This window comes from Lissotriton vulgaris, chromosome 1_1 (genome assembly GCF_964263255.1).
Source record: "Lissotriton vulgaris chromosome 1_1, aLisVul1.2, whole genome shotgun sequence".
NCBI classification, from domain to species: domain Eukaryota; kingdom Metazoa; phylum Chordata; class Amphibia; order Caudata; family Salamandridae; genus Lissotriton; species Lissotriton vulgaris.
Genome location: NC_141685.1, coordinates 710,526,744 through 711,680,176, shown reverse-complemented (window position 1 = coordinate 711,680,176; position 1,153,433 = coordinate 710,526,744). Strand labels below are relative to the sequence as shown.

The following is a 1,153,433-nucleotide window of genomic DNA, read 5'->3' as shown; positions in this document are numbered from 1 at the left end:
CCTTTTGCAAAGGCTGACCAGCAGTGGCGGCAGCTAGCAGGGAAAAGTGGTGAGGCAGCACCGGGGCAAAAACAAAAAATCAACTTACCTTCTGCCTTGCCCTTCAGCTCCCGAATCCCAAAGCAGACAGGCTCCCATATTCCCCGGCGCCAATCCAGATGCTGCTCTCATGCTGGTATTACCCAGCATGAGAGAAGCACCTGGATTGAGCGTAGCAGCTGGATTCACGTTCCAGCAGGGACTGGGAGCATGTGCTCCTGAGCCCTGCAGATATTTTCAAGCAACAGCTTGGAGATATCCAAGTGCGCATGTTGGTTTGGTGCGCATGTTGGCTGGCCAAATTGACATGCACACTGGCAATGCCCTGTGCTGCCCTCTCCTCCTGCTGTTGATGGTTCCACCCCAACTCTCAGCTGCGGCTCCTACAAGTAAAATAAAATGATAATAGAGCAGTTTTATTAATTGCCTTATTATCATTTTATTTTATGTTTTGATCTGCTGGTTCCAACAATAGGGGGACGCTCCTCCGCCATCACGGAGGAGCCGCCCCTGCTGACCAGTCACCTTTCTGTTGCTTATTGCTATATTTGGGTGTTAAACTGGGACTAGTGAGGTGCAACCAATGCCTAAACAGTGTTAACAAATGTAAAAAATGACCAAAAAATAATGAAGTAACACTTTCACAAAATGTTCCACGTTTTGCTGCATAATTTTCCTTTTCTTGACAAATAATTTAGTCTCCCCTGCCGCATAATTAGGTCCTCTTCTCTGCATAATTCCAGTGGCCCTGAGTATGTTCTACAAACAATTTTAGTAAAATCAAAAGGTCTTTGCTAACTCCAGGCTTAAAAATATGAAATTCGAACGTAGAAAACCATGAAGTCGGTTTTTTAGGGCGAGCCTGCGTAAAGCGCGCGAAGCGCGTTCTCGCTGCGAGAACTATAGTCGTCGGCTCAGCCGACAACGAGTAGAGACAAGAGATGGCCACGTGCAGCATTGAGAAGCATGGCAGAGTCAGATTACGATGCGCGCCGTGGGATTTGGTCGCACGTGTGAGCTTGTACCGTAGACAGCTTACGACGTAGCCTGGTAAGTTTCGGTTTCGCTACTGAGTCCAGATCCATGTGTGCGGCGTACGGAGACAGACTGCCTATTTCCCATGCACTGCCCTCAACTTACGCTTTATTTTCTCCAGTTGCCTAACTTAGCAGAAAAGGGATCGATTATGTTTGAAATATGAATCCCAAGCCAATACATATTTATTAAGAAATAAGCAAAAGGAATGCTTTGTTTTCTGATTATTTCATGCACTCGCCTAAACCTCAGAATTGGGCTTGAAGTAAACGTGTATCGAAACAAGAGCGCACGCAGTGGTGTTTCAGTAAATTTGCTCGGAGGGTTAAAGCAGGTTGTGACGTAGTTCCAAATGCATGTTGAAAACAGTTGTTTCAATATATACAGCAGACTTTACAACTCGCTCATTGTCACCGTGTGCCAGACGATGTCGGCTCTCATCACACACCGTCACCGTTAATTTTATTTAAGGCGATTTTATATAGCGCGAACATTACCTGCAGATGTCAGAGCGCTTTACAAAAAAACCAGTTGCCTTACATAACGACTTTCAATTACATGATTTACATAAGAGATGCAAGCAGAGAAAAACAAAGAGTAAACGTGTAAAAGAGCCGATTATGCACACAGAGCAACACGCCGAGGGGCACTCAATTGCATTAGTCTCCAGTAGACGTACAGTCAAGCACGCCGAATGAACAAACATGCAGGCATCAATGCATACAGACAAGCAGCCACATATAAAACAGTGAAGCAGGTACAGGGTGCATTAGCCGTGTATGTTCACCACAGTAGTACTAGCAGAGCTGCCATGATATGCTGTTTCAGTCCAGGATTTTTCTTTGCATTCTGGGACTTGTAGTCCTGTTTTATAATGGAATAAATAAGATTAAATCTCCCAGGATTCAATGAAAAACCTGGAATGGAACAACACATTCCTCATAGACCTGGATAATTATGTTGGATTGCACCAATAATGCTCCTCAGAGAAGAACTGTGTATTACACTTAGGGATACATTGGGTGAGAAGTACACTGTGCATCTGAAGAGAAATGAGCGATGTCCATTTCAGGAGAACAAGATTCTATGCATTATTAGGGAACAGGATGCGAAGCATCATGGCTCTTAGGGTCATGGTATATGGTGTACATGGCGATGGACAAAAAGGCGCGCACACCGATGTTTAGTGGGTGAACACAGGTTGATGTGAGGTACAAGTGTGTTTTTAGCAGCAGCAAGGCCAGATCAACTTTTCATATTTAATGTTTTGGAAAACAAATTAGGAGATTTTCAGCTTTCTTTCCAAAAGCTTCTGAGAGATTTGTTTTGCGGGTCACAATCTATTGTGGGTAGATGTAGTTTTGTCTTTTTCATGGGTACGCATAGACGGTTTACATTGGACAGGCATACACGGACAGCTCATATATAAGTGCACACATGCATAAATTGCAGAACAAGTGCCTATGTCCAGTCTGACACCTCTACTCAGTCCTGTTTATTTTGTACAGCAGCATTTGTCCTACTAGAATTTTCGACTTGCTTTTGTTTTACTGGTTTTCCTGTGCCTTGGCTTCTGAGCACATTAGCATATTAAGCAATATTTTTATTTTCATGTAGCTTATTACCCTTTAGTGTAGTCTGTAAGGTTCTCCTGCGGTAAATAATTTTTTTAATCAGCATGCTTATAACAAGCAAGACTAGCACTCTATGTTAATGCCAACTTTGCTTATCATAAGCAACAGCTAACCATTTACAAACAATGTTTATATACCAATTGGAAATTTAAAAAAATAATTAATGCAAAGCATTGTCATTTACAATGCCAGTAACTCAAACTTTTAATGCTGCGAGACCTATTGCATTGTAAATGCTTGTCATTCAATTGCTGCTAGGGTGACCAACTGGCATTGGTGCAAATTCAGGACGGTGAGTGTAAAAATTCAGGACAAAGGGTCAAAATTCAGGACACAAATTCAGGACAGGAGGTCAAAATTCAGGACAAAACTTTAGGACAATAGGTACGTTTTACAGACACATCAGAGGTCGCGCAATAGTATATAAGTAAGCCCAGCCATTTCCAAACATATTCAACCATTTGCAAATCTATCCATCATGTATCCTTCCATCTATCATTTCACTCATCCATCCCTTCATCCATCCTTTCACTCATCCTCCATTATCCATCCATCCACCCTTTCACCCTATCCATCTGTACACTTATCCATCCACTCTTCATCCCATCCATCCATTCACTCATCCATTCAGCCATTTACCCTTTCACCAATCCAGCCATCCTTTCACTTACTAATCCTTCCACCCATCCACTCTTTTAGTCATCCATCCATCCTCCCTTTCTCTCTCCATCAACCCTTTCACTTAGCCTTCCTTCCATCCATCCATCCACCCACCCACCCACCCATCCATCCATCTACTCATCCACTCATGAATCCATCCATTGCCCCTATCACTCATCCATCATTTCACTCCTTCACACATCTATTCATCCTTTTGTCCATCTACCCTCCCTTTCACTCGCTCATCCATCCTTACACCCACCCTTTCATTCATATGTCCATTCATTCACCCTTGCACTTATCAATCCATCCATCATTTCACTCATCCACCTACCCCCCATCATCCACCCACCCACTCATCCATCATTTCACCCACCCACCATCCAATCCACTGATCCATCCTTTCACCCACCCACCATCCACCCACCCACTCATCCATCCATCCTTTCACCCACCCACTCATCATCCATCCATCCTTTTGCCCACCCACTCATCATCCATCCATCCATCCTTTCACCCACCCACTTATCCATCCATCCATCCTTTCACCCACTCTCCATCCATCCTTTCACCCACCCATCATCCATCCATCTGTCCTTCCCCTCATCATCCATCCATCCATCCATCCCCTCATCATCCATCCTTCCCCTCATCATCCATCCATCCTTTTCCCTCATCATCCATCCTTTTCCCTCATCATCCATCCATCCCCTCATCATCCATCCATCCTTTTCCCTCATCACCCATCCATACATCCATCTGTCCTTCCCCTCATCATCCATCCATCCTTCCCCTCAGCATCCATCCATCCTTTTCCCTCATCATCCATCCATCCTTTTCCCTCATCATCCATCCATCCTTCCCCTCATCATCCATCAATCCTTCCCCTCATCATCCATCCACTCCCTCCTCATCCATCCATCCATCCTTCCCCTCATCATCCATCCTTTCCCATCATCCATCCTTCCCCTCATCCATCCTTCCTTTCATCCATCCTTCCCCTCACCCATCCATCCATACCATCCATTTATCCTGCCCCTCATCCATCCATCCTTCCCCTCCATCCATCCATCCTTCTCCTCATCCATCATCCTTCCCCTCACCCATCCATCCATCCCATCCATTTATCCTGCCCCTCATCCATCCATCCTTCCCCTCCATCCATCATCCTTCCACTCATCCATCCTTCCTTTCATCCATCCTTCCCCTCACCCATCCCATCCATTTATCCTGCCCCTCATCCATCCATCCGTCCCCTTCCATCCATCCATTCATCCTTCCCCTCATCCATTTATCATGCCCCTCATCCATCCATCCTTCCCCTCCATCCATCATCCTTCCCCTCATCCATCTTTCCCCCCATCAATCATCCAGCTACCCTTCCACCCATACATCCAGCTATTTACATTTTCTCTCCATCCTTCCCCTCACTCATCAATCCATCTATCCTCTCTCATTATCCATTTATTCAATCTTTCATTCATCCATTCACCCTTTCACTAATTCATCCAGCCATTCACACATCCCCTCACTTACTTACTCGCCCACCTTTCCATATTAATTTTGAGCTGAGCCCTTTTGAGAAGAGGCCCATCAAGAACTTCACCCTCGCTGCAGGGGCCGTTCCAGGACTGGGACAGAAGCCACCCAGGGCGGAGACAGGATCCACTACAGGGGGGGACAAGAGCCATCACAGGGGGGGGGGGGGGGGACAGGAGCCACCACATGGGGGGACAGGAGCAGGAGTCATCACAGGAGAGGGAACGTGATCCACCAGGGTGGGCACAGGGGTGGGCATGCAGTATTCTAGTTTCATCTTGGGCTTCTCGCCACCTCCTGCACCAGACAACGAGAAGACAGGCTCTCTGTACAAAATGCCACCCCCCACTGTGATATACAGTACTTACAAGAGATACTCTAAGAGAACTGATTGTCCTCCATACTTTGTTAATCAGTGTGGGTGCGATTGTGCCATTTCTTTATTGTATTACATTATGCATGTTTGAAGAACCGAGGTTTGCTTACAAATTAGTGACAGTAATTAAGCTCGGTGAAGAGAAGCAGGTGCTGCCTCGTTGTAATCAGGGGTGTAATCTGGCCGAGTTTAGGATGTTTGGGGCCCTGGGTAGAAATGGAATTTGTGAGCCCCCCTCTAAATAGCAGATACAAGACGCATTCAGGGCTGTTTGCATGTGAATGGATGCCCCCTGCTCCTGAACCTGCAGCCCCTCCCTCTGTCACCTTCAAGCACCTCTTAACAGCTCATCAAGGGCTGGAGGTTTGAGGGTTGCCATCCCGCTGTGCCTCTACAGTGCTGCTGGGGGTCTGAGCTTTCATACAGCATCGGAGTCAAGAAGGGAGGTGGGGGCAAGCTGTGCCCGGTTAAAATTACGGACAAATGGCGTCCGTTAAAGAATCCTTCACGGACAACGGACAGACAGCCAAAATAACGGACTGTCCGTGAAATTTACGGACGGTTGGTCACCCTAATTGCTGCGATATCTGCATTTAAGTTGCCTGTCTCCTGGTAAGTCTCGCGCCTTACACTCTTCACGTCCTGCTCTGCTTTTAGGTGTGGTATAAATTCATAAGCTTCGAATTTAGATAGTGTTTTGCTGTTCAAAGATTGTTTCTACTGCGTGGTAACGAAGGATATTGTTATCTGTTTTGCTTAATGTGAAAGAGAGCGGTGATGCCTCCACGGGTTGAGCATGAACCTAGTCCGTCTGGAACACAGCCGCCTTGGACTGTGGAAGAACGGAGCTTTGCCTGGAACGAGCAAGGGAGCATTATCGTAGTCCACGAGTGCGCTATTATTTTTGCTGCTGTAAATTTCATGTTTGAGCATTTCATCAGTCGCCACACTGACATGCGTCAGATTGTCTCTGACAGGGCTGTTTGCAAAGCCAGCGATAACGTATGACGCATTAACAAAATGGCGACCTACTCCCAGCTCTGTTGTAACGCTTCAGAGAGGAAGGAAAGACCGACCGCATGTTCTTACACGGGGCAGTGGCTAAAGCATATCTGCTCTGAATTAAGTGACTCCACTTAACAGACACACAGAGGGATTACTTCAAGTAAACATTCTAGAAGTACTTGCTTTTTTTAAATCTACGTCGAATCCATCTTGTAAAATGACAGTTAATTGTATGGGAATGCCTAAATCCATGCCATTTGTAAGTTGCTTTAAAATAGTTCATGTCTGTAACACATTATTTTCTGACTTCACCTTTCTGCTCGTGAAAGGACAAGCGTTTCCAGAATTATTAACATGTTGATGTGTGAATGTTTTATGAGAAATGAAATAAACCTGCACCATTAAAAGGTTCACCCAAATCCCGTGCCATGTTAGTGGTCTGCTAGCAAAAAGAGTATTATTTATTACTGCTATGTTCTGGACTGTTTCCTAGTTCCATTAAATAGGATTTGTTGTCCTCTACTGGTAGCGAATACAAACTGTTTCTTTATTATCAAAGCTGTGCATAACAAGTGACACGCTTGTAAAATCACAGCATAGCCAGACCCCCCTTAGACATAAGGGTACACTCTCACCTTTCTGATTTAATATCCATTGTAAATGTAAATGTAAATGTAGAGGAATTTATATAGCGCAAATCACCAACTGGTCTCTAAGCGCTTGCTTAGGGAACCCGTCCTGGTATTCCCCTGTGAGATAACCCCGGCAGGGTATCCGCAATGTAAAGCCAGGCATCCCGCCGCGAGGGGCCGTTGTGGAGATTAAGCAAGCTATTGCCCAGAGTCGCAGAGTGTGAACCCGTGAATAGAGTAGGCACCGGAGCGAGAATTGTCGAGTCCGTGGACATTTTAGGACTCAAGACCCCGCTGAGCCGGGAATTGAACCCTGGTCCCGGGCTGACCTCTGCTTCCAGGTCTGCCTCCTCTAACCAGTGAGCCACACTTCTCCACCATTGGTGATGATTACAAACTGCTATTCCCAAGCTCAACAAATCTTTAATGCAAAATCTTCTCAGACTCTTTTCATTTTGCTGGTATCTCGGTTCATTTTATTTCCTTGTCATCGGTGAGTGGCTAAAGGTCCAGGTTTGAGTCATGTATACTGCGCACTAGCGCATTACAGTAAGAAACCCATCCAACTACTACATGCCTATTAGAAGAACTGCTGTCTGGCTGCTTTACACCCGCCCCTCCTTGCTCAAAGGGCAGTTTTTTAACCATGAGAATGAAAAGTGCAAGTCTGGCACTTTCTTGCCTGCAAGTATTCACTTCACTTTACATTTTCATCCGCTCAATTCCGCAGAAACCGCTCCCTCGCACATAGTTGGCTTTACCACCTCTGCTCAGCACTTGCACTTTTCCTCCATTCTCATCCTTCTCGATTCATATACAGCCTTTGCCACTGTTAATCATTATACTCTGCTAGCCTCTCCCTAGATGCACAGCAATAGCAATCCAGACTCTGCTTTCAAATGGATTCCCTTCAACCTTTCTGACTGGACCCCCTCTAATCCATCTTGTGCCTCTACACTATTTATGGGTGTCCCTCAAGGTTCGGTACTGAGGCATCAACTATATGATCCCTATTTTAGGTCACCTTTTTGGCAAAGATGTGGCTCAGCAGATCCTATCAATTTCCAAGATTTGGTTAATGTTTCTTTCTGCACCATGAGCAAATGTATCACCATGCTGTGACAAGAATGGATGAAGTATTACGGCTTGAAACAGGTGGTCTTCAATGTCACATTTTATGGAAAACTGAATTGTATTCCTTTGGTAGAATCAGTTCCACTTGCAGTGTAAGACACAACATTATTTAGGAAATTCGGTGAGTTTCATGCACACAGTACTGCAGAAAGCCAACTTCCTTCCTTTAAACCTAAGCTTCCGTTGATATCAAACCTTCTGCCATCTTCTCTTACTTTGGTTCGTTATCAACGTTCAAGAAGAGAAATTTTTGAGGAAAATGAAAACTCTGGCCTCACTGGAAGACAAGCAGTCCCAATGATCTTCTGCGGGCCTACAGGATCAGACCAGTTATTAATCAGGATTTCCAGAATGTATGGCAGATGTTTTGTCTATTAGTGACTTTAGAACTATTTCCCAATCCCAAGAAAGACTTTTACTCCTGCTACTTGTCCTTCAAGCAATAAGCGGAGTGCATCGAGTTTTGGAGGTATACTATTTATGTCCTATTCTCTCTTTCTAGATGCTTCCAAATTGCCCATGGACATTCTGAACCCTTTGAAGCTAGAATTCGCAGTGATGTTTACAAAATCTGCTGGTTGTGCCATTAAGATTCATTTTATCAGTGAGCTGTGGATACTGGCATGTTAGAGAGTTTCCTCCAGTAAGAGGTTGGCAGCCTTCAAGACTATAGCACAGAACAGTTGAGGCCTTACAGTTCCAGAGGCAGTTTGGCGCCTGGGTGTAGTGAACAGTGTGGTTTAATGTACCAGGCTGATGTGCTCTACAGCTTCACCGGATGCGTCAGTTGAATACAGAGCATGGTCCCAAGCCCGTGCATATGCTATGTACTATTTACGCATCATTTTATTTGTGTTTTGCTTGCTCATTTCCTTCAAAAAATGTGTTGAGGCCTGCAATCTCCATGATTACAAGTCAGCTTTCACTCTTTAAGGTACACTGTTTCCTTTGTCTCATCTTATGGAAATATCTCTTTGGATCACTTGATAATTGAAATCCAGAAGCTCCAAACCTGCTTAAACTGTTGCTTGTGCATATTTCACAGTAGACCACAAAATCTTCCTAATGAGCCTGAGAAAACAAATGATGATCTGTGGTTCTATGCAGTGGAGTATATGTGGTTCTGTGGTTAGCAGTGGAGTATATCTGTTAATCTTTTCCCACGTCCTCCTTGAACATCCTCACTCCCAGGGATCATCTCTATCAGTGTATTTCATTTACATCTAAATATAACCTTTGCATCAGGTTGTCATAAAACTGCATCGCCATAAGTTACACTCTAAACATCGATTAGGCCTAAACGTTATAGTTATGTCTCAGTAATGAAATGTTCCTATATTTCATGTCTGCTGAGCAACGCGAACTTTCTGGTGCCACATGTCAAGCTTTTGTACTTCTTGATATGCCTATGCCCAGCCATTATCCTACTCAGTTCAGCATCACAAAGCAATGTATAGAATAGTGTCTGTGTACCACCCCAGATGGGGACTGGGCATGCCTTCCCTGCTCACCCTCCAGTGTCTCTGAATACATGATGAGCATCCATTGCCAATTGCTAAATAGTCAGCTGCCCCAAGATATCACACTCCCACGCACAAAGATTTAAGAAGCACAGAATGCTGAGGCTCAGACAGCCTGATGAATTTCTCCTGTCTCATCTTTTATTTAATCGACTAGTAGGAGAGTAGACAAGCATTTACAATGCAAAAGGGTGTCGCAATTGATTTTTTTTAGCTATTGCCATTATAAATGACAATGCCTTTTTATAAAAAATTAAAAAGCATTGTCATTTACAATACAATTAGTTCAAAGTTTTGCAAAAGCAATACCTATTGTATTGCAGAGTGCGGTGTCCATGAAGTGGGCGCCGCGCTCATTATTAAAGTTTTAAAAAAAGAAAGAAAGAGCGTGGTGTCCCTGAAGCGTGCGCTGCGCTCATTATTAATGTAAAATTTTTTTTAACCAAGAACGGTGTCCCTGAAGCAGGCATCTCGCTCAGTATTAAAATACAAAAATAAAAAAGATAAACAGGGCGCAGTGTCCCTGAAGCGGGCGCCACGCTCAACATCAAAGTTTCAAAAATAAAATGTAAACTGCGCACAGTGTCCGTAAAGTAGGCGCTGTGCGCAGCATGAAAATACAAACTAAAGCAGCCACCATTGTCCCTATCAGTGTCAATAAGCAAAATAGTGCTCACCCACTTATAATGCAGACCTTGTAACAAACCAAGTAAAAGGTCTAGCAGGCAAGACTGTACCAAGGAGGGACTAACAAGCCTATTTACAAATCAAAAACCAGCATTTAATAATGACAGTGACAGAAGCCAATGACAAATATTGGCGGAGAGTGGACGGGGCTTCCACTGCATACTCTGTTACAGCATGCCTCGCAGAGCGAGCAGGGCATGCGTGCTGCTGCTAGGCTCAACCTAAAAACGAAGGGCTATCCAGAGCGTGGCAATCTCTCACTTAATGAAAGTCTCAGTTCTGCTTATCAAGAGCCACTAATCTGATATAGCTACATTATGAATATCTTGGTGAGAAGCCCACTACTTATCCTTAACCCCAGCCTTTGTTTCTTGTGAGTTTAAAGGTTCATGAACTGAAGTCCTGGGAGAGGTAGGGGAAGAAGGGGAACACTGTGCAGATAGGCCAATGAGATTATATTGAGTCTGCACTACTGAAAAATATGGCGATATTCAACATTCGTACTCCTTTAATTGAAACTTTATTTGATTAAGACACAATTAAAATAGCGCTTGTCCCTAACTGACTTGGTAGGATCCTCCTATGAAAAAATAGGCCTGTGAGAGCTACTTGTTTCTAAAGCATTTCATAGTTGAACTCGTTATCCTAGAGAAGGCAAGAATTCCTAACACAATCCCAAAGTGTTTGGAGTTACCTAGTTAAGTTCTTGATGTCAATATATAGTGATGAGGATCGTGAAACTGCTTATGCAAAATCTATTTCGAAATTCTCCTATTTCTCTTTGATCTCTAGCTCTGATAGAGTACATTGAAAGACTGTTTTGGTGCTTGAACATGTAAATCATAGATAAATAAACATTTCCGCACCCACTGTGTTAATATGGTGCAGTACAGCTTCGTATAGATGCGTTAGATGTGTTGGAGGAGAATTTATATGTGACCCCAGGAGCTGACTTGCCTATTTTATTTGTTGGTAGCTGTCTTAAAATAAATTAGCTCATATTGTCTGGTTCCAGAAGTAGTTTTATCTTTAAGCTATTTGTGCTTGTATCAAGAGTGTTGGACTTGGCCCTTTTTGCAGGGTCATCCCTGAAGTTTTTGCCTTCCCCCTCTATTTTTTCAGACCTGTTGGCTGTTTTATGACTCTGTGCACTTTACCACTGCTGACAGTGCTAAAGTGCATATGCTCCCTATTGTACAATTGATGTATGGATGAGTGATTCCATGATTGGCTGGTTTGGTTTACCTGCCAGACCCTAGTACAGTGCACCAGGAGTGCCCAGGGCTGGTAATCCGAATGCTGATGGTGGGCTTGCAACACTGTGTGTGTCACCCACAGAAGCAGCCTTGTAAAGTGTGTCTCCGGTCTGCCATTGCAGAGCCTGTGTGCAGTCTGGTACTGCCATGCTGACTGGGCAAGTGCACCCACTTGCCAGTCCCTAAACCTTCCCTTTTCTTCATATCAGGCACCCCTATGGTAGGCCCAAGGGCAGGGTGCATTGTAAGTATAAGGTAGGACATGCCCTGGTGTGTGGCATGTCCTAATAGTGAATTACAGCCATTTTCGTTTTTCACTATTGTAAGGCTACCTGTTCTCCATAGGCCAGATTGGGCAGTTAGATTATTACATTTTTTAATCTTAACTGACACATAGAACATGGTAGAAATTCGAGTTTAGTATACCTGAACTCAGAATGAAAACGTACATATTTTAGTAAAGTTGATTTTAACATTCTGTGTTTGAAAATACCACTTTTAGAAAGTAGGTATTTTCTTGCCTAACTATCCAAGCCTGCCTCTGCTAGGTTGTGTATTCATTGTGTGGAGTTTGAGTGACAGGAGCTGGGGGATTCCAGGAGACAGGATGAGTCAGCCCAGTGGTGAATAGAGAGATCTGTATCTAGATGGGAGGGAGGAGTTGCACCTGGGACCTGAATAGGGCTGTGCCTTCCCTCCACAATGCTGGCTCCACCTCCTGTGGGGCGTCTGATGTTTCTGCCCTGCACTGTGAAAGGAAAGAAGGAGTTATATAAACAGAGTGCTCCAGAACTGGTTTGGACTAGGCAACGGCCCCTCTGCCCTCAGAGGACAAAGGATTTTGGGGTATAAGTATTAGGACCCTGATCCCAAGAATTGACATCACTTGTGGACAACAAGAAGAAACCTTTGCTGAGGAGAGGAACCTGAAGAAACTGAGGAGAGACTATCCCTAAGCTGAAGTGCTGCCTGGGGGATTGGCCTGCAGTGGTTGCCTGACTGACAAAGAAAGGAGAAAGAACTTTGTGTGCTTTATTTCAACTTGTGAAGGATCTCCAAGGGCTTCAGAGAAGATCTTGCCTCCTGCTGAAGTCTCAGGGACAACAGACCTCAACCCCCAGCTCCCAGAGTTCTTTGGAAGTGCCTGCTGCTGTTTTGGGCCTTCTGAGGGACTGCGTGTCGCAAGGAGCTGGAAGCGCGACTCAAGAGGGAGAAGTGTTTCACTGATAAGCGTGACTCAAATCCACCCGAGTGACTTACCGCACTCACCTATAGTCACTATATAGGAAGTCAGCCGGACAGTGGAGAAGAATAAACAAAAGTCTTTATTAGGCCAAACAACACTCATATGAGAGGGCCCTGTCCGACCTCACTCCTAGGAGTGCGAACGAGAGGACTGACTCTCTGCATCACAGCAATACATTATAATGCAATACAAGTCGTTAAGTTACGCCCCTTCTGGAAAATTACTGAAGGCAGACTAGTGAACAATGCCATCATACAGCAGGCATCTGCACCTGCAAGAGAAACATCGCTATCTCTACTCAAGGCCATGGAGCTAGGCTTCAGCGTCTCTGAGGCATGAGAACATTACTGATAAAGAAACTTGTTAGTTTCGGCCACAGTAAGCCGAGAAACGAAAACTGCAGTCTTAGTGAAATTCACAATCCCTGCGGGAGGGGTTAGGTGAGCGAGTGAGGCTCGCGGACACAGAGAGTTACACAAAATGGCGGCACACAGGCTAAGCTAAGGAGCTAATGTAATCACACGTACATTTGTATAATAAAAAAGTAAATCGGAATAATTCAGCAGGGGTGCATATACGTCTTCATTAGTTAGCCATATGATGCTAATCTTACATATGAATAATCAAACGATTAGGGGATCGAAATGTGAATTCTATCAGGCCCTCCTTTTAGCATCATTGGCTAACTTTGGCCACTTTTATTTGCTAAAGGTAGTGTCGACATCCATTCTAGGGGCAGGGCATTTCTTCATCCTTTATTCTATTTCTTTAGTCGAGAACATCCTCTGCAATAAACATCAACCAACTTGCATCAGCAGGAATTTCAGTAATCATGGAAGTTGTGTATTGACCTGGTAACTTCTTTTTCGGGCGTAAATTTGTAGCACACATAGAACAACATGGAGGAAGGCAATATACACAAAGGCAGCAAGTCAGTATTACGCTCACCACACCAACCAAACCCATCAATATTTTCCAACCCCAAGAGGAGAAGGCACCCCAGAGCCACCCCTGTAAGGACCATGTCCCGTTATCTTGATGTAGTTCAGTCGCTAGTCTATGTAATTTTTGTACTGCCAAGTTAACAGTCGGGGCTGAGTCAGAAATATAGACGCAACAAGACGTCCCGATGACGCGGCAGGCCCCGCCCCTATCTGCCAGGATGACGTCTAACACCATCCTATTTTGAATCGTGAATAATCTCATAGCCTGAATCTCAACAGATATGTTAGTCGTAATGTCGGCTTCAGTGAGGACTACCTTTTCCATTACCCTGGACAGTCGTCTAATGGCCCTACTGTTAAAAATCGGACCCCAGAACGGAAGCAAGCCCTTAGCAAAGTCAGTCCATTGCTGGTACGAGGTGTCTGTCTGGTCAACATCATCTACCTGAAGCTCCCTCCTTTTACGCTGTTCTTGGGGACTGGGGAACCGACGATGAGTCTTGTGGTAATCAGAAGGAGCTACATATACAGGAGGAATCATATAGGCTAGGTAACACACCCCACCCCAACCCTCGGGCAGCCATAAGTATCCACTATCTCCACACACGAAGTAGATGCTGGGTGGGGCAATCAAGGAGGGGCTGAGAGGCAAACGGATCGATGCAGTCACATTACAGGAACTATTACCAACCTTAATAGGGCCCCTTCCCTCTATACAGAAATACGGTGGAGGGCCCACCACAGCCAGGGGTATCAAAGACTGGGCACTGTTATTTCCCTTTGGGGGGTGTCTGTAAGATAGGGATGAATTCAATTTCAGGAAACTTTCCCTAACTTTGTCAGTATCATTTGGTATCAAACACCGGCCCAACTTTTTCTCACACGTCTCTATAAATTTCTGGTCAAAACGTCCGTCAGTATATACTCGTCCAAGGGAAGAGGGAGGCAAAGGCCGTACCCGCATTGTCATAGTCGACCCCTTATACTGCAGTCGAGGAGATAGGAAATCTGGCTGTTGAAAATATTTAACGAGACCTATGAGAGTATACCACCCCACACAACTATTCACAGGCGTCAAAGGAAGTGCTAGGAATCTGTCTTTTTTATAGGCAGCAGAAGGTAAAAGCCCACAGACCCAACAGTCTGTCAAATTGGTGGTGGCATGTGCGTGGTGCAAAGTCTTAATAAAAACATTTTCTTTGTAACCTTTTCTCAACATTCTTTCACCATAATCCACAGTAATCATGTTATGTTCAGGAACGGCAGTGGGTGTGGGTGCAAACACATGAACGGGGTAGGCTTTATCCAGAAAAAACAATATTCCAAGAGTCACTATAAAGGCTATTAGGACAATTATTATTACCACAATTTTCCCTTTTCGGGGAAGGGCCAACCAGGGGGAATCAGGCACAGGTCTCGGAGGAGCCGCAAAGGGCTGCTCCTCATCAGGGGTAGGGCGGCCAAAGGGATACATTCTCAAAAGTGTTCAAAAATATCTCAAAAATGGGAGGAAAAGAAAAAAAAATACACTTCTACTAAAAAAATAGTCCCAGACAATCCTCAACCGGCCATAGGGGTTCTTCAACCCTTAAAAAGGGATCTTCTCCCTGTGTCCTTCAAAGCCTCACAGGCAGGCTTTTACCGTCCATACCTTATTCCAACGTCGCTTAAACACACAGTAATTTGAAAACAGAGTAGCACTTAATCTGGGCCCCGCACCACTCTATAGTCTCATAAAACGCAATCTTCGGCTAAACACCAGGGCTCTTACAAGTCCATCCCTACCACTAAATCTTCGTATTCAGAAAGTTCACTAAGCCCTTCTTCCAGTGTTTAGTCCATCACATTTGTCACTCTTACTTATTTTCTTCGGGGCCGCAGATTATATCGAGTGCTCCCTGGCACTTCGGGGTCAGTGAACAAAACAGATGTATCTGTGGCAGATGCTGGACTCTTTGATGTCTCTTCACTCGTAGCAACGGGAGTAGTAGAGCTCACTGAATTCTCTATTCCGTTTTGCTCTTCTCCAATTAGTGAAGCATCCGAGAAAGGAACATATCTTGGGATCGCCTCACACTCTTGGTCAGCAATGCCTTCCTTTACCCACTGGTCATAGGGCAACGGCAGTGGGACCCTCTTCACGTGTGAGGCGTGAGTCCACGCCTTCCTTCCTTCCACCCGAAGCGCCGTACGCGTCGTGAGGAGCACCTGACGCGGCTCCGACCACCTGGGCTCCAGACAGGACTTCCGCTGATATCTTCGGACGACGACCCAGTCACCTGGGTTGATGGAGTGTCCAGGCCCCTCCGGCAACGGCTTCAGAGTGTCTGCTACCTGCTGATGAATAGAACGAAGATCTTTAGTCAAAGCATACAGATAGTCTGTCAACAAAGGGTATGGTACTTCTGAAAAACATTTAGGCCGGGGTACTCCCCAGACATTGGCTGGGCGGTCAAATATCACTTCGTGTGGGGAGACACCCATTCTCGAATTCACCGTTACTCTCGTAGAGAGCAAGGCTAAAGGAAGGGCGTCTGGCCAACGGAGACCTGTGCTCTCATGTATTTTGGCCATTTTTAATTTTAGCGTTCCGTTGAAACGCTCCACAAGTCCTGCTGCCTGAGGGTGTAGGGCCGAGTGAAATTTCTGGGAAATTTGTAAGCCTTTACATATTTGCTTGACCAATTCTGCGTTAAAGGACGTACCGTTATCACTCCAGATCACCCTAGGTAATCCATAGCGAGAAAAATACTCCTTTATCAACACTTTTGCAGTAGAAATGGCTGTGCAATCTTTAGTTGGGTAAGCCTCAACCCACCTGCTAAAAGCACATACCACCACAAGAACGTACTTCAAGTTATTGACCCTTTCCATTTCAATGTAATCCATCTGAATCACTTCGAAAGGGAAAGAAGGAGGTGCAAAATTTCCAGTTGGGACAGGGGTACCCTTTTCAGGATTATGCCTCAGACACACCATGCACTGTCGAACCAAGTGAGTCGCCACTTTGGAGATATTCTTATTGCTCCACACTGGATCTAACAATTTGCAGATGCCTTTAGCACTAACATGTGCAGGCCCATGCACCATCGTCACTACTGGAAGAACATATGCATTTGGAAGTAACCATCGTCTCTTATCAGTCAAATCTGTCCAACATTCATCCGCATCCAATTGCCCCTGTCCATTCTTCCATGCCCTCAATTCATCTTCAGTCACCTTGCTTTGTATGTTCTTCACACTTTGCACAGTATCTGCAAACATGTTAACATCTGGGACCCATCTAGCTGGTCCTGCCACAAACATCCGTGGTAATTTTGTCCGGGCAGTCTCTTTTGCTGTTTCGTCTGCAAAGGCATTGCCTCGTCCCACATCATCCACTATTGTTTTGTGTGCGCTACACTTGATCACAGCCAATCGCTTGGGTAACGTCAGTGCTGCTAACAGTCGTAATATCAGTGGACCATGCTGTATGCGCTGTCCATGGGAAGTCAGAAATCCCCGTTCTGCCCAAAGTCGCCCATAATTATGAGCCACGCCAAAGGCGTATTGGCTATCAGTATAAATGTTCACGTCTAGACCCTCACTCAATTCACATGCTCTCAGTAAGGCTATAATCTCAGCAGCTTGGGCCGAATTGTAGGGTACCCTAGATGTCTCCACTACCGTCTGTAATGTCGTTATTGCATATGCTGCTGTTGATGTACCATCTGGAAGTTTAAAACAGGACCCATCCACATATAACTCCCCGTCTGGTTCGTCCAGGGGCCTGTCTGTCAGATCCACCCTTCCCTTGGTCTCCTCCTCTGTCCTGTACAGACAGTCATGTATGTCATTGTCCTCTGTATCTATGGGGCTAGGTAACAATGTGGCAGGGTTCAGTGTAGCACACTTTTTGATCGTTACATGAGGTGCAAAGAGGGTCATCTCATAACCGGTAAGACGAGCACTAGTTAAATGCTGCGTCTGTGTTCTGTTTATTAAAATGTCCACAGCATGCGGTACCATAACTGTGAGGTCTGATCCCAATACGAGCCCTGCCGATTGTCTTATAGAGACCGCAGCAGCCGCTGTGGCTCTCAGACAACTCGGCAGCGCTCTTGCCACATTGTCAAGCATTGCGGAAAAGTACGCGCAGGGTCTCTGCTTCCCCCCCGTAACACTGAGTTAAAACAGACAACGCGCAACCTTCCGCCTCATGTACATAGAGAACAAAAGGCTTCTGGTAATCGGGTGTTCCAAGAACAGGCGCAGAACATAAAGCCGTTTTTAGTGACTCAAACGCTTCTTGACATGCGGGGGTCCAGGGTAGGGGTTCGCGCACTTCTTTGTTAGATACAACAGGGGTTTTGTTAGTAACGCATAGTTAGGTATCCACTGGCGACAGTACGATGTTATGCCCAAAAATGCGCGCACCTCTCGCTGCGTGTTAGGTACCTTCATGTTATTGATTGCTTTTATACGCTATGGCGTCAATCTCCTCCCCACTTTCGAAAGGAGGTGACCGAGGTAGGTTACCTCCGTTCGACAGTACTGAAACTTTGGAAGGGACACTTTATGCCCCCTCTTAGCTAAATGGTGCAGTAATTTAACAGTAGCATCCCGACAACCCTTCTCGTCATCCGACGCTATCAGGATATCATCCACATACTGTAACATGACGTTGCCAGGTGGAAGTTCCAGTTCATCCAATTGTGCCTTTAGAGCCTGACTATATATGCTCGGACTTTCAGTGTACCCCTGGGGAATTCTCTTAAAGCGGAAGCTTCGGCCGGCCAATGAGAATCCGAAGAGATAACGGCTTTCCTCATGTACTGGAATACTGAAGAAAGCATTTTTCAAATCCAGGACAGAGAAATATTTAGCAGAAGGGGGAATCATTGTTAATATCGTAGTGATGTCCGAGACCACCGGGTATTGTGGCTCCACTACTCTATTGACGTGGCGTAGATCAATCACAAACCTATAGACATCAGGAGTATTATCAGTAGCCTCAGGTGACCGTCTCTTAAGGACAGGCAAAATAGGGCTGTTACATATGTTAGAATCCGTCTCTTCCACTACACCGGACCGAATTAAATCTTGTATTATTTGTAACAGGGCCTTCTCTCCCTCCCTAGGAATCCTGTACTGTGGAACCCTGGGTAATTTTGCTCCCACCTTCACCCTTATCATCACCGGGGCAATATCCATTTTACCTACATCAGTGTCATTGACAGCCCACAAGCTGTCGGGTATGCCTTGAAGTTCAGGTGGTAATGGGTCATCCTTAGAAAAACACTGAAATGGGCGAGCGACATTCGGGCCCAAAGTAAGGTACACGACAACTGGGGAACAATAGATGGTGGCGTGCAACCTTTTCAATAGATCTAAGCCCAACAAATTTTCTCCACAATTCGATGTCAATAAAAACAGTGAATCAACAGTGAAAGGGCCAATCGTCAACGTGAGACTTTTAGAAATAGGGCTAATCACCGGGGTACCTGCAAAACCCACGGAGATGTTATTCTTGCCAGACAGAGCAGCCCCTGGGACCCGAGAATGAGCCACTGAACTTTTCATTGCACCCGTATCCACTAGAAATTTTTCCTTGGATCCCAATAAGTCTGCCTCGACATAGGGTCCCCTTTGATCAACTTCCACAGGCACTGGTCCCTCGCTCTGTCCTACGCTGTCCTAGTTGTGGGAGAACCCTGTCAGATCGTCCACTGAGTAATCATCATTATAGTACTGACCACCGCCTCTCTGCAACTGTTGCCTGTCTGCGCTGTTGTCGAAGTAATTACCTCCCGGTCTCCCCCCTCCATCTGACCGTGCGGTCTGTCTCCCAAAATCACCACCCCCTCTGCCTCGTCCTCGTCCTTGTCCAGCATTCGACTGAAGCAGTGGGCAATCCCTCCACCAATGCCCCTCCTGCTTGCACTTCGCACACTGATTCGGTCCCAACCTTTCCCTACTCTCACCTCTCCCAAAGCCGCCACCACGACCCGGCGCTGCACCTCTTCCTCGGCCCCTTGACACCTGCTGCAACAAAACCCTAGTCTTCAAATCCTTAGCCTTCTTTTCCTGCTTGTCCTTACACTCATTTTCCCTGTGCTCATAATACTGTGCCATACTGAGGATACCAGAAGGAGAGGACGTCATCCACGTGCTCTCCGACGCTTGCAATCTTGCGGAAATTTCAGGCAATAAGTTCATGACAAACCTGTTTACAAAAAGTCGCAACCCTCCATCTTGTGACACATCTTGCCCACTAAAATCTATGAACGTTTCCTCAAACCTCGTAAAGAAGTCCGAGACTGCCTCATCCTTTTTCTACTTACAAGCCGTCAACTTGTCCCAATCTACCTTCTTCGGGGGAATGAGAGAATGCATGTATTTTATTATGCGCCCCGGTAAAGCTAAAATCTCGGCTTTCGGCTTTTCCCCTGGCTTACGTTCCTTATCCCAATCCTGCAACTTCTGCCACGTTCCTCCTAACTCTTCCGCATGGTCAGTACCTTTCACTTGCCGCCACACATCAACTGGGACCAAAAGCCCAAAAAACAATTCAACATCTGCCAAAGTCATTACAGTGGAAGACGCCGCTTCTGTTAGCTCTTTATAGTAGGCAGTCGGGTTCTTTCTAGAATCTGGTAGCTGAGCCTTCAATGATAATACCTCACTTCTCTTCCATGGCGTATACACCCATTGCTCCTGGAAATGCGCATCTATCCTATTCCTGGTGACAGCTCTCGTGACTGGGTCTACCACCTCGGGGATCTCGGGATGAAAAATAGGGTGCACCTCTCGCATTGGATGCAGACCTGGAAAATGGGGTATGCCTGCAGAGGGCAATTCATTTCTATATTGTAATAGAGCACGTAAACTACTCATCACCTCTTTCACCCCGGTATTCGTTCTATAGGCTCCAGCCTGTATGTCTCGTAAAACCGCTGGAGCCACACCTCCATACCCCTGTTCCCATAGCGGTATCAGTACATTTGACATGTGCCACAAAGCGTGCTGTTGCATCAAAGGCTCAAAATCTTTCATAGTGGACCAAATGTCCTCAAACGAATAAATATTGTTCCGAGCCCACTGACATGCCTGATTAGCCACCATACTCTTCTCATCTAAACCCACTGTAGAACGCGTAAGCAACTTCCGTACCTGCGAGAGTAATCCACTACCTGCGCCTCGACTCGGCGTTAGCATCTGACTGGGGGTGGTACTAGCTGAAACAGTAGGGAGTGCCAAGGAAAATTGGGAGGGTGCAGGTGAAGTGGGCTGGAGTAAAGAAACGAGGGGTGTCGAGGGCAGGGATTGTTGGGGAGCACTGGCTGATGGACCCGGAACCCCTCTTTCGGGGGCCGGAACTGGCAGGGAGGGGTACAAGGACTGCGGGTCGTAAGGGGGAGGGGGTCGGGCATTCAAAATGTCTTCCATCTCATCTGGGTCATCCTCTCGCACTACATAGCTTTTATTTTCTTTCAACCTACAGAGTCTATCTGAGCGCTCCATGCGTAGCGCATTCTCATTTCCAACCTGTTCTCTCGCTTTCTGCGCCATAGTCTGCGTGGACTTTTTATAAGCCTCTTTCTCATCTCTCAACTTCCTTTTTCTGGCTTCCTTCTGCCACACTCTCAAAGAGTCAAACATGCTTTGACGGCTGCGCCTAGCAAACAATTTGTCTTGCAAATAATCCAATTTAGCTTCATCAAAAGAACCCGTTAAGGGCCATTGTAAATCCGCATTATCAGCGGTGTACCGGTGCCACAAAGTACCAAACAAAATCGGGACCAATCCATGCTTGACGTACATATCAAAGCTTGGAGTGCCCTCAGGGGGTGCGGGTTGACTCTCGGACAATCTGGTATCCGAGGGTCGACAACAACATCCAAAACATCGTAATTTACTGAAACACGGCATCCTTACTTTGATGTGAAAGAAACACTTCTCCCCAAACTTCGTTACCTTGAGTTGTTAGCTCGAGCTCATTCATACACACATATAAATATACATTAGAAAACCACACACGCACATATACAATACCTCCGAACACGTGTAACCAAATGGGACAAGGCCCGTCGACCAAGTCCTGGGGAACCTGGACTCTGTCGCAGACCGAACAGTACACTAACTGCTCTGAGGCGGGGGAATAAATCCGCTCCCCGTGCGGCACTACAGATCACTGCGCGCTTTACCATGGGAGACCCAGGACTCACCTCCACTGAACCACCACTCTAGGAGTTTAGGGCAAGCACCGGAGTCCACCCGCAATGAGCCACGCCTTCACCACAGTACCACCCGGTCGGATCACTACAAACAATACATCTAGATATTCCCCCAACCTCGTCAAGTCTGTCAGAGTGCTCACTCGCACTCTGAGTTCCCCGGAGCACACTAGCCCCAGGAGCACACCGGCTCCTCAAACCACTGGAGACACCCTAGCCTCCCGGAACACTCCAGTTCCTGAAACAATCCCAGGTGAACCACTCGCCTTCCGTAGGCGGCACCGACCTCTACCGTTCTCCACCTCCGGCTGTCAGGACCAACACGGTCAGCTTCAAGTTCCGCCTTCTGGACCCCGGCGTAAGATCCGAACCGGGACCTCTCCCGATCAGCAGGGTGGGGCAGCGCTGCGAGAACCAAGCTCGGCTTCAGATGGGTACCCGGACCCACCGTGCCGACCAGCGGGTCCCCGGTCTTCTGCTACCCACCTTCGGGTGAGAAAGATCCTTATCGCGGGGTCCCTATTCGGGCGCCATCTGATAAGCGTGGCTCAAATCCACCCGAGTGACTTACCGCACTCACCTATAGTCACTATATAGGAAGTCAGCCGGACAGTGGAGAAGAATAAACAAAAGTCTTTATTAGGCCAAACAACACTCATATGAGAGGGCCCTGTCCGACCTCACTCCTAGGAGTGCGAACGAGAGGACTGACTCTCTGCATCACAGCAATACATTATAATGCAATACAAGTCGTTAAGTTACGCCCCTTCTGGAAAATTACGGAAGGCAGACTAGTGAACAATGCCATCATACAGCAGGCATCTGCACCTGCAAGAGAAACATCGCTATCTCTACTCAAGGCCATGGAGCTAGCCTTCAGCGTCTCTGAGGCATGAGAACATTACTGATATAGAAACTTGTTAGTTTCGGCCACAGTAAGCCGAGAAACGAAAACTGCAGTCTTAGTGAAATTCACAATCCCTGCGGGAGGGGTTAGATGAGCGAGTGAGGCTCGCGGACACAGAGAGTTACACAAAATGGCGGCACACAGGCTAAGCTAAGGAGCTAATGTAATCACACGTACATTTGTATAATAAAAAAGTAAATCGGAATAATTCAGCAGGGGTGCATATACGTCTTCATTAGTTAGCCATATGATACTAATCTTACATATGAATAATCAAACGATTAGGGGATCGAAATGTGAATTCTATCATCACCATCGCACCCGATGCCGTCTCATCGTGGATGTCGCCGCTGTAGCTGACGCATTGCAACGCATCTCAACATCCCTCAATCCCGAAAAAGCATGTCGCCATCGCAGCTGCTGCCGTCGCATCTTGGATGTCACTGCTGTAGCTGACGCATTGCCTTGAATCAAGAAAAGCGTCTCGCAATAAGGAAGAAGCGTGTCGCAGCCGCTGCCGTCGCATCGTGGATGTTGCCGATGTAGCTGTCACATTGCACCGCAACAAGAAAAGCACCTCACATCCACGGAGATGCGTGCCACCGTCGGAGCAGCTGTCGTCGCATCAGTGAACAAGGGTGTCGCCGCTGCAGTTGTCGCATCGAGCGGAAGTGTCTGGCATCGTCGGAGAAGAGTGTCGCCACCAATGCCGCTGCCGTCGCATCACTGAACAAGGGTGTCGCCGCTGCAGCTGACGCGCACATCCGAGACTTCTCGCAACATCGGAGAAGCGTGCCGCATCAGGAAGAACTTGACGTCTTTATTTCTTTGCACCGGATCTTTGCCGCATTTCCATCTTGCAACACTTTCGTTGCCCTGCGTGTCGCATCTTAAGGTACATTGACACAAAGTGTCGCATTTTAAGAACTAAAGAGAACTAAGCTAAACCTACCATTTTAAGTACAGTATTGTGGATTTTTGTTGTTTGTGGTCTTGTGTTAAATCTATATACAGAATACTTATTTTTAATATACAACTTGTGTGGTGTCCATCTGTAGTGTTGTCACTTGATTACTGTTTGTGTTCACTAAAGCCTCTGAGATAAGGCTGTCTGCTCGTGCCAAGCTACCAAGGGGGTGAGCAGGGGTTATTTTTAGGAGTGTACCCCCTTACCCTGACTAGAGGCAAGGGTCCCTATTTGTCACAAGTACCTACCTGTGCCAACTAGAGACCCCAAATCTAACAAAGAGTTTTAAAAAAAGAACTTTGATTGTTTTTAAAATAGTAAAGAATTGTATATAAGACAAGATCTAGATCAAACAGCCGTGATAGATCCACAGGGACCTTTATGTTAGATGTTCCAGAGTTTGTTCCAAAAATACAATATTATTTACTCTGTATTCTGCTGAGTGGATATTGTTAATTTGTTATGTTATTGTCTGTCTAAATCCAAATCTTCTAATTCTGTGGAATAAGATGATTTGGATCCATCCCTTGTAACTTACCTTTATGATCCAGGACTAAAGACTATTTTTATATTGTAATCTAGCTGTCATACCTGGTAATCCTTAGTAACCGACCCCTTACATTAGCCCTGAAGTTTTGTGTAGCTGCATAATCTCTGCTAATACGCTATATGATGTTTGGGTGTGGTGCTGGTATTTCATTCCGCTCATTTTCAGACTTGGTAACCTCGGGAAAAAAAATCACCATGTGAGAGAGGAAGAGGGAGTGGGGTGGGTCTTTTAGCCTCAGTTCCTGAAGAGTCATAGAAGGTGCATGCCAAGGAGATGAGACTTGGTGTCAGCTTCTGGCTGAAAATCTGAAGAGGGTGCATTGAGGGTCTGGGACCTGGGGAGCAACGTAGGGAGTGTTGTTGCCAGACCAGCTTTTGAAGCCTCTTTCTAGGATGGATGCAAAGCCTGCGTGGGATTTACAGAGTTAGAGCCTTCTCAAATTATTGGGAAAACTACTCTGTGTAGGGGTTTCCAGCTCACCTTTTTTTGGTCGATTGATGTTGAGTCTTCACCAGGTGACTGGGTAAAGAAAGCTGATATTGTGTGACACACTGTAACACAGCATAAGTTGGCAGGCCTGCATTTTATTTCTATTGCTAATTTTTCCGTTCAGTAGGAACCTTCTGCTCAGATATTTTGAGCATTGCACTCCTGTACTTTCAGGAACAGAATGCTGCATTCACTACTTTCTCGTCTAAGTAAAAGGGGGAATGCACAATGGATGCTAACAAATAATGTATTTGACGATTCAACTACGTAACAGTAATTTCTATTGAAATATAGGATTACATCTAGAAGGGACAGTATCTCCACTGTCTATTGCTTGGTCCCCAAGGGTTTATCCTGATGTTCGTATAGATGTACAATTCAGCTTAGAAAAATGAATCAATAATGGTTGTATAACAGCACAAACATCTAAGCCTAAGGAATATGTATGCATATAAGCACCAGAGTAATTGCAGGAGTTATTTTACAACAGTGTTTTTCACCTATGTTTCAATGGGCTCGAAGATGGTTTGTATATTTCCTGGGCAGTCCACTCACATGAACACTGACATTGTTTCTTATGAATTTGTACTTTATGAATGATACCTTAGGCTCCGCTAAGCTTCAGCCTCACAGATTCTTTGTGCTATTTGCTAAAGGTAATTGATTAAAATAAAAAAAATACTTTTGGGCCTGCATATTGGAGCGCAGCATTGTGTGTAAACATTTCTTATAAGTACGCTGAACCACCAGCCTCCCCGTTTTCGCCTGCCTTGTTGTTGGTGACTACTGCCTCCAATGACTTGTCTTTTATACAGCACTTTGTGCAGTGTTAACAGATGTTAATATTTCCCAATTTGTGTGAAGAAAGGGATGCTGGCTCTGAGCAGGTATGGCCCACTCTCCCACCCCATGAATGTGTCACATGCCTAGGGTTAGTGGATCAAGAGGTGTGGTATTTTGGAGATAGAGCATCTCTTGTTTTTAGGTTTGGAAGGGGCAAGGGAATTTATTTCAGAGGTTTTTTTAAATCTCTTTTATTATTAGGAGCTATGGTTGGGCAGGGGGTCCCATCAATGAGAATACAGATTTTTTTGTGGTAGTACATGTTATCGTAGACCTGTAGAAACAAGGAATCGGCTGGATTGTCGTGACAATCTTGGGGACAAGAACATTTTATCCCATAAGTTGTAACACCCCTTTACTTAGAAGGTGCACTTGAGCAAAGCATTTCATTGTTGAAAAGTACTTGGCGATTGACTATAGATGAGTATTCATGTAGTAGGAGACGGTGTCTTTAAGGTAAGCATATATATAGTGAATCATAAATGTGAGGACTCCTTGTCTGTTATTGTGTGTGGATGTGCCGAGTCACCACAAGCTTCTTTTATAGTCCGCCATGAATCCCCTTCTAGGAGGCTTATTATTTATAGATTACTGAAGAAACCTAGTCTGGAGAAAAAGTAACCAGTCATTGATAGAAAAGAGCCTGAAATAGAATACCATCTGCAGTGCTGTGCTTGCAGGATGCCTTTTAGTCTGTGTAACTCTTAGGGTATCACAGTATTTAATTTAACTTTGGAGGTAAGGCAAAAATAAAATATCTTGAGGTAGATTCACGGAGAGAGAATTTATGATGATAGAATCTTGTTTCAGTAAATAATTTAGACTATTACTAGATCGCTGTTCTGAACTAAGGCCCTGTTTGTTGCTGGATTTGAATGTGCAGCATTTTCCTATCCGCTTTAGTGGACGTCAGGTTATATCATAGAAAAACCATGTTTACCTACGTTCCTTGTCTTTGTCTGTGAGGAGTGAAATAAAACATCTTGCCTAAGAATCCTGGGGCGTCACTCTCTCTTCTCCAGAAAGGAAGTTATATATATATATATATATCAGGAGCCCATTGCCGTACCAGAGCATTGTTGATACAGTACATCCTGAAAAAGAAAGATATTATTATATAGACAGAATCTTATAAGTTCCAATAACATCTTATTATGAGTGGCAAATTTCAATTCTCTTTGATTCAGGAAAAATTCAACAGCTCTAAGACCTTGTTCGTGGTCTATGCAGGTGTAAAGACTTGTTATGTCTAAGGTAATTAGTACATATGAGGTTTGCCAGACAAGAGGTTCCACTTTCTTTATGAAGTCCGTAGTATCCCTGATGTAAGATTTCAGAGATAATACGAAGTTAAACAAAAAGTGGTCCAAGAATTTTGTGAGATTCTCTGTGATAGATCTAGTATAGAACGAGCATTGTCTTATGGAATGCCACTTTGCTCAGAGAGATGTTCTGTGATCAATTGTACCTACTAAATAGGTGGGGTATGATTTTTCATACGATGCAGTTATGGGTAGCCGATCCACGGCATAATTGTTTAATCCAATAACCGTTCTTATGACAAATGTTGCCTTTATGTGCATTAAGTCGAAAAAACAGTGAATGGTTAGAAATGTCATACATGTTGAAGCTAAAGAAATGCAAGATGTTTCTATGGTCATTTGTGAAATCTTAACACATTTCAAGATGGCGCGCATTCTGTGTGTAACCACCTAAGTCCGTTGTTTGTGTCAATAAGGGTTACAAACATAGATAATGGCGCCGCGCAGTGCATTCCGATGTTAACACTGACGAAGGGATTTCATTCCCGAAACGCGTTTGTTCGAAAAATACAACTTTTCTGCTGAAACTGCTGCTGCTGTTTTCGTGAGTGCTGACTTTCCTTCTAACCCGGCTGGGTATTTTCGAGGATATATATATATATATATATATATATATATATATATATATATATTTCACAGTGAACTGAATTGGTTTAATTGGCTGTTTATGCGTATCTTTTCATGGACTGATGGGAACAGAAATGTGAAAGACAGGAGTATTTGTGATTTCTTTTCTACTTATGCTTATAGTTCTGAACCCTTTCACGTAGTGATTACAAATCACCAACGATGCTATTGAGTACGCTCCTTTTGAGGTAATTTGTACCTACAGATGAGACATAAACAGATTCACAGACTGGGATTCCTAATGCTACAATAACAAATTCCTCCCAGTGAGCCACAAATATAGCCTTATAATTCTTCTGTTATCATGGCAGTGACAGAGCTGATAGTTATTTGTTCCCCTCGTGTGTGCTTTCTGGAGATGAATGTGCAAGTGCGTAGGTGTCTAATAGATGTTCTCACTGAGACCCGATGGAGCTACTTTCCAAAGATGAACACAGCTAAAAGATCACTTGTGTGTGTCCCTTGCCTCCCCAGTCATCAGTAGGCACCAGGGTTATGTACATTCTTTTATGTTCAGGCTTTCGTAAGTTGAGAGAGTTGGAGTCTAATACAGTCTAGACTTTTGTAGTGTATTTTTACAAGGTAACCAGTTCTGGAAGACAGCAGAAAATATAGAATTTTTTAATTCTGTGGATGGGACAGGGACCACCATTTCTATTGTAGTTTTTTGCAAGTGCTAAACAAAACAGGTATTTTTGGGAAGCAAGGGTAAGTTCCAAGAGACCAGTGGTTATATTTTCATACTCCTGTGATGAAGCAGGAGCTGGCATTAGCTACATTTTCAAGTTCAAGTTCATAAATTTGTATAGCGCACTACTCACCCAGAGGGTCTCAAGGCGCTTGAGGGAGGGTGGGTGCATTACTTATCGAATAGCCAGGTTTTCAGCTGCTTTCTGAAGGAGAGGTGGTTCTGTGTGAGGCGGAGGTGGGTGGGGAGAGATTTCCATGTTTTGGCCGCTAGGTAGGAAAAAGATCTTCCTCCCATGGTGGATCTTTTGATGCGCGGAGTTACGGCGAGGGCTTGATTGGATGAGCGAAGTTGGCGGGTGTGTGTGTAGAAGGACAGTCGTTTGTTGAGGCATTCGGGTCCTTGGTCGTAGAGGGCCTTGTGTGCGTGGGCGAGGAGACGGAACGGTATTCTCTTGTTGACGGGAAGCCAATGGAGATCTTTCAGGTGACCGGAGATATGAGCTTGATGGGGTATGTCGAGTATGAGTCTGGCTGAGGCGTTTTGAATGCGTTGGAGTTTTTTCTGTAGTTTGGCTGTGGTTCCGGCGTAGAGGGTGTTTCCATAATCTAGTCGGCTAGTGACTAGTGCGTGGGTGACTGTCTTTCTTTTTTCGGTGGGGATCCAGCGGAAGATTTTTTTGAGCATGCGTAAGATGTTGAAGCAAGATGATGAGACAGCGTTGACTTGTCTGGTCATCGAGAGGGAGGAGTCCAGGATGAAGCCCAGGTTACGTGCGTGGTCCGTAGGTGTGGGTGCTGTGCCCAGAGCTGGTGGCCACCATGAGTCGTCCCATGCAGAGGAGGATGATCCTAAGATGAGGACTTCCGTTTTGTCCGAGTTTAGTTTTAAGCGACTGTTCTTCATCCATTCGGCTACTTCTTTCATTCCTTCGTGTAGGTTGGTTTTGGCGGTGTTAGTGTCTTCGCTGAGGGAGAGGATTAGTTGGGTGTCGTCAGCATAGGAGATGATGTTGAGGTTGTGTTGGCGTGCGATGGATGCGAGGGGACTCATGTACACGTTGAAGAGGGTGGGACTGAGTGATGATCCTTGTGGTATGCCGCAGATGACTTCGGTGGCCTCTGATTTGAAGGGGAGGAGGCGGACTCTCTGGGTTCTTCCGGCGAGGAACGAGATGATCCAGTCCAATGCTTTTCCTTGTATTCCAATGTTGTTGAGGCGTTGTATGAGGGTGTTATGACAGACTGTGTCGAATGGGGCGGAGAGGTCAAGTAGGATGAGGGCAACTGTTTCTCCGTTGTCCAGTAGCGTTCGGATGTCGTCTGTAGCAGCGATGAGGGCGGTTTCTGTGCTGTGTTTGGCTCGAAAGCCGGACTGTGAGGGGTCAAGTGAATTGTTGGATTCAAGGAAGGCGGCGAGCTGACTATTGACAGCTTTCTCGATGACTTTGACCGGGAAGGGATGGAGCGAGATGGGGCGGTAGTTCTTAAGTTCAGTGGGGTCTGCTGTGGGTTTCTTCAGTAGTGCGCTGAGTTCGGCATGTTTCCAGCTTTCTGGGAAGATAGCAGAGTTGAAGGAGCAGTTGATGACATTGCGGAGATGGGGTGCGATGATGGAGTCTGCTTTGTTGAAGATGTGGTGGGGGCAGGGGTCGGTTGGTGAACCTGAGTGGATGGAGTTCATCAGGCGGATGGTGTCTTCAGACTTGATTGGGTTCCAGGCGGAAAGGTTGTGAGAGTGCTGTTTTGGTTCGGAGGTGGGTGGAGTGTGTTCTTCTTTGGACGGGTTCTCAAAGCTGTTATGAATGTCGGCGATTTTGTTGTGGAAGAAAGACGATAGTGAGTCGCAGAGGTCTTGGGAGGGAGTGATGTCGTTGGTGCCGGCGGTGGGGTTGGTGAATTCTTTGACGATGTTGAATAATTCCTTGCTGTTGTGGGTGTTGTTGTCGAGTCGATCCTTGAATGCTGATTTCTTGGTGGATCGGATCAGTTGGTGGTGTTTGCGGGTGGCTTCCTTGAAGGTGGTCAGGTTGTTAGTGGTTGGGTTTTTCCTCCAGGTTTTCTCGAGGGTGCGACATAACTTCTTGGATTTCTTAAGGTCATCGTTGAACCAGGGGGCCTTTTTGTTACCTTGTTTGATCTGGTGGTTTTTATGGGGTGCTAATTCGTCAGCGCTGTGGGTGATCCATTGTGTGAGTTTGGTGGCAGCTTGGGTTGGGTCTGATGATGTGGCGGGGGGTTTTGATTAAGCGATGTGAAGAGTTGGTCGGTGGTGATCTTGTTCCAGTTTCTTCGGGGAATAGGTTGTGGTGGGATGTGGGTCGTGGTCTTTTTGTAGTTGAAGTGAACACAGCTGTGGTCCGTCCAATGGAGAGCTGTGGTGTGATCGAAGGAGATGTGTTTGCTGGAGGTGAAGATAGGGTCGAGTGTGTGTCCGGCCGAGTGGGTGGGGGTGTCAACAAGTTGTTTGAGTCCGAGATTGGGCAGGTTGTCCAGAAGGGTGGTGGTGTTGCTGTTGTTATTATTTTCCAGGTGGAAGTTGAGGTCTCCCCGTAGGATGTAGTTCTCGGAGGTGAGGGCGTGTGGGCTGATGAAGTCAGTGATATCTTCGATGAATTGCGTGCGGGTTCCTGGTGGTCTGTAGATGAGTGTGGCCTGGGGTCGGTGTGGATCTGGAAGTGAAGGTGTTCGGCGGTAGAGAGGTGGTCGTCGGAACTGGTCGTGATGCGGATGGTGTTCTTATGGACGATGGCGATGCCCCCTCCTGTTTGGTTGGAGCGGTTTTCGGATGATCTTGTAAGCGTCCGCGATGGCTATGGCGATGTCGGGTGCAGATGATACGTTCATCCAGGTTTCTGTAAGGAAGGCGACGTCCGGTGATGTAGTGTCGAGTAGGTCCCAGAGTTCAGTGGCGTGTTTGTGGACCGAGCGGGTGTTCAGTAGGATGCACTTCATGTGGTTAGAGTCGGAGCTGTGTTTGGAGTTAGTGGATTTGGTGTGGGTCTTGATGCAGGCGAACTTGCAGGAGCTGCAGGCGAATGGTCCGTGGATGTGTCCTGGGGCAACTACGCAGCATTGTGGGGAGCGTCTGGGGTTAAGGGCAAGGAGGGTATCAGCGTCATACGTTATGCGGGCGGGGTGGCTAATGTGGGGACCGGGGGGTATGGCGCTGGGCGCGGTCCAGGCGCGGACGGGCGTAGACAGGCTTACCTTTGGCGCACATTCGGCGCGCATGGGGCGCGTCTGCTGCGCGTGAACGCTGCGCGCAAAAGCATCTGTCATAAATGGATAGTGGGGGGGAGGGGCGAGAGAGGGTCAGCTGGGAGGCGGGAGCGGGGCGGAGGGGCGGGCTGGAAGGCACAACAACAACAAGATGGCAGCAATAATGAATGGAGACCGGACGAGGTTGGGGTGGGCAGGGGCGCAGGCACAATCAGGCACAGTTACAACAAAGTTACAGCACAGTTACAACACAATGCGACCAGTAAAAGCGCTACGCGGCACACAAGCGCTACAATATGCAAATACAGTAGCGTCTATGAAGCGCTACGATACCAGCTCCAGTAAGCGCTACAATATGTAAGGACAGTAGCGTAAATGAAGCGCTACGATACCAGCACCAATCCGTGTAACAGATGAAGCGCTACGATCTCAGCAGGAGCCAGGGAGCGAGGGGAGCGACCGCTACTGACGGAGTCAGGACGGTCACAGCGCTGTGGTCAACGGGATCGAACTAACCTTTCCTGTGGGAGGGAGGGTCAGCTGGGAGGCGGGAGCGGGGCGGAGGGGCGGGCTGGAAGGCACAACAACAACAAGATGGCAGCAATAATGAATGGAGACCGGACGAGGTTGGGGCGGACAGGGGCGCAGGCACATTTACAACAAAGTTACAGCACAGTTACAACACAATGCGACCAGTAAAAGCGCTACGCGGCACACAAGCGCTACAATATGCAAATACAGTAGCGTCTATGAAGCGCTACGATACCAGCACCAGTAAGTGCTACAATATGAAAGGACAGTAGCGTAAATGAAGCGCTACAATACCAGCACCAATCCGTGTAACAGATGAAGCGCTACGATCTCAGCAGGAGCCAGGGAGCGAGGAGAGCGAGGGGAGCGACCGCTACTGACGGAGTCAGGACGGTCTTTTAGTACATATATTTCTATTAAATACTAGGTATCCCTTGTGTGTAAACGTGTGCTTATGTGTGTGCTTATATGTGTGATGATGGGTAACGCAGGAGGCCCCATGTCCTTTTAATATGTTTGGAGTCGGGTGTAGTGAATTGCACACACATCTGCTGTGTGGGAAAAGGTGTTGCTTTTTGTCGGACTTGATTAAACAGCCACAATCGTTTTTGGTGTCAGATCGATAGTATTTTGTTGCCAAACTTTTGATCTCTGAGAAGGTATATTCTGGAGAGTGTAGCTATACAGGCAGTTTATTGGAGCAATTTAGGTTACTGCATTTGTTATCAACTTTAATTAGCAACTTTGCAAATGGTGTCTAGTGAAAAGCATTTGTGTTTGCAAGTTTTAATCTATTTCCTAATCAAGGACATTTTAGGACCAACAGTGATTCTTCTCAATATCAAATGTGAACACACTGATCCTGTACCTTCTCTTAAAAATGGAGAATGAACTGCTTTTCCTAGAGACTTTGTTAACCCAACTTAGGAGCACAATGTAGACCATTGGTACTCTCAAACATTTTCTCAGGTGCTAAAAGGTTCGGTCTGTGGTGTGATCGAAGGCTGCATTAATGCTAGCATGGTAGCGGTTGGGAGCAAGGTTAAGGGTGGGTGTAGGGGAAGCAAAGCATGTACATCTAGTGGCTGAACTGCACTATTTGAAACCAGTAAATCTGGGATCAATTCTGGCTTCCCCACTTGACCAAATTGTGTGATCCTAGGCCGTTGTTTTATTCCACTTTCCCTTCTTTTTCATCATCATCACATATGAGTACCTCAAAATACATGACTTCAGGATCTGCTCTGTACAAAACCTTCTCCAGCATTTGATTCACTAAACTCTAATGTTGATGAATAATACCAACACAAGCCACCCAAATGGGTCACATAACATCTGACTTGCCTCTTAGTTAACAATTAGCAGTGTTGCCAGGATGAGGGGAAGCATTAATGTTTTTAAATTCGTGGTAAAAATCAATCACTTTAAAAAAGAATACTTGTCAAATCACTGAAAGCATCTGATGTACTAAGGTGAAATCGGGATGCATGTTAATTAAAAACAGTTTTTGAATTCTGAAGAGACTTTATCATATTTTTACCCATTTGCTGCAAGATGTCCTTAAAACAAAGGTATTCCTAAAGTTAAGGGGTGCATGGCACTCTCATTTCTTCTTTCTTTAACTTCAATTAATCTATAAATAAATTATTTCAGTTTATTTAAAATCTTTCTAATATTAGTGCTGAGTAAACAGCAGCCCAGTGCTATTGTTGGCCAGTGGACCGCATGTAAAGGTCAGGAGGAACGCAGGCGACGCCCGGGTCATACTTCTGTCTAGGGCGGTCAAATGCGTTCACTCTTCCTGGCCTTCCTTCGCTAGCTTTATTCGCATACCCTGTTCCACTCCCTCTTCCTCCCTGTTCATGTGGTATTTCTCTCATCCCTCTGCCTCACTGATTTAGACTACCTAAGTACCAGCAGGAATTCACTCATTCTCCTGCATCACACCCAAAACAGGGAACAACCTCTTTCAACACATCAGAGTCTCCTCCTCACTCCCTGAGTTTTGAAAGAATCTTAAGATTTGGTTCTACTACACACTTGCTAAAATTTCCTGGATACCCACACGGACATCTAGGCGAGTCATACAAATCAAAATTACGTAACCTTAGTAGGAGGCCTATAGACCTCCTATTACTACACTTACCTCCCCACTACTAGACTCTGGCCTGCGATGGTTCTTTGCAAGGGGGTCCGAATAATAGTGGTTTGGGATTCCATGGCACCTGGGCAGCCAGCGCACCCAGGGATTTGTAAACAAGCTTTGCATCACGGTACTCTGGACCTCCACCTAAAGGGAATGATGTCAGGTTTCACTTTTTTAAATAAAAAATGTCACTATATGTCTGTCGGTGCAACCAATCTAATATTCTGAATCATGTCCAATGAAATGCTGTTGGATACTTTAAGCTGCTTTTTTTGTACAGACGTTTCGAATTTGCTTGAATAAACAATGTTTTTACATAAACTGCTTGAATTTGAAGTCCAAGTTGTTACTTACCTATCATAATTAGTTGGTATAATTTATAAAGCTGTGAAGTTCACTAAATAGAAATTGCAGTGCTTCTAAATGCTACTATAAGCTTGGAGGAAATTAAAAAAACCCTACTGTCTGAAGCCGGCAGGAGTCATTTTTATTATTTTTGAAGGCATGTCTGTCGGTAATATTAGAGTGTTTCATATGTTGAGCAGAAAAGGGAAAATCTATCTGAATATTATATACAGAATTTGCATTATGCAGCCATATTTATCAATCACTGGGTTCTTGCTATGTAAAATGGGCACCTACTCAGCTTACATCCTAGATGGTGTGGTGGAGGGATCATATGTTGTATTATTTTGCTTAAAAATCAATTAATCTCAATTATACCCCTTTGGACTTTAATGAATGCATTATTTTGAAGCTTGAAATTTTCCTCTACCAGCTATGTCAAAATGAGCGTTTCCTGTGTGCAACATTGAAAATGGCTTTATCCCAAGAATATAAATGCTTAAATCATGTAATTTCTCTTGCAGTTTATTGATGGTCGACTAACAAAACTGAATGCAGGAAGGGGTTTTACAGATGCATTTGAAGAGGAGATTACTTTTGGTGGCTTCAGTGGAGGTAAAGTATTCATTCCATATACTATGCTCTTTAACATGAAACACAGTTCCTTTTACCTTTTCATGCAAGCTTTCATCACTTGAGCATAGACAGAAACAATAAGATCACCTTATTCTGAGTTAGTTGAATGAATATAACATTTATAGAATGAATAAAACATTTATAGAGCGATAACTTAGCCCAAGGGCGTCAAGGCTCTGTAGCAGAACGATGTACAGAGAGGAGAGGTCATGCTCAAAGTGGTATATGTGAAGAGCCAGGTCTTTCCGGCCTTGCGGAAGAGGGAGTGTGACACCTGCCCAGAGAGTTCCTCAGTGAGGGAGTTCCACAGTTTAGCCTCAGCAGTAGAGAAAGCTCTACCTCCCCATTTTGCCTTTTTAAACCTCGGCACTGTTAAAAGGTTTTTGTTTGCGGACCTAAGATCCCTAATGGGAACATAACGCTGGAATATTGTTTTAATACCATCAGGGCCCAAGCCATAGTAGGCATTATGGGTCAGGCAGAGGGTTTTAAAAAGAATTCTACAGTCCGAAGCAAGGCAATACAGTGTAAGGAGAGAGGCCGAGACTGGGTGGTATTTTGGCAAGTCCATTACCAGCCTGGCAGCAGCATTCTGCACAAGCTGCAAGCGTTGCACCAGTCCTTTGTTAATGCCCAGATAAAGGGCATTACAGTAATCCAATCTGGACATTACTAGGGTGATGACAGCCTGTTTATGTGAGGCAAACATAAGGAACTGGGAGATTTTCCTTAGTATCCCAAAACAAGTGGACACTGCCCTGCTAATCTGCAGGCTCAAAGAAAGAGAGTTGTCCACTATGACCCCTAGGTTCTTCCCGTGGAACACAGGGCAAGGGCAGTTGCCCAATGTGTCCGGCCACCAATCACTGGACCAGATGTCCAATTGGTTACCAAATATCAAGACTTCGGTCTTCTCACCATTCAGTTTCATAAAAATTTCCACCATCCAGGATGAGACTGCCTGCATACAATTTTCAAAATTAGTGGCGGAGTCCCTAATGCTGTGAGTAATGGACACCATTATTTGTGTGCCGTCAGCATACGACAACACCTCCAGTCAAAAAAACTCACCATCTTTGCCAGCGGGTCAACATAGATATTAAAAAGTGTCGGGCTCAAGGAGGAGAACGGAGGGACTCCACACAATAGGGAATTAGAAGCTGAGTAGAATTGGCCCATTTTCACTGTTTGTGTCCAATCACCGAGTAAGAAAGCGAGGAGTCCCAGGGCCGAGCCCCCGATCCCTATCTCCCTGAGACGTTCAACAAGCCTCAGCGGAGATAGGGTATCAAAAGCTGCGGTAAGGTCAAGCAAGACTAGCAAAGTAGTGTGACCTGGGTACGAATATTATTACATACCGCAGTCAGTGCTGTTTCCGTACTATGGTGGCTTCTAAAGCCATGTTGTGAACCATCGAGATTCTGATGGTCCCTTAAGTAGGCACTAAGGTGAGAGTTTAAATAGGTTTCCAAAATCTTAGCTGGGACTGGTAGTAGAGAAATCGGCTGATAGTTTTTCAATTCCGTGGGGTCCAGTGAAGGCTATTTTAAGAGTGGCTTAACCACTGCAGACTTCCAGGAGATGGAGTATTGCCCTTCTGAGATGGCTACATTCAGAACAGCGGTAAGGTGGGGGATACTAGCCTCTCTGCCAAATTTTAACACCTTCAGTGGGCAAGAATCCTGGACGGAACCAGAGGTAACTCCTTCTAGTAACTGGTCCAGAACCTCTGGTGAAATGCTAGGAAAAGTAAGTAGCCTGGGTGTCTCCTTCCCAGTGGCACTTTCATTAAGATGGAGTGCAGGCAGAGTAGATAGCCCCCCTTTAGAATTGGTTGCCTCCAGCAGGGAGTATATATCTGTGATTTTGGTACGGAAGAAGACTGATAATCTGTCACAGAGCTCCTGTTAAGTCTCTGATGGATCTGTAACGGGAGGGGAAGTGAGGGAGTTGATGATATTAAAAAACTCTCTGGAGGATTTAATTGACTCTGTGATCTTTGAGTAGTACATTCCCTTTTGCTCCATGATAGCAGCTTTATATTCTTTCAAACTGTTTATGTAGCTCTCTACCTGTTGGTGCTAGATCTACACGCCATAGCCTCTCCTGTTTACGGCACACCTGTCTCAGCTTTCTATGTCTGTCAGAGAACCAGGGAGAAGAGGGCCTTTTTCTTGCTGCGTAGTGTCTTTTCATGGGCGCTAAAGTGTCCATGACCGCTAACCACTTTTTAGATAATTCATCTGCAGCCAAATTAGCATCCAAGCGCCCAGAGAGCTGGAAGTTTGTGAGGAGGTTAGTGAGTGCCTCCTTACTAATGAGACTGAGATTTCTCCTATCCTCCACTGTCCTGTTTTCAGATAGAACATTGCATGATGCTAAGACCCTTAATTTAACCCCTTCGATGCTCATGACGGAACGGTTCCGTCATGAGCATCGGTTGAGCTGTGCTCATGACGGAACCGTTCCGTCATGACCACGCCCGTTTCTATTAGGGGTCAGCACCCGGCGGTAAATCGTACCGCACCGATGTGGTTAAAAGGAATGGCAAAGCGATCTGACCAGGCGAGAGGTAAAGGCTCTCCCACCTTAATTAGCTGATCATTAGAGAAGATACATGGGGGGACGCATAACCAACTACGTAAAACCGCAGCAGCTCATGGTTTCCAAAAGTTAATGTGTTGTTACATAGAGTTTTATCCAGATGGAAATTAAAATCACAGAGAAGCATGAAATTAGCTCTTTCCAGGTAAGGCTCTAGGAGATTACTAAAGTCCTGGCTGAAGGATGTCCTAGAACCAGGTTGCCGATAGCAAAGGCCACCAGAGAAACTTTCCGTAGGATGGGTGTTTATTGAAAAATATAAAGCCTGATACTGATCAGAGAGTGAGGTGAGGTGATTGGCTCTGTACGAGAAGTAAAAGTCTCCCTGTGTTGAGAGGTTGTATGTGGAAACATGTTGAAGGGCTGTAAGTATGTTTACTCTTACAGTTTGATTCAGAGAACCCAAAAACCTGCATTTCAACCCAAGATGACTGTTCTCTCTGATGAAAAGCACACTGTTTGAATTTTTCCTCGGGTACACCTTCCTTTGCAAAGCACACCTTTGTCACCTTATTCATTATTTTATTTATGTATTGGTTTGTAGAGCGATAAAGTTGTCAACAAGCCATTTCACAGAAATGTACAATGAAGAAATGTCAGCTACAAGGAAAAAGTTGGAGGCACTGGATGCTCTGTCATTTTAATGAAGACGGTTTAGGGTTAGCACAAAGTCAATTATGAGCAAGACCAAAGATTTGCCTCGAAAGATGAGTTTTGATGGCTTTAATATCTTAGAAAGTCTGCTTCGATGTAAAAGTATTTAATTCCAGATGATGGATCCTTGTACTTAGAGGGGTGCCCCCTAAAAGTTTTAGATTTAGGTCAACCTTAAGCGTCGAGGGGGTTTGGTTGGAGAGACAGAAAGGAGCACTTCCTTCAAGAACCCCCTGGACAAACAGGTAATTCACATTGTTTTTATTGCTGAGCAAATGTAATGAAAGTAGAGTAGAAGGTATCATTTCTTTGCTCCAAAATAAAGGGCCAAGCGAACAGTTTAATTAAAAAAAGACTTGAGTAAGAAAATGTCAGAAGAAATCGCGGGCAAAGTCTCGGAGTTAAGAAAAGAGTTTGCTGGTGGCAGAGTTGAAAGACTGATTGGTTGGTTCCTTCGGAATTTTTTTTACAAGCACTTACTACAATATTTGAAAAATGTTATTTACCAGCAAATAATGACTTTTTCTTGCGGAGAAATGCCATTTTATTAACACTGTGCCTTATAACTCCTTAGTAGAATAATTTGTTTGAAACATATCATCTAGCATTCTGCAGAAAACTAGCCTACAGGTTTTTGCTTCATGTAATTAAATGTGTGCCTATTTTATTCTGCATATCCCTGTTATGATCAATATATGGTCTCTCTCTTAGTTTTACTCTTTGTCGACACAATAAGTTCGAAGAAGAACCTCTTTCATTAAGAAACATTGTCTTTCTAGAATGTTTATTAAGACTCAAGATGTCCGATAGTAAAAAAAAAAATCAGAAGTACAGGTTTAGAAGTTTCTTGCATTCTGATTGGTCTCTTAAAATGAATATTGCTTTGAAACCAGTATCAGTGATGGGACATGCATTTGCATGATGAATGATCAAGCAAAACACTTTCCTTAGAAAGAAAGAATTCGTATTTCTACCCTGTTTAAATCACATTTAAAGAAGACTATTTCATACTGCGGACACAAGTCTACCTCTCTCCATCAATTAAGGACATCAACACTGCCTGAGCAAAGGTTTCACATGATTAGTTCCTGCTTAATTCTTGCATACAGCTATTAACAGCTGAAATATGATGAGTTAACTTTTGCAGAGTGTCTGCCTCTGCTTTGCTCCATCTGTTCGACTTTTTAGTGATGTTTAAACCTTCTTTTTGGTTGGAATTTAAAAGATATTCTGCAGAGGGTAGAATGTATGAGGAAATGGGCAAATCCATAGCTGTGCAGAAAACGTAATTCTATACAACTGCTTACTCATTGTGCAGTGCACACTCTGCCTTTGGTAGGTACTCCAAGCGCTGTTGCTTTTGGTACCCTGTATAAGGTTTCGAGGATTCCGTTGAAGACTTAGTCTGTGACTCGTAGTAAGAATTGTTGGGATATCTGATAATTTCATATGAGAACCGCCACAGATGTAATGCACAGAGGAGAGCAGTCTGGATTTAAAATGGCAAGTATGGAGCTGTGCACTTTGAGGTACATTTAACATCATTTTATTGCAGTTATCACTTGAGCGTTGTAAAGTATTGTACGGGGTTTTAACCACAGTCCAATTTCACCTGTTTGTTGTTATTGTTGCCCAGGTATATAGTATTTGTATTTCATTGTTTATCTAAAAATTTGAATTTCTTAGATTTGATAAACGAGCGCTCTGTAAATATCCTCATAAATATTTGTTGATGGGTGCGAGCAAGACTCGTGCTGCATTGTCTGCTTTATCAGCATAAATGCTTGCATAGGTGTCCCCAATACATACTATTAAATAATGTATCTTGCACAGCATATTTTATCAGTTTGCACATTATACATACCCTGAGAGGACTAGGTGATCACTGAGCCTTAGTTGTCATTGTTTATTTTCATACTTCTAATAATTGCGTGGACTGAAATACTCAGAATGTAAGTAGTAGTCAATCTTTATTGATACTATAAAACAATTAACATTTGCACAATTGCTCGTTAATGTGTATATTCTGTCGCATTGCACTTTGATATGTCTCATTATTATTATTATGCTTTATTATTTTGTGTAGCATGGGTTTCCACTGTTCCTTTTGCTTTTGTTAATGTAGGATAGAAGAGCCATTTTTTTATTCTGTCTCTCTAAAAATAAGGTGCTCCCCCGTTAAAGATATTGGATTCGATTTGCAAGGCTGTTTTCCCATTTAAGCCACACAGCTTACATTGCAATTGCAAAGTAAACCTTTTGTTTCACAACATTTGAAATTGCACTGGCGGACTACATGTACAATTACCCCAGCATGCTGGGATTTTACATTTTATTAGTTTACAGTTGATTATCATTCAAACCTTATGAACATTGGCTGATATTCACAACCAAATAGTATTCAAGCTAGGTATTTAACAAAAAATATTTTGTAATTAATACTTTATTAATAGGCGGTTAAAGATACAGGACATCAATTAAAATAATCCCAAAATACATGGAGCAAATCAGTTAACATTGCAGTACATTACAACTGTTACATTACAACTGTATAGGTCAATAAGAATCAGCAATCATATTCTCATTAAAAGGCACTGGACACTCAGCTTGTCAGTTTCCTGTGGACTCCACTTTCTGCTTGTTTCAGCCTGATCCACTGACACAGCTCCCACCCGGCTTTTCTCACCCTAGTTTTCCAGCTCACAGTGTTTCCCACCAACAGGCTACACACCCACCCTAGACCCTACCTAATGCAGCCTTCAGCGAGACCACTTCAATAGGCACCTGGGCACTTAGCTTGACACTTGCCCGTGGCCACCAGTTCCTGCTTGTTTAGCCTGATCCAGTGATGCCACCGCTGCCTGTTTTTTTCCGCCCAGCTTTTCTTGCATGCGTTTTCTTGCTCACCATTCTTCCCGCCACCAGAAGCCCTGTCGACCCCAGGACCTACTTAATGCAGCAGGACTGCGACCGCATCAGTAGGCACCTGGCTTTCCACTATGGCCCCCAGCTCCTGCTTGTTCCAGCATGATCCATCACACCGTCGCTGCCCAGGTTTTTCCGTTCACTGTTCTTCCCACCAACAGAAACCCCACCCACCCCAGGACCTGCCTAATGCAGGCCTTGGTGCGACCGTGCACAGACGTATGTAGTGGGCATGCCAAAGCCAATTCCGTTTGCTCCTGTCCATGCCTGGACTGTGCCCAGCGCCATGACCCCTGTCCCTCCCACAGATATACCATCACAGATTGCTACATGCTTGATCCTGGACACCACTACAAATGCTGCCACCCCGCTAACCCACTCTCGACAATAGAACCTTTCACCTGCCCCCTCTGCAACAGCACACACACACCAGCCACCCCCCGAACACACCACAGAAACCACCTAAACAAAAAACACCTACTTGCATGCATCCTTTTCAACACACGCTCACTATGCAAACGCACTACCTAGATTTGTGGCCTCATCTCCACTCTCACACCGATGTCCTCTTCTTCAGTGAGACCTGGCCCAACCCCACTTCTGCATCTGATATTGCTACCACAATTCCCAAAGGATGCAAGATCATCAACCGCGACTGTATCAACAAGCCTGCCGGACGGATTGCCATCATACACAAGGAATCCATCCAATGTACCACCACAATTGACATCACCCTAGCCTTGGAACACCTCAACGTCCGACTCCAAACAGACAGCAAAACCACCTTCAGAGGCACTCTCACCTACCATCCTCAAGGACCAAGTCCACCCTTCTGCAACTTCATTACTGACTTCATAGCCCCCTTGCCATACATTCCAACAAGTACATTTTCCCCGCCGACCTCAACTTTCATCTGAATGACCACAATGACATCAACACTACCAACCTCCTCAACAGCGTGAAAAATCCATCAACCAACAACTCTTCTAACATCTGGAATGGAACCTCTTACTTGACTCCACCCAATAAGGATTCAGTAACAACCACACCACCAAGACAGCCCTCATCACGGTTACTGAAATTTCCAGGCCATACTCAGCCGAGGAGAGACTGCGGCTCTGATCCTCCTAGACCTCTCAGGAGCTTTTAACAAGGTCTCCCACCACACACTCTTTACAATGCTGTACAACATAGGCATCCAAGGAGTCGCTCTGAGATGGATCACCTCTTTTCTCACCGGGAGAATGCAAAATGTCTGCCTTCCAGCAGTCACCTCTGATCCCAAGGAAATCATCTGTGGAGTACCCCAAGGATTGTCGCTCAGCCTCACCCTCTTCAACTCTTATATGACACCTCCGGCCAGCATCCTCATCATCCACAGACTCAACATCATATCCTACACCGATGACACACAACTCATCCTCTTCCTCTCCAAAGACACGCTGACACCAAGACAAACTTCCACAATTGCATTACAGATGTTGTCAACTGGATGAAAGAAAACTGCCTGAAGATCAACTCGGACAAGAAAGAGGTACTGATTTTTGGAAACAAAAGCTCCCCATGGGACTCTTCCTGGTGGCCCTCAGAACTCAGACCCACTCCTACCCCTCTGTCCATGCTAGAAACCTAGACATTATTCTGAACAACAAGCTAACCATGACCACTCAGGTCAACTCAAGTCATCTCCTCCACTTTCTTCATCCTCTGCATACTTTGTAAGATATTTAAATTGCTACCCCAAAGCTCAAGACTCGCCATCACCCAGGCCCTCATCTCCAGCCGACTGGTCTTCAGCAGCCTTCTCTACACAGGGATCGCAGCTCACCTCCTCCGAAGACTACAGAGTGCTTCAGCCAGACTCATCCTGAATATCCCTATATGAACCCATAGCACCCCTACCTCAGGAAACTCCATTGGCTCCCTGTACAGAAAAAAGGCCAGTTCCAGCTCCCATGCATACCCCTGCAGGCACTACACAATTGTGGACTCTCTTACTTGAACCACTGGCTGAACATTCATTTGCCCACTAGACACCTCCACTATGCTTCCCTTTCTCTAACCCTCTTCCACGCATCCGATGTAGCAGATGTGGAGGTCAGTATTTCTACCTAGCAGGGAAGACATGGAATAAGCTACCCTTTCATCTTCGGACTGCCCCATCTCTTTCAGAGTTCCAAAAGTCCCCGTAGACCTGGCTATTTGTCTAATCAACTGGCCCTGCCAGTGCCTGGATGCCCTCATGGGTGATAAGCGCTCTACAGATCTACTCATTGATTGATTAATATATGCACCAAATGGTGAGTGCTAGATAAGATTAAAACATAAACATTAGAGTAAAATACATATTTGTGATTCGATTTCATCTGAGGTTTGCAGTAAATATCCTCACTGGACTTAGCCACCATCGTGAAAGTAATGAACAAGGCCATATTTTACCTGATTTACTATAACATGTTTACTTGAAGTGTATGATCTAGATATTCATGTGAAAATGAAAGATCAAAACGTGAAAACCATATTGTTTAGAAAAGAAACTTCAACTGACCTCTATTAGTACCCATATGGGAGCATAGCATTCAATGGGTTCTCAGTAGTAAGAAGGAAATACTAAAGCAGTGAACAATGTAAAATGCAAAACTGTGCTGTGAAAATTATAATTCTATAAAGAAATTTTCACAAACATAGATGTAACTCTGCTTCTTGAGAAGCAAAAAAAAAAGAAAATGTGATGAACTGTGTGTAACCAAAACTAAAAACTCAAGATGAAAAAAGTCCAACTTGAAATATAACCTATATAGGGATCATTACCACTGCAGCCAAGAAGCTTAACATATCAAAAATTATTTTCCAAAATATTGCAACATTTTACAGTGTGACAATGGCTTGAAAAGTCACTTTGAAGGGAAGACTCAAATGACATATTGTAATGTAAAAATGCTTTGGAGTAGATTGATGCATTGAAAAGAAGACCATGTAAATCCTCCACCCTGGTGTAATGACAAAAGCTCAGGTTTGTGCTTCCTAAATGCCAGTATTTACATCAGGGTGCTAGTGAATAATGGCTGAAAATCAACACAAGAGGCTAGAGAGTGAACCAGTTGTTCACAATTACTGGGTGCCAGACTTGATGTTCTATGCTCTTCTATATATCCTCCTTTTATTGCATAGATTGGGAGCACTGTTGGAAACATACATAACAACGATATGAATCCCCACATAATGTTATGGGCAAAAGCATGTAATGCTGCCACTGCTAGTCAGTCTTCTATCTATACTCGCATACTAACCATCCTTGAGAAACTTTAGAGTGGGACAAATGAGTACATGTGTAAAGTTGTATCATTAATCACTTTGATTTAACCTAATATTGATGATGAAAAAGAGACAAATTCGTCAATTTACAAAATGGCTGTTTTAATACTTACAGGAAATTCAAAATCTTACCGGGAGTGGATGTACACAGTAAAGGTATGCTTTTATTTATGGTTTATGGTGAGGGTTGGACAGGTCTGTTCTGGCGTAGGAATGCTATGCATCATCAATTGAGTAAAAATAGTTGCTTATAACAGAAAAGTTTCTTTATTGGATGGGTTACACAATGAAACAGAGAAAATATTTTCTAAGTGGCTGCTTAAGTCAGTGGACACATTTCTTAAACTGTGCAGCCTATTCACAAATGTAAACGTATACTTAAGAACATTTACACTCTTTCACTTTTGAGTAACTACACTACTTAAGGCTGTTCACCATTTATGAGCGTAAAGTTACTCTAAAGTGTAGACTTACATGTCCCACCCCCTGAAGCAGGAGTAGAGTCAGTAGTAATGTCATATACAACTGTAAAGTTACTAATAGTAGTGCCTTTTTGACATATTTCACTTTCCTCATAGGTAAAGTGAAGGAAATGTTTTTAAGTTTATTAACGTGTAAATAACAGTAACAACATATGTTATTGTTAATTAACTTTATAGATGTATTTTAAAAGTAAAACACATTAAAAAATACAGCATTAACCTTATTTTGAAGTAAATATTTAATTAATTTAAGTACAATAAATTAAAATGTATTTTTCTAAAGGATCAATAAAAAGTACCTAAAGTTAAATTTATCTATTTTATATATTGAGAATGATGTGTAGAAATAATTGTAATTATTAATTAGAAATATACCTTAACATGCAAAATGAATGAAAATATTTTATACCTATGTTTTAAATTTATACTATATTTTTTAAACATTAAAATAAATATAAGTATATTCTTTCAACTTTTAAATACATTAATTTATTGTAATTCTTTTTGCATGGGTTTCTATTTTAGGTGTTATAGTATCAGTGGTCAGCCATGGGTTGTGCTGGACTTATTCTAGCTCTGAGTTGGAGTGTATTTACTTTGGTTTTGGGTGCTTTTTGGCTGTAATAACTATAGAAGTGCAGTTTGTGTCACGAACAGGCTTACTCTTTTCTGTGTGTTTGCATGTCCCTTCCTAAACTCTCATTAGCTCTTCTAGGAGTAAGCATTTCCCAGCCACTCCTCCCTGACCTTCCCACATTTACTACTGAAATATATACCTATGTGTGCGGAGATTGCTACAGTCAGTCAAAATACACTTTATTCGATTTTTGTTAAAATCATAAAAGGCAAAACATACATATATTTGAAAAGACATTTTAAAAATACCCACAGTTCATTTTGTTTATACATAGTGTCCATAAAAAAGTCACTGAATTAGTCACCATTATACATACAAAAAGTAACAGTTAATGTATTCATTTTTAATTTAAAACAGAACAGTTCTAGGGATTCTTTTATTTCTACCTCTGTACGCGGCTGTTAAAAAACTCGCTACACAAAAAGTGACATGTGCGTCCGGTAACCTTTGGAGGTAAAGCAAGGCAGGTCTCACTTGTATAAAGCCCAGTGTTTTCAGGAGGGGAATTAAATATTTTCTCCTCTCAGAATCGTAAAATGCACAAAAAAACAGGAAATGAAGAGTATCCTGATTAGAGAACTGATCGCACTCACAGGGTGGTGCATGTTCTGGTTTACCCCACGTAGGGAAGGAACCTAATGAATAGTGGATTAAATTCAATCTGAATCTGGTTAACAAAAATCTATGCAAGGGTTTAGAGACATATTGCAGGTAGGGTTCCATCGAGGGGGAAGAGGACAAAACCAGATGTGCTCTTACTAACGGTTTATTAACCTCATATTCCTCTCTCTCTAAGCGTGTCCTCCCCTGGAATTCCTTCTTAATCCACGCAATGTCCGCTTTCTTGATTATGGATGGTGTTGTATATAACTCAGGTCTTCCGAGGGCAGTGAATGATGACTTTATATATCTCAGCCAAGCTATTTTCATTGCCCCCTCCCTTGCAGTCACGTCTTTAAGGATTGTGTGATTTAAAGACAACTCAGTGTTTAACCAGATATTGGCCCAAAAAAGTAAAGGGGCCATTTTCAATCCATCTATGATATAAGGTAGGCCAACTTCCTCATGTATGGAGTAGGTAGGTGTGGAGTTTGGGACCGACAGAATTCGTCTAATAAGTTTGTTCTCTACTATCTGCATACTGTCCAGATTAGTATAACCCCACAGTGCTGCACCATATGAGGCTATTGAAATGCATTTACTTTTGTAAACTTTTAACACGGCTTCCATTGGTTTAGCCCCTAGTCTTTTAGTAAAATCCAGCAGGGCAGCTGTAGACCTGGCTAAAGAAATACATTTGGCCTTGATTTGCGGGACCCAGGAGCCCTTCTCGTCGAACAAGACCCCTAGATAAGGAAAAACCGGGACCCTGGAGAGAGCCTCGCTATTACAAAAAAAGGTTTTTGTATGTAACTTATTTTTTTGTGGACCCACAATCATTGTGTGCGATTTAGTTACATTGATTTTTAGATCCAATCTGGCCATAAAAGAGCCAAAGAGTTCCAAAAGGGTCTGTAACCCAATGCCCGTGCGGGCGATGAGAACAGCATCGTCTGCGTATAAAAGAGCCGGTATCTGCTTCCCATCTACCCGCGGGACATCAGCATTGCCCGCTAACAAAGACTTCCCTAGATCATTAATGTAAATGGTGAATAAAAGTGGGGCCAAGATACAGCCTTGGCGGACACCTTTATTTGACCTAAAACTATCAGAGCATCGCCCATCCCTGGTCACCCGGACCTTCGCAGTAAGGCTTTGGTGCAAGCTTGCTATAAGGGCTACCAAGGGTTCCTCAATACCAAGCTCGCGCAATATAGCCCAAAGCTTGGCCCTATTAACCAAGTCGAAGGCCGAGGAGAGGTCCATAAAAGCCAAATATAGTGAACCTTCCCCGGCCACCGTGTACTTCGATATTAGGAGGTGTAAATTTGAGCATTGCTCTAAGGTTCCCCGTTTTTCCCTAAAGCCATATTGAATCTCTGCGAGATCCCCACAGGTCTCCAGGCTTGTTCTCAACTTTGTCAATAAGACTCTGCCCAGAATCTTAAAGGCAGAGTCTATCAAGGAGATTGGGCGGTAACATCCTGGATTCTCCCTGTCTCCCTTTTTAAAAATTGGTACTATGACAGATGTGTTCCATGTTACTGGAAAACATCCACCATTTGTTGCCCTGAAGACATTTGTAAGGACTTTAGACCAGGTAGTTGGGGCATATATAAAAAAGTCTACCGGGACACCGTCCGGGCCCGGAGCCTTATTTTTCGTGGAGTCCATTATGGCCTTATATACCTCCTCCTCATTAAATTCTACTGCCACTAGGCCCCTGGTCGGTCCTGTCTCATTATCATTTACAGGGTCATTGCCGCCATATATATTTTTAAAATGATCAACCCATTTCTCGTCACTGATGATGCAGTCGGAGATTGTGTTGATCTCCCCAGAGAAGAATTGGTTGTTTATGATGTCCCAGAATCTTTTACTATTCCGTAGTATATCCACGTCAAGCAAATCATTCCAAGCATTCTTTTTAATTGCATTTTTTCTATTTTTAACAACCAGTTTATACTCTCGCCTTAATTTAGAGATTAAAGTTTTATCCCTAGGCTTTATTTTAAGGGCATTTTTCAGTTCCTTATGGGCTTTAGAGCAATTCCTATCAAACCATTTAAATGGCTTGGGTGGCAAATTAGAGTTGGGGACAGTAAGTTCTTCAGCCGTATGTGAGCAAATTAGATTAAAAGCTGAGACAATCTCATCATTGGAGGCATTTTGGTCTAAACAGATTCGCATAGGTTCCTCTATCTTTGGGCGCAGGGAAGCCATAAAGGTTTCCTGGACCACCTTACCCCACTTGAGCCGTCTGCCCTGGTCACTGGGCACCGTCGATGTGCAAGCCCTGGGAAGGCCCAGGTGCTTGCTCCATAAGTCACTCCAGTGAACCTGTGCTGAGACCGGGTTGTGATCACTATGTGGGGAGGCGATTACCTCGTAAATCCCCATCCTAGAGGTTAAGCCCTGAGAAACGAAAATGAAATCTATCACAGACCCACTTTCAGACCCTTTGTAGGTGGGCAAGGATTCGTCACTACCAGTACTGAGGGGTTCAGACATGTTAAGGCTGGCAAGGAGAAATTCCAACGCCTCCCCCGCTTTGGTGTGAGCAAAGTGCAGATTGCCATTTTCTGTTTGACCATCCAGGTTGCCTAGATTACATTTTAAAACACATTTTTGAATGTTAAAATCACCTAAAATTAGGAAATCGAAATTAGTGCAAGATTTGTGACTATAATCAAAAAGAACTTTTTCTAGTTGATCCACATGGGCTGTGTCTGTTTGTCTAGCCCACGAATTATAAAAATTTAAGACCACTAAGACCCGCCCTGGTGAGATAGTCCATTCTACCATTAAAATATTTGGGGAGCCTGACTCTAGTTGTTTAAACGTCCCTGCCAATTTTAACGAGAAGAGGAGAACTAGACCACCCTTAGCTCTTCCTGCACTGCTAGGAGTTGCTGGAATAATAAAACTTATAAACCCGTCCAGACAGAAAGATGGTGCGGTGTCCCATGTTTCTTGTAGGGCAATTACATGGTTGCTGGTTATGAAATCTATCCATGTGGGATCCAATCTTTTGGCTCTAGTCCCTGCCACATTCCAGCTAAGAAACCGACATGGAGTCAGTTCCACCCCACCCACTGGAGCTACGGGCGTTGTCTGAGTGTGTGTTAGTTGTTCACTAATTACAGGCATAGAGTCCTCCGCCCTACGTAAATGGGTTTGCGGGGCCGGGTTTCTTTGCACCACTGATGTTTCTGCTTGGGCACCCTCTTCTACGGTTTCCTTACAGGCCCTATCTATTTGTCAATCCACCCCCTCTAGATCATTTAAACAGTTAAACCGATTGTAGGTTGGGAGTAATGGTGCCGTTCTACCGAAGAGTGGCCAGGGATGAGGAGCCTGATGGCGCCCTCTTCTGCCAACTCTCTCCCATCTATCATGTCGTTGGGGTGGATATTGTGGGCCTGGGGTATTTGGGAAAAAGAAAGACACGCGAAGGGTATGGATGGTAGATTCCCTTGATATGTTTTCCCCTTGGCAAATGTGAGCCACCGTGCCCTTGTCCCTGAAACTCACTAATATACAGTCCCCAGTAATGGATTTCCGACTTCTCCCCACCCACGGGACCCTTCTTACCATTATAATCTCATTATTAAGATGTATCGGGAGAGGTCTGTTTATGTTTAGCCATTTAATGACCCTAGTTTTTAGTGTGCAAAAATCCTCTATTTCACCTTCATCTAGTTGGGGGACCCCTGCCATAACTACTGTGAGATCGTTAGTCTCGGGTGGTAGGTTAGGACGACGGGGTCTTGCAGGGGGCATTTTTTGATTATCCGGGATGATGTTATCTGTCCTATGTGCCTGAGGTACTAATGCTAGGGGTAGGTTGGGAGTGGTAGCCTGGGGAGGATTGGTGACTACAGGCTTTGGGTTTGGTGGTTTTTGTGGGACTGCCCCATTTGTGGCCTGAGGTGGGATTGGCGTTGGGTTAGCTACCCTGGGTTTTAACCCTTGCGCAACTGCGGCGCTAGGGATGGCTGTAAGATCACTTTCCTGTCGAACACTGCGATTTTTGAGGCTTCCCAATGTGGCCTCCAGTATGGTTAATCTGATCTCGATCTTTTTTACGCTTTCACTGATCGGGAGTAACAGAGACCTTAAGAGGAATTCCAGGTTTCCCAGTGGCACAACAGAAAGGGTGACATTCTCACTGCTGGTTCCTACATCTGTGCTCAGGGCGGGAGCTAAAACTTCCTGCACGTTAGATTTAGAGTGTGACTCTACCGGCGGTATTGCTGTGGGAACCTGGGGTTGCGGGGCTTTCCCAAATTCTAGGTGTAGAGACTTGGGTTTACTGCCACCATGTGCTCCCTTTGCCCTTCTCCTACGTTTTTTTGGAGGGGGTCCTGGGATTGCTTGTGTGGTGACTACTTTCGATTTGGGGTGCTTGTCTTTACGGGTTATGGGTGGTTGTGGCGTTAGGACTGTAGCCCCCCTAGCAGGGCTAGTTCTAATACTACTAGGTGGAGCAGTACTCGTGATATCAATTTGAGAGGTGTTCATCCCTTCCCTTAACAAAACTGGAACATCCTCAATACGAGTTGACTCCTCCCTTAAAGTGATAGATAACTCTCCCAAGGGGGTGTTTTTCAGATTGTCCACTGATCGTCTCCGATCCGCCCTTAGCCTAGACAAATTTCCCTCTTTATCCGCCTCCCCCACAGCCCGTGCAAAATAATTTTCAAGAGTCCCATTTTTCACACCACCCGGCTTCTGAGGGGTACTCTCCTTTGTTGATGAAGGCATAGTTATACTCCAGGGGGGTCAGACAGATTATACCACCCAAAACGAGTGTAACAAAATTATCAAGTCTGTAGGTACCTGCACGATATGGAAAGCCAAAAGAGTGGGCCCAGCCCAGCCTGCTCCGGCCTGTGACGGCCTTGGACGGTCCCGCCCTTGTCCCGGGCTTCTCCCGGTCGCTCCCGCTCGCTCCCGCGAAGCGGGGAACGCTGGGTTCCTTAATACCCTACAGTCCACGTGATAGGCGGGGGGGCGTGGCCAGCGGGGAGAGCAGCCCAGGTGATAGTAATTGGGCGCGCAGGGGCTCCTGGACACTGGAGTCCCCTGCCAATGCTCGCAGCCCCGCTGGTTGCTCACCTGCCCCGCGCTCCTCCTCAACAGTCAGTTGCTGCCTCCTGGCAGATGACGAAGACGCGCTGCGGGACCCGCGAAGCGGGTCCGGCGAGTCGTTGGATTTGGCGCAGATTCCACAGGGGGTCAGCTACACAAGGGTCCGCTTGGCTCCTCCGGCGTCCTGGCGCTGCACGATATTTCCCAACAAACGAGTCCCACAGGCAGGAAGGTGAGGCTTGGTTTTACCTCCGTTGGCGGGGGGGCGTGGCCAGCGGGGAGAGCAGCCCAGGTGATAGTAATTGGGCGCGCAGGGGCTCCTGGACACTGGAGTCCCCTGCCAATGCTCGCAGCCCCGCTGGTTGCTCACCTGCCCCGCGCTCCTCCTCAACAGTCAGTTGCTGCCTCCTGGCAGATGACGAAGACGCGCTGCGGGACCCGCGAAGCGGGTCCGGCGAGTCGTTGGATTTGGCGCAGATTCCACAGGGGGTCAGCTACACAAGGGTCCGCTTGGCTCCTCCGGCGTCCTGGCGCTGCACGATATTTCCCAACAAACGAGTCCCACAGGCAGGAAGGTGAGGCTTGGTTTTACCTCCGTTGGCGGGGGGGCGTGGCCAGCGGGGAGAGCAGCCCAGGTGATAGTAATTGGGCGCGCAGGGGCTCCTGGACACTGGAGTCCCCTGCCAATGCTCGCAGCCCCGCTGGTTGCTCACCTGCCCCGCGCTCCTCCTCAACAGTCAGTTGCTGCCTCCTGGCAGATGACGAAGACGCGCTGCGGGACCCGCGAAGCGGGTCCGGCGAGTCGTTGGATTTGGCGCAGATTCCACAGGGGGTCAGCTACACAAGGGTCCGCTTGGCTCCTCCGGCGTCCTGGCGCTGCACGATATTTCCCAACAAACGAGTCCCGTAGCGTACTCCTCCTTTGTGGCTCTACATCAAATTGAAAGAACTTTTGTTTATTGTGATATCACATTGTCACATGTTTTTGAGCCATTCACTGTAAATTATTTGCACTTTGTTCACAGTGCGCCGTCCATGCTGTTCACTTCTTCACTTGCGTCGCCACTCTCACCACAGACACTTTTTTAAGCACCAAGTATTATATGGTTGTCACCAATTCAATTTATGCAGTGCTGCTCCCAACTGTATAATTTCCAACCATGACCTTGTGTTACAATATAAAGATGATTAACTATCTTTTTTCATACCAATGAGTACTCTCCTTCTTTCCTTGTGAGTAATGCTGAATGCATGCATAATTAATTGCCTACACATCTTTACCTATCAGGACATTGTTTCTTAATGCTCCTTACTTACCCAGTCCTGAATTGGTATATGGGTCATGCTCCTGTAAATTTTACACGATTTGCATTTAGGAAATGCTATATACAAGTACTATAGGAACTGTAAATAACCCTAGTTACGATTCCTAAATCGCTGTCTTATTTTGCGATTTCTACCAGGTAAAAATCGCAGATTGTGACCAGTTTTGGCTCTTTGTACATCTGACAACGCCATTTAGCATTTCTTAATGGGCTGAAATAGCGATTTGGCCCCTTAACAAATGCTAAATGGCTGTTCATCTGGGCCATGGTATCTTGCAGTAGGAAGGTCTGCAGGTGTGTTGCTTACATTTTTGTGCTGAACCAGTTTTGAGCTTACTTTTCTTTCAGAAGTCTCTCTCTCTTTTACTAAGAGTGTGAAGTATCTGTTGCTGCTGGTATTTCTGCAGATTGCGGACATTTTCACTTTGGGAATGTCCGCGGAGTGGCAGAATGTGGGCCAAGCATGGAAAGTTGCTGATGTAGCCAGGGGCTGTGCTGTCCTCGCAGCACATTCCATCCCCCTGAGTTAGGTGTGGCAGCAGATTCGATAGGAATGTTATCAGTTTGGTTTTGCAGTAGCTCTTTGAAAACCGAGGATTTGAAATCGCCTGGATTTAATGCCGCACGCAGCTAGCCCTTGCAGTAACGCACAATTACTCTTCTGTGACTTCCAACCCTTATCACCGTCAGTAAATACAGCAAACAACACTGAACTTAACTCGCTTCAGTTTAATGCATCAATCTTGATGTCAGCAGTATCCGAGCAGAGGAAATGGAAAAGCAGATATGTTTAGGATGGGATGTACTGTTTATTTTATTTTTGGCGAGCTTCTGTACTTTGTTTAAGATACCAACAGTTTGTGATGATGTACGGTTAGCAGAATACATCACTGTGTTAGAATGTGCTGATAATATGTGTTAATAACATAATGTGTATTTTATTGTGTACAGTTCTGGATTCAGTGTAGCTGGAACAATGAGAGCTATTCTAGTTTATGATGCAAACAGGCACATCTTTATATACAGGACCCAATTATTACATTATTTCATCCCACTCATAACTAATAATACAAACATTCACGTAAGCTAAATCTGCAGTATTGATTTATCATCCGATAAAGATCATCTAAAATATATGTATAAGCTACTGACAACACAAGAATCAATAGTACCTAATTCATAACCCGCTCAGCAGCAGTATCATATATTTTTGGCAGTATATGAGCATAAAGCAGATCCTGCTTTACTGCCTAACGCAGACATCGGGATATAGCTTCACACTCTTTTGGACTTACACGCTCATTTATGGTATATCTGCACATACTCCAACTGAAACCTTAAATCCTTGGGCCAGCTCCCCCTGCGACAGTCCTACTATCCAGTTTGCCCGCAGTCCGCTGCCATCTGCTGCCTTGGGTTTAGTGCCTCTGTTTTCGGCTCCTTTTTTGCCCCTTCTCTGTTAGCTCCTGCCCTCTATTTTGTCTCTTTCTGCCCTTTTTTGACCTTTGTTTTGTCTCTTTCTGCTTGTTTCTGACCCGTATTTTCTCTTTCCGCTTGTTTCTGACTTGTATTCTACCTCTTTCTTGACCTGTGTTTTGCCTCTTTCTGCTCCTTTCTGACCTTTACTCTCCCTCTTTATGCTTGTTTCTGACCTTCATTTAGCATCTTTCTGCCTGTTTCCCCCTACTACTACAGTTTCCCTCCTCCCTCTTTTGCCTTGTTTCTGACCATTATTTTGCCTCTTTCGGCTAATTTCTGACCTGTATTTTGCCTCTTTCTGTTTGTTTTTGACTTTTATTTAGATTTCGCATCCACAGCACCCAGATACCCCTAGGGGTGACAGTGCTGCTCTATACAAATGCTGATTGGTTGATACAATGTTGATAATGCCCCTTGTCTTCTTGCTTTAATGTGATCAAAGCTATGGCTGTATCTCATTGTGTACTAAGAGGTGGTGGAAACTGTAACTGCTCTCTTCAGACAATAGCATTAAAATGTCAGCTTAAGTATGTTCCCTTCTGAATGCTTTAGCAACTATTTAAATGTTTTTCTAGTCGCACTATAACTGTTTCACTGAGAGAATCTGATCCACTTAATCCATACAGAGCTGAGTAAACCACCTGCATTGGAGTAGTCATGCTTTCTCAACGTCCTCCTCAGGAGTTTTGCAGCCTACCGTGTTGTGCATGCTTTAGATCAGGGTTCGCCAAAGTCTTTCCTGGAAGGCTGGATCCATGCCATATTTTAACCATATCCCCATTTAGATAACTATAGCTATCTTAAAAATCAAATCTGGCTTGGATCCGACCTTCCAGGACCAACTTTGGAGAACCCAGCTTTAGATCATATAGTCACATCATATGTGGTCTGAGGACAAGACCCCATCTAAGTTTTAGTGTGAATTCTAATTTTATTTCCTGGAATAAACCATAATTGTTAGCCTCAGTGCTCAACGGGCAGTATCAGTCTTCTGTAACTGAAGTACAGCACAAGAGAAACAAGCAGATGACAAAACCACTTGTCTCAGCCACAGAATATGACAATACAGCACAGTGGTGTACTTCGCTAAGGTCTTTGTTACTTAACCTTACAATCAGAAATCTACTCACAATATGGCTGACTAGATTTAAGCAGAAACTCGAAAAGGAATGTCCTTTGGGAGTAATTGAACTCTAACTTCACAATAACCCACCACACATAAAATCCTCTTTTAGCCCAACACTCAGAAAGGCATACAACATGAAAGATCACTGTTGAGCAACAATCCATGTATTGGTACAGAACCTACAACTCATACATTGATATAATCAATTTATTAAAATATAATACAAGAATTATTACAAAATTAAAAAGTATTTTCCATACACAATATAAACGGGAGTCTGTCTTTCACAAAACACAACAATATAAATGATAAAATCACACAGAAAAAAGGTTAAAAACACAACACGCGAGTTAAAAAAGACATTACACTTCGTCATTAAGTACCATGACTCATATCAAAACTATAAATTTTTTTTATCGCACGAAAGGCAGAAACTGAAGTATTGAGACACCGCTGGTTCCCTGCATGAGGCGAATGAAAGGGCCTCAACACAAGAAGGACCCATTAAACAAACGTGCACAAAAATAAATTTTACTACGGCCAGTCCGCCTCTGTGCAGGAAGGGAAACCAGTCATGTGGCACCTAATTAGTTGGCCCAAGGTAGCGACCAGTTCAGCGCAACTTGCAACTGATTTATTATTCCCCCTTTACATAAGGGTGTAAAAGTGGTCTCAAACCAGGTCTAATCAGCACTTGGTTCCTTCAGATAGGATATTGGACCTACGTAACAGTGGCCAAATGACTCTCTAGTTCTAAAGAACAACGTACAGTAGATATTTTAACCAGCGAGAGTACAGTGTTTTGTAGTCTTGAAAAAGAAGGTTCAACCATATCCCCTTCAAAACACGTCGACGCCCATCTGCCATTAACTCATCACTTTTAATCTACCCTAAATGTTAATGAATTACAATACATTCGGGTGATTCTGTACAGTTTTGATATGAGTCATGGTACCTAATGACAAAGTGTAATGTCTTTTTTAACTCTTGTGTTGTGTTTTTAACCTATTTTCTGTGTGATTTGTTTCATTTATATTGTTGTGTTTTGTGAAAAAGACTCACCTTTATATTGTGTATGGAAAATACTTTTTTAATTTTGTATTAATTCTTGTATTATATTTTTAATAAATTGATTATATCAATGTACGAGTTGTTGGTTCTGTACCAATACATGGATTGTTGGTCTCAACAGTGATCTTTCAGGTTGTATGCCTTTCTGAGTGTTGGGCTAAAAGAGGATTTTATGTGTGGTGGGATATTGTGAAGTAAGAGTTAAATTACTCCCAAAGGACGTTCCGTTTTGAGTTTCTGCTTGCATCCTAGTCCTTTATGTTCCAAAGGGTCCCTCCCTTTTTTTAAGATGACTAGATTTAAGAAATTTGAAGGAAGGAGTCTTAATATGCAATGTTCTCCCTTATAAAACACACTACCACTACAGCTTGAAAATAAAAACACCTTTCTCAATACGAGAGGAATGTCCCTAAATCGTACCACTGGGATGTGGTTAGACTGTGCCACATGTTAATTGTTAAAATTGGAAACTTGTTGGTTATTCCTGCTAGTAAAGGCATCCAAGTCTGGGTACTGGCACCAACACTTCGGGCTACATCAGGATTCCACTGGGGTGGCTCTCCTCATCAGACTCTACCTTTTCATTGGCTAGTTGGTTCATCCACAAGGATTGTTAACCATACTCTGCCCCCATACATGTATGACTATACCAAAGCACTCTGACGTGGCCGCATTGTGGTGTACAATGGTTTACTACCTCATGATGCTGAGAAATAAAATGAACACACACTTTTTAGTAGTGTAGGTCTTAGCACCCCAGTAGACAGTGCTTGATACGTTTTGTAATCATGGATAAGGCCATTCATACAACATGTGGCAACAATTTTTAGGTTTCGCTGGTGATGCAGCGGGATAGCGCTGTCGCCAGCGAGATCTATTGTTGTCGTCTTGCCTGCCTAGTGGTACAGACCAGGGCACGCGCCGATTGGTGTCTGTGGACGCGCTTCTAAAGAGATGCACTTCCATATACACACACAGCCCCTGCTTTCGCTTGGCTAGCATGCACTAACGATGCGCACACAGCCCCCCCTTGAACACACACACAGACACGCACGCGCACATACACACACACACGCATACACACACACACACAGACACGCGCGCACACACGCCACACACAAATGCCACACACACACCCGCCCCCCCCTACAACTAAGCCCCACTCACCGCATCGGCGGCCTCAGTCACCACTCCTGACTTCTGCAGCAACCGCGCGACAGCCGTGACGCTCCTGAACTTTCGGTTTTTGGATGTGCACGCTAACGGCTTGTTAATAACCTCCAGGGGGGAGAATGGTTCGGGAAGTCCCACCCTTTTCCTGGTCTGTAGATTGACAGGTACCACAGCCTATGGAAGTTTGAGAGCGTTTTAGCGTCCAACGTTACGTGTACGGGAAGCCGAAGCTCTGAATGGCATGCATTGTGCCCTGGCTAGACACATTAACCGGCTGAAGGTGAGATCATACTGCCCCCTTTGTGTGCTATCATCGCAGGCAGGAGTAGGGATGGAGGGCTGCTGCAATCCAGGCATGGCGTGTACATCTCCAGCATGGTCCTATTTGCATTCCCATGTGTTTGCGGACTTCAGGCAAACATAACATGCAAATGAAAAAAAATGGAATTCCACCTCGGGGATCTTGAGCAGGAGTATTTTTTCATAAATCCGCACGTGGCTCTGAGGGTCGGTATATCTGCTGCAGAATAGCATGTCAAAAGAGTGGGTCACGGGTTCCGAAGTATATAGAATCGTTCATTGTTTTCAGGCAAGGTTTGTCGTGACGTGCTCCACTTGCCGGTTACAGTTTCTAATACGTCAGGGTCACCTTGGTGTCTCTTCCTCCAACATCGATAACATATGGCTACCATTGTGTTCTTTAAAGATAGTCCGGGCAGTTTGAGATACTGGGAAGTAGCTGGCTGTCTCCCTTGTGGAAGACGTACTTTCTATCTATTGAAAAGGGAGTACTACATCTGGTGTAATCTTTTATTCCCATCGCTGTCATTTTAGGTTTTCGAACTAAATTGATACAATAGTTAGTTACGTGGATTCACGTTGTGTGTCGCCGGAAGTGTTGTTTCTGCAGCAAACATAGCATCTATGACCTTCTCTGAGCACAGCAGAGCCTTGAGAATAGATGAAGAGTTCAAGTTTTAGCCATTCTTATCAGGTGTGATATTTAGCATGCTGTGAGCGAGAGCTTCCTTTCCCCTATAGGGCTGAAAGTGAAGTTGTGTCTCCTTTCTGCATCTCCAGAATTAGTAATGGATCCTAATGGGATCGGAGTCCTATGTTCTCATTCTGAACTTTGATGAGCCAAGTTGTGTTCTGAAAACCCTAATGAAATTGTTTCCCGCAGTTGAAAATGGAATCTGTCGAGTGTTAAAACTGGAAGCTGAGTCTGGCCGCTGTTTTGGATTTGGCCCACAGAATAAAAGTGGAGTCACTTCCCTGTATAATTAAGTGAAGCTGAATCAGTCTGGATCTCCCTTCCCCAGCTCCCCGCCATACGAGGGCTGAAGCCAGAGAAGTGAGTTGAGGAAAGGGAACCTTTTTGAACAGCAGCACACAAGCCACCTCCAAAGCACCCTGCCCGTAGTGAAAGATGGCTAAAATAATTAATGTTACAAGGGGACTAGGTCACTAGTAATTCTTCTTAAGATTAGAGATTGGCACAGAAGCATGAGACTGATTCACTCAAAGGCGCTTGACCGTTTATAGATGCCAACGCAGGTACATCTAACTAATACGATCTACCAAATAACACTATCTAGACTCTTCCCTCATCTATCGCTCCTGCAGACACGCCCACTGTATCGCTGCTGGGCTTGCTGGCTTTCAGTGGGTGTGCAGTGAAACGAGCAGGGGACTCTAGTGCTAATACACACACACACAACCATACACACACAGACACACACAACCATACACACACACAATCACACCCAACCACACACCCAGAACCACACACAACTACACACACAACTACACACACAACTACACACACAACTACACACACAACTACACACACAACCACACACACAACCACACACACACACACAACCACGCACACATACAACCACATACAACCACACACACCACACACATCTATCTATCGCCCTCACTCTATCGCCCTCACTCTATCGCCCTCACTCTATCTATCTGTATATCTATCGCCCTCATTCTATCTATCTGTTTATTTGTCGCCCTCACTCTATCTCTCTATCGCCCTCACTCTATCTATCTATCGCCCTCCCTCTATTTATCTATCGCCCTCACTCTATCTATCTCACCACCACAGCATCACTCAGGGGCACCACAACATCACTATGCACTACCACAGCATCAATCTGTGCAACAATTCAACAACAACTGGTTCAGATATGTTCTCTCAATGTTTCAAGCTTTATTACAAATGTCACCAAAAGATGTTAATATTTCGTCACAATAAAATACACTGAACATAATCCACACAAAAGCTACTTACAAAAGTTTAAGATATTGCCATTATAAATGACAATAACTTTTATTTAAGTATTAATTATTTTAAAAAATGACAAACCATTGTTACTTGTAATATCAATACATCTAAGTCACGTAAATACAAAACATGTTGCATTACAAATGCTATAGGTGTCACATTTGCAAAAATTAAAAGTATTGGCATTGTAAATGACAAAGCTATTCATTTCGCTATTTTCAAAACCAACACAAAAATAAAAAATTCGTAATTTACAATACCAATAGCTCAAACGTACCTAATGCGAGACCTATTGCATTGCAAAGGCTTGTTATTGTATTCTTATTAACAGTTTACTTATCATCAAATATCTTTTCAGCTGAATTTCACAGGCCTTAAGTACATCCACTACATTCTTTGCATAATCGTGCCCCAAGGACAATAGTAGCTGTTATCGAATTATTTACTACAAGGTAGTTCTCTATAGATCATTTTTTCAAGGCAGACAGCCCACAATGCAGGCCCGTTCTTCATCAGCATAAACTGATGTAGAAGTTTTCTTTCTTTGCCCTTCCACTTAATTTGAAATGTATTCCAACCCACCTCCTGACCACTTACAGAGACAGGCACAAGAATCTGTCTTTGCCTACCATAACTCAGAATCCGGTCCTATTTATTCACATTATTATTGCATGTTTTGTCATTTATGATTCGTTGTAGTGTGTAATTCATACAAAGTGTTCAAAATCCGCTTCCAGCCTCTTAACCATTCTCCTTTGAGTACAAACCCTGCAGTTTTATGCAATCCAGCAGTGTCACCAAATTTGCATAAGCCCATTGTGCTCTAGGGTCCTATCACCACAGCACTGTGCACTGTCAACATCCATAGAACTACGTCTGCACCTTCAGAAGACTAAAATGAAAATTGTTACAAATGTTTTTAAGTGGCCGCTTGTTTTGTTGTGTTCTTTTCTTGTATGCTAATAAATATGTGTTTGTATCAAACAGAAAGGTGGTGCACTCATCAACACAGCTATGACCAAAGCGACTCCTGCTGTTAAGACGGCGTACAAATTTGTAAGTTCATTTGGACAGCATTTTATGCGGTATTTGTCAGGTATTGGCTTGTAGTAGGGTTGTGGTTGTTTTAGGAGTGCCTGAGAAATATCAGTGGGAAATTATGATGCCATTTTAAGTCAGGGGTCACTAGTACCTGAGTAAAAAAAATATATGCATGTATAACCTCCTGGCAAACCTAAAGAGATCCCCATCTTGCTTTCCAAGCTGCAGGGTTTCAGTTTCTCCTGCCCCTCTATCCCACATCTGTTGTAAATGTGTTCCTTCAGTTAGTTTCAACTGGTAGATCTTTCAGTTGACCCCCTCTCCAGACCTGTCCCCTGTCTTTTTACCCCCTCCTGTCTTATACACCCCCTTCTGTCCCCTCCCCTGCACCCTTCTTCCTCGGTATTTCAAGCCTTCCTGTCATTCCCTCCACAGTGCTTGCTGTATCTGTCACTCACTTTGAATTTCAGCCAGTAGAGCTCTATGTTACTTTGTAGATTGGGTTATGCTATAAAAATCAGATTGCATACATACAAGCATTTCACTAGGTTGTGCGAGACCCTCCCGTAATTCCCATTCCATTTGCACAGCATCCATTAAGCCTTGATCATCCCTAAACATGCCATGCAGGGCCATGCTGTATGCTAGGTTGATATGTGGACTCTATACAAAAGTAGGGCAATTATGTAAAATTCTTGAAATGTAAAGTAATTATCTCGGTTGACGTGTGCTTTAATACCTAATGTACAGATCTGGGTGTTATCTGGTGAAGATTAAATAGTATAAAAAGTATAGTTCAATACCTGTATACCCTTGTCTCCGTCCTTGTGTATTTTTGCATATGTCCCTGTCTTCCTGAATGCTGCATTGCCTTGTCACTATATAAATTATAATCATTTTAAGAGCCGAGTGTCTGTGACTCTTTGGCAGAAGGGCACTTTAATATTGCCCCAGTACTTGTATATTACTAGTCCAGTGTCTGTGTAACCATGTCCTGGTGTCTCTTTATTTCTTCATCAGTGTTTTGCTGATATGGGCTGTGAGCCCACTATTGTGGGTGTCTCCCTACCTCAGTCTGTGTGTGCTCCTGTTTTAGTTTTCGAATTGCTCCATGCCTCATTTGATTGACGTTTGCCTACATGTCTATCGTCATGTCCCAGTGCACCCTTGGATCAATGTGTCTGTCTGTGCCCACTTGTCCCACGGTTCATGTACTCCTGCCCCACTGGCAGTCTGTCCTTGTCCAGAGTATCTGCACCGTCCAATATTTTGCCTGTTCCAGTGACCTTTCTATTGGGTAGAACCTTTACTGTTTTTTGGGAAAATAACCACATAAAGGAAATCGCACACAAATCTTTGAAAATGTAGACCAATCCCATAGCATTTGCTTGATATGCTAACAAACAAGGTTTGCTTTCCATCAAGAAACAACTCGTGTCTCGATAAATGTCCATTTCATCTCCCTTTCCCATTGACGGGACATGTTGCCTTTTTAATTATTCTGCTAGTTAGATTCTTAATCATTAAGTAATTAAAATAACATATTGCTTTGCGTGTTTATAAAGCATAGAACAGTCGTATGCATCAATACATTTAATTAAATGTAAGTAAGTATGGTTTGATGATTAAGTATCCAGTGTTTTACTGATGTGTGTTGTCTGCTTTGATTGTTTTGGTTGTAATCGTGGTATGCTGTGTAACTGTAACATTAATATATATCATGAATTTACTAGTAAAATGGTCAGAAGAAATGATTGTAAGTGGATGAAACCCACTCTTGCCGTAAAAAAGACAGGGCTCTTTGTTGAGTTTTCATTTAAAATGTATTAAATCCTAGTGAAAACATATTTTAGAAGTAGTTGACTGTGTTTTTGAGGAAAGTGCCTTATCTTTTACATGTACAAAAATGGCACTCCTATAGATATCAGTCACTGACTTTCAATATAGCATAAAGGGACTTTCCCAAAATGCATTTTTTGGACTAAGCATCAAAAAACCCAAACGGAGCATCCGCCTGTAGTTTCTTTTCTGTCAAACTAAGCAATTCCTCTATGATCTCTTTCTGAAACTCAACAAAGGCCTTTTTTTAAAGTCCTCCCCATTTGGCAAATGTTGTGTTCCTTGAAAAGTGTCCGGGTGAGAGGATTTGATATTTGCGGAATGAGGGTACAATACACCTGACAAGAAATATTTTTCCTTTGCAAATCTTCTTCTCGGCCTTTGGCTTTACTATTCACTGGGTCGCCTTATGAATAGCGGGTCTTTTATGAATAAATCAAACTGTTGATGGCAATGGCATTTATCAATTGTTTGGAAAGTCATTTTTAATTAATATCGTTCATAAGTAGAAAGTAAGAAAGTATTTATAATGGGGCATGCAAAAAAAAGATTCTTGCAGATAATAAAGTAAGACTCAAAAAAGTTTTTGTCAATTTTAACTATGAATAATAAATACATTCCATTTGCGGATATTTGAGCAATTGTGCTTAGACATGACTTGCGACAATGTACATAAAGAGCTCCTTACCATACCAGCTTCATCATTACTCCATCACCCTGTCTAGCATCATTCAAATTGCCGAACCTCGAGACCACCATTGCCTCTGGTATGTGGTTTTAATGTATCCCAGTGTTGAAATTTTCAGTAAACTCCCACAAGAATGACCCTGTTGCATTGTGATAAACTCTGTGTGCCCTGTGACAGTAAGTAACCTGTGGTAATCCATAGGGAAAAGAAATTGCTAATAACTGACCCCATTCGACGAAAATTAAGATCTGAAAGAAACACGTTAGTGTTAGATTCCCCACCTTAAAATATCCCCAGGCGTCAGACTGGATCCGGAAAGTTTTTGGCAGCAGTACCCCTGAGCGTCGGTAGGCGTCGTCCTGTGGCTCCGTCGTTGGCATCGTGATCGCCGGAAGGACGTCGCTGGAGTACTTAGACGCCGCCCTGGCGCGCTGACGTCTGTTCTTTTTTCCGTGCCAGGAAGCGCTGATCCGAAAAGAGCGTACCCTTAGTCATTTTTTGACTAACTTTTTGGACATTTTTTATCTATCTTTTAGAGTCGACTCGACTCCTGGTGCGAGTAGGGATGCTCGGTTTCAAGCCCTGAGACGCCAGTCACCGGCTGATGTCGGTTACCGAGCCCCACCGCCGGCGTCTCTACTGTTTTGAGGGCAGACCACGATGACCAGTCGTGCCCGGACTGCCGGGCCTTGACGTCGAAGGCTAGGCGGGAGCATTCCCGTAAGTTCCTCGAGCTCCGGCAGTCGGTTCTACGCTGCTCGAGGCCCCGGTCGAGGAGGAAGTCGTGGAACCGATCGCGGAGCCACAGTCCTCATCGATCATCTGGATCCAAGTCCTCGCACTCAGGTAAGTCGAGGCATGGCAAAAAAAAGTCGAAGAAGCACTGTCACTCTTCGACTTCCCCTCGCCGGTCTCATGACTCGGCCAAGGGTTCGGGTGGCGCCGCCCACTTGGCTCCGGCGGGGCCCGCGCAGTTGCATCCAGCCCCACACCCTCCAGTCCCTGGGCTCAATGTGAGTCCGGAGCAGATCAGAGACTTCCTCGTGGCCTTGAGGACTCTTTCAGCCGCCGAGACCTTCAGGCCCACGGATCCGACTGGGGGTCCTAGCCCTGTGTTGCCGGCGGCTTCAGCCCCGGCGCCGCCGGCGACTTCGGTCCCAGCGCCCCAGGGCCCAGACCTGGATCCCGGTCGAAGCCACTTAACCTTACGACTCCTCCGCTGGCGCTGACCCCCTCGGTGCCACCTCCGGTGCCGTCCTCGTATGACGACATCCCCGGCCCGTGCTCGGCGTAGGAGCGGCGCCACTCGGCGTGATCTCCGACTGGTGAGCTTTTCACCTATTCCCCGGCTCCGTCATTTTTGCCCGTTTATCAGGACACAGATGAAGGGGAGGACTGGGAGAGGTCTGAGGACCCTCTGGCACAGCAGTGCCAGTTTAGTCAGGACTGGGCAGATGAGCTAGGGGAGGCCAGTGGTCTAGACACTTCACCTGACACTGGTTTTCTCTCTCCTCCTTCCGTGGCTATGGAGGAGGGAGCAACTTATGCTGTGGTGCTGCGCAAGGTGGCCAAGGCCCTGGGCCTTGAGCTCCCTGCAGCGGCCGTGAGGACTAACCTCCTCACTGAGGGTCTTCAGCCGCCAGTAAGCTCTTCGGTGCCTCTGCTGCAGTTTAATGAGGCCCTCACCGACGTTCGGATGGGCACTTGGTCCAAGCCCACCACAGTTCCTCCTGTGGATCGGAACATGGCCCGGCGCCCCGCCCAGCTCCGGGAGACCCCTGCTTTCCATCCACCCACCCCACCCCTGAGCCTGATTATCCAGGCCTCCACGTCCCAAACTGCATTCCCTACTGCACCCCCGGACCGGGACTCCAAAAGGCTGGAACTGTTTGGCAAGAAACGGTTTTCCTCTTTCAGTCTAGGGTTGCAGTCCATTAATACCGCATGTCTTTAGGGCCGTTACACCCACTCTCTGTGGGATACGGTGGCGGACGTGCTGCCCCAGTGTCCGGAGGAGGCCAAGACATGGCTCGCCCAGGCTCTTGCTGAGGGGCTGGATGCAGCACGGTACTCCATTAGATGTGGACTTGATACCACGGACTCGCTAGGTAGAGTGATTGCAACGACGGTGGCGATTTGTCGTCACGCCTGGCTTAGGTCCACCAACTTTTCAGGGGATGTCCAGAGTACCCTCATGGACATGCCTTTTGATGGCCGTCGCCTCTTTGGTGACAAGGAAGATAGCGCGCTGGAGCGCTTTTAGGACTCCAGGGTTACGGCCACATCCTTGGGCCTGTCGGCCCAGCTCCAGCAAACTTCTGCTTTTCGCTCCTTTCGTGGCCACGGAAGGGGCACCCCCGCACGTTCGTCCAGCCAGAGGCCGCAGAACCAACCTCAACGCGGTTGCGGACGTGCATTCTGCCGTGACGTAGCAAGGGTTAGAGAGCCGGTCAGTCCACATCTGCTCCTGCAGCATCTGCCTCAAAGCCTTCCTAGTCCAAGCTTTCAGGCCCATTCCACTCCACTGGAAGGCAGAGTTCGCCATCACCTGCTCCACTGGCATACCATCACTTAGGACAGGTGGGTGCTGCAGATCGTCCGAAGGTGCTACTCCCTTCCCTTCGAGACAACCCCTCCTGCAGTACCACCGCATGTTGGGGGATCACTTGCAGAAGTGTGGCTCACCGGTTAGAGGCGGCAGACCCAGAAGCAGAGGTTGGCCCGGGACCAGGGTTCAATTCCCGACGCGGCAGGGTACGGAACCAATGTCAGCGGGCTCGATAAATCTCACCTCGGTGCCTCTCTAATCATGGGTCCCACGCTGCAACTCTGGGCAATAGCTTGCTTAATGTCCACAACAGCCCCCTCGCTGCTGGGGATGCCTGGCTTCACCTTGAAGGTGCCCAATAGGGACCATCTCACAGGGAAAGCCAGGACGGGTTCCCCAGCGGTACACAGCACCAAGAAACCCTGGGGTGAACGTGCGCTCTACAAATTCATACTAACATAACATAACATAACTTCTGCAGGAGGAAGTTACGGCCCTCTTGGCCAAGGGGATCATCAAGCACGTTCCTGGGCCAGAAGGAAGACGTGGTTGTTACTCCCACAACTTTCTTGTTCCCAAGAAGGGCAAAGGCGGCCTGCGCCCTATCTTGGACCTTAGGAACATCAAGGTCTTCCTCCGGAAGGAGAAGTCCAAGATGCTGACTTCGCTCATGTTTTTGTTGCCCTAGACCCTGGAGACTGGATGATAGCGTTGGACTTGCAGGACGCTTATTTCCATATTCCTATCCTGCCGGCCCACCGGCGTTACCTACGGTTCACGGTAGGCCATGAGCACTTTCAGTTTACCGTGCTCACCTTCGGCCTCACCAGTGCCCCTCGGGTGTTCACGAAAGTGATGGCGGTGGTCGCAGCTCATCTTTGCAGATCAGAGGTTCCAGTCTTCCCCCATCTCGACGACTGGTTGTTGAAGGCGGGCTTGCCCCAGGCAGTAGTCTCCCACCTCCAGACTACGGCCGTCCTCCTGCATTTGCTGGGGTGCTCCATCAACGTGCCAAAGTCACATCTGAGTCCCTCTCAGAAGCTCCTCTTCATCTGAGCGGTTCTACACTTGGCCCAGTTTCGGGTTTATCCTCCCGAGCAGCGGGTTCAGGATATTCAGGCTCTGATTCCGATCTTTCAGCCTTTATCCCGGGTTTCGGTCAGGTTGACCCTAAGGCTTCTGGGATTGATGGCCTTCTGCATCCTGCTGGTACATCACGCCAGGTGGCGGATGTGGGCTCTGCAGTGGGACTCGAAGTTCCAGTGGGCACAGCATCACGGCAACCTATCCGACCACGATCTGATCTTGGAGGGCACTGCGAGACAGTTGCAGTGGTGGCTCACGGACCGCGATTGGGTCAGTGGCAGATCCCTCTCCCTTCCTCAACCGGAGCACACAGTGGTGACGAATGCGTCCCTCCTGAGATGGGGGGCCACATGGGAGAGGCGGAGATCAGAGGTATCTGGTCTCCGGCGGAGTCCCGGCTCCATATTAACCTTCTGGAGCTGCAGGCGCTCTGACTTGCACTGAAGGATGCACTCCCATGATGCACTGGGCCAGGGTCAGACTAATTTGCATGTAGCCAGGTTCTGAGCTGGGATGGTGCAGTGAGCTAAAAAACGGTGATGGATCAAGCCCTGATCTTTGGACTGGGTAAGAGTGGTCTGCTTAATTCAGACACTCTGTTTATCACCACCCCCTTTACTGAATCGTTTTTGTCCACCATAAGCGTGGAAGGGTATACTCAGATGTGAGTCCCTTGCTCATTGCACCATCAGGATTCAAGCAAGCCGGGCCGAAGACGGCTGAAATGCCAGAAACCGGTCCCCGGAGCTTGTTTCCTTCCCAGTATAAGAATTGGCTTGGTAGTTTGGTCTGCCCTGTTCCCATGATGCACTGGGCCAGGGTCAGACTAATTTGCATGTAGCCAGGTTCTGAGCTGGGATGGTGCCCAGTCCAAAGATCAGGGCTTGATCCATAACCGTTTTTTAGCTCACTGCACCATCCCAGCTCAGAACCTGGCTACATGCAAATTAGTCTGACCCTGGCCCAGTGCATCATGGGAACAGGGCAGACCAAACTACCAAGCCAATTCTTATACGAGATATATGAGATAAATAACGGTGATGGATCAAGCCCTGATCTTTTGACTGGGTAAGAGTGGTCTGCTTAATTCAGACACTCTGTTCATCACCACCCCCTTTTCTGTACCACCCCCTTTTCTGAATCATTTTTGGCCACTATAGGTGTGGCAGGGTATACTCAGACATGAGTCCCTTTCTCACTGCACCATCAGGATTCAAGCAAGCCGGGCCGAAGACGGCTGAAATGCCAGAAACCGGTCCCCGGTAGCTTGTCTCCTTTCTGGTGAAGAATTGGCTTGGTAGTTTAGTCTGCCCTGTTCCCAAGATGCACTGGGCCAGGGACAGACTGATTTGCATATAGCCAGGTTCTGAGCTGGGATGGTGCAGTGAGATAAATAACGGTGATGGATCAAGCCCTGATCTTTGGACTGGGTAAGAGTGGTCTGCTTAATTCAGACACTCTGTTCATCACCACCCCCTTTTCTGAATCATTCTGACAGCCAGGCGTCCCTCCATGAAAAGGGTATACGCCTGCAGGTGGAACAAATTTGTGGCATGGTGCACAGCAAACACTGTGAATCCCCTCTCTGCCCCTCTTTCAGAGGTTCTCCACTTTTTTCTTTCCCTGGCCTGGCAGGACTCTGCTCTGGGCGCTATCGAGGGATATCTTTTGGCCATTTCAGCCTTCTTGAGGCTTCCTGATCAGCCTTCTCTTTTCAAGTCCCCTGTGGTTATTAGATTCTTGAAAGGAATTACTCACATGTTTCCTCCTTTTCCGTATGTAATGCTCAGTGGGACTTGAATCTGGTGTTAACTAATCTGATGTGTGCTCCCTTTGAGCCGCTCCATAACTGTCCTATACGTCTTCAGACTCTCAAAACTGCTTTCCTGGTTGCCATCACCTCTGCCAGGAGAGTGAGTGAGCTCCAAGCTCTTTCTTCTAAGCCTCCTTTCCTCTCTGTCCATCCGGACAAAGTTGTTCTGTGGACCCGTCCTTCTTTTCTACCCAAGGTGGTTACTGCCTTTCACAGCAGCCAGACCATTACCTTGGCCACCTTCTTTCCGCATCCCTCGAAAGAGGAAGAGAGGCTCCACTGGCTGGACCCAAAACGTGCGCTCTCTTTTTACCTGAACTGCACACAACAGTTCCGGGTGGACGACCAACTCTTTGTCGGTTACGTGGGCGATAAGAAGGGACGGGCGGTGCACAAGCGGGCCATCTCTCGGTGGGTCGTTTTGTGCATCAAGTTCTGTTATTCCTTGGCTAAAAAGGAGCCTCCTGTGGGGCTTCGCGCCCATTCCACTCAAGCCATGGCGGCTACTACTGCCTTGGGACGGGGGAGTCCCTTTGCAGGACATTTGTCAGGCAGCTACGTGGGCCTTGCTGCACACATTTGCCAAACATTACTGCCTGGACAGCCAAGTACGGAGAGACGGCTTCTTTGGCCTTTCAGTTCTCCAGGACTTTCTAGTGTGATTTTGGTTTGCAGACCCACCACTGGGGTTGGTATTGCTGGGGATCTATTCTAAGGTGAGGAATCTAATACTAACATGTTTCTTTCAGATGCACAAGTTACTTACCTTTGGTAATGATATATCTGTAAGAAACATGAGTAAGTGTTTGATTCTTCGCCGCCCCACCCATCCTGCCCGTTCTGGGAACTGATATCTAGGGTTAGGGAATTTCCCTGTCAGGACCCTAGTTTCATGGCACCAGTGTCGGTTTCTTGCATGGCTCTGTGTTCCTGGCGCGGAAAGCTATATACAAGCTGACGTCCGGGCACGAGGGTGGTGTCTAAGTACTCCAGCGACGTCATTCCGACGATCACGGCGACCGACGCGGAGCCACAGGACGACGCCTACCGACGCGCATGAGATATTCTAATGTGAGGAATCTAACACTAACTAATGTTTTTTACAGATATATCGTTACCGAAGGTAAGTAACTTGTGGATTAAGCATGGAGATTTTTGTACAGTTTTTTTGAGGGTAAGAAAATTTATAGGAGGATCCCAAAGTACTGTTTCCCATTCAAATTGTCTTTGTTAGAGATTTTGAAAATGCTGAATTGCAAACAAGGCATCCAAAAAAAGAGCACTACTGTCTGTGTTTGAAATATAACTTTGTGTACAACCCTATAGTTTTTAAAATAGTCACAATAGAAGTCGTTAGGCAGTGTTTACAGTTGGGTTAATGTGCCAGATGGATTGTTGGGTGTAGCTGAAGAATGCAACCTTCCCCTCTGGGGGGCAAGTAACTGGCCTAAGGCCATAATCATGGGCCACTGCCTATTGGTCATAACTGTAATTCATACCCAGTAGATACTGTGGGCAGGTGCCAAAGTATGTCATCAAAAAACTATAGGAATTAAAGAAAACACTTTAAGCAGAGGTTGTGGTTGTCTCCCAAGATCGTGAACTAATGTGTTACATAACAGATACCAAAAAGAGATAAATAATGACATTAGCGATGTGATGCAGGAGATCAGGTGTAATGTCTTATGGAATATCGGGTGTGATGTCCTAAGCAATAAATTGGTGGGGTTATAGTTTTGTAGCTCACCAAAACCTTTGGCCTCACAGCCTTGGACAGCAGCCTTCCTCCTTAGTATACCAAAGGCTGTTATTATTTCATGGCCAATGATCACAGTGCCTAGATATTGCTGCTCATGTAAGAGGTAGCCCTAATTCCTTTAACAAAAGACATAGTAGCAGCTTCATAGGGAAATACATATACCCTAAAGAGTTCCTAAAAATATTTCATAAAAGAAAATCTAGCTCTTATCTATGAAAACTCCCATATGAGTGATTGGGTGCCTCAATGCTTTGAAGAGGGGAACTACCTGGTTTTGTCTTCCAATCTAGTAAAGCTCTTTTAGCTTATTTATACTCAAATGGTAAAATGTACTAACCTCCCACTTCCTACAACAAATGTTGTTGATAAAGCACTTATATTCATCTATTCTTTAAGTTTTAAACATAGATTTTATTTTTGAGAAAATGCAACCAAGTACAAGTAATAAAACAGGCTATCATCTAACAACAAGAAGCATTAAATGAAATATAACTCATGCAATAAGAAAGCCAGACATAATGAATCGAAAAAAGTTGCATATAGAAATACTTGTTATAGGCCATATGATAGAGAGGAAAGGGAAAAGGATGGGGGGAAGGTAGGGGAAAAGGAGAGATAAGGGCAAAGAAAACCTTAATACTGAGATTAAATGAATGCATATGATGATAAAAAGGCGTAATAACTTTTTAACAATAACGAATAATAGAGGAAGAGAATTTCTGTAAAAACAAAAACATGGTATAACTTCAATTTAAATCGGAAGACAGAGAGAGTATATAAATACAAATATAAAACACCAGTTTATCACTATTAATAAGTCATGGTGGTTTGGGAACCTCTTCCTATGAAGGATGATGACGGTTAGATTTTTGTGCAGAGGCGTCCAAGAAAATAGTCACAGGATACCATGTGTTCTCTTTTTATGAGCAGAGACATAGGAGATACACAGGCACGATCTAATCAGTGGTTATAACATACACTGTACCACCAAGATTGAAAGGCCAGTTGTGTGTAGTGCTTCCAATTTTTTGTTATTTGTTGAAAAGCAATGGCAATCAATAGATCCACAATGTCTGTGTTATGAGAAAGGGTTTGCCAATGATCAGATAATGTACCTAGAAATACAGCTTCAGGGGTGAAAGGGAAGCAAGTGTTGCAAATAGAATTAATTTGAGACCGGACTTTTAACCAACTTACATCTATTCTAAAGTCTGGTTGTCTTGCACATTCATCTAACCTAGAGTCCTGACAATAATGCTGAATGTTTCTAATAGCCAACTTCAAATCTTCTCTAATACGCGTGATCTTTACAAATGGCTACTTACATCAAATATCTCATTGCACAGGCTTTAAATGATTCAAATACAATCTTTATAGGTACAGTAACAAGATTTATAGAGAGGATTATTTTTTTTATTTGAGTATTGTGGTGACAATTTTCTCTCACTCTTTTTACAGCGAGCCTTCAGTAAAGTTACTTTAGAAAGGGGCCTAGCACAATAATTTCTTCGAAATATGTTAAAAATATATGTTTTCCTGTACCACTTACTGAAATAGAGTTGAGACTTTGAGTGAGGTCATGAAAGGGGGGCCTTTGCATAGTGCTCTAAGGAAAGTCAAATATTTCTCTCCTACCTTTCCCAGGCAAAGATTCATGCCAAGCAGGGAATACGAGAAGTGAAGAGCAAGTTGAAACAAAAGGTATGAAGCTATCCTTTCTGCTTTCCTATCTACCTGCCTTAATGTAGTTGAAAACTATGCTGTGTTGGTCAAATGCAATTTGTATTTTAATGACTTTTTGGGTATGCTTAGCACTTTCTTCAGTGATACATATTTAATAACGAGCCCTGGGGGAAGTAACCATCATTCTGTGTTGCCGCTGAATAGTCTTTCCTATTGATTGCATACTTCATAGTTGAATAACGGAGAGCTTCAATAGTCGTCTTACAGGATGCATGTTTTCATTAAGGTGATTCCTTCAAATGCTGTTGAAGTCTTTATCTCAAGCTGTGATCTTGAGGCTGGCATGGCTGTACGTCGCATTAAATCTGACGTAGGAGGTGTAATTGTTTGATTTCACTCCGTAGTTCTGACAAGTCTTAATAAAAACCTTTCACATTTTTTAAACTCATTGAAGTGCGACCAAAGCCAGAAGCTCAAGAGATCTGTGGTGATTCCCTCATTATTAACTTAAACAGAATGAGTTTTTATTGTTATAATTGCACCTTTAACTTCTAAAGCTTACCAGGTAAAAATAACAACAGTCACTATCACTAATATCTGGCTAATCATAAAGATAAAGGTCAGATCTCAAGGGAAAATGAAGAACTATGGTGCAATATGACGCAGCTTTGTGATCTATGTTGGTGCCATGAAGTGAGCCAAGGATGAGCTCACTCAATTATATGTGTGATGATATATCTAATGTGCCCAAAAATCCTCACATTGTTACCACTTTTAATCATTACTAAGGCATAACAAGGTTAGGAGTGTATCACATTCATGGACCACACCGTGTAGGTTTATCACTAAATATTTTAGTTATTGTGTTAATGGACCTTGTAGGGTTGGTATGTATTTCTTCCTTATTATTAGTGTAATGTTCTATTCTGTTAGAATTTGGGTTAGTGGTTGACTGGGGGTGATCCCTGGTCAAGCAGCAACCACAATCCTAGACAGGGTAAACTCAAAGCAAACCCTAAATTAACCTATGCTCAACCCCGTAGTAGCTTGGAACAGAGCATTCAGGCTTAACTTAGAGGCAAATTGTAAAGTATTTGTGCAATACTTCAAAAAGTAAAACTGTGTTCACACTACGCAAAAAAAATCCCACAGGAGGATAGAAAAATAGAGCAAAATTTAATAAATACAAGAAGACCAAAATAACATAAATCTAATCAGTAGAACCTAAGGTATGAATTTTTAAATCATAAACTGTAAAATAGCACCTGAAAGCATAAAGCCTCAACTTGGGATATCTGGCTGCGCTGGACCAGGTCAAAGTCAAATGATCAAACTGACCATGATGAAGCGTGGGTGGATACAGTTCCAGATTAGTTCTGCTAAAGTTTTACCTTCTGAGGTTTTGCGCCAAGAGTCCTGTTCACTTTGGTGAGGATCACATGGAGCAGGGAGAGTGTCGCTGGTGGTGGCTGGCGTGACATGAACAGCAGGATGGGCTTTGTGGACGGTTGGGCTGGAGCTTTGCGTTGGTTGTCCTCCACAGGGATCGATGCTTGATGTGTGAAGTTATGTTCTGGAGGCAGCTAGCGCTGATTTTCGCGTGAGTGGTGCAGTACCAGTGCGAACTGATCAGTTCAAGGTTGCGAAGAGCCCAAAAGCTTGATTTTGATAGCCACTCCAAGGGTCAAGGACCTGAGAGGCACTATTTGGGGTTCAGGTACTCCCTGAACATAAGTCCAAGAGCGGTTGGGGAACCTTTTATGTCCCTAAGGCTCAGATCAGGATTCCAGCAGTCTAGCCCTTTGATCACACGGGAGTCCAGGGCTTATGATGGAGTTGCAGGTCCAGTTTTTCCCCAGGCAAGAGGGCAGCAGGTCCCCACAGCAGAGCAGCAGTTCCTTTGGAGCAGCAGTTCAGCAGAGTGGCAGGTCTAGTAGCAGCACAGCAGCCCTTCTTCCTGGCATAGTATACAGAGGTGCTGAAGTGTACTGAAGAGTTGGTGTCTGAGGTCCTTCTTTTATACACAGTTTTGCCTTTGAAGTGGTCATAAGCATCTAGAGGCATGCCTTTGAAGTGCACAGTTGCCTTGTCTTCCTGCTCCTGGCTCCAGAATAATTGCAGTGGGTATGCAGTCCTTTGTGTGGTGGCAGGACACAGCCTATTCAAGTGTAAGTGGGGCTGTGCCCTGCCCACATCCATTCATGAGACCAGAGACGGGCTGCAAGCCCCAAATGGATAAGGCAAGAAAATGCCAACTTTCTAAAAGTGATATTTTTAGAATTGTAATTAAAATCCGACTTCACCATAAGTTAGTTTTAAATTAGGATTCCAGAGAGATGAAACATGAACTGGTTATCTCTTTCAATTTGGAAATGACACTTATAAGGTGTACTAAAGTTACTCCAATGTTATCCTATGTGAGAGATAGTCCTTGCAAAAGTGAACAACGAATTTAAGAGCTTTTCACTACCAGGACATGTAAAACTGAAAAGTTTGTGTCCAACTTTTTAAATACACTGCACCCTGCCCTCTGGACTGTCCAGGGAATGCCCTATGTGTAACTTGTATGTATTAAAAAGGTTTGGGCCTGGCAAAAGGTATACGTTGTCAGGTCAAGATGACAGTTTAAAACTGCACACACAAGCTTTGCAATGGCGGGTCTGAGCCATGTTCAAAGGGCTACTGAAGTGGGTGGCCCAATCAGTGCTAAAGGCACACTAATAGCATTTAATTTAGAGGCCCTGGGGACACGTAGTGCCACTTTACTGGAGTATCACAAGTAAATTAAATATGCCAATTGGGTATAAGCCAGTGTTATCATGCTTTGAGCAGAGAGCACAAATACTTTTGCAGTGGCTAGCAGTGGTAAAGTTCACAGCGTTCTCTGGGCAACAAAAAAATGAAGTTCGCAAAACCAAGAGGTCTAAAGGCAAAATGTTAGGAGGAAACCTCTCAGAGGATGCCAGTTTTATATTCTGGGAATAATTTTCTTGGATTTGTACCTGGAGTGGAGGGCCTGCACCCAGGGCTGCAATACAATCCTACCTTTATTGATGAGCTTGGAGGATTTCTTAGAACATTTTGGATGAGGTAATTAAGGAGCAATTAACATAATATTTCACTTTTAGCAAAAACCTGTACTGCCATGTTTTTGTGTATTTGCATCTTAATCATTTTGGGCCTCCTTAGACATCACAGTGAAAGAGCTAATGTTGACCCTGTGTTGATAAATAGTCAGAATATTGGTTGTGTTCATTGTTAATGAGAAAACCATCAGGCATTCTCACATAATGTATGGGAAGGGTACCTCAGTGTTCAGTAATCAGTATGGTGCTGCTTGACGACAATGCTGTTTGTCATGTGCAAAACCACGTCCTGTATCATTTTATGCAGTAGAGACTATACAGGCTCTTTCTGCACATGCCAGAGGAACACAAAATTTGAATGAAGTGATTGGAAAAATTAGGAAGCATCACAATTACTGCATAATGTGTTATCGATCCTCTTTATCCAGCAGGTGTGAAAAGGTGAGGATTGGCAAATGCCTTTGATTGTTTTAACAGATCGCTGGCTGCACTCACAAGGTGACTTGCTTTCATTGCTTGAGATATTAGGCAGTAGCTGTGAGAAATGTCATCAATGTTGCAGGGTCCTTACACGTCTCTTACACGAGTCAAGTGCTCTTCTCCACTCTACTTTGATCTGGGTGTACAAACATCCTGGGCCTGAGGTCAATTTCTTGACTATGCCTGCCATGTCACCCTTTGCTCCTCTCTAGGTGACTTCAGTATTTGAGGCTGATGGCTCATTACTCTTTGTATCACTCAATTTACTGTCTTGCCCTAAAGCTTACAGATATTCTCTCTGTAGTTCCCCCAAAAAACATTTGGTGTCCCATACTCTTAACCTAATATTCTTGACTTACAATATGGTAGGCCCATTTTGTTTTTGGAAATACCATTAAATGATTTAGTCACTATTTTCATAGTCACCCTCTTAACACCAGTCTAGTTAACTTGCCCCCAGTGCTTAACCACATCATTGCTGCTTTATATTCCCGTGCTGTGCTGCAATTTTCAAAATCCCTCGTTATGTGACAAGGTCAACTCATCAAACGCACAGCGCAGGTAACACCCATGACGAGTTGACCTTGTCACAAGCATCGAAGGTGTTAATTTGAAAAAAGAATGAGTGCTGGTGCCCAAAGTTCTTCTCAGAATCCTCTGGCCAGCCCTATTAAATGTCGGTGCACCAAATACCAATGCTGTCTGGCCTTTAATCCACCTCATGCTGCTTTAATGTACTCCCACACACTCCATATCACTTTTCATGTTTTTCCGTCTTTCTCTTACTTCCCTTTGTGTGTTTTCCCCTGTCTTGCTCTTGGTTAAATGTCTGATGAGGAAAAATAAGTGCCTGTACCAGAAATGGGTGCAGAATGGCCAAACAGGCAACCACCAGCTCAAGTGAAGCGCTGGCTTGTTGTCTCATGATGGTTCACATGTACATAAAACTTAAGAAGGAAAATCTAAAGGCCCTGGTGTATCAAATTTTATCCATTCTGTGGGGACGTGTGTTTGTTCATTACAGCTTAAGACTCTTGAGCTGAACATGCTTGCATATTTGCTCATGGATCCAATGTCATTCATTTTATATCAACTGATTCCTAAAATATCACTTAACATCGGGGAAAATGGGAGACCCAAAAAGTTGTTATCCCCCTTTCTTTATGTACAATAAGCATTTGCAAAGCCAGTAGCTGTGGCATTGGCCTCCAACTTTTTGTTAATTCTTGTTTTGTTTTGATTTTTGCAAAACATTATTGTTCAAGAAGCTGCCAGGCCCTCCTCAATCTAAACAAAAACATTTGCTTAAGGCGAAAATGTTGATTTGGCCTCAAGAAAGCACATATTGCCATAGTACTCCAAGGCACAGAATGGAACTACTTTGTGTATTTCTGAAAGGGGATCAAGCCATAACTCCTAGTAAAGTCAGTCAGTCGCTGAAGTGGGTTTACATATTGCCCCTTAATGCATGCTGGAATGGGCTGAAGAAACATATGAATGACAGAACCACAGACTAATGGACGAAATCTGGCTGAAAACCCTATAGGTAACTATGTTATACACATATTTTAGTGAAATAAAAAAGGTCATGGCTAACACAGACTTGAAAACACTTATCAGTCGGGCATTGGATGCCAGCCTTTTGCCTTTAGGAAAAAAGATGAGAAAAAATGATTGAGAGAAATAAAGAAAAAAGAAGGCAAGCAAGGAAGAAAGAAAGTAGGAGAGAAAGAAAGAGAAATTGCAGAGGCCGCCGCACCCGCCCGAAGGGTGGGGGAGGCTCGAAGGCCGGCGCCATAACCCTCGTGGTGCCACCAGCGGGGAAAACTGGTTCTGGGCGCTTCGATGCGCACAGGAACCAGCGGAAACGGGGTGCGCACCAGCCACCCGACCGGAAGTGACCTGTTGACCTGGCGCCCCCAAAGGGCGTCCAATGGTCAACCTGGCTTTGTTTGAACCCCCCAATCAGGGGGACTCACCTGAGACCTGCATGGAGGGCTCAGGAGGATTTAAGCGACGCCGCCCTCCCAGCAGAAGCACATCGCATTCGAGGAGCTGGGAGAACGGCGCGACAGCAACAACGACTGAAGCCTACCCACCCACACCTAAGGAACAGCAAAAGTCGCAGTGCTGGATAAGGGAAGGGGCGTTAGCGGAAATCCTACACTGGTTGGCTAAGAAAACACACCGGCGGGTGGTGTGTAAGAGGATGGCCACTCACTTTTGAATGCCGCACGGCAGGGTGACGTGGCGGCATAAAGGAGGGGAGTAACAGGAGGAGACGGCACTCGCGGCCCAGACCCGGCCAGACGGCAGGGCGCAATTTGGTAGCGAGCTGGGGACCTAACTGCCGACTGGAAAGCTCCCCTCCACAACACGCAGAAGGCGTGGGCAACCAACCACTGGAGCACCAATAGACTGGCAACAAACTGGTTGTGTACAAGCCCCATTTTAGAACGAAAGAGGGCACAAAGAGACTGACACCTGCTACTAGAAGAGGGTGTCATAATGTGTAATATGCCAATTATGATTGATGAGTAATGTTCGTAAAATGGAAGATTGCTTGATACCAGTTTGTGTTATTAATATGTCTTTGGTGATTAATAAACTGCGGCCAACAACGACCACTACTGATACCAGGCTTTGTTGGCTGACATTATTTCCCACCTTTGGCAGCAGCAGTATGCGGGGGCCGGTAAGTATGGAGACTAGGGGTCTCCGCAGAATAGGCACATGCGAGGGTTATAAAGAAAGCGGTAGGCAAGGAAGAAAGAGTAAAGATGGAGAAAAAGAGAGATGGCAAGATGGAAAGAAAGAAGGAAATAAAGAAAGGGAAAGAAGAAAAGAAAGAAGAAAATGAAAAGGCAGGAAAGAGTAAAAGGGAAGAAAGAACAAGCATTTACAATGCAACGGTCTCGCCTTTGCAAATGTTAGAGCTATTGGCATTGTAAATGACAAAATTGTTATTTATGTGTTGGTTTTGAAAACAGATAAATAAATGGCATTGTCATTTACAATGCCAATAGCTCATAGTGCAGGCCACCGTGGCCCACATACACCCCAGGACTGTGCCGGCCGGGGAACATCGGCACCACAGGACGGCGGCAACCTTACCCCATGGCCAGCGTTGACAATGCGCTGAATGCTGGCACAGTGTGACCCCAAAACCTTCAGAAACGTCACGGCTCTAAGAAGGGATGCAGATCACGAGCAACAGGGTGCATGGACTGGTGTGGTTTACATAGTGCCAAGACGCCGCCTTTCAGATACTTCAGGGCACTTTGAGAGTGTGGAGTAGGGTGTCCTATAAGCCTCATAAAATTCTCCCAAGCATTGTAAAAGAAAATGAAGGCCTGGCCGACTTTTTTTTAATGGTACCTGACGTCACATATTCCCAAAGTCGGTCTCGGCCACCAGAACTGTCACTAGGCAAGGCTCAGAGGGGAGACAGAGGGGTGACACTTGGGGGTGGCACTGGGAGGAGACAGAGGGGTGAGACCGGGGATGGCACTGGGGGAGAGAGGGGGGGAGACCGGGGGTGTCACTGGGGGGAGACAGAGGGGTGAGACCGGGGTGTCGCTGGGGGGAGACAGAGGGGTGCGACCGGGGTTGGCACTAGGGAGAGAGAGGGGGGTGAGACCTGCGGGTGGCACTGGGGGAGACAGAGGGGTGAGATCGGGGGTGGCACTGGGGGAGACAGAGGGGTGAGGCTGAGGGTGGCAGTGAGGAGAGACAGAGGGGTGAGACCCTGGAATGACAGTGACGGGTGACAGGGGCTTAGGCAGAAGGCAGGGCGCGCTAGGAGCCAGGCCCGAAGGAGACCTCCCACCCTACCCCGAAGGTGCCTGAATCACCTACTGTTGACGGTGCCTGCACCACGCCCCCTCCACCCCGACGGTGCCTGCACCACCATCATCTGTCTTGCCTGCACCCCTTCCCCCCTCTGGCGGTGCTTGTACCCTCTCACCCAGACTGTGGAGGAACACCCCTCCCCCGGACTGTGCCTGCACCCCCCTCTCCATGACGGTGCCTACACCCCCACCTTTCCCTTGACGGTGCCAGCAGCCCCTCCCGGTAATGTTTATCTGGATTGTCTACTCTACAGAAACATTTCTTCCCGATAAACTGCAGGACATTCTGAGTTTTCTGATACAGGTTTAGTCCTCACACAGCAGAGCTATCGCTCAGGTTACAGAGTTCGAACAGGCTCGGGCGTCGGAAACAGTTATTAAATAGGTGACACAGGCCGCACCTCAACAGAGAGACCCATCACATTACACAGTGTGTGTAAGCGAGGCCTCGGACTAGCAGAGCTATCCCTCAGGTTACACAGGTCGAACACCCCCGGGCTCCAGTCCGCAGCAGAACTCTAGTTGAGTCCACAGACCTCCGATTACAGAGGCCTTAAAAGGCCAGAGCTCGCCCGGGGAGCATTCTTTCAGGGGCCACTGGGGCCGTGATGGGGATGCATACATGTTTACACAGCGTCTCGACCGCAGCTCTAAATCTTATAGATTTATAAGAAACAGGAGTTACTATTATGCAATTCAGCGACTAAAAACGAGGAAAGGCCAAGTCACCTGTGCGGCCTGGCACTAACCCACTGAGCACTGTTAGTGGGGTCAAGACTAGTGGTCTGATGGCCGTGCACTGGTCTGGGGTCCAATCAAGAACCAGTTTAGCTGTGTTACCTGCATTGGAAGCTGTGATGAGCAAACTACACACAGATCTCCGAAGCATGCACTTTAACCCGCTGAGCTAATTTACAGGGATTGGGCTCTGTACATGCAGACTGAAGGCAGATCTATGGAGCGGGTGTAGCATCACCAAGAGGGGCTTATTATACTAGCGTCTTTGCAGAGGGCACACTACCTCAATGAGCTACGCTATGGACATAGAAATCAGCTACAGGTCTGCACAAGGCGCAGACCCTACCAAGCGTTCAGACCAGCTTAAGCAGAAAAGATATATATTTTATTTTAAATAGCCCACTAGTACCTCAACACTCCGTCAGCATGCCGCCATCACCGTTCTATCCATAGAAGTGCGTCATTTTATTAAAAAAACAGCTAAATACAATTAAGGGCACCTGTGTTCATGGCGACGGAAGGAACAGCGGTGGAGGTGGTATTAGCACCAAGGTGGAGAATACTAAAATGAAAGGAGGAGGGGGCACCTGAAGGATTCCGATGCATTGCATGAGTAGGCACCACTGGATTCAGGGGGCGCGCCCCCCCCCGTTCATTGGGACCTGCACCGATGGTGGGGTGACCTGACACCCAGAGCTGGCCTGGCGCTTTTTGAAAAACAAACAAGGGCACGGCCGAAAGCTGTCGCAACCAGAAAAGGGAACGTGTGGGTGGTGTCGCTTTGCAGAAGTAGCGTCCGAGGAGGGTGTCGGCGTGAAATGACAGGGACGAGGGTCCTGGACACCCCCTATGTAGAGAGCACAGCACAGCAAGCGTGGAAGTGTCGGCCTCCGAAGTCTGCAGACATGCATAGAGGTCAATGTGCACGCAGTGATGTGCGCCTCCCGTGTTTTGTAGATGTGCATACAAAGAACCCCATGCGTCCTATAGGTCACACTGTGCACGCACAGTGCATCGGTGAGACCGACTGCTCCAATATTCTGCGGGAGAAAGTACTGAACCAATATTCTGCGGGAGAAAGTACTGAACCATCGTTCCATTTAAACTGATGTTTCTTTTGTTATAACTCGGTAGCACTCGTGTTCGACCTCGGGAGGATGAAAGACTAGCTGGGCCCTCAGGGGTTAGAAATGGTGACCAAGCGGCCAGGGACATTTCCATAGTGGAATGCATTAACTCACTGAGCCATCGGACCCTCTCTTCTGCCATTTGGTGCTCAGAAAGGGAATCTGTGCGCGCGGCGGCTGTGGAAATGGATTACGGTCTGATCAGGTCTGATCACAGCCTCCGTGCGCAGGGGCTCTAGAGCGATGCTCGCTCTCTCTCTCTCACGCAGATATTTACTTGAGATGTGGAAATCACTGGACAGACGGAGCTGCTTCGAAAGCCTGCTGGACACCCAAGTGTCAGATCAACAAACCACGCTCGGAAAAGCGGTTGTTTTTCGTCGCCAACTGCGGCGTCACCTTTCTAATGGCGATTGCGCGGAGGGAGGCGGGCGATTACACGAAATAGGAAACTCAGAGAACTGCTAACCAGCACCCCGTGGGTGGATCAACGCACAGGCAACTGCGGACGTCAGGAGTTAAGAGGAAGCAGCGAGAGCCCGGAGGGGAGTCCAGGAGCCCACTGAAGGGATTTCACAACCTAAGATATGGGAAAGTGCTGAGTTGCTGCAGGCAGAAGTGCTGGAAAGCAGTGACCTATATGGGGGAAGGCTTAAAGTAGGGGAGATCATATACATGAATCTTGAGCTGAAGGCAGAGGTGAGGGAAAGGCATCCGCGCGAGAAGCCAGCTGTATACAAGCATTTACAAGTAGGGCCAGGGCCGGAGACACGGACAGCGGGAGGGGGGGCGGGAACAGGCACACGGACAGCGGGAGGGGAGGGGAGCACTCACCAGGACTTCTTCCAGCTGCGGTCGGCCTGGAGGAATGACCCAAAAAAAACTAAAAAAAATAAACCACCGCCCACCACCGCAATGACGTTCGCAAAGGTGCAGAGAGCGAAAAAATTGCCGGAACGCCCACGAATCTGCTCGGGGAATAAGTGACGCATCTCTGTTCCAATGACTAGCCTCCATTTATGGGGCTAGCCAATGGAACAGAGAGGCGGGTCAAAGCCCCAGACTGATTCTCAAAAGTTTTCGCCTGCGCGAATGCTGCTGCGCAGCGGATCGCCAGGCGAAACCTAAAAAAGGATGAAAGAAAGAGGAAAGCAAGAAGGAAAGAAAGAAGCAAAGACGGAAAGGAAGGAAAGAATGACAGACATTGTTGCAAAGATCGAGCACCCTCATAAGCTTATATTCGGAGTTCATGTGAGCTGCTGGTATGGTGTGAAAAAGTAGCAGTCAGATAAAGGCTACTTCAAAAGGAATTTACAACAGCACTGGGAGGAGACAGGAACCGATAAAGCTGGAATGTGCCCTGTGCTAACATCTGGTAAAAAGCGTCCTGCTCTACAAACAGAGGCAACACTAAAGTAACAAGTAAGTAAAAACAAAAACACTGGTACTGAAGGGCTCTAACTTATGTACGCATGTTCTCCCTGTGAAAGTGCTGTATGCAGGCTGAAGTAGGCTGATCCATTACCCCCTGCTGTAGTGGGTGGTAGCAAAATGGTAATGACACAAGATCAGACCAATGGATGGGAAAATGTATCTGAAAGCCTCTTTATTTAAGTATAGTATATATATTAGTTAAGTAAAATCAAAAGGTCTCTTGGCTAACGCTGGACCTATAAAATGCCTACTCATCAAGGTTGAAAGTTGATGAAGCACCCCTTCTTGGAGAAATGCTCTGAAGAATACAAACACCCAGGAGAAAGTTGCTTTGTTTTTCTTCAAGATCAGACCTGTTTCTAATTCTGTCAGGGAGCTGTTCTCTTCTGAATGAGCTAAAAATTGCAAAGGGGGGCATTTTATAAATCATACCTTTGCAGTTGTTGAATTGCAAACTTGCTTGATGTCTGACAAGAAAATTCACTAAACTAGAAATATATTTTTTTTAATTCGGGATAGTTTTCATTGGTTTTAGTACAAGATATGACAAACATTTAGCAGTGTGTGGAAGTGTCTCCCTTTTGTTCATGTTCAATCTCACCTGTCCAGTATATAACTCTAATCGTGCCATATCTTCCTTCACCCCCAACCCACCAAGCCCTCCGGTCTCACACTCCAGGACAGCCCACAGGGTACATTCTCCAATTCACAATGCTCAAAAAGTTTGTGAAAATGCGAAAGTGTTGAGTAATTATGCTTGCCGTCAGAAATCGTGGGAGCCCTTTATGAAGAAGTAGCAGACAAGGTGATAGATACAAAAACATTCAGTACATTGCTAGAAAGGAGTTGAACAACCTGGTCGGAGTTGGGACCAGGTGGGATTGGAATGATTTGTAAAAGTTGCCTGTGAAGCCATCTGGTTCCAGTGCTTTGTTGGGTTTAAGTGCTTTGATTGCCCTAGAAAGGTTGTCTTCAGTTAGTGGTGTTTCCAAGCTAGCTCTCTGGGCTTGTTAGATAGGCGGAAGTCCAGAATTTTGCATAGGATGCATTTGGGCTTGCTCAAGGCTAGGCTCCGCTATATACAGTTGCATATAGTAGGAGTGTAAGGCGCACATTTTCTCTTTCTCCTTGGTAGCCCTGGTACTGTCTTCTAGGTTTAGTTCCTTAAGAATATCCTCTCCTGTTTTACTCTGAAGAGGCTAGCTAAGTGGGGTCTTACATTGTTTCCATGTGCGTATTGTGCTTGTTTAATTCATTGTTAGGAGAGTTCCACTTTGTTAGTGTCCGTGGTGCATATTTTCCCCCACAGAGAAGTGAGAGTTCGTAGGTTTTTAAGGGAAGGTTGATGTCAGTATTCTTCTTCCTACTCTTTTACCTCCTGCTCTAATCGGTCCCTATGTTGGCGCCTCAGTTATTTCAGGTGTGTCACCTTGCTTATAAAGGTCCTCCATATGACGACCTTAAAGGCATCCCAGCGGGTAGATGCTGAGGTGTCTGATTTGTCATTGTCTTGGAATTATGTAGTAATCTGGGCTGCCCGCTTCTCTTTGAGCACTGAGCCACCTGTGAGGGAGGAGTGGAAAGTCCATCTGCTTCTAGGGCATCCCAAGGTTGGCCATTCTAGCATTAAGGACATTGGAGCTTCATCGGAATAGTGCGTATAGCCGCGCCCGTCACCAAAGATAGTAGGGGTGAGATAGTGAAGAAATAATAATTTAATCTATTTGTGAGTATGTTCTGTGAACATGTGATAAAAACGTATAGTCTCTGTCCTGCTCATGGACATATCTCCATATGCCATCGAGACCCAATTCCCCATATCTGCCTTTGAGTGTTGTGGCCTTCTAGGGTGCCTCTAACAAATAAATATCTCCCTTCACAATCTTTGTTTTTTTAATGATCTAGTTCCACAAATGATATGTCTCAATGTATGAATAGTGCTATAGAGTGCTGTCTAAAAATGTTTTGTGTCAGAATTTTGATTCATCAGAGCGTTGCAGGTGAGCTTCTTGGAGTGCAATTATAATGTGATGAAAACTTATCAAATAGTGACATTTCCTTGAGTGCTTGTAGAGGTTGTTCAGCCCCTTCACATTTAGTGAAAAAATCTTAACCATGAGTGGTCGATTATTCATTTATATGGGCAGATGAAGTTCCATGCTTAGGGATTGTCACTAATATAGCGAAAAGCTTGTCTGTGTGTCGTGTAGTATTGCTGAAGTGAAAGGTATATTGTTGGCCCTCTACCCTCTTCCCAACAACACAGTACAACCGTATACACTTTGTAGTTGTCTCTCCCGGTACATCTGTGGGCTCAATCCAGGTTTCAGTGTTACGTGCATATGCTCATAGCAAGAGTACTGCACCTGCTTGTGGGGTCCGAACATGGTGCGGGAAAACATCCAACTTCTACAGATCGAGCCAGAAGACTAGTCTTTGAGTCCGTTACAAAGGGTACATCGGCATTAGAATTTGTTCCTGCTTTAGGACGATGACTTAAAGACACGTGTTACATCTTTCTTCCAGGTCGCCATGTGGTTGTGCTTCCAGATGTCTAGGTTGTCTATCTCACATTGAAGCCCTGTGTCCTCTGAGGCGTTGTGTCTGCCCTGGCACTATCTGTCTCTTCTCTTTCCCAAGTGGATGTCTACCATCTGTGTGTTGTTGTGTCAACTCCATCTTCAGGACGATGCCCCTCCATCCCGCCATCTTAAGCCTTGATCTCTTTCCTTGGAGCATTAAGGTGAAGCATGTCGCCCCTATCCACCTATGCTGCAAGAGTAAGATCCCAGGCTTCCACTGGGGCCACACGTGGGTCCGGTAACTCCCTCCTATTTCTCTGTCTGGGCCCAGTGAGTTCCACATTTAGTGTTAAGATTCCTGGTGGGGCGTGTTGCTGCCTCACCTCCCCATCATGGCTAGTAGCATCTCTTTACTCGCAGGTGCAAGCAACTCAGCCTTATTTAAATCTCCACCACTGGCAGTATAGCAGGTGGCCTCCTCGAGTCAGTCTGTTTCCCCAGATCAGGGCTTTCAGGTTGTTTATGTCAGGGCTGTTCAGCCCATGGGCCACATTAGCAGGCCCCTCACGTGTTGGCCTCCGAATCACCCGTTTTGCCATCAGACTTAAATGAAGCATCATGGCTCACTGGCTCTGGAGCTGGCTCACGGGGATTCCTCTTTGGAGTCAGGCTCATTGTCACTTGTATATTTGCCCTGGTCACCTAGCGCACCAAGATCTCACTCAGCAGACACCCTCAAGTTTCCGGGCTCATTTTTTGCTGACCTCAGCATGGATTTTCTTTGACATTCTGCGATACAGCTCTCCTTAAAGGAGTCAGCTACAGAGGCCTAGAGCTGCGCAGCCATCTTGAGTCATATTGCGGCTCCATCCTAAAGTATTAATATTTTTTCCACTAGGTCGGTTACCTTTTGAAACGCACCTTGTTGTCGCAGGCCTTCCAATTGTCACTGATTTAGAGATGGCTTGTCTGCTCTTTTTCTTAGGAAATACATTTCTCCAGACTATTCCTGTTCTACTTCTGGTTTTCAGAGGTATATTTCTATTGGCGTTCATTCAATTAAGACTACAATTAATACTTCAAACCATTTTTGTTATGCTCAGTGTAGTTAGAGTTATGCAGCCCGACTATGCATCTTACTGCCCTGAATTTGAAAAAGATGCTTAAGTTCTTAGTTTCCTAGAAAATACAATTTTCTATTCGAATCACACAGGGGCAGTGGCCAAAACTACTCTAATTCATTATACCAAAGTCCTCCTGCCAAAATCCCAGTTAAAAAATAAAATGGCCCCATAATCAGACAAGATCCACTTATTAAAAGCACATGGCCAGAATGATTCGAGCTATAATGGCGTATGCCTGAGGAACCAATCCAACCATTGAAGGTGTGTGGCTCACCTCAAATCAATTTGCTCCAGGCCCTCCTCATCCTCCTTCAAGAAGATTATGGACTGGTTAAACCATCCTCGCACTGTGATTAGATTGGGGCCATTGTTGGGTCTTTTCAGTCCATCCAGCTCTGAGAAGAGACAGCCAGCCAGTCTGCATCCTACTGGAGAAATGCCCGAGTGGCAGAACAGAACATTTTACCCTACAATGGACGTGCCTAATGAATGCACATTTTTTATTTTCAAGTAACAAAGTAGTCATGGTAGATCAAATAGAGCTAAACAATATGAGGTGTACTGTAGGAAGTGAATTTCTTGTTACCCATCTTGAACTATCTGAACAGGGAAGGGGGCTGAGGACACATTCCATTGTCGTTCCACATTTCAACTAACTAAAATGTGGAAGTCAAATAGTAACTTGCTCTCTATTTGCTGTTCACAGAATCAGCACGTTGAATTTTAGCCAAGGCTCACTTCTAATAATTATGAGATTAAAGAAAACATTTCTGGCAATTGTAAAAGTTGTACTCCGAAAGGTAACAAGAAATTGTAGACAGGCCACCATCTTGATCAGATCAGTGCGATGTAGCGTGGCCAATGTAAATTTTCCAGAACCCTGTAACAGATTTGAGTTTAGCAGCCTTCTTGGATCCTTTTATAAAATTCACTTGGAAAAGCAGTAAGGTTCATTAAGACAATCGTAGCAGGCTAATATGTGCAACTTAGCAAACTTAGACTGGCAAGTACTTTTTTTCAGCTGTCTTCTTCAAAATGGGGACACCATCTTATTCTTATTTTGCATTTGCTCTCTCCTTGGCAGCCCACGCTTTTTTACATTATCCTTTATACACTTGCATTACAGTTTTTGTGCTTCTTGTACAGGATTCCCCTCTATCTCCATTGCAGCTTGTCAGAAAAGTCACTGTTAGTCTGTCTTGAGATGAATTTTGACTCTGCCAAACAGTATGTTGCTGGGGATTTTTCCTGGGGATTTTGGTGGTGTTTGCATGTCCTGCCCCTCAGATATATCCTCTGTCAGTTATATACTGTTCTTAAAGGCTCCGCCAGCTATTGGATGGGGTTCACTATCTTTGGGAAGAAGAATGAAGGAAACAGCTTAGGTCAGTTGGATGTATAGAACCCATTACACCAGTAGAACTCTATCAGATGTAAAAGCCTGTTAGCAAAATTGAATCCAAGTGCTGTAAGATTTTATTACGTTGCTGTATCAGGATGCAAAGTGAAGTATGTTTGATTGTTGTGATGGTGGTAAGGGATTCGGATTCTAGAGGAAATTACATGAATATAATGGCTACCCTTTTGTCAAAAGACACCTTAAGTAAGAAAATAGTCCAAGACACAAAGCCAAATGTTTTTAAAGTCAGCGGTCGATATAAAGGTCGGTAGTGAATTTGCGCGTGGTCTGGAGGTATGATTTTAACATTGTTGAAATATCAACAAGATTTGTCCCGGTCAAAGATTTTTGCCATCTGACCTAGTCTTTAAAGTCCATATCAACCACAGGAGTATACTTCTAAAGCCGCTGGGGCCTCAGGTTAGGCATTTAGAGACTCACAAGGTGCCAGACAGAGTCCAAGAGCAGAAGTCCAGGTCCAGTTGCCACTAGGCAGCTGGGTACTTCTAGGTAAAGGCCTCTTGTAGCTTGTCTCCCAGTAGCCAAACAGGTGAGCCAGCTATCCCTTGGAGTTCACTCCTTTGTTCTAGGTATATGAGGGATTCCTTCCAGGTCACACATTAGCCCTGGTCTTCTTCTGATCTTCTGTAGGTTCAGAAAGTGTTCTAAAGTTTGTGACTTAAGGTGCCACTTTTATGCCTGGCACCAGCTATTGTGTTTGTGCGACTCTTGGGCAAATCTAAACAAAAAGGGTAAAAGTTCCTGGGGCCAACATAACACATTTTTTCAGACGTTCCTGATTGCCCTTCTGTAAACCGATTCAAAAATGCCATGTTAGGGCATTTTTAAGGTGACAAAAGGCATTGAAAACACTAAACTAAGGCTTTGAGTGTTGGGGGAATATGTTATTGTGTCCCTTGTGTTCCCACACATATAATGCTAAAATACAGTCTGCCGCCAGCACTATACCCACAACAACCCCAAAGACAGAAGTCTGGTCAGACAAAAGCAGGGTCCTTCAGCAAACAGATATGTGATACACAAGAATTATCTGTGCATCCTGTTCTCTCACCTTCAAGTGTGCCCCAGGTGTTACATTTAGTTCAAGTAACCTTTCAAGAAGGATTTGACTCTTCAGGCTGAGCTCAGTCTGAGACAAGCTGGAGAGCTAAATCAAATTAGCCTCCAAAAACTTTAGCCAGAGAAAAGGTGACTTTCTAAAAGTTACTATTTCTCAATATGTAATAAAAAAGTAACCATTGAATTTGATTTTTAATAACTATTAAAATAGTGGTATAATTTCAGTTTGTTGACCGATCAAACATTATAGTTCATGAACAAATACAATGTATAAACTCATCATGAAACTATCATAATCATAAGGCATTCTATCATATACAAGACATAAAAACCACCAGGGTGTATAAAACAATGATTGTAAAATACAGTTGAAGACAACATTTTTTGCAAGTCTAATATACAATAGAGCTTCCATAGTAATGCTCTCAGATTTTATCACTAAGAGGTGCATTATTAGTTAGCCATTGCTTTCTGTCTAATCAACTATGCTGCGTACAAGAATTTGGAAACCACAGTCACTGCCACTCTACACAATCTTGGTGCATTTACACTGTCTGCCAAACTCAGAAACTATCCACTATCAGCCTACATCGTGGTTTAAAATTAGTCGCACAGAAGAATAATAAATGTTTTTCTGCCTCATAAGCATAGCAGCATGCAAGACACAGCTTGGATTTGTCCGGCAATGACTACCATGTTGAGGTGAAAGTGGGACTGGCAGAATGCCATATCTTGCACACACAGGACTAATGGAATCTGAAAATCCCTTTGCCCTAAATGTGGTTTTATAAAATAGAAAATACATAGTGCCACCCCGTGGAGTTGGATAGCCCAATGCGGACAGAAAATTGGGCCTATCACCTGTGTTTTGTCAACAACTGACATAGATGTTAAAATAGAAGAGGGATCATGCCAATAGTTACTTAACCCCAGTTCCTTTAACATGGACAAGCCACATAATCTTCTGGCTGCTATGAAGACTCAAAATATCGCTAAGGACTGCTTTGTATGGTTGTAATTCCTCTGTAGACCATATACGAAGCCAGTGTAGGACAGGTTTTAAGCTAGCCACCTCTGAAATGGACTTAAGAGCGAAATCTAGCTGAAGTGGAAGTAGAGGAGTACCCCATCCCATACTCACAAGTGCCCTTAGTAAGTTGTACTCTCTCAACCCCTAAAGGGGCAAGCAGTGGAGCTGTGGCTTCGTAGATATGCTCCATACAAGGTGGCATTCCTATCTTGAGAATTATATATTTTTTATCACTGGAAAAATCTGATGATCTGGTAATGGGGCCCTCTTAGCCAATCTAAAACTAGCAGTAGCCAAATGCTTAATCAAAATGCAGCTCTGACAATCAAATCCCTAGCTAGTCCAATTAATTTACCGGCTCCAGCGATTCCCTGCCAGACTAATAATTCCTCTTGTGTTTCTCTCCTTGTGACAGACCATCACTTTAGTTTTTCAAGTGTTAATTTCCAGCTAGTGTAGATCACAGAGCGAGTGGAACCTACTGACGAAGGTATGCAAACTAGGGAATGTTTTTTTGAAAGAAGAAGAGTATCATCTGCAAAAAACAGTACCAGAACTCTGGCCAGCCAAAATTGGCAAATCATTTGCACAGTTTGTCAGAAACTCTGCACAGTTGTTAATAAATAGGAGGAAAAGAGTTTGTGCCAAAGCGCAGTCCTGGTGAACTCCTTTTTCAATGATGATTTTCTTAGTCAGTTTTCACCATTAGAGCCCCACCGAATCTGCGCATAATTCCCCTCATGAAGGTATAATAACCTTGAGCCAACTATTTGGGATTCCCAGGCCAGATGGTATCTCCCATAATTTTCCTTTTGGGACCCGGACAAAAGCTCCTCCAAGGTCAACGAAGACACAAAACATGCCCTTCCCCTTTGATATCGCCCATCTTCCACTTAGCTATCAAAAAACTGAAGACCTGGTCTATAGTTCCAGTCTTGAGTCTATATCCAGCCTGCAGGTGTGTTAGATCCTTGCTCTCTTTAATCTACTTCAATGATTTACCCAGAACCTGTTTGCGGAAACTCTTTTGTAGGTTATCCAACAAACTAAAAGGATAATAGTTTCTAAGGAGATTAGGACATCCATTATTAAAAAGCAAGACAATCTTGGCTTCGTTCCAGGTTGTGGGTGTCGCAGCACCAGCAACTATTGCATTAGCAACTGCATTAATGTAGGGCACCTATATATGCCGGTCAGAATGAAAAAAGTTGGAATCTTGTCCAACCCATGGGCCTTACCCTACTTTTGCAAAGAGATCGTGGCTAATATCTCTTCAAGGGTAATAGAAACCATGGGAGAAGGCAGGGGGGTATGAGCAACTCCTAACCCCTTAACCCCTTCCCTGCTAGGCATTTTCCCCTCCTGTGCTAAGCCTTTTTTTGGCGATTTGGGGTAGTGCGCGCTTAGGCTCCTGTAACTTTTTGACCACATAAGGTATCCACGCCAAATTTGCGTCCTTTTCTTCCAACATCATGTGGATTCTAAACGTGCCCAGGGTTTGTGGATTCCCTTGGAGGGGTCCCAGAAATTAAGCAAAATACAGTAAAAAAAATTGTTTTTTTCAGAAAAATGGGAAAAACGGGTTGCAAATGAAAGCCTCTGGGTTTTGCCCTGCAAATGGTATTAAAAAAAGGGTTTGTGGGGCTGAAATCAGCATTTTCCCAGCTTTTAGGGAATGACAGTCTTATGTCAGAGAACCAACATTTTTTACACAGTTTTGGCATTTTTCTGGGACATAGCATATTTTTGCTTTTTTTAGTGCCTTCAATCTCCTTCCAGTTAATGGTAGAAATGAGTTTGAAAGCAATAATGGATCTTGGAAAGCTCTACATTTGCAGAAAGTAGACACAATTCTGAATTCAGAAAAGGGTCATTTGTCTAAATCCATGAAGGTTTCTTTATAGAAACTGACAGTTAAATATTGGAAAAATTGAAAATGAGTTGAATAAAACAGCCTTTTGTCTCAACGTTTTCACCTGTAACTTCTTGTAATTTTGACAGCTCTGTGAAAGCAATATACCATTACATCCGTTAGACCTTCCTGGTTGTGCGGATATACAGGACTTGTAGTTTCGGCAAGAACCCGACGAACCCCGAGCCAAAAACTGAGCAGCAATTTGCAATGGTATTTTGTTATGTACCGGGTATAGAGCAATTATTCTGGGAAAATGTATACATGGAAAAATTGGTATAAAAGACGCCTATGTATTTTTGGATTGGGTACAAATTATAGAGTAGAAACAGTATATATTTCCACATTTTCAAAATTGGGAATACTCATACTAGCATGAGAATTATTGGTCATTTTTCAAAAAGATTTTTTTTTTTACACAATGTCTTTTTTTTACACAATGTCTTTCATTTTAAAGGGAGAAATGCGTGAAAACTCAATAGGTAATAACAGTTGATTTACAAATCTGAATTACCCTAAGTCTCCCGATAAAAACGGTACCTCACTTGTGTGGGTCGGCCTTGTGCCTGCGACAGGAAACGGTGCAAAATGCAACGTGGTCATACCTCAATTTCGCAGTTAAAAATTTACCCTTTTTTGGCAAAGTGCCTAGCTGTCGTTTTTGAACCCTAGCTCTGCCTGCACCTAGGGAAACCTAGCAAACCTATACATTTTTTTTAAAGTAGACACCCTGGGGAATCCATGATGGGGTGACTTGACTGCCACCCACCAGGTTCTGTTACCCAGAATTCCTTGCAAACCTAAAAAAGTGCACAAAAAACAAATTTTCCCCACATTTCTGTGGTGGAAAGTTCTGGAATCTGCGTGGATCAACAAATTTCCACCCACCCCACGGTCCCCAAAGTCTTCTGAGAAAAATGGTACCTCACTTGCGTGGGTCTGCCTAGTGCCTGCGTCCGGAAACGGCGCAAAACGCAACGTGGTCGCACCTCAATTTCGTAGTGAAAAATGGGCCTTTTTTGGCAAATTGCCTACCTGTCATTTTTTAACCCTAGCTCTGCCGGCACCTAGTGAAACCTAGCAAACCTATACATTTTTTAAAACTAGACACCCAGGGGAATCCATGATGGGGTGACTTGACTGCCTTCCACCAGGTTCTGTTACCCAGAATTCCTTGCAAACCTAAAAAAGTGTACAAAAAAACACATTTTCCCCACATTTCTGTGGTGGAAAGTTCTGGAATCTGCGTGGATCCACAAATTTCCTATCATCCTGCGTTCCCCAAAGTCTTCCGAGAAAAATGGTACCCCACTTGTGTGGGTCGGCCTAGTTCCTGCGACAGGAAACGGCGCAAAACGCAACGTGGTCACACCTCAATTTCGCAGAGAAAAATGACCATGTTTTGGCAAAGTGACTAGCTGTAGTTTTTGAACCCTAGCTCCACCGGCACCTAGGGAAACCTAGCAAACCTATACATTTTTAAAAAGTAGACACCGAGGGGAATTCAGGATGGGGGTGACTCGACTGCCTCCCACCAGGTTCTGTTACCCAGAATCCCTTGCAAATCTAAAACATTGGAAAATAAAACACATTTTCCTCACATTTTGGAAAGTGCTGGAATCTGCGTGGATCAACAAATGTCCACCCACCCCACTGTTCCCCAAAGTCTAATGAGAAAAATGGTACCTCACTTGCGTGGGTCTGCCTAGAGCCTGCGTAAGGAAACGGCGCGAAACGCAACGTGGTCGCACCTCAATTTCGCAGTGAAAAATGGGCCTTTTTTGGCAAAGTGCCTACCTGTCGTTTTTGAACCCTAGCTCTGCCGGCACCTAAGGAAACCTAGCAGAGCTATACATTTTTGAAAACTAGACACCCAGTGGAATTCAGGATGGGGTGACTCGACTGCCTCTCACCAGGCTCTGTTACCCAGAATCCCTTACAAAACTAAAAAAGTGACCAAAGAAACGCATTTTCCTCACCTTTCTGTGGTGGAAAGTTCTGGAATCTGCGTGGATCAACAAATTTCCACCCACCCAGCGTTCCCCTAGGTCTCCCGATAAAAATGGTACCTCACTTGCGTGGGTGCTTAAGGACCCGCAACAGGCAAGGGCCCAAAACCTAATGAGGCAACATCAAAATTACCTATCACAGAGCAACCTGGTTTTGCAAGGGGGTTCCTATGAGTTTTTAGCCCGGGGCTCGGCGGTCATGTAGGGAAACCTACCTAACCCATACATTTGTGGAAACTAGACAACTGGTGGAGTCCAGCGAGGTATGGCTTGTGTGGCTCCCTCATTATTCTCCTACCCAAAATCCACTGCAAACCTCAAATTTCACAAACAAAATGTGCTTTTTTCTCAAATTTATGTGTGGTAAAGTTGTCTTTACCAGCGTTCCCCTTGTTCTCCCGAGTAAAATGATACCTCACTTGTGTGAGTGGGCCAAAGGCCTGTGACTAGGATGACCCCAAAACAGTAGAATCCTCGGTGCTTTTTTGTAAATACCGAACGCTACAATTTTTAAAAAATACATTTTTAGGCTGTTCTGCTTTGGCCCACCCACACAAGTGACGTATCAATTGTGCCGGCATGGAGATCCCACGCACAAATGTATGGAAAAGTGTTTTTTTAACCTAATTTTAGGGTTTGGAGGGAATTCTGGGTAGGAAACGTTGGGGGAACCACGCATGCCATACCTCGCTAGACTCTCCCGGGTGTCTAGTTTTCAGAATTGTTTGGGTTTGGTAGTTTCCCAAGATGGCCGCCGAGCACGGGGCAAAATACTCAGGTGCCCCCCCCCCCCAAAAAATAAGGTCGTTTTCCTATAGGTAATTTTTAAGTCTCCACCGTACGATTTGGGCCTTTTCCAGTTGCAGCCACTATGCCTACCCAAGCAAGTGAGGTACCAATTTTATCGGGAGGCCTGGTGGAACCCTGGTTGGGAGGAAATTTGAGGATCCACGCAGATCCACAACTTTACCACACAGAAATGTGAGAAGAAAGCAATTTTTTTGTGAAATTTGAGGTTTGCAGTGGATTCTGGGTAAGAGAATGATGAGGGACCTCGTTGGACTCCCCCGGGTCTCTAGTTTCCAGAAATGCATGGGTTAGGTAGGTTTCCCTACATGGCCGCCGAGCCCCCCGCCAAAAACGCATGGGGAACCCCCTTGCAAAACCAGGTTTGTTTGTGGTAAATAATTTTAATGTCACCTCATTAGGTTTTGGGCCCTTGCCTGTTGCGGATCCTTAAGCCACCCACGCAAGTGAGGTAACATTTTTATCGGGAGTCCTGGGGGAACGCAGGATGGGAGGAAAATTGTGTGAGCCCAGTGATGTCTCACTTTCCCTCACAAAAATGTGTGAAAAAACTATTTTTTTCAGCTAAAATTGATGGTTTGCAACGGATTCTGGGTAAGAGAACGTTGGGGGATCCACGCAAGCCATTGCTCCTTAGAAGCCCCCGGGTGTCTAGTTTTCAGAAGTGTATGGGTTTGATAGGTTTCCCTAGAGCCGCCGAGCACAGAACCAAAAAACCAGGTGACCTCCCTTGCAAAACCAAATTGTTTTGACTTAATTATGTTTTCAGTTCTACAGCGTGAGATTTTTGGGACAATTTTGCATGGAAATTGTGATAGACATTTTCAAGTTTACAGGACATTGTGGATAAAAAAATAACTTAGATTTCACGAGAGACATCACCATATACTCCCATGGTTTACCAATAATATCTTCATTTAGTAAGTTATTTATAGCTGTAATGTACACCTTAACAGAGTTACTCAAAAGTCTAACATTGCGGCACAGCTATCTATTCCTCAAACACACACACATACTGGTTGGATTTGGCGCGAGTGCAAGTGATGGTTCTGTACATATAATTTTATTAAGATATTTCACAGAAATGAAATTCTCTGTCAATAAATAAATGCATAAAAACCGAACCAGTGACTGGCAACTCGGGAGCTGTAAAGCCACGACAAGGCACCAACCGTTTTACCGGCCATTCACGCACCTTTCACACCTGATACACACCAGACCATTAACACCATCCGGGAGCAAAAGCAACAAATTACAACATACACAAAAAGGGACAAGGTACACCCTGCTTCAGAAAGAGAAAAAAGTCCACTTTAAATGCACAGCCATCTAATCCGCAAGCACACACACATACTGGTTGGATTTGGCACGAGGGTGGGTGATGATTCAGTATATACAATTGTATTAGCAAGTTATTTCACGAAAATGAAATACACTGTTAATACTTCAAAAGACAAGAAACTGAACCATTGACTCACAGCTAGTGAGCTGTAAAGCCACGTCAAGGCACCAACCTCTTTACAGGTCATTCATACACCTTTCATACGTGTGACACATACAAAATATTCACACCGCCAGCCACGGGCCCATCACATTACAACATTCCCATCAGCAGACAGCACCTTTCAAGGGCCCAGCACTTTCACACGCCCACTTTCCAGACACAGCAACTACACAAAGTGATGGACTACGTGGAGTGGCACTCAGCTAGCAGTGTGTGTAGTGACCAACAGAAAGTAAATACTCACACACTGCCAGCCGAGCGCCAGTCTACTCACACCACCATCCAAGCACCAGTCCACACACACCGCCAGCCAAGCACCAATCCACACACACCGCCAGCCAAACACCAATCCTTGCACTCTGCCAGCCAAGCACCAGTCCACGCACATCGCCAGTCAAGTGCCAGACCACGCACACCACCAGCCAAGCACCAGTCCACGCACACCACCAGCCAAGCGCCAGTCCACGCACACCACCAACCTCTGATCTACTCTGTCAACACCACCCATGTGCCTATTATAGTCTAAAATGCACACAGGTTCGCGCACTTCTGCACCCTAACCCCAAACAGGCACAGGCATAGGTGCAGGGCTTTCATCATGGATGGTAGTCAGCATGTACACATCTCTCCTGTCTGAAAACTTCACAGCTAGAAGCTCCTCACATCGCAATGCACTAGACTGTTCCTGCACAAGCCTTTTGCAAACAAGTTATTTTGGTAAACCTTTACGGTTACAGCGCTTTGTGCCACAAGCAACAGTGCCCTCTTTGGCCAATTCCTTGAACAACCGCACACCAGTGTAGAAGTTATCTACATATAAATGGTTGCCTTTGTTAAATAATCCTCTACCTAGTTCCCACACAATCTTCTCAGTCACTCCAAAAGTGGAAGGACAACCAGGAGGATAATGCTGGACTCCTTACCGGTGTACACCCTGAAATTACAGACGTATCCAGTCCCACTGTCACACAGCATAGACAGTTTAATTCCATAGCGTGCCCTCTTACTAGGAATGTATTGCCTAAAAACCAAGCGGCCCTTGAACAATACCCAAGACTCATCCACTGCTATTTCTTTACCAGGAGCAAAGATCTCAGAAAAACGATCAACAAAGTGATCAAGGACAGGCCGAATCTTAAAAAGACGGTTACAATCAGGGTGATCTCGTGGCAACGCTAAACCATTATCAACAAAATGCATCATCCGAAGCTGAAGCAAATAGCGATCATGACTCATGACTGCTGGAAATATAGCTGTTGCCATCAAGGGACTAGTGGACCAATATGAAGACATTGATGGCTTCCTTAGCAAGCCCATCGAAAAAGTTAATCCCAAAAACTTCTTCATCTCTTCAACATTTGTGAGAGTCCACCGGGTAGCTCTAGAATGGGACTTAAGGATGGCATTGTTGTCCCTCAAAACCACCAGTGTGTGCCATGACGAGTCCAGCTTGTCATCAGCAGGGAAGGGGTTAAGTTACCATACCTGGATAGACTGTGGAGGGAGTACGGCTTTTTGAAGTAAACTTACCACTCGCTCGGTGGATAAACATCTCCAAAGTTTTAGCCAAGTCTTTTCCTCTCAGACTCACTATCAGTCAGAATGTCTTAAGGTCTCTATTAGTAGAAGCTTTCAAGGGGTTTTCCCATTTCTTAATTTCCCAATTTGCCTTTGCAGTTATAATGACAGCCCTGTATAAAGTTCTAGAGTCCCTAATTGCAGACCTCTCTCCATGTTTTATAGTGGACAATAGTGCTTCCCTATCTGCCTTACAGATAGGTGTATAACACTCGCGAGCTCTTACATTCTTAAGAGCTTGGTCATGGTTCTTCATAAAAGGGTCTTTAAGCGCTGAAAATAAGTTGTTGTGCTCATTAAGAATCACATTATGGTTATCTTTATTTTCAAGCATCGTATCCATGCTGGTTGCCACATTAGCATAGATGATTCAAATTGCTTCAGGAAGTGAATAAATAGAGTTCCCCTTAACATTTTCTATGATTGTTAGTAACTGCCAACACATTATTGCAGGGCAAGATGGCTGCCGATGGGCCAAAGATATAAGGTTTTGTGCAGTTAAAATCAAGGGTTTATATTCGCTCTCATCCCTACATAACACTACCATATCCAACATAGTTCTCCATATCCTAATGTCAAGGAGAATAAAATCTATACAACTAGTGTAAGCCACTCTGGAAATTGAGGGCAGGAGTGGTGTCAGAGGGAATGCGTCCATTTCACGCTCAGACGCCACAAGGCTTGACATATGGCTTTTCAACAGAATAGTTCACTCTGGAATACCCCAGAAAGCATCCTCATCGGAACGCATATCCTGGGAGATGCCATTAGGCTCATGGGTTAAGTTCAAATCACCTTCAAAAATAACACAATGGGAACTAATAGATGGGGCCAAAATTGTGCCCAATGAGTGGATAGTGGGTATTCCTTCTTGCTGCTAAGTCTCCGGTTGCAGATGTTAATTAACAGATGCGGAAGGTAGTTCGTATCGGACCTTGAGCATCTGGTGATTAGAGAGACTACTCCATGGCAGAGCAAGTCAATGTGATATTCAGCCAAATAATCAACCCACCTGGTGGTCACCCTGCTTGTGAACTTACTGGAGGGATGAAGAAGCTCTTAAATCCACTTCTATAAAAATTATTTTGGGCTAATGTCACATGGAAAATATAGATTATTTGCCCATCAATAAGTAGGCCCCGCTCTCTAATGACCACGCAGTCCTCCTCAAAGTTTTTGATCTAAGGGCCCACCCATCCAACCCCGTGGACCATCACGGTAATATGCGTAGCGGAAACAGGAAAGTCTGCATAAATATAGGACCAATGGAGCACCTTATTTTTCAGCTGGGCAGGAGATTCACTGGCACTCAGAGCTAAATGCTTCACATTTGACACCACTACAAAATACAGACATGCCTCTGGGGGGAGGTTATTTGTGGAGATATACGTTCCCTGTTAAACCATGTTTTCAAAGGCCCCCTAATCCCCCACCTGCCAATTCACTCGCTCAGGCTTACGTTAAAATGTGTGCATTATGGCTTGGACTCTATGAATTCCCTGAGCCGATCTGTATGGTCGTTGAACTAGAGCTGTATGCCTCGGGCTTACTGAGCTGGTTAGAATTAGAAAATGCTGGAACATCTTGTGTGGCTTTGGCAGTCTGGGTGTAGACAGACATGGAGGGCAGTGCAACTAATGCCAGTTTACATATTTCAGCTTCAGTGTTCCCCAAACTGTCATAAATGGGTTGTAGCTTAGCCTCCAAAATAGCTGTTAATTTACTGCATAGAAACCCTTAAATGGCTGCACAGTCAATCAAGTTACATGCAGTATAGTCTAGCTGAGCGACAGACGTTGCTACTCCTGCCAAAGTTGAAAAAAAAATGTTTTAGGGCCTTATCACTATAGGGATTGTATAGGGACACTTGTAATACTGATTTTCTACATGTACCACTTTTAAATACCATGCACCCTACCTTATGATTTGCATTGGGGTGACTTATTAGTATTTAAATTGGAGGTTTTTACCTATCAAAAGGCTATTTTAACAGGTTGCAGTGCAGGTTTTTTACTACAGCAGTTAGTTTACGATGGTAGGCCTGAAGCCATGTTTTCTTTTGTCACACTATAGGGTGGCACAGTAAGTGCTTCACTTCACAGTTGACAATGAACGTTTCATTCCATGTGTGTATTTCTGCATCTTGTAGTATGACTTTATAGAAAAGTTAAATACTCAAATAATGTCTCCATGTTTTTATGGGTCAGAGCATATACAATGGGTACTGTACAGCAGTGCCCCAGTGTGAAGTCTAGAAGCACAACAATAAAATAGGGCACATAAAAGGCAAAATAAATGGGTTGAACCATGCTGAAAAGGTGGAGTTCCTAAAATCCTATGTAGGGTTTCCAAGCAGACAGTGATCATTTGACATATTAGTTCATCCAGCTAAGTTTCATGATAAGTCGGAAAATCCCCAGATGTTTCCTGACTAGAAATTGAATAAAAAACAAGATCCACCCCACTCAGCTGTGGCAACAAGCGCTATCACTCCCTCCTACAACTCATTGTGAATGCCCTTCTTTAGAACCTATATCTTTTCAGACGTTATCATGATGCCCAGATCTCATGGTAAGTGGAGGCAGCTGCCCCTTACCACATACAGAAGCTAAGTTTCAAAGTATCATGTGCCTTTGATTGGAGATAATGCTGTAGACATGTGGCCGTCTGAAAAAACAAGCATTTGCAATGCAATTGGTCTCGCCTTTGGGACCTGATATGTATTTAGCTATGCAGCACATTAGCCTGGGTGCTGAAAGATCTACTGTTCTTTAACATGGAGGGAAAGTAAGCACCAAACTCTGTGACATGCCAGGTATGGGAACACGTGGCGAGAAATATTGCCTTTCAGCTGGAAATGGTATAGTCCAAAGCTCTGTTTTTAATATTAAATCAGGGCCTTTGCTGGTCATATCAATGAAAATACAAGATTTGAAAACAATAATATTGTCTACAGGTGCTCGTGGAAGACCATTTCTATGGACTGGAATCTAGAGAATGCTAAAGTGATTCTCTGCTGGTTGTTTTCTATCAAGAAAGTTAAATAGAGGCAGTTGGCAGAAAAATTAAAAAAGGAAGTCCCTCAGCAGAAAGCAATTCTGGTATTTTACTGACCTCTACTGGTCCTTTTCTATTAAGACAGTTAAATAGAGGCAGTTAAACAGAAAAAGAAGTCCCTAAGCGGAAGCAGACAAGTCCTAGGGCTGATCTCCAGAGTCCACAAAGTACATACACATATAAGTATATACTGATAAATAAGTATGTCCTAAAGTATATACAAGAGGTCCTGAATGCTCGGCCTAAGACAAGTACTAGGGCTGATCTCAAGAACCCACAATGTACATACACATATAAGTATATACTAATATATAAGAATATACTAAGTATATACAAGAGGTTGGTATCAAATGCTCGACATAAAAAACTGAGGACATTATTGAGAGATCATCAGGGCAGCTCACCTGACTTGAGGAAAGCGGATAACTAATGTCAAGAGCAGAAGCCATGATACAGGCATGTGCCAGAGGAGCCACCAGTAGGCACAGGAGTGATATGAACACAATGGGTTTTGTCGCTAGGGCTGTGGGGGCCAGAGGCAAAGAAACCTTACTTCTAGATAAGTCAATAAGGTTTCCATCCATGCTCATTCCTCCCTTTTGCTGCTTTTTCACCTTGGGAGCTGGGTTCAAATGAAGAAAGGAGCAGAACACAAAGAATATGGGGTAGTGCACTTAGCAAGATAGATATTAAATGAACAGATGAAGCAACATTTTTTACTTGGGATAATTACAAGAATAAAACAAGCACTGGCGTTGCCAATAGGTCTCGCAGTAGGAAATTTTGAGCTATTGGTTTTCTAAATGACATTTTATTTTTTTGTTTTGTGATTTACAATGCCCATACTTTTAACTTTTTGCATTAGGAAAGTTTTAGTGATTGGTATTTTAAATGACACTTTTTTTTGGTTTTGAAAATAGGAAAATGAATAGCTTTGTCAGTTACAATGTCAATAGTTTTAACTTTCGCAAATGGGACACCTATAGCATTTGTAATGCAATGTGTGTTGTATTTACGTGACTTAGATGTATTGAGATTACAAATAACAATGGCTTTTAATTTTGTAAATAATTAATACTTTAAAAAAAGTTATTGTAATTTATAATGGCAATAGCTTAAACGTTTGTAAATAAATTTTGTGAAGATTATGTTCAGTGTATTTTATTGTGACGAAAATCCAAGAACATTGCATTTGCACCTACAAACACATATGTGTTGTAGCACTGAGTAGTGTGAGGGGGTGAGGGGGTGTGAGGGTGAGTGGGTGTGTGAGTGTGTGAGGGTGAGTGAGGGGGTGTGAGGGTGAGAGTGTGTGAGGGTGAGGGTGAGGGTGTGAGGCTGAGTGAGGGTGAGAGGGTTGTGAGGGGGGTGAGGATGAGGGGGTGAGTGAGGGTGTGAGGGTGAGGGGGTAAAGTTTGGAAAACAGGTTCTGGGTTGGAGGGGAGATTGTACCAATCAATTGCAGTGCTGTGTAATCTACACCCTCTGTCATAATTTTCTTTGTCACTTACAGTATCCCCTTTCCTTTGTTGTTAAATAGCTAACAGTATGAGTGCATCAGCATTGTTGCAATGCCTTGTGCACTCCTCTTTTCTCGCACTTTGTGCTTTAACCTTGCAAAATATTTGTATCCAATGCATAAAATGACATATGTGCTGAGAGCATATGCGCAGTGATTGAACTGGATGGCTGTCAAAACAAGCAAGTTCCTGTCCTTGTAGTGGACTACAGCACCCGTCCTCAGCTTTTGGTGGGCGTGTGAAATGAAGAGAACTAGTAAGCTCCTGAGCCCCTGCTGAAGGTCTCTCCAGTCACCCATGGAGGACGCGAGTTGTACAAATTTGTGGTGTATTAGTTATTGAACGGACACCTGCTGGCACGTCTTTTATAATCCAGCGGCAGTGGTGAGTGGGTCAGGTCCACAGAGAACTGGAGATCCCCATATTGGGAAGAAGTTACAACTCGAGTGAAACGCTGCACTTGGAGGGACTGCTTTAACATCTGAAGGAGAACGGTACCGTGACCCCATGGTAATTCCCATCGGGGGAAGGATTTTTAATATTCTTAACATGAGGGCTAAATATAAAATAGTTGGGGAAATTGCAGCACATGGCTGGCATTGAAGCCGTATGAACTCAAGAGTTCGACATTTGCCGACCTCCCATTGGCTAGGAACACTCCAATGGCAGTGGTGATTACTCAGTTTATAGCCAACCAGACTCTGTGTTTCATTAATAGCATTTCCAGCACTTGAGAAACCGATTACGCAGAAACGTGTCTTGGAGGATATAGCTGTTTATTTACAAATCTTTTACAAGACCCCGTGAGTGCTCCAGTCTTTTTTTGAATGTTGCTGTTGAGTAAGCATGGGTCAGGTCCACAGAGAACAATGTATGCATAGTGTGAAATGCAGTTGGTCTCAGTGTATGTAGTAAGGTTGCGTCATAACTACAGAGTGTTCGTTGTATCGTTGGGGAAATTGCAGCACATGGCTGGCATTGAAGCCGTGTGAACTCAAGAGTTCGACATTTGCGGACCTCCCATTTGCTAGGAACACTCCAATGGCAGTGGTGATTACTCAGTTTATAGCCAACCAGACTCTGTGTTTCATTAATAGCATTTCCAGCACTTGAGAAACCGATTACGCAGAAACGTGTCTTGGAGGATATAGCTGTTTATTTACAAATCTTTTACAAGACCCCGTGAGTGCTCCAGTCTTTTTTTGAATGTTGCTGTTGAGTAAGCGTGGGTCAGGTCCACAGAGAACAATGTATGCATAGTGTGAAATGCAGTTGGTCTCACTGTATGTAGTAAGGTTGCGTCATAACTACAGAATGTTCGTTGTTTACATCAGCGGTCTGCAGCAAACAGGAAACAAGAGCGCCGGGAAACTGAAAGTAGCCGGGAAACTGAAAGTACGGCCGGCCAGCGGCCAGCCATGAATAATTAGGGGAGGAGAAGCCGCACAGCACACGCTGGGAAAAGCCCTTTGATGTGCTGTGCGGCCGTGAAAAAATGCAATTAGGAGGGAGGGAGGGAGGCTGATGCGCGTGCTTGTTTGGTCATGTGATTCACGTGAACTTAAAGAAAACCGCACAAACGAAACCCTTGGTTTCACGAGCATTTTGAGCACATGAATTCTCGCTCCGCTCAATGCGCTTGCGCGCATTGATAGGTCGCGAGACCTAAAAACCGGAGGGCTTTCTGAGTAGGTTACCCACGACTTTTGAGAGCTTTCTTGTTGAATCTTCAAATTCAAATATGGTTCGTATAAGTGATTTGATTGTGTTTTATATTTTACAGCAGACGATTTCCGTGAAGGTGTTCAGCTATATTTGCTCACAGAAAGTGTTGTTAGGCGACTGTACTCATCTAGACAAGAACATGCTAAAGTAGAATGAGTTAAAAATACGTACTAATGAATAGACGACCATGCTTTGTCTGAAAGTATGGTGTGGTTGTCAGCAACCTGTCTGATTAAGTCAGAATTCATATTACTATTTTTTGATACAGGTACATTTCCTTTCCCATTTAGTTTGGGGAAAGAATTTGATGACTGTTCAATGAATTTTTCTATTGGGTTCCAGTGAAACCCGTGTGGATTTTGTTTACTACTGGCTTTAAAACTGCGGAGAAGGAATTCATTTCAAAAGCAAACTCACAAATGTTGGAAAAGTTAGCAGTGTTAGTCCAAAAGTGATTTCTAACAATGCATAATCCTGTTGCTTTTTTTCTGAGAGTGCAATAGCTCTGTACACTTATTGACAGCCATTGTTTCCCAAGGCCTCATTTTTCTGCACATCTTGTTCCCCAGGAGAGTGATGAAGATGGTGTCAGTCCTAGTTCAACCCCAGTACTGTCAACCCAGCCTCATTCATCAAACCGCACAAGAAGAGCGAACTCTGAAAAGCGAAGACTCGAACAGGTAAAATATACACAGCCTGTTTGTAGTTTTTTTGTTGAAAAGGAAACTGCATGCATTGTGCTTAAAATACGTTACACAGCTGCTACTGCACACATACGGGCATGATTTAGATGATGATTTCATGAAAGTCATTGTAGTGCTGAAATTCTGTTTTTCCTACTAGATGTACAGTTTCTGTGACAAGACAAAGCAAATGTTTTTTGTTGTGGATTGGTTGTTGAAAAATGAAAGCATCTGAACGTGATTGATGCAAAGTTCTCTCTCCAGTTTCACCTGTAATATATTGCCATAATTGACAGCATGTTTTCAGTTACTACAGATTCATTCTTGATAAAATGTATGAGTGAGTCAAAAGGTGCATTTTTAGGCCTGGCTTATAGATATCTTTAGAAGCTTCGTGTAATCAAAATTCATATATAAAAATATATACATATTAACATGCATAAATTTGCTTTGGGTCAGCACTCTGCACCCATTGGTATGTTGAACTGTCATTCACATTTTGCTTCCACCCACCAGGGCATACCGCATGGGACAAGGTGTAAGCTAACTTGAGACATTGTCTCTCTTTCTCTGTGAATGATGGTCTTTTTCAGCAGTTTTTTAAAGAATGATTCTTTTTAATTGGTTACATGTCATCACTAAAATTCTAACACTATTCTCGGCTAATATCCAATAGGACAAATGTCAATATTAAACATGTACATGGAGTTCTGTGTCCAGGGTGTGACAGCATGGGCTCTCAGAGCCTAATATTATCCTCCTCAATTTACATTTTCATAGCTCGAGTTCACGTTCTCCAGTGTGTGGATGTCTTTTAATATGTTTTAACATATAATATTTAAGGCCAGTGAAATCCCCTTTGTGTCATCCCAAAAATGTTTAGCGATGGGATAACTCCTATCATGATTTTTTATGGCTCATACATGTTGTAAAATATGTGTTGCAAGTAATCCTTTCAGAAATCATTCGGGTTCTCCCCTTAAATGTTTCATATTCTTTTTTGTTTATCCCATTGCAACATGCTTTGCACATTTTCAGAACCCATTGTTTTTATTTGTCAACCAGTCTCCTTTTTCACTTGATACAAACATGCTACTTGTGAGCATGTTACTCGGTGATCAAGCTCTATAGTATGTAATCTTGGGATGTGAGCTTATCCTGGCTTTCAAATGTTCATCATGTTGGAGGGTATGCCAGTTTCTTTTCTGCAGAATTGATATTATATCTTTGTGGTCAGTGTTGTAGTCCATAAAAAGTCTGATCTGGGACTCATTAAGATCCGAATCCTTTTTCTCTTTTATCATATGTTTACCCGAAGGTTCTCTCTGAATCATTTTATATAGCAGTTGATTTCTTTCATGTTTGTGCACCCATTGACATGCTTCATAGAGAATCTTTTCTGGGTAACCTATGTTGGAAAATCTTGCAATCATCGTAGTAGCCTCTTTTTCAAAGTCTTCATCAGAGAAACACATTCTTTGCACTTTTAAAAATTGGCTCTAAGGGATGCTCCATTTATTGCCTTGGGTTCCCACTGTTTGCATGCAGTAGTGAATTACTTAAGGTTTCTTTGCGATGGATTCATGAATTTAGTTGATCATTTTAAGCATACTATACTACGTCAAGGAAGTCAAACTTGGTTTTGCTCCATACTGCAGTAAGTTGAATATTCAATTCATTGTTGTTTAATTCACAATGTATTCCATTAGCAGTGATTCTGCTTCATCACAGATGACAAAAAGATCATCCATCAACAGTACCCAAAGTTATATTCTCTCCTGGAAACTATTATGATGATCTACACAGTCTACCTCCCTTTCCCACCAACCCATAAACAGGTGGACCTATGGAGGAACAAAGGAGGTCCCCATTGCTGTGCCTTGTTTTTGTAGGTAAATCTTACTGTCAAAGAGGAACACAATATGTGTAAATCAGAACTGCAACATGGTCATTATCATCTGAGTGTGTTGTAGAAATTTGATGTGTCTGACTCTTAAGAAATATGAACATGCACTCATCCTAAGAGCATGTTTAATAGATGTATACAAAGAGGTCACATCCATAGTCACCATAATGTATGTGGCCTTTCATGGAATGTTATTCACTTTGCATAGAAAATCATTAGTGTCTCTTATTTACATTGGTAAATTGGTGATGAGCTCCCATTAAAGCGGTTTAAAAAGCCAACTGATGATGCGTTTCAACTACCAAGGGCATTGATTAAGTTATTGACAGAATCGTCACAGCATTATAATGACTAATTATCATTTAAGACTATGTGCACCAGGTACTAACCTATGTACATATGCTTGTTTGCCTCAAAACATGGGCTATTGTAAAGTTTGCACCACAGTCTAAAGACTTCAGGTAGTATAATTGTTAGCACCTTCAGACCCTGGTTATTTTAAGTGAACAGTTGCTCTTTGGACAAGTTTTACATAGAGTGTACACTGTGTTTCACAGATCTTTTTTAAAACTCTGTAGTGTATTTCTCATGAGAGTTTCACTGTCTGCAAACAGTGTGATACAAAGTAAACACTACATAAACACTGTTAACTGTACCCTCTCTTCTACTCGTATCCACTTCATTTCTTAATGTAAGTTCAGTGACTTTTGATACAGATAAAGGGGTTTGATACAGGTATAGAGTGTCTGCAGTAGAGCATTTGTTATGTAACAGGGCTTGAGTATCTTGAGCAACTTGGATTTTTCTGAACAGTTGTAAACAGATTTAACACATGTGCAGAATAGGTTACCCTTACATCTGTGGCTCATAGTCAACATGAACTTGTGTAGGGGCAATGTTGCGAATAGCTCAAGCTTGCTTTACCTTTGGCAGTTGTATGTATGATAGCTGTAAAGACACTTCCTAGTATTCTGAGCTTTTTTGCTGTTACTTTTATATCTCTAATTGCATACATGTTTAAAGAGCTATGTCTACAAAAGAAGCTTGGATGATGTCATCAGTGACGTCATTTGAGATGTCATTAGTGATGTCATAAATTATGCCATAGAATATGAGTGATGTAATATGTGAGGTGCTCACCAGTGCATGGCAGGGGCACAAGTTATAGTTAGCTCTGCTAAATATAACTAGTGAATTTCTGTGTTTTTTAGTTCAAAATATGTGTTGTCATTGACAAATTCACATAACTATAGTGTTACTTTAACCTTTGTTTTTTTTCCGTGATTGTCTACTTTTTTAAATTGTAAAGTAATATTTAATTACCATATGTAAATGCAACCCCCCACATGCAGCCAACCCCCACACTGGGGGTTGGCCACAAGGCCTGGCCTGTAAAGGCAGCCTAACCCACACTTAACAGCGTCTTTGGCCGAGAATGGCAGGGGCTTGGCCACAGGGCCCGCGGCCTACCACCCACATGCAGCCAACCCCACACTGCACATGGCCTTCAGACATGCGTAGTTGGGGGTTGGCCATAGGGCCTGATCCTGGGGACCCCATCACTGAGGGCTTTTATTTTAATTAAAGCTGTTTAGACCATGAGGTCCCCATCCCCCAGGGCGTACGTATAAGTTAAAAGCAGATGGGGACCATGCAGCCCCTCTCTCCAAGACTCTTTAGGCCCTGGGGTCACCATCTCCCAGGGCCATACATACATGTTAAAAGGGGAGGAGGCCACCTGGCCCCTCTTCCCGAACCTTGTAATGCCTTAGGGACCCCATCCACCAAGGCCCTTTGTTGTTTAGTTAAAGGGGAGACAGCCATGGGTCCCTCCCCAAGCCTTTTTAGGTCCTGGGTGTCCCATCCCCAAGCCTTTTTAGGTCCTGGGTGTCCCATCCCCAGGGCCATTTCTAAAAACAAGGGGGAGCGGGAATGCATGTCCCACTCCTCGAGCCGTTATCAGCCCAAGGAACCCATCCGCAGAGTACCCTTCTTTAAATGTAATTATCTAGGGGGATCACGCGGCCCTCCTCCCCAGGACAATTTTGGTCCTGGGGACCCATCAACCGGATCCCAGCGTGATTGTTAGAGGGAGGGATGACTCCAGCCGGCTCCCTGCATACAGCGGCAGCAGGCATTGCTCCCAACTGGACGGAGTAGCTCCTAATATTGCCCCCCTGGGCAGACGCAATATTTTTATCTGTTTCCCTGCCTTCCTCAGTGCAGGCAGGGAAACATATCAAAGTCCTCTCTCAGCAGGCAGGACCCTTTTTTTAAGCTTCTGCCTGCTGGGAACTGGTTTTGTGTGTGCTCCTGCTTGGTGGGAAATTCAAAAATGCTCCAGCCAAGCAAGAACAAAAACTAGACTTCCCTGTCTGCACTGGTGTGGGCAGAGAAACTGCTATGTCCCGGGGAATGTGATCCCTGGGACATAGTTACTGAGCTGGCCCCCTTTTGTTGAATTACGGCCCACGGTTTGGCTCCGTGGGACCTTTTGATGCTTTGGAAGGGAGGCCCCCCCCCCATAGAAAGGCATTTCAGCCCTGGGGGTTGAAAGTATATTGTATTCTAGAATGAGATTATTTTTATAAATGTACAATACATTGTCTGCTGTTGATAACATGAGAGGAAATGTGAGGCGCATTGCCCTTATAATGGAAAGATTTTTTCTTGTATGTGTCAAATTTCTAAGCCATACCGCAGAGTGGTTACATTACAAGATAAATTTAGCACATTGATATAGGAATTCCTTGCATTTTCTTTTACCATGAATAACTTTACTCCCGTTTGACTAATCTCCACAAAACTTTGCAGACGTATTTGTCAACACCCACTGGGCACGCCCTTTGGTTTGAGCAGGAGTGGTAAGCCACAGGGCATGATCTTCATAAAGACCGCATACCCAGGGGTGGCCAACCCCCACCATGCATGGCTGAAGGCCAATTCCTGCAGTTGTCCCATTGCTGTGCCAGAGTAACTGCTGATCTAATACTGAACATTATGAGGACTCAATTAAATTATTTACTCCTACATTAGTTAAAAGTATGTCTTCAGTTATTGCAAGTAAATATAATCTAAAAAAGGTTGTTGAAAATTGACATGCCTGACATTTAAAAACCTATATTCGAAGGACCAAAAGACAAGCCCCTGAAGAACCTCCTTTCACATTTAGATGCCACACCCAACAGCTGGTTTAAAATACTGGCCCGACCACTCGCTTGGGCCTTGGTTGGGACCTGAAAGCTGGCTGATGTTTGGGAGGAAGAGTGTTATGGGTATTGGAGATCCATTTCCAGATGATCTGAATGGCGTTGGCAGGTCTTTCTCAGGTGTAGACTTGAACTCTGATTAGGAGAGACCGAATATAAGTATATTGGTCCTCTTAACCCCTGCAGGATAAATGGCTTTATACCAGCGCTCTAGTACTTGCTATTTATGGAATTCATCAAAAATGTTGTATGTTGCAAGATGTGGTGTCTTGGGGGCTAGAAGCAGGTTAGTGGCAAACATCATCGGTGCCCTCTGAGACTGCTTCATGTGACCGAACATTTGGGCAGTGGTCTCTGAGATCCAGGTTTTAGTCACAGGGTGTCGTTGAAGGCCCTTTCCGGAGCCTGGTGCTCAATGCTAAAGCCAATACACAGCATGTTCATGACATTTTAGTGTTGACACTGTGCATGAGCAGAGCACATAGCCTGTACACAGCACCCACTCTGCACGGCAAGCAGGATCTCGTGATGGAGAGACGATAAGACGATATTCATTGTTCTGAGATTCTGCATGGAAGAAATGCATTCTTTGTTTGTCCAGAGTCAAAAGTCGATCATAAAAATATCTAAACAAAAGCTCTGAAATGGAAGTTAGCGTTTATAACTCTGAAGACAAAAATGGAGTGTGACAAAAAAATAAAACAATTCTGCTTCGGTAGATGGGACATTCTGATCACGATATCTCATCTGTGATGACATGTGTGAGGTTTGGAGCATAGAACTATGTGATGTTGTGGTTATGTCGTTGAACATGACTAGGGTATTGCAAAGTTTTTAGGCTTTAGGTCGCAACCACAGAATCTCTAATATTGTAGTTATGTTTGTTAGAAAGATGTGTATGGCACACATTGTATCTTTACTTTAAGCTTACAGCAGTGTTGGAGGTAGGTTGCTTACACACCATGGTCATTAGGATACCATCTAAGTCTGATTGATGTCTAAGTTGGATTATCAGTAGCATAGATGTGGGTCATCTTCTGCTTTCTTATGTATGATTTAGTTATTTGTGCATTATAGTGGTTAACAATGTTTGATGTGTGTAGCTAGAGGTCTTTACCAATTTGGGTATGTGTTATGCAGAAAGAGTGATATGCACATTGCCTAGTGTCATATCCTGTTCAGGGGGCCACAGGGCAGCAGGGGTTACTGGTCCATATTGATGGAGATTAGGCCTTTACCACCACTGCAATTTCTGCCATACTGTAGCTCTGCCAACTGGTACAAACCTTTCCGCACTTGACTTTTTAGCTAGCAGGGTGAGTAGTCAGAGTCTTCTCAGGGAGGTTAGTGTGGGGGCTGGTCGTGCTCAATAATTAATGCTACCCCCTAGGATCAATGTCCAGCCCATATATCTTTTTGTAGAAAATAATACTATTTATTACACAGAAAACATAGAATTCCACTACACAGTCAATAATGCTTGAATACCTGTTTCATGGATGCAAGTCTATGTACTCTGGGGGCTTCTGCTGCCTAGTCCTCCACCTGACCCTCATTGTTCCCCTTTTCACTGGCGTCCCCCCTTAGGTTTAGCATTTGAGGTAGATTGGTGGATACAGTTCGTACTCCCCACCCTGTTTGACTAGTCTTCGCACTGTCTCATCCTTGGCCCTTTAGTCGCTCTCACCAGGTTTGTAGTAGGAGCATGGACTGTATTCTGCCCTCCTGTGGCAGCAGAATCTCACTGGCAACAGAAGCTTCCAAGCAACACAGGGCAGTCTTCTGAGGAGCCACAGAACAGCTGGGCGCCAGCACTTCACTCGGAGGTTCGCTGCAGGAGTGATCACTTCTGGCGGGGACCCCGTTCTGCAGCTCTATTTATCAGTCCGGTGGATACTTGATTAACGACATGGCTCACTCCAACTCTCAAGTAAGTCATTGGTGCTTCTTCTGCAGTGCGACGGCGACGCCCCCGCAGATGACGATTTCTTGAAGGCAGCAGATGCCAGGTGCTCTCTTTGGCACTCACTGCCTCGTGGTGAAAACCTCAATTCTTCATTGCGCTCACCAGCGGTACCTCACAGGTTACTTAATCTTCCTGACTGGCTCTAATGCAACGCAATGACGCACTTGGCAGTTCCACATTGAGGCAGGCCACTTGTAGGGCACCCAGGCCACCATCAGGCGGTTATCCTGGCTTCCATTGGGCCTCCCTCCGAGGCACACCCCTCCAGGTGCCTGGTGGCTGCAGTGGGAATAAATGAGAAATGTTGCACTGCTTGATCAGACCGAACAGCAAGTCCTTCGGCAAACTTGCTTGGTAAATCTCTTAGACAGACCCTACACCGGGGTCAATTACAGAAGTCCATTCCATCATCTGCTCCTCCTGCAGGGATTGTGCCTAGTCCCTCGCTCACTGGCAGGACTGTCCAGGAATACCTCCTTGCAGAATGGACTCCAGGTGATGATCCCTGGCATCTGGGGAGTTGGCTGTCAGAGTAACATGAACCCTTGCCTGCATAGTAGTCCGAGTACTCTGCAGAGCACCCCCTACTTAGTAGAAGCTACCACATTAACGAACAATTATGGCTTTTAAGCTTCCTTCTTTATACTGATTCCACAGGCGGAGGATGTGTATTTTAGGCCAACTTCCTTGGATCGAATTCCCCTTTCTTGTGATCTGGCCAGGTCAGCTTCCAGTCATGGCCTGTGTCTATAAGGATGCTGTGTCCAGTAGGACAGACTACATGGAGTGCCCACCATAGAAGTACAAATAGGTAGGCCTGGGCGGTAAATTCCGTTCCTCTCGCGGAATTTCGCACTCCGCGGAGAACGCGAAATTGCGCAAAATTCTGCGTTCCGCGACTGCGCAAAATTTTGTGCTTGTTCGCGTTCTCAAAATGCGTGTTCGCAAGATATTTCCCCCCGAACACGCAAACAGCGATTGCAAACAGTAAAAAGCATCACGAACAAGCAATTCCGCGTCTTCGTGGAATTTTGCGTGTTCGTGGAGATGTTTTACTGTTTCGCTATTCCGCAAATTCCGCCCACCCCTACAAATAGGTGAGGACAGACTGCACCCAGTTATTTATGACCCGTCCTCACAGAGAACATGAAGAGAGGCAAGAATCTGTGCTGCATCAACGCTCTTCTTTCATCAACAACATACAACTACAGGCATCCTCTTCTACCCAGTGCCAACTACCTAATGTCAGCTGCAAGCAAAGTCATTTACAGCCCAATGTTTCAGGAAAGCCACTGGCACCTCTAGCATCTAGTGTGCCCCACTCTGATTTAGAAGAGGCCAGCAATACCCATATACTGCCTGGAGAAACGGACCTTCTTCTCCATCTTGCACTTTGGTCCAGGCTGTGGGCATCCAAAATGGAATCTGCTCACCCGCGTCACTCGTTCACGGCACTCTATTCTGCCAAACAAATGTTGCATACACTGAATGTCACATTTAGAATTCAGAGCCGATCATGAGAAGCGGAACTTTATATGTATGGTCCAATAAATGCACATTTATGTCTCATGTACAAGATGTACAAGCCTGTCACTATAATTCCACAACCATGGTTTGCTGAAACCCCAGCAAACTGCACATTAAACCTACTACCAGGACGGCAGTCTACTCTCGCTATGAGTGTGCTTGGTGCACCACTCCCTAGTCTCGGAACCTATCATTGCCAGGGCCTTACTAAGAACCAAAACCGGCCCCAGCAAAGTGCTCGGCCGCCGGGAGGTTGTGGGTGCCTCCGAGCTCTTTGCCAGGGCAGGGTTTCGGCCAATTTTGGTACAGGGCCGAGTTTGCCGCTAAGCTGTGACAAAAAAGGCCCCAAAACCGGCCCCCACCCATGGGGCGCGCCGGGGGATTGCCCGGTGCCCGCTACGGCAAGTCCGGCCCTGATCATTGCAAAAACTGGGTGTAGGTCCATGCTTGTACAGGGATTAATGTTTGGCATGTCCACACACAAAACACAGGATCATATGTAAGCAGTTCGTTCGTACGTACTGGACAGGGGACACACCTGTACTTTGTGAAAGGGATAATACCAAGGCATTAAAGTGATCTTGCAGTAGTGGAGATCCGGGTGTATTGTTGAGCATCCAGCCACAGTATCCCTTCGCTGAAGTAACTGTGAGATGGCACACTTATGTTTTGCTGTTTAGTGATATATTGTTTTGTGAATATTGAGAAGCTGTTGTGACCTCGGAGAGAGATCCAACTTTATGATATGCCAGAACTAAGTTAGATGTATTTATATTTTTGCCTAAATTGGAAACTACTGTTCATTGCTTTTAGCCGAAGTAGAAGCTGTATCTGAGCTCTGTTGGACACTGGACAGTGTTCGATCTAAGGCTTTCAGTTTGTTTTTCCCGTGTTTATGGTACTGTTAAGGACTAATGAGATTTTTATGTTTTTAAAATCTGATTATCTGAATAACGAGTTATACTTCCCTTTAAGAAACTTTATAGCATTTAGTTGAGTCTATTGTACACTTCATTAAATAGTCGTTGCCTGACCAGCCAATCCTGTCGCTAGGTCACCACTGCTTCGAGACTACAAATTGCCTTTATGTTTACTATCTAGCTATTCACTTTTCTCAAATATATTATTGAACAGCGTACTCCATGGCAAGTGAAAGTTTAGCGCACTGTAGAATTAACATAGTTTATATGATCCTCTTACATTGCGTTTCTTCTCGAAAGCAAACTTAAATAATTGTTGTTAATTGGCGTTTTCCTCTTTGGCGAGAAGATCTTTATTTTCCTATAACTGTATGAAATGTGTAGTTCCTATAAAGCCTATTGCTTGAAAACCCTGATGTGTGAGCCTGAAGTGGGTATGGATTTGCCAGAAATGAAATGCGCTCGGGAGAGGGGAGATGTGTCTATCAGACACGCTCTGTCAGTAATGGGTCTGTCTCTGCGAGGTGCTCACTGCAGCGTGTCCTCTCCTACAGGCCGCTCGGATGTCACCCGCTCTCGGGGGGGCAGTGAACAGCTCGCTGTGATCACTCAGCGAGAACTTTGCTTTTACAGATTTCCATAAATGATTTGGCTACCCGCGCCCACGAACATCAGAATCTGCCCCGGCTCAGACAGCAGTGATTATCTTTGCGTTCCCGCGTGGAGGTCTCGGGCCCGAGGTTTCAGACACGCAACAGTGGTGAGCACTCTTGGTGGTCTCGCTGACTCCCAGGGCCTGCGTCTTACAAGCAAGTCAACTGGGGCGCCGCGCGCTAAACCCCGGGCTTAATGCGCGCCTTTTGCCTTTCTCCACTTCAGTCAAGAAGCAGGGATGTAAAAGGGAAAATGGACACTCGTGTTTTTCTGCATTTCATTGTTTTAGTTCTTACTGTTATTATATACGGAAGGTGTGGTTCTTGCTCTGTGTTGATTGATTTAAACATGCCCACAATTGGTGCCTTGGCCCTTGGGACATCAGATGAGGTAGTCATTCGTTTAACGAAAGGTCAGCCATGGTTTGCATCTTGTGGACATTGAGGGGAGTGGCAGCTAGGAGCTAGTACTGGGTGGATAACCAAAGGCCACCATCGCAGTCCATTCCACTCTTTGTGACTGTCTCCCACACTAGACTGTCACATAGACCGCCTTCTCTAACGTGTGCCTCTTTTTCTGTATTACTTTTATTGCCTAAGTCACCTTCTCTCTAGATTGCACTCTTTTGTTGGTCCTCTTCCACCAACACTACACTCTTGCCTATGTCATGTTCTGTGAACTCCTGTGTATGCCACCTTGTCTCAACCCCTACACACTTGTGTTCATCATCTTATCTCTCCACAGCACTCTTATGCATATCATATTCTTGATGTATTCCATTAATGACTTATCACAGTCTCGCTGCACTCACATATATGTCACCTAATCTCTACCCTGCACTCGTGCATGTCATCTTCTCTCGTCTCGTATGTACGACACTTTGTCACTACCGTACACTTTTGTATTTATCATCTTCTGTCATCACAACACTCTTCTGTATATCATTTTTCTTTCTGTAATTAATTGGTTATATCAGTCTCTCTACACTTGTGTATGTCCCTTCTCGCTTCAGTGCACTCTTGCAAATGTAATCTTCTCTGAACCTATATGTATGCCACCTTCTTTCTATCCTACACTCTTGTGGTTATTATCTTCTGTCCACACAACACTCTTGAGCATTTCATCTTCTTGCTATACTTGCTTAATTACTTATTTCAGTCCTTCATTTGGGTGTGTCGACTAATCTCTATGCTGTACTCACGCATGTTATCTTCTCTGAATTCATATGTATGGTACTTGTCTCGTACAATTAGTTTTTATTATCTTCAGTCCAATTTATTACTTATATGATCCTCTGTCTATACTTGTGTATGTGCACCTTGTCTATTATATTAGACTCTAGCATATGTCACTTCCTGGCATAACTCTACTGATGCATGCCACACTTTCTGTATAATTAAGTCATTGAGTATCTTACCTTCTGCATCGAATCCGGACTGTAAGCGGGAGCAGTGCATCAATTCTAAGATGATTTTGGTCCACAGGTGATACGTCGGAAAACTTGGTGCACAAGTACGATGCGTGGAAATCTGGACACGCTGGAGATCAATGCAGCGACAAAATGGGCGCTGAGTCTATTTCTTCAACCATGGTCCCATGATACGTCGATTCTTTCAGCTGCACAGCAGGGCCTGCATCGGAGTTGGTGCAGTGATCTCAGACTTCTGAGGTCAGTGCGCTGGACATGGCAGATTTTTCAGCACTGACCAGCTCGGCTGCAATTCTTTGAATGCGCAGCAGCGGTGCATGGGAATTCTTCCCAAACGGCGGTGCTTTGTCAGAAAAACAGGCACTGGAAGGGTGATGCATCGATTTTCAGGTTTCTTTTGTTCTTTGCAGCAGGAAGAACCTCCAAGGGCCCGGACTTTGAGTTGGCACCACAAGGCAGGTCATAACTCCGAGCAATAGAGTTCAAGGATGCTGCTGGTAAAGTCTTTGTTTCACTGAGATTCAAAACAGGAGGCAAGCCCTTTTTAGATCTTCTTTAAGCAGGATACTACATCAGGACAAAAGTTTCAGTCCTTCCCTCTGCCCACAGCCTAAAGCAGAAACTGCATGCCAACCCAACAAAGCCACACCCAGCAAAGGGGCAGTACTCCTCCTAGCAGCTCTTCTTCGTGGCAGGGTCCTCTTTGTTCCAGAAGTGATCTAAAGATCTGGGGTGTTAGGTCCAATACTTGTACCCCATTTTCTATTTGTAGTCTTTGTTTCAAGAGTCTCTGAGCACAGTAAAAATCAGTTTTGTCCTCCCTGGTCCAGCTTCACTACAGGAGGTGGAGAGAGCATTATGCAGAGCAGACACAGCCTATGCAGGTGCTAGTGAAAACTCCTCCACTCTAAATGCAGAAAAGGTCTATTCAGCCTGGCTAGTGTTACCCAGAAAAAAGGACACACCCTTAACCCCCCCTTGTGACTGTCTAGAGTGAATGCACATCCCCAGCTCCTGTCACTCCAAAACCAGATGGTGAATACACAATCAGGCAGGGGTACACAGGATGGTTAAACACGAAAATGCCCACTTTCTAAAAGTAAAAGGACAAATGATGGATGGAATGCTGAACAGTGCAAACATTCACCTCGTGTCACAAAGATCTGGGTTTAATCCATTGTTATTTTGCTCACCACGCCACCCCAGTTTGGACCCAGTCATATGCAAATCATTCTTGTCCCTGTTCCTAATGAAAACAGAACAGCCCGAACTGCCAAGCCAGGTCTTCCCTGGACCGGAAACACGCATCCTGGGAAAGGTTTCAGGGCATTACCCCTCATCAGCCAGGCCAGTGGCCATTGAGCACAGGATCCACGTCTGGGCATACCCTTCCCCCTTTAGGACGACAAAAGCAGAAGGAACAATTGATGAACAGAATTCTGAACAATGCAAACATTCACCCTGGGACTAGTTTCAGGACATCACCCCTCATCATCCAGGCTAGCAGATTTTTGTGACTGGGGGATAATGTTTGTATTGTTCATCATTCCGCCCATTATTTGTTCCTTTTGCATTTGTTGCTTTCTAAAAGTGGCATTTTCCAACACACAATTTAAAAACCACTTTTGTAAAAAAGTATGTTATTAAATTCTGAGTTCAGAGAGCCTAAACTCCAAGTCTCTCTAGCTATTCCCAATTGAAAGTTACACTGTAAAATGATACAAGGTAGTTCCAATGATAGCCTATGGAAGAGCTAGTCCTTGCAATAGTGAAAAGTGAAATGCACAGTATTTCACTATCAGAACATGTAACACACACCAGTACATGTACCTTTCACGTACACTGCGCCCTGCCCAGTGGGGTACCATGGGCCTACCTTAGGGGCAACTAACATAATAAAAGGGAAAGGTCAGGACTGGCAGGTGTTTGTAGTTACTAGGTCGACATGGCATTTAAAACTGTGCGCAGACACACACTGCATTTGCAGGTCTGAGTCCCATTTAAACAAGCATTTACAATGCAATGGTTTCGCCTTTGGAAAAGTTAGAGCTATTGGCATTGTAAATGACAACATTTGTATTTATGTGTTGGTTTTGAAAACAGATAAATAAATGGCATTGTCATTTACATTGCCATTAGCTTAATCTCTCGCAAATGTGAGACCTATTGTACCCTACGGACGAGCTCAGCAGACAGCAATTACTACCACACACACACACACACACCCAAAGCCACGCACACACACCCAGAGCCACACACACACACACACACACACACCCAGAGCCACACACACACAGAGCCACAAACACACACACACACCCAGAGCCCCCCCCACACACACACCCACCCAGAGCCATATATATATATACATATATATGTAAAGTAATTATCCAAATGTGGGCAATACAAGCATATACGCTCAACAAGAGCTTTATCAAAGGGCTGGTTGGTGGTTGACCGTTTTGCATGAAGCACAAGTAATGTGCTTTATGGCTCACAGGCACTCATAAATGTCCTCTGAAGGGTAGACAGGCGCAAAGTTTCTTGGGAAGTAATGGAAGAGGAAAGGAAGAGAGGAAATGGCAGGATGAAGATTGAAGCGAGGGAAGGAAGAAAGGGTCTGGGAAGAATAAAAAGAGGAGACGTGAATAGAGAAAGAATGAGGGTGAACACCGTTGTATAAACTTGGAACACAGCTAAGTATGGTGGCCAGATTTTGAGAAGCAAAAACTGGGACGCAAATACCAATACCATATTCCATATTCAGAACAACAACAGCTGCACTGTGTCCAAGGTAAAATCGCATGTATTGTCATTAATCTGCCATAAATATTTACTTGTATGCATGTTCAATAAGCACATGAGAAGGTATGGCGTCGACAGAGTGTGAGGTGAGGTGGGGGAGGGGTGGGCTGTAGTATAGTGGGCAAAGGAGAGAGCGGGTGAGGGAGAGGCACTGGGCGGCAGGCGGGAGGGAGGAGGAGGCGAGAGTGCGGGGTATAGTGGGCAATTCAAGACAATAACACAGCAATGTGAAGAGTGGGGTGGCATAGCAAGCACTGAAGCAGGGCTGCGGCTGAAGCAAAATAAAAATGGCTTGTCACTACATGCAACATGAATATCGACGGCAGGAAGGGGCTTCAAAAGATGGGAGGGGAGCGCGGGTATCCTTGGATTGCTTTCCCAGGAGGGTGAGGGCAGACGAGGTGCAGGGGGGGGAGATAGGCGGGCAGCTCTAGGGGGTTAAGCGCTGTCGGGTCATCGCGGAGCTGCACATGGTGCTTCAATGCTGGCTTCGGCCTTATGCTAGGTGGCGGGGGGGGCCTCGCAAGTGAGCGTGACAAAATTTTCCTAAAGAGTGACCGAAGGAGGGGGGCACCAATTTGGTCGGAGGGGTGGGATCTTGGGGAGGCAGGGAGCTGAGGCAGGTAGCGGGAGAAGGAGGTTATGGGATGGCTGGTATTGCAAATAGAATAGGAAGTCCTCTTACGGTGCACCAAGACAATGAAAGTTTTTGCTCCACAGAGGCTAACACCATTGTCTTCTAAATACGCTATGTGTGGCTCCATATTCAAAATGACCTTCGTTATACAGGGCCAGCAATTTAATTTTGGTCTAGGACAAAAATACATACACTATGCATTGGTAGGCGGTCGACGGTCTGGTGGATGGGGACGAGTTGTGGTCTTGGGGGTGTACGGGGTATCATTGGGGCGTAAAATAAATACTGCGGGGAAAGAGAGGCTCGGGCGTTGGCTGGTAATGCACGAGATTTGGGGCTGTTGAAGGCTGTCGGGTGAGAGCATTTGGAGTCCGAAGCACGGGAAAGGCGGGCGGTGGTCGTGTGTAAGCACCACTGGGCACAGAGGTGCCGACTGAGTCCTTGGTTAGGGGCGTGTGTATGCTCTTGGTGCGGAGGGGGAGCCCGTTGCGTGTGGGTGGTCACGGGGACCACGTTGGGCGTGCGGCAGCTAGGCAGGACGCGGGCCACACTCCAGCACACTATGCTGTGGTCGGGTCTTCTTTCATCTCGGCAATCCCCGTCCCCTCATATGCGGGTATGCAGTTTGTGCGATGGGTGGAGGGTGTATGGCTCAGAGTGCCTTACTGGCAGGACGTGGGGGTGGACACGGTGGGGGGGAGTAGGGGACAGGGGGTGGAAGGGTTTACAGGACACAATGTTGGAGACCCCACGGGGAGTTTGGGTGCCACCTGACTGGCTTTCAAGTCGACACTTAAAAAGCAGGGGCGGACCGCGTGGGTGACGCCAGGGGTTGTATTTTGCTCTGTATGTATGGTTGCGGTTCCTATGGTGAAGGGCCCGGTCACCTCTCCCCTAGCCGACCAGAGGCAAGCATCTACTCGGATTGTTAATAGTAATAGCCCGCACGGACGTCGCGAGGGGTTGCGGACCGCGCGGGTAGCGCCATTGGTTTGGTGGTAAAGTGGCTCTGGGGAGGAGACAGTGCGAGGAGAGCAAGGGGGAGAGAGAGAAAATGGCGCCAAGGGGAGTGGGAAGTTACGGGGGGGATGGGGCACCAACACGAGCAGCAAGGAATTCACAGCGTGGGGGTTTAGGACAGGGGAAAGGGGGCCGTCCGAGTAAAAGAAGGGGTAAGAATAGGAGGCAGGGAGGGTCGCCTAGGGGGCGGACTGGCGAATTGGGTCAGTGCAGGGTGGGCGGGGCTGCTTCACCAGGTATGCCAGGGAGTTGAGAAATCCTCCTCCTCTCCCCCCTCCCCTCCCCTCCGCCCTGTAAGTGAAAGATGGAGGCAAGGGTCAACTCAACAGGGCCGAGGCTCTGGGCATCTACGGAGTCAACAATGTATACAGGGAGAATGACGGGACTGGGGGAAGGGGGGGGCGATGTCTAAAGGGGGGGGTGGGGGCCAGGCAGAGCGAGGAGAGAATGCCTATTCAGGTCTCAAAAATGGGACGTCGGGCGGGATGGGTCAGGGCTGCCAGGGTACTTAACAGATCTTAGCAAAAGGGGGGGTTAAGCGTAGAGCGGCCTACGCGGTTCGGAGGCTACTGTGCACAAGAGCAGTGGTTGAGGGAAGGGACGGGTCGGGAGTTGGAGGGGCGTCCGGCACGGGCCTTTCATCCTTCTAGGGCCAATTGGAATGGGGGTTTACTGCCGCGGGTGTTGGAGGGGACAACGCGGGGGTTGGGCGCTGTCGGGAAAGGGATTGCAGTAGAGGTTGTGGGGATGGCCGAGGGCGGGGCGGCGGTGCCTCACAGACAAGGGCCCTCGGGGAGGCACTGGTGGGATTGTGGCTGGGCGATCTTAATTATTTATTTATGTTAGTTAGGCGTTTTCTATAGCGAGGACCTTACCCGAAGGCGTCAGAGCGCTTCGCAGTGGGAACAGTAATGATGCATGAGGAAAAAATGACAAGTGAACAAATTACAAAAGGAGGCATTGAGTTACATGAGGCAAGGGTGACAGTTGTGAGCGAGCAGAATACAGGAGGTAGCAAACGGTGCAATATAGGAAGAAGAGTGACAGGGTTACAAGAGAAAAGAATATACAATTAGGAGGTATGGTACTGCAACAGATGGCAGACACTGAAGAACAAGAACAAACGTTACGTAGTCAATGTGGCACTTGTGCAGGTATTACAAACTAACAAAACGTGCGATGTAACGAAGAGTGTGTTTGCAAGAGAAAAGTGGCTCGTGCCTGTTACAAAGGAGTACTAAATACCGCTTTGAAAGGGGGTTCAGAAATACATAGAGGGCTTGAGGATAACTGGCGGGGAGTGGGAAAGGTACGAGCCGGAAGAGATGGGCTTCAGTTGGGCGGCAGATGGGGTGCCATAAGGGCCTTTAGGCATGTCCGAGGAGAGGGTCAGGGGAGGATGCCACTGCCCCCACCCCAGATTGATTTAGTGTGACAATTTTGCAATGGCAGTGTAATTAGGAGGGACATTAAAGAATGAAGAGGGACACGCGAGAGAAATAAAGCATATACCTATATAAAGTTTTCTACAAGGCGGATGGTTAAAGGCACGGACAGCGGGAGGGGGGGCGGGTTAACGGGCACACGGACAGCGGGAGGGGGGCGGGCAGGCACACGGACAGCGGGAGGGTGGTCAGGAAACAGCCAGCGGGACAGGGAACAAGACGAACAATGAACACAAACATCGGTGAAAAAAAAAAAAAGTACACGCTCACAGTGGCCACGTCTTCATGACGTTGCAGAGAGGGAAAGAATCGGCGCAACGCCCTCCAATCGCCTCGGGAAATGACGGCCAGTTCGCTCTTCCAATGGCTAGCCTCCATTTATGGAGCTAGCCAATGGAAGAAAGAGGCGGTACGAAGGCCACACTGTTCTAACATTAGATTTCGCCTGCGCTGAAAAGCTGCGCAGTGCGCAGCTTTCGACGAGGCGAAACCTAAAAAAAGGCTATTTTTGTTGGTGGCATAACCAGTGATGCAGGCCCACTAGTGGCATTTGAGTTACATTCGCTAGCACCCTCAGTGCACTTTGATCAGTAAATCAAATATGTCAATCATGGATAACCAATCATAATTACAATTTACACAGGGAGCACTTGCACTTTGACACTAATCAGCAGTGGCAGAGTGCCCAAAGCATATAAGCCAGCAAAAACAAAATCAATTTCTCAGTCAAAAAAGCAAGAGGTAGTGACAAAAAAGTCAGGGGAAACCACACCAAGGATGCCAAGTCTAACACGGGGCCAAACCTGTGATGTGAATTAAGCTTTTTCTGGCATTTTTGTCCATCAGTGTTCATGGTCGTTATATTGCGGAGGTTCTGTGACTGGAGAGCAGAGGCATGTTAGTGAGGCCAGTTGTAAAGAAATTTTTGTTTGTGAGTAGATCCAATTCTTACATAAATTCTATATTCTCTTTGCTGTAAATAACCCAAAAATTATTTTTTACATGAAAAAAATATTGAGCTGAGTGTAATGAACTGTTAAAGTTAATGTTTCACATATTCTAGCTAAATATGATAGATTTCGTTTTGATTTCATTGCATATCTTACATGCAAACATAAGCAACGCATATATCATGACTTAAATAAGGGAATCTAAATGAAAATAATAAAACATTATTTTCAGGCTGCATTGGCCATTGGTTGCTGTTCAGTGGCCTTAATAGAGTTTTGTGTGTAGCTCATAATTCGCTTCAAACCCAGCACCAGAAAGTGTGGTGCACAGTGTCTGAGCCAAGAAGGGGTTTGATGCTCGGGTTCATTCCTGGTCTGTCTCGAGAGCTGACAGCATATCTGCTTCTTAACCCCATAAACAGTGGGTTTTTGTCTGTGCCAGGCTGCTAATTAGTACGTTTTTTCCCCTTGTATGATGATGAGGCCTAAATAAATGTCAAGGATACCCGCCATGAAACTCCCAATTAGGCTTTGCACTTGCTTAAAAAAAAAAAGAAAGAAAAACCTCATCCTTTTTGTGGTTTTGTGTAAATGACAGTTGCAGCCACGTTCTGTGCCTAACAGGGCTCTGGAGGCGATGCAGCCCTCTGGCTTTATTGAATCCGACCTGGAAGGGCGGTGTGAAGATGCGCTGTTGTTCGATTCAGCGTTTCTGTAGTAACTGTTTACCGAATCTATCAGACTATCTTGTTGATCGATGCAAGAATTGATGCCCTTGGCACACAATAAGAAAGCCCATCATCGACCAGAGGAGAACACACCTAATGCAAATACTTTTTTTTTTTTAAAACGAAAAAATGTAATATGAAACAGTTAAGTCGGAGAAATAAACATTCATTAGGCCCCAAATTATGATTTAGGAGTGTTTTCCGTTTCTCCTTCTCGTGTGTGTCTTAAAAATGAAATGGACAGATTCGCTTCGTAAAGTATCGCTGCCCGCGCCTTTTCTAACGGGGAAGGTTGGAGGCCCAGCGCTGGTGGCACGATTAGCACTTATTTTCATTCAGGCCTTTTTCTTTTCTAGTTTTTGTTGTTGTTGTTGTGGAGGGAGGTAAGCTCAGCTGTATTGCAAGTCAGCTCAGCAATAACAGATGGATAGCCCCAAGCAAAGGAAAACCACAATAACAAATTCGAGCGAAATTAGTATATAAAAAAATGTGTATTTTTAAGCGTTTGCATGTTTCTTGCGGGTACCTTGTTAACTCTTCCATGTCATCAGCACTCCGTTGCTTCTCTCCTTTTCTATCATGGATGTATTATATTGTTGTTGTATTTATATAGGGCTACGTGCACCTGAGGGCGTGCTGAAGTGCCTTTTTAGACCAATAACACGCTTCATTGTAGCTTGTGCTGGTTTGGAAGAAGAATGTGTGTATTGTGGCTAGTGTGGGAAGTGGATTAGTGTTGTACATGATGACCAAGTGGTGCTCTTATTTGGTCATATTTTGCTGTGTTTGATCATAGAGCACAGCGAAGGGTTAAGGAGGGACTGAGGGCTTGGGCTTTATAATATTTTGTCTGGTTGGAAAGGTGTGGGTGAAGCAAACAGGTAGAGCTGGGGGCAAGATGTCCACTGACCGGCCGTAGCGAGTAGTCGCAGCAGATCCTACCCCCCCCCCCCCCCCCCCCCCCCTGATGCGGGAAAAGTAATGGCGGTGATGAAATGGCATATTACTCCAGAAGCGTTTGATGATCCGGGCCATCAACATTAACAGCAAGTTACTGTGGTACAGGAGCCGGGAGTCTACAGCATCCGTGATCCTAGCAGCACTGGAAATCAGCCTTAATTATGACACAGACTCTGCATTCACTAGTGATGGCAACTTCTCTGATGACTCAGACTCTGCAGAGACTTCTTCAGTGCAAAAGGCTCCAAGGACTGCTGTCCTTAAAAACAGGTCAAAATCTAAATCTAAATCTATAGGGAGCTCTTCCAGAACTGATATAGCGACCGCTCAAAAGCTGGTGTGGGATTACTCAGCTACCACCCATCTCTATCAGGATGATGGGACAGTGTTGGAGCATGATGGACATACCAGCCCAAACATAGTTCAGACTCTCTCAATGGATCTAGCATATACCACGCTAAAGCAGATGCAGGGGGAGGCCAGACAGGAGAGCCGAAGGGCAAAACAAGCAACTTCAGGGCTCATTAAGGAAGGTCAATAAATTATATGATGACATGGCAAACAGGGTTACTCATGTAGAGGAGAGGACTGGCAGGCTTGAGGAAGAGGTCAGTAAATGGCAGGCTTTCAAAGAGGCGCAATAGAAGCCGGCGGAGGATTTGCAGTGGAAGCTTGAAGATTTCGAAAATCGGCAGAGAAGGAATCACATTAGACTTTTGAGACTGGCAGAAGGCATAGAAGGGGGATGCAATGGGCTTTTTTTTAAAATTAAACCTACCGAAGGGGGCATTTTCTGACTTGGCCTCGTGGAATTGGGAAGCTGCGATACAGAGGGCGCATCGGTTCCCACTGACTCAAAGCAGAGGGCACGCAGCATGCCAAGGGGACAGGCCTAGGGCTATTTTAGTGTATGTTGGCAACTTTCTTCTCAGGCAGGCAATCATCAATACGGGCAGCACATTCTTTGCCCGTCCGTATTTCTGCCATGTCACTGTCAAAAGGAGGTGGAGACTCAGAAAGCTGATAGCTCCTCTGCAGGGTCTGGGTTGCCAGGCCTACTTACTGTATCCTGCCCGGCTCAAAATCATTTTTTTGCATCTAATTCATTGGTAGCGAGGTGTCGGATTGAGAAGCTACCTCGGATTGTATCTGACCATAACCCTATAGTGCTGCCTGTTGATATTGCAAGGGGGGGTAGACCTGAGCAGGTATGGACCTTCGAGAGAGGTTTGCTAAAGGATTTGGGATACGTATAACACATGAAGGAATGTATAGTGGGTTTCTGGGACAATAACAGAGGAAGTACTAGCTCAGGGGTAGCCTGGGATGAATTTAAAGCTGGGATAAGAGGGGAGACACTCAGCTATAGTATGCATAGACAGAAGCAAGAGATGCTGGAAGCAAAAAGGCTATGCCAGGCAGTATCTGACACAGAGGAGGAGCTGAATGCTGCAACTCGACTGGGCGCATCAGTGGATGACATTATGCTTAAATTGGCACTGGTCAAATCTGAAGGTCAGGAGGCTATAGCTACTAAAGCAGCTGCAACTTTCTTGGCAAGAAAGGAGCTAAGCTATGAGCTTAGCGAAAGGATAGGGCACACATTAGCAGTATGCCTGAGACAGAAAAAAGCAATCGGGGAGATTAAAGAGATAGCGGATTTAAATGGGAACATAGTTAAAGAACCAGAAGGGATCCAAGAGATATTTAGGCATTTTTATTATATAGTGCAGAACAAGTGAGAGACCCTGTGGAAATCCAAAGGTGTCTTAGCAAAATTTTCACACAACCAATTACTGATGAGGACAGGGAGGCGTTGGAAACTCCACTGACCGCCGAAGAGATTTATGTAGCTTTAGGTAGCCTTCCATCGGCTAAAGCAGCAGGACCTGACCAGATTCCCCTAGAATTGTATAAAGTATTTTTCAGAGGAAATTGGACCCGATTTAATTGAAGTCATTTATCATGCCCAGTCGGGTAGCTCTGTTCCAAGCTCGTGGGCAGGGGCAGACATAGTAATTTTCTTGAAAAAAGGGAAACCTCCTAGAGATCCAGGGCCATATAGGCCACTAACATTAATGAACTGTGATGCAAATTTTTTTCTCCAAAACTATGGCAACAAGACTCAGTAATATCATTGGCAAGATGGTTAATGCTAGCCAGCATGGCTTTATACCAGGGAGAGGAACAACACAGCATGTTCGTAGGGTAGTCACTCTCTTTGATGCTACTGAAGTCTCAGGAGATCCGATGCCGGTCATGCTATTGGACGCAGAAAAGGCATTTGACCGGGTCTCCTGGGACTGTCTTTGGGCAGCTATGAGATGGGTAGGCATCAGGGTTTTTTTGTTAAAGCAGTCCAGGCTTTGTATAAAGATCCTACAGACCGACTCAGAGTTAATGGTGGATATACGGCACCTTTAATAATCAAACGTGGTACACGCCAGGGATGCCCATGCTCACCATTGCTCTTCTTGATATATATCGACTCCCTAATCCGGAAGCTGGAGGCAAATGGTAGTATCACTCCTATAAAATTTCATGGCCTAGTCGCCAAGACACCTTCGAGCATTTGTTCGCGCTTTATCAAATTTCATAAATAAATAAATAAATAAAACCTTGGCGTATACAGACGACATCGCACTGGTAACTCCATCTCCAGGAAACATCCTAGCTGCGATAGAGCTGGAAGCTCAAACCTTTGGCAATGTATCAGGGTATGCTTTAAATAGGTCTAAGACTCAGATAGTCAAGAATGCGGGGGATGTGTGTGATGATGTATGGGTTACCGACTCAGCTGTTTACTTAGGGATCAATATATCTGCAGATCTCGGAAAGACCATGGACAGAAATATTAAGCCAATAATATCTAAAGCGAAAAAGGATTTTGATAGAATGCATAATCTGAATTTGTCTTTGGTTGGGCGCTGTAATGTGGTGAAAATGGTATTCTTACTTAAGATTTTATATCTTTTTAGGGCAATCCCACTTGAGTTTGAGAAAAAATGGTTTTTAGCACTAGAGCCATATAGTCAATAGGTTTATTTGGGCACATGGTAAAATTAGGAGGTCAATATGTCTTGGGCAAGGGGTGGATGGGCTGTCCCCAATTTCAGAATGTATTATTGGGCAGCAGCCTTTCAGTACATGAGCGGATTAATTGGGGGAGATGCGGCTGATCCGCAGGTCAAGACTGGGTCAATTGATATGTATTCAGTCGTGATCAGAGGGGAAACAAAGAATTATCTTTTGAAGTTTACTAAGCCTAGTTACTTTAAAAGAACCAGGTTTAAAACCCTAATCGCTGTGTATAAGATATGGACTGCATTTCGCAAAAAAACTGGGCTTGGTAGACTAAATGGCTATACTCAGCTATTCAGGAACCCCACCCTCAATGTGGAAATCTTTTCAGAAGCTACAATGGCGGAATGGGAAATGAGTGGAATTAGGAAATTGGGGGATCTAATGGGACCACATGGAATCAGACAGTTTGCGGACATACAGAATAGATATGGTATTAACAAAATATTTTTTTTTAAGTATCTTCAAATTCATGGCTTTCTAGGTAGGAAGAAGGGGGGTTCTCGTGGATTCGACAAAAACGGAATTATGGATGTTATTAGAGGGGAAGAGTGTACTATTCAGAGGATATATACTAAGCTCTCTCTATTTAAAAATGACGATCTTGAAAAATACGCTAAGAAATGGGTGGATAAACTCGGCATAGATCATGATGACTTTGAAGCTTCATTAGAATTAGGCCAAACTGTACTATGCTCTGCAAGGCTTCAAGCTCCGTAGTACAAAACAATCTTCTCCTTGTATTATACCCCTGCAAGGATTGTGCAACGGGGGGCAGGCGGGAATTAGATGCCCTCGATGCGACAGCGTGGAAGCTGAAAAAAACACATGTTTGCGTCATGTCCCCAGCTGCAACATCTGGAAAAAGCAATAGAACTATTTTTGGACAGAACATTCGAAATAAAAGTTTGTCTTACTCCTGCAATAATCTTGTTGGGAATAAATAACGGGGAAGGGTATACGATTAAGAAGGCTAAAGTATTTAATACTAATGTTAATTATTGGAAACGATATTCAGGTGCATTATTGCTACACTGGCCTCAATTCTTTGTGTTTTTGATTTGTCTCTCTTACTATTGCCTTTTCCCCTTTATGTATTGCAAAGAATGTATATATCTCAGATGACTCATGTTTGTTTTTCTGTTTAGTTGCTGTGCTTACAAATGACAAAAGTCTAATAAAGAATTAAACAAGCATTTGCAATGCAATAGGTCTCGCATTAACGCGAGTTTGAGCTATTGGCATTATAAATGACAATACCTTTTATTTATGTTTTAAAAAACGAAAACAAAAAAAAGGCATTGTCATTTACAATCTCAATAGCTCAAATTAGCGTAAATGCGAGACGTATTGCATTGCAAATGCTTGTTTCATATCTCTTAAAACCCTGGTTGGCGCTCTATAAATGTTACAACTGTCGTCCAACACCAGCTCTCTGCTCTGCCTGCCGCAGTGGTGCAGAGTCGTCCAATCACTGTGCTGGTTCGCTGTATAGTGTCACTCTGACTGATCCAGCAGACTGATTAGTCACCATGCCTACCTAAGTGGTGCAAGGTCCATTCTCGGGGCCTGCCCGAGTGTGGCTGTTCCGATAGCAGAGGGCAGAGTCGCAGTGCCTGCTCAAGAGGCCCAACGCCCAATCACCGTGCGTGCACCAGTGCAGAGTGCCCAATCGCTGAGCCTGCTCCAGAGGCACAGGGCACAGTCACCATGCTACCTTAAGAGGCTCAACGCAACGCCCAGTCACGCTGCCTGCACAGGCACAGTCGCCCAGTCGCAGTGCCTGCTCGAGTGAACCACTGGCCTAGTTACTCTGGCTGCATCCGTGCGGAGCGCTTTGTCAATATCCCTTCTCCATTGGCACAGAGGTGAGCTCAGTCACCAGGAGTGTTGACGAGACCCAAGGTGCAGCCACTGTACTCGCACCCGTGCACCTGACAAGTGACGTAACGAAACTGGAGCACCCCCCTCCCTCCGAAAAGTGCACGGAGGCCGCCGTCCTCCCCTGAGGGAGGGGGGGGCTGGAGTTCGCCCCCCCTCGTACCGCTGGCTTATGTTTCACCACTGCTGCCCAGTAACTAAGCCTGCCTACGCGGCCCAAGTCACTAGCACCCTTCCTACCCCTGTTGCAATGCCTGCTCTGGTGGCCCGGGGCCCAGGCTCTGTGCCTCATCCAGCAGTCATTACAGTCTGCAGATCACTATTTTTTCCGAGTTCGTCCTACAGAGCCCTGCAGACACCGTTCATAACCTCAATAAATTCATACAAAACCTTCTTTGAACATTTTTCGTCGTCGTTACCAGCCGTGCACATGAAATGGGTGTCAGCGCCGGAAGCCTTTACGCCGAGAACATTTCTCACTCAATGAAACCCCCAAACTGCCAAACTTGCACCTCTCCCAGAGACCGGCGGACACTTTCCCAGACGTTCTAAGCACAAAAAAACTTGTTTTGCCAGCTGAAATCTCACAGGCGCCTCCGAAAACAAACATCGTGATAACGTGCAAACTACTAATTGAGGGGTACGAGCAAGCAACAGTTGTCTTCTGTTGGGTCACTTGCATATGTGTTTTTAGTCACTTACATGTATGTACCTCTTGTTCAGCAAGACTTGGGTTTGAACCTGCCTACATGCACTGCATACGGAAAAAATCATTTGTGTTCCATTTTTAATCATAACATGTTCATGTGCATGTTAGTAGTATGTCAACAGAACTTAGACATGCATATGCTTACAAACATGTGTGCATATGTATGCACACGAAGATCTAATGTGAACAGATAATGTGCACACATTACAAGATATACAAAGTACACAAAAGTATTATGTGCACACCAAAAACATACACACATGACGTGAAGTTGTATGATATACACACATGTCCACATTAAACGCACATACATAATGTATATTTAGACACATAACGTACATAATACACAAAAATTAAATGCCCACATAATGTACACGCACACTTAATAAATATTCGAAAACAGATAACGGACACTCAAGGGGCACGCGCATACATTGTACGCACACATAGAATGTGCACGCTTTACACATGGACCCACATGAGGTGCACACAGCGTTCCCCCACACGCGCACACAAACACACTCATACACGACGCACCCAGCAGCAGCACTAGGGTGCCTCAATTGCAGTGAGCCTGTGTTTGGGGAGCTGGCTTGGAAGATCTCTGCACGCGCGGCGGTGCTGCGTGGCAATAAAAGCTGCAAGGAGCTGTTTACAAATTGTCCGAAAGTCGTAAATCAAACTCCTTCTGTGAACGGCGATGTCAACGAGTAAATCAATTCACATGCTCGAATATATATTTTAAACTAGACGTCGACAATGCGGCACTCGAGACCCTATAGCGCTTACATTTGGAACTTTAAAATAATGTAACAAAAACTATGACGTGAGCTCCGCGCGCCCCAGCTGGCAGCAGCGCTTTGCACGAGGTTGTAGCATCTTTCTAGACAAGCCAGCAACAAAACAAAAAAAAAGCGTGGTGAAAACGAGGCCTTACACGCAAATAGGATTTCCGGCCGGGAGAAAGGAGAGGCCTGACACGCACGAAATGTCCTGAAGGGGCGGAGAAACAACGTAACGGGCTGCGGAGTCTGGACACGGAGGGACAGGACGAGAGGAGCCGGTGAGGGGGGGCGTCGGGGCACATTGACGGTGCCCGCCCCCCGACCCCCCCAGTGATGGAAGCCCTGCGTGTGCCCGGTGAGCGGGGTTGGCAGTGTGTGTGCGCGCGCGCGCGTGTGTGTGTATGTAAGCCGGGGGGGGCGCTTGTATGTGCCTGCGTGTGTTGTACCTGTGTGTGTGCCTGCCTGCGTGTATGTGTGTGTGTGTGGGGGGGCAGCAGCGTGTTTACGTGTGCCTGTGTGGTGTGTGAGCAGGTGTGTGGGGGCTGGCTGTGTGCGCTTGGGAATATGAGGCACGAGAGGGGCATGGCGCCGTGCGCGCCCACGAGGTAAAATCTCCGGCAGGAGAAGCGCGTGTCAGTCTGCTGTCCTCATTCCCCCAAAAGTGATAACATAAGTTGTCTCGCCCTAGACAGCAAAAGCTTCGCTTTTGCTTTCGTCTAGGCTCGACCTAAAAACGAAAGGTGTGGGGTGTTGGTGTGGCCTCGGTTGGGAGTGTTTTGGTATCATGCCAGGTGAGCAGCAGCATCATCTTCTCATTTCACTGCAGTTGTGTGACTACACATTTACATGGAGTTGAATGAATTACAGTGTGAGAGTTTCACATGAGATTGTGCCTGTCTTCTCGTAGGAGATGTATTTTCAGATTTTTGGTATATACTGTCCTGATACATTTAATATTTACACCATTCTTGTTTCTGGGGATTATAAGCACTTCTTATGAGATCCTACGGACCCAGGGGTGTAGCTTAGTCAGTACAATTTATGGGGGTAGGAGGCGGAGGGTGATCCTCAGGTTTCCCAATAAGCATGCTGGCATGTAATGTTAACATACATTATACAAGAAACAGGGGGCATGAGAGGGCCTTAAGGGGCAGTGGGAAGGGGGAGAAATGTAGACTGGTAGGAGTACTGAGTAAAAGAAACACAATTTTTTTGTATAATAACCAACATTTTGAGTGCTTTCAAAACCGAGATGAGAGGGAGTGTGTGTTTTTATCAGTGTATTCGCAAAATTCCCAGGTGAAATCCGACTGACGCCTCACCATACCTTACTGAAAGCACCTGTACCCAACTATTCATCAGAAAATACTATTATTTTGGGGGGGTGTAACAGCCCCCCGAATCTATGCCTCTCTATGTGCTACTGCATTTTCACCGACCCTATAATAGAAGCACCCACCTCTCTTACCCACCTGTTGCAATAATGTTGCCAATATATATAAAATGACAGCTGTTTCACCTGTCGAACTTCCTTTGTGCATATATAGCTCAAATGTGCTGTGAAACTTAGGTAGCAGTTTGTTAACAGAAGTGGTAGGTGGGATACAGTTAGCCTACAATCTCAAGTACCCAGTCCGTCAGACTTTCTATGGGAACATCTCATTGCGAAGGCGAGCATCTTTCCCTCACATTGTTTACATCTTGCATACTGATCAAGGAGATGGCAAAGAGATTCAAGAATAATGGCAGAGCTCCTCTTTTTGTTTGCCCCATGAATACATTCTGCAGTTTTAATCTTGCAATGCGGTTACCCCAGGTGATTTGACTTGGTTGAGTGGGTCAAGGAGCGACCACATATTCAAGGGCTAAAAGAATATTTTGGTGAATTGGTGGCGTGCATGAAGCTTGCCTTGTGGCTAATGAGCTACCATTGAAGCCTATCTCCAGGGAAATTGTAATGCTGTTTTGTAGCCACAGGCAAGCAGGAACACGCCGCCTAATTAATAATTGTAACAGTCTTTTTCATTTGTCATGGGAGATTGGTTTACCTGGAGCTACCTTCTGGTTTATCCTCTAATTCCTCATCTTCTAGTGCTAGGAGGTGTTGCACCTCGGGTACTTTTACATTTGCTCTCCATAGAAGCACAGGAAGGTCACTGTACTGCCCACAACTCTTTATTGCTCAACATTTATCCCAGAATAGACTGAATATTTCTGACAAATTCCACATCCTAAAATTTGAATGACTTATCTCTCGCGAGAGTGCGCACAAGGGTGTTTACATCTGAGTATCAAATAATGTTTTCCAGATTTTGTATCTGGTACAGCGAAAAGAACAGGTATCATCACATTCATTAGCAGTGAAACAAGCTGTTGAACTGAACACTAGTGCTTTGTAGTTGTGCTAAAATCAACTTTACCACCCATGGGTTTAAGTCAAAATTTACTTTTTATGTAGTATGATATCCTATGTTAAGCCTCTGTGGTGCAGATTTGCAATTTCCCAAACCTAACTGAGCTGACAAGAAATGCACATCTTTAGTTGCATGTCTTCTTTCGGGAGAGATGAGATTCCAGGTTCTCTTGATGGTTTCCATTGTGATTTTTCTGACTGCCCTTTCTATTTTACCTTTCCCTCCATGCCTCTCCCGCGTACTAGGAGTGTGTGAAAGCAGCAAACGGGGCTCTACAAAACCTAATAAATAATCGCTTACATTCACACTTATGTGCTACGGAGCTGCTGTGAATTTGTGTCCTTTCATATTAATATCACGTTCATTGTGTGATTCAAATCATAGGCGTTTCAAACACTCCTCTTGAGTTGAAGGGAACAAATTCGATTATTTTTAAGAGCTGTTGTGATTTCAGCAACTCTTACAAAAACAATTAAAAATTAAAAAAATATGCTAAGAAGAGCAACTATTATATTTTCTATTTGTTGTTTTTTAAGTAGAAGTCAGACATATTAATTTTAATTAAAAAAATACCTTTATTTTGTTCCTTTAATCAAATGGAAGGCAACAATCCGCTACATTCATTCGGCATCTTAACATATCATATGGAAGGGCTTACAGTTAGTTCACAGTAAAATATCTCTGTCTTAACTTCCACTTTGTGTCCTATTATGCTGTAATGGTAACAATCGCATGGCTCATAAGCAGTAGTCAGTTGGGATGGGACATGTCGTAGAGCTTATGCAGTTGATGTGTGGTCCATCATGTACAAATCACCTTACAGACCATTATATAAATGACCATTATATACATACTTACAATGCTAGATTTAATGAGAAGGCACATTTGGTGTGTGGCCACAATTTCCAATTATATTGTGACAATAGGTAGGAGGCTTACCAACTGTGTGGATAGAGAGGTAGTAAAATAATATGCTCAAGAAAGCAGCATGGTAATACTTCATGCTGTGTAACCTGATTAAGTATGTTTAAATGTGTACACAAATAACTAAATACGATAGGCATGATCATCAGAGTAATGCCACAGAGAAGCACACCCATTATTGTATTACAGAATGTCTCTCTGGCAGTAGTCGTGCACGGAATGCCCTCCGGTAAGTTGTGTAGTGTATTCGAGATCGTGTGATCCATGGGAACTGTTTCTCGATGCTGTTAATCACTCGTATAGCAGACAGTCATTGGTTTGAGTGTATGGTTCTCACAGTCCTCAAAGGCTTGACAAAGATCCATTTCATGAATTACAGTTTGGAGAGGATTCTACAATTAGTGGGCTTGAACTGATAAAGAGAGACACCACCTCCTGGCTCTGCTAAACCTCTGACAACCATGAGTTAATAGTTGAGTTTCCAAAGACATTTACAAATTGAAAGATAATAGTGGCCATCTTGTTTCATGAATACATGACAAATTCACAGAGGCCGGTGCACGTAATTTTTAGGGTTAAGAGCCTGAGCCAAGGCCCAGAAAGGCAAGTTGTGATATAATTTGGTAGCCTCGTTAGATGTCCTCAGGCTTCTTTCTTTTTTTCACTGTGGTATACTTAGTAGGTATATCAACCAGTGGTATGGGAACGGTCTTGAGCCATAATACAAGCAAGGAAAATGAGCCACATGATTGAGTAGTAAAACACAGCCAGGATGCAGTGATTCCCTCAAACCTCTGGGACCTCATGCCTCTGCACCTTCTGTAGTAATTATACCTATCATCGTTTTAAAAACATGGCCAAATGCACGGTGTTGCCCTAAAGAAATAATGATGTTAGTTGACTGGCCTCCAGGGGAATATTTATAGTGATCCCTAGCCGCAATATCGGTTCAACAAATAGGTCCTGGAGTAGTATTGGTGTAGACCTAGGGTATTTAGGTGGGTCAGAATACCTTTGGGAGATCGCACTGTTTATCAGTACTACGGAATAATCATTGGTGTGTGATGGATGATATTTGCAGAAGGTACATCAGTAACATACGTACACCAAAAATACTATGCAGTAATAAACACCTGCAAATTTTATTAAATTCAGAAAAATTCTTACCTCACCAGTCTTTGAAATGAAGTCCCCCTGTAATTACTGAATACATATTCAAGAAAGGGCAGAGGAAGAAACAGTTACAACAAACCTCTAGAGGTCAGATGTGCTAGAGTCGCTCTTGTTGAGCACTTTGAGTCAAAGGTTGACTTGAAAGTGAAAGGCTGCGTATCGAGGGGAGCCATTGATGTACTGAGGTGGTAGCAGCAGATGGAAGACTTTCCTAAGCTCCAGGATGTGATTGTCCGTGAAGGCTTTTATAGAATATTGTGTCGGATTTCTTGTGCGTGTTCCCATCTGATCCTGGGGATGTAAAGTTCTTGAACATCTAATCAAGATGACATCTGTGCCATGCCACTCGAGAACAAGGCTAGATGTAACTTTATATGCGTGTGAAGGGGCGTCTCTTCTTTTTAAATGAAAATGTAAAAAGAAAGCATTAATGTACTTCTGCAGTTAAGTCACGTGGCACTGTTAACAAAAACTTAGTGACATCAGACCATGTCTACCAATACATTCGCAATGGCAACCTCTAGATCGATTGCTGTCAGCTCACTAAAATGACAGAATTTGACAGCAGTGGGTTGTTTTAGTTGTTTTTCACTTTAAATGTCAAAACGACATGCCACCACATTGGTACAGCTGCTGATATGCTTTGTCGTATAGGAGGGCGGAAGCACACTGCTGCACATCCCAGCACAGTTGGCCCCAATGCATTATGGTAAATACAGTACAATATTAGTGCTTGCATCAAAAGTCACTGTCGTTTTTCACCAATGTTGGTGCAGATATTGCTATATATCTCTAGACATTTGTGCATGATTCTGGATTTTGTCCTTCGTAAGTAGAGAGCATCAAACTTTCATCTGGGATTGCTGGAAATGCTGCCAAATTCTTCACAAGTCAGTACCACTGACGGCACACAGGTGCACCTCGGAGGAGCTTATTAGCTGAAGAGAGCCTTTTACACAGAAGGGGCGGGAGCACACTGCCTCACATCCCAGCACAGTTAGCGCCAATGCATTATGGTAAATGCCTGGTGAGATACCAGTTCTTGTACATGCCATTTGTTCTGGCATCTGCCTCAGCAGTATTAGGTATTTGAGCATATGCTGGATTTTCTTGCATTTCAGAACAATGTACTCTTGTGTGCCAAGAAAACAGTAGGGTTCACAGTGAGGTTTTACAGTGTGAGGACTGCGTACATAAGGTTACATGGTCTGCCGCTTGTTAGGCGCAGATATGTATTTCTGTACAGTGAAGCAGTGAAACTCACACATGTCCTCTCCTGTAGTTGCATTAAGCCTATGCCTTGATAGCAGAGTACCCATCATAATGGTAGGGATTGGGATCAGTTAGTTTACTTTTTGTCTCAGAACATTTTAAACCAAATATATGCCTCGTTTTTCCACATTGACAGAATAAATGAAGAAACTTGTAGAGAAAGAAACGGAAGGAGTTGTTTGCTGTTCTGCATGGAGACAGACATCCTCTGGGCAAGCCAATGCCCATATATTTATGTGGTCTTGCTTTATGTGTGAGCCTGAATAAATGTTGCTGCTAGTGATTATATATTGGAGCACTCCGTATGCGTAAGCAGTATGTTTGTAAGAAGAAACGCCTTCTTGGTCTTTGAATAGGACCCTGAGCCCAGCTGAATGAACTGTTCCATGACAGAAAAGGAAATGTTTGCTTGTATGTGCTCTGTTGATTCTTTGAAATCCATTATGACTTGCCATTCACTCTTCTTGTTGACCACAACCCCAATGGGATCAGGTTATAGATTTATATGTAGACGACACCCAAGTGCTTTTATCTTTTGACAAGATCACAGACTTATTTAAACATCGTTTTGCTGAGTGCATGCAAGCTGTAACTGGTAGGACGACTGAAAATTTCCTCCAGATGAATGCTGCCAAGACCAAGATCTTGTTATTCGGCATTGCTCAAACAATTTGGTCCCCAAACTGGTGGCCTGCTATGTTAGGTCCGCACTTACCCCGACACCTTTGGCGAAAAATTTGGGGGTCCGACTGGACAACTCTCTATCTATGAGAGACCAAGTCATGGCCACCTCAGGATCCTACTGCCACACTCTGAGTCTCCTGTGTAGAGTGTTCCAGTGGCTGCCCTTATCAGTTCGAAGAACTCTGAATCAAGCCCTGGTCATTGGCCGACTCAATTATTGCAATGCTCTCTTGGCATCGGCCAATCAATCCCTCTTGAGTAGGCTGCAGATAGTCCAGAATGTTGCAGCGTGGCTTGCTCTAATGATGCCTCCTCAAACCTCTTCCCGACATTTGCTGAGGCAGCTTCACTGGCTTCCAATCCACCAGAGAATTAAGTTTAAACTTTGCTGCCTTGCCCACAAGGCTCTTTATGGTGTGAGCCCTAGCTATTTGGCGGAAAAACTCCAGTTTTACCACCAGAGCACACTGCTTAGATCTGAGCTTACAAGGCTGCTTGTGGTCCCCCGTTATAGGAAACAACGAACAGGAGGCAGAACATTTGCCTATCTGGCTCCAATATATTGGAATTCTCTGCCCGTGGCTTGAGTAAATGCCCCAATCTTTTTCAGTTCAGAAAACTCCTGAAGACTGAATTATTCTGATACTGATCTCTCTGACCTGTCTTTTGCCTCTTCTGCAGCGAGGAGAATCCCTTACAAATACAAGAACAATTGCTCACCGTACAAGGGGATGTTTGTACTAAAACCCACAAACTTTTACTCACTCTGTCAACATGGTACGAAGACAAAAAAAAGCCCTATACATTCAGCATGCCCCTCTGCCTCTTTTCCCTCGCTCCCTCCTTAGCCATGTCCAGACAAGGTCTTCTCTCACTGAGATCCAAACTAAGAATGTAGTTCCTACATGCTTTCTTTTATAGTTTGGAGTTCTTATACACTTTCTTACCTATTGTAGAGCAGTCAAAGTAATGTCCACCTGGAGTCGTATTACACTAAGTGCCCTGAGGTGCAATGGGTTTGTGCAGCTGCTTTTCCGTACCCTGGAGGTGACTTTGATATTTCAGATGTTGTTGAAAACGTTTGAACAGTCCCTACTGTAAAACAGCTACGTATGTGCCAGAGAGGTTTCAAGGGAACATTCCCTCATTTGCATGGAGGTATGACTCCATGAAGATGAAGAAACATTTCGCTTTTGATCCAGTTCCTTATTACAGACGTGGGGACAAAAGCGAAGGAGCTGTAAGGAGGCAGACTGTCTGTGCGCCTTATACAAGTTGTGCACATTTAGTGCATCACCCATGATGGCACAGTGAAAGCTGGATTGATGTCTTCAACTAGCTGGCCATGTTATGCTAATATCCCGCCCCCAAGGCAGATGCTAGTTTACAGCTGCACAGGTGACAGTACATTTACTGTTGTAGTGCACCTGTCTGTTCCAAGTTCTCCCAGGTATGGGTGCACCATGGCTCAGAGTGGGAGGAGGAGCTCTATATGTAATACAACAACAGGCAACCAAATTACTTGAATCACGTACTGATGTCAGTCACATTCCAGGAAATGGGATGTCAGTGACATAATTTCTGTCCTCATTATTACTCCCTTTTTTATTCAACTGTGATGTACTGTGAATTAGAACATTGGAATGTTGAAAGGTCCCTTGAAGACAGTGGAGGTGTGCAGGGCAAATAATGGCTGGTACAAGCCTTCTGCCCCGACATTCCAATGTTTGTATTCCTGTTTTTCTCTCTTTAATTCAGAATGTTCTACCATTAGTGGGTTTAATGTTCTAATTGCCATGTACCCCCACCCAGTTGTTAAAGGCCCTCCCCCTCGTTATAGACCCTTGCCTGCGGCTCATGCCCATAACTCTGGTTAGGGCCTTTGACAATCATTATAGCCCTCGGCAACTGGCTATAGGGCTATATTGTTGATCCTTGCTCTACCAGGTTTTGCTTTACACCAAAATAAAGTGAATAGATGAATAATTATCCATTCTTTGTCTTATCCACCAGTTGTGTCATCAATAATGATGCATGGTAGCTGAGGCAGATGTGATGCAGTGTGTCAAATCATGTTCAGCCGATGATCAAAGGATAGAAGCCATGAAGGAAGATTGAGTTTGAAACCACATGCCTAATTATATTTCAGCTGTTTGACCTTGGGTTGTAATTACTGATTAAAGTGCTTGTTTAGTTTGCAGTGGAGTTTAGAGTGGCTAATGCCACTGTAAGGAATGAGTGCTCTCTCTAATGGTGCTAAAGCAGTTTGTGGCATTAATCCTTTGAATGCTGGCGGAATTCCCCCGCAATGCAGCAACATTTTACGCATGCACAGTTCGGACGGCTCCTGGCCGTCCGACACACACGCCCACCGTGACGTCGGAGGTCCGGGAGTTGTCCGACACATCCAAAGGGTTAAGGCCATATTGGCACAACAGTCACTCAGTGCAGGCAGCACATGGATTGTTTGTGACCAGAAATTAATTGGAATGTGAATATGATATTGGTAAGCAATGCTGATGCATTGTGTTGTGCCTTTAATACGTACTTGCCACTTGATCCTATCATTATTTTTGTTTTTGTATTATTTGTGTATCACACACTAGATACATCAAGCTACCTGGTGCATGGTAGAAAAATGTCCAGAACTCTAAAAAAACAAAAACACATCAAAATAAAATACAAAACAGCAATTTCAGGGGACCGGGACTCCCTGCAACATCCCACTCTGTCTCGGTCCCTGTCTGCATTTGCTTTAATTCACAGAGCAGTGGCGGAGACAGCTGAGAAATATTTTATTTTTTTATTTTCACAAAGGCCGACAGAAATAGGAGAAAGGCAGCCAATACAGTCACACTTTGCCATTTATTGTATTGACAGCCCTTATTCTATTTCTAGTAGCCTAATGTAAATAAGAGGACGACAGCAGTACTACCTTCGAAGTGGAGTGTATGGTGCTGTCTGGCCAAGCTGAATGTAGAGCAAGAACGACAATTATAGGGAGAGTAAGTTAAGTCGCAATTAACTCTCCCCTACACCCCCTTCCCAGCCCCCCCCCACAACCGCCCCCCCTCCCACACACACACACACACACACGCACACTGTCACATACAATAATAAAACCAGGTGATTCCCACAAAAAATAACGTGATAAATTCTTCCAGTGCCTATTAATCCCATGGCACAGCGCAGTATTGTTTCCAATTCACATGAGTTTAATAGTTAATAAAAGAAAGAGACAAGGACTCTGAAATATTTTCAACATCAATAAAGCGTAAAGCATAGTTGAAAGCCTTCAAGTGCACAGAAAACAAATCGCTTTCACAGAAATGCAGTAGCAAAGGAGAAGTGTTCTACATTGTTTACAGTAGACTATGTAAATGGCTCTTTTGATTTGTTGCCCCCGATTAGTAATTGATAAGGTATTCTTTTGTTTAATTTCCTATGTCTCATTCTGTTATGAAATTTCTCATCCACGTTTTTGCATGCTAGGCAGGGGTTCATTGGGAACCCGGCTATTGGCAATAGGTGTACACTTCACACCTGGAGACACTGAAGGATTTCTAGCACAAAGTGGCTTCAGAATCGACCATCCTTCCTTGTGGCCTGCACCATCCACTGGGTCACTTAAGTAGGTAAAATATACTCTCAAGACTTGCATCCAGTAGGCTGTTAGTAGTGCGTACCTATGTACCACAGTTTTATGTCCACGTTATTGAACATACTTTATATTGCCTCCTTTCACCTTCATTGAACTTATTTTGAAGTCCTTTTAGGCCTGTTAGCTGTCACCTCTGTTTCCCAATACTGACTAAAGAAGTTATCTTGAAGACTGCCATGTCATTTTCTGCAGGGTCTGTTGAACAATATTAGTTCCATGGTGGGAAGCAAGAAAAGAAAGATTGGAGTATGGTTGCAGGAAATGTGCCAGAGCTAATAGATTCTTTGTTGGAATCCTTGTCTGTGTGCTCTGGGTTGGACTGGGATTCAAATTCGGCATTGGCACGCTAAGAAAAAGTGGCCCACATTTGCATATTGCCTTTCCGCAAAACACTGCTTCAGCAAAATTTTATAAAACAGGAGGGGGGGTTAACAAAAAATTCATGGATTAGTTTACACTGGTGATACACACCTGAAAACAAGTGAGGCCACTTTTACTCAGGCCCCCTGCCCCGCTCAATATGCATATATTAACCCTTTCCGTGCTGCGAACGTCCAACGGTCGTCGCGTGCACTACCTTGCTGGTGCTGCGCACGACCGTTGGACGTCCGAATCCCGTTAGCGCGATCGAACGTCCGCACGGGGGCGGAATGTTCGACGCGCTAAACGGGTTAATAGGCCAGCCCAGTGAGAGAAAGGGAGTGACACTTCTGCCCTGTGATAAAAAGGGAGGTAATCGACGCCCATCTACCTCCAGAAAGGCCACTCATGCACCCACTGGGCCGCTGGCGGCATTTGAACAACACAGAAAACCGCCCAAATGGGCCCCCAGACTGCTCGAAAAAAGCAGCCCACAGCTGGAATTTGGATACTGGCCTCTCGGGCATTGCCCGAGTGCCCGCATTACCAATACAACCTTGCGTGTGCTCAAAACGTAGAAAATTTGTCTGCTGGACTCTAAGTATTTTACTACAGTAAGTGCAAATGATAAGACGGTTAATGCTGCATACTTAAAGTAGTAGGAAGGTGAAAATCACAAAGATTGTTGACATTGATTCGGCAGGATTTGATGATAGGGTGCTAATTGTATTCCCAAATCAGTGGCAGTGACTAAGTGTTCATGGCAAAAACTGGAGAATGTACTTTAATATTGCAGAACTTTTTCTATAACTATTCAGAACTATTTCTGTAACTTGCAACTCACTGTTTCCTTATGTAAAGCGCTCTGATACCTTCGGGTCTAGCCAGCGCTATATAAAACTCTTCAAATAAAAATAAAGAACAATTATAATTTCATCATTCATATGTAGAATAGGTGTCAAAACAACAATTTTATGTGTCTCATATACCCCTCTGCTTTGATTAACTGTCTATATCTTAGAAAAATACTGATTTTCATTTTCATTTTTCGTAAAATTGTATTTTGTTTATAGATATTTGTATTGAAGTGGCCTATAAATGAGCAGCAGCATGGCTAGGCTAGGAGTGTGATGTTCATGTTTGTGCTATGTATTGTACTACTGTGTTTTCGAGTTCAGCATGTTGAGTAAGTGTTAACTGAGCGTGGCAGATTTTTAAACATCAGTGCTCTGTAAAGAATTCGATATGGCTACCATATGTTTAGCATAAATTTATAATGGCAAAACAAGTTCGCTAAAGTTGAACCGTTACAATAAAATGGCGCATTTCTGAACAAGAGAAGCGTTTGTTAAATGACAAACGAATCACAGCAAGCCTTCTCTCTACCAGTCGGTCTGGCGATGGCAATTTATAAAAAAAAATGTAGAAGCGTATGCCACAAAAAAAAAAACAAGACAATATCAGTGTTCTTAAACATTCTGGTTATATATTTCATATAAAAAAGTATAAATAAAAAAATAAGTTGTATATAATTTTAATGCAACAATAAAGGTATGTCAAAGAAGGCAGGAGTACCTTAAACTTGTGTAGAGACCTTTTTTACTTTTAATGCGCGACATTGGAAAATATGATTGTTTTTGCCACTAAAAAGTTCCTATTCGATTTGAATTGAAACTGAAGTCGTAGTTTAAACACACATGGTTGACAAAAAAAAAATGGAAAGAATGTAAAAGGAATATTTCTACAGAAAATTATACTTATTTAATATTTGTAGTGCATTTCATGCCTCCAGCATTTTCTCCTGCTGTGGCCTCCAGGCGAGCTCATCACCAGGTCTAGGCCCTGGTTACAACTGACCCCATGGAAACACGGCTTCCAGTGCTTCCTCCATCCTCGCTGCTGCAGGCTCATATGCCACCTTGGGAGGCTGCTCTCCCTAGCAAAAACTGTTTTCTCTGCCTCATCGACATTAATCTGTCCTTAAGTTTTCCTGAGATCCTCTAGTATCTGAGCAATCCTGACGTTTTCTCAAAGCACAGAACTAAGTATGCTGTCACTTCCTTTTTCTGCGCTCCATTGAGCGCACAGGGCTTCTAGAAAGTTGAATAGTATCTTCCCACCTCCTCAACTCTGCACCTGCCCAACAGCTGCTCTGGCATCCACTGGGCATTGGAATGCTTGTCCTGGCTTTGTATCACAAGCAGCTGCGATGTTTTAAGTCACACCTCATCCAGAAGCCCAGGCACAACACAGCTCTAAACTGCTCCTTTCAGGCTGACTTCATTAATGCTTTGGCAGCCATTTTACTCACTCGTGTTAATGGCCTTTGGCATCTCAGAAGGAAAATATTCTGAACAAGCTACCTGAACGCTCACCTTTGGTTGGCAGAAGTTTCACTTTATACATAGCCAAGGTCTTTGTTCAACAGGTCAATACTGGTTGAACTCCCCCCATTCTCTGACTCGTAGCAGCCAACCCTGTGGCTGGGGAGCGCGTTCTTTCCATTCTACTGTTGTTAATTTAAAATATTGGTTACTGCCTACTACTAACATTCAAAAGCATCATCTCTCTTGTTAACCCTCCCCACCTACCAAGCTGGGGTAATCTCGACTGTGACTAATTGCAGTTGGTAGTGACAATGCGTCACAGTTAATTAGTGTCTCGCCTCTCTGCATAACATGTGTTGCTTATCTCCGCATATCCCCAGCCATGTTTTTCTTTGATGACCATACGCCAAATCCACACAATAGAAGTGGGCCAAAGTAAGTAACCTCAAATATGTCAACTGTACCCCCTGACAATAGTCACTCAAACACCTACCTCAGTTTAATGGTTAACAATTGCAAGTCCACCACTACACAACTGTGACCTTACCCTCACCCACAACCTGGATCTTCTGTGCAGTATGGAAACTTGGCACAATTTCTCACAGTTTATTATGGATTTATTGGTCTTTCAGGGCTACTCAGTATATTGTGAGATCGACATATTAAACAAGGAGGAGTATTAGCCATCATTCACAAAGCCTCTATGACCTGTATACAAATTTCAATTGAAAGTCTTAGTAACATTATCCCACTTACCTTCCAACATCACTTATCTGCATATCGTTTACCACCCTCCAAAGCTCGAAAATACCTTCATATCTCAGGTCACTTCACAATGATACAAAAGAATTTCTGAGACTATGATTTTATCAGGGATTTTAACATTGCCTGAGAAAATGCAGAATGCAAATACTTGTTATCTTGTGTTGTCTTCATCAACCTTCTTCCCTGCCCATCCTATATCAAATGAAGAATATTAGATCTTCTTATTTCTGGTTGAACAGTTGTTTTACATTTTTACCCCTGAGCGATATTGAATGGTTCGACCATTTCCTCAGCCCCTTCCAAATTCCCAATGCCTCCTCTTCATGCCTGTCCAAAACAGGCGTATCCAAAATCTGGAACAACCTTTAAAAACATGACATACTTTGCATTCAATGCGTTCATCACTCCAGTACTTAATAGGTTTACCCAACCAGCATATCTGTGGTATCTTAGGTCTCTCTGCTGTAATCAAAGCCCAGAATGAAGGGCGTGAATTAAAATGTATGAACTGGACTCAGTGGTTCAGTGAAGCTAGTGCACAGGAACAGTTGGTGGTTGGGACCCGTTCTCCTGAAGAATAAGCATATAATTGAAGCTCTTCCTCCATTGCGTTGTTATTAAGGGAAGAGACCACGTTGTTGCATTATATCAGTTGCCTTCTAAAAGACTACAACAACGTCATCTGTGCAGATGTTGACATGCTAACTCTGGTTAAAAATGTCTTGCATTGTTCTAATACCTGCAAGCCTAAAAAACTTGAGAAAAACTTATAGACAATATATTATATTGCAACAATTAAACTTGTCCGCCATCCTCGTTATATCTCCTTTTTAATACATTCTCTGTAACAGTACTCCCCTAAACATGCCCATTATCTAGCAACCACAACAAACTCTTGTGATAAGACAACCATCTCTGTAACTCAAGCAGAACAACTGGCCCTATAACCAGCAACAGCTGGGTCTGCTTTGTTCTTATCTGAGGTAATGAGCTCACCTTGGCCATCAAACACCTGAAACTTACTAACTTTTATTTGGACCTATTTCCTCCAAACATTATTACAGCCAGTGTTGATCTGTGTGTATCAACATGATGGACCTTGAATAATATTCCTCTCTCTCAGTGCATCTTCCCTACTCTTATGACAACTAGCCTATTTAAAAAAAAGTTATTAGGACATAGGTTCCCAAACATCTCACTTTCTATGTTAGCAATGAACAGCTAATTTTTGCCATAAGTATGAGATACCCCTGTGTTCCTGGCACGAATGTTGTCACTTATGAGGCCAGGGGTTGCAAAGGAAGTGCCAGCGGTTGCAAAGGGAAAGCCACAGGTCGAAGCTACAACCCCTATATGATGTCAGTGGAGGATTGGGTGTAAAAGAGGACTGTTTGAAAGTATCTTTGTGATAAGAAGTTCTCTAGTGCACAATGTCCTTAAGTGGTCAGCCAAGTACTGGCCTCACGTCCCCTTGTCTCACCACCCATTATTAGAGTACCAGATGATGGAACATGGAGGGCTCAAGCAGTGGTTGTTCCGATCAAGAAAAAAAGCCAAATGTATTTAGTTTGCATGTTTCTTTAAATGACTAGTTCTTTGCAATCCCATAGAATAAGTATTGAGATAAACTTGGACAACATTTACATGAAAAAAGTGTAGGCATTTGAACATCCATGTTTTATTGTCCGTTGGAGTCCAATGGTACTTGTGTTGTCTTGTTTCCTTTTTAATTTTTAAGAGCCAAATTCAAAAAAGTTAATTGTTGGCCACAGGGGATCCCCAAGACCCATGCGGCACCTGTGGCTCTTCAGCTAGCACCCTTTATGGGTGCAGGCGGGAGTCAACTTGTGTCCTTTGCTCTCGCCCAGGTGGAGCTACTTATTTCTAGGCCCAGGTGGAGCTACTTATTTCTAGGCTCCCACCCGGACTGGAACAAAGTTGTGTTTCCTGCCTTGGGAGTTTGCCGGCAGAAAATAATATTTATATTTCCTGCCTGCACCCTCCTGGGCACGGAACAAAGCATTGTACTCGGGATGGGGTCCCCGGACCACTGCGCTACTCACCAGTCTTCATGTGGTCCCCAGGTCTGGTGAATGGCATGGGGGACCATGTCGTGAGTGATATGTAAGATAATTAGCAGTGCATTACAGGGTCGTAAGTTATAGTTAGCTTAGGTAACTATAACTGCTAAATTTCCCTGATTTTGTATGAGTGACATCTGAGCCTAACTAAAACGTCCCTGTAACATTTAGTTTTTCAGTGAACATATATATTCACAGCAGAATAAGGCGTGCAACGCCGAAACGCGTACTGTGTTAAACTTTGGTGCAAGAAATAAATCTTTGATGAACGATACTCTCCTGAGTCGGCCCGTTCTTTACCCGTCGCTGGGAATGGAATTTGGAGCATATATATATATATATATATATATATATATATATATATATATATATATATATATATATATATATATATATATATATATATATATATATATATATATATATATATATATATGTATATATATATATGTATATATATATATATATATATATATATATATATATATATATATATATACCCCGATATAAAGGTTGCTCACCTAGAGAGACACACAAGCGGTTAGGATTTTTTTGAATAGGGATTTCTGGAAATTCTATGTTGAATAACTTTGGCGTTGACGGTCGGAATTGGCTGAAATTCTCAGGAAAATGGCACGTTTTGTTTCTGAGCGTCCCCTGAAAGTTTGGGGGGGGGTTCATCAAGCGCGGGCTGAGAAAAAAGGGGGGTCCCAAAACGTGTTTTTAACATTGAGTTTTCCATAGGGCGGTTGGACTCACTTTTAGCTCGAACGGCTGAATGGATTTCCACAAAACTTGGCAAAATTGTAGGGACTGGTAGCCCGATGTGCCTTTGCTATGTCTCAAGATATATGCTCCAGTGGTTTTTACGAAAATTAACTTTGAAAAATATATATTGGGCTACATTGGGCTATATATATGTTAGAGCCCAAATGTAGCCCAATTTAGCCCAATGTAGGCCAAAGATGGCCACCAGAGACAAAAAAAAACAAATGTAGCCCAAATATCAGCCAGATGTAGCCCAACTATAGCCCAGTGACAGAATGTCCCAGAGTGTTCTAAAGACCAACTAGAGCGCTAACAGTCTTACTTATGACAAAAGTATGGCACACCTGAAGTCATCTTGATTGGAATAAAGTGTTAACACTTAAAACATTTAATTTGCAAAGGAACAAAACGAGGGGTTTCATTTTGCCATAGAAATGTTATATATATATATATATATATATATATATATATATATATATATATATATATATATATATATATATATATATATATACTGCATTTAAAAAGCATTAAGTCTAAAGTACATGTTGCAGCGTGAACAAGGGCATACCTTGCCAGAAACGCGTAGCTGCTTTCTGTGTACCGAAATAAAAACGATATGCTGAAGTGACGTGGTCCGTCTCCCTTCTGTTTGCTGATGTGCTGGTGTACTGAGCAGGCGCTGGAAACATCGAGAGATCCAGGGGAGTCACGTGGTTCATATATATATATATATATATATATATATATATATTCACTGAAAAAACCATAGGTTATAGACCATATATAGTTAGGAATTAACATTTACAAAACCTTGAAAATTCACTGAAAAAACCATAGGTTATAGACCATATATAGTTAGGAATTAGCATTTACAAAACCTTATTTTACTCACACAAAACCATTGAAATTCGCATATATAGTTAGTTGCACTAACTATATATCGCGCACCCGCAATCCACTGCTGATTATGTCACATATTACATCATTCATGACATGGTCAGTGACATCACTGATAACATCACTGATGACATCTCAAATGACATCACTGATGACATCACTGATGACATCTCAAATGACATCACTGATGACATCTCAAATGACATCACTGATGACATCACTGATGACATCTCAAATGACATCACTGATGACATCACTGATGACATCTCATTTGCCATTACTGATCACATCACTGATGACATCATTCATGTGATAATACGATGAACCTCTCAGACTCTAATATAACCTTAGATACACTCAGTGTTAACAGACACTCACAGACTGTCACTCATCCATGGAGTTACTCACACACCTAGTCAGTCATGCAAAGAATCAATCACACCTCCATTTCCTCAACTATACAGTTATACACAACTTACTTATTCAAACATATACTAACACATATTTACTCTCTTATACAATCCCTGATACAAGTTCACAATGATCCATACAGCCACTCACACATTCACTGGCTCTTATGCACAGTTATTTATATATGTCAACTCTCACATGTACTGTGTTTTACATATGTACTTACTTTGACAAGTAGCACTGAGATATCCATTCACTCACCAATACACTCATGCACACAGTCAACCGCCCATACAGCTGTTTCCACATGCACTTTTGAACCCATACATCTAGTGAATCAACTGCTCACACATCTATGCACAGAGTCATACACCTCCCAGCCACCCACGTGGGCCCGGCGTGGCTCTATAATATCCCCCTCATCAATCCTAGGGGGTCAGAAGGGGTCTACCTTGCCCCCTTTCCTTCATTTCCCCCTTTGTTTTGGCCTCCTCTTGTCTCTCGATCCTACCGAGAGACAAGATGGCGGCCGCACCGGACTGTTTAGAATGTTGACAGACACCGGAGAGCCAATCAGCTTCGCTTCGCAAAGTTCCGATACGCGAAAAGTTCGCGAACCGGAGCGCTGCCCGGAGCGCTGTTACAGATATATATCTTGATTTAAACGTTAATTTCTCAAAATCCACTGAAGCACATATATTGAGACCTAGCAAAGGCACATCGGGCTAACAGTCCCTACAATTTTGCCAAGTTTCGTGGAAATCCATTCAGCCGTTCGGGCTAAAAGTGAGTCCAACCGCCCTATGGAAATTAACATGGGAAAAACGCGTTTTGGGACCCCCCTTTTTTCTCGGCCCCCCCTTGACGAACCCCCCCCAAATTTTCAGGAGCTGCTCAGAAACAAAATGTGCCATTTTCCTGAAAGTTTCAGCCGATTCCGTCCACAAACGCCAAAGTTATTAGACATAGAATTTTCAAAAGTCCCATAGGAAAAAAATCCTAACTATATATACCTACTGGCTATCGCCAGTAGGTAATATATATACATATACATATATATATATATATATATCCAAAACTTGCAGTTCCCAAATTCGGAAGAGCAAGGAGAGACCAAATTGGTTGCAACAGATTTTTATTCTTAAATTGCAGCCTGCCAGCCAAGACTCTTTAGACAGGTAAAAATCACAGACAGGTACAGCCAGACGCATTTCGAGTAAGTCTCTTCATCAATTGCTTGTTTGGAGTCCGAGGGGAAAACGTGTTTTAAAAGCACCTCTTGGTTTTAAACATCTTCCCGCCCCATAGGGCGTGGCCTCACGGCATCCTGGGAGACGTAGTTTGTGCTTTATTTCACCCCAGTGGGTACGCTGTCCCCCAGTCACAATGTCCATAAAATCTAGGTACCCCGTCTTCAGGTCTTTGACCTGCTTTATTGCTGCATTTCCTGCTGTGAGAAAACACCTTACTGCTAAGGTGCTTGCTCACTCTCCTCCGCTCGTAGACAGCATCATCTGACGCCGCCGCGGACCCGCTGACCCAGCAGTCGGCTCTTTCCAACTACCTGGGCAGGCCGTTAACAAATCCAAAACTTGCAGTTCCCAAATTCGGAAGAGCCAGTGGAGACCAAATTGGTTGCAACAGATTTTTATTCTTAAATTGAAGCCTGCCAGCCAAGACTCTTTAGACAGGTAAAAATCACACCATGGTACAGCCAGACGCATTTCAAGTAAGGCTCTTCATCAATGGCTTGTTCGGAGTGCGAGGGGAAAATGTGTTTTAAAAGCACCTCTTGGTTTTACACATCTTCCCGCCCCCATAGGGCGTGGCCTCACGGCATCCTGAGAGACGTAGTTTGTGCTTTATTTCACCCCAGTGGGTACGTTGTCATCCAGTCACAACGTCCATGAAATCTAGGTACCCCGTCTTCAGGTCTCTGCCCCGCTTTATTGCTTCAATTCCTGCTGTGAGCAAACACCGTACTGCTAAGGTGCGTGCTCACTCTCCTCCGCTCGTTGGCACCATCATCTGACGCCTCCGCGGACCCGCTGACCCAGCATTCGGCTCTTTCCAACGACCTGGGCAGGCCGTTAACAAATCCAAAACTTGCAGTTCCCAAACTCGGAAGAGCCAGGGGCGACCAAATTGGTTGCAACAGATTTTTATTCTTAAATTGCAGCCTGCCAGCCAAGACTCTTTAGACAGGTAAAAATCACTCCATGGTACAGCCAGACGCGTTTCGAGTAATCTGTTGCAACCAATTTGGTCTCCCCTGGCTCTTCCGAATTTGGGAACTGCAAGTTTTTATATATATATATATATATATATATATATATATATTCTTCAACCAATTGAAATCATATTTTTATTTCAAACCTTATAACTTAACTTGATAAACATATACAAATATTTTTAGTTAAAAAAAAGGCTGTTTTATGAACCACCCTATAGTATGTATAACTATGTGTTATTATATATATATATATATATATATATATATATATATATACATATATATATATATATATATACACACACACATATTTATTATTTATGCACATACACTGTAAGTAAAATAAAGCACTTATGAATATGGAGTCTGTGCCCGACCTTTTTGTTGATTGCAAATTTGGGCTGTGTTCAAGATATATATATATATATATATATATATATATATATATATACATTTTACAGCTCGGCATTGATAGCACTGGGCTAATCCTATGCTTAAAGACTTTGCTGTGGAAATGGTAAAATACTTTGTCCCTTTCTATCTCGGTGCGGATGGCACTGTGCTAACCATACGCTTAAAGACTTGGATAGAAAAGAAGACATTTGAGGTGAGCAAATTTAGAGTGTCGCTGGTGTTGAGAGTGCCCTATATTGGAGCTGCTTTCCACCTAAACTTGAGAACTACCTAGAGTTCTCTGCTTCTATTTTGTGTGTGTGTGTATATATATATGTATATATATATATATATATATATATATATATATATATCTTGAACACAGCCCAATATATATATATATATATAACTTTAAGCGTAGGGTTAGCATATATATATATATATAATTACCTACTGGCGGTCGCCAGTAGGTATATATAGTTAGGATTTTTTCTCTATGGGATTTTTGAAAATTCTATGTCTAATAACTTTGGCGTTTGTGGACGGAATTGGCTGAAATTTTCAGGAAAATGGCACATTTTGTTTCTGAGCAGCCCCTGACAATTTGGGGGGGTTTCATCAAGGGGGGGGCCGAGAAAAAAGGGGGGTCCCAAAACGCGTTTTTCCCATGTTAATTTCCATAGGGCGGTTGGCCTCACTTTTAGCTCGAACGGCTGAATGGATTTGCACGAAACTTGGCAAAATTGTAGGGACTGTTAGCCCGATGTGCCTTTGCTAGGTCTCAATATATGTGCTCCAGTGGATTTTGAGTAATTTAGGTTCAAAAAAAGATATATATCTGGGCGGAGCCTAACCACACATCTGATCTGATTGGCTGTCAGCACTTCATCCAAGAAGTGTTGGCAGCCATCTTGGGACCAATATACATGATAGCACCTCATTAAAAAGCATTGTAGTTAATAGAGGGTTTTAGGACTTTAGTTACATTATAAATCATTTGTTGATGGTACCATACTCGTTTTAGGAATTGTGGTGGGTTCTAAGGTGATTTTACCATGTGAAAAAACCTTCTGCTGTGATATCATGAATATTGTTTGAAAGAAAACTAATATCTCATGATTTTCCCACAGTGGTTTGGAAGGGGATCTATAAGCTAAACTGAAAGCATATTTTCTGTAAATTCACATTATCTTTCTCAGTCATGTGAAAATGAAGTCTGACATTCTCAGTAAAACATGTACATCCAACAAGGACAGAGACTGTCAGTTGATTCCTTTGTGTTCTACTGCAGCCTCCTAGAGTGTTCTAAAGAACAACTAGAGCGCTAACAGTCCTACTTATTACAAAGGTATGGCACACCTGAAGCCATCTTGATTGGAATAAAGTGGTAACTCTTAAAACATTTAATTTAAAAAGAAACAACATGAGGGGGTATATTTTGCCATAGAAAGTATGATTAGTGCTGCAGAATGAAAAATTAGGGCACATTTTGAGTGACTTCTCAAATCCTTTTCTATTTCATTAAAACATTCTGACATGCAGTCTCCCAAAATGGCCACCAGAGACAAAAGAGCCCAAATGTAGCCCAAATATCACCCAGATGTAGCCCAAGTATAGCCCAATGACAGAATGTCCCAGAGTGTTCTAAAGAACAACTAGAGTGCTAACAGTCCTACTTATTACAAAGGTATGGCACACCTGAAGCCATCTTGATTGGAATAAAGTGGTAACTCTTAAAACATTTAATTTAAAAAGAAACAACATGAGGGGGTATATTTTGCCATAGAAAGTATGATTAGTGCTGCAGAATGAAAAATTAGGGCACATTTTGAGTGACTTCTCAAATCCTTTTCTATTTCATTAAAACATTCTGACATGCAGTCTCCCAAAATGGCCACCAGAGACAAAAGAGCCCAAATGTAGCCCAAATATCACCCAGATGTAGCCCAAGTATAGCCCAATGACAGAATGTTCCAGAGTGTTCTAAAGAACAACTGGAGCACTAACAGTCCTACTTATTACAAAGGTATAGCACACCTGGAGCCATCGTGATGGGAATAAAGTGGTAACTCTTAAAACATTTAATTTAAAAAGGAACAAAATGAGGGGGTATATTATGCAATAGAAGGTATTATTAGTGCTGCAGAAAGAAAAATTAGGGCACATTTTGAGTGACTTTTCAAATCCTCTTCTATTTCATTAACAAATTCTGACATGCAGTCTCCCAAAATGGCCACCAGAGACAAAAGAGCCCAAATGTAGCCCAAATATCACCCAGATGTAGCCCAAGTATAGCCCAATGACAGAATGTCCCAGAGTGTTCTAAAGAACAACTAGAGCGCTAACAGTCCTACTTATTACAAAGGTATGGCACACCTGAAGCCATCTTGATTGGAATAAAGTGGTAACTCTTAAAACATTTAATTTAAAAAGGAACAAAATGAGGGGGTATATTTTGCCATATGAATTATGATTAGTGCTGCAGAAAGAAAAATTAGGGCACATTTTGAGTGACTTCTCAAACCCTCTTCAATTTCATTAAAAAATTCTGACATACAGTCTCCCAAGATGGCCACCAGAGACAAAAGAGCCTAAATGTAGCCCAAATATCACCCAGATGTACCCCAAGTATAGCCCAATGACAGAATGTCCCAGAGTGTTCTAAAGAACAACGAGAGCGCTAACAGTCTTACTTATGACAAAAGTATGGCACACCAGAAGCCATCTTGATTGGAATGAAGTGGTAAGTCTGAAAACACTCAATTTAAAAAGGAACAACATGAGGGGGTTAATTTTGCCATAGAAAGTATGATTAGTGCTTCAGAAAGAAAAATTAGGGATCATTTTGAGTGACTTCTCAAATCCTCTTCTATTTCATTAAAAAAATTCTGACATGCAGACTGAAACATGCACTTTGAATACCAGCAGCAGACATCCCTGGTGAGCAGTAGCTTTACTACAGTGATCTAATGTGCAACTAGAGTGCTAACATTCAGAATTTATGGCAAATGTGAGACACATCTGAATGCCTTCTTGATGGAACCAAAGTAAACAAGCATTGAAAATGCAATAGATCTCGCCCTCGTTTAAGTTAAAGCCATTCTGTTTGTAATGAGGTGGCTTTTTAGCTTTGCTTTTATTAGTGTTTTTTCAACTTTCATGTAAATAACATGCATCTGTATGCATATAAGTATATGTATGCATGCATTTATGTTTGTATTTATATAGATATACAGATGATATATGTTTATATATGTATGTATATATATATATTCACTGAAAAAACCATAGGCTATAGACTATATATAGTTAGGAATTAGCATTTACAAAACCTTGAAAATTCACTGAAAAAACCATAGGTTATAGACCATATATAGTTAGGAATTAGCATTTACAAAACCTTGAAAATTCACTGAAAAAACCATAGGTTATAGACCATATATAGTTAGGAATTCGCATTTACAAAACCTTATTTTACTCACACAAAACCATTGAAATTCGCATATATAGTTAGTTGCACTAACTATATATCGCGCACCCGCAATCCACTGCTGATGATGTCACATATTACATCATTCATGACATGGTCAGTGACATCACTGATGACATCTCAAATGACATCACTGATGACATCACTGATGACAACATCCAGTGACTGTATGTTTCTGTAAAGTTAAAATATGTCTTACATATTGAAGAATGAGTGGATGTATAAGTGTCTGGATGAAGGATTTAGTAGGTGCATGACTGACTGTATGAGTGAGTGATTAAATGTGTCTCACTGAGTGCATAAGTTAGTGACTAAACTGTCTTAATTTGTGCATCATTATGTCTGTTGTTCTGTAAACTGTTGCATGTGTTGATAAGTAGCTATATGAGTAACTATATGGGTTATTGATTGGTTGCCCAAGTATTTGTATGGGAGACTGAGTGTGTGTGTGGGTGGCTGGGAGGTGTATGACTCTGTGCATAGATGTGTGAGCAGTTAATTCACTAGATGTATGGTTTCAAAAGTGCATGTGGAAACAGCTGTATGGGCGGTTGACTGTGTGCATGAGTGTATTGGTGAGTGAATGGATATCTCAGTGCTAAATGTCAAAGTAAGTACATATGTAAAACACAGTACATGTGAGAGTTGACATATATAAATAACTGTGCATAAGAGCCAGTGAATGTGTGAGTGGCTGTATGGATCATTGTGAACTTGTATCAGGGATTGTATAAGAGAGTAAATATGTGTTAGTATATGTTTGAATAAGTAAAGTTTGTATAACTGTATAGTTGAGGAAATGGAGGTGTGATTGATTCTTTGCATGACTGACTAGGTGTGTGAGTAACTCCATGGATGAGTGACAGTCTGTGAGTGTCTGTTTACACTGATTGTATCTAAGGTTATATTAGAGTCTGAAGAGGTTCATCGTATTATCACATGAATGATATCATCAGTGATGTGATCAGTAATGTCAAATGAGATGTCATCAGTGATGTCATCAGTGATGTCATTTGAGATGTCATCAGTGATGTCATTTGAGATGTCATCAGTGATGTCACTGACCATGTCATGAATGATGTAATATGTGACATCATCAGCAGTGGATTGCGGGTGCGCGATATATAGTTAGTGCAACTAACTATATATGGAATTTCAATGGTTTTGTGTGAGTAAAATAAGGTTTTGTAAATGCGAATTCCTAACTATATATGGTCTATAACCTATGGTTTTTTCAGTGAATATATATATATATATATCTTGAACACAGCCCAAATTTGCAATCAACAAAAAGGTCGGGCACAGACTCCATATTCATAAGTGCTTTATTTTACTTACAGTGTATGTGCATAAATATGTGTGTGTGTGTGTATATATATATATATATATATATATATATATATATATATATATATATATATATATAAAACACATAGTTATACATACTATAGGGTGGTTCATAAAACAGCCTTTTTTTTACTAAAGATATTTGTATATGTTTATCAAGTTAAGTTTTAAGGTTTGAAATAAAAATATGATTTCAATTGGTTGAAGAATGCAAGCCATCAGGACGATGAAGTGGTTCATTGCCATATTTTATATTTGACAGCAAAAATGAGACATTTTATGATCACCAAGGAATGCTGGCACTGCTTGTTCACATGTCTTCAAGTCTTTTCAAACCTAGCAGCATTTGCAGTAGACCACTTACACTTTTGTATCTGACAAATATTTGAGAACACAAACTGAACATAGACATTCAGATGGAAAATGCCATCTTCATATCAATTTCCAGTCTTACTCCAGTCAAGTGTCCTATGGTATTGGCCACAGTGGATAACCATAGGGTGTGGATGGTCACACAGAGGAGGAGTAACATATTCAATTTCAAACCTCTTTCACCTGTCCATGTTGGTTCAACTCCTTTCAAACCTAAACCTAGCCACACTAAATTCACTGTAACTAGTTCCTTCTCCATGCACTGGGGACACCAGAACAGACCTTACCTTCACCATCTGGCCATCGGGCAGAGCAGAGCCGTGAGGGAAACGGCGGAAATAATCCCGGGAGGCACCGGACGGACGGGACCACAATCCCCAGCAGCCCCTGGGGCACCAGCGCGCCCGTGACGTGCTAGAAGCACCCGGAGGCGCTGGTAAAAGGCTGACCCCCACGAGACCAGGGGGGACACCAGAACAGACCTTACCTTCACCATCTGGCCATCGGGCAGAGCAGAGCCGTGAGGGAAACGGCGGAAATAATCCCGGGAGGCAGCGGACGGATGGGACCACAATCCCCAGCAGCCCCTGGGGCACCAGCGCGCCCGTGACGTGCTAGAAGCGCCGGGAGGCGCTGGTAAAAGGCTGACCCCCACGAGACCAGGGGGGACACCAGAACAGACCTTACCTTCACCATCTGGCCATCGGGCAGAGCAGAGCCGTGAGGGAAACGGCGGAAATAATCCCGGGAGGCACCGGATGGACGGGACCACAATCCCCAGCAGCCCCTGGGGCACCAGCGCGCCCGTGACGTGCTAGAAGCGCCCGGAGGCGCTGGTAAAAGGCTGACACCCACGAGACCAGGGGGGACACCAGAACAGACCTTACCTTCACCATCTGGCCATCGGGCAGAGCAGAGCCGTGAGGGAAACGGCGGAAATAATCCCGGGAGGCACCGGACGGACGGGACCACAATCCCCAGCAGCCCCTGGGGCACCAGCGCGCCCGTGACGTACTAGAAGCGCCCGGAGGCGCTGGTAAAAGGCTGACCCCCACGAGACTAGGGGGGACACCAGAACAGACCTTACCTTCACCATCTGGCCATCGGGCAGAGCAGAGCCGTGAGGGAAACGGCGGAAATAATCCCGGGAGGCACCGGACGGACGGGACCACAATCCCCAGCAGCCCCTGGGGCACCAGCGCGCCCGTGACGTGCTAGAAGCGCCCGGAGGCGCTGGTAAAAGGCTGACACCCCCCTCGCCCCCGCGAGACGCGCGCGGGAGCGCCCGGGGCTAAGCCCGGGCAAAGGGCGGGCCCTCTGTGGCCCTCAGAGGCACGAGGAGGACGGGACGGGGCCATTCCCCCCTTCATTTCCTTCGCAAGGTACTCTTTTTGACTTATCGGCCCACTTTACTGTGTGTCACCCCCAACCTCGGAACTGTTGATTCTGTAAATATTGTTGTTCACTGTGGTTGGGACTATCTGCCCGCTTTTTTTAACAATCTTGGTCCCTGTATTGTGTAGTTACCCATTCTCCTAAACAAGGGTAAGCAATTTTCAGCATGTCTCCAAGGGGCACTCGCAGTAAAACAGCTGCCACTGGGGTTGCCCCAGTGACCGGGCCCATTGACCATTTCATAACTAAGGCCAATGACGCCATCAACCAGGGCATTTGCCTTTTAGAACGCAGGGTATCACAAGATCTGGCTCACGCCAAACGCTCTTCACTTGGCCTTATTGCCACTGCCACTACACCTGCACAGGCTATGCCAAACAACAGCAGACCCCTACTCAATGTATGTGCTGACTTACACACCATTCCTAGTAAGGTTAACCTCTCAGCTTCCATTCCCCTGTTAGATTCAGATATTGATATCAGTACGGATCTAGAAAAAACCCCAGATCTACCCATCAACCCCTCTTCTAAAGCAATATCTGCTGACAACACCAGGCAATTGAGAGGCAGACGCGAGGGTGCTGTTCAAAAACTAAAATTACCTGCACCGAAGTCCCGGACTACAAAGATCAGGAAATATGGCCGGTTACAGAGAAAGTCTGGGATAAACATCAACTCTGTCCCTAACCAAAATGAGAGCAGGGTTACGGTAATCTCTCAAGGGGATGAAAGTGAATTGGTTCAGCAGGGCAGAACAATGGATACCAATGTTAACACCGACAATGCACACGACCCTATGTTGGAAAGGTTGGCGAAATTATTAAGTATTTATTTATCCCCCATTGAAAACAGGCTTACCAGGATAGAAAAACAATTAGCTGAACTGAGTATCCCTATCAAGAATTTTCTGAAGGAAGGCCCTGCACAGAGTATAAACAAAAGCAATACCACTAAAACAGCAGGCACCAAATCTAACATTCCTCAGGCTCCTCCAACAAATACTAACATTGTACACAAAGTTTTACCTGCCACATTGGTTAATTCAAATGGTCCAACCACCAGTCAGAAAAAAACATCAACATCACACACTAATAACGTAGCCTCAGACAAAAGGAAGGACCCTGGCCCTAACACCAATAGTAACACCAAACCTCCAAATGGGACTACCATAGGTCAGTCTGTAAATTCCACAAGTAGCCCCACCACGGCCCAACCAATATTAAAAACAGCCAGGCAAGTCCCTGCCCGCATTAACCTTCCACCGGAATGCGGCGCATATGTATTAGTGTTAGTAAACGTTACCAAGTTAAGGAAGGATCAGGACGAAAATCCCACATCTCTCAAAAATAAAACCTTGCACTGGTTAATTGCCAACTGCAATTACCCTATTGATGGTGCAAGGGAGATTATTAACACCCAGCGAGTGGGTTGGATAGGCCCACTCAGGAAAAAATTTGAGGGCGACTGTGTTACCATTAGCTTTAGAAATCCACAATGGGCAGAGAAAACCCTTGCCAGCGCCCCTCTACCATCGCCCTGGGAATTTAACACCACACTCCTTCCCCTAGGATACTTTTACAGACACTTGATACCCCCTGAACAAGCCACGGCTAATCTCCCCACAAACCCCTTTCAAGATCTGAACTTTGGAGCAAGGATTAAATCACCCCTTTTTATCCAGAATCAGAATCCCAACGCCATCCACTCTAACAGCCGTAATTGGCAGCCTCAACCCCCAATGCCAATTCCAACTCCCAATCCTCCGCACTACTTTCAAGCTCCAACCATGCATCAGAACAATTACAGAGATAGGCCTTTCCCAGTCTCTAATCCATTTCAGTTTACACCAATGACTGAAATCAGGCCAATGTATAACATCCCCACTTACAATCGGTTCGATTATCTATCCACTTTAGATGAACAGGACTGACTGAGTATATCTGCCAATAACGAAATGTGCAACGATGTGAAAGCTTGTAACTTAGAGGGTCTCACAACTCCAGCTGTATTGTACCAGGGCCAGATTGGTTCTACAGAAACTATATTGTCTGACAGTGTTCTGCCCACTTCCAATGAACTACTTCAATACGATAGTGGGAATACCGGGAACAGACTTGTCAAACATGGAACCAAATACGGCTTATCAATACTAAACTGGAACGTTGCAGGTTTAGAATCCAAGCTCTCGGACCCTGCATGGACTGAACTAATTAATGATGCGGACATACTTATGTTTCAAGAAACTTGGGCTGTTGATAATCTGTACATTGAAGGCTACCACTGCTTTAGCCTGACGTCAGTAAAACCTAGTTTCGGTCGAGCAGTGGGTGGTCTTTTTATGGGGATTAGAATCCTGGCTGGTGGTGTAATCAGAGATCTGAAGCTGGATAACCTTGCCAATCCCAATATTCAAATTCTTGAATACAAACTAAAATCAAAGACCACGATTTATTTAATTAATTTTTACAACAATGATTTTTATGGTGTACCGAACAAAAACTTTGTTGCATTATCCAAGGTCCTAAATATGATTGATTGTTCCTTATCAGTACACACAAAGACTGGCATTCTGATAGGGGGTGATTTTAACGTGAAACTTGTAGAGAACTATGGATCTATTAACTCTGTTTATTGTGATGACTGCAGGGGATTGGAACTGACTAGAATACTATCTGATTTTGATCTTGCTGATGTAATGAGTGTAGGGTATGATATGAATTTTCCTTATGCCCCTACGTTCAAAGGCAGGGATAACGGTTCAATTATCGATTACATATTTACATCACCACTGCTAACAGACTGTATAACCAAAACTTCTGTGGTGCAAACGTCTTTTAGTGATCACAATCCATTGTTAGCTACTTTTAATTTTGTACCCAGTCCAATTTTTATGAATTTAAATGGGGCTAGGGACATCACACCTTCAATTGATGGCCTTCGCTTAAAATGGAGGGGAATTGATTGTGGGGCCATTATAGACACTGTTCAGGAGACATATCCCGATCTGTTGAAATCTCTTTCGTCCCCAAGCACAAATAACGAAAAATTGATTGCAGACTTTGAAGCCTTATGCTCAAATATTAAAACCCTCCTGTCAGTCCCACTTCCTAATGAATGTAAAGAGCCCCGGTGGTTTGATTCATCTTGCTCCCTGGCCAACAGAGAATTAAGAAAGGCCCTCTCTGCTAAACCTAGGTGCAGAGATGTAGTTCGAGCCGCCAGGAAAAACTACAAAGATAAAATATCGGAAAGGAAAGCAAACTTGCTCTCCGAACACTGGGAAAAGCTAGTTATTAGCGCCAACCTGGGCGGCAGCGGCCCATTTTGGTTGGCTGTCAGGAGAACGAGGGAAATGGGCAAAGAGCTTTCACAAATCAGCTGCAATATAACAAGTGCAGCCTGGGAGACCCATTTTTCTAAAATTTATGCTGCCCCCTCTGATGAGCAATCTCTCCCTAATATAGGTCAATCAGAGGGTTTACAGATTTTGGACTAAGAAGTTAGGAAAGCCATAAAAGAGAGCCAAGGCAACAAGGCACCCGGACCAGACGGTCTTCCTATCGATATTATCAAATATAATATCGAGCTATGGTCACCAATACTCCTTAACATCTTTAACAGTCTCCCAAAAGTAGCCATGCCTGTCACCTGGGCTACTAGTATCATCGTTCCTATTTTCCAAAAGGGAGACAGATCAAACCCAGCAAATTATCGTCCCATTTCCCTTCTGGATAATACTTTAAAAATACTAGGACGTATAATTTTTAATAGGGTATTGGAATGGGCGACCGATACTGACTTTTTAGATCCCTGTCAGATGGGGTTCAGGAGCGGGGTAGGAACAGTGGAGCAATGTTTAAATCTTAAATTGATAATTGACAAATATTGCATTGCCCGCTCATCCCCTGCCTACCTAGCTTTTATGGATCTCTCATCCGCATTTGATCTTGTGAACAGATCTAAGCTTTGGTCAATCCTCCTGTCCAATGGCCTTGATGCCACTCTCGTTAGATTTTAGCCTATCTCCATACTGACTTGAAAGCACGGGTACGTATCGGGATGGGCGGAGAGGTATCAGGAGCTATTGAGATAGGGAGGGGGGTGAGACAGGGGTGCGTTTTAGCACCCCTGTTGTTTATCATTTACATCAATGGCCTGTCCAATTGTCTAAAGAAAGCCACTCCTGATGTCCCAACAATTTTAGGTAATCCTCTACCTGTGCTTTTATATGCAGACAATGCTGTCCTTATGGCACGCACACCTAACGCTCTACGTCTGCTTGTACATAGTTTTGTAAATTTTATGGAGGGACTGGACCTGAAAGTTAATTTTAAAAGTCTTTTATTATGTCCTGTGGGCCGGGCAAAAGGAAACTCAGCACAATTCAAATTGGAACAGATAAACTAGAATCTGTCCATAAGTTTCCTTATTTGGGGTTGGTTTTCGCTGCGAACAGCTCGTGAAGTGGGCATTTGGCCCACGCCACGAGTAAGTTCTCGAAAGCCAACAACTCTGTTCTGAGTCTCCCCCGCCCAAAGAAAATTGGTGCCTCAAAGGCTATTGTTAAGATTTTTAAATTACAGTGTTCTCCTGTCGCTACATATGGACCTGAAGTTTGGGGATCGGATAGTAGCAACTGTATCCAAAGAGAGGAAAACCGTTTTTGTAGAAAAGTGCTGGGTGCACCGATCTCCTCTTCTGATTTTATTTGCCACAATGAACTTAACTCCCCTACATAAGTGATTTTATCAAAGCAAGACCTCCTCTCTTCTGGATCAGAATCTGGAGGAATGATGCTGCCGTCCTTACACAAAATATCATTAAGGACTGCCTAAATTGTGAATATGGCATGCAGATTCCCTGGTTTAAAGAAGTTCTTAAATCACTTAATGAAATTGGTAGAGGCATTCTGTTCACTGACCCAATGGCAATTGAACCAAAGGATAAATTCGAGGTACAAAAAGCACTTTATGCACTTTATCACAATGGGCGCATAGGAAGAGAATCTCAGAAATCAAGGGTCAAGAAATACATAGAAAATGGTCTCTGTATGCAAATTCTGCCGCCCTACCTTTCCCTCCCTATGTCAAACTGGGAGCGATCTTTATTTTTTCGTTTAAGGGCTGGAACTGTGAAATTTTTGCTGTCTTTTCCCTTGGGGTACCGACATAGTACAGATCTTACCCCATGCCCTTGCGATGGTACAAGCACTCAAGATGACAAGCACTTTCTATTTTTCTGTAAATTTTATGTGAGATATATCAAATGGCTTTTAACCCCATATTTTAGAAAACACAGACCTCTCACACTCCAAGATTCTTATATGTTGCTGCTTACCCTGGATACCGATGAACTGACCTTTCGCACTAGCACTTTTCTGAGATTAGCCATACGTGCACGCAAGACAATGGAAAGCCCCTGAAATCAGAAACTAGTTACAATGACTCTACTGCAAAAATTTTTATAAGAAAATGGAATTTACTGCTCAATCACTGTATGAATTACTTTGTTATCATGGAATGCTATTTTTATAATTGTCTGTATTATATGTATATGTGTGTTTTTGCTGTGTTCGGTACTTTTATGAATTTTATGAAATTCGAATAAAGGTCTTTTGAACTTGAACTTGAACACTGCATTCTGCAAATGCGATTACTAGTTAAAAAGCTATAGAAATTCACTGAAAAAAACAGTGATGTCATTTAAGATGCCATCACTGATGTCATGAGTGATGTCACCGACCATGCCATGAGTGATGTAATATGTGAGGTTATAGCTCAGCTAACTATAACTGCTGAATTTGACTGGTTTTGTATGAGTGAAACCTGATCTTAACTATAACGTCCCTGTAACCTTTGGTTTTCCCAGTGAATTTCTAAGGTTTTTATAATTTTATTTGTTAACTACAATGTCCCTGTAACCTTTATTTTTTCAGTACATATAGCAGTCGCCAGTAGGTACTTATAGTTAGGACCTAGTTTCCATAGGAAAATCGTTTTTTTGACTTGCCTATATCTTTAGTGCCGTTTGACGAATCTTCACAAAATGTTTCCAAACAAGTGTCAAAGTAAGTTCTGTTGTGCATGGGAACTTTTGGGGTAATCCGTTAAGTGGGGGCTGAGAAAAAGTGTGTTAAAAAAAGTGAATTTTCCCATTTTAATTTTCATAGGAAAACATTGTCAAACCTACAGCCCGAACCGCTGGATGGGATTAGACCAAATTTGGCAGAAAGGGAGATGTTAATACACAGGTTGTGCTTTTTTTTAATTAGGTGTGAAACTGTTTAGTAGTTTTTGAGAAATGCAAGTTGAAAATTATAGTGATATCTCTGGCCGCAGATATTTCGCAACAATTTTGCGGTAAATCAGTAATGCACACGCCAACAGAAATGATCTACTTAGCTGGACACAACCTGAGCAGAAAGTTGTGCCTGTCATTTTATCGATTGGAAATGGTTCCCAGGGCTTAAAATGTGTGTGAAAGGTTATATAAGGGGTCAGGGTGGAGGTACTCAGACCCCATGATTGTGAAATGGGGCGTTAATGACACAAGTTATGTATGCAAATTATATATTTTTAATCTTGCACGACACAATGACAGCACCACTTTGCCAGCGTGCTCCCTGTCTACTATCATGGGGACATTGCGAATATCGCAGTGACGTGAATATTGGTGAAAATATTAAATATATATATTTGTACACACTCGCCAGTCACTGTCACAGACTCATGTACACACTCACAAACTCACTCAGACACTTACACACTAATTCACATACCACTCACAAACTTATACATCTAATCACATACCCACTCAGATACTCATGCACTGACTCACATACCCACTCAGAAACTCATTCACCCACTTACAGACTCACAAGGAGAGTCACACATCAACTTAAAGACCTACCCATGTATGTACTCAACCCACTGAGGCACTCACACACCCAAAGACAGACCCACTGAGACACGCATACACACAATCACAGGTCGTCTCACATACCCACTCACACACCCATACAGTCACTCACACACTCAGTCAGTCACTCACACACTCTGTTAAACCATCTCAGAGACTTATGCACCCACTCACTCATACACTCACACACCCACTCCCAGACTCACTCAGATATACATGCACCCACCCACTCACCCTCCCAGTCACAGACCTACTCAGAGACTCATGCATGCACCCATTCACTCACCCACTCGAAGACTCATGCTCTTACTCACAGACCCATTGAGATACTCATACACCCACTCATAGATCCACTCAGATATTCATTCACCCACTCATAGATCCCTCAGACACACTCAGTCACTTACACACCCACTCAGACACACTCAGTAACTTAAACACCCACTCACAGATCCACTCAGAGACTTATGTGTCCAGTCACTCATACACTTTGAGACTTATGCACCCCCTCACAGAACCACTCAGATACGCACGCTCCCAGTCATAGACCCAATGAGAGACTCATGCACTCACTCACAGACCCACTCGGATACTCATGCACCCTCACACTCACCCACTCATGTATCCACTCACAGATCCAGACAGTCATACACTTACTTTCAAAGGCACTCATGCAACTACTCACAGATTGACTGAGAGACTCATGCAATGGATCACAGACTCATGCACACACTCATAGATGCACTGACACAGTCACGCAGTTCAGTACAGAACCACTGATAGACTAATGCACCATCTCAGAGATCCACTCAAATACGTATACAGTGAATGAGTGACTACTGATACAGTAATGCATGAAGTCACAAATTCTACCAAAAGAGTTATGTACTATGTTATAGAGATATTAAGGGAGTTATACATGCTATTATTGACTCATTTAGATAGTAATGTGTTTAGTGCAGTGGTTATAATTAGGGCTCCCGGTTTAGAGGCTCGACTTGAGTTTGACGCTTTGACACTCCCACTCGCACTGCTTTGTGGGACTTATAGTCCGTGTCTCTTCCCTGTATGGGTACGTGTTCTGCCATTTCACAGCCCTGGATGGGCCCCAGGATGCAGATGTCCATAGATCCCTTGGCTGCTGCTTCACAGTAGGCTTGGCGACTTCCGGCCCATGACTGTGAAATGGCAGAACATGCACCCATACAGGGAAGAGACACGGACTATAACAGTTTGGCGGCCATCTTTGAATATGTTTTTTTACACAGTGGAAAGTAAACATGCATCTGTAATTTCTCAACGGTTTATGAGAGACATTTTATAAAGAGATGTGAGCTTAAAGAAAGACTTTCATTTAAGGCATTTGCTGGCCTGAATATTAAAACAAAAAATTGTTTTTGAAAATCGTGCCCTTTACATATATATCTCACGTTGGATTGTACAATTCTGCCCGAGTGGGCTATAGAGCACACCAATTTGTCAATGTGGTAATTTATGACACATTGATAAATTGGTGTGGTGGTTTTTACCGCATAGTTAAATTTTTTGATGCTGTTTGTAACCTACTTATTAAAAATATCAATTGAATCCCTAAGGGTAATTGGATTGAATGTTGAGCGGGGTCTGAACGGAGTTGTATCCTTCTGGTGTTCAGATTCGGTATTTCCTTGCAATTCGTTTTGTGGCAAGGTATCGCTTTCAATAGCAAGATCCTGCAATATCTGTAAGGCTGACATGTCCATTGGTGTTAAATCTAATGATGGGGAACATGTTGGTGTGCTGTCCAAAGCGTGATTTTTGCTATTGTTCTGTGCCATCAGAAGAAAATGTTTTTTGAGTTTCAATTTGCGGATGCTTTTAAATAAGTCCATCCTTGTAATAGCGTAGTTGAAGGAACTCTTGGGGCAATACGATAATCCAAGAGCTAAAATCTATTTCTCTGCCTCATTCAGGGTCACATCAGGCAAGTTTATGATGGTTTGACTGCTGGATATTTGTTTCTTGTTTACCGTCTCCAGTTGCGCCTTGGTTGTCTCTTTACCTGTGGTATTTTGCTGCTATGCATCGCTGCTTGGCTTGCCTTCTTTCCCTCCGTTTGGTGGTTGAGTTCCTGCTTGTCTATTCTTGTTTCTTGGGCGCAGGGTGTCCCTGCGCGTGAGGCATAAAAAATCTACCACATCTGGCAAAAAAATGTTAGCTGGTAGTTGTAACATCGCCTGTCCTCGGGCCTCCAGGTCCGTTTCACTTTCCCGACTGGAGCTGATGTCCGAATTAGATACTGCCTCTGCTAGTCTTCCAGGTTCTGTTTGTCCAGTAGGGGCCCCTGTGTTACACCGCCATACTTTGATATTTTCAATTTGTCATACTTTTTGGCAAATGTGAATACGCGACCGCTTTCATAATCCATGCGGTCCCGGTGGAATTTATATGCCTTCCTTTCCCTTATTTTCTCTTCATCTTTTTTAAAACGTTTCATCATTTCTTCTTTTAATTTTTTCAGGTCATCATTTTGCCCCAATGTATTTAATTCACCATTGAGATAGTCTATTTCTGTTTGAATCTTGGCACGATCCGCATCAGCATATTTGACCAGAATAACAATAAGTCTCATGGATGATTCTAGATTTGTTTCTGCCCATTCTTTCATCATTAGTTTGTCCGGTTTTTCGTAGCTGGGGGCTAATAGAATGCGTAGTCCCCGTGGGACCCTTCCCTCGTCAAGATATCGCTGAAGGGACTTCCCCTCCCACCATTTGCTTTGTTCGCTCCTCATCAGCCTCATATATATGCAAAACCACTGGTGTGTTTCTCCTGTGAGCCACCAGTATTTTTGCATATATATGCAATATGCAGTCGCCAGTAGGTAGTTCTAGTTAGGACCTATTTTCCATAGGAAATCCGCAACATTCTATTTGGAATAACTTTGGCGCCTGTTGACGAATCTTCGCGAAAGTTTAAAAACTTGTGGGGTGCTCCGGTCCGCTCCTATCCTGAAAGTCTCGGGGTGATTCGTGAAGCGGGGGCCGAGAAAAAAGGGGGTCCCAAAACATGTTGTCCCCCTGCAATTTTCCATAGGAACAGTTCATCGCGGCTACAGCCCAAACTGCTGAACGGAATTACATCAAATTTGGCAAAGAGGTAGTACTTGGTTCCGACTCGTGCCTTTTGCTTAAATGGGGTTAATCCGTTCAGTAGTTCCTGAGACAATTACAATTAAAAGTACATATATATCTATGGCCTCAGTGGATCTGCGTATCCTATGTGCACCCTAAGCGCACCGTCCCGATCACGCGCTGAATTTCTAATTAACTGTCAAGTGGTTGTCAACATTCGAAACGAGGAAGTGTTGGCAGCCATTTTGAGCCTCGTTAGAAGCGAGGATCCAGAAATTAGTGGAACAAGTGTTCAAAACGTATAAAGGGGTAGGTAAGAAATATTTTGACTCTCTAGACTTGCTTACCGGGTCCCACAAGGACCTCTAGGGCCCAAAAAAAAAAATGTTTGTTGAAAAAAACTGAGAAATGTGCACTGGGTGCATGGATCTGCCGTAAAAAAAATAAAAACGAAGCGCAGGCTCCTGTGCTTGTTTAAAAATTAGCTACCTGAGAGGGCCAAATCCCAGGGTCTAAAAAGTTACTTATGATTGGGGTGAAGTATGAGCCCTGTAGCCCGGGGACCGCCATTCCTCGGTGCTATAAAATAAATGGGTGAGGAAGCTCAAAGGTCCGTCTAAGCCCCGGGGATTATAACCCTCCGGGTCTTTTTATGTTTTCGGAGGGGGGGGTTGTGGTCTCCATTCTGGAGCAGTCGAAAGCCTTGGGGAACACCACCCCCTAGGAGCGGCTCCTGATGTGTCTTGGGGTGCCTAACCCCGGGACACTGCTGTTTGCTATGGCAGGGCGGGATTCGATGTTCCCGCTCTCTCATAGCAAACTTGAGGACAAATTATCAAGAGCCATTTTGCCGCAATTTAAAAAAAAAGCCAAAAATGCGGTGAAAATTATATCGCAGTATTTGTCAGGCGGCGCTACAATGCATTAATGCATGTTAGCAGCCGGTTTGCTAACGGCTCGCCTCGTATCTCCAATGAGTTGCGATGTAGGCGTTCCCAGTTGCAAGGTAGGTGTTCCTATGACAATATAACATGGAAGGGGGAGGTATGACAATAGCGTTGTATTTACAAGGCGGCCCTGGATTTGAGGACCGATAGCAAAACTCTTGTTAATTGCAGTTTATTTCCGATCCTAACATCTTTTCTGAAGTAGATTTAAGCATGTGTAATATGCGAGGTGGATTGATATGTTAAGTCCACAGTCTTCTTTTAACAAGCTTTTCACTTGCGAACATTAATTATCGCTGTATTTTTCACGACATTGGGGGCATATTTACAAGGACAGCTATAAAATTATAATCGCTTTAGCGTTAGGAAAGTGCAATTAAAGCGGCCATAATGGGCTTAATAATAGCTTTTGAGAATTCGTGAGAATTCTAATAGAAGCCCAGGTGTACACCAGAAAATATGCCCATTACAGACTCCTAATTGTACCGTAAAAAAATATCATCTACTACTCATTTTTATTCTTCCTCTGAATCCCATCCCATGGGCGTATATTCAACGTTGGGGACTGTGAGTGGAGGTCCAATGTCCCTACGATACCAGTCGGCTCCCTGCGTCCTTTGGAAGCCACCATTGCTTTTCCACACGGGGACCTACTAATATGCAGCTTCCTGTATAGAAAAGCATTTTGCTTTGCATTTTAAAAGGATGTGTAGGTTTTCATGTTCTTTCCTTCAAAATTCAAACCAAGTTTGCTATGGCAGGGTGGGAGCCTCAGCTCTCACCCTGCCATAGCAAACAGCAGTGTTGAAAAAATCTTCTGGTAAGACAACAAAGGATTTTGAATTCCATTATCGCCGTTTTAGCTGTAGTTTGCTGCCGTTAAAGCAGCGATAATTTTAACGCCGTCCTTGTAAATATGCCCCTAAGTTTTGGAATGTCGACAATCCCGTCTCCCATTTAAATAGGCACCAAGTATTTAGTGAAGTGCACACTGTGAATCGTGAAGCAACAGTGTCTGATTGTGATCGATAAATAATTGCCCATTGTTGAGTACAGAGTAGACAAATTGTACATAGTTTTTGTAAAAACAGTGGCTATTTCTCAAGGCTTCTCTTGAGGTTAATTCGAAGAGTTGTGTACTCCTTTTACTCTTAATGGACAGTTCTGTCGTCTCAGTTTGCCTTCCCCTCTGTCATGTAGAGGATCCTGGGTAAATATAACGGCTTTTGTACAGCCAGTACCTTTCAACGCTACCCCCAAACTGCTTACTGCCTGTTACCATAGTAACAGTTCATGGAACACTTAACTGAGCACACAGGTCACAAGTTCACCATACAATGTTGCTAATCCAAACAGCAAGTGTGCTGGACTTTTTGAAATTTTCCATAGGAACCGTTAATCGCTGATACAGACTATGGTAAAGAGTTAGCCTCAGTATTATACTTCTAGTTATGAACATCATTTCTACTTTAACATTTTTAAATCTTCTCTAAGCATATGATTATCACACTAAATAATGGTGAAATGTTGTCAGAAAAAGAAAACCTATACACTCAGTTTTTTTAAATGAACTTTTATTAAAACAAATAAATAGAAACATAACTTTAACATAACAGTATAATGAACAAAATGTGAGATGGACTCCAATGGTAGGAGCGTAGGTAACCTGCAAAACAAAAATGAAAATAAGACTTTAAAATTCGATCGATGTGATTTCATGTGGTGAGAGATTACATCTTTACGAAAGGCAAGATCGTTTTTTCTCACATGCACACTCAGGGTAGTGCACCCTACCCCTCCCACAGAAATACCCTCAACAAGAGTCTGTAGGGCAGCGCTGCTTGTAGGCTTAGGCCTATCTTATGGTGTAGATGGTATTTAAAATGAGACAGAGATGTGACTGAATGAGGTCAAAAATCACAAATTAACATAACACTTGGCAATATTGCTTATTCGCACGTATGCAGTGTGCCTGATACATCCCACCCCTCTCATAGGCCAGTGCTGAAGAGGTGTCTGTAGGGAAGTGCCTGCTGGGTCAGATCTACAGTATGGTCCAACAGGTCTTTAAAATGATTCAGAGATGTGACAGAATTAGGTGAGAGATCACGTCATTATGCTGGACAATATCGTTTATTTGCTGCACGTTTAATTGGAGGCATTGTGTATCTAGGCCGCTCTGCTTACCTTTTGGAAACACTGTTTTCAGCAGAGCTCACAACTTGAAGTCTGCTTTGGTTCTGTACTGCAGACTATATTAAATTCAGGCTTGATTTATTTAGGAGCAGAGTGGACAGCAGCGTCCATAACTTGAAAGGAGAAAGAGAAACAATGTGAGAGAGAGGGAGAGAGAGAAAGAGAGAAAAAATGACATTGAAAGTGTGAGAGAGAGACAGTAATAGATGGAGCAGGAGAGGTAGAGTTGATACTGGAGAAAATCTTCGTAGCTAACCTTTTGCCTCCGGTGTGTATCCAACCACGTGCCAGTTCATAGTGCACCCTCAAGTTTAGTGATCTGAAAGATAGTATAGAGTTAGTAATAACAGAGTACATACAACTGCACACATATATTTCTGCGTTATGCCTTTGGACACTCAGAATACTGTAATACATCAACTTCCACTGCAAGGAGGTGTCTGTGCACTCTTTTTCTCCCAGAGTACTATACCCATGCACTCCCACTGTATAGCAGTGAGTTCTCATTACTGCGTACCCAGACTGTTGCACCCCATTGACTCCCAGTGTCCGGAGGTGAGTGTCCTTTCTTGTGCACCCAGACTGTTGCAACCTATCCACTCCCACTGCCCGGAGATAATTGTATATTTGTACGCAGTAAACTTGCTGCACACTATCTAGTCTCTCCTCCCTCAGGTGACTTCTCGTTGCTTCGGAAACAAGCTTCTTTGCTCACCTTGTGCCGTTGGCGTGATTCAAAGAGGGTCCACCACGTGTCGAAGCAGCCTTCTTATCCGTTGTTACGATGACCACGCATCCTCGCAAAATCCTCAAAGGTTGAGCCTTGGAGATGTTGGGGGGGAAAGCCAATTTGTGAAACACAACCTGTTAGATAAAAAGGAAGATCAGATTGTGCGTCATTTCTTTATCAAGGAAGAGAGAAAGTGAGAGAGTGACTGAAAAGAATATTCGCAGCTCACCTTTCTGTCACCGGTGTGTTTTCCACCACGTGCCGGAAAATAGTGCACCTTGAAGCTCCACATCTGAAAGATAGTAAAAGAAAGATGTTATGATTGGTAATTGTTATTATCTTAATGTGGAGTAGAATATCATTGGCCTTTCACACACCTTCCCTCCCGCATTAAAAAAATACAACTATTTGTACAGTTCCAACTTGTTTAATGGGCTTCGATTTATGAAGAATTCGTAGAGTAGTAATGTTTTCTATCTTGTTATAGAAAACAAGTGGTGCGCAGTGATCCACGTGGTTTCAATCATCACGAGCGACGGACTTTTGACCGACTATAAAAACTTTCCTGCTATAGGAGAAAAAAATACAAATGCAATAGGATACGGTATATAGGACTGCGTAAGCCTAAATCACTGCGTCGCCATTTTGTATCCAGTCTGCTACACCCCATCTACTCCCTCCGCTGCGCACCCAGGCATCACTGCTCACCTTTTCGCAGGCAGGGTACATTCTACATCATGCAGTCCCGCTCTGCCACCAAGAAGTCTTACATTTGGTGCTGAGTTTTGATAACACTATGGCAAAGAACATACTTGTGCACCTATCTTTATCGCAGGTTCCTCACCCACTTAGTCCTTGCGGTACCACTAACTCAGTGACCAAAGGGCCCACCACGTGGTGGTGAGCCCCCTGTTTGGTAGTTCGGGCATACATGCAGCGTCCAAACCACCAGGACGGGCCATCACAGCGCTTGCGATGGGAGCAACTCTAAAATGGCGTAGAGCACGTGTGCCCCGTCTTTTTTTTTATTGGTAGGGTCACGTGTTGTTGTGATGCATGTGCTGGATGGGTGTGGTTTGGGTGTATGCCAGCCATGAGTGAGTGTGTATGTGCCGTTCTGACAACTAGACCTGGAACTAAGAAATCACTACAATGGAAATCTGTGCCATGTAGAGTTGTTGTGTTTTCCTGGAAGCGTAAGTGGAGTGGGCTGGACTGACGTATGGAAGTGCTGCGCGAGGCTGCGAATGATGACTCCGGAGTTATGGGCGTGGTTCCGTTGTGAGCTATATGAGAAAGCAACTGATTCGGGTGTCTGCGTTGTAGTGCTGCCATCACCCGGGTCTTACACGTAAATATGTCATTATGTCTGTAAAGTCCCACAACATGGCCAATATGGAAGGTATGGGGAATCACTAATTCTACATTCATCCATAGTTGCACAAATAAAAGATAGTGGACATGACGCATTTCTGCGAATATGAATGTTTGTTGTACATTCAGTGGAGTGTTGTAGCTGTAGTAATACAGGGCTATGAAAGCTTTAAGTTACAGTTTTTGGCACATGAAGGACAGCTAATATATATATATATATATATATATATATAATATACTCCTAACACAAGTTGCCCTGTAGGGAAGCCACACTCGGGAGGGTTAAAACACAAATGCTGCCCGTGGCGTTGTGACAGCCTGCTCCACGCCAACCCTGTCAGCTTGCTTGTAATATATGTATGTGGTCATTCTGGTATACTGTCAAACTTGATGCTGGAAATCGGTGTTCGAGGCTCAGAGTCGGGTCCACATCCTTGTTATTCTAGAGAAATTACGTAATCTACTCGTGCCTGAAAATGTACTGTAAATACGGTGCTCATGTAAATTGCTGATATAGTTTTGGGTCGAGTTTGTGCTATATAAATATGCTAAAAAAATAAAAGTCGAGCAATAGCACATACTTTTAAATTTACTATACACTTTGTTTGCAGTATTGTAATGTTCCAGTTGCACGTTCGTATTTGTAGAATAAGCGAAAGAAAGTTATATAATCGAAGTTTTTGTTACTGGCAGAGGTAAGATGGTTGCATACGATATTTACAGCACAATATAATGTGGTAGGGCACAGGAGCAGCATTTTACAAACATAATAAATATACAGACACAGATAGATAGTTGAAGTAGGTACGGGCACGTGTGCTCGACTCCATTTTATTACGTTGTTGTTGGTAACAAGTAGAATAGTAATCATGATATCATACACAGATATTCAATCGTAAACGGTTTACGACTTCTGCTGTACAAAGGCAGTAGCACTATATGTGAAATAATACACAGAAGATTCTATTGTAAAGGGTTCATGAGTTGTGGTGCACTGAGGTTGGGGCGGTTTGTGTGGAGCCTGCGATGATGCGTGGTTCAGGCAGACCGCACTGGTAAGAATGTCTTTTGAGTACTAATTTTTGCCTTAATAAGGCCACGTGGCGATTATTTATGGTGTACTGAGTTAGTGGTACGTCTGGTGTTTAGCGTGTGCTCATCCTGCGATGATGCGTGGTCTGAATGGGCTGCACTCAAAACATTGACTATTGCATACTGGACTGCATGAACTTTGTGGGGAAAAAAACAAACTGCCATCAATGGTTTTCAATTTCTCTGCAAACTAGGTCTATTGATTGCTCCCCATAAGAAATTAAACGATTGCACTTCACGCAGTGCCTTATAACTTTCTCAAAATGGGGACCTATGTCTGATGGCGATGTTGAAGGTGATGCCCCAGAGGTACTTGGTATTGCCGGTGGTGGAGGTACATTTTGGCGCAGTCTTCTACATTCTTTGTGAGCATAGTTCACAGGATGCAGGGATTTAAGGTGCTTGTGCATACTAGCAGTGCCACAGGAGTATTTTTTTTTCTGCCTTAAATAAATAGAGGCTGAACTCAATGCTGTCTGTAGTATAGATGCAAAGCTGAATTCAAGTTGTGAACCCTACTGTCCGCAATGTACATGGAAGCCAGGAGTTAGCACTGTTATAGAAGAATGTTTTTTTCACTTATTTTAACAAAATCTGAATACATACAGTATAATTGTCTCTGCATTAGGTAAATCAAGGCTGAATTCCCTACTGTCTGTTGTGTAGATGCAAAGCTGAATTCAAGTTGTAATTCCTGCTGTCCGCAGTGTAGATCTTAGGCTGGACTGCATCATGTGTAATCACAATTGAAATAACAGATGGAACATGTTTCAGGGACATTATAGTTCAAATTGTGACATGTGCTGTCCAAGTGTGCCTTTGACCTTGCAGCGTGAATTTTATTATTCAACTAAATCTATCACTGATATAAAAGAGGTTTTTGAAGGAAGCATACTAAAGGGATATTGAATAGGTGTGAAAGGTGTTATACTTAATTTGGTATTGTACTCTGCAAATAACGAGTCAACAGTCTATTTAATTGGGAGCTCTGATGACCGCAGTGTAGGCTGGAAGCAGTGGTTAGCAAGAGCCCACAGCCACGTGGGGTTGAGTAGAGCTGCAAAGTATTGGTAATTTAGCGTGTGTGCAGCCAGTGATGATAAGTGGTGCACTGAGTTAGTGGCACCTGAAACAACAAGGTTCTGTGGAGCCTGCATGATGCGTGGTCTGGGCAGACCGTACTGATAGTAATGTTTTTGTCTTGTGAACTCTACCTTAGTAAGGCCATGTGGCTATGATTTTTGCTGCTCTGAGTTAGTAGTACCTTTGGCGCTTAGCGGGTACGTACCCTTCGATGATGCATAGTCGGGAGGGGTGGAGGCACAGTAATTGGAGAAATGACGTTAGCCGATTGAATTCTACATGAATTCCATTTAAAAGTGATAGTATGCCACATTGCTGACATAAAACTGTGAAATCACTATTACAAGTATACAGTTATCTATACAGTCACTCATACAATCAATGATACTTATGTATACTTATTTATATACAACAACTATCACATACACTGCCTTTTATTATTTTCTACTTTGCTGGACATGTACCATTGAGAAATATATTTGCTCATCACCACACCCATAAATATATTCACTCACCCATACAACTATTATAACACCCAGTCTTAACGTCATATATCTACTGAATTAACTATTCACATATCTTTGGGCAGTCACAGATCCCCCACCGAACCACACACACATTCACTCTCCCATACAAATAATCAGTTAACTTATCAATAACTAATATAGACTTTCACATAGCTAGTAATTAACCGGTGCAGCAGTTTACAGAACAACTGACAAAGTAATATAGATATTTACACACTTTAGTCACTATCCAATATATTTAGTGAGACACTATAAATGAAACAAGTAAACAGTCAATCACACTCCTACTAAATCCTCCCTCAAGATAGGTATATATCCACTGATTCTTAAATGCAGATTGCTATATATATATAATACATACTTAAATAACAAACCAAACCACATTCATTGGATGATGTCATCAGTGATGTCATCAGTGATGTCATTTGAGATGTCATCAGTGATGTCACTGACCATGTCATGAATGATGTAATACATGGCATCATCACCAGTGGATTGCGGGCGCGAGAGTTACAGTTAGTACAACTAACTATAACGGAGGAATTTCAATGGTTTTGTATGAGTGAAATCCAGCTAACTATAACACCCCTGAAACCTATGGTTTTTTCAGTAAATGTATATATATAATATCTTTTTTTTTGTTGTGGAAAATATAAAGGTTGAACGGATGTTCTAGAAAAAAATGTCAGTTACAACATACTGTACGTACAAGCAAAACCACTGACAGACACCAATTATATGTAATATTCGTGCCCCCACCATGCCACCGTATATGTTTTTTCTAAGTTTCTTTGTTGTTGTTGCAGGGCAGAGGACTGAGTACCTGAGAACTAAAATGGCTGCCATCACATCTTTCTTGATGTGGTGGCAACCAATTAAATCTTATCTCAAGATCTGTTGGCTTCGTGGATGCTCCATGGTGTGAATTATATATACATTTTGAAAAGTATTTCTTGAAAACTACTGAACAAATGTACATCAAATTAAAAAAAAAACATGCTTTTTCGACCACAATGCAACTTTCGCTCAACTTTGGTGTAATTCCATTCCGCCATTTTGGCTGTAGCAGTGTCTAATTTTCCTACAGACTTTTGCATGGAGAAAATGCATTTTTGGGATTCCTCGCCTTTTTTCTCAGCCCCTGTCTGACAGATCACCCAAAAACTTTCTAAGGTTTCCAGGTAGGAGCTGAGGTGAATGAGACTTTTTAAAATGTTTTGGGAAGGTTCAGCAAAAAGGTGCCATCGTTAGTAGCAAACAAAGAATCAATTTCTTTTTGAAACATGGTCATAACTATAACTACACAGTGGCTACTGCGTTATATATATATATATATATATATATATATATATATATATATATATATATATATATATATATATATATATATATATATATATATATATATATATATATATATATATATATATATATATATATATATATATATATATTGATTACCAATCCAATTCCCTCTGATGAAAGGAAGGCACTGACTCCGTGACTTTAACTCATGAAAAGTTTTAATCCGACATGCTGCACAGACGCGTTTTGGCGGAAGCCTCCGTCTTGCTCACTATATATATATATATCATGTGACCAAGGCCACAGGGACAGCCGAAACGCGTCATGACTAGCTGTTGGGGTTAATAAACACTGCAGAAAACTACAAGAAGTGGTCCTTGCCTTGTTTTTTCGCCTAGGAACGGTGAAAGTACTGCGAGGTATTGCAGAGATATATATATATATATGTATATATATATTCAATGAAAAAACCATAGGTTATAGTCCATATATAGTTAGGAATTTGCATTTACAAAACCTTGAAAATTCAATGAAAAAACCATTGGTTTTAGGCCATATATAGTTAGGGATTTGCATTTACAAAACCTTATTTTACTCGCATAAAACCATTGAAATTCCATATATAGTTAGATGCGCTAACTATATATCGCGCACCCGCAATCCACTGCTGATGATGTCACATATTACATCATTCATGACATGGTCAGTGACATCACTGATGACATCACTGATGACAACATCCAGTGACTATGTTTCTGTAAAGTTTAAATATGTTTTACATATTGAAGAATGAGTGGATGTATAAGTGTCTGGATGAAGAATTTAGTAGGTGCATGACTGACTGTATGAAAGAGTGATTAAATGTGTCTCACTGAGTGCATGGGTTAGTGACTAAACTGTCTTAATTTGTGCATCAGTATGTCTGTTGTTGTGTAAGCTGCTGCATGTGTTGATCAGTAGCTATAAGAGTGGCTATATGGGTTATTGATTGGTTGCCCAAGTATTTGAATGGGAGGCTGAGTGTGTGTGTGGGTGGCTGGGAGGTGTGTGACTCTCTGCATAGATGTGTAAGCAGTTGATTCACTAGGTGTATGAGTTCAAGAGTGCATGTGGAAACAGCTATATGGGCGGTTGACTGTGCATGGGTGTGTTGGTGAGTGAATGGATATCTCAGTGCTACATGTGCAAGTAAATACGTATGTAAAACACAATACATGTGAGAGTTGACATATATAAATAACTGTGGATAAGAGCCAGTGAATGTGTGAGTGGCTGTATGGATCACTGTGAGCTTGTATCAGGGATTGTATAAGAGAGTAAATATGTGTTAGAATATGTTTGAATAAGTAAGGTGTGTATAACTGTATAGTTGAGGAAATGGAGGTGTGATTGATTCTTTGCATGACTGACTAGGTGTGTGAGTAACTCCATGGATGAGTGACAGTCTGTGAGTGTCTGTTTATACTGAGTGTATGTAAGGTTATATTAGAGTCTGAAGAGGTTCATTGTATTATCACATGAGTGATGTCATCAGTGATGTCATCAGTGATGTCACTGACCATGTCATGAATGATGTAATATGTGACATCATCAGCAGTGGATTGCGGGTGCGCGATATATAGTTAGCGCATCTAACTATATATGGAATTTCAATGGTTTTATGCGAGTAAAATAAGGTTTTGTAAATGCAAATCCCTAACTATATATGGCCTAAAACCAATGGTTTTTTCATTGAATTTTCAAGGTTTTGTAAATGCAAATTCCTAACTATATATGGACTATAACCTATGGTTTTTTCATTGAATTTCAATGGTTTTTTAAAAGCTAATATCAAAAGCTGTCAAATGTCAAGTACGTGATCAGTAAAAACATTTCGTATTTATGCACGCTGATGTGCTTTGAACGCCCCCCCCCACTCCCCTCTTTTCTCTTAGTAGTACTCTCTCTTTGCAGATAGTGAACGGTAGTTAACGCAGACCTTTGCCCCCGTTGTAATCCGTCGTACTTGCTTGTCTCTCCATTTGATTGATTATTATCCAAGCATTTACTGTTTTACAATTGGTTCTCTTTGGATCATTCTCTATTTACAAACAAGCACAAAGTCACAATACTCTGTTTAATCTTTGCAGATAGTGAAAAATCGTGTAAAAAAATAAAAGTAATCGAGCAAAATCAGTAGACCACTAATTCGATCTCTTTTTGACCTCAGTAAAATACAAACATTAGGAACAACCCTTCATGAGAAATACGAAAATAGTGAAATGAACTGAGCTCCACACCATGAGGGCTGCAAGACAGCTCGACTCCGCCACCCACACCGCCCAAAATAACGACAAACCCTATGCAAATATTATAAATATACACAACACACCAGCAAAGAAACAGAGTAAAACATTTTATTAAATAACTATTTACATAACTATTTTATACTTTTTATTGCCCGATCCGGCTAGCTCAATCGATCGAGCATGAAACTCATGCACTGAGAGCAAGCGTTGAGAGTTTGTAGAACGATGGCTTCAGATTTTCCACATACGGTGTAGTGGCGCGAACTGGCAGGGGGCGTTTGGATTCTACCCCTTCCCCAAATAAGATTTTCATACGTGAATGTTCGTTCATGCTTTTAGTCCCTAAGTTGCTTCCATGTCACTGCCTTACACAAATGGCATAAGTCCTGGTTGTTGAGTGCCATACTTCAGAGTTCGAAGCAGCTCTTGTAACACTGTTTAAACCTTATTTGCACCTGCTGCAGCTTCACTATTCAAAGTAAGTGGGGTCCATTTGTGGACCTGACTGCATTGGAAAACAATGTGATACGGTGCCTCCCTAAACCGCTTGACGGAGGCCCCCGAGAGGCGGTGAGATGGCGCGGACTGAGAGGGGGCGCTTGGCTCCTGCCCCCTCCCCAAGTCGTGTTGCCCTGGTGACGCCTGAGATCGCCCCCGGCATAGGCGGCCGGCTCCCGGGGTCCGGCGGAATTTTTTCCCTTTTGAAGAATCTTCCATTCTGGACCTCGTCCCACAATCCGTTTGACCTGAAGACACGCTGTCGTGGGGCGCCCCTTTACCGTTTTAGTTGCCATTCCGCCCGCTTTTGGTACTCTGTGCCTCTTCCGCCATTCAGCTGTTTACCGCCCGCTCTTGCGACTACAACGTCTCGCTCACCATGTAGTTGAGTTGCTCCCGCTCTTAAGATTTAACCGAACTTTTTGGACTGCTGAAAGCGGTTGTATTCCGACCGCTGGTTGGTGGAGACATTTTGACTATATTCTGGACCTGCATTGTCGCGTAATGCGTCATAAGACGCGACGCGTTAGCGCACCCGGAAGTGCTCCGGTGCGCAAGGCGCAGCTTCCCGGAAACGATCCAGAGCGCGCCGCGCAGCGCGTAACGTAAGCATAACAGGTCATGTGACTTGTTAATAAAACTTTTCATTGGTTCATTTTACTTTTCTTTTCCTAATGATGTAAGACTAGGTCATGTGACCTAAAAATAACACTTTTCATTGGATTAAAACATTTTTTTTCCCAAACGATGAAAGCCCCACCTTGTTTCTGGATGTTTCAGACTGAAGCTGGCGTCACCATGAGAGCACCACCATCTCGTAGCTCCGTCATGGCCATTTCGCAAGCAATCATGGCAGCCGCTCCCCACCGGAAGCCTGCGGAAGTCGACGGCCCCCAAGACTTTTGTACAATCTTCAAGGCTGAGGGGACGCTTTCGAGAATGGAACCCAAGCCATGGCAGACAAGCGTCCGAGTTCCAAGGTGTCCCAGGGCCATTGTACCGGACCAGGCCCAAATCCGAAGAGCCGGCCACCATTTTAAGAGTCCTGTGGAAGCCGCCTATCGCTGCACAGCAAGAGTGGGAGCAACTCAACTACATGGTGAGCGAGACGCTGTAGCCGTAAGAGCGGGCGGTAAACAGCTGAATGGCGGAAAATGCACAGTGTAGCAAAAGCGGGCGGAATGGCGACTGAAACGATAAAGGGGCGCCCCACTACAGTAGACGAGCCTCCGCCATGTGCTTCAAAACTGCATATGTATCTCGTGATATCAAGATTGGGCAACCAGTACACAACAAGCAGTTACGAGTCCCATTTACACCGGCGCCATTTTGGGCGCGGCCGGGCAGGTCCAGGATCTAGTCAAACATAACAAATGAGGCTGACGTCTCTGAAGCAGTTGACGAACAGCAGGACATAGCAAATAAACATGAAGTCTCTAAAGCTGTTAACTCACTGCAGGACAAAACAAGTAAACCTGAAACCTCTGGAATAATTGTCGCTCAGAAGAACAACACACAAAACTCTGTAGTGTCTGTGGAAAGTAAAACAGAAGGGCACTGGAGTTTCAGACACACTTAACACTAATGACTTAACAAAGATATCGTCTGTCTATGAAGCAGCTGTCACAAGGAAATCCCTAACGCATCAGCATTCTCGGAAGAGGTTGACACAAAAACATCTTAAGGAACAAAGAAAGACCTGTTCACTCTTGACACCCCAGGTGCTGTCTATGTTGCACTATAGTGCTGCATCGAGAAAACGGACAACCCTATTGATGTGGATTTTTCATTATTGATTATTGTAAAGAAATGGCGACTCCCCCCTTTAGCAGATTAGCTAAATGTTTGTGTAATTTAGGCATAAAAGTTATAATATTGTTCTTGTTGTTGTTATCGTTATAGTTCTGGTTAATTTCAAAAAATGGTTAAATATATTTACAGTTTTTGTTGCGTTCGTTATAGTTAAATGTTAATAAAGTTTTAAAATCTAACTTTGTTGGAGTGCTATATATGTTTAAAAAATCGGATGAATGGGGCCTTGAATCGGGTTATTGTCATGTGTGGGCTTTGCAAGTGTACTGCTACAAGATCGGACATTTCAAACTCAAATGCACATTCTTTTTCTTACCTTTCCGAAGCATGGAGCGCAATAGCAGGCAGAGAAAGGGTGATGCACGTGTTGAACACTGCCTGGCCTGGCAAGTTGCTGGCAGTGCCCCCCGCCCGCTCCTGAAAGAGGGCACACACACACAGCCGCCCCGAGTACTTCACAAATCTTTAAAAGACCATGCGCTTGTTCATGAGGCTTAAATGGTTTATCACCCCTTCTATAACCCCTGCATCGACCCTCTGACGTTTCCTGGAAGAATTAGCACGTAACACAATACCAAGCCCTGTCAGCTAAAACCCCCGAGAAATCATGGGGCATATTATCAAGGGGGTTTATTTCCACTTTTTTGGCTTTAAAAGCCAAAAAAAAAGAGATAAAATTATCTCCCTATTACCAAGCTGTCGCTAACACCAGTTAGTGACAGCTAAAAGGAGATAGCGACCATCTTGAGCCCCGCTTTGCATATCAGTGATATTTATCACTAATGACATGCAAAGTGGGCGTGCCAAGATTTTAGCGACTGGAAACAGTCCCTAACCATCGCTATCTCCTATTACCAACTTTTGGAGATATTCGCGCTAAGAGCGAATATCTCCAAAACCTAACACCTGCCCTGAGCAGTTTTAGCCATGTTATCCAATGGGAAGTGGATAACATGGCTAAGAGCATTTGCTGGATAATGCATGAATATCGCTGACTTTTCAACGATATTCATGCATTGCGGCCGTTTTTTATCGCATTTGCGATAAACCTTGCTAATAGCAAGTTTATGTGCGATATAATTCGCCGATGTGCAACGATAATTTTTGTCTCTAAACAAGTTAGAGACAAAATTACCGCTAGTTGTTGGTAATATGCCCCCGGGTTTTTCCTTGCAGGAATCAGGAAGCGAAAGACTAGCACTGAAATCAGTAGTCTCACGCCTGAATCGGGAGGGTTGGCATGTCTGGATACTCTACAGCTGGGGTCATAAACTACATTCGCAGGGCTAGGTGATAGCCTAGGTCCGGCCTGGACAATCGGACACAGAGGAAGAGGAGTGTCAGAGGGTGCGGTAGTGAATAGGGTGAAAGGGAGGTGTCGGGCAGGCACAGGGTGTGATTCTCAGAGAAGAGCAGCGCAGATGGGGGGAAGTATATGGCCCATGCATGAGAGAGAGAGCGGGGGTGACCATTGCGTGGGGGAGATGCGTGCGAGGGTGGGGAGCCATGCTGAGAATCGGCGGCGTGCAGAGAGTGGCCCTGGTCAAGGCATCTAAAATGGCTGCCGTGCACGACAAAATTGTGGCATTGGACAAAACGCAAGATGGCGCAGACAATGTTTATCAATAAGGATTCATTTATAACAAAATATTTACTCGCAGTGACAAAATGGTGGTCACCACTTCCTGATTTCCATCGAATCGAACGTTAACAAACGTCACGCAGCAAAAAAAAAAAAAAAAAAAAAAACACGCACAGAGCAGTTTTTAGCCATGTTATCCAATGGAAGGTGGATAACACGGCTAAGAGCATTTGCTGGATAATGCATGAATATCGCTGACTTTTCAACGATATTCATGCATTGTGGCCGATGTGCGGCGATAATTTTTGTCTCTAAACAATTAAAACGAAGCACAAAATGGCGAATTCTCGTTTCGCTACCAGTTTGCGGCCCAGTTCGCGCCCCGGGAAACGCTTCTACCGTGAAAAATATATATTTTTTTATTTTCCCCACGGGACCCTTTAATAACCCCAACAACAATCCTAGGGGGTCAAGAGGGGGATACCTTGCCCCCTTTCATTAAATTCCCCCTTCGTTTTTCACCTCTTCTTCTCTCTCGATCCTACCGAGAGATAAGATGGCGGCCGCTCCGGACTGTCACGCAGCAAAAAAAAAAAAAGCTCACGCACAGCCGCTGGAAGAGATGTATCAACATATATGAGCCTCCTCAGCCACCCTCAGGAAATATAGGGGATTAGGATACGTCTCCCGCACCCCCTTATACCTAGTAATTTAATTAACGAAGCACAAAATGGCGAATTCCCGTTTCGCTACCAGTTTGCAGCCCAGTTCGCGGCCCGGGAAGCGCTTCTACCGTGAAAAATCATTTTTTTTTGTAATTTTCCCCACGGGACCCTTTAATAACCCCAACAACATTCCTAGGGGGTCAAGAGGGGGATACCTTGCCCCCTTTCATTAAATTCCCCTTTCGTTTTTCACCTCTTCTTCTCTCTCGATCCTACCGAGAGACAAGATGGCGGCCGCTCCGGACTGTCACGCAGCAAAAAAAAAAAAAGCTCACGCACAGCCGCTGGAAGAGATGTATCAACATATATGAGCCTCCTCAGCCACCCTCAGGAAATATAGGGGATTAGGATACGTCTCCCGCACCCCCTTATACCTAGTAATTTAATTAACGAAGCACAAAATGGCGAATTCCCGTTTCGCTACCAGTTTGCAGCCCAGTTCGCGGCCCGGGAAGCGCTTCTACCGTGAAAAATCATTTTTTTTTGTAATTTTCCCCACGGGACCCTTTAATAACCCCAACAACATTCCTAGGGGGTCAAGAGGGGGATACCTTGCCCCCTTTCATTAAATTCCCCTTTCGTTTTTCACCTCTTCTTCTCTCTGGATCCTACCGAGAGACAAGATGGCGGCCGCTCCAGACTGTTTAGAATGTTGACAGACACCGGAGAGCCAATCAGCTTTCTGCGCGCAAAGTTCCGATAAGCGAAAAGTAAGCGGACCGGATCGCTGCCCGGAGCGCTGTTACAGATATATATCTTGATTTAAACGTTAATTTCTCAAAATCCACTGAAGCACATATATTGAGACCTAGCAAAGGCACATCGGGCTAACAGTCCCTACAATTTTGCCAAGTTTCGTGCAAATCCATTCAGCCGTTCGAGCTAAAAGTGAGGCCAAAGGCCCTATGGAAAAATGAATGGGAAAAACGCGTTTTGGGACCCCCCTTTTTTCTCGGCCCCCCCTTGACGAAACCCCACCAAATTTTCAGGGGCTGCTCAGAAACAAAATGTGCCATTTTCCTGAAAATTTCAGCCGATTCCGTCCACAAACGCCAAAGTTATTAGACATAGAATTTTCAGAAATCCCATAGGGAATTAATCCTAACTATATATACCTACTGGCGATAGCCAGTAGGTAATGTATGTATATATATATATATAAATATATATATATATGTATGTATATATATATATAAATATATAATATATATATATATATGTTAATGCAGTTTTTTCGGTTTCCTTGTAAGCATCTTTAATTTTGAAAGATAATAGAAATGAGGCTTAGTGACTTGAACTTAGCTAAGTTCATACACTGAAAGGCTGATTTGAGAAATCATGGTCTACTGCTCTGCATCAGCAAATAAATTACTTCATCACACATTAGGCCTGATGTACAAATATCTAGTTGCAAAATACTGGTTGCAAATGGCCATCAATATTTTTGCCACCGGTAAAGATTTTTAAGAACCAATTACATAAGTTAATAAAAGTCTGAATCCTAGTGGTTTGCAGTCCAACCTAATGCATGAATATTTTTTTGTTTGAGTTGGCAGTGATCCCATAAACAGTTGCCTACTCTTCAACAAACTCTTTTTTTTTACCAACACAAAGAAGGTGGGGTCCCAACGTGGCAACCTTTCCATTACCAAATTTATTTTCACCTCTTTTAAGGCATCAGTAAAATATCAATGTTTTATGCAAATGGACTTCAGCTGCAAAACACTAATGCATTAGATATCGATTTGGTAATTTGAACGGATGCCTAAAACACAACGCTTCTATATACCAAATCAGTATCCATTTACAATCCCATTTTAGAAGTCAGACAAACCTTACTGTTTGCACCTGTTAAAATGCTTAGTACATCTGGCCCTTCATTCCTATTGTAATGCTGGTCAGTGAGTTAAATTATAGGGTTATGAGCGTAAAGATAATCCTTCTATAGAATGGAGGATTTAGAATGCTATGGTTTGACTGCCTGATACACTTACTTGCACAGGCACAAGAGTGCTTGTGTGAGGTGCACTTTCCATGTTTCTTCTACTGCTCTCATTCACATGCTACCTGTCCAACCCAACAAGGTTCTAGAATTGTGATTGCTGTGGGAGCTGAACTGTCCCACACATGTCTCTGTCTCCGTGTCTTTAATAGTGGTGACAGTTGGCCAATTAAAAGAGTCATACTGAGAGCTCTTTATGTTTCTCAATCCTGGGACATCAGTGTGGACAGTTGTCTTTTTCTCAGTATTGGGCTGCTGTGGCCCGTCAATATGGGCTGAGGGGCCCGCCCTACACCTTTTGCCCATCAAGAAGATATCTGTTAGGCTGAACAAAGGTCAGCCTGACAGACACTCTTCATTTTGAGGTCAGGCAGCCAGGAGCTAGACATGCGCCAAACGCACTGGCTCCTGGCTGCCTGGGCTGAGGATTTCAAGCCATTTTGTGGGCGTGACCTCCTCAGCTCAGTAAAGGTCCTCGAGGCCCTTCCCCTCTTGAAGTGGGGGAGCATCACTGATTGCCTCAGACCTGGGTGCTTCAGATTTAAGCCCTGAACGACCCAGGGCTGAGTTTCAATCAGTGACACCTCGTCACAGAGTGGGGTGGGTTCAGCAGCACTTACTGACCCCAAGTAGGAACTGCTGCCAGCCAATGAGAGAAGGCAGCAGTCCCAACCCTCCTGGGACCATCGAGACAGAGCTGCAGGTGTGTGATTTTTTAATTATTATTAATGTTCGTGCTTGTGTGTGTATATAAATATTTGGTAGTAAGTGTTGTGAATGCATGGGTGTGAGTGTGTATATGTGTGTGTGTGCTCCGTACACCTCTTCCCTCCTAAAATGAACAGCCGCCACTGGTCATGGGATTTTGGCTCCTGGTGGAAGTCGCAATAGAGCTGCATAGTATGAATACCTGATGTCTCAGCAGTGGGATAGCACAGCATGTTGGAAGCCAGGTCGCCTGTGCATTAAGAGGGCTGTGTAAAAATCCTAGTACATGATGAAAATGGAGAAGGAGGGTACTCTGTATCCTTAGTGGATGTCTCAGTTGTGGAATAGTGATGCATGGTGTAGTATTCTCATGTCATGGTATTTCTTCTATCTTGCCCTTTCCCTAGCTGCTCAGCCTGTGTGTGTGTTCAGAGTGGAATGTTGGTGTGTGGGCTATGTGTAGAATGCCTGGGTGACTGGATAAGGAGTGACAGTTGATGAGAGGGGTTGAGCAGCTAGCAGGCTGCTCCTCGTGGGGCTGTGACTTACCACCTACAGGACTTATATACCTGTTATGATTACTTGATGAAGATTTTTACTACCTGTCTGTGAATAATCCTACTTGGTTTACCTCATAGCAGCGTGGTGTGATTACTACATTCATTTTGGCGACAAAGGTGGAATCCTCGTGTGGGCCAAGACTGGAGTATTGTTCGGTGTGCTTTCAGCACGCAGCACATTTGGTATTGTTTTTTATTCTCACTGGATTTGTCAATTACTGTGTGCGCTGTTCCAACTGATTATTTTCTTTTAGAGCCATCCAGTGCTATAGACTTGAGTGTATTATAAAATGTGCTGCATGTTTGTTGCACAGAGTGTGTGGTGCATCTGCCATTCTTGGTAGCACCTTATATTAATGGTTAGCTGTGTTATAGTGTTTGGAACAGTTTATTTTGAAAATGTTTACATTGTAAAATTGATTCACGCAAATCTATGTTAACTATGCCCATATTTATATATTAGGTGGGTTTAATAAGCTTTACATGAGAGATGACTCTAGGGTTTTGGTTTCCCTTTCACACAATAATGAGTTTTTGTCCCATATCTACATTTTATGACATATTGCCCTTACATGAGGGTGGGCTCTAAGGAGTTTTCCTTTTTGACATGTTGCAAGGGGATTTTTTCCTTGAGTGCGTAAGACAACTTGTGCCGCATGTTATTTGTTTGTTGCAGGGGTGGGTTCCCTGTGTGCATAAGACACATTGTGCTGCACATTATTTGTTGTCGCTGGGGTGGGTTCCCTGAGTGCAAAAGACACCTTGTGCTGCACGGTATTTGTTGTTGCAGGGGTGAGTTCCCTGTATGTATAAGACATCTTGTGCCGCACGTTATTTCCCGTGCAAGGTTTAGACCTTGTATGCCTCCTTACATGGAGAGCACATACTTTTTAGGTTTCGCTGGTGAGCGGAGCCGATTAGGCTCCGCCTCCAGAGAAATCTAATGAGTATAGTAAGCACTATGGAAGACGCCCCCCCGTCCGATTGGCTAGCTCCATAAACGGAGCCTAGCCATTGGACGAGGGGCCTGTCCGTCAATGCCGGACCAGACACGGGGGCGTTCCCGACATTCTTTGGCTTTTGCCGACGTCACGGGACGCCGGGAACGCCCCCGTGTCTGGTCCGGCCGGCCGTGCTTGCTGCTGTCCTCCCTCCTCCCGCCGTCCCCACGTTTCCCTCCTCCCTCCCGACGTCCGTGTCCTTTCCCGCCCCCCTCGTCCTCTCCCGCCCCCCTCGTCCTCTCCCGCCCGCCCCCCTCGTCCTCTCCCGCCCCCCCCGTGTCCTCGCAAATATTGGTGTCCCGCCCGGGGGTTTCTTCAGCCGGCCGGCCAATCCCAGCGCGGCCGGCCGGAAGTGCCCGCCCCCCCCGCCGCCCAGCGCGAGAAGAGGAGCCACGGCGAGCGCTGGAAGTCTGCGCTGCTCCCGGCCGGCAGCTCGGGGACGCTCTCAGGCCTTCGCACCGGACACACACCTCTTCTTCGCAGCGCTACGGTGCCTCCGGGTGCCCGGGGGCAGCGGAGCTCCGGCGGGGGGTACTCACCAGCCGTCCACCTTACCAGAGGGCCGAGAGGAGAGCGGCAGCACCGGAGGCGGCCTCGTAGGAGCGGAGTGAGGCCAGCCCGAGTGTCACTTCCCCCAGTGAGGCTGCCGGGACAGCTGCATTGATACAGCCCGACTAAAAATAACCCCGAATGTCAGCGAGGGAGGGCAACTCCTGCGCCCGGCTCCCTGCCCCGCTCCCCAACCCCCACGCGAGCTGTGGGAGCGCCGCCGACCGAGCTGCAGACTGCAGTGCTGCCGGCGGTGGCTGATCACGGTGAGTTATCTCGGTGGGTCAGTGCGTCTGCTGCAGGTGTGCGTGTGTGTGAGTCTGGGACAAGAGGACACAGAGGAAATAGCCGACCCGAGGGTCACAGGTTGAGATCCTTGCGGGTCAAGTCTGCGTTCCATCCTCTCGAGGGAACTACATCCAGCGTTAATCTATCTCACTACAGCGCTTAGAAGGGCTTCTAAGAGACATGCAATCATTGATGCTTGTGTGACTGTGAGATTAATACAGCCTAGTGAATTGATCACAATCTTTAAGTCTCTGGGGCAGATACAAATATGCTGATACCCATTCAACACACTGAAAACGTGTTGTTCTGTAGCAATGGCGCAAGCCATTCTTCCTACTGCCCTTTTATGATGTTACGCCTTTTTGTAAATCGCTGTTTTTGCCAAGTTTCTACTGCCCTTTTATGATGTTACGCCTTTTTGTAAATCGCTGTTTTTGCCAAGTTTGTTTAATGTGTGTATTAAACGAATTGCCCTTTGGTCCCTTAAACATAGTTGGACTTCGCTTTCCATAATATTGATTGTTGCTCTCGTAGAGGTTCTCTGTTCTCAAAGACTGTTGCTACATTACCGGAATGGAAGCAGTAAAATGATGGTTAAAGATTAACTAGTCATTCGAGGGTAGGCTGGCATGATGGACTGGGTGCACTATTGAGACTTAATCTGAATACAACATCTTGCAGTACATATTTTGTTACATTCTAATTTCCAGTGACTTCCCGCACACCATGCCTCCACCCCTGAGTTGGTTTAAGGATTCATCTGCTGGTTAGTATGACAGACCCTGCCTATTCACGTTCTCAGGGTCACCTTGCCGCTTCAGAGGCCCGAATCAAAAGTTAAGCCCCCCTTTAAATCGTGGCCTTGTGGGACAGTCCGTTCTGCGCATGCTTCTTGCTATCTTGTTGTTGTTCTACTCTTTAGGGGACATGCGCTTTTTCAAAACTGCACATATTATGTAACACATTTTTGCCGATTTAAGCTTCCTCTTTCCATGCCTATATTTTATTAATCCAGTATGTACAAGCTCAGAGAGCAACCTCAGAATGGAAGTGAGATTTCACATTTCCTTTTATACAGCTTGGGGCTGCCAGACACTGGCTCGGATTTCACCACTCTCACCCTGATATTTGAAACTGGACGAACAATGCTCTTTCTGGTTTCGAGCAGTGCTTAGCACAAGATGGTGCGTCGAATTCACCCTCCCCCATGCAGAGAGCGTTCGTTGGAGCTTCGATGCATGGAGATATCAGCAGTTTCTCTGCGTTCCCTTTGTCCGATAAAAGGTTGTTTGCCAACTTCATACGCGGCCTTTTTTTGTTTCAATTCCTCACCGACTACTAGATGGCTTGATAAATCGGCATGACAATGCCCTCTTTCGCTTGCATGTGCCTCAGCTGTTTCAGGGTCGCATGTGAGCGCGAGCCGCGTCTCTTGGTGTTCTGGAAGTTTTGTGCGCTTTGTTAGTGATACTTGGTTTCCACGTCCATTACTGACATTCCATTCCGTCTATTTGAGCATTCCATACTAATAGTGCTGAAACTTAAGACCCTGTTTACACTAGTTCAAGGCCGTGCACGTCGGCATGGCTCGCTGTATTCATCGGGAAGTAGACATTCCAAAAATCCGACAACTGCACATGGTTTATTTTTCTTGGTATGTGAAGTTTTTGTAGCCAGTAAGCGTGCAGTACATTCAGTTGTCTTTTTTTTCTTGGTGGTCTTGCAATCTGTATTGTCCCAGAAGTACCATTTCTTAGTCTATTACAAAATGTGCCTGTCGGGTGTGTGAAAGCAACTGTTCATTTGATGCTATACTTTGTAAAATACTCCTCCTGTTGCACCCAAACGAATTTTGTATTGTTTAATATACTTATATTTTTAAAATGCTTAGGGGGAGTTTCCTAGATCAAGGATGACTTTGAGCAAGCAGATCGGAGTCCAAACAGTGATAATGTTTAGGTTTCGTCTGCACAGCGCTTGGGATGGGCTTGTGAAATCTATTATTTTTAATATAAATCTTAAAAGGAGCTTACTTCCTGCCCCCTCGCTTTCCTGGCATTTTATTGGTTCCTGTGTTGCTGCTTACGTTTCCTCCATTTCTATTGGCTGTAGCATATTGTACTGCATGTACCAATGCTTTTTACTTGTTTACTTCTCTTATCAATTTCCTGTAGCCGAAATACGGTTACCTTCCTCTTTAGTGGAACTATTTTTTCATAGTGTTTTGCCTCTTACTGCTTTTTCGTCTTGCAGCAGATTTATATAGCACAATCTATCACCTGGGCAGATAATGTTTGCCATGTCAAATTATTTTACACTTTGCCCTACCTATTTTCAATACCACATGCCTGCCATGGAGTCAACATTTACCATGTTTCTATCCTTAGCTTTATTGCTTCTTTAAAAAATGGTCTCCTTCAGACAGCTTCTTTGATTTGTTAGCCTTTCTTAGACTCTATATACAGGGCGTTAGTATAACCGTAGGTCACCGGGGAGTAGTCTTGCATGCCTCCTTAGGTTTACATATGAAAGTAATTTTCTATCTCGTTTAAAAAAAAAAAAAATCTATCTATCCGTAGTTCCACTCTTAATTGTGGGGCTCTTTGCATGTGTGTGGGGCTCTTTGCGTGTGTGTGTGGCTCTTTGCGTGTGTGTGGGGCTCTTTGCGTGTGTTTGGGGCTCTTTGCGCGTGTGTGGGGCTCTTTGCGTGTGTGTGTGGGGGGGCTCTTGCGTGTGTGTGGGGGCTCTTGCGTATGTGTGTGAGGGGCTCTTGCGTGTGTGTGTGGGGGGCTCTTGCGTGTGTGTGTGGGGGGCTCTTGCGTGTGTGTGTGTGGGGGGCTCTTGTGTGGTGTGTGTGGGGGGCTCTTGTGTGGTGTGTGTGGGGGGCTCTTGTGTGGTGTGTGTGGGGGGCTCTTGTGTGGTGTGTGGGGGGGGCTCTTGTGTGTGTGTGTGGGGGGCTCTTGTGTGGTGTGTGTGGGGGGCTCTTGTGTGTGTGTGTGTGTGGGGGGCTCTTGTGTGGGTGTGTGTATTGGCATTGTAAATGAGAATGCCATTTATTTATCTGTTTTCAAAACCAACACATAAATAAAAAGTTTGCCATTTAGAATGCCAATGGCTCAAACTTTTCCGAAGGCGAAACCGTTGCATTGTAAATGCTTGTTTACGTTTGTCCCTTGTTAATGGTGGGGGCATGACTTAGGGTTTTAGCCCCTTTGTTCACATGACTTCATATTGTTGTCCCTTGGTTATGTTGGGGGTAGGATATTGGGTTTTTGTCCGGTTATTCCGTATGACATTTTGATCTTTATTTATTTTCCGTATTTGAGGAGGGGGATGGGTGCTGTATTCTGTATCCATCTTTCTTTCTTGTCTAAGGTTCCTTTCCCTCTCGTGGTGCGGTGTTCCCATCATCCCTTGGTCTGGGCTTTTGACTCTGTTTTAAATAGTTCATTTCCTTTTCATGATGCGGGTGGTGTTCCCTTCATTTTTTGTTTGTGGACTATTTACCTATGATGTACTTCTATGTTTATAGTTTATTGTATGTTTATAGTTTTATGCATTCGTTCATTCTTTTGTTCATTAGGGAAGAGGAATGTAGTATTCTCATGTCATGGTATTTCTTCTATGTTACCCTTTCCCTAGCTGCTCAGCCTGTGTGTGTGTTCTGAGTGGAATGTTGGTGTGTGGGCTATGTGTAGAATGCCTGGGTGACTTGATGAGGAGTGACAGTTGGTAAGAAAGGGGCTGAGCAGCTAGTAGGCTGCTCCTGGTGGGGCTGTGACTTACCACTGACAGGACTTATATACATATTATGATTATTTTATGAAGATTTTTACTACCTGTTAACCTATCTGTGAATAAACCTACTTGGTTTACATCATACCAGCATGGCGCGATTACTACACATGGTTCCAGTCAGAATAGAGCTGCATTGTGAGAACCATGCCACTGAGTCAGGTTTCAGATATCAGTGCATGGTGCAAGCTATTATGGAGGTGTAGGGAGAGTTATGATAATATCTCAATTCTGAGATATCAGGGCAGGGTCAAGTCAAATGAAAGAGGCATTGTAAGAGGTCAGTTAATAACAGTACTAAAATACCAATGCCTACAGAGATGCCTTATTAGAAATCGATTGTTGTTTTCTTGTTTGAAGATAAAAGCACAGTGATGATCAGGCTAGATGTCCTTTGAAAGAGGTGTATGAATATGGCAGTTGTGGGATCGCTGTATATTACAGTCAGCACTGAGGTGCATTTTCAGAGTAGTTCTTAAGGTGATTGTGCTCTGAGAAAGCAGTGCAGAATGATGCATATTAAGACATATCATGGCCAACTTCGGATACAATGGATGGTGGTGACCTTAAAAAGAAGGCGTTTGGAGAAAGATACTCCCTAGTCTCTTCTTTGTGTCAGTCTTTTACTGGATCTCACCCATGACAGAGCTGGTTGAGGGATGGAGCCCACAGACTCCTCTCTGCCAAGTCACAAGATGAAGCAGCCTCTCTTCTTCCAATATTGAGATTCGTGCACATTTGCCAATCGACCTTCAATGTGACAGGCTGCAGCACTTGCTTTACTTGGACAGGATTCTTCTCTGCTCATGGTGAGAAAAGTATGAGAGGGAACGAATTGGGTCTGAGAAGAGTCAAATAAAAATGCTTCCCTGGCAAGCAGAAAAAAGGCGCTTCTCAGCATTCTCTTATATTCTCAGTTATTTTGGCCTATTCCGGTCTCTACATCCTTGCTGTCTCTCTCTTTTTCTTTCTCACTCTCTCTTTTTCACTTTTTTGACCCTCATGTTGTTCTTTCTCATCACTTTCCTCTAGCTCATCTCTCTCAAAAACAATACTCTTCCCCATCTTGTCATACCTTTTCCTGAAAACATCCTGTTAACTCCCCTGCCTTGATTTTAAACCCTTCTCTCTCAAACAACCTTTCTCCTGCACCCTCGTCTTACCTGCCTCTTCTCTCCATCACGTCGTCAAACATACCCGTCTCATTAAACTGTCACCTCGTACATCTTTCCTCCTCACACCATTCTTTCCCTCCTCATTTACCCCTCTTTAACATACCCTCTTGCTACTGCTTCTATTCATCACCCACTGATCTCTATCTGTCTTTTTATCGTTCTTTTTTTGTATCAGAAAAGCTTCTCTCTCTCTCCCGCTAAACTCCAGAAGAAACTCCAACGAATCCAAAACGCCTCAGCCAGGATCATATTAGACATCCCGCGCAACGAACACATCTCCAGTCACCTGAAAGACCTCCACTGGCTACCCGTCAATAAGAGAATCACTTTCCTACTGCTAACTCACGCACACAAATCACTCTACGACATCGGACCAGAATGCCTCAACTCACGACTGTCCTTCTACACCCCCTCCCGCCAACTACGTTCTTCCAACCAAGCCCTCGCCACTGTACCTCGCATCAACAGGACCACCATGGGAGGCAGATCCTTCTCATACCTGGCTGCTAAAACATGGAACTCACTCCCCGCTTACCTTCGCCTCACCCAGAACCACCTGGCATTCAGAAAACAACTTAAAACGTGGATATTTGACAAGTAATCCTCCTCCCCTTTCTTAGCGCCTTGAGACCCTCTGGGTATGTAGTGCGCTATATAAATTCTCTGACTTGACTTGACTTGACTTGACTCACACAGACTCACCCATCAGAGTGGTGGCTCTGTTTCCTACGTTGTCGGCCTATCACCACTGGTTGTGTTGAACAGGTTGTTGCAATGTTGAAAATAAATGTATGTTCTACAATGTAGAATTATCGATTAGAGGTTCTGGTAATGTCTCCAAAGTAACCCTTGTCCAGAGATCTAGACAGGAATCAGTGCATAAATGCTATAAAGGTTACATGTGATTTTTGTTTGATTTTTTTTTACTGTTTTTCAACTCTGAGACGCATAGTTAAATTGTGCTGGACTCCGTAATGATTTCTTTGGAGGGGGGGGGGAGGGGGGGGGGGGGGGGGGGCGAGTTGTATTAAAGAAAGTTTGGTGTATAGCTGTAATCGATTAAATAATTTGGAGCAGCCATCACTGTACCAGAGCAAACTTACACAGGTCAGACACACCCAGCTGGCCTTTGCTCAGAGAGCGCCCTGGGCGAAACCAAATTTAGCCACCCTTCCCTTTCGTGCTATTTAATGGTCTGTGCATTGAAAAAATGGGAGGCTTGGCGGAAGGTGAGCGCAGCAAATCAAAGCAGAATCATGAGAAGAAAAGCAGTCTAAATGATGCAACACGGGTACCAGCATTAATAGCAACCTCCAGAAATGTTGTTTAAATGCGCTTCTCTTTGCAGCCACATGCAAGAGACTGCTGCAGGAACCCCCTGTGGCTGTGACCCACTGAAGGTCTGCGCCCTGGGTGTGGGCCCAGCTCGCACGTGCTATAAAGGCCGTCCCTACTTACGCACAGCGTGCCGACCATCTTTCAAAAGGTTGTCAGTGCGGTAACGCGCCTAGCCTTATTGCCCCTGTTAAAATTGTTGATCGCTGGCACGGACAAAAACTGTCACAATTAAATAGTTGAATAAACAAAGAGTGATGCTAATACCTATGATTTCATGGTGTGCAGTCTTGTGAGCAGGCACGGTCACTGGAAGTGCAGGTGGGTTTTTGTTTAATTAGGCCTCTCTGTTTTTCCCCCCACAATTAATTGAAGCATTGCAACCATATTTCAGGATAGCGAGAAGCCAGCTTAATGTGAGCTGCAAATCCTCATCGAAGCTTATTTTTTTAAATCCTTATGGGATAATTTAAGTGAATGAAATATTGCAGATGATGAATGCGTGTATAGTTATGAACGTAATTACTTAAAATCTGGTATTTGCTGCTCGTCCGTGGTTGATTTAATAGTGTTGTCCTGAGCGGTATTTGCTGTTGAAGAGGGCCCTTGTTAATGAATTACATTTATGAAATACAGTACAAAATGTGGAGCCGCAGTGTATACTAGTGAGATATTTTCAAAACACGAATATTAAATGTGATGTATATTCACCCCCACCCAATTTTTGAGATTGCCCTTCCTGTGAATATTCGAAAGATAGACGCCTTGAAATATTTAGGTTACAAGAGTGCCCTCTAGCGGTGGAAAGCAGAATAACGTTGCGATGGAATAATGCACATAAATGTAAGCAGCTCGGAGGAATATTTATTATTGATTTTTACGATATTTTCGTTGAACATTTAGTAGGTAAAGCTGCCTTTTTGTCTGCAGTTTTCTGTGTTGCACAAATAAAATTAATAATTAGATCTATGGTAGAATCATATAACCATACGTAGTCTAACTTGAATGTGACCACGAGACCCTTGGGTTGGGCAATCCTTAAAAAGACTTATGGCTGATACTGGCTACTCTTACTAACACCCAGTACATAAGCAACTTATCTGAATGTATGAGCTTCCGCCCTTTGGGAATATTGGCCTAATAACAGAGCACTCTAATAACTAATACACCCACACCTCACCCCCTATTCTGTTAGTCGTGTAATTCTTAGGGTGGTCTTCCCTCAAACCTTTTTGACTTCTCAGCTCCTCTTTTTGCTTATTCTTCTTTTTGGCTTCACCATTCTGAGCAATTTACCACTGATGACCAGTGCTAAAGTGCATGTGCTCTTACCCTAAACATGGTAACATTGGCTATACTCAATTTGCATATTTCATTTACCTATAAGTCCCTTATAAAGTGGTATACCATACAGTGGCAGCCGGCATGGCTTGCGGGTGGCGGGGCGGGCATGGGTCGCATGGGGGATCGCGCCGCGTATAGTGCGAATATAGAAAATAAATAAAAAAATCAACTTACCTTGCCGCCGGGTCCAGAGTCTCTGCTCCTGCTCTCCTCGTGGAACTCGAGGAACAGGAAGCGGGCCCCACTGACCAATTACAACACTGCAATGCAGCGTTGTGATTGGTAAGAACCCAGGCTCCCCTGACCGATCACAACTTTGCAGTGCAGCGTTGTGATTGATCTGAATGTCCTGGGTGGATGCTCAGCCAGAGAATGGGGGCCTGGGCATGTTCTCCATGCAGGCTGTAATGCAACATTTGCAGAGAACATGGAAAGTGGGCATAACTGTCTTGAGCGATTAGGAATGGGCAAACCACTCCTTCCCTGCCCTGCTCCGAGAGCAGAGCAGCTCAGCCACCTGCCCGCAATGCAGCAGGAAGCCAACATTGATAATAACTTAGTTATTACCATTTTATGTTTCTACTTCACACTACTTAACAGTAGTAAGGTGATGCTCCTCCACTATACCAGAGGAGCCACCACTGATACCATATACCCAAAGCCTTTACATTAAAACATACTAGGTGGGCTTACAGCACAGATTGTGCCACCCACACAAGTAGCCTTGCTAACCTGTCTCAGACCTGCCTGCCACTGCATGGCCTCTGTGTGTGGTTTACTGCCACTTCGACTTGGCAATTAAAACTTCTTGCCAAGCCTTAAACTCCCCTTTTATTAAACATAAGTCACCTGAAGGCAGGCCTTAAGTAGCCCATAGGGCAGGGTGCTGTGTAGGTAAAAGCTAGGACACATACTTGTAAGTTTTGTATGTCCTGATAGTGACAAACAGCTACTGTGAGGCCTACTCTCATAGGTTAACATTGGAAATTCCTTAATAAACTTTTAGGCTGTAATTCCTGATTAGAATAATTGGGTCATGTTTTATAGCTTTGGAATTGTAATGATAAATCCTCTTTACTGGTAAAGTTGGATTTACCATTACAATTTTATAAATGCTACTTTTAGAAAGTGGACATTTCTCTGCTCTTACTGCTCTTTGTGCCTGCAGCCTGTCTCCTATACACGTCTGGGGTGGGTGACACCTTCACGTCACTTTTTATATCTCCCCTAGACTGCCACAAACACAGGAAGGTTAGGCGTGTCTGAGCACTATCTGCATTCTGATGGCATTTCCTGGGTAGGAAGGGAGGGAGGGGATGACACTCACCTCTGAATAGGTAGTGGCCTGACCCCTAATTCTGGGTGGTGAAATCCGCTCCGCTCAAAGAGTTTGCAGAGTTTTCCACTCTCCGCGTTATGCGGAGCGCGCAGAGTTTGGAACAACTCTGCTCTGCAGCTCATAGCAGAGTTTTTACCTCGCTTACGCTCATCAACATCAAGTTGGCAAGTGTGAGGAAGGAAAATCCATCTCCCGGAGCGAGATTTTTCCTCATTCGTGCTCGTGAACGTCAAGTTGGCGAGCGCGAGCGAGGAAAATCAACCGCCAGGTGAGATTTCTCAACGCGGGCAGTCAGATTTCTTCAGTGCGAGTGGCCGTGTATGCTCATGACCGCTCGCGTTGAGAAACCATCTGGTCGTGTTGCGAAAGCTGCTGCTCGGGTAGGAAATCTACTCAAGTGGCAGAAAAGAAGTGGTGCCCGCTTGCGCTGTGCATGGTGCTGTCTTCGATAATTTCACAGCGTGGACAAACACCCAGCACTGAAAATGATCGTGAACTGCATTTTTTCTAACACACTTCGACACTTGCGGAGCTCCGTGTGGCGCAGTTAAGTTTTGTTTTATCTTCGCGGAGCGGAACTCCGTAAACGATACCCAGGCTTACTGACCCCACAGAAAGGGAAGATTACCCCCACAGATAGTCTGGAGCCAGGGCTGACAAAGAAAGGATACTTATTCACTTCAAAGACCCTCATTTGAAGTCTCCCCCACTTCAAAGCCACAGTTGGGTACAATGTAGGAAAGCTCCCTTTTGGATGGTCACCCCCCCCCCCCACACTTTTTGCTGTAGATGCTGTGGTAATTGATCGGAAAGTGCACTGGAGCCTGCTCCCAGGCCCCAGTGCCAGTGCTGGCTCCCTCAACTGTTATGTTTAATTGGTACATCCAATTGGCAGAGGTCCTTAACACCCCTAGTAAATGGTACCAGGGGTACCCAGGGTGCTAAAAGTGCATTATATTAATGGTGCAGACCTAACAGTGCAAGCATAAATGTCTCTAGAGTAACCTTTTATGAAAATAATTACTGTTAGTGACCAGCAGTACTTAGTTTAACACAGACTGGCTACCGGGCGACCCAACTTTATTATGGTGGCAGCAAATTCCATTGTGTTTGGTATCCAACTACGTGCTTTTTCACCCCTGCCACGATTCTCGAGTCAAGGGTGAGCTGGCATGTACCCAGGTGGCAGTCTTAGATGTTGCCTTCTTCCTGCTTGGAAGAGTCAACATTCCCAGGGGCCAGGGACAAAAGCCTGGGCAGGAAGGAGCTCACACTTCCACTCTCTAAGGATGGCTAGTGAAGTTGCACATCAAGGCAGTGAGCTTCAAAGGCTCCATGAACTCTGAAATGCAAGTGACTTGTGCCCCAGCCGAGGACAAAGTATCCCCCGGCTCCAGGCCCACCAGCATGTTGACAGGTGGAAACATTAGCCAGTCGGGAGGCGTACACCCCCATATAGCTAGCCACACCTCTAGGTCTGTACAGCCAAAAATAGGTCATACCATCTTTAAAAGTCCTAAAAATAGTGGGTTCTGGGTAGATAGCTGACGTACATCCCCCGGATGTGGTCACCTCCGGGGCGGATGAGCCGAAGGGTCACTAGCCCATTTGCTACTGATCCTCTCACTCTTAAACATCCCTTAATTCCAGGATTTAAGGACATCCCTGACACCAGAACTCCAGCTCTGCTCTGACTTTGAAGAAGGACAAAGAAGAGACCTGTGTCTGCAACTCCAGGACTCCACAAAGACAAGGCACTAAGTTCTGCACCTGTGGCAGCCACCCTGCAGCCGCCGGGTTTCGACTCATCCCTGACCAGAGACCGGTTCCAAAAAGATGGTGAACCCCTCTGCAACTGAAAACCATCACCAGAACTCCCTAGGGCTAGAGGTACTAGTCCTTTGCAGTCAGCAGACGCAAAAAATGCATTTCAAAGACCGAAGAAGGTCTGTCCACCGGACTTTGTTGAGGACCAGCCCGAAAGTAACCAACCATTTGCCTTCTTGGAAACATTGACCTGAATCTCAGCACGTCTCAGCCCTCTACAGGTTTCCCCTGGGACTTCTAGAAGAAGATTTGCTAAAGTGCTGCATTTGCTGTGGCCAAGGTTTGTTGGAAGCCTGTCCGACTACTCACTACTTTACTCTATGCTTCAGCAACAAGGAATCGCCCTGCAACGTCAATTATCCACCCCTGTGGCTCAATTGTCAAGAGTTTGCATCCAATTCCTGTCTGCGTTGGCACACCTGTTAACTTCAGCATCTGCAGCTCCTGTTCAGCACCATGGATAGCCAGGTACCCCTCTGCAGTCGAGAATCCAGAGCTAGGTAGAGATGTTCAGCCTGGTGATTATTGCTCCAGGGGCCTCTTCAAGCTTATCCTCCAAGGAACTCCTCGAACTCAACCTGCAAGTGACTGTTGTCACAATTAGTGCACCTGCGGCTCCAGCAATCAGCACCAAGGGCAGCCAAGCCACCTCTGCACCGTACTCCCTGGGCAAGGCAAAATTGTTCTGACTGTTGATACTTGGTGTGGGGACCTGCAAGACCTTCACTGCAAGTGGGTTACGTTGAACTCACTCAGCAGGTGACCAAGTGTCACATAGTTTTTTTCCCCAATGGTAAAGTTTGACAGGTCTGCAAAGTACTGATTTAATTTTCATCATAAAATTGATAACTCTGGTTATGCATATTGTATTTACTTAATTTTGGTTTCTAAATTTATATAGAAATAAGATATATTTGTCAACTCCTTAGTCATGTCAATTACCTCTCGTCCATGTTGGTAGTCTGAAATGCTCAACACATGTTCCTCTAAGTAAGCCTGACTGCTTTTTGCCACTCTACCAGGAATAAGGTAGGGATTACTAAAGTAGATTTGAGAGCTATCTTTGAGTATTGTTTTAATGTTACATGGTAAAGCCCCCCTGCCATACCACATAATATATCCTCCTTGCTACATATAAGTAGTGGGTCTCTGACCCCACCAAACCAGACACTTCTGGACCTAGAACTGTACTCAGAAGAACGCGATGTGGCATCAAGGACTGACACTCTGCTGGTCTACTGATCTGTAAGGCTTGTTTTTCTGCTGTTCTGCCCTGCTGCTCTCTAACTCTGCTGACAAGAGCTGGACTGTCTCTTGCAACTGAAGTGATCTCCAAGGGTTTGTTGGCTTGTCTTCTGTTGCCTGAGACTCAGGGCTATCAAAGTCTCTACCCCTGCTCCAGCAACTGGTTCACTGGAAGTGGACCCAGATACTTCTCCCTCCAGTCTGCGTGTAGCAGAACTGGCACATCAACCCTGTTGTAGGAGTAGTAGCTGCTCATCATACGCTGCTTCAGAATCAACGCATTACCGCCACTACATGGAGAGGATCAACGCATCGCCCTCCAGTGTAGATTAACCAGGCACATCACCTTCAAAACTTCTGCACTTGAAATCAGCGTTTCGCTCAACGGACCATTTGCATCACCACCACTCTGTGAAGAAAATCGACGTATCACCTCGACTGCCGGCTTTACATTGATGCATCGCTCATCTGCAGCCTACATCTCACTGTTGCGACCAGGATCAAGGTCCTCTGTTCAGCAGGCATACGTGGCTTCTGTCCTCGGCTTGTGCTCCTTCATAGCCGGCTTGAACTGTTGACTTTTCCCTGGTCTAATAGGAGCAGATAACCCCCAAAGGCCCTTATTGGTTCTAAGGCCTATAGCTTTTTATTCTTTAAGAATGCATAACTCAACTTAGACTTATTGGATTTTTTTGTGTTGGTATTCATGTATTTATAAAATTATTGGCTATTTTTCTAAACCAGTGTGGCGTCTTTTTGTGGTGTTTTCATTGTGTTACTGTGTGTGCATGTGTGTTGCACAAATACTTCACACATTACCGCTTTAGATAAGCCTGACTGCTCTGTGCCAAGCTTCCACAGGGTGAACACAAGTTATCTCACAGTGTGTATCTAGCTTATCCTGACTAGAGTGATGGCCCCTAGTTAGACTCGGTGCTTACCTCTGCCAACTAGAGACCACATTTCTAATCTTCCCCACCCATACACCTCCCATTCCCATGTACACCCCTCTGTGGCCATAGCACCAATGTAGTGATGGTTAGGTAAGAGTTTATATAAGCAAGGATTTTTTTCTTTTCTTAATAACAATAGCACCATTTAACCCCTTCTCTGCGGCGGGAATTCCGCCGCAGCGCTAAGGGGGCGGGGGGGCCGAGCAGCGCTCGCATGCTCGTGAAGGAGCCGCTCCGTCACGAGCCGCGGTTGAGCTGTGCTCATGACGGAGCGGTTCCGTCATGGCCCCGCCCGCTCAATTGAACGTCCAGCGCAGGCGCGAAATTCGCGCCGTGCAGGCGCGCCGAGCGGGCCGTGACGGAACCGCTCCGTCATGAGCACAGCTCAACCGAGGCTCATGACGGAGCGGCTCCATCATGAGCATAGAAGGGGTTAAAGAATCATCACAAAACATTCTTATGGCAAGCATTGGCAAAGCCAATATATCTCCCTCATGAGACCTATTGGCTTTGCCAATAATTTTCAGCCATGTTGTACAGCATTATGAATAAAAAAAAAAAAAACCCTATGGTGCAGCCGCTATCTCATTTTAGAGGTGAATGGCCACACATATGCTTGAGGATGATAGGGGTAAAGCAAAGTCAGCAAATAGAAAGCAAGTAAACATAAACGTTAAAACACAGTTTTTGATGAGAAGATTAATTCAGACATATCTCCCATCACTTGGGAGCAGAGTCGAGGGTATGTCCTGCCACCAACTCTGCTGCACATGGCTGAACGCTGTGTGTGGCAGGTATTGACCACCATTGGAGAGTTAGCTGCAGTGGCTGGCAAGAGGCTGAAGGCTGTGAATAGCAGGGGTTGGCACCCTGTGGTGAGTTTAGGCACAAGGCCTGCTTGGAGTTCTGGACATGCGGTAACCCTCTGCTGTACACAGTCAAAGATTTTGTTCTGCGGGTGTTCGCCACTGGCAGAGTAATGGGCACAGGGCATGGCAGGAGGACTGACAGTACTGCCAACCCTACTGTGCATAACTGAAAGCTGTGGGCAACTGGGATTGGCTGCTGATAGTATGTTGGATTTAGGGTCAGGCCATAGGTCAGGCTCTGCAGCCAACTGCCTCTGCACCGGGCTGGAGGCTATGAGCTGTGGGTGTTGAGCACATAAGCCAGCCACAGGCCAGGGCCCACAGCCAACTCTATGTTGCACTTACCAAATTCCATGAGCATTGCGGATTTCCCACCAGTGGGTGTGGAACACAGGGACTGGCCAAAGGCCAGGGCCTTTAGCCAATCCTTATTGATCAAAACCAGCGAATTTGTTCTGCGGGTTTTGTTTACCAACAGAGAGTTGGGTGCAGGAGCTGGATACAAAACAGGGCCTTTGGGCAACCCCATTGGGTACACCTGAAGGTCTGGAAGTTTAGGCCCTGTGGACAATCCCTGATGCACAGCAGCCATGCACAGCAGCAGGGTTGGCTGCTCACAGAGTTTTGTGTACATGGCCTGGTCAGAGGACAGAACCTGTGACCAAACGTGCTGCGTACAGCTGATGGCCATGCTCTGTCAAAGTGGGCCACAGGGGATTGCAAGCAACTAGGCCCTTCGTCCAACCCCATGCTGTCCATGGCCAAAGGTCAAGCGCAGTGGACGGTGTCCATGCAGAGACAGTTGGGCACTGGGCCTGGTCAGAGGACGGTGAATTCAACCAATCCCATGGTGCAATGCTGTATAGCATGTGCTGCGGGTGTTGGCTGCCTATGATGAGTTGGCTGCAGAGGCAGACCAAAGAGCAAGCCCAGCAGCCAATGATACTGCCCATGGATCTTCATACAGATCAAGAAGAGTAATCATTTTTCCTAATGCAACATTAAATGTCAGGTGTACTTCATTTGGGTGCGTGGAACGAATATATTAGAAAAATTATCTTTAGTGACTGAACATTTTGCTTATTCAGCTTAATCGTCTGCTATGGGCCTTCCATTATTCTTTCAAACCAGTTAAGAAGTCCAATGGAACTTGTGAACAACCCATGATCCTGCGGTTGAAGGTTTTGTAATGACATACATAGCTTTCAGACCTAGCACCTTATGCATGTTTTACTCCGATATGACAATCTGCCCATTATTCTTTCTGTTAAAGTTTAGCATCTCTTCATCAAATGAGTGAATGATATAGTTATTCTTTTAACCCTACTTTTCTGGGATTGGAGGCTTGGATACTGCAAAACTAGAACAAAGGCCTGTTGACCATTTATTAGCTTGTATGGTGCTAGCGCCAGTTCCCGTTCCTTTAATATTAGCCTCCTGCAAGGGGCATTTACTAAGTGCAGTTAAATAAACTTTCTGTTTGGAGCTAAGAAGCTTGAGTTCTCAGTCAAAGATTGTTATATTGGATTGAATGAACGAATTCCAATTACTTTATATTGGGAGTGTTTGGTTGACAGGCAACTTATCTAACAATACAAAATATAACTAAAGTCACATTATGTAGGTAATAACACTAGTATGCATTGATTATTTTCCTCTGATTGTATGCCATACAATTTAGACTCCTAGGCAGATTCTTAAAGTGGCTGCTTTGAAAGTCAGAAATGTAATTAATGAAGGATATTTCTGCTGTAGGAGGAAATATGACTTTCCTGAAAGTCTCAAAAATACCAAAAGATGTCTTAAACTAGTCTTCTCATATGAGGAGGTTATTTTTAAAGGTCGCAGTCACAGATTGCCAAGATCGTAGTTTGAAATTCAAAAGACATAGGAAGGCTTTTAATTGTAGCTCAGAACATTTTCTTTAAAATTGTTGAATTATAATGGCTGTCCTCTTCTGCTCACATTGCACAAATGCGCTGTTTCCTCATGTTTGAAAGGAATTTTGACCTCCATGGCCATGCGCCTTGTGTTTCACTCAAGAGGCTATTTGATTCAGGGTATATAAATACATTTTTCTATAAATTACTTATTTTAGCTTAAAAAAAAATCCTTTTGTTACAGATGTAAATCTGTGAAATCTTTTATTTCCATGTATATTTGTACCCCCACTTTTAATTATATTCTCCCAGTCGAGTATTAAGATGCACACACGCCTTAATATTCATATTTTTTTGTGATCAACATAGATAATATTTTTACATTTTGATTTATCCCTGTTCTTTCCATATGTCAAAAATATTAAAAGTTTGGAGCACTTTTGCACACAGTATTTCTTTCACTGAAGCGAGGTGCACAAATTAGGTCAGAAGAGAGAGCCTGTGCGAAAATCCCCAAAACTAGAGTTTTGTTGATGTTTACCACATTACAAATGGCCATCACGATGATGGCTCCATGGGACCACAGGTGTCCCTCCTGCTGACCTTATATTTTAACCGCATTGCTGCTGCGGCGATTTTTGCGCTGTGCGGCTTTTTTGAAAAAGCCGCGTTACATGACGAGCTCAGCTAGTCATCAGCACACGCCACCCGTGGCTGATGACGAGCTGAGCTCATCATCAGCAGCGAAGGGGTTAAGACTATGACAAATCTATCACACTGCCAGGTTTCCACAAAGCCGTTTTTTTTCAGTTTCCCAAATCCTGATTATTTGGATTAGAATTTATGACTAATGACTTTGCTTTTGTTCTGGCCTTGCTGGTTACTCAAGCCTCATGTAAAAAAAATCTAACTCTTACAAGTAAAAATAAATATATAAACACATACACATAGAGGGACTTTGAGTCAGCCCTCTTCATTCAATTCAGTTCTAGTTAATTGATTTAGACCTCTGGAGAGATCAACAATTATAAAACAATAAAATATTGCTAGTTTGTTTCCAAATAATGATATCAATAATTTCTAAAAAAGTGTTAAAATGTACTAAAAAGTTTTAAAACAGTATAACATACATATTGTTTAGGAGGAAACATAATTAAATTGATCAAATCCTCAACTCTCATTATATTAAATGTAAAGGAGTTAAATAACAGGTATGTGGTACAGCAAGTGCAGGACATACAAACAGTACTTGTTTTAAATCTTGAATCCTTCCATTACATAAATGACAGAAATTTGTTTCATTTTTCGAAATGGACAGATGGCTTTTCAATGCATTTTGGGGAAGAAAACTCAACCTATGTGCTAATATGAATCTCCTAAATCCAAGATCTAGTAAAAGAGATAAATACTTTTGTAGGCGTTTATATGCTATAATATCTAGACAGGTTTTATATAGTTTGGATTTCTTGCAGTGCATACTGTTTTCAGAATAACTGAGTCTTGGAACCGTATTTTTAAAAAGTGTCTTATTTGTCCAGAAGACCATGACTTCAAGTATTGAATCTTACAACCTAATTTTTCTAGTGCACATTTGAGATTTCCAGTCCAAATATAGCTTTTCTATTCTGCAACAAATATTTCCTGCTTTAATAAATCTCTAAGAGTGCCTTCTCCTGCAGTAATAGACAGTAAACCCAACGTACTATATTTACAATAGCAAATGAGCTCATTAGTACAAGTTTTAATAACAACGCCTGAACTGGAATTGCTTGGCTCACCGTTGTTAATTTTCGCAAACCTTACCTTCATGTTAATTTAAGAATGACCATTTATTAAATGGGATGTGCTCCACTGTGTATGTGAGTATTGGAGCAATTTTGACTTGTTTTCTAATGAATAGTTGAAATGTCTCCTTTCAGAGGCTGAATAAGATTTGTTTAAAACACCAGACTGTGCACACAGCTTATTCCGTGGATGTGAGAGATGCAATTTACTATGCAGATTCTAAGAACAAACTTTGCCTAGATATGTACAGGCATTCACCTCTTTTAGGGAGTTTCCACCTAGCGTCCAGGAAAAGCAGCGGCTCTGTTTTTTCCCTTTGAATGCTAATATTTTAGTTTTGGGTACGATAATATTTAAGGAATTATTTGTGCAGCTCAAAAGATGTGATACTTCGTGGAAAATTTCTGATATTTACAAATTGTACAGGTAAGTCATCTAAATAGGGAAAAGAAGAGGAGCCAGCAGGCAACCCAAATTCAAGCCATTATTAGTTTGAATTATAGGGGTTAGGCCTTTATTCTCGCCCAGTACAATTCTCCATCATGTAGATGAGTGAAGAGTATTCTCAATCTTTAAAGATTTATAGAACTATCCAGAACAAGTTAATTCCTCCATAAAATGTGCCTGTCCATTTAATCAAATGCCATTGAGAAGTCTATAAAATCTGTTTACAAATTTTGCGGTTTTCCAATGACATACCTATCAATCATATTTTGGACAATTGTGATATTATCATTAACTGAATGATTGGGTCTTAAACTGGCCTGTTCATGTGGGATGATTCTTTTTTCATTATCCCAGTATTGAAGCTGCTATAATATACTTACTGCAAGGATCTTTTCTGTGGCATCTAGGAAAGTGATCTGGTGAATATAACTTGGAAGTGCTTGGGAACCTTTCTTATGCAGTTGCATTATAATGCTGCCTTGCCAAAATGGGAAACGGGACCTGTCTGATAGCAGTATAAAGTGATGATAAAAATGTTCGCCATGTCTCAGGATCCTTTTTTATGACTGTTCCAGGAATTTCATCTGGACCATTGCTGAAGAAGCTTTTAGTCATTTTATGTAATCTTCTATCTTACTACTTGTGAGAGAAGTTATTTCCCTGAAGAATTCACCGTATTGTATGTGTGTTTTAAAATCCCTTTATCAGTTTCTAAAGCCATACTTTTCCTGTAGAGATTTGAAATATATTTATTCCAGGCTGATCCTGGAATAGAGACAATAGACAGAGCATTTATAGTGCCACAGTGTGGCACAATTAAACTCCGGGAATGCCTTGAGTTTTTATTTTATGCTGCTCGCTGTAAATTGAACCACTTCTGGTCAACTATTTTCTATTGTAAGGTTAAACAAATTCTTTTTTTCCAGAGAATGTGAATTTCTTTATTTCCATAGACAGAATATTCAACAAATTGAACACAAGTAATTTTATCTATTTTTACAAGATATTCATATCCAGTTAATTTCCTGATACCTTATCTTCTTTTTAGTAATTTATTAGGAATCTTTATCTCATTAGTTGCTTGGGCCATTAGTTTTTCAAGTGAACAGTTGTGCACCTCATTATCCTTGGGAAATTTCCAATGGGACAATGGGGATTTATTTAAAAATTAATATGTAATAACTCTATAAGAGATCTCTCTCACCTATCCGCATTAAGATTGACTGGAAAAGAGGATATCGGAATATTTCGGGCATCTTTGAGCTCTTTATAACAATATTGTTTCAAGTCTGCTTTGGAAATTTTAGCGTTGAAATCTCCCACCAAAAGCACAATAAAGTTATTTATGCCATCTATTACTATTTCAGCAAGTTCAAATATTTGGTTCAAAGTAGAGGTATTTTGCTAACCGGGGGTCGGGGGGGGGGGGGAATATATAAACATTAACAATCAATATTGGTGGTTATACTTCTTGCGGGGTGTATAATACGAATACCTTGCATATTTTTTAACGGCTGGGTAAGAATCTCAAAGGACGAATAATCTATGTAAAGCAAAATGGCAAAGCCTTCTTTAGCATGGTCTTCTGATTTTGGTTACACAGTTACTTCTATTATGAAATACATATCTGAAATAAGTTGATAGCGTGCCAAGTCTCCTGTAGAGAAATAGTCTATGGTCTCAAGTCAGCAACCAAGATGATTTTCTGTTCTGCGAAGCCTCCCAGATTCCAGCTTATTATTGTAAGGTTATAACTAAAAAGGTAAGTTAAAGAACTATTTTGATTTTTTTTTCATTAATTGAGTTGGCAAGATAGGTCCAAAATTCCTCCTTGAATACAAGCACTCGAGCTTGGTATTCCCAATTTTTGTTTTGTCTATCATTTGAGCAAACATGTTTGATAAAATAATCAAAATGACTCCAATTACTTTTACAGCAGGGTAAATTTGACGTTTCTATATAAAAAATGTGACTATGGGATTTTTTTAAATTTAATGGAGAAATACTGCGTACGTTGTCGGCATTCTGTAAAGGATCACTTTTCTTCATGATTAATGATGGTATGAGATTCTACCCATACTGTGTATGAATCATGTTTTATTCGGAAGGAGACAGTTTTAGTTCTGCTGATGAAAAGGATTTCATTTGAGGATGAGTATGTAAAAGGTGGAGGATGATTCTTTGTCTATTTAATGGACTATTATCGTTTGGAATAATACCTATAATTTTAATAATCAGTGAGAAATAAAATACATTTCCAGTTTCTACTTTATCTCCTTAGTTATTGCAACTGCGGGATCTTCAGGTTTAAGCACTCTTCCCTCTGGTACTAAACAAGTGGCTTTAAATTCTGGAGCTTGAGAATTTAGCAAGCTACCTTCATCAATGTAGGTAAAAGGAGATAAATCCAGAAGTAGCTCCTGGTCCTGGTCTATAGGTGGTTCTGTATTAATGGAAGTAGACATTTTATTCCTTGCTTTGCGGTCTTCCTTTAAGTTGAATCTTATAATTTTTTTACCTTTTCTAGAGATTCTGCTCTTGGTCTTTCCTTTTTTTCAGATTTCTTTTGATCTTTCATAATGTGGGGTTTCCATAATATATGAGTCTATCACTATTACCCCTTCTGGATCATAACAATCTTCCGTGTACTTTATAGTAGGTTGTTTTCTGAAGTCCAGAAAGTAAGGAGTGGAAGTTGAATTCGAGCAATATTGAAAATCTTGAGCCCCTCAGTGAACAATTTACGCAAAGAGAAAACTGCACCAAAATTCTTTGATTTCTGCTGATCTTTGTAACTCTGCCACACAGTAACATGTTCTATTTACAGCATCCCTTATATGAGGTGTTCCTGCTATAATAAAAATATTCTTTGTGAACCGCTGCTTCTAATTACAGATTCCTCACCTAGGCATATTCCTCAGCATCAGAATACATCTGTGAAATCTTGAGCAGTACCTGTGCATACTGGTAGGTGGCGTCAAGTAGGTCCATGTCAGCATCATCCTTGTCTAAAATAACATGTGCGGTAGCTTTATAAGCGGCACCCTGACACACTGCTATCAGTTTCTTTCTTTTCCCGACAATAGCGCAGATCTGGAGAGCTACTTCGGCCCTTTTTTTACCCCTTTTTTCAACCCTTGTGTTCATTCCTTTTGAGCTTTGCTTCCATTGTGAGAGGGATATGTCCTGTAACATACCCAAGGGATTTAAACCCTGTGAGGAGAGTCACAGACTCTCGTCTGTGACATTCCTCACAGGGTTGTGGTCAAACCATGCCCACAAGGCCTGCGCCGACTGCCGCAAGCAAGCAATGACATTCCTGGTGTTGTGACAGAAGGTTCCACGCCTATCTCAGCCCCAAACCCAAGGGAGAACTTTGGCCTGTTCTTGGAGCCAATCCCACGGATGATTGTCATCCTACTTCGTCGTCAAAGTAGGGTAAGTCATAAAAGCACACAATGTTGAAGCGTATTTCGGCTTGCCCTAGCAAGTGCCGCATTTCTAAGACCCCATCCTGCATTCCACTTGTGGAGTCGATGTCTGTGTCCGCTCCTCTTTCCCTGTGTTACCTGGACCTAGGGTGACCCCTGCCCAACTCAAGGAGTTCTATTAAGGAATGTACTCCATTTTTGGGCTGAAGGCTCTCTTTGGTGCGTCTTCAGGCCCTGTTCCCTCAGCACAGACTCTGATGCCACTTGAAAAGGATCCTCTCCTGACTCAGAGACGGTGCCACCCAGACTGCATCAACACGCATCCTTGAACAGACCCACCTTCTCAGAGGGGCTTGATGATCAAGAGTTCTATGGCAGAAGTGCTTCAACCAAGGGTAAATTGTGCAGAGCTCCTGCTCTTTAAAAAAGGCCCTCACAACGTTCTCCTGGGCTAAACCCTGCATGGCAGCTCCTGTGTTCAGGATGATTGCCTGTACCCCACTACTAGAGACCCGGCTTTCTGAACCCAGCATCTCTCTCCCAAGAGCTTTGTACTGCAGGGCTCAGCAACCAAGCTTAAACTTAGTGCATTCCTTAGCACTCAACTGGATACGGAATTTAAGAGGCTGGGTATTTTTGGGAAGAGGGTCTTTTCTTCCACCAGCCTGGCATTATGGTCTGTGTGCACTACATGCCTCTTGGGCCACTATACTTATGGCTTGTTGGGCTCAGCTGCACACCTGCTACCCATGCTTCCTGAAGAGGTCTGGGCCATCTTAAACTAGGCACTGATTTATGGTCGTGACGCAGCAAAGTTCACCATTAAGTGCAGACTGGACACCACCAACTCACTAGGCAGGGACATGGCCTCAACAGTGACATTCCACAAAACATGCCTGACTGAGATCGACAGGGTTTTCAGGGATGTCCACTCTTCCCTGTTTGACAGGCTCTTTGACTGCTCCTGCTTATTTGGGGACAAGACAAACACAGAGCTCAAACGCTTTAAGATGGATTCAGTCAGTGCCAGGTCCCTAAGCCTCTCCAGACAACAGCATCAAGCCTCCTTTTACCCCTTCTGATGCCATGGCCAGGCTCCCAGGTTTTTCCACAACTCCACCCTACCCCCAGGGCCAGCAAGCTTCTCAGTCCTTTCGTGGGAGAGAACATGGAGCCCACAGAAGATATTGAACTCACACCCAGTGTACTTTCTAGTTCCCCCTCCCCTCCAGCTACCTCTAAATCTCTTTGATGGGTCTTCAGCACAGCACCCCATCCTAATGGCAAACAATAACCTCCGACAAGTCAGTGCCCCAGATCGGGTAAGGGGCTAGTGCCCTTCTGTTTCTGGCAACCCTTCCTACCTTGTCACCGTTCCCAGAACAGGTGACAGAAGGCCATCTATTCTTGCTCCTTCAAGAAGTGTAGCGTCTGCTGGCCAAAGCAGCCATCAAGATGGTGCCAGCATCAGAGATCTTGTGTGGTTGTTATTCCCGCTGCTTTTTGCTGCCTCTGTCCTAGCCTAGATCTTGGTCCTTTCAACACCTTCCTACGGAAATAGACATTCAAGATGCTCACCTTGGCTCAGATTCTGTCTGCCCTGGACCCTGAAGACTGGATGGTAGCATTGGACCTCCAGGGGTCATACTTCCACATTCCTGGACCTACAGGCCCACAGGCGTTACCTTCAGTTCATGGTAGGTCATGAGTATTTCTAGTTCACTGTGCACCCTTATGGCGTCACCAGTGACCCTCAAGTGTTCACAAAAGTAACAGTGGTGAGGTCAGGGTGTATAGTTTTGCACTGCCACAAAAACTGGCTGTTGAAGGAGGGCTTGCTGCAGGTAGTCGTCACCCACCTTCAGAATATGGCAAACCTTCTGCAATCCTGGGGCTCACTGTCAATATGCTTAAGTCACACCTGACTCGTTTGCAGAAGTCCCCTTTCATCTGAGCCATTCTGGACACAGTGCAGTTCCACACCTACACTCTGGAGTAGAGACTCCAAGGCATTTGTGTTATGAACCCAAGGTTTCAAACTCAGCCCTGGATTTTGATAAGACTGATGACTGACTCTGAGGCTGCTGGGTCTGATGGTCTCCTGCATCCTGCTGGTGAAGCATGCTCTATAGCAAGTGATACTAAAAGTACGGCCCAGGGGGCTGCCGGCAGTCCTCCTGGCCTTTACATGCTTCCCCTTAGTCAACAGCAGCTCTGGGCTGCTGTTTAGCCGACTCAGCACTAACATCAAAAAGATGTTAAATAATAAGACGAGCATTTATTTAAAGACTAATTGAGGTTAAAGAAAGTTCATAACTAGGGTATCCTGCACCACTTAACTTTAGGAACACCTACATTTATAAGGGCATCTTGCAGAAGAAGTGTAATCATATGATAAAGTATCTTTAGAATTCAAAATGGGAATATTAACACACAAGATTATCAGTGCAATGAGAAGTATTTTCTTTCAAATGTCGATTTAGAAACGTCACCCCCTCCCCCCCCACTGCCCCCCACTGCCAACAATGTCAATTATTAACTAAGAGGCAAGTCAGTTGTAATGTGCACTGTTTGGGTGGCCTGGATTAATATTCCACATAAAAACATAGTTTATTAAAATTAAACTCAGGAGAAGGTCTTTGCAGCACACATCCTGAAGTCATGTATTTCAAGATCCTCTTATATGTGATAATGAAGAAAAAAGTTTAAAAGTGTAGTAAAACAATTGGCTAGGATCACAGAATTTAGTTAAGTGGGAAAGCTGGGAATTATCTCAAGTTTTCTAGTTTCACACTGTGCAATTGACCCACTAGATGTATATGTGTTGCTTCCCCTACACTCACCTGACCTCCACCCCTATAAACTCCTAAACACCACCCTGCTAGCATCAGTGCAGCCTTTGGTCACATCACAGACCACACATTTTGGCCCCAGTGAAAATGTTTGCAATGTACCAATGCTCTGTAGCTTATGCAGGCACTGCAGTGGGATCTGAAGTCCGAGTGGGCACAGCACCAAGGGAATCTCTCCAGCCTGCCCCCGATTTCAGAGACTGCAAAATACCTGCAATGGTGGTCGATAAACCATGACTGGATCAGCGGCAAACCCTTCTCCCTTCCCCACCTAGAGCTGACAGATACCACAAAAAGCAAGGTTTTATAGCCCGCAACTCACCCTCATTTGGTCACCAAAGAAACTGATGTCAGTGCTCCAGGGTGGAGCTTATATAGGCAGTGCGCTGATCACTTACGATGTCGATGCAGATCCATTCAACGGCAACTACCAGTGAGTAGAGGCAGTGCTTAAGAATTTCCAGATCCAGTCTTATGCCCGAGGAATATGTGGTTTGATAGTCTCCTCTAGAAAATCATTACTGAACATAAGTAACTTGATCACTACGTTTTGGACCTATGCACACACTTTATGAAGTAAATTAAGTAAAATAAATAAAAGTGGGGACATTGTGAATACAGTTGTTTTGTCAAGAGATCTTTAGCACTGATAGTTTAGACTCCAGTCACTGAACAGACAAGTCACACTGCCACCTCTAACTACAAAATCTGTTATGTTTACATAATGCTGTAACGTTTCTGGTGAAGGGCATAACAAGAGTTTTGTAGCTCTTAACTCACCCTCATTTGGGGACGACATCTGCACTGGGGCCTTCTTGTCTCCCACCAGCTTTTCCTCCTCACTTGCCCTGCTGCTGGGTGAGACAGACTCCAGTTGCAATGCAGTACCAAAGTTCAGATGTAGAAAGAGCAGTGAATCAGAACAATCTTCCAATCTCATGTTTCATATGCTGTAAATTGTAGATGTTACTTTTACTCCGGTTCTCGTTTTATAGTCTTTCGGAAGATAGATGTCAGGGTTAGCTTTGGGATTCCACCTAGTGACCTACAAGGGACCATGTTGTTTCAGTGTTGAACATTCAGTTCCTTGATTTCTCCCAGCGGAATGCTGTAAATAGTTTAATAGTTCCATAAAAACATTGCTTCTTTTTTAGCAAGCATTGGTAAAGCCAGTAGGTCTTGCATTTGGGACCTATTAACTTTGTCAATCTCATTTTGCGACCAATGTTGGTGGTCACATCATTCCACCATAACAACCATATGTGACAATGTATGCGTGCATATGTGTCAGAAAGCACACGTGCACCGGCGCAATGACGTGGATGCCACTTTCTTTAAGTTTTTATTAAGTGATCCAAGATGGCGAACACCATTTAAATCAGTAAATATCAAAATAAAGAATCATTTTAGTGTGAAAGTGAATATTTTAAAAAGAAAAAGAACCTCAGGAGTGGAACACTGTAACAGAGGAGCAAGTGGGAGCAGGTTATGGCGAGGAAGGTTAAAGTATTGCAGGAGGGAAAGAGCAACACAGGGTCACGAGGAGGAGCACACATGGAGAGAGGAACACAGTGCAGGAGAGAAAGGAACCTTGAGCACTAAATTAGAGAGCAGAACATGTAACCTGGATCAGGCACACAAGAGCACGAGGAGCACACAAAATGTACAGTAACATAAGGACATATGAGAAAGACAGAAGGTCAAGAACAAAATGGAACTGGAATGGGGTGTGGGGAAAAAGCACCCAAGAGAGAAACACAGAGTGCATTTGGGGCAAGCCTAAGGAGGAGAGAAGGAGAGAGCTGGAAAACATATGCACTCTCATGCAGTGCTTAACCAAGAAAGAAAAAAAGTTCCAGAAAATTGACCAGTAGAAGATAGAAGCCAGACAATCAGAGAAATGGTAAAGAGGCTCTCCTCCTGAGGGGAACAATCTGATGATGAACCAGGAAAATCATTGAATAAGGAGCAAGAAAATTAGTTACTATAAGAAATGCGGGTATTAGTTGGGGAGGGGGGGTTAGGTACCCACTTCAGGTAAGAACCACAAACCTTGTTGGGGTGAATCACTAAAAAGATTAAATTAACCTGATCTCAACTGCTTTGTAGCTGTGGCACAGAGCAGACAAGCGTAACTTAGAGGCAGTGTGTAAAGTATTTATGCAGTGCCAAAATAGTAATTAAATCTAAACACAACCTAAGAAAAATCCCAAACCAGTTTAGCAAAATGGAGTACATTTTAATAGAGAAAAGAACACTTGAATGCCAAACATCCAATTAGGGGAAACAGATATATGAATTTTTAAAGTTTTGAGAAAAAATAGTGACAAGAAGCACAACGTGCCAATGATAGTCAATCGTCGCAGTAGAACATGACCAAGGCGCGATTTGATGCTGACCGAGAAGGAGCGCAGTTCAGATACCCTAACCAGGTTCGTCCTGGTCAAATAATTTACGTTCTGACTTTATTCTTTTAAGTCCCAATCCAACCGAGGTGTACACTTCTAAAGCCTGAAGGACCTCTGGGGAGGCAGATAAAGACTCAGAGTGGCATGCAGAGACTAATAGGAGTGTCAAGTTCAGGTACTGTTGCCACTGGTCTGCTGGGCAGTTGCAGCAAAGGCCCCTTGTAGCTTGTTGTGTCCCCGTAGCTTTAGCAGTAGGTGAGACCTAGGACCACTGGAGTCCACTTATTTTCCCAGGGTACAAGAGAGGCCATGTCCAGTCCTTTCAGGGCTATTCTTAGGTTGCAGACAGAATGTTCAGTCCTATTCAGATCTCCCCCAAGTCCAGGAGTGTTCTGAAGTAGGTGCTTGTAGATGCCACATTTATTCCTGGCATGAGCTAGTGGGTGGGAATGACACCTGGGCATAAACAAATTAATGATGTAAAATGTTGCAGGAACAATCCCACCCCGTTTGGGCATTTTAAATATGGTGGAAGTCTTCAGCCACCCTTAACTTGTTCTCTGAGAGTTGAATGTGTAGGGGATGGTACTATGGTAAACATGGTGTCCTCCCACATCTAACACCAAAATCTAGTTGTATGCTGCCACCGTACGCCCAATAAATCCAAAAGCAGAGTCTGGTAGAATAAAGCAGGGTGTTCCAGCAACCAGACATTGGATATACAAATACTTAATATAGTATACTGTTGTCACCTTTTGATGTACACCCCAAGTGTTATTTATTAAACACCAACAGACCTGTCAAGCAGGACTTGAAACTCCAGCAAGTTTTGGGCTTGTTATGTAAAAAATGAGGCCCACTGGGATTGGAGCCTGTCTGGCCTGTGGCAAAGGAAGAGTCCTGTCCTAGTGTTCACTAACCTTTGCTGATGACAGGGAGGCTTCTTTGAAGTTAATGTAGTCCCTGGGCACAGTCCACCTGCTATACCCTCAAGGGAACAAAAACGCCTCCCTACACCCAGAACCTTTACTCTGCTCTGAGAGCAGTTTTCGCACTGCTAACTGCTAGCTGACAGAAGTGGGAGAACAAATCTATATGGGCCTCCAGAGGCTTTGGGCAAGGAAAAGGTTACTTTCCCCAAAAAACTTTTCCAAAATATTTATTACAAATCCAACTTCACAAATGAATTGGGCTTGTAATAAATATTTTGAAAAGACCCAAAATAAAATTTGTAGTTCTTTCCTTGTCAGAGATAATATTATTAAATATAATTTGCATTCCAATGTTTTCCTATGAATCGGCTAACCCTACTACAGTGAAAATAGCTCTTGGGACTTTTTCGCTGCAAGGACAAGATTAACGTTTAGATGTCCTTCTTTTAAATATCATGCACCCTGCTTTATGGGCACCAGCACCTACCCAAGGTCGAATTTGCAATTTAAAACTGCACAGCTAGGCAACACTTGTAGGCCTGATACCATGTTTCACACTGTCACAATAAGTGAGGCAGTCTAATAGCAACATTTCCCTTACAGGCCCTGGGATCATCTTGTACTATATGCTAGGGACTTATAGATAAGGAAAATGTACGGATTATGAATATTCAAATGCAACCATGTTTAAAGAGTGAGCACACGTGCTTTACTACTAGTTAGCAAGAGTAAAGTGCCTAGAGTTCTAAAACCAGCAAAATATTGGGTCTATCAAAAAGCAATAAATCTGAGTGACCACACAGAAAAGGCTAATTTCCTACAGTGATAATAAAGCAAACTAATATTAAACAATGGGTGGACTGTAAGCCCACAACAGTTCTTGGTGAGCCTACAATAAGCCTTTTGCAAGCAGGCAGCTTGCACAGTCTGGTAGGCTTGACCTAAAAAATACTTTTCACTTGGATCACTGTTGATCTAGGGTGCTAGAAGTACAGAGATTCAAGTACATGATGGAAAGATAAAATAATGCCATACCTAAGTAGAATAGAAATGTGGCTGGTTTTATTGCCTTGATGTTTTGTACCTGTTGTTTTACAAAATCTGGACCAGTGACTTTCCATTCTTTCTAGGAAGGACACAAATGCATGTCCCAGTTGTGGAGAGTCCTCGATTGACTACTCCATGAACACTTAAGAATTCATGAGTGGCAGGCAATAAAGGAAAGGAAAACAGAACAGTTTTATTACCCCTCCCTCTTTTGCAAACAGTGGGTGCACGAGCCCTGGGGAGTTTACCTATAGGACTTTACCTATAGGACTTTGAATGTGCTTGCAGGTAGGTGCCTAACTTCCTTCTGTTAAGTTTTTGAGGTGGCTGCTTTTTACCATCATTAAGGTTCATTTTGTGCTCCTCATGTACCTTCCTTAAAAGTGTTTTAGTGTAGTTTGTGCTAAAATGCTGTCCAGTTGCATACCCAAAGATAATTTTTTTCTTTCAATTTTTTTCTTCTTCAAGTGCCGCCATTACTTGTTGGTGAGCACACCTCACTTCAACTAAAAAAAATATTTGTGTGTTTTGCCTCAATTAAATATTTTCTTTGACTTGGGGCTGTTGATATGTGGTCTAAATCAAACCCACGATTATTGAGAGAGTACTTGGGAACCACAGCAGGTTCTCATTCATTTTTATTTGTTTCCCATTTTTAGTATGTTACTTTATATAGAAGCACAGGTGCACCTAGATATTCTTTTATAAAGAGAACCATCCCGTGAGGAAGTGAATTGTACAGAAAGCTTAAGTGGTTGTTGTGAGGATTGTCATGCATTATATGGTGTGGGACCTCACAATGTAATACACTCATGAAGCTTTTTTTGGGTCTAGTCCGGCTCATTCATAAAACATTTTGCACAACCCTGGGTAACCAGCGTAAAACATTTTTACTCACCAAACAATAGATTAAGAAAGTCCCACAACATGAAAGAAATCCAACACCATTTATTAAAATAGATATTTTTTTAATGAATTTTAACACACCAAAGCAAACATAATTCACGGGAGAGTTCCAGGGATATAGATTTTTAAGGAAATCATAAATATCAGCTTTTTAGTCCATTTGCAATAAGCATTGGTAATCATAAAATATGGAACCTTTCCAAAACCTTTAAAGAGTTGCATTTGACTAATCTGGCCCAGACTGGGTGACCAATTTCAACAGGGAGATGGTCAGGGATGTCAATAAGGATTACTTGGACAATTACCTGGTCACCAAAGCAGTCTCAAGCCCAGTTCCACACTTTACACTTTGCAAAGGGGCAATTCCTCTCGAGTGTTGTTACCATTTTTCCATCAAATGTGGCTTTTCCTTAGGAGCTCGCCTCTTGGGCCAACATCCTGGGTGGTTTCCTGTGAGGGGGAGGTAACACCGCAATCTGCAGTAGGCTTCTATTGTTGCTGTACATGTTTGCACTCCTCCGCAGTAGGGCAGAAAGCTATGTGATGGCCAGCATCTTGGTAGAAAAACGGGTCAGTAGAGTGACAAATTTGTTGTCCCTTAAATATACCTTCAATTCAACTTGGGCTTCAAGTAAGGATTAATAACACAATTAATTTGATGCTTTGAAGTATCCATTTGACTAGTCCCATTCAAAAGCGTTGAAGGGTGGGATGTCTGCCTGTAACTCCGTACTAGCCAATGGGGCTACTGGCCTTTCCACAGTTAAAAAAACAGTTTGAGACTTTTACTCTTAGGGCATATTAAAGTACATGACCCACCTAATAATATGCAGCTCCCTCCTTTAGGGCTCGATAGGCCTTCCTTGGGGAAGACTTGTCAATATTGTTAAGGGAAGTGTGGGCGTTTACATTAGTTCAAATGGCAAGTTGAACTATCAGTTCTGTGGTCACTGGTTTCAGTGCCAATGGATACTATTGTATGTATGCTGACAGAACGTCTCTTGAATAAAAGCTGAATAAAAGCTGTACCAGTGCCAAGGACAGACCTATGGGTAATGTAGAGTACCTTGAAGATCAATAATCGTGCTGTGGGTAGCTACTGAAGGTGCTTCAAGGGCTAACGTGATGTGAACATGTTGGTGTAGAAAAGGTTGGACTGCTGCATTCTGTAGACTTTGAAGTTTTCACAGAACCTAGAGTGGTGTTGCTAGGTAAAATAAAACATGGGTTGAAATGCTACAGAGTGATTGCCAGTGGTTAGAGTATTAGTGAACATTCCTCCCATCACCTTTCGAATGCTTGATCTAATGCAATAAGTGGCCATGGGTACTTTCAAATGTGGGTCGTTTGCTCGCTGTTCCTGAGGATCCAACTTATAGCTCACTGACTAGGTAACTAAGACACTGAACTATGTTAAAACATTTGCACTCTGAAAGTTTGAATATGACAGGAAGCAGGAGTACAAACGAAGAGAGCATGGGTGATTTCACAGATATGCTTCATATTCCGCATGTTGCAAAAAGGTAAACCTATTCGTACCACAGTGGTTATAGAAAATTGGGTCTAGATGTACCTCGTTGAATAGCTTCAAGTATGAAACATGTATAGAAAAGTATCATATATATTGGATGAAGTCATCAGTGATATAATTTGAGATGTCATCAGGGATGTCATCAATGATGTAATTTAGCGTCATGAGAATTGAATTATGTGAGGTCATAAGCAGTACATGGTGGAGACACAAGTTTTTGTTAGTTCTCTGAATTATAACTGGCCATATTTCAACACCTAAACATAACATTCTGTTAGCCTTTTGTTTTCTCAATATGTATTTATTGCTCACCATTTGACGAATCTCCAGGAAACTTCAAAGGCCTATTCCCTTTTCTTCATTCGCTCATGCTGAAAAGTTTCCTGGTGATTAGTTAATGGGGGGCAAAGGAAAAAAGGGAGTTCCCTAAACATGTTTTTCCACCAATGCATATTCCATAGACTTTTAAAACCGACGTAGCGGCAGAATGGCGGAGCGGACTTTCGTGACATTTGGCAGGAACATAGATTAAGTTGTGGAAAGGGTGCTTTTTCTTATCTGATCAGGACTGGTTCATCAGATTTTAAGTAAGGGAATAAAACTTAGTGATGGAAATGAAAATAAAATGTAAAAAGCGCCCTAATACCCAAAGTTGTCTAGGCACTGATATATTGGGAAGCAGTATAATGCAGTACCTTTGCAGCATACCGCGGTACATGGTGATGATGAAACACAATATGACTGGTTAATTGAAGTCCGTACAAAATGAGAAGGCAGCCATATTGTTTGACTACACTTTGCCTTGTTCTGTGTTTTAATGTAAAATATAGGTTATTACTCTTGTTGTGATGTAGAGGAAGAAATGAGGTAGTATACCAAACTCTATAGCAGTCGGGAAAAGTAGTTCTATTGATTTATATATTTTTTTTAACGTTTATGGAGTACCGCTGTACACTAGCAAAAGTATCTAGAAAGTACTGAGGTATTTACTGAAATACAGAAAGAATACTCTTATATGAGAAAATAAAATTATGCATAATTTAGGGAGGCTGTGTTCTTTTAAGTAAACCTATTTTTATATGTTTGTCAAGTCAGTTACTTAGGTTTAAAATAAAAATATGGTTTCCATATGTAGACAAATGTACACCATCAGGATGATATAGCACTGCATTGTTATAGATTATTTTCAAACGAAATACAGAAGACCTGTTATGATAGCAAAGGACTGCTGACACTGTATTGTTCACGTCTTACAGTCTTTTCAAAATTAGCAGCATTTCAATCGCCCACTTCCACTTTTGCCTGTGACAACTTTTAGAGAACACAAAATATGTGTTTGGAAACTTGGACATTAAGATGGAAAATGTCTCCATCTCAATTTACAATCTAACTCGAGCTAAGTTTCCTATAACATTGTCACTAATGTGGATAACCACAAAGTGCAGATGGTCACATGTTGCAACAGAGGAAAGTAGATGGAGTAACTGATAGCATTTCTAACCTCTTTTACCAATCCATGTTAGTTCAACTCCTTTCAAACCTAAAACATTTTTAACACCTACTTCAAATCAAATCAAAACAGCTTTATTCGGTATGAGGTAAACTACCATAAAAGCATACTAATAGTCTTTTCTGTCTTAAAATGTCACATTGTTACATTAATCCCATAAAACATTTTAAAAGAAATACACAGCAGTAAAAAGGGATTAAAACAAAGACGACGATATTCCATAATCAGTATATTCGTCATAAAGCACAAACTATAAGCATGATTAGGTTGACTAATACACATCACAGAAAGTGCAGTGAGCAAAGCAGCCTACATCATAAAGTGCAAAAGAGAGAGCCTATATCATAGCGATACATAATGTGCAAAATGGCTGAAAAACTTGATGTGCATAAATCGCATTTCATACTAGCGTAAACATTTCTATAGATAAATATAAGAAATAAGCTGTTGGTGTGTAATTGGGCTAAAAACAACACATTATGATTCGCCTAGACAAAACATAAATGGTAATTCCAAAATCATTCCTCCAAATTTTCAAACATTAATGCATTCAGATGTGAAAGATCTCTTTTTCTTCTAATAGCCCTTTGTATAAAAATGATAACTGAGTTCATAATTCTTAAGTTATCCAAACTACATATAAAGGTAAAAGCATATATGCCAAAAAACGAGCATATATGCTGTAAAACTGTCATCCCTAAACTCGTTTTTTGGCATATATGAAGTTTATTGTCCAGGGACATTCCATCATGCATAGCTCAGCGCATTGTTACTTTTGTGAGCTCCTGTTGCATCAATAAATTGTTGAATGCTGCCATTATGGATTTCCTTATCCCAATATAACCATCTGAAGTGTGTCCAATTTCAGTTTTTCATAGGACCAATTTTATTTGCAGCTTCATATTTTATACGACACTGGTGTCTTTTAAGAAGGGTAACTACCACCTTCAGCTGTATACTGGTAGTTGAGACACTAAACTCTTATAATGCTTATTTGTAGGTAATGTACAAAAATGCTGCTTTAATACCAATGTTTGAATGAATTCTGGGAGTTTTTCAGAATTGTTGAAATACAGTCTATTTCAAAATACAATATTGCATTTGGTCTTCAAGATAGACCCGTGCTGCAGAAACTCGAGCAAGCTGTCTTCTGGCCATCTGTAACGTGTATCCAGACTGTCAGTTAAATCGCGGTACTAACCGTGCCCATTTAAAAATTAAAGAATTCTATACAAAAGAACAAATAGGAGATGGTATTGGTTGGAATAACTGACTTGGCTGTCTTATGATAATTCAAATGTATTCTGTGCCATAGTAATAAAAATGAACTTGAACTGTTATGTTACTGTTCTAAGATGGATTTTAACTGATGGGTAAGGATTGTCTTTTTTCCATTGGCACTCGTTTAGGGACATTCTAGTATTTTCTTTATTGTTTGGGCCTTGTGGACTATGTATAGATTTAAGCAAATTCTTGTTGTTAATTTGTCTCTTTCCCTGCACTTTTTGTTACATCTGGGATACAGTCTGACTCATCTGATTTAATATGCATTTCAAAAGATGCCATAAACTATTAAAACACCTTGTTTACAGACAGATGAAATACATTTATTCCAACCAAAAAAATAAAAAATAATAAAAAAAAAAAATAAATAAAGTTAAAAGCATGTTTTTAATGGAAGAGCATGTTCGATGAAAAGATTTGTTTGAAAACTGTCTTCCGAATGTCCTTATAAAAACTTCAAAAGAGCATAAAGTGCATCGTTGACTGGAGGGATTTTCCATCACATGGACATCGGGGTAGAGTGTTAGACCACTTTTCAGTTCTAGGGAATGCTATTAAATAGTGTACAGTACCAAACCTTAATCTGGTAAATAGAATCTGTGTTGCGTGTTTCTTACCAGGGTTAAATATGGTTGTATTCCCAACTCAAGTGGGCTTTCACAGTATACAACAACACTTCGCTTACTGCCTGCAACATCCATTCTTACACGTTCCCTGGCAGTAATATATTTAAGCTTCAGATCACTTTTACTATGTTCCAGAATGTGTGCTGGGTTCTACCTATCAAAATCTATCTTGCAGTTTATTAGCAAGTTGCATATGTGTTCTAACCACTGTATTCTCTTGCTATGATCAAGGGCCAAGCAATCCATAATTAAATCTTTGGTGAATTTAGTTTCATCTATGTGGATAGAATCACTTAGATTTGGAACAGACAGTTCTTTATGCAGTAGCAATGAGCCTTTCTTCTGTCCCCTTTTTTGAAAATGGGTACGATGGCACTTTGTACCCAGGATGCAAGCATTACCCCTCCCAAGCTGTCATTAACAGCCTTTAATAAAATTGGTGTCCAAAATTCGATGTCGTGTTTAAAAGCATCAATGGGTTCCCCAGCCGGTCCAGCGCCCATTCCATTGGCGTGTTTATTCAAGACTATTTCAAATTCTTCTAGCGTTATTGGGGGTGGGTTTACCGGCACAACGAGGATGATATTGCCATTATTGCAAATAGGGGCTTTAATAGCATCGGGATTAAAAATGCTTTCAAAATGTGTTGTCCAGTCTTTTGGAGGAATGACAACATCAATTCTCACCACAGTGTTCTCTTCGAAAAAAGGGATGATCGATTATTTTCCAAAATAAGGCTGCTTGTCGTGTCTCAGCAGCCTGAGCTAATTTTTCCCATGCCTCCTCTCGAATTACTATTTTTCTTTGCTTTAAAATATTTTTATATTCTTTCCTCAGGATGCTTATTCTAGCGCTATCCCTGGTTATATGTTTCACAGCACATTTTAATTCCCTGTTTAACCTAGAGCAGTCTTGGTTGAACCATCTGGGATTAGTTTATCCGGGGCCTTTTCCTATTTTGGGTTGAAAGATCGCCTGCGATTTCGCTGTAATTTTGCAAAGGCATTTATTACATCTTCTTCTATGGAGGAACTATCCAAACTAATTTTTACCTCAGTGAGGTTTTTTTTTGAGATTCTCCATAAATATCGTAGGGTTCACGCCTGACCATTTGATTGAAACTCCATTGTTACCCTGCTTACTGAATGTGCTATCTGGCCCAAACAAATGTAACTGTGCCCAACAAACAAAACTCTAGCTATCTTGCACATACACTAACTTACAAGAATAAGGAGCACAGAGACAGACATACATATATATAAAGAGTTAGACGATTGGCCATTTGGAAAGTACATCATACCAACAATTTAATTTTGAAAGGAGGACAATTATTGGCTTCAATACAATTTGGGCCTCTAATGTAGCACAATATACCTAAACACAGAGAGGTAAGAAAATAAACTAGTGTGCAGCAAAGATGTTTAACAGGTATTAGAAAAGCATTTGAAACATACATTTCCGGTCACATGACAATGAATACTAATTAAAAACTAAATAAGAAAAAACTGAAGAAGTCAAGCACAATGTGATTCGTTGATAACACAAAGTGGTCTGTAACGACAGCCCAATACTACTAAATCCCACCAACAACCATAGATACTCCACAGACTACAGCTCTACATCTGCAAAAGACTTAAGTATATACACTGGTAATTTCTGAGTAAGACGTACCAGTGGTTGTTTAATACGTCAAAGGAAACCTATTCTTAATAATCATCGTAAATTAAGTTTTGAGACAAGAGTAAAGAAAATGTTTTAATATTTTGCATTTCTTCAGCTATTAAACCATAGGGCAAAGAAAATAACTTGTAGATGCCTTTCGGTGCTATGAAGAAGCCTTCAATGTTTATAAAAATAACATTGCATTGCCTGACTTTCTGACATATTTACAAATTATCAACAAATAGAAGCAGAAACAAATATTAATACAGAAATTCTACACAGTATTCCATCTACTAATTATACTTCTACTTTCAGGACTGCTGAGCTACTTGGACAACCAATTATTCATACCCAAGCTGTGTTTGCCATGGACGATGTTCAAAATGCAATGGACCAAGTGAAAAAGAACATAAATAATTTAGATAACTTGGGTCCTGATGGGTTACTCCATCACAACGGGACTGGATATCCTGTCTGCAGAAATATAAATCCCATAATATCGTATGGGATTTAGATTTTGGTGGACGAGATATCCGTCAGCATTGTGACAGATTAACCCATCCGCCGATATCTAAATCCCTTAGTATCTCAATTAAACAGCAAACAACTGGAAATTTACAAATACATACAAGAACCAGTATAGCATGGACTTCAACTTGAAAAGGAAATATATGAAAGTGCTACTTATGAACCTACATTACAAAATAAAGTGAACAAGCACTCACAGGGAATAGCTTTCTTTGATATTATATATTGCTAAGCTAGTAGGAACAGAAAATTACACAACATGAATTAGAGCTAGTAAATTAATGCACATAAGCAGTAATCATATGCTACTTATGTGCATTAAGGTACCAGCTTTAGAAAGCTTTTCCCTGTGACTCCATTATTTGCCAAATGGTGCAAAATTCATAAGCACACCAAAGAACAGCTTTTCAATGGAACTGATTCCTAACCTTAACTATCACCACTGTGTTTTACTATATAAATAAGTGCTTCCATTGCTGCCATTGAACCTACTCTTCTCCTGGGGTACCAGCCTGATTGCCGTTTGAAATAAGTCCCAAGTGGCAAAGCAGCTAATAAACAATACATTTGCAAAATATTACTTTAGAGATGAGAGAGATGGTAAATATGAAAGCAATGTGAACAGATGAGACTGTTTTTTGGAAGGTTGACTCTAAACCATTTCCTGCAGTTCTACATAGACACACCATTAGAGATGGGCCCCAGCAGGAATGGCTGTGCCCACAATTCAGCAGAGGCTTTGGTATTTTTTTTTTTTATGTATATATTTTCGCCATGGACTTTGCATACAAATGTGCAGGTGTGAATCAAGGAGAAGTGTTGGAATTTTCTTTACACCCAGTGGTAACAAATTACATTGTTTGCATTTTTACAGCTTGCAAGATTAAATCATCCGCAGAAGCATCTCTCAAGTCGTGATTGTCTTGTGGATGATGATGACGAACTGGACAGTGTAAGCAAGTATGTAAGCTTCATAAGAATCTTTATTTTCATCAAAATTATATCACAAATGCATTTGGGATTAGGGTCAAAGTGATTACAAATAAATGTAACATACTATGTGTGTAGTTCTAAGTACAAACAGAAGGAACAATATGTCACTCAAAGTTATTCTCTCCACCCAAAACATCAAGAAAAACAAATAGGCTGGTGCCCATTTAATTTTTCCGCTTAGGAGAAGCGACTTATTACTCTGTGCTGACTTGATCGATCCAAAGCCGTTTGGGTTACTATATGCACTGATCGCTATCGGTGTATACTGTGCCCAATGTCATCTTAAGTTAATGGAGAGAAAACAGAAATGTTACTTTTTTGGAAGCAGAATCTAAAGAAAGCTGATTCTGTTGGCATTTGAATGGTTTTATTTTGTAACTTTAGCATATTATTATTTGGGCTTAATATTTGAATGTAACTCATAGAGAAAAGAATATATCTGTCAATATGCAATCTTTGTCTTCAAATTCGGGGTGGGGTAGTTTTGACCATATTCATTCATAACTCAGTGATACTATCCTAAAACAATGTCATTTGTATTTTCTCATCCTGTTTGAGGGAGCCTATTGGGTTCAATTGGAGAGCTGCTGCTTAAAACACATAGTGAATGATCCATTGGGTATGTGATCTAAGCTATCTACAGGGAATTGAAAAGCACTTCTTGGCTACAAACTGCTGGTAGCCTTGAAGTGTTTATCTCAATTAGATTTGACCCCTCTGGAGTAGATCTCTCCTTTCTGTTGCCATCCCTTTACAAATAGGGATTATTGTTGTGTGTGCTGTTGTTGATAGAATGCCTTCTATAAAAAATCTTCACAGGGAATATGGGTTAATCACTAAGTGTTCCCCTCTGTTCAACAGCACAGCTCTTATTAGTTCTCAAGTGCTGCATATCTAAAGATAGGTCATTTATATTCATTATTGGGAAGTCCTGAGGCCTTTCTCTATTTAGATAAATTGCTATCTAGGAAATTAAGAAGGAATTAATTAAAGCTTCTGCTATATGCATATACAATGTGATCCAATGCAACAATTGATCGACTGTTTACTGTTTATTAATCATGATAGTATTTGAAAATAAACATGTAGGAAACGAATACAAGGTGGATCTATGCTAGCAACAAAATGTGAACAGAAAGAGAAAGTTATTCAAAAATATATAGCATTAGTTTATTTGTTGATTTTTAATATAGAAAAGTCGTTTTTAGAAAAATATTTATACAATAGATATAAGAATCCATAAAAGTTGATACATTGTAATATAGACAAAGTGCATTTGCTAACTGGTGCTTCATTCAGTTGGTACAGTTTGATACATGAAAAAGGATATACCTGGTTGCAACCATCACTCATACCTATTCATCTTGTGCTACATGAATGTTGGCTGATGTTTGTGTTATGTCCGGATAGGATCAAGCACAAGGTATGTATCAAGGGCTATACATAAACACATACATTAAAGTAAATCAGTACAAAATAAGTATCAGACTATTATACAAACAACATGGTTGCAATCTACGCACGTTTCGGCGGGACGCCTTCATCGGGTAGCCATATGTGTCTTAAAAGATATGCAATGAAATCACAATTTGGGGAGCTTCTATTTTCCAAGTCTTATGCCCCTTTAAATTTGAGTTTGATACCCATACTTGGAAAATGGCTAGATACCAAAACTGATCATATACAAAGGTTCTCCAGAGTAATCAACAAATTAATTTCCAATAGTGGCGTAATGAGGTATAGTAGGGAGCCTTGATGTTAATGAAGTTGGTGGAAGATCTCTATGGCAGGCGGCTCATGAAAAAAAATCTGGATGTTTATACAAGGTCAGTGCTCAAAAAATGTGTCTCCTTACCTGATCATCTTCCCTGATAAGTTGGTGCTTCGCACTAGGGCCTCTTTCGTACTGAAAGTTTTGACACCATTCCACGTCTGGCCATCTGTCACTCTGCCCACTTTCTATGCTATTCCACATTCCTCTAAAGAAGAGGAGCGACTCCACTGACTGGACCCAAAAAGAGCGTTGTTGTTCTACATTGACCGCACAAGAGAGTTTCGGGTGGACGACCAATTCTTTGTGGGGTTTGTGGGAGCGAACAAGGGTTGTGCGGTGCAGAAAATGACAATCTCTTGATGGATTGTCCTTTGCATCAAAGTCTGCTACGCTCTGGCCAAAAATCAGCCTCTTGAATGCTTAAGGGTTCTTTCTACCAGAGCTAAGGCTGCTACCACAGCGTTGCAACATAGCGTCCCGTTCCTCACCATTTGTCAGGCAGCAATGTGGGCATCTCTGTACAAGTTTACAAAGCACTACTGCCTGGACATTAAGTCTGCAGGGATGGCCTTTTTGGCTGTTCTGTTCTGCAGGACTTTCTGGTTAAACATGTCCGTAGTCCCTCCTGCAGGGTTGATATTGCAAGCGTATCTGTTCAAAGGGAGGGAATCTGCGGCTAGTTGTCTCTGTCAGATGGACAAGTTGCTTACCTTTGGTAATGCCTTATCTGGCAGAGACATAATCTAGCTGCAGATTCCTTGCTGACCCACCCATCCTCCCTGCACTGCAGACAGAATTTTAGGTTCAGGGCTGTTCCCTTTCAGGGACCTAGTTGTTCAGAAACACACCAATGTCAGTGTACTTCATTGTCCCTCGCTCCTAACGTTGAAAGTCATGAAAAGTAAATCGTCAGTGCATCAAGATGGCACCTATATAGGTGACACAGACATCACAACGGCGAAGACAAGGCAACAACGTCATGCGAGCCGACTGACACCACCTACTGGCACACAAGAGTATTGCTTGAAGAAAAATCTTCCCGATCCAGACCCCATGGTGTCCAGTAAATTAAGGCGTGAGATCTTAATTTTACCATTTAATGATGTCTGTTGGAAATGACCCTTTTTGCAGGGTCACCCCAAACTTTTTGCCTCCCTCCTTCTACTTTTTTGCTGAATTTGTTTTTTTTGTTGTTGCTCCCTCTCTAAAAGCTGGTAGCATTGACTTATACCTAGTTGGCATATTTAATTTACTCATAAGTCCCTAGTACTATACATGCCCACAGCCTGTTGATTAAATGCTACTGGTGGAACTGCAGCACTGATTTTGGCACCCAATTGATTAGCCCTTTAAACATTTCCCTGCTATTGCAGAGCCAGTGTGTGTAGTTTAAACCGCCATTTCGACTTGGAAAAATAAACCTTTTCTCAGACCCAAACCTTCTTTTTAATACATAGATGTCACCACTAGGGTAGGCCCTGGACAGCCCAGAGGGCAGAGTGCAATGTATTTAAAATACTGGGAATGTACTTTTAAGTTTCACATGTCCTAGTCATGAAAAACTCTTACATTTGGGTTTCACTACTGCAGGGCCCATATCACCCATAGGATAACGTTTGTATTACATTTTATAATTAACATTTCCTAATGGGAAAGTATAACTGGTTCATATTTGGTGTCTGTGAATTCCCAATTTAAAATCCAAACTCATACTGAAGTCGGATTTTAAATTACAATTCTGAAAAGGTCTCCTTTTGAAAGTTGGCATTTTCTTGCCTTATCCATTTGGTGCCTGCAGTCTGTCTGTGTACTTCATTGTCCCTCGATCCTAACGACAACCGACAACCTTCATTGCCCAAGTCAGTCCTTGGAAGCCCAATTGTATATAAAAGACACCACCACTTCAGTACACTTCCGGACCTGTGGATACTCTGCAAAGAAGGCCTGCTGAAGGACTGCCACAGCACAGTGGACTGCTTATCTGCTGTGCTGACTTGCTGCCTTCTGCCCTCTTGCCTGGGTGAGAAGGACTGGACCTGCATCTTTTGACCCCATAACCCAGAGTGGCTCCAAGGGCTGGTTGGCTGGCCTCCGGATCTCAAGCCTCAGGGATAGAACAGTCTTCCAAGCATCTTGCACATGCAGCTGGACTCTACCATGTGTGAGCCTTCCCTGCCAAGGAGTGCCACCCCCTGTCCTGGACCCTTGCAAGTGGGCTTTAGGTGTTTGCCAGCTGAACCGATGCATTGTCTCTTTTGAGTAATGCATCCCGAGGAAAATCCAGGCATCTCCTCTGCTTAGCGGCGCACCCCTGAGCAGAACCGATGCATTGATGCTGCTACATGGATCGGACCTGTTGCAACAACCTTCATTGCCCAAGTCAGTCCTTGGAACCTATGCTTCACCCTTGTAACTCGGTGCATCCACAGCCCAGGTCCTCGCATCTCTCGTGAACGGTGGCCCCGACAATGATGCCGGACTCTGCATCGTAGCCTCGCAGCTCTTCGGAACCGACGCATCGCCAGCTGTGCTTGACATTCCTGATGCTGGATTTCGCATTGCAAGGCTCGTCAACCGGATCCTCAAAGGTGACTCAATCGGACCAACCACCGCAGCCTCACCGTATCTGAGACCTGGCGCATCTCTTCAACTGCATCTTTGAAGCGGATCCACGCGACTCTGTGCAACTAGGATTTAAAATACTCTCTTCAGTGTGCCTAACTGGGTCCCTGTAGCTGGCCCGCACTCCATTGTGGCCGGCATGAACTTATGACTTTGTCCCAGACAAGCACAACCAGATATCCCCAATTGCAAATTTGTGTTTTTTTTCACTATTTTCACTACAAACTTTAAGATTTATTATCTGTGCTCAACTAATTGGATTTTTGTCATTTTGGTCATGTTCTATTTATTACACCACTCTATTTTTCGAACTCTGCAGTGGGCGGCTTTTGTGGTGTGTTTTCACAATGAGGCAGATTGAATGAGCATGGGAGCCCTGCACTTAATAGAAGTCATACCCAGGATACTTATTCTTTTAGAAGGGATATCTAAAGTTTAACTCATTGACAAGGAAAGAATGATTCTGGTATGCCTGCTGAACCCTTCCCTTCCCCCAGTTGCACTTTTTAAAAATTATTATTAGATCGAGCTGTTCCTAAACTCTCAGGGCTTTTATTCACATCAGACTACTCTCAGCAACCGCTGCTACAGTTTTTGAATGTAGTTCCGCCACAGTCACAAGTGATTTAACCATTGTCTTAAGCTCCTATTGCTGCACACTATGCTGGACTGTAAGGGGATGGAAAGTTATGGCATAGGATTAGATCCATTAACTAATCTTTCTCGCCTGAAAGAACTTTTGTTGTTGGGAGTTTGGGCCAGGTAGCTTTTGGATTTGTTGACTCTCTTTTAAATAATTTTGCAAGTTTTGGGGCCTTGCCTGCAAGTTTAGTAGCACAAGATTTCTCCTGGTTTAAAATAGTTTCCTCCAATTCTTTTTAGATCGTTGATTTCCTTCGAGGTGCTGGTGCTCCTTTGGCAGACGTGTTCAGCACCTTGGAGAAAATCGACTGCCTTCCTCTTCTTCATTGTATCCAAATTTCAAAAGAGTACGTTCAGCAACCCCTGTGCCTCCATTGAACAATTGAATTTTATATTTTGGGGTGTTCTCTGACATATATATTACTGGTAAGCAACTTGCAATACTCACTGATTTGAAGTGATTGGTTCCAACCATAAGAGGCCTTAATGTCTTCAGCAAGAGGCACTGGCTATACTTCCAGAGATATTTCAAGTGACGAGCTTGAAAGAAGGACAATAACAAACATCTAGTAAATGTTTCCGCCTATGTTTAGAGGACCATAGGCTGAAAGAGTAAATTATTACTAGTGGTTTCATTTGTCACTATAATCCAAATTAAAATACTCAGTGGTGGTGAAGCAACATCTCAGATAGGTTTAAAGTTGCCTTTTTGTCGAGAAAAGGATAAACTAAATTTTCAGTCATCTCGAATCTGGAAGTAACAAAAGTCAATGCTTACATTCATTTGAACGGATTCCTTCTAAGACAAAAGAAAACACCACAAGAGTTTAATGACAAAAAAATTGTAAATTCACCTAGGAAAATGTCAAGAATTTTGCTCTCAGTTTGAGTCTATCTGCCAACTTTACTGCAATACCTAGACCTGAAAACTCACCTTAATATTATAGTAACCTGCAAGATCTGCAACAAAGTCATAAAAGCTCTGGTCACATTCAGGACTACTTAATTAACATACATCCATATTTTAATTAAGGATTACTCGGATATCATGTATGCTAAAACTAGTCTTCTCTCTACCACTCACGCTAAAGTCCCTAAGTATAATGTGCCCATGATTCAGCAGACACTTGTGAAGGCTGCGACCTATGGACATTGGAGCCATTATGAAGAACCTAAGCATGATAAATTAGTTAAACACCAACTCTTATGTGCTTGCATTGTTTAACTTGCACCATTTAGCATGGAATTTCTGCGAGTTAATGCATGGTCTGCAGTCAACACAGCACAGCATGGAAACAATTCATGTTTTAACTTGTGGATGCTGTATTTCCCATTCATACCTTCTAACAAAACACTTTAAGTCTTAAGACATGGCATTAAATCTTACTTTCCAGATATTCAGGCGTGGTGTGGGTGCAACATGTAAATTAAAGTTACAAAATTGTAAGGGCAGGGTAGCTTAACACGTAGAGATTGGGTGCTAGAGAATATTTGCTGAAGAATTGCGAATACGAAAGCATGCATTGTTTTTAGACAGTGATTTCGCACTTGCAGAGTTAAATTGGATTTTCATTTTGGTAACTCACCCTGTAATCCCTCATGTCAGATTTCAAGCTTTTGCAGCCTGTCATTTACTTCTACTTTTTTTCCATTCAAAGTAGATACAAATGATACTCTAATGAAAGCAAACATGTGTATTTGCCTATGAGTATATCCAATCGAGACTCAAGATTAAAATAGTCTATAACTAGACCTTTTTGTAACAGCATTAGAAGCATCAGTGCAACAATATTAAATGTCCATATCATATACCTTTAAAATAACTTCATAGGTACTTAACAATTTGACAACAATTTGCCTTTTCGTGCATAAACCTTGAACTGTATCACCGTCCAACTTTATAACCATGTGCTGTACAGGCAACTGATGGTATCATACTAGCATGCGACCTGGTTGCTGTTTGGCTCCATAAAAAAGAATGACAGGGTTGAACAAAATGTGGGTGAGTCTTTCAGACAAGAAGCAAAATTTAAAAAAAACCTCTCACACTGTTTTATTGCATCTTAGACACACATCAGGCTCCCCGTTGGTGTTTTGGCAACACATCTTCCCAATGAGAACACTTACTTAAAATGGATATCCTGTTGAATTTGGAGTCTGCTGAATGAAAGGGTGGCATTTTGCAGATTCTTTTGAATGGGCTATTCGCATACAGTGCAATCAAATCTTAAGTCACAGGGACATTGTGAGAACTTGCGTGTCTCACAATATCTGGGAAAAGCTGGAATGGTGACATCTTTTTGCTACTCTAGTAAACATAATTTATTTTTGTGTATTTATTTACCATGATGTATTGCTTGATTGTGTTTCTCATTTGAATGTATTTTCTGTTCAGATTGTCATCTGAAGATAGCGAAGAAGCTTCTGGTTACTTCTATGACAGTGATGAGTCTGGCGAACCAGGATCAATCGCCAATTATACCGGCGAAATGGACCTTCTTGGCGAGATCTTGGACACACTGAGCGTCCACAGCTCCGATCAAGGAAGACTTTCAGGAGCAAAAAGCTTAGATTTCTTTAGATCTTTGGAGGACATTGACTACAAAGCTAAGGTTTGTTTTATTTTCCTTGTGGTAAATGCTTTCATTATACTCATCTTTTCAGTGTACAATGTGTAGACTCCGGTTTTGGTCAGATCAGCTCATCTGTATTTATCACAGCAGTAGGGAGTCTAAGCTCCTTTGACTTCTCTGAGAAATATTTCTGAACACTATTACTACATAGTGGTTTACAAGCAAACCCTTCCCTGCTTCCCTGCAAAGACTCAGTATGGGAGCACCTTTTTCTCAGTCTGCCTGACAGTTGATCTGGCATTGCAATAAATTAGCCCCTCAATCAGTGCCAAAAGTAAGAACATAGATTGTGTGGGTCGCCAACCATGAAAAAGCATTTGCAAAGCCAATTGGTCTGTTGTCTGCAGCTAGTCTATTTGCTTTACTATGACTGCTTAATTTTGGCCCTTGCCAATATTCAAAAACATTGGTGAAAAGTAAAACTATGTTTTTGGTTTCAAAAAGCACACATTGCCATAGCATTCCCTGGAACTGTAGGGAACTAATTTGCCTGTGGATATAATGCTCCTTGTGAATGGACAGAATGCTCTTACAATTACATTAGCCAATGACTGTGTGCTGCAGTGGGTTTAAGAAATATGTGAATGGCACATCATATCCATTGATGAAGACGGCTGGCTGAACGTCCCTAAAACAAAATATATTATAAATATAATTTTAGTAAAATCAAAAGGTCTTACATTTTAGTCAAATCAAAACGTCTTGGCCAACACCAAACCTAAAAATCAAGTTGAAAGGTGATGTTTAATATACAAATTAAACTGCTGTTGTGTCTGTTAAGTTTTTTAAGTGAAAAAAGTCTTTGTTCCTTGTGATTTGCTTTTGAAAATTAAGTACATAGGTGAGCCATTAAACAGAAGAGTAGCTTGATCATTATACTGTGTATGATGAATGCCTTTTTTACAGCTCTAAAAGGCCTTTTCTTTATTTTAGGAAAAATCAAGTGCACCAAGTGAGAACAACTTGTCTCTACTGTGCGGAGGAACCAGTGACCAGCTAGAGTGGCATCTTGGACAAGACGACAGTGCTCTCCATGGGAAGCAGCTTCCCCCTTCACCCAGAAAAAGGGTCTCTCATCATGATTTGTCAGATCCTTTTCCAACAACTGGAGAAGAAATCAGTGAAAACAATCTATGTGTTAATTATGAGAAATTACCCACAATTTGCATCAAGTCAGCTTCTCCTGCAGGATCAGTTGGACAACCCTCATCAATGGAAGATTGCCAGTCTGACTCTGAGTTATCCGAACAGAATGGAATATTTAACCAAACGCTAAACAGTGCCTTGGTAGAACAGATTCCATTAAGTCCAGGACGATGGACTTCCACACAGGTCCCTTGGGAGAAAGAACAGGATGCAGTGCACAAATCCTCAGTAGGTGCAGGGCTTCTCGATGAGGTGGTTGCACTGTGTCAGTTCCCTTCTGATTTTCATCAGAGTTTTAACAATCATGGCGATCATGCCTTCACCAGAAATAGTGGGCCGGACACGTAAGGAAGTCCAGCAGGAAAGAGAGACCGTCTGTGTAATGGTTATGCATGGATACTCAGAGCATCTCTGTATGCACAACTCGAAATCCAACAGATTGCCAACAACGAACTATCTTGGCAAATCATATAGTATACGCAACTCTTCCCCAGAACTGTTAAACTTGTTGTAAAAGCTCTTAAGAAGGATCTAGTTCTTTCTCTCCCATAGCCAATTTAACTGAAAGCAGGAATGCTCACCATCCTGGTCAATAGCTGTAAAGGTACTCCTAGACTCAAGTAATATTTTACAATGAATGATAATTTGTTTGAAGTGTGTGATATGACTGAATTGCCTTAAATTTCAACTGGTACGGTTTCAACTTTCCTATCATTGAATAGATTCAGCAGGATTACTTGCTTCTCTCAGTTGTGTAATGACTTTTGGAAAAGAGTAATGGCCATGAATTGCAGATCATACTGCATTTTGCTGGAAGGCAAAAACAGCACTTTGTTTCTACAAGAAATATTTTTTTTCAAGAGCATCCTTCTACTTCATGCTCAAAAAACAGGTGACGTGTTGTACTATGTCTTCCAAAAACACAAAGGTAAAACCTACCTTTTAACTCAGCCAAACAGAATACCGTACTGCCACTTTTGTTTACAACTATGACACTTTAAAGTCCTTTTGACCGGTGTCCCAATATTTACTGTTATCTTATGAGGTTACAGTTGTCAATTTAATGTTGTTACTTGTATTATGTTTGGAAGAAATCTTCCATTACTTAATGTGTTTCTTTGAGACTCATAGGTCAAACAAAGGAACAGTGTCTCTAAAGCATCATTCAGCCCTGGAGGACATTGATGGATAGCCTTTTATTTGATGGATCAAAGCCTTGTTTTGTGAAATTTCAAGGCTGAGATATTTTCCAATAATTGCTTTTATTTTTGTATTATGTGTTTATTTAAACAGTGTTTAAAGAAAACAATGTGCTAATCAGTTTCATTTGTAAGCTTCAACTAGTTTCATAGATAGTTTTCCGTTAAATGTTATTTAAGACATTTAACTCAAGCAGTCTAACCACATCTCCTTGGTTTATACCGTAGTAAAATGGAACCTCATAACCAGTTATAGATGTCTATTCAGTGCTCTTTCACCATTCAAGCTTTTGGTGAATAAGTAAAACTATAGACAGCAACAATTCATTCAATAAACAAATCATTAGTGTGAGAACAATATTTGTGCGTAATCCGATATTGCAACTAAAAGGGACACCCTTTATAGTACAAGTAAAAGAAGGGAAGATTAGAAGATTAATTAAGACGGTCCTACTAGAAATGGAAATGTCATGTACAAAGCAGACAATCGCAGCATATGCAATTTTGCCAGGAGGTCTGTCTTCTTGAGATCTGTGCCTTTGGAAAAATGGGGGAAGTGGAAAAAAGAACCTGAAAACTATTTAGGTGAGAGGAATTACTGTTGAATGTCTTACTCCCCATAATAATGTCTGGCAAGATTTCTTTACAACAGGTGATAATTATATAGTCTTTCTCAGGGACCATTTTTGGAAGTCTCTCTCAAGTCAATTGCACTGACAGAAATGCATTTGCCTTTGTTTCTGGCCATGTCCAGGAGTTTCAGTTCAGAGATCCCCACATGGTCTGTGGCTTTGTTGATTCTGCAACATTGGTAATAATATAATTATAACTGTGTGCTGATAGTTCTCTCATTTTCCTCTGGCTGGCGGGGCGGCATTTCACTCTTTTTAATATGTCCAGCACATGGTGGTAGGCTGCTCTTTTGAATGTTTAAAGGAATGGTTGGTTTCAATGTTTTTTGTACTAGAGACACTTAAACCATACTGGCCTCTGGTGCCAATCTCAAAGTTGAAGGTTATTGGAATACAATGGTTCAGCTCATTGTTGGTTCATCAAGAGGGATTTCAGTTAGGAGATGGAGTTGTATTTCAATTTTTAGGGACTATATTTTTAGCACTATCAGAACAGCTGGGAAAGCATAAAGTGTCTTCTTTATTGAATGCATGGATTGTGCCAGAATGGTCTTTACCTTGTGACTCGTTTGTTCCTTTCTTCATGATATATTTGTCTCTGATGATTTGTGTAAGTCCTCTTGCAGTCTGTGTGAGTCAGACTTCAGAGACTCATCTAAGGCTCCCTACTCTGCACATGATGGCCTGGTTTAATCCTAGCAAACATTCAGGAAGTTGTCTCTAAATGTTTCTTCACTTGAGGTTGCATTGCTTATTGTGCTCATTGAGCTGAATGGTACTGATTTTGATAAGAAGAGCCCCCATTGGTTCTCGTTGGCCCTTTAACTTGGAAGGATAAACAGGGAGTAGTATTCTGGCACTCTATATCCTACAGGCATGTCTCAGTTTTTACCTCCCTACTCTTACCCTTAATGGGTTGAATAATTTCCTCACTGTACTGCAGGGCTGGTGCTAGCATGTCTCGGGTCTCCGTTAGCAATTCTTCTAGAGGATTTTCTCCAATAATTCAGTTGTTCCCTTTCTAACATGTTAACTATTTGGTTCTCATTTTCACTCCCAAGCATAATGATTTTTCTTGGCCTCTTTAGCACCCCTCCTCCCATTTACTTTGAAGTTATAAATGCTTTACTGACTCAGTGCTTTGGACGTTGGCACTCATAAAACCTGTGGCAGGCTTAACTCCCACTGTTACAGGGACGTCTTGTAAGATTCTAAGTGCCACAAGATTGTCCAGCTATTAGGTGGATGATAATGTTACTCCTTGCCTGATTGGCTCATTGAAGTCCAGGGGTTCTTCTGGGTCCCTGGTTTCCACTTCCATAGTTACTTTCAAACGCCTGGGGCCTATTGTGAGCCTCTTGACAAATAATAACTTTGTTAATTTCCATTTGAGTCATGGGGGAAGGTTCTGCAGTATAAGGTATTTGGAGATACATATTAGTTTCAGGATAGCTAATTTACTGTATCACTTTTGTCTTTTTTAGTGTAATTCTTTCACAACCAAATAAATCTAATGTTTCCAAAACCTACTTGCTAGACTTGCAACTACATCAAGAACAACTACACAAAACTGAGTTGGGCACCAACATAAGATCATGTTTCATCATAAGTCTTTAGTGTAGTGTACATGTTTAAGCGCAGGTAAAACACCGGAAGGGGTTAAGATACCTAACCAGGCCAGCAGCTAACAGCAAAGTAATGTAAACAGCATTACAAGACATTGAGTGGGGACAGTTACCAAAACTCCTGGTATCAGACGTTTTGTGCAATGGCTATATGATCTGATGGTGTAGTATTTGGCCAGGTCAGTGCAGACATCACAACACATATTAAAGTGCCTTTCTTTGTATCGGTGCGTGGCCAATTGCTCAGAAATGTACACATTCTGTGTATGTGCAATAGGGTATAGACCTCTGTCCTCTGTGTCCTCATCAGTGATGGATGTTTTGATCATCACAGTACCCACATTGAGGCTTATGGTTTGGTGGCTTATTAAACCGCCGAGGCACCAAATGTGTGGGCTATAATTTGAGAGATCTACAGCCACAATCACACACACCGTAAAGAGCTGACCCACTTGGGGCCCCTAGACTGCAATGCTACCTCTTGGACCTATCACAGTCCTATGAAATATTGAGGGCCGCTGAAATTTTGACGAGAACCCATTTCAAAGCAATTCGGCCATTAATACCACAGATTGCCATTGAAATATCTATAGCTCCTAACAACAAATGGGTCTGTATGTTCTTAATGATTTTACTCCAGATGTAATTTACACACATGCTTTGTAAGATGTAACCTGTGTAAGAGCTTTACAAGCTTTGTTACAAGTAAATCTGACTATTGGAATCTCAAATCCCACGGAAAACAAAACTCCTTGCTTAGAAGAAAATGGAAAAATCTAGCACAGTTTAGAAATAGATCCCAAAATGTAGCCTAAAATAGCCTAGAAAAGGTCTTGTTGACTCTGCTACCTCTGTTTGATGAAATAAATAAACTACTTCTTACTGATGCATTGCAGTTTTTGATCAATTCAAATTACAAAAAGAGCGTGCTTAAGAACATTTTCTTGGGGCGGCCCTTTTTTGGTTTATATCATGCTCTCTTAAGACAAATTGAAAAATGGCTAATAGTCAAATTACCGTAAAAAGTTGTCCCAGTATGATGTTGCTTATGTAGTTATTGAGCACGTGCAGTGCATCTTGTGGGGGCCAGGGTTGCAATCATATTTGTCTTCCCCATCTCAGTATTTCATTTTTATTATCACTTAAAAGTATAAGTGAAAAGAACACCACCTACAGTTATCCATATGGTGCTAGTTATAGTCCTCAAGTTTTCTCCAATAATAAATATTTACTGCTCTTATGTATGTATACAAGGCTTGTTGATTTTCCACCCAAAATAATACATGTTCAACTGTGTAGACGGATGCTAGAATCTAAGGGTGAATAATTAAACTGGCTGATCATACAGTTCTTTTTACACATTTATTTTTGGAAACTCTTACCTCAAACAAGATCCTTAGCAGGCTTAGGATGTTTTTGAAGTTACCAGGAGTATAACCTGTGGGTGGAATTGTTCATATTATTTCATTGTTGTGCCTCGATTCGCTCATTAGAAGCCATTGTTAGAAGCCCAGTTTAGTGTATTTGTCATAAAAAAATTGCTTTTGAAAGATATTTACTCTATTAGTTGACATTGGTCTGCATCTGTGCAGCAACATTAAGTTTCCAGATTTAAGGCGTGACTTAACTCATATGACCCGTATAAACCCATCATACCAAACATTTCCACGTATTAATTTACGGCCTTCATACGTAAATTTGATCGATTATGTATGCTTTACTCCAATCTGCATAATATATTATTAAAGTATACCACATCTGAGTTTGTGTGTTTAAAGGTACTGGTATGACTGTTTTTGTTTTTATAGACAAACTTTATTGTTTTCTTATTTTGGTATGTGACTGCCAACAATAAGCTCAGGATGCAATATGGCATACATTAGAGAATCACAGTAACAGGAACCACAGAAAAGGAAGAAAAATAAGGGAAACCAAATAAATAAAAGAACAGACTGCCGCAGTAATAGCAAAGTAGATGACATCAAAAGCATATGCTCATGTCCCTGGATATTGTCCCCGCAATCATCTGTTCCATCAACTCTGTACCAGTTTGTAAAATATGCTATACATGGGGCTGAACCTCTTGATCCAACAATGTGGGTGGTCTAGTCGGTAGTGTCAAGACAATACCCCTATAGTCTGCCCATTGTTGCCATACACATGTATGTTTATGGGGGCACCCTGAGCCTTAAATACCGCTTCCTCTAGTCCCATGCAGAAATCTACACCTCGCTTCCAGACCCCCAACAGGGGGAGAACTGTGCCGTTCATACATGGACTATTTCGCGCTTAGCCAAAGTCAAGCCTAAGAAAAGTAGGTGGCGTTTATATCTGTTGCCTCCGTGATGCAAGCCATAGTGTGCAGTGTATTGTCCACCCTAGTACCTCCCCCAGACATATATGAACACCCCTCCAGAACCTGTCCAAAGCTGGACATGTCCACACCATGTGGTTAAAAAAGGCACCCTACACCCCACAACGCAGACATACCAGGGAAGCTTTGAGACGCGCCCTATAAAGCCGCATCATCGTGTAGTGTGCTCTGTGTAAATATTTAAGCTGTATAAGGCGTTGGCGCGGGCAAAAGGCATCTGGCCTAGGGGTCTCTAATTCCTCCTACCAGTCATCATTGTCAATATAGCCTATGTCTGCTTACCAGGCTTCTCAAAGAGATTCAAGTGTTGATGCGCTGTGTGTAATCAATGTTTAATAAATCTTAGAAATTGTGTGCTCCTCCAGATCCCCCATGAGAAGCTGCCCCTCGATGGATTGAATTCCGGTAGGGCTGTAAGATCTTTTAGGTATGGGACAGGTGCGTGGCATAACTGTAGGTATCAATAGAACTGGGTATGCAGCATAGAGCACTCCTCCTGCAAGTCCGAAAAAGATTTTAGAGTGAGACCTCAGAGAACATCTCCCAGTGTGGAGATCCCAATCTGGTCCCATCTATGAAAACCTTGTAGGTTTTGTAATTGTGGGAGCATACAATTAGACAAGACTGTCTTTTAATGCCGCCTTTCATTACATCTCTTTTTAGTAGTTTGTAGTTATAACTGGGGGAGAATGTGGACGTTTCAGTAGTTAGTGTGATTTACAAATACATAACATATCACCCGCATGGGTATTCTGGTACTCAGGTGTGTGTGCCTAGCCCTGCCTTTGATAGGTTTGTTATTTGATAAGCCAGGTATTCAACTTCTTGCTGAGTTATTTTCTATTTCTATTCAAACATAATTTATTAATAACAAATAGAAAAATATTATTAATATTGTTTTAATAGTGATCAGTACATCAATTCTGCAATGTCACATGGTGAAATTGCTAACATTCCTGTCAACCAATTCAGTGGTACTCTATGGATTGCCGCGAGTTGGCTGAACTGAGCTTCAATGGGTGGTTTACAGTTATCACATTAACTAAAAGAGCTAAGTCATTCAGTGACACTCTATTTCATATTCCAGAAGCAGATTGCTCTAAAATCTACCACTAATGCGCCACGCTGCTAAAAATGTTCTGTATTGTACAGAAACAAAGAAATTCCTCCCTATTTAAAAATAGGTCTTGGCAAAATTATGATACCAAAAATTGGATTTTCCTGATCTTGTATTGTATATCCAATCCCCGGATTTTCTGAGCAAATACAGCATTTTTATCCAACCATCAGAATGATGTGATTTTGGCATAAGAATTTCAAAGATACCTCATACCAAAGAGAACAACAGATCATATTTAGGTTTTCCTTAGGTCCCCAGCTATGGCCTTTCCTCACTGTTGCAGTGCCACAAGTATCCCTAACTTTTTGGTATTTTCCGATCGCTTCAGTGGTTGAGAAGGGGCAACAAACCATCCAGATTTCACAAAGTGTGTAAACGTTTAACTCCTGCCACGTTACATCAACTAATACTGTCCCCACGCTCTAAAGTGTTGTGATTGTGGACACACTGGTTGCAATAGCTCATCAAGTTATTAGCACTGCCAGACTTCATTGCTGTGCACTGTCTCCCCTATGCTGTTAGGATACTAAAGTATGAAATTAGTAACATACTTAGCCCATTCTGCCAGTGCAGTCTACCAGTCACAAAAATAGCATGTGATGCAGAACATTACCTGCACCTTACTTGATGGCGAGGTATGTAAATTAATACCACTGAATTGAACTTTGCTGCAAGTGTTGCTATGTAAATGTCCCAGAAATAAACAACATATCTTTTGTCTTAACCACTATAGTTGTAGTTTTGCAATATGTATTAAGTTCCAAAAACTACCCACACATTCCTAACCATAGTGCAACGAGGCATCTTGCAGTTCCAACTTGTCATTTGAATTTGTGGAAAGGTAATCTTATCTGTCCTATTCCTTCTTTCAGATAGGAGTAGTACCGCGCACCTTGAAGCAAATCACATTAAAACCTCTGTTGAAAAAACGATTTTGGGCCCTGATGACTGAATGATTATAGGCTGATCGCCAGGTTCCTCATCTGTAGTAAAGTGATGAGAAATCGGTTTATTAAGTATCTTTCACCAGTTAGTAGAAGTAGCAGACTGCCAGGTGGTTTATCTGTTTTAGAAGATAGTGTAACTCTGAACTTTCACCTTTGTGGCTTCTTCACCAAATATGTGGTACCGTAAGGCTCTTCTTTAGCCGCATATTTAGTTAATAAAACCCCTTTTATAGATTATTAGGAAATATACATTTCAGTTCTGAACCTATGCTCATGGCAACAAATAGGATACCACTGGCTCAAACTTAACAGTATCCAAATGGAAATTCTAAACGCCAGTGGTAAACCCAACCTTTAGGCACTTTGCCTTCTAGCCCACAGACTTTGGTCCCTGTCTTCCACCTGGTAAAGTGCTTTGGCTTCAATTCTGACACTGCTCTCTTAATGGTCAACCAATTCTCCTCTGTTTAAGCCTCCTGATTGTTCCACATAAGACATCTCTGTCCCTGCTTCTGACAGAGAGAGTAGATGCATCTGTATTGTAGACCTCATAGGCTCAAGTTTGGACTTTTGTAACATCCTCTATTTGGGCATAAAAGTCTCTCTGCTGTCCAGATTACAAACTATTGAAAACTAAGCAACCAGTTCAGATGATCCAGTCGGTTGATGGGAACTCCCTGGGCAAAATTAAATCCATATATGACCCCGTCACCAACTCGAGTAAGGTGATCCCATGAGTGTTGATACTTTGAAACTGATTCTTTAAAGAAATAGCCAATATCGCCACTTCTGATTTGTAATTTTTGCATTAAGTAATTCCGAATAATTTACTATCATATCTAGAGGATGCTGCCATACATTTCTCCTGATGATGACCTAATAAATAAAGTCCATTGTCGAAACATCAGCATATTCAATTTATTGAGTAAACATTTAAGGAATAAAATTAGAAACCTAATCTGATATTGTAGTGGGTGCTCCCTAACATCTATTCTTCACAGCCAATACTGTGTCTTTTTTTATTCTTCTGCTGTGCACATTCATGTTTTCTATTACTGGTTGTCTGCACTGCACTGCCTCATGAAGAACTCTCAGTTGTAAAGCACATTCTTTTGTACATGTTCTTTTTGGGTTTGCACATTTTGATCTCTCCATTATTTGACAACGGTTTTTACTTAGATATATCAAATAGGAACCTCTGTTGTTGGTTAGTACTAAGTTAACCATGTTCCCACGAAAACTAGATTGCCCATTATTTCCTTATTTAGAGAGATATTGAAGCACTGCTTGCTTATCCAAATCTATTTGTAATAAAATGGTTATTACTATCACAATATCTCATGTTATAATGTGCATCTAACAAAATTGATCCTCCTTTTAAGCCTCGGACAATGCAGTTTTATGCATTTCATCAACCCAGGTAAGATTAAGTTGTGGGATGTCATGACATAATTTGCCTTCAAGTTATATAAACGTATACACTGTTGTCGTTCATTTCATGGGGATTGCAACTAAGTTTAATAAATATAGAGTACACTGTGGGAATATGCACACTTCGCAGTTCTTCAGCAGTATGGTAAAGCTGACTACCCGACTTTTGGAATACATTACCTATGGCCTGCTCAAAAATTGCCCATGCTCCTCCCATTGCTTGCAGCATTACCCATGGTACAGTCACTTGCAGGTACTAGAATAATTAATTTATGATGCATGCATCTCTAGGTCTATTGCATTTGAACTGCTCTCCATGCAAGTTCTCATAATGCACTTTTAATTTAGTAAAATACTACAAGAAGATTCTTGTAGTTAATCATTGTATCATACAAAGTCAGATGAACTTAGATATCTGGCAAGCTAAGGTCAGAGAGAAATTTCATATAAAGGCCTTAATGAGTAGCTTGGTTTTCGTGACTTGCCTCATTGTTTACATAAGGAATGTTCCTTGAAGTTGGATATCTTTAGGCATGGAGCCAGGTGTGCAGAATGTGCAACTTCCACTTGAACCCAAGCCTTATCCTTGTTAGGTTGACCTTGCCATACCGCCAGAGTAAAGACACTTTGAGAGCAAACAATGATGCATTTTGCTTCATGAAGCACAGTTGATGCAGCATTTTGCTAATGGTGCTATGATTATGTATATTGTGACAAATCACATTCACTATGAGAAAACTGAATGTCATCCCATCTTTGCTTAAAACTCAGTTTGATGCCATTGACTTGAACTGTTAGGGCACTTGTGTATATGTACTGAATTACTAAAGAAGAGACGTTACTGTAAACTGAGGCCTTGTTCCAGGACCATTGTTTCATCAGTAATAATTCATTTCCTCATGCCAAATTCCCCAATGGAATTATTAAAAAACTCAACTATAAAAATTGTTATTCATCTTTGACAGAAGAGTCATGCTATGGTATGGCAACGATTCAGATGCTCAACCAGATCTGTGTGGTTCATCCTAAACAGAGCTCTACATCTGAATGACTTTCTGACATGGGCAGTAAGAAAAATGATCCACTACCTCTTTATACTGCAGATTTATATCGCTTCCTGCTTGGTGCCTTTCTCAATTGACAAAACCATCAAATTAGTGTCTGGAACATAATACATTTTTGTCTGGTGTTCATTCTCGGGTGAATTGTTGAGCAGGGGTGAACAATGTCAGATTTTGACAATAAACCCTGACTCTAAATAGTTTGCATTTTGTTACACTGTATCTCAATATAGCCTGTGTGGATAGCCTGAAAACGCGGCATGCATCTAGCACTCAAACACCTATGATATATAGCCTTCCTCTAGACTTTGAGACAGGTTTGTATCTCCCATCCATTGCATACGAATCCTTCTAGCCTGAATCTCTACATATTAACTGCTTCAGCTAGCATAGCATAAGAAATCAAGCTGTCTACTGCAAATCTGTAAAGTGATGGGTCCATCATTCTCAGACAATTTATGCTTACTTCTAGACTTTTAGCCTGAAAAAAGTAATATAGATGACACTTTTGACAGAGACACCCATTGTTCCACCAATTTAGGGAGAACGTGTGGCGTGCCTGGACCATCACATGTGAGTTCAACCAGTGTTTTTGCCTGATGTTATAATTGCTGCGTTCACACAAGTTGCATTCAATCCCAGATTTGTTACCCACAAGGTCAACACATTGCGGTAGTTAGGAAACTATGCAGTAAAATGAGTGTCAAAGGCTGGTTGTTGCCCATTGAACTGTTGAAAACTCAGAAATTAGTGCTACAGCTATCTGATGTCATGAGCAAGCATTATTTTCCAAATTGTGTTTTGTGCCGAGTCCTATTTCAATCTCAGAATGAGGATGTTAACTGTATCAGTGTAAAGCCATATATTTAGTCAAAACTTCAACTGTGATATATTGTACAGTTCCTTGATTCCTGCACATAGGACTGAAGTGAAATAAAATAAACCATCTTCCCTGATAGCCTCAAAGTTTATCTTTATAATTCTATTCAGTTTGTATTTTAGATGCTGGAATATATAGTAATTTTCTCATAAAAATGCAATTTGTTTGGTCAAGTTTCAAAACCCGGATTAGAGCCTACCAATGTAGCTTAATAATGTCACAGTGAGCATTTTTGTCTGAGCACCTGGGTGCTTTCTGGTTTAGATTTCTCAGGGCAGGAGTTAATCAAGAGAAAATGACTTAGAAGACTTAAGAGAATGAACAATAACACTGTCTTTATTATGTATGACTTTGGTGAAGTGACCGTTCATACATAAATTTATGTCCTAGCTTATTAGATTTCTTGTAATTTGGAAATGGCTCTTGATAGATATTTAACTAGAACCCTTCCTAAAGATGCTAGGCTCCTCTTGGAAGACCTGAATCCCAGTAGCCATATATCAAGTGTTAGTCCATGGAAGAGATGGTAAGCTTTTCTAAATATGTGTTATTTATTAGCAACTCAAGTCAGCATGCAATTTCTATTTTACATTTGAGTTTGTGTTTCCATGGCATTGATATGCGACTGAATTCATAGCCCTTCTTCTGGCTCCAAGAATATGTTCCTATATGTCACTGTGTTGCAACGTTTAGCTCTTCTGGTAATAGGATTTCCAACTAAGTAAATAAAAAAATAGAAAAAGGTTGATTACCAAAGTGTCATATTTCAATGGAAAATCAATGTATTTGCATCCTGCTGGATAAACTACTTTGTATATGCATCAAAACAATCCACCATGTTTCATTTGCAAGTGGTTGTGCAGATTGGGCTAAGAAGATTCCAGTCAGAATTATATATTTGAACTTTTTCAGTTTCTTTGTAATCTGCCTAAGCCTTCAAGTATGTTACAACATACTGCCTTTTCCCTATGATGTCCCCAAATTTATGATTTGAAATGTTGACTCCTGTGCTAGCTTTGCTGTACAAATCTTGTAAATGCAACTTTTTTTAGTTAAATGTATGTATAAATGCATTGTTAATTTTAAAATGTGTGAAACAACTGTTGTTTTTAACATGTTAGTAATTCTATTTTTTTTGTTAACCTGTTTTGCCTCCCTTATCCCTGGTACCTGTTTACCCTTTGCAAGCCATGCATATTAAAATTATTGCTAAAACCTTCACATTTTGCAGCTCTGATTGCAGTACCACATCATACTTGGGGGTAGATGCTCTGCAATCATCATTAAACTTTTTATATCGCACTCTTAATCTATTTATACTTCTTCAAAATGGAAATGTTCATTTTGTGTGTGTTGACATGTTAGATCCTATTTATTAATACATCCTCTGTCCTTCACAGTGCTAAGATTTAGACCTCCTTTCTGGTGAAAACATCAATGGAGGCTGACATCCAACTATTTTCTAAAATGGTTTAGAAAATCTTTTGTTTTCGCTCTAAGAAAAATGGAAAGTAGCTTTAAATCATCATGTCTTTATAATGCAATGTGTTCATCCCAGAATACACATTTTATTCTTTTTCCATTGATACCACGAACCAAAGTGTTATTGAATTGAACTTTAGAAAGCTTTTTTCTTATGAATTAATATTATTAAGATTGAAATGTAGAAAGCTTTTTTCTTATGAACTGATAAAATATTTCACTGCAATAAAATATTTAGCACATCATAAATATTCAAAGGGCAGAGAATATAGAATTGTGGCATCACCTCTATGAAGAAATGAGGTACAAAAATAATCTGTAGTGTTCCCAGAGCGCATCGTCCAGCTTTTGAGTAAGAATGAGCCTAACTAGTGGCACGAATCGAACCCCAGTGAAAAATAACTTAAAAAGTAAAATAATAGTGGAAATGTGCACGTATGATTCATACAAAGCTTATGAATCATATGTGCAAAATAACATTTTGCCTGAAGAATTGCACATCCCTCCTTAGGAAGCTGCTTCCATTTTGTTCTGGTCTTTTCAAACATCTCTAGACTCTAGGAATAGTAATCAGAACAGATGTTTTTATACTTGCATGTCACACAACTAACATATTTCATGCTGTTTCTCCAGTGAAAATACTTTTGAATGTTCCCCAGCTATATTGTCTCTATATATTGAAACTAATCAGCTTCAAAGCATACTAAAAAAGTACAACTGCATGACTCTTTCCTGCAACCATTGTAAGTGTTAAACCTTCCCTGATATTTCTGTTTAAACACTGAAGAAGAGCTAACATGATCCTAAAGTTACCGCTCGTTCTGATTGGTCAGAAATGTAAAATGATCTGGTTGATGCATATTGCTGCCAACGCTGTACAATTTCTGAGAAACCACATGAAATCATAGGTAGTCCATGACAGGTTACCCCCAGCAATAGTCTGATCGTAAGGTAATGGAATAAATTAAAAGGATTTTTGTAAAAATGTGTTTAACTCACGTTAAGGTAGCCCCTGCCAAGAGTTTCACGGCTTCAGTCAAAGCAAACACATATATGACTGTTACAGATCTGACTCACTTGCAGACTGGTTCTATAAAGCTACAAAGTTATTTTTTTGTACTTGCCTTTGTATGGTTTTGATACTAAGAATATAGTGATACTTATTTTTTAGATGCGCTGTTCATTCAACACGTTTTTTTAAACTGGGGAAATAAGTGTTTAGAAATGAATATATGTGGATGTCGGGGTGGACTGCAGCCCATTTAGAGCTTTGTTCAATAAAGTTTGCATGGGTCCATAAACTGAAGCAATGCTCGTTGCATCGTTTTTGCTGTTTGTATTATAGGAGACGTGGCAAATAGAGTATTATTGAACACCCTATAAAGATGTTGGTACTAGGGTAAAATATAGATCTCACTAAAATATTTCTATGCTTTGCTGTGTTTACATATAAAATGGAACACAAATACTCTCTCCACCGTTAACATTGGACAGATTGATCTGTTTGGACAGAACCAGTTTTCCCCATTCCTCATTACGAAAAAAGCATAAAAACTGCCTCATCTTTGCTCTGTTGTTTTCATTTTACTCAGGTTACTTGTGAATCAAATGTTTCCAGTCTCAAAACTACAATAAACAACAAAAATGATTTCTAAGATACAGAAGTTTAAGTAAGTATTTATGTATTAGTTCCACATCGCCTTCCTCTGTTTTTGCCCTGGTGCAAATACAATCTAGTATTTGCAATTCCCTGACATAGCAGTCGCAAAATCTGTACAAACAGGAATTTGCTTTATTTTTTTCGAACCACTTGAAACCTGGCATCCCTCCCCGGACCACTGGCATGTACAAGAACACATCACACAACTGCCGCCATGTTTAAATTATATCTGGGTTTGTGGACTCCTCTCCTGGCCTTGGTCGGTGGTTTCTGCAAGAATACAATAAAGCGACATTTGAATACAGGTACCATACAATTAGCTATTTTCCCACCAAAATCATGTTTGCCAGTAAATGAACAGTTAACGGTTTTGCATTTTTCCTGAGTACTGGTAAGCCCCATGATTTTTTTTTCTATTTCGCACATTTGAAGGCCAAAAAGCAGTCTGTGCGCATGCTGGATTAAATGCTTACCAACTGTTCCTCCTCTGTGACTCGGAATCTTGAATTTTCACACAGCAGAAGCTTCCTTTCACACACCACATTTTGTTTGTGGAAGCGAGGCTGGCATCCCTGGGCACAGTCGTTCACATGCGAAGGCTGGGTATGGGCCCTGCCAAAACATTTACATTCTGGGGATACTGTGTTGATTGTTTTCACGCCGTGTTGTACATTTTGGTTGAACTTCCAAGATTTTGGGAATGAGAGGGTGGCAGAAAACGCACTGTCGAGGGATCGGTTTTGGGTAGCAAAATGCAAGCATAACAAAAGTCAGAATGATTTATTTGCTCGGTGCTCTAATTCTTAGTAGGCCTAGGAGTATTGCCACAAATGCACTGTTGCAGCAAAATGGTGAAATGTTGCTGTCCATATGTTACTAAAGTAAAGTGTGATCACAAGATAATTGTATTGTGAAGTGCTGTCTGAGAACTAATGCCTTGCTTGTCCTCTCAGCAAGAAAAAATATGTATATTTTGCAGTATGTATTTCTTTTACGAAATAAAACTTAGGTCGTCATTAATGCAAGCCCTGTTATGTGGGAAAAAAGGAATTTATTGAGTTAATCACTAAAATTCAGAAATTTGTTCCCCTTCAATATGACGTTTGCAAGAGAAAAAAACACCTGCGAGTTTAAGTGAATCCGTCTAAAGGCAGTCCTCAAACGTTCAATTGCAATATGCACATGATGAAATCATCACAACTCTTGGAACTCAGGTCATGTACACTGACACTTTTTACCCAGAGAACACACCATGCTGATATAGACTGTTTCAGCAACATGTCTCTGGACCCTTTCCGAATTTAACAGTGTCATTACATGCACCATTATGTCATTTTTAAATAAAGTTTGAACAAAATGTGTTTTTCTTTATGTACATGATCCCTCGTTCATCATGTTCTTTAATAATTACAACTATTTCTCTTCACTTGTCCACACCGTCGGAGTTCAGGGTCAGGAAAGCAGGAGCAAAAGCTCCATTCTCAAAAGATTAAAAAGCAAATACTTCCCTATGTATGCCAAATCCTCCCGGGCGTAATTCTGTGCTTCGCGGAGTAAGCATATGCCACATTTTGGTTTCAGGCATTTCTTCCTCATAGTTTGAATAACTCCAAGCCTTGTTCAGGAAGTGAGTGATAAACATGAAATGCAAGGTAATGTCATTGAGGTCGAAATTGTTTTTCAGCATTAATTTGTTTTCTCACACAAGGCACTTTGATTTGTATTGTAATTTAATTTATATAGCGCTTACTACCCATTACTATATGTTGTACCACTTAGTGGTGGGTAGCACACTACTCTATTTCCTAAAGTCAATAGTTAATCCAATGGTTAATTATTTGTGTTAATTTGATAGTAATGGGGGACGTGACCAAGATGGCGACTATCCGGATGTATTCTATCTTGGTTCCTGGCCGGGCCCGTAGTTTAACACCTTCTGTTTCCACAGAGTGCAATCTAACTCAACAAATGCCATAGCCTCTACTTTAAGAGGGGACACCACCAGTGGGGAGAAACCCCTTTCCCAGGCTGCTGCAGGGCAGGGGAGCCCTTCCAGCCGAGAAGGAGTGGGACCCAGCATGAAGAAGCTGTAGACGAAGTGCTATGCTTTTGTGGTGCAGTAATGGGCTGCGATCTCCGACAGTGCCAGCAGCTGCATAAAACAAGATAAATGAGTGTGGAAGGTGCAAAAGAATCCCAGCACGGAGCCCGAGACGGAAGGAACTGGCATGAAATGTAGCCACATGGAGAAACCAAAATGGTGCTTGGGACTTGGCTGCAGTGTCTGTTGCTGAGTGATCAGCTACATGAGGTGAACCAGGTCCGGTTTCAGGAACTTTGATCTAGGAGGGCCAGTAGAAAGCATGGGCGGGCCTAAAACTTACTGTGGACACATAAAAATTATCCATCGTGAAATAGCCTGTTTTTGCAAGGGGGCACCTGCATTTTTGGTCCCTCACTCGGCAGCCATCTAGGGAAACCTACCAAACTCAGACATTTCTAAAAACTAGACACCTGGGGGAGTCCAGGGAAGTGTGGTTTGCATGGATCCCACAACGTTTTCTAACCCAGAATCCCCTGCAGACTTCAAATTTAGCCAAAAAGTCAAATTTTCTCACATTTCTGTGTGAGAAAGTTGTGGGATCAGCAGGCCATCACAAATTTCCTGTCACCCAGCTTTTCCCCACTTCGCCCGACAAAAATGCTACTTCACTTGTGTGGGTGGACCAAATGCCTGCGACAGGAAAAAAACAAAAATGTGTTACCCTTTTGGACCGACTTTAGTTCCCCCTCAGATTTTCATTTTATAACTTTTTTGGGCCAACTCCGCTTTGTTGAAGCATCAGCTAGTATGAAGGCAGCTTGTTGCCTACTTAAACCTCATGTTTGAGTGGTGCCTAGTTCCCAGGGGTATTGGTTGAAGTTGGTGGAGTGGGTAATAAGATTTGTTGGGAGGACCCAGAGTAAAGGACCCCATGATCACCACACTATAGTGCCTACCCCTCTATGACCCCATTGATAATGGAGAAGCCCTCTATTAGGCAGATTTCTAGGTGAGGGGCCCAAGGAAGAGCCTCCTTGCTTGCTTGGATAGACTGTGCTAGATTCTAGGTCCTTCAGTGCCCCATGTGCCAGGAGGCAAACACAAACCTGGGACTCTTGGCCCCAACATTGAAAGACCTTCTAGATAGCCTTTGCATCTTTAAAACAGAACTGAGGGAAGAAGTGCATCAGGACTTTGATAAAAGTCTGACTGAAATGTGCTCTGACCTATGTTGCAAGAAACAGGAACTGCGCATGTAGACCGACTCAAGGTGTCAATGCAATCTAGACGTGGAAGCCATACTTGGCACTGGGATACTAGCTGGAGACACTGGCACTTTCCAACTGCTGGAAAGCTTGTATAGTATACCCCACTTCCTACAACTTGATGCCCTCTTGTCGGGGGAGGGGGATGGAACAAAATTCAAGGCATTGGCTCCAGACACAGCGAGTGGCAGCAATGATCATTCGGAGAACCTGAGCCAAGTCGGAGCAGGGTAGTGCACCCTTTTGACCTTCTCAGGAACAGAGGTTTTGCCTGGTGGGAGTATTCCCCCAATTGATGGCTGAACCAGAGGTGGATGAGTGGTTCCCTTGCACCTTGCAATGCGACACTTGAGGTATTGTTTTACTCCAAACCGCAAACATGCAGGAGGTTTGGACTTGCACGTCTGCTTTCCTTAAAGATGTCATGTTGCAGTTATGTTTGTTTAGAACAGGGTATGTGTATACAGCACTCTTATACACCTGCAAACCTATTTTACCCACCTACTCACATATGCATGTTGTCCCCATAACGTAATGTCATGATGACCATCATCACCCTGAATGTCAATGACCTTAAGGCTGCTAATAAAAGGGGGCAGTCTGGCAGACTCTTAAGGACCAACAACTTGATATCATATGCTTGCATGAGACCCACTTAGTGAAAAAAGGTCAGACAAGCTTCAGATACAGAGATTATTCCAAAGCGTTCTTTGCTTCTGCCCTCACCAATCAGCTTGGTGTAGCCATACTGCTCAAGTGCAATCTTCCCTTCGTAGTTTTGGAGACCAGGAATGAAAAGGAGGGCTAACATCTACTTTTATTTGGGACACTCGAGGGACACATGATTACTTAATCCACAGTATATGCTCCAAACACATCCCAGTATGCCTACCTCTTTCAGCTACTCTTGATCCTGACTCAGGGAGGCCTAGGAGCACATTACACTGAACAGGTATTTTAATGAGGCATTGGACCCTCGAAAGGATAGGGAGGTTGGCCAGCTTTGGCACATTAGTGCTTTCTTCAAATAGCTAAAAGGTTCAGTATCATAAATGGGTGTCTGGGACACGTGGCGAGTGTTGGACCTCTGAGTCTAATTAAACATAATATCCGCATGTCAACAGGACACATTACCACATCGATTACATATTGGTCAGCAACTCTTTTCTTTTGGGGGTCCAGGAGGCATGAATATGAACAATAGCAGTCTCAGACCATTCTCCAGTTCTAGTGTGGTTAATGGTGAAGCCCAGCGACTACCCACGCAATCAGCATCTACACCCAACTTTGCTTAGGACCCAGTTACCTTTGAAAAATTTGGGCAACATATCGATGAACACTTTAATTTGAGTGAGGTAAGTGGGGTGACTATGGGGGGAGTCTGGGATGCCTTTAAGGCCCTGATTTGGGGACATCTCATAGCAGAAGCAGCTAATAGTGCCTCTACAGACTAGAGGTTCAGAAACTAGAAGATGAAATACAGGAGTTAGAATGACAAAGGACAGGAACCCCAACATTCCAGAACACGGAAATTAGTGGCTGCAAGAGTTCAACTTTGCCAGCACTATACTAACCAGACCGAACTTGAACTTTTGCATCTAAAAAATAAATCTTATGTCACAGGGGACAAGGTTGCATACAGCTGGCCCTGCTGATATGTGCAAGCCAGAAAGAGTATGGGAAAATAATTCTTACCCCCACCAGTAGAAAATTAACCATGGACACGGCAGAGCTAGAAGAGTTTGGCTATTTTTACTCTGACTTACACTCTGGGGAGGCATGTATAGAAGCCCAACAATCAGCATACCTTAGCAGCATTACATTTCTCCCTGACGACTGGGGCTTAGAGGTATGACTTTAAGGGCCCAACAAGAGGAGGTCAAGGAGGCCATAAAAGCACTGAAAAGTAACAAAGCCCTGGGACCAGATAGGTTCACAGCCCAATTGTATAAAGGATAGCTGAGTAAACTGAGACCTAAAGTAACAGGCCTGTTTATTCACTGTGTCGAGGTGGGAAGCAAGACCCCCGCAATGGGGGAAGCAGTCATTTTGGTCCTCCTCATACTAGGCAAAGACTCACGGTAATGTGTCTCTGACCGCCCCATTTTGCTATTGAATGTCAAAGAAAAACTCCACAAAGCAATTTTGGCTACTCGTCTTAACAAGGTCCTGCCCTCTTTGGAATTCAACACAAGAAAAGCCCTGTTCTGTCAACTGTATGAACTGCTATAAGCGTCCGCCATGCATTTTTCAGTCACGCAATTTTGTGTGACAGGATAGTGGATGAATATTTTCCATCTGTTATGAGGTGACTCCAATCACTTTATTTTCCTAAAAACCTAGTGTGTGTGCTGTCTCTTCTTGTAAAGCCTACCCTCTAATGTGAAGAAAAACTGAGAGGGAGGAATAGTGTAACAATGATATAGAAGTGTGAAAAAAGGTGAGAAAAAGTTGACAGCGCCTCACAGGAGTAACACCATGGGATTTTACAGACTGGTTCTCACATGCATCCTCAGGTTCTCATCATCAGCAACTGCCAACTTATACATCAAATAAGTGATGAAGAAAAAGAACAAGAACGTGTTCAGTGTGGTATAGGTGAACCCTATCAGGAGTACCGCGATCTGGCGTAGAAAACCCGATAAACCTAGTCAAAAAACGAGCTAGACAAACACTAGCTATACTACTTTATTCTTTGCTGTGTGTCTGCTCAATTAAAACCAACATGTTTCATTGCCTATGTATCTCACGGTAATTTCATCAGGGTAAGGGTCAGTTGTCCACACTGCACCAATGTTCTCTGTTAGTTATACCTACAGGAAACAGAGACAGCATAACACATCTCATCAATACAGACATCAGACAGAGCATTAAATAAAAAACATTACTGTGTGTGGGGAATGTTAACAACACATGAGGCATATTTACCGGGTGGTTGCCCTTCATCAGCATAACTGCATCCCCTTTTAAAATGACGCAAATGCACTAGTCCACATGCGCAGTGCCCATCACACTCGCTGCAATCAGTCAGTCTGTGTGAGGAAGGGAAAGGTTATTTAAGCATTCAGTACGTCCCATGCAGTGTGCTACACATTAAGAGCCCCTTCTGCTGTTGAGTTTGATGTCATTCAAAATAGGGATCGACCACTACCCTGGCTTAGGTCACTTATGCGAAACTCAAACACTTGTTACTCGCTAGTGCATATACCCTATCTCACGGGGGTGAAATTTCCGCCACTCTTTTGTGCCGCCAACAATACTCAACCTCTATTGTTAAAGAAAGCCCTTATTTAACCCTACTAGCGCTGCCCAATCAACGTGAGGGTTCTGAAGTTTTTCTTATCATGTGTAGCTGCCAAGTATGTTGCGGATATTATCAATCACCCCTAACTTTGCCATGTGGTACATCAGGTTTCCGCTAGTCTACTTGGGTCGAAACCTTACTATATACAGAGGTCCCTATCTGAAAAGGGCTCCCGCCAGTCACGCTGCTCGACGTGAGTTGGCCCGCCCTGCTTCCGGTCCTCACATCCGGTAAAGTTTTACCAGCCCGGTATGGCGGCCATCTTAAAATGTCCACACACCATAAATGCTATCCATATATAATATATATTTTTTTGCGTGTGTCCTTTCTCTAACTATAAGAATTACCGCCTTGCTACTAAAACATCACTGGTATGTAACGAGCGATTTTTTTTGCCGGGGATAAAACAATCCTGCAAATCTTCACCCTATGTTTATCTTCCCTTGCTAGGCCATTTAATTTCATTTAGTTCATCACAGGACACCCCCATAGAGCAAAGGCATACTCCGTATAAATGTAATGTGCAGTTGATCTATGCAGAGTGCACAGGTTAATTCCTATGCGACATATGGGGACAAATCAACACCATCCACCCTTATAGTTATACTGAATACTGCGACCATCTGTTCAGTCTCAGGACAGTGCCTTGGGGATTATCAAATACAAAACCTGGTTTCTCTAGAATGGTGCCACTTTATTCCATTCTATAAGGTCATTGAGCCCATGTTGGTCCACCCCCTCTTGATATATCCATCGTGCTTCTTCCGTACTCAGTCTGCTCTCCATATTGTACTGGTCCCCTGTTACCTTTTCTAGTACCACCCACCGTATGTCCCTGTGGTGATGATACAAAGTGTTGAACCAGTTTGGTCGTGAGCTTGCCCGCTTTGAGCGTGCTCACATGTTCCTGAATTCTAACTTTGACTTTCCGTGTTGTGAGACCAATATAATGAAGATCGCACAGACACGTAAGTCTGTAAATGACATTTACTGCGTTACAATTGCTAAACCTATTCAGGTGCCAGATTTTCCCATGTGTCAAGGCAACAGTCTTGGTGGATGTGGTCAGTCCACAAACCATGCATCCCCCACACAGATAGTGACCAGGGGTCACTCCAGTTTCTCTAGGCTCCTGCACAGTCCATGTGTGAACTAACCGGTCACGCAAATTGGTAGACCATTTAAAGGCAAATCTTGGTTGGGGCATTTTCATTGATGAAGTGCTGAGCAGATGCCAATGTTTTCTGATGGTCTGTCTGATTTTAGTCGATAATGGTCCAAACGTGGTGACCACTGGAATACAGTTGCTGCTGATTTTGTTAGTCCTTTCTAGGAGGGCAGCCCTGGGAGTGTTTAAGGCCCTTTTCCTAGCTTGTCTGATGACTTTTTTGGAATAAGCTCGGTCCTCCAGTCTTTTAGACAATTCCTCAGTTTGTTCTATGTAGCTCTAAGTGGATGAGCAATTCCTGTGGTAACGCAATAATTGACCCACCGGTAGATTATCAGGCAGGGCCCTTGGGTGATAACATCTGTAGTGTAAAAGTGATTTTTTGTCGGTAGGTTTTTGATGTACATGAGTCAATAATTTGTTGGTATTCGCCTGTATATCTGGGTCTAAGTAAGTGGCTGTGTTTCTGTCCACCGTCCATGTAACTCTTCGGTCCAATCAGGCCAGAGCAGGTTTGTACAGGGGAGCTAGACTTATAGTAACATTCTGGCTCTGAATCCGATGATTGGAAATGCTGTACTTAAGACGCAGAAAAAGCCTTAGACTGGTTGGATTGGTATTTTTGCCACCTCGCCCTCCAGAATATGATTATTGCCCTCACCTTCGTAAATATGATTGGTTTCTAATTATGCAGGCCCCATGACCTGAGTTGCCCTCCATGGCTGGACATCCCAGGACTGTAGGCTCTACAGGGATAGTGGACAGGGGTGCCCTTCGTCCCCACTCCTGGTCATCCTTTTTATAGAGCTTCTGGCATGTTAGGTTAGGCAATCTGATGAAGTGACAGGCATTACATTTGGGGACCAAGAGTATAAACTCACCATCCACGCTGACGATGAGTTGTTGAACCTGGGGGTCCCTGCAATTGTCTCCCTCTGCAGTAACTACCCTCCTGCGTGGCTTTGAATTCATCTCTGAATACAATATGAACTATGATAAATATGAATCATTGAATTGCTGGCTGACAAGGTTTCCTCCCTACAGAGAGACTTTCCTTTATGCTGGGCCAAGAAATCTATTAACTATCTGGTAGTGCGGATATTCAGGAGCTAGGAGTAGCTTTTTTACTCTAGCTATCTGACACTACTGTCCATGATCCATCATCAAGATTTGGATTTGTGGAACCATTTAATTATATCATGGGTGGTCAGAATTAAAATTATCAAAATGAAAATACTCCCATGTTTACTATATAGATTTTGGGCTTTCCTGATCTGGGTCAACAGGGGATTCCTTAAGTAAATACTAAAACACCTCAGTCAATTCAATTGGAGGGGGAGGCACTCAAAAGTCTCACTGAGACTCTTAGTGCAGAGTAGAGAAGCAGGTGGGGACTGACTTTTCCCAAAGGTTTGGTATATTATGTGTCCTCTCAACTAAGGGTAGCAGTGGAGTGGTCCATGGCAGAATCACAGAAGAATTGGAGTAATGTAGACCAGCACCATTGTCCGCAGGTTATTATGGGATCTCATTTGGTTGGATATAAGACTTTGCCCGCCAAATGGGTATCCCAGCATACCAGTTGCTACTGCATTCAGGGTTTGAGATACCTATGTAGAAGCCAAGAGCATTGGTGACCTATGCCTCCCCTTACACCCTCATTCACTATAACAAGGAATTTACAGCCGCGGTTAAAGGTATGGCATTTCATTTACGAAGAGAGACGGAACGATAGATGCTTGCCAGTTTGTTTGATACCTTCACACCTAAGGCATTCAAGTAATGAAAAACTGACGTGGCCTCTTCAATAAAGATTACTTACAACATGAGGAGCTTCTTCAGCAGGTCACTAACTCCCTGATTTAAATGGGTGCAGCTAGAGGAAAAAGACACTACAGTCCCTGTTTTTCAAGCTGGTGAGCAATAGAAGCACCATATCTAACCTGTATTATGCTTTGCACACAAGTAGGTCTGGGCAGAACTCGCACAGTTTAACATCATGGATTTCTGCAGAGTTACAAAAAACTCAGCAAGATTCCGCAGGATTCTGCAGAATTCCACAAACAGGTGGAAAGAGGCAAGTCGTACCGCTCACGCTATGATTTAGAGCCGAGAGCTCGTTCTGCACTGAAAAATCAGTGCGAACGGCACCACACAGCGTGCCAGATGGCGCAGTTTCTTGAGTTGACTTTGCTACTACTCAAGTAGATTTTCTGCTCAAGCAGCAGCTTTCTGACTGAGAACAGTCGCAACCGCCCGTGTAGGAGAAATCTTGCTGGGTGGCCCTCCTAGCAGCCAAATCTTGCGTGTGCTTGCCAAATTACAGTTTCAAGCTCTGTGTACGAAAAAACTTCAACACATGGCAGTTGGTGGAATTTGGCCCGAACTCCATGTTACAAGAGTAATGCAGTGTCCAAAATTCCGCCAATTCCACCAGGGGAGTGGAATACATCACCCACCCCTACTCACAAGGGATACCCCCTTGACTCTGCTCCATAACAAAGAGTGGAAGAGGGTTCTGGCCAGAAACAGTTAGAATGACTAATTAGAGACATAAATTTGTCTTCCACGTCTGTTGCAACTCCCAAACACAAATCCCAACTCCTGGAGGGGCTTTAGGACTAGATGAGAGAACATACATATATGTTGGGAATGTCCGGTTTATTCCCCTTTTGGGAGGGGGTGGCAACCCAACTAAAGGAGAGCTTGAGATACCCAATACCCTTTGTACTGAAGGCTATGTTGCTTGGCCTGAGACCTACTACACTAGAAATGATGTCTAGAAATGACTGGCATGTGGGGAAGTGTGACTCACTGGTTAGAGGAGGCAGACCTGGAAGCAGAGGTCAGCCCGGGACCAGGGTTCAATTCCCGGCTCGGCGGGGTCTTGAGTCCTAAAATGTCCATCGACTCGACAATTCTCGCTCGGGTGTCTACTCGATTCACGGGTTCACACTCTGCGACTCTGGGCAATAGCTTGCTTAATCTCCACAATGGCCCCTCGCGGCGGGATGCCTGGCTTTCACCTTGCGGATACCCTGCCGGGGTTATCTCACAGGGTAATACCAGGACGGGTTCCCTAAGCAAGAGCTTAGAAACCGCTTGGTGATTTGCGCGATATAAATTTCTGTACATTTACATCTCCACAACGGCCCTAGCAGCACGTAACGAGGTAACAGGGCGCTTTACAAGTATACATACATTACATTACATATGCGCTACAGTGCTTGGAGGCCCCTACATTTATGATAGCCTTCCACTGGAAGGAGAATGACACTCTGCCACTCTCTCAGTGGTACCACAAGCTGTGGGCAATTTTAGCCATGGAACACTTCACCATTGATATGAATGGTACCCCACTGTGCTTTACGGCTAAATGGAAGTCCATGTATAGGGTTATGTGCAAGACATCTTAAGCGTTACAAAAAGGTTGTTATTGCAGGAGAGTTAGATTTTCAAAGAGTGGTTATGCTTAGTTTACTGATGTACAGTAGAGAATATGGCAGCAGGCATGTTTAAAGTAGAGTATATTCAGAGGTGCTAAGGCAGGCAGAGAAGGGGGTGTAGAGAAAGTATCATGCAAATAGAAAGGTGGGAGAGAGAATAATCCCTAGCTGTAAATCGAGTTAATTGTCCATGCAGGTTTTTTTGTAATATTGAAGTAGAATGACATTTAGGAGAGTAGAAAAAAGCGGTTGAAAATAGATTACCTGCGGGCAGGTGTTATACGTAGTTTAGGTTGCTGAGGGTGTTGATACAGTCTGTCGATTTTCTTTTTTTAAAGATTTTAATAATTGAATTGATGCAGCCTGTCCATCTTTTTTAATTTAGATATTGAACATTATTTAATAATTTTACTTTGTAGTTGATTGTTAAATCACTGTACTATGGCCACTGGGTTATGTGGCTTGTGTAGTGGGTCATTTAGGTTTGTCTCATGAGATGTTTGAGGAGCAGATAATCCCTCTGGTTTGCGTTGTTCATTGCGTTATGCTTTTTTTTCTTTAGACTGATGCATGGGTTGTATGTTTCTATGAAGGTGTGGTTCTCCCTGATATTAGTTGTCATTTGTAAAGGGATTCTGCTGATTTAGCACTTCTTTGATCTTAGAGGGTCATGGAGAGTATCTTTCTGTAGGCAGAAAACAAGAATGAGCGCGTTCATTGTTGGATCATACCTGGGAACAATCATGCTTAACCATCCTTCTGAACTATAGGTGATTTTCAGCGTAGCGAAATGTGTTTCATGTTTACAATTTCACAACGAAAAGTCTGTGAAATAATTCAGTTACAGAGCACTATGAACCATAACACAAGGTTTATGACCATAGATAAAGTCAACCTCAACCTGCAACTGCATGCGCATGCAGAGGCTATAAAGAGAGGAATAGCTTAAACTTCAGTGAACCGAGGAAGCCTGCTGGTGCATGGATACTGGAGCCTTCAGTATTACTGTGAACAACTAGATTTCCTCCTAGAGAATATAGAGTTAGCGGCTGACCTCTCAGCACAGCTAACTTATGAATGGGACTACTAAAATTGGTTCTTCAAGGTATCAAACTAATCATGGCATTAAACCCAACTTGATGCCTTATCAAATGTAATGTCACTTTTAGAGACACTCTGTTGCCCAGTCTATATGGTGGCCTTTCACAGTTGCTATCCACCAGAGACATGTCTGCTTTCCTGTGGAGTCATGTGAACGACTGCCAGGGTCAGGAACATGTTAGACCTGACATCATTGGCTTGAGTCTCTCCTCCATTTTTTCTGTTTGCCTCCACTGTTTTACAATGTTTTTGCTGGTATATGCTTTGGGCGCTGTGCCACTGCTGATCAGTGCCACAGCGCAAGTGCTCCCTATGTTAAATTGATGTATCTATTGTATCCATGTTTGGCCTATTTGGTTTACTGTCAGTCCCTAGTCTAGTGCACCGGGAGTGCCGGGGCGTGTAAATACAAATGCCGCTCGTGGGCTTGCAGCACGTGTTGTGCCACCCACAGGAGCGGCCTCGTAAAAGAATGTCTACGGGTCGGTCATTGCGAGACCCACGTGCAGCCTAGTGCTGTCACGCAAGCTGCGCAAGTATACCTACTTGTCAGCCCCTCAAACCTTCCCTTGACTTCATGTTAGTCACCCCTATGGTAGGCCCACGGGCAGGGTGCATTGTAAGTTTAAGGTAGGACACGCCTGACCAAGTTGGCATGTCCTAATAGTGAATTACAGCCATCTTCGTTCTTCACTATTGCGAGGTAGCCTGCTCTCCATTAGTTAGGATGGGCCGCCGGGATTATTAATGCTATGATCCTAGCTGGCTCGGGGAGCATGGTGCAATGTCGAGTTTGGTATCCCTGAACTCGGGGTTTAATTACGCATCCATTGGTGTGGATGGTTTTTGGACTCTGGGTTTGAAAATAGCACTTTTAGAAAGTGTCTATTTTCTTGTCTAACCATATCTGGTTTCTTCTGGTCTTGCGTGTGTGTGACAGGAGCTGGGTGGCTCCACAGGTCTGGATGAGTCAGTGTGGGATGAGTGGGACATTTGCGTTGAGAGTAGGGGGAGAGTAGTTGCTGATAGCCTGCCCTGCCTGATACAATGCTGGCTCCACCTCCTGCCAAGCGGCTGATGGCTCTGTGCCTGCCTTGGACGATCCTAGCCCCACCTCCTGCCAGGAGGCCGATAGCTCTGCTCCTGCCAGTGTCAATGCTGGCTCCACCTCCTGCTGGGCGTCTGAGGACCCAGCCCTGCTCAGTGAATAGGCCAGGTGCTTCTGCCTGGCTCCACCCACAACAGACCCAGGATGTTGGGAAATTCCCCTGCGTGGACAAAGGGATCAAAGCCGAAAAGGGGTATAAGAGAAGGACCCCTGAACCAAGAATTTAGATCACTTCTGACAAGGAACCCTGTAACCAAGGACAAGAGGCCTGCTGATCTGAGGACTTGCCTACCCCTTCTGCCAGTGTGCTGTTTGCTGGGGGGAATCCTGCAGTGCTTCTTTATTTTTGCCAAGGAAACCAGGAGAGAGGAACTGTGTGTGTACTCTCACGCTTGCTAAGAAAATCTCCAAGGACTGGAAGAGTGCCAGTCTCCTGCTGAAGTCACAGGGCTAAAGGACTTCATCTGCTTAAAGTGCTATTTGCTGGAACCTGTGAATCCAGCACCTCTGAAAGAGCCGGCAACCTCGACGCCGACGGACGTCGCCGAATCCAGCTCGACATAGTGGGTAACGGCCCCAGTGTCCCGCTTCCTCGACGACTGGCCGCCGGGCCCGATCGACGCCAGCAGCAACGCCAGCGAGTAGGGAGTTCGGCTCCAGCTCCAAGGGACCTCGTGTCTGCACCGCTGCTGATCGCATCGCCCTCGTGCCCTCTCGACGCCGTGAGCGCTGCTCACACTTTGCAACCGCATCATCGACAACGACGCCTGCTGAGGCCTGATCGACACCGAAGACGCGACGCCGGAGTGCTCGACGCCGCTGATCATCGTGTGCTTCATTTTCCTAAAGGTACTGTGTCGTTGGGAGTCCGTGTGACTCCGGGCTCGACGTAGCGCTCCTCGCGGTCGACGCCGAACCTTTGGATTAACTTTGCCTCGACGTCGTGTAGCCCCCGTGTGGGTTACCCTGTTGCTAAGAACTGTATTGCCAAGAAGAAGATTTGCCTTGATACTAAAGACTTTTGTGCTAAAGAAGAAACTACCTTTGAACTATCCTTTTTCCCTTCCCAGAGTATTTATTAAGATTGTGTACATTTTTGTCGTTATTTGGTCTTGTGCTAAGCCTTATATAAAATACTTATTTTTATAATACTTCTGTGTCGTGTCCATTTGTAGTGTATTCACTTTATTACTGTATGTGGTCATAAATGCTAAACACACAGCCTCTGAGATACGCCTGTTCTGCTCTGCCAAGCTACCAAGGGGGTGAGCAGGGGTTATCAAAGGGTGTGATCCCCTTGCCCTGACTGGAAAAGGTGTGTCCCTATTTGTCAGAAGTGCATACCTCTGCCAACTAGAGACAGCCGGTTCTAACAGAACACTAGAAGCCTTCTGCAGGTATTACCTTCCCCTTGCAGGGAGTCACAAAGGGTGTTCGCCCAGAAGGCAAGCTTTAAAAAGGCAAAGCCACCTTTGATGGGCAAAACGTGATCACATTCATGTAGGGCTGCTCCTTTGTTCAAGTAGACATGCTAGTGGAGGCAACATAGAGGAGAAACCTGTCGCCAAATTGGTTTTTCCCGGGGGTGTTGCCAACAGGTAGCCAGACCTCTAGGATGGGCTACTAAGCTCCTAATAACTAAAGAAGGGCTCAGACATCCTGTGCGTGGGCAGAATAGTGCACTCTGAGTTTGCTAGATGCCGTGGTCGTCACAGGGCGAGAGGGATCCTGGTAGCCAGTTGGCTAGTAACTGCATCTTTCCCAGGACACTTTCTAGGCATAAATATGGTAACCTGTCACCCTAAACCTCAGAACATGACAGAACTGGGGAAAGAACAAAAGAAGTACTGCTCTGCTGACCCTTGGACCTGACAAAGAGAAGACACCAACTGCTGGATTTCACCTGCTGCACCTTGAGCTAGCAAAGTGCCTGTGGTCCTGGCTCATGGAAAAGTCATTCCCAAGCCTCAGGCCAAAGAATTGACTTCAAGAGTCAGTCAGCTGCCCCCCCCCCCCTGGAATCAGCACCAGGAATATCAAAGCTGAACACAGCACTGGCCCAGGGCTAGAACCCCTGCCCAAATCGTGACGAAGGCAAGCAGGAGGGTTTACAGTGGCACTGATCTTTTAAAACTCCAGGCTAGGTCATCCTGCTCCACTCTTAACCCAATAGATGAAATTAAACACTGCCCAAATTGCCCACTGTCCTTTAGCTACGCACCTTTCGGGACAGACACGGCTCAACGTCAGCACGTATAAACACATACAGATAAAAGCGGCTCTGGTGAATGCAAGATCCCTAGTTAAGCACAATACAGAGGTGGCCAACCTTATCTACTCTTACAATCTCGACCTGCTGTTTATCACAGAGACTTGGGCTGTACGAAACCTCAGAGATAGAGCAGATCGAGTCGGGAAAAGAGGGGGAGGTTTGGCCATTGTCAGCAAAGAGGGATTACATGTTCGGGGTCTGGAGACTCGATGCTCCCCGGAGTGCGACTCCCTTCCTTTTAAAATTGGCATCACACATCATTACACATTTGATGGCCTTTAACTGTACAGACCGCCTAATGCTGGAAACTCGCTATCTCAATCCTTAGGCCCCGCTCTCAAATCTAGCCTCACAGGGGCTGACTATACCATCCTGGGAGATTTTAATATTCATCTAGAAAAAGTTACAGACAATAACATAGCACTTATCTCAGAGACTATGGCTAGCTGTGGTCTATCCCAGCTGGTACATCAGGGAACACACTCAGCTGGCCACATTCTAGATGGGATCTTTTCCTCCAACCCTAATATCGCAATAAATGACGTTGTCCCGGTACCCTGGTCAGACCATAAAGTTGTTCACTTCACCTTAACCATTGACCAGACCAACACCGCCAGGGCCCCCCAGCGCAAAGAATTCTATAATAATAATAATAATAATAATAATAAGGGTAGCTTATAAAGCGCTTGGTTACGCAGAAGCGTGTCCCCGCGCTACAACTGAAGAACACTGTGCGAGGTTTACAGACCAGTGATCAGTTATCTGGAGAACAGGTATGTTTTTAGATTCTTGCGGAAGCTGGATTCAGTTGAATCAAGGCGGAGATGGAGAGGGAGGGAATTCCAGCTTTTCGCTGCCAGATAGCGGAAGGAGCGTCCGCCCATACGGGCCCTTTTGGCTCTAGGAACCTGGAGTAGGCCCCCATATGAGGAGCGAAGATCGCGTGCTGGTGTATACCTTGTCACTAAGTTCTGGAGTGGGATAGGTGATTTTTTAGCCAGGATGCGGTGACAGGTACAGAGGGCTTTGAATTCCACTCTGCTTTTTACTGGCAGCCAGTGGAGGGTTTTGAGAGCGGCTTTGGTGTCTAATCGTTTAGGGATTTTTAGGATGAGACGGGCTGCCTCGTTCTGTATTACCTGAAGGCGATTCATAGCTTTGCAGGTGGTACCCAGGTAAAGTAGGTTGCCATAGTCTAGGCGTGATGTCACCAGGGCATGTACCAGTGTTCTCCGTGCTGACATGGGAAGGAGGTCAAGGACCTTCCTTATGGTTTTTAAGACGCTAAAACAGACACCTTCAACTCGGTCTATTTGGGGTCCAAAAGATAGGTCAGCGTCGAGCCATACGCCAAGGTTTTTAACTCCCTGGCTGGGTATGGGAGCCTCACCCAGGCATGGAGGCCACCACGCCGATGACCAAGCAGATGGGTTCCTCCCCACTACGAGCACCTCGGTCTTGTTGCCGTTTAATTTAAGGCAGTTGGTGGACATCCAGGTTGCAAGTTCTTGCATGCAATCCCTGAAACTGTCCATCGCAAGACCGGGTGCACGCGATAGGGAGATAGCCAGCTGCGTGTCATCGGCGTATGACACGATGCTCAATCCGTGACTCACGTCAATTAAAGCCACTGGAGAGACATAGAGATTAAACAAGGTTGGGCTCAGGGACGAACCCTGAGGAACGCCCTGTCCCAAACCTATGTCTCTCGAGTAGTGGTCGACTTGGCGAACCTGGAAGCTTCTCCCTGTCAGGAAGGATTGTAGCCATTGGAGTGCAGCTTTGGATATTCCTCCGTTATTCAGACACTGTAGCAAGTTGTCGTGCGCTACAGTGTCGAATGCTGCACTCAGGTCCAATAGGATGAGGGCCATGGTATGTCCCTCATCCACCCCCTGACGTAGGGTCTCTACTGCTGTTAGGAGTGCGGACTCTGTAGAGTGGCGGGGGCGGAATCCGAATTGGGTGTCGTGCAATAGGGCAGCCTTTTCCACGAAGTCCATTAGCTGTATATTGACCGTTTTTTCAGCCACCTTGGCCAGGTAGGGAAGGAGTGAAATTGGGCGGAGGTTGTCAAGTTTCTCAAAACTGATGGTAGGTTTCTTCCTGAGGGGTAGAACAACCGCCTTTTTCCAATCCCTAGGTACTGTCTTGGTGCTAAAAGATACATCGAGCAGATGTCTGATGTATGGTTCTAGTACCCTTAGACTATCTGTCAGGCGTTTGGGTGTGGTTGGGTCTCGAGGAGAGCCCGACTTCACCGACCTACATATTTTTAAAAGATCTTCCGTGGGTGGGGTAACGAAGTTGGTAAGTCTTGGTTTATCTCCCCACTCCCTTGGGCTTTCAACAAACTCTGCCCCGGTTTTGGGCTGCGTAGGGAATGCTGAGTATATTTTTGTTATTTTTTCTGAAAAAAAGTCTGCTATTTTGTCACACAATTCTGGCGAGCAGTCATCAGGGACAATAGCTGAAATTCCGCTTGAAAGAGTTTTATAGAGTGAGAACAGCTCTTTCGTCGAGTTACCAGCCTCACTGATCCTAGACGTAAAATATGCTGTTTTCGTCTTTCTGATTAGTCCACGGTAGGTTCGTCTCTCGGTTAGGTACTTAGTTCTGGTTTCTTCAGAGAAACTCTTGGGCCATTCTCTTTCGGTTCTTTTCAGTGCGGTTTTCTGGACTCTTAGTTCAGCGTTGAACCATGGGGCGGTTTTGTTTACGCGGCCCCCAGATTTGGTTTTTAGCAAAGGGGCTGTGCAGTCTAGTGCCTCATTAATGCGTATGCAGAGGTTAGCATTGGCCGTGTCCGCATCCTCCCCCCCTGGGCTTCCTCCTTTCGTCAATTCTTCACAGAATTTGGACTGAGAGAAAGTTGCCCATTTCCGTTTGAGGTGGTGCATGACTGATGGCTGTGGGGGTCTGCTTCCGGGGATTTGTATGGAAAAAGGGACCAGATAGTGGTCCGACCAAGGAATGGGAATAGGGGTCATAGCTTCCACTTCCCCCCAGTTGACAAATATGGGGTCCAGCAGATGACCCAGTTGATGGGTAGGGCCTCTAACAATTTGGTTCAGTTGGAAGGCTCTCAGTGCCTGACCAAAATTCTTACTGACGTTGTCTGAGGGGTTATCAAGATGTAGATTGAGATCCCCGAGAACCAGAAACTTGTCATTGCACAGTGCGGTTTCCATGATTCCTTCAACCAGACTCTCCTCGAACCTGGCTATGGGGCCTGGGGGTCTGTAAATTAGCATGCCCTTTAGCGTGTAGTTATTATTCACTTTGACAGTGAAGCTCCCTGCTTCACTGTCCAGGATGGGAGAGCTCCTTCCAAGAATGGGATAAAATCGATATTGCCAAACTTCACGCATACCTAGACGCAACAATTTCAGGGCTAGCCTATGACAGCAAGTAAACAATTGGATTAAAGCTGCTGTGCTGTCTGTCTCACCTCTTAAAACCAAGCTCGCTAAAAGGAGAAAGACTTCCGAGCCTTGGTTCTCGGAGAGGCTTAGACTGCAAAAGCAGACTTATAGGCGGGCTGAAAGGAGATGGAGGACTAACTATGAGGACAGGGCGAAATATACCTATTGCAAGACACTAGCTACCTACAAGGAATAAATAACCGAAAAAAAATCTGCCTTTTTTACTAAAAAAATCAAAGAGGCCAAATAACTCCAGTAAAGAGCTGTTTCCCACGGTCAAAAAACTTACCAAAACTGCGGCTAAGCAGATAGAAGGCAGCATAAGGCTTTGTAATAAATTGGGCCAATTTTTTACAGGTAAAGTAAAACTCATATATGACTCGATCCCTACCCCCAATTATGACACACAGAATCTGGGAGAACCTCAGCTTGTTACAGGAAAACACACAGAGCCAGTGAAGGCAGAGTTTCAGTTCTCTACCCCTTCAGTGGATCAGGTGCTCCAACTCATATTAACCACCAAGTCAGGGGGCTCCCTGGATTTGTGTCCTCCTAAAGTCCTGCACCTGTTTCCAGATCAGCTCAGTAAGCAACTCCAGCTGCTCATTACTAGGATCATTGAGTCGTCCTGTTTTCCGAAAGTCTGGAAAAACGCTTCGGTTCTCCCACTCCTCAAAAAACCGAACCTTGACCCTTCGATCCCAGCCAACTACAGACCGATCTCGAGAATCCCCTTCCTGGTGAAAATTTTAGAAAAACACCTGAATACCCACCTGTCGAAATTTATCAAGGACTCCCAGGTTCTCAACACATCACAATTTGGGTTCTGAGAAGAACACAACGGAAACTGCCCTGATTATGGTGGCGGAGGAGATTAGGAGGATCCTGGATGTTGGCAGGAAGGCTGCCTTAATTTTATTAGATCTGTCGGCAGCCTTCGACACCGTCAATCACGAGATACTCCTGTCCCGTCTTAAAGAAATAGGGCTGCACGCATCCGCCACTACACTCTTGGCCTCTTTTTTTGGAGAAGGATCCTTCATGGTGCAGCTTGGGGATTTTTCTTCAAAATCATTCAAATCCCCTTGGGGGGTCCCCCAGGGCTCTTCTCTAAGCCCCACCCTTTTTAATTTTTATGTTGCCCCGTTGGCAAACATCATTAGGGATCACGGTTTGCTGGCTATTTCCTACGCAGATGACACACAAATAGTGGTGGACATATCCAGCAACACCTCAGAGACGGCCGGTAAATTCCGGCTTTGCGTGAATCAGGTCCGTCTCTGGATTCAAGCTAACTGCTTGAAATGAAACAGAGACAAGTCTGAGGTCATGCTGCTGGGAGCCGACCAGGCCCGGACTGGCTGTTGCGGGCACCGGGCAATGCCCCGGTGCGCCGCAAGTGTGGGGGCCGGTTTTGCTACAGGGCCGTTTTGCGTTTTTGCAGCATAGCTGCAGAATCGGCCCTGTAACAAAAATCGGCTGAAAACCGGCCCTGGCAAAGAGCACGGTTGCACCCCCATGGGGCCGGCCGAGCACTTTGCCAGGGCCGGTTTTGCTTCTCAGTCCGGCCCTGGAGCCGACACTAACATCTGGTCACCTAATTGGTGGCCTGACGGCTTAGGCAGCTGCCCATCACCTGTGGACAGCGTAAGGAACCTTGGAGTCCTGTTCGATTCTAAACTCACGTTCAAGGCCCAAATCAACAAGCTCGCCTCCTCAGTATGGTTTACCTTGAAGCTAATCCGAAAACTATTGCCTTACATCCCTCCGGATGCCTGTAAAACTCTGGTAACCATGCTGGCCCTTTCCAAAATGGATTATGGGAACGCCTTATATGCTGGACTCCAAAAACAGCTCTTAAAACTTCAGCGGCTGCAGAACGCTGTGGCCAGGCTGATACTGAACATCCCCAGGTTTGAGCCGGTGGCATCTAAACTCAGAAGTCTACATTGGCTACCAGTTCAGAAAAGAATCCAATTTAAGCTAGCATGCCTGGTATATAAATCCATGCATGGTTCAGACCCTCATTTTTTTAAAACAAACTTGGCACCGTATGTTCCATATAGGTAGCTAAGATTCAGCAGTGCTAAACTCCTCCATACCCCCCGATTTAAACAACTAAGATGGGGGGGGGAGAGGTTTTCTACTGCACTCAGCAATAACCTGGAATAAGCTTCCTGCAGAAATAAAAAACAGCTCATCTCTGCTAGCTTTTAGAAAGTGCATGAAGACCTGCCACTTTTCTGGGTAGCTTGGCCCAGATCTCCGCACGACGTCCTTAGCTCAAACGGTCTCAGTCATTTCAGCGCCAAGACGCCTTTTGGCATTCGTGCGCTCTACAAATCCGATAATCAAATCGAATCAAAAGTAGCCCAATCCGGCAAGTCAGTAACCACATTCTTTGATTCAATGGTGACCACCAAAAGTTAACCCAAAAGACCGATCCTCAATGGCCAAGCATTGCAATGTTGAGTCTGCTAGGCCAGAGAGTTTCATCTGAGTCCAGATTGTTTGCCAAAGAGGGACACTAGCCTTCACCAAAGGATACCGCTAGACCCGCTGTAGCCCAGCCACACCTGACCTTCTACTGGCTCATAGAGGATTTCAAGGGACACTGAGTCCTGTGGCAAAAGTGACCCCACCTTAACCGTGGACCGAGGAATAGCCGCAAGCACACCCCTTTCGACCGCACATCACCTAGAGCATCTTTCCGCATCCTAATCCCCAGCATCAGGACCACTTCATTGAACTCTATAGCGGTCTTGATGTAAAGTGCGGAACTGGACTTTAGACTACTTTGGCGACCAAGAAACTGTCCAAATACTCCTTACTTCCCCCCTGACCTTCTTGCCAGAATTAGTTGCCCAACTCCAGCCGGAGTAGCCGACTACTCTTTCAAACTTTTCAAAATGTTTAAACTTTACGGTTACCAGTGCTTGTTTGCGCTTTGGACTAAAAAGATTAGATTTACGTTTTACTTAATCTATATCTCTGGTAGATTTTATTCACCTCAGAGTAAAATAAGTAAGAAGAATACCATCTATTTTTATAAATAGATGATTGTGTTGCATTTTCTTTTTTATTCCATTGTTTGTGCTTCTAAATGCTTTACACTAGTTATTTTGTTTAAGCCTTGCTACCTGAAGCCACAGCTACCCAGGGATGATATAAAGGTCTTACAAATTAGCCTTATTGGACCAGGACAGTTTTGCCAATGTACTAAATAGTAAGGTCGCACAACCATACCATATATTACACCACAATTCACGTGCCGTTGAATTTCAAAAGCAAATAAACTTAATTTAAACTGGTTATTTACACTTCTGCACATTTCTATGCTAACATTTGAAGCTTTAAACCTTTATTACATTAAACCATTGCAAACACTTGAAAGTTAAAACTATGTATTAAAAAATGTACAATATATACATTAACTATAAATGCCAGCCCCTGCCCTAAGAAATATAAAAATGTTAGTGAATGACCAGCATTCATAGAATAAAACAGATTGTTATTGATCAATTTCATGACATGATCCACATATTTCACAAAACAGCTAATTTGCTTCTCATCCTCACCCACTAACTCTTACCAGACCTTCATTAAAGGATATTAGAGCACTGAAAGTTTGGGATATCTGTTGAAGAGACAATGGAGTGTCTTGGGGCCCGTAATGGCTGGCTTAGTTCTTCTGTTCCAACATTCCAATGCTTGTCTTTATGCGTCTCACTTTTTAGTATATAACTGCTCTCATTAGTTGGAAGGTTCTAATAGCTCTCAGCAGAAGTCTGTAATGCTATATCAGTTTGCTCCAGGCCTTTAAATTACAAATGTGATAATAACAGAGGGCAGAATATTTCCATTTCATATTGGTATAAGGCGACTTCTAAAATTGTGGATGTTGCAGAAGTACTATAACAAAGCTCAACCCAGATCAAAGTTTTAAGTTTTACGGTACATTAACTGTTAACCTGATTCTGAAGGCAAACACAAAATGTTATATATATCAGCAATTTTTTTATGGATTAAGGAGCAAAGACCTCCTCTGGGGGATATGGAGATATATATGCCTTTTTCAACAATATACCGCTAGGCATGTGTTCTAACACAGTAGTAGTCATGAACACAGTATTTATACTTGGAGTATTACTTCATACAATTCTAGGAAGTGTTTTGTCTAATTCATCAAAAGCAAATATAAATTTACACTACACTTTGTGGCATCTTTTGGCAATTAAACATCGTTTTTTAATGTAAGAAAGTGGATTATTATTTGGACTGGGTGGGTGCCCATTGTAAGGAAGGATAACAGTAACTTGTCTGAATAAATATACTTTACCCAGACAGGTTACTACTATCGTATCCAGGGTTGAACTCCAGTTAATTTGGTGACTTTGTAGAAAGAACTGTCAGCAAAACAAAATCTTGAAAATCCTTCATCTGAGTCATCATTTGAAAGGATGATTGGGTCCAAAAGGAAGCGATTAGAATGGCTCTTTCCTTATTCTAGTAATACAATTCAGCAGCGGAGGGAATAGTGCAAATGCATACAGGATTCTGCAAGGCGGCCAGGAAAAGCAAAGAGAATCTAATCCCCAAGCCTTCTCCTCCATTGGTCTATTACTGGAATATCTATTTCTCACAAATCATTGGAAAAGGAAAGGATGCAACTAATCCTGAGAGAAGGAAAAACTCAGGTTGAGCTCATCCAACTAATAATCCTGAGAGAAGGAAAAACTCGATTTGCTATCCCATTCCTTGCACACTGGATGTGAATTGAAGAAAGATATCAGATATGTCCCTGCTTGTTGAGCAATTATTGCAAAATTGTTGCACAGGGCCTTCAAATGAGTTCCTTCTCATCTGTTTAGGTATGACTTGGCAGTTAGATTGTCTATCTGGACTAACACAGCCTACGGTTCTAGAAAAAGAACAACCCCCATGAGCGCCAGGGGAATTGTTTCCAGTTCCCTTTGACTTTGTTGTTTAATCTGCCACTTACTGCTGCGCTTCGTGACGATTCTTGCCGAACTCCAACAGCCCGAGGATTGCCATCGTCTGGGGCTCTACCCACCTGCCTCCCGCCGCCTGACTCCTTCCTCCACCTTGGGGTCCGGCCGCCGAGTGGAGCGTGGGTGAGGCCCAAAAGACCACAAGCCCCAGCATCCTCAGCGGCATACTCCACGACATTTGCGCGCCAGGAGGCGCTCAAATACAGCATCACCCCGGTCGAGGGGGGGAACTTTGTTGTTTAATCTGCCACTTACTGCTGCGCTTCGTGCCGATTCTTGCTGAACTCCAACAGCCCGAGGATTGCCATCGTCTGGGGCTCTGCCCACCCGCCTCCCGCCGCTTGACTCCTTCCTCCACCGTGGGGTTCGGCCGCCGAGTGCAGCGTGGGTGAGGCCCAAAAGACCACAAGCCCCAGCATCCTCAGCGGCATACTCCGCGACATTTGCGCGCCAGGAGGCGCTCAAATACAGCATCACCCCCCGTCTCGCGGGACGCCGGGCGAAGCCCGGGCCCGTTTAAGCCCGTTCAAGACCGGGTAAGACTGGACTGGGCCACCATATTGACAATTGTCGTTCTATCACCCATTTCTGTGACATATTAACCATCGTTGCTTTGTTGTGTCCCGGAGCTACCTATTATTTACTCTATTCTGTGCTGCATCACAGTAAGCATGTCGCCCAGAAATACTAGAAGTAGTAAGCCATCACATGCTGCTCAGACTATCGGTCCTATTGACCAATTCATCTCCAGGGCCAATGACGCTATCAATCAAGGTGTCCTTTTGTTGGAAAGGAGGGTCTCTCAAGATCTAGCTATAGCCAAACATTCTTCATTAGGACTATTGGCTGCAGCTAGAACTCCACAGCGCCATTTAGAATCTGGCGCACCAATGGACTCCCACACCGTCCCAGGTACTGTGGATTTGTCAGTATCTATCGATCTATCAGCCACTCAGTTATCCCAGTCTCCCTTATCCCAATCTCCCCTATCGCTGGAGAGAACCCCGACTCTGTTCACAGTTCCGACTGGGGAGGACCCCCAATACCACTAACAACAGGGGTCTGAGGGAGGGAGCAATACCGAAGAAAAGAAAAGAGAAAAAAGGGAAAAAGAATATGCCCCAAAAAACCAACTCTCGAGTCCAACCACAATCTCCGACTCAACCCAGTTTACAAACTTCATCTTCTAAACAAAATATCAGCCAATCGGCTTTACCCCAGCAAGAGGCAAATTCCATAGCACCAGATATAATTAATCTCTCTTCCGCCATGCCTAACCTTAGTCCTAGTAGTAACGTGGGAAGAGGGCGCGACCCTTGTAGCTTAGATATCCACTCACTGGATAGACTAGAGGCATTAATTAAGTTGTATGTGCAACCTATCGAGCTTTCCCTGGCCAAAGTTGAAAAGATGTTAGAAACGTTAACTCTAGAACTTAAATCCAAAAAGAGTTCAGTTACTACTCTCCCTGCGGCCCAAAAATCCAACCCTAAACCTACCAAAGTAGGGGCAATGGCGACAAAACAAGTACCCAAACATGCGACTACAACCGCAGTTGTTCACCAAAAACCATCAACCGCAGCCGTGCAACAAATAACACTATCCACAGCTGCGAAGAAGGGCCCTGCTATTCCATCAGTCCCAGCCTCAGCCCCCACTTATACTCAGGCTCCCACTCAAGCAAAAACTCCAGGGTTCCAAAATGCCACCTATAACACAAGACGGAAAGGTGGTCGTTCCTTCCACCTTCCCCCAGAAGCTACCCCGTTCGTTGTTATCATGACCGGGGTCCCGGAGTTAAATCCAAACTCAGAGGAAGCAGGTTGGTCCCTAAAAAATAAAGTGTTACACTGGCTATCTGCCAATAGGCCCCTCCCTCCTTACTCAAATAATAGAGTCCCAATGGTCCGTAGGGTCCCCTGGGTAGGTAAAGAGCCAAAACCAATTCTCGGGGATTGTGTCATCATTAACTTCGAAGATCCCCATACAGTTGAGCATATTTGCTCCTGGGGTTCCCACCTTACACCCGATGGAATAGACACTAAAACATTGTCATACTTCTGTCCTCCTCTAAACCACTATGCCTCAGGCCCAGAATGGAACTGGACCCAGGTAGGAAACTGGAACAGAATTGGTTAGATTGGGCGGGACAAGGCGGCAGAGATCTCGCGCCAACCTTTGGCCGGAGGGGCATCCCTTTGTCCAATAGATATGACTGCCTGGAGATGGTGGATTGACCACTATCTGTTAACATCCAGGATACCATGAATCCCCCTTCCCCAGGGTTAAAATTATCTAATTCACCTAAACCTCCATTATCACCAAATTTATCTCCCAGTTCCTTGCCGCCACCTCATATTGAAGGCACCCCTGCACTAGTAGTAGCGCCCCCTTATCCATCCTTAGAAGCACAACTTGCCACTGTCATTGAAGACAATCACGCTACACCTTATACTCCACCCCGATTAGGAAGCCCAGCAACTAACATCTTAACTCCTTCTACTCTGACACTATCTGTATTGTATTGGAACGTAGCAGGTCTTCGTTCAAAGATCAATCTTAAATCTTGGTTGGACCTTGTATACACCCATCAGATAATTTGCCTACAGGAGACCTGGGCAATAGACCCAATACATTTACAGGGTTATAAAACATTCCATACCCCAGCCAGCACTACCACCCATGGCAGATCCAAAGGAGGCCTAGCCGTGTACATCTCAAACAATTTGGAAGTAAAGAAAATCATTGTCCTCCATACCACTTTGAATTTTCAAATTATAAAGGTGATTTTTTAACAAATGTACGTCATACTGTTTTATTAATTTTTACAATAACCTATCCCCTGTAGACTGTGTGAAAACTGTATCTGATATTTCCCATCTCATAAACGAGCAACGATCTAGGCAACCATCACTTGCCTGTAACGTAATATGGGGGGGGGGTTTAATGCTCCTTTGTGCACTAATTATAAGAAAGGCATTTGTGGGCTTCTAGATGAAGAGGATTGTACATTGACCCATTTTTCGCATTCCCAGCTAAATGATTCCCTCAATGACAGTCTCTTCTCATTAGAACTGATGTACGCAAATGATCTCGTAGACCCCCCCCCCCGTGGAATTCAGACCCACATTCCACGGCAGGGGTTTGTCAAGTACTATAGACTTTATTTTATGTTCTCATAATTTAAAGGGCAAACTCCATAAGTTCATTACAGGTTCAGACATTTCAAGCGACCATTTCCCAAACAGTATTACCCTCTCGATTACCATGGACGACTTTCATCCTAATAGGATGAGTTTACTGACCCAGCAATCTTTGGCCATGGATAGAACTAATGGCTTTTCAGTGAAATGGTCAAAGATTGATCCCACAATAATTACTAGTAAGGTTATATCCAAGGCTCTTCCCTGGATAAATATCTGTTTGGCAGATGAGTCCCCACCTGAGTTGATTTTATCTAGTTTCCAGGAGATTCTAAAAGTTATGAAGGCCGAACTATTCCGTCACCACAAACCCGGTAAACAGATTTTTGCAAGATGGTTTAATTCGGACTGCCGTAAAGCACTATCTGCCTTAAAAAAGGCACTACATAATCCAGTTAGAGACAAAACGGAAATAGCCAAACTTAGAATAGAGTATAAAAAGGCTCAAAATAATTGTAAAAAGGATCTAAAGAAAAATCTATGGGCCCAACTACACGCGAGTTACCGAAGTAAAGACGGCTCTCAGTTTTGGCGAGTAGTCAAATCACCCTTCTTGGCTGATGTAAACTCACCCCAGCACTTAGATGTGGCTGTGACGGCAGATGAGTGGGTGATCCACTTTTCAAAGATCTTTGGTGGTACCCACGAGGGCACCACAACACAGGCCACGCTGACAGCCGACCTTCCTAAGACGCAGGTATACCCCATTGACCTCCACTTCAGCCTAAGTGAGGTCATACATGCTTTATCGTCCTCAAAAACCGGAAAGGCCCTGACGGAGTCCCTCTTGACATCTTCGTCACCAACATAGATCTGTGGTCTCCCATCGTCACCCAGGTGATGGTGGCGGTTTCTAAAGTTGGTCTATTAGACTCCTGGTCATCTTCTATACTCCTCCCGATTTTTAAAAAGGACGAACGAAACAACCCAGCCTGTTACAGGCCCATCTCCCTCCTGGACTCCTTGGGGAAGGTCGCGGGACGTCTGATCCTGGAACGTCTCCAGGATTGGGCGTCGGAGAACAACGTCGTGACCGACCTCCACTATGGTTTCCAGGAGGGACTTGGTACTGTTGAACAGGCTTTAAATTTAACCCTCCTAATAGGCAAGTATGTGGGGGCAAAAGGGGGTAACCTGTACCTGGTATTTGTCGACCTCAGTGCAGCATTCGACTGCGTGATCCATTCCAGGCTGTGGTCCATTTTAGAAGAATTGGGTGTTGATCCTTCACTCATCAAGTTTTTATGTGAGCTCTATTCCGATGCCACGGCTTGCGTAAGATACGGGATAGGTGGCGAACTCTCGCCCTCCTTTTCAGTAACAAGAGGAGTTAGGCAGGGTTGCGTCCTTGCTCCCTTCCTGTTTAACCTATACACCAACGGGCCGGAAACAGCCATGTTAGCAAGGAACCAGGACCTACCAACTATCAATCACCGCCCCATTCCTGCACTACTCTACGCAGACGACTTCGTCATATTAGCAAGAACGTTAGTCCAGCTACAAAAACAACTGGATAAATACTGCCAGTTCATGCTCTCTCTGGGGTTAAAAGTGAACAAAAGCAAAACCTTTGTTATGTATACAGGGCCCAAGGTAAAGAATCCCAAATCTCTCCATATTGAGCAAGCTACATTAGAACGAGCTAGGGAATATCCATACTTGGGTATTTTAATTGACGACCAATTATCTTGGAAACGAGCCATGGCAAGGAGGAAGCTACTCTATCAGAGAGCAACTTCGGCGCTTGTTTCTTTTTCCAAGAAATTGGGCAAACCTGCCCCATCTGAGTTGCTCAAAATTTATCATGCCAAGTGCCACCGCATAGCAACCTATGGCGCAGGTGTCTGGGGCTATGTACCTACAGACGAGTTACAAAAAGTCCAAAATGGCTTTTTAAAATACCTACTGGCACTTCCCCAAAGTGCTCCAATTTACGGTTGCCATATCGAGCTTGAATGAATGAATGAATGAACCGGTTCTTGTATATGCGCGTACTTAGCCCCATGGGCGTCAAGCTTGGCATCGACTATTTATCAGATAACATCAAATGTCCGCCAATTCTCCTATGGCATCATATTTGGATCAAGCCACAATGTCATTTAACACGCTCTTTGATTTCTGATTGTTTAACTATGGTGTGCTGGAAAAAAATCCCATGGTTATTGTACGTTTCTAACTTTTTAAAGGACCTGAACCGCACATCATACTTCAGTGAGCCTTCCTCATTGGTAGACATCAGCAGAAGTGCTTTGAAAAACCTCTGTCTAAATCACCTAAGGGAATTGCGTCTCTCTTGTGAAGCAACCAAGCAAACCAATGTGCAAGTACTGATGGTCCAAGTTTCCCTGGTATCCAGCCTTACCTTACCTTTTACCTCTCCAATTATGAAAAATATTTACTAACTAGGTTTCGTTTTATTTTATTTTTTCGTCTTGTTACTTTCCCCACTGTGTCAAACTGGTCCCATGACTTGATTAAATGTCCGTGTGACGGAGTCTCTCCCCAATCGACTATTCATCTTATTTTGTTTTGTCGTTACTATGAGCAAGCGCGTAAGCGTTGGATTACTCCACTTTTACGCCAAATGGGGTTGAGGACCTGCCGACCAGCATTCCTGGCACTCCAGCTGTTAGACTCACAATTTGTAGCAAAAAATGTAGCTCTTTTTCTAAAATCATGTTTGACGACGCGTAGTAATATGGGGCTACCGTCTCTCTGATCTTATGCTTAACGGAATCACCTTGTAAATAGATTTTAATGTAAAGTCTTTTAAATTCCACCTTGTAATGTAATAATGTGTTTTTATGTAACTGTATTTAAATTGTATGATGTACTTTTTATGATTATCCAAGCGTTAATCGAATAAAAGTTTTGAACTGACTTTTATCATGAAAGCCCTCTTTGACTGTGGAGTCCTTTATACCATGTAGGTACAGCAGCTTGTACTGATGGCATCATGTTTTAATTTTTATTTTATTTATCATTTTTTCAACAAAGACATACAATGAAGCCAATTACCAGTTATGTAAAATAAAGTTTTCATATGTAGTACAGCAGGTCACCCAGCAAAATGAAAAAGATACAAATGGTAAACTAAAGTCATACATGACTAAATAAAAAGATACTGTAAATAATAAATATGACCTAGCTCTAAATGGATAATATGAACAAAAGGAGAAGATTTAGTGGCTATTAGGCAATGCAAAGAGGTGGCCAATTATATAAATAACAGAAAAAGGGATGTGCAATTAATCCATTGCTTCATCATCCATGGAGCCAACTATAGATGACAACTAGTTTTGCAATGGTTTCCAAATATCTTTATTCCTAGATGTGACTGGCTGTAGTGAAGCATACAATTCTGAATTTGTGTCACATTAAGACAAGTCTTTCATTCAGCCAGGCTGCTACCGTGGGATGGGTATAAATTCCCCAATGTAGGGATATTTGTTGCTTGATTATAAGCAGAGCAATAACTGTAAAACAATGTACTCCCAATAGTAATGGCTTGCCATACCCCAATAAAGCCACAAGAGGGTCAGTAGAGAGTGGTTGCTCGATCATAGGAGACCGGTAAGATATCCTTAAAAAATTATGCTATCATCACACAAATCCATTTCAGGAGGGAGAAGTCTGCATGATCCAGCTGACATTTTGGGCACTTGTGGGAATACATTTCGCCAACGTGGGGGTAGGGAAGGGTCTGTGAAGGTATTTATACTGCAATAACTTATGCCGGTGATTACCAGAAAACGAGTTTAGTCTGCATACATCAATAATACCAGATTTGGTTGAAATAGAGGCCACCAGATCGCGTTCTCCACTCCAGCAGGTTTTAGCTGTAGTGAACTGTGATATAATTTTAAAACCAAGTGACCACTGTCCAGGGTTGAAATCATTAGTGTAAGAGGCGGAAAGTCTTTAGGTGCAGTCGGGTAAGTAAGCAGCGCAGAACATGGTATGCTATGCAAGTGAAGAAACCTTAATCGGTCCATAGTGGACAATTGTCCTTCCTTTGCCCTTGTAGAACTGGGCGTGAGCATACAATCTGCAAACAAGTCACCTGCAAGTTGTGGACACTATGAGTGTGCTGTATAATTTGCTCATGATTGAGTGGAAGCCAAGGGTTGTTTATAAGTGGAGTGTGTGGGGAAGAGAGAGCATTTCTGCCAAGGTAGTGCAAAAGTTTAAACCACTCCCAGCTAGTTGTAGCCAGGGTCTGTATTGTGTTAGGATCACAGGGGAGCCCTTGGGGCAGTATGATGGCAAGTGGAAGATGTAGCAGTTTAAAGAACGGCAGTCGGGCATCTGAGAGATAGCAGTAGTAAGTATATTGCACTGGGGCTATGTAAAAGTTAAGTTGAAGGTCAGGGACCCGTAATCTTCTGCGATCATAGGGGAGCGTAAGGACCTTCCAGCTAATGCGAGGCCAAGAGCCAGCCCATACAAGCCAAATGAGCAACCCTCGCTAAGAGGTGAGAAAATGTTTGTAAGGACAATGGGAATATTTCAAAAAGATAATGAAAGCAGGGATGTATGACGTTAGAACGCATACATTGACAACGTGTACCTTTACAACGCGTTCGTAACAACGAAAGTTGTTACCACGCATTGCGCTGGGGGGCGCAAAATTGATTAATTTAATTTACTATTCCAACACCAGTCCCCGTGGATAGTAGGGAAGGTGTTGGGATAGTAAATTAAATCATTTACTATCCTTGAGCGCCCCCCAGTGCAATGCGTGGTAACAACTTTTGTTGTAACGCCCGCATTGTAAAGGTATACCGTGGTAATGCTTGCGTTCTAAACGCTGCATACCTGAAAGCAGGGCAACACAACGATTTTATTGATTGCTAAGCGCCTAGCCATGCCCAGTGGGAGCTTAATCCACTTTTTCACTTGTGTTTCAAGTTTTGCTAAAGCAGGCCCATAGTTGCGACAGATAACATCTGAGTGCACCCTGTGGATTTACCGAATACTTGATGGAATCTCTGCACCACATCAGGGAGAATTTCAAGTAGCAAAGCACAGTGGCATCCATGAGTGGGAATAACTCAGACTTGCTCCAGTTGTAAACCGGAGAAAACCCTACATTGCTGCACCTCACATACAAGTGGAGGTAAATTGATTGTGGGGTCACGGATGAAAAACATAATATTATCGGCATAAAGAGAAGCTAATAATGCCCCATGTGGAAATCTAAGGCCCCTATCGGGATTTTTTTCCGGAAGATGATCAACTAAAGGGCCCATGGCAATTATAAATAAAAGAGGAAAGAATAGGCAACCCTTTTGGGTACCACATGTTAAAGGGAAGGGTGCTGTGAGTGTACTGTTGAAGCATAGCCAGGCCAATAGGTCTTGGTAAAGCAGACTAATTAAATTACAAAAGCCGTTGGGAAGACCATTCAAGTGAATTGAATGCGTTTTTGGCATCTAGTAGCGCAACTACAGAGAATGCAGTGGGAGATATTTTGTTGATCACTGCTAATAATGTGTGGAGATTGATTGAAGTGGAGCAGTGCGGTATAAAGACAGACACATGTGGGAAATTATGTGATCCATCAATAGAGAAAGGCGGGTAGCTAATACCTTGGCCAGTATTTTAGTATCAAAATGTATATGGGATATTGAATGGTACGAGGCGCAATGGAACAGAGGCTTATTCGGCTTAAGTAAGACCGTAATGACAGCCTCTCATAATGTAGGAGGTGAGAGCCACGTTCAAGGGATTCAGCGTACATTTCTAATAAATGCGGGACCAGTAATGGCTTGTAAGCTTTGTAAATGTCAGCAGTAAACACATCAGCCCGAAGCTGTGGATCCATTCAAGTCGTCTATGGCCTGTGAGACTTCCTCACATGTAATGGGGAAGGCAAGGAATTGCTGTTGGCCGGCCTAGAGCCACATCATGGCAATTTCAGACAAATAGTTGGATAGAGCCTCTTCACCGGTGCCAGAGCAAGACATGTAAAGTGCCTTATAGTATTTGATTGAAGGGATGCATCATTGGTAACATCAGTGCCATTTGGTCGCCACAAATGAGTGATGTATGTCACCTGATATGGGGGATGAAGCAAGCGAGCCTGAATTTGACCAGGGCGCTCACTCTCACCATACTAACACGCCCTTGTGTATTTTCCCAGGAAGGCTTATTTGAGTTGGGCGAGGTTTTGAAACTCATGCATTAATTGGGATCTATCGTAGATTTGCTTGGGAAACTCACCCCGTTGGTGGAATCGAGTGCCCGGACCTTGTCCTCAATCTTACTCAAATTAGCACAGATAGCACGAAGCACCCCTGTGTCTTTCAAGATACAGACTCCCCTCGCAACGGCCTTAATGACCTCCCATTTAAAAAAAAGTGCCCCCTCCAGACGATTGGTTGTCCCTGGTGACATTGTTTGACTGATAAATCTTTCTATGTAAAACTGCCATGCGAAAGCCTTTGTTAAAGTGAAATGTGTTGGTTTCACTTGTGACATACAAACAAAAAGGGCCCACTAGTCTTGTTTTAGCGGTTTATTGTACACACCTTTTAATGTGTACATTCTGTTTTTGTTGCCTCTCGCTCTTGTGTTTAATTTATTTGGGTGTAGCCTGCTATATATTGTTGTTTTCAAACAACTATTGGCAAGCAGTGACCTACTCTTTTATTTTATATCCATGTCTGCTTAATTCCAAAGCTATGCAGTTGCTAGTTCAGTATATTGAAATGGGCCTGATTTTTATCAGACCATCCAACATAGAACACAATCTCTCAACCCTGATGACTGAACTCACACGACTGAGAGGAGATTTTAACTCCCTCAATTCCAGGTCCCTCATCAATCGTTCCAGTTCCCCTGGTTCTGGCTTAGAATGCATCTTTAATCCTAAACTGTGGAGTACTACACCCCTCTGCTGCCATAACCATAGGCCCCTCCGCGCTTTGAGCTATCTCTCTTTTTCCGACCTCTGTGACCCTTTGCAACTCTTACCTTCCAAATTCCCTGATTAATGATCCTCCCCCTTCACTCCAGCATTCCCGTTATTCTGGGGAGTAGCAGAATCCCCTCCTCTCCCACCCCCCAGACTCCCACCCCAACTTACCACCATCCACTCTTGCTTTACCCCTAAAGACAACCCTAAACCCCTCGCTTGCATGCTTGTGAACTGTTGTTCGGCTGGACGACATGCAATTGAAATATCTGAAACTATCCTTAGCAAAGCTATTGACATCGCCTTCCTCACGGAAACCTGGTTCAATGACACTCAACGTCCAGCCTTGACTTACTCTCTCCCCCCTGTTACTCTATCATTAGAAAAGACAGAACTGAGAGAAAAGGTGTCATTTAGCTATAATCTTTAAAAAAGAACTTCAACTTTCCCTTGTCAAGAACTCTGACCGTTCAACCTTTGAATACCTTGAAGCCAAACTTAAGTTTCAAGGTTCATACCCGATTCAACTACATAATATCTATCACCCTCCTGATGATCTTCTTCCCTTCGCTGAGGAACTATCTGACATTCTTACTCAATCCTCACTTTCTAACTCAAAAAATCTCTTCCTAGGAGATTTTAACCTCCACTGGAATGAGACCGAGGATCCCATAGTCAATCTCCTCACTAATCTTCTAGAGATCAATGACCTCACACAACTTTGCCATTCTACAACCCACACCAAAGGGGCCACTCTTGACACAATCATTGCCAACAATGGCTTGGCCTCCCTCCCATCGACTGGTCTGACCATCACCTCCTTCTTTTCTCAGTCGCCACCACGGCTCCCCCCTCCAACAAAAACATAAAATCCATGAAATGGACCAGAAATCTTAATCGCATCCCCCTGGTGAACTGGAGTCTAAACTCCAAGCAAAACTTCTTCTCACCCCTCTCTCCCAAAATGCTAACAAACTCACCGAGCATTTTAACAAAACTGTCATCGATGTTTTAGACCAAATTGCCCGGTCTAAACTAAAAACTCAAAGCAATATTCCATCCAAATCATGGTTCAATTCTAATCTCAATAACGAAAGACGTGCACTTACACTAACTGAAAGATCATGGAAACAACACCCATCTCCCGCCCATCTTGCCCTCCTCAGATCCGCTAGAACTACTTACAAGAAATACATTTTCACTGAAAAGGCTTTCTTCTTCCGCACACAACTCGATGGTGCCAAAAATAGACCCAGGGAGCTGTTCAACATAGTTCGAAACCAAACTTCCTCTGCTCCACCAAAGCTGACGGCCATAACTGATAGATGCGAAGAAATTGCAAACTTCTTCTCTGAAAAAATCGCCAAAATAGATCATTCCTTCCTTGTATCTCAGATCCCACACAACCCCCTACTTACTGCTGAATCTCCTTCTAAATCACCCCCTGTTAACTCTAGCCCCTAATTCCTCCTACCACCTACTTGACACTACCCCTCCAGATAACAGCCTTCAAACTCACAGCTTAAAAACATTGCCTCCTGGACAAATCGCTCCCATTCTTAAAAATCTCAATGCCGACCCTAACGACCATAACAATCTCTGCCCTATCTCCAACGTACCACTGCTTTCCAAAGCCCTTTAAAAATGTGCCCTGTTCCAACTGGACCAACACATTGACACTTTTAACCTACTGGACTCCTTACAATCCAGCTTCCGAAAAGGCTGCAGTACAGAAACTGCCATGCTAAGTATTGTTGATGACATCTACCACTCCCTTGAAAATGGTGAGACCTGCCTACTTATTCTCCTCGACCTCTCTGCCGCGTTTGATACTGTTAACCACCCTGCCTTACTTAACATGCTCAAAGTTCACTTTGGCCTCAAAGGTCCTGTCCTCAAATGGTTCTCCTCCTGCCTCCAACACAGAACACAACAAATCAAAATATACAACTGCCTCTCAAACCCTACACCTGTCTCCCTAGGTGTCCCACAGGGATCTATTCTCTCTCCCTCTCTCTTCATCCTCTTTATGGAACCCCTTACCTTCATTCTAAAACAAGCTGGAATCAACTATCACCTCTATGCTGATGACACCCAACTTCATTATAAGATTAAATCCCACTCTGATGTACTGCACCTTAACAACACCCTGACTAAAATTCAATCCTGGTTCCACTCCAATAATCTCAAACTCAACCCTACAAAAACTTAAATCATTCTCTTGTCCAACAACCCTCTTCCTATCCAAACGTGGACCTCGGACCTTAATGCCCTCAACTGTCTGCTCTCCTTATCCAAATCAGTAAAATCTCTTGGTATCACCATTAACAATAGCCTAACTCTTCAGGTTCACATTAAAAACTCGGCTAAAGGCACACTATTCACTCTCCATCATCTCAAGAAAATTAAACCCTTCATTCCAACTGACGACTTTTTTTAATTGGTTGTCCAATCTCTAGTCCTCTGGAGAATTGACTATTGTTTTTTTTTTTTTGTCCTCATCTTGCGATTACTGTTATGCTTGTGGAGTATCAGGTATCTGCCTCTTTACTCTTTTCCGACACTGCCCCTTGTTCTCTCTTGATTGGGGAGTTTTGACCTCTTGTCGTTTTTCAGGAGTTTCCTTTACTCGTTACATATCAATGCAGCTGGCTTGGATCGAGGGGAGCTAGCCAGCTTGGCTACTCGGCAAGTACCGTACTTGTCCACCAGAAGATAAATCGCTTTAATCATAGGACTTAAGTTTGTTTTTATTTAGGGTTTAAGAAGGATTCAAAATTATCCCAAAACTTAAATCTTTTGCTTACATTTCCTAGCTTATCGAGTTTGTTAATTCTTATTGCCGAGTTCAGCCATTCTGCATGGGTTGGGCAAGAGGCTCCTATCCATTTAATACAAATTTATCTCCTTGCGAGAGCTATTAATACAAAGAGGAGATTCTCCTGCTCTTTAGTAAGCCCCCCTTCATTACCTGAGTCCAAAATCCCAAAAAGAGTAAGAGTTGTACTTACAGTGAGTTGTTTGGACAGGATAGTGCTCAGGGTCTTACCGACTTGATCCCAAAATTCCTTCAATTGAGGGCAACTTTTAAACATATGGATGTCGTCTGACTTTTCTTCCCCACATTTAGAGCATTTCTTTATTCCAGCGTTTTTGAATTTGGACAGTTTTTTTGGTGTCCAATATGCCCGATGGATTGTATACAGATGATTCCTCTTCAAAGCCGCGGATTTCAAGGTTGACCAGCATTTAGCTACAGATTTTTCCCATATTAGATCTAAATCCGTTATTACAATGTCTTTCCATATTTGGGTTTCCATGTTAACGCTGACGTCGTTGGCCGTTATCAGAGCCCAATACCACTTTGCCACTTCTTTTGGTAATCGCGTTGTTGTAATCATGTCATCTTCCAATTTTTCGTTACCATATATACTGGGTAAAGTTCTGGACCAACTTGACATTTGATAGTATTTAAATTTAGATAATGTATTGTTTGACAGTTCTTGAAGTTCAAACCATGTTTTTAAATTTGGACCATCTAGTATTTGTCCCCAGTATTTGATGTCGGCTCTTTTCAATGCAAGTGCAAGAGTGTCTTTTAAGCATTCTGGGGTTCCGGGGGATTCCCAGATAGGAGCCCACTTACTATAGTATGATATATGTAGAATGCCTCTAATTTGTGTCCACATCTTTGCTGCATCTCTCAATATCTTAAGCTTTATTTTTTTGAAGTATTTGGGGTGTCCATACTTAAACAGCGCGTGATCCTCTGATTTTGTGATTACTTGTAAATAGGTTGAGTAGTGTTCATGGTTTTTCAGTAGTGTTTTGATATTTTTAAATTGAAAGGCTCTGCAATATTCCACCAGGTCTGGGCTGGCCAACCCGCCATCCTTCTTGCTCCTCCTGATCTTTTTCCATGCAATCCTCGTGCCCTTTGCTGCCCAAATGAAGCTTGTTATATCTCTTTGTGCTCGAGCTAGTTCCGCTTTTCCGAACTCCATTGGTATCGTATTAACCCCTTCCACACTCATGACGAGCTGGGCTCGTCATGGTGTAGCCTCCTCAAACACTGATGACGAGCCCAGCTCGTCATAAAACAATAAAGAATAGCAATTCCCAGCACAGAGGGGGAAAACGCATAGCAGCCATGGAGTTAAATAAGAAGGTAAACTTTGGCAAGATGGTCATCTTGATTATATTCAATCTCCCAATCGGGCTCAATGGTAGAGAGGTCCATGTCTCAAGTAGTTTTCTTACGTCCCCGGCAACTTTATTCAAATTCCTGTTTGCAATCTTCTCTATGTCATGATTTATTAAGATTCCTAAATATCTGATTTCATTTTTTATGAAATTGTTTTGAAAAGCCGTATTCCATGTCATAATCTCTGTCTTTGTTTGATTCACCAAATATCCTGAGATTTTCCCGAATGTAGTTAAAGTTTTCTCGATACTTGCTTTAGCTTTTAGATAATCATAAAATCAGTAAGTCATCCGCATAGAGAGCGATTTTCTTCTCCCATTTGCCATACTTGAAAGGTGTGATTTTGTTGTTGTTTCTTAGCTTATTTGCCAGCGGTTCAATATATAGATTGAATAGTAAAGGGGAGAGTGGACAACCCTGTCTCGTTCCTCTGGTTATTTTTATGTTTTCTGTTAAACTGCCATTAATTAGGACCTTTGATCTTGGATCTTTATAAATCTGGTTTACCATACAGGTAAAGTAGGGTCCGAAGTTGTTCTTGATCATTACTTTCTCAAGAAAGGTCCAGTTGATCCGGTCGAAAGCCTTTGCGGCATCAACAGCAAGTATAGTAAGAGGAGTTTTCTCACTTATAGCAATGTCTATTGCAGTTAAAAGCTCTTGTGTTACTTCATGTAAGTATCTTCCTTTAATGAAACCTTTTTGATCTTGATGCAGTAAATTTGATAGTACTTTCCCTAGTCGGGCTGCCATTATTTTAGTGAATATTTTGTAATCAGCGTTCAATAGTGATATTGGACGGTATGATTCACATTTGAGAGGGTTCTTACCGGGTTTCAGAATGATTGAGATTATGGCATCATTCCATGAATCTGGTATAGTTTTCTGTTGTATTAAGATTAAATTGATTAGTTTTGTTATATGAGGAAGTATGGAGTCTTTCAATTTCATATATAGTTCGTTTGGTATGGCATCCGGCCCTGCTGCTTTTCCCTTTTTCAAACCTTTAATGGCATCTGCCACTTCTTCTTTGAGGACTTCTTTATCCAGAGCTTCTCTTTCGTTTTCTGTCAGTTTTAGGAGCGCTGTATCTTCCAGGTAGGAGTTAATCCTTTGATCTGAGGGATTTAAATCTTCCGTATACAGATCTTTAAAAAATTTCCAGAATTCATGCTTGATGATGATTTCATCGGAGGTAGGATTATTTTGATCATCCGGAATGATGCTTTTCACCTTATTTTTAGCTAGGTCTGTTTTGAGCTTCCATGCCAGCCATTTTCCGCAGCCTTCACCAAACTCATGTTTCACCAGTTTGCTGGAATCCCATTTTTTCTGTAACCTCTCTTCCTAGATTTGATTAATTTTATCTTTTTGCATTTGTTTTTTGTTGAGAAGATCTTGTTTCTTTACCTCTTCGTGTTCTGTGGATATAGCGATATCTAAGGCCTTGATCTCTGTTTCCAAGTCTGAGATCTCTCGCTTTACTTGTTTGTTTTTGTGAGCCCCTAAGCTCAAAAGTTTACCCCTTATGACAGCTTTATAAGTATCCCACGTTATTTGTTTAGAAGATGGAGGCTTCCCCGGGGAGGGTAACTTTAAAGCACAAATTAGAAAGTACGAAACTACACGAAAAAGGGTGGGGAGCAAAATAGGGAAAAAAAACTAAAAAATTCCTCATCTGCGAATATTCAGAAAATTAAAACAACCGAGAGTGAAGTATAGTAAAAAAAAATCACAACAACCGAACAAAACAAATGGGGAGTGAAAGTAGAAGTGTAAAAATTCTATCCTGGAATGTGAATGGGTTAAGGACAAAAAGCAGGAGGAATAAAATCTTAGAATTCATCAGAACTGGGAAAAGTGAGATAATAATATTACAAGAAACTCACTTGTTAAAGGAAGAATGGGACCAAATAATTAAGAACTTATGGTGGGTAGATACTTTAATTTGCACAACACAACAATGCAATATTAAGGGAATAGCGATAATCTTTAAAAAGTCCCTAAAAGCAACTATAACCAGTTCAGAAGTGGATAGCAAAGGAAGATGGGCAATAGCCAACGCTAGAATAGGAAATTCTCCCATTACTATTGCAGGGTACTACGGTCCTAACTTAGATGATGCTGATCCGCTGCGAAAATTGTACTCGCAGCTACTACTAGCCACTTCTCCCATAATATTGGGGGGTGATTTTAACCTAGTAATGGATTTAAAACTAGATAGATCACCTCCGGGTAGACATACCAACCTAAAAAAAATGAGACAATGGATTGGGTCTTATAAAAGGGACCTTAACCTGGTGGATATTTGGAAAAATAAAGGAGAAAAATCACACCCATTCACTTTGCACAACAAAAAATTGGGTCACAAATCCAGGATTGACTTCTTTCTGATCAGTAACGAAATATCAAGGAAAGTAAAAAAAGTATCTCACCTACCAGCTCACCTGTCAGACCACTCAGCAGTTCAACTAGAACTACAAATTACAGAAAATATAACTGAAAGGAGATTCACAGTTGAAAGAGCTTTGCTGGAAGATGAACAAGTTATAAAGGATCTGGAAACTGAAACAAACATCTTCTTTGAATTAAATGCGTTGGGTACCACAGAGAATTGACTATTGTACCGCTATCCTCTCCGGAACCCCTAAAGTTCACCTAGCCCCACTCAAATCTGTGCTCAACCTAGCGGCCAGTCTAATCTCCAACTGCAAACGTTTTGAACACATCTCCCCAGCCCTCTAAAGCCCTTAAATGGCTGCCCATCGAAGGCAGATCCTCCGACAAGATTGCACGCATTACGCACAAAGCCCTTCATCAAAATGCCCCGCTGTATCTCACTAATAAACTCAACAAAGGGGGCTTCTCCCGACCGGTGAGAAGCACCAGCGCTCTCCTCCTTGTCCCACCTCTGTTAAAAAAGAAAACCATACAATCTCGCTCTTTCTCCGTAAACGTCCCTAACATCTGTAATGCCCTCCCTAAAGACCTGCGTTGTAACCATTCCTACATCAGCTTTTAAAAAGACCTCCAACTGCACCTGCTCAGCAAATATTGGGGTCCATAATTGTTTTAATTTCTCACTTGTTCTACTCTCTCCCTTCCCCTCCTTTTCCCCTCCCGCCTCTGCCTTTCCTTAACCTGCCCCTCCATCCTCCCTCCCCTTAGTTACTACCTCCCCTTCCTTTGTCTATTTTTCACACCCCTATTCACGCCTAATTACCGACTACCCCCTACCATCGAGCCTACCTCCTTCTCACGTTGATTACCTGTATCTATTTCATTCATGTAGATAGCTCTTTCCTGTCTCTCTGACATATGTAAATTGTATCATGCTATTTGTTCTTTGTAATCTAACCTGTTTGAATTCCACGTTATGAACAATTGTGTTATTCCTGTACTTTTTTTATACTTGTGTAAAGCACTCTGATACCCCCGGGTCTAGCCTGCGATATATAAAAACTTTTAAATAAATCTCTAGGTCCTATTTACTCTGCTTAAACATGATGCAGTAGTTGGTTAACATGTATTAAGTGGATTGTTATGCTGTATGATTTGGATGTACAACTGAGCTGCATAATTGGGCTCCTAACACAAGGATGCGGTGTGGCTTGCAGATGGACTTTGCTCTCCATTGTGGCTTGTAGATAAGTCCTAGTGGTATGATGGGTGGTAACTTGATGTTTGATCCAGTACATCAATAAGGTAAAGACTGTGCATAAACAATACACGTTCCTAAATTGGAATGCAGTTGTGTGGCATTAAATCCAAAAACTTCATAAAGCGATGGAAGACCAGAAAGGGAAGGGTGCACATTTGGCCTTTTTCCGAGGGGACACACCTCACCAAAGAGGAAGGGGTAATTCATTGAAATGGAAAGGTGTATGCACCGGTTTTTTTCATACTCCAGTGGAATGTGATCTGGATAAAGTGGGAGTAGCACTGCGGTGGATGGGGTGGTTATGGGCTTGGATGTGCAATACTAAATTGAACTCCACTGTTCTTGCTTTGTATGTACGTTTGTATATATGCCCTCATTGTGTTGCTGTTGACTTTTTAGGATTATGTGATGCAACTACAGATGGAACCATGCTACATAAGCCACAGCAAGTCTTGTTGTCTCTTTGCTGGCTGCACAGTTTATGAAGGCAAAAGTACTGAATATAAAATGTACTTCCCTTCGAAATAAATTATGCATCTACATTGACAAATTTAAATCCAGGTTGGCTAAGTGTGATAAATGAGCAAAGAATAATACCTCTATAAAACTGTTTCCTAATCCTGGTTGAGTGGTTTCAAGCTGCACAGCTATGTTAGACAGCTTTTTGCATTATGGTCCAAGAAGCAATGTGACACTACTTTGTGGTTGATGGGAGCTCCGTGGGCAAATGGGGCACAGAATGGAGGCCGTTTAAGTTGATTTTTAGTTTAAAGGTGTCTGCATAGAAATACGCAAGGGGAGAGAAAGAGTCTGCTGAAAGAAATATCAATACTGGAAGATAATATTAGACAAGTGGAGATGACAAGCACTCATGATCTGTAATTTATTGAACAAAGTCATACTGAAGAGGCTGCTACGGGTACTGACCTTTCCGGCACACCTGGATCAAAATGGTTTTGTCGTGGTCCTCAGTAAATCCCCTAACTTGAGACGTACCTTCCTTGTCATGTCTGGCACTCCAGATGAGGGTCTGAAGTCAGTAATGTCGCATGTATTTTGTACTTTTAAACATAAGCTGGATCACAGATATCCAGGCGTTTATTTACAAGCCCCTTGCTCCACCGGTGCGCCACTTTTTCATATATTAAACGTGGCGCACCGGCGGCGCAAGGGGCTTGTAAATAAGCCCTCTAATATGTTCTCATGGCTTGAATATAGAATGAGTATCAAAAACAATAGTACTTTCCAGTCTGTTATTCTTCTTCATCAACATATTAGTGGTTCTACTCCACTCTTCATTGAGGGAGCTAGACTCCTGTTGCATGAAAAATCTGTACATAGGGGCAGATTTATGTTAACTGGCGCATCCCCAGGGATGCGCCAGTTAACATGCGCCACAGTGCGCCACAGCTCCGCCAGCCATGGTGCGCCGCATTTATAATGCGGCGCACCATGGTGCAAAAACGGCACAGATGCGTGACGCATCTGTGCCGGAAATGTGTCGCGTTGCTGGAGTTGCGTCGCAAGCGCGAACCAGCTCCAGCAAGGCTCGGGGGTGCCCCATTTTAACAATGCTGCGTCAAGACCTACGCCTGCTTCAAGCAGGCGCAGGCTTTTGACGCAGCATTGGCCAGAAAGTGACTGAGTGAAATCTCATAGATTTCACTCAGCCACTTTTGCGAGCCGCGCCGGAACGAGGGCGTTCCGGCGCAGGGCTTTACAACGTGACGCATCTGCCTAGATGCATCACGTTGTAAATCGTTCGTAGGGATGCGCCACGTTTACGCCGCCTTGCGTGACGCAACAGCGGCGTAAACGTGGCGCAAGGGCCTCATAAATCTGCCCCATAGTGTTTGATATAAACATTGCAATAAATGGACAGCTAGGGGTGGCCCCCATAGTGTGTCTGTTAGGTGAATTCCCAAATAGAGGCCAAAAGAAAGATGAAAGCAGACTTGCTGATTTGGTCCCGATATTGGCTAAAAGTAGAATAACTATTAGCTGGAAAACATACCTGTCTCCTTAGGAAGACATTTCGATCTGTTTTCGTACTTTAGAGCTCTGCTGAGAATGACTGTCTGTGTTCTGTGGTCACCAGGGCTGATTTAACCCCAAGGTAGAGGTAGGGAAAATGTCCTTGAAAAACGTGACTAAGAAATCCAGTTAACTACTTCCCTGATTTCCTTACGAAGAATGTGAGGATGTGGGATGAGGAGCTTTCTTCCACTCAGTAGGTTGTGATACTCTTTTTGAACTCTCATTGAACTGATTGGTCAATGTAACATATTGCATTGGATACATGGTTTAACACTTTTCAGGGCGTTCCTCACCCAGCTAGTTGGTGTGTGTGTGAGTCAAATCCACCTAATGCTCATCAGGATGAAAGTAGTGAGCTGAGTGTGTTGCCATTTGCCTTGTTTCCCTTCACAGGTGCTTGTCTAAACTTTTATAATTCTCACAGGACAACTGTATTTATGGAGTCTTTGGTTTACAGTTCTAGCCTAGACAGGACTCTGCCTCTGTTTACTAACTGCTGGAACTGTTATGAAAAAAATGCTACCCTCTTTATATGAAATGTCTCATGGTATATGTCTGAAAAGTTTAATAACTGCTATTTAAAAACAAAACTATATTGGGGTTTAACAGGCTGATTAACTACTCCCCCTGCAGCTTGGATACGAGTAGTGCATTGATGGCATATGTTGCTAAGATTCAGAAAGACTACTTGTAGGAAGATAGGATCCTTCTGCATGGTTACCCCCACTTTTTGCCTGTGCTTAGCGGTGTTTTACTAGTCTGACTGGTATCCTGCTAATCAGGACCCCAGTTTATCTGCTTTCTCCCTTAAATTGGTATGTTCAGTACTTGGGTACATCCCGGATTGTGTACTAAGTTACCCAGGGCATAGGTACTCTAGAGGTCCCCCATAGGCTGAAGCCTGCATTATGCCACCCATGGGAGGCCATTCAAAATGGAATTGCAGCATGTGTAAGTTGGTGCTAGCACCACTTGCTGAAGATTTAGGTTTCCTATATCTAGGGACACTGCACTTAAAACCTATAAGTCACCCCTATAGCAAGCCTTTACAATCCTTAAGGCAGGGTGCTTGGTTATAAGTGAGAGGGTGCCTCTGCATGAGCAGGACACCCCTACAGCCTACTGAGCCCATTCTTGTCAGTGAAGTAGCCAAAGAAACTGGCTGAAATGAATATTAATATGTTTGGTATCAAACATGTTGGAATCATACTCTCACACCGTAAACGGTGTGGGAGGTTTGATTCCAAGCACTGGAAGAGCCCTCCGTTAGGCTCTCAGTGTTCCCGGTACCTTCTTAACGCGTACAGCACGAAATAATTGCTGCCGACCAGAGACACGATTCTGCCCTCCTGCTGCTGAGCAAAGCTCGAGCAGGGTAAGGCAAAACAATAGGAATCCTGTCACAGGGAGGTGTGGCCACCTCCCAGACAGGATTAAGTGTATTGGGGCAGGGTGGGTGCGCTTGCCAGTGCCACTCAGTCTGCATGTGGGGCATATTTGGTGTCCCCAAGCACAGTCCAGTTCAAACCAGCTCTGAGAGCTGTTGGCTCCCGCTCTGGCGCAAAACTGGACAAAGGACATGGGAGAACCTCCCCCCTGTTCAGACCCTCTCCTGGCAGGGTCCCCTGAATCCCCCCAGCCCTTTCCTGAGGGTACTTAATGGCTGAACTGTGGGTGGGTCCCTAGATTAATTGTGGGACAAGATTCAGATCAGACACCACTTCTACTTCTACCGTCTGGGCACTCTGGACTTCGCTGGACCTCGTTTGGGCTCGACTTCGTCTCCCTTCCAGTCTGCTTCATCATCTGTGCTTCTGCACCATACCAGAACCTTCCAAGGCCTGTGGGTCTCAAAGACACCTGAAGGAATATCCCTTGGAGTGAAGGAGTCACTCGGCCGAACCCCTGTACACCGTGCTAACTTGCAGTTGCAAAGGCTTGTTGGCTTTCTTCCAAGAAGATCTTCGGGCTCCAAGTAGCTCCAACCTTGAGCACCTCCAGTGACAAGAATCTTTAGCCACACAGAATCATGTGTATCGTGGTCTGCATCTTTTGGTGAGCTGCTTGAGGTCCTCTCACGACTCCAGTGCCTCCGGCCTGTGGGTCCATTTGAGGGTCACCTTTGTTTCCTTTGGGCTTCCCTGATTGGTCGGGGCCTCCCCTGACTCCTCTGTTTGTGGCGAGTCCCCTGGACCTTGCTGGTTCCAATGCTTCTCCTTCTTCAATTCCTGCATTGGTTGTATTTGCAAAGGCTGTTGGTGCTCCCGCCGGACACCGACCCCTCAGCACTTGCCATCCTTCGTGGGAAAGCTCATGCATGGCTCCTGGACATCCTCAGCATCACCTGGTCCACCTGGTCAAGGTCATCATCACCCATCCTGCAACACCCAACATCGGAAGGCATTTGTCTTCCAAGTCTCCTGGTTACTCCTGAGTGACATAGACTCTGTCCTCTCTGCTTGCAGGTACCTCTCATCTAGAATCCACCTTTGGATTCAACCGGACACTTTCTCCTTCTCTAGCAGCAGCACTTTTCTGAAGTCCTCCATTGGGTTCGACTGCGGTTTCCGCACCACATCACACGTATGCACCACGCTTCTCTGGTGTAGGTAACATGGGTACTAGGGTATCCACGGGTGGGGTGGCTATCCAACCTTCTGTCTTCCATGGGGTTTCTTCAGGGTCCACTGGGAAGGGTCCTCAATCTTTGAAAATCCAACCGCGACTTACATGTAGAGTTGTACGGAGCATGCAGTCGTGTTCCCACACTGCACACGCTCTCCGTGGGGTCCCTTTCTGCTCACCGGGGGTAGTTCCTTGGGTCTCAGCACTTCTACATCCTCGCGACACTGTCTTGACCCAAGTCGTGGTTCTTAATCCACTTTCATAGTATATGGTTTGGTCCCCCCTCTGGTCCATTGTGAGTATTCGTGCTATTTACTGTATTTCTATCCAAAGTATAGTGTGCATTGTGTTAATCTTCGTGTAGGAGATACCTTAATGTGCTAGAGAGTATTCTATAGTTAATACATATTTTTATAAATACCTTGTGTGGTTCTTTTTCACTTAATCTATACTATAAGATTGCATTCTGCTAAAACAAGCTGCTTTACACTCCTGGACTAAGCCTGAAGGCTGCTCTCCACAGCTACTACTTAAAGAGCTTCTAAGGTTGTCTAAGGCCTCTTAAATTACCATAAGGGTTGTCTGGACTGGTGCAAGGTGTCCACTTGCATTAGTGGACATCATATAACAGGCCAGCTTCTCACACTACTCATATTTAAAAACTGACTGAGAAAGTCGGCAGGCTTAGGCCTTCCTAATGGCATCCATATATCTTAAAAGGTCTACTCCTTTGCTCAATGGAGTCTCAGTCAGATTCCTCAGTGCTACCCTTCGCTCCCACAGACAAGCCTTTTGGTGATCCCACCACTGTTTTATGGTGCTGATTTAGAGTTTGGCAGGGGAGGTAAGTCTGTTTATATGGTGGAGTTCTTTACTTCCACCAGACCGAGGGTGCACCACTCTCCAAACTTAGAGTTGCCTTCCAGCCCTGCGGACAACTCTAACAATTGTGAGGAACTGCCGTCACTCTGGTTTCTGTCAATGTCTTAAATGTTTGATGGACTGAACCGTCAAACTGATGGTACAATACAAGAAACTTTTATCATGATTTTTTTTTAAAGCAAAATGCCAAGCCAAAGCGATATTTTGTTTTTGAAAATTTTTTTTTTTAAAAATGACCCCCACACCGTGGGGATTTTCTCCCTTAGTGTGGGGGTCATTTAAACACTTTTGCTATTACTTAAAGCCACGTTTTTCATGATGGTTAGGGAGAGTAAAATCTTGCCATTACACCACTCATTCTAAATCGGTCCAAATGACCAAACCTCCAATGGCCCAACGGAGCAAGGGCTGTCGGAGGAGTATGTCAGCGATGGAACTGAAGTAGTTTCCGTAACTGACATACTGAAGGTCTGCTCGTCTGTAAATCAGGAATGAGGACCCTCAGTTCAGCCAAGAGGGTACTCTGTCGACATTGTGATGGGAGTAGCCAATCCGCCAAACTCTAAATCTGTATGACAAAAATATAAGTAGTCGTAATCGCACTCGGGTACGCTACTGTCTGAGTTAGTTCGTAATTGTGGGTGGTGGTATCGAAGTATAGCCCACTGTGCTCTGGGCTGACTTATGATCCCAAAACGTGGCACTTCCCTCAGGAGTGACGTCCCTTCGAAGCACTCATGAGTTAATGTTCATCTCATTCATTCAATAAAATTTCTTCAACAAATGTTATAAATGCTTTAGTTCCATTTATTTCTTGTTTTCTTTGATGCATGTTATTCTTTCATAAGACGTTTCAAAGGTTTCATTACGATTATGCCCAATGCATTTCGGGCATGTGCCCTTCATCAGGGGACTTATTAGTCCCGCGACATGCGTAGTCTCCGTACGCAATGTTATGCTATTAGGAGAAGGGTCATTCGTTTTGTGCCGTAAAAGCGAACGTGGGTCCGGTTTCAATCGTGGTCACCACGATTGAAACCGCAGGACTAATAAGTCTTATATATTGCTACGAATGTGGCTTGGCGTTGATCCTTTGGCAATGTCCCCCTTTCAAGACTCTCGTTATACATATTAAGTAAGTGGGGCATGATCGATCCTGCTACCTTTTTATATAGTTTAACCGGCAGGCCATTAGCCCCCATTGCCTTCCCTGTGTGAAGTGCCGATAGTGCCACCCCCAATTCCTCAGTTGTAAATGCTGCTTCTAATTCCAACATTTCTTCCTGTGCTAGTGTAGGCATATTGATGTCACGGAGAAACTGTATGTTCTCCTCTACCGTGGATGTGGCTCATGGCGTACATACCTTTTCATAATGTGTGGCTAGCCCTTCTGCTATGAGTTGTGGGTCTGTCGTGGTGATGTCGTCCTCTAGCGTCAGTTGGGCAATCCATCTGCTTGCCCTCTCTTTCCTTTCCAGCCATGCCAGCAGTCTTCCTGTCTTATCTCCTAGTTCATACAGCCTATGCTGGGTGGCAGTGTGTTTAGCTTTCGTGTCTTGCCATGCATACGTTCTATATTCCTGACATACCAATGTTAGGGCTTGTGCTGTGGTGTCATTAGTGTCTGCAGTGTGGGCTATCTCCGCCCTCTGTACTCCCTCTTCCAGAGTGTCTAGCTGTTGTCTTTGTTCCCCTTTGTGGCTGGTGAATATGGACATAGCTTTGCCCCGAATCACCGATTTGTATGCCTCCCATAAAGTGCTTGGTGACTCTACCGAGTGCCCGTTCTCTGCGAAATATTTTCCAATGGCTTTCACGAAAGCTCTACCAATCTTAGGGACCTTTAGATAACCTGGGTAGAGTGGGAAGTTTTGTTTTCTACCAGGAACCTGTGATGTATATGTGAATTGTATCTGGGAGTGGTCTGAGATGCCCCTTGGTAAGTGTGATATATCAATTTTCCTTTCCTGGGTTATTGCTAGGGTCAAGACGTAATCGATCCGTGAGAGACTGTTGTGCACCCCGGAGTGAAAAGTGTATTGTTGCTCGGTGGGGTTTCTCACCCGCCATATGTCCATCAGTCCAGCGCCTCAATGAACTCCCTCAGAGCCTGATTGGGTCTAGCAGGTTCTCTGGGCGGCCTGCGGTCTATGGCGGTGTTTATTAGTGCATTAAAGTCCCCACCCACAATCAGTTCCCCTTCTGGAAGACCAAGCAGGAATTTCCCAAGATCATGGAAAGCTGTATGGTGGAGCGGGGGGATGTAAACTGAAACCACATTATAAATGTTCCCCTCCCACTGACAAGACAATGCAGCAAACGTCCCTGGTCGTCCGTCCATGTCCTTTTCAGTATAAGGGGCGAGCTTTTATGAACCAATATGCCCACTCCCCGGGAACCGGAGTTGAATTCTGAATGAGCCACCATTTTGAACCCCCAGCGATCTAACGCCTTACAGGCTGTACCTACCAGATGTGACTCCTAAATTAGCGCCACTGTCGGGCCCTTGCGTTTTAAGTACTGGAGAACTAGTCCCCTCTTTATCTTACTCCCTAACCCATTAACATTCCAGGATATGACCGATAAGGGGGGGCCTGGCGCCCGTGGTGTCAGAGAGCCGGCGTTTGGGTCTTCACGTCGTGGTGTTGTATGTGTCATGTGTATTTATTACATTTTTACTAAGAACAGAATAGTAATATAGGCCATGTGTACAAGCATATTGTGCGATGTCTGTAAACCCTTCATGGAGAAGAACCATAACAATTAAATTAAAACCAAACCTGTCTATTCTCATGTTTCCCCCAACCTTAACACCCCACCTCTCCACCCTGCCCGGCGGTTCTAGACCTGCCCGACACCCCAACTAAGCAGAGTGCTTGAAATCCCTAACTAGTCTCATTTCACACGGGGTGAGTCTTTCTGCGACCAGATCAAGACCCTCCCATCAAAAAAGTCTATTGGTACAGTATTGCATATAGTCCGCTAGATCCTACCTGCGGGGGCCCATGCCCCCCGTTCAGTGTTCTTTCACAATCAAAGTTCTTAGACCCAGTCTAGCAGTGGGCAGTGTTCTACTTCTAGGTCCGGATCCTGATGACGGTCTCTCGTTAGTAATACAGATTCAATGTCTCAGTCCGTCAACTTCAGTCTTCGTGCTCTTCGCGTTGTAGAAGTTCTGAGTCCCAATTTTTCATCAGTGTGTCGTCTTTCTTGGCCTCCATCGTCCCTCCTCAGCTGGCATTTTGAGAGCTCTCCCTGAGTCTTGGATCCCTTGGCCGGACACCATCCCTCCAGCCAGTCCTGCGCCGCTGCTGGTTCCTCAAAGAACCATGTCTTCCCTTCAGATTCGACTCGCAGCTTTGCCGGAAAAAGCATTGAGTATTTTAGTTCTCTGGTATGCAGTTCCTTTTTTACTTCGGCAAAACTGCGCCGTTGTTGTGTAACCACTGCTGTATGGTCGGGGTAAAGAGTAATTTCGGAGTTGTCGATTTTTCTCAGTGGGGCGATGCGTGCTGCCTGTAAGATGGTAACCATTAACAGAAATTGGGTAACCCAATAGTCATGGACCTGGGTATATCTAGGTATAGAAAAACATTGGTCCTAGACCTTTTACTTCATTAAACTGAATCAATCAGTACATATTTTTCAATTCAACCAAATTATAGAGCATATTCCATGATTCCGCTCCAGCAAATCAATGTATTAATCAAAAGAAGAAAGAAAGCAAGCAACAAGCCAGAATTACAAAAATAGAAACAATTTTAATTCATTGGATCTAGGTTGTAGAGCGTAATTACTCTTTAGTCATTCAAAAAAGTGAAGGTTGCCCCAGAAGGCAGGCAAAATGAAAGGTGATTAAGAAATGTGTTAGGTGAAAAGGAAGTAGAGAAAGATCTTTAGATTTTGTGACATAAAATCTTTTAAAATGTTTATATATACACAAAGGATCGATTCGACTAATCACCGTCCTAGTAGACCTGGCCATAACACATATTAATCATGCATATATTTACAGAAATATTCACACAAAACTGTTCCAATAGTGAATGCACAAAAATATAATGAAAAAATAGGGTCCAGGTTGAAAACAACAAGAGCGTCGACGTTTCGACTCGTCTTAGGGCCTGGGATAGTTAGACCTTGGCCGTGCGAGTCTTCATCAGGACTATAGACACAGGGACAACCAGGGGCTGCTGAATGACCCTAGGGAAAGGAGATTAGAATGAGGCTGTTGCATTATTTAATATAGGGAAAAATTCTCTGCATTAATTCTCGCATGAAAACGGTGAGCAATAGTGCTTACCCTTCCGGTGAACTGTGTGTGGAAAGGTCACTTCATAGAAGGAGATCACTTCATATCAACAATTGCACCACACCTGAAAGAATTAGTTAGGGTGTGATCAAGGTAGCCCAAACTACAGCTATGCTTATGGTAGTACCAACAATCCGTATAGAAGTAGTTTACCTGAAGGGAGCATGTTCAATAAATGTATATCGCTCCTCTATGCTGTGGAGGGAGCAGATTCAATAAATGTATATCGCTCCTCTGTGTTACGGATCCCAAAGAAATCAAGGAGCTGAAATAATAATAGGTATTGGAGTTACCAAAAGCTACCAACCAAATCTAAAAAATTGTTTTTCACAATGCCGAATGTGCATTCACGATCAAGGCTTACCTTATCGCTTTAATATATCAGCGTATCTTTAACCCAATATCACGAGGGTCTAGAGGTTCATATGACTGTAAATACGTCAACGTATCTTTTTAAAAACAGTCTCAGGGGGACTCGAATGTTTTCTGTTCTATGTTTTCAACTATTCAGGAGAACTTATGTACACTCCGTGCTTCAGGATAAAGCCTGGATTGGTAGTTCTGCTGCATTAAGTATTAAGTGTGGCAAGAGGACAAACATTAAAATTCTGATGAGTGTTGTATGATTTTGGATGAAATTGGAATAAACATTAATGAAATTGGATTACATTTGTGGCATTTATGTGATGCTTGACACATTAAGCTGTGCGCCCAACACTGGAGTGCTACTGTGCTCCACATTTTGAAGGATTTCATCCCTCATTGTCATACATTGGTCTATGTTTTTACTGGCCCATTAGCTGCCTTCCTTGCCCTCCCTTCATCTTCTGTTGACGTACACCAAAATCACCTTCATCAGCATGAGGCAGCTAAACTATGGGGGATTTAGGTGAGCTGGGGGAGACCTGGAGATCTTTGTGTTCAACGGTCAGTTACTGCACATATTGGGGACTGACCAGTGAACACAAAAGGGTTCCCCTGCTGCCTCACTTTTAGATTTCGCCTGCTCAGCACTTGCGCTGTGTTTGTGCAATCTTTTGGTTTTAACATATCTTTCCAGGGCCTTACATACCCGCTTTTACATTTTATTGGTCCATATGCTTGCCAGTTCACTTTCCTGTGTTTCTATTGGTTGTGGCCTGTTCTCCCTTCTGTCTCTCTCTTATCAGTTTCCTGTGGCCTAACTACTCATTTCCATCCTCGTTGGTGGTTAGAACCTTTTTTCATTTGATTAACGCTGCATACCATTTACTGTTTACATTTTGTTATCTTTCCCTCTAAACACCTAATATAACTATAGTTTATTACTAAACAGGCAGTCACAATTGCAGTTACCTTGCAGTTAAAAGGGGCTTGATTTAAATGGTGCAGCAAGTGCATTGGCACCGGGGCCAAACGCTCAAGGGGCACCACTATACACAGATTATTGCTAAATGTTACTTCTTAGCAGGCAGTCACAAGGGCGGTTATCTAGTGTTGCAGGGATTCTGCTCCTACACAGAACTGTGCACAGAGACCCAGGAACTCAGTGAATTGTGGTGGACCAAAAAACTCACCTCAGTACCTAGAAACCCTAACCAGCTAGCATCAGTGTCACATTAGCTCTTCGTCCTATATCAAAGGAACCAATGATTAGACCACCCAGAACATGAGAATTAGGTTATACTCAGGGTTGGTGGGAAGCAAGAAAACTCTTTCATTATACTCTCATACCAGTCCACAACAGGAGTAAAAAAGAGACACAGGAAAGGTTAAAATATTTATTTTAACAACGTGCTCTAAGATGCAGTATTTTTGCTAGCATAAGTAGACATATGATTATAAATAATATGATCAGCCTTGTTACAACTCCATAAAACACAAAAGGAGAAATATTATTACAAAGATGGTGGAAAAAGGTATTATAGCACCTAATACATCACCCTCCCTAGCTAGGACTATGTTTTATAAAATATAGAAGGTCTCTTAGGCTTGCGTGGGAGACCCCATACCTCTAGGATCAGCAGGAGTAAATCACATCAGGATCTGCAATGCTCTTTCTCTCTGGAAACGGAATTCTTCCAAGTGTCTGAAATCATGCTTGCAGTGTGATATTAAAGGTGGCAGAACCTCCGTTGGTTTGCAGCTGCATGTATGTTATGTCTAAATACGTGAACCGATCAGTTCGAACAACAGCTACCTTGTTATGATAACCTTGGAGGCTTGAGCACTCACTGTGCATACTAAGGACGCGATGTAAGTCTAGGGATGCAGAAAACAAGCCAATCTCATGTGAAGCAATTCACGCAGCATAACTTACAACAACAGTTATATGCAGTGTCATGTGCAAAAGCAGCAAAAGGTAAAATGGTGTTTAAACTTCTAATAAGCCTATGCTAACATAGCAATGTGCGCAAACAGGGCTTGGCCCTCACTACACCCTCCCTTGATCGGAGAACGCACAAGACGTAGGGGGCAAGTATTTAGAACGCAGAGTTCAAGTTAGAATGAGACAGAACCAAGTTTAAAAATTTGCCAAACTAGATGATTGGGAGTAAAATCCGAATAAGTAATTATGAAATCTATGAAACCAAACAGGGTGGAGGCATAACACACGTGATAAGTTAAAAAAAATGAAGGAGTAAAAAAATCCTGAGTCCAGTACGCGTCTATGAAGCAAATGGGGAAGAGAAAAAAATAGTCACTTCAATAGCGTATAGGTACAATACGTGCAACAGCTTCTAATAGGAAGTCATTGTTTTCGTCAGCAAACATTTTCGCCATCCAATTCAGTAATGGAAAAGAACACACATGTCCCTCAACAGCCGGAGCCTCTATCACCATCAGATGACAACTTGAATGTTCTTCGAGATAACTGCATGCCAAAAAATCATGGGCTGCAGTCCATATATTCCAATTGCCTAGGACTCCATGTGCGGCTGCGCAGGCCAATATTCCGACACCAGAACAATCTAGTTCATGAGCAACTAAGGGACTCATTAGAAAATCAAAATCCGGGTTAGGAGACACCTTGTTGCAGAGACACAAATCCAGAGCCCATTCAAAATTACAATCCAGGCAGTGAAAAACAGGCTGCACGCATGTAAAGTACGAATACCAGAAAGATAAACCATACACCACACTCAAAGTAGCCAGAGGAAGCGATCCATAGCATTCAAGCATCCGGTTACGAAGTTAGAGTAGCCGGGGCAGGTTGTCGTGGGGCACAGGATGTGCAACCATTCTGAAGTAAGCAAATTAACAGCAGCACACCGGCAGCCAAGGCAAGAATTAACGGGAAAACGCCAAAGAGGCTGGAAAACATAGAATGAAAAAATGCCGGTATCACACCAAATATAGTCTGGAATGAAGTCACAAGACCAGAACTTAACACTTTAAAAAAGTATGCCAAGCCCGAAGTTGACAAGGCATTGAATATAGTGTGAATCAAAGCACCGAAATGCAGGGGCAGATCAGTATTTAGTAAGGCTTGTACCTCAGTACGAGTGTTAGCTACGTGAAGGATGAATGTTTCACGCGCAGATGTTAGAGCAACTTCTTTTTGAGACAAAAGAGCCCTTATTCGACTCCTCTTGTTGAACTCTGCTTTCAATTTCGGTATAGAAGGCCAGATGGAAACATTGAGCTTCCCATGTGGAGGAGAATACAGGACATTTTTACAACAGACTACACTTTGGGAGACAGTCACTATGTACGGTATCCCTGCCAGCATACCACAGCAATCCTCATTATTTAATAATAAATAACTATTGTTTGCTAACAACGGTATCCCTGCCAGCATACCACAGCAATCCTCATTATTTAATAATAAATACCTATTGTTTGCTAACAACGTGAAAGTCGATGTAATAGCTGGGACGGTTATACCTTTTAAAATACAGGCCAAATTTGGGGCGTCTGTGTTACAGGAGCCGTGCAATTGTATATGTCTACAGACCAATGAGTGGTCGGGAGTGGAAGTGCAATCCTTACCATTTAAATAAACTTCTTTACCCTCCCTAAAGCACCTATAGGTAAAAGACAGAGACCAAACTTCATGGAGCTATGCGCTACCTAATGGTTCATGTTTGCCTATGGCATAGTGCTTCATACACGATTCAAAGTTAAACAGTGGAAAAGGGAGTGTGATTAACACATGTATAAGCCAAACTGCCGAATTGGTCTCAGCCACAGAAAACGCTAAAGGTTCTAATTTTTCAATATGCAGTAAAGAAAATGTAGCATCTTTCATTGACATGAATTGTTGTTTAACAGTCAAATTAAATGGCAAAAACAATGAGGAAGTGTTCATGTAATCCCAAGGCACTTACCAAGCCTTTAAAATTTGCAAAGTCCATGCAAATTGCATAACAGAACGCAATTGATTCTGACCATGGTACAAAATTGAGACTTCATCTTACACAATATCAATGACAGAAGAAACAATGTTATCCAAAGTGTAAATTCGGGAAGAAAGTGTGTTAATGCTATTATCTACAATGGCCAGAACCTTTTCCAAATAAGCTTGATCAATAGCTCGTAACCTAGAAGCAGCTTAAATTTGAGACAGTTTCCAAACTTCATTATAAACAGCAGAAACCCATCTTTTGGATCTGCCTGTGGCAGGACCTTTTACAAAGTCATTCAAATCAACATCGTCAGTCAATTTAGACAAATGAAGTTTAGCTGACGCTAAGGTGGAGTGTTTCAGCCATTTCTGACACAATTTGCCTACAGAATAGGTAATGACAGAATGGTCACCCTCCAAACGGGGATCCACCCTAACCTGTGTATAGCCAGGGGCCAACCCCAGAAAACGATGCTGGCATGAATCTGCACTTTTTTGCCATAATAACAAGCCTTGGGGATCCAAACTGGAAAGTTAAAAGACACATTTTGTAACAGAGTCTGTAAGTCACTAAGGGACATACTGGTAAAATAATTAACCCAATTGGAGAATTCTCCTAAATCAGGAATAGCAGGAGCTAATTTGTTAGATGTTGCCAATCCAAAGCAGGTGGTTTGTGAAATAGTTGAATTCAGAAACAACATATGGTTCGGGATGAGACATGCATATGCTAATGCTCAGTGCCTTGCACTTGCCCATTTTTAGAACCCCAAACAGATTTTAAGATCAATAGTATCTTTCCACAGCTCATAGCCCCATAGCCAATTGGTCGATAAAGGACTTCGAATATAATAAATGTGTGTGTGTTAGTCTAACTGTGGAAGAGGACTTCTCAGTCATCTTAAAATAAAATGCATTAGGATTAGATTCATTAAAATCAGTAAAATAAGAAAACGTTTTCAAAAGAGTTTTGGAGCTGCCTTTAACTGGAGTGGGACAGTGTTCCCATTGTGTGTAATTTACCACATTCCTAAAAGTGTTTGCTTTGTGCAGAAAGTGATTGCCATAGTGTTGGTAACAAAATAAATCATAATTTACAGAGTCTAAATACAAATCTTCAGCCTCAAAGGCGGCATAATTTATCAAATCGGAAACAAAGCCTCTATATCTTGGACATCCCAATCATCACATCGTATATTTTGTTTAACCACATCCCCCATTGAAACACGAAGTATATTAGGGACATTAATAACCTCTGTGGGTCAGTGGATTTGAAATTTAACAGTATCCCACACAATTCGATCTAAGACAGGCCAAGCAGTGATATTCACGAATGTCTGGTCCCTCTTCATAATGTGTGATGAGGAGTGGGGTGCCAAAGTTCCATTAATTAGTCTAATTGTAGTTCTTTCTTTAACATAGTGTCCATTCATAAGTCGGAAAAAATACACCACAAATCCAATCGACATGAACAAAAAAATTGAAAAAAGCACCAGCCAAATGTAAGTCCAAGGGGGAATCATTTTTTCTTTTTAAACCAAACAGAAAAAACTGAAACCTTTGAGGGGGACTTCGATGTGGCAGAGTCAGTGTCAAATTAAAAATGTGATTGATTAGCCACACAGATCTCTAAATTAGGCACAGATAAGGCAATGGAATAAGTTTACTCAGTTTCACCAAGAGGATCACCAGCTGGTGTATTCAATAAAGGATTTTCAACTGTAGTCATCTCAATGGCAATATCAGGCCTGATAGTAGGTGCCGAAGCTAAAACAGAGTTTCTCAGCATCGCTGAGCAAGAGACCGCAGGTGTCATACTAAGAAGAATCGGCTACTCTGTGTAGTTTGACATTGTCAATAGAGATATACCTGTTTTCCTTTCGACCAGGAAGCGGAGGTAAAATGACTATTCTTGTACCCTGCACTCCAAGCCTAGGAACTGGAGCACGATATGAGGGACCGAATTCCTTCTTGTTCTCGATCTTCTCACGGACCAGTTCACCAACTCTGAGTAGCCAGCCAACTACCGGAATCTGCAACGCAGCATCAGATGTGGAGGGCAAGTGTTCCTTTGCTAGACTGTCGTGGGTCTTTTGTAGATTCTGGAAAAGCGTACAATGTTCACCTATGTCAAAGGGAGCGGCAGACGCCGCCTGGTCTAGACCCTCAAGGTCTGGAACAAACATTTTGATACCAAAGAGCATTTCATATGGGGTCCGCCCACCCAGAGACCTTCTAGGGAAATTATTTAGTGCACGCTGAATGCTATTGATGTGTGCTAGGCAGTTCTGGCCTGCACCCAATACCCTAGCTGTCAAGAATTGCTTTGAGTCACGGTTCATCTGCTCCACAACACTATTACCCTCAGGTCGGTTTGGAGACGAAAATTTGACTTGGACCCCCAATGAACGCATGGCATCCTTGTACGCCTTAGAGGCAAACGCCGGACCCTGGTCCGAGAGGAAGGTACGACATGCAAAAATTCCCACAAAGACACGCAAATCCCTTACGACAGTTCAAGAATCAGCACTCCTTTGGGACCACACCCACACAAAGAGCATGCAAGAATCAACTGCAACTAAGATGTACCTATGCACAGTTTCAGAGGCGAAAGGACCGCAGTGATCTAAATAAACACAACCAAGTGGTTTATTAGATATATACAACTGTGTCTGGGGCGGGCGTGCAGCCGTTGAAGGTTTAATCTGCTGGCAAATGTCACAATGAAGGACATAATCACGCATTTGTTTGTACAATCCGCACCACCAGTAACGCTGTTGTAAAAGTGATACAGTCCCAGAGAGCCGGCATGAGCGGATGCCATACTCTCATGAGCAGCTGTAATCCGTGTGGACCTGCGGTCCGCATTGGGAATCAATCTGTCACCAGCGTCATTAATTCTCACATAAGGAACTTTATTAGGACTTAAATGATAAGAGTATCTGGAAGGGAAAGCTCTAGGGTGCTTACTTCCCTTCGCTGTAGCGGCAATAGCTGCCAAGATGTCATCATCAATCTTACTTTTGGAACGTGTAACTTCTGCAACTGAATATGTTGCTACTGCTGCCTTCGCTGCTTCACCAGCGAGACTGTTGCCAACAGCATGAACTCCAACACGCTGGTGACCAAGAGTATGAATTATATATATGAGTGGTAGCCGTTCTTTAAGCTCAGCCACTCGAACCCAGATAATTTTGTTTTATTTGGAATCACGACAATCATTTTGAGTCCAAAAGAGCAAATTGTCATTGTAAGACTGAACACAGTAGTAAGAGTCACTTATGATAGGAGTCGTCACACTAGGACCTGCGTACTCCAATGCAAGCATTAGAGAATGGAGCTCTGCCAATTGGGCAGTAAAGTCCCCTAATGTCTGTGTATGCACGACAACCGACTGGAACTCTCCATTCACCATAGTACCGACCACTATTGCACAGGCCAAAGAATAGGCGTGCTTGGAGCACTTTGCCGGTTGAGCCGAACGGTCATTCTAAAGGATACAATGGAAATCCTCCAGCGGGCGCATTGTGAGAGGAGCTGGATGAACAAATTCATACTGCAAAAACTCCTGAGTCTGCAAAGAGGAATAGAAAATGAACGTGACATCTGGAGATGTCAAGGACGTGGCCCATTGTATCCACCTCGGGTGCAAAGACTTCGAATTAGGTACACTGGCTTTGGTCACTGCCTCTAGGGCAGGATACGGGGTAACAACCAAAATGCGTTTTTCCTGCAACAGTGCGCGTTCCTTCAGAATCGCCATTTGCACTGCTGTCAAAATTTTCTCCACAGCGGAAAACCGCAACTCAGCCGAAGTGTACAAGTGTGACTTGTAAGCGATAGGCACTGTGTCACCTTCATTAAAAGTCAGGTATGTGAAACCCACCACCCCAGGTATGATTCTTATCACCAGGTTGGTGTGGTTATCACGAGTTAATAAGAATTTAGATTCTAGAAGATCAGCCAGCAAAGATTGCAAAATGGCTGAATGAGCCGGCAGTCAGCAAGATTTGGAGAAAGTAGGTTGTACCAAAGCGTAAAGAGGCTTGATACGCTGGACATATTTGGGTATGTATGTACGTCCGAAATTAAAAAAGCCCTGTAACGTCTGTAGTTTCTTCAGCATTGTAGGAGCACACAACTGGGTGCAGTTCTCCAAGAAGTGAGGAGCCAAACCTCGACCTTCATTGTTGAGCTCATAGCCCAGGAACAACACTGTGTACTCTGCAATGTGAGATTTGGCAAAGTTGAATTTGTAGTCAAAATCGGCAAAACGGCAAATTATGCGGTCAACGCGACACAGATGCGGCCATAATTCGTCATCTGAGAGAAAAATTTCATCCACATACGAACATGAATCTGGGTCGAGTCCCTCCAAAAAAGAGACTGAGGGCGGCAAAGATGCCTGTACTGTTCTTCTAGCCCATAGCCAAACGTCTGAATTGGCGTTGTTTGCCACCACTGGCAAAAGCTGTCTATTGACTAAGAGGGGACAGATTATGGGCGAAAAAGCCATTGGATATGTCAAGTGTGTTCTTAAACCCTTTACGCATGAGCCTATCCACAAGAGCAGAACTGTGAGTGTTCTGTACCGTGCACGTACGACAATGGGAGTTTAAGTGCCGGTAATCCAATACCAAACGGTACGAGCCATCATGCTTAGTCACAGTAAAAGGAGAGTTATTAATTGGTGATAAACATGTTTCAATTACACCTTGATGGTCCAATTGTTCAAGGATATCCGCCACGGGAGCTTTCGCTTCACGCTGCAGGGAGTATTGAGGTTGAGGCTGTGGCATAGACCATAAAGGTATCTCATGCCGGGAGGAAAATTTGTCCCATCCTCAGTGAGTACGGTCGGTACAATGCTGGTGCAAGGACCTTAGCCTACTCTTCTGCAAAATTCAGCACATACTCCTTCGGCACTGTTTGCCCGAAATCGGGGAGGATTACCTCCTCCCCTTGTGGAGCAGAGAGAACGAAGGGTGTGGGCCAATCAGCCTCCGCTAACAAAATGCCATAGATAGTAGTCAGATTTTCACAAAATACCCCTTTTATCTTACGTTGTATATCACCTTCAATTAAAAGGACTATTTCATAAAGTCTTTCAAGGGGAGCAACTCTGGTGTCAGCTGGCTCAACAACAACAAATGTTTCAGTTGCTTTCACCTTCAGAAGAGGCCGCAACGCTTCCCGCACAATGGTAATTTCCGCCAAGCTGTCCAGCAGCGTCAGCACCCATGTCTGATTCCGAAGCTGCATTCTCACTATCTGTGGCATATCTTGCTGTTAAAGCTGCAACCTTCTTTTTCTGAAACTGGGGTCTTTGACGGGGAGAGTTGTCCTGCTTGCCTTTACTGTCGGTCTTGCGGGGTTGCTCTTGTTTTGCACCCTGTCCTCTGCCGCTTTCTCCTCCACTGGTGGGTTAGACTGATGAATATTGCAAAGAGCGAGGAGAACGTTGATCAGGAACCTGAAAACGATCAGGTGACTTAATAGTAGCGCAGTCGCACAATTCATAAGTGGGCTCAGTAGACGCAGGGATTGGTGAAGCAGAACGGGGCCCCTGTTTCTGTTGCTGCTTCCCCTGTTTTTTTTATTCTTATCCCAATTTTGCTTTGGAACAAAGGGGCGATCTTCTTTGTCAGACTTCGCCGCCTGAGTTTGCTTTTGCGCTGCCTTGGCAAAAGGCTTTACACCTAAACTATTATGGCCAATGGTCTTGTAATCTGCCGTAATAATTTTTGGTAACTGACTGGGCTTTTCTGCATCAGGGATGTCGCGCAAACCATTAGACACCTGGAAGCTTACCGCATCTCCCTTAAAATTAGCAAGGACGAGATCGGAAACTACCTCAAACAATCCCAACAAGTTTCATTCCCAATTCAACAGCTGCCCCCAGCCCGTGCTCATCTTGAACACGCTTAATGACCGAAGGCAGGACAGCCATGGACGGAGTGCCAAAGCACTTATCATAGACTGCCGCAAAAATCATACCCCTTGTGGCACAATCAGTCACTTCCGGCACTAAGTCTTTCGGCAAACTTATGGTAAGAATCCTGTGCTTCTCCACAGGAGTCGTATTCGGAAATACTGCCTCCAGTTGATCAAATTTCTCGGCAAGCCAGAAAGGCATCTCATCCTTATCCTGGGAACGCTTGCCCATAACATCATTAACCATAACGGGACTAAGCTTCAACCCGTTCGGCCCAACTGGATGCGTCGCAACACCAGGGGCTCCATCCTGCATGTTGCGGGAAATATGATGAACCAAAGCCCTAATAACCGCTACTGCAGAGGTATAAGGGGGCCTCAATTAAAGTACGGGACATTGCCTCGCACGAGGGTGCGGGGTAAACCCAGGCAAAACAGGCCAAAAAGCACCTGGAATGGACAAAGGACCTAATCTAAGTGCCATTAGAGAGTGAGGAAGGGCGCCATCAAACCAAACGCAGTGCTGCCAAGCAGAGATCGGAATCTCCTGTGTCCTATAAGGAGTATACTCCATAGGCACAGCAGTGGGAATGTATGTATGAAACACATTGGTATCTGCATTGACCGCAGGAAATGTAACCCATGAGTAGAAAAGCTCAAATGGGTAAGCTGCGTCTTCACTCACAACAAAAACGACTGCCATGCCTTCCAAGGAGACTTTATAAGCCTATAAATGATTCCGTACCGCCATCCTACCAGGCTGCAGGATGTCAATGGCCGCCATTCTGAGACAGAAAGAAAAAAGAACAATGCAAAGAAATATAGCACAACTGGGTAGTAATTCAATAGAAACAATTTTAAAATGATTAAGCTTGAATAGACCTATTTAACTATAGGTAGGTTTATCCGTCACCACTGTCAAACGTAAACAATAGTGAGGGGGTCGTTGACTGATATAAGCACTACTCGAGAGTCTCAAAATAAGACCACAACGTTGGGCGCCATGTTGCATGGAATCTGCTCCTAAACAGAACTGTGCACAGAGACCCAGGACCTCAGTGAATTGTGGTGGACCAAAAAACTCACCTCAGTACCTAGAAACCCTAACCAGCTGGAATCAGTGTCACATTAGGTCTTCGTCCTATAGCAAAGGAACCAATGATTAGACAACCCAGAACATGCAAATTAGGTTATACTCAGGAATGGTAGGAAGCAGGAACACTCTTTTGTTATACTCTCATACCAGTCCACAACAGGAGAAAAAAAGAGACACGGGAAAGGTTAAAATATTTATTTTAACAACGTGCTCTAATATGCAGTATTTTTGCTAACATATGCAGACATAAGATTAGAAATAATATGATCAGCATTGTTACAACTCCATAAAACACAAAAGGAGAAATCATATTACAATGATGGTGAAAAAGGTATTATAGTGCCTAATACATCATCCTCCCTAGCTAGGACTATGTTTTATAAAATATAGAAGGACTCTTAGGCTTGTGTGGGGGACTCCATACCTCTAAGATCAGCAGGGGTAAATCACATCAGGATCTGCAAAGCTCTTTCTCTCTGGAAATGGAATTCTTCCAAGTGTCTGAAATCATGCTTACAGTGTGATATTAAAGGCGGCAGATTCTCCGTTGGTTTGCAGCTGCATGTATGTCATGTCTAAAAACGTGAACCGCACAGTTCGAACAACAGCTACCTTGTTATGATAACCTTGGAGGCTTGAGCACTTACTGTGCAGACTAGGGACGCGATGTTAGTCTGGGGATGCAGAAAACAAGCCAATCGCATATGAAGCAATTCACTCAGCCTAACTTACAACAACAGTTATATGCAGTGTCGTGTGCAAAAGCAGCAAAAGGTAAAATGGTGTTTAAACGTCTAATAAGCCTTTGCGAACATAGCAATGTGCGCAAACGGGGCTTGGCCCTCACTACACTAGCAGGCACGAGGGTCCTGAGTACAATGGTGCAGCAGCTGCAGTGACAGCAGGACCAAAATCACTAGGTGCACCACTAAACACCTAATATTGCTATATTTTACTACTAAACAGGCAGTCACGAGTGCAGTTACTTTGCAGGCAATAGGGGCATGATTGAAGTGCTGCAGCAGGTGCAGTAGCACCGGGCCCAAACGTTGTCAGAACTCCTCTAAACACCAAGCGGTGTATTCACAAGAACGTGTGCTAAACATTACCAAAAAATGCCAACGCAACTTTACACATTGCAGCCTATTGCTGAAAAATACCCTGTGTCAACTTGGAATTCACAACAAGGCGGTACCATGCAATAGTCTGCTGAAACCGCGGCCAATGTCTGCGATACAACCACCTCGACAGATATAAAAACACAAACCTCAACGCGGAAACACATGCGATGGGCTAAAGCCCGATGAGGAAATCAGCGATAAGCAGCGCCAGACCTGCAATACACACATGGCAGGCCGGAAAATCCCTATAAAAGTAGAAAAAACACAAACTGACCAAAGCCCAAGCACCAAGGAGGCAGCCAGAGCTGGCGCAGAGGATGAGCGCAACCCCACAAGCACCCCGGAAGACCAGCTGGGACCTCGGGGACAGCGAAGGGCAAGGACCAGAAGAAGAGGAAGATGAAGTTCAGTCCGCAGGAAAACAGGATCCTGATAACGGAGGTGATGGAACACCATCAACAACTGTTTATCACCTCCAACGTGTCATTGGGCGCCAAAAATGCGATACGGCGGGTCATCGTGGACAAGGTGAATGCAGTCAGAGAGCACAAAAGGTCAATGGATGAGGCCAAGAGGCGATGGATTGACATCAAGCGTAAGACCAAGGAGAAACTCGCAGCCAACCAGAAGTCAGCAATGCAGACTGAAGGTGGGAGACCAGCGCGACTGCTCGTGCTAGATGACATGGAAGAGCTGGTGTCGACAGTCATCAGTGTGGAGACTGTAGCCAGAGTTGGGGGACTGGACACAACACAACCGCAACAGGGCGAGTGACCACCAGGTACTGGGGAGACGGGTGGAGATGGCCACAATGGCACACATGCACAATCAAGCAGAGCACAGTGCATACCCACAATGACTCTGGGTCATGGCACTGATCTACAGACTGTCACAATGTACTATGCCATGCTGTGTGAATGTCAACATGTAACATGCGGCTATATACTTGTGGACATATTGTAATGCACAATCTCCACTTCACATTGCAGAGGCACCATCAACACCTCCTATACAGCAGTCCCAGCCACGCTTTACTGATGACGAGGAGGAAACCCCCAGCATCGACACCCAAGCCCTCTAACATATTGACATCATCTGCAACTCACTTCCAGGATCAGGGCAGCCCAGCTGCATCGAGGAGACCCCACCCACTACCAAAACCACCCAGCTGGGGGCACCCATAGTCACAGCAGTCTCACAAGACCCCCAGGAACAACACATGGCCTTCCAACGTTGTGTGCTGGAGGGCCAGAGAAAGACGGCTGAGCAGGTGCAGGAAGGGTTGGACCTCCTGGCTACCAAACTGGACGCCATCCATGGGTGTATAGGTCCCATCAGGGACCAGCTCCAGTCCCTACCGTACACCCACTGCCCGCTCCATGGTCTCCACTGAGCCCTGACTGGCACGCTGGAGTCATGACGTGGTGAGAAGAACACCAGTCCGATCAGACTGACTCCAGCGATCCCAGTCGTGAGCTGGCACACATGCGGAGGATCGTGGAGGACATGGTGCGGATGGAGGCGGAAAGGATGGCAGTCACCACTGCACATCAGCAAAATGTAGCTGCGATCTACCATGCCCTGCAGATCCTCATCATGGCATTGCTGCGACAAGGCGTGGCGCTGATGAATGCTGCTGCCCCTACACCATCCACATCTGCGCACACTGGTGTGTCAGTGCCTCACAGTGCAGCAGGCATATCAACTCCGGCACCTGATGTGTCACTGCCACACAGTGCCGCAGCCCACATGTTTGAATGGTGCAGCAGGTGCAGTGGCACCAGGGCCCAGGGCTCTAGGGATCCCAATAAATACAGAGTTTTGCTAAATGTAACTACTAAGCAGACAGTCACAAGTTCAGCTATCTAGCATGCATTTGGGTCATAATTACAATGGTGCAGCAGGTGCAGTGGCACCGGTACCAAAAGCTCTAGGCACACTACTAAACACCTAATATTGCTATATTTTACTACTAAACAGGCAGTCACAAATGCAGTTAACTTGCAGGCACTAGGGTCATGATTTGAATGGTGTAGCAGGTACAGTGGGATCTCGCCCAAAAGCTTTCAGAACTCTTCTAAACCCCTAATATTGTTATATTTTACTACTAAACAGGCAGTCACAATTGCAGTTACCTTGCAGTTAAAATGGGGCATGATTTGAATGGTGCAGCAGGTGCAGTGGCGCTGTGGTCAGAAGCTATAGGGACTCCACTAACCACAAATAATTGCTACATTTCATGACTAAACAGGCAGACACAACTGCAGTTATCTAGCAGGTATTAGGGACATGATTACAATGGTGCAGCAGGTGCAGCGGCACAGGGGTCAAACGTTGTCATACGTCCTCTAAACACCAAATATTGATATTTTTTAAAGCATTTTTAATTAGATAGTTTTTTACAACGTGAAATCGATCCTTGCGGGTATCAAAGCGCTTTACAGATTTACAGTGAATAACACAGTGATAGCAATGAAATCAATATCAATGTACAGATATCTACCGGGAAGGGAGGGAATGCCATACAAGGTTCATGAAGTAGAGGTGAAACATCAATTAAAGACAAAAATAACATTAAGTAAAAACTATAGGACTAGGCAATGTCAATAAGCGCGAGGGTAGCGTACGGGCTTCCAGTAGTCTAGAGTGTGGTTGATGGAAGAAGGGTATCCTGGAATGTAGGGAGGAATTTGTTAATAAGGAGTGCTTTGACTTCCATCGAGGTGTTTCAAACTCTCGGGCCGCCCCAGAGAAGGATTGGTTGTAAATTTTCTTCTTGCGGAATCTCTGTGGTTTCAAAAGAAGGGTGTTGGAGCTATTGGAGGATTTGGTGCCGCCAGAAAGTTGGAGATTTTCAGCAAGATACCTGGGTGTATTGAAGTGAAAGGCTTTATGTGTCATGCAGGCAATCGTTTTACTGAATTCTTGCTTCGTATGGGAGCTAGTTTAGGGATTTCAGATCAGGGGTGATGTGGTTGTTTCTTTTGGAGCCGGTGATGAGTCTCGCAGCATCATTGAACGAGGCCCTTAGTGGTGCCAGTATGGATCTGGGCAAACCAGAGAGGGTATCACTTCCATCATCCAGCCTAGGAATCACTATGGCTTGCACTGACTGCTTGAAATCCTTTGATGGGAGGAAGGGTTTGAGTTTTGCTAGTGTTCATTTGGTGATTTGCTCCTTTGGTGGAGGCACTGATGTGCTTCTGCATGTTGAGTTTCTTGTTGAGAATTATTCCTAATGATCTTGCTGAGTCAATGACCTGAGGAATGCAGTTAAGGTCTGTAAGGTTTTTCAACAGTCTTCATTGACGGGTGACTGGTTGGGTGGGGGATTAGGAGGAATTTAGGGTTTTGAGTGTTTAGTATGAGGAGATTGGCTGCAAGCCAATTCTGAATTATCAGTAGAATTGTGTTGAGGAATGCCTAATGTCACCGGAGTGGTCTGCGATAGTGAGTGATTCACCTTAACTCTTTGAGTCCTGTTATGGAGAACGAAGCTGAGCCAGTAAAGGATTGTTCCTGATAGCTCCATACGGTGTTCCAAGAGGTCTAATAGGATGTCATGCTTGAGTGTGTTGAATGCCGATGATAGGTCCAGGAGCATTAGGGGACATGATTGATTCTGATCCAGCATTCTTATATGTTAGTACTAAATAGGCAGCCACAAATGCAGTTATCCAGCAGGCACTAGGGTCATGAATATAATGGTGCAGCAGGTGCAGTGACACAGGACTAAAAGTTCTAGGCACCCCACTAAACACTGATTAGTGCTATATTTTTCAACTAAACAAGCAGTCACAAGTGCAGTTATGCACTAGGTCATGCTTTGTATGGTGCAGCCGTTGCAGGAGCACTGGGCCCAAAAGTTGTGGAACTTTTTTTCTTACATTAAGGATGCACAGTGTTTATTGTTTACCAATAGTTATCTTCCCCTAGCTGCACACAATTAAAAGTTTAACCCTGCTTTAGTGGGTGGAACTTTTAAATAATTTTCACATTCTTCATGAAATTGTTCGGCAAATAAAACAGCATTTTTTTTCTGTGTCCTGTTGGTTGCTAATAAAATTGTTTTTTCTCTGTTTCATGTGTTTGTTGATGGCGCATTATGTAGTGTAACCCTGAACAAAGCGATTGTAGTGCTTGACATGAGCACGGTCCGTGGTACTCTGACGGGATGTTTTAACCTCCTTTATCCATTGGGACATTTTCTTTATAACAATACAACGCCAGACAACTGACGCAGAGCCTTGGATTGTAGACATGGTCATGTGCCTGTTCTAAAAGTATTCCTCGAGTTTTGTGTTTGCAGCCTGTTACTTCTATTGGCCTTTAAAGGAGGCTGTACAGTTTCATGACCATTGAATTTGAAAGTCCAGCTGCTGTGCATTGTTCTTGCATTGCGTCAAAGCTTTACTTTTTGAGCAAGTGTGTTTGGTGACTGTATGTAATTTGTTCTGCTGTTCTTTTTTTGGAAGGTGTCTAATATGTTAGAATACTTTTAAATAAAAAGGCCTGTTTTTTTCTTCGATGACGTGAGTTCTACCCTTTTTTATAACCAAGCATTTAGCTCAGTAAGCAGGTAGGTGGTAACACTGGCTTTTTTTCAGACTGGACTTTACTGTGCAGTTTGTATTGTTCTAGCACCAAAAACGTTATATGATCTGCTGGATTTTCCATTGGCCATATGAATAAGCAACTTGGTAATTGAGCGATCATCTGTAAACTGAACAGGAGTTATATCCTAATAGTAATAATTTTGATATTCATCTTTCCGTTGATGTAAAATGCGAATGTATGACGTTAGAACGCATACATTTACAACGCATGCACTTACAATGCAGTTTTTACATTGCAACATCCACTACAATTATTATTATTATTATATTCTTATATAGCGCCAGATTCGACCCCCGAAGAGGTATCTCCGCGCTTGCCTTGGGAACCCGTCCTGGCTTTTCCCTGTAAGATAGCCCCTACAGGGCATCCCCAAGGTGAAAGCCAGGCAACCCGCCGCGGGGGGCCGTTGTGGAGATTAAGCAAGCTTAATGCCCAGAGTTGCAGAGTGTGAACCCATGATTAGGTCAGGCACCGAAGCGAGAATTATCGAGTCCATGGACATTTGAGCTCAAGACCCTGCCGCGTCGGGAATTGAACCCTGGTCCCGGGTCTGACCTCTGCTTCAGGGTCTGCCTGCTCTAACCAGTGAGCCACACTTCTCCACTTGCATTCCATTACATCCCATGACACTACATCGCATTTTAAAAAACTACCTTTACCACACATTCCATTACATTGTGTACTACCTTTACAACGCACACCATTACATTGCATTTAAGGTAAGTATTGGATAGTATAGGGATAAAAATTACTATTCTATCTCCAGGGAGTGCAACAGTAGGGTAAGTGTTGGATAGTGTAGGGGTAAAAATGACTAGTCTAACTCCAGGGAGTGCAACAGTAGGGTAAGTGTTGGATAGTGTAGGGGTTAAAAATTACTATTCTAACTCCACTGGCATGCGTTGTAATGGTATGTATTGTAATGTCTGTGTTGTAGTGACATGCGATGTAGTGTCATGTGTTGTAATGGTATGCGTTGTAATGTCATGCATTGTAAAGGATGTTGCAATGTAATACCTGCGTTTTAAGTGTAGAGTGATGTAATGGTTGTGTTGTAAAGGTTGTTTCCCGGAAAATGCATTCATATTTATTTGCATACTTTTAACATGTGGTATTTTAGCTTGATAATTGCTAACAAGGGTTTGAGTTCTCCAAAGTAATTTAAACAGCCTCATGTACTTTAGTTGGTATGTAAAATAAAGAACATCATCTGCACAGTCTTAAAACAGGCATTGTATTTTAACTTAATAATTGTTAAAAAGGGTTTGAGATGTCCCAAGTAATTCAAACAGCCTCCTGTATTTTTGTTGTATATAATACAAATATATAATATAAATAACACCAACTGCACATTCTTAAAACAGGCACAGTGCAGTTATCTAGCAGGCAATAGGGTCAGGATTTCAGTTAAAAGAGGCTTGATTTAAATGGTGCAGCAGGTGCAGTGACACCAGTACTTATTATAACAAATTCCATTGAAAAAATACAGTATTTGTTACAACATACAAACTTAAAAGTATATAGCACATTCATTGAAAATGTCACAGTTTCCTATTTAAATAAAGAAACATTGTAAACCATATGTAACACCATGCTAATGGCAATGGAAGTGCAAATATTTACTATATGCTCATTATTGTTTCAGAGCCTATGTTCATGTTTAAGATTTTTTGCTATAATAAAAAATGTGCAGTGCAAAATAAAATTATAAATGTGTAAGAGAAATCTGTTACAAAAAAAACTTGCCCATCTCTATAAAACAATAATCTAACTATCAGTGTGTTTCTTTCACTGATATTGCACAAATGTTCATTTGAAAAATGTAAAGTTAATGTAGATTTTCCTAGTTCTTATGACGAAAAGTCTTAATTTTATTAAAGTCACGGAGGCGAGTATTATGCCTTCTCTTCTTGCTTTATTCTCAATAGCAGCAAGATAAGTAACAACTACAAATACCCAGAAGGCACAGCAGAAGAACTACTGGCCAATGGGATTAGAGTAAACAAACAATGGACCAATCATAACCAGGATAGTATATATGGCCAGCTCTGACCACCGTAGTCCTCTTTTCTTGTGCGAGAAGTCAATGAGAATGCATAAACAATGGAAATATAGACAATAAAATGCAAAAAGTCATAATCCAAGCCAGAAAATCCTGAAGGAAACCCAGGACCTCAGGATAGTACTGGAGGAACATCCCATTGCAACGAGGTGAAGAGCCAGAAGAAGGAAGTCCATCCACAGGAGCAGACGCAGAGTTAATTGGAGGCTGGTGGTAAAGCCGGAGTTCCTAAGGGTGGGAAAACAGACATAATTAGTAAAGCAGGGGTGGGAAAATACTTGCCTCCGTGTCTTTAATAAAATTTTGACTTTCTGTCATAAGAACTAGGAAAATCTACATTTTATGTCAAGAACGGAGGCTCCTATTATGCTTGCTCAAAGCATATCAACAACTAAAGAAGAAGCAGTAACAACAGGTTTGCAATAAAACGTTTTGAAAACAGTATCATTAGACCAATCTGCTGATTTCAGGATATCCTCCAAACGAGAGCCTGCCCAAAAAAATTAGAGGCCATAGCACCCCTAGCCGAGTGAGCACCAAAAGCAGTAACATCAATGCCCGCGAGGGACATGATCCACCTTACCCAACGGGCTAAAGTGGCAGAGGACACAGGATGATGGGGTTTGCGAAAAGAAATGAGCAATTGCGAATGAGAGGAAGACCTGAGATCAGCAGTTTTCTGTTCGTAACATTTTAAACATTGTCCAACACAGAGCTGAGGCTGAGAAGGAAAATAGGGATAAAACACAGATTGCAAATTAGTTTTGGTACGCCTGTGAACATGAAACAAAACACCAGAAGGTGAAAATTGTCTGGAAGACAAATCATAATAACATGGTAAGTTTGGCTGAAAGCATCTTGAGAGAAAGAGCATCATTGTCAGGCCATGAGATAAACAATTTGAACACCAAATTAACATCCCATAAAAAGGAATACTTAGTCAACAGAGGTTTTGAGAATCGAACTCCACGAAGAAGACGACACGCCAAAGGGTGAGAACCTACTGGCTTATTGTCGATGGGACAATGGTTCAAAGAAATAGCAGATCTGTACAGATTGACAGTGCGATAAGATTTACCCGCACTGGCCTCTGAAGCCAGGAAATTAACCACGAAGCTTAAAGGAGCTGAAAAGGGATCGACAGACCGCTCCACACACCAGCTTGCCAATAAAGTCCAAGCTGACTTGTAGGCTCTGGATGTACCAGGGGCCCAAGCTCTGCTGATAAAGAGTGAAGCCTCCTGTGAAATGATGACGTCAGACGAGGAAGCCCAGAAATCTTCCAAGCTAACAGAACCAGAGATCGGTCTAGAATCATGGCATGGGGAAGACCCTGAGGGTCCAGCAGGAGGTCTTCGCTGAAGGGAAGAAGCACCGGAAAGTCCACCGCCAGCTCCAGGAGTGAAGGGAACCAGATATGAGCCTGCCAGAAAGGTGCCAGGAGAACCAAGGATGTCGACTGGCGACGTACCTGGGCCAGAACCCTGTTGATCATCAGGAACGGAGGAAACGCATAGTTGAGATGCAGGGACCAGTCCTGTAGAAAGGCATCCGTTGCCAGAGCAAGTGGATCTGGTCTCCAGCTGAAGAAAGCGGGAAGTTGGGAATTGAGACGGGAAGCAAAAAGATCGATAGAAACGGGACCCCACTTCTGGGAGAGAGAGAGAAAGACGGAGTGAAGCAGCTTCCAGTCGATTGAATCTCGAAGGTAGCGAGAGTGCCAATCTGCTATGGCATTAAGACTGCCTGGAAGATATTCTGCTTGAAGAGACAGCTTGTGCTGAAGACAGAATTCCCAGAGACTCTTTGCTAGCTCTGCAAGAGGTTTCGACTTTGTGCCACTTTGATGGTTTATGTAGCGGACCGCAGAAACATTGTCCATCCGAAGGAGAATGGAACAACTTGCTTTGTTCTTTGCCAGACTGCGGATTGCAAAGGAGCCTGCCAGCATCTCTAAACAGTTGATGTGCAATGATGACTCCGCTGGAGACCATGTACCTCCAGTCGAGATTGAACCACATGGGGCGCCCCAACCCGACAGACTGGCATCTGATTCTAATACAAGATCTGGGGCCGTCGCGAAGATCGTTCTCCCGTTCCACGCATCTAAATGGTCTATCCACCATTGTAGTTCGAGACAGGACTCTAGGTCTAATTGGATGAGATCGGAGTCCGCCAAGCCTTGGCGAAGATGTCGTATCTTTAAGCGTTGCAGGGCTCAATAATGAAGAGGCCCGGGAAATATGGCTTTAATGGAGGCTGACAGAAGGCCCACGACTCTTGCAAGAGAACGTAGAGACACTTCGGCAAGACAAAGAATTTGACATAACTCTGACCGAATGGCTGAAACCTTGGTTTTTGGAAGGTAAAGAGATGCAGTGGAAGAGTCCACACGGAAGCCTAGAAACTCTACACTCTGAGAAGGGACTAACATAGATTTCTCGGAATTGATGAGGAAACACAGATCGAGGAGGAGAGACTGAGCGACATTGAGATGGGAAAGAGGTGTATGCTTGTCTGAGTGCATGATCAAGATATCGTCCAGATAAATGATGAGACGAATACCTAGGGAGCGCAGGTAGGATACCACAGGCTTCATCACCTTGGTGAAGCACCAAGGAGCGGAAGAAAGTCCGAAAGGAAGCGAACAAAATCGGTAGGTGACACCTGACCACTGAAATTGCAGATATTTTGTGTGAGATTCGTGAATAGGAATTGAGAGATAGGCATCTTGAAGGTCGAGTCAGACCATCCAATCGGATTGGCGCAAGGTATCTCTGAGGTGGAGAATAGTTTCCATCTTGAAGTGGCGATAAACCATGAACTGATTGAACCACTTGAGATTGATGACTGGGCGAACTTTCTTGTTCTTTTTGCAAACGAAAAAGAGGGAGCTTAGGAAACCTGAGGGGTCGAAGGGAGCGACAAGGATGGCTTGTTTTGAACAAGATTTTGAATCTCCTGAGAGTCGAGCAGAGCGACGTCTGCGGAAAAAACCAAAGGAGGAGGAAAAATAGACTGGGAAGGTTGAGCGTAAAACTCTATGAGATAGCCTTGGACAGAATGGAGGACCCAGGGGTCTGCTGTGAGCGTGCACCTCCTGTGAAGAAAGAGAGCAAGACGGCCTCCGATTGGAGGGGGAGGGCTCACCTTGGCTGTTGACGTTGTTGTTGGAATGGAAGCCTTTCTGTCCTCGGCCCCGGAAGCCACGTTCTCGTTGGGGGGAAAACTGTGGCTTGAATTCCTGATAGCCAGAATTGGCTGCACCTCTGGAACCTTGGTTCGGATAACTGCGGCCAGAAGAGCGGTTCCTGTCTCTGCCGGCCCTGCCAAAAACCCGGGGGGCAAACACTTTTTTGATGGAAAATTGGGCCTTGTCCAAGGAAGCAAAAGTGAGCACATAACGGCTGAGATCTTTGACAAGGGAATCACCAAACAAAAGTCCGTCAGCCTTGACACCAGGATCCTGGGAAGCCAAGTCAGCCAACTTCGGGTCCAATTTGATTAACAGGCCCTTACGGCGCTCATGAATGATCGCTGCATTTGCATTACCTAAAAGGCAAAAGGACCTCTGGAGCCGCAAGGAAATTTCTTCAGGATTAAGGTCCGAACCTTCCAAATGGGCTGTCTCTGCCATATCCAATACCCGGGCCAAAGGACCCACGACGTCCAACAGCTTGTCCTGGCAAGTGGACCAAGCTTTATCCACACCCTTGTGTGGATCTTTACCAAATTTTGAAAAGAAAGTAAGGAGAGGCTGATCTATAGAGGGAGTAACGGTAACATGACGGGGAAGGGATGGTTTGGGATATTCAGATTTGAGTTTTGCCTGAACAGACTTATCCAAGGGAAGACGGAGCTTAGATGAGATGTACTCTCCCACATGAGGAGTGGGGAACCACTCTGTAGAATTAGGATGTCTGATAGTAGAGGGGCCAAACATAGGATTGCCCTCTGTATCTAACACAGGCTGAGACGCAAAAGCATCCAATCTAGCTTTCTTGGGGGAAGGAGGATCAACCAATTGAAAGAAATCTGTCAAGTCATCAGCGTCACCCATATCATCGTCATCATCCGTGTCAGGAATAGTGTTAATGACCAGCTTCTTAGGAACCTCCACATTTTTTGTCTTAGTTTTACTTTTTGACATAGAAATCTTTATCCCCCTCCTTGGTAGGAGGCCTGGGAGGAACCACGTCCTCAGTCAAATGCGAGGAGGACTCGCGACCCAACAGTGACACATTTTTGGAAAGAGAAGTGGAAGGAACCAGTTTACGTTTTCTGCTTTCCCCCGCAAAATGGGCCAAAGCTTTGGTCATGAGGCTCAAAAGGGAATTCTCCATGTGTTTGGAAACACGATTCATTGAAGCCTCGACAACAGTCTCCACAGAATTATTTATAAGCTGACCGAGGTCAGTCTTGAAAGCTTCGCTTTCCTCATTGTCCAACTCCTGAGAGCTTGGAATCTCCATGACAGAAAAAACAGTGAGGTAAGGGTTAACAGCACCAGGGAAACAAAGGGGCGTAAACAGGCTGGAATGGCAGGGAGACACTCCCCTGATGGCGGGCACCGGGTTTGTCAGAAAACGGGAGACAGACGAGCCGCAGGAAGCCACAGAGCAGACTCGGCATGCAGCCGGTGAGGAGCAGGGAGCGGGAAGCGTGCGTAGCGGTAAGAACCAAACGCTGCAGCGCGCGAGGGGGGGGGGGGGGGGTGGGGGGGCCGTGTCCGAAAACGGGACCGGAACAATTGGAAAATTAGCGCAAACACACTCAAGGCTTAATAAAATAATATGGCAACAAATAAGCAATAACTAAGACAATAAAAGTGCAAATACAATAAAATACGATAGAGAAAATAGTAAATGCCATTTATCTGACTCCGTAGCAGCAAGAATAGAGGACTACGGTGGTCAGAGCTGCCCATATATACTATCCTGGTTATGATTGGTCCATTGTTTGTTTACTCTAATCCTATTGGCCAGTAGTTCTTCTGCTGTGCCTTCTGGGTATTTGTAGTTGTTACTTATCTTGCTGCTATTGAGAATAATGCAAGAAAAGAAGGCATAATAGGAGCCTCCGTTCTTGACATAAAATTTTCATTGGATCTTAACAATGGACAATAACCAAACAACACATTTTCATCTAGTTTTCGGAAACTTGTTTTTTTGGATTTGCAAAAACAGCACTTACGCTGTACTTGTATGGTTTTTCATCCACCATTTTCCTATTCTCCCCACAGCTGCACCACTTTCAAGCCTACTTATCAGAACATGTTTTTTTTGTCTTTGTCCTCACCTATCACCTATTTACCTAATCTCCCCACTTTATAATGCCTCTAGTAACAGCACTATATATTGCCTTTTGTACATAAACAAGTCATAAAACGTTACCAGACTTTCTGTAACTTATGTTGTACAACCACCCAGCAAGCTACAATTTACAACAACAAAAAGCTTATTACTAATCTAATGCATTTACTAATGCTTGTTTTATTCACTAGCATCAGCAAGACTGCCAAATTTCACTGCGTCCAGGGTGCTATCTTAACAAAGGGCGGATCTGCCTGTAAGCCTGCTATACCAGTCGGTATGCCCATTGGCGCAGTCACAGATGTCATTAGTGCATGAAGGCGCAGGGGTGTGAGGAACCACCACACCACAGTTACCCATGTCCTTTGCTATCCAAACTTGGTTGGGGGATGACAGATAAAATATTCGTGCTGGCATAACAGCCAACAGCCCTTGCAAGGAGACAGTGCATGTCATAAAACTAGCAGAACAGTACACAGTGTTGCCCAATATTTGAACCACCCTAGTTAAAGTGCACTCATTTATTTAAAGCTACAAAAATGTTAAAGTACCACTCGGACTGAAATGTCATTTAAGCTACTTGAATTCAGTGCACCATAGAGCGTGCATGCATCCGGTGCGCCGGTGATATTTTGCCCCCTCCTGGCATTTCAGCGGGGCCGTGACATCATCATGGCACGAGCATGCTTTGAACGGCGTAGGAACATTGTTGACATTTCCGCCTAATTAGTAGCCCCCCACTTCGTGATTTGTCTCGCCTGTTTTTGGTTGCTGGCCAAGCAGTTTTTCTATCCCTTTGCTCATCAGAGCCTCGTTTTAAATGTCAGCAGTCGAGTGCTTGTGTAATTGGCTTTTTGCTTGCTTCGCAACCCCCCACCCCCTAACAGACTCCGTTCTACCATTTCTACCATTTATAAGCATTTTATTTAGGTCTCGCAAGTCTTTGATCACAAGCAAACGAGTGAAAAGTACTCATTTCACTCGGACTGATTGCCAAAGATTGAATTCGGGTAAATACATTTCCTACATATCTTCGCACAATTTAGTGGCAGTTAGAGGCAGGTGAAAGAGTCAAAATGGGTGGAAATCTACGAAAATGACTCTAAGTTGAAATCTATAAGGAAAATTCAGGAAATTTACGGAAAACTGTTAAACATATTTTTTTTTATTCGAAGCCAACATTCCCTAACTAGAGTACATCAACCTGAGTGCAGTGTTTATATTTTGAACGTGTTCAGAAAGTAAACTAAACGACATTTTATGTGTTTGTTTCCCTTGTTCACTCCTTTCTTCAGCTCCCTTTGAGCATAGTCATGGCTATTGGAATTATGTGATGCTCTGACATTTTCCGCACAATAATGGACTTGCCACACGTTCCATCATCTGCTGAAGTTTTAACAAAAAATAGTTTCTAGCTCAAACACATCAAATGTTAGGGAAAACATTGCAACGTGTTGCTGCACAATGGAAGGCCATATGTAAAATTAAAATGATCATAGTTCCAGTGGCATAACGAAACTTGAGGGGAACCCCCCTTCCTCCCCCCCACTGAAAAGTACATGAAGGGGCTCCACTCCAGTCTCACTCGGGAGTTCTTAAGCCAGGTACAGTGCTGCGGGGGCCACCTGGAGCTCTGGCCCGCCGCACTTCGGGGGCCTTTGTTACGCCTGCACATCGTGCAGTTGCTTATTGATGTACTTGGTGGTTAAAATGGTAAAAATTAGGTCAAATCTTTGCCCAGACAGTGTAATCATGAGTGAAAATTACAAAATAATAAAGTAATACTATCACAAAATGTGCCGCATTATGCCTCATGATTTACCTTTTCTTACCACATAATGGAGCCAACCCTGCCACATAATTTGGTCTTTCCCCTGCCACACAATACCAGTGGACCTGAGTATAGCACGTTGCGTCCACCTCTCCCATCTTTTATCAGCCTCTCTGTGTTTTATTTCCAGAAGTGAAACACTCATTCCCTCATGGTATTTCCTATTCCAGTATGGAATTTTGCCTGGGAAAGTTGTGGGAATACCCTATAGTATTGGTAAGAGGTATGCATTATTCACAAAAACACTGTACCCTGATTTTAGACTTTCCCTAGTGATAATGTAAACATGTGCAAGCATTATCTAAAATGTGATTACAGTATTAGAATGGCCTGTCTATCTGAAATGTACTATTTTATCTGGGCAGCATTTAAAGCACTAAATGTCACCTAGGCCACTTGAGAGAAATGGATCAGAAAGAGGAAAAAACATGTCAATAAGGTTCTGAGTATGTGTGGCTGTGGGTCTGGCATTCTTTGGTTGATATAAGAAAGTGCCTCCAATATCCATTAGAGGCATCCCTCGGCGCTCCACTCTGAGAAAGTTCAAATCAGTTCAAATAAAGATCCATGTAACGTTTTGAATTCTTATATTGTATTCAACAAATCAAAATTTTCATTTCATAAACATCCTTTCATTTCAAATGTCAAATTCATTGAGCGATGTTTCAATAACACATATCACAGTCCAATGCATTTCGGGCTGTCTGCCCTTCATCCGAGACAATAGCTAGAAGCAAGACGAAATAGAATCTATGAGTCTCATGCATTGTATGTTAACACTACGTAAAACACATGAAGTAACACGATCATGCTAACGGCGTAAAACAAATCTAGTGCTCTCCCATAAAGTGCGTGCATGCAGGAAAAACAACATAAAATAAGAATCTCACGTGTTATTCTTGTTGCTCTCTGTGTTAAACAAAATCCTGTAAAATAGAATAGGGAAGCTAATGCCTTGCGCTAATACAGGGAAATGTAACTGAGTAAAATAACGGAATGTGAAAACGATCAGCCAGAGAATTATTGCTTACTTGTTATACGCGAAACGCGTTCATGCAGTGTTTTTAAACGGGTTTCTCCTTCGGATCTGGCGCGAAAAATTCTAAAGAGATGGCAACCAATCACAGTGTACTTAATATGCTATGAACTAAACTGGGTAATGAGGCTTTGTTTGATATGCTAAAAGTTCCGATCACGTGGTCGGATTCCCACCAATCTGCGGTGGGTGATGAGAATTGTTTACATAGCGAGCGTATTGATGGAATCAGACATAAAGATGCTGTCCTACCTGAAAAAACGTATCTAAACATAAAAGTTAAACATAACACAAAAAATGCGTGTTAAAACACATATAGCATGTAAATACTGAATCTGAACAGATCAACCCATGCGAACTGTCCAATACGAAAACGTCAAAAGGTAATATCAAGATATGACACTAGAGATAACACAGAAATTCTATGCGATCATTGAGGCCATGGGGCTTGCTAGAATTAAGTAAATAAATCCAATGATTTTCTCTTTGCAGGAGAAAACGATTATTATCTCTGCCTTCGATTTTCTCCACTGTTTCAAGTACCACATATTGAAGTTGAGAAATATTGTGATTGGCTTCTAGAAAATGCGTGGCTATGGTAGATCTCAAATTCTTTGTACGAATGTTTGACTTAAGTTCATTCAGTCTCGTCTTGATTTTTCGTTCTGTCTTTCCGACATATGTCTTGCCACATGGACATTTGAGCATATATATAATTTTATTCTTTGGTTGATCTCATGTAGGAGGTGGACTTAGTTGAACATTTGTTTGAAATGTTCGATTTTTAATATTTGGTACAGAAATTTGCTCTGGTTGTGAGGCACTTACTCTTACTTTTGTTTCTCTATCTATAAAGATTTGTTAGGTATGATAACAGTCAGTATACCACGGGGCAGATTTATCATTATGCCGTGCAACGCAACGCAGAAAGGCAACTTGCTGTGCTTCATTGCATGACAGGGAGTGGGCAGGAATGCGCTATATGTACCAATATATGGCACATTCCTGCTCTCTGTTTGAGTTTACCCACAATGTGCTTCCTTGCATCAATGTAGACACCCTTCCTTGCACTGTAGTGCAAAAGTGTCGGTGTTGTAAGCATGTTTATGCCTCCTCCGAGGCATTTTCCTCTTTTTACATTACAGCACACTTAAAAAGAGGAAACACAGAGTAAAAATAAAGATATTTCTCCTTGTTGCACCTCTGGTGGGATGGCGTATGTTAGACCTGGCATCTTTGGCGTGGTTTCCCCTGTCTTTTTGCCTCTACCTCCTGCATTTTTGATGCTGTGCTGGATTTCGTTTTTGCTGGTTTAGATGCTTTGGGCACTTTGCCACTGCTGATCAGTGTCAAAGTGCAAGTGTTCACTGAGTAAATTGTTATTGTAATTGGTTATCCATGATTGGCATATTTGTATCACCAAGAAGTCCCTAGTAAAGTGCACTGAGTGTGCCAGGGCTGGTGATACAAATGCAACTACTGGGCCTGCAGCACTGATTGTGCCACCCACATGAGTAGCCCTAAAATGGTGTCTCAGGCCTGCCACCGCAGTGCCTGTATGCAGTCTGTGAACTGCCATGTCAACCTGGCCAGTGTCCCCACTGACCAGGCCTAACCCTTCCCTTTCTGTACACATTGGTCACCCCTATGGAAGGCCCAATGTACACTCTTGGGCAGGGTGCAGTGTATGTGAAAGGTAGAGCATGTACTAGTGCAGGTGACATGCTCTGTCTGGTAGTGAATTACAGCCATTTTTGTTTTTCACTATTGTAAGGCTATCTTGTCCATAGGCTATCATGGGAATGCTGGCTACAGTGGTTACCTGCATATCTTCCCATAGGAGCAAGATAGGGCATACACGTCTGGTATCCGTGAACTCAGAATTTATTAACACATCTTTTAGGAAAGATGGTTTTTAAATCCTGTGTTTGGGAACAGCGCTTTTAGAAAGTTGCTGTTCTCTTGTCTCACCTTTCTGTTTGCCTTGGCCTGTTTGTGAATTGACTGTCTGGTTTGTTAGTGGCAGGGGCTGGGTGGCTCCCAGAGGCTGAGTGGGACATCCCAGGGCTGAATAGCTCCATCTGCAGCTAGAGTGGTGGGAGGGGGTAGCACCTGGGCCTGAAAAGGGCTGTGCCTGGCTTCCACAATGCTGGCTCCACTTCCTGCTGGGCGGCTGGCGATCCTGCCCCGCTCTATTAAAGGAAAGGAGAGTTCAGGAAAACAAAGTGCTCAAGGAACACCCAGAACTGGTTCAGACCAGGCTCAGAGCCCTCCTGCACAAAGGGAACAAAGACTTTTAGGGGTAAAAGTATAGGGCCCAGACGTGGGTCCCTTGCTCACTAATACACTGGAGTCAAACTATCCTGGCTGAAGATGTCTGATAGCCAGAAACCGGTCCTAGGATGCTTGATTCCGGTCCAGGAAAGACATGGCTTTGCAGTTCGGGCTGGACTGTTCCCATGAGGCACAGGTTCAAGACTGATTTGCATATGACCATGTCTGAACTGGGGTGGCTTGGTGAGCAAAATAACGACGGATTAAGCCCAGATCTGTGACTGGGGGTGAATGTTTTGCCATTGTGCAACATTCCGTCCATCATCTTGTAAGTATAGGGCCCCAGACTACAGAAAATTAGATCATCCTGGAATCAAGACGGAACCTCTGCCAAGGATAAAGCTGGAAGACTGAAGAGGAAGGACTGTCCTGCTGTGTGTTTGTGGGCTGCCCTGCAGTTGCTTTGCTGCCAAAGAGAGGGGAAGGACTTTGCTTTGTGCTGTGTCCTTTTGCTTGAAGAGATCTCCAAGGGCATGAGTTGAGGTGGCTCCCTGTTAAGAAGTCCCAGGAAGAAAAAGATTTCACCCCTAGCTTCCCTGAACTCTACTGAGAGAATTCTGTCCTTCCTAGAGTGCTTGGGCCCGTTGTGGTGCCTCTGGAAGTTGTACCTGTGTTTGGGTAGCTGGAAAAGAAGATACTAAAGACTTTCTGCAAAGTTTCACGCATCGCTCGCTTGCGGAGCACATCCCCGTCAGAGCGAGGATATTCCCGCCGCCGCGAAGATCGAGATCGTCGCAGCGCCTGTTGCCGCTGCAAGAACCGACGCATCCTTCACTTGTGGAATGTATCGCTCCGGTGTGGGAAAAGTACCATTGCTGCGAGTTTCGTCGCAGAGCCTGTCGTCCCTGGGTGTGGTCGTCGCACCGCCTGCTTGCGGACCGCATCACGTTGCTGCGAGAGTCGTCGCAGAGCCATCGCATTGAGGGAGAAGATCGACGCTGCACATCCTCGCCGCACCTGAGATCGTCGCCGTCCCGAAGATTGTCGCATCGTACTTTTGCGAGATGCTTCCTACGAAACCTGCGCACCGGAATCCACACAAGGTATCGCATTCCTCCCCATACAGACCGAAGTCATCGCAACGCGCCAGCTGCGTCCAACGGCGTTGTCACATCGCCTCCCCAGGGTCTCAGGAGTGACGCCTTGCTTGTTTTTCAACACTGCAGCTTTCACGTGGAACTTTTGTCGCATCTAAAGGTACTGTTGGCTAAAACGTGAGGCAACTGTGGATTATTTTAACACAACCTTAAGAACTCTTTTGAAACCATATTCTTGAACTGTGTATGTTGGATTTTTGGTAGTTTTGGTCTTGTCTAGTTTAGATTAAATACTTCTATTTTTCTAAACTGTTGTGGAGTCCATTTGTGGTGTTTTCACTGTGTTACTGTGAGTGTTGGGACAAATACTTTACACATTGCCTTTGATAAGCCTGACTGCTCGTGCCAAGTTACCAAGGGGGTGAGCAGGGGTTATCTAAAGAGTGTATCCTCCTTACCCTGACTAGAAGCAAGGGTCCCTATTTGGACACTGGTACCTACCTCTGCCAACTAGAGACCCCCAGTTCTAACAGTGTACAATTCTGATGCATTCCCAAAACTACCAGAGTTGTTAAATCTGGGAAATTAGTCAGAATGCATGGGTGTAACCCTTTCACGATGAAGTGGAATGCAAGGCACACCGAATTACAGAGCCACGCAGGGTCACACAGGGTGATCTTGTGTCAATTGGAAAATCTGGTTCTAGGGGTTTTCTCGCCATACGTTGCCTTGCGTGGCTCAAGAGCAACACAAAAGGTTGATCAAGGTTTGTTGGTCTGATTTGGCCCCTTCTTAGAACCACATCTTTCTCCTCTACTGAGCCTGTGGTTGGCGTACTGGCAAAGCTTGATTTTGTTTTCAAGAATTCAGAACAATCAATAGTTAATATTGTGTCAGAAAATAAATAATCACAGCAGACTCTCTTGTTCTGGTTAAAGCATGCTTGGGGCTCATATGCTTTGATTTCATCCATAATGTGCAATCCTTACATTTAATCTGTTTTGATAGTCCTGTTTTTAAGTTCCGCAGCACTGTTTATCCCCCATGAGTTCCTCTCTGTGGATTCAAGAAATAGGAGGATGGAATGTCCCAATTTTAAGACACAAAATCTATTTTAGGATTTCCAAAGCCATGCAAGCCCTGATTTTTGTGGCTTTGTTAAAAAAACAGAAAAACAAACAAGCAAAGCAGTCTTTCTCTGTGTTACCTTGCATCACCTTGTTTCAGGTAGATTATTCATTGGTGAGGCATGGGCATTCCCGTTCATCACCTGAGTACTTTGATGCAAACCCATATTCAGAAAGCCTTGTAAACATGGGTTTGTGCTAAAATGGTGCGCCTGCCTGAGATTAGCGTAACGAGGAGAAATATCTTTATTTCCACTTGTTACTTCCTCGTTGGTTGTGAGCTACATTCAGCAACACGCACAAAGAGGAATACCCGTCCAAGGATTTTTTTTTTGTGGAGGAAGGCACACCTTTCTGCAGAAAAACATTCCTGACCTTAATGACCTTAATGCAGGCACCCGTGGGCCATGGTGGGAGGGTGCCTGCATTGGCGCTAAGTAACCTAAATTGTGCCAGCACAAGGTGATCTGGACATATCTTTAAAATATGGAGCAACCTCTGCTCTTGTCCTTTCACTCAACAACAACTTCCCTTTCTGTGCTGCGTTGTGTGAAATCATAGTAAATCTGGGCCCAAATCTTTTTCAAGTGGATGTACGCAGAGATTATAATACTCTTGCTTTTGCCCTTTACCCTGCAATCCTAACAATATTTTATCTTTGGCTGACACACCCTCTGTTGCTTTTTCTCCATTAGGACAGGTCTTTAAATCATGGACTTCTCTATAAAGCATGTCATGCTTTTGTCAGGTGACGGGTTGAACTTCATCCAAAATGGTAATCTGGTAGACGCTTTTTTGGTCTGCTGAAGGTATTATTCTGCTTCGGGGTCAGATTTACAAGGCCCTAATATAGAAAAAGTTTGAAATCTATTCTTGTGGATCATCCTTGGTTTGGAGTAGATTCCGTATGTTGTGAGGATTTAAAAGTATCTTGGCCAACCTACAGTCACGAAGATTTTTCATGTAGGCTCTTATTCTGAGGGGCCTGAAATGTGATTCACTAACCACATTTGGATTGCAAACTACGGGGGGAATACCATGGGAAATTTGCAGCTTTCATCTTGCCCCCTGGGCCTTTTCACCTGTACATATCAGGTAAAATGTCTGATTGATAAAACAGAACTAAATGGAGAACAACACGCAGAAGCCAGTGTGGAAACTCTGATTCACGCATGTTATTCCCTTATCTAGCTATATTAACATGCCCTCATAATGAGGGCCTGTGTGGAAAATTTGCTGGGAAAGTGGTGTGGAAATGTCCTTTTTATTGTCTTCACAATGTTACTATATTTTCCTGTAGCTAACCAGCCCATGAAATGTATGGTGTCCCACCACATCCTCACAGTAGACATTTAGCCAAACCAATCTTTTTTTCTTTGAGAATAACAGTAGGTTTTATTAATTTGAAAATAATGTTTATTTGCATGTGTTTAAGTTAGGGTCAGTGCGACGCTGCGTTACATTACTGGGCCAATGTCTGTTTGTACTGATAGCTGAAAACAAATGTGGCTTTTAAGAATGCATGCGTACTACCGCCATGGTTAGGTCTCGGACTAGCGTTGCACTGCGCAGCAGTGCTCGCGCAGCCGAGAATTAATTTTTCTTAGTAGGGGGCTTGAACCCGACCCTCTTCTCCTATGGCTGGCTCCCTAAACAGAGGCCAGCCATTGGAGGAGAGGGGAGTCACTCGGTTCAAGCCCCGTCTTTTCCAGATTCGGGGGCGTGTTTTTTCAATTCTTTCTTGTTTTCGTTCTTTCCTCTTCCCATTGGCTGGAATTTTACCTTCCAGCCAATGGGAAGAGGAGAGAACGAAAACCATGCCCCCGAATCTGAAAAAGGCGCTGGTTTTTCCGAGGCATTTCTGCCTCGCCTCGGAGAAATAAGGTGGTGTTTAAGCCTTCCTTGGCTTCTTTTTTTGTTTATTTAATTATTCAACCGCGCATTCACATCAGTGTTTCTAACGCCGTATTGGGAAGTCGGAGAGCTGAATGGTGTGCAGAGGTGTCTTAAATGAAGGCCGGCCCGTGATCAAAGTGAAGCCCCGAGGGCCGGTATTGTATCGTCACCGGCCCTCGATCTCCAGAAGTGCTGCAGGCATTCTTTAAATTCACCGCCGACTGCCCGAGGCCAGGTTCGCTGTAAAGAGGAGCCGCGTTGCAGCAGAGCCTAGCAACCAGCGTGCTGCGCCGGAGGACAGGAGAGATCTACGGCGCCTGAGACCATTGCGGAGGGGAGCACTGCCGATGGGCTGTGTCCTGCTGATTTGGGAGCTGGGTTGGCTGGCTCACATGCATGCCATTACAGGCGTCTGGTACCGGGGCCAGCTTACAGGGGGCATTTCGCAAATCCTACTTCCTCACCTCGTGTACAGAGCTGAGGCGCTAAGGGAAGCTGTGTATCGTCTTTTTATTTTGAATTAAATGCCACACACACACAGAGCTAGTCTAGGGATTTACGTAGCCCGGGCCTGCTGCTGACTGACTCTCTCTTTGTCCCTCAGTAATGGTCCCCTTGCAGTGTCGGGCTGGCCCAATGGGCAACCATGTCTCTACACATGGCTTGGCAGTGGGGGCTCTGCTTCATGTGGCTGCTCCTGTTTTGGTTTCTAGGCTGCTCCCGGGGCTGGGAAATGCTGGCCCCTGCTCCGGATTACTCCTGCTCCGGGTGCTGTGCCCCAGGGCTTCCCTTGTGCTAGGTTCTCTAATCTGCCTTTTGCCTGCTGTGCATGCTCTCAGTTGCCCAGTCTGCTCCACTCGCTGCCTGCTCCCCTCTGCTGCCTATCCCAGCCTGCTCTGTTCTCAGCTGAGCTCTGGAACACGTGCCTGAGCTGCTGATAGTCTGGTGTCTGCGTGTGCAGGCACAGGATCTCAGCGTCGGAGGGGGGGGGCGCTAGACTGGAGTGCGGGTAGCAGCTGGTATCCGGCACTCTGCCACCATACACTGCCCCTGCCTACCTCCTCCACTCCTGGCTCAGCTCCCTCTTGCCTCCGGGTTCCCATGCAGCGCCCTCAGCCTCTCATGCGGTCCACAGACAGCACTAAGCCTGTAATACTGTCTTCAGCCGGCGTTAAGTGAAGCCCGAACCTGAGACCATTGCATAGGGGAGTGCTGCCGGCGGGCCGTGTCCTGCTGATTTGGGAGCTGGGTTGGCCGGCTCACATGCACGCCATTACAGGTGTCTGGTACCGGAGCCAGCTTACAGGGGGCATTTCACAAATCCTACTTCCTCACCTCGTGTACAGAGCTGAGACGCTAAGAGGAGCTGTGTAGCGTCTTTTTTTTGCATTAAATGCCACACACACACAGAGCTAGTCTAGGGATTTACGGAGCCCGGGCCTGCTGCTGACTGACTCTCTCTTTGTCGCTCAGCAATGGTCCCTGCAGGCGCTGATTGTGCGCGCTGAATCCGCACTCGGCCGGGGCACCTCTGACCGTCTGTGGTGGCACATTTTCTGCTCCTCTTGAGTGAGGGTTAAACGCATGATCCGTGCTGCCCCCCACCTGCTGCTCCTTCGCCCCACCTGCTGCTCCTCCGCCCCCACCCGCTGATCCTCCCCCCCACCCGCTGATCCTCCCCCCACCCGCTGCTCCTCCCCCGCTGTTCCCCCCGCTGTGGTGGCACATTTACTGCTCATCTTGAGTGAGGGTTAAACGCATGATCCGTGCTGCCCCCCCGACCCGCTGCTCCTCCGCCCCGGCTGCTCCTCCCCCTGCTCTCCCCGCTGCTCCTCTGTGCCCTTACACGTGCCTCTTCCGCTTCACTCTCCTTTATCTTTCATTTGATTGCTGTGTTTGTACCGCCTAGTTCCTTCCATGCCCCCCCATTACCCTCTTTGTCTCCTCCTTCCCCCTCCTCGTGACCCGTTCTCGTTGCATTTCTGCCACTTCTCCTCTTCACCCTTTCTCAGGGCAGCAACTTTTAACTGCCTTGGGGCATGGGGAGAGGAACTCACTGACCGAGATCTTGATTGGGGAGGCGTGGGGTGATGGCAGAAATGAGACATGACTTATTTCTTTATTGGTTGTGAAGCGCCACTATAGCAACATGTAAGCTTCAGACCTCTAACCCGAAGCCAAAGGTGAAAGGGAATTCCTTTGGCGATGATAACCAGTGTATAGACCACAGCTTCTTTGGAGACGAAGCTCTTCAGCCTATTGTAGTGGTTCCTGAGGTCAGTCTCCAGGTGAAGAGGCCGATCAGGGATGCTTCAGATCTCTAGCAGGAGGCCAAAGAATGAAAGGGCACCAGTGTAAAGACCACCGGGCAAAGAGGCAGCAGGAGAGTTCCACAGCAGGTGTTTTGAAGATGCATAGGTCTCAGGTCAAGCCATTTGGGTCTAGGTGAGTGGACCAACACACCATCAAGGGAGGGCTACCTTAGGTGGCACAATCACATCAATTTCCAAAGGTAGGATGTAACATCACCCTACAGTGCCTCGTTGTTTGTGCTTGCTCTCCTGCCCCCTCGTTGTTGGTGATTGCTCTCCTGCCCCCTCATTGTTTGTGCTTGCTCTCCTGCCCCTTCATCGTTTGTGCTTGCTCTCCTGCCCCCTCGTCGTTTGTGCTTGCTCTCCTGCCCCCTCGTCGTTTGTGCTTGCTCTCCTGCCCCCTCGTCGTTTGTGCTTGCTCTCCTGCCCCCTCGTTGTTTGTGCTTGCTCTACTGACCCCTCGTTGTTTGTGCTTGCTCTCCTGACCCCTCGTTGATTGTGCTTGCTTTCCTGACCCCTCGTTGATTGTGCTTGCTCCCCTGTCCCCTTGTTCTGCTTGCTCCCCTGCCCCCTCATTCTGCTTGCTCCCCTGCCCCCTAGTTGTGCTTGCTCCCCTGCCCCCTAGTTGTGCTTGCTCCCCTGCCCCCTAGTTGTGCTTGCTCCCCTGCCCCCTAGTTTTGCTTGCTCCCCTGCCCCGTTGTTGGTTGTGCTTGCTCCCCTGCACTCTAGTTGTTTGTGCTCGCTCCCCCACACTCTCGTTGTTTGTGCTTGCTCCCCTGCCCCCTCATTGTTTGTGCTTGCTCTCCTGCCCCCTCGTTGGTTGTGCTTGGTCTCCTGCCCCCCTCGTTGGTTGTGCTTGCTCTTCTGCCCCCTCGTCGGTTGTGCTTGCTCTCCTGCCCCCTCATTGAGTTTGCTTTCCTGCCTCCTGTTCTCTCGTTGTGAGTGTTTTTTCTGGCCTCTGTTCCCTATGTGTGGCTCTGTGTGTGGCGCTCTGTGTGTGTGGTGCCCTGTGTGTGTGGCGCCCTGTGTGTGTGGTGCTCTGTGTGTGTGGCACTCTGTGTGTGGCTCTGTGTGTGTGGCTCTGTGTGTGTGGCTCTGTGTGTGAGGCTCTGTGTGTGTGTGGCTCTGTGTGTGTGTGTGTGTGGCTCTGTCTGTGGCTCTGTCTGTGTGTGTGGCTCTTTCTGTGTGTGTGGCTCTTTCTCTGTGTGTGTGTGTGGCTCTGTCTGTGTGTGTGGCTCTGTCTGTGTGTGTGTGGCTCTGTCTGTGTGTGTGTGGCTCTGTCTGTGTGTGTGGCTCTGTCTGTGTGTGTGTGTGGCTCTGTCTGTGTGTTTGTGTTTGGCTCTGTCTGTGTGCGTGGCTCTGTCTGTGTGTGTGTGTGTGTGTGGCTCTGTGTGTGTGTGTGTGGCTCTGTCTATGTGTGTGTGGCTCTGTCTGTGTGTGTGGCTCTGTGTGTGTGGCTCTGTGGGTAGCTTGTTTTGTAGGTGGCTCTGTGTGTGGGTGGCTCTGTGTGTGTGGGTGGCTCTGTGTGTGTGTGTGTGGGTGGCTCTGTGTGTGTGGGTGGCTGTGTGTGGCTCTGTCTATGTGTGTGTGGCTCTGTCTATGTGTGTGTGGCTCTGTCTGTGTGTGTGTGGCTCTGTCTCTGTGTGTGTGTGTGTGTGTGTGGCTCTGTGGATAGCTTGTTTTGTAGGTGGCTCAGTGTGTGGGTGGCTCTCTGTGTGTGTGGGTTGCTCTGCGTGTGTGGGTTGCTCTGTGTGTGTGTGGGTGGCTCTGTGTGTGTGGGGGTGGCTCTGTGTGTGTGGGTGGCTCTCTGTGTGTGTGTGTGTGGGTGGCTCTGTATGTGTGTGTGGGTGGCTCTGTGTGTGGGTGGCTGTGTGTGGTGTGTGTGGGTGGCTCTGTGTGTGTGTGGGGGTGGCTCTCTGTGTGTGTGTGTGGGTGGCTCTGTGTGTGTGTGGGTGGCTCTGTGTGTGTGGGGGTGGCTCTGTGTGTGTGTGTGGGTGGCTCTGTGTGTGTGTGTGGGTGGCTCTGTGTGTGTGTGTGGGTGGCTCTGTGTGTATGTGTGTGGGTGGCTGTGTGTGGTGTGTGTGGGTGGCTCTCTGTGTGTGTGTGTGGGTGGCTCTGTGTGTGTGTGTGTTTGTGGCTCTGTGTGTGTGTGTGTGTGTGGCTCTGTGTCCGCGAATACTCTCTACTACTCTCTAATGCTCACCTATTGCCATGGTAAATGACAATATCATTTATTTATGTTTAAAAAAAAATGTCATGAGCAATGTCAATAGCTCTACCTTTAATAATGCCCAGACCATTGCATTGTAAATGCTTGTTTTCCTCTGCTATGTTTTTCCTTTTCATAAAATAGTTTAAATGGTATTATTTCATGGTGCTGTTTTCTTATACCAGATCAATCATTGGCCTTAAGAGTAAACTATGTTGAGATGTTCTCCTATGTTGTAAGGCTGTTTCTACAACAATTGTATTCCTATATATTTTACATGGTTTATTAAGTAGTTTTCTTCAATAGTTCAACGTCATGTTATTTCCTTGTTTGTAGCGTAAAGGGGTCATTATGTATAAGTAATTTAGGCAGTCCCTAAAGAAGCCTTCTTTATGTACGTATTTTCCACAGTGTTGATTGGTTTATGTCCTTTATTTTGCTAGTGCCACTTCTTTCTATGTCGAGAGTGTTGTTTTCTACTCATTTGAAACTATAGAATATACCTTTCCTGGGATGTGTTCCTGACTTTTTCTTTGCTTTGATACTGAGCAGTTCCCAAGTTGTGCTATTATCTAACATTATAATAACACTTTTAGATTGCATCGGCAGTTTCCACAATAGACTGTTGATTTATTTATTTCTCATGACATATGAACTGAGTAGATTCATGCTAGTTATTTACTGAACAATATTTTGATGATGGCTAATTTCCTTATGTTACGCTCTCTCACAGTTTGCTTTATCTTTATGGATTACTGATGCTGATTTGAATGTAACTATGTTTTGGTGTTCTGTAATGATTCTTAATTCTGACTAAATCTTCATGATTTGACCTTGAATATTGTCCTGCATTGTTTTTCTTTATTTGCACTAGGGCCTCTGCCCTTTGGAACTCACACAGTCCTAATCCTGCTCATTGGCCTTTCAATTTTATTGGTGCAAAGTGCTGACAGGAACAATGTGTTTCCAGTGCATGAATCATCATTAGAGTGACCACCTCTCTTAAGGTCACAACAGACACTGTTGTTAGTTCTGGACTTTTCCGTAGTACCTGATGGATTGCAGAAGTAATAGTCTTGTTTTGGTTCATTTGAACTAATTAGGCTAAATAATCCTGAAAACAAAGATTTGTGGGTGAAAAGTTCTGGACTGCATACAGTACCCCGTAATAAGCTGGAGTGAGGTGGTATTCCTAAAGGTCATTACAAAAGTTTGTGAATATTCTTATGTTTGTGATTGTTAAATCATTCGGCATTTCCCGTCCCTAATCCCAAAATTTATTATGGCATAAAATTCGCCATTATTGTTTCTATGGTTGGTACTGTGTCCTAGAAATGAATTAGATTTGCAAAAAGTGATTGACAACCAAACGTCTGGGCATACAATTGTTATTTCCTTTCCTAAGAAATTAAGAGAAGCGTTGTTCACCTCCTGCCTCTGCCCTTACTGATGATTGCTATGGCAGTTTGGGGCAATAATATAGCTATTGCACTTTGAATCAATAGATTTCTAGCCCTGTGATAGTTTACATGTTTTTTAATGTTCTTTTCATTGTTTCCATTTTTCAAACAAAATTCAAGCATAGCGAGGACCAGCTATGCTAAGGCAGGGCAAAAGTGTTTATCACTCATGCTGCTATCTGTTCTGGATCACACCTGCAAAACAGTCTAACTGCACAGGTGCTATTTGAGTTGTGTCTGTTCCCTGTACTATAGATGCCGCCCAAGATCTGTGCACTCAGTAACCCTGTTAAAGTCATCAAAAAATGCGATACAGTCCCTGTTTATATTTCAAATGCATTTCTTTAGCTTGCATTGCCTAAGAGTATTTGCTTTTTACACGTTGTATTTCCGTAAGGTTTTTCAATATAAAATATGAACCTTTTATAGAGCAACACATACGGTAAACTGAGCCACCTCTAGGGGGCAGATTATCAAAAAAAGGTACACAACGCAGTGCAGATCCCAAAGAGGCTGCACTGTGTTGTGTGACATGGAGAGAGCAGGATAGCACCATATCTACAGAGAGATGGCTCTCTCCTCCCCTCTCCCTAGTGTCCGCAATCATTTCAGCTGCCGAGCGCCACACACACACCTTAGTGGTATAGCACTAAGGTGAATCCGTGAGTCTAGCATAGGTTTTTCACAGGGATGGTTATTTAGTGACTAGGATTGTATTTATTATTTAAGTGGGGTTCGCCCCCCCCCCTCAACTAATAACCCCATTTGTTGCATACATCAATTCACCTTCTCAATAGGCATTCGCAATGCCTAGTGATAATCAAAGCACTGCTCCGAGGATTTTCAACATTTCATTCGATAAAAAATGGCCATTGTTTCCTTAATTTTCTTTTCTTACTTTGTCCTCCCTATCCTCTTTCTTCTTTAGCTAGACAGTGGCCTCCAAATCTATTAAGTAAGAGAAATAGAAATGGGTGGGAGATAGGAGAGGGACAAAAAGGTCATGAGAATGGTATAACAGCAAAGGGAAAAAGGAAAGGTAGGAAGAGCAAAAGAGGTCAATAGAGGTTGGATTTTAGAATGAGATAGAGAGGGCTAGAGACAGGGAAAATGACATTTAGAAAATGAGAGATGAAAAGAGCACAGTGAGATGTGAAGAGGGGCAAAAGGACAAAAGTTATAGAAAGCTGGGTCAAGTGAAGAGAGAATCAAGGAAGAGTGAAAGCTAGAGAGCGGTTTTGAAAGTGAAAAAGGAGGAGGTATAGAGAAATAAATTGAAGAAGAGAGATAGAAGTGCAGTAGAGAAAGAGATGAAATTGATATCGAGATATAGAAAAAGTGAAAGTGTTGTGAGGTAGGAAGATAAGATGCATGAAGAGAGATGAGGTGGAGAGGGTACATTGAAAAAGAGATGACGCTGCAGAGAGCAGGGTGAATTTTAATTTATTTAGAGTTGGGAATGCCAAACTGCCACATTAAAAAAGAATCAATGTTCATGCATGACATTATGAGTTACTAGGGGATCCCCTTGAAGGTTGGATACTGGGCAATTGTCAGTTTTGCCCATGCCTTCAAACAGCTTTGAAGGAGGATACTTTACCCCTCAGCTTCTCTATTTTGCGGTCCAGCCTTGGTGCACATTTCATATTGCCTGCAACTTTAAATTCAATTCTTACTTCAGTTTCTATTAAATTCTCTACTGTTCTGGGCTTTTATAGGGGACATTTGATTCTCTTGTTGTGTGTTGTTTTGTTGCAAGGTTCAATTAATTTGTTCTTTATTTATTCTTCAAAAGGTCTTCCAAATGGATACCTTATTTCCCTGCAATCGCTCTGTCTGCCCAACTTGCCTTGTTCAGTCTAGTAACTGTCTTGCTGTTTCTATGAGATGGACCTTATTCCTGTACTGCCCCATTCAGCTCCTAGTACTTCCCTTCTACATGCCTGTGGACTTAAGAGACATTTCCCACTCATCGGCATACCTGGCATACCACCTATCCATCCTGGGGACTCTCACTGTTGGTGCCACACTCACCACTGTGTATCGTGCTCAAAGCTCCTGCCTCCGATGTACTGTTTCTAGCGCCGAGACGCCTACGGGCATTTGTTTGCGCTCTATAAATTGTAAAAATAAATAAATAAATAAATAATTATCAGGTCATCCACCCACGGGCTCCAACATGTCTGTGGGCGAAACCTATTGTTTTGTTGCATGACATTTTTGGCCATGCAGGTCATCAAGGTTGCTCTAACATTTCTACCAAATTGCTAATGGTTGGAACCAATTTCCCTTTTAACATAAGATCTGGACCACAAAGCCTTATTCTACCTGACTAGTAAGCTGAAAAAATCCTAGGTTTTGCTGTGCTGCTCAGAAAGTGTATAGACATTGTTGGGCCTTAAGCCTTCCCGTTATCTTTTCTAAAGCCAACATGTTGGTACAAGTGAGAAGGTAGTTTCTGAAGCTCTTACAATTTTAGTAGACACTTCCAAAGCTTCCAGTTCGACACAAATCAAAATCTGCATCTACATATTTTGGTCTTCTGCTGCTTTATAATAGGAGAAATGTAATGTTCACAGGTTGTTAGACATGATTCAATTTTCACTTTTCCAACATTGAATGATCCAGCTATTTGCTTAAAACTGTTATTTCTAAATGCTCTTGGCTCTTAGTTCTCGGTAAGTGTGTGGTCTAACCTCATGTAATTTTTTAAGAGGGGTTGCAAATATTTGAGTTATGTCAGCATGCATTCTTTCCTGAAATGTAAACTTATGTATTTGTCACTAGAATGATAATACCCTATTGTGGTTTCACCCCAGCCTTTGATGTGGGAGATGTGAAGTCTACTTAACTGCTCTTTTGTGGGAGTTTTAGCAAGGGGTTCCATCATATCTGCTTAAAGCCTTAAAGTATGCCATATATGTTTTTGTTCCTATTTGGTCTTTTTCACTCATCAGAACTTTAAAAATATATATATTTAGAAATAGAGGCATTTCTTTGCAGATTTTAAGGTGTGTCTTATTAATGTGTCTGCCTATCGGACAGAGCAGATGAGGGACCCTTTGTAGCTCCATCTCCACAGAGTCAGTCAGGAACACTTAGTAGTATTCTCAGACTTACTTGCCATCATGGTGATTAATCTTCTGTCCACTTTGACAGCCACACCTTCTGTTTGAAGCTTGGTTCACTATAGAATAAACCTCAGTGATGAGAGCGGGGACGGTTTGTCAGGATGGAGATAGGCAAATCTATTACCACCTCAATTCCAACTCCCCCAGGTAATCCCTCTCAAGCCAATTCTGGAATTGGACTTAAATCCAAATTCTATTTACTTTTAAATGACATGGAGGAACTGTTCTCTCTGGCTATATTAGGCATGCCTTTGCTTGCCTAAGAAAAAGTGTCCCTTCTGCGTAGTCTTTCTTTCAGCCTCAATGAACCTTTAGTGGACACTACTGATGATAAAAATGAGCTTCCAGCCACCATTTCGCAATAAGCATGAAGTGTACTCCCTTGTTATGCTAGGACATACAGAATACCCTTTGGGTGCTCTATAGTACCTCATATTTATAAATTTGAAGACGCCAGGCTGCTCTAAATAAGATGCGGTGATGACAGATCCTTTCCATAAAACTCGAGGATTCATATTTCTGAATTCCTCTTCATAGGGTTTCCAAGAGACGTATTGCCACTAGTAACCACCTTTCAATTGCTGTCCTCATCCACAAGTTATTATTAGATGTGAATGTACAAAGGTTCATTTGAACCCAACTGGGACTGCGACTCCCAGGCAGTACTGATTTGTGAGAGTGGTGACCCGGCTATATGAAATCATCTTGTGACTGTGTATTTATGAGGCTCATTGGCAAAATGTAATGGCTCTGGGAAAAATGTTGCCATCCCTAAAATCATACTGCTTTGTTTGGGTCTATCTGTCCCCCTTTATAAGCTGATATTTTCTCATACTTCTTGCAAGATCGTTGAATGATCCTATTAACATAGTAAACTCATGCAGCTAGTGTTGGGGTTCGAGGAGAAATGCTTGCACCAAGCTTAACCACTGGCAATCACTCGGGGTACAGTTCAAATCCATCATTCTTTTGCCAACCGTACCACCACAGCTTGGACTCCGTCAGATATGGAAATCAGCCTTGACCCTGCTCCAACAGGAACGGTCCAGCCCAAAGTGGCAGGCCAGGTCCTCCCTGAACCGGTACACAAGCAAACAAAGACTGGGCAAAACCAGTCTTGGGCTGCTTCTGTTCCTGTTCAGGTCGAACCTGGCTTGACAGTGTGACTAGACTGTTTCTGTTGGAGCACGGTCAAGAATGATTAGAGGAAATCACAAGTATTTTGAAGAGCTTTTGTAATAAATCTCACCTATCTGTTTTAATCTAGGACAGCTAGTAAGAGCCTATGGTGGTGCAGACTTGTGGTGCTTTCTATTGGGTCACCTAGTAACGTTAACAGGCTTCCATATGCAAATAACATTTGTGCACGTGTATGCTGCATGCATTAGTGCATGAAGGCTAGCTGGCTACGGTATGTAACACTTACAACGCAACTTTTACGTCGTAATGCTGTTACAACGCAGCTATTACAACGCAGGATCCATTACATCGGATGCCATTACAACGCATGGCATTACATAGCAGATGCTATTACAACGCATACCATTACATCGTAAGTATTGGTAAGTATATAATTTTTTTTATTTTATTTAATATTATATAATTGATTTAATTATTATTAATTATAAATAAAAATATTTATTTATGTTTTTAAATAATATAAATTAAATATATTAATTTAAGTAATTTTTTAAATAAGTATGAGTATAGGAGCAATGTTTTGGGGTACTGAGGTATATGTTTTGGGGTGTTTGGGTATTTTTAGGTTTTAGGGCAGGGTTTGGGGTGTTTTTAGGTTTTAGGGCAGGGTTTGGGTTTTGGGGTACAGGGGTGTTTTTAGGTTTTAGGGCAGGGTTTGGGTTTTGGGGTACAGGGGTGTTTTTAGGTTTTAGGGCAGGGTTTGGGTTTTGGGGTACAGGGGTGTTAGGTTTTAGGGCAGGGTTTGGGTTTTGGGGTACAGGGGTGTTTTTAGGTTTTAGGGCAGGGTTTGGGTTTTGGGGTACAGGGGTGTTTTTAGGTTTTAGGGCAGGGTTTGGGTTTTGGGGTACAGGGGTGTTTTTAGGTTTTAGGGCAGGGTTTGGGTTTTGGGGTACAGGGGTGTTTTTAGGTTTTAGGGCTGGGGTTGGGTTTTGGGGTACAGGGGTGTTTTTAGGTTTTAGGGCAGGGTTTGGGTTTTGGGGTACAGGGGTGTTTTTAGGTTTTAGGGCAGGGTTTGGGTTTTGGGGTACAGGGGTGTTTTTAGGTTTTAGGGCAGGGTTTGGGTTTTGGGGTACAGGGGTGTTTTTAGGTTTTAGGGCAGGGTTTGGGTTTTGGGGTGCAGGGGTGTTTTTAGGTTTTAGGGCAGGGTTTGAGTTTTGGGGTACAGGGGTGTTTTTAGGTTTTAGGGTAGGGTTTGAGTTTTGGGGTACAGGGGTGTTTTTAGGTTTTAGGGCAGGGTTTGGGGGTACAGGGGTGTTTTTAGGTTTTAGGGCAGGGTTTGGGTTTTGGGGTACAGGGGTATTGTAGGGTTCAGGGGTAGGTTTGTGTTTAGGGATAATTAAATTATATTTACCATTTTTAAATTAATTAAAATATATTTAATAAATTAAAATAATTTTATTACATTCATTACATTTTTAAATTAAATTAATTAAATTAATTAAATTATTTCAATTAATTTAATTTAATTTCATTTATAAAAATATGTACATTAAATTATTTTCGTTATTTTAATTAAATTAAATTATTTCCATTTTTTATTACAATTACATTTATTAAATAGATATTATTTTATTAAATAAAATTAATGGCTATTTTAAAATGTATTTTAATTAAATTGATTAAATTAAATTAATTAAATTAACTTAATTACATTTTTAAAAAAAAGGTATACCTACCTATACTTACGATGTAATGCCATGCGTTGTAATAGCATCTGCTATGTAATGCCATGCGTTGTAATGGCATCCGATGTAATGGATCCTGCGTTGTAAAAATTCCGTTGTAACGGAATGCGATGTAAAAATCCGCGTTGTACTGACACCAATCCGCTGGCTACAAGCTTAAACCTGACCTAAAAGATGCAGTGCTACTTATGGGGAATGTGCCAGTCATGATTTACAGAATACAATTAGAGGAGATTTTCCAAAAAGATCCTTTTTACAGGATAAATAGCAAAGCATAGGTGTCTGAAATGTATTCCGGAAAGATTAAATTAAGATGTTCCAAAAACTGCTGTGTTATTTCATTTTATGTTGCACATCACAGAGTGCCTCACTGCAAAAAAAATCCTTTCAAGTGCTTCCTGAAGGTGATTAAAAGACCTATAAACAAAATATAGCCAGATGATTTATAAATCCATGGTTTATCCTTGTATTATGTGTATTTGTGTTGTCTTGCACATTTTAAACTTGATTGAGCAGACCTTCTCCTCATTCTCAAGAATGCAGAGGCATGTGCTGCAGGCCACAGCCTTGAACAAAAACTACTGGGTTCGGGCTCCCAACAGCACAGCTTGCCACAAGCTAATAGTAAACAACAGAAAATGCACGTGCTGCCAATCAATTACCTGCCTTCTTTTGGCTAAACATCAGAGCTGAAACAAATGTTTATTTTGACCAAAAAGTGTCATTTATTTATTTTATTTCGATTAGACTCATTTAGTCATTTTTACCTCAAAGGAATTACATTTTTACCAAGTTCATTTTTTAAGACCTTATATACAACATAAACAACAAATAGCATATATTCAAATATATATTTTTACAAAAATAGAAAAATTGGAAAAAGTTAGACAGAAACAGATCACACACCTTCAATCATACAACTTTCACACCACACTATATCATATATATTGGTCAAAATAAACATTTGTTTCAGTTCTGATGTTTAGCCAAAAGAAGGCAGGTAATTGATTGGCAGCACGTGCATTTTCTATTGCAGGCCACAGCCTAGCAAGATACATTGGCCCAAGGCACTTCTCACTAAACGGAGTACACAAATCAGAGAATTCAGAAAAGATGAGTTTATATTCTTTTGTTTAAGTGATAGTGGTTGGTCTTGGTGCAGATGTTCACAAAGGGTTTGTTCAATGGCTTGAAAGTTATAGGTTATATCATTTATTTCATGATCAAATGAGCTTTTCTTGTAGGAGTTAACTGGATGCAGTGACGGCTCGCAGAGGGAGAGCTGTGGGCGGTGGGGTGGGGAGGGGCAGGGTGGGGGCTAGTGGACTTGGACATACGACAGAACAGAGTAAAGGAAGTAAATAAATAAATAAAACAATTTACCTTGCGTGTTCTGCATCGCCGAGCTGGCGATGCAGCGTGAGCAAGGTAAATAGTTTTATTTATTTATTTACTTCCTTCACTCCGTTTCGCCATCTATCTGAGCACTACCGCCCGCAGCACTCCCTCTGCGAGCCGCCACTGACTGGATGTCTCTTGCAAGAAAAGGATCAGTGACTGCTCTCAAAGAGACCATTGGACACTCTTACCCTACTTGCTTTGTTATGCAAGCATCTGGTGTCCAGCAGAGAAACCCTACCATCATTTTCATTCTCGCCTATTCCTTAAAGTGTAACTCAGTGTTCCTAATCCAACCGTTATTTCTCATTTATAGTGAAAGAGTTGTCACAATTTGTGCACCATGGATCCCTAAAACTCTTCTCAAAAACACAGAGAGCACCTAACCCGCCTTCAACTCCCCTCAATTTCACTCCGTTTTTCTGCTTGCCTTAGTGATCCTTCAATAAACATGTGTACGCCTTGCTTCTGGACTCGCTTTGTTGAGAGATCATTTGAAATCTTACCTTTGTGAGATTGCTAGGCACTCATGAGACCGTCCTGTGAGGGTCCCATGACTGTATTAATTATTTGTATCAATATTGCGTGCTTGCATTTTCAGTGTGCAGTGCCTGAATAATAGTACTATAAGAAATTCAAATAATTACAGAGCATGGTCAAGGAAAAGGGGGCTTAAAGCAACATAAATCTAGAAAATGTGTCTTTCAAGGGTTATACAAAACACACCAGGATAAAGGAAAGACAATATATAAAAAGCAGATCATTTTATTTTACTATACAGGACAAATTATGAAACAGGTCTTCGTCTGATTTAAATAAAAAAGGCATATTTTATTTTAAAAAGAATTCGAGTTCCAAACCCTACTAGTCGCATCAGTAGGCCAACTTAAAGCAGATGTCTTCATTTTATCGCAGACATTGAACACAACGGTGTAGCAGACACATTAATAAAAACATGTATGGATTTACATTGCACTGGAAAGACAAAAAAATGTTTCAAAATTCCTTAAACTACACAATGGCACAGGTTGTAAAGCTCTTTTTGACCAAACTAAATCGCCTAAATGCAAAACATTCATTCAATAACAAATGGTACAACACAGCCAATTAAGGCACAACGTATTCGCTACAAGCAACACACTTTAACGTGGGAGTTAATTGCTACATGATTTGTTTTCACTTTCACTGTTCTGTCCTACAACCCTGACATGTATTATAGAGTAGGAAAATGGCAGGGACTTCCGTTTGTACGCCATGGCAACCTTGGTAGCCCTTTTTTTTGGGGGAGGAGGCGGGGGGGGGGGGGGGGGGTTAACATTCTCTCCGTTAGTGTAATATTTAAAGGTGCCACTTGGAGCTTAGTGGTTGTGCTGAGATATTCCCACCTGCCAGACTGAGATCTCTGTCCTGGGAAGGGAGTCATCACAGTGGCAGCTCCTTTCACAGCACAGAACTGCCCAACTACCACAATGAGTAAAGAAACATTTTTGATATGTATGGACTTTCTCCCAGCAGTTCATAGGGTTCATGTTGGCCCAGATGTATAAATCTAAATTGTGCTGCTTTGCATCAAAGGAAGAGAGAAACAATGCGCCACATCTACTAAGAAATGACAGATTGCTCTTTCCTCCCACACTGGCATACTTTTGGCTACCATGCTTCAATGCACACACCCTTGCATCACAGTGTAAGAGTGTGTACCTTCTCTAGAGCACAGGTTTTGTACTGGAAGGTGACGCTTCCACTACAAAAACAATCCTTTAAAACCTTTCCTACTTTGTGTGCTGTAAAATGCAGCACACATGCAAACTTGAAAAAAGGTGGAGAAATTAAAACTTTTCTTCTTGTTATGCCTGCTTCGAGGAGGTGTTAGATGTAGTTTCAAATCCCTGTCTATAAAAGTTGGTAGATAGGGATGTGCATACAAACCTGTGTGCAGTTGCAATGTCTGTGTTCCACCCATGGAACTCTCCATTGACTCAAAAAATGTACACAAAGCAATTTTACTCTACTTTGGGGTACATTACAATGCAAATCTAGGTTTGCATTAGGTAGTAAATCCTTTCTAAAACTTTGCACCGGGTTTGATCAGTGTTTGTGATGGATACCTGACACAAAGCACCATGAAACCTGAACCTATTTATTTTCTCTGCCTGTGTTTGCTACACTAACATGGCAGACATGAGCAGCTAAAATGAATGACAGCCACCTCAATAGGGCAGCCGATCATTAGTGTAACCTGGCAGTCTAAATGCAGGCAGGCTGCCAGAGAAGAGGTTTACATTGGATGAACCACCAGATGCTCAGCTGGTAAAAACATGGTACTTGCTCCCCCTGACTGTCAACAGAGGGGGGGGAAGCATAAAATTGGCAACTGAGTCAGGCACCATTTTTTTGGTAGATGTCCAATGTCTACCAAACCCTAAATCTGCCCCTAACTGTGGAAAAAGCAGTCAAATGACTTGGATTTTGTAAGACTTTTTTCACCCTAAAAGATTGAGCCATTACAGCCATATAAGTTATTGGGGCAAAATTGTGAATACTGCACTTCTTTGCATATAGAGGATCATAGGTGGTTTAGAACTAGTCTTGATAAACTGCAAAGTCTGCGGTCAAAACAATAAATTTGAAATTTGGTCATATATCACCTATCTTGAAATAACTGTACTGATGATTAGTGAACACTTCTTCAACTTTTTGTCTTGGTATTTATTCACAATGTCTCACTGTAGAATTTGTGTAAGATATAGATGCTTACCAATCCAGAATGCCATCCGCAAATGCATTTAGGTCAAACTTATTGTAAATCCCCTTGAAGGAAGAGTGTAGCTATAGACAGTTTGATAGCATGGAACGCTCTCCCACTTGTGCTTAGATCGAGTGACATTTGTTTCTGATTGATGATTTCTCATTCTGAACAAGTCTTTTTCATCGTCATCTTGAAGACCACAAAAAGGATTTCCTAGAGACTGGACCTGCAGACTAATAGACGATTGAGAGAAAGTTGACCAGGTGTACTGCTCTCCAGGACTGCCTGCCTTAACTGTGAGTCTACTTTTCAACTGAAGAACTCTTCAGAGTTTACAAGCAGCATAGAATGCATTACAAAAGAATTGAAATAAATAATAAATAAATACGACCGTCTGTAAAAGAAACTGAAACATTGTCTTTTTAGTGCCTTATTTGTTCTCATGCGCTGTTCCTTGTTCAGATGTTTTCGTATGTTAAGGTTTTAGTGTTGTACAAAAAGAAGAGAAGCAAAAGTACCATAAAGGATGAAGAATGAATCGATGAGATAGCCTCCTCAACGTTACATTTAGAAGGTGAACATTACTCACATATTCAAGAGATTGAATGATGGTGCCTGTGATTTTCAATCATGTTTTAGAGTCAATGACAATGTTATTTGGTGGTAGAAGAGGGAAGTACGATTGAAGTCTTTTCATAATTAATGTTAAGTACAATATTAAGTTATAGGAGACAGACAACGAGAACATAGAAAAATAAAAAAGTGTTCAGCTGAGCACTGAAAAAGAGGTCAGAGCATGAGGGCTTAACAAAGGGACTCATTGAATGATTGAAATAAAATATCAGTTTTATGTCAGAATATTGTAGGCAAAATATATATTTATTAAAGTACTTGGACTTAAATAACGGCTACCAAAATATCTTGATAAGTGTATGAAGATAAGAATATACTTAACTTCATATACAGTGACGATTTGTATATCAGCAAGTTACCCATATGTAGAGTTAAGTATCGAAAACCTATACGAGTCTTCATGATGTTTTGGTACTTGACATTTAGGCTAGAGTGTATTTTATAACAACATTTTCCCCACAATGTTCTGTATGTGTAAGATAACAATAGATTTCTCTGAGGCGCTGAAAACCATTGATCACAGATGGAGTTTAACATTTGATGGTGATTTACTTTATTGCTCTTCTAGACACACCTGAAGTTTTGATATTATTTGGCAGAGCCGAGGTGATCATGGTACATTATCTACTTGGCACAGAGTGGTTTGACCAAAAGAAAGTCATGTGAAGTCGGTCCAATGGCACTAATTTTGGAGGAGGCACGTACAGACTTGTCTAAACCGCACTCTTGTCTCTAGATGAGCCTCTCAACCGGAGGCGGTTGCACCATATTCCACATCTCCACTCTGGATCCCTCCTTCTCCTGTCGGCTGGGGCTGTAGGTCCCCTGGTTGGCTCTCATACTGGCAGCAGTGACGAAAGCACAGAGTCCAACACAGAAGATGAAAAACAAGGCCACAATTACCACAGCAAGGGCGGTGAAGACTCTCGACATCATGGCGTCTGTCATCTGGAAGGATGGAAACAGGTTGGACAAAATTTACATAACCATAAAAGTTAATCAATAGAGCTGTCATGGTATGAAAACACTGGTGAACTTTTTAAGTATGAGAAACATGAAACAATAAAAAAAAATGTGGAAGCAGTTTAGTTTTGAAGTGTTGTTTGTTTTCCGCTGTGAATTAGTTACCTTTTATCAAATGAATAGTCTGTTTTGCTTCCTCAGAGTGAACTCTGGTTATCTCTGGATTGGACAATATGAAACTCGTCTCTGATCTTACCCACCTGTCTTGCACTTTACATTCTTATTTTAAGATCCCTTGTTTATTTACGCCTCATGATCTCAGTAAGAAGATGTCCAAAAAAGAGTGAGTAAAAGAAACATATGATGATTGCTTTCATTTGTAGTTGGCGAAACCACAGGGGCTCATGTCTGCCTTATTATGATGTTTACATGAACATTTTATTCTTTCGGTTGCTTGTGGAAACAGACAGCAAATACATAGATTCAAAATTACCTGCAAGCAAACTATCTATCGTACATACATTTTCAGAACAAATCGTACAAACTGTACTAAATGCATAATTGCAGCTAAAGTCCCAGCTAAAGTCACCCCCACCTATTGCAGGACTGGGTTCTTTTACCATTCTGATTCCACTGTTATCTGATATGTGGACTGATAGTTAAGGTGACATTTAGATTGTTTACATAGTATTGTTATTGCGCCTTAATACTGTAGTCCTGATAGTATGGTGTTAAGCTTCCCCACATCACCGGGGGGGGGGGGGGGTCCTCTGATATGGCGGAGGAACGTTAACCCCCCCCCCCCAGCTCATTAAAACATAAGGAAAGAAAAAATAATTATTTTCCCTTTCCCTTCGAGTCTTTGGGAGCAGGTGGCCATTGGGGATGACAGACTGCAGGAGGAGTGGTGGGCATTGTTGTCAGTGCGCATGACAGTTTGATCAGCTGCCTCCAGCAAGCCAAACCATCATACACACTGAGGCGATCTTCAACCTGAACTTAGTTGCCGGGTTGGAGACAGCAGGCACAGGCTCCCAGTCTCACTAGGAGTACAAATTCAGAGCTCTCAGGCCAATCCTGACCTTGCTCTCTTAACATGAGAGCAGCGTCAGGATTGCCCGCAGTGGAGTCTGGGAGCCTGTCCTTGCAAGGAGAGGAGTAGAAGAGCACAACGTGGCCAGCTGCAGGTACGTTTAAAAAAAAGATTTTATATTGTCATCCTGCAACCTCTCCCCCAGCCCCCTCCCACAACACCAGCCTCTACTGCACATCACTGCCAAAATCTCAGCACACACAAAAGAATGCTGTGACCTCCAAGTTTTCTCTCTATACCTTACAGCCTTATTCACACTACCAAGTCAATTCCAAGACATTGGAAAATCATCTTTTCATTCATCCAGTATGGTAGTTTTGGTGACATAGTGGGCCGGATTTACAAAGAAAGGTGTTCATTCTGAAACGTGTGGCATGCCTCCATTTGAAACATTATGATTTGCGAAAGTACCTCCAGTAGATTAATCTATATTATGGTATGCATCTGTTTTCCTAAATACTACGGACCATTGAAACAAGGAAATATCTAAATATAATTGAAATCACATTTATCTCATAATTGAAAATATGCATTTGATATAAGCAGTTGTACATTATTATGGTAGTGAAGTTCAGGGGGAGTCCTGTGGGCTATTATATTAGTCACTAGGGGCCATATTGATCCAAAATTCACACAACGCAGCATGCCACCTTGCTGCGCTGTGAGAAAGAGAAAGGGCAGGAATGCTCTGTATTTACCATCACACAGCACATTCATGTTCTTTCCTTGAGCTGGCGCATTTTTGGGCTGTCTAGCGCCAACAGGTGCACCCTTTCGTCAAGTTGCAAGGGTGTTTGAATTGCAGGCAGGATTGTTTTTGTGCAGGAAGAGGCACATTCCGGCACTATAGCAATCCTCAGAAGTACTTTCCTCTTTCTAAGTGTGCTGCAGAATGCAGTACATTCAAAAAGAGGAAAAAGAGAGGACACATAAAGATATTTCTTCTTGTTGCACCTCTGGTGGAGAGGTATACAATTCTGACATCTACCATTGATGGTACATCTTGGAATATGTCAGAATTCATGGGCGGATGTGCAGGAACACCCACGCTCCACCTGTGGCGCACCTCACTGCTTCACAGTGTAATGCAAGCCAGCGATTTGCGCTGCCTTACATTCCTCTAGATTTATCAAGCCACTCAGGGCCACGCAAGGTGGCCTAGAGTGGTTTGATAAATCTCATTTAGGTTTTGCATCACCCTAGCGTGGTGCAAGAGTGACGCAAAACCTTAATAAATATGCCCCAAGATTTATAAAGGATGTGATCACTGTGATTTGGAGCTGTGGGAGGATTTTCTTGTACTGAGCCTTCTACCTCTTAGGCCCACTTCAATAGAATTCCCCCCCGCCTTTCATTCCTACCGGTAACTCGCAGGAGAGTTCAAAATCGTGCTAAGAAGACACTTGCTGCATCAACAAACACGGGATGGATAACCACCCACTCCGATATATATCTATAATTTAAATGTATTTTACATGTACTATGGCTCCTACCTGGCCTTTATTTTTCTGTAGCTAGTGATGGGATAAGTTAATTTATTGTATTTACCTTTGCCTATTTGACTCTGACATCTCTGCAATTCATCAAGACCTAGACCAAGATTCACAAAGGTTTAATGTTGGGTTAACGTTACTTTTTTAATGCACACACCAAGCTAAACCTGTTTATGGATTAACAAACCAACACAAATGGTATTTGTGTTGTTTTGTATGGAAAAGTAATGCAAAGCAGACTGAAACACTGGTTTGTATTACTTTGCGTCACAGGGGTGTTACTTGGGTGGTACATTGGCATTCCCATGCAACCACCCATGTTTTTTTTTATGCAAAACCCTATCTATTAACATTAGTAGATGGGGTAAAGTCGTCAAAATGAATGCTAATGGAAAGCAGGCGTTTAAAGGAGGTTTGTTTTCAGTTCTCCTTATTTATCCGACTTTGTATGTGTGTTGCACAGTGCAGCAAGCATGCAAAGTAGGAAAAACGCCAATGCAGGCACCCTTGCATCATGGTGCAAGGGTGTCTGCTTTGTGAGCAAGATTGTTTTTGTGCAAGAAGGTATACCTTACTGCACAAAACAATCCTAATAGACACTTTCCTCTTTCTATGTGTGCCACAGAATGTAGCAACATAGAAAGAGAAAGCAACGAGGAGAAAAAGATATTTATCCTTGTTACCCTTCACATGTGGAATCATAGCATTTTGACGCATTCCCCAGTCTACCACTAATGGTAAATCGGGGAATGTGCAAATCCATGGGTGAACGTATGGGAACACCCATTCTCCACCCATGTAATGACTTCCAGGGACAGAGTAACGCAAGGCAGCAAATTGCTCTGCCTTGGGTAAGTCTAGATTTATCAAGCTACGCATGACTTGGTTAAGCGCACTTAGGATTGGCATCAAAGGGAGCAAGGGTGATGCAAAACCTTGATAAATATGTACCCTAGGAAGCGCAAATTGTAATTTTGTGAATTTAAAACCACCCGCCACACAAACACACGAACACGCACACTCCCACCCATTTCAGCACTTGCTAGATGCAATATGGTTCTGTCTGATATGTACACAGCAAATCTAGTAAGAGGTGGCCCAGTGACACACAGTAACCTTTCTCTCACTACAACGTTCAAAAACTCACAATAATAGAAATGTGGTTTTTAGAAGCAAGGCTCTTACTTTGGACATAGGTACCTACTTCTGCCAACTGGAGAATCCCAAGTGGTCCGTTACTATTTTGATTACATCCCATTCATCAATTACCAAGTACTCCATTTAGGTCATTATCAGTAAGGAACTTTGCCTGAAAAAAACATTGGCAAAGGGAGTGGTACTAGGGAGTTTAAGGTGAATGTCTTCTTTTTTGTGAGGGCTGTAAGCTGTTTGATATGCATGAATGCACAACTATGCCACCCACACAGAAAAGGTGGATAACTCAAGTAAGATAATTCATATGTGGCAGTCTGAGGCCTTTGACAGTAGGCTATCTTTAAGACACAGAGACCAAGAGACACCGGGCCAGATGCACAACCAGTTTTTGCATGTGCAAATGGGTATGCGACCCATTTGCGCATGCAAAAACCTGCATGGCCAATGCACTAATACTATTTCACCAGTCGCAACAAATTGCGACTCGCAAAATAGTGTCTTGAGACTCGCTATTAGGAAGGGGTGTTAGCTTCCTAATAGCGTCTCACAAGCCATGTATGAATGTTTTACAACTGCGATTGTGGTCGCAAATCACTCGCAATTTGCCGCCCTCTACAAGAGAGTGGTAATGGAGTCGCAAATGGGAAGGGGTCCCCAGGGGACCCCTTCCTCTTTTGACTGGCTCTAAAAATATTTTTTAAGGGCAGGCAGTGGTCCAGGGACCACTGCCTGCCCTTAAAGGAAAACAGGCTGCGTTAAAAAAAACTGCTTTATTGAAAAGCAGTCCCAGACATGGAGGTCTGCTGAGCCCAGTAGGCCACCATCCCTGGGAGGGCTAGCCATTCCCAATGGAGTCGCACGTTGTGAGTGGCTCATTAATATTCATGAGCCTCACATTTTGCGACCCCATTGGGAATAGCTTGCACATTGGCTATTGCGACTCGAAAAATGGAGACTCGCAAATGTTCGCAATTTGCGAGCAGCAAAAGCCAAGGGTCGTACATCTGGCCCACTGACCCTAGACGCAGAGCCATGCTTCCTGGGATAATCTAACTGGACTATTGCCCCAGGCCTCAAATGGTAAATTAATAGTTGAGTTATACAAGTCTCACACGCCTGAAAAGGTAGATGATTTGAAGGTTAGAGATGGAGAGCTTTGACAACACCAGTAGCAAATTACCAAGATTTCAGTTCCAAGTTTGACCCCTTCCACATCTGTGGCAAACTGGTGTAACACGTTTAAAATAAAGGAGAGAGATGGGACCTTGGTCACTTATCCTGTGATATTAATAAAAACGTATTCTGTCAGGCCACACGAAGTTGCTAACCAACCAAAACCAAACATTGCACGAGTAGAACCATCTCTTCTTGATGATCAAAGAAACGCTAAATTGGCGAGCACCAGCAAACATCATAGGACATGGAGGAAGCTGGTCGTACTGAATGAGCTATTGGGATCCTCACTGGTCGTCTGGAGCTGTTCTCCCAAACCAGCACCGCAAATATAATGTCTTTGCTTTTGCTTCAGATGTCAGAAATAGGCAATTTACTACTTTCTATCTGTGACAACAGTTCAGGTTGCAGGCCATCTATGTAAAAACACATTTTGATGGTTTCAGTAACAGAGAAACATGTATGAAAGGACATGACTGCATTTTACACTTAAAAAAAGTAAAGGAAAACACTCAAACTTCATAGTAACTAAAATAGAAAACAAAATATTGTAACTTGCAAAAAAATGAATTGGTTTTAATTACTTTGAGAATTTGCCAAAAGAATTTAGAGGAAGTACAAAAGGTTTAAGTGCTTCCTATGTCTAGAACACAATATGCATCACGGTCTGACAAGTCTTGATTAGGTGGCACATGCACACTGGACTCTGAAGACACACTAACATTGATGTGAAAGGTGTCCACATCAAAAGTGCTTCTTGAGAGGTTTTAAGCTTTACTGTGACTTGGTCTTATGCCAGTCTCCAAGATGTGGTGTATTACCTTATTACACAGTGGTGGAAAGTGGCCCGCAGGGTCACCCAAAGCTTTTTGTCTTCCTCCTCCATTTTTTCTGACCACGTTTTTGTTGGCTCTGGGATTCTGACCACTTGACCAATGCTAAACAGTGTTAAAGTGCATGTGCTCTCTCCTGTAAACATGGTAACTTTGGTTCATACCCAATTTACTTATAAGTTCTGAGTAAAGTGCGCTATATGTAGCAGGGCTTATACATTAAATACTACTAGTGGTCATGCATCACTAATTGTGCTACCCAGTTTAAGTAGCCCCTTAACCATGTCTCAGGCCTTCCACTGCAGAGTCTGTGTGCAGTTTTAAATTTCCATGTTGACCTGGCAAATTAAACCACTTGCCAGGCCTAAACCTTCCTTTTTAATACATATAAGTCACCCCTAGAATAAGCCTTGGACAGCCCAAGGGCAGGGTGCGGTGTATTTAAAAAGTAGGACATGTACTTTTAAGTTTTACACATCCTGGCAGTGAAAAACTCTTAAATTTGTCTTTCACTACTGCAAGGCCTATCTCAACCATAGGATATCATTGGGGTTACTATATTATATTTTATAAGTGTCATTTCCAATTGGGAAGAGATAAGACCTCCAGGGTTCACAACTGGAATCTGGAATTACAAATTACATTCTCATTTTATGGTGAAATCGGATTTTAAATTGCAACCTTGAAAATTCCACTTTTAGAAAGATGGCATTCTCTTACTTTAGCCATTTTATGCCTGCTGCCTGTCTCTGATCACTTGTCCTGGGTGGGTGACACTGAGCTTTGTGTATTCCATATAGACAGCCACACACAATGGGAGCTTAAGTGTGACTTGGTGGGATATCCTGGGATGGTGGGAGGAAAGGGCTTCATACTCCCCTGTACTGAGTCTGGAGGCCGGGCAGGAAGGGAGGACCTCTGTACCCTTCATAAGTACTGGACCTTTGACATCACCACTACAGTACACTACAGGACCTGTAACTACTTTGCCATAAAGAAGACTGCTGTGCTGAAGGACTGCCACTGTGCTCCTCTGGAAGAACTGCTGCCTTGCTCGGTTGTCCTGCTGCTCTCTCTTATCTGGACCTACATTACTTCAACCCAGAGTGACTCCAAGGGCTTCTAGACTGGCCTCCTGATCTGAAGTCTCAGGAACATAAAAGACTTTCAACCACCCAGCTCCTGGACCGTTGATAGTGGGCATAAAGTGCTTGCTCCAGAGGAACAGATGCATCCTCTGCTGTGAGAGCAGAATCAACACATCACCGCGGTTGAAGAAATAGGACTGGTGAATAACCTCGGAAACAGAGCATCGTCTTTGGACTCATTGCTTCAGAACAAACGTTTTGCCACCACTGTGATGAGAAGTTCAGCACGTCACCTCTACGGCATGAAGAAACCTGGTGCATCGCCTTGAGAACTGATGTATCGCCGTTGTTGCGTGGAGAAAATCAGCACATTATCTTGACTGCAGAATCGACACTGACGCAAGCTTGGCTACACCCAGCATCTTCATTGTTGCAACCAGAATTAAAGTGCTTTTGTTTAGCGGGACTCACTAGGTCCCTGAATCCAGCCCACGCTTCATCATGGTCTGCCTGAACGTTTGACTTTGTCCCAGTTTGGTGCAACCGGATATCCCGAGTAAGCTCTTACTGCTTCTAAGCTCTATTTTACAGTTTATTCGTTTAAAATTCATAACTCAAGTTCTACCAATTGGATTTTTGTTGTTGTGGTCTTGTTTTATTTATTAATTTAAAAGCTATTTTTCTAACCTGGTGTGGAATCTTTGTGTGTTGTTTTCACTGTTTTGTTGGCTGTGTTGCGCAAATACTTTACACAATGCCTTTTAAGCTAAGCCCGACTGCTCTGTTCCAAGCTTTCAGAGGGTGAGCACAGATGAATTTAGGGCGTGTTTGTGACTTACCCTTACTAGCATTGTGGTTCCTGTGTGACCAAGCCCCCACCCCCCCAGTCAACCAGGAACCCAATTTCTATCACACAGCTTGCTAACATGTGACCATGCTAATCTGTACTATAGAACTTGTTATTACAATTAAACAAGGACATGTGTTGTGTCTGGTTATGGGTCTCTTTCCACATGCTGAAACCTCTCAGCTGCCATTGCTTAGGGTCACATGCATTGCACTGCATCTATGCACTTTAGCCTCCCCTGTTAAAGCTTCTCATTGGCTAATGCCTCACGTCTGCCTCTGTGAATACCCACAGCTGCATTTGTTAAATGGTGCTTTCATGCAGACTTACTTGGCAGACCCAACTGCATGAGAACGAAGACAAGAGCGTAGGAACTCAGCAATGGTAGTAATTTACTTCCTGTGGAATCAGTAAATAGCCTTGCTTTGCTGGATTAGGGCCTAGATGAAATCCTGTCCATTAATATAGTGCCTTTTGACTCGCACAGCCACTCATGGTCTGTAGGTGTCAAACTGTTGTCTCACAAGTCCTTGCAGGACTTGAGCGCGCTGACATATTGAGAGGTTGGAGAAGGTCTCCTCTGCTTTTCTTTTTCCCACTTCCTGAAGCAGGCTCAAATGGGACAGAATGCAATCACTCAAAAAGACTGACCACAGTGTTACTAAATGGCTGTCCTGTGGGCTGGTCAGAAAGGTGAATGACAGCTAACAAAATATGTGTTGAACGAAGATAACCCATTGACTAATTCTATCTGCTCTTCTTTGGGCTGATAAAATATATAAACAACCCTCCCAACAAAAAAACGATGGAGGTGCTTGGCCCAAAGCCCCTGTATATATTTTTTTATAATTACGAATTACTTACAAGAGCTCTTGGAGGCAACCAAAACTATATCTTGTCAAGACCCAAAGGCGAATGCACTGTGTCCTCTAAATCATAGGTGAAACAAATATGGACATTATTACTTTGATGATATGCTTTATCTATGCTAATACAATGTAGTATAAATGTGCAGACATCTAAGCAGAAATAATTGTCAAAATACATTCAAAAATTGCATCAGACTCCTAGAGATGACTGCTTTAAAAGGTCATCTAGCAGGATGCTTCACTGAGGTAGAGAAAATCTATTTATAACACCAGAGCACAAGTATATCTCGAGGCAAGGCCTGTACAGCCCCACATTCTTCCTAAGTTGAAAACGGAGGTACAGTTAAATTGGATGAGCACTCTTCGAAATGACAATACTGCTGTACTGGCGCTACATAAAATGTTATCATTGTCTGTGTATGTTAAAATTCAGATGGCATGTCTTGTGGTTTCCACGACTGTTAAAGTAAAAAATTAAAAAGCACGCATAGTCACATTTGTCTGCTAGCGAGTTGCCCCTCATTTCAAAATGCCATTTATCACACTCAGCGGAGTGAGCACGTCGAACCACAGAATTAATTCTAAAGCAGGGGCCAATCTAGGCCCAACTCACCTCAGGAAATGGCTTTCTTTTTGCAAACGATAAACTATCTGCTTGTAGTCACAGTATTGTTAGAAGTTAGTGAGGCCCTTACCTGCTGAAGTCCAAAGTGTGGATTGAGCCTGTCTGTTTCCGAGGAGATTCTGAACAGGAGAACCTGCTGCCCAGTCCCCACCCCCAGGCCTGCAGACCATTGGCTATTCAGCTACCAGGCAAGTCTGAGCCCTCCTCTCAGACCTGCCCAAGCCCATTAAGGTCTTGCTGGGTGCATCCCAAATCATTCTCCTCCATCTTGTGAGTTGCAGCCTACCTGTGCCCCAGATTGCAGTGAGCAGAGTCCAGGAAGTGGTAAGGAGACAAACTAGTGATGTCTCTTCCCAAGACAAAAAGTTGTTTAAAAGACGATTTTCACTTTCTGTGTTTACTGTCTATGCCTGTGGTTGTTACAGTTAAATATTTTAATTTTAGCCTGCCTGTAATTGAATATTTTATCACCTGTGTTGTGTTTTAAATGTGTGGTTTCCCTGCCCATGATTGCCTCCATTTAATGTAATGAATTGTGGGATTTGCAGTCCAACCTCTGTAGTTTGTCCCTCTCATTCCTTGGTGACAATTCTGTTTTCCCTCCGAATTTCACCTTTGCTCTTCGCTAAGACCTGTATGTTAAAACAGTGCACTCCCAGCCACCATTTTGTGTTCACAAGCCAGTGAAACCAGCCCCCCTGCCCCCATCCCCCCCTGCAACAGGGATTTTTCTACATCAGAGGGTGCTTCTGTGAGTTGTTCAAACTGTGTTTTACTGTGCACTTCGTTTTTTGGCCAGCAGGAGGAGTAAAGTTTTATTCAAACAGTATTGTTAGATTTCAAGTTAGTGAGGCCCTTACCTGCTGAAGTCCAAAGTGTGGATTGAACCTGTCTGTCTCCTAGGAGATTCTGAACAGGAGAAGCAGCTGCCCAGCCCCCACCTCCAGGCCAGCAGACCATTGGCTATTCAGCTACCAAGCTAGTCTGAGCCCTCCTCTCTCACCTGCCCAGGCCCCTTAAGGCCTTGCTGGGTGCACCACAAATCATTCTCCTCCATCTTGTGAGTTGCAGCCTACCTGTGCCCCAGATTGCAGTGAGCAGAGTCCAGGAAGTGGTAAGGAGACAGACTAGTGCTGTCTCTTCCCAAGACAAAAAGTTGTTTAAAAACGATTTTCACTTTCTGTGTTTACTGTCTATGCCTGTGGTTGTTACAGTTAAACATTGTAGTTTTAGCCTGCCTGTAATTGCATATTTTATCACCCGTGTTGTGTTTTAAATTTGCGGTTTTCCCTGCCCATGATTGCCTCCATTTAGCGTGTTGAATTGTGGGATTTGCAGTCCAACCTCTGTAGTTTGTCCCTCTCATTCCTTGGTGACAATTGTTTTCCCTCCAAATTTCATCTTTGCTCTATGCTAAGACTTGTATTTTAAAACAGTGCACTCCCAGCCACCATTTTGTGTTCACAAGCCAGTGAAACCAGCCCCCTGCCTCCCCCCCCAGCAATAGGGATTTTTCTACATCAGAGGGTGCTTCTATGAGCTGTTTAAACTGTTTTTTACTAGGGCCTGTGCACTTCGTTTTATGGCCAGCAGGGGGAGTAAAGTTTTATTCAAACAGTATTGTTAGATTTCAAGTTAGTGAGGCCCTTACCTGCTCAAGTCCAAAGTGTGGATTGAGCCTGTCTGTCTCCTAGGAGATTCTGAACAGGAGAAGTAGCTTCCAACTCCCTGGTCAGCAAACCTTGTCTGAGGTCACTGGGACCTTATATAGTCTGCTAGTAGTTGGTACATGTCTACACTCATTGGTGGTTGTATCTGGTGTTTCTATTGGATTAGGGTTAATGTCCTCATTGGTTGGGTATTTGAGGGTTCTGATTGGTTTCTGGGTCTGTGATTCAATCATTGTAGGTTTGGGACTAGGGCTAGAGTTAGGATTTCTATTGGAGGTAGGGACTAGGGCTTCCTATATTATTCGTTGTTGGGAGTAGGGTGGGACTAGGGCTAGGGTTAGACCTTTAATTGGAAGTTGCGATTAGGGCTTCTGGTGTGATTGGTTGCTGGACTAGGTGTGGGACTTAGAGTAGGGTTAGGCTTTCTATTGGAAGTAGGGACTAGGGCTACCTGTGTCATTGGTTGCATGGACTTGTTTTGGGACTACTGGTAGGGCTAGGGCCTTTGTTGGACATAGAGATCAGGGTTCTTGAACTAGGGTAAAGATTGGCTGTAACGTCCTGGTCTCCTATTGGTTCTAGATTTTAGGGCTAGTGTTGTGATTGGACAGTGTTGGGCTAGGGTTCCCATTGGCTGAAGGGGGTCACCTGATTACTAGGGCATTAAAAAAGGCCAGGCTTAGGGCGTCTCAGCCCGGGAGTCGAGGCTAAGGGCAGAGAGAACAAGGGCAGTCACCTGTTTGAGCCTGTTAAGGGCAGAGAGGACAAGGTCAGTTACCTGTTTGAGCCTGTTAAGGGCAGAGAGGACAAGGGCAGTTTCCTGTTTGAGCCTGTTCGAGACTGGTCGGGACTAGGACCAGAAATGCTGCCCTTTTTCTCATTTAGCAATACCCAGCCCACACCATCCACATCCACAAACAGAGCAACACACTCACACCAAATGTACACCACACACAACACTATTCACAGATTAATGTACCAGCCTGCACTACAAACCCAACCAAACCACATCTACACACCCTACTATCCCAACTACCACACATATCCACCATCACCAACAAACAGTACACAACCCAATACTGTACCACTAACCAATACCCTCATACCTAACACAACGCCAATCAACACCATATATAAATACATCCCATTCAGACACACTCTCCCTGCTGTACTTACACCTAACAGACCACCTTTTTTCACTAACAAACGTATAATAATCCTTCCATCAGTTGTCCAACAAACACCCTCCTCTCCCTTCTACCATAATAATACTAACGCACAACACACACACTGCACACCACCTCACTTTGTAACTCTTGCAACAAACCAGTCTAAGATAAACACTCACCTCTACTTCATTCCCTCCTACAGACAACATACACTCTACTCATAAACACATCACCACCCCCTCTACGTCACATCCTCCTCTCACAAACAATATTACACAACCAAATCCATTACATGAAACATATACATCAGCACCCTTTTTCACTACTCCTCAAAAGCAAAACATAGCACACAAACCAGCACAACAAGATCTTCAAAGTGCAACACCTCATAATACTTGCCATCACAAAATATAAACCTATACCCACCTTTCAAACCACACAAAGGAACAAACTCCAATGCCAAGCTTTCACTCTTCCACCATACCTAACACAGATACAGCAATACAGCACCTCTCTTCTAACCACCTCTCATCCATTGCACAATTTAGAACATTACTACATGACCCAAATGCTGCACCACCTCCCATGACTCATACACTTTCCGCCTTAAACACACAAAAAATATAAGCAACATGCCACACTTCACAACTTTGCTCCCCCATGTCTACTTCACAACAATGTTACACCACAAAAGCAACACAGCACTCCAACTCACTCTCAAACACCATCTCCAACACATACACATACAGACCCATCAAAATGCCTTCTTAGCATGCTGAATGAGGAACACAATATAAAACAGCTACACGATTGCTATCCTAATACAGCTAATACCAGCACTAAAAACACACCTGCCACAAACCCAAACAATACTGATCTCTCTTCTACCAAACAAAGTCCCACTAACACCAAAGGCCACTCACTAAACTGTCTACTAATAGATGCTCGATGCGTCTCTGCTGCCACTCCAGTAAGAAGAATCATCAACGATTCCTTAACTACTGGAATATTTCCAGAAGAACTCAAAAAGTCATACATACGCCCTTTACTGAAGAAAACAAACTTGGACCCGCTGAACCCTGACAACTACAGACCCATTACAAATGGACGGTTCCTGGGCAAACTGATAACAAGAGCAGTGTTTGCCCAGATGTCACAATTCATTGAAGAGAATGACATACTTTCAGACTTCCAAACAGGATTCCGTCCAGGAAGAGGCACTGAATCTGCCCTCCTTGCCATCTGGGATGACCTAAAGAATACACTTGACTGCAACAGGGTTGCTGCGCTACTCCTCTTGGATCTCTCAGCTGCCTTTGACACGGTTGACCATGATATTCTGAAACAAAGACTCTATGAAGCCGGCATAGAGGGAACTGCTTTAGACAGGATAGCGTCCTACCTTCGAAACAGAACTAATGTCATCCATACCCCCACCTTTTTCGTCCAAACCAATACTCCACAAAAGCAGGGGTCCCTCAAGGTTTTATCATCTCGCCCATGCTTTTCAACATCTACATGAAGTCATTACCAGTACTGATCAATAAATTTCACCTCACATGCTATAACTATGCAGATGACACACAAATACTCCTTCAAATGGAATGACCCAAAAACATTGGAAAATCACCAATTTTCAGCTGTCTCAGAGCCGTGGATCAGTGGATTACCTGGAGCCATCTCAAATTGAATGCTTCAAAAACTGAAATACTCACGTGTGGCGATTGGAAACATTACAACCCGCTTGCCGCATGTCCTGATGAACTGGGATCACTGCCTAAAGTATCAAAGGAAGTAAGAAACCTCAGAATGACCATGGACTCCAAGCTGTCGATGAATGCCCAAGTGGATAAACTAGCAAGATCAAGCTTTGCTACTATAAAAACGCTACGACGAATTTTCCCTCATTTGGGATTTCCACACAAGGTCCAAGCTACCATCTCCCTTGTTCTGTCCAAACTCGATTACACCAATAGCCTCTACCACAGATCACCTTTAATGACCATGAAATGACTACAACGGATTCAGAACTCGGCTGCCAGACTACTCTTGCATATCAAACTGCGAGACCACATCTCCCCTGCCTTGAAAGCCCTGCATTGGTTACCGGTTGCCAGAAGATCCACTTTCAAGCTGCTTTGTATCATCCACAAAGCAATACATGGAATGGGACCGCTCTTCATCAGGAATAAAATCACCAAACATATTCAACAAAGGAACCTCCAATTTAAAGGAGCATCTTGCCTCAAAATCCCACCATACAAGAAAAAAACCATGGGTGGCACATCCTTCTCTGTTCAAACAGCCAAACTATGGAACTCTTTACCCCCAACATAAGGTCCACCGACAACAACCTTATCTTCAGAAACCTACTCAAGATTTGGCTCTTCCCCACATAAGCACCATACACAAACAGAAATTTACAGCATATCCCTCTGTATACAAACATTTATTTTCTTCACTATAGATATTTACCTATCTTTGTGTATTACTTTGTATAAAAATGTAAAATAATTATGTTGTTGAGAGATATAAATAATAATAAATAAATAAAAATCATCTTTGGTCTACATGTACATACTTCCATTGAGCATCTATGTACGTTCGATGTACCTGGATCTGTGTGTCTGTTACTGTTCTCCTGAAAAAGCATATCCAATGCACTACCCTATTTCTCATCCTGTGCCTCTATCAATATCTTTAATCTACATTTACTTTGCTCCTTTATGTCTCTATATACTTTCAATGTAATTATGGATCTATATATTTATCACTTTCTTCTAATTTAGCATTTCCAATGCACTACCCTATTTCTCAGCCTATACTTCGCTCAATATATCTTCTAGCCCAACCTTCTGACTCATCTCAAACTTCTTCTACTACTCCTTCCAATGCACTACCCTATCTCTCATCCTATACATCTATCAATATATCCTCTACATCCACTCCCTCATTTATCCCAAACCCCATACCACTGCTATGATTGCCAAAATAATCCTTTCTAGACTCACTCCTACTCTACCCCTCCTTGCATCATCTGACACCTCTTTTACTATACCGATTCCCTAAAACAAACCTTTCTAAAATCTTTCCTCGGAGTCCTACCCTCCAAAACTCCTTTTTACTCATCCAAAAGCCTCCTCCTATTGCTAAGACCTAAAAATTGTTTTTTTTACAAATCTTTCACTTTTATCCCTCCACTATCCTTTTCAATCGAAATTAACAGACTAACATGTTCACTTCTCAAATTCCATATTAAACGATACTAATATACTACCCAAATAACTGAATAACATATCCACTACTCAAATTACTTCATGTTTTTTTTTTACTATACTAACTTTCAACAGTAATCCTTTATGGGTTCTGGAGTGGCGTGCTACTCGCCAGAAAAGCGATTCAACACCCATCAGTGGTAACAAGTGCTATATGAATGCAAATATTTCTTCCCCTTTCATCCCTCCGCTATCCTTCTCCCTCCAAGTAACTGACTAATATCCACCACTGAAATTACTTCATATTGCACCATATTAATTCACCACTAATCCTTTGTAGGTTTCCTGAATAGCGTGCGTCAACAAGCGCTATATAAATACAAACCTTTGTCCTCCTCTATCCTTCTGCTATCATTCCAAATCCAAATCACTGACTAACCTATCCACCACTTAAAATGTACTTGCATGTTTCACTATACTAATTCAACTCTAATCCTCTATGGGTCCTGGAGTAGCGTGCTACTCTCCGAAAAAGCGCTTCGACGCCTCATCAGGGGCAGTAAGCGCTATATAAATGCAACTACAATACAATACAATGGCCATGCAAGAACTCTGCTAAACTGAGACAAGAATTCATTGAAGGCTAGGAGTGCCCAATTCCAATGGATGATGGTCGAATCCAAACCACATTTTCAGTTTTTGTACATGGTACAATTTGCAGAGATCGAATCGAAATGAGGATGAATACATAATTACATACACTGAAGTTGTGGAATGGATGTGGCTCTAGTCCACTAATCCTGGACGCCAGGGTTCTCCAAAGTCAGATTTGGCAGATTTTTAAAATAACTGCATTAATCTAAATGCGGATAATGTTAAAATCTGTCATGGATCCGGCCCTCCAGAACCGATTTTGTAGAACCCTGTTTTAAGGTAAACAGACACCGTAATGTATCCAACGCTCTTTAGAAAATGATGGAATTGTTGCAGAGATCCCAAGTGAAGCATTAGCATAAACCTATCTGCATATCCACTTATCTAACTTTCTAAACTCCTAGGATGACAAATCTGTTTAAAAAAAGAAATTTGAATTTTGCACATTGAGAAGAAAACCTGTTTAATACAATCACTGATATTAGGTAGTAAAAATTAGAATATACATATTTTTTACAAATAAATACAAGTTTAAAGCTAGAACTGTACATACACTTGATTGGCAGTGTTCAATATAATGCTATTGCTGTCAGCAACAAACCACAGCTATCAACTTGGTTTTTGATGCTGTCTATAAAGGAATCTGCATTTAGCAGGCCATGGGCTTCCGGTGAACCATTTTGTTGCCCTCCTACACTACGAAGATCTGGAGGACAATCACACTGGGCCCAATTCACAGGAACAACAAGACAAAATCCTAAACTTACTACCATTTTGGTATTTTTAGAAGGCACTTACTCATTTCGGTATTCACAGAAGGCACTTACTCATTTCGGTATTCACAGAAGTTAGGAGTCCTAACTTTAGGACTCCTAAATGCCTTTTGTGAATACCGAAAGTCTTAAAGTTAGGATTTTCTCAGTTTAGGAGTCCTAAAGTTAGGAGTCCTAACTTTACTACTCCTAAACTGAGAAAAATCCTAACTTTAACCCCTTCCACGCTGATGACGAGCTGGGCTCGTCATGGCGTAGCCTCCTCGCACGCTGATGAAGTTAGGACTCCTAACTTCTGTGAATACTGAAATGAGTAAGTGCCTTCTGTGAATACCAAAACGAGTAAGTGCCTTCTGTGAATACCAAAATGAGTTAGTGCCTTCTGTGAATACCAAAATAGTAGTAACTTTAGGATTTTGTCTTAAGTTAGTTCTGTGAATCAGGCCCACTCTTTTTACTTTTTCAGAAACTATTACTAAGCTAAGCCAGTAACAAATGCCTTCTAGCCATACAAAGCAAATCAACATAGAGAGCAGATGGCCACGTAAGCTCCCTGGTCCGCCGACCTCTGACTCCTGCCAGAAGATCCTGTTATTTGTCCTTTTTTTGCGCCCTGCCTCCGTGTGTATGAACCGGACTGGAGTTTAACTGTGCAATCCCGAGATTTCTACCAGTTTAGTAGACAAAGATACGTCGTGTGGCAGTTTGCGGCCTAGACCAGCCTGGAAGCCGGGGTCTTGAGTACTGGCCCAGCCGGGTTCCAGTTGAACAACATCGGCTGTAGTTGTGTGACAGGGTCCGGTCTACCGAGGTGAAAACATTTCTTGGACTGAAGTTGACGATGGTTGGCTGAATTAGTGAAAATCGAAGGAGGGGTGATGACGCACAATTGGAGCGGTGGACGGGGGTCCCTGGCCCGGTGGCCCAGTTAGGCATCCACCTATTCTCCCCGGGGAGACCGGCTCTCTGGGGACGCAAATATGACCGAAACTGAGCGAGATGTTGTGGAACGGACTGAGAGTGACCCGTCCCTATGAACTGTGTTGGCAGCCATAGGGTCACTTCATGTTTGCGTTGAAGCCCATATCCATAAAATGATAGTGTTTTTGTCTGGAACTGGGCGGATGGGACCGGACCCTGGTCCACTACAAGAAACGAAAGAACTCGAGATAATCAAGATGGCCACTTCGATGGAGGATGCAGACCCCGTACTATGGGAGGCGTTGGAGCCTCTGACCAGTGTTTTGGGTGCTGAGAGCAAGCTTGATGCCGCAATGGGATTGTCAGGCCTACGATCGTTGCCGACTATGGAAGGACTACTTGATGCTCCCTTTCCGGAGACTTTTGATAGGAACTGTTGTTGGTTTGAAACTGCATTACTCCCCTATACATCGGCACCGCTAAGATGGTGGATGAAACAACCTTGGGAATCCATGACGGTGTGGGGAGTCTTTGGACTTAGCGGAGTTCTCAACACTTTCATCTCTCTGCTTCGTCTCGGTTTGAACTTTGCTACAGCTTTTTTGTGCATTGACTGTCCTGTGGAAGCTACAGTTTGCCCGGAAGGGGCTCGCATGTTTGGTCGGAAGGGTCAAGGATGAGACTGTGTGATTGAGTTTGCCATCGGGTTTTACTGGACACGGGGGTTGCATCCATGATGCGCTCGGGAGGTTGGGCGGTGTTTGGAGTTTCCCCTGTTGCACTATGTATTTGCAGCTTAATAGATTTTGAGACCTTGTTCTGGGGATTCTTGGCTTGACGGGGGTAGCGGAGACTGGGGGCATGTATGAAGATGCCCTCCTCCATTTTCTACTTTTAGTATTTAGATAGTTGGGGTGACAGGCACACTGCTAGTTGGGGTTAGGCGATAGCCATATGCAGGGGTGCAGGGTGGGGGGATGGGTTTATTGTTTTGTCCTAATTTTTGTTTTTATGGTTTCTGTTTCTTCACGCTCTCTTTCACTTTCCTTTTATAAGTATAGTTGGTGGAACATCCTGACTTAGTTGGTATTCCAGTATCTGGTGCTCATGCTTCTTCTATTATCCTGATTTTATGGGTGGGCAGACTCTGAGTGCTTGCGCTTAATGTGAATCGTATATTGTACTGTGGCACATCCTGTTTATCATACATTGGCGTAGGCTTCTCAGCCATTTCTTCACTGCTTAGTATCTATCCTGTATCTACATCTGTTCGCCTTATTATTATGTCTGAATGCATGGCACCGGATATGTCTATTACTTTCTTTGTTTTGGAACTAATAAAAAGATTTATAAAAAAAAAAAGAAAGCGCTTTGGTGGCTAGCTGATAGTAGAAGGCGCTATGCAAATGCTTATATAAAGTTGATCTTCCAGCAACGTATGTAGTACCCCTGGCCATCACATGACAATGTGGGATTTTCAAGGTATGCAGTGTAATATTGCTGAAGTTTGCCTTCTTGTGTGTAGGTGATGAACTTATTAGATCACATAAAATTACTTTGATTTGTTTTTTTTATTTCTCCTTTTAAGCTGTGTTACAGACTTGTAGCCTACCCATCAATTCTCAGCCAGAGTAATATCACTATTGAGAAACATTTTTCAAGCTTAATTATGTCATCATTTTGCACGTAAATGAGGGACTGCTGTAAAAGCAAATGTGTGTGCAAGTATGTCTAATTTAGCTGAAAATCACAGTGTCACATGCAGGTTTTCAGAAATTGACTTTGAAAGCAATTAATATAACCAAAATTACAGCAAAAGCTTTCATGTTTCAGAGTGCCAAGTGCAAGAGAAAATTAATAGAAATGTTATCAACTACCTGAATAGATCGTTTTTGTGGACATAATGACCCCGGAAGGAATTAGACCTGAAGGCAGTTCCCAAGTGATGTTCATAGCAAGTGACACCTGAAATACTGTAAGCCTGCACAAGGGGGAGAGGCCGCCCTTGCACAACAACTAGTTTGAAAATGGTGAGCTAGTGAAGACATTTCAAAGAGAATGGGTGATTACAGTAGCTAAAGATAAATTGCATCAAAATAGCATCCTCACATTTTAAAAAAAAAAGGCTATTCAGCACTCTGGACTGTGGCAGCTACTTCGCTACGGCGAAGCATCGTTGTCCCTCTGAACATTTAAAAAAGGAAAAATAAAATGATAACCACGCAATGTGATTATCATTTTATTTTTCCGTTCTTGCTCAGTTCTAGGTGCAGGCAGGGCTGGGCTGGGCCAGGCTCGGCTGGGCTGTGCAGAGCAGGGGAAGGAGTGGTGATCACTTTCTAAGTGCGCATAATGGTTTGGTTGGCCAAACAGTCATGCGCACTTTGCATGTTCTCCACCGGGCTGTAATGCACAGCCTGGGAGGAGAACATACACAGGCTCATAGCCCCATCTAATTGCCGAACCACAGTGCTCAGACCAATCAGGACGCTGCTGTCATAGTGACAGCAGCTTTGTGATTGGCTTAGGGGAGCCTGTGTGCTTCCTGCTTTGGACCTGGAATCAGAAGAGACGAGGCGTGACAGTGACGTGGCGACCGTACCCATGTAAGGGATTTTTATTCCTTCCCCTAACCGCTCCATCTCCCTCCCCACCTCGCCACCTCCCTCCCCACCTTACCACCTCATTCTGTTGCAGCCGCCACTCAGTCTGGTGTTTTGTGCTTTGAAAAAAATGACCTCTAGATACATGCCTGTCTTTACATGCTTTATCTCTCAATGGACATGCCACCATAGACCACAGTTAGGGGTACAAAGTGGTGCAGATGTTATCTCAACTTCAATTTTTGGTCCCCTAGCACTGCCATTTCATCTGGTCTCAGGTTTCATTAAGACAATGCTCAATGAGTTGGGGCACCTGGTTTAGAAAACCAAAAACCAGGACTTTCCATAAGCATAGAAATAGGACTCCAATTTTGCAATGAATGAATAGAACTGAACAATTAATTAACAGCACCCACCAACATAAAAAACGCAGACATCGAGGAACCACGGGGAGTAAAGTCTGTGTTACCTAAATTTCTTTCTGCTAGGGGCTGATACCTAAGTCTGCACTGGAACACATGAAAACTTACAGTGCCATAAGTATAGGGCGCAAATTAAGAAAAAGCTTTGGCGCCATGGTGATACAAGGCGCTCTACAAATGCCTATACCATAAAGTTGATGTTGCAGCAACACATGTAGTGTCCTTAACGATCACAAGACAATGCAGGATTATCGTTGTATTCAGTGCAAGATTGCCGATGTTTGCCGGATTGTGAGTAGTTGATCAATTTATCAGAGCCCATAAAATGAATTCTATTGGTTTTTATTGGATTTCTCCTTTGGAGCCGTGGTCCGGCTGGTAGCCCACCCATCAATTTGCAGTCAGAGTAATTTCAACCATGAGAAACATTTGTCATGCTTAATTTTGTCATAATTTTGTATGTAAGCAAGGGACTGCAAGTTATTTAGCTGTAAAAGCAAATCTGAGCTTAAGTGTATGGAATTTTGCCTAAAATGACAATGTAAATGCCACATCCCGAAGTCTTCAGAAATTGATTTTTAAAGCCTATTAATATAACTACAATTTTAGCAGAGGTTTTCATGTTGCAGATTGCTAAGCGCAAGAGAACATGATGGAAACGTTATCAACACGCTGAGTAGATTGTCTTTGTGGACATAATGACCCCGGAAGGAATTGGACCTGAAGGCAGTTTCCATGTGATGTTCATAGCAAGTGACAACTGAGCTTTTGTGTGCACGTGGGCCAGAGGCCACCCTTGCACAACAGACTGTCTGAAAATAGCGCGCTCCAGAAGACATTTCAAGGAGTGTGGGTGATCACAGGGGCCAGAAACACACAGCATCATCCCATTCCAAAACAATCAGGCCATTCAGTGGTCTGGTGGTCTGAGATTGAAAATAATGACCTCTTTATACCATACCCATGCCTGCCTTTACAAATCTCGAATATCTCTCAAAGTGCATGTGACCACAGACATCAATGCGGCGTGCATGGTGTTGTAAATGTTAGCTATGGTTTGCATGCTGGTTCCCTGAGCGCTGGCATTTCGTCTGGTCTCTCGGGTCAGACAACATTGCTCAATGGGTAAGGTGATCAGAGTTAGAAAATCAAAAACCGAGATATTCCACAAACAGAAAAATAGGACTGCGCCGCCCAAATGAAATTGAAGGCATAATTAACAATGCTCCACAATATTGAAAACAGTTCTTTCTTTTATGGGCGGCTAACTGCACTGAACACATGCAAATCTGCCTCCCAATATGTTCAGTCAAGCCTGTCTTACAACCAGGCCAAGTACTACATTTATTGACATTTGCCAAAACTGATGGGGAAAACCCTGGGACTGTCCCAGCAGATTGCAATGCCTGGTCACCCTATCAAAGAGATACTGTTAATAAGGTAGGTGAGAACGAGGAGTCAATGCTGTGATGTCATCAACAGTTGGTCAAAGGGTACACGATTGCTCAGTTAGCCATGCTGGCAAAAAAGGTTTCCGTGTTTTTTGCTGTATTCAATCTGCATATTGGTTAAATAATTGGTAGTCCAGAGCAAAAGCTCTGGCAATGTGTTCTGTTAGAACCTCAAGTCCCTGGACATCAGTACACATGTTCTAGAAAAGATGTTGACCAAGGTAGGATGTTTAAAATAAGGTCAAGTGAAAAGAAAAGCAGGATTGCTAGAGGTCTAGACTCCCTTCACATAAATGCCAGTAGGGGATGGCCAGTGGTAGACATTAGTTGCAGCCAGCCGCCCATTGCCACAGTCCTCAAAATGCTGGCATGCTTGTTATGCTGGACTGGGCATGTGGATTTGCATGTCGGCATTCCTCATACAACTTACCCACTCCTCCCTCCACCAGAGCTCTGATTCTTTTCTGGATTCTAGAAGTGAGGGCAGATTCACCATACTGTAGACCATCCTGCGATGGTATTATTTGCAGCAGCTCTACAGAAAAGTAGTTTCAATCCTGTGTGGTATATGTTAGACACAGATGTATCTGTCAATGGTGCAGCAAGTGAGTGCAGTGGCAGCAGGGCCAAGAGGTGAGATGTACTCACTGCAAGCCTGGTATGATCTTTTTAATGCCAACGTAGATCATCCGGTTCTATTGTCTTTGGTGCATAGCACCCATGGCACCTTTGCTACTGCTATCATGAGTGCAGGGAACAAGGGGGTCAAACACGGATTCAATGGTAAGAACCCCTTGGACACATTTTTCCATCTGTCTTGTTAAAGACAGAATTCTTTGTGTAATCGTCTCCATGGGCTATTCAACGGTTAAGGTAGACCATTCAGCTCCACCGTAATGTTGCTGTACATTCTGTCATTGAAAAACTTGGGGCATATTTACCAGGAAAGGGCGGAGTGTGGCACTGCGGCAAATTTGGCTGCGCAATGCTCCGCCATTTCCAAAACGCAGAGATGCACCATATTTACAACAATACGGCAAACCCCCTGTGTTTTCCCTAACTCTGGTGCTAAAAATAGCTGTCTTGTGCCAACACAGACATCCTTTCAACATAGTGCAAGGGTGGCTGTATTCCAGGGAATGATTGTTTATGTGCAGGAAGGTCTCCCTTCCTGCACATAGACAATCAATAATGGCAGTTTGTTACTTCTATGTGTGCTGCATCTCGCTTAGAAGTAGCAAATTATCATTATTTAATGATTGTTTATGTGCAGGAAGGGACACCTTCCTGCACATATACAATCATTAATGGTGTTTTGTTCTTTCTATGTGTGCTGCAGAATGCACCACTTTCATCCAAGTCCTGAAGATTAACAGAGAGAAGGGCAGCTTGTCAGTGAGGCGCATTGTTGTCCACCTCATCCATAAGGGCCTATAAAGCACCCAGGGTAAGTGAATTGGAGGGACCATTCTCCTACGCTTCATTTGGATAATCACCAAGTTTTCGCTTAGTGGAACACTTGCCTCCTTCTTCTGACTTTATTATCTGTGAGATCAAAATGAAAAAGAAAATTCTGCTTCACCCTGTAAACAAGTCTGAGAAGTAGAGAACATATATTGATCCAGCTCTTACTATACACATAGGTTAGTGTGAAAGTTTATACCCATGCTTTTCCGTGGTGGAAATAATGTTTGCTCAATTTTGTGTCACAGCATGAGATACATGGTGCAAATAGATTTGCTCTTATTTTTTTGCAGCACTGCAACTTTTCTATGATAATGCCCCCAGGTGGACCACTGCAGGACTGAAGTAGTACCAGCTGTGTCTTGGAGAGCAGACCACAAACAAGAATTGTATGTGTTCATTGAAACTACAAGGCCCTTTGTAATGATAACTCTGTATATTCTTTTGCTTCGTTTTGTGTTATATACATAAGGCATTATATTAAGTAGGGGTGTGTGAACAGGGGCGGCTGGTGATAATGGGCGTATAGGGTAATGCTCTCCCTACCACCCTGAGGGAGAAGTAAGATGTCGATGAGCATAAAAGCCCAGCAGCTCCAGCTTCAAACAAATAATGACTTGCTGATCGGCAATAATTGTGGACATGTTCTGCTGCGCATGTGCCAAGGGCGAGGTAATGCTTGACCTGCAGGCAGAAGCTGCGCAAGTGACGTCATTTTAGACGGAGACAATGCCAATGACAAGGAGGCCTCCGGGCGCACATTACAGTGGCCCGGGAAGGAGTTAACAAAACTCCATTCATTTCAATGGGAGGGAGTAGGACAGGCTGCGGCCGAAGGAGACAGGTATTGGATTTGTCATCCCGAGAGGGGGCGGGTGTAGGAGGGGTGCCTCTCCTGAATAATTTGCTGTACAGTATCACGTGTTAAACTGCATGTGGTTTCGCTTTTGGAAACATTAGGAAACAAGCATTTACAATGCAATGGTCTCTGCATCATTTAAGGTAGAGCTATTGGCATTGCTCATGAAATTTCATATTTATTTTTTAAATCAGCCATAAATGGCATTGTCATTTACATTTGCAATAGCTTAATCGTTAAATAAATGGCATTGTCATTTGCAATGCCAATAGTTACACCCTACACAGAGCCACCCTCACACAGAGCCACCCACACATAGAGCCACCTACAAAACAAAATGGCATTGTTATTTACATTGCCACTAGCACAATCAGGGGGGGCAGAGGCAAGAAAAATGGCACAATTAGGGGAGCAGAGGCAAGAAAAACTAGTGCAATCAGGGGGCAAAAGGCAAGAAAACGAGTGCAATCAGGGGGCAGAAGGCAAGAAAACGAGCACCATCAGGGGGGCAGAGGCAAAACAAATGGCACAATTAGGGGAGAAGAGGTAAGAAAAATGGCACAATCAGGGAAGCAGAGGCAAGAAAAACTAGTGCAATCAGTGGGCAGAAGGCAAGAAAAACGAGTGCAGAAGGCAAGAAAAAGAGCATAATCAGGGGGGCAGAGGTAAGAAAAATGGCACAATTAGGGGAGCAGAGGCAAGAAAAATGGCACAATCAGGGGAGCAGAGGCAAGAAAAACTAGTGCAATCAGGGGGAAGAAGGCAAGAAAAACGAGTAATCAGGTGGCAGAAGGCAAGAAAAACGAGTGCAATCAGGGGGCAGAAGGCAAGAAAAACGGCACAAACAGGGTGGCAGAGGCAAGAAAAACTGCACAATCAGGGTGGTAGAGGCAAGAAAAACGGCACAAACAGGGTGGCAGAGGCAAGAAAAATGGCAATAATAAAGTATTTATCCTGCCTGACACAAACGCCGTTCACTTTAGCAAAGATCGCCTGGGGCTTTTCGAGGTGCTGCTCGCGGCGGGGACAAGGACAGCGAGAGCGGCCGACGTCATCAGCGGGAGGGGAGGGGGAACAAAGACACGGACAGCGGGAGGGGGCGGGAAAAAGACCCTGCTGACCTTAGTTCAAATCGAGCAGTGGCTTCTCTAAAGTGGCATCTCTAAACCGGTCCACAGAAAACCTTGTGGAACTACCTGCCAGGAGCGGCAGGGGGAAGACTGCTGTTGGCTCTTTGGTCATTCCATTGCTAGAGTGATGGGGGCGCACTGGATGGGTATGCAGGGCAAGTGTGCTGGGATACAGCCCACTGCCAGCGAAGAACTGCTGGAGACGCATGTCACAGTTGCGGTGTCAAGTGATTAACGTAACAAAGCACACAATACTGCGTTTAGAGCTTGTCACGCTTTATAACTAATCTAGGCTGTGATATGAAAAGCTCGGAGGTTGGCGCTTTGTTTACTTCCGGCAGATTAGCAGCTCCTGTGTTGAGCAGCCCAGTCTGGTGACAACGCCAATAGTCCTGGTCTGTTGTAGGTCTAATGTTACTTCTTGTATTATGCATCTGAATGAAATAGCAGAAACAGCAAAATACCAGTCGGACGGCACAATATGTGAAGCACAGATTTTTTAGTGTATATGTTTTTGATGCAACGCCCAAAATGATATCAGCCACGCCCCTTTAAAAGGCGACACAGTTTTTTCATCTAACTGAAAGCCTTGCTTCATACCCCTGGCTGACCTTAGTTCAAATCGAGCAGCGGCTTCTCTAAAGTGGCATCTCTAAACCGATCCACAGAAAACCTCGTGGAACTACCTGCCAGGGGCGGCGGGGGGAAGACTGCTGTTGGCTCTTCGCTTATTCCATTGCTAGAGTGATGGGGGCGCACTGGATGGGCAGGCAGGGCAAGTGTGCTGGGATACGGCCCACTGCCAGCGAAGACCTGCTGGAGACGCATGTCACAGTTGCAGTGTCACGTGATTAAGCTAACGAAGCACACAATGCTGCTTTTAGAGCTTGTCACGCTTTATAACTAATCTAGGCTGTGATATGAAAAGCTCAGAGGTTGGCACTTTGTTTACTTCTGGCGGATTAGCGGCTCCTGTGTTGAGCAGCCCAGTCTGGTGCATGAGTGGTATACAGGAATGAGAAACAGATTGCTAAATGCAGACACCCGCGCACACGGAACCGGCCCTGCATTACCCCCAGTGCGTGCACGCGCCGTGTTGTTTGTGTGGGAAGGGGCCTGCTGCTGTTTTAAGCGGGAGGAAGGGATGTGGGTCCGGAGGAGGAAAGAGCGCAGGGCGAGGAGGAGGCTGAGAGAGGAAAGGCGGAAGGAAGGAAACCGAGGCAGGATGACCTACTAATGGTCGGAAAATACAGCATCAGGACAACGGAGGGTCTGTCGCGTCAGGCGGTCTGGCAGAAATGGCGGCGCAAAACTCCGACAATTTTCGGATTCGGGGGCGTATTTTTGGCTTCTGAGTGACGGATGACGTCACAGGTGGAAAGAACACTAAAAACACGCCCTCGAATCCGAAAGAGACGGGGCTTGTTTGGAGGGACGCCTCTCTCCTCCAATGGCTGGCCTCCGTTTAGGAAGCCAGCCAATGGAAAAGAGGTGGAGGAGAGAGGCGGGTTCAAGCCCCGTACTAAAGAACATTAATTCTCCTCCTGAGCAGCAGCGTTTCATCGTAATAAACTGGCGGGGAGGCAGATAAAAGCCAATAACATAGAAGGGCGGCGGGTGGGTTGCAACACCCAGCCAGGACAGTGTGTGGGACACGAAAAGGTAGGTCAGTGGATGGAAGGCAATACACCTGTAGAGCAGTGGGTAGAACTCTGTAAACCTGTAGGGCAGATGACGGAACGCTATAAACCTGTAGGGCAGAAGGTGGAGCAAAATAAACCCGTAGGGCAGTGGGTGGAACGCAACAAACTTGTAGGGTAGTGGGTAGAGCGTAATAAAGCGGAAAAGCAGTGAGTGGAAAGCAGTAAACCTGTAGGGCAGAGGGTGAAATGCAATAACCCGATAAGGCAGTGGGTGAAATGCAATACTCCTGGTCCACTGGGAGCGGTTAGCACTCTAGTGGATCCTCACAGCGCTATATAGCCCTCGCGCCTTCCTGAGCGCGCAGCGATCGCGCGCAGCCCCGCCGAAGACCCGCCAAAGAGCTGCCCATCTGCGCCCGTCCGCGACAGGACGGGGCATAGGGGCCAGGGACACTGCCCTCTCCACTTAGCCACGTTTAGGTATGTGTCCACGTCGTATTACCTATACCACCCACGCCCTACTAGACTTAAAACCACAGACAGCATGTGGTTCTAAAATACCATGGCACACCGTAGAAGGAGCATTCTCATGTTTCGAATGTCATCACCGACTACTCGGTAATAACGCCCCGTCCAACGCAGGAGCCCCTGTTACCGGGCTGAAGGCTTTCCTCCTAAATGTACGATCCCTGCCTAAACACCAGCATGAGGTATGGGACCTGGTAAACTCTATCCAACCAGACATATGTTTCCTTACTGAAACTTGGATGAAGCCCCACACCATCACAGCTGTAACAATGGGGATCCCAATCGGATACAAACTGAAACATCTAGACAGAGAAGGGAAGACAGGCGGTGGCCTAGCAATCATACACAAGGATGATTTAAAGGTCACCATATTTTCACAATATCAAAGTCTGCAATTAGAAATCATGTTTTTTAAAATTGCCCTTACTAGCCACACTTTCTGGAAAGGAGCCCTTGTGTACCGCCCACCAGGACCAAACCCTGATTTTTCTCTCCTTCTCCAAGAACTATTAGCTCCCCAACTTAAATCCAATGAGGACTTCATTCTTCTAGGGGATTTCAACATTCATGTAGATTTACCAACTTTACCTGAATCTTACACCCTAATCACTGACCTGCTCAACGTAGGTCTAGAGATAAAAACACTGGACCCACGCATAATGGTGGCCACACGTTAGACCTTGTTCTCTCCAATTGTCCCAAGGTCATCTGTCTTCCAGCTAGAGAGATCTTATGGACAGACCACTTTCTTCGAGAAATCATACTCTCAACTCCCAAAAGACCGGTAAATAAAGGACCCTCCCTTCCCTCTTGGCGCCGTCAATGGCACAAAATTTCCCTAAGCAATCTACAGGAAACGTGGGTACAACCCACCATATCAGCAGAAGATACAGTAGATGTAGCTTTGGCTAAGCTTACTGGCTCAATCAAACAAGCCATTGACACTTTGGCCCCCTTAAAACTATACAAAGAATATCCTGCCTCCAAACAAGAAAGCTGGTACACTAAGGAGTTAAGGGAGGAAAAACAAAAATGTAGGCAAGTCGAAAAAAAATGGAGGAAACATAAGACCAAGGAAACAAGAGCGGCCTTTCATCATGCTCAATCTCAGTACTATAAAAATATTAGACAGGCTAGGAAAAATCGTCTTCTGCAACAACTAGAAGAAGCTACCAACTGTCCCAAGGAGCTTTTCAAAATCCTCCAAAATTTTGTTAATCCTGCCGCATGTGAAAGCTCAGAGGAGTTCTCACAGACCTTATGTGACGAGATATCGTCCTTTTTTGAGAGTAAAATTGATACTATATACGAAAAAATAGTGGCTGCCAATAACAGCACGAATGGCGCTAGCAGGATTATACCTCTAAACCTGCCCAGAGACAAAGACAGTGGAAGTTCCATATCACACTTCCCCCTCATTGAAAGTGCAGATCTCCCCCTCCTCATTACCCACATCAAATCAGGGTCTCCAAACGACCATCTCCCTGCTAAGATGGTTCCTCCCCTGCTCCCTCTCCTGGGCCCCTTCATACAGAATGTCATTAATACATCTCTTACGAAAGGACAAGTCCCAGCAGACTGGAAGAGGGCGGTAGTAAACCCAATACGTAAGAAAGCTGCTTCCCCATGGACCGACCTTTCCAACCTGCGTCCCATTTCACTCTTACCATACATCAGTAAGATAGCTGAGAAGCATGTGAACACCTATCTGTCACAACATCTAGAAGCGACGGAGGGCCTGGACTATTCTCAATCTGGGTTCAGGCCAAACCACAGCACCGAATCTGCCCTCCAAACAGTGACCAATAACATCAAAATGGCACTGGATGGGGGCAATTCCATGATTCTGGTGCTGTTGGATCTCTCCGCCGCTTTCGATACGGTGTCTCACAAAGTGCTTCTTGAGCGACTAAAAGATGTAGGTTTGGAGGGCACGGCATTGGCATGGATGGAAAGCTTTCTGTCAGGACGCTCTCAAGAGGTTAGGCTGGGCTCCCACAAATCCATCCACAGGGAGCTCAATAAGGGAGTACCACAGGGCTCCTGCTTAAGCCCTACACTTTTCAACGTGTATGTGGCTCCCCTAGCCAACCTAGCAAGATCATTTGGGTTTACACCAGTGTCGTACGCTGACGACACCCAACTCCTCTTTCCCTTTAAAGATCTGACACCTGCGATAAAAAAATCCTTCGCAGAGGGAATGAGAGCAATAGCTGCTTGGATGTCAGCAAACTGTCTCCAATGCAATATTGGAAAAACGGAGGTCATGCTGTTTGGACAAGCAATAACACATTGGACACCGGACTGGTGGCCCCTGGAATTAGGTCCCGTTCCTAGCCCCAAAAACACAGTGAGAAACCTAGGAGTATTAATAGACCAAACACTTACTTACAAGGACCACGTAAACCAGGTGGCAAGCACCTGTTTCCGTGCCATCGGTATGCTAAGGAGAGTGTTTCCCTACCTGCCAGACTGTCATAGAAAAACACTAGTGCAGGCATTAATCATCAGCAGAGTGGATTACTGCAACGGCCTTCTTTTGGGAGCAAATGAAGGACAGCTCAAAAAACTGCAAGTAATCCAAAACACGGCAGCAAGGATAGTCCTCAACGCCCCCCCCAGGACTCCCTCCCTTCCCCTGCTGACCAAACTCCATTGGTTACCAGTGAGGAAACGAGTGCATTTTAAGACCCTATGCACAATTCACAAAAGTGTGATAGGCAAAGGCCCCAAATATCTGGCCAACATCTTCCTGCCTTATGCCCCTGGGCGAACCCTGCGCTCTGGGAACCAACAGCTTTTGCAGGTGCCCAGAATAAAAAAGGCCAGACAAGGAGGGCGAGCCCTGGCCCACCTTGGACCAAAGCTTTGGAACTCTCTGCCTCTTGAGATGAGAACACTGACCAACCATCTGACCTTTCGTAAGGTCTTGAAAACACATCTATTTCCCATTAACTGATCTCTCTCTCTAAATGCACCATTCACCTCTTCGCTTAACATCTGAGGATATTCTCACTGGCAAAGCGCGGAGATACCCCTCCGGGGGTTTATTCATGCGCTATAGAAGAATATAAAATAAATAAATAAATAAAAAAATAGGGCAGTGGGTGGAACGCAACAAACAGGGCAGTGTGATTGACGAATTAACAAACTCAAGTTATATTTTAGGATTTGTAATTTCTTTCCAGTGGTTCGCTTGTAGGAATCAGCTAAATCCGCAGACACCAAAGAGGTCATTTAAGAGGGAAATGCCCGCATTAAGAACGTAAACTCGCACAAACACCAGCACCTTGAACCGGGGTGTACTATCATCTTCTTTAAAAATGAGTGCGTCTGGCTGAGATTTCTCGCTCTTTACGTGTGTGTGGTGTTGGAATACATGCCCGTGCTTCGACGCACCCAGTGTAAGCAGGTACAGGGAATAAAAAAACAACATTAATGGCGTGGAGTATAGAGTATGGAGGTCCTGACTGACTCTAGCTCGCGCCGGGTGTCTTGGCCCTCAGCTGGTACTCACGGAGGTGATGTCTCATTTTAATGCAAGGCAGCGATCACACAGCAATAGTCTGAGATCAACAGCGACACACACAAGCAGGGATCTCGGGTGAGCCCACCGGCCAGAGACATGAAAACCAACGTAAATGTTGTGTCTGTGGAATATGCAGCAACAATAGCAGTTGTAACTATTTTAAGTAACACCAGTAACTGCCAGGTGAACTTGCCGGGTCTATAGAGAGCCGGCTCCAATAATTCCTTATTTACATTTGAAGCACGCGGTGATATATATATATATATATATATATATATATATATATATATATATGTGTGTATATCCTCTTACAGGCATCTACCAAATGTCTTCATTCGGGGGGTCTCACATCCAGCTTTTGCATCTCACATGAACCCTTCTTCTGTGCTTTTAGTTCATGTGACCACGACAAAAAAACAGAACTTCTTTATTTTGCCTGCACAAGTAACTGCTTGCGTAATTTTTACATAAAAATATAAGTTGTGAAGTCGATCTGAATTTCCATGAAATATGTACACATTATTCATCAACGTCGAGTATGGTTTTTAAGTTAACTATATGATTCATTAGAAGTATCTCGTGTTTTTTTATTATCAATGCCCTGACTACATAAAATACTGCGATGCAAAAACATAGCTCTCCCACTTTTTTTATCATGATGCACCAAAAATGCCACGAATGTGGAAAAAAGGTTAATTAAAGGGTGCAATAATGGATTAGTGACAGGGTTATTGGCACTGCACGCGGATAAGCAAGTGCCCCGAGTGCGATGCCTCTGGCGGAACCGCCGATCAGGGGATATTGGAAATGCATTTCGGGCATCCGATAACATCCTTTAAAAGGTGCCCACAAGTCAACAGCGCAACAAAAGCCAGCCCGTTTCAATCCAATCACAAATAAAGACACATGGGGAAATATATTTTGTTCAGTGTCAAACTGAGAATGAGTTGGATTTTCTACTAAAAGCGCTTTCAGGGACGGTATAGTTACCTTCTATTGTCATTTCCCATCAACTTTACATACCTAAACGCTCAAAATGAGCTCCTTGTAAAAATATACTCGCATTTCCACTGCCCCGGCCGTGGGTTCCACCTCTCCCCGCGGCTGAAGAGACGGTTCACGGAGCCACTACACAAGTAGCGCCTTGACCCACACGGGTCACAGGCTGTGCTAAAGGGTCTCTTGTGCCTGGAGAGGCGCAAAGCTGCTGGACTGGTCTGGGTGGGCATTGTATTGTAACTGTTTTACCGCTCCAACTACCTGGGACAGGCTGCTGCCCCTCAGCCCAAGTCTTGGTGTTAATCCAGGGGTGATTGTTGGCGCTAGGGTACTTCTTGGGCACTGAAGGGGCCCAGACCCTTCATCGGCTCCTCTTTCTTTCAGCAAAAGTTCGGGGTGAGTAGTGTACAGGAATGAGAAACAGATTGCGAAATGCAGACACCCGCGCACACGGAACCGGTCCTGCGTTAACCCAGTGTGTGCACGCGCCGTGTTGTTTGTGGGGTAAGGGGCCTGCTGCTGTTTTAAGCTGGAGGAAGGGATGTGGGTCCGGCGGAGGAAAGAGCGCAGGGAGAGGAGGAGGCTGAGAGAGGAAAGGCGAAAGGAAGGAAACCGAGGCAGGATGACATACTAATGGTCGGAAAATACAGCATCGGGACAACGGAGGGTCTGTCGCGTCAGGCGGACGGGCAGAAATGGCGGCGCAAAGCTCTGAAAATTTTCGGATTCGGGGTGTGTTTTTGGCTTCTGAGTGATGGATGATGTCACAGGGGGAAAGAACACCAAAAACACGCCCCCGAACCCGAAAGAGACGGGGCTTGTTTGGAGTGATGCCTCTCTCCTCAAATGGCTGGCCTCCATTTAGGAAGCAAGCCAATGGAAAAGAGGTGGTGGATAGAGGCGGGTTCAAGCCCCGTACTGAAGAACATTAATTCTCCTCCCGGAGACTGCGCAAGCGCAGCCTTTCGGTCCTCGACCTAAAAAGCAGCCTGACTGAGCCCAAACCTATCGCTTCGGAGGGGGCCTAATTTCGTTTCCTACAACGGAGGCCTGAAAGAAGGAAACAACACAACTGTGAACAGTATAACAAATGTAACTTGGCACACATTGATCACTAGAAGGCCCATTGAACGGTTTAATCTGCCTGCGATAAACAGATGACATACCAGCCTTCAAGTTCCAGCCCGTAGCACGCATCAGGTCAGAAACCTCATCATTAGCTTTCTAAATGTTGATTATAGCCGCCCGTGACATCAACACTAACAGCCAGCCACTTTTACCCTGAGAAGCAAGTCGGCGGGAAAAACATCACGGTGTGTAAATAATTTACTTTTGTCTTACATGCTTGTTCACAGTTTTGGTGTACTTTATTTGCACAGTACCGTGCTGCTCTTGACATGTTGCTTTTTATTCCAATAACGGACTTCTACCTTAACCTTGTTGTTAATGTAAATATCCCCGCGGTTTCAGGCATCAAAATAATAACCAAGATTGCACATGCCCAAGTTGGTTTAAAAGTTACTTCCTTATCTGTAGAACTATAAATACTATGGCTCACTGAAGTAAATAACAACTACGGCTCCCAGAATGCAACAGTTTTTAAATTAAGCTGATGAGCAACCCAGCAATCACGGTAGCACCACAAAGTACACGCAGTGTATCTATTTGGTGCGCATGACACTGACAAGTCCTCTTAGGTTCCCTTTCCTGCTCTGAAAAGAATGAAATGCTTCATCTATTCGTGCTGTGCAAGAGCTTAGATGAGAGAAAGCAGACTTGCAACAATTGTTCTGGATGAAGACAATGGGTCCGATACCGTGAATGTCTGAAAGAGGACTAGAACATCAAACACACACTACAAGGTGCATTTCCATAAGGGAAGAGCCTGCGTTTTTCAACACCGAAAAAGACTGATATTTACTCACTAAAAGAAAATAGACTGTCATGAGATTTTGTTCATTATGATTTGGGCTTCCAAAACCGAGATGATGAATGCGCACACACAGCTGAGAATATAAGATAGAGAAAGGAGCGCAGAAACGTAGACTGAATGTGAGAAGCTAGGGGTGCGTCTCTCGTTCACTGTACGAGGTTATCTTCAATTTTTGTCATTAGATGTCTTGCTTGCCTGTATATAGTGTAAGCCTCCCTAAACCATAACTATCTCCTTTTGTGGTGTTTGCCTGGTTGCATGCTATTGTAAAAACATACCACGTGATGTGACATTTCATTAGTATGTGTGCATTCATTTTTGCATTGACACGTCTTATTTGCATTGTGCCACTAAGTGATGTTTTTGTCGTCTTTATCCGATACTAGTACGTGGCCTCCGCCAGCCATTATAGAGCCAATGTTCGATGGGCAAGTCATATTTGTTGTTTATTACACAGTACTCTGTCGACCTAATTCATCTTTATGGATTAACAGTCCTGTGTGCATAAATGGGTAAATTGATAATTTACAATCGACAGGTTAAACCTGCATTACCTTACACTGATTGTTACTAAGTGATGAAGAGGGGCTGTAATGGCTGTGTTAAAGTTAGTTAGCACACTCACAGCACTGGGGCAAGCAGGAGGAATCTAGAAATCAATTATCTGCGCTTTTCACAGGCGCAGAAAGTCGCCTGACAGAAACTTTTACATAATAGAAAATGAGGCCTTGTTTGCTAACACTGTCAGGGCAAATGTGAGGTGATCAGCTTTGTCTCAAAGTCTGTTATGAAGCTATTTTGTTATACTGAATAAACAGCTGCGTGATTTTCATATGAAATCTCTTTATTGATGTCACTAGCAGCCCGCCCCGGCGTTGCCCGGGGCAGAAAGGGCTGGGGGCAGCATCGCAGCAGGAGAGGCGCTGCATAGCGGCCGTTTTGTTGGTCCTGTCCACTTCTGCCCACGCTTTGTTTTCCCCGACATCCCGCCTTTGTGGAAAAGGCTTTCTGAGCACTCAGTGTTCATGGCCCCCGCCCGTAGTAGGTCCTGGCCGCTTCTGCCCATGCTTTGTTTCCCCCAACGTCCCGACTTTGAGGAAAATGCTTTTTGAGCACTCAGTGTTCATGGCCCCCGCCTGTCCCTTGGTGCGCACCCGCGGCTGCTTCACTTACCTCATTCGCCGCTCCTCCCCGCGCTGCTGACTTTACCGCTCCACTGCTCCTCCGCTTCTCGCCGCTCCTCACCGATTGTCCGCTCGCCGCTCATCCCCGCCTTTCCGCAGCTCCTCCCCGCGCTCATGTCGGACGCTCTTCATCTTGCTCCTGAACGCCACTCCTCCCCGCGCTCCCGATGTCATCACGCACGTCGCGGCCGGCGCTACTTCCAAGGGACTACTTTTTTTTTATTCTTAAATTTTTTAAAGAACGTATATTTTTTATTTTTATATAGCCTATGTCCTTCTGCTTGCCGTGACGTTTTCAAAGATGTCTTGGGTGTTTGGATTGGTGGTGTACTTTTCGAGTTTACCTGGCTCAAAGGACACAGTTCTCTCTTTATAATAGTAGTATAGATAACTACCCTTTCAAAATTACTTTATTAACCTGATTGCTTTCTCAAATGTGCCTGAAAATGCCCCATTTGCCAACTCGTATTTCAAACTTTTTGTGGGAGAGAACCCCTCTTAAGACTCTCAGGCACGCTTGCTACGCTCGCTTGCTACTGGTCACTCATCCTCAACGCCTCACCACTTTCAAATGTCACCAGCAGCCACTGTGTGTGAATTTGCCTTATTTTTTCTTTCAGGTAATTATGAACATTTTTGAGAAAATTACAAGCAGTTATGCAAAATGCAAATTTAGTTTAGAGTGAAATTCGTCCCTGCATCAATTTTTGAAGAGCGGACGAATATCATGCTACGAAAGTAGCATGAAAAACACAATTGCTGTGAACAACAGATGCTTGAGTTGTTCATGGTTTACCTGTGCTCTTGCGGTATAATTTTGCTATGAATGGCAGAGTTAAGCAATATGCCTCAAATGGGTAATTCAGGAATTTCGTGTAAAAGGCTTAATGTGAAACTCCTAAAATCATGCAGGCATAATAAAATGTTTGCCTGGGCTTATTATAAAGTTTCACATAGTAGCAGCGTGGTTCAAGTTCCACGCAAATCACGGTTATACTGACCTCTTTAGAGGTGGGGGAGTGCCAGGTTTACAATGATAGAGCCACAACTGGCTCCTACTGCATAACCTCTGACCTGGCGTCCCAACTGCCCCTGGTCCACCAAGTCTTAGAAATGATGGCTGAACCAGCCAATATGGAGAAAGCACCATCAATAGACTTACCAGCCAAGGATCGACATGTTAGGTATGATTGTCCCCAGAAGCAAAATCAACAATTATGTGCTGTGCTAAAAATTCCTCTGCATCAGGCTCATTGGTTCTTTTGTTCAAGAGAAAACTTGCTTCATTAAAACTAAAAACCATTCCCTAGCTGATGATATAAACAAGGCACAAATGTCTGCCTCTTCTGTGGAATTGCCACAGCGACAGCTCTGGTCAAGACACTGAAATCCATGTTTGCTTGGAAGGGATCTCTAAAGTTAGCAGGCTTTCTTCTGCCAGGGCAATAGTAGCCATATCCTCTCTGACCTGGCAGGCTACCTATCCGGGTCTCAATGTAATGATGTTTTTAAAGAATTTAAATATGGCCTTTTTATCTTATTGCCTTGATTGGGCTTTGTCCCGAAATTTTGCATGTGTGTTCTTTTACTGTATGAGGGACCAAGAGCCAGAGTGAGGGTGAATGGTTGTGTCTCACGAGCAATAGAATTGCAGAGGGGCACGAGAAAAGGATGTCGCTTGTCCCTCATGATCTTTGCATTGACACTGGAGCCGTTGGCGACTTGGGTCTGCGGGGATCAGCTTATAGGAGGACTAGCAATGGATGACAACTGGGAGGAAAATATGTCGCTGTACGCTGATGATATTCTGTTGTATGTAAGCACGCCCCATACGTCCATTCAGAGAATTCTACATATTTTTACTATTTTTGGGAGCTATGCAGGGTACCAAATCAATTGGGATACATCCCTGATTTTCCCGTTCACCCAGGGCCTCCTGGCCTTACCAATAGGTGCCCAGCCCCAGTAACCACAGAGGGGCTCAAATACCTAGGAATTGAAATAACTAGAGATGAAAACCTTTTCCTGACACACAATATTGTCCCCCAGATTGATTGTTTGGGCGGATGTGGACCACTGGTGCACACTCCCTCTCTCACTGAGCGGTTCTCTTTAAAATGATGACCCTCCAGAGAATCCTATATGTTTTCCAAATTACGCCATTCGAATTCCCAGATTCTAATATGAAATTAATTAATGGTATCTTGCCAACCCTATTATGGGATGGGGGGGGGGGGGCGGCGGCACGAGCCTCGCTGGCAAAACTGCAGCGGGGAGTCTACAATGGTGGTCTGGCAGTCCCAGACCTCAGGGCCTATTACTGGGCTGCCCCTATTAGCTGTTGTTAATGATTGGGTGTTTGGGGATAGACAGGAACCGGCATACAGAGTTGATCGCCTGGCCATGGGAAGTAGGACCTACCCGGCACTCCTCTATGGCAGGGAAGGCCAAAATCGGCTTCCACCTCACACACTGGCAGTAGTAAGAGCTTGGAAGACAGCCAATAGATTCTTGGGATGGGAAGCTTACATCAGAAACCCCATTATAGGTCAGCAACAGGCTAAGCGAAGTCAAGGAATTTAAAGCATACACGAAATGGAAGATGATATTAAAGGATAAGCTGGGGGATGTATGGAGGTCAGGCACTCTGGTTACTTTCGAGGAACTAATGTCTGAATTTGACCTTACACCGACAGAAATGTTTCGGTACCAACAGCTACAACATGCCCTAAAAAGCCATCTCCTTGAGGGGGAGCAGATTCCTGAATACTCTCCCCTAGAGGACAGGCTGCTATTGGATCCCATGTCCTTTAAGTTAGTTCTAGTTAGGACCTATTTTCCATAGGAAATCTGCAACATTCTATTTGGAATATCTTTTTGCGCCGGTTGACAAATCTTCGCAAAATTTTCAAAACTTAGTCAGCTCCAGTCCGCTCCTATCCTGAAAGTTTCACGGTGATTTGTCAAGCGGGGTCCCAAAACACGTTTCCCCATGCAATGATCCATAGGACCTTTAGCCGCAGCTACAGCCCGAACTTCTGAACGGAATTACACCAAATTTGGGAAAGAGGTAGTCCTTAGTTCAGACTCGTGCCTTTTGCTTAAATGGTGTATATCCGTTCAGTAGTTCCTGAGAAAATGACAGTTAAAATCATTTATATATCTATGGCCTCTGAGGGTCCCCGTACCCTAAGCGCAGCATAAGTGCACCCTGCTGTGCACAAGCTGTATTCTAATTGTCTGTCAACACTCCAAATCAGGAAGTGTTGCCAGCCATCTTGTGCCTCGGTAGAACTGAGGCACAAGAAACCTATGAAACAAATGCACAAAACGTGAAAAGGGGGCAGGGTAGAAACACCCTGACCCCCTAGGCCTGTTCAGGGGGTCCCACAAGGACCCCCTGTGTATAGAAATAAATTGTTTAGATTTACTTTTATTAGAGTGTTTTCACTTGTTTTTAATATTGTGTACATTGCTTCCTGTCTGTTTATGTGTCATGATATGATGTAATTTTATTTGTTTGGTCCGTAAGAACTAGTTGTTCTATGTCTATTCGCCCAAAGGGAATCTCACTTTGACTTACTGTCCCACAAGGACCCCCAAGGCCCAAAATTGTTAACTTTAAAAAAAAAAAATCGTCATCCTGCAGATCAAAAAAAAAAAAACGAAGCACGGGCTCCCGCGGTTCAATGCTAATTAGCCCCCGGGGGCCAAATCCCAGGGGCATTGTCAAAAACGAGTGTGGGGGGGGGCAATCCCCCCACACTGCCCCGGGGACGGCCACACCCGGGGCAAAGTTTGAATAATTGTGGGGGGGGAGCACACAGCCCCCCTCAGCCCCGGGGACCGCCACCCCCCCTGGGCTAAGTACTTTATTGTTGGGGTGCCTCTAAGGCCCCCTGAGACCACCACCCCTGGGGCTTGACTTACATTTTGAGTGCGGGGGCACACTGCCCCCCCACAGCCCCTGGGACCGCCACCCCCGGGGCTTTATTTTTGAATTATTTGTACCCTGTGTGGGGGAGCTCAAGCCCCCCCACACACCCCAGGGACCGCCACCTGCTCGGGGCACTAAATATTTAAATTGGGGGTCTGTGACGGACCCCCCCCATCCCAGCGACCACCACCACCGGGAGCTTTGCAGAAGGTGGGAGGGGGGCTGCGTGGCCCCCCTTCTGGAGCCATCAGGGAACGCCACCCCCCAGGGCCGGCTCCTGCAGTGTCCCGGGGTGCCCACCCCCGGGATACACTGTGGTTTGCTTTGGCTCCCCCCTGCCATAGCAAACTGCTTTGCTATTTGGAAGAGGGAGCAGGAAACCTGCTGTCTCTTCCGAATAGCAAAGTAGATTGCTTTTTCACAGGGGGAGCAGCATGTTAGCTGCTCCCTGTGTGGAAAATCAATGCCGGCTCCTGCAGAATACGTGGGACCGTGGGGGGATTGGGGACCCCCCTAGGGTCCCCAACGAACAGGGCCAGCCCCGGGGGATGGGGTCCCCGGGGCTACAAGTGGCCCGGGAGGGGGACACACGCACCCCTCCCCAAAATGTATTAAAAATAATTTTAATCCCCCCCTGGATGATTTTTTTTTTTTTTATAAGGGCCATGACCCGGGGCGATGAGGTCCTCTGGAGGGGGGCCATCATGCCCCCTTCTGGAATTTTTAATTAAAAAAAAATAATTAGGGGGCAGGTTCTGGGGAATGGGGTCCCCAGGGCCAAAATAGTAGAAAAGACGGGGGCCACACAGCCCCCCTTCTTAAACCTAAAAAAGAATAAAAAGACCAGCATCGTGCCGAAGGCCACGCCCCCTACCAGCATCACTCTGCAAACGTGCCCCCCTGGCGCGTTTGCAGAGGGGGAAAGCATTTACTTTGAATACTGAGGGTCCCTGGGGGACAACTAGCCCATCAGGAATCTCCAGTATGCGCCAGGGGGCTGCTTTGCAGAGAGGTGTTCTGAGTCCACACCCCTTTTTACACCTCTCTGCAACGCAGACAGGTATTCAGAGGCCACGCCCCTTTTTACACCTCTATGTTTTACACAGCTCTGTGGTGCTTACTGGCGGTATCTAGTGGGCTAGTTTGACCCTAGGGACCCTTAGGATTGAAGGGTACTTAATCTCTCAACTTAGAACGGCCACAGGGCTTGTTTACACAGTTATGAAGGGAGGGGACGGGGCCTAACGTGAAGTGTTCAAACACGCCCTGTGGCGCATTTTAAGTTGGGGGAAAAATTCTACATCAAACCTGAGGGATCGAGGGTGCCAAGTAGCCCACCAGGCGTTTCCAGGAAGCGCCACTGCGCTGCGTTGCAGAGAGGGGGTGCAGGCCGAGCCCCTTTTTACATCTCTGCTACGCAGCTCTGTTGCGCTTACTGGATGTACTACGAATACCAATTTACTCACCTGTTATCAGGAGAAACCTCAGTGCTGCATCTTTGAGCCCAGTACTGATTCTGAAAAGTAATTCTAACCATACTTACCAGTAACTTGAATTTCCTTCCATAGGCTAACGTTGACTGATTTCACTTGGAAATTCTTCTAAGTGTGGAGTTTTGGAACTTAAAATATTCACCTAAAATCATCCAAACAACGAATTCTGATTTACTCACCTGTTATCAGGAGAGAACCCAGTGCTGCATCTTTTAGCCCAGCGCTGAACCTGAAAAGTAATTCTAACTGTATTTACCAGTAATTTGTCTCATTTTCACCAGAAAAGTTTCTAAGTATCTATTTTCACAAACTAAAAATATTCCTAAAAAATCACCTGTATGACTTAAACGCATTCTTTCAACTGTTTACAGGAGATGCAGCAGTGCTGGATCCAGGATCCACCACAAAGTAAGAAAAGATAACAATAACGACTACTTACCTTCCAAAGTGAATTTCCTTCCATGGGGTAACATTGACTGGTTTTACTTGGAAATTATTCCTATAAAATCAGTACAACTACTAATTCCGATTTACTTACCTGTTATCAGAAAAGATCTCAGTGCTGCATCTTTGAGCCCAGTACTAATCATGAAAAGTAATTCTAACCATACTTACCAGTAACTTGAATGTCCTTCTATAGGCTAAAATTGACTGGTTTCACTTAGAAAATCTTCTACCTGTGGAGTTTTGGAACTTTAAAATATTCACCTAAAATCATCCGTACAACAAATTCCAATTTACTCACCTGTTATCAGGAGAGAACCCAGTGCTGCATCCTTTAGTCCAGCACTGACCCTGAAAAGTAATTCTAAGCATACTTACCAGTAACTTGTATTTCCTTCCATAGGAATCCATTGTCTCGTTTTCACCAGAAAAGTTTCTAAGTGTCTATTTTTATAAACTAAAAATATGACTTAAACGCATTGTTTCGCCTGTTTGCAGGAGATGCACCAGTGCTGGATCCAGGAAAAAGTGATGATAGCACTTCCTACCTGGTAACTGAATTTCCTCCCATAGGATAACATAGGTGATTCTGTGTGGAAAAGTTTCTGTGTCAACTTTTAAAATAGAATAATATTCCTTAAAAATCACTACTGTAACCAAAACGCTTTTACTTAACTGTTTACAGGAGATGTCACAGGACTGAATCAAGGATCCAGTTCTGTGGTTAGAAAAGTAATCCATCAAGTAACTAATTGCATTTAACTAGAAATCCCCATTGAGCTCAATGTTGCATTGTGTTTGAAATTGTGTTGCCCATTGCAACAACTGTAACTATTGTACTTAAAAGTCTATTTCCTATTTGCAAAGCATTTAAAGTAAAGTAATTTATTCTGAGAAAGTATATTTTGTAATGTAATTATAATGTAAATTAAAAAATAAAATATCTAAAAATAAACAGTTTACAAAAAATGTAGTAAATCAGTATCAAAAATATAAAAAATAAGAATTAATACATTTAAAAATTGTCATTTACAAAACCTTTGAAATTCACTGAAAAACCATAGGTTTCAGACATGTTATAGTTAGGAATTATCACTTAAAAAAACCTTTGAAATTCACTGAAAAAAACATAGGTTTCAGACATGTTATAGTTAGGGATTTGCATTTAAAAAACCTTAGAAATTTACTAAAAAAACATAGGTTTTAGGGGTTGAAATTCCTCCGTTATAGTTAGTTGTACTAACTATAACTCGCGTGCCCACAATCGACTGCTGAAGATGTCACATATTACATCATTCATGACATGGTCAGTGACATCTCTGATGACATCTCAAATGACATCACTGATGACATCACTGATGACATCATCCACGTGACAAAAAAATACACCTCATCATGCTCTATTATAACCTTTCATCACTCACTATAAAATATAAACTACCATTTTTGAAACCATTAACACACCAACACAAATTTTTAAAAACCCACTCAGTGATTTGAAGATCTACACACACATCTAAACACTTACTTATACATTCACTCATCCATGCTGACAAAGATCAATAGAATAATATTAAATATACTTATACATATATATCAACATTACAGAACAGCACATATCCTACTCACTAATGCAGTCATCCTACTCATTCATGCAAATAATTAATCATACTTACATTTACTTAGCTACACACTTATACATACATAACTTTATTTATTGATATGGAAAGTAACTCATACTTAGTGTGTTATAAAATCATTATTATAAGTATACAGTTTTCCATACATTTAGTCAGACAACCACTGATTCTTATATATACTTATTTATATACACCAACTGTCACATACAGAGCCTTTTATATTTCAACATTGTTAGACATGTATCATTGAGAAATATACTTACTCATCAACACAACCATAAAGAGATTCACTCCCCAAACAACTGTTTCCACATGCAGTCTTAACATCATATACCTACTAAATCAACTATTTACACATCTTTGGACAGTCACACACCTCCCACTCAACCACATATGCATTCCCTCTCCCATACAAATACGCACTTAACTAATTAAAAACTAATAAAGAGTTTCACATAGGTAGTAGCCAACGTATGCAGTTGTTTTTTTCACAACAAGACACAAAGTGATACAGATATTCACACAGTCTAATCACTATCCCATATATTTAGTGAGACACTTTCAATTAGGCACTTAGACAGTCAATCACAGTACTACTAAATGCTCCATCCAGACACTTATACATCCACTCAGTCTTCAATACAGATGACTATTTATATATAATACTTTTTTAAATATAGAAGCAAACCACATTCGCTGGCTGATGTCATCAGTGATGCCATCAGTGATGTCATTTGAGATGTCTTCAGTGATGTCATCAGTGATGTCACTGACCATGTCATGAATGATGTAATATGTGACATCATCAGCAGTTGATTGCAGGCACGGGAGTTATAAATAGTACGACTAACTATAATGGAGGAATTTCAATGGTTTTGTACGAGTGAAATGTCCAGCTAACTATAACACCCCTAAAACCTATGTTTTTTTCAGTATATATATATATTCACTGAAAAAACCATAGGTTATAGACCATATATAGTTAGGAATTCGCATTTACAAAACCTTATTTTACTCACACAAAACCATTGAAATTCCATATATAGTTAGTTGCACTAACTATATATCGCGTACCCGCAATCCACTGCTGATGATGTCACATATTACATCATTCATGACATGGTCAGTGACATCACTGATGACATCACTGATGACATCTCAAATGACATCACTGATGACATCTCAAATGACATCACTGATGACATCACTGATGACATCTCATTTGACATTACTGATCACATCACTGATGATATCATTCATGTGATAATACGATGAACCTCTTCAGACTCTAATATAACCTTAGATACAATCAGTGTAAACAGACACTCACAGACTGTCACTCATCCATGGAGTTACTCACACACCTAGTCAGTCATGCAAAGAATCAATCACACCTCCATTTCCTCAACTATACAGTTATACAAACTTTACTTATTCAAACATATACTAACACATATTTACTCTCTTATACAATCCCTGATACAAGTTCACAATGATCCATACAGCCACTCACACATTCACTGGCTCTTATGCACAGTTATTTATATATGTCAACTCTCACATGTACTGTGTTTTACAGATGTACTTACTTTGACATGTAGCACTGAGATATCCATTCACTCACCAATACACTCATGCACACAGTCAACCGCCCATACAGCTGTTTCCACATGCACTTTTGAAACCATACATCTAGTGAATCAACTGCTCACACATCTATGCACAGAGTCATACACCTCCCAGCCACCCACACACACACTCAGTCTCCCATACAAATACTTGGGCAACCAATCAATAACCCATATAGTTACTCATATAGCTACTTATCAACACGTGCAACAGTTTACAGAACAACAGACATAATGATGCACAAATTAAGACAGTTTAGTCACTAACCCATGCACTCAATGAGACACATTTAATCACTCACTCATACAGTCAGTCATGCACCTACTAAATCCTTCATCCAGACACTTATACTTCCACTCATTCTTCAATATGTAAGACATATTTTAACTTTACAGAAACATACAGTCACTGGATGTTGTCATCAGTGATGTCATCAGTGATGTCATTTGAGATGTCATCAGTGATGTCATCAGTGATGTCACTGACCATGTCATGAATGATGTAATATGTGACATCATCAGCAGTGGATTGCGGGTGCGCGATATATAGTTAGTGCAACTAACTATATATGGAATTTCAATGGTTTTGTGTGAGTAAAATAAGGTTTTGTAAATGCGAATTCCTAACTATATATGGTCTATAACCTATGGTTTTTTCAGTGAATTTTCAAGGTTTTGTAAATGCTAATTCCTAACTATATATGGTCTATAACCTATGGTTTTTTCAGTGAATTTTCAAGGTTTTGTAAATGCTAATTCCTAACTATATATGGTCTATAGCCTATGGTTTTTTCAGTGAATATATATATACATACATATATAAACATATATCATCTGTATATCTATATAAATACAAACATAAATGCATGCATACATATACTTATATGCATACAGATGCATGTTATTTACATGAAAGTTGAAAAAACACTAATAAAAGCAAACCTAAAAAGCCACCTCATTACAAACAGAATGGCTTTAACTTAAACGAGGGCGAGATCTATTGCATTTTCAATGCTTGTTTACTTTGGTTCCATCAAGAAGGCATTCAGATGTGTCACACATTTGCCATAAATTCTGAATGTTAGCACTCTAGTTGCACATTAGATCACTGTAGTAAAGCTACTGCTCACCAGGGACGTCTGCTGCTGGTATTCAAAGTGCATGTTTCAGTCTGCATGTCAGAATTTTTTTAATGAAATAGAAGAGGATTTGAGAAGTCACTCAAAATGATCCCTAATTTTTCTTTCTGAAGCACTAATCATACTTTCTATGGCAAAATTAACCCCCTCATGTTGTTCCTTTTTAAATTGAGTGTTTTCAGACTTACCACTTCATTCCAATCAAGATGGCTTCTGGTGTGCCATACTTTTGTCATAAGTAAGACTGTTAGCGCTCTAGTTGTTCTTTAGAACACTCTGGGACATTCTGTCATTGGGCTATACTTGGGCTACATCTGGGTGATATTTGGGCTACATTTGGGCTCTTTTGTCTCTGGTGGCCATTTTGGGAGACTGCATGTCAGAATGTTTTAATGAAATAGAAAAGGATTTGAGAAGTCACTCAAAATGTGCCCTAATTTTTCATTCTGCAGCACTAATCATACTTTCTATGGCAAAATATACCCCCTCATGTTGTTTCTTTTTAAATTAAATGTTTTAAGAGTTACCACTTTATTCCAATCAAGATGGCTTCAGGTGTGCCATACCTTTGTAATAAGTAGGACTGTTAGCGCTCTAGTTGTTCTTTAGAACACTCTGGGACATTCTGTCATTGGGCTATACTTGGGCTACATCTGGGTGATATTTGGGCTACATTTGGGCTCTTTTGTCTCTGGTGGCCATTTTGGGAGACTGCATGCCAGAATGTTTTAATGAAATAGAAAAGGATTTGAGAAGTCACTCAAAATGTGCCCTAATTTTTCATTCTGGAGCACTAATCATACTTTCTATGGCAAAATATACCCCCTCATGTTGTTTCTTTTTAAATTAAATGTTTTAAGAGTTACCACTTTATTCCAATCAAGATGGCTTCAGGTGTGCCATACCTTTGTAATAAGTAGGACTGTTAGCGCTCTAGTTGTTCTTTAGAACACTCTAGGAGGCTGCAGTAGAACACAAAGGAATCAACTGACAGTCTCTGTCCTTGTTGGATGTACATGTTTTACTGAGAATGTCAGACTTCATTTTCACATGACTGAGAAAGATAATGTGATACAGAAAATATGCTTTCAGTTTAGCTTATAGATCTCCTTCCAAACCACTGTGGGAAAATCATGAGATATTAGTTTTCTTTCAAACAATATTCATGATATCACAGCAGAAGGTTTTTTCACATGGTAAAATCACCTTAGAACCCACCACAATTCCTAAAACGAGTATGGTACCATCAACAAATGATTTATAATGTAACTAAAGTCCTAAAACCCTATAATTAACTACAATGCTTTTTAATGAGGTGCTATCATGTATATTGGTCCCAAGATGGCTGCCAACACTTCTTGGATGAAGTGCTGACAGCCAATCAGATCAGATGTGTGGTTAGGCTCCGCCCAGATATATATCTTTTTTTTAACCTAAATTACTCAAAATCCACTGGAGCACATATATTGAGACCTAGCAAAGGCACATCGGGCTAACAGTCCCTACAATTTTGCCAAGTTTCGTGCAAATCCATTCAGCCGTTCGAGCTAAAAGTGAGGCCAACCGCCCTATGGAAATTAACATGGGAAAAAAGCGTTTTGGGACCCCCCTTTTCTCTCGGCCCCCCCTTGATGAAACCCCCCCAAATTGTCAGGGGCTGCTCAGAAACAAAATGTTCCATTTTCCTGAAAATTTCAGCCAATTCCGTCCACAAACGCCAAAGTTATTAGACATAGAATTTTCAAAAATCCCATAGAGAAAAAATCCTAACTATATATACCTACTGGCGACCGCCAGTAGGTAATATATATATATCCATTGAAAAAAGCAAAGGTTACATTGACGTTATAGTTAGGCCCAAATTTCAGTCGTACGAAACCTGTGAAATCGGCAGCTATAGTTACCTGAGCTAACTATAGCTTATGCCCCCGCAATGCACTGTAAGAGTTTATGATCATTAAACACATATACCAAGGTACTACAAAAGCTAAATTAGTATGCTAGGTGTATACTAATGAGTGACACTACTTATATATTATGTGAGTGGCTGTGTGACTATATGTATCCTTGTGTGTATGGGTGCGTGAGTGGCTGTACGGGTGTATAAGTGGGTGTGTGAGTGAGTAAGATGCTGTGTGAGTGGCTAGTTTGGTGAGTGAGTGGGTGTGTCAGTGGCTCTATGGGCAAGTGAGTGCAGTGCGAGTAGCTCATTGGGTGGGTAAATGGGTTTGTAGTGGCTGTATGGGTTAGTTACTTTTGAGTGGGTGTTAGCTTAAGTGAATTGGTGTGTGAGTGTCTGTTTGGAGAGTGTCTGTTTGAATGCCTGTTTGGGTGAGTAAACTGATGTGTGAGTGCTTGTATGGATGTGTGAGTACTTGTATAAATGGGAGAATGGGTATGTAAGTGATTGTATGGTGTGTGAGGGCTTGCATGGGTAAGTGAATGGCTGTGTTGAGAGGTTGATTTGGTGAGTGAGTTAGTGTGAGTGACTTTGTAGGTAAATAAGTGTGTGTGTGTGAGAAGCTGTATGGGTGAGTGTGGTTATGTGACTGGCTGTATGAGTGAGTGACTGGATGTATGAGTGACTGTAAGGGTGAGTGAATGCTTGTGTGAGTGGCTGTGTGAGTGAGTGGGTGTGTGAGTGGCTCTATGGAGGAGTGAATGGGTGTGAGTACTGGTATGGGTGTGAGAATAGGCATGTGAGTGGTTTTGCAGTTTTGTGAGTGGACATACAAGGGATTAAATGGGGTGTGAGTGGATGAGTGAGTGGTTCTGTGGAAGAGGTCCTTAGTGATGTCATCAGTGATGTCACCAACCATATCATGAGTAATTATTTGAAGTTATAAGCAGTGCAGTGTGTGAGCATCAGGTATACTTATCTCACGTAAATATATCTGCTGAATTTCACTGCTTTTGTATGAGTGAAAGCTAAGCCTAACTACAATGTCCGTGTAACCTTGGTTTTTTTCAATGAATTTCTAATGTTTTTAAAATTCTATTTCCTAACTAAAACCTCCCTGTAACCTTTGGTTTTTGAGTGAATGTCTATGTTTTTTAACTGGAAGTCACATTTGCAGAGTGGTGAAGAAAGGGGATAAGCCTCCAACCAGCTGTCAGGAATCCTGCTCTGTCAGACTTACTGGAAGTAACAGGAGGACTTCTGGGCCCCCTAAAGCCCTCAGCATCCAAGAGGACTTCATCACCCAACCTCCATTGTGCCAAGAGGTAAGTTTGCAGAGTGGTGGAGAAAGGGGGCATGGCCTCCTAAGTCCTCTCAGCAATCACACTCTATGGCACTCTATGGCACTTACTGGAGGTAAAAGGAGGGCTTGTTGACTCCCAAGGACCCTCAGCAGCCAATGAGACTTCATCCCCCTACCAGCAGTGCGCCAGGAGGCACGTTTGCAGAGTGGTGTAGAAAGGGGGCGTGCCCTCCGAAGTCCTCTCAACAATAGCAATCTGTGGCACTTACTGAAGGACACAGGAGGGCTTGTTGGCCCCCAAGGATCCTCTGCAGACAAAGGAACTTCATCCCCTAACTAGTTGTACTCCAGGAGCACGCTTGCAGAATGGTGTTGTAAGGGGGCATGGCCTTGGGCGACTTGCCTGTCTTCTCTTTATTCTTTTTTTTTAATTAGGGGAGGGGTGCGGCTGACCCCCCTTCCCTTGGGTATTTTGGGCCCAGTGAACCCCATCCCTGGGGCTAGGTCTTTTTTTCAATGGTAAAAGGGGTCCCCCGCCCCAGGTCAATTTTAGCCGCGGGGACCCATCTTACAGGCCCGACCATTTCTTCATAAAAATTTTTTAAAGTTGAAGGGAGGGGGGAAGCTGAGTGGCGCATCCTCTCTGGCACGGGCTTTTAAATTTTTTTTCATAATGGGAGGAGGACCCCCTAGCCTGTAGTATGGGTGCTTTGATCCCACCCAGGGCACCCACTTGGTACATTTAGGAATCATGAGTGAAGCCTCATGCCCATGCTGTCCCTGCCAACTCCCCGCCTCATGCGGGAGCCAGCATTGCTATGACACAGAGGGAGCTGCTAACATGCAGCTCCCTCTCTGTCAAAGCAATTGTGCTCAGTGCTCAGCAAGCAAGAGCAAAGTGCTCTTGCTTCCTCAAAGCAGAGCACAGTTTGCTATGTCTTGGCGGGAGCGGTAAAACTCCCGCCAATCCATTGTGAGCAACTATGTCACAGGCTGGGCACCCCAGGAGGTGGCAGTCCCCAGGGCCATGTATGACTCCAGGAGGGAGCCACGCTGCCCCCTCCTTGCCTCAATTTTGCCCCAGGGATGTGATTGTTCCCGGTGCTGCACGGGGGTGCATGCAGCCGCCGCATTATTTCAATTTAAAGCCCTGGAGAAGTGGTGTCCCCTGGGGTTGAGGGGGTTCACATGGCCCCCTGCTTTCTTTACAAATAAAGCCCCGGGTAGGAGGTAGTCGAATTTACATGAAATGAAGCCCTGGAGATGTGGTGGTCCATGGGACATTAGTTAGCCCCAGGAGGGGGGGTGCCCATGTGCCCCCCCCCCTCCTGTAATATGTAAATGCCCCCAGGCATGGCCCACCCGGGGACCAATTAATATCAAAGCACAGGAGACCATGCTTATTTGGGCCATGGGGGTCCTGTGGGACCACCCTGCCCCCTTTTATTTATTTTTAACATTTGGTCCTGTGACTCGGTTCATCCGAGGCACAAGATGGTTGGCAGCCAATGAGATCTCAGCACATCCGGAGGGGTCGCTGATCCTCTGCTTCCCCAGATATAAAACAGAAAATTTGAATGGATTTACACCAATTTACAAATATTTTGCTTTCTGGACCAACAGCTACCTTTCTGCCAAATTTAGCAATTCGAGCTGTAGCCCTGTCTAAAGTTCAAGGCCCCTGCTTGACCGATCACCCAAGATAGCAGCTGAAGTGAGTGTTGAACTAATAAAAAACAAATTGCAAGGATTCATCAAACTGCACCAAGGTTATTGCCAAGACAAAAAATGCTCTTCCTATGGAAACTACATCCTAACTATAACTACCTACTGGTGACAGCTAATAGGTAATATATATGATATTTAATATATCTATATCTTTATATATATTAATTGTATTAATGACCAGACCTCTGAAACTCCCACCTGATGTAAGTCCATTTCAGTTCTCTCAAGGAAGGCGAAGGTAGCTAGGGACTACAATCAAGGCAATTCAAGTGGAGCTGTTTGGGACAATGGAGGTTCGATAAATATTTTTAATTCACAGTGATGTACATAATTTATAAGCCCTCACTATTGCATATTTCGCCATGGCTTCGGAACACTGAATAAATGACTTGCTGTTTATATAGGTCCACCAAAGAAGACCATGGCCACCTACTTTGCATCTGCCCTGAACTCCTAAGGAATAGGTGAGACCTTTTGAGAGTTCCTTTCAACCAACAAGGCATTTGTTCATACAGACAGTAGTCTCTGCCAATTTGAACGATCCGGAACTGTCGATTTACCATATTTTTAGTAAAGGCTACCCAAAAACAAACAAGACTGTGAAGTTTTAACTATATATCAAACAGAACACAGACCTCTGTTCTGTTGCCAGTAACAGCTGCCACACAGTGTTCAAAGCCATAAGTCTATTTCTTTTTTTTATGCTTGGTGTTTTACACTTTCATATTTTTACTATGGTGATTTAGTATTGTATGCAGTGATATACTGAATAAATGATGGACCCTTCCTAGAGTCAGCACCTGACTAGCTTTCCCCCGCAAGGTACCTTAACCCTTAAGTTTAATCTAGGGGTTTGTGTGCACACTGAATGGCACCCATCATCACCGTGCCTATTCCCTAGGGAATTTTAATTCAAATCAAACAACCGCAAAGGTGCACCACAAAACATGAAACAGTAAGTGCAAATGAAGTTTAAGCACAATAAGGAGATATTCCTCAGAGATGTTGAAGTTCTTCTTTAAATCTTTATTTTCAAAAAGCAGTGAAACACATACAGCCGACGCGTTTCGTCCCAAACTGGGACTTCTTCAGGGCTTATAGTTAGTGGGACGTCGCATATGGGGAAAACGTGTGAAAGGAAGCGGGGTCCAAGGGTCACCTTCCCGGCTACTGTAATCCTGTTACGTATTGATTCAATCCAGAGTTGATTTTGCAAGCATGGACCTTAATATAAGCATGCTATGTGTGTACTCGGAGTTCCTAGGTGGTGTAGAGAATCATTCCACCTTAATGATATGATTGTCTCAGTCCATATGCTGAGTCAAAGATAGAACTGGTGATGGACTGAAGGTCCTATTAGTCCAATGGAGGAGGGTGTGGGCACTGTATCCCAGTAGGCCGTTCAAGGTAAAAACGGCCGGCGCCCATCCACAGCCCTCGTCCTGACGAAACACCCACAGCGACGTCGCTCCTCCATTGGACTAATTGTATGCAGTGATTTTTATAATTTTATAATTTTTTTATGATGATCTGGCACTGTATGCAATGATTTTAATTAATGAGGCTTAATCAAATCACTTACATACATTGAGGAGAGGGTCACTATGATCTCTAGGTAGAGCAGAACAATTGTTTTCTGGAGGTTTTGCTGAATTTCAACTGTTCTGGTTTTAGGTTTACATAAATACTCTAATATGACATCGGTATAGTCGCCATGCTGTTTTGCTGTGAAACCGGTTAAGTGAACAACTTTTTGCATACGTATTCTTTTGAATGCTTGGATTTGAATGAGGATTCAAAAAGGGGGTGGTGATGAACAGTGTCTGAATTAAGCAGACCACTCTTACCCAGTCAAGAGATCAGGGCTTGATCCATCACCGTTATTTAGCTCACTGCATCACCCCAGTTCAGAACCTGGCTATATGCAAATTAGTCTGACCCAGTGCCTCATGGGAACAGGGCAGACCAAACTACCAAACCAATTCTTCAACGGAAAGGAGACAAGCTTCCGGGGACCGGTTTCTGGCATTTCAGCCGTCGTCGGCCCGGCTTGCTTGAATCCTGGTGGTGCAGTGAGCAAGGGACTCATGTCTGAGTATACCCTGCCACACTTGTGGTGGCCAAAAAAGATTCAAAACGGGGGTGGTGATGAACAGAGTGTGTGAATTAAGCAGACCACTCTTACCCAGTCAAGAGATCAGGGCTTGATCCATCACCGTTATTTAGCTCACTGCATCATTTGAATGAGGACATTTGTTCCATACAAACATGATGGCTGAATGTTTTTACTGCCAGTGTCTCTGCCATTTTAATACTAAAATATTTTTCTGCAAGGCAATACTTTTTTTGGTAAGAGAGATGCTAATACACACACCACATTTCGTGCTTCTGCACACAACAGGCAGAGTGCACGGCATTAATTATGTTTGCCTCCAAGAAAGGAAGTGCCAAATAGTATTCTGATAGTAATTCCAAATAACAATTGAGCCACGCACCTTTTTTCAGCCCAAATAGAGGGGAAGCAAGACTCAGTCAGTTGATTTTTCCCACACTTTGAAATAAACAAAGGACAGTACTATATGATCTAAAAAGAGATGCTAGTTTGTACTGGGCACTGGATATTAGAATGTATATGTGTTGGGAAGGAAGCTGTGCTCTGAAATGGCCAAACACTATTGGATTTCATTATGATTGGGGAAGACAACAAAGACCACAAGTGTTAGACTAGATCTCAAAGGTTGCAGTAATTTACAAAGATGATCACTTTTAAGGTTGAGAAGTTCCTCATGAGAAAACCAAGTATCTAATGGCAAATGCACGGTGATAGAATGCATGGTTCAGTTCATTAGTGAAAAATAACGAAGCATGGCCACGGAAGAATTACTATTCAACGTTTACTGTCTTATGTAGAGAATATAGAAAAGATTCCTTTTGAAGCGGATGGTGTAATTTTGGGGAGATACATATGTATATACCATTAGGCAGTGTGGGCTCCAGCTCACTCTTTTGTCAAACGAGGGTTATCTCAAGATAACTCTTGCTAAGCATCATTTACTGGAGGCTAGTCCTAGACGGAGATGATGATTTGTGAATAAAATATTGTACGCTTTACCTCAGTTGTGACAAACATATGCCAGTAAAAAGGTGTCCTGTGAGGCTGAATTGTAGAAATGATCATGGAATAAACATGTTGTGCTCGTAATTAGGGGGTACATGATTGCACAGATAGATTGCGACTTTAATTGAGTGGAAATGTGTTTTGTAGGAATCCCAGTTATACAACATAAATATGCTTAAGTTCTTTTACAACGTATATCCAATGTAGGAATACCCATAGTCATAGTTTTGGTTAATGTGGAAAAAATGTATTCATTTTGATGTAGATAAGAAATGTTCCTATTTAAAGCAATATAGTGGGCAAAAGGATGGTGGAATTAATAGACCCCTACCTGAATGTTCACAGCCGATGGTGATGAATAGTTTTACTATAATAAACTCTGTGTGTGACATATAGTTCACATCACATTTCTACAGAACACACTCTTCATTTGAGTTGTTAAATGGAAGGCCAAATATCTTGTTGATGCTGGGGTAAATGAGGAACTAGGCAAATCAAGTGTTCATTTAAAGTCATTGTGTTCAGTTGGTAAAAGGTTCACTATCAAATATCTCAGACTAAAGGAGCATTTTGTGGCTAAAATGAAAGTCCGAAGTTGACTTATTGACATGAGAGATGTTGTGAACTGAAAGATGCCATGACACATCAGCACAAAAGCCTGAAGGTCAGAAATAACACAAATGGACATTTACAAGTGCCTGTTGAAGGTTAGCATGCTGAGTGGTGTACCATGTGGCTTAGAACATTCACACAGAGAAGGGTTTAGTCAACTGGCTACTGGGACTAGGAATGTTGGAGTATAGTGTAAATTTTGTTTGGGAATTCTTTCCATTTTGTTTTGTGCTACGTTTCTTGTTTGTTTACGCAGCCATGTGGATTTTATGCTTCAGCAGAGGTTGTTTGTGCACCATTCATCTCGTGTATGATGGTCATGATATGACAGCTTTGTGATGTGCAAACTAAAAGATCTACATGTGTTCAGCCAGTGTGTGTTCCATTCTGATTTTGGAGTGATTACGTTTAAATTAGGATTGTTGCTCCAGAAACCTTTGGGAACAAGTACCACGGTGGGTCATTTCTCCAATAGAGCATTATCTACTTATATATATATATTACAATGCATATTATTTAAAATCACCAAGAGCACTATGTTAGTATCAAGATCAGAAATGTTTAATTACCTCAGAATTGAATCATGAATAGTGGCATTATTCTTTGATATTTACAATTCAAATAGATTAGTCTGAGTGCTCTTCTTAAAAGCAGTGTTGTAACTGCCTGACTGGAGCAACCCTCCGAGATGCTCTTTCAATTATTTTCTTTTATATACACACCCAGCACTGTCGTACTTTCTTCTTCTCTAAAACAATTAAGGCATTTGCCCGAGATTGTTGATATAATAGAACAAAGAACATTTTGTGCAAATCTTTTTTCTAATAATCATTAAAAGCGATTAGATCTAAAACATACAAAGAAGCTATGACAGGTTTATCGAAATGTGCAATTTTCTAGTTACATGAGCATTTATAAGCTGTATATAAACACTGAACTAATTCATTTATGTTAGCGTCAGTACACTTTGGTATAAAATCTCTCTCTCTCTCTCTCTCTCTCTCTCTCTCTCTATATATATATATATATATATATATATATATATACACACACACACACCCCGACGGCTGAATACAGTGCAGAGCACGCCCTCTTTAATGATGCCACCCTAAATCGAAAGTGAGCGATGCATAGCAAAATTTAACTAAGTTCTTCAATCGGCATAATAACACATTAGAGTACCATATGACTGCGTCCATTGTCAGCTGAGCTTCATAACATTATCAATAAGGATTAGTTCCAAATACATTAGTGATATTTCACCGATGGTGATCTTCAGATTTAGTGAGACAACGCTAAGCACGTTGATCGTAAATAAGAGTGTGTGATATAACTGCTAGGTTTGTGACACTACTGCAGCCCTAAGACCATTCTTATGCAAATAAACTTCCCAAATTAATCTAGCACTAAGCACATCACCCATAGCAGTTATATGTTTATGTTCCACATGCAGTAAATCTTCCACTGCGTGTGTACCATTACATAAATAAATAAAAGCCTATCTCAATGATTAAATTCACAGTAAGGTAACTGATGCGTAGACATGTTCAGTGTATTTCTTTTCTCCTGTAAGGCATATGTTTATTGCCAAAGGGTTACTGGCTCGACTCCAGATAGTGAAAGTGTTCACTTAAGGGGTAGTTTAGAGCGAGAACAGAACATCTACCAAAAACTGGTGAATATCCCCTCTGCCCCACTCGTTTTCCATGCCTCATTTAAAAAAAATGAATACCTCCTATAGACTGATTTACACAAGTTTGATTTGTTGTCTAGGTATAATGTGTGTGTGTGTGAGTAAAGTGCTCTGAAACCCTAGACTGGTAAGAGTAGAGCTAGAAAACAAATGAAATGCATGTGAGAAAGGAGCAATGCAGGCATAAGGGGCACTTCTGGAGTATGATAGTGAGGGAATACATGGAGAAGTGTTCATCACTTCGGTGAGAATGTTTAAACCCCCTTCTTCTGTTACCACCACAACACTGGTGCATTTCATCAGGAGGGGAGAGGAGAAGCGAGAGGGGAGGTGAGGAAAGTAGAGGAGAGGCTTAGATTTAGAGGTAAATGTTAAGGGAAAGAAGTATTGAAACAAGTGTGTAAAAAGTATTGCTAGGGTAAAAATATAAACACATATACGACAGAACGACCAGCGGCGGAGTATGCCTGCCCATTTTTACAAGGCCACATAAAGTCACACTGCATGACAATCATGGCCTTGTAAATGTGGGCCCTTTTCACACATTACTCTGCGTAAAAGGGGCATTCCATGGGTGTCAACATGGGTGTTACCACGCAACATCAGTTGCAGCTGACACATTCCCAGATTTACAACATTTTGTAAATTTGAGAATGTTTCAGAGTCCTATGCCCCATCAGGTGAGGCTTAGAAGTTGGGCAACGAGGAGAAATACATTTATTTCTCCTATTTGTTTCCTCTTTCTATGCATGCTGCATTCGTAGAAAGCATATAAAGAGGAAAATAACATCAATGATTGTTTTTATGCAGGCACAAAATCAATCATCCCTGCAACGCAGGCACCCTTGCAACATGACGCAAGGGTGCCGGCACTAGTGCATGGCAGCCAATTGTGTGCCAGCGCAGGGGAAAGCACACGTATGAGTTGTATTGTTGTTCATACGATGCATTCCTGGCTTTTGAACTGACGCAACTCTGCGTAGGAAAATGGCTTGCCGTGCTGTGTCAGCTTTTTGTAAATGAGACCAATAGTTTTTATAGATATGGACAATTCAATGTCTTTAGCACATTAAAAACCAATACACTATTCATTCAAATTCTGAATAGAAAATAAGGCATTCGCTTTAAATTTTTTATTTTCCTCTGCCGATCAAGTGTTATGTTCTTATAACTATCAGTGTGCTGTATAAGAGTTTCAAAGCTTTCAAATGCACTTTAATTAATTTGTAAAAATCTTGAACTAACAACCTGAGCATGCTGTGTGTAAATTGTTTATAAGCAGTGAAGTGCAGTAATTGCATTGCTGGCAACAGCATTTGCCTTTGGATTACCACTATCTTCTGTTATTTCAATTATTTTGCTTCTAATCTTCCACCTATTCTACCTCTTGGGTTCCCTACTATTTATCTTGGGTAAATATAGTAATAACTTAATTTTTGGACAGTGCTTGATATAGTAATTTAGCCACTTTGTGGTGCCATAAATAACTACTTTTCGATCAGTGGTACTTTTTTTATTGATCTTTAATTGGTTAATGGGTGAGAGGGTGGCCAGTTTGTTTCTTCTTTTACATTCTGTCTTGAAAGGTACAGATACCGCGGGAGCAAGTGCTAAACTCTTGCTCTCATGTTTCCAGTGCAGTTGTATGCTACCATGTTATTGTTAGTAGACAGGGTTTTGCATCAAAAACCAAGGGTAGTTGCATGAAAATGCTTGTGTACCACCCAACGAGCACAATCGGACACAGATAAGGCAAAGCGGTTTTTGGACTTAGATTAACACCTTAGCTGCGTCGAACGTTCAGCACCCATTGCTGAACGTTCGAATAACGAGCGCTGGCCCGTCGGCCAACGGTCGTGCGCAGCACTGGGGAGGTAGCGCTCGCGACGACCGTTGGCCGACGGCAGAGCTTAAGGGGTTAAGGCAGCCTTCCAGCATTGGAAAGTAATTTAAAAAAATGCATTATGGTCAGCGCAAAATGTTTGTAAGTCTGGGCCAGTCTGTCGTTTCTATATTAGACTACTTTTAACATCTGCTTCTCTACATAGAATGAAGCTTTTGAATGGCGATAAATGTTATGATAGGCAGACTTTTTGATTGCCATTGCTCACAGTTATTTAACATTCAGTTGGAAATACTCGCTAAACTACTTTCAAGGCTTTCCCCACAAATTTCTCCCATTGCTTCCCTTCTTCCTCTATGCACATCTAAGAGTGCTTCAGCTGGTGATTCCTAGGTGAGCAGATGAGATGTTCTCGTGATCATTCTCTCTTGCGACAATCAAGTGATGCTGTGGACAAGTGACAACAGCAAGAGTGCATAATGGTGCTTGCTGGGCAGTACAAATCCATGGCAATGGGTCCATAAAGCCATTTCAGAACAACCCTTTTCCCCCGCTACTTCGTCAAACCCAGCATGTCATATCAGACGCTCTTCCGGCGGCACCTTTGGGACGCTGTACGCCATTTCCACTTGAGATGCAGTTTGCTCCATGCCCCTGGGGTTGAACTGTCCTTCTGCCCTCTGCAGCTCGAGGAACTTTACGATTAGCATCACTGTTACAATTCCTATGACTATCGCCCCTCCAGTGACACATGGAGCAATAACATATGCCAAGCCAACTGCAGTCCTTGTTGCCGCAGTCTGTGGAGATAACATGCACACAAAAACATATTTATACAGAAGTTTGGAATAAACTACATAACCAAAATAAAAGTGAACATGATAACTCTATGCAATACTACTTGCGGTGGAAGCAAATAGGTACATAGCTAAGGTTACATGGAGCAAAAATCTAATGCAATATAACTATTGAAATGGATCAGTCAGTTCAATATTCATGGCTACCAAGTAAGTATGTCATGTACTATGCTCTAAATCAGGCATATTAAGCACCCTGGTAATGCAAATGGATTGTGAATACAGCAGTAGCATTCAGAACTTGTACAATACACAGTCTCTGTTTTGATTATAAGGAGTCGTATTTAATGTGATGTTCTTGAATTTGATTACCTCAGATAGAGGACCTTGTATGAAACAGTCCATGGGATGTAAGCACTGCACGACCAGCATCTGGGCATGATCTCACAATGCTTGATCAAACTTTGTGGTGTTGTGAGGAGAATGAGTTGTGTGTAGCCATACTCTTATATACTGCCTCTTGGAAGACAATAGACAGTAGAATGGGGAAGCCTGAATACTATAAAGGACTACAAATGCAAACATGATGTATTATCCTAGAGACCTAATCTAGAGATGCACTGTGGATCAATATAATTAAGTGGGAAAATATTATAGCAAGAAAAATGCAAACTACTTTGGCAATAGTAATCATAGACCGGTCAATGAAATATTCCTTTGGCAGCTACAGAACCATGCAGAGTGATATAAGACGATATATAGACAAGAGCCTCACTTTACAAAGTAGCATTTCAAATGGTGGCAGCTGAAGAAACTGCTTTGGTAGGATTAGACAACTGAGATGCGAATGAGAGGTGCATATATATAAGACAAGGACGACAATACATAATCAATCACGTTGTGTGAAAGATTTCCTGGGTGAAATTATGTTCTACGTCTTATTTTTATCCTTTCCTCACCAGCTTTGGAAGGCAAAAAAGTGTAGTACAAAGGGCATTACAGAGATGAGAGTTAATTTCAATTTAAAAATTCTATTTCTACAACACATCCAATTAACTTTCATATTAATATTAAAGGTTCTTTTTAATATTGTAAATGATATGTATATGAAATCAATAGATCTAAAACCAAAATTGAATTACTATTGGAACGAGATTTGGAACATATGGTCCTATTTCCAAATAGGACAAGATATGGTCTACAATCCACTTCACATCTCATTCTGTCAGTACAATTTAACTGTAGCCCAGATTTACAAGGATTTTGCGCAGCGTGGAACTCAAGGTTGCTGTGTTGCGTGAGATGCAAGAAAGTGCCATATCTACAAAGATATGGTGCTATTCTGCCTTCTTCGTAGCGCTGGTGCATAATCCTACTGCCTAGTAACCACACAACACCTTTGCGCCGTACTACAAAGGTGTCCGTGTTATATCTAGGATAGGTTTCATATTGAAAGGGGTGCACTTCCAGTACAAAATACTATGCTTAGACTCACTTTTAAACGTTTATCTCTTTGGATTTGTGCTTGTATACTGCAGCAGTAAAAGCATTCTCCTTTATTATATGCTTGCTTCAAAATGGTGTTATGTTTGGTGAAAAAAAAGCTTGTCTACTATTGTTATTAATCAGGGTTTTGCATCAATAACAATGGGTGACTGCGTGGGAATGATTACGTACCACCCATTGAACGCCCCCCTTGGTGCAGAGTAACACAAATCCTTTTTTGCATTACTTTGAGGCAACCTTACAGTGCTGGAAAGTAAATTTAAAAAAAACATTTTGTAAATCTGGACTCATATTGTTTTTCTAATAGACTACTTTAAAACATGTAGCTTTGCATAGAATGAAGCTTTTGAATGATGATGAATGTTATGATAGGCAGATTTGTAGAACTTTTAATTGCCATTGTTTACAGGTATTAACATCTAATTGTAAAAGCTACTTTCAAGGCCTGGTGGAACTTGATTTGCACCAGCCTCAGGCTGGATAGTTCACTCCTTTTGTTACTTCTGTCTACAGGACTAGCAATTAAAAGACAGATGCTAGGGTGGCCATTGACTTCGTATTTATAGTTATTGAATTCAGTGGATGAAGTACAAAAGACCCATGAAGTTTTTGAACATCCTTAAATAATTATACTATCATTAGGAGTGTTTATCCTCTTATATGGTTCTCAGGTATGTTAGTATTTCCTTATCAATATCTATTTTATATTCATTTTCTACAGTATAGAATCTAATTTTTATACAGCAAATATTTTTTTTTCGCTTTCCACATTAATATTAATTTGTTAATTTCTCTTTTTCTATTTATTTATATTCAAAAATAATAGAAATACTGTTTATCCTGTAACATTTTCTCATTAAATGAAAGAATATTTCCAATGATCATTACTACTCATATATACATTTATTTTATATGTGTCACTGCTATAAAATTCACTGACATTTTAAAATATTTTAACTATTTGCTAATTATTGTTATAACCGGAGGTATTTGTCAGTTACCTACCTTAATAAAAAAAGAGATGCTCATAAGAATATGGCTGATAACAGATCAAAAGGGGAACCGAGGGAGTTCACTAGGTGCAGAGATAGCAACACATTATGGTTGGATAGTGGACTGCGCTGGAAGGATAAGTGAGAAGAATAAAGAAATGGAGAAGAGTGGTGATGAAATTCTAGATAGAAAGGTGATTATGGGGTGATTATGAAGTGTTTTAAGAGTGATAGTAGAGGCGCTTCTTGAAAATCTAAATGAAAGATATGTAGAAGAACTTTTAAACTGCTGGGGATGAGGTTTTAAGGTATTGGGGTATAAACCAAGAAGGCATCTCTGGTGAGTTATCTATATTACATTTATGGAGCTTACATTCAGTGAGGAGTGATTTCCTGGTGCGGTGGATTGTGCAGAAATGAAGTGCTTTTTTAGGATATATTTTGGAGGCTGCATCATTACAGCCTTTTAAATAATGTAGCTTGCTTTGAAGGTGAAGCAGGCTTGTAAATGGTGCCTGAATAGATCTGTCTGTGTGTGAGTTGCATGTGGATAGTTGCAGTGTTTTTTTATTATTCTTGCAGAAAATGGGGGAAGGTTTTTATTAGGCCTGGGCAAAGCACTACGCTCGCGTAGTTTGCGAAGTTTACTCTACAGCTATAGTTTTCTACCGCTCGCGATGAGAAACTACCAGTTCGCTTTGAGAAAGCTGCTGCTCGAGTAAAAATCTACTCGAGTGGCAGAAAACTACAGCTCGCACTGTGCAAGATGACGTTTTCAATGATTGCACAGTGCCGGATGCTTGTCCACACTGTGCAATCATTGAAAACGGTATCTTGCACAGTGCGAACATGCTACTACGCTGTTCGCGTAGTGCTACTCGTAGCTCGCGTAGTGCAAAGTGCACTTTGGGTAGCTTCGCGAAGCGCTACTTCGCAAACTACGCCCAGCCCTAGTTTTTATATTTGCCCAGGTGAAACTCAAGATGCTTATAAACAGGGTATGTCCTCCATTCATATGGAAAAAAGTTAAAGTATGAGCAATTGTTATGCAGTGGGTTCTAGCAGGCTGGCCAATATCCTGTGTAAGATGGATCATTCATATTCATGCAATTTGGGTCCTCTTGCTAATTGGGGGGTTTGCTAGATGGTGGCTCTGGAAGATAAGTGATTGGGAAGAGGATGCCCCTGCAGCAGCTCTGGTTTTACTGGATGAGAAGAGCAGAATAGGGTGTGAAAAAATTCTTTAAGCCAAATCTATTTTAATCTCCAACCAATCCTTCATCCTTATTTACGAAGGTAAATTTACATGTGAGTAATTTTACATGTGCAAATTAACTCTTGCACTTTGTTATAAATTGGCTGCTTTTTGCTAGTCACCAATGCGGACTGTAATTTACTACAAAGTGTAAACAAGTGTGTAAGAATGGAAAGTTACTCAAACAAAAAGGTGCCCAAAACAGTAGTAATGCAGACCTGGTGGTGTAGGTCCAGTGCCACTCGGGGTTATCCATAGGTACTGCAAAACCCTTGCGTAGAAAATAATGGAGGCAGAAACCTAAAGTAGAACCCCATAGATAATAATGTTAAAATACATAAACATATTTTGCCTTTTAATATATACATTTATTTTAATGTTTAAACTATTAGATATAAATAAAAAAAGAAATATTTGTGGGAAGAAAGGTCATCCTGAATAAAAAATAAATAACTGCTGAGTGAATTTCCTCAACAGGTTCCATTATAATCAGCTATTAGGCCCTATTTCCTGATGGCCACTTCCAGTGCTTCCCTTGAGGTGTAGAGGGTGCTGTACAATTTTACTGACTGTAAATATTTTAATCGAGACCTTTACATCACCTTTATATGACTAGCTGAGTGAATTTTAAATTTGTGCCATGTTCACAATTTCATAAGTATTCACAACTAGTTGTGAAGTGTGTGAATTTTATACAATTTAGCTGGCAGATACATTACCAGTAAAAACATATTTTGATGGAAAATCTCATTGAAAAGAAGCAGTTCAAGGTATTTCACCTGCATAACCTACTTTTGTGCTTTTTCTCCCCCTCAATTATAAAAAAAGCTTCATCTGTAACTTATGTTAAGATGCATCAACTTAGGAATGTCTGGAAAGGGAGGGTAATGTTAACCACAGAACTAACACAAACAGAGAACTTACGCACAGCTGTGTTCTTGCTCTGCCATTATGGTGCTGTCTTTGGCATAATTTCCACTGAGCCCACAAGAAGGTCCACACATTATTTTATGTATTTCACTCCTAGATGTTGACGAAGAACTGATAGAAATACTCTGTGGAACATGATGTTTAAGAAGGTTGCTGACTGTTATGTATAAATATCATGTTTGAATTTTCTGTACCCTTTTGTTGATCAAACCAGTGGTAAGAGCCACCTTCCCCAGCTTACCCTGATGTGCCCATCGCTATGTTTATTGTATTGTATTGTATTGTAATTGCATTTATATAGCGCTTACTACCCCTGACAAGGCGTCAAAGCGCTTTTTCGGTGGGTAGCACGCTACTCCAGGACCCATAGAGGATTAGTGTTGAATTAGTATAGTGAAACATACAAGTACATTTTAAGGGGTGGATAGGTTAGTCAGTTATTTGGAATAATAGCTGGAGGATAGAGGAGGACAAAGGTTTGTATTTATTTATCGCTTGTTGACGCACGCTATTCAGGAACCCTATAAAGGATTAGTGGTGAAATAATATGGTGAAATATGAGGTAATTTCAGTGGTGGATATTAGTCTGTTACTTGGAGTGAGCAGGATAGCGGAGGGAGAAAAGGGGGAAGAAAGATTTGCAATCATATAGCACTTGTTACCAGTGATGGGTGTTGAAGCGCTTTTCTGGCGAGTAGCACGCCACTCCGGAACCCATAAAGGATTAGTGTTGAAAATTATTACAGCATAAAAAATAAGTAATTTGAGTAGTAGATATGTTATTCAGTTATTTGGGTAGTATATTAGTATAGTTGAATATGGGATTTGAGAAGTGAACATGTTAGTCTGTTAATTTTAATTGAAAAGGTTAGTGGAGGGATAAATAATAATAATAATAATGAGTTTTGTAGAGCGCGAACAGCTACCTCACAAGGAGGTGTCCCGGCGCTGAGTGAAGGATTTTTTTTAAAAGTCTTAGCAGTAGGAAGAGGCTTTTGGATGAGTAAAAATGAGTTTTTGAGGGGAGGAGTCAGAGGGGAGAGATTAGAAATGTTTGTTTTAGGGGATTGGTGTAGTAAAAAGAGGTGTCAGATGATGCAAGGAGGGGTAGAGCAGGAGAGAGTCTAGAAAGGGTTGTTTTGTTGAACATAATAGTGGTATGGGGTTTGGGATAAATGAGAGAGTGGATGTAGAGGATATATTGATAGATGTATAGTATGAGAGATAGGGTAGTGCATTGGAAGGAGTAGTAGAAAGAAGTTTGAGATGAGTCAGAAGGTTGGGCTAGAAGATATATTGAGCGAAGTATAGGCTGAGAAATAGGCTTTGTTCATTGGAAATGCTAAATTAGAAGAAAGTGATAAATATATAGATCCATAGTACATTGAAAGTATATAGATACATAAAGGAAGTAAGTATATTTAGATTAAATATATTGATAGAGGCACATGATGAGAAATAGGGTAGTGCATTGGATATTCTTTTTCAGGAGAAAAGTAATGGACACACAGATCCAAGTACATGGAAGATGCATCAATGCACAATGGAAGCATGTACATGTAGACCAAAGATGTTTTTTATTTATTGATTAATATTATTTTTTTTTCTCTCTTATCTCCTAACAACATAATTATTTTACATGTTTTATAAAGTAATACACAAAGATAGGTACATATCTATAGTGAAAACAAATGCTTACATACAGAGGGATATGCTGTACATTTCTGTTTCCGTATGGTGCTTATGTGGGGAAGAGCCAAATCTTGAGTAGTTTTCTGAAGATAAGGTGGTTGTCGGTGGATCTTATGTTGGGGGTAAAGAGTTCCATAGTTTGGCTGCTTGAACAGAGAAGGATGTGCCACCCATGGTTTTTTTCTTGTATGGTGGGATTTGTCAATGTTATGTATTTTGTGATGGTAAGTATTATGAGGTGTTGTGCTCTGAAGATCTGGTTGTGCTGGTGTGTGTGATATGTTTTGCTTTTGAGGTGTAATGAAAAGGGGTGCAGATGTATATGTTTCATGCACTGGATTTGGTTGTGTAGTATTGTTTGTGAGAGGAGTTTGTGACGTAGAGGGGGTGGTGATGTGTTTATGAGTAGGGTGTATGTTGTGTGTAGGAGGAAATGAAGTAGAGGTGAGAGTGTTTATCCTAGACTGGTTTGTTGCAAGAGTTACAAAGTGTGGTGGTGTGCAGTGTGTGTTGTGTGTTAGTGTTATTATGGTAGAAGGAAGAGGAGGGTGTTTGTTGGACAACTGATAGAAGGATCATTATGTTTGTTAGTGATAAAAGGTGGTCTGTTAGGTGTAATTACAGCAGGGAGAGTGTGTCTGAATGGGATGTAGTTAAGTATGGTGTTGATTGTCGTTGTGTTAGTGATGAGTGTATTGATTAGTGGTATAGGATAGAGTTGTGTACTGTGAGAGATTGGGTAGTGCATTGGAAGGAGTAGTAGAAAGAAGTTTGAGATGAGTCAGAAGGTTGGGCTAGAAGATATATTGAGCGAAGTATAGGCTGAGAAATAGGCTAGTTCATTGGAAATGCTAAATAAGAAGAAAGTGATAAATATATAGATCCATAAGGACATTGAAAGTATATAGATACATAAAGGAAGTAAGTATATTTAGATTTTTATGCTAATCTTAGACTCAGGGGTTAAAAAAACAGCACTAGAAGCAGAAAGTAAACCGAATTGCACCCCTTGTCTGTCACTTGGCCCTCAACAACAAATAGAAACCTGGGCCCAGATTAATTTAGCCTTTGCATCATGCAAGGCAACGCAAAGGCTCATTTGGGATTTACAAACCAAGCAAGGCCTGATTTGCACAGCCTTCTGTGGCTTTGTAATGAAACAACGCAACGCAGCAGCTTGCACAGGGAAGAGAGACACTCCTTAAAGAAGTCCAGAGGATGAACAAAAGGCATAAGTAGGCCTGAAAAAACTAAGAAACTCAGAAGTTTAACAAGGTGGTGGGGTGCCGAAAGACATGTTACACATGCATAAAAGAGTGGAACAAGTTGAAGAAAAGGTAGGCGGACCTAGTGTACAGTACACTACAAGATTAATCAGAGAGGCTGTGATAAGGGAGAAACAAGCAAACTGCAGCAAAAGAGGCATGCAGCTCCAGAAAAGGGGTAAGAAACAAGATGAACAGGACCACAGACCCTGTAAAGCTCGAAATTGATGGCGTTGGAAGCCAGACGAGACAGGAACGTTCAAGTACAGGGTAAAAAGATACAAGGTACAACTATTAATAGCAAATGAGCACTCTGAGGCAGTCAAATGGGGAGAAGGGAAAACTTACAATACATGAGGTACATTTGCTTAGTAAAAGCAAAGCCTATTCAAAATTGTAAATTAACCTTTAAAATGTAGGAGTGTACACACACACCAAAACTGTCACTATCAAAATAAGATTTTAAAAAATACACTTACTGATGTGTTTGGTGTCTGTGTATATATGTTACTTTGTTTCAGTGCTGAAAAAAATACAAAATGAGCAATAAATCTCCAAAGAACCATAATACCGATTCTCATTTATCCAAAACAATTACAGCTGTATGTGACTGTCATAATTAAACTCTGTAAAAATACTGTTGCCTGATGAGACTGTTTCAAGGGAATGTCCCAATTGTACTAATATATGAATGTACGTTTGAAGTATTTCCATAGGGTGAACTGCATATGGTCAAAGTCTGGAATAAAGTCCACGACCATTAGTAACGGTAGCTGTTTTTTTTTGGTGACTGGTTTGTGCAACTCTCCTATTCTCATTCCATCAATGTTGCTGTTGCATTAGTATTTAACTTTAGTTTCACCTTATTTCGTACATTAAATAATTGAGAAGTGAGTGTATTCAAAAGTTGATTTAGTGATTCATAAGAATATTTGTGTTCATGTTTATTCATGCCAATTGTGAAGGTAAACCTTATTTATCTTGCATAATGGCCACTCTCAATGAAGCATCCATGGGAAATCTAACAAACCAGTGTTCATGACAGGTATGATGGGGTTATGCATACGTGGCTGGGAAGCAGGTACATGAATGGTCTTGAGGTGGCAGAGTCAGGGTTGGGTGATGTGTTGGTGTTAAGAGAAGAGGCTAAATTATCCACCAATAAATGACAGGAGTATTGCTGCATGATAGCAGCTCTGCTTCTCTTATCTGCAGCTTGCCATCTCAACCTACAAATAATCCTATCTAACATTTCTCGCCCAATTTTGTTTCTATTGATTTTTCAAATATCTAATAATAAATCAGTTGCCCAACTTGACCTCTTCTTTAGACTCACTCTACAATTTCCTTGTATTACGGAAACCTCGATCACCCCATTCATACTGGCTCAACTGACACGCTCATAACTTTTTCCTCATTCGTCATGGCCAAGTTACAAGCATGCGGTGGTGAACAGGTGGGGCTTTTGGACTTCTTTATCATTCTTCATGCTTACCACTTGCAGTCACTGGCACATTTAATTACATGGTAAATTAGGGGTCATTTATTGGTAACCATGCATATGCTATAGTTAACCCTTATTTGATCATAATAATAAAAAACAAGGATCATTTCTCCATTTTTTTCCCGTCCTGTTATTTGAGTAGCGAACGTTCCATTTTCTTCACATTCTTCTTTAATTCAGTCTTTATGTTTCTCTCTTTCAAATTCCATTCTTTTTTCTTTAACCATCTCGCATCCACTTGCTGCTCTGTTTATTTCTATGCTCTTCTTTCTTCACCTAACTAATTTGAACTGTTGTCTTAACTCTACCCATCAACTTTCCTCCTTGCTACCTGTTGTCTGTAGCTCTTGCTCTCACATCACTTACTTCAGTCATGGTCTGTACTCTATCCTGTCTCGAATTATTTTCCACTGAGTAGTCTGACGTATTATTTCTTTAATTATTCCTCTAACCTATCACTCTACCACTTTTACTCGCTAAAACTCTTCATTTCTCATTAGATTCATCATTATATTTTCTTAAACAACTGTTCCTTTCCACACCCCTGACCCTGCTTCTGGCACTCTTCTAATCCTATCTGACTTTGTTGACTTCTTTTATTTAAAAATTGGCACATTTCTCACCATTCCTCCATCGCTTCCCCTTTGAATGTAATTCTCAATCTGTACATTCAGCTTTCTCATCCATCTCTGAATCTGATATTCTGCTCTGCATTCACCTGGCGTACCCTTCTGCTGCATCTTTTATCATCTTCCCTTTTCCTTGGCCAATTTTCTGTCTAGGCCTGCATAGCATTCTGGGCTGTCCTTTTCTTTAATCTTTTCTTTTCTTCTTGAAATTATATCCAACTCTTTTAATCATTCTACTATTTCATCTATTCTCATTTGATCTAGTTTCACTTCTACCTATATTTCTCCTCTCTTGCCTCGCAAGGCTACTACAACACTCTGTCTGCAATCAACATTCTTTTTATCCTAACTCAAACTGTCAGCCTCCAGTTTAGTGTGGATTATGTATCTCGCACACCACTCGAACCTAGAAGTGAATCTCCAACATCTGCTTGTTATTCAAAACTGTCTGCACTTTTGAATCTTTCTGCTGCTTTCAACACTTTTGATTGCCATATTGTTTGCTACAAAACGTGTCCCAGGAGCTGACATTTCATGGTTAATTTATTATCTCTCTCATCATACCTGTTCTGTTTCTGGGGCTGGCCAGTCTTCTACCTCTCATTGTCTCCAGTATGGTATCCGAAAGGGTTCTATTCTAGTCCTCGGTCTACTGGTTTCTGTATTTGCAGCATACTTCTTGCATCTATCATTTTATAAGCATATGCTGCACTTCTAACAGGGACATTCACAGATTGTTGTCCAAATCGTTATTTAAATTGACCCAATGCTCTTTGACAATTCCCGTTGGGGAAGTACCCTGAAAATTTGAAAGCACAGATTAGAATTCTACCCCCATCCCCAGTACCCAATTGCTTGATTGATATATATTATTGTCTCATTGCTGTGGTCTCCTTTACTTCTCTGTTGTCGTATATTTTCCTATATGACTGTTTGTGAATCACACTTGACATTCGTCATGTACTTTTTGTAAACTTATTCTCAAAACATGTAAAGTGCTCTGATACCCTTGGGTCTAGCCAGTGCTATATAAAACTAAAAATCTAAATTCTGTAGACATAGGTTTCGCTATGATAATGTAGCGCTCTGTGTACAGAACCTTTGCGCAGTCGCACGAAGTGCAGATATTTGATAAGGGAGTTAAGGATTTATTTGTACCACCCATTCCTAAAACACACCGTGAGATTTTTCATTACACATTTCTGGGGCATATGGTTCAAGCCCTTTTCCCGTTTGCAAACGGGTCGATTCTCAGAATCTGCCTGTTTGCGTACGGGAAAAGGCCTATCTGGATGTATCATTCCAAAACGGCATTGCAGAATGGGGAATCGCAAAATTTGCAATTCCCTATTTTGCGATTGCATTTAAGGAAGTGCAAATTGCGATTCCTTAAATGGGATGCAGGACGCACCCAAGTTATGCGATTTTGGAATAAGAAATCGCAAATTACTACCAACTTCAAGTTGGTGGTAATTTGCGATTTCTTTGGAAAATGCACTTTTTTGCATTTTCAAAGTGCCCTGTTGCGCACATACATGGCCTTAGGGCATGTATGTGTGCCACCTGTGCACACATACATATTTCAGGGGTGGAACAGGGTGTCCTTTTGACACCCTTGTACCCTTGAAATTGCATTTGCAATTTGCGAGTACCTAATGGGCACTCGCAAATTGCGAATGTCTTCCCATTCATTCCTACGGGCCTCTAAGCCCATATGAATGAATGGGAAAGTATTCCTTAATGGCGAATCGCAATTTGCGATCCGCAATTAAGGAATATTAAGGAATCGCAATTAATATTGTGATTCCTACATACATTCTGTTTTGTGAGTCCTTATTAGCGATTCACAAATAATCGCTATCAAGGACTCTCAAAACGAGTTTGTCATACATATGCCCCTCTGGTATTCTGCTGCAGGGTATATTCATGCTGATTAATATTTATTTAAGCCTTACATGTGTAAGTTTTACTGGGAAAGAGTTTAGAACCAGTTCAGCAGCACATCCTTAATCGATTTGAAAAGACTAGCGGTGAAGTTGAATTATTACTTAATGACTTTATATCTTCTTTGACACATGAAAAATATATTATCTGAACTCAGCTGAAGTGCATACCAAATGGCCTACACATTGCTGTTTGCATTCACACCTCAATGATTCCTTTGCCGGCACTGGCCAAAAGGAACAGAGGAAGCCACCTGCGGCAAGTGGGCCATTTCTTTTTAATAGATCCAGGATGATCCTTTCACATTTTTAGAAGACGCAGAGGAAGAGTCATCATTGAAGCCTTGGACTAATTGTTGGCTCGGTGATGCAGAGTTCATTTGAAATCCAATGGATTGAGAGGTCCAAAGGTGACAGCTGATGCAGGGGAGTGTTATTTTGAATTTTGAGGTCTTGGAACTCCAAGATAAATCTGATGTCATAAAAATATATTAATGGGCAGATGATGCACCCCTTTTCTACAAATCTTTGGGGAGGAAGCCTGGTCATTTCTGCAAGATTGTCAGAGGCTTCGTCGCCAGTGCCTGGCCTGCTTGCCCTCTAAAATACCCTGCAGAACATACTCCAAGGATAGAATTGGTCAAGATCTTAAGAAGAGAGAATATTTCCAAGTCTGAATTGAAACTGAACTGCCAGTTTGTCAAAATGGTGGAAAGTATTGTCTCTAGCTCTCTTGTATATCAGTTGATAATACTTTGCTCCAGGGCATGTTGCATCAGTTTACTTCTGGCACACAAAGGCAGATTTGCTAACAATTTGCGCTGGATTTGTGTCAAAAACGTTTAAGTAAACTGTTAATCTGGGATTTACTTTCTTGTACAAAACTTCTTTTACACTGAAAAATAGTCCAAAAATAATGCAAAGTAGCACTAGCGCTGCTTTCTATCAAGGAGGCTTCCCCATGCAACTACCTGTGCTTTTTGATAAAATATCAACTAATATTTGAAGCTAAAAGATTATGCCCCTGAGGCTGGCGTAAACTTGATTAACTTCACGGTTTATGGTACAGGTGGTGCTGGTGTTTGTTCTGTGAGAAAATTACAAAAAACAATTTGATGGACAGAATGTAGATCAATGTCTTACATTCACCCCAGTACAATGATCTGGGCCTAAATCCATCGTTTTTTGCACTCCACACCACCCTAGGTTAGATATTGGCTTTATGCAAATCAGCTCTGACCCTGTGCCCCATGGGAACAGTCCAGTCCGAACTACACAGCCATATCTTTCCCAGACCGGAATCAAGCATCCGAGGACCGGACCGGTTTCGAGGTAACACCTCTCATCAGCCCGGCTAGCTTGACTCCAGTGGTGTGGAGGCTCTGGGACCCACGTCTGAGCTACCCCAGTACACTCAGGGAGAAAATTACAAAAAACTATTTGATGGACAGAATGTAGATCAATGTCTTACATTCACCCCAGTACAATGATCTGGGCCTAAATCCATCGTTTTTTGCACTCCACACCACCCTGGGTTAGATAATGGCTTTATGCAAATCAGCTCTGACCCTGTGCCCCATGGGAACAGTCCAGTCCGAACTACACAGCCATATCTTTCCCAGACCGGAATCAAGCATCCGAGGACCGGACCGGTTTCGAGGTAACACCTCTCATCAGCCCGGCTAGCTTGACTCCAGTGGTGTGGAGGCTCTGGGACCCACGTCTGAGCTACCCCAGTACACTCAGGGAGAAAATTACAAAAAACAGCTACCCTTGTACTGGGGTGAATGTAAGACATTGATCTACATTCTGTCCATCAAGTTGTTTTTTGTAATTTTCTCCCTGAGTGTACTGGGGTAGCTCAGACGTGGGTCCCAGAGCCTCCACACCACTGGAGTCAAGCTAGCCGGGCTGATGAGAGGTGTTACCTCGAAACCGGTCCGGTCCTCGGATGCTTGATTCCGGTCTGGGAAAGATATGGCTGTTGTAGTTCGGACTGGACTGTTCCCATGGGGCACAGGGTCAGAGCTGATTTGCATAAAGCCATTATCTGACCCAGGGTGGTGTGGAGTGCAAAAAACGATGGATTTAGGCCCAGATCCTTGTACTGGGGTGAATGTAAGACATTGATCTACATTCTGTCCATCAAGTTGTTTTTTGTAATTTTCTCCCTGAGTGTACTGGGGTAGCTCAGACGTGGGTCCCAGAGCCTCCACACCACTGGAGTCAAGCTAGCCGGGCTGATGAGAGGTGTTACCTCGAAACCGGTCCGGTCCTCGGATGCTTGATTCCGGTCTGGGAAAGATATGGCTGTTGTAGTTCGGACTGGACTGTTCCCATGGGGCACAGGGTCAGAGCTGATTTGCATAAAGCCATTATCTGACCCAGGGTGGTGTGGAGTGCAAAAAACGATGGATTTAGGCCCAGATCCTTGTACTGGGGTGAATGTAAGACATTGATCTACATTCTGTCCATCAAGTTGTTTTTTGTAATTTTCTCCCTGGGTGTTTGTTCTGTAGCACCTCAATGGTTGAGTGGTGTCCATCTGTTCTAGTGGCTGTCCTGGCTGCAGCTCTTTCCCCTGTGGTTTTCTGAGGTCTGTCTGCCTTCAGTCATTCAGTAGGGTGCATGCTTTTACATACCTGTTAGTTTGTGTCTTCGGAGGTTCTGTGGTTCTCTGTGGGGTCAAGCCATTCTGGTTCCAGGTTCTTCCATTCGGCCTGGAGTGCGCCCCATGGGTTTGTGCCAAGGCGTTGGCTCCCCTGTTGGCAGTTCTTTGTCTTTGGGGTATGTTGTCCTTCCCAGGTCTGGACGACTGTTGATCACTATGGCTTCTCTCCCCCATATTGTTCACGTGTGCAGACAGGAATGATTCTTCTGTCTTCTAATTGCTTGTGAGTGACTGCACTACAGTTGCAGCTGGTTACCTCTCAGGATCGCGTTTCTTTTCGGGCACGGTGCTGGTCAATTCTGGGCATTGTGTGCTGTTGCCAGGACTCAAGGATGCTGTTGATCCGTTCACATTTGTTGAATCTAGAATCTGCTCCTGTTCATGCGGTCTCACTTTGGATGGGGTTGCCTTTTCCCCTGGATGTTTGCTACAGTTGGTCTGTTTTGGGGTTGGTGACCCTGCTGTGTCCTTAACTGTTGGTCAGTTGTTTGCTTCCCTCTGTTTCTTTTCACCCAGAGGTTTTTGCCTATGGTACAGGGGAAGGGGCTTAGATTGTTCAGGTGGCTCCAGCATAGTCCCACTCTCTATGGCTTCCTCTGTTGCTGTGGCATCGTTATTTTTTGGGTGGTGGCTTCTGTTGCCTCCGTCTCCCCTGATGCCTCCATGTCTCCAGGTGCAGTCCCTGGCGTCCCTTGAGCTGGCAGCCTGGCTGTTGCAGAGGGGGTTTGGTGTTTGGCCTTTTTCTCCACTTCTGTACTGGCGTCTAGGCAAATATTTACCAAGTCTTATTATGCTTTCTGTTTCTCTGCCTCAGGTTCTGGAGTTCTGCCACTCTTGCGGTGCTGTGGGCTGTGATTTCAGCATTTCAGTTCCCCTAGAGGGTGGGGGTGGGATGTTTCTTGGTGATGATTGGGGTCTGGTCTCCTAAATCTTGGAGGAATTTCTGATCTACCTACGGCCCACCAGCTGGTGTGTCCCTCTTGGTGTTTACAACTGGTTTTGCAGGTGCTCCAGTATCCCCATTCGAGTCTCTGACATCTGTGGGTTTACACAGTATGAATTTAAATTAATATTTTTTGGTGCCTGTAACATTTACAGGCACCAACTTCGGCTGGGGGAGCTCACTATGTTGTCTTATCTGTCTCCCGGCTTTCGTGTGTATGATGCCGGGATTTTTCTGCACTTGGACCCTGACTGTGAGCCTGAGGTGAAATCTCAGTTTCATCGTCAGCAGGAATTGTTTCTTCCAGTGTTTCCCTGATCCTCAGAATCCTGGGCAGGTGATGCTTTGTTCACTGGATGTGCGAAAGGCTGTTGTTTTGTTTTTCTACCTGAAATGGGTGAAGGTGTTTCGGGTCTCCTTTGGTTTATGTATGTGGGTTTTGTCCTACCCGGAAGGGGGATGACCCCACCCCTCAGACCATGAGTAGGTGGTTTGGTCTGAGATTGTGCTACCCTATGAGCAGTTTGGTATGTCGTCTCCTCTAGGGATCTAGGGAAGTCTCCTTGGGGCTTGTACTCTTCTGTTGTGGGATTTCAGGTTGTTTCTTTGCAGGTGCTCTGTCGGGCTGCCCCTTGGGTGGTGCCCTCTACCTTTGTGCCCCATTATTGGGGCTTCAGGGTTTGGGAGTTCCAGACTTGTTGGGTTCCAAGGTTCTGGCTTCTGTGTTGTGATCAGTTTTTTGCTTGTGGCTTGAGCTTATCTTTGTGTTTTCTGTGCCATTTTCCTGGTCCATTGTGTGGCTTTGGTACATCTCACTGTGCGATTCATCAAGGCGAGAGGGACGAGAAGGTAATGCTGCGATTACATACTGTTAATGACATTACTCTGAATCCTTCTCTCGCTTGATGATTCAGGCCCTCCCTCCTGTCCTATCGACCAGCCCAACTGTGTAGTGTTTGGGCTTGGTATGGAACAGGAAGTGAGGAGGGGGGAGGGGGTTTTATAGTTTGGGAAGGGATTGTAAATGGAGGTGCAGGAGCCTAACTATTTGATACTTTACGGCAAGAGGAGGACTAAGGATAATGCCATTACCAGTAAGAAATCGCTGCATTGCTCTCCATCAGCCATAGCTCCAATGAACACTTAAATCAATACAAACAATCATGCAGGGGCAAACTTGCACAAGTCGGTGGCATAATGCAAAATGACAAGTCCTCCCTGCAGAATGTGATGAGGTGCAGTGAGTCTCTCATCTCTCAAGAATATTGGCTTTGGACTGAACGGGGGCTCCCTGACAGTGTGGCAGCCCCTTTAAGGGGTGGTGCACCCTCTGCGCCATAGTGGCTACTGTGGCTTGTGTTATACTTCTGGCCCAAGCACGCACCCATACGCACATCATTTTTTTCTACAAACAGCTGAACAAATCAATTTGACCTTCTGATATTCTTTAAGGTTGAAACCTGTTTGACTCAAGAATGTTGGCAATGTAACACAGTTCTCTTTCCAGGAAAGCCTCAATGCTAACCAGCAGAATGTTCACAATAAAGAGCTCTCCCACTTTTATTAGAACTAATGTTTACTCCCATTAAATTAAATTGGTGTATGTCTGGACTAGAAGCTAAAACCAGCCTGGGAAATGTTTTAATGCCAGCCACATATTACACTTAGCAAGCCCAACCTAATCAAGCGTTTTTTTTCCTTTAGGGTTGGCTTGCTGGGTGGAGACTTGTTCTTTAAAAGGTTTTGAAATGCTATTATTTAATATTGTGTTTGGAAATAAATTGGTTAAAATGTTATAGGTTTTTCAGGCCGTTATGAAGGGGAACTCATTCTATCATCCATCACTTCTGAGTCTTTCACATTTCCCAGGAGCAAATCCGGTATGCACCTCGAAGAACCTCTGTGATGTTACCTAAATGCTGCTTTTGGAGTTAGATGAGGATCCCTTGACCAGTCCGGCCCTAAAAGCAGCCTACTGTTCACTAGCCCCCGCCTACAAAAAAATCAATATTTTCCACTCAGGATATATTATCCAATAAATAAATAACTTTCCAATAAACTTTTCCAATAAATAACTTTTATTCCAAAGTTCTGTGGCGCTATTTACCCTGCTATACTATATGAAACATGCTGCTCCGTATATCTGTTTATAAACCAGATGGTGATTCAGACACCAATGGGTGCTATCCGCACGGCAGCAGCATTCTCATTTTATGCTCTGTATATTTGAAATTTGATACCACATCCAGTGCTCTTCATTACACATTTGCTAAATGTAAGTAAACCTTTAAACATGTAATGTGACCGAAAGTGCATAGAATTATGTGGTCCATTAATCTAATTGGGGTTGGTCTTTTTAGCTCACCCGGTTTGTATGGCAAACTGGAAATATATTCTCACACATAATACAGCAAATGTCTATCTTTTAAGGCCCTGATTAGGAGAAAGTATGAACATATGAGTCGTTAATTGTATTAAGGAAAATAGCTATGGTGATAGTACCAGGACTGGAAGTTTAAACGGGTAATGCATATTTAACAACTTAAAAAAAAGAATCTGCTTTTATATGTGTAAACACTGTACATTTTATTTAAAATGTTGCATTGCCTACTAATGTGATGTGTGCCACTAGCTTTCTTTATACCCCAGTTAAACCTTATTTCGTGAAATACAAATGGTTGTAGTTAAGAAAAGAACCAGAACTTACCTTTTAGGTCGATATCCTTCGTGCAAACTGCCAACACAATCACTGCTAGAACACAGATTCCGAGGAAAGGTATTCGATCCATTGATTACAAAACAGATCTGCAAAAATGTCTGGTCAGTGGGATTAAAGGTAGGGAACAACTTGGTCCTTTTCGCAGTTGACCCTGCAGTTCCTGCAAAGACTTGCACTATTGCAGGCTTTCATCCAGTAATGTGCTTGCCCTTGAAAGGTCGAGCCAGTTCACTGGCTCACTTGTATTTCAAGTAAATGACTTCCCACTCGCACACCTGTACCTTACTTTTTCCATTTCCTTCCCTTATCTCCTCCCGGGCATCTCCCATGTCAGGTTACACACATTCCTGATGACCACAGAACTGGAATTATCGTGATTTTATCAATCCATAACTTAGTGCTTTAAGAAACATCCCTAAGGTTTAAGTTAGTTTTTGCCCTGCTTCTGAAGTTTCAACAATATTGTCTGTCTAAACCCCCCCCAACCGTGTGAAAATGTCCTAACAATGTTATTCAGTTTTTCAAAGTAACAGTGCTTCATCGAGAGTGTGTTTTTCTTTTTGTATGCTTGTTTTTTTAGCATCATAATAGTTTTCCATCTTGCTTTTGGTGTGGTAGTACACCCTTGTCGAGAGTTCAACATACATGTGTGTGAAGGGAAACTGAAAAGCCATTGTCTAAGACAATTAACTTCAAATGTGGGCTTGACCAGTTCCAAATTTACCAGCTATTCTACAAAGCCTGCGTTTTGTTTTTCAAGTTTAATCAGAAAACATTTTGTTTTACAGAACGTTTTGTTTTTAACCCCTTCAGTGCTGCAGACGGCCCCTAGCCGTCCCACGTGACGGTGGGCATGTGCGGAGGACGGCCGGGGCCCGTCCGAACCCCGCCCACAGATTAAATCGCCCACACCGCTGCAGAATTCGCGCCGCGGTCAACAGGTTAATCTTAATTGTAATAAACACAAACATTCATAAGGCTGTTGCAATGCTTATTCTGTTACCACTTTCTTATTCTCGCACATATTAATCTGTACCTGGTTCCAGGGGCAGGCATCATGATTAAGTTATGTTTTTAAGGTTCTAGTATGCTGTTTACATATAACCTGTTGGTGGCTTTTCGGGGTGATTGGATTGGAGGGCCAAAATGGCGATTCTGTAAGGCTGGTGCCTTTTAGAACAGGAACTGGGCTTACCATAGCCCAAGCAGCTGTAATCAAAATCAATATTTACGTAGACTGCATTGTATAAGCCATCAAATGCCAAAATGTGGCCATATTAATTTCCAGCCAATGTTACTTTAAGTGGGAAGGATTTGTTTCTCCAATGTTGATGGCATGCCATAAACATAAAAAAAGTGTTTGATCACAAGTTAGTCTAAGCTGGCAAAGAATGTATTGGAAAGGTGATGTGGCAAAAATAACGAATAATTACTGTCTATTTAAGGCAGACCTAATTGACAGGCCTCTTCACTACTGCTTTATGGTATCACTTAAAACAGGGCAAAAATTCTAAAAAAAAGAAAAGGATTTTAGGTTAAACAAATGTTTATTGGGACAATAGTTGTTCCAATCAGGGAGGGGAGGGAGCTAGAAGAAGCTGTGATCCATTCAGCTTCCTGTCAACACTTCTTATTCAATGGGGAATGGATCACTTGTACCTGTAACCAGGGTCCTCAGTGTTCTATCCGTCAGTACCAAGTATTGATACTTAGAGAACCCTCATTCACGTAGGGAGATCGTATGGCGGTTTATCTTGATTCTCCGCCCTTGTTAAATATGTGATAGCATCATCATTGGGTCTCTTTTTATGCTTCCTCCACCAGGAGGGAACCCCTGGTTTGTACAGTAGTGATCAGAGATCGTTTGGTGGGTGAAGGGTGCTCAAGTGAAGTGTGGTTTAAAAAAAAAAGAAGAAAAAATATCCTCATACTACCTAAGAAGTAACACTTTTACTCTATCTGATGTATGGGAAGATTGATTAAAAACTAAGTTTGGGCAGAGGGGACTGGTTATGAGTCCACTGCGCTAAAGATGTCCAGATCTACGGTCGACATGTTTCAGCCCCTTCGTTGCCCCTGATGGGTCGTAGGGCTTTCTTCAGGACCTATAAAATGGTGTGTGTGGTGTGAATCGGGTGTTTCCCCAATTTAAGGTGGCGTCAGAATAAATACCTTGAGGTAAGGTCAATAGTACCTTTAGAAGTCCTGATTCGGACTGCAACGGGTCAGCTGACCGCACAGTGCCTGCTTTTCCGCTGATGTCAGGGTCCCGAAACCCTAACATCAGCGCCAGGATTAGTTGTGCAAACCTGCAGAAAAGCAGGCACCGTGCGGTCAGCTGCCCTGTTGAAGCCTGAATCGGGACTTCTTAAGGTACTATTGACCTTACCTCAGGGTATTTACTCTGAAGCCACCTTGAATTGGGGAAACACCCGAATCACACCACACACACACTTTTAGAGGTCCTAAAGAAAGCCCTAGGACTCATCAGGGGCAACGAAGGGGCTGAAACATGTCGACCATAGATCTGGACATCTTTAGCGCAGTGGACTCATAACCAGTCCCCTCTGCCCAAACTTCATTTTTATTCAATCTTCCCATACATCAGATAAAATAAAAGTGTTACTTCTTAGGTAGTATGAGGATATTTTCTTTTCTTTTTTTTAAACCACACTTCACTTGAGCACCCTTCACCCACCAAACGATCTTTGATCACTACTGTACAAACCAGGGGTTCCTCCTGGCGGAGGAAGCATAAAAAGAGACCCAATGACGATGCTATCACGTATTTAACAAGGGCGGAGAATCAAGATAAACCGCCATACGATCTCCCTACGTGAATGAGTTTTCTCTAAGTACCAATACTTGGTACTGATGGATAGAACACAGAGGACCCTGGTTACGGGTACAAGTTATCCATTCCCCATTGATTAGGAAGTATTGGGACAATAGTCCATAAAACAATGGAGCAACTATACAATATAAAAACATCTAGTACCCCAAATTCCCCAATGCAGTATATCCTACTCAAACCCATTCTTAAAATGTAGTTTGACAGCCAATATAAAATGTGCAATTCCAACTGCCACATCGAAATAACGCATTTCAGACAAGAATTTCAACGCTTCCGGCCTTTTAAATGTTTGGTATTTTATACGCAAATGCTGTCGACTTTGAAACCTTCCAATCAATACAATGACCCTCTTCCATCTAACCTTTTCCCGGAAGTTAGATCCTCCTTATTAACTCTTTGGACTACGATCCACAATGCATCCTTCGACAAGGTGCTATTCCGGATTTACTAAAATCGGGTCAAGTGACCCCGATTCTGAAGAAACCTTCTGTTGATCCCAAGGTCCTTCATAACTTTTGCCCAATCTCTAACATCCCCACCTTGACAAAGCTCCTGGAGAAATATGTGCTCGCCAACTCTGTAACCACATCGACCATTTCCAACTCCTGGACCAATGCCAATCTGGATTCCGCCCGGGCCATAGTACAGAGTCTGTGCTAACGCACATTGTCGATGATGTGCTAAGAATGTTGGACCATAATGAGTCATACCTATTGATCCTTCTTGACCTTTTGTCAGCATTTGATATGGTCAAACATGATAACCTAATTGACCTCTTGGAACACAGGATGGGGCAGTCTGGGCCTGTACTAAACTGGTTATCTGTGTTCCTTCAGAACAGATCCTTAATCATCAAGGTGAACCAATCCCTGTACCATCCTGCACCAGTCACTCTGGGGTTTCCCAGCGTTCAGCGCTTTTCCCCACACTCTTTAACCTGTTCATGGAGCCTCAGACATAAATTCTGAAATCATCCAGTATTCCTTATCACATGCATGCAGACAATATCCAACTATACCTGAAGATCGCCTCACCCGCGCATATTTAGCCCCTCAACTCAGTCCTGCTGGAAACACAAAGCTGGCTGACACATCACCACCTGAAGCTTAATGCTCTAAAAACGGAATTTCTCCTAATCTCACACCTCAAACAATCTCTGGTCATGGATCAATGGTTGAATCAGCTTACTGCTCTTAATGGTAGACCTCACCTCGTTGATTCAGCATCCTCTCTGGGTATTATATGGGACAAAAGTCTGAACATGCAGATGCACATTAGTTCTCTCATCAAAGAAGCGAACTTCCAACTCAGCATCCTAAGAAGACTCAAACCCTATCTCCCTGCCCATGACCTAAAGGTTGCAGTGCAAGCATTAGTGATCACAAAGCTGGATTATGGTAGTGTAACACTGTGCGACTTGCCTAGAGTAAAGACGGCTCCTCTTAGGGTTGCCCTCAATTCGGCTGCTAGGCTCATAACTGGCACTAAAAAATACAATGATACTTCTCTGGACTTGCTGGCTCTGAATTGGCTTCCATATGAAGCTCGCATATAGCTAAAAATTGCCTGCATGGCACACAAAGCCATCCACTTCAAGCCCCCGCTTTACCACGCTCAGAAGCTTGAGCTCTCATGTGGTTTGAGAGCCTCCAGAAGCGCCAGCACCCTTTTGCTCAAACCACAAAATTAAAGAAAAATAGACTTACAACCGAGTCTTCTTAGATATGGCTCAGAGGATCTGGAACTCCCTCCCCCCCGAAGTCAGGGGGAACCCTTCCACTGCCCTCTTCAAAAAAGAAGTCAAAGGGCTCTTGATAAAGAAATTTCTGCCTCAGTCAGACTTCTCCATTGGACAATGAGCCCATTAGTTGTTGATTGGTGGCCCAGTTGCCTGGCTCACAAGAATGTCGGACATTATAAGTCTATGAATTTGAATCAGTTGCCTGGCTAACGAGAATGTCGGACATTATAAGAATGTGAGTTAATTATTCTTCTTACTTTGTTGATTCTGTTTTGTTTGCTTGTACCCTTCTTGATGCATAAACTGTAAAGCGCTCTGTTACCCTCGGTGGTCATGTTCGTGCTATATAAAACTTTCAAAATAAATAACTACAAGGGTCTTAAAAACATAATACATGCAGAAATGTTAAAAACACAGTCTACAAGTACATGGGACAAAGAGCAATTTACATGCATGGAACATGTACAGAATCCATTACAGTCCCGACCAACACTGCTCCATTTCTAGGATGAGAAAACTGGGTTACACCCTACTCTCACTTTTAAAATTTCGCTCTGTAATCTGGTGTCTTGCATCTGGGCCCAATAGGGGAAAAGCATGTCCGGGCCAAGAGTATTGATTGAGAAACTAAAGGAAGGTTTTTTCCTCAAATAGGCTATGACCAGAGAGCCATCAGCCTTTTTCAAAGAATCTCACAAAGCTATAAAAGAAAGAAAGAGAGACCAGTTTTTAATTATACCCCAAAGGGAATGCATTTCTTCAAAATCTTCTATCCTCTTCCTCACATCCTTTGCCCACCTTCGTTGGCTACCACACATTTTTTCCCAACACAATTTATACACCTTTGGTGTTTCTTTAGGCATAATTAACTTATTAAAGAATCTAAATAGACTAGAAGTAGCCTGCGATTTCCAGGAAACCTGTTGAATTCCCTTCTTATACTCTGAACCATGGCTCCTGGTGGAAGAGAAAGGAGTCTCAGAAGACGGCACCCTCCATGGGGTCCAAATCGCAGGAGGGGTCGAGAGCAATTCCCTCTGCTCTGTACAACTCCAAAGCGGGTATTTTTCCCTCATGAGCTTTCATTAGGAGTGTGAGGTCCAAACGCCATGATTCCAATTAAATTTAACCAGGCACCCAGCTTTCAGCATGGAGCTCTGCTTAACAGACCCCATACGAATATCCCATTTTAGAGTCCTAATGAACAAAAACCCTAAATATTTATAAACATTCACAACTTCCACCTCCCAGACATTCAAATACCATTTTAATTTATTCACTTTTCCCCCACATATCACCACCTTAGTTTTCTCCAGATTAATTTTAAGTGAGTTCTGTATACTATATGCTGATAAGGAATCTAATTTTCTCTAATGTGCTGTTTCCCAAACTTAGGTGAGAATGAATAATTCTATGGCTGATGGAAGGCCCGCCAAAAAATAAACTAAATAGCAGGGGAGCTAATATACATCGTTGATGAAGACCGTTCTGAATTGGAATTTTTTGTGATAGTCTGCCAGAAAAAAAAGAATTGGGGGGACTAATCAAGTTAGGCAGTATGTCAGTGACATCATAGTGAGTGACATCAAGGTGCGTGGCAACACACGAAGAATCACCGAAGGTGGCATCACAGTCCATGACCTCACTGGAAGTGACCTCACAAGAAGTGGCTTCAGATCTTAAGACCTCACATATGTTTAGCAGGTTCATCATGAGTACATTTGAGTGCATTACAATATTTAACAAATTAGATTTTGTACAGAGGACTGCCATAAAAGTGATGCAGCCCAAAACAAAATCTGGGCCTCAATTTATACATTTACTTTTTAAACCGTGCCACAAAGGAATAGGCACCAAGGAAAAACATGGTAGTAAATCTGTTCTGCTTAATTGGTTGCAAAGTCGGCATCTTACAGTATCTTATGGGGTTAAGGCACCTGCTGCAGAAAACGTTGTGTGCCAAATAAATCTCAGGAAATAATAATAATGGTAAGATAACTCTGGAGGTTAACATGTTTGCTGGAGACATCTGTGTTTTGTCTAGTACTAGTTTTAAATCAAAGTAGCATAGAGTGGTAATATGTCTCCTGCAAAGCACATTATGTGCAGATGGCAGATTTTTATTTAATTTTATATACATGGGTGAAGTGGGATATCACACATCTTGCACATTGTAAAATGTGTACGCGTGACGCAAAGCACGCTGACAACTTACATTGGGAGGAGTAGCACTGTAAATGAAATAAAACAAATAGTGTATTTTAAACATCTGACATTCCTACAGTGAGTACGTGTGAAGTGTGTTCCTTTATATCCCTTCCATTACATTTAGGTGTGAGACTCCCGATAACTCTCAGCACGGATACTCCAGCAAAAGGAGGCCGGATGGCCCCTTAACTTCGGCAATTGTTATAGGCACAGCTTGAATTTGATAAACCCCCTCCCTGCCTGCACATTGCTGTTCCAAATGAAAGAAGATAACGAGCAGGCACTGCTGAATGTCTCCCGGTGTCTGAAAACTACACAGGGACATGTTTAGCATATTTCTCTGGGGGCCAATAACTTGGCAGAGTAGACAGCTTCCACCATGTGAAAAGAGTGAGTAGATGCTATCTAACTGCATGTACCCCCGACTTGTGCCCTGACCTAAAAGTCTCAATAAAGTAGTCAGTACAGGCCACGAAGTACTACTGGAGATACCTTCATCATTGTTTTACATTTACAAATCCTTCCTCTAGTATACAAGTCTACTAGTATTTTCATTTTTGCACCATTTTTGGACCCTGTTTCTGTGCATTTGATTGTGGCAGTATCATTAAAAATCTCTTCATCAATGTGAAGTAATTCTGTTAATTTTTGCCTCAATGTTGTCCGTATAATTTTGTAATTTTGTTTTTAATGGACTATTCTAGCACCCCAATTAACTTGAACATTAATAAAGGGCCTACTGTATCAAAGAGTATTACCCATTCTTTCAGGATAGGAAATGAGTTGAAAGATAAGTGCTCCCAGTTCATGTTGCTGGCCTCTACTCAAATGTATTTGTGTTGCCTTTGCTAGATTGTTGGCCACATCAGTGTTCTGTAAATTGACCAGGGTCAGAAAGGACACTTCAGTCTCCTGACTCCCCCCATTAGATGAACCCTTGAACTTAAATGCATGCTGTGTCCACTACTGCTGCTTAGCCACTAGCCTTGAATATATTTATTGTTGCTGGAGAGGCGGTGCTTCTTGAGATTTCACTCAATCCCTCCCCTGACTTTTATAACTTTTATAAGAAATCAAACTAACTGAACTTTAAACCTTATATCGTAGTTCACTTTTGTTTTTAAATGTTCATTTGGACACAAGGTCTGATTGTTACACTGGAAAAATCTTGAGCCCTTTCTTCCCAGGATGAGGGGCTTCAGCATTTTCTCTCCTTCAATATATTAGTCAATAAGTGAAAGGGTAATCCAAATACTATGCAACAATTTCTCTCGTCAAAGCATTATGTACATTTGTAGCGTATAATACAAACTTGAAAACATCTTGACTGTGACAGTTCAGCATCAAAACAGTACAGCAGATTGTACTTAAAGTGATAACCCGACCCTCCCAAATGTGCCCTTCTAGTGCCAAAAGAGGTCCATCGGTATGCAGTCCCCCGCCCATTATCGCCATGCTAATTTTTTCCTTAATCTGTGAATGCACCTAGAAATTTCATGAAAGATGTTCTCCTTCACGTGTTCGCCCTACCAAGCCTTCTAGGAGATTCCCCCTGAAGATGTCCAGTCCAACGGGTGTTCGAAGGCCATCAGCATGGATCCTCATGCTTCTAGGTCCTCTGGAACTTTCACGTCCTTACCTGAGAGTCTAATGTGGGCATCCTCCGCCACTACCCATTCCACCGTACCACAAACCCACCTCTCTACTGCTGGTCTTCTGATTTCCAGCCACCCCATTGCAACCCATCTATTTGCCAAATGAAGAAATGTGTAGTACATTTTGCATTGCTTGGGCTGCCCCACCAGCCTTAGCAAGCATGTTTAGGGGCGGGATCAATGTCAAGCTTGTCCAATTCTACCGACCACTGCCCCCAGTATGTTTGGATCGTCCTGCATTACCATCACAGATGTATGAAAGATGCTCTTTTTTTTACCACATTGGGGTATGCTGTAGAGCGGCCTAGGTAAATTCTAGCATATTTGATGGTTGTGAGATATGTGCACTGCACGTAATTGAAATGTATTAGCTAAAATCTAGCATTTCCTGAAACCTGCCATGTTAGAGAGCAGAACGTCTCCTCTTGCTGTCAGAGGTCCCTCTCTATAATCACCCCCAAGCCTCCCTGCCCCACAATGGCTTTCGGGGTCTGTCAAACTTAAGGGCTTTATACATCCAGGTCACCAGGGGGCACATACTACTATAATACTAAGTGCCCCGGAGCAAAAGAGGTGTTTGCAAATGCTTTGCACACCCCCGGGCACTTTGGTATTTACAGAAAGGGCCGAAGATGCAAGTACAGTCACTTCTGTAATGCAGAGATATAGTGCCAGCCCTATCATCAGAGGGTGTTCCCTCATTTGCATGGGGGCGTTATCCCATGCAAATGAGGGATTCTCTTTGCCTCTGTACCAGATTCCTATTATAGACGGAGGTGCAAAGGTAAAGAAGCTGTCAGCAGGTGCGCTGACAGTGCGCTACCTAAATGGCAGCCCTCAGGTGTGGTAAAGGGGGTTCTATGGACCCCACAGACATCCCCTTGCACAAGAGGTCTGGGGGAATTTCAGGGGAAGGTGTGAGAGCATGCAGTGCTCCACAAGAGGCAATGTGCCAGTGTCCGGGCACAGCAGGAAAATGAGATCATACTGTAAACAGTAGAAATGGGGCTCAGGAGTCAGGATTTTTTCATGGGGCTGGAGGACTTAGTGATGGGGCAGCTTTCAAGCACCACCAGTGATCCTCTGCAGCAGTTGAAATGGTTTCATGATGTGAAAGGTTGTTAAAGCAGCCTCTATTATTTAAAAAGAGTTTGTGAAATTTTCACTTTGAATCTGTATGATTGGCCATTTTAGATTCCAGGCTTTCAGTAATTGTGAGAGTCCCCAGAAGGCTTTCAGATTTATTGGTATGAGTTCAGTGTTAGTTTCAGTTTTTAAGACTTGCTTCTAGATTTGCAAAGAGAGTTCCTGAAATATTCCCAAGTGACACTAGTATGCCATTTCTTTCAATTTTTTGAGATTATGATTGTTTTGCAGTAGACTGAAAGTTGGATTTTAGTTGGAGAAAAGTGTTTTTTCTTTCTCACACTATGTGGTTTTGTTTGACACAAACACAAGTCTGTGCATATTCCTCTTTACTTGTTTCTTCACCTCTTGTGTTTTACACTGGATATTTCTTTCTTCTTTTCACTGGTAAGAAGGTTACTGATGATGAGAAACATGGGAAAACTGGTGAGTACCTACCAGCAGCTCCTCCGGCGATGCCTACCTGAGGTACTTTCTCCCCTTCACACATTTTTTTGTATACACCTTTCAAGAAGGGGTATGTATACACGGGTGGACTGATAAACATGTGTCTGAAAGATTGCTTATGGGAAATTTAGGACTGGATACGACTGGCAATTGACTAAAGCCAGCGGTTGGGTGGAGAGAGCAGTACCCCACCCCCGGTTCTGAATACATTTTATGCACCAGGCATGGGGCCGGAATGTCTTGCAGGGTAAAGAGTATGCCTATGCAGTGTATCGCTGGTAGCTTACCAACACTGGCATATTCTATAGGATTGACTTAAATGTACTAACACATGATAACAACTATTTGTGCCGTATCTCTATGGCAACCTGCCTCTTTCGCCGACTCCTATGTCTGTGCCAAATTTTCTTCCCCAATCTCGTGATAATTCCCAGGGAAAAAGGAAGTGAATTACAAAATAACGACAATGGCTCCAGCCTTCATTCCAAGCTGTTCATTGCATCATAGCACTCTGGCACCCAGTGAGATCTTCAACTTGGCAACCATATCGGTTAAAATACAATGATGGGCATCCTATTGGATAGGGCAGGCAACCTTGAGCCATGAGGAGACTGTTGGTGAGAGCCAATGCAGTTTTAACATACATTTATCACAATCAAATCTTTGCGACCAGCCTCTCAACTCATCACAATAACTATTTTCTTTTCTTAACGCCCACGCATGCCTTTTTTTTTACTCCAACTGGTTTTATACACTAGTCTATTATAGAATGAAGTCCAATATTTTTTTTTAAATGTACTTCCATATATAGTGTAAATAATAGCTTTATTATTCTTTCATGCAGTGCAATACAGCAAGCCACCTTGTTCCATGAAAGGGAAAGGGCAGGAATGCGCTGCATTTCCCATTATATGATGCATTCCTGTACTTTCCTAGTGATGGCACACTTTTGGCTGCCTAGCGCCAATGCAGGTACCCTTGCGTCATGTTGCAGGAAGAGACACCTTCCTGCACAAGAACAATCCTGAGAGGCATTTTACTCTTTCTATGTGTGCTTCAGAATGCAGCACATGTAGAAAGAGGACAAAACGAGGCAAAATAAAGATATTTCGCATTGCACGTTTCACCTCGGGAGGCATTCCCAGTACTAATGGTAAATCTGGGAATGTACCAAAACCCATGGGTGGGTGCATGGGAACACCCACACTCCAACCATTGAATGCCTCCCTGCCGCAGAGTAGCACAAGGCAGCGACTTGTACTCCGTTGTATTACTCTAGATTGTCATGCCATGCAGGGCCAAGCAAGGTGGCCTTGCATGGCTTGATAAACCTCACTTAGGTTTTGCGTCGCCCTTGAGGCCCCTTGTGTGGTGCAAGGACAATGCAAAGCTTTAATAAATATGGGCTTGTGTTCTTTGTCCCCCTTCTAACTTTTGGATGATTGAGGGTTAGTGTCTTCTGGTAGTAATGGATGATGGTGCTGGTCTCTCCACAATCGTGCTAGAAGGGCCCTTTAAAGTTTTTTTCTGACATGTTTACTTTAGTTAAGAGAAAAGATAAAAATAATGCGGATCAAAAGAAAAGAAAATTGCTCTCCATAAATAATGGGTCCGTGTCTCTACCAGTATTAAAGGCCTCTTTTCATGATCCCCTTCTTGTAATGCACTATCCTCTGAGGGCAGACTGTCTATGACAAATGACAATGTGCCCTCAGACTTCAAAGTAATATTTTCTCTTAGGGTCCCTCAGTGCACATCCTCCCATTTAGTTAAGAAACTATTGGCTCATCCAGCAGGATCTGCTTCTCTGAAGCAATTTCTTCCAGCCTTTGCATATATCAAGACTGAGACAAATCTGAAGCCCGACCTCCATCTTGAGTGTTGGATTTACTACACTGTATGACTGAGATATCTGAAAAGTACATTTGGAGTCTTAAACTGGAATAAATGCATGCTGTAGTTCAATATGGTTGCATTTTCATTGAGCTGTGTTTGTAAGTAACAGTCCTTCTATAGAATGTATGCATATCTGCCTCCTGCAGTGTTCCTCAGGGGTCCCTTGCCTCCTTGCATTTTTAACATAGTATGCACTCGTGAATCGTCATTGCATGTGCCTGCTTGCAATACCCGTCAGACACCGGCCCTGCTCAACTTCTTCAGGTGAATGTTCATCAGCCAACATTTGACAATGTCTCAAAGAGCCAGGAATCGAAAAAAAAGACTAAACAGAGGCTAACTTACTATGAATGTAAAATAAGTCATTCTTTTTGGCAGTCAAATCAATATTTATTTGGACAACATTCCTTCTATAGACCCCCCTCGACAATGTAATGATCAACATTATGCTCCATAAGGATAATCTCTGAAAACGTATTTATCTTGTTCCCTGAAGGCCTCAAGCCATCTCTTGTTAGGTCTTAACAAATTCCTGTCTAGATTAGTGAAATATTCTCTATGACTCCTTATAATCATGCAGGTCTGAAGGGTTCAAAAAGTGGGGGTTCACCTCAACTATGGCCTAAGAATATGAGATTATGTGACAGTTGAAAGGCTGCAGGTCCTTCATTAGCTGCCATCAGAAGCCAGAATTAATTTTAAATGTTAGTGGTTATTCCACCGGTGCTGCTATGGTCTAATCCTCCAGAAACCAGCTGGTCAAGACTCAACCCTATCATTTCTTCAGTGATCTGTGAGAATTAAGGCTTCTGACACAGTTTTAAACTCTTGTATGTCAATGACTCTCAGCGGGGTTTCATAGGAGGCCACCTTGAAGATCTCTCCTGAACGATCCACCTATAGTTCAAATATTTGCCTTTCAAGTGCCTGTTAAAATGCCTTATTTCCTAATGTGGCCTAACGGCCAGAGCTGCTGACTTTGGTGCTGGGAACCAGGTTCAAGTCTGGCGTTGGCTCAACATTCTGTGATTCTGGACGAATCACTTAATCTCCCTGTGCCTACCAAAAATGAATGTGCCCTTGTGTTATGTAAGTGGTGCTCATGTAAAGGACTTTAATACCGTCAGGTCGAGTTTGCGCTATATAAAACTGCAAAGAATACAAAATAAATAGTTAAACTATCCCGAAATCCAACAACTACAGGCAGATTCGCCACATAAGAGTGCACTAGACAAATTGACCTATTTTAATCTATGTGCATCGGTAGAACTGTGAGTTGATGCACAAAGCTTGAGAAAGCAAATGTTGCTGCGGTGTGGGAATGGCACAGTTGTGTGAGACAGGCAATACGGGCGTAGTATACATTGTTATTTCTAAAGTTCACTGCCAGTGTTTATGTTTGAGCATAAGTCTGGAAAGAACAAAGGCTTATATATTTTTGTACTGAGGTGCATTGACAGAGCTTTGTTAATTATGCAAACATCAAATTGAAGGGGACTGCAGATCCAGATTCAGGGGTACTGCTGGGTGTGTCATTCAATGCCAGTACTAAAATAGATGGCAGTGCTGCTGACAACATCAGGTGCATTGACGGAGGTTTGCGTTTGTTTCAGTAACGTAACAACACTAGGTATTACAGAGAAGATTGAGATGCATTGGTAGACCTGTGTACTGGTCCTACAGTAGCAATGGTAGAGGAACCGCAAGAAATGATGGGGGTGCACAGGCGGAGCTATACACAATTCTTCTATGCTCATATCAGCAAAAAGTGAAAGCCAAGTAGCCGCTTTAACATCCACCAAGGTGATGGCAGACCCAGCACAATTACCTTCCACACTCGTCATCACCAGAGAATGGGTCTGTGTAGCTCACCACTACTATTGACACCAAATTCACATTTTTAATGGAAGATATCCTGAAGTAGCCACAAATGTCTAGATGTCCCCATACAATAGCAAAATACAGCATGGATTCTGATACTAAGTCTTCATATTTACAGGTTGGTGGGCTGTACTTCATTCCACCAGGGCAGCGGAGGCATTTACTCTGCTGCTCTAGTGGACAACAGACGGCCATATTTAGAGATCTCCACTTGAACGGCAGAGACGTCCGAGCCTTCAGAGACATGGCCATGTTAGCAACTGCTCTGACAGCAGAGTAGGTTTTCAAAGCGAACACCATGTTTCATACAGCCTAAAGCAGGAGTTTCTTTTTGAAAAACACAAAATTATTTCCTTTGGAGTTTTCTTCTATGGTGTGGGGGTCATTTTTATATTTTTTTCTTTTTGGGATCACAAGGCTTTTCCTAAAGGTCCCCAAAAGGAAGAAAAGGTACATGAAAACGTCCCCCCTAAACATGGTGGACAGTCTGAGGTACTTAAACCAATGGCCTGGTGTTAGTAGAACCGCTGGACAAACATTTCAGCCAACAGGGGCTCCGCCGATGGAAATATGATGGTCCATCCATATCCAAATAGAGCAGGAGGACAGGGTACTCCATCGTATTTATGATGTCCGCCAAATGCTAAATAACCTCTTAAGAACTCCAAATAGGAATTGAGTAGCAAATTATTTTTTGATGTCATGTTTTATAAAAATGTCTAATGCCACACTAGCTTACATCTTGAATAAAATGTGTATCTTGTGCGCATGCCAGTTTATGGTTGGGGGAACATACGGGACGATGGGTATCTGAGGTAAGTTCTTGTCAGGGAAGTATTGTAGCTATTGTCAAATAATGCAGCAAATACTCATTTTACTTATTTTGAATTTGATTTAATCTGTTCCGTCAAAAACCCCAACCACATTGTCCCTTGGTGACATGCCAATGGCCTGAAACTCCAACATAGTGTTATTTCTTTCGGGAAAGCCTTTGCTATGTTTTCAGTGATCCATCAAACACATGCAGCTTCTCACAAACAACAATTGTTTTTAAGTCACTCCGACACAGATGTAATACTACAGGAGTGCTCTTTACATGCTTTTTCATGTCCTCATTAAAAAGCTCCTGAAACACCCATCTCTCTATAAATAAAAGTGAAAACATGACACAGCCCCTTTTATTCGTACTAACTATATATGAATATTTCCTAAACAGCTGATTCACAAAGGCATGCAAGGGACATAAAAGAGCACGATAGGAGTACTACTTTACGAACTCCAAAATGCCTTTGTGAATTAGCTTTGATATGTTCAAGGCCAAAAAGCCTTTCACTGTATAAGTAGGATTTGAAATATATATGTTTGTACATGTACATTAAATCTTTCTTCGTCAATTAAATGTTTTTCTGACAGTTATGAGACCCTTTCCCACTAAATATGTCGCATATGACTCACCAATGAATGAATAATTGAGAAAGTTTTGCAGCTAATGATAATTATAAATCATGAGGTGCCAAAAACAACTGAAGATTATTTTACAAGCAGAAATGAAGAAAGTAGACAAAGAGACAAAACATAAGATTAGCATTTAATGTACAAAGGATGGAGAGAAAGGAATGTACAATACACAATACAGCTGAAATGTGTCAAAGAACGTACAAAGATGAAAGTGAGAATTTTGTAAAGAACAATCAGTGGAAATTTTAATGGTGACATGAGAAGGAAAGACATTATCAACTCCACACATATATCAGTGATGTTAACAATAACACACATAACTCGGTAAAATGTAGAAAGTAAAATAAATCTTTGTTCTGTTATATGAAATATCAACTCATATGTTATTCTGGGCTTTTCAAGAAATCCAGTCTTGGCTGAATATTAGAGATGGCTTATATTTAACCTCTGAGTGCTGAAATACTATAGTGTGTGTTAGAGTTTTGAGATTCTCAGTAATATCCTCAATTTCCATAAGATTATCACTTAATTTGAGTTTACAATTATCAGAAGAAAAGTAATTTTCAATATTGTGATACTGACTACTTATGGTATAGAAATTGAATGGGATCAGAGTCAGAGAAGGTGGACATGCAGCAAAGAGAGACCTTTAGGGTCCCTTGAGAAACAAGGAGTTAACTTAAAAATGAGAATTCCGGTCACGATTAGGCCGCTAACTTGAATTGCTGGCCTAATTCACAATACTGGAGACCTATTAATGAGACCTTCTGTGCACACAAGGGAGAGGGGTTGGCCTAACAGCTCAGATGGTCAACCTCAAATCTGGGGAACTGGGTTAGAGTCTCTGCAAGGACGAGCAACATCCTGTGATTTTGGACAAATCACTTAATCTTACCGTGCCTAACACAAATGAATGTGCCCTCATGTAACAAAACTGGTGCTCGTGTAAAGTGCCCTGATACCCTGATACCCTCGAGTCAAGTTCGCGCTATATAAACCTCTGTAAAACAAAATTTTAAAAAACCTAAGCCAAGAATTACAATGGCATTTTGTGGAGACTTGATATTTAACCTTTTTCCGATCCTGTTCACATTATTTGATGCTTAGCACAGACTAGTTACTGGCTTCTGAACACATTTCAATAGTTTCTTGAGTCAGCGACATGCTTGGTAAGTAGCTGGGAAAGTGGTACTGCTATCGGCGTATGAACTTCAGGCTACTTTTTTCAATCCTGTTAAAGGCAATTCAGAATTTCATCCTTCCAATGTTGATAATTTCATGCAATCAATTGAAATGCTAGTTGTTTACAGCCTCTAGAACAGGCAATTGAATTATTAATCCATATATAAAAATACATCTAATTTAAAGGTCTTGACTGTGATTACCAGAATGAAGCGCCTACATAAGTGACTTAGGGATAAGAACCAAATGTAAATAGTATTTCCTTAATGAAGGAGGCTCACATACACCTTAGAATTATTCCAACCAGTTCTATGGCTATGTAATTATCGGTAGCCACTATATGTTTTTACCCAAAAAGTAGATATATTTTAAAATAGATAGATGCATTGCAATGAACAATATCTTAACAATGTATAAAAATACAATTTCAAATTGACAAAATAATAAGAAGTTCATGTTTTCATACCAGGACAGCTCTTTACAAAATGCATCACAAAACATATCTCATAGCTTTAAACTACATTTATGTACTGTATATTATACAAAAGTTTAAAAAAATAAAATATGTGACATATATAGAAGAAAATGAATTACATATTGTATCGCGATACATATGTATTTGCCACACAAATACCACAAAACAACCGGTTTTTTTTTAGGACAGAAATGTTTTTGTAAAATCGATAGATGAACAGTTTACTAAGTCACTGGCCTTTACCTTAAAACACTACCTTTAAAAAAATCTGTGCAATTTGAAAACTTAGAGCTTTAAATAGATATTACATTTCTAGAAGTTGCATGTAAGTTCAAATGTCATGCAAGTTATGATGTTAATTGGTTGTACAGAGCCTACAGAAACAAATGCACAGGATTCACTAGAGTAAATCTACCTGTACACAGACATCTCTGTGGAAGTAAATGTACACGCACGTTGGGTATATCTCTCCACTGAAAATAAATTCCCTTATTCTTGGAGATTTTCCCTAGTATAAGTAACATGTGTCAATACACACTTACATGAGGAAGTGGGGAGACATACACCTCAATGGTAAAGTTGTATGTTCGGGCATAACGTATCCTAATGTAGTTCTACATAGAGGAAGCGGAGATCTCACCTCTGCTATGTAGAGTTATGAATTGAAAAAGAATTGAAAACCAGCACCAATGCAGGAAAATAATGCGGATCTGACTATTATCACAAGCAGATGCACATAAAAACAGCCAAACCTCTGGGGTCTGACCACTTTCAATTGTGCTTTGAGACATAGCGTTGCCAGTCATCAGCGACCACTGTGCTGTTTATCCTTGTGTGTTTTTGGAACATGCAATGTTGAATGTGTGACAAGTAGAGATAGATGTGAAATAAATTGTATAGTTTTACATTTGTTTACAATATACATATTTGTATTTTTTTTTAAGTATTTACATCTATATATTTACATTTTTACAACCTGTTTTGTATAGGTGTCAGCAATGTTAAAGTTATAAGGCTATTTAAATTAATTGTATTTAATTTTTGTTATCATGTTTTTATATTTTTCCATGTTCGTTTAAAAAAAGAAATGTTTAGGTGTAGTGTTAATCCCCACCTCCAATTTCTGTTTAATTCTTTTGCACTATAGAACTAATACTAAACATACTCGTAAATGTCTTTGCATATTGCCAAGATTAATGTTTAATCCCTTAAATGTTTCTTACCTCCCTCCTACACTGAATGTAAACCACCCTCATTTATTTTCCTTTGGATCATCTATCAGCAGGAATCTATGTCACCTACAGCACATAGTGGTTCACCTCCAGTACACTGCATGAAGCACATGAATAGTTAACGCTCACATACATTGCAGGTCAGCGTTACCAACGCTGATTTTCAAGATACCCGAATAAAGTGTGTTTTTATGCAGGCAATCCAAATAGAACTGATTTATATTAAGTTGAACCTGATATGGTGTGGATTCTGCCCTACTGGCCCTATGGTGGACTCAGCTGCTGTGGGATGATACTTAAAACTAACTATAACCTATTTTCTTACTAATGCATGTGAGATGCATGAAATTTCCCCATCCCGTTCCCAAGCATGTCCTCCAGGAATTAATTTTTCTTTGCACTCTGGTACTTGTGGTCCTGAATTTAGGTCTGCAAGCACCAGAATGCAAACAGAAAAATTATTGTGCACTATCCATGCCAAAAATCTAAAACATCTGAGATAGCTCCAGCAATCCCTTGTTCTTATATTAATTTCCAACCATGGCGATCTACAGTTTATCGGTGATCATTGTTTTGGCTGTGGTTTTTACAGCAGTATCAAATGAGATGGAGACAGTGTGTGAATTGGATGGCCATGTCCCCGTCCCAAAAGGTTTGGCTAGACGTTGCTAGCTCTGCGAGGCATGCTGTATTAGGGTATGCACTAGAATCCCCGCCCACTCTCCGCCCATATTTGTCACTGGCTTTGTGTCATTGTCCTTCTTAAATGCTGGCTTCTGATTCGTAAATCGGCTTGTTAGTCCCTCCTTTGTACCGTCTTGTCTCAATTTGTTACCGCCCATAAGGACTGGACCTTTTACTCATCATGTTACACAATCTGCTTATCTTGGCTGTAAGCACTATTTTGTTTAATGTTTTTTTTTTTTAATTTGCAGCGCCATCCCCTTTCACTTTAGCTGCTGTGTTTCTTTACTTAATTAATTTGCATGCAGTGTGGTCCGCTTTCACTTTAGCGGCTATGCTTGTTTATTTGATTAATTTGCTCGTGATCTGCTTCCACTTTGCGACCGCACTTCTTTACTTAATTAATTTGCATGCAGCGCAGTCCGCTTTCACTTTAGCAGCTGCGCTTCTTTATTTAATTAATTTGCAGCGCGGCCCGCTTTACTTTAGCAGGCGCGCTTCTTTATTTAATTAATGTGCATGCACCGCAGTCACTTTAGCGACTGCAGTCCAGAAACTGGCTTAATTTGCATTCTTGCTGACAGGCTGGGTGAAGGGAGGAAGAAGGCTTGGATCTACCTCTTTTTTTAGCAATGTGGGAAAGAAGGGAAAACAACTTAACACGCGGCTAGGATAAAACTTACTGAGGGGGAGCCACCAGGGCCCCCCTCGTTTCCTGCACCTCATGCCAGCCCCCACCTGTGCGCTTGTGCCTCTCTCTGCCCCTGAATCCCCATCCCAAACCCCTATTCCTCTCCTTCCTTCCCGACCGGGAATCAGTCGCCCGGAGCCTGTGCCAGCCTCAGAAAGTTCATTTGAGGGGCACAGGCGGGGTTGGCGGCAGGCACCTCACACGAGGCTTGCTGCTTGTTTCTGTAGTGATGAAAGGCAGGCACTTTTACCTATTGACATTGTAAATGACAATGTCTTTTATTTATGTTTTCGTTTTTAAAACATAAATAAAAGGCATTGTCAATTACAATGCCAATTGCTTAAACTAGCGTAAATGCGATCTATTGCATTGCAAATGTTTGTTCTTTAACATGCTAGCAATAAGTATTTGGTGGAAATTGAATTTTACCCACTGCATGAGTCTGCTAAATACAGTGGGGTCTCGGGAATTGACAAAAGCAGAGAGAAAAACAAATGTAGCCAAATATAATAATAATAATAAATAATAATAAAGGGGCTTATAAAGCGCATGGTGACGCCATCCCGGCGTGTCCCCGCGCTGTGGAGAAAAGTCAGGGCCAGGAGAGAGAAATTAAAGGGAAAACAGATGGGTTTTCAGTCGTTTTCTGAACAAGGTCTCTGAATCCGCTAGTCTGATGCTCATGGGGAGAGAGTTCCATTCTTTGGCAGCCATTACACGAAAAGAACAACCACCCATTCTGGCTTTCTTGATGCGGGGAATTTTAAGCAATCCAGTTCCCCCAGAGCGGAGAGTTCTGTTAGGCTCATAGGGGATAGCCAGATCAGTCATGTAGGGGGGAGCTTTGTGTGAGATGATCCTGTAGCACATTAGAAGTGCTTTAAATAGGACTCTCTTTTTTATGGGGAGCCAGTGCAGAGTGGCTAGGGCTGGTTTAGAGGCTGCTCTTTTTGGGAGTCTAAGGACTAGGCGTGCTGCCGTATTTTGGAGTACTTGAAGTCTCCTGATGTTTTTTTGTGTTGTTCCGAGCAGAAGCACATTTCCATAGTCTATCCTCGAGGTCACTAGAGCTTGGGTCATAGTGCGCTTGGCTTCAAGAGGGAGGAGGTCTAAGGTACGGTTCAAGGTCTTCATAACCCCGAAGCATTTCCCTACCACTTTGTGCACATGGTTGTCATAGGAGAGTCTGGGATCAACCCAGATCCCCAGGTTCTTGGCTGCTTTGCAGGGAGTGGGTAACGGCCCCAGACATGATGGCCACCACTCCTTGGTCCAGCTCGTATCCCTGCCTCCAATTACCAGAACCTCCGTTTTTGAACCATTTAGCTTCAGGCAGTGCTGGGTCATCCATCCTGCCAGAGCCTGCATGCATGTTTTAAAGTTGTCTGCAGCAATGGAGGGTGCTTGGGACAGGGAGATGAGAAGTTGGGTATCGTCGGCATATGAGACTAATTCAATGCCGAACGATTCAACCACCTCAGCCAGGGGGGCCATGTAAAGATTGAACAGGGTGGGGCTCAGGGCAGAGCCCTGAGGTACCCCCTGTTCTAAAGCTATGCTATCAGAGAGGTACATGCCTCTCTGAACCTGGAAGCAGTGGTTGGTGAGGAAGGCTTTTAGCCAGCCCAGTGCTTCCTGGGTGACCCCGGCTTTGTTCAGACACTGCAGCAAGATGGAATGTGCCACAGTGTCGAACGCGGCACTAAGGTCAAGCATAATCAGTGCCATAGTCTGGCCCTCATCAGCGCCTGCCCGTAAGGTTTCGGTCGCTCTCAGAAGGGCGGTTTTAGTGGAGTATCCTGCCCTAAACCCTGATTGAGAACTGTGGAAGGCAATATTTGACTCTAGATGGGCCATGAGTTGGCTGTTAGCTATTTTTTCGGCCACCTTCGCCAGATAAGGTAGCAACGAGATGGGCCGCAGGTTTTCTAGGATATCCTGACTTATGTTCGGTTTTTTCTTTATAGGAAGTACAATGGCTTTCTTCCATCCCGCAGGGAGGGTGGCCGTAGAAATGGAGAGTTGGAGAATGTATCTAAAGTGTGGTTCTAAGACTTTAAGGCTAGCTGCTAGTATCTTGGGAGGGGCAGGATCCCGAGGAGAGCCTGATTTGATGCTTTTACAGATACTATTTAAGGTTGTGGTAGGAGGGACAGAGAAGCAGTTTAGGCATGTCTTAGCATGAGTGATCTCCAAATTCTCAGTAAAGTCAGAGCCCAAGGGCAAATCATTAGAGAAGTTTGCGTAGATGTTGGTAATTTTACTGGCAAAGTATTTGGCAATATTATTGCAAGTTTCAACAGAATCATTCTGGGCAATGCTCTCATTAGTTACCACCGAAATTTCTTTGAAAATTTTGAAAAGCTCCTTTGGGGAGTTCTCAGCCTCTCCAATGCGGGTTTTATAATGAAGTGCTTTAGCGGAACGGATAAGTTTATAGTAGCTCGCTTGCGCTTTTTTATAGTGGTTTTTGGCTGTGGGGCAGAATTTAATGCGCCATTCACGTTCCAGTTTTTTGCATGCAGATTTTGCAACCTGAAGTTCTGAAGTAAACCACGGGGAGGGTTTCCTCATCTTCTTGTTAATTACTGACCTAGGGATGGGAGCGGTATTGTCTAGGGCAGTTAGGACACAGTTCTTAAGGCATGTATAGGCGGTCTCACAGTCGGACCCTCCAGGAGGTCCTGCCGCTTCAAGAGTGTCGATGAAAGTGTCTAAGTTAATGTTTTTCCACTTTCGACATTGGTAAATCTGCGTGCTATCGCTCCTTGTTTCAGACTCGGACACCCATATTTGTAAGGGAATGACAAAGTGGTCAGACCAGGGCACGGGTATTGGAGGAAGCGCTTCTACTCCATTCCAGTTACCAAATATAGGGTCGAGCAGGTGACCTTGTCTGTGAGTGGGGTCCTGGTTTTTAAGAGCTAGCTGCAGGGAAAGAAATTCTGCTTTTATACAGGAGGCATCCTTGTCTTGGACATCGTCAAAATGAATGTTCATGTCGCCAAGCACCAGGAGTCTGGATTTCCTCAAGGCGAGATGTGCTGTAGCCTCTACTAGGCTAGCTGTAAAATCAAACAGTCTGCCTGGGGGTCTGTAAATAAGAATACCTGATATGGAGTGTTGGGGCCCCAGTGTGATAGTGAAAGAAGCAGCTTTGCAGTGGTCAATTGTCAGGGGGGATAGGGAGCATTCGAGTGGGGCTCTAACAGCGATAGCTATTCCTCCACCCCTACCGTCTTGCCTGTCAAGCCTAGCGAGTGAATAGCCAGGAGGCAACGCCTCTATGATGTCTGGGTCAGAGTGTTCGCCAAGCCAGGTTTCAGTTAACAGCAAAATATCAAGTGCTTCATCCTCGAGTAGATTATAAACTTGGATGCAGTGTTTACTGAGAGATCTACAGTTAAGCAGTGCTGCTTTTATCAGCTTTTTAGGGGGGTCTATTATGGAGCCAGTTTCAGGAGTAAAAGGGCACATAGAACAGTTGTGTAATGATAGAGCCTTCATAGAGTGTAAACATGGTAGAGTTATGGCAGGACGGAGATTTAACAAGGTTTGTTTATCATACCGTATGTGGAGGGTCTTTGGTTGACCAGGGTGTATGGCCCCGCGCCCCGTCCGGCCGCGGACGGGCGCAGACGGGCTTGACTTTGGCTCGACTTCGGCGCGCTTCCGGCGCGCCCGCTGCACGCGTCCGCTGCGCGGTCGCTGGCCAACACACATTTATAGGCAGTAGGGGCAACTAGAACGCTGACCTGGCCGCCCGAGCCCGGAAGTGCTGGCTCCTCCTCACCCTCCGCAAACAAACGCCCAGAAATGGACGCGGCGGACCGGGGCGGGAGTCGGCAAGGAAGTGAGTGACAGGAAATTAAGTGAGCACACAAAAACTTTTAAAATTTAGCCTTACTCGCTAAAATTAAAATACCACGCTATGGATCAGCGCTAACAGTGTGACACATGAAAGAACACAGCGCGAGCGGATAGAGCCTGCCACTGCCACCGGCAAGACTATTCTCCACAGCGCGACTGCGTGAGGCTGCAGATTAAATGCACATCGCCTACAGCGCAACTAGAACGCTGACCTGGCCGCCCGAGCCCGGAAGTGCTGGCTCCTCCTCACCCTCCGCAAACAAACGCCCAGAAATGGACGCGGCGGACCGGGGCGGGAGTCGGCAAGGAAGTGAGTGACAGGAAATTAAGTGAGCACACAAAAACTTTCAAAATTTAGCCTTACTCGCTAAAATTAAAATACCACGCTATGGATCAGCGCTAACAGTGTGACACATGAAAGAACACAGCGCGAGCGGATAGAGCCTGCCACTGCCACCAGCAAGACTCTTCTCCACAGCGCGACTGCGTGAGGCTGCAGATTAAATGCACATCGCCTACAGCGCAACTAGAACGCTGACCTGGCCGCCCAAGCCCGGAAGTGCTGGCTCCTCCTCACCCTCCGCAAACAAACGCCCAGAAATGGACGCGGCGGACCGGGGCGGGAGTCGGCAAGGAAGTGAGTGACAGGAAATTAAGTGAGCACACAAAAACTTTCAAAATTTAGCCTTACTCGCTAAAATTAAAATACCACGCTATGGATCAGCGCTAACAGTGTGACACATGAAAGAACACAGCGCGAGCGGATAGAGCCTGCCACTGCCACCAGCAAGACTCTTCTCCACAGCGCGACTGCGTGAGGCTGCAGATTAAATGCACATCGCCTACAGCGCAACTAGAACGCTGACCTGGCCGCCCAAGCCCGGAAGTGCTGGCTCCTCCTCACCCTCCGCAAACAAACGCCCAGAAATGGACGCGGCGGACCGGGGCGGGAGTCGGCAAGGAAGTGAGTGACAGGAAATTAAGTGAGCACACAAAAACTTTTAAAATTTAGCCTTACTCGCTAAAATTAAAATACCACGCTATGGATCAGCGCTAACAGTGTGACACATGAAAGAACACAGCGCGAGCGGATAGAGCCTGCCACTGCCACCGGCAAGACTCTTCTCCACAGCGCGACTGGGTGAGGCTGCAGATTAAATGCACATCGCCTACAGCGCAACTAGAACGCTGACCTGGCCGCCCGAGCCCGGAAGTGCTGGCTCCTCCTCACCCTCCGCAAACAAACGCCCAGAAATGGACGCGGCGGACCGGGGCGGGAGTCGGCAAGGAAGTGAGTGACAGGAAATTAAGTGAGCACACAAAAACTTTTAAAATTTAGCCTTACTCGCTAAAATTAAAATACCACGCTATGGATCAGCGCTAACAGTGTGACACATGAAAGAACACAGCGCGAGCGGATAGAGCCTGCCACTGCCACCGGCAAGACTCTTCTCCACAGCGCGACTGCGTGAGGCTGCAGATTAAATGCACATCGCCTACAGCGCAACTAGAACGCTGACCTGGCCGCCCGAGCCCGGAAGTGCTGGCTCCTCCTCACCCTCCGCAAACAAACGCCCAGAAATGGACGCGGCGGACCGGGGCGGGAGTCGGCAAGGAAGTGAGTGACAGGAAATTAAGTGAGCACACAAAAACTTTTAAAATGTAGCCTTACTCGCTAAAATTAAAATACCACGCTATGGATCAGCGCTAACAGTGTGACACATGAAAGAACACAGCGCGAGCGGATAGAGCCTGCCACTGCCACCGGCAAGACTCTTCTCCACAGCGCGACTGCGTGAGGCTGCAGATTAAATGCACATCGCCTACAGCGCAACTAGAACGCTGACCTGGCCGCCCGAGCCCGGAAGTGCTGGCTCCTCCTCACCCTCTGCAAACAAACGCCCAGAAATGGACGCGGCGGACCGAGGCGGGAGTCGGCAAGGAAGTGAGTGACAGGAAATTAAGTGAGCACACAAAAACTTTTAAAATTTAGCCTTACTCGCTAAAATTAAAATGCCACGCTATGGATCAGCGCTAACAGTGTGACACATGAAAGAACACAGCGCGAGCGGATAGAGCCTGCCACTGCCACCGGCAAGACTCTTCTCCACAGCGCGACTGCGTGAGGCTGCAGATTAAATGCACATCGCCTACAGCGCAACTAGAACGCTGACCTGGCCGCCCGAGCCCGGAAGTGCTGGCTCCTCCTCACCCTCTGCAAACAAACGCCCAGAAATGGACGCGGCGGATCGGGGCGGGAGTCGGCAAGGAAGTGAGTGACAGGAAATTAAGTGAGCACGCAAAAACTTTTAAAATTTAGCCTTACTCGCTAAAATTAAAATACCACGCTATGGATCAGCGCTAACAGTGTGACACATGAAAGAACACAGCGCGAGCGGATAGAGCCTGCCACTGCCACCGGCAAGACTCTTCTCCAATGATATAGAAAAGAGCCAACCTGTTTAGACTAGTTTCTGTGGCGAATCCACAGTGAAACCAGAACTGCTTAAATTTAGGATAAAAGTGATGAAAGAATTGAGTGGATATATTAAAGGTGTAGTGATTTGGAATATGCAAAAGCTAGAGCATAAGGGTAAAATTATTTGCTTATTGGCACAATGGACCCCATGCAGCCTCCTTCCCTCCTCTGCCTGCCCAGGACTAACTTTTGAAGGCCTGGGCTCCATCACTTTTTAGAGAGAAAACTGCACTGGTTACATCCTCATATACATATGTCAGCGCGTGTTTTGCCATACTGACTCTTCACTGTTAGTTCTTTATGTGAATTGAGAACTTGAGGAGGGTCCCGAGGACAATAGGGTTTATTTCTCTGTATGGAAAATCTTTGGCCCTACAATACATGATGGGCTGTTGTTTCTCTCTGACTAAGTGTTGAATTCTAAAAAGCAGGTGAATGGCACACATCTGTGATATGGTGTGAGGGCTGTTTGCTGCACTATTTAGAGGTTCTTCAATATGACCATCTCCTTACTTAGAGTCATTATCCTAATAAAGTTTCTCTTTTTGCGGATTTGCTCTAAAACGGTCACAAGAGTTTCCGAAGGTCCATTTTAGCTACACATGGGTTCTAGATGGCACACCATTTCTTTGTCCTGCATGTACAGTGGCAATATGTGCCATGCTTCACTTTTAGGCCCAAGCTGCATGATTGACGTGAATCCCTATAAGAAAAACTTCCACCGTTTCATATCTTCGCACGAACTTTAGAATATTGCTGCTGGTAAGGTGCAATGTCCTGTCGTTGTATTTATGTATATTTAAGTTGTACAGAGACTACATTTCCTCTTACCTAGTCTGAATTGTATATGTGTTTATGCTTGATCTTCATGCGGTTTACTCTTTTTGACTGGTTTCATGATCCTCAAAGTACTGGCTAGGCCATTTGGTGAGAGATTCACACTGGCATTACACCACCCCTAGTGTACATAAAGGTGGTAATGCCTGCACATCCGTCTGCCCAACGTTATCAAAATCAAACTACATTTAGCTCTGAATTCTGCTCATTTTAGAATCCCAAGAAAAGAAGGCCAGTTAGTTTCGGTGACTGAATAACTTGGCAGTGATCATGTTAGATAATGTATTGAGTGCCTGAAAGATTTGTGATTGTTTGATTGAGTGTTTTCAAATGTTATGCTCTCTGTAATCTGAGGAAAGAGAAGTGTCATGATGTTTGCATAACATTGCCATTCAAATGATGAGTTACTAAATACGGTTCACACTGTAAAATATACACTTTTCGTGTTTGAAGCAATGCATGCTATCCTGCCTAATTGCCACTGAATGGCTTAATTTGAATGGTTAGGTGTATCACAATACATAGAAATAACAAGACATCAGGTACATGTACATTTCCATGGGCTTCTTGAAGGGGAGCTCTCACATCCACTATTTTTCATGGGAGTACCTGATTGCCTGTTGTAATTAGTCAGTAAGAAGAAAATACTTAGTTATAAAAATACAATACTTCTAGCATTAATTTCTCTAGGGAGCTTGACAAGATTCTTTAAAAAAAAGGTTAAAACTTGTATTACTAAAGACACACGTCTTATTTAAATATGCATTTACATATGCTACACATGCTATTTTATATGGATGTTACAAACTGATGTCTAAGGCCTCTTTTCAGGTTAGTAGTTAAATCAGGAGACATTATTTTTGTTCCTATGTGGCGGCACATTTTACCATCCATGTAGGGTGGTGCAAGCTCCCAGTGAGCTAACAGCATTTGTGTTGCACGCAATTTAACATTTGGTTCTGGGCTAACACGATGCTCTAACATTTTTGGAGAAGGTGGTGACAATGATAAGAGAGTGCCTAAAGACACCCTTGCAAGATCAGAGATTATGTTTACCACAGATATACAGTTTTAAGGCTGCATGAGTGACCTGACTTTGCTGCAATAAATAAATAAGTGAAACATTTGTATCCTGCTCGCACAGTGGTAAACTTGGTCTGCAAAATGCTCCCGTTCTTTCTAAAAGGATGAATATTTAGGGCCTTGTTATAGTTTGATAGCTGGGATACTGCATCATAAATGTGACACATCTCGTCCACCTTAGCAGGGTGCATTATATCCTATAACACTTATAGTCCAGTGAATGGGATATCCGTCACATTTGTGATGAAGTGCCCCTTCTCCAAACTCTAAATCAGGCCCTTAGTTTAAGATGTAGGTAATTGACTATAGAAAAGGAGGAGCATTAGACATTTTGAAACTTGTAGTGAATACGACAGACTCAATATTCTGTGCTGTTATGTTCAAGGCATCTCCTGAAGGTCAGACTTTATTGGAAGCTACATAAGGTGTTCAGGGCTAGTATTCGTCTTGCTCCCCCCACTCTACGGCTGGCTCATCATCCATTCGCAATATGAGGTAGGACAGAAGCTGGAAGAGGTTCTGCCACAGTAACATGGACACGTAAAAGGAGAGGTCGCTTACATCTATCGAACAACGCTCGCCAGCAAAATTTATGTCACAGATGCACTGGAATCTGTTGGGCAGGTTCTGGCAGAGGCCACCGTTCAAACAAGGATCAGATTGACACTCATCAAGGTCAATTTCACACCTGAAAAAAATATCAAATATAGATCATTGGCATTTCATAACCAGAATAAATATTGCAAAGATAGAGCAATAATGAAGCACAGAGTTAGTCTGCTGTGTCCAAGCTGGCCAGGCCTGCGACTCCCATGTGGCCTCCTGCACTGAATGAGGGGATCTTAACTGCATTCAAACATCCCAGCAAATAACAAAATTATATCCCCAGATGACAATTGTGACAATCTAATAGAAGAGGTCTGAAAACTCAGTAGGGACACATGGAGGTGGGAGACTGCTCCTTTGACTGGCGAAGTGCTGTTTCGGTAACTCACCACATCACCTCAGCATACACCAGTGCCGGTGAGATGCCTTTTAAATGAGCTAAGCTAGCTATATTGTAATCTCTAAGGAGATATTGCAATGTGAATATTCAATTGTCTTTTTCTGCACACAAGCCCCTAGTCACAAAGGAAAACGTGTTCATAAACTAATATTTATTACCAAATGTACCTGCTCTATGTCTTCCAGGACTTCAGAAAGGGATTCCTTGCAGCCATTAGCTAATTTACTGGGGGTGGAGATCTTTACCTTGAGTGTAAAGCGCTTCACAGCCACAAAGCCACTAAAAGGATGGGGAAATAAATGTTTCAAGGTATAGCTCGGCCTCAAAGTTTGTGAATGGCAACAAACATGGAACTTTGTCGGCATCCCCAAACTATGATTCAACTCATTCCCACCCTAGAAATGGGAAGAGATGTACTCCAGCACAGATTTCGTGCAACTCTCCCTCCATGGTGTAAAGGAGAATAGACCAGCCCCCACATTTGGTGGCGGGTAGCTGAAGAGATTTCTCCAAGGAGAGAATTTTTTTTTAAAAAGTACATTAGCACAAGGAAATCCATTTCCCCTATACGGAGTTCTCTTTATTTGAGATGTCCATACAGATGGAATGAAAACAAAAGTTACAAATCTCTTGATTCCTGGTAGATTCCGCAGGACATACTGTGCTAATTGTAGCTTTGAATGCTGATTCGAATAGGAATTGGTGCATTCCAAAAAGTAGTAAGTCTGCTCTCATACAGAAGTAAATCTTCAGATGTATATTTAAATTCTTTACTGCTCCTTTCTTGCCCTAGGTCCTTAGTATTTACAGAGAACACAAACAGGCCATTTGGTGTTAATTTACACATACATGACTATAAGCAGCATATGTTATATTTTTAAGATATTACAGATACGCTCTATTCTTTTATTATGTGTTCAGTACAGTTTAGCAGACTAAGAATCAGCGTTTTTGTTTTAGAAAAAATTTGTATTATATTTTTCCACTAACCACAATTACAGCCAAAAACCAGACACAGACACAGAAAAAGTAACAGAAAGCTTACATATATCCGACATGGTGTTAAATAGCATTTTAGTGGAAATGATCAAACACAAAAAACATACGGTGTTTACATCATCCACCTTCATGTGTCAGTTATAGAAATCATTTGAGTTTGTGTATGCAAACCATCACTAGCTTGAGAATGCGCTTTCAATAATAACAATCGTCTTACACATTATAGGGTTTGCCCTTTTGCAGCATTTTAGTGAAAAATAATGTACATTGATCTTTACCTGCACGTGTGCATACATATATTTATCAACACTTGCACTTTACTACTAATGCTGAATTGTTAAATCACAAATTTACCTTAGCAGCTTTAAAAATCTGAAACAAGTGACCTTTGAATACAAATAATAATGCAGGTCGAGTTTAACTACATATTCAGATTGGAATTTCACAAGTGGACTATAGTTTCATTTTTACTGAAAATTGTGTTTTATTATTATTATTAATTATCACTACAATGAAATTGTCAGGGAAATGTTCAAAATACCTAAGTGAAAAGGGTGTATTTACTGCACCTTTTACATACCTGCAGGCTGCAGTTAACATCCTACCCAATTCCCATTCAAAATTGGGACATATTCCTGAAGGGTTGGTTATTTATCGGCTTCATCATTAATGTACCCCATTGATGGATACATTATTGTCAATAATGGCCCTGGCGTCCTCGTTATTCAATGTTTAAATAAAGAACTTCAAAGCAAGTTTGACTGCATGTTATGTTTCTAAGGAGACCAGCACCCAAGTCCCTATTTTGGGTTTGTCTATTGTGCAATACTGCTTGCCTGCGAGTCTCCTACACGCTGTTGAACTGGACATTAAACCAATTATGGAGGAAGTGTTATCAGCATTAGAATATTGGAATAGGTTGAGACTCAAACCTAAACCAGATCTTTATAGGGAACATGTTAGGTAAATCAGTGGCCCTAATGGAGAAAGAAGTCTTCCATGGTATCCATCCATGTAAGTAGAGCAGCTGAACTTGCGATTTATGTTTGAAGCACTAAAAGATACGAAATCTTGTAATGGGTCGAACTTTACCACGGAAACAGATACATTCTGTCAACTTGATAGGCTGGCAAGGTCTGTCTTAGGTACCATTTATCTGTTAGATGAACCTTCGGGCCCAGTTTGAGCTACATAAAAACGCATAAATACATAAAATAAATAAATAACGGCAATCTCCAAGATCCCAACTCTCTGACGGAGATAGGCTGCAATATTCTATAGCTGTTCCCCATTCTCATTGGGAAAGAGTACTACATGGGTTCTTTCCGGCAGATGTGGCTCGGAAGGGACTAAAAGCTACTTTTCCCCACCCTGCATATTGTGCAGGCGTCCTCTGTTATACCATTTGCTGGCTCTGGCTACTGTCAACGCATGTATTGCATGTGAAGACAAGAGCTTAGCCAGAAGCGTGTATGTTTTTTGTAAAGTTCTCCAGCTGAGTTTTTTATTCTCACATTGAATTACGCAACAACACCCCTATCACACCTTTTCCTAATAGATTACCTATTCAGGATTAATTTAGCTTAGTTATTCCTTGCCTATCAAATGTTTCCAGATTAAGGTTTGTAATCATTTTTATATTGCAAATATTCCTTGCTATCTTTCTGAATAAAACATGCATTTTATTAGGCGTTACTCAAGGTGTATTTGAGAAAAATATTGACTTCACTCCCACACCCCATATTTGCACATGGCATAATTATGCAGAATATTTGTACTCAGGAGGTTAAATTAACAAAGAGTCGGGTATGGAAACTTCGCTATAAAAAATGCTGCTTTTTATTCTGTGTGCAGACCTCAGGTTCTACATTGTTCATTAATTCCATACGTTCATAGCATGGAAATTGGGGGAGCCTCACACTCAGTGGATTTTCTCGTGTGTATGTTAAACATTTTCAATTGCTGTGCTACATATGTTAATTGTAAAGCTATCTGATGCATTGTTGGCAATATTAATTCTATAAATGCATTTATGTAAATCAATATATATGCAAGTTTAGCTCCAACTAGCCATGAGTGTATTTCACTACACCCTTACAGAACAACGTTACAACGTTCAGTTTCCTGAATTTCCTTTTTTTTGTTGAGGATTGTAAATTTTCAGTATGGGAGGTACTGCAGGGCTTAATATCATCATGCTAAGGCCCGAGGCGGGGCTGAGGGTTCATTTCTTGTAGAGTGGCCGGTGCCATCCTCAATAAACCTCCATTCTTTTAATTGAACTTTTCACCTGGTGGAAGGGCCTCTTTTGTATCATTTGTACAACAATCAACCAATAAGAAACGATGGCAGCATGACACGCACTGGTAAATATAAAACCCAAAATAAGTGCAAACAGCGGCTCCAACCTAGCAAGAGTTTTGTTTCACAGGTTCGTTGTCACTCAAAGAAAAAGCCTGAGAAAAGACATTTTTTAGCTGATCATTCATAAAAAAATATTGACCATTATTTCATACGCTTACCGTTCTCCCATGAAGCCAGGGAGGCAATTGCAGTGGAGATCATTCTTGGTCTTGGTACAGTTGCCATAGTTGAAACACGTGAGGTTTTTCTTTTCATTTCCACACACTGATGTTGGAAGTCTGCTGTGCCTGGATGGAAGACAGCGGAACCCTTGGTAAGTGGAACCGTCTGAGATTCTTTCTGACTAACACTAAGGATTTACTTCAAAGACACATACTCCTACAGATATCATAGAAGGTCAAGTTTGACACTTCCATGTAAGCAAAGCATACATCCAAGCTCTGTTACCCCAATGATATGTGGATTTACAATGAATTATCTGTATTAGGTGTTTGTGTGCATGTTTGTATAGCAAGATTCAAATTACACAGCAAAGCTCTGTATGGGCAGAGAGTGAACACTAGTTTTCATCCATGAAGCAGTGGCCTAGCTAAGGGGTGTGGGGGGGGGGGGGGGGGGGAGTGCGGTCCATCCTGGGTGGCACTCTTTTTGGGGGCGGCAGAGGTGAGCAAGTCATGTCTGTTGACTAGCCCCATCCCCCGCTCCCCAAGAACAAGTCGTCCCTCTGCCGCCAAACACCCCCCCACCCCCCGCCACCCCAACTCTTACCGGCTGGAAAACTTAGAGGCCGACCAGGGTGGCAGTAGGTCTAGCTAGGCCACTGCTATGAAGTGACAGGTTTTTAAACAAAATAACATTCTCCCCTGTTGCCTTTAGTACAGTAGCACATGTGTTGCAAGATGTTCGGGTTTCACAAAGTTAGCTGGTGAGAGAATCGAGTATAGTGTGTTCTATGCTAACAAAAATGGCGTGGTTTTAAATACTCTGAAGAGAAGGCAATTATTTGAACAGATGGTTTTGTGGTTGATTGTGGATTAAGCAATGTAAAGCAGAATGTATTAGGTTCCACTGTGGGTGTATGCCATTTATCAGTTTCTATCATAATCCATTGTATAATTGAAGGGACATTTTGAATTTTTTGGAATAAACTCCTTGAAAATGTGTTACTACTTATGAAATGACGACAGGCTTCTGTACAATTCTTCAGCATTAACAGGAAAATACGTTTTACAAGTTTAGTTTTGCTTTGTGTTAATATACACAGTAGTGGTTACTAGAGAGACGTTTAGGCCTGAATTATATGGATCAAAAACCGAATTGGGAATCTCAGGCAGCGTTTAAGAAAATAATAGTAGAGAAGGGAAGCTACCACATAGAATGTCCTTTATTTAGGTGAGGTCATTGTTTCATAGAAAATGTTTTTTATGACTTAGTTAAACAAATTCTTGGAAGAAGTGATCATTAGTCACTAATACAATTTAGATAAATACGATAAAAGGTCCTTACAGGAATGTTAAGATTTGTGTATTTTAGATCAAGGGAAAAGCGTTTTCACCTTTCCTGAACAAGCTCATATGCATTCTCTGAGAGGGTACTGGTTTTGCTCATTTTGTGGCTTTACGCATTAGTTATAGGTATCAGTCATAAATCTTTCACTGTCTTGCGTTAAACATTTCTAAAATCTGCCTTGAGTAGAAAACATGATACTGAAAGTGCGCCTGCATTAGGTTCATTCTTATCTTATCTTCTTATCTTAGGTGCAATTTGTAAAGTGCACTGACGCCGAAGCTTCCGGGCGCTGATAGACAGAAAGGGTGAGGAGGGAGCATCAGTGGCGAAGTTCTAGCTAAGGGAAGGGAAAAGGTGAGTTTTTAACAATTTTCTGAAGTTCAGAAGGGAAGAGGAGGATTTAATTGAAAGAGGAAGGAGATTCCAAAGCACAGGAGCTAGGTAAGAGAAACGGCCACCGCCGAATTTCTTAGTTTTGTTTTTAGAAGTGACTAACAGATCACGGTGGGCTGATCGGAGGTTACGCATTGGACAGTGAGGACGGATGAGAGATTTGAGGAACGCGGGCCAGAGCAGTGAAGGGCTTTGAAAGTGAGGCATGCTACCTTCAAGGCAGCCCTTTGGTCTATTGGGAGCCAATGAAGGCTGTGGAGCAAAGGCTTGGCTGATTGCCATCTGGGGGTTCCATGAATCAAGCGGGCCGCTTGGTTCTGGACAACTTGGAGGCGATGTAACAGGAATTGTGGAAGACCGTGGTAAATGTAGTTAGAGAAGTCCAGACGGGAGAGCACAAGTGAGATGACAGTTTGGGTAAGTGCCGCGGGGGGAAGAAGGTGGCGGACTTTGCGGATCCTCCGAAGTTGGTGCATGCAGGATGAGACTACCGCTCCGACTTGGGCTTTGAGGGAGAGTTCGGCGTCAATGATTACACCCAAACTCTTTACTGTTTTTGCTGGGACAGGGGGAGAGCCAAGCTCCGGAGGCCAGAACTGCGGGCCCCAGTGGGCGTGACTTAGTCCAGGGAGAAGGAGCTCAGTTTTACCGGAGTTCAACTTCAATTGGTTCTGGTTCATCCAGAGTTGGATATGAATCATGGCTGCGTGGGACGTATTAATGGCATGTGGTGAATTGAGTGAGAGGATGATTTGTAAGTCGTCGGCGTAATTATAGACGATGATGTCCCATTACAGAAGAGATTGAATCAGTGGCCGGAGGTATAGATTAAATAGAAGCGGGGAAAGGGAGGAGCCCTAGGGGACTCCGCAAGACGTGGGGTTTTTTTTGGCAGTGTGGGGACCCAGGCGGACCGCTTGTGTTCTTCCAGTGAGGAAGGACCTGACCCACTCAAGAGCAGTGCCCTGGATGCCTGCCTGCTCGACACGGTGGAGAAGGATGTTATGATCCACCGTGTCGAACGCAGCCGACAAGTCCAGGAGGACGAGGGCTTGGGGAAGCCCCGCGTCCGCGTTGCTCCTGAGTGTGTCAAGGACTTCCAGGATGACGGCCTCTGTAGAGTGGGCGGGTCTGAAGCTGGCCAGATTAGGCTCAAGATGACAGGAAGCTTCAATAAAGTTTGACAGGCACCGGGTGACATGGGCCTCTATTAGTTTAGAGAAGTATGGAAGGAGGGAGATGGGGCGATAATTCCACGGCTCCGCAGGGTCGGCGCCGGGTTTTTTTGAGAAGGGGCACTAGGATAGCCTCCTTGAAAGAAGTGGGAAAGATGCCACTGCTAAGAGATCTGTTAAGTAAATGTAAGATACAATCTGGCAGGTTGAGGCATATACTCCGCAGGACAGACGGTGGACAACAGTCGTTCGGGGAGCCAGATTTCACGCGGGTGGCAAGTTCTGCTAGGGAGGTAAGATCTAGAGCAGGGAAGGTAGTAAAATCGAGGAGTTATTAGAGGAGATATCCGGTGAAGGTGACTGGGGAAGGGGGGGATAGACTTTTTAATTTTTGTAATCTTTTCCAAGAAAAAAGAGTTGAGGGTGTCGCAAGCCTCCTGGGTGGGGGTCTGAGCTGGGAGGGTTCTGTCATCTGTAGTTAGCTCGTTCAAGACTCTGAAAACCTCCTTAGATTTGTCGACTGCTGAAGAGATCCTGTTGGAAAAGTGTTCCATTTTAGCTAAACTGATGGCTGCTTAATAATCTTTACGCACGGCCAGATAGGACTGTCTGGCTGAGTCAGAATAGTCGCGTCTCCAGGTACGTTCTAACTGGCGCGTTTTTAATTTCTGAGCCTTGAGGTCGTCAGAGAACCACCTATGGGAGTTCCGATGCCTGGTGCGGGGGAATTTGACTAGGGGAGCAAACAGGTCACTGGCCGATTCTAACCAGGAACTGATGTCTTGTTCTAGTCCGTCGATGTCATTGGAGGGGTGAGAAGCTGGGCGGGTGTCGTCCAGGGCAGTGAGGAAACCCTGAGAGTCGTATGTGTATTCACATAATATAAATTTTAATTATGTGCACTTTCATTTTAGGGCATGATTACGACTTTGATGGTGCTGTGGTCAGACCGCCTGCCAGATTAGGAGATCACTTCTGTCTGGCGAGCTTTTACTTTTTGATGTTCCCTTGACGGTGTCCTGAAAATGCGCCTGCAATGGGAATGCCAAAAACAGTTCCTGTGCAACATGGAATGAAAAGTCTATGCTTTGCAGGAACTGGCATGCACAAAGGGGGGGCACATGTTTGTTTCCTCTTTGCCACGGTTTTCATGGATGAGGAACTTCCATGACACCACCAGCGGAACGGAAACTCCTAATATGTTTGGCGGGACTGCTGTTGTCCCGCAATGTATATTGCAACCTTGGGACCACCGCCAGGGAACAGTGGTTCCCTGGTGGCTGTGGCAGGCTGTGGCCGTCCGCCAGCCCATATCATAATAGGGCAGTCGGGGGACCGCCACCGCCGCGCACCAAGGAGACTAGCGGTCCATGGACTGCAAAGCTCGTACTTTGGCCCCTAGTTTGAACACTGCAGAGCACTTTCATGGCAACCACTGTTGTTTAGAGTGCATACAGCCTTCTCTCTATTAGGTGCTTCTATTCTATACTTTATCCTAGGTGACATCTGTGTGAAGATTTACAAGGGTTATTTAAACTGCTACTTAAACACACAGATGCCATGCATGGAACTAGGTAAAAATAAATGTTATCAAATTTCCAAATGCAGTATGTCGTAAGTTCATAACACTTCAAGCAAAAACAGAACTTTATTTCCTATGACGCATGAAATATTATATAGATTTGTGTAACTTTAAATTGCGTGTGACTTTGCCGGCTGGCGGCCCTTGTGAGGATACCCTTGGAATGATCTGTGTTAATGTTAAAAGAATCATGAGACCGTGTTAGTATGTGACTCTATCCACCCCTCTGACCTAGCAGCTCAGCCTAGTTCTTCAGCACTCTGAATGTTGTGTTATTTGCTGACTGACTGCCGAAGCTAAGGAAATACCTAGTGCACTACAATTAGAAGCAAAAGTGTTAAATCTGCCAGGATAAAAAGCAAAACAAGAAAAAGTCACACGCTGGCGAATACACTTAAAAAGAACAGCTGGACAGTGATACATACATTCTTACCACACTGAGAGGAGAGGCTTCAGGCAAGGAGTACACACTGTGAAGGGCGATCAGGAATGAACCACGACAGGAACAATGCATTAGTGCAATAAACACAGACAGCATTTTCACAAACACACCAATGCAGTGGGTTATGAGTGTGAGGGAGTATTATCAAAAGGGTCTTGTGGGCTCAACAGGGACGAGGGCACATGGATGACAGTAGAGGGTGAATTGAGACTGAATACTTTTTGTGCATACACACTCACACGTTTAGATTTTCACTCAGTATGAAAAGAGCAGAAGACAAATAGGTCACTTTCGGACACATGCATCAAACATTTTTGTGTTCGCAAATGGGCCGATCAGCCCGTTTGCGAACAAAAAAAATGCTTTTCAGGTGCAGGAAACCCTATTTTGCGATTTCGTGACCTGTTACCGAATCGCAAAATGGGGTTTACATTCGCTTTAGGAAGGGCTGTGTATAGGGCGTCCTTTCCTAATACCGAATCTCATCGGTATGTAGGAATGTTTTGTGACCGAAATGCGGTCGCAAAATATTCGCATTTACCACCTACTTTAACAATTCCTTTGTGAATGTTTGTTACAGCGTTTTTTAAGAGAAGACAGTGGTACCACAGAACCACTACCTACTCTTAAAAAATGAAAGGAAACTTTTCATTTTTGTTTTAGAAATTAATCCTGTTTTCCTTTAAGGAAAACGGGCTGCACTTCAAAAAAAAATTTGCTTTATTTAAAAACAATCACAGGCATGGTGGTTTTCTGACCCCAACCGGCCACCATCCCTGTGATTTTTGTGATTCCTAGGGGGTCGCAAATTGCGATCTACCTCATTAATATTCATAAGGTAGGTCCTTTACGATTCCCTAGGAATCATAAAAAGTGTTCAACACAGTTTCATGCATGCTGTTTTGCGAATTTCTAATTGCGAATCGCAAGAATTCGCAGTTAGAAAATCGCAGAACGGTTTCTTCATGCATCTGGCCCATAGTGTACATCGAGTCATAATTATTTTGCTTATTCAAACAGTGCACACAGCGACAAAGGTGGGTGAAATGGATTAAGAACATCACTGGCAATATGGTCACTGATTGGTGGAACCTCTGTGATTCCGTGTAATCTGAATTTAAAAGCACAGTATAGGAATATATGAGCAGTTGTTGAGCACAGTACTTCGTGTATATTAACAGACATTGACTCCACTTAAAGCTCTCTTGTGGTGTATCACACAATCTGCAAGGCATCTATGACAGGATTTCATACATGTCCCTGTAGCAGTCGGAGAAACTTTTAAATTGTATTTATGTAGCGCTTAGTACCCCATCTGAGGCATTGAAGCATTTTGCGGAAGAAGGCACGCTACTCCAGAGCCCAAGATTACAGGTTAATAGTTAGTAGATTAGTAAAAAATATTTGATTTGTTTGTGCATCAGTTGTATTTGGTTTGTGCTCTTGGTGAGGTTGAGTTTAGAGTAGGTATAGAATGAAGGGAATGGATTTGAAAAAGGATATGGTAAATTGTTTTTGCAACTAGTGGTCACCTGTTAGTTGGATGTCCTGGGTGAAAAAGGAAGGGAACTTTGAGAAGTATGTTTGGGGGTTCATAGTAGTCAGAAAGGGATGGGACAAAGGTGGAAATGAGGAATTGTATTTTTTTTTATTATAAGAAAGGAAATTAACATATACACATGACACTTTGTAAGGTTGTTTTAGCTGGAGTAAAACTTCGATATAAATAACCATATGTGCACAGCAGCAGCGAACTTGAATATACATTTTCTCTCCTTTTTGTATGTATCCGCTTGTAACTGGAAGTATAGTTCAATGTACAATGAAACATAAATAACAACAACTTTATGTCTATACCGTGAGAAACATAGTTGGTCATGTCTGAATATATTGTAGTGGTACATCGTTGGCTTGTAAATGTAGTTGGCATGTGAGGACGGTGCCGCTCTAGAGTAATCCTCGGAAGCTGAGATGGTTGTCAGTGGATCTCATGTGTGTGGGCAGTTAATTCCATAGTTTAGCAGCTTGAACAGAGAAAGATGTTCCATCCATGTTTGTTTCTTGTATGTAGGAACATTCAGGGAGCCATTCTCGAGCATAGGTTCCTTTGTTATATGTATGTGTTGTTTTCTTCTTGATGCAGAGTGGTCCTTTGCCATCTATTGCTTTGTGTGTGATAGAAAGCAGCTTGAAGTTGGATCTTCTGGCAACTAGTAACCAGTGTAGGGCCCTCAAGCCAGGGCAGATGTTTGCTTTTGACTTTACATGTATTAGGAGCAGAGCAACAGCTTTCTAAATTCTCTGTAATCTTCCCATAGTTGACAGAGGTGAACTGTGATACAGATGATTAGCATTAAGCAGTTTAGATAGTACAAGCAACATGATGGCCTGAATGATCTGAGGGAATCCTAGTGGTTGGAAGATGCGTTACAGTGTTTTCATTGTGAGAAAGGTTGATTTGGCTACCATGTCTACTTGTGTATTCATTAACAGCTTGGCGTCCATTGCAATTCCAGGGTTTCTTACCTCCTTAGATTTTTTGGGTGGTGGTCCTCAATGATCAGGCCGGGCACAGACGGGGGTCATAGGTTTTCCAGTCAATACAGGTGAGTGTTTCTGTTTTGGAGGAGTTCAAGTTGAGGTGTCTCCATTTCATGAACTGGTAAATGGCCCAGAGAAATTGAAGATTTTTTATGTTCCAATGTTGTTTGAAGTATCTGTGTGTTAACTGCATAGTTATTGCAGGTGAAGACAAATCAGTTGATCAGATCTGGTAACAATTTTATATAAATGTTGAAAAGCATGGGTGAGATGAATGATCCTTTAGGGACTCCTGCTCTAATGATGTATGGTTTAGAAAATAAATGAGGAGTATGTATAATATTTGTTCTATTGTATAGGTACAATGTGATCCAAGCAAGCGCTGTGCCCTCTATTCCAGCTTCCTCAAGTCTTTGGATTAGAGTGTCATGATCCACTGTTTCTAAAGATGCAGACATGTCCAAGAGAAGAAGGGCAGCAACCCTGTTCTGGTCTACTGTATCTTTTTTGTCATCCCAGATAGAAATAATGGCCGATTCAGTACTTCAGCATCGACAGAATACCAGTTTGGAAGTCAGTATGGAATTCTCTAAAAATGAATTATGACACCTGGGCAAAAGCTGCTTTTTCTATAAGTTTGCCCCTGAATGGTCTGTTTACTGCAGATCTGTGTATGTCAGGGTCTTGATTTTCAAGGAGAGTTTTTAAAAATAGCATGAATATGTATGCCTTTTTAAAGTCTAGGTAAACTCCTGTAGTTAAGGAGTTGTGGAGGAAAGGAAAGGAGTGTTCTGACTAGGATGGGCACAGAAGTATACAGTAGAATGCTTTTTAAGATTTGAGGCGGACAACAGTCTGAGGGACAGCCTGCCGTCTTGCTTGCTTTGACAAGATCCAGAAATTCAGTTGATGATAGTTCTTTGAAGGAACGTAGAAGCTTCACATGCTTTTCCCTGGAGCGTTTCATAGGGTTGGGGCAGTTGATTTTGTGTTGCTTAAATAAGAATTCATCATGTTTGCTTTAGTTGTGTAATAATTTGCCAGTTTGTTATTGAGAAATTGAGTGTATAGATTATGTACATTTTGGGTTATGGAATTCTGTGAATATTTTATAGATTTCTTTATTAGCACACTTTGCATTTTGGACTTGGTTTGGTTAGTATATTTTTTGCCTTTTTGATTGAAGAATTGTATATTTTGTTGTCTTTGTATAGGCTAATCTTGTCTTAAGGGTTGTTTGTTTTGAGCTAGTTGCATTGAAGCAATTTATTTGTTGGTCTATTTTAATTCTGCATTCACCAAAGGGGTATGTTTTCTTCTGTTCTGCTTAGATGTTTCCAGTGGAATTAGGAGATTTGAGGCTTTCTGGAACCATTTAATACAGTGTATCTGCAGAACTGATTGCGACAAGATCTGTGTTTGAGGTAAGCAGGTTTTCAAGTTGCTTCAAATGTAGATTGTTCTAAGGTCAATAGCAAGGTGATTTTCATTGGGGTAAGTTTTGCTGTCTTGTTTTGGCAGGCAATGAGGTTGAGGTCAGACCCAGTGACTGAAGTAATTGTTTGTAACGTGACTAGGTCTAGGCTGCAGTAGCGTTCCATCCTAGTTCAGTTCTTCAGCAGAATGTGTATGTGCCTTCATCTCACCTTTGTTTTGGCTCCTTCATTGACTTGTGTTCTCTCAGAAATAGACAGATACTTGGTCAGCCTTTAATTATGGTCAGACACACTGTGCCATATTTTAATTCAATCTGGATTTTCCTATAACCAACCTCAAGTAGCGTGTCTCTTTTTACCTCTCCTCAAAACTTTGCCCCTATGTGCTGGTCCTTTTTACAAAACATTCCCAAGGGGGCAAGAGGACCCACCAGGGGAGGAGGAGGAAAGATTGACCTTGAAATTCTCACATTCATAATACCGGTGGCCTATAACTCACAACTCAGATTGCATTAGGACTCTGAGAAGACAAGATTTCTTTTGGAGGGTTCCTGTTTGTCTGGAAAAGGACTGAGGACAGTCTCTGCTTCTTCTCAAATGTATGATTTTTTTTAATTTATTTTTTTGTTGTAGACGGGAGTTTTCTTAGGGTTTTAGGCTAAATTAACACAATAGTTCCTAGGTAGTTTGTGAGTTTGTAAGAATACACTGCAACTATACTACCCACTGTAGTGTCCACTCTCTTTAGAACTACATGGCAATTGCATTTATTATATTTATTCAACTGATCTTCTATGTATCAGAGACATTTATGAATTCAAAGATTCCATGCATATTGGTATGTTGATGCCTTCTCCAAGCCTGGCAAAGTTTCACAATGTTGTTATAGTTATAAATTCCAGAATGTTGGTAATGATAAAACGGACAACTTCATTTAAATGATAGCTTTGCATCAAAATAAGTTGTATTTTCAGGTGCATACTTTTTAGGTGCACTTCTTAGGGTCTCAGGGCACGTGTATGCATCTATAAAAAACCTATCATAACTTTTACAGAAAATGTCTCAAATCCATACGTTCCTTAAATTCCCCAAGCTGAGTTTAGGAGAACGGTTAACACAGCATTTTCTTTCTGCAATTGTTCTTGGGAGCAGTCTCTGAGTCTGGGCAATGTTTTTTTTTTGTTGCTTTCAGTATCTTGAATCTCCTCTGCTGGTGTTGTTTCAAAATTCAACGATGTATCTTGTAAAGGGAATCTGAAAGTTGGTATTAAATTTGACATTTTTACCATGTGTCATTCACTTCATATTTGTTACACATAGACACTTGACAAAATATATCAAGTATGTTCTGTGACATGAAGTTTAGTGATTTAGTGTAATTGTTTTGCCTGTATGTGGCTGGAGAATCTTTTTTTTCCTTTATGCTAATGGAATTTGAACAATTTAAAGAAGGGTATGTGGCTTTCTATGGTACTGAGAAAACAATGCCCAAACTTCTAATTGCTTTCTACTATCACAATAATACCACATTTACTATTTTATGGTACACTGATCAAAATATAATGTTATCCTCTTTCTTTGAATTTTTCAAAGATAATGGTTGTTCATAAGTTAACATGTTTATCTTGTCTCCTGCTTCTTGAAAACATCTAGATAGTAAACTTAAAGTTTTCGTAACAAATTTTTCTATGTTTGTTGTAGCTTTTAAGGTTCAGGTATAATCATTTTTTATTCCTCTTAATGGACTGAACCAATATCCACAAATTGTATTTATTAAATGTAGACATATAGGGTCCTAATCAGAAAAACATAATGTTTAAAGTATGGCAGGTGATTTATACAGCCACTTGAATATACTTTTACTTTTCTTCCTGTATGCAATCAATTAGAGAAGTACACTTAAAAAACGGTGGCAGGTGCATTTTTCCAGGAGTACGTTTAACAATGTCACATGACATTCACAGGGCTTCTATTTGAACTGTGGGCAGGTAGAATACAGCCCCCTATACAATTTCAAATGTTTTCTTCCTCTCTGTGGGGAAACCATTTTTCTTCGTGGGGGATTCCTTCTACTACACCCCCAACAGATCTGGGTGTCATCCATTCCCCTACTCATCGGGAAAAGGGAAAGGGGCTTTCCAACTATGTCCAAGGTGAGAAGGGGATGGATTTCAGTATACAAATGTTTAGAAACATTCAAGTTCAGAAACCTACAAACCCAACCTTTCTTTGTAACACCCACTTCCTACCCCCTTGAGTGGGATTCACTACCTCAGATTTCTCCACACTCACGGTTGAGAACTCTGTGGCAATATGTGCATTTCCACCCGCTAGGTAGCCTTTTGTAAATTCCTGGCAGGTGTAAATTGGATATTATTGGCTGTAGATGTAGGTTTATTGTCATAAATACCTTTGTCAATAGCACAATGGTGTATTCCATGTTTTTAGAAAGAAACTGTATCAAAGTTTGAATTTTTATGATGTTTATTATGTAAAGAAAATTAATTTACTAATTTACTATCAATTGCTATGGTAACTTTTATATCAGCAATATTTATTTTGAAATCACGTTGGGTGTTTTTCAACATGTCATGTTATGTTTTTCAGAACCTTATCAGGGGTCATATATTTTGGAAATAATGTTGACCATTCATGCACAGTAATATTAATATAACCGATCTAGCATACCTTGCATTAAAAATTGGAAATGTGTCCAGATGTTTGAATTTTGACAAAGGATTATTAATCTCCACAAATGTTTTCGTTATATGGTGTCAACTTCAATTGTGGAAAAATGGCATCTCATTTAGTACTAGAATGTTTTCCTACAAGGAATTTGCTAAATCTGGTATTTAGAGAATGCAATCTCTGAAAAACCTCAGACACAAATATTGCATGCATCTCACTGAGCCTACATAGTTATATTTACAGCAGTAAAGTATCAGTAGCAGTAAGACACTGAAATTAAAATAACCGGATGAGGATTATAAGGGGTCCAAGTACACATGCTTAGTACAGCCTTGATCAAAAGCACGGATCCCAATTTAAAGAAGATCCTGAAATTTAAAAAAAATGTTTTTTGTCTGTATGGTTTAGTGTAATGATAAACAGGGTGACATGTAGGTGTTGAACAGGGTGGGGCTGAAGGATGAGCCTTTGAGGATGCGGCAGATGATGCTCTTGTGTTCTGAGGTGAAGAGTGGTAGGTGGATTCTTTGGGTGTGTCCTGTGAGGAAGGATACAATCCATTTGATGGTGTCTCCCTGGACGTCAAAGCTGTGGAGTGTTCTTAAGAGGTTGTGATGGGATATTATGCAATAAATGTAATACTGGTGATGTTGGAGATTATTGTTTTAGGAAATACATTGTTTTTGTTTTACCATTATCAACTGCTTCTTTTAACACATTCTATTTTTTATTTTTCAAAGAAAGATCTTTTGGGATCCCCATGTAGATTACATCATCTTTAATTTGTTTTAAAGCCTCCCTATCACAGTGTTGTCTATCCCTAACAACAACTGCTAAACCTTTCTTGGTAGGGGTACTCTCACTTAATTCAGGCTAAAGACTCAACAATTATATACTTCAAATAAGCCAAATTATGATAAGATATTTTCTGTTGTTATTATTAAAACTTAAAGTGCAATGCATGATAGGTGGGTTTTTTTCACATTGAAATCTTAGTAGAGAGAGTGCATCTTATTGAATATAAAATAAATATTTTAGGATTTTGAGAGCGTATACATGTGTCACTAACTTTTCCCTTAGAGTTAATGTATATTCATGTTGAATATATAATGTGTCGTAATATTTCTACTTTGTAAGTAAGTGCACGACATTATTAATGAAAAATGTATATTCACTAAATTGTGTGTGGACTCAATGCAGTCACCATCAAACTTCACCAGACTTGGTGTTTGCGACGATAATGGCACCAACCCTTAAATTATGACCTATACTCATGAACAGTAATTAAGGACTTTCCTGTTATAGTATAATGTATTTCACTTTCAGGTTGACTTTTTTTCTGAATAATTTTAAGGAGAGTCAGTGTGAGTCACATTTTGCCAGAGAAAATGACATTACTACAAGCAGGTATCTCTAAATATATGAAGGTCTAACCCTGTAAAGTAGACCCCAAAATATAATTTGTTGTACACATTGTTAGAATTTGTTCGCAAAGAAAACAGTGATACCTAAACATTTTATTAATTTCATGTCACCTATAATTCGCTTTCAGGAGAAACACAGTAACACCTTGTTAATTCCGTTGCTCTTTATGAAAAATTACACTATTTTTATTCATTTTATTTTTCACAGTTACATTTCTGATGAACCCTTTATGAATAACTAAGCAAACATGAAAATGAGCTTCATATTGAAAAATAAATATTTTATGAATATGGTGGGGCAGGTTCACAACAAAGCCTTAAATGTATCTGTAGGCCTAAACATTCAAGTCATATGTTTTCTTTACCAGATTCAGAAATCTGGAACTGGTCTGTGTGGAAAATGAACAATTGATGTTAGTGATAATGCAGATTACAAATCTCACAGACGTTTGCCTGTTTTTGTAACTCTACCAATGGTGAGCAAATGACTGTTGAAGTACAGGATTAGGAAACGTGTGAAATTAAAAAAAATTCTCATCAATTACTCATTTCTTCATAAAATTTTGCCCTAAAATAGCTCCACTTCCGAAACAAAGACTATGATAATCTGTATATTGCTGCACTTGTCAAATGTTTCTTCAACTTTTGCACCTCAAACTTACAAGCATAAGAGGAGGCTTGAAAATCAGTGTGGGAAATGTGTTGGATAATGGTTCTGAACACCTGCATAGTCATGACTTTGATCAATGAGATTCATATTTGCGGCTTATTTCTCCAGTCACCTCTACACAAATAAAAAGGGATTTATGAATATTTTGCATACACATACTTTTTGAAAGTCATGCATATATGACAGACATTTTCTCCTTTGTAAATCACCACTTATTTACGCATGCTTTAGTTACACCTTAAGTCATGCTTGAATCACAGTTAGGTATGAGACAATTGAGTGCATTAACCACGCTTTAATCCTCCTTATTATACAAAACTGTTGAAACGTTCATCGAGCATTTACACTATTTTAGTGTTGAATGTTGCCAACAAGCCTATTAGCTTGTCACAATACGTTCTAGTTTTAATTTATCCTATGACCATACGTTTACTTTACATTAAGTATTCAAGTGTTTGAAAATTGGATCTAGACGTATTTGAAATGTTGATGTATAAATGACTGTAACACCTTAGGATATGTTTTTGATCTCACAAGTACTCTTATGATATGATGAAAAATCTTAGGTTCAGAGAGTGTGATACCCTCATATACAGGATCAGGAAGTGGATGGTCTCTACAAGATTAATTAATATTTTTTTCTTTGTTTAGAAAAGCTTTTGGCCACGTTGGTTGGCCACCCGTATGAAATCACCCACGATTATTGAAGGATAACAATAGAAACAGTAAAGTTTTTTTATTTTTGGATGTAAAGAATAAAGTAAATATAACATCAATGAGCTCTTGGCTTTTGCTTAAATTGCTCATTTCTAGTCAATAAGCGTCATGAGTACCATCCTTATTATTCCCTCATCCAATAGTCGTGGGTTCTATATTTCCTTTTATCCTATTATCGTTTTATTGTGTTTGTTTCAAATAATGTTGATTCCCTTATTGTTTTCACTTCCACTGCTTACTTTGAAAATTCATGATCACCACTCTTCTTGAATGGTGACAGTACATTTTTGCTATGGAGCCACCCATGGCAAAATGTTGTTAGGGGAAGAGTGAAGGTAATTCTTGGCATAAGGGAGAATAACATTAGCATTGAGGAGCGGCCAACGATCACAAAATGCTGGCCTTGTCATACTAGAGGCATGTTTTGAGATAAGGGTAACCTATGGTATATAAAGGCATCAATAGCAAAATTCTGACACTGTCATATTGTTAGTACTTATTGAACTTAGGGAACCCTTTGACATTTGGGGACACCCATGACAAAATGCTGGACCTGGCACAATGGAGGTAATTTTTAACATATGGGATCACCTACAGAACAGTTTGAAAAAAGGTTGTCAACGTTTGGAGAGTGTCGGGTTTCCTTGGCTTGGTACTCCATGGAAGTAGTTAAATATTTAATAGTACCCGTTTTAGACCATCTGGAATATGAGTAAATATACATGATATTTGTGCTTTTAAAAACACTATTTTTCGCCCTATTTTTTAACACTTATGTCAGGGAAAGAACTCCCCTCAAACCCACCCTAGAGATGGTGGGACTCACTTGCTTCACTCGCTACAAATCAGGACAAGCATCATACCAACTCACTTCCAAAGATCATCGGCCACCACTACAAGAGAAGGATAACACTACTTTGGTGAGCACTGGTTACTTACTGCTGTTCTGCTGAGGCCAGAACGTTACGTTTTCAGCATTGTAAAATAAATACATTCAGGAATTTAATGCATACTGTTCTGATTAAATAAAACAAACAAACCCAAAACCAAACATTTTAACAACTTGTTCCCATACCTCATTATTGTGAATACATGAAAAAAAAATTGTTCAAATAACATTTTTTACCTCTGTGCTTCACACTATTGATAGTGATTTGCCAATGATCATAATTTAAAAAGAATATTAATAAGAAATAATTTAAGCTAAGAAAATAGTTCATATCCAATATATTGTATTGTAATTGCATTTTTTATAGTGCTTACTACCCCATATGAGGCGTCTAAGTGCTTTTTCAGCGAGTAGCTCACTACTCCGGAACCCCTAAAGGATTAGTGATGAATTAGTATAGTGAAATATGAAAGTAATTTTAGTGGTGGATAGGTTAGTCAGTTATTAGGAGTGAGAAGAATCGTGGAGAAGAGGGGAAAAGGTTTGCATTTATATAGCGCTTGTTTACCCTGATGGGGTGTTGAAGAGCTTTTTGGGCGAGTAGATATGGTGTACATCGATTAATTACATGTAGACCTATCCATTTTTTAAAATTTCTTTTCTATCACTATGATTCATCAATACATTTCTCGTTGCAGTATACATTAGGGGACCTATAGAATCATGAAAATATGTGGTATAAATATTTTTTCTTACTAATGCTGTTCTGTGAACACATTTTTTCATGCAACACAACGAGAAACCACTAATGTAGAACTGGCACTGTCAGCACTGTAATATAGAGGAAATCTACAATGGAAATGTGCATGTGCTGAGCTGTTATATTAATCATTCAGTTATTATGGAATTCAGTAATGCCAGTTATTGTGATATAATCACTGTTATGGTCATGTGACCACTTCCTGGGAAGATTCGGGCCAAATGTCATATAATGTCCCTCCCCTATATGTCATAAATGTAAAATTGGGCATTTTGTCACTTCTGCTACCTCAGGCATTCTGGTGAATTGGCACCCATGGCTGCAAATGGCTGTGGCAGGCTTTGAAGTAGGGCTAAATCCTGGCCACCGTTTGGAATGTAAAATAAAACAATAACCAGGGTTCAGTGGGCACCTCAGGCCTCTGGGCCCCAGTACCACGGCACCTGTTTCACCAATGGAAGCTATGCACCTGCTTAGGAAAACCATTTATTACAATAATTCTTGATGGCAAATACCATTTGCATTGGGTAGTTTCTAAATTTTGTGTCCAATTCACACTTCTGGAAACAACTGGGTATGACTGGCGCTAAAAGATTCAGAAACTGTTTTTTGTCTGTTTAAAATGTACTTACTTGGTTAACACTAAGGGGCCTATTATGATGGTGGGTAGATCGCCACCGTCGACCTGGCAGTGGCGATCCTCCTGCCAGATTAATATGGCGGGGGGTACTGCAGCGGACGGAAAGAACGTCCACCGCTTTTATGCCTGCAGGCAATCGTTACGATTGTCTGCGGTGCGGATCTGGGGCACAATATGGTGGCGGTGCCGAGCAGACCCCGCCATCCATATTATGATGTGTATTTTTCATGGCCTTTCCATGGCGGCATTGCCGCCATGGAAAGGCTGTCGTAAATTGCATTGGGGGCCCGTTATGGGCCCCCGGAGGTGGAGCTCTACTTGGGGGGGACCTATGGTACCCCACTACATTGCCATACACAAGGTGGCAGGCACTCAGATGTAGCAGGTCCCTCAAATAGGGGCAGAGGACATGGACGGCCTACCCATTCCCAATATTTCAGAGGACAACAACATCAGCAGTCACAACCATGGTGGCCACCTACTCCATGGGGACCACCCGGTGAATTCCAATATCCGATGCAACCCCCTATGTGTTCCTTCCCAGGTTATCAAAATTTTAATGGCCCTCCTTTTTTAGGGTTTGGCCCACGTCGATCCAGGGGCAAAAGGCGAAACAATACACAAACCCAAGTGCACTGGGAGGACCAAACAGGCCCCCACACAGGGACACGCAGTCAGACGAGAGGGGCTCCCCGTCAGTAAGTGGATACACCGAACCAAGTCTGGTGGTTAATCTTAGTACTAAAACCCTGTCCACCATTGAGGAAGTGGTCCTGAATAAGGGTCTTGGGTTCGTCATTACAGATAATGGTGACCCTTTCAAACTCCAGATTGAACTAGCCCAATTTTTCCGTAAACTACGTTTACATTATTTCTTCAAAGAAAAAACAAATGAAGACAAAGAACCTGCTAATGACAATACTTGGCTGAGGCCTAAATCATCTTTCTTACCCCCAGCACATTCAGTGCAACCGCAAGTGGCAACCTTTGAGAGGGCCGTAAAAGATGATGTAGAGAAACTCTGGCATACCACCACAGGCTCCTTTAAGAATCTCTCAAGGCTGGAAGAACAGGCTTTACAATCCTTGGCACGAGACCCCCTTATCACCATCAAGCCTGCTGATAAGGGTGGGGCGATCGTGATACAAGATACCACCACGTATAGAGCCGAATGTTTACGTCAGTTATGTGACAAGAGGTCATATATGCCATTAAGCACTGACCCCACTCCCAGACTCGCTCATGAAATCAAGATATTGGTCGAGGAAGCCTTGAGTGAAGGGTGGATCACTACTCGGAAAGCTCAATTTTTACAGGCCAAAAGTCCATCTAAGCCCTACTTTTATACACTGCCGAAAGTCCACAAAGAGCAAAGGCCACCTCCAGGCAGACCGATTATATCTGGTCAAGGGTCCATATTGGAACCCCTCTCAGCCTTTGTGGACTTTTTTCTAAGACCCTTGGTAAAGACTATGCCCACTTATTTGAAGGACACCAAGGATGTTCTAAGGGCTATCCCTGAGATCACTTTCAATATTGAGACAGATCATCTGGTCTCACTAGATGTAGAGCCCCTTTATACCTCTTTCCCTTAGAATGAGACTTTAGAAACCATCACGTCCATCCTAGAGGGGGCTGATTTAGACTCCATCACACCAGTTCCCTTCATCATGGCCCTAGCTAGGATTGCTATGAAAGAAAATTTCTTTAAAATTGAGAACAACATATACTTGCAAGTCTCAGGGACTAGCATGGGGAGCATTTTTGCCCCCAGCCTGGCAAACCTATATGTTCATATCTTCGAACAAGACCAGGTTCTGACCACTAGCAATCCCTTTTTTCCACACATCCATTGGTGGAAGCGCTATATAGACGATATTCTCGTAGTATGGCGAGGGGGTGTGGAATCTATTATTTCCTTCCATCAGTGGCTGAACACTCGCAATGAGTTTTTGAGATTTACTATTGAGAGTAGCAAAGAAAGGATGTCCTTTCTAGATCTTTCGATCTATGTCACCTCTACAGGCCTGGAAAGTGAGCTCTTTAAGAAACCTATGTTCAGGAATTCACTGTTACTGTACGAAAGCCAGCATCCCAAAGCCCTCAGGGAAAATGTTCCCTATGGGCAATTTTTGCGGGTACGTCGCAACTGCTCCACTCCAGGGACTTTTGATAAACATGCTGAGAGCCTCTCAAGCCAGCTACAGGCCAGACACTACCCCAAAAAATTGATTAAACGGTCATGGAAGAGGGCGGCGAATAACCATTGAGATTCATTACTTGACGCTCCATCTGAGAAGCCGCCTCTGGACCGCTTAACATTTGTGACTACGTTCCACACTAAATCAAATCAGTTCCAACGTTTTGTGAAACATCATTGGAGAGTAGTTCTGAACAGTGGTAATGACAAAATTGCTCTACTCCTGTTTGCCTTCAAACGATCGAGTAGTCTTAGAGATCGGCTGATACACACTCGTCCCAGAGAAACCCTGGGAAAACCATTAGGGACCCTATGGGATTCTACAGCAGTAACAGGGCATCACCCGTGCAGTAACTGCTCTGTCTGTCCACAGACGACCAAAGTGAGCCAGATTGATATAGGCACAGATCGCCCCTGGATCTTGAAACCCTTCTCCAACTGTAACAGCTCACATTTGATCTATCTACTTACCTGCTGCTGTCATGAGAAGTATATAGGCATGACCACGAGAAAGGTACGAACCAGGATGTTAGAGCACAAAAGCTCATTTAGGTGCAAGAAAAGCATTTCCAAGCTCACAAAACATTTCATTGAACACAACCACAAAGAAACAGATTTTATGTGGACCGTGCTGGAGAAACCGTTTATACCTTCGTACATTGCGGATGTCTCCAAATACCTGTTCACTGCAGAACAAAAATGGATCTTTAAACTCTCCACAGACACGCACGGTTTAAACGATGAAATTCCGTGGACAACGCTATAAAGGACACCTTGTGTAAAGGACGGTACACTCCACTTACTGTCACCTAGGTGCTATAAGACCATTCATACTTTAAGTGCACGAGCGTAGTGAAGCCTTGTCATAACCTAAAGAGTTGACAATCTTGACCCACTAATAGTTATGTGTCAGCACACTGTGCAAAATGAAAGAATTAAGCTTTCCATTTTTCCCTACAACTAAAATATGACTTTGTCTTTCTATTTACTATGCTGTCCCTAGGCGTAACTGCGAGGTCCTATAACATGGTGAGTTATAGATAGCGGTCACAACACTGAAATGAGTGATTGTTTTTCCACTGTGTGCTTTCTGCACCGAGATCGGTTGAATTCCACCTTTCTCATTATGAATATAGACTGTTCCCTAAGTTTGGGGATAACAAGAACACAGACTATACATGATATCACCAGGAATCTATAAAGGACCTTTTTTCATGTTGAATTACCGATTTTTTGTTGCCTTCACGATTCAGAGTGATTGATGAGGGCAGATTCGAACACTGGTCTTTCAATCTAAACCAAAACTACAATTCCCAGCGATACTACATATTCCTGTAGTTCTATCGCGATCTTTTGCACCAAATAGAGGTGCACTTATGCACTGAGCTCGTAAGTGATTTTTATCATCTAGACTTATGATATAATGAATAAAGGACAGTCAAGTGCCATGGCTGTACTTTTAAGCCCAAGGGAATGCCTCGAAAACGCACCACTTTTAGTTCCTTAAAAGATAAGGAACTACAAATCCCAGTGAAATCACGACAATGTGTAGTTCTCTCGCGTTCTTTTGAATCTCACGCCATAAACGCTTGAGAGCAATCGTAAACATCGGAGAGACTGTTACCAACATACAAATTAGTGAGTGAACCTGATTCCGTGTCTGTTTTTACCATTAAAAAAGAGCATGAGATTACTATGCTTGGAGCGCTTTTTCCTGTAATAGTATGAACTTACTTAAAACAAACCAGCAGATAGGCTGAGTAATGAAAGGACCTTATGTACAAATATCACGCTGGCCCTCCCACTTGTTGCCTCCCCTAATCTCAGCCACAGTCTGAGGCATCGACGGAGAGGTAAGGAGGTGTTGTGTTGTAGGTCTGTAGTTGTTAGAATAGACTGAAGTACAATTGAACAACCCAATGATTTTACTCGTTATGGAGTTTGGGGTTTTTAGTCGTTTGATGAGTGGGTGAGCCTATAAGCGGGCTGAATATAAGGTTAGGCTCTGAAGACAAGAAGTTATGAGGATTTTGATGTTGTACATAAGGGCAATCTTGCACTTTTTACTCATAGGAAGCAACTCCTCTTTCCACTTACCTTCATAGAGCGTGGCCTCCCTTACTCTGAGCTTGGTCCAGGCGAGGTGAGGTATTATCCCCTGTCATTAAGGGTGAGTAAGGAACCTCTGCTGTGCTTAACAATAAGGTGTATCTCTACATTTCATGATAATATTGCCCATTGTGTTTACTTTTTCCTGTTATATATTTTGTATTGTAGGTGAGAATAACACCATTTGACATGGAGGAATAGAAAAAGTTATATCCTTTATGGTTTTAGTTAATCACTTTTTGGATGGCTGTTTATTTTTGTAGCACGCACTAGCAGTGACAATAATTTCATTAGAACAGAGGCCCTGATGAAGCCGTAGGAGGTATTCCCCCCTGTTTTGGCAGAAACATGTCGGCCCACATGCAGCTATTTGTTTCAACTGAATTTCTTTGCACTGTTCCTATTTTTAATATGAAAGAAGCACCCAGCTATTAAAGTTGTTCACTGTGTGCTATCTATTCTAATTTTAACTTCACACTTGTTCACTTGTTTCACTGCACTGAATCCCATTGAGTGATCCAACGCATGGTCTATCGAGCGACTGTGGGATTTGTTCCCTGGCCTACAAGGTGGGTTGCTAGGTATCTCATTGATCTAGAGATGCCCCATCCCAACCTTTTGGATGAACAAATGATAATATTATGAGATCACTCACAAGACATTGATGGGAATCCATCTCTGGTCCTTGGGTCTTACCTACTTTTGCTGGGAAGAAAATGCGTTGGGCAGTATTTCTGATTCAGGACTCTTTATGTTTCTTAATGAGCACCATCAGGGCTTAGAGTCCTAGTAGCTGAGAGTATTGGTTTGACTCTCTTATTAGACCCCCAGGCTTTATGTGTTGAACAGTACGATTATTTGGGGATGATAGTTTGGGCAGGTCTTAAAAATTCCCTTGGACCCTCCACTACCTGTTTTGTGATTACTCTTAAAATAACAGCCATTATTATCAGCTGTAACATTCCATCTCTCTTCATATCGAAGCCAAAACAAATATTCACCTATTAGGTAAAGTTGGATGCCCCTGCCTCCCAATATAAACGACAGTGCTTCTTTTCCCTCAAGCTCTAAGGCACCTCTAAACATTGAAATATTTTATTTTTAAGAGTGTACAGATTTCCTGACACTGAATGTGCATGTGCTGCATAACTGCAAAGAGTCTGAGGTCGGATCCCAGGTGGGTGAGGAAACTATTTTCAGATGGATTTTCTAAAGCAGGTCTTCTAGGTTTGCATATCCTTTTTTTCTCGAATCAGGGGTGAAATCCCTCATTAGGTGTGTGTACTTCTTACCGTGTTTTTACTCTCCATGTTATCGAGGCCATGGCTGTCCAGTATAGGCCCGGGGAGGGAGGGGATGCATCGGGCACTGATCCTGAATGTTTACTTCCCACCCCTTTCAAATGTCACCATCCGCCACTGTATGTCAGTAGTGTCAGTCAGTGTTTGCACATGAGATAGAAAGTTACCAGTATTAGGAGGAATAATTGCTCTTGTGATAGAAGGTGGTAAATGTAACGAAAGTTTAAAAGACTGCATCTGAGACGAGCAATTACATTTTGGAACGTGGTCATGGAGTGGGTTTTTCTGCAATATACGACTTTTTATTCTTTCACTTTTCTGAAAAACAACATTATCGAAATTACATGAAATCGGGTAAATACACCAACGCACTTCTGGTTTTGCACAGAAACAGCCTAAAGTAATTTTTGGCAGCGTGCACGTTTCATATGCATACATGACTTACTTGCAGAACCTCCCTGTAAAGTTTCCAGGACACACACAGGAATAGCTGTTGATTCCATCTATGCAGGTAGCCCCGTTGGGGCACTGGTGTCCCAGGCAGTCGTCAACGTTCCGTTCACAACGGACACCTGTGTAGCCCCGCTCGCACCTGCACACATAGGAGTTGATCCTGTCCGTGCAGTTGCCATGGACACAAGGATTGGAAAGACATTCATCAAGGTTGGTTTCGCAGTGCGTTCCGGCCCATCCTTGAGCGCACGTGCACCGGTACCCGCTGTACAGATCTTCGCAGGCCCCACGATGGAGACAGGGGTCAGACTCGCAGGAATCAGTCTGCAAGCAGCCTGTCGTGACAGGGCTCGGGGACGTTTTGAGGAATTGCTCAACCTGAGGCTTTTTTAGGTGGAGGGCAGAATTTTCGATGTAAGGAAGATGGATTCCGCTCAGCTCCACCGTGCTGAGGCAGCCCGCGAGGCAGCCGGTTAGCTCAGCCGCGTCGCCGGAGTCTCTGTCACCCAGATAAATGTCTGTATCCTCTCTTAAAAAGTTCAGATTCCCGGTGCTGACAGAGCTGGTGACAAGGTCCTTTTGCCCATCTATCTCCATGCGCCATCTTGATGACTGCGACAAGGGATCTGTCATGGAGAGCGCGGCTCGGTGCCACCTGCCGTCGTTCACGCGCTGCGGGCTAGCAAGGCTCAGGACGTAGATGCTGTTGCCGCTCTGGAGCTGCAACAACAGTTTTGAGTTCCGAATCCCGACAGTGATGAATTCAGGCTCTTTCTCAGCATGCAGTAGAACCACTTCTGTGTCCCGCGTCCGAAACCCAAAGGTGACATTGGTGAGGTCCCGGCTTATTTTCCCGTTGCTTCTGTACGATATTATGCTGTTCTTGCCATTAAAAGCAGCATGAGTGATACCTGTGGAAGGAAAAACATATAGCATCTCAGAAATAGTTGTTGAAAACATTTTGTGCATACCTGGTTTCAAATATTTGAATGCAAATTAGCCCTTTTCCAACAGCTATGTGGAATGGAATTCAGAACCGATGCTCAAAATCAAGCAACATTTATATTATGGCAGGCACAATACAATAGGCCAGACACGGAGTGCTATCAACAATAACATCGTGCACTATTATCTGCACTCGATTTTCTATTCAGATAATACATGCCACGTGCTTGCTTAGTTAAAAATAATGGCGGCGCACAAACCTGTTGGAAATACCCATAAATCATGCAAACGAAATAATGGGCCATCACAAACAACTTCTTTTTAGATGCAATGTTTTCAGTTAGGGGTTTCACCAGACGTTCCAACCGCCAAGTAATTATTTGGAATAGTAACATATCCCACAAATCTAAAGTCATCGTTTTTTATTAGCTATTACCATCACCAAACGTTTAGAAAAAAGGTACACACTCAAAGATAATTCAGTAGGTAAAGGTTAAATAATAATGTGAAAAAGATAATACATATATAAAAAATATTTATTTAACGCAGACTAACCGAAAAATATTACACACACAACCAATGTGCAAATGACTTAATACAACAATCAATAATTCACAAGACAACATAGAGAGCAGCTTTTAAATCGCATAACAATATGGATATCCCATATAAGTAGGAACAATGTATCCAACCGTGTGTCCTACTTCATTATTGAGTTTTAAATATCATCCTGCCCAAACATCTACTCCAAAATATAGACTCCAACAATATTGTGATGGTGAGTACATATTAGTATTTATGGATTGACTATACTTAATAACAAAACTATGTACTTGATTATAAATATATATATCTCTTCTGGATACTTAAATGTGGAGTACAAATTACCTACATATGTTATGTTATGTTAAAATTCATTTCTAGAACGTGCGTTCACCAGACTGTTTCTTGCCGCTGTGGGCAGAACGGTAGCCGTACCAGACACGGAGTGGGTGTCAATTGTAAGCGTGGGAGAAAAGCCAAGTTTTGAGTAATTTCCTAAATTGGGTATAGGAATCCGCCATGGGCAAATAGGGAGGGAGGGCGTTCCAAAATCGGGGGCCAGGGTTGTGTATCTAAGGCCACAGTATTTCTTCTGTTAAAAAGAATGAGAAACCAGCAAATTCTTTTTGGAGGAACGCAGGTCGCAAAAGGGAAGATACTGCTGAATGTTTAGAGCAATAAAAGCAGGGCCACGTCCTAGCAGGGCTTTGTGGATGGTACAGCCCAGCTTGAACAGACAGCGTTGGGGTATGGGAAGCCAATGAAGGCTTTTCAGCAGTGGTTTCCATTGGGAGTGCTTAGGCTGTCCAAGAATAAGTCTGGCTGCCTGGTTCTGGACTCGTTGCAACCAAGTGCTTGGTACGCAGGTATACCAACGTACAGAGAATTGGTGTAATCGATACGCGAGATCACCAGGGCGAGAACCACTTGGGTCAAGGTTTCGATGGAGAGGAATCTGCTGATTTTTCGGATTCTGCACAGGTGGTAAAAGCATGCTGGGACCATTGAGCTAACCTGGGCCTTCATGGTAAGATCATTGCTGATCGTAATTCCCAGGCTTTTTACTGACGAGACCAGGACTGGGGGGCTCCCTAAAGATAGAGGCCAAAAGCTGGAGTTCCATGGGTTAGCCACGCCACCAGTGAGAATCAACTCTGTTTTATCTAGGTTTAGTTTGAGTTGATTAGCATTCATCCATTCACTAATGAAGTTCATTATGGATTGAAAGATTGTGATGGATGATGCTGATGGATCGATGTTAAAGATCAGCTGGAGGTCATCGGCATAGTTGAACATCACAACCTTTCTCTTACTCTCTTACGCAAGGCTAGAATCAGGCGGAGAATGTACAAGTTGAAAAGTAGAGGTGAGAGGGAGGAGCCCTGTGGGACCCCACAGGTCAGTTTTGTTTGTGCTGCCCTGAAACTAGCAAGGCGAACAGATTGGAAATGATTACTAAGGAAGGAGGTGAATAATTTTATACTATAGTTATTTGGAAGCCCAGTGCCTCTTTTTGATATTCCATTCATAAGATTCATCACGAGTACAGCCTTATCAACCTATTTCCCAATCAGACCACATTTGATTGTAAATACTTTGTTTCCATTTAGGCAGCTTTGGGCAGATTTCTGTTTTTGGGTTTGTAGATTCCGTGCATATACCAAAGCCCAAACTGATAGATTGTCCCTCTGTTATTGTACAAATGCAGGAAAGAATTTCACAAAGTCAAGGATATCAATGGTGTCAGAAGAATGTTATGCAACTGGACTGTCTAACTGTTCAACTCTGATAGAGTGGAGCTTAATTGAAAGGTCCCGAGTCATGGAATCAGGCTATGCAGGCTTTTATTCTCACAAGTGGAGTTGAGTGCTTTAGATAATCTACAGCAGTTGTGGATGTTCTACAACCATAGCTTTAGAGTCAGGGTTAGAATATCAAATGCCACTTATCATTGATAAACTGAGTGCTGCACTACTCCAGATTACTAACTTAATTGTCTAACCATAAAGGGCAATCATTGCTGGACTAGCTTGAATAAAAATAAACCACAACAATTGCCCCTAAGAGTGAGGTCTTCTCTCAGTGATAGGTAACTTTTGGAACTTGGTAAAAGTCATGAAAACTCGCATTCTGTTCCAAACTCTGTTCAAGTCCAAGCCCATGCCTATGCCCCAGTCAACATCCCCATGGTGGGTGCCATTGACAGCAGGCCACCTCATACTTGTCATTTACCTGAGAAGGTGGAATATAATAGCCTTATTCAAGTATCCATTAAACCTGAAGTCACTCCCTTTCTAAACCCATCTGCTCCTCTCTGAGTTGTGTGCTGCACAACTTTGTGGGAGCCGAGACCCAATATTCATCTGAACCCCAATAATTGATCACCCCCCAAATTACCAATAGGTTTTTGGGCTCCAAACTCATGTTTGCTGTAGCAGTTAGAGACTGCACTCCTCATCAGCAGAGTTAAACAGTGTAAGATACAGAGCATATAAAGGACAGAGTTCTAGATCAAAAATAGACAAAAGCATTTTATTACAGAAAAGCTCAAAAGGGGGTACAAAGCAGTATAAGAAAAAAATCATCTTAAACAATCAGAGCAGAGTACAAGAAAATAATGCAATACCCTAATTTCACCTTGGCATATTTTAAATAACAAAATTCTAAATACCACTCTCAAAGAGTACTGACAGCATAATAGGGCACCTGAAAAATAGCACAGTATCCCAAAGGAGCTTTTAGAGAGAGCATACAGCAATCAGGCAGACCCCAAAAGGCAAATGGCACAGGAAAGTCGAGAGAAACTAGAGCATCACCAGCATCAGCATGAGTAATAACCAGCCAACCCCCCAACTACTAGAGCACAGAAGGTTTTATAGCCAAACACACAATTCTATTAATAGAGTCTGCAAATTCAACATAGCATGATCATGGTGAGGATCACATTTGGCAAATCAGAAACAACAACATAATAATCAGGACTTAAGAAATCAATGAAACACTAACCCATTTCTTGAGGTAAGAAAAATCATTCACTACTTCCTCAGCAACGGCATTCAAAGATTGTACGACACAAATGAAACATTTTTTGAACAATGGCTCATAAAACTCACACGTTTCCTCCTGAACTTTCACTGGAAGTCATTGAAAAGAATACTTTGAGGAAGCTCAGGCACAATGCTATCAGACCCAATATTATCCATGTCATGCGGTCAGTTCGACCCGAAAGAAGAGGAAAGATGTTTTTTAAGCTGGAAATTGATTGGGAGGGGGAATGGTCAGGAGCAAGTTGGACAGAACACAGAAACAGCACCCATATTAACCCCTTGCGTGCTGCCGTCGGCTCTTGGCCGACGGCAGCACTACCTCCCTAGTGCTGCTGTCAGCCAACGGCAGACGCAGCCCCGTCCACTCTTCAGAACGCCCGCACCGCGGCGGAAAAAACGCAGCGGTTAAGGCGTTAAAATTAACAGTGTACAACAAGTAAATTTGGCCTGTCTTATTAATAGCTTAATTTATACTTCTTATATGACCTAAAAGATTTGTTTCAGGAGCAAACTTCTCCATTCATCAGTTGCGACTCCACACACTATTAAAACTATAGCATTTCAAAACAGATGTTGCATATTTTGTAATACGTTACGACAACCTGCCCTTCAGCAGTTGAGCATTGTTTTGAGATTTCTCGACTATTGTTATTCTTGACCTGGACATTCTAGTTCTTACAGAAACCCAGGTCGAACACCATTCAAAAATATCTTCTGGTACTCCCCTGTATAGATTACTTTATTGTCTGTTTTGATTGTGAAGACAGTTAATGAGGTGGAGCGGCAGTTATTCATAAGAATATGATCCATTGGAGAAGACTTCCCACTGACCAATGCCCAACCTTTCATGGTCTATAGAATTTTCTGCTCTTAACGCCTCTACGGCCAGAGTTAACATTCTGTAAAAGCATTCACTTTGCATTGATTCTCTAAGAGTAAAACTTTTACTTAAGGTCAGAAAATATTATCACAAACTTACATTCAAATCCACGAGGAACAGGCTGACAGCGGGTCTCGGAGGGACATGGACTGAGCTCACACCACTTCACCTCCTCACAAGCTCGTCCTGCTGTATTCGGAGGGCACGTGCAGGTAAAGTCATCCCAGAGAGAGTAGCAAACACCACCATTTTGGCAAGGATTGGGCTGAATTGAATAAAGTAAAGAAAAGATGAGCATGGTAGAGTGGGGGAGAAATGCAGGCGCATATGCAGTGCTTACCAGCTTGATCACCGCCCACGCTTGAGAGGGGTAGGTGGAAAGCCAGGTTAGACATACTGAGGGAAGAAATCAGAGTCAAGACAGCAATCAACAATGTCCTATAGTTTCATATATGCAACAGACCTAATTATGCATTGAAAAAAATAAACCTTTGAACTGCATAGACAGAAGGCAAAGCATGCGGAAGAGATTACTTACATACATTGTAGGTTCTAATGATTTAAGCATGTTTTGAGTTTTTGCATACTAGCTTTACTAGCTACCTTTTCATTATTCTGTTAGTGTAGGTTTTTGATCAGAGAGATTACTCCACAGGTTTTCAGTTGCATAAGTAGAATTACCCATTCCTTAATATAAGTAAAGAATGTTGTTTGAAAATAAGGAAGGACATGAATGAAATTATGTTATCCCAAAAATATTTACCTTTATTCTTATGCATGGAGGATGCCAGAGAGAACTTCACAGACTCGTGTTGTAGTATAGGGTAATATCGATAACCCCAATTACCCCAACGTCAACTGAGCAGTTTCCAATCTAATGCTGTTCAGACAGAAAAATACTTTTTACTTCCATCGTAGCCTCAGACACTGCCCAGAAATCATATTCCAGGAAGTCAGTTATATTTTCCCCCTAAATGTTGTTGGGCTTGAAGAAGACATGACCTTCAGCGGTCTTGCACTTCGTCCAAAGTGACGCATGACAACTCCTGCTTATTTGATAAGCTCCAGGCTCTCATCCTGTGCCTTAAATGGTTACAATTTAAAGTTAGGCTCTTACAACTCTCAGAATGTAGCTTGCAGAGTGTTTCACATTAACCTAAACTCGCATTTTTAATTGAGTGAGATAAAGTAAATGTTAACAATCTATACCATCCATATGGCAACTTTCTAACTTAAAGAAGACCTTTTAATTGAGTGAAATAAGTTAAATGCTAACAATCTGCACTATCCTTATGGAATCTTTTCCCAACTGTTTCAAATGCCTGCTGAGCTCTCAGGAAGTAACGGATAGCATCATGACAGTGATATATTCTATTCTCCTTTTCAAACCCCATTTCCCCGTACACCTGAAACCACTCATCTATGATACCTTACTTTGATATGCTGTCCTATCATATTGTCCTTACACATCACACAACCCTATACGTACGAAGAGCTCATCACTTCCAAAGCAGTTGCAGTTTTAAGGGATTTACTTTTTTTTATCTTTTACTCTAATCCGTCAAATATTCAGTTTTGTATTGTGCAGGTTGGAGACCATTTCTGACCATTAGAATTTCACCCACAGTTAGGGAAAGAAAGGCAGAAATGGGTAAAAAGAAGGAGGGAGAAAAGGATTGGAAAACAGAGATAGAACAAGACCGCAGATATAAAAAGAACCTGCAAGAGTGACATAAAGAAACAGAAAATGCTGGGGGTTGAAGAGGCATGAAGTAGAATCAAGACTATACAGCCTATCGCCACTGGTGCGCCTTTATAGTCTAGAGGAGGTGGTGGTCCCCAGGCCTGGGTGTTTCTGATTGGCCCCCGCTTAATATTAGCATTAGCCCCGGGAGGAGGTGGTCCCCAGGACATTATTAAGCCCTTAGAGGGGGGCACCTGTGCTCCCCCTCCATTTTTTTTAAAATAAACTCTGCATGCCCGGAGAGATGCCCATGCACTGTTTTTTTTCTTCTTTAATTCACGGTAATATTTGCAAAATTGTTGTGAATTATAAATAAAATGCTTATTTGCACTGGCGGGGTCCCTGGGGAACTCCAAGTCCAGGCTAAGGGGTTAGGTTATTGTTTCTATGCCCCTTTTCTTTTTTTTTTGCATTCTTTTGGGGACGGGGCTGAATACGTGTCCCAAAATGGCTGTCAACACTTCCTGGTTGAAGTGTTGGCAGCCACAAGGAATGCTCAGACGTGAGTCCTGTCCTCTCCACACCACTGGAGTCAAGCTATCCTGGATGATGACAGCTTATAGCCAGAAACCGGTCCTAGGATGCTCGATTCCGGTCCAGGGAAGCTATGGCTTGGCAGTTCAGGCTGGACTGTTCCCATGAGGCATAGGGTCAAGGCTGGTTTGCATATGGCTATGTCTGAACCTATGGTGGTGTGGAGTGCAAAAAAACGATGGATTTAGGCCCAGATCTCTGTACTGGGGTGAATGTATGACATTGTTCTGCAGTCTGTCCATCAACTGTTGTTTTTGCATTTGTCACCCCAAGTGTGACGGTTATGCTCAGACGTGAGTCCCGTGCTCTCCACACCACTGGAGTCAAGCTATCCTGGCTGATGACGGCTGATAGCCAAAAACCGGTCCTAGGATGCTTGATTCTGGTCCAGGGAAGACATGGCTTGTCAGTTAGGGCTGGACTGTTCCCATGAGGCACAGGGTCCAGGTTGATTTGCATATGGCCATGTCTGAACTGGGATGGTGTGGAGTGCAAAAAAACGAAGGATTTAGGCCCAAATCTCTGTACTGGGGTGAATGTATGACATTGTTCTGCATTCTGTCCATCAACTGTTGTTTTTTCATTTGTCACCCCGAGTGGGACAGGTATGCTCACACGTGAGTTCCGTGCTCTCCACACCACTGGAGTCAAGCTATCCTGGCTGATGACGGGTGATAGCCAGAAGCCGGTCCCAGGATGCTCGATTCCGGTCCAGGGAAGACATGGCTTGGCAGTTTGGGCTGGACTGTTCCCATGAGGCACAGGGTCAAGGCTGATTTGCATATGGCCATGTCTGAACTGAGGTGGTGTGGAGTGCACAAAAACAATGGATTTAGGCCCAGATGTCTGTACTGGGGTGAATGTAAGACATTGTTTTGCATTCTGTCCATCAACTGTTGTTTTTGCATTTGTCACCCCGAGTGGGACGGGCATGCTCAGACATGAGTCCCGTGCTCTCCACACCACTGGAGTCAAGCTATCCTGGCTGATGATAGCCAGAAACCGGTCCTAGGATGCTTGATTCCGGTCCAAGGAAGACATGGCTTGGCAGTTCGGGCTGGACTGTTCCCATGAGGCACAGGGTCAAGGCTGATTTGCATATGGCCATGTCTGAACTGGGGTGGTGAGGAGTGCAAAAAAAGATGGATTTAGGCCCAGATCTCTGTACTCGGGTGAATGTATGACATTGTTCTGCATTCTGTCCATCAACTGTTTTTGCATTTGTCACCCCGAGTGGGACTATCGGGCAGGGCAGTTCGCATAACACAATATGTAAACATACAGCAGTCTGTCGATATAGGAACACATGATGGACTTTGTGTTGAATTCTAAATTTATTTATTTTTTTCTTACCATCTAGCACTGTACCCACCTAGAACAAACACAACCAGGGACGGGTAGCTATTGGAGTACCAGAACTACTTTTTCGGACAAGACCTACAAAGTCCGCGATAACGTGAAAAGATAAGGGAAGAGAGGTACTCCCAAGAATTTTAAGGTATGCTCAGCAAGAATAAAAGACACCATAGGAAAATCCTAATAGAATATAGATTTAATGTAAAACAATGTCTTTTATACTGACTAGAACCATGTCGGAATAAAGAAACGACTGAAAAATACCAGTGTGATTACAGAGGGATCTTACAAAACACCTCACACCGAAAATATCTGCAGCGGTAAGAACCATAGCCTTGAGAGCACACTCTTCTTCGCTAAATAACAGACAGGAGAATTATGTCCAATACTACTATTACCTTCTCCTCTCCATGCCCTCTCGACTAAAAATTGTAATCCATTAGATACAGTAGAAAGGAGGATGGTCTATTTTGAATATGGGTAGGCATGGTTATGATATAAATGTCAGAAAAGAGAGAAAATATGATGTAGAGCGCTTAAATGTGCCATGTATATATACATATACTACTAAGTTTTCAAACTGCATGGTATAACAAGACTAAAAAAAATTGCAGACTGTACTCATGGTGTATTCTCTCCTACCTATGAAGCAAAAACAGTGGAACTATACAGAGGTTACCTATTCATGAATGTGAAATGGTGATGTTAGATCTAAATGTGTTTATGTTATTGTAAAGCGAGATATATGCTTTCCTCTACTGACAGTGGTATACTCACCTCTCCCTGCGGGGAAGCTCAAAACTAAAGTAGGATCTCAGCAGATATATATATTCCAATTAGGATGTTTTGAACCTTTCTTTCCGTTCTTCCACGTAAACCTTCCCCCTTCCGTGGCAGTAACCGCTTAGAAAGGGATGTTTTTAAAGTTTAACAAATATTCGCTGATCAGTCTTTCCCTAGCAGTAGGCTACTGTGTCTTTTCTTTGTTTTCCCTGGTTCCCAGGGAAACATGTATTCTACAAAGAATCTCCATATGATGTAATGTCAAATGGGAAAATATGTACACACTTGGCTATGCAGGAAATTGATGGGAATATTTTGTCTTTTATTGTTTTTTCAGCCCTGAAGAAACTCCTTGGTAGGGAGTGAAACGCGTTGGCTGATCTCGCTACATATTTTATTGATGTGCTTTTTAGCTGGACAAAGATAAATAAAGAACATTTTTCTACTTATTCTTTTTGGACTCTCATTTTGGTGCGCCCCCATGAGTATCTAAAAACTGGAGTCAAGCTATCCTGGCTGATGACGGCTGATAGCCAAAAACCGGTCCTAGGATGCTTGATTCTGGTCCAGGGAAGACATGGCTTGTCAGTTAGGGCTGGACTGTTCCCATGAGGCACAGGGTCCAGGTTGATTTGCATATGGCCATGTCTGAACTGGGATGGTGTGGAGTGCAAAAAAACGAAGGATTTAGGCCCAAATTTCTGTACTGGGGTGAATGTATGACATTGTTCTGCATTCTGTCCATCAACTGTTGTTTTTTCATTTGTCACCCCGAGTGGGACAGGTATGCTCACACGTGAGTTCCGTGCTCTCCACACCACTGGAGTCAAGCTATCCTGGCTGATGACGGGTGATAGCCAGAAGCCGGTCCCAGGATGCTCGATTCCGGTCCAGGGAAGACATGGCTTGGCAGTTTGGGCTGGACTGTTCCCATGAGGCACAGGGTCAAGGCTGATTTGCATATGGCCATGTCTGAACTGAGGTGGTGTGGAGTGCACAAAAACAATGGATTTAGGCTCAGATGTCTGTACTGGGGTGAATGTAAGACATTGTTTTGCATTCTGTCCATCAACTGTTGTTTTTGCATTTGTCACCCCGAGTGGGACGGGCATGCTCAGACATGAGTCCCGTGCTCTCCACACCACTGGAGTCAAGCTATCCTGGCTGATGACGGCTGATAGCCAGAAACCGGTCCTAGGATGCTTGATTCCGGTCCAAGGAAGACATGGCTTGGCAGTTCGGGCTGGACTGTTCCCATGAGGCACAGGGTCAAGGCTGATTTGCATATGGCCATGTCTGAACTGGGGTGGTGAGGAGTGCAAATAAAGATGGATTTAGGCCCAGATCTCTGTACTCGGGTGAATGTATGACATTGTTCTGCATTCTGTCCATCAACTGTTTTTGCATTTGTCACCCCGAGTGGGACGGGTATGCTCAGATGTGAGTCCGGTGCTCGCCACACCATTGGAGTCAAGCTATCCTGGCTGATGACAGCTGTTAGCCAGAAACCGGTCCTAGGATGCTTCATTCCGGTCCAGGGAAGACATGGCTTGGCAGTTCGGGCTGGACTGTTCCCATGAGGCACTGTGTCAAGGCTGATTTGCATATGGCCATGTCTGAACTGGGGTGGTGTGGAGTGCAAAAAAACGATGGATTTAGGCACAGATCTCTGCACTGGGGTGAATGTATGACATTGTTCTGCATTCTGTCCATCAACTGTTGTTTTTACATTTGTCACCCCGAGTGGGACGGCCATGCTCAGATGTGAGTCCCGTTCTCTCCACACCACTGGAATCAAGCTATCCTGGCTGATGACGGCTGATAGCCAGAAACCGGTCCTAGGATGCTTGATTCCGGTCCAGGGAAGACATGGCTTGGCAGTTCGGGCTGGACTATTCCCATGAGGCTCAGGGTCAAGGCTGATTTGCATATGGCCATGTCTGAACTGGGGTGGTGTAGAGTGCAAAAAACGATGGATTTAGGCCCAGATCTCTGTACTGGGGTGAATGTATGACATTGTTCTGCATTCTGTCCATCACCTGTTGTTTTTGCATTTGTCACCCCAAGTGGGATGGGTATGATCAGACGTGAGTCCCGTTCTCTTCACACCACTGGAGTCAAGCTATCCTGGCTGATGACGGCTGATAGCCAAAATCCGGTCCTAGGATGCTTGATTCCGGTCCAGGGAAGGCTGGCTTGGCAGTTCGGGCTGGACTGTTCCCATGAGGCACAGGGTCAAGGCTGATTTGCATATGGCCATGTCTGAACTGGGGTGGTGTGGAGTGCAAAAAAACGATGGATTTAGGCCCAGATCTCTGTATTGGGGTGAATGTATGAAATTGTTCTGCATTCTGTCCATTAACTGTTGTTTTTGCATTTGTCACCCCGAGTGGGACGGGTATGCTCAGACGTGAGTCCCGTGCTCTCCACACCACCTGCACGGATCACCCCCCAAATTTTCCTTGACACACAGAACCTACCATGACACTTATTTTGGAACATTTCATGAAGATTGGTCAAACTATACCAAAGTTATTGGCGAGTCAAAAATGCCTTTCCTATATCTCAAAGGTCAGAGTTAGGTGAATAAGTCAGTGACAATATTAATGTTTTGAACTCAAAGAAACAGTTGTAGTTAACAGAGATAACTATAACTTGCACCCTGCCAAACTCATAAAACCAGGGAGTGATATCATCAATTATGTCATTTGAGATGTCATCATTGATGTCCTAGAACATGTCATGAATGATGTAATTTGTAGGATAAGCAGTGCATGTTGGGGATGCAAGTTATAGTTAGCTCTGCTAGACATAAATGCTGAATTTTTGTAGGCTTTTTTGTTCAAAACGCTAAAGTTACCACTGTCACCTAACTATAACGTTATTTTAACCTTTTGTTTTTTTCAGTAAAATTCTAGGATTTCATTTTTAAACAAATACAAATCTTTTATCACACCTAACTATAATGTTACTTTAACCTTTGGTTTTATTTAGTGCATACTCTACAATACAGCTGCATAAAGGACCACAAGGTAATGTCTCTAGCGACCTTGTGTACGTAAAATTTTGGCCATGTGGTTGTTACTCAAGCATCTTGATACAGAAATTAGTCACAACATGAGTTCTCGTACAGAGAAGCTGACGAGACTACACACAAAGAGTTGAATCTCCACCAAAGAAGGGTACTTCCACATACTTATATTAAGCAAGTGCTTCTTTTTGGGTGGAGATGTCCTCAAATTCCTCTGCATCAAGAATGCACCATCACAATCGGCGGCAATAATGCTCCAGTCCCTTTGGAAAGTTGAGTTGTTCATCAGCATGGAAAATGGCAGGTACACCATTTTTATTTTAAAGTGTAGGGGGGCTTGTAGGAAGGTGGCTACCTGACTATGGTTACCCCAGATTTTTTGCCTTGTGTTTAGCTGGTTTTCGACTTAGTTGGCCTGGTTCCCTGCTAATCAGGGCCCCAGGCTATCTGCTCTCTCTGTAAAATGGATTCCATGTACCCTAGGTGCATAACTAGATTGGCTTGGGTCACCTTATCAGCCCCTGTACAGAGCACTATAGGTGCCCAGGGCATAGGTGCATCCAAGGCCTACCAGGGGCTGCAGCATATCTTTTTCCACCCCTGGCTGGCTATCTAAAATTGACACAACTGGCTGATCACTCAGCTGGGGCAAGGTGGTGTAATCACCCCTTGCTTAGATATAGTATGCCTATATCTAAACCTATCTGGACACATATAAACCTGTGAGCCACTCCTATGGCAGGCCTTAACAATCCTGAAGGCAGAGTGCGTGGTTTAATGTGAGATGGTGCTCTAGCATGAGCTGAGCCTGTCTGCAGCTGTCGGGACCAATTCCCTTAGCTGTTCCGGGATAATGCCAAACCATATACTATTAAGTGCATTATAATCCTCGCGGTTATATGTCAACTTTGGTTTGGCTTTATCAAAACATGTCGTGTAAGGTGTCATACGATTTGGAATACTACCCCCTCGCCAGTCCTGGCGACGGGGGTAGCATTCCACCCCTCTAGAGGGGACGACATGTTACTTTTGCTAAAACGCGGTTGATTTTTAAAAGAGCCTCAGATCCACAAAATGGATGCTTCTGCCACAGACACATGTCTGACCTCCTGCTGCTGACCGAAACTCAGCAGAGGAGGCCTGGACAAAGGATTTCCTGTCACAGGGAGGTGTGACACCACCCCAGACAGGAGATAGTGGATTGTAGCAGGGAGGTTTGAATGAAACCAGACAGTGCCTGGGGAGCACAAGGCTTCCCCTTGCATAATCCGGTCAAACCGGTTCTGGGGCAGCCCAGCCCCAGCTCCAGTGAGACCTGGACAAAGGAAAGGGGGTGTAACCACCCCCCTTCCTGGTCCCACCCATAGGGGAGGGACCTAGCAGGAGATCCACCCCTCAGATTGGAATAAGAGGGGGAGCAGTGCCAATGCAACTCAGATCATCCTGAAGAAACATAAGAAACGAAATCTGGACCCTTCGACTTTCTACACGACGTGAGAAGACTGAAGAATCTCCCTTGTGGTCAAGGGGGGGGGGGTTATGTAGGAAGGTGGCTACCTGACTATGGTTACCCCAGATTTTTTGCCTTGTGTTTAGCTGGTTTTCGACTTAGTTGGCCTGGTTCCCTGCTAATCAGGGCCCCAGGCTATCTGCTCTCTCTGTAAAATGGATTCCATGTACCCTAGGTGCATAACTAGATTGGCTTGGGTCACCTTATCAGCCCCTGTACAGAGCACTATAGGTGCCCAGGGCATAGGTGCATCCAAGGCCTACCAGGGGCTGCAGCATATCTTTTGCCACCCCTGGCTGGCTATCTAAAATTGACACAACTGGCTGATCACTCAGCTGGGGCAAGGTGGTGTAATCACCCCTTGCTTAGATATAGTATGCCTATATCTAAACCTATCTGGACACATATAAACCTGTGAGCCACTCCTATGGCAGGCCTTAACAATCCTGAAGGCAGAGTGCGTGGTTTAATGTGAGATGGTGCTCTAGCATGAGCTGAGCCTGTCTGCAGCTGTCGGGACCAATTCCCTTAGCTGTTCCGGGATAATGCCAAACCATATACTATTAAGTGCATTATAATCCTCGCGGTTATATGTCAACTTTGGTTTGGCTTTATCAAAACATGTCGTGTAAGGTGTCATACGATTTGGAATACTACCCCCTCGCCAGTCCTGGCGACGGGGGTAGCATTCCACCCCTCTAGAGGGGACGACATGTTACTTTTGCTAAAACGCGGTTGATTTTTAAAAGAGCCTCAGATCCACAAAATGGATGCTTCTGCCACAGACACATGTCTGACCTCCTGCTGCTGACCGAAACTCAGCAGAGGAGGCCTGGACAAAGGATTTCCTGTCACAGGGAGGTGTGACACCACCCCAGACAGGAGATAGTGGATTGTAGCAGGGAGGTTTGAATGAAACCAGACAGTGCCTGGGGAGCACAAGGCTTCCCCTTGCATAATCCGGTCAAACCGGTTCTGGGGCAGCCCAGCCCCAGCTCCAGTGAGACCTGGACAAAGGAAAGGGGGTGTAACCACCCCCCTTCCTGGTCCCACCCATAGGGGAGGGACCTAGCAGGAGATCCACCCCTCAGATTGGAATAAGAGGGGGAGCAGTGCCAATGCAACTCAGATCATCCTGAAGAAACATAAGAAACGAAATCTGGACCCTTCGACTTTCTACACGACGTGAGAAGACTGAAGAATCTCCCTTGTGGTCAAGGAGTGACCACCCTGTGCAAACAGGCACCATCCAGCCCTCGACCCTTGCTTTGTTGCAGTTCCCGCCGGAACTCGAGCGACAGAGATCGACGAGATCAAGCTTGCCTGCCTTCTACCTGCCCGATCCACAGTCCCTGCAGAGCTGAGACCCGTGGAGGCGACCGGAAGCGTGGGGCACGCCATCTTGAAAAGGCCACGAGACGCTGACCGTGCAGCCCACGAGTGACCCTCGAAGCTGTGCACCGGGGTTTGAGAAGCCCCAGCCCCGAGCTCCACTTGCACCAAAGCTCACCCCTCCACACTCGACGAGTGCTGCGTGGGGCCCTTCTGCTGGTGTGCGCTCGACGCGTTGGCCCGGTCACTTGCCAGCTGGCTTGTGGCCCCTGTGCCGACGAAACTTGAAATCCGACTTGCTTTTCTGGTTGCTCCAGATCTGCACCAGCTCCTGTGAAAAGGAGCACCGACTCTGACCCTCCTGGTTCGAGTGATAAGCAATCTCCCGGTTCTGCGTGGATTGCTTTTGCCAAGTGCTGTTTGCTGCAATCTTGAAGCCGACGGTGCTGACGGCGAGAGCCTACGTGGGACAGATCGTGACCTGCTCCTGGACATCGCAGATGCCCCAGAGCCCACGTGACAGCGGAGAGAAGCCTATCGACAACCGCCTGATTGCGCCCGACATTGCCTGGTTCCGTCCTGGTTCCACCCTGGTCACTGCTGAGTGACCCAGACTCTGTCCCCTCTGCTTTCAGGTACTTTTCTACTTCGATCCACCCTTGGATCGCACCGGACACTTCTGCTTCACAGCGCCTGCAGCTGCAACAGCTCCAAGCACCAAGAACCTGCGTGACAGAACCCGACGCCACTTCGACCCTGTGCACCCACGGCCTGTGGGTGAGGTAACTTTGCAACGCCGGTGTCCTTACACTGGCACACACCTCTAGGGTCTGTGACTAAAGTTTTGTGTTCCTAGGTTCAGCGGAAGTATCATTTAATTCACTTTAACTAACTTTTACGCACCATTGACATTACATTGGTGCGCGCCGCACTTTCCGTGCTGCACCCGTCTCCTGTGGGCTACTCCCGACTTCTTCATTGCTTGTCCTGACTGCTCCCAGCGAATCTCTAGGCCCTAGGCCTAACCATTGTTCGATAAGTGTTACTTATACCACTTTTTTAATATATGGTCTGAGTGGCCACCCGCCCTCATCCATAACTGTGCAACTTTATATGTGTAACAGTGCTTTTGATTTAACGCTTGTGCCCCTTTCCTCATAAAGAGTACTGGGGAGTAATTTAGAAATAAATACATATATTTTTATAATATATACTTGTGTGGTGTCCTTTCATTTGATTACAGGATTGTATGTGGTAAAACAGCTCGCTTAACACGACCTCTTAAGTTAAGCCTTTAAGGCTGCTTAGTCCATGCTACCACTAGGATAGCTTGTCTACAAGGTTGACTTACAACCTGACATCTTTGGGGTTTGTTTGGACTGATACCCAGTGGTTCCAGAATTGGAAACACTACATATCAGGCCAACTTCTCACATTGGTGTGCAGCGGTGCGGATTTGAGCTTGCTGTTTGTTTTACCATTGCAATCTTTATCAAATTGAAAGATCACATCAAGTACCTCTAGGTACATATAAATCAAAAGCTTAGCATATTAAGTTCTACTGAACTTAGTAGTTGTAGATTAAAGGGATTAGCACACCCTGACTACAACTCACTAGCAAGGTACAGTAGGAAACCACTTAGTGTAGGTAAGTGCACCACTTACACCTCACTAGCACTCATGTCTGATACAGGTAGACCCTCAGGCTCTGCTCCTGTAGAAGTTGATCCTATAGGGACAACATCCAGATATGACAACCTTAGCCACAAAGACCTGAGTGCCTTGTGCACAGCCAGGGGGCTAAAAAAGGGCAGAGGCCCTACCATTCCTTCCCTAATAGCTCTCCTAGAAAAGGATGACCTAGATAAGGTGAGTCAGGCTCCCTTAGAATCAGGTGAAGGGATAAACTCCCCTGAGAATGAGAATCTTCCAGAAGAAGAGGAGGAGGAAGAGGAAGAGGAAGGCTCTGATGTAGAAGAGCCTGAAGATCAGGATCAGAGGGGAAACCAGGTACAGGTTGCCAGGCTTAACCAGGCCAACTTGGACCTACATGGGAATGGGGGGGGCCAGCACCACCCCAGATCTCATAACCAAATTCTCCCAGGTAATAGGAGGGAGAGGTCTCTATCAGGGGACTCTCACCTTTCTAGTGCCTCAAGAGAATCTCAAAGAGGAATAACTTCCTCCCAGAGAAAAGAGCATAGGGCCAGAATGAGGGCTGTCCAACTCCAAATAGAAAGGGAAGAGGTAGCCTTGGCTCAAGCTAAACTTGCTTTAGCAAGAGAAAGAAAATTGTGTGGCTTAGATGCCACTGGTGGCAGCAAAGTTCCTAAAGAGAAACCCAGGTCCTATGATAGTAGAAACCTGACAAAGATTGTGCCCCCCTATCAGGAAGGGGATGACATCCACAAATGGATGACTGCTCTGGAGAGAGCCTGCATGGTACAGCAGGTTCCTGAGGAACAGTGGGCAGCAATCTTATGGTACTCCTTTTCAGAGAAAGGGAGAGATAGGCTCCTCACTGTCAGACATGAGGATGCCAGCAATTACAAAGTCCTGAAGAGTGTTCTGATAGATGGGTTTGGCTTAACCACTGAACAGTACAGGTTAAAGTTCAGAGATACCCAGAAGACACAGACTCAGGACTGGACTGATTTTGTTGATTGTGCAACTAAGGCTCTGGAGGGTTGGCTAAATGGCAGCAAAGTACATGACTTCACAGGATTGTATAATTTGATTATGAGGGAGCAGATCCTTAGTAATTGTCAGAACCAGCTCTTACACCAGCACCTGGTGGACTCAGATTTGACCTCTCCCCAAGAATTGGGAAAGAGGGCAGATAAATGGGTCAGAACCAGGATTAGGCCTAAGAATCAGGACAATAACCAGAAGAAGGAGTCTACCAAGCCTCAAGATAAGGGTGGGGATAAAGGTAAAGAAAACACTTCCCCAGGGCCCCAAAACTCCAAGAAGGGGGGTGGGTCCCAAGACACTTCTTCAACAGAGAAAAAGCCTTATTGCCATGCCTGTAAACAGGTTGGGCATTACAAAACAGACAGCTGTTGTCCCAAGAATGGCAATAAAGAAAACATACCTCCAAAGCCAGCTCCAACACCTCCTGTTACTGTCAGCAGTAATCCCCCAGGAAGTGGGAGCACACCCAGGAATCTGGGTGGGTTTACTTTTGGAGCCCAAGGGGACCCTGGCCTATCCAGGTCCCCATCCCCAAATGATCTTGTTTATGAGACTGGCATGGGGTTTGCCAACTTCTCAGTTTGCCCAAATACCTTGAGCAAATATAGACAAGAACCCATCATCAATGGTTTGAAAGTTGAAGCTTTTAGAGACACAGGGGCTAGCATCACCATGGTGGCTGACTGTATAGTCCCCTCTAAGCAACTTTTACCTGGTGCCACATACCAGGTAACAAACATTGATGGCATCCAAACAAATCATCCCATGGCAGTAGTAAGTCTCAGCTGGGGAGGTGTCATTGGCCCAAAGAGAGTGGCAGTGTCACCAAACTTGCCTGTAGACTGTCTACTGGGTAATGATTTGGAAATCTCAGCCTGGGCTGAGGTTGAACAGGAAATCCATTCTATAATGGTAAATTCCAATGGAAAGGTTAGTGGGGCTGTACTGACTATAGCCCCAATTCAAGATGTCCCTCCTGAAAGGGTTGGTAGAGCTGAGCAACTCTCTGCCCCATCTTTACCAGAAGCTCTTCCAAAACAGAATAGCAAAGCTGTTATGATAACAGCAGAAACCCAAACTGAGTCTCCTCCTGAAAAGGTTGGTGGGGCTGTGATGGCCACAGCCCAAACTCAAACAGATATGTGTGTTGTGAAGCCTGAAATGATGGATCACTCCACCCAAACTGAGAGCATGGAGGAGGAAGAGAAATCTCCCCCTCACCAGACAGTAGGACAGGATCAGCCTCCTCAGGGAACTGATCTTACCCCTGATGAAGGAACTGCCCCAGAGGTTGTTAGGCCTGGCCTGACAGAGCCTCTGATGGCAGTGGACCCTTCTCAGGTGGGATCCAGTCTGGAGCAGGTAACCTGCCCCTCTCTACCTTGCCTTAGTCAGCCCAGGGCTGCAGAGGACAAGAAGGACAGTGAGACCCAGAGGGCCCCCTGTCAAATAAAGCACCCCCATCAACAGATTAGGGGCACCAAAACTAGTAGGCCTAGTAAGGTGAAAACTTTAAAAACTCCTGAGGGAGCCCCCTTAAAAACAGTTAGGGACCTCCCACAGATGGATTCTGTTGGGCACAGCCAAACCTGGGACCCAAAGGGCCCAAACCTGAACTGTCCCTCCAGCAAGCCAAACAGAGGGACCCAGCCTCCAGCTTTAGGTAGCCAGAGGTTGACCCTGAGAGCTCAGTGCAACTCAGTTGAAGAAAGAAAGGCACACATGGTGGAAGATAATTGGAGGAAGTTGAGCCCAAAAATAGTGGAGCCTCACTTCAATGCTCCATATCCAAACCAGCCTTTAACTTTGCATAAACACACCCAAGGTAGTGATTCCCTATGGTGGAGACCCTCTAATACCCCTAGGGTGAGGGACTGCTTAGTGGACCATGAGACAGGGGGTACCCATGCTAGTGCAGGTACTTCCTTATATGGCCACTCAGGCAATAAAGGCTTACCTGGCCAAGGATAGCCTTATCTCCTTTCGTTTGGGGGGGGGTTATGTAGGAAGGTGGCTACCTGACTATGGTTACCCCAGATTTTTTGCCTTGTGTTTAGCTGGTTTTCGACTTAGTTGGCCTGGTTCCCTGCTAATCAGGGCCCCAGGCTATCTGCTCTCTCTGTAAAATGGATTCCATGTACCCTAGGTGCATAACTAGATTGGCTTGGGTCACCTTATCAGCCCCTGTACAGAGCACTATAGGTGCCCAGGGCATAGGTGCATCCAAGGCCTACCAGGGGCTGCAGCATATCTTTTGCCACCCCTGGCTGGCTATCTAAAATTGACACAACTGGCTGATCACTCAGCTGGGGCAAGGTGGTGTAATCACCCCTTGCTTAGATATAGTATGCCTATATCTAAACCTATCTGGACACATATAAACCTGTGAGCCACTCCTATGGCAGGCCTTAACAATCCTGAAGGCAGAGTGCGTGGTTTAATGTGAGATGGTGCTCTAGCATGAGCTGAGCCTGTCTGCAGCTGTCGGGACCAATTCCCTTAGCTGTTCCGGGATAATGCCAAACCATATACTATTAAGTGCATTATAATCCTCGCGGTTATATGTCAACTTTGGTTTGGCTTTATCAAAACATGTCGTGTAAGGTGTCATACGATTTGGAATACTACCCCCTCGCCAGTCCTGGCGACGGGGGTAGCATTCCACCCCTCTAGAGGGGACGACATGTTACTTTTGCTAAAACGCGGTTGATTTTTAAAAGAGCCTCAGATCCACAAAATGGATGCTTCTGCCACAGACACATGTCTGACCTCCTGCTGCTGACCGAAACTCAGCAGAGGAGGCCTGGACAAAGGATTTCCTGTCACAGGGAGGTGTGACACCACCCCAGACAGGAGATAGTGGATTGTAGCAGGGAGGTTTGAATGAAACCAGACAGTGCCTGGGGAGCACAAGGCTTCCCCTTGCATAATCCGGTCAAACCGGTTCTGGGGCAGCCCAGCCCCAGCTCCAGTGAGACCTGAACAAAGGAAAGGGGGTGTAACCACCCCCCTTCCTGGTCCCACCCATAGGGGAGGGACCTAGCAGGAGATCCACCCCTCAGATTGGAATAAGAGGGGGAGCAGTGCCAATGCAACTCAGATCATCCTGAAGAAACATAAGAAACGAAATCTGGACCCTTCGACTTTCTACACGACGTGAGAAGACTGAAGAATCTCCCTTGTGGTCAAGGAGTGACCACCCTGTGCAAACAGGCACCATCCAGCCCTCGACCCTTGCTTTGTTGCAGTTCCCGCCGGAACTCGAGCGACAGAGATCAACGAGATCAAGCTTGCCTGCCTTCTACCTGCCCGATCCACAGTCCCTGCAGAGCTGAGACCCGTGGAGGCGACCGGAAGCGTGGGGCACGCCATCTTGAAAAGGCCACGAGACGCTGACCGTGCAGCCCACGAGTGACCCTCGAAGCTGTGCACCGGGGTTTGAGAAGCCCCAGCCCCGAGCTCCACTTGCACCAAAGCTCACCCCTCCACACTCGACGAGTGCTGCGTGGGGCCCTTCTGCTGGTGTGCGCTCGACGCGTTGGCCCGGTCACTTGCCAGCTGGCTTGTGGCCCCTGTGCCGACGAAACTTGAAATCCGACTTGCTTTTCTGGTTGCTCCAGATCTGCACCAGCTCCTGTGAAAAGGAGCACCGACTCTGACCCTCCTGGTTCGAGTGATAAGCAATCTCCCGGTTCTGCGTGGATTGCTTTTGCCAAGTGCTGTTTGCTGCAATCTTGAAGCCGACGGTGCTGACGGCGAGAGCCTACGTGGGACAGATCGTGACCTGCTCCTGGACGTCGCAGATGCCCCAGAGCCCACGTGACAGCGGAGAGAAGCCTATCAACAACCGCCTGATTGCGCCCGACATTGCCTGGTTCCGTCCTGGTTCCACCCTGGTCACTGCTGAGTGACCCAGACTCTGTCCCCTCTGCTTTCAGGTACTTTTCTACTTCGATCCACCCTTGGATCGCACCGGACACTTCTGCTTCACAGCGCCTGCAGCTGCAACAGCTCCAAGCACCAAGAACCTGCGTGACAGAACCCGACGCCACTTCGACCCTGTGCACCCACGGCCTGTGGGTGAGGTAACTTTGCAACGCCGGTGTCCTTACACTGGCACACACCTCTAGGGTCTGTGACTAAAGTTTTGTGTTCCTAGGTTCAGCGGAAGTATCATTTAATTCACTTTAACTAACTTTTACGCACCATTGACATTACATTGGTGCGCGCCGCACTTTCCGTGCTGCACCCGTCTCCTGTGGGCTACTCCCGACTTCTTCATTGCTTGTCCTGACTGCTCCCAGCGAATCTCTAGGCCCTAGGCCTAACCATTGTTCGATAAGTGTTACTTATACCACTTTTTTAATATATGGTCTGAGTGGCCACCCGCCCTCATCCATAACTGTGCAACTTTATATGTGTAACAGTGCTTTTGATTTAACGCTTGTGCCCCTTTCCTCATAAAGAGTACTGGGGAGTAATTTAGAAATAAATACATATATTTTTATAATATATACTTGTGTGGTGTCCTTTCATTTGATTACAGGATTGTATGTGGTAAAACAGCTCGCTTAACACGACCTCTTAAGTTAAGCCTTTAAGGCTGCTTAGTCCATGCTACCACTAGGATAGCTTGTCTACAAGGTTGACTTACAACCTGACATCTTTGGGGTTTGTTTGGACTGATACCCAGTGGTTCCAGAATTGGAAACACTACATATCAGGCCAACTTCTCACAGGGCTGAACCTATTATGGCCCGGGGACCCCATCCCCAGGAACTAAACTTAAAATAAAATGTGGCCGTCACATCCAGGATGTTTTTTTTTTTTAAGTAGAAGGGCGATTTGGCCCCCTCCTGAGTCATTATAGGCCCTGGGGAGTCCACTCCTGGGATCGGAACACACAAAAAAGGGCAGGGGGTATGTTTCGCCCCTCCCTGAGCCTTAAAGTGTCCCTGGGAACCCATCCATCAGGGCTGTGTAGTTTTTTAAAGGTGGGGCACACAGCCACCCTTCCCCAGTTTTTTTTGCCTCCTTAAAATAGGTGGCCTACCCAGGACATCGCGAATACACACATTGGGGGCTACAGGGGCGAGTCCCAGGATCCCGCAGCTGGCGTGGCCTCATTACACCTCTCTGCAACGCAGCCCCATGGCGCGTTTGCAGAGGGGAAACTAACTCCCCTTGCATACTGGGGGTCCCTGGGGGCCAACTGGCCCACCAGGAACCTCCAGTTGCTGAGAGGTGTTCTGAGGCCACGTCCCTTTTTACACCTCTCTGCAATGCAGCCCCCTGGCGCATACTGGAGGTTCCTGGTGGGCTAGTTGGCCCCCAGGGACCCCCAATATGCAAGGGGAATTAGTTCCCCCTCTGCAAATGCGCCAGGGGGCGCGTTTGCAGAGAGGTGCAGAGAGGGGGCGTGGCCTCCTCCCGATCCCGTTTTGTTTTCTTTACTTTTAAGAAGGGGGGCTGTATAGCCCCCCTTCTTTTTCTTTTTTTTGGGCCCTGGGGACCCCACCCCCCAGGGCCTGCCCCCAATTTTTATTAAAAAGAAAATCGGGAAGGGGCCGCCCGCGTGGCCCCGCTCACAAGGCCATACTCTGCCCCGGGAACCCCATTCCCCGGGGCATGGGCCTTTTTTATTTTGTTTTTGTAATGAGGAGGGGGGCTGCTTTGCCCCCCTCCTGTGGCCACTTTTGGCTCCGGGGTTCCCATCCCCTGGGGCCGGCCATTTTGAAAATGTATTTATTTATATTTTTTGGGAGGGGGGGCCGCGTTGCCCCCTTCCCGGGCCATTTCTGGCCCCGGGGACCCCATCCCCTGGGGCCTGCCCTCTTCGTTGGGGACAGTGGAGGGTCCCCAAGCCCCCCATGGTCCCTGCAGGCTCCCCGCATCCTGCGGGAGCCGGCATTGCTTTTCTGCATGGAGAGCAGCTAACATGCTGCTCCCCATGCAGAAAAGCAATCCGCTTTGATTTTTGAAAGAGAGAGCAGGTTTCCTGCTCTCTCTTTGGAAAACCAAAGCAGTTTGCTATCACTGACCCCCCTAATTTAAATATTAGTGCCCCGGGGAGGTGGCGGTCCCCGGGGCGTGTGGGGGGTTTGAGCCCCCCCCCCACACAGGTTTATTTTTTAAAGAAGCCCGGGGGTGGCGGTCCCCAGGGCTGTGGGGGAGGCCGTGAGCACCCCTGCATACATAATATTGAAGCCCCGATTTTTTTTATCGGCAGGGTACACGTACCTACGCCTACTCCGCCATTTATTTAATAAAAACATTCTTTGGTGGGCCTTGGGGGTCCTTGTGGGACCCCCTAAGCAGGCTTAGGGGGTCAGGGTGTTTCTACCCTGCCCCCTTTTCGAGTTTTTTGCGTTTCATTTTCGGTTTCTTGTGCCTCAGTTCTACCGAGGCACAAGATGGCTGCCAACACTTCCTGGTTTGGAGTGTTGACAGCCAAATTGCATAAAGCTCGTGCTCGGGAAAGTAGGCATACGGTACTTCGTCTATAGATATATCTATGATTTTTCTTTTGAATTTCTAAGGAACTACTGAACGGATTTATACCATTTAACAAAAAGCGTAATCTGCGAACCAAACTCTACCTTTTTGCCAAATTTGGCGTAATTCCTTTCAGCAGTTCGGGCTGTAGCCTCGGTTAAAAGTCCCTATGGAAAATTGCATGGGGATAACACGTTTTGGGATCCCCCTTTTTTCTCAGCCCCTGCTTCACAAATCACCCGAAACTTTCAGGGAAGGAGCGGAGCAGGCCATTTTCTTGGAGAATTTCGCGGTTTTTCGTCGACCGGCGCAAAAGTTATTCCAAATAGAATGTTGTGGATTTCCTATGGAAACTAGGTCCTAACTAGAAATTCCAACTGGCAACCGCGAGTAGGTAATATATTCCAACACCGTTGGAAAGGGCAGTTGCAGCAGAAGGACATAGGCTATGTAGACACCCACCACATACATTTAAAAGGTAAAAGAACCGTGCCAGCAAAGTAGTCCATTGTGGGCGTGTCTGTGTTGTGCTGTGGGCGTGTGCTGGGGGCGTGACAAACGCTGGAGGCGTGTGGTACATTCCGCCCTTCATGCCATGTCTCATATCGTGTGCTAATCCCACCCATCTCCCTTTAAATAACCCTGCACCCCATAATCATAACCCACCCTTACTCCTTAAAATTCCCCAACATCCTTAAACACTAACCCATCTTAACCCTATAAATATACCCTGTACCCCAAAACCCAAACCTATCCCTAAACCCTAAAAATACCCATGTACCCCAAAATGCAAACCTAGCCCTGAACCCTATAAATACCCCTGTACCTCAAAACCCAAACCTACCCTTGAACCCTAAAAATACCCCTTTACCCCAAAACCCAAATCTAGCCATGAACCCTAAAAATACCGCTGTACCCCAAAACCCAAACCTACCCCTGAACCCTAAAATACCCCTGCACCCCAAAACCCAAACCTAGCCCTGAACCCTTAAAATACCCCTGTACCTCAAAACCCAAACCTACCTCTGAACCCTAAAAATACCCCTTTACCCCCAAACCTAGCCTTGAACCCTAAAAATAACCCTGTACCCCAAAACCCAAACCTACCCCTGAACCCTAAAATAACCCTGTACCCCAAAGCCCAAACCTACCCCTGAACCCTAAAATACCCTGTACCCCAAAACCCAAACCTAGCCCTGAACCCTAAAATACCCCTATACCCCTATACCCCAAAACCCAAACCTAGCCCTGAACCCTTATAAATACCCCTGTACCCCAAAACCCATACCTATCCCTAAACCCTAAAACTACCGCTGTACCCCATAACCCAAAACTATACCTGACCCCTTAAAATACCCCAAAACATATACCTCAGAACTCCAAAACATATACCCCTATATCCATACTTACCTCATCCAAACATTAAAAAAAAAAACATGCTTTTACCATTCATGCATTTACAACGAATTTCGTTGTAAATGTATGCGTGGTAAAAGCATATAAAATGTAATGCCATGCGTTATAATGGCATTGCGGAGTCATGGTACTTTCGTAATGAAAGTATGCGGAGTGATGGTATGCGGAAAGAAAGTTGCAGAATAATGGGTGTTTACCCTCCCCCGGTAAGTGCATTGGTGGCAAGGCAGCCCACATCTCCAGCAACATACTCATATTTTTTCACCACCCATTTGAAAAATGCACAGGCCTCTCTCATTGATGGCCAGCACCGACGTACACTTTTAGACACACATCCCGCCACAAGTTCTAGAATTGCCAACTTTAGAGCTGGGAAGCTACGTTCGAATCTCGGCATCAGCTCAACATTCTGTGATTCCAGGCAAATCGCTTTGTCTCCTCGGGCCTACCACAAATGAATGTGTTCTTCTGTAATGTAAATTGTGCTCATGCCATGTTGTCGAGTTTGCGCTATATAATATTGCAAGGAAAAATAAAGTAGGGAAACTCGAGTTCACACACTACTGAACGTGCACTCTTAAGTGCATCAGCAGTGCACTGTGAATCGGAGCGTTTCACAGGCCTGTCACAGATAAGAAATAATGTCTAAACGAAATCCTACAAAACAATATACTACTGGCCGGCAGCAATTTATACCCAGACAACGTCGGTATATATATATATATTCACTGAAAAAAACATAGGTTTTAGGGGTGTTCTAGTTAGTTGGACATTTCACTCGTATAAAACCATTGAAATTCCCCTGTTATAGTTAGTTCAACTAACTATAACTCATGTGCCCGCAATGCACTGCTGATGACGTCACATATTACATCACTCATGACATGATCGGTGACAGCACTGATGACATCTCAAATGACACCACTGATGACATCATCCAGTGAATGTGTGTTTTTTAGAAAATAAATATGTTTGATATATTTATATCTCAAGGTCAATGGAAGAATAAATGGTTATATAAGTGTCTAAATGGATGATTAAAAAAAAATTGATTGCATAACTGATTGATTAAGTGTATCTTAGTGAATACATTGGTTAGTGAGTAATGTTTAAATATATAAATATCTGTATCAGTCTCTAACTTTGTGTATAAGTGACTGCATGGGTTGGTGAGTAGCTATATGAGTGTCCATATTGGTTATTACTTGGTTTTTCGAGTATCAGTATGAGTGTTTGAGTGTCTGTATGCTTCGTTGGGGGGGTCTTACTTGGTGCATAGCTGCATAAATGAGTGACTCATTGCTCACTGCTTGTATGTTTTGAAGACAGCATGTGTGCAGGACTGCATGGGTGGATGAGTAAGTTTCTGTAGCAGTAAGTGTGGTTGTGTGTGTATAACTGTATATGCAATTTAATGGATGTTTGATACTTTGCTTGCAAGTGTGACTATGTGTGTGAGTAACTCTATGGATGAGTGTCGTTTTGTAACAGAATGTATAGGTGTATGAGTACATAAGATGAGTGAGTACATGTATGAGTGGATGTATAGGACTGTTGGTGAATGAGTGGATGTATGTGTAGATCTTGGAATTACTAAATAGGTGTGTTGTAAGTGGTATTGGTATGTCCATTGTTTTGAAAATGTTAGTTTCTATTTTTGAGTATGTGTATCAACGGTTATATTAGGGTGAGAGGAGGTCTGCCACTCTATCACAAGGATGAAGTCATCAGTGATGTCATTTGAAATGTCATCAGGGATGTCATGAGTGATGTCACTGACCATGTCATGAGTGAAGTAATATGTGACGTCATCAGCAGTGCATTGCGGGTGCACGAGTTATAGTTAGCTGAACTAACTATAATGGGAAATGTCAATGGTTTTGTAGAGTGAAATGTCCAACTAACTATAATGCCCAGGGACCCCCAGTATTCAAAGGGACTTTGTTCCCCATCTGCAAACGCGCCAGGTGGGGCGTTTGCAGAGTGCTGCAAGGAAGGGGTGTGGACTCTGACACAATGCCGGTCTTTTATTTTATTTTATTTTTAAGAAGGGGGTTGTGTGGCCCCCTTCTTTTTCTAATTTATTGGCCCTGGGGACCCCATCCCCCAGGGCCTGCACCCTAATTTTGTATTTTTTTTTAATAAAGAAATTTGGAATGAGGCCACGTGGCCCCCTTCCCGAGGCCTTAATCGGTCCCAGAGACCCCATCCCCCGGGACATGGCCTTTTTTTAAAATTCTTTTGGAGGGGGGCTGCGTTGCCTCTCTCCTTAGGCCACTTATGGCCCCGGGGACCCCATCCCCCGGGGACGGCCTTCGTTTTTTAATTTTAATAACATTTTGGAGAGGGGGCCGCGTGGCCCCCCTCCCGGGCCACTTTTAGCCCCGGGGACCACATCCCCCGGCTCCCTCCGTTGAGGAACATGGGGGGGTCCTCAATCCCACCACAGTCTCGCCGGCTCCCCGCGTCAGCTGGCACAGCTTTTCCATATGGGGAGCTGCTAAGATGCAGCTTCCTGTGGGAAAAAGCAATCATCTTCGCTTTTTAGAAGAGAGAGCAGGTTTCCTGCTCTCTCTTCCAAAAACCAAGGCAGTTTGCCATGAAAGGGCAGAGGCTCCCGCCCTGCCGTAGCAAACTACAGTGTCCCAGGGGTGGGCACCCCGGGATACTGCAGGAGTCAGCCCTGGGGGGTGGTGGTACCCAGGGCCATGACAGGGCTCCCAACATTTCCAAAGCCCAGGGGAGGTGGTGGTCCCCGGGGCCCCCCCACACAGCTTGATTTTTTTTTTTTAAATGCCCCCTTCCCGTAATTTCTTTTTTGATTTGGGGGTGAGGCCCTGGGGGATGGGGTCCCCAGGGCCCCAAAAATGTAAAAGGAAGGGGGGCCACACAGCCCCCCTTTAAAAAAAAAACAAAGACGCGATCGTCCCTAGACCCCACCCCATCCCAAACACACTCTGTAAACGCGCCCTGTGGTGCGTTTTAAATTGAGAATTAATTCCCCTTCAATACTGGGGGTCCCAGAGGTCCAACTAGCCCACCAGGTACCTCCGGTAAGCGCCACAGTGCTGCGTTGCAGAGAAGTGCTACAGGTCACGCCCCTTTTTACACCTCTCTGCAAAGCAGCCTTGTGGCGCTTACTGCAGGTACCTGGTGGGCTAGGTGTGACTCAGGGACCCTCAGGATTCAAAGGGACTTAATCCCCCAACTTAAAACGCACCACGGGCGAGTTTGCACAAGGGCGAAGGTAGGGGGCGAGGCCTGAGGTGATATGTGTGCAAACACACACTGTGGCGCGTTTTAAGTTGGGGGATTAACTCCCCTTGAATACTGTGGGTCCCTGGGGGCCAAATAGCCCACTAGGTACCTCCAGTAAGCTGTGTTGCAGAGTGTTGTAAAAAGGGGCGTGACCTCTGAACACCTCTCTGCCATGCAGCCTCCTGGCGCATACTGAAGGCCTGGTCGCCCCCACGCTCCTCGCCTCTCCTGCCTCCTGAGCCTCACCTGCTGCCTGTGATTAGCGCCAACGCCGATTCCAGCGCCCCAGCCGCCGCAGGACCGCCTTCCAAGCCTGCACCCGTTTTCCCGCCGCTGACTGCCTGCGGCCCCGCCCCCACGCCAGCCGATTGGATCCCACGCTCCCGCCTCCCACCGGACCCTCCCTCCCGGCTCCCTTCTTATGACGCCCCCAGAGCGACCGCGCAGCAGACGCGCGCAGCGGGAGCACCGACTGAGCGCCAAAGGTGCGCCAAAGGTAAGCCCGTCCGCGCCTGGACCGCGCCCAGTGCCATGACCCCTGGCCCCCGCAGACACCAGCCCACCCGCCGGACCTACGACGCCACTGAACTCAACGCACTCAACGCCGGCCGAATCCCGGGCTGCTACCGAGCCAACCCTGAGACGCACCCACGGACCCTTCTGCTGCCAATCCTGCAAGTTCACCTGCATCCGGAACTGCACTACTCCAGCACCGACCAAGACCAAGACGAGCAACAGCAGCAGCCACCTGAAATGCATCCTGCTCAACACCCGCTCCGTCCACAGACACGCCGTCGAGCTCTGGAACCTGCTCGACACCACAGCCCCAGACGTCACCTTCCTCACGGAAACCTGGATGAACGCCTCCTCAGCGCCCGACATCGCCATCGCCATCCCAGACGGCTACAAGATCATCCGGAGGGACCGCATCAACCAGACTGGAGGAGGCATCGCCATCATCCACAAGAACACCATCCGCATCACGGCCAACACCGACGACACCCTCGCACCCGCCGAGCACCTGCACTTCCAAGTCCACATCAACCCCAAGACCACCCTCAGAGGCACCCTCATATACAGACCCCCGGGACCACGCACAAAATTCAGCGAGGACATCGCCGACTTCGTCAGCCCGCACGCCCTCCCCTCCACTGACTACATCCTCCTCGGGGACCTCAACTTCCACCTGGAGAACAACAACGACCGCAACACCACCATCCTGCTGGACAACCTCGCAAACCTCGGACTCAAGCAGCTGGTAACCACCCCCACCCACTACGCCGGACACACACTCGACCCCGTCTTCTCATCCAGCAAGGACATCACCTTCAGCCACGCCACCGGACTCCACTGGACGGACCACAGCTGCGTCCACTTCAGCTTCAGAAGGACCACGATCCACCACCACCAGCAACAGGCTGCACGCAGAAGCTGGAACAAGATCACAGCCGACCAGCTCGCGACTTCCCTGAGCAAGAACCCACCCACCAGCGCAACGAACCCCAGCCAAGCGGCTACCAAACTCACGAAGTGGATCAGCGACTGCGCAGACGACCTCGCCCCCCTGATGACCCCGCCTAGCAGACCCGGCAGCAAGAAAGCCCCATGGTTCACCGACGAACTCAAGAGCTCCAAGAAGAACTGTCGAGCCCTCGAGAGAGCCTGGCGCAGAGACCCAACACCGGACAACAAGACTGCCCTCCAGCTCGCCACCCGAAAACACCACCAACTGATTCACGCCACCAAGAAAACTGCATTCAAGGAACGACTGGACAGCAACGCACACAACAGCAAGGAACTCTTCAACATCGTTAAAGAGCTCTCCAACCCCAACGCCGGAAACAACGACATCACCCCTTCGCAAGACCTCTGCAACTCCCTCGCCTCCTACTTCCACAACAAGATCGCGGACATACACAACAGCTTCAGCACTCAACCGACGCACGCCACGACCGAACCACCGCCCCCCACCACCACCCTCCGTGCCTGGACCCCGATCAGCACCGAAGACACCGTCCGCACGATGAACTCCATCCACTCCGGATTGCCGACCGACCCCTGCCCTCACCACGTCTTCAACAAGGCCGACGCGGTCATCGCACCCCACCTGCGGGACATCATCAACACCTCCTTCGACACCGCTACCTTCCCGGAGAGCTGGAAGCATGCCGAACTCAACTCTCTACTAAAGAAGCCATCAGCCGACCCCACCGACCTCAAGAACTACCGCCCCATCTCGCTGCTCCCGTTCCCTGCAAAAGTCATCGAGAAGACCGTCAACAAGAAGCTGGCCGCCTTCCTCAAGACGAACGGATCCCTCGACCTCTCGCAGTCTGACTTCCGGGCCAACCACAGCACCGAGACCGCCCTGATCGCAGCCACCGGTGACATCCGAGCCCTGCTTGACAATGGAGAAACAGCAGCCCTTATCCTCCTAGACCTCTCCGCGGCCTTCAACACTGTCTGTCACCTTACCCCAGTGCAGCGCCTCAGTAACGTCGGAATCCAGGAGAAGGCACTGGAGTGGATCATCTCCTTCCTCGCCGGAAGGACACAGAGAGTCCGCCTCCCCCCGTTCAGATCAGAAGCCACCGAGGTCATCTGCGGCGTTCCTCAAGGCTCCTCGCTTAGTCCAACCCTCTTCAACGTCTACATGAGCCCCTTCGCAGACATCGCACGCCAGCACAACCTCAACATTATCTCCTACGCCGACGACACCCAGATGATCCTCTCCCTCACCAACGACCCCGCCACCGCCAGAGCCAACCTTCACGAAGGGATGAAAGAGGTAGCCGAATGGATGAAGAACAGCCGCCTGAAACTGAACTCGGACAAGACGGAAGTCCTCATCCTGGGATCTTCACCCTCCGCCTGCGACGACTCCTGGTGGCCCCCCGCCCTAGGCAGAGCACCCAAACCAACAGACCACGCACGCAACCTGGGTTTCATCCTGGACTCCTCCCTCTCCATGACCAGACAAGTCAACGCCGTCACCTCGTCGTGCTTCAACATCATGCGCATGCTACGTAAGATCTTCCGATGGATCCCCACCGAGACCAGGAAGACGGTCACCCAGGCCCTCGTCACCAGCCGTCTGGACTACGGCAACTCCCTCTACGCCGGAACCACCGCCAAACTCCAGAAGAGACTCCAGCGGATCCAGAACGCCTCAGCACCACTCATCCTGGACATCCCCCGTCGCAGCCACATCTCCGGACACCTGAGAGACCTGCACTGGCTCCCGGTCAACAAGAGAATCACCTTCCGTCTCCTCACCCACGCACACAAAGCCCTACACAACCAAGGCCCAGGATACCTCAACAGCCGCCTCAACTTCTACGCTCCCAAACGCCAGCTTCGATCGACCGGCCACGCCCTCGCCGCCGTCCCCCGCATCCGAAGAGCCACCACAGGGGGACGGTCCTTCTCCTACCTCGCCGCCAAGACATGGAACTCCCTCCCGACCCACCTCCGCCTGACCCAGGACCACCTCGCCTTCAGGAAGCAACTCAAGACCTGGCTGTTCGAGCAGTAGCAGACCCCCCTCCCCATGCGCCTTGAGACCCTCTGGGTGAGTAGTGCGCTATATAAATGCTTTGATTGATTGATTGAAGGTGCCTGGTGGCCTAGTTGGCCCCCAGGGACACACAGGATTGAGGAGGAATTAATTATCTAACTTAAAACACGCCACCGGGTGTGTTTGCAGACATATCACCTCAGCCCAAGCCCCCTTCCTTCACCACTGTGCAAACGCGCCCCGTGGCGCGTTTTAAGTTGTGGAATTAATTCTCTTTCAATACTGAGGGTCCCTGAGGGTCAAATAGCCCAACAGGTATCTCCAGCATGTGCAAGGGAGCTGTGTTGCAGACAGGTGTTCAGAGGCCACGCCCCTTTTTACACCTCTATGCAACACAGTTCTGTGGCGCTTACTGGTGGTACCTAGTGGGCTAGTTTGACCCTAGGGACCCTTAGGATTGAAGGGGACTTAATCTCTCAACTTAGAATGGTGACAGGGCGCGTTTACACATTTGTGAAGGGAGGGGACGGGGCCTGACGTAATGTGTGCGAACAAGCCCTGTGGCGCGTTTTAAGTTGGGGAACAATTCTACATCAAACCTGAGGGACCATGGTGGCCAAGTAGCAGAGAAGTGGTGCAGGCCGTGCCTCTTTTTACATCTCTCTGCTACGCAGCTCTGTGGCGCTTACTGGATGTACTACGAATTCTGATTTACTCACCTGTTATCAGGAGAGATTTCAGTGCGGCCTCTTTGAGCCCAGTACTGATTCTGAAAAGTAATTCTAACCGTACTTACCAGTAACTTGTATTTCCTTCCATAGGAATCCATTGTCTGGTTTTCACCAGAAAGGTTTCTAAGTGTCTATTTTAACAAACTAAAAATATTTTTTTTAAATCGCCTGTATGACTTCAACGTATTCTTTCAACTGTTTACAGGAGATGCAGCAGTGCTGGGTGCAGGATCCACCACAGAGTAAGAAAAGGTAACAATAACACTACTTACCTGCTAAGTGGATTTCCTTCCATAGGATAACATTGACTGGTTTCACTTGGAAAATCTTTTAAGTGTGGAGTTTTGGAACTTTAAAATATTCCTATAAAATCAGTAGAACTAAGAATTCCGATTTACTCAACTGTTATCAGGAGATAACCCAGTGCTGTATCTTTTAGCCCAGCACTGACCCTGAAAAGTCATTCTTAGTATTCTTGCCAGTAACTTGTATTTCCTTCCATAGGAATCCATTGTCTGACTTTCACCAGAAAAGTTTCTGTCTACTTTCACAAACTAAAAATATTCCTAAAAAGTTGCCTGTATGACTTAAACGCATTCTTTCAACTGTTTACTGGAGATGCACCACTGCTGGATCCAGGATCCACCACTGAGTAAGAAAAAGTGACGATAGTACTACTTACCTGCTAAGTGAATTTCCTCCCATAGGATAACATAGGTGATTCTACTGTAACCAAAATGCTTTTACTCAACTGTTTACAGGAGATGTCACAGGACTGAATCCAGGATTAAGTCCTGTGGTTAGAAAAGTAATCCATAAAGTAACTAATTGCATTTAACTAGAAATCCCCATTCAGCTCAATGTTGTATTGTGTTTGAAATTGTGCTGCCCATTGCAACAACTGTAACTACTGTACTTACAAGTCTATTGCCTATTTGCAAAGTATTTTAACTAAAGTAAATCATTCTGAGAAAGTATATTTTGTAATGTATTTTATAATGTAATGTATAATGTAATTTAAAAAATAAAATATCTAAAAATAAATAGTTATAAAAAATGTAGTAAATCAGTAGCAAAAAAATAAATATAGGAATTAATACATTTAAAAATTGTCATTTACAAAACCTTTGAAATTCACTGAAAAAAACATAAGTTTTAGACATGTTATAGTTAGGGATTAGCATTTAAAAAACCTTAGAAATTCACTGAAAAAACCATAGGTTTTAGGGGTGTTATAGTTAGCAGGACATTTCACTTGTACAAAACCATTGAATTCCTCCGTTATAGTTAGTTGTACTAACTATAACTTGTGCGCCCGCAATCCACTGTTGATGTCACATATTACACCAGTCATGACATTATCAGTGACATCACTGATGACATCTCAAATGACATCACTGATTCAATCACTGATGACATCAGATACACCTCATCATACACTAGTATAACCTATCATCACTCACTATAAAATATAAACTACGATTTTTGAAACCATTGGCACACCAACACAAGTTTTTAAAAACCCACTCAGTGATTTGTAGATCTACACACACATCTAAACACTTACCTATACATTCACTCATACATGCCGACAAAGATCAATAGAACAATATTAAATATACTTATACATCTATATCAACATTACAGAGCAGCACATATCCTACTCACATATGCAGTCATCCTACTCACTTATGCAAATAATTGATCATACTTACATTTACTCAGCTACACACTTATACAAACATAACTTTATTTATTGATATAAAAAGTAACTCATACTTAGTGTGTTATAAAATCACTATTATAATCAACTATTTACACATCTTTGGACAGTCACACACCTCCCACCCAACCACATATGCATTCACTCTCCCATACAAATACTCACTTAACTAATTAAAAACTAATATAGAGTTTCACATAGGTAGTAACCAACCTATGCAGTTGTTTACACAACAAGAGACAGAGTGATACAGATGTTCACACAGTTTAATCACTATCCCATATATTTAGTGAGACACTTTAAATTAGGCATTTAAACAGTCAATCACAGTACTACTAAATGCTCCATCCAGACACTTATACATCCACTCAGCCTTCAATACAGATTCCTATATATATATAATACTTTTTAAATATAGAAGCAAACCACATTCACTGGATGATATCATCAATGATGTCATCAGTGATGCCATTTGAGATGTCATCAGTGATGTCATCAGTGATGTCACTGACCATGTCATGAATGATATAATATGTGACATCATCAGCAGTGGATTGCGGGCGCGCGAGTTATAGTTAGTACAACTAACTCTAACGGAGGAATTTCAATGGTTTTGTACGAGTGAAATGTCCAGCTAACTATAACACCTCTAAAACCTTTGTTTTTTTCAGTGAATATAGATATACATACACACACACACACACACACACACACACACACACACACACATACATATATATATATATATATTTTATATATATATATATATATATACATTCACATGTATCACACAATTTACAACTATTACAACAAAGAACATGTTTACCTAAAATAGCCCAGCGCTACTGACTATGGTAATGCTTGCTTCTAAATACATATGAGATTTTTGTTGGGCCATATGCCAAAACCAGGATTAAAACCATGGTGTTCAGATTTCAACACAACTAAATTAAGCACAGGACCACATGTGCGTTTCAAGCAATGGCTGTTTAACTTCAAACTCTCAGTAGGGTCTAGGTCTTGTTAGTGATTTCAGAATTCTAGTAGACAGGTGAATAAGCAAAATTAATGAGCTTGCTGTCCGTATCTGCTCTTTGTTCTAGCAATAAATGTAATTGATATGGAAAGACCTCACTGGACTATAAATATTTTGAAAATTTTAATCTCGTTTGTCTTGTAAAATGTGATTTAATCAATCAATGCTGCTACATGAATGAATTCATCTCTGAAACAATTGCTTCAGACCAATGCAACATCTGCTATATTTTATTTTACACTGGTTTAATGTGTATTGATAACAGCAAAACCAAGTCTGGGATTGAATTAATGGAGAGCAGAGCTCTAAAACAAATATGCATACATCGCTAAAAAGCATAAGGTTTTTTTTTCATTTTCGACGTATTGAAATCTCACAATCTAATGTCTATATTGTACTTGTGTATGTATCTGGTCCTTGGGTATACCACCAACAAATGGACACTAGACACGCGAAGGTGTCATTTAATCTAAATCATAGGTGAAGCAGAAGTGGTATTACACTCCAATTGACACTGATGACATCACAGGAAATTACAGTGTTACACATTAAGATCCAATGACTGCCACTGACATTTTTCAAGAAATCTTAAAACTGCATCATATTCAAAAACAGCAAGAAGCAAATCAACTATCCGATTAACACCTCTTCAAATCACTCTCCATTTTAGTGTTTTAGATTTGATATGAGGGCTTACTTACTCTTGTTGTAAAACAGCTTTTATTGTTCAAGTCAAATTAGCTTTTTGCCTCTCTAGTACTCCCCATACTGCTCAAGAAAGTCTCATTTTCAGGCCTTAAGTTGTATTTTGAAGCACCTACTAGATTTTGCCCAAAAGTGCCTTACTTATCCTCATGGAAGTACTCCTCTTGCCCAAGTACACTTAATTAATTAAAACTATTTATTATTCTCCAGAGCATTCCACAATGTAATAATTTAGGGTTTGATTAGGATCATAGTGGACAAACATGATGGATATCACGTCTGCCAAATTGCAATTCCATTATATCCTATTGAACTTGTAATTTGGCGGACAGGATATCTAATCCACCAAGATCGTAATCAGGCCCCTAATTTCCAGATGGTCAATAATATTATTTCATCATGAATCACATTAATGCTATTTTTGTTCATGAATGCATGACTGGTGTCATTAGAGATGTCATCAGTGATGTCACTGACCATGTCATGAGTGATGTAAAAGTAAGGTCTTAAGCAGTGCATTGCGGGGGCACGAGTTATAGTTAACTTAGCTAACTATAACTGCTGAAATTCTCTGGTTTTGTATGAGTACAATCTGACCCTAACTATAACGCCCCTGTAACCATTCGTTTTTTTAGTGAATTTCTATGTTTTTTTTAATTAGTAGACACATTTGCAGAGTAGTGGAGAAAGGGGTCGGACCCCCGACCAGCTAACAGGAAGTATGCTTTGTAGGACTTACATTCCTGGCCCCCCAAGTCCCTCTGAAGCCAAGTGGACTTCATCCCCCAACTAGTAGTGTGCCAGGAGGCACGATTGCAGGGTGCATTTAAAAAATGGGAGTGGGGCCAATTTCTGCCCCAGGGACCCATCTCCTGGGTCCCGGCATTTATTTATATTTTCTTTAAAGCACATAGAGAGGGCTACCGAGGGGCCGCCCTCCAGGGCCATTATCAGACGGTCACCCCATCCCCCGGGGCATGCAATTTTTTTTATATTTAATAAATAGGAGGGGGCCACATGGTCCCCCTCCAGAGGCTGATTTAGGCCCCAGGGAAACCATCCCCGGGGCCAAACCTTGATTATTATTTTACCTAGTAGGAGTGCTGCACGACCCCCCACCCTCCCCAGGCCTATTTCGGCAGTGGGGGCTCCATCACCCGGGGCATAGCCACCATGTTGCAAAACGCGGGAAAGCCTCAAGGCCCCAGTGGTCCCTGCGAGAGCCGTCATTGCTTTTGGAATGAAGGGAGCTGCAAACATGCAGCTCCCTCTATCCAAAAGCAATTATACTTCCTTTCATGGTAGCAAGAGCATTTTCACTGCTCTAGCTTCCATGAAATGTACTGGAGTTTGTTATGGCTTGACAGGAGCAGTGCTCCCACCAAGCCAGACCAAACTGCAATGTACCAGGGAGGGAATCCCGGGACATTAATGGAGCTTGCTCTTGGGGTGGCGGTCCACAGGGCCATGTAAGGCTCCACAAGGGGGGCCGCGCGGCCACCTCCAACAAAAATTAAGCCCATGCGTGGGGCAGCTTGAGCACCCCATGCATTATTTGTAAATATAACCCCAGGGAGATGGGGGACCCAGGGTTGCGGGGGCATATGGCCCCCAGCATTTCAGTAAATTAGCCCTAAGGAGGCGGCGGTCCACTGCACTGCATGGGGGGGGTGGAACTCTACACGCCCTATAATTTGTTTATAGTCCTGGAGTGGTGGCAGTCCCAGGTGCTCCGGGGGGGCCACATGCCACCCAGCACTTACTTTATTTTCAGCCCTGGGGAGGTGGCAGGTTTTTTTTAATAAATCCCTCCACAGGGACACAAGGGGACAGGGTAGAAACAGCCTGACCCCTTTTATTTTTTTTTAATCTTTCTCTTGTGACTCAACCGAGTCACAAGATGGCTGCCCACACTTCTTTGAAGGGTTGGCAGCCATTAAGATCTCAGGCACAAGATCGGGAGGGGTTGCAGATCCACAGCAACCATAGTTGTATATCTGAGAAATCTTTACATTTCTTGGCAACTACTGAACAGATTTACACCATTTAATAAAAAGGTCACTTTCCAAGCGCTACATTTTTGCCAAATTTGGTGTAATTACGTTCAGCAGTTCGGGCTGTAGCTGTGTGTAAAGTTTCCCATGAAAATTAACATGGAGAAAAAACGTTTTAGGACCCCCCCCCTTTTTCTCAGCCCCCTCTTGAGGGTTCACCCTGAAATTATCAAGACAGCAGCTCAAGTGACTGCCCCGATAGTTTTAAACATTTTGCGAACATTTGTCAAACAACGCAAAAGTTATCGGCAAATCAAAGAAAATTCTTCCTATGGAAACTAGGTCCTAACTATAACTACATACTGGTGACCGCCAGTAGGTGATAAATATATCTTCCAAGGTACCCGGATGTAGACATAAGCATACTAAATCTATACTTACCTATATGCACTCACCTTTTCGATGTTTTGTTCACTCTATTCTGGTAACACAATATTATTGAGATGATATTCCGATGTCCAAATGGGGGATGGGGTGTGGGGGTTCAAAGTGACGGCAAGGAGGGTGTTAGAACAGTGCAGAGATTATAACAGGGGACTACTTTAATCTCCATGCAATCCTCCTCAAAATTTTATGGAATTAAGGGCAGCCCACCAAGCAAATGGCAGCCCTTAAAGAAAATTACACCAGCCACTGGCTGATCTAAAGTCAACACTTTTTCTGTAGATATGCTTGTATGTATGCAGGCATTTGTATATTCCTCATATGAGGTCTCTGTCACATTATGTTATTTACGTTAATAGGTAGACCTTCGGGTGTTCAGGCCATGCAAACTGTGCTTGGATTCTAGAAATACTCGTATTCGGGAAAAACTGTAATGTATTCGAACTACAAATAACTGAAGTTTTGTTGAGCATTAGTGACCCATGATTCTCGATTCGAGCATTTGTGTAGGACTCTGAGTCGATTGACAGCTCGCCACAAAATCCAGTTGTATACTTAAATAATGAATGTAAGGAGAAATTTGGAACCTTGTCTGACAACCTGGGTGGACGTAAACAACGCAGGAATCTGGTCCATTTATAATGGAATGCGCTTTTTTATTTTTCATAATATTTCAGTTGTGGAACTGTGCATTTAAAGAAGGGCGGAATCTGAACGTTTGCATGTGGAAGTTTCATACGTTTGCTGTAATTTACAAACCTTTTATTGCAAATATTACACAAACAGGATGCATTTGATTAATTTCCTATTAAACAAAGGAAGGGCGATTCCTTAAATGTATGTTACAAATAAAATGAAAAAAATGTGTATTAGGTGGTTGGATATTTGTATTAAATTACTTTGAATTAGATGTACACCAGTGCCAAGCGACGTGATGAATATCATTCTAAAACATTGTGTTCTTTAATTTGGCTTACCCTTCTGTAAATCATATATATTTTTAAATACCTGCTTATGAAAAACGTTATATTTGCCAAGCCCCTTATACAGGCTGGCCTGCCCATAGCATAGTCTAGGAAATCATGTTTTAAGCACACACAAAAAGTGCACAAAGCTACACTGTAAGCTAAAAGCAGACCTGGAAATTGTACTAGCGTTGTGGACAGCGGCTGCAGCCCTCTGCATGAAGGTTTACTGGGAATGTTCCATCACAGCTTGGGGACTCATTTTGCAGCATACTTTTAAAATGATTTTAAATGGGGAGTTGTAATTTAAAAGAGCATGAAATATTCCCATATTTAAGGGTCTAGTACTGAACCCAGCATTATTTCTCAACTGCAGCAAATCAATCCTTTATTTGGGGGCTGAGTGCACGCTACATCATGGCTGCTATTTCTCAACGGCATCAACAATGTAATCAAGGCTGTTTCCAGAGCTGCTAAAACGAAGGATACCTTACTCTAAGCAGCACCTTGGGGCCAAAGGCCATCAGAGTTTTTTTTTTAATCCTGAGCCCATATACCCAGCGTACCTTGGCCCTAGACATTTCTACATGAGATTTAATTTGTAAGTGAACAATTAAAAAGTAGCAAGCAGTAAAAATCTCTAAGCAAAACACAGAATGTATTGTGAGCTCAATAATACGTTCGTACCTTGCAGAAGTTGTCACTGGAGCACCCACGTGTCACGTCGAAGAGCAGCCTCTGATTGGTCGACTCCTCTGAAGAAGAGAGGGGAAAGAACTCTAAGCGCGTGCTGTTCAGTCTTACATCTTGGATGCAGCCTTTGAAGTACCCCCCGTTCTGATCCGTTTCTTGCTGATCTGGCAGGCCACCGATGTAGAGTGTGTAATTATCGTGGACTCCGTGAACAGGAATCCAGGCACGTCCCAGATTTTGAGATGCTTGGATCAGTTCTGCTTGGTTCTGCTCTATTTTTAAACTTATCAAATGAAAATCCCCATCGTTAACTTGGTGTTCGCTTAGGAGTTTGAGGTTGTTGTGTGTTGACAGCGCGAGCCTGCCTTGTTCTAAACAAACCCAGAGGTGCACGGATGTGCTGTTCTTCAGAGCCAGGAGCACACCCACAGATTTGCGAGTTCGAACAAACATTGATATTGTGACATTCTCAATGTCACCAACGAAGAATGATGCGTATTCTCTTGAGTCTTCTTGTCCAAATCTGCCAGCGATGTACTCTATGACAAAAACACATTTCATCACAGCGCTGAACATCATCCTAGAAAACAGCTAGTCTCAACACATTTTTACACAACCACTGATATTCCAAAAGTAAATTTGGTTAGAGTAAGCCAAAACATATATATAGCTAGACTGTGCACCATTTTTCATAATCACATATACACTAAGTAGCATTCACTTATAAAAAAGATAAATATTATCGCATATATATATATATATATATATATATCATGCTTCTCGTCTCCTTATTTTTTAAGAAAGACACAGCACTCGCGGGGGAGAGTCATAATTTATTTCGACTCGCAAACGCACCAGACGCGTTTAGGCGTTTGCCTTCCTCGGTGCTACCACCGAGGAAGGCAAGGTATGTGCTGTAAGGGTCTGTGGCCAAGATGGAAACAAGTACAGATGTGCATTACAGAACTCTTTTGTGAATCCCGCATATATCGTACATCATCCCCTATCCGGTATCCCGGAGGCCCCCTACCCCTTTTTAAGTGGCTTCCTACAGAGCGGCAGGGGGAGGCTGTGCACCTGTTGGTGATTGTGGGGCTCAATATGTAGCAAACAAGGACCCCCTGATAAAGGTAAATATCCTGGGTCAGGGCAAACAATTTATGAGAAAATATCACACCCAGGCAAAACACATGTACTGGCGAAGTTCAAGTAACGAAAAATTTATAAAAAATAATCAGGCACAAAGTTAGCATTTGAGAATTTAATTTAGTAAAATTGATAAAAGGTGTCATGAGGATAATCAATGACATAAGGACAACTAAAAAATAACAATAAAAATTCTTTCATTAAAGATTCGATATATGCAAATTATTATGTGTACAAATATTCCCAATGATATGAAGGGAAGATGGTTTTTGTCTATGCGTTTCAACACATGGAGAGTGTCTTCCTCAGGACGCTACCATCATGTAGCATATATAGATGCTTTAGGATGTTGAAAGAAGAAACAATGTAGAGACAGGTCCAAACGAAGTCTCTGCACCAGGTCTTTTTGTCTGTGAGGTAGCTATTGAGCTGAAATATCACTTCGTAGGTCAAAAAATCATGACAGCATGAGTCGCGGCGGATCAAGTTAAAAGTGGGGGAAAACTCGATGGCTCTGTTCGAGTAATTTTTCGTTCCCGGTCGGCAGGTACTGCACTGTGCGGGTGAGTAAGGCCGGCGAATAAATGTTAATTAACCAAGCGAGGGCTTCAAATATCTTCAGTTGCTGATATAGCGCATAGAGGGGCTCATATATTAATGGAATGTCGAGCTGATAAAAACATAAAAACGTAGGTCGGATACCTGTAGAGAGCTCAGCGTAGTGATAACCGCAACGTCGTGGCGTCTACTGCCTCGTGGGATAAAAGGTGATTGTGGGGCTGCCTTGCTGTGACCGGAGACCCTAGGCCTGATGTGACTATGGCCAAGAGGCTGGTGGGAGTTGCGGCACCTCCCAGACGCTGAGGAATTGACGAGTTCTGCGGCAAAAGACCAACCGCCGCAGACGGAGGAGCATCCTGCCCAGACAGTGGTGGTACAGACCCCATTGGGGGTAACTGCCCGAAGGGGCCCAGGAGTGATACTGTGGCGCTGGTTCCTTATGGAGCCTGAGGTGCTGGCCAATAGAGGCTCAATACTGGTGCACAGTGGCAGCATGATTGACTGCATGTCTGTAGACTGAGGATACACTACGGGCTGTGTAGGATCATGTCGGACAACACAGGTGGATCCCCAAGAGTCGCTGATTGTCGAAGCCAGGCAACATGGGCTTCAGCTTGTAGTGGGCCAGAAGGATCGCTGTGTATCTTGGTGCCCCCGCCTTGCCACTGTAGGGGCGTCATGCTGCCCCCTATTTTGTGTGGGCCCCTAGAGTGCATAACCAGTGCTGTCCTCCAGACAACAGACAATTGGGCCCTTCTTGGCTCTTCCGACTACCTAGATTTTTTCCCGTGAGGTGAGCAGAACAGAGTGGGGAGCTGACTGATGGGACCTGTGGGGGGCACTTGGATGTAGGGAAAATGGTGCTACGGAGACCCAACACTTGCTGTAGTGAGGCCTAATGCAGCAATACTTACCTGTATGCCATGATGGTGAAACCAAAGAGGTCCAGGCCACCACAGCCATCCACCAAATAAATATTGGATTAAATGGATATGCCATCACAGGGAAGGGAAGCCTTGAATCACTTTGAAACTACTCTAGGAAAACACACCGAGCAGTTTGAAAGAATACTTCAGGCAATACAAGACACCAAAAGAAGGCTGAAGACGAAATTGACATGGTGTCGCTGGAAGTGACCCTCTTGAGATCTGACTTTCAGAAATTATCTAAGAGGGTTGACGACACGGAATCTGCTTTTACAGCGGTGCATCTCAACCTGCAGGAGGTGCAATCTCAGAAACAACTTTTGAAGGCTGACATCAAGCAACTACCAATAAGAGTGGAAGACGCCGAAGGAAGACCATGATGCAATAATGTTAATTTCTTCGCCTTACAAGAAATGGCTGAGGGCCCAAATATGGAACTGTTTCGCAAACAATAGCTAATGGACACAGTCCTGTTAAGGAGGGTCCCCAAATTCTTCTACATCGAGAGGGTCCACCGGATTCCGTGTCGGCCTGCACAACCTGGAGCGGGCCCGCACCCAGTCATTGCGTGCCTCTTGAATAACAGAAACAGAGACTTAATATTGAAAGCATTCAAGGTCACAGTGAGGGTGCCGCAGTAACTGCCTATCCAGACTACACAGCGGAGGTGCAACAACGGCACAGTTAAAACACAGGAGTCAAGCAGCAGTTACGACAGATGTGCCTCAAATACACCCTACGCTTTCCCACCAGACTGCGAGGGGTGAAGGTTGAGACAATGCACTTCTTTCAGATGCCTGGTCCTTGATACTCCCGAAAGGAGGAAGGATCAACAATGGTGGCGACCAACCAAAAGGGTGCTGGGAGATGCAGAAATTAAGAAAAGAATGCAACCGCAAAGTCCCGAATCAACCAACCAATGAAAAAGCAGCCAAGGAAAGAGGGTGGTGAAAGAGGTCTAATTTTACAGCAGGAATTCCTTCACTGCCCTGTCGCCAGATAGTGGCTTGGACACTGAGACTGGCACAAACAGATCTGGCAAGTCAGAGGACGGAGAGACCAGGGGGCCGGATCTTATGCCCTGGCTGGTGATGACATAGATTGAAGTGGTCTGACCCTGGTACGAAGCATCAGTAGGCAGACACAGGAACGCTTGATGCTGTCTGAGACTGAGCAGTTGGATGCTGAGAGATCCTGGATCCTACTAATAGCTAAGGGGTTCGACCGACCAGGGAGCGGTGCAGGCTTTACCACACCCCTCTCTGCTTCTGAGATGGACATGGACAAGATGTTAATTGATGTTTACTTACATAGATGTTGGTTTGACATTGTCAGCTGGCCTAGCAAATTGAAATTCACACTATGAGGCATACAGCACTATGGAACATTAGGGGGAATGAAGGGAGATGGTGTCTCAGATACGATGCAGTGTACATACACCTTACACGTCATCCAATTCACTTAGCAGTGTTACAGGAAACACACCTGGTGGCCATGGAACAGTGCAAAAAGCAAATGTCATAGGATGAATATATAAGGCACTGCCTTTTCAGGCTTCTCCTGTAGAGTACAGAACTGGATATCACAGGAGGTCCTCTACGAGGAGCTCTCACACAGAATAAAGAAAGGGTTCAGATTTGTAGTCCTAGAGGGATTGTTGGAAGGGGACCCACTCACCCTAATAGCGAAATATGCACCTAATGTACGCCACCCTGATTTCTTAGGCCAATTAGCGCTCATTCTTATACGTATCCCTCAGGCACTGACTAGATGGGCAGGTGATTATAACTCTTTGTCGGACATTGAACTAAATAGATCCATTCCCCTACTGGGCACAGCACTGAGCCGCACAGTGACACAGCCAACAGTAGATCGACAACATGAGATGAGATGATGAGTGGTGATTCAGGCCCCCGAATACCAGAGAGTACTAATTTAACTCCCTGGTACACGACGTACACAGATGGCTGGACCTCTTCCTTTGTAGTGTAGCTGTATGTCAGTTTTGAAGGTAGAATACTTGGAACATACCATCTCTGACTACTGCCCGCTGCTACTGGGGTAGGGAGAGAGCAAAACGTCTGACCTGGCGGCTGCACACGGCTTAATTCCGTGACACCATAGCGATATGCCTTACACAGTATTTAGAATTGAATACAGGATATTCCGCCATGACCAGGGGCTTAGAATTGGGATGTTTACAATGTGGTCAGGCTGGACCATCGCATTAACACTACATAGGGGTGAAGAAGACTCTGTGCAGGGAATTATTGACTACAGAGGCGGAACTACACCACATTGAAAATGACATTCCAACTCAGAAGAACAGGGGGGACGTCTCCAAGAGCTTAGGCGCATGCACTGTGAATTAGATTCTAAAATCTTGTAACTGGATCACAGAGAATACATGGCACGTCAACACAGGGAGGGGAAGGCGGTCCAGTAAAATGTTTGCATGGTTGCTATGCGGGGAGACACCTGACTCCCCAATAGGGGTTATACGCACCACAGAGGGAGATGTATGTAACTCTACAATAGGCGCTATTTCTGCCTTTGCTGAATACTTTCACACCCTTCATGCAACACAAGAGGATACAAACATGATCGAATTAGGGAATTTCTATCTTAGATCCCCTTTACTTGTCTGGACCCACTCCAGCGTGCCAAACTGAAGGGACCCAAACTGGTGGAAGAGTTAAGTGAAGCTACTGCACAGATAAGTGAAACAAAACACCAGGCATGGGTGGTTTCCCCATAGAATATTATGCAACTTAAAGCACACACCTCTTTCTACATACAAATTCCTATTTTACTAAGGTAGCTCAGTCGGTTAATGTAGTTGCTGCATTTGAGTAAGCTACGAGTCACAAATTCCAATTCTGGAGAAATAGCTCTGCATTTTATGCACCCGCTGCACGAAGCTATGAGTAAACTGGAAGACAAAAAAAACATTAGTCTTCTCAGGTTTTACTACAGCCTTTCATTCTATTAAGGCTTGTAAGCATTGAAAAAGTAGTAAATAATATTTAGTATTAAGTGCCAATAATCTGCTTGCGTGTGCCTTATGAATGGTCATTGATGGGGTAAATGCTAACATTTTCCTGTATAACACATACATCTAGAGCACACAACATTTGCACAGAAAAAGTGTGTGAAAGTAAAAGGCTTTAATTTCTCAATATATCTTCCTGGCTAACGTGTGAAATAAAACGCAGAGTGTTTGTGTTTCTGCTGAGGAGCTACTTGATCTTAAAGCAAAGTGTGGTAATGCCCAGCTGCGCTGCCTGTGACGTCTGAAACCTGCTCCCAGCCAGGGCACAATTCAGGCAACATTTCCAGTTCAGCTCATTCGCTGGGGGTAAAAGAGCCCTCAATCCACTGCGATTGTGCAAGCTGTTGCTAAAGGCAGCTGAGCTCACACTGAATACATCTGGATACCGCAGCAGCACTATCATAATGTGTCCTATGTTGAGACACTGGAGTGGCAGAGTAATGCACTGGGTAATATGCCAGTACTGGCCTAACATTATTTAATGCTACAACTGGAATTTTTGCTCGCTACTAAATATTAATTTGCGGACAAATACCTCCTGTTAGGTTTGGTATCTTTGGTGTAGTTTCCCCTGACTTTTTCCCTCTATCGCCTGTATTTTTGAAGCTGTGCTGGATTTTGTTTTTGCTGGCTTACATGCTTTGGGCACTTTGCCACTGCTGATCAGTGTCAAAGTGCAAGTGCTCCCTCTGTAAATTGTGATTACAATTGTTTCTCCATGATTGGCTTATTTGATTTACTAGTAAGCCCCTAGTACAGTGCACTGAGTCTGCCAGGGCCTGTAAACCAAATGCTACTAGTGGACCTGCAGCACTGATTGTGCCACCACCTCAGTAGCCCTGAAAAGGTATCTCATATCTGCCACTGTAGTGTCTGTGTGCAGTTTGTTAACTACCATGTCGACCTGGCAATTCCCCCCACTTGCCAGCCCAAACCTTCCCTTTTCTTACATATAAGATCTAAGCTGAATAGGCCTTGGCTGAATTCAGAGTAGCGGGAGGATTATTCCTCGCATCTGAATAGGGCTTGTCTCCCTTGCACAATGCTCTCTTCACCCGCTGTGGTCATACTGCACCAGTGAGGACAGAACTGGTTTGGAATGGGCTCAGAGACCCGTGCACAAAGAAAACAAAGACAAAATGGGATATAAGTAGTATACCGTAAACCCCAGAACTTTAGATCACTACTGGACTCAAAAGGGAACCTTTGCCAAGGAGCCAAGGAGAAAAGCTTATGGAGGAGTACTGCCCCTTTGCTGTGTGGGGTTGGCCTGCACTCAGGGCCGGACTGGGAACAAAAACCGGCCCTAGCAAAGTGCTCGGCCGGCCCCCCCCTCCCTACTCAGGGGGGTTGAGGGTGCCGCCGAGCGCTTTGCTAGGGCAGGTTTTCGGCCGATTTTGTTGCAGGGCCGATTTTGCAGCTATGCTGCAATAACGGCCCTGTAACAAAATCGGCCCCCAGGGGCTCAAAACTAGCCCCCACCCTTGCGGCGCATCGGGGGATTGCCCGGTGCCCGCTATGGCCAGTCCGGGCCTGCCTGCGCTTGCTGTTTCTGCCAAGGAAAGGACAAAGACTGGAACTTTGCTTTGAACTTGCTTGGAGAAGAGTCTCCAAGTGTCTGTGTGTGCTGGCCTCCTGTTCTGAAGTCGCAGGAACACAAAGACTTCACCCCCAGCTCGACTGAACTCTGCTGCTGAGAGTTCTGGCCTGTCAGGAGGTGCCTATTCCAGTTTTGGGCCTCTGGAGGTTGTTCCTGCTTTTGGGAGCTGGAAGAAACCTATGAGAAGCAAGAAAATCTGTCACTGACGCCATCAGCGACGCTACGTGACGCGGTGACCAGAACTGATGCTAGAAGCATCCCTGTTGAAGTGAACTGCCAGGCGCCCAGCCTGCACCGAACCTCCAATGCCTGCCGATGCCTGCAGTAATCAGCATTTCCCAACGCCAGTGCTCGCACCGACGTAGTCATCGCCAGTGCCAGCATCCTGTTATCGCAGCGCTGATAACCACTGAGGGTGACTCGACGAACTCGCCAACTTTGCATCATCATCGGAACCGGTGCCTCACCGCCGATGCAACCGCCCCCTGCCCTGGATCCGACATGTCTGCTCCTCGCGGACACGACGCCTCGCATCGCCTCTCCTGTGGCGGCCAGGGAGCAAGCCTCGACCTCGGCACCCATGCCGCACCTCCTCAATGCAGTGCATCATCATAGACTTCATTTCCAAGATACTGTGTGTTTGGGGGTCTGTGTGACTTTGGATTTATTGCTTTCACAACGTCGCAATAGCCCCAGATGGAGTTATTTGGTTTCTACAAGCTTTATTTTTGCAGTAACTATTTTAAAGTCGTATTTCATTACCTATATGTTGGATTTTTGTCGTTTTGGTCTTGTTGTAGTTTCGATGAAGATACTTTATTTTTCTAAACTGGTGTGGAGTCCATTTGTGGTGTTATCACTGTATTACTGTGTGTTTTGTGCACAAATACTTTACACATTGCCTTTGGGATAAGTCTGCCTGCTCGCGCCAAGCTACCCTGTAGGTAGCAGGGTTCATCAAAGTTTGTATCCCCCTTATCCTGACTAGCAGCAAGGGTCCCTATTTGGACAGAGGGACCTACCTCTGCCAACTAGAGACCCTCATTTCTAACACCTCCTTACATAGTAAATATCCTAAGGTTTGATCTAATGTCAGTCTGGCTTAAAATTTGCAATACGCCAAGTTTGGACTAATCAAACTAATATGGGAAGGTGGTACATTAGCACAATGAATTGCACCATCTTTACACTTTGCTTTTAGTTAGTCCAAAAAAAGTTTTCAAATATCATGATTATTAGATTATGTACCTATGTATAGGTTATAGTCATCTACTCAATTATAATGAAAATAAGAACACGATTAGTTATGCTACAAAATAATTTACATGGTTAGAACGGAGTTAAACAACAGTCTGTAGTGCAACATGTACAAGAAATAAATATAAATGTAGCTTCACTGAGCTAAGGGGAGAGGATGTGGCCTAATGGCTAGAGCGGTGGACCTGTCTCGGCATGGACACTCAACATCCTGTGATTCTGGGCAAATCATGTGATCTCCCTGTGCCTCACAAAAAATAAAAATGACTGTGCCTGTCTGTAACGCAACTGGTGCTCATGAACAGCTCTGATAACTTCGGGTCGAGTTCATTTATATAAAACTCCAAAAAAAACATTTGGGTATTAAAAAACTGTAACCAACCCACATATTTAAAGTATGTAAAAAACAGTTACATCAAAATACAGTTAAAGTTAGACTAAAGCCTAATGCTATATGTAACTAAAGACATAATAAATACATTCTAACTGTAAATACAATTTCGCTAAATTGTCGTCTGATCAAAGTGCATAGAAAAGAAACCCACACACATATGCTGCCTGGCTGGAGCTGCAGCAGGAACACATTTTGAGTTGTTTTTTTTTATATCTGCCTTCATTTTCAAGCTTCTCGGGCAATCATGGGTCCAACCTTAATTAATTAGTTACCTTAGTGCCCTGGGCCTGCAAACTCTAAACTGCCTTTTCAGTGGGCAGCAACCCTCCTCTTTTACACATTTCTCCCAGGACAGAATAGCAGTACTGGACTGCACCCTGCTATCTGAGGACAGTTTCAGTATAATAGAGGGATTCAAGGTGCTGCCAGTCCAAAGCTGCGATCATTTGCCTCAGCGCCTGGATTTTGCAAGGATAGGAAGTTGGATATTATATGGTTGCCATTTTTAGGATTAGGGATTTTGCAGATTAAAGATACTATAATAGACTAATTTGGGCCAAATGACACTATGCTATCAAGAAGTTGAAGGTCTATCTCTTGAATAATATATTTTCAACGTAATTAAGAGTGAATAACTTGTCTCAGGAAGGCACAGTACAAGGGGTGACTTTTTCATGTAGGTTGAGCATGGGGGGGGGGGGCATTGCTGTTGCCAGAACTCTATTAAAACATGTACTCAGTGTAAACTAGCAAGAAGAGTGAGGGGTCATGGGCAGGCCGTTTAGAGTATGCTTTTCCTTTGATTATTGAAGCATTTTAGATAAGACATGGGTTACTTAGATGCTCAAGATTAAGATTTGGTCTCATTTGGGGTAGTTTACAAAGATTTTTCAAATATCTCCTCTCCTCCCAATAAAATGCTGTATCCTTCGGACTAATCACCCTCTTTCCTCATCAGAAACAAATTCTGATCCCCATCAGAATTAATTATTGATGTTGCCCACCCTTTTCCTTGCTTGGCACTTGGCCAATACTGGATCTCCATTTCCTCCACCACCTGCCTGGTTTGCGTCCCGAGTCAGCCTTGTTTCCTAAACACAAGGTGCGGGCGATGTACACCTGAGCATCACACTGGTTGGTGATGGGACACACTGAGGCAGCAGATCGGCCAGTGTTGAGCTGAGGGTCTCGGCATAGAGCCACAGATCCAGACAGCATCTGTTTGTGGTTTCCTTCATGTACTGAACGATTGCTTTGTGTCAACTTTAGGCTTGACTGCACCTTTTCTGCCACAAGAGAGGTTTATTCTTCATATCCCCTGCCACAGTGGATTCTCCTGATGAAGACCTGACGTACTATTTAGAATATTGCTTATGACCAGGATCCATATGTTAGAATGACAGTGGGTTATGAATTGCAGCTAGCTCTGTGGTGATTTGCGAAAGACCTGTAGGATTCAAATGCTGTCTAACAATCCTCTGCCACCCAAGTGAGATTAAGCCCTCTGAAAGCTTTGATTTCAGCCCAGAGGAAGCATGGTCAACAGATGTAGCACTATAACCCAACCTGCCTTCCACTCCTCAAGATAGCTTACAGCTGGAGCTCAAGGCCTAATAAACTTGCCTCTCAGACCTTATTATTTCCTCTTGAAAAGTGAAATGAGGTATTGGAGCCACAGTGCATGAATTAATGTACAATTCAGAGGTCGCTCTGTTCTGCTCCACGTCATCGCGATGGAAGGACATGCAGCCAATCAACAGCCCTCAGCTATCCCAGACTCCACCACTCACCCTCTTTCAAAGGGAGTTGGTGCGCAAATCCGCCTTCATTTCCGCTCTCCATCTTTCAAAGTTGTATCGAAATGACTAACCTCTGCCATGTATTACCCTGTGCTAGTTTCGCCAAGACCCCGGCAGCCGCAGAGACTGCACGAGGCACTGTGTCGAATTAAATATTGCTATGTTGCGATATTGGATTTTGTTTGGCAGTCCTTAAGACTGAGCAGTCCGTCTTCATCAACATTCCTCTAAAGCGAGGCAGAACGCCACCACATGTGTGCGGTGGTCCGACAGCACAATGCGTCTCGCACACTCTCTGTGCCCTTGTTATGGATGTGTGACGTGATTTATATTAGGATTCGCCAAAATACTGTCTATTGAATTGCATGACGTAATATCACGCGTCTGCTCCCTTGGAACGATATTTAAAGTTCAGGCATATTTAATAAGCACGTCATCGTCACAACAAATGAATAATGTAACCCCTTGCCCATATTTGGTCAATTTTCTTAGGTGCCATATAAAAGGATGTTGTCACCAAGGGGGGTGATGGGATGTGTTTTTATTTTTTTTACTTATAGCAAGAACTCGATCCGAAAGCATTGAGTTGCTTTACATGAGCACCGTTTACATTACACACAGACACATTCATGTTTTTTGTAGGTGCGCAGAGATAGTGATTTGCTCAGAATCACAGGCTGTTGAGCCGAGACTCGAACATGACTCCCCATCTCCAAAGTCGGCAGCTCCGGCCTTTAGGACAGGGCTGCCCACCTTGAAACTGAGGAATCAGGTTTAGCTCCACATTCTGTGATTGTGGGCACCTCCCCAACCCTTAAAAAAAAAACATTTGATCTTGTGTAATGTAATCTGGTGCTCATGCAAAGTGCTCCAATGCCATTCGGCCGAGTTTGTGCTATGTAAACCTGCACCACCAAAAAAAGCACTCTGGGGCTTCCGTGAGTATTATTTGGCTTAAGAAAGAGCTAGCCAGCAGGCAGCCACGTTTTTTTCCCTCTTAAGTCCTCGTTATGTGTACTCTCAGTGTTCAGTGCATTAATTTTCACTCACAATAACATCTGTTTCAAAAGCGTTTCCATTTTAGTACGTATGGTAACTAGTGCACGTTTGCAGGCAAAATGGGGCAGACATATCGACATTGGGTGTAACTGCACCAAAACCAGTACCTCCCGGTATTTTCCAGCCATATTTTTCTGGTGTGTTTTGGCAGGTTTGGTCTTCAGAAATGTATCCCGGGATGCAGATTTTTTTTAGCTCCTTTTATTAGTACGTAAATGATAATGAGATAAACATTGAGAAAGTATATCTGTACCACCTTTTGTTTTACAATTCTGCAATCATGGGGATGCAGATTTTATCACACCTCTTATTTACCAGGTGTGATAAGATCTCCACAACTCTTAATTCTAAACAGAAGTTATAGCATATATTACAATTAAACAGGGCACTCCTAAGGAGGCTCTAAGAATCGGCCATATTGCAGAAAGTGAGTAATGGAAGGTTAAGAAAGCAGTTACAAAGAGAGAAAGCGGAGATGAAAAAGAACAGGCAAGAGTTTGATGGAGAGACGAAGGACAGGGTCGTGGAAGAAAGAGGCACAACGTGGACTGAAGTCTAGGCATCTTATTGTCTGGGCAGTGCCAGATGCGGGATCATAAAAACTGTTTGCGCCACGCACTTGATATTTGATAAAATTGAACACTACAAATACGCATCCATATCTGTTTTGGGGTCAAAATTATTTGCTCCTTTACACTTACAAATACATGAGTTAAATGCTAGTCTTGGGCCTGTAGGATTTAATGCATGATCAAATAAAAAGTGACCCTGATGCACTCATTCTAAAGAGGAAACTAAGTGGGACTCAATCTCTTCTTTACTTGCTGGTGTTTGACGTTTCGGAATTTCTCATTCATATTGCTCCTGAGTTAAGGCCCTAATGTTCGCCAAAAATACCCTATTAATCTCCAAATCTCCTGTGAGCCTTCAGAATATGTTCTGTCGCTTGAGTGGTTTCGTGAACTGTGACGCCCTAGAAATAAATGTAGTGAAAACTAAATTCATGATATTAAACCCAAGCCATTCTACAAGATCCAATCCTAAACCTCTAGGCGTCCCTTCAGAGAGAGTTAGAGATTTGACTATTTGGGACTTTCCCTTAGTGAAGGTATGGGCTGGTGTAATCACATAGAAAATAGGAGACTTAAAGTTGTGCAGTTTATTGGGGCAATACTCAGAGTTTAAAAAAATCATTATATCGTCCAGTTTCGCCAGTTGTGCAAATCTATAAGGCACAGACACCGGGAACTGCAATGTATGGTTCGGTACTCTGGGGATATAAAAACATCCATAGCCTACAAGTCTCAGAGAATTGTTTTATACGCCAATTATTAGGCCTTCCTAGTGGTACACCACTAGTCCCCCTGAGATTTGATTTGAGATTAAGGCCCATCTCAGAGGAAGTTGGTTTTATGCCCATTCTTTACTAGCGACGGACCTGGCCCACGCCTTCACTTTAATGCTATTTGGATGGCCTTAAGGATGTGCTGGGGATTCCAGGGTCAAGTAATATCCCCTGATTTAAATATGAGAGAGACACTCTAGGTAAGATTGGATGTAGAGATCTGTTGAATGTATGAGAGGATGTCCCAGTTACCAGTAAATGCTTGATTAAAGCAAGTTACATGCTATAGAGCCCCCTTTAGCTCGCAGACTGTATTTGCAATTTAGGCATGGGACTCATAGCTACATATGCCAGTAAATGGTCTCAAACCATTCATCCCTCAGATTGCCAATGTCAGTCCTGTGGAGCAGAGAAGGAAAGTATAGAGCACTTGTTCTTTTTCTCCCCCAACCTATTTCCTATTTAGGTAGAAGTGGCTTTTACCAATTTGATGGGCCATGGGCACAAGATCTCATTCTAATGCATTCCGAATACTGATAAATGATATAAGTTATCTAACTGTATTTGCAGTAACTCGATTTTTATTGGCAGTATGGAGAGTAAGACAGCGGTGTCTGCAAGATAGGATAATATTAGTCCATACTGTATAGGTTCTAGTTTTAAGTATTTTAAAAATAGAATGTGGTAGCTAGTCACTGTATTTATTATTTTAGACCAGTGCATTTTGCCCACAGATATAAGCTAATTAATATGTCTGGTATTAATGTATGTGGCTTAATACACTATACTTTCTCCTAATTTTCTATTTTTATCTTTTTTGTATCTATTATATATAAATGTTTTATTGTGATTTTTATAGTGTACTTTTATGGCTTATGTATGTCCTGAATAAAGTTATCGATGATGATGAAGATGCTATTTGATAAAATTAACCATTACAAGAATGGGGTGACCCTTAAGGTATGGACCTGGGTAACTGATGATATAGACAAACAATGGTCCTAGACCTATAGATTGAGGTACATTGATCGAATCAGGAAATGGATAATTATTCAAAAAACAAAGCACCTTCGATTAGTCTGCTATCCGCAAAACAAAGACTAAATCTTTGAGACAAAACCTTACACCACGGTTCTTTAGAAAAATATATTCTTATTTAATTTTTTATATTCAAGTTTTTGCATAATTCTGTCAATAAAAACATATAGGTTGCCCCAAGATAGGAGAGTGCAAAAGAGAAAGTGTGATTTTAAAGGGGTGAGCGAGTGGAGTGAAAAGGAAAAATTGCACAGTGATAAAAAAGAAATAAGTTTATAATTTTAAACAATCAATACTGAATATAAATATTCACAAAATAACAGTATTGAACACCTAGCCAACAAACATAAGTTCATTTAGATTGCAAACAACAACATTGTAGTGTTCACGTAACAATGTCCACAGTCTTGCACTGTCTACAAAGTTGGAGAGGTACTGGTCTAGGTGTATATGTAGAAATTGTCGACGTTTCGACTCGACTTGTTCCCGAACGGTGATTTAGACCTGGGGATTGCGAGTCTTCATCAGGACAGAGAGCAAACAACGAGGCAACCAGGGAATATTGAATAACCCTGAAAACAAAAAAGGGGGGGAAAAATCGGAATTATTATCCGTGGTGTAAAGGTGCAGCCTATCCCAAAACGGGATTTGGCAGTTCCTCTTACCCTTATTAGTAGAGAGAACGTTGGTACTGGTGATCCGAATTCACCACGTCTCAAACAGGATTCCTGCAGAGACAAAAATGGAATAGGATCTAGAGTATAACCCAATTCCGTGGTGCTTAATACCACCCATAATAATTAGTATGACATAGGTATCTATTTACCTTGAAAATATATTTGGGTCCATGTAGTGGAGTCGTTATTTCTTACGTGGACGCGGTGAGTGATCCCTAAAATTAATTTAGACACCATCAGTATAACCTGTATGCAATGTCTCTAGGTAACTGGTATTTTGCTATTTAAAACATTGTCAATTACCTTGATTCTGTCTGAATACAGCCTCCACGAAGGGGAATTTCAAGCTGTCACTCCAATAAAGGACGTACACTGCACAAATGACAATAAGTCCTAGTTGATTATGTCATTAGTGTCACTCACTTGTAGGGTATTCATATTTGTAAACCAAATAGGCTTACCTGTCTGCGAACGATGCTGGTAAAATTAATCCCAAATTGTTTCCAGATGTAAGCTATATTAACAAAGACATAAATTCTGGTCTTACTAAAGGTACAAAAAGCCTGTTTCTGGGTCTACAATCTTTATAACAAAGTGGTCATTATGCTGACGAATCTGAGGGAAGACCTACCCGCTGTGTTTAGTTTCTAGCGTGTCCATCCAAGCCTCCCAGTGCTTCCGGATGTCCAGTTGATGTGGAGATTAGTTCCACTTGATTTTGAACGCTGTGTTAAAAAACGGAGGGATATGCTTAAAGTAATCAGTCAGGGGTAGAACGGAGTTGTTTCAAAATTAATTTTAAAATGACTCGCCAACCTACCCGTGATTGCGTGCATAGAATCCTCAACTTCCAAAGCCTCTCGGTGCTGCGGAATGCCGTCGGTGAATCCGACAGTATTTCCGCCTTGGTAAATACCCAGACTGCTTAGCGCAGACGGCATCAAGAGAGGACTACAACGAAGGGCGTTGGGAGTCCGGAACGAGGTTTTTAAAAAAATAGAAATTTGGAAATGCATTGAGGTCGATTGAGCCAATCGTCTCAAGTATTTAGCAATGAATAATTCAAACAATTTTTAGAATTCGAATAACATTAGACCGATGTTTTTAGGTAGAAGTGAACGAGGGACTAAGGTTATATATCAAACCTATGGGTGTTTAGTAGAGGTAAACGAAGGACAAAGCCTGTGGCAACTCAAATAGACACTGTAAACGTATTCAACTGCAACCAATAACTTGTTATACAAGTTGCATTAATGACATATCATGAATTCATGTAACACATTGCTAAACATATAAAGAAATTTAGAAAATGCATTGAGGTCGATTGTTATTTGGCAAATTCATACAATTTTTCAAAATTCGAATGACATCAGACCGATGTTTTTAGGTAGAAGTAAACAAGGGACTAATGGTTATGTGTCAAACCTATGGATGTTTAGTAGAGGTAAACGAAGGACAAAGCCTGATGTGTTATGCCATGTGGCAACTCGAGTTGACACTGTAAACATATTCAACTGCAACCAATAAAAAATGAAAAATGTTGTACAAGTTACATTGATGACATATCATGAATTCATGTAACACATTGCTAACCATATAAAAGAACAGGTGTCTTATCATTACATCGTGTTTAGCATGTACCACATTTAAGAATATAAATGACTTAGTGCAATTGTAGATTCACATGCCCAACAATGACACTTGTTTATTCAGCTCCTCTAATTCATTCAGCCCCTTGTTGACAGTATTGAGAGTATGTATCCATTTGCACTCTCTTCTGTTCAAGATGTTATGTAAGTCACCTCCTCTGGGGTTAGCCGTTATCTTTTCTATGACCCACCACCGAAGGCTATTTTCATGATGTTCAAATCTGTGGAAATGATCCAACAGTGGTGCCCCCTGAGTCTTACATCTTATGCGGCTCATGTGTTGTAAGATCCGACATTTGATTTTTTGTGTGGTTTGCCGCACGTACAAAAAACCGCAGGGACATATCACCGCATAGACAACCCATGACGTATTACAGTTGGTATGTTGGGTGAGTTTGTATGTTCGCTCATTATGGTCAAATTTATCACATTCTCGTGCGAGGGGACAAGCTTTACAACTCCCACACTTCCTATGGCCTTCTACCGGGGGGGCTCCCCAAATGGTTGGTTGGTCTGCGAGTGGCCTGTGTGGTAGAAGGGCTTTAACCAAGTGGTCACGAATATTTCTACCCTTGCGAAATGCATGTAAAGGTGGAGGCATACCATTTATCACGAGAATGTGATAAATTTGACCATAATGAGCGAACATACAAACTCACCCAACATACCAACTGTAATACGTCATGGGTTGTCTATGCGGTGATATGTCCCTGCGGTTTTTTGTACGTGGGGCAAACCACACAAAAAATCAAATGTCGGATCTTACAACACATGAGCCGCATAAGATGTAAGACTCAGGGGGCACCACTGGTGGATCATTTCCACAGATTTGAACATCATGAAAATAGCCTTCGGTGGTGGGTCATAGAAAAGATAACGGCTAACCCCAGAGGAGGTGACTTACATAACATCTTGAACAGAAGCGAGTGCAAATGGATACATACTCTCAATACTGTCAACAAGGGGCTGAATGAATTAGAGGAGCTGAATAAACAAGTGTCATTGTTGGGCATGTGAATCTACAATTGCACTAAGTCATTTATATTCTTAAATGCGGTACATGCTAAACACGATGTAATGATAAGACACCTGTTCTTTTATATGGTTAGCAATGTGTTACATGAATTCATGATATGTCATCAATGTAACTTGTACAACATTTTTCATTTTTTATTGGTTGCAGTTGAATATGTTTACAGTGTCAACTCGAGTTGCCACATGGCATAACACATCAGGCTTTGTCCTTCGTTTACCTCTACTAAACATCCATAGGTTTGACACATAACCATTAGTCCCTTGTTTACTTCTACCTAAAAACATCGGTCTGATGTCATTCGAATTTTGAAAAATTGTATGAATTTGCCAAATAACAATCGACCTCAATGCATTTTCTAAATTTCTTTATATGTTTAGCAATGTGTTACATGAATTCATGATATGTCATTAATGCAACTTGTATAACAAGTTATTGGTTGCAGTTGAATACGTTTACAGTGTCTATTTGAGTTGCCACAGGCACAACACACCGGGCTTTGTCCTTCGTTTACCTCTACTAAACACCCATAGGTTTGATATATAACCTTAGTCCCTCGTTCACTTCTACCTAAAAACATCGGTCTAATGTTATTCGAATTCTAAAAATTGTTTGAATTATTCATTGCTAAATACTTGAGACGATTGGCTCAATCGACCTCAATGCATTTCCAAATTTCTATTTTTTTAAAAACCTCGTTCCGGACTCCCAACGCCCTTCGTTGTAGTCCTCTCTTGATGCAGTCTGCGCTAAGCTGTCTGGGTATTTACCAAGGCGGAAATACTGTCGGATTCACCGACGGCATTCCGCAGCACCGAGAGGCTTCGGAAGTTGAGGATTCTATGCACGCAATCACGGGTAGGTTGGCGAGTCATTTTAAAATTAATTTTGAAACAACTCCGTTCTACCCCTGACTGATTACTTTAAGCATATCCCTCCGTTTTTTAACACAGCGTTCAAAATCAAGTGGAACTAATCTCCACATCAACTGGACATCCGGAAGCACTGGGAGGCTTGGATGGACACGCTACAAACTAAACACAGCGGGTAGGTCTTCCCTCAGATTCGTCAGCATAATGACCACTTTGTTATAAAGATTGTAGACCCAGAAACAGGCTTTTTGTACCTTTAGTAAGACCAGAATTTATGTCTTTGTTAATATAGCTTACATCTGGAAACAATTTGGGATTAATTTTACCAGCATCGTTCGCAGACAGGTAAGCCTATTTGGTTTACAAATATGAATACCCTACAAGTGAGTGACACTAATGACATAATCAACTAGGACTTATTGTCATTTGTGCAGTGTACGTCCATTATTGGAGTGACAGCTTGAAATTCCCCTTCGTGGAGGCTGTATTCAGACAGAATCAAGGTAATTGACAATGTTTTAAATAGCAAAATACCAGTTACCTAGAGACATTGCATACAGGTTATACTGATGGTGTATAAATTAATTTTAGGGATCACGCACCGCGTCCACGTAAGAAATAACGACTCCACTACATGGACCCAAATATATTTTCAAGGTAAATAGATACCTATGTCATACTAATTATTATGGGTGGTATTAAGCACCACGGAATTGGGTTATACTCTAGATCCTATTCCATTTTTGTCTCTGCAGGAATCCTGTTTGAGACGTGGTGAATTCGGATCACCAGTACCAACGTTCTCTCTACTATTAAGGGTAAGAGGAACTGCCAAATCCCGTTTTGGGATAGGCTGCACCTTTACACCACGGATAATAATTCCGATTTTTCCCCCCCTTTTTTGTTTTCAGGGTTATTCAATATTCCCTGGTTGCCTCGTTGTTTGCTCTCTGTCCTGATGAAGACTCGCAATCCCCAGGTCTAAATCACCGTTCGGGAACAAGTCGAGTCGAAACGTCGACAATTTCTACATATACACCTAGACCAGTACCTCTCCAACTTTGTAGACAGTGCAAGACTGTGGACATTGTTACGTGAACACTACAATGTTGTTGTTTGCAATCTAAATGAACTTATGTTTGTTGGCTAGGTGTTCAATACTGTTATTTTGTGAATATTTATATTCAGTATTGATTGTTTAAAATTATAAACTTATTTCTTTTTTATCACTGTGCAATTTTTCCTTTTCACTCCACTCGCTCACCCCTTTAAAATCACACTTTCTCTTTTGCACTCTCCTATCTTGGGGCAACCTATATGTTTTTATTGACAGAATTATGCAAAAACTTGAATATAAAAAATTAAATAAGAATATATTTTTCTAAAGAACCGTGGTGTAAGGTCTTGTCTCAAAGATTTAGTCTTTGTTTTGCGGATAGCAGACTAATCGAAGGTGCTTTGTTTTTTGAATAATTATCCATTTCCTGATTCGATCAATGTACCTCAATCTATAGGTCTAGGACCATTGTTTGTCTATATCATTTGATAAAATTAAGCACTGCAAATACATATCCGTATCTGTTTTGGGGTGAAAATTATTATCTCCTTTACACTTACAAATTTGTAAGTTAAATGCTAGTCTTGGGCCTGTAGGAACTAATGCACAATCAAATAAAAAGTGACCCTGATACACTCATTTTGAAGAGGAAACGAAGTGGGACTCAATCCCTTCTTAACTTGCTGGTGTTTGACGTTTTGGAATTTCTCATCCATGTTGCTCCTGAGTTGCTGCACTGTCCTCTTGCACATCCAACACAGAGACAGCCTCAGCAGATGCCATCTCACTCTTCTTGAGTAGAGCCAACCCCCAGTCTTCATATCTGTGACAATCGCTAGATCGACTTCTCCTTAACAATCCAAAATGTAACAGGGCTTATCCATGTCAGTTAGGTTGCAAGCAGTGAGTGCAATGTGCACCACCTATTTGCGACCTACCTGAAATGAAATGAATGAAATGAAACACAACTTATAACGCGCAACTTTGCCCAACGGGCGTCAAGGCGCCTAACCAAACATAGTCCAGAGTCAGAGATCATGCTACTGATAGGCCTTAATGAAGAGCCACGTTTTTAATGCTTTCTTAAAAAGGGCCATAGAGGATTGTGCTTTTAACTCGGAAGGGAGGTCATTCCACAGTTTGGGGGCCATAGAGGAGAAGGCCCTTCCACCCCATCTGACTCTGTTTGTTCGAGGGACAGATAGGAGATTCTTAGAGGCGGAACGAAGGCTTCTGCTAGGGGTGTAAGGGACAAGAAGGGAGCCAATGGCTTCTGAGCATCCACCTGATAGAGCACTGAAGACCAGGAATAGAATTTTGAAAGTGATCCTAAGGTGGATCGGGAGCCAGTGCAGACTCTTCCTGGCGAGAGTAGCAGAGGAGGTGTTAGGGATGCCCAGGACAAATTTGGCAGCCGCGTTCTAAACGGTCTGAAGGCGTAGAATAAGGCTCTTATTTATTTCCGCATACAGTGTGTTGCAGTAATCCAGCCGTAATGCCACAAGGGCAACCACGGTCTGTTTACGGGCTTAGGCTATTTTCCTAAGAATCTTAATGACTCCCCAACAGGTGGGCACAGTTCGGTTAACCTGCTGCATCATGGCCAGTGACGTATCAATAATCACGCCCAGATTACGGGCTGATTTTACAGGCAAAGGACATACTCCGAAGGAGGGGGGCCAACAGTCACTGGACCATATGTCTTGATCTTTGCCGAAGATCAAGACCTCGGTTTTCTCTCCGTTCAGCTTCAGTGAATTTAGAATCATCCATTCGGAGACTACCTGCATGCAGTTCCTGAAGCTGAGCGCGGAGGTACTCACCGAGAGGGAGAGGGACACCATGATCTGCGTGTCATCGGCGCATGACACCACCTCCATCCCGTGCGATCTTACTAACCTGGCAAGTGGGGCCACATAGATGTTAAAAAGGGTCGGACTCAAGGCCGACCCCTGTGGAACCCCACATTGCACGGGCTTAGCAGGGGAGAGGAACTCTCCTAGCTTGACCCTCTGCTCTCTTTGGCTGAGGAAAGAGGACAGGACACTTTGTACTGTGGCCTATATGTACTATTAGGATGCTTTACAAAATGTTGTTTTGGAGAGGTTTCAAAACGGCTTGTATTAGACAGGTTGCCCTTTGCGACCCCTTGCAAGAAGCTACAGGCACAGATGGCGGCCTGCAAAGGAAAGCACCCTTCCATCACAGCATTTTCAAAAAGGAAACATTATTTTTAAAAGAAGCCTATATCCCTTAACAGGGCAGGATCCACGTTACAAAAAACATGTTTCCGAGTTGGGAATTCATTAGGGAATGCAGTTGTACTCTGGATTACTGTCTGATTCCTCTTGTTGTGGTTCAGACCCCACTTTTCCTCTGTGATGAAGGCTGGCTCCTAGTCTTCCTTGGGCTCGTCAAAGCTTCCAACTATGAGGAGATGGGTAAGGAATTCCTTGAGAGTTCTACTGAGACCTTCTGTATTTACTTGTTGTTTACCATTTACTATACTTATGTGTTCTTCCATTTCTGAGGCTGTCTGTGTCCTAGAGTATCATTACGCTGAAACTTTCTGGAGCCCGAGTAGCATAACCTTACAAATCCAGAGCAATTTTTCTCTCTCTTCCCTGCTCCCTTACCCAGGGTTCCAGGCTGAAGCTCTAGTTAACAGTTGTTGTGATTTTAGAGGAAAGGAGGATTAACTCAGCATCAAGTGGCAGTATACACGTCTTCTGACAAGCTTGAGACGCCCCCAGCAATTCTAAAGGGGTTGTGTCTCACTAGGTGAATCAGATATCACCTCATCTCAGGTGTTGGTATCTGATCAATGGTTTGTGACTGCAACTGCGGTCATACAAAAATAGGAAATGAGCCACCACAAAGCATCACGGTAGGCAACCATCACCCCAAACACCATCTGATATCATGGGCCTCACCCCCATGGGGTGCTAAAGTAAGTGGTGTGTTAGGCAGGGGATCTGTACCAACAGATACCATAGGCACAATGAAAAGGAGCAGGCCACCACTTTGAAACTAATGAGAATGCAAAAAAGGTAAACAGGTGGTAGATGTAGAAAGGCATTCCAAGACTGAATGAACACAAACGCACACAACAGTAAAGAACTCTTTGCCATTGTCAAGGAGTTTACCAGGCCGAGACCATAGACGCCCCACCCTCCCAAGACCTCTGCAACAAACTTAGCCCCTTCTTCCACCACAAGATCAGGCAGATCTATGACAGCTTCGACACTCAAGAGCCCACCATTACGCCCACCACCACGGCACGCAACCACGCCACACCCCAACAGATCGTGCTCAACTGGACTCCCCTTACCACAGACGACACACTCATGACCATGAGGAGCATCCACTCGGGATCCCCATCGGACCCCTGCCCGTGCGACATCTTCCATAGAGCAACCATCACCCCCGGAGCTTTGCCGCACCATCAACTGCTCCATTAAAACCGCCACCTTCGCCGATGACTGGAAACACGCCAAGATCAACCCCCTGCTGAAGAAACAGTCGCCGTCCCAACAGACATAAAGAACTTCAGACCTATCTCCCACCTCCCCTTCCCAGCCAAGGTCATTGAGAAATGCATCAATACCCAACTCTTCAAGTTCATCAAAGAGAATGCACTCTAAGCCGGCGTCACCCAGAAACAGCTCAAGAAACTACAGAACATTCAAAATTCAGCAGCCAGACTGGTCTTCGACATCCCTCGCCGCAGCTGCATGACACAAGACCTCAGACAACTCCACTGGCTCCCTATCAACAAGAGAATCACCTTCAAGCTCCTCACACATGCCTACAAGGCTCTACACGACGCAGGACCAAAATACCTGAGCCACCAACTTGCTTTCCACCTGCCTGACAACTCCACTCTGCCCAACTCATCCTGGCTTCAGTCCCATAGATCCACAAGGAGGAAGAAGATCCTTATCCTACCTCGCCGCAAAGACCTAGACCGTCCAACTCAGGCAATCCGTGTTGTTGATCCCGTTCAGGAAGGTCTTCAAGACCTTGCTCTTTGACTGAACCTCCACACCCAGGCTGTTCAGCACCAACCCCCCCACCTCCTCCTACAGCGCCTTGAGATCCTCATGGTTGAGTAGTCACTGATTGATAGATCGATTGACTGAAAGGCACAATAGTTATTCGGAGTGAGGGAGAATTCAGAGAGTTTTTCACAAATGTAACGCTTTCACATTCTAGAGCAAAGAGGGCGATACAGAGTTTGTAGAAAGTTGATTCTGTTATTTCTGGGATGAGCTCAGGGGGTTGATATATTTTCCTGTATCATACTATGGCTGTCAAGAGATGAATAGATAGTAGTGTTTGAATTCACTAGATAAAAAAGGCATTTGGGCTGCACACACTGTGTAACCTTACCAACACTACATCAGGTAAAAATTTCGGATGTAGAAACAGGAAAAGACGTCAATCAGAATGATGGTGGTCAAATAGTAAATTAACTCCCTCCATCCATGGACGTAAAGGAAAAAAGAGTTCACTAAAGATACGTGCAGAGGTCAATATTGATGCAAGGGCCAACAAAATATGCCTGGCAGTAGACATCAAGAAACAACTGCATGAAAGTGAGTGAAAGCATTTTTCTGGGATCTGGATTTTGTGATGGTGGAAGAGAGAAAAACTGGTGTCCGGATTTGTGGAGGTATATTATTGGGCAACCCTATATCCTCCCGAACAGAAAAACAGCAGGTGCTGCCTAAGTACCCCAAAGTTGAACAAAACAGCAAAGAGAGATTATTAAAGGGCCTTGCAGAGGGGGTGGAAAATATCAAGAAAGGAGAAAGGACACTGTAAAAGGGGCGCAAGGAGGAGAAAGAAGAATGAGGACATGGCAATCGATAAGAAGGTTAAGATATTACTGAAAAGAGAGAAAACGGATGAAGGAAACAAAGAGTGACATCAGGTGGTGATGAAGGAGGATATGGACACAAGTAACAGGTTTGGGTTTCTGATTTATCTAGGGCATCATGCACCCTACACAGTATCTTGGCATTGATAAATCCAGGTCCTTTATCCTCACAAAAGTCCACAATAAAGAAGAGCAAGAGCATAACAGAAAGACAGCTCCACTAGTTGTTAGTTGGAAACAGCCACCTCTTCAAGCATCCCAACTTAGACAGGTTTGATTCTAGGAGGTAGTATTGACAGGGAATTCCATTTACCCATTACAATGTCTTTAGTTGAAAACTAGGGATGTCCAGGAGATATTTATTTTGAACATTTTTAGACGTTTTGGATAATACAACCAAAACCATTGGTTTGACGGTGTTAAGTGATTAGTAAAGTTGACTTAAATGCAACTATGGATCTGATATGCTGGTAAATTAAATTCCTTTAATCCAGGCTAGCTGACACAAAACCTTTCAGTACCTGAACCTTATGAAGGAAAGAAATCAAACAGATAGATAGATAAATAGATACGATAGATAGATAGACAGATAGACAGATAGATAGATAGATAGATAGATAGATAGATAGATAGATAGATAGATAGATAGATAGATAGATAGATAGATAGATAGATAGATAGATAGATAGATAGATAGATAGATAGATAGATAGATAGATAGATAGATAGATCATTTTAAGTTATGAAGCCCGGAAAATGCAACACCTCGCCACAGTTGAAATCTGATCATTAAAAGCCCTGAGACTAATACATTTTAATGCCCAAATGTTTTACATTTCACATATGGGAGGGCATAGACCTCAGAGCACTGAGCCAGAACGGAAGTTCCCCAAAAGTAAACCGTTTTTAGAGCACAGAATATCTTGTTTGTCACCCCTGAGTCAGGGACGTAACACAAGCCCCTGCAGCCCCTGCGGTGCAGGGGGCCCCCTCTGCACCACACTTCAGCCGGAGAGCTCCAGATTGGGTCCAGAGGGGGCCCCTCAATGTACCCTGCAGGGGAGCCCCCTCAAGTTTCGTTACGCCACTGCACTGAGTTTTAAGTTGTTAGAGCTTATCCATTGTTGGACGTTGGAAGGACAATCGCAGAGTCAATCAGAAGCGTGACATTGGGGTCATCTACAAAGAAGAGTACACTGAACCAGAACAAGATCAAGGCTGCAGAGATATTGGAATCAGCACAATGCCGTAAGTCGTTCAAGGCGAACAAACCATCAACTCCAGGCTGTGCCAAGCGCACAAGCTCATCTAGGCAGAGTAAATAAGTTGATTGGTCTCTGCAAACTTGGAGAGCTGATGAAAAACAGTAATATGGTAGCTGTGAAACAGGCAAGAAAGCAGCCAGATTATCTGGGCAAAGAGCGGTCTCTTTTAATAGAGGAACAAAACAAGCAAGTTTAAGAGAATTATGAATCTTGTCAGAGGATAAAGAGGCATTAATGGTGGTTCATGGTCATCAAGAGTAAATATCAAATAGCTTGGATGAAGTCTAGGAAGCAAAGGGGCCAAAGGCAAGCCAGAGAATTTGCTGAAATTAACTATCATTGTAAAATCCACCTTGCTCAAATAGTGAAAGTGAGAAAAGGGACAGGCTGGGTGTGGAAGAGAAGCAGGTGGGAGCATGGAATGGGGGCCCTGATCCTTCCTTAATGTAGCTCAAATAGTAGAAATCGTATTCACAGAAGAATCTGTGATGCGGTTGAATCTGTCTGGTGAACTCTCACATTCCCTTATCTCTGGAAAGATTGCTGCTGATAGATTAGGTGTATTAACGATTTTATTTGAATAGAATGTAAGATTAGCTTTTTTAATCACACACTTATAGATATAGTTAGATTTTTGTCTTTCCAATTTGGGAGCTGGAGCATCATCTCATCACCAACAGCATTCCACGGCTTGTAGACAGCTCTTCAATGCAGCGAGGTCTTGGAAAGAACCATCTGAAAGAGGGGCAAACCTTTTTACTCCGTTTGCTTATGGGTGGGGGGGCTAGGAGGTTACCAGCAACATTCTATGATTTGTAATTCTCATCCAAAAGAATTGGCTAGTCAGCAGGGTGCCGCGCTGGAACTTTTTCCATTAATTTACTGAAAAAAACTGCCTGCGGTAATAGAATTCCATCTCCTAAACTTAACTGCTGGACAGGGCGCACCATCAACTGTAAAAGACTGTTTAAATTCACAGGAGAAAGGGAAGCCAAATTGAGCAGACAAGGGGAACTGGGTATAGTTAAAAGTGTTGACACTGAGGCAAACTGGAACAAATGATGTACAAGGCATTGTGAAGGAAGCAGGAGCCTAACCTTCAAATCAAAGTAGGAAAATAGACATACTCTGGAGGTCGAAATGAGTATTCAAATTGTCTGAAACGACCACCAGGGAATCTGCATTGATCCCTTGAGCTAGCACAGAGCCAGGAGATTATAGGCCTTTATGCCCGCTAAAAGGGGTCTGTATATCAAAGTAAGTGACAAAACAGCACACAGATCTTTACATGTAATCGTCAATGAGTCTAAAGCAGTACATGTAAATGGTCAACAAGGGGATAATCTACATAACTATTAAAGGTTGCTTTTTCCGATTCATTCAGTTAACTGAGGCGAGCCATGCTTGAGATCGTGTCTGTTGCTCTAGTTTTATTACTTAAATGCATATTTGATTACTTGCATTGTTTCACATTTTACCCAATTATAGGACATACGAGTTTAAAGTTATTTTAAACGTGAGCTCAACCCACAAGTGTTCATGTAAGTCCTGGCTTTAAAACCCAGATACATCTTTCTCAATACCTCTTGGCCACTCTTTTTAACCTTTTGTAGACCATATATCTCCAGATGGAGCTGAGCATTTTTTGAGTCTGGTAGGTATCCATTTACCTATTTTTATCTCACTATTATGGACACTGTTTTTACACACCACCACCAGTATGCAGGACAACACAAGTGTTTTCACATTTGCTGTGTCACAGGCCCTTAATATGCAGATGTACAATTAAACAAACATTAACAACTTGTATATGAATTTATTGTCTTATATAGCGCCTTCCTATTAAGGATCCATACTATGTTTCCTCTAGCTTAAACAGTCCTAAAGATGGTCTTGCATACTGATGACACTAGAGACTGAAACCGTGAAACCGTGACGATGCTTCCACTTCTTTGTAAAGCAACCTTCTGGATCCAACATCCATGAATCACTTGTTTAATATATTGGACTAATTCCCTATATAAGAGTGGATTGGTCATACATTGATCTAGGTTTCCAACAACATTCTAAGGTTATCCCTTACAGATTAATGAATGATTGTTTTCCTAACTATGTCCCCCATGGTTTTCTTTTCATATCATATAAATATGTATCACTTTCAATATCTACGCCTGGTCTTTCTTACGGATATAATCTCTGATATGTTTCTGTTATTTTTAATGACTGAATCAATTTCATTGTTTTGCTCCATGATTGGTCCTACATGTCACTCTTTAGGACATATAAGTGCACCAAAGCAAGTGATAACCTTTTTGTAAATCATCCCTGTGTTGACAATTTACCTGTACTTTATTTGATACTCAAGCTTGCAAGGGGTTATTGGATTGATCTATTTGTTTCAACCACTGAATGGGTCTAATGCGGCATCATAGAAAGAATAAACCTTAGTAAATTATAAGTGTTCTTGACTAGAAATGCAAGTCTGAGAGAGCAATGTGTTTTCAGTAAGGTATATTCATCGTAACAACAGAAGAGTGTACCTTTTACTTATACACTAAAGGTAGAGCACAAAGAAAAAGACCAACTAGGTTCATATATTTTTATTTTTTCACACTTACAACCTCTGGTTAGGGAGGGCCTTAGTGCGCCCATACTGTGAGGTTACACTTCACGGTCCTGACAAATGCCTGTTTAACTCATAACACATAGGCAGAAACATGTTGACCTCTTCCTAGTGGACTTCGCTGAACAATCTATTCAGCCCTAATGTCCCACACTTTGTTTTTAACTATGTCTGATTGGCTTCTAATAAAATGTATTCTTTGACACAATCGTGACATTTTTAGCACTCACTTGTCACTGTTTCACTACACACGAACTACCAGCTCCGCAGTAATTCTGGCATTGAAGCACACCAGGATGGCATTCAGCCTCTCCTTGGTGGGGCCCGATGATGAAGCATGTCACCAACTAGTTTGGTGAGTGAGGGCTTTATAAAGAACCTAGTTGGTCTTTTTCCTCTACCTTTAGTGTATAAGTAAAAGGTACACTCTTCTGTTTTTACGATGAATATTACCTTGGGGGACTGAGAGTGTTCCTGTATATACTCTACCCTCCCTCTCTTGTTGTTTCTTAACAATTCAGTAAGGTATAACCTCATTGATGCTCATGACGGCTCCCGGTCGTCATGAGTCACAGTAGACGTGTGCTCATGACGGCCGGGAGGCGTCCGACCGTTGCCGCTCCGCCCACGGACGTTTAATTCCTCGCCTGTGCGGGTGAATTCATTGGTGGGCGGAGTTCGGACGGCTCCCGGCCGTCATGAGCACACGCCCACTGTGATTTATGACGGCCGGGAGCCGTCCTGGGTACCTGAGTGCCACGCCCAGCTCCGCCCCCTCACACTGCAGCGGAATTTGACGCGCGGCGAAGGGGTTAATGTGGAGAATGTTATAAGAACATGGAAGTGAATGGAAATCAATAAAGCAGCAAGAAGGGAGTGCTGGAACAGGTGGAAATACATGAAAATAAGAAGACTGTGGGAACAAAAGTAACAGAAGAGAAGGAAAAGCGTGCTGATAAAATGGAATAAAGCCAGGACATGGGGCCATGGGGGCTTAGGTTCAGAATCTTCTTGAAATTCAATAAAGCCTACTGAATTCTGGGCAGTCTGTCTTGGATATAGACAGCGCCGAGTGCTCTGGGCCTCCCAGCACATGGCTGAAACGCATGGTGGTACAGCGGATTACTCTTCAATGCTTGATTCCCAGTAGATTGTCAAGAGAATGATTAATCCTGAATGGGGAATGAGGAAGTATGAGTAGATCCAGATATGAATCCTCTGCTGAATGCCATTTGAAGGTTTATTGAGAACTGACACATGAGGTTTGTGATCATGGCCACCATTCTCACTGAAGAGTCCCGCAGTTATCAAAAGGGACCTTTGACTACCAGTTTGATATATCAAGATGGTGCATTTTCAAGATTTTTGCATTATGTGCACTGACTGCATACCATAGAAAAGGGCCAAATAAATGTATCAATGATAACAGCATCCAAATATTATCCCACTGTACCCCAGAAACTCGTCCAGGCCCTTGTCATGAGAACACAACCTAATAAAAAATAGTTGACAGTTAAAACCTATCATTCCTTACAGAAGAACTATTGTACAACCTACCTGTCCACATTGGGTTAAGACAGGGCCACCTTGTTAAAAAGAAAACCATTAAACGTTTGAGATCACAGCTCCCAACTGTGTCTTCTGGAGATTTAGATAAAGCATAATTAAACAGGACATACTGGCCAACAAAATTAAATGTACACCTTTCTCTGCACCTCTCAAATACCAGACTTCAATTATGGTCTGCAGCAGCACTTAAACAAACTCTCAAACAAGCTGCCTGGTCCCTGCAGCCTAAAATCTCCAAGGTAGAATGATTTCAACATACATATCTCTCTCTCTCAAGCCTACACATGACAACACTCTCTCTGTCTCTCTCTGTCTCTCTCACTCTCTCCAGCCTACACATGACAACACACACTCTCTCCAAGCCTACACATGACAACACTATCTCTATCTCTCTCTCTTTCTCTCTCTCTCTCTCTCTCTCTCTCGCTCTCTCTCTGTTAAACCTACACATGACAACACACTTTCTCTCAATTAGGCTTAAACATGACAACAGGTCCTCACAAAAACCTTAATAATATCCCCATGACCAAAAACCGAAATCATCCCCAATTCAACACCATTGACACTCTCCCCATTATCAGGGACAAGAGAGGCTCTTAAAACATGACCTATAGCCCCAATGGACTGAACCCCAAAACACACCGCCATCTCCATGATCTATACCACCACCTACTTGAACTCCACAAAACAAAGGACTGAAACACACAAGTCACTGTCATGTTTGTGATCTATTCAGAGATGCCCTAAAGGAGGATTTCCTTTCCTGTGACCTAACCAAGCAAAAGACACTAAGCCCTCAAATGCTGGGTGTTTAGCAGTGTCCTCAAAGAAGCTCATTACTTAACACACATTTTCAAGACCATTACAGTAGAACTGGACTGGTTCTAAATACAACCTCTACGTGCCAAGAGTGATGTAATGTGGAGGTCATAAGCAGTGCATGGTGGGGGCGTGAGTTATGTTTTTTAGCCCTGCTAACTTTTACTGGTAATTTTTTTTTTTTTAGTTCAGAACTATAATGTTGTTACCAGTGCTTGAAATGAAAAAATAGAAGTACAGGTACTCTCTACCAGAGTACCTGCTTGGTTCTGAGAAGTCCTGGTACTCTTGAATTAAAAGTATTACATTTCTCTTGAGAAGTGCCGGTACTCTCTCGCTCTCCCAAAATAAAAAAGGGCTGGTACTCCGTACCGGACAGTACTGGCCCATTTTAAGCGCTGTTTGTAACTAACATACTCAACCAGGGCTTTAAGTGGGCCGGCAGTTTTTTAAAGGGGGCCTCAAAACGGGTCTCTATCGGGCTCTGTTTTGAGCCCTGGCACAGGCTTTCCGTTTTTTTTTTACCGGACTGCAGTGACAGCAGTTTGCTGTCTCTGCAGTCAGAACAAAAGTGCCAGGGCGCAAAACAGCCAGATAGAGACCCGTTTCGAGCCAGCTAGCACATCGATGTGCGGTGCCCACACTGCTCACTTCTCACTAGTGGAGAAGTTACGGCATGACGTCATGCCAGGTGAGCGTTGTGGGGGAAGGGAAATCCTTTAATGAGTCATTTTCTTTCTGGATTTCCCTGCTCTTTCTGAAAACGCAAGAGCAGCAACATTGTGGTAGGGTCACCAGGGCTTTAATTGAAAGCTTTTTCAATATTATATGTAACGAGCCATAGTTGCAGCTTATTTATCTTATGCAACTAATAACCATTGACAAAGCCAATAGTCCTTACTTTTTGTAGGTATGATGTTACTTGTCTCACATATCTGGATGCAATGACAGAAACACCAAAATACAAGTCGGGCGGCACACTATGCTAAACACAGATTTTTAGCAAGTGTTTTAAAGCCACGCCCCTAATTGCACTGGCCACACCCCTTTGAGAGACCCCCCCAGTTTTTTCATCCCACTTAAAGCCCTGTACTCAACTAACTATAACGTTACTTTAACCTTCGTTTTTTTTACTCAGAGGTTTTGCAAAAGTGCAAAAAATAATTTGTTGCATGTGCAGTGTTTAATTGAAGGCAGTGGTTGCAGATGGGGACCAGAAAAGAGAGAAGAGGATGAAAGAAGGATGAGGAGAAAAATGGGAAAACGGTTAGAACGGTAGAAAGCAGGGATGAAAAAGAACGTGCAGGAATTATATAAAGGGTCAGTGCGTGGTGGTGGATAAAAGAAGCATTGGCAAACCCGCAGCCCCAATCTTCACACACCATATAGAATTTTAATACTAGCTGTTTTTCCAGGAACCAGATCACTGCCATTGCTGGCATGCGAAAAAAAATAGCATTTAATGTTTCCTCTCATCAATTTTCCTTGGTTGTTTTAGGTCATATGCGTGACTTCCAACAAAAACCATCATGACCGTACATGCTGTTGCTTCAGCTAACATAATCTATCTTGCAAGCTCTGTCAGTGAGTGAAATATAATGCGTTCGATGCGTGTAGCTTTCCCTTACCTCTGGAGCAGTCCGGCCCCTCGTAGGGCCGATGGCAATCACACTGATAACCCAGCCACAAGTTGACGCAGCGTCCCCTGTTTTGACAAGGACGGCGTTCGCACCGCTCCTCCCGGTGACATCCTGTTTTGACGTTTAACGATCTTTCGGTGGATACGGCCAGCGGGGTAGTAACGCTGGAATCGATGTGAATGTCCTGAAGACAACCGACAAGCCAGGACTCAGGTTGGGAATTATCGGTCCGAGGGTCCTGCTCATCACTCACCCCGCCTGCCGGAAACCCCCCGAAAAATGTGCTCTGAAAGGCAAGTGTCAGTGGGTGACTGACCACCGTGGCGGCAGATGTGTTTGCACATTTTTCAATGCAAGAGCTGTCAAGCACTTTGAGAGTAAGCGCTCCAGCTAAGGTTACCTCTACTGCATGCCACTCTCCATCACTGACATTGCGCGCAACATGTAAGAGCGCCTCGAGCTGCGTGTAGACGTAGAGGGACACGGATAAATAGCCGTTCCGCAGCTCCAGCCTTAGAAATGTTTCTGCAGTCCCTCGGTGAAATACCAGTGATGAGCGCTGCACAGTTTGTAACCTCAGTGTAATGTTATAAAATATTTCCGTTTCCGCATCTGTAATTCTGGGGACATGAAGTAAACCGTGGCCATCAAAGGAGAACGTTGTCGTTGTTTCGCAGTTCGAGCCCGTGTACCCAGGGCTGCATCGACATGTGTAGTTATGTTCACCATTTTGTAGTTGTGGAAAACAGGCTCCGCCATTTTGGCATTTATGATGTGTGCAACCAAGGAGAATGTCAGTGCAGTTTGAGCCACCGTAAAATATCCCCTCCTGTCCTTCAGCAGGGCAGTGACAGGTGTAACTTCCTGGCAAATTTTCACAGGTCCCGCCATGTTGACAAGGTCTTATGTCGCATTCGTTGATGTCTTCCTCACAGTGGATACCTGCAATTGACAAAAGAAGACACATTTCTAGGTTTTCACAGAGATAATTAGTGACAGCATGTTAATTGTTCTTTTTGTTTTTTAGTTGATAAAACCATGGCTGTGAAGTCCAAGTGAACGAAAAACAAACACTAACAGACCCAGTAGGTCTGGCAATGGCTGCCAATCTTTTGGCTTGGTCAATGCTTGTTTATCATAGTTTCTGCAAAACTTCATCGCTGAGAGACTTGCCAGGGCCTCACTAAAAAAAGGAAACATTGGCTAAAGTAGAAATATAGGGACTGCAGTATGCAGTTGTGCTTCTTGTGAAAGAACTGAGTGCTGACACTCACAGTTATTTAATTTAATTTTAATTTTGAGATACAAGTGAAGAAGACTTGACATACAGATCTCAGTTGCGTAGATTCAGATGTTATGGGCAGTACTTATTTATTTGCCTTTTTATATTGTATGAGTTATGTCGAAACACTATTGATACTACCTCAGTGAAGTTAGGCAGTGTTTGAAGTGGGGTGACCCATTTTCCCATGCAGTACGCTGTAGTGGGCGGAAGAAAAACATGAATGAATGAGGGCTGGCTTAACGCCCCCAATAAATAATTATATTATGTGTAGAATTGTAGTAACATAAAAAAAAGTCTGGACTAACACCAGACTTAAAAATCGAAATTGTTTCTGCCTCTTAGACAGTGTTTTTATGCAAAATAAGTTCATCCATACCATAACAACTGGAATACAGTATCTTTATCAACATCTACTTTCAGAAAATGTTAGGAGCATTACATACAGAAATGCGCTTAATATGACCCCATCAACTACATGCATGAAACGTTTGAGTAATTTCGGATATTGTATCAAAAGCGTTGACTGATTTTTACCAATTCTCATTAAAATTGTTAACTCATGTTTTTTCTCTTCACATTTTTAAGGATAAAAATCAGTGTCATTTCATTCTCCATGAATAAAGTTCTTTCATGTGTGCCTTTTGGCCTCTTTTCTTCATGTTTGCATTTAATGGAAACTTACAATATTACAATTACGTCTGTCTCGGCCCCTTACTTCAAGATAACATGATGAAAAGTGAAGTCGAAAACATGTGATTTATGTACTGATTGTAGGTGTGGGATAAAAGGACGTAAGTAAATTGGTTTCTTTAGAAGGATAATCAATTAAATAATTTTTGTGTCTCGTTTCACATAGGTTTTTGCTGGTTATTAGTGATGTAATTATGGTTGTTATTGCCACTGTTAATGCTGTTCAATGTATTGACTTCAGAAGGATGAAGAGCGAAGTTGACAATGTGGAGACCCTAAGTTGTAAACTGCAGGTCACAACGGATGTCAGGAGTAAACACTGGTAATACTGACAGTGTGGTGTACAGTTGCTGGGGCAACAGCTGTTGTACATGTTTACATCTCTGAAATACAATCCACGCAAGCATCAAACTAAGCAATGCAAGGAACTCCAGGGCCCTAAGCGGGCCTAGTTCCCTAGGAAGACATACCAGCATTGACATGGGGTGTAAGAGGCCTCGTGACTTGGTTCACGAATGTTGCAAGAAGGAAGACTTGCACTTATGCTTAAATGTGTTGGCATCAGTGCTATATACCTGTTCAAATATACAATGTTCTATGTGCACAAACGATTGTGAATTGTGTCCATATGAGTGGGGGCAACTGCTGACGTTACATAGGAGCCAGTGAGATCACAGCCAAACATAAGCAGCTTTCCTGTTTTTTTTGTTCTGCAATAAAGGATTTCAATCTTCTGACCGAGCTTTCTTTCGGAACATGAGCACCGTTGTCTTTTACACTATTTAATGTTGCCTTGTGTTCGAGTCTTTTATATTATGAAGGATTATCCGTCGTTCTTTTCACGCGCGTTTCCACAGTTTCACACCACTGAGTATTGCCCACAATAACACCATGAAGACCAACACCCACAGGCCACTTGCTGACATAACAGACTCCCAGGGCAGGGCATCACAAGGTCTTATAGAGTAAGGGTTGGCCTGGAGTCCTCATTTGACCGACCTGATCCTGTTTGGCACACTCTCTTCTAGTGCACAGGCAGGTGGCGATTAGAACAAGGTCTTCATCTACAGTCCCACGGTGGCACGTGCTTGCTGCTACCCCCAAGGATGGTGGCAGGAGCCAGACGGAGAATCCAAACAACATCATTCTTTACAGTACTTTTCCTTATGTCTTTACTTTTCCTTACCCAACAGCTGTCCCGTCACCATCTCTTTACTCCACCAACGGTCCTTTATCTCACCCAATTGCTGCTTATTGTTCCCTTTCCTTACCCTCTCACTGTTGCCATCCTTACCCCACATCTGCTCTCTTTCCTTACCCCACATCTGCTCTCTTTCCTTACCCCATCACCGTACCTTTTCCTTACTCATCACTGTTCCCTTTCCTTACCCCATCCTGCTAGTTTTACTCACCCCATTACTGTTCACTTTCCTTACCTAATCACTGCTGCCTTTCTTTAACCATCACTGCTACCTTTGCATACCCAATGTTACCTACCACTACACCATCACTGCTACCTTTCCTTACCCCATCTCTGCTACCTTTCCTTACCCCATCTCTGCTACCTTTCCTCACCTTATCACTGTTCCCTTTTCTTACCCATCACTGCTACCTTTCCTTACCTAATCACTACTACATTTCCTTACCCCATCACTGTTCACTTTCCTTCCCCCATCACTGTTCACTTTCCTTCCCCCATCACTGTTCACTTTCCTTACCCCATCACTGTTTACTTTCCTTCCCCCATCATTGTTCACTTTCCTTACCCCATCACTGTTCACTTTCCTTACCCCCATTACTGTTCACTTTCCTTACCCCATCACTGTTTACTTTCCTTCCCCATTACTGTTCACTTTCCTTACCCCATCATTGTTCACTTTCCTTACCCCATCACTGTTTACTTTCCTTCCCCATTACTGTTCACTTTCCTTACCCCATCATTGTTCACTTTCCTCACCCCAACACTGTTTACTTTCCTTCCCCATTACTGTTTACTTTCCTTCCCCCATCACTGTTCCCTTTCCTCACCCCATCACTGTTCATTCCCTTCCACTATCACTGCTAACTTTTTTTTTATCTCATCACTGCTCCTTTATTCCATTACTGCTAATTTTCCTTACCACACCACTGTTACCTTTCCTTAGAAACTCACCTCCTGGTTTTCTTACCCCGTCGCTCTTGCCTTCCCTTACCGTTGCATTTTCGGTCTTTCATTACCTTACCAAATTGCTGATCTCTTCTATCAAATAAGGTGCCTGATTCAGGTTAAGACTAACTGCTCCAAGACGGAATGTCCTGCTATACACCTAACACAAATGCACCCAGTGGTTATTCTGAAAACGTACCCTGGCCCTGACACTCTTGGACCAATGCAGGACACGTCATGTTAAAGGAACGCTCTGATTTTTCTCCACTTCAATTCCTCCTTCTGCTTGCATTCTCTGTGGTAACCAGTCCTTTTGCAAAGTAGCGGTACATTGCCCCAGTATTTGGAAGAATGCGAATCAGCATCAGAAAGCAACCCAATCGAACAGTGGATACATGAATGAATGAAATCAATTTGTAAAGTGCTCTTTTACTCAAGCTAGGGTATCCTAGTCCTAAAGAGAGGTGCCGAGGCAAGACTAAACAGAAGAGAGCCTTGTTTTAATTCATTTCAAAAGGTTCCAAGTGTGGAATGACTGCGAATCACGAGAGGAAGGGAGTACAAATGCCTGGAAGACAGGTAAGAAAGGAAACCACCTTCTACGTGCCTTCTTGACGGAAGCTGGGAGAAGGTGGTGGACCAATGTAGAGTGAAGATTTCCTATGGAAATGTAAGGATAATGCCATTTTTGTGCAGGGTGACTTTAAAATAGAGTTTCTCACACTGCCTCAAAAAAACGAATTGCCTAGATATGTTGTTGAATAAACACCACCCTCACGGTCTTAACACACATTTAGTAGACAACTGCCTGGCTAGTATAATGAGCTATCCTGTGCTCCCTAAAGCTGCACACAGATTCTCAATAAAGGCCTGTCAATATAATCAATAAAATGCAGACACATTATCTGTATGATTGAGTTTTAAGCCACTGTTGCAACAAACACAGTACCTGAAGTCATCGTAGCTACAATGAGGTAGGTCCACAGCCTCTCTCCCACCATGTTGGCCGCCACACCGCAGGAAGAGCCGCTGCATGGTCCGGGCGCTGCGCCTCAGCTGGGTTTGAACCACTTCCAGGAGCGCCCGCGCCTTTTGCTAGATTAGCTTTTCCCACATATGTCTGGTGGCCGATTTAGCATCACAGTGCATGTTCTACTGACTGGATCAGCAGGGCTTAGCCTAATACTCATTACCCTGCTTACGCAATGCCGCGTCTTACACCGCCAGTCACCGACCAGCACATATTGTGCAAATCCCTTACACAGAATTGCAGTTACATAGGAAAATATACAGTCATTTCTCCGCTATGTGGTCTCTCAGACTGCTCTTTTGGTTGCATGGTAAGCTTAGTTAACAGGATAAACCTACTCAAATATGGAGAAGAACTCGAGACATACTTTGGAAATTATTTTGCCAGCTGCAAACTCAGTTGTGGCTCGTATCGGGGCAGCAGGAGACAGATCAAGATCATTCATGTTAACTGGGGATTTACATTCTTGAATTATGCAATAGCACAATTGCATTGCAAACATTTACATTTTAGGCAGAAGGAGATAGGTATGGGGTTGCACATGTTTACATATTCACATGATTCTCTGTCAAGGAACCAGGCTGGCATTAGTAGCCAGAACGAATTCCAAATGTAGCCACTAAACTACATCTAAAGTCACAAGCTGTGTTAGCATGACTGGATTGTAATGTGAGATTGTTCTATTCTAACCACTAACCTAATCCTGTGAGGAGCACGACTATTTAGAAGGAAGGTGAGTGGATCGTATGCTTGTGGAGCAGCGTGCAAGCTACTTGTGCCAAATGTGGAGATCTACCACAAATTTGGGAGGAGATGTGACCAAACAGCTAGAGCAAGCGACTTTGGATCTTGGGAACGAGGCTTGGTTCCAAGCCTCCGCTCACCCTCCTGTGATTATTGTAAAAACATTGAATTGACTAGTGGCAAAAACATTTGAATAAGGGTGTGACATAATCTGGGTCTTTTTTTTAGCGCTCTAATCCCAGTGAGCCAAGTTCGGGCTGTATAAAACAATGTTAACAAAAAAAATAAACAACATTAAAACTGGAAACAAATTTGTTTGGGTGCTAAGCATGAATCCACCGAATATAACGCTGTGGCCAAAAACAATGGAATTGTATTTGTAATCGCACTTTCAGCAATGAACATTTATATTATTGAAAAACATAATTATTCTATACATTTATACAATTGCTGCTACTGCTCGAATAGCCAGGTCTTGAGTAGTCTCCTGGAGGTTAGTAGGTCCTGGGTCTGCCATAGGAGGATGGGGAGGGTGTTCCAGGTCTTGGCAGCGAGGAGGGAGAATGATCTGCCGCCAATGGTCGCTCTTCGGATGCGGGGGACGGTGGCGAGGGCGAGGTCGGCGGAGCGGAGCTGGCGGTTCGGGGTGTAGAAGTTGAGTCATCTGTTGAGGTATGCCGGTCCGGTGTTGTGGAGTGCCTTTTGAGCATGGGTGAGGAGCTTGAAGGTGAATCTCTTGTTGAGAGGAAGCCAGTGCTGGTCTCTCAGGTGGGGTGTGATGTGGCTGTGGCGAGGTATGTCGAGGATCAGTCGTACAGAGGCGTTCTTTATGCGCTGAATTTGTTTCAGAAGTTTGTCCGAGGCTCCTGCGTAGAGGACGTTTCCGTAGCCCAGCCTGCTGTTGACGAGGGCATGGGTGACCATTCTTCTTGTTTCAGTGGAAATCCACCTGTAGATCTTGCGGAGCATGGGGAGGATGTTGAAGCAGGAGGATGAGACGGCGTTGACTTGCTTGGTCATGAAGAGTGATGAGTCGAGGATGAATCCCAGGTTGTGTGCGTGGTCGGTGGGTGTCGGTGCTGCTCCCAGTGCTGTTGGCTACCAGGAGTCGTCCCAGGCTGAGGGCGTGGAGCCGAGGATGAGGACCACTGTCTTGTCCGAGTTCAGCTTCAGACGGCTGTTCTTCATTTACTCAGCGACGGCCTTCATTTCTTCGTGGAGGTTGGTTTTGGTGGTGAGGGGGTCCGTGGTGAGGGAGAGGATCAGCTGGGTGTCGCTGGCATAAGAGATGATGTTATGTTATGTTATGTTATCAGCTGTTTTGTAACGCGCACAATTACTACCGGAGTATCCTGGCGCGGTATACCGCTGGGGAACCCGTCCTGGCTTTCCCTGTGGGATGGCCCCTACTGGGAGTCCCCAAGGTGGAGCCAGGCATCCCCGGCGTTGATGGGGCCGTTGTGGAGATTAGGCAAGCTAATGCCCAGAGTTGCCGAGTGGGACCCCTGGTTAGAGTAGGCACCGAGGCGAAAATTATCGAGTCCGCTGACCCTGGTCCACAACCCTGCCGCGTCGGGAATTGAACCCTGGTCCCGGGCCGCCTCCTGCTTCCGGGTCTGCCACCTCTAACCAGTGAGCCACACCACTAGTGCAGTCAGGGGGCTTGGGTAAGCGGTGCCATGTAGATGTTGAACAATGTCGGGCTGATCCTTGGGGTACGCCGCAAATGATCTTGGAGGCTGCAGACCGGAAAGTGGGGAAGCGGACGCTCTGGGTTCTGCTGGGGAGGAATGAGGGGGTCCATTCTAAAGCCTTGTCTCAGACCCTGCATTGTGGAGGTATGTGCGTAAGGTGTAGTGCAGACAGTGCCGAAGGAGGCTGAAAGGTCCAGGAGGATGAGGGCCACTGTTTCACCGTTGTCCAGCAGGGCCCTAATGTCATCGGTGGCAGCGAAGAGGGCAATTTCAGTACTGTGGTTGCAGCGTAACCCGGACTGGGATGGGTCCAGGATGTTGTTCTCCTCGAGGTAGCGGGTCAGTTGTCCGTTGACGGTCTTCTCGATGACCTTCGCCGGGAACGGGAGCAGGGAGATGGGCCGGATGTTCTTGAGGTCCTTCGGATCCGCCTTGGGTTTCTTGAGTAAGGTTGAGGTCTCGAAGATGATGTTGATGGCCTTGAGGAGATGGAGTAAAATGGTGGCGCTAGCTTTGTTGAAGTTTTAGTGTGGGCATTGGTCTGACAGAGAGCCGGAGTGGATGGTGTTCATGACTTTGATGGTGTCGTCTTCATTTATGTTGGTGCAGGTGAGCAGGGGGTTGATGCAGGTGGTGGCCGTGGTGTTTGAGGTGTCGGTGGCTGTCGGGCAGTCCGGTTGTTGAAGCAGTCATGAATGTCTGCGATCTTGCGATGGAAGAAGGTGGCAAGGGAGTCGCACAGGTCTTGCGATGGTGGGATGTCGTTGGTGTTGGAGCTGGGGTTGGAAAGTTCCTTCACGATGTTGAAGAGCTCTTTGTTGTTGTGCACATTGTTGTCGAGGCGGTTCTTGAAGGAGGCCCTTTTGGCAGACCTGATGAGGTGATGGTGTCTGCGTATGGCGTTCTCGTGGGCTGCGTGGCTGTCCAGTGTCTGTTCGTGGTGCCATTTCTGTAAAATAAGGGTAGGGCTAAGACCTTTTTAAGATTTGCCCGGCGCTAACCGCCTTTGTACCATTCAAATTACCAAGCAATGAGGCAGGCGCCGGAGACCAGAAGGCAGGAAACAGAAGTTTTATTCCGACGGAGCAGAACACATCAGATCGGACAACAAGGTATCGTCTCGAGGTGCTCTAACAGCCTCTCAGAGGCCTGGCCTCTTATACACTGGTTTATGGCATGTGACCTTTCTTTATTACAATCAGAACATTGTGAAGTAAGGAAAGAAACATCCCCGTAATCCTCGTGTCAATCCCACCCCCATATACCTCCACAATAGAGGTCCTCAACCTGCTGATAAGAGGGGGGGGGGGGTCATCACGCAGCTGAGTATTCCGTCGAGTCTTAGGGTGTGCGCGCCTGATCATGTCCCAGGGGGTGGGGAGGTCTTGATCAATAGAGGGTCCTTTGAAGAAGGTCGACTTCATACAATAAGGGGCAGTAAATGATATCTCCCGGCTTAGGCGATGGCCTCGGACCTGTGTGGACAGCTGGACACGGGGGAAGGGGTCATCAAAGGAGTGGTATTCATGCCGCATGGACAATCGGGCGCGGAGGGAAGGTTTACCAACAGAGGGGCATTCATGGGAGGAGAGGAGATGGTGGTCAGGCGCAGGCGTGACTCCCAAGGACAGGGTCATGCAGAAGGGTCATGCTCATGAGGGGGAGGGAGGAGGAGCCAGGGTGCGCGGAGGATGCTTGCTGGGTGAGAGGGGCGCGCTGGCGACTGATTGTGGACAGGGAGACCATGATACCTAAAATGGCGGTCGTGCATGTTGTACGTGGGTGACAAGCTGGCGCAGATGATGTTCAGTTCGTAAACTAAAATTCCACAGTCCTCCCTTTTAACATGTCTCGCCAACTTGTCAGTTCGGATTTATCCCCATAAGGCCACGTACTTCTACTTCGTAGAGGGGACTCATGTGCTCAGTTCGGAAGTCCAAAGTCTTTGGGCACATACAGTTAGAAACAAAGCTGCACAAGGAGGGTAGACATTGAATACCCAAGCAACACCCACATAATATCACAACAGGTATCAGTACGAAGGATAACAGCCTCCAACCCCAGTTCCTCAAAGTGTCCCAAAACCAGCTCCCAAGCGACCATCCTTCCTGTTCTTGGTGAACCTCTGAGGAAAGTCTGTGGAGGTGTTCAATGGCTTTGTAGACTGAAGGTGAATTATCCGGCACGTAGGTGCAGCAGCTAGATCCGATGATGCGGCATGCTCCCCCTCGATCGGCTAGGACCACATCTAACACGAGGCGGTTTTGAAGGGTCACAAGGCGGACCGCCTGAAGCTCCGCCGTGTTGTTAGCGAGGATACCAGCCGTGATGTTGATCGTTGTTTCTACTGCCTGGGTCAGGTGTCGGATAGCGCGGCTATTTGCCATTGGGCCCCACAGAGGAACAAGTCCCTTTGCTGCATCTAGGAACTGTGCTCCAGTGGAGTCGGCTTGTCCAATGTCATTTGCACGCCTCTGCCGGTGATGGTTGGCAGGGGCTACATACGTGGGTGGAAGGACGAAGGCAATGTAACAGGTGCCCTTCCAACCTTTCGGGAGCCAGGTGTAAGCTTTGGTGCCACACACAAAGTACATATTTGGAGAAGCAACAAAGGATGGGGGGTCAACTGAGTCCAATGTTCTGGTGATTCGGCAGGCACTGTGACCCACCAGCTGTGTTCCAAGGCCTTCGAGACAAACAAGACCTGTGACATTGATAACGGACAGGGCCACCGTCAGAGTGGCGGTAGTTTGTTTTTGCAGATGAGAGAAAGTGGTTCTGGCTGGATTGTGGAGCAGCTGTACTTCGACTCGTTCTTTGGCTGGAATATCTTTAAGGAAGGTGGCGCCCGTGAGCGCAGGACACAGGGCAGCAGAGGTCTTTCCGCTTTTGTTCAGCCAGAACCCAGAGTAGAAGTGCGACACTGTCTGGCTGGAGGTGGCGTTGTCCTTGTGGCTCTCTTGCATGAGGATCAACCAGGCGAGGCAAGAGCCGTGAACTGAGAAAGGAGAAGGGATGAAGGGGATGGAGTGTCCCGTAGCATGCGGGAGCAACCCGCAGATCCAGCAGTTCGTAGCATTTGCAGCAAGGTTGTGTTGGTGCAACAGTTGCACGAAGGAATTGTTCCAAAATTCCCTGCGCCTTTTTCGGAGCTGAGGCGACAGAGAGATTAGGTGATGCTCTTTCAGGGGTGTCGGTTGTGCAGTAGGTAGCAATGCCTCATGAGCCGGTGTGCTTTCCTCCAGAATCCAGAAGGAGGTCATGAGGAGAAGGCAGAAGAGGAAGACAATAAAGAGTGCGATTGTCTTTGATTTGTGCAAGTTGTCAGTCTTTGGATTTCTATAGTGGGTATTTCCCGTTGCTTCCATCATCTTCTTATCTGGCGCTTCCATCATCTTCTTATCTGGCGCTTCCATCACCTTCAAGGGGCTCGGTAGCGGGCAGAACCACAGACTTTGTTTAGCTTCTCTCCCGGCAACCCTTGGTTGTGCTTAGGTCACCGTTCTGAGATTCAACTTAGTCCGTGGCCTACTTAGCCGAAGCTCCCTCCTTTCGACGCAGGAAATACCCTTCTCTGGATGGCACAGTGGGATCAGAGAATTTTGCAAGTTCGAGTGCCTCAGTATCGGGATAACAGTTCAATATCGGTCGGTCTTTGCTCAGGAGCTCTTCTTGGGTGCTGACGCTTTCTGTCGTGGCCAGGTTTGCAGAGACCTTCCGGCAGTGATGTGCGTGCAGCCAGTGCCTCTTCCCCTCCACTCGAAGCGCCGTCCGTGTGGTAATCAGCACTTGCCAGGGGCCCGTCCACCGAGGTTCCAGACTCTTGGTCCGTTGGAAATTTCGTATTAGGACGAAATCTCCCGGTTGGATGTCGTGGCCGGGGCCCCTGGAAGCATCGGGGATGGCCTGCTGCACCTGTTGATGAATGACAGACAACGTTTTAGTTAACTTGCACAAATAATCAGATAGTAGGACGTCATGAATGGAGGTCGGTTTGGGAGCAGTCCAGAGATTCATCGGTCGCCCGAATACGACCTCGTAGGGGGTCAAATGGTGCTTGGTGGGAGTGGAGCGCATCGATAGCAGGGCCAGAGGGAGAGCGTCTGGCCATTTAAGTCCGGTGGTTGCCACTATTTTTGATAATTTCAACTTCAGTGTGGCATTATGGCGTTCCACCAGACCGGCGGATTGGGGGTGGAAGACCGCATGAAACCTTTGCTTCACCCCCAACCCCTTTAAGATTAATTGGATAACCTCAGCTATGAAGTGGGGGCCATTGTCACTCCATAAAATTCGACAAAGGCCATAGCGAGGAAAGAATTCTTTCAGTAGTACTTTGGCAGTAGTCATGGCAGTGTTGTCACGGGTTGGATAGGCCTCTACCCATTTGCTGAAGGCACATACGATGACTAGTACATACTTCAAGCTTTGGCATCTCTCTAGTTGGATGTAGTCCATCTGAAGGACCTCAAAGGGGTGATTGGGGGTCCCAAACCCTCCCCGGGGTACCACAGTTCCCTTCCCGGGGTTGTGTTGCAGACAGATAAGGCACTGCTGAACTAGGCGTCTGGCTGAGTCGGGGATTTTGTCGTTGTGCCAGACTTTGGAAATGAGTTCGATCATGGGTGCAGATCCTATGTGTGCGGGGGAATGTGCCATCGTCAGTATGGGGATCAGATATGAGTCGGGCAGCAACCATTTGTTTGCATCCTTCGTTCGCCAGCAGCCCTCTTCGTCCTTCAAACCCACCCCTGCCCACTTAGTCAGTTCGTGAGGGGTGCTGGCCGACTGGATGTCTCTGATCATTACCCTTGCGTCACTCCATTTCTCTGCTTGTGACCTGGTCACATACATGCGTGTCACCGTCCTATTCTCAGCTGTGGTTCGTGCAGTGATGTCGGCCAATGCATTCCCTTGTCCGACTAAGTCTGTCACCCTTTTGTGTGCCTGACATTTGATCACCGCTAATCGTTTGGGGAGGAGAACTGCTTCAATCAGGGCGGAGACTAGATCTCCGTGGAGGATTGGTGTGCCGTGGGACGTCAGGAATCCCCTCTCCTTCCACAGGAGTCCAAAATGGTGAACCACCCCGAAGGCATACTGGCTGTCTGTGTATATGTTCGCGGTGGTCCCCGTGGCTATGATGCAGGCTCGTGTGAGGGCTATCAGCTCTGCTGCCTGGGCAGATCGTTGTGTGATGCGGGCTGTCTCAACTACTGTTCGGGCTGTCGTTACTGCATAGGCAGCTGAAGTGGTGCCATCTGGGAGTTTGATGCATGAGCCGTCTACCCATAGCTCTCCATCGGGGTCAGTGAAAGCAGTGTCTCGGAGGTCAACCCTACTCCTAGTTTGTTCGTCCGTGAGGGTCACACAGTCGTGTATGGGAGGAACGTCGGGGTCATTTTCAGGCAGGGGCAACAATGTGGCAGGATTCAAAGTCGTGCATCTCTTTAGTGTGATGTGGGGTGCAAGTAGCGTCAGTTCGTACCCTGTCAGTCGTGCGCTAGTCAGGTGTTGAGTCTTGGTTTGGTTCAGGAGGGTGTCGACAGCATGGGGTACTAGCACAGTGAGGGAGTTGGAAAGTACGATTCCCTCGCTCTGACGGATAGAGACAGCAGCGGCAGCTACTGCTCGAAGGCAGGCAGGTAAAGCTCTGGCTACAGGATCAAGAGTGGCGGAGAAGTAGGCACAAGGGCGCTGCTTAGGACCAATTGATTGTGTTAGGACAGACAATGCACACCCCTCCCTTTCGTGGGTGAAGAGGGAGAAGGGTTTGGAGTAATCCGGGGTTCCTAGGACAGGCGCTGAACAGAGGGCATCTCGCAATTCCTTAAAGGATGCTTGACACTCAGGGGTCCAAGGGAGCGGGAAGGAGGCATCTTTGGTTAATAGGGCAAGTAGGGGTTTTACAATGAGGCTGAAGTTAGGTAACCACTGTCTGCAAAAAGAGGTTAGGCCAACCAAAGAGCGGACTTGCTTTTGTGTTTTTGGGACGGGGGTGTCTAGGATGGTTTGGATCCGGTCGGGTGTGAGTTTCCTCCCTTCTTTGGACAGGAGATGGCCTAGGTAAGTCACTTGTGGCTGGCAGAACTGTAACTTCTTTTTGGAGACTTTATGGCCATTTTCCGCAAGAAAGTGTAGGAGATGGACGGTGGCTGTCGTTGCAAGTGGGGTGGTGTCGGCCGCCAAAAGGATATCATCGACATATTGGATCAACACCACCCCATCTGGTAGCTGGAAGGCATCCAGCTGTCTTTTGAGGGCCTGGCTGTAAATGCAGGGGCTTCCAGTGTACCCCTGGGGGGCTCTACAAAATCGGTACGAGCGTGATTTTAAAGTGAAGCCGAAGAGATAACGGCTGTCTGGATGGATGGGGATAGAGAAAAACGCGTTCTTAAGGTCGATAACAGTGAAGGTGGTGGCAGTGGACGGGATGAGGGTCAGAATGGTGGTGATATCGGAGACTACAGGATACTGGGGTACAACCACTTTGTTAATCTCTCGCAAGTCGATGATGAAGCGGTACGCTTTCTCATCTCCTTCACCTTGCTTCTTAACAATAGGTAGGATTGGGCTGTTGCAGACGTTGCTGACCACCTCTTCAACCACTCCTGCATCTACCAGAGACTGAATGATCGCTACCAGTGCCTTCTCGCCCTCTGGGGATATCCGATATTGTGGGAGTTTCGGGAGCATAGCGTCCTGTCTTACAGTTATATGAATAGGGTCAATCATCATTCGTCCCACATCAGAGTCATTTTTGGCCCACAGGTACGGAGGCAGGGTGTCAAGCAAGGACAGGTCAGCGTCAGTTATGGAGCACATGTGTCGTGAGGGGCAGGATCTGGGCATGCCTGGGTTGTCGTACAGGATGACTCGGATTCCATCTGGGGAACACCTAATAGTAGCTCGAAAATGTTTCAGTAAGTCAATGCCCATAATGGCGTCAGGGGAGTTGGAGGAGAGCAGAAATGTCGTGTCAGTGGTGTTGCTTTCTAGATCAAAGGTGATAGGTACGGACAGGGGGTTAGTGGAGGGCGTCCCATCGAAACCTATCGATGTAATGTGTGAGCCAGACAAGGGTGCCCTCGGAATCAGTCGTCTCGATAACACGCTACGTGTCGCCCCTGTGTCTACCAAAAATGGAGACTCTGTACCCAGGACCTTAGCGGTGACATAAGGACCTTGCTGGTCAACACAGAGCTCGACTGGATCCCTCCCTTGCCCCTGGCAGTCCTATGCAAAATCGGGGGCATTCTCACCATCGGACAGTTGATATTGGTTCGGTCGGGGGCGGTCAAATGTGTTCAATCTCCCTGATCTGTCATTGTTGGTGTCGTTTGTGTGCCCTCGTCCTTGTCCTCTGCTTCTCTGACCACCTGCCACATCCCTGGGGTCCCTATTTCTATTCATCTCTAGCAGAACCGGACACTCGGATTTCCAGCGGCCGAATCCTTTGCAGAAGGCACATTGGTCATTGCTAATGTCTCTACGTCCAGTGTGTGGTGTTGGGGAGTGATCTTTAGGAGGTAGATTTCTGGGGGTGGTCGATTGGTAGTTCCCCCTTGGGTGTTCCCGTCCTACCGCTATACCTTGTATCTGGGCTATCATTACCCTTTCCTTTAAATCTTTCTTCTTTTTCTCGGACGCCCTATCATTCTCATTCTTTTGGTGCTCGTAATACTGAGCCATCTGAAGGATAGCTGCGGGTTTGGAGGCCCCCCAACTACTCTCACTCGTCTGCAGTTTTTGGGAGACCTCTTGTGTTAGGCCCTTTACATAATTTTGTACAAACAGGTGCTGTCCGGTTGCGGTGGTCATGTCTTGGCCACTGTAGTCGGAGAACACTGTCTCGAATCGGGAGAAGTATTCTGACACATCTTCCTGGGGTTTCTGTCGACAAGCCGTGACTATCGACCAGTCTACCTTTCTTTCTGGGATCAGTGTCTTTAACTTCTGGACTAGTTTATCTGGGAGTTCCAGTATGTCCTTTACTGGTTTCCTTCCTGGCTCTCGCTGTCTATCTAGTTTACCGAGTTGGTCCCAGGTATGCCCAAACAGATCCGTGTGGTCAGCCTTCCGGATTTGCTTCCACACGTCAGCTGGCAGGCATAACCCGAAGAACAAGTCAATGTCCGCTAAAGTCATTATCGTCGAACCCAAGGCTGTGCCTAATTCGGTATGGAATGCTGTCGGGTTCTTTCTCAAATCGGGCAGAGTTTGCTTAAAGGTTAGGATATCTTGTCGGTCCCATGGTTGGTAAACCCAATTGTACACAACCCTCCCTTTTGCATCTGCATGATTAATATCATCGCTTGTTCCCTGGCCACGTGGCGGGATCCAGTAAGGAGCCGCCTCTCTGATGGGCATCATAGTATTGGCTACTTCTATTGAGGTCGTTTCAGGGACTGTAACCTTGGCTTCTGATTTTTGTTCCGTGAGGTGGCGGAGGACCTCAAGCATCTGCATGAAGAGCTCCGTTGCCTCACATTCAGTCCCATCTCCAACATCAATCTTCCTATACAGCGTTGTCAGTTTAGCGGGGCCCTTACTTTGATACCTATCTTCATATGCGTTCAGGGTGTGGTAGCTGAATCGTAAAACGAAATGCCGTCTGTGGCTGTCGGCATGTGAATTATATATGCTCATTGTGTATTCTTCGCTCTCCCTCCGTTCTACTAATGTCTTTGCTATTTTGTCGATCCCATCCCGCTCATCTTTGCTCAACCTATTCGGTCTGGCTGGTGGTTGTTTGCTAGCCTCGGGGTCGTCTGACGATGTTGTTAATGTGGCTGGTGCGGAGGCCGTGAGGGCCGGTGCACTAGCGCTAAGGTCGCTCTCGTTTGCACTTAGGGCCTGCGGGTGTTGTTGGCAGGGGGCATACGGAGGGGGCATGTAGATGACTGGGGGACCTAGTAGTAACTCATCGTTCGCCCGCTGTTTGGAGGGCAATTCAGGGTAGAGCGCAGAGGGGGTCCTAACAGGACATTGACCTGTCGACCCTAATTCTTGGTTTTGTGCGGCTTCCTTTCTTTCTTTTATTTCTTCTTCTAGTTGCTTAGCGGCTAAGTGGGCTGCCTTTCGTAATTCTTTCCCTATTTTTGCTTCTTCTCTTTTCTTTCGTTGTTCCGTTTCTTTGCGCCACATGCCAATACTGTCGAGCATAGTGGGCGTAGTCTTATTTTTCTGGAGCGCTATTTCTAATGCTTTTATTTTATGATCTGTTTATTAGAGACAAGGGGACCCCATACAGTAGAACCTGGGGTAACAAGATGCTTTGGAAGAACAATGGTTCAGGGTAGGCCTCAAGAGGTCCTTGGTAAAAAATAGAACAGGGAGCGAAAACTTAATAAATCGCTAGGGAGCAGAGGTAGTAGGTACAAGTAGGAGTATTTTATTTTACTCTTTTCTCAAGGATATACATAGATAGTCATACTCTTTTTCAGGTGCTCAAGTGAATAGTGTGGTGCAGGAAGTGACATAAGTGATCAAAGTGAACGGACTGTCACACAACAACAACAACAAGGATAACACACACAATTATATACAAATAAAGCTAATGAAATTCCTTGGGTAGGTCGACGGCGTTTCGATCTATATAGTTTTTAGATCTTCATCAGGACAGATGAGCCTCCTGAAAATCAAGAATTTATCAACGGATTTCGATTTACTTAGCTGGTGTCCTTTTAGCGCTAGCGTCGCTATTGCTTTCAATTTTTCAATGCCTGAAACTAGTTCATTCAGGTTTCCGGCAGGAGAAGAGGGGGTCCGAGTACCGCTTTCGTGGTTGCTCACTTATTTTATGATCATCAAAGGAACCTATCAGTGGCCACTGACTTTCAGGGTTCTTCTTTGTATATTTATGCCATAACTTAGTATAAGCTATAGCGACTAGTCCATGCTTAGTGAACATGTCCTTATTAGGGGTGCCCTCCAGTGGAGCCGGATGGTTCACCTCTAATAAGCGGTCCGGGCTGTACAGGCTACCAATCAGTGGGGAGAAGATAGGCATGACGGGTTACAACGGGGACAAAGGTCTGCACTACCTATCTTATCACGGCGGGCAAAGACTAGACAGAATATTTCTGTTCTCCGTTGTTTGCCGGCGGTGAATACCTCAAAAGAACCAATACCGAACAATCAGTGCTCGGTTCAATCAAACAATCAGTGGGGAGAATAAGCGGGTACGAAAAGTTTGCGTTACCCACTCTTTCTCTACCTGCAAAGAGAGACCTTGTTCTTCCCTGTTTGCAGACAAAGAATCTCCAGACAAAACAGTGGGGGAGGAAGATAGGCACGACGGATTACAATGGGGACAAAAAGTCTGCGTTACCTATCCTTCACTGTTTGCAAAGAGAGAGCCTGTTGTTTTCTCCGTTTGCAGACGGTGAATCTCCAGAGGGTTCAACAAAGCGTAATACTAGTATTATCCAAACCAAACAATCTTTTTCTCAGTTTGTCGTGTCTACACGACCTTACCCGGACCGCATGGACGGTTTCCTGTCTTCTGAATCCAGCGCCCGATCGTCCTCTCTTCTTCGTGATGTTCGTGGCACTCCTGATGGTTCCCAGTCAGGACCGTAGATCACTCGAGAGAGGTCTGTTCGGAACTAGTGAAGGTCGGATGATCGGCTGTCAGACGTGGGTCTATCGGACACGAGCTCTCCCGATCGTTGCAGTCGTTCACTCTGTCGTTGGGACCTCTCCCACTGGATCCACGTGTCGCTGATGGGCCCCACGCTTTGGGACGCCAATTGTAAAATAAGGGTAGGGCTAAGACCTTTTTAAGATTTGCCCGGCGCTAACCGCCTTTGTACCATTCAAATTACCAAGCAATGAGGCAGGCGCCGGAGACCAGAAGGCAGGAAACAGAAGTTTTATTCCGACGGAGCAGAACACATCAGATCGGACAACAAGGTATCGTCTCGAGGTGCTCTAACAGCCTCTCAGAGGCCTGGCCTCTTATACACTGGTTTATGGCATGTGACCTTTCTTTATTACAATCAGAACATTGTGAAGTAAGGAAAGAAACATCCCCGTAATCCTCGTGTCAATCCCACCCCCATATACCTCCACAATAGAGGTCCTCAACCTGCTGATAAGAGGGAGGGGGGGTCATCACGCAGCTGAGTATTCCGTCGAGTCTTAGGGTGTGCGCGCCTGATCATGTCCCAGGGGGTGGGGAGGTCTTGATCAATAGAGGGTCCTTTGAAGAAGGTCGACTTCATACAATAAGGGGCAGTAAATGATATCTCCCGGCTTAGGCGATGGCCTCGGACCTGTGTGGACAGCTGGACACGGGGGAAGGGGTCATCAAAGGAGTGGTATTTATGCCGCATGGACAATCGGGCGGGGAGGGAAGGTTTACCAACAGAGGGGCATTCATGGGAGGAGAGGAGATGCTGGTCAGGCGCAGGCGTGACTCCCAAGGACAGGGTCATGCAGAAGGGTCATGCTCATGAGGGGGAGGGAGGGGGAGCCAGGGTGCGCGGAGGATGCTTGCTGGGTGAGAGGGGCGCGCTGGCGACTGATTGTGGACAGGGAGACCATGATACCTAAAATGGCGGTCGTGCATGTTGTACGTGGGTGACAAGCTGGCGCAGATGATGTTCAGTTCGTAAACTAAAATTCCACATTTCTTCTTTAGTTTTCGGCAGGTTTGCTTGGAGGCCTGGAGGTCTGCGGTGAAACAGTTGACTTTCTTGTTAGTGCATCAGTTGGAGGATTTCTTGATCGGGGCGAGAGTGTTGGTGCAGTCGTCGATCCATCGCCGGAGGTTGCAGGTGGCGGTGTTGAAGTCGGTGGAGTCGGGGGTGGGCTTTGGGCGAGGGTGGTGTTTAGCTGGTCTTCTGTGACTTTGCTCCAGCTGCGGCTGGGGATCTGTTGAGTTTGGTGGTGCGTGGTGAGTTTCCGGAAGGTGAAGTGGATGCAGTGGTGGTCGGTCCAGTGGAGTTCGGTGGTGTGGTTGAAGGTGACGGAGTTTCGTAGTTTGGCTGCTTGGACACAGAAGGATGTGCCACTTGTAATTTTTTTCTTGTACATTGGGATGTTGAGGCGAGGTGCCACTCTAGATCAGAGGTTCCTTTGTTGAATGTATTTGGTGATTTTATTCCTGATGAAGAGTGGTTCTGTTCCATGTATCGTTTTGTGGGTGACACAAAGCAGCTTGAATGTGGATCTTCTGGCAACCAGTTACCAATACAGGGCTTTCAAGGCAGGGGAGATGTGGCCTTGCGGTTTTAAATGTTAGAGTAGTCTGGCTGTTGAGTTCTGAATCCGTTGTAATCTTCTCATGGTCGTTAAAGGTAATCCGTGGTAGAAGCTATTTGTGTAATCAGTCTGGACAGAAAAAGGGAGATAGTAGACTGGACCTTGTGTGGAAATCCCAAATGGGGTAAGGATTAGTCGCAGAGTTTTATAGTAACAAAGATTGATCTTGCTGGTTTTTCCAATTGGGCATTCATTGATAGCTTGGAGTCCATGGTCATTCCGAGGTTTCTTACTTCCTTTGATACTTTAGGCGGTGTTCCCAGATCATCAGGCCATGCGTTGAGCGGGTCATATTTCCAATTGCTACACGTGAGTATTTCAGTTTTGGAATCACTCACTTTGAGATGGCTGCACGTCATCCATTGATCCACTGCTATGAGACAACAGAAAATTAGAGAGCGTCCAATGTCTTTGGCGTGTCTCCTGCATAGTTATAGCACTTGTGGTGAAATTGATTGATCAGTGCTGGTAATGACTTCATGTAGATGTTCCAAACATGGGCCAGATGATAGAGCCTTGAGGGACCCCTGCTTTTGTGAAGTATGGTTTGGACGAGAAAGGGAGTATAGATGACATTAGTTCTGGGTTGAAAGTAGGATGTGATCCAGTCTATGCCAGCTTCGTAGAGTCTTTATATCAGAGTGTCATGGTCAATCGTGTCAAAGACAGCTGAGAGGTCCAAGAGAAGTAGTGCAGCAACCGTGTTGTGGTCAACTGTGTTATTCAGGGCATCCCAGATGGCAAGGAGGGCCAATTCTGTGCCTCTTACTGGGTGGAATCCCATTTGGAAGTCTGAAAGTATGGTATTATCTTCAATGAATTGTGACATTTGGGCGAATGCTGCTCTTTCTATCAGTTTGCCCAGGAAAGTTAAATTTGTAATCGGTCTGTAGTTGTCAGGGTTCAGCAAGTCCAAGTTTGTTTTCTTCAGTAATGGGCATATGTATGACTTTTTGAGTTCTTCTGAAAATATTCCAGTAGTTAAGGAATTGTTGATTCTTCTTCTTACAGGAGTGGCAGCAGAGGATGCTAGAAGTATTGTCTTGAAGGTTTGCGGTGGACACTGATCAGAAGGGCTGCCGGCAGGCGTGCTTGCATTGACCAGGTCCATAAATTCATTGAGTGAAATGTGTTGGAAGGAATGGAGTGGCTTGGTTAGAGTATTCTTGGATTGTTGTTTTGGAAAGGGGTCAGTGCTGGTGCTTTGTCTTTGTTTTAAGTATGAGTCCAACGTGTCTGCTTTGGTGGTTAATGATTTGCTTGTTTGTCTGTGAAATCTTGAGTAACAGGATAAGCTCCTTCTAGGCAAATTGATTTACAAAATTCATTGAGAATTTTATAGAATTCTTTATTTGCACATTCAGCATTTTGAATTCTGTCTGAATAGAATTTTGTTCTTAGCTTTTGTGATAGCTGACACTTATAATGTATTAATTTTCTGTAATCGACTTTGTCTTGATTGGTGTTTGTTTTGAGCCAGGCACGTTGCAACTTTCTAATTTGATGTTTTATCTCTTTTATCTCTGTATTTCTCCAAGGTGCTTGTTTTCTTTTGTTCTGTTGTGTGATTTTTAGTGGTATCAGGATATCCTCATCCCTTAAACATGGTAACATTGGTACATGCACAACCAACATATTTAGTTTAATTGTAAGTCTCTTGTAAAGTGGTATAACATATACCCAGAGCCTCTAATCCAAATTCTACTAGTGGGCCTGAAGCACTGATTGTGCCACTCAGATAAGTAGCCTTTCAAACCTGTCTCAGGCCTGCCATTGCAGGGCCTGTGTGTGCCATTTATTACCACTTCGGCTTGGCATTTAAAACTACTGGTGTGTAAGTAAAAGGTAGGGCAGTTACTGTTACGTTTTGTATGTCCTGGTAGTGATCCAAATTCGTTTTTCACTTCTGTGTGGCCTACTCTTCTCATAGGAGAACAGTGGGAATTCCTCAATACACTTTTAAGTTGTAATTGTTGATTGGAAAGGAGAAGCTGGGTCATGTTTTATTTCTATGGAATGGTAATGATAAATCCTCCTTACTGGAAAAGTTGGATTTACCATTTCTATTTTAGAAATGGCACATTTAGAAAGTGAAAATTTCTCTGCTCTTACCACTCTATGTGCCTAGAGACTGTCTCCAATACACATTAGGGTGAGTGACAGCTACACTTTGTTTATTTCCTCTAGACAGCCACAAACACAGGAAGGGTGTATGTGTGTCTGAATACTCATCTGCATTCAACTGCATTTTCATGGGTCTTCCTGAGCAGGAAAGGAGGGGGAACTGACACACCTGAATTGGCAGTGTCATGTTTCCCACACAAAGACAGATTACCAGCTATTGATAGGCTGGAGCCAGGGCTAGGAAGAAAGGACCTGTGTGCACTTCAAAGACCCTTCTTTGGGTTACACCCACTTCAAAGGCACAACTGGGTCTCTGACCCTACCAAGACAGTCCACTACTGGACCTATGAAGAACCCTGTCAAGAATAAGGACTGCTGTGCTGCTACATGGACGGTCACTCTGCTGGAATGTTGCTCTGGAAGACCTGCTTTTCTGCTCTGATGTGCTGTCAATTGCCAGCTGCTTGCTACCATGTGCTCTGCTGAGGAAAATAACTGGACCCATCTCACTTGAACCCAGAGTGACTCGAAGGGCTTGCTGGCTTGCCCCCTGTTCTAAAGTCTCAAGGCTCACAAAGACTTCCTCCAACCCTGCATCAGCACCTGGACTCTACCATCTGTGAGTACTCCCTTGCCAAGTGGTACCGATACAGTCCTGTGCCCTTGGGTGGGCTTCTTTCTGTGCTGACCCAGCAGAACATATGCATCGACAACTTTGTGCCGATCGGAACTGACGCATTGCCCTTTGAAGTCGATGCATCTGCTGCCCAAGACATAGTTTCAACAGACTGAGTGGCTCGACGATGACGTACTGCGAGTTTCAACAACTACACATTACCTGAATCGCAAAGCGGTTTGTCGATGAGGCTTCACTGACTGTGCAGATCAGAACCAAAATATCGACTGCATCCATGGGATTGACAACAAAGCCTCGCCTCCTCTAGTCCCTGCATCGGGCCCTCGACATCAACTCGTCCGCCACCAAGGTACTTTTTCAGTGGGAACTGTGTGAGTCCTGCAGCTGGCCTGCCCTCCGTTGCGGTCAGCCTGTATATTGGATTTACCCCAGTCTATTGAAACCAGATGACCCCGATTGCCACCTTATTATTCTAGGCACTATTGTTTGATTTTATCTTTAAAAATTCATAACTCTGGTTCTACTTATTGGATTTTTGCTGTTTTGGTCTTGTTTTATCTATAAATATATAATCCATTTTTCTAACCCTGCGTGGAGTATTTTTGTTGTGTTTTCATTGTGTTACTCTGTGTGTGTTAGTGTGTGTATGTTGCACCAATACTTTACACATTGCTTCTAGATAAGCCTAACTGCTCTGTGCCAAGGTACAGGAGGATGGGCACAGGTTATCTTTTACTGTGTATCTAGCTTACCCTAACTAGAATGGTGGCTCCTGGTCAGACAAAGTGCATACCTCTGCCAACCAGAAACCCCACTTCAAATCAAATCAAATATAACTTTATTTGATTGTTGAAAAGCAATCATAAAAGTATACATAAAAAAGACAATTCATTAAAAACTTTAAAAATAAATACATTAACAATTTCTCCATGGTGTACAAAGAATTAATCAATTGCAGGGGATTCAAAATCCATAATATCATAAATTTTTAAAGTGCATATATGCGATCATACTTTTCCTACTGCGCATCACATTTTTCAAATATAGTATTGTTGTTGCAACACACAGATGGTTATCAAGACATTGAATACTAAGCATGGCCACACGGCGTTGACGGTGGCCCATCTCTCTCAGAAGTGGTAGTAAAACATTATGTCTAATCACATCATAAAATTTACAGAAGAAAAAAAGATGTATAGAACTCTGAGGTGAAATGTCATCACAGGGACAGGAAGGTAAATCATGCGTCCAATTATTTACTGTAGGGAAACTAACCAATCTATGGAAAGTTCTGAATCTAAAGCAAGATAATAAGAATCTTTCATAGTTATCTAGCACATAGATTAGATAGGGCTGAATGTTAAAAGTCGTTAATATCATTTGATGTTGCAGAACAGAGGGTTTGAAGACCTCAGTTGTAACTCTTAAAGAGTCCAAGATGGCTAAACCCTCCTTCTTTAAGTCTTTGCGCGAAATAGCTGAGATATTAGTAGGGTTTAAAAAGTAATCCAATTTTCCAATATCCCTTAAAAAATTACAGACATACCTCAGCCACGGTATCCTCATGGCTCCCTCTAATTTTAGAATATCTGTCAAAATACCTCTGTTAAGCTTTGTTGCTTCTTGTGTCCACAGCCTGTGCCATAATAGTACAGGCTCCAGCTTAATTAGATAAGATATAAAAGCAAGACCCAATTCTGCATGACAGTTATAATTAGGGGTGTTCTTGGGAACCGCAAGGATAAACTTTAAGAAGGAGTTTTCCACCACCTGGATATGCGTGGGGTCGACAAAACCCCATACCCCACTGCCATAGGTAGCACCAGACACACATTTAGCTATATACATTTTAATTATTCCACAGGTGGTCTAGTGCCTAATTTCTTTGAGAAGGTCTTGAGAGCAGCCGTCGATTGAATCAAAGCAAGTTTTTTAGCTGACACGGCCTGCGACCAGGACTCACTTTGAGTAAAAAGTATCCCAAGATAGGAGAACTGCTTGGTAGATTCAAGCTTCTGTCCTGCTATAAATATGGCCCTCTTAGATTTATAATGCCTGCCGCAATGCATGGTAAAAGTTTTGGTTGTATTAACCTTTAGACCCAGCTCATTCATAAAGTGGAAAAAGCTATCTACCACACGCTGTAATCCTACTTGAGTTCGTGACATAAGGACTGCGTCGTCAGCATACAAAAGCGCCTGGATTGGGCGGCAGCCTACATATGGAGGATCCAAACTATTATTGCACAGATCTTTTTCCAATCCGTTTATATACAAGTTAAACAGGAAGGGGGCCAGAACACAGCCCTGTCTGACCCCACTCCTAATTGGAATTTTGTCGGTGCGTTCCCCCTTTGGGTCAAAGCGAACGCGGGCTGAAGCGTCGCTATAAAAACGTCTAAGATAATCAATAATATTTTCTTCAACCCTAAGTTGTTCCAGTAAGATCCATAGTTTGGAATGGATCACACAGTCGAATTCGGCCGGGAGGTCGACAAAGGCCAAGAATAGGTTGCCCTTCTTGGCCCTTGTGTACTACCCGACCAGCATTAGTAAGTTTAGACCTTGTTCCACTGTCCCTAAACCAGAGCGGAAGCCATACTGGAGATCAGATAAAATAGAGTTTTCTTCTGCCCACACCAGAAGCCGGTCCAAAATTATTCGACCCGCTATTTTGGAAAGGAGTCCAAGAGGGAAATGGGCCTGTAACAACCCGGATCTTGTCTATCCCCCTTTTTATAGATAGGGACTATTACAGATTCCACCCAAGTGGGAAGAAAGTCCAAAACACAGCTAGCATTAAGCACCTGGACCAGGAGAGGGCCCCACAAAGAAGGGGTAGTCGTAAAGATATCTATGGGGACACCATCTTGCCCGGGGGCCTTACCACCCTGGCTTGCACATAGGGCTTTTTCAACTTCCTCCAAGGTAAAACACAAGTTTGTTGCGGTGGGGTACTCAGAGGGAGATATCATAGAACCCGCTTGTCCCTCACCCTCATACACTCTAGACAAGTGCCTAATCCAATCAGATTCAGGAATTGCTATTTCCAGCTTCGGACCAACATCTTCCCTAAGAAAGGGAGATCTGATGAGTTTCCAGAAGCCCGCACTGTCATTCCTAGTAGAAGCAAATTGCAAAGCCTCCCAGGCTTCAGCTCTCAGTATATTCTTCCTATCTTGTATTGCTATTTTATAATCCTTCCTAAGTCTGGCAACCTCCCCGACACACCTAGGTTTCTTATGCAGTTCCTTTTTTAGGAGAGTGTAAGCTGTGGTACACTTGGAATCAAAATCAACCTCCCTCCTGCTTATGGTTTTTAAATTGTCTCACGAGGGAGGTCCTGATTTCATTCGAAATGGTCGAGAAGGAAGCAAGGACCATTTCAATTGGAGAATCTTCCCTTAAACAGGTCATTATTTCATGCAAGCATTTTCCAACCACTGATTTAATTATTTCTTCCTGATTCACCATGACCCATTTTAACGTATATCCATTAACGCTTCCAATAGCTAAATTTACGTCCAAGCTGTCCCTTTCTTTATGATTTATCAGAGTGGACGTTGTTGGCAGCAGGATGGCCTCACAGAGCGGAAAGTGGTCACTTAATGCGATATCAGAGACGTTAAAGGAATAGATTCTACCACCGTATTTGTTAGAAACAATAGCATAATCGATAGTTGTAGCACAACCCCTTCCATTAAATGTTGAGGATGGGGGAGATGGTAAGGTACAAACTTCCTTTGCAAATCCTAGATCGAATGTAACTAACAAACTATTAAATTGTTCCCCTTGAATGGAGTGATTAAAATGTGACAGGCCCAAACCATCTTCCTGTTGCATTCCACACCTATTATCCTTCATCATACTACACAGAGTATAATTAAAATCCCCGAACAAAAGTATCATCAATTTATGTCTGTACATTTTTTCGGGAAAAGACAGCGCTTTGATCAGTTTACTTAAAACACAAGGTACATCACCGGGAGGAATATTGTTATATAAATTAACAAGAGCAATCGGAGTATCAAAAGCCAAGACAAGTATTAAAAGTTGAAAATGGATGTCTGTAATAGGCTCAATTACTCTTAGAAGGTCCAATTTATTAGACAGATAAATACTCAGACCACCCTTTGCTCTTCCATGTAAAACGTCAACAGCTGGAGTATGAAAGGTCCTAAAACCATTTAAATGGACCGGTTCAAGACTCCAGGTTTCTTGAAAACAGAGCATATCTTGTGTCTGAATGAAATCCCACCAGATTGGGTTAGCAATTTTAGATCTAATACCGGCAATATTCCACGAGGAAATTTTACATACCGGTGGAACTAACAAGGGGATAACTGAGGCAGCAGAGGCGGAACCAGTTGGTAAAGAGGAGATCCTATGGTCACCTCCCACCTCTGGTCCCCCGTCTGTAGTCCCAGAGCCCCCTGTATGTCTCAGGATCCCTAAGATAGTCGGAACTATATTAAGGACTTTCCCCCATCTGCCACTATAGTTTCCCCATTACTAGAGTAGGGAATAGGATCAACTTCTACATCTAAATAATTAAGTATAGTGGTTTCTACCTGTAGTCAGTCATTGTTTTCTAGGCCACTAAGAGTGTCAAATGGGTTAAATGTTGGGACACCATATCTTCTACCCAAAGGTCCACCAAAGTTTAAAGGTGGATAAGGGGGAGCTAAACACCTAATTGGTCGAGATGGACAATAAAAAAAACTGAGGGGAAGAATGTTAACAAATGTCCCAGTACAACCTCTCTCGATTATAATACGTACCAAATGTGGTGACCGGAATGATAGAATTACACAGTCACCCCTCAGTGTTTTATCTAAAGTGCCCAACCAACTCACTCTTCTGGCCATCTTAAATTCCGAAAATAAATGATTTTTAAACCCAAACTTGGTGGATAAAAAGTGAAGAGATTTATTCCTTAAAATCGACCAATGTTCAAAGGTATTAAGGGGTAGTGGAGGTACATTGGCTAACACCACAGTATATGGTGTCGCTTTTGGGGGCAAATTTAGAATAGGTAATCCCAAAATTACATTTGAATCAGTTTTATCATCCGCTCTTCTAATTTGATTAGATGGTACATTGGAAACTGCTGGGGTTGAGACAAGCAACCCAGGAGTATTAGTTCCAATATCCCCCCTTGATTTTGTAGGCTCCAATCGACCATTGACCTTAGAATTTTTAGTTTGATTTTGAGTTTGGTTTACTGGGACCGTTAAAATAATATTGGGATTTCCACTTGAACACATCGAAGTAGGTTGAGGTAGTATGGACATTGTTCTATCCTGGGATGGATGCTGATTCATATCAAACTTTCCCTCAATGTTGGTCAACCTTGTTTCAATATTCCTAACCTTTAAGCAAATGGGTTCTAAAAGCGTTGTTAAAAGGGTCTCCATTCTTTCCCAGAAAGATTCCTCTACTATTGAGAGCCTTGCACTAGTTGATGGAAATACAATTTCTGGCTGGTTATTCACCATATTTCCTCTTTTCCCACTAGGCTTTTCAACAACCTTTCTTTGATTGTTGCTAGTGTTCCCTTTACCGTTTTTTACAGCTTGACCTACCTTAGTAGTGTATTTTGATTTACATCTTGCCTTCTGCCCTCTGGTCCTGACACATGGGCTGTCGCTGTTATCAGTTAAAATAGAGACAGAGATTGGACTTAAGAGTGTGCCACACCCCACCTTTTCTAAAGAATCCTCATTCAAAGGGAGAGGATCAAGAGTTACATCACTAGTGAATATTGGGGGGGTCACAGATAACCTTGTTTAAGAGGACATGGGTTCAGAAGATACAGGGGCCATCCCAGGAGCAATCTCATTAGTTGGTAAAGTGGGATGTACCCCGGGTAGAGCAACAAAAGATGGAGCTAACATCGAATCCTGGGAGTTAGTTGTAAACATCGAAATCTTTGTGACAGGTAGGGGAGGAAGGGTACCAGCGGGAAGTGAGAGGCGCCTTTCTGTGCTTTCAATAGCAGAGCAACCACCCCAAAAGTCTTCTGCAGAATTCGGTCGATAGCTGTCAGACTAGGAAGAGGTGGATTGGGAACTACCCTTTGTTTAGCTACTGGGGCAGATTGAACAGGCATATTCTTCCCCATTATTTAGCACTGAATGTGTAAGATGTAACAATTAAATATTTATCGAAGACAATATATCAATACCACCATGCGTCAGGGAGATTAACACATTAAAAGACATAAAAAGGAACACTTAAAGCAAATTTGTAAGGAGACAAGTTGAACCAATAAAATGATTGCTGTAAACGCTAAAAGACACTATTAACTAATTAGTGCCATACAACTTAAAATATAATGAGAACCTGTAAACAATGTCCAAGAGGGGTGGCCCAGCCCGGCCTCTACTGGCCCCGGACGGCCACAGACGGCCCGGCCTTGTCCCGGGCTTCTCCTGGCACGCTCCCGCGCACGTCCCGTGGGACGAAGTTCCGGGGTGCCCTTTATGCGCCTCCTGGCGCCTCGTGATGATGAATGCGGCGTGCTTGCCGCTAGCGGGGCTGCAGGGAGATGAAGTCCAGTGGAATGGGCTCGCCGGAGCCAAGCCCGGCCAAGAGGGAGAGCGGAGCAATGCCCGGCCCACAGGCGCAACCAAACGAAGAAGGGGCTCTGCGGAGCCTAGCCCGGCCAACAGGAAATGAAAATGAGCGGAGCAAAGCCCGGCCCGCAGGAAACAAGTCTGCCCAGCAAGTAAGGTTCTCCCCACTTCAAACACTTTGCATAGCATTGCTCTAAATAAATTAAACACTCTGAGAATGCTTGGACTTTCAGAAAACACCCGCAAAGCAATTACCCTTGCTCTCAAAGAGCTGAGATGGCTTCCCTTTAGCTCAAACAATACATGTGAAAACACTCTGCACAAAACTTTTGGAATCCAAGAGAACTTGAGAATCATCCCCAACACCCTGGGCTGCAAGCAAAGCAATGAACCCAGACTAGATTTAAGAGGAACACTTGTACGTTAGAACGCGGATAAACCTCCCAGCGTCCAAAGGAGTCTAGCCTCTCACTCAGATTAATTCAACATTGAGACCACTCACCCCGTCAAAATAGATCAAGACCCACGAGCATGTGGAATCAAGAGTAGGGGTGTGCAAACTTCACATAATTTCCTTTTGCGTAAGCTTGCAAAATGTCAGTTAAATCGCATGAAATTATGTAAAATGGAAATCTGCTATTTTTGATCAACATTTTAAATACACCATTGTGTTCATTTTTGATGGAGGGATGCATTTTGTATTTCAAAAAACAAAAAGTGAAAGACCAGTGCCCCAAGCAACATCCACTTTCGTCCTTGTCGTCCTGGCCTACTCAGGACTATGCCTAAAATGTTCCCTGAAGTCTATCACAGGGGACTTCAAAGCCAATGACTTGCATCTTCCAATGTGTCTAGAGGCTTGGTGGTATCTTTCACACCAAACAGGTATCTAGTGCTATAAAATCACCAAAGTTCAGCAAGTTACACTATACAAAACACTGAAGCTGTTAAGTTTCATAGGGTACCCAAAATATAGGCTTGAGTAGTCCCCTAACCCTTCACCTACATTTACCGTACCATTACACTACACAATGGGTTTTGGTATTGACCTTTTACCTAGCTAAGCACTGTTTAAATTTTGTGTGGTTTTCCCCGAAAACCAGCCTAATTACTTATGCATGAAGATTTTCAGAAGCACAGCAGGATTACCAACTTCTGCATATTAACTATGTATAAAGGTCATCCCTTCCGTCATCCTCGGCAAACATGACACAGCAAGGTAGAATCCCCTGAGGGTACCTTTTTGAGTATATGTACACAATATCTTTGTCAGTGCAGGCAGAGAGAAAGACTTCCATGCTCACACACTGACACCAGATGCTGAGGTTCCTGCACGCAGACACTCCAGCTTGCAGTGGTCTGACATCCCTCAAGGGGTGTCCATCTCGAGACCAAGATAGGGTCCCATAGTCTCTCACTTCATGTAAGGAGGATTCTTGGCTCTACACCTACATACATACTAGGTACACTTAGGTACATCTAGTTGGGGTTGCATCGTAGGAGTATGCATTATTATTGTCATGTATTTATATGCATGCATACATTCATTGTTTTAGCACTATGGTAGGAATCTACCATCCATTTACTCTATTGTTTCTTATAATGATTTATATATGTTTTTGTCTTTTGGTTGTTTCATCACACCTATTTTACACTAAAATGACGCTGGTTCAATAAATGCTTATTGAAAAATGTCCCCATTGTTTATTCTGTGTGTCTCTCAGAGACAAAGTGAGCACAAGTAACTGAGCGAAAAGTATTGTACTGTTTCCACAATCCCTTATGGTACAGAGTTGTCATGTCGATAGTTGCCAAGAACTATTCTGTCCTTGGTAAGAGGAGTAAGAGGAGTTTACAGTGGCACTGTGAGTTAGCTGGTATACGGGCGAACAAACCCGGTGGGGGTGTCTAAAATAAGTCTGGACACCAATCCCACAGTATAAGTTGACTAAACGCGTAGATCCTATACAGGTTTATAGGAACTACATGACAAAGCAAATTAACTTTTTAAAAGTCTGTAATGTAGACCAAAAGAAACAGTAAAGACAACATACTATGAGAAGTAGACAAAAGCCCCATAGAACCGCAAGGTAATTTTACCAGGGAGAAGGAACCGTAATAAACTTCTTTTAATTGTGGAATAGATCTTAACTTTGCATCCCTCGAGGGGAAGTGGTGTGGATTTTCTAATCTGAAGAAAGCATGTGATGATATCCATAAGTGACTATGAGAACCTACGCTATATAACTAAGGATTGCAAATTAATTTGTTTTATATATTTATATTCTAATCTATCCAAATTGCCCACTTCTATTGTTATTTTCATGAATGATGGGGAACATATTTTTTTTCCAGCTGCAGTTATCCAGAACCCCCCCCCCCCCTCAGAATTTATCCGGTAATCCTTACACATCAAATGTTGGACTCTTGTTTTCTGTAAAGTGCGTATGATTTGCACTAGTTTGCTCAAAAGAAGCTAAAGAGATTTTTTCCAATCCCAGCTAAAGTGGGTGTGTTCGAGCCGGACTCAAATGTCAGGATTAGCACTGTTATGCTGGCTATAGTGTGTGTATAACAGATATATGTTATATGTTATATTTAAAAAGTAATAGGAATACCCATTTTTTCATCAAATAAAGCGCTCTTGAATGTTCTATGTATTCCAAATAACAAATATATGTGAAATAAAACTGATTGAGATGCAACCAATTTCCTTTGTGATTCGAGATTTTACACCTTTTGGTGAATGTTCAGTAGCCAGCTACGGCGTGGGGCTTTACGGCCCCAAAGACACAGAGTCGGAGTCCAGTGGTGGCCCCTCCATTAGGGCGGAAGAGCGTTCCCGCCGCCACCACCACATACCAATAAAACGTGTTTTAAACCTGATTTATTATTGTTTTATTTTAATCCCCCTGAACCTGCCCCCAGGACTCTGATGAGTCTTGGGGGCGGATTCAGGGGGTGACACTGTGGTGGGGGAGTGGAGGGCACTCTCTTCACTATGCATGAGGGCTTGGCCAGCCATATCAGGCCGGCCAAACCCTAATGTGCAGTGAAGCTTGCCCCAGCCCCATCTACGTTGCTGGGACTGGAGGAAGAAGGCACATGCTCCCTGTCTGCCTGGAAGTGCAAAGTCCCAGCCCTCAGGCCAATCCTGACGCTGCTTTCATGCAGCGTCATGATTGGCTGCAGTGAAGTCTGGGAGCCTGTCCCAGAAGCAAGAAGAGCGCGATAGAGTGAACGGCGGAGGCGATCAGGTATGTTTATTTATTTATTTTATTTTTTATTTTGTCCCCAAACCCTCCTATTCCCCCAACTCCCCTCCAGCCCCCCTCCTACGGCCTGCCCCACCACTTTGACAGGGGACAGGCCACTGCTGAATTGGACTGGGATAAAACACAGGCCCGGGCAACGGCACCAAAATAAAAGTGGCCAACACTATAGAACCAGATAGCCAAAAAAAGTGCTCCGTATTTTAAAGTTTTAAACTTGTAAAAGACCCTCTGTATGGGTATTTGCAAGTTACAGGAGAGAGCATACATTTGTTTTTGCAGCTTGCAACGTTTGTGGTAATATTAGAGAAATCAACACTAAAAACGGCCCACCTGCCCACACAACAGATCAAGAAACTGCTAAAAAAAACAGCCCATACACTGATCTGTCAGAGCAACCCCTGGGTCACTGTCTGATTGCCCTATAGGCCTGACCAACCATGCACAGATGAATTTGTGCCCATGGTATTTATTTCTAGCCCCAGCAAAACACAGTAGGCCAGATGTACTGAAGTAATAATTTGCAATTACCAAATAGCAAATTTTTGCAACTCGCTATTTGATAATCGCAAACACCCATGTACAAACGTGTGTATTACACATTTTGCGATTCCCAGTGGGTCTCAAATAGACCTACCTCATGAATATTAATGAGGTAGGTCTACAAGCTAATACGATGTAAATCAAGGAAATGCCTATGCACACACAAATAGTGAAACACACACTGGTGAAAAATGTAGGTAAACATGATTGTACAGGGTCCAAGACAACATTGACAAATGTTCGATGTTTTGATTTCCGAATTTTGAATTGGTTCCACAACCAGCCTACACGTGTTTCGTCGCGTTGGAACAATTCTCACGCGACTCCTCAGGGCTGAAGTGTGCGTATAAGAAATAGAAAGGTCGCTCCACCGGTGATAATTCCACCGCGGCAGGGTACGTAACCAGATCAGGTTGTATTCATGGTTGTAGATATATTCAGAGTTTACGTGGTTCAAGTGAATCAGAAGTTAATGACTGTTGTCCGAAAATAGAAGCGGCAAAGAACGACACGAGTATGGGTCGCTCAGTTCCGGAGGAGGTAACGGTGATTATAACCTTAGGCAGTAATCCTTCAAGGTATGCGCTGGTGATGAATGAATAGGGTATTGGTCGCACTTGTAATGCGATATCCGAAGTAGAAAGCCAGGGAGTTGCTGTGGTTAGAAGGCTACTGGAGGGGATCACTCGCAGTGCGATATAGGATAATGAGCGAGCGTGAACAGCAGTCCTGTCTTACCTAATTTTTTCACCAATGTGTGTTTCACTATTTGTGTGTGCATAGGCATTTCCTTGATTTACATTGTTGCATGTCAGTTTCCTCTGCCATTCTTTTGAGTGGTTAAAGGGTTTGTCCACTCGCCAGTTGCACCACCTCCAAGATTTTCATTCCTACACTATCTACGCACACTCTAGGCAGAGCGCCCTTAATCATACTCTGTGCTTCCAAAACCCTGATCTAGTCATTGATTTACAAGCTTGCGTTTGCGACCCATTGGAAATCGCAAAAATCACAGGGATGGTGGCCTGCAGGGGTGGGTCAGCAGACCACCATGTCTGTGGCTGCTTTTCAACTGAGCAATTTTTGGGGGGAAATGCAGCCCATTTTCCAAAACAGGATATGTTTGAAGCAGAAAAATCAAAAGTCCCTGAGACCACTGCCTACACTCAAAAAAGTTTTAACAAACATTCACAAAGGGGAAGGTGTTCCTTGGGGCCCCCCTTTCCTTTTACGAATGGGTTACCATTAACTTAAAGTCAGTTGTAAATTTCAAATTTCTGCGAACCGCATTTTGGTTAAAAAACATTCATACATGCAACTGTGATTCGTTATTAGGAAGGGACACCCTAAATGCGCTTCTCCTAATACCGAATCGCAAACCCGAATTGCGATTCGGTATTAGGTTACCAAATTGCAATTGGCCTTTGCGCATTTAAAAATGCCTTTTTGCATTTGCAAATAGGTTTGCATATGTAATAAAGCTTTGTACATGTGGCCCAGTATTTGCTGCTTAGAGCTGGACACATTTGGTTGCCCCCAACTGGTCATCTTATGCAAGAATCGGCCTGGATAGCAGCCTACGTAAAATGAGATGATGGTCTCTTTCAAGAAGATACTGTGGGGATGACTGCACTTCACTGCAAAGTGCTAATGAATCATATTCATGATATAGGATATTATGTTGAGAAGAATGTGATGGAGACTTCACTGTCTCTAGTCTCCTCTCCTTGGGGGTTAGGGTTATCTCGTGAATAGAGAATAATAAAATGATGGCGACCAACTATTGCCAAATGCCACCAAGTTTGCCAATATCGAAGTCTAATTAAAATCACTTAGGGAGTGATTATGAGTTTGGAGGTGGTCCGCCACACTCGCCCTGCTCCCACTCTGTCAAACCTCACTGTCAGCCACCCGCCAGATCACAAGTTATCTCTTGGTCTGGCAGGTGGTCCTTTGGAGTTCCCATTGGGGTGCCTATTAAAAAGGCACCACAATGAGTGTGCCATAACATGTTCCTGCACGACATGGATTGAAAAGTCCATGCCGTACAGGAAAGGGGGTACATGCAGACAGGGAGCACACCATGTGCCCTGCTACATGCATACCATGGCCCTGAGGGAACAGGGAGGTATGCAGGGCTCCCTAAATTTCTTCACCGCCTCCCTTTTCATGGCGGGCTCACTACCATGCAAAGGGTGGATGTCAGGAAACTTGCAATATGCTTGACGGTGAAGCAGCGACATCACCAGCATATTGCGGTCCTCAAGGATAGCGGAACCCTGGAGGTTGCAGCAGTTCTACTGCAGTCCGAACACCATACGCGTAATACGGCAGACAGGACCACTGGTGCGTCAGTCCACGACAGCCACCACACCTCCACCGCAAATTTGAATGTCCTATGGACTGCCAAACTGATAATATGGCCATTTGATCATGCTTGAACTAATGAGTTTATGTGCTATTCTAATTATGAATTCTCTGCCATATTGGGTAAACCTGCTCTATTTACCTTCAACATTAATGCAGCAGAACGTGGGCAAGGTGAATTAGCTTGATCTTGCATTGAAAATGTCTACCACTTATTTCTTTATTTTTTATTTGTCGTGAAATGTAGCAATGTGCTTAAAAACCACGTTAGTGCACTAAGATAGAAGCTGGACAGGCAAGGATCATGTTCTAGCAGCTGAGAGCTTTCAACATAAGCCCTCATTACAAGCATACCGGTTAATTGTAACATGTGCGATAACTTCTGGTTACTGCACATACCGCAATTATGAGGTTTGTAATATATATTTTCAGAATGCACACGCCAATATTAATTGGGGTAAAAATGACCACTATTTACCAGAACATACATATTTGAGTGCGATAAGCACCAAAATCTGCATGCTATTCCCCAAAAACTCGTAATTGGGTAGTAATTTCTTTGAGCCGAAAAATTACAAATCGAGGGAGTCTGATTTTATCAGGTACAATAAATATCTCATCACTTACCAGGCTAACCATAAAGAGGGCCTTTTTTAGGGTGTGTGAGAGCCCTTATCTGTATACCCTAGGAAAAGCTAAAGTGTTCTTTTTGTACCCCTAGACGGAGCACTGTTGAAAATCTGCTGTAGTAAACAGCCACGCGGCAATGAGAGTGGGTGTTTTATCAAGTCATCTTCCTTATATGCTTCACTTTCCAGTTTCTCATGTTGTTCTCAGGCAAAATGTGCTTCTTTGCAACGCCTGCGCTTCACGATACTGTCTCGCTCTGTGTGCTTTTCCATCCCCGCCCCGCCCCGCGCTGATGTCTCATGTTGTTCTCAAGCAAAATGTGCTTTTGTGTAACGCCTGCGCTTCACAATACTGTCTTGCTCTGTGTGCTTTTCCATCCCCGCCCCGCCCCGTGCCGATGTCTCATGTTGTTCTCAAGCATAGTGCCCACACCGCCATACGCTCCCCCGCTTGTACAATACACAATTACAATCCCCACTCAAAGGAAACTCAGGAGACATATTTGTGGGAAAGAACTGCTGCAGGTTTATTTCATACAACACAGGTATGACGTTCTGGTGGGTCATCTTACGGGCGATCCAAAGCGGCAGCCCCTCACTGTCCCGCTTGCCTAAGGAGCCATCTTGCACGGCGAGTCGATGCTCTGACGGTGCAGCACATTACCATTTTCGTTATACTCCCGCCCCCCCTGTCAGGGCGGAGCGGTGTGGCACACCCCCGATCGGTTCAGGCCCCCCGACCGCCCGAAGGACTAACGGGGCACCGTCGCGGTTTCCCGGAACCTCCTTCGGCTCCTGGTCCTTGGCTCAGGCACCCTTACTGTGCCAGGCAGAGGTACCCTTACTGTACCCTTCTGCCGCAGAGGTACCCTTACTGTACCCGTCTGCTTCCAGATCGCCCTGTAACTCCGCCTGCAACACAAAACCAGACCATTACAACATTCTAAAACTTCGCTCCGCCGCTCTAGCTGCTGGGTCAGGGTTCAGGGTGGGAACAGAGCAGAGCCGCGGGAGAATCCAGGACGGAAAGAGGCCGAGCTAAGGCTGCTGCAGTATAAGTACGGGGCGCCCCTCCTCCTCCAGGTGAGCCCTCCCCCTTGGCCAGTGGGAGGTGGACACAGGGAGGGGCGCCGATAGATAGGCTCGCTTAGCCGGGTGGGACTAAAGCGCTGCTCCGCCCATGTTCCCCTGCGGGTCACGCGGTCAGCGGCAAAATGTGCTTTTGTGTAACGCCTGCGCTTCACGATACTGTCTTGCTCTGTGTGCTTTTCCATCCCCGCCCTGCCCCGCGCCGATGTCTCATGTTGTTCTCAAGCAAAATGTGCTTTTGTGTAACGCCTGCACTTCCATTTCCATCCCTGCCCCACGCCGATATTGCTCTCTTTCGTCCCTGTGCTTCTGCTCTTTTTCTTATAAATGTATTGGTAGCACAAACTCTGGCCAAGGGCATTGAAGCACTTTACGCCAGTTACATTACACAAGGTCGCGTGAATTTTCTTTCTGGCTGTTTTTGGTTCTCTACATTTTGTATTGCCCAACCAGTAGTGCTCCTTTTTTGACAGGCCCGCACCTTGGGTAGGCTGCTGGCATGCTGGGATCAAACTTATCTGAGTGCCAACGTACGTTTCTTTGACCCATAGTTTCCTTTGCATGGCTGCCTGCACTCCCAGGACCACCGCTGCTTCCCCCAGAGCTCTTGCGCGCTCACCCATTGGACGACCCCCGTGTCACATTACATTGAAAAGCTATCAGCGCTGGTTTTCGTGAATGTGCACTGCTCCTATTCCTCATTTGCAGGTAATATCCTCATTTTAGAAAGTACTTATTGGTTCCTTCATGTTAATACGTAAAAAGGTACAATGCTGAAAAACCAACCCCAAGCCGTGATTCTGCTGTATGTGATCGCTGCAAATATCAACGGTACAATATTGAGTTGAGAATCCCCCTTCGCAAGCAAGTGAGGCGTGTGCTGGATTGTCCGCAATAAACTCGAGACTCCAATGCTTTTCAAAAATCATTTCTCTTCTAAACCCCTTAGCTAGACATGTTTTGTTTATAACTTTAACGGTTCAGGAGTGAGATCGGGAAGACCTACAAGGACAGCTGCTAATGCACACAGCTGTTTGGTGGCATAAAACCGCCACACAAAAACCGGCACAGGCCCTTTCTGTGATTTCTGTCTTTGCCTGTGTTGTTACAGTTTAAAAATTGTAGTTTTGACCTGCCTGTGATTGCATATTTTATCACCTGTTTTGTGTTTTAAACTTGTGTTTTTTCCTGCCCATGATTGCTTCCATTTAACGTGTTGAATTGTGGTATTTGCAGTCCAAACTCTGTAGTTTTTCCCTCTCATTGCTGATGACTCTCAGTTTTCACTCCAAATTTCTCCTTTGCTCTGTGCTAAGACCTGTATGTTAAAACAGTGCACCCCCAGCCACCATTTTGCCTTCACAAGCCAGTGAAACCAGCCCCCCTGCCTCTCTCCCCCAGCAACAGGGCTATTCTACATCAAAGGGTGCTTCTGTGAGATGTTTAAACTGTGTTTACTAGTGACTGTGCACTTTGTTTTTGGCCAGTAGAGGGAGTAAAGTTTTATTCAAACAGTATTGTTAGATTTCAAGTTAGTGAGGCCTTTACCTGCAGAAGTCCAAAGTGTGGATTGATCCTGTCTGTCTCCTAGGATATTCTGAACAGGAAAAGCAGCTTCCAACTCCCTGGCCAGCAAACCTTGTCCGAGGTCGCTGGGACCTTATATGGTCTGATATTGTTTGCTACATGTGTACACTGATTGGTGGTTGTATCGATATTTCTATTGGATTATGGTTAGTGTCCTCATTGGTTGGGTAGTTGAGTGTTCTGATTGGTTTCTGGGTCTGTAATTCAATCAATGTAGGGATGGGACTAGGGCTAGGGTTATGATTTCTATTGGAAGTAGGGACTAGGGTTTCCTGTGTTAGTGGTTGTTGGGACTAGGGTGGGACTCTGGCTAGGGTTAGACTTTTAATTGGAAGTAGTGATTAGGGCTTCTGGTTTGATTGGTTGCTGGACTAGTTGTGGGACTAAGAGTAGGGTTAGGCTTTCTATTGGAAGTAGGGACAAGGGTTTCCTGTGCCATTGGTTGCTTGGACTTGGGGTGGGACTACTGGTAGGGCTAGGGCCTCTATTGTACGTAGAGATTAGGGTTTTTTGAACTGATTGGGTGCTTGGACTAGGGCTAAGATTGGCTGTAAGTTCCTGGTCTGGAGAAGACAAGGGCAGTTGCCTGTTTGAGCCTGTTCGAGACTAACCAGGGCCAGGGCCAGAAATGCTGCCCAATATACATACCTCCATTATGCATCTATATACTTTCAATGTACTTATGGATCTATATATTTATCATTTCCTTCTAATTTAGCATTTCCAATGCACCCCCTATTTCTCAGCCTATATTTCACTCAATATATCCTCTACATCCACTCTCTCTTTTATACCCAAACCCCATACAACTACTATGATCCCCAAAATAACACTTTCTAGACTCTCTCCTACTCTACCCCTCCTTGCATCATCTTACACCTCTTTTACTATACCGATCCCCCAAAACAAACCTTTCTAAACTCTTCCCTCTTTTCTACTCCTCCCCAACCCTTCTCAATCCAAATAACTGACTAACATATCCACCACTAAAATTACTTTCATGTTTCACCATACTAATTCAACACTAATCCCAATGGGTTCCAGAGTAGCGGGCTACTTGTGCTTCAAAACCCCATCAGGGGTAGCAAGCGCTATATAAATACAAACCTCTTTCCCTTCACTATCCCGCCACCTACCCTTCTCAATCCAAATAACTGAATAATATATCCACTACTCAAATTACTTCATATTTTACTATACTAATTTTCAACACTAATCCTGTATGAGTTCCGGAGAGGCGTGCTACTCGCCAGAAAAGCGCTTCAACATCCATAAGGGTTAACAAGTGCTATATGAATGCAAACCTTTCTTCCCCTTTTATCCCTCTGCTATCCTTCTCACTCCAAATAACTGACTACTATCAACCACTGAAATTACTTTCATATTTCACCATATTAATTCACCACTAATCCTTTATGGGCTTCCTGAATAGCATGTTTCAACAACACATCAGGGGTAACAAGCGCTATATACATACAAACCTTTTTTTTTCCTCCTCTATCCTTCTGCTATCATTCTAAATCCAAATAACTGACTAACCTATCCACCACTTAAAATGTACTTTCATGTTTCACTATACTAATTCAACAATAATTCTCTATGAGTCCCAGAGTAGCGTGCTACCCGCCAAAAAAGCGCTTTGACGCCTCGTCAGGGGTAGTAGGCACTATATAAATGCAATTACAATATAATACAATACATTACAATATTACCAGCAGCACCTTTATATTTGTTTAACATAAATCCGTTTATTGCACTTTCACTTTAATAACTGTTTGTTGATCGGTGACATTTCGTTGGTTATGCACGTAGCACTGTGTGGAGAGGCATGTGAGTAGCTTGCCCAATTCTGCCTTTGGGGAGGGGCATGCCGTGTTTTTTTTTTTACTTTTAATCTGCCTGTTTTAACTTTGTCATTTTTGAGAACATTGTCGATCTGTAATAATGTATTTTTTTGTATATCGTTGTTAAGGTCCCAGACTAGCTACCGAAATAAAGTGTCTTACGGACTTACTCTTCCTAGTCCTTTCTGACGTAATGATGACATCCCTGGAACTTGACGTCTGGAGTGAAGGGACGTATTTTATACAGTGGACAACCATCAGCGGCTTCAATAAAGACAGAAAAGAACGGAGACTAAAGAGTGTCTTCGATAAAACCCATACAATATTTTAAATACCAAACGGTCTATCAAATTAAAACCTGCTAGAGGGTCACTCGCACCAAAAGAGAAGGGTTGTCATGCATGATAAAAAGGCAAGGGAAATTATTAAGGCTAGGGGAATTCATGAGTATCTGCACGCTTTCTATAAAATTGGTCTCCAGTAAGGACGTGCTTCAGATATAACGCCTTTTCTATTCCTCCCCAACAAGTGTTTGTCCACTCTGGTGTTAGAAACGTACACACCTTCTACAGGTGCCTGGACATGCAAGAAACAGCACAGCAGAGTCGGCACTTATAAAACGCCTGGGACAGAAGTCCCAGAGTAATTGACAGTTCTCGTTGCCTGTCACGACCAAAGTAAATGTAAACAAGCATTGGCATAGCCAATAGGTCTCGCCTTGGGGGCCTTCTAATTGTTTAGCCATGCAACAGTTGATGTTGTTGCACCAAGGATATTGTGCTGCATAACCAAACACTTATAAGGTCCCAAAAGCGAAACCTATTGGCTATGCCAATGCTTGTTATCTTGTGTTATTGTGCTGTGAATTCTTGCTGGTGTGTAAACACCATTTGTGCCCATCTGTGTTTACATGTGTTAGCACAATAAAGCCAGTCCTATTTTCTTTGCTCATTCTAGTTCTTTAAATCCCAACCAGTCAATCTCTCATTCTACTTCTAAGGAACCTGGGGGTATATTGTCAAGGCGGACGAAATGAAATTATCGCCGCTTTAGCGGCTGTTTTCGGCCGCTAAGCAGCGATAATTTCATCGCCCTATTAGCAAGCTTTTAGGCGATAGCGAGCGGTTTGGGGCCTGCTTTGCATGTCAGCAATATTTATTGCCAATGACATGCAAAGTGGGTGTACCCAACCTGTTAGTGACTAAAAACAGTCGCTAACATCGCTATCGCCTATTTTCAATGCAGGCGTAGCGATGGAAATATTCGCGCTAACGCCTGCTCAGACCAGTTCTTAGCCATTATATCCAATAGGAGGTGGTTATTATGGCTAAGACCCTATTGGCGTTAATATCGCTGTATTCTCAGCGATATTCACGCATTTCGCTGCTATTGCCGGATATTTTATCGCTTTAGAGATAAACGTTGCTAATAGCACGTTATCTCTGAGATAATATCTGGCGATGCTTGGCGATAAAAAGAAACTCGCTAAGCCCATTTAGCGATAAATATCGCTACCGGTCTCCCCCCAAACTGCCATATCCTAACCACATACAAACTACGTTAAGTCTATCAGTGATGCCCACTTCCGGTCTGTTTCTGTGGCTGCAGGACGAAGTGCCCAGCGTCTCGCATCTCTGACTCGACGTCAAGTCTTAAGCTCTTCACTACAACATGGCAGTAGCAATGGTGCCATCCCTAGCAGCACCATCGCCCGAGGAGGTAGGGAGGGGACTGCACAGCAGCGGGAGAAATGAGGTAGACAAGCAGTATTGATTTAAGGACCCAAAGACTTTTCTTAATTTTTGAAAATGTATTCATTTAAAAGAAAAATGGAACTTTGACCAAGTCATTTTGTGCATGTGCAGTTTTTGTTGGAATGTGCGTTTTTTTCAGCACTGCACTCTGGGATATTCTTGTGCCACTGTCCCGTTCGCCTCTTTTTTGCACTAGGGCGACAGATCCTCCGCACTCGACGGGGGGAGCGACATTGCACATTTCTAAGGATTCCGTTTTCATGTCTCTTGACGTTAAATCCTTATATCCTTTACCAGATCTGACACGGTCGCCTCGGGGTGAAGGCAGCAGCGCTTAAGCCCCTTTTTCACATTTAATATTTCTTTGTACTTGCTGATATGGAACAATAGGTGTCTCTATCTTTTACTCGGCGCAGTCCCTTTGGATTGACCTGACGTCTGAAGGATGCAAGACTTCATCTGCTAGAAAAGAAATGTATTCCTTCAATAGATGAATGAGATCAGATCCCCGGAAGTAACGGGGTCAGTTCCAAAAAAGGTTTTGGTGTCATTTAGATGTGAATTGCTTCGTCAGTCCTACACCGTTGTGTGTGTGCTGGTTTTTCCAGCCACCCGCGCTTTCTGCATTCTGCGCCATAATATGCGGACAGATTTTAGAGTGGACATATTAAGGATGGATTTGTAAGGTGAACGGGGTGCTCGGAGGGTGTGCTTTTCATTGGCTGAGGAAGGATTATGTGAGTCTCCCATGCTACTGATGCTCTGTACCCACGGTGTCCAACGAAGGTCCAAGAGGCCCACTCCCTGCCAGATTTTCAAGATGTCCACCTAAAACCAGTGCTCGAAGTGGGGAGGGGGGGGGGGGGGGAAGGGGGGGGAATGTAGTTGAATTGTGGGCGGAGAATCAGAGGGCGGGAATAACCCAAGGATTGGATCAGTGGGCGGAGCCAAAGGTGTAGCCAGAATGCGCAGACATCCCAATTTTTAGTATTTGTTTGACATTTCACTGTTCAGTTTAATCAACCAATGGATACACATGATTATTTAAGGTTATAATGAGTTATTGACATTAAAATACATTCACAAAGTGGGATATGCTTCTAATCACAGAATGTCCAAAATGTGGAAGCACAAGCCATTTGTCACCAAGCAATGGAATATCTGTCATCAGCACTTCTCCCTTTTTCCACAACAGCAGTTCAAACATGAATAGCAAAAATATCCTAGTTTGCAAATGTTTTCTATATAATTATGGCTCTGAAGTATTTACCTCATAATGCAAGATCTGCTGCATGACCTAACATCTAAACTAATAAATTGTTTAAAGATCAAACGTATCAATATGTAATAAAAAATTTGACTTGTGTTGCTGCAAAGTGGCTGGCTTATTGCAAAGGTTGTCTGGTCACCTTTCTCACTGCTATATTTGTATGTTCCACTGGTACTAATGAGACAAAATCTTTCCAGAGACTGTTAGCATGTGTACACATGTTAAAATAATAAAATATCTGAAAATATACTGCAGTACGCTGCAGCCTTTTTTAATGCATAATTTAGTCAACACTGCAGGATCATTTTGTCCTCCTTCGCTGCATAATTAATTCCAGTGCCCCCCCCAGCAGGCAGCACATGTTAAAAGTGCTTGTGAATGAAGCAGAGAGACTGTGTAGGTTGCAAACTTATGGGCATATTATCAAGCAGGGCGTTAAAAATGATCGCCGTTTTAGCGGCAGAAAACTGTAGCTAAAGCGGCGGTAATGGGCTTGATAATATGGCCTTGTGAATTCCAATAGTAATCCATGTTCAGGTGTGACCAAGGGCTTTTATTGGAATTCTCCAGGGCATATTATCAAGCCCATTATCGCCGCTTTAGCAGCAGTTTTCTTCCGCTAAAACAGCGATAATTTTAATGCCCTGCTTGATAATATGCCCCCTAGTTTGGTGTGCGTGCAAATCTTGCATTGCCAATCCCTGGTGAGTTGCAGCTACTACTGCTGAAACAAGGCCAATGGAGGTACCTATGGGTGAGGCAGACTGGCCTCAAGGGCAGTGCCAGCCTTAGCACTGGTGGTGCCCTGTGCATTAATGTTTGTTATTGCCCCACAAAGACCACCTCCGCCATGGATTCCCTCACTACCACCCTTTAACAGTGCCCCTCAAGTCTCCATAACTACACTCTCTCTCAGATGCATTTAATTTGATTTACAGCACCACTCATACCAATGTAGGGTGTCAGAGTACTTTACATCACACACATTACACAGAGACAATCAATATGTGGGTAAATCACTGTATAGAAAATGTTACATACGACCACGGAATACAAGGTGTAGGAGTCACATGACAACCATACTAGTAGGCCGTATAGTTTAATAGTGATTAGTCTGGAGAAACACAAACTCAGAATTTAAAATGTAATACCATAGTTGCGGGTTCTCTTTAATAATCCAAATTGATTTCTGTCCAAAAGAACACTTGTTGCAACATTAGGATAATCAAAGACTGGGGAAAAAAACATAACGCTCTAATTCATACCTTGCAATTTGTATTCAGCTCTTACAGTAAAGTTAATAGCTCACTGTTCTATGTTAGAATTTTAACTTATAAACTGCAAGTAACAAAGGGATCTCTCTGACAAAAGCAGTAGCCCACTGGCCTATTTACTTTATGTGCACTTTGTGATCAGCATGGTACATGTTCTTTGTAGCAGGCACATTAATCCTCTGAGCAGGCACATTAACCCTCTGAGTTACCTTCCCATGCACCAATTTCCACTAGACAAAATTCTGATCTCTCTCTAGGAAGAACATTAAACACCAGAGTCATCATGACATTTTTATTGTTGCTGAAAATTGCTGGAGGCCAGGAAGGAGGCAGCAAGCACTTTTAAAACCTTAATATATTGGCAAACATAATGCCTCCACCCAAAGTCAGCGCCCGGTGCGGCCACACCGGTTGCACTGCCCTAGAGTTGGCCCTTCTCAAGGGTCCTGTGACCTTAGTGACAGAGTCACTGCTGTTCTAGGGTGTGCTGTTTCATAGGCCTGCCCGCAAGACTGCAGGTGAACTTCAGTATGGATTGCGGTGGACAAGCCTTGAAGGTTAAACCACACTTGCCACTGCTAGGGTCCACCTGCTGGTGCTAAGACACTGAGGCTTCTAAGGTCTTGCGAAGCATTCTAAGGTCGAGCATGGGACTGTGCTCTCTCAGGAGAGTGGTCTGGTGGACTGGTTATTAAGGCTGAACCTGGTTCCCTAGTTCCAAATTCAGCAGCTCTGGCCATAGTGCCACATCCTCTCCCCCACTGAACACCATATTGCCCCACTGAGAAAAACTCACACTGCCTTCAACTGCAACCCAATTGTTGCCGGCTATAAACACCTGGATGTGGCTAAATTTAAATGACGCACTAGACAAGAGCAATATGCGGCCTACAAAAAAAAAGTAACAACATCCTGGAAAAAGCAAACACTCAAAGGGAATGCAAAAGTTAGCAAACCATGTGAAATGTAAGCAGGAACAACATGGTTACCTTATTTATGTATTTATTTATTGTATTTCTAGAGCGCACTGTCACCTGGCAGGCATCCTGGCGCTAGCACTTTCAGAGACAAAGCAAGTACATGGCCGCACTACAGACATCCGTCTAAATCTTCAAAAACAGCCATGTTTTTAGCCTCTTTCTAAAAAGGAGGAGATCACTAACTTGTCTAAGTTCCAGAGACAAAGCATTCCAGAGCTTGGCAGCTGACACCTCAAAGGATCTGCCACCTGATCTAACTTTCCTAAATCTAGGTACCTTTACCTAACTTTACCCCCGAGGTTGGGCAGAGTTCTCATGGGGACATACCATTCAAACTTATTTTGAAAAGACACAGGCCCCAATCCATTCAGGGCTTTGAACACTAGGCAGAGAGATTTAAACTGGACTCTTTGTCTCAGTGGAAGCCAATGCAATTCAGCCAAAGCCAAGGAGGAAGAGGACCTTCTAGGCCAGTCAAGCACTGATTTGGCAGCCGTTGACTGGATCCTCTTCAGCCTATCAGTTAGAAAGTTAGGAGACTCAAGCAGCAAGGCATTGCAGTAGTCTAATCTGCTAAGAATGGTACTGCGTGCTATCAATGTGCGAGCCAAAGGGGGGAGTAGAGGGGAAATCTTCCTCAGCGATCTAATAATGGCCAGACAGCAGCCCACTGTTTTCGTCACCTACGCTTCCAGAGTAAGTTTACTGTCAAAGATAACACCCAGATTGCGGACAGTCTTTACAGGCTGAATGGCAGTCGGGGTGTCCATGGGCAAGAAATTACTGGGTAGCCTGGAAGGAAGCCTTTCCGTAGTACAGTAGAGCACCTCCTCCGTCTTGTCAGCATTAAAGTGCAGCGAGTTTTCCCTCAACCTCAACGCCGTGTCCCGCAAACACCTATTAAACGCTTCCAATGAAGTGGACTGATCTCCCTCAAGAGAGAGAATCAGCTGCGAGTCATCAGCATAATTTATGATGTTAATATTATGCTTTTTGATGACCGACATTAGTGGTTTCATGTAGATATTAAATAAAATGAGACTGATGGCCAAGCCCTGCGGTACACCATGCATGATTTTGGTAAATGCAGATTGATACGGGGAGAGAGACACTGCTTGCTGTCTGTCCAGTAAAAAAGACTGGAACCATTTCATAGCACACCCTGTTACCCCCACCTCTCTCAGCCTTCTCAGCAGGATTCCATGGTTGACCGTGTCAAAGGCAGCCGACAGGTCAAGCAGAATAAGTACTGCTGACTGACCCCTGTCTGACCGCCTCCTAAGTTCGTCCATCACAGTCACCTAGGCCGTCTCGGTGCCATGGGACGTCCGAAAACCAAACTGGACCTCCTTCAGTAAATTATGTTGTTCCAAAAATTTGGAGAGAGTGCTGCTAACTACACGTTCCACAATTTTAGCAGGAAAGGGCAAGAGAGAGATGGGACTATAATTTTTAGGGCAGTCCGGGTCAAGGGAAGACTTTTTTAGCAAGGGTGTCACCACAGCTTGCTTCCATTGAGATGGAACCACTCCGTCAGTAAGCGTCTGATTACAAATCTGATGAAGTGTGGGAAATATCTCGACCTTAAACTCTTTCCAGATTTTATAGGGCAGCGGGTCTAAGGGAGATCCAAAGGGAATCCCACACGCTAGTCCATAAAAGTCCGCTGCCTCAAGGGGCAGAAATTCAGATAAACGATTAACCGGCCCACCTTCTAAATTAACCCCCGCTGCCTCCACACCTGTTCCCTTAGTGCCCACCATCATGGCATCTCCCGACTCAAATTGAGGATAGATCCCACCCAAATCATTGATGATATTTTTAATTTTATCATGAAAGAACCTAGCCAGGTTCTGGCTTAGCTCTTGGGAGGCGGGTGTCACATTCTTAGCACATTCATGGTTAGTCAAGCTGTTCAAGATGTTGAAAATGCTTCTGGAATTATTAGGAGCATTAACGATCAGAGTGTAAAAATGTTCCGCCTTAGCCTTATTGATCGCCTTCTTATAGCCCCCCATCTTGATTTTCCAGGTGCGCTTATCCTCCTCCTCATAGCCATGTCTCATCTCCTCTCTGCATGTTTACAATCAAGTTTCAGATTTCTCAAACTCTCATTAAACCGCAGGGCCGAGGGTCTGCCCCTCTTAAGATGTTTCTTGAAAGGGACTAGAGAATCCAGGGCCAACATGATTTTTGAGCAGAGAGCAGAATAATTCTCCTCAACTTGTAAATCAGAGGAAAAACAGTCTTCAACGAGGACCAACGGATCCAGTCCCCTTTTACGTAATAGAGCCTTCCAGTCTCTCCTCATATATTCACACCGGGGATCAGCTGCCCGAGGCACTTGCATGGCAAAGTTCACATAGAATTTAATCAGGAAGTGAACTGTCCAGACCAAAGGTAAAACTTCCCAAATGAACAAGTGATGAACCTCTGAGAAAATTAAGTCCAAGAGATGCCCACCACTTTGAGTGACTTTAGACACTTGCTGAAAAAGACCAAGGCCTTCACAGGACTAAAGGATGTTAGCTTAACCCCCATCAGGGGGGCCATTTAGCCACAGATTAAAATCACCTAAGATCACCAATCTACGGTGAGTAGCGGCCATATTAGTAAAGGTCTACAAAAGCAGCTGCTGTATACTAAAAGCACCCGGAGGTCTGTAGCAAATGATCCCTGTTAGAGCCTGGCCAAAAACATCCATAATGACAAAACCTGCCATACTTGCCATACCTGGATTGCTCCTGTTGTGCCTGTGAGGGGAGAAGCCAAAGGAAACGCTGGAAAACTGCCCTCCCGCCGCCGTAAAATACATCTGGCCGCCGAGTGGAGGAGCGGCAAAACTACAAATCCCAAGGGACATAGCGGAGCCCCACGTCATCGCCCGACACCGGAGGCGCTTGAAATTGCGCGCTCTCCCGGTGGAGCGGGTCTGCCATACTTGCCATACCTGGATTGCTCCTGTTGTGCCTGTGAGGGGAGAAGCCAAAGGAAACGCCGGAAAACTGCCCTCCCACCGCCGTAAACTACATCTGGCCGCCGAGTGGAGGAGCGGCAAAACTACAAATCCCAAGGGGCATAGCGGAGCCCCACGTCATCGCCCGACACCGGAGGCGCTTGAAATTGCGCGCTCTCCTGGTGGAGCGAGTCTGACATACTTGCCATACCTGGATTGCTCCTGTTGTGCCTGTGAGGGGAGAAGCCAAAGGAAACGCCGGAAAACTGCCCTCCCGCCCTCCCGCGCCGTAAACTACATCTGGCCGCCGAGTGGAGGAGCGGCAAAACTACAAATCCCAAGGGGCATAGCGAAGCCCAACGTCATCGCCCGACACCGGGGGCGCTTGAAATTGCGTGCTCGCCCGGTGGAGCGGGTCTGCCATACTTGCCATACCTGGATTGCTCCTGTCGTGCCTGTGAGGGGAGAAGCCAAAGGAAACGCCAGAAAACTGCCCTCCCGCCCTCCCGCCGCCGTAAACTACATCTGGCCGCCGAGTGGAGGAGCGGCAAAACTACAAATCCCAAGGGACATAGGGGAGCCCCACGTCATCGCCCGACACCGGAGGCGCTTGAAATTGCGCGCTCTCCTGGTGGAGCGAGTCTGCCATACTTGCCATACCTGGATTGCTCCTGTTGTGCCTGTGAGGGGAGAAGCCAAAGTAAACGCCGGAAAACTGCCCTCCCGCCGCCGTAAACTACATCTGGCCGCCGAGTGGAGAAGCAGCAAAACTACAAATCCCAAGGGACATAGCGGAGCCCCACGTCATCGCCCGACACCGGAGGCGCTTGAAATTGCGCGCTCTCCCGGTGGAGCGGGTCTGCCATACTTGCATACCTGGATTGCTCCTGTTGTGCCTGTGAGGGGAGAAGCCAAAGGAAACGCCAGAAAACTGCCCTCCCGCCCTCCCGCCGCCGTAAACTACATCTGGCCGCCGAGTGGAGGAGCGGCAAAACTACAAATCCCAAGGGGCATAGCGGAGCCCCACGTCATCGCCCGACACCGGAGGCGCTTGAAATTGCGCGCTCTCCCCGCGTCGCGGGACGCGTCGCGGGACGCCCGGACGAAGCCCGGACAAAGGGCGGACAGTCTTAGACAGTCCGAGACTGTCCGCGACTGGACTGGGCCATACCCCTTGCCTCTGAAGTAAGGAAATTACCTATTACCTATGTACGCTACTGTTTATGGGAAGCTAAGCTGAGTATTCTATTCTTTCATCTTATGTACCGGCAGCACCTGTGACTTGACACATTTTCTTTCAAGTGTACCTATCTACTTAATGTCCAGTATGCCAAAAAAACCCTCTCCAATCGTTTCCAAAACACTAGATAACTATTTGGTCCATGTGGTTTCGAAAATAAACAGTGACAGGAGACAGTCACTGGGATTAAGCCAGTCTCCTAATCTCCAACTCCTGAGTCCAACTCAATTATCCTCACAGGTAGAAACTCCACTGTTGGATGCTCCCACTGACTTGATAGATAATAATACTCATGCAGGTGATAATTATGACCAAAATAGTGTCCCGGCAGTTGACTTAGAAAATCTTGTTGTAACTGACCCAGAAAATAACGTCAATTCTGACCGCGAGACACTTGTTCAAATCACAGACGACGACCCCTCTTCCTCTTCTGAAGAGGAAACTCGACCAGCCAGAACTTTTAGAAAAACCCAGCCAAAACGAGCAGGCCTACGATCAGGACTATGGAAGAAAAGGGCATCTCCTCCTGGGAAAACTAAGGCTAGAAGTATGGAGTATGGGACTGATAGCGCCAAATGCATTATGATGATGAACTGTTCCACAAGATAGCCGATATGATAGATTCCAAAATCAAATCTATCATTAAGCCCCTGGTCGCCAAGATTGATAAACTAAACGCTGAGATAAAAAAAATGGGCGGGATCCAGACTAAGGTTGTGGACGAGGTTGATACATTGGCAATACTAGTGACAAAAGTAGCTCAAGCAACCAAAGAAAATGCTGGGAGCACAACAATGGAGGGGGGCGGCTCGATGCCACCTATCCGCCCGGCTCAGGTTCCACCAAGCACCAACAATCACCCTGCGATAACAGATGGTGGTTTAGCAATACCAAATATTCCGCCTGCACTATGCTAAGAAATAGATCCCCTTCAATTTATAGAAGAAGCCTCTCCAGTGGTACTGGTGTTGGCTAATGTTCCACCTTTGGCGAACGGTCAATCGGAATCTCCAGCATCATTGTCCAGCAAGGCGCTGCATTGGTTAACAGGGAATATGCAGATGGCGCCAGGAGGGAAACAGCAACTAGCGAGCGAAATCAAGGCAGTGAAAAGGGTTACCTGGATTGGGAACCGACCAAAAAGGTTTATAGGAGACTGTGTAGCGGTGACTTTTTCCCACCTGGCTGTTCTACCCAATGTGTTGATCAATATTCTTCCGCCACAAAGAAGAAGTGGGACTGTTGTTCCCCTCACTTTCAAATTTTTCTACGGTGAACAACAAAATGTAACATTTCCTAAGACCCCGGGGCCAGTATGGGACACTGTGAGAAATAGACGAGGAATAAAGGCTCCAGCTAACGAATGGGGAATGCCTTTGGGAAATAGATATGAGGCCCTATCGGGGTTAAATGATTGTGATTGACTTGAGAGGGGAAGTAATATTGCATGCTCTATCCCACCTGGCGAACACCAAGTGGGAGATGCTACAGTTCAGTTGAATACCTCGACAACTGATATTTCCACACCTCAGATAAATGTAACGAGCAAACAAAATACTTTGGAGGTTTCACATGGAACTAATGATCTCTATGACCCACCTGTATCCAATACTAATATTAGTGCAAATGTAAAAACACTTTCTAACTTGGTGGTAATTGAGAATTGTATGAGTGAAAGTTTTTCATCTCAAAATTGTAGGGTTAGTCAAATCACTAGCATGGAAGAATCTAATGTTAATGCTTCTGCTCATTTTACCCTGGTGTCATGGAATGTTGCAGGCCTAAAAAGTAAAATCACATCCCTGGACTGGCTAGCTTTCCTGGATACTAAGGATATAATCCTTCTCCAGGAAACTTGGCAGGTAACCCCAGAACCAAAGCAAGGTTACCTATACTTTTACATCTCGGCTACTCCGAGCTTACGGGGAAGGTCAAAGGGGGGCCTGGTGACATGGGTAAAACAGAATAGTGGGTACTCTGTTTTCCAGTTGGTTACAAATAGCCCTGATATTCTGTTAGTCAACTTCCAGCGACTTCATTGTAAGGATCTTTACATCTTTAACATTTATTCAAGGGGCCTTCCAGGCTTACCGCCTGAGGCAATCGACCAACTAGATATTCTTTTTAAGCAATATTGTTTGAACGGCAAAGTTATCGATGCCGGTGATTTTAATTGTTGTTTTGAACCCTTAGATAATTATGACATAGATCTTACGTTGGAAGAGGACTATATCTGGGAAATCCCTCAGCTGTCCCTATTACCTATAAAAAAGTGGTCAGAGGCCGCATTGCAATTAAAAGTTTTATGTGTGGAGCATTGGTTATGTGCCACTAACGGAAGAATGGGTTCTGATACACAGGGTGCCCCTACTTTCAATAATGGTATATCACATAGTCGCATTGACTATATTCTTACTAATAAGGAGAACTGGTCTAGTGTTGACGATATGTGGATAGAGCCACGGGCCGAAAGTGATCATGACCCACTAGTCTTGTTATTCAGGTTGTTTGATCTATCAAATAGTGAAGTACTAAGGGATAATGTGCAAATTTCCCTCTCAAATGACCACAGACGTATTAGATGGTCAAACTGTGTAACAAATGAAGAGAGTGTTGCAGCTATGAGGGACTTAACTACCCAGGCTATCTCAGATCTAAGGAGTAACTCCACTGCGGAGGCTCCGGTATCTAACGTTAGTAGGATCCACAATGTGTTTTTTAATAAATTGAGATCCTTCTTTGTTAAAAAGGTCACTAAAAGACAGTGTAGGCCAGTAAGGAAGGAGGATCAATGGTATGATAAATCCTGCAGAGTTGCTTACAGGGCCTTGTCGGATGCAGTAAAGACTAAAGATATAGTTAAGATCAAGGATGCCCGAGTCGTGTACAAAAAAACACAAATTAGGGCAAAAGGCGAATGGGATGATGGCTACTGGAAGGACCTCCTGAGAGCCAGTAAAGAAAGATCTATGTACTCCTTCTGGGATATGGTTAAGTGGGGAAGGGGGGTCTAAAGAGGAGAACCCATGGACCATGTGTCACCAGACGCTTGGGTTTCCCACTATGTGTCCCAGTTTGCTTCTGAGGACAGTGATGAAGATGGATGCGAGGCATCTTTGGATATAAATCCGAGTGCTAGCTACCTATCTTTCACTAAAGCTGATGTTCTAAAAACCCTGAACAACATCCCAAAAGCGAGGCCCCCAGGTCTGGACTCGGTTCCTGTAGACCTATTCATGTATGACAAGGACCTCTGGGCTTCCTATATCCAGCTGCTAGCCAATGGCATTGCAAAGGGCTCACCTATCCCTGAGACCTGGAAGGGAGCCGAGATTATCCCAATCTTTAAAAAAGAGGAATGCTCGGATCCAGGAAATTATAGGCCTATCAGCCTTATTGCATGCATCCAAAAGATAGTGGCGAGGCTTGTACTGCAGCGTATCCATGGCTGGATAGACGAACAAGATATTTTGTCACCTTTACTGACAGGGTTTCGCTGCCATACTAGCACTATAGATCAAGTTTTTAGATTTGTTTTATTATACTGGCGGGTAGTGTTACTTGGGGGGGGGGGGTATGCTCTTTGCAGCCTTTGTTAATCTTAAATCAGCATTTGACTTGGTCCCTCGTGCTAAGTTGTGGAAAGCTTTACAAGAACAGGGCATCCCAAATGAAATTCAGTTTTTTTTAATTAGATTGCACGAGAATAATTTTGCCCAAGTCCAATGGAATCAGCAGGGTAGCATAACTGACAAATTTCCCATTGCAAGGGGAGTACGCCAAGGTTGTGTACTAGCCCCAACCCTCTTCTCGCTATACATCAACAGGGTGATCAGGTACTTTGAGCAACAACCGACCAACGCACCTAAGTTGGCCGGAAAACTGATCCCCCTGTTGATGTTTGTGGATGATACTTTATTAATATCAAAGACACAACAGGGGCTCCAGAAGGCCATTGGAGTCTTTGAAGTGTTTTGTGCAGACCATGGTCTTGTTATTAATACAGCTAAAGCAAAATTCATGGTTCTGCACAAACAGAAACATGTTAGAGGGAAGGTGGTCATGGACGGGGTCCAACTAGAACAGACCCAGGTTTTTAATTACTTGGGCATTACCCTGTCATACAAGTTAGATTGGAAACAGCACACCAATCAGCTGGTTACGAGGCATGCACAATTGACAGGAGCACTCACCAAGGAATTTTACTCATCACACACCAGGCCTATCACTCCGGTTTTAAAGATTCACAATGCAAAGGTTGGAGCAGCGGTCCTCTATGGGGCTGAACTCTGGGGGCCCAGCAACCTCACCAAGTTGACGGTTGCCCAAAACATATTTTTTCGCAACATTACCGGTTTACCAGTATCCACTCCCTTGATACCTCTCCATTATGATCTGGGATCTCATAGCTTCGAGGATATGGCAAAATATAGATCAGTCGCCTACTGGAGGAGATTATGGGTAACCCCGGAACTCCTCCAGTAGGCCCAGGGCTTCCTCCAGGTTAGAGACACGGATAAATCCCATAAAATTCAATGGATGAGGGAGGTGAAAGCAAGGTTACCACCGCCGGGCAACACTCAACAGCATATGCATGCCCGTCCTCTGAAAGAAAGCTAATCGAATGCTGCACGCTAGTGTCAGCATCGATTTAAATCAGGTCTAGCCCCCAACAACTAGACCACTAACTCCAAGATGGCGGGCCGCTCGCATGGACGGCCTGGCCAATCACTCAACAGCATATGCATGCCCGTCCTCTGAAAGAAAGCTAATCTAACCGTAGCGCTTTTACACTCACTATTCAGAAATCAGTGAATGCTTTTGCCTGAAACGTTAAGGAAATGACTACAGGGCCCTGAATGGACCCATCTCAATGTCCATTGCTTATATCCTTACAAAACGTAAGCAGTATGGTAAAAAGACCACATCCCTGGACGCAGAGCCGCAGTACACATTTTGTTTTCCAATCCACACATTGCAGTACCTCCAGGATGGTGCACTAGTTGCAAGCCTGGGGAAAACAAAGACAGGAAAGCAAAAATAGCGCTTCATTGGCAAACTTTGTACAAGTGACACTAATGTATATGGGTGTGAATAAAATCAATCAGGCCAGTTTGCTACCACTCTGTCTAACTTTATTTATTTATTTTTCATATTGTTAACCTTTTATTCCCAATGCTGCACCATGGAATTAAAATGTCAGAAAAATACCACATTTCCAGCAAAAGTATTTTTCTTTTTTGGATCCATTTCACAGGGGAGCAAATAAGAGAAAGCAGAGGAAAGAGAGTGGGAACCCCGTCTTGAAGTCACGGTTTTCAGTAAGAGAAGAACTGCTAGAGAGAGAGAGGGAAGAAGGAAAGAGTGGGGAGGCAGCTGAAGTGGCGGAGCAGAAGTGGACACTGGATTTTTCTTCTCTGTGCAAGAAGGAAAAAACAGAGTCCTGTTAATTCTCTGCCACCCGTCCTCAAACGCCAAGAACGCCGATATTTATTTATAGGCAATGGCGATTTCTTGTCCTGGGAAGCATTTTCAAATTAAAAAAGTTGGGCCACAGAATCCTTGGATTTTCAAGAAGTAGGTGCAGGCCGTGCCCTGCCGATCCCGCCCACTTCGACCACTGCCTAAAACAAATGTACATACAATGAATCTGGATAAAACATATCTACACAGTAGTTATGCGGAAAATCTTGCATTGATCTGTCCTTCCTTGACCAGTGTTGGGAATCCCTGTTGTATATCACGCTCCTCATTTAGTGTCATGCGCATTATGAGAAAGATTGGCAAAGGAAGAGCCCTCGCTTCATGATGTGTGGCACCATAGGACTGATAAACAAGATTAAGGAGGGAACACGTTTAGAATTTAAAGAGGCAAAATGCAGGTCTGATGACCAAGACCACACCCTGCCCTCATGAGAATCCTCATCTCGTTGTAAAAATATGCATTTCCTCTTGCTCCAGTAGTCATCAGTGCTGGGAATTCATGCTCCATAGTCTAATTCAGTATTTGTTTGTAAACAGCTGCATCCCTGAGCACCCACATGCTTGAATCTTGGACTAGGAGGCTATTGAACTTGGATTGCCCTGGTTCAGGGGCAGGGGCCTGTAAAATGAGGCGCTCATTCAACCCACCAATTTTCAGTCTCCCTCCCTACCCACTCTCGCTGTATGGTCAACAATTGTCCTAGCAGTGCTTAATTTGTAAACAAAAAAAAGTAAGTGCCAGTGGTCTCCTCAGGACGCCACTGCAGCTTGTACCACACATTGCTCCTGCCATGCTGCTAATGATAGTAACACCCCACAACTACTAACCATCACACTCCTACCAGAGTGAGAATTCGTACTATTTCAGGCCCCCAAAGCTATAAGAATGGCCTGGCCGGCAGGTAATAGTCCTTTTTAATGTATATTGAATTAATAATTAACTGTTGTTGTGGTCATCTCTAAATTAGCCAGACGGCACCACCTTGTGGCAAACTGGCACAAGCCCCGATGTTGACATTTAAGAGCCAGTGCCAAGCACCGGAAACCACAGGCTCAAATTAGACACTATGTCCAGATGTAAACTTAGCTGCTCCATATGAACTTAGCCCCATCCATTCTAAAATTAAAGTGACTGCCCTCATCCTAACCATCGCTATTTCGGGTGACCAACCATCTGTAAATTTCAGGGACTGCCCGTATTTAGGCCTCTTGTCCGTTGTCCGTGAAGAATTATTTCACGGATGCCTTTTGTCCGTAATTTGGGACTTTAGAGCGAGCTGCCCCCAGCAAGCAGCCTGAGAGTCCTGTAACTCACTGCAGTGGCCAGCTCGCGCTCCTGCTGTGATCAGTGGCCTGCAGCAGCCCCTCCCTGACTTGCCGCAGGCTGCTAACGGCCCATTATCATTCTTTATGTAGGCCTAATTATCACATACAGAAAGACAATAGGCTACTGACAGCATTTGATGGGCCTCTCCTGCCAGAGTCCAGGCTATGACAAACTGTTTTTGGTTATGGGCTCCTGTCACCTCACCAGGGGCCAAGCTCTGGGCTGGGTGGAGGTTTCATTTTGGTGCATGTTACCCAGGTGCATCCACTATGCAAACGCAGGTATTTAAGTTTCACTCAGGTCCACAACAGATGCAGTGCAAGGTTCTCTCAACCTAATATAAACTTATTTTGACTTGTGCTTGTGTTGGTCGTCTATTTACTTGTGTAACCTCCTCTGATGTGTCTGTAAAATGTAGCTTTTGTCCAGAGTTCTTGTCCTGAATTTTGACCTTTTGTCCTGGATTTTTGTCCCGAATTTTGACCCTTTGTTCTGAATTTTTACACTCACTGTCCTGAATTTGCACCCATGTCAGTTGGTCACCCAACTGCTATTCTGTTTAAAGGACTTTTCAGCAGTGAATAATTAACTGATTTTGCCACTATTTTTTCGGATTGAAAGTGTTTCCTTGACGTCTTCACATATTTATAGAGCTTCATTTGGACTTTCAGGCTAAATCAACTGAACTGAACATTGGCACCAAATTTAGTGTTTTGAACTAACAATGAAGAACAATCTTCGCAAACGATTTTTGCACTATTTACTGCATTCGTTTTACACTCAGTTTTACCACTGGCTTCTTGCTGGTAGTACTTCAAAGAGCAAAGACAAGCTACTGCGATTTTAACTGTCAAGATGTGCAAAATGTATAAATACATGCAAATGAAAATACAAATGAAACAAGCGTTGGCAAAGCCAATAGGACCAGCCTTGGTGAGTCAATGTCACTGTTATATATCTTTATGTTACAAGCAGATGCCACAAAATGGGAAAAAAATCAAGCCAAACAAGTGTTTTGGCCATAGGCTTCAAAGAAGCAAAATGCATTTAAAATATAATTAACATTGTATATCATTTAAAACTAATAAAATCAAATGAAAAAAGAGTATTGGCAAAGCCAATTGATTTGGCTTTAAAATGCACTTCTTCTTAGAGGGATGTGCTGTAATTACAGTGCAATAAGGTCAAAGGCTGATGTGGGATGACCTATCGTGGCATGCTCTATGCTATTGCGAAGTCTGTTTTTGTTAGAAAAGAGAGTGGGAACAGCTGTTCCCCTCTTGATAGTTATACTCTCCAATTTTGCTATTTCTGGTGTTAATCTTGGTGAGACTTCTCCCAGCCCCTTTTACAGTCTGCATACTTTTTAATGTGCCTTTCATCGCACTTTTTCACTCCTCACGTCTTTAATTAACACCCCAAGTAGTGGTAAGCTTCAATGTGTCTTTCCTGTTCAGTTTAGAGGGGTTTGTTTTCTCTTGTTCATTCCTACTAGGTTTCTCATTGGGCAGCTCAGGCTTGCCTTGCACAGCAGTGCTGAAACAAGTCTTCTCAGTCAGCAGGCTAGAAGTTGAGTTAGTTTTGGCTGAGCTCAGGGTCTTGTGTCTTTTTGACTTGTCTCATGCCACTTCAGGTATTGATGTCCATTCTTCTTTACTCTGAGCTGCCAGGCCAGTTTAGTCAGGGGGCTTTCCTCTGTTCCAGGTCCACCTACCTCTAGAGGTGGCCTCCAGGGATCGGGTCTGCATGTTTTCCCATTCCAGCTTTGTTGGTACCGAGAAAGATGATACAGCACGATCCTCCTCCAGCAAGAGTCTACTTCCCGTGGGAGTCTCTGTCTTTACTATTAGTCCACTTGGGAGCTGTAACGGTCCAGGCTCCAGTTTCAATGAGTACTGTTGCCAGTTTCTATTTCTTAAGAGGTTGAAATGAGATTGATATTTCGGGCTTGGTTTTTTATCTGTGTGCCAGGTAGCTAACAGTCATTATGCTTGGTAATTGTTGGACCTGGCCCTTTTTGCTGGGTTCTCCCCAAACTGTTTGCCTTTTTCCTCCTGTTTTTATTGTTGGTTTTAGAACTCTGGGCACTTTACCACTGCTAACCAGTGCTAAAGTGCATATGCCCTTTCCTTAAAATATAATGATAATTGGTTTCCCCATGACTGGCAATTTGATTAACTAGTAAGTCCCTAGTACAGTGCACCATGTGCGCCTAGGGCCTGTAAAGCTAATGCTACTAGTGGGCCTGCAGCACTGGATGTGCCACCAACCTGAGTAGCCTTGCAAACATGTCTCAGCTCTGCCACTGTTGTGTGTGTAGTTTTGAACTGCCATTTCGACCTAGCAAATGAACCCACTTGCCAGGCCCAAACCATGAAGTGGTGTGGTGTGGATTGGCCAAAAGGGATTTTGGGCAGAGTGGCGTAGAGTAGGGGAGAGAGAGTAGAGGGGCATAGAGTGGCACTGTGTGGAGTGGGGTAGAGTGGCACTGTGTGAAGTGGTGTGGCGTAAAGTGAAATGGAGTAGAATGGAGCTGCATAAATCAGCATGGAGTGGCATACAGTGGTGTGGAGTGGCATATAGTCACATGTCAGAGTGAAGTGGTGTAGAGTGCAGTGGTGCACAGTATACTGGCGTATAATACAGTGGGTAGATTGGTGCAGAGGCATAGAGTGGAGGTGCAGTGGCATTGATTTGTGCAGAGAAGAGTAGAGTTGTGAGGAGTGCAGTGGGTTAAAGTGGAACAGAGGAGGGCAGAGTGGCGTAGAGTGTAGTGCCATAGAGTTAGTAAGTAAGTTATGTTAAGTTAGAAAATGTCTAAAGAGCAACCTGTACCCTAGGGTGTCTTGGCGCTAGCTCAGCAGAGAGCATAAAAGAGGCTATAGGAGAGTTAGTTATTAAAGAGCCCGGTTTTAAGGAGTTTTCTGAATACCTGTAAAGATGTAATTATTTATTGTTTGATTCATTAAAATCGTTACATTCACATGAATAAAACAGTATCATTTAAAACATAGCTTAAAATACAATGTCCATAAGATGCTGGTATGGTCACATGTGCAATATTACTATAAGCAGCTTTGGAATGCAAAATACTTTTTTTCAATATTCCAACCTGGTGGTTAAGTAGACCAAAAGAAAATCAAGAAAGTGCAAAACTGTATGTCAACCGACAGGTAAACTAGACGTTACGTAGCAGCAGGATTAAAACCAGTTGCTTAACAAATTGTGCAAGTTTGCTGCAGTTCACGTAGTCGACTGAATTCGAAAGTCCAAAGCTTTAAGTTCACTAAATTGTAACTAGACGTTGCTTAGTAACAAAACATACAGACACAACCAACAGAATTTGCCCACGTACTAAAATACAAACAATTAATTGATAAATACCAATTAGGACCTATTGAGCCGGTCAACGGGCAGGCGGACCAGACCTTACTCAACAGGAGAAAAGTGAGACAGTTGATAAAGATTCTGGTGTTATGTTAAAGAGCATGTAGCCAATTAATTTTGTCAGTACAAACCTTTAAAGCCCGTAGTAAAAGGTTGTGCAGAATAACACAGAGATCCGGCTGAAAATGCAGTGACTTAAAGGACCTGGAAGTTAAAGTATTCAGCTAATCAGCTATTAACAAGCAAACAGCAAAGTCCCCAGTTAGGAAGCGGGTTGAAGTGTAAAGCGAAACACACTGTCGTGGCTCTGAGACTTTTGTCGATTTCAGCCAAAACTTGACAAACCGGCATTAGGGTGGGATAGAGTTGCCAGATAGACATCAAATCAGAGCTTGACGGGACATTTTTACCACTGCTTCTAAGAAAAAAGGGTCTCAGCAAGATGCCATGGGAATTTAGTAGATGTGGGCATATGCACACTATGTGCAATAGTGGTAACTGCATTTGCTGTCTGGCCAATCATGTAGCCATAGCGGAGTCCCCTCCTTAGTTGATGAAGCATCAAGTCTTAGCCTCAGGAATGAATCTCGCATGTATGGAGGGAAATGAGAGGTAAGGTAAGACTGGATGCCCAGAATTACGTAGGAGTTGATGTTTGACCAGGCAGGCTTTTTCACCACAGTCGCTCCTTAGTCCAGTTGAAATTAAAGAAATTGCATTGATTGATTCATGAAGCACTTGAAGCATGCTTCAGTCATTTGGACAGGCTATTGATTCTTCACGCCTAAGGCTGGAAGGTAATCCGTCAATCAGGTTTGCCATGGTATTTATCTTTAGAGGAAAAGATGCCAAACTATTGAACCTGCAACAGGTTAAGGCTGCAAAATTGGTCTTTAGGATTCCGAAGTATATTGGCCAGGCCTAAATCCCACTAGAGTTTGACCTTTGAAGGCAGGTCTTAGTGCTCCAAGCAGCATTTTGGAAATACTCCTACTACCTGGCCTCATCGGAAACTGGATATCTAGCCAACATGTGCTGGTTAGCAATCACTAACTCTTCTCACTCTTCTCAGTCCGGGTCAAGATGACTTAATTGTAGAGAGGAGTCAACACCAGTGTCCACAGGTCAGGGGCAGCCCTGATAATGGCGTTTGGCTGGCCATTTGGGCCGAGCACCCAATACTCCTAATACATTTGAGGAGTGCTGATGTCTCTTCCTGTTTCAGCAGTACCAAGGTATTAGAAAACAATGTTGAACCCCCTACTGGGAACTATTGTAGGGCTTTGCTGTTTTTCACGTGGCTGACCTCCTACTTCGCCCTCAGTTTTCTAAAAATCTTCTTTTGGGATACTCTTGGATTAACAACCAGGATTCCATGCAGGTTGGTTATGTCATCGACCCAGGTGGCTTTCGGGATAGTGGCACTATGGGCCCTATTTCTGTCATTTACTAGGACACTAACAATTGACCAAAAAGGCCTGCTATTTTGAGCTTACTTACAGATAGTAGCTTGTTTCCTAGCTCACAATGGTAGCTGTTCTTTGCATTATAGAGTTCTTGATAATAGGCCCTTCTTAATTTGCTTAGTTGTTGTTTGGGTTTGGCTTGAGAGGGAAAACTCTTGAGGTGAAAGACTGCTTTTGTTGCTCTATTCAGAGACTCCTTTTGTCGATGTATGGTTAACGCAGGCAGGAAAAACACATAGGGCTCACGGGGCTTCAGCCCCCCCGTCGTGTGTGTCAGCCCGGGCTGACACAGCTTTGCAGGCTGGTGACGATCTAATTGCAGCTGCACACGAGTACGTAACAGGTCTTTAAAAGACCATTTACTTGTAAATTAGGCTTTTGTTGTGTTTTAACCCCTTCTTTCACTCACTCTGTCTATGGTTGGAAGAATTAGCCCCCCCGCAATATTTTTCAGCCCCCCTCCCCCTGAAATTTGGCTCTAGTTGCCAGCCTGGGTTAACGTGAACCACTTTGTGGTGTAGAGTGGTGCAGAGTAGAGTGCAGAGGCATAGAATAGAGTGCAGTGGCAAAAAATGCACTGGTGTAGAGTGCAGTAGCGTAGAGAGAGCAGTGGGGCGGAGTAGAGTGGTGCAATGGCATAGGATGGAGTGTAGTGGCAAAGAGTATAGTGCAGTGGCTCAGAGAAGAGTGCAATGGTATGGAGTAAAGTACAGTGGTGTAGTGTAGAGTGGTGCAGAGTTGAGTGGAGTGGCATAGAGTAGAGATGTGCAGAGTAGAGTGCAGTGGCATAACAGGTAGGGGGTGGGAGGGAAAGGAAACTACATGAATATGGAGGATGGACTGAAAAGACAAGTACTCATAATGAGTGCTTGAACACAAAGAAAAAAGTAGCACCAAAAACAGAAGCAGTGAATGGACACAAGTTCTTTCTCCTTGCTTCAGGGAAGGGCCAAATACAAGAAAAATACATGACACTTGTATGCCGTGACAAACAGAGACAAAAGAAATGAGAGCGACGTTGAAGCTAACAAATGATAAGCTATGGGTGGGCTGTAAGCCTGTATGTAAACATGTCTGGTAGAGACAGTGCATGTACTGTGTAGGCGGAACCTAAAAAGTAAAATAATCCGACCCAAGTCCTTTCTAACTATAGCAAAAGGACGAGTTTGTGGATGGCCAGTAGCTGCTTCCCGTACTTTCCCTCTCCAGAGGAGATGGACTGCAGACATTGCAGAGAGTAGTATTTAATTCCACGTAGTACTATGAAAGGCAACTTAGTTTCGTAAATGATTTGGAGGAAATTAACTTTAATTGTCATAGTTCCATATTTGCTAAAAAAGATTGAAGTCCTGTTCCATAATATCTTAGCTTGGTCTTTTGCTTTGCAGCATGTGCGTCACAATATCTTTGAAGCAAAAAATACCCTTAAATAGCAATATTCTGTAATATCTAGTGTATAAACGGTGTGCAGCCAGCACCTCGTATAGTATGAACACTGAAAAATGTGATTGGTACTAGATTTCAAAATATGCAGTGGACCACGAGGTTCGCCACTGCCTCATCTGTATCATGGCATTAGAGTGTGATGCACTTTTCATCTTAGTAGTTTGAAGCCTACCTTGATCAAGCAAAACTGAGATATATAGGCAAACGCAGAGAATATCATAGCTTGATCAGGTGTGCCAAAACGAATTACTTTTCAGGTAGGATAGGAGAAGCTCAAAACTCTACCTAGGAGCTATTTAAAATTTATAAGGAAATCTCTCTCTGCGGCTCATCTGTTGACCCATCCTTAGTCTCAGAGGAATCCTGCAACCGCATTGCCGCTTTCTTCTCTGATAAAGTGGCCACTATCTACTCCGCTTTTTCAGGGGGAAAGGAAAAGGTAATAGAGTTCAGTGAGAATATATTGGTGGATGTAGGTGTTAATAGGCTGGGCAACTTTGTCACCCCATCCCCTAATGAGCTTCAGCAGATATGCCGCTCCATTTAGTCAGGATTCCCCCGTGATCCGGCATCACCGAAACTTCTTGGAGAGAGTATTGAAATCCTTGAACCCTATATTAGGGATGTTCTGGATCTTTCTTTTGGGTCCGGCACCGTACCCAAAAGCTGGAAGCAAGCGATAGTGCTCCCGCTTAAAAAAAAAACGAATCTCAGTTGGGACAGGCTGGACAATCTCCGTCCCATCTCCCTCCTCCCCTACCTGGCCAAAGTGGCAGAAAAGGTGGCAAATCTTCAACTTATGGCATTTGTGGAGAAAGCCAACCTTCTCCATCCGACTCAGTTTGGCTTTCGCTCACGCCACTCCACGAAGTCCGCGCTGCTCATGGCCACTGAGACCATCAGGCAAGGGGTAGATGAGGGGCATACTATGGCTCTCATCTTACTTGACCTGAGTGCCCCCTTTGACACTGTAGCACACTTCACCTTGCTACAGTGTCTTAACAAAGGCGGAGTAAATGGGGCAGCACTGAGATGGATCCAATCTTTCCTCACTGATAGGGGCTTTCAGGTCAGACAGGGAGAACACTACTCCCGCGTGTTCAACCTCGATCAAGGAGTCCCTCAGGGCTCTGCCCTGAGCCCTACCTTGTTCAACCTATACGCTTCCCCTGTGGCCACCATTGTGGAAAGTCATGCTATCCAACTAGTGTCATATGCCGATGACACACAGCTGGTCATCTCACTGTCACGGGCACCTGAAGTTGTGGCATCCAGCTTCAGTGTTTGCATGCAGAAGCTTGCTTCCTGGATGTCTAACAACTGCCTGAAGCTGAATGGGTCCAAAACTGAAGTGCTCGTGGTGGGAGGTGGTCCGACTGTGTGGTCCTCGGCATGGTGGCCAGACTGCCTGGGCTCTACTCCAGTGCCATGTCAACAGGCCAAAAATCTCAGGGTATTATTTGACTTTGATTTGTCATTTGCTCTCCAGGTTAATCGGGTGGTCGGAATGTGCTTCGGTATACTCAAGAGCCTACGTAAGGTCCTGGACCTACTTCCTGTTGGTGCCAGGCAGACCCTTGTGCATGCCTTGGTCACATCTAGGCTCGATTACGCTAACCTTCTATATCTGGGTATAACAGCTAGAAGCCTCAACCGTCTCCAGGTACTTCAAAATGCCACAGCCCGGCTGGTGCTGAGGCTTCCTAGGAGAACGCCCTCTAAAGCTGCTCTGAAGTCCCTTCACTGGCTTCCGATCAGAGAAAGAATTACCTTCAAAGCACTATGCATGTGTCATCGCATCTTTGGAGGCAGGGCGCCCGCCCCCCTAAATAGCCTCATTACCCCCTACAGACCAGAGTGGATGCTTAGATCCTCTGGCACCGGTCTGGCAGTTGTCCACAAAATCCGTAAAGCTTGCATGGGGGGCAGATCTTTCAGGCTCCTCGCAGCCAAGAACTGGAACCTGCTTCCAACAGAACTTCACCTCGAACCTTCTGAGGCCAAGTTCAGAAGAGCCCTAAAAACCTACCTCTTCCGCCTAGCACTGCTGTAACCTCTTGATCTGAATACTCCATACTTCGCTCTCAGCGCGGGGACACGCCGGGGCGAGTAACCATGCGCTTTATAAAACTCTATAATAATAATAAAGTGTTTTCTGTGGGTGTTGTCCCTCAAATGTGATTATCGAGCTCTGGGACCTGCTCGACACAACATCCCCGGACGTCGCCTTCCTGACAGAGACCTCGTTTAACGACTCCTCTGCACCCGACATCGCCATAGCCATCCCAGACGGCTATAAGATCACCCGCAGAGACCGCACCAACGGAGTCGGAGGAGGAATCGCCATCATCCACAAGAACAGCATCAGGGTCTCAACTAGCACCGACGATGTGCTCAGCACCGCTGAACACATGCATTTCCAGATCCATAAAGACCCTAACTTTACCCTCAGAGGCACCCTCGTCTACCGACCCCCCGGACCCTGCCCCCAGTTCAGCGACTCCATCGCCCACTTGATCAGCATACACGCCCTGACCTCCACCGACTACATCCTCCTCGGAGACCTAAACTTTCACATTGAGAACAACGACAATAACTCCATACTCTGATCGATAACCTCGCCAACCTCGTACTGAAGCAACTCGTCACAATGCCCACCCACTCCGCCAGCCACACGCTCAACCCCGTCTTCTCCTCAAGCCTGCACGTCTCCCATCAGCCACACCACCGAACTCCTCTGGACCGACCACCTCTGCATCCACTTCGCCTTCCAGAAACTCACCACACACCACGGCACCCAATAGATCCCCCGCCGCTGCTGGAACAAAATCACCGAAGACCAACTACACGCAAACCTCACTCTCGGCCCACACACCGAACCCTCAAACACCGATGACGCTGCCCACAGACTCAGACGCTGGATCGAGGACTGCGCCAACACCCTCGCCCGCTGAAGAAAACCCCCACAGAGACACCAGCAAGAGGGCCAGCTGTTTCATCCCAGAACTCCTAGCCTCCAAGCAAGCCTGCCTGAAACTAGAGAAGAAATGGCACAGTGAACAAACTCTGGACAGCCACGCAGCACACAAGGACGCCATCCGCAACCACCACCACCTCATCAGGGCGGCCAAGAGGACCTCCTTCAAAGACCGCCTCGACAACAACGCAGACAATAGCAAGGAGCTCTTCAACATCGTGAAGGAACTCTCCAATCCCAGCTCCAACACCAACGACATCCCGCCGTCGCAAGAACTTCCGGCCCATCTCCCTGCTTCCCTTCCCGGCCAAGGTCATCGAGAATACAGTCAACAGACAGCTAACCCGATACCTCGAATAAAACAGAATCCTGGACCCTTCCCAATCAGGGTTCCTCAGCAACCACAACACCGAGACTGCCCTCTTCACCGCCACCGCACCGCCGAAATCAGGACCCTGCTGGACAACGGCGAGACCGCAGCACTCATCCTCCTAGACCTCTCTGCCGCCTTCGACACCGTCCGCCACCGCACACTACGCGAACGCCTCCACACCGCAGGGATCCGAGACAAGGCTCTTGATTGGATCATCTCCTTCCTCTCCGGCAGAACCCAGAGCGTCTGCCTCACCCCATTCCATTCCAAAGCCTCCGAGATCATCTGCGGCCTACCCCAAGGATCCTCCCTCAGCCCGACACTGTTCAACATTTACATGGCCCCGCTCGCACACGTAGCACGACAGCACAACCTCAACATAATCTCCTATGCTTACGACACTCAGCTGATACTCTCCCTCACCAAGGAAACCATCACCACCAAAGCCAACCTCCACGAAGGAATGAAGGCCGTCGCCGACTGGATGAGGACCAGCCGTCTGAAGCTGAACTCGGACAAGGCGGAGGTCCTCGTCCTCGACTCCAACCCTTCAGCCTGGGACGACTCCTGGTGGCCGACGGCACTGGAGGCAGCCCCGACACCCACCAACCATGCATGCAACCTGGGAATCCTCCTCGACTCAACGCTCACAATGATCAAGCAAGTCAACGCCACCTTCTCCTCCAACACCCTCCACATGCTCCGTAAGATCTACAGATGGATCCCGACAGATACAAGAAAGACAGTCCCCCAGGCCCTTGTCAGCAGCAGATTCGACTACAGAAATGCCCTCTACGCCGGAGCCCCGACCAAGCTCATCAAACGACTACAACGCATCCAAAATGCCTCGGCACGACTGATCCTCAATGTACCACGCCACGACCACATCACCCCTCACCTGAGAAACCTGCACTGGCTCCCCGTCAACAAGAGGAAATCCTTCCAGCTCCTCACCCACGCACACAAGGCACTCCACAAGACCGACCCAGCCTACCTCAACAGACGGCTCTCCTTATATATCCCCAACCGCCAGCTACGCTTCACCGACCTCTCACTCACCACCGTCCCGTGCATCCGAAGAAAAACCACCGGTGGGAGATCCTTCTCCCACCTCGCTGCCAAGACATGGAACACCCTCCCACTGAGACTACGACAGACCCAAGTCCTGCTGACCTTCATGAGTATACTCAAGACCTGGCTGTTCGATCAGTAGCGCCCCCCGCACCTTGAGACCCTAGAGGGTATGTAGTGCGCTTCACAAATGGTTGATTGATTGATTGATGTGGGTCCATATACCCAAAAGGAGTTTCTTCGTTTTCCATTTCATTATACTTCAGCCGTGAAAAAGCTCACTGGCGTATTCTAACCCGAGCAAAACATGTTGCCTGTTTTAATAAATCAAACATACTTTATTCACTTTGTTTTTTTTTTAGGCTGCACATCTTTTTTTACTAATGAGTTCAAATCTTCATGTCACTTTCTGCCCTTTAAAAAAAAAGATAACAGCATGCTTTCCAGCAGATAAATGGGATGTGACTAAAGTACAGAATTATGTTTAATCATCATCTGGAATGATTTCAATCTACTTTCAAATGCAATGGTATTGCCGCTCTCTTCTTTTATTTACATCTGACAAAATACACCAGGTTACCCTACTACGAAGAATGCGGAACCTCAGAAAACAAGGGAGTCACTGGATCTCATCATATCTTAAAAAGAAATCCCAAATAATCTCAGTTTCTCTGTCACTGTCCCCAAATTGCTTCACTGATCATCACCCCCTTTTCTTGCGACTTAGGCTCCTGCCTTACAGCATCAATGGATACCATTTACCAACTAAAAGTCTTTAAAATTGATATATTTACTTGCATAAGCTAGTTCACACATTAACCCAGCGTCAAAAGGACCATGGAACTCAGACATTCCCTACCCACAAAGTGAGGAACCTTGGGATGATCATCTACACTGCCCTATCTCTTCTCCACTTGAGAAAATCATGTTTCCAAATCCTACTCCTTCACCATAAGGCCCATGCAACACAAGTTCCATACCCAGAATTCCACAGGATACAGGGGACCATCTTCTGAGCTCTTTGTTACCTAGATTACACTAATGGATTATATCTTGGTACCCAGTTCCTTGTCTGACACCAGCTAAAGTGTTTTCAGAATATTCACGTCATCCCTACCCATAAGGTTCTTCACTAGCTGCCACCTGGCATACACATCACTGACAAGATCCAGTCCATTATGCATTAAGCAATGGTGGTACCAAGCCTGTTTTTCTGCATCACAAACTACCTATATTCTACCTAGGAAAATTATAGACTCAAGACTTGCACTTCTATCTGCTATTCACAGGTTCAGAAATTCCCACTGCAGTAGGACCTCTATTGTGAGCCTGCCAAGTCTGGTAGTCCTCTCCCAGCAAGAACCACAACCCTTGCTGATAACCTTGAGTTCCAAAGAGCAACAAGACTTGGCTGTTTCAAGCTGACCGACACTTCAATCATCACCCATCAAATATATAAAAATCAAAATAGGCTTCCCCAGTAACCAACACCCAGTGTATCACCTAGAGCCAAGCTTCAGATGGAAAGTATCAACAACTACAAATGTATTTACCCCTCATGCTTCTGCATCACTTACATGATTGGGTGCATCACCAGATACACAGACCAATAATTAGAGGACTTCTCTGAGGGAAGCGGGAGCACTATACACACGGGCTGCCCACACCAACTATGGACGCCTTACTTCTTTAATGAACTCATAGTCTTGTCTATCGTAACGAGTAAGACAGATCCTAGCTTTTATAAGTTTGACTCTCTTATTTGAGAAACAACTGTGAACCTGGGACATTATCCGCTGCACCCAGGATAATTTTGAAGCTTGTGCTGTCCAAATTCCCCAGTACATCAAGGGGATTTGAACCTGTCTTGAATTTAACAATCACAAATGAAACAGTTATAGTTGAAGCCTTAAGAAGTCATCTGCATGACAACACACAAGTCGGCTGTCTGCATCTACGCTCCAACTACGTGTCAACTAATCAAGAACTAACTTAACTTTGTATTTACATTTAGACTACATTAATCTGCCCACCTTGTTTTCCTTGGTGTATTATTGAAATTACAATTAAAATTAAACTGACAACAGAGTCAGTTTTAAATTACCTTGGTGCTGTGTTCTGAATTGCTTATGTAAGTATATGGAAAAGTTATTTTCCCTATACAGAGTAACACTTCTTTGGTGGCACAGTGTTTTCATTGAGCATGCTTTTACATTGGCCATCGAATAATTGTAAACACAGCTGAGGTGCTGACTATTCATTTTTTACCACTGCCGTCTATTTCTAGTGTGCCATGTTAAAGCGCTTTGCTGGACTCATAAGAATCTGGCCCAGCGATTTTGGGTGATCTCTATATCTTCGCTCAGCCTACCTCCATATGCGCCGACCCTCTTTTCCTTATTTGTTAATGGGGTGGTTTCCTTTTTATCTGACATTGATGCTGACGCCCCCAGTTTGGCTGGAGTGAAAGTCCCTGCCATGCTCTTTGCCGACGATACGTTACTAGTTTCCAAAACGCCCATGGGGCTCCAAAAATTGCTGGATCGGTTTTGTGTTTTCTGTAACTTAAGGGGCTTGGCTATTAACACTTGTAAAACAAAGCTCCTCTATTTTAATCCCAGTAGAAAAGCCAATCGTACGCTCACTCTCAATGAAGAGCCACTAGAGCGGGTTAAAATGTTCGACTACCTTGGGATTAGGATATCCGACCAACTCAATTGGAACGCCCATATTGAAAAAATGGTTTTAAACCACAAACGGGTTGTGAGCGCCATAAGCAGGGAGCATAGATCCTCAGTATCAAGACCCATAGCTCCTGCCTTAGAGATTTATTCTGCAAAAGCCGTAGATAGTGCACTGTATGGGGCAGAGCTCTGGGGCTTTAATAATGTTGACCCCCTCGTAATGGCTGAAAACAAATTTTATAAGGAGCTATTGTCCATCCCCAAGAGATCCCCTAGCAAGCCCGTTCAATACGATCTTGGACGCAGATCTATTAAAGATCTTATAATTCAGCGTCTGCTTCTTTTTTAAGCCCGCCTGTGGCGTACACCAGAGCTAGAGAGCTACGCAGATGGCCTCAAAGAAGTTATGAGCTTGCAGGGGTCGCACAAAATAGTCTGGCTCTCTAAAATGAAGGAACTTCTGACGCCCATTGGCCTATGGGTGGCATGGGAGTCCGGTGCTTTATTATCCAAACTGGAAGTCAAGCGGGCTTACTGGCGGTGGGTCGACGCCCAAGAATCTAGAGCGGATAACTTGGGCAGACTCACCAATGAGTTTTGTCTGTATAAAACTGTCCCCTTGCTTGAACCCTACATAGACTTTATTAGAAAACCCAAAGACAGGGCTTTATATGTGCAGTTTAGAATGGAAACCTTACCAGTCCGTGAACGCACCTCTAAATGGAAACCCCCCCTATCAGACGCCTGCCACCTGCCCGCACTGCAGCGTTGAACTGGAAACCATCCCACATATTGCAGTACCTACAACAAGCCTAGATCCAAATGGCTAAAACCAGTCTGTCGCCTACTCGAGACCAGAGGCTATGCCCCAGCACTAAGAATTGTACAATCTAATCCTAATACAGTACTGGCGTGTGGGGTAGCCAAATTTCTTAGCTGGACGTGGGTGATTAGATTTAAAGCAGTGTGATTAATTCTTTTTTAGTCAATCACTTGTTTTTCTTTTAACTCAAAGCTGTAAATGGTTTAATACTGTTTTAACTTGCCTTTTTAATTATTTATTAAGTAACTTTTCCTAACAACATGAATTTTATTTTTAATGTTATGTGCTTTTAAGATATCATTATATCGAAATAAAGCTTTGTATTACCTCGATATGGCTTGAGGTTTAAAGTAACGTCATTTGTGGAGATTTTTCTAAGATTTCCACGCTAGCATTACCTTCCTGCCCCTCATACAACACTCTTCCCTTGTCTGATAGGTCATATTGAAAGCATACACAGTATGAATAAGGAATACTTTGCAGGGTACCAAGAAGCATAGCTCTCTTAAGCTTACTCTTTCTCCTTCATTGACAGCAACAAGATTAGCGCACACCTACTGTCCTCATGCATGCCACATAGAATACACTATAAACAAACATTTAGCTATGCATACCAGGGACATTTGCAATGAATCATATAAGTAAACAGCCACATTTCTGGATCATTCTAGAGGCAGCCGGTGTAGGGAAGAGTGGTTGCGGGGGAGGGGGGGAGTCGCCATTCGACGACGAAGTAGAATATCATTTTAAAAAAGAAAAACACTTACCTTGTGCCTGCCTCCACACCACACCACACATCACAAAATGATCCCACATCAAGTTAGAAAAATAGAATTATTTTTTATAAATAAAACAAGACCAAAACAACAAAAATCTAATCAGTATATCCGTATATATTCAATTTGAACAATTTCAGTAAAAATAAACATAATTCAAATTAATTCATCACAATGTGTAACACAATGTTATACACAAGATAAAATGTTACTGTGGAATTGTTTTTAATTATTCTTTAAGAAATAATATTTATAAGTTTAATAAATATATATTTGATTCACAGAGGAGCGCATCCTGGCTTGTGGGAGACTTGTTCTCTTTGAGGAAACTAGTGTGATATGAGGATAGACCTTGCTCTGCTCTGGTGCAGACTTGAAGTCACCTAAAGCAGTAAATCTCTGGGAAAGATTGGTTTTCATTTTACAGTCAAATATTGCAGACAGGACTCAACAAGAGTGACAGACCGATTTGCAAGAAGAAACTAAACATTATTATAATGAATAGAGACACTCATTGTTCATTGACATGCAGTATTGAGTCATTTATTTAGCCCTTTTCTTCATCTTACCTGGCTCCAAAATGCTTTCCAGTTTGCAAAAAAAGTAGGTTTGGCTTTTGTAGTGTCATTTGTGTAACTTGTCGTCTTTTGCTGTCTTGCATAGGACCAGTGCTTAATTTGTGCTGGTGTTTGTAGGTACTCGGCACCAGCAGTTATTTTAAATATCTGCACTTGTTTAGGAGAGTACACCACATAATGGTGTTCTCAGGCTTTTGTTTTTAGCACAGCATGAGTATTTAGCAATACAATGTATTAAAACATAATAAAGACATTCACAACTAGACCACCTGCAATAGCCCAAAATGTCACACTTGGTAAGTATGAGGACTAATAGGTAATGTTGGCACTGCCATTCGAAAAACAGTGGCAGGAGTGATGGGTAGTGCTGGCTGCAGTGGAATGCTTTGGTCCTGCCTCTTATAGTTCTACAAAGTCTATTTCAGTGTAGCCTTCTCTCGGTCGCATGTCTTTCTGTATTAATCTGTTGTTGTATTTCTACTAATGGTTGGTACCTCATTTCCTAAATCACAAGCTCTCATTCTTTAAAATGATACCCCTGCAACTTAATAATACCTAATCTCTGCCAGCCTGTCTCTTCATCTCCCCTACCATTTGCTTTAACACACATAGCCACCACTATAGATCCGAACTAACCCTATTAATTCAATCTAGGAAAAAGAAAGTGGTGTAAGTGCATGGAATTGTTTACTGACAGCAAATGACTAACCCCAGTAACCAAAAGCCACTGGATTAACCACTAACATTTGGTTCCAGAATAGTGTGGTACTCGCCGTAAAGCACTTCAAAGCCTAATCAGGGGTAGAAAAGGCTACATATATTATAATACAAAACAGTACAACTTAAATGAATTAATATATATTTAATTGGATAAAATAATTTTCTGAAACATTTTATCTTTATCATTGTATTTTTGTTCTATGTTAATAATGCATGTTTACATTATTTTATATTTATATTTTAATTTAAAATACTGTTAATTTGCAGTTGGTGTTTAAGTGTCATCAGCTTTGTCCTGATAGGGCATTTACCCTTGTGAACAAAGGTGACTGAGTGGGGTTAAAAGGAGTAGTGGTGAATGTCTCAGAAAAGTTATACGTTTTCCCCTGAATTGCAGTTGGTGTGAGACATGGTGGAGTTCCATAGTTTCTGGCTTACATAGTTTGGCATGATGGTAGAGAAGCATTTATCACCTCAACTTGTTCCAAACAAAATGAGTGGCAGGTGTGAAAACTGGTTAATATGGTAGACTAGTAACTTTTCCCATGTACATGGTGATCTCAAAAAGCATAGAGGAGAGTTACCTATGGAAGTGTCTATAGAAAGTTGTTAAAATGTATTACTCTTCAAAAAGAAATGAACAGTATTTTAAAATACACTGGGCTGTCCAGGCCTACCCGAGGGGGGACCTATATGTATTAAAATGGAAAGTTTGAGCTTGGCAAAAGGTGTATTTTGCCATGTGAAATAGCAGCTTAAAACTGCACGCACACTGGCTGCAATGGCAGGCCTGAGACATGTTTCAAGTGCTACTTAAGTGGTTGGCACAATCAGTGCTGCAAGCCCACCAGTAGCACTTAATTTAAAGGCCCAGGTAGTGCCACTTTACTAGAGACTAACAGGTAAATTAAAGATGTCAATTGGGTTAAGCCAAATCTATAATGTTTTAATGAGAGAGCACACACACTTTATCACTAGTAAGTAGTGGTAAAGTGCATAGAGTCCTAAAGCCAGCAAAAACAAAGTCAGCAAACAGGAAGGTTGAAGGCAATAAGGTAGGTGGTAAACAAGTCTTTCTTTATAAATGCGTTCAAAGAAGCATTTTTGTCAAATACATTAAGGCTCTGATAAAAAAACAGAAGAGTCAAGATATTGACTTATTGAGCTAGAAATCATAAATATTCATTCACAGCCGTATCCTTTGATTTCGATGACGGGTTGGTTACATTGGCTACAAAAAGGATATATTGTTCTTTTTTGAAGACAAGAACTTAAAGTGCAAAAAAACTAATCAACCGGAAATAATTATGCAGTGTCTAAAAGGGCAGGGATCATGCTGAATGTTTGCCACAGTGTCATAACACCTTACAGCTTCATGATCGATAGTGCACATCAGTTAAAAAGGGCAATGCAGTTGAACTTTTACCTAATTGCCTTTCGACTGTATTTCTGAATGGTTGCTGTGTATGACACAGGAGAATGTCACTGGAACTGTAGATCACAATTAAAATGCATGAAATCTTGCTTTAATTAGTGCATACCCTCTGTGAAATTCATGATTGGAATTATTTTAAAGCAGCTTAAACTACCCTTCATTTTCCACCATTCATTTATTTTTGTACATTAGGTTTTGTGCAAAGCGCTGCAGGCTTTTATAGTTAACTAAAAACACTTTGTGGAGGGAGGATTTTTCTAAACAAAGGCATATTGGCAAAACTATTAATCATTGTTAAACTCCAGACAGCGGGGGTTGAACTCCGGTTGAGCAGGTCCGTATAGAATTAGGTGCAATCTTTTCAGAATTTGCCACACAGCAGAAGTATAATAGTTAAGCAATGTTGATATTATGTTCAGGGTGATTTGGAATTTGGCCTACAGAATGGTGGGTAACTTAAGCATTTCCCTGGACTACCAGACGCTCTGGATGGAATGTCTGTCCTATTGTGGAGGCCAAGCACAAATCATAATGCTGTGAAAGAGAGAGAGATTTTTCATAGCTTTTTAGCTTTTCTCTGTGCATGGGTTTGGCGACATTAAATTACTTGGTTGTCTAAATTGAGATCATGGATAAAATGGGCATCTTAGTAGGACTATGATGAAGCAAATTAGGGAAATCTGAGTCGACAGACCTGCCCAGGCCGACTGGGATCAATAGGTGGACATATTAGATGTGGCATGAGAGCAGGAGTTCGGGGATTAAGATTTTTTTTTTAATTCTAATACATTTGCCAACTGTTGTACCTGGAGATGTCAATTCACGAACTGTGTGGCTAGGATCTTCCTCTGAGCAGAGTGGGAAGGAAGTGAACTGAGCATAGCTAGCCAAATCAATCACCTTGAAGGAATTGAAGAAGGCCCACGGGTACGCAAAAGGAGCACTGAAAATAAGGGAAGGGTGAATTGAGAAGCATTATCTGACAATACCACACCACGCGGGGCCAAGTGGGCTGTAAGGCTGAGTGCGCATGTGTTGAATACAGAGGTCAGCAAGTCAAGCATAAACAAAAGCGAAGAAAACGTCCAGGCTATCATGTCAACTTATGTCCATGATGAGCCCAGTGAGATGTGGCTACTCAGCACACATTAGTATCACACTATGCATTCTTCCAAATGGCGAACAAACGGCGGCGGTGCAAGATGCAACATTGTGAAATGCATCTTAACTACATGTTAGAAGTATGCTGGTGAAAAGAAATAATTGGCATTTCCAGACCAATCAGACTGCTTTAGAAGTAAAGCTGCGTGTTTCACTCCTTCAAATGAGTGCTGGGAAAACATCTACATCACAAATACAAGTGCTTTTATGTCACCCCCTCCATAGAACAGGAATCTAATAAACTGACAGCTCAGGAGATGTGGGTTCTAGGTGCACACTACATTTTTGTAATGCTCATCTGAGGTCCCGATAGTGAAGTGTTGATTTTTGGTTTTTAGTTTTGCAGGATAAACCAGTCTCCTAAATAGCAGTGTTCATTTGATAAAACTAGTTAGTTCTCTATAGAGATTTATTTTTGTAGGAGTACGTATTTCAGTTTATTTTTTAGATTGTTTCAGTTGCACGCCACATAGAGATTATTAAATAAAACCAGGAATAATCTCCAGGGGGTGTCTTCCCAAACACGGCATAGAGATACAAATAAAAAACTTCATACTTTATCGGTTGCCACTAGTTAAAAAAAAAATATATAAACTCTGCAGATGTTTGTGAATCCCACCTGAATTTAATTGCAAGCTTTTTCACTCCACAGAAAATGTGCAAACTTTGCAGATTCCTAGATGTTTCTGGGGATCGCAACAGAACGTAGCTGGCTGTTGTGGCAAGTAATGTAGACACTGATGACAGGTCCCAGTCAGAGATTAACTTAAGCCGGTGGTTTCCAGTGCTCGGCACCAGCACTTTATTGTCAACATTGGTACCTATGACCGTTTGCCACATGGTGGCGCTGTTAATCTTAATTAAGGGTCACCACAACAACAGTTATTTTATTAATTCAATATACATTAAAAACTGACTAACACTTGCCTCCCTAGCAGTTCTTATAGCTTTGGGACGCTGAAATAGTCTAAAAGGTCACACTTATAGGTGTTGGATGGTTAGTAGTTGTGTTGATACTATCATTGGCAGTGCTGGTAGGTGCAATGGGTGGTGCAAGGTGTGGTGGCCTCTTGGCTAGCGCACCAGCACTTATTTATTTACAAATTAAGCACTTAGGTACCTGCTTGAGCACACTGAACAAAGTAAAGAGCATCAGAGCCTATTAAATTCTAAAGTTGCCTCAGACCAATTGACTGGTTTCTTTAATTGGGACGAATATGATATCTAATTATCAACAGAGATTATAAGTGGTTTCTGCAAAAAAGCCTAAACACTGATTAAAACAATCATACATTTGTGAATATAGCATTAAAGGTTTGGAAGAACATTGACAGTGATTTGGGATCACTGACACAATATCATGGTAAATAATATTGTTGTCAAAAATATTGTATCAAAAACATAGCTTACCATAGTATCATGCTCCTATATATATAGGGGTCGATTCCATTTCGGGAAAAAACGCTCCGAATAGACGTTCGGATCGTTTTTCCCGTATATATCGTACCCTGCAACGTCCCCCGTACGTACGGCGAAGTACGATTTGTACCAGGAGCTGGACTCCGTACGAATTGTACAGAGTCCGTACGAATCAAATCCCCGTACGAATCTCCCTCAGAACCCGCTGTACGCTACAGCTGTACGGTTCGCGGCTGGTTTTTTGACACAGCAAGTACGATTCGTGTTGGGTACGCATCGTACGACCCTTTTTCTACGGGAGCTGAAAACAGCCGTAAGAGCAGAGTTCGCCCCAAAACAGGTACTGAACGCCCCCCCTGGGTACGGTGAGTACACCCTATGATTGCAGAGGGTACGTGCGTACCCCTGCGATCATGGGTGTACGCACGGTACCCCTGCGATCATGGGTTGTACGGACCGTACCCCATGTTCGCTGGGTGTACGGTGCGTACACCCTGCGATCGCAGGAGTACGGTGCATACACCCCATGATTGCAGGGGTACGCAGCGTACCCCGCGATTATGGGGTGTACGCATCGTACAGTGTGTATGTGATTGTGTGCTTTTCCGTACGAATAGCCCTTACCTGACGTGGACCATACGAATCGCATCCTCATACCCCGGTCCGGATCGTACTCGTCGGGTCGTACGGCATGTTTACAATTCGTATGGAGAGGGCTCCGAATACGAATCGTACGGACGTTTTTTTCCAGGATCGGACTCGACCCCATAATGTTAAGTACAAAAATATTGGGAGAAAGATATCATATCAGTAGTAAATGTTAAATATTTTCATATTTAAATGTAAAATAATGTAAACTAAATAGATTCCACTAAAATATAATACTATATATATGTATATCTATATACTTATACAAACACATATGTTGGTATTGATATAAATAGACATATAGTGTAACATAATTAATACAAATATGTATTTTACATTGTTAACATTTTTATATTTTGAATGTATTCATTTAACTACATGCAATATAATTAATAATAATGTTTATTTACACTATATTGTTATCAATATTTTAAATGTATTAATATTAATATACATATATACACACATGTTTATATTCAAGATAGTAATATATTTAAAATATGAATACAATTAATATATAATGTAAAATACATATTTTAAATTATGTTACACTACATATATGTGTGTGTGTGTATGTACCTTATATATAAAATACAACCAAAAAATATATAAACAATTGAATAAGGAAATATGTAATAATTAATGAAGGAAATAAATAGAATATTAAAAATGGAAAAATCCAGAAAACGCATTTACAAAAAACATTAAAATACATTTCAAAACAAATAATATATTAAAAAAATAAACAATTGATGCTATAAAATCTACTCCACCAATATAATGAAAACTATTGGAGTCTAAGAATATTAAATATTCTATTCACACTCTAGTTTATGGAACACTGGGGAAAGTGTTTGACTTCAAAGAAGTTAGATTTAATATTCCTACTCCAGTCACCACAATAATAGGGAAAGTGTTGGACTTCAGATGAGGTAGATTTACTATTCTAGTCAAGTCAGGGGGAAAGTAGGTAAAGCATTGGACATTAGAGTGGTAAAATGTACTATTCCCACCCCAATCTCTGCAACAGTAGGGAAAGCATTGGAGTTTGGCAGGGGGAAGTTACAAATCCAACTCCAGTCAGCGCAACAGTAGAGAAAGTGTTGGACTGCTAAGACGTTCATTTTAGAATTCCTACTGCAGGCTAAGCAAGAGTAGGGAAAATACTTGACTTCAAGCACTTTACATAAAGGAGTAGCCCCATGAATGTAGAAAAAAAGAATAAACTATTTATAAATTATCAAATATTAAATAATTGCTATTCAATTGCTGAAAAAATTACCACTCTGTACCCCCACACACCTAGCCCTCAGAACCTAAAATATAACAAAAAAATAACTATTCTATAACTTACATAATTAAAATAAATTAAATAACAATCAATTGTTAGTTTATTATTACTTAATTAACTTCCCACCCTATACCCCTACAAACCCAGCAGCCCACACCTAAAACAAAAATATATAATTAATAATCAATATTCAAGATCAGTGATGTCATTTGAGATGTCATCAGTGATGTCATCAGTGATGTCACTGACCATGATGTAATATGTGACATCAGCAGTGGATTGCGGGCGCGCGAGTTATAGTGAGTCCAACTAACTATAACGTGGGAATTTCAATGGTTTTGTATGAGTAAAATGTCCAGCTAACTATAACTAGTGTTAAACCTATGTTTTTTTCAGTGAATTTCAAAGGTTTTTTAAATACTAATTCCTAACTATAACAAATGTCAAACCTATGGTTTTTTCAGTGAATTTCAGTGGTTTTTTAAATGGTAATTCCTAACTATAACGATTGTGAAACCTCTGTTTTTTTCACTGAATTTCTTAGGATTATTAAAAGCAAATTCCTTTCTATATCGAGTCTGTAACCTACGTTTTTTTTTTATTTGCTGTTTTGTGTAAGTATTAAATATTAATAATGTATTTTTGAAATAATATTTTCCCATTTTTCTTGTATAATTTTTTCCTGGGGCGCTCAGGGTGCGCGCACCGGTAAGCTCTCCCGAGAGCGCACTGAGAGCGCTATTTCTGCGTTTGTTAAAAAAAAAGTATGAAAAGTAAATAATCACGCAAGACATTTAGTACCATACTTATGAAAACAGTACCAGTACGAAATGAAAATGATTTTGCATTTCCGTGAAGCTATCGAAACGTCACTTAGGCGCGCCGCGTAAGCGTCCCCGGAAGCGCCTACGTTCGCGCCGCGTAAGCGCCCCTGGAAGCGCTTCGGTGCGCGCAGCGTAAGTGCGTCAAGTCATGTGACCTTAAAATAACTCTTTTCAATGGTTGCTAACATTTTTTTTACAAAGAATGAAATCCGCACCCATTTCCTTCACTTCTTCTTTCACTTATGTGACTGCAAGACCTGCCTTTTTGCTGTCGGATCTTTGTTGGAATAATATCTTGGATTACCATGGCTGCCAGACCATCCAGCATTGAAGATGACTCCAATGAATTTCTTGATGAAGAGGTTCCTCAGCCGAAAGTAAAAGAACACTTCATATGGAAGTTTTTTTCCATTCTTAATGACCAGAAAAAAGTAAATGCTCCAAAAGTGGAGTGCAGGATTTGTCACACTGTCCTGTCAAGGGGTGACCCCACCAAGAAATATTCTTTTGGAAACTCCACAATGATTTGCCATGTGGAGAGGAGGCACCCCCAGAATTTTGCCCGAGAGAGTGTCAGGGCTCTGGCACAAGAGGTTCCCAGTGATGGGGCCTCTACTTCAACCGGAGGAGCAACTACTTCAGTGAGGGGCGATCGCAAGAGCTGATTCCTAACATTCAGCCTGCTTTTAATAAAGGCGTTCTTAAATGCAGAGACTGTGATCAGCTACTTTGCTATGGGGAACAAAGTGTTCTGCTCATGGTTCGAGCATTGGAGAACCATCGCTGCCGTTCCAAGCCCTAAATTTATTTTTTGTTTTTTTGCTCCTGTTGAGCAGTTTCCATTCCCTGTTTTTGTTTTTGTTCTAAAAAAGGAAAAAAGAAGAAGAAAAAATTATTTTCAGAACTAACTCCAATTCTCAAAAAAGAGCTGTATTCTTTACATATTTTACAATTCTGTTTTCCCCGTGGTGCGCTCAAGGTGCGCGTACCGGAGCGTGCACTGGGGAACACACCCAGCGCTTACCCCACAATTTTGTTTTAAACAAAACGTTTTTTTGCCCTTCAGGGTCCTTCTAGGCCCCCCTCAGAAAACCTAGGGGGTCAGGAGGGGTCTACTCTGCCCCCTTTTAATTATATCCCCCTTTCTTTTTTCACCTCTTGTGTCTCGATTCTACCGAGACACAAGATGGTGGACTCTCCGGACTGTTTAGAATGTTGACAGACACCCGACAGCCAATCAGCTTTCCGCTCGCGCACTCCCGTGGCGCGCCGGATGCTCTCCCCGGTGCGTGCACCTGTGAGCGCTCGGAGCGCGCCTATAGATATATATGTGTTTTTGAAGTTAATTTTCATAAAAACCACTGGAGCAATTTTCACCAAACATAGCAAAGGCACATCTATGTACCAGTCCCTACAATTTTGCCAAGTTTGGCGTAATTCCGTTCAGTGGTTCGGGCAGTAGACTTGTCAGACCGTCCTTTGGAAATTAACAAGGAGAAAACACGTTTTGGGACCCCCCTTTTTTCTCAGCCCCCACTTCACGAATCCCCCCGAAACTATCAGGGAAGGAGCGGATCGCAGCGAGACCATGTTAAGAAAAATTACAGGCAGATCTCTCAATCGGCGCCAAAGTTATTCCCAATAGAATGTTCGGAATTTCCTATGGTAGCCAATCCAGACTATAACTACATATATATATATATATATATATATATATATATATATATATATATATATATATATATATATATATATATATATATGATGTTAATGTAAGTGTTGTTCTTTTACACTAAATTAAACTTGGAAGACCATTCCGTCTGTATTGCACTTGTAAGTACGGTGTTGTTCTGCAGCAAGTATCAATCTTTACTTCATCTCCTTTGAACTAGCTCATCAGTGCTTGCTTACAGCTATCCAGAGAGAGTCAAGAAAATAGGGACGTGGGTCCCTTGCTCGCTGTGCCAATGGATTCAAACTAGCCTGGCCGGTGAGGGGTGAAACCCTGAAACGGGTTCCAGAATGCTTGTTTCCGGTCCGGTGAGGACCCGGCTTGGCAGTTAAGGATGGACTATTTCCATGAGGAGCTGGGTCAAGACTGATTTGCATATGGCTGGTTCAAACTGGGGTGGCATAGTGAGCAAAAGAACAATGGATTTAACCAAGATCTCTTGGCTGGGGGTGAATGTTTGATTTACTCAGCATTCCGTCCTTCATTTTTGGCTGGTGCACATCGTAATTTACTTGGGCATTGAAAAATAAATACCCCCATGTATCTTGCCTATAGAATGAGTCTGTAGTACTTTATTGTAAGTTTGTAGTGATTTACTGTTTTCACACTGTGTGTGATAGCCGCACCAAAGTAACAATTTCCAGATACATAACACAGAGAGAAATGTAATGTGTGCTTTGATAGGACCACAAAGTCACTGAGTGCAATTAGAGTATTAATTTGCCCATATTTGATCGTTTTCCCTTACTGTAGCTTATGACCATATTAATCTGAGTCAGCCCTTTGAACTACCCTTCTGGGTCAAGTTAATTACTTTACTGGCCAGCAGGTATTTCAAAGCCTCTCCCACACAATGTGCCCATTATGAAGGCATTACGTCTGTTCCTGGGAAAAGAAGAGGATGGGAAAAATCTGCATATGTTAGTTGCATTATTAATGACACATCTGGGCAAGTGATTCCTAGAGAAACAATTGAGGAGAAGCCATACACATGTCCCAATTCTCTCCATGAGGTTAATTTGACGTTTTGGTGGGGAGAAACCAGTTTGACAGTGCTGATTACAGGCAGGCTTAAAGGTTTTAAAAAGTTGTTACCATTTACCACTTGAAATCACCATCTTGAAAGGTCTGAAGATGCAGAGCAGGAGGGACGGCACAAAGATGGAGTGATGTGTCATCTTTGGATGGGTGTAGGTGCCCACTTTCTGGAACTTTCCATCCTCACATGAAAAACCCTGCACAATGGTGAGTCTTTGACTTGCAGTGGAATCTACCGAAGACAAGGATGAACACCTATCTGGAGTGGTAAGACACTATGGCCTTAGGCTGCCTTACACTCCGTGGGCCTGTTTTGACATGCAGTGGCACTGGAATGACCCCTGCCTCTGATTGAAATAGGGGGTTTGCCTTGCTGGGGACCCTGCAAGAAAGGGTTAGTCTAGAACTTCTGTGGAATGGTCCTCGAGGGAGATACTTATAAAAGGGGTAATGGTAATCCACTGGCTCCTTTTGAGCACAGAGGTGCCATGCAAGTAGCCAGGAGGCTGTGAAGCAAGTGAGTACAGGGAGGATAGCATGCCCTGAAGGTCACACAGTGCTGCCGAGGAAGTCCTCCGTCCAAGTAGAGTACCAGGATCCCAGACAGAGGAGCAGGTCTTCAGTAATGCCAATAGGTCTTAACCAGCAGTCTAGAAGGAACAAAGAAGTAGGAGAATTGTCTCTGACCACTTTCTTAACAAAGCCATTACAAAGCTGATCCCAGACAACAACAAATGTTTAGAGGACAGGAGGCCTGAAATAAACACTCCTTTTGGTTGGAGCCTGACACCAGAAACAAAACAAGCCTAACCATATATAAAATGTCTTATGGGGTCAGGGAATTTCACATTTGTTGGCCCCCTGCCTGGAGGAGATGGCCTGGCGATGGCCCAGTGCTACCCGGCCAAAGAAACCGCTACCACTCTTAGCAGTTTATTGAATAGTCCCCAAGGGAGGCCAGGGCTCCGGGGACCAGCCCAATCTGGGAAATATGCCTGTTCCTGAGGTTTACAGCCGCCGTGGATGGTCTGTGCCCCATAGGTAAGTCCAGCTGCTTCTAGTTCATCATGCACTACTTTGAGTCCCTGTGGGATCCCAACACTGAGGCAGACTGTGGAGTGCCTCTGTGCTCAATTGCAGCAGGCTTACACAGAGGGCCAGGGCCACAGAAGCATAGATGGGCGATTCCCCCGCTCCCCATGCCTGAGGAGCATGCAGTGCAGGAGTTTGTGCCTGCATGGAAAAGCAGGAAACTAGCTCTGCTGCTTGGCCTCAGAGGAATACACCGGGTGTGAGAAGAAAGCACCAGCACACCAGGAGTTGAGTGCCGGACAGAAGGTAGATGGGGACCATGAAGACTGAGGAGTTCCCTCACCCCTGACAAGAGGGTTGTGGGAACCAGCTTGGGTCCAGTCACCAAATTCTGGAAAAGTAACACAATAGAAAGCAAATGAAAATCAAATTGGAAAAATGAATCCTCTATAATCACACGAAAGAAATCGCTTGAGGGTGAAAGCATGTCTTCGAAGGCATATGGGCAGCTGTACGAATTAGCAGTTCTAAGGAAAGAGTTGCCCTTGGAGGAGCTGGAGCCCCACCATCAATTTAAAATGTCCCAGAGGCATGCCAGGAGAGTGGTAAGCCCACCAGAAGCCCCTGTAGCAGTTTTTGTCTCTACCCTATGTCTCCAGAGTCAAGGAACTCATGACCCCAGGAGAGTTCTACTCTAGTGTTAAGCACTGCTGTAGAAGGGCCCTTCTTAATCTTATGGCGCTGGGAAAAGGGACCCTTGCTTCTAGGTCGTGGTTGTTTTGCATGCAGGAATAAAGGCAGAAGAAAGACTCAACATTATGAGTACTGAAGTTTGAAATCGTTCTTGGCAGTAAAAATATTAACTGTGAATTATTGTAGAATTCGATTGGAAGGTAGCACTCTTCTAAAATGTTGGAATATTGATTGCACTGTGCTTTGGTCTAACAATTCTGCCTTTTACAATTGTGGTGAGACATTGACAACTCCAGCAGGCCTGATTTTTGTAACTGAATGCCCCATAGCATGTTAGGCTCATAGGAGGAATATTGTGGCTTTAGTGATCAGGGCTTGCTGCTGTGCAGGCTGCTAAAAATGAACAGAGCACAGGAGGTACAGGGTGCATTTAAGGATTACCTTATCCATGAGGCCTTCCTTTACTATGTATCTCCTATCAGTTGTGAAGCTCTTTGGAGGGTGTCACTATAAGCATTTCTACCTACCACTCTGTTAAAAATTGTGTTTTTGATTGACTGGGGAGTGAGCTTGGTCACGCAGCAACCACAATCTATGTCAGGGTAAGAGGGTGGCAAACCCTAAATTAACCTGTGCTCACTCTCTGGTAGCTTATCACAGGGCAGTCAGGCTAAACTTTGAGGCTGTGTGTAAAGTATTTGTGCAACACTTCAAACAGTAAAACCCTGCAAAAAAGATCCCACACCAGATTTAAAAAATAGAGTGGATTTTAATAAACAAAACCAGACCAAACAACAAAAATCCAATTAGTAGAGCTTGTGAAATTGAATTTCAATTTTTTAATCTAATATAGCGCCAAGATGAAAAAATTGTTATTGGGATATCTGTTCGGCCAGTCTGGACCAAAGCATGAGTTCAGGCCGACTGAGATAGAGTGTGGGCGGGCCTCAGAGACCCATTTAGGCCTGCTGAACAAAGTACCTTAAATCCTGGTACAGGAACATTGTGTGGATCTGTGTCGAAGATGCGTTGCGCAGCTGAGACAATGCATCATTTCTGAGATGCGATAAGGCTGCGGTGCAAGGTCCTGATGCGTCAAGAATCTTTTTGATGGGGCTTGTGATGTGTAGTCGGGTGTTGAGGATGCGAGGCGCAGCAGAGGTGATGCGTCAATTCCGTTGTGCGGTGAAGCTGCAATGCATATTTTCAGCTTCGAGGAACTTGCGCTGTGTAAAGCATTGCGCAGCAGTGATTCCCAAGGTGATTCATCAGTCCCAAGATGTGGGAGGTGGCAGTGATGAGATTCTTTCGCAATGGGGCCAAGCCAAGCAGCAACATTGATTCTGCTTGATGCTGCGCCGCTCAGCCCATAATATGCATTAGATCCACTCTGGGATATGTCGCTCAGCAGAGAAGATCTTTGGTTCTGCTCATAAACACCATAGGCCCACTTCCCAGGGCCCAGAACTTAGGTGGCACTACTTAGCAGGGTCGACTCACCGCTGGCAGAGTCCAAGTGCAGAAGCAGGGTAGTTGGACGTCTTTTGCGTCCCTGAGACTTCAGATTAGGAGGCCAGCCAACTAGCCCTTGGAGTCACTCTGCGTTTTGGGGTCAAGTGATGCAGCTCCAGTCCTTCTCACCCAGACAGAGGTCAGCAGGTCAGCACAGCAGGAGTCCAACTGAACAGTAGTCCAGCAGAGTGGCAGCACAGCAGACCTTCTTAGTTGTAGAGCATCCTCAGGTCCAGAAGTGTGTTGAAGTGGTGGTGTTTGAACTCCAGAACTTATACCCGGTGGTGCCTTTGAAGTGGAGGAGACTTCAAATACAGGCCTTTGAAGTGCACAGAGGCCCTGCTCTTCCTGCCCTGGCTCCAGACTCACTACAAGGGTAGTGCAGCCCTTTCTGTGAGGATCGGATGGACCCTAATCAGGCGTAAGCAAGAATGGTTCTGGCTCTTCCCTCCCATCTTGCCAGCATGGCCCATTAGTTCACACCTAAGCTCCCATTGCGTGTGGCTGTCTAGGGGAGTACATAAAGCCTCAGCTGTCACCCATCCCAGACATGTGAGCAAGTGACAGGCATCAGGCACCTAAGTGGCTAAAGTAAGAAAATGCCAACTTTCGCAAAGTGGTATTGCAATTTAAAATCTGACTAAATCAAAAGTTGGGATTTTAAATTGTGATTCCAGAGACACCTAACTTGAATCACTTATACTCTTATAAAATGTAATAAGGTAATCCCAATATTAACCGATGGGAGATACAAATCTTGCAGTAGTGAAGAATGACGTTGATCGTTTTTCACTACTAGAACATGTAAAACTTAAAAGCACATTTGTTGACTTTGAAATACAGTGCAACCTGCCCTATGGGTTATCCAGGGCCTACCTTATAGGTGACATATATCCATAAAAAGGGAAGGTTTGAGCCCGGTAAAAGGTTTATTTGGTGAGGTTGAAATGGCAGTGTGATTCGTACTTGAAGGAGCTGCAATGGTAGGCCTGAGACATGGTTAAAGGGCCACTTAAGCAGGTGGCACAATCAGTGCCTCAGGCCTACTAGTATCATTTAATTTACACGACCTGGGCAGTGGCGGCTGCTAATTAAAGGTGTTAGGGAGGCGAGCCACGAGGGGGAGGAATAAATAAATTAAATAAATAAAATCACTTTCCGGCCTGCCGGCCGCCGCCTCCAAAGGCAGGAAGCTGGAACAGGTAACACCCAGGCTTCCCGACTCCCCTTGCCAATCACGTTGCTACTCATAGCAGCGTTGTGATTGGTCTGAGCACTGTGTTTCAACGCTCAGAGGGGGACTGGGAGCATGGGCATGTTCTCCACCCAGGCTGTACAATACAGCCTAGTGGAGAACTTGCCGATGGTTTGTCTGGTTCAAGACAGTAGGTCAAACCGTCATGCGCCTTTGAGAAGTGCCTATCTCTCACCCACTCCTCCCCGGCTCAGTGGGCAGTCCAGCCTTCCCACCCCTTCCGAAAAGTACTGAAAATAAAATAATAACATGCTGTTATTATAATTGTATTTTTCCTATGGGGTGACACTCCTCTGCCTTAGCGGAGGAGCAGCCCCTGGCCCTGGGTACAGGGTGCATCACTTTACTAGGGACTTATAAGTAAATTAAATGTGCCAATTGAGGATAAATCAATATTACCATGTTTTAGAGGCAAGAGCACAAGCACCTTAGCACTGGTTAGCAGTGGTAAACTGCGCAAAATCCTAATATCACCAAAAACGAGGTCAGAAAAGAGGAGGAAGGCAGAAAGTTGCAGGGAAGACCACCCTAAGGCTATGAGGTCTAACACCTTCTGTACATGTACATTTGTGTGCAGTACTTAACGGTGTGTATAATAAGGTAATGTTCCTATTTCTATAAGAAAAAGCACACATTGGTCATCGATTTATTAATTGTTGCTTGTTATATTGTTGCGCGCCAAGTCTCTAGCCCACAGTACATCCTCTGAGTAAGCGTTGGACTGCTCGGCCTCGCTAATCTGAGGGTCCAAGTGCTAAAAAGATGTACTTGGTTCCCAGTTGGCAGTTCCAACGTACAGAGGCTCCAGAACACCAGCAGGAATTTATCGGGACCTAGTACACCCTGCCTGCTCAAGGACCCCATGAAGCCGATTCCTGCCAATCTTTATTCGAGAATGGCCGGGCACCATCAGGAAGAGACAACCTCATTCCAGCATGTGAATTCCATGAATAAATCTGGGACCCACATGGAGGAGAAAACTGCTTTTTGCAGATGTGCATGTTCAGATTCATGACTCTGACCCACAGCCTCGTCTCCAGTAGAGAGGTCTTTCGATATAACTAACGGGGTGTGCATGATGAAATTTAATTCATGTTTCTGACATCCCATTGCAGCCATGGCTCTGCAACTCAGAATAAATTAGCCCTCACTACTCAAGCCTCTGGGGGCATTTACGAATGTTTGCTCTTGCACAAATGCAGCTGTTGGGCGCGCTTGGGTCAGAGCCAGGCCTTGGCGTAAGCATTTTGCGTTCCTGTTTCTTTTTGGCTGCTAAGCCTCTTTTAATTGATACAGGCCTTCTTGCCATTGTGCTGTCTAGTGTAAAACTGTTCTTAGCCTGCCTGTTGCCCAGGGAGATAGCAGCTTGGAGAAGTATTTCAGTATTTTTTTTAAAGAATTGCCGCTTGGCAGAAACAAATAGGAATTCACGGTGCATAAAAATGTTTGCGTCTGTGGAACCTCATTGTCAGACTGCATTACAATGAATTCAGAAATCCAGCAAGCTAGAAAATGATAGGTTTAATAGGGTATTCCTACTGTGGTTCAAAGGCTAGGACCGCACAGTTTAAAAGATTAGTCTGTGCCACTCAAATGAAATGGAATATACATTTAACTATAGTTCACACAGACAACGCGTCCTTTTTTTAATTGGATTGGAAAATGTAAAAGTAGATCTACTCTTCAAATCGTGATTGGATAGATGATTACAGAAATGTATGTCTCTGAATATTTGTTCATAGCTGCTGTATATATATATATATATATATATATATATATATATATATATATATATATATATATATCTCTCAAGTAAACCTGCCTTCTCCAAAGCCCCTTGAAACGAGAAAAAGCAGGCACGGACCACGAAGTAAGTGCTTGCGTTTTCTTTATTCGAAGTCGGCCATATCGTGTTTCAGTCCGAAGACCTTGATCACATGACAACGCTCATTCATGCTGACACCCCTTTTAAAGTGACAAGTGCATTAATTGATTCAATTTCGGCAGTATTTCTTCATTACCCATTCATTTGGAAATAAATATAATAAATATGGAGAAATAAGACTTTTTGCATGACATTAAAAGCCCTTGTACATAATACATAGACAATCTTTTGAATAGATAATTTTTCCATAAATAAAGTGAAAAAAACAATTATGTTAGTCCTGTCCTTGAACTAAAACCCAGTGTCAATAAAATAATTTTTATAAAAACTTTGTTTAAAAAAAATAATAATAATAAATAAGTAAATATAAATATATCGATAAAAATATATAAATATTCATTTTTAAGATTCATAACATATTTGGATCTTAAATAGTCTGTACGTCCCTGTAGGCCCAAAAACACTTTTGTTCAAGATCAAAATGTTAGCGTAAATGCATGGTTCTGATGTTACGTAAACAAACTCTTATTTGATTCCATATTTACCCATCTGAAAAACTCCTCTCGTTTAACAAAATTGCTAAAGCCTCTTGCCTTAATTATCAAAAAATCCAAATATATATATATATATATATTAATACCTGTGCAAACATATCACCGAAGGAGATAAAAAAGGGCATGTCCTGTATCCTAATAGTGCAAATAGTGTGGTTAAAACCACGTTTGTTTGATTTTATCATATCCTTCTTTTTAAAGTTACATTATTAAAAAAACACTATCTCTGCAGATAGATATATACATATAAACATACACACATATATATATATACACACATATATATACACACACATATATATGTGTTATGTTATATGCCTTTTATATAGCACAAATCACATTCAGGTCTCTAAAGCGCTTCAGAAAAAAGTGAGCAAGTCACTGGGGCAGAAATAGAATGGTAGCAATGGTGGCAGAAATTACGCAGTTGTTAGCACCTCTCTAAATAGGAACGTTTTTAAATGTTTCCTAAAGGTGAGAAGAGCCGGTTCCCTGCATAGATACTCCGGCAAATCATTACAGATTTGCGGGAGGAAAACAGAGAATGCTCTACCCCCTTTAGATTTAGAAATGTACCTGGGGGGAGCTAAATGACAGGCCTCAGATGATCGCAGAGTCTGACCAGGAACATATTTATCCAAGTGATCTTTTATATACTTGGGAGCCTGACCGTAGATTGCCTTGTAGGCAATACATAGACCGCTCTCTGTTTAATGGGAAGCCAGTGCAGTTTATATAACAGAAGGGTAGCGCGTGTCTTTCTAGGAAGTCTAAAAATGAGCCTAGCCACATTGTTCTGCACCACCTGCAATATATTTGTGTCTGTATGTATATATATATATATATATATATATATATATATATATATATATATATATATATATATATATATATATATATATATATATATATATATATATATATTACCCACTGGCGGTCGCCAGTAGGTAGTTATAGTTAGGACCTATTTGCCATAAGAAATCCGCAACATTCTATTTGGAATAACTTTGGCGCTGGTTGACGAATTTTCGTGACATTTTCAAACTTGGTCGGGTGCTCCGGTTCGTTCCTATCCTAAAAGTCTTGGGGTGATTCGTGAAGCGGGGGCTCAGAAAAAAGGGGGGTCCCAAAACGCGTTTTCCCCATGCAGTTTCCCATAGGACTTTTAGCCGCAGCTACAGCCGGAACTGCTGAATGGAATTACTCCAAATTTGGCAAGGAGGTAGTCCTCAGTTCAGACTCGTACCTTTTGCATAAATGGCGTCAATGTGTTTAGTAGTTACTGAGAAAATTATAGTTAAAAGTACAAATATATCTATGGCCGCGGTGGATCCGCGCACCCTGAGCGCACCATGAGCGCACCCTCCCAATCACGCGCTGAATGCTAATTGGCTGTCAAGTGGCTGTCAGCATTCGAAACCAGGAAGTGTTGGCAGCCATTTTGTGCCTCGGTAGAAGCGAGGCTGTAGAAGTCAGTGGAACAAGTGTGCAAAACGTATAAAGGGGGCAGAGTATAAATACCCTGACCCTCTAGACCTATTTAGGGGGTCCTAGATAGACTCCCTGTCTCCCCAATTATTTTTTTTATTTTTTTAAACGTAAAGTGTGTGCAGGGTGTGCAGATCCTGCCGTAAAAAAATAAATAAATAGAATGGAGTTTCTTTTATAATTAGCCCCCGGGGGGACCAAATCCCTGGGGCACAATTATTAAAGTTAAATGGGGCCCAGAGGGCCCACCCAGCCCCGGGGACTGTCACCCCCTGGGGCTATAAAATAAATTGTTGGGAGTGGCTCAAAGCCCCTCCCAGTATAATTTGTGGGGGGACCACCACCCCCGAAGCTTTGTGTATTGTGGGCCCCCCTCCTGGAGCCATTGAGGGCCCCGGGGAACGCCACCCACAGGGCCAGCTCCTGCAGTGTCCTAGGGTGCCCACACCCGGGACACTGCTGTTTGCTATGAGAGGGAGGGAGTCTCCCGCCCTCCCATAGCAAACTTGGTTTGGATTTTGAAAGAGAGAGCAGGGAAAACAGGGAAACCTGCTCTCTCTTTCAAAATCCAAACCATATTGCTTTTCCACATGGGGAGCTGCATGTTAGCAGCTTCCCATGTGGAAAAGCAATGCCGGCTCCCGTAGGATGCGAGGAGCGGCTGGGACCGTGGGGACATTGGGGCTACCCCAATGGTTCCCAACTGTATTTATAAGCCCCGGGGGATGGGGTCCCCAGGGATAATAGTAATTAGTGATAGGGGCTTTTTTTTTACGGTAAAATTAGGAGTCGCGCACCCAGCGCGACGCTCAGTGCAGCCCCCTGGTGTGCACGCGTTGGATACACGATTCATAATCTATAGGGTGCACAACTCCAATGCGTTTGGTGCACGACCTCTAAGCGTTTGGTGCACAACTGTGACCTATTGGGTGCGCGACTCCAAGCACCATGGTGCAAGGGTGTCTGTGTCACCAAATGGCTGCAGTTTAAGCAGCTGTGTAGAGGGAAGCACAGACCTGCAACATATTTGTATACAAAAATTGCATCCCTGTGCTTCGGAAGTACCACAGCATGCTGTAGTTAAACAGTTTACAGTGTCATGCTGTAGCACTTCCTTTTAGTTCTGCACTTATGCAATCACCACACATCACAAATGCATTCTTTCAGTGAATTATGCACTACACATACAGTCATCTAAACTTTCACACACTAGCATAGACGTTTAGCTCATTTTTTAACCAGAGTAGGTAGTTCTGAAAAGCAATTTTTGTTTTGTTTTGTAGTTTAGTATTTTTTGTTTGTTTTTTGAACACATTTTTGGGGGTTTTTTATAAGAAAAAAGAAAACTGCAGGAAGAAAACAATGAACTAAAGAGGAAATTTTTTTAAAAAACTAGCACCGATTATTCTTTAGTGCTTGAAAAACCAAATCAACAGACTGCTCTCCATAGCAGAGCAATCTATCACACTTAATACAGTGGGCCTCATTTATGAGGCTGTGCGTCACTTTTACGCCGCCGGTGCGTCACTTTTTGTGACGCACCAGTGGTGTAAAAAATGCGCCTCGTTGCGCCATATTTACAAAGTGACGCATCTAGGTAGATGCGTCACTTTCTAAACCCCTGCGCCACATTATACCTGCGCCAGGTATAATGTATGCAAGGGGGCGTATTGACGCAAGGAAGGGTTGTTGCGTCAAAATCTTGCGCCTGCCTCGCAGCAGACGTAAGACTGATGCAGGCCCTTTCACATGGGGCTTGCCCCATGTGAAAGGACGCATTGCTGGAGTTGCGTCACTTTTGTGACACACTCCAGCAATGCGTCACTTTTGCGCTTACAGATACGTCAGAAATACTGACGTATATGTAACTCCTTGCGACATGATGCGTCATACATTAAATATGACGCATCAGGAATGTCGCAAGGAGTATGCACTGAGAAGTGACGCATCGCTGCTTTCACGCAGCGACGCGTCATTTCTCATAAATGAGTTCCAGTGTATTTTTTGCGTTAGCAAATTGAGGACGAATGCTCCTTATGACATGGCTCAAGCCCTTAGATGTAGTTGAGTCAGATATATTACTTCGAATTTTGATCTTTTATTGTATGTTGTTTAGTTTAGTTACATTTCACATTTACAGCGCCAACATATCTAGCGTGGCCCACGGCCAGATGCAGGGCACATGTCGAGTGCCAACAAATTTAAGATTTAACCTTTAATGAATCCATAAATGAAGCACAGAAAAGAAAACAATACTAGAATAGTAATTCAGGTGGATGGTAATGGGTGTGGCAGAGTATAATAAAGGAGCACTGGCAGTGTTCAATCCCTGGTTAATTATGGAAGAGTTTGTGTACAGAGTTATAGTTGCAAGTAGGATTTCCTTCAGAAGCAGTTTGTAGGACGTGGCCCTCTGTCACCCGCAAACATTTTGCCTCCACCCCTGCTGTTTTATGAACCCGTTTTTGTTAGCTTTTAGGATTTTGTGCACTTTACCATTGCTAACCAGTATTAAAATGCTTTTGCTTTGCCTGTAAAACATAGTACAATTGGCTTACACCTGATTGGTACATTTAATAGTTGTCCCTTTTATACAGTACAACAGGTACCCAGGGCCTATAAATGAAATGCCTCTAGTGGGCAGCAGCACTCATTGTGCCACCCAGTAAAGTAGCCTTTTTAAACATGCTCCAGGCCTTCCATTGCAGCCTGTAGTGCAGTTTCAAATTGCTAATTTGACCTGGCAAATTAAACCTTTTGCCAAGCCTAAACCATACTTTTCAAAACATATAAGCCACTGCTAAAGTAAACCCTAAACAGCACGTAGGGAGAGTGCATTGTATGTAAAACGTAGGACATGCCTTCTTAAGTTTTACATGTACTGGTAGTAAAATCTCCTAAATTCGTTTTTCACTACTGTAAGACTTACCTCTCCCATAGGATAGCATTGGGTTACCTTATGACATTTAATAAATGCTAACTTTTGATTGGGAGAAGGTGGAAAACGGTTGTTTGGACACAGATAAATTCCAATTTAAAATCCTCTTTAATGGGAAGGTTGTATTTCACATGACAATTTTGAAAATACATATTTTATCAAGTCTAGGAGTTTTTAGCTGCCTGGGCCTGTTATTTGCTCCCCCATCAGGAATGAGTATTGGGCCCAGGCAGTGAACAATAGGACCTGGGTGTAGTTGCGAGATGGCCACCCTGACAGGAAGGGAGATGCAGAGCTGTTCACTGCCCCACTTACATGTCAAAGGGCTGCCCCCAGCACACTCACAAAGGACAGTGGCACCAGCCTTTTGTCACCCTAGGCCTTTTGGAGCCAAGGCAGGGGAAGAAAGGGGAAGGAAGGAACTTTCCAGATCCAGATGTAGAGATGGACTGGAAGTTTCTCCCACTTCAAAGGGAGGCACCAAGTGTAAATATTGGACCTCCTGAGACACTCATCAGTAAAAACAAGGACCTGTGGAAGACTTCAGAAGCACTGCCAAATCTTGGCTGTTGTTGGGAACTGCAAGTCCCAGGAACCTGTGCATTACAGGGGAGGGGCTGAAGGAGGGCTCCTGAAGCTCCCTGTGCTATAAAGTGCTAGTTCCCCCTGCTACGCAGTATCTTGGCTTTTGTTGAGGACTGCGAGTCCCAGAATCCTATGCAGTAAGGAGGACGGGCAGAGGAGGAGGGCCCGTGACACCCCAAGTGCTAATAATCACTTGTTTCACCCGCGCCTCAAGGGACGCTTGGTTGTTGGGTACTGACAGTCCCAGGATCTTGTTCGGTAAAGAGGAGGGGCAGAAAAGAAAGAGGGCCCTTGACATTCTCAGCGCTATAAAGTGTAAAGTAATCAATCAGTATATATGTATATATTTTTTTTTTCACCAAACCTCCCGCGCCAAGTCCACAAGTAATATTGATTATATTTTTGTTAGATTTACAATAATGGTCAAACATGAGCGATATAGTTGTTTTAGACAGAGATGACAGTGATCAAATAAACTTTCTCTCACTTTAATGAATATCCCGTTTGCAGATCTTTCAGTACAGGATGACCCAGTAGTACGGATTTACTATTCTAATAATAAGAGGAGCATTAAAAGGCCACACATCATTGAATGTCCGGATAAATATGGTATTGTATGTTCAATAGTAGCTACAGTAGAACCTTATTCTGGTACCCCTGCTAACAAGATTCCAATAATAGCAATACACCGTATTATGACTGGTTCGCTTAGAGAACAATTTTCCAAGACGGTCCCAATTGGGAAGTGTAAAAACAAAGAAAGTCTCTGGTACGATACGTCCTGTGGAAAGGCAAAGGCCAAACTGATTCAGGCTGTTAAAAGTGGTTATAAGGATCTACTAGTGGTCTCTAGGAAAGGAAAAAAGGGTGTACAAAATGCTAGTAAGAGAAAATAAGGACAAATGGCGAAATGTGGTCAATACATTGAAAAGCAGTGATAACAGCTGGCTTTGGAAGGTTTTCTCCCATGCCAATCAAGGACAGCTAAGGGAAAAAGAAGTCTATAAAAAAACAAGATATGAACAAAACACTTTAAAGATCTCTATAATGCTTGAGATGGAGATTCTAAGTTTTCCAAAGAGAGCGCCCAGTCTTTTCCTACAAGTGAAGAAAATCGAACTTACTCCACACACCTCTCATTGGTTGACACTATGGCAGCTAGAGTCCATGAAAATGGGATAAGCAACTGGTTTAGATAAGATTCCTGTAGATCTTTATCGCTCTGAGCCAGCCATCTGGGGGCCTTGATTCAATGTGGGGACAAATACAATTGCGACAGGTGCCGATATCCCAGATACTTGAAGAGGAGCAGAGATTATTCCTGAAGAAAGGGAATAGAGATAAACCTGTGAATTATAGACCAATTAGTCTAATTGATACAATTCAACAGATTGTTTGCAGACAAAACCTTGCTGAAGCACAGGAATGGATACAGGGATCACAGCTCCTATCTCATCTACAGGCTGGTTTTAGGGCCAATACAAGTACTATAGATCATGTATTTTATTTTACTTTATTGGTTTGGAAACCTATCTTTGTAAAGCAGGAGCACTTGTATGTGATCTTCATGGACCTCAGGTCTGCTTTCGAGCTGGTGCCCAGGCAAAGCTGTGGTCTGTTTCGAGAAAATGGGAATGCCAGCACCCCTCTTGGTTTTAATTACATACTTGTATAGTAACAACTATGCACAAGTAGGCATGAGGGGCAAGTTAACAGACAGAATCCCTATAGAAAGAGGGCATGTCCACCAAGGTTGTGCTTTTGCACAAACATTGTATACACATGATATAATCTACATACCTGGAACAGTAATTAACCTACCTTGTGAGGCCAGGAAAATCCCTGTTGTTTTATTTGCAGAGGACACCCTATTACTATCACAAACCCTCATGGGTTTGCAAACTTTGCTTGATAAATTCTCTAAATTTTGATCAGTATGGACTAGAAACGAATTCATGCAAAACAAAATTCAGGGGCTTTAAGCCCCATAGATCCTTTGAAGATATATTTAGGGGAAACTGCCTTGGAGGGAGTGAAGGAGTTTGATTATTTGAGGGTACAACGGGCTAACTCGATGGCATGGTCTGGGGAGATTTCTAAAAGCGACCTACTGTTACAACATAAAGCATCTGTAATATTGAGTGAAAAATTGACCTTTTTCGACGGATATTGCCTGCCTTAGAAATGTACCATGCTAAAGCGGTTGGGGCGGAGTTATACAGCTCTGAGAATTGGGGATTTTGTAACTCATCTAAACTAGCTATAGCTGAAAGCAGATACATGAGATCCCTTATTAGACTTCCACAAAATGACCCTCTGACACCATTATGCTTGGATCTGGCCCTAAAGAAAAGAGTTTACATTGTAAATCTCAAACTTTTATTATATTGGGAAAGGCTTTGGTCTAGCAAGGAGGTACATCCATACAATAAGGCACTCATTGAATTTAATAAATCTGGATCTGGGATGTAAATCGCCCTGGTTTTATTATGTCAAGTAATTGCTTTATAAATTAGGCATGGGAGACATATTGAATACTTCTGAATCTATTGTGAAGGGAATGCTGGAACAACTGAAAGCAAATTATTGGCTGTATGTTAATGAAAGATGTCTCATCAAGATTAATACCACAAGCCCGATAGTAAAGTGTCTTAATATCAAGTGCTGGTTGGGCTTTGACCAGTTCTTGGACAAGATTAAGCCACCTGAAGCAAGATATTTATTTCTAAGATTGAGATATGGAATGTTAACTGTCAGTTCCTTATGCAGTAAGTGGTGTCCAGTGAATACAAATATATCCTTTGCCCAGCCTGTAAATTAGCATGTGAAATCAAAGAGCACCTTTTAATTTCTTGTCCAGTATATGGAAATACTAGAAGATCTTGGCAGTTACCTACTTGCCAGAATCTGAGTGTAAAGCAATACAAAGTAGCGCTTAGGATATTCAAGTCTGATAACAATGAATTAATTGTGGTTGTGGTGGCCAAATGCTTTCACTACATCTGGAGGGTGAGATATAAATTGAGGGGAAGGATATAGGACACTTATGGGCCCATCTACTATAGATCTGGCTTTTAGGATGTTTTCATTATGATGAAATAGTATTAAAGTATGTTTATTGTGTTTTTATTTCATGCAGATTTTATGATGAATCTGTAAACCTACATGATTAATTTGTAATGTTAGATATTATGTGTGGCAATATGAGGTAGCATTAAGGATTTTAATGTTTGATAATGCTTGTAGTGGTTGAACCCACTAGACGCCAGAGATAATATTTGTGAAATAATTGCGAGGAGTAACCCCTTGAGCAAGTGTCGCTCTCCTTGGGGGCTAATTTATTTTGTTTTCTTCTCACTCCCAGTAGAGCATATCGGCTGTCTTTAGGCCGATCTGCATTTTAGAGGGAGGGTATGTAAGCCCACTAGACACCAGGGATTAATCTTTAAAAACGGAGCGACCCCTAAGGCAAGGGTCGCTTCCCTTGGGGGTGTATATATATTTTGTGTTCTGCCCTGCCCACCGGGGGCAGATATCCTGTTTTTAGGCCGGTCTGCCATTGGCGGGGGAGCAAGCCCACTAGACATGAATTTTTAGCAATAATGTTTGGAATGGGAGCAACCCCTTGGGGGATAATTGTTTTTTGTATTACATCCCTGTGGAGGGGGCTATTTTCTAAGCCAATCTGCCGTTTTCTAAGCCGATCTGCCTTCTGGGGGGAGAGGGGTGTAAGCCCACCAGACACCAATGAATATTATTTAGAGGGGGAGCGACCCCTTAGGCAATAGTCTCTTCCCTTGGGGTGAGCTATATATTTTATTATTCCTCAATACCCTCCCCCCCCACCCCACAGGGCAGATCAGCCACTTTTAGGCCAAACTGCCCTCTGGAGGGAGTGGGGGAATGGAAGCCCACTAGACATCAGGTATTGTGTTTTGAAGAGGAGGGACCCTTGGGGACCTTTTTATTTTATTCTGCCCCCCCCCCTTTGAAGGCAGATTGGGCATTTTTAGGCCAATCAACCCTCTTGGGGGTGATTGAAGTCCACTATAAACCAGGTATTTTGTATGTGAGCATGGGTCCCTCTCTTAGGGTGCCATATTATTTGTGCATTCCACCCTCTAGCTTGAAAGGAGATTTTTGGGGTTTTGGACTTTTACGAGTGGATTGGGCCTTGAGGTGGGTGGTAACACTTAAGTTTCCTGATAATATGGTTATATATATATATATGGTGTGCACGGGGGCTGGAGCCCTGCCCCACATCCCACTTGGGATATTACGAACATTACTGAGGGGGAAGACACGCCAGCTCACTGCAGCTTCATTGAGCACTACATTATCCAGCAGACCCTGGGAGTGGCAACGCCCACCGGGGTGTGACTCTTTATTTGGAAAAGGTGCCAAAAAGTGCTGTGACTTTACCTCTCCAGTCCTGCCTCTGATGAAATGGAAACATGAAACGCGTCAGGCAGCTCTTTGAAACTTACTTTTGTGATGCAGTGTTTTGTCCTCGTTGCACCCTCCAATAAAATTGTCGGCAACTGACCTACCTGGTGCGGGCTTTTTCTACAGCAGGCACCCTTTTGACTTGGATATATATATATATATATATATATATATATATATATATATATATATATATATATATATATATATATATATATATATATATATATATATATATATATATATATATATTGTAGAAACAATCATCACCTTTGTCTTGGTGGTGAATACTGTTTGTAGGTGCAGCTTTGGCAGGTCTATAGTTTATGGTGTTGTGGTTGTTAAGCCACTCATTTCGTCATCTTTTCATCTAATGTGTATCCTTGGCCTGTTTGTATAATATTTTTTGACTGCTGTACTAATGTTTGAATCTATAGCTTTTTATGTAATTATCATTCAAACAACGTATTGATTTTGCACATTCTATTCTTGTGATATGTGTATTGTGTTTTTTTGTTTTTCCTTCCCAGTTGGACTTGGCGCTTGCTGTGTCTGTGCAGCGTAGGTGCAGTTGATCCTCAGTCTCACTGTCTCTAGCAAGTGAGTGGTATAGTTTTTAAGTATATAGGTCTTTGTGTGCTTTGTACTGATTGACATTTACTTCCAGAATTCTACATACCAGAAGGTTTGCTTTCTGTTTGTGAAAGGTACAGTTTGTTTATTGTCGACTTGCTTATTTTACACAGTATTGGTTATTGTTGACCTTTTCGTTGTGTTACTATTATTAGTATGGATTAAGGCTACCCACTTAGCAGATTGTTGTTTTCGAATTTTCTTCTGACCATGGTTCTCAGACTGAATCTGCATCTGATGCAGAGGACGAAGTCCAAGATTCTGGCAGTGAATTTTCTGTCCAAGAGGACTCATCTGATAATGAAGTCAATATCTGTGCGGAGGAAGTGCCTCTTTTAAGGCACCTTCAGAAACATCAAATTAGCAGAGTAAAACAATGTATAAAGTTAGCTAAACTGAGTTCTATATAAACAAAAAGTTAAAGGGTTTTATTTAAAAAATTCAAAAGTAAGAGATGCAAAGTCAATGCCACGAAGGCCCTCAAGTGCAAAGCTATACAGAGTGGGCAAAATCAGAAATGAATGTAGGCCCTATTGGCCAGCAAAATCATCAGAAAAACGGACAGCATCACCAGCAGCAACAAGGAATGCTCAAAAATCTCTGGCTCACACCAAAATTCAAGTGCCTTTTATGTTTATTCTTGCATAGAATATTAGCAGTTCTGCAGTCTCATTGTGGTGTGAGCAAATTTATAATTTCCTTAGCAAATTCTAAAAAAGAAATACGTCATTACCTTATCACATAAGCACTATTCCATTTTCTCTAATTATCACTCTCTGTGCTATTATCATCCGGAGATGTTCAAACAAATATGAAACATTTATCATAAGACCTTCTTCTAATGAATAGGACTAGTGAAGAATGGGAAATCTATATGCATGCAACAATATTATATCCGCACCATGGAAGATGCACTGTGAGCAGGACAACAACAGTGGAAATAAACTATTCTGACATCAGCTTGACTATGTGCTGCGAAGCCTGTGGGGAGCGAATGTGCGCAAGGGCGGGAAGCACCAGTGAGTGACAGAGAGGACTTCTATTTTGTTCAAAATGGAGTTCTACACAGAAATGTGGCCTATCTGAAACACACTAATAAACACACTACACATTTTAGAGAGTTGGTTTCAATTGTTGTAATTATGTTAACTCGGTCCATATATCTAGAATCATGTGTTTTATTAATACACAAAATAATAAACCCCAAAAAACTTTTCCAGACAGATGCCAAGTGTATCATACGCATTCTGTTTGGAATGGAAGCTTGCATTGCTGCAGTAGTGTTGTACCATTGCCCGCTTTTTAATTAGCTGTGACCAAACAGCCACATTTTTTGCCACTATTGGGTTCTGCACCCTCAGCCTTTGTGTTTTTTAAAGTCATTCTTCATATAGGCCATGTCTGTAAAAGTAATTAGTCCTTATGCACTTGCTTTGTTAGAGGCGGCAGACCCGAGAGCAGAGGACGGCCCGGGACCAGGGTTCGATTCCCGGCGCCGCAGGTTTCTGGACCAGGGTCAGCGGACTCGATAATTCTCTCGCCTCGGTGCCCACTCTGATCAGCGATCACACTCGGCAACTCTGGGCATTAGCTTGCCTCATCTTCACTAACGGCCCCACCAGACCGCCGGGGATGCCTGGTCTCACCCTGGAGATACCCATTAAGGGACCATCTCTCAGGGAAGCCAGGAAGGGTTTCGCAGCGGTCGAAGCGCCTTGGGACCCTCCGGGTAAGTAGTGCGCTATATAAATGCCTATACATTTACATTTACATTTACATTTTTCATCTCTGTGCTGCTGTCTTAAATGCCATAGTGAATCGGCCCTAATGCTTATATGGATGCCCAACAGAGGTGAGAATGAATACTGAATCAAATTCCAATATTTGTTGAGTCCGTGTCCTTTGTCTACACTCAATCATGAGCCTGCAATTTCTCTTTCTGTGATTGGACCTTCCATTGCGAATGATTTGTGAGTCACTGTTACTGTGTGCTGACTCCTCTCACCGACTTTGCTAAATTGTTTCTCCATATGAGCTCAGACTACATGTTGCAATGGTGCAAACATACATGAAGCAAACGCTCATTTGCAGTGGGTTTGTTCGAGTCTGCATTGGATAAAAAAAAGTCTGGACAGCGAAATACATGCCCAGCATAGAGAAATTCAGCTCTACTTTGGACTGTTAACATAGTACGAAATGAATTCAAATCACTGCTCTCCATTACATATGTAAAAGCCAAATTTGAGCTTAAGGAAAATTCTGATTGCATTCTTTCTTATCAGAAATACCATGAATAATTTAAAACAAGTTTGCTCTATTATCCTATCTAAGGTTGCTGATAAATCACGGTTTTACTTTTTTAAAGTCCTACACAAATATAAATTCATTCATTCAAGTCGCATATGTGTGCAGTTATTTTATATGTAAATTTAATGTAAATTGATACTTGTATTACGCACTACTCACCCGCAAGGGTCTCAAGGTGTTTGTACGAATACCGCTGTGGAACCCATCCTAGCTTTCCCTGTGGGGCGTCCACTCCTGGGCACCCCAAAGGTGGAGGCCAGGCATCCTTAGCGCTGTGGGGGCCGTTGTGGAGATTAAGCAAGCTATTGCCCAGAGTTGCAGAGTGGGACTCCATGATTGGAATAGGCACCAAGGCGAGAATTATCAGGTCTGTCGAATTTTTGAGCCCAAGACCCGCCGAGGCAGGGAATTGAACCCTGGTCCCGGGCAGGGAATTGAACCCTGGTCCCGGGCTCGACCTCTGCATCAGGGTCTGCTGCTCTAACCATTGAGCCACACTAAAAACCGTTTATTTAAAATGAGCAGGAGCAAAATATGTTTGCTACATTTTGCATGACAAGACCAGCAAAAGATCTTTTGTGAATCAGAAAAATGTCTGTTGTCTCCCACGTCTGTTTACATGTTTGTTTATTTTAGTATTTTATGTAGGTATAATATTGTGTTATGTAAAATTCAGAGCTCTGAAAAGGAAAAGGGGTTCTCCTGATGCAGAACGAAATAATGGAGGGGGTCCATTCCAACTAGCTGTGAGGGGCAACAGCCATCCACTATTTTTAGTACACATGTGTAATTTTAGTTATCATTGCAATCCTAAAAAGAGGCAAAATAACACTAAAAACACCAAAGAAAATAATCATCACATGCCTACATGTAACTAATGTAACTAGAAGCACTTACCTTGTCTTACACAATATTGGTAAGTACAAGTTCACTAACATAATTGGAAAGTTGTTTTGTCATTAATGGATATAAGTGCAGATTACACATGGGAAGTCCTAACATTTGTGTTGAAACAAATTTCTTGCAGGCAGTTGCCATGATGTTTTCTCTTTTTTATAGGGAAGAAGCTCATCCGCCTCCTAATTGAAATCTTTTAAAGAAAAAATATCCCTATTCTTACTTATGGAGTGAGGGTGTGGAGCTATAAGGATGTGGGCTGTATTCAAGTGGAAGCGAATACAGTCTGCCTTTGTATTTTGGGGGTTCTCTAGACAACATCTCATTTTACTGCTCATCAAGAATTGGGCCCGGTCTAAGTTGAGGATACGATCAAACTTGACCCCCTGCTTCTGTGGTGCTCACTCTGGAGTCATGGGCAGGCTAGTTTAAACAGAGAAATAATCTTAGACTGCCTCTCATGTGCAGATGGGAGTAGAATTCCCTGGCTCAAACATGTCAGAGACACAACTGTCTCCCTTGGCTGCCCCTTGATTTTTGAGAGTCCTTCTAACATTTGTGAAAAGTAGAAAGGGGGCTTCGGCATCTCCTCTTAACAGATAGGGGGCAGAGAACTAATAAAGCCCACTGTGAGAGAATACTGTCTGGGACAAAGTTCGCTGGGTGGGTGGGGGGGAGGGAGGCACCCTACTTGGACCTGGTCCCCGGTTCCTGGGAGCGCATGCTGTTGTCTCAGTTTGGGCTGGGCTCCATCAAATGGGTATTATGTTTTCCTCAAGTTCAATTCGAGACCTCCAATATATGTATTTGTTCATGTGATGAGATCTCCACCCAGTCTTTGCTGAACTTTGTTTTATTTTGCAAGATCTATCTTCCTTTTCTTTTCATCAACGCTTTTTATTGCCTCTGGAAGCACACATTTCGCAAGTGTAGAGTGGCACTGCCCTATTTGCAGCAACTTGATTACCTTGAAGTATGCACAGCTGTGGGCTGTTTTTTCAAATCGGCAATATGCTCTCGTAATGTAATGATCTTTAAAGATGACTTCTAAAGTTTGTTAACGTGATATCTTTAATGATCTTTTAAGTGATCGAATAAAGATGACTATTGATAGTGTGCTAAAACATGGAAATACCATTGCTGCATTGCCACGGTTTTACCATATTTTTCAGTGATGCACTTACAGTCAGGAACAGCCCGAGCACGAGCAGGTAAGAGCGGTGGGTCGGGGTGAAGAGGGGGGGGGGGAACTTGGTGGTTCGACAGAAAACAACGGAAAATTACATTTAAAATAATGAAAAACGCTTTCCTTGCACTCGCCGCATTGCCGACTCGGCGATGCAGCGAGCGCAAGGTAAGTGATGCAGCGAGCGCAAGGTAAGTGATGCGGCGAGTGCAAGGTAAGTGATGCGGCAAGCGCAAGGTAAGTGATGCAGCGAGCGCAGCGAGCGCAAGGTAAGTGATGCGGCGAGCGCAAGGTAAGTGATGCAGCGAGCGCAAGGTAAGTGATGCTGCGAGCGCAAGCTAAGTGTTGCAGCGAGTGCAAGGTAAGTGATGCGGCAAGCACAAGGTAAGTGATGCGGCGAGTGCCAGGTAAGTGATGCAGCGAGCACAAGGTAAGTGAAACAGCGAGCGCAAGGTAAGTAATGCAGCGAGCGCAAGGTAAGTGATGCGGCGAGCACAAGGTAAGTGATGCAGCGAGCGCAAGGTAAGTGATGCAGCAAGTGCAAGGTAAGTGATGCGTCGAGCGCAAGGTAAGTGATGCGTCGAGCGCAAGGTAAGTGATGCGGCGAGCGCAAGGTAAGTGTTTTTCTTTTTTTTAAATTACATTTTCCCTCATCATCGTCTGTCAGCTCCCCGCCCCACCGATCTTACCTGCAAGAGCAACTCCTGCTTACAGCGAAGATCTAATATAGTGACTTTACAGAACAATGGAAAGAAGTAACATTAAAAACGCATTATGGTATTCATCAAGGAATTATTGCAAGTTGCGCCCTAGGGTATCTACATCTATAACAAGCACCTTTGGCACATCAGATGTTACAGTCACAACTGGGCAGTGGAGCGACTGTCCTGTGGAAGGAACATACGCAGGAAGCACAAAAGTCAGACAACAATGCAGTTGTTAAGCAGTGGACAATTTTTTATAAAGTGAGAAAAGGCCCACAAATAGTATCATTAGAAAAAAACGAGAGAAATATTTTGATAGTAAAGTACAAATTTGACCTTTCTATACCGACAATAGTCTGGGGATTCCCCCATCGACCTGGCAGAGTCTTCACGTGCAGACGCTACCATGGCAGAGGGGGGAGAAGCTTAGCGCTGCGGTTCCTGCTTATCGATAATTCCGCCTGCAAGGCACTGCGCCTGCTATTGATTGCAGTTTGTCTGGCACCTTAATCCTCTGATTAGCTCTCCTGCACGGTACAGTGTGCATTAATGAGGCATGGGAGCAGAATTTCCAACAATGTCTACAGGTGCTTCGCGGGTTTTTGGGTAGCTTGAGTGCTATGCAGTCAGAAGGAATTGTAATATATTGCACATGTGTGATAAGTGTCTGGTGGAAGAGTTACACACTCTGCCCCTACTATCAAACAATTCAGAGAAAGATGTGTATGGGATGTTTGGTTACACCGTTGTTTTAGGATTGCATGTCTTACCTGTTACATAGAAGGTCAATGTACGTCAGTGGTCTTTAAATAGTGGAATTGCCCAGCTGAGGGGTGCAGCTACCATTGTTGCAGCAGGTGCAGTGGCACCAGGACCCAGAGCCCTGATGGTGCTTTTGAACCCAGACTATGGTGGGTTTTTAAACCCCAACAGCAGTCAAAGGGGCCTATTTCTTTGCTTGCACCAGGGCCCCTGGCATCTTTGATATCCTTCCAGGCCAGCTCGGGGTGCACCTACATGAGGCGGAGGGAGTCAAGGCGGTGGTGAGCAGGGCAATTAGCCTGTCCCTAAATAATGAGGGCAAACCGCGTACTGAAAAAGGTACTGTGATATGACTGATGAAAAACAGTGGTCTGAACTACTCCATATTGGGTGATAAGAAATGTCTGTCATTCATGTCATTGCTGGGCGGTGGCACCAAAGAAGGATTTTCAAATTACTCATCACTCCTCACACTTTAATTACCCTAAGAATCACAGAGTGGGTATTTTTAAGGTGAACTATCGACCAATAATATGTTTGCATCATGTCTTCGAGTGAGCCTTTACAAGTAATAACTGAACACAGCTAACATTTCCCACATTGCAGGTGTATTCAGGGATGCCAATACGCGCCATGTCTTCTGATACACACCTTCAGCCAGTCCTAGTGTTTCTGACCAAGAGTGCGTTGCAATTTGAATTTTGAGTATTTTGGGAGTTTTCCATTTAACATTTTAAGTATGGACTCAAAAACTTCAGCATCGAAAAGACACCACTGCCTGAAGGTTTCAAACACAACAGTCAGCGGCGTATGGTAAATTGAAAAATACATGACAAAAGTGAACATTAATGTTAGTGACCCATCTAAGTTCATCACATATCTTTGTATCTTTGCTTACTAATTACATATGGGATTACTTTTGTCTAAAAAGTAACGTAGGACATTGCTTTTAGACCATTTTTTGTCGGAGTTTTTTAGACAGCATGCCAACAAAACCTCCCTAAATTTTCAATCTTGATTTTATCTTTGAATATATGCAATAAAATATATTTGTCATTTTGTGGGCCCAATTCAATTATCCTATACTAGGGAAGTCCAGGATAAAAAAGTTTGAAGATCATTGATGTGCATCCTGGTAAAGCAAAGACAAATAGTTAAGATTGCATAAAATCGCATTAAAAAGCTCTACTATGCACAGTGGTAACAAAGGGTTTTTAAAAAGAAAGTGCCACTTACTCAAATAGCCCGCACTGCCAGCACTGCCTCAGAGGAAATTCCGCCTCCACACCATGGACCAGCCCATTACAGGTTCAACTGGCAACCTGTTTATTGGAAATAACCATATTTTGTGTGGTATTCCCGCGAATTTTTGCCTTCAATTTCTGAACCAGTTTTTGATGGCCATTGGACTCTGCCCATTTTGCTCCTACTACCAGTGATAAAGTGCTTGTGCTCTACCTTTTAAACATGGTAAAAGTGGCATAAAACCATTTGGCGCATTTACATTTACTTACGAGTCCCTAGTATGTTGTTCTCAAATAATAAGTAGTCAAATAAATGCTACTAGTGGGCTGCAGCACTCATTGTGCCACCGTTGGACCTATCATCCTTAGAGTGGTCTACTCCCAAAACAATTCCGGCTTACCTCTTGTTTTTGCCTATTCTTTGTGTTGGCCTTAGCACTCTGAGCACTTTACCACTGCTGAGCAGTGCTAAAGTGAATGTGCCCTCCCCCTAAACATGGTAACAACACCAATTGGTATATTTAATGTAGGTGTAAGTCCTTTGAAAAGAGGTACCATATATCCAGGGCCTGTAAACTAAATGCTAACTGTGGGCCTGCAGCCCCTATTGTTCCACTCACAAAAGTAACCTTACAAACCTGTCTCAGGTCTGCCATTGAAGGGCCTGTGAGTGCAGTTTATTGCCACTGCGACTTAGCATTTAAAACAACTTGCCAAGCCTTAAACTCCCCTTTTATTACACATAAGTCAACCCTGAGGTAGGCACGAGGTAGCCCATAGTGCAGGGTGCTGTGTAAGTAAAAGGTAGGGCATTTACTTTTAAGTTTTGCTTGTCCTGGTAGTGACAAACAGCTACATTCATTTTTCACTACCATGAGGCCTACTCCTCTCATAGGTTAACATTGGGAATTCCTTAAGTCACTTTTAAGGTGGCATTTCCTATTAGAAAGGAGAAAATTAAGTCATGTTTTATATCTATAGAATGTTAATAATAAATACTCTTTGCTGGTAAAGTTGGATTTACCATTACTATTTTGGAAATGCCACTTTTAGAAAGGGGACATTTCTTTGCTCTTATCGCTGTATGCACCTGCAGTCTGTCTCCAATACATATCTAGGGTGGATGACAGCTACACATTGTTCATTCCCCTAGACAGCCACAAGCACAGGAATGTTAGGTGTGTCTGAGTACTCATCTGCATTTTGATGCCTCTTCCGGGGCAGGAAGGGAGGGAGGAGCTGACACTCATATCTGAATAGGTAGTGGCCTGACTCCACACAAACAGCTGATTACCCCCACCGATATTCTGGATCCAGGGCTGAGGAACAAAGTATGCTTGTGCCCTTCAAAGACCCTACTTTTAAGTCACCCCCACTTCAAAGGCACATTTGGGTATAAGTATTGGGTTTGCTGACCCCACCAAATCAGACCCTTCTGGACATACAGATGGGCTCTGTCAGAAGAACTGTTGTGCTGCATTAAGGACTGACACTTTGCTTGACTGCTGATCTGAAAGGCCTGCTTTTACCTCATTCTGACTCTGCTGAGGACAGCTGGATTCTACTTTTGCACCAAAGTGATCTCCAAGGTCTTGCTAACTTGCCTGCTGTTGCTTGAGACTCTGGGATATCAAAGTCTCTTCCTGTCACGATTACTAGCCTTAGATCAGAGGGGAGAGCAGACAGAGTAAATACGCACCAAACACCCTTCACGGTTGTGAATGAAAACCTAGTTTCACGCACACAAACTCCCTGCACTACAATTCCCAGAAGTCCATGGGGCGTACTTCCAGGAAGAAGAGCACATGTGACTCCAAATGGCGCAGCTCAATATAAGCTCCGCCTCTTCAGGAGTTTGGCGCTTGACAATCGTCTAAGGCCGTGTAGTAGATGGTATTCCCCGCTGGATTTTAGTTGGCAGCGCAGCTGAGACGCTGTCTCTCGCCACAGGATCTGTGCAGGACCTTAGAGCACTCGGGTGCTCATTGCCGGTATTGAGACGCCAACGCGATACATTTCTCCCGGCCTGGAGAGACAGGTATTTCCCCCGCTGAGAGTGGAAGACTGCGCACTGGAGCGCTCTCCTCTCAGCTTTTCCAAGTTTTGTTTACTTCTGCCAGGAAACACCGCTAGAGGTCAAAGTGGGTCTAAGCGGGCAGTACGCTCGCTCCGGGTCTCCCGCCTACCTTGCTTTAGTCCCAGACGGGACTTGTATATAATTTACACATGGGGGGGGGACATTTGAATCCTGTCGATGGTATTACGCCCTCAGAGTATTGCGGCGAGCTGTGAGTTTGCAACAGCCATATACATTGCATGCGTTATGTGATTTTCACTCAGCTGTATCCAGTGCAAGCATGCTGTGTACCTAGATGTTCAAGACTGATCCAGACTTATGAATACATTGATTTAAGAGGTCCAGAATAGACATACAGTTTATTTAGAAACTCTCAGTGAGTGTCCTATGCTAACTTTGTGGTATTTCTGAATGTATGTTTGGACCTTTCTGTCTCTGATACTCTTTTTTTCTATCATACACAGTGCTGTCAGACGGATGTGAGCGATCTAGACCAGACCTGTGAAGCAACAGTGGTTCTTTTCCTATTTGATCCCCTTCCATTTTCCCCCGGATGCTCCCATCCATAGTGTGGTGATTTACATTGTGGGAGGTAGTATTCAGGGTAAGAGGGAGGCCATTCTTCACGGCATCGTTCCCGCTGGCTGCTACCGAAAGGCTAGTGGCGTATTTCCTTATCTTGTGCTACTGACAACCCTGACACTTCCCCTGCTCTTGTGCTTGCTTTACTGGAAGTGGACCCAGATACTTGCATCACAGAAATCGATGCATCTCCAGTCTACCTCTAGCAGAACCGGCGCATCAACCCAGTTGTACCAGTATACATTTTCTTGAGAGCCCAACGCATCGAAACTGCACATTGCGGCGACAGCACATTGCATTTCAGAACCAATGCATCTCAGCTTGGCGATTCATCTATAGAACCGATGTATTGCCACCACAGCGTGATTGACATTGACGCATCACTTGACGCATTGCTCGACTGCCCCTTGCATCTTGCTGTTGGGATCAGGATAAGGTACTTTGTTAACCGAGCCCTGTGTGGGTCCTGAGTCGGCCTACGCTCTAGCGTGGACGGCCCGAACTATTGACTTTGCCCTTGTCCAGCCCAACCAGAAAACCCCATTGGCACTTATTGCTTCCCAGCGCTAGAACTCTTTTTAGTCTTTAAAAATTCATAAGGCAACTTCTACTTATTGGAGTTTTGTTGCTTTGATATGGATTTATTTACAAAATTCTTGTCTATTTTTCTAAACCAATGTGGAGTCTTTTTGAAGAGTTTTCATTGTATTAAATGTGTGTATCTTGCACAAATACTTTACAGATTGCCTCAGTAGAGAAGTCTAACTGCTCTGTGCTAAGTTACCAGACGGTGAGCACAGGTTATCTTTTGGTGTGAATTTAGCTTACTCTGACTAGAATTGTGGTTCCTGCTTGGACAGGACGCATACCTCTGCCAACCAGAAACCCTATTTCCAACAGCCACCCTCTACTGTAGCACTGTAAAACAGGTCTCAAAGATTGGCAATACAGTATAGGTGCGCATGTTTTAAACTGACATTTTAACCTGGCAATATCAACCGTTTGCCAGGTCTAAAGCTTTCTTTTTAATATTTGTAAGTCACCCTACAGATAGGCCCAAAATAACTATGAGGAAGGGTGCATGCTATGTAATACGTAGAACATGTTAATGCAATGTTTTACATATCCCGGCAGTGAAAAACCTCCAAAGCTATATTTCACTGAGGAAAGGCTGCCACTCCCACAGGAAATACACTATCACCCCTGGTAACTTTGACCCCATTGGTTAGGGAGTGGCCAAGAATTCCCACTACCCACAGGCTGGCACTGTGCATAAATGTGCCCCCCCCAGTACACTCCTCAGTACACTCCTGGGCTAGTTGAGATTCTGAAGGACTCCTGCTATCTGAAGAACCTGAAGGAACTGCCCAGATGACCAGTGCCAACTTAACCTTTCTTGGACCCTGATGTTGGCCTCTGTTGGAGTGAGAACTAACTACAAAGTAGTGCCCCCCAGTCCCTGGACCCTTCGCTGGTGTTAAGGTGTACTCTTCCTGTCCAAACTGTAAAAGCTGGGACTTAGAAACATTTTGCTAACTTTCTGTCTGGAGAACCGATAGAAACCAGGATCACTATTCGAGCCACTGGTTGGCCTCATATTGATGATTTGCCCCACTAAAGGAGATCTGACTTTCAGAAGGTTTCTTAATCTGAACGTAGAGGTCTTCATTAGAACAGATGCCAAGCAGCACCCAGTCTACATCTAGGCATTCCTGGGCACACACCTAAGACTCTGCTCACTCAGATCTTTTCCACCTACGATGACACAGCACCCGGATTCCACTCTTCAGCAACCTGCCGCCGTATAGCCCCACTTCGGATCCAGCCTGCAGCTTGCCCCAACTACGGCTCGAAGACAACTACTTTTGCTCCCAAAATGTTTCTAATTTCGAAGTAAACCTTCCACTGTAACAAACTTGCTCCATGCATCAGGCCTGTGATCCTTTGCAGTGGTGATACAGCTGGAAACACTTGTATCATCAGCACAACCTTCACCTGGTTTCTGACCTCTCCTCATCATGGAGGTCAGGTCACCCCCTTTCAGTTTCTTGTATGAACGTATGTTGATTTGCTGCAACATTACCAACCATAAAAGAACTCTGTACCTAGAAGCGAGAATCGGGATAGTCCTGGAGAATACAGTAATGTGCTTGATATGAATCACAGACTGTGAAAGAGACCACCAGTGGTTTTTGAAGCAGATATATATTGTACCTCCAAGTTCATTCCTAAAAAGAAGCAGCCTGACTAGATGAGAATATGGTTCCAACAGCAGTGCTGAAAAAGAAGGATGTCAATAGAAATGTGTCTGGGTTATTTAACTAACAATCAAATACATAAAGAATAGGGTGTTACTCCTGTATTATAAAAGTAGTAAAGGAAGCTTAGATTACAAAGTGGTGTACACTGACAGCACTCTCTATACTTCTCAGTTAATTTTACCTTATTCCTATGATGTCTTATCTCTGTTCGGTCCCACTGCGCTCATCACGCAAAAGCTTGGGTAAGTAGGAAACAGATGGAACAGAATAGAAGAGCAGGGAGATAACCTGAAAAAGTACCTTGCTCTGCCCTATTTTTGATTCCCTGCTTATATGCCATATCACTTAAAAACAAGCATTAGCAAAAACCAATAGAGCTCGCCTATGTTAGAGCTTTTGGTGTTGCCAATGTCTCTTAGTTATGTTGTAGAGCAGTTTGGCTGCTGTACAACACAGCTAAAAGTTATTTAAAAATAATTGTATACAAGTTTTTTTTAAAGTGCTTGGACACAGGAAGCCAAAAAAAAGCCAGGATTGGCCGCATCTTACTACTTTTTTGTTTCTATTGGCAGGTGACCGGGGGATGCAACACAGACAATGAGAGGTCGAGAGGCAACAGTGGCAAGTGGAGGGTTGGGGTAAGAGGGAAGTAGCAACATGGACTCGGAGTGGTAGGATGTTAGAAGCAATAACAGGAAAAAGAAATTTAAAACAGCAGAAGCAACACGACGGGAAGAAGAAAACAATAGTACCTTCATCACAACGCAAGCAGCGGAAGGACACTAATCAAGATGAAGCAATCAGTATTTACTTCTAATAAAAAAAGGGGGGAGGGGGGATCACTTGTCCTGTATAACCTGGGAACAGTTCTAGCTGGAATGACCCTTGGTAAAAGACCCTCATACACGTGTAGCAATGGTGGTATGGGCGGTATATCTTGGTTCTCCGCCTTTATTTACACGTCTGTGCAGAATCATGGGGTCAGTCGGTATGCACCCTCCGCCTGGAGGAGAACACCCTAGGTTAAAAACAGTAGTGATCAGTGATAGTGGGTGATATGTGGGTGAAAATATTAAAAAACAATCCAATCATGCCGGGAAAAATGCAATTTTATTGTCCGGGATTGAGTTGTTGGTTGAGGATATAGCGGAATACGTTTTTAGAAATAATTAGAATTCATACATATTCCTTCCTCTGGTGTTTAAACAATGGTCGACATGTTTCAGCCTTATGTCGCCTGAAAGGTCGGTTCGGCTTTCTTCAGGACCAGGTGAGTTCTGTGCAAAGAGTGACGTATGTCTACTCTTTAAATGAAGGTCAAAATTGGACCTGTGGGTGGAAACAATAATTACATTTCTAGGGTGCGGGTCATAAGAATGTGTGCATTACTAAAACTATATTAAAAGGAGTTTTAACTGGTGCTCATGAGTAAAACTTCGCTGTAAGAGTCCCTACTTAGAGGGGACATCAACCACATACTCATCCTGACAAACAAACAGAGAATGGGATAGAAAGCCTCTTATGTTGTGTTGTTAGAGGTCAAGTTGGTTTTAAAGTCTTATAATTAACATTCGCTCTCTCACATGCTCTTGGATCAAAAAAATATATGTTAACAGAAGAAGTGCACCATGGTTTGATCGCTTGGAATCTTTGCGCAGTTATAGTGCATTGAGTTCTTACTTTCACCACTGTATAAATGCTGCCCGCTTAGTGATGAGGGTTTCAGCTTTCCTAGTGAGCCTTAAGCTATTGCTACTATCTCTTGGCAAGTGACTATTGTTAGCGTGGCTCTATAAAGCTACCTTTGCAATCTATAATTATACGGGTTACACATACCTTTCAAGGGCTAAAGTTAGCTATTCAAACGGGTTCCCGGAGGGTAGGAGGGGCGCTTCTAAAAAACAGAAGCGAACATTCAGAAAAGGGGGCCGGCGAGTACTTATCTCAGTTTTGTGTCCCGATCGCCTGGTCCATGTTCGCCATACCTCGTCGCTCCGTTCTCCAGCGTGCAGCTTGTGCTGTCTCTTCCTCTCGCGGGCCCGGATATGGAAGTAGTCCGTGCTCCCGGGTTAAATGCTCGTTTACCAGTATGGATAAAGACAAAAGACTATGAAAAAGCGGCGATTTCACCGCTAATGTTAAACAAGGGGCATATTATCAGTTTATTTATTATTTATTTGAGAAATTTATAGAGCGCACAGCGGCCCCAACGGGGCGTCCCGGCGCTGAAACTCTGAAAAACAAAGGGAGGTCATAGGGGCAGATATCCAAATTTATGAGGAGAACAGATGTGTTTTCAGGGATTTACGGAAAACTAATTCAGTCTGACAGGTGCGTAAGGCTAATGGAAGTTTGTTCCAGCACTGAGAGGTACAGACCTCAAAGGTTTTGCCACCGGCCCGAGATCGTTTAAATCGGGGGGTTTCCAGGAAATGGAGGGTATTGGACCGTAGAGTCCTGGAGTTGGCATAAGGTCGAAGAATGTTTTTGAGGTGTGCCGATCCCTTGCCTTTTGAAGCTCGAAAGGCCAGAGTCATGGCCTTGAACACACATCTTTTTGCTATGGGCAGCCAATGTACTTACGGAGATGAGGAGTGATATGGTGTCTGGCCGGGATTCTCTCAACCAGCCGTGCGGCGGCGTTTTGGACCGTCTGGAGCTTGTGGCAGAGGCCCGCTGTGATACCAAGGTAGAGAGCATTAGCATAATCAAGATGGGATATGATCAGGGCCTGGATCACAGTCTTACGGCAGTCTGCCGGCAGATAGTTGATGAGGCGTTTTATGATTCTAATCTTGGCGAAACAGGAGGTTGCTACTGTTTGCACCTGATTTTTGAAGCTAAGTTGAGTGTCCCAGCGGACTCCGAGATTTCTCACCGAGTCTTTAGGGATGGGAGCTAGGCTCAAGTCTACTGGCCACCATATACTGGAATCCAAGGGGGATGATGTATTGAAAAAAAGGATCTCTGTTTTTCCGGCGTTGAGCCGGAGGGAATTGGTATCCATCCAGCTCGAGATGTCCCTGAGACAGGATTTCAAAGGATCAAAAGCAGAAGCAGAGTGAGAATCGAAAGTGAAAAGAAGCTGGATGTCATCAGCGTAGGAGGTAGATTTGATCCCCGTCTGTGCAATCAGCTTGGCCAGAGGGGTGAAATACACGTTAAAAAGGAGCGGGCTCAGGGAAGAGCCCTGTGGGACTCCCCATTTGAGTGGTCTGGCCAGAGAAGAAAAAGGGTGTGTGAAAACCTGCTGTGTGCGGTCCGAAAGGTAGGATGAAAACCATTTCAGGACAGCACCACCCAGCCCAAGGTCCTCCAGTCTTTCCAGCAGGATTTTGTGAGAAACGGTGTCGAATGCTGCTGATAAATCCAGCAGCACCAACACCGCCCTCGATCCTTGGTCAAGAGTCCACCTCACCGAGTCGGCCATTTCGATAAGGGCCGACTCAGTGCTGTGGCCCGACCTAAAGCCGTGCTGGGAGTCGTGGAGAAGACCATGGGTTTCAATGTATTTCGACAGCTGGGAATGTGCCAGTCTTTCCAAGATCTTAGCTGGGGCAGGCAGGAGAGAAATAGGCCTGTAATTACTGGGATTGTCTGGATCTAGGTTGGGTTTCTTTAGGATGGGAACTAAGGAGGCATGTTTCCATTTGGCAGTTGCAAATGGATTATTGTAAGATCATGATCGGAAAGTATATTAACGTTGAAACCATCCCTAGGGGAACATCAGTAGCTAGTCCTTTACACAAGCGGGGCAAATGTAAACAGTGGGACTGATATAGAGGAAAGACTTCCGTATTTCGGTATTTTACAATGATGCATCTATGTAGATGGAACTAGTTTATACAAATATCTATATGGTAATGAGAAGGTAAATTCTGATTATTAAAAAACAACACGAGAGATACCAAGAGTCTGCGTACAGGAACCTAAATAGTGTTCAATCTGTAAGACAAAACCAACAGGTTAATGTGTAGGTCATAACAATCCTAAGAGATGTGGAACCACAGGAGAAGAGAGAACTAGGAAAATAGCCTAAAGAGTGCTAGAAAAATCCCCATCAGCCCGCTCAATAGCGGAGCATCGTCATCTGGGTAGTGTGGTTGAAAATTGTGGTATCCAGTGTGCCCTTCCTTAGGAACAACCTAAGGCTAGCAAAACTTGGACCACCATGTTGACCCTCAACCAATAGAGATGATCAAGTGCAGACTGAGAGGGTTAGGTTGCAGTGCTCGAAAAGTTGTGAGAAAAGAAGGGAAAAAACTTTTAATCCAAGTGTTCTAAAAATACCTACCTTGATGTCATTAAGAAAACTTTATTGGGTCTGACCATCAAGGTGGTATGGTTAAAAGCAGAGTAAAAAATAGCATGCAAGGAATTGCTATTCACCATGAATCTTAATCGGTCGACATGTTTCAGCCTGGATAGGCTTTCTTCAGGACCTATGATGCACTACTGCAACATTAACTTACTGTGTCAAAAAAACTAATAAGTAGCTCCAACTCCTCAAAATGAGAAAGTGGTGTATCTTCTCCTGTGTGTAAAGAAATGACAAAATAGAAATGGCAATCATTGTTGCTATTTACAAAGAGGCTATCATGTGTGCAGCGCACTGATTAGACCTATGGTAATCAACTCACCCAAATTGTAGGGAGGAATAACCTCACCTCACCTGGCACTGGCTCAAAGTGAAGGAGGCCACGCACTAAAGAAAAGAAAAGAAGGAAAAACATACGTTTCATTTATAGACCAAATTAAGACTCTGAATAGTCCTAGAAAAATGGTGTAACCCATAATGGCAACAACAAGTGTGGCAGTCAAGGGGGTAAAGGGTAAAGATGACACACTTTCACATTGGGCACCAAGCACCAGTCACGAGGGACAGACCAGTATTCCAGGGCGAGCGCCAAAAACCCCCCCTGCCCACCTGAAAAATCAGGATTGAACCCATGTGGCCAGTGCCTCCCATAAGGACACCTACTTAAAAAATGAGGATGGGCCTGCACCTCGACCGGAAGTCTCTACAAAGTAAATTGCAAAAATGTGAAACAAAGATCACAATTCCAAGAGAGACACTCCCTGGTGTTCAGATTGCTGGCCAGAAAGCAGAGTTCCGATCTACCCATCCGCTATACCTCGTCCTATCTGTTGGAAAATCCGAGGAAAAAAAGCGAGAAACCAGTGTCCTCACCTGTCCGTCGTTGCCTCGCTCTGGGTCGAGAGCCAAGGGGGAGGTGAGGACAACGTGTACCTAGCCGCAAGATGTATAGCGGCTGCGGACGTGAGAGAGAACCGTTCGATGTCCTTGAACTGGCTCGTTCTCTCCGCGTCCAATCAGATTAATGTTGTACGAAGAAGAAAGCCCAAGCAACTTCTGTAACCATCGAGAACAAAGCTGCGCCCTGATTGGGTAACAGGATCAAAGGAGCAATCCGATTGGTTAACATTGGACCAATCAGTGTGACGGGATTGTTTGTTTATGTGTATTGGTGAAAACACTGACGTGGGGTGATATGGCGGTGCTAACTGCACAGCAACCTGTGAATGTACCACACATAGCTACATTGGGTACATGTTCTCTCCGCGTCCAATAAAATTAATGTTGTACGAAGAAAGCCCAAGAAACTTCTGTAACCATCGAAAACAAAGCTGCGCCCTGATTGGGTAACTGGGTCAAAGGAGCAATCCTATTGGTTAACATTGGGCCAATCAGTGTGACGGGATTGTTTGTTTATGTGTATTACCGACAACACTGACGTGAAGTTGTATGGCGGTACCAAATGCACAGCAACCTGCGAATGAACCAGACGCAGCTACATTGGGTACATGCCCGATCGGCCGTGTAACCTCCCGTGTGTTGGTCAGATACTCGCGATGACCGGATAGCTCAATATTGATTGACATTAGGCCGATCAGTGTGACAGAATTGTTTGTTTATGCGTGTTCCCGACCACACTGACGCGAAATCGCATAGCGGTATCAAACGCCAGGTAACTCGTGGATGTACCAGACGGAGCTGCATAGGGCACATGCCTGATCGGTTGTGAAATCTCCCGTGTGTCTGTCTGATACTCAAGGTGACCGGATTGCTAAAAAACTCCCTCAGTATTGTCTATGAGGAAAGAGCTCAACAATCCGATCGGAAATGTAAACATTTACACTACCACATTGGCCCCTTCGATTCTAAATCTGTATAGCCCATATTGTATGTTGCAGGGGTGTAATAACCAACCGAGTACAAAGAGCAGAGCAGAATCACTCTCTGTTTTCTCATTAGGGAATATGCGTATTAGAGTTATCCAGGACCCTGTCATTTCAGGTTAATGTTGGAAGGCGATGATCTAGAAACATAGTTCTTAAAGCTGTAACCACGGGATTTCATCATTCAGCCCCTCCGTGTCACTTTTTAGCCTGAACACCCATCTCTGTTCCCTTCTGAGTAGGAACTGGGAGATTTCCGTAATGTGATTGGGTATGTGTGGTTGTTCTAGGATCACCCACCTCAGATCGTCTGCCTGGTGTTTTGCTTCGAGAAAGTGGGATGTAAGCCGAGTGGCTTGCTTACTGCGTCGAATCGCGCTCTTATGTTCTTGAATACGCAGTTTTATTTTTCTCGTTGTCATCCCTATGTATCTTAACCTACATGGGCACGTGATTTGATACACAACTTTCTCGCTGTTGCAATTTGTATGGCGTTTGAGTATCCATGGTCGAGAGGTACCTATATCCACTGATGAGGTTTTCTTTGTCTGCGGGCAGACTGAGCAATTTCCGCAAGGGTGATGACCCTGTACAGGCGGAAGATTCCACAGAGTGGATGTGGAGTCTTCTACAGTTTGTCGCGGTCTAGTGTGGACCAACTCGTCCTTCAAATTCGTTCCTCTTTTGAACGAAAAGAGTGGTAGGGGAATCTTATCACCAGAACTGTTCAAAATCTTCCACTTCTGTCTAACGATTTTCTGAAGTTTAGACGAGGAAGTATTGAATGTTGTGACACAAACCAGTTGATTCAAAGGTGGTTTTTCTACCGGTGCCTCTAAAAGAGACTCGCGGTTGTTATTTGAGGCCCGTTTGCATGATTTCTTAAAGAGACGGCCAGGGTAGCGACGCATCTTTAGTTTGGCTGAAAGGTCCTTAGCTTGAACCCGGAAATCTGACATGCCTGAACAGTTTCTCCTCACTCTCAAAAACTGTCCAAAAGGAAGATTTTCCCTTAGTGAACGAGGGTGATGGCTGTCAAACCTCAAAAGAGAGTTTCGCGCCATGGGCTTCCTGTAGAGGGAGCTAGCCAAGTGACCATCATGTGGAAAGATCACCAGATCCAAAAATGGTAGTTTTACTCTACTGTGTTCCAAGGTAAACCTCAAAAACGGATTTAGGCCATTGAGCCAATTGTGGAAGGCCAGCAGAGAGTGTTCATCACCACGCCATACCACCAAGATGTCGTCTATGTACCTCTTCCACACCACCAAATGTTGGTGGTGTGGGTTGGTGGTATTAAGTACATGTTGGATTTCAAAACTGTGTACATAGAGATTCGCCAGGCTTGGCGCAAATTTACTGCCCATTGAGGTCCCAGATGTCTGTAGATATAGGGAATCCTCAAAAGCAAAAAAGTTTTTTGTCATCGCGATCTTGGCAAGTTCTGTTATGAAGTGGACAGGCGTCATACTGTCTGGGGGAGACTCTTCAAGAAGTTCTTGGATAGTTTGTAATGTCTCCCTTTGCGGTATACAAGTATACAATGATTCTACATCAAAGCTAGCTAAGATGTCAGAATCTGTATTAAACTCTACCCCTGGCAGTAAGCGAAGGACATCTTTGGTGTCCTGAAGGTATGATGGCATTTTTTTGACCAACGGGTGTAAGAAAACATCCACAAATGATGATAAGGGTTCTAAGAGAGAACCGATCCCAGAAATGATAGGCCGACCCGGCGGTGGTCTAGTCGGCTTGTGAACCTTGGGTAGTGTGTAGAAGTAAGGGATGGTAGGAAACTTTGCCACCAGATAGGCCGCTTCTTGGGGTGTAATCCATCCTTCCGTGCCAGCTTCCTCTACCAGATGTTTTATCTCATTAGTGATCCTTGCCTTAGGATCCTGATCAAGCAGTGTGTAAAACTGTGTGTTACCTAGTTGTCTTAGGCATTCTGTGCGGTACGCTGTGGTGTCCTGAATGACAATGGCCCCACCCTTGTCTGCTGGTTTTATTGTAATCGCAGTGTCTCTAGATAGGGTCTCAAGTGCAGTCCTCTCTTTTCTCGACAGGTTTTGATAACCTTCATGACTCGAGAAATTCAAAGCTTTCATGTCGTGTAGTACTGCAGCTTCAAAAGCAGCAACTTTTGACTGTACCTGCTGGAGCAAGGGCATAAAAGTAGATCTCACCTTTAGTCCAGTGTTAGTGTCAAGGGTTGTATCCTGTTCTTTATCTTTAAAGAAAAAGTGTAGTCTTACAGTCCTGAAAAAACGCTCCATTTCCTCTCGGATTTGGAACGGTTCGCCAGCGTTGGTAGGAACAAATCCCAGACCTTTGTTTAGTACTGCTTTCTCTAAAGGGGCTAGTACCCGTGTACTTAGGTTCACAACAAGGTCATCAGTGGTGTCAGATGTAACACTCGTTGGCTCAATACCTCCTGGTTCGTTTGAAATTAAAGATTGTCTGCCCATTGAACTTGGTTCTGGCCTCTCTGTCTGCCTCGATTTCCTCCCCGGCCTTGTCCTAAAAAAGGGGGCTGATTATAGGGGTATTGTGGTTGCATGGGGTAATTTGACATTGGCATTGGAAACTGAGGATAACCCCACGGGGCCGGTGGCCACCAAGGTCCTGCCTGATACATGTTGCCGCGTGTATTGTGTCTGCGATTTGGTCGACCACCATGGCCTCTACCTCTCCCCTGATTATTCCCACTGCTATCTGAACAGAGGATTCCGCATCTGAAGATGTAGCATAGGAAGAACCGTGTGTCTGCTTCTGTTTGTTCACATCGGTGGGAGTATAGTTGTCACTCGTATAAGGGTATACTTTCTCATGTGAAAACTTTGCCAAATCTTTCTTAAATTTTTCTATTTTAGCAAAGAAAATAGGGTCTTTGTACTCTTTGTTGGCCTTGTTAGAATCTTCCTGCTGTTTTTCAAATTTTTTAGTGGTAAGTGTTGTTTTAATCTGACCTTCTAGGACCTGAATCTCAACTAGAATGGCGTCTGCAATTTTCTTTGCAGTAGCGATAATCAGAATGAGCCAGTCCCTAGTACAGCGCCAGGCTATCAGGGACCAGTCCTTAATAAAGGTCTTGTCCGTCAGAAAAAGCCTAGGCGCATTGGTGACTATGAGGCCCGTGGGTGCACACTTTCCATGTAAGTATTCGGCCATTATTTGACCGTGTATTGTGGTTCTAGAGTGGCTTTTCTTCAAATTCAGTACTGTGTCCCAATCACCTACAGTTGGTGGAGTAGGTGTGGGAATTTGATCTAGCATGCTGGGATTCTCAGTTAGAATAGATGTCAAAGTGTCGTCATCAAAACCAAGACCTCCAAAATCAGCCATTGCGTTGTGGTCAAAGGAAAAGAATACGTATGAAGAGCACCCAATTTGGTGCACAAAAAGAAGAAGAAGAAGAAAGGCCCGCAGCCTTGGCTGCACAATCGAATCAAAACACAAAGGGTGAGGGAGGGCCTAAGGGGAATCGTATTTATAGACTTCTTTGGTACCTCGTCTCCCAACTTAGCAATAAACAACACAAGAGATACCAAGAGTCTGCGTACAGGAACCTAAATAGTGTTCAATCTGTAAGACAAAACCAACAGGTTAATGTGTAGGTCATAACAATCCTAAGAGATGTGGAACCACAGGAGAAGAGAGAACTAGAAAAATAGCCTAAAGAGTGCTAGAAAAATCCCCATCAGCCCGCTCAATAGCGGAGCATCGTCATCTGGGTAATGTGGTTGAAAATTGTGGTATCCAGTGTGCCCTTCCTTAGGAACAACCTAAGGCTAGCAAAACTTGGACCACCATGTTGACCCTCAACCAATAGAGATGATCAAGTGCAGACTGAGAGGGTTAGGTTGCAGTGCTCGAAAAGTTGTGAGAAAAGAAGGGAAAAAACTTTTTATCCAAGTGTTCTAAAAATACCTACCTTGATGTCATTAAGAAAACTTTATTGGGTCTGACCATCAAGGTGGTATGGTTAAAAGCAGAGTGAAAAATAGCATGCAAGGAATTGCTATTCACCATGAATCTTAATCGGTCGACATGTTTCAGCCTGGATAGGCTTTCTTCAGGACCTATGATGCACTACTGCAACATTAACTTACTGTGTCAAAAAAACTAATAAGTAGCTCCAACTCCTCAAAATGAGAAAGTGGTGTATCTTCTCCTGTGTGTAAAAAAATGACAAAATAGAAATGGCAATCATTGTTGCTATTTACAAAGAGGCTATCATGTGTGCAGCGCACTGATTAGACCTATGGTAATCAACTCACCCAAATTGTAGGGAGGAATAACCTCACCTCACCTGGCACTGGCTCAAAGTGAAGGAGGCCACGCACTAAAGAAAAGAAAAGAAGGAAAAACATACGTTTCATTTATAGACCAAATTAAGACTCTGAATAGTCCTAGAAAAATGGTGTAACCCATAATGGCAACAACAAGTGTGGCAGTCAAGGGGGTAAAGGGTAAAGATGACACACTTTCACATTGGGCACCAAGCACCAGTCACGAGGGACAGACCAGTATTCCAGGGCGAGCGCCAAAAACCCCCTCTGCCCACCTGAAAAATCAGGATTGAACCCATGTGGCCAGTGCCTCCCATAAGGACACCTACTTAAAAAATGAGGATGGGCCTGCACCATGACTGGAAGTCTCTACAAAGTAAATTGCAAAAATGTGAAACAAAGATCACAATTCCAAGAGAGACACTCCCTGGTGTTCAGATTGCTGGCCAGAAAGCAGAGTTCCGATCTACCCATCCGCTATACCTCGTCCTATCTGTTGGAAAATCCGAGGAAAATAAGCGAGAAACCAGTGTCCTCACCTCTCCGTCGTTGCCTCGCTCTGGGTCGAGAGCCGAGGGGGAGGTGAGGACAACGTGTACCTAGCCGCAAGATGTATAGCGGCTGCGGACGTGAGAGAGAACCGTTCGATGTCCTTGAACTGGCTCGTTCTCTCCGCGTCCAATCAGATTAATGTTGTACGAAGAAGAAAGCCCAAGCAACTTCTGTAACCATCGAGAACAAAGCTGCGCCCTGATTGGGTAACAGGATCAAAGGAGCAATCCTATTGGTTAACATTGGACCAATCAGTGTGACGGGATTGTTTGTTTATGTGTATTGCTGACAACACTGACGTGGGGTGATTTGGCGGTGCTAACTGCACAGCAACCTGTGAATGTACCACACATAGCTACATTGGGTACATGTTCTCTCCGCGTCCAATAAAATTAATGTTGTACGAAGAAAGCCCAAGAAACTTCTGTAACCATCGAAAACAAAGCTGCGCCCTGATTGGGTAACTGGGTCAAAGGAGCAATCCTATTGGTTAACATTGGGCCAATCAGTGTGACGGGATTGTTTGTTTATGTGTATTACCGACAACACTGACGTGAAGTTGTATGGCGGTACCAAATGCACAGCAACCTGCGAATGAACCAGACGCAGCTACATTGGGTACATGCCTGATCGGCCGTGTAACCTCCCGTGTGTTGGTCAGATACTCGCGATGACCGGATAGCTCAATATTGATTGACATTAGGCCGATCAGTGTGACAGAATTGTTTGTTTATGCGTGTTCCCGACCACACTGACGCGAAATCGCATAGCGGTATCAAACGCCAGGTAACTCGTGGATGTACCAGACGGAGCTGCATAGGGCACATGCCTGATCGGTTGTGAAATCTCCCGTGTGTCTGTCTGATACTCACGGTGACCGGATTGCTAAAAAACTCCCTCAGTATTGTCTATGAGGAAAGAGCTCAACAATCCGATCGGAAATGTAAACATTTACACTACCACATTGGCCCCTTCGATTCTAAATCTGTATAGCCCATATTGTATGTTGCAGGGGTGTAATAACCAACCGAGTACAAAGAGCAGAGCAGAATCACTCTCTGTTTTCTCATTAGGGAATATGCGTATTAGAGTTATCCAGGACCCTGTCATTTCAGGTTAATGTTGGAAGGCGATGATCTAGAAACATAGTTCTTAAAGCTGTAACCACGGGATTTCATCATTCAGCCCCTCCGTGTCACTTTTTAGCCTGAACACCCATCTCTGTTCCCTTCTGAGTAGGAACTGGGAGATGTCCGTAATGTGATTGGGTATGTGTGGTTGTTCTAGGATCACCCACCTCAGATCGTCTGCCTGGTGTTTTGCTTCGAGAAAGTGGGATGTAAGCCGAGTGGCTTGCTTACTGCGTCGAATCGTGCTCTTATGTTCTTGAATACGCAGTTTTATTTTTCTCGTTGTCATCCCTATGTATCTTAACCTACATGGGCACGTGATTTGATACACAACTTTCTCGCTGTTGCAATTTGTATGGCGTTTGAGTATCGATGGTCGAGAGGTACCTATATCCACTGATGAGGTTTTCTTTGTCTGCGGGCAGACTGAGCAATTTCCGCAAGGGTGATGACCCTGTACAGGCGGAAGATTCCACAGAGTGGATGTGGAGTCTTCTACAGTTTGTCGCGGTCTAGTGTGGACCAACTCGTCCTTCAAATTCGTTCCTCTTTTGAACGAAAAGAGTGGTAGGGGAATCTTATCACCAGAACTGTTCAAAATCTTCCACTTCTGTCTAACGATTTTCTGAAGTTTAGACGAGGAAGTATTGAATGTTGTGACACAAACCAGTTGATTCAAAGGTGGTTTTTCTACCGGTGCCTCTAAAAGAGACTCGCGGTGGTTATTTGAGGCCCGTTTGCATGATTTCTTAATGAGACGGCCAGGGTAGCGACGCATCTTTAGTTTGGCTGAAAGGTGCTAGATCAAATTCCCACACCTACTCCACCAACTGTAGGTGATTGGGACACAGTACTGAATTTGAAGAAAAGCCACTCTAGAACCACAATACACGGTCAAATAATGGCCGAATACTTACATGGAAAGTGTGCACCCACGGGCCTCATAGTCACCAATGCGCCTAGGCTTTTTCTGACGGACAAGACCTTTATTAAGGACTGGTCCCTGATAGCCTGGCGCTGTACTAGGGACTGGCTCATTCTGATTATCGCTACTGCAAAGAAAATTGCAGACGCCATTCTAGTTGAGATTCAGGTCCTAGAAGGTCAGATTAAAACAACACTTACCACTAAAAAATTTGAAAAACAGCAGGAAGATTCTAACAAGGCCAACAAAGAGTACAAAGACCCTATTTTCTTTGCTAAAATAGAAAAATTTAAGAAAGATTTGGCAAAGTTTTCACATGAGAAAGTATACCCTTATACGAGTGACAACTATACTCCCACCGATGTGAACAAACAGAAGCAGACACACGGTTCTTCCTATGCTACATCTTCAGATGCGGAATCCTCTGATTCAGATAGCAGTGGGAATAATCAGGGGAGAGGTAGAGGCCGTGGTGGTCGACCAAATCGCAGACACAATACACGCGGCAACATGTATCAGGCAGGACCTTGGTGGCCACCGGCCCCGTGGGGTTATCCTCAGTTTCCAATGCCAATGTCAAATTACCCCATGCAACCACAATACCCCTATAATCAGCCCCCTTTTTTAGGACAAGGCCGGGGAGGAAATCGAGGCAGACGGAGAGGCCAGAACCAAGTTCAATGGGCAGACAATCTTTAATTTCAAACGAACCAGGAGGTATTGAGCCAACGAGTGTTACATCTGACACCACTGATGACCTTGTTGTGAACCTAAGTACACGGGTACTAGCCCCTTTAGAGAAAGCAGTACTAAACAAAGGTCTGGGATTTGTTCCTACCAACGCTGGCGAACCGTTCCAAATCCGAGAGGAAATGGAGCGTTTTTTCAGGACTGTAAGACTACACTTTTTCTTTAAAGATAAAGAACAGGATACAACCCTTGACACTAACACTGGACTAAAGGTGAGATCTACTTTTATGCCCTTGCTCCAGCAGGTACCTTCGAAAGTTGGTGCTTTTGAAGCTGCAGTACTACACGACATGAAAGCTTTGAATTTCTCGAGTCATGAAGGTTATCAAAACCTGTCGAGAAAAGAGAGGACTGCACTTGAGACCCTATCTAGAGACACTGCGATTACAATAAAACCAGCAGACAAGGGTGGGGCCATTGTCATTCAGGACACCACAGCGTACCGCACAGAATGCCTAAGACAACTAGGTAACACACAGTTTTACACACTGCTTGATCAGGATCCTACGGCAAGGATCACTAATGAGATAAAACATCTGGTAGAGGAAGCTGGCACGGAAGGTTGGATTACACCCCAAGAAGCGGCCTATCTGGTGGCAAAGTTTCCTACCATCCCTTACTTCTACACACTACCCAAGGTTCACAAGCCGACTAGACCACCGCCGGGTCGGCCTATCATTTCTGGGATCGGTTCTCTCTTAGAACCCTTATCATCATTTGTGGATGTTTTCTTACACCCGTTGGTCAAAAAAATGCCATCATACCTTCAGGACACCAAAGATGTCCTTCGCTTACTGCCAGGGGTAGAGTTTAATACAGATTCTGACATCTTAGCTAGCTTTGATGTAGAATCATTGTATACTTGTATACCGCAAAGGGAGACATTACAAACTATCCAAGAACTTCTTGAATAGTCTCCCCCAGACAGTATGACGCCTGTCCACTTCATAACAGAACTTGCCAAGATCGCGATGACAGAAAACTTTTTTGCTTTTGAGGATTCCCTATATCTACAGACATCTGGGACCTCAATGGGCAGTAAATTTGCGCCAAGCCTGGCGAATCTCTATGTACACAGTTTTGAAATCCAACATGTACTTAATACCACCAACCCACACCACCAACATTTGGTGGTGTGGAAGAGGTACATAGACGACATCTTGGTGGTATGGCGTGGTGATGAACACTCTCTGCTGGCCTTCCACAATTGGCTCAATGGCCTAAATCCGTTTTTGAGGTTTACCTTGGAACACAGTAGAGTAAAACTACCATTTTTGGATCTGGTGATCTTTCCACATGATGGTCACTTGGCTAGCTCCCTCTACAGGAAGCCCATGGCGCGAAACTCTCTTTTGAGGTTTGACAGCCATCACCCTCGTTCACTAAGGGAAAATCTTCCTTTTGGACAGTTTTTGAGAGTGAGGAGAAACTGTTCAGGCATGTCAGATTTCCGGGTTCAAGCTAAGGACCTTTCAGCCAAACTAAAGATGCGTCGCTACCCTGGCCGTCTCATTAAGAAATCATGCAAACGGGCCTCAAATAACCACTGCGAGTCTCTTTAAAAACTCCCTCAGTATTGTCTATGAGGAAAGAGCTCAACAATCCGATCGGAAATGTAAACATTTACACTACCACATTCAATACTTCCTCGTCTAAACTTCAGAAAATCGTTAGACAGAAGTGGAAGATTTTGAACAGTTCTGGTGATAAGATTCCCCTACCACTCTTTTCGTTCAAAAGAGGAACGAATTTGAAGGACGAGTTGGTCCACACTAGACCGCGACAAACTGTAGAAGACTCCACATCCACTCTGTGGAATCTTCCGCCTGTACAGGGTCATCACCCTTGCGGAAATTGCTCAGTCTGCCCGCAGACAAAGAAAACCTCATCAGTGGATATAGGTACCTCTCGACCATGGATACTCAAACGCCATACAAATTGCAACAGCGAGAAAGTTGTGTATCAAATCACGTGCCCATGTAGGTTAAGATACATAGGGATGACAACGAGAAAAATAAAACTGCGTATTCAAGAACATAAGAGCACGATTCGACGCAGTAAGCAAGCCACTCGGCTTACATCCCACTTTCTCGAAGCAAAACACCAGGCAGACGATCTGAGGTGGGTGATCCTAGAACAACCACACATACCCAATCACATTACGGACATCTCCCAGTTCCTACTCAGAAGGGAACAGAGATGGGTGTTCAGGCTAAAAAGTGACACGGAGGGGCTGAATGATGAAATCCCGTGGTTACAGCTTTAAGAACTATGTTTCTAGATCATTGCCTTCCAACATTAACCTGAAATGACAGGGTCCTGGATAACTCTAATACGCATATTCCCTAATGAGAAAACAGAGAGTGATTCTGCTCTGCTCTTTGTACTCGGTTGGTTATTACACTCCTGCAACATACAATATGGGCTATACAGATTTAGAATCGAAGGGGCCAATGTGGTAGTGTAAATGTTTACATTTCCGATCGGATTGTTGAGCTCTTTCCTCATAGACAATACTGAGGGAGTTTTTTAGCAATCCGGTCACCGTGAGTATCAGACAGACACACGGGAGATTTCACAACCGATCAGGCATGTGCCCTATGCAGCTCCGTCTGGTACATCCACGAGTTACCTGGCGTTTGATACCGCTATGCGATTTCGTGTCAGTGTGGTCGGGAACACGCATAAACAAACAATTCTGTCACACTGATCGGCCTAATGTCAATCAATATTGAGCTATCCGGTCATCGCGAGTATCTGACCAACACACGGGAGGTTACACGGCCGATCGGGCATGTACCCAATGTAGCTGCGTCTGGTTCATTCGCAGGTTGCTGTGCATTTGGTACCGCCATACAACTTCACGTCAGTGTTGTCGGTAATACACATAAACAAACAATCCTGTCACACTGATTGGCCCAATGTTAACCAATAGGATTGCTCCTTTGACCCAGTTACCCAATCAGGGCGCAGCTTTGTTTTCGATGGTTACAGAAGTTTCTTGGGCTTTCTTCGTACAACATTAATTTTATTGGACGCGGAGAGAACATGTACCCAATGTAGCTATGTGTGGTACATTCACAGGTTGCTGTGCAGTTAGCACCGCCATATCACCCCACGTCAGTGTTGTCAGCAATACACATAAACAAACAATCCCGTCACACTGATTGGTCCAATGTTAACCAATAGGATTGCTCCTTTGATCCTGTTACCCAATCAGGGCGCAGCTTTGTTCTCGATGGTTACAGAAGTTGCTTGGGCTTTCTTCTTCGTACAACATTAATCTGATTGGACGCGGAGAGAACGAGCCAGTTCAAGGACATCGAACGGTTCTCTCTCACGTCCGCAGCCGCTATACATCTTGCGGCTAGGTACACGTTGTCCTCACCTCCCCCTCGGCTCTCGACCCAGAGCGAGGCAACGACGGAGAGGTGTACACACTGGTTTCTCGCTTATTTTCCTCGGATTTTCCAACAGATAGGACGAGGTATAGCGGATGGGTAGATCGGAACTCTGCTTTCTGGCCAGCAATCTGAACACCAGGGAGTGTCTCTCTTGGAATTGTGATCTTTGTTTCACATTTTTGCAATTTACTTTGTAGAGACTTCCGGTCGAGGTGCAGGCCCATCCTCATTTTTTAAGTAGGTGTCCTTATGGGAGGCACTGGCCACATGGGTTCAATCCTGATTTTTCAGGTGGGCAGAGGGGGTTTTTGGCGCTCGCCCTGGAATACTGGTCTGTCCCTCGTGACTGGTGCTTGATGCCCAGTGTGAAAGTGTGTCATCTTTACCCTTTACCCCCTTGACTGCCACACTTGTTGTTGCCATTATGGGTTACACCGTTTTTCTAGGACTATTCAGAGTCTTAATTTGGTCTATAAATGAAACGTATGTTTTTCCTTCTTTTCTTTTCTTTAGTGCGTGGCCTCCTTCACTTTGAGCCAGTGCCAGGTGAGGTGAGGTTATTCCTCCCTACAATTTGGGTGAGTTGATTACCATAGGTCTAATCAGTGCGCTGCACACATGATAGCCTCTTTGTAAATAGCAACAATGATTGCCATTTCTATTTTGTCATTTCTTTACACACAGGAGAAGATACACCACTTTCTCATTTTGAGGAGTTGGAGCTACTTATTAGTTTTTTTGATACAGTAAGTTAATGTTGCAGTAGTGCATCATAGGTCCTGAAGAAAGCCTATCCAGGCTGAAACATGTCGACCGATTAAGATTCATGGTGAATAGCAATTCCTTGCATGCTATTTTTCACTCTGCTTTTAACCATACCACCTTGATGGTCAGACCCAATAAAGTTTTCTTAATGACATCAAGGTAGGTATTTTTAGAACACTTGGATTAAAAGTTTTTTCCCTTCTTTTCTCACAACTTTTCGAGCACTGCAACCTAACCCTCTCAGTCTGCACTTGATCATCTCTATTGGTTGAGGGTCAGCATGGTGGTCCAAGTTTTGCTAGCCTTAGGTTGTTCCTAAGGAAGGGCACACTGGATACCACAATTTTCAACCACACTACCCAGATGACGATGCTTCGCTATTGAGCGGGCTGATGGGGATTTTTCTAGCACTCTTTAGGCTATTTTTCTAGTTCTCTCTTCTCCTGTGGTTCCACATCTCTTAGGATTGTTATGACCTACACATTAACCTGTTGGTTTTGTCTTACAGATTGAACACTATTTAGGTTCCTGTACGCAGACTCTTGGTATCTCTCGTGTTGTTTATTGCTAAGTTGGGGGACAAGGTACCAAAGAAGTCTATAAATACGATTCCCCTTAGGCCCTCCATCACCCTTTGTGTTTTGATTAAATTCTGATTATTCTCTTAGACTATACAGTATCATTTAGTTAGTTCAATATAATTGATATATATGCCTCGATGTAGAAAGGTTATTTCTAGTGTATAGTTTTTTCACAGTATCGAGAGGGTTTATTAATGGAGTGGCACATCTGTTCAGACTAAGCCACGGTCTGTTGTCGTTCAATCCCCGTTGGTCTGTTCCTAGACGGTGAACCCACCTCTTTTCTTTTTCGAACAGGATGCGTTCTGCATTGTGATCTTTTGTGATCAGAGTCTCTAGGATGACCCATCTGAGGTCTTCCACAAAGTGTCCCTTCTCCAGATAGTGGTTGGCCATCTTAGTGGTGGCCTTCTTGCACTTGACATTGCTTCTGTGTTCACAGATCCTTTGTCGTATCTTCCTGCATGTCATTCCAATGTAGTGCATGTTGCAAGGGCATGTGATCATATAGATCACGTGACTGGAATTGCAGTTTGTGTGGGTTTTGATATACCATTTCAGATCTGGTAGCAGTTGGATCATCTTCGTTGTTGCTGTTAAATGACACACCGAGCAATTTCCACAGGGGAAGTGGCCTTGGACTGGTGGAAGGTCCCAAAGACGTTTTTGTTTCATTCCTTGCTCTGGTTGAGGTCTGGTGTGGACTAGAATATCCTTGAGGTTCTGGGTCCGTTTATTAGAGAATCTCGGTTTGGGCCATGTGAGATTGGCCGAGGTTAGTATTCGCCAATGTTTATTGATTATTTTCTTGACTTGGTTCGAAGCCGGACTATATGTTGTGACACAGGTCATAAGATCTTGTTCTTGGGTTCTTGGGTTGGTTTCCAGAAGGCTTTCACGATTTTGGTTCCTGGCTCTCTTTTTACAGTTCTTGATCACTCTCTTAGGGTAATCTCTTGCTGAGAGTTTAGCACATAGATCATTTGCTTGTAGTTGGTATTCCTCAGTTTTGCTACAGTTCCTGCGTAATCGTAAAAACTGGCTAAAGGGGAGGTTCTCCCTCAGTGGTCGTGGATGATGGCTATTGAAGGACAGTAAACTGTTTTTAGCCGTCGGTTTAAAGAAAGTCTTTGTTTGTAATGTGCCTTCTTCCACATAGATAGTAATATCCAGAAAATCCAGGCTTTCCTTGCTTGATGTGTATGTAAATTTTAGCCATTGGTCTTGAACATTTAGCCATCTGTGGAACTGTATCAAACTGTCAACACTCCCCTCCCAAATGAGGAGAATATCATCAATGTAACGCTTCCAGAAACTAATTTGTTTCTGGAAGGGGTTACACTGGTTGTTGACAAACGTTTCTTCGAAATTGCTGACATATAATCCGGCCACACTCGGGGCAAATGTACTGCCCATCGAGGTTCCGTGTCGTTGTTTATACAGGGTGGATTCGTATTGAAAGTAATTCTCTGTTAATGCAAGTCTGCAACACTCCAGAATGAAATGTCTCGGTGTTTTAAAGGTCCAATCTAAATTGAATAGTATGTTCTCCAGGGTATATAGTGTCTTCTCTTGAGGAAGACTCGTGTAGAGACTTTCCACATCTAACCCTACAAGGATCATAGTTGTCTCACAAAAAGTCACGGTGCAAAGGTGGTTCAAAAGGTCTCTTGTGTCCTTGAGGTACGTGGGAGTCTGTTGGGTCAGAGGTTTCAGGTATTCATCTACAAACTGGGACAAAGGCTCCAGGACTGATCCAATACCAGACACTATCGGGCGACCAGGTGGTGGATCTCTGGCCTTGTGTGTCTTCGGTAATGAATAAAAATATGGTGTCCTTGGTGTGTCTGTTTGGAGAAACTCTGCTTCTTTTTTAGAGAGCCAATTGTGTGTTTCAGCCTCTTCTATCATCAAAGTTATGGTTTGTTGTAGCCTGGGTGTTGGATCAATGGTGATGATTTCATAAAAGGTGTTGTCAGAGAGTAGTTCCAAGCATTGTTGATGGTATCTTTCTCTTGTGAGCAGGACAATTCCTCCACCTTTGTCCGCTGGTTTTATGACCAGATCTTTGTCATTTTTCACTTCTTGAAGAGCTTGTTGTTCTTTCTTTGATATGTTCTGAAATGGTTTCTTGACCTGAGTGGTTAGGTCATCAAGTTCGAGCATCACCGCTTGTTCTAATGTCTGTATCTCAATTGGTATCTGTGAGTTCAAAGGACAGAATCTTGACTTCTTTCTGAGCGATGTATCACCATCCGTAGTGGGCATTTCTTGTTCCCCAAAAAAGGCCTTCAGCTTTAATTTCCGGCAAAATTCAGATATTTCGCACTTTGTTTTAAAAATATCCAAGCTAGGTGTGGGTACATACCCGAGGCCCTTGTTCAATACTCTGACTTGGTCAGGGGTCAGTGTTCTCTCTGTCAGGTTTACGATTAGGTCGCTGTACTCGGTCCTGCTTTGGCCTTGGTGACACTCCTGGTCTGTACCTGTCGTGGTTGGTCGGACCAGGTCACTCCTCTTCTTCTTTGTCTTTGTGGTGCACGGCCCCCTCCTAAAAAAGGACGCTGATTGAAATTTTGTCCCACCTGTTGTTGTTGTTGGTGATTCATAGGCGGGTGGCCTTGAAAATAGGGGTTCATCCAGTTCTGGAAATGTGGATTATACGGTTGAAAATGTATGGGGGGACCTTTAAAACACCAAGACATTTCATTCTGGAGTGTTGCAGACTTGCATTAACAGAGAATTACTTTCAATACGAATCCACCCTGTATAAACAACGACACGGAACCTCGATGGGCAGTACATTTGCCCCGAGTGTGGCCGGATTATATGTCAGCAATTTCGAAGAAACGTTTGTCAACAACCAGTGTAACCCCTTCCAGAAACAAATTCGTTTCTGGAAGCGTTACATTGATGATATTCTCCTCATTTGGGAGGGGAGTGTTGACAGTTTCATACAGTTCCACAGATGGCTAAATGTTCAAGACCAATGGCTAAAATTTACATACACATCAAGCAAGGAAAGCCTGGATTTTCTGGATATTACTATCTATGTGGAAGAAGGCACATTACAAACAAAGACTTTCTTTAAACCGACGGCTAAAAACAGTTTACTGTCCTTCAATAGCCATCATCCACGACCACTGAGGGAGAACCTCCCCTTTAGCCAGTTTTTACGATTACGCAGGAACTGTAGCAAAACTGAGGAATACCAACTACAAGCAAATGATCTATGTGCTAAACTCTCAGCAAGAGATTACCCTAAGAGAGTGATCAAGAACTGTAAAAAGAGAGCCAGGAACCAAAATCGTGAAAGCCTTCTGGAAACCAACCCAAGAACCCAAGAACAAGATCTTATGACCTGTGTCACAACATATAGTCCGGCTTCGAACCAAGTCAAGAAAATAATCAATAAACATTGGCGAATACTAACCTCGGCCAATCTCACATGGCCCAAACCGAGATTCTCTAATAAACGGACCCAGAACCTCAAGGATATTCTAGTCCACACCAGACCTCAACCAGAGCAAGGAATGAAACAAAAACGTCTTTGGGACCTTCCACCAGTCCAAGGCCACTTCCCCTGTGGAAATTGCTCGGTGTGTCATTTAACAGCAACAACGAAGATGATCCAACTGCTACCAGATCTGAAATGGTATATCAAAACCCACACAAACTGCAATTCCAGTCACGTGATCTATATGATCACATGCCCTTGCAACATGCACTACATTGGAATGACATGCAGGAAGATACGACAAAGGATCTGTGAACACAGAAGCAATGTCAAGTGCAAGAAGGCCACCACTAAGATGGCCAACCACTATCTGGAGAAGGGACACTCTGTGGAAGACCTCAGATGGGTCATCCTAGAGACTCTGATCACAAAAGATCACAATGCAGAACACATCCTGTTCGAAAAAGAACAGAGGTGGGTTCACCGTCTAGGAACAGACCAACGGGGATTGAACGACAACATCCCGTGGCTTAGTCTGAACAGATGAGCCACTCCATTAATAAAACCTCTCGATACTGTGAAAAAACTATACACTAGAAATAACCTTTCTACATCGAGGCATATATATCAATTATATTGAACTAACTAAATGATACTGTATAGTCTAAGAGAATAATCAGAATTTACCTTCTCATTACCATATAGATATTTGTATAAACTAGTTCCATCTACATAGATGCATCATTGTAAAATACCGAAATACGGAAGTCTTTCCTCTATATCAGTCCCACTGTTTACATTTGCCCCGCTTGTGTAAAGGACTAGCTACTGATGTTCCCCTAGGGATGGTTTCAATGTTAATATACTTTCCGATCATGATCTTACAATAATCCATTTGCAACTGATAATATGCCCCTTGTTTAACATTAGCGGTGAAATCGCCGCTTTTCCATAGTCTTTTGTCTTTATCCATACTGGTAAACGAGCATTTAACCCGGGAGCACGGACTACTTCCATATCGGGGCCCGCGAGAGGAAGAGACAGCACAAGCTGCACGCTGGAGAATGGAGCGACGAGGTATGGCGAACATGGACCAGGCGATCGGGACACAAAACTGAGATAAGTACTCGCCGGCCCCCTTTTCTGAATGTTCGCTTCTGTTTTTTAGAAGCGCCCCTCCTACCCTCCGGGAACCCGTTTGAGAAGCTAACTTTAGCCCTTGAAAGGTATGTGTAACCCGTATAATTATAGATTGCAAAGGTAGCTTTATAGAGCCACGCTAACAATAGTCACTTGCCAAGAGATAGGAGCAATAGCTTCAGGCTCACTAGGAAAGCTGAAACCCTCATCACTAAGCGGGCAGCATTTATACAGTGGTGAAAGTAAGAACTCAATGCACTATAACTGCGCAAAGATTCCAAGCGATCGAACCATGGTGCACTTCTTCTGTTAACATATATTTTTTTGATCCAAGAGCATGTGAGAGAGCGAATGTTAATTATAAGACTTTAAAACCAACTTGACCTCTAACAACAAAACATAAGAGGCTTTCTATCCCATTCTCTGTTTGTTTGTCAGGATGAGTATGTGGTTGATGTCCCCTCTAAGTAGGGACTCTTACAGCGAAGTTTTACTCATGAGCACCAGTTAAAACTCCTTTTAATATAGTTTTAGTAATGCACACATTCTTATGACCCGCACCCTAGAAATTTAATTATTGTTTCCACCCACAGGTCCAATTTTGACCTTCATTTAAAGAGTAGACATACGTCACTCTTTGCACAGAACTCACCTGGTCCTGAAGAAAGCCGAACCGACCTTTCAGGCGACATAAGGCTGAAACATGTCGACCATTGTTTAAACACCAGAGGAAGGAATATGTATGAATCCTAATTATTTCTAAAAACGTATTCCGCTATATCCTCAACCAACAACTCAATCCCGGACAATAAAATTGCATTTTTCCCGGCATGATTGGATTGTTTTTTAATATTTTCACCCACATATCACCCACTATCACTGATCACTACTGTTTTTAACCTAGGGTGTTCTCCTCCGGGCGGAGGGTGCATACCGACTGACCCCATGATTCTGCACAGACGTGTAAATAAAGGCGGAGAACCAAGATATACCGCCCATACCACCATTGCTACACGTGTATGAGGGTCTTTTACCAAGGGTCATTCCAGCTAGAACTGTACCCAGGTTATACAGGGCAAGTGATCCCCCCTCCCCCCTTTTTTGATTAGAAGTACTTGAAGCCAAAGAACTTGGTGGGATCACTAGCATTCCTTCTCCCTCTTTTTGATTGCTACGCAATCAGTATTTAGCCCATTCTCCACATAAAAGAAGAAGAAGTAAAGCCCACAAGTGATGTCCAGTTATGAGGCAGTAGGTAACAGTTACAATTAGGGCCAGACTGGCCGTAGCGGGCACCAGGCGTTTTCCCGGTGGGCTGGAAAGTTGGTGGCAGTTTTGCAGCAGTGCTGAAAAATAGGTCCCCTGTACGAAAAGCAGCAGCAGTATCTCCCACCAGCACCCCCACAACCCCCTAACCTCCGGCCACCCGACCCCCCACCAGTCCAATGTAATTGCCAGGGCTGGTTTGCATTCTCAGTCCGGCCCTGGTTATAATGAAGCCAATAAACTGTAAGCAGTCGGCTGGCTCCAAGCCCCTTGTAAAAAGCAACATCTCTTTTAAACGACTAGCACATGGATCTTCGCAGGCGAGACCTAATGACTAGACGATGTGGGCATATTGATTTGATATACACATTTTGTGTAGTGCATTGCTGATTGTAACTCTAGCACCACAGCTCAAATTCAGAATCAAGAAAGTGAAACACAGGGATAGATGGCGCATACAAGGATGGGTTATAAAAATATTGCATTTACGTGGAGGAACACACCATGCTCACAAAAGAATGCAACCAATACTTCATTTACTTACAATCTAAAATGTCCCTAATCAATGTCATAATGCATTAAAAAATATATCACCCAAGCCAGAGAACCTCAACCCACACTCAATTGAAATCACACCCCTCAAGCTCATGCCTTTGAACTTCATGATCCACATTCTGTCCACAATTTTGTATTAACCTCACAGTCATGTACTTTTCAACCTGGGCTGCCCCCACATTTGGCTCTTGAGCAAGGTAACCCGGTCCTTCCCCATTTCCTTGCTTTTATCGTCACTTAAATCTTCCTCCTAGCTACATCCCTTTGAGGCAATGTTTTCGGGATTTTGGCATGGACAGTCACAGCATTTGTAACTCACAAATAAACGCACACCCCACATGGAGTTAGAGACCAACCGCTTGGCCCCTGTTGCACAAACCTCTATAGTGCTGGGTCCCCCTCCATATTGTGCTTGTCCTTGTAATTCAGGGTGGATTTTCCCTGTGTGCAATACCAGAGATGAGCTGACAAAATATAAAGTTGGATTAGCCTGGTGTAATTACCAGAGGTTCATACCAGTAATTGAATTTCAATCCATTTTTATCCATCAATGTTTGGATGTGGGGTAGGGAAAGTTGCAGACATGGGTTCTAAACTCACTGAGTACCAGTAATTTACTGCAAGGTACAAGGACAGGTGTAGGGCCTGTCTGGGCTGGAGCTGCTAATCTGTCTCCTATGTAAACAATATGTCCTTGGGGAGTGGTGCGGAGTGGTTTGAGGCTGTGCAAGTGTTAAAATTGGTTTCCACACTGTATGGCTAAGGCAAAGTCAGAGAACCCTTTCTATCTTTCACAATGGGTGGTGGCACAACGAAAATCGTGTGCAGAGGGCAACGAGTGAAACATGAGATGTGTGCCACGAGGGGTTGACCATCAAAGACCAGATGAAGACATTTATGTGACCATCATGATTGACTTCTTATATGAAATGTGAGTATTTCTCAGTGTCTTACACCTATACTTTACACCCCAGAGTGAGGTGTGGGAGGGACCTCGATTCAGTTTCAACCACACAACTCATTTTTCGAAAACATGAGAATTACCATGAAATGAAATCGTGTACCAGACAAAAAGGTTTAGTTAGAATGGAGGCTGCAGACCATTGTACACTAATTTGTATGTTAAATTATGAGCTAAATATGTTGCCAATCGACCTTTCCATCGCATCTAATAAAACAGCATGGCCTGTGTCTCTGAATACAGATTGATGTCAGCACTTTTAAATCCAAAGCGATGCCTGTGCTTACGGCATCATTATGCAAATGACCCATTTTATCTTGCGCTGATTGAGGCGATCACCTTCTCCCTGCACAGCAAATGGTTTTTGGAGCAGTTTGAGTCTTCATTTGCATATTTATTCCTTCTCTTCTCTCCTCCCAGAACCTCATCGAGCCGTCAGAACAGCTGAACAATGCAAGTCTTAGCTCATTACAACATCCAACAGAAATATTTACTTCCTGCAGAGCAAACGAGGCAATGGAAATATGTAAAACATTAGCCATCATATGCTTATTGCCAGCATATATTCAGTAATTAACAGCCGGATGCCCCTGGGGGCAATTTCAGTGGAAAACAAGAAAGGGAGTACTGTGCTGATTTACTCAGTTAATTATATTCCACTTGTAAACTATCTGTGTATGACAAGTGCCCTGAGCCCACTAAAGCTGTGACGGGGTCGGACTGGGAAGGAAAATGGGCCCAGGCACCAAAATAAAAGTGGCCTCCATTAGTGAATTTCATGGCTAAAATCGAATTGGGACAGTTCTGAACACGTACAACACATACTGTATAACAGTTTTGCAAGGTGTTGAAGGCTGCATGCATTTCTTCTGGTAGCAGGCAAAGTTTGTGGTAAAATCAGGAAAATGAACATGAAAGACTGGCCCACCAGATCATACATCATGGCCACAGACAAAAAACACAGCTCACGCACTGACCTGTCAGAACAGCCCATCTGGCACTGCCTGATTGGTGCATAGATCAGTCCAGCCATGAGCTTTGAGGAAAATGGCACAAAACCCAAAACTGACCTAAAGTTTGGAGGTCAAGGAGAGAACCGTGGCCTAGAGTTGTGGTCTAGAAGCTGAGCTGCTGACTCTGGAGCATTCTGACAAGGGTTCTAGATTGGTCTTCGACTCTTCGTTGGAATTACGAGATGCCTGTCAAATCGTAGTTTTTCGAAGTCAAAAATTGTGAAATGCCAAGCTCTCCAGCTGTCAGAAATTTATAGTGTGTAATTCACAGATGCAAATCTCCCATTTGATGTACAGGACCTGTCTCCAACACTCCTCAAAAAATGTGTGGGTGGCTGCCATAGGCCAGATAGGGCCATGGCGATGAACTTAAATCTTGTGTCACAAAGGTTTTTGAAAATGCATATGGCGTTATATACCTTCCAAGAATGAGTGTGTGAGTGACTGAGTGTATATAGAACCTGATGTGCTTGAGGGTGCAGTTGCAAAGCAGATGATACAAATTCTAGGAGGAATTCCAGGGACCTTCTCATGAGCAGGTGTGCAGACCCGAGCCCCCTGCTTTTATGAGTTTGCACTGGGCATACATTTAACATGGAATCTTTCAGAGTTAGAGTGTGATTTTCAGACAGCCTAAGTAGGAAACAGAGCACTGTGATTGATCCTCTGTTCTGAACTGTACAGTCTGTAGCTCATGATTTATCTCAGTTAAATTCTGAGTTAAGTGTATGTGCTTTTGACAGTGCAAAAAGATAACAAGCATTGGCAATGCAATATGTCTCGCATTTACTAGATTTTGAGTTATTGGCATTGTAGATTAAAATGCCTTTTATTACTGTGTTGGTTTTTAAAACAAATAGATAAAAAGAATTGTCATTTACAATGCCAATAGCATAAACTCTTGCAAATGCGAGACTATTGCATTGTAAATGATTGTTTTTTATAGGTTTTCATTTAAACGACATACTCAACAAGTGAAATTACTTGTCAATAGACAACTGGCAGGTCCATTTGGTAAATTGTTCCACCACGCCCCCTGGCGGGTGCCAGTCATCCGTACCAGATGGATAATAGTCAGGGGATATTAATTCACAATTAGTCCAAATGGAACGGGCAATGGGCGGCGGGCCCTGTGCACTTTACTGATAAGGAGTCATAACTTTTGGGCTGATTCACAATTGCACGTAAGAGTCCGTAAAAGGATACTTCAGAAGTATGTTTCTACTCACTCCAGAATGCTTGTGTGAATTGAGCCCAGTGTCAGTGTCTAAACTTCACGGTGTGGATTTCGGAGGCCCGAGTTCCAGTCCAGGCTTCACCCTTGGTCACATTTTGTGATCCAAGTTGTCACAACCTGCTTTCGTTCCGAGAGCTGACAAAATTGCAATGCTTAGAAGCAGAATAGACGCTAGAGCAGAGTTCTTCAATCTGTGGGGCGCGACACCATCTGGGGCGGGGGGGGGGGGGCGCGTACTCCACCTTAGAATCTCACCTTTGTCCTCAACTCTACTTCACAGCAGGCAGAGGGGCACCGTCCTAGAGTCAAATATCAGGGGGCTGATTCTTCAAGCAAACAACAGAGTGGAGCGGCAGGGGCCCTAAGAAGGGGTAAAAACCATCAAAGCCTTGTGAACAAGTGAATGGTCTTTAAAAGACTGTGAAGTGCTCGGGTGGGGCTGTGTGCGCGCCCGGGAATGTGTCTCAGCCCAGCTGACACACACATTGGGGGGGGAGGGGGGGTGGAGGAGAAGCTGAAGCCCTTTGAGTCCTATAAATGTTTATGTTAATGTCGAAGTTTTCATGTACTGGCAGTTGGCTCGATATGATTTACTATCTATCGCAAAGGGTTCATCCCTGCTGGAAAGTCGGAACTGTATGTGTACGAGTCATGCTGTATATTCGCAAACTTTATTTTAATGATACCTGTGAGTTACTTTTCGCACAGAGATCGTTTTTATTTTCCTTGTGGAACTTGTACTTTTGTATAAATAACATGGGTTTAAAACCACCGGACAGTGAGGCTGAATTCCTTGTTTTCAGACGTTTTCAGACAACACAAATGCCAAGATAATTCTAGTGAATAATGTTTTTTTGTGGCAGAGATCAGCATTTAGTTTAGTGGCAGTTTTCTCGCTAATAAAGTAGGGCAGAGCGTTCATACTGATTTCTGAAGTGGGCCATATTAAACAGAAAAAAAAGGATGGCAGGTAGCAACAATGTCCAAAAACCCTTAGCACGTGTGATTTATGTACATAGAAACGGGGCACTCAACACACATTTCAACCCAAATAAAAGGAGGAGAAGGTTTACATTCTGTAGATGTCACTTCCAAGATCATAAATTCAACGTGCTTGCACATTTATTATCCCCATTCGTATGAGTGTTTCCGAGGTAGAAATGCATGTGAAGGGTATTGATTAGATGTTCACACATACAACACTTAAACTCTTTACTTGGACTTAATTCCTTAGTTTTACTTGTGAGAAAGTGTCACTTAGTATCACAAATTTAGTAGTAGAATGTGACAAGTGCACTGAAACCTTGAAAATGTCTCATATAAGCAATCTCAAAACTTGGCATCTAGTCTTCACTCTTCTGAGGCTTGCCCAGTGCCCTGCGGTGGGCTGACTGTTGAGTCCCAAAATCAGCGGACTGTTGCCCTTCCATTTCTGGTGCTTTGCACCATTTTAAGATGCTCTTACAGTTTCTCGTTGCTTAAATGGGTGTAATTTCTGATATTTATATGTTTCCCTTCTCCTCTTTGCTTGATTTTGCGCACAAGAAGGTGTCACTCATAGTTGTTGAAATGTCACTCATAATTACACTCACTCCTCATTCTCGCCCTTCACTTTCATGCTCACTCTGCACTCGCAGCGATCACAATTCCCTCACACTGACCCCCGTGCACTCACACCATTCACCCTGCATTCAGTGATCACTCTTCTCTCACAATGCACTTGCGCGCTTTTCCCTGTACCTGAACCTGCAGCCACACAAGCACACTACCCACCCTGCACTCGTGTGACACTTCACTCACCTGTCCCCCTCACTGCTCAATCTGCAATCTCACTTAAACAGGCCCATCACTAACCATGCATTCATTAGTTCCACTCTGCACTAACATGCACACCCAAATTCATATGGTCACCTCACTTACCCTGCAGTCACTCCACTTACCCTACTCTCACACTGTTGCATACCTCACTATGTACTCACATGAGCATTCCTGCCACCCTCACAGCACAGAGGGTTAATGTGCCTGCTACAAAGAAGGTGTACCATGCAGATCAAAGAACTGAGGGGCATAAGTTCAAGGAAGTTGCGGAGTGAGGCGTTAGCAGTCATGGGTTAAGGCCTCTCTCCGCCACTTCAGAAACGGAAGGCTGCACCCTATTTACAACAATAGGGTGCAGCCTTGCGTTTCCCCTGCGCTGGCGCTACACTTAGCGGTGTAGCGCCAATGCAGACACCATTGCACCATAGTGCAAGGGTGTCTGCATGCAGGGGAAAGATTGTTTATGTACAGAAGGGGGACCTTCCAGTACATAAACAATCTTTAAATGCCATTTGTCACACTTCCATGTGTGCTGCTTAATGCAGCACACACGGAAATCACTTTTTTTTTTTAATATTACAAATACAAGGCATTTTGCTTTTTCTATGTGTGCTGCACAAGGCAGCACACATGGATGGAGCAAAAAGTAGGAGAAATAATGCATTTCTCCTAGTTTCACCAGCTTAAGACCAGGGTTTCCCTCTTCTTAATTTTAAGGCTGCCTCAATTTAACGTTGCCCTTGTAAATAGGGTGCAGCATCAAAATCAGTTCCAGTTGCAGTGGAACGCCCACCGCAACAACCACTGCCCACCCTTTCACGCTAAGCATAGCATGAAAGGGGGCCTTATTTACAAGGCAGCGTTAAGCCAAGTTAAGTGGCTTAACTCTGCCTTGTAAATAGGGCAATGCCCCTATCGCCACCACGTTGTAAAAAGTGATGGTGTGGTTTCTATAGGGGGTTGTACATATGCTCCTGAGTATGATGAAAATAAGAGTAGCACTATAAAAAAATTGTGGGGCATATTATCAAGGGGGTTTATCTCCGCTTTTTTGGCTTTAAATGCCAAGAAAGCGGAGATAAAATTATCTCCCTATTACCAAGCTGTCGCTAACACCAGTTAGTGACAGCTAATAGGAGATAGCGACCATCTTGGGCCCCGCTTTGCATGTCAGTGATATTTATCACTAATGACATGCAAAGTGGGCGTGCCAAGATGTTAGCGACTGGAAACAGTCCCTAACATCGCTATCTCCTATTACCAACTTTTGGAGATATTCGCGCTAAGCGCGAATATCTCCAAAAGCTAACACCTGCCCTGAGCAGTTCTTAGCCATGTTATCCAATGGGAGGTGGATAACATGGCTAAGAGCATTTGCTCGATAATGCATGAATATCGCTGACTTTTCAGCGATATTCATGCATTGCGGCCGTTTTTTATCGCATTTGCGATAAACCTTGCTAATAGCAAGGTTTATCTGCGATAAAAATCGCCGATGTGCGGCGATAATTTTTGTCTCTAAACAAGTTAGAGACAAAAATTATCGCTAGTTGTTGGTAATATGCCCCTATTTGTTTACCAGAAAGGTGCCATAGAGAGATGAGGTGCATTGTTGGTGAGTGGTAGTGAGGGAATTCATGGAGAAGGAGGAGACACTCATTGTTTTGAACATTATTTGCCGGATATGGCCCGGGATATGCAGTGGCGGTCGATTATGTAATGTACCAGATTCCAGAAATTTCTGTCAGGTGGTGGGGGGGCCCGACATTTAAAAAAATTCAACTGGGGGGCTCAACCTTCAAAAGTTTGAAGACCTCTGCGCTAGAGTTAAGCGCTACGTCAAATCTCCAATGATTGTTACATTTTGAGGGCGGTTTAACACAACAACAAAAAATGAAGGACCTTTATAAAAACGTGAAGGTCATCTAGGAAAACGATAGCAGGTACCTGTAGAACGGTAGTTCTTGCACATGTCCTGACATCTGGCAGACTTAGCAGAGACCCTGAACACTTTAAAAAAAAGCAATGATGGGTGAACTTTATGTGGAAAAAGGACGCATTTTATTGTGATAGAGGAAAGGGCTGGGCATTTTATGCTGATAGCTGTGGCACTTTCACTCCTATTTGCGGATATTACAACATACTGTAGGCTATTTTGTGAATGATAAGCAAACAGCCTGCACTGTTAATAAGCTATATTTATTTACTATTCTGCACTGATTTATCAGCTGCTGCACCAGTAACATTTAGGTTCATTTTTACTTGTTTTTTACTCGAACAATATTAAAATACCTTATCTGTTTATTGCAGCCACTGACATCAGCACTGCTATGATGGCGCACACTTTCTGTTGATCTCATAAGGAAAAATCACTGAATATTACATACTTCACAAGGCCCCGGGCACTTATGAATCACTGTGTGAATTAGTGTGCAGTCTGCCTTCAAAACCACTGACCCCTTGCTCAGCGTAGACCAGCAATACTTGCGTAATGATATAGCTTTGAGGAGTATTTCTGACCAGGGGAATTCAATGCCAGCTTATCTGTACCGTCTCTTGTTTGCTATTTGTTGGTGCATGAAAGAGTGTGAGCATGTCATACATGGACCAGGACAGTTACAGGTGTGAAACAAGTAAGCCTTTCTTGACAGCAACAAACAAAGTTCAGTCGGGCGCAAAGGAGGTACAAACCATACCTTTGATGCGGGAACTTAGTGCCCATGCTTTCAGGTGCCCGGAAGCAAAGTAAGCCCTCCGTTCAGCTATGAACAAAAGGCAGCAAAGTTTACGGAGAAAAAATGTTTAAAACAATGCGAAAGCTGAAGAGCAACCGAGCCTTAGTCACACTGCAAGGGCGTGAGCACACAGCCCGATGCCATCTAGAGTAGTAGCCTCCTCATTCGCAGGTCAACCAACTCTCGGTCAATGAGAGGAAATGCATCAGAGAGCACGGAAAGGTAGAAGCTGTAACTGAAGCTGCCACCAGTTTTTAGGTTTTGCCTGCCAAAAGCTGCGCAGCAGCGTTTCGCGCAGGCGAAATCTTTTGTTTACAAGTATGTGGGCTTTGTCCCGCCTCTGACTTCCATTGGCTAGCTCCATAAATGGAGGCTAGCCTTTGGAAGAGAGAGGCGTCCATCATTCTGCGAGGCGACTCGTGGGCGTTCCGGCGATTTTTTTCTCATCCAGCCCCTTTTAGAACGTCATTGCGGCGGTGGGCGGGTGTTTTTTTTTTTTTTTTTACCGTGTTGTTTTCGTCTTTTCGAAGTGCCTTTAGCCGGAGTGGTGTTGTTTTTATTTGCGATCAGGTAAGCAGCATTTTGTTTATATTTTAAACTGTTTGTTTTACGTCTTTGTGTGTCTCGTTGCTGCCTCATGTTGTGAATGTTCCCGCCCCACTCCCGCTGTCCTTGTGCCCGTTAACCCGCCCCTCCCGCTATCCGTGTGCCCGTTAACCCGCCCCCCCCTCCCGCTGTCCGTGTGCCGTTAACCCGCCCCAACCCCCCTCCCGCTGTCCATGCTTTAATGCTTGTTCACAAAGCATTTCTGGCAGCAGAGCCGAAAACCTGAACCTAATTTATGGGTAATTAGAAACATTAGAGACAGTGAAAAGCAGAGCGGGGCCCGTTTGCTGTGTCCCGGAGAATTTAGGGAACCGTACCCTGCTGGCTGTCGAGAGCGCCGGGTCCTGGAATAGACGTCGCGAGCCTCGGGGAGTGTGCAGCCAGGCCATGGGGGAGAGTGAAGGTCCCGGGAGAGAGCATGAGTCCCGGTGAAGAGCGCCGCGAGCCCCGGGGAGTGTGCAGCAAGGCCATGGGGAAGACAGAAGGTCCCAGGAGTTGGGGAGAGTGAAGGTCGCAGGAGAGAGTGCAGCAGTGCTGGCGGAGACTTTAGGTCCTGTCTAGTGCGCCTTGAGGCCCAGGAATGTAGGAGTAGAGGCGCCTAGAGAAGACAGTTCAGAAGGGGGTGGAGAGTAGTGAGAGGTCCTAGGAGAGTGCTGCAAGACCCCGGGAAGAGGTTGGGGAAGGGTTGGTGAGAGACTCCAACAGAGGGCCAGGGTGGGGGCGGGTAGCTGGGTTGGGAGAAGACTGCAGATAGAGTTCAGGGGAGACAGATACCTTTAAACATTTTTTGTTTTTTTAATCGAATTTTCAATGCGTTTAAAGACGTGGCTCAAATGTCAGGGTATATCTTCTGTCAAATTGTTGCTTATACTTGTAAAATCGAGATTGGCGTTTACTCTACTTTATCTGACTGCATAGAGTAAACAGTTATGGGGCAATCTTGCTGAGGTATAGGGAATGTGAAAGGAAAGGCTACAGGGTGGTTTTGTTTCTAGCACACACCAAAATGTGAATACCTGCCAATAAGCTGTACAAATATTTCAAAATGTATTTGCAGCAAGTAAAGCACATGTGTGTTTCGGAACTGTGATGGGAACAAAGATTTTAATTGGATCAAGGCACATTACTTGGTGATGGACAAATGATAAATACTCACTGAAACCTGTTTTTCACATGTGTGCGCTATATCATTTTACCAGTAGAACTGGATGTCTGCAACTTTACTAGCCACTTCTATGGAAAATGTGCATTCTGTAAATAACTGTGTGCTACCTTACCAAGGTTTAGTGATATCTTTCAAACAGTATTCTCCAAAGTGCACCATGGCTGTGTACTACACTCCTGCCACTCGCTGAATAGGGGTTGTTCATTTGTTATACTTATTTTTTGTGTCAGGCTTGGATTTTTCACACTCCACATGATTTCTGTGATGCAACATTGATGTCAGCATCCTCATTCTGGAAATTGTTCCAACAGCCATTTAATTTGCCATATAATTCCTTGGGTCGATTTTAATTTCTTTACAGGATGTAGTGGGCGCACTGTTGAGTAGGTGCCACCTGGTGGAAGCTGCACTTTCCAAAACTCCAGGAGCATGCGCAATGTCACTATATATAAGCTAATGACACTGGCCATCACATGTTGCACCACTTTTAACATTTTGACATTTAATTTTTTTGTGTGAATTCGGCCTAATTTAGTTGTGGTGGTTTTGAGAGTGTGTGTGTGTGTGTGGCTCTGGGTGTGTGTGTGTGGCTCTGAGTGTGGGTGTGTGTGGGGGGCTCTGGGTGTGTGTGGCTCTGTGTGTGTGTGTGTGGCTTTGGGTGGGTGTGTGTATGTGGCTCTGGGTGTGTGTGTGGCTCTGTGTGTGTGTGTGTGTGGCTCTGGGTGTGTGTGTGTGGCTCTGGGTGTGTATGTGTGTGTGTGTGGTTCTGGGTGTGTGTGTGTGGCGTGTGTGTGTGGCTCTGGGTGTGTGTGGCTGGCTCTGGGTGTGTGTGTGTGGTAGTAATTGCTGTCTGCTGAGCTCGTCCGTAGGGTACAATAGGTCTCACATTTGCGAGAGATTAAGCTATTGGCAATGTAAATGACAATGCCATTTATTTATCTATTTTCAGAACCAACACATAAATACAAATTTTGTCATTTACAATGCCAATAGCTCTAACTTTTCCAAAGGCGAAACCGTTGCATTGTAAATGCTTGTTCAATCTGTTTGTGTGTACGAGAAACCAACAAGGTGGCTTTACAGAAGGTGTCAGCAGTCGGACTCAGGAGCTGGAGACCAGAGTTTAAGCCACGGCATTGGCTCAATGTTCTGTGATTCTTAGCAAATCACATAAACTACTAATCTAAATACACAAATCACAGGATCTACTAATTTAAATAAAAAATCAAAAAGCGATCTCGGCAGGATGGGGAAAGACAAAGAAAATAAGCAACACCCGGGCCCGGGTGGGGGGTAACAACACAGTGAGAGGGGTTAGGAGGACGAAATCGGAGAGAGGGGGGGAATAGGGTTGAGAGAGAGAATGCAACATTGGGCAGGGGAGAAGCACACAGGCAAAAAAGCAAAGCCATGGGGGATAAGCGCACAAGCTAGTCACAGAGGAGACCTGGGAGCCACACAGCAATTGAGCAACATGAGTGAGCTCGGCAGAGAAGTACACAAGAGAGAGCTGGAAAACACCAACACTCTCTCAGAGTGCCTAAACAAAGCAAAACAATTAGCTCCTGAAAAGGGAGCTCTAGGCCCACTATAGGCTAACAATATGTCTCATAGCAGACAGTGCATGTGCTGCCTAGTAGTCGAGACATAAAAACTAGTCTGGATGGGGAAGACTGCATCACTGCCACACTCGAATTCAGGAAAAAGAGAAGTAGAAACATACGAGTTTGGAGTTTGTGTATGAGTTCCTACCTTCAAATGGAAACAGAGCTCTGAGTCACAGTATTTTCCACTTACCAATACTGGCAGGCAATTTTCTTCAGATGAACTTTACTTTCTTGACGTGTAGCAGAAAAGGTTTCTTTTCTTTGCTGTTTGAACGGAAAATAAGCAAGGGTGCTAACATGATGTTTGCTCCTCGTGGTAAATATGATTGGAACTAGGGGTTCGTGGAGATCGGGAAGTTGTACAATAGCTTCTTTCCGAGGTACTCAAAAGAACCACAAAACTTCCACGCGCTCCCCCAGGATTTACCGGTATGGCCGGGGCATCTGTGCTGACAGCCGATTCTTTGTCCTCAGCCCGGCCTGAGGGATGAGACATCGCGCGCAGTCAGGCACAGTGCAGTGAATATCCCACGAGCCCTCCTCTTCAGCTCTCAGCCTGGGGGCAAGACCTTTCTATGAGGAGCAAAATTTGCCGTGAGGTAACAGCCGTGGATAAATGATGTTTTTTTTAATCACATGAATATCAATAAATGCCAATAATGACATTGTTCCACTGTGGCTACGGAAGGTGGCTTAGGCCGCTACCAATTTACTGGAAACATGTTCTCACTCAAAAGTCTTCTTTGATTTACCAACAAGCAATTGCAATGTAATCGGTCCATGACAATGGCACAAGCAAAACAAACCAGTGGTGCACACGCACCACAGGGAAGCAGGGCCGAGAATCGAAACTAGTGGTGCACGCGCACCACAGAGGAGCGGGGGCAAGGGAGCGTGGCAGTGATGCGACACGCGCTGCTGCGCGTGCTAAACACCAACGGGAATGGGTGGAGCAAAGGTGGGACATGCGCCCGCCTTTGCCCAATTGTGTGCCTTATTTGTGTACAAAAAACACGCTCACACCAATGGCAACGGGCGAAAGCCTGATCACATGCACAAGAGTGTGGCCAGCTTTCAGAACCCCGTAAAAGAGGTTTTGCGCTGCGCGTGCACTGCTGCGCACTGCAACGCTAGGTGCGAGACCTCAAAACAGGTACTCAGCTTGCCCTGAGTCAGGACACCTTTGCATAATATGGCTCTTAATCAGAATTATCAAAGGTATAGGTGTTTTTAGGAAGTCGAATATCAACGTTTTGCTGAACTCCTGCTGATTCCCAGCCATTAGTAAATGCTGATGTTGTTTAATCAATGGCCCTTGTGAAAGCACATTTTTGCCACTACAGTTAAAAATGTGTTTTATAGATAGCTTTGCAGGTGAATGGCTGTGAAAATGTGTCAGGAAGCAATGTGACATATGAGGGAATTAAATAGGAATTTATTAGGAATATATTCTGTGCTACCTGTGACAAGAATCCCCATACTTGTCTTGACCCTAAACTAAGGCTGATGTTCTGAATATAATCCTAATGTTAATGCTAACCTTAACCCCAGTCTCTCTCACTTTAAGCCTCAAATTGACCTCTTGCTGAACCCCAGTCCAATCTCTTTCAGGTTCAGCAAAGGGTCAATTTGAGGCTTAACTGAGGGAGATTGGACTAAGTTTCATCAAAGGTTCTATTTGAGTCTTAAACTCACTCCTGGATGAAGTCTAATGAGAGTCCAAAAACAAACAAGCTCTTTTCCCTGGCCCTAAAACTAAAGCTAACCACACGTGTCTCGGATTTAAAAAGAATGCAGACCTTTGTTTCCATTTTTAGCTATTTCGGGTAATTGAGTGCTTAACAAATATTTTCGACAAATTATTATATCCTAGGATTACTTAAGGCTTCTTTCTCTGCATAGTTTGAGGAAGACTCTCTGGCTAAACATTTTACTTTGCTGCGCCTGGATAACATAACTACTAGCTGAGGGATGTTTACATCTCACCACATGTGAAGTAGTATACATTGTTGATGCAGTGTTAAAATTCTTGAAAACAGTCTACCAACCACCATATTAAGATGCAAGTAACATAATGGCCCCTGTAACTCTCCTGTTTCCTTTATAATTTAGGATATTTCTAAGCCAATGTATATTCTGACATTGAGACAACTACAGAGGAGGCCGAAGGAGGACGTGGGCTTCTGTTTTGATCTCCTGTCTCTCACAGATAGATGCAAGTCTTTATGTGGCAGTGGGCATGATTTTGACCAGATATTTTTAGATGGTTAATGACATTGATTCAAAATATGTTATGGCAATTCGACATTCAGTCACCTTGCCTAAGGTCTGCTTCAGACTAAAGTCAAACACATTTATTTAATCTGTTCCCTGTGTGTTTTTGTCTGATTCTCATTGTTTCCACTTTTTTTCTTTTTTTTTTTTTGTTCAGAAAAATTTTATTAAGTTTTAAGACAAAATGAAAAAAACAAGTACAATACAAAAAAAAGAAGAAGGAAGTTACAAGCGTAAGTGATCAAATAATCAATAAGAAATGCATTAAACCAAAATTCGCAATAGTGATATATAGAAATAAAAAGAAAATCGCAAGTGAAGAGGAAGGGGAAGGGGGAAAAAAAGGGGGGAGAGGGGAGGGAAATAACATGTCATAGGATCATAAATTCATAAAAGACAGAGTTACAGTGAAAATGTAATGTAAAAAGAGAACATAAGAAAATATATAACAATATCATTGCAGAACATATGAATCAATAGGAGACCAAAACGACTGAAATGATTGTGAATGATGAGTGACGCCTTTAAGAGATAGCTGTGCACCTCTCCTCGTAAAGGTGATCCATGACCACCAAGCATGGACTGAAAGAGAAGAAGCATCTTTCCAACAGAAAGTAATGGATTTCAAGGCAGCTGTGATTAGAAAATTAAACAATTTTGCCTCTGACTCAGTAAGGGGAAGAGTTAGGGCAATCGATTTGCAAATTAACAAAGTAAAGGAAATATCATCTTGTAAAGGTAAAATTTTCAAAATTACACTCCATACTTCCAACCAAAATTTCATAATAACTGGACAATCAAATAACATATGGCGAAGTGAACCAGGGCTAGCGTTGCAGTGCCAACAAACATCAGAGGGTAACAGTTTTGCACGACATAGACGTGATGGAGTCCATAAAGTGTTAAATAAAATATCAGCATTGGTTTGGTAAAAGGACACTGGGAGCCAGCCAGAGATACTGTTAAGCCATATAGAGGACCAGGAGTCATCTGACAGGGAGATGGAAAGTTCATTGTTCCAGAACGATGAAATAATCTGAACATTGGAGCCCTGTGAGGTGGTAAGTTTTTTATAAAAAACAGAGACAGCTTTTGGGGACGATGTTACAGCTGTAAGGTAAATTAAAAAGTCATTTGTGGTGGAAGAGGGAATACCATTGGGGAAGGAATCCAAAATAGAGTTACATAAAAATTGATATTTCAAAAGGTCAGTAGCTGGGATACCAAACTTTAACTGTAGCTGCTCAAAAGGAATAAAAGCATTACCATTAAATACATCTTTAAGATATAAAATCCCTTTTGAAATCCAAGAGGACCAGAATGTAATGTTTCTGTTCAATTTAAGTAGGGCACTGTGTCATAAAGACAAGTGGACTGTGGAGAGTAGGGGTAAATCAAAATTTGAATCAAGTCATTAATTATCAATCTGGAGGACTTAATGATAGAGGAAAGATGAACAACCTTCGCTGTAGATGACATCGACATCAAGGAGGGTAAAGAAAAGAGCCGCACAATGGAGGTTTCAATATCCAACCAAATTGGAGGTTTTACCATATGTGAAGTATTAAACCAAAGGGAACTCTGCTTTAAGATAAAAGCTTTATGGTAGAGGTGAAAGTCTGGAAGGGAAAAACCAACCTGGGACTTGGGAGTTTTAACTTCTTGTAAGCAATACGGGGGACTTTGTTAGACCAAAGGAATTTAGATAAAAGAGCGTCAACAGTTTTATAAAATCTGAGAGGAAATTGGGTGGGAATCATAGCTAAAGAGTAAAAGACCTTTGGCGCTATATTCATTTTTATAGATTCCATTCTTCCCCACCAAGTGAGATAAAGGGCAGACCACTTGGGCGTTTTGTTTTTAATGTAGTCAATTATGAAATCAGAATTAAGTTTTAATGTAGCTGGCAGCGATGAAGCAAATAGAATACCCAAGTACTTAAGTTTAGTTGTTTGCCAAATAATATCTGTGTTCGGGAGCATCTCCGAGGTACAAAACATATTTAAAGGAAAAAATTCAGTCTTTCTCACATTCAATTTGTAACCTGAAACCATAGAGTATTGTGCAATAATGTCTAATAGGGAAGGAACAGAAGAAAGAGGGTTATTAATAAATAATAAAACATCATCTGCATAGGCTAAAGTTTTAATAGTTACATCATTGATCACAATACCCTGAATGTCATCACAAAGGCGAATATAATTAAGAAAAGGTTCAATACCTAAGAGAAATAACAGTGGGGAAAGGTTACAACCTTGCCTAGTACCTCTAAAGAGAGGAAATTGACTAGAAATTTGACCATTAATAAGCAAACGAGCAGTAGGGGCAAAATATAAAGCAGAAATCATACGAATAAAAGGGGCACCAAAATCAAAGGACAATAAAGTTTTAAATAAAAATTGCCAGTGAATCTTGTCAAATGCTTTTTCTGCATCTAAGGCCATCACTCCCGCAGGAGAAGTAAGGTGAGAACTTTGTTCAATAATGTGTAGTAGAGTTCTAGTATTATTAGCAGAATATCTATTTTTCATGAAACCAGATTGATCTGGGTGAATAATGGAATGGAGGACAGGAGCTAATCTGGTAGCAAGGACTTTCGCATAAAGCTTACAATCCTGATTTATTAGGGAGATGGGACGATAATTAGATACCAAGGTAGGATCTTTATCAGGCTTGGGCAGAACAATGATTAAAGTGTCTGTAAAAGAGCCTGAGATAGTACCAGAGGAACCAAAATGAGAGAAAAGTGTACTCAAATAAGGGAGGAGGTGAGATTGAAATTCTTTATAAAATTCTGCTGGGATACCATCCGGACCTGGGGATTTATTCTTGGGAAGTGACTTAATGGCAAGCAAAATTTCCTCAGAAGTAATTGGTGAATCTAGACCTGTTCTATCTGATAAAGAAATATGGGGCAAATTGCACTTATTTAAAAAAGAATCAATTAAAGATTCAGGACAGGTGTCAGTTTTACTATAAAGGGTAGAATAAAAACGTAAAAATTCTTGTACAATATCGTTATGGGAAATAGCCACTTGGCCTTGAGAACCTCGTATTGAGGTTATCTGAGTCTTATCTCTTTTAATTCTTAAGTAGTTAGCAAGGAGTTTTCCAGATCTATTGGTATTAAAACGAAATTTAGCATTGGATTTTGTAAGTTGGACTCCTGCTCTCTGACTAAGGACGGCATTAAATTCATAGCGGAGTTTTTGAAGTGTAAGTTTGTACTGAGGGTCATTAGAAGAGATAAACAAACGCTCAAATTTAGCAATCTGCTTTTCCAAATGTTTAATGTTAGCGTTAAATTGTTTGTTCTTATGAGCCATAATAGAAATAGTGGTACCTCTAATGTAGGCATTAAATGCATCCCATCTGGTGACAATTGATGTGGAGCTTCAGGGTTGAACAAAAAATAGTCTTGTATAGCCTGCAATAATTTAGGTTTATGCTTGTCACTAAGGACAATGCTCGAGTTCATACGCCACCTATTTTGTTTAGTGAAAGTAGAAGAGATATTTAAGACAAATGAAATTAAAGCATGATCAGAAATGTCTATAGTACCTATAACAGGATTTGTAGCTGACTGAAGTAGGGAAGGTGAAATCAAAAAATAATCAATCCTTGAATGAGAATTATGGGGATTAGAGAAAAAAGAAAACCATTTTTCAGTGGGGAAGTGTAGTCTCCATATATCAGCTAGTTTGGTTGTACTAAGGAAAGATTTAAAAGCATGAAAAACTTTAGGGGGTCTAAACTTAGTAGTAGAAAGTCTATCAAGTAGCGGATCAATGATCACATTAAAATCCCCTCCAACAATCAAAGGAACTTGTCCCAACTTTAGAACTTCAGTAGATAAGTTAGACCAAAACGATGGGTCATCGGCCGCGGGGCCATAGATATTGAGCAAAAAGAAGGTGGAGTCATGAATTTTAACTTTAACAACAATAAATCTACCTTCTGTATCTGTAAACTTACTAAGAATCTGGCAGTGTAATCTCTTTGCAAAGAAAATCGCAACATCATTTTTCTTACCAAGGGCAGGCGATGAGACAATAGTGTCCACCCACTTTTTCTTCATATATTGTAAAATGTTGTCATCAACATGCGTTTCTTGAAGAAAACATATGTCAGCTTTAGAAGCACCCAAGTAGTCTAAAATTTTAGTTCTTTTAACTGGATGTCGCAGACCTTTGACATTAAGGGAAACTATTTTAACATCATGAGTAGCAGCCATGAAGAATTATAATGAAGAGGAAGAAAGGAGTCAAAGGAAGAGAAGAGGGAGAACAGCCATGGAAGAAAAGTAACTACGTAGAAAGCCAGAAAAGGTAGGGAAAGACACAAAAGGAAGAAACAGAAAAGGAAGAAAAAGCTACAAACAGGGCACATAAATAAGGACACAGAGACGCACACCCGTTCCACAAGCATGGCCGGAAACCGTTGGAGCCCATGAAGAAAGAATAATCGCCAGGAGTGCTCAAATTAAATGCATTCAGGTAATAGGAGCATGAGTATCCATTGATGACGAAGCTTGTTGATCCAGAAAAAGTCTTAAGTCTTCAGGACGATGAAAAGATTTTGAGAAGGTATCTTTCCAAACTCGCATTGTAGACGGATCAAATAGACCATACTTAAAACCAAGGCTTCTCAATTGTGGACGAAGAGAAGAAAATTCCTTGCGAATAGCAACCGTTTCCTTAGCAAAGTCTTGATGGATAAATATTTTGGAACCATTTACCAGAAGCGAAGGAATGTCTCTGGCAGCTTTCCTTATGAGGACCAAGTGATGGTGTCGCAAGACCTTAAAAATCATTTGCCTGGGTTTGGTGTGGCGTGGATTCCTGTGTGAGGGAATTCTATGTGCTTTATCCACCTCAAATTTTTCTGGAAATGTGATATTTAGAAGACCAGGAAGCAAAGATTCCAAGTACAAGCGACAGTCGGAGCCCTCAACTTCTTCAGGCAGATTGAAAATGCGGATCTTATATTGTCTATTACGGTTTTCCAATTCCAGTAATTGGTTATGCATTGGTACTATCTGAGCCATCAAAGGTGTAAAAGCGTTGAGTTTAGTTTTATTGTCCTGAATTTTAATAGTATTATCAGAAACTTTCATGGACATGGACGCCATATCTTTGCGAACATTTTTCACTTCATTTGCAATAGTATCAGTGTTCATGCGCAGCGCTTTAATTTCTTCCAGTATCAGAGTAAGTGAGGGTTCAGAAGTTTCAACAACCTTAGATTTATTTGGGGGAGGAGACACCTGCTGCTTCCTTTTGTTATTAGCAGAATTTTTGTTTTCCATCTTGAGGAGAAAAACCATCTTTTTGCGTCAGAAAAATGCAGATAATCAGAATCCACCTCAAAATTTAATAAATATGAGGGAAAAGGGTATAAAAAGCTCCAAAAGCTCTTGAAAAAAGGCAGTGCAAGAATTAAGGTGGAATGTGGGAGTGGCTAGGCTCAAGCCAGGCCCTTTCTTTGTAAATGCACCGCCCCCTGTGCTGAGGAAATCGGCAGAGCTGGAGCAGAGGCAGGGGAGAGGAGCCAGGAAGCAGGCAGAAGGACCCCCGTGTGAAGAAAACGCCTGAAAAACGCAGGTAAGTTAAGGGGGTCGGTGTAGGAAGCAAGCGCTAGTAAAATTGAGCAAACCTTGACCAAAAATCGTCGTAAATCAGCTCATAGGGCTGAGGAAGTCACAGAGCTCCGGTGGCGGCGGCCATCTTGTCGACGCGCTCGCGCGACTCAGTTTTCACTTTTTTTCTGAGATAGAATTGTCCTAGCCTGATCTTCATAACATGGTCCTGAATTGTAAATATTGACATTATAGTTTACAATCCTATAACCGAGTCACATAGGTAAAAGTGCTTCTATAGTTAGATATCACAATGGCAGTTGTTAATATCTCATGTCTCCCAGTGTCAGCCTAGTGTTAACTTTATGTCAGAGCAGTCCTACACTTAAAAATATGCACCAACATAAGGAGAAAATCAATTTCACACTGACTGCAACAGAGGTAAAAATGTAGGAGTTATTTACAAGCCACTTGTGCCATTGGTGCCTCGCCTATCTCATTAAAAGTGACGCACCGGTGGCTCAAGGGGTTTGTAAATAAGCCCCTAGGAGTCTAGAAAGTAAAAGAATTGGCCATACAGAGGTCTTCATGGAATTTCCTATAGGACGACAATACCTGTCTGACTTGAATAGCTTTATAAAACTCTGCTAATGGCGTCTCTTCTATATTTTAGGCCTTCGTTTATTTTTAGTGATTTTTAATATTACATAATTGTAAAATTGAAAGTGACAATCTAATTGAAAGTGTATAATTCAGGTGACGTGCATATCAATATTATGTAGAAATGTGCTCCCATACTTTGGGCACAGTCTGCATTTCACATTGTTGAATTAGAGTAAACGAGTAAAGAGTTTGGTGGAATCTTAAGTGGAAAGATAGCAATAAAGCATGCCCATGAAGAGGCAAGCAGTAACAATAGTTGTCCGGTGAAAGAGTCAGGATGGCAAAATTAACAAGCATTGGAAATGCAATAGGTCTCGCATTAGAAAAGTTGGATCTATTGGTTTTGTAAATGACAATTTTTTTTATGTGTTGGTCTTGAAATAGCAAAATTAATAGCTTTGTCATTTACAATGCCAATACTTTTAACTTTTGTAAATGTGACACCTATAGCATTTGTAATGCAACATGTTTTGTATGTACGTGACTTAGATGTATTCATATTACAAATACAAATGGCTTTTAATTTTTTTAAAGAATACTTAAATAAAATTTCTTGTAATTTATAATAGCAATAGCTTAAAGTATTGTAAATAACTTTTGTGAAGAATATGTTCAGTGTATTTTATTGTGACAAAAATCCAAGAACAGAGGTGAAATATTAACATATTTTTGTGACAATTGTAATAAAGCTTGAAACATTGAGAGAACATATTTGAACCAGTTGTTGTTGAATGGTTGCACAGAGTGATGCTGTGAGGGTGATAGATAGATAGAGTGAGTGGCGATAGATAGATAGATAGATAGATAGATAGATAGATAGATAGATAGATAGATAGATAGATAGATAGATAGAGTGAATGGCGATAGATAGATAGATAGATAGATAGATAGATAGATAGATAGATAGATAGATAGATAGATAGATAGATAGATAGATAGATAGATAGATAGATAGAGTGAGTTAATGCTAGGAAGCTAACCAAATCATTCCTTGATTTGAAAAAATATTGTGTTTTAAACGGCACAATGGAGACTAGTCAAATGCATGAAATAATCAGTGTTTGAACATAGGTGATTTATATTTCAGAAATTGCCTCCATTCCTGCTAGCTGGATGTAATCTTGATCCAGTAAATGCTATACATGCGTGGGCCGTGCTTTCACAGGGATTGTCGACAAATTAATTCCTGCCACATTAGGGTGCACTCTTTGGATACATTATGGCGGAAGTAAGTGTTGTTTGAGTAACACGCATAATGCAGACTGGAGTCTGTGATTTACCAAAGTACTATCACCTGAATAATTTATTGTTCAGTCAGATGGACAACACTTGACAAACCTAGGTAACATTAATTGCTGGTATTAAGTAACTACAGAATAGAATAGTGACAGCGAGCCTTATTAAGTATAACAGTAAAGGCTTAGCGTTCACATGCGCTGGCCATGCTACAGTATAAACCTCTTACATTCAGGTATTATCGATTACATAAATCTACCAACTTGCATTAATAATTGTGTTGGATAGAAATAATAAATGTTCCTGCGTTACACAAAGACTAGAAACCTTATCACGATGAGGGAAGGCAGAGAAGGGGAGGGGGAGGAGAAATGCGACACGGCGGGCAGGGGAGGGGGCCGAGCGGGGAGAGCGACCTTATCACGATGAGGGAAGGCAGAGAAGGGGAGGGGGGAGGAGAAATGCGACACAGTGGGCACGGGAGGGGGCCGAGCCTTGATTTGAAAAAATATTGTGTTTTAAACGGCACAATGGAGGCTAGTCAAATGCATGAAATAATCAGTGTTTGAACATAGGTGATTTATATTTCAGAAATTGCCTCCATTCCTGCTAGCTGGATGTAATCTTGATCCAGTAAATGCTATACATGCGTGGGCCGTGCTTTCACAGGGATTGCCGACAAATTCATTCCTGCCACATTAGAGTGCACTCTTTGGATACATTATGGCGGAAGTAAGTGTTGTTTGAGTAACACTGTGTGTCCTGAGGCGGAAAGCCGGGACTGTTGTGCTATATTTTAAAAATTGAATACTCGCGTTCTAATTGATTTTGTGTTGTGCTTTTAAAAATCACTCTCACCTGGGCATTCTCGAGCGGCACTTGGCACGGGCAGCAGACCCCAGCGCTACCACGCTGCCTCGACCCCCTCCTACGCCCCCAACGATCTCGGCACCGCGTGGACGGTGACCACGCCCACTCTAGGCCACGCCCCCTTCAAGCGCCAGATATAAACGCTGATTGCAAGCGACTGGCAGCTAGTTCTTGTTGTGTCCTGAGGCGGAAAGCCGGGACTGTTGTGCTATATTTTAAAAATTGAATACTCGCGTTCTAATTGATTTTGTGTTGTGCTTTTAAAAATCACTCTCACCTGGGCATTTTCGAGCGGCACTTGGCACGGGCAGCAGACCCCAGCGCTACCACGCTGCCTCGACCCCCTCCTACGCCCCCAACGATCTCGGCACCGCGTGGACGGTGACCACGCCCACTCTAGGCCACGCCCCCTTCAAGCGCCAGATATAAACGCTGATTGCAAGCGACTGGCAGCTAGTTCTTGTTGTGTCCTGAGGCGGAAAGCCGGGACTGCTGTGCTATATTTTAAAAATTGAATACTCGCGTTCTAATTGATTTTGTGTTGTGCTTTTAAAAATCACTCTCACCTGGGCATTCTCGAGCGGCACTTGGCACGGGCAGCAGACCCCAGCACTACCACGCTGCCTTGTCCCCCTCCTACGCCCCCAACGATCTCGGCACAGCGTGGACAGTGACCACGCCCACTCTAGGCCACACCCCCTTCAAGCGCCAGATATAAACGCTGATTGCAAGCGACTGGCAGCTAGTTCTTGTTGTGTCCTGAGGCGGAAAGCCGGGACTGTTGTGCTATATTTTAAAAATTGAATACTCGCGTTCTAATTGATTTTGTGTTGTGCTTTTAAAAATCACTCTCACCTGGGCATTCTCGAGCGGCACTTGGCACGGGCAGCAGACCCCAGCGCTACCACGCTGCCTCGACCCCCTCCTACGCCCCCAACAATCTCGGCACCGCGTGGACGGTGACCACGCCCACTCTAGGCCACGCCCCCTTCAAGCGCCAGATATAAACGCTGATTGCAAGCGACTGGCAACTAGTTCTTGTTGTGTCCTGAGGCGGAAAGCCGGGACTGTTGTGCTATATTTTAAAAATTGAATACTCGCGTTCTAATTGATTTTGTGTTGTGCTTTTAAAAATCACTCTCACCTGGGCATTCTCGAGCGGCACTTGGCACGGGCAGCAGACCCCAGCGCTACCACGCTGCCTCGACCCCCTCCTACGCCCCCAACGATCTCGGCACCGCGTGGACGGTGACCACGCCCACTCTAGGCCACGCCCTCTTGGGCCATGCCCTTCTTGGCCACGCCCCCTTGGGCCACGCCCTTCTTGGCCACACACACCTGGGCCACGCCCTTCTTGGCCACGCCCTTCTTGGCCACGCTCCCTTGGGACACGCCCTCCTGACCTCCCTCTCCAGCAAACGCCTTCATTATGTGCCTGGCCAGGAAGCGCAGCGGACGAGCGCAGCGGGAGCGCCATCTGCGCGCCGAAGGCGCACCTAAGGCAAGCCCGTCTGCGCTCAAACGGGCTCAGGGCCAGAACCTATGCCGGGGCCAGCTTTTACTAGGGTGAGTTACTCTCGCCGGGCCCTCCTAAGTCTCAGACCCACTAACAACATTATGTGCAATTATGTTCATGACTTAGACGGACCTTTCACTAGCTGTACACTTTGCCACCCAGTCCAGCTACAACTTACCAATCCACCCGTCTCACACCCTGGCCTTAAACTAGCCGCACTGAATTGCAGGTCACTCACTATGCATGCTCGGCTCATCAACCACCTAATGGTAGACCACGACCTCGACATTCTGTTCCTTACGGAAACGTGGCTCACTGCCCACTCGGATTCGGACGTGGTCTTAGCCCTACCCCCGGCCTTCCTCATCCAGTCCCAACTACGTCCCTCTGGCAGAGGAGGCGGACTAGCCATCCTCCACCGGGATCACTTCTCCTGTAGAATTAACGATGCCCACATCTTGGACTCAGAAAGCTGTCATTTTACCATCCAGCTGGCACCGACAAGTTCACTGTCAGGCCTCCTAGTATATCGCCCCCCCGGCCATTTTGGCCCCTTCGCTAGCGCCCTTCTAGAATCAATATCATCACTGGCCCATTCTACTTCCAACTTCACTATACTAGGAGACCTCAACATCCATTTTGACGACCCCCTAGACACAGGGGCAGCCGATTTGATCCTAGACCTGGCGGCCTACGGCCTCCAACTGACCAACTCCGGAGCCACCCACATCAAGGGTCACCTGCTAGACCCAGTTTTTACCAATATCCACACCCTTCAAGCCAAAGCGTCCCTTCCCCTCCCGTGGACGGACCATTTTCTGGTCCCTTTCTTCCTGCCAGGAGCATTCAGGAAGCCCCACAAGCCCGCCACCTACACCAGGGACAGGGCATGGTCCAGACTCTCTACAGAGGACTGGGCCAGAGCCTTGAACTCTACAACCCCTAGTCCTTCGGAGGACCCTGTCACAGCGGACAGAAATTTCAGGGAGTGGATCTCCACCTCCCTTGATTCTATCCTCCCCATAAAAATCCGTGAGGATAAAATGGAAAGACAGGATCAGCCCCATGGTTCAGCCCGGAACTTAGAACTCTCCGCAAGGAATGCAAAAAAGCGGAGCGACTGTGGAGAAAGGACTGGCTCCACTCCAGCAAAGACACCTACCGTAGGTCGGTGAGAACCTATAAATCCACCCTGAAACTCACTAAAGCCTCATATTACGATGCTAGAATAAAAAATGCCACCAATTTGGCGAGAAAGTCCTACCTCATCGCCAAATAGCTTCTGAAAATACCAGCACCCCCCTCTTCCAACAGGTCCCCTCCGGGCAGAAGTGATGAACTGGCAACCTACTTTGATTCCAAAATCTCCTGTATCCTAGCCTCACTCCCACCTCCCAGTCTGTCTAACCACAGGGACATTGATGTACCTGTTACCCATACAGGAAACATCCCACATCCACAGCTGACCGCATTTAGGGCGGTATCTCTGGGCGAAGTGGGAAAGACTCTGGCCAAGATGAAAAGCAGCTCCCCCTGTCACCCCGCTCCCATGAGATTCCTGAAAACAGTGGCCCCTGCCATCGTGTCCCCTATCACGGAGCTGATTAACATCTCGCTGTCCCAAGGCTCTGTCCCTCCGAGCTGGAAGGGTGCAGTAGTCAAACATCTTCTTAAAAAACCTCAACTGGACCCCACCGATTTGGCGAACTACAGGCCGATCTCGCTCCTCCCGGGCATTAGCAAAATGGCCGAGAAACTGGTCAATGTCCAACTGTCCCAGTTCCTCGAATCCAACAACCTTCTGCGGCGGTCCCAAACTGGGTTTCGTCCTGGCCACGGCACGGACACCGCCCTCCTCGCTGTCATCGAGGAGGCAAGGTGCATTTTGGATTCAGGAGGGTCAGTGGCAGTGATCCTCCTGGACCTTAGTGCAGCCTTTGACACGGTGAACCACCGTGTCTTACTCCACCGCTGGCCGGGCCAGGACTCGGGGGCACCGCGCTCGCCTGGATAGAGTCTTTTCTATCGGGCCGCTCGTTCCAGGTATGGGACGGCAACTCCAGCTCAGCCTCACTCCCTCTTTCTAGCGGAGTCCCCCAAGGGTCTTCGCTAAGTCCCACTTTGTTTAACGCCTATATGGCCCCTCTGGAGGATGTAGTTGCCCCATTCGGGATCAAGATAGTGAGCTACGCGGACGACACGCAATTGGTCGTCTCACTCTCACATCTTGACCACCACCCAGACAATCTGTTGAACTGCCTCCAGGAAATCCACCACTGGATGTGCGAGTCATTACTTAAGCTCAACGGATCTAAAACCGAAGTCATGCTCATGGGCAAGAAATGGGCTACTATCCCTCCATCGGTCTGGCCCGATGTTTTTGGCGAGGTGCCCACCCCGAAGAAGGAAATCAAGACTTTGGGAGTCTGGCTTGAACCTGATATGTCCATGAAGACCCAGGCAGCCAAAACAGCAGGAACCAGCTTCGGACTCATGCGTTCCATCCGGAAGATCCTTCCGCTTCTCCCTCCCCTATCAAGGAAACTCTTGGTTCAAGGTCTGATCCTTGCTCGTCTAGACTATAGTAACGCTGTCTATCTAGGAGCCCCCGAATCTACCCTGGCAAAACTTCAGCGCACCCAAAATGCGGCTGCCCGGCTCCTTATGAGTCTCCCCTCCAGAGCCTCTGCCAGACCAGCGCTCAAGGCCCTACACTGGCTTCCAGTGCGACAGAGGATAGAATTTAAGGCCTTGTGTACCGCCCACAAACTCCTCAACGGTCTAGGTCCTTCGATCTTGAGAGACATGGTCACCCCATACAAGGCACCCAGACTCCTGCGCTCGGACAATGAGCGTTTGGCCAATGTCCCTAGATTCAGGAAGGTGCGCACTGGCGGTCGACGCTTCGCAGTAAAAGCGTCCTCAGGATGGAACTCGCTCCCCCGCTGCCTGCGGCTGGAACCCTGCCACCTTCGCTTCCGCAAAAAACTGAAAACTCTCCTTTTCCCCAAATAGGACCCCTTTCCTCCCTTGGTCATCACAAGTCCTCACAGCGCGGGGATGCCTCCGGGTCACCAGGCGCTCTACAAATCGTTAAATAATAAATAATAAATAACACGCATAATGCAGACTGGAGTCTGTGATTTAGCAAAGTACTATCACCTGAATAATTTATTGTTCAGTCAGATGGACAACACTTGACAAACCTAGGTAACATTAATTGCTGGTATTAAGTAACTACAGAATAGAATAGTGACAGCGAGCCTTATTAAGTATAACAGTAAAGGCTTAGCGTTCACATGCGCTGGCCATGCTACAGTATAAACCTCTTACATTCAGGTATTATCGATTACATAAATCTACCAACTTGCATTAATAATTGTGTTGGATAGAAATAATAAATGTTCCTGCGTTACACAAAGACTAGAAACCTTATCACGATGAGGGAAGCCAGAGAAGGGGAGGGGGAGGAGAAATGCTACACGGCGGGCAGGGGAGGGGGCCGAGCTGGGAGAGCGGCGATGAGGGTGTTAAGCAGCAGGGGACTTTGAAGTGAAGCTAAGCTTCACTTCAAAGGTGTGGGAGGAGTGCTGCTGGGGAACAGATGGCGATTTGATGATGTGCACGCGCATTTTAGGTCAATGTGCTTGCGCATTGACCAAAAAGCGCACGGGCACAGCACCAAATCGCCAGTTGGGATACTGGTTGGGTAAAGTCTGTTTAAGTTGCTTTAGTCTCGCTCTGCTCAATTCTCATGCGCATTGAGAGGCGAGACCTAAAAACCAGTGCTGGGAAATTGTGTTTTAGGGGGTATGCCAAAGAGGACAAGATATTCCTCAAGCATCAGATTCACTGGCCGATCATTGCAGAAACGTCTCTCCAAGAATGGGAAATGCCCTTCCTGCTCTGGAAAGTCCTCCAGAACAGAACTACCACAAGTGAGGACCTGTTTGCAAAAAGATTAGCAAACAATGTTCACTGTGGGGTGTAATAACGGTATACAGGCGCTACAGGACATGACATTAAATGGTTTGTCTGCATTAAAGTCAGATCGGAGGGTAAATTGACAATGACTGGAAGTCAGTGAAGTGGCAGTGAAGGTGAGGGATGATGTGAACTTGGTACCTTAGGTTTGGTAGCAGGCATGCTGCTAAATGGAGAAACCTCTACTGTTTCTTCAGCTGTTGATTAGGTAAATGTTAAAGTTCCAATATTGATATAAACATTGCAGATATGTCAATTAACTGGGCAAAGGAGAACGGAATATCTCTGTGTAACTGCTTGGGTTTTGGAATCAAAGAAAAAACAAGCATTTACAATGCAACGGTTTCGCCTTTGCAAAAGTTAGAGCTATTGGCATTGCTCATGACATTATTTTTATTTATGGTTTTTTTTAAACATAAATAAATGGCATTGTCATTTACAATGTCAATGGCAGGGCAGGAGAGCAAGCACAAGCAAAAAAAATAAATAAAGCTGTTTAAACTGTCTTCAAATAAACAATATAATACAATACAATAGTTGTTGGAACATCAGGGATTCTGAGAGACAGCTGAGGAGCAGAGAGTGAGGACTGTGATGTGAGACACCTGAGGTGGCCAGTGTCGGAGCAGTGGGGTGTCTCAGAGACAGGTGAGGGGCACGGACTTCCATGCGAGACAGCTGGAGTGCTCACTCTGTGAACAGCGGAGTGCCCGAGAGAAAGCTGAGGAGCATAGAGTCGAGTCTGTGGTGTGAGGAACCTGGGGTACCTCGTGTGGGAGCAGTGGGATGTTTCAGAGACAGCTGAGGAGGAGGAGTGATGTGAGACACCTGATCTGTATCCAGTGTGGGAGCCGTGGGTTACCTGAGAGACATCTTAAAAGGGAGTGATGTGAGACATCCGAGTTGTCCAGTATGGGAATAGGGGTGGGGGGGTGTCGAATTATGCTGAGGGACAGGGAGTGGTGTGAGACATCTGAGGTGCCCAGTGTGGGAGCAGCGGGGTGTTTCAGAGACATTTGAGCAGGTGGTGATGTGAGATACTCGGTATGGGAGCAGCGGGGTGTCTGAGGCAGCTCAGTAGGGAGTGATGTGAGACAGTGGGGTGTCTAAGAGACCGCTGAGCAAGGAGTGATGTGAGACAGCGGGGTGTCTAAGACACCGCAGAGCTGTAGGGAGTGATGTGAGACAGTGGGGTGTCTGGGAGACGGCTGAGCAGCAGGGAGCGAGGCTGTGATGCGAGACACCTGTGCTGCCTCCGAGAGTGCGTCGCTCCCTCCCTCGGTAGGAGTGCCCGTGAAGAGGGAGAGCCGGGCCGGCGGTGAGAGAGCGCAGGAGCTGCCGGCGGTGATTGGAGACACCTGCAGGAGCCGCGGGTCCGGAGGGACAGTCGAGGGTGTGATAAGGAACCCGTGGGTGAGGAGCAACTCCGGCTGAGAGGGACCCCGAGGTGAGGGGCGCGGGGAAGGGGGTGGAAAGTGTCTGGGGTGATGGTAGATCCTAAATATCAAGTAGGGTTGTAGAAGAGAAATCTAGCTCTAAGGTAATTGTGGCATGTCTGATACAAGGCAACATGCAACAGGTCAGAGCTTTAAATGTGACCCTCTCCCTGATGGGCAACCAGTGAAGACCCTGCAAATGCCAGCTGCTGTGCTGTCTTCTCTTCCCATTTAGCAGAAGGCGAGCTGCTGCATTCTGGATCACTTGCAATTTGTCCATTAAGTACTTCACTATGCCCAGATGTAGTGCATTGCCATAATCTATTCTAGGTGTAATTAATGCCTGGATAGCAAGGGCAGAAATGTCTTAAGGGATCTCCAATTTCCAAATTATATGCCTGCTAGCCTTTTGACTTGAGGGCATAAATATAGTCTATTGTCAAAGGTTATTCCCAGGTTTTTTACTGAGTCCTTCTGCTGACCTGGAGGGATGATAAGTACTGTTTTAGACATGTCTTCCCTGGCAGATAAACATTCCTTCTGCTCGCGCCTCATCACAAATGTCCCTGTGTTATTCTACGGAAGTGAGTAATTGTTTCAAAAATTGTCTTGCCTGGTGGAGGACTGATGATTCACTAAAGCCTCAAAGTTCTGAGGCCTTCCAGTGGGCCAGATCTTAAGATCCCATATTCTTCATCCCCCTTCCACAGAATCTCAATTCTATGCCAATCACCCCTCCTTGTTACCACCTCCAACCGAGGAAATCGCTCTCTCCTTTATACTGGATACCTCTGTATGTCTAGGTTATTTTTGCTGCTGCCCTCTGTCTATGGCTCTTGGTAGAAGGAGCTCTGTCTCACAGCTGTGGAATGGGTAGTTATTGCAAGGCCTAACTGTACTAAATTCATCATTGAGCTGGCCCTACGCACTGTGTATGTAAATAACTCCAACGTACTGTTGCTTGAGAAACACCACCTCATGTGCCTGTTGCTGTGGGGGAAAGCATGCCATTGATTGGAGTGTTTCTCGACAAAAACAAACCTTGCCTTGATTTGTTCTCTCATGGGTCCAGACTGCCAGAATGTGCTGGGATCACACCTAGTCTTTTCAAGGACTCAAGAAATAGAAAAATCCCCTCTGGCATTACAGACCTGATATTACTCATCTTGCCATGTCCAAACGGGAGGCTGGTTTGTGAGCACTGCAAGGCAGGCAACCAGAGTATCTTTGTGAGTTGTAGTGAGAATGACGTTGTAGAGACTATGCTTTTCAAATCACCCTCTTATGACCATCAGCCTCCCACTTATAGTGTTTCCCAAACGTCTGCGGAACGAAAGTCTATCGCCGACTGCCTCATGAGAGGGATGGGCTCTGTTACTTTGCCTAAGTCATCACTACAATCTTGCATTCTGCTGTCCACCATCTCCAAAGATGGCGTGGTCACTGCAAGATCTCTGAAATTAACATCTTATTTTCCAGTATTTTTCCCTAGTACTGTTAGGTCATGTTATTCAAGAGAGTGGCAGCTGGTCTGGGGCATCAGGGATGTTTAGGAAACTAGGGAATTAACCTGGTATGGCTGTGAACTTTTGTTCAATTCATCTGGAATCATTGGCCGAGCGTCTTGTCAGATTTACCTATAAATGATGTTAAATGCTGAGTAGAGGATTTCTTCAGTCTCAAATTTCACTCACACATTAGGACGAAAGGGCTGATGACAAAGCAAGGTATGGCATAACAAGGACATTGCAAGCCCTGAAGTAAACAAGGAAAATGGGGTCCCTTCTCGAAGTTTCAGAACTAAAAGCATTCAGAATTGGGGTGCAGTGAGCTCCTCGCACTCCTTGGCCTCACGACCTTTGAACCGGCTGCACAATCGATAGCTCCGTCCCTGAAATGACACGTTCTGTCTAACGCAGCATTAAGTAAAAACACTTCCGAAGCAAAGCAAAGCAAAGCGCGTGACTGGGGCCTAAATCCATTGCCATAAAAGGAGAAATTCCATTCCGAAACCTGCTAATGGCCAAACTGCTCACCCAGCTGTTGGGCTTTCGTGTGGAAATTACCAGTCCCATGTAATTGGCGGCATCTGAGCAGGACTGCTGGTGACAACTCAATCTGTCTTCGCAAGCGGTTCCTGCAGATCTTTGATGGCAGTCGTAAAAACAAACAAGCACCTACGAGGACACGGGGGCGGGAGAGGACACGGACGGTGGGAGGGGGGCGGGAGGGGACACGGATGGCGGGAGGGGGGTGGGAGAGGACACGGACGGCGGGAGGTGGGCGGTAGAGGACACGGATGGCGGGAGGGGGGCGGGAGAGGACACGAACGGCGGGAGAGGACACGGACGGCGAGGGGGGGGCAGGAACGGTGCACGGACAGCGGGAGGGTGGAAGGATCACGGTGCACGCACATTTCTAAACAAAATGCTCCTTACCTGATCACCTCGTGGGAAGTCGAATCTTGCAGCCAACTCCAACAACAGACACTTTGAAAAGGAGCAAAACAGGCCCACTCGAAAAATAAAAAATAACACACACCCACCACCGTGATGACGAACAGAAGTGGGTGGAGAGGAAAAAAATGTCGGGAACGCCCCCGAATCTGGTCCGGCCTTGACGGACAGATCTCTGTTCCAATGGCTAGCCTCCATTTATGGAGTTAGCCAATGGAACAGAGGGGCGTATTCAAGTCCCCCTAACTGTAGACTAGAGATTTCTCTGGGGGTGGAGCTTACGCTCCGTGCCCCAGGCGAAACCTAAAAATGTGTCAAAGTTAATAGGTCATGTATGTTTACCTACTGGCCACTTTGCCAATGCTTTTCTGTTAATTAGGTTTTGCAACGGCAAAAAAAATTGTAAAATGTGAGGGGATATATGCATCTGGATGTCATTTGAACTGGGAAATAAAAAAGGCAGCTGCCAGACCCACCAAAAATGTAAAAAATAAATGTAAAGGGCTGTAAGGCATACATGGAATTACAGAGGAGTGGGTTGGGAGACCGGGTAAACAGAAGCAGCAAGGAGTGAGTGGGGACGAAGAAGCAATAGAAGCACTTGAGGCTTGGCTTGGGGAAGGACACACAAATAAATAAATAAAAAGGAAAATTCAGTGAGAGTTTGGAGAAAGGATGGTGGAACAAAATAGGGTGCATGAGCGGTGGATATTTGGAGGAAAGATTAGAGAAAGAGCTAGAAAATATGTGTACAATCATGGAGTGCTCAAAAAATTTAATTATCTTTGGCTGATATGCATTCAAGTGGGTAAATATATTTTAATTACTATCCTCATATAACTTCACCTGGTTTGCTATTTTGAACGAATATTCTACAGTAATTCTATTTCATGCACATTGATGCTAAGCTAGGCTATCATGTCCTCTTTGTTCAAAATAAACATTTATCTAACCAAGAGGCTTTATCTATTTCAACCCACCAAATCTACTTCTCTAGATCCACCACACTTAACCAGGCTAGATAATTTTCATTGTAAACCATTGTTTACAAGGCTGGACAGACTAACATTTCAAGCAACTATCGCAAGGTAGTGTCTATATTAAGGGAATTATGAAGTTTTGTGTATGGGAGAATGAAGGGGGAAGACCCTGGATTATGTATGTGACCCAAACCAGGTTCTCTTAACATTACTGCCGTTGTAGCGGACACCATCTAAAGATTGACTGTTTCCTAAGTAAAATAATCTGTGGTTCCATAATGAGGAAAGATTGATGACATCAAGCATAGTGCTTACGTAGTCCCAACAAGAGTAGATGTTGTCCGTCCTAAATGTGTGGCACGTTTTTAACAGCCTCAAAAAAGCATTTTTGAAGACCAATTCCCACTCTGGGGTTACATTGTGCTCTAAATAGTCCACCTCTTCCACTAGGAATTTGCATCTTTGCCACAACAAGATAATCACCCTCAGCATTTCCTGCATGCTCCTGAAAGTTACATTATACTCAACAACAGACTCAGCAAAGGTCAAGAAGTCCTCTGGACATATGTAGCTCCTTTAATTCTATAGGACAAAATGTGAATTAGATTTATTAACACTGAAGTGGCTGACGTCAACTCAAAAGAAAATGTAAGATGCTAGAATGTTCAGCCCAACTATATAAATGTGCCAAAGGTCTTGACTGTCAAGCAAGTTTGATTCACTAATAAATATCTCTAAAATCAGACTTGGAGATATATCTTGCCCCACCCAGCCTGAGCCTGGTCAACGTTTCATGTAGTACTGTAGGATAAGCTAAACTACTAAAACATGTTTCATGAGTCATCAAGTTGACACAAAAATGCGATTTTGAAGATTGTTTTAGCTGCAGCATTTGGAAAAAGGTAAAATGAGGACTCAACTGGTTCAACAACTTTATATCTGCACACCTATTCTAAAAAATTTGATAATTTATTCCAGATTCTTCAAGGTATATTCCCCACTTTGTGTTTGACTGAATTTGCATGCATCAACTTTCAAAATATGTTGTACATAATCCCTTAACACAGCTCAAATGATCCTTCACGGCAAACAGATGACTTGGGTTCTATTCCTTTTTTCACACATGGCCAAAAGGTTGGGGTCCTGCTTTTATCTCACTTTTCGTGGGACAATTATTCCATTAGTATTTTCAAACAAAATGTAAGGTCTTCCTTATATTTAGCTTCTGCTAAATATTCTAATCAAAACGTTTTCCAAGTATCTTATTTAAACTATTTTATCAACTTGTTAAGCTGTTCGACAGTTAATAAAGAATCTTCCAGCTGTGAAATGTGAAATTAAAGTATGGGACAGGAAGAGTATTCAGCAAATCCACTACAGGCGCAAATGTGCAAAGTAAAAGGTTGGTTCTGTTCTTATTTTAAAAAAATAAGTTCATACACTTTGAAATAAATATTTGCCTCAATATGGATAAATTGCCCAGTGCTGTGCAGTGGTTTTGCCCAGGACACCACAACCTTATCATTGTAGTGTTTAAAAATACTAAAGAAAATTGAAGACACTAATGAGTTAACTAACTTATAGAAATCAGTGTACTGAATCTAACACAATGATAATCAAAATACATATCCATGGTTATCCAATGGTTATTCATTTTACAAATTATTGCAGAGGACATTTTTTGTTAGTAACTTCTTTTGTCTTTTTATGGTTAGTATTTTTCTATAGACAATATCTTTCTTGTATATTTATTTTGATTTTGTGTTTCAGCATACTTCACTGATATTGCATGTTACCTGTTTCTCAAACTGGTCCTGCAATCTACTAGCAAATATTGTCTCAAAGTTATCCACCATACACCTCATCAAGAAACTTTACTCCCAAATCATAAAGCTGATTAACACTCCATATTTCGGGTGGGGGGGGGGGCTAATTCTTCCGAATTTAGACAGAGTGGCTGTAAGAAGGGGTGAACACACAACAAAAGCCTCATTTACAACTAAAAGCCTCATTTACAACTAAATGGTCTTTTAAAGACCTGTTAAGTACTCGGGTGCGGCTGCAATTAGATGCTGTCTCCGCCCGGGCTGACACACACGACGTCGTGGGGGGGTGGGGGGGGGGGGGGGGGGCTAGCGCACCTGCCTAAGACACAATACTATCCTATAAGGGCGGCAATCAAAAATAATATGTTAAAAAAGTGTTCGTCTAGTGACACTTTGAAAGCTGCCATGAAATGTGACATGAGCTGATGACATGGCAGCCCAAAGGTGTCCGCGCGCACAATACATTTCCACAGCCGTTTCAAGGCAGAGCGCTCTGTGATCCCTTCCGGCTGGGCCATTCCATTAAACCTACCTAAAGAATAGAATTTTCTTTAATCCTAGATATACAAAAACGAGACCCCAAAGATGTTGCTTGGAAACAACATTTTCAGTGGCCACCAGAGGAGCCATTTGTGCAGTAACACCTTTTATTTCGCTCACAATTGAATGCGCAGTTATTTCCGTAAAGGTCTGTCACTCAGATGTCCCTCGTGTTTGGCGGGAGCGCAGTACCTGTAAATCCCGGCCGACAGCGACACGCGTAGCCCGCTGCTCGCTGGTATTTGAATTCCGGTGGCAGCTCCGGGGTCCTGCCAGAGCTCTCTGCCCGCGACAGCTCCACGCATTCGCCCCCAGCCAGGCAGGGGTTGCTGAGGCATTCGTCTATGTCTGTCTCGCACAGTGCGCCTGTGTAACCTGCAATGCAAAATGTACTAGGGTGAAGCTAGTTGTTATGTTTTTTAGTACGTCCATTTGTATTCGAACAGTTCACCTTAGATCCAACATCAACTTTTCGACAAAATTAGGATTTTAGACAGTCGACGTAAGCGTAAAAAAATTCATTTTAAGGTACTTGGCCATAAGGTTTTATTGCTTAAAGAACATAAAAGCTGGCTTTATCCATCTTCACTCATTTATTTATTGCTTTCGGCATCAGCCTTTTGCACAAAACAAGTGTAAATCAATCTCGAAACAATGCTATACACAAATAAAAACATTTTTATACGTATTTTAAACCCGATTGCACTTATCAGCCACAAGTCTTTCTCTTTATATTTTCTCATGGGGACCTAACACCCTCAAAGGGCCTTGAAGAAAGGACTGGCAACGAGAATCAGCCCTGACAAACATGTTCTAATCGGCCCCATACTGCAGGAGGCGATGACTAGAAAGGGCCAAAGGGGACATTCATGGTTCGGTCATGGCTCCCATTCAGCTCTAAAAGCAGCCCCCTATCCTTCAGCCATCAGGAGGGGCAGAATGGCCACGCATGCCTTCACTCCTTAGTCCTAGTGGCAGCTCCTACACTAAGGCAGAGGAGCGTCGCCCCTGCCAGGCACAGTAAAGAAAGGAAAAAATAATATGATAATAATGGAATGTTATTATCATTTCATGTTTTCCTCCTGCTGCAGCTGTGCATGAGGAGGTGGAGCTAGATGCAGGGAGGGCATACATGCCAACATTTCAGGAGAGCAAAGTGAGAGATTTAAAAAAATTAATCGGGAGAATGGGGCCTTGAATCGGGTTACTGGCATCTATGGGCTTTGGAAGTGGCTGCTGCAGGATCGGACATTTGAAACGTAAATGCACGTTTGTTTCTTACCTTTCGGAACGCATAATGGCAGGCAGAGAGAGGGCGATGTAAGTGTAGATTGTTGGTAGTGCATGCACACCCCACCCCACTGTTGCAGCCCGGGCTGAAACAACTCCCCCCCCCCCCCCCCCACCCCCCTCCCCCAAAGTACTTCGCAGGTTTTTGAAAGACGATTCCCAAGTTAATGACGCTTTGTTTTGTTTTTCACCCCTTCGAGAGCCCCTGCCTCGCCACTCTTTGTTGGAACCAAGCCCTGTCAGCTGAAACCCCTGGGGAATCGGGTTTTTGCTTGTACGAATCGGGAGGCGGGAGACTAGCCTTCAAATCGGTAGTCTCACGCCTGAATCGGGAGGGTTGGCATGTCTGAGGGAGGGGTGGTAGAACACTCCTGGGCACAATGACTGTTTGGCTGGCGCTCTCGGACAGCCTGAAACAGTCATGCGCACACACTGTTCTCCATGCAGGATGCATTACAGCCTGCATGGAGAACATGCCCACCCCTCCAGCCCCTGGCTGAGCAGCGTGTCACGGCGCTTTGACCAATCACAACACTTCATTGCAGTGTTGTAATTGGCTTAGTGGTCGGAGCCTGGCTGCCTGCTTCCTGTTCCGACCTGAAGTCCGGAACAGGCGAGCAGGAGAGAAGATCTAGGATCCAACGGCATCAAGGTACTTTTTTTTCTTAAAGTAGCCCAGGCCCTCTCCCCCGCCCCCCACCCGCAAGCCATGCCTGCCGCTCCTGCTTAGTCCCCTTTGGCTTTTGTTACCCTATAGCAGTACTTAATTTGCGGAAGAATACGTGATGGTGCCTAAAGCGCTGCTCAGAAGCTCCAACTGGTAAAAATGCTCTAAATACCAAGGCTAAAATCAATATCATGCCTCCTTAATCGACTAAAAGACACTCCCTGCCTCTTTATCTTGCAGGCACCTGCTTTCTTCCTTTGTGACGGTTTTTCCTTTTTTTCTCTTTCCCCATTGTGTGTTTCCCCTCTTTTCCTCTCTGGTAATGTCTTAAGAGGAAAAATAAGTGCTGGGGCCCAAATATATTCCACCAGCTCAAATTAAGCACTGCTCTATGGTGGTATTTACACAGAATATCAGAACCCAAAATATTGTGGGACAAAATATTGTGTCAACAATATCGAGGACAGAAATACTGTGAAGGTCAGTTTTTATAAGTAAGTAACATTTTACTATTTATAACTCCACATATATGTACCTTTATATATATACACTAGCAGCCCGTCCCAACGTTGTCCGGGTATGAATTGCTGCCGGCCAGTAGTATATTGTTTTGTAGGATTTCGTTTTGATAGCATTTCTTATCTGTGACAGGCCTGTGAAACGCTCCGATTCACAATGCACTGCTGATGCACTTAAGAGTGCGCGTTCATTAGTGTGTGAACTCGAGTTTCCCTACTTTATTTTTCCTTGCAATATTATATAGCGCAAACTCGACAACATGGCATGAGCACAATTTACATTACAGAAGAACATATTCATTTGTGGTAGGCACGGGGAGACAAAGCGATTTCCACGGAATCACAGGATGTTGAGCTGATGCCGAGATTCAAACGTAGCTCCCCAGCTCTAAAGTTCGAAATTCTAGAACTTGTGGCGGGAGGTGTGTCTAAAAGTGTATGTCGGTGCTGGCCATCAATGAGAGAGACCTGTGCATTTTTCAAATGGGTGGTGAAAAAATATGAGTATGTTGCTGGAGATGTGGGCCGCCGTGCCACTGATGTACTTTCCGGGGGAGGGTAAACACCCATTATTCCGCAACTTTCTTTCCGCATATCATCACTCCGCATACTTTCAATACGAAAGTACAATGACTCCGCAATGCCATTATAACACATGGCATTACATTTTATATGCTTTTACCACGCATACATTTACAACAAAATTCGGGTACAGGGGTTTTTTAAGGGCTCAGGGCTAGTTTTGGGTTTTGGGGTACAGGGGTATTTTAGGGTTCAGGGGTAGGTTTGGGTTATGGGGTACAGTGGTATTTTTAGGGTTCAGGGCTAATTTCGGGTTTTGGGGTACAGGGGTATTTTTAGGGTTCAGGGGTAGGTTTGGGTTTTGAGGTACAGGGGTGTTTATAGCGTACAGGGCTAGGTTTGGGTTTTGGGGTACAGGGGTATTTTTAGGGTTTAGGAATATGTTTGGGTTTTGGGGTACAGGGTATATATTCATAGGGTTATGATGGGTTAGTGTTTAAGGGTGTTGGGGTATTTTAAGGAGTAAGGGAGGGTTATGATTATGGGGTGCAGGGGTATTTAAAGGGAGTAAGGTGTGATTAGCACACGATATGAGACATGGCATGAAGGGCGGAACGTACCACACGCCCTACAGAGTTTGTCACGACCCCAGAACACGCCCACAGCACAACGCAGACACACCCACAAGGGACTACTTTGCTGGCACGGTTCTTTTACCTTTTAAATGTATATGGTGGGCGTCTGCATAGCCTATGCCATTCTGCTGCAACTGCCCTTTCCAACGCTGTACTGGGTGTTGTGATTGGTGCTGTGGTTCCTGAGATTACCCGCCTCAAATGTTTGGGCTCTCTCTTTATTATATTAGTATGGATGTGGATGGTAAAATATGCATACATGTGGAGTCAAGAATTGTAAATCTATACTTACCTATTTGCACTTACCTTCTCAATATTTTGGCCCTTGATATTTTTGATACAATATTCTGTCCACACAATATTTTTAATCCTGGTGATTCTGTCATTGATCTCCCTGTGGCTCTACAACTGGTCACTGAAAGTAATGGAAACTTTAAAAGTTGTAAGATTCCCTACTGGGGACAGAAAGCGAATTAGACCATTTATGCTTTGTGTTAGACCTGGTATCCTTGGTATGGTTTCCCCTGACATTTTGCTTTCTGAACTCCTGTTTTGCTGACATGCTGGCTTAGGATTCTGGGCACTTTACCACTGCTAACCAGTGTAAAAGTATAGGGCACATTCTCTGTACTCAAAACATGGTAACATTGGCTTATCCGCAATTGGCTTATTTAAATTACTTGTAAGTCCCTAGTAAAGTGCTCTATATGTGCCCAGGGTGGTACATTAAATGCTACTTCTGGGGCTGCTACAATGATTGTGCCGCCCACTTCAGGAAACCATAAACAAGGGTCAGGCCTTCCACTGCAGACCTTGTGTGTGCAGTATTAAACTGCCATTTCGACCTGGCAAGTTAACCTACTTGCCAGGCCCTAACCTTCCCTTTTATTACATACAAGTGACCCCTATAGTAGGCCTAATCACACCTATGGGCAGGGTGCAGTATATTTAAAAGGTAGGAGATGTACGTTTTAATTTCACCTGTCATGGTAGTGAAAAACTGCTAAATCAACTTTTTATTACAACAAGGCCTATCTCTCATATAGTTTAACATTGGGATTGCCATAAACTCTGTCTCTGAATACACGTCTGGGTTAGGTGACAGCTGGGCTTTGTGCATTCCCTCTAGGCCTTCCTGAGGTAGATTGGGAGGGAGGAGCTGAAACTTGCACCTGAACAGAGCTGTGCCTGTCCTCCCACAAAGACACCTGTAGTGAGTCTGGAACCAAAGCACAAAAGGCAGGGACCTTGTGATCTTTAAAGGCCTCTTTGAAGTCACCACCATTTCAAAGGCACATTTAGGTATGGACCCCTGACACCACCAGATGAGAACTTTGCTGGAACCAAGGATATTTTACCTGGAAGAAGAGCTGCTATGCTGTAAGAGGGACTTCCACTTTGCTACCTGCATTGCTGTGTTCACCAGTGCCTGCTGATTGCTAAGCTTCAGAAGGGACTGCGACATTGCTAGCTGCTCTGCTGTGTTGGCCTGCTGCTTCTTGCTTGGGAGTGTCAAATGTAAAACGTTCTTATATAGCGCACAAATCACCGTGAGGTCTCATGGCGCTAGCAGCAGCAGAAGAAAAGGTAGATTAGACAACAATCCGCAACTAGTGGCTACTAAGGAAAAACCAAGTTTTGAGTTTCTTACAGAGTGAGAAGGACAGGACCTGTTCTGTGCATCCTTGAACCCAAGTATCCCCAAGCACTTGTCGGCTTGCCTCTTGCTCTCTGAAGTCTCAGGATCACAAAAGACAACCCCAGTCCTGGGCCTCATGTAGTAAGTTCCTCAGACTTTATTTCTTTTGTCGTAGTTTATTCATCTCAAGAGATTCACAGCAACAACAAGCACAGTCAGGAATAACGGACAAAACCTCAACCCCCACATTCTAAATAGGAATTCAGAACACCATGACATGAGAATTCCAACTACAAATGCCTGAAAGGGCAAATCTAAACACAGAATACTACACCTCAGAAGAGGAATCTACAGCTGTTTTCTGCAAAAATCGACACAGTGACCCCTTTGCACTGATCAGAATTGACGCAGTGCAAATCCGATAATGATGCGGATCTTGACTATGAGGTTCGACGCAGCGCTGATCCGAGTCACCGCTGCGAGGCTCGACTTTGACACATCGCTGATCCTGTGAGTCTTGACACTGATGCATTGACCTGACTTCACAAATCAGAACTGGCGCATTGAGTCTTCAACGCCAACTCTTGCTCCACACAAAGGTACTTTTTCAGCAGGCCCTTCGTGGATTCTGTAGCAGGCCTGCCCTCCATCGCAGTCTGCCTGAACTTTGGATTCTCCCAGATCTAGAGAGACCTCAAGTAACCTTTTAGACTTCTAAGCACTGTTACTGGATATAATCTTTAGAAAGTCAATCTCAAGTTCTGCCTATTTTATTTTTGTTGTTTTGGTCTTTTTTTACTCAGATACGTTTTCTCCATTTTTATAAACTGGTGTGTAGTCTTTTAATGGCGTTTTCACTGTTACTGTAATTTAAGTATTGCTCAAATACCTTACACATTGCCTCTTAAGTGAAGCCTGAGTGCTCTGTGATAAGCTACCAGAGGGTGGCCACAGGTTAATTTAGGCTGCGTATCTGACTTATCCTGATTGTGGTCCCTGCCAATTACAGACCTAATATCTAACATTGGTGATCAGCAGTGAAGATAGGACTTGTGTTTGTGCAGTACCTTACAGAGAGAGAGATAGAAAAAAACTCTGTTTTATTTAGACCTTAGTCTTTAAAACCAAATCGAATAAAATTCAGGATAATATACATAATTAGTTATTAATAAAACAGTGTACAACTTTTGTTAAAATCTTTATAAAAGTATAAAACATACAGAACATTCTACTTAAAATCCGAATTATCTTAGACTTTTAAAGTCAGGACTGTTCATTATCTTCATCAATCCACCATTGCTATAAGGAGATTAAAAGGTATTAAAACCCATTGGACTTATCCTGCCTGAGTTACTCTGTTGCGTGTTTATCTAGGTTCCTGATCGATACTGTGACCGTATGCCCCTATTCGGCTATAAATCCATTTATTCCCTATATTGGCATAACCGTTCAAGTGCGATTTTCTGAAAAGTCATCTCTGGCCTCACACGAACAGAGCCACATTCCAGCATAGTTCTCTCTGCCACTTCCTTTGCGACCAATTAGTGCAATGACAGAGCAGTAGTCACTATCTGATATTCCTAGATAACACTCCGAGTTCTTCAACAAGATAAAAACTCAGCAAACCTGGAAATCCCCACTTGCTATGTTTTGATTAGTAATGGAACTCTAATGAGCAACTGATAACTATCACTTCCTAGTGACATCTTTAATTGACGTCTTATGTCCAGCAAACTTGCGTCAAACCCGGCACCTGTCTGGTATAAATATTACCAACGTTGCCTTAAGCAATGGTGAGCTACTGTTGCTGATGCCAGCTGCCTGCAAATGGTAAATCTAGCACTCTGTCGCTGCAGCCTGCTATCCTGTGGTGGTGAAGCTGCTGATACCATTATCGCCGCTAAAGCGCGACCTATGGTGCAGTACGCTTAAGGAGCTGAACAGCCGTCCTCTGCGAAGACATCCAGAAGATTCCAGCTGCCCGCGGACGCTGTCCCCCCTCCTTCCTCGACGCGCTGAAGAGAAGCCGCTGCCTTTCTCGTGCAGAGAAATCCAGTCCCGGCGCTTCCGGTTTACCCTCGCGGGTGACTGGGATATCAAGAGAGACCCCTGAAGGAGATACCAATCCTCCATCATTCTATTCAGAGGTATGGTGTTGACTAAACCCTTAGACGAGAATTCTTGAAACAAACCTTGGCAAAACCAACTTAACTTAAGCTACTTACTTACTCCCCTTTTCACGTGTTAGGCTTAGGTCAGGCACACTGGGGTAGGCTTAGTTAGAAGCACCAGTTGAGTATGTTAGCCTAATGTATATATGACTGTATATATGTTTTATTACTTTTAAACCATTGTATGGCTAAGAAACCATATCAATGCTTTTACAGTTCTATTTCGCAATACTTATCTTACTGTACGTACTTTTTATAATAACAATTATTGCAATTGTGGCAATACATTTCTCTTGTACGAGAAGAAAGACTGTGCAATAAATGTTAACCCTTTATTGACAAACGCCCGTCTCTCTATTCTCTACATCTCGTGAAAGTAAACTGCACTAGACTGACTGAGTGAAATACATGTCTATTGTTTCACACGACCCTAAAGATTGACTCTTGATCTGAGGAGCAAAGTTGTCATGTTGCACGGTTGTTGGAAAACTGAATCCCTTCTTGTCTGTGCCAGGGAAGCTGATCACTTCCTATGCAGAGAAGAAAGTTTCCAGTGACCTCTGAGCTAGTTGGTAACACAACCCAATTAAGTTTAGCATAGTCAGTGGAGGCCTGGAATATCCGCAGTTCCACGTCGATACTACTGTTTATGTTATTCCAATGCGCAGGGCCTAGTGGGAAACTAGGAACTACACTACATGGCGCCCAACGTTTGGTAAGGCGATAAACTAACGCAAGACAGTAGAGTAACTCAGTCGTGCATATTTCACACAGACCCCTTTCTCCCGTAAATACTCCAATAGACGTCTGGAGTGGGTGAAAGGTTAAAAATCCGCCCGACCTTAGTAGGAAGAGATTCCTATGTAAAGCTCTGGTTTATTCAACGTTGAAGGATACAGTGTTCCAAAATATTGTGCACCTAATCTTTGTCTCCTTGGAGACCTACTCTGCAAACCTCGCATTTTTACAATGCCAGCAAATAACGGAACCACTGGGGGCGCAGCAGATGCGACTCAGCAAGGTCGCGAATACACAGACCCGGATGCTATTATCATCCCGGCACACTTAAGAAGATCTATAACGTTAAAACTTATAGAAAACGGACTGACACCTCAAGGTGGTACAGTAATTTTCGTGATAGAGGCTCACGAGTATCGGCAGACAGAGGTATTCTATTCATGGATAAACTTTCCAGCGGCAAACGCTACAACACGAGAGTTTCACTATTACAAAATAGAGAAACCTCCGGAAGAGTACGCTCCTTTCGAGGAGATTGAAATTCCACTTAAATTTCAAGAGCACCTGCTCTGGTTTAATGGCGCCCTAAAACACAATGATCACATAACTAGGCTCGGTCCTCTAGGTAGACCAGGAGCCACGTGGCCGGTTCTAGCCAGCTACACACCACATCCTGACATTGTAAGAATGTCAAGAGAAGAGCTGTTAGTACACACATTAATAAAAAACACATTAATAAAAATACATAGGCAATTAGTCCAATATGTAATGCGGACTGCAACAGTCCAGCCAGCTGTTAATTCACACCAGCTGACCCCTCACCAGGGGAACACAAATAAAATTACACCACAGAACATACAATCATGTCTTGGTAAAACACCCGTAAAACGGGAACAAATTCCTTTCTGGTTAGCACAGAAAATCACTCAAATAGAGGCAGTATTTCCTGATACTACCCCTATAGAGAAACACAGAATCTTGACCATCTGCCTTCCTATGGGAATCGCACCACACGTGGAGGACTGTGACACTTGGGGTACAGTCTTTGCTTCCATTTACACAAAAACACACGGTGTTCCGTCTATGGCGGTTATACCAGAAGTGCTAAAACAGATTCAAAATGAATTCGGTCCAGAGCCCGCTTTAAATCTAGGTATGAAATTACTGAAAGACTTCAAGCAGGTCTCGGCTATATTATTAGCCAACATAAAAGGAGAAGCAGCATCTGTGGCGATTCGCCAGAAGGTGAGGGAAACAGATATAAAAGATCCTGTTGAGCTTGCAAAAATCATAGAAAAATGCTATGAAGAATTAGGTAGAGACAGCTTGGGTGGAAAACCAGTAAAGCCCCAACTGCTCGAAAATCCTGAAAAATTATTTATTAAAAATAATTTAAACACTCCTAAGAAGAGCTGGGATGGAAATAAACAATCCACTCCCAATGAAAAAGTTTTCCAGTCCAGAGGAAGGTCTCCTCGACGGAGGGAAAGAACTCCGACTCGAGAACACCAGTCTCCCCAGAGGGAGCCCTCTGAGAAAAGATATAACCTTAGAAATAGGGATAATCTGAAAAAACCTGATAGATATCAAAGTATTGATACACGTCCCTCTCGATCTTCTCCACAGAATTCGGAAAGAAGAGGACGGTCAGACCCAGGAGAGCACACCAAGTCCAAAGACAAGGAACCTGCTCAGAGTAAAAAATCTCAATTTCCTAAAAAGAAGGTAGCCAGTATTAGAGTAATCAACCATGCCGAGAATACTGAGGACACAGTTGAAAAACGGGGAGTGGGCATTGACAATGTTGGACAGTGCAGCAGAAATCAGTATAGCACGCAAGATCTTGATGAGTCATCTGGAGACAGTGGACACGAATGAATACATTCAGGTTGAAACTGCCGACACCAGACTTAGTGAGCCCCATAAAATATACGAAATAACATTGCGTATGGAGGGTGATAAGACTAGGAAAATAAAGGGTCTGTTTTGGGATAAGCTCTCAAAAGGCTATGATATTCTGTTAGCTGAAAAAGATTGGCCCCCGGAGTTTGTCAGGGAGTGCCCTTGTGGCGAAGAAGTGATTATGCCTGCCTTCTCGAATCACATACCGATTCACAAAAAATATACATATGCAAGGAAATGGGCAGTAGCCCAGGCACCTGCATTGTATAAAAATCATGTAGGATGGGATGAGGATTCACCTCCTCACAAAATCCAACTAAAAAGTGAACCAACTGCCCAACGGCAGTATCCCATAAAGCAAGAAGCTAAAAAACAGGTCAGGGAGATCTTAGATCAACTTGAATACCAGGGGGTGATTGAAACATGCACCTCTCAAATGAACAATCCTTTGTTTCCTGTCTCCAAGCCAGACAATTCATATCGTCTAGTTTTGGACTACAGACATCTTAATACATGTTGCAAAACTTTTGCAGTACAAAACTCGCATAGTGCAGCCCTAATGAATAACATAGTTAGGAAAAAATATAAAACGACATTAGACATTTCTAATGGTTTCTTTTGTCAAAACATTGCACCAGAAAGCAGATATTTGACCGCTTTCTCCGCATTTGGGTCGCAGAAAAAATTCTGTCGACTCCCACAGGGGTTCAAGAACAGCCCAGGACTATTCTCAGCTAGGGTAACAGAGTTACTACAAATCTATGATGATGAAGCATTATCTTACGTAGATGATATTTATCTCACAGACAACGACTTGGATACTCACTTGAAAAGAGTGAACACCATTATACTTGGGTTCGCAGCAGAGGGTTATAAATTCAACTTTAAAAAGTCCCGAATTGCCCATCTGACAGTACTATTTTTAGGGTACGAATTATCAAGTGAAGGGAAAAGCCTAGCGGACAACTTCTTAGAGAAGTGCGCTGTACTCCAAGCTCCAAAAACGCTGAAGAGTTTACAATCCATTCTAGGTTTTCTGAATTTCGGAAGAACTTACATCCTAAATTACGCAGAGAGGGTTAAACCTCTCTACGAACTAATTAAACCTGATTTTAAACAAATCAATTGGACTCAAAAACACACAGAAATTTTGAGATCACTGCAAACAGACATGTTAGCAAAAACAAAATTAGACACACGTGACAACACACGTGATCTTGTAATCCGAGTCATCCCAGGAAGATGCGGATTCACATACCTAACCTCTAATGAGGGAGAAAAGGTACCAATTTCAATTAAAACTCACTTGTACACACAAGCTGAAAAAGCATTCAGTCACACAGAAAGAACTGTGAACGCAGTGCAAATCGCATTAGCAAATGAAAGAGAACTAGCACACGGCAAACGGATTAATATCCTCACAGCGGAATCCGCCTTCGAGGCGCTATTCAGCCCAGTAAACCTGCCTACAGTGTCACTGGATCCGAAATGGATACAGTGCATAGATTCTCTAGGAGCGGAAGACGTGAAATACTATTTCGCCCCACAATTTGAAGAACTGAATGATTTAGAATATGAAGAAGAATATCCTCTGCCAATCGAAATTCTGCCTCTCCCACAATACGCATGTATAATCTATACAGATAGCTTTGTACAGCATTTCAATGTAGAGAGAAAATCCTACGACGCAGCATGTGCGATCATTAAAGGTCGTTGGCTGTGCGGTAAATTCAGACCGAAAGTAACAAAAACTGAATCTGTAAGAAACTGTTCGGTTCAGAGAACTGAAATCAGATCTTTAAAGATGGCGCTTGAAAATGCAGAACGCGAATTCCCGACACTTATAGTGTGCGATTCTCATTTTTGCGTCAGCTCTTACAACAATAAACTGCAGAGTTGGATCGAAAACGACTACAAAGATGACACAGGTGCCACAATAAAGCATAAATTGCTCTGGAACGAGGTAGCTCTTTTAAGTAAAGAACTACAAAAGACTCACGTGATTCACGCACAGAGTCTTCAACGTGATGGCGTTCACGTTGCAGGGAATTCATTGGCTAATACAGCCACCGCGGAAGCAACTAAACCGGCTTCCGTAGCCACAAAAAAGCGTACAGATAAATACATAGACGGGGAAACCATGCTGGCAGTAAAAACGACCGTAAAAGGCGACTGTGCAGCACTACCCGTAAACTATCCACTCAATTATGCATACATAATCGATGCAAACTCCGTTCCTTTTGCTCGAATCCCTGGAGATGGGGACAGAGTAATTCCAAACATGAACAGGAGAATATTTTTAATAGCAGACGCACACATGGGTTTGGGTCTAAGGCACAGAGAGATCAAGGAATCACTGACTGAATTACAATCAGTATTCTGGTGGCCGGGAATGAGTGTAGAACACCAAATATATGCAAACAACTGTGAAAACTGTAATAGGGATCGCAGTAGCGAACCTTGCTACCGGCTACCGATCAGAAACAGCGTAACGCTGCCTGCACCCCAACCTGCGTCCTATTAATCAGTTAAGGCTAAAAGCACTTAAAAAATGAGGCCCCCAGCGCTCGGCTGACGCTGGAACGGTTATAAAAGATTTGCGAGTCAATATCGGCACATACGCAATTACCACGTTCCATTCTGACCAGGGTCCTGCTTTTAGCTCTCGAGCGTATAGGGAGGCCATGGCTAGCATGGGAATTGGGTTGCGGTATTCTTGTCCGTCATACCCCGGAAGGGAACAGTGTGGTAGAAAGAAAAAACCGGGACATAAAGCAATCTATAACAGCGAAGGTATTAGGTTTAGGCGCTGGGTGGGTCAAACATTTAATAAGTGTCCAGACTAGTCTTAACAACATGCCAAGAAATTCTCTAAAAGGTTTCAGCCCATACGAACTATTGTTCGGAATTAGAATGCGAGTTCAGGACCTCGATAGTCAGATGTCAGTGGTACAAGAAGAAACAAAGCACTTTGACATCAAAGATCGTTTGGCTGTTTTACAGGAACTGAATGAAACAAGAAAATCATTAAGCAACATAAAGTTAAAGCAACAGCCAAGTACCACTGACGAGGCACCACCCGCAACAGCCCCAGCAAGGCCTGTCTGGATTCCAAAGATTGGGGATCTAGTCAGAGAAAAGATCGCGGTTAAGAAGGAATTTGGGCCTTCTTACAGAAAAGCAGTACCTGTCTTGGCAGTCACCGGAACAAGATCAGTTGTGCTACCGCCCCTTGCTGGTAAAAAGGAGAACAGAGTCGTGTCTATCGATCTGGTAAAACCACAAGCATGTGGCCTATAATCAACAGTAGGCCCAGTGGACTCCCAAGAAACAACAGAATACCCAAACCTGCAACAATCCAAGAGGTTCAAACTGAAAGACTAATCACATTCGATCAGCCTGCAGTACACAATGAAGGACTATGCAATAATGCCATGGAACTCGTGCCTCTTGAAACACAGATTGAAACAGTTCGTCAAGAAACAACACCAGTCTACAATGATGTGGCATCAGAAAGTGCTACCGAGAGACAGATTGAAAGAACAATCCCATCAATTGACAGAACTGCCTCTGGTTATTTCATCAACTTCGACAACTTCTCTGAAGATTTAAACGACCCCGAAGTGATGCCAGAAACAAAAAAGTATTCTAAAGAAAATACAACAGGACTCCTTCAACAAATCAAAGAACTATATCTGGATTCACCGTTGATTGAGCATTGGATTATCTCAGGGGTATTCATACTCCTACTTTGCCTAATTTTAGTTTTAATTTTAGGAAAGTTTATTACAATTGAATGGACACAGCAAGTCAGAACATCAACCTAGTCCTGAAACCACACAGATCATCCCACGTGAAGAAAAGAGAACTGTCAACAGTAAATGTCACAGCAATTCCAATACCTGGTGGGGTAGTATGGGAGAAAACAGACTATGAGATCTATGGTCCGGTCGAAATCCTGAAGTATCCTCATCAACTAAAGGTTTCCTTAAGTGACTTTGTGACACCGAGTACATTCTCTGATGATTGGGACTTTAACAGTATTAATGACATGATGTCTGATTTAGTAATGTCAGCTAGATTCACAGATCATGATTATTTACAAGGTTCATCTAATTATGAGCAGTTATTCTGTTACACCCACTATGGGGATCATTACTTGCATAAATCTGCACAGCCTAGAAATGTTTTTATGTATAATCAATGGGAACATTGTTCTACACCTCCTAAAAGCAGTTCTAAAGCATTTTTTGAGAAATTCAAATATTTTTCAGGGTTTAACACCAGTGATGCAGAAACGTTTTATTATAAACTGTTAGATAAAACAGGAATGAAAACAATGCTGACAAATTCTAAATTGATATATTCAGAAGCATTTTATGACAAAATGATGACATTTGGTTTTGATTATTGGAAAAATAATATTGAAACGAAAACAATTTGGGGTACAAAAGATTGGCAGGTGCAAGGCATTGAAGCACTATTTAGAACCTGCATGATACCAGAACAAATGTTGTTTTTAAATGACACAATACACCAAACATCTTGTCTTGGCCTAGCTAAGATCAAAGACCTTAGAACACCGTCTATTCCAAAGCCAATAGCTGAGAATACAACCACAGATATTGAGTTAGACGTGTCACAAATTTTACATTTCAACAGAACACATCCTGATTGGAAAAAGTGGTTAATCTGGCCTACAGACACAAATAGCTGTCAAGATAGATTCCTGAATAAAACACAGGGTTTAAAAATGACCAGATTAGACTCAAGATACTCCCAGAGACAGCATCCAGGGATTATAACAACATACAGTGTAGGGAAACTCTGCATCGAATGGCTAACAACATCCACACTGGCTGAAATTAAGCAACACTTGTCTTTATTAAAAGATGGTGCTGATTTGCGCGACTTCATTCTTGGACCACGCAAACAGCGTCAAAAGCGTTTCATAGCGACCAGTATCTATGCTGCTTACAACGAGGCTTGGAAAGTAAAGCAAATTGAAACTGCTGAAAAAATACGAGAAATTGATCGTATTAATTTGGAGAAATCACTTTCTGTGGTAGACAATGGGTTAACGACTCTGTCTTCCAGAATATATTCGTTGGACAATATTGTATCCTCTGCCTTTGATGTGATAGACAGAGATTTGCTAATGTTACAACATGGCCAGTCTCAATTACGCTCTATTATAGAATTAGGCTGGCCGCTGCAAAATCTTCGTTCAGGCTATGTGCCTTGGCGTTTAATCAACACAACGTCATTATTTTCCAGTTTTAACCTTACTGATAAACAGATCAGTTTGGCACAGAAAGGAGCAGACTATACAATCCTGAGCATCGAAAAACTCAAAAGATAACCATTGACAATGTCAGAGAGTCCTGTCATTGAATGGATAATACACGGAATTATCACAATTCCGATAACAACTTTCCGATTTAAAAAGTGCCTTGAGTACATACCTGCTGGCCAGTATGAACAATTGGGTAAAGGATATGTAAAATCTGAATGGAAATTACCATACACTCATTCTTGCTATAGTGACAGCGACAAAAATGTATTTCTTAGTGGTGACAACTGTAAACATTCACTAAGCGGTATACTTTTGTGTCAGGGTATTAATTTACACGGAGCGTGTGATGGAAATTCAAACAACCTTTCATGCCACCAGCTAGTCACACCTGCAACTCAGATAGAGCCCTTCTTTATGCAACTCGCAAACGGGAGTTACATTCTCAGAACGGATCACAGATGTTGTGGCCTCACGCCAGGGAAAAGTTATCTAATAGAAGTAACGTCCATGGTCAAATGCTGTATGCAAGCATTGTTCCCGAGTGGGCCTCCAGACATAGTGACTCCCATCTGGCCTCGTCTGAATCTCTATTCTATACGAATTGATACATTAAGCAAAGTTAAATCTGTACTTTTACAGACAACAGTGCCTATAACGTCATCTAAAGAGACGTATGATCTTCTAGTTGCAAGGACAGCTACTGAAATTCATGACCTTTTATCAACAAATTGCCCCGTGCATTTCGTAGAAATGTTCAGCCAACTCCTTAATATGTCTAGTGCAACAAGCATCCCAGGCATATTTAAGACAGTCTTTACGGGACTGCTAACACCCTTCCAGGCAATTTTGGGAATCTTTCCTAATTTTGTGCACTCCATTTTTGGCGGCATACCATTATTTTTGGGACTCGTCGCAGGGATTCTATTTTTGACCCTCCTGCTACGTTATGGCAAGCCTCGGCTCAGACATAGCTCCCATGGGAATGGAAGAGACAATCCTAGCAATGCGCTACCGGGACAGGATAACTAACGTCCTTGGATTGGCCAGGCTGAGAGATCTAAACATGACCTGGTTCCTTTCATTCAGACCGATATGGCAAAATTGCATTTTACCTGTGCTACGGTGTATGCTTTGCGGCGATGAATGCGTGTTGGACATCTGTCTTTCACTTCCATCAGCAGTACCAATGGACGTCGATACTTTGCTCAGTCCAATAACGGCTCACGCATTGTGTTGTCCCCAGCGGCTACCAATCCTGATGACGGCATTTGTGGAGACTCCTGTACTACAGCCAAGTGGTAACAGTGGAGCGAGTGATAAAAGCACATCACCCAGGTACAGCGAGCTGTGAGCATTGCTGCTCCCGAATATGATGACAGCAATCATTCTCACACCTGCCAAGTTACAGCGCTATCTAATTTGGTTGAACTATCACCTGAATTTGTAGACCAATTCTTTGAGAGCCTGTCTGATACGATGTTCTCACCCACAGAGAAACAATAACTTTTAGAAGCTTTTCGACACACAGCGTTCCCATGAACTCTGGATTTGGCCTTCAGTTTTGATCAACAAAGACTGCAATAAGCTTTGGAACTCTATGTTTCCCCGTTCAAGCATTAAAAATTTTTCTTTGAATTGGACATTTTTAATATTGACCCTTTTTTGGCACGAACAATTCTTTGCTTAACGTAAAAACTATTCTTAGAGAACAGAAGCTTCACACTTCTATTTCTAAACACATCTAGAGACATAACAATATTACACCAGCCTCTAGCACACATGTTATTACAATGCATTTTTATGTGATGATTTATCTCGCATTTCTTCTGTCAGAGATACTTCATGTGTAATTCCTTTTGCATAATCGTTCATTGATTTCATACGCAATAATTTTTTGAATGATTACTATGCTTTAAAAAAACGTACAGTACCTAAATTCCATGTATTACAAGTACGCCTATTTCGAATGCATTTATGTATTTTGGGGTGGGCAATGTTACACATGCATCTAATTGCTTAGTTTTAGTCATTTTGATGGACATTAACCCGTGGAGTGGGTGTTGCGTGTTTATCTAGGTTCCTGATCGATACTGTGACCTTATGCCCCTATTCGGCTATAAATCCATTTATTCCCTATATTGGCATAACCGTTCAAGTGCGATTTTCTGAAAAGTCATCTCTGGCCTCACACGAACAGAGCCACATTCCAGCATAGTTCTCTCTGCCACTTCCTTTGCGACCAATTAGTGCAATGACAGAGCAGTAGTCACTATCTGATATTCCTAGATAACACTCCGAGTTCTTCAACAAGATAAAAACTCAGCAAACCTGGAAATCCCCACTTGCTATGTTTTGATTAGTAATGGAACTCTAATGAGCAACTGATAACTATCACTTCCTAGTGACATCTTTAATTGACGTCTTATGTCCAGCAAACTTGCGTCAAACCCGGCACCTGTCTGGTATAAATATTACCAACGTTGCCTTAAGCAATGGTGAGCTACTGTTGCTGATGCCAGCTGCCTGCAAGACCCCGTGTTGGTAAATCTAGCACTCTGTCGCTGCAGCCTGCTATCCTGTAGTGGTGAAGCTGCTGATACCATTATCGCCGCTAAAGCGCGACCTATGGTGCAGTACGCTTAAGAAGCTGAACAGCCGTCCCTCTGCGAAGACATCCAGCAGATTCCAGCTGCCCGCGGACGCTGTCCCTCCTCCTTCCTCGACGCGCTGAAGAGAAGCCGCTGCCTTTCTCGTGCAGAGAAATCCAGTCCCGGCGCTTCCGGTTTACCCTCGCGGGTGACTGGGATATCGAGAGAGACCCCTGAAGGAGATACCAAGCCTCCATCATTCTATTCAGAGGTATGGTGTTGACTAAACCCTTAGACGAGAATTCTTGAAACAAACCTTGGCAAAACCAACTTAACTTAAGCTACTTACTTACTCCCCTTTTCACGTGTTAGGCTTAGGTCAGGCACACTGGGGTAGGCTTAGTTAGAAGCACCAGTTGAGTATGTTAGCCTAATGTATATATGACTGTATATATGTTTTATTACTTTTAAACCATTGTATGGCTAAGAAACCATATCAATGCTTTTACAGTTCTATTTCGCAATACTTATCTTACTGTACGTACTTTTTATAATAACAATTATTGCAATTGTGGCAATACATTTCTCTTGTACGAGAAGAAAGACTGTGCAATAAATGTTAACCCTTTATTGACAAACGCCCGTCTCTCTATTCTCTACATCTCGTGAAAGTAAACTGCACTAGACTGACTGAGTGAAATACATGTCTATTGTTTCACACGACCCTAGCGATTGACTCTTGATCTGAGGAGCAAAGTTGTCATGTTGCACGGTTGTTGGAAAACTGAATCCCTTCTTGTCTGTGCCAGGGAAGCTGATCACTTCCTATGCAGAGAAGAAAGTTTCCAGTGACCTCTGAGCTAGTTGGTAACACAACCCAATTAAGTTTAGCATAGTCAGTGGAGGCCTGGAATATCCGCAGTTCCACGTCGATACTACTGTTTATGTTATTCCAATGCGCAGGGCCTAGTGGGAAACTAGGAACTACACTACAACTCTTCTTCATTTATTGTATACAGGGTAACTGGGGTTTCTCACTACGCTTCTTTGAACTTTCCCCTGACCATTTGATTAATTTCTTTCAGGTAATAACTCAAAGCTATAGCTATTTCTAGATATTCCATTCTTAGCACTAAATTGATTGCTTGGGCTCTCACTCTTGTGTTATATTTTATGAATATAGGTCGCAGAATCCGTCTTCTCACTTCAACATACCTGAGACAGTCAAGAAGAATGTGCATTATGTCACATTTAGACCCCATACCGCACTTGCAAAAACCATCTGGGTACATCATTTCTGCCGTGACTTTCTCCTCCACTCTCCAGGGGATAATGCCAATTCTCATTTTTAAAATATCCCACCTAAATCCATAGTTCGGGAGTGCTTCTAGGTATGGATATCCTATAACGGTTTCCCACACTTCTATCATGTTTTTTACCGATTTTTTGTTTCTTAAATAACCTAGGTCCTGTGACCTCGAGTACTCCCTTCCTTTTTGTCTTAGTGTCCCTTTTGTAAAGACTGCTTCTAAGGGGTTTTGGGTTGTACCCACATCTAAGCAACAAATTGTCTCTTTTATCTTCTTTTTTGCCTCAGCTGCCCATCTTAGATTGCTATGTTGTATTTCCCCACTACACCAAAGTGACACCTTTTGCGCTTCCTCTAGAGATTGCCGTTTCCAAAATCTAGCCACAGCCATTCTGGTCTGGGTATTCCATCCTATCAGTCCTGTTTCAAGTCTAATTGCCTGTAGCATGGCTGACTTTACCTTACAGTAATCCGGTGTACACTATTATTCACATATAGACTAATTCAACTGTCTCTGATCCCCCTTGGCATTGTTCTACTCTCTTCAAATGCCATTTTTCATTTTTCAATTCTCCCTGAATGGCATTATTGCTTTTTCCTAAAATCATGTCTGATTGTGGTTCTGCATCTGCACCTGCAAGAATGGGGTTTGAGCTGACCAAACTTAAGGGTTACACTATGGCTCAGCTCAAGGACTTCTGCAGGGATTTTGGCGTTCCGTAAAAAGAGCACGGCCAGGAAGGTGTGAGCTTCAAAAGGCACTGAGAGCCTGGTCAGAAGCCCATGCTGCATTGAGACCCCAGAGGAGGCTGAGACTAATGAAGAGCTGGAAGAGGAGGATTAATTGGACCAGGGTCTAAGAGAAGGCCGTGGGCTGCTGTCTGTTGAAGAGGAGGGCAACTTACTACAAGGAATGGGAGTTCCATCCAGGGCGGGGAGCAGTGTGTCAACTAAATGCCTGTCCCCAGAGGAGCTGGAGTACAGGTGGGAGGAGAGAAAGTTCAAATTGGAGCTGGCAAAGCTCAAATTGGAGGAGAAGGCCATAGAGAAGAAAAGGCTAGCATTGGAGATGACAGAGAGCCAAAAGAGATTGGCTATTGAGGCGGAAAAAAATTATGTTGGCTCAGGAGCTGAGTCTGAGAGAGCTGGACATCAAAGGCAGGAGGTGGAGTCCAGCAGTGATGGTGGCATCCTTTCTTCCAAGCCCTCAGACTAGAGGGTCCATGTACCCAAGAGTCTGGTGTGTGATTTTGTGGTGGGAGACAACATAGACAGATGGCTTGAGGCCTATGAAATTTCACTCCAAGTGCACAAGGTCAACAAGGCAGCTTGGGAGGCAAGTCTTTGGAGAGGAGGGACACTTCACTAGCAAGCGAAGGGAGTGACAGGATGAGGTATCCCCCCATAAAGGAAGCCCTAATCAGGAAGTTTGGTTTATCCCCAGAGAAATGTAGGCAGAAATTCAGGGATAGTCAGAAGATTGACCAAATGACCTGGGTGGATTGTGTGTATTCCCTATGCAAGGCAATAAATGGTAGGGTGAAGTGAAGTGAGGTAAAATATTACCTGGGCCTGTATAATTTGTTTGCAACAGAGAATAAGTTCAGTCTTTGCTTTTAAGATCTCCATCAACACCTTGTTGATAGTAAGCTCACTGACTTTAGAGAGTTTGCTAAGGAGGCTGAAAGCTGGGTATGCACAAGGGGCCACAGGAAGGTGACTAGATGAGATCAGCACAAGGGTAGACAGGGTACTCATCAGTAAAAGAAGTTAACAAAAAGAGTAAGGAGTTCTCTAAAGGGCTCCAAACTAGTTCTGTGGGCCAGGGTTTGCTTCCCCTGTTGATAAAAAAGAAGTAATGGTTCCCTGAGAATAAGTCTGCAGGGAAGGCTCCTGTGAAGTGCTATCTATGAGTACCAGCAGGAAGGGCGATGCCTAGTGTCTAAAGCGGGCACATCCCTCAACCAGTGAGCAGACAATCGGGTTGGCTAGTGTAGTGCTTGGGGAGGAGATTGACTCAGATAGTTTTAGGGGGAGAGTGTAGAATTGAACCGTGTGTCCCTGGGCAATGGAGAGATGGTACAGAGAACCTACATGCCTGACAATACTAGGAAATACAGACCGTGGGTGTCCGTCAATGGGCAGAGGCTGGAGGCTCTGTGAGATACAGGAACCAGCATGACAACCATCAGGGGTCCTCTGGTGTTTTCAGAACACAGTTCACCACGTTATTGTTGCTAACAACGTGATAGCCACTATCCTATGGCTTTGTTCCCTATGGGGGGGGGGGGTCTCAAGTCTGCTAAAGATAGGTGTAATTTTGTCCATGCCTTTGGATTGTCTGCTGAGCAACGACCTCAAGCACACCATCTGGAAGGAGGTGGAGTACAAGTCACACTTGGAGATGAAGGGGTTGCCTTAGTGGGTGTGCCTGACCACATGGCCCACGGCAGGTCGTGAGGGTGTTGAGAAGGAACTGGAGCATGGAAGAATAGCCCAGGTTCCTGACAAAAAGAGGAAGGGCAAGGGGCGTGAGAAACCCGCTTCTGAAATCCCCCTGGTCTGGGAGGAGACAGAATATGAGGGGGATGCCCCAGTACATACGGGGAAGAAGTGGCTGAACTAGGGAGCCTGCCTGCACTGACCAACTGGCAGCAGGAAAAGAGTTCTGCAAGTACGAGAAGGAGTGCCCTGCTCTTATGGGTCTTCTGCAGAAGGCTAAGGACCAGGCCGCTGATGATGCATCTGGACAGCACCTGATCTACATGGGAGAATGATCTCTTGTATAGTGAGCCTAAGGTACCTGAGTCTGGTGTAACATGTGTGTTGGTGGTATCCCATTGTTTTAAGACATTCTTATTGGATCTAAAACATGATGTGGCAGTGGCATGAAATTTGGGGCAAGGCAAGACCTTTGACAAGCTTGAAGCTGAAACTGGATGGGATAGTGTTAAATTTGGTCAATTACTACTGTCCCATAGAAGATGATACTGTAGCACTTGAGGAAATATATCAACTGGTAGCAAATACGGAGGGTATACTGATCCTAGGGGGAGATTTTAATTATATACAGAATCTGATACCTCAAATTAAACAAAACGACAGCTACAGCCTAAAACTGCAAAGCTAATAAACAGTTTGTTAATAGACGTTGCATTAACGGACCCCTGGAGGCAGGGACACCCTGGTTCCTCCCAATTTATATGTTACTCTTCAAGATATAGACCGGCATCTCGTTTGGATTTTCGTCTTGTGGATAAGCTGGTGGCCAATGGTAAGTAAATATTTGCCAATTCCTTTTCTGATCACTCTGTAGTTTCTTTCACATTAAGGTTGAGGATCAAGCCGAGAGAGAGAGCAAGATTGCAGTTTGATAAATCCCTACTGGAAGATAATATTTGGATGACCCAAACTAACATTTTTATTAGGGAATTCTTCCAGTTTAATGTAAATACTGCCCCAATTTTTGTGGTTTGGGAGGCATTTAAGGCCACGTTTAGGACACGTTTAGAGGACAGATGATAGCCTATAAGCTCAGGTTAAACAAACAATGCAAGCAAAAGATCTCTGAGTTACAGTCCGCAGTAGAGGAAGCTAGACAGAACCTAGATTCTTCAGCAATAACAGAACATACCTTTAAAACACTACAGCAAGATCTGTTAAAAGCTAAAAATCAGTTGAAGGATTTTTTTCTGCTAGAGGAGATCACGAGAAGCAAGGTGTATCAACAAAACGTTTATGAGGAAAGCCAGCATATCAGCAGATTCCTGGCCTGAACAACGAAAAGTAAGAAAGCGGCGCAAATAATCCGTCATGTCAGAAATCCGTCTAATGGCTGGCTAGAAGAAGATAAACAGGCAATATCGGAGGTGTTCGTTTCTCATTTTAAACGAGTTTATGCGCATACATTGGCAGAAGAGGAGTCAGAATTGGGGTCTTATCTTGAATTACTAGAGTTACCGCATATATCTCAGCAGCATACCGAGTCGTTCAATAGTATAATACAAATGTCAGAAGTCCGTGCAGTATTAAAAAGTATGTTCAACGCTAAAGCTAGTGGGTGGGATGGGATGCTGGTCGAAGTGCATAAAATATTTCAAGAAGAACTACTTCCTTTTTTAACTAAATTGTTTAATCAGATAAAGGATGAGATAGATATCTCTAATAGTTTTAAGGAGTCATTACTTTTAGTCTTCCTTAAAAAGGATAAAGATGCTTGTGATTCAAATTCCTACCACCCTATCAGTTTGTTAAATATAGACTGCAAACAGTTTATGAAGATCTGGGCTAGAAGGATTGCTCCGTGCGCCCAACAAGTAGTTCATACTGATCAAAATCGTTTCCTTCCGGGACGGTTAATGGCCACCAATACATACTTTTTCACGCAAGCAGTCGATTATTTTTTGGTTAATAAAATTAAAGCGGCCATTTTGATTATGGACGATGAAAAGGCTTTTGATTTGGTAGATTGGTGTGCCTTATTTGCTATTTTGGTTAAGTTTGGTTATCCCGTTCAGTTGATACATAGGCTAAACAAATTATATAATCAGGCGGAAGCAAAAATTGTCATCAATGGTGCAGAAGCTGAGAGAAGGATTATTAAATGAGTCACGCATCAGGGCTGTTCGTTATCCCCCCTTTTGATTTTCCTGTTTAATAAACCCCTCACTGTCAACATTCGTAATAATTTATTGATCGCGCCTCCTATTGAAAGTATGCCCAAAATCAGGTTGTATGCAGATGATATAATCTTATATCTTAAAGCTGAATGGTCTATAATACAGACTGCAATGGATGAAATTCAGGAATTCAGGAAGGTAGGGGGATATGAAGTTAACCAAGCAAAAACAGAAATCCTTACATTTGATTTGTTTCCTTCTGATTTCCCGGCTTCCTTACATCCTCGACTGCCACATCCAATCAGATACCTAGGCATTTATGGTACAAATGAGTACAACCAATTTTTTTCTCGGAATTATACTACTTTGCTACGGAAAGTGAAACAAATATTAGAAAAGTGGTCTTTGCTTGATTTATCATTGATAGGTCGGGTGTCTATGGTTCAAATGTCGGTGCTGCCGTTGTTCCAGTTTCTCTTTAGTAATCTCCCCTTGAAAATCCCAAGTGCCTATTTTAAGGAATTGAACGAAAGGGTTCAGAAGTTTGTGTGGAATAATAAAGACTTGACAGGCTTGTCACCCACTTTTATTGGCCTTAAATGACGAAGGTATCAGATGCGTTCTGTAGGTCCTTTCTAACCTGCTAGACAAGTGGCTAGTCAGGGGAGAAAGTGCAAGGCCTCCTTGCAACCTTTCCACTTCATTAGCACTTCTTTTGAGCCGGTTGGAATCTACATTCAGGGGCCGCAGTTTCACAAGACCGCCATGGGCAACAGTTTCATTCTGGTCTTGCTGGACCATACCACTCGGTACCCTTATGCTATCCCTCTGAGGACAGTGACTGCACCTGTCCTGGCCAGGGCACTCATAGGGATCTTTATCTGTGTGGGTTTCTCCAAGGTGGTGGTATCTCACTAGGGTAACAACTTCATTTCCAACTACATGCAGGCCATGTTGAAGGAGCGTGGTGTGACCTATAAGTTCGCTACTCCTTACCACCCCCAAACCAATGGGTTAGTTGAAAAGTTCAACTGTACCCTCACAGGCATGATAAGGGGTCTACCTGAACCCATTAGGCGAAAGTGGGGTGCCCTCCTGCCATGCATTTTTATTTGCCTACAGGGTTGTTCCACAGAAGGGGGTAGGTTTCAACCCTTTAGAACTTCTATATGGACACCCTGAGAGAGGACCTCTCAGTTTGCTTAAGGAAGGATGGGAGCAAACTCCCTAGAAGCCAACCCCAGAATGTAGTTTGCTATATGCTAGAGTTCCACAACCAGACAGCCAGCTTCCAGAAGCACTCACAGGAGAACCTGCAAGCTAGCCCGGAGTACATGAAACAATGGTACACCCGAATATCATTCTGGTTGTGTTTCAATCCGGTAAAACAGTGTGGGTAATGGAGCCAGTGAAGCCCCGGGCCCTGCAAGTCCATTGGTCTGTGCCTTATGAGGTGAAGGAGTGCAAGAGTGATGTCACCTGCTTGGTGGACCACAAGGCGTCTATGAACCCTTTGAGTGTCCTGCATGTTTACAGTCTCAAATCCCACTTTGAGAGGTCTGATATTACCAATTCTGGTTAATGATGATGGAGTGGAAGAGGTGAGTGAACTTCTCCATGACCTCCTGTCTTACAAGGAGCAGGATGTATTAGTGGAGAGTGTCAGCCTCTCCCCTACACTGATCCTAGATCAACAGAGAGGCTCCTGCCAGTTGCTGGGGCAGTTGGCCTTTTTGTTCTCCCTTACCCCCGGACTTGCTACATGGTCTACACATGATATTGATACTGGGGCAACAGTCCTGTAGAGAATAAAATGTACAGGCTGCCTAGGAAGGTGATGGCTAGCATCAAGGACGAGGTTCCCAAGATGCTGGTCCATGGTACAGCCCAGTGTTGGTTCCTAAGACTGCCCCTACAGGTGTCACACCTGAACTCAGGTTCTGTGTTGACTACCGTGTGCTCAAAGCAGTCACCATGACTGATGCACACCCCATCCCCACAGCTGATGAATCAGATTTTCTTGGAGCTCCCAAGTTCCTTAGCACGTTTGACTTAATGTCTGGGTATGGCAGGTTTTCTTGACCGAGTGGGTTAAAAAGAGGTGAGCGTTCTCAACAAAAGAAGGGCAATTCCAGTTCCAGGTCATGCCTTTTGGGTTGAAGAACGCCCCTCTCACCTTCCAGAGGCTGGTCAGTCAGGTCATGGCTGGGTTGGAGAACTTCACTGCTGCCTAGCTTGACTGCATTGTAGTATTCAGCTCTAGGAGGGAAGACAACCTGAAACACCTGCAGGAAGTGCTTCAGGCCCTGCAGAGTGCTGGCCTGACTATCAAGGCAAGTAAGTGCCGGATAGGGAAGTGTTTTGCAAGCTACTTGGGACACCAAGTAGGAAGCAGCAAGATGTAGCCCTTACAGCCCAAAATTGACACCATTCTGATGTGGTGACCCCCCATAGACCCACTCAGAAGTGAGAGCATTTTTGGTCTCACTGGATATTACAAGAAATTCCTCAAGGGTTATGGCACCATTGTTGCCCCTTGACAGAACTGACTTCCAAGAAGCAGTCACTTCAGGTGATTTGGACAGAGGCATGCCAGAAAGCTTTTGACACCCTGAAGGAAGCCATGTGCACGGCACCCGTGCTCAAGGCCCCCAATTTCTCCCAAGAGTTTGTTGTGCAGATGGACGCCTCAGAGCATGGCATAGGGGCTGTGCTCTAAAAGTTAAATGAAGAGGGCCTGGATCAGACTGTAGCCTTCATCAGTAGGAGGCTATTACCCGGGGAACAGAGGTGGAGCGCGTCTGAAAGGAAAACCTTTGCTGTAGTCTGGGCACTGAAGAAGCCAAGGCCATTCCTGTTTGGCACTCACTTCTGGGTTCAGACAGACCACAGGTCCTTCAGATGTTTAATGCAGATGAGGGGTGAAAATCCCAAACTGTTGAGCTGGCCCATCTCCTTACAGGGAGTGTTCTTCACCTGACACAAACCACTCCAATGCTGATGGCTTTTCCAGGTTCTTCTGCTTTAGGAAAAAGAAGTGGCAAGATTTTGGATAGCTCTCCCTACTTAATCTGGGGGGAGCGGAGGAGGGGGAAGACACGTGTGCGACCTGGCATCCTTGGCATGATTTCCCCTGATTTTTTGCCTTCTGGTTTGCTGACTTAATTTTTGCTGGCTTTAGGATTCTGGGCACTTTATGACTGCTAACCAGTGTCAAAGTGCATATGCTCGGTACTCAAAACATGGCAACATTTGCTTATCCACAATTTGCATATTTAATTTACTTGCAAGTCCCTAGTGAAGGGCACTATATGTGCCCAAGACCTGCTACTAGTGGGCCTGCAGCACTGATTGTGCCACCCACTCCATCAGACCTTAAACATGGCTCAGGCCTGCCACTTTAGAGCCTTTGTGTGCAGTTTTAAACTGTCATTTCGACCTGGCAAGTTAACCTACCTGCCAGACCCAAACCTTCCCTTCAATTACATATGTTATCCCTAAGGTAGGCCCTAGGGTGCAGTGAATTTAAAAGGTAGGACATGTACGTTTGAGTTTTGCATGTCCTGGTAGTGAAAAACTGCTAAATTACATTTTCACTACAACAAGGCCGATCTCTCTCATAGGTTAAAATTGGGATTGCCATATAACAACTTTTTAGTATAATTTCCAATTGGGAAAATATAGAGATTTGGAGTTTTGTGTCTCTGGATTCACAATTTAAAATCACAACTGATGAAATCAGATTTTAAATGATGAAGTACAGTGGCATCAACTTTACTGACCATCATCTGTGCTCAAATAATGACCTTAGAATGGCATATACGATACCAAGAACTCTGGATTAATAACACAAAAGATACCACAACAACCACAACAATTCCAGAGACCTTTCAAGATATTTGAGGTCTCATAGACCTTGCTCTCTGCCAATAATTTAGTAGAGAGAGAACATATACGTATGGTTTGGTGAGAAACCCAGAGCGCCTAAGGTCCCACGACCTACTTTGTACAAAATATTGTATATCTAATGTTCCTAATGTCGTAAAAGCAAGCTTTATGCCTTTGTAATTAAAAACAAAAAAGGGATTCTTACATGATAACATCCATAATTTAGAATTCAATAAAATTACTCGCCCTTGAATTTATTTACCACCAACAAATACACAATATGTACATAAGATATGGATAAAGGGATCACATATATGTAAAACACATGTTAATTTTCACTAAAAACACCAACACAAGTTTAGACATAACCTGTCTTTTATAAATGCCCATTGAGCACTTAATAAACATGTAACACTTGGATACGAAGGGATAAGTCTGTCACTTTTTCACATAGTATTGTGGTGTGCGCTCTAGTCTATGACGCGTACGCGATGACGCGTCGCGTCATAGACCGGAGCGTTAGGAGCGCGCGCATGCGCAGAAGGCAGCAATAGCGAAGGCGCGAAACGAGAATCGGAGTTGGCGACCGGAGCTAGGCATAGCAAGACGCTCGGCGCCCTGGCTCAGCAGAATTGTATTTAAATAACAATAAATACCTGTTACCACTACACAGGCTTCAGTGTATACTTGGAGGGGGAAGACCAGACATTACATTGGCGACGAGGGTGGGATCTAGAACATCACCGTGCACACAGAACTGGATCTACATCCCCCTAACAGTCCCACATCAGCCAGAGGGACAGGACAACAACCAGCAAGAGCACAGGGCGTGGCAGCAGCGCAGAAACCACGAGAAAGACCGGGAAACAGTTCAACTCACCAGGTCAGTGCTGCCCAAAGTACAGAACTCATAGCCAGCACCCTGGCAGCCAAGGGCATCACCCCCAAGTCAGAGGTAGAGACACAGGAAGATAACCTCACGCCACCCATAAGGGACAGTACCCCAGGCAGTCCTAGGAGTCAAGGGGACGCAGCAGGAAGTGCGGGAACATCCGGGGGGTTCGGCCAGTCAGGTGCACAGGAGGAGAACCCCAGAGGTGAAGCAAGAATGGCAAACCAAGCCTCAGCCTTGATGGCGCCGGTACCGTTCCTACCCAGACCGGGTGAGCCGCAGTTAAAATGGGAGGACTGGAAAGAATACTTTCTAAACTACATAGAAGCCCTGGAAGACGAGGGTGAAGCGGAATACACCCCGGCAAGAAGGAAGAGATTGTTGCTCCACAATTTAGGCCCAGAAGGGGCGAGGGTATTCAAGAACCTAGTACCCAAGGAGAGGGGTGCAGCAGAGATAGATGTCTTCAAGAACGCACTCGATGATTTAGACAGCCACTACCGTCCAGCAGTATGCGTCTCCATAGATCGCTACAACTTTCAGCAGAGAAAGCAAGAGGTGGGTGAATCCGTGGATGATTATGTTGCAGCTCTACGGCGCTTGGCCATCACGTGTCAGTATGGTGTTCTCCAAGACGAATACATAAAAGACCAGATCGTGATGCACACGACCAGCAGAGCCGTCCAAGATAAGTTATGGGCAATGAATGAAACCTCTCTCAAGGAGGTGGTGGCGATGGTCAAGAAAGCAGAGATGTCCAAGCGAGGAGCAGATGCAGCGAAAAGGGAGAGTGTGCCAAGGCAAATGATTAATAAGATCGACGAGGTACCTCACTCCAGCAATCCAAAGGGCAGGTATGGAGAGATGCGGAAAGACACCAGAGGAGCGGGAAAGCAGACGAGCCGCCCCAGCCCCAGCAGCAAATTCGCGTGCTACAGGTGCGGCAGCACGGCGCACTCGGCTCAGGATCAAAGATGTCCCGCCTTCCGCGCCAGGTGCGCGTTCTGCGGTTTGACCGGACATTTTGAAAAGGTATGTCGGAAGAAAGGGTCGAAATCCTCAGTCAAGTGTGTAGAAGCAGCCACCGTTGATGTGAGCGGAGAAGATGAGTTGGACGAAGGCGATTTGGTGCTGTGCATCGAGGACCAAGTGCTGGAGGTGGCAGGGAAGAGAACTGATAAACCCCGCACGGACATGCTCATCGGAGGGGTGAAAGTACACGTGGCGGTGGACTCGGGATCTCCCTGGACCATCGTGCAAAAGTCCATCTGGGAAGAGGATTTCGCTCCGGTTGTAGGGCCAGACTTATGGCCTCCGGACATCAGGCCCATATCATACACAGAGAACGCCATTCCCTTAGTGGGGTGCCGGGACTTTGAATTTGAATTCAGAGGAAGGACGGCCACGTGCACCCTGTACGTGGCGGAAAAAGGCCCATCTGTGCTGGGATGGAGAGACGCAGGAGACCTGGGCATCATCCTCAACCCTGGCGGGAAGGAACAGATACTTTTGACAGATGAATGGCCCCTGCACAGAGACGAAGATTGGAGATCAGCATACCCGAAAGTCTTCGAGGGCACAGTGGGCAAACTGGACAAATTCGTACACAAAATGATCCTCAAGGAAGGAGCAGTACCTGTGGTGCACAAAGTCCGAAACATACCCATCTCCACGAGCGAACTGGTACATCAAGAATTGATGAGACTGGAGGATCAGGGCATCATTGAGCCGGTGGACAGTGCAGAGTGGCTCTCGCCCTTGGTGGTGGTCAGGAAACCCAACGGCAAGGTCCGCCTCTGTGTGGACCTTCGGGAACTCAATAAAAATCTCATAGTGGAGAGGTTTCCGCTCCCCAGAATAGAGGAGATGTTGGCGAAGACAAAAGGCGTTACCCACTTCACCACAATAGACCTCACGTCAGCGTACTACCAGATTGAGCTCCACCCGGCGAGCAGGAGGTACACGGCCTTCATAACACCATTTGGATGTTACCAATTCAGGAGAATGCCCTTTGGCCTAGCTTCCGCCGCGGCTGTGTTTCAGAAGCTCATGCACAGATTGTTTAAGGACATATCGGGGGTGCAGTATTTTCAAGATGACATCCTGGTGATGGGCTCATCCAAAGGTGATCACGACAAAAAGCTGCACAGGGTCCTAGGGGTGCTGCAGGACAAAGGCATGACGGCGGAATGGAGCAAGTGCCGGATTGGGACACAGGCCGTGACGTACTTGGGCCACGAAATAGGGACGCACGGGATCACACCGAAGGTACAGAATGTGGAGGCTATCAAGAAAGCCAAGGCCCCATGCTCAAAGGAAGAAGTGCGGTCATTCCTGGGTATGGCCGAGTATTATAGTAAATTTGTGAGACACTTCGCCACCCGAACACACAAAATGAGGCAACTAACCAGGGACAAGACCAAATTTGAATGGGATGCGGAAGCCCAACTTGAATTTGACACCGTCAAGGATTGCATCAGCCAGGCCATCCCACTGCAAGGATTCATGCCCGATGGCAAGACCATAGTAACCACAGATGCGAGCGACAAAGGTTTGGGGGCGGTCTTGGCGCAAGTGAGAGAAGATGGGTCTACGGAGACGATCAGCTTCGCATCCCGGGCACTGTCCCCAACAGAACAGAGGTACAGTGTGATCGAAAAAGAGATGCTGGCGGTCACCTGGGCAATGAACAAGTTCCGCCAGTTTATTTGGGGCACCAGATTTAAACTCCAGACAGATCACAAGCCACTTGTAAAAGTTTTAACTTCCTCGGGTCATGATACAGCGACCCCGAGAATTGCAAAGATGACCTTGAAACTACTGGACTACACATACGATGTGGAGTATCTGCCTGGGACACAAAACAGGGTTGCTGATTACCTCAGCAGGGCTGCGGCCATGGATAAAGCGCCGGAAGATGCCCAGGACAGCGAAGAGATGGTGGCCAGCATGGAGGACCATGAGACGACGATCAGTGCTCAGGAATGGAAGGCTGCCTACGATATGGACGAGGAGAAGATGGAGGTAAAAAGGCACCTCACCGCCGGCTGGCCGAACAAAAAAATGCTTACAGAAGGAGTGCGGAGGTTCTTCGAAATGAGGGAGGAACTGTCCGTAAGTGATTCAGGGATATTCTTGTATAGGGGTGAGAGGGTCGTGCCCCCGGACTCCCTAATACCGAAACTGTTGGAGCAGCTACATGAGGGTCATTTGGGCATAGTGAAAACCAAGGCAAGAGTCAAGCTGATGTACTGGTGGCCGGGCATGGACGCACAAATAGAAAGACAAGTGAGGGAGTGTGGACAGTGCCAGGGAGCAGACAAAGTGTTACGTCCCCTCAGACCGGCACTAGGGAAGTTCGACACCCCTCAAGGCCCCTGGGAAAATGTGGCCATAGACATTTTAGGGCCCATCCTGGACAGCAGAGGAGTGAACAAATACATATGTGTCATCATGGACAAGTACTCCAAATGGCCCGAAGTGGACATACAAGAGTCCATGGAAACGGACACCATTTTGAAATTTCTATCATCGGTCTTCCTGAGAGAGGGCATACCAAAATCTATCCTCAGCGACAATGGTCCACAATTTGTATCGGATAAATGGGTCCGGTTCATGAGGAGAAATGGGATTGAATCAAAGCACACAGCTGTGTACCATCCGGCCTGCAACGGTCAAGTGGAGCGGTTCAACCGCGTGTTAATGGGATCCGTACAGGCAGCCATCTCGCAGGGAAAAGACTGGGAGACGGAAGTGATGAGCATGCTGTGGGCCTACAGAATCACCCCCACGGCCGTGGGGTACAGCCCCTTCCAGGTACTAAGAGGCCGATATCCGTTCACACGTGACAACGTAGTGTGGAGGGAAAAGACCATCACCAGCAAGTGGTCTCCTGCAGTGGTGCAGCACAACTTGGAGAAGGCCCAGAAGATCTACGCCGCCCACTACGATAAACGACGTAATGTAAAGGAAACAAGTCTGGAAGAAGGAGAGTGGGTCAGGGTCAAACTCCCTACCATGCAAAGGAAAGGCGAAAGCAAGTTCAGCCAGCCACTACAGGTCAAGGAGGTGCGAGGCAGAGCGGCACTCCTTAGCGACGGGAAGGTGTGGTCCCAAGACCGCATGGCCAGAGTTAACAAGATAATAAGGTGGCCCAAGTCGGAGGAGGATGAGACACGGATAGACAGCCCAGTAGCAATGCCCCAACCAGAGTCAAATGTGGCAGACCGGTGGGAAGGAGCAGAAGCGGACAATGAGTTAGATGCGCCCAATCAAGAGTCTACTGACAGAGAAGAGGCACCAGCGATTGTAACACAGAGAGAAGATTCGAGAGATGGTGAGAAATCACGGTGTGAGTCTGAAGTGAAGGAGAACATGCCGGTAAGACACACCCGCAGTGGCAGGCCTGTCACGGCGCCCTTGCGATACAGGGACTTTGTAATGGATGGACAGTAGGAAGGGGCCTGACCCTGCGCCCCCATAGACTATGACTTTGTCCACTGGACACCCAGCTTGATGGGGGGGAATTGTTGTTTTGTCCATATTAAAAGGGGGGAGATATGTGGTGTGCGCTCTAGTCTATGACGCGTACGCGATGACGCGTCGCGTCATAGACCGGAGCGTTAGGAGCGCGCGCATGCGCAGAAGGCAGCAATAGCGAAGGCGCGAAACGAGAATCGGAGTTGGCGACCGGAGCTAGGCATAGCAAGACGCTCGGCGCCCTGGCTCAGCAGAATTGTATTTAAATAACAATAAATACCTGTTACCACTACACAGGCTTCAGTGTATACTTGGAGGGGGAAGACCAGACATTACAAGTATTTCTTTCACTATAACCGAAGGGAAAAGCATTACGAAGTCTGTTTTCCATCTCCACTACTGGGAAGATAGAAAATTGCAGTTTTTAAAACAACCCCTGACTTCCAGGGGAAGAGTGAGCAAAAGCAGGAAATACCCGCTGTTGCCGGTAAGAAATGAAGAACGAAGGGAAACGCCAACCGCTTTTCAAGTAAGGTCTTTGAACTAATAATGAATTTTCCTATCACAGAAAAACCGGGACACTCTCTCCGGTCCCCCGAGGAGGCAAACGACTTTGCAAATTAAGGTAAATGAGTGCACGGCCAGAACATAGAGACATGCCTTTCTAACGGACGGCCTGAATTACTTTAAATGTGAGAATGGTGTGAGAACTGAATGAATTTAAACACCACAGAGCCTTTTTATTAACTACTCAAAACCACAAAAGAGTCAAACTATTACGACTTCGATTATTTTTCGAATTCCTCTAAACACTACATACTAGTCCTTTTTAAATGTGCCGAAAGCCACGACTCGGCCGTTTTAATTGTTCTGAATTTTTTAAGAGAATTAACTAAGCCATGTTTTTCTGTTTGCATTGTCCGATTGTAACTAAACAAATGATAGTTATATGAGTGCATACTCTATAAAGAAAAGCTTAACACAAAACAGGTAGAGTTTATTAATAGGGTTACATACAAGGCAAAATTCAACAAGGTCTTTCTGTTTTTTGTTTTCTGTCTTTTGACTACAGGTACTACTGACCTTTTCCTATCTAGAGTGGAACAAAAGAACCACTTCTAATTGCTGCACAAATAGTGTAAGTACAATTGTTCTTATTGGTCCTGAAGAAAACCCCAAAGACTCGGCTGGGCATAGCTAGGCTGAAACATGTTGACCTCAGTTTTTAATTGATATGTCGTGCAGAGGATTCAGTAACATGATCCATGAATGCACACCAATTTTTTTATTTTCTTGAATCGCCTTCTTTTTTCCTAATACATAAGCGTACCTCAATAAAGATGATTCAAAGAATTTTAACTCACTATTTTCTGCGCACATAATTCAAAACTGTCTCTGGACACTACTGCGAATCCAGTGGTCACCTCCGGGTGGAGGTTAGCATATCAGAAAACAAAACCCTATGATGATGCACTAGCGCAAAGTAATAGCGGAGAATCAAGATATACCGCTACACCATCTACGTGCGTGTATGAGGGTTTTTATGAAGGGCATTGAGTACTAAGAACCCTGGCTACATAGTTACAAGAGGTCCATTCTTCCCCTAAATGATTTTTTGACCCTACAGAATATACCTAATGTTTTGCCGGAACAAGGGTGAAATTTGTCAGAAGGGGACATATATGGCTCAATAAGTTGTTAAAACCGATTGGCATTTCACTGACTGTTCTTTTTAATTTACTTTGCATTGTTTGATCTAGGTTGGGAATCTTCTATGTGCTATCTTTGTTTTGCTTCTTGTTTCTGTACAAAAAGACTGATTTATAATAAGAATTGGCAAAGCCAACTGGTCCCACCTATTTGCTATGCCACTGCTGCTCAGCATCAACAAAAAGAAATAAATGTTTATTGCAGATGCTAAACAGCATCATCAAAAAGTGCAATAATGTATATGTGCATATGCATCATCACAAATATGCTCTTATGCTCCATTATGAGGCTATAGAAACCCCTGTGTTAAGATACAGATGTGCATCACAACACTTGGGTACACATTTCTCCATGATGCAGCCGCCATTTTGTTTTAAAATAATTTCAAGAGATGTGATGCTCATCGAGGAGGGATGATTAAAAAACTTAATAAACTTTGCGCCATAGCACAATTTTACAAAGGAGCAGCATAGTCACAAAGTGCAGCTCCTGGGACCTCGTAAAAGGTAAATAAGTAAATAAATAAATAGAGGTGGGGGAGCAATGGAGGAGTGTGAGGTATCAAGCTGGGGCGGTAAGCAGGGTAAGGCAGGGAATAATAGAAGGCCCTATTAATAAAAAAAAGTAGAGTAGGACAGGAAGGGGTGGAAGAAGCAACAGCTGCACTGGGGGTGGAGAGCAACATGGAGTGCATGGGGCAAACTGATGAGAGGGAAAGCAGCGCACAGGAAAGAGACCAACAAAAACACATGGACTGCCATTGAACAATAAAAACAAAAGGAACAAGTAGTTCCTTGAATGTAAGCAGCCATAAAATGCAATCCAATTAAAAGGATGGTAAACGAGCTGTGCTGTAGGGGAGGGACAAAGGTAAGAAGAGAACTGAAAGCCAGTGAATTAGAAGCAAGCAAATTAGATTGACAAGAAAGTCAACCAGTGGCAAGCAACGAGGCGCTGGATTGAGGGGCGTTGTCAGCCAGCCAACATGGCGGACATGAGCTCTTAGCGCTCCAAACGACAACCCCTAATTCTCCTGCCATTTCTCCTTTGGAGGTGTCTTTTACATCTGCATCATGTGGGATTGGTGAGGGGACGCAGCGGGGAACCTGTGAAGAGGGCTGCGGTCTGGCCGAGTGGCGCAGCTTCGGAGGAGAAGGCGCCAAAAGTGCTCCGGGAACCAACGGCTGCCGACGGAGCCTAAGACGGCACAGTGACGCAGTCAGGGGCACTGAAAATCTGTCCCTGTGTTGCCCCGGCGGTGTATGACGTCCTGACGAGGCTACACATGAGGTGTGCTGCGGAGGTGAAACGGACATTCTCCCCCGCTTACAGCCACTATCGGGCATTGCGAGGTGAGGCGGGTCCGGGACGGGAGGCGGCCACACGGAGGCGGCAGGACGCAAGTGGCGGTGGCCTGATCTGCGGCCTGGGAGCCAGTGGAATGCTGAACGCCGAAGAGAAGTGCAGTGTGGCTCCGGTTGAGAAAGTGCACTAGGTGCCCTCGGAGGAGTCGGCTGCTCCTAAGACTCGAGGCGGGGGCGCTAGGGGCCAGGCCGTGTACTACCCGGGCGCTGAGGCCCGATAAGCGCTGAGGGCCCACCTGGCTCGTCACAGATCTGGAACACTGAGGTGAGGTGCGAAACTTGAGGCAGGAAGCAAGCCCGCGATGGCAAAGAGGTGCCGGGGGAGGCGCTCTAATCCACGACTGAGAGAGGTGGACATCTGAGGCCCGGGGGGGGGGGGGCGATTGTGGACTGACTGAAAGCGGGGTGCTGAGGCCTGGGTGTGAAGTGGGGCCCAGGTTGGGGAAACGTGACCCAGGAGATACCGGCTAGCCCTGCGGCCTGCGAACACGACGCACGTTTGTTAAGGGAGGACCAACTAGAGCTTCTGTGGGAGCCGACATACCTGGTAGACAGGGCGGCGCAAACTGTGGTGAAGCACCCGGCCAGTGAGCAGGCCACGAGGAGAGGATCGGGCGATTGGCGGGCCCCCACCTGGCTACAGCGTAAGCGAGGCGCCGCGCTGCACCAGGAGGGATAATTGAGGCGTAGCCGCCCAGACCGGGGGTACCACAAGACTGTTGTGTTTGTAGTACTCAGGGAATGCTCGCTGGCAAGGACTGAGCCGTTGCGAGCTGGAACAGTGTGCTTTGGGCAATTTTGGAAAAGGTGATGGACAGAGTTTCTGAATGATGCAGAATACTCCTACCCAGTCAAGAGATCAGGGCTTGATCCATCACCGTTTTTTAGCTCACTGCACCATCCCAGCTTCAGAACCTGGCTATATGCAAATTAGTCTGTTCCTGTCCCAGTGCATGATGGGAACAGGGCAAACCAAACTACCAAGCCAATTCTTATACTGGGAAGGAGAAAAGCTACCAGGGACCGGTTTCTGGCATTTCAGCCGTTGTCGGCCCGGCTTGCTAGAATCCTGATGGTGCAATGAGCTAGGGACTCACGTCTGAGTATACCCTCCCACACTTAGTGTGGATAAAATCAATTTTGGAAAAGGTGATGGACAGAGTTTCTGAATGATGCAGAATACTCCTACCCAGTCAAGAGATCAGGGCTTGATCCATCACCGTTTTTTAGCTCACTGCACCATCCCAGCTTCAGAACCTGGCTATATGCAAATTTGTCTGTTCCTGTCCCAGTGCATGATGGGAACAGGGCAAACCAAACTACCAAGCCAATTCTTATACTGGGAAGGAGACAAGCTACCGGGGACCTTTGGTGCTTTGGGCGCCATTTTGAGTGTAGCGCGTTTTTGAGCAGAACTGTGGCTGAAGTGGTGTGCCCCTGGCACGTGAATCGCACCAGCATAACGGAAGCCCTAGGCGGTCAGAGGTGCCATAGGTGAGCTGTGCCCACAACCTCTGCGAACTCGCAGCAACTGTCAGCCAGGTGCGCCACGCGGGGACGGGCTGAGTCAGACAAGGAGGCGGGAACAGAAGTGTGGCGCCCTGGGTCGGCGAAGAAGGCAGAGGTCAAACCTTTGTGCTGCAATGAGAAGGAGCGCTACAGGCTGTAGTATCGCAGGGCTGGTGGCTAGTGCAGCATGACTGGTCCCCCAACATCATCGGCACCTACCCCCTGCGGGGGTCCCATCTGCTGACGGCGTTGACGATGGACCGGCACGGCTGACTCCCCTTCCGACAGCAGGCAGAGACCTAAGTTCTGCGGCCTGCAGCAGATCACGCCCGCCTGAACTGCAGCCGGTCTGCGGATGCCAACGGCGCAGCAGCTAGTGATGGGCCGACTGAGGGACAAGTCGCAGATTGGACAGCCGAGTGCTGGCAGCCTTGACACTTCGCTGGGGCATCAGAGTGGAAACATGGAACCCCAGGCGGCGGCCCTTACAGCCAAAATGGACACTGTGCTTGAAGCGGTGGAAGGGATTGGCACCACCTTGCAGCAAACCAAGGAGTCCCTGGAGACACGGGTCGATAAAGTCACGTCGGATTTCACCCTTCTCCACGCCGATCATCGCAAGTTAGCGGAGTCGGTGGCCTCGCAAGGTCAAACACTCCAGGAGATCCAACCTGTGGTCCAGAACCACACTACAGCACTCCAAGACATGATAGACCGAGACCACGCGCTTGAAGACCACATAGAATAATTGGAAAGGCGCTCTCGGCACAACAACGTCCACGTGGTGGGCCTTCCGGAAGCTGCTGACTGTGGGAAACGGTCGGGTAAAGTTCTTCCCATACTACACGGCAGCAGTGCAGAGGCGGAGAAACACCTATATGGCAGTGAAGCGCCAACTAAGAGAACTGGAACTGCCTTACTCCCTGCATTACTCCCTACTGTTCCCATCCCGCCTCAGGGTGTTCTCGAATGAAGGTACCTGTTTCTTTGATGACCCGTCTGACATCTGGGACTGGTTAGAGGAGACGGGGCAGTGGACAGGAACGAGACCCCCAGGCCTGGAGGACGGCGGTCAGCCAGAAAGGAGTTCGAGTCGGCGCAGAAGGCGGGGAGCTTATCTGGCATGAGGCCAGGCCCAGTCGCACCCAGTCCAGAGAAGATCAGGATGGAATGCCAGGAAACTCTTGAGGCAGTGGCGACCCTTGGGACAGTGAGCAGCAATAGCCGCATGGAGTCTCACACACGCAGTGACCCGGGCACCAGCGGCTCATCATCTCCATCCACTGTGTTCTCCGAAGACTTGAACCTGCCTTTGGTGACGCCTCAGATGGCGGACCAGATAATGTGATAACACAAGGCTATGTTGCTTCTCCCCATGGTTTGCAAGCATATGTAAATTGTGCATTGTTTTAGCTTTCATAGGCCCGCGCACATACTGTTGGAATGCATTGCATGTTGAAGGCGTTTTTTACATTTAGCGCTATGCCTGACTGCGGTCTTGAGACAGATCGCTGCTAGGGGGTGGGACACGCTGCTTAAGTTGCAGCACACCGATATGCTCCCCTCTATGGTACAGTCTTCTCGGCGCATGCGCGGGGAACCCTGATCAGGGTGAGGGTGGGCATCCCCTTTCTATGTGAAGAAGCAAAGGTGGATCGAGAGGGCAGGTGTACCCTAGTATGGGGGAAGTTGAATGAATGGTCAGGAGGTGCTATTAGGATCATTGTATGCCCCAAAAATAGATCAGCCATCCTCCTAGCGCAGCTGACCCAGGTCCTCCACCCTTATGTTGGGCTCTCTTGGCTGCTTGGTGGGGATTTTAATATGGTACTAGATGTTCAATTGGACAGGTCTTTCCCCCGGTGCTGCAACGGTGGCGTCCAATGCGCAGGCGTTCCGGGACTGGCTATCACACTGGGCATTACAGGATCTGTGACGAGTTCTGCACCCAGACGACAGAATGTATTCTTACTACTCAGCAGTCCATGCCTTACATGTCCGGTTGGATAGGATAGTGGGATCCCAGTCCCTGCTTCCGCTTATTGCCCAATTGGAATAACTGGGGAAGACACACTCCGATCATAATCCCCTGTAGTTTCAGGTCAACTGGGAGGCGGATCGCCCGCCCGTCCCTATGTGGCGGCTGCAGCCTAATGCGCTAGAAGATTCAGAGTTTCGCTCGTCTCTGAGCACAGCTATCCTTGCATATTTCGATGCCAATGAAGGGACAGCATGCAATGCCATGGTAGAATGGGATGTTCAAAAAGGGGCCATCCGGGGGCACTACTTGGGGGCTACGTGGAACATATGAGCGATGCTCTCAGCCTTCCTGGCGCGCCTAGAGGCTGAGCTCCTACGTTATGAGCAGGAGGGAGGAGGGGGGAGGGGGGGACCTTCGCGCCCAACATGCGGAGCTTCTGGAGAGGATGAGGTGTCACAACTACGCAGCGCACACGGCCAGAACGCATGCCAGGGCAGACAGAGCAGGCCGGCTTCTGGCCTGGTTGATAAAACAAGAGGGGCGCAGTGCCCCGATAGGAGCTCTCCGCACAACGGGTGGAGAGATGGTATACACGCAGCCTGAAATCCACCATGCCCTAACAGACCACTACACACAGTTATACAGGGCCCAGGGCATTGGCCCCAGGCACATCTTAGAAGAGGTCTTGGATTCTGTCCAACCGCCCACAGCTTACGACGAGCAGAAGGAAACCCTCAACGCCTCTCTCACATTGGAGGAAGTTGGGGAGGCGATCCAGGGCCAGACGGCTTGCTCACCGAATACTATAAAGCATATCGGGAACCCTGATGCCACTACTTCACCAGTTATATACCGTGGCGGTGGAGGAAGGATCGCTGCCCCCTTCTATGCAGGAGGCGTTCTTGGTTTCCCTACCTAAGCCGGACAGGGACCCTATCGATTTGGGCCCATATAGGCCTCTGGCGATACTAAACGTGGACTATAAGATCTTCGCAAAGATGTTAGCGGAAAGGTTGGCGCCAGTGGTCCCCCACTTAATGCACACTGACCAAAATGGGTTTGTCCCTGCAAGATCCACGTCATTGAACCTTCGGAGGTACTTCAGGGTGGCAGATGAGGCCACGCGGGAGTAGATGAGGCCACGCGGGAATGGCCCAGGGTGGGATGCCTGATTCTGGACCTGGAGAAGACATTTGATTGCCTAGAATTGGGCTACCTATCGGCAGTGTTGGCACGCTACGGGTTAGACATAGGGTTCCTCCACATGGTTGACCTATAATTCAGGAACCCCGAAGTCCGGGTGCGATTAGGCCTTTACATCTCGAAGGCGGTGGCAGTGGGCCGAGGCACCAGAAAGGGGTGCCCACTGTCCCCGCTGCTGGTCCCACTGTCCCCGCTGCTGGTTGCGCTAGCAATCGAGCCCCTGGCCGTAGCTATACGCACGACTCTCAATGATGGTATCCCAATTGGAGACGCAGTCCATCAGGTATCGCTCTACGCTGATGACCTGCTGGTGTTCGTGAGGAATGTGGGGAGCATACCCAAGCAGCTGGCCCAGCTGCTGCACACCTTTGCTGCCGTCTCGGGGCTCAGAGTAAATGTGGGCAGATCCTGCTTTTATGCCTTCAGTGAAGGAACGGAGGACCCGGGATACCACCTCGGAGGTACGCGAGTACAGTGAAAAGAGGACACCTTCAGATACCTGGGGATACAGATCTATCGCCACCCAGCTGACCTGCTCGATGGGAATCTTGGGAGGGCGGTTGCAGCTCTCAGGTCACAGATACACTTTTGGAACACGCTCCCACTGACGACCACGGGCAGAGTGGCTCTAGCTAAAATGGTCATGCTTCCCCGCCTCCTGTACTACTTTGCCAACCTGCCATTGTACATTCCGGCCTCCTTCTTTACCATGCTTACTAGGATGCTGCGGGACTTTATATGGGGCATCTCTAGGCATAGGTTGGCGCTAGCGAAGTTGTACCTGCCAAAGGACATGGGGGGCCTGGCTGCTCCTTGTTTTGAACACTACTACCTGGCCGCACAGTTACTCGTTGGTTGGCAGATAGAGGAAGAGGCGACACAGCCACTGTAATGCCACCTTACTCACTGGAGCGTATAACCAAACTTTTCCACCCCAAAGCTGCGGTTGAGCGCCCAACGCCGCTCCTCCTGGCGGTGGCATACAAGTGCTACGAATGGCCTTATATCTCACTCGCAACACAGTCCCCTATGCGCCGGCTATACCCCTGGAGGGCTCACCTAGTGGTGGAAGGGTGCTCACGGCCTCTATGCTTGCGGAATGGCGGGAGGCAGACATCCATACACTCGGGGACCTATTCAAGGTATGCTGGTAACAGAGGAGGGCTCCCCCGGGGGGTTCCTGATGCACTGCTCGTTGATAGCGAAACTGACTGCTAGGTGGGGAGACATAACTACGGAGCACAGACAACATTTAACCATGCAGTATCTTCATGTTATGAGGAGGGGCAGACATCTGGTTTGCTGGTTTGCGGCATCCTTATGGGAGCATGTGGAAGTTAGTTTAGGTCCCCTTAGAGGCAAATGGGAGCTGGACTTGGGGCGGCCACTAGCGGACAAGGAATGGGAAAGGGTGCTTAAAAGCCTGGGCCGCATCCCCAGAAACTTGCGATTTCGTCAGATCCAGCTTTTTATTGTCCACAGGGTCTACCTCAAGCCCGAGTCGATTAACAAGTACTTCTGCCGTGACGATGCGCTCTGTCCCAGGTGCAATGAGTTAGGGGTGGAATTCCTACATATGCTGTGGAGCTGCCCTGAGATGGCCCTTACTGGCATGCAAATCAGCTAGCTGCTTCGGAGTTGCACAAGTCGAACCATACCCTTTGACTTGCCCGAGTACATCCCGCATCATTTTAAGAGATCCCCAAAGATAAGGTGTCATCCTGTTTTCTGGATCTAGGGCTGGTGGTAGCAAAGCGCCTCCTCACAAGGAGGTGGAAGGCGCACGACCCGCCATGTGCACGGGCATGGAATTCTTCCTTTCAGGCGTGGGCCAGAGCCGAGTAGACTGCCATCCGCAGGGAGGAAACACTAGGGATCCGGAGGGAACCCATAGTGGCACACTGGGAGCAGATGCTTGGGGCGCTACAACAGACGGTCAGGATGGGGGGAACACGTGACACGGAAAGGGAGGGAAGTGTGCACGTGGGTGGATGCATGTCACCGGCCGTTATCCTGCCGGGATAGTCCGATACTCTTTACTCCGGCTGTACTAGAGCATGAAGACAACTATGATAGCGTGGCCATGGATAGGGAGTTCGCGCGTTGGTTGAGGGGGGGCGGAGAGTCGGGGTCAGGGGGGGTGGGAGGAAAGGGAGTTGGTTAAACATGAGGTTTCTGCTGCCACAGTTAATGTTTCTTGTTTTATAAATACACTGTCTCTTTGCATGTCCAAGATGGAGGGCCAGACCGAAGCTGCACGGGCCATTGAGAGGTCAACACCCGGGTTCCCATAGATAGCCTCAGAGTCAGCATCAGGACTGGTGTACCGTAGTCCAGTTCACCCTGGGCGTACATCTGCGGCTCTATTCATTACCAAACGTGAATGCTTGTAACATACCATGACCATGTGTTAATGCATTGACGAACGATCTGCCTTGAATGTAAGCTTTTATAACTGATGTTTATGCTGTAAATTGTGACTTTAAAACAATAAAAACAGATTTGACAAAAAAAAAACGAGGCGTTGGATTAGGTGTCCAGGACAATGTGTTAATTGTACGAAATATTGTTTGAATTATACATTAAAATAACACAACTACTGTGACATTCAAGGGCCGTACTACATAAGGTGCCCAGAGGTGTAATGGGGATATGCGCTCACTTTCAGCACCCTCGAGGACTTGGTATTACGGAAGGGTGCACAGAGCCTTTCAAAGCCTATTCAGAGATACAGACTGGGCCGGTGCACTTATAGCGCCGAAGCAATTCTAACAGCGCATTCACTCATTAGAATGAGGGAATGGCCCCATGCTCAAGAGGGAAGTGCTTCGCTTCTGCACCCTTGCTGTATTATGGATGGTGGGCGCAGCGGTAAAGAGACCTCCAGGAGGCACTGACTCTGCCCCACAAAGAGGGAGCCCACTGTCAGTGCCCCCAACGGTGACCCCTGCAAGTGGGGGGAGAAGGTCCCATGAACCCCGCCCCAGACTTCACCGTGCAGTCGCTCATTGCACCTGCCTGCAGGGGGATTTCTGTTCTTTGAAGTGCAGGTCGGGTGCTGCCTGCACCATGAAAGATTAAGTGGCTTCCTCAAACAGCTGCTCCACCTTTCACTAATGTGCTGCCCCGAGTTGGCATCTGCCCTGGGGCAGGACAATGACTAATAGGATACACTGCGCTGATCTGTGCCACGGCGAAAACCATAGCAGTGCTCCCTTTTCATGAAGCAGCCCTTGGTGTTTGCATAGTGGTAATGTCCTTAAAACAAAGGGGCCAAGGCGTTGCCATGAATAAAGAGCTGAGAGAAGCAGTCGAAGAGGTTGATATAAAGCAGAACGGGGAACTCCTCATTTTCAGCATGTTCAGGACAATTCGTAGGATCTGTGGGATGTGTACGCAATTAAAGTATCTCCCTTAAATTGCATTGGACACGCCCTCTGACTCCATCTCAGGAAGGTCACTGCCGCATCGACTCTAGTGATATACAGGAGATCAGGGAGAGGTGTTTTCCAGGCTGCCGGAGCAGCCCGTGTGATGAATAATCACTCTCCCATGTTTCTCCCATGAGCTGCCCGCTAATCTCCTGCCGGCCACCGGGCCTGAGAAAAGCAGCAGCACAGGGACATACTCAATGAGCCAATCATGGTTGTCTAAGGCTGCTATGGACGTGAGTAATGCACTTTGCCTGGCCATATTTATTTTGCTTTTTATATTATTCGTTGCAGACAAGAAAGCAGTACACAGAACATTCCCCGGTGTCACAAAGGCAACACGTCGAGTACAGCTAAAAATAGTAAGTGATGAATGAGTGAGAGACAGTGCAAGCCACAAAACAACCACTGGTATTAAACACATGGGCCCTCTTTCTCCAGGACAAAAGTACAACCAGATTCTGCCTTCGGACGTGAGTGGGACTTAGGAGGAACTTCTCCTATGGCATGGAATCAATTTTAAAAATAGTGGAAAGAAACCTCGCGCCGACGAGAAGTCCAGTGGTGGGCTAACCAAACATGTCATTTGTGGCCTTGTTCATTGCAGGCTGATGGACTTTGATGTGACTGTGTATTTGCCTGATGTTACCACAAACATTGCCTGCAGTAACCACAAATGTATACAGCCTCCCAACGCTCGCAAAATCCCCATACATCGTATTTTCACAAGTTCAAAACTGGCCTGGTTTGCAAAGTGGGCCACTTTTTAAAGCTATCTGGGTTACTAATTAGAGCCACTCATTTTGGTGTCTGGGTCTATTTTTGGTCCCAATCCAACCCTGTAGAAGTCCTTTGGTGATCCACGCAGTATTTAAAAATGACAATGAGAAACACAATTTCCATCTTTGCTGGTAACAGAAAACTAATGACGTTCGAAATTTAAAGGGGATGCAATCGCCGAAATAAAGGAGATATCCTGTACATTTTTCCCCACATTTTTGCAACTTTATTGGTTTATTTGCCACGCCTCTCGAGAAGAAAGCTGCAAAGTGGTAACATCTTATAGCAGCCCACTTTATGGTGAATGGTAAAAAAAATATGAATTAAGCTGCTGATTGAGACTCTACAATATAATGACAATTAAACATGATGTATTCAAGAGTTGGCACGATTAGATGGTGAATCGTTCTGTGCTGGTCTTCGGACAATACAAAGAGTACCACACGCTACAGGGAGAAATACCTTAACCTTGGTGAGGCTTGTGGCACTTACAAGACTGCATTGAGATCTTGACTCTATAGGTTAGGAAAGGCTTTTTCATAGAGATGGTCCAGGCATGGTAAAGCGAGGCTTGATGGCATCTTAAATCCACCTTCTAGGACAAAAGGTAATTAACTGGAGCTTTATTGTCAGGCTATGTGGGCGCCATCAAAGACAAGGGTTTAAGTACAGCCTACGTCATGCCTCTGCTTGAAAAGGCGTGTGTATATTAGTATGACTGGCCTAATACCCGCACCACCCAGGAGACAGAGCTGGATGCACGCTAGGCATAAATATAGGCATAAATATAGGATCCTCAAACCTGTTATATGAGGGAGGCCAGAGGGGGCCTTCACAAGCATGGAAGCATTGGACCTCATGGACGTCCAGGACAAGGAGTAGGTCGAGCTTGGAATCATTTTAATAGCTGACAGTATATTTAATGGAATGACTGGAATGTATATCTTGACATTGCTAAACTTTTCAATAAAATGATTTTTGAAAAATAAAACAGAAGCTAGTCAGACCACATTAAGTAAACCGTATCCAACCTTGGACACAATTGGCTCAACTCACAATCAAATTCGCAAATCTCGACCAACAGGTGTTTGCTCGGGTGCCAGATTTCTTCTATTTCAAAATTCACAACGTTTTCCAAGGTTACACCTTGAAACATGAGAAAGCTGCAATTTTCCAGGCGCACTCCTAGAAATGCTTTGTGGATGTGCAGCAGGCACTATTCAGAGGCTTTTCCCACATGTTTAATTGTACATAGATCACAATAACACTGGGATAACAGCACCACATTTGTGCTATGACACTTTTATAATTGTTTCTGTTAACTTAAAGGAAATCGTTTTTCCACAGAGAAACCCTTTCCCCCAAATTCCCACCAATTTGGGGGCAATCCTTGCGCCCCCTTCTCCGAAATGCCCATTTGAAGCCCCCTTTCACACTGAAAGTGATATCGGCACAGGCCTTATTTAGTACAAAATGAAATGTTGAGACCTAATATTTATATCAGGAGAACCCCCCTCTCTCATACTGCTAAGATTGCCCCCTCCTGCCACTGGCACTTCCTACTACACTGTGGAGGCTGCACACTGTTTTTGGTAGTACCACAACCTTGCCTGCACCCAGTGACGGCTGGTGAGCTCCTAAAGTGGTGGCAGATAAATACCTGCCTCATCAGCAAGTGAAGAACACAAGTCCAACTTTTTCTTTTAAGAGTTTTCAAAGCAGTTCTTCCCTCAAGAAAGGGAGTCTGTTGTTATCATCCCAGAAGATGGAAGAAAGACATCCAGACACTGCAGTGGGGAAAGAGGAGAAATTCTACTAAGGACTTTTGCTGAGAGGAGCTAAAGATTAGTCTTCCTGAGCACGACCATTTGGTGGATGGTCTGGGTAAAAGGAGGCACTGCAGTTTCTGTTTTAAAGGATGACAATGGTCCTTTATGTGAAGCCAGACTTTTGACTCTTTCCAGATCTTCATCATTGTGACTGTTAATGCGCTAGATGCAAAAAACTCACTCCTCCTTCCTCCTCACCCATGGGAACTCCAGGCTACCCTGCTGTGAAGAGCATCAATCATGGGTTAGTTTAGCGCGTCTACTCACCCGTAAGGGTCTCAAGGTGCTGGGCAGGTGGGGAGGTGCAGGTTCCAGTTCATCATGGATGAGGTCTATTGAAGAGCTATGTTTTGAGGTTTCTCGTGAAGATGGGGAGGATGTCGTCTGTTTGAGGTGGAGCATTAGGGCGTTCCGTGCTCTGGCCGTGAGAAAGGAGCGGCCTCCCAATATGGACTTCCTGGTGCGGGGTACCATGACGTAGGAGAGCTGGGCTGATTGTAGGGTCCTTTGGAGTGCATGGAATTCGAGCCGGTTGTTCAGGTATGCTGGTCTGGTGTTGTGGAGGGCTTTGTGTGCTTTGGTGAGAATCTTGAAGGTGATTCTATCCTCAATGGGGAGCCAGTGGAGTGTGCTTAGGTGCTGGGAGATGTGGCAGTGTCTTGGCAGGTTGAGGACCAATCTTGGGAGGCGTTCTGGATGCTTTGTAGCTTGCAGGTGAGGTTTCTGTTTATTCCGGCATAAAGTGTGTTGCTGTAGTCGTCTGCTGGTGACGAGAGCGTGAGTGACGGTCTTCCTGTGTTCGAGGGGGATCAATTTGAAGGTCTTGAGTAGGATGTGGAGGGTATGGAAATAGGAGGTTGCAACGGAGTTGATCTGGCGGTCCATTTTGAGTTCGGAGTCCAGGATGATTCCGAAGCTGTGTGCGTTGTCCCTGGGGGTGGACGGGCTTCCGAGGGCGGGGGGCCACTAGGTGTCGTTCCAGGCATCGGGGTGTGGGCCCATGATGAGTACTTCTGTTTTATCAGTGTTGAGTAATAGGCAGCTGCTTTTCATCCATTTAGTGACTGCTTCCATGCCTTCTTGAAAGTTGTGTTTGGCTGCATTGTGTTCGTTGCAGGGAGAAGATAAGTTGGGTGTCGTCTGCGTATGAAACAATGTTGAGCCCGTGGGTTCTGATGATAGGGGTGAGCAGAGCCATGTAGACATTGAACAGGGTGGGGCTGAGGGAGGATCCCTGGGGGACTCTGCAGGTGGTTGGTGTAGGGTCTAAGAGGAAAGGAGGGAGTCTGACCCGCTGCATTCTGCCAGAGAGGAAAGAGTGGATTCAATTGAGGGCCTTGTCCCGGATCTCTGCGTCGTGAAGCCTGTGTGTTAGGGTGGGGTGAGAGACTGTGTCGAAGGCCGCTGAGAGGTTGAGTAGGATGAGGGCTACTGTCTCTCCTCTTTCCAGGAGAGAGCGGATGTTGTCTGTTGATGCGAGGAGGGCGGTTTCTACTCTATGGTTTTATCTGAAGATCAGGAGGAGTCGAGGATGTTGTGCTCTTCGACGAAGGTGACGAGTTGGCTGTTGATGGCTTTCTCGATTACTTTTGTTGGGAGCAGGGAGATGGGTCTCTAGTTTTTGAGGTCATCACTCTGCATAAACGCTGTGTCTGTAAAACAGCCTCTGAGAAAAGAGGAAAGGAGAAACACCCAAACAGGATCTAAAAGTGTAGACAGTGAGTTCAAAGCTCCAGTCTGCTTTAACTGTATAAAAGTAGGAGTCACTCACCCATTTTTCTTTCATTCCAGTTCTAACTTCTCTTTAACCAAGAAGTACTCGGAGGACTGCTCTGCAACCAGGGCTGGTGCCTAGCTGCCAAGCCAGCCTCCCAGAGGGGAAGGGAAATCACCAGGAGTGAACTTAAACCTCTTACCTTAAGAGCCTTGAAGCAAACATGCTGTTGAGAGAGGGATGGAGCTGGTTGATACTAATGAGGGTGATCAAGAGTCTTCCCCTTGTGGTAGCTTTATTTGCAGGTGTGTGAGACAGATAACGTCTTTGCTGTGGTGCCCAGGCACCTTATTCTAGTACTCGAGTGAACAGGATGGAAGGTGTTGAGTACCATTAACTCAAATAAGGAAAGCTGGCTTCTGGGCCCGAAACCTATGTTTAAGTCAACAGGTTCCATCATCTGCCCTTACTTTCTTTCATCACATCATCTTATTAATTAGGTCCTCCAAGAATCTAGGTGTTCTGCATCTGGTGATTTCAGCAAGAAATGTCTTCAGAAGCTCACTATTTCCTTTCTTCAACAACTTATATAAATCAATTCATTTGCTTCCTAAAGTTTATAAAGTAGCCCACATCCTAGTTTGAGAAAAGTCGAAGTAAGACAATACCCTCTTTGCTGGACGAATGACCTTTGCAAAGCAGTCGTTACACCGCAGTACGTTTACACTGCGGTCATTACAACGCAAGTCGTTACAACGACTTGCGCTGGATGGAGCTATACACTAATGAATAGTATGATTTACTATTCCAACACCTTCGCTACTGTTACGTAGGCTAGAGTTGGAATAGTAAATCATACTATTCCTAAGGTCAGCGCCCTCCCGCGCAAGTCGGTGTAACGACTAGCGTTGTAATAACTGCGATGTAACGTACCGCGGTGTAACGACCGCTTTGTAACATCACACATTTTCTTTGCTGGGCTCCTCAGGTACCAGCTCGACTGTCATCAATGATTTAAAAGTGCATTCGCAGGGCTGAGTGAACTCTGTCTTATTGTGGCTTACATTTAACCAGCAACTGTTCACCTGGTACTCGATTACTATAAAAAAATTGTACATTACTGGCAACTGCATAGTGAGTAATTATCAATGGTCCCTGATGGAGTGGCACCATAGCTCAAGGGGGTAAAGTGTTCACTGCCCCACCTACGGCTGACTTTCACTATTCAACTAAGAATAAGGGCGTCCATTTTTTGTTCTTGCATTAAGGCAGTGCTTAATTGTAACCAGTGGTTTCTGGTGCTCGGCACCAGAGCTTAATTCTTAGCACTGGCGCTTGTGACAGTCTGCCACATGGTGGTGCTGTCTGCCAAATATGGGTATACGCACAACAGCAGCTATTTAATAATTTGATATACATTAATAATCACTAATACGTGCCACCCAAGAGATTCTTATAGCTTTGGGAGCCTTGAATAGTATAAATTGTTACACCTCTATGATTGCGATGCATAGTAGTTGGGTTGGTACTGTAATTGGCACCGCTGGCAGAGCCAAAGGATGTTTCAAGCTGCTGTGTCCTTCTGATGAGGGCCCCGGCGCCTATTGTTTTACAAATTAACCACTGCATTAAGGCCCAAGCCCTCGCTACACCCACGATACAACAGTAGAGTTTCAGAAGCACAGGTATGTAAACTTATGATGAGCAACAAGAGAAAATCAGGAAGGTGCTTCAAATACACCCTCGCTCAGAGAAGAACAGTAGTAACTTTTCACGGTTACTTTATTTTTATTTTTTATTTTATTTACTTATTTGCAAAGTTTTATATAGCGCTGGCTAGACCCAGAGGTATCAGAGCGCTTTACATGAGGATCAGTGAGTTACAGGTTGCATAGACAAGTATAGACATCGGAAAAAGAAAAAAACATGAGGTCACACAATAATGTGAGATAATTAGCGTGTACACACGTCTTATGGAGAGTCAAGAGGTAGAGGGGGAATGGTAATTGGGGGTAGGGAATGCAGGTAGGAAAACACAACGGGGAGGTGAGGTAAACGATGTCCGATGTCCGGCTGGGTAGGTGCCGGCCGAGGGGTGAACCAGAGCCAAACTCCTCTATAGCTGCATATGACAGCTCCACCGGGCATCAGCTAAAGTAGTTCGGGCACCGCGGTATAATTTGCATAGTTGTATATAGTGCTGGTTAGACCCAGAGGTATCAGAGCACTTTACATGAGGCGTATGGAGAGTGAAGAGGTAGATTTGTTTTGTATAGCGCTGCCTTCGGTGCAGAAGCCACTTCGCAGTGCTACTTTACTGAAAGACATCTAGTCCACATTACGAGGCTCTTCATGCCTGGTGGTAAATGCAAGTGGACCTGAGCAAAGAGCCATCTGTAAAGTCAGAGTCGCGGTTCTGTTAGATATGTGACTGCATGTGAACTCTCCTTCCTAAGTGCAGTTGTCCAGCGGTTGTAGGTTGAGACAGTTTTGCCATATAACAGTTATGTAACAGCATGGCCTACTTGGTCAATGTCAGGCTGGACATTTGCTTTGACTAAGTGGCAAAATCTCAAAAACAATGTGGGGCAACCCTGTGTCCTTGGAACCTGGGTGAATCTAAAATATACTGAGCAGTCGTTCTCATGGGGAAGTTCTAAGCCTCCGCTTCGAAGCCAACAGTAAGAAAGTTATATGGTTGATTAGTACGAAAACCAGTTGTTGTATGGTTGTAAATATATTCATATATACATACGATAGATGCATGTGTGTGTGTGTGTGTGTATATATATATATATATATATATATATATATATATATATATATATAGGGACAGCACGTTATGAAATAAACCTTACTGTTTGGCACCAGCAATCGAGAGTTTGTGTCCAGTCCACGTTCGATATATATATATATATATATATATATATATATATATATATATATATATATATATATATATATATATATATATATAGATAGATAGATAGATAGATAGATAGATAGATATAGATATATATATATATATGTTTATACACACACACACACGCACACATATATATATATATACACACACACACACACACACATCAAAGATATAAGAAATACAACAAAGGACAGAAAAAGTAGGTGCTCCAAACAGACGGGGCAGTGATCGTGGTTAGTGAAGGATAGTGAACAATAGTGCGCAGTAATGCATGAAACCAGAAATGTTGACTTGAAGTCTCAAGTTTCTTTCGAAATCTAGACTCATAATAAACCAGACAGGTTAAAAACGTGGCAACATCAACCCAGAGTTCACAAAACGCTATACCATTAGGCAAATGTAAAGAAACGTGTGAAGGGTGCAGAGGAGAAAAAAAGTTAACCAACGTGTCAAAGGATTGTTCACATACACTGTTTGAGTCTTTTTTAAGCTCACCTTTGAGGAGCTCAGCCGAAAAAAATATATATAAACATAGTTTAACTTTGCTCAGTATGATAAATGAAATCAGATGTTTTTGCTGTGCTTACATATTGTGTGGAAAAGTTGTCTTCCTAGTAAATCATGGCTTCCCCTTTGACTCAGGTAAGCCCAAACGATTGTACTCAAGGCCGCTATTGCCGGTGTTGACAGAATAGCCGGCTGCAGGATTTGCATTGTGTAATCTTGAGAATAAACCACTAACATATGTTTCAGCCATAACAAACTCAAAGGGCTTCTCCTAGAACTACCCACTTCATAGCAAAGGTGACTCAACAGCGTGTTAGTATTTTTACTCGGTGAATCTGGGACAATTATATTTTACCCAGCATGAGCAACAGTTAGCCGTACTTTCTTCTAATTGCCCTGAAGTTACTACTCTCAAACCCGGAATTACATCGTTGTGTTTTCTTTTCCGATACCTGTTCTTCTATAAATGCTTGGGGCCTGACTGTAAAGCTTTGCACTATTGCAAAATATTTTTTCCAGCCATTTTATTGATTGCCTGATAGAGAATGAAGCTAACATGTGTTGCTCTAATCTTAGCCTGCAATAGAACAAATGTCTAATTAATAAAAATGCAAAGAGGGCACTATTTATTGTAAATGTATGTGACTATGGTCTAAATATTCCCCTTGTATTCCCATTTTACATGTTTTGGGGCCCATTTATACAGGCATGTAAGAGATAATAATAGCAGTGGCGGCTGCCGACAAGTAGTATAGGTGAAGCGGTGGGGGGTTCGAAAAATAAACTGAAAGCTACTTCCCTCCTGCTGGACGCCACCTTGCCTCACCTCCAGCCTCTTCTGCTCCTGTGTGAAGCAGGGAGCACACACAAGCTCCCCTAAGCCAATTACGAAGCTGCTGTCACCATGACAGCAGTGCCGTGATTGGTCTGAGCGTTGTGGTTCGGTGCTCAGACAGGGAATTTGAGCCTGTGCATGTTCTCCAGCCAGTCAGTAATACAGCTGCTGTAGCACATGCAAAGAGACCATGACTGTTTGGCCAGCCCAAGACGGACAGCCAAACTGTCATGCGCACTTAAGTGCCCCAACCACTCCGCCCCTGCTGCCTGTGATGACAGCACAGCCCCTCCCCATAGTACTCTTAAACCGCTCTTACATGCTTTGTAAGTGTCAGTTTGTCTGAGTTGGCCATGTGATTATAGCCACACAAGCTGAAGTGCCTGTGATGTCACAGGAGAATGTTGAGGCTAGTGGAAAGAGAGTCGCTTGAATCTGGCAGTGACAGAAGCAGAATGTGCAGGACTCGTCTGGACATTTCTCCTGAGAAGGCCTTCCTGCAGAGAAACTACTCTAGAGTAGGTCTTCTCTTAAAGGACTATCTTTGAGTCTCCCATAGTTAGCATGGAATAGGCATGAGAATGCTGCTGTCACAACTGAAAAGGTAGAGCAACTAAGCTACATTGCCAAGTCACTGATGTGAGAAATAAACCCTACTATTTTTGGATTTTAGGTACGTTACTAAGAGCCATATAAGCATTACTCTTCTAAAGAAAACACTTGGTGACACAGACTCGCAGATGGTAGGTCGAATGGGTGAACGAGTCCGAGAGCTCTATCAAGGGGACAGTGAACCACAGAACCTTATGCAGAATCAGGAAGGGCCTACAAACAACATCATTTAGAAACTGCACTAGGAAAAAGGCAATGGATAAGTACATTGTAAACTATCGTGCCCCTGGTAAAGATAGCCTTCCATCTGTTCTACGATAAAGCAGACTGCCATGTGACAAGGAAGGGAAATATGGTATTACATATGGGGGCGCCTAGTCCCGTTTAATATATGTAGGAAACTTAGTAACCTCCTTCCACCCACAGGTTAATGGCAAACATGATGTAACGGAAAGAAAATATCAGGAGGTCTCCTGCCCTGTGGTACAAGTCTCCACCCATGGTGCAGGAACTTAACACTTGAAGAGTTGGAAGACGCATGACGGCCTTTGCTGGGCCACAGTGAAACTGGCAAGGTGGATCAGTAAATGATAAACAAATCTTTACCAGATCATGAACAACTGATTGTCAGGCCTGGCACTGGCCAAGATCTTTTGATTTTACGAAAATTATATCTATATTATACTTACTTTAAAGGACTTTCTGCTATCCCTCTTCATCCATTGGGCCGTTATTGTGCAAGTCACCTTTTATTTCTATCCACCACACCATAAAGCATGGAGAAAGAGTCAGCCTACTTCCGCCATTGCCTAACTTCACTGAGAATGACAGATTTTTTTTTCCTTTCACAAACACATCCACATTCAAAAGAGTTCCCTTTGGTGTCAGAGGCTACTCTGGCAGCAGTAGCTTTAGGAGACTCCCCAAATATATTTTTTCTATTAACTAATATTTTATTTTGAGTGCCAAGCGCTAGGCAGCTCACACAATGATAAAACTTTGCAACAAGTATGACAAAACAAGCACTGACAAAACCAGTAGGAATGCCAGACATGTTGGTTTTGCCAATGCTTGTTTAAAATGGTTCAAATAGCCCCAGGCTGGCAAAGGTATATAAAGTCATACTGGTGCGAAGTTCATTCGGATGTTGAGCTTGTTATGAAAATGTGAATGTAAAAAGTCCTTTCCCGGTTTAATCATAGCAGTGAAGGGCCATCCTGTCATGGTAGATACTAATATCTGAGAAAATTGAGATGGATAAAGAGAAATATTTAATAACAATATAAGGCTGCATGCTGCCCTGAGATATTGATTCACATAAAAAAAAATATTTAGGGCAAAATCTACTCCCCTTCAAAAATCACCTACACAGATGGGAGGGTAATGGATTGGAGGCTTTTGAACCTAAATGTATATCTTCTAGTGAATCATGGCCCAGCAGGACAGCTGTAACTGGTTTACATTTAATCAATTAACTAAATTGCAATTATGTCCACCTAACGTGAAGTGTGGCATTATCCATGACCGAGTTTGTATGCGGCAGAACTGTTAATGGGAACGACTCTGGCCATTCAGCTACTGGTCTTAGGCAGAGTGGAGACACTAGAAGAAACAAACTCAGTGGCGTAGCTGTGGTGGGAGGGGCGGTCCTCCCTGGGTGGCATTTTTTGGGGGGTTGGCGGAGGTGAGCAAGTCACGTCTGCGGACTACCACCATCCCCCAAATCCGCAAACAAGTTGTCTGTCAGCCACAACCACTCCAGCCTCCCTACCCCCCCTGGAACAAGTCGTCTGTCAGCTGCCGCATACTACCTGCTCTTACCGGGCAGCAAGGTTAGGGGCAGTGCTGGGTGGCAGTAGGTCTAGCTATGCCTCTGAACAAACTAAATGTACATCCATGGTGTTTAGAGCCGTTGTCATGTGGTGCAGACATGCAAAAAGGTAGCACTCCTGTTATTTAGTTGCACAGGAACTTAAGGGTGCACTACATTTGAAGAAGCCAGGTTGCTGATCATCACTTCGGTGGGAATGTTTAAACCCCCTTCTTCTGTTACCACCACAACACTGGTGCATTTCATCAGGAGGGGAGAGGAGAAGCAAGAGGGGAGGGGAGGTGAGGGAAGTAGAGGAGAGGCTTAGATTTAGAGGTAAATGGTAAGGGAAAGGAAAGTATTGAAACAAGGGGGTGAGAGTGAGACTAGGCGCTAATGGAGGAAGTAGCAGCAATTAGTCTAAACCTCTACATTTTTGTACAAGCTAAAAAATATACCTGGAAGGCAACCGCATGTGTAGTTCCCATTGGTGTCGTGACAGGTTCCATTATTGTAACATGGCTGTGACCAACACAGTGGTATTAACGTCTCACAGTGCAAACCCATGAATCCTGTATTTAAACAGTCACAACTGTACCTGGAACAAAAATAAACATATATTAGGTGTTGTAGTAAAATAACAATTACTCATAAATACTTTAGGTCAGTGAGCATGTTTCTATCACAATCCTATACCACACAACAATTACCTTTTTAAATCACAAACAAATTGAAAATAGACTTTGGTAAAGTTAACTCTTTTTTGGAGCAAATTTCAAAATTGTACGGATTTCTAAAAGAATTCTAGCTTTCAAGGAGTACCCATATACCTACACCATAACACATTCAGAAATATTAAAATTGTAAATTTCCGAATGGTAAATTGTAATGGGTAAGTGCATTTGCTAACTTTCTTTTGTGCCTCAAATGTTTTTTGAATCCCTCCAAACTTGTGCATTTATGGTTGTCCAGCAATATTGTTACATTTCCCCACCCTGGTGGGCCAATGAGCCCAGTTAATAACATTATATTTTCTAGACTTCCTGTTGCTGACGGAATTGGGGTTTAAAGTAATATTAGTTTGTGTGTGCCCTTACTCAAATCCTGCTCTTCTCCGCACCAGCAAATCCTGTTCAGCAGTCCTTGGAATGCCCATTGTCTACTGTCTCCAGCTTCGTCCTGCTAGAGATTTTGAACTTCAAAAAACCAAAAAAGAGACTAAGTCCGAATGTAGAAATCTTCACTGCGACTTCGTCCAGCTGCTCCTTGACGACGAGGCATCCTCCTCGGACACCACCTTCAACCTTGCCCCGCTGAACTTTACCTTCTCAGACAACTTTTTTGTTAAAATTTCTTACGTCTGAAGGAATGCGCGACAGGGCCCAATCCATCTTTTGTACCCGTTCGCCAATATTTTCTCACTTTGACTTGGTCTTGCATGACTAGATGTCCACGGTTGGAGCTTTGATCTTTTAGGTGCTAGTTTTCACTTTAACCCCTTCCACGCTGATGACGAGCTGGGCTCGTCATGGCGTAGCCTCCTCGCACGCTGATGACGAGCCCAGCTCGTCACGTAACATGCGATTTAAAAAATCTCAGCGTGCGAGCGGAATTCCGCTAGCGCGCATGAGGTTAAACTTCAAAAATTCATAAGTCTGGTTCCACTAATTGAGTTTTTGTCGTCTTGGTGTCAAATAATTTATTAAAATGTACTCTAGTTTTCTAAATTGGTGTGGTATTTTTCTTGCGTCTTTTAACTTCATTACTGCTTGTGTGCTGCATAAATACTTTACGCATTGACTTTAGGTTAAGCCTGACTGCTTTCTTCCAAGCTGCCAGATGGTTAGGCACAGGTTAGGGGTTCACCCCGACAGGGATTGTGGCTGCTGTTTGAACAAAGTTAACATCCCACTCAATGAACAACCCAATTTCTCACAGCAATGCTTGCACTTTTTCCCATTTCTGGATCAGACGCATATAAGGGTTGGTTTTAGTACTTCAGTGCTTCACAACCACAGTCCTAGAAGCTCTGTTCTACATTGAATATTTGCAATTCTTTCTTTTTAAGACTTAACCAAATGCATTGTCAAAGCACATCTATTTGAAACCTACCGGCTCCCTGCTGCCTTCCCAGGGGACCGAGGTCTTCAATCTTCGGCCTGTTAAATTGGGACACTGCTCAGTTATGCAAAGTGAACTTTGTTCAGCTTCATTTTGCCTAGCCATGACTGCTCAAACGTGGGTCTGATCTGCAACGTTTCTGCCATAAAATGTCATTAACCAAGGTAAATCATGTCTTCTATCAATTCTTTGAAGAGGTGGCATCACCTCTGAACCTCCCTATGCACATTTCAAAAACTAGAGAGGACTTGAATGAAGCTCAGAATTCCAACGTGTCAGCATGCCCCAGATATTTGTACACTAGCAGAATTCAATTTGGATCAGCTTGCACAAGTCACAACCACGAGCAATCACTCATCCCCCCTTCAAATCAATTTTGCACTCTAAAACGCAGACCTAAAAAGTTTAGAACACTATGACCATGGTCTTCTTAGGAATGATGTTGATTTTCAGAGTCAGACTTTACTGAAAGGCAATCAGTTCTGTTACAGGGATTCTGCGCAAACACAGAACTGTGCACAAAGACTTAGGACCTCAGTGAATTAGGGTGTGCCAAACCTCACCTTAGTACCCAAAATCCCCTACCAGACTAGCAATCAGTGTCACATTAGCTCTTCGTCCTATAGCAAAGAAACCAATGATTAGACAACCTAGAACAAGTGACTTAGGACCATCTCAGGAATGGTAGGAAGTGAGAACACTCTTTTGTTATACATTCATACCAGTCCACAACAGGAGTAAAACAGAGACACAATAAGTTAAAATGTTTAGTTTAACGACGTAATCTCAAGCACAGTATTTTAATCAACATAAGCATACATATGATTAATAATAATACGGTCAGCATGGTTACAATTCCATAAAATCCAAAAGGAGGAATCATATTATAATGATAGGGCAAACAGGTGATAAAAGCGCCTATTTAGGAACTATATGTATTATAAAACTAGAGAACGTCTCTTGAGCTTTTTAAGGGGGACCCCATTTCCCTGTCAGCTCAGTAAGTGTAAATTACATCAGGACCGGTTAGTCTCTCTGCATGCCTGAAATTTTCCAAGTGTGTTCAATTTTGGCCAGTGTGCTATGATAAAGGCGCCAGAATGCTACTCGGCTTGCAGCTGCCACGATGTTGTGTCTAGAATGTGTTACACGGACACGCCGATAAACAGGCTCGCACGTTATGATAACCTTGGCGGCTCAGCACTCACTGTACAGACTGGGGGCACGATGGATGTCTAGAGATGTCGAAAAACAAACCTTTTCTCATGTATAGACCTTCGTGAAAGCTAACTCAGCAAAAACAGCTAAGCAGTGCCGTGTGCAAAAGCAGCAAAAAGGAAAAATGTTGTTTAAAGTCCTAATAAGCCATGCTAACTTCACATGCACGCAGAAAGAGGCCCATAAACCATACTACAGTTCCTCAACTTGTTCTTCCTTTTGGTGTCAGATTCCTTCTTAAATTATTTTAAAGTCGAACTGAAGCTCATAAACTTGTCTCGTCTTTGCTCGATGGAATAACTGTGGGTCCTCTTCATTATTTTGTCACCAGTTCTGGCAGTGGCGCAATGAAACTTGAGGAGCCCCCCACCCGGCAAAGTACTTGGAGGGGGCCCCCTATGCTCTGGAACCAGCCAGGAGCTTTTTGGCCTGGGAACCACCACCCGTGCACAGTGCCGCAGTCCCTGGAGCTCGGGCTTCCTCCGCACCGCGGTGGCTAATGTTAAGCCACTGAGTTCTGGTACTTGAATCCCATGTGTGGTATTTGGAAGTGCCTGTGAAGGCTCGTCAAGGGCTGTACATTGACAAACGCCCTACTCTGCACATAAGAGGGTTACTGAAACTGGACACAATTAGCTTCTCCAAAAACGTTTACTCTATCTTAGGAGCCCTAGGATCTAAAGCTGATGAAGGCGCTCTTAGTCACCCATTTCGTCTGCCCATCCTTTCGAGATAAGATAAGATATTTTATTTTGCCTGATTAGTTAAAATCTTTGCAAATACATAGCAAGAGTTATTCCCATTATACACAATTAAATACAATTAAAACAGTTAAAAGATACGTAATCTAAAAGTCATCGCTTGCATGTTCTATATTTATACATTATTCACAAAGACTCTTGCATCTCGTGTAGTGCTATCTGCCAATGACTACAACAACTTCCCAGATCGAATGGCACAGCTTAGTCAAGACCACTGTCCAGATTGAAGATCTGGTGATTAAAATGCTGATACAGCTAAAACAAAGTATTGAGTTAATATTATACGTATAAAGTTTATCAACATGGTTCGGATAGCAGCAGGGTTTTAAGTCTCTTTGTTGCAGTCTCAAAAAATGTTGTTAGCCGACAGTTGAGCTGAACGTCAGTGGGTTTAAAGCATAGCTTCACTGCCTGCCTACAGGAACGGATGCCGTAATGCCTGAAGAAAGGGCGCAACAAGGTGCATCCTATGTCCTTTAAGTTGGGGCACTTGCAGATAACGTGGATGATGTCTTCCTTCCCACTTCCACATAGGCGACAAATCGGAGAGCCACCTTTCCTTTCCCATGGTGGAAGATGGGGCTTAATCGCAATTACCCCCGGCCGCAACCTCAAAAAGTTTTCCTTCTTACTTATCTTGAATCGGTACTCAAATAGGCTTGGGGTTTCAGCCTTAAATAGTCACTTAGCACTATCCAGCCGTGTGCCTTATTAGTGAGAGTTGCTTTGTCTTCTAAGACAGATAGCATTGATGTTGTTTTTCGTGCTGCTTTTTTAAAGAAAGATGGTCTGTTGGAACAGCCCAGAGATCAGACAGGCCCAGTAACTCAATTGAATCGAGCAAGTAATCCCTGGCTGGGCATTTTTCTTGGCTGACCAGGGCTTTCCAAAGATGGAAATTTAAAGATACTACCTCAGCGCTTCGGATTTTATGCCAACTTTTAACATAGGTGCTCCTCTTTTCAACCGTTTGTCTTTGAATCCCAAATTCTAACCGGATTTGAGCCGGGGAGCCATATTTTGGGAGGTGGAAAATTGCTCTGTAGGCGTTAGCTATTACGACATCTAAAACTGCTGCATCTTTGCCTTTTAGAGCCTCACTCCCATATGACAGTGTCGGCAGCAGTTTAGCCCTCAAGACCTGTAAAAAGGGTTCAACCGTGAGGCTGGGGAGCTGTCTCTTCAATGACTTCAGGGCTAGATACGTGGTGGTCCCCTTTCTTCGGATGGACTCTAGCTGGAGTTTAAATGTATTTTTATGATCCATTAGGATTCCCAGGTATTTATAGCTTTGTACTTGGTCCAAGCATTGGCCGTTAAGGAACCAACTATTGGTCTTCTTTTTATGATGGTTGACTGCCATAATTTTCGTCTTCTTGAGGTTCATTTTTAGGGAGTTCCGCTTAGAAAAACTGTTTGTCGTGTTTATCAAATGCTGAATGCCAATTGGTGTCCTACTAATTAAAACCAGGTCATCCACATATAGCAAGTTTGACATTAGCTTGTTCCCCAAGTTGGGAGCATAAGATACGCAACTGTCCAACTCCCCAGGCAGGTTGGCCAAAAAAAGATTAAAGAGGGTCGGGGCCAGGACGCACCCCTGCTTGAGGCCCTTAGAGGTCTTGATGCGTTTTCAGATGTATGCCCCTTCACCTAGTTTAACCCTGATCCATGTGTCTGTGTGCAGCTGTTTTAGCCGGTCCAAAAGAGTGGTTGGAATACCCCAATTGTCCAGTTTTACCCAAAGTTTGGAACGGTCGACATGGTCGAAAGCGGCTGTATAGTCAATAAATCACAGGAAGAGAGGCATCTTTGAAGTTTTGGCTGCATCCATTAGCAGTGTGAGAGCCAGTATGTTTGTTGTAGTTCCTTGGCCGCTACGGAACCCGGTTTGATAGATGGGGATGATGGAATGGTCTGAAGCCCAAGATGTTAGCTCGTCCAAGATTGTACCGGCATAGTATTTGGCGTCTACGTCGAGGAGGGCGATCAATCGGTAGTTATTTGGGTAGTTTCTATTGGCTTGCTTAAAAATTGGGCTAATAATAGATCCTTTCCAAGATTCCGGAATGGTAACCGTGTTTTTTAAGCTCTTGAAAACTGGTAATAGAGCCTTGCTCCAAAAGTTGGCATCATGTTTATACAGTTTCAGTGGTATCCCGTTAGGGCCGGGCGCTCCCATGTCTCTTCCCTTGGTTATTAAGCCTTTTATCTGTTTTTCTGTGGGGGCGTACCCTTCTTCTTCTATAGGGTCTGTGGGGTCTGAATTCCCAGCCATCGGCGTCCCCTGTTGCTTATAGATGTTGGTGTTGCTGACCAAGTGTGTCACTTTTCTCTTGTTGGGGGATTCGATGACAGATGTCACGGTATCTGCTCCCTTGTTATTGAAGTGAGCGGAAAGGTAATCAACCCAGATGTTCTCTGCTATATTGGAACTGATTCCATGGTGGTTCGGATGATTTATCTTATGAATTGTTTGCCAGAACTTGGCACTATTATGTTGCTTGGCATCGAGCAAAAATTTGGCCCACGTTTCGTCGTTCTTTTGCCTTATTTTTCTCCACTTCGTCCGTCTAAGTGGTGCCTTCGTTTGTCTAAGGGATGACTGTAGCTCAAAGTTCCCCGGTGTTTTTCGCAGTTGACGAAGGGTTCGGTTTATGGTGCATTTGAGGCTCTTAGTTTCTGGACTGGAATTTATTTTTTTGATCCCTCTTCTAGTTGTCTTGATTTGGCCCCTGTCCTAGTTGCAAAATTACAACTAAAGGTCTTAATAAAGTTTTCCCATGCTGTTTCAATTGGGATACCATTTTCTTTTTCCCTCTCAAACAATGTTTTTGCAGTGGCTGAAAGGGCTTCAATATTGTTGACATTGCACCTTAAACGCATTAAATTAGAGACTTCTTCGGTGCTAATTGGTTTCCAGATGTCTAGTGTAGCGACTGATCTCGTTTTCAACGTTATTTCCTGTGGAAGGTGATCGCTCTGAGCCATATCACCTATTTTGAAGGTTGATATTTTATCGAACATGGCTACTGTTGCAAACATGTAATCCAGATGGGAGGATGTTTTTCACGAGTGAAAAGTGGCAACTGGTGGAATATCCTCAGGAAAGCGCCCATTCAATGCTCTTAGATTTAGATGTTCTAGTTCTTGTAACAGGTGTCTAGCCAATCTTGAGGGTTTGCTGTTGTTTGCTTTACCCTGAGTCGGTATTCCCCAACGTGAAGTGAGTTCGTACACAGGGCCGCCATCTTGGCTTGACCCAAGGAGGTGTAGATTGAAATCGCCAGAAACGATAATATGGTCAGTTTCTGCTCATCCATAATCCGCTTTATTTCATTTGACAGCTCCTTTACAGACAGTTGTTTATGTTTTTGATGCACGTAGGTGTTAATTATTATTACTTCATGTATCGCGTAGTTAAATTTGAGCCTTATCAGTATTGCATGAACAGCGTTGGGTGATGTAATTTTCACCTCAATGGGCTTTGTTGAGCCCATTGTATTAATCGAAGTCAATATCATTAGTCCCCCAGAACAGCAACCAAAGTTTGACCCCTTTGTTGCCGGGACAAAGTCGGAGCAGTAACCTTGGAAATCCTTGGCGTTCTCTTCCCAAGTTTCCTGGAGAAGTATTAAGTCAAATGTTTTCAAATAGTTGGCTACTTCCTGGTCGTCTAATTTGGCTCCTAGACCGTTAATGTTCCAAATGCAGAGTTTAGTTTGTCCTTGAACAAGTGAGGCTGTCTATGGGGTTTCACTCACTTGTCACTTTGGACAATCTATTAATATTGTGCGTGTTATTTGCGGCCGCACTTCGGGACCCGGCTTCTCAATTGGAATTAGTTTTCCAGAATTTCTGCCTAACTTAACTCCTTCTGTTCGGGCCGAGAATTTACTGGGGGTTCTACTTCTTGCCCCTCTTAGTACTGAGGTGGTAATTTGATCTGGGGCAGTGGTTGGAGCTTTTAGAAACGGAGTTCGATAAGGAGATTTCAATTTGACTAACATTACTATACCCCAGTGCTTGAACATACTTTCCTCTTCCTTGATTTTGTTTGCGATTTCACTTGAGCTCCATCTTGTCCTCGTCACCTCCTGGCCTAGGGGGTTATTATTTGGAAGGAATTCTATGGAAAGTAAATCCTTTGAGTTTATGTTTCCAAGACTCGGGATAGAGTTTAAGAGTCGTAATACATTCCCTCTGTTTAATATGTCATCTCTTCCCCGTGATATGTATTCCGGAATGAAAGTGATGCTGACCACTTCATCAGTTATCCTTTCCTTGATTTTATTAGTAGGGGTTATGACCTGTAAAAGAGGACATAATTGCAGAGATGTGTTCTTTTCTACTCCTTGGATAACAGATTTGGGAGAAGGTGGTATGAGGGCAGATAAAGACTTGGTTTTGCAGGGTGTCGCAATCCTTTGCCGAGCCCCCTGGCGGCAATTTTTGTTGGTCCTCATTTTTTGACAAATGGACTTCAGTGGATAATCCCCCCTGGGGTTGGATTTCCTTGGTGTTTTTTGAGGTTGGCGAATTTCTGAAATGTTGTTCTACTAATGTTGCCTCCTGCCTTGTATTCGTTGTTGAGAGGTTCCTTCTTGCTGGCTTTTTTGCAATTAGTGGTGTGTCCTGCCGCTCTATCACTATTGGGGACGTCCTACTTTCAGGACTTGACGGTGGCCCCGGGGGGACAGCCATAGTTGTGAGGGGCTCTACGATGGACTGATCCAACCTGCCAAGCAAAGCAGAGCGATGGCTGGACCCGGTTTCATCATGGACGGAGACTGGTTCCACTGCAAGGAAAGGTGGTTTGCTCAATGTGTTTAGAACATGAGGTAGTGGCTTCTTATTACGACGCTTCCGTTTTTGTTTTTTAGAAGCTTTGTGTACTGTAGGGTATTTATTTGAAGGAGCTATTTCGAAAGAGTCTGTACAACAAGAACAAAGGGCCAGAAGTACAACTTTTTTTATGGTCACAATCCAGGTACTTCGTAGAATATGCTAGTTTGCGACCAAAAAAAGCTTTTTACAATGTACACAATCATGGTAATAATAGCATCCATAAAAGGAAAAACAATATACTCTTAAATGGATTGGGAGGGCAAATATATTGGGAGGTATGTAAATAAAATCTACCAGTAGTCTTTCACTCAGGCAGCTTAATGCTAATGGGTTTCGATGAGCTTTGGTTTATTCCTGTGACACAAATTCTACTGCTGTGCCTCCTTACTCCCCATACTTATCCAGGTGGTTGATAAGTGTACGCCTCACCTCAGGAAGAAAGCAGCTAAGCAGCAGCTGCTGGTAGGATGGGACCACATAGTTGTTGATGGACAGTTCATCAACATCAGGCCCTAAAATTTGACATGTAAATTGTGGAGCTTGAAATAGACGTCCTAGATCAGGCAAACGCTACTTTACCATCTAAGGACTGAGATTACCAGTCATTCCAGGCTGGCGCTGGAGCTGTAAAACAACGATGCACACCAGATTCCACAGTCACCATCAAGGCCATGTCTACCTCAGTCAGTATTCTAGTAACATCTGAAGAAAGTGGAAAGATACCATAGAACCTTTGGCGCCATCTACACGAGGTCAGTGATAGCAAACCCACATTGTTTGTGATAAAATAAGTAAATAAATAGGGTTGGCACTTCGCCATAAAGCATTTATACAACTAGAACACTCCCTTCACTGCCAGAAATTCAAGATTCTGATTTTGTACAAGATGTAGGTAGCATTTCAGCAAAAACAATGGTTACACTCTATGAATCTTCAGAATACATATTTTATGTGCTTGTCCATCGAGACCACTGGTAAAGATAGACCTTTTGGCCACAATACGGCTCGGGGTCTTTAAGAGATCGCTGACTCCAGTAGCAACTTGTCTGTCACTACAAAGGGTCCATTGCTATCCTTCCCTGAATCACTCAATTGCTTAATTGACGCCTGGGTAGATAATATTTAAGAATCACCCAATTTCAGTCACTGCAGGATAACATTTCTAGATGAATCAGGGCATGGGATTCATTGCAGCTACATGTGTTTCTTTGCCTGACTGAAATATCTTAAAATCCTGTACTGAAATGCATGGACTACAATTCCCACAATGCAGCGGGTAGTGGTTCTGAAAACGTGGAGAGCTCTTTGTAGCTTAGTGAGATGTATGATCCCCATGGATCTAAGTACCCTGCTTCTCTTTCTCTTTCAGGACACAAAGATGGAAAACGAATACCGTGGCTCTCCAGGTGCAAGCTTTTACTCAGGGCATTTCCTGGTGGCACAATGTGTCTCCAAGTAACACTTGCATTGAGCATGTTCTTTATGCTTCTAAACAATATCCAGCTTGCAAAACGTTGCCATCTCTACAGTGTCTTTTTCTTAGCTCTTGTTTTCCTGCTTTGTGCATTTGTTGATGCTCTGTTTCTCTGTTTCCTCTGATGCAGCCTTTGTTGAGATTTCTTTGTAGTGTAGGTTTGCTCGTGTCTTATTAGCACCAGTGCTTTATATATGTACTTTTGTTCAGAACCTGACTGCTGGTATCTCCACTAGACATCCTCTTCTCCCTTGCATTGTCCTGTTCGTGCTGAACGCACACAGAATACGGTCTTGTGTATTCACTTATGCCTCAGTATGGAGAGACAGAAGTCTTTTCCTGCTGCTTCTTTCCATGAGCCGGTAGGATGTTAATGATGTAGTAGGAGCTAGCTCAAATGTGCATACAATTTCCCAAGCAAGCCCTGGAAATTCTCGAGTGACTTCTGTGTATAACTTCAGTGTGTTCACTATAGTAATAATCCCTTGCAGGTTTCTACAGTTTCATTGGTCGTTTCCAATTTACATATGGATTCGTGTTTCTGCAAGTGTTTTTTCCTTTTCAGACAGCTAGATTCATGAAGCATTTTTGCGGGCGCAAACGGTGCGAATCGCAGAATTCGTCCGTTTGCTCCCGCAAAAATGGCATTTGAAATTCATCATTGGGTCATGTACTCGCAATTTGAGAAATCGCAAAAAATGCGATTTCTCAAATTGCGATCACATTTAAGGAATCTCAATTTGAGATTCCATAAATGCTATTCATGACCCAATAAAAAATTGCGAATTCGCTATTTTTTTCCGCTATTTACCGCGAAGTCAGACTTCGTGGTAAATAGCAAAAACTGAGAAAAACGCACTTTTGTGCATTTTTTGCTCAGTTGTATGTTACACACACACATGCCCTTTGGACATGTGTGTGCGCAACATGAGTCTAATTTACATTTCAGGGGTGCTACAGGGTGTCCTGTGGACACCCCTAGCACCCTTGAATTTGCATCCTTATTTGCGATTAACAAATTGCTAATCGCAAATAAGGAATAACTCCCCATTCATTCCTATGGGCCTACCCATAGGAATGAATGGGGAGTTATTCCTTATTTGCGATTAGCAATTTGCTAATCGCAAATAAGGAATGTGTAGGAATTGCAATTTATTTTGCGATTCCTACATGAATCCCGTTTTGCGAGTCTGTAATAGCGATTCCTTATTATTCGCTATTACAGACTCGCAAACATGCAGATGATGAATCGGGCTGATTGCTTCTAATAGAGATCTATAGACTCTTATCCCACGAACCCCTAAAGCATGCCCTTTTAAATTAGGGCTATGTTAACAAATTAATTATGCATTTATTATTCGTGAGGACAGTGGTTTATTATATGGTGTGGTTGTGCGACCTCACTATGTCAAAAAGACACAATCCCGTATCAGGTCTAGTCAGGTTCATTTGAAAACCTTAGCTCAGTCCCAGGTCTCTGTGGCTCAGAGAATCAGGATTTAAGAAAGGAACAAGTGTAAAACATTAAGAAGTACCAAAACAGTTGAATAAGAAGAAAACGTAACACAACAAAAATCAAGACATTTTTTAAAATAGGTTGTATTTTTCTGCTTAAATAGACAACTCATTGCCAAAATTCCAGAGGGTTCCATAGATATGATTTTTTAAGGAAACTATAAATCACTGCTTTTAAATAATGCAGTAATCTTTGCTGTCTACTGCCACTCGTGGTTTAGGGTTAGCCCCAACAAGAAACTTGAAAACGGGTATAAGGGCACTTTTGTGGGGTCAAACTCAGTCACAGGGACCTGTCAGGTGTAGTTGAACAGCTATCCCTTGGAACTAACCTGGAGACTGCTTAACCCAAGTCCTATGGCGAACCACAATATAAATCAATGGAGTGGTCCTAATGCACGGGATGCAGGATGCTGAAGATGCTCAAGGATGCTGAGGTGTTCATGCGGCCACCCCTTGGTACTTGAGCATGGGGAGACCCTCAAGGGTCAATGTCCCATGACGTTTGATTCAAAACCAGTTGGCACTGGTCTACAGGTATCCGTATACAGCAAAACCAGCACTTCCCTTTAAGTTGCAGCAACTTCCATGCTGGGCAATCAAGCAATACTATGACGACTCTCAAGTGTCCAGCAGACTAAGATGCAACTTTTGAGGATCAGGTCTCAGTATCCCAGGCTTCACCTTGGTGTCCAGTGATGTTCAGGCTTTTTGGCATTATTTTCTCAAGGGACTCAGCATTTATGGCACTGTGGCTGTAACAGGCAGTCACCCAACTGATTCTTGGAGTCCTCTTCTCCTTCTGAGACTCGTAAGCAACTTTTCTACGGGTGGGGATCCTCAGGCACAGTGTTTTCTTTGCTAGTCAATGGTGCAGCAGGTTCAGTCCAGACATTGGTACAACCTCTCTTTGTTGGGTCCAGGGAACTGTAGGGCAGTACTTCTTTGGTCTTCTCCACATTACGGATGTGATCTTAGGTTTGGGTGTCAGTATTACCACTTTTTGCCCTCTATAAGCCTTTGGGAATTAGTCAACTAACTAGTTAATGGAATACCAGGTTCCCTCCTACCAGATGACAACTTCCTGAGAAGTGTGGCATCTAGCCAGCCCAGAATACACTATTCTGCCCACTCCTGGTATGGCAGAATCCTTCTCTTGGAGTGAGGAGCTCCTTAGCCTAATTTAGCATTGTGGCTACTTGAGGGCTACACTCCACATGAAAAAGTGGTTGGCATCTTCTCCCTCTCTGCCCAAGATGCTAGCCTTCTTGCTAAAACAAAAGAGCATCCACCTCCACGTGTGACTATCATTTGCCCTTCAAAGGCGGCTTTGAAATTCGCCTTATGTACTCTCACCCACTCTGACCATCCTGCCAGGGGGAGGTCATACCTCTTCTATCATCAAGTCCTTTGTGGTATCAATTGATGGCAAGTTGGGAAATCTGAACATGATGCTGCAGAGTACTCAGGATCACACACCAGTCAATCATCGAATCTGTGGGTGTATCCTAATTGTGGATAAACTAGCATCCCTTCCAGCAATACTGACGGACTTATGTGCGCAAGTCAAAAAGGCATCAAACAACGCCCACTTACAGCCTACAAAAGGGCAAGCCCTGGCTGGTCATTGGGAAGATACAGTAATTTACCAGCCTGTGCCTGCCAATAAGGAGCAAACACCAACTCTAATTAAACAATCAGAAATTAACACCAAAAATGATAATAGTAAACAAATAACAGTCCCTTCTCCAAGCCATAGTCACATGTCACAACAGGCACAGGCTGAGGTAGCCAAAGGGGAATTGAAATTAAATGCAACAAAAAGATCGGAATCAGAAACAAAACCTCATCAGAAACGGATTCCTACGACTCTTTGGGGCACCATCAGTGCAAGAAGGGACAAGGCAACAGTCCATTGGGACAACGCCAGTGCATGAAGAGACCACGCAACAGAAAATCTCAACATTAGAAGTAATCAATATTAAGAGCATTGCAAACATGTCTAGCGGTTCCCAAGACCCACCAAGCAGAAAGCAAGAAAACAGTGCACCTGAGGACACACAGGAGGATGTGGGAGCCAACCCTTCCCAGTTTCACTCAGTTGGAAACCCCATTGTAAATCAAATTAAAATCAGAACTGAAGGAGAAAAAGGGATGGGAAACCAAACCATAGAGATAAACCAGGATTCCAGGCACTTCGATAACCCAGAGCATCATTTACAAATGGCAACACCGCTGTGGGGAGGAACACAAATCAGGAGAATCTAGACATCAGTGAACATACAGCCAAAAGGGAAGGAGAGAACTCACGAACAGCCAGTTCCTGCTCACAGAGACAACAGCCTCACAAACAACCGCCAAAAACTTTTTGATACCTCAAAAACAAATTCAAACTAGCCAGTGCCCAAACTGGCAAGGAAATATAGGTCCTACAGAAGGAAACCATATGGCATTGGGATACGCACAAATTGAGGTCCAAAAGGGGGTGGTGATGGACGGAGCATCTGAATCAATCAAACACTCACACCCAGTCAAAAGATCTGGGTTTAATCCATCACTGTTCTTTAGCCCACTCTGCCACCCCAGTTCAGACATGGCTATATGCAAATCAGTCTGACACTGTGCCTCATGGGAACAGTCCAGCCCGCACTGCCAAGCCATGTCTCCCCCCTGGACCGGAAAGAAGCTTCCGAGGACCGGTTTCTGGCATTCCAGCCATATTCAACCCGGCTTGCTTGAATCCAGTGGCAAAGTGAGCAAGGGACACACGTCTGAGCATACCCTGCCACACTTATGGCGGCCAAAAGCGGTACAAAAGGGGGTGGTGATGGACGGAGCATCTGAATCAATCAAACACTCGCACCCAGTCAAAAGATCTGGGTTTAATCCATCACTGTTCTTTAGCCCACTCTGCCACCGCAATTCAGACATGGCTATATGCAAATCAGTCTGACACTGTGCCTCATGGGAACAGTCCAGCCCACACTGCCAAGCCATGTCTTCCCTGGACTGGAAACAAGCTTCCGAGGACCGGTTTCTGGCATTCCAGCCGTCTTCAGCCCGGCTTGCTTGAATCCAGTGGTAAAGTGAGCAAGGGACTCAGGTCTGAGCATATCCTGCCACACTTATGGCGGCCAAAAGCGGTACAATAGGGGGTGGTGATGGACGGAGCATCTGATCAATCAAACACTCACACCCAGTCAAAAGATCTGGGTTTAATCCATCACAGTTCTGTAGCCCACTCTGCCACCCCAGTTCAGACATGGCTATATGCAAATCAGTCTGACACTGTGCCTCATGGGAACAGTCCAGCCCGCACTGCCAAGCCATGTCTTCCCTGGACTGGAAACAAGCTTCCGAGGACCGGTTTCTGGCATTCCAGCCGTCTTCAGCCCGGCTTGCTTGAATCCAGTGGCAAAGTGAGCAAGGGAGTCACGTCTGAGCATACCCTGCCACACTTATGGGGGCCAAAAGCGGTACAAAAGGGGGTGGTGATGGACGGAGCATCTGAATCAATCAAACACTCACACCCAGTCAAAAGATCTGGGTTTAATCAATCACTGTTCTTTAGCCCACTCTGCCACCCCAGTTCAGACATGGCTATATGCAAATCAGTCTGACACTGTGCCTCATGGGAACAGTCCAGCCCGCACTGCCAAGCCATGTCTTCCCTGGACTGGAAACAAGCTTCCGAGGACCGGTTTCTGGCATTCCAGCCATCTTCAGCCCGGCTTGCTTGAATCCAGTGGCAAAGTGAGCAAGGGACTCACGTCTGAGCATACCCTGCCCCACTTATGGCGGCCAAAAGCGGTACAAAAGGGGGTGGTGATGGACGGAGCATCTGTCAACACTAGCAGTCAATGTATCCTTCTTGTCATCTCCAATAAACAAAAGGGACACTAACATCATGATAATGAATGTGTATATTCAACCAAAATACAAAACCAAACTAGTAAAGGAAATGTGCACTTTTGTGGAAACATGTATAAGAGAGGGTCCTACAACTGATTTCATCTTAACCGGGGACTTAAACCATAATCTAATGGGCTCCTCCTTGGACGAAGAAGTGCTCTTGCAAAACACAAATTGGAATATCCCGCTGCAAGGAAAACGTCAAGCACGCAAACAAACCGAGGCAGGACAAACGACCTTGGAGGACTTGGAACATCTCAATTTGAGGGCTCTAAATGGCAGATTACCCGAAGATAACCCTCCTGTAACAACATACAGCTCCACAAAAACAAGCTCAATTCTGGACTACACTTTTGTCTCCATAGAACTTTTCCAACAAATTGCATCGTTTCAGTTGGGCAATAAAGGCAATAGTGATCATCGTTCCTCAAGAAATAGAATGGAGAACAGTCACTCCAACATTCGAACACTGTCGGAGCCTCAAGGACTAACTGCCACCATTAACCTAAGAAGAATTAAATTCAAAATAGCCGCAGGCAGCGAGATGCTGGAATCCGCAAAACAACATTTCGCTGTGAGGGTTGGAGATGGCGAAGTTGAGAAATGGAAAAACTTCCTATCAGTGATGTAATCATATGCAACTAATACCAAGCCAACAAACCAGCAAAGATTTAGCGGCACAAAGCCCATATCCTACACTGCAAAGCAAGAAATCAAGCTTGCAAAAAAAGGATTTGCCAACTACTAAGACACCTTCAGCACATGCCCAGTGATAAAATACAATTACAAGCATTACGGAAAAAAGGGCAGACCTTAAAAAACGAAAAAGGGACGCAAATAGAGCTATGGAGGAAGATCTCTGGGCCAAACTATATGTCGATGTCAAACACAATAACAGCACCAGATTGAAAAGAATCTTGCCGACTCTTGGAAATAAGGATCAGACTTACCAATTGAGGACTTCTGAACTAATCATATAGGAGCCATTAAACGGCAGATAGGAAAGGGGAGAAGAGAAGGTGCTGCTGGCCCAAATGAAATACCACCAGTACTATTCAAAGAGGAGGCACTCTTCTGGGCAGAAGCACTGGACCCACTCTTCAGAGAAATTAGAACGTTGAATATCTTGCCCAGTTCATGGAGAGGTTCAATTATTTCCCCAATTCACAAATCTGGTGAGAAGTCAGAACCACAAAGTTACAGATTAGTGGCACTATTAGATAATGATGCTAATATTTATGCAGGTTTGTTATTGGAGGACCTCCAGGCATGAGTGGAAGAAAAATATGCAATTCCCCTACAAGAGACCGGCTTCACAAAATCAGTTGGGATAATAACTAACATATTAAGCATGGTTATGCTTATGGACAAGGCCGAGGCTAGACGGACGTCTCTACAACTATGCTTCATTGATTAGAAGGCTGCTTTCGACCATGTTAATCGCATCAGACTCTGGTCCAAATTAAACAGCTGAGGGCTGCCACCGCCCCTACTCAATTTGATAATATACCAGCATAAGAATATGTGGCTACAGGTGAAGCTGGGCAATGGAACGTACCTGTTGAGACGCATACCCACGGAAAAAGGGTTGAAACAGGGCTGTGTTTTAGCAGCCACTCTTTTTAATCTGTATATAGCTGACCTAGTCCTACTGCTAACTAGTTGCACTTCACATGCCCCAAAATTAGAAGACATCTCACTACTCTGTCTCCTCTATGCAGATGGCATAGTCCTGATCAGCAAAACAAAAGTAGGGCTACAACATCTCTTAAACACAACGCGGGACTTCTCCAAAGCAAATGATCTAACGATTAACTTGGATAAGATGAGAACAATGATAGTTTGGAAAAAAGGCGTCAATCTGCAGCCTGGTTCTGGGGAGAGATCAGATTAGAGCCACAACAGAATACAATATCTTGGTGTGAAGCTGGATACAGGCGATCACTTTGTGGCACAGAAGAATAGTATAAGGCACAAAGGTCTAGCATTAGAAATCTCCCTAAAAACATTAAACTCTAAATTAACTGGCCCATCGATCCTGCCACTCGTTGAGGTGGTTCGGGCAAAACTCTTGCCAATAATCACCTATGGTAGCGAGGCACAGAAAGGCAGGGCCCCGAAAATACTCAATGCCACAGTAACAACAGCTTATAGGGTCATTTTTAGGCTGCCAAAATATACTTCACCTGCACAAATTAGACTTGAGTTTGGCGTTTTGAAACAATCATTTGCTAGACAAGGGACCTTTATCATTGCATGGGATAAAGTGAGAAAAGCCGAACAGAGAACGCTAAATGAACAGCTGTGGAAGGAGTTATAATCGCACGCCAGACTTCCAGCTGCAGAATATCTTCATGCATTCTACATAAATTGGGGCTCAACAAACTTTGGGAAATACCGACAACCACCCTAACCTTGAAAAAATTAGTGTGGAAGACAGTGAAACTCCTCTCATGGTTGGAGGACAAGGCTGCACTTTCAAAGAGAGCCCACAAATGGATGACCCTGAATACATACACGAAGCCGGGCACCCAAGCCTATTTTAACCTGGGATATGGCAAAAATATAAAAATTGCTTTCATGAAATACAGATTTGGACTGCTCCCCTGCGTACATCATTTCCCTCCCTAGCTTCGCAACAAAGCAGGCTCCATGTGCCGTTTATGTGGATCGGCTCAGGAAGACATGCTGCACTTACTATGCTCCTGGAAAGAACTCAAAAGAAGGAAAGAAATTGCTGAAACAACTTTTTAATCAACGAGGGATTCGCACCAGGGGGCAAGCTCTATTGGTATGCTTGCACCTAGTGATCCACAATTGAACTGCAGAACATTAAAGTATCTGAGACTGTGCGAAAGCCAAATGCCAGAAAGGCAGGCATCAGGAACCTAGCCAGAAAAAAAATACATGCAAATGTGCAAGGGGTCTGAAGACACTTCGTAGACATAATTCAAGCTGATAAAACTGACAAGTTACTTATGCTGCTACATCTGCTCAAAATTAGCAAGTTTTTTTAGCATGCTTTTTAGATACAAGAAACACGAAGGATTGAATTTTATATATGTACATGATAGTTTTTTAAATGAACATATTTTTTGTAATGCAACGGTTTTAATTAACTATGCAAATAAACTACTTGACTTGACTTGAAGTCCTTTGTTTGTCTCCAGAGATTCTTTCTCACCTCTCCCTAAGATGGAAGAAGTCTTTCTCGAGCACATCAGCCTGTGTACAACTATAAACGGCTACTGGAAACTTTGGTTAACACAGTGGCAACTTTCTAAAGTTGCCATTTGTGCAAAATGTACATTAAATTAAGCAACGAGTCAGGTTTAATGCAATGATTAGTTTGATATCTAAAATACTATATTTAGTTGTCCCATTTGGCCGTTTACAATCTGACAACTCAGCAGTATTGTTCTACACTCATCAATGGGGCTACTAGACTTTCCACAGTAAAAACAAAAATGCGTGGTTTTCACTGTCAGGACATGTAAAGTTAATAAACCACATGTTCTTCTTTTCTATAATGCACCCTGACTTTAGAGGTCAGTAGGCCAGCCGTAGGGATGACTTATCTATACTACTATTATAAAGAGAGAACTTGCACCTTTTGGCCTGGTAAACTCGGGAACCACAGCGCCAATCTACACACCCGTTACATCTATGAAAATGTCAAGGTGTGTAGATGGACATAGGCTATATAAATAAAAATAATAAGTAAATTAAAAAAATTAAGTTTGTAAACAAAGTAGTCCCATGAAAGTAGCGCTGGCCGGGACCTAGCGCTGGCCGCTACGCGACGTGCGTGATGACGAAGGAGGAGGGCGGTGCAGTGACTAGCGGCTGTGCAGTGAGGAGCGGCGGCACAGGTAAGGAAAGGGAAAGTGAGACTGTGATGCAGGGGGAGGCAAGAAGGAGGCAGCAGTAAATGAAAATGTCGGAGTGCGAGTGAGTCGGGCGGGCGCGAGTGAGTCGGGGCGGGAGGGAGTCGGTGCGGGAGGGGGTCGGGGCGGGAGCGGGTGTACTGCCCCCAGCACCTTTCTGCCCCAGGCAACGCTGGGGCGGGCTGCTAGTAAATATTAAAAAAAAAAGTTTGGTTTAATAGCAAAGTCAAGTAAGCAGTTTAGAAATGCTTGGCCAACCTGGGAGCAATGCTTTGCTTTGCCATACTCATGGTGGCAAAATAATTGCTCCAGTACACAGGGAGACTTATCATTTAGGCCCTAGGTACCACTGGTACCACATACTAGGGATTTATAAATAAGTTATCTTATGCCAATTGTGGGTAAACCACTTAGACATACACATTTTAAAAGTCAGAATAGTGGTACTGAGATCTGGTTGGCAGGATTGAGTGCACTTTCAGCATTGAAAAACCAGCAGCATCAGTCCAAATGTTTGAGGATAATCATGCAAAAAGTGGGATTTCCTTACAATATATATATGTGTAAATGCCTGATTTTGTGAATATTCATCTTTATTTTCTATGTAAGTGCCCTTTAATGTTTTTATCTTTTAGAGTAATCTTCAATTTTCTACATTACTTTACTTATTGGAGATACTACAGATATGCAGGTACTTTTTTCAATGTATTCTCAAATGTTATTGTTTTTGTTAAGCTGTCTCTGACTCAGGAAGCTCTAATCCATTCCCTAGTAGTTTAGCTTAAGGTTTAGTCTTCATGTCATGTAAATAATCAGAAAATATTCAATGACTGAGTGTCCAATGGTTTGCTGAACCTTCTTGGTTCCTTCAATAACACCTTGTTTCAGAGACCACTCTTTATTACTACTGTAAAGGGACTATTGTCAAGGCCTCAGAGCTAAACCCATACCCTATTTCTGTTGATTGAATGTTCTGCAATGTAGCACTAGTTGAATTGTTTTGTCTCTAGTGCAGATTTTGGGATGGGGAACTTTTTTAGAAATGGAAATGTGCAACCAATAGGTCGTTTTTAAATTTAGTAGCTAAAATAGATGATCTGCTCCCAGCTTAAACTTAATTTTGTACATGTATTTGTTGAAAATGGCCCTTTCTGCTGGGTCATTTCTAAACCTTTTGCTTTACTCCTCCCCTTTTTGCAGAATTAGTTTTTGCTGGCTTTAGAACTCTGGGTACTTTACTACTGCTAACCAGTGCTAAAGTACATGTGCTCTCTGCTTAAAACACGGTTACATTGGCTTATTCACAATTAGCATATTTAATTTATTTATAAGTTCCTTGTAAAGTGCACTACATGTGCCTAGGACCTGTACATTAAATGATACTAGTGGGCCTGCAGCAATGATTGTGTCACCCACTTAAGTAGCCTTTTAAACATGCCTCAGGCCTGCTACTGCAGAGCACGTATGTGTAGTTTTAAACTGCCATGTCGACCGGACAAGTTAAACCTCTTGCCAGGCCCAAACTTTAATTTCTAATACATATAAGACACACCTAAGGTAGGGCCTGGACAGCACAAGGGTAGGGTGCAGTGTACTTAACAAGTAGGACATGTACTTTTAAGTTGTACATGTCCTGGTAGTAAAACATTCTTAAATTTGTTTTTCAATACCACAAGGCCTACCTCACCCATAGGTTTACATTGGGATTAATGTATTACCTCTTATAAGTGTAAGTTCCAATTGGGAAGAGATAGGACCTCCACGTTTGATGTCTCTAGAACCACATTTTAAAATCCAAAACTTATGGTGAAGTTAGATTTTAAATTGTAATTCTGAAAATGCCACTTTTAGATACATGTTTTGTGGGGGACAGCTAGGCTTTGTTCATTCCCTCTAGACAGCCACACACAAAATGAGCTTAGGAGTGACTGACTGGCCGTCCACATCCTGATGGGCCATCCTGGGCAGGATGGTCAATCAATCAAGAAATTTGTATAGCGCGCTACTCACACGGAGGGTCTCAAGGCGCTTGGGGGAGGGGGGTCTGCTACTGCTCAAAAAGCCAGGTCTTGTGTTGCTTCCTGAAGGAGAATTGGTCTTGGGTCTGACGGAGGTGGATGGTAAGGAGAGGCTGACACCTACACCTGAATGAGCAGTGTCCTGTCCCCACACAAAGTGCTGCATACCGCCTGTAGTGAGTCTGGCACCAAGGCAGGGACTATGTGAACTTCACGGGTCTCTCTTTGAAGTCTACCCACTTCAAAGACACAACTGGGTATAAGAACTGGACCTCTCACACCACCACTTCAGTACACTTCTCGACCTGTGGATACTCTGCCAGGAAGAAGGACTGCTGTGCTGCTGAAGGACTGCCAATCAGCTAGACTGCTACTTTACTGGACTCCTGCTCTTCTGTGCTGACCTGCTACCCTCCTTGTCTGGGTGAGAAGGACTGGTCCTGCACCACTTAAACCCAACGTGAATACAAGGGCTTGTCTAATTGTCTACTGCTCTGAAGCCTCAGGAACATCAAAGACTTCCACCATCTCTGCCACAGCACCTGGACTCTACCATATGTTAGTCGGGCAAGTAACAAGGACCCCCTGCAAATCTTCTAGAACTACTAGGACAGGGTAATAATACAGTGGAAGAAAAATTCCTAGGGAGTCTAATAAATTAGACTACATCAATCTATTGTCAACATGACCAAAATGATAACATGAACTCTGTGTAAAGGGAAAACAACTGTTTAAAACATATAGAAAATAGCTTTATTCATATTTATCTAAAAATAGGCATAAAAGAACAGGTAGGAACGAGAATTGATGCGTCATAAGTCAGATACAGTGTGTTTACCATTTAGTATTTCAAAAGAACAATTAATCCATAAAATTGAATGAAAACAACATATGGTACATATTCATACATATAATCATAGCAAGCGTTTATAGACAGAAGCTGATATGACGTGGCTGGGTGATGATAGTTCTTTTTTAACGCACGTTTCGGCACTGGAAGTGCCTTTATCAGGAGGGCCACAAAATGTTTTACCTACAAAGTAATCAGAAGATACATGTTTTTCAAACATAAAATACAATAAAATCAATAGACATACACTGAGTTCAAAGAATCTAAACATTAAGCTTTGTACTCAAAAGTTGCCAATCAGTTGCGAAGTGACCGGGATTCACACAGAGTTGCCAATATCCCAAGATTATCAATCACCAGTGTGGGTCAAACAGGAATTAATATAGAAATATAGATCACCCATGGTGTGATTACAGACAGTGAGTATCAGGATTGAGACTCAGATCAACCAAGAAGAACCAGAAAAAAAAACCTCCGGTGATGGAAGAATGGAAATGTAGATAAGAGTTTGCTAGAACTCACACTGAATAAGCGATGTATAGAGCAAATGTGCTTCAGTGCATAGATTGTGGAGATGTCCAAGATACAGAACATGGGTATCAAAAACTATTATTATTTATCTTAATCAAAGGATGACAAAAAAAATTTCAACAGTGCGGTGGAAAAACTAGATGGTCCAAGGTATACTAGTGCCATTGGTAACTATAGCGTCTATGTGACTCAGGATGATACCATAGGAGAATATCACTTATTGTGCCATAATGATTCGGCAGCTTGCTTATTCAATTGGTGGTAGTTGTAGATATTTATGAATTACCTATATTTCTTGGCAGCTACACTATCTGTGGCAGAAATTGTTATACATATTTGAATATAGATTCAAGGCAAGGCTACCTTTTTCATGAGTATATGCCTCTCTCCTTATAGGTCTAATGAATTTAAAGAGTTTAGGACCACTAGATAGTGTTAAGCTTCTTGAGTTATTGTACCTCAAATTGGCGATTTGCTCATTACAGGGTACAAAGCGGTGCCAGAGATCAATCGTGTGGCTGCAATCTATGGATATCACTACTTCAGAATGAGGCAGAGTAAAGCTCCCAAGTATTACCTGGAAATGTTACTATGGTTAGTATTCGATTCTGAACACGGTACAAGAGTCGCTCGAGGCAGTGGTTTCTGAAGGGCCCGGCTGTCAGGAATTGACTATTGGCGCCTACCTTGTATATAGTGGACTACAATGCCCAGAAGGCTTTCTGGGAGGAGCCGAATTATATTTAAACCATGTGACGCGGAAGCGCGTTGTACGTGATTCTTAGTACTTTTCCTGTATCGCTATTGAGGAGTCGAGACGCCTTTCTGGTTCCGCGTCTGATTCATTGAAGTTCTGCAGCGTTTCCTGGCTGGGAAACAAGCCTCGATTAAGCCTGTGTGTTCTGGCTCGTTTCCTGCTCGGCGGAGCAGGCTTCTGTGGCTTTTCTCCCCGCTAGCGGCTGCTGCGGGTTAATCTGTCATCGCGAGTCCAACGAGGCTCAAGTTCCAATTGAGTCTGTGGTCGCAGGCGCCTTTCCTGCTCGGCGGAGCAGGCTTCTGACTTTCTTCCCCGGTTGCGGCTGCTGCGGGGACTTATTAGTTGTTACGAGTCCGGTGAGACTCAAGCCCTCAATTCGAGCTGTGTTCACAGGCCATAATTCCTGCTCGGCGGAGCAGGCTTCTTGAGCTGTTTTCCCTGGTTAGCTGCTGCTACTGGGACTATCCTCCTTCCTTGCCATATTCTTTCCGGAGGATTGTTCATTTCTGCTGAGAAGGGTTACCATTCAGAAACTCTGTCCATCACCACCCCCTTTTCCAAAATCGGTTTGTCCACACTATGTGTGGGAGGGTATACTCAGACGTGAGTCCCTTGCTCATTGCACCATCAGGATTCAAGCAAGCCGGGCCGACGACGGCTGAAATGCCAGAAACCGGTCCCCGGAAGCTTGTTTCCTTCCCAGTATAAGAATTGGCTTGGTAGTTCAGTTTGCCCTGTTCCCATCATGCACTGGGACAGGAACAGACTGATTTGCATATAGCCAGGTTCTGAGCTGGGATGATGCAGTGAGCTAAAAAACGGTGATGGATCAAGCCCTGATCTCTTGACTGGGTAAGAGTATTCTGCATCATTCAGAAACTCTTTCCATCACCACCCCCTTTTCCCAAATCAGTTTGTCCACACTATGTGTGGGAGGGTATACTCAGACGTGAGTCCCTTGCTCATTGCACCATCAGGATTCAAGCAAGCCGGGCCGACGACGGCTGAAATGCCAGAAACCGGTCCCCAGAAGCTTGTTTCCTTCCCAGTATAAGAATTGGCTTGGTAGTTCAGTTTGCCCTGTTCCCATCATGCACTGGGACAGGAACAGACTGATTTGCATATAGCCAGGTTCTGAGCTGGGATGGTGCAGTGAGCTAAAAAACGGTGATGGATCAAGCCTGATCTCTTGACTGGGTAAGAGTATTCTGCATCATTCAGAAACTCTGTCCATCACCACCCCCTTTTCCAAAATCGGTTTGTCCACACTAAGTGTGGGAGGGTATACTCAGACGTGAGTCCCTTGCTCATTGCACCATCAGGATTCAAGCAAGCCGGGCCGACGACGGCTGAAATGCCAGAAACCGGTCCCCGGAAGCTTGTTTCCTTCCCAGTATAAGAATTGGCTTGGTAGTTCAGTTTGCCCTGTTCCCATCATGCACTGGGACAGGAACAGACTGATTTGCATATAGCCAGGTTCTGAGCTGGGATGGTGCAGTGAGCTAAAAAACGGTGATGGATCAAGCCCTGATCTCTTGACTGGGTAAGAGTATTCTGTATCATTCAGAAACTCTGTCCATCACCATCCCCTTTTCCAAAATCGGTTTGTCCACACTATGTGTGGGAGGGTATACTCAGACGTGAGTCCCTTGCTCATTGCACCATCAGGATTCAAGCAAGCCGGGCCGACGACGGCTGAAATGCCAGAAACCGGTCCCCGGAAGCTTGTTTCCTTCCCAGTATAAGAATTGGCTTGGTAGTTCAGTTTGCCCTGTTCCCATCATGCACTGGGACAGGAACAGACTGATTTGCATATAGCCAGGTTCTGAGCTGGGATGGTGCAGTGAGCTAAAAAACGGTGATGGATCAAGCCCTGATCTCCTGACTGGGTAAGAGTATTCTGCATCATTCAGAAACTCTGTCCATCACCACCCCCTTTTCCAAAATCGGTTTGTCCACACTATGTGTGGGAGGGTATACTCAGACGTGAGTCCCTTGCTCATTGCACCATCAGGATTCAAGCAAGCCGGGCCGACGACGGCTGAAATGCCAGAAACCGGTCCCCGGAAGCTTGTTTCCTTCCCAGTATAAGAATTGGCTTGGTAGTTCAGTTTGCCCTGTTCCCATCATGCACTGGGACAGGAACAGACTGATTTGCATATAGCCAGGTTCTGAGCTGGGATGGTGCAGTGAGCTAAAAAACGGTGATGGATCAAGCCCTGATCTCTTGACTGGGTAAGAGTATTCTGCATCATTCAGAAACTCTGTCCATCACCACCCCCTTTTCCAAAAAGGGGTTACCGGAGTTCTGCCTTCTTTGCTCTGAAGGAGGATCAAGCAGGTCCGGTAAGCCGTATCGTACTGGTTTGAAGTGCGACCACGGATCTTTCGTTTTCCTTTGTTTCTTCATTTGTTCTTGACTGCCTTAACTTGTGGATTCATTACTATTGCTGGATTAAGCTGGAGTTGATCAAAGTCAGTGTTGCTGAACTGTGATACCATTCCCTAATTTTGTTCTGTGAGGATCATTGAACTACCACTATTTTTCCAGGAACCTTTTTCTTATACTCAATCCAGTATTGAGAGGAGCCTAATTTTTAGACTAAGGGGAGTGCGAGTTAGGGTACGTATGCAACGAAAGTGTGTTGATTGGTGCACAGCATATTACATATTGGTGTCTATAATCTATGCTTTGGTTTTGTAGGAACTGATCCATCCCAGAGAAGATTTCTTATCATTTGAGGCAGAAGGAAGGGTCCATCTCCGGAGCTGATTATTTAGGTGTGTGTTGTATCCAAGCGAGAATTATTGAGAGTAGATAGGTTACTTGGGTTGTATAACCTTTGTCTTTTGTCGTTTCAGGTGTCCCTTCCACTGCTGCTCCCCCCTTCCTTCCTTCGCTTGATTACCTCTATGCTCTGTGTGTTTATCACTAGTCAGAGTGTGGGGAAGTCAGGAGGTGGACCCCTTTAAGCATCACACTGATCCTGAGGAGTCCGACGGGATCGTGACCCCGGCAGTGGACACACAAAGTGATGAATTGGTAACAGGAAACAGTCAAAAGAGAGAGTTTTCTCCGCTCTGCTATTATTAAACAGATAAATTGGAATTAAGAGTGGAACAAAAATTCAAAGCAGATGTATGCATCTTTACTAATTGTACTTTGATACCTTAGTGCTTACGATGAAAGTGCTCGATAAGTAAAACAGAGGTCCTGCTGAGAGATACCGTCCTTGTAGTTTATACACTGCAGAGAGCCAGGGTAACCATAAAAAGAACTGCATGTGGACCACGTCACAGTGAAAAAAAAGGAAATAAACTTTTGAGACTTCTGACCCTGCCATATGTGAGTCCTGCCCTGCCAAGTGATGCCAATCCAGTACTGGGCACCTAAGAGTGGGTAGAAGGTGCTCTATTCCATTGCACCGCTTAGAACCAGTACATCTCCAATGACGCATCGTTGCTGCTGCAAAGACCAAAGACATGGTGCATCGCCTCCAGTTCTGACGTATACTCAACTTGCGTGGCTCGATGAGGATGCATTACCTACATCATGGGGTCCGACGATGACGCATCTCTGACTTACACGATTCGGAACCGATGCCTACATAAGAAGGGACTGGTGACGAAGCATCGCCTCCTCTGTTCCTAGCATCTTGTCGTCAATGCAACCACCAACGAGGGCATTGTGCCAGTGGACCAAGGCTGGTCCCTGTATCCGACCGGTGCTCCATTGGAGTTGGCCTGAATGTTGGGACTTGACCTGGTCTAGAGTGGCCAGATAGCTTTGGTTGGTGCTATATGCTTTTAAGTACTATATTTCAAGATATTCTTTAAAAATTCATAACTCCGGTTATACCTATTGGAGTTTTGTTGATGTGGTCTTGTTTTGTTCAATAAATTAAGCTATATTTTGGTATTATTGTGTGGTGTTTTAAAGGTTTGAAGTGTTTCACAAATACTTTACACATTGCCTCTTAAGTTAAGCCTGACAGGTCTGTGCCAAGCTACCAGAGGATGCGCACAGGTTAATTTAGGGTGTATATCTTACACTGACTTGGACTGGTTCTTGCTTGGACAGGGTGCATACCTCTTGTTAAACCTGGCATCATTGGTGTTAGTCCCCCTTCCATTTTATACTGATTGCCTCCTCTGTTTTTTATATGTTTTGCTGGTTATATGCGTTGGGCAATGTGCCACTGCTATTCAGTTTCCACAGTGCAAGTGCTCCCTGTGTTAAATTGATGTACTAATTAGTGATTCCATGATTGGGTTATTTAATTTACTTGTCAGACCCTAGTACAGTGCACCATGTGTGCCCAGGGCTTGTAAATCAAATGCTGCTGGTGGGCTTGCAGCACTGGTTGTGCCACCCACAGAAGCAGCTTGTAAAGTGTGTCTCAGGCATGCCATTGCAAGGCCTGTGTGCAGTCTGTGACAGCCATGTCGACTTGGCAAGTGCACCCACTTGCCAGTCCCTAAACCTTCCCTTTAATTCATATCAGACACCCCTATGGTAGGCCCAAGGGCAGAGTGCATTGTAAGTATAAGGTAGGACATGCCCTGGTGTGTGTAGCGTGTCCTTATAGTGAATTACAGCCATTTTCTTTTTTCACTATTGCAAGGCTACCTGTTCTCAATAAGCCAGAATGGGCAGTTAGATTATTACATTCTTATAATCCTAACTGACTCAGAGAACATGGAAAAAATCTAACTTAGTATGCCTGAACTCAGAATGATAAAATACATCTTTTAGTAAAGTTGGTTTTAATATTCTGTGTTTGAAAATACCACTTTTAGAAAGTAGGTATTTTCTTGCCTAACTGTCCAGGCCTGCCTCTGCTAGGTTATGTATTCCCTGTTTGGAGTTTGGAGTGACAGGGCTGGGGGGTTCCAGGAGACAGGCTGGGGCTTCCCAGTGGTGAATAGAGAGATCTGTATCTAGATGGGAGGGAGGAGTTGCACCTGGGACCTGAATAGGGCTGGGCCTTCCCTCCACAATGCTGGCTCCACCTCCTGTGGTCTGTCTGATGTCTCTGCCCTGCACTGTGAAAGGAAAGAAGGAATCTTGTCGACAAAGTGCTCCAGAGCTGGGCCTTCCCTCCCCTGTGCTGGCTCCATCTCCTGTGGGGCGTCTGATGTCTCTGCCCTGCACTGTAAAAGGAAGGAAGGAGTCATGTAAACAAAGTGCTCAGGACTAGGCAGAGGCCTCTCTGCCTTCAGAGAACAAAGGATTTTGGGGTATAAATATTGGGACCCAGTCCCAATAACTTTAGATCATTTCTGGAGCAAGAAACCTTTTGCCAAGGAGAAGAACCAAGGAAGCTTCACCAGTTTGACCGAGGGCTTGAACTTGCGCTTGCCTCCTGCTGAAGTCTCAGGGACAAAAGAGTTCACCTTCAGCTCCCCTCTGAATTTCCTTGCTGGGAATTCTAACTGCAGAAACCTGTGTTGCTAGGAGTTGGAAGCGCGACGCATCGAGAAGAAGCGTGTCGCCGCCGCAGCTGAAATCGTCGTACTGCTGGAGAAGTGTGCCACCCTGCTGCATCTCCCAGAAAGCGTGTCTACGTCGAAAGCTGCCTGCTGTCTCATCACCGGAGAAGTGTGACGCCATCAAGAGAGTCGCCATCGCATCACCGGAGAAGCGTGTCGCAGGGCCTGTCTCGGCTCCAAAGTACAGAGCTGTCGCAAGGCTACCAGGGCGTCTACGCATTGTCATCGCATCGCCGCGTCAAGGGCTCCATCATCTTACATCGCAACTGGATCATCTCATCGCATCAAGGCGCCATCTTGCGCATCGCAACTGGTCCGCAGGCCGAGAATCTACGCATCAACGCCGCACCGGTAAGGATCACAACTCATCCCCTACTCTGCGCAAGCATTGAGGCACAAAGCATCATTCCCCCCGGATCACGGAACCGTCGCATCTCCCCTTTTGCAAGCCTTTTGTTCACTTTACGTTACGCATCCAGGTACTTTGTTGAGAACTGTGTCACATTTTTTCATCAACTTGAACTAAGCAACTTTTATCACCTTTAAGCAAGCTTAAGTGTAGTATTGTGGATTAATGTTGTTTGTGGTCTTGTGTTAAGTCTATATAAAGAATACTTATTTTTATAAAACCTGTGTTGTGTCCATCTGTAGTGTTTTTACTATATTAATGTTTATATTCACAAATGCTTAACACACTGCCTCTGAGATAAGCCAGTCTGCTCGTGCCAAGCTACCAAGGGGGTGAGCAGGGGTTATTTAGGAATGTAATCCCCTTATCCTGACTTAGAAGTAAGGGTCCCTATTTGGACAAAGGTGAATACCATTGCCAACGAGATCTAACACCTCTGCCAACCAGAAATTCAATTTCTAACAGTGTTCGTCCTTTTTCTGCCCTAAAGAAGGAAACAAAAAAACTGCACTGATAGTCACATCTGCTAATCTTTGCAGATGAGCTGCTACAGGTGCACGACCCCTTGACTTTCCAGCTGCCTTCAATATTTTAATCACGATGTTCATCATGACCATCAGCAAGCAAAAAATTGAGTCTTCAACCCATCATAGGAGTGGTTCAAGTTACTCCACATAAACAACAGAATTCACACTTAGCAACTTCACCTCCAGCACCAGCGTCTTAAGAGGGCCATAGGAATTCCTGTTCTCACCCTTATAATGCATTATTTAAATATGTAATTGATCGAGGTTTAGTGGCCTTAGATTCTATTTATTCTCCTTCGCTGACGACAAAGGTCAATAAGTGTGACTATGGGCCACAAAAACGTTTTGCAGTTTTCTTTCAAACCCTAGACATATAGGTAGGCGCAACCTCAACATTATGTGAGCCTTTACAGAGCTCCTGCTGCTATGTTTTCACAATATACGTACGTACCTCAACTCCCTCCCACCCCTCAATTCATTTTCTAACATGTAATCATCATGGTGAAGTTCCTTAAAATGTTGTAGCTCTGCCTTGAAAACAATATAGAAATAAACTTTCTAATTCTAGTTTGGAAAAGAGGTGTGTTCTTGCGGTTCACACAGTTCCACACATACCTCCTTTACAACACTTCTGAAATTGATGTCACTTTTTTTGTATTTTAGAGAGTTTTATTCACTCCTAACTGACCAAGACAAACACACTTTAGACCAACCTTCTTAAAAATTAGAGCACTTGCAGAAATGACAACACATGAGCTGACATGCTGAAGTCATCAACAGTGCCACCAAAGGTTACCACTTCACAGAGCCAAACATGAGTAAATGGGAGTTCTTGACAAAGGCAGCTCGGCACTCAAAATTCCTTGGAACAGAATCAGGGTCTGTAATGACTATTTTCCTGCCCACCTCTCCTTCAAAGGATACTTTGCCACTGTGTCCCATAGGCATCCAATGAAAACCAAGAGTGGACCAGAGGCTTCTCTGAGGGCAAAGCAGAATCAAGGAGTGGAGAATTCCAATCCCACCATTTAAATCGGCAATTAAATACCTTCTTTTCACTGATAATTTCTAGCTGCATGCCCATAGTAGTCAGTAAAGTAAATAGGGCATTCTATTGCTTCAATACCAGCTACTAGTGTCTCAAACAAAACATATCCCTCACATTATTGGAAATGTACTCCTTCTTTAAACCATTTCTGAAAGAGCAGCCCTGTGTTGCTTTACTTTTCCTGCTACAAGACTCTGTGTATAGGCATTTATATAGCGCACTACTTACCCGTAGGGTCCCAAGGCGCTTCGACCGCTGCGAAACCCTTCCTGGCTTCCCTGAGAGATGGTCCCTTAATGGGTATCTCCAGGGTGAGACCAGGCATCCCCGGCGGTCTGGTGGGGCCGTTAGTGAACATGAGGCAAGCTAATGCCCAAAGTTGCCGAGTGTGATCGCTGATCAGAGTGGGCACCGAGGCGAGAGAATTATCGAGTCCGCTGACCCTGGTCCAGAAACCTGCCGCGCCGGGAATCGAACCCTGGTCCCGGGCCGTCCTCTGCTCTCGGGTCTGCCGCCTCTAACCAGTGAGCCACACTACTTCACGGTTTTGGAACTCAGTATCTTCATCATACATAAGTTTTAAAGAGACATATTGTAATAGTTTTGAATTTTAACTGTGCTATACAAGCCATCTGTCTTTACATTAGTATACATTATTTCCCTCTATTGCAAGTAACAGATGAGCAATATGGCTAAGTGAAAAGCTACTATTGGTGGCTACTTGACTCTCAGAATCCTTTTAGAACTCTGTAACTTTATTATACATTAGTTTTAAAGGGCCATATTGTATTAATTTTGAATGTAACCGTGCTGAACTAGCCATCTGTCTTTACATGAGCATACATTATTTTCCTCTATTGTAAGTAACAGATAATCAATATGCTAAGTGAAAGGCTACTTTTAGTCTCTCCCTTCCAACAAGTGAGAAAAAGAATGCTAAAAGAGCATATAATTCTTTTGAACAATGTGCCATGCTACATCTGCCGCAGATGAATGTATTTATATAGCAGCTCCCCAGATAACCTCACAAAATTAACACCATCTCAGTTCAAGATTGGAAAGTGGTTGTTTGATGTGATGATAGCCGATGTTGTAATGAATATATTTAACATTTCTAACACTTACCAGACACCTTCTGGTGAATCACATGTTCTTCGGCATCGCTTTAAGATATTTTCCTCCCTTAAAAAAGCCATCTGCCCCGCATATACTGGATTTCTGGAGGGAACTTAAATGCTAGTTGAGGCAGTAAAAGCCCAACACGTAAAGTATTATTACTTTTGTCAATATCTTCAGTCATACTCTTTTGGGGTAGGTCTCAGAGCGTTGGGTAAGGAATCTAACAGCCAGATTCATCAAGCGAAATGCGCTCGCAAAAGGGCCAGATTCTGAGAATCTGGCCCTTTGCGAGTGCAATTTTTTCATTTGCGATTCATCATCCCAAATGCAAAAATCACTAATAAAGAATTCGCAAATTTGCGAGGATTAGCATTTAAGGAATCTGTATTAGAGATTCCTTAAATGCTATTCATGAAACATTTAAAAATTGCGAAATCGGAATTTAGGACCGCTATTTACCACAAAGTCAAACTTCATGGTAAATAGCGAAAACTAAGAAAAATGCCTTTAAATGCATTTTTCTAAGTTGCATGTTACACACACACATGTCCTTTGGACATGTGTGTGCACAACATAAGTGTAAATTCACATTTCAGGGGTGCTACAGGGTGTCCTTTGGACACCCCTGCACCCTTGAAATCGCAATTTCATTTTGCGAATCGCTAATTGCGATTAGCAAATTGCGAGTGTCTTCCCATTCAATCCTATGGGCCTCTAGGCCCATAGGAATTTATGGGGAGATATTCCTTAATTGCGACCAGCAGCTCATAGGACTGTTTTTAACCCCTTCGCTGCTCATGACGAGCTCAGCTCGTCATGCAGTACACTGGTCGTGTGCTCATGACGAGCTGAGCTCGTCATGAACAATGGGAAATCTGGAGTACCAGCACTCAAGGGGAATTGCCTTATATAGTCATGTGGTTAAAAGAACCTGCATTCTTTTTAAGGCTATTCATGGCAAAAGCCCTGCCTTTGTGTCCTCCTGAATCCAGCGTTACATTCCCAATCGCCATTTAAGACTGGCTCACCATAACTTACTTACGGTGCCAAGATACAAGAAGAAAAGGCTTGGAGGGGCCAGCTTTTCCATTCTGACTCCTCACACCTGGAACTCTCTCTCCCCGATATTAGATCATCGCCTAACTACTGGAGTTTTAGAAAGCTTTTAACCACTTCCATGCTAGTGACAAGGTCAACTCGTCATGGGCTTTACCTGCCCTGTGCTTATGACGAGTTGACCTTGTCACAAACAATGGTAAATGTGGGAATCCAGCACCGGGGGGAAAACCCTTAGCACCCAAGGTGTTAAAAACCTGGTTGTTGCAACATGCTTATGTCAAATTTGCATATTAGTTGCTGGCTTTTGTTACCCTAGCGCCAATAAACATTACAGTGAATGTTGGCTGTATAAGTGGCCTATAACATAACATAACATATTGCAAATAATCATTGTGATCCCTTCCCGTTTCTAATATATGAGGTTGTTTTTTTTAACCTAAAAGAAACCTTTTTTTATAGATATTGCATGGTGTTAAAAAAGCCATTAAAAAAATAAACATATCTCTGTCTGTAATAGACTCTCATATATCACCCACATTAAAAATAAATTAAAGGAAAACTGTATTTAAAACAATCTGTTTAAGAATTGTTGAAGATATTCAGGACAGTGGCGGTTTTACCGTGGGGGCGTTTGGGCGCTGCCCCCCCTGTTTTCTCGCCGTGCGAGAAGAAGGCAGAAACAAATGGTAGTTATTTATTTATAACTACCATTTGTTTCTGCCTGCCCTTCTCGCACGGCGAGAAATCAGTCAGCAAACTTCCTCGAGCTCGAGCCTCAGGGCAGGGGGGGAGTGGCTTGGGGGAGTGGCTTGCCCACTGTTGTGAATACGGACTGTTTGGACAGCCTGAGAGGCTGTCCAAACAGACAGTATTAGCAACAGTGGGCAAGCCGCTCCCCCAAGCCTCCTCCCACTCTCCGTTCTGCAGCATGCAGACTAGGAGACATGACGTATTTAGGGCAGCCGGCCGAACCAATCAGCGCCGGCTGCCATGGAGGGGAGGGAGGCTGCCTGCAGCCTTCAGTGACGACTGGTGACGAGGGAGGCATTCAAAAAAATCCAGGATGGCGCGCGGGAGTCTGCAGTCTCGGCCCTCGGGACAGGACTCGAGTCGAGAGCCAGAGCGGGAAGCCAAGCCAAGGTAAGTTTTTTTACATTTATTTTTATGAGGCAGTCAGTCCGATTTTACGCCCCGCCTATTTCAAATGTCACCAGCCGCGACTGGTTCAGGACAAGACTCTCTGCAAAAAGCGCTGGATCTATCAGGGGGCCCACTTTGTCCATGCCTTTAAATGTCTCTTCACCCAGATTTATGCTTTTTAAGTTCTATCATGAATCTTAAGTGCATTGTAATATCTTTGTGGTTAACTGCTACAGGAATGTGTATGAATGTGCCCACGGAACAGATATGGCTTTCATTCCTGATATTAATTATTTCCTTCCTATGGGTTACTGTCTTTACTTAGGCATTTTAGCACACCGCTGTGGGCTACAATGGTTATTAAAGGTCCTTTAACAACTGGTAAAGCTCAAGGAAAAAAGGCTATAATGATATTAAACCTTTCCACCCACTGTGGATAGAATATTCTAAATCAAAAACAGAGTAACAGAAAGACACACATTGGCATGCTGGAGCAGAACATCTGTATCAGCTAATTATTGGCCCTGGGCTACTCTAGTGTCATCACTGGAGTTCTCAACATTACAATGCTCTAATTTATCTAACAAGTTATCTGGGAAGTTGACAAATCAATATATGCCATTACACATAAAGTCACAATTCATTTGGTATGAACGTGGTGGCTGGGATCCTCCTCAATCTGCATCTCCTTTATTAAGTGTAAAAGATATTTATATTAGCGTTCAATGTCAGACTGGGACAGAAAATAGGCCCGGCAACAAAATAAAGGTGCCCCCCAATAGAGAATTAGGTAGTTAAAAAAGTGGTCCATGTTAGAAAATTGGGCCAGTTTTGAACTTGTAAAGACACACTGAATAAATGTTTTCCAAAGTATGTAAGAATGCATGGATTTGAGCTTGATGGAGGCAATGTCTGTGGTAATATGGGGCAAAACATCTTCAGACCATAAAACAGGCCCAGAAACCGTTAACAAGCCTTTGCAGTGCAATAGGTTTCGCATTTGCAAGAGTTTGATCTATTGGCATTGTAAATGACAATGCCTTTAATTTGTGTTTTGAAAACCTGCAAGCAGTGCGTAATCACACACTTTCTACTTATAGTCCTTGTAAACTAGAAGTAAGGCTGGCAGATAAAAAAGGTGCAGCTACTGCCAGCCTTGCTTCTCCTACACAAGGACTATAAGTACAAAGCGCATGTTTACGCACTGCTTGCAGGTTTGCAAAACACATAAATAAAAGTCATTGTTATTTGCGAGACCTATTTCATTGCAAATGCTTCTTTTTGGTACTACAAAACCTGGGCCCTGAAGCTGAATGTTAGTGCTTGCATTAGGGCCCATGGCTCCCATGCTAAACCACAAGGCAGCAGCAGTAGTAATTCAGGTTTCTCACACACATATAGTAAGTGCAGAACAGCAGAAACATGTAGACACACAAACACACCATGTACTCCAGTTGACACAACATAGTGCAAGCTAGTAAAGCATGAACAACAGAAGTGACGGCTTCACTCGCACACAGAATAAGAAAAGCATGAGTGTCAGCAGTGCATGCTTTTCCCCACACACACAATGGGTAGTTTAACAGTGCAAGTTTCTCCAATGCATAGAACATGTGTAGTGTGGTAAATGAAGCAGCATGGAACAGCACGTAAGTTGAGAAGTCCTTTATTCCAAGTATGTAGGAAGAGACAAGAGCGGACTCTCTTCCACAGAGGCAACAAGCAACTGCCGTAGAATAGAACCCTTACTTGAGAGCAAACATAGAACAGAAACATAAGAGCATTCTGGTGGAATACAGGTCATGTAATAGCATTCTAGAAAGACTAAAACAATAACTCAAGAGGCTTGTGTACTACACATCTTCTTCCTTTCCAATGTTAACGTGAAAAGAGAGAACAAGAAACAACAAAACAAATGAGAACCTAAGAAATAAATGAAAGTTACAATAAATAGACATGAGCTAGCAAATCAAGGGCCAGATGTAGGAACCCTAATACCGGTCGGTAACGGCCGAAATTACTGAATTTCGGCTGTAACCTACCGGTATTAGGCATTTGGGATGTAGGTCGCTACATTTCAGATTCGGTATTTTACCGAATCTGTATTTAAGAATTCAGTAAATTACCGAATTCTTAAATACCGATTCGGTAACTTACCGAATCTGAAATGTAGGAAGTACTCAAGTGAGTGCTTTTCACCTGTAAGGATTTGTTATTTACCACCAACTACAAGTTGGTGGTAAATAACGAAAACCGTTAAAAAAGCAATTTTGTGCTTTTTTAACAGTGCCATGTGGCAGACATACATGCCCTTAGGGTATGTATGTGTGCCACACGTGCAACCATGCACTATTCAGGGGTGCAACAGGGTGTCAATGTGACACCCTGCCACCAAGGGGAGTGGTCCGATAGGCCCACAGCATTTCGTTGACCATTTTCCGTACCACTAACCCACTGGCAGATACCATTTGGATGATTCCTATGACTACCTTGTTAGCTCTCTCGCACATTCCATTGCCCCGAGGATTGTATAGTGAAGTGCGATGATGAGAAACACCACAACTCTTTAGAAAAGTCTGCATCTCCTTGGAGACAAGTTGTGTGCTGTTGTCAGTGATGAGAACAGAGGGAATACCCTCATCCTTGAATAGATTTCCCAAGAATTTAATGGTATTCTCAATGGTAACATTATTGGTGAACTCAACTACCAACCACTTAGAAAACACATCTATTACCACAATGGCAAATCTGTCTTTTTCATTTATCTCCCCCATAGGACCAATAAATCAGGACAGATTCTATGCCAGGGTAAACCTGGGTTCTGTATGTGTGCATCACTAGGTTTAGGGTAGACTTTAAGTCGCTTCTCATCTTCTTTACAAATTGAACAGCCCCACCAAGTAGACGTGCACACTTACAGCATGCACACAAAACAGATACAGTGCAACCCAGCAGACGAGCACATTTTCAACCTGCACACAGAACAGATACAGAGCCACCCAGCAGACGTGCACACTTCCAACATTGACACAGATAAAGCATGTGCAGCCACACTGTCTGCTTCCCTCACATAGCAGATGCAGCGAAGCAAAACTACATGCTTCCCTCACACAATCACCAGGTTTAACACAAGCTGAAGCAGTGCAAGTGACACACATACACATGTTTGTTGTTATCCAAATAATATTCATCTTGGCGCTGAATGACAGATATTTATTGTTACCCAAATGGTACTCATTTTATCGACCTCAGAATAATGAAAGGCTGAGAGGACTATTTGAGTTGAACCTTTTACTTTGAAGTCATGCATAGACTCCTGGGATGGATGAATTAATCCACGGAGTCACCAGCTGCAGATCAGTGAGCAAGTCACACACTGCAGAATATATGTACATAATCTGCTTGGATTCGAATCACTGCTGGGTCAATTCCGCCTTTCGCCTTTCATAGGTCGAGAAAAAGCAAATTAAACTGAGTAATGATCAGCACTGCTCGGTGGTGCCATGCTTTGAGGACCCTGTTTCACTTTCAGTGCCATACGTATGAGCTGATGAGTCCTGGTATGAGAGTAGCTCCTGACACAACCATCTCAAGGCTTGACACCATAGCCAGTCACTCAGCAGAGAGAAAATGAAAACCTACAAGAGAGATTTAAACGGACAGGAAAGGTAATCTAAGAAAGAGATTCCAGTTGGAATGAAGAGTTAGTGCTCCAGTTCAGGGCTTTAACTTTGATTCCACAGCCCATTGCATGCCAGGACGTAGAAGCCCCTGCCCATAACGGGCTAGCTAAAACTGCATGTCCCATAAAGGCGCAGTTGCAGGCTTAAAAGGAATGTTTGACTGACAGCATTACATGGAGTCAACTAGCAGTTATGTGAGCACAACGAAAAACATGGCATTGCCCACACAGGAACCGGAAGTCACATTTACTGTGTCATACACATTTAAAATCACCGGTTTATTGTCCAACGTGTGTCTCTGCAACACCTAAATTTCACGTCAGCTGGGTAGGGGCCCCTAGGACTAGTTGCACCCCCAGCTGCATAGAAGAAATGTTTCTCACAAGTCCCAGGAGGCGGTGAGGACATGTACGACCACATGCACCTCCCATCCAGAGGGAAAGTGGGGGCTCAAGGCTGCAGCTCCCGCCCATGGGTGTTTGACTCTAGGGCAGCCATGGAGAGCGTGCATTGCACAAGGTGAAAAGATGTGGGCACGGCAGCTATTAAAGTGAAAGTGTGGTTTCAAGTTGACAAACAAATGCTTCTTTTTTTTGTAAAAGCACCCCATGCCGCGCTTTCACCTTAATAGCGGCTGCACCCCCTTCTTTCGACATGGCTCGTTTAAAGAAAGGAGCGTGGCTGCGATTAAATTGAAAGTGCGGCACGGGGCGCCTTTACAAAAATAAAGCATTTCTTTTTCAAGTTAGCAAACAAATGCTTTTTTGTAAAGAAGCGCCCCATTCCACGTATTCACTTTAATAGCAGCTGCGCACATTTCTTTAGACGAGTTGTGTCCGAAAAAGTGGCACGGCCGCAATTAAAGACCAAGCACAGAATGAGGCTATTGTAAAATAAAAAGTAGTCCATAAAGAAACAGATAAAGAACTACAGTGTATGACAAGTAGTTCGCCGGTGCCCCTCGCATAAAAACGGAAGTGATGTATCGGGTGCACCGGCCAATAAGGAGCCAGGCAATAAGAGTGATAGAGGTGTGAGCCAATGGCAAGCAGCAGCTGAAATTACGCTCCATAGAGTGATTGCAGCAAGTCTTGCAGATAGTGCATGTGCGCCGATGCTCGACCTAAAAAAATAGCCCACTCACTGACCTGTCAGACCAGCGCTTGGGGCACAGCGCAATTGCCCCTTAGGCCACTCAGACTCTGTTAGAGTTATAAAATGCTGTATCTTAGACAGGAGTTGGGAGGGGTTCCATTGGGTAGTTTACGAGTATAGTGTTTATCCCTGGATATCTACTGACAAACTGCCGATTATTTTAGTTTTAGTTTTTCTGAATCCAATTTCAGATGTTTTGAGTGTAATAACAGAGAACGTTATCAAACCATGTGAATATTTCAGACATTTAGTGTCTGGCTCGTGTGATTTAAACAGGCCATGATATTTTGCAGATGGTTACACTGCACATTTGGCATTAAATGCTGGCTTGTGTGATATGACTAAGTAGTTTATTATTGCAGAGAGCCTATGCAGCTAGTACACACCTGTTCGCAGCAGAAGCAGCTTCTTCCACTTTGGTATGGGGAGTGGCAGATTAAACCCTGTGGAGGTCCTTCAGCAGTCCAAATTTCGGTGCCCCCCTCGCAAATTATCTCCTAATACCCAATGCACCCGATTTTTTTTACAAACTGACAGCTGCCAGAAAATGAGCTTTTAAGAGACAAACTCTTATGTGAATCTGATGTCTCTGGTTTATGTACATTAAGTTGTTATTGGACACATTACATTAATACAATATTTTCTATATAGAGTCTTTAATGTAAAGTTTTCGTTTCTTTGAGATGATTCACTTTTTCTATCTTTTGGAAGCAATATTTAATAAAGCTGGATTGCAATATTCTTTCAAGATCAAATCAAAATTATTTTGATCCGTTGTCCTGGGGGCCCTAAAAGGAGTGAGACCCATAGGCGGGTGCCTACTTTGCCTATTTGGTAATCCGGAACTGGGTATGGACTTCATATTGGAGGCTCATATCCTCACTGGTTGAACTCACCCAGCTCTTTCCCTCTTTAGGTGGCTTTCCTAGCGTAAATCTCCCTAGAGCTCTTCTCAGACTGTAGGCCTGATGTGTTTGCTTTTTCAAAGCTTGTTTCTTTGAATCAAAATAATGAATGAGGTTATGGTAAAAAAATATTTCTTTGAAGTAGGATACTAAATGAATTAAAGTCTGTTTGTGCACGTCATTAAACATTAGATTGCCTAAGGGCTTTACTTAAAGCTTGGCAGATGGGATACTCCATCAAAACTCGGCAGATAGCTGTCCATCGAATTACAAGTGCTATAGGTAGCGCTTAATTTGAACTGGTGATTTCTGTTGCTCAGCACTGGCACTTAATGATCAACACCAGTGCTTGAGCACCAGTTGAGGACACATTCATTTTGGTAGGCACAGGGAGATTAAGTGATTTGCCCAGAATTACAGGATGTTGAGTCTATGCAGAGACTCGAAACTAGTTCCCCAGCTCCGAAGTCGGCAGCTCTGGCCATTAGCTACATCCTCGCCCCACTTGTAGGGTTTGTTGGTTGTGTGTTATGCAGGGCTTACAGGAGACAGGAGGCAGGTTGAAGCTGCCTCCTGACGAGAGCCCCAGCAGTTATTTGTTTACAAATTAACCACTGGCTATAGGCTATAATGTTATTTTTTTATGGAGAATGAGACATCCGGCATGTTTGGAGTATTCTGGCCGCCAAACCCTAAGTCAGGCCCCAAGTATTTTCTATGAAGATTCCAGCATTTTAAATACGGGCAGAAATTAACAAATGGGAGCTTGGTTAGTTATCAGTTATCACAACCGAATGACTTTGTTCCACTCGTTATCATGTTTGTTTATGTGCATGATTCTTATCACTGGGGACTGAGTGAGTACCTTTTGTAGACTATGGACATCATAAGATACTGGGAGGAGACATCCCCGACAAGGATGCAAGAAGAAGTACAGAGAAGGACCTAGAATATGCCACACGGCTGTGCTTTGGCAAACAGCCTCTTCTTTAAGAATTCCTTTCATAGTGAATATTTTACCCTTCACTTCCCTCTAAATTTCGCTGAATTTGAAAGTCATTGTGAAGTTCATAGTTTGTACTAAGGCCACTAGAATCAGGTGTTTCTGAAAGTGCAGTGTTTTCAAAATAATGATGCAATTGCCACAGTTGCCACATTACCCCCCACCTGGTGCATAATGTGTATTAAAATGACAAAATTGGTAATAGTTAACAGACGGGGTCACATAATTTGACCTTTTCTGCCTCATAATTAGTTAGTGGTGCCGCATAATTGAGCCATCCACTGCCGCACAATTCACGTAGTTATCTTATGCATACACTCCTAATAGAACTACTATTTCTGTGGATTAGTGCAAGGTTTAAGTGAGAGGTTGTGGAATGAGGATACATACCCGTTGGTGGCATCTATGCACTGCCCTCCTTGCAGGCAAGGCTGACTGGCACACTCGTCAATGTCAATTTCACAGAAATCGCCCAGGAATCCAGAGGCACAGGTACAGAAATAGCTGCCAAAATTATCCTGGCAGGTTCCACCATTCAGACAAGGCTGTGACAAGCACTCATCAATCTCCAGTTCACAGTTTATACCTAAAAAAGAGGAGGGGAAAGAGAAGATTCGACATTTGTTAAGTGTTGCAGCTGTGGCTTTGCGCAAAGAGCCATCTTGTCATGAAACATGATTCACGCTCCTTTAAATCATCAATTTCAGCAAATGGCTTTGCAATGTCACCTCTCTCTGAAATGCGAGCTTCGTTTTCAGTCATTTTTTTCAGCAAGGCGCAAAAAATGTCATCAGGGAAAGCTGCAACTCACCAGATGAATTCTACATGTCAGTCAACATGTCAGTTGGGAGAAATGCTAAGCAGAAAGTGGCCATTTCATTTTCACAAAATATGCAGTGCTTATGCATTTGAATCATAGTACATGTGCGGCGAATGCTTTGCTTCAGTTTGGTGTTTTTCTTCTAAAAGTACGTTGTATGCCTGATTTCTGGAAAATGGCGACATTTTCCCTATTTCGATGGTGAAAAGCCCAGGCCATAGCTGGTTTGCCTATGTTTGGCCCTTGTGTGTAGTGGCGAAGTGAGCAAAAACACAATGGGATGGAATGCAGCACAGAATAATTAAAAGAGGCTGACATTAATTCAATCATTTCGCCAATCACTTCTTTGTGTGTTTCCAATGTCCTTGAAAAACGACCCAAGTGGGAGCATTCACCCCTCATCTAATGCAGTATTTGCGGCTCCTTGGAGAATTTAATAATTGGAGCAATGTGATTATCTAGCAAGAACTGACATTTTTGTTGCTGTGTCTATTACAGGATGCCAAGCACTAAAGTACCTTTTTCAAGCCTGTGTCCTGAAAAAAAGTCATTGAGTGGGGTTAATGAGAAAAGAGGAGATTCACCTAACTCCAAGGGGGATGTCAGGGGTCCCAGAAGGGCAACTCTCCCAAAACTTTAAAAATATCTATTTTTCTCACAGATTCATGGATCTAATTCCAGGTCCTTAGATCCATGAATAAGCAGGTAGATCTGCTAAAGTGTTGAAAATGTTGACTTTTTTTTGGGGGGGGGGGGTAATCCAAATAAAACTTATAACAGCATAAAATATTTACAGCACATAAATGCATTACCACAACCATACAGAATATGCACTCTGAACAAGTGAGCTGGTTCAGGACCTGGCCTCAAGTGGGGTGGGACCACCAAAAAGGGTTGGGCTTAGGCCCAGCATGTGCAAAACATGGCAAAAGGCCAGGTACTGTAGTCAACACTGCTGCACACAGTCAATGGCCATGGACACAGGGGCCACTTTCATAGAAGATAATAATAATAATAATAGCACCATTTCTAAAGAGCATGGCTACTTCACGCGAAGTGTCCCAGCACTAGGAGGCTGAATATGTGAAATAGTTATACATAGACAGGACAAGCCTAGCTGGAACCAAACAGCCAGGTTTTCAGATTTATTCTGAAGATCAGTTTGGAGGGGGGTAGCCGAATTTCCATAGGTAAGGAGCTCCGGATTTTAGGAACAACGTGACTGAAAGCACGGCCACCAATTCTAGCATTTTTTAAATCGGGGAAAGGACACCAATTTGGTTGTAGCCGGCCTCAGATTTAATGGAGAGATCCTTAAAGATGATTCTCTGTTTCACTGGTAACCAAATCAGTTACTTCAGAGTGGTGCTAATAGAAACTCATCTCGAGAGCCCAAGCAGTGTACGAGCTTTCGTATTTTGCATCCTTTGAAGCATATTCAAACACGATTGGGTAACACCCAGATACAGAACAGTGGAGTAGTCCAGTCTGGATCTGGCCAGTGCCTGGACTGCTATTTTCTGGGCAGACTCAGGAAGGACGTGAAGTATTCTTTTGAGGGATCTCAATATCCTGAAGGACTTTCCTGTAAGGGCATTCATCTGGGCATCAGAAGAAACTTCTCATCAAAGCAGATTCCCAGGTTATTAAAACTTGGGCTAGGTAGATGATAGAGGGCCAAGGTTATCTGGTCACCAAGCATTGGACCAGATGTTGACATGCATGCTGAATATCAGAACCTCAGTCTTCACAGCATTCAGTTGTAAACAGTTATGGTCCAAACAAATTGCAAAATCCACCTGACATGCACGAAGAGAAGAGGCCATCTGCTCACTATTGTGTGTCATCAGCTTATGAGATAATATTAAAACCATAATGCTCAATGACCCCAGCCAAAGGGCTGACATAAACATCAAAAAGAGTTGAACTAAAGACAGAGGAACTCCTTGATGCAGAAAGCGAATCATTGACTAAAATGGGTTTTGTGACACCTGGAAAGTGAATCCCTGCAAGAATGAGGTCATGCAGAGCAGTGCTGTGCCACTAATGCCGCTGTTCTAGAGCCACTTGACCAAAGTATTGTGAGATACAGTTTCAAACGTGGTAATGAGATGAGCATAAGAATAGCCACGGTGTGGCCCTCATCCATAATCCGTTTTGCAGATTCGGAGTCAAGCAGAAAGGCTGACTGTATGCTGTAAGAAGGGTGGAAACCCGATTGAGTTTTATTTAGGAGCTTACTATCCTCCAGGAAATTGGAAAGCTGTCTATTTACATGCTTTTCTGCTAACTTACCAAAAAGGGGCAACAATGATATGGACCAATCATTTTCAGATCTCAACGGATCCAATAGCATTTATTTTAACAAAGGTGCCAAAATGGTGTGTTTCCATTGTTGGGGAACACAACTAGAGAGCAGGTAGAGGATAATCACTTCACCAACCACAGATTGGATAATCTTGCAGCCCTGATCCCAGATGGTGCGGGAAATTAGATCTGTGGGAAAACCAGATTTAATGATTCAAGATTCTAGTTAATCTCTACAGCTTCCCTAGCCCTACCGGAAGTTGAAAATCTCGTCATTAATCTTGAAATTGAAGTAGGCGCCTTCGTCCTTATACTTATTTATCGCCCTCCCCAGCCCATGCCCTCATTTCCTCTTACTTTAAGCGAACAAATGGCGAACCTTATGACCTGTCACAATAGAATATTACTCATCGGTGACTTTAATTACTGGTTTAATGATATACGAGGTGGACCACAGGCTACTGAACTCTTCGAATTGTTAACCAGTCTAAATATGACTCAGCTAATAACGGCTCCTACCCACATCAAGGGCCATATTCTCGACCACATCTGGTCCCATAATATCACAGTATCAAGTCCAATAATCTCCCCTTGCATCTGGTCCGATCACCATCTGATTGAGGTCATTGTGACAGTCAAGGGCAGGGTCAAGTCCCCTAAAAGGACAGGAGGGCTGTCTCGCAAATGGAGCGCATATGACACCCAGGGTTTCATCGACACCTTGGCCAGTACACTTTCTATTATTGACCCCAACTCCAACATCGATTCGATGGAGGTAAACATCACTAATTGGTTACAGGCGGCCAGCGAAAAGTATGCCTCTCTCACCAAATTCTCGCGTGCCAGGTATGGCAACGCCCACAAATGGTTTTCTAGTGACCTTAAGGCGCTAAAGCTCAAACTCCGCCAATTGGAAAGGAATTGTAGACAAGGCTACTCCATGGCAGATAGATTGCTCTTTCTGTCGGCCCGCAAAGAATACAAAAGCTCGATCTCTACGGCCAAAGCAGCATATGTCTCAGAAAGAATACTCTTAGCCCATAACAAAGCGAAGGAAATCTTCAAAATTATGAATGACTTCACTAGCGATGAAAGGATCTTACCTGCTGAGGCTTCTACTCAAGAGATGTGCAATTCCTTGAACACCTTCTTTGTCGAAAAAATCGTGGCTATCAAGAATAGTATTCCCATCTCTACTCTCGTCGGCTCGACTGACCTCACTCCCACCAATCCACTTTCATTTACCCATTTCCCAGACATCTGCTTGAATACCTTATCAGAGCTCACAACTCGTGTAAAGTTGAGCTCTCCGAACGACTGCTGCCCTCCCGCAGTCCTTAGGGATATCTTTTCAACTCTACCCCAAAGCATTCTCCTTTTCCTCAATGAATCCCTCAGTAAGGGCATAGTACCTAGCTCCCTAAAGGATGCCATACTGGTCCCCTTACTGAGGAAACCTTGGGCAGACCTTATTGACCCTTCTAATTATTGCCCTATTTCCCTCCTGCCCTATCTGGCAAAGATTTTGGAGGCCCATGTCACTAGGTGCCTCTCTAAGTTCATTGAAAGCACTAGCTTCCTGGAGCCTAACCATGCAGGCTTTAGGCCGGCACATTCCACAGAGGCCGTCATTCTGGCATTATTAGACACTCTGAGTGGAAACGCCCCTCAGGCTCTGGTGCTCCTAGTCCTGTTGGCCGCGTTCGACACGGTGTGCCATAATATTCTGTTACACTGTGTCGGACAAGCGGGAATCCAGGGCCCTGCTTATGAGTGGATTAAGTCATTTCTGTCAGGTAGACCGCAAACGGTTCACTTGGGTCCCTATACTGCCACTAAGTTATCTACAGTATGCGGGGTACCACAGGGTTCTTCTCTCTCACCACTGCTGTTTAACTTGTATATCCAGTCGTTGATTCACTCACCAAAAACTTGGAAGATCACAGTTTTCAACTACACCGATGATCTTCTGATCATCTTTCCCCTGGACTCCCCAAACGCTCCAACAGATTTCCAAGCAGTGATGCTCCACATCCAGCAGTGGATGAATTACAATCAGCTGAAACTAAACCCTGGAAAAACGGAACTTCTTTTGCCAGGAAACAGCGGGGCACATTGGGGCCCTCACTTCTGGCCAACTGAATTAGGCCCCTCCCCCACGCCGTCATGCTCTGTGGAGAGTTTAGGGTTGACTATCGATTCCGACCTCTCTCTTAAAGGACATGTGGGGTCAGTGATCTCCGCCAGTATGTTCCAACTGCGAAAAATTTGAAAGATCTCCCACTTGTTATCGCACGCCGCCCTTGTGGAAGGTGTGATCTCCCTGGTGCTATCACGTCTTGACTTTTCCAACTCCCTTTATCTAGGATTACCACAGACTCTGCTCCGCCGCCTTCAAATTGTTCAGAATCAGGCAGCAAGATTAATTCACAAAACCCCTAGATGGCTATCGGCTAGGCCTTCACTACATAAACTACACTGGTTGCCCATTGCACTAAGAGCCGCATTCAAGACAGGCTGTCTTATCTTCAAAACACTCCACTGCAATAGTCCTCAATTTCTGAACAATCTCATTGTGAAGCACCTTCCGGCCCGCAACCTCCGTTCAGCCCACCGTCACCTAATTGCCACTCCCTCCATTAGACTGTAAAAGCAAGGTGGCCACAGGTTTTCATACTTGGCCCCCAGGTTTTGGAACTCTCTCCCCCTTGCGATCAAGACCAGCAACAATCTACTGAGTTTCAGAAAGGCTTTAAAGACCTGGTTATTTTCACAATCTTGTTAACTTGCTTTACCGCGTCATGTCCATACAATACCTAGCGCCAGGAAACTTATGGTGACAGTGCGCTTTACAAATTTTTAATAACATAACATAACAATGTTGGAGCAGAGGGAAGTCAATTCAGTATTGGAGAATAGGCTTATTTGCTGTAACTAGACATTGGTGGTGGCTGGGTCAAACTACATTTTCAACTGCAAGTGACCCCTGTCATCTGTAGTAAAGGAGGTATAAATTTTCTCTTCTTTTTCAGGAACTAAGGGTGTTAGGATATTGCAACTTTCTTCAAAGTGCAGAGAAGAAGGTGAGAAAGGAGGCAATGACATGAGAGTTTTTATAATCTAAAAAATTGAATGCCGAGAATTATTAGCAGCTGAAATAAATGGGAGTAGTATGAACGCTTTGGCTGAAAGATAAGCAAGTGGTGAGCTTTCCGTGGCATCTTATAATTCACCCTATAACAAGGGTCATAATTCTTTTGCCAGAGGCTCTCTTGTCTCTTACACTCTGTTTTAGAAGCAAGAAGTTCATTGTTAGACCACCCAGCTCAGGGCTTTTATCTCCTAGCAGCTTGTTTGACCAGGGGCCAGTTTGGTCAAGAGCTTCTCTCAGCCAGCTTTCCAGTTGAATGCTGGCCTTATTTATATTATCATCCAGACTCAGTGGAAAAGTTCAACACCGGCCCTGGGGATGACAGAGAAGCATTACCGATGGATGATGTATATACTCAAGAAGTCCCATAGAATCTCTGAAAATAATTAAACAATTATGACTTCGTCTGCTCATAACACCTTAATAATGTTTTTAATAAAAACCTCTGAAATTTCCTTGAAAAAATGTCAGTTAAAGTGCAGTTCTGGTTTTGAATTAAAACAGAAAACCCCTAAAAGTGGGCAGTTATAGTTAATTACACAAAGCCTAACGCACACCCAAGCCATTAAAACCATAACTTGCCCACTAAAAGCACTGCTTAAGACCACACAATACTGACACCAATATTACTACAGTGCAAATGTTAAGTTCCAGAGTAGAGCTAAGTTCTTCCAACTGTGACTCCCCTGCCAGCCCCTCCAACCCCCTGGGTCCATCGTTGCGTTCCCTTCCCCCCGGGGATCAGTGTCTGCATTCCCAAACGGGGCACAAATGTCTCAGTAAGCACTTGGTAATTTAGATGATCTGGAAGCGCAACTGCTTATATTTAATGTTTCCAGGATCTCTTCCTTTACATGAAGCATTTAAGTGCAGCTATCATTTACACCTCCTCCCCCCTTCACTCTCAGGCAGAGGCACCTCAAGGTCCCCATTAACAACTCACGGACTGCTGTTGTTGAAAACAAGCATTTGCAATGCAATAGGTCTCGCATTAGAAAAGTTTGAGCTATTGGTCTTGTAAATGACACATTTTATATTTATGTGTTGGTTTTGAAAATAGCGAAATTAATAGCTTTTTCATTTACAATGCCAATACTTTTAACTTTTGCAAATGTGACACATAGCATTTGCAATGCAACATGTTTTGTATTTACATGACTTAGATGTACTGATATTACAAATAACAATGGCTTTTAATTTTTTTAAATAATTAATACTTAAATAACATTTATTGTCATTTTAAATGGCAATAGCTTAAACTTTTGTAAATACCTTTTGTGAAGATTATGTTCAGTGTATTTTATTGTGACGAAAATCCAAGAACAGAAGTGAAATATTAACTTCTTTTTGTGACATTTGTAATAAAGCTTTAAACATTGAGAGAACATATTTGAACTAGATGTTGTTGAATGGTTGCACTGATTGATGCAGTGGTGGCGCGGAGGGATGTTGTGGTGGCGACGAGTGATGCTGTGGCGTTCAGTGATGTTGTGGTGACCCTGAGTGATGCTGTGGTGGTGCGATAGATAGATAGAGGGGGATAGATAGATAGACAGAGTGACGGCGATAGATATATAGACAGACAGAGTTAGGGCAATAGATAGATAGACAGAGTGAGGGCGATAGATAGATAGACAGAGTGAGGGCGATAGATAGAGTGAGGGCGATAGATAGAGTGAGGGTGATAGATAGAGTGAGGGCGATAGATAGAGTGAGGGCGATAGATAGAGTGAGGGCGATAGATAGAGTGAGTGCGATAGATAGAGTGAGGGCGATAGATAGAGTGAGGGCGATAAATAGATAGTTTGATAGATAGAGAGTAAGGGCAATAGAGAGATAGAGTGAGGGCAATAGATTGATAGAGTGAGGGGAATAGATAGATAGAGTGAGGGCGACAGATGTGTGTGTTTGTTTGTGGTTGTGTGTGTGGTTGTATGTGTAGTTGTGTGAGTGGTTGTATGTGTGAGTGGTTGTATGTGTGAGTGGTTGTATGTGTGAGTGGTTGTATGCGTGTATGGTGGTGGGGTTGTGTGTGGGGTTGTGTGTGTGGGGGTGTTTGGGGTTGTGTGTGTGGGGTTGTGTGTGTGGGTAGTTGTGTGTGTAGTTGTGTGTGTAGTTGTGTGTGTGGTTGTGTGCGTGGTTGGGTGTGTGGTTGGGTGTGGTTGTGTGTGTGTGTGGTTGTGTGTGAGATTGTGTGTGTGGTATGGTTGTGTGTGTGTGGTTGTGTGTGTGGTTGGGTGTGTGGTTGGGTGTGTGGTTGTGTGTGGTTGTGTGTGGTTGGGTGTGTGGTTGTGTATGGTTGTATGTGTGGTTGTGTGTGTGGTTGTATGTGTGGTTGTGTGTGTGGTTGTGTGTGGGTTTGGGTGTGTGGTTATTATTATTATTATTATATTCTTATATAGCGCCAGAATCGACCCCCGAAGGGGTATCTCCGCGCTTGCCTTGGGAACCCGTCCTGGTTTTTCCCTGTGAGATAGCCCCTACAGGGCATCCCCAAGGTGAACGCCAGGCATCCCGCCGCGGGGGGGCGTTGTGGAGATTAAGCAAGCTTAATGCCCAGAGTTGCAGAGTGTGAACCCATGATTAGGTCAGGCACCGAAGCGAGAATTATCGAGTCCATGGACATTTGAGCTCAAGACCCTGCCACGTCGGGAATTGAACCCTGGTTCTGACCTCTGCTTCAGGGTCTGCCTGCTCTAACCAGTGAGCCACACTTCTCCACTTGGTGGGTGTGAGATTGTGTGTGTGTGGTGTGATTGTGTGTGTTTGTGTGGTTGTATGTGTGGTTGTAGGTGTGTGTGTGTGTGTGTGTGTGGGTGTGTGTGTGTGTGTGTGTGCGGTTAGAGAAGGATGTATGTGGAAGAGAGCAGCAGATCAGCAGAAGAGAACAGGGAGTTAAAGAAGGAGGCGGTGGAAGAGAGCAGCAGATCAGCGCAGGAGAAGAGAACAGGGAGTTAGAGAAGGAGGCGGTGGAAGGGAACAGCAGATCAGCACGGGAGAAGAGAACAGGGAGTTGGAGAAGGGGGCGGGTGGAAGAGAGCTGCAGATCAGCATGGGAGAACAGACCAGGGAGTTAAAGAAGGAGGCGGTGGAAGAGAGCAGCAGATCAGCACAGGAGAAGAGAAGAGAAAAAGGAGTTAGAGAAGGAGGTGGTGGAGTTGTAGGGTGGAGTTGGAAGGTGGATTTGGATTTGGAGGGTGGAGTTGGAGGGTGTATTTGGATTTGGAGGGTGGAGTTGTAGTTGGAGGGTGGAGTTGGATTTGGAGGGTGGAGTTGGATTTGGATTTGGAGGGTGGAGGTGGATTTGGAGGGTGGAGTTGGATGGTGGAGTTGGATGGTGGAGTTGGCGTGTGGATGAAGGGCCAGAAATATTGGGGCAGATTCATTAACTTGGTAAACAGTGTGCTTCTGAAGGGCCGATAGGGCTGGGACAGAGTTGGTCATTCGTGAGACAGCTTGATTCTTCAAATGAGCCAGTAATATTGGGGCAGAGTCAGTGACTTGGGCGAGAGGGTGTTTCTAAAGGGCTAGTATGGCTGGGACAGAGTTGGTAACTCGGGAGACAATTTGGTGCTCCTGAAGGGCTGGTAATATTCGGGCAGAGTGAGTGACATGGGCAGAATAAGGCTGGGACAGACTCAGTCACTTGTGAGACAGTCTGCAACTTCTGGGGAACCCAACGGGGTGAAGCAGCCAGCCTCAGAGGCCGTATGCTGATATCTTTGCTAGCACAGTCAAGTGTCTGCCTGATGTCATTGGTAGACAGACTAGTGCCAGATAGGCTCGGTTGGGGGGGGGGGGGGGGGGGGGGGACACTCACACCCTAGCACAATAACAGCACCATTAAATTAAATACTCATAGGGAAGGCAGTAGGCGCAAAGACAGGAGAAGTTCACTAGGGACAAAGGAGTGGAAGGAAGAACGAAAACATTACATTTCCTTTTAGTAACAACATATGAGTCCGTGGTGGAAAAGAGAGAGTCTGTTTGTGAAATCCCTCGCCAGCCCAAACACATAAGCACTGTCTTTGGATCTTTTATTGCTGTCTGTCTGCTGAGGGCGGACGGGCCAATGAGGGCAAGCTTAGTGTGATGTTTTGGAGTGAAAAGCTCTGGCATTGCGCGAAGGGGGGGCGGGGGAAGCTCTGGCATTGTGGAGGAGAATATCTTCTGGAAGTTAAAGTAAATAGATATATTTGAGTCAGTCACGACATTTTAGAACTGGAGAAAGTTGTGTTACAGATATTAATACAATTGAAGAAAGCTGTGTTACAAAATTAATAGCCTCTAATGCGCGCAAGATGACTAGAATGTGCAAACAGCTTGAATTATAGAGAACTGTTTATTTTATCTGCTGTTGTAATCTGCATACTTTAAAAATAAACTGAGCGCGAAGGAGCAGAGACAACATGAAAGTGTTTACAAAAGAGTTTAAAGATTACTAGAAAAGTGAGGAAGTGTTGGCATAAATTACTAAAGCAATATTCATTTGTTAAAAGATCAAAACAATGCATCTACGGTTGAATAGATGTCTCATATGGAAGTAAACTGTCAACCTGATTGATTTGCGAAAGATTACATGAGCAGCGCGTAGCTAATTATTCTTCTGCCGGCTGTTCAAAAGTAAACAAAGCGCGATGCTTCTGAAGGGCCGATAGGGCTGGGACAGAGTTGGTCATTCGTGAGACAGCTTGATTCTTCAAATGAGCCGTTAATATTGGGGCAGAGTCAGTGACTTGGGCAAGAGGGTGTTTCTAAAGGGCTGGTAGGGCTGGGACAGAGTCGGTAACTCGTGAGACAATTTGGTGCTCCTGAAGGGCTGGTAATATTCGGGCAGAGTGAGTGACATGGGCAGAATAAGGCTGGGACAGAGTCAGTCACTTGTGAGACAGTCTGATACTTCTGGGGAACCCAATGGGGTGTAGCAGCCAGCCTCAGAGGCCGTATGCTGACATCTTTGCTAGCACAGTTAAAGGCAGAGGAAACTGACGACATAGCATGGGGAGCAGCAGCCTTTGATGTGCCGGACGGCCATGCAGTGAATAATTAGCGGAGGAGAAATGCCGGCCTGAGGCTGAGCGCAAAGCAACAGATGGCATTTCTTCTCCCCTAATTATTCACTGCATGGCCAGCCGGCACATCAAAGGCTGCTGCTCCCCATGCGGCTCGGGCGCGTCCACGCTGGAGAAAAAAACAGAAGGAAATAGGAGATGACGATATGAGCTATCGGCATTATAAAGGGTTATCTTTTGTTTTGATTTATTTACACATTTTTAAATAAATGTAGTAGTTCTGGATTGGTTCTTAATGCGGCGAGGCTCATTTATAAACCCCACGTGATAAGGCAACACCAACCCTTGAAGAAGTAAGCTTCTCAAGGGTGGGGAGAGGATAATGGGGGCTCAGCACAGTTAATTTGCTGATGAGGGACACTGGCCGAAAGATTGGAATCCTAATGGAGGCCAGACACAGGTTGACTGCTGTTTCGGGATAACGACTGAATGAGTAAAGTTTGGGTGAATTACTCTCGTAACTGGGGAGTAAGGCATGACTAGTATGAATGAAGCCACAATTCAGTGCACATAGATGAACAGGCACATTGAGATGAAGTGATTTGCACGGCCTGGCTGCCGTGAAGCCTTTGAAGCTCTCGAGAAAAGCCAGAAACACCAGGGGGCGGAGATTGCCTTCAAGAATGCGAGTCATGGTGTGGTGACTTCATGGGCTGAGGAGAGTAGAAATGCAAGTCACGGCCTGCGGCCGTGAAAGGTGAAGTGGAGAGCAAGTCTGTGTATTAAATAAAAGAGTAGCCTGCAAGTAATGTTAATGACAAAGAGGGTGAGTGGGTAGTTTGGACCCAAAGCACTTTAAAGCGAAAAATCTCAAGGAGCTGAAATGTAAACAAGTTGCGATGCATGGGCAGAGAGAAGGCAGGCGCTGGAGAGGGAGGGGGTGGACAACTCGAGCGACCATATGGAGAGGGATGGGGTGGGCTGCCTGCTGGGGGAGCCCAGACACAGGTTGACTGCTGTTACGGGATAACGGCTGAATGAGTAAAGTTTGGGTGAATTACTCTCGTAACTGGGGAGTAAGGCATGACTAGTATGAATGAAGCTACAATTCAGTGCACATAGATGAAGAAGCACATTGAGATGAAGTGATTTGCACGGCCTGCCGGCCGTGAAGCCTTTGAAGCTCTCGAGAAAAGCCAGAAACACCAGGGGGGGGGTGGAGATTGCCTTCAAGAATGCGAGTCATGGTGTGGTGTCTACATGGGCTGAGGAGAGTAGAAATGCAAGTCACGGCCTGCGGCCGTGAAAGGTGAAGTGAAGAGCAAGTCTGTGTATTAAATAAAAGAGTAGCCCGCAAGTAATGTGAATGACAAAGAGGGTGAGTGGGTAGTTTGGACCCAAAGCACTTTAAGGCGAAAAATCTCAAGGAGCTGAAATTTAAACAAGTTGCGATGCGTGGGCAGAGAGAAGGCAGGCGCTGGAGAGGGAGGGGGTGGGCAACTCGAGCAACAATATGGAGAGGGAGGGGGTGGCCTGCCTTCTGGGAGAAGCTTGTGTGAGGGAGGCTGGGCTGGCTGGGCTGCCTTAGATGATGGAATGCGAGCATTTGCAAGATCAGCTTGTGGTCACGTGATTCTCGTGAACTGTTGAAAATCCGCTTTTGGAGAGCCTTTTGAGAGCCTTGGGTTTAAGTAGTGGTTTAGCTGCATTAGACTCGCATATTTATTTCCTTGCGGAATGGAATAGGCGAGACCTAAAATGTAGGACAAGTAGGCAACTGTGATCTTGAGCACTGTGGAGGGTGGGGGGGGGGGTGTTTAAAGATGTTGCTCAAAACAACAAAATATTCTGTAAGAATTCAGTTGTTTTTTTACCTTCAGGCAACAGCTTATAAAATAATGCACAGACCGTAATGAAAAATAAATAAAAAAAGTATTAGTTAGTAGGAAATTCTATTTTTTTAGGTTATTGAACCTCAGTTGGTTAAAGCGATCATTGCAGATGTCAGTTCGTGGGATCAGAGAATCACAGAATTGAATTATGGCTAGCACAGTGCGGATTAGTGACTTATGTATTCAAAGTGCCATGAGCAGAACCACTGGAATTATGCAGCAGAGGACCAAATTATGCGGCTAGGTTGACCAAAGTATGCAACAAGAAAAAGTAAATTATGTAGCCTAATGTGGCACATTTTGTAATGATATTACTTCATTATTGTGATATTTTTACTCATGATAGCACTGTCCAGGCAAAGATTTCACCTCATTTGTACCTGTTTAACAGCCAAATGCAGCAATAAGCCACCGAAAGAGGATTTGTGAGCTATTGCAAAAGAGCTTCCATTGTACAGGAACAGAGGTTGCCACGTTTTTTGGTACCATTTGACTGGTTTAAGCAATAAAAACTTTTGTATATGTAGGAGATAATTCTTCATGAGGCAAAAGTGGCAAATTCATTCTCATTTGTAAAACCCACGGCCGCAGAATAGCACTAGTGTCACTTGCAGTGAGGTCCCATCCTGTAACAGAATGCACCGTGGATATGCAAGTCATTATTGTAAAATTGTATTTGACACAGTATGAGATAGACTACAACATAATGATTTAGTGTTTAAGCTAAAATAAACGCTTACAAAAATACATATTAGTAATAAGTATCGAGACAGTATCTGGTGCAAACATTTTTACAAGTCTATTAAAAGGACACTTTCCAAAACACTGCACCCTTTCATTACCTCTCAAAAATAATAAATCTTTGTAGTCACCATGAATCTTCGAGTGACTCCAACAAGTAAAGCCTATACTTGCTGCCAGCCAGCCTTTACATTTGGTGATTAACCAATTGCACTGAATCGCTTTCCTTTCAAGTACTAAATGCCCGAAAGAAGGGGACGGTCTATGGGGACTAAATGTTTTCTTTTACAAAAATGGACTGAGACCTCTTCCTCCGAGAGACACCCTAAGGAAGGTGGCAAGATATGTATACAATTTGTTTTTAATGGAGACTCACTACCATTAGTGCAGCAGGTGCAGTGACACTGGGGAAATAATAAAAAAGGTGCACTACACCCCAATTATGACTGCTACTAGAAACAAGGTGGGAGCCATTTTCATTGCTAGCACTGAGGGCCAGGTCATTCCTTCTGTACTGGGAACAAAACTCAAGCAAAAGTGGGATGTGATGTCCCCCTGTTGCTTGGTACCTTTTCCCCTTTTTATTTTTTATTTTTTTATTAAACACAAAGTCGCAGACCGTCAGTTTTTAGGAGTGATGGTCAAGTGGTGTGGGCTGTGGAATACGGATTATTGGTGCTGTAGGTGCAGTGGAACTGGGGTCATAGAGTGCGAAGTCCCGGCTAAAACCCAATTATGGCTGTTTTACTGTGCTTTCTTGCCGTAGGACACAGTACACCCTTGATGTGCAAATGTACAGTTGGGCCTCAGATCAATGGCCTAGGAGAGGGGAGAATTGAATCACCTTAGCTTAGGCCTCAGAGATGGCAGAGTGGCGGATGGGCAAGATGGAGGCACATGTTTTACCAAGGGGCAGAGTAGACTGCCTGCTTCACAGGCAGTAGCTCCCATTAGTGAAGTAGGTGCAGTGGCACTGGGGCCAGGGGGGTGAGGGGGCACTGCTTCACAATTACTACTGATTTACTTTTAAAAAGATGCATGGGGGCTCATTATCCATGCTGGCATTAGAGCTGAGGGCATTTTACTACAAAGAGGAGGGCAACATGTGAGAGCTATTTTTTTCTGACATAGGGTCGGTTTCAAGATTGTAGTGATGGCCAGAGATGGGTGGAAGGGGTGACAGAGGCAGAGGACATACCCTTCTACTCAGGGCTTCGGCTGTCATTAGTGCAGCATGTGCTGATGCATCTAGGAATAGAAGTGTGGGGGTCACACATCACACGAAACATGGGGAGTAGAGTTTGTTGGTCAATTAATGTTTTTGTTGGATGCTTTTGCTCTTTTATATGCCTGACATTTAGTGAGGCTGATGAGCTACACAAAAGCACCCCTGAAAAGATCAAATAAGCCCCGTCCCTCTGGCTCCCCAAAGTCTTGCCATAAAGTTTTGGAAAGGGGCTTCTAAACATTTTGTTAAGGGCGGAAGGGCTTCGAGTAAAAAAGTTTATAGATTTCTGGAGTAGAGTGAAATTGACATGAGAACAACACACAGCTGAGTGCTTCAGAGACTGCATGTTATGACAACTTTAAACAGGGAAACTGCCTTTATTTGCAAAAAAAATTCAATGTGATTTTATCTTAGAGAACAAATGTAAACCCAGTCCTTGCCATCATGATTTTGGTTACAACCCATAAAAAAGAAACAACAACAAAAAAAAGGAAAAATGCCATGGGATAATCGATCTATGCAGACATTACAGAGTGTAATATGTTATATATTACCATTGTTGAAGGAGAGAAGTACAGCAGCTTCATTATTCAGTTGAGTACCGGCCCGCCCCACACTCAACAATGTTAAGAAATAGAATATCAGCCTTCGCATACATACTGTTTATGTATGTATGAAATGTATATATTTCTTTTCGTTCAATGGCAATAACATGAGAGATTATGGTAGTGAAACACAAATGCAAACCCATTCGAAAAAGCCAGCATGTTTGGCGAAGCTTTTATGTCTAGTGTTTCTCTTCATTATTTTACAGCTGCCTGCCACATGCCCTAAAAGATGTTTCCAGATGGTACATCTAATCCTCCTTAAACCCAGTATATGTTCTATTACTGCCTCAGACGTCAATTTAGATCCCAGACTAGCTTTTTTTTTACTTTAGAGTTCAGGATTGAATGTAACATTTTAGGTCCTTTGTAAGAAGGATACAAGAAGGCTCAGAACTCTTTTAGGAGCCATGCATGTAGAATCAATCAGCCAGGCTGAAATTCTCCAACCAAACCGCAGTTTGAGGTAGACATTCACTTGTATGGTGCACATGTGATTCTGTTCTTTCGTCCCAGCCTTTAAAGGTTACAGCCTCTTAGTGTGGATGGCTGGGTAGCACTGGCTGAGGATTGTGTCATGGGGCTGGAATAATGATGGCTGTCATAACGTGTATTTGTAAAGCCAAGGGTATCTTGGTGCTGAATAATAGATGTTTATTGTTACCTAACTCAATGATACTCATTTTATCGAATTCAGAAGGATGAAACACTGAGAGGACCCGATGGAATTTGAACCTGAAACCATGAAGTTGAACACAGGCCCCTACAGTGAATGCATTAGTCCACTAAGCCACCAGTGGGTCATGGCTGTCTAATAAAGTAAATGCAAGCGTTTACCAGTGGGGAGATATGGTCATTTATCCAACGTTCAAATCCATTTGTGCTAAAATGTAGACAATAGCCAACCAGTGCCGCTTGTAAAATTACTAACCACTAAACAGTGCCACAACAGAAGGTAGGAATAATTATGATCTACGAAACTGTCTTTCCTGATACCAGCATGAAATGCACCTATTCTGTATGGCATCCCAAAAGGAATCATTATATTCCATACTTAAACTTACTCCTGGAGTGGGCTTTGGGTGAGACATTAGTAGTGGGCTTCTTGTATATCTCATTTCCCTGCTGCTCCTTATTGATTATTTTCCTCCCTATTCTTCTTTTTCTCCTGCCTCTCGAGTTTATCCTGGTCCGATGAGTTGGATCCTTACATTGATTTCATGGAGGAAGTAGTTTCCTCTTTAGTACTTCATTGGATTCATAGTTTAACACATCCCTCTCTTTGTCTCACTCCTTCTAAAGCCCCCACACCCCACCCCACCACATAACTCATCCGATTATTTCCCACTACCCTTTTTATTGTTTAAGTATTTTGTCCCTGTGCTGTTGTCCCACTCCATCCAGTCCTTCCCTCTGGTCAGCACTTTTATTTAAATTGGCTTTCAGAGGGTCTGGCAGCTGCACATTGTTCCCTGGTTAATCTCCTTTCTTGATTTGCACAGCTCCTCACACATATTTGTTTAGGTCTCGCCTAGGCAGCGCTTGTGCGATCTCTGTTAAACATGCTGTATTCAGGATATAGGCTTTAAAAGTGCCCCTGCTACATGTGTTGTTACTAAGAGCTTGTGAGCACTATTTATTTCTTTAAATTGGAGCACCAGAGACCAGTGCTCGTTGTTTACAGAGCTCTGTTGTAAACAGAGCTGTAAATCTTGCTTTTATCTTGCCACATTTGCTGTGCATTTGAAGACCGTGGTCTGTTTTGGCTGTTTCTGTCTAATGGTTGTTGAAGCACACGTATTTTATACTAGAATGACGCTATGGCATTGTAAATGGCAATACCTTTTATTTATGTATTTTCAAAACCAGCAAGCGGTTCATAAACACTACAAGCAGCAAGTCCGGCAGTAACTGCGCCTCTTTTATAGCCAGCCTTGCTTCTCCTAAGCAAGGGCTGTAAGTACAAAGTGCGTGTTTAGGCACTGCTTGCAGGTTTTCAAAACATATAAATAATAGGCATTGTCATTTACAATGCCAATAGCTGAAACTCTTGCAATGCGAGACCTATTGCATTGCAAATGATTGTTTTTATTTACTTGCCTAAAATGGCAGTTTTGAAGCATAAATTTACAACGAAATAAAAAAAACATCTAAAATGACCACTGGTGTAGCTGTGCACCTGCATGACATCTTGGATTTTGACAGAAAAAGAGAGGATTCCATTACAAGATGTCAGCCCATGACTCACATGCATGATTACACACCAGTGGCCTTCTTGAAATAAAAAATAAATTAAAAAAAAGGCCGACCAAGATTGCTGCCTGTGTGTATGTGTGTGCATGTGTGCACACAGTGGTGCACCGGAATAGTCTTAGTAAAATCAAGAGCTCAGTGCCTGCTTATTACAAGGGAGATCAATTGCTTTGCCAGTGCTTGCTTTCATGCATCACTCAACTCATATACTTAATATCTACTTGGTAGAATGTGGTTTAGGGACTTTGGATCCGTGCGGCATTGCACTGTTTTAGAAAAATAACTGATCTAATTCCAAAATGGGAGTAATTGTAGTGCTTTTACTAAATGAGAAATGCCTCTAGTAGTAGGATACGCCCCAGATCTAAATCCAAAACTGGAGAAATTGTGGGCTAATAGTAAATGAGAAATGCCTCTAGTAGTAGGATACGCCGCAGATGTAATTCCAAAACTGGAGTAATTGTAGGGCTAATAGTAAATGAGAAATGCCTCTAGTAGTAGGATACGCCCCAGATCTAAATCCAAAACTGGAGAAATTGTGGGCTAATAGTAAATGAGAAATGCCTCTAGTAGTAGGATACGCCGCAGATGTAATTCCAAAACTGGAGTAATTGTAGGGCTAATAGTAAATGAGAAATGCCTCTAGTAGTAGGATATGCCGCAGATGTAATTCCAAAACTGGAGTAATTGTAGTAATTCTAGTAAATGAGAAATGCCTCTAGTAGTAGGATACGCCCCAGATCTAAATCCAAAAGGGGAGAAATTGTGGGCTAATAGTAAATGAGAAATGCCTCTAGTAGTAGGATACGCCCCAGATCTAAATCCAAAAGGGGAGAAATTGTGGGCTAATAGTAAATGAGAAATGCCTCTAGTAGTAGGATACGCCCCAGATCTAAATCCAAAAGGGGAGAAATTGTGGGCTAATAGTAAATGAGAAATGCCTCTAGTAGTAGGATACGCCCCAGATCTAAATCCAAAAGGGGAGAAATTGTGGGCTAATAGTAAATGAGAAATGCCTCTAGTAGTAGGATACGCCCCAGATCTAAATCCAAAAGGGGAGAAATTGTGGGCTAATAGTAAATGAGAAATGCCTCTAGTAGTAGGATACGCCGCAGATCTAAATCCAAAACGGGAGAAATTGTGGGCTAATAGTAAATGAGAAATGCCTCTAGTAGTAGGATACGCCCCAGATCTAAATCCAAAACGGGAGAAATTGTGGGCTAATAGTAAATGACAAATGCCTCTAGTAGTAGGATACACCCCATTTCAGAAGACTATAACATTGTACACCAAAACCGCTCTGCTGGATTAGCGTTAATGTTGCACACTTTTAAAAAGTTAATGCTGGTGGTAAATGCATTACCCATGACTTAGCTTTAAAGGAAAGGTCATCAGCTACAAATGGTAACATCTTTCACCAAAAATATGACCATCTCAAAAACTGGACTTCACTAGTTCAAGAACAATGACTGACTGCTAAAATATGAAGTGAAGGATAGATGTGGTCCTTACACACGAGGTAATGACGGGGAAGTCGGTAGTGCCACAGATCTGCTGCCACTCATTTCTAATCTGCTGAAAAGTAGAAAGTGATCTATTCTACTGCTGATGTTTACTACCAATGGCAACATACAGTCAGTGGCATTATAGCACTGATGGCCATGCCATACTATCAGCAGTAATATGAAATGTCAATACCACAAAGCTTTATCAGGTACTATACAGATTATCTTGAACTAGTGGTTTGCCTGTCATGGTGTTTCTTAGTGAATAAGGCCTCAGAGATTCTAGTACCCTTTGCTTGTTCAGTAGCAATATTTAGGAAAGGAAAGAAGTAGCTGCTGAGCTCTTAGCTCAAGATTGGTGCTCACTCACCAGCATGCTCCCTCCTCCACTCTGATAAAGATGGGGGAGGAGGTGAAAAAGGGCGGTGTCCACCTCTGAGGACAGTATTCATGAAGACAATAAAGACAGAACAATCTTTACTCGATCACAGGAGAGTAGGACTAAAGACGAGTTAGTCCGTCACTCAAGGAAAATAAATGTTTGGGCTCTGACTGCATGTTTCGTCATCTCTAGTCTAAGGCTTCCTAGACTCCCATCGGAGACTCTATTGATGTTCTCAAGCTTTTGCAGAATGTTTTGGTCACTCAGGTTGGCTGATGGGAACCAATTAATGATAAGATGTAACGCCATCCAAATTTCTCGCATTGAAGTGCAGCAAATTAGAGTAGTGAAATATTCCAACATCTGATATTCCTTCTCCAAAGGCACTGAGAACCTAATTGCCCCTCCTTCTTGGCAGTTCCTCCTATAAGCAGGGCAAATGTAACTTTGGCCATGGCTTTTTTCACATAATTATGGATTTGTTGCATTTGCACATAATCCACCATCTGCTGCATAATATGCAGGTTTTAACAACAAACAAAAAAATTATAGTTCAAAAGGATCAAAACTCACCAAAAAGGTGGCAACGTGGGTTTGCATGCAGTGGGAGGCCCTTAACACGGGTTAACGTGCCATCTTTCAGTTGCTTTTACTTTATTTGGTTGATAACCAGGTACTAATGAGGTGAAATCTTTGCCCGGACAGTATTACCATGTGTAAAAGTTAGAAAATAATGAAGCAATAGCATAAAAAAATTTACTTATGCCACATAATTTATTCAACACTGCTGCATAGTGGGGTGCTCACTGCCGCATAATTTCAGTGGCCCTGCCTTAAAGATATTAGAAGGTTGGCAATCAAAGTCTAAGTGGTCCAAGGTGACGGTACCAAGTGCTACATCCATCTACCCCATTCAGCATAGCCCTTTTTAGGTCTCGCCTACGCAGGCCATGCGCTACTTAGGAAAAGACCTTTAGAAATCGATGCAGCGTAGCAGGCAAAACGCGCATGCATCGCATTGCTTTCAATGGCATAACAAGAACGTTTGGCGATTCCCTCACGGAAGCAAGCTTTTAAACCACCATCTGTTTGTAATTAACTTGAAAACAGATGGTTTAAAGCTCGCTCCTGTAAGGCAAACACGCCACTGCCCCTTTGAGCCCCTCGCATATCTTTAATCTCATGCATGACATAGTGGAGCTCCGGTTTTATCCTGCATAACGTAGCCTTTGTAGTACCGCTTGTTTATTTAGGACTTATGCCCTTTACACGTGGGATATTCTGAACGTCTCTCTGGGGAAATGGTACTATCAAAGCACTGAAAGTCACAGAGTGCCGACAAGGAGGCTCTGAAAAGCCCACACTAGTGAAGGGCTTTCTGATTGAGCCCGACAGTAGGAGATCCTTGGCTCTCAGCCCAGATTGACAGCACGCGCGCTGGAAGGCCGCAGGGGACATTCCGAGCAAGGTGTTGGCCCCCCACTGCTGCTACCTGAGGTCTCTGGCTTTGTGTTTTCATAGCATCACAGGGGAAGGCCGGGAGAACATCCTCTGCGGCCGGCCTATCAACGAGTGAGAGGCGCTTGCAGATCACAACACGTCGATGTTACGGGAGGATAGGATTCAGCTTTATATTACCCCACTGACAAGGTGACATAATTTGAAACAGGAAATAGAAAGTTACGAACGAATGCAGACATCCTGTCACAGGAGCAGCAGCACGTGGCCTCAGCACGCGCTCTCCTACAACGGATCAACCCACCAATGCCCATTTCAAGGGGACGCCGTGATCGTCCCGCTTCACTAAATCACCCTAAATCGCAACAAAAATGCGATGAATTAAGTACTGATAAAATCCTTCCATGCCAGTTATGTATACATTAATGTATTTCCCTCGAGGAGAGAGAGCTGCGAGAGGGCGCTGGGGGAGGTGGGTGCGGGATGGGGGCGCAACAAAAGATATTCAGGGGATTAGAGTATCCATCCCCCTTCTTTGCTTCGTTTTGATAAATGATGATTTTGTTCTTAGGGAACAGACAGCTTATGGGGCAGTAGTGGTGTTTATTCGCTTTCTCATAGATTGTTCTTTGCCTCTGAGCAGATCTGTTGCGTCAAACATTAAGACTCAATATACAGGAACTGAGGATGCTGAGTCAAGTGGTTAACACTGTAAATTTGCATACTATATTTATCTAACCATGAACTCTGAAATGATTTCTATTCAGTATCATGTGTATTCTTTTCAGAAGGCTTGGTAGCAGCAGCGGTATTTTCATCAGGCACATCCTGCCATCTTTTTACTTGGTGAGTTTTTGTTCTCCCTAATTCCATGGGCCGCTCGAAAACCAATGTAGGTTCCATCCCAGTGACAGCCATGGTGTCAGCGGGGCAGTATTAGAAGCCGAACGAACGATGGAGGCACTGCCAAGTCTGTTGTTTACTTTGAACACATCTGATGTTTGTTGGAGGTACTTTTTAAAAGACTTAAACAGCACGTCATCGCCAAGGGCACTGGTCCATGCCTAAACACACAGCAGTTTTATTTTTATGATATATGATATTGTGCTGTATAACTAAACACTTATAAGGTCCCAAAGGCGAGACCTATTGGCTATGCCAATGCTTGTTATTATTGAATTGCTGTCACAGTAGGAAATCATGAATGGTAAGCGTTAGAGAGAGGTGTGGTTATTTTTCACAAAGACGCTTTTATCTTGTTGCAAAAACGGATGAACTGTTTTGCACATACATACATACAGGATGCTCCAATCAGCTTCCAGATGCACATTTTCCAACAGGAGTTTGATACATAGAAAAACACATGCAAGTATGGTGTTTACTGTCTTAACCTGTCGTGGATGAGGCTCGGTATGGATGTTTCTGCCCTTTCCTCAGGACCACTGCCAGACCCTCACATGCTAGGCACCGGTCTGCAGTACATGATGCAAGAGAAATGCGGCATCAGGAGGGTCTAAGCAGCCCCAGGGAAGGTCCTACATCATCTCAGGTTCTCTGGATGAGGTGGAGGGCTTGGTAAAGAAATGTCATTGGAGTCAGATAGAAAGACAACGGTTTGACACTGGTATGGAAATCCTGGGTCTGGGTTTCACTACCTTGGAATGGGATGGGGCGGCGTGGTTCGGGTGGAGCTGCTGAGATGGAGAGATTGCGATGAAATGAGGGCACGGGCAGAATGGAGGGTCTGTGGTCTGAGCCAGTGGCATAATATAAAACGATGGGGGCATCTACAGAACGTGATGAGGAGCCCCCGAGACTCTGATACCTCACAAATAGTCATTGGCCTTGTGCTGGATGGGACTGCCTGATGGGCTGCGGCCCCTGAAGTGTTCAGCCCCTCTGTGCCACAGGGACCTGCCTTAGGCCCTTGGAGTGAGCTAGCGGCCTGTATCCATGCTGGAGACATGTGATTAGAAAGGTATGTGTTCAATATCATAACAATTTCTGTTAAAGGAGGAGGGACGGGTGGGTTAGTGGTTTCGTGTGGACAGTCACGTGAGGTACACCAAAGTGGCCTGCCTGTACTTATCACGAACAGAGGAAATATATAAATATTTTATACTTCGTGTGTTAAATAAGTCTACAGTTAGGACATTTTTGGGGGCGGTGCGATTAAGGCCAAGATGGGCTAAGAAGTCCTAAAAGGAGCGCTAAAATTTCAATGCGCACTGTGCAGAAAAACTTCTTCACCCGACCCAGCCTTTCCCATAAATTATCATTTTAGTAATACACGTGTTGGGAGCTGTGCAAATTAAATGTGTTGTTGAGAATACGCCATTTCACGGTGTTTTCAGTTCATTTAATAAGCGTAGCTGTCATTCTTTGGAGAGAGGCTTTGTCTGTGTCGAGGACACAACGCCTCAGCTCAGCAGGATCGCTGCGTCGTCGCGAGCTCCCTGGGCGCGCTGCTCAGTGATCGCGAGCTAATTAAAAATGTCACAAAGCAGCAATACCTTCTGGGGGCAGTTAGGTTTCTCTAGTGCGAGGCAACTGCCGTTTCAGAGCAAATGTCGAGTCACTCTCCTTGCTTTGTACGAGTTTGTATTTGTTGAAAGCCAAGGGTCAGAAATAATTTTCTTTATCAATTGTAAAGACGCCAATGAATCGCAAAAGTGAGAGATTTTCGTATAAAAAACGGGATAGACATAGAAAGGGGACTATAGATTGCCACTGCCCTCCGTTGCTGCAGGAGGGACTAGGGTGACCAACTGGCATGGGTGCAAATTCAGGACAGTGAGTGCAAAAATTCAGGACAAAGGGTCAAAATCCAGGACACAAATTCAGAACAGATGGTCAGAATTAAGGACACAAATTCCAGACAAAAGTTACAGTTTCCATACACATCAGAGGAAGTCGTGCAATACTGCTTAAGTAAATAGACAACCAACACAAGCACAAGTCAAAATACGTTTATTTTAGGTTGAGAGAACCTTGCACTCACTGCATCTGTTGTGTATGCCAGTGAAACACACCTGCGTTTGCATATTTTAAAAAAAAGTGAAGAAAAAGATCACAGCTGAAGGCTTCTCAGATCTTACATTCCCCCTCACCCCCACTAGAAAAAAACACCTGATCCGAAATGCTGTCAGTGGGCAGAGAGGCCCATTATCATTCTGTATGTGATACTTAGGGCAACATACAGAATGATAATGGGCCTGATAGCAGTCTGTGCCAGGTCGGGGAGGGGCTGTTGCAGGCCAGAGATCACAGCAGGAGCGTGAGCTGCCACCTGCAGTGAGAGTTATAGGTTACTTGCAGGGGGCAGCTCACACCAATGTCTGAAATTACGGACAAAAGGCAAATAGTGGAAGAAACCCTTACGGACAACCGACAAGAGGCCCAAATTACGGGCAGTATATGGAATTTACGGACGGTTGGTCACCGTAGGAAGGACCACAATAAAAACGTTCATGGCTGGCCCAAATAGAAAAAAATCATGTTACAGGGGGCTGCTATGGTTGCTAAAAGGAATGTTGCCAGGGCATGGGGGTGCGATCCAACCGCCTATGGTCTCTCAGTGGAAACGAGATATGGACTGGTGCTGTACATCGGAAAAGACAATTTATGAAACCCGGGGCTGTCTCAAGAAATGGGAAAAAGTTTGGCAGCGATGGGACGATTACAGGGAGATAGGGGGGCATCGATCGGTTAGGGTGGGTGATCCCATGATCGGGAGATTCTGATCCACCCCATGATCGGGAGATTCTGACTATTAACATACGTACAGGTCTTAATTAACAGAACGTGTACGCTAATGAAACTACATGCAACCCATTGCAAACATATGACCATGTATGTTGAGACTGCCTAAGAAGTAAAAAAGAAAATCTTTGATGGCCTTTTTTCAAGTATGTATATTACAGCAAAAAAACAAAATGGCGGAGTGAGGCTAACTACCGGTGGACGCAGAGCCCTACCGAAATGTACCTGTGACTTCCTTGGGCAGTGCTGACTGTGGTTTGAGACTCCATGTGGTATCTAGGTATGTTATGGTTGGCACTCACTGCACAGACTCGTGGAACCTTGGCACTATCATGCGAAGGTTTCACATGATAAATAGTTTTGAATCTGTGGCAGTTGGTTTTCACTTGTGTGCAGCTCATCTTCATCAAGTCGCAGATAAATATCACTTGAAACTTATCTTTGGTCTCCTGCGTCCTTGAGCCACCACATCTTTTTGGCGAGTGACGAGCTATTGACATGGAGCCTTTGTGCCGGTGTTGAGATTTCTTGGAACAACAACGTTTCGGCATTGAGGTTTCCTTCAAGTAAGACAGGGCAGCAACGATCATAGAGGCACAAAAATGTTACCAGGGATATTTCCATCGTAAGTGGCTGTGCTTTGGTGAGGCATTTTGGTTAAATTGGTGTGGCACACAGGTGGCTCCTCCACTAGGGCAGAGCAGCGTCGTCCTCACTGCTTTCTCGCAGTGCAAGAAAGCTAAAACATAAAATGGTAATAACTTTTGGTTACTTGCAATTTATGTTTCTTTCTGCATTGTGAGCAGGTGGAGCTGTCCGGTCAGGGCAGGAGTGGTATGCCCACTCCTAAATGACCAATCATGCACACTCTGCACTTCTCCATGCAGGCTGCATTGCAGCCTACATGGTAAACATGCCATCACCTACAGCCCCTGGCTGGGCGGAATCTGACCAATCACAAGGCTCCACTGGAGCAGGAGCAGTGAAGACGGGGGACGCGGGCTGGCAGTAACGTAGGTTTTATTTATTTATTTCAGTCAGTCAGTCAGTCATAAGCTTTTATTCGATATGCAAGATATCTTATAAGCACATATACAATACAAACAATGACATTGTACAAAAAATACATCACTTTAAGAAGTCAGTAAGAAACTCATGTTAAAAAGAATAAAAGGACATAGGATGCCCATAATAATTTATCTAAAAAGGATTAAACTGCTACTGACAGTCTCTTGCAACGAATAAGCCAGAACTGTTTTAAAAATGTAGCTATTCCACATACAACTGGGGGGGGGGGTGTCCGTCATTAGGATGCGTAAAGCTATTTATTATATTATTATTTATTTATTTATTTAAATTATTGACCTTTCCCCGCACTGCCAAGCTGCCGCAAGCCATGCTAGCCGCTACTGGTGGTGCATATGAGGGGTATCAACCGAGTGACGTAGCTGCTGGGCCACAGGATGCCGAGTTGTTTGCGGAAACGCATATGTGAAAGTGGCACGAGAGTAGCTCATTGTCGTCCTGGCAGCGTCTCATTGCCAGAGTGTCCACACTGTGATGTTTAATGTCACTGGTGTGAGATGGACGTTTTCAGCCAGCTGGTGCCACTGTGGATGCAAAGTCTGTGTTGTTTTTCCTTCTGCGTCATGCACTCACTGCTCATAACAGTGATCACATTTACCAATTTCTGCGAAACTTGCAGATTCAGTCCATGTTTTTCTTTACATTATGTTACTTATACTGCCTTTTATTCTATTATATATTCAGTAATACAAGTTCAAGAATGCAAAAAAAGATACATTAAATGAGCTAATGTGGGATGGAATGAGAACATTTCAGAATTCTGCTATGATTTAGGTTTCTGCTGCGCTCCAAACGGCCAGTATAGGTTTTTGGCCAACCTAATCATTCTGCGAATTGTCATCTTAATTTGCTTCCATTATACAAACACATGCAATAACATTGATTTACTGACAAGGGCTCTGTGTAGTTTGTGAAATATATGATGATGACTTTGGACCTCATGTACAGAGAGGTCCCAAAACAACCCAATCCCCCACTCCGGATTTAGTAAATCAGATGATTTGCAAACTCTAAAACCCTTTTTCAAAGCTTACAAACTCAACTAGTAATTCCGAAAAGGTTTCAGTAATGGTTATTTGGAAGGGGCATCGCTGTACCAATATTTTGCAACTGTAATCGGTTTGCAAAACATTGAAAAGTTACCAGCTCCAAAATTGGGGCCCTTCCCCATTTTGAATCTTGAAAAAAGTTTCAGTTAGAGTAAGTGGTGGTTCACAAGTCCAATTCCAACTCTCAGTGAAATCTTCAGCAAAAGAAACCATTTTGTTTTAAATGCAATCCTATTTACTTTGACGCATTAAAAAATATTTAAATACAATCACTCACATGTTGGTCTGCTAAATGTGATTTTGAGTAATTGAAAGGGGTAGCAAATTGCGACCTGCGTAACGAATAATAATTAGGCAGGTCATTCTGCAACCCTCGCAGGTCAGTATTTCGGGAACTGACCTATTCCTACACAGATCAGTTGACAAAATATAGGACACTGTTGGAGGATGGTGGTGAGGGGCTTCATGGAGAAGGAGGTTATGGGGGGTGACAAAAAAAAGATTGTTGCACCAGACGCCACAAGTGCTAAAGCCGGGCCTGATGCGAGTTAAAACACTTCTCACGGCACAATTTTAAATCAAGAGATTGACAGGCATGCATTAGCAATTGATATGACACTTTCAGTCAGGCCAACCTTCCATAGTTGTTTTTTTCCCCATTTTTATTGGCATTTATATTATACACTACATGAAGGTGAAGACATATCTTTATACTTGAAACGTCAAGCTCTTGGCATTCCATTAGGATTCAAGAATGATACAAACAGTTGGCATCTGTGCAGGTCCAGTGATAGTAGTTCCCAATGTGGGACAAGGATAGTGAGTAATAACATAGCGGTCTTATAACAGAAGCAAGGAAACCCATTGTAATCTAACATAAGTGCATTCCACAAAACTCCATCTTCCATCCCCTTCCCTGCAATATCCCCTTCGGAACCCGGCCAACCCCGCTATTTATTCAGAGCCTCAAGAGTCATGACTGTCTATTGCAGACTACCAATTCACACATACAACGTTTAAGAGCATGATAAAGGGAATTCATAAAGGCCAATGTATATAAACTAGGAAGCCAAAAAATAATCAAACTGTCTCAGTAATCGCTCAATCTAGTTAGTTCAAAGAAATCACGGTATTAAAAACTGTGAGTGCAAATGACCACGCCGTGGCCAACTGGCTGCAGGGGCTTAATTGTGTGCTTGGTAGGCAGGAATCCAGGCAAGGGGGGGTCGCAGAGGTGCACGTCCTACAGGACTACAACCATAGTGTGGCTAGTGCCTCAGCCGGGGGGGTGCAGGTGACCATCCCTCCTAGTGTGTGATGCCTTCCTCAGCAGTATCCCCAGAGGAGTCTTCTCTGTCGTTACCCTTCCATAGTTTGGTAAAATGTAAGTTAAAACATCTCTAAGTGAGTCGCCCTTACAGTCTACATTCTTCACCAATGCCTCAAAATCTTCCTTCAAATTCTGGGACTAAACATCGATATAATGTAAAAGTCCACTTTACACAAAATTGGTCTATGCCAATGTATAACAGCTATTCAACATGGATACATTCCCAGACAGCCACAGGTTGACACTTTGTTGTGAATAGAAAAATGTAACTTTTTTCACAGAGTTTTTTATAACAAGCTTTGGATTCAAATCACAACCTATTTGAAACATGACTCTGGAACTCATCATCAGCCTTTTCCTAGTTTAATAAATAGTACTATTTTGCACCAGAACCGTTGCTGATTGGTAAACTGAGACCATTTAACTTTCACTGTGCATTATCATATTTGGCTCCAAGGCTTACGCTATTACCATTCTATGCACCCATGGATGTATATACAGTTATTTTATGCTGTACAGGACTATATGCCCTCTAACCTCAACTTTTCAAGAAGATATAAGGTTTTATGGAGTAATGTGAATAGCAGTATCATGAATGATATCAGCAATGCTATCTGATGTATTTTGAAATGTCATTAGTTATATAATCATTGTCAATTAACATGTCATGGGAGATGCACTATACGAGGTCATAAGCAGTGCATGAGGGAAGAGCATGCTATAGTTAGTTCACTAAATCGTAACTAAATGTTAATTCTTATCTCATTTCAACACCTTAGTATAACATGACTTGAATCTTTTTTTTTCTTTCAGTTTATTTATATGTGTTTTAATCATATTCTAACTTAAGGCTACGCCCCACAATCACACACAGCAAATCCCTGCGGTACATGGCCTTGTCCAGGTCCCGCACCCAAACCGCCATGAGCATTTACCCCTACTGCGCTCAGCCTTCGGCTAGACCCTTCTCTCAACCTGCCACAGGCTGCCCATGCACAGTGGGGGCTGACCGCATAGAGGAGTGGCCAACCTGGCTGTGCACGGCCTTTGACTCTGCACAGCAGGGTCTGACTGCAGAACCTGACCAGCAGCCATAACCGGTACCCAACCCAACCTGGGGGCGGGCAATTTATTCTGTAAATTAGTTTTTTTCAGTACTGAGATTATTACAATAATACTGCAGTACCTCACAGGGGGTTCCACTGTAAAATCACTGAACCCACGAGAAAAACATTTTTTTAGTTAAATCACTGGGAGAGTCCCCATGCCCCCCCCCCCTCCACAAGGGCAGGGGTTCAGATTGGCCTTACCAAGTCATATATGCCCTTTTAATCCTTTTCAAGGACTCAGAGGCAAATTCCCCAAGTCAAGAAATAGGGGCTGCAACATTTTGTCCTGATGGTTTTAGCCAGGGAATCAGGACGCTCCACCCACAGTTCCTTCTCAGGAACCGTGGTAACAAATTGCCTGGCTGCAAGATAAGCTCTGTGGATCAACCAGGTTTATTTATATATATATATATAAAGAGGAGGTGACAGGGAGGCATGTATGCGCAGGCTGGAAACCAAATATATTTTGGAGTTTAACTCAAAGTGGCCGGGAGGTCTTAACACCACGGAGGACCTCCACACATACCTATGACCACTTTAGGATAATGTCACCTGCAGCCATATAGTTAACACCATGACATGACCACGGTCTAAGTGATAAGAGGAGTTGGTCCGCACCATGCACTTTTTTACATATTCATGTTTATATTGTAATATACTATGTATTATTTATATATTGAGTGTACATAATTTTGGTGTGTGTAAATATATGAATTGATTGATTTTAGCCGTCGTTTTAGATATTAGGGTAATATGGTTTTTATCCTGATTTTTGATGTGACAGCTGATTTTAGTCATGTTACCGATTTCCTCTCTTTTAGACTGTTTTTATGGTGTGATGATTTTTTCTATATGTGCAATATTGATGATGTATGTAAGTATCTTGTTTTGAAAATGGAAGCAAAGCTCTGTTTTAATAGGGTTTAGACTTCCCTTCCCCTTTACCTCAGTACTGTATAACCTCCAGCACCAGCCACTTTAACTGTATTGGCACTTTTGACTGCACGATGTCACTTTAGAGGAAGAAATTATAATCATTTTTTTTCCAACTGACACGAGGTCACTTTAAATATAAGTGCAATAATATAGCTAAAAGATAAGAATGATATAATGGAACCGGAAGTAAGCTAAGGCTCCACAATCTTTCCTTTGGAGCCTTATCTGGCTGGTACATTTGACGTCTTGAATTAATTTCTTCTTGTTTTCCTTTCTTTTAATAAAAGAGATCCACATAGATAAAAATAATTCTCATTTTTTGGATCTTTTTCTTTTCACTACCATTATTATATAGCAGTGAACAATAGTATAATGTGGTATTATACTTTAATACACAAGGGTGAGCACTATATATTTTTCGCACAAATTATTTCTAATAGATTTTGATGGACTATATGGTATACTTCTTTCTCAACGCCACCTAGAGGAGTTATAGGCATTTATGCAGTTATAACTAATGTTTATTAAATTATTAGTACTCTTCGCACAATGAATTGAAGTAGTATATGTATAACTTTTTACCTTTTGATACATTATGCAAAATTGTGACTTATTTATGTATTTATACAGTTATTTTCACTTTTGTATTGGTACCAGGAGAAAGTATATGCAAAATGTATTTAAACATATAGTATTATTTCTATGTCCATCATTTTTTTGACATGTGACTGCACGTTATCACTTTAAATGGGCAAAAAGCAATCTGTATCACCATGTGACCAAGGCCGCTGGGACGGCCGAAACGCGTCATGACACACTACCTAATGGCTAAATAAAGAATGCTGAAGGAAAGTTGGTCCTTGCCTCGAGTCTCTTTTCAAGGAGCGCTGCTGCGAGGTATTTGCAGATATATATATATATATATATATATATATATATATATATATATATATATATATATATATATATATTATAATATTTTGTAAATGCGGCATCAGTACCACAGTACTCCCATGAATTAATGCTCCAGGTATCTCTAATATGTCCTGAGTGTTAACCCCTTCATGCCAAAACTGAGACCCCTTTAAATGCTAATTTCTCAAAAACAGAAGAACAGATTTAGACCAAATCATGAAAAGCATGCTTTTAGAATTAAATTCTAACTTTATGCCAGATTTGGTGTAATTCTGTACATCAGTGGTGTAGCAGGAGGGGAGTGAGGGGTGGTGGGGGGATGGTCTGCCCCGGGCGTCATGAGTTTTGGGGGTGGCGCTCTCCCCCCTTACCTACAGCCATCGCGGGAATCACCAGCACCCCCGAACACCCCCCCTCTTACCAGTGGTTGTCACAGGAATCGCCAGCACCCCACCTCTCTTACATGCCGTCGCAGGCCACAAACGCAGGGATCGCCACGGGCGGCACATGGGCTATCTACGCCACTGCTGTTCATCCATATTTTTCTGTATCGTAGGGCAAACTTTCTTTACTATGGGATTCAAAATCAGAAATCACACTTTTGTTCCACCCCTCCATTTCCCTGTCCCACCCATGATAGATCAGCTCAAAATGTTCCATGAAGGAGCCAACCTAGATGAGCATGTAAAGTTTTGTGCAGATTTGTCAAACAGCACTAAAGTTATTAGGGAACTAATAAATGCCTCTCCTATGGAAAGTCAGACTTCACCATAACTAAGCTGGCTGAATTGCACTGGCATGTATGTATGCTTTGTTTAACTTAAATGGCGATGATATTGTACGCTTTAAACTTTCTATAACAAGCAAAAAGTAGACACATTCCAACTCAATAATCTCAGTGAAAATACAATTTTCAAGGTTCATCAGCCTCATAAAATGCTCCCTTGTTTCTTACCGGTGTACTCCTGCTGGCAAATGCAGACGTAGCTCCCTATTTTGTTGATACACCTAGCCCCATTTTGACAGGGCTCAGAAACGCATTCATTCACTTCAATGTCACAGTGTTTGCCTTGAAATCCAGGGACACAGAAACAGGAGTAACCGTCAACGCGGTCCAGGCACACTGCGCCATTGTGGCAAGGACTGGACAGGCACTCGTTGATGTTGATTTCGCAGAGCGCCCCCGTGTACCCGGCCGCGCAGTCGCAGAAGGGGCCGGCAGGGCCAACCACGCATTGACTTCCGCCCCAACAGTGGTTAGTGTCGCAGAGTCTGACAGCTCCTTGACAAGCATTGCCGGTGTACCCGGGGCCACATTGGCAGGTGTAGCTTAGATTCCCTGCGGTGCTGAAACAGGTAGTGTTCTGTGGGCAGGGATCAGAGGCGCAGGGATCCCTGTCACACTTTATTGCCAAAGCACCATTTGATGTTCTTCCGCAGTGACAGGTTCCATCTTCTGAGCTTTCCTCACAAATAGCGTTCTTTTGACAGGAGTCGCCCAGGCACCTGGAGTCATTTCTCACACACAGTGATCCTACAAGGAGAGAAAAAAACAATGATCATTAGGGAGAGAGTAGAAGTGCCTAACAAGCAGTTTTACGAAGAAGTTTACGCCCAGGAGCTTTTAGTACAGAAAACAATAAACAGATATGTGTAACTGAGATGTATTATAAATGTGATGCAGGCAAGGCCAAGAGTAGGGAGTGTGCAAAGTCTGTATTACGCAAGTAACACCTTGCATAGATCCGGATTATTGGCCAACCTGTCGTTCGTGCTTTCCTACATCTACACCCTGACATTTCTTTCAATGTAAACAGGCAATACATCCTCACGAGGGCTTGTTGGCACTGAAAAAGGATGTGATGCTGACTTGTGAGTTCATTATAAAACTGTTGTCCTTAAGATTAGGGAAGTGGTTGCGTGTTGGTGATATTTTTATTTGTCAAAACGTCAGAGGGGCGCAACAATCCACATTTTCTTGTTGGGAATGCACAGCGTTCCTCCTGGTGGAGAACTTCCTACAGATGCACATATTGTTTTCTCTGCTAGGAAAATAGTTTAACTCGGGGAGAAAATCCTTCAAAATACAAATACAATATTTATTGTTTCCATAACAATTAAAATTCCGTACACAACTCAATTTTTCATCAGCAATTTCCACAGATAAAATACTACAATGCAATAAATAATCCTTTAAAAACTGTATAGTTGGGGCGTGGCTACGGCGGCGATGTGAGCAGACGTGTCTCACTGGAGCTCCGCCGCCCCGCTGTTTAATCTGCCTGCTTCAGCGTAGTCCTTGGGGGGCGATCACTCCGGAGGGCCCCCACCCATCGAGGCCCTTGCTGGTACCCCTCGTAGGCACGAAGGGACGCGACCGAGGAAGCCCCTGCGACCACACCGCCAGCCGGCGGGTCCTGCGCTAACGGTCGCTGACCGCCATCTTGCCTTGGGGCTGCTGCGGTGGCGCCAGGTCGAGCCCCTGAGGCAGAGTCCGGCGCTGCGGCCTGGAAAGGACACCGGAACGCCCCTGGCCTCGCCTGTGGCCGTGTGAGGGCAGCGGACACAGCCTATCGCCGGCGGGACCGCGCCGGAGCTGTTGGAGCCGGGTAGTCGGGCTACGCCAACGAGAGGCTCGGCGGCGGCCCGGCCGCCGCTCCTACCTGAGCCCCCGGTCCCGGCGGGAAAACTAGGCCCGGACCAGCTGAGGTGCCGGCGGCCCCCGAGTCCTGGTCGAGACTCCAACGCCCGTCCAGGGCCCAGACGGTGAGCTGCATGCGCTGCCCCCCCTGCCTGCCATCTCCCGGGGGGGACCCGTCGCTTGCACTTCCCGCCATTCTCCGCCCCTGACGGTGGGTCGGCCTCCACCGACGGACCCAGCCCGGCCCAGGCCTGTGAGACGACCGGCGACCCCCGAATCCTGGTTGGGACTCCATCGCCCGTCCTGGGCCCAGACGGTGAGCTGCACGCGCTGCCCCCCACGCCTGCCATCCCCTGAGGGGGCCCGACTCTTGCTCTCCCCGCCACTCCCCACCTCTGACGGTGGGTCGGCCTCCTCGCGCCAACGGACCCAGCCTGAGTGCCCCCAACCACCCTGGACGCGTGGACTGCGACTGGCACACCACTGCTCGTGGTGCATTAGCGACCCTTGATCCCTGGTGGGCCCCGACCTTGCGGCAGCCGACCCCTGGCCACCTTGCTACCAAGAACCGACTCTCCTGCGCCGGGGGGGCCCCGGACTGGACGACCCTGCTGCCGGCTGCGGTGCGGCCGGCTGGACACGACGCTGGGAGGAGGCCCTGACCTGGGCGGCGCTGGGGTACTGAGCCATACCACGAGCCTGCGAGAGGCCGCCCGCCTACAGACGCCGGCCCGGCCTGCTGCGACCCTTCCACAGCCCTCACCTCTCCGCTGCCTCTCCTGCCTCTGCGCTGCCCCATTTTCTCGGGTGTGCTACCCACCCTAGCTCCGGAGGCCCCTTCACGGCCTGGATCCCCCCTCTCTGAGTGCGACCCACGTGGACCATGACCCGCGGCAAAGGGAACAAGCCAGGCCCCACGCCCGCGACGACAAGAGGGGCATTGGTGGCCTCTATGTGGGGTAAGGCGGGCTCGTCCTCACCCTCCGGTGGATCATCGACACCGTCAGGGGGGAAGCCCCCTCCGCCACCCGACTCCCCGCCGGTGACGCAGGCCTTCATGACCTCCTTCATGGCCGAACTAAAGACTGAAATCGGGTCCCTTAGGACAGAGGTCCACACTTGCGTCAAGGAAATGCGCAAGGAAGTCACCGACCTTGGAGATCGCGTCGACGGTCTGGAACGCACGATCGACTCCCGCACGGAGGACCTAGAACAGATTTGGCGGCGAGTGGCGACTCTCGAGGAACAACATATCCAGCTCCAGATCAAACAGGAAGATTTGGAAAATAGGGGTCGCCGCAACAACCTCCGCATACGGGGTGTGCCACTCGGAGAAGAGGGGACTAATATCATGGCGTATGTGGCTCTACTCTTGCAAGAGGTGTGGGGCGAAGAGGACGCCCACCCACCGCGCCTGGACCGCGCACACCGCGTCTTCGGAGCGGGGGGAAAAGCGGGTCTCTTGCCCGACATTGTCACCAGGCTCCACTACTTCACCGAGAAGGAGGCCATCTTGAAGGCGGCTAGGGATAACCCGGACCTGCGATACGAGGGCCACAAGATTCAGATCTACCAGGACCTGGCCCCCACCACACTCCACAGGCGGCGAGTCTTCCGCCCGATCACAGAGAAGCTCCGGACCCTCAACATCTCTTACCAGTGGGGGCACCCCTTTGCACTCATCTTCAAGTGGGAAGGCAAGCGCAGATCGCTCAGATCCTACCGAGAGGCGGCACAACTGCTGGGCATGCCGGAATCACCAGATCATAGCCCGACACGTCCTTCCCCCTCGGAGAAGGCCCCTCCACGCTCTGAATGGTCCACTGTGCACAGACGACGGCGTACCCCCCCGGTGGATGCACTCTCTGCTTCGCAAACTAAGCAGGACATCATTGCCCACATCCGCTCCCTTGAAGGCGACCGCGAGGAGCGGGCCTCCCAGCCTCCTGCCTCAGGATCTGAGGGTGGGGATCGCCCCTCGACTCCAGATACCCACTGAGGGATGCCACTGTGACTCTAGCTACCCTGCACACGCGCTTGCCTTCTAGACGCTCCAGCGTGTCTCCCTGCCCCATGGTGGCCTGTCCCCGATCTTTGTGGTGAGGGCGACACCCTTTGCCTCCCTCAAATCATGGACTTCACAGCGGAACCCCTGTGCCTCACTGGCGCCTACATGGACCAAGTGGCCCTACAGCCTGACACACCCCCGAACTACCTCTGAACAGCGGGGTGGACGGGCTCTGAGACAATTTACTTCCACTCTACTTGCCCAGATCTCCACCTCCTCCCCTTGTCCTATAGGAAGTGACATTCCTGGATTCATCCAAACCCTCGGGTAGAGGATGTTCGGTACCCAGGACATTGTATGCTGGCCCTGTTGGCCTGTTTTGGTTCGATCTCCTTTTTGTGCCCTTCTTCTTTTTTCTGACCTTTCTTCTCCTACTTCGCTTTTGTACTTTCCTCTTCGCGCTTGCGGTGGGGTGGAGGGGTGGGTTCTGCGGGGGCTACCACGCTGGGAGCGTAAAGCGGCTGCCACTGTATTGTCTACGGGAGGGTCTGCTACGCTGGGTTATGCGCGCCTTCACTCTCCCTTAGCGCTATGACAGCGAACATCCCTACCCCCTTGAAAGTCCTATCTCTCAACGTCAAAGGGCTCAACTCCCCCAACAAGCGTCAACAGGTATGGCGCTACCTCCTACATCACGCTCCTGACATAATCCTCCTTCAGGAGACGCATCTTCTCAGGGGGGACACCAAACGCATGGCCCACCCTCGGTACCCTACACAGTTCTGGGCATCCTCTGACACCAAGACAGCGGGGGTGGCAATCCTATGCAGGGCAGGCATTAGGCGGGGATCCGTGAAACCCTTCAAAAGTGCTGACGGGCGATTTCTCCGAGCCACGGTGCAGCTGGGCCGTGCGCAGTTCACGCTTGGGTGTGTATACGCCCCCAACCAGTCGCAGGACAAATACCTCCAGACACTCCTGCGGGAGCAGTTCCCCTCGGGCGATAGCAATGTGATCCTGGGCGGCGACTTCAATCTTGTTTGGGACCCCGAGCTAGATCGGGCGGGAGCCTCCTTTACTGGAGCAGGAGCAATGTCTTCCACTCTTAAAACACAGCTTAGGGACCTGGGACTTGTGGATATGTGGCGCTACCACAACCCGGGGATCCGGGACTACTCCTTCTACTCGCACTCTCATAGGACATACTCCCGAATCGACTATCTCTTCGCCTCCCTCGAGGTGGCCCGAGACTCCTTGGCCTCTGCTATCTCCGACATCTCCCTGTCGGACCACGCTCATGTGGAGCTCCTACTGCAGGACCCCCTGTCGCAAGCCGTTCGTGAGCGCCGCTGGACGCTCCCCCCGAGGATCCTTCGGGACCCGGACGACGTCGCCAGCATCCGTGACGCCATAGACTCGTATTTCGCCGTTAACGACACCCCCGAACTGCCGTTTCAGACGGTCTGGGACGCTTTCAAGGCCACCATTCGGGGACACATCACCTCCCTGGCGGCGGCACGGAGGAGGGCTGAGTCCAAGATGGAAACCGACCTGGCTAGCGATATCAAGCTCGCGGAGGCTCGGGACCGGACTTCCCCCTCGCGGGCGTCGAAGAGGGCTCTAGCTAACCTGCGGGGGCAACTCCGCACTCTACGCACCAACAAAGCGGAACACTCCCTGCTAGCACTCAAGCAGCGGTATTACGAGGGTGGGGACAAGGTTGGCCGACTGCTGGCCGGTAGACTGCGGGCACGCACCGCTAGAGCCCACATCGCTAACGTTAAGCAGCAGGACGGCACTTGCGCCACCTCCGAGAAGGCCAAGCAGGCCGCCTTTGTGGCTTACTACTCCTCCCTATATGCCGAGGAGCCCACCTCCCCGGAGGCCCGTGAGGCCGTCCTCGCAGACTACGGGGGGTCTACCCTATCCCCGGCATGTGCGGCCTCGCTGGAGAGCCCCTTGCAGGAGGAGGAAATAACGGAGGCTGTTAAGGATCTCCCCGTGGGGAAAACCCCGGGGCCGGACGGCCTGCCACTGGCCTTCTATCGGCTGTTCTTGACCCAACTCCGCCCGCACCTGCTGCGGCTATACAGCTCCTTTTCTGACGCCGTCGGCCCCTCACCTGACATGGGTCTGGCGGAAATAGCCCTGATCCCCAAACCTGGGAAAGACCCGGACCTGTGCGCCTCCTACCGCCCCATCGCCCTCCTTAACACTGATCTTAAGATATATACCAAGGTTTTGGCCAAACGTCTTGACCCTCACATGCCGGGCCTGGTGAACCCGGACCAGGTGGGATTTATCCGAGACCGCCAGGGAGCTGACAATGTCCGCCGGCTGGCGCACCTGGTGGGAAAAGTGCACCATTGGAAAATACCAGCCTGTCTCCTCTCGCTGGACGCAGAAAAAGCCTTCGACCGGATCGATTGGACCTTCCTCCGGGCGGTCCTCAAGAGACTAGGCCTTGGCCCTATTATGATTTCCAGGTGTATGGCCCCATACCTAGGACCACATGCCCGGATCCGGGTCAATGGACAATTGACGTCGCCACTCTCGGTCCACAGGGGTACGAGACAGGGGTGCCCACTGTCGCCGCTCTTGTTCGCCCTCGCTGTGGAGCCACTGGCGGAGCTGGTTAGGCGTACCCCCGATATTCATGGGGTCCCCCATGGAGGGCGCATGAATAAGGTGGCACTCTTCGCCGACGACCTGATTCTTACTCTTACGAACCCTCGGATTTCCTTCCCAGCGGTACACGAAGCCCTCTCCCTATTTGAACGAGCGTCCGGTCTTAAAATCAACCATGCCAAGTCTTGGGCGCTCAATCTTACCGTCCCCGAAGAGGAGATCTCTTTCCTGCAGGGGGTCACGCCCTATCGTTGGGCGGACAGCCACATTCAATACCTGGGCCTGGACCTCACGCCCCACCTTGACTCGTGGTCCTCGAGGAATTGGGCCTCTTGCCGCAAGGAAGTCCTGACTGACCTGCGGAAATGGAAACCCTTGATGGTCTCCTGGCTAGGGCGGCTCAACGCTGTCAAGATGTCCGTCCTTCCCCGCATTCTGTATGTTTTCCAGTGTCTTCCCACCCCGATTCCGATCCACTGCATCAGAAACCTTCAACGCGACCTCACGTCCTTCATATGGGGGGGCAAAAAACCCCGGTTCTCGCAGAAAGTCCTGATGGAACCGAGAGACAGGGGCGGTCTTGCCTGCCCGAATCTCCTCCACTACTACTGGGCGTCACACCTCCGATACGTGATCGAATGGGGTGCACGCGAAAGCGACAAGCACTGGTTCCACATGGACCGATCTGTTACGGGGCGCACCATATGGGACCTGCCTTGGCTACCGCGGGTGGCGCGCTCCAGAAGTGCATATCTTGCGGTCCCCACGAGGACGGTTCTTGAGGTATGGGACAGGGTGGCAGTGGTCAAGGGTCTCACTACATTCCCCTCCCCGCATACCCCCATTGCGGGCAACCCACACTTCCCACCGGCCGCCCGGACCCGCGCTTTCGAGAGCTGGACGCAAGGCGACTGCAGAGTTGCAGGAGACCTTTTTCTTGGCGGATCGCCTAAATCATGGCTGGACTGCAGGGAGGAATTTAGGCTCCCCCCCACCGCCCACTTGCAATACACGCAGCTGCGCCACTGGACCTCCGGGGAGGACATGTACCAAGCTGCTACTAGACCGTATACTCCCTTTGAGGAACTGGCACGATCCCTCGGGGGGCTGAAACGGCTCATCTCCCAGATATACAACATCTTGCAACACCCCACCACCCCACCCGCACACCCCTATCAGAAACAGTGGCAATCGGCGACGGGTGCTGACATCACGCCCTCTCAATGGACTCGGCTTTGGAACGACATCCCCAAAACCTACCGCAGCATCCCGCAAAGGGAAAACGCATACAAAATGCTGACGCAATGGTACTACACCCCCCTTCGGCTCAGCAAGATGTTCCCCGCTTCCTCACCGCTGTGCTGGAGGTGTGGCACTGCGACTGGCGACTTTGTACACATCTGGTGGTCCTGCCCTGCCCTAGCTGTCTTTTGGAAGGAGGTCCTCAGTCACATCAAGAAGGTGTTGGGTTTCCCCCTCCCTGAAGAGATTTGCACACTCTTACTGGGCATCCGACCCCCCACCCTTAGGGCCCTCACGTGCAGCGACTGGATCCTCACTCTTCACATGTTAGGTGCTGCCAAACAGCTCATTGCCCTATACTGGAAGCGAACAGAGGCGCCGCCGATAGCATCCTGGTTCGTGCGCCTCTGGCAGGTCCTAACTATGGAACTACTCACAGCGCGAATACAGTTCAGGGGGGTGCGCTTCAAGGCTGTATGGGAACCCCTGGTGCGCCTCCTGTGCTCGGTTAGCTATGCTCGCCACATGCCTCCCAGGCTCCGAGCTCTGCAATTATTCGAGGATGCCCTCATCCCTGCCAACCCCAGCAGGCTAGACTTTTGACCGCTGACCCCAGCGCCGCTTTGTGCTACGCACTCCTTGTATGTGGCCACGGTTGCGCCCCTTTACCTCCTCTTCGTCTCCTCACTGCTAGCTCCTTTCCTGACTTTCCTTCTTTCCTACTTGCCTCTCTGGCTTCCGCCCCTCTTTGGGGCAGTTAGGTCCCTGTTGGGCCTGTTGAAAATGTGACACCATTGCTGTTCCTCTACTACGTGCCTACCCCGCACAGCGACGAATTGCCAGCATTATGTCCACCTCTGGCCATGCTCTCCTCTAAGCCACGCGGCCGGCCCCCCCCCCCGGGGGTTGTAGGCAGGGCGCTGTGTTTAACGCCTCCATCTCCCCTATCTAGTCCCCCTCCCTGGCTTTTTTATGCGCGGCCGGCTCCAGAAAGGGGTTGTAGGCTTATCGCTGTGTTCACAATAAAAACAGATTTGAACAAAAAAAACTGTATAGTTGTTTTAAAATCATCTTAATTCCTATAGTAAAAATGTTGCTCCTGTTTCTCTCAGGGATAGAACATATCTACCACTCTTTCCTTGATATAAATAAAACAATAGGTTTTAAGGACAGGCGTTCTTTTCGCTAAGCCAATCCTTTTATCAATGCACATACGTTCAATAAACTCCTTCCACTACATCCTAATCAAGTATGGGGTTGGTGCATTTCGTTCTCATCCTACACTTGTTTTGGGGAGATCGCCCGGATTCGTCAGGGACTTACGCCTTCCAGAAATCTCTTTGGAAATTCCTGGCAGCCATAACGGAGGCAAATGCAGTCGTAAACATCTGTGTATGCTGAATGTACCTCTGTGGACACACCAAAGTAATTCAAGTATAATTGAAAATAACAGTCAAATCACAAAGGATTTCAGCAAGGTGTTGTGCAGCACCAGTACAACATTTATGTATCTTGAACCACACATTACGAACTTGTAAAGGTCAACTGTGTGTGTGTCTATCTGCCAATGGTGCTTGACTCCATGATGAAATTGAAAAGGGTCAATGGCGGACACTGTCGGAGCCAGGCACTGGAAATTGTCACCTATACACTGAAAGACAGCTATTAATGCAGGCGATTACAATCATTCTCAAAAGGGCCTACCTACATCAAGAGGTTCTTTGATATTTCCTTCTATTTTCATTACATCCCCTCTGTGTCTGTGCCGTGTCATATTCCTTTGCACGAACTAAACCTTCCGTGGCTCTTTTCACAGAAGGAAGTTCAAATTACACATGGATATTGCTTGATTTAGAAATGCAGATTTACACTGTTCACAAGATGTGAATTTCCCTTGCCAGATCCATTTATTTCCCTATAATATTATTTGTGGCCTTTACAGAGAGGGTATGTCTTGGAATGTTTGTGAATAACAACAAACTTGCGAGTTTAGATCTTTCACAAATATGTTCTCAGCCCTTTCCAGTATGGAACTGGTCACTGATGTGCACAGAGCCTATCTCACACCAGACCTAATAAACAAATATTTTCACAGAACAGACGCGTCTTGCCCCAGATGTGGAGAAGTGAACGCGGACCTCCTTCACACCTTGTGGCGCTGTCCGGGCCTTCGCGCCTACTGGAGGGACATTCATGCATTACTCGCGCGGGGCACTGGTCGCGTCATCCCCTGTAATTGGCCCGAGTACCTCCTACACAATTTCAAAAGGCCATCTAAGGACAAAGCGTCGTCTCGGTTCCTCGACTTGGGGATGGTGACGGCAGTACGACTTATTACTAGGAGATGAAAGGAGAGGGACTCGCCCAGCACAAGGGTGTGGGTTCTGTCGTTCTCGTCCTGGGCGCGCGCGGAGTGGATGGCCATTCAGAGAGAGGAAGTTCTGGGACTTCGCAAGGAACCTATGGCAGAGAGGTGGAAGCACATGCTGAGCACATTACAGGCGGAGGCAGACGCTACAACAGTGGGGGTGGCGGAGCACTAGGCAGACACCACAGAGGAAAGGGAAAGGGGCGCAGAGACGGCCGCACTGGAGGCATGCCTTGGCGTATTAAGGGACGCACTGGCGGGGCGACATTTATTGCGGAACTGCGCGAGCCACATTAGCGGGAGCAGGGGGGCCTGGGCTGGAGGTGCCGGGAACTGGGGCGAATGGTAATGTAATTTGATGACAGTGTCGCAGTTAACTGTTTTGTTTTTTTGTTTTTTGTTCTTGTTGTTTGCACATGGTTATCGTCTGGGGTTGGGATGATGCCACAAGACTGTCCCTTCCCCTGTAGAGAGGTGGAGCGGGTTAACTCCTGTTTATCAACGAGAAGGCGCACTTGGGCGCTCATATCCGGTCCACGAACTCTTAGCATGAACTGGCATAGCGCTCTTGACGGACCGTGTTGTTGATGTATTGCCGCCCATATAGAACGGAAGACATGCTTTGCTTGTAAAGATGTGCTTAATGTGGTTTTTTTTGCATCTATAAATGCCAATAAAAAGATTTACCAAAAAAATTGACCTGGTCACTGATTTACTCCTTGAGGGCAGGAGCACACAAGTTTTCAGGACGAGAATGGGTGGGGAACATTCCCCCAAATTAGTGGCATATAACAATAGGGTTCTTTCCACAGGAAAGTATTTCCGTAGAGGGCAAAAAAAAATTAGCAAGTGCAATTGCACTTTAGAAAGAATTTATGCACATGCAATTGAATGCCAAGTGACATTTATGCATGTGTATGCTTGTGTTTATGAGCACTCTTGGAAAGGAGATTCTAAAAGATTGTGTTAGACCTGTCAGCCTTCGGGTTGTCTTCACCCAAACTGTTTTGCCTTCACTCCTCCTATTTACACTGATCTCGTTTTCTTTGGCCTTAGGACTCTGTGCACTTTACCACTGCTAACTAGTGCTAAAGTTCTTGTGCTCTCTCTCACCTAAACCTGGTGGATTGGGCTTGTACCCAATTGTCACATTTTAATAACTTGTATGTCCCGAGAAAAGTGTTACCCCACATACGCAAGGCCTGTAAATTAAATGCTACCAGTGGGCCTAAAGCAGTGATTGTGCCACCAACTTAGGTAGCCCTGTAAAACAGGTCTCAGGCCTGCCATTGCAGTTTTAAAAAGGAAACAGCATTTACAACATGGTCGGCACCATGCATGCCATTACCACGCAAACTTTTACAATGAATATGCCTTTACCACGCACGTCTTTACAGCGAAAATATTTTCAGAGGCAGATGAAGAGGTATTATATTTTGATAAAGGCACTTAGAACTCATTTATTCTGCTATGCCCTGTGGCAGTTAGTTATCAGTTCTAGGGCAATGAATCCTTCAGGTGATGTCTGTACTCCGTATGCTTTCATTAGTTCATCCAACAGATAAGAACCAGAGTAATCACTACTTTCGTTTGGTGCTAATCCATGGGGGAACAACATGCTCAATGGTATCTTCTTTTAATTGAAACACATGGCTGTGGGTGAGAACGCATTCCGGCTATACCAATCGCATCCTTTGTCGGCCTAGCAATTGTGACGGTCAACAACACTGTAATCATTCATCAGAGCCAGCCATGAAAGCAAAAATTATCTTTGATGTTTGAGAAAAGCCTAATCTGATTACTTGGTTAGCATAAAATTCATAGCAATGCTTCTCATAAGCGATACTGGAGTCCCAAATGGGGAAAATGATTGTGGGATGTAAACCAAGCAGACATTTGGGTTCCAAACACCAAGTAAATTGGAGAAGCGAAGGAGAACATTTACATTGTTTTAGAGATGCTTGTGCTGTGATCATTCTGATCACTGCCCTCTATGTGCCTTAGCCTGAAGCTCCATTTCCCTCCAGTCTGGTTTCATGTCTAAACATAGATGATTCCAGCTCCTAATGACAGTAATACCAATAGGCAGTGGTTGGTGAGGGCTCTAGGAAATCCCTCTTTACAATACACAGCGACTGCTGGCTCTGACTCATCTGGACGAGCCTTCGTTCAATATTAGATTCTAAGCATCCGCACAGCTCTTGAGACTCTTGTAAGGACAGGGGTTTTTCTTTTCCAGTCATCCTTAAAGCTATGTTGGTGGATTTAGATGGTTCCGCTTAATTGTGAGCGGTGGGTTCCAACGAAAAATACCATCCCCTTGTCACGCAAGCTGCGCAACTCAAGCTAGTTCAGTACTGATCCTTGTCGTGCAGTCTAATGGGATTGCTTCACTCACAGACACGCCATAGCCGTGTGTCACATGGCGCTTTTTGATATATGCCACATTCAGAAGGAACGGATGCAATAAAATGGAACAGCAGTGCCATTGGTCAGCATCATCTGGGATGGGACGGCAGAACCATTTCAAACACAGCCAGATATCACATTACACTAGCATAGATGTTACACTATTTACGCTTATAGCATGCTCATATGTTTTTCACAAATTTCAATTAGCATTAGTAGATAAAGGAGGTTAACTGACAAATCAATGAGAAAACAAGCCTTGCACAAACAAAAAACAGCCCATTAATCAAATCTCAATACATTCCTCCCTCTTCATTTTAAAGCTTTTTGGGTGGAATCAGCCATTCCATCTAAACTTATGCAAACACCCTCTACCATGGCCTACCAACAAGCTCCAACCCATACAAAGCAAAGCTACAAGTACATACTCAACTTGAACTCACCAAAGTCAGCCAGCAAACACTGAAAGAGGTCAAGGGTTTGCCTATTTATGGACAGATTACATTCAAATCTCGTTCCATGACTCCGATTTCTTCATGGTAAGTGGCACTCTTATGTCTGCAAATCAAGTCATATGTCGCCACCTCTTGGTAGTTCCAAGATTTCACTGGAAAAGCCATGGTGGGTAAAGCTTTTTGCACCATCCCAAACTCTATTGATCTCTCTATAAATTACTTTAAGGGACAATCATAATCTCCAAAGTTTTAGGAAAGAAAACGAAAATGCATACATCTGTATTCATTTCACCAACATACCATAGAGCTATCCAGATCGTAAGCTACAGAATGTTGAAAGAGCTGCTATTTGAATGTGGAGGCAATCGCCACAGAGGGGCAAATCTGATGACTGCTCTCCAGAGAGTTCATGAATACATCTTTGGAAATATTATTAATTACTGATGTGGAACTCATTCTTACACATTACAGGAGATGGCCTACTTTCAACCAACTTTTTGTTGTTGTTGTTTCTTTAGATAACTTTAGTTATTTGCAATAGGCAGCAGTGTTATAAATACCTTTATAAATACTTAACATGGGATTTGGGTCTGCACATGCTTATGATTGGATAACTTTTCTGTCTATTTCAATTGCCTGTTTCTGATTTAATGGATTCCCTCCTTATACTTGTGGGTGTTCCACCTTTGGACCACCTTGGTATCACTCTAATTTTTTCTTATTTTTTCTCTTTTTTGCCCCATTTGTCACTCAATTTAAGTGGTTTTCTTGCTCCTCTTTCTTCCCCTCTCATTTCACTTGCGCATTACTAGCTTGTGCTCTTTCGCTTGTTATCCCCATCTCTTTCTCCCCAACCTTCAGTCTTTCTCTGTTCCTCTTGCCTGTACCACACTGCCTCAATATTCTTCACTCCCAAGACACCAAGCACTGATGCAGCTTAGTGTCTTCCACAGTCTATCCCTCCTCGTGTCTGCCACTCTACACTCTCAACTAGTGCTTAGTCTGCTTAGTCAAAGATAAGTTTATTTTGACCATATGGCCTTTAAACTATAACATTTTTTTATCGCAGAATAAAAAATACAATTATTAAAATTCATAGAAGCCTAAAAACCAATTTCATAATAATCTCATAACATATTTTGTAATAACACATTCTAAATCACGGTGAAATACATTAAAAAATTGCCATATAAAAGGATTAAAAACATGTAATTCTATCAATTTGTCATCCCTTAGACCACCCAATTTTAAATCATTGTTCCAACAGATATCTTTTGGCTGCTTGTAAAAAATTTGCCAAGGTGATTGCACTCTCTAAGGTCTGCATATCCGTAAGTAGCTCAATTGCTTGCAGCCTTGTTCTTACTCTATATTTTAAAAAGAGCGGTCTCAATATCAAACACCGTGCTGATATCAATTTTGGACAGTCCATTAAGAAATGAAGACTAGTACATTTTAAATTTGAGCCACACGTACAATTACCACAGTTGTCCATTAGCATGTTTTTCACTTTCTCATTTGTACGGGCAGGATTAATGCCTATTCTCACTATTAATAATTCTAATCTCATCCTGTGGTCCGGGACAGTATCTAAGTATGGATATGAATTGTCATTATACCAGGTTTTGATCATAAATTGCACAGACTTTCTTTGCTTCAGATACTCCATATCAATCTGTCTGGATTTTTCATTTCCCAGATTTTTTAAGGCACTCTTCCCTTCATCAATGCACAATAATTCTTGGTCAATTTTTGCTTCCAGGGTTTCACAAATGGAGTACAGTTTATTTCTAGTAGCTATTGCCCACTTCAATTCATTTTGTTGGATCTCCCTCCGACACCAGCTCGACACTTTCTCCACTTCTCCTGCTGCCGTCCTTTTCCAAAATCTGCACAGATGTACCTGTGCTTGTATATTCCATGCTGGCCAGTCCAGTACTAGTCTAATGGCCTGTATCATTGAGGAGCTAGGCAATGAGAGAAGAGATTTTAAACATTTTCCTTCCTCCTTCTCCCAGGCACATTTCCCCCCCAAGCACAGAATTTCTGCCCCATACTGTACCTGCGGGGGGATCATGGCCTTATATGCCTTCAACACGGGTCTATGAGATTTATCACCATAGATATCGTTGAATTTTTTCAGCCCACAAGTACCGGCAAATCCTTTTGTTTTTTGGGCCTGAAGGTGCGTATTCCAATTTAGTGCTCTGTCGAACCATACACCTAAGTATTTGTATTCATTGACAACTTCTAATTTTGTGTTGCCCAAAGCCCAGTTGTAACCTTTGTGTTTCTTTCCAAAGCACAGTATTTTAGTTTTATCCATATTTACTGTTAATTTTTTGGATACGCAATAGTTCTCAAAGGCATTTCGTTTTCTTCGCAATCCTATTTCCGTTTGATCTAGAATAACTAAATCGTCTGCATATAGCAGGCAGGTCAGATGCTTTCCATCTACCTTAGGGCTTGCAGATCTTTCAGTTATTAAAAGTTTCGGCAGATCAGCGAGAATGATAGAAAACAAAAGTGGAGCCAAGACACATCCCTGTCTTAGCCCATTTTTTATTCTTATCTCTTGGGTTAGGCCACCTGATGTATCTTTAATAATTTGTGCCCAATTTTCATTATGGAGACCTTGGATTACTTCTAGGATGTCCATGGGGATATCATATCTTTTTAACGTCTCCCATAGGCATTCTCTATCTACTAAGTCGAAAGCCGCCCGGAAATCAACAAAACAGATGATATCAGTATTCATGAAGAAGAATATTAATAATAAGAAATCAAATGTTTTTATCAACGTGTATGACTTCACACCTTACAACCATTTAGCACAGTGAAAAAGGGATACTGCCTTGCAGTTTATTCGTATTTATTAAGTCACCCTGTAAGGATAAAAGGCTTTGTTGGCACTTACAGAGTCCAAACCTTCAGGCTGCAAACATACTTCACAAAAAATATGTATTCACACACTGTGCTATCCTAATTCTTACTTCTGAAGCTCATAAATGTACCACACACCGGCCTAGAAGGTATTCCAAGGTGGCACAACTATGTAGAATATGAGGGATGTCTTCTAGGATGAACACATGATTAATTAGAAACTGACCCAAAACATGTGTAGCCACGCCGCCATATTGATTTCACGATTTTGTGACGCGTGAGTCAAGCCAAGTCAAGAGTCAGCGTTCTCCATAGACATACGTAGATGTGCATGCCACTGAGAAACAGCATACGGGGTAGTGGTGGCGTGGCTGTTGTCCAAGATTTTTATGTGGTGCACCATACCTTAACCCCATAACTGCTGTCCACAGTGCTGAGCACATTTTGGGCTATTGGGGGTATTTACGCTTAGGTCTTCTTAACTTTTTTTCCACATAAGGTATCAACTCCAAGTTTGTACCCTTTTTTCTCCAACACCATGGGGATGTTAAAGATACCCAGATTGATTTACCCTTTCAGGATTAGGGGTATAACCAATGTCAGAGTGCAACACATACAACCTTTTCTTTTGTTCTAGCTGTAAAAACCCTGGTGTCTAGTGGGCTTTCTAATCCCCCAGGCAATCTCCCCATTTTTGATTAACCACCATCTTCCCCGGGTGGGCCTGGAAGACACTTCTGCCCTCTACTGGGTTAGGGGTATGGGCTGATGCCAGGGTAGGCCATCACATCCTTTTGTTTGTTTTGGTAGCATTTTGAAAACCCTAGCGTCGATTGGGCTATCTGCCCCCGTGGGCTGAGAGATTCAGGGTAAACCCTCTGACCCCCATCCCCGGGGGGCAATACGTCTAGTGGGCCCTGGGGTACGGACCAACACATGCCCATGTCCAGGAGAGTCGCTACTCCCTAAAACTTACAGAATAAATGCAGTCCATGGTGTCTAGTGGCCTTTCCGCCCCTCCATAGAAGACAGACTTGGAGTGAATACCCTGCTCCACTCCACGGAGAGAGCAGAAAGTCTATTGGGCTCCAGGGAGGGAGCAAGGGTCCATGCCCAGGGAGCACACTCTCTCAACAAATACTGCATAAATGCAGGCCCTAGGGTCTAGTGGGATTTCTGGCCCCCAAGGGAGAGTAAATACCCCTTGCAGAAAGTTTATTGGGCCCCAGGAAGGGAGCCAGGGGTGCAAAGTGAGGGTGAATACCCATATCCAACCTCCAGGGTGCAGAAAGACTATTGGGCCCTGAAGTGGGAGGGAAGCATGTCTATTGAGCCCTAGGGTGTGGGTGTGTGGGGGCAGGCCATGCCCAGGGTAGCCTCTTCCCCATAAAATATAAAGCTTCAATGCAGTCCCTCGTGTCTAAACGGCTCTTTGCCTCCAAGGGAGAGTGAATTCCCCTAGCAGAAATATTTTGGGCCCCAGGAAGGGAGCAAGGGGCCCAAATTACTCCTTAAATGCAGTCCCTCGTGTCTAGTGGGTTTATGCCCCCACCCAAGGAGACTAATTTGATGTGAAGACCCCTATTCACCCCCCAGGCTGAGTAGAAAGTCAATTGGGCCCGAGGATGAGGGAGCCATCCCTTGCAACAATACTGCATAAATGCTGGCCCTAGGTTTTAGTGGGCTTTCTGCCCCCCTCCTGAGGGGCAGATTGGCGGTGAATACCCATATCCACCCTCGGTGGTGCAGGCTGGAGGGGAAATGGGCCCATGCCTGAGGAGTGCACTCCCCAAAAATACTGCATAAATGCAGTCCTGCAAATTGGGGGTGAATACCCATATTCACCCACCCCAGTTGGGGTAGAAAGACTATTGGGCCCCAGGGAGGGGGGTGATGGGCCCATGCCCAGGGGAGCTGCTGTCCCCAAAACAATACAGCATAAGTGCAGTCCCTGATGTCTTGTGGGCTTTGTGCCTCCCCAAGGGAGAGTGAATACCCTTATCCATCCCCGGGGGGAGCAGATAGTCTATTGGGCCCTGGGGCAAGGATCCATGCCCAGGGAGGCACTCTCCTAAACAATACTACATAAATACTATCCCTGGTGTCTAGTGGGCTTTCTGCTTCCACCTGAGGGGGGGTGAATACCCTAGCCAGCCTCTGAGGGGAGCAGAGATTCTTTTGGGCCCTGGGGAGAGGGGAGCAAGTGCCCCTGCCCGGGGGGGGGGGGGGGCGCTCTGCCACCCAAAATAGTGGATAATGCAGTCTTGCAGATTGAGGGTGAATACCCTAAGCACCCCCCAGTCGTGGCAGAAATTCTATTGGGCCACAGGGCTGGGGGGGCAGGGGTCCACGCCTAAGTGGCTGCCCCCCCCCCCCCCAAATAATACTGCATGAATGAAACCCCTGGTGTCTAGTGGGCTTTCTGCCTCTGGGGTCATATTTGGGGCTATTGCCCGTATATGCTTCCTGGGGGAGCATAAAGACTGCAGTGCCCTTATTTTGAGGTAAGGGCATGGTCATGCAGCCCCCACCCATATGTTTTCCTCCTTAATATTTCAATAGTGTCTAGTGTATTTTCTGCACCAAAGAAGAGGCAGAAAGACTGTTTCACCCCTTTAAGGCATGGAGGAATGCCCATGCCAATGGTAGACAGCCCCAAGTCATGTTATTTCTATCTAATTCCAATCCAATCCAAAAATTCTTTATTTCCGCCATATAGACCATAAAAGATACAATACAACACACAATAACATACATTTTAAAATACTTATTAAAACAGTTATAAAAGGTTCCCTTCTTATCCAGCAATAAATAAAATGCATATCATATCAGTGACCACAGTTTAAAGGGCTTTTTTCTTCCTGATTAGCCATACTGCCATTAGAAATTTGGCTATTGCGAACACAATGTGGCCAAGAGTGCTGGTTTTCATTACTCTATATGCCTGTGAGTAATTTCTAAACCCCAAATTTCTGCAGAGCGGCGCTATCCAGTCTTTTCTAGGTCTGTGATAGGCAGGGCACACAAACATAATATGGAGGTCGTCTTCCTCGTAGGTGTTACAACATGGACACATTTTATCACCCCCCTTGGTCCATTTGTGGGTAAATTTTCTGATGGGGAGTGTGCCTAACCTCCATTGTACAAACAATTTCCTTGCAAGGATGGGGAAAATAAAATCCATAAAGGGTTCAAATACATACGAATTTTTGGATTCCAGAAATCGCACTGTGAGGTTGCCGCTATTTTGAGCATTCGTCAAAAGTGAGAGACTCTTGTCTTTGTAGATTTGGGTCAGGCCTTTGCGTGAGACCTTTTGGCAACCTTGCACGGGATCCTCCCATAGTTCAGATAGGTTCATAATGAGCAGTTCATTTTTTACAAAAGCAAGCCAGGGGATTTTATTACTTCGATTCAGGCTCATGACATGGATAAGGTCCTGCCTATAATGGTGTAATTCGTTTGTGGACCAAAGCCTGTGCCAAAACTTCACTGGCTTTGACACAAGCTCCTCAGCAATAGAGGGGAGACCCATATCTAATATCAACGGCAGGAGTGGTGTGCCTCGTGGAAGAGCTAGTAGGCATCTAAGAAAGTTATTTTCCACTCTCGCCAGATCTTGGCCTGCTTTATACCCCCATAGCTCACTCCCATACATAGCTGCTGCTTTAGCTTGAGTCCGATAAGTTTCGAGTGCCGGGCTTATAGGCTTAAAAGTGGAAGTGTTGGCCACCTTCAAGATTGCGCCCGACAACTGGGACAATTTAAGCCTTGATTTTGCTATCTGTCGGTCCCATGATAGATTTTCCTGTAGTGTTACCCCCAAGTATGTAAAGGTAGTAACCCTCTCAAGGCTGGCAGTACCCAGGGTGGGATTGGGTCTGGCTTTATTTGGTGGATTGAATATCATGAATTTGGTCTTTTCTGTGTTTACCTCTAGACCATGTTGTCTACAGAAAAGACCAAATCCATCCAGAATCCTCTGGATCCCCATGGGGGATTTGGAAAGCAGGAGGGTATCATCGGCAAACATGATTGCCGGAACCCTCCTACCTGCCAAATGTGGGGCATCATTGTCCTTTACGTTTTCTAGATGGGATATAACGTTGTTGATGAAGAGACAAAACAGGGTCGGTGCCAGGACACAACCCTGCCTCACCCCTCTACGGACAGGGAACCTGGACGAGAGATTGCCATCCCTCCCACACCTAGCCTGCGCATAATTATTCTCGTGTAGCCTAGTAATGATACTGAGTATCTGGGGGGGTACTCCTAAAATTTTCCAGGACCTCCCAGAGTTTCTTGCGCGGGACTAAATCAAAGGCTGACCTCAGGTCCACGAAGACCATGTACAGCCTTCCCCCCTCCAACCTCTCCGTCTTCCAGTAAAGCAGGACGAGGCGGAAAATCTGGTCCATGGTCGACGTGTTTTTTCTGAAGCCAGCCTGAAGAGGGCTCATGATATCATTGCCTCCACCCAGTCTAGCAGGTGGTTCAGGATAAGGCGCGCGAAAAGCTTTTGGGGGACATCTATGAGGCTAATCGGCCTGAATTGGCCTGGAGCAGAGGAGACCCCTTCTTGTATATTGGCACAATCTCTGCCCCCAGCCAAGAGCAGGGGACCGCCATACCTCCTAAGATGGCATTAAAAAGAATAAGAAGGTACGGGCCCCAGATTTCAGGGTGATGTCTAAAAAGGTCCCCCGGTAACTTATCTAACCCAGGGGCCTTTCCCAGCGCTAAGCGCTCCATTGCAATCACCACCTCACCTAGGGAAAATTCCAGGGCCACTTCCGGGGAGACGGGGGGCTCAACCGCCACTCCATCGGGCAATAGGATGGTATCTTGATAAAGTGTCCCAAGGTGGGTCTCCCAGACAGAGGAGGCGATATTAGGCTCCACTGCGGATTTGAGTTCCCCCGTCCCAGTATTCACCAGGGCCCAAAATTTCCTAGAGTCTTTAGCATTTAAGGCTTCAGACAGATCATGCCAATGGTTCCAATCCCACTCCGCCCTTGCATTGGCCATTGCTACTTTATACTCCCTCCTGAGATCTGCAACCTTGGCCTTGTTAGAGCCCTCTTTAATGGTAGCAATTAACTCGGACTTAATTTTCCTACAGGAAGAGTTGTACCAGGTCGGGGTACAAGTCTTTTTCCTACGTGACGGTACCACCGGATGGAAAACCTCGGCAAGGCCCCTCACTAGTTCCTCATGAATATTAGCTAGTCTCTCGTTGTAATCAGTGGGTCTCGGTTGGTTTATAAGCTCATCCACTTCCTTAAACTTGGGGAATGCTAAACCGTATAACTTGTTTATACCATCTTCTGTATTAAGCAACTTTCCCCATTTAACGCGGCGCCTGTTTGTGGAGAGAAGCAAGTCCCCACAGTCGTCGCCGAGCGGAGTAGTGGACAGCACATCTAGAGGTGCAGAATGCTGAATCTCCAGTTGTAGGGCATTATGGTCGCTATCTGTCCTTGGTAGCACCCTGAAGTCGTGAATTTTGGGCCACATGGTAATGTCTATTAACATATAATCCAGCCTTGACTCATGGTCCTTTCTATTGAAAGTACACAATGAGGGGGTATCGGACGGAGTACGCCCATTGCAAGCCCTCATTGCGAAGTTCAAGGTAAGGGACATAAGCTGTACTGCCAGCGGGGACCAGGATTTAGGGTGGGGTGAAGACGAGGGTGGGACTCCCCAATAGTCGTCCTCAGCGGTGAGGGCGCCCTCTTTTAATCCCTCTAGGGGTTCGAAGTGGCAATTGAAGTCCCCTCCCATCACTATCTTGTGGTCACCTGACAGTTGACCTAGAAAGGATGACAATTCGTCTAGGGTGGGGGATTCATTGGGCGCAGCGACTGGGCGCGAGTAAACGTTGACAATGGCCCATGTTGTTCTACCAGGCCATCTAAGCAACACACACTGGATATCCTGCGAAAGTGTGTTCATCTTTTCCGCCTGGCACCCAATGTGACTCGCTACCCAGATCACCAAGCCACCCGAGGGCCTCCCCCTCCCATTCCACATTGCTGGGATTTCGAAGATTTCGTACCCTCTTCTGCTCTGGGGTTCCCTCGCCCATGTCTCCTGAAAAAGGCAAACATCACTGCCGTTTATCAGGAGATCCCAGTCTGGTGTGTCTACCTTATTTGTGATCCCCGCCACATTCCAGGAGAGAATTCTCAACCCTGGCCCATGTGGTGGAGATCCTGCCCCGCCAGGTGGAATTAGTGCGATGACTGGGGAAGGGTCAGGGTTTCCCGAGACAATTGTGGCAGCCAATGTGGGAGGCGGTACAACCACAGCTGCCGGTGTCAAATTAGTAACAGTCGAGGTATTAAGTGGTAACTGTGCTTGGCCCCTGATGCTTCTAAGAGGAGCCCTTCCCTCTTTGGCGAGATCCTGCGCCCTGCTATTAGTCACATGAGCATCTCTCGCTTCCCCCCTGCCTACCACCCTTATAACAGATCTTTCTGGGGCCTGTGGAATATCACCCTTTTGTGGTCAATCCACCTGATCAAGGCAGGAAAATCTGTTCGGGTGGATAAAATTACCATGAGTGGAAAATACACTGTGCTTGGGCCTGTATCGTGAGCCATCCACTGCAAAGCCTACTCTAGTCCACCCCTGTTCCCTCCCCACAGCTGGGTTACATGCATTTGGATAAAAGTGTGAAAGAGACACTAATTCATTGGAGGTGTTATCAGCCCTAACAAGCCAATTGCAAATGTATGGGGCAACCTGTGGGCTTTTAAAACTAACAATTATGCAGTCCCCGACTCTATTCTTGGGAGTAGATCCAATCCATGGAACCCTTCTGACCATCAAAACATCTCCTTTTAGGTTAGGTGGAAGGGGCCTGTTGATGTTAAGCCAACTAATTACCTTATTTCGCAGCGAGTCCTGCGGCTCCCTTGCACCACCGGTAATCTCAGGCACTCCCACCATAATCGCAGTGTATGCTACTGCCTCAGGGGGCAGATTAACCATCCTGCGCCTAACGTTGGGGCTGATGGGACGGCCAGTGTGGCCGTTGGCTGAGCTTTCCTCTCTCGTTTGTTGGGACGGTGCTGGTTGCTTAGACCTTCTAGGAGCAGGAACGGGGGGCCTCGTCATTTGGGATGTCGATGGAAGCAATTGGGGGACACGAACAATATTGTTGCTAGAGATATCCCCTGGCTGGACTGATGAAACATTTGGGGCCTGAGTAAATGTTGCAGGGGTCGGAAGACTATTCCTAGCAATCTCCCTGGGGGCCCTCTGTACATTTGAACCCTCCCCCGGACCAAGACCGTTTTTCTTATGGATGTTTTCTATAGCCATCAGTCTAGCCTCTATCGAGTCCAATTTTTCAGACAGAGGATTCAGTAAGTTTCTGAAAATGTCCGTAAGCGAGCTGATGAGCAAGTCTGTGGTATTGGGGGGTCCCACCAAATATGAATGGCCCTGTACACACTGGTAGGGATGTGGCTGGTGGGGGGCTAGAATGTTCCGACCTGTTTCCCGGGGAAGTAGCCCCAGGCGAGGCCAGAATGCCTGTGTTGACATCCAGGTTTTGCATAGTTGAATCTACTTTAGCCCTCTTTGCACCTTTTAGCTTCCTTGACCTCTTTCTTTTGGACGGTTGATCCCCTCTGCTGCTTGCGGGTTCTGTTGGGACTGCGACCTGGCCCACCTCCTGCAGCTCAGTACCCGTACAATCCACATTAGGGGAGGGATCTACAACCCCAGAGAGGCGTAATGACTCTCTATCCCTCTGGAGAGTTGAAGGAGTCCTCAGTTGTTGTAGGACTGACTCGATGGTCTGGTCAATACTGTCCATGAGCGACAGGTGGGTGGCATCAAGAAGTAGTGGTGTGCTAGCATCGATGGAAGATTCCGGGGAGTCCAATGACACATTATTTATACCCTCCTCGGGTTGGCTGTCTAGCACAGTTAGTCCTTTGTTGGCCACGGCATTGGCCTTGGGGAAACATTTTTCCAAAGTGCCAGTGCACTGTTGGGCAGCCTTGCTCCTGGATACCCTGGTGGCCATATTATATTAAACGTCGCAAGCCAGAGGAGGAAATTAGTTCTTGGAAGAAGCAGGGGGTCAGAGGGATGGCCCGGTCCGGTCTCTGCCGGCCTCTAACGGCCTAAAACGGCCCGCTCTTTGCCCGGTCTTCGCTCCGCGCTTTGCCCCGCGCGCGGCCCGCTAGCGCATCATTGGTTGAAGTTATATAGAGGGAGGAGGCGGGAAGAGGACCAGCTGTGGCGAGTTTAGAACGCAGCGCCCGCTGGTCCTCGCAGTCCCTGGTGGTGTTAGATTCCCTCGACGATGCCTCTCGTTCAGGCAGCCGGTCAGCAACCAAGACGGTGAGAGCCTCGAGCGGCCCCCGCGCAGCGGGGGCCGCGAGGCGTGGGGTTAAAAATCAGCAAAGGAGCACCCGGTATGAAAGCGGTGGAGTCTCTGTAGGCAGGCACACGGAGTGAATTCTCCCCTCCTTACTTGAAGTCCAGCGGGAGGGGCGGGAAGAGGACCAGCTGTGGCGAGTTTAGAACGCAGCGCCCGCTGGTCCTCGCAGTCCCTGGTGGTGTTAGATTCCCTCGACGATGCCTCTCGTTCAGGCAGCCGGTCAGCAACCAAGACGGTGAGAGCCTCGAGCGGCCCCCGCGCAGCGGGGGCCGCGAGGCGTGGGGTTAAAAATCAGCAAAGGAGCACCCGGTATGAAAGCGGTGGAGTCTCTGTAGGCAGGCACCATTTGTATGAAAGCGGTGGAGTCTCTGTTGTCTAGTAGGCTTTCAGTCCCCCTCCCCCCCTGGGGGGGAGGAGGGGGTTGGGTGTAATCACTCTGATCCACCTCCCAGTGCTGGCAGAAAGACTGGAATTTTTGGGGAGGTGCGGAAGAGTATAAGCCCTTGCCTCACGGGCCGCTCCCACATATCCCTGCTGTCTAGTGGGTGGATCACTAGTTGGGGATCTCTGTCCTGAGATTCTCCTCTTTCCAGTGATACCTCCTCCACCTCAATCAGTGCTTGAGGGGCTGAGATATGCCCCCTGAGCAATGATGCAATGAAAGTAAAAGAAGCCCATCGGCTCATTTTACTTTAACTTTACATACATTATGTCCGCGCGCCACGTGTCCTGATCATCATTAAAAAAAAAGCCTTCAGCTGCTCAGAAAGCTCTACCTGACATTTTCTCTGGTCTTGGGGACTGTGAGTGGTTACTGAGCAGGATTTGTGGTGGATATGGCAGTTCATCACTGGTGTACAAATACTGTTTAATTTCAATTGAATAATCACATTACATCATTTCTATATTTGACTTTACAAGGTTAGTGATAGCGAACAATCAATATTAACTCCATTAGGCTGCTCAGGCACAGTATGCCACAGAAATCATGCTCCACAAACTCAATGGCAAATCAAAGATGTCAAGGGGCTTAATTTAGAGGAGTATGCTATGGAATTAAACCCCTTAAAAAGCACTACATTCCTCATAGCCCCAACACAAACTTGCAAATGTATTCTAATCCCTGCCACCAGCAATAACGCTCTCAGTCACACCCTATTTCATAATTTTTACACTTCAAACATTTCGGGTCCTCATGATATAGCTGGCCCCTTGGATCTGAGTTCAATGAAGAGACCTATAGTGTTAGTGATGTTTCACTGACTCTTAGACTTGATTTCCTATTTCTCTTGAGAATTATGTCAATGTCAGTATCAGTCAGTACCATATTGATTATGCAATTCCTGTTTGTTAGAATGCGTTTTCACCCCACTCATATTTCTTTCTAGAATCGTTATCCCCTGTTGAAGGGCTGCACCAGCCCAAAATGCATTGGGATGATCTATATTTGTGAATGAATTTTCATGCATATCACGAACTAAAATTTGCTAAAGTGAAACAAAGAGAAATTATGAAAAGTTGGGATGGATGGAGATAACTCAACATGAATTTATGATTTAAATAAATTACATCATTGAAAATCGACCAATGTGTTGAACTGGTGATTAATGTGAACACTCCCTCTTTTGGGAATATTGGCAGTGCATTAAGGGGACGTTCCCTAGGGAGCGGAACGCTATAATTTCCACAGTTAACATTTCTGCCATGATACTGTGCTCATAAAAACAGCTTCTTTTTCAAATCTGACAGATGAGAATGCTTAACATGGAGCCAAATGTACTTTTAATTGATTGAAGGCAGCATCCAAATGTGCTGTGTTACAAGAAGGGGAGAGAGCACAACAGTGCCTTATCAAATAGGATATGGTGCTCTTCCTCTCTTTGCAAGCGTGGGCACACAATTTGGCAGCTTGCATTACACGCAAACCTTTGCGCCATAGTGCAGAGGTGTCTGCATGAGTCTTGCATGTGTGCTGATCTGGAAAGATAACATTAAGTACAAAACATATGATTTGACCAAAGATAACATTTATATCACTCTGTATGTGTGTTGCACTATGCGCCGGCTCCAACTGTTGATAGATCAGGCCCTTTGTGTGCATGCCTGGCCTGCAGAGCCTCAACTCTCAAGCAACTGGTGGTAATTAAATCGAACAATATTCTTTGTGTCATTTCACTCTCCTCTACTTCCTTACTCCTCTCTCTTTCTCTACAGCTATATGCACCTATATCCTCTTTCTTGATCTCAGTTCTCCTTAACACACCTTTGTCTGCCTCACCTCCCTCTCAACAAACCTCCCTCTTCTCCATCTTTTGCTACCCCTCTGTTGTGGTTTTTCCTGTCAGTCTCTATACCTACCTCAAGATTTATCAGTCTCAAACCCCTCTCTACCTCAGCTCTTTGAACAACATCCCTCGCTCTGTACCTCACAGCACTCTTCCCATCAGACTGCTTGCATCTTTTCTCCATCTACTTCACTTCTCACACAACTGATATCTATCTTCACCTCACCCTTCCCGTCTCTATTATCTTACCCCTTGCATCCTATATCTGTTGTTTCTCTACATCACCTCTCCCCAATCTCGCATTTAACCTATTCCCTCACACTTCCCTCTCTGCCTCGCTTTGTCCAACCCCAGCTCTCTCTGACTGAGAGACCTTTCAATTTACCTCACCATTAGTTCACTACCTCACCTCTCCACCACTCCTTTCTTACCTTTGATACCTTTCCTTCTCTAGTTAAATAGCTTACTTTTTTTATGGCTCCTTTGTTACTCTACCTCTACCTATTGTTCGCTATAATTAACTCCTCTCTCACATACAAAAATATTACTCTCTGAACCATCTTCTCCAGGGCACAAGTCCTGTAAAAAGAAGTGGGGGGACTGACAATATGGAAATGACCTTATGACGTCACGTGCTGAACGTGTCACGGTGTCTGAAAATCACACTGGGACACGTTCAGCTTATTTCTGTGGGGCCCAGGTTCTTGGCAGGGGGGATGGCGTCCACCCTGTTAAAAGGGTGGGGGGATGCTGTGCACCCACGTGTACCCCCGACTCGAGCCCTGGTCTTCTCCATTTCAACTCACCCGCTCCACCTCAACTACCTTCCACTATCTCACTGTCTCTTCGTCTTTCTCCATCACACAACTTTGCCTACCTCCTTATAACCTCACCTCTTCCTCTATTTCACCTCTCATAAGTTCCTGTTTTTGCTTTATCCTTCACCACTCTACCTTTTTTTCTTCCTCGCCCCTGTCTTTACCTGACACATTCCTCTACCCCATCTCATTTTGCTCTCTTTCTACCTTACATCTCTTTCTTTTTTCTCTTTGTGTCTAACTTTACTTATCTCTGCCTTTACCTTTCTCTAATTCACCTCTTTTTCCACAGTAACTCTCTCTAGCCCACTTCCATAGAGTACTGTACTCCTCTGCCTCTCTAGCCTAGACTCACTGCAGCAAGGGCTGCCCTAAGCGATTCATGCATTGGATGCCTCACCCAACCTGCCACTAGGGCATTTTTTTATTTTTGATGTTATTCCTCCAATTTGATGCCCTACTTAACTGTGCACCTTAGGCGACTACCTAGTTGGCCTAGATGATCCTGTTAGCAGTGAGCCATCACCCTCCCGTACACTGGGAATACAGTTTCATTTCACACTGTGGATACACGTGCATCTCGGCCACAGACTGTAGGCAAACGACGGAGTCGCTGCACGGCTAACACATTAGCATGAGTTAACATCCGCGCACAGTGAAGTGTGAACATTATGGCCTCGGGAATGCAAATGTCGAAAAAGTTAGGCCAGCTTTACAAAGAAAGGTATGCAGAGAGTCAGCTGGAGAGCAGGGAAAATATGAGAACCCAAGCAACATATTGGGCTCTTAAATCCGCGAAAACGTGGATTATTGAGCGGACAGCGGAGCACAAACACCCCAGTGACCTGATGTGCGCCCAAAGGTTGCACTGAAGAAACAATGAAAAAAGGGAACAATATAAAAAGAAATAATGTTGCCCAGAAATTAGAGAGCACACTATAAAATTGCAGTACTTATTTTTTTTTAATGGATACACAACGTTTTACACAAAAGCACACATTTATATTTTGAGGTTCCAGATGATGACGGTTATTAATTTGTTTTAACTATCTAATTTTTCAGTTTCATAGCAACATAGAGGATTTGGCTGAGAATCAAAAGCAAGCCTGCAACATTTTGAAATCAGAAACTTATATTTATCAGAACTGGCGAACTAACGGATAACCTTGAAAACATGATACTTAGCGGCCGATTGCGATTCCGGTCAGAAGGGCTCCAAACCATGGGGCCGATTAGGATTGCGGTGATTCCGCATCCTTCGGGCCGGCGGAATCCACCGCCGGCCCGGAGGATGCGGAATCACCGCTGCGGCCCTTCAAAACACCCACCGCCAGATTAGGATGGAGGTGGGATCAGCGGCGGACGGCAGGTCCGTCCGCCGCTGATCCGCGGGGTGTTTTGCGCAATTTGGTGGCAGTGTCTGCAAGACACCGCCATCCAAATTACAATGTGTGTAGAAACATGCTTTACTGCGGTGGATTGACCGCCGTGGAAAAACATGTGGAAAATTGCTGCTGGGGGGCCCTTGCGGGCCCCCAGGGTGTCGGGGGTGCACATGGGGGGTACCTATGGTACCCCCCCGCATATGCATGTACAAGGCGGCAGGCACCGCGAGGTGCCTGCAGTTTTGTGCATGCAAATGGTAAGCATGCATATTTAACCTTGCGGCGGGTGCTGCTTCAAGCAGCACCCGCCGCAATGTTAAATATCCAGGATGTGACCGCACAGAGGCACCGCCGCTGCCCCTGCGGGCGGTCCCTCCACCTCGGGGGTGGCGGACGGACGCCATCCTAACGAGGCCCCATGTTTGGAGCCCTTCCGACCGAATCGGTCAGTGCCGGCCGTATTCCATTCCGACCAAGCCATTCCGATGGGCTCGGTCAGAATGGACATTCCGGATGGCCTACGACGGGCTGGGAGAGCCCGTCTGCCATCCAGAAATCCTTCAGTACGCCCCCGGTCGCCTCTTTACGACCGAGGGAGTTTTTCACTGCCTTTTCGTGCCGGTCTGTCCGGCACGAAAAGGCAGTCAGAAACTGTCTTTGGGGGCCCCCAGCAGGGCCCCCATGGGTGCAAGCCTGCCGAATGGCAGCCTGGGGGGCACCTATGGTGCCCCTCTGTTGCTTCCTACACCCGGTGGCAGACACCTTGGGGTGCCGGCCACAGGGTGAAGGGATGAACTGCACCTCTGCTTTCAACAATGCAGGCATGCATTCCGCTCGGAATGCATGCTTGTATTGTAAAGTATACGAATGCGACCATACCCTGTGCGGTCGCATCGTACTAGCAGGGCCATAACCGACGACAGCAGGTCGGTCGGTTACAGCTCCTGGCCGATGTCGGACGGACTCAGGTCCGTCCGAAATCGGAATCGGCCCCTAAGTGGTGCATTTTACAGTACAATTTTCCAAATACAAGGAATACAAATTATAGGCTTTGGAGGCAGGCCAGAAAAGAACTACTGAAATATATATTTTAATTCCTCGCACAATTTCTTGCATCATTTTAGAAGCATGCCTGTGTGTGTGTGTCTTTTGTGTGCACCTATATAAAACGTGTGCGCATTTTACAGTATGTGTTCATAACAGGTAGATATTGGCACCATAAGAATCCATGCCTGGGGGGAAGGGTAGGGCACCTTACAAAAGCCACAGTTTGTAAATCAAACATTGACTTTTCAGTATTCACGCAACTCCAGTATGAACAGCGAAAGTTGTAAAGTATGTTCAACTCCAGAATTACCAGGGTACAAAACCATGCTAGTATTCGCCTACTCCCCTGTACAGTATGTAAAACAGCCATTGTCTTTGCCAGTTTCCTGGCCAAGTGTGTAAATTACAAATTGCAATACAAGTATCCTCTTTGTCTGCTTCTACATTTCCATGGCAAGCAGTTTTACAGATCAGTTACAGGCAGGGCACAAGTCCTAAAAAAAGAAGTGGGGGGGGGGCGTTGACGTCACAACAGGAAGTGACGTCACAAAGGTGACGTGCACCATCAGACTCATTGCCTCCCCTTGTTCACCCCTGTGATGCGATTGCATCAGAGAAGCCTGTGCATGAGCAGCGTTCTGAATGGGAAACGATATCGCCCCAGAGAGGCCAAAGAGTGAATGTGTGGCTCCATTTGCTCCAGTTATCAAGCTCCCAGTAAAATAAGTGGGGGGACACCGTCCACCCGCGTGGTACCCCGACTCGAGCCCTGGTTACAGGTTAAGTTCAATGGATATTTCTTTAACTGCATTGCCATTCAGTATGTAAAGCACTATAGTACAACATAGTCTCTGGCATGTAAAGCATCAGAACCTCACACATTTTCACATTACCCCTGGTATCTAAGGTGCATTCTGTTAAGAAGAATGCCTCTTCATTGCTTTGCAATGTGGGAAGAACCATTGCCCTGCCCGTATCCAATTTAACTCTATGTTTACACCACCAATATGGCATCAGTGCCCACACTGGCAATTATGTAAAGCTCTACTAGTGTTCCACCTGAATATCGACTCAACAATATTGTTGACATTGCTTTGGTTTCTGAAATATCATGCTGCCTAGAGCATCATGGGAAATAATATCAGAAGGTAAGCGTAATAAATATCCCTCTTTTGTGTGATGCACCCCCAGATTTCTGTCCTATCCAATTCTGCTGGCTGTAAAACTCTGCACTTTACCTCTGCAGACCAGTAGTTAATTGTCTGTGCTCTTGCTTAACATAGCTGAATTTGTATAACCCTAACTGGAATATTTAGCTTACCTATAGGTCCTTAATACATTGGTACAACATGTACCCAGGGCATCTATGTTAAATGCCATTGGTGGACTGCACCACCTATAAGGCCATCAGCTACAGTGGCAGTGTAAACATGGCTTCAGTTCTACCATTGTAGCCTTATTTAAGTAGCTTGAGAACTGCAATTTGGCCCTTTTGACAGGTCTAGACCTTTCTTTAAAATATTAATAAGCCACCCCTACGTAGTCTTTATAGCCTACAATGCAGGGCATGCGGCATTTAAAGGTAGGACATGCACATTTAGTGTTAATTATGGCCTTACAGTGACTACCACCTAAAAGCTATTTTCCCTGTTTCAAGGCTGGCTGTCCCATAGAGAAACAGTGGAATGCATTGCTAAATTTAAAACTGCTATCTCCGGATAGGATATTGCTAGGAATTACATTCTTGGACTCTTTGTAATATTTATGAATTACCCAATTCACTAGTGAAGTCAGATTTAAGTATTGGGATAAATGTATATTTAGACAGTTACAATTTCCCAGCCTAATTTGCATTAGCCTCCAGCTGCAGCCCTCTGATTGCTCAAGCCCTGAATGAAGTGTGGAAATGGCTTCCAGAGCAGTGACAGAGCCCTGGTTGTGGGGAGGTGTTTTCTATTCCACCAGAAGGATGGTCATGTGTGCAGTGCCCAGAAACATAATTTAATTCAAAGGGGCTTCCCTTGTCACAGGCAGATGTCATATGACCCCTGGATAGGTCCCTTCTTTGTTCCCACAGTCAACCAGGCTCCAATCCCAGTGGGAAGGGAGCTGCCCCTAGAACTGGTTTGGAGTACCCACGGTGTAGGGGTTGTTTTTTTCCCCAGACACAGCTCTGGAGCGGGCACACAAGCACTGCACATGGAGAGCAGGCATTCACAGTCTTGGCTTTAAACAGAGAGGAGCACTTGGGGCTCTCTGCTGTAGGGTACACTCAGAAAGGTTACAAAACTGTGTTGGGTAACCCCTGGGATCTTTTACCATATTTATGTTAATAATGTAATTTACGTTAACAATATTGTTAGGAATGCCATAATTTTGCCTTATTTTTATAGGTTTTTATTTCTATATTTTAAATACTTTACTATCCTTCGTTTGTTAGAGTTTCAGCAATATCCTAATAAAAGGTTTTTATAGTTTTAAACATGTTATATTCTTTTTCTATGTATTTTTATCTTTATGGTTGTTGGGTTTGCAAGGAAATAGGGTAGAAGTGTTTGAAATAAAAATAATTATATGATGTATCATTTATTTGTTTATTAATTAAGCAAATGCTGTATTTAAAGAAAATATATGATTTGATATGGGTTACTGGTTTTATGGGGGAATAGGGTGGAACGTTTTAAAACATTTATAATGGGATTTGTATAAGCTATTTTAATTAATTGTGTTTTTAATATAAAGTAAATTATTAAACATTAATGTTGTTGCTTTTTTATTGTTGGTGGGCTTGTTGGGGAGGTGTTCAACTGAATTAATATTTGTTTTCTAAATGTTAACAGTGCAGTGATGGGTTATTTGTTTAATAAATTGTGTGTTTATAAAGTTAAAATGCATTGTATGTAAAATTGTATTAATATTTTTCAAATTATTTAATGTTAAAGTAGAAAGATGCATTTTATACATATTTAGACTGTAGTTAAATATTGTTTTATTAATTTTCAAATAATTGTGGGTAAGTTTTTATTTAAGTAGTTTTTTGAAAAATAAATTATATTATGTTATTTTTTGTTAATTATGTTATTTTTTGTTAATGCAGTTTTATATATTACATATGTTATTTAGTACCATTAATAGATGCATTCAATATCAAGATAGGTGTGTTTTAATTGAAATAGTTTGGGATTTTTCACTGAAAACAATGAATGCAATTGTTTAAATTATTACGTTCCTACATATATTTCTAAACTAAATATAATTGAATTGTAAAATTAATATAATAAACTATTAATGCAATTTTTAAATTTTAACATTTTTAAAATGAATGCATTATTTTATTCTAAGTGAAATTATTTTCAGAAAGGCACATGTTTGGATTTTAAATCGCAAATATTCACTCTACAAAATATAAAATTCCCTCAAAGGTAAATTGAATGGAGTGAGAGCAGGAAGTACGCATGCTACAAATTTAAAAGTCTTTTTCCAATGGTAGTAGTCTTGGAGATGCAATAGTAAATACTAACTTCCCAAAATTAAACGCTTTTGCCTGTGGTGGTTGGATTGAAACAAAATAATAATTCTTAACTCCCCAAAAATAAACACTGCCCTCATTGGTAGCTGGGATGGAGTGATAATAGTACTACTAATCAATCCAAATTCCCCCAATGGTAATTTGATTGACGTACTTGAAGTAGGTATTAATTTGAGTTAAGATTATTAGTAGGTTTAAGGTTTTTCTAATTTGTTGAATTTGGGTAAATTATATATGTATTAACAATTTCTAACACTTACTATTAATATATGTAATGAAATAAAATGCCTTAAAATAGTATGAAAAGTAAGACTTAAAAGTGCATTTAATATGAAAGGAATATTTTAAGTAAATGATATACACTTATAATAAATTTGATACACTTCAAGTATTATTTTTATTTAATATATTGATATTTATTGGAAACATTAAGTAAATTTCAATAAACATTAAAATCAGTATAACAATTAGGACAATGTTCACATATTTGATTTAGTAATTGAAGTGGAAATATGTGTACATAACAAAACAAAACATTTTTTGTTGATAGTCAAGATACAAAACTAGCCTTTATACCATAGTGAACATTTACATATTAGTAAATACTGTTAATACATTAAGCATTAATTAAGCAGAATTCAATATATTTAATTTATGTTCATAATTTCTTAAACAATAATTACAACTGTTAAAACATTTCAAAGATGAATACAACCAACATATCTCCATCCGAACCGCATCTTGACACACAACACAATCAGAGACCTTCGTGACTTAAACCAAATGCACAAACTGCTGTAGATCGAGACTGACCAATACATAAGGAATACTTTCTACCCTCGAAAATATACCCTGATCATCCTCGAAGCTACCAAATAACATGCACAGATCCATCAGGGGCGTAACACAGGCCCCCGCAGCCCCCACAGTGCTGGGGGGCCCCCGCTGTGCAGTGAAGCCCCCGTGGCTCTAGAGGCCCCGGCGGAAGGGAGCAGTGACCTTTCCCCGGTGCCACCGTCGTTCTGTCACATTAAGATATTTAAACTGCAGTGTCTGAGACTGCACAGAAGCATCAGCGGCACACGCCCAAAAATAACCGGAAAGAGAGTGAACTGAGAGGTAAAGGGGCTGTTAATTTCAAAGAAGAGGTAAATAAGGGATGACTATAAAAACTATAAAATATTTGTGAAAAAGAAACGGAGAAAAGCGACACTTGAGGGGAAAGAAGAAAGGCAGAGGCAAAGAAGGAAATTAAAAACGATAGGTAAGTTTGGGACCACTTGTTTTGCTCACTCGGTGTGCTTGCTCTCTCAGTACATGCAGGAAATAGTACAAGGGAGTAGGCAGAAATTTAAAACACACCCTCACTTCGATTTATGCCTCGAATGTCTTCGGGAGAGTGAAGCAAATACGCCCTTCCCATCCGTCCTTTGTCTATCAATATCTCCAAAATTTAAATCTTTCACCTATCCACCCTTTTATCATTACATTCTTCGACCATCCCTCCAACCAGTCATCCATCTTTTTACCCATCCATGCATTCTTTTTCATGCATCCACCCATTATTTCCCCTCCTTTTATCAATCCACACACCCATCCTTTCATTCTTCAGTCCAGGTTTTTTTTCCAATTACACATTCATCCTATTTTTTATCAATCCTTCCATACTTTCTTTCGCCCAATCATGTAACTATTCTTTTACCATTCCATCTGTCAATATTTTCATCCTTGCCTCTAGTCTTAAATCCTATTGGCCCTTCCTTCTTGTAACAGTTCAGTCCCTATTTTCGTATGTCCTTCCTTTCTCTCTTCCTTTCTACCTCTCTCTCTCAATCTCTCTCTCTCTTCCACTTTCCCTATTTTTCTCTTCCTTTCTCCACCTGGGCCCCCTTTATTGGGATTTATTTTGTCCCCCTCACCTCTGTATGGGGTTCCCAGACTTTGTTTCTAAGAGCTTTTTTGTGTAGAGCTGCGCAGATATAACATGTTCATAAATTTGGGGCCCGAGGGGTTTGGTGATGCGACGAGTCTAAGGTAAGTGGTTTTATTTATTCTGTTTTCACTATCCCATTGTTTGTCACTTTCACTCCTATGGTGCAAGGGTGCCTGTGTTGGCTCTAGGCATCTGAAATTAGCACCAGCGCAGGGGGATTTGAAGGGCTGCACTGTATTGTTGTAAATACGGTGCAGTCCTGTGTTTCAGAAGTGGCAGAGCGCGGCGTAAAGCTAAGACGGATAATGCCGCACTCCGTCACTTCTTCGTAAATATGCCCCTAAGTTCTTCATTCGTGGTTAGGACCCACAACCTGGTCATAATATGTTATGTTATATATAATTTGTAACATGAGCAAATATTCAGGAGTATCCTGGCGCGAATGAACATAGACAGAGAGGGCACCAATGATATTAACTAGGAGGGTTGAAAAGATGAGTTTTGAGGAGTTTCTTGAAGATATGAGGTCCTGTGTATGTCACAACAGGCCAGGAAGCTTGTTCCATAGAATGGCCACTTTTACTGACCACGATTGGCCGCCCATCCTGGAGTGGCTAAATCGAGGAATGGCCAGTAGGCGACGAGAGGAGAAGCGGAGCGAGCGGCCAGGCTTGTAAAAGGCCACGCGCTTCCTTATGTATAAGGGTCCAGAGTCATGCAAGGCTTTATGCGCCATGGTCAAGATCTTAAATTGAACCCGCTGGGCCACAGGTAACCAATGAAGGTCACGTAGCAGTAGCCTCGCACTGGATCGTTTGGCGATGTTAAATAGGAGTCTGGCCACTGCATTTTGAATCAGTTGGAATTTATTCATGAGGTAGCCAGGGATGCCAATAAATAGGGCATTGGTGTAGTCGAGCCTGGAGAGGATAAGTGCCCGAGCCACCATTTCCTTTGCCTGCTGTGGTAGCAGAGGGAAGAACTTCCTAAAGATCTTAAGAGTGCCGAAGCAGATACCAGTCAGTTTTTTAATATGCTCGGCGAACTGGAGATCTTCCCCAAACCATATCCCCAAGTTCTTGGCCGGGCTGCCCACCGACCGTGGGCATGGAAGTCCGGAGGCCACAGGGCCTCTCTAAACTGTGGGGGAAAGTTACCGTACAGCAGTATCTCTGATTTTTCTTCATTATACTTAAGATGCACCTTGACCAGCCAGGTAAACACAGCAGATAAGCACCTCTGCGCATCCCCAGTGCCCAATTCGGAACCTTTCCATGTGAATAAAAGCTGCATATCGTCGGCATATGCCATGATTTTGGCACCCAGCCACTCAGCCAGGTCTATGAAAGGGGTCATATAGTTATTGAAAAGTAGCGGGCTCAAAATAGAGCCCTGCGGGACTCCCGTTGATCGATTCCTGGCCGAGGAAGAGAAAGGAGGCACCCAGACCTGTTGGGAACGCTCCTCCAGAAAGGAACTCAACCAAGCCCAGACTGCCCCAGAGACGCCGATGGCACAGAGCCGATCAAGGAGAAGCTGGTGAGTTACCGTATCAAAGGCGGAAGAGAGGTCCAATAGAATCAGAGCCTCTCTACCGCCCCCGTCGAGGCACTCCCTGATGGCTTCCGCTACCTCAACCAATGCCGTCTCCATGCTGAAAGATGTTCTAAAACCAGACTGGGCTGGATGAAGCACCCCAGATGTTTCAACAAAAGCCTCAAGTTGACGAAAAACCACCTTTTCACAAACTTTGGCCAGTGCCAGCAATAAGGAGATAGGCCGATAGTTAGAAGGCAGCAGGGGATCAGCAGTTGCTTTTTTAAGAAGCGAGAGAGGTTTAGCCTGTTTCCATTGGATGGGAACACTAGCAGAGTGAAGTGAGCGATTAATAATGGAAGTGACTTCAAGATAGACACTCCCCGCTACCCCTGCTAAGGCTCTAGCTGGGCATGGGTCCGATGGAGAGCCCGACTTTAAAGATTTGAGGATGGCAAGAATGTCGGAGTCTTCTGCTGGCAGAAACCGAGAGAACCGGGGGCGGTAGAGATGTTAGACAGAATAGCTGAGGTAGAAGAGGTTGACATTTCCCTTACATCCGACCCCAACCTGTCTTGAATAGATTGTATTTTGCTAATAATATAGGAGGAAAGCTCCTCGCACCACTGCGTGGAGTTAGGAAGAGGTTTTTGTTCCGTGCTAGGAGACATAAAACTTCTTACGATTGAAAAAATCTCCTTACTATTATTATTAGCCTTCAAAATATGTTCTGCATATAAATCACTTTTAGCTTTCTTAATGGCGGCATAATAAACCTTCTGAGCTGCCCAAAGCACCAGTTTGGCCGCCGGACAGTAGGCAGCACCCCACTGACGTTCCAGTTTCTTACAACCCAATTTTAACTCTTTTAATATGCTCTACAGAACTTTTTTAGATGTTTGTAGAATCAAGGTGTGGTGACTTCTCCCTGAGGCCCGGCAGAAAGGCAGTTCCACCGTTCAGCTGCCCACCTGAGTATGTTTTAAACTGGAGTAGGCATATTAAAGAAGGAGGACCGGAATGTAACCTTTGCAGGCAGGGGCGTTAAACAGGCCCACTCAGCCCCCGCAGTGCGAGGGGCCCCATGTTCCAGGGGTCCCCTCACTTACTTCATCATGAATTGAATGGTGCACGGTGCGCAGTGTGCACGGCACCTTTAAAAATAAATGGTGCACAAGGCATGCATGCCTGGGCCCAGCCGGGAGGTGAGCCTCAGAAGCTAATCTCTAATTAAATGGGGCATGCGCAGAGGCTTGTCCCGGTCTGCATGAATTAAATGATGCACAACAACAACTGCTGCACAAGCGCGGGCCCCGGCCGGTGCCTCTGAGGCTCTTAAGAAATGGTGACCGCCCAGGCCGGGGCACCCGAGACTCTTAATAAATGGTGTCCGGCCCCGGCCAGGGCCTCTGAGTCTCTTTATATTAAATTGTTATAGTGGGTCAGGGTGGGTGGTTGCGGCGCGCCACGCGCATTTTGCTACCTCGACGTGCATGCAGGTTATTCAGGGTGGGGCAGGGCTGGTGACCAATGCCCTGATTTGAATTTGTCCTGACATGCGCATTGAGCGCACGCAATTAAAAGTGTGCATGAGACTGAGGTGTGGCTTCCATTTCCAAGAAGACCCAGCCACGCTTCTAAGCAGGGCTCACTGTCCAAAGTCTGTCAGCGGTCCATAATTTAAATTAATGTATTACTAGTCCCCCTGCCCCTGCCTGGCTAGCCTTGCCCTGCCTGCCCCTGCCTTCTGCTGCCTGCCTGTCTCACTCGTGCCTAACTCTGAAGCTGCAGGCCAGGCCAAACCCTCAGGTCAGGTGAGTCTGCTTCTGAGGCCGAGCCAATTAGCAGCAGGGGAGTGTCCGTGGGTGGTGGCGAGGACCATCGGAGTCTCAGTGGGTGGCAGGGTGGTAATCAGAATTATCAGATAATTTGGATTGGATTCAAGGAGGGCATCATGGTGGGGCTCGGCCGGCAATAAAAGTAAAACAAACATAGTGTGTCTTATGCTGCTCAGCCTCACCTCCCTGTCCTTTGGCTTCTTAGCCTCCCTCGATCACCTCATCATTCCACTGCTACAGAAGGCTCCAGTCTTTGCAGATATTTGTATCTGTGTTGGAGAGTGCAGTATGTGCTGCTGTGCCTATGACAAGAGCACAGTCGAGAAAGGTTCTCAGAAAAGAACCATTTTGCTATGGTAACTTTCAAAACAGAAATATTGCAGGGCAGTACATCCTGTCCATGAGTTTCATGTCAAAAGTAAACAAAGTTGGGCCATAATTATATTTCACACATTTAATAAGTGAAAGAAGAAGTACTTGTGACAACGACTTCGTCGATGCATCCAGAGCAACGGTGCACCCGCAACATTTTTTCAAAGACTAAAGAAAGACCACTTAGGGTAGAGGGGCACAATGTTTAAACTGATGGGTCTGTCACAGTTAATGATGTTTCTCAAGAGCAGGGTGTACCGTGGGCTCGGCCAGGGCATGTGGTGAAAGGTCAGACACTAAATCCGCCCCTTATGGACAGGTGGCATAGATGCCGTTGGGGGGTCAGTGGTGATGGCGAAGCTCTTCGCTTCAGAAACGAGGGCCCCTCACACACAGCAGTATGTGGGGATCTGGCCCTGTCTGCGCTGGCTGCAGAGACAAGGAGAGGTGGGCAGACTCTGGGTGGGCTCCATTGCAGCAGGGCAGGTTGGCAGTGCCTGCATGCGCTGCAGAGCTAAGGAAAGGTGGGCAGACTCTTGGTAAGCTCCATTGCAGCAAGGCAGGTGGGCAGTGTCTGTGTTGGGTGCAGAGTCCATGGGGAGGTGGGCGGTATCTGTGCTGGGTGCTGAGCCTCAGGGGAAGTGGGTAGTGTCTGTGTTGCCTGCAGAGCCCAGGGGAGGTGGGCAGTGTATGTGCTGGGTGCAGAGCCCCAGGGAGGGTGGGCAGTGTCTGTGCTGTGTGCAGAGCCCCAGGGGAGGTGGGCAGTGTCTGTGTTGCCTGCAGAGCCCGAGGAGAGGTAGGAAGTGTCTGTGTTGCCTGCAGATCCCCAGGGGAGGTGGGCAGTGTCTGTGCTGGGTGAAGAGCCTCAGGGGAGGTGGGCAGTGTCTGTGCTGTGTGCCGAGCCCCAGGGGAGGTGGGCAGTGTCTGTGCTGGGTGCAGTGCCTCAGGGGAGGTGGCCAGTGTCTGTGTTGGGTGAAGAGCCCCAGGGGAGGTGGGCAGTGTCTGTGCTGTGTGCAGAGCGCCAGGGGAGGTGGGAAGTGTCTGTGCTGGGTGCAGGGCCCCAGGGGAGGTGGGCAGTGTCTGTGCTGGGTGCAGATTCCCAGGGGAGGTGGGCAGTGTCTGTGCTAGGTGCAGAGCCCCTGGGGAGGTGGGCAGTGTCTGTGCTGGGTGCAAAACCCCAGGGGACGTGGGCAGTGTCTGTGTTGCCTGCAGAGCGCATGGGGAGGTGGGAAGTGTCTGTGCTGGGTGCAGGGCCCCAGGGGAGGTGGGCAGTGTCTGTGTTGTGTACAGAGCCCCAGGGGAGGTGGGCTGTGTCTATGCTGGGTGAAGAGCCTCAGGGGAGATGGGCAGTGTCTGTGTTGCCTGCAGAGCCCTAGGTGAGGTGGGCAGTGTCTGTGCTAGGTGCAGAGCCACAGGGGAGGTGGGCAGTGTCTGTGCTGGGCGCAGAGCCCCAGGGGAGGTGGGCAGTGTCTGTGTTGCCTGCAGAGCCCCAGGGGGGGTGGGCAGTGTCTGTGCTGGGTGCAGAGCCCCAGGGGAGGTGGGCAGTGTCTGTGCTTAGTGAGGAGCCTCAGGGGAGGTGGGCAGTGTCTGTGCTGGGAGCAGAGCCCCAGGGGAGGTGGGAAGTGTCTGTGCTGGGTGCAAAGCCCTAGGTGAGGTGGGCAATGTCTGTGTTGCCTGCAGAGCACCAGGGGAGGTGGGAAGTGTCTGTGCTGGGTGCAGAGCCCAAGGGGAGGTGGGCAGTGTCTGTGTTGTGTGCAGAGCCCCAGGGGAGGTGGGCGGTGTCTGTGCTGGGTGAAGAGCCTCAGGGGAGATTGGCAGTGTCTGTGTTGCCTGCAGAGCCCCAGGTGAGGTGGGCAGTGTCTGTGCTGGGTACAGAGCCCCAGGGGATGTGGGCAGTGCCTGTGCTGGTTGCAGAGACCCAGGGGAGGTGGGCAGTGTCTTTGCTGGGTGCAGAGCACCAGGGGGGTGGGTAGTGTATGTGATGCCTGCAGAGCCCCAGGGGAGGTGGGCAGTGTCTGTGCTGGGTGCAGAGCCCCAGGGGAGGTGGGGGCAGTGTCTGTGTTGCCTGCAGAGCCCCAGGGGAGGTGGGCAGTGTCTGTGCTGGTTGCAGAGCCTCAGGGGAGGTGGGCAGTGTCTGTGTTGCCTGCAGAGCCCCATGGGAGGTTGAGGTTCCGTGACAATTGTAAGTGGTGTTTTCGACTCGCACGAATATGGTCGAGTCTGGTATCTATGGACCGCAAATGACGAGTTTAGTAAGTGTGCGCAGTTTCGCTGTGCTAACTTAAACCGTTCGTTTGTTACGTGGGCTTTTCATCTGTACCCACGGGTTCCATCTTAGATACGGCATCCATTTTGTCTCTTGCCCTCAAGTAGTCAGCGAACGGACGCTGTCCGCTTCGCGACCCTGGGACTCCCAAGATATTTGCGGAAGACACATGTTCTTTGAAAGTGTCTTTATGATGAGGGGGTTGCTACTGTAAGGCAGATGGCGCCGCTCGAGGCTCATCTTGCCGCACGGACTTATTGTCTCAGCCGTGCATCTCATTAGGCACGTCCCTTTGATGCCTGTATCTCGTGCTTCTCGTTACCTCCCCTTTTACACCCTTTCCGATCTCCCCACTGTCTCCGTCTTCCTCTGCACCTGTCTTCGTTCCTATTTCGATCTGCTTTATTGCTGATTGGAATTTGCTAATGGTGGGAAGATGGGTTTTTACAGTTGGGAACCGCCAAATGTTTCCGCACTTATGTTCCGGACCTTATGTGTTTCAAAGTGACCAAAGCGACCCCTCTGAGAGCTAAATGTGGGAACCGGGTTGTAAACTATTGTGTCTCATGTTATCCTATGGGTAAAAACTGTATAAAAGGAGCGATCCACAAAACCAATTTGAAGCAGTCTCCCCGAACTACACTCGATGTACTTCCTGTGACTTCTGTGTTCCCTGCAGTAAATAAACCTTGACTCTTTGACGCCGAAGGAAGTGTCCCGTGTCTCTGTGACTTGTACGCCGGAGCAGGTTACCCACGAAGGTTTCAGGTGTTGTGCCCTGGCACCGCTGGGTCCAAAAGAACCCAGTCCTTCAGTTGGCGCCCAACGTGGGGCTGCATCAGTGGTACCGGTCCAAGCCCGACGATCGTGAGGAACTTCGTGTGAAATCTCCGAGGGAAGGTGCACCCCGCTTCATCGATCCTGTTGTCGAAATAAGTGGCCCGAAGACTTTTCCCGCGAAGATTCCCGCCTCCTAACGGCTGCGACGGACTGCTGCCCTGACTGTAGACCTGTTTTGGCGCCTGGCGTAGACCTTGGTATAGCGAGACGATTGACGGGCCTTCCTGAGGACGCCATTGATCTTTGAGTTAAGTATTTGTGGGTCGCTCCCAGAGTCCTTGGTTGTAAACACTTTAGCGAGTGTTTTTGTTGTAGACACTTTAGCGGGTGTCTTTGTTGTAAACACTTTAGCGAGTGTTTTTGTTGTACACGCTGTGTGAGTGTTTTTGTCGGTGACACTTTGCTAGCGTACTTTGTTGTTGTATTTGTTTGACGACTGCAGCCGCCAAAGACCGAGGGTTTTGTTCTTGCTGGGACTTGGTAAATCCCGTAACCCTTGAAGTTTGTGAAACTCGGCTAGTGTGCAAGATGCCTGGTCGCAGTACTTTGTTCAGTTGCTTTAGACCTTGTGGTGCGGATTCCCTGCTGGAGGACTCGTGTCCGATACCTCCGGTTGGAACTCCTACTTATGACTTATATAGCAAACATGGGCTAGGCCCGATTGCTTTTAACGATTATTGGATAAAATATACAAAGAAAGACGGCGATCTTCGTTGGCCACCTCACGGTAGCTTCGAAGCGTCGATCTTAGATAATTTGGAAATAAAGTTGTTCGAACGCAAATCTAGGCCGGCCATGTTTGATGCCTTTCGGTTCTGGCGCAAAGAAGCCCGACAGAAAGAAATCAGACAGAATAAACGTAATGAGCGAGATAATATTGCTACCATAGTGAAGAAAGCTGAGCAGTTTCAGCGTGATAAGGAGGATAAGGATAAGGAAGTGTTTGAGAGGCTACAGCGTATGTCCATTGATAAATGCTATCCTGCTTTGCCTACGGAGTCGGATAAGAAGGAAGAGGCAGTTGAGGATTCCTTAATGTCCTATCTTATGAAGTCGCCACCTCCGTACGTACAGGGTATCGCAGCTCCTGTGGTCCCTGCCGTACCTGTTCTTCCACCTGTTATTCCTCCACCAGTTCCTCAACCTGCACCCGCTCTTCCGACTGTTCCTGCTCCTTTGCCTGTTTCTATTCCTACTGCTCCTCCGCTTCCACATACTCCTGCTCACGCTACTGCTCCTGTGTTGTTAACCCCTGTTGTTGCTAATGTCTCTACTCCTTCTCTTGTTAGTCCTGTGTCTTATTCTTGTCCCTCTACTCGTAACCGTAATTCTCCCATTGCGACAAACTTCTTTCAGTCGCTCGGACCTGTTTTTGGCTCTGCTGGTTCTGATGGTCCTCAGAGACGTAGCCAGCTTCCTGCTAATAGAGAACGTGTTGCGCTATACAATATGGCGATGGGTTGGATGCTAAACCCTGTTAGAAATCCACCTCGTGTTGTCCTCGAAACGTTTGATCAATTCAACATACCAACTCAGAGATATGTGTTTGATGAAATGTGCAAGTTTTTACATGATCAGATAGCGGCCAATGCGCCTGACGAGGTGCTGACCGCCCTGTCTGAACTTCGGCTTCAGTTCGCCACTGGACTGATAGTAGATACTAATGTCCGACGTGCTATTGAGCGGTTACTATCTCTTCGTCCCGCTCCTATTCCTCATGCATTGTTCGTTGAGGATATTGAAAAACAACCAGACGAATCTGGCCAATATCCTATGCGTGAAGTTCCGCCAGTTTGGATGCCAGGTAATCCTGGGGCGAATCCCCCGGTTCCGCCATTCTTCCAGAGAGTGTGGATACACCTCCCATGGAAAAGATCGGAAGTGCTTCAGGTGAAACAAACTTTGCCCGATCCTCGCAAAAATCCTGCGGGGTATTACAAAGAATTATCGCAGCTCGTGGATGCTACGGTAATGAATCTTGCCGATATCGACATGTTGTTCGGTAATGTCGTACCGCAACCGGTATGGGCGAAGATTCGTCAGGAGAATCACGCAAACGAACTAGGTGGTACTTGGGCGGCCATTGTAGCGGCAGATGGGTTGCAAGTTGGTGGCGCTAAGCCTGAGCAGCTGATTGAACTTCTTCCCCAGCGAATCATTACATTAATGAAAACGCTTATGCCAGCTATGAGGGTAAATTGGGACAAGTTGTCAGCCTGTAAGCAGAAGAAAGATGAGAGTGTATCAGACTTCTTTACGAGGTTTGAGGAAACATTCGTTGATCATAGTGGACAGGATATGGGTACTGAGGGTGGACAACGGTTGTTTGTGGATAAATTCGTATCGAACTTATTGCCCGACTTGAGCAATAAATTGAAGAATTCAGAAAGTGCGTGGGCCGTTTCTACCTCAGCTCAGATATTGGCTACGGCACAATATTACGAAAATAGAGAAAAAGAGGAAACTGACCGTGCTGATAAAAAGACGAAAGAGCTCAAAACTAAAGTGTTGTTACAACAAGCATATCCGCCGCGTTCTAATCAGAATGCGCCTCAACAGAATAGATCACAGTCGCAATCGAATCGATCGCAGCCGCGTAATGATTCCTCTTTCCAAAGATCTTCATTAGGGTACAATCAATGTGCTTATTGTAGACAGGAGGGACACATTAAATTTGATTGTCCTGCTTTAAATGACCGTAATAGTGGTAATTCGTCTAGAGGAGGCCGTGGTGGTTCACAGAATGCATCACGTGGTAGAGGTCGTGGTGCTCAGAACGACCGTTCTGACCATTCATCAAATTCTAATAACTGTTTCGATCAACGTGGATCATCGCAAGGACGATCTGCGCAGTACAATGTAGACGATTATTACGTCGATCAGGGAACTGACGACAGTAATTACTAGGACAGCCAAAGACAAGGAGAGGGAGTGGTATCAGTTCCGGTTGATCAGAGAGGGCCTTACGTCGCAGTTGCTACATCGGGCGTCGTTGAGCCTTTTCTGTTGGACACTGGTGCAGCGAAAAGTTCTATCATGCATTCGAAACTCCCTGGCGCACCTTTGTCTGGCTTAACAAATGTATCCGTTGGATTCTCTGGCGCCCCTGTTAGCAATCCAGTTTCGCGCCCTTTGCCCCTTAAAATTGGGCCTCGTGAGCTCGAAGCTCCGTTGATTTTAACCACTGGTTGTGGTGAAAATCTTTTGGGTCTGGATTTGCTTAAACGTTTGTATGCAACTTTGTATTGTTCTCCTGCGGGTGTAAAGCTTACGTTCGGAGAGAGAGTAGTCTCTCCCATGTATTTGTCTCTCGATAAGCTTCCACCGGAATTGGATTCTCTTCCTGCGTCGTTGTGGGCGACGGGTCCAAATGATGTGGGCCTACTTGATATCTCCCCTTATGTTGTTCAGTTGAAATCGAATGTGCGATTGCCACGTATTCCCCAATACCGTATCTCCCTTGATGGTGAACGAGCTTTGTTAGCGATCATCTATGATTTGATCGAGAAAGATGTTATTGAGGAGACTCGGGGAAACGTGTGCAACAGCCCTGTACTGCCCATTCTTAAACGTACTGATCCTACCAAACCGCCTGTTTATCGTTTTGTTATCGATTTACGGGAGGTAAATAAAATTGTGGTTCCTCAATTCCCTGTTGTGCCTGACATCACGGCGCTACTGACTCTGATTCCAGCTACTGCTTCGTGGTTCTCGGTGATTGATTTGAAAAATGCGTTTTTCAGCATCCCGATCGCCGAAGAGAGCAGGGACCTTTTCGGTTTCTCTCTTGGTGGACGTAGCTTCCGGTTCAAACGCGCTCCTCAGGGCTACTGTGAAAGTCCATCGATTTACAGTCAAGCTTTGAAGGGTCAACTGGATGCGTTCAGGTTGCCGGTTGGTGCGGCTTTAATCCAATATGTCGACGACTTATTGGTGGCTGCTGATACTCAGGACATTTGCAAAATTGCTACGGTATCGTTGCTGCAACATCTCTGTGAGTTAAATCACAAGGTGTCACCTTCTAAACTCCAGTATTGTTGTCAAGAAGTAACCTATCTAGGTCACTTATTGTCAAAGGAGGGAAGGAGATTGACCCCAGAGAGAATTGCAGCGATTGCGCGAATGGCTGTGCCACAAACACAAAGAGATGTGCGTGCCTTTCTAGGTATCACGTCGTACTGCAGGCAGTGGATTCCTAATTTTTCATTGCTAGCGAAACCATTGGTGGCTCTTACGTGCAAGGATGTTTCAACTCCTTTACCATGGACGGAAGAATGTCAGAAAAGTTTTTCTGAATTACGTGATTCATTGTGTTCGGCTCCTGTGTTAGGTACTCCTGATTACAGCAAACCGTTCACGTTATATGTTCACGAGAGGGAAGGTTGTGCTTTGAGTGTCTTAACGCAACCTTTTGGTGGTAAGCAACGTCCATGTGCATATTTTTCCTCGACCTTAGACCCAGTAGCTAGAGCATTGCCGAGTTGTTTGAGAGCAACTGCGGCAGCTGCGGTCTCCATCCGACAATCAGCAGGATTGGTCATGGATAATATGCTTACGGTGATGGTTCCGCATGCAGTCGATACTCTTTTGAATCGAACGAAAACTCAGCACTTGACGAGTGCGAGGTTATCTGGGTATGAATTGACGCTCTTGGCAAGCCACATTCAGATAAAACGTTGTAATGTCCTAAATCCGGCAACTTTGTTACCAATTAGTGCAGAGTCAGATGAAGTAGCAGAACATGACTGTTACTTGCGGACAGAGGAGGAAACAAAAGGTCGAGTGGACCTTAAAAACACCCCATTGGAAGACCCGGAGGGCACTCTGTATGTGGATGGGTCATGTTTTAAATTGCCGAATGGTGATGTGACTACTGCTTATGCTGTTGTGACATTGAATACTGTTGTTGAGACTGCGAGATTGAATCAGAATTCTGCCCAAGCTGCAGAGCTGATTGCTCTCACTAGAGCATGTGTATTAGCACAAGGTAAACGTGTGAATGTGTACACCGATAGCCAGTACGCTTTCGGTGTAGCGCATAGCTTTGGACGATTGTGGCGAGAGCGTGGTTTCTTCACGTCACATGGCACGAAAATACAGCATGGCCAGCTTGTGAACGATCTTTTGGATGCATTGACTTTGCCTGCACAAGTTGCAATTGTTAAGTGTAGTGCGCATCGTAAAGTGACGGATGATGTTGGTCGTGGTAATGCGTTTGCAGATGAGATTGCTAAGGAGACTGCCCGGAACCTTAGCACTCGAATGTATGTGACGAGTTCGGTTAGGTGGCCTACAGACTTAAGTATGTGTGAAAATTCCATAGAGAGCGTGAAAACAATTCAGAATGAGGCCACCGACACGGAAAAGATGAAGTGGAAAGAAAGTACGGGAAGGTTGGATGTGAATGGTTGCTGGATTGATTGGTCAGATCAGAAAAGATGGATGTTGCCTGATGCGTATGTACTGGCCGTTGTGACAATGGCACACGGGTTAGCACATATTAGCGCGAAAGGTATTTGCAAGTTGTTGGCTGATGTGTGGAAGAATGATGGAATTACGAAATGTGCTGAACGCTTGGTGAAGAATTGTATGGTGTGTATAATGTACAATCCTGGCAAAGGAACCCCAACTCCCCCTGGCAGTTTTGCTCCTCCTTCGTATCCCTTTGAGGTGATCCAATTGGACTTCATCCATATGGAGCGATGCAATAACCTGAAATACGTTTTGGTTGTGGTTTGCGCATTCTCCCGATGGATCGAGGCCTATCCCCTCAAAGATAATACTGCTTTGTCTACTGCGAAAATCCTACTGAAGGAATACTTTCCTCGGTATGGAATGCCTAGAGTCGTGTGGTCTGATAACGGAAGTGAGTTTGTTGGAAGTGTGATGAAGAGTGTGTGTAAGGGCCTTGGAATTAATCAGAAATTCCATAGCGCCAATCATCCCCAGTCAGCTGGATTGGTTGAAGGGTACAATGGCACCCTTAAACTAAAACTAGCGAAGATTCAGGCTACCGTGGCCTGACGCTTTGCCTCTAGCATTACTGTCAACTAGGGCGACTGTACACTCCCGAATAGGGCTTAGTCCCTATGAAATAGTGTTCGGCCGTCCTGCGAATGTGTGGGGGGTTCCTAGGCCAGGTATATTCGTTGATCTTGAGTATCCGATGTTGATTGATTACTTACATGACTTGACTGCTAAACTGAGGTTAATTCATCAACAGGTTTACGACGCCTTGCCGACGCAGACGGAGGGTCCAGGCCACCAGCTCCAGCCCGGAGATTGGGTAGTTACCCGTAACTTCTCACGCAAAAAGAATCTGGACCCCCGCTTTGTTGGACCTTACCAGGTGCTCCTGGCCACGAGGACTGCCGTTCGTCTTGAGGGGCGGAAGAATTGGGTACATGCTACCCATTGTAAGCGAGTCCCTATTCCTTTGCCGGCAGACCCGTGGGTGAGGAAAGGTATTGCGTCAACAGAAACTGAAACATTGCCGGCGTTTGTACCTTTTAGCGACGCACAGCTTGTTGAGGAACCCTCAGCGCAGCAGAAAGCCACTGTTGGAACATTGTCAGCAAAAGACTCAAGACCAGATCAACTAACTGATCAGCAGGACGCTGTCTCTTCAGCGGATCCTTTGTTCGACGAGCAGACACGTCCCGGGAAACATCGATATTCTCTGCGTTCTCACACTAAGGACAAATAAAATTTTCTTGCTTTGCTGAAATTGATAACTGCAATATCCTCGTTTCCCCTGATCAACTTTGAACATTCGTATGATTGAAACTTGTTTTGTACATATATCAAGCTTCTTCCTTGTATCTTTTTCCTTCCACAGCTGAGAAATATTGTGCTAAATAAATACATATTGTGTATTGAGGGCCGTAGGGCCGCGCGCGTACTTCCTTCTGGACAGTAGGTCTTGACGCTAGGTTAAAGGCCGTCGGTTCCTAGGAACTCCTGGGGATTGACTATTGCTGCACAGAACGAAGTGCGTCAAGAAACGTTGCGGACGGTCGTAGGGAAATGGCATTTTCGAAGCTGAATGATTTGGAAGGAGCTCAGGCGTATAGAGTCAAGCTGCAGAAACTCAGTCGTACTAAATGTTTTGTATTTCAATTGTTCGTATTGTTTTTAACTGCTTCTGCATTTTTGGCGGGTGGGGTGTATTACACTATGTCTTACTTTTTACTTCCTACCCCTACTCCTACTCCTTACCCTAACCTTACTTCTACTGCTTCTCCCCATTCCTTTCATATGTTACCGGAACACGAACAGGCTAGACGTGTAGAATTCCGCAACAATTCCTTTATTCAGCTCCTCCATCAGCATCAGTTAGTGGTTAACACTACTAATTGTTGGGTGTGTGGGTTGATGCCACATACTACGGGTAAGGGAATTCCATATCTGGTGTTACCGTATAGTTCCCAAGGGTCAGCTCGAGCATTCCAAACAATGTTTCGAAGCGCACTAGGTTTCCACCCCACTCAAGAACAACGTTCCCCCAACTCTGGTCCTACCTCGTATCAGAGGCTGCTATCGATGGCAATAGAGGATATGGAAGATGAGATCCATGATCCTTTTCTCATCCCTAAAGAAGAGGTACAAGCCTATAGGGTCCTAAGTAGAGGGGAATATAGTATGTTCACTAATGAAAAGCAGCTTAAAAGCTCGCCTCCAATATGGGTCGTACCCCACACTGGTAATCTTTGTCTTGTGGGTCGTGGTTCGCAAGCCTCACTTGGAGCAAGTGCTTGCACTGAAAGTTACGTTCTGCCAATGTCCCCGTCCCCTGTGTTTCTGGCTGCCAAGGGTACATACTTTATCTGTCATGATCGTGCATACACATGGTTGCCCGCAGACTTCATGGGCTCATGTTTTGTTGCAAATCTGTTGCCTCCGACGTTCACTGTAGATGCCGATTATCATAAGACTAGAGTTGTACGAGGCGTAATTAGCGAAGAGGATACTGCCGGTCAAGAGGCAGGAGACTTTTTCAAGGGTTTCCTCCCGTTTTGGGGACCTATGGTTAATAGTAGGAACCTGAGACATTTGACTCGGGTGGTAGAATCGACAGCTAATATTACTGCCAGTGCCCTTGGTAATATCACCACAGAACTTCAGGCGGAGAGACTTATGACATTACAAAACCGTATGGTTTTAGATGTCGTCTTGGCAGATCGCGGTGGGGTATGTAAAGTGATCCATTCGAGCTGTTGCATTTTCATTCCAGATAATGCTCCTACTGTCTATCAAGCCATCTCGAAGTTGCATAAGATCTCCGAATCCATACACGTGGATGTAGGGGATTGGACGTTACTTGGATGGTTTTGGGGCCTGGTATCGACTTGGGGTTGGAAGATTCTGATGATCATCGGGGTTGTGGTAGTGTTCCTGTTCACGTGTTGCCTTTGTGTGCAGTGTGGTCCTGCCTTATGTGGCCTCTGTGCTACAACGTGTATGAGACAACCATCTGTTACCAAGGGGACTCGATTGGACAGAGCTATGCTACAACGACATCTTGATGGTCTGATGAATATCGAATATGATTCCGACTAGTGCTTGCCTACATGAGGGCAAAAGGAGCGTCTGAGGTTCCGTGACAATTGTAAGTGGTGTTTTCGACTCGCACGAATATGGTCGAGTCTGGTATCTATGGACCGCAAATGACGAGTTTAGTAAGTGTGCGCAGTTTCGCTGTGCTAACTTAAACCGTTCGTTTGTTACGTGGGCTTTTCATCTGTACCCACGGGTTCCATCATAGATACGGCATCCATTTTGTCTCTTGCCCTCAAGTAGTCAGCGAACGGACGCTGTCCGCTTCGCGACCCTGGGACTCCCAAGATATTTGCGGAAGACACATGTTCTTTGAAAGTGTCTTTATGATGAGGGGGTTGCTACTGTAAGGCAGATGGCGCCGCTCGAGGCTCATCTTGCCGCACGGACTTATTGTCTCAGCCGTGCATCTCATTAGGCACGTCCCTTTGATGCCTGTATCTCGTGCTTCTCGTTACCTCCCCTTTTACACCCTTTCCGATCTCCCCACTGTCTCCGTCTTCCTCTGCACCTGTCTTCGTTCCTATTTCGATCTGCTTTATTGCTGATTGGAATTTGCTAATGGTGGGAAGATGGGTTTTTACAGTTGGGAACCGCCAAATGTTTCCGCACTTATGTTCCGGACCTTATGTGTTTCAAAGTGACCAAAGCGACCCCTCTGAGAGCTAAATGTGGGAACCGGGTTGTAAACTATTGTGTCTCATGTTATCCTATGGGTAAAAACTGTATAAAAGGAGCGATCCACAAAACCAATTTGAAGCGGTCTCCCCGAACTACACTCGATGTACTTCCTGTGACTTCTGTGTTCCCTGCAGTAAATAAACCTTGACTCTTTGACGCCGAAGGAAGTGTCCCGTGTCTCTGTGACTTGTACGCCGGAGCAGGTTACCCACGAAGGTTTCAGGTGTTGTGCCCTGGCACCGCTGGGTCCAAAAGAACCCAGTCCTTCAAGGTGAGCAGTGTCTGTGTTGCCTGCAGAGCCCCAGGGGAGGTGGGCAGTGTCTGTGCTGGGTGCAGAGCCCGAGGGGAGGTTGGCAGTGTCTGTGCTATGTGCAGAGCCCCAGGGGAGGTGGGCAGTGTCTGTGTTGCCTGCAGAGCCCCAAGAGAGGTGGGCAGTGTCTGTGTTGCCTGTAGAGCCCCAGGGGGGGTGGGCAATGTCTGTGCTGGGTCAAGAGCCTCAGGGGAGGTGGGCAGTGTCTGTGCTGGGTGTAGAGCCCCAGGGGAGGTGGGCAGTGTCTGTGCTGGGTACAGAGCCCCAGGGGGAGGGGCAGTGTATGTGATGCCTGCAGAGCCCCAGGGGAAGTGGGCAGTGTCTGTGTTGCTTGCAGAGGCCCAGGGAAATATTTGTAGCTTAGGTGTTTTAGCCAGGGCTGTAATTACATCCAGCACTCACTTTGGAGAGACCCCCATATTCATCATCCCACTTAAAGCCCCAGAGACAACACCATGTCACTGTCACCTCAAGGCCTGGCACTGTGCATCGTGCATGGCTCATGACAAGTTTCCAGATTGCCTATATGCAGAGGCATAGAGAACCCTCCCCCAACGAACCCGCCCCTTGCTTTAGGAACTATGACGAAGTTCTTGATGGGCCTCTTCTGTGTGCAACACTGCAGACAAAGGCTCAGCTCATAATTAATATGAAAAGGTGGACAAGTGAGTAGGTGAAGGGGTGGATGGCTGGATGGATTAGTGAAAGGGTGAATGGATGAATGAAAGGTTGAATAGATGGATAATGAGAGAGGATGGATGGATTAGGGGGTGGAAGTATGGATGAGAGAAAAGATAAATAGGTGGATGTATGGGTGGAAGGGTAGATGGATGGGTAAAAGGGTGGATGGATGAGTGAAAGGATGGATGGATGAGTGAAAGGATGGATGGATGAGTGAAAGGGTGGATGATGAGCGAGTGAGTGGGTAGATGGATGAGTGAAATGATGAATTGATGAATTGATAAGTGAAAGGGTGAATGGATGGATGAGTGAAAGGGTAGATGTAAATAAAATAAATGTAAATTACGCACTTATATAGCGCACGACTACCCGGAGGCATCTCGGCGCTTGCCTAGGGAACCCGTCCTGGTATTCCCCTGTGAGATAGCCCTGGCAGGGTATCCACAAGGTGAAAGCCAGGCATCCCGCCGCGAGGGGCCGTTGTGGAGATTAAGCAAGCTATTGCCCAGAGTCGCAGAGTGTGAACCCGTGAGCTGAGAAGGCACCGGAGCGAGAATTAACGAGTCCGCGGAATTTGAGCCCAAGACCCGCCGAGGCGGGGAATCGAACCCTGGTCCCGGACCGAACTCAGGCTCCAGGTCTGCCGCCTCTAACCCCTGAGCCACACTTCTCCACCTAGATGTAAGGATGGATGAGTGAGTGAAAGGGAGGGTAGATGGACAAAAGAATGGATAGATGAGTGAAGTGAAGGAGTGAAAGGATAGATGGATGAGAGAAGGATGGATGATCGATAGGGTCAATGGATGGATTCATGAGTGGATGATTAGATGGATGGTTGGCTGGGTGGCAGGAAGGATGGCTAAGTGAAGGGTCGTTGGAGAGAGAAAGTGAGGATGGATGGATGGATGACTGAAAGGGTGAATGGGTGGAAGGATGAGAGACTGGGAGGATGTATGAGTAAGTGAAAGGGCGGATGGATGGGTGAAAGGGTAAATGGCTGGATGGATGAGTGAATGGATGGGTGGAAGAGTAGATGGATGAGTGTACAGATGGATAGGGTGAAAGGGTGGATGGATAAATAATGGATGAATGAGTGATAGGGTGGATGGAGGGATGGATGAGTGAAATGATGGCTGGAAGGATAAATGATGGATTGGTTTGCAAAAGGTTAAATATGTTTGGATATGGATGTGCTTACTTATATACTATTTCACAACCTCCTCTGATGTGTCTGTAAAACTTACCTTTTGCCCCCGTTATGTCCTGAATTTTAACCTCCTGTCCTGAATTTTGACCCGTGGTAGGGCAAAGTGGTAGGTGGTGGGCTGGTCCGTCGGGGGGAGTGGGGGGGCCTCCATGTGCTTTGCAGGGGGCCCCCTCAAGTTTTGTTACACCACTGAGATCCATCACTAACGCTTAGTGGTTGTTCCAAATTCTAGTTTATACCTCAATGTACAATGTTAGGAAGCCTTTAAAAGAAAACCCCAGAACTGTGCACCAAACGGGGAAAACATGTTCGTAAATGTAGACCTTCACGACTTAGACCAAACTCACACACTGCCGTAGATCGAGACCGACGAACATACAAGGAATATATTCTATACGGGATGATAAATCCTGCCTTCACGGGTTCCTACTGCAGATTCTACCCTCGAAGGTACCAAAGAAAAAAACACGGATCCAGCATTGATGCTTAATGGATGCTCCAAACCCTAGTATGTACCAGAATACAAACGCCCCCCCCATAAGTTAAGGCGGGCTTCACTGTGTTTTATATGAATTAAATAATTTACAGTTTAAATAGGGTTTCACAATAAAACTATTTGTTGTTGTATCTTGCTTCCAATCACTAACGGTTGTTTACTTCTTACCAAGTAAATATCAATATTGCACATCTTCAAACCACAACAGTTCCCACGAATGCCTTTTTAAATAGACCTAAAATAATGTCCAAGTTCTGTCCTCTCCAGAGACTGAAGGAGGTCAAAAAGTGAAGAGGTAATGACAAAGTTCAAGGAGACATATAATACCAAAGAAATACGTGAGAAAGAGAGAGATAGAAGATTATTAAAACTGTGGAAACAATTAATACTTTTTTTTACAGTATTTCTCTCTCTCTCTCTAATCCTTAACACATTTGTTCTGTGGCAGCACAGCTTCAAGCCATAGCTGGCCTGTGGTCTTTTTTGGTCCATATTGTGTAGTCTTCCTTCTCATGCCTCATGTGAGCCATACTTCGCCATGTGCTCTTGGATTGTATCTATGCTCTCTTGTTACACGGGGTCCATTCATCAGCCTGCAAACCAACTCTTGCTAACAAACACTTTCTTCCAGGTCTACTCACTAATGTGCATAAGCCCAATAGCTAGCTGGCTGCTGGGCATTTCATATACGCAGGGGGGTGGATGGGATTGCAATTTAAAGCCGGTTATAGTCAAAGACTGTGAAAGAGAACCTAATCATTCTCTTCAAGAATATGTCCTTATATCCTTCTAAAAGCTAGAGCTCAAATATTGCTGCATACTTTGATGAGCATCACTGCAATTCAACTTGTGAAATTAAAACAAGATTGTCATTTTACTTCTTCAGGTTTCAGTGGAAGTTCTTAAACACTTAGGAGAGAAAAGGTATATTATCTGTACACGGTCTTAAGCATCTACAGACAAATCTCCAACAATTGGAAACATGTTGTGAGTAAGTTCCCCAAGCTGAGGAAGGATACAATGCAGCTAGCTCGCAGGGTGGTAGGCATAGGCCACAAAAGTGTGATAGCTAGCCAGGACTAACAGCTAGATTCATGAAGCATTTTTGCGGGTGCAAACGGTGCGAATCGCAGAATTCGGCTGTTGCACCCGCAAAAATGGCATTTGAAATTCATCATTGGGTCATGTACTCGCAATTTGCGAAATCGCAAAAAATTGCGATTTCTCCAATTGCGATCGCATTGAAGGAATCTCAATTTGAGATTCCTTAAATGTTATTCATGACCCAATAAAAAAGTGCGAATTCGCTATTTTTACCCGCTATTTACCGCGAAGTCAGACTTCGTGGTAAATAGCGAAAACTGAGAAAAATGCACTTTCGTGCATTTTTCTTAGTTGTATTATACACACACACACATGTCCTTTGGACATGTGTGTGCGCAACATGAGTCTAATTTACATGTCTGGGGTGCTACAGGGTGTCCTGTGGACACCCCTAGCACCCTTGAAATCGCATCCTTATTTGCGATTAGCAAATTGCTAATCGCAAATAAGGAATAACTCCCCATTCAATCCTATGGGCCTTTAGGCCCATAGGATTATTTGCGATTAGCAATTTGCTAATCTCAAATAAGGAATGTGTAGGAATCGCAATTTATTTTGCGATTCCTACATGAATCCCATTTTGCGAGTCTGTAATAGCGATTCCTTATTATTCGCTATTACAGACTCGCAAAACATGCCGATGATGAATCGGGCTGTAAGATTCCAAACAAGAATTTCCAATGGCAGTGGGCCTGCCTTCTGATGGAGAACATCCTGTAATAGTTGTTGTAGCTGCAGAGTTCAGAGCCATGGAAGGCTCAAGATACAAGGTATATGGATTGTAGTTTTGAAAAGAAATTCCAGATTTTGGTCAATGAAGAGATTATCTGTTTTCTCTCAGTGCTGGAGCACAGCTATTGTAAGAATCTTTGCTGTGCATGATTGAAATTCTAATCAAGAAATTAAAGAATACTGTGCTGGCAGTTCAAACACTCAAAGGAATACATTGAAGGCTTGGGAACATAGGCGGTAAACATCCATTAGTAAGCGGCTGTTACATCGAGTACCATTACTTCACAAGCGTTACAACGCATGCGATGTTACAATGCGTAGCCTTTACTACGGAAGTTGATACATCTCATGCATTGTAACACTTGTGAAGTAAAGGCTATCCACATTGTTGTGTGGAAACGGACACGCTTCCGTTTCATCACAACGACGTGCAACACTGACGACGCAGGAAGCAAGAACCGAGGAGAGAGAGGTAAGAGGGGTTGTGTAGTATTTAATGGTTTAGGGAAGTGGGAGGGTCGTGCGGGGGGTAGTCTTTTTGGTTTACGGGTAGTGTAGTTGTGTTTGTGTAGTGTAGAGTACTGTATTGGGGTTTAGGGTAGTTTCTGGGGTCTTGAAGGGTAGTGTTTGGGAGTAGGGACATGAATGGGGTAGATCTTGCTCTTGTCATTTTTGGCCTGAAGAACAAAGTACGGAACACAGCTTCCAACCTCATTTTCTACTCCATTTTGGCAGCCCGCAGAGAGATCTGTAGGCATTGGAAGGATGCCCAGCCTCCCACAATTCATGGATGGCGAACCTCGGTGCTCCAGATCTCTAAATTAGATCTAGCTAGAGGTGGAAATCCAAGTAGAAGAGCTTTTTGGTTACAGTTGGCACGGTCATGTTGAGCCTGGGTTTTTTTTTTTTCCCCAGGAGTCCTATGATTAATGCGAGCATTGCCAACCATTGTTTTTAATAAGGAACAAATGGGGCTACGGTGTCACGGGCACTATCTTCCAACGAACAGCCCTAAATGGGAATTTCCAGGTCTGTGTGAATGTACTGATGGGATTTGGTCTTCACTCCCTCTAATTAAGATTTCCCTCCCAGCTTACGCTGAGATGGTACTGAAGCACAGCCGGTTTTTCCTATCTCTGTGGCATATTCCGGATTGGATAGATTGGAGCTATGCACGCAAATGAGGATAAAAAAAAAAATGAATGGGGTAGGGGCAGTGCCGTGCTGTGGGTAGTGTTTTAGGGTTTAGGCTAGTGTTGTGGTGTTAGTGTAGTGTAGGGTAGTGTTTTAGGGTTTAGGGTAGGGTCAGCGGGTTGTGCAGGGTAGTGTTTCAGTGTAAGGACCGTCTTGGGGGTAGGGGCAGGGTCGTGCTGGGGGTAGTGTTTTAGGGTTTAGCGTAGTGTTGTTGTGTTTGTGTAGGGTAGTGTTTTAGGGTTTAGGGTAGTGTCGGGGTGCGTGCAGGGTAGTGTTTGAATGCAGGGAGTGGGCTGGGGGAAGGGGGAGGTTCGTCCAGGGGGTAGTGATTTAAGGTTTAGGGTAGTATAGTGGTGTTTGAGTAGTGTAGTGTTTGAGGGTTTGGGTAGTGTTTTAGAGTTTGTGATGTGTAGGGTAGTGTATTTCTATTTTTCTATTTAGTGTAGTGTTGTTGTTTTTTTTACATTCAAAAAAGGGGTTAGGAAAAAAAAGCAGGGTAAATGTCTGATTTTATTACTAGCCAAGCTTTTAATTCGCATACATTAACACTTGCAATGTAAAGGTATGCGAACTAAAAAATGACGTAGTAACGGTATTTGCTAAGTAAAAACATCGAAGTAAAAAGCTGCAAAGTAATGGTATGCGAAATAACGAGTCATAATCACATAGGCACCTCTCAGCTCCATCCTTGTCTTCAGGGGCTGAGAATGCATCTCCAAGCATCAGCACAAGTGCTCCTTGTGCAGGATATGTCCCAAAAGGGAAGGCTTTCACAGTCTTGCTCCCGAAAATATGGATTAAATTGATGCAGCAAGAGGGAGACATTTTTCAGAGACTAACATCTTGAGAACATCCTTTGAAAATAACACATTGTCTAACGTGTGTCCTGCCTAATACTGTGTGCCGAAAAGGATTATCAAGCAATACAGCCAATAACCAAACAAAGCTTCTGCAATGCAAGGTGAGGGTGGTCGCTTGTAATGTTAGTCTACATATTAACCCAAAAATGTAAAGCACCATTGTCATGCAGGTGTGTATATTATAGCATATAAAGTAGCTTTGCTGTGCTAAAAGCCACATGTATCATCTTGCCCAGAATAGTGCATTGATGCTGGGGTGGCCAATCGTTTTCCTTCACCACTACCAAATACTGGAACTCTTTGCCTCTTTTTATTAAATCTTTGGTCAGCTATAATCATTTCAGAAATGCTCTGAAAACATGTCTTCTTATGGCTTAGTCTTTTCTTTTGAATACCCCACTCTGTTATGGCTTCTACTCATGACCTGGTGGCTACTTAGCACCAAGGCGCCTTCGGGTATTAGTGCGCTTTATAAAGGATTTTCATTTAATTTCATCTTGCTGCCAAAGTCAGGCGAGGGGCCATTGGCAACTATTAAAAATAACCAATGAGGTAAAGATAATGCTATACAAGACCCAGCGCTTCATCGCTTAATTTTAGGACTGCTTTGAAAAGGAATGAACAAGTGTCAGTGCTTTGGGCACCGCCGGCTCACATTCATCTCAAAACATGGCTCGAGGGCATCACAACTGTTTGATAAATACACATGTGATGGAGCAAGGATTCGCACGCATAGCGCCTTGCTCGTATGCAAAACCCTTGTCTATAGTTGCATAATAATATTAACACCATTATTCGTCATTTGTAAAGTGGTTTCCCCTACACGCGGGTGTCCCTAGGATGCTTGCTTGTTTGTCTTTTCACGTACTAACGAAGCTTGCACTGAAAATGGCTGCTTTGCCGCAAATTCAGTCTGCGCATGCGTCGGTCATACCCATGTGACGTGACGCACTCGCATTCTGGAGGGATTCTGTGCTCATGCGCATTGATGCTAAATATGGCCGCTTGTCTCTCACCACGCTCTCTGCTTACTGCAGCAGCTTTTAGCCTATCTACTCTTTCGCATTAATCCTTAATGCTATAGTTATTGTAAAGTAAGGGTTGGTTTTCCTTTATCATGGTATACAGTGCGATCATTTTTATGTATGATTCTAATTTGTCTTCGCTTACTTTTCATGTACCGCGTCTTTGTGGGCTGGGTACTCATGAGCGGAGCCATACTTGAAGCTCTGCTGGGCATCGTCACCTGACCAGGGAAAGTTCCAACTGCGCAGAAGCTAAACCTAGCCAGCTGGCTCCTGAAGCACAATGCGCCTGGGAACATCGCTGGGAATACGGAGTCTCACCTTGAAAAGAAGCAATACTGTTGCTACCTATTGAAAAACTGTCCTGTACTGCTGTGTTCTATGCATGGGAACGTGAACCTGAGGGGCGGGTATTCAAAATTGCATATTTAATCATGTGAAACTGAATTCTAGGAGGTGGTAAAGACCGCACCACCTCTCCTGACCAATCACAATGTGGGAAACTGTCACTTGCAACATTAATGGGTGGTCTAAGGGTCCCCAAACAGTATAACTACCCTAGTTTAGCTTAGGAAAATTGTCCGACTTGTCCGAGTAGCAGACCTGTCACTGACCCTACGATCTCAATAGGTGTTCAAGCCTGAAAAGTGCTGCGGAGCACTTTGTCCATACTTTCCACCATCCCTAAGGGGTGGAAAATCCTAAGTGCTGGCGAAGCACTTTGCTGGGGAATTCGAAAATCCAATCAGGGTTTCTGGCGGATTACTTGCAGGAGGGGGGTAACGCAGGCGTTGCTGTCCGAAGCTGTGGGTGTTGGTCGTACCCTGGGAGGCCCAGTCCTTGATCCGAACCCGAGGGGTATCCTGTCCTCATTCTCCGTGAGCTGTACCTGCTCACAGTCTGGCATTCCTTTTCTGAGGGTCCCTGTCCCCGTCTTCCCAACTGACCCGTGGCCAGGGTTGGTCTTCAATCTGAATTAGGTAAATATAGATTGTAGGTTTGCGTATCTCTTTCTCTCTCTCTCTCTCTCTGATCTGTTAAAGCATTCTTACCTGTGTTATTGCCTTATTGCCATTGAACTTATATGTGCCTGAATTTTAGTTGGTTCCTTCTCTCCCCCCCTCCTTTAGAAATTTGTTGATATTATAAACCATAGCATGTTCCCGTTTTTCCTTTTCCTTTAGTGGTTTGCAGTGAGCTTAGCAAGAATATTCTGAACATTTAGGTTAAATACATGTTCTAAGTCCCATCCCATTCCTATGTTCTAGTATAACGTTGCAGTGAATAGTACGTGCTAAAACTTCTCCCTGTAGTTTCCCATATATTCTAAATGGTCATATTTTTTGTGCAAAGTTACCTTTTGGTACTGATTTTGATGCTTGATATATTACTCTGTGTATCGCTTATTATTTTGGCTTCTTCACTTTGAAATCTTATATAAAAACTCAAACTTCATCAGGTGTCTGTGGTCATTTTACAAAACTGTGGAAAGTATTTTAAGGATTTAAGGTGTATTGGATGTTAGGCCTGTCTACTTTTTCTTAACAGCTCCAGGTCCGTCAAGGAATTGCGCCCGTGGTAGGTCGGGCGCATGGTAAGCAGAGGTAAATCCAAACCTGATTACTCCTAGCAGCGTGCAGGAGGAGAAATCCTCACCCAGTTTCACCCAAACGAAATTAATGTGGTCTTCACGCCAAGGGCCCAGTGCGTGTTAGAGAATTGGTATCCCGGGTGACCTGGGGAAAACTGCGCGCTCTAGCAGTAATTTCTGGCTAGCAGAGGATGGTTTGGACTAGTTGGATTAGGTAGGCAGGATAGTCATAAACAAACCGTGAATACAAAAACGTGCTGCTGATTGTTATTGTATGCTGATTGTTACTGTATTTTACAATATTTTTGAAATGTGTTTTATATGTAAACGTTCATGAATTTGCATTGCTGTTATAAATACTGCATGTTGAATTAACCCAGAATTGTTTGTAAATGTTCAGTGTAGTCTGAATCCCCGGGGAAGTATTTTAGCTAACGGTGAGTAGAATCCGGTTAGCTGTTGAAGTCACTAGGTTTGAGATATTAGTGCAGGGTTAAAGATAACTGGAAGCACTAATTAGGACCTTTGTTTCTGGAGTGAATGATAGCTACGAGTCCATTATAAAACTTTCATTGCGATATCACCTAGTAAGGGTCGCATACGGGAGGAGTAATAGGGTCTCCGAGGCTTGTCTGGTAAGTAAAATAGTTCGCTGGTGAAATCCTGGCTCAGTACATATCCCCGATCAAGGTGGATGAGTCAGAAGAATAACGGGTTCTATGTTACTAGTGTGTAGGGACAGGCAAAGAAGTCTATCCAGAGTGAATGAAAAGTAGACAGAAGTGGTTTACTAGTAGCGAAAGAAAAGTCTTTTCTCTATTTAGAACACTCAGACATAGTGGCAAACGTTGTGTGTTGATAACTAAAACCTGCACTCGCACTTTAGAGAGAGTAAAAAGTTTCCGTTACCTTGTGAAGGCGGGAGTCAGTCGGAGAGCTGCTCTGACGTCACTCCGTGCCGCGCTGGTATTGGTCAGGATAGCGGGCGTGTAGCGGAGCTGAATTTGTGAAGGAGGGGTGAGCACCGAAGCGTGAGACTCTGTCTTGCGAAAAGGCCGCGCACCCATTGGTTGACCGTAGTTGTATTCTCTGATCTGATTGGGTGGCGCGAAATAGAAGTCGCGCTAGCATTGGAAGCACGAAAGTAAACAAAATTAATCAAGCCGAGTTAGAAGCGAGTCTGGAGAGTTGTATGTGGTATCCAGACTTCATACCGAATCCAAAGTACCTAGGATTTCATAAGGATCAGCTTTTACGAGGTAGACCACACATGATGTATGGAATAAAGAGAAAATTGTCATTTTCGGATAAAGTGAAGAACTTTTTCAAAACTGACAAACCCATTAGAACGAGAGAAGGCGTACTCATTCCCCCGCCAAATACCCCTGCCTCTTTTATGATGTTTGATAAAGGGTATCACACATGTCTCTGGCTAGAAAATTGGGTAAAGTATACTGTAGATGACGGAGTCCTGGCATTCCCTGTTGAAGGTACATTTAATGGTCGGATCCTGTTTAACTTAAGGACCCGCATGAATGAATTACACCCTAGACCTAGGTTGACCCAGTACGAAGCTTTGGAGGAATGGGAGATTGAGGCTGCAGAGCGAGATAAACCACGAATGGATAAGGGAGTGAGTAGGTGGTATCCCAGACTTCCAACACCAACCAAAGAGCAGAAATTGAAACAGTGGAGGCAGTCTATGTTAACTGAAGGGCTGTTCCCCATGATGGGAGTATTAGAGGAGAAAAGAGGAAAATGTAAAGCAAAAACCCATCACCTAGCACCTATGGGGGATGTAGAAGATGAACACCTGGAAGACTTGTTAATGAAGGATCCACCTCCCTATGTAGCGGAATCAGATTCGGTGCAGTCTCAAAGTTCTGTTACCAATTCCTCCCGGAGCAGGAGGGAAAGTGATACCGACGGGACAGCTGCAAGCAGGAAAAATAGTGGAAGGGATGAGTTTTGCAGACCTAAGTCCACAGTCCCGAACTATCAGCCCTTCGGGGAAAGTCCCCCTCGATTGATTACCCCGACTGCCCCGAGTATTTATCCATCCTTAGTACCCCAGGTATTACATGGCAATACTACTGAAAGGGGGTTGCAGGAAAAGGAGAGAGAAGTCCTGACTAGACAGCGAGAGGACTTAGCAAGAACCATTGCACAGATGCATCCCCATCCTGAGGCCTTGACCATTCCGGTAACTATTGGTCCTGCTATCCCAATGTATAAAAATGACTTGATTAGTCCCCTTCCTCCTGTCATCACCCCAATGCTGCCTACTACTAGCTTCCAGACCCCGAGGAAAGAAGTGTTCATAGATGAGGATCAGGAAAGTGAGTGTGAATCTGGAAGTTTAATGGATTTGCCCATAAGGGAGCCGAGGGCCAGTATAGGAGGGGCAAGAAGTCAGCCTAGACAAAGGGAAGTGGTGATTGAAAGTGCATCTGGAATCAGGAACGCCTCTTTAGTTTCCCCTGAAGAATTAGACAGGTGGACAAAGGAGATAGAGAAAGAGACCACTTCTCAACCTAAAACATTGGAAATATATAAATTAAGAATAGAAATAGAAGAGATGATGGCTGGGAACGTGGGAGTTGAGCGCCTGAGCTCGTATAATGAAGAGGAGTTACTATTCATCAGTAAAAATCTTACCCGGAGTGCCAGGGTGCTCCACGAAAAGATAATGGATGCAGCCGCAGAAATGGGAGTAGATGTTAGTCGCTCCAAAATCCTTCAGAAACCCTACAGAGTGGACTTTTCAGACAAGGACTTAGAAAGCCTGAATGTGATGGGGAAACAGATCCAAGTAAAAGAATTGTTGAAACTCCTGCAGAAATGGGGCGAAGTGGGGAAGTGGAGAACAAGGTGGGCAAAGAAGAAGGAAGGCAGCAGGGCTGGGTCAGTGACTTCAGAATTCGTATTAAAGGAAGTAACCCCAACAGAAAAATTGTGTCCCATGAGAGAGGTCCCGGGAGGGAAGTACGTCCATGTCCCTTGGTCCAGGCAAGACATTGTGTCATTTACAAATGATTTCCCGAAATTACGCGAGAAACCAGTTGACTGGTACCGACAGGTAGAGCGTTTCATAAAAGTTCAGAAATGCCTGCTGAAAGACCTGGATGGGTTTTTCGATATTGTGGTCCCTGTAGATCTGTGGACGGAATGTAAAATAGAGATTGATTGGCCTAATGATGAATATCCCAGAGATGAGAGAACGGGAGCCCCTTCACCAGATGTAATGAGGAAATATGACCAGGTCATACAGTATCTTAAGAAAAAGGTGCCAGCCAAAGAGACAGATTGGACCCGAATAGATAGAACGACCCAAGAACGCGATGAGACAGTGCATTCATTTTACGAAAGGTTACTACAAGTATTCAAAACTTACAGTGGTATTGATAATGTGGACATGAAAGACATGACCCATTTCAGTTACAGATTTGTGCTAGGATTAAGGCCTGAAATATCACAGTGGATTCGAGATAACAAAATCAGTTGGCAGGGAAAGCCCATAGATGATGTCCTGAAATATGCAAAATACTGCGAAGATGAAATTGAAAATAAAAAGAAAGCCCTAAAGGAAAAGGTGATGTGGGCACAGGTAAAATTAGCCGAACAACAAGAAAAACAGTTAAGTAAAATGACTTCTGACAATAATGTTCCGAATACCAATTCTGGGGGGGGAGGAAAGCCCAGACCTAAAATGAGTCGTGAGGAGGCCATGAAAAAGTTTCCGTGCCATGGGTGCGGCCAGATGGGGCATTGGAGAGACGAGTGTCCACACCTACAGGCTGGTAATGCTCCTGTAAATGGTTTAAATCCACAGGTACCGAAAGAGGGGACAAGGAAAACCCAGCAACAGGTAAAATTACCTCCAGTACCTCGCGCTCCTAGACAGAATTTTAAGAATCAGGGTCAGCAGAATGAGAGGGCGGAAGTATGGGAGGTTGAGAGTGAAAGAAATGCAGTCATTCCACAGTACCTGCTAAGTGATACCTTCCTTTGTGAAGATCAAGATTGACGGGGCCTGAGAGGGGAGGATGAGGAGTGCGTACTTGGCGCCTCCTTGCCGGTAGACCAGACTGGACCATACATTGAAGGAAAGGTTGAAGGCAGAGATGTCACCTTTCTGTTGGACACTGGCGCTACCAGATCTACTGTAAGAACAGTGGATGTTCCTAACCTACCCCTCTCGGGAGAAGCGATCCAAGTAGTGGGCGTATCAAATCAAATAATAAGTACCCCTGTAACTGAACCAATGGAGATTTCTATAGGAAATTTCAAGGAAATGCACAGATTTGTGGTCTGTGATTCCAGTCCTGTAAACCTACTGGGACGTGATTTGTTGTGCAAGATGCGTTGTACCATTTATTGCACACCAAATGGCGTCGAAATTCAGACCCCCGATGAAGATGGCCTGTACAAACTGATGTTAGTCAGACAAGATGCTGACATTAAGCCTTTGACAATTGAGGACTTACCTGAGGAACTCCAGCTAAGGGTAGTACCCGAAGTGTGGGATTTCACAGGAAAAGATGTGGGCCTGATGGCAAACGTGGACCCGGTTAAAGTAACAATAAAAACAAATGCTGTATACCCCAAAACCAGGCAGTACAAAATGAGTGCAGAAGTGAAGGCAGGAGTAGCGACTGAAATCACGAGGCTGCTAGAAGCAGAAATAATAGAGGAAGTGCTGAGCAGCCCCTGTAATTCGCCTATCATTGGGATCAAAAAGCCTAGTGGGAAGTACCGGGTGGTGCAAGATTTGCGCAAGGTAAACCAAATTGTGGTGCCTTGCTGTCCTATTGTACCCAACCCTGCAGTGATACTCTACCAGATTCCTTGGAACGCAGAATGGTTCACTGTCATCGATCTGTGCCACGCATTCTTTTCTATCCCTTTGCATCCAGAAAGCAAGTTCCTTTTCAGTTTTGAATTCGACAGTCGTATCTATGTCTGGAATCGTGTCCCTCAAGGGTACACTGAAAGTCCATCGATTTTCAACCAGATACTGAAAAAGTGCCTTGAATCCCTAGTGCTGCCGAGAGAGTCTGTTTTGGTGCAGTACATAGATGACCTGTTAGTGGCATCTAAAACCCAGTCCGACTGTGTCACTGACACAATTGCCTTGCTGAATCACCTAGGAAAAGGAGGACATAAAGTGTCGGCTGACAAATTACAATTCTGTAAAAACTCAGTAAAATATCTGGGGCACCAGATAGAGAAGGGAATCAGGAAGGTCACTGCCGAAAGGATCAAGATAATTAGAGCCATGGAACTGCCCACGACCCAGAAAGAGGTGAGAATGTTCTTGGGAGTTGTGGGTTACTGCAGGCAATGGATTGCAGGATTTGCGGCTCTAGCCCGACCCCTGATAAATATGACAAAGAAAGGAGTGGAAGATCCCGTCCATTGGGACAGGGAGAGCATGAATGCTTGGGTAACTCTGAGAAACTGTCTGTGTACCGCACCTGCATTGGGTATGCCTGAGTACAATAAACCCTTTGAACTGTTCTGTGACACCAGAGAGAATTGTGCTCTTTCAGTCCTGACTCAGGAGCACGGATCAGTCAGAAGACCAGTAGCCTACTTTTCAGCCACCCTAGATCCAGTGGCCGCTGGATTGCCTGGCTGCTTAAAAGCCGTTGCTGCTACTTGCGTCAGCCTGGAACAGAGTGAGGGCATTGTCATGGGACATCCCGTCACTGTCTACGTTCCTCATTCTGTTGTCATCCTACTGACTAGAACTAGGACCCAGTACCTCACACCTAGTCGGCTGACTAAGTATGAGAGAATTTTGATTGGTGCTGAAAATGTAACTATCTCCCGGTGCAATGTCCTAAATCCTGCGACACTGTTACCTGTCCCTCTGGATGCAGAATCGGATGAGGGTGGGGAACATAATTGCATTGATCTGACTGAATATAGCACCAAGCCCCGTCCTGACATTCGTGAAATGGCACTACGGGACGGGGATAAAACCATGTTTGTGGATGGCTCGTGTTTGAGACATGAGAGTGGGAGTCTGAGTGCTGCCTATGCTGTGGTTACTCTGACAGGAGTCGTCGAGGCATCTTACATGCGCGAGGTGAAATCTGCACAAGTGGCGGAGCTTATAGCGCTAACTCGAGCATGCAAGAGGGGAAAAAACAAAAGAATTACTGTTTACACAGACAGTCAATACTGTTTCGGGGTTGTTCATGACTTCGGCCAATTGTGGTTGCAAAGAGAATTCATGACTTCCTCTGGCACACCTATCCGAAATGGGAAAGTAGTGCATAACTTACTGGAAGCCATCCAATTACCCAAAGAATTGGCTGTGGTCAAGTGTGCGGCTCACAGATCTGGAAATGATGATGTGACTGCCGGTAATAGGTACGCTGACCAAATTGCACAGTTTTGTGCCCGACACCAGATGTCCCTACAAATTGCCCGGTGGGATGGAACCAGCTGCCAACTTATGTTGTTTGATAATGTGTCAACATGGGAAGAATTAAGAGAGATACAACAAGCCACAGACAGGCAAGAAAAAGGCAGGTGGGCCGCAAAAGAGTGCGAGTTGCGAGAAGATGGTGTGGTGGTAAACCCGGCTGGGGTGCCTGTACTGCCTGATAGCTTGATCGACCCCATGGTCAGAATGATACATGAGCCAACACATATGGGAAGAGATGCGATGTGTCGGGTGTTTGACCAAGTGTTCTACAATTCAGGGTTCAGGGACCAGGCGGAAAAGCTTTGCCAGAGGTGCCTAGTGTGTCAGCAATTCAATGCAGGAAAGAAGACTGTAGTGAAACAGAGTAATATTGGAAAGGCAGTAGGTCCCTTCGTAAGAATACAGGCAGATTTCATAACCATGCCCAGATGCAACGGATATAGATATGTCTTAGTCATAGTATGTCTATTCTCCAGGTGGGTGGAAGCATATCCAGCTAAGAAAAATGACGCTATCACCACAGCAAAATTATTGCTCAGGGAGTTGATACCTAGGTTTGGGATCCCAGAGACGATCGAAACGGACCAAGGTGGGCATTTTGCCAACGATGTCCTATTGGAACTCTGTAGAGCATTCAAAATGAAGCAAAGACTGCACTGTGCCTACCACCCAGAGGCTTCTGGGGTAGTGGAACAAATAAATGGCACTCTGAAGTCCAGACTGGGGAAAATGTGTGATTCCACAAAAATGAACTGGATAGAAGCTTTACCCCTGGTGCTGATGAGTCTGAGAAGTATCCCGAATCGAAAGACTGGACTGAGTCCCCATGAAGTGTTGATGGGAAGAGTGATGCGCCAGGCATGGGTACCCGGAAACAAACTGCTAAGCATTTCTGATGATATGGTGCTAGAATACTGCAAGCAGCTGGGTGACCAAGTGCGTTCTCTCTCTCAGCAGATTGGAGAGACTGAAGACGAGTGGCCAAAGACTCCAGCACACAACCTGCAGCCAGGAGACTGGGTGGTGTTAAAGAAACACACCCGGAGCAGCTGCTTGAAGCCAAGGTGGGGAAAGCGACGACAAGTGATCCTCGTCACTACCACTGCTGTGAAGTGCGCTGGTGTACCGAAGTGGATCCACGCCAGCCACACAAAGCGGGTATCTGGAGAAAACGCGACTGGAGCTGAAGGCAGCACAGCTGAAGAGACCTCCGAGGAAGAGAGTCCGGAGCTAGCTGACATCGAACTGCCGAGCACAAGTCAAGACGTTGAATGGTATCCCGCCGACGAACCAGTTCATGATCCAATACGAACAAGGAAATATTCTTACTTAGACAGTGAGTGGGATAGTCCAGGTGAGTCAGAAAAAGAAGAAGCAGGTCAGGTCAACGAAAGCCACAACACACCTGATCAGGACATAGGCCAAGTAGGGTCAGATCAAGATCTCGAGACTCCTCCTGGAACTCCGGAGCCGAGAGAGGGACAGTTAGAAGTTAGAGCTGACGTTCATGCAGAAGAAAACGAAGAGATCGAAGAGCATGAACAGGAACAGATAGAACTAGATCAAAGTGCTCAGACAACGGAAACTACAGTAACAAAAAGTAAAAAGAAAGTGCGATTTGAATCTGAGCAGGGACAGATTAGCGACCAGGCAGAAGAAATAGACGAAAGACCTGGAACTAGTCAGACAGGCAGGGAATCAGAAGTGCCACAACAAAAAGTGAAAAGAGTGCACGAGGAAGGAGAAGTCTCCTCAACCACTGGGAGGCACGGAGGAAGAAATACACCTCGATACGTCAAAAGACTAAGGCTCAGACTAAAGACAGTCGAAGAAAACGATAAAGACCGAAAAAGGGCTTTAAGTGAAAGGAATGCAGCCCAAGGCAAATCGCTGAGAAAGAGCGACCGAATAAAGAAACAGAACAGACTGTATCGGAGCCCTGAGTGGACGTACTTTGTGTTGGAAGAAATTGACGAGCCTCACCACAGTGGCAACAGTGACAACGAGTCCATTGCTGATCGGAGTTCGGACGAGGACCCTCCTTAAGTGAGCCCTGAAGTGAGCCTTTGGTGCAAAGGAACGAAGAGGGGTAGCAAAAGCCACCTGTAAGCTAAAATGTCTGATCCGAGTGTCTCTGGGAGATCCCGCTGTGGGTGTCTCAAAACCTGTTGTAAGATATGCTTGTGTAGTGTAGCTATGCTAATAGTGATGTGGATAGGACTAACAGTTTTTCTACCTTTTATGATAAGTAAGAATCCTAACTTGTCCCCTACTGAACCCGAAGTAGTAGATGTAGGAGTTGTACCGACTGCAGAAACACCACGAAGACTAGAAAGACGAGACAAAAGAGTAGGACTGACACACACACGACCTGATTTAGAAGCACCAGATGAGGATGGACTACACTTTCACAAAATGAAGAACAGGACGCACTTAAATGTTTTTGCTAACTTGTTAGTGCATTATGTAGAAGCTATGGAAATAGAGGACTGTTATGTCTGCATGAAGCTGCCAACTTCAGTGGCTGAAGGCGTGACATACCACCATCTACCTTTGACCTATGGAATATCCTGTAGTATATTAGCTAGCTTGTTCTATAGAAGCTCCTTGCAGTACTATTATTCAAATGAGGACGTAGTATTTTCTGAACTTCCCATTAGAAGACATTTGAACCGTGTACATACTACAAGTGACGTGACCCGCTATATGGGAGAATATTTCCTGACTATAGGTAACATAGACTTAGATCAAGCAAGGGAAGACAATCTGACCTGTTCTCTGCAAGAGCAGGAAAAGATGTTTATAAAGATGGCAGATAGAAGGAGAGAAAAGTTTCAGAAGAAGGCAGATGATGAGAAGGAAAGAGTTCCTAGGTGGGCTGAGCACATGGATAACACCTCAGAAGGCGAAGCCAGTCCTGCCTTGTTGCTGGATTTTGAAGGAAAAGGGAAACTTTGTATCCATAGGGAAAAGACAGAGTACTATAACAATGTATTCATCGGTTCCAGCGAGTGTGAACATAATTATAAGGTAATCGGAGGTTGGGGTTTCAAAAATGAGTCAGAACCTGTGTTTCCCGGAATATATTATATATGTGGGAACAAGGCTTATTTCAAATTGCCGGATCACTGGTATGGAAGCTGCTACTTTGGCATTGTTTTCCCGAAAATATACCATGTGAGCAATGCAGCTGGAAGCGATGATGAAACTAATGGCTTAGTGCGTAGTAGACGCGAAAGTGTAGGCGAAATTGTAGGTGATATTTTTAGTGCACTGATACCTGGAATGGGGGTAGTTCTGAACACCCATAGAATCTGCAAATTGTCTACAGTGGTGGACCGGTTATCAACGGACACTGCTGCTGGTTTCCTGCTGGTCAATACTGAAATGGTTGCGATCAGATCAATGGTTTTACAAAACCGTCTTGCCCTTGACACCCTATTAGCAAAAGAGGGCGGAGTCTGTAGAATGCTGAGGGCGCAACATTGTTGCACCTACATTCCTGATAAAAGTATCGAATTAAAACAATATGTGAAGAACATAACTAATTTGGAAAAGGAACTCAAACCATTAGAGGTTGACAGTGCCTGGACGAGACTGACTGGAGGTCTCTCCTCTATAGGTAGTTGGTTTACTAATCTAGGTAGAAATATTTTGTGGAAAATACTGATGCCAATAGTCATAATAGGTGTGATTGTATTAATCATTTTTATCTGCTGCAAATGTCAGAAGTGTAAAAAGAAATACACAGTAAATCCGAGGGGGGTGAAAAGAAACATTGATGAGTTAGAATTAGAAGAGCTGAAGAGTGCAATTTATAAAAAGGCGAAAAATCACCACTCTCATAGGGAAGCTGAAAGAAAACTAAACAATAAGTTTATCGAAATCGAAATGGACGATATGAATGAATGAGAAAAGTTGGCATCTGTTTCCTTCATGTAGTGATGATAGTAAATATCATCAAAGAGGGGATTGATGGAGCAAGGATTCGCACGCATAGCGCCTTGCTCGTATGCAAAACCCTTGTCTATAGTTGCATAATAATATTAACACCATTATTCGTCATTTGTAAAGTGGTTTCCCCTACACGCGGGTGTCCCTAGGATGCTTGCTTGTTTGTCTTTTCACGTACTAACGAAGCTTGCACTGAAAATGGCTGCTTTGCCGCAAATTCAGTCTGCGCATGCGTCGGTCATACCCATGTGACGTGACGCACTCGCATTCTGGAGGGATTCTGTGCTCATGCGCATTGATGCTAAATATGGCCGCTTGTCTCTCACCACGCTCTCTGCTTACTGCAGCAGCTTTTAGCCTATCTACTCTTTCGCATTAATCCTTAATGCTATAGTTATTGTAAAGTAAGGGTTGGTTTTCCTTTATCATGGTATACAGTGCGATCATTTTTATGTATGATTCTAATTTGTCTTCGCTTACTTTTCATGTACCGCGTCTTTGTGGGCTGGGTACTCATGAGCGGAGCCATACTTGAAGCTCTGCTGGGCATCGTCACCTGACCAGGGAAAGTTCCAACTGCGCAGAAGCTAAACCTAGCCAGCTGGCTCCTGAAGCACAATGCGCCTGGGAACATCGCTGGGAATACGGAGTCTCACCTTGAAAAGAAGCAATACTGTTGCTACCTATTGAAAAACTGTCCTGTACTGCTGTGTTCTATGCATGGGAACGTGAACCTGAGGGGCGGGTATTCAAAATTGCATATTTAATCATGTGAAACTGAATTCTAGGAGGTGGTAAAGACCGCACCACCTCTCCTGACCAATCACAATGTGGGAAACTGTCACTTGCAACATTAATGGGTGGTCTAAGGGTCCCCAAACAGTATAACTACCCTAGTTTAGCTTAGGAAAATTGTCCGACTTGTCCGAGTAGCAGACCTGTCACTGACCCTACGATCTCAATAGGTGTTCAAGCCTGAAAAGTGCTGCGGAGCACTTTGTCCATACTTTCCACCATCCCTAAGGGGTGGAAAATCCTAAGTGCTGGCGAAGCACTTTGCTGGGGAATTCGAAAATCCAATCAGGGTTTCTGGCGGATTACTTGCAGGAGGGGGGTAACGCAGGCGTTGCTGTCCGAAGCTGTGGGTGTTGGTCGTACCCTGGGAGGCCCAGTCCTTGATCCGAACCCGAGGGGTATCCTGTCCTCATTCTCCGTGAGCTGTACCTGCTCACAGTCTGGCATTCCTTTTCTGAGGGTCCCTGTCCCCGTCTTCCCAACTGACCCGTGGCCAGGGTTGGTCTTCAATCTGAATTAGGTAAATATAGATTGTAGGTTTGCGTATCTCTTTCTCTCTCTCTCTCTCTCTGATCTGTTAAAGCATTCTTACCTGTGTTATTGCCTTATTGCCATTGAACTTATATGTGCCTGAATTTTAGTTGGTTCCTTCTCTCCCCCCCTCCTTTAGAAATTTGTTGATATTATAAACCATAGCATGTTCCCGTTTTTCCTTTTCCTTTAGTGGTTTGCAGTGAGCTTAGCAAGAATATTCTGAACATTTAGGTTAAATACATGTTCTAAGTCCCATCCCATTCCTATGTTCTAGTATAACGTTGCAGTGAATAGTACGTGCTAAAACTTCTCCCTGTAGTTTCCCATATATTCTAAATGGTCATATTTTTTGTGCAAAGTTACCTTTTGGTACTGATTTTGATGCTTGATATATTACTCTGTGTATCGCTTATTATTTTGGCTTCTTCACTTTGAAATCTTATATAAAAACTCAAACTTCATCAGGTGTCTGTGGTCATTTTACAAAACTGTGGAAAGTATTTTAAGGATTTAAGGTGTATTGGATGTTAGGCCTGTCTACTTTTTCTTAACAGCTCCAGGTCCGTCAAGGAATTGCGCCCGTGGTAGGTCGGGCGCATGGTAAGCAGAGGTAAATCCAAACCTGATTACTCCTAGCAGCGTGCAGGAGGAGAAATCCTCACCCAGTTTCACCCAAACGAAATTAATGTGGTCTTCACGCCAAGGGCCCAGTGCGTGTTAGAGAATTGGTATCCCGGGTGACCTGGGGAAAACTGCGCGCTCTAGCACATGCTCTGTTGTTTCTGATTCCACCGACAGTGGCACTGTTCTAGATACAGCCTGCATAGGATTGATAAGGCTGCTGGGCGAGGCCAGTGAGAGCTGCCAGCTCCTACTAGTCCCTGCCTCCCAGGAAATCACAGTGTCATGGCTGGCCAATCCATTCTAAGAAACATCTTTGCATCAGTTATGGTATGGGTCTGTTTTCAGTAATAATACAAAAATATGTACCACTTATTCAGATCACATAAAAAATTAAGGCACAAAGGTGAATTGCAGAAAGTTGCTGATAGAGGGAAAGATGGAACTTCAGTGCTGTTTTTATGTCTATGGTGTGCAAAGTCTACATCCGAGGGCATTTGAAATCTAGCAGGATCTGAAACCTCATCACTAACCTGCATCTATTCTGCTTATGCTAATGTGGACTTTAAGTAATCATACTGCCATAACTCTTGAATATGGCGAACCTGTTTCAAAGGACAATCTGTTGTCAGTGAATTGCACCTCACTAAGAATGCTACTCCTCAGGGAGGTCATTGAAGTGACCGTGACATTCGGATTTACTGGTGGCAATATTACATAACTGCCGGGATAGGGTATCAGTGACTTACCACCAGTGGGCCATGGAAAGATGATGCCGTAATACCGCGTAGGGAGTTAGGAATTCAACAGGGTCCCGTCTTTCCCCAGGTGTGCTATCACTGCACCATTCTGAGATCTGTAGGTCGGAAATGGAGGATTAAGTTGTGAGTTCACATGATTTATCTGTTCCAAGCTGCAAAACCTGGCCTGTAACCATTTTCCCTGCTCAAATTAGCCAGGTTTTACAAGGCAGAATCTGTGTGGAATATTGCCAGCTCTGTGCAGTGTTTTTGACCTAAGTCAGTATTACTGCGGCCTGTGAAGTAAGGGTTGGATGGTCTAGAAAAAAAGACTATTGATGAAGTATCCCCAAGCTTTAGAACCATCTTTCTTTTAATAGGTGCGCATCTTTGGTTTCTGTAATAGCCAATAGTGACCCACATCAAACAATGGCAAGCAAAAACATACCTTTAAACTTTTTGAGTGTTTGGATTGATGAATGGGCATTTGGGCCTCAGGGCTGCCCAGCAGCACGACACAGAATGGAAAATACAACATTGAGAACAGCCATAGTGCATACTCCCAAACCTCCTCTACATTCATGACTTAGGCAATGGGAACAAGCAGACACACCTGTCTCTCAAACTCCCATGTGGCTTTTCTGTCAATCAGTGCAGCACCGACCCATAGGTCACGCACACAGTAGGTGAAGAAATACGGGGTTATAATCATGGTTCACATGCTGCGCAGATATAACACGTGTGTTGGAGAGCAACCAGGCGCAGCTGGCACAGGTAAGAGCAGCGGGGCAGGGCACGGTCGGGGGCATGGGGGAAGTCGGCAGACGATGGGATATATGGGATATATAAAATTAAATACAAAAATTTTAAAAAACAATTACCTTGCATGCGCTGCATCGTCGTGTTGGCGATGACCTTGTGGAATGCAACTGGTGTATTTGTAAAGCTCTCCGATACCTTCAAGTCAGTTTAGTTCTCGCGCTATAAAAATGCCCCCAAAAATGAATCTGACCCTATGTAATGTAACCAGCGCTCATGTAAAGTGCTCCAAACACCTTTGGGTCTCTCGAGTTCACATTATATAATAAAAACATGTCTCTCAGTCCCTGGGGAGGTGCTGTGAATGTGCTTTGAAATTTGAGCTCTGAGAGGAGGATGACAGGAAGAGGCAGCAGAACGGGCAAGCGGTGGCGCGGGAGGGACAAATGCTGCTCCTATTTGTCAGTTAGAGCAGAAATAATAAATAAACAGGGGGAGCGGCATCACTTAATCTCAATGGCGTAGCAAGGGGTGGCTGTCCCCCCAGGCGGCATGAGTTTTGGGGGCAGCTGCCTCCTTCATTCAAACCTGCCATCTAGAGGGTGGCAATCGCCCTCCCCCGCTTTAAATTGCGGCCATCGCGGGCGGCAATTGGCTCCAAATCTCACCAACACCCACCACCTCAGCTCTTTAATGCAAAAGCAGGGACCGCAACGAGAGGCCATAGGGCTAGCTATGCCACTGCTTAATCTCCATGCACACAAAAACTAAAAGATTTGCGTGACCTTGTATAATTGCCCAAGCCTTGCTCTTAGCTTTGCTGCAAGGTTGGGCTGCTGAAGGTACGGTGACCGAGGCTCGCTAAAGCAACAAGCAGTGAAGGGGTGGGATTGTGGAAAATTCTTGCACTCTGAAGTAAGAGAAAATGTATGAAACAATTTTTAAAACAGAGTCTTAAGAGTTTGACATTTCATCTCGGTTTTTGTAAGGGACAGGGATTGTAATGATATAAAATAAAGCCATACTTTCTGCTATTTTTTCAGGAGAGTTTTTTTCTATAAAAATGCTAAGTGGTTTGCCTCCAGAATAGCGTGCTATAAATAAATCACAAGCCAGCTGGTAATATTTGAGAACATAGCAGGGTATGCCCAGACGTGGCCTGGCTGATGAGGGGGTAATACCCCGAAACTGGTTCCAGGATCCTTGTTTCCGGTCCAGGGAAAACCTGGCTTGGCAGTTTGGGATGGACTGTTCCCAAGAAGAGCAGGGTCAAGACCTATTTGCTAAACAAACTGTGGCAGGCGCTTAAAGTGGGCCAAAGTTTCAGCAGACGAAGCAAGGATGGCGCAAGCCGGGACTATTTTGTCAGGGGTGGAGCCTCGGCTTGATGCCTTAAGCCCTACTGGCAAAAAGGTCCTACCATTATTCACAGAGACTATAGCGGCACTGAGCGACCTGTTCATCGTCCCCCAACCCACTCTTAGGGTTGTTTCGAAAGGTGTTCCCAAGGCGAGAGATAAGTGGTACTCAACCAAATGTCGAGCAGTTAAGAGGGAACTTATCTCCGCATTAAAGACCAAAGACCCAGCTAACATCAGGACCGCGAGGAAACTTTATAAAAAAACTGTGACAGAGGCCAAAGAGACTCATGATTCTGATTTTTGGGGGGAGCTAGTAGAGGCAAGTACTAGGAAAGATGCTAAGGGGTTTTGGGACTTGCTAAGGGCCAGGGAAAAGCCTTTAGATCAGCAGCTAACTTGCAATATCCCTGGTGATATCTGGCTTGCCCATTTTTCGAAATTATATTCTGCTCCTCTGGAGGCACCTCACCTAGCTCAGCCATCCCTGGGTCCACTACCTAGCCCTGCAGCTGACCTCCCATGTTATGATGGTTTATTTACTAGTCTGGAAGTAGAGAGGGCAATCAGGTGCATTGTACCAAATAAAGCGGCAGGCCCCGATGGGATTCCGGGTGATCTGATAAAGAATCACCCTTCTTTTTGGAGTAGACTAATCGCTTCCCTTCTAAATGAGGTTTTGTTGGGAGGTTCGTTCCCTGATTCATGGAGGGGCGCTGAGGTCGTCCCTATTTTTAAGAAAGGCTGTAGGGACGACCCAGCAAATTATCGTCTCATTAGTTTACTGGACTGGGCTAGGTAGTGGACCCAAAAGGTAGCGGGTAAAGTGGTATTGGGTAGGATTATCCAGTGGGCTGACGAAAACCAGATCCTGTCAGACTTTCAAGCAGGCTTTAGAACAGGGACAGGTACAATCGAGCAGACATTTCGCCTCCTAATGATCTATTGGAAAGTGGTGGTGCTGGGAGGGGGCAGTTTATATTTAGTCTTTATTGACTTGCGAACAGCCTTCGACCTTGTACCACGAGCACTACTGTGGAATGTCCTCGATAGGTTAGGTCTGCCCCCATATCTGTTGGCCTTGCTTAAAAACTTTCATGATAGCAATTTTGCCCAAATTAGATGGGGTGTCCAGGGGGAGAAGACACCTCGTATCCCTGTAGATAGGGGCGTCTGCCAGGGGTGTGTGCTTGCCCCCACTCTGTTTTCTCTCTATGTTAACGGAGTGGTGGAGCACCTCCTTCAACACCCATCAGACGCACCCACCCTGGCCGGAAGGAAAATTCCGACGCTCCTATTCGCGGATGACACCCTTTTAATTTCGAAATCACCGGCGGGCATCCAATCATTGCTCTCTAGTTTTAAGACCTTCTGCGACACTAAGGGTCTGGCTATAAACATAGGCAAGACCAAATTTCTTGTCCTCAATCCCCCCAAGAAATCCGTCGTTCCCCCCGTTCTAGATTCTGTTCCACTCGAAAGAGTAAAAGAATTTGATTACTTGGGCATACGCCTTAGCAACACTATGAGTTGGAAGGCACACCACCAAAAGGTGTTTCTGACTCATAAGAGGGTTGCAGGTGCCCTACTCAAAGAACAGCGTGCCTCATCTCTAAAACCAATTGGGGCACTCCTAGATATCTATAGGGCAAGGGTAGTGAGCGCAGTACTGTATGGCGCCGAACTGTGGGGCATCCAGAGAGTAGACACCCTGGCCCATCTTGAGAACAACTTTCACAAAGACCTTATGAGCCTACCCCACAGTACCCCCACAATTCCCCTTCTGCTAGATGCAGGCACTCGCTCGATATGTGAGCAAGCCAAATTACGCCCCCTTTTGTTATGGTCCAGAATCTGGAATGTCCCCGAACTCCGCAGCTATGCAGAAGCCCTAAATGATCTTTTGTCTCTTCCGGGCTGTCAGTTTCAGTTTCAGTTTATAAACTTTATTCGACAGTTTTAAAAAACGTCATAAAAGTACACAAGATAAAATCGTACAAGTATCATAAAACAGGAAGGGTACATATCATCGTATGTTGTTTCGAGGACATACAAAAGTCAATAAATGGGGAACACAGTAAAACAGCTAAAAAACCATACTCTTCCTTAGAGCAACAGATTTCAGGATAAAGGTTGCAGTAAAAAAACACAAATCCGGGCTAGCAAGCGAAAATAACAGTTTCATGGCATTTGAGGTAGAGAACACAGAGTATTTTTTAAACAACGGTTTCAAGTAAACAATACGTAGGGCTTTATAGAGGGGGCAAATTAACATGAAATGAAGGGTACTTTGTTTGGTCAGTCCATCACATGGACAAGCAGAAGTTGAATAAATTTTCATCTTTGGGAAGGCCACAAGATTGTGGACAATACCAAGTCTAAGTCTGGATAATACAAATTGATGAGATTGTCTATAGATTATTTTAAGGTAGGTCGGCAAACCAAGACCCTCATTTACATTGGAAGAATAGAAAGCATGGGTTGAATAGTTACGTGTATCTGCTTTCCGTTTACCGAGTTTTACCCTCATGAATTCTTCTTTCAACCCTTTTTTGGATAAAGAAGTTGCAATCTCGGGTTCTTTACGTACATCCAAATGTAAGAAGTCCTTAAAAGTAGTAATCACATACTTTATCCATACTTTATCCATGGTATATTCGCAAATTTATCCAACACCAAACAATCTTTGATAATGCACTTTGTGAAACTTGTTTCATCCTTCAGCCAGATAGACCTCCAAACCAGGAGGGGTCTCAATTCAATTAGATCGGCTATATGGTCCAACCTTAGTTCCTCGTGGGCCAGATAGTTGGATGCCGTAGGGGGTAAACAAAGTAGCCGTTTCAGAAACAAATTTTCCAATATTTGCAAGTCTTTGTTAGACCCGTACCCCCATACCCCCGATCCATAGAGCGCTATAGATAAACATCGGTGTCTATAAATATTTAACATTGCAGGAATCCTGCGGCTGCCCAGTTTATTGGCAAAGCGAAAGACACCTGAAGAAGCCTTCCCCATCCTGGCTTTTATGTTAGTGTGTTCAGGTGCCCAAGAGCCCAGGCTATTAAAAGTAATGCCCAGATAACAAAAATTATCTACAGCCTCAATTCTGTTATTTTTAAAATAGAAAGACTTATGGTAATTCGCCTTTTTGCCACAGACCATTGTAAATGTTTTGGTGTTATTAATTTTAAGTTTTTTACCCTGAATGAAGTCATAAAAACGATTCATTAACCGCTGCAAGCCAATTGGAGTTCTGGATAATAAAACAGTGTCGTCCGCGTATAACAACACTGGAATAGGTAGGCCCCCTGCTTGTGGTGCATCCGCCTGGACCTGTTTTAATTCATGTTCCATGGAGTTAATAAAAAGGGAGAAAAGCAGGGGGGCCAGTACGCACCCCTGCCTAATGCCTGATTTTACCTTAATCTTGCTCGTGCACTCTCCAGCTGGACCATATCGAATCTGTGTGGACAAATTGGAGTATAGCCTAGCTAGGAAATGGATGATAGCCGGGGGTGCCCCCATATCAAGAAGGGTTGTCCACAACAGGGAGTGATTCACCAGGTCGAAGGCACTAGAGAGGTCCGCAAAACAAAGGAATAGGGAACCGGGTTTGGCCATAGTATATTTACCTATTAAGAGATTAAGGTTAATACATTGGTCAATGGTCCCCAAGCCCTTTCTAAAGCCATACTGTGATTGTGCCAGGATATTATTATCAGACGCCCACTCCTCCAGGTGTAACAATAATACTCGGCTCATAATTTTAAGGGAGGAGTCTAGAAGGGAAATGGGGCGATAGTTTTTGGCCTCCCCTCTATCTCCCTTCTTGTAAATCGGGATGATGATGGATTCGCTCCAAGTTGCCGGGGTGGAAAAATCAGTGGCAGCATTGAAGATCTGGGTCAATAGGGGGCTCCAGAGGGCCAAATCATGTTTGTATATATCTACCGGGACCCCGTCGGGTCCTGGGGCTTTCCCACCTTTACTAGAATTGATTGCCATGTCGAATGGTGATTCCCAGAGGCTGCGGACGCAGCTGGGGGTTCATATGGGTTTTATCATAAGTCTCCTCAGGTGGATCGAAGATTCCTGAAAAATATTTGACCCAGCTCTCTTCACTTACTAATGCGGTAAGTACTGGGAAATCATCATTCTGGAGGAATGGGGCATTAATAGTACTCCAGAACAATTTACAGTCCTTGAGGGCTGCGGCACAATCCAGATTATCCCAGGCTTGTTCCCGGAGTTCGTTTTTCCTACGTTTGAGTTCTGTGTTATAATTTGACCTTAAGGTTTTAACTATTTCCCTATCTCTAGGGAGATTTGACAGTGCTTGCTTAAGAGTTTTTAGCGCTGTGGTACAAGCGCGGTCAAACCAGCCAACCTTACCCCGTTTAGATGTATTCTTATTATTAGTAAAGATTCCATTAATTATAGTACCAAGATCCTCAAAGTCCGTTATAATGCCCGTAAGAGGGGCATTGACTTCCAGACAGCGAAGTATCTGATTGAAACCGCCTGCCACAACTGTGCTATGTAGTTTTTCAGATTTTTCGGTACACCACTTTATCCTGGTTCCATTAGGCCTACTTGGGACGATATTGTCGACAACCCTGCCTGTGGGCATAATTTTCGGGCCCCACATAAGAATATACATAGTTAGGGCATTGTGGTCGCTCAAACACAAATCCTTGGTAATTGGCACTGTACAAAATGGCACCAAAAGGGTTGAGATCAGCAAATGATCAATGACCGACTCAGCGTCCCTCCCTCTAAATGTTGGAACAATATTGCCCATAATGTCGAGAGCTGGTTGGTGAATAACTAGGTCAAATTTTAACAGAAGACCATTAAGGGCGGTCCCATATAGGGAGTGTTGGAAATGTGCTAGATTCTCCCCAGATTCCCCATCAAACCCACAAACTGGGGTTAGAGAGTGTGGGCATGTTCTAATGTTAAAGTCCCCTCCCCATATGATGTCATAAAATGAGTGGGGTTTGTTACAGATTTTATTTAAAAAGGCTTCCAGTTCATCCACAACCAGACTACTGTTAGAGTCAAATGTATTATTGTAGTGATTGATCAATAAGATGTTCCTGCCCTTTTTAGCTTTTAGTTCCAGAATTTGTGAATGTGTGCCCACAATTGCATATGTATCAACAGTTATCGGGAGGTCAACTGATATCAAAACAAGCAGGCCCCCTTTTGCCCTCCCCATAACAGATTCCTGGGCAACACAATTGTATGAAACAAACCCATCAACATAGATTTCCGTAGTGGACCATGTTTCCTGTAAACATAAAATATCAAACCCAAGAACTAGTTCCCTCCATCCTAAAGCTGAAGCTTTCTGACGCCAGCCAGCTATGTTCCAGCTCACCATAGAATACCCTTGATCACTGGGGGGAGATAGCTCTTCTATGGGAGAGATCATGGTGCCTCCTATATCATCAATAACCTCAACAGGTGGTGGAAAGTTGGACTCGTTAGATTTATCATGAGTTGGGGGGGTCCAAACATGTGTATTGCAGGTTATTTTATCTCTCATTGCTGGAAGGTTTTGATATTCCACAGTGACCCCGCTATCGGCTAGGTTAGTCTCGTTGGGTAGAGGGGGGACAATAGTATGGACATTGGGTAGTCAGTCGACTCCTTCAAGCCCATCAAGACAGCCATATCGATTATAATCCCAGAAGATATTCTGCGGGGTCTGAAATGGGGGCAATCTGGTGTGACTTGGGCGAAAAGGCCTTCCCCTACGTTCGACCCTAGTCCACTCGTTGCTTCCATCATAGTACAAGGGGTTAGTCGGCGGTGGGAAGAAAAAGGAAACAGGGAGGGTCTGGATAGTGGAATCAGGTGACCTATTAACACCCGCACATATGTAAGATACTGTGCGTGGGTCTCTAAAACTGACAGTGATACAATCTCCCTTGATAGATTTAGGGGTTTTACCGATCCATGGTACCCTCCGCACCATGATAACTTCATTGTGTAGATGTGTCGGCAAGGGGCGGTTCCAATTAAGCCATTTAATAACTTGAGTTTTAAGGGAATTGAAAGTTTCGGTTTCCCCCCTGGCTAATGGAGGTGCACCTGCCAGGATTACCATAAATCGGTTGGCCTCAGGTGGGAGGTTGGGTCGTCTCGTTCTTGGAGTTTTAAGATCTTCTGGTTGCGGCCCTTGGGTATCCAGAGACATAAGTGCGGGTGGGATATGCAAACCTTGAGGGGGGCCTTGAGTAGACTGTGGGGCAACTAGGCTAACCGAGCTAGAGGCTTGGGGAGCGGGTTGTGTGCTTACGGTCATTGAAATAGGAATTTGGGGCACAATAGTCGGAGGAGTAGTGTGGAGAGAGGGCAAACTAGGAGGAGGGCCAGAACTATTAGGCTTAGTGGAATTAGCTAGAAGTATAGCAGTTGATTTCTCTATATTAGACATTCTGAAATCAAGCCTATCTAGTTTGGCCTCTAGAGGAAAAATAATCGATTTAAGTAAGATAGCTAATTTATCCATAGACATATCATTACTGGATGAGCTCCCTTCCCCGTTGGAATTCAGCAATAAGGGTGCTCCGTCTGTACTGGTTGTTCTAGCTATTTTAGATGTCCTCCCAGTAGTTTTTCCCTTGCAATTATATTGTCTCTTCCGTTTCTTGGTGGCCCCTTCATTCCCCCCATGAGTTGTAGGGATAGTAGGATTCCCTTCATTAACAGCGGCAGAGGATACATTTGCACAATCAGATATATGGCTAGAATCAGCTATGGTGATGGAGGGGTTAGATATAACAGTAGATTCTATGCTTAGCGGGGGGGCTGAGTCTGGAAGCGGAAATAGGACATCCGACAGAGGCAAGCAGTCAGAAGGTCTTTCAGGAGTTCTGGCATTAGCTAAAGGGCCCATACTCGAGCGTTTAAGAGACATTAGCTCCTTGGACAGTCGTTTCTCCAGAGTAATAATTTCTTTGTCAATGATGGTGTTAGCCCTAGTAAGAAACTTCTCCATACCTCCAGCGGCAGATTGAGATCCTCCTGCCAGCGAAGATTTGCTCCTCGTTTCCCGGCCAACCATGGTCCACAGACGATCAGGCAGCAGGAAGAGGTAGGGGGGTAGCCCGGTCCGGTCACTGCCGGTCACGAACGGGCACAAACGGGCCCGCTCTTGGCCCGGTCTTCGCCCGCTTCGTCGTCCGCGCGCGTCCCGCGTACGCGTTCCAGGCGGGGTTAAAATAGAGGAGGAGAGAAGGGGGCGGGAAGAGGAACCAGGTGCGCGCGATGGACGGCGCTAGCACTTCTGGACCTCGCAGTCCCGCTCCCAAGGCAGATGAAGATTTCCGGTTCTCCCCCTACCGTGGTGACCGAGCCGATGTGCTCCCAGGTCGTAGGGTTAAAAGAATCGAAGGCTCCGCTTTACTTCAAGCCCCCAGGGCGTCCACAGGCACAGGACAAGAAACTCCACGCAGTTCGAGCGGCACCCGCGTCAGCGGGGGCCGTGAGGAGTTTTAAAGGTACCCAGCAGCTCCGGGCAGCTCAGAGGGAGAAGGGGGCGGGAAGAGGAACCAGGTGCGCGCGATGGACGGCGCTAGCACTTCTGGACCTCGCAGTCCCGCTCCCAAGGCAGATGAAGGTTTCCGGTTCTCCCCCTACCGTGGTGACCGAGCCGATGTGCTCCCAGGTCGTAGGGTTAAAAGAATCGAAGGCTCCGCTTTACTTCAAGCCCCCAGGGCGTCCACAGGCACAGGACAAGAAACTCCACGCAGTTCGAGTGGCACCCGCGTCAGCGGGGGCCGTGAGGAGTTTTAAAGGTACCCAGCAGCTCCGGGCAGCTCAGAGGGAGAAGGGGGCGGGAAGAGGAACCAGGTGCGCGCGATGGACGGCGCTAGCACTTCTGGACCTCGCAGTCCCGCTCCCAAGGCAGATGAAGGTTTCCGGTTCTCCCCCTACCGTGGTGACCGAGCCGATGTGCTCCCAGGTCGTAGGGTTAAAAGAATCGAAGGCTCCGCTTTACTTCAAGCCCCCAGGGCGTCCACAGGCACAGGACAAGAAACTCCACGCAGTTCGAGCGGCACTTCCGGGCTGTCATAAGATCACTTGGCTTAGGGAGGTTAAGAGGCTTCTTTATAAGCTGGGTTTAGGAGACGCTTGGGTCAACAAATCAGCACCCTCAAAACAACTACTAAAGAAGGCTTACTGGTCATGGGTGGACAACGAGAGAGTATGCAACTCAAACCATTGTAAATCTGTCAAACAATTTTTGTTAGCTAAGGAGATACCATATAGGGAACCCTATCTGGATCTTATCCATAGTTCAGGCGATAGAGCATTGTATTTCAAATTCAGGGTGGGGGTGCTTCCTCTATGCCAGTTTACTTCCTCCTGGAAACCGCCCTTACAAACTGTACCTTACTGCCCTTTCTGCGATTCAAGGGTAGAGTCTGTTGCTCACTTGCTGTTTGAGTGCAGCGCTTACGCAGCGCCTAGACGGAGGTGGTTGAAGCCCCTTTGTAGGAGCTTGGGAACCCGTTCACATCTGGAAGCCCTACGCATATTACGTACAGATGCAAGACCACTCTTTGCCACTTGTATGGCAAAATTCCTAGGCTGGGCTTGGCGTATAAGAACTGCGAAAAAATTGCTGATCCAATAATGTGTTCCCCCTATTTTGTCATACTTAAAGATGTTCTTTTTAAAAAAAATTTAATGACGATTATATAGGATATTTTGTACTGATTGTTGTTAAACTGTTTTTATTGATGTATTGTGTCGCTTTTATGATATCCTTTATATATCGAAATAAAGCTTACTATTACTATTACTATTTGCATATGGCTGGGTCCAAACTGGAGTGGCTTAGTGAGCAGAAGAACAATGATGTATTAAACCCAGAGCTGCGACTAGGGGTGAGTGTCTGAAAAGTTTCAGCACTCCGCCCATCATCTTATCGTGTTTGCAATATTTGAGAACATCCATCCCTCATGAAGCTATAATGTTTTTTCATGCCAGTAACCTGAAGCATAGCTTTGCTGTCAAATTGCTGAATAGTTCAGATGTTTATAACTTGATGGATGGTGGTACTGCCAGAACCGGTGCCTGTAAGATATAGAGCAAGCCTACAAACCATCCTATTCTCATAAACATGGCCTGTGACTCTGTAACGTGGGGTATAGCTCTGCCAAATGCCTTAAGGTTAGTATGGGTGGAAAAGCCATGACCTATACAGTAAGTGTACTCTGGAAAACTGGATCTGATGGCTTAGTGGACTAATGCGACCACTGTAGAGGTCTGTGTTTGACCTCATGGTCACAGGTTCTAATCCTAGCAGCTCCACTCAGCCTTTCATTCTTCTGAGGTCACTTCAAAATAAACATATGTTATTCAATGCTAAGAATCCCTTAGGTGAAAGTGCACATTACAAATACATATGTTATGCTATGTTTCACTGTCGGATAGGGCTGAGCTGGGGCACATGAAAAGTGAGTGATTTGCCAGAGGGCTGCTATAATGAGGACCAGTTTTTCTGACGCACTGTAATATTTCTTCAGGGTAGCTAAACAGACTATATTAATTGAAATACCATAAGGGGACCTCTGGAGCTGTACAAAGCTGCCAGCATACTGAAAACCATAAACCTGCATGGCTGTCTCTCACACCTCATCATCCAACACACTGCTATGTGCTACGTCCCCATTACAAAATAACCTTACCTCTGTGGTCATCACACACAACATGGAAATACTTCCCACAGAGGTTCAAAACAAAGACCACACATTGTACACAGTGTAGCATGCTACTCATGTAAGCAAGTGCTTCAGAGTCCCACATAGGGCTAGTAAGTGCTATATAAATAATACAATACAATAGTGGTAGACCATATTAAAAAAAACAGTGTTTGCCCCAAACCTCTTAATACATTCTTGTCAGTAGAAGTACTGAGTGGGTTATTATTATATTATTAAATGATGCGTTTGGACATGAGATCAACCCTGCAATCAATAAATGAATTTTCAATATGTGCCTCACCAAGGGAATTGCTTTGGTGTCTGGGGTTACCTTCGCCACCAGAAGGCGGTGCCTAAGAGATCTCAGTATACAAATATTGGTTTTCTCTATGAAGCAGTAGCCTGGAAGATTTGGTATTTTTGTACTCCATTGTCTGAGAAGTCTGTGTAGCTTGAGGCAGCTTGCTTTCTGAATATGTACAATGTTTGTACTCTTCGATACAGAAAAAATGGCTGTACAGAATGACACCAAATTTGACACAGCGTTAGAACTGTACTTGGAAAATGTGCATTTCATTTTTAGTTTTTTCCTGTTTAAACAGGTACTTGGGATGTACGTCGTTACAACGCATGCTTTTACAACGCATGCCTTTACGATGCAACTTTTACAACGCAAGTCGTTACAACGACTTGCGTTGGAGGGAGCTGGATAGTGAATAGTTTAATTTACTATTCCAACTCCTGTCCCCGTGGATAGTAGGGAAGGTGTTGGATAGTAAATTAAAACTATTCCCTATACTAGAGCACCCCCAGCGCAAGTCGTTGTAATGACTTGCGTTGTAAGGGTTAAGTCGTAAAGGTACTGCGTTGTAAAAGTTGCGTTGTAAACGCTGTTCCCCGGTACTTGGGTTGGGCAAGAATGTGTGAACCTTTAGAAAACATTAATATCATCAGGACTGTTGGTGTCCAACTATCATTTTGTCTGATTACCCAATTAAAGTGGATGGGTCCATCTGGATTAGCGCGCCACAACATGCTCAATATGATGAATCTTTTATTTGTGGAACTAATTTTCGGACTGATGGTGTGTTCTAGTGTGAATTTACCCTATTACAAATGCTGATCCTCCCTTAGGATTTTGTTCAAGAGAAAACGTTTTTCTCTCCAGAATTTATCATAGATGCTATAGAGGTGCTCCAGAAGCTAAAATGAGAACACATTTTCTATAAGCTTGCACTACCTTCCTCAGCCATGTGAGAAAAGGTTCTGATATGCTGAGTAAAAGAGGTACTTCCAGCAACAGCAGTCTGTTGTTTGATCACCCAGTGTTCTACTGCAGATTGACTAGTGTTATGATGAACATCTAGCACGCTTACATTTTGTACATTTGACAAAAGTGTGGCACACTTGAAAGGTGCCATGATGGAATCAAAGCTGCAAAATTAAGAGAGTTTCCTACAAAGGATAAATGATAAATTAACAAAACACAGGGGTTTTTTTGTCATAGAAATTAGGATTAGTGCTCTAGAAAGCTAAAACCAGGGGATATTCTCTACAAGTTCTCAAATATCTACCTAATCCATGTCAGTAAAACATTCTGACATTCAGAGTAAAACTTTTACTTCCAACACCAGCAGCAGTCTACCAGTTAACTCACTAGTGATCAACTGTACCTTTATTACAGAGTTGCAATGAACAACTAGAGCACTAACATTTTGTATTCAATAGAAATGTAAGGCACTCCGGAACGCCACTTCTTTGGATTAGGAGCTATTGAATTTAAAGCATTTCCTTCATTGCAGGCTTAAATAAATGAGCATCAAGATTTGAATGCAGAGATAAAAACCAGCTGGTTAAAAATGCGAAGGGGGGTATGGGTTTTTAGTAATTTGAGGGATATTTTTTTTTATAGGGGCTAAAATAGTTAAAGACAGAGCTGTCTGCATGAATACAGAATTGTCTTTTTACATTTGTCTACCCACCCTACCTATCTTCTCAGTTGCTTAACACCTCCCTAATTGTATAATAATACCATTTTGGTAGACAAACTTTGTGCGCAGCAGGGAATAAATGTCCATACGGAGTTGGGTAATGGACCAATTCAGAATATAAACAAAAACCCCGGAAATTCACTGACAAAAATGGTTTAAAATAGATTATAGTGAAGTGCTAAGACCTTAACTTACTTTCTAGAAAACCCTAGAAATTCACTTAACAAAAGTAAACATTAAAGTGATGTCATAGTTAGGTGTTGAAATGAGACAAAACAACGTTTAAAAAAAGAACTGAAAACCACCAGTTATAGTTTAAGTAGCTAACTATAACTTGCAACCCCATCATGCACTGCTTATGACCTCGCATATTACAAATAAAAATGGTGAATCATACTCATGAGATTTCCCCCAATTTGTACTCCATGCACCCAAGGCCCCTCCCAGTTTTTCTTGGCTCCCCCACAACGTGGATCAGCGCAACTTTTCCATAAGGAAGACAAAGTGGGTGAACTATGTTGGGAAATTTTCATGCAGATATCTCAAAAAGTGCCACTGTTATTAAGAAAAAAATATATGTTTCTCCTATGAATACTCAGATGTAATTATAACTACACCGGCACTATTGCTGGCAGTATAATCAGAAGCGCTCTGCAACCTGACGGATCGCTTATTGAGTCAATATGATTGAATGTCAGAAAAAACCTTCCTGCATAAACCTTGGGTTCATATTAAGATATGGGTAACTTGAGTGATCATTTTGCTCTCTAAAGATTGCTTTTCAAATTTTGTGTAACATAGCATTGCGCTATATATTTTGAGTTGCTTAAATTTGTGTTGAACTTAATCCCCATCAAACCCTAAAACTAACACCCAACTGGCATACTGCAGGCCCTCATTGAAACCTTGATCTGCCTCCATCCTTGTATACCCACTCAAACCTCCAGGCCAGATTGATTTATCAACACTTCACAACAGTGCTAAATCGCCAAAATTGACACAAAGCTTTGATTTTTTGATTTTTTATCTCCAGTGCAAAACTTGTTTTAACCTGGAAAGTTGCATAAAAGTAACACAAAGTGGTGTCTTGCGTTATTTTTTGTCAGTAGAGGATACAAGGGTATTCCCATCCAACCACCCTTGTTTTTTATGAAAAACCCTATCTTCTAAAATTTGTAGACAGGGCTTTGCCACAGAAAATGCACGTTTGAAGAAGGAGGAAAGGAAAAGGGGTTTCTTTTCTCCAATCTTCTCTATAGTACCTTGCACATAGTGGGAAACGTTTAAAAGTAGGTCTGATCATATACTATAATGTATTGGCAGCGTAACCCTAAAGTACAAAACCTATGCTGAACACACATAATGTGCTATGATGCAAAGGGGGACTGCCAGAAAGTGCATACGCGCTTAGGAGCAGAGCAGCAGTGCCACACCTGTGCAGATGTGCCAATGCTCTGCTCTCTCCCTTTCACGCAACACAGAAACTGTGGTTTCTGCGCTATGTTGTGTGAAAAAATTGAAAAATTGCCCTTCTGTGTAAATTGCAGTCCAAGCGCCTTTAAAACACAAGTACACTCTCTGAAAGTATTCATGTGCATTAACAAACTGCAAGCTGAATCAACGTAACCACAACCATGTGGATTCTTACCTTCTAACTATAACCAACAGGTTTCCTTTTATCTTACACCATGATTCAATTCAGCTCTGCTGTGCACTTGTCCCAAGTAATCTAACCGTGCTTTCTGAACATTGTTTAGAAGATTCTATAGGTTTCTACAAATGTTCTTAGCTTTAAATGTCACTGAAAGAACGGAGATACATCCCACAATTAAATTAAGATAAAAATCTGAAATAAATATAAACAATATGGCTTTTCTTCTCTGTATGCTCGCTCACAATTGAAGCACCTTCACTTTGTGCTGCCTCGCACCAACGTTTTTCCTGCAGTCCGGTATCCGTGTGTGAGGTCACTTCCTTAGTAGGCAGAACATAGCACACAGAAGCGAGGATTAAACACTAAAGAAATCAGTCCCTCGCAGATGTGGAAATTGGTATTATTTTGGGTTTCCGTGGTAATTTATGATATAAAACCCCAACCTTAGCCGGTGGCTACAGTATGAATATATCAGAAGCATTTGAGAAGGAGCCGCGAAGGCAAAGATGAAATACTCTGGATTTAGGATTAAGATAAAAGCACGCGCTTTCTGGTAAATATACATTAAGACAATCAATTACGATTTAGAATTATTTAGTAGCAAAGAACGTTGACCGGGAGCTCGCACTGCATGTTCGCGGTACCGCAGTGTCCTCTAGTGGCTTTAAGAAGGCACGGCGATTGAAGAGTTTCTCATAATTTTTGATTCCCGCAATTACCATTCAAAAACGAAGGGGAAGAGGGAGTTAGAACTGACTATGGCAATCAATCAGTGCCAGCATCTACAAACCTCTCACGCATTGTCATGTCCTTTAAAATAACTAGCAATAAGAAGGGGGAATGTTTTTAGGAAAAAAATGCAGAACTAAAACAGCATTTGAGTTCAGGTTCGGTTGTGCCGAATAGAGACGAGACTGCATTGAGAAATCAAAATAATGCAATTAACACATATGTGAGAACATTCAAATTGAAACTACTTCCACTATCTGTAAAGCCACATTCTTAATCAATAACTGGAAAAATAACATGATTCTTTCTTTCACAAAACAGGAAGTTTTTGATAGCGTTGCTCGTTTCTTGGTTCCATGTCACTGTACTGCCATCTACTGGCTGTAGAGAATACTGAAAATATATTTTCACATTCTTTTGGAGCTGGTCACGTTTCTAAACTTGCTACAGACAGCAGTTGGCGAACAAAGGAAGCATTTTGAGTGCACCGGAGAGGTATGCGGTACTGTAGAACATATTCAAAGCATATCCTGGTATCGACACTACAAGCCCACACATGCCAACACTCTGTGACTGTGGCCAAAAATAGGTAGGATTTGACAGGTTTCAAACATACTAATTAGCATAATGATGACGTCAGAGGAAATGTCGTCACATTTCCACTGACCAGATGAGTACATTTCAGGATACCATCCCAGGACATGCGAGTCAGATGAGGTAAAATAACTACATACCTGTGACAAAGTACAGGAAGAGGCAACTAGCACCTTTTCATAGCCGTAGTCCCATAATACTAAAGTATTCCCAGACTGCAAAACCATTGCAGATAGAGCGAGAACAAAACCACGGGGAGTATGTATGACCATTTAGGGAACACAAAACAAATTAATCTTTCACTATTGATGCATTCAAAAATAATGTATACAAAAATAATGCATTTCCATGATTTGTCTGGAACAAGGAACAAGGGAACCCTACTCACACGGAGCCTAGGGAATGTAAAGTATTTACCTAAAGAACAATGGCTCATGCAGACTAATAAAAACGTCTTTATAATAATAGGAAGGACTGCACAATGGCAATGGTAAGGGTTAAGGTTGATGTCTAAAAGAGAGCAGCCAAACACACCAAGGAAGTCAATTGGGGTGAGCAATTTTGTTAATATAAAGAGATGAAATAACACGACATTACAGATTTAGCATCTCTAGCAATCAACAATAATCAAGCACATTAGTGAAAGGCATCTGAGTGAAATTTTAAGGAACCTATAAAGAAGGTGACATATTTTGTGACATATGTACATGGTTTCCTTTAGAACACAAAAGTGACCATTATAAGGTATACATTTTGTAATCAACACTTTGTACAATGAGAAGTGCTGTGTGTTGATTTGATTTTCTAACAGTCGACGGCATTTCAACCCTGTGTGCAATATAGGGTCTCTTCAGGACCTACAGTAGTAGGGACACCTGAAGGATGCTTGGCACTGTCTAGTGCAGAAAGAGTGTCACCGTGCGTTTAGTGAAGGAAAATTTACTCACAGGTTGACCCAGCCGGGCACCCTTGTGGGGTTAGTGGTAGACAGTACTAATGGTGGATGACATGTCCTGAATGACTCTGTAATTGGGCGGTAATGGGTCAGGGCGCCAAACGGGTGCGTTTGAGCGCTGAATAAACGGGAGTAAGGCCGAACACCGTACATTGTTCGTAGAATAACGGGCTGTGTTTCCGTCTTCTATGCTTCGGTAATGATAATTGTACTTAGTGGGATCTAGCGGATGATGGATATGCATGTGCCTCCTCCCGGGGTGCTGCGGAGCAGAAGAGGCTTGGTCTCTCTCCTCGGTACAATGACCGTCAGCAGACGATCCTTAGGGGATGACAGTACAATACATGGAATCATTTAAGGGCAGGCAAGTGTACACTTTACAGTTATATACAATTATCCAACTTTCCCATAAGCAGCAGAATGTAATGAGCATATATGCCCTTTTCAGGGGGTATTCATCCAACATGACATTCCCCAATATCGCATCCCTCCAAAAGTTGCAATGGACAAGCAATCACAGGTCTTTGACTACACCTCGTTACCCAGTCCATCAGGTACTCAACGACACCAGCCAGCAATGCACATTGCCCCTGCTCACACCACATTGATTAGACTGTCGCAACCCCCTAAAAACAGAAATAAATAGTTCTTCACTTTGTTCATCCGGATTAGATCACCAGGTACCCAGCGGCACTTGCACAAGTGCGGGACCGCTATCCCCCCCATAGATAAAAGGTTGTGACCCTGGAAGCTGGCGTGTTTCCAAGTCTGGAGAAATGTTTCCCCTCGAGCGGAGGTGTGAGCCACTGTAGCTCCCGGCAGCCAGCCGTAGGAAGCTACAGCGGCACAAAGAAACCCCTCAGGCCTGTCATGATGTTCTCCATAACAAAGTATCTTGTGGTGTGGGTCCAGGGAGAGGGAGTCAGCACCCTCGTACTGAGGCCACAATGTCAGACACTGTCGTCCTCCTGATCTTGAGGTTGAAGGCAGTCTCAGCTCAGGTCCCCCGATAACTCTCGGACACCACATGCTCCAGAGTGCAAGCTAGATCGGGTCCCCTGGTTACAAGCATGGGTCCCTCAGACTCTGCAAGCTTATCCCGCACTCCTCTGACTCCTAGCATCCTGGCACCTCAGGGGAGGCTGATGTTTTTTTACAAACACACTCCTCTGCACAATGTGATGTTGTGTACGTCAAGATGGACTTGTCCGACCAACCATCACTTCCACCCGTTTCCGCCGCACCCTGCGCGATCCTTACGATATTGTGGAAACATGGAGATCTTTTGTGTCCCTGGGATCTCATGGACAGAAGGCCAGCCAACCAGCCCTTGGGAAGTACTTAAGGACCTGGGTCCTGACAGTTGGCACTTTCCTGCAGGCCAGCAGCATTCAGGCAAAATCCACCCAGTGATAGTCCCCATCCTGGAGCACAACAAGCTCCAGGCCAACACAAGTCAGAGGATAATCCAGTTGCAGTCTCTCCTGCCCTAATGATTCCTCTTGTTGATGTCCCAGAGTCAAACCAGCATAGATTGGTTCCAAATCCATAAGCGTCTTTCACTTTGGAGGCCCGAGCCCCAGTAGCTATATCAACAATGGCCTTTTAAGATACGACCAGTTCAAAAGGTCACCTTTGAAATGCACAGGCCCTCTGTAAATTTTGTCCTGATTTCCATCCTACCCCGGGAGGTTTGAGCACTATCTTTAGTGGGGCCCAGACCCTTCTCCTTGGAATGTATGTGCCAATTCCACCAGCCTACACAAGCTCCTGTCACCACAGTAGCGGCACAGTGCATGTTCTGGCTCACGACCTGGAAGACTACTCATGACCACAAGACCATAACTCTGGTGTCTAGAATTGTTCTCACTCATTAAAAAAACGGCATCAATGTAATTAACCTGGCATTCCAGTCCTTCCTAACACTGCAGGCAACACTAACTCACCTCCATCACCTGGTGGGTCGGGAACCACTGCCCAACACACTCGATTGCAGCCTGATCCCACACACAGAGCAATTACTTCAGAGATACACAGCCAAGCTCTCCAAACCTTCCCCCGGACTATACTTCTGACCCCCCCCACCTGCCTCAATCACTATCTCCCCCGAATGCAAATCCCCCAATAACACCCAATGACATACCATTAGCAATCCTTCTCACCCATCCCTTGAGCTCTCCCCGCCTAACTCCGATCTTACCTTGACCGCTAATCCACCCACCCTTATACTTTCTCCCTAATACATCAACACTGTAACTCCCCAACATTGTCATGATCTGACAGCCCACCCCCCATACCCTACTAGAATGCAGACTGGATGAAATAACAACAAACTTGCAAGATCTCAAACCCGACTTACATAGACTCATTCACTTCACAATAGAGATGATCAATTATCAGTGTACTTATAGGAAACATAGGCTCAATACTCTCACTCATGACCAACTCTTCAACCACTCTGCCATATCTCCAACTCACCTCCCTTCCAACCTGTTATTTCCTTCCTTGTCACCCATGCATTGTAGTTGGAGAATTAGACCCTATTCCAATATGCCCACATGCCCAATTAGACAGAAAGACTCTCTATCTGACAACACAAACCAAACCCTCCTCTTATCATATAACTCTTCACACCCTTTTAACACTGACAATCAGGGAATAATCCATTCCATCCTGGCAAACCCCCATAGAGCTCTTAGGCTCAACGATAGAGCAGTCAACATACACAACCTCAGGTGAGTTATCCTCACACAGTCCACCCCAGCACACCACAACCCCCACATGAAATGCAGGCAAATCAACTGCAAATCAGCTTCAAGACATGCAGGAGATTTAGCTGATCTTATCCTCACACATGATCTTGACCTTCTAATCTTGACTGAAACCTGGCTAAATGACTCCTCTGCTCCTATCCTTGACATACTGGTCAACCTGCTAACCATGGCATTACTAGATTAGATAGACCCAGTAGACCAGGTGGAGGCATCGCTTACATACACAGCATCAACCGGTCAGTTAACCACGTACACACCCTCTTTCTATCCATCTGCTAATACCTATGCCTCAATATCACATGCAACAACAGACCTCTATCTAAACTACACACATTCTACCACCCTCCGGAAGACAATCTAGGTTTTAGAACAAATCATGGAAATCATTGTAACAAACACTGGTCAACAATGTACTCTAGTCTTCCTCGGGGACTTCAACCTCCACTGGAATGATCTGAATGATCCTGCAGTTAATAGCTTTAAAACCTTCCTTGCTGACCTTAATCTGACCCAATTTTGTGACAGTCCCACACACAACAAAGGGTTGACTTTGGATCATATCATTGTGAAGCCCATTTCAATTCAATTGGAATCTATCCTCCCCAGTTATTGGACCAACCACCATCACATCACATTCGTCATCACAGAAAATATGATAACCAACAAACCTAACAAAACCCAGACTCTGGAAAAGGAGTATGCACAACATCAACAGTAATGAACTGACCTCTCTCAGCTACAACATCCTGCCTCAACTGGATAAATGTCAGATTTCCATGATATTGAAATTCACTACACTCGCTCCATTACACTAAAAAGATTGTCCACAAAAGATTCCAAACCTTGGTATAAAGGTAGCTACAATACAGAAAGACACACTTTGAGGCTAGCTGAATGTCAGTGGAAATCATCTCTGTCCCTTGAACATCTCGAGTGCCTGTGATCATTGAGGAACAGATACCACAAAATGTTGAAGGCAAACTTCTTCAGAAACCAGCTGAATAAAGCTAGTAACCAGCACAAAAAAACCTTTGAACTCATAAAAGTGCAATCCAAATGCGCACCCAATCCATCCCTTGCTGGATCTAGTCCATTACGAAACTGTAAGGAATTTACCTCCTTTCTTCTTCTGAAGACAGAAAGCATGAGAACTGATCTGCAGACAGCCTTGGAACAACGTCCTCTCCGGCCTCAAAACATCCTTCCTGCCACCCTGGTTACTGCTTCCTTTTGTCCCCTTGAGCACTTCCCGAAAAACAACACATCATGGAACTCTTTCAAAAAGTTTGAGGAAAGTGCCATTCACAAGATTCTTTTATTTAAAAAAACATTTTTTTGAGTATGGAACAGAAAACAATTTCTCTTTCCCCCTTGAATTTTTTTTAATACAACCCAGTACCCTCACCCTACCCCACCCTTCCCTTCATTTTCATACATCACAAGGTTTTCATAAGCAGTGCGAACAATAATTAACTAAAAAAAGAAAAAGGCATTGTGGGTTTCTGTTATACAGCTGAAGTGTTTAACTTATTTTCAGTTCCTTTCTTGACAGTGAGGGCAAAGTGCATTAGTGTGGTGTTTATATAACATAGATTTCATAAATAGTATAGAAAATACCCCGGGCAGAATAAAAACACTGTGAGTTCTAATTACATAGCTAAAACACTTAACAGAACAAGCATTGGAAATGCAATAGGTCTCGCATTAGGAAAGTTTGAGCGATTGGTATAGTAACTGACACTTTTTTTGTGTTGGTTTTGAAAATAGCAAAATTAATAGCTTGGTGGATGTGATGGTGGATGTGGTGGTGGATGTGGTGGTGGATGTGGTGGTGGATGTGGTGGTGATGGTGGATGTGGTGGTGGATGCGGTGGATGTGGTGGTGGTGGATGCGGTGGTGGTTGCAGTGGTGGTGGATGGGGTGGTGGTGTTGGTGGATGGGGTGGTGGATTTAGTGGTGGTGGATGTGGTGGTGTTGGGTGTGGTTAAAGTGTTGGTGGATGTGGTGGTGGATGTGGTGGTGGATGCGGTGGTGGATGCGGTGGATGTGGATGTGGTGGTGGTGGATGCAGTGGATGTGGTGCTGGTGGATGCGGTGGTGGATGCAGTGGTGGTGGTGGATGCAGTGGTGGTGGTGGATGGGGTGTTGGTGGTGGATGGTGACGGGTTACTGCAAAACCTATACATAAGGTGAGAGACAGTGGGGAAGAAAGAAGTAGTTCTCTGGGCTGAGCCAATATGTAATTGACAAAGTGTCAAGCCAGTGGCTGAAAGAGACAGCCTGGATCAATGCGGCTGGGACTTGGAGTTCACTAATTCCAATTTAAAAGACTCCGTACACATGGCCATACACACATCCATTTCCTTCAGAAGGCATGAACGAAAGTAAAAATGGACTAAACGATGTGCTGTGAGCGAATAAACTTGCAATGGGCCTGCCTACACGTACAGCAGGAGCCCAGAAGCAATGCATCTCTGTTTGCGCAAAGCCATGTACGAAACCACAAGTCCTGTAACACTCATAAGAGGATAGCATGCCCAAGGAAGCATGAAATGCCTTCCAGTTAACAGCCAGGCGCCGGCAGCACACGAAGGAGCCGTAGCCTCAGAGAAGCTAAAAAGTCATTATTGAATGCGCATCTCTACCGAATGGAGAGCGGGAGACCTCGCCGCACAATTGAAAGTTGATTTCACTAATGAGATGCGCACATTTTTTGAGAATCCAAAGTACCTGTGCGGTTATCTTGACACACACTATTTAGTGTCCCTACCTTGCACCTGAGATTTCCTGGTGCTTACGGCCCAGTCATTCTGAGACGTTTCTCCCAGAGGCAAAGCATATATGTAGAAGGTCCTGGCACAATGCCTGCAAGTAAAGAAACTATGTGGTCTGATGTTAAAGCTATGTAACTTTTCACAATGAATTGCTTGAAAGCTTTTTAATGAAGAAGAATAAAGTGCAACTAATTTGAACAAACACTATCGCCAAAGGATAATTTTAGGTCTTAAATTTGTTCGATGAGATACTTACTTCTTAGATTTGTGCGGCGAGTGAACTTTTCAGCCTGTTTCTATCATTACAAACAATCCGCTGCTATGCCTCTCCGTCGACCGTGACTGTCAGTCAAATGGTGGAGGAGGAGGGGGGAGGAGAGTAGGAGGAGGAGGGGGGCGGCTCCAGTTGCCCCAGCTGCCGCAGCAAACAAATGCGAGGATGAAAACAATGTGAATACAACCAGCAGCTCCCTGTGCCGGTTTCGTATAAGGACTGAAGGAGGTAGTCAGGCACGGGCACAGCGTTTTGGCGCCATTTTATTAGTACCTCAGTTGATTTATCGTTTGAGGTTAAAATAACTCCTCGAAGTAATGTGAAGGAAGGGGACGGTGTTCACAAGGGACACTACTTTATAGCGGAAGTAGACTAAACGAGTAGCTGCACTCTGGCAGCCTGTTTCCATCATTACAAACAATCCGCTGCTATGCCTCTCCGTCGACCGTGACTGTCAGTCAAATGGTGGAGGAGGAGGGGGGAGGAGAGTAGGAGGAGGAGGGGGGAGGAGAGTAGGGGAGGCACGGCCTAGCGGCCGTGCAACCAAGAAGTGAGGGGGCGGAGCTGGGGGAGGCTGTGAGAGAGAAAGTGGGCAAGGCAGGCGGCTGGGGGCATGTGCACGCGCTTTTAAGCTCAATGCGCATGCGCATTGAGCTTAAAAGTCACGGGCACTGCAAGGAATCGCCACGATTCCTTGCAAGTTAGTTAAACACTGTTTAAGCCCCCATAGTCTCGCAAGCTCGATGCGCATGCGCATCGAATAGCGAGACCTAAAAAGGAATTACATCTTATTTAATTTAATCTTTTAACAAAAAATTCAAAGTGTCATAGTGCAATATATGCAGCAACATTGGTTCTATTATTATTAACAGCCATGCTTAACCTCTTGGATGCTCATGACGAGCTGAGCTCGACATGAGCCACGGCGCTTCGGTGCTCATGACGAGCTCAGCTCATCATGGCCCGTGGAACGCTCAGGTGAGGGGAGAATTACCCCGCTGTGCTGAGCGTTCCACAGGAGGCAATACACCTGTAACGAGCTGAGTTCGTCATGAGCACAGGAGCGCCATAGCTCATGACGAGTTCAGCTCGTCATGAGCAATCGGGCGCTATGCGCGCCCCCCTCTCCCTCAGCACAGCGGGGGATTAACGTCCGCAGTGAAGGGGTTAAATCTAGTTTCCCTACAGCATTTCTATAACAGCCAAAAAAAAGATCCACAAAGTGCAAGTACAGTTTCATGGCCCAGTTCTTCAATCCTGTTCACCAACCAATCTTTTAGCAGCAGGTTCAGAGTGGAAAAACGCAGTACATGTAACAGCTACAATGTTGCTAAAGCTTTCGGGCCTCCTTTCTATTTCCATCTTCTCGTTAAAGAGATGCATAATATATTCATGAAGTGCAAATGCAGTTTAGACGTCCAGGTGTTCCACCCAGTTGGCAAAATATTGCCAAATTCCAATCCCTTTCGTTCTATCCCTCTGCTCTTTTCGCACATTTATAACTTTCTCTATATTATAGGTCAACAATAATCGAGCTAAAGATTGCTGAAGTGAGGGAGGAGGAGGGCCCAACCAAGCTGAGGCAATGCATAATCTATACACAGCCACTGCTATGCTGATAAAAGCACTTCCGTCATTTACTTCCAGATTGGTTATATCTAGTATTATTAATGGAGGGTTTACATCGAACTGTTATAGTAGTTTCCTCCTTAAAAATTCATTAATCTCTTCGATTAGTGACCTAAGCTCTCTACATGTGGCAAACATATGTGTCTGCTTTATACAGTGCACAGCGTGTACAATACACACCTTTCCCCTCACCCCATTTAGCAATCCAATAAGGAGTGTAATAAAGAACAAAACAGGTTTTATATTACTGTGTTTGAATGTTGGCAGTCATTAAGATCGAGAAGGTGTTCGAAAAAGCATTTTTAAAAGTTGTTTCTGTAATGTATAAAATCTCCTGCAACTTGATGGAACACTTTTCCAGATCATCTTTCATATATTCCTTAAGAAGCTTATACAAGATCCCAATATGGGGTGGGACAGGTTGTGCTAATATTTCCATCAATTCACATTTCTCTAATCTTTCCGCCTCACCCCCCCTTCCTTTGCAAAACATCTCTAATTTAAAGATAGTTAAAAAACTCTCTATTAGTAAGGCCAAGTACACAAGATTCATTCAAAGCTGAAACTCTCTAACCATTTCAATGACCCTCCACCTCCCAACTTCAAGGAGATCATACCCTAAATACCCCGACTTTGGACCAAGATTGTTAATGCCTCCCTCCTTCAAGACACTATCCCTGGCTGCCTTAAGTCTGGTCTTGTTCCCCCCATTCTAAAAAAAACCAAAAAGCAGATAAAACGGACTTAAACAGCTTCCGGCTTGTCTCCAATATTGCTGCCCTGGCAAAGCTCTTTGAATATGTGTTCACATACAACTCTGTAACCACATCCACCAATTACAACTATTAGAACAACTTAAATCCAGCTTCCCTCCAGGATACAGCACTGAATCGGCTATGACACACATAATTATTATTATTATTATTATTATTATTGGACATTTATTGAGCGCCTGGTTACGCCACTGGCGTGTCCCCGCGCTATGGCAAGTGGAGTGACTGTCCCCCCTCCTCCCAACCAAGCTATCTACTGAAAAGGTGCGTTTTAAGCTTTTTTCTAAACTGGATTTCGGAGTGTTCAAGCCGAAGTTCCAGCGGGAGATTATTCCGGCACTTTGGAGCAAGGTATCTGAAGGATCTGCCTCCCATACGAGCTTTAAATATTCGTGGAACTTTCAACAGCCCGGTCCGCGAGGACCGAAGACTGCGTGCAGGCTCGTAATGGGCTACTAGGCTCTGGAGCGGAAGAGGTGCTTTGCCATTCAAAATACGATGGCAGGTGGCAAGGGCCTTAAACTCCACTCTCCTCTCGATGGGGAGCCAATGGAGCGCCCGCAAGGCTGGTTTGGCGGATGACCTCCTAGGGAGTCTGAGGACCAGCCGCGCTGCCGCGTTTTGAAGAACCTGCAGGCGGCCGATGACCCTGCCTGTGGCCCCCAGATAGAGCAGGTTCCCATAATCAAGTCGGGAGGTGACCAAGGCGTGCACCAGTGTCTGACGAGCAGAAATGGGAAGCAGATCTAATACTTTCCTGAGAGCTCTCAGAACACTGAAGCAAACCCCCGCCACCCGACCGACATGTGGGCCAAAGGTGAGGTCCTTATCCAGCCACACGCCCAGGTTCCTGGCCTCATGGCAGGGAGCGGGGACTTCCCCCAGACAGGGTGGCCACCACGCAGACGACCATGCCGACGGTGCACCCCCCACCACGAGCACCTCGGTCTTGCTCCCGTTCAGCTTTAAACAGTTGGCAGACATCCAGGCAGCAAGGTCTTTCATGCAGTTCCTGAAGATGTCCGCCGCAAGACCGGGCGCGCGCGATAGGGAGATGACCAACTGCATGTCATCGGCGTAGGACACCAGGCGGAGACCATATCCCTCCACGATAGCCGCCAGGGGGGAGACGTAGATGTTGAATAGAGTTGGGCTCAGGGACGAACCCTGTGGTACGCCCTGGCCCAGCTCAATCTCCCTGGAATAGCACTCACCCAACCTGACTTGAAAGCACCTCTCAGAGAGGAAGGACTTGATCCAACCAAGCGCAGCTCCTGTCACCCCTCCTCCATTCAGACACTGTAGCAAGGTGGAGTGTGCTACAGTGTCGAATGCTGCGCTTAGGTCAAGTCATAATCAATGATGCACTAAAAATGCTGGATCAGAACCATCCTTGCATTTTAATCCTCCTAGACCTATCTTCAGCATTTGATACGGTTAAGCATGACAACCTACTAGACCTTTTCGAACATCGTATGGGACTAACAGGTCTGTCCTTCACTGGTTCACCTCCTATCTCTACAACATGACTTAAAGAGTCAAGGTTATTCACTCACTATCGCAGATCACTTCGGTCACATTAGGGGGTCCCACAGGGGTCCTCACCCTCATCAACCTATTCATGGAGCCTCTAACGAAAATTCTGAGTTCAACAGACATCCACTACCACATGTACTCTGACGATACCCAAATATACTTAAAAGTCTCCACCCCAGAAGACATCAGTTCCATCAACACAACTCTACAGAAAACTCAAAATTGGCCAGCATCCAATCACCTCAAACTTAATACTCAAAAAATGGAATTCCTCTTAATCACCTCACCCAACCAGTCACCTGTTATTGAAGAATGTTTGAAACAGCGAGATCACTGGGATTTACTCTCAACAAGAGCCTCAACATGATGGACCACATCAGTGCAGCCACCAAAGGAGCAAATCACCAAATGAACATTCTAAGAAAATTAAAACCTTTCCTCCCCCCAACAACTTCAAGCATGCAGTGCAAGCCCTAGTGATTCCCAAGTTGGACTATGAAAGTGCAACCCTCTCTGGATTGTCCAGATCCAAACTGGCTCCTCTAAGGGCCTCGCACAACTCTGCTGCAAGGCTCATCACCGCTCGAAAAGAAATAACCACATAACCCCTGATCTGAAATCCCTCAACTGGCTCCTTTACAAAGCAAGAATCCAGATAAAATTGCCTGCATGACACAAAGCCCTCTACTGCAAAACACCTACATATCTCGCTCAGAAGCTCAAACTCTCTGGTGGTTCCAGATCATCCAGAAGTGCAAACACCTTACTTCTGAAGCCACAGCAATTCCACAAGAAAAAAACTTACAACCGATCTTTCTCTGGGATTGCCCCGAGAATTTGGAAGTACTTGCCCCCTGAAGTCAGAATGAATCTTTCAACTATATCCTTCACGAAAAAAGTCAAGGTACTCCTTATGAACAAATTTCTTCCCTTGACTCAAAGATACCCATCCAGATTCCTCAATCAAACTCATGACTACTTTCCACTGGCCACTTGAGTGCTTTTGACTTGTCAGTCCAAACATTACCCTCCCTATTCTTGACATTGCCTGATCAAGCAGTTTTATTAACTGTGATATTTTTGTTTTTTATTGGTTTATCCCGCTGCTCTCTGCACATTGTAAGCTTACGCACCCTTTTTTTGGTACCACCTTACCCTGTATTTCTTCTAAAATATGTTATCATTATTATTATTGCTCTGCTCTATTTAAGTGTGTAAAGCACTCTAACACCCATAAGGGTCATGTTCGCACAATAAATATATTCAGAAAAATGCTTAAGCCATGGCTTTCTACTCAGTAGTCCACTCCTACTCCTTCTTTTCATTTACTTCAGTGCATAGCTCCCGGACATTCTTTGAGTAGCCGTGCTCTCAATAAATCCTGCTACATTAACATTATGATACATACTGTGGGAAAGGATATGCAGACTGTCCTATAGTGGCCTATTTTAGTATTCACAAAAACACACAAGCAAATTAGTGGAAAGGAGATGATTGGTGGCGAGAGAAGACAAAAAGGGAGCAGAAGTTGGTTTGAGAGGGTAGGGGCAATATGATTGCAGCACAAGATGTTATAATTCAAACATATATACATACATATATATATATAGTTATTTACAAAAATTTTTGCTGGTGCTCGAGCAGAAAACAATGGATAGCACTGTTGTTATTTACTATCCATTATTAACGCCTTAACCGCGGGGGGTTTTCCGTCGCAGTGTGGGCGTTCTAAAGGGTGGGCGGGGCTCCGTCGGCCGTTGGCAGGCGACAGCACTAGGGAGGTAGTGGCCGACGGGAGCACGCAAGGGGTGCAGTTCAAAATTGCAGTGTGACACAACTGCCAATACATCGCTTATTAAATCTTGTGTAGAGGGCCTAAATCTGGTCTTCCATCTGTATACAGGCACACTTGGTTTGTGTGTGCAATTGTTACAGATACGCATAACAGCCAAGGTAACTGGTGGATGTGCTCTTATCTGTGAGTCAGGCACGCACGCTGAGTACGTCCCATCGGCAGCAGCGGACGCTTCATTTAAATGTGCCTGCATTCCACATTTCCTGCGGTGGCCATGGTTGCCTCAAGGTCCTCCTTTTTGGCAACCATTCAGGAGGGTGGGGGGTTAGATTTGTAGGCGCACCTTGCATGCTGTTGGAGAGGTCTCAGCAGTAAGTGATGTGCTATGATAGGCAGAACTTCCTTTTCTTAAACCCAATCAATCATAGCCACCTTCCCAATAATTCCTATGGATTTTTCCCAGCCCATGATGTTGAGAATTACTTCCTTGATTCTTGCTTTCTTCCAGATCATTTTCCCATACAAACCTTCTGAAATTGCACTGTGTTGCGTTCCACTGCTCCTGGATGTTCCTGTTCTGTTTTTTCTGGCCTTAATTTTTAACCATACCGACTAGAGATGCAAATAAAGAATATTGTTCCTATTAGGAAGGTATTTTTAAATTCTCACAAACCCGGCCCCTCTCATTTCACTTACATCTACTATTCATTAATTATATTACACCTATAAGTGCTCCCACGTATTTCGTAGGTCGCAGCTTGCTCGTTCCGCTGCGGAACAGGATAAAGTCATGTAGTAATGTGAGCAAAAGCAGCATCATGGCAGCAGAGCTCATGCTAAAGCAATGTTGATAATGACCCTAGCGCCCATATAATACTGAGGAATGAGAAGAAATAAGATATGCAAGATAAAAGGCTGAATTACTGCTCAGTTACATATTTGCAACAATTGACACAGAAAGCAATATTGGTTTACACTTCACAGTGAAGTCTAGTCACAATTTTACAGATGGTCACAGGGTACCTGTTAGTCAGGCAGATGAAAAAGAGTGCGGGTTGTCATCACACATCCATCCACGAAGAGACGGGCCTGGGTTCTGCTGCAGGTTAGCAGCAGTGCAACCAAGTATGATGGAAACTCATGGCTACAATAGTCACCAGTGACTGGAAGGAGTCTGAGAGTTAAATGTTTATTAGATTACCAAACTTGGATTGTTATTTCCGCAATGTATGAATGCCAAGACTGTGCAGAATGTCTAGTACTAAATTATTCGATCCTTCGGCTTCTTGATGCTTAACAGGCATCACAGGCATTTGTATATCAAATTTTACATGTTTTCTTATTTGGTTTATCTTTTCTGTTCTATCTCTTTATTTCTACGTTTTTGTTTTTCCTTCTTTGAAAGTATTCATTATTTTAGAAGGAGACAATGGAAATGCAACATACACTGGTCCAAGAGTTCGCTGGGTGAACATTTAGCAGTTACGCTCTAAAATGTGATGATGGAATATATAGTTTGAAGACTCAACACAGGATACTCTGAGATGTGTAATTTGCTAAATAAAGAAACAATCTAAGGTTAGATACACTTTAATTTTTCATAAATTCACGTGGAGACCAGCGTCTAGTTGCAGAATGATACAAGCAGCAAAGATACATGAAGGCTCAGAGTGAGCTACTTGAAGAGAGTGTTTTAGGCATTTCCTTAACAAGAGATTTGAAATGTGATTTTTATCTGCAATCAAGGAACATTTAATAGTCACCCATCAATGTTGGAACACTGGATTCTGGAGAAGAGATTCTTCTCAGTCCTTATGTTTACATTGTTTATTGATTTACGCCCTCCTGTCTCTTATTGTACTTGCTTCATGTTTTCAGGTCATGCCTAGGCAGCGCATGCACTGTGTCTTAATGACATGCTGTATTCACTCTGTGGGCTTACAGCCAGCCCATCTCTTTTGATTTGTTAATTAGATTGTCGTTCACAGAGGCATGCTTCCAGGTGGTTAATCTTTGCTAAATGTTTCTCCTTCTCATGTCTTGCCCCCTCCCACTGAGCATTGGCCTATTACTTGTATCCTTTCACTTTAGTGTATTTAGCTTTGTTTATGTGCACTATCTTTTTCATTACAGAGTGCCTGTGTTTTACGAAGGTTCCGTTTTCTTATCTTGTGTTCTGCTAAAGCTTGACGGAGATGCGTTCTAAAAGTTTATTTATTTGGTGTGATTTATTTGTTTAGCAAGGCTTTCCTGTGTTGATAGTGTTTTTGTAGTTTATTTTTGTTGTTGTTGCTATTTTACATAGAGCAAATGCCACCCGAAGGTATCAGAGCGCTTTACACGAGCACCTGTATCACTAGACAGGGGCACATTCCCAAGCATGGTGAAGTAACAGGCATGGAGAGATTGAGTGATTTACCTAGAAACCCATGATATTGAGCCTCCTGCCAAGACTCAAACTGCTCTAGCCCTAGCGGCAAGGTTGTCCACTCTAGCCTTTATTCCACATCCCCTTCCCTCGAGATCAGCATATAAGATGGCTGCACTACTTTGGAATGCACAATTATAATGCATTCCCACTAATCGTTCCAAAGCAGCACCGGCCATCTTATTTTCTGCATTATTTTTTTCCATTGCAGAGTGCCCATTTTTTTAGGAAGGTCTGTGTTATTATGTCATGTTGTTACTAAAGCTTGTGAGAGATGTGTTCTAAGCATTTTTTTTTATTAAGTGTGCTTTATTTGTTCGGTAAGGCTTTCCCATTTTGATGGTGTTTGTGTCATTTCAGTGCTTTTTTGTTTTTTTTGCTACTTTACATACTGCAAACTCCATCCGAAGGTATTGAAGCACTTTACACAGGCACCAGTTGCATTAGACACAGGGACACATTCACAAGCACAGAGAATTAACAGGCACAGAGAGATTACGTGATTTACCCAGAAACACAGGATGTTGAGCCTCGCGCCAAGACTTGAACCACTCTAGAGGCAAGGTCGCCCACTCTAGCTCTTACACCACATCCTCTTTCTCCTTTAGATCAGCATATAAGATTGGTGGCACTCCTCTGGAACATTATCCGCCTGGGTTTTTCCCTTGGTGGCATGCCCCATTATTGGGTCGTTCCTGTTCCGCAGCGGAACGAGCATGCTGCGACCTACGAAATACGTGGGAGCACTTATAGGTGTAATATAATTAATGAATAGTAGATGTAAGTGAAATGAGAGGGGCCGGGTTTGTGAGAATTTAAAAAGACTCTGTTTGTGCCTTTCACATGAGAACTGTCTGCTTTCTGCTTTCTCTGCTTGTTCCTGGAGTTTAGTCTGAACACAATGAGCAAGGTCGATAAACATGCCCCTTGTTATTCTGTTCTGGTCAGTCCCTAGCACCTAGACAAAACATGGTAAACACACATGCACTGCTGGAAACTCGTGCTTTGATATTATGGGGATGCATGTATTTCCCACACACTTGGTTAGAGGCCTTTCCTTGGTGAAGAGCTATGCTGTTCCTATGTAAACCTACCAACTAGACTCTAAAGTATGAGGTCTGCTCTCAAAGCCCAGAGATCTTCTGTTATTTAATAAACTTCACTTACCAAGGGGAGGGTGGTTAGGCCTTATAGTCCCTTTTCCACTGTCTGTATATGATGACATCACCCTTTGCATTCTATGGTATTGTAACAATGCTAACTGTTTTAGGTTTATGCATTTTGCTGCTGGTAGTGGCTCGTATTCTGCATTATAAAGCACGATAGTTAAAATAAACATTTTGAACTATACAGTGACTCTGACCATCCTTATTGTGGACAAGTAAGAGTGAGTGAGCGAAAGGCAATGTCTTGCTACCGCGATTCCTGCGAGAGTCTGGAGTGTTGTGTTTTGGGTTGTCTAATCATTTGCAACTTTGTGATTATGTAGGAGAACAAATGAGACACTATAGCTAGTCGGTTTTGGTATTCTGGGCACTAAGGTGGTAGGAAGGTACAACCCCTATGCACGAGGAGCTGTTTTCCTGTGCATAGTTCTGTGTATGTGCAGAATCCCGCAACATCAGAACATTGTGAAGATTGTAGAGAGGATATCAAGAAACACTTTGCTGTGAATTGCAATAAGGTGGACAGTTGTGAGTTACTACATAAATCTTTTATCCTGCGTCTAAGGACCAAGACACTAGAACCAGGAATCAATATTAAAAATGTATCAATCAACCCCTAAGAAATGCAATTTGAGTTCAAGCAGTAGCAACAATTTTAAAAGTCAGAAAACAGCACAATAAACTTTGCAAACCAATTTAGAAAATGGTAAAGGGACCTTGTAATATATATTAATGTTGATGCAAAAATCATCTAGTAAATTGCCAGTTGGTGGGTGGTTGCCTGGGACATAGGCATGATATCAAGCTACTTGGTACTTAGACAATGACAGAGGCAGGCCTAGGTATGAGTTACATCTGCCTTTGCCCCTTTGAAGCTTGTACAGTTGGTGGCATCATCCCTGAGGTCATCCTGTCAGAACAAGGTCACATTTCCTAGCCAAGATCCTTTTGTACCCTTGCTTGAGAGCAATTCACACCCAATAGCAGGCTGCCAGGTGACGTCTTGGGATTATCTCAGAAAGGGCTAGGCTTTAGGCAGGTAACTTACAACAATGTCTCAAAGAGCATCAGTATGAAAAGAACAATTTGGTCATTCATACAATGGTTCAGACCAATGCATTGCGCTGCAAATAGATTACAAAAAGAGAGAAGATATTGCCAACAATAATCCAAAGACAGGTATTTAATTTTATTTTATTCAACTAACAGCAGTGTCAACTATGAATTGAAATAAAAAGTGCTCAATGTGCAAATTGAACACTGTGCTCAGGAAGATCATATGGACGGTGCAAAGTGAAGCACATAAAATAAAGTAAAAGAAAAGTGTTACTGTGGTTGATGCAATGTAAACAAATCCAGAGAATCCAGCCAGCTGCCACTGCTGCCAGTCCCTATGTTTTTTTTCTCCTTTTTGTAAGAGGTCACTGTAGTTTTGGGAGACAGTTTTATCAGTGGTGGGACAGATTTTAATCCCCAAGTGCTGTACATGGCGTTGCACCAAGGCAAATGAAAAGAGCCTTCCAAAGGAGTTCTGAGCGACTTGTGTGTGGAAGCTAAGGATATGCGATTTCTAAATGTTTACTTTAAGCACTGATACTAGTCCAAAAACAGGGGTGGGGTGGTTTACACAGTGTCACCAGCGCAAACGTATGCTTGTGACTCCCTAGTTTTATCTCTGTCATTAGAGGGTTTGATCTAATAACCTTTGCCAGGGTCCCATATAGAGAGCTAAAAGAAGGGGAGTCAGGAGGCACCCCTGTCTTCTACCTCTGCTGACATCAAAAGGGGATGATAGAGTGTTGTTGAATCTGGCTCTTGCTATGGGATAGGAGTAGCTACTTTATTTCCAGGCCTTAAACTTTGGGCAACGGCGTAGGTTTTTCAAAAACCCCTGGAGAAAGGGCCAATCTACTCGGTCAAAGGCCTCCTCCACTTCCATAGAAAGTAAAAAGGTTGGCTTCCTTATGCAGGCATCCTTGCCAAGGATGTGTATTATTAGTTTGGTGTTGTCACTTCATCTTCCTGCTGGATGAAGGCAGTTTGATCCAGGTTCATAGGATCCCGTATAGGAGACCTAAGATGACATGCCAAAATGCTGGTAAAAAGTTTGGTGTCTTTGTTGAAAAAAATATGGGCCTAAAAGATGGGCACTGTGCTGGGCTTTTGCCCAATTTAGGGATCTCTGTGATGATTGTCTTTCGCAAATTAGGTGTGAGAGAACCTATAGAGGCAAATGCCTTATACTACAAGAAGTCACTAAGGTAATTCTCTGGGCATGTTTAAAACTTTTCCTTTGAATTTGCCTAGAAAATGTTCTTATTAGTTTTGCATGAAGTGAGTCCCGCACAAGTAATAGGTTCACAATTTTCCTTTACTGGGAAGCAAGTACACCACGGAAGCACTTGATTCTCTCAGGGTAGCGAAGCAGAGCAATCCAAGGCCAACTCAGGAAAGGTGGTGTTGGCTAGTAATAGCCATTTACGGGCAGGCAATAACAACACTCAATAAATGATTGTCCAGTCAGTGCTTTTTTTCAAAACAGGAAATGTACATTTATTACACACACATTACTAAACACTATGCATTCATTCACAGATATATACATCAGGCAGATTGAAAATGATATAGATGACATTGTAAAATCACATTTGCCTCCATTGGGTCATCACATTACCAGACAACAAACCACATTTTAAAAACACCATCGGTTTGTACTGTAAATGCAATCTTAAATAATAACCAGGTGTAAATGCACTTATTCATGTTAATACAGCATATCAACCTTGATCAGTAATCACTGTCAACATTGTTATATCAATAAAGCATTTTAAAATTAAACATAACATGTCTGTGTGCTTTTTAAATACTTTCAGGTTACATGAAGTGCAACCATAACAACAGACCCTAGAGGGCACCACTTTCTGATCACATAAAATGCAACCATAAATTCAGCCCCTAGAGAGCATTGTACACCTAGCTGTAGAGCAAACCTTCCAGCCTTGGGAGTGCTTTACAAATTAAGTAATAATATTTCAACAAGGAAGACCAAGGATCACAGGGGACCTGGGATAATAACTATAACAAAAAACACACTGGTCCCTAGTAACAAACCTTTAGATGCAAAGAACCAAAGGGGTGAATAAAATGTATTCAAATTGTTTTTCATAAAACTAATTTGAAGACACATAGCGATACAGTGAATGTTGGTGCAAAATAAACGTGCTTGACGGGCTCTTGTAGTGGTTTACACTTCAAGTGATAAATGATGATCAACAAGTGTATCCAACCATACCTCATATTGATAAGAAACTTACAGCATAAGCTTTACCTAACAAGGCTATGGTTGGGTACTCTCCATCACTTGATTGCATTCACTACAATGGACAAGTGGAATCGTAACCCTCCAAATTGCCCCTGTGATGGAAAGTCAACGCAGACTACATTGCACTTTATACTTTTCTGTAAACTTATAGCGATATTAGGAAGAACATATTACGATCATTATTTATTGACAATAAATTGTATTTTTACAAACCTGCTTAATTATATTTGTAGCCCAGAAAATGAAACACAGTAATTGTTTTTTGAGCAATTGGCAATCAGAAGAGGAAAGACAATTTGGAAGCCCTAACATACGAGAAATATTTTTTTATTTTTTAGCATAGATCAATGTATTGTTTATTTAAAAATGTATTTAAAAATGTTTTAAAGCGAGGAGGAGCCAAGCGCGAGACCAAGATGGCCGCGTAAGAGCTCGGCTCCACCATCCTCTCTCTCCAGCCCTTACATCCTGGAAATAATCCTGCATTCCAGCCCCTCTCCCAGGAACGAGCAGCGGAAGCGACGAACCCGGCAGCCTTCCCCGTCCGTCCGTCTATGACGTCTAAATCCGGAGTTATATCGTCCGGTAATCTGCGGCCTTCTCGAAGCTGAAGCAGGGGGCTCGATTGCTGGGGAGCCCGCAGCTGAGTCGATCATCATCGGGGCCGCAAACCGGAAGTCCCCGGCACGGCCCAGTACAAGACTTAAAACAACTCTGAGGTTGTCACGGGCACTCTCGAGTCTCTATGAAGAGAAGGAGACGGCGATACATCGGGAGTACCGAGAGACCTGCGGGAGTGGCCCCGTGGGGCGCGGGAGTGGGACGGCCCGACACACTTAAAGAGACGCTTTGCGGTGAGACGGCAGCTTCGGGAGTGCGGCAGTAACCTGTACAGCAGCAGGGGGGCCGGAGCAAGCCCCTGAAATTGAGCGACTGGTGGAGCTCACCCCCCCTCGATACCCTTGGGCCAGTCCTGCACCATAATTGAAGGGAGGACAGAGTGAGTAGGTGTCCGGGAGGAGGTGGCCGGCACCCACACAGTGAGTGGAGTGGCAGTGGGCGCACGGACACCCTGCGTTGGCGGGGTGGTCCACAACGAGTGGGCAGGAAACAGCCCCGGGGACGCCCTGAAAGACGTCACTTTGTCATGCTGCGACAGGTGTGATAGGAGGCGGCGCTTCTATGGCTCCTGGGGCCTGGGTGCAGCCTTCGGCGGATCCCTCGTGCAGGCGGGGGAGTGCTGTGTAGAAGGCCCATCAGCTGTGAGACAGTGGATCGATTGCAGCAAAGTCGCCCGGCCGTGGCTGGGGTTCCCGTGTCTGGAAATAAGACGCATGAGTCTAGCGGCCCACGTTGTGTGTGGAGGTGTGGGCATTGAAAACTACCTTGAGTAATTGAATCACCGGTGGCTGTGGGGGTTGCCCCACCTGCGAACTGGTTTGGGAGACCCGTGCATTGCCTTGCTGAAACTCCCGGGGGGTGACGGCGCAGCAACAGGTGACGGGGTGCCAGTGAGATGCATGGGGTACCTTGAGGCCCTAGCCCCTGGGTGGGAAATTGTGTTCAGAGACTTACAGTGACGAAGGAACAGCGTCGAGATGGCGACAAAGCCAGAACCTGACAAACCCCTTCCCAGATCTTCCAAGGGGTCCAGGAACGTCCAATCAAATAAGCTAGATCGTTATACCCTGCCTAAAGGGTCCCCAGCGGAAATGAAGAGAGCTCCGTTGACGGGGGGAGACGGCGCAGTCACCCCGACTGAACAAACCCTGACTGATCTTATGGCAGCCATAAACGGGGTACAGTCATCCCTAGGCCAGAAAATGGAAGCTTTAGATAATAAGCTGGAAGCAGTCACGATTGATATGGGGTTGATACAAGCGGACCTAACCAAAGCAAGCGAGAAATTCAAATCACTTGAAATCAAGTCAGACGGTTTAATCGATGTTGTGGCGTTGATGCAACAGGAGGTGAGAGACCTGAAGACTTCAAGAACCCTTACAGATCATAAGCTTGATGATTACGAGGGGCAGGCCAGGCGTAACAACATACGCATCCTTGGGGTGCCGGAAAAATCAGAGGGCCAAACGCCGGATCTATTTGTCGAAGACATTGTCCTCAATCACCTCAAACCTAAAGGACTGAGCAACTTCTTCACAGTGGAACGCGCGCACAGGGTGCTGGGGGGAAGGCCTAGGCCCGGATCCCCCCCTCGCCCAATGATCGCAAGGGTCCTGAACTACCAGGACAGAGATGTGTTCTTACAGGCGGCGCCGCCCAGTGAGGTTTGAAAACGCAACACTCTCCTTTTTCCCTGATTTTACGCAATTGGTACAGAAACAAAGACAAAGCCTCCTAACTGTGAAGAAGAAGCTTAGAGACAAGGGTCTTAAGTACGCTATGATTTTCCCGGCCAGCCTTTGGGTGGATCTTAATGGGAGGGCCTGGTTTTTCGATAACCCTGAGGTGGCATCGGACTGGTTGGAGGGTGTTCATCCGAGCAAGCCGGAGGATCGAGACAAAGTCGGAGCGGACGAATGACTGAAATAATCTTAAAGAACCGTGTAAATTAAGTGCTAACAGGCTTTCTCCGTTCCTTCGTGCCATGTTTGTAGAGAGTAAAGATAGGGAGCAGCTTCCTTACGATCAGCGAGTGGTGAACATTGTTCATATCCACAAAGCCGGAAAACCAAGGGTGCTCTGCACTTCCTATAGGCCTATTTCGTTATTGAATGCTGACCCTAAGATACTGGCAAAGCTGCTGGCAACGCGACTTGCTAAAGTCATCACTACTCTGATTCATCCGGACCAATCCGGCTTTATGTCGCGCCAGAATATGGCCCTTAACCTGAGAAGGCTACACGTGATACTAGGCAGCGCTCCGAAGATACATGAGCCGGCTGTGTTGGTGTCATTGGATGCCACTATGGCATTTGATATGGTTGAATGGCCCAATTTATTTGCAGTTTTGGGGAAGATGGGCATTGGCCCGGAGTTTATCAATTGGGTCCGTCTCTTATATGCAGATCCACTTGCCAGGGTTGTAGTGAACAATTGAAACTCCGCTGATTTTTCCCTGGGTAGAGGCACGAGGCAGGGATGTCCCCTGTCCCCACTTCTTTTTGCCTTGGTTCTTGAGCCATTGGCTGCGTGGGTCCGATGGGATCTTTTGATTAAGGGGCTGCGGTGGACGCCAGATTGGGAAGATAAGATCTCGCTTTACGCGAATGATATCCTGCCCTACCTCACCTCTCCCAGGGAATCTCTGATCTGGTTTTTAGATGTGCTTGCTGTATTCAGGAGGTACTCCGGATTCGCAATTAACTGGTCGAAGTCAATCCTTTTTGTCATTAGTGGTGACCCTCCGGTGGTTCCCAGTTCCTGCCCATTACAGATTGAACAAGTGGGATTCCGATACCTCGGCATTTATGTGACATTAGACCAGAGGCTGAGATACGCCAATAACTTGGGCCCCCCGCTGACCCAACTTCGGAATTATGTGTCACGGTGGAAGGCATTACCGCTCTCCCTTTTCGGTAGGGCGATGTTTTTCAAGATGATGGCCCTTCCCCGATTCCTATATGCCCTCCAGAATGCAATGGATTCGGTACTTTCATCCTATTTTAAAGAGATTGTGTCCCTTCAACTGCAGCTTCTATGGGAAGGCAAGCCCCGTATAGACTTCGGTAAGCTCACTCTCCCCGGGTATGATGGGGGGATTGGCTTGCCGGATCTGCGGAAATATTACTGGGCCTCCCAACTAGCGGCAGTAAATCACGCAATTTATGGGTCTCCAGGAGACCCTGGATATGCGATGGATCGTGGAAAGGTGCCTGGGGGTGACTTCACGAGGGCGTTGTATGCCAGGGTCGGCCGATTTTCCCTCGTCGGACCTTTGGCCCACGCTGTACAGGTGTGGCACGCAGCGACTGGACACCTTAAGTGGGATGGAAAACTCACCCTTGCGACCCCCTTATGGAACTCGGAGAGACTGGGCAGCCTGTGGAAAATGAAGGGATTCGATAAGTGGGATCTCATAGGGATCTCACAGATCAAAGATATCTGGGGAAAGGATGGAGTTCCTTCCTTCAGTGCCCTCCAAGAAAGGTATCATCTACAAGAAAGTGAGCTTTACCGTTACCTTCAAGTTAGACACGCCCTGCTTGCGCATATTCCCAGAGGTGCCACACTCCCGGACGCCTCCCCCTGTAAGATCGTGTGTTAGATGGATACCTCCCAGAAAAGACTATTTCGCTAATATACAAAAAGCTTATTAACAATATGGGGACCCACTGGCAGCCCTTAGGGCACAATGGGACGCTGATGGCTTGGAGTTAGACGACGAGGATTGGAGGGAGGCAGTCTCTTCCCCTAAGGTAGTGGCTATTTAAATGAGACTTCGGCTGGTCCAACTAAAGATCCTCCATAGGTCATATGTCACGGGCCCCGGCTAGTACACATGGGTCGGGCGGAGAGTGGGGAGTGCCGGAAAAGGTGCGGAGAGCTTGGAACCTTCATGCATATTTTGTGGCATTGTGTGAAGGTAGAGGAATACTGGGTTAAAATTCATGGGAAGATGCGAGAAGTGTTGGGAAAAGGGATTGCTCCGGTGGTTAGAAGGTGTGTCTTAAATGTCTGGGAGCCCACGGACCTGAGTGCATATGAGAGACAGTGGGTGATCCTGGCTTGTATCTATGATTGCCAAGCGTAACATAGCTCAGTTGTGGGGTGCCGGCCAGCCGCCCCAGGTTGGGAGATGGATGGAGACCTGGATTGGTGCATGTTCAGGGAAAGATCGGTCTACGTCGCTAGGGGCTGTCCCGCGAAGTGGGGAAGATTTGGGGGGTCTGAAATAGTTATTGAGGGGATATCTGTGCTTCCCCAATCATTCAGGAAGAAGCAGTAAACACTAGTCCCCAGGATCCCTAAATATGAATCTGTGTCTTTTATTTTGTAATACGGTGTGTTCTATATTACGAATGTACAAGCGATATATGTCACCTGAAGCTTTTCTTTTTGGTTTTGTTAATAAAAAGAATTGTTTTTTAATGTTTTAAAGCATATGAATTATTTTACGATCTTTCTCAATGTCTATGTATAACTATGTATTGTATTTTTGTGTGTTGTGTAAATAATTATTGTGACCAATAATCAGAATATTTTAGAATGCTTTTATGGTTGTATATTATATACTGAATAAAGCTTGAAATTGAATTGAATTGAACAAGTGTACGAACAAACACAAGAACAGCATGGCTCATTACAACAAGTTCAACAGTCATATGAGGTCTGTGTTTTTAAAATCAATGGCATTTTGAACCCAGTACAAATGGCAGGGTCATCATCAGTACTCAGGGAGTACACCAAGCCGGAGAAAAAGCTGAAACAATAACAAAGAAAGAGTGATCAGAGTGAGGCTAAGAAAAAGAAAAGAGGGCCAGTACAAGGTAGAGGCAATACTCACGAGACTGTACTTACATTTTGAAAGTAAATGCAGTTGCTAAAAGAGGGGGTCCCTGGGGGCAAGTCTCTGGAGCAGGACGGCTGGGAATAACCTACATAAAACGAAATGGAAAGAGGAGCTGCTTAAAGCCCTAAAATTGGTGAAAGAGAGAGCGTGCAGTAGTATGAGAAGTTGAAAGGACTCTATGCTGCCTGTCACTGCTACCGGAGCATTGCCAATTCTGGACTGATTCAAGCCCAATGAAGGAATCTGGCACTTAACTTTGAGACCCAGACGCCATGGTGCACTATCCGCACCTGGCTGATTGGAGCTTCCTATGGGTATCCAGCATATTTCTAGCTCAGGTTAGTGCCTCCCACACTTCTGCACACTCTCTCTTCAGACTTGGGGAAAATAAGGGGTGAGCACTTAATCTGGAAAATAAAAAGAAATTAAAGGTAATGGAAATTACTAAAGAGGTTGGGAAGAAACAAGCAGTGATTGACTTAAAAAATAAATTACCTTACACAGGTCAAGTCTTAGTTATAATTTATTGTCCCATGTTCCTAGTCTAGCAGATTGAACAAACCCTTGTTTTTTTGCACTGCAGTATGATGGAAGAGACATCTTTTTCTTTTTGGAAGAACAATAATTCCATGTCCCTGGCATGCAGGAAGTTTGCTTACAGTGTATGGGATAAATGGATTGTTTCTTTCTGCCCAGGGACATCATGCTGTGCATGGTGATCCTCAGTAGGAAAAAGCACAACATATATGGCCTTGGAACCCTCACTCTAAATAAGGCGGGTCTTGTAACGCCAGGAGTGCTGGCAGTTCAGTGGCAGCTGGCCTGCACTGAAGGTGTTCACACTGCCAAAGCTGACTGAGGCTCCACTCTCTGACACTGGTGGTTTCACTACCTGCAAACGAGGCAACGGGACTGAGAGATGGGGTTGACATGGTATCTGCCAATTTTTGGTAGCTTCCGCCTGACTGCAACTTTAAATGAGGACCTTAGTACTTGATGTCAAACTGTAAGCTCCTTAGCAAATATCTGATGAGGGATTCCTCTTAGAGGATGTTTAATGTGTGAAGTCCGGCTCTTCCGGAGTTAGGTTCTGAAGGGGTGACGCTGCTTCATATCTTTGCTCCCTATGAGGTAACTATGCCGTAGCACTGGGACACACTAGCTAGTGTAACCATGCGCTTTACAAGCTTGCTTATTATTATTAATATAATTTGCCTTAAATTTGGCTAGGTCTTGCTTTAATATATTTCCAGGAAATAAATTACAGAATTCTGCGAGAAGCCATGCATGAATGAAGGGACATTTGCACTCTTTGGGACAGATAACCTGTCGGGGAAAATATCTAAAGCTCAGTTTATCTGAAAGGATGTTGGCGTACCAAGTTGCGTCAAAGGTCTGAATTAGATGATTCAAATTGGGGGTTAAGCAGGTCATTGGTAAACCAGGGTATTGACCTTTGGATGGACCAATACTCATGATTAATGTTTATGGAATTAGATGAGTTCAAGAAACAACAGGCGGTCAGTACCTAAAGAAATCCATTTTGCAGTAGACTTTGTTAACCAAATCCTCTTCCATGGATACAATTGTAGTTAATTCTGTGAATGTATCATTAGGGAATTGGTTATATCTTTCTGGGAAGTTGCTAATTAATGTTTTCCCTGGGGCACGATCAGTCCAACAAATTTTTTTTAATGCCGACCTTTTTCAAATAATCGAAAAGATTTCTTTAAAGCCCAAGTATAGTTATTAGACTGATACATTCTAAAATTCATGGTAACTTTCCAGGGCCGTCTTTAATTATTGGCGGGGATATAAATGCTAGCTTTATTGAGTATAAATTAAATGATAACAATACAATGAATGCCAATCCTTTTGGTGTTTTTGCAGCTCAATTTTCAGTCATCAGGCTTTGGATCAGCGGGAACATTATAGATAAGATTTTTTCATGCTAGTAATGGCAGTCCTATTGCTTATTTTGTAGTAGACATTGAACATTTTTCCAGGGAACGCTTCCCAGAAACTCGTCGGTGTTAGAGATAGTATCTGACTCGCCTTCTTTCAAGAACACCAGGCACATGTTATTCGAATTTTACTAAAGACGTGGCAAGATGGCGGCCGCAGGGACGGCTGAATGAGCTGCTCCTACACTCTCCACCTCTGACCTGCCTATTCCACAATGAAGGACCTTGTTACCCGAATTCCCTGAAACTGAAAAGACCGGGTACTCACCAACGCTGCTTTGGCTGGACTGTCCGAATGATCTGGCGCTCTCTGCTCTGGCCGTGGAGCACCCTGCTCCCCTGCTATGTAGCATCTCAGAGCTGGAGTCGGAGCCAGAGCGGGCTTGCTTCTGCCGCGCTCCCACCAGCTGTACTCTTTGCCGTACGGACGCCGCTGCCTGCTATCATGCCGCCGAAGGTATCCAACAAAAGCAGCAGGGGCTGCAGTTTACCGAATGCCTCTGGCAACATCGTGAAAACTCCTGCAGCCAATATTACCGCTGAGGGCAGGGAGGTCGGCAACTCCCAAGTGGCATCCACTTCCATGATGGAGCCCACCGGTAAAACTCACATAGCTGGCCGGGGGAAACAGGCTGTTCCAGCGTTGTTTAAAATGCAGTCTCAGAATATTAAGCCAGTCAGTGCTCTCATGGGGACCAGAGGCTCAGCACCATTAAAATTGCCAGCTCTTACCCCGGATAGCTCTGCAGGGATGTCGTCAGCTTATGTCAGTGGGTGGACTTCCTCTTTACTTGTACCTCTGCCAGCGAACAAACCAACACTTCAGGATTCAGAGCCTTCAGGGCCCGTTCAGGCAGTATTAGGGGAAGACTTTCGCATCTGCAAATTCGTGATCGAACTCTTTGAGGAAGCTTTCCCATATCTCCCTCAATGGGATTGGAAGATCCAAACCCGAAGGGCGCATCGCTTCCCAACTAACCAACGTAGCTCAGGGGGGCAGTCTGACAATTGCCCTCGTGCTATCCTGAGCTCCCTCAACAACTTTTTGGCTCGGGAATCCCTGTATGATCTGGCTAGGCCCGACTGCAAAAGATCCGGGAAAGACTGCAACTTCTTTGTGAGCCCTGACTTCTGTCAGAAGACAGTCGAACAGCGCTGGCATCTCCGACAATTGATTCCCGAATTCCAGGCGATAGGCGCCCAGATTTTTCTCCTGAACCCGGCCAAATTAAAAGTGATTTTTAAAGGGCAAACTCATTTTTTCCAGTCAGAGGTTCAGGCTAAAGTGTATTTACTCTCTATGACAACAGGATAAAATCCCTGATTTAACTCTCAGAGCTGTGATGGGACAGTACGAGGACAGTACTATGTCTATAGTCTGGGACCTGATTGACTTTCGGTTTTAATTAACTTTCTAATTAGTCTTGACCCAGAGGCCTCCCCGCTTTCTCTTTTCTCTTCGCTCTTTTTTAGGCCTGGGCTTTCCCGGTTCTTCCTGGCTCAGGGTCTTCCCTATTCTTTTTTCTACTTAAGTTGTTCTTCATTATTTTTGTATACATTTTTTTGACTACATCTAATGTGCAGTGGTGAGAGAGTGGAGATCCCAGCTCAGCATCACCAGGGACCATTGGTCCCAATGCCTCTGATGATCGTGGTTGGGATGGGAGGGCACAGGGGGGGTAAGGGTAAAAGGGAAGGAGGGGGTTAGGGGTGGTTTCAAGTGTGTGTGGTAGCGGGGGGCACAAACAATTTTTTCAAAGCAGTTATGGCAAACAATACAGAATTCTCTTAAAGCAATGCTTGGTTAATCTCATCTTAGGTGAAATTTTGATCAGAGAAATTGGATCGATGTATTTTGGGTTCATTGGGCTGGTCTCACCAGTATCTAAAGAAGATGGGTAGGCAGAATTTCACCCGAATCTGTTCTCTAAACTGCTGTGGCTTAGATGACAGAAGGAAGAGGGGCATTTTAGCTAAACTTATCTGGCATTTGGACATAGACTTATTATGCTTGCAGGAGACTCATGACTCTTGGAACAATCGTGCCTGGCTAAAAGAACTGGGTCTTGATTTGATTGTTTGCTCCCGACAAGCTACAACTACTAGGGGTGTAGCTATAATGGCCAGGCAAGGCACGTGTATCCCTAAGCAAGTGAAGGCGGACAATCTAGGTTGCTGGGCAATCGCTGACATATTAATCAGGGGGTCACCATACACTATTTGCTCTACGTATGGTTCCAACCTCGACGATCCTTCTATTTTAAATTTCCTGAGTATCGAACTTGCTTTGTGGCCCTCTCCCCAAGTTCTATGCGGTGATTTTAATACCCACCTGAATGCAAATTTCGACTTATATGGTAATACCCCATACTCTGGGAGGAAGGGCAAGACGTTCAAAGCTATTCGCAGGCTTTGCCACGAACATGCCTTGGTAGATGTCTGGCAAAGACTGCGACCAACTGAATTCGGCTATACTTTTTTTCCTGCTCCCCATAGCAAATGTGTACGCTTAGATTACTTTTTTATTTAAGATTCGATACTCGATGGGATTAGCTGTGAGCTACATCCCAGAGTAATCTCGGATCATAATCCTTTAATCATGCAAATCCCGTCCAGTAGCCCAAAACCAGTTGCTGTAACCTGGACATTTGAGCGAAAACTACTGCTAGACCAAGAGTACTGCAGCTACATGACAAACTGGATAACAGATTTTTTCCGGAGGAACAAGGGTACAGCCCCGAGCTAATTGTCTTGAACACCTTCAAGGTCGCTGTGAGGGGGGGAGACTCTCATCTTCTCCCTTCATCGTCAGAAGGTGATTAAAGAAAGGGTTAATGGTTGGGTTAGCCAGCTCCAAGAAGGAGGGGAAAAGCTCATCGAGGTATTGCAAATCAGGGAAAAAGAGAGGAATGCCAACGTCAGATAGCAATTGGCAGAAATAGGATACACCAATACTTCAGGGAGGAATTTGCTGCTAAGTTTACTCAATGTAAAACTGACATCTATGAGTATGGCGAAAATACTGGCAGATTGCTGGCTAAAAGACTACACCATAAGGGTGTTTCAAATCAGATATGCCGAATTAAAGATAAAATAGGCCAGATTCAGGATCGACCGGGCAAAGTGCTTGATGTATTTCAAGAATTTTATAAGATGCTTTATTCTCCAGACGAGGACGATGAAAATGTATCGGGTGAGGAATCTCTGGGCGATTATTTAACTTCCAAGGTTACATCGGAACATAGGGCTGTGCTCTCCTCCCTGATAACTAGGGAGGGTAAACAACCTTTATGACGCGGTCAAAACACTGCAGTACCATTACAACGCAGCTTTTAAAACGCAAGTCGTTACCACAACTTACACTGGAGGGCACTCTAGACTAAGGAATAGTAGATTTACTATTCCAACACCTTCCCTACTGTACGTAGGCTGGAGTTGGAATAGTAAATTATACTATTCCTAACTTCAGCACCCTACAGCGCAAGTCGTGGTAACGACTTGCGTTGTAAAAACTGCGTTGTGATGTACCGCGATCATTTTGATCGCGTGGTAACATCATACATCCCTAGGGAGGAGATGGAATTGGCAATAGCCTCACTGGCAGCGGGGAAGGCTGCTGGTCCTGACTCACTGCCTCTCGAATTCTATCGAACATTTAGGCGCACTCTATTCGGAGAGCTTGAATCCTTGTTCCTACTTGCTCAGAACGGCCGGACCCCTGACTCATGGCACAAGGCCACTATTGTAGTCTTTAGAAAAAAAGACAAACCAGAACTCAGCCCTTCTTCCTATCGGCCGATTTCTCTAATCTGTGCGGATAGCAAAATCTATGCTAAAATCATAGCACTCAGGCTGGGAAAGGTCATTGCACCCCTGGTTTCTACCCACCAGCATGGATTTATACCCGTCCGCGATACATCAGACCATGTTAGGCGGGCAATAGCACTATTCAATTGGGCCCAGGTCTGCAGACAACCCTTGCCAATGATCCTGTTGGACGCCGAAAAGGCGTTCGACGGGGTCTCCTGGGGCTTTCTATGGCCGTTGTTAAAAACTAAGGGATTCCCACCGGAGTTTATTGCAGCCATTCAAGCCTTATATATTTCTCCAGAGGCCTTGGATCGCATCTCCGGTCAAGAGTCATGATCTTTCCCTATCAGCAGATGAACCCGTCAAGGTTGCCCCTGCTCTCTGCTCCTATTCTCAATTTATATTGACCCTTTTCTGAGTAAATTGGACAACGATTTACGGATTCAGGCTGCTACTGTCAACGGCGTGGCTTACAAAACACTAGTCTACGCCGATGACGTTGCCAACTTCACTAAGGATATCTGCTCTGCTCTCCCAGCAGTCTATGATTTAGCCAAGCAATTTGGTGCAGTCTCGGGATGTAGGCTTAATGCCAATAAAACCCAAGTCATACATTCAGACTATTTAAAACCGGAAGGGTTCCCAATAGCCCCAGTAGCAACCTATCTGGGGGTGAAGATCACGTCATCTGTAGAGCAGATACCAGAAATCAATATGCTACCAATGATTAAAGATGTGAATCAGACTCTGGAGAGACTAGATCACTTGCATCGCTCACACCACGCTCTAACGTCATAAAAATGTCTATATTTCCTAAATTTCTATCCTATTTATGACTATCCCTATTGAATTCCCAGTGCACTGTATTTCTAGTGCAGAAAGGGTTTGTACGAGATTCTTGTGGGGCTATCATAAAGCTAGAAGGGCATCTAAATAGCTAATACTCCCTATATTAAGGGGCGGCTAGGGTCTACCTTCCTTAATGCTATACCATTGGGCCGGACTGTTACAGCAAATGGGGCTATTATTGTCTGGGGGAAAGGTAGTGGTTCCTGAATTTTCCAGACCCACAATCTTTGAAACTCTACTTGGGGAAGATGCTCGCAACTGTTCAGTTACATTTAAAGCCATTCAATCTGCCTATTCTGTCTGATTTTTTTTTACGGCGATTCGGCATATCGAATATTAATGCTCACACCTCCCTGCTGTCGTATGGTCTTTTTCCTCCAATCTTTCAAGACTCAATTACTTTCAGCTGGGTTAATTTAGGAATTAACGGACTCGGCGATTTCTTTTCCGAGGGCCAAATTTCTTCTTTTTCTGGCCTTCAAGATAAATATGGGCTACCTACCAGGCATTTTTTAAAGTTTTTACAAACCAGGAGCTACTTGATTAAGCATGTAACACTAGGAGTGGACAAGTTTGTGAAAATTCCTTTGGTGGGGATTATAGAGAAAAGGTCTCGTATTGGGCTAATATATCAGACACTAATCTCTGGCATGCCCGAGGACTTAACCACCCAAAATGATAGGTGGAACAGGAAATTTGGACAAGAGGGTACCGATTTGGGAGTTTCATTGGAACTGGCCAATCAGACTTTAATATCTGGTAGTCTGAGGGCCCAACATTACATGTCAGCCTTTGATTTATATTATACCCCCCGGGAAAATTTTGAGATGGTCTAGCAGCCGAGGTAACGTGTGTAGCAGATGTGGTACCTTGGCGGCTGGCACAATCCATATGTTTTTCTCTTGCTCCAAATTGCCCAAATACCTACAAGATATTGAATCATTTCTTGTCCAGATTACTGGTAAAACACTGACGCTAACACCCACCTTAGTGATCTTGGGGGTCGGTCAGTCGCAAAATGTGGTAGTTCGGAATAAAGCTGAAGTTGGTTTCTTGTTTATTGCTCTGTCCATCTTTAGAGCGGTTATCACTTCTCAATGGATCAGTCCTGACTCCCCCACATTTATAAATTGGAGGGCTCGGCTGCTGGCCATATACAATATGGAATCAGCTGTGTATAAATTAAAAGGACGTAGAAGGTGTGAAATGGGCCTGAAAATCTGAGCCCCAATCACTGATTGTATTGGATGAATCTTCTTTTTTCTTTCTTTTTGGCTTGTTTGCTCTCTCTATTCTGCGCTTCAGTTTCTGCTTCTTTTTTTCTTTTTTGGGACATTTTGTGTTAAATATTATGCTAGCTTCAACCTGTTTTGCCATAACCTCTGTATGTAAGACGCTTTAAAAAAACTTTTTAATTAAAAAAAAAAAGACATTGAACATTTTTCCAATTAGATGATAGTGGCAACTTCACAGCTCCCCAATAGGTTATATAAATTTTAGGGGTTATGAAAAATGTAGGGTAGATAGCGGTTCATAAAAATGAAATTAAACAGGATTATAGTGAGTCTACGCATAATAGCAAAAGCTAAGAAAGCGCTCATTTAGACAACAGCAAAAATCTGATAATTACCAATACTAGTAATTACCAACTGATCACAGGTCATGTTTTCAGGTTATTTACTGTAATATTTATATGCATAAATGTGATATTTACTTAATGTGATCCCAGCCAAAACGCAGAGAAGTGTTGTACACAGTCAAAGGTACATTCAACAAGTGATATGAGAGATGGCTGGATTCTGGAAGCAGAATTGTAATGTTGCTGCATTGTGATGTAGTGTTCTTTTAAGAGGTGTGTCTTTAACTATTTCCTAAATTGGATCGGCATTGGGGTGGTCCTGATTAAAAGGGAGAAGTTGAACTTTTACTCCTCCTAAAAGCAGAAGGCGCATGTAAATGATTGCAACTGGTATAAAAAATAATGCTATTTATGTAGACATTCTCTTGAGATTCATTTAGGAATACCTACTCTCCAGATTGCTTGAAATATTTATTAAATGTTAGCAAAAAGATGAGGACCTATAATAGACTAGCTAACAAAAAGGAATAGACTGTGAGGCATAGGATTTGGTGTGAAATATGAATGCAAGCATCTAATAGGTTTTAGTTGTTGGTAGCACGAGGAACCTCTAATGCCATTCTGTCCCTTGGTTTATTTGAACCGGAGCTTCTTAGGTTGATCTATGTTTAGCGCTCATGTCTTTAGAAAATAAACGGCAATCATCAAAACTCAGAGCTAGGCTTCAAGGCCAGTTGCTATACCTAGTTCTGTGACAATAAAATGGCCAAGCGGCTCTGTGAGTGCAACTTTTGACTAAGTGCTCAACTCATATCAGTCAAACAGATACAAAATAAGGGAGAAATACCTAATCTGGCTTCCAATAGGCTGGTCTCACCAGACATTTATGGATAGCTCAGCAGACATGTTTACATGCTTGTTACTCGAATGCCTTGAAGCATGGGAGGAGAGCACAGCCCCATTCTATGGGAAGCATGCCAGCCCACATCCCAAGCCTTCATTAAGGATTAGCCCTGTACACCTCACACAGAAGGCCATAAGTAATAATAGTGTAACGTGTTTTGCTTATTTTGTCGACATCCAAGTCTTCTTTTGGTCTGTTTCTTGGTGTGTAGGTACCACTTTCACATTTCCACTGGGTGCCATGAATGAACAAGTGGCAGGATGCAGTGAGATGACTATTGTATTCAGAAATTATGTGGTCAGTTGGTGAGAGGACCTAGCAGTTGGCTCTTGTGGAGGATGAAAGCAGGGCTGGGAACTCTAGCCATAAACTAGATTGCTTTTTGGGGGTACTGGGTAGAAGATAACAAGGGATTGTGTCTCAATCACTCCAGCTTCAAGGTGCGTGACCATCTCTCTCAGTTAGTAGCCAACTTGGAGAGTGCGTCACGGCTGGGCGGGCTCAGACCTCAATACCAGGTCAGATCGCTCGTGTTGCGTTGCCCCATTGCTGATGAATGGGTATCTTTTTGTTGAACGCATGATGAGACGGTCACGTCTCTATACCAAAGTACTGCATATACTGCAAGCCAGCACAGATGGCTTATGCACCCTTTAAGTATTTATTTCTTCCAACATCTCAGGCCAGGAGATCAGGTGGAAGCTATAAAACCAGCAATGTATGTGTAACCTTTTCTGAGACATCCTGTGACAGTGAGCTGCAAAAACCTAACTAACTTATCACAGTCCTAACAAATTCTACAGCACGCGATTTGTGATTTATTTTTACAGGGATGGATATGAAGATGCACACTGCACAGTCTTGTAAGTAGATACAACGAAGTGCTGGTACTCACTATTAAGAGCGTCTATCTGCTCCTGATAAGTGCCGGTACTCTCTCCTTTTAAATGCATTGCAGCACCGCTGGGAAGCGCCGGACGTCTCCCTTTCAGATTAAGGATGTGAAGGTACACCCTAAGGGTCAGTACCGGGTCATTTTAAGCACTACGCACACCGGAGCAAATTACCTAGACAAACCAACATTGCACATTTCATAATTTGGAACCCTGTGCACAAAAAGCTCCTCTCCATCTATATCTATTGAGCCCCCACAAAAGTCAGTGTAATGGGCTGACAGAACCCCTCTTTCTACAAGTCAACCTTGATTTAATTAGTGGTGAATCGAGGGCTGATGTAGAACACGCTTCATGTTCCGTCCATTCACCTCAACTGCTTCACAAAGCATCCTCTCCTGCTCCCATAGAAACCAGCTGCATCGTTTCAATTTTGAATTAAAGTGGTTTCCATGACGACATCCAACAAAAAAAGCAAGCAGTTATACAGGAGCGTCCAGGTTCGTTCAGGAAAGGCCATTTAATGTTGTTCTGTGTTTGTCACGGCAAGCTTGGAAACAAAGCACTGGGTATTTCTTTTATTGAGGCGGCAACAACAAAGCAAAGGGGTTTCACCCATCTGTGTATTCTTAGATAGGCCGGCAGATCACCCCTCACCCTTACCGTCCAATAAAAATAGGACCCTACACCGGCTGCCAGAGCACTTCAGGGCGAGGGCTCTGAACATGAAACCTGAACTCCGATTGTACACAGATGAAAACCTGTTGAACCCTCGGAAATAGTTTGATATTTCAACAAATCCGTCTTGCGACACGTTTGTGTTCATGCACAATAGCGCCTGGGATAAGATTGCAAGGGCAATACTTGAAAATGGAAAGCAAGGCGTTTTCCCCTACAGCTTCTGCTTACTTTTCCGAGGAATCTGCTACAAGTATGTGAGGTCTTTTAACTTGCATAAAAAAGCAGTTTCTGCTGCTTTGTTACATAGAGCAGAAAATCAATGGGTCTTGTACTCCTCTAAAATAAATAGAAACATCCATTTGTAGACTGCGTTTGTAGAGACTATTCCTATTGTGGGCGCGGTGTACTGCTAGAAACGTATACCTCTAAAGACACCTCAATAGTGCGCCCATGGGTGAGTGGAGCGGGAACAGTGTTAAACCTCAGTTTATTAAGGAAATGTGTTCCATAGTCAACTGTATTTTTGATGTGCTGACTTTGTATCATATGTAAAGGACTGACTCAATAAGTGAGTTCTAGGGTGGAATTAAACAATATAAAAAATATTTATTTTAAAAAATTCAAAGGTACAATACAGAAATTGTAAAGTGCAGATGCAAAAAACTATGTCCCATGAAGGTTCTCAGTAATAGGACAATACAGAATAACAGGCAAAATCAAAAAAAGTGTCTTTTTTTTAATATGTAGCAAAATCAAGGAGGAATCGGACAGCATCCCTAATAGAATAAGAAAGGTCTCTGGCTCACCCCAAATTCAAGGGTTAATACACGAAATCTTCTCTTAGAGTATAATAAAAAGTGCAGATTCATTATAGTATGAGAAAAGTAACATTTTTTTCAACAAATCAGAGTATTACATATAAGAACATCGTACAGCTTTACCACTACATGAATGTTGCTTTGGCCCCCTCTAAGCTAATGTCAACCAGAGGTCTCCGAACAAACTAGTTACAAGACAACAATGAAGCACTTTGAATGGATGCAATACTGCGTGCAGATGGAAGAACCATGAAGACATTTTACGTTAGTGAGCCCATGCTAGAGAGTCTTCTTCAAGAACAGTGTAAATCGGAAATAAACAAACTTGACTTGCTTGACTGCGTGCAGCAAAAATAATAAACAGTGAATGCGACATCCATTTTAGACCAGATGGAATTTAGCACTAGATGCTTCCTAATAAGCATAAGCCAGGAAAAAGCATTTTAATATCATATCAAAATAATTTCAAAGGCAATAGCATCATACAAGTGTATACATGTGAATTTGAGTGAAAATTACCATTCTGCACATTATTAATAATGCACACTTTTGGATTAATGCACAAACACTTCCTCAATTTCCCCACTCTGATGATTCTATCAATACTAAAAACCCGTACTTTCAACATCTTGCATTTTGATTATTCCAACACCTTGAGTTGGTTATATATTCTCTCTCTTGCATTGCAGGGGTGGCTCCTCCGGAATGGCGGAGGAGCGACGCCCCCACTAGTCAGAGTCAGTCGCAGAAAAATAAAATATTAAAACAATAATATCGTTTTATTTTTCCATGAGGGGCTCTGGCTGACAGTGCGTGCGGGGCGGGGCCATGACAGACAGGAGTAATGGGCACTTGGAAGTGTGCATGTAAGTTTGCTTGGCGTCTTAGGCTGACCAAACAGACATGTGCACTTCTATTTCTTCAACCCAGATGTGTTCACAGCCGGGTTGGAGAAAAGCCACAGGCTCCCAGGCAGAGCAGGCCGCTCAGACCAATCCTGGTGCTGCCCTCATAGAATGAGAGCAGCGCCTGGATTGGGTGAGGAGCCTGTGCCTTCCCAGAGACTGCCGCGGGTAAAGTGCTGAGGCAGCCATCAGCATAGCAAAATGTACTTTTAAAAAAATATATTTTTTTCCCTCAATTTCTCCCCGTCTTTCCCCTTAACCTGACCCCTTCTAACTCCCTGACTTTCATTGTGCTGTGGCTTCCACTGCTCTCTTGCGCCTTCCATCTCTAGTACACCCCTCTTTCATTTGGATGACATCCTTTTCTCCTTACATCAACATTTTGAAAATATTAATTCAGAAAATGTGAACAAGAAAAACAGAACAAATGCACATATTATTAAAATAAATACAGGTGTTGGTATTGTCCTAAACATACCTCTACCCAAACTATCAATCCATTCACTAAACTTACCAAAACCCCTTTTCAATCTCACCAACCCTGCAACCCACTGTTTCCCATGAGCCATGCTCTACAAAATCTTCAACTTCACAAGAAATGTTAGTTAAGTTGGAGACATAGGCATTAATAACCCTACTGTTATATGTGGGATCGTGAAAAACTCAGTCGCCTTCAAAACCCTGCAAATCCCATCTTCCTTCAGGAGAACGATATCTAGCACTAGACAGTTTTGCATATTCATTGTGAGCATAGCAATTAATTCATTAGTTTTTCACGTTAATGTGCCAGTAGTATTAAAAGCAAGTCAATCCACAGATGTAGATATTCTTCTAATTTTCCCATGTTTCATAGCCATTCCAATAGAGAGAATGCAAGCTTCTAATAAATCTAGCATAATTGGCCCAAGACCTTGCTTGACTCTCTTCAATCCAACATCATCACTTATCTCATTCACATGGTCAATTTGAGGGAATGCCAAAGAAAGATGGTAGATACCCACCCAATTACGAGTTAGGTTAAAATAGACAGTCTTATCACACATATAATAAATTCCTTTAAGTATTGGTTCTTCACCATCCAGAAATTCACCACTAACATAACTTCTTTCATACTCACTCTTTCCCACACCTATTGATCTAACTTAACGACACACCATACAGAAATTTGCCCTCTCTCTCATGCTCCATTGCCAGTTTCTGATGCAAATTTAAAGTCCTAAATTCCTCTTCAGCCTTAATCTGTTCTTTAATTTTCCTCTCATCCTTGTTTCAAACTTTTCACTCTCCTCTCATTGCATTCCTTAACAAACTCATGCCCTCTCTTTACTCACACTCATATTCCCCTTTATTATTTTTAGTATTCTGATTCATTTGTACAACTTGATTCAAATAATTATACGTTACCAAGCGCCCATAATCTTCAGAAACAGGAAAGTATTGAAATCTGATAGGTATGGTGACAAAAACTGTTGCTTAGTAAATATACTAACAAAGACATAGCAAGACAAGCTATAGGATATCAGCAGTTGATTATAGGTGGACCCTTCAACTGCAGAATTGGAAAGGTGCACATCAAACCATTTGAAGCCACCATATTATCTGCTACTCTTGCAATAAACTTGCATAGATATTATCTTTAAAGTTACTAACTAGTCTTTCCCTGTTGCCAATATGTTATGTCCAATTTAATTATGAACTGTAGTTCATTAAACGGGAGAAGAAGCATATCCAACCAGATAAAATAGGCACAATAGTAAGCCAAACAAAGGTATTTTAGTTCTGGATGCTTTAGTACAAGACACAACTATTTTCTTGCAGAGTTCAAAATCTTAGTTTCGAAATATTCATGACCATCATGATTTACAAAAGTTCCAGGTGATTCTTCTTCTAATAGTTTATGATCAAAGAGGAATTGTCAACAGTCTGCAGGATTTTATACTTTCACCTGTGACTCTCCTTCGGTTACAGATTTGCCCACTCAGGTGAAGAGCACTTTCTGTTAGTGATTCTCTTTTTTGTTGGTCTCTTGGCAACAGAGAATTTACTGTCACTATTCTCAAAGTCTATTTCAATTATTTGCACACATGTTTCGATCTTTCTTTTTCCCAATGTTTACTTTTACAGCTTCTCTTATCTGCTGTAGTCTTTTTGACTCCTAAATGTACCTTCTTGATTTTTGTTTCTTCACTTGTTACTACTACTGAGTCTTCTTCACTCACTATCAAACTTTTGCTTTGGTCAGCGTACGTACTTTTACTCACTACGATCTATTTCTTTCCCTTGAGGCTTCTCAAGACTTTTCAGCAGGAATCTTTCATGAACTGGATCGAATACTGTTTATTGCTGCTGTTCGTGACTTTATAACAGTTCTTCACTTTGATTTCCAAACTGAGATAGGTTGCTGGCACCTTCACCAGTATCTTTAACTTCATCAGCTTCACCACCTTCACCGGTTTCACGATTCTCTTCTTCTTCCACTCTGGATTCAAGTAGTGAACTTGAGGTTGACTCTGAGTCAGTGGTTGTTGTCACCACTTCTTCATCTGCCCTATTCACTCATCTCGTGTAAGTCACATGAATCCCCAGTGGGATCCCAGCACACTTTACAGCAGTGATAGTCACAAGCATAATTTGATGGGGCCCCTTCCATCTGGGCTTAAGGCAGTTCTTCTGAACATGAGTCTTCATAAGGATACAATCACACAGTTGTAGTGGATGACAGTTTCTTTTGCTGGTGTTGTTGCCATGTACACCTGATTAGAGACAGATTTCACCACATCAGTCATCCTTTGCAGTAATATTACATGTCATAATCATCTACTGACACAAGTATTGCTGAAGAAATATATGCAACTCTCATAGATCTACCCATTACAACTTCATGGGACGAGAGACCAGTGTTTTTGTCTGGAGCAATTCTAATGCTCATAGGAGCAGGAGGATGAGCATCTGGCTACTTTAAATGTGTGGAGGTAAACACTTTAGCCAGCCTGCTTTTGATGGTGCCATTCATCTTCTCCACAATTCCTGATGATAGTGTATTGCAACTACAGTGAAACCTTTCTCCAGTTTGAGGTGTAGTATATAATGGATGAATGACGTTACAACGCATACTTTTACAACGCATACCTTTACAATGCATTTTTTACAACGCAACATCCATTACAACGCATTCCATTACAACGCATGCCATTACAACGAATTTTTAAAAACTACCTTTACAACGCATTCCATTACATCGCATTCCATTACATCGCATAACATTACATTGCATGTAAGGTAAGTATTGGATAGTGTAGGGGTATAAATTACTATTCTAACTCCAGGGGGGTGTAATAGTAGGGTAAGTGCTGGATAGTGTAGGGGTACACATTACTATTCTAACTCCAGGGGGGTGTAATAGTAGGATAAGTGCTGGATAGTGTAGGGGTAAAAATTACTATTCTAACTCCAGGGGGGTGTAATAGTAGGGTAAGTGTTGGATAGTGTAGGGGTAAAAATTACTATTCTAACTCAAGGGGGGTGTAATAGTAGGGTAAGTGCTGGATAGTGTTGGGGTAGAAATTACTATTCTAACTCCAGGGGGTGTAATAGTAGGGTAAGTGTTGGATAGTGTAAAGGGACTATGCGTTGTAATGGTATGCGTTGTAATGACTGCGTTGTAATGACAGGTGTTGTAGTGGTATGCGTTGTAGTGTCATGCGTTGTAATGGTTGCGTTGTAATGGCATGCGTTGTAATGGATGTTGCGTTGTAAAAGTTTGGTTGTAATGGTAGTGCGTTGTAAAAGTTGCGTTGTAAAGGTTGTTTCCCGTATATAATAACAATATTTAAAAATATTTAATAACTTTAGAATCTCATTTTTAAAATGAGTTCCTCGACCTGTCTCAATAGAGGTTGGCAAGCCAAACCTTGTTAGTAATTCTCTCAATAAGAGTTAGGCAACTGTCATAATGTCACTTCTCAGTGTTGGGTAGGCCTCCACCCATTTCGAAAACAAGCAAACAATCACAAAAACACATTTAAGCCCAATATAAACAGGCATCTCAATGATGTCTGCTTAAAGTTTAGTAAATGGGCCTTCTTATTTGTCAATATGGCTCGTGATATTGAACATTCACTTTCCCCTATTCTTTCTCTGGCAAGTGATGTATCTCTTACGTAGGACGAAACAACTGCTTTGCCACAGTGAGAGAGACTGGCGGAAAGCCTACGACCCAGATGCCCGATTAGAATACCATGCAAAATTCGCCACGTACAAAAAAGCAACCCAAACAAAAAAATCAGAATTCTATGAAGCCAAGATTGCGTCCGCACACAACACACAGAAAGAGACCTTCAACATTTTTAAAGAACTAAGGCAAGTGGAGGAACAGAAGCCTTCCTTCGGTAGGGAGGACAGCAAGCAACAAATTTCAAACTTTCTTCACCTTTAAGGGTGGAGGATCTCCTGACCATAATTCAGCATACCCTCACGCTCCAGTGCCCTCTCAAACTGACACCCCAACTCCCCCTCTGTGATCAACCCCTCACCCCCTTCCCCACGCTCACGCCTAAAGCTTTGGCCCTACTAATAGGGCGTGTGAAATCAGGCTCGCAAGCGGATCCCTGCCCCCCAAGGATCTTCAAGATGGCTCTCCCAGGGATAGAAGCTGAGATCACGTCACTCCTCAATTCCTCCCTTGAAACAGGACTAGCCCCCAGGGACTTCAAGGAGGCATGTGTCCTTCCACTCTTGAAAAAATCGGGGGCCGACACTAAAAACCTGAAGAATTTCCGGACAATCTCTCAGCTTTAATTTCTCTCAAAAGTTCTGGAACAGCATGTGCTACTCTCACATCATCTGGAAGTCAACCATCTCCTACAACCTAACCAGGCAGGATTTTGAGCACACCATAGCACGGAACTAGTTATGCTATCAGCACTAGACGGATTGAGACTGAGGGCAGACACTAAGAAGATCCTGCTAGATCTATCCACGGCATTTGACACGGTAAATCATGACCTACTCCTGTCGCGAATTTCTTATCTAGGGATCCAGGGTGAGGCACTTACATGGCTCACGTCCTTTTTGAAGGGCTGCTCCCAGAGAGTACAGCTGGTGGACGCTGTGTCCAGGCCAGGCACACTTCAGTGCGGGGTCCCTCAGGGGTCAGCACTGTCACCCCTCCTGTTCAATGCCTATCTCCAATCCTTGATAGCCGCATTGAATCAGATGAAGTGCCAGATTTATAACTATGCCGACGATACCCAAATTATCATTCAGATTGATAACTCTCAAACTGCCCATGCTAGAGTTCAGAACATCCTTAAATTCACAATCAACTGGATGACGGCCAACTCCCTCAAAATCAACCCAGATAAGACAGAGGTGTTGGCCTTCACAACGGACGCCAACCCATGGAGCAGTCTCTTTTGGCCACAAGAGCTAGGCAAATACCCAGAGCCAGCCCTGGCAGTAAAAAGCCAGGGTATCAAAATAGATGCCAAGCTGTACATGACTCAACAGGTCTCAGCAATAGTGGGCACCTGCTCAGGTTTGCTGAGACAGTTGCGCAAACTGGCCCCCCTTCTCACTTTTGACATCCTTAGACTAGTGGTATCAGCACTAATAATATCAAGATTAGATTATGGCAACTCCCTCTACCTGGGGTTTCCAGGAAAGCTTCATGCAAGACTGCAGATAATAATGAAGGATGCAGCCAGACTGATTTTCAGAGTGCCCAGACAAATGCATGCCACGCCTCTCCTACACCTGTTACATTGGCTCCCAATCAGGCAGAGGACGAACTTCAAAAGCCTTTGCATTGCACACAAAGCCATCTTTGGCCAGGCCCCCAGTTACATTAAGAACAGCCTAGCCAATTGCATCCCAAGCAGAACGCTCCGCTCATCGGAGGCCAGTTTTCTGGTCTGCCTCTGCTCCCATCTGTCCTCCTTTGGAGGAAGAGATTTTCCACCGGCCTCCCGCAAATCTGGAACAAGCTGCCTGACAACATACAAAAGGAACACTCTTTGCTTCCATTCAGGAAGAAGCTCAAGACTATACTCTTTCAGGAGGCATGGGGCACACAGTAATCTACCATACTCCCATCAGGACCAAAGCAGTACCCTCTCACAGCGCTTAGAGGCCGTTTGGTGATAATGCGCTCTATAAATAGAAAGCACAAATTACAAATCTCTGACACAAATCTTCTACAACACTTCTAAAATGAGTATTGTACCAGTACTTTTGAAAGTCCTGATCTTTATATCCCTCCATCCATTTGTATGGCCATGCAAATATCAAACCATCGACTGAACCATGGAGTCCGGGAGTGCATATTGATGTTGAGGAGTACCCCACAGTTAGTTAATGTTTTTCTAACAACCTGCCAATTCCCACTTTTGTCTTTCATCTTCTGGTGCTGCCTTCTGACGGTCCCTTGTTCATCTAATGTGGTCTGTATTGGATTCAACAGAAAGCAAATAACATAATTTGCTTCTTCAATAGTCCTCACAATGGTTTTACATAGTTCAGATTCTTGCACTACTATTTGCACATTTAATTTCACAGTTGCATTCTTAAGGGCACATTACTTTGCCACTTGAATAGCATAATTGTTGCCCACTGTGATTATGTCATCACCAGCCTTATGGGCTATAGATTTGACCAATATTATTTCTCTAGGTTGTTGTATTGCTTCATAAAGATCAAGAACGAAGGAACTGCTCCTGACAGGATTACCAGAGGAGGACATAAACCTCATTGATGACCAGAGCTGCCACAAATCATGTACAAGACCCATACTGGCTGTCGGTGTAAATGGTCATACTCAATTCTTCTGCTAGGCAGTGACGCCCTTGTCAGAGCAATCAAGTCTGCCACTTATGCTGAAGTTAAGTTAGGCAGGTATGATGCATTAATGCTTACAGAAAAGGAACAGACCCCATAAACAGATTTTTAATTCGTGTTGATGGTCTCTCAGACAAGAATCATCTAAAAACAGAGTCAAGTCAGTCATTTCAAAAGAAACATCTATGATGTCTGGTCATGGCTTGGTACACAATGCTGTCACGGCAACACAATCTTGGTCAGTGGTCTCATCATCATCATTATCTTAATTGCTGTTTGAAACCGGTAGCAGCATTGCAGGCGTTAAGGAATTGCATTTTCTGTTTGAAACATTTTCAGCTGGCAGTATGATGTTATCAGACATTATAAGGCGGCCGTTTGTCAAATGCTGTGTTCTGGTGCAAGTCAACAAATTTTCAACTGAATGGGGAACAAACACAATAAGTGTATGACCCCATAACAATCTCTTCACTTTGTTCTATTACAAAGGGAATAGCTGCAACTGCCTCTAGACAACCAGGATAGCTACAGCTACTGCATCTAATGTAGCCGAGAAGTAAGCAACAGATCTCATACCTCCAGGTTTTGAGTTAGCCTTAAAAGTGAGCACCCACTTTTCTTGTGCCAGAAAAGGTAAAATTCCTGGTCATAGTAAGGCACTCAGAGGGTGGGTGCACTACATAGATTTTCTCTTAAATCTTGGAAGGCCTTCATGCATTTGTCTTCAAATGGTTCTGGAGGCTTATTATCACTGTGAGTAAGTCAGGGAAAATTTGGGAATCCACTGACTACAGTGGCCATTTATTCCCAGGAACATCCTCACTTCCTTCTGGGTCACTGGACGATTCACTTTGAGGATTAGAGAAACATGTTTTTTTTTTAGACTTTGCTTGCCCTCTTCTCAATATGATGACCAAGATAAATTACCTATTTTACATTACTGCATCTTTGTATGTGAAACCTTATGACCATTGTCAGCAAGATGATTCTGATGTGCAATTGTATCTAGTTTACAATTTTGTTGTCCTTGATGCCACCAGTAGGTCATCAATATATTGGATTAAGACTGAGTTACAGCCTCAATGGGGAGATAAAAGTCTTAGCTAAACTCCAGGCCAATCATCTATGTCAAGTAATTATATTCCTGAATCACCTGGATCAGTCTGACTTTATGCCAAATAGGGGGACTAGGCTGAAACTACAGAGACTCTTTGGGGTCATGGTGGGATCTCGGGACGAGACAATATCAACAATGGTGCTATACGCCTCCATAGCATTTGATACACTGGAATGGAACTATAGGTTAGGAGTGCTGAACCGCATGGTGTTTGGGTCCAATATCATGAGATGGATGCAACTTCTCTTTAGCGACCCCATGGCACATGTAAGAGTGAACAGGGAAGTTTCTCACAGTTTAGTTCCCCACAGGTGCACGAGACAGTGCTGCCAAATTTCTCCTCTAATTTTTGCTTTAGCACTGGAACTCCTTGTGGCGTGGGTCGGACAGGACCCGCTGGTACGAGGTATTAATTGGGGGGAACCCGTGGAAGAGCGCATTTAATTATACGCAGACAATATCCTTTTTTATACCGCAAACCCCCGCATGACCATATACTCCACATCTTTGGGCAACATTCGGGCTACACGATAAACTGGAACAAATCCTCAATGCATTTAATCATGGGTCCCATACCCGGGCTACCTGGCGACGTTTGTCTGCCTAACTCAGTGGGGAGCTTCAAATTCTTAGGGATACATATAATGACTGTACACCACCTTTTTTCCAAAAGAACTTAGTACCCATACTGACTCAATTTTCAGCGGACGCCCAACACTGGAAAAGGATTGCCGCTCTTGTTACTGGGGACAGCGGCGGCAAGGTTCAAGATGATGACTTTGCACCAAATGCTGTAAACCCTGCAGAACACTGCATACCCTGTGCCTGACAAATTTTTTAGAAGGATGGAATCCTTGCTTTGTTTTCTCTTGTGGGACACAAGCCCTCTTCATATAGCCCTCTAATAGCTGACATGGGGGATGCACAATGGGGGAATTGGCCTCCTCGATATCAGGAAATACGTTGAGCCACACAATTGATGGCAGTCTACGACTGGGCCTTCTCCACTTGGGAGGACCCGGCGTACAGACCGGAGATGTTCTTGAGGGGAGATGCAAGCTATCTGGGAATACTCCATAGATCGAGCACCCCAGAGGGCTCTCTACCTCAAACCATAGCGCAGATCTAGAGGGCAGCCCCAAATGCCCTGCGATGAAGGGGAAATCTGACAACAACGACCCCATTGTGGAACAGTGATATCCTAAGGGAGGTGAGGAAACTCTGGGGATTCTCAAAATTGAATCTTATTTGCATCTCCACTTTGGGAGACGTGTGGAAGGGTGACGCTATGCTCAGCCTGTCTGACAAGCAGGCTCAATCTGAACTGACTACAGCAGAAATTTTCAAATATCTCCTGATCGGACATGCTTTAACCCCTTCCCCGCGGATGACAAAGCCAGCTCGTCATGGGCGTTACCTGCACTGCGCGGATGACGAGCTGGCTTTGTCACGTTACGCGGGATTTTTAAAAATGCCGCGCACAGCGGGAAAAGCCGCCGCAGCGAAGCGGTTAAAGACACATATTCCCAAACACACTTTTGTGGAGTCCTGCCCAGTGGAGAACCAGGTCCTCACAGAACCACCACCAAGAAATGCTATATCATTCATATACCAAATATTGATCTATAACTCTGGGAGATGGGAGAGAGATGTGTGGTCCTTTGAGGAAGGTGAGTGGGAGGAAGACATTGGGACACCTAGGGAGGTGACCATTCAATCTGGGTTTCGCCTCATCCAGTTGCAAATACTATACTAAACCCTAGATGTTATGTGATGAAATAAGATCTGAAAGCTGTAACTATATACTTTATATGATTTGTACTAGTTATACGACAATCGTATGGCTACATGGCCCCTTGGGGGCTCATATCTATATTACACTGCTTATTATGTATGTGTTTTCGAAAGTTAATCAAAAGATTTATTAAAAAATAAACAAAAAGACTGAGTTACAGAGTAGATGCAAATGTTCCAAATCTTTCTTTAGAATCTGACTAAGAGTTGAGGGACTTTAGCATATCCTTGTGGAATTCTACACCAAACAAGGATTTCACGTTTGGCATAAGTCAATGTCTACATCCGCAGGAATCTGGACCATTACAGCAGGATTGGGAAACCCCCATACAACATAGGACTACAATTTCATTACTTTTTCAAAGGTTTTGCACCATCCTCCTCTTACCACTCATTTTAATGCCCAGCACATGAGAATTGCAAGCAATTCAAAAGACTTCCCATTGAATACTTTGTTCAATAATTTTCTCTATGCTGGGATTCATTCTTTCATCTGCTTCTCATGAAAGCTTATATTGCTAAATTCTAGGGTAAACAGCGTTTGGTCTACCTGCATTATAACTCGCTCTGCCCTTTATCACTAATGACCACCTTCCCTTTCCTTCCTGTCGCTATAGTTTTTTTGTAGTTTTGTGTTTTCTACTAATTAATTCACTCAAGTAAATCTTTAATGTGAGCTCACAAAGTTGCTAAACCCAAATGCATTATCATTATTTTTGCTTCACTCAAATCCATTCTGAAATTCCTCTGTAAATCTTTTGCCTTGTTTATATCAACCTCATTCTTCAGTGAAATCTTCAAGCTTATTTTTTCTTTCATTTGCACTCCTTGTTGCTTCTCTAGTCAGGCATTTCATTTCATTTCATCCACATTTTATGAAACTATTCTTTTTAAGTCAATTGCATCTTGTAAAATTTCTCTTTGCAATATTAATCTCATTCTCTCTAGGAAATACAGTAGGTTCATTAGAATTTGGTGTAAACATAGCAGCATACAGCATAAAGATAACAATATCTCTGCTAGTAATAGGCAAAGCTATAAGAGCATTTTCAGGCAGGGCACTTACACTCGCAGTTGTACTCACACTTGCTACTGCAAGCATTGTGTGTTCCTGTGCACTCTACCTGGTTCACCCGCGGCATCTATGTCCGGTACAAACACAGACACCGCTTGTGCATCTTTACCACCTAGGTAAACATTAGGTCTAGAACCCAAAAGGTAATTTAAAAAGTTATCCTCCTCATCTAAATCTGTTTATCTGCTTGTTTTTCTCTGTCATCTACAGAGAAATCAGTTTTCTTGCTCTCTGTTTTGTTAATTATTGCAGGGAATATGCTCACTCTTTCTTACATATCCTCCTGCTAAGAACTTTCTTTAATACCTCACTTAGTTTCTAAATACCAACCAAATAAGCTCTTAAACTGATTCTTTATTTTCTTTCTCTCTTTCTCTGTAACCGTTAGATCTCATTTATTCAATGGTTCGAATTGTATAAGTCGCTGTTAGCTGCTGTTCCTCCATGTTTGTATGTCTCAAGAAATCTTGCCTTCTAATATTAAAAGTATCCTCTAAAGAACCAGAGGTATACTCATACCAGTCTCAAAATCATATACACGTATCAACGCCCAACACTCGTCAACATTGGGAGTGCAGGCCCGCCCTCAGGAGGTATCTTTTCTCCCTCTATAGCAGGTATGGTAGGAGCTTTGGGCTTTTCACCACAACACTCATGGTTCTCACTCAAAATAATCCAAATACCTCACAAAATAAGTCAACCAACAGAAACCAATACCACCATGGCTATGTTAAAAGTCAACAAATCACAGCAAGACTGCAACAAATGACAGCATGACTCTGTGGTGACATGTCACCAAATCCTAGAGGGTCTCCCAGCATCAGCTAACCAACTGCAGCACATCTGTCCTGTGAATGGAAAAACAATACACAGCTCTTTCCTGTCACCAAATGCACACAAATAAATTAACCTTGCCTGCACAACTTAAAGATGAGAAAATCAGCAAGTTATAAAAAAAATGCAATAAATAGGAACAACACCAGTACCTTCATGGCACTAGAAAATTCAGTGTACAGAGAAAAACATAGGAGTACATTGGCAATTTTTTTCTTTTAAGATTAAATCTTTTTTTCTGAATATTTTGAGTGTACAGAGAAAATAACGACTTGCGTCAACTGGCTGACAGGAAAGGTATGAAATATGTCAATCTCACAATATAGTTTTACTAAACAAATTTTGAAGCCTTCCTCCTCCACATCCGTCAATAACAACTTATGCTCTGGAACCAAGCTTTGTGATGGTACATACACATTAATTGAATCTCAAATGGGTTCCTATCTGACTATTCCTTGCCCTTAACACTCCTGATAATTGCAAGGTCTCTGGAGGGAGGAGTTTTGACATTTGAATGGAAGGTGAGAACATGGATATCGAACAGCATACCCGTGTATGCTTTAGGAATACAAAACTTGTGATCATTTGTGAATGACATCAGAAATGGCATACAGTGGGTTGGTGCAAGAAACAGCGGGATGCTATGACTACATGATATATGTAGAATAAAACATGGACTCCAATAGTTGCAATCACATAGGGAAATGCCACTTGGACAAAATGGCAAGACTGGCACTGTGCACTGCACAGCCCTAAGTTCAGTTGAGTCAAAGACCCGGTAAAATGGATTCCCTGGGATCTGAAAAATCAGATCTTGGTGCCCTCACACACCCAGTAGGGTGGCATGCTTCATCATAGGGTGCTCCTCGTCAGGACGGCATTACAATTCTTCATTGGTCTGGGGGATCTTTATCGGAGATCTTTTGTCTGTAAAGCTATTCATATGAGTGCAAGTGAGGGGTTATCGCGATAACTAGGGTGGTGAAAAAGTGGGTTTAAAAAACTGGCTGCAATTATCACATCATGTGATGTTCATTGACATGGCATATGTCTTGCCCGGCTTCCCTCCACTCTGCAACTACAGGCTGGCAGATGAGGATATTCTCCCACGAAATTCATGTGAGTGTAACTTTATGTTTGGTTTGGTTTGGTTTGACACTTTCTTGCTGTTTCCCAAGGCCTGAACCATGTCAGATCCACCTTATTTTTATCAATGCAGCTATCAGGTGACATTGCGATCCTTGAGTAGCCTCTTAGTTATTTACTGCCTCCAGGGACCATTCCCCCATACAAATTCCCCACTGATTACTTTAGACTCTTTTATTCTTGATCTTCACTTTTTCACCACCCTATTTATTGTGATAGCACCTCACTTGCACTCATCTGAATGGCATTACAGATCAAAAGATCTCCTATAAAGAACCCCCAGGCCCGTCAAGCATTGCAGCGCCAGCCTGATGAGGAGGTCCCGAAGTTGAAGCATGGCACCCTACTGGGTAGGTGAGGGTACCCTTTTACAGGGTCTTTGACTCCACTGAGCTTAGGGCTCCCCACCTTTTCTCAAGAGAGGAACTGCTCGAGTCAACATGTTAAAGTAGATTAAGGACTGCCCATTACTTATATGCTCCAGCACGTGAGAGCCAGTGCACACAAGTATATATGGTGACCACACGTGCAGCACGTTTTTTGTTGTCAGAAATCTGGAGGTCAGGTGTACTTCATGTTTTTTTCCAAAACCTGATTTTGACAGAAACCTAGACCCAGAGAGTGTATGCTTTTGTTAACTCGCACTTATCCCTTGTGTGGATATTAGAAGTGATAATGTGTTTCAGACAGAAGTAGGTCTCATATCATAGAGATTTTACTTATGTTTTTGGTGAGAAGTATACCTTCAGTAATACATATGTTATAGCCATGTTCATCAAACGGCATCCGAGTGAGCTCCGAGATTACAGAGATTTTGTGTCTCTTTCCTCAGGCTGTGCAAAGGTTTTAAGCATAAATAGCTGTCTGTACATGTCATATACTTGGGGGCAGATGTATCAAGCCTTTTGCGATTCGCAAAGGCTGGAATTTTGCGAATTCCGGCCTTAGCGAATCGCAAAAGGCTTTTTTGCATTTTTCGATATGTATGAAAAAATCACAAAGTAAGGAATCGCAAAAAATTGCGATTCCTTATTTTGCTTAAGCATTTAAGGAATCGCAAATTTTGCGATTCCTTAAATGCATGTGATGCACATACATGCCGATAGGGAAAGTATGTGCACCATATGCACACACATGTAGATTTCAGGGGTGCAGCAGGGTGTCTTTGAGACACCCCTGCACCCTTGAAATTATTCTCAATTTGCGATTCGCAAATTGCGAATCGCAAATTGAGAATATTTTCACAATCATTCCTATGGGCCTCCTGGCCCATAGGAATGCATGGGAAATTATTCCTTAATTGCGAATTCGCAAAATGCGAATTCGCAAATAAGGAAGACTAAGAAATCGCTAAAAAATTGCGATTTTCTACATACATTCCATTTTGCGATTTCTAAATAGCGATTCCTTAAAAATCGCTATTTAAAAATCGCAAAATGAAATCTTGATACATCTGCCCCTTTGTGTTTCCTTTGCTGCCTCATCCTAACTGATGATGCATCTGTGCAATGTATAAATATCATGTGGCCATGGAAACGTTGGGAGCTTGGTGTCCTTGATGCTGAAATTATCCTCACCCACCAATATCCTTGCCATGCCTGCTTGTGGTGTTAAGCCTCAATTATAGGGGTAGAAGGGTTATGGAGCAAGTATGCCTGAGCAGACAGCATGGTGGGGTAAGCACTAGGCATCACTGTTCTGATGTCCTTGTTTTCAAACGATGGCCTTTCAGGGCCATATGGCAGGAGTATGCTTTTTTGGTTGCCTGAACCTTTGCTGTTTGCATCTCTCTAACCCTATAACTACCAGAGGCAGACTATGCATATCACGTGGCTTTATTGCTTAAAACTCTTTAACCAAGGGTAGATAGCCCTAACTCATGGGCTTTACCCTTCCTGCTGCTCTTCAGCACTCTCTGTCCTAGACCTTCCTACCGTCTAAAACTCCTAAATCCCTCTACCTACAGATTACAGGCCCAGTGTTTACTTTGTAGAAGAGTAAGTGCTGGTGACTAAAGCTCTGCTTAGAGCCCTGTGCGCCGAATACAAGGCTACCTTGTCTTTAATCTACCTCATGCCTCTTTATTTAACTATCAGACACTCCTTGTTCCTTTACCTCACTCTTGCAGGTTCCTGCTTTCTTCCTTTGTGACGGGTTTTCAGTCTTTCTCCTTCTTTCCCTTTTATGTGTTTTCCCTCTCTTGCTTTTGGGAAATGTCCGATGAGTGGCCCTCAACAGCAATCACTGGCTCAAATTAAGCAATGCAAAGGCCCAGCCACTGGATGGCACACCACCTGCAATTTTCTAACCTACTCAACCTTTGCCTTCACAATTCCTGCACGCATCTATTTTTTTTCCTACCCCTCCTGCACCAAACCTCAAACCGGACCTGGTTTGTAAGGGTTCTGGGTGGGGATTGGAGAAATGTTCTGGCAATTCAAGAATTCTCAAAGAATTCCAGGATTAGTCAAGGGAATTTATGTTGTAGATTTCCCTGGATAGTCAAAAAGTGCTTACAAGTATTTTACCAAGTTGAATAGTTAAGCAGGTGTGAAAATGTATATATAACATCGAATGCAAACCTGTATTTACATTTTTTGTATCTCCAGGGACACATCTACTTCTACATGCTTTTGGGGATGTTCTCTCCCTCCCTTTAAAAACGTTATTACTTTTAACTTACAGGTGCACATTTCCATCTATTTACATGGTATAAAACTACCTGCGTATAATTGATGTATACCTACAAACGTGCATGTATGTGGATGTTCAATATCTCTTACTGGTGGACTAATTGAGAAACAAACACAATTTCTCTCCTAACCCCAGATTTACATACATGAACATTCCACCATATTAATGTAATTACCAGATTGCTGGCTCTCATTTGTGAGGGCAAAAGTCCACAATTCATTAAGAATGGGAATTGTCTATTAGGCCACACCCTAGATAAATGCAGGTGCGCAAAAACCATTAGGTGTCAGCACCACGGTGCATCGTACTGCCTCCAACCTTGGACTACACGCCACTCTTCAGTGCCAACAAGGGGATTATGCAGTCCATTCCCTTCCAATAAAGATTTACAACATATAAACTCCCAATACAAATCCTTCTTTAACCCCTTCACTGCGGCGGCTATTCCGCCGCAGTGTTAAGGGGGCGGGGGGGGCCGCGCGGCGGTCCCGTGCTGGTGACGGAACCGCTCCGTCACCAGCCGCGGTTGCGCTGTGCTCTTGACGGAGCGGTTCCGTCACGGCCCCAACCTCTCAATAGAACGCTCAGCGAAGGCGCGGAATCCGCGCCGCGCAGGCGTGCCGAGCGGGCCGTGACGGAACCGCTCCGTCATCAGCACAGCGCAACCGCGGTTGATGACGGAGTGGTTCCATCACCAGCAGGGACGGGGTTAACAATTTCAACAACTTTGTCTCTTACATAAAGTCACCTTGAGCCACAGTTTATAGCCACCACAGTTCTCAGGGCCCTTCTTTCATTTCTTTAAACTATTTGTAGTGTACACTTCTGCATACCCTACAGACAGGTCAAAACTATGATCTGCGCCAGTACTTGTTTTTACATAGGGATTTGAGAAAATAACAGAATAAAGAGGACCGTGGGTTCTCAGTAAAGACTAGAATAAACTCTTTCATCAGTGGTAGAGCACGGATGCCATAGACCCTAATGCAAGCAAGAAAAAAAATGCATGGTAGGCGATGGATGCTAATATATTTGTATCCATTTCCATAATCCTGATTTTTCTCACTCCTCTGAAAATGTGTATATACATTTGATAATCCTCAGCAGACTTTCTGGATAACGTCTACAGAGGCTCAAAGGAAAAGCCTCCCATAGGCCCAAATGCAATTGAGTGCCCGCAGCGCCTGCGAAAGGTAAATTCATTTTCTTCCAATCTGCATCTCATGCGCGTTACTCAAGGCCTAAAGAGCCCTTGGCTGCTACTAAGTACTTTGATTATTATGCACTGCAAGGCCTCATTTTCTCAAGAGTTGTATTTCCCTGCTAGAAGAATTAATGTGAATTAGGGAGGGATAAACCTTGTTTTCTTCAGCTATCTTATGATAAACCTGATCAGTCCATTTAACATATTGTAGATCAAGCAGGATTCCAAATCACTGGCCGGATGAGTAGTCTTTAATCCTGCCTGAGCCTAATTTCGATTGCACCGGTGTTTTGGGCAGTCATAGGCCATCAGGTATGTACCAGTAGTGTAGGATATTACCACACCATTCAGAACTTAGCATAGTAGAAGGAGGGTGTGGTACTGGAATGTGCTGTCAGAATATTGTCTGGCACAAATATTGTGTTCTGAAGATCATTTCCAAAACTTTAGCACTACTAATAATATTCATAGAAAGTCTATGCTCAATGGGACGATATTTTCGTAAATGATCCTTGGGACACAATATTTGTATAAGATGATATTTACTTATACAAGATTCTGACATACAACGAAGAATTATGCAAACATGCAACATCTGCAAACATCTGCACAGACGATTACTCTAAGTTTTGCTACTTTGTAACCATTTTTGCTCAGATAGATTTTGCCAAGTTTTTCCTGTTAAAAATAGGGGGACAATTGCAGATGTGTGGGAATGACCATAAAACTGGACTCTAGTGGGTACATTTGTGATTCACGAGGGATATCAGGCTTGATTTACATGTTCGCGGAAAAGGAACTCCTCTGCAAAAGTGACGGAGTTCCCTCCCCGCCAACATATTTGTCCACCCATTCGGTTTAGATAAGGGCGGCCATAAGTTTTGTTGTGGCAGTGACGACTCCATCGCCAAAGTTGGGGTTCAAAGTTGTCAAACTTCTCCGATGGCCCCATAGAGAGAAGGTCATCGCGGATTTGCTATATGTCTGTCCGCCAAATTAGTATGGGCAGACATATAGCCGTTTTATTACTGTCCCTCACCTCTAGGCAAACCCTAGCAGTGAGGGACGTTAAAAAATAAATAATGCCCTCTTCACCATGGGAGAATATTCCCATGGTGAAGGAGCAATATGTTTTTTTTTTTATTTTTTTTAAAAAGCCCATTTAAGGATTTTCTTTTTGAAAATAAAAAAAGAACACGGTTTGGTGCAAGGCTCCGTCATGTTGAAGGAATCCTGCACCAAAAAGTGAAATGCATAGACATGAACCACCTTGACAGCGGTTCCTGACAATGCTTTATAAATGACCACCAGGTTGGAGAAGGAAATTCAGGCCACCCCATAGGATGTGTGAACGCCAAGAGGCAGATAGGGGCATGTTGTCAGCCTGGCGGCAGCAGGAAGTCCTAGGGTGGTGGAGTGCCACGTGGAGGGGAACAGGATGGACAATGTGAAGAGGAGGTAGCAAGCTGGAATGGCCAGGGCAGTGGAGGGCACTGGATGCCTGCACAGGGGAAAGAGCAAGCAGACACTTTAAACCCGGCATGCAAGGCCTCCCCTCTCTATTTCAGGATCATCAATGCAGCGGACATGCAGACTCGGGAGAGTCCTATCTGCCTCAGTGACCCCGAGGAGAAGCGATGGCAGGGTCTAGTGTGGCCAGCCAAATTCCAATGTGGGATGGCTACACTGTTGCCACACACAGGTCCGGGGTGGCCTCGGCAGTGCATCAAAATGGTTGGCACAATACCAGGAAGAGTGGCAGGGGATGGGGTCATGGACAGGAAGGTGTAGTACGGCCCCCTGGCATCTCGGGGAAGGTACTGAAAGGTTGGCACAAAAATGAGAATGCAGGGTGGTGGCACAGGTTATGGTATCCACAGGGTTGTGGGACGTGGTAGATGATGCCACACACACCTAGCTTACGACAAATGGAGCATGAAAGAAAGTGAAATAGTGGAGGATGATGCACCTATAGAAGAGGAACACAGGCGGTAGAAAAGCAATTCATGTGGAACACAGAAGGTGTCTGTGGGGGTGAGTGCAGGTGGAGATAGGGGTAGTGAAGAAGTACGACTGAGGAAATGTTTGTATGCTAAAGATACAGGGGTGGGTTCTGAAGCGCAGCGGGCAGTCAAGGACACTGGGTTCTTTCAGGTGCAGGTGGTGGGGGTAGTGAGATGGACACAGCAGGTGGAGATTGCGGACACAAGGGCAAAAGGGGAGTAGGCCCACCAGGAGGAAAAATAAGAAAGGGCAGATGGGCAGAACAATGCAGGGGCACAAAAAGGCAGAGCAAAAGAAAGTAAGGAACTCAAAATTTAAAAATTGGCCTATATGAGGGTGATGTAGCCTCTGAGCACACTTAATGCTGCCAACCAAGGAGAGGATATGAAAGAGGGAGTATGTCGATATGTTTCAAAATGTCAAAAACTGCCTAAAGTGCCGACAACAATAGAGAACCGGACAACGGTTTTCTTATTTTTCGATATTGTATATCGCGAAAAATAACCAGAAGGGTGTGTGTCATTATTTAAAAACATGGATGTGATCAGAAGAACGCAGACTACGTATGGGGCTTACACTTGGTTACATTACGACAAGGAACTTTGTGTGCGCGCTTATCGTGGGATCTAGAGGCAAAATGGGGAGAGATTGATACGGACGTATAACAGCAGACAATGGGTTTAGTTAAGTTTGGAAAGACCACATTTATAGCAAGTGGTGGACCAGCCCTTTCAAACCCACTGCACCTGGAGCCTCAGTGCAAGAGAATATTGTAAATTCCAACGTGAGTGCTCCAAGTACGTGGGCAGACACCCTCTCATGCAGTGCTTCACGGCTAGGGCCAGTGGACAAGGGCAGCAGAGAGGGCAATGGAACCAACACAACAGTTGTTACAGTGGGCAGCAAGGGAATCAAATAGCAGATGGAAAGGAGGGCGTGGAGCACATTGGAATATGGGCACAGGCTCATAAGCCAGTTGGCGTACACTGTTTGGATATTTGGCTGACCCACTACCCCAACAAGAAGGATGCAAAATTGTTGGGTGACGGATTTCAGGAGGGTTTTAGGCTGGGGTGAGACATCCAAGTTTGCGTAGGTGGGCAGATAATTTAAGGTCAGCACTGACACATTAACAGGTTGTGCAGGGTAAACTGCTAAAGGAAGTCCAAGGGGGCCGAATGGCAGGGCCATTTAATACATGGCCAATACCAGATTTGATCATTGAGGTAGTGCCAAAAAAGGAGAAGGGTCAGTTTCACCTCATAAAGCACTTGTCGTGGCTGAAAGGATTGTCCGTCAATGATTTAATATCAGACTAGGTCATTTTTGCATCCTATTCATCAGTGGATGAGGCCAGTGTTTTGGTGGAACTGGTGGGGAAAAGAACCCAAATGGGAAAGTGTGATATCAAGGCAACTTTCATGCTGTTGCCAGTACATCTTTCAGTTTCAGTACATCTTTAAGGACTTTCAATTGTTGGGAATACAGTTTGAAGGGCAAAGGTATGTCAACAAAGCCTTGCCCATGGGGTTTTCCATCTCTTGTGCCCTTTTTGAACATTTCAGTTAATTCCTACAGTGGATGTTCACATGGCAGACTGGCCAGGGAACGGTAACACATTACCTTCATGATTTAATCCTGGTGTGTCAACCCGGCTCAATAGATGGTCGACAGCAGTTGACAAGTTTTTTATGAGCTCATGGGTGACCAAGTAGTGCCGCTGGCTCCAGATTATACACAAGGACCAAGCATTGTCCTGTCATTTCTTGGTATTGGACTGGATTCAGTATCCATGGAGGGATGCCTCCCGGTTGACAAGAATCTGCATGTGCAAGGGTTGCTGGACAATATGTTGGTGAAGCCCAAGGTAACCATCAGGGAGGCACAGGTTCCGCAAGGACACTTCAACTTTGCCTGTAGGGTAGGGAAGACAGGCAGGAGACTGAGCATGTCCCTAACTGGCCTCTTACTGGCTCACCACCACATGCGATTGTCTGCAGTCACAAAAGAGGATTAACATATGTGGCACAGGTTTCTGGAAGGTTCCAATGGCTTACCAATGATGGCCCAAAAAACGAATGCGATTGGGATGTACAGATATAGTCCGACGCCACAGAGGGCATCGGTTTCGGGTTGTACTTGTAGGTCAGGTGGTGTGCAGAGAGTGGCCAGTGAAGTAGAAGCTTGGGGGCAGGTGCATTGCTTTCCTAGAATGTTTTTATCTGGTGGTAGCAGTGGCACTCTGGGGGCAAGACCTGTAGCACCAGAAGGTGTTCTTTAGAATTGGCAATATGGCTGTGGTACACGTGGTTAACAAACAGTCTGCAAGGGATGCATAGGTGCCTAAGCTGCTGCGCATGTTCATTCTGAGCTGTTTGAGACATGATGTAACGTTCAATGTGAGCCATGGGCCAGGGGTAGGCAATGACAATGTAAATGTAAATGTGGGATACTTGTAAAGCGCACTGTTACTCTACCCGAGTGTCCTGGCGCTGTAGACCGCTGGGGAACCCGTCCTGGTTTTCCCTGTGAGTTGGTACCTTTCTGGGTATCTCCAGGGTGAAACCAGGCATCCCCGGCGTCTGTGGGGGGCTGATGTAGAGATGAGGCAAGCTCAATGCCCAGAGTTACCGAGTGTGTTTTCTGGTTAGAGTAGGCACTGAGGCGAGAATTATCGAGTCCGTTGACCCCTGGCCCACGACCCTGCCGCGTCGGGAATTGAACCCTGGTCCCGGGCCGTTCTCTGCTTACAGGTCTGCCACCTCTAACTAGTGAGCCACACCTCTCCACTAACTAGTGAGCCACACCTCTCCACTCCATGCTTTGTTTCATTCACAGTGGGAGAGGTTCCATGGGCTGGCCACAGAGGCCCGACAAGAACACGGCGCCTGTGCCAATGGACTTGTGGACTAGAGATGAGAAAGGATGTTTCAGTTAGTAGTAGGGTCTTTGGTGGAATCCACCGGAAAATCATATACACAGACTTGGCCGGAGTTTCTATCCGCTCGGGCCAGACAGAGATAGGAGGTTTGCGGCAGGGAGGAAGATGTTGCACAGTTCTTTCTAGCTTTGATTGAAAAGTGTTTATCTCAGATCATGATTACAGGGAAGCTGGAAGGGATTGCCTTCATGTGCAAGCTGTTCTGGGGAGCATGGGCAAAGGATTCTGGAACGATGGACGAGAGAAAAAGGCCATTCGGTCGCAGGTAAAGGGGGCTGTTGTCCCGGGTTCTTTTCGGCAGAATATTAGGAGTACTGCCAGTGATATGCAGCAACTGAGGGGAGACAGTTTTGTTTTCAATGTTGATGTCATGGATGTTCTTTGGGGTGTTTAGGGTGTCTGAGATGTTGGGGAGGAAAGAAGTACTGGGGTTGGATTGGGCAGATGTGGGGGAGAATGAGTGGGGTAGCATTGAATTGACCATACCTCAATCTAAGATGGATCAATGACCCAAGGGGAAGAACATGGTATTACAGACTTTTCCCTCTGCAGGACTCTTCCCAGTACAGTGGGGCACTAAGTTAAAGGCGATTAGTGATAGAAATGAAGGCAAAAAGTGCTGGCACAACTGGGAGAAGCTACAGGGAAATACGGAATCCACTCTTTCAGGATCGGGGTGGCCACAGAGGCCGCCAGGCAGGGGTGGGGGTAGGGGAAGGATCATGCTGTTAGGGCGGTGGCATCGGAGTGCTTCTGCCAGTATGTTAGGCTTGGAAAAAAGGCATGTTGATGAGTACATCAATATGGTTTCTCTGACATGTGTTCTTTTCAGGTGCAGTTGCTGGGCCGGATGAAGGTGAATTGTCTATTTGAATCATAGGACATTTGTTTATAGAATGGGTCAAAAGGCATGAAATCAAGAAAGGTCAAGGTGTGAATCTCGGGCTCGACAACAGTTTGCTCAAAGCTAGCCGACACGGGAACGGTGGTATGAGATGGTGAGAGTTGTTTCAATGTATAAACATGTAATTGAAGTGGTATAGATGCCTGGATGTATTAGTAATACCCTTAGGGGAAAATGACTTGGTGGTATGCCAAAGATTGGCCTTGTTAAAAGAAATAACGAGGAATGTGCTGGAAATCACGAGGCCTTGGTCCGGATGCTTCGTTCTGTGGATGGAATTCAATCTGAAGAGTCAGTGCAGGAGGCTCTCAAAGCCATCTGCAAGAGACAAGGCCAGGTGCAAAATCAACAGAGTAATGCAGGTCTTTTGCAGGGATGTAGGTTTTTATTATTGGATGGAACATCCTGTGCTGAAATAGAAAGCTATTTCTTTCTTTCGGGGTATGGGTTTCACTTGTCTCGCTACAGGATGGAGTTCCATTTGATGCAGTTGAGGGAAGAGCTGGACAGGACACTGAACATTAGAAGGTATGATAGCAATTCATGGGGGAGTCTGAAAAGCATGCAAGGGGGGAGGCTTTTTCTGACATGATTACAGGTTAAGATTATGGTTGTGAAGACTGGTGAATCAGGACAATGGGGGGTGGTAATATAGTTAAACTGGGAGGAAGCAAGAAATTAAAATTTAAGATTTAGGATACTTAGTTAGGCCTTAATAGATGTAGGTTAAAGTTTCAGGAAGTTAAAGGACAACAGTTAAATCAAGAGTAGTTGTTACACAGTTGTAAGAAAAGGATGTAAGGGGGACAGTATTAGGGGTGGGGAGTAAGTGAACGCAGCTGGCTAATTGTATAGAGAGGTTTCGTTTTGTACGGCAAAGGACTAGGTCTACGGTTGTGATGTGCACCTTCTTCAATAAAGCAGCCTTTTTCACACAATGTAACAGGGATGTGGTGTGTGATGCTCCCCTTTGTTCCAAATGAGTCCTGAGTTGTTTCTTTAACATTGAAAAATTGGGTTACTTTTGGAGTTGCTGTGGGAGTGGGATTTGGAGGCACTTTCAGAGGTAACAGAGTTCTAAGTGCTCCTTAACTGTTTCTACTTCAAAAGGCGGTTGGTTACAGTCCTCTGATGCACTCTGTGCAATGTTTGTATTCAATTAGAACTGTAGGCTAAATAGAAAAAGGTAAATAGTTAGTGGTAGTTTTTCCTTTTGCATGACCAGCTAGCGCTGAAGGAGTGTAGGAGGTGTCATGGGGTAAGTGGCTGGGGAGAAAAGTGATTTATTATTCAAGATCTATTTTAAGACATTTGCTGCTTATGTGGTAGAGACTTTTGCGGTGACTATGCTTTATATGTCCTTCATGAGGGTTCATGTGTGTTCTGCTGAATGCAGGGTTTTTTTCTGCTAGTTTTTCTGGCTGTTTTGGGGTTTGAAATCTATATTTATGATAATTCCAAGTATGAACACAGCCATTTAACTAGCACATATAGTGGAGTTAATCACACCAAGCTGTATAGATGTCATAAGATCTATCAGTGCTTAGTTTGTTGAAATAATAAGTGCAGGGAACCAAAGTTTTTCTTAAGAATCTTTCATAGGTGCTGCTGAATGCTGGAGTTACCAAGGCTGCCTACTATTGATTCCACCTCATACCTTTTCGTCCACCACAATACAGTTCTTGTCTCTTTATCTCACTCTCCTTTTCATCCTTCCTTTCTCCTTTTGTCCCATTTCCCTATCTGCCTCTTCCTTGTTCTGTCTCCCTTTTCTGAATTTCTCTTGCTTGCTCGAACTCATGTGTCAAGCACCAGGGTCCATGCATTTGGGAGGTATTGGAGTTTTTTTGAGTATCCATATCTCAACCCTCTAGGTTGTAATACCTTTTACTGAATTAACGGAAACAAAGCACACCGATGGTAAAATGCCTGAGTTTTCACAATTACAAAAGTCTTTAAAATGTAACAGTGAGACATGTAGCAGGATCATGAGTGGCTTTGGGTATCAATTTCTTACATGCAATGACAATTGTACATCAAGTTGTTGAGAGGCCACTTGACTTGGGCAGTTGTTCTTCATGGGGTGCCTCAAACTATGTGAAAACCAGCCTCAGCCTTTTTTGAAAGGAGCTGTCCCCATCCAATGTCGCTGTCTCTCCACCTTTTACGTACATCATGGAGAGATAGGGTGATATCAAGCCATTGGAGTTTGGCTTCCTGCTGCTGTCACTACCGGATTTAGATTAAGGGATACAATCGGCTGATGTATAGATGAGAAGGTGGAAAATACAGGTGTGCGTACTCCCACAGAGCTGCTGTTTTCACATCTGCAGGACGTTTGGCAACTTCTGTATTATAAGATGGCTTACTTTTAAACTGGGAGGCTACCATCCCATCACTTTTGTATATTAAAATGGTTTCTAGGTACTGGATGTCCCAGAGATTTTCATTAGGCCACACTCCATTCACAGCGCCACCAAAGCAAGGGTAAAGCAACTGTTCATGAAATACTGAGACATTAGATCCCAGCAAAAATTGAAAATGCCCAAAGTAAGACTCATGTTTAAATATTGCTGCCAGTTTGGATGGAACCCCCTTATTCGCATTTAAGTATTCTCCGGCATAGATTTTAATCTGAGCTGTTGGGTTTACGATTCAAAATGGTGCATTTTCTAGGATCAATTCTCCAATGTGGCTTCTACTCTATGGAGCATTCACACTGCCCTTATGACCTGAAGTCCATGCAAAGCACATTGTGCTTCATATATAACTTTTATGCGGTGCCCAGAAAACATTTTCTATTGCTAACCCAGTGTTCCTTACACTTGAGACAGTTTAGACCTGCATTTCATTTACTGCAGAAACTTGACACTGATAATTACATATAAATAGTGATTCACCTGAATACTCAGTAGGGTATACACCTGTTACAACGCATTCGTTACTCCGCACTACCATTACAACGCGACTTTTACAACACATACTATTACAACGCATTGCGCTGAGGGGCGCTCTAGGATAGGGAATAAGTATAATTTACTATCCAACACCTTCCCTAGGGTCCACGGGGACTGGAGTTAGAATAGTAAATTATACTTACCACTATCCAGCACCTCAAAGCGCTATGCGTTGTAATGGTATGCGTTGTAATGGTCGCGTTGTAATAGTAGGTAGTTGTAACGGTATGCGTTGTAACATGGTACATCCCTCAGTAGAGTTCCTAAGCCAGGGACTGAAAGACCATTGTACAGAAATTGCTTAGGCAATTATAATATACAAAGCTATATTTATAACTGGGGCATTCATAAGAAAGTCCCTGAACCCAGAAAGGAAGTTAAATGTTTATTGAGTAAAATATTAAGGCAAAAGTTTATATACCAAAACAAATAAGGCATGTTTGCACTAAAAAAATGAAAAAAGTTATTCCAACAACAGAATGAATGAAGAGGTATGAATGAACCATAGGGATGCCTTATTGCTGTGGAAAAAATCATGTTTGAACTAATTGTATCATTGATGGTAGTGTATGTATTTTTAAGAATGTTCTATTTTTGATATAATAAATATTTGATATTTAATTTCCTTTCTGGGTTCTGGAACTTTCTTATGAATGACTACGTTTTATATATAGCTTTGTAAATTATAGTAGCCTCAGCATTTTTTGTGCAATGAAACTTGACACTGATGCCATTTGTTTGGCTGTAAGAAATTGTATATAAAATACACTCAAATTTAGGAAAGGTTTACATTAACTGATTGCATTCCTACAGCTAGTAGCATCTGACAGTAGGCCTTGAACTCAGAATTTCATTGTTTTAATTAATATTGTTTTACAAGTGATGTGATTTTAACTGTTTTATTGTGATGAGTGTTTTGCGGGCTTTAATAATATTGGAACATTGAGATTCATTTTTTGCAAAACTATGTGAACATCCACACTCCAACTAAAACATGCAGTGCAAACCAAAACCTTCAGCACTCTGGTCCACTAAAGACCATGCTGACAATAAACGCTCCATTCACAGACAGGAAAGAAAATGGAAAAAACAGAACTCCTAATAACTTCATGCTACTGAAGTCCCTCTGTGTAACATGCTCAGACATCTAAAGCAGTGTACAATACCAACATCATTACTGAAGTCACCAAAAAATCAAAGTACTTTTCAAGACAATCAAGCACTGCTTCAAATTCCTGCTAGACTAACCTGTTCCTCACTCCACAGACAAATGCAACCGACCACTTCTTCAGTGAAAGAGATCTGCCAGCACATCAACAAACTCAAGACCGCTTCTCCTCTTACACTCATCCATTCTTTGAGAATCCCACGATGGTCATCCTTTAAAGATCTGCCTCTTTCCAACCTCACTGACACACTCAACTCCCTCAAAGCCACTTCCTATGAAGATGACTCTTTGCCCTTTTCCTTCATCAAGGCTCTCTCACCCCTACTTACCATTGTCAAGGTCTCACCTGACAGCTTCCCAAAAGCTCTCAAGGGAGCTTAGATTCTCCTACACCTAAAGAAAGCTTTACTATACTTGCATAACCTTGCCAACGGCCAACCCATCAATTACATATCCTTAATCTGCAAGATCGTCAAAAATAGCAGTTTACTTTCAACTGGAAGATCATATTAAAGCTAACCATCTCATGCATCATTTAGCAATCTAGATACAGACTGCAGCAGAAAGAACCTTACCGCACACATCATAGTGCCCTCCTGATCATAGATGAAGATGACCCAGGACTCCTGATGTGGTTGGACCTTTCTGTTGCTTTTGACACAATTTAACATCCCACCCTCATCCACAGCATTATGTCTTGAATGGGATTCACTGGCTGTGTCCTTCACTTGCTCTCTTCCTATTTTTCCAACAGACACCAGTTCATTCACATGGGCACCTCCATCGATTATATGTTCCCTATCACCTGTGGAGCAAAGAGTTTGGTACTCTCCACTGTCTTCTTCAACCTCTACATGAAGCCCCCAGGGGCTCTTCTCACAGATAATAGCATACAAATTTGGCAATATGCCAACAATACACAACTCCACTTAAGTCTCCAAACATCCAACACCTCAAACACTGCCTCCATCTCATTCAGTCCTGAATGTCTCTGAATCCACCGATGGACGATTCCTTTTGTTTGCGAAAAACAACAAACATGTAACAAATAGTCCAAATCTGGTTCAATTACATGAACCTTAACAGTTTTGAACGCCAATTTTCACCAAATGCCAAGTCACTTGGATTCATCCTGGACACCAAGCTCAGCTTCAAAGAGTACATTGCCTAAATACCTAAGATGGCATAGTAACAGCTCTCCCTTCTACAGAAATTGTCAATTTTGCATTTGGGTGGTGGTAACATTGAGCTGAACCGCAGCAACCTCGAAACATGCAGCATTATTTTCAAAGCTATCATGACGAGTACCTTCACTTATCTCACAGATCTTTGGTGGCTCATTCTATGCTCGCAGCTAGGAGACCATCATACTTGAGACTAAGAAGTGTTAAAAAGGAAAAAAAGACAGCAGGCTTTTTCCATGTATGCACCCAGGATATAGAACACCCCCATATACACCAGAGCAGTCCAACGCTGCTCCAATTAAGGTCTGAGTTGAAGATACCACCCTTTAAATAACACTTCTTCACTGTTTTATTTCACTCTGCAGTAGCAGTAGACTTCTGCTCCCAGAATCCAGCTACTTCTCCTGTTGACTTTATGCTTTCCTTTGACCCCGTACCTCACTTGCCTGAGTTTTCACTTGGTCCATACTGTACTGATACTGCATATATGCATACATACTTAAATGCAGGGACAGAGGGGAAAAGTGTGGAATTTTAAAAGAATTAGGGTTTTGAGCCACTCAGTATGACCATTGTGCATATCGAGTTGGGTATGGTTCATGATAACATTGTGCTTACTTATTCAAATCCAGCATTAACCAGGTTAACAGCTCTTGTTTGATTAGTGGATTAGGGTGAATAGGAGGAGCACAAGATGTATCTTATGTAGGCGCCTGTATTGGAGCATTAAAGTTATGATGGGCATGGCTGGAAATCATTTTGTGGTTTCTGTCTCTAATGCAGTGTTGTTGAGAGTTGGCATTTGAGCACCATTAAGAATTTTAAGTGCAAAGTTGTTCCACCTCTCTTTTGTAAGTGATCTATTTATTGTCCAAAGACCTTGCAGTAATAACAACTGGTCTGACACTAACTTGAGCTAGGTTTTCATTAAAGCAAACAGCTTTTGCTCATTGAATTGTATAATTGTGCGCATATCTGTGGCATGGTCAAGTAGGCATCTCAGATGTCCAAGAGGTACATGTTATGGGTTTAAATGGTTTATAATGTATTCTGTAAAGTTGTGTTTGATTAGTTGAGGCAGTGACTGCATTTCAACAGAGGAATCGAAAAGGATATGCTTGGTGTGCCTCTGCTTGTGATTTTGTTTAAATTTGGCAGATCCATTGTGAGTTTGCATTGTGTAACGTGGACATTTGCTGTTGGCCATCAAGTGAGCTAGTAATATGACTAATTAGATGTTTTAAAGGTTTTGAGCATTTGAAAGTTTGATTATGCATATTGGTGGGATTTGAAAAGGAGGATATTGTCTTTATTATGTGTTTTCTATTGTAAGTGTGTTGAAAATCTGATAGACATTAATTTGCTCTCGGAGGTTGTAGATTCTGCTCCTTTTACTGGTCAAAGTAATGCAACTTGTGTGCATTTTTGTAATAGGATGGTGTAGGGTGATGGGCATCTTTATGTTGGTGGGGTTGAAGAAATGTCATAAATGTAGTTGGAAGCTAACTGACAGAATGATTATGTGGGTTTTGTGTGTGGCGTGTGTTTCTTTTGGGAATGTACTGTAAGATGATGGGGCAAGTGCAAAGGAGTGCATGTGTTTTGGGTAATGGGACATACAAGCTGAAACTCTATTGTGTTTTGTGAGCAGATGACAGTTAAGGGTTTAGTGATTTGCATTTTCCTTGAAACAGTTTGAGTCAAACTACAGTACTGTCAGAGCCATCCTATTTGGTTGAAGTGAGTCTAAATCCCTAAGTTCAACAACGCCTACCACAGCATATCATCTACTTTACACATGCCACTACCAGCCACCCGAAAGCCCAAACTGGGCATCAAATGAAGCCCAAAATGGAGCAAAGGCTCACAATACCTACACTTGTGATTCTAAGAGTGGCTAAAACATGGAGAAAGATCCTCAGTTGTTAACCAGGTATTGAAGCATAATTACCAATACCCTAAGATATGAATCCAATCATAAATGCTTCAGGAAGCTTCTGAAACGGAGATGTTCACACTCACCTGCAACTGAATTCTTTTAGCAGAAATGAAGGATGTCGAATATGGAATTCTACCCACCCAACGGAACTGAACTGTAGCTTACCTTCCTCTAATAATACCGTATTTCTGTCACCACTTCAGTGCTCCATACCAACTGAAAGGTGACAAATAGAACTTCACAGAATTCCTAAAAAAAGAAGTAAAATGGTGCTAGTCTAAACATTTATGTTCCGTGCAATGGGATGTTGTGGCTTGGTAAAGTTTATGTGCCCAATTTTCTTTAGCTCCTAGTGAACAATCATACAAATGTGCGCAGCACTGTAGGTGGCTAGTCAGATGTTCAACCTGTTAAACTCTCTTCCTTGGCTCCCACAATTTAAGTTTGCGGGAGCCTGAGTAGGGACATTCCGAGTTACTGGGACACGAATTTCCGTATTTGAGTGCTGCCCGCACACAGGTGTTAACACCATCTTGGCCCTGGCATTGAGCCTTGCTTACTTGTTTTTCAAAAGTGTGACTCCTAGTAAGCATGTGGAATACTCTCACCTTCAACGATTGGACTGTTATTAAAAGAGAGAAACTATGTCAACATCAGAAATGTGTGTTTGATGTCAAAGGAGTTTGCATTTTTGGAAGGTAGAAGCAATCTATTTTTTGTGTACATAAATATATTTGAGCAAATATAACTCCTACATACCATTACCTATATACTGCAAAACGAATTGTAAATGTATACAGAATTACAGCACAGATACACCTGCCCATTGGCTTATAATATGTAGATCTAGGGTCTCCATATAAGTGCCAAAAAGGCATCATCTGGTTTGAACCAATGGTGATATACATTCATAAATATGGTTTATACCTAGGGAGACATGCAACTCTTCCAATCAGATATTTGATCGATGACACCTTGTACATAATGTTGACATTTAAATTAACTTAAATTAGCAATACAATTGCCATGTTCAAACAGGGCATGCTCAAGAAATTGGATTGTGGTTAGTACAGTAATTTTCATTTATTGCAATAAGGAGAATTGTTCAATCCACCCTCATCAATAGAAAGGCATTGTATGGACCTTCATATTAGACTGCTTCTGGGGCAACTATCCTTCCTGTCTAAAGTTAGGCAGTACAGTAGTCATCTCAAGTGTTATAATATGAGCTTACATAATGTGCTGTTCTTTTGTTCACCTACTAAAATGCAGGAGGGGACAAGTACGAGCAGGGCTATGATGAAGAAATGGAAGATGGACTCTTTGATATATGACTGTGGGAAAACAGGCAGCCCCCTTACTTCTATTAGGTGCCAACAAGAAGGATTAAGATAGAAATGTATCAAACTGTCACATGCATAGAATTCGAGAATTGGTGGGAAATGGTCATATTGGAGCAATAGTTAGAATCTAATAGGATCCTGATTGTACCCTTGTTTGAAGAAGACACTTCAAATCTTGCTTGAGAATGTAAAGGAGATCTTAACACAGTGTCAAGATAAACGTAAAAAATGCTGATAACGGATGCTAACATAGTGCACATAGTAATGAATAGGAAGAAGCTGATAGACAAGAAATATTGAAGGTGTCGCAGATGAAGCCAACACTAAATATTACAAAATCGTTGAACCCATTTATTTTGGGCCTTTGCCCCAGAGTTTCCAAGACAAACTCTGCAGCACATAAGCAAACATGTGTAGAGTATATGGAACAGATTTTATTCAGGGACAAATATACACATTTTATTAGCCATATGATAGACTACTGTAAAAAAAACAATGCATTGGGGTTGTAATACAAAAGTGTGTGCTGCCCCTTTTCTCTCTCCGTTTACTCAAAGATTGCATCAAATTGTGCCTAGCGAAAAGTAATATAATCCAAATATTTGATATTTTGAGAGGATTTCAAAACTGCAATCTGCTTAACAAGACAAATGCAAGAGTCACATATCTGTGGTGATATACCAATTCAATTGTAGATTATATCTCCTTCACCAATTAGCGGGAAATGCCCCTATTATTCCTGCAGCAAATATATCAGGCACTTCTGTTAGCAAAGCTCTAAGATTATCTTCATAAGTAAAATTGTGTCCTTAAGCCTAGTACCCTTTGACTGTAGATACTAACATCTATTTTCCTTTCCATCAATCACCCATTTTCCGTTCTATCATCTTTCCAAGATCTAGAGTTCTAGATTGAATGATTTTGTTGTGGATGTTGGGTGCTGTTTCCTGAAATTTGTATATGTTAGATTGTGCATCTGAGGCATGGTTCCCCCTGACTTCTTTGCTTTCAAACCTCTTGTTTTTCTGACTACTTTTTTGTTTGCATTAGTACTCTGAGCACTTTCCCACCACTACCAGTGCTAAAGTGATTGTGCTCTGTCCTTAAAACATGGTAAAATGTGCTTATACCCAATTGGCACATTTAATTTATTTGTAAGTCCCTAGTAACATGGCACTACCTGTGCTTAGGGTCTGTAAATTAAATGCTACTAGTGGGTCTGCAGCACGAATTGCTCCACTCACTTAGGTAGCACTTTAAACATTTCTCAGGTCTGCCACTGCAGCCTGTGTGTCCAGTTTTAAACTTCCATTTTGACCTGACAAGCTACACCTATTCCAGGTCCAAACCTTCCTTTTTAATACATAGACATCGCCACTAAGGTAGGCCCTGTACAGCCTGGTGGGCAAGGTGCAGTGTATTTAAAAAGTTGGACATGTAATTTAACGTTTTACATGCTTTGGTAGTGAAAAAACGTACAATTCCTTTTCACTACTGCAAGGCCTATCTCTCCCATAGGAGAACATTGGAGTTACCTTATTATATGTAATAAACTGTACTTTCCAAATGGGAATAGCTCAACAGTTCATGTTTGGTGTCTTTTGAATTTTAATGAAAACTTCTAACTTATAGGGAAGTCAGATTTTACATTATAATTTTGAAAATGCCACTCTTAGAAAGTTTCTCAAATACAGGAGTGGGTACCTGACTCCTTCAATACTTCTCCTTTATCACTTTATAGCATCAATCAAACCACTGCCTTTTTTGTTTGATTGGATTATTTATTGAACCATTCCATTTAGGATTATTTTCATATATTGTTTTGCGAAATTCAAAAGTATGAAAAGAAGAAACACATACATTTCCGATGACGTATACAAACAATACATTAAACAATTCACAAAATACATTCATAAACAAAACATTGAAATGTGGCATTATTTATGTACAAAAATTCCAAAAGGCGTTGTTTTTTACACCATTTCATTTAACAAAAGGCAAACCCTGGGACTATCAATTAAATCATACTCAAGGAGATGCCTAACCCAGGGAACTACTTTCTGCATATAAGTAGGGAAATAATTTTTCAGTCCAATTCCCACAACAGCAAAAGCGTAATGTTTAATAGTTCCTCAGTGTTTCAAAATGCCACCGCGTTTCAAAATAATCCTAAATGGAATGGTTCAATAAATCTGATATTGAACAAACCCAGCCAAAATCAGCCCCACCACAGCCCCCCGAAGATCCTAACGTCCTGATCTGCTCTAACAGATTTTCTGTTTTGGCTCACGTTGAAAGTAACCAACCTGAGGTGCCCAGGACGGTCGACACTGGCGACAGCTCCCTGATATCTGTTGTAAAACATCTATGCGATATGGTGGAAAAGATGCAATTTAAGATCGATCATTTGACAACCGTAATTAATAATATGAGGGCTGTTTCTGATCAAGGCCCATGTTGCCCAGCGCCATTCAAACCATCGGTGCCAAATCAGATAGGTACAATGGGTCATACCAGGAACACAAGCTCTACGACAACCCCCAGGGAAAACACCCCAAACCCCAGAACCACGTTTAGTGAGGTGGTTAGGGACGGGAGGGACTCAACCCAAGTCAAACCAAAACCCCTACCCCGGAACATAGTTCCAGCAATTCCAACTACTTCAACGATTCTGCCAACCATCGCTTCAGAGAAACCTGGTAGCAAGGGCACCCCCAGAGATAGACAGGTAGACCAGAACACCCCTGCCACCCGCCAGGGGAAAGGTTCCATTCTAACAAGTTCACATGTTTCCACACACAACTCCGACATAAATAAGTTTCCCACAGTGTATCTGATTAATATTCCCAAGTTGCCTATTGGTAGAGATCGTGAAACACCTGAAGCGCTAACCAACAAAGCTATACACCGGATCAGACATGTAAGAGGATGTAGGTCTATTATTAGGGAGGACATTTCCCGTGCAGTAAGGCTTTTTTTACCAGGTGAGGACTATGACTGTATCAAACTCATTTTTAAAAATCCAATTATAGCAGGAGAGCTACTAAACATAGAATTTAGATCATGTTTCCCCGACCACTCTAAGATACAGATGAGATCAACCCCTCCCTCCAACTGGTCAATCGAAACTAGAAAACTAGACAGGGGATCCTGTATGGCAAATTCCAATTTAGATTGTAATGATTGACTGCAACCCAACCATGATACCAATGGGCAGGATCTGAACAGTGTACTTGACGCTGTTCTTGAAACTCCTCCCAATAGGGCCTACAAACCATCCCTGTCTAGTATCCCATTTACCTCAGTAAGTGAAGCACATAATGATATTACTGTTTCTACTTGCGGTAAAGCTGGTTCGATCCTTTCCTGGAATGTAGCAGGCCTAAAATCAAAAATAGAATTACCAGAATGGACGTCCTTTATAAGCCAGTACGAATTATGCTTATTTCAGGAAACCTGGTTACTGGAATTCCTGCATTTTCCCCGATACCTGAATTATAGCATCATAGCTGAAAAGGGAGGGAAAGGCCGTCCATCTGGAGGCCTAACAATATGGGTTAGACAGGATCTTCCTAATAAAATTAAAGTTATAATTACAAACCATAGTGACTTGCAGGCTCTAAAACTCGAGTTTTCTAATAAGGAGCCTATCTACATTTTTAATATTTATGCTCGCAGTACTGGAGGGAAGAAATCAGCAGTCATGGCACACTTGGAAGACGTGCTTGAATCCCAACCTGCTCATTCTAACTTCATTGTGGGGGGTGACTTTAATGTAACTTTTGAGCCCCTTTTAAATGAAAATTGGACCCTATCGGATGACCAAGATAGAGAGTGGGGGGTGACCAAACTTGACCTTGTACCAATTAAAAGATTGTCTGAAGTATCGCTTCAAATCAATTCACTCTGTCTTAACAAGGGATTAACATCAACAAACGGGAGAACCGATGGTGACAAGGAAGGGAAAAACACTTTTAACAAAGGCCTCCGTACGAGTAGAATTGACTATATTTTGGTCACTCTAGGCCTATGGAGATTCCTTCAAGATATGTTAATTATGGAAAGAGCTGAGAGCGATCACAATCCTTTGTGCCTGACCCTCTCATATTGGAATTCCCCAGACCAACCCGGAGAGGAGACGGAAGTCACCACTCTCATTGACACTGTTGTAACAAACGACATGCGCCATGTCCGATGTTTCAAGGTTTTAACTAACCAACAGAGCATTGACTCTATATCTATCAAGTTAGCTCAAGCAGCAAGCGACTTAGAGGTTTTTATTTAAAAAGGACACATCAACCGTAATGAATAGGGAGGCAACTAGGATTCATGAAGCATTTTTTGGCGATTTAAAAAGCCTCTTTGTTAGGCCTAGTACCCCAAATCGCCCTCGAGCACCTCTACCCCCTAGATGGTACTCAGGGGAATGTAGACAGACCCGCCTGGATCTGGGTAGAGCGATCAAAACTGGGCCTAGTTCGAAAATCCGACTTGCTAGGGCTGCCTATAAAAACGCTGTCTCTAAAGCCAAACATAACTGGGACGAGCAAAGGTGGAACGATTTAAAGGACCGGGATATCATAAAGATATGCGAAAGTTCTAGAATGTTTACAAGTGGGGTGTGGATGGTAACCCTGAGAAACCCCAGAATTGGGTCCCACATGACCAATGGGTACCTTACTTTGAGCCGCAATACGCGAAGGGTGACGTTTTAAATCCTTCCCCGGAGATTCCACTCTTGCCATTTACGGAGGATCCATTCACTCTGAAAGATGTGGAACGTGTCCTAGACCTAGTGATCCCTGGCAGAGAGCCAGGTATCGATGGTATACCCGCTGATTTATTTTTGCAGGGCAGGGACTCTTGTGGCCCATATATACTCCTTTTGTCAAATATGATTGCCAAGGGTGCACCCATACCGAAATCATGGCTCGGAGCTGAAATTATTCCCGTCTTTAAAAAGGGGGACAAATCCTTGCCTGGAAATTATCGGCCGATCAGCTTGATTGACACCTCACAAAAAATCTTTGGCAGGCTGATCCTAGAAAAAATACTGGCATGGGAACGGGACCATAATATCTTGTCCAATTTACAAGCAGGTTTTAGAACATCTATTAGCACTGTCGACCAGGTATTACATTTTACAATGCTGTACTGGAAGACTGTGACATTGGGCCGCGGCAGTCTTTACGCCGCCTTTGTAGACTTGAGAGCGGCCTTCGACCTGGTTCCCCACTCAACTTTGTGGAACGTCCTTAAAGACATGGGTTTACCTGGGCCTTTATTCTCACTGGATAAAAAACTCCATGACCTAAATTACGCCCAGGTTAGATGGGGTAGTCCCGGCAATGTTACAACTCAGTTCCCTGTCGAATCTGGAGTCCGGCAGGGCTGTATATTGGCCCCAACTTTATTTTCCCTTTACATTAATGATGCTGCTAGAATACTAGTTAATTCGAATGTTGATGCCCCAATTCTTGCAGGAGCCAAAATCCCTATTTTAATGTTCGTCGACAATTGCCTCATAGTAGCAAAAACCCCAAGTAGGTTGCAAAAGGCCCTGAAGCTCTTTGATGAATTTTGCACCACACGGGGTTTAGAAGTTAATGTACTAAAATCTAAGTTTATGACTTTTAATGCTCCAAAATTTTTTAAAGGTTCAGTTACCATGAATGACCGCCCCTTGGAGAGGGTCCAGGCCTTCAGTTACCTCGGTGTGTGTATCCAGAATGATCTATGCTGGAAGCACCAGATTGAGCTGACCACCCTGAAACATCGTCAGCTCACTGGTGCTCTGTGCCTGGAACACTCGAGGTCCCTCACCAAACCGATAGCCCCTGTCCTAGCGGTCTATAAGGGTAAAGTGGTTAGTTCCGCTTTATACAAAGTTGAAATGTGGGGGCATGAGAACCTCAGGGAGATGACGGTGTCTGAAAACTCATTTTTATGGAACTTAATTAAATTACCTCAGAGCACCCCCCTGACTCCCCTCTTTTATGACTTAGGGCTGTCTCCAATAGCTATCATTGCATCCTTATGCCCAGTTTTATACTGGAGGTGGATCTGGATCATGTCAGAACTGGCCACTTACTCTCTGGGTCTGCTGGATATACTTACTAGTGGTAACTCCCTTAAAATTAAATGGCTGGTGCATATACGGCTATGTGAATTAGGCCTCAAAGAACTATGGGAGGATCCACTGAACTCAAATTTTCCTCCAAAGAAGGTACTCAAGGACCTCTACTGGAAGTCCTTGGCTACCAAGCTTTTTAGGAAAACAGACCCTTGTTCCCTGACCGGTATGTTTCTGATTATCAAAGAGAGCCCGAACTTGGAAGACTTCTGGGACACTATCATGAATCCCCTGGATCGCAAACTCTACTTTCAATTGAGAGTTGGGAGCTTGCCTGTAAGGGCTTTTACTAGCAGATGGTCTACAGGAGACAAGCCTTCGTGTCCAGGATGCCTGGCGCTTTCTGAAACTATCAGACACTTGTTGTTCGAATGTCCAGCTTACGTGGCCCCCTGCCGGTTCTGGCTGCGCCCAATGTGCAAGTTACTAGGCACCAATAGTGGACTGATTGCTCTAAGAATTATTTGTACTTGCACTAATATGACTGTATATGTATCCACAGCAAAATTTCTGGGGTGGGCATGGCTGATTAGATCTAAATTGCTTGTAAAGGAATTTTGTTCATGGATGCAGATTTGCTATATTTATTCCTTGTGCAACATGTCCAGTTTTAAGAGTCTTTTATCTGTTTCTATATTTATATTTATAAAATAATGTTTAACTGTATTTATCTATTTTAAAATCAAACTTATATGTACTGTATGCTTTTATGACAATTTGTCGAATAAAGCTTGCTTGACTGACTGGAATGGTTCAATAAATAACCCAATCAAACAAAAAAGGCAGTGGATTGATTGATGTTATAAAGTGATAAAGCAGAAGTGTTGAAGGAGTCAGGTACCCTCTCCTGTATTTGATAAGTATTACGGCCTGACCCTTGTCCTACAGGCCTGACCCCTCTAGTGGTTGTACTCTTAGAAAGTTGGCATTTTCCTGCCTTAACCAATTAGTGCTTGTGGCCTCTCTCTGGTTACATGAATGGGTGAAGCTGACAGCTGGGCTTCATGTATTCCTCCTAGACACTCATACACAATAGAGACCTTAGATGTGCCTGGATGAGCCATCACTGAAAGGATGGGGTGAATAGCTATGCAAGCCCTACTTATACTTGCATAGGATGTGTCATGCATCCACACAAAGGGCCAAATACTTCAGTAGTTATTCTGGAGCTAGGACAGGGAGGACAGGATGCCTGGGTACTTCAAATGAAATTCCTAGAAGCTGCACCCACCTTTCAGAGTAAGGGCACAAGGTATAAATATTGGACCTCATACACTAACTCTTCAGTACAATTCTAGACCTCTGGATACTCTGCCATAAAGAAGGACTGCTGTGCTGCTGAAAGGGCTGCCACTTTTTCTGTACTGCTGCTCTGAAAGACTGCTGCTTCAAAGCACTGCTGCCCTGCTATGCTGAACTGCTGCCGTTTGGCCTTTGTGAGAAACACTGGAATTTCAACTCTGAACCCAAAACCCTAGAGTGACCCAAGGGCTAGTTGGCTGGCCTCCTGATCATAAGCTTCAAGGACATAATAGGCTTCCAACAACCTTGAACAGAGCACCTGGACTCTGCCATCTGCGAGCACTGCCCTCTCAAGTGGTGCCACCCCAGTGCTGGACCCTGGAGGTGGGCCTAGATGACTCTCTGCCAAGCCCAGCTGTGGCCATCATCAGAACCGGCGCAAAGTGACGCGATAGCTGGCAAAACCTTGCTGAAGCTGAAAGTCTCATTGGAATCGACGCCGAGTGGCGCAAGGCCCTGCAAAGCCCCGCTGCACAGCTGTCAGCACCATCGGAACTGATGCAAAGCTTCACGACATAGCTTCATCTGAACCAACGCCAGACGAAGCAAAGTCTTGCATAGAAAAGCTGAGCAGACCGCAAACCAGGATTTAAGGTACTGTGTTCAGCAGACCTAAGTGGGTCCCTGTATCCAGCCTGCACTTCATCATGGTCAGCATGAACTTGTGACCTTGTCTCAGTCTGGCACAACCAGATATCTGCAGTTGGGGATTGGTGCTTTTTGGTGCAATTTTCACTGGAATCTTTAAACTTTTATATATCTGGTTCTACAGATTAGATTTTTGTCATTTTGGTCTTGTTTTATTTATTACAATGTACCCTATTCTTTTAACTTCGAGTGGGTTCGTTTGTGTGGTCCTTTCACTGCATTACTGCTTGAAGTGTTGCACAAATACTTTGCACATTGCCTCTAAGTAAAGCATCGCTACATTATGTCAAGCGTCCAGAGGGTTGAGCACAGGTTAATGTGGGGTTTGTTTGATCCACACACTGAACAGGATTGTGGTTGCTCCTTGAGTTGGGTTTCACCCTCTCAGCGACTTATCTAATTTCTCACAGCAAACATTTTCGATTCATCCATTGAAATGTTTAGGAAGCAATTCCTTAATTAGCTTGGGACTTGCGAGATTTGGCCTAATTTCAAACTACAATTAATTTGTGACAGGAATGTCAAAGCTCTTGTTATTTCAGGTCAGTTACTGATACTTATGAGGTTCTTACATGTTGTGCTACTTTATACTGTGGTCACTCTTTTTTGTTTAATTTCATTGCAATATTGGTTTCAGCCTACAATTTTTTATTTTTCCTCATTTTCCACAGAAGTTGTTAGGGTTTGGAAAATGTATATAGTAGACCATCTGATTGGCATTCCACCACCATACAAACTGCTCCCATCAATCTAGTGTAATGTGGTGAACTTCTCTTCTATGCCCCAACCTCTGCTGAAAATGCAGACGAAGAGAAGTAGATTTGGCTCAGACATATACTTGTCCTATCCTGACAGTATTTAGCACAGGGGGCTTTACTTCTTTCTCACTAAATTTCAATTGGAGTAGCCCTTCTATGCATGTGAAATAACATAACAATGAGCCTTATTTAGAGTTTGGTGGATGGATACTCTGTAACAAACTTGGCGAATGTTGTGCTTGCTGCAATATAAGTGCATGATAGCTTATGGCACTTGTACTATGGCAAATGGGGTAGCCACATGTTTTAATTAAGTATTTGGGATCTTAACTTGAAATAAGGCCTAAAGACTCTACTTTTCTCAGACAGGCGTAGCGTAGTCTGATGAGTACCAAAGTGCCAGTGTCCAGTGCATATTTTAAGGTTAACCTATGAATTCTCAGCTGTGAGATTTATTAAGCTCTCAAAAGCTTTGCTTTTGCACAATAAAAAGGATTGAACTCCTCTTTAAAGAAATGGTGTAAAGCTGTTTTTTTACGCCGCGCAAATTTTTTTAAAGTATTCACGTTTTAGTAAAACTAAGCGTTAGTAAAATAGAAATGAAATTTGCCACATGAAAATTTTAAAACAGCAACGCTTTGAAAAATAATCACATATTTACTAAAATGCAGTTTCTGGCAGCACGCTATTCCAGCATATCAGCACTAGTTCTTTATTAGGCACAGCTGCAAGCCTGACAAAGCATTCTGGTGTACGCTGTTTTCATTTTTCTCTGTACAACACGATCAAAGCAAAAGAAAGGGGCTTCATCACACACGGTCATTGTGAAATATGTATTTTCAAAAAGTATATGCAAATTTGTCATTCTTATCCAGTCTTATGTAAATCCATCCAGTTTCGACTGATGTTTCTGATCCAGTGTGCCTTCAAATACAGCGTTTCCAAAACATTACTTACAAGTAGAAATTCACACTAGGGTTACAAAAACACGTGGTGCAATCTGTTTTAAAAAAGTGCATAATTTGTGACATCATTTCTAAACATTATTTGAGCAGAAAGTAGAATGCCCAAAAAGTCCTCTAGATTAGTCTTAAAACAGTATCCAATTTAAAACAATAGCCCTTGTGTGTCCTGATTTAAATGTCTCGACGTTCCCTTTTAAAATCCACTTGCAAATATTCTGGTGAGCCCAGCTTCTTTCCGTCGCAGGCCAATCAGATGGAAATTCCTGTAAATGCCCAAACTCCTATTGTTCCCTTCATTCCTTAGAATATTCTATAGAAAAGGCTCACCTCTTGAATGACCTGCATTCCCTTTGAAAAGCTGGACATTACTCTGACAAGTACATCCCTGGTGTTCTTCGCTTCATATACCTTTAAACCTTCTTCTCTAAGGCATTTTGGTGTACATGCCCCAGGTTGTTTACTCAAGTTCTATTTATTGAATTTTCAAAAAAAGAAAAAGTAACAGTAGAGTGTACATGCAATTGAAGATAGAAAGACCTTCAGTAGATAGTCACATTATCATAACATTACATAGAAGATTCTGCTCTATTGTACCTTTACAAATGCCCCATATTGTTATGCCCAGTCAAAAGGCTCACTCCAGTCACAGGTGATGGGGGCTCCAAAACCTGCTTATTCAGTGGACTTCTGATGTCATGTCAGTAATGGAAACTATGTTAAGATCTGCCAGTCTGCATTGCATCCATTCAGTGTCTACTGGAAATTGAAATCCTATTGAAATTGCCATTAAGGTAATTTTTAAAACAAATCTGGAGCATTGCTGACAGCAGTGGCTTAAAATAAAAATAACCCGAGTGAATCAATATAAGGCGCAGTGTACAATATTAGAACGGCAGGTGTGTGTTTGTGTTCATTATGTGCAAATTATGAATCCTAAGAAATATTATGCAGCGTAATTACACCATACTGTTATGGTGTGTTGATGCAGCGAAGGAAATGCTGCAGACTGGAGTTTTCTGTCTACAAGAGGACAAATATTCGGAATTAAATGAAATCAAGTGACCATGACCTAAACCAGGTTTAACACTTGGGCCAATATGTACTATTTTTTCGGCATCAGAACTTTCAGATTAGCCGAGTTGTGCAACAATAAAACACAGTGCAGCGCCCTTATGATCACACAGCCTTGGACAACGTCTCAGAGACGAATGTGCGCTGTCTAGCATAGGATTTGTACTGGAGTAATACGAAAATAGACTCAGATGGGTTCCACACGCTGCATGAGTGCTGTGCGCTGCAGCACATGCGCAGTTCATGGTTTGTTTGAGAAATGAACACATTTCCCTTGTTTGAACCTTCTTCAAAGAGGTAGTAGCTTTTGATGCAAAGTGCAGCCTGACTATGTTAGCATATCAGGCTTTGAATCAAAACAATGTTTAATGTTTGCGCTGATCCACCGCAGTAACGGCCTTATGATGAAAAGTGGTATTTGCAATATGAAAGGATCACCTTTAAATCACAATACAAGTTTTGTACTGAACAGTAAATAGCATGCTCCACTTTGTGCCGCTTTGCCTCGCACTGGCTCTGGTGCATGTCTTTTGGAGATTTCATAGCTTAACGTGTTGCTTCTTAAATAAGCATTGGAAGAGCCAAGAGGTCTTACCTACGCGAGATCTAGTCAATTTGATAAGGTTTTTGAAAAGTTATGTAAAGTATGGCCTGTCATTGTGTGGATTGTTATTGTACAGTATGGTATGGTTTCCTGTTGTATAGTGTGGTTTGGCCTGTTATTGTAAGGAATAGTATGGTAGAACATGTTTTGGTATAGTGTGGTTTGGCCTGTTTTGATTAGTATAGTGTATGGCTTATCGTTGTATTGTATGGTATGGTATGGTATGGCTTGTTGTATAGTATGTTTCGTAACACAAGGATAACCCTGGGATCCATATGGACCTGGGTAAATTAGCACTGTAAAGGACTGCTGTTTCTTGAAAACATTACTGGATAGCATGGCATGGTATTGTATGGTATTATCTGTTACTCTATAGTATTATATGGAATTGTATGTGCTGAGATTGTATAATATTAGTATGTAAGGGGTTGTGATTGTATGGTACACCATGGTATAACTTACCATGGTGTGGTGTGGGCTGTCACTGTATAGCATGGTATGGTCTGTTATTGTACAGTATGGTATGGATGGCCATTCTAAAGTATAGTATGGAATGATATGGTATTGCATGGCGTGCCACTGTCTAGTACGGCATGGTATGACCGGTCCTTGTATGGGATAGCACAAACTTCTTGCCGAGGCTACAGTGTTAGAGCGGAGGAAAGAATCAGTGAAGGTAAAGATGCAGCCTCACACTCTGCTATAATGAAAAGAAAATTGCACGTTGAAAAGAAAATGCTTTTAAAATATTACGTCTGTGGCATACAGCGTCACCCTGAAAGATGTAAAAGTAATGTTGTAATCACGGTTGCATTTGGAAAATGAACAAAGTATATTTAAACATCAAATAAGTCCAATGCTACATTGTTAGCGCAAAGAAAAGGCATTGCGGACAAAAACATTTGATGGCATGAACTTTTTTTTGCAGTACAGTGTTAGCATGGAGAAGAGGCACAGCATAGAAAAACAAGCAGTCACACAATCTGCTTTAATGGAAAGGTAAAACTGCATGTTAATGAAAGAAAATGCTTTTATTCATGAAATAAGTCTGTGCATACATTGTCAAAGTATCTCAATGCGAGCAGCAAAAATACAATATTAAAGCCATTATTCAGTAATTGGTCAAAGCTCCATCGCAGAAGCAAACACACAAAGAAACTGAAACTGGAACAAACAGACCAATGAGAAGCAAGGAAATGTAAGTGCCGATTAGAAAACCATTGGTAAATAATCAGCGGCCTCTAATCCCCCATAAAGTTTAAGTTAGCGAAATGTTATTGTAAGTGACAATGCATGTGATTTCTCAGGCGAGACCAAAAATGGTTTGAGGCATAGTTACCTGAGATTCTTTGCATGGAACAAAAGGGCATGCTGGAGACATAAGGTAAATTATATAAATTAATCTTTGCTAGGGTAGAACTTTCTATCCTTTTAGTGCATTTTTCAACCAGTAAACATGTTTGGAGTTCGTTTAGATCTTATGACTAATACTACTGGTGTTGTGCAATGTTTTAGCTTCTGTTTGGCTGTGCCGTGCTATATATCGCTGTTTACTACCATGCTGCAAAGTTGTTTATGTTTTAATAAAAACAGATTTAAAAAAATGTACACTTGCCTTTGAAAGTTGTTTGTTTACCTGTTCACGATTTGCACAAAAAACATTACTGGATCTATTTGATGATGTTACATGTGGTAAAAGAAACACTAAGACATCTCAAAAAGAGCCTATGTAGGCGAGACAAACAAAACATAACTGGAATCATTGAAACTATGATATTTTTTACGATACATTTTAAACTCACAACTTATTTGAAGTTTTCCCCCCTCAACTAGATAAATGTGGATCTGCTCCTAAACTGTGCCCGAGTGCCAAAAGATATCAACTGTTGTGTCCCTCTTAAAGTGGTATTGTTCATATGCACAAAGGCATTACTAGGGCATGTTTTACATAGATTGCACCATGCCCTACACTGTTGCACCATCATTTACACTGACCAAGTATAGCAAAATTGCTGTATGCACGGACCATCTGGGGTACAATTGCCCACTACTGATTTACTCAAGTCAAGAGAACCCTATTTGTCTATTAAGCATTAATTAAGGGGTTCGGCCGACGAGGGCTGTAGGAAGCTATTGCAGGGTCTGAGTACCTTACTACTATGTAGCACTACCTAGTGTAGCATGAATGTGCCTGATTTTGTGATATACAATGTTGTATCCCTTTACAGACATATAGCATTGATTAGGTCGTTTCTGACGAAACACGTGTCGGCTGCTTTTGATTTGTAATAAAGTTTTCAGTCAAGTCTTGCGAAAATTGATGAACACTAGAAGACGTAAATGAAGATTTGGGACGTTTGATATTCTCTACCGTTCATTAGACTGTACATAATTTGACCTTCTTATTGGTCAAGTAAGTGCTTCGGTAGAATCGTTGAATCTTGGGATCCAGAATGGCAGTTCTTGAGTATCTATACACCCCATGATGGCTGGGTGTACTTACCTTGTCAGCACCTAGTTTCATACTTGTTGTTCTATAGATACTCAACCCCTACAATTTATGTTATTTTAGATGTGTTATGCGTTTCACAGCCACTACTTTGCTGCTTTTGTGATATATTCATACATTTAGCTATGGCAACAAAGGACTCCAAAAAGAGTGGGAACTCGGAGAAACCACACCAGCTGCTTCCCCTTTTTGACAGCCCAACTGCAGAACAGCTGTCAATGCCACCCAACCTCGACAGTTATAGAACATATAATGGATCGATGAAGTTTTACAGTAAAGAAGATTAAATTAATTGTAAGATTTATCCACACGGTGCAGCAATTTCAGCAAGAGGCTAGTGTTAAGAGTAAAAAAGTCCAGTTTTAAAGCGTTCACCAGCCTGGGTCACTCTGAAATGCATTTTGTCATTCAGCCTTGGTAGCTTCAAAGAAGAATATGTTAATCCAAAAATACTTTCAGATATCTGAAAGTTAGGAGACTTTGCAGAGATAAAGGGTGATTAAATTGTTATTCCATTTATATAGCACTTACTACCCCTGTTGAGGCATTAAAGTGCTTTATGCCGGGCAGCATGCTGCAGCAGAACCCATGGTTAGTTATTATCACAGTTTTACTGGTTACTATTGGTTATTGGGATTCGTTTTATACGCTCAAGCAGACCATTCCATGCATTCACTTTAAATTGTTTTGGTAGATTACATTAAATGGAGTTAGGTGTTGTCTTTAATGGGTTGGAAAGTATGGGGGAAGCATTTGAGCTCATGCAGATGTTTGTTGGGATTACCGGATGAGGTGGAGGAGATTAGGTATTATTAGGTTGCAGGAGTATGGCTTTCAAAAAAAGGAGTGAGCTGTGATTTTAGGAATGAGTTGGTAGCAAGTTGCTTGTGGTGCAAGGTAAAGGAAATGTTTGCCTCACTTGGTCAGCTGTGCTGCTGGACACCAACCTACACATATAATATCTCCTTGTGAATTCCCATATCAGCCCAGGTTCTGGTGTTAACCTGGGCTGCTATGGGAATTCACAAGGGAATATTATCAAGCCCATTATCGCCGTTTTAGCGGCAGTTTCCTGCTGCTAAAGCGGCGATAATTTTATCGCCGTTCTTGATAATATGCCCCTAAAATCTTCACTACATCTGATACTAGACTACAATGAAGTGACAGTCATTACCTCCTCATCTGTGTCCTTACATCATGAGTTTTGCATAATCACATGCACAGATCCTCCCCACTATATCCTTAAACCCACCACAGCAGTTACATGCAGGAAGAACTCCCCCCATCGACACTTCCTCCTTCCAGCTGGAAGGGTGATTATAGTGCCTAGTGTCTCCCCCACCCTCCAAAACCCTTTAACCTGGGTTTTTTCCTCCACTGTTAAAGTTATGAATCGATCATTCATAATGATGGTTGAATTCCGCACCCAAAATGGTGGCTTGTGTGATCGTGGACACAATTTGATTGGGGAACTCTGTGCTGGTTACCTTGTTTTTTCCTGGTTTGGGACTTGTGTTTTCACTGGTAAATACGAACATATAATACATATATCAGTAAACCTCCGCAGGAGGACAGCTTTGTCTTCTAGAACATTCGAGGATACCTTGGAAGTCATAAAACCCAACAGATGCAGGGAGCGCATCGAAAGGCAATGAACATTTCACTTAATGTCTATAGTCAAAAGTAAATCTGGGTGAAAAGTGTCACATTCCAGCTAATGGTAATCCCATTTTTAATGCACTAATAGTGAGCAATCTAATAGTATACATTATTTCTGTAATTTAAAAAATGGGGGGAAACGAGGAGAGAGGCGCCCCTACCGATGCCTGTTACCACGAGCTACCCCCGTGTTCCTGGCACTGATTGTGTTACCTCGGAGGCCAGGGGTCGCAAGGGGCAAATCAAAGGTGGTTGCTGCGTCACCTGGCGACCCCTACATGACGTCCACGAGCACTGCTCAAGGTTTTCGGGAGCATGTGTTTTTTACTTAGAACAAACGCACGTTACCTGATGGAAGTCGACAAACTGTACTTACAGACATGCCAACCCTCCCGATTCAGGTGGGAGACTACCTATTTTAAGGCTAGTCTCCCGTCTCCCGATTCCAGCAAGCAAAAACCCGATTCCTCGGGGGTTTCAGCTGACAGGGCTTGTAGTGTTAATTCTCCCAGAAATAGTCAGAGTGGCGATGCAGGGGCTCTAGAAGGGGTGAAAAACCAACAAAGCCTCATTAACAAGGGAATGGTCTTTTAACAGTACTTAATTTGTAGAAAAATAAGTGCCAGGATCCAGGGTATTTTATAGGACACCACTACAGATGTCATCACTCACTGCCCCTGTCATTACAGCCAATTGCCATCACATTCCTACAAATGTGAGCAATTGAGCGTTTTCAGGTCACATAAAGTTGTCCTGTGTGCATTGAGATTGAATTGATAAATACTGTGCTTTATTTATTTATATTTTACAGAGTTTTATATAGCGCGAACTTGACCCGGGTATCAGAGCGCTTTACATAGCACCAGTTGCATTGCATGAGGACACATTCATTTTTAATGTTTTTTTTTTGTTAGGCATGGGGAGATTAGGTGACTTGTCCAGAATCACAGGATGCTCAGTGTCATAGCCGAGACTCGAACCCGGTTCCTCTGATTTGAGGTCGACCACCCTAGCCGTTAGGCCTACTCCTCGTGTGTTTTATAATAGACATACATCATGACCATGTGATAGACTGTCATAAACAAGTGCCAGTGTTAAGACTTAGGTGCCGTGCTGAGCACCGGAAAACACTGGCACAAATTAAGCACTGTCTTTAAAGACCTGTGAAGTACTCGGGTGGCTGTGTGTGTGCCCGGGAAGCGGTTTCAGCCCGGGCTGCCACACGGGGGAGAGTATGCACTGCCAGCAACCTGCCAGGCCAGTGCACAACACTTGCATCATCCTATCCCTGCAGGGCCGGACTGGGAACCAAAACCGGCCCCGGCTAAGTGCTCGGCCGGCCCCCGGGGGGGGGGGGGCAGGGAGGGTTTGGGGGTGCGATCGAGCTCTTTGCCGGGGCCGGTTTTCGTACGATTTTGTTACAGGGTCGATTTTGCAGTTATGCTACAAAAACGGCCCTGTAACAAATACGGCCACCAGGGGCCCAAAACCGGCCCCCACCCTTGCGGCGTACGGGGGATTGCCCTGTGCCCGCAACGGCCAGTCCGGCCCTGTCTCCCTGCCTGCCATTGTGCTCCATGCTTCTGAAAGGTAAGAAAAAAAGTGCTCATCAGAAGGTGGAAGGTGCACTCGTTGAAAGTAGACACACGCACTTTTAATCCAGTAGTATTTCTTTCTTTTTATTCAGATAATCTTTAACAACCAAAGCACACAGCCAACGCGTTTTGTTCCGAACAGGAACTTCCTCAGGGCTGTAATAGTTACAAAGAAAAAACAAACACTTACAACATACATATATAAAACATGTATAAAACACCAAATACAAAACAGATTTCATATATCAAAACGAATTTTAAGAGTAAGTGACCCAGGATAGAAATGAGAAGATTAAAAGCATTCCTCTACACATAGATATATACATATATAATTCACTAAAACATGTAGACAAAACATTGAAGTATTAAACAACAATCCATTGGATAAATACTTTTTTGTGACTCTGAGTAGAATCTTGTAGAAAAAATACATGTCTTCATGAAAACAAATCATGGTCAAAAATAGAAAAAAAAACAGGGAAAAACTAGAGAGGCGAGGCGTTTAGTAGCGGCTGGCGGGAGTGGCTGATGGGCTTCAGGTGAGGGCAGAGAGAGCTTCCTGGGATCTGAAGTCCCTACACAAACAGCAAGTTTCCCTAATCCTCGCGCCTCCAGCGATGCGGCCTTCGGAAGAAATATATATTCCGAAATCATTTTTTAATTAATAGGTGAGTGTTTCAATCACTGCCCCTTTCTTTTAGGACCCTATAGTTGGCACCCTGTTGACATATGGTTTCTGTGCCTCACATGTTTTATAAATTGCGACATAGATGTCCAGAGGTTACTGTGTGCTATCTGATGTTACAAGGCTGTTGCTTCTTGCTTTTAAAACATATACTAGCGGGCATCGGGCCTTTCCACTGGAGGTTGGAAGGGTGGGCGCCGGATTTGAGGCAGCCGCGGGGGGCAGTTTTGTTACTTGGGTTCTGGTCCGACAAATTTGCCAGGGCAGCTTTGGATTCTTGGCCCGGCGCTGACCGACCGTCTCACTTGGGGAACGCCCTCCTCATGGGCATGTGAGATACCCCAGAATACCACACCACATGGGTTGTTTTGCTGCTGTCCCTTGCGCAGATACTTAGGCGCGTATGTACTAGGTAGGTTTAACGCGAAACGATTGTAGAATATTTTGTCTATTTTCTTACAATCAATGCGAGATTCTTTAGACAAAACTGCACCCGGGGTGGTGCCTTTTCTCGTTTCTCTTCTATCTCTGCCTACAAATTGCATTCAGACCCGGAAGGGTTAATACAATGATGTTTCAAATTGGCAGGTTAATGTGTTCAATTAAGCCAATTCAAGTCAAAGAATTAGCCTGAGAAAATGTGAGTAATTAGATGTAATGCTAGGTTATAATGAAAGCCTCATCCCTGCTGCTCGGCCGCTCTGCTCGGGGGTGTCAAAGGTCCCGAATCCATCTTGTAAATTGTCCAGTTATCAGCGGTGGGATTACCCATGAATATTTTCAAAGTAGCTTTACAATTAATCTGCGCACACAGGAAAGACAATATTATCTGGCATCTAAAAAAATAAACAAACATATTTTATAAACCATGTAGAAAGGGCCGAGCTGTAGAAACAATGCAAACGCCATTAACCGGAGTGCTGTGCCAGCAGCCACAATGAGGTGTATACATCTTGCTGCCATATAAAAGGAACAAAAACAGTCCATAAATAGAGGTTATCAGATGACGTTCTACAGCTAATCAAAATGATTCTCAAAATTCAAGGACAAATACTTGTATTAGTTATAATGTAAGTAAATCATATTGGAAGTTATTCGAACCGCAGTTAAAGTGCGGACAAAATGCAGCATTAGGTAGTACCGGGTATGAGCAACTCATCCCAAACATGGCGCTATATTCTTGTCTACTAGGCATGTCGTGTTATGCTGTTATCACCATGACCATCAGGTTCATAAGAGAATATATGTCAGTGCCATCAACGGGTGACAGCATAAACTACAGCATTGAGTAGTACAGGGTATCAACACCGTCTCTCAAATATGGCGATACATTCTGGTCTGCTAGGCATGTCATTTTATGCTGTTATCTTATTACATGACCATCAGGTTCATATGCGAATATATGTAAGTGCCATTACTAGGCGACAGCATAAAGTGCAGCATTGAGTAGTACCGGGTATCAACACCGTCTCTTAAATATGGCGATACATTCTGGTCTGCTAGGCATGTCATTTTATGCTGTTATCTTATTACATGACCATCAAGTTCATATGCGTATATATGTAAGTGCCATCACCAGGCGACAGCATTAAGTGCAGCATTGAGTGGTACCAGGCATCAACACCTTCTCTCAAAGATGGTGATACATTCTGGTCTGCCAGGCATGTCACTTTATGCTGTTGTCTTATCAACATGCCCATCAGGTTCATATATGAATATATGTAAGTGCCATCAACAGGCGACAACATAAAGTGCAGCATTGAGTGGTACAAGGTATCAACACCTTCTCTCAAAGATGGTGATACATTCTGGTCTGCTGGGCATGTCATTTTATGCTGTTATCTTATTACATGACCATCAAGTTCATATGCGTATATATGTAAGTGCCATCAACAGGCGACAGCATAAAGTGCAGCACTGAGTGGTACAAGGTATCAACACCTTCTCTCAAAGATGGTGATACATTCTGGTCTGCTGGGCATGTCATTTTATGCTGTTATCTTATTACATGACCATCAAGTTCATATGCGTATATATGTAAGTGCCATCAACAGGCGACAGCATAAAGTGCAGCATTGAGTGGTACCAGATATCAACACAATCTCTCAAAGATGGCGATACATTCTGGTCTACTAGGCATGTCATGTTATGCTGTTATTATATCATCAGTTTCATAAGAGAATTTATGTAAGTGTCACCAACAGGTGACAGCATACAGTGCAGTATTGCAGTTGAGAGCTGTAAATGATAACCTTTCCCTTAGAAGTGCCAGCGGGTCATAGCAGGCAGCAAACATTGCCAGAGCTAATAGGTATGACATAATAAACAGGTGCGATATTTTTAAACTTTTAATTGCAACTGCAACTCAAAACAAAGTAAACATGCCGGCACTGCAACGTGACTGACAGATGCTTGCAATCTAAACAAAGATTAAAGAACATATCCTACGAGGCCGTTTTGCTAGTGAAGTTTCTAAATAACGAGCCTTTCAGTGATTGCCATGCATTGTATCGGCATTTGTGAAGCACATGATAATAATCACCTAACCAAGCACTGAAATCTCAGTCACCTACAATGTAACACAGTCACTTAATCACTTCATAACAGAAACTTGAAGAAGCGATGGCAGAGCCAACAGGCCCTGTTTTGACTGGCATTAGCCAACATCTTGGCTTTTCCAATGCTGACCAAAGGAAGAGAACAAGCATTTACAATGCAATGGTTTCACCTTTGGAAAATTTAGAGTTATTGGCATTGCTCATGACATTTCTCTTTTTTTTTTTACTTATAAATAAATGGCATTGTTATTTACATTGCCAACAGCTCTCGCAGCCCACACAGCTCTCTCAGCCCACACAGCTCTCTCAGCCCACACAGCTCTCACAGCTCTCACAGCCCACACAGCTCTCACAGCCCTCACAGCCCACACAGCCTTCACAGCCCACACAGCCCACACAGCTCTCACAGCCCACACAGCTCTCACAGCCCACACAACCCTCACAGCTCTCAAAGCCCACACAGCCCTCACAGCCCACACAGCTCTCACAGCCCTCACAGCCCACACAGCCCACACAGCTCTCACAGCCCACACAGCTCTCACAGCCCACACAGCTCTCACAGCTCTTACAGCCCGCACAGCCCACACAGCTCTCACAACCCACACAGCTCTCTCAGCCCACACAGCTCTCACAGCCCTCACAGCCCACACAGCTCTCACAGCCCTCACAGCCCACACAGCCCACACAGCCCTCACAGCCCACACAGCCAACACAGCTCTCACAGCCCACACAGCTCTCACAGCCCACACAGCCCACACAGCTCTCACAGCTCTCACAGCCCACACAACCCACACAGCTCTCACAGCCCACACAGCTCTCACAGCCCACACAACTCACAGCCCACACAGCTCTCACAGCCCACACAGCTCTCACAGCCCACACAGCTCTCACAGCCCTCACAGCCCACACAGCTGTCACAGCCCTCACAATTACGTTTTTAAGGCACTCCTGATGCAGCAATACTTTACCTGAAAATCCCGAAAGCATGGAGTGTGATAATTTCCGGTTATGGTGTTACCCTTCCATTAGGAGACTGCCCTGAGGGTTTTAGAGTTATTGCTGAAATTGTTATTTTTACATTTCTGCATTTGCCTTCGACACTCAGGGCTATATTACATGGACAAACTTTGCCAGGTCTTACCTAGTGAAAAGTGTCTTTGAATAAGAATCAAGATTCAGGCAGAAATTCCATTTTCTATCCAAAACAGAATACAGATGGGGCTGATATTTCATCATTTTGCCCTGGCAGCTCATAGGAGACCACATAACTTGACACAGAATACAGTAGAGAGTCATTAGGTCAGTGATCCTAATGCAGGCGGCTTGTTTATAGGCATTGTCACAGTTGTCCACACAAGTCAAACCTTGTTTTGCCTGTTTTAAAAAGAGGTTAATAGAGGTCATAGGACGTTCTGAGAATGTGAGGTTTGCTGAAACCGAGGCCCGAGCTTCTTGTCTGTTCCACGTTCTCAACCTTATCTGGTTCGGCCGCCTCTGGCGCTTTGTGGTCACGCAGAATGCCAACAAACAAAGGCCTCTAACAGTGGCTGCTGAGTGGCGAGTATATGGTGTCGGCGCTGCGAGGGCACAGGACACAGGCTGTTGAAGTAAAAGTGCGGGGCGTGGGGGGGGGCGGGCATGAACGACAGGGACCCGGGTCAGGAGCGTGTTATTGCTGCAGACAGTCTCCGCATCCTGGCCGGTTGAAATTGTAAACCTAGACACAAGGGTTGTTTGAGGGGAGCCTGCCAGATTGACAATGTAAATGTGTAACACGCACACAGCCTGAGAGAGCGGGCGGTCGGTGACTGGGAGAGCGCTGGCGCGGGGTCGGTCGCACGGAGATTGAGTTTCGTCTGAATTAGATCAGAGCTGTGGGAAACGGCACCTCCCAAACACACACTCACGCACACACGCGGGGCGGGCAGCTGTGCTCCACTATTAAGGGCATCTCGCAGGAGCTAACTGCGAACTTAATTACTGTCTAACTCACCACAAGATGCGTGCCAGCATCTACCGTTTCCAGCGCCTACGATTAAAAGGCTCCACCGGCCATAAACTATTCTAGGAGAGGGCGTCAGAGCCGAAGGATGGCAGCAAGTTCCCATTCCTTTCCGTTTAAAATGAACCAAAGACTTTGAAGAGGTACAGAGAAGGGAGTTTGGTTTTTCGGAAGCACTTAAAGTGGCACTGCGGGGCTTGGTGGCGCTATGTAAACTAGCTAATGAAACCTCGCGTTTGACTCTCTGCTGCGATCAGCTAAAAAAAAATAGGACTGCGTGATAACGAGTAAGATCATTCTATCTCTTCCTGTCCTCTCACAAGACCCTGTTTCTAATAGTGAACAAGCTTTCTGAACAGCAGTGCCTCCTCACGAGCAGTGTGAGAGGAGGGGGGCGGGGGGTGGGTGGGTTGGGAGCGGACCTCTGCGTTCACTTCACGCACATCAGCCTCTGATAAATAGTGTAGGAGTTGCCTTTGAACATGAACTCACCCAGCTGGAGCAAGGAGGCCACTTCCAAGGAACAGCAGAAACACATCTGTTTCTGGCATGACTCTGCAACACGGGAGGGATGGTTATACAATGTCCTGCACAGAACCTCCACCATGAGGCAACAAGCACCTACGAGCACACGGACAGCGGGAGGGGGGACGGGAAAGGAACGGACAGCGGGAGGGGGGGCGGGAAAGGAACGGACAGCGGGAGGGGGCAAGGAAGGCACTCACCTGGACTTCCTGGGGCGGCGTTCGGCCGCGGATTGACGAACACAAACATGGACACACAAAAAAATAAACCCCGCCCACGGCCGCGATGATGACATTGCAGAGGCGGAGAGGGAAAAAATCTCGGGAACGCCCACGAATCTGGTCCGGCCATGACGGACAGATCTCTGTTCCAATGGCTAGCCTCCATTTATGGAGCTAGCCAATGGAACAGAGGGCGTAATCCCAAGCCCACTCTGTTGTAACATAAGATTTCTCCTGGGCGGAGCTAGTGCTCCGGCCCAGGCGAAACCTAAAAAGGATAGTGTTCCTGAGGCTGTCCAATTTCGGTAACAAGCATTGGTAAAGTCAAAGTGTCAGATAACACCTTTAAAGGGAAACTAAAAACAGCCTTAATCTCCGGCGTCCAGGGAGGACCTGGCCTGGCAATTCAAGCTGAACTGTTCCCATCGCGAGCAGGGTCAAGACTGATTTGCATATGGTTAGGTCCACTCTGGAATGGGATGGTGAGCTGAAAAAGATGGATTTAAGACCAGATTTTGGTCCTGGGGGTGAATTTTTGACAATGTCCAGCATTCCGTCCATCATCTTTTTGTGTTGCTGTTGAAGCCCTAAGTGGGAAGGGTATGCCCAAATGTAGGTCCCGCGCTCACTATTCCATTGCATTCAAGCTAGCCTGGATGATGAGGTGAGATACCCTGAAACTAGTACCAGGATGCTTGTCTCCATGGGGAGCAGGGTCAAGACTGATTTGCAAATGGCTGGGTCCAAACTGAAAGGGCATAGTAAGCAAAAAAACGATGGATTTAGGCCGAAATTTCTGTATTGTGGGTGATTGACAATGTTCAGCTTTTTCGTCCATCATCTTTTTGTGGCTTCATAATGTCTGGTGTCAGCATGATTAGGTGGGTGTGCACCACCACACCATCTGGATGATGTAAATTAAAATAAATAAGTGGTGCTCGAAGTGCATTGTGGAAGAAATCCCAGCCCAATAGCAAATTGAAGGTGCCTTGCCCTCCGATAAATTTAAATATTTTATATTTTGAAAAGGGATTGGGAAGGCGACCAAGCTACTAAATGCTGCTCAGTAGGGCCGGGCTGCACAAAAATCAATCAGGCAGGCTCAGAGGAGAAACACGGGGGCTGTGGAGAGGGGAGGATTCTAAAATTAAATAAAACCAAAAAAAGCTGACGGGGATGAAGAAAGGCGAGGAAGCATCAGATGCTCAAGGGGATGGGGGGACAGCAAAACCGAGAGCATGGGTAAGGAACTGTGGAGCAGTAGCACAAGAGGGAGAGAGCACGAAAACACATGCTCTCCCATGGAGTGCGTATAGAAACAAGGAAAAGTAGTTCCTGAATGTCCACCGTGGACAGATACACGGGGGCTGATTCACAGAACTAAACTGAGATAAAATCCTAAATGTACTACTTTTGGTTTTCACGGAAGGCATTTAGTAGTAGTAAGGTTAGGAGTCCTAACTTTCCTACTTTAGTAGTAGTAAGGTTAGGAGTCCTAACTTTACTACTACTAAATGCCTTCTGTGAATACCAAAAGTAGTAAGATTAGGATTTTATCCTAGTTTAGTAGTAGTGAAGTTAGGAGTCCTAACTTTACTACTCCTAAATGCCTTCTGTGAATACCAAAATTTGTAAATTTTAGGATTTTTATCTCAGATTAGTTCTGTGAATCGGCCCCTGGGCATTCAATAAAAAGGATGGTAAAGAAGTTATGCACAAAAGGAGGGACGACACAAGAACAAGGAAGGAAAGTCATTAAATATAAAGCAAGACAAAATAGATCAACAAGAATGGCAAGCAAGGGTAACAAAAAGGCTATCCCTAAGACCACTGTAATTACTGGCATTGTAAACAGTAGTCTTTCAACAACAGTCAGCTAGAAGTTGTCTGTAGCTGAGACCTAAAAAGGAGACGGTTGGTATTTTAAGTTTGTTTTCTTTTGTTTTATGTATTTTTAATACTGAATATGAACTAGCTTTGCCATGAAGAGAATAGAACCATTTTAGGAGAATTTGAACAATGGGCACAGGCATTTTGCAGTCACTCAAAGTGAAGGGAGACAATGGACCTGTTGACTGATCAATTGGCAGATGCTGTATATTCTGATGGGAAAAGAAAATGTGCATGACATTTTACCAGACCAATACATGAAGGCTACTGAGTAAAAGCCCTAGTACGTATGTATGCTATGTATGATTTTTAGAAAATCAGCAGTCTTGACAGACCGCTATTTCAAACGCCAAACGTAAAAATGCTTTTTTTGCCAGTGGCATTAACAATCCTTGCGCTTACAGCTGATTTGTAAAGCATCACAGAAGGACAAATGATGGGGTGGAGCCATAGGTGATAGAAAATGAGGAAAAGTGACCCTCATGTATGAGATGGCCACGCAATGCCCTTGCTCATATGCATGTTTTAAACTGATTGGTCTCTTGAAGTCAATGGAAATTCATATGATTTATTTCCTGTTGCACAGGAGGTAGGCTTTATCCTCTATTTACTACAGCTGAAAACATAAGCATGACTCCCTTCGAGTCTTGTTGCAGACTTACAAGCAGTGCCGGATTAAATGCTGGGGAGGCCCCTAGGCAGTCGAAGTTTCGGGGCCCCCTCACAAATTATCTCCTAATAAATTTTTACTTAAACAAAAATTAATTGGAAACAATTTAAGAAAGCTTGATAGTAATTTTCATTGAAGATCAAATCAATATTATTTTGATCCGTTGTCGCTGGCCCCTAAAAGGAGTGGGGCCCATAGGCTGGTGCCTACTTTGCCTTTTTGGTAATCCGGCACTGCTTACAAGCATCGAGTTAGTAAAGGTGCTGGATTGCGATGATTGGCTACTGTTATAATGATTTACCTGTGGCATTTTACATTTCTTAATTTGTCCATAGTAGAATCTACGTTCAGCTTTGCACACTTCCAGTCACAGATCACTAGTGATTGACTTAGGATTCAAAGAAATCACTCTTTGTGCCTCAGTCCCCTAGCTACAAAGAACAGCACTTGGCACCCAGAGATGTTGATTTTCTTGAGCAAAGTAAACAGACTGACAGACGGAACTTGCTTTTAGGTGTTTGAGTGAATACTGGGCAGTGGCGGTTCCTCCGCTAAGGTGGAGGAGCGTCGCCCCGCTCCTTTTCAGCAGTGTAACAAAAAATAAAATGATAATAACTCAATGTTATTTTAATTGTATTCTTTCTTGTTGCGAGCGCGGCCACTTTGCGAGGCGGGGCTGGGCTGCTCTGCTGAAAGAACAGGGGAGGGGAGGAGTGGTTTTCACTCCCTACGTGCGCATGAATGTGTGGTCGGCCCTCTCAGGCCAGCCATACATACATGCGCACATAGCATGTTCTCCACACAGGCTGCATTACAGCCTGGGTGGAGAACATGCCCTGGGCCCCAGTCCCCATCTGAGTGCCGAACCATGGCGCTCAGACCAATCATAACGCTGCATTGCAGCGTTGTGATTGGCTCAGGAAGCCTGGGTGCTTCTTACGTCCTTCCTGTTCCGGCCAGAGGAAGGAGTGGAGATGCAACGAGGAGGACGCGCGATGCGGACAGTAGGCAAGTTTTATTTAATTTTTTATTTACCGCCTACCCCTGCCCCCTGCCGTCCGATCAATGCTGACTGCCACTGATACTGGAGTGGGATTTTAACACATGATGGCATCTTGAATGATATCATCCCGAGCAGTGACAGCTTCCATGGACTGCCCACCACTGTCCAACAATCCGTCTTGAGGGAGGAAAGAGTAACACGAAACAGTGTAGTGTCCATGCTAAATACTTAGCCTTAATGAACCTAGAGGCAAGGCTACAAGTTAACGTTATTTGCAATTATGTTATAATGTTATGTTATAATGATTGTGGAACGTGTATTCATTGTGGTTTGATGGCGAACGCGAACTCACTTCTCACGAACCACTAAATAAGCTTGCAACGTTAATGGATTTAAAGTACTATTGGGAGATGGATTGAAATCAGAGACTTACTGCTGCAAAACTTCAGAGATATGTAGTTTCAACATCTAATAAAATGACAATGTAAAGACATTTAGCTCCACAGCCTCCCACACAAGCGCTGCAGACAGCCAAGGACCGTCCAGTTAAGAGCGGTGAGCCCTGTGGGGGGTATTTCGACGGACGATGGCGAGTGAAAATTAATTATGTATTTAATTTTCCCTCGTCATCGTCCGTCGAAATACCACCCACATGGCCCCACGGCCCCACCGCTCTTACGTGGATAGGCCGCGGCTGGCTGCACAATTCCACAAATGTGCCACCCACTGCCACCATATATGCCAAACACATTCTTCGATACTAGCTCCAGAGATGGTTAATTGACTTTTAATGTTGTGGGGCAGAAAGATCTGCTTCGAGTAGGTAGATATGAGAGAGCAAGTATGTTTGTTTATGGGAGTTTGGGGTGTGATTCTCCCCTAAGAAGATGTACTCAAAAATAGCGAATTTGTTTAAAGCACAACGTGCACATAAATGGATTAAAAATACAAAGGTACTGACGGTTCTCTAATAGAATGCCCAAGTAATATTGTGGTATGCCAGGCAAACCTAACCCTCTCTGAGGATTGAGGCCTGAACTCCACAACAAGCCTTGAGATACGTGATGGCTAAACAGTGGAGTTTCAGCACAATTTTACCAAAAAAAACTTGGCTGAGAAGCTATAAATCGTGTAGGCAACTTCCAACAAAAAAAAGAGAATTGGGCCTAAAATGCATGTTTTGTGTGCGATCGACACATCGCTATAATGAATCAAGGAGACTGAGCAATTCTACATGATAAATATTGGACAGTTACGAATTATGAATTTGTTAAACCCTTTTTATAAGCATCTAGATGAAATGATCACAATATCTTATCTATGAGAATTGTTTCTTTTAACTTTAATGTTGTTTCTGTACTTTTATGATCGTACCTTATAATGATCGAATAAAGTTGAAATTGATTGTATTGTATTGTATTGTATATTGGATTTATATAGCGCTTATCACCCAGGGGTCTAGCAGCTTGCCTTGGGAACCCGTTCTGGCTTTTCCCTGTGAGATAGCCCCTACAGGGTATCCTCAAGGTGAAAGCCGGGCATCTCGCCGCGGGGGGCCGTTGTGGAGATTAAGCAAGCTTAATGCCCAGAGATGCAGAGTGTGAACCCATGATTAGGTCAGGCACCGAAGAGAGAATTATCGAGTCCGTGGACATTTAAGCTCAAGACCCTGCCGCGTCGGGAATTGAACCCTGGTCCCAGGTCTGACCTCTGCTTCAGGGTCTGCCTGCTCTAACCAGTGAGCCACACTTCTCCACATTGACTATTACGAATTAGGAGGCCATCAACAACTTGCAGCAAGGTTTTATTCTTCGTCCAAAATGCATCAGGGACTACTTACAGGCACACACTCATCATACACAGATCATTTTTCTCCATGGATGTGTTCTGGTCTCTGCTAGTGTTAATTATTACCAAATCCAAAGATACTCATTTCATCGACCTACACTCAGCTCCTTATAGCGAATGTTTTAGCTCACTGCGCTACTTTACCTGCTCAGAACACGCTTTTCATTTTAAAGTTTCCATTTTAAAGCTCAGCATGGATATGTAGTCACACCCACCAGATGGTTTGGTGTTGTAAATGCGTGCATTCTAAAATCTAGGATCTGCTGTGATAAAAGGAGCTCTTTATGCAGAATAAAGCATCAAAAATTCGATTTTCCCAGCATGCAATGAATAAAAGCACTAATTTCACAGAGTTAAGCAGACGCCCTGCCATTATCACTCAATCAAGCATTGCTAATCATGGCCCAGGAAACCGCAAGCAAGCTCGCTGTGCTCGCCACAGCCGATGCATCCCGTAGGACAATTATGAATCTGTTTGAAATACCAACTGATCATGTTTACAAGAAACATAATTAAATACATCAAGTCCAAGCCAAACAAGACATATTATGTTGTATACATTTTACATTTCGCACATTAGCACTATACAGCATGTTAGCAAATTGGTTTCATCATCAATTGGTCTGTGAAAAAAAGCTAATATTTTGATTTCGAGACATTTTTAAAAAATGTGGTGGGTGGACTTCTTTCTTGCAAGTGCGAAGAGCTACAAGATGTTCCAGCAGAATGTGACTGTGGTTCTGAATTGTGTTTTTGACATAACAAAAAAAAATCTCACGCAACCCACCACCCAACGAATAAGCTACTGAATGGGAAGCAGAAGGGGACACGGAAAATGCCTCTATAAAGTGATTCCAAGGATAAGAATCTATGTGATTAAAATTTGGTCGACATTCTGCTCAGATTAATAAGAATTGTGTGATATGGATTAACTTTGGTAAGGCCTAATACTATATTTTGTGAGGGAAAAGAGTGTTCCTAATTCTGTCATCTACAGCAGCATGTGTGGCAGGGCATCAAATAAAAACAAATGTAAAAAGAAATTCTAGAATGTCGAATTCAAGGTTTCCCAAGAATGCACGTTTCTAGCATCTAGTGTAGTCAATGTGTTTAGGTGTGAATTTCATGTAATTTACTTTTTTATAATTATGCAAAATGGAAATCTGTCATTCTTGCTATATTTTAGCATTAAATACCTCCTTGCATCAATGTTTGGTCCTAGGGTGCATTTAAACATGAGCAAAGCGAACAGCCTTTCGTGTTCTGGTGTTCCTGTGTATTCACAGAAAATGCTGTAGTAAATTTCTATCACAATTGGCGTCATTTACGGGAACTTTTTAAGGAACAAAGGTACGAGAAGTGGTATAATTGTGGGAATTTTGTGTAACAAGCAAAGTACAAAATTCCCAAAACTACATGATTTATCCCGACCTAATTTAAATGTCAGCCAACTACTATATATTGTATATTATGCACCACTAAATAATTTTTCCATCAAAATAGCAGACTTAAAGAGCTGATATAGTTGTAATGGGCAGTTACTTAGCGGCAATCTTCAATTCTCCTAGATCAGACCTTCCTCATCACAGTCCTCTTCAACTTCTGATACAGGCAGTTTTGTTCCTCTAGACCCATTACCGAATACTTTTTCACTTTAATTAACAAAGAATAGTACTCGTTTTTCCAGCTGCTGGGACACAATGCCTCTGTCCATAACCTCCCACTCCCCAAGCCTGCCCTTCCGCAACATTACAGAGAGGCATGTGAATACTAAGTGCTGGTGGTAATGATGCACACATGTATGGTGAGTAAACCTGGTGGCAGCTCTGCAAATCTCAAAAAAGCCCCCTGAGCTTCAACCAAAGACGTAGCTAACCCCTTCATAGAGGGTCTCATAATGCCGGCCGGCACTTTTTGACACAAGGACTCATAAGTAATGACAATGGCAAAGTCATCAGCTAAGATCACTGAGGAAAGCTACCAACCCTTCCCTCCGCCATCCCAAGTGTAACCAACAAGAAATAACAGGAACTGGATGATTCTCGATTCTGGCCATTATAACAAAATAATTAAGGCAGGCCATACATCCAATGTTTCTGAAGTCTCTTCCTTAAAGTGTGAATAAAGAAATCTGGAAGTACAGTTTCCTAAACTAAATGAAAATGGGAATCTACTTTATGTAAAACGCCCTGGTTCATATTTCAAAAGAACCCAGTCAGGTAAGATCTTGAGGGAAGGGGCTTCCACCACTAGGAACACCATGTCTCACAGAAAAAGCTGATACTGCGAATAAAGAAAACATACCTTAACCATCAAACATAAGACCACTTTAACTAAGGGATCAAAAGATTTGCCCAGGGAACTCTGTGGACCATGGCAGATCCCACAATGGTAACAGAGAATATACAAATGTAAACCTCTGAGGCAAGCAAGGAGTACACCACCCACGTCAGACTGTCTGACCATGCACCCTCTTAGCTCATCAGTTGACATAGGTCTGTGCTACCCAATTGTCAGTGTGGATCAGCATTGATGAATGAAGGTTTTTATCGGTAGTCAAACAGGTGACCACTTTTGCCTATTTGAGAAAAGTGGGGTATCTCCTGGGAAAATTCACTTTGCACCGTCTTGACTCCTAGAATACCCCTGGTCCCATGGTACTTGTATCTGTGGTAACTACAATAGGAAGAAGTGGAGTCAGAGATACTCCTGTCAGCAAGTGGGAATACATCAGTCAAAATGCCATCTTCTGTCGAAGGTGAGTAGATACCAGACATCTCAAGTGAGAAGACACCAGACATCTCAAGTCGTAAATGGCAGACTCCCGAAGGGGTAACCAATGATTCACAAGTGTATTTAGGTGTAACTGCACAGAGGGCATCACAGCTGTGGTGACTGACGCATGCACAGTTACTAACTCTATTGTCGAAAAGGCCTCAAGAGAAGATTGAAGCGATCCTAAATGCTCCCTTGGCAGGACAACCTTCTCCAGGTCAGTGCAAACACGAGCCCGCAAAAAAAGGGATGATTCTGAACTGGAATGAGATGTGACTTACCCAGTTACAAGAGGAAGCCAAACCTCTGAAGAGTACCGAACACCAAAACTGTGTCTTCCTGGCCCTTTATCATTGTAGGAACACAAATTAACCAACCACCCAGGTGCAGAAACGAGTGAATACCTTCTACCGAAGAAAAGCCACAACTGGTGCAATACCTTTCTATATATTTGTGGAACACAGGACTAACTTAAAGACGAGACTGTAAACAGGGAGGTTTTCACAGCTGCGTACTTTTGTGAAGAAATATGCATAGAGGCATGAAAATAAGCATCCTGTAAGTCCAGGGTGAATACGAAGTCACCATGTGCTGCCAGGGAATGAAGGGTTGGACAGGCACCATCTTGAAAGATAGAAAGATATTGTTGAGAGAAACTAGTTTAATCCCTTCTAGTCTAGAATAGGCCACATTTCTCCTGATGCCTTTCTTACCACAATCAGAATGAAATAAATGCCTGTACTTTGTCCTCTTGAAAGTACTTGTGCAAATTACTTTCCTTCTGGATGTTCCTTCTGAGAGAGGATGGTAGCCACAAAAGGGGTGAAGACATCAAAATTCAGTGTCAGATTGGGACCAAAAATAGGCCTGCGCAGCCCCAAAAAAGTTGCCCACATTTGAGGAGCACTAACGTTCACAAAACGTTGCTTGGTTAGCATCAGGAGGCTCATTTGTCGAGAAAGTGGGGTACATTAGGCATCTTTACATTTGAAGGGTCAATCGCATTGGTGAAGACTGGAACCACTGTAGCTGTAAAAACTGACTACAGATTTCAGTTTCAACGCCTTGTACAAGGTTGCAAGAATCCTGCTCTCAATCAACTAGGTCCTCAACTCTGATTACCTTTCAAGGGGGCATAAGAGGTATTTGTAGCATATGTTGCTGTATAAAAAGCAAACTTGGAACTAAAACACTGGATTAAGAATCCCTTCAACTTTCTTGTCCACAGTCAGCCAGTAAATAATCCTCCATAGCCAATGAGGACAGCATACTGGCAAGTGAAGAATTTACTGTGATAGATGGAGGAAATTCTGTGTCATAATCTCTTGGAGGATGCAAACGACCCAGAAATCTAGGGAAGCCTTTTCTATCACTTTCTTTCTTCTTTCCACGGGTTAAGATGCCCCTTGCTGCTAATAGCGTCTAAACATTAGTATTCACAATTAATTAATATAATATTCTAAATGTGCCATGAAAAGTGTAAACTTAACAATAAACTGAGATGCATTTGAAGGTGCTAATTCGCAGTAGGCAATCATTGTTATTCATGTCGGCCACGTATAAATTCCTGACAAGTTTTAGCTAGCTAAAAATAAGTTTGATACTGCTGAAAATGTGCACAACGTGATTTAGTCGCTTGACTGTAGAGTGATAGGCTTAGGGATGTTGCCATAACTGCAGAAGTTTCTAATTTAACAAAAAGTATTGGTTTACTATGCAACAGTTATTCTTGAATGTCAAACTTCCCATGTCTTAATGTTTCATATAAGAATTGAATAAACTAGCGATGCATTTAAACAAATAACAATCATTTAGGTTAAAAGAATATATTACTTAGCCATGATTTGTCTTTCATTTAGTAGGTCATTGTTCTCACAGTGAAACAGGTAGAGATATAGAAGGTCAATTGATATGAAAGGTGTATGGTGTAGTGTTGTTCCCATATTCCCAATAGGCTCTGCGCATTGGATTAATATATCCTATAGATTTGACGTAGGACTGGGGTCGACAAAGTCTCTATTGAATATATTAAACTTAATTGTGAGTGCCAGCTATCTCAGAGGTCACTAGAAACTTTCTTGAATAAACCTGAAGCGATTAGTTTCTGACAACTGCATAAACATGACAACTTTGTTTCCCCAAGAATAAACGTATCTTCAGAGTCATGGAAACAATAGATAGATATTTTACTCAGTCAACCGTGCTTGCTTCATTTCATCAGCAGTGCAGAGAAATAGAGAGACGGGCGTTTTCAATAATAGGATTTATTGAACAGTCTTCTTTCTCATACAAGTAAATTGAACTGCTACAATTGTAATGCAAGCTGCAAAGTATAATGCATACAGCTAGAAGAGTATTATAAAATAATACTGTGAAAACATTGTATGGTTTCTAAGCCATCTAAAAGTACATACATAAATAACAATGGAATAAAGTACTCAACTGGTGCTTGTAAAATACGCCTACCCCAGTGCACCTAACCTAGGTCTAGTACGAGGGAAGAAGTAAGTGTGGTGTAGCATAAGTTTAGTTTCTTTGCCAAGAAGGAAGAAGTAAGTGTGGTGTAGCATAGTTTTAGTTTCTTTGCCAAGAATCTATCCAAGATTTCTCTTAGGGTCTAATGAGATTCATACCTTAGTTTAGAATGAAGGAGGTCTGGGATCTCTTATCTCGGACTCGATTTCCCAACACCCCGCGAGAGGAGCTTGGAAACACTGGAGCTGGATTCTCAGCGAGACAAAGGACAGCGTCTCGATCAGTGCGTCAGCTGGAGGGTCGGCTTCCTTCGGCACTTGCTGTAGCTAGCTGCTTCGGGCAAATAGATAGTCAAGCTGCTTCGAACCCCCGTGTCTTGCTAGAGCAAGTGAAGGCATATTTATACCTTGAAGGTGCCTAGTTTGATGTAAAGTTGGGCATAATAACGTCAGAAAAGAACCCCAAGAGAATGGTAGTTCTTTGAAAACTCTATGAGTTCTTGGACAAATCAATATTCAATCAAGGGGATGTCCCTGACTGCTTAAGCCAATTTTCCAAGAAATCGTTGTGGTTTTTTGGTACGGGTGGAAGTAGCCATGCCTGTATTGGACAGCATGGGCTTTGTCTAAATATGGGTATGATTTCTATACCTATATTAGGGAAATGTGAATTGTACCTATATAAGGGAATGAATCTGGAAATTTCGCTCGGATCCTAAAACGTCATACAACACCCACTCCACTTTATTATGTTTGACAATACTAAATTCTAAGCATTTAAAACATATTAAAACATGATGTGTAAAAATCCCCAAAATACATAAAATGCATTTGAAATGGTTGTACATGAAAATGAGCATTAGCACTGTATGCCTTTTAAAAGCAATGTTTTTCATTCAAAGCATATAGTATGACATTGGAAATGCTATCTGAATGAATCATGAAAGTATATTTATGAAATGGCTCTTAAATACAGAAGAAAAAGGTCGAGACTATTCCAGGACATAATATATTAATTGTTTTGGTTGTGGACAAGTTCAAATATTATCTCTTGGAAGTATTCAAAGAATTCTTGTTCTCTATGAATAGTTCTACTTTAAGCAGATTACTTTGTGCAAAAAAAAGTTCAATTTCGGAAAAAGGTCAAATCGTAGAAAAATTAGAGTTGAAAAGTTAGAAGTTTTGTTTTGAAAAGTGAAGGTCGAATACAGAATCCCATAGAACGCTGTGTACTATTGTCAAAAGTCAGTCTCATTGTTTGGAGAAAACATAAAATCTTCTAAGCTGGTAAGGAATTCGTCTACCACAGTAGGTGAAAGTTGGACCACTTCGTTAAGTAGACCGATTTCACAAAAATGTGAAGCATCGCCGTCAGTGTTACCCGCATTAGCAATGATCGAAGAAGATGGAGATGGTACCTGTGTGCCTGTCGATCCACGTATCTCACCGTCAGCAGTTAGCATCTGTAAGACCTCAATGAATGCCGTCATCAGGATTGGTAACCGCTGGTGACAACACAAAGCATGGGCCGTTACCGAACCAAGCAAAGCATCAACATCCGTTGGCAGGACTGATGGGAGCGTCAGACAGATGTCCAACACGCATTCTCCTCCACATAGCAGGCATCATAGAACAGGTAAGATGCAATCTTGCCAGATTGGTCGGAATGATAGAAACCACGTGGTATTCAGATCTCTTAAACGAGCCAAGCCCAGAACCTGTATCATGCGCTCACGACACTTCATTTCCAGGAGAGTGTTCTCTAAGGAAATCTGGGTATCGCTGGTGACTGGACTTGCCATATCGGAGCAGAAGGAACAAAAATAGTATTCCTGCTACCAGTCCCAAAATGAGAGGCAGGCCGCCAAACACAGAGTGCACGAAGTTTGGAAATATGCAGAGGACTGCTTCAAAGGGTGCTAACAGTCCCAAAAAAACTGTCTTAAATACATGTACAATACCACTGGTATCAAACATGTTTAAGATACGACCTAAGGTGACTGCGAAATGTATGGGGCAGTTTGTGGATAAAAGGGCATGTATCTCTGCAGAGGACCTTTCAACTTGTAGTTCATACGTCTCTTTGGACGAGGTCAGTGGCACAGTTTTTTGTAAAAAAATGGCTTTCATTCTGCTTAAAGTATCAATTTGTTTAGGCAGACCCCCAGGATATAGCGGCATGGATTAGCAAATTTAGCGGCACAAAAATGGAAATTTATGGAAAAGCCTGGGACAGACCCAACTATCCTGAAGAATTACAGGCCAATTTCCCAGCTGCCATTTCTATCAAAAGTACTAGAACAGCACGTGTTAAAATCTTTGTCATCCCTTCTGGAATCTCACCACCTTCTCCAGGAGCGGCAAGCTGGTTTTCGTGCCCACCATAGCACGGAACTAGTAATGCTGTCTGTACTAGATGAGCTCAGATGCATGGCTGACAGTAAAAAGCCAAGCGCCCTGATATTACTAGATCTTTCAGCGGCGTTTGATACTGTCAGCCATGCACTGCTCCTGGACAGATTAGCCAGGTCCGGGATAAGAGAGCAAGCTCTCAAATGGCTAACAGCCTTCCTATCAGGGAGGACGCAGAGGATCCAGCTAGCAGATCAGGTCTCCGATGTGGGCACCTTAGTTTGTGGAGTCCCGCAGGGGTCCGCGCTCTCTCCACTTTTATTTAATCTTTACTTACAGCCACTGATAGAATCCCTGGCAAACATGAACTGTAAAGTTTTTAACTATGCCGATGATACTCAGTTGCTGCTGAGTCAACCCACTGGCCAACCCGCTGTTAAATCTCTCGCTGAGTCAGGGAGTGGTCCCACAAGCCTGGAAACAGGCGATGGTGATTCCTTTGCTTAAAAAGCCAGGCCTAGATCCGAAGGCCCCGGTTAATTATAGGCCCATCTCTCTGCTGCCGGCTCTCACGAAGATTGTGGAAAAACACGTTCAGGGTGTGCTTTCCAATTTTCTTGAAACCAACGAGATCCTCCATGCCACCCAATCGGGTTTTCGTCCCCATCTAAGCACAGAGACTGCGCTCCTTGAGGTCGCAGAAACCATTAAAGGGGTTCTGGACTCTGGGGGCAAAGCCATGCTGGTGATGTTAGACTTGTCGGCGGCGTTCGACACCGTTCCCCATGATGGCCTTCTCGCAAGACTCTTTGAGATAGGTCTACGGGGGACGGTGTTCGACTGGTTTTTCTCCTTTTTAGCCGGCCGCCGGCAAACGATCTGGGCTCCGCCTGATTCCGCCGTGATGCCGCCTCTGGGAGTCGGGGTCCCTCAGGGCTCTATCTTGAGCCCGACCCTGTTTAACATCATTATGGCCCCGTTGGCGGCGTTGGTGGAGTCGCATGGCGCCCAGATCGTCTCCTACGCTGACGACACCCAGCTCCTCTTCTCATGTAAGAGAGGAGGGGACTTTGATGGGGAGAGTATCCGGGATTGCCTTGGGGCTGTTTTTCAATGGTTCCATCTGAACAGCCTCAAGTGCAATTCCGATAAGTCCGAGGTACTTTTCTTTGGGTGTGACACAGAGCCAGACTGGCAGGCCTGGTGGCCAATGAATATGTTCCCTCCGTCTTGCTCTTCACAGGTTGCCAAGAATCTGGGGGTCAAGATGGATAATAGGCTAACTTTGAAATCCCAGATCCTGGGGGTGTCGGGCACTTGCTTTGGCATCCTTAGGATGCTGCGGAGGTTTCTCCCCCTGCTGTCCGAGGAGCACAGGAAACTGACAGTGCAGGCTCTGATTGGGTCCAGGTTGGATTATTCCAACATTCTCTACCTGGGCCTTCCAGAGTACTTGCTGCAGCGGCTTCAAGTGGTGCAGAACGCCGCTGCAAGGGCAATCTATGGTCTAAATAGACGCTCCAGTGCTTCGGGCTTGTTGAAAACCCTGCACTAGCTTCCCATCCGGAAACGGATCGCCTTTAAGGCTCTGACTCTGGCCTATAAAGCTCTCCACGAGGGGGGAGCAAAGTACCTTCAAAAGAGACTGGTCTTTTATCAACCGACCAGGTCTCTGAGGTCGGAATCCTTGTACTTGGCAGTTGTTCCGCGTGTTAAGAGAGCGCGCCTAGGTGGCCGATCTTTTGGATTGCTGGCACCACAGTTGTGGAACTCTTTGCCGCTTGCTCTGCGGGGAGCTACTAGCCTGTTGGCTTTTAGAAAAGGCCTTAAAACTTGGTTGTTTACTCAGTAGCCTGTTTTGTTTGTGAGTTTTGTTTGGCACTCCTTTCTTTCTTTTATTGGTGTTATGTTATTTTGTCGCAGTTTTCCTTTTCCAATAAAGCGCCGGGACACTCTTTTTGAGTAGCCGAGCGCTATACAAAAGAATAAATAACATAACATAACACAACATCGGCTCAGTCCATGGCCCAAGATATACTACGGTTCACAGTAAATTGGATGTCGTCCAATCTATTGAAAATCAATCCAGACAAAACGGAAGTCCTCGTAGTTTCAACCTCCACTTCCCCCTGGAATGATTTGTTCTGGCCACAAGAACTTGGACCTACCCCAAAACCGTGCCCTAGTGTTAAGAGCCTCGGTATGAAAATCGATCAGGAACTCTCGATGGCCAACCAAGTGTCCGCTGTAGTTGGCTCCTGTACTAACCTGATCAGGCAACTACGTAAGCTTGTCCCCCTCCTCTCAAGGAATATGCTTCGAACCATTGTTTCAGCCACAATAGTGTCTAGAATTGACTACGGTAACGCGTTATACCTAGGCCTCCCAAAAAACCCCACCAACCGTCTTCAGGTCATCCTGAATGATGCAGCTCGTCTGATATTTGGAGTTCCGAGGCGGACTCACGCCTCCCCCTTGCTTTATAGGCTACATTGGCTGCCTATAATACAAAGAGTCGAATTCAAGAGTATGTGCATCTGCCACAAAGCAATCCATGGACAGGCGCCAGCCTATATAAAAGATAGGCTTGAAATATATGAACCTAAGCGCGCCTTGCGATCTTCCGGCTCTTTTTTGCTATCCTGCCCACGCTTTAAACTGGCAACAAAAGGAGGCAGATCCTTCTCAGTTCAGGCTCCTATCATCTGGAACAAGCTACCGGAGGCGCTCCGTAGAGAATCCAACCTTCTCCGCTTTAGGAAGTCCCTGAAGACTTTACTCTTCAAAGACGCGTTTACATTCCAATAGTTGGGTCACTATCTTTAGACATTCCTATACTCTCATCTTGTTTCTTGTTGCTGTACTTGGTCAGAAGTGCTTTGAGACCTGTCGGTGAGTTGGCGCGATACAAAACCCAGTTACAAATTACAAATTACAAATTTAGCGGCACAAATATGGAAATTTAGCGGCAATTTTGCTGCATTTTATTTGCCCATTTTTCATACAACAAACACAGATATCTTGTTTTTTTTTAGTTATTTAACAACATGAAGCTGTGTATGTATACTAATGTAAGCATTCCTCCATATAAACACTCTTGATTGTGGGTTTAAGTAATTCCCTTTTCCTACAGCTTGACAGTTACACGAAATGAATGTCCACAATGTAGTGGTAAAGCTCTGGTTTAGGGGTTATTTTTTGTTAAAACCTCCTGAACTCCTACTTGCAGTGGTATGGCACACTCAAGGGTAAAAATGTACTGTGACTTTCTTGATCCTCATTCACCTCTCTGGTAATCATTTAAATTGCTCTGCTTATCAGTGGTGCAACGAAACCTGAGGGGTCCGCCCTACAAGGTACTTGGCCCCCGCTCCAGACTCATTCAGCTCTCTGGGCAGAATACTCTGCTGAAGGTGCCCCCTGCAGCTCAGGGCCCCCACCGCACTGCGGGGGCTCTGATGGCCTGTGTTACGCCACTGCTGCTTATTCTGTAGGGGATCCATCAGACGTTTTACGGCACGGTCAAAGTGGGCTGACAGAATGTTATATATTTAAAAATATCACAATTTGTTTTGTACAATGTTTATTGGGCGAAACAGTATACATGGATGAACGTTTTTGTCTGTTGCTCTCTGCCCTGTTTTCAGAGCCCTTTTTCTATGGCACTTAATTTGGGATCTTTTCAGATAGTTTTGCAAAATTGCGCTACCAGAGCCGGGTGTCTTCAGAAGTAGATCTTATACTGAGCAAACTTTTTTCCCTTTGTTGACTGCCATTTTAGATGTAGTAAGTCAAACACCCGTGCAGCGCAATGGCCAGTCCGGCCCTGGCTAGGATCCTCCCTCCTCGCCCCTTCCCAGGTCTCCGCAGGCCCAGCACGGTACTCGGGGCCTAGGTGAAGGTCCCAGGCCTCCGAAAAGGGGGCACAGTGGAGGGGGCACAGAACGCACCCCTCCCTCACCAATGTGCTGAGCAAGCCAATGATTCTGCTGCTAATGGTAGATGTGCTGCAGGCCAGGGGGAGGGAGGATGATGTGGTTTTCAGTGGCCCTTGAGCAGGTGAGTGAGTAAAAGGGTGTTGTACTATTCTGCCAATAAGGCTACAGTTAGGAGACCGAGTCTCTAGCTAAATAGGAGGGTGTAGCCTACTTGGTATTCCAGCTGGCAGGAGGTCCGTTTTCACGCCTCGCCCCAGTCACCGTGAGGGTCTCCAGCGGGGAGCCAGAGGCGGGAGGGGCACTTCAGAGCCCGTCACAGTGAGCTGCTAATGCCCCATTAAGCCTGGAAAGTGATTCTTTAGTGCTTCTGTGTCCTTCCCGCCCGCCCCAATAAACAACGTAAGTGGCCCCAGACCCCCCAGGATATAGCAGCTTTTGTCAAAATGCCGCGATTTCTACAAAAGTGCCGATTTCGCTGGCACTTTTGCAAAAATCGCAGCATTTTTACAAAAGTGCCGATTTCGCGGCAAATCGCGATATCCTGGAGGGTCTGTTTAGAAGAGATGTTCGGTGAAGGCCATAACGGCGACTACCCCGTCTGTCTTAGTTTTAGGAAACAATACAGCATGCAATAAGAGACCCTGGCCGACACAGTTACAAGATAGGCTATTCCTGGCATATTGCCACAGCAGCTGTGATCATTCAACATAATATAGCTTCCGTTAGAAAGCTACCAAAAAATTTGATCTATCACTGCAGCTGGAGAACCTTGCAGGTGGTAGGATAAGTTGGTCGAAGAACCATCACAGGCTCCGTGTAAGTTAATACCCTGACATAAAAGTGTACCGCTTAGTGCGCTTTTGCCTTTTGTACCACTAAGAAATACTTATTTTCCCCCACTTCAACATCTGTGTGTATATGGTAAATCCCAGGTTGGCTTGATGTATTCTTTACCCAACCTTTCATATACGCCAGCTGGTATATGTTTAAAAAAATACTGAAAATGGAAAATTGTGACAGGAAGAGGGATTGTTCCATGTATTAGCCATTCTGTTGCAGGTTTTTCCAAAACAGTTAATGGTAATCTTTCCAGTTTTTCAATGCCCAGCACCGTATAGTCTGCTCCTCTTTGTGCCAAATTGATTTATTTATCTGTAGGGTTAAATACAGAAAACAATGACGTGGTGTTGATTAAACGCCATGGCATATATCCAGAATGAAGATTTTGTAACATCAAGCCTAAAAGCATTATAGAACGCAATTGTGACTGACCATGATCTAGCATGAGCAAGTCCTGTTCCATTATGTCTATGGCAGAGGATACTATTCTGTCCAAAGAATAAATTCTATATGACAGAGTCGTTAACCCATTGTCAACTACAGAGAGAAATTTCTCTAAATTAATACAATCAATTTTTCGTATTCGTTCTGCAGTCTCTGCTTGTGTCGCTTTCCAAGCTTCATTATACATGGCATATATACCAGTGTATATAAAATATTTATGATGCGGTTTTGCAGGTCCTTGCAAGAAGTCCCTTAAATCAACGCCATCTTTAAGTACGGATAAGTGTTGTTTTACCTCTGTTAGGGTGGACTTTTGTAGCCAGTCAAGGCACAGTTTTCCTACACTGTATGTTGTTACTATCCCTGGATGTTGTCTCTGGACATATCTTGGATCTGCCTAGTGTATGTGAACCCTTGATTTTTATTCAGGAATCTATCTTGACAGTTGTTTGTGTCTGTGGGCTAGATTAACCATTTTTTTTCCAATCAGCATTTGTTCTGGTTTTAAATAAAATAGTTTTTACGTCGACCACCTCCTCTGAAGTGTTCTTACTATCAGGTGTAGGTGTAGGTATGGACGCTTTGTTCAAATCTTTTATCTTGGCTAGGCCAAGACAGGATGTCTGTTGGACAGTGTCATTCAAAAACATTCTCTGATCAGGGAGGATGCAGGCTCTAAATAAGGCTTCTAATACCTGCACCTGCCAGACTATTGTGCCCCAGACAGTTTTTGTTTCAATGTTGTCGCTCCAAAAGTCAAAACCTAATGTGGACAGCTGAGCATAAAAGGCCGCAAAATAAATTTGCTTAGTATTGGTCAACATACATTTCATTCCTGTCTTATTAACATTTTTAAAGTAAAATGTTTCCGGAATTGAGACATTAAAACCAGAGAAGTATGGACATTTTTCATAAAATGTTTTTGAGCTACCCTTTGGTGGCGTTGGACAATGTTCCCATTGATTGTAAGTACAGATATTTCTAGGGTTTTCAGATCTATGCAAGAAATGATGACCATAGTGATTATAAAAGTACATATGTTCATAATCTGATGAACCTTCTAAGTATTCATGTTTTGTAAATTTTGCAGACATCTCTAAGTCTGGCATCATATTATTAACAGTCTCAAAGTCCCACTCATCAGAAAATGTGCTTCGTGAAACAAAGTCACTCAAGGAAACCTTGAATTGGTGTGGAATCTTCAACAGCTCTGCAGGACCAAATATGTCATAATCAGTTCTGTCCCAAGCTATACCACCAGGTATAGGAATGGCTGTGATGTTCACTGATGTCAGGTCTCTTCCTTCACAATGAGATGATTTGTGTGGCTTGAGGAGTAAGTTGATGTTATTACTTGCTGTGTCCATTTTCCTATATTTTCCATTTATCAGCATTCCCAAAGTTAATACAAGAATCAGCCAAAGTAGGAGAAAGAGTACGCCTAGCACAATCCAAAGTTCAACCCATGGTGAAACCAGATAAGTTTCTTCAAGTTGATGAAAAAGTTCTGTTACTTGTTCTTTAAAAGTTGTATTTGTTGGCGTTGTTTCGGGTTCACTGGGATCCTCGGAAAACATATCACAGTTAATGAAATAGCTAGAGGCAGTTCTGTCAATGGTAGGTATTGCATCAGGATTACTTGAAATCACTGGAGCTACTGGATCTTTTGTCATATTAGTATAGTCAGATTCTATATCATTGTAGACAGGTGTTTCTTGACAAACTGTTATTTGGGTTTCAAAAGGCAAAAGTTTCATTGCTTTATTGCTTAGTCCTTCTTTTCGCCTGTAGATTCCTCAAAGGTGATGAGTCTCTCAGTTTGAACCTCTTGGATAGTAGCCAGATTTGGTCATCTGCTACATCTTTGGAGTCCACTTGGCCTACTACTTATGATTGGCCACATGATGTGGTTTTACCAGGTCGATAGATACGAACCTGTTCTCCTTTCTTCCAGCAAGGGGCCGAAGTAACACTGTTCTTGATCCGTGGATTGCTAGCACAGGTACTGGTTGTCTGTAAGAAGGCCCAAATTCCTTCTTGTCTGCGATCTTTTCTCTGACTAGATCCCCAATCTTTGGAAACCAGGCAGGCCTTGCTGGGATGTGTGGTGCTCCTTCAGTGGTCGTTGGCTTCTGCAATGTGTTGCTTTGACTTCTCCTTGTTTCATTTAAGTCCTGCAAAAAAGCCAAATGGTCTTTGATATCAAAGGGTTTTTGTTCTACCACTGCAGTGTGACGATCAAGGTCATGGACAATCATTCTAGTACCAAAAAGGATTTCATATGGAGTGATTCCCCCTAGAGAACTTCTTGGCAGAATATTAAGACTATGTTGGACACTTATTAGATGTTTGACCCACCCGTCACCGAGCCTAATACCCTAGCTGTTATAGATTGCTTAATGTCCCAGTTTTTTCTCTCCACAACAGAATTTCCCTCAAGATGGAATGGACTAGAATACCGCAATGCAAAGCCCAGATTGGCCATGGCCTCCTTGTAAGCTTTGGAGCTAAACGCAGGACCCAAGTCAGAATGTAGCTTGCCGACTGCGTATGTGCCGATAAAGACTTGCAAATCTTTTATAACAGTTTGGGCATCAGCCGAGCGCTGAGGCCACATCCAAATGAATCTTGAGCATAAATCCACTGTGACCATGATATATTTATAGTTACCATCCCTCTGTAAGGGACCGCGGTGGTCCAGATAAACGCATGCTAATGGTTTATCTGAAATGAAAAGGAGCATCTGCACCTTGGCGTTTCACTGTTGAAACTCTAATTTTCTGGCAGATTTCACATTCCAAAACATAGTTTCTGGTCTGTTTCCTCATGGGTGGCCACCAGTATCTTTATTTTAGTAAGGACACTGAGGCAGAAACACCTGCGTGTGCAGAGGCGAGCCCTTCATGTGCTGCTAATTTATGCTCCATGTTTGGAATTACTATATCCCCCACTCCAGGGATTTGAGCAAAAGGAACATTATTTGCATCAGTTATATATGAGTATTTGAGTGGAAAGCCTTTTGGTAATTTTTTACGCTTGTCTTTGTTGGAAGCGGTGACAGCCTGCATTATTTCGCTATCAATATTTGTTTTCGAATGAGTGATTGCAGCTACGGAAGCCGTTTGCACAGCTGCCTTCTTGGCTTCATCAGCCAATGAATTCCCTGCAACGTGAACGCCATCACGTTGATGACTCAGTGTATGGATCACGTGAGTCTTTTGTAATTCTTTCTGTAATTGAACTACTTCTTCCCAAAGCAATTTATGCTTGATTGTGCCACCTTTTGCATCTTTGAAACCGTTTTGAATCCAATTCTGCAAGTGTTCATTGTAAGATTGAACACAGTAATAAAAATCGCACACTATAAGTGTAGGGAATTCGCAATCGGTATTTTCAAGCGCCATCTTAAATGCTTGTAGTTCAGCTCGCTGAGCTGTACAATCCCAAGAGATTGAGTTTTTGTGTGCATAGTTCGGAATTTACCATCGCGCAAGCGACCTTTAACGATCGCGCATGCAGCACAATAAGCTTGTTTACCTCCAATTACGGGCTGTGCTGATCCGTCTGTATAAATTATACATTCCTACTGTTCTAGAGGCAGAATCTCAATGGGCAGAGGACATTCTTGTTCGTATTGTAGAAATTCTTGTGTTTTCAAATAGGGGTCAAAAACGTTTTTAACATCTGTTGTATCAAAAGAATTAACCCATGGTATCCATCTTGGATGTAAAGCCTTTGGATTCGGAATGCTCACTTTTGACACTGCCTCTAAGGCAGGTACAGGAGTAACAACCATTATGCGCATTCCCTGTGCGAGGCCTCTCTGTTTTGCTACTGCAGTTTGAACCCCTGTCAGAATTTTTTCTGTAGAAGTGAATTTCATTTCAGTTTGTGTGTACAAGTGTGATTTATAAGCTATAGTTACTTTTTCTCCATCATTAAAGGTTAAGTACGTGAATCTGCATCTTCCTGGAATGATTCGGATTACAAGGTTGTGTACGTTTACGCGTGTCTGTAAATGTGTTGTTGCTAACATGTCTGTTTGCACTGATGCAAAATTTCTGTGTGTTTTTGAGTCCAATTTGTTGTTTTGAAATCAGGTTTGATTAATTCGTAGAGAGGTTTAACCCTTTCTGCGTAATTTAGACTGTATGTCCTTCCAAAATTCAGGAAACCTAGAATTGATTGTAAGTTTTTCAACATTTTTGGAGGTTGGAGCAGCGCACACTTCTCTAAAAAGTTCCCTGCCAGCATTTTGCCTTCACTTAATAACTCATATCCTAGAAAAAGGACGCTGAGGTGGGAAGTTCTCGATTTTTTTAAATTGAATTGGAACTCACTCCCCGCTTACCTTCGCCTCACCCAGAATCACCTAGCGTTCAGAAAGCAGCTTAAAACGTGGATATTTGACAAATAATCATCCCCCCCTTCCTAAGCGCCTTGAAACCCTCTGGGTATGTAGTGCGCTATATAAATTTTATGACTTGACTTGACTATATGCGAAGCCAAGTATTATGGTATTCACTCTGTTCAAGTGCCTGTCGAAGTCTTCTTCTGTTAGGTAGATGTCATCAACATAAGATAATGCCTCATCCTCATACATTTGTAGTAACTCTGGGGCATATTACCAAGGAATAGCGATATTTATCGCTGCCTATCGCTGGATATGTTAGCGGAGAAAACATGCTATTAGCAACGTTTTTCTCCATTGTGCTAAAATATCCAGCGATAGCGGCGAAATGCGTGAATATCGCTGAGAATACAGTGATATTCATGCATTAGCGACAAAATGCTCTTAGCCATATTATCCACCTCCCATTGGATAACATGGCTAAGAACTGGTCTGGGCAGGTTTTAGTATTTGGAGATATTCGCGCTTAGCGCAAATATTTTCATCACTACGCCTACCTTGCTAATAGGGGATAGCGACGTTAGAGACTTCTTTCAGTCGCTAACTGGTTGGGTACGCCCACTTTGCATGTCATTAGCGATAAACATCGCTGACATGCAAAGCGGGCCCCAAACCGCTCGCTATCGCCTAAAAGCTGTCGCTAACATCAGTTAGCGACAGCTTGCTAATAGGGCGACAGAATTATCGCTGCTTAGCATCCGAAAACGGCCGCTAACGCGGTGATAATTGCCTATCGCCCTGCTTGATAATATGCCCCTCTGTTACTCTGGCTGAAAATAACCCCGGACTATTCTTGAATCCCTGGGGGAGACGACAGAAGTGACGTTCTGTCCTCATAATTGAGAAAGCAGTCAAGTACCTGCTTTCAGGTGCAATGTTTTGACAGAAGAAACCATTGGAAAAATCTAATGTGGTTTTATATATTTTTATTCACAATGTTATTCATTAGTGCTGCACTGTGTGCATTTTGTACTGCAAATGTTTTGCAACAAGAGTTTAAATGTCTGTAATCCAAAACTAGACGATATGTATTGTCTGGTTTTGAGACAGGAAACAGGATTGTTCATTGACGAGGTGCATTTTTCAATCACCCCTTGGTATTCAAGTTGTTCTAATATCTCCCTGACCTGTTTTTTAGATTCTTGCTTTACTGGAAACTGCCTCTGAGCAGTTGGTTGAGTTTGTAACTGTATTTTATGGTGAAGAGAATCCTCATCCAATCCTACATGATTTTTAAATAATGCTGGTGCATGGGCTACAGCCCATTTTCTGGCATAGGTGTAATTTAAGTGAATTGGAATGTGATTGGAGAAGGCTGGCATAATGATGTCTTCACCATGTGCACACTCCCTGACGAATTTTGGTGGCCAGTCTTTTTCAGCTAGAAGAATGTCATAACCCTTAGATAGCTTCTCCCAAAAGAGTGCTTTTATTTTCCTAGTTATGTCTCCTTCCATCCGGAGCGTTATTTCATATAACTTATGGGTTACACTAACCCAGGTATCGGCAGTTTCAACTTGGATGTACTCATTCAAGTCCACTGTCTCCAGATAATCCTTCAAGATCTTACGAGCTATGGTGACTTCTGCTGCGCTGTCCAGCATTGTCTGGGCCCACTCCCCATTCTTGAGTTGTGTCCGCAAGATCCTCTGATTCTTAGACCTGCTATCGTCTTTTTAGTGAATTGAGCTTTCTTATTTTTTGGAACGTGTTGATCATCTTTGGACTTCACGTGTCTTCCTTCTTTTCTGACTGTCTCCTTCTTTTTGATTTCTGTGAGGAAGTCTGAAAGTTGCCAGAGGAACGTGTATCAGTATCTTGATATCTATCGGAATTTTTCAAATTATCCCTGTTCCTGAGGTTATACCTCTTTTCAGAGGGCTCCTTTTGATGATGCCTTCCTCTGGACTGAGAACGCTTCTCTTTAGAAGTTTGTTCTCCCACTTCTTTTTGGGAGTAGTGAGAGTGTTTTTAATAAAGACCTTTTCAGGACTCTCTATTAGTTGGGGGTTGACTGGTTTCCCACCCAAACTATCTCTACCCAGTTCTTCATAGGATTTTTCATTTATTCTTGCCAGTTCTTATGGTTGCTCAGTTACATCAAATTCTCTAATTTTTTGGCGGATCGACACAAATGCTGCCTAACCTTTAATATTAGCTCATATTATAGCTGAGACCTGTTTGAATCCTCCAGGTGTGGTGCGATCCCCATTGGTAAACAGATTGTTGGAATTCTGTGTTTCTCATGAGGGGTAGTATTGGGAAATACTGCCTCAATTTGAGTAACTTTTTGAGCTATCCAGAATGGAATTTGTTCCCTTTTTGCGGGCAATTTACCAATGACTGATTGTATAGTCTGTGGTGTGATTTTATTTGTGTTCCCATGGTGAGGGGTTTGTTGTGGAATCCTTATAGGAGGCTGGACTGTTCGAGTTCGCATGACATATTGAACCAATAGTCTATGTATTTTGATTAGTTGTTTTAGTTGAACTAATAGTTCTGCATCTGTCATTTCTTCTATGGCAGGATGTGGTGAATAGCTGGCTAAAACGGGCCATGTTGCTCCTGGTCTACCTAGTGGACCCAGCCTGGTAATGTGATTTTGATGTTGTAGGGCGCCTTTAAACCAGAGCGCATACTCTTGGTATGTTAGCCACAGGTCTGTTATACTAATAATAGGAGCACAAAAGTAAAAAGCAGCAATCTATAATAAGTAATACCAGTGTACTCTTGGTATGTTAGTGGAATTTCAACTGGTATTACTTATTATAGATTGCTGCTTTTACTTTTGTGCTCCTATTATTAGTATAACCGACCTGTGGCTACGAACTAGTGTGATTAGAGGTCAGTGTGAGTTTTAATGGACTGTTCCTCTTTTTCCTTTCTTCACCCCCTGATGGCCGTATGATGATGGCAGAAATTACGTGTGATTTACGCCACGCCTGTTTTCCTCTTCCCTCATCTGAGTGGACTCATTGTATATATATAAGGTATGCAAGACCTACTTTTTGGAGTGAGTCTATGTAAATGGAGACTCAGATGAGACTCCTCTTTCCTGATCAGACTTGGGGTTGCGATTCATTGTTTTTTTTATGTTTACTCCAGGAATAATTCCTTACACTGGGGTTAGAAAGTGATTCCCGCCCCGCCCCCCACCCCCGTGTGGGTGGTTGTGTGTACTAGCCGCCGATATCGGTCCGAAAATTTTCCAGGACCCAGAAGAATAGGTATATATTCTTCCTTTCGGGTGATAGGATTTGTTTTTTAGACACTTGAATTCACTGTAGGAGATGAGGGGTACATATTTGTGGTGTCCCTTGTGCTCCGTTACACGTGTGCTTTTTTCACGCATAGAGGTGTGGTTGAGGGTCCTTCTGATTAACACGTTGTATTATTTATTTTTTCCTTAAGTATGTTGGATCTTGAGTTGATCACTGCTGGGCAGGAACTTCAATTTCTGCCTCTCTTTTTCCTCTTTCTTTTCCTTGATGGATCCACTAGTATACCCTGCATTTCCAAGCATGGGGGAGATAATGTCACTTGTGCAGCTGTGATGTTATATTATTATGTGTGCTCTTGCTTGGCAAGTAAGAAGGTATAATATATATATAATTGTTATTGTCCTGATGAAGCCTACATCATCTGGCTGAAACGCGACGGCGACTGCGTCGACACATTTTTGCTTCGACTGGAGTCCCTTGTCAATTCAAAAAAAATTGATTTTTGTCTGATTTGCACCAATACAAATATAGACTGGGTTGATGTGTTAACCCCCAGGTGCTTTGTTTTTAGGACTACCATTGTGGTGTGCACTCTATTGTAAATTAAGTGGAGGCACCTACCCGGATTGGGATATATATATATTTTTATATATTTCTTTTGTTTAGGGTACATAGAAACGTTTGTTGATATTGTAAATGTGATGTATATTTGTATATGATGTATATGTGATGTTTTGTATATAGACTGTTGGTTGTTGTGCTTCCCTTGATGTCCGCTCATATGTGTGTTGATGAATTAACATATATATTTTCTTAATGTTTGATTTTTGGTTTACGTCAAACTAGGCACCTTCAAGGTATAAATAGGCCTTCACTTGCTCTAGCAAGACACAGTGCTTCGGAGCAGCTCGACTATCTACTTGCCCGACGCAGCTCGCTACAGCAAGTGCCGAAGGAAGCTGACCCTCCAGCTGACGCACTGATCGAGACGCTGTCCTTTCTCTCGCTGAGAATCCAGCTCCAGTGTTTCCAAGCTCCCCTCGCAGGGTGTTGGGAAATCGAGTTTGAGACAAGAGATACCAGACCTCCTTCATTCTAAACTAATGTAAGGAGCTGATTAGACCATAAGAGAAATCTTGGATAGATTCTTGGAAAAGGAACTAAATCTATGGTACACCACTTACTTCTTCCCTCGTACTAGACCTAGGTTAGGTACACTGGGGTAGGCGTATTTTAGCAGCACCAGTTGAGTACTTTTATCAATAGTTATTTATGTATGCTCTTTTATAACGCTTAGAAACCATACTATGCTTTTACAGTATTATTTTATAATACTCTTCTCGCTGTATGCATTATACTTTGCAGGTTGCATTACGATTGTAGCAGTTCACTTTACTTGTATGAGAAAGAAGACTGTTCAATAAATCCTTTTATTGAAAACGCCCGTCTCTCTATTTCTCTGCACCTCTTATGAAACGAACCATGCAAAATTGACTGAGTAAAATATCTATCTATTGTTTTCATGACTCTGAAGATATGTTTATTCTTGGGGAAACAAAGTTGTTATGTTTATGAGGCTGTCAGAAACAAATCCCTTCTTGTTTATTATATTCGATAGAGACCTAGTCAACCCCAGTCCAACTTCAAATCTATAGGATATATTATTCCAATGTGCATAGCCTATTGGAAATATATGAACTACCCTACATGGCGCCCAACATTTGGTAAGGCACTAATTGAACGCTAGATACTATAGTTACTCAGTTGCGATTTTCTCAGAGACCCCTTTTTTCCCGTAAAATACCCCATAGACATCTGGAGTGGGTAAAAGGATAAAATATCCGCCATAACTGAGTAGGACGAAAATCCTATGTATTCGTTTTTGGTTTGTTCAACGTGGAAGGATACAGTGTTCCAAAATATTGTGCACCTTATCTTTGTTTCCTTGAAACTTGCTCTTCAAACTTTCATTAAACAATGTCGAATAATGACTGCAATAACGCAAACGGTGGAACTGCAGCAACTACGACCCAATCGGGCTTAGACGTTACAGGTTTCCAACAAAACGACCCGGATGCTATAATCATCCCGGAAAATCTAAGGAAAACCATCACTATAAAGCTTATAACAAATGGCCTATCACCAAGAGGTGGTGGTGTGATTTTTGTCATAGAGGCACATGAATATCGGCAGACAGAGGTCTTCTATTCATGGATTTTCTTCTCTGAAGCAAATCCAGTAACACGTGTTTTCACTTCTACAAAGAAGAGGAACCTCCAACGGAATACACTCTTTTCGAGGATGTTGAAATTCCACTAACATACCAAGAGTACACTGGTATTACTTATTATAGATTGCTGCTTTTTACTTTTGTGCTCCTATTATTAGTATAACAGACCTGTGGCTATGAACTAGCGTGATTAGAGGTCAGTGTGAGTTTTAATGGACTGTTCCTCTTTTTCCTTTCTTCACCCCCTGATGGCCGTATGATGATGGCAGAAATTACGTGTGATTTACGCCACGCCTGTTTTCCTCTTCCCTCATCTGAGTGGACTCATTGTATATATATATAAGTTATGCAAGACCTATTTTTTGGAGTGAGTCCATGTAAATGGAGACTCAGATGAGACTCCTCTTTCCTGATCAGACTTGGGGTTGCGATTCATTGGTCTTTATATGTGTTTACTCTAGGAATAATTCCTACACTGGGGTTAGAAAGTGATTCCCGCCCGCCCCGTGTGGGTGGTTGTGTGTACTAGCCGCCGATATCGGTCCGAAAATTTGCCAGGACCCAGACGAATAGGTATATATTCTTCCTTTCGGGTGATAGGATTTGTTTTTTAGACACTTCAATTCACTGTAGGAGATGAGGGGTACATATTTGTGGTGTCCCTTGTGCTCCGTTACACGTGTGCTTTTTTCACGCATAGAGGTGTGGTTGAAGGTCCTTCTGATTAACACGTTGTATTATTTATTTTTTCCTTAAGTATGTTGGATCTTGAGTTGATCACTGCTGGGCAGTAACTTCAATTTCTGCCTCTCTTTTTCCTCTTTCTTTTCCTTGATGGATCCACTAGTATACCCTGCATTTCCACACATGGGGGAGATAATGTCACTTGTGCAGCTGTGATGTTATTTTATTATGTATGCTCTTGCTTGGCAAGTAAGAACGTATAATATATATATAATTGTTATTATCAGAGTACCCATTGTCCTGATGAAGCCTACATCATCTGGCTGAAACACGACCGCGACTGCGTCAACACCTTTTTGCTTCGACTGGAGTCCCTTGTCAATTCAAAAAAATTTGATTTTTGTCTGATTTGCACTAATACAAATATAGACTGGGTTGATGTGTTAACCCCCAGGTGCTTTGTTTTTAGGACTACCATTGTGGTGTGCACTCTATTGTAAATTAAGTGGAGGCACCTACCCGAATTGGGATATATATATATTTTTATATATTTCTTGTGTTTAGGGTACATAGAAACGTTTGTTGATATTGTAAATGTGATGTATATTTGTATATGATGTATATGTGATGTTTTGCATATAGACTGTTGGTTGTTGTGCTTCCCTTGATGTCCGCTCATATGTTTGTTGATGAATTAACATATATATTTTCTTAATGTTTGATTTTTGATTCACAAGATAATTAACTGTTTCTTGTTTGAGAATTAAAATTGGATTGATCCCTTCGGTACCCCTTGTTGCTACTTCCTCATCCTTGGATGTCTCCTGCTCAGGTACGGGAGGGTTAAGTGGGCAGAACCCCTGACCATTTTTTTGCTAGTCCTAGTTTGACGTAAAGTCTGGCATAATAATGTCAGAAAAGAACCCCAAGGGAATGGTAGTTCTTTGAAAACTCCATGAGTTCTTAGACAAATCAATATTCAACCAAGGGGATGTCCCTGGCTGCTTAAGCCGATTTTCCAAGAAATCGTTGTGGTTTTTTGGTACGGGTGGAACTAGCCATGCCTGTATTTGGACTTCATGGGCTATGTCTAAATATGGGTAGGATTTCTATGCCTATATTAGGCATAGAAATCCTACCTGTACCTATATAAGGGCATAAATCAGGAAATTTCGCTTAGAACTATGCCTGATGTATCCAGAATCTAACCTTGTAAGAGTGTCTGTAGCTAATACCATGATAAAGGTTTAATCCACATGTATTTCCCTGTGAATAAAGAAAGTGAACTTCCTTACCGAAGATATCTGCCGTCTTATTGGCTCATGGAGGAGAACGGCAGCAACTTTGTTTTCAATATGTGTTCTTTACTTTTATATTAGTGCCTGTTACTAGGTAAAAGCAGTGCATTCTACCCTTTTCTAGGAGGATTTACATAGACCTTTGACAGCGGTAGTTACTGCTGCTAAGGTTTCCCTACTTTACCTAATGTTACTTGGATTCAACAGTTTGCTACTGCAATTCTATGCTGATCTGAGATTCTGCTGAGAATTGCAAAATGCTTGTTATGGGTTATTCCGCTACTTAACTTGATTTCGAAGCTATGTGCTCTTTGATTTCACACTTTTCATTTGATTAGAAACTCTTTAGGGGTCCTAATGAACTAAACTCCTGATTAATAGAATAGGGGTTTTCTTTCCTTCATGATAAACATTTAAATGTATCGAAATTGATGATTGACCTGTTCTAACCAACCTTTCTTTATGATATTTCTATAAACTTAATTGATTGACAAACTAACTGAATAAAAAATAAACAGATCTTTACAACTCTCTTAATGACAAATAAACCTTTTTTTAAATGACAGTGCAACTGTTATTATGGACTGAACTTAAAGAGTTATTTAGTTTAAAATGTTTAAATTTCTCCTTTTCTCCTAATACACAATTCAAAGTCCAGCACAGAAAGAGAAAAGATTATAGCGCAAGTGATTATAATTTCAGTCCATTACTGCACTATCACTGCCATGTGTACGAGTAAAGCATTAGAAAATGGCAGACCATGGGATCCATTGCTGGTTAAGTAGCCAGTAAACAATGGGGACCGGCAGTGGAAAGCCCCACCCAGCCTGATGCTACAGTAACCAAAACAAGGCAGCTGGAAGCAAGCAGAGCAGAATACAGCACTTTTCTATAGAAAGGCATGGAAAATATATAATAGAAAGTTCATGAACCTCAAAGGGCCCAAGTAGAACTCTGATCTTCTGACTCAGGCCGCTAAATTCAGGTACAAGACACTGCCCGTCTCCACAGCAAGACCGAAAAAAAATCATAAGTCTCTGTATTACTGTAGGAGATTACGGGGAAACACGGAGATTAGACTATGCTGTAGCGATACATCAGTGCAACAAATGTAAACAGTTCGGGCAATGCAAAGCAGAAGAAAATCCTTCTGGCGCAAGCACCAGAAGGATTTTCTATTTTTTTTAAAGCCGAGAAATTCAGAAGGAGAGAAGAGCTTCCCTCACGTCCTGAGTTGTTTTTATGCGCTCTGGGATCACAGTGCAAAAAGTGAAAACATTCGTTGAAAATTACTCGCAAATTGCTTTCACATCGATAGGTGCTTGGGAGGGGATAGCCTTGCAACAATAAACACTGGAGCGGTGCTGCTGTAATGGGGACAATCTCTACTTTGCAGCAGTACTTCTCCCTACTGGATCGCGGTTTCAAGCAGGGTGGGAGCCCCAGTGTATTAGGTTTATTTAAAAAAAAAACTAAAAGAGGGGGGGCAGCCCACCCAGGCTTGAGGCAGTGGCCCCATCCATAATGGCCTAGTAGTCTTTTTGCCTCCACTCGGGAAGATTATAGGACAATATAATCCCCAATCTGCTTCCCATGGGGGAGGGTAGGAGCCCAATACACTCACTGTTTTGTGTTTTTTAATCGGAGAATGTACTTTTTATCTGTCTCTTTGGCAGTGAGGGGTAGAAAGCAGTCTTGATGCCAGGAATATCAAAAAATGGGATTGCAGCCCCACCAGGGCTTTCAGCATCCCTATTCTATGGCAAGCAAGATGGTTTTTTTAGGTGGGTTAGGGGTTTTTGACATAGGCAAGAACAAAGGAGGTAAATCCCAATTTCCTCTCACTTGCCATGAGAACCTCATGTGGTGCAGCTTGTGTGGATCCACATGATGTTTCTTTGCCCAAAATACCAAGGAGAAAAGAAAAAAAACACAAGTCAAACTTTGGCTCATTTCACACAATTTTCTAACATTTCTATGTAGAGAAGGTAAGGGACCTATGAGGATCCACTGAATTCCTATCATCCAACATTACGATCCTTCTCCCGATAAAAAAGGTACCCCACTTGTGTGCTGCATGCAACTCAGTAGTTGTTTTCTGAGTCCCAGAAGATAGGAGGTAGTGGTTGTTAACACTTGGTATTGTCTTTCCCCCCTTCTATTTAGGGCAAAAGAGCATACTGAGTGGTAAGGGGGTAGGCAATTCCCTGAAGGTCCATCCATCTTGGGCAGTCAAAGAAGGGCTGTAGCAAAGAACAAGGAAGAAATAGCACAGAATAGGAGCTGAGCAGAAGGCCTGAAGGCCTGAAGGAGGCGGGCAGAGAGTTGATTCAAGTGTATCTTTGTATTAATATTGGAGATCAACAATCATCCTGATACATTCTATGCCAAAGTAGCTAATTAAAAAAACCAGCATCAGCATCATGACCACAACACGATCCAGTAGGTCATCTTACAAACTAGTTGATCTGAGTGTAGACCCTTAATTCTCAGGACCGTTGCAAAGGTTTTTGATCACCCTTTCTTGGATGATATGAAATCCAACTTAAGATCTCAAATTTCAAGTGCATATCATTATTTACATGCTTGTCTAAAAATGCATAACTTCGGGTGATGCAGTGGCATTTATGTATGTTTCAAAAAGGAAGAAGGGTAGGCATGCCACCATATCCGATAGTTTAATACTGGCATACAAAAATGAAAGATGTATTGTAACCTAACATGTATAAAGAAATCCAAGAAAGATGTTTGTTATCCTCCTTGATCTTCTGTGTCTTGTACATATATTGGTAAATATTTGGCATAAGTAAACTGTCAGAAAGCTGATCAGGAACAGGAATTTGACATTTCTGTCTCTGAGCAACGTTGAGATTGGCACCCTAAAACTCACTTTGGGGTTGCTGCAGTTAAGGTAAGGCTGGCAGTGGATCCAGGGTGTCAGTGCTGACTACCAACTGGCTTCACACTTGTGGAAGGTGTGTTATGCAATTCGTTATTGAACTACAAGTTCCAGAGTTCCTGAACTTTCATAGTTTGCAGATGGCAGCGTCGCTGGTTGGCAGTCAAGTTTCTATGTTGTTGCAGCCAGGACAATAGTTTCATGGATTTGTGATTTATGTTTGAATACTTTTTTTACTTTACTGTTTGAAGAGGAGAACCACTTTTACTGCGAAGTATTATGGAAGTCAACTTGTTCTGGGAAAACACACCTTGAACTAAGCTTATTATACAAACTTCTGATTTGTTCTTGACATTTAATGACAAAGACTTTGGGACTGTTAGTGTTTTTTGAACTTGAATACTTTCTTGAAGATATTCTTTTGTGAAGGCACCTTTGAGTTTGTTGTGTACATGCTACATGCACCAAGCTGTACCAAGAATTATCAGGAAAGGAAAAATAAATTCCAGATGGGTCACTTGTATGAAGTTAGGGGTAATTACCTTACTGATACACAGGGAGTCGAGCTAGCATTATAATTCGCACAAGTCGCTGGTAGGGAATGTGTGGTATTAAGCTTTAGGTCCCCCCTATTAGTCAGGCACCTTCTTGAGCTGGCTAGGTATTCTCCACCTGTTGCAGAAGAAATTAGACTACTCCCACTCGGGTTCTTTTACAATGGCTGGTCTATACCTAGTAACAGGACGATAGGGGTCCAACCTAGGCCCTTTAGTAGGTTTGATCTCCCTATCCCGACTAGCAATCGGTTCAAATTATTGTCATCCCTCGAAGACCTATATTGACTTGGAAGGAGTGACACTGGAAGACAGGTAGTAGATAAAGAGGCCAACATGATGGTTGTGAATAATCCTACAAGCAATATTGTTAGTCTGGAGGGAAGTATGTGTCCCTCCCCTTGAAATACAATTATAGGTGGTGTAGGGAGTGCAAGTAGAGGAAATGTATGGAGGGCTGATTATATCAGTCTCGAGAACCATTCTCACACAGTTATAAGTACCTCAGTACCCAACCTACCAATTATGGAACCCCCCATAAATGAGACTCAGACCCCTATTGGGATTAAGGACCCAATCTCCCTGAGGCAGGAGATGTCATTATCCTCCTGGAAAATTGCAGGCCTTGAAGCTAAGATAGTGTCTCCTGAATGGTGTAAATTCATAGAGGAAACGGATGTCTGGGCATTTCAGGAGACATGGGCAGTAGAAGGAGTGTACCATGTAGGTTATCTAAACTTCTCTATAGCTGCCATAAGGGGTGAAAGAGGAAGACCCCTTGGAGGTCTAACCTGCTGGGTTCGGCAATCAGAAGGCATAAGGATAGATGAGATCTATATCGACAACCCAGATATCCTGGCACTGAGGGTCAGCTCCACAAAAGGCCTAGACATAACCATTTATAATGTATATTCAAGGGGACAACCTGGTGGAAGGAGTTCGAATGTAATTACTACCTTAGAAAATCACATGACTCAGGACACCATTAATGGTAGACAGATCATCACTGGTGATTTTAACACCACCTTCGAGCCACTGGGCATTGAAGATGGAAGGCTTAGCGAGGACGTTGATGCAGTATGGGGGATACCCGCTCTAGACCTTACACCTATAAGGAAATGGTCCGAGGCCACCCTCCTGTTGAAGGTGTTGTGCCTGGAACTAAGTCCAATAGATATGGTGCTGTGACCTTCGACAATGGCCGGGCTAAAAGTAGAATTGATTATATTCTGGTCAATGTGGACTTATGGCCACTCCTTCTAGACATGGCAGTCCAGAGCAGACCAGAAAGTGATCACAATCCTCTGGTCTGCAAAATTGATGATAAACGTTTTTCTCGTTCCCCCTCTTCAGAAGATGCTGGCTGTTCCAATATTGTAACTATGTCTAATGACCTGAGAAGGGCTTGTTGGCCGCGGATAGCTTCCAATGAAAAGGATGTTGCACTGATTTGAGCCATGGTCTTAAAGACCTTGAATATACTTGCAGCCTGTGAGACCCAGGAAATGCTTAGTGCCAGTATTAAGGGAGTTCACACTGATTTATTCAGCGGGTTGAAAAAGTTCTTTATGAAAAACAATCCCCGTAAAAAGCCCAATCCGTCGAAACCTAGATCGTGGTATAATAAGGTGTGTAGATCTGCTCATAAAAGCCTGGTTGTTGCCATAAAATCAAGGTCCCAAGCTACAATCAAGCAGTGTAGATCACCACAGACACGGCCGCTCCTCCTCACTGCTCCCCGACCTGCCTCCCCTCACAGCCTGGTATCGTTGGCCTCATTTGCTGATTGTGCTCATTGCTATTGATTCATTTAATAACGCGCATTGAAGACCGCTGCAAGCATCTACTTCGCTATTATTTATTTATTTGCATAACTTTGCAGGTTCGCTTGGCTGTTTATCACCGTAACCTGATAGCGCTTACCACCTCACCTGCTTATTAAGCGCTTGTAGCACTGTGCTGTGTCTGTGTTGCCCTGACCGCATTTTTGTTGTACTTTCTCCGCACTTTGAGAATCTCTGGGGCTGCCTGCTCCGTTCCGCGCTGCCGGCCATTTTGGTGTTTACCTTGTTGTTGTTTGTTGTGCCACGCCCCAGTCTCCACCCCGCTCCCGCCTTCCCAGCTGACACTCCCTCGCCCCTCCCCTTCCACCATCCACATATGACAGCTGATTTTGCGCGCAGCGTTCACGCGCAGCGACCGCGCCCAACCCGCGCCGAAGGTGCGCCAAAGGTAAGCCCGTCTACGCCCGTCCGCGCCTGGACCGTGCCCAGCGCCAGACCCCCTGGCCCCCGTCCCTCCCATCCCCCCCGCATTACCTACGATGCCGCCACCCTCCTAGCCCTTAACCCCGGTCGCGCTCCCAACTGCGTCCAAGCCGCCCCTGGCCAAACCCATGGACCTTTCTCCTGCTTCTCCTGCAAATTCAGCGGCACCGTCAACATCTCCGCTACGACCACACCACAGATTCCCGACCCCAACCAACTACAATGCATCCTCCTCAACACCCGCTCTGTGCACAGGCACGCCATTGACCTATGGAACCTACTGGACACCATGTCTCCAGACGTCGCCTTCCTAACGGAAACATGGATGAATGCTTCCTCCGCACCAGACATCACCATTGCCATCCCTGAAGACTATAAGATCACTCGCAAAGACCGTACCAGCCACACAGGAGGAGGAATCGCTATCGTCCATAAGAAATCAATCCGCATATCAACCAGCTCGGACGCCAACCTCGCCAACTCCGAACACCTTCACTTCCAGATCCACATCGACCCCAAAACCACACTCAGAGGCACCCTCCTCTACAGACCACCAGGACCCCGCGCAAAATTCAGTGAAGACATCTCGGACTTCATCACCCCACACGCGCTCCCCTCCAAAGACTACATCCTTCTGGGAGACCTCAACTTTCACCTCGAAAGGATCAACGACCGCAACACCGCCACCCTCGTGGACAACCTCGCCAACCTCGGACTTAAACAACTAGTCACTTCCCCCACCCACATCGCAGGTCACACACTCGACCCCATCTTCACATCCAGCAACCATGTCTCCTTCAGCCACACTACGGACCTCCTCTGGACTGACCACAGCTGCGTTCACTTCACCTACAACAAACCAAAACCCAGCATCCACCTCCAACCTACCCTACAAAGGAACTGGAACAAAATCACCACGGACCAAATCTCCGCATCGCTCCGTCAAAACACCCCAGCCCTCTCTTCTAACGCTAACGAAGCCGCCGCCAACCTCACCCTATGGTTATCCAACACCGCTGGCACCTTAGCACCACTGAAAAAACGTCAAAACAAACCTGGCAGCAAGAAGGCCCCTTGGTTCAACAATGATCTCAAGAAGTCCAAGAAACTCTGCCGCTCCCTTGAAAAGGCCTGGAAAAAAGACCCAACCACTAGCACCAAGGACGCCTTCAAAAACGCCACCCGCACTCACCACCAACTAATCCGAAAAGCCAAGAAAACAGCATTCAAGGATCGACTTGACAACAACGCCCACAACAGCAAGGAACTTTTCAACATCGTCAAAGAATTTTCCAATCCCTCGGCCAACTCCAACGACATCACCCCCTCTCAAACCCTCTGCGACTCCCTAGCCTCATTTTTCCACAACAAGATTGCAGACATCCACAACAGCTTTGACAACCAACCCGGAAACCAACCCACCCTACCATTTGCTGATCATCTGCCCCCCGTGAACACCCTTAACGACTGGAACCCAATCTCCACTGAGGACACCATCCGCCTGATGAATTCCATCCACTCAGGATCCCCCACAGACCCATGTCCTCACCACATCTTCAACAAAGCAGACTCCGTCATAGCACCGCACCTCCGAGACGTCATCAACTGCTCCCTCAACTCCGCCACCTTCCCGGAAGACTGGAAACACGCTGAACTCACCGCCCTTCTGAAAAAACCCACAGCGGACCCCACCGAACTCAAAAATTATCGCCCCATCTCGCTTCTCCCATTCCCGGCCAAAGTCATCGAGAAAGCTGTCAACAACCAGCTCGCCGCCTTCCTCGAAACCAACAAATCCCTCGACCCCTCACAATCTGGCTTCCGAGCAAAACACAGCACTGAGACCGCCCTCATCGCAGCAACAGACGACATTCGAACTCTACTGGACAATGGAGACACAGTCGCCCTCATCCTCCTCGACCTCTCCGCAGCCTTCGACACAGTCTGCCACAGCACCCTTCTACAGCGCCTCAGAAACATCGGAATCCAAGGAAAAGCACTTGAATGGATCACCTCGTTCCTCACCGGAAGAACCCAGAGAGTCCGCCTTCCACCATTCAAATCCAAGGCCTCTGAAGTCATCTGCGGCGTACCACAAGGATCATCACTCAGTCCCACCCTCTTCAACGTATACATGAGCCCCCTCGCGGCCATCGCACGCCATCACAACCTCAACATCATCTCGTACGCGGATGACACTCAACTGATCCTCTCCCTCACCAATGACCCCAGCACCGCCAAAACCAACCTACACGAAGGAATGAAAGAAGTTGCCGAATGGATGAAACAAAGCCGTCTGAAACTAAACTCAGATAAAACAGAAGTCCTCATCTTAGGTACATCCCCCTCTGCATGGGACGACTCCTGGTGGCCGGAAGCCCTCGGAAAGCACCCATCCCGACAGACCACGCACGGAACCTAGGCGTCATCCTGGATTCTTCACTCTCAATGAACAGACAAGTCAACGCCGTATCCTCTTCCTGCTTCAACATTCTTCGCATGCTCAGAAAAACATTTCGCTGGATCCCCTCCGATACAAGGAAAACAGTCACCCACGCTCTGGTCACGAGCCGACTGGACTACGGTAACACCCTCTACGCAGGTACTACCGCAAAACTCCAGAAGAAACTCCAACGAATCCAAAACGCCTCAGCCAGACTCATATTAGACGTCCCACGCAACGATCACATCTCTGGTCACCTTAAAGACCTCCACTGGCTGCCCGTCAATAAGAGGATCACTTTCCGACTGCTTACCCACGCACACAAATCACTCTACGACATCGGTCCAGAATGCCTCAACTCACGACTGTCCTTCTACACCCCCTCCCGCCATCTACGTTCCTCCAGCCAAGCCCTCGCCACTGTACCTCGCATCAACAAGACCACCATGGGAGGTAGATCCTTTTCATACATGGCTGCTAAAACTTGGAACTCTCTCCCCGCTTACCTTCGCCTTACCCAGAACCACCTAGCATTCAGAAAGCAACTTAAAACGTGGATTTTTGACAAGTAATTCTCCTCCCCTTCCTAAGCGCCTTGAAACCCTACGGGTATGTAGTGCGCTATATAAATCCTTTGACTTGACTTGACTTGACTACAAATCGGTGGTAAGACAAGCCAAGAGAAAATGGGACGAGGATTGATGGAGGGTGTTGGACCCGGCCCGTTGGGCAGGTTCACCCCTAGACTTTTTGCTTTTTCCTAGCCTGTTTTTGGAACCTGGTGTTGGTGATTTTAGGCCTCTGCGCACTTTTTCACTGTGGTACAGTGTAAAGTGCTTGAGCTCTCTGTATGTGTGGTGAGTGACCTGCCCTCCCATAGGAATGAATGGGGGATATGTATGCCCATGGTAGTTCCAGATGTGTGGGGAGCGCAGGGGCGAGTTTGGTATGTATGAACTCGTGAGAGTGAATGCTGCAAAATGATGTATGCGGCATGACTGTGTCTAGTCTAGAAGTACTACTTTTGGAAGTTGGCATATTTGTGTAAGTTGGTGCTAGCGTGTGATTGGCTGGTGAGCCTGGCCCAGAGTGCCTGGGCCTGCTTGTGGATTGACTGTCTGGTTTGAGGATGACAGGGGCTGGAGAGGCCAGGAGGTTGTCTGAGTCAGCCCATGGATGAAAGGCAGCATCTGCTGCCAGGGAAGTGGGAGGAGATGGCACCTGATAGTGAAGGGCTGTGCCTGCCTGACTACAAAGCTGGCTCCACCTCCCGCTGGGCGACTGTCACCTCTGTCCCTGATACTGAAGGGGACTTCCCTCTAAACCAGTCCAGCTGGTTCTCACACTGAGACTTCAAAGGCTTCAAAGACTTTTCTGTGTATAAGAAGGGGCTGTGTCCCCTTCCAAAATGTTCTTGTTTCTAACTTGAATCTGCCAGGGGCATGCTGCTGCTGGGGCTCAGGGGAATCCCTGGGCCCTGTCCAGCTCCTGGACATCTGATGGACTGCTGGGGGACTCTTCCTGGCTGTCCCCCTGCCTGGCTGCATCTTTGAGGACTTTTGCTAGACTTCGTTCTGCCCTGGAGACCTTAACCTGTGATGCTGGGACCCTTCTTGATGCAGGGGTCGTTCCTGTGGGCTTGTCTATGCCCCTAGCGCCTTGGGAGCGCTCTTTGCTGTATTACGGGCGTTTTTAGCGTCTCACGCCCGATGCGTGAGATTTGGCAGGTGCCTACCCTGCGATGTTGCCCGTATTTGGATATTTACATGCGAGTGCCCACCTCGCTTATTTTTGAGTTTATTTGCCCTCTGGCAGGTGACTACCCTGCCAGGGACCTGCCGCGATAATTTATTTTCCACGAGGGAGCACACTCCTCGGGAAACTGTGCCGCCGCCTACCTGTCTAAGGAAGGGGCCGCCGCGCTGCCCACGGCGACCCAGAAGCGCTTGGCCGGCCGGCCAATCCGGTCGCAGCCGGCCGGAAGTCCCGCCCTGAGGGAAGAGGCGAGGAGGAAAAGCATGGCGGAGCGGTAGCGGAGGGGGCGCGAGGCACATTGTCGGTGCCTGCCCCTGCCGCGGAGAGAAGAAGAAAGGAGGAGTGTGGCCGGCTTCTGGGGCTCCCATGTGCAGAGGGAGCCCCGAGTGAGAAGGAGAGCGGCCGAGAGCGTCTGAGCGCGCCGGCGGGGCTCCGTGGTGGAAGAGGAGCCCCGCGCTGGCCAGAAGAAGAGCCACCGCCCGGAGGAGCCGCGCCTGAGGCCCGGTGAGTCTGGGCTGGGGCCGGGCAGAGTGGGGCAGAGCAGGGGAGGGGCGCCGGGACACATTGTCGGTGTCAGCCCCCCCCCCCGCAGTAGCGCGAGCTCGCGCTCGATGTGTGAAGCCACGAGGGCTTCAAGGGCGGCCCCGGTTGGCAGTGGGCCGCCCCACGTGACTTAGAGCCTGTTGAGGCTCGGGGCCATTTCCCTTGACTCGAGTCCCCCGTGAGGGACTCCAACGACCCCCACCTTTGTCGTCAGAGCCAGAGGGGCTCAGGGGGCCATGCTTGGAGATGTCGAGCCCCAGAGGGGGGGCTCCAACGACCCCTCATGTGTTTAAGAGCCTGCTAGGCTCAGGGGGGTTAACTTGCTGAGGAGCCAGAGGGCTCCAGAGAGAGCGTTTGTTTTCGAGCCTGTGTGGCTCAGTTTGGCGCAATGTACTGCTAGGGCCAGTGAGAGTCCTGTCGCAGTTTTTATTTCCCAGCTGTCGAGCACTTTGTGGGCAGCTGCCACGTTTAGGCTTTTTGTACTTTTGAAACTGGCGCTGCATGGCAGCGCACCCTGACTTTGGACTCAGGGCATCTTTGCCCCACAAGGCCAGTTGGCCTAGGGACTGCCACAGGTAGTGGCTTATGTAGTGTTGGCGCAATGTGATTTCTATGCTCTTTAATAGTTATTGCTAATGTGAGTTTTTGCGCTATTGATTTATTATGCCCCTCTGAATGTGTAGGTTTATGCATTATGTGTCTTTCTTTCCATGCGCTGCACCTCTGAATGTTTAGTCATCATGTGTCTTCTTGCGCTGCACCCCTGAATGTATTTTATTGCATCATGTGCTTTATTCTTAACACCTCTGAATGCTTTAGGCATCATGTGTTTCTCTTTATTACTCCTCTGAATGTAGGTTATTGCATCATGGGTAATGTGTTCTTTTCCTAGACCCCTAAACGCTGAGTGATACTTAGGTGGTTGTCTTTTCTACTTCTCTGAATGTAGGTTTATTGCATCATGAGTAATGTATTCTTTCTTAGACCCCTAAATGCTGTGTGATACTTAGGTGGTTCTTCTTTTTAGTACAGGTGGTCCTAGTAAGGTCCTGGTTCCTGTTACCAGTGGTTACTGGTTGTTATCTTTGATTATTATTTTATGTTACATTTATTCTTTATTCTAGAAGTGATTTTGTATTCTACATTTTATCTAGAAGTACTATATCTGATTCTGACAGGCGCCCATGTGGCCCTGTCTTGTGTTCATAATCCCTGTGAATATTGCCCGTGCCAGTTGGCACAATGTATATGTGTGACTCTATCTGATATGTTTTTACAATACAAAAGTTATTTTTATAATAACCTTGAGTGGAGTCTCTTTTGTGGTGGGCCTAGTATGTTGTTGCTGTTGTGCGCTGGCGCAAATGCTTTACACATTGCCTCCGAGTTTAGCCTTACTGCTTGTGCCAAGCTACCAAGGGGGTGAGCAGAGGTTATCTTGGCGTGCGACTTCCTTGCCCTGACTAGAATGGTGGTTTCTGCCTGGCTTTGGGGTCAGCCTTAGCCTACCAGAAATAGCCAGTTCTAACATTGTTGGTCAGCGGTGCGGATTTGGACTTGTGTTTGCGCAGTGCCATAGCGACAACTGGCTACATTACAAAACTCTGCAATTTTTTCAGATAGTCACATGTTTGGGATTATTGTTTTTGATTTTTTTCCTCAAGAGTGTTATTTTCAAATGTGTTCCTGCGCTTTATGTTTAGTGGCAGATGAGAGAAAGTGACAGGGCAGGACGCCAGTAGAGGGGGAGGTTCCCATAGATTAGGAATCCCTTGCTGGGTCCAGTGTCCAATCCCAAATCCTGTCCCTGTGTGGGTAGATGGAAGAGAGGGATTGTGAGGAGAAATGACTAGCTCAGGAGGGTGGTTGTTCCCTGAGTGTAGTGTGTGTCTGGATTCCCCAGTATGGTAGGATCCAGTGATGGCAGCTTTAATGTGTCCAGTGTGTTAATTCCCATTCCCCGCTCCCAGAGTTTGGTACCTGTGTCACATGTGGTCAGGTTGAGTGATCAGGGGTGGTAAAAACTGCCTTACCAGTCCGAGGGGGGGAGTGTGCGAATGAGTGATGTGCTGAACTGGAGGAGTTGGTGTGAGTTTTCTTTTTGTTAATGAGCTTGCATGAGAGGTGTACCTCTGGTGGTGTGCAGGAGGTCCTGCGAAGGCACTGGACAAGAAGGTGGATGTCTGGCGGTGTGCTAGATGTCCTGCAGAGGCATTAGGAGGTGATTCTAAAAGGAGTGGCTTGTGTATCTGATGATCCTGTGAAGGGGAAGAGGTTCATGTGTAACCCAGCTAGGTCCCAGTAGTATGGTAGGGGTGTAGGGGCTCACGCCCTGTCTCAGGGGAGGCGGAGTGAGTGTGGGACGGTGTGTCCCACGTTGGTCTGAAACCCTATCTCAGGGCCTGGAGGGTTCCCTAAGGGAGCGCCAGGTCAGGGGCCTAAGCTGTACATAGGTCATTTGAGGAGGATCTTCCTGTGTCTAGAGGACGGGGAGTGTCTGTAACCAGAACTCCAGCGGTCCTAGTGTTGGGCAGTACCGCTCCTAGTGGAGGGTGCAGAAGTCCTGGCTCGCTGAGCATTTGACCATCTAGAAAGCTTGACCATTTGTGGGGCCTCTGGAGGTCGTTCCCCGAGGAGGGGGGAAAGCCAGGTTGGGGTGTGGCCTGACCTGGAAGGAGTACTGGAGGAAAGTGTGTCACTGATACGCCGCTGGCGTGTGCTCTGTCTAGCCTGGGACATACTGAGAATCACCCTGTGATAGGGAGTACTGGAGGAGAGTGTGTCGCTGATACGCCGCTGGCGTGTGCTCTGTCTAGCCTGAGACATACTGATACTGGAAGGGGGTGCAGAGGGACGGTGTCCTTACTTCTGACCCAGGTGTAACCTGAGGGTTTAGATCTTAGGTTGGGAGATTAGGAAACTTCTAGGTCAAGAGGAATCTCTGCCAAAGTGGATCAGCTGAAGAGACTGAGGGGGCTGCCCTTGCAGTGTGTTCTGAGGCTCACCTGCAGTTTGTTGTTTCCCCCAAGGTAGAGGAAAGGGGGCTTTGCTGTGTGCTGTGTCCCCCCACCTGCTTGAAGAGGGACTGTGCTGTGTGCTTTGTACCTCAGAAGTGGAATAGTTTCCAGGTGGTAGACCAGTGATGGAGTGAGGTCCTGATCTGGTAGGAGAATTGTGTTCTGGTAAGTGCTTTTCTGTGAGGGTGCGGAAACCCAGAAGTAGAGGTAGGGTGGGGCATTCTTGCCCGTGACCTCTGGTCAGCCTGAGGGTGTGGACCCTAGGTTGTTGGATCAGTGGTAGTTGAAGCTACACTGAGGAAGAGTGGAGAATGGCTATTGTATGCCAGGGGTTACTACCCCCCACTCTGTGAATTAGTTAGGACCTGTGATTTGGATGGCCTATGGCCTGGTCCTGGCTGTGGATGACTAGTGAGTACCAGTGGGGTATCCTAGTTGTGTCAGAGAGTAATTGTTTGGAGGTAACCAGGTGGGTTCAGAGTGGCGAAAAACCGGAGGGTGTCCCTGTCGTGCGGGTCCGTGTTTTGTCGCCCAAAGCAAGGAAGCCCATCAGTGAAGTGATTAGTCTACCCTGCGTTTTGGCTGGAAGGGGGTTGTGTTGGACCCGGCCCGTTGGGCAGGTTCACCCCTGGACTTTTTGCTTTTTCCTAGCCTGTTTTTGGAACCTGGTGTTGGTGATTTTAGGCCTCTGCGCACTTTTTCACTGTGGTACAGTGTAAAGTGCTCGAGCTCTCTGTATGTGTGGTGAGTGACCTGCCCTCCCATAGGAATGAATGAGGAATATGTATGCCCATGGTAGTTCCAGATGTGTGGGGAGTGCAGGGGCGAGTTTGGTATGTATGAACTCGAGAGAGTGAATGCTGCAAAATGATGTATGCGGCATGACTGTGTCTAGTCTAGAAGTACTACTTTTGGAAGTTGGCATATTTGTGTAAGTTGGTGCTAGCGTGGGATTGGCTGGTGAGCTTGGCCCAGAGTGCCTGGGCCTGCTTGTGGATTGACTGTCTGGTTTGAGGATGACAGGGGCTGGAGAGCCCAGGAGGTTGTCTGAGTCAGCCCATGGATGAAAGGCAGCATCTGCTGCCAGGGAAGTGGGAGGAGATGGCACCTGATAGTGAAGGGCTGTGCCTGCCTGACTACAAAGCTGGCTCCACCTCCCGCTGGGCGACTGTCACCTCTGTCCCTGATACTGAAGGGGACTTCCCTCTAAACCAGTCCAGCTGGTTCTCACACTGAGACTTCAAAGGCTTCAAAGACTTTTCTGTGTATAAGAAGGGGCTGTGTCCCCTTCCAAAATGTTCTTGTTACTAACTTGAATCTGCCAGGGGAATGCTGTTGCTGGGGCTCAGGGGAATCCCTGGGCCCTGCCCAGCTCCTGGACATCTGATGGACTGCTGGGGGACTCTTCCTGGCTGTCCCCCTGCCTGGCTGCTTCTTTGAGGACTTTTGCTGGACTTCGTTCTGCCCTGGAGACCTTAACCTGTGATGCTGGGACCCTTCTTGATGCAGGGGTTGTTCCTGTGGGCTTGTCTATGCCCCTAGCGCCTTGGGAGCGCTCTTTGCTGTATTACGGGCGTTTTTAGCGTCTCACGCCCGATGCGTGAGATTTGGCAGGTGCCTACCCTGCGATGTTGCCCGTATTTGGATATTTACATGCGAGTGCCCACCTCGCTTATTTTTTTGTTTATTTGCCCTATGGCAGGTGCCTACCCTGCCAGGGACCTGCCGCGATAATTTATTTTCCACGAGGGAGCCCACTCCTCGGGAAACTGTGCCGCCGCCTGCCTGTCTAAGGAAGGGGCCGCCGCGCTGCCCGCGGCGACCCGGAAGCGCTTGGCCGGCCTGCCAATCCGGTCGCGGCCGGCCGGAAGTCCCGCCCTGAGGGAAGAGGCGAGGAGGAGAAGCATGGCGGAGCGGTAGCGGAGGGGGCGCGAGGCACATTGTCGGTGCCTGCCCCCGCCGCGGAGAGAAGAAGAAAGGAGGAGTGTGGCCGGCTTCTGGGGCTCCAATGTGCAGAGGGAGCCCCGAGTGAGAAGGAGAGCGGCCGAGAGCGTCTGAGCGCGCCGGCGGGGCTCCGTGGTGGAAGAGGAGCCCCGCGCTGGCCAGAAGAAGAGCCGCCACCCGGAGGAGCCGCGCCTGAGGCCCGGTGAGTCTGGGCTGGGGCCGGGCAGAGTGGGGCAGAGCAGGGGAGGGGCGCCGGGACACATTGTCGGTGTCCGCCCCCCCCCCCCCGCAGTAGCACGAGCCCTCGCTCGATGTGTGAAGCCACGAGGGCTTCAAGGGTGGCCCCGGTTGGCAGTGGGCCGCCCCAACGTGACTTAGAGCCTGTTGAGGCTCGGGGCCATTTCCCTTGACTCGAGTCCCCCGTGAGGGACTCCAACGACCCCCACCTTTGTCGTCAGAGCCAGAGGGGCTCAGGGGGCCATGCTTGGAGATGTCGAGCCCCAGAGGGGGGGCTCCAACGACCCCTCATGTGTTTAAGAGCCTGCTAGGCTCAGGGGGGTTAACTTGCTGAGGAGCCAGAGGGCTCCAGAGAGAGCGTTTGTTTTCGAGCCTGTGTGGCTCAGTTTGGCGCAATGTACTGCTAGGGCCAGTGAGAGTCCTGCCGCAGTTTTTATTTCCCAGCTGTCCAGCACTTTGTGGGCAGCTGCCACGTTTAGGCTTTTTGTACTTTTGAAACTGGCGCTGCATGGCAGCGCACCCTGACTTTGGACTCAGGGCATCTTTGCCCCACAAGGCCAGTTGGCCTAGGGACTGCCACAGGTAGTGGCTTATGTAGTGTTGGCGCAATGTGATTTCTATGCTCTTTAATAGTTATTGCTAATGTGAGTTTTTGCGCTATTGATTTATTATGCACCTCTGAATGTGTAGGTTTATGCATTATGTGTCTTTCTTTCCATGCGCTGCACCTCTGAATGTTTAGTCATCATGTGTCTTCTTGCGCTGCACCCCTGAATGTATTTTATTGCATCATGTGCTTTATTCTTAACACCTCTGAATGCTTTAGGCATCATGTGTTTCTCTTTATTACTCCTCTGAATGTAGGTTATTGCATCATGGGTAATGTGTTCTTTTCCTAGACCCCTAAACGCTGAGTGATACTTAGGTGGTTGTCTTTTCTACTTCTCTGAATGTAGGTTTATTGCATCATGAGTAATGTATTCTTTCTTAGACCCCTAAATGCTGTGTGATACTTAGGTGGTTCTTCTTTTTAGTACAGGTGGTCCTAGTAAGGTCCTGGTTCCTGTTACCAGTGGTTACTGGTTGTTATCTTTGATTATTATTTTATGTTACATTTATTCTTTATTCTAGAAGTGATTTTGTATTCTACATTTTATCTAGAAGTACTATATCTGATTCTGACAGGCGCCCATGTGGCCCTGTCTTGTGTTCATAATCCCTGTGAATATTGCCCGTGCCAGTTGGCACAATGTATATGTGTGACTCTATCTGATATGTTTTTACAATACAAAAGTTATTTTTATAATAACCTTGAGTGGAGTCTCTTTTGTGGTGGGCCTAGTATGTTGTTGCTGTTGTGCGCTGGCGCAAATGCTTTACACATTGCCTCCGAGTTTAGCCTTACTGCTTGTGCCAAGCTACCAAGGGGGTGAGCAGAGGTTATCTTGGCGTGTGACTTCCTTGCCCTGACTAGAATAGTGGTTTCTGCCTGGCTTTGGCGTCAGCCTTAGCCTACCAGAAATAGCCAGTTCTAACAGAGGGATTCAGGTCTCACACAGGCACCCTCGACCAAGCTCTTAGATTTATTTTAATCTACTGGAAGGAGGTCTTCCTAGATGGGGGTATGATCTTTGCGGCGTTTGTGGACTTGAAATCCGCCTTTGATCTTGTTCCAAGATCTAGGTTCTGGGAGGTTTTATTAAAAAGTGGGATGCCTAAAGAGATGGTGGCCTTATTGATTAAATTGCACGAGCACACGTATGCGCAGGTGCGATGGGGCAAACCAGGCAAGGATACGGGAAAATTCAAGGTAAATAAAGGCGTCCATCAGGGGTGTGTGCTGGCCCCAACACTGTTTTCTATTTTTATCAACGGGGTGGTCCAGTACGTTACCAACTACCCAACAGACGCACCGATATTGGCTGGCATGAAGGTGCCCCTCCTCATGTTTGCGGACGACACCCTGATATTATCTAAAACCAGACAGGGGTTACAACTATCCTTGTCAAGATTCGAGGTATTCTGTCGCGAGCATGAGCTGGTCGTCAATGTAGGGAAAACCGATTTTTATGGTGCTCCATGGGTCCAAGTCAGTAAAGCACGTGTCCTTATGGACGGTGAACCCCTGGAGCAGACCAATGTTTTTACCTATTTGGGTGTCGCTTTCAGTGATAAACTGAGCTGGAAGCCCCAAATAGACACATTGGTGCTAAAACATGCACAGTTAGCTGGTGCCTTGCTCAAAGAACATAGTCTGTCCCTCTCTAGACCTATCGCACCGATTATTGACATATATATTCAGCTAAAATATGCCCAGCTATTCTTTATGGAGCAGAACTGTGGGGTTTTAGCAACAATATCTAATAGGCTTCCCCTATGTGAGAACTATTGGCTTTGGCAATTTGTTTTCACATGCTGCTGTGCAACATGTGTAAAAAAACTATTCAAGAGGTTGGAGCAAGTAACAGGTGGGAGGAGGGCGGGGTGTTTAAAAGAAACCACAGACAGTGGGAGGAAGGCGGGTGGTGGTTAAAATAGTTACAGACAGCAGGAGGAGTGCAGTGGTGAGTAAACAAACTATAGACAGCGTGAGGAGGGCAGGGATTAATGACAGCAGAATGGAAGTTGGGAGAAAGCAACCCAATGGAGCAGTCGCTGCAGGAGGAGGCTGGGGAGGAATACGGACAGCAGAGACATGCACTCTATAAGAGTGCATGTTAGAAAGTGAAAATAAGAGTACCTGCAGGAGTATGCAGCCAGCGTAAAGACACTGGTTGCAGACAGGAAGCTGTACTTTGACCAGACTCCATGGTAGGGACTTAGGACACACATGTAGCCCCAGGAGAAGCTGATGTGAGGAGGAGGCGCTGACCAATATGAAGCAATGCAACAAAAGTGATATGGGAGCCAAGCAATGGTAAGCAATGGGTGGGCAGGCTCGAAGCCAATTTTAAGTTTCTTGTTTTTGATTATAAGAGGTTTTGCTACCCTAAAAAGGACTGTGACCATGCTTTTCTCACATCAGCGTTCCACCTGGAATCTGGCCCATGGATTCTGAAATCAGAATCTTCAATGGTACAGCAAGATTGGAAACCAAGAGCTGAAAGCAGGAGAAAAATAGCACTGGGATCTGAGCTAATGTCAGGTCAGTAGGGCACTCTGGCAATTCCACGGTGGGCTACAAGCTAGGGAGCTGCCTTTAGGGTAGATGTGCTGCTACAACCCAGCTCTGAAAGCGCTTTGCTAATATTTTTCAACAATTTTGTTGTAATGTGCATTTATTGGATCTATTTTTATTACATCACACCGTCTAATTTGGTACTACTTTAAATGTTTTTGTCAGAGCTAATTTGGATCTCAGTCTGGCACTGAATATGATCCCCGTCCCGGTCCAAACCAGCACCCCTCTTCCGCAAAAAAATAATGACACTTTTCATCACACAGCAGCTTTCCACTGCTCTGCACTCCAATACTCCACCACTCGATTTAAAGGCAATATCCCTAATTCGTTCACTGGTCCAAAGTTGGTTGCCATATGTCGAATTAACTCCGTGAACCTTGCACCGTGGGGTAGACCTTCCTGAATGCATGAGGTAGAGAGTCAGATTAAAATAAATTCTTCCCTTTGCCTCCATACTTTGTTATCAATTTGGGCTCTAGGAGCACCACTGCTTGCGAATTTCATAATGGAATTTTAAGTGTTTTTAGCAGCCTGATTTAGTGTACTTTCTGCTACGTGCGACCTTAAAGAATGAGACTGACTAATAGATTCAGTGGGATTGTATTGTCCAATCACTGGTCATGTGCTGAGACATGTGGATGGGGCTGACCACCCATCACTTGCATTGCGATTGAGGTGCTCTGCCATCCCGCAGCTGTGGAATATAGAGTAGGGATTATCGGAATACTGCAACTTTTACCCACAATATTGAAAGGTAAGTGCACACAGGGAGGATAGTTTTGCTATTTTTCATATCACATCTACATACACATATATTGTCATCATCACAGAGGCGGCTCTAGGCTCATGGTGGCCCTGGGCAGGGAGCGTAGGTAGGGGGCCCCGGAAGAGGGGGTCCGGGCGGGGCGGAGCGCGGGGCCAGTAAAGGGGGGGTTGTCAGGGTATTTGGAAGTGGAACAAAGCTGGAGGCCGCCAAATCCCTGCCAGGGGCCGCCACGCAAATATGTATCCATCCTCAGAGGATTATTATATTAAGGATATATATTGGCGTGGCGGCCCCTGGGGTTTGGTTGCCTTGTGCAGGTGCACAGCTTGCAATGCCTAAGGCCGCCCCTGATCATCATCAATCTCATTTATTCGGCTATAAATAGCCATAAAAACACATTCAATATAGAAATACTGTAACACATAACAATTATATGTTAAATCAACAGCGATAAAATTTGCATACAAACAGTAAACACTGGGCTAAAAAAAAACACTCATCATAACATCTTTGGCCTGATGCAGGCAAACTGTTGCCCCATACTTCTTCCTGGTGGCCAAAGAGCATCGAATACAATTAAATACTGCAAAGCAGGTGTGCAAGGCTCCTAATTGTTATAAAAAACAAAAATACTTCATATCGTCTAATATTTGCAGCATGCAAAATTGGGGCCCAAAATAATTTCCGACGGGATTTATCCAACGTGCGAAAAACCATGACGTCCACTGTATTTTGCCCAAAAGCTGTATCACTGGGACAGTTTTGGAGGTTTGGAAACCAAGATCCCTACAACGAAAACACCACTAAAAGTGAATATCAAAATGTAAATCTAGTGAGATAAATTCTATACTCGTATAAAAACATTAGATAAATAAAACGCAAGTCCCAATGATGACTTTATGACCCCATAATTAATTCCTGACTGGAAATCCTGCCATTCCGGCAGGGGGTTTTAACTTGCCAGATTAAAAAAAGTCTCTATCTAAACCTTTGGAGCCAGCTACAATACTTTCTGGTTTGGAAAAAAAACTCTGGGTAAGTATTTAAAACTGATTTTACATATGCTAGCTATGGTATGGCTAGAGCGTTTTCCAGTGAAAGGCAGTCTGATAAAAATTTCCCTTGAAAATCTTGCTTCTGGAGTATCCCAAACTCTTAACCACAATAACAGAGGACAGGGTTTCTAATTTTATTTCTCAAAAACTGTATTCCTACGTCTGAATGACCCTTAAAAATGGGAGAGGATTAAAAGGGGTGCCAACAATCGGCATGGAAATCTATTTTCCACCCTTTGTAGCCGCTCTGCACCCAAATTACCCCAAGCCCCAGTGCCATAGCTCCCTATTGTGACACACTTGCTTTAGTAGATGCTAACATTCTTCCTCACAGGTTTGTGGCCCAGTCTAGAGAAGCTAAAAACAGACTCAACTGATCTCTCAACGCGATGGGCCCTTGACTTGACTAAGAATTCTATAGTGCCCACACCGCCAGCGCTCGCTCCACCTTGCGCCCCATACACTTTCATACCAAGGAGACTCATGAGACAGAATTGTGGAAAACTGTGGTGCAGGTTTATTTTGCATAACAAGTAGCAGATAAGGTGGGTCATCTTACAGGCGATCCAATGCGGCAGCCCCTCGCTGACCCGCATGCCTAATTAGCCATCTTGCACGGTAAGTCGATGCTCTTGATGGTGCAATACGTTAATACTTTATTTCTTTTTACTCCCGCCCCCCCTGTCAGGGCGGAGCGATGAGGCACACCCCCGGTCGGTTCAGGCCCCCCGACCGCCCGAAGGACTAACGGGGCGCCGACGCTGTTTCCTGGAACCCCCTCGGCTCCAGGTTCTTGGCTCAGGCACCCCTACTGTGCCAGGCAGAGGTATTGACTGCTCCTTCTGCAGCAGAGGTACCCTTACTGTCCATCTGATTCCAGATCGCCCTGTGACTCCGCCTGCAACACAAAACAGACCATTAGTTGTTCACACTCGCCTGCTGCTCTGCTGCTGGGTCAGGGCCAGGGTGGGAACAGCGCAGAGCAGTCAGGAAACGCGGCGAGAAAAGACCGAGCCATGCCAAGCTGTTCTAGATAAAGGCCCGTGGGTCCGCCTCCCGCTCCTCAAATTCACCATTCATTGGCCGTTCGTAGAGGGGCGGCACCCGGGCCGGCGCGCTATCGTTTTACTCGCGCGGCATGTGGCACTAAGACGCTGTCTCGCGTTATCTCCCCTTCGCGTCGCGCGGCCAGCGGCATAGTGCCCACACCGCCAGCGCTCGCTCCACCTTGCGCCCCATACACTTTCATACCAAGGAGACTCATGAGACAGAATTGTGGAAAACGGTGGTGCAGGTTTATTTTGCATAACAAATAGCAGATAAGGTGGGTCATCTTACAGGCGATCCAATGCGGCAGCCCCTCGCTGACCCGCATGCCTAATTAGCCATCTTGCACGGTAAGTCGATGCTCTTGACGGTGCAATACGTTAATACTTTATTTCTTTTTACTCCCGCCCCCCCTGTCAGGGCGGAGCGATGAGGCACACCCCCGGTCGGTTCAGGCCCCCCGACCGCCCGAAGGACTAACGGGGCACCGACGCTGTTTCCTGGAACCCCCTCGGCTCCAGGTTCTTGGCTCAGGCACCCCTACTGTGCCAGGCAGAGGTATTGACTGCTCCTTCTGCCGCAGAGGTACCCTTACTGTCCATCTGCTTCCAGATCGCCCTGTACTCCGCCACAGCTCTGGAGGAGGCCCCCGTCGATGACAGAGCCCCCCACCACCTAGCCACCTTTTTACCTAGCACCCTCAGATCATTGGCACCCTGCTGCTGCCAGAGCTTCCTGTAAGTCAAGGAGGAAAACATCCATCCCAATCCCAGACAAGTGAACCCCATCTCTTTCATAGTAGCCCACTGTCCTGTCCTGTATCAGCGCGTGCCTAATAAACCCCAGGCCCCTCTTCTCCATGAATTTTTGCATGGCCCTGTTCACCCTCCTCCTGACTTGCTCGATGGCAAGGGGTGACCGCGCTCCCCTCCAGGTCCTGCGGGGGACAATCTCCGACCATATAAATTCAGTAGCCCCCAGTTCATTAGCTATCGCGGTGACATCCCGCTGCATGGCATCCACTAATGCTCGCCTCCCCATTGTCACCAGATCATTCCCTCCCAGGTGTATCACGAGGATGTTGGGAGGCCCCCCCCGAGCTGACACACATTGGTCCAGTCTGCGCCTCAGCTGACCCCATCTCATTCCCGGGGAGCCCATCCACACTATTCGTGTCCTTGCAAAGGCCAAATCCCACTTCCTGTATGACGCCCACTGTTCGAGTCTGGTAACATACGAATGGCCCATCACCCACACGCAACAGTCAACTGCAAGAAAAGACACCGTTGGCATTATTGTTTTATTCAAAACACACTGCACTAGATAAAGGCCCGTGGGTCCGCCTCCCGCTCCTCAAATTCACCATTCATTGGCCGTTCGTAGAGGGGCGGCACCCGGGCCGGCGCGCTATCGTTTTACTCGCGCGGCATGTGGCACTAAGACGCTGTCTCGCGTTATCTCCCCTTCGCGTCGCGCGGCCAGCGGCAAAGTCATGTCGGAATAGAGGGGAACACCCGGGTACACTTTAGCTATCTCAGCCCCAACTGGTTGGAATCTCTTTGTTTTGCTATTTTTTTGGGTAAATGTGAATGGTAGGAAATCACACTTCACAAGTGACATTTGTAATACTGTAAATAAGATGAGTAACCCTTTTAGACATTTGTCAGAGAATGTGACCCCAGGGTAGCCCGGGTTCCGACATGCATTCTGCAACACTCTTATCTTTGAATATGCTGTCAATTACATTGCAAGGAAACACAAGAGTGAATTTAAAACCCCACTCTATCCGGCAGTACAATTACCTATCAATAATATGATATAGTTGGTATTAGTCTTTCATGCCTACCAAGTTAACTAGAGCCTTAATGATGCATCTCGAGTCATTTTATTTTTGAGATGGTTTTGATTTTTGTCTTATGAGTGCAGAAAAATACTCATGTGGTGGGATTTCAGAAATAATGTCAGGAAAGGGGATTTCACCACCAGGGAACAGCAAATCTAAACATTGCTACTAAGGAACACAACTTGAAATATGACTATCTCACACTTCTCATACACCACAACACCAACTACTGCATCAAAACACAAAGACAAAATAACAGCATCTCCCTGGAAACGTATGCAAAGCACCAAAGCACTTCCTATATAGACTCACAACCAAGACAACTCCTTCCCAACCACATATCTAACAGAAATGGCTTGCTTCTGGTCCAGGAAGGAGCTCCAGTGCTCCACAAAGGAGTATGAAGAGTAGCATAGATACTACCAATCAATCGAATAATCAACTATTAACATCCAAGACAATGTTCCTGACAAAGGGGTTAACCTGTCTGCACACAAAGCGAACACTATGCATGATTAACACTTAGTGCTCAAACATGCATTAGAAACCTGCTTCGCTGCATGCCTTTTCTGCAATAACATGGATGATCTTTATTTGACTAGTAGCTAACACCAGGACCCCGTGCCCTAACACTAGGGTTAACGTTTTTGTACACACAGCCAACTTCCATATATGAAGAACATTACTTACACAGAGAAACCAGGTTTAAATTGCATGCTTCAAGATTCGAATAACATGACTCACCCTACCTCAGTTTACGACTAATATCCAACAATGAAAACCCACAAGTAGCTTGCTACCCCTCCTGAATATCACTTCAGCACCTCCTCAGAGGTAGAAAGAGCTATAAAAATGCAAATACAATACCATTTTGTCTAAAAGAGAGTAATCCCTTGGTACCTGAAATGTGTCAAAAAATGTCTGACACAGGTCAGTCTTCTCATGCTCATTCCAGCTCAGAAGAAAAGAAAATTATCACTTATTCACCATTTTCTTATTTGACTGAATGTCATTTGTACCATTAGATGGAGAAATATGTAAGTAGGAGCCTGATACAGATGGTATGCAAGGTATTGAAAATAAAAGCATGGCTTCCCGAAGCCAGTAAGGAGAAAAATGAACTGAAAACAACTCATACATTTATGCATGAATCAAAGAGGGGAGAAGAGTTGGCCTAACGGCTGGCTAGGGCGGAATCTGGGGAACTGGGTTCGAGTCTTGGCAATGACACAGAACATCATGTGGTTCTGGGCAAATCACTTAAGCTCCCCCTGCCTAACAAAAATGAAGGTGTCCTCGTGTAATACAATTGGTAGTATGTAAAGCGCTCTGATACCCAATTCGAGTCAAGTTCGCGCTATTTAAAACTCTGTTAAAAAAATGCAGTAATTACATATAAAATATGCTGAACATTCAATGGTATAATGTATACTCACGTCCCTATGGTGATAGAAAAGTCAGCTTTAATGGGCTAATTTAGACTGTGGTGGGCGGTCTTTTGTTCCTTGAACCCATCAAATTTAGAGATCTCTGCCTGCCTGATGAGATCTCCATGCCTTCGGTCATCTCCTCCCTGATGGATAGTTGAAAGGGCCCTGAAAGTTTGCTGCAAGGCCTCCATGTTTCATGCAGCTGCTCAGCAAACTTTTTTGATTTACAAAAGCAAAACTTCCAAACGGGAGATTGGTTTTGTAAAACAAACAACAAATGGCCCTAACATCGTGGGAGCTTCGAATGACGCACATTGTTGGAGCTATCCATCTCTTACGGTGTGGGGGTAACTTTCTTTCACTTTGGGACTCTGGCTTTTCCTGGCTGTCAGGAACTGAACAAAAGAAATATAAGGAGTGTGGGGCTCCGCCCCGGCTCCCCCATTACTGGGGGTATTACAGATTCCGGATATTCGGTGCCGGCTGGCCCGAAACCCATGGTAAAAATTCTCCTAATAATTCCTTGCTAACAATACAGTTGAGCTAATTTAATTAGGATTAGAATTTATTGAATCTCCTTTATCTTTTTAGAATCACATTGCCCCACTTTAACACTCCCTGTCCTGATGAAGACCCCGCCTTGAGGGCTCAAGTTAACCCTCCTTTGTAGGGGTCGAAACGTCAACGGTTCTACTTGTTCCATCATCCGGTACTATCCATGATTAAATTATTTAAGATTGTGACCGTTGCATGATTTATATATGAATTTCATTGAAAGTTCTGGCTCGAATAAGTTATAGCCTTTCTTTATGCACAGTGAAAGTTTTGTATTGCATTGGAAATTTAATTCTGCCTTTTCTGAATCTCTTTATTTCTTTTTATTTCACACCCCACACTTTTCCTCTCCCCCTTTTTCTAATTATTGGGGCTTGTAAGATAATCGTTATATTGCATACTTGAAATGTTTCAAATAACACATTGTGATTGAATGACAATGCTTGTTTCATTAAATATGATGAATTCCCCTTTTTCAAAATGGTTTGACTAAATAATTATGTGCTTTGATGACACAGTTCTCTTCCTGGGACCCCTCTATACATGTACTATCTAGCACCCAGGTCCCAGTGACTTTTGGGTAACCCCCCCCCCCCCCTTTGGTAACATTATCTGAGCAGGTGCTGACCTGCGAAGTTTCTTTATTTGTTATTTGTTTACAGTATTACCATGGTTGAATCTGAACTACTGTCATATACAGAGGAGTATATTAATCAATTGATACAAGATTAGGGCAACACCTTTCTCTCTACCACAACACCTAGGGTAAATTTTTCCCTTAATGATAAAGTCTCCCGTCTGGAAAGGTTAGAAAAAAAGCTGGTTAGAACTCGCTTGCACGGTCACCTTCTGACACGTTATCTCCAAGAAAACATAATTCCCGTGGGGTTACAAATTAAAATCGAACCCGCGATTTTCGTCGACGTCCCTAAATTTAAGGAGGGCTTCAGCTACGTGGCGAATAATTGCTCCCGGCACTGGATGGTGCTGGGAGTAGAGACGGCTGCTGAACAAGTCCAAACACTATCCAAGGAGATAGCAGCATTAAGATCTGAGATTCTTGGGGATACTACATTAACTAATGCTAAGGAGGCACTGGACAATCTGGATGCTACCTTAAAGGACTTCGATATAACAGCTCAAACCAAAAAATTTGAGAAACTGGCAAAGGATCTGCGCACATTTGATAAGAAGAGTGTCTACCCATATCTACAACCTGATTATTTTAAACAGGATAATCAAGGCCGGTTCACCAATCGTGGACGGGGGAACTACCGAGGGAGACGTAATTACACCACGTTCTCTGACTCATCGTTCGGCTCAGGGAGTGAAGGAGAACCGAGTACGAACACATCTTACAATTATCAACAACAGGACTCCGAATACCAGTCATACCAGCCACAATTTCCAGCTCAATGTCCTCCTCATTTTTTAGACCAAGGCCGGGGTCATTGGAGACCACCTCGTGGTCGTGGAAACAATTGGGCCCGTGGACAAACAAGGGGCCGACAACAGAATTCGAACAACTGGAGCGGAGGCAGAGGCAAGGTGCAGAAACAAGTCACCTTCCGCCCGGAAACACATGGAGAAATCTCATCCAGGAGGAACACTTACCGATGGTAAACAACCCTGACATTGCCCGGGAAATCACTGATGGCCATGATGATGAGACAAATAGACAGGTGACCTCCAATCCGGTCATCAATATTTCCCAACATGTATTGAATGATCGTGAAATACAGGTCTTGAGTAGAGGTCTATCGTATGTTCCAACGGCTACACCTAACAAGTTTCAGCTGAAGACTGAGCTTGTCAGATTTTTTCGAAAGATCCGCTTGAGATACTACTTTAGAAATCAAACTACTGAACAACGAACCTCCACGACTGGGCTAAGATCACCCTCTACCTTTTTTCTTCCAACCTATGCCATGAGTCACAGAAGCTTGGCTTTTGAAGAAAAAGTGACGAAAGAGGTTGACTCACTTCTTGGACATCATAAGTATACACGATTCAATTTGAGTAAAGCTGAGAAGATTGCTCTAACTACTTTGAATAAAAATAAAAAGGTGGTAATTAAACCCGCTGATAAAGGGGGAACCATTGTGGTACAAGACCTCACCAAATACCAGGATGAGATATATCGCCAACTTTCGGATGGCATCAGTTACCTAAGTTTACCTATGGACCCCTCTCGTGAACTAGCGATGGATATACTCAAAGTGACACAGAGAGGCCTAGATGAAGGATTCCTATCCGAATCATGCATGAGAGGTGCATGTATTATAAGTTATTTTGGTAAGTCTCTAAATCACTTGTACAGGATGTGCAAGCTTTGGCATTATTATTTAAATTTTGATAAATGAAGAGATCAGTAAAATGAATAACGTTTACACCCTCATGCTTGAGAGGTGCACGTTTGGTCCCGTTCCCTTGTAGTATAAAAAATGACATGACAAATACACCATCTATACCCTTATGTGTGAGAGGTGCTTAGACTTTGGTATGGTAGTGCAAATCTTTTAATCATTGGCACAGCAATTATGAAAATTTATTTCCTGTTGTTCCTAAACCCTGATTAATGATGGAAAGGCATAATGAGTGACGTTTACACCCTCGTGTTCGAGAGGTGCACGTTTTGGATCCCTTTTAGAATGTCAGTATGAGAAGTGTATGTTAAAGACTCATACCCCGGCAGGACGTTTCCAAAATTGAAAGTGCCCGCCTTCACATTTGTACTCCATTTATTTGCCCAAATTCCTTTTTTTTTTTTTTTAAATAAAAATAAAAAAATCCCCGTGTATACGAGAAGGGACTGTCCTACATTCTGAATTTTTGTAAATAGATTACATCGGTATCATGATCCGGTTTAGTAACTTTTCAGTGCGAGTCACTCACATGACCAGCGCGTCTGACGCTTTTCTTAAAAACACGGAAGTCATTTGCTTCCGTGTTGAAGGAGTGAGCACTTCGGGAGTAAGAGACCGCGGCTGCGGCTATCTCTGCAGTAAGTCCATTTCGCAAACGGCACTCAAGCTTTTTACTAACTCCTTACTTAGACTATGGCTAATTCCGTGATTAACTCGTATTTTAGGGAATCCGGAATTACGGATGAGCCTCGCCAGTGGCCACTGATTTTGGATTTATCTTCGGTGACGACTTGAGTAATGTAAGTGTCCCTTTCTAGGTCTCTCGCCTAGATCTTAGCACTGTCACCTGTGATTAGACTCTAAAGTCAATTGACTATAATCATATTCCTTCTTTAGTGGCAATCTTGGGGAAAAACGGTGTATCCCAATAGTCCTCCGACGTGGATGGACACAATCTACCTGCTAAAATTGGGTGAATATATGTAAGTGTACTGGTTCTGATATTTACAAGTACCCAAATGAACTATCCCCACATCTGTATCTTACTGATTAAAGTCCTTTTTGCTCCCCTTTAGTCGACTCGCTTACTGCGTTTTTAAACATCCGACTACATAGAAGGTGGTATTACAGATTCCGGATATTCGGTGCCGGCTGGCCCGAAACCCATGGTAAAAATTCTCCTAATAATTCCTTGCTAACAATACAGTTGAGCTAATTTAATTAGGATTAGAATTTATTGAATCTCCTTTATCTTTTTAAAATCACATTGCCCCACTTTAACACTCCCTGTCCTGATGAAGACCCCGCCTTGAGGGCTCAAGTTAACCCTCCTTTGTAGGGGTCGAAACGTCGACGGCTCTACTTGTTCCATCATCCGGCACTATCCCTGATTAAATTATTTAAGATTGTGACAGTTGAATGATTTATATATGAATTTCATTGTAAATTCTGGCTCGAATAAGTTATAGCCTTTCTTTATGCACAGTGAATGTTTTGTATTGTATTGGAAATTTAATTCTGCCTTTTCTGAATCTCTTTATTTCTTTTTACTTCACACCCCACACTTTTCCTCTCCCCCTTTTTCTAATTATTGGGGCTTGTAAGATAATCGTTATATTGCATATTTGAAATGTTTCAAATAACACATTGTGATTGAATGATAATGCTTGTTTCATTAAATATGATGAATTCCCTTTTTTCAAAATGGTTTGACTAAATAATTATGTGCTTTGATGACACAGTTCTCTTCCTGGGACCCCTCTATACATGTACTATCTAGCACCCAGGTCCCAGTGACTTTTGGGTAAAACCCCCCCTTGGTAACACCCAGACCAGGGACAGGCTGACAACTTCCAGCCTGCTAACTTTCTGCTGCTCCGGCGGGACCTGCGGTGCGCTGCGGGAACGGCGGCTGCGGTGCACGGGCTGGGCAGGACGGCTGCTGCTCAGGATTCGTAGTCCCTGCACTTCGGAAGCCTCCGGGACTCTGCCCTGCGAGCGCGCCATTGGCTGAGCGCCCCTCAGCGCTGGCTCGTTTTTCCAGCTCTCCGGCGTGCCTCCGAGTGTGGTGACCCCGAGCCACCCGCACCGGTCGGGCCAAGTGTAAAGTGCAGCACTCACGGTCTTCCCCGCTCACCTCATGTCTCCTGGGCCAGGTGCACCACCTTCTATCACCAGAGGGCAGCCGCTGAGTCTTTCCGCAGGCCAGCAGAGGCAGGCCTGCAGCATTGCGGAGCCGGCGTCTGCAGCTCTCTGCCGTGCACCCGCCATTGTGGGGGGGATTCTATCAGAGGCACAACCCCGCCAGGGGGATCCGCCGCACAGTCTCCGGCCAGCCGGGCTCCCGGTCAGCGCCACCTCAGTCATCCGTCGTCTGGCCTTGGGTCAGGAGAAACTCGATGCCTCACCTTCAGGATTCTCGGGCGGGTGCCACATGCCTCTGCGTCAGCAACTCCAGGAGGCGAGCACAGCAACTCCGCCGAAATACGCCAACAGGACCCCAGCATGTTCGCCAGCAGTCGCCGTTGTCGCTTCCCTGGCCGGGTCGCCTCAAGAAAGGTAGCCGTTCGAGCACAGGAGCACAGATAGGCCCAGATTTCATAGTCTCAGTCTTTTGCCACTTTTCGTACTCCTAGCCACCCTCGGACCCCAGGGAGCCGCCACAGCTTTGCCTCATCCCAGTATGGGGAGGCAGTCATTTTAGGCTTGAGTTCAGAGCAGGATATTTATGGCTTTATGGGGCTCAGTCGGAGCTCGTTCAAATGGCGTCCGCCATTTTAGCCATCCTGGCCATGCCCCCGCCCCCCCCCTTCCCGACTTGTACTGAGATTCTAGTTTTAATTTCATGCAGAACAAGAAGATGAAGACATGGCTAGTAGACTGCAACCTGTGCCATCCTACGACCTGCCTCCTTTTTAGATATATTCTAATCTAGTGCCATGTACATATATATTATGCAGCTTTTGTACTTTGCAAGTCAGTTTCACTGAACATATTGCATACAATTTACAATTTTAGTTCTTCAAGACAACAAATTTCTCTTTCCTATAAATCTATACACAATATTGAAACTGAACTGATATCTCTGCTCCAATACCAAGCCAAATTGTGTGATCCTCTGCAAATACTTTTTGGTCACTGTACTCAGTGGGCAATAGCAGTTAAAGCTCGTCCCCGGCCTGTTAAAATAGACTTAGCTGTTTGTGGCATTGGTTTACATTGCAGACAACAGATTACCTTGGTTCAGGGTAATGATGGGGTTTGAATTTGCGGTGAACCTGCCTGCATTGTCAAGTAAATCCTTTCAGTGACACCCTCACACACACCCTCACCCTCACACACACCCTCACCCCCTCACACACCCACACCCTCACACACCCCCACCCTCACACACACTCACCCTCACACACACCCTCACCCTCACACACCCCCTAACCCTCACACACCCCCTCACACACCCTCTCACCCCCTCACCCTCACACCCCCTCACCCTCCCAACCCCACAACCCCTCACCCTCACACCCCCTCACCCTCTCACCCTCACACCCCCTCACCCTCACACACCCTCACCCCCACAACCCTCACCCTCCCCCCTCCCATCCCCACACTCTCACACCCTAACACTCACACCCTCACCCCCTCACCCTCACAACCCTCTCACCCTCACCCGCCCACACCTTCACACCCTCTCACACCCACCCTCATACCCACCCTCACCCTCTCACCCTCACAACCCTCTCACCCTCACACCCCCACACCCCTCACCTTCGCACACTCATTACACTGCGCCCTCACACACTGCCCCCTCACACACTGCCCCCTCACACACTGCCCCTCACACATTAGCCCCCACTCGTCGTCACCACAACATCACTCAGCGCCACCACAGCATCAGTCTGTGCAACCATTCAACAACAACTGGTTCAAATATGTTCTCTTAATGTTTCAAGCTTTATTACAAATGTCACAAAAAATTGTTAATATTTCACTCCTGTTCTTGGATTTTCGGCACAATAAAATACACTGAACATAATCTTCACAAAAGTTATTTACAAAAGTTTAAGCTATTGCCATTATAAATTACAATAAGTACTAACTATAAAAAAACATTGTTATTTGTAATATCAATACATCTAACTCACGTAAATACAACACATATTGCATTACAAAAGCTATAGGTGTCACATTTGCGAAAGTTATAACTATTGGCATTGTAAATGACAAAGCTATTAATTTCGCTATTTTCAAAACCAACACATAATATATAAATGCAATTACAATACAATATAATAAATAAAAAAATTGTCATTTACAATATCAATAGCTCAAACCTTCCTAATGCAAGACCTATTGCATTGCAAATGCTTGTTGTCTGTGTCTTTAAAATAATTTTATTTCCGTTTCCCTACTAGACATCAGTTGGAAAACTTTGCCATGGCGTGCCACACTCATAGGCCCTGTGGTGACGATTATGTGTCACGAAAAGGAAATTGGTTTGGCGCAACACAACAAATTATGGCTTCATTATTATCGCGTTTTCAAACTGTCTGTGCATTGGTTTCACCCCATTAGCACCAGTTTAACAACCAAATGTAGCAATAAGCATCAGAGAGGTGACCAGCCAACCTTTGCAAATTGTTTTTTCTTAAAATCTACTGATAGTGCCACAGGTGATGAATTACATGGCTTTTGCGGCAGGCCCGTAATTATGTGAGAAACACACCTGCTGTAAAATTGCATAATTCTAGTGACCCTGGCCTGTGCAGAGGAAATGCATTGCTCCTGGTTTTACGGTTTAAACTGCATGCCATTAGCTAGACCATTGAAGAGCATCACAGTTCAAATTAAAACAGGCAAGTAAACGCTTGTCGATCGGTGGTAAATGATGTTCTACTTTATGAACCAGTAGCCCTGCCACCTAGATGCAAACTGCAGGTCTAGCATTGATTTTTAAAAATGGTCGTGTGACTCACCACTTTTAAGGTTTATCAGCTGCCACTACATTTAGGGATTACCAAGGGTCACAGGTGGAACTCCTGACTTGTTCCTTCTGTTAGACCTGTCATCCTCAGGGTGGTCTTTCCTTCAACTTTTTGCATCCCATTTTTGCTGATTCTTTTTGTTGGTCTTAGGATTCTGAGCATTTTACCAGTGCTAAAGTTCATGTGCTTCTTCCCTAAACATGATGACGTTGTGTATGCAACTGCTGACACTACCAATTACGGACTTTGGGAGGGCCAGGGCAAGCCAAAATACGGAAGGAGCGTGCCGACTGTGTGATTTCAATCACAAATCTTGGCTTCATTTTTTGTGCTGCTGTCCGTCTTTAGCCACGGAAAGGAGGCTTCTTTTGAAAGAACTATGCCTAAGAGAAAGAGCAACCACCTGTCATGAGGCCTCAGCAGTATACTTCGCCCAAAAAGAACCTTATATCCTGGCCCTTTGTGGAAGATTTGCCCAATTGATCAGAGACGCTATATACCCGAGAGCTGCCCCTCATTCTATCCCTTGCAAGATCCAAAAGTTGATACTGGACTATTTTTTAAAAACGCATGGGCACGGTAACAAAATAATCCCAGTGGATGCGAGGAGTGAGATGGCTGTTACTCTCATAAGGGACCAGCTACATATGTGAGGACACCCAGAGTACTTATCTCCAGGTTTAAAGGTTTATGATCTTTGTTGTGTTCTTTTAATGGTTTTATTGTTATGCAATGGTTTTAATTAACATATGCAATAAATAAATGTATCTTTACCTTTACACCCAATTGGCATATTTGTTGTACTAGTAAGTCCCTTGTAAAGTGTATGTATGTATGTATAGGCATTTATATAGCGCACTACTTACCCGTAGGGTCCCAAGGTGCTTCGACCGCTGCGAAACCCTTCCTGGCTTCCCTGAGAGATGGTCCCTTAATGGGTATCTCCAGGGTGAGACCAGGCATCCCCGGCGGTCTGGTGGGGCCGTTAGTGAAGATGAGGCAAGCTAATGCCCAGAGTTGCCGAGTGTGATCGCTGATCAGAGTGGGCACCGAGGCGAGAGAATTATCGAGTCCGCTGACCCTGGTCCAGAAACCTGCCGCGCCGGGAATCGAACCCTGGTCCCGGGCCGTCCTCTGCTCTCGGGTCTGCCGCCTCTAACCAGTGAGCCACACTACTTCACTGTGGTATACCATATGTCCAGGGCCTGTACTTCAAATGCTACTAGTGGACTGCGCTACTGATTGTGCCACCCACCCCTTTCAAACATGTCTCAAGCCTGCCACTGCAGTGCTTGTGTGTGCAGTTTACTGCCACTTTGATTTGGGATTTAAAAGTACTTGCCAAGCATTAAACTCCCCTTTTATCTATACTACTATTATAAAGAGAGAACTTGCACCTTTTGGCCAGGTAAACTCAGGAACCACAGCGCCAATCTACACACCCGATACACCTATGAAAATGTCAGGGTGTGTAGATGGACATAGGCTATATAAATAAAATAAAAAAGTAAATTAAAAAAATTAAGTTTTATAACAAAGTAGTCCCCTGAAAGTAGCGCCGGCCGGCACCTAGCGCTGGCCGCGACGCGACATGCTTGATGACCGCGACGCGACGTGCGTGATGATGACGAGGAGGAGCGGCGGACATGGAGCTGCGGTGAGGTGAGGAGCGTGGGCGCGTCATGGCGAAGAGGAGCGGAGCGGCAGCTCAGGTAAAGTAAAACTTGAAATCAAGGCGGGAGGGAGTCAGGGCGGGAGGGGAGCGGGAGGGTGTCGGGCGGGAGGGGAGTGGGTGTGCACAGAGGGACAGGCGGGAGGAGTGGGGGCGGGAGGGAGTCAGGACGGGAGGAGGTCGGGACGGGAGGGGGTCGGTGCGGGAGCGGGTGTACTGCCCCAGCCCCTTTCTGCCCCAGGCAACGCTGGGGCGGGCTGCTTGTTATATATGTTACCCCTAAGGTAGGCCATAAGCAACCCTAAGTGCTAGGTGCTATGTAAGTAAAAGGTAGGGCATAGTGGCGTGGAGAAGTGTGGCTCAATGGTTAGAGCAGGCATACCTCGATGCAGAGCTCTGGCCAGGGACCAGGGTTCGATTCCTGCCCCGGCGGGTCTCGGGCTCATTAATTCCCCTGACCGGAAATTCTCACCTCAGTGCCTATCCTGATCATGGGTCCCACGCTGCAACTCTGGGCAATAGCTTGCTTAGTCTCCACAACGGCCCCCACAACGAGAGGGATGCCTGGTCTGCACCATGGGGGTGCCCAGGAGTGGACACTTCACAGGGAAAGCCAGGAAGGGTTCCCTTGCGGTATTCGTACAAGCGCCGGGAAACCCACTGCGGGTAGCTGTGCGCTGTACAAAAACATTTACATGTACCTTTATGTTTTTCATGTCCTGGTATTGGCAAACAGTCTATTTTGTTTTTCACTACTGTCAAGCCTAGGCCTCTTGTTGCACTTGGCCCTTTCTGCAGGGTCATCCCTGAACTTTTTGCCTTCCTCCAATATTCTCTCTGACCTGTTTTTGTTGGTTTAATGACTCTGGGCACTTTACCACTGCTGGCCAGTGCTAAAGTGCATATGCTCTCCCTACTGTAAAGTGTATATGTGATTGGATTCCATGATTGGCTTATTTGGTTTACTGTCAGTCCCCAGTAAAATGCACCAGGAGTGCCAGGGCTTGTAAATACAAATACTGCTAGTGGGCCTGCAGCGCTGGTTGCGCCACCCACAGAAGCAGCCTTATAAAATGTGTCGAAGGTCTGCCATTGCAGAACCTGTGTGCAGTCTGGTACTGTCATGCTGGCTGGACAAGTGCACACACTTGCCAGTCCCTAAACCTTCCCTTTACTTCATGTGAGTCACCCCTATGGTAGGCCCTAGGGCAGGGTGCATTGCAAGCATAAGGTAGGACAAGCCCTGATGTGTGTGGCATGTCCTACTAGTGAATTACAGCCAATTTCGTTTTTCACTATTGTAAGGCTACCCGTTCTCATAGGCCAGGATGGACTGCTGGAATTAATACACCCTATAATCCCAGCAGGCTCAGGGAACATGGTAGAAGGTCAAGTCTAGTATGCCTGAACTCAGAATAATAAAATAATTATTTTAGTAAAGTTTATTTTAATATCCTGTGTTTGCAAATGCTACTTTTAGAAAGTTAGCATTTGCTTGCCTAACCATTTCAGCCCGCCTCTGCCAGGATGTGTATCTGCTGTCTGGGTTGTGTGAGTGACAGGGCTAGGGATGACAGGTGGTGGGAGTGCCCCTTGACTTTGAATAGGGCTGTGCTCTCCCACCACAATGCTGGCTCCACCTCCTGGGGAGCGACTGACGACTCTGCCCAACACCTGGCCCAGGAAGAGGGAAGACTGTCAACAACATGCTCCTGGCTGTCCTTATCATCTCAATGCCGGCTCCACCTCCTGCGGAGCGTCTGCTGCCCTGCCCCACACACTGAATGCAGAAGGCCCACCCTGCACACCAAAGTGCTCAGAGACTGAAAGGAACTATGCAAAGCCCCCCCTGGCCTTCCAAGCCAAAATAAATACTGTATAAAAGACGGAGCCCTGCTCCCAAGACTTCAGATCTTTTCCCACAACGAACCTCTGCCCAACCAGAAGGCCCCAAGAAGAAGCTGATCTGCTGTTTGCCTTGCTGAGGAAGGAGAGGAGAAGCCCTGACCAGGACTTTGCTTTATTGTGCTGAGAACTATCTCCAAGGGCTTGACTGAGCTTGCCCCCTGAACGGAACCCCAGGACCAGTGGGTTCCCTGTGTCTTCTCTCGTCTGCTGGACTGAAGCCGTGTGTTCCTCCCGCCGGAGCTGGGACTGCACCCCCTCGCCCCCACCTAGGGCCGTGGCACTCGGGAGCTCGCCTGCCTTCTACCCGTTGAGAGCCTCGCTCTGCTAGAGCCGCTCTCTGCCCCTCGGGTCAGGCCGCCTGCTCCTCTGCCCCTGCCTGCCACTGGAGCGTGCTGAAGTGCTCTCTCGCCCCTCCCGCCGGAATTCCCCTCCGGAGTGCCATCTACGCCTGGACGGCCGCCCGTACGTCTGAAGCGTACCCGGCCGCCCCGCTTGGCCTCCCAAGGCATAATACAGGTCGTGCCGCCCCCTCAAGTGACCCCCCGTACCGTCCGTACTGAAGGTCGGGGGCCGCGCCTACCCGTGAGAAACCGCCCGCTAAGTCAGCGATCCGAAGCTACGCCGGTGCCACAAAGCGCACCATCAGCCTACGACACATAGAAGGAAGCGGATGAGCAAGAGACCACTTGAAGCGTACACCGAGGAGTACGCCGCGCACAGAGTACGCCACCGCAGTATGCTTGTCTTCGCTAGCACGTACCTGAAGAGTACGCCGCGTCCGCTGGGCGCCTTTCATCACCCGCAGTATGCTTGTCTTCATCGGCGCGTACACCAAGAGTACGCCGCGTCTGCTGGGCGCCCTTTACCAGCCTTTGCTTTCAACTTACGAGACGTACCGCCTTGTTCCTTCGGCAGTACGCCTCGCACCAGCTTGCAAGCGTCCCTCCAAGTACGCTCCATATGCGTAAAGCGTACATAATCGCACCAGCCTGCAAGCAGCCCCCACCGCTGGAAACGACAGGCTGCAATCTCTTCGAGGCGTCTGACATCGCCTCTCCTCACCTGCTCCTCGCTGCAGCCCCCACCACTGGAACTCCAAGCCGGGACCTCTTCAAGGCATCCGAGGTCGCCTCTCCCTGCTTCCAGCCTCCACAAATCCCCGCACATCTCTGCAGAGGCTGGTGCACCTCGCTCCTCTTTCCCCATGGACTCAGCAACGTTTTCATTCCCTGCCTATGAGTCTGGTACGACTCGTACACCCAGTTTGGTTCGCTTGCGGTGTACGCGTCTCACGCGAGATGCATGAGATTCGGTAGGGCCTTTTCCCGGTAATCGTACGGAGCGCACAGGAGCGTTCCAGAGGGCCCAGACCTTGAGCGTCCAGTGCATTACCCCTAAAGACAGTGCCTGGAGAACAGGGAAGTGGTTTTTAGAGGTATTCAACCCCTTTTGAAGTACTGAACATCACAAAGACAAACTGTGGCATCATTCTAAAGAGTAACTGGAACCAGATGGAAGCAGCATAAGTACTTTTCTGAAACCTGAAAATAACACTTGCCATTTGTTTTAGATCTTGTGGCCTTACTCTTAAAAAACGTTATATTGGTCTTGTGTTAAGTCACTACCTCAGATATAATTCTACATAGTTACGTATTTTTGATATAAATACAACGCCTGGTGTCCATTTGTGGGGGATCATTGGATTTGCTGTGTGTATTCATAAATGCTTAACTGTAGCGCCCCGAAGTTTAGCCTTGGCTGCTCGCGCCACGCAACCTAGAGGGTGAGCAGGGGTTATTCCCAGGGGTAATCTCCCACCCTGACTGGAGGTGAGGGTCCCTGCTTGTCGCTGGTACTTACCTGCGTCAACCAGAGGCCCCCATTTCCAACACCTCTCATAGTTCAGCATTGGAAATTCCTTAATATACTTTTAAGCTGTAATTCCTGAACAGATAGGAGTAGCTTTTTCATGTTTGATATGTTTTGAAAGTAATGATAAATCCTCCTTACTGGTGAAGTTGGATTTAACATTACTGTTTTAGAAATGCCACTTTTAGAAAGCGAAAATGTTTCTGTACTTACGGCCAGACAGCCTGTCTCTAATACATATCTGGGTTGGGTGATGGCTACACTTTGTGAATTCCTTCTAGACAGCCACAAACACAGGAAGGGCTAGGTGTGACGGAGAACTCATCTGCAGTCATCTGCATTTAGATAGCCTTCCTGGGCGGAAAGGGTGAAAAGTGGCTCCCACTTGCATCTCACACAAAGCACTGATGTACCCCCAGGGTTAACCTTGCAGACATGACTGTGTTGAAAGGGACCCTTGTGCACTTCAGAGAGTTCTTTTGAAGCCACCCCCTACCAAAGGCACATTTAAATAGAAGTACTGGGTCTCTGACCCCTTGAAATCAGACACTTCTTGATCTAGAACTGAACCTCTGTCAGAATGACTGCTGTGCTGCTAAAGGACTCAACCAGCTTTTCTGATTGTTGCCCTGCTGCCTGCTGCTTCCTGACTCTGCTGGAAGGAGAACTGGACTCTGTCTTCTTTTCAAGTAATCTCAATGGGCTCGCTGGCTTGTCTCCTGTTTTTTGAAGTCTCAGGGACACAAAAGTCTTCCTACAATTCTGCTGGTGCTGTTGGACTCTGCTTTCTGAGAGTCCTACCTGGCCCGAGGTGCCTGCTCCAAGCTTTGGGCCTCAGAAGTGGGTTCTGCAGCTGTTTATCACCTGCAGCTCCTGTGCCCCTGAAATCAAGCTTTTGGGTTCTTCACAAACAGGCCAGTTCGCAGTGGGACTACGCCGCTCGTTTGAAGGATCAGTGCAAGCCACCGCAGCATTTTGTCCTTGCTTAACAAGCATCATCGCCCGTAACCGCAATGCCCAGTCTGCTTTCCTTGACACCCGGCATGCAGCATCATCACGAGCAGCCCTCTACTTTCGCCATGGTATACTTGGATGCCCAGGTATTTAAACGTGTCAATTTCACATTTCAGTGCACTTCGACTGATTCAGAGCTGCCCACCCCCAGTGCCTTGAGACCCTCTCGGGTGAGTAGTGTGCTCTATAAACCCCTGATTGATTGATTAATTGAAAGTGACTAGCTCACAAGCACTCAGACTGGCTTGCTCCAGTTGACTTTTAAAGGCCCGATATGCGGCCCAAATTGGTTAATAGTGCCATTACCTTTGGAAGAGGGACCTCTAGATCTCTCAGATATATGAAGGTGTTGTCTGCATCTAAGGCGACAGTATGACATCTACATTGTAACATAATCACCTCAGGTCCTCCTTCCCTTGCAGTGTACAAGCTAGCAACTCCATGGCTAAGCGAATAAAAGTGTTGACGGGGCATTCTACCCGTCTGCGCCGCTGTATGAACCATTGGTCTGAAATCGTGCGTCCTGTGTGGTCCATGGCTAAGGGCTGCATGTATAGAAGGTTCCACCTTAGAGCATTCTGCACCAGCCCATCTTTGTAAGCACTACAAATAAGTATGGCCAGAGAAAAGTATCAAAAACCTTTTCTACATCATTAAATGCATTTGTCTGCTAGTTTATCAGTGTGAGGGGAGGGTTTACCCATAACATGGAACAAGTAGAGAAGGTGTTACGGCCTACAATGAAACCACATTGGTCAGAGAAAAAGATCTCTCAACAAATCCTGTACCCTCTTACTTATCAGTTTGCCTAAAATGTTACATTCAATGTTTAGGAGGGACAGCGGTCTGTAGGAATGTAATCTGTGGGATTTCATCCCCTTTTAGGCAGTACAACTATCACCACCTCCCTGATAGATTGTGACATAACCCATTGATTATATGCATCTGCATATATATTTAAGAGATGTGGAGGTACTTTTGCGTTAAATGAGAAATAGAAATCCGGAGGTAAAGCGGTCAGGCCTGGGTATTTTATCTGTAGTTAGTTGAGCCATAGTTTTAATTATCTCATCTATGGGGATAGGTTCTACCAGGGCAGGAATCTGGACTGCCGTAACTTGTGAAAGTGGGGTGTGCACGAAAAAGCCTTTCATATCTGAGACGGGTAGTTTCCGAAGAGATGGGGAAGTGTATAGAGACATGTGATTGGCAAATTCTGTATTAATCTGTCTTTGGGTATGTACCAGTTCCTCACTGAGATTGTGAATAGCACCTATTGGTGTAGTCATGGACTCAAACCATAATTCCCATGGCAGTAGGTCCCATGGCACTTGGTCTCCCTCATTGTGTTATCGAGCCAAATATTCCAAATTATCCATACTTATGACCAGGTCAGTAAGCATATCCACTTTGTAGTCCCAGCTTCTTTGAGGCCTGAACAGACAAGAGAGTAAAGCCAAAGAAAAGCTGGTAAGAGCAAACACTTTGTGCTGTGAATTTTTAACTCTAAAACTGATGTTTTTTCTAATCTTGACTTTAAATGTCTTTCCTTGTTTTCCCTAAAACTGTACTAAGGCTGATAGAAGCCAACCCAACTCCCTAATAGAATCTAAAAAAGAGGAAGGAAAAAAAAAAAGACACCCCTGAGACTAGCCCAGGCGTCTTAGAGACTACTTAATCGGTTTGTGCTTTAAATTGTGTTTGTTAAAGTGAATGCACCACTCGCTTTTTGGGTGGTAAAATAAGGTTTTTAGGGCATCATTAGGATGGCGGGCGAACATTGTCCGCCTGCCATCCCGACATAAAAAGGGACCACCAGCCATAAGTGCGAGGGTCCCGTGGGGTGATTAGGATGCGCCCGCCACACTGGGGGGGGGCACATCCTGCATACTTGACATTGCGGCGGGCCGTGCTTTCAGCACCACCCGCCGCAATGCAGAAAAGCCATGTCGTTCATTTTCATGCACAACGAGGCAGGCACAGCGCGGTGCCTGCCATGTTGTGCATGAACCTGCAGGGGGGTACTATAGGTACCCCCCTGTGCACCACCCACCCCACAAATTCCTGGGGGCCTGCTACGGGCCCCAATAGCAAAGACTGCATGCCTCTCTGCCGCCACGGAAAGGCACATCCCCGCATGTATCGTAATATGGATGGCGGTGTCTAGCAGAGACCGCCACCATATTAAAACCTTTACCGCCAGGTCGACTTGTCGACCGGGCGGAAAACCGGCGGATGGCCTTCCCGTCCGCTACGGTACCCCTGCCATACTATAATGGCAGGGGAAATGGGTGGCGGGCAGGGAAGGATGTAGGAGGAATCACCACCGCCCGCATGGCGGTGACGATCTGCCCTACATCCTAATGGACCCCTGAGTGTGCGAAAAGCATTAGTTAGTGACTTTACATTTGGGCCTTACCTGCAGGATTGAATAGGAACTGCAAAGTGTGTAGTGACCTGACTGTTTTCAAGGAGACTGTGGGCTCAAGAGCATTTCCTTCCTCGTCTGCAACCAGTTTCTGCTTTACTAATTCGGACAAATCCACCTCAGCAGGGCTCCACCCTCTCCTCACACCTGGCACAGCCCATAAGTTTAATGTCACATGCTCTTAAAATAGCTTTTAGTTGGTTGTTTCATCCGTTGTTTTGACTGGTTCCCAGGACTAGAGTTTGTATTGGGCCTAGTCTTAGGGCTCCCATTGCTCTTGGCATCAGGGCTAGTGCTCCCATTGGCCTAAAGTCACCTGATCATTAGGGCTATTTATCCTTAAGGCTCAGGGCATCTCGGCCCGGGCGTCAAAGGTAAGGGTGCAGAGGACAAGGACAACTGCCTGTTTGGGCCAGGTCGGGTCTAGGGCAAGAGATGTTGCTCATTTCACAATGTAAAACTACTCTCCCAAAAAGACCCAAAAACACAGCCATATTAAAAAATATCCAAGAATCAACTTCCGCGGCCATCCTAGTAAGAACATTTGTCAACAAATCCTTAATGACACATTTTTTTCTAGAAGGCCTAAAAATGGATACATACACCCCTTTTTTTTAAAACCTAACCGGGGCAATCAAGACCTCAACAGTTGTAGATCTACAGCAAATGGACCAACCTGGGAGAAACTTTCCAACTTCCAAACTGGCTTTTATCCAGAAAGAAGAACCGAATCAGCCCTAATCTGGATCTGGAATGACCTTAACTACGTTCTGGGGACAATGGCCTTTCCGCTGTCTTTAATACAGTGGATCACTAAACACTCGTCCAAAGACTTGAGGAACCTTGAGGAAGTCAGACTAGAGGGCACAACTCTCATTTGGATCACATCCTACCTACACCGTAGAACACATATTATATTATACATACCCCCATTCTCTTCTAAACCATACATAAATAAAGCAGGAGTCCCTTAAGGCTCACTCATCTCACCCATGCTTTTCAACATCTACACCTAATCACTATTAGATCTGTTCAATGTGTTTGACATCACCTTCTATAACTTTGCAGATGACACAAATACTTCTGAAACTGGAAAACCACATTAAAACATCAAACCTCTTCAATTGCCTACGGGCTGTTGACCAATGGATGGCATGGAGCCACCTCAAATTGAATGCCTCCAAAAAGCAAGACATTCACTTGTGGCAACTGGAAAACAGACAACCTGAAGTTCAAGGACCACCTCCAAAAATATGTAAGAAGGTAGGATTACCATGCACATCAAACTGTCAATGAATCCACAAGTGGATAAGGCAACCAAATCAAGCTTCCTCACAATAAATCAATGCCTGCATCTTCCTGCACCATGGATTCCCACACAAGGTTCAACCTATGATCTCTTTGTCCTATCAAAACTGGACTATTCTAAAGATCTAAAGAATTCAGAACACTGCCCCAAGACGACTCCTTCATGTAAAGCCACAAGTACACATATTTCCTGCCTTGATGGTGCTACACAGATTACCAGTTGCCAGAAGATCCTCCTTCAAGCTACTATGGATCACACACAAAGCGATACATGGTAGCAAAGGACCACTCTTTAGCAGGAAGAAAATCAACAAATAAATACAGCAAAGGAACCTATGCACAAGAATGCCTCTCCGCTTCATGATTCCTACATATAAGGAAAAAAACCATGAGTCCAAAATCTTTCTCTGTTCAAACAGCCAAACTATGGAAATCCCTACCCCCAAACATAGGATCCACAGACAACCATCTCAACTTCAGATGATTAGTTAAAAGCTGGCTCTTCCCCACATGACAAGTATACTCACAACTCATGAATGTCCCACAATAGAAGACTCAGACATGACAAACTATACTTCTCACTGTTCAGAAAATAGTTCTTGTTATACAAGTATGCGTAATTGTACTTTGAACTATGCGCTTTGCTATAAACAGATACATTTATAAAAGGGGAAAATGATATATTACTAAGCATGGGCGGAAAATCCGTTTCGCTCGCGGATTTTGCGGATTTTCGGGAAATTCGCAATCCGCGAGATTCGCGAATCTCCCGCAAAATCCGCAAATCCGCGAGCAGCGGATTTTGCTCGCACTGTTCGCGTGAGTTCGCGGCTTCCCAGTACAACTTCGCGCCCCGCGAATAAGTGCTAAATTGCAGAAATACGATCTTAGCAAAACTGAAACTACTTACCAGGTTCAAAAGTTCAGGCTCATCATTAGTAGCCATTTCCTGTAGTGCTTCCTGAGGGGCCCCTCCAGAGTTCAGTTGCCAGTTGCAACTATTATGTGACCCTGCTCTGAACCTCAGAATAGTTACACATATGCCACAAAGGTCCTGAATTACAGCTAAGGGAGACAAGCAGGAGCCAGGCTGGAAGTTAAAATCCATTAAATCAGCCCCTAATTCATTATTGTCAGTTGGGGCAGGGCAGGTGTTGTAACTAATTTTGCAACAATGAAAGCACTTAGCAAGTGCAAAAGATCACTAATCAAGGCGCACTAAGGAAGCAGGTGCCAGCTAAAAAAATATTCTGTGACACATTAATCAGCCCCAAATTAATTCAGGTCACTTGAGGCAGGGAAGGTGTGCTTTGCTTTGCCGAAAATAATGTACACTGGACAACCAGAGGGTGTGGTGATGAAACAGAGGGTGGCATGGGTGGGCCAGAGGGTGGCATGAGTAGTCAGAGAGTGGCAGTGGTGACAGAGAGTGGCAGTGATGAAGAAGAGTGTCCCAAACAGGCTGGACACGTAGAAACAACAAGTTCGCAAAACTTGCGACCCGACAGGTAAGTTCGCAAATTGCGAAATTGTAAAAACCCTCGCGAACTGGCAGAAACACGGGCGAACACAAAAAAAAAAAGCCGCAAATTCGTGGGAATTCGCGGATTTTGCGGATTGCGAGTTCGCAAATCCGCAAAATTCGCGAACGCGAGATTCGCAAAATTCGCTCATGCTTATATATTACATCTCAGGATACATTGGTATATCAGACCATCACACTTGGTGATTCTATGTACATATAGGTGTGTAGAGCGTTACAAAAGTCAGAGAAAACGTTCTCTTTGGTTAACAAAGATCCATCAATTACAGACACTTCATACATCCATACTGCATCATCAGAGCATAAACGTTCACACTCTCAAAAAATGTTTAAACAGATTGTATATTACAAAGTAAAATACAATATAAAAGCCAAGTTTAAAAAAGTATTTTTCTCAAAAAACAAGAATTCATACACCAATAAAAATAATATCACAATGCATAACATCAAAACAAAGGAAATTTGTGGTAAACACATATACAAATACGCAAAGATTATACATTTAAAACACGGGAGAAACAAATATTAGACATACAAAGATGTATAGAGTTTTACACCTGCTTCTAATAACTACAATATGTGCCATGTGTATACCGAGCAACCTTTGGCCCATGACCAGTGGAAGTGTCCTATGCAGCTATAGAGGAGTTTGGCTCTGGTTCACCCCTCGGCCGTCACCTACCCAGCCAGACGTCGGACACTGTTTTTCCTCGTCTCCCAGTTGTAATTCCTACCCCCTCCCTCCTATGTTTATGCTATGCTATTGTAACACATGTAACTATGCTCCAGCAATTGATGTAACTTTGTATCTATGTTGTGAAACTATGCTCTTCCTCATGTAAAGCACTCTGATACCTTCGGGTCTAGCCAACGCTATATAAAACTTTTCAAATAAATAAATACATTTGTCTGTATAAGTTAATTGCAGTTGTTTGACACCATAAAAAATGTACCACATGATAAATGAGGACAGCAGAACATTTAAATATTCCTGCTTCAATGTACATATGGATATTTATATAGAGGGATTTAATAAAAATCAATCTAGCTAAACTTTACCAACATCGTGTTTATAGAAATAATTTCCATTTCGCCATTATTGAAAAGAACTTCTGTCCTTCACAACTAACAAGCACACACAATCACTACTTACAAAAAACTCACCATTTTCAATTTTCTAACCCACTCCTGTCATTCTATCACTACTCCAAACTCGAATAAACACACAAGAAATCAAGAGCACAGTCCTAAATCAGCTAATGCACACAAATTTAAAACAATAAAAACATTGTACTAACCTACTAATTACTAATCTTGGGTTCCAGAGTAGCATGCTACTCGCCACAAAAAGTGCTTCAATGCCTTGCCAGGGGTTATAAGCACTATATAATTTACAATATCATATTTCCTTTGGATGTCAACCAGTCCAGGTCTGTAAACTGCACCAATAATCTCCACATGCAGTGTCAGTTTTACACCAAAGGAGGTCTAAACTCAATTGGCTAGTGTCACTCCCTTAAAGGCATCCTATTCAGTGGCCACACTATCAGTAGTGCTGTCATTCTCATGGAACAATTATCTATGTGCTCAACAATTGCGCCGCCAACAGACACTGTCTGTAGGTGCCATGTGGGGATTGCCGGGAGGGGCGGGAGAGCCTGGAGGAAGTCAGCAATAACCAGTGCTTTAAATGTGCCGGCGCTGAGGGAGGGAGAGTACCTGCACTTCTCGAGAGAAACGCAATGCTTTTAATTGGAGAGTACCAGCACTTCTCAGAAACGAGCAGGTACTCTGGTGCAGAGTACCTGCACTTCTGTTTTTCCATTTTAAGCACTGGCGATAACAGCAGTAGGTTGTGATGCAACACCACTCGTAAGTATTCAATCTTAGCCACTTAATCTGCTTCCCCCAGAAAAAGATCTAGTCTGGAGAATAAAACAAATGCGGCCCACCAGATCCAAACTGCAGCAGATATCTAATAATTATCACCAGGGGACTCCTCTCCTAGCTTGTTGTGTACTGGAAACGATGGGCAGCACCAGGCACCTGTAGCAAAGCCTTACAAAGCACTACAGCTGGTGCCATATAGTAGCAGACACTCTGCAGTTGTTATCTGGTGACCTTTTAGTTATGCATTGCTTTATTTAGGTGTTAACTAACTACTAATGATGTGACACGTTTGTCTAGGTAGTATTAATATGTGTTAAAAAATACTCATTTGGCCCTTTCATGCCATATACTTCAAGTGGCCTGGAACATAAGCAATAGTAATGTCAGCACCTAGGCCTCGTCCAGAGGAAAAGCACTTGTAATATAAAATAATGTGTGTGTATGTATATATACATATATATATATATATATATATATATATATATATATATATATATATATATATATATATATATATATATCTGAATCTGGAGCAAGACCCACTCGCCACCGTGACCCTTATTAAGGAAAGCTATTCTGCTTGCACACGGCGGCTGCAGGAAGGGATTCAGAGAGAGGGGGACTCTCTCACTCTGATCGTGCCGGGGCGGAGGTTTATTGTCAAGCAATTAAGGATTGTAAGCACCATGCAAACATGCAATACCTACGTGACAATGTGAGTTATTACCCTCTTCATTTAAAGCTTGCACTGAACATTAAGAGACACTTGAAGACAAAAATTAAAAAACGATCTATAAAGATGTAATTTGATTTGGACTACCAGTGCAATGCATTATGGGTCTTGTATTATATATGCCTGTCACGTGATTCTGAAAATTTTAAAAGCGCGCTCATAGCACTTTGCAAATGACACTCTCCACCTGTGAGCAAGGCTGACGCCGAAACGCGTAAGGAAAGGAGACATTCTGCGCTGCTGTGCTTGTTAATAAATGCCTTTCAATCCGGTATTGGGCCTCATGTTGTGCTTCGTTGGATGTGAAATTGTCAGGCTGCTCCGTGCCTGATGTTCTGAGGCCGCCCTGTAGGGTGTATTGCTCCTTTGCTCGGAGACCTTTGGAAAATATATATATATATATATATATATTCCAACACCGCTCCCGGCTATTCCTCGTCTCTGCTTACGGCGAGCCTGTGTGGGTGCCGGACACCCTATTGTACACGACCAAGGTTCCCCCTTATGAGAAGAACGACACAGGCTGCTTTTGGATGCTTCAATTCGATTTATTTAGGGCACAGGATCGGCGGCTCCCCACCGACGCGTTTCGCCACTAAGGCTTGGTCACGGTTAGCGTGTACAACTCCATAGTGCTATTTACAAGGTGAAAAATCAAGTGCATAGAGGTAGGACTACAGTACATCTATCCAACCAGTTTGGTCGCCATCTTTGACTGGTGTAATGTTACCACAACAATTGTCCAATTGTTATATGATATATTCTTACACACACCGAGGCAAAATAATATGCATATGGCCATTAACATTACAAAAACAATAATTGATGAAATGTAATTCCAAGGAACCGCCGATTAGCGCAATGTTCATTTGGGTGCCGTTTTTGAGGCAACCATTTCACAAAAGTTTGAAACCATAGATGCCTCCGTTTAACAAAATAAATCTTGCCCCAGTGGGCTAATCCAATGTTCCATGATTATACTGTAGTTGTGTGGGTAATGCCCCAGTGGGCTAAACAATTGTAACAATTCTACATTGGCTTTGAGATTCTTGCTTGCAGTCACATTCCCCTGAATGAAAAGAAAATAAGTGATTTAAAACCTTTATATCAAAAATATTTACAAAATTAAAAGTAAGCGCAAAGAAATGTCAGGACATATGTTCAATGATTTAGAGGTGGACTGCAAGTTCCTCACTGCTGTTCATCCCAACAGGATGTAATGTCTCGAAATCAATGATATATTTTGATTCCAAAATTCTTAACTGTTGCAGCCTGTCACCACCTCTTACGTTTTCCTTAACTGCATCAAGTACTGTGTATTTCAACAAATTATCATTCCGGTTGTGATGTGTGTTGAAATGGCGGGCAACAGGGTACTGTTCATTCATGTTCCTTATGGCTCGCTTATGTTCTAATATCCTAATCTTGGCCTTGTGTTTCGTACTACCAATGTAGAATTTTCCACAAGGACAGATTAGGCAATACACACAGTATTCAGTGTTGCAGTCAAAAGGACCCTTGATGTTAAAGACTCTGGTACTGTTGGGCACTGTGACTTTGTTGCAATTATTGCTACCTTTACAGGCTTTACATTTCATACAGCATTCAAAGCCAGCAGGATTTTTATTGTGTACTGTTTTCTTGTGTGTGACCATATTTTTACTTAACTCATCTTTTAAGGACTTTCCTTTTCTATAAGTAATCTGTGGATGTTCTTTCACATAGTTACTTAGAAATTTGTCTGATGTTAAGATTGGCCAGTTTTTTGACAGTATTTTTCTTACCTTATAGGCTTGCCCTGAATATGTCGTAATGAACCTGACTTGGTCCTCATCCTCAGTTAAAGATCTTTGTTTAGGAACCAACAAATCTGTTCTGGCTACACCGTCTACCCTCGTCACCGCCTGGCGGATAGTTTTTTCTGAATAGCCTCTTTCTTTGAAACGGTCAATCATGACTCTTTTCTCTGTCTCAAAGTCACTGTTGTTGCTGTTATTCCTTTTGGCCCTCAGTAACTCCCCATAGGGGATACTCTGGATAAGAGTATATGGATGTGCACTAGAGGCAAACAATAGGCTATTTCCTGCTGTTTCTTTCCTGTGAAGACTGGTGACAAGCTTGTTGTTTCTAACTTCAACCTGTGTGTCCAGGAAGATGACTTTCTCTTTACTAATCTGTGATGTCAGTTTAATATTAACATCGTTGTTATTTAGATTGGCAATGTATTCTTTCGCACTTGTTTCATCTCCTTTCCAAATGCAAAAGATGTGTATTGCTCCTTTGCTCGGAGACCTTTGGAAAATATATATATATATATATATATATTCCAACACCGCTCCCGGCTATTCCTCGTCTCTGCTTACGGCGAGCCTGTGTGGGTGCCGGACATATATATATATATATATATATATATATATATATATATATATATATATATATATATATATATATATATATATATATATATATATATATATATATATATATATATATATATATATATATATATATATATATATATATATATATATATATATATCCACATACACACTCACACGCGCACATATACATAAATATACCTGGAGCTTGGAACAGATTTATGTAGCCATTTACATGCGTAGAATGGTTTCAATACTAGCATAATGTTATTAGAATAAGAAGAGGGCTAATGTACTTGAGGGATGATTTGCATTCTTCTAAACCACACAGATACTGGTCCCGGCACAATTGTTCGTCTGCGATTTCACTCCTTAATAACTGCAATAAGCAGTTTGCTGCCAGTGCAGAATTTCACGACTGTGATCTATGTAAACCGATCAATTTATTTTACTGTTTTGTGCTTAGCGCAGGCATCAACCTCCTTGGGTATATTGATGTGAAAACCAAGAGCATGCAACTTCCTCATATTCTCCATAGTTCACTTAAGTTAGCTTACCTAGCCAGGTGTTGTTCGGGGCATAAGCTCATACAACTCTCCTAGCGCCAAGACGCCACACACTTGATGACTGGGTGCTTCACGGGCGACATAGAATTGTAAACAAATGACTGTTGCCTTGAAAACAAATTAAATAAATTGCCAGCTAACAGTCACACGAAAAAAAACCTCTTAATTATTTCACTGTCCTCCTTGTTACTCCTTCGATAGATAGATAGATAGATAGATAGATAGATAGATAGATAGATAGATAGATAGATAGATAGATAGATAGATAGATAGATAGATAGATAGATAGATAGATAGATAGATAGATAGATAGATAGATAGATAGATAGATAGATTGATTGATTCTTGGCAACACTGAAACCACCGGCCACCTAGAGGCATATATTTTATAAGTATGTCATTGCGTGTGGTTTGTCGTATTACTGCAGCTTATTTGCATAATCAAGCAGCGGCGGATAATAAATGATGGAGACCCGTTACAAAATATGGCGGTGGAGGTAAAAAGAAGTCCCTTAAACTGACCACTTCAAAGATAGACAAAGAGTTTTGGGTTCTGCAGGGCCCCCAGAGGGGTCGGGCCCCTTGTACTACAAGGGACTAAGTTACACCCCTGATAACACGTCGCCGCCCGGAGAAGTTTCCCGTATCTGCTCTCTGCTGGCCTCGGATTGTGAATGTCAGATTTGTATCAGCAGACGACACGCTGCAATCTAGCCGGCACAGCGACAGAAGGTGACCTAGATTAGACGGCATTGTGCGCTCGCGCCAAGAGCTCCGGTTGAGTGGCAGCTGTTCCCGGCTCCGGCGCTTTCATATTCAGATTCAGCACCAGCCACAAATCACCAAAATCTCAGCGAGGGCCAGCTCCAGACAGACAGACTGCCTGCCGCCGTGCGCCCCGTGGCAGGGGCCATAGACAAATCCCCAGCTGCGCCCACTTAGCGCTTTCTGGTGGCGCACACTTTACTCCAGCAGACAAAAGCGCCCAGCACAGCAGCACGTGCCCTTCTTTTCTACAGCACCACAATAACTGCGCAACTTCACGGTCTGCGTCCGAGACGCCTCTAGTGGGCTCTGACGTTTTACTATTTACTATAGCGGATAGCGGTCGTGTCTTTTGTTTATAATGGCAGGCTGCAAAGCGCAGTGAGGCCAACAAGGTTTTGGACAGCGCTATATAAAGCAATGATATTACATCTATGATGCGCATGTTTGTTTCTAGATGTGACAAGTAAGTTTGCATGAGCAAATAAACAAAACCTGAGCAGCGTGTGCGCAGAAAACAGCAAAATAAACCCTCTTTTCATCTCTGGAGGTAATTGAACAGGGAACGTGAGAAAAACAACGTAAAATAGTAACTTCCTTGCAATTTTCCACTTGCACCACGCCTACAGATCCACAAAATACGATCAAAATTAGAGAGTCTACAGTCCTCTTCAAGCAGACTGCATCGGCCCCACCACAATCGCATTAGAAACTTTATTAGCGGCAAAACGATGTTCTACAGAACCAAGAAACGGACTTTAGAAAGCAACAACAATTAATAATAATACGATCAAGCCACGAAATCAAAGCCTCTGTTTTAAGCAACAGAAATGCTGTGCTGACTCATCACATTTCGGACGCGCTGCAAGTATTTGATCTGGTCCAGATCTGGCTTCAAGGAGCAGCTGAGCACTTTACAAAGAACATTTTTATTGCAGCAGGAACATCTCAACATAGAAAAGAATGGTAAAACCAGGCATTCGTGTGAAACGTGCAATCGAAAGAACACACTGTAAAGTTTTTGATTCCATATGTGCATTACACAAATACATTACCATATTATATGAATAAAGATACAGATGAATATGACTATGTACAAATGCAAGACAAACTCTTCGATAAGGTAAATTGCCTCGTAATCTGGCAGCTCTAACAGCCCTTCGCTCGATATACATTGCAGACAACAATCCTCAATTGCAACAGGTGGGGAAGTGCAGCTTACTTTTCAAAGAGACGAGCAGCACGAGGTGGAAGACGAGCAGAGAGCTGACCGGGGCCATGTCCGCCCTAGGAGTTCATCATCCGCGGCCGTGGTCAGGGGTCCGGTCCCGCAGTTCATCCCGCATCACCTCTGAGAGCGGAAAAGGCACCGTGCCCGCCGCATACCCGCTCTGCGCGGAGACAATTTGCACCCGTTGGTTCCAGCGGCTGCTGCGCTGGTTAAGATTCTATTAGAAGAGGCCCGGGTGATCTTTCAAACACGGCGCAGACTTGTGGGTCAGCTGGACCGGAGCGCCTCTCGCAGCTGGCTCTGCCGACCAGCTGGAATCCAGCCGAACTGAGGATGATGCGCTCAGTCTCTCCTCAAGTGTTCTGCTTGTTGCAGGAAGGGTCTATTTTATTAGTATAGTATTTCATCAGAATATACATAAACGCATAGCACTAATGCATTTAGTATCTCTTTTTTAATGTATTTGTACTGATTGAACAGTTATTAACTCTTATTTTTATATGTGCCTTGAAGCTTAGCACAATTTGCATTTTAGCGCTTTGTACAAAAACTATAAATAAACTATTAGGGACTGTATAGCTGTAGGAACATTGTCAGCAGGATCTTTGTGACTCACAGTCCTGGCACAGCAACTACTGCCTGAGTTGGTTGAATGCCACTTTACCAAGGTCGACAACATCAGCCTACGAAAATATCGTCATCCGGTATATTGTCCACCATATTACATCATGTGATTCTTTAATGCAGTAAATAGCCAGTAATATAGGTAGGTATATGTATACCCGTTAGCCTTCTACAGGACCGCTGGAATTGGGCGGCAATGGGGGACTAAATTATGCAGCAGGGTTGACTAAATTATGTGGGGAGAAAAGCCAACTTAAGTGGCATATGCGGCACATTTTGTGATAATATTATTTTGTTATTTTGACAAAAGCTAACACTGTTTGGGCAAATAATTCGCTTTATTAATTCCAGTTTAACAACCAAATACAGCAATAAGCAACAGAAAGGGGACAAGTCAACCTTTCCAAAGGTCCTTCCACTGCGTGGTAACGCGTCTCTGTGTTTTTAGTAAGTTTTGATTAATTTGAGCTAGAAACAGTTTTTTATTAACATTTTCATATTATGCAGCAGACTATGTGGCAAATACAGCAAATCCACACCTATTTGGAAACACCACAATCACAAAAGCACATAAATACAGTGGAGTGGTCTTTTGCAATATAATGTAAACAGTGCACCTATGGCACTTTGAAACAGCCCCTGGGTTGGTGCTCATCACCTGCACAAATTAAGCATTCCAAGTAGGGCCAGCTGAAAGGCGATGGTGATTAAACAAACATTGGTAAATGCAACACGTTTTGCCTATGAGATTAATAATAAGCAGTTTTTTGTTGTAAGTTGTAGTTTGGTGAGTAGTTGTACAATTTTAAGATTTATATTAAATATAATAGATTTCACAAGTGCTATGCAGGCGAAACCTACGAAATCACTGACAAATGTTAGTCTGTCAGTCTTGGAAATGAAGTGCACTTCTTCTTAGGCAAGTGCGTTAATTTAATCAAGCGTCATCCCTCACAGTGGAAGAGAGCCAGTGGCTGAAGTTTTCTGACCCACTGCCCCATGCAGTATGCTGTGGCGGTAAGAAAAAACATTTGAATGACAGTTGAATAGACCAATGGATGACAAGGGCTGATCCAAAATAATTTCTGTGTATTTATAAAGATATGTGTGGTTTGCTTGTATGGCTGTGGCCATGTCTGTCTTTAGACCAGACCTAAAAATGCCTTGTATAGACGAGTGTGAGTTTATTAGGCAAGCTGTACTTGGATTCTGCATTGTTTTACGAGGAACATCCTATACCGGAGCTTCATGTCGCAAAGATATAGCAGAGTTCAGTCCAGGGTCCGGTGATTTACCAGACATAAAAGTTAATGTGAGACTAAGAAATGGTCCCCCAAACTTAACTTACAAAAAAGCACGTCTCCGGTTGTCATTTCTTCTGGTTCCAAGTTGTACAACTTATCCTAGCATACATAGCACCATAAAATCTTCCTGTGTTTCACGGGGTTCTATAACAATAACCTAATAGCATTAATAATAGGACTGTAGGGTGGATAACAAAAATATAAAAGCAAGCTGGTTTGGGGACAAGCTATTCAAACCTGTCAGATCACGTCCGCACTGTGGTCATAGGCTGGTGACGAATCCTGGGAGGCTAGTTCAGGTGTTTATCTTGGGAGGTCTAGAGCGTGAGAACTGGTGAACTCGGTAACAGTAAGAGATGGCAAAACTGTGAAATGATCGCTGAATAAAAAAGTTGTAATTATAGGGATTATCTATAACAACTGCAAATTTGAGCAAGCCAATCCAGAAAGAGTAACAAATAATCAACAGTAAAGTAGTCTCGTTTGTAAAATATAGGAAACCAGCTGCTTACTTTAATATTGAGACCAGCCAGGCTTGGCTTTGTTTTGTACAACATTCTTACCAGAGCACAACATCTGATGACACCTACAATTGCTATGGGGTATGCCTCACATGAGAGAAAAGAAATGTCTCCCGTGTGACTTTGACATTACAGGTTTAAGCTGTACTATTATAGAAGGGGAACAGGCTGCTCAAGGACATCAGTTTCCCATTAAGAATGTCGCAGATGTTGTTGATGCAATCAGATCCCTTATGTTCTTGTTCCTTAAAGATCCGACAGTGGATGGGGCAAACCACAGACTGAAAACATTGTACTGTTGGTTTATTTTCTCCTGCAATAGCCTTCTTTTATTGAAACAAAATAAGATGGCCGGCGGTGCTTAGAAACGCATAACTGAAATGCTTTTTAACCCTTTCAATGCTAATGACGGAACGGTTCTGTCATGAACATCGGTCGAGCTGTGCTCATGACGGACCCGTTCCGTCATGACCACACCCATTTTCATTAGAGCCCAGCACCTGGGTTAAATCTGCACCGCATGGATGAGGTTAATTGTGCGTTCCAAAGAAGTGTTGGCCATCTAACATGGTGAGCTCAATGTCCACACAAAGGAGATACGATGTGACATAAGGTCTAGAGTGCCTAATCTTCAAGCTGGGGGACCAGGTCCAAGTCTTGGCAGGAGGCTCAAAATCCTGTAATCCTTGCCAAATTAATTATTCTGTTCGTGACTGGGAATGTGTCCTATTGTAATGGAACTGGTGCACATGTAAAGTGCTCCGAGAGTTCGTGAAATCAAATTGCAAATATTAAATTAACAAGCACGCACCACAGAGAGATTAGGTAAAGGTCAGAGGACAAACAAAGCAAGCTCTCTGCAGGCACAATCTTAAAATAAGAGGTCCACTAAAGCAAATGAAAACAGTACGAGGGTCACTCCGGATCGCCGACCGACCCCTGCCCTCAACACGTCTTCAACAAGGCCGACGCTGTCATCGCACCCCACCTACGAGACATCATCAACACATCCTTCGACACCGCCACCTTCCCTGAGAGCTGGAAGCATGCCGAACTCAGCGCTCTACTCAAGAAACCCACACCGGACCCTACCGAACTCAAGAATTACCGCCCCATCTCGCTCCTCCCGTTTCCAGCCAAAGTCATCGAAAAGACCGTCAACAAGCAGATGGCCGCCTTCCTCGAGACGAATGGATCCCTCGACCCCTCACTGTCTGGCTTCCGAGCCAACCACAGCACCGAGACCGCCCTCATCGCCGCCACCGATGACATCCGAGCCCTGATGGACAACGGAGAAACAGCGGCCCTCATCCTCCTAGACCTCTCCGCAGCATTCGACACTGTCTGCCACCGCACCCTAGTACAGCGCCTCAGCAACATCGGAATCCAGGACAAGGCGCTGGAATGGATCATCTCCTTCCTCGACGGAAGAACACAGAGAGTCCGCCTACCACCGTACAAGTCAGAGGCCACCGAAGTAATCTGCGGCGTCCCGCAAGGATCCTCGCTGAGCCCTACTCTCTTCAACGTCTACATGAGCCCCCTCACGGCCATCGCACTCCAACACAACCTCAGCATAATCTCCTACGCCGACGACACCCAGCTGATCCTCTCCCTGACCAACGACCCCGCCGCCGCCAGAGCCAACCTGCACGAAGGGATGAAAGAGGTAGCCGAGTGGATGACGACCAGCCGCCTGAAACTGAACTCAGACAAGACGGAGGTCCTCATCCTGGGCTCTTCACCCTCCGCCTGGGACGACTCCTGGTGGCCTCCCGCCCTGGGCACCGCACCCAAACCGACAGACCATGCACGCAACCTGGGCTTCATCCTGGACTCCTCCCTCTCCATGACCAGGCAAGTCAACAACGTCTCCTCGGCGTGCTGAAGGACTGGGTTCTTTAAGACCCAGCGGTGCCAGGGCACAACACCTGAAACCTTCGTGGGTAACCTGCTCCGGCGTAAGAATGACAGAGACACGGGACACTTCCTTCGGCGTCAAAGATTCAAGGTTTATTTACTGCAGGGAACACAGAAGTCACGACAAGTACAACACGTGCAACTTGGGGAGACTGCTTCAAATTGGTTCTGTGGATCGCTCCTTTTATACAGAATTTACCCATAGGACAACATGATACACAAAGGTTTACAACCTGGTTCCCACAATCATCCCCCAGAGGGGTCGTTTTGGTCACTTTGATACACACAAGGTCCGGAACATAAGTGCGGAAACATTTGGCGGTTCTCAACTGTAAAAACCCATCTTCCCAACATTAGTGCATTCCAATCGGCAGTAAAACAGATTGAAATAGGAACAAAGACAGGTGCAGAGGAAGATGGAGACAGTGGGGAGGTCGGAAAGGGTGTAAAAGGGGAGGTATCGGGAAACACGAGATACAGGCATCAAAGGGACGTGCCTAATGAGATGCACGGCTGAGACAATAAACCGGCACGGCAAGATGAGCCTCGAGCGGGGCCATCTGCCTTACAGTATCATCCCCCTCGTCATAAAGACACTTACAAAGGACATGTGTCTTCCGCAAATATCTTGGGAGTCCCAGGGTCGCGAAGCGGACAGCGTCCGTTCGCTGGCTACTTGAGGGCAAGAGACAAAATGGATGCCGTATCTAAGATGGAACCCGTGGGTACAGATGAAAAACCCACATAACAAACGAACGGTTTAAGTTAGCGCAGCGAAACTGCGCACACTTACTAAACTCGTCATTTGCGGTTCATAGATACCAGACTCGACCTTATTCGTGCGAGTCGAAAAACACCACTTACAATTGTCACAAAACCTCAGACGCTCCTTTTGCCCTCATGTAGGCAAGCACTAGTTGGAATCATATTCGATATTCATCAGACCATCGAGATGTTGCTGTAGCATAGCTCTGTCCAACCGAGTCCCCTTGGTAACAGGTGGCTGTCTCATACACGTTGTAGCACAGAGGCCACATAAGGCAGGACCGCACTGCACACAAAGGCAACACGTGAACAGGAACGCCACAACGACTCCGATGATCATCAGAATCTTCCAACCCCAAGTCGACATCAGGCCCCAAAACCATCCAAGTAGCGTCCAATCCCCTACATCCACGTGTATGGATTCGGAGATTTTATGCAACTTCGAGATGGCTTGATAGACAGTCGGAGCGTTATCAGGAATGAAAATACAGCAGCTCGAATGGATCACCTTACATACCCCACCTCGATCTGCTAAGATCACGTCTAAAACCATACGGTTTTGTAACGTCATAAGTCTATCCGCCTGAAGTTCAGTGGTGATATTACCAAGGGCACTGGCAGTAATATTAGCTGTCGATTCTACCACTCGAGTCAACTGTCTCAGGTTCCTACTATTAACCATAGGTCCCCAAAACGGGAGGAAACCCTTGAAAAAGTCTCCTGCCTCTTGACCGGCAGTATCCTCTTCGCTAATTACGCCTCTCACAACTCTAGTCTTGTGATAATCTGCATCTACAGTAAACGTCGGAGGCAACAAGTTTGCGATAAAACATGAGCCCATGAAGTCAGAGGGCAACCATGCATACGCACGATCATGACAGATAAAGTAGGTACCCTTGGCAGCCAGGAACACAGGGGACGAGACCATCGGCAGAATGTAATTTTCAGTGCAAGCACTCTCTCCAAGTCGGGCTTTCGATCTTCGGCCACGACCTATTAGACAAAAATTACCAATGCGGGGTACGACCCATATTGGAGGTGAGCTTTTAAGCTGTTTTTCACTAGTGAACACACTATATTCGCCTCTACTTAGGACCCTATAGGCTTGTACCTCTTCTTCAGGGATAAGCGAGGGATCATAGATATCGCTATCTAAATCCTCTATTGCTATAGACAAAGGTTTTTGGTACGAGGTAGGACCAGAGTAGGGGGAACGTGGTTCTCGAATGGGGTGGAAACCCAGTGCGCTTCGAAACATTGTTTGAAATGCTCGAGCAGACCCTTGGGAACTATACGGTAACACCAGATATGGAATTCCCTTATCCGTAGTATGTGGCATCAACCCACACACCCAACAATTAGTAGTGTTAACCACTAACTGATGCTGATGGAGGAGCTGAATAAAGGAATTGTTGCGGAATTCTGCACGTCTAGCCTGCTTGTGTTCAGGTAAGATATGAAAAGAATGAGGAGATGCAGTGGAGGTAAGTTTAGGGTCAGGGGTAGGAGTAGGTGTAGCAGAAGGTAAGAAGTAAAACATCGTGTAATACACCCCACCCGCCAATAATGCAGAAACAGTTAAAAATAATACGAATATTTGGAATTTAAAACATTTGGTACGACTGAGTTGCTGCAGCTTGAATCTTTGCTCTTGAGCTCCTTCCAAGTCCGTCAGCTTCGAAAATGCCATTCCCTATGACCGTCCGCAACGTTTCTTGACGCACTTCGTTCTGTGTAGCAGTAGTCAATCCCTAGGAGTTCCCAGGAACCGACGGTCTTTAACCTGGTGTCAAGACCTACTAACCAGAAGGAAGTACGCGCGCGGCCCTACGGTCTTTATTTCACAAGTATACATATATGCGAAAACAATGTTTCTCAGCTGTGGAAGCAAAAAGTATAAGGAACGAAGCTCAATGAATTTACACAAAAATAATCACAATGATATGAGTGTTCAAACTGATCGTGGAAAACGGGATAATGCAATTTGTCAAGGGACAGAACAGGATCTTTTATTAGTCTCTGGTGCTAGATCGCAAAAAGTATCGGGTTTTCCCAGGACGTGTCTGTTCGTCAAACAAAGGATTCGTTGAAGGGACAACGTCCTGTTGATCAGCTGAATGTTCTGGTCTTGAGTCTTTTGCTGACAAATGTTCACCAGTGTCTTTCTGCTGCACTGAGGATTCTCCGACAGGTTGTGCGTCGCTGAAAGGCACAAACGCCGACAATCCTTCGGTTTCAGTTGATGCAATGCCTTTCCTCACCCACGAGTCTGCTGGCAACGGGATAGGGACTTTCTTGGTATGGGTGGCATGCACCCAATTCTTCCGCCCCTCAAGACGAACTGCAGTTCTCGTGGCAAGGAGGACCTGGTAGGGTCCAGTGAACCTGGGATCCAAATTGTTCTTGCGCGAAAAGTTTCGCGTTACCACCCAATCTCCGGGCTGGAGCTGGTGGCCTGGACCCTCCGTCTGCGTCGGCAATGCTTCGTGAACCTGTTGGTGAATTAACCTCAGTTTAGCAGTCAAGTCATGAAGATAATCGATCAACATTGGATACTCAAGATCACAAAAAGCACCCGGTCTAGGGACCCCCCAAACATTGGCAGGACGACCGAACACTATTTCATAGGGACTGAGCCCTACTCGGGAGTGTACAGTTGCCCTTGTTGACAGTAATGCTAAGGGTAAAGCGTCAGGCCACGAGAGACCAGTCGTAGCCTGAATCTTTGCTAGTTTTAGTTTAAGGGTGCCATTGTACCCTTCAACCAAACCAGCTGACTGGGGATGATTGGCGCTATGGAATTTCTGATTAATTCCAAGGCCCTTACACACACTCTTCATCACACTCCCCACAAACTCACTTCCGTTATCTGACCACACAATTCTAGGCATTCCATACCGAGGAAAGTATTCCTTCAGTAGGATTTTCGCAGTGGACAAAGCAGTATTGTCTTTGAGAGGATAGGCCTCGATCCATCGGGAGAATGCGCAAACCACAACTAAAACGTATTTCAGGTTATTGCATCGCTCCATATGGATGAAGTCCAATTGAATCACCTCAAAGGGACATGAAGGGGGAGCAAAACTACCAGGAGGAGTTGGGGTTCCCTTACCAGGATTGTACAACATACATACCATACAATTCTTAACCAAGTGTTCAGCACATTTCGTAATACCATCATTCTTCCACACAGGGGACAACAACTTGCAAATACCTTTCGCACTAATATGTGCTAACCCATGAGCCATAGTCACAACAGCCAGCACATACGCATCAGGCAACATCCATCTTTTCTGTTCCGATAAATCAATCCAACAACCGTTCGCATCCAACTTTCCCGTACTTTCTTTCCACTTCGCCTTTTCAGTCTCGGTGGCCTCATTCTGAATTGCTTTCACACTTTCAATAGTGTCCTCACACATACTCGATTCTGTAGGCCACCTAACCGAACTCGTCACATACATTCGAGTGCTAAGGTTCCGGGCAGTCTCCTTAGCAGTCTCATCCGCAAACGCATTACCACGACCCACATCATCCGTCACCTTACGATGCGCACTACATTTAACAATCGCCACTTGCTTAGGCAACGTAAGTGCATCCAAAAGATCATTCACAAGCTGGCCATGCTGAATCTTCGTACCATGCGATGTTAGAAAACCTCTCTCTCTCCACAACCGTCCAAAACTATGTGCGACGCCAAAAGCATATTGGCTGTCGGTAAACACATTCACACGTTTCCCTTTCGCTAACACACACGCTCTAGTGAGAGCGATCAGCTCTGCGGCTTGGGCAGAATTCTGATTTAATCTCGCAGTCTCAACAACGGTATTCAATGTTACAACAGCATAAGCAGTAGTCACATCGCCATTCGGCAACTTAAAACATGAACCATCCACATACAGTGTTCCATCTGGGTCTTCCAATGGGGTGTTTTTAAGGTCCACTCGACCTTTTGTTTCCTCCTCTGTCCTCAAATAACAATCGTGTTCTGTTATTTCATCTGACTCTGAGCTAATTGGTAACAAAGTTGCCGGGTTCAGAACATTACAACGTTTTATTTGAATGTGGCTTGCCAACAACGTCAACTCGTACCCAGACAACCTCGCACTCGTCAAGTGCTGAGTTTTCGTACGATTCAAAAGAGTATCGACTGCATGCGGAACCATCACCGTAAGCATATTATCCATGACCAATCCTGCTGATTGTCGGATGTAGACCGCGGCTGCCGCCGTTGCTCTCAGACAACTCGGCAATGCTCTAGCCACCGGGTCCAAGGTCGAGGAAAAATATGCACATGGACGTTGCTTACCACCAAAAGGTTGCGTTAAGACACTCAGCGCACAACCTTCTCTCTCGTGAACATATAATGTAAACGGCTAACTATAGTCAGGAGTACCTAACACAGGAGCCGAACACAATGAATCACGTAATTCAGAAAAACTTTCCTGACATTCTTCCGTCCATGGTAAAGGAGTCGAAACATCCTTGCACGTAAGAGCCACTAATGGTTTCGCTAGCAATGAAAAATTTGGAATCCATTGCCTGCAGTACGACGTAATACCTAAAAAGGCACGCACATCTCTTTGGGTGGTTGGCACAGCCATTCGCGCAATTGCTGCAATTCTCTCTGGGGTCAACCGTCTTCCCTCCTTTGACAATAAGTGACCTAGATAGGTTACTTCTTGACAACAATATTGGAGTTTAGAAGGTGACACCTTGTGATTCAACTCGCAGAGATGTTGCAACAGCGATACCGTAGCTATTTTGCAAATGTCCTGAGTATCTGCAGCCACCAATAGGTCATCGACGTATTGGATTAAGGCCGCACCAGCCGGCAACCTAAACGCATCCAGTTGACCCTTCAAGGCTTGACTGTAAATCGATGGACTTTCACAGTAGCCCTGAGGAGCGCGTTTAAACCGGAAGCTGCGTCCACCAAGAGAGAAACCGAAAAGGTCTCTGCTCTCTTCCGCAATGGGAATGCTGAAGAACGCATTCTTCAAGTCAATCACTGAAAACCATGATGCAGAAGCTGGAATCAGAGTCAGTAGTGCCGTGATGTCAGGCACAACGGGGAATTGGGGAATCACAATTTTATTTACCTCCCGTAAATCGATAACAAAACGATAAACAGGGGGTTTCGAAGGATCAGTACGTTTTAGAATGGGCAGTACAGGGCTGTTGCACACGTTTCCCCGTGTTTCCTCAATAACGTCTTTCTCGATCAAATCATAGATGATCGCTAACAATGCTCGTTCACCATCGAGAGAGATACGATACTGGGGAATACGTGGCAATCGCACATTTGATTTCAACTGGACAACATAAGGGGAGATGTCAAGCAGGCCCACATCATTGGGACCTGTAGCCCACAAAGATGCAGGAAGAGAACTCAATTCCGGTGGAAGCTTATCGAGAGACAAGTACATAGGAGAGACAACCCTCTCTCCCAACGTAAGCTTTACACCCGCAGGAGAACAATACAAAGTTGCATACAAACGTTTAAGCAAATCCAGACCCAAAAGATTTTCACCACAACCCGTGGTCAAAATCAACGGAGCTTCTAGTTCACAAGGCCCAATTGTAAGGGGCAAAGGGCGCGAAACTGGATTGCTAATGGGGGCGCCAGAAAATCCAACGGAAACATTTGTGAAGCCAGACAAAGGTGCGCCAGGGAGTTTCGAATGCTTTATGGAACTTTTTGCTGCACCAGTGTCCAACAGAAAAGGCTCAACGACGCCCGATGTAGCAACTGCGACGTAAGGCCCTCTCTGATCAACCGGAACTGATACTACTCCCTCTCCTTGTCTTCGGCTGTCCTAGTAATTACTGTCGTCAGTTCCCTGATCGACGTAATAATCATCCACATTGTACTGCGCAGATCGTCCTTGCGACGATCCACGTTGATCAAAACAATTATCGGAATTTGATGAGTTATCTGAGCGATCATTCTGAGCACCACGACCTCTACCACGTGGAGCCTGCTGCGAACCACCACGACCTCCTCTAGATGAATTACCACTATTACGTTCGTTTAAAACAGGACAATTGAATTTGATATGTCCCTCCTGTCTACAATAACACATTGATTGTACCCTAACGAGGATCTTTGGGAAGAGGAGTCATTACGAGATTGTGATCTGTTAGATTGCGGCTGTGATCTATTTTGTTGCGAAGTATTCTGATTCGAACGTGGAGGATACGCTTGTTGAAGCAACACTTTAGTTTTAAGCTCTTTCGTCTTTTTATCAGCACGGTCGTTCTCTTCTTTCTCTCTGTTCTCATAATATTGTGCCGTGGCCAATATCTGAGCTGAAGTAGAAACGGCCCATGCGCTTTCTGAATTCTTCAATTTATTGCTCAAATCGGGCAATAAGTTCGAAACAAACTTATCCACGAACAACCTTTGACCACCCTCAGTGCTCATATCCTGACCACTATGATCAATGAATGCCTCCTCAAACCTCGTAAAGAAGTCGGAGACACTCTCGTCCTTTTTCTGTTTACAAGCGGACAATTTGTCCCAATTGACCCTCATAGCAGGCATAAGAGTTTTCATTAGCGTGATTATTCTTTGAGGGAGAGCAGCAATCAACTGTTCGGGTTTAGCACCACCAGTTTGTAACCCATCCGCCGCTATAATGGCCGCCCAATCACCACCTAATTCGTTTGCGTGATTTTCCTGACGAATCTTAGCCCATACAGGTTGCGGTACGACATTGCCAAACAGCATGTCAATATCGGCAAGATTCATTACCGTAGCGTCTACGAGCTGCGATAGTTCTTTATAATACCCCGCAGGATTTTTGCGAGGGTCAGGCAAGGATTGTTTCACCTGCAACACTTCCGATCGCTTCCACGGGAGATGTATCCACACTCTCTGGAAGTATGGAGGAATAATGGGGTTAGCAGTAGGATCGCCTGGCATCCACACTGGTGGAACCTCACGCATAGGAAATTGACCAGACCCATCTGTCCGTCTTTCAACATCTTCAACAAAAAGGGCTTGAGGTATAGGAGTGGGACAAAAAGATAACAATCGTTCAACAGCACGTCGAACATTGGTATCCACTATTAGTCCAGCCGAAAACTGAAGCTGCAAATCAGACAACGCGGTCAGCACCTCGTCAGGTGCGTCGGCCGATATCTGATCACGAAAGACCTTACACATTTCCTCGAACACAAATCTTTGGGTTGGTATATTGAATTGACAAAACGTGTCGAGTACGACACGTGGAGGATTTCTAAGAGGATGCATCATCCAACCCATCGCCATGTTGTATAGCGAAGCACGTTCTCTGTTACCAGGAAGCTGACTACGTCTCTGAGGACCATCAGAGCCAGCGGACCCAAGAACAGGTCCGAGCGAACGGAAGAAGCTAGCCGCAAGAGGAGAATTACGACTACGAGTAGAGGGAGAAGTATAGGACACAGGACTAACAAGTGAAGGAGTAGAAACAGAAGCAACAGCAGGAGTTAACAGAGCAGGAGCAGTAGCAGGAGCAGGAGTATGTGGAAGCGGAGGAGCAGTAGGGATAGCAACAGACGAAGGAGCAGGAACAGTCGGAAGAACGGGTGCAGGTTGAGGAACAGGCAAAGGAAGAATAGGTGCAGGAACAGGTACAGGGGGAATCACAGGGGCTGTGGTACCCTGTACATACGGAGGTGGTGATTTCATAAGATAGGACATTAAAGGATCCTCAACTGCCTCTTCCTTCTTTTCCGACTCCGTAGGCAAAGTAGGATAACATTTATCTATAGTCATACGCTGTAATCTATCAAACACTTCCTTTTCCTTAACCTCCTTATCATGCTGAAATTGCTCTGCTTTCTTTACAATAGTAGCAACATTATCTCTCTGATTTCGTTTAGTCTGTCTGATTTCTTTCTGTCGGGCTTCTTTACGCCACAACCGAAAGGCATCAAACATGGCCGGCCTTGACTTTTTCTCGAACAATTTAGCCTCTAGGTTATCTAGGATCGGGGTCTCAAAGCTACCATGAGGTGGCCAACTAAGGACACCGTCCTTCTTTGTATAACGAATCCAGTAATCGTTAAAGGTAATCGGGCCTAGCCCATGTTTACTGTACAGTTCATAAGTCGGAGTTCCAACCGGAGGTATCGGACACGAGTCCTCCAGTCGGGAATCCACACCACAAGGTCTGAAACAACTGAACAAAGTACTACGACCAGGCATCTTGCACGCTAGCCGAGTTTCACAAACTTCAAGGGTTACGGGATTTACCAAGTCCCAGCAAAGAGCAAAAACCCTCGGTTTTTGGCGGCTGCAGTCGTCAAATAACACAACAAAGTACGCTAGCAAAGTGTCACCGACAAAAACACTCACACAGCGTCAACAACAAAAACACTCGCTAAAGTGTCAACAACCAAGGACTCTGGGAGCGACCCACAAATACTTAACTCAAAGATCGATGGCGTCACCAGGAAGGCCCGTCAGTCGTCTCGCTATACCAAGGTCTACGCCAGGCGCCAAAACAGGTCTACAGTCAGGGCAGCAGTCCGTCGCAGCCGTCAGGAGGCGGGAATCTTCGCGGGAAAAGTCTTCGGGCCACTTATTTCGACAACAGGATCGATGAAGCGGAGTGCACCTTCCCTCGGAGATTTCACACGAAGTTCCTCACGATCGTCGGGCTTGGACCGGTACCACTGATGCAGCCCCACGTTGGGCGCCAACTGAAGGACTGGGTTCTTTAAGACCCAGCGGTGCCAGGGCACAACACCTGAAACCTTCGTGGGTAACCTGCTCCGGCGTACGAATGACAGAGACACGGGACACTTCCTTCGGCGTCAAAGATTCAAGGTTTATTTACTGCAGGGAACACAGAAGTCACGACAAGTACAACACGTGCAACTTGGGGAGACTGCTTCAAATTGGTTCTGTGGATCGCTCCTTTTATACAGAATTTACCCATAGGACAACATGATACACAAAGGTTTACAACCTGGTTCCCACAATCATCCCCCAGAGGGGTCGTTTTGGTCACTTTGATACACACAAGGTCCGGAACATAAGTGCGGAAATATTTGGCGGTTCTCAACTGTAAAAACCCATCTTCCCAACATTAGTGCATTCCAATCGGCAGTAAAACAGATCGAAATAGGAACAAAGACAGGTGCAGAGGAAGATGGAGACAGTGGGGAGGTCGGAAAGGGTGTAAAAGGGGAGGTATCGGGAAACACGAGATACAGGCATCAAAGGGACGTGCCTAATGAGATGCACGGCTGAGACAATAAACCGGCACGGCAAGATGAGCCTCGAGCGGGGCCATCTGCCTTACAGTATCATCCCCCTCGTCATAAAGACACTTACAAAGGACATGTGTCTTTCGCAAATATCTTGGGAGTCCCAGGGTCGCGAAGCGGACAGCGTCCGTTCGCTGGCTACTTGAGGGCAAGAGACAAAATGGATGCCGTATCTAAGATGGAACCCGTGGGTACAGATGAAAAACCCACATAACAAACGAACGGTTTAAGTTAGCGCAGCGAAACTGCGCACACTTACTAAACTCGTCATTTGCGGTTCATAGATACCAGACTCGACCTTATTCGTGCGAGTCAAAAAACACCACTTACAATTGTCACGGAACCTCAGTGCTTCAACATCCTACGCATGCTACGGAAGATCTTCTGGTGGATCCCCACCGAGACCAGGAAGACCGTCACCCAGGCCCTCGTCACCAGTCGACTGGACTAGGGCAACGCCCTCTACGCCGGTACCACCGCCAAGCTCCAGAAGAGACTCCAGCGGATCCAGAACGCCTCAGCCAGACTCATCCTCGACATCCCACGAACCAGCCACATCTCCGGACATCTGAGAGACCTACACTGGCTCCCCGTCAACAAAATAATCACCTTCCGCCTCCTCACCCACGCACAAAAAGCCCTACACGACCAAGGCCCGAGCTACCTCAACAGCCGAATCAACTTCTACGCTCCCAAACGCCACCTCCGATCAGCCAACCACGCCCTCGCCGCCGTCCCCCGCATCCGAAGAGCGACTACAGGAGGAAGGTCCTTCTCCTACCTGGCCGCCAAGACCTGGAACTCCCTCCCGACCGACCTGCGCCTGACCCAAGACCACCTATCCTTCAGGAAGAAGCTGAAGACCTGGCTGTTCGAGCAGTAGCGGCACCCCCCCCACCCCCAGCGCCTTGAGACCCTACGGGTAGGTAGTGCGCTCTATAAATGTCTTTGATTTATTTATTGATTGATTGATTGATTGATTGATGAGAGACAGATAAGGGAAACACAAAGAAGAAAAGGAAATAGTGTACCACAGAAATAAAAACAGAGGAAAAGTAAATGGCAAGCACACCAACCAATGAAAAGAAAGGGCAAGATGTAAGCCCCTTTTAAGATTTATGCTAAATACAATAGATTTTACAAGCACAGCTCAAGCACTGTGGAGGTGAAACTTAAAAAAAAAGTCATACTCAAACTCAGAAATTATTTATAGATGAAGTAAAATGTTGATTAATCCATCAGTTGCTGAATTCAGACACATAAACCCAGAAATTATTTATAGATGAAGTAAAATGTTGATTCTGTCAGTTGCTGAATTTAGGAGTTCAACTCTGGTATTCTTTCCTGCCAGATTAAGGGCTACACATGAAGGGAAAGTATTTGTGTTTTTCTGAGATTGCTGATGCAAAATAATTTCTGGGGAATATTATGCATGGAAAAGGATATTGTTGAATGTGATTTATGTGAACTTACATTTGTCATTGTAGCAGTGACAGTCCGTGACAAAAACATGTTTTGTCAGAAGCTGGAGAGCAACTTTAATGAGGTACCACAGCAAGCACCAATCTTGGGTTGCTTTTATTCCAGTTCGGGGAGGACCTGGCCAGGCAGTTTGTGCTGTGCTGTTCCTATAAGAGCAGGGCCTGACTGATTTGCATATGGCTGGGCCCACACTTAGGTGGCATGGTCAACAAAAAAACAATGGGTTGGAATGCTACCTTGGGTGATTGCATGTGGTTAGACAAATTCCATTAATTTCATTGCCTTTTGTTTTCCTGATGTACCACAGCAAGGCCTGATTAGGAGCTTTCAGTTAAATTCTAATCCCTGAATCGTAATTCTGGGAGGCAAATATACCACTGCATATTTGAATAATATACACTTTTGAGCATTTCTTACCACCCTTGGCACAGCAAGACTTTTACACAAAACAAACAGCACCTTTTGAAAAGGGTGTTTTATTTAACAAAATGCAAAGACTCTATCACTTTTGGAATAAGGCTTGGGGTTTAATACATAATACTCTCTAAATAAAGGCTGTCTCAGATACCAAATTCATAGGATTCAAATATATGTAGCAAACTTATAATCTAAAGGCATGAATCAATAACTGTGTAAACTTATAATCTAAATGGCATGAATCAATAATTATACTGATTTATAAACAAGCAATAACTCATATAAGATAAGATACTCTGGATGTTCTGCAAGAGATCAGAACGATATACACGGAACGTTTATCCAGTGCCCGGGTTTTGCCTGTGCTGAGGGAGCCGTCGGAAGTCGGAGCCATTTGGTACGAAAGCCCGGAATCATTGCAGATTTACGCAAGTGGAACCCGGAAGCAGGTTGGAGGAGTGTCCACGCAGCCAGCGGTAAGGGGACGCATTGCAAATGTGCTGTCCCTGTGTTTATTTCATATCTTACGTGCATAACTATTGAGGAGCAACTATGTCGGAAGAGCGGGAACGGGAGGAGGCGTTCGATCAGCTGTTTGAGAACTTGCCCACAATGAAACCCGGTGGTAATATGAGCAAAAACTTTGCGGTGGCGAAAGACAGCGACGTCAAAAAACTGTTGAAAGAGCTAGAGAAGCACATGAGAAGCGAACTCACAAAGTGGTGGGAGATTCGCTCATTAGAAAAATATCGGGAAGTGAATCGGGTCCCCCGGGGCCTAAGAATCATGCTGGTGCCCAGTTTTGAAAATCCGAACCCGTTATTGTTGAAGGATTGGGCAGAAAGCAACCTGGAGGCGTCCATGAGGTTGCTATGCCTCCTGGTAAAGTATGCCAAAATTGATAGAGACAAAGACCTCATAGAAATAACAAGAATCAATGAGGAATTGTCAAAAGACATATTTTCAAAGGACATTGCCTTAATTGAACAAACACGTAAAGAAATCAAGGATCGTTTGAGCAAACATGAAAACACCATAAAACAAAGAAAAGTGTACAAATTTGCCAGAGATGAACAATATTACAAACTGGGGCAGATTTACACGTTTGCCAGAAAATACGATCACTTACGCAAACAAAGATCTCTAGGCAACAAACTGCCCAAACAAGCGCCAGCGCCACCACAAGCCCAACCCAGTGCATCGGGAACAAATGACCTCAATGCCTCAAGCTCCTTGGAAAGTCTGGTTCCAAGCAGTGAAGAATTGGATGGAGGAGCCCAAGGTTCAGAGGAAGGGGATTTGGGGCAACTAACTTTGAACGAAGAACTCGAATTCGTGAGAATACAGAGAAAAGGCACTCTATGCTCGAGAAACGTGAAAACAAGCGGCGAAGAAACACAAGACGGAGGGAACGCCGTAAATGCGCCAAAAGGAAAAGGGCGGCCACAAAGGAAGAAGAATTGGGTGAACAAGCAGTAGCAATGGAAAAAACGATTGTGAATTTGACCAATGTGGAACTTGATCAGGCAGAGAAACAACTACTTGCTCTAGGATTATCGTATTGTCCGGAGAGCAACTTTAACTACGGCAACACCCGAGTAGATGTATTTAAGTTCATTAGGAAACTTAAATTACGCAAATATTATGCCATCAAGGGAGGGTTAACACAGAACAAAAAAACTGTCCTTACAACCGCCAACCCTGAAAGAAGTGGGTTACAGGCTAAGGATGTGCCCCTTCTGAAAACCATGCATATTTTGCGTAACGACAACACATCCATTCCAAGTACCCAGGATGCAGCCTGTGATGAAAACATAGACATTGGTCAAAGTGAATCTAGTGGCTTTAAACCGCCATCAACCTTCATTCCATCCATGCCCAAGGATGCCATAGACACTTATGCGGAGTTATTAACTAATGGTCTGAAAAAACTACATACCCAAGTCAGCAAACAAAGAAATACCATCAATTCAAGCATGAAACCATACAATGATTTAATCAAAAAATTACAAACCAATGATGCAATCATTGTAAATCAATCTGACAAAGGGGGTAATGTGGTCCTTTGGAGCAAATTGGATTATATGGAAGAAGCATATCACCACCTAAATGACACAGTATGCTATGAACAATGTGATCTAAGAACAGCAAAAAACATCCAGCTAGCTTATTACAAGGAACTAAATGGGTGGAAAAGAGATGGCCTTTTAACCAGAGAGGAGATGAAATATCTGTATAAAGAGCATCCAGTTATACCGAACATTTATTTCATACCAAAGGTCCACAAAGGGGTCAGACCAGTGCCTGGAAGACCAATAGTATCTGCAATCCATAGCCTGTTTGAGAACACCTCGAAATATATAGATCATTACTTACAAGACTTTGTGACCACTTTGCCTGCATACATTAAGGACAGCACAGACTTTCTTAGAAACTTGAACCAAAGTGTGTGGTCTTCAGATTATTTATTAATCACCATGGACATTGCTAGTCTCTATACTAGTATCTCCCATCAAGATGGACTCAAAGCTTTGAAATTCTATCTAGACAAAAGACCAGTAGAATTGCATAAACACAATGTAATGCTTCTGTCTATGGTAGAACGGTGCCTCAATAACAACATATTTTTGTTTGATGACAAAGTCTTTAAACAGTTGAGAGGGGTGGCTATGGGGGCATGTTTTTCCCCAACCTACGCGGGGCTCCACGTGGGTTGGTGGGAGGAGCATGTCCTCAGGGCTCACTACTCGAATATTTGGCATAATAACATTGTAAAGTACATGAGGTACATCGACGATATTTTCATTATTTGGAGGGGAAGCCAGGAGGAAGCTGAATGTTTTGTTAAAGCTATTAATGTCAATGATTCCAACCTCATATTCAGTGCAGAAATTAGCAACACTGAAATCAGCTTCTTAGATGTGCAGGTAACCGTAGTCAATGATACTCTGACTACAAGCCTCTATAGAAAAAACACAGCAGGCAACACGATACTGCACGCACACAGTTTCCACCCGGGTCACACCATCAGATCCATACCATATGGAGAGTTCCTCAGCATTCATAGGACCTGTAGCTCATTGGAGCAAAGGGACTTCCATCAAAAAGAAGCCATGAAAAAGTTTGAAGCGAGGGGCTATAAACCCAGTGTCCTAAAAACAGCTATGTCTAAAGCCAATAAGCTAGACAGAACGAGTCTCCTGTAGGCCCCTTCCAATTCTGTTTCCATCTCTGAAAATCAGAAAGAGAATAGCAATACCATACGATTGATCACGGGTTTCAGTCGTCTGGCCAATCAGATTTCCAAACTAGTCAGAGGACAATGGTCTGTCATTCTCACTGATCCAACGCTTAAAGACATTCTGCCTAAAAAACCTGAAGTGACCTACAGACGGGCTCACAGCATGAGAAATGCCTTAGTGTCCAGTTCACCGGAATTAATCAAAAACAATGATTGGTTGTCACCTCGAAAAGGTTTCTTTCGGTGCATATCTTGCAGGGCATGCAAATTTGGCACCAACACCAGAACATACATGACACCATTCGATTGTAAACCAACATATATAAAAGGCCATTATACCTGCAAAACCGAGCTAGCGGTATACGTACTTACGTGCTCATGTAATCTGTGATACGTTGGTAGTACAAAATTACCTGTGCACCAACGTATCCTACAGCACCTACGGGCCATAGTGAACTGTGACAAAAATTATCCTGTGGCTCGACATTTTGATCAATTCCACAGTAGAAACTTATCCCATCTGAGTTACTATGTGATAGATGCGGTCAGAACTTCAAAGAAAGGTGGGGACTATGAAAGACAGTTGAGACAGTTGGAGTCCCTTTATATTGTTCGCCTCAATACAAAGATCCCGGGAGGTTTGAACATGGGGGAAGACCTGAGCACTTTTCTTTAAGACCCTGTTTCTGCATAGCGCCATGGGCCAATATGGCATCTTTTCACTATTAGAGCAGGCAGTCATCCGTATTGATCAGTCCTAATGTTATGTCCTGTTGGTGCATTATCATGTTCCCACATTTATATTTACGATATTTCCACGCTTTGTTTTTTGCTTTAGATATAATAGGGAAGACGTTGGTCTGTGGCAGGGACCTATGTCAACCTTGTATGTAAGATTTATTATACCAACTCGAATCACATTTGGGCATTTCAAGAAAATTCAATGAACTGATTCATTATGCAATCGCATATTTTAACATGTTTTTTGATTTGTTTTTTTCCCCATACCCCATGATGTCTTTTCTATGTTGATCAGGACATTCTAGCACTCCTTCACTTTAATATGCTTTAGTTATTCAGCGGTCTGTGTATGTAGAATTATCTTTCGATTTTTAATGCATGACTATGTATTACAACTCTCTGCATACTTATCAACTGATTGTTACCGATATCCACTCGCCATTTCCAACATTTTACAAGTGGAATGTTTTTTGGACCAAATTTAGGATTATTATGGTAGTGCATTACCAGCATTGGATTTATCTTTGAGAATGATAAATTACAAGGGCAGGAAGTACATCTTGGAGGAAATTCATTTTTAAGATGTAAAGAAGAGTATCTGTTTACAGCGTATTTGCACATGATAAAATTAGATGGTTTGCGTATTTGCACAGTAAAAAAACTTTTGCACTTCTATTGAATCTATGCATTAGCACTTTATAATAGAATTTCCTTGTATTTAGATGTTGACCTATGCGAAAATGCCCTTAATTATATGTATATTTGTATGCATATACCAGTGTTATGCGACAATGGCAATATTTTAATCACACTGTTACCATTTTAACATGGCCGCCGCAAATGCATGGTGTAAACTAGCCAAACGTAAATTGAAGTCCACTTTCTATGTCAATTGACTATTGGTAGTGTTTTGGCGCGATGTGTTAATCAGTTGTTGCATTATTTAAACCTGTACTCAGCCGCTTACCCGCTGACAGACTATGATCATCACAGCAAACATCTAAGTGAAAGACTAATAGAAAGAGGTTATCCCCATCGCCTAGTTCGCCAAGCCTTTAAGAGGGCGAGATTTTACGATCGGGACACCCTCCTGAAGAACAAGAAAAACAAGAGTCAAGACAAAATTGTATGTGTTGTAAATCACTCCACACTCAATTATAAAATTAAAAACATAATTAACAAAAATTGGAGAATATTGGAGGTTGAAGGTGAAACAAACCTAGAAAAACCATTGGTGACATATCGACGTAATCAGAATCTGAGAGATCGTCTGGTCCATACCAGAAGTAAAATGGTCTCAGTAGAGAAACAAACTACGCTGACAAGTGGAGATACGATTCGAGGTAACCACAGATGAGGTAATTGTCATACGTGTGATGCTGCAATCCTAGGTAATAGTCTGTCTCATAATGACAAAATGATTACTTTAAGATCATTCACAAATTGTCGCAGTAAAAACATCGTCTACTATATTGTATGCCCTTGTGGATTGCCATACATAGGCGAGACTGGACGCGAAGTCAGGCTAAGATTTAGCGAGCACAAATCATCAGTGCGAACAAACAAGCTGACATCACCTCTGACTCAACATTGTATAGACCATAATCACAATGAGTCAGAATTGAAGTGGTGTATACTTGAAAAAATCCAATGCAGGAAAGGGGAATCACCGGAGATAACTAGGAAAAAACGGGAATGCTTTTGGATTTTTTACTTTGATAGCGTTAAAAGGGGCCTAAATGAGAATATTTCTTGGTATGTGACACAATAAAACTTTCTAAATAAATCGCATACACAGAAATCACAAACTGAACTCCATTGATAAAGCTGTGATAGCATATTCACTATATATCACGCAAAATAGGCAACTAAAACACCATTTAGTAATGGCCGCCGCGTTATCCTGATCACGTGACCGCACTCTAGACGCCCCCGATGACGAAATATATTCGATCGTAGAGTGTAGTAAACACTCCTTTTGACACCACTGTGTATTGGTTGCCAGGGCTACGACCATGTGATCACTTTCATGGCGCGAAAACTACGTATATATAAAACTGAAAAAACAACAACAAGTCAGGCTACCCGAGTAGCGCGAGTGCGGGGTCGCTTGGAAGAAGACTTTTTACCTGACGGGAGAGAAATAGAAGTAAGTTCAGCGTAGCTAGCAACTTGGTAAACGCGAGAGCACTTAACAAGACAAGGGAGCACTAGAAAGTGGTTATGACGAGGGTGCCTTTTTACTTACTTTCAGAGCATCCAAATTTATATATCACTGAGACTGAATTTCGAAAAAAGCAGTGCTGCCTCAGGTCGCGCTTATTTTCCGCCGTCAGAAGACGTTTTGCGGGAGGGATTTTCAATACCTATAAACAAGGTTAGTCCTGAAAACCCGACATATCTAATCACAATTTTAGAACTTGTGCAATGCAATATGTTAGTAAGACTGGGTCTATGTGTTTTGTCTTTAAACCTCTGCAGATATACAGCGGTCCTAAACCACAATAACACCACGATCACTCGCATTTATAACTACTGATAGAGTTGCTACATGCTATAAGTTTCAGGCATCTTGGACATAAGGTCAGTAACAAAGTGGCAACATCAATAAAAAAACGAAATATTTCCTTTCTATACTAATTATCAGTAAGACAGGGTTTGTTTTCTGTTTATTTTTGGGTTTCTGCAGACAAACATCGGTTTCTAAATAAATGAACATAACGACCCTTTGCACTAACAACTAGCAGAAAAAGTCAATACCTGACAATATTGGTAAGCAACTGGTATACAACTACTTGATAAACTCCTCTATTATAATGTAACATCTTAGGATAGTGACAGATTCTGTTCTCACTCTGATACAGGAAGCAACACAAAAATAAGCCCTGAATGCTTGAAGCTTGATAGGAATCCTTTCCTAGAATTGAAGGTACACTACCCACTAAACCTATGGCTGTTTTTGCCCTTAGAGATAATATTCCGAATCTGCCATGTAGAAATAATCGTTTTAATATGAGATAGTCTCAAACTAGATAAACATGTAGTCAGATATAGAAGTTTATTTATCTATTTATGTCACCTTACGCTTAAAATGATAATATCTTCTACCTGCTATTCAGTATAAATTATGGATATGTGAGATAACTTCCATCCTATAAGTCTTCTCTATCAACAGTACATAATTTTTCTTGTAATTTTAATCACGTTCAAAGGTACAGAACTCTATAACAACTGACAAGGTTAGGGTTTTGTGTCTGCTATGAGAGTAGCGGCGATGCAAGTGCATTGCTCATTTCAGGTTCAACCGTAAGAGAGTCACAGTAAATAAAGAATAATATATGTAAATGAATAGTTCTTTCTTGGTTATACATAGGGCAACGAAATTGTTGAAAATTATGTAAAAAAGATATGGATTATGAAGAACAAATGAAACAAATGTATGTCATTTATCGTTACAGATACTCAACCATGCAGGGGCTATAAAATATTGTTTGTGAATACATGAATATTCTGCAAGACAGGTCCTGAGGAAGGCGGTTCTACACTGCCGAAACGCGTCGACCTTGCGTATTAATTTGCACTTTCATCTGCGATCCCTCAGACGCAGAATCAAGAATGAATGTAGTATGCATGATAAGATAGGGGTGTATGTACTTGTGAGAATGTTTATCTGTTTGGTATATTGTTTTCTCTGCATGGAATAGTTTTTTATTGATAGTATTATAATATGATGTGTTTTATATTATGTGTTTTTTGAAAATCATATAAACTGATGCGACAAATTGACAAATGAAAAAACTTTTGTACTAAGAAATACAACTAAAGAAAAAAATAATAAAATTATAAAATTCTAAAAAAATTTCTTGATGTTTGCCCGTATGTATTAAAATACAAAAACTAAAGTGTTGGATATGTACCGTTAAAATTATAGAGGTCACGGGGGAATATATTTTTTGATAGACCTATGCGAAAATGCCCTTAATTATATGTATATTTGTATGCATATACCAGTGTTATGCGACAATGGCAATATTTTAATCACACTGTTACCATTTTAACATGGCCGCCGCAAATGCATGGTGTAAACTAGCCAAACGTAAATTGAAGTCCACTTTCTATGTCAATTGACTATTGGTAGTGTTTTGGCGCGATGTGTTAATCAGTTGTTGCATTATTTAAACCTGTACTCAGCCGCTTACCCGCTGACAGTGAGCAAGGGCGTTCACGCCCGAAACGCGTCTGTACGGCATTTTGTTGCACCTCTGCACTTTACTATGAAAATGGAATAAAAAGAAGAATATCCATGTAAGACTGGCTGTGGATTTATTCAACTGCGTCTGCGTACTGGACTCTGTGCAAAGGCGTTGCACGAGGTTTTGGTTGGAGTGTATATATATATATATATATATATATATATATATCATTGCACCTTCCCCTGCTGGGAAAGATTGAGTCGCACAACATCACGGGTGGTTTCAGTATTTATTCAAGGCGGACAAAAGCGCTAATTTTTCCCAATGCATTTCGGCCACTGACTCAGCCTTCTTCGGGGGAGGAGGATCTGCAGACATCGATTGGCTTCGCCTTTGGGTAACAGGTGATTGCTTGTTCCTTTTTAATTACTTCCCTCTGGTGGGCGTTACAATGGTAACAGTTTGCAAAGCTTTCTGGCATCCGTAGGCAACCTGCCAATTAATGTCCTCAAGTGGATGATGTCTGTATTATTTCCCCCTTGAATTACTGCAGTGATTTCCCCACATGCCACTTTTATGCATGATAGGGACTCTGACCAGGATCCAGTTTCTGGTGGCAGGTGCTGCCCTGAAGCTTTCCGCTCTTCTCACAAACGTCCTTTTGCGGGCAGGAATGGCGCTCTTCTAGAGGTGCGTAACTCCGCAGCTGGACAATGCTGTACATAATATCATTGCACCTTCCCCTGCTGGGAAAGATTGACTCGCACAACATCACGGGTGGTTTCAGTATTTATTCAAGGCGGACAAAAACGCTCTTTTTTCCCAATGCATTTCGGCCAGCAGCCCACCCCAGCGTTGCCTGGGGCAGAAGGGGGCTGGGGGCAGCATTTCAGGCTTGCGTGCACTCCCGCCCCGGCTCCCGCCCGCCACAACATTGTCTGTGTCCCGGACAATGTCGTGGCGGGCAGGGGCGAGTGCGCGCAAGCCTGAAATGCTGCCCCCAGACCCTGAGCCTTACCGCAGTTGTTCCGGCCCAACCTCCCGTACCGGCTCCCTCCCATCCCGTGTCCCAGAGCCTTACCTGAGCCGCTGCTCCTCCCCGAGCTCCTCACTTCACCGCCGCTCCTCCTCGCAAGCCTGAAATGATGCACCCTACCGTCCCGTGTCCCAGAGTCTTACCTGAGCCGCTGCTCCTCCCCGAGCTCCTCACTTCACCGCCGCTCCTCCTCGTCATCACGTACGTTGCGTCCAGCGCTATGTCGTGGCCGTCAGCGTCGCGGCCGGCGCTACTTTCAGGGCACTAATTTTTTTTAAGTTGTATTTTTAAATTTACGTTTTTTAAAAATTTTCTATAGCCTATGTCCATCTGCACACCCTGAGGATTACAACAATGTATTGGGTGTGTGGATTGGCGCTGTGGTTCCCGAGTTTACCTTGCCAAAAGGTTTGTGTTCTCTCTTTATAATAGTAGTATAGATAGGGACACTGACCAGGATCCAGTTTCTGGTGGCTGCCGCTGCCTTGAAGCTTTCCGCTCTTCTCACAAACGTCCTTTTGCGGGCAGGAATGTTGCTCTTCTAGAGGTGCGTAACTCCGCGGCTGGACAACGCCGTAAATAATAATGCACCTTCCCCTGCTGGGAAAGATTGAGTCGCACAACATCACAGGTGGTTTCAGTATTTATTCAAGGCGGACAAAAAAGCTAATTTTTCCTAATGCATTTCGGCCACTCACTCGGCCTTCTTCGGGAGAGGAGGATCTGCAGACATCGATGGGCTTCGCCTTTGGGTAACAGGTGATTGCTTGTTCCTTTTTAATTACTTCCCTCTGGTGGGCGTTACAATGGTAACAGTTAACAAAGCTTTCTGGTATCCGTAGGCAACCTGCCAATTAATGTCCTCAAGTGGATGATGTCTGTAATTTTTCCCCCTGGAATTACTGCCGTGATTTCCCCACATGCCACTTTTATGCATGATAGGGACTCTGACCAGGATCCAGTTTCTGGTGGCAGCCGCTGCCCTGAAGCTTTCCGCTCTTCTCACAAACGTCCTTTTGCGGGCAGGAATGGCGCTCTTCGCTAATTTGCGTGGTGTTTTTTTTTATTAAAAAAACACTACTTGATGATACTAAATTCGAATCCTACCCACGTATAATCTCGGATCATAATCCAATATTGATTGAAATTAAAACTAATATGCTTCCCAAACCCCAAGTCAGAAGCTGGACATTTGACATTTGATCGTAAACTATTAATTGATTCTGAATATCTAAAATTAATTTCAGAATGGATAAAAGAATTTTTTGACATTAATCGGGGAACAGCTTCTGTACAGAACCTTTGGGACGCATTTAAAGCAGGAATACGTGGAGAATCACTGTCATACGTTATTAAGAAACAAAAAATGATTCGCCAAAAAGTAGATCTCAGCTAAAAAAATGTTCTGGATTGGGAAAAGAAATTGGCAACAGCAATTGCTTTAACACAGCCAACGAACGATATAGAAAATAATCTAGCAATCCACAAAGCGAAGATATATGAAACCTTTGCAATCAAATTTGCGGAGCAGATGGCAACCTTTCGCTCTCAGATCTATGAGATAGGTGAGAATTCAGGAAAAATTCTTGCTAAAAGAATTAGACAGAAAGAAATCTTCAACACCATAGATTCAATACAGGATAATACCGGGCAAATACATAATAGACCTGAATCAATTTTGGAAGTTTTTCGACAATTCTATTTAAAACTATATCAATATAACAATGTATCTTACTCCTCAGATATCCTTTTGAACTATGGAAGATCTAACTTTCTACCGTTACTCTCTAGTGAACAGAAGTTAGCTTTAGAAGCAAAAATCACATGGGAGGAAATCGAACAAGCTATAACTTCACTAGCAATAGGAAAGGCTATGGGACCGGACGGCATCCCATTAGAATTTTACAGGACTTTCAGGAATTGTATAAAACTAGATATGCTCATGACTTTTCATGAGGCCCAAAAGGGCATACCACCAGCCTCCTGGGCATATTCTGTGATCATGACCTTTCTAAAAAAAGATAAAGATCCCCTCAATGCTGCATCCTACAGACCGATCTCATTAATAAATGCTGACAGCAAGATATATTCTAAAATACTCGCCTCTAGACTCTCAAAAATAATATCTACAATCGTTTCTCGCTGGCAGCACGGATTCATTCCAAATAGAGATACCTCAGACCATGTCCAAAGAATCATCGCTTTGATGGACTGGGCCGAAGGTACGAATACATCAATCGGGATCACCCTATTGGATGCCGAAAAAGCATTCAATAGGGTGGCCTGGCCCTATCTCTGGGATCTGCTTTGTATGAAAGGATTTGGCCCAGGCATAATAAGAGCCCTAAAAAGTATATACCAAAACCCGGTATCCTGCGTCAAAGTGGGTACTAATAAATCCTCTCCTTTTCCTATTTAACAAGGAAAGCGTCAAGGATGCCTATCCTCTCCACTTCTTTTCGCTATTTATATCGATATTTTTCTTAATCAACTAAATCATGAAGAAGACATTATCCCGGTAGAAGTTGCAGGAGTTAGCTACAGGGCTCTTGCATACGCAGACGACGTTGTAGTGGTAACTAAAAACATAGAAAAAGCTTTCTCCAGGATTTAAGAATTGGCTATAATCTTTGGTTCCTTTTCAGGATACAAACTAAACTTATCCAAAACACAAATACTCTTTGTTGGACAAAACCCCCCTCCCAGAATTAATGTAGTCTCTGAAGCAACTTATCTGGGAATCAAATTAACCACTCCAATTTGTAATATTCCTAAGCTTAATTATGCTCCAGTCCTGGAGAAAGCTAATACTATTCTGGAACGAATAGATCATTTACACCTATCACTACACGGTAGAAATAATGTTTTAAAAATGGTAATCCTACCAAATTTTTTATATTTATTTAGAACAGTGCCACTTGAATTCCCAATGATTTTTTTCAAACAATTAGAAAACATGTCAGTGAGATTCCTATGGGGATTCAAAGGTACTCGCAGAGCCTATAAAAAATGGATTCTTCCAAAGTCTAGAGGCGGTTGGGCTATTCCACATTTCCTATTTTATTATTTAGCAGCTGTGTTACAATTCATTTCCCCCTTAATTCTGGGGCACAAAGCTCCACAATCATTGGCACATACTCCATCGATATATGAATTTGCATTAGGTACTGAAGCTCGAGGTTATTTTTTAAAAATATTAGAACCAAGCTACTACAAGAAAACGAAATTTAAAGTTATAATAACTGCATATAAAACCTGGAAAATTATAAAGAGACTAGTTGGGATTCCAAAATTATCACGATATACCCCTCTAAATTCACCTCATCGTTTCCCCCCCATATTTAGAGATTCAGTGATGAACCGATGGAAAAACAATGGTATTCAATATTTAAGTGACATATGGTGTGAGAATCGAATAGTCAATTTTTCT

At 44.1% G+C, this 1,153,433-nt stretch overlaps 2 protein-coding genes and 1 pseudogene across 3 annotated transcripts in view; 1 reads left to right on the top strand and 2 right to left on the bottom strand.

The window, feature by feature from the left end:
- Positions 1 to 241,722, top strand: part of DENND1B (DENN domain containing 1B) — a 1,279,546-nt gene extending 1,037,824 nt beyond the window's left edge. For both annotated transcript variants that reach the window (XM_086954825.1, XM_086954820.1), the window contains 8 exons: positions 35,084 to 35,174; positions 44,809 to 44,849; positions 60,970 to 61,038; positions 72,401 to 72,457; positions 104,992 to 105,102; positions 227,571 to 227,656; positions 235,123 to 235,339; positions 236,294 to 241,722. In XM_086954825.1, the coding sequence (XP_086810951.1) occupies positions 35,084 to 35,174; positions 44,809 to 44,849; positions 60,970 to 61,038; positions 72,401 to 72,457; positions 104,992 to 105,102; positions 227,571 to 227,656; positions 235,123 to 235,339; positions 236,294 to 236,854 (1,233 nt within the window). In that variant the 3' untranslated portion in view covers positions 236,855 to 241,722. The remainder of the gene's footprint in view (positions 1 to 35,083; positions 35,175 to 44,808; positions 44,850 to 60,969; positions 61,039 to 72,400; positions 72,458 to 104,991; positions 105,103 to 227,570; positions 227,657 to 235,122; positions 235,340 to 236,293) is intronic.
- Positions 241,723 to 323,913: 82,191 nt separating this feature from the next.
- LOC147747695 (uncharacterized) lies at positions 323,914 to 326,534 on the bottom strand (annotated as a pseudogene).
- Positions 326,535 to 411,459: 84,925 nt separating this feature from the next.
- On the bottom strand, positions 411,460 to 1,124,620 carry CRB1 (crumbs cell polarity complex component 1). The gene is made up of 12 exons (XM_086954812.1): positions 1,124,487 to 1,124,620; positions 860,294 to 860,872; positions 828,188 to 828,383; positions 786,823 to 786,962; positions 731,193 to 731,375; positions 559,767 to 560,720; positions 527,510 to 528,054; positions 491,654 to 491,819; positions 486,132 to 487,050; positions 463,369 to 463,497; positions 459,403 to 459,529; positions 411,460 to 412,976 (listed from the first exon to the last, which is right to left on the bottom strand). The coding sequence occupies exons 1-12, from the start codon at positions 1,124,542 to 1,124,544 to the stop codon at positions 412,752 to 412,754; spliced, it is 4,221 nt and encodes a 1,406-aa protein (XP_086810938.1). The 5' UTR covers positions 1,124,545 to 1,124,620; the 3' UTR covers positions 411,460 to 412,751.
- Positions 1,124,621 to 1,153,433: the final 28,813 nt, after the last annotated feature.

Bases quoted from the DNA above. Each gene is read 5' to 3' on its own strand.
- CRB1 (XM_086954812.1), bottom strand. From the start codon at position 1,124,544: ATGGCCCCGGTCAGCTCTCTGCTCGTCTTCCACCTCGTGCTGCTCGTC. The intron at 828,384-860,293 runs GTAAGAAACAAG...CCTCTTTTTTAG, and splicing joins TTGCCAGCAGGAGTACACCG to GTATAAACTGTGAACTGGAG. The intron at 786,963-828,187 runs GTATGTATCCTC...TTTTTGTTCCAG, and splicing joins TGCATAGATGCCACCAACGG to GTACAGTTGTGACTGTTTAA.